Source organism: Remersonia thermophila, chromosome 2 (assembly GCF_042764415.1).
Source record: "Remersonia thermophila strain ATCC 22073 chromosome 2, whole genome shotgun sequence".
Taxonomy (NCBI): domain Eukaryota; kingdom Fungi; phylum Ascomycota; class Sordariomycetes; order Sordariales; family Chaetomiaceae; genus Remersonia; species Remersonia thermophila.
Genome location: NC_092218.1, coordinates 852,598 through 1,908,640, shown reverse-complemented (window position 1 = coordinate 1,908,640; position 1,056,043 = coordinate 852,598). Strand labels below are relative to the sequence as shown.

The 1,056,043-nt window shown below is 60.3% G+C and overlaps 283 protein-coding genes and 4 non-coding genes across 287 annotated transcripts in view; 139 read left to right on the top strand and 148 right to left on the bottom strand.

Moving 5' to 3' along the window:
- The window catches only part of VTJ83DRAFT_1977 (uncharacterized protein), a gene marked incomplete at both ends in the record, with an annotated part of 2,519 nt that extends 1,525 nt beyond the window's left edge, over positions 1–994 (top strand). Inside the window, 2 exons of the mRNA XM_071008195.1 lie at positions 1–35; positions 80–994. The exon at positions 1–35 is cut by the window's left edge and continues 1,525 nt beyond it. Of these exons, the coding sequence (XP_070868517.1) occupies positions 1–35; positions 80–994 (950 nt within the window). The remainder of the gene's footprint in view (positions 36–79) is intronic.
- Positions 995–1,157: 163 nt separating this feature from the next.
- Positions 1,158–2,627, bottom strand: VTJ83DRAFT_1976 (uncharacterized protein; the record flags this gene model as incomplete). Its single annotated transcript, XM_071008194.1, has 1 exon — positions 1,158–2,627. The coding sequence occupies one exon, from the start codon at positions 2,625–2,627 to the stop codon at positions 1,158–1,160; it is 1,470 nt and encodes a 489-aa protein (XP_070868516.1).
- Positions 2,628–3,133: 506 nt separating this feature from the next.
- On the bottom strand, positions 3,134–6,103 carry VTJ83DRAFT_1975 (uncharacterized protein; the record flags this gene model as incomplete). The annotated part of the gene is made up of 1 exon (XM_071008193.1): positions 3,134–6,103. The coding sequence occupies one exon, from the start codon at positions 6,101–6,103 to the stop codon at positions 3,134–3,136; it is 2,970 nt and encodes a 989-aa protein (XP_070868515.1).
- A 2,764-nt stretch (positions 6,104–8,867) lies between these two features.
- Positions 8,868–10,937, bottom strand: VTJ83DRAFT_1974 (uncharacterized protein; the record flags this gene model as incomplete). Its single annotated transcript, XM_071008192.1, has 2 exons — positions 8,868–10,039; positions 10,388–10,937. 2 exons carry the CDS (start codon positions 10,935–10,937, stop codon positions 8,868–8,870), a joined length of 1,722 nt encoding a protein of 573 aa, XP_070868514.1.
- A 13,067-nt stretch (positions 10,938–24,004) lies between these two features.
- On the bottom strand, positions 24,005–25,775 carry VTJ83DRAFT_1973 (uncharacterized protein; the record flags this gene model as incomplete). The annotated part of the gene is made up of 2 exons (XM_071008191.1): positions 24,005–25,485; positions 25,751–25,775. 2 exons carry the CDS (start codon positions 25,773–25,775, stop codon positions 24,005–24,007), a joined length of 1,506 nt encoding a protein of 501 aa, XP_070868513.1.
- A 1,940-nt stretch (positions 25,776–27,715) lies between these two features.
- Positions 27,716–29,826, bottom strand: VTJ83DRAFT_1972 (uncharacterized protein; the record flags this gene model as incomplete). The annotated part of the gene is made up of 2 exons (XM_071008190.1): positions 27,716–28,164; positions 28,224–29,826. 2 exons carry the CDS (start codon positions 29,824–29,826, stop codon positions 27,716–27,718), a joined length of 2,052 nt encoding a protein of 683 aa, XP_070868512.1.
- Positions 29,827–33,711: 3,885 nt separating this feature from the next.
- VTJ83DRAFT_1971 (uncharacterized protein) lies at positions 33,712–35,059 on the top strand (the record flags this gene model as incomplete). Its single annotated transcript, XM_071008189.1, has 2 exons — positions 33,712–34,938; positions 35,006–35,059. The coding sequence occupies 2 exons, from the start codon at positions 33,712–33,714 to the stop codon at positions 35,057–35,059; spliced, it is 1,281 nt and encodes a 426-aa protein (XP_070868511.1).
- Positions 35,060–36,409: 1,350 nt separating this feature from the next.
- On the top strand, positions 36,410–41,082 carry VTJ83DRAFT_1970 (uncharacterized protein; the record flags this gene model as incomplete). Its single annotated transcript, XM_071008188.1, has 2 exons — positions 36,410–40,353; positions 40,425–41,082. The coding sequence occupies 2 exons, from the start codon at positions 36,410–36,412 to the stop codon at positions 41,080–41,082; spliced, it is 4,602 nt and encodes a 1,533-aa protein (XP_070868510.1).
- Positions 41,083–44,161: 3,079 nt separating this feature from the next.
- On the bottom strand, positions 44,162–47,130 carry VTJ83DRAFT_1969 (uncharacterized protein; the record flags this gene model as incomplete). The annotated part of the gene is made up of 2 exons (XM_071008186.1): positions 44,162–45,640; positions 46,705–47,130. The coding sequence occupies 2 exons, from the start codon at positions 47,128–47,130 to the stop codon at positions 44,162–44,164; spliced, it is 1,905 nt and encodes a 634-aa protein (XP_070868509.1).
- Positions 47,131–51,832: 4,702 nt separating this feature from the next.
- Positions 51,833–53,915, bottom strand: VTJ83DRAFT_1968 (uncharacterized protein; the record flags this gene model as incomplete). Its single annotated transcript, XM_071008185.1, has 5 exons — positions 51,833–52,147; positions 52,306–52,898; positions 53,008–53,180; positions 53,282–53,448; positions 53,574–53,915. The coding sequence occupies 5 exons, from the start codon at positions 53,913–53,915 to the stop codon at positions 51,833–51,835; spliced, it is 1,590 nt and encodes a 529-aa protein (XP_070868508.1).
- Positions 53,916–55,198: 1,283 nt separating this feature from the next.
- Positions 55,199–57,664, top strand: VTJ83DRAFT_1967 (uncharacterized protein; the record flags this gene model as incomplete). Its single annotated transcript, XM_071008184.1, has 8 exons — positions 55,199–55,203; positions 55,346–55,445; positions 55,503–55,821; positions 56,209–56,610; positions 56,730–56,832; positions 56,905–57,107; positions 57,184–57,262; positions 57,490–57,664. The coding sequence occupies 8 exons, from the start codon at positions 55,199–55,201 to the stop codon at positions 57,662–57,664; spliced, it is 1,386 nt and encodes a 461-aa protein (XP_070868507.1).
- A 2,610-nt stretch (positions 57,665–60,274) lies between these two features.
- Positions 60,275–61,002, bottom strand: VTJ83DRAFT_1966 (uncharacterized protein; the record flags this gene model as incomplete). Its single annotated transcript, XM_071008183.1, has 4 exons — positions 60,275–60,290; positions 60,356–60,525; positions 60,601–60,681; positions 60,754–61,002. The coding sequence occupies 4 exons, from the start codon at positions 61,000–61,002 to the stop codon at positions 60,275–60,277; spliced, it is 516 nt and encodes a 171-aa protein (XP_070868506.1).
- Positions 61,003–62,312: 1,310 nt separating this feature from the next.
- On the top strand, positions 62,313–63,018 carry VTJ83DRAFT_1965 (uncharacterized protein; the record flags this gene model as incomplete). Its single annotated transcript, XM_071008182.1, has 3 exons — positions 62,313–62,345; positions 62,403–62,486; positions 62,554–63,018. 3 exons carry the CDS (start codon positions 62,313–62,315, stop codon positions 63,016–63,018), a joined length of 582 nt encoding a protein of 193 aa, XP_070868505.1.
- Positions 63,019–63,870: 852 nt separating this feature from the next.
- VTJ83DRAFT_1964 (uncharacterized protein) lies at positions 63,871–64,583 on the top strand (the record flags this gene model as incomplete). The annotated part of the gene is made up of 2 exons (XM_071008181.1): positions 63,871–63,910; positions 64,030–64,583. 2 exons carry the CDS (start codon positions 63,871–63,873, stop codon positions 64,581–64,583), a joined length of 594 nt encoding a protein of 197 aa, XP_070868504.1.
- A 389-nt stretch (positions 64,584–64,972) lies between these two features.
- Positions 64,973–65,949, bottom strand: VTJ83DRAFT_1963 (uncharacterized protein; the record flags this gene model as incomplete). The annotated part of the gene is made up of 2 exons (XM_071008180.1): positions 64,973–65,824; positions 65,902–65,949. The coding sequence occupies 2 exons, from the start codon at positions 65,947–65,949 to the stop codon at positions 64,973–64,975; spliced, it is 900 nt and encodes a 299-aa protein (XP_070868503.1).
- A 2,041-nt stretch (positions 65,950–67,990) lies between these two features.
- Positions 67,991–69,315, top strand: VTJ83DRAFT_1962 (uncharacterized protein; the record flags this gene model as incomplete). The annotated part of the gene is made up of 3 exons (XM_071008179.1): positions 67,991–68,065; positions 68,128–68,793; positions 68,854–69,315. The coding sequence occupies 3 exons, from the start codon at positions 67,991–67,993 to the stop codon at positions 69,313–69,315; spliced, it is 1,203 nt and encodes a 400-aa protein (XP_070868502.1).
- A 3,080-nt stretch (positions 69,316–72,395) lies between these two features.
- Positions 72,396–75,370, top strand: VTJ83DRAFT_1961 (uncharacterized protein; the record flags this gene model as incomplete). Its single annotated transcript, XM_071008178.1, has 2 exons — positions 72,396–73,193; positions 73,250–75,370. The coding sequence occupies 2 exons, from the start codon at positions 72,396–72,398 to the stop codon at positions 75,368–75,370; spliced, it is 2,919 nt and encodes a 972-aa protein (XP_070868501.1).
- Positions 75,371–76,032: 662 nt separating this feature from the next.
- On the bottom strand, positions 76,033–77,182 carry VTJ83DRAFT_1960 (uncharacterized protein; the record flags this gene model as incomplete). The annotated part of the gene is made up of 2 exons (XM_071008177.1): positions 76,033–76,116; positions 76,247–77,182. 2 exons carry the CDS (start codon positions 77,180–77,182, stop codon positions 76,033–76,035), a joined length of 1,020 nt encoding a protein of 339 aa, XP_070868500.1.
- Positions 77,183–78,264: 1,082 nt separating this feature from the next.
- Positions 78,265–82,097, top strand: VTJ83DRAFT_1959 (uncharacterized protein; the record flags this gene model as incomplete). Its single annotated transcript, XM_071008175.1, has 6 exons — positions 78,265–78,352; positions 78,420–78,566; positions 78,631–78,693; positions 78,754–79,343; positions 79,407–81,002; positions 81,054–82,097. 6 exons carry the CDS (start codon positions 78,265–78,267, stop codon positions 82,095–82,097), a joined length of 3,528 nt encoding a protein of 1,175 aa, XP_070868499.1.
- A 457-nt stretch (positions 82,098–82,554) lies between these two features.
- Positions 82,555–83,388, bottom strand: VTJ83DRAFT_1958 (uncharacterized protein; the record flags this gene model as incomplete). The annotated part of the gene is made up of 2 exons (XM_071008174.1): positions 82,555–83,228; positions 83,349–83,388. 2 exons carry the CDS (start codon positions 83,386–83,388, stop codon positions 82,555–82,557), a joined length of 714 nt encoding a protein of 237 aa, XP_070868498.1.
- Positions 83,389–83,850: 462 nt separating this feature from the next.
- VTJ83DRAFT_1957 (uncharacterized protein) lies at positions 83,851–84,830 on the top strand (the record flags this gene model as incomplete). The annotated part of the gene is made up of 4 exons (XM_071008173.1): positions 83,851–83,897; positions 83,975–84,369; positions 84,433–84,594; positions 84,655–84,830. 4 exons carry the CDS (start codon positions 83,851–83,853, stop codon positions 84,828–84,830), a joined length of 780 nt encoding a protein of 259 aa, XP_070868497.1.
- Positions 84,831–84,949: 119 nt separating this feature from the next.
- On the bottom strand, positions 84,950–85,927 carry VTJ83DRAFT_1956 (uncharacterized protein; the record flags this gene model as incomplete). Its single annotated transcript, XM_071008172.1, has 6 exons — positions 84,950–85,214; positions 85,295–85,358; positions 85,432–85,518; positions 85,574–85,670; positions 85,759–85,857; positions 85,916–85,927. 6 exons carry the CDS (start codon positions 85,925–85,927, stop codon positions 84,950–84,952), a joined length of 624 nt encoding a protein of 207 aa, XP_070868496.1.
- A 951-nt stretch (positions 85,928–86,878) lies between these two features.
- On the top strand, positions 86,879–89,241 carry VTJ83DRAFT_1955 (uncharacterized protein; the record flags this gene model as incomplete). Its single annotated transcript, XM_071008171.1, has 2 exons — positions 86,879–88,005; positions 88,152–89,241. The coding sequence occupies 2 exons, from the start codon at positions 86,879–86,881 to the stop codon at positions 89,239–89,241; spliced, it is 2,217 nt and encodes a 738-aa protein (XP_070868495.1).
- Positions 89,242–92,127: 2,886 nt separating this feature from the next.
- Positions 92,128–93,486, bottom strand: VTJ83DRAFT_1954 (uncharacterized protein; the record flags this gene model as incomplete). The annotated part of the gene is made up of 1 exon (XM_071008170.1): positions 92,128–93,486. The coding sequence occupies one exon, from the start codon at positions 93,484–93,486 to the stop codon at positions 92,128–92,130; it is 1,359 nt and encodes a 452-aa protein (XP_070868494.1).
- A 709-nt stretch (positions 93,487–94,195) lies between these two features.
- On the top strand, positions 94,196–94,887 carry VTJ83DRAFT_1953 (uncharacterized protein; the record flags this gene model as incomplete). The annotated part of the gene is made up of 3 exons (XM_071008169.1): positions 94,196–94,339; positions 94,416–94,657; positions 94,734–94,887. The coding sequence occupies 3 exons, from the start codon at positions 94,196–94,198 to the stop codon at positions 94,885–94,887; spliced, it is 540 nt and encodes a 179-aa protein (XP_070868493.1).
- A 398-nt stretch (positions 94,888–95,285) lies between these two features.
- On the top strand, positions 95,286–96,924 carry VTJ83DRAFT_1952 (uncharacterized protein; the record flags this gene model as incomplete). The annotated part of the gene is made up of 2 exons (XM_071008168.1): positions 95,286–95,348; positions 95,527–96,924. 2 exons carry the CDS (start codon positions 95,286–95,288, stop codon positions 96,922–96,924), a joined length of 1,461 nt encoding a protein of 486 aa, XP_070868492.1.
- Positions 96,925–97,536: 612 nt separating this feature from the next.
- Positions 97,537–98,451, bottom strand: VTJ83DRAFT_1951 (40S ribosomal protein uS19; the record flags this gene model as incomplete). Its single annotated transcript, XM_071008167.1, has 4 exons — positions 97,537–97,606; positions 97,690–97,986; positions 98,238–98,314; positions 98,434–98,451. The coding sequence occupies 4 exons, from the start codon at positions 98,449–98,451 to the stop codon at positions 97,537–97,539; spliced, it is 462 nt and encodes a 153-aa protein (XP_070868491.1).
- A 601-nt stretch (positions 98,452–99,052) lies between these two features.
- On the bottom strand, positions 99,053–100,176 carry VTJ83DRAFT_1950 (uncharacterized protein; the record flags this gene model as incomplete). Its single annotated transcript, XM_071008166.1, has 2 exons — positions 99,053–99,503; positions 99,578–100,176. The coding sequence occupies 2 exons, from the start codon at positions 100,174–100,176 to the stop codon at positions 99,053–99,055; spliced, it is 1,050 nt and encodes a 349-aa protein (XP_070868490.1).
- Positions 100,177–102,298: 2,122 nt separating this feature from the next.
- On the top strand, positions 102,299–103,108 carry VTJ83DRAFT_1949 (uncharacterized protein; the record flags this gene model as incomplete). The annotated part of the gene is made up of 2 exons (XM_071008164.1): positions 102,299–102,707; positions 102,786–103,108. 2 exons carry the CDS (start codon positions 102,299–102,301, stop codon positions 103,106–103,108), a joined length of 732 nt encoding a protein of 243 aa, XP_070868489.1.
- A 4,118-nt stretch (positions 103,109–107,226) lies between these two features.
- Positions 107,227–107,925, top strand: VTJ83DRAFT_1948 (mitochondrial 54S ribosomal protein bL21m; the record flags this gene model as incomplete). Its single annotated transcript, XM_071008163.1, has 1 exon — positions 107,227–107,925. One exon carries the CDS (start codon positions 107,227–107,229, stop codon positions 107,923–107,925), a length of 699 nt encoding a protein of 232 aa, XP_070868488.1.
- Positions 107,926–108,969: 1,044 nt separating this feature from the next.
- On the bottom strand, positions 108,970–111,738 carry VTJ83DRAFT_1947 (uncharacterized protein; the record flags this gene model as incomplete). Its single annotated transcript, XM_071008162.1, has 1 exon — positions 108,970–111,738. The coding sequence occupies one exon, from the start codon at positions 111,736–111,738 to the stop codon at positions 108,970–108,972; it is 2,769 nt and encodes a 922-aa protein (XP_070868487.1).
- A 1,209-nt stretch (positions 111,739–112,947) lies between these two features.
- Positions 112,948–113,405, bottom strand: VTJ83DRAFT_1946 (ribosomal protein P2; the record flags this gene model as incomplete). The annotated part of the gene is made up of 3 exons (XM_071008161.1): positions 112,948–112,994; positions 113,052–113,184; positions 113,247–113,405. The coding sequence occupies 3 exons, from the start codon at positions 113,403–113,405 to the stop codon at positions 112,948–112,950; spliced, it is 339 nt and encodes a 112-aa protein (XP_070868486.1).
- An 845-nt stretch (positions 113,406–114,250) lies between these two features.
- Positions 114,251–115,545, top strand: VTJ83DRAFT_1945 (uncharacterized protein; the record flags this gene model as incomplete). Its single annotated transcript, XM_071008160.1, has 2 exons — positions 114,251–114,256; positions 114,316–115,545. 2 exons carry the CDS (start codon positions 114,251–114,253, stop codon positions 115,543–115,545), a joined length of 1,236 nt encoding a protein of 411 aa, XP_070868485.1.
- An 800-nt stretch (positions 115,546–116,345) lies between these two features.
- Positions 116,346–117,692, top strand: VTJ83DRAFT_1944 (uncharacterized protein; the record flags this gene model as incomplete). Its single annotated transcript, XM_071008159.1, has 9 exons — positions 116,346–116,348; positions 116,422–116,440; positions 116,562–116,943; positions 117,007–117,038; positions 117,100–117,122; positions 117,184–117,232; positions 117,288–117,438; positions 117,501–117,591; positions 117,657–117,692. The coding sequence occupies 9 exons, from the start codon at positions 116,346–116,348 to the stop codon at positions 117,690–117,692; spliced, it is 786 nt and encodes a 261-aa protein (XP_070868484.1).
- A 913-nt stretch (positions 117,693–118,605) lies between these two features.
- Positions 118,606–119,641, bottom strand: VTJ83DRAFT_1943 (uncharacterized protein; the record flags this gene model as incomplete). Its single annotated transcript, XM_071008158.1, has 5 exons — positions 118,606–118,988; positions 119,094–119,224; positions 119,302–119,328; positions 119,429–119,544; positions 119,615–119,641. The coding sequence occupies 5 exons, from the start codon at positions 119,639–119,641 to the stop codon at positions 118,606–118,608; spliced, it is 684 nt and encodes a 227-aa protein (XP_070868483.1).
- Positions 119,642–120,857: 1,216 nt separating this feature from the next.
- On the bottom strand, positions 120,858–121,889 carry VTJ83DRAFT_1942 (uncharacterized protein; the record flags this gene model as incomplete). Its single annotated transcript, XM_071008157.1, has 1 exon — positions 120,858–121,889. One exon carries the CDS (start codon positions 121,887–121,889, stop codon positions 120,858–120,860), a length of 1,032 nt encoding a protein of 343 aa, XP_070868482.1.
- Positions 121,890–126,758: 4,869 nt separating this feature from the next.
- VTJ83DRAFT_1941 (uncharacterized protein) lies at positions 126,759–128,413 on the top strand (the record flags this gene model as incomplete). Its single annotated transcript, XM_071008156.1, has 4 exons — positions 126,759–127,306; positions 127,390–127,645; positions 127,711–127,963; positions 128,034–128,413. 4 exons carry the CDS (start codon positions 126,759–126,761, stop codon positions 128,411–128,413), a joined length of 1,437 nt encoding a protein of 478 aa, XP_070868481.1.
- Positions 128,414–132,205: 3,792 nt separating this feature from the next.
- VTJ83DRAFT_1940 (uncharacterized protein) lies at positions 132,206–133,890 on the top strand (the record flags this gene model as incomplete). The annotated part of the gene is made up of 3 exons (XM_071008155.1): positions 132,206–132,534; positions 132,634–132,877; positions 132,949–133,890. 3 exons carry the CDS (start codon positions 132,206–132,208, stop codon positions 133,888–133,890), a joined length of 1,515 nt encoding a protein of 504 aa, XP_070868480.1.
- A 524-nt stretch (positions 133,891–134,414) lies between these two features.
- Positions 134,415–135,440, bottom strand: VTJ83DRAFT_1939 (uncharacterized protein; the record flags this gene model as incomplete). Its single annotated transcript, XM_071008153.1, has 1 exon — positions 134,415–135,440. One exon carries the CDS (start codon positions 135,438–135,440, stop codon positions 134,415–134,417), a length of 1,026 nt encoding a protein of 341 aa, XP_070868479.1.
- Positions 135,441–143,491: 8,051 nt separating this feature from the next.
- Positions 143,492–145,412, top strand: VTJ83DRAFT_1938 (uncharacterized protein; the record flags this gene model as incomplete). The annotated part of the gene is made up of 2 exons (XM_071008152.1): positions 143,492–143,625; positions 143,723–145,412. 2 exons carry the CDS (start codon positions 143,492–143,494, stop codon positions 145,410–145,412), a joined length of 1,824 nt encoding a protein of 607 aa, XP_070868478.1.
- A 1,182-nt stretch (positions 145,413–146,594) lies between these two features.
- VTJ83DRAFT_1937 (uncharacterized protein) lies at positions 146,595–147,279 on the top strand (the record flags this gene model as incomplete). Its single annotated transcript, XM_071008151.1, has 2 exons — positions 146,595–146,747; positions 147,094–147,279. 2 exons carry the CDS (start codon positions 146,595–146,597, stop codon positions 147,277–147,279), a joined length of 339 nt encoding a protein of 112 aa, XP_070868477.1.
- A 1,083-nt stretch (positions 147,280–148,362) lies between these two features.
- On the top strand, positions 148,363–150,147 carry VTJ83DRAFT_1936 (uncharacterized protein; the record flags this gene model as incomplete). Its single annotated transcript, XM_071008150.1, has 1 exon — positions 148,363–150,147. One exon carries the CDS (start codon positions 148,363–148,365, stop codon positions 150,145–150,147), a length of 1,785 nt encoding a protein of 594 aa, XP_070868476.1.
- Positions 150,148–153,752: 3,605 nt separating this feature from the next.
- On the bottom strand, positions 153,753–155,465 carry VTJ83DRAFT_1935 (uncharacterized protein; the record flags this gene model as incomplete). Its single annotated transcript, XM_071008149.1, has 3 exons — positions 153,753–154,024; positions 154,116–155,159; positions 155,318–155,465. The coding sequence occupies 3 exons, from the start codon at positions 155,463–155,465 to the stop codon at positions 153,753–153,755; spliced, it is 1,464 nt and encodes a 487-aa protein (XP_070868475.1).
- A 10,074-nt stretch (positions 155,466–165,539) lies between these two features.
- VTJ83DRAFT_t32 lies at positions 165,540–165,611 on the bottom strand. The gene has a single exon. It is a non-coding gene; the product is annotated as a tRNA-Gly (tRNA).
- A 19-nt stretch (positions 165,612–165,630) lies between these two features.
- Positions 165,631–165,713, bottom strand: VTJ83DRAFT_t31. Its single transcript has one exon. It is a non-coding gene; the product is annotated as a tRNA-Ala (tRNA).
- A 675-nt stretch (positions 165,714–166,388) lies between these two features.
- VTJ83DRAFT_1934 (uncharacterized protein) lies at positions 166,389–167,167 on the top strand (the record flags this gene model as incomplete). The annotated part of the gene is made up of 2 exons (XM_071008148.1): positions 166,389–166,573; positions 166,651–167,167. The coding sequence occupies 2 exons, from the start codon at positions 166,389–166,391 to the stop codon at positions 167,165–167,167; spliced, it is 702 nt and encodes a 233-aa protein (XP_070868474.1).
- A 1,244-nt stretch (positions 167,168–168,411) lies between these two features.
- On the top strand, positions 168,412–170,446 carry VTJ83DRAFT_1933 (uncharacterized protein; the record flags this gene model as incomplete). Its single annotated transcript, XM_071008147.1, has 2 exons — positions 168,412–168,582; positions 168,653–170,446. The coding sequence occupies 2 exons, from the start codon at positions 168,412–168,414 to the stop codon at positions 170,444–170,446; spliced, it is 1,965 nt and encodes a 654-aa protein (XP_070868473.1).
- An 884-nt stretch (positions 170,447–171,330) lies between these two features.
- On the bottom strand, positions 171,331–173,568 carry VTJ83DRAFT_1932 (uncharacterized protein; the record flags this gene model as incomplete). The annotated part of the gene is made up of 1 exon (XM_071008146.1): positions 171,331–173,568. The coding sequence occupies one exon, from the start codon at positions 173,566–173,568 to the stop codon at positions 171,331–171,333; it is 2,238 nt and encodes a 745-aa protein (XP_070868472.1).
- A 520-nt stretch (positions 173,569–174,088) lies between these two features.
- On the bottom strand, positions 174,089–176,034 carry VTJ83DRAFT_1931 (uncharacterized protein; the record flags this gene model as incomplete). The annotated part of the gene is made up of 3 exons (XM_071008145.1): positions 174,089–174,999; positions 175,073–175,262; positions 175,399–176,034. The coding sequence occupies 3 exons, from the start codon at positions 176,032–176,034 to the stop codon at positions 174,089–174,091; spliced, it is 1,737 nt and encodes a 578-aa protein (XP_070868471.1).
- Positions 176,035–176,680: 646 nt separating this feature from the next.
- VTJ83DRAFT_1930 (uncharacterized protein) lies at positions 176,681–177,707 on the top strand (the record flags this gene model as incomplete). Its single annotated transcript, XM_071008144.1, has 5 exons — positions 176,681–176,729; positions 176,866–177,027; positions 177,152–177,261; positions 177,418–177,535; positions 177,643–177,707. 5 exons carry the CDS (start codon positions 176,681–176,683, stop codon positions 177,705–177,707), a joined length of 504 nt encoding a protein of 167 aa, XP_070868470.1.
- A 179-nt stretch (positions 177,708–177,886) lies between these two features.
- Positions 177,887–179,830, bottom strand: VTJ83DRAFT_1929 (uncharacterized protein; the record flags this gene model as incomplete). The annotated part of the gene is made up of 4 exons (XM_071008142.1): positions 177,887–178,493; positions 178,550–178,873; positions 178,931–179,523; positions 179,585–179,830. The coding sequence occupies 4 exons, from the start codon at positions 179,828–179,830 to the stop codon at positions 177,887–177,889; spliced, it is 1,770 nt and encodes a 589-aa protein (XP_070868469.1).
- Positions 179,831–181,136: 1,306 nt separating this feature from the next.
- VTJ83DRAFT_1928 (uncharacterized protein) lies at positions 181,137–182,345 on the bottom strand (the record flags this gene model as incomplete). The annotated part of the gene is made up of 1 exon (XM_071008141.1): positions 181,137–182,345. The coding sequence occupies one exon, from the start codon at positions 182,343–182,345 to the stop codon at positions 181,137–181,139; it is 1,209 nt and encodes a 402-aa protein (XP_070868468.1).
- Positions 182,346–191,112: 8,767 nt separating this feature from the next.
- VTJ83DRAFT_1927 (uncharacterized protein) lies at positions 191,113–193,640 on the bottom strand (the record flags this gene model as incomplete). The annotated part of the gene is made up of 2 exons (XM_071008140.1): positions 191,113–193,093; positions 193,186–193,640. The coding sequence occupies 2 exons, from the start codon at positions 193,638–193,640 to the stop codon at positions 191,113–191,115; spliced, it is 2,436 nt and encodes an 811-aa protein (XP_070868467.1).
- A 1,631-nt stretch (positions 193,641–195,271) lies between these two features.
- Positions 195,272–197,715, bottom strand: VTJ83DRAFT_1926 (uncharacterized protein; the record flags this gene model as incomplete). Its single annotated transcript, XM_071008139.1, has 5 exons — positions 195,272–195,377; positions 195,472–197,030; positions 197,106–197,381; positions 197,479–197,576; positions 197,634–197,715. The coding sequence occupies 5 exons, from the start codon at positions 197,713–197,715 to the stop codon at positions 195,272–195,274; spliced, it is 2,121 nt and encodes a 706-aa protein (XP_070868466.1).
- Positions 197,716–204,324: 6,609 nt separating this feature from the next.
- On the top strand, positions 204,325–208,381 carry VTJ83DRAFT_1925 (uncharacterized protein; the record flags this gene model as incomplete). The annotated part of the gene is made up of 3 exons (XM_071008138.1): positions 204,325–205,664; positions 205,726–207,867; positions 208,006–208,381. 3 exons carry the CDS (start codon positions 204,325–204,327, stop codon positions 208,379–208,381), a joined length of 3,858 nt encoding a protein of 1,285 aa, XP_070868465.1.
- Positions 208,382–208,925: 544 nt separating this feature from the next.
- VTJ83DRAFT_1924 (uncharacterized protein) lies at positions 208,926–210,737 on the bottom strand (the record flags this gene model as incomplete). Its single annotated transcript, XM_071008137.1, has 1 exon — positions 208,926–210,737. The coding sequence occupies one exon, from the start codon at positions 210,735–210,737 to the stop codon at positions 208,926–208,928; it is 1,812 nt and encodes a 603-aa protein (XP_070868464.1).
- Positions 210,738–214,257: 3,520 nt separating this feature from the next.
- Positions 214,258–216,379, top strand: VTJ83DRAFT_1923 (uncharacterized protein; the record flags this gene model as incomplete). The annotated part of the gene is made up of 4 exons (XM_071008136.1): positions 214,258–214,413; positions 214,508–214,565; positions 214,674–215,380; positions 215,459–216,379. The coding sequence occupies 4 exons, from the start codon at positions 214,258–214,260 to the stop codon at positions 216,377–216,379; spliced, it is 1,842 nt and encodes a 613-aa protein (XP_070868463.1).
- Positions 216,380–218,928: 2,549 nt separating this feature from the next.
- On the bottom strand, positions 218,929–222,144 carry VTJ83DRAFT_1922 (uncharacterized protein; the record flags this gene model as incomplete). Its single annotated transcript, XM_071008135.1, has 1 exon — positions 218,929–222,144. The coding sequence occupies one exon, from the start codon at positions 222,142–222,144 to the stop codon at positions 218,929–218,931; it is 3,216 nt and encodes a 1,071-aa protein (XP_070868462.1).
- Positions 222,145–223,182: 1,038 nt separating this feature from the next.
- VTJ83DRAFT_1921 (uncharacterized protein) lies at positions 223,183–224,772 on the bottom strand (the record flags this gene model as incomplete). Its single annotated transcript, XM_071008134.1, has 5 exons — positions 223,183–223,843; positions 223,905–224,423; positions 224,487–224,538; positions 224,610–224,663; positions 224,739–224,772. The coding sequence occupies 5 exons, from the start codon at positions 224,770–224,772 to the stop codon at positions 223,183–223,185; spliced, it is 1,320 nt and encodes a 439-aa protein (XP_070868461.1).
- Positions 224,773–225,806: 1,034 nt separating this feature from the next.
- On the top strand, positions 225,807–230,305 carry VTJ83DRAFT_1920 (uncharacterized protein; the record flags this gene model as incomplete). Its single annotated transcript, XM_071008133.1, has 4 exons — positions 225,807–225,811; positions 225,882–225,975; positions 226,050–226,356; positions 226,425–230,305. The coding sequence occupies 4 exons, from the start codon at positions 225,807–225,809 to the stop codon at positions 230,303–230,305; spliced, it is 4,287 nt and encodes a 1,428-aa protein (XP_070868460.1).
- A 587-nt stretch (positions 230,306–230,892) lies between these two features.
- On the bottom strand, positions 230,893–231,725 carry VTJ83DRAFT_1919 (uncharacterized protein; the record flags this gene model as incomplete). Its single annotated transcript, XM_071008131.1, has 3 exons — positions 230,893–231,115; positions 231,189–231,491; positions 231,580–231,725. The coding sequence occupies 3 exons, from the start codon at positions 231,723–231,725 to the stop codon at positions 230,893–230,895; spliced, it is 672 nt and encodes a 223-aa protein (XP_070868459.1).
- A 621-nt stretch (positions 231,726–232,346) lies between these two features.
- VTJ83DRAFT_1918 (uncharacterized protein) lies at positions 232,347–235,406 on the top strand (the record flags this gene model as incomplete). Its single annotated transcript, XM_071008130.1, has 4 exons — positions 232,347–232,442; positions 232,541–233,248; positions 233,325–233,918; positions 234,024–235,406. The coding sequence occupies 4 exons, from the start codon at positions 232,347–232,349 to the stop codon at positions 235,404–235,406; spliced, it is 2,781 nt and encodes a 926-aa protein (XP_070868458.1).
- Positions 235,407–236,481: 1,075 nt separating this feature from the next.
- VTJ83DRAFT_1917 (uncharacterized protein) lies at positions 236,482–237,618 on the bottom strand (the record flags this gene model as incomplete). Its single annotated transcript, XM_071008129.1, has 2 exons — positions 236,482–237,253; positions 237,386–237,618. The coding sequence occupies 2 exons, from the start codon at positions 237,616–237,618 to the stop codon at positions 236,482–236,484; spliced, it is 1,005 nt and encodes a 334-aa protein (XP_070868457.1).
- Positions 237,619–238,655: 1,037 nt separating this feature from the next.
- Positions 238,656–240,505, top strand: VTJ83DRAFT_1916 (uncharacterized protein; the record flags this gene model as incomplete). Its single annotated transcript, XM_071008128.1, has 3 exons — positions 238,656–239,930; positions 239,987–240,298; positions 240,410–240,505. The coding sequence occupies 3 exons, from the start codon at positions 238,656–238,658 to the stop codon at positions 240,503–240,505; spliced, it is 1,683 nt and encodes a 560-aa protein (XP_070868456.1).
- A 625-nt stretch (positions 240,506–241,130) lies between these two features.
- On the bottom strand, positions 241,131–243,475 carry VTJ83DRAFT_1915 (uncharacterized protein; the record flags this gene model as incomplete). Its single annotated transcript, XM_071008127.1, has 3 exons — positions 241,131–241,626; positions 241,738–243,143; positions 243,215–243,475. 3 exons carry the CDS (start codon positions 243,473–243,475, stop codon positions 241,131–241,133), a joined length of 2,163 nt encoding a protein of 720 aa, XP_070868455.1.
- Positions 243,476–244,703: 1,228 nt separating this feature from the next.
- On the top strand, positions 244,704–248,341 carry VTJ83DRAFT_1914 (uncharacterized protein; the record flags this gene model as incomplete). Its single annotated transcript, XM_071008126.1, has 3 exons — positions 244,704–244,970; positions 245,024–247,839; positions 247,972–248,341. The coding sequence occupies 3 exons, from the start codon at positions 244,704–244,706 to the stop codon at positions 248,339–248,341; spliced, it is 3,453 nt and encodes a 1,150-aa protein (XP_070868454.1).
- Positions 248,342–249,376: 1,035 nt separating this feature from the next.
- Positions 249,377–251,559, bottom strand: VTJ83DRAFT_1913 (uncharacterized protein; the record flags this gene model as incomplete). The annotated part of the gene is made up of 2 exons (XM_071008125.1): positions 249,377–251,369; positions 251,462–251,559. The coding sequence occupies 2 exons, from the start codon at positions 251,557–251,559 to the stop codon at positions 249,377–249,379; spliced, it is 2,091 nt and encodes a 696-aa protein (XP_070868453.1).
- Positions 251,560–252,890: 1,331 nt separating this feature from the next.
- On the top strand, positions 252,891–253,934 carry VTJ83DRAFT_1912 (uncharacterized protein; the record flags this gene model as incomplete). Its single annotated transcript, XM_071008124.1, has 1 exon — positions 252,891–253,934. The coding sequence occupies one exon, from the start codon at positions 252,891–252,893 to the stop codon at positions 253,932–253,934; it is 1,044 nt and encodes a 347-aa protein (XP_070868452.1).
- A 921-nt stretch (positions 253,935–254,855) lies between these two features.
- VTJ83DRAFT_1911 (uncharacterized protein) lies at positions 254,856–257,674 on the bottom strand (the record flags this gene model as incomplete). Its single annotated transcript, XM_071008123.1, has 2 exons — positions 254,856–257,129; positions 257,276–257,674. The coding sequence occupies 2 exons, from the start codon at positions 257,672–257,674 to the stop codon at positions 254,856–254,858; spliced, it is 2,673 nt and encodes an 890-aa protein (XP_070868451.1).
- A 1,981-nt stretch (positions 257,675–259,655) lies between these two features.
- Positions 259,656–261,053, bottom strand: VTJ83DRAFT_1910 (uncharacterized protein; the record flags this gene model as incomplete). The annotated part of the gene is made up of 4 exons (XM_071008122.1): positions 259,656–259,951; positions 260,032–260,499; positions 260,569–260,588; positions 260,863–261,053. The coding sequence occupies 4 exons, from the start codon at positions 261,051–261,053 to the stop codon at positions 259,656–259,658; spliced, it is 975 nt and encodes a 324-aa protein (XP_070868450.1).
- Positions 261,054–261,896: 843 nt separating this feature from the next.
- VTJ83DRAFT_1909 (uncharacterized protein) lies at positions 261,897–264,068 on the bottom strand (the record flags this gene model as incomplete). The annotated part of the gene is made up of 7 exons (XM_071008120.1): positions 261,897–262,379; positions 262,456–263,058; positions 263,117–263,197; positions 263,266–263,530; positions 263,608–263,643; positions 263,760–263,954; positions 264,055–264,068. The coding sequence occupies 7 exons, from the start codon at positions 264,066–264,068 to the stop codon at positions 261,897–261,899; spliced, it is 1,677 nt and encodes a 558-aa protein (XP_070868449.1).
- A 1,287-nt stretch (positions 264,069–265,355) lies between these two features.
- VTJ83DRAFT_1908 (uncharacterized protein) lies at positions 265,356–266,667 on the top strand (the record flags this gene model as incomplete). Its single annotated transcript, XM_071008119.1, has 4 exons — positions 265,356–265,585; positions 265,720–265,798; positions 265,858–266,499; positions 266,572–266,667. 4 exons carry the CDS (start codon positions 265,356–265,358, stop codon positions 266,665–266,667), a joined length of 1,047 nt encoding a protein of 348 aa, XP_070868448.1.
- A 2,281-nt stretch (positions 266,668–268,948) lies between these two features.
- Positions 268,949–271,768, bottom strand: VTJ83DRAFT_1907 (uncharacterized protein; the record flags this gene model as incomplete). Its single annotated transcript, XM_071008118.1, has 5 exons — positions 268,949–270,231; positions 270,301–270,967; positions 271,023–271,397; positions 271,501–271,602; positions 271,664–271,768. 5 exons carry the CDS (start codon positions 271,766–271,768, stop codon positions 268,949–268,951), a joined length of 2,532 nt encoding a protein of 843 aa, XP_070868447.1.
- Positions 271,769–274,608: 2,840 nt separating this feature from the next.
- Positions 274,609–276,235, top strand: VTJ83DRAFT_1906 (uncharacterized protein; the record flags this gene model as incomplete). Its single annotated transcript, XM_071008117.1, has 4 exons — positions 274,609–274,632; positions 274,736–274,812; positions 274,897–275,323; positions 275,399–276,235. 4 exons carry the CDS (start codon positions 274,609–274,611, stop codon positions 276,233–276,235), a joined length of 1,365 nt encoding a protein of 454 aa, XP_070868446.1.
- A 624-nt stretch (positions 276,236–276,859) lies between these two features.
- VTJ83DRAFT_1905 (uncharacterized protein) lies at positions 276,860–277,465 on the top strand (the record flags this gene model as incomplete). Its single annotated transcript, XM_071008116.1, has 3 exons — positions 276,860–277,029; positions 277,131–277,223; positions 277,357–277,465. 3 exons carry the CDS (start codon positions 276,860–276,862, stop codon positions 277,463–277,465), a joined length of 372 nt encoding a protein of 123 aa, XP_070868445.1.
- A 521-nt stretch (positions 277,466–277,986) lies between these two features.
- On the bottom strand, positions 277,987–279,427 carry VTJ83DRAFT_1904 (uncharacterized protein; the record flags this gene model as incomplete). The annotated part of the gene is made up of 6 exons (XM_071008115.1): positions 277,987–278,572; positions 278,642–279,073; positions 279,132–279,156; positions 279,227–279,241; positions 279,306–279,334; positions 279,399–279,427. The coding sequence occupies 6 exons, from the start codon at positions 279,425–279,427 to the stop codon at positions 277,987–277,989; spliced, it is 1,116 nt and encodes a 371-aa protein (XP_070868444.1).
- A 499-nt stretch (positions 279,428–279,926) lies between these two features.
- VTJ83DRAFT_1903 (uncharacterized protein) lies at positions 279,927–281,213 on the top strand (the record flags this gene model as incomplete). The annotated part of the gene is made up of 2 exons (XM_071008114.1): positions 279,927–280,633; positions 280,694–281,213. The coding sequence occupies 2 exons, from the start codon at positions 279,927–279,929 to the stop codon at positions 281,211–281,213; spliced, it is 1,227 nt and encodes a 408-aa protein (XP_070868443.1).
- A 251-nt stretch (positions 281,214–281,464) lies between these two features.
- On the bottom strand, positions 281,465–282,631 carry VTJ83DRAFT_1902 (uncharacterized protein; the record flags this gene model as incomplete). Its single annotated transcript, XM_071008113.1, has 2 exons — positions 281,465–282,393; positions 282,469–282,631. The coding sequence occupies 2 exons, from the start codon at positions 282,629–282,631 to the stop codon at positions 281,465–281,467; spliced, it is 1,092 nt and encodes a 363-aa protein (XP_070868442.1).
- A 482-nt stretch (positions 282,632–283,113) lies between these two features.
- On the bottom strand, positions 283,114–285,364 carry VTJ83DRAFT_1901 (uncharacterized protein; the record flags this gene model as incomplete). Its single annotated transcript, XM_071008112.1, has 2 exons — positions 283,114–285,224; positions 285,304–285,364. The coding sequence occupies 2 exons, from the start codon at positions 285,362–285,364 to the stop codon at positions 283,114–283,116; spliced, it is 2,172 nt and encodes a 723-aa protein (XP_070868441.1).
- A 759-nt stretch (positions 285,365–286,123) lies between these two features.
- Positions 286,124–291,417, top strand: VTJ83DRAFT_1900 (uncharacterized protein; the record flags this gene model as incomplete). The annotated part of the gene is made up of 5 exons (XM_071008111.1): positions 286,124–286,324; positions 286,401–288,596; positions 288,655–288,990; positions 289,044–290,471; positions 290,539–291,417. The coding sequence occupies 5 exons, from the start codon at positions 286,124–286,126 to the stop codon at positions 291,415–291,417; spliced, it is 5,040 nt and encodes a 1,679-aa protein (XP_070868440.1).
- A 1,586-nt stretch (positions 291,418–293,003) lies between these two features.
- On the top strand, positions 293,004–294,029 carry VTJ83DRAFT_1899 (uncharacterized protein; the record flags this gene model as incomplete). Its single annotated transcript, XM_071008108.1, has 1 exon — positions 293,004–294,029. The coding sequence occupies one exon, from the start codon at positions 293,004–293,006 to the stop codon at positions 294,027–294,029; it is 1,026 nt and encodes a 341-aa protein (XP_070868439.1).
- A 1,475-nt stretch (positions 294,030–295,504) lies between these two features.
- VTJ83DRAFT_1898 (uncharacterized protein) lies at positions 295,505–298,600 on the top strand (the record flags this gene model as incomplete). Its single annotated transcript, XM_071008107.1, has 5 exons — positions 295,505–295,666; positions 295,747–295,834; positions 295,911–297,422; positions 297,489–297,754; positions 297,827–298,600. The coding sequence occupies 5 exons, from the start codon at positions 295,505–295,507 to the stop codon at positions 298,598–298,600; spliced, it is 2,802 nt and encodes a 933-aa protein (XP_070868438.1).
- A 1,642-nt stretch (positions 298,601–300,242) lies between these two features.
- VTJ83DRAFT_1897 (uncharacterized protein) lies at positions 300,243–301,323 on the top strand (the record flags this gene model as incomplete). The annotated part of the gene is made up of 2 exons (XM_071008106.1): positions 300,243–300,589; positions 300,675–301,323. The coding sequence occupies 2 exons, from the start codon at positions 300,243–300,245 to the stop codon at positions 301,321–301,323; spliced, it is 996 nt and encodes a 331-aa protein (XP_070868437.1).
- A 159-nt stretch (positions 301,324–301,482) lies between these two features.
- VTJ83DRAFT_1896 (uncharacterized protein) lies at positions 301,483–302,265 on the bottom strand (the record flags this gene model as incomplete). Its single annotated transcript, XM_071008105.1, has 2 exons — positions 301,483–301,583; positions 301,809–302,265. 2 exons carry the CDS (start codon positions 302,263–302,265, stop codon positions 301,483–301,485), a joined length of 558 nt encoding a protein of 185 aa, XP_070868436.1.
- Positions 302,266–303,042: 777 nt separating this feature from the next.
- On the top strand, positions 303,043–306,492 carry VTJ83DRAFT_1895 (uncharacterized protein; the record flags this gene model as incomplete). The annotated part of the gene is made up of 3 exons (XM_071008104.1): positions 303,043–303,816; positions 303,879–305,683; positions 305,751–306,492. The coding sequence occupies 3 exons, from the start codon at positions 303,043–303,045 to the stop codon at positions 306,490–306,492; spliced, it is 3,321 nt and encodes a 1,106-aa protein (XP_070868435.1).
- Positions 306,493–306,916: 424 nt separating this feature from the next.
- VTJ83DRAFT_1894 (uncharacterized protein) lies at positions 306,917–311,445 on the bottom strand (the record flags this gene model as incomplete). Its single annotated transcript, XM_071008103.1, has 6 exons — positions 306,917–309,152; positions 309,249–309,435; positions 309,489–309,826; positions 309,895–310,450; positions 310,520–310,636; positions 310,737–311,445. 6 exons carry the CDS (start codon positions 311,443–311,445, stop codon positions 306,917–306,919), a joined length of 4,143 nt encoding a protein of 1,380 aa, XP_070868434.1.
- A 2,928-nt stretch (positions 311,446–314,373) lies between these two features.
- VTJ83DRAFT_1893 (uncharacterized protein) lies at positions 314,374–315,961 on the bottom strand (the record flags this gene model as incomplete). Its single annotated transcript, XM_071008102.1, has 4 exons — positions 314,374–315,407; positions 315,499–315,548; positions 315,617–315,842; positions 315,916–315,961. The coding sequence occupies 4 exons, from the start codon at positions 315,959–315,961 to the stop codon at positions 314,374–314,376; spliced, it is 1,356 nt and encodes a 451-aa protein (XP_070868433.1).
- A 5,573-nt stretch (positions 315,962–321,534) lies between these two features.
- Positions 321,535–322,572, bottom strand: VTJ83DRAFT_1892 (uncharacterized protein; the record flags this gene model as incomplete). Its single annotated transcript, XM_071008101.1, has 2 exons — positions 321,535–322,321; positions 322,397–322,572. The coding sequence occupies 2 exons, from the start codon at positions 322,570–322,572 to the stop codon at positions 321,535–321,537; spliced, it is 963 nt and encodes a 320-aa protein (XP_070868432.1).
- A 2,855-nt stretch (positions 322,573–325,427) lies between these two features.
- Positions 325,428–329,826, bottom strand: VTJ83DRAFT_1891 (uncharacterized protein; the record flags this gene model as incomplete). Its single annotated transcript, XM_071008100.1, has 4 exons — positions 325,428–325,467; positions 325,529–326,913; positions 326,970–329,473; positions 329,688–329,826. 4 exons carry the CDS (start codon positions 329,824–329,826, stop codon positions 325,428–325,430), a joined length of 4,068 nt encoding a protein of 1,355 aa, XP_070868431.1.
- A 2,213-nt stretch (positions 329,827–332,039) lies between these two features.
- Positions 332,040–333,753, top strand: VTJ83DRAFT_1890 (uncharacterized protein; the record flags this gene model as incomplete). Its single annotated transcript, XM_071008099.1, has 2 exons — positions 332,040–332,915; positions 332,974–333,753. The coding sequence occupies 2 exons, from the start codon at positions 332,040–332,042 to the stop codon at positions 333,751–333,753; spliced, it is 1,656 nt and encodes a 551-aa protein (XP_070868430.1).
- A 492-nt stretch (positions 333,754–334,245) lies between these two features.
- VTJ83DRAFT_1889 (uncharacterized protein) lies at positions 334,246–335,160 on the bottom strand (the record flags this gene model as incomplete). The annotated part of the gene is made up of 2 exons (XM_071008097.1): positions 334,246–335,005; positions 335,114–335,160. 2 exons carry the CDS (start codon positions 335,158–335,160, stop codon positions 334,246–334,248), a joined length of 807 nt encoding a protein of 268 aa, XP_070868429.1.
- A 656-nt stretch (positions 335,161–335,816) lies between these two features.
- Positions 335,817–336,606, top strand: VTJ83DRAFT_1888 (uncharacterized protein; the record flags this gene model as incomplete). The annotated part of the gene is made up of 3 exons (XM_071008096.1): positions 335,817–336,138; positions 336,199–336,325; positions 336,435–336,606. 3 exons carry the CDS (start codon positions 335,817–335,819, stop codon positions 336,604–336,606), a joined length of 621 nt encoding a protein of 206 aa, XP_070868428.1.
- A 744-nt stretch (positions 336,607–337,350) lies between these two features.
- Positions 337,351–338,014, top strand: VTJ83DRAFT_1887 (uncharacterized protein; the record flags this gene model as incomplete). Its single annotated transcript, XM_071008095.1, has 2 exons — positions 337,351–337,536; positions 337,817–338,014. 2 exons carry the CDS (start codon positions 337,351–337,353, stop codon positions 338,012–338,014), a joined length of 384 nt encoding a protein of 127 aa, XP_070868427.1.
- Positions 338,015–338,524: 510 nt separating this feature from the next.
- VTJ83DRAFT_1886 (uncharacterized protein) lies at positions 338,525–339,663 on the bottom strand (the record flags this gene model as incomplete). The annotated part of the gene is made up of 4 exons (XM_071008094.1): positions 338,525–338,664; positions 338,732–338,953; positions 339,036–339,457; positions 339,566–339,663. The coding sequence occupies 4 exons, from the start codon at positions 339,661–339,663 to the stop codon at positions 338,525–338,527; spliced, it is 882 nt and encodes a 293-aa protein (XP_070868426.1).
- A 348-nt stretch (positions 339,664–340,011) lies between these two features.
- On the top strand, positions 340,012–340,748 carry VTJ83DRAFT_1885 (uncharacterized protein; the record flags this gene model as incomplete). The annotated part of the gene is made up of 2 exons (XM_071008093.1): positions 340,012–340,224; positions 340,296–340,748. 2 exons carry the CDS (start codon positions 340,012–340,014, stop codon positions 340,746–340,748), a joined length of 666 nt encoding a protein of 221 aa, XP_070868425.1.
- Positions 340,749–341,030: 282 nt separating this feature from the next.
- On the bottom strand, positions 341,031–341,820 carry VTJ83DRAFT_1884 (uncharacterized protein; the record flags this gene model as incomplete). Its single annotated transcript, XM_071008092.1, has 3 exons — positions 341,031–341,193; positions 341,291–341,595; positions 341,803–341,820. The coding sequence occupies 3 exons, from the start codon at positions 341,818–341,820 to the stop codon at positions 341,031–341,033; spliced, it is 486 nt and encodes a 161-aa protein (XP_070868424.1).
- A 483-nt stretch (positions 341,821–342,303) lies between these two features.
- VTJ83DRAFT_1883 (uncharacterized protein) lies at positions 342,304–343,800 on the top strand (the record flags this gene model as incomplete). The annotated part of the gene is made up of 2 exons (XM_071008091.1): positions 342,304–342,565; positions 342,626–343,800. 2 exons carry the CDS (start codon positions 342,304–342,306, stop codon positions 343,798–343,800), a joined length of 1,437 nt encoding a protein of 478 aa, XP_070868423.1.
- Positions 343,801–345,341: 1,541 nt separating this feature from the next.
- Positions 345,342–349,390, top strand: VTJ83DRAFT_1882 (uncharacterized protein; the record flags this gene model as incomplete). Its single annotated transcript, XM_071008090.1, has 3 exons — positions 345,342–345,986; positions 346,071–349,200; positions 349,287–349,390. The coding sequence occupies 3 exons, from the start codon at positions 345,342–345,344 to the stop codon at positions 349,388–349,390; spliced, it is 3,879 nt and encodes a 1,292-aa protein (XP_070868422.1).
- Positions 349,391–356,826: 7,436 nt separating this feature from the next.
- VTJ83DRAFT_1881 (uncharacterized protein) lies at positions 356,827–358,101 on the bottom strand (the record flags this gene model as incomplete). Its single annotated transcript, XM_071008089.1, has 2 exons — positions 356,827–357,555; positions 357,622–358,101. The coding sequence occupies 2 exons, from the start codon at positions 358,099–358,101 to the stop codon at positions 356,827–356,829; spliced, it is 1,209 nt and encodes a 402-aa protein (XP_070868421.1).
- A 3,221-nt stretch (positions 358,102–361,322) lies between these two features.
- Positions 361,323–364,946, top strand: VTJ83DRAFT_1880 (uncharacterized protein; the record flags this gene model as incomplete). The annotated part of the gene is made up of 5 exons (XM_071008088.1): positions 361,323–361,419; positions 361,513–362,661; positions 362,715–364,688; positions 364,761–364,835; positions 364,912–364,946. 5 exons carry the CDS (start codon positions 361,323–361,325, stop codon positions 364,944–364,946), a joined length of 3,330 nt encoding a protein of 1,109 aa, XP_070868420.1.
- Positions 364,947–365,589: 643 nt separating this feature from the next.
- On the bottom strand, positions 365,590–366,430 carry VTJ83DRAFT_1879 (uncharacterized protein; the record flags this gene model as incomplete). The annotated part of the gene is made up of 6 exons (XM_071008086.1): positions 365,590–365,800; positions 365,919–365,961; positions 366,058–366,135; positions 366,211–366,217; positions 366,295–366,315; positions 366,380–366,430. The coding sequence occupies 6 exons, from the start codon at positions 366,428–366,430 to the stop codon at positions 365,590–365,592; spliced, it is 411 nt and encodes a 136-aa protein (XP_070868419.1).
- Positions 366,431–366,929: 499 nt separating this feature from the next.
- Positions 366,930–368,505, top strand: VTJ83DRAFT_1878 (uncharacterized protein; the record flags this gene model as incomplete). Its single annotated transcript, XM_071008085.1, has 2 exons — positions 366,930–367,127; positions 367,183–368,505. The coding sequence occupies 2 exons, from the start codon at positions 366,930–366,932 to the stop codon at positions 368,503–368,505; spliced, it is 1,521 nt and encodes a 506-aa protein (XP_070868418.1).
- A 783-nt stretch (positions 368,506–369,288) lies between these two features.
- Positions 369,289–370,452, bottom strand: VTJ83DRAFT_1877 (uncharacterized protein; the record flags this gene model as incomplete). Its single annotated transcript, XM_071008084.1, has 1 exon — positions 369,289–370,452. One exon carries the CDS (start codon positions 370,450–370,452, stop codon positions 369,289–369,291), a length of 1,164 nt encoding a protein of 387 aa, XP_070868417.1.
- A 1,672-nt stretch (positions 370,453–372,124) lies between these two features.
- On the top strand, positions 372,125–374,169 carry VTJ83DRAFT_1876 (uncharacterized protein; the record flags this gene model as incomplete). Its single annotated transcript, XM_071008083.1, has 7 exons — positions 372,125–372,483; positions 372,583–372,920; positions 372,981–373,096; positions 373,160–373,303; positions 373,375–373,772; positions 373,854–373,997; positions 374,055–374,169. The coding sequence occupies 7 exons, from the start codon at positions 372,125–372,127 to the stop codon at positions 374,167–374,169; spliced, it is 1,614 nt and encodes a 537-aa protein (XP_070868416.1).
- A 125-nt stretch (positions 374,170–374,294) lies between these two features.
- On the bottom strand, positions 374,295–375,661 carry VTJ83DRAFT_1875 (uncharacterized protein; the record flags this gene model as incomplete). Its single annotated transcript, XM_071008082.1, has 2 exons — positions 374,295–375,407; positions 375,467–375,661. 2 exons carry the CDS (start codon positions 375,659–375,661, stop codon positions 374,295–374,297), a joined length of 1,308 nt encoding a protein of 435 aa, XP_070868415.1.
- An 877-nt stretch (positions 375,662–376,538) lies between these two features.
- VTJ83DRAFT_1874 (uncharacterized protein) lies at positions 376,539–377,935 on the top strand (the record flags this gene model as incomplete). The annotated part of the gene is made up of 3 exons (XM_071008081.1): positions 376,539–376,566; positions 376,650–376,662; positions 376,738–377,935. 3 exons carry the CDS (start codon positions 376,539–376,541, stop codon positions 377,933–377,935), a joined length of 1,239 nt encoding a protein of 412 aa, XP_070868414.1.
- Positions 377,936–378,505: 570 nt separating this feature from the next.
- VTJ83DRAFT_1873 (uncharacterized protein) lies at positions 378,506–379,441 on the top strand (the record flags this gene model as incomplete). The annotated part of the gene is made up of 3 exons (XM_071008080.1): positions 378,506–378,726; positions 378,832–379,185; positions 379,306–379,441. The coding sequence occupies 3 exons, from the start codon at positions 378,506–378,508 to the stop codon at positions 379,439–379,441; spliced, it is 711 nt and encodes a 236-aa protein (XP_070868413.1).
- An 85-nt stretch (positions 379,442–379,526) lies between these two features.
- On the bottom strand, positions 379,527–380,268 carry VTJ83DRAFT_1872 (uncharacterized protein; the record flags this gene model as incomplete). Its single annotated transcript, XM_071008079.1, has 2 exons — positions 379,527–379,960; positions 380,073–380,268. 2 exons carry the CDS (start codon positions 380,266–380,268, stop codon positions 379,527–379,529), a joined length of 630 nt encoding a protein of 209 aa, XP_070868412.1.
- A 420-nt stretch (positions 380,269–380,688) lies between these two features.
- VTJ83DRAFT_1871 (uncharacterized protein) lies at positions 380,689–382,323 on the bottom strand (the record flags this gene model as incomplete). Its single annotated transcript, XM_071008078.1, has 8 exons — positions 380,689–380,969; positions 381,026–381,323; positions 381,382–381,453; positions 381,504–381,584; positions 381,640–381,729; positions 381,790–381,898; positions 381,947–382,013; positions 382,080–382,323. 8 exons carry the CDS (start codon positions 382,321–382,323, stop codon positions 380,689–380,691), a joined length of 1,242 nt encoding a protein of 413 aa, XP_070868411.1.
- A 561-nt stretch (positions 382,324–382,884) lies between these two features.
- On the top strand, positions 382,885–385,255 carry VTJ83DRAFT_1870 (uncharacterized protein; the record flags this gene model as incomplete). Its single annotated transcript, XM_071008077.1, has 2 exons — positions 382,885–383,151; positions 383,252–385,255. The coding sequence occupies 2 exons, from the start codon at positions 382,885–382,887 to the stop codon at positions 385,253–385,255; spliced, it is 2,271 nt and encodes a 756-aa protein (XP_070868410.1).
- Positions 385,256–385,811: 556 nt separating this feature from the next.
- Positions 385,812–390,123, bottom strand: VTJ83DRAFT_1869 (uncharacterized protein; the record flags this gene model as incomplete). The annotated part of the gene is made up of 4 exons (XM_071008075.1): positions 385,812–386,339; positions 386,427–386,765; positions 386,825–389,810; positions 389,885–390,123. 4 exons carry the CDS (start codon positions 390,121–390,123, stop codon positions 385,812–385,814), a joined length of 4,092 nt encoding a protein of 1,363 aa, XP_070868409.1.
- Positions 390,124–391,386: 1,263 nt separating this feature from the next.
- VTJ83DRAFT_1868 (uncharacterized protein) lies at positions 391,387–392,032 on the top strand (the record flags this gene model as incomplete). The annotated part of the gene is made up of 3 exons (XM_071008074.1): positions 391,387–391,511; positions 391,612–391,948; positions 392,027–392,032. The coding sequence occupies 3 exons, from the start codon at positions 391,387–391,389 to the stop codon at positions 392,030–392,032; spliced, it is 468 nt and encodes a 155-aa protein (XP_070868408.1).
- Positions 392,033–392,675: 643 nt separating this feature from the next.
- On the top strand, positions 392,676–393,725 carry VTJ83DRAFT_1867 (uncharacterized protein; the record flags this gene model as incomplete). The annotated part of the gene is made up of 1 exon (XM_071008073.1): positions 392,676–393,725. The coding sequence occupies one exon, from the start codon at positions 392,676–392,678 to the stop codon at positions 393,723–393,725; it is 1,050 nt and encodes a 349-aa protein (XP_070868407.1).
- A 437-nt stretch (positions 393,726–394,162) lies between these two features.
- On the bottom strand, positions 394,163–394,770 carry VTJ83DRAFT_1866 (uncharacterized protein; the record flags this gene model as incomplete). Its single annotated transcript, XM_071008072.1, has 2 exons — positions 394,163–394,566; positions 394,656–394,770. The coding sequence occupies 2 exons, from the start codon at positions 394,768–394,770 to the stop codon at positions 394,163–394,165; spliced, it is 519 nt and encodes a 172-aa protein (XP_070868406.1).
- A 1,616-nt stretch (positions 394,771–396,386) lies between these two features.
- Positions 396,387–397,515, top strand: VTJ83DRAFT_1865 (uncharacterized protein; the record flags this gene model as incomplete). Its single annotated transcript, XM_071008071.1, has 3 exons — positions 396,387–397,199; positions 397,280–397,354; positions 397,417–397,515. The coding sequence occupies 3 exons, from the start codon at positions 396,387–396,389 to the stop codon at positions 397,513–397,515; spliced, it is 987 nt and encodes a 328-aa protein (XP_070868405.1).
- Positions 397,516–398,447: 932 nt separating this feature from the next.
- VTJ83DRAFT_1864 (uncharacterized protein) lies at positions 398,448–401,850 on the bottom strand (the record flags this gene model as incomplete). Its single annotated transcript, XM_071008070.1, has 4 exons — positions 398,448–401,342; positions 401,450–401,487; positions 401,571–401,664; positions 401,737–401,850. The coding sequence occupies 4 exons, from the start codon at positions 401,848–401,850 to the stop codon at positions 398,448–398,450; spliced, it is 3,141 nt and encodes a 1,046-aa protein (XP_070868404.1).
- A 1,531-nt stretch (positions 401,851–403,381) lies between these two features.
- On the top strand, positions 403,382–405,418 carry VTJ83DRAFT_1863 (uncharacterized protein; the record flags this gene model as incomplete). The annotated part of the gene is made up of 2 exons (XM_071008069.1): positions 403,382–405,051; positions 405,133–405,418. The coding sequence occupies 2 exons, from the start codon at positions 403,382–403,384 to the stop codon at positions 405,416–405,418; spliced, it is 1,956 nt and encodes a 651-aa protein (XP_070868403.1).
- Positions 405,419–406,245: 827 nt separating this feature from the next.
- On the bottom strand, positions 406,246–408,503 carry VTJ83DRAFT_1862 (uncharacterized protein; the record flags this gene model as incomplete). The annotated part of the gene is made up of 7 exons (XM_071008068.1): positions 406,246–406,302; positions 406,365–407,316; positions 407,379–408,076; positions 408,156–408,204; positions 408,288–408,309; positions 408,380–408,416; positions 408,495–408,503. 7 exons carry the CDS (start codon positions 408,501–408,503, stop codon positions 406,246–406,248), a joined length of 1,824 nt encoding a protein of 607 aa, XP_070868402.1.
- A 2,424-nt stretch (positions 408,504–410,927) lies between these two features.
- Positions 410,928–412,783, bottom strand: VTJ83DRAFT_1861 (uncharacterized protein; the record flags this gene model as incomplete). Its single annotated transcript, XM_071008067.1, has 4 exons — positions 410,928–411,387; positions 411,449–411,528; positions 411,585–412,543; positions 412,615–412,783. 4 exons carry the CDS (start codon positions 412,781–412,783, stop codon positions 410,928–410,930), a joined length of 1,668 nt encoding a protein of 555 aa, XP_070868401.1.
- A 1,569-nt stretch (positions 412,784–414,352) lies between these two features.
- Positions 414,353–415,261, top strand: VTJ83DRAFT_1860 (uncharacterized protein; the record flags this gene model as incomplete). Its single annotated transcript, XM_071008066.1, has 3 exons — positions 414,353–414,392; positions 414,529–414,610; positions 414,814–415,261. 3 exons carry the CDS (start codon positions 414,353–414,355, stop codon positions 415,259–415,261), a joined length of 570 nt encoding a protein of 189 aa, XP_070868400.1.
- Positions 415,262–415,772: 511 nt separating this feature from the next.
- On the bottom strand, positions 415,773–417,239 carry VTJ83DRAFT_1859 (uncharacterized protein; the record flags this gene model as incomplete). The annotated part of the gene is made up of 2 exons (XM_071008064.1): positions 415,773–416,779; positions 416,852–417,239. 2 exons carry the CDS (start codon positions 417,237–417,239, stop codon positions 415,773–415,775), a joined length of 1,395 nt encoding a protein of 464 aa, XP_070868399.1.
- Positions 417,240–420,502: 3,263 nt separating this feature from the next.
- Positions 420,503–422,860, top strand: VTJ83DRAFT_1858 (uncharacterized protein; the record flags this gene model as incomplete). The annotated part of the gene is made up of 4 exons (XM_071008063.1): positions 420,503–421,506; positions 421,595–421,630; positions 421,700–421,929; positions 422,010–422,860. The coding sequence occupies 4 exons, from the start codon at positions 420,503–420,505 to the stop codon at positions 422,858–422,860; spliced, it is 2,121 nt and encodes a 706-aa protein (XP_070868398.1).
- A 1,101-nt stretch (positions 422,861–423,961) lies between these two features.
- VTJ83DRAFT_1857 (uncharacterized protein) lies at positions 423,962–424,822 on the bottom strand (the record flags this gene model as incomplete). Its single annotated transcript, XM_071008062.1, has 2 exons — positions 423,962–424,682; positions 424,803–424,822. The coding sequence occupies 2 exons, from the start codon at positions 424,820–424,822 to the stop codon at positions 423,962–423,964; spliced, it is 741 nt and encodes a 246-aa protein (XP_070868397.1).
- A 1,061-nt stretch (positions 424,823–425,883) lies between these two features.
- On the top strand, positions 425,884–426,504 carry VTJ83DRAFT_1856 (uncharacterized protein; the record flags this gene model as incomplete). The annotated part of the gene is made up of 1 exon (XM_071008061.1): positions 425,884–426,504. One exon carries the CDS (start codon positions 425,884–425,886, stop codon positions 426,502–426,504), a length of 621 nt encoding a protein of 206 aa, XP_070868396.1.
- Positions 426,505–430,462: 3,958 nt separating this feature from the next.
- On the top strand, positions 430,463–432,048 carry VTJ83DRAFT_1855 (uncharacterized protein; the record flags this gene model as incomplete). The annotated part of the gene is made up of 3 exons (XM_071008060.1): positions 430,463–430,763; positions 430,880–430,947; positions 431,041–432,048. 3 exons carry the CDS (start codon positions 430,463–430,465, stop codon positions 432,046–432,048), a joined length of 1,377 nt encoding a protein of 458 aa, XP_070868395.1.
- Positions 432,049–433,242: 1,194 nt separating this feature from the next.
- Positions 433,243–434,623, bottom strand: VTJ83DRAFT_1854 (uncharacterized protein; the record flags this gene model as incomplete). The annotated part of the gene is made up of 3 exons (XM_071008059.1): positions 433,243–433,301; positions 433,389–434,429; positions 434,518–434,623. The coding sequence occupies 3 exons, from the start codon at positions 434,621–434,623 to the stop codon at positions 433,243–433,245; spliced, it is 1,206 nt and encodes a 401-aa protein (XP_070868394.1).
- Positions 434,624–435,090: 467 nt separating this feature from the next.
- On the top strand, positions 435,091–436,657 carry VTJ83DRAFT_1853 (uncharacterized protein; the record flags this gene model as incomplete). The annotated part of the gene is made up of 2 exons (XM_071008058.1): positions 435,091–435,180; positions 435,242–436,657. 2 exons carry the CDS (start codon positions 435,091–435,093, stop codon positions 436,655–436,657), a joined length of 1,506 nt encoding a protein of 501 aa, XP_070868393.1.
- A 652-nt stretch (positions 436,658–437,309) lies between these two features.
- Positions 437,310–438,611, top strand: VTJ83DRAFT_1852 (uncharacterized protein; the record flags this gene model as incomplete). Its single annotated transcript, XM_071008057.1, has 2 exons — positions 437,310–437,545; positions 437,651–438,611. The coding sequence occupies 2 exons, from the start codon at positions 437,310–437,312 to the stop codon at positions 438,609–438,611; spliced, it is 1,197 nt and encodes a 398-aa protein (XP_070868392.1).
- Positions 438,612–440,949: 2,338 nt separating this feature from the next.
- Positions 440,950–446,910, top strand: VTJ83DRAFT_1851 (uncharacterized protein; the record flags this gene model as incomplete). The annotated part of the gene is made up of 5 exons (XM_071008056.1): positions 440,950–441,465; positions 441,526–441,574; positions 441,647–442,435; positions 442,496–442,587; positions 442,660–446,910. The coding sequence occupies 5 exons, from the start codon at positions 440,950–440,952 to the stop codon at positions 446,908–446,910; spliced, it is 5,697 nt and encodes a 1,898-aa protein (XP_070868391.1).
- Positions 446,911–448,307: 1,397 nt separating this feature from the next.
- VTJ83DRAFT_1850 (uncharacterized protein) lies at positions 448,308–449,687 on the top strand (the record flags this gene model as incomplete). Its single annotated transcript, XM_071008055.1, has 3 exons — positions 448,308–448,594; positions 448,651–449,485; positions 449,565–449,687. 3 exons carry the CDS (start codon positions 448,308–448,310, stop codon positions 449,685–449,687), a joined length of 1,245 nt encoding a protein of 414 aa, XP_070868390.1.
- Positions 449,688–450,049: 362 nt separating this feature from the next.
- On the bottom strand, positions 450,050–450,631 carry VTJ83DRAFT_1849 (uncharacterized protein; the record flags this gene model as incomplete). Its single annotated transcript, XM_071008053.1, has 1 exon — positions 450,050–450,631. The coding sequence occupies one exon, from the start codon at positions 450,629–450,631 to the stop codon at positions 450,050–450,052; it is 582 nt and encodes a 193-aa protein (XP_070868389.1).
- Positions 450,632–452,255: 1,624 nt separating this feature from the next.
- VTJ83DRAFT_1848 (uncharacterized protein) lies at positions 452,256–454,274 on the bottom strand (the record flags this gene model as incomplete). The annotated part of the gene is made up of 5 exons (XM_071008052.1): positions 452,256–452,339; positions 452,433–453,085; positions 453,177–453,390; positions 453,504–453,779; positions 453,864–454,274. The coding sequence occupies 5 exons, from the start codon at positions 454,272–454,274 to the stop codon at positions 452,256–452,258; spliced, it is 1,638 nt and encodes a 545-aa protein (XP_070868388.1).
- Positions 454,275–459,054: 4,780 nt separating this feature from the next.
- On the bottom strand, positions 459,055–460,979 carry VTJ83DRAFT_1847 (uncharacterized protein; the record flags this gene model as incomplete). Its single annotated transcript, XM_071008051.1, has 4 exons — positions 459,055–459,387; positions 459,571–459,910; positions 459,996–460,886; positions 460,966–460,979. The coding sequence occupies 4 exons, from the start codon at positions 460,977–460,979 to the stop codon at positions 459,055–459,057; spliced, it is 1,578 nt and encodes a 525-aa protein (XP_070868387.1).
- Positions 460,980–461,800: 821 nt separating this feature from the next.
- On the bottom strand, positions 461,801–462,496 carry VTJ83DRAFT_1846 (uncharacterized protein; the record flags this gene model as incomplete). Its single annotated transcript, XM_071008050.1, has 2 exons — positions 461,801–462,052; positions 462,170–462,496. 2 exons carry the CDS (start codon positions 462,494–462,496, stop codon positions 461,801–461,803), a joined length of 579 nt encoding a protein of 192 aa, XP_070868386.1.
- A 490-nt stretch (positions 462,497–462,986) lies between these two features.
- On the bottom strand, positions 462,987–463,691 carry VTJ83DRAFT_1845 (uncharacterized protein; the record flags this gene model as incomplete). Its single annotated transcript, XM_071008049.1, has 1 exon — positions 462,987–463,691. The coding sequence occupies one exon, from the start codon at positions 463,689–463,691 to the stop codon at positions 462,987–462,989; it is 705 nt and encodes a 234-aa protein (XP_070868385.1).
- A 2,838-nt stretch (positions 463,692–466,529) lies between these two features.
- VTJ83DRAFT_1844 (uncharacterized protein) lies at positions 466,530–468,126 on the top strand (the record flags this gene model as incomplete). Its single annotated transcript, XM_071008048.1, has 4 exons — positions 466,530–466,749; positions 466,817–467,404; positions 467,456–467,591; positions 467,649–468,126. 4 exons carry the CDS (start codon positions 466,530–466,532, stop codon positions 468,124–468,126), a joined length of 1,422 nt encoding a protein of 473 aa, XP_070868384.1.
- A 529-nt stretch (positions 468,127–468,655) lies between these two features.
- Positions 468,656–469,203, bottom strand: VTJ83DRAFT_1843 (uncharacterized protein; the record flags this gene model as incomplete). The annotated part of the gene is made up of 3 exons (XM_071008047.1): positions 468,656–468,668; positions 468,749–468,942; positions 468,991–469,203. The coding sequence occupies 3 exons, from the start codon at positions 469,201–469,203 to the stop codon at positions 468,656–468,658; spliced, it is 420 nt and encodes a 139-aa protein (XP_070868383.1).
- A 1,036-nt stretch (positions 469,204–470,239) lies between these two features.
- VTJ83DRAFT_1842 (uncharacterized protein) lies at positions 470,240–471,967 on the bottom strand (the record flags this gene model as incomplete). The annotated part of the gene is made up of 2 exons (XM_071008046.1): positions 470,240–471,698; positions 471,762–471,967. The coding sequence occupies 2 exons, from the start codon at positions 471,965–471,967 to the stop codon at positions 470,240–470,242; spliced, it is 1,665 nt and encodes a 554-aa protein (XP_070868382.1).
- A 3,587-nt stretch (positions 471,968–475,554) lies between these two features.
- On the top strand, positions 475,555–477,544 carry VTJ83DRAFT_1841 (uncharacterized protein; the record flags this gene model as incomplete). Its single annotated transcript, XM_071008045.1, has 2 exons — positions 475,555–475,730; positions 475,783–477,544. 2 exons carry the CDS (start codon positions 475,555–475,557, stop codon positions 477,542–477,544), a joined length of 1,938 nt encoding a protein of 645 aa, XP_070868381.1.
- Positions 477,545–479,695: 2,151 nt separating this feature from the next.
- On the top strand, positions 479,696–480,661 carry VTJ83DRAFT_1840 (uncharacterized protein; the record flags this gene model as incomplete). Its single annotated transcript, XM_071008044.1, has 3 exons — positions 479,696–479,741; positions 479,809–479,871; positions 479,937–480,661. 3 exons carry the CDS (start codon positions 479,696–479,698, stop codon positions 480,659–480,661), a joined length of 834 nt encoding a protein of 277 aa, XP_070868380.1.
- A 495-nt stretch (positions 480,662–481,156) lies between these two features.
- VTJ83DRAFT_1839 (uncharacterized protein) lies at positions 481,157–483,961 on the bottom strand (the record flags this gene model as incomplete). Its single annotated transcript, XM_071008042.1, has 6 exons — positions 481,157–481,732; positions 481,771–482,192; positions 482,266–482,899; positions 482,975–483,238; positions 483,333–483,574; positions 483,880–483,961. The coding sequence occupies 6 exons, from the start codon at positions 483,959–483,961 to the stop codon at positions 481,157–481,159; spliced, it is 2,220 nt and encodes a 739-aa protein (XP_070868379.1).
- Positions 483,962–485,047: 1,086 nt separating this feature from the next.
- Positions 485,048–486,968, bottom strand: VTJ83DRAFT_1838 (uncharacterized protein; the record flags this gene model as incomplete). Its single annotated transcript, XM_071008041.1, has 3 exons — positions 485,048–485,361; positions 485,427–486,570; positions 486,630–486,968. 3 exons carry the CDS (start codon positions 486,966–486,968, stop codon positions 485,048–485,050), a joined length of 1,797 nt encoding a protein of 598 aa, XP_070868378.1.
- A 2,654-nt stretch (positions 486,969–489,622) lies between these two features.
- Positions 489,623–491,854, bottom strand: VTJ83DRAFT_1837 (uncharacterized protein; the record flags this gene model as incomplete). Its single annotated transcript, XM_071008040.1, has 6 exons — positions 489,623–489,668; positions 489,756–490,420; positions 490,498–491,119; positions 491,201–491,441; positions 491,541–491,692; positions 491,802–491,854. 6 exons carry the CDS (start codon positions 491,852–491,854, stop codon positions 489,623–489,625), a joined length of 1,779 nt encoding a protein of 592 aa, XP_070868377.1.
- A 1,645-nt stretch (positions 491,855–493,499) lies between these two features.
- Positions 493,500–499,601, bottom strand: VTJ83DRAFT_1836 (uncharacterized protein; the record flags this gene model as incomplete). The annotated part of the gene is made up of 3 exons (XM_071008039.1): positions 493,500–494,611; positions 494,671–499,416; positions 499,502–499,601. The coding sequence occupies 3 exons, from the start codon at positions 499,599–499,601 to the stop codon at positions 493,500–493,502; spliced, it is 5,958 nt and encodes a 1,985-aa protein (XP_070868376.1).
- Positions 499,602–504,322: 4,721 nt separating this feature from the next.
- VTJ83DRAFT_1835 (uncharacterized protein) lies at positions 504,323–506,272 on the bottom strand (the record flags this gene model as incomplete). Its single annotated transcript, XM_071008038.1, has 1 exon — positions 504,323–506,272. The coding sequence occupies one exon, from the start codon at positions 506,270–506,272 to the stop codon at positions 504,323–504,325; it is 1,950 nt and encodes a 649-aa protein (XP_070868375.1).
- Positions 506,273–507,877: 1,605 nt separating this feature from the next.
- On the top strand, positions 507,878–508,933 carry VTJ83DRAFT_1834 (uncharacterized protein; the record flags this gene model as incomplete). Its single annotated transcript, XM_071008037.1, has 1 exon — positions 507,878–508,933. The coding sequence occupies one exon, from the start codon at positions 507,878–507,880 to the stop codon at positions 508,931–508,933; it is 1,056 nt and encodes a 351-aa protein (XP_070868374.1).
- Positions 508,934–509,094: 161 nt separating this feature from the next.
- On the bottom strand, positions 509,095–510,138 carry VTJ83DRAFT_1833 (mitochondrial 54S ribosomal protein uL1m; the record flags this gene model as incomplete). Its single annotated transcript, XM_071008036.1, has 2 exons — positions 509,095–509,758; positions 509,837–510,138. 2 exons carry the CDS (start codon positions 510,136–510,138, stop codon positions 509,095–509,097), a joined length of 966 nt encoding a protein of 321 aa, XP_070868373.1.
- A 528-nt stretch (positions 510,139–510,666) lies between these two features.
- Positions 510,667–512,583, top strand: VTJ83DRAFT_1832 (uncharacterized protein; the record flags this gene model as incomplete). The annotated part of the gene is made up of 1 exon (XM_071008035.1): positions 510,667–512,583. One exon carries the CDS (start codon positions 510,667–510,669, stop codon positions 512,581–512,583), a length of 1,917 nt encoding a protein of 638 aa, XP_070868372.1.
- An 821-nt stretch (positions 512,584–513,404) lies between these two features.
- VTJ83DRAFT_1831 (uncharacterized protein) lies at positions 513,405–515,188 on the top strand (the record flags this gene model as incomplete). The annotated part of the gene is made up of 3 exons (XM_071008034.1): positions 513,405–513,750; positions 513,811–514,735; positions 514,834–515,188. 3 exons carry the CDS (start codon positions 513,405–513,407, stop codon positions 515,186–515,188), a joined length of 1,626 nt encoding a protein of 541 aa, XP_070868371.1.
- Positions 515,189–515,682: 494 nt separating this feature from the next.
- VTJ83DRAFT_1830 (uncharacterized protein) lies at positions 515,683–516,621 on the bottom strand (the record flags this gene model as incomplete). The annotated part of the gene is made up of 1 exon (XM_071008033.1): positions 515,683–516,621. One exon carries the CDS (start codon positions 516,619–516,621, stop codon positions 515,683–515,685), a length of 939 nt encoding a protein of 312 aa, XP_070868370.1.
- A 1,132-nt stretch (positions 516,622–517,753) lies between these two features.
- Positions 517,754–517,841, top strand: VTJ83DRAFT_t50. The gene has a single exon. It is a non-coding gene; the product is annotated as a tRNA-Ala (tRNA).
- A 682-nt stretch (positions 517,842–518,523) lies between these two features.
- Positions 518,524–519,089, bottom strand: VTJ83DRAFT_1829 (uncharacterized protein; the record flags this gene model as incomplete). The annotated part of the gene is made up of 2 exons (XM_071008031.1): positions 518,524–518,870; positions 518,945–519,089. 2 exons carry the CDS (start codon positions 519,087–519,089, stop codon positions 518,524–518,526), a joined length of 492 nt encoding a protein of 163 aa, XP_070868369.1.
- A 1,745-nt stretch (positions 519,090–520,834) lies between these two features.
- VTJ83DRAFT_1828 (uncharacterized protein) lies at positions 520,835–523,533 on the top strand (the record flags this gene model as incomplete). The annotated part of the gene is made up of 5 exons (XM_071008030.1): positions 520,835–521,128; positions 521,185–521,305; positions 521,367–521,578; positions 521,638–521,698; positions 521,762–523,533. 5 exons carry the CDS (start codon positions 520,835–520,837, stop codon positions 523,531–523,533), a joined length of 2,460 nt encoding a protein of 819 aa, XP_070868368.1.
- Positions 523,534–525,341: 1,808 nt separating this feature from the next.
- On the bottom strand, positions 525,342–527,054 carry VTJ83DRAFT_1827 (uncharacterized protein; the record flags this gene model as incomplete). The annotated part of the gene is made up of 1 exon (XM_071008029.1): positions 525,342–527,054. One exon carries the CDS (start codon positions 527,052–527,054, stop codon positions 525,342–525,344), a length of 1,713 nt encoding a protein of 570 aa, XP_070868367.1.
- Positions 527,055–529,882: 2,828 nt separating this feature from the next.
- On the top strand, positions 529,883–534,643 carry VTJ83DRAFT_1826 (uncharacterized protein; the record flags this gene model as incomplete). The annotated part of the gene is made up of 3 exons (XM_071008028.1): positions 529,883–530,420; positions 530,509–532,099; positions 532,198–534,643. The coding sequence occupies 3 exons, from the start codon at positions 529,883–529,885 to the stop codon at positions 534,641–534,643; spliced, it is 4,575 nt and encodes a 1,524-aa protein (XP_070868366.1).
- An 848-nt stretch (positions 534,644–535,491) lies between these two features.
- On the bottom strand, positions 535,492–537,202 carry VTJ83DRAFT_1825 (uncharacterized protein; the record flags this gene model as incomplete). Its single annotated transcript, XM_071008027.1, has 3 exons — positions 535,492–536,121; positions 536,239–537,015; positions 537,119–537,202. 3 exons carry the CDS (start codon positions 537,200–537,202, stop codon positions 535,492–535,494), a joined length of 1,491 nt encoding a protein of 496 aa, XP_070868365.1.
- A 983-nt stretch (positions 537,203–538,185) lies between these two features.
- On the bottom strand, positions 538,186–540,164 carry VTJ83DRAFT_1824 (uncharacterized protein; the record flags this gene model as incomplete). Its single annotated transcript, XM_071008026.1, has 5 exons — positions 538,186–538,389; positions 538,513–538,778; positions 538,843–539,526; positions 539,587–539,632; positions 539,748–540,164. 5 exons carry the CDS (start codon positions 540,162–540,164, stop codon positions 538,186–538,188), a joined length of 1,617 nt encoding a protein of 538 aa, XP_070868364.1.
- Positions 540,165–543,437: 3,273 nt separating this feature from the next.
- Positions 543,438–545,613, bottom strand: VTJ83DRAFT_1823 (uncharacterized protein; the record flags this gene model as incomplete). The annotated part of the gene is made up of 5 exons (XM_071008025.1): positions 543,438–543,900; positions 544,022–544,123; positions 544,227–544,329; positions 544,421–544,551; positions 544,673–545,613. The coding sequence occupies 5 exons, from the start codon at positions 545,611–545,613 to the stop codon at positions 543,438–543,440; spliced, it is 1,740 nt and encodes a 579-aa protein (XP_070868363.1).
- Positions 545,614–547,930: 2,317 nt separating this feature from the next.
- On the bottom strand, positions 547,931–549,898 carry VTJ83DRAFT_1822 (uncharacterized protein; the record flags this gene model as incomplete). The annotated part of the gene is made up of 3 exons (XM_071008024.1): positions 547,931–549,048; positions 549,145–549,567; positions 549,622–549,898. The coding sequence occupies 3 exons, from the start codon at positions 549,896–549,898 to the stop codon at positions 547,931–547,933; spliced, it is 1,818 nt and encodes a 605-aa protein (XP_070868362.1).
- A 2,494-nt stretch (positions 549,899–552,392) lies between these two features.
- On the top strand, positions 552,393–553,315 carry VTJ83DRAFT_1821 (uncharacterized protein; the record flags this gene model as incomplete). Its single annotated transcript, XM_071008023.1, has 3 exons — positions 552,393–552,449; positions 552,580–552,682; positions 552,804–553,315. The coding sequence occupies 3 exons, from the start codon at positions 552,393–552,395 to the stop codon at positions 553,313–553,315; spliced, it is 672 nt and encodes a 223-aa protein (XP_070868361.1).
- Positions 553,316–553,505: 190 nt separating this feature from the next.
- On the bottom strand, positions 553,506–554,279 carry VTJ83DRAFT_1820 (uncharacterized protein; the record flags this gene model as incomplete). The annotated part of the gene is made up of 3 exons (XM_071008022.1): positions 553,506–553,698; positions 553,811–553,833; positions 553,938–554,279. 3 exons carry the CDS (start codon positions 554,277–554,279, stop codon positions 553,506–553,508), a joined length of 558 nt encoding a protein of 185 aa, XP_070868360.1.
- Positions 554,280–554,538: 259 nt separating this feature from the next.
- VTJ83DRAFT_1819 (uncharacterized protein) lies at positions 554,539–558,053 on the bottom strand (the record flags this gene model as incomplete). The annotated part of the gene is made up of 2 exons (XM_071008020.1): positions 554,539–557,913; positions 558,021–558,053. 2 exons carry the CDS (start codon positions 558,051–558,053, stop codon positions 554,539–554,541), a joined length of 3,408 nt encoding a protein of 1,135 aa, XP_070868359.1.
- A 3,944-nt stretch (positions 558,054–561,997) lies between these two features.
- On the top strand, positions 561,998–562,641 carry VTJ83DRAFT_1818 (uncharacterized protein; the record flags this gene model as incomplete). Its single annotated transcript, XM_071008019.1, has 2 exons — positions 561,998–562,019; positions 562,118–562,641. The coding sequence occupies 2 exons, from the start codon at positions 561,998–562,000 to the stop codon at positions 562,639–562,641; spliced, it is 546 nt and encodes a 181-aa protein (XP_070868358.1).
- A 758-nt stretch (positions 562,642–563,399) lies between these two features.
- Positions 563,400–564,383, bottom strand: VTJ83DRAFT_1817 (uncharacterized protein; the record flags this gene model as incomplete). Its single annotated transcript, XM_071008018.1, has 1 exon — positions 563,400–564,383. The coding sequence occupies one exon, from the start codon at positions 564,381–564,383 to the stop codon at positions 563,400–563,402; it is 984 nt and encodes a 327-aa protein (XP_070868357.1).
- Positions 564,384–567,576: 3,193 nt separating this feature from the next.
- On the top strand, positions 567,577–570,191 carry VTJ83DRAFT_1816 (uncharacterized protein; the record flags this gene model as incomplete). Its single annotated transcript, XM_071008017.1, has 2 exons — positions 567,577–569,815; positions 569,899–570,191. The coding sequence occupies 2 exons, from the start codon at positions 567,577–567,579 to the stop codon at positions 570,189–570,191; spliced, it is 2,532 nt and encodes an 843-aa protein (XP_070868356.1).
- An 8,949-nt stretch (positions 570,192–579,140) lies between these two features.
- VTJ83DRAFT_1815 (uncharacterized protein) lies at positions 579,141–580,650 on the top strand (the record flags this gene model as incomplete). The annotated part of the gene is made up of 4 exons (XM_071008016.1): positions 579,141–579,200; positions 579,651–579,769; positions 580,035–580,077; positions 580,498–580,650. The coding sequence occupies 4 exons, from the start codon at positions 579,141–579,143 to the stop codon at positions 580,648–580,650; spliced, it is 375 nt and encodes a 124-aa protein (XP_070868355.1).
- Positions 580,651–583,794: 3,144 nt separating this feature from the next.
- On the top strand, positions 583,795–587,075 carry VTJ83DRAFT_1814 (uncharacterized protein; the record flags this gene model as incomplete). The annotated part of the gene is made up of 4 exons (XM_071008015.1): positions 583,795–584,047; positions 584,125–585,237; positions 586,130–586,861; positions 586,933–587,075. 4 exons carry the CDS (start codon positions 583,795–583,797, stop codon positions 587,073–587,075), a joined length of 2,241 nt encoding a protein of 746 aa, XP_070868354.1.
- Positions 587,076–589,679: 2,604 nt separating this feature from the next.
- Positions 589,680–591,394, bottom strand: VTJ83DRAFT_1813 (uncharacterized protein; the record flags this gene model as incomplete). The annotated part of the gene is made up of 3 exons (XM_071008014.1): positions 589,680–590,716; positions 590,780–590,865; positions 590,922–591,394. The coding sequence occupies 3 exons, from the start codon at positions 591,392–591,394 to the stop codon at positions 589,680–589,682; spliced, it is 1,596 nt and encodes a 531-aa protein (XP_070868353.1).
- A 3,840-nt stretch (positions 591,395–595,234) lies between these two features.
- Positions 595,235–596,472, bottom strand: VTJ83DRAFT_1812 (uncharacterized protein; the record flags this gene model as incomplete). The annotated part of the gene is made up of 3 exons (XM_071008013.1): positions 595,235–595,437; positions 595,549–596,256; positions 596,409–596,472. The coding sequence occupies 3 exons, from the start codon at positions 596,470–596,472 to the stop codon at positions 595,235–595,237; spliced, it is 975 nt and encodes a 324-aa protein (XP_070868352.1).
- Positions 596,473–597,765: 1,293 nt separating this feature from the next.
- Positions 597,766–599,234, top strand: VTJ83DRAFT_1811 (uncharacterized protein; the record flags this gene model as incomplete). Its single annotated transcript, XM_071008012.1, has 4 exons — positions 597,766–597,873; positions 597,979–598,078; positions 598,141–598,825; positions 598,973–599,234. 4 exons carry the CDS (start codon positions 597,766–597,768, stop codon positions 599,232–599,234), a joined length of 1,155 nt encoding a protein of 384 aa, XP_070868351.1.
- Positions 599,235–600,762: 1,528 nt separating this feature from the next.
- Positions 600,763–601,009, top strand: VTJ83DRAFT_1810 (uncharacterized protein; the record flags this gene model as incomplete). The annotated part of the gene is made up of 2 exons (XM_071008011.1): positions 600,763–600,917; positions 600,991–601,009. 2 exons carry the CDS (start codon positions 600,763–600,765, stop codon positions 601,007–601,009), a joined length of 174 nt encoding a protein of 57 aa, XP_070868350.1.
- A 931-nt stretch (positions 601,010–601,940) lies between these two features.
- On the bottom strand, positions 601,941–602,660 carry VTJ83DRAFT_1809 (uncharacterized protein; the record flags this gene model as incomplete). Its single annotated transcript, XM_071008009.1, has 4 exons — positions 601,941–602,032; positions 602,143–602,240; positions 602,418–602,529; positions 602,615–602,660. The coding sequence occupies 4 exons, from the start codon at positions 602,658–602,660 to the stop codon at positions 601,941–601,943; spliced, it is 348 nt and encodes a 115-aa protein (XP_070868349.1).
- Positions 602,661–605,143: 2,483 nt separating this feature from the next.
- VTJ83DRAFT_1808 (uncharacterized protein) lies at positions 605,144–610,190 on the top strand (the record flags this gene model as incomplete). The annotated part of the gene is made up of 2 exons (XM_071008008.1): positions 605,144–606,634; positions 606,729–610,190. 2 exons carry the CDS (start codon positions 605,144–605,146, stop codon positions 610,188–610,190), a joined length of 4,953 nt encoding a protein of 1,650 aa, XP_070868348.1.
- A 1,251-nt stretch (positions 610,191–611,441) lies between these two features.
- On the bottom strand, positions 611,442–612,344 carry VTJ83DRAFT_1807 (uncharacterized protein; the record flags this gene model as incomplete). Its single annotated transcript, XM_071008007.1, has 3 exons — positions 611,442–611,882; positions 611,930–612,205; positions 612,291–612,344. 3 exons carry the CDS (start codon positions 612,342–612,344, stop codon positions 611,442–611,444), a joined length of 771 nt encoding a protein of 256 aa, XP_070868347.1.
- A 1,937-nt stretch (positions 612,345–614,281) lies between these two features.
- On the top strand, positions 614,282–616,453 carry VTJ83DRAFT_1806 (uncharacterized protein; the record flags this gene model as incomplete). The annotated part of the gene is made up of 2 exons (XM_071008006.1): positions 614,282–614,823; positions 614,962–616,453. 2 exons carry the CDS (start codon positions 614,282–614,284, stop codon positions 616,451–616,453), a joined length of 2,034 nt encoding a protein of 677 aa, XP_070868346.1.
- Positions 616,454–617,897: 1,444 nt separating this feature from the next.
- On the bottom strand, positions 617,898–621,062 carry VTJ83DRAFT_1805 (uncharacterized protein; the record flags this gene model as incomplete). The annotated part of the gene is made up of 2 exons (XM_071008005.1): positions 617,898–620,531; positions 620,637–621,062. 2 exons carry the CDS (start codon positions 621,060–621,062, stop codon positions 617,898–617,900), a joined length of 3,060 nt encoding a protein of 1,019 aa, XP_070868345.1.
- A 2,729-nt stretch (positions 621,063–623,791) lies between these two features.
- On the top strand, positions 623,792–625,297 carry VTJ83DRAFT_1804 (uncharacterized protein; the record flags this gene model as incomplete). The annotated part of the gene is made up of 4 exons (XM_071008004.1): positions 623,792–624,008; positions 624,061–624,156; positions 624,318–624,858; positions 624,970–625,297. 4 exons carry the CDS (start codon positions 623,792–623,794, stop codon positions 625,295–625,297), a joined length of 1,182 nt encoding a protein of 393 aa, XP_070868344.1.
- A 1,119-nt stretch (positions 625,298–626,416) lies between these two features.
- VTJ83DRAFT_1803 (uncharacterized protein) lies at positions 626,417–628,747 on the bottom strand (the record flags this gene model as incomplete). The annotated part of the gene is made up of 2 exons (XM_071008003.1): positions 626,417–628,172; positions 628,464–628,747. The coding sequence occupies 2 exons, from the start codon at positions 628,745–628,747 to the stop codon at positions 626,417–626,419; spliced, it is 2,040 nt and encodes a 679-aa protein (XP_070868343.1).
- A 2,287-nt stretch (positions 628,748–631,034) lies between these two features.
- On the bottom strand, positions 631,035–632,429 carry VTJ83DRAFT_1802 (uncharacterized protein; the record flags this gene model as incomplete). The annotated part of the gene is made up of 3 exons (XM_071008002.1): positions 631,035–631,092; positions 631,233–632,287; positions 632,427–632,429. 3 exons carry the CDS (start codon positions 632,427–632,429, stop codon positions 631,035–631,037), a joined length of 1,116 nt encoding a protein of 371 aa, XP_070868342.1.
- Positions 632,430–638,332: 5,903 nt separating this feature from the next.
- VTJ83DRAFT_1801 (uncharacterized protein) lies at positions 638,333–640,479 on the top strand (the record flags this gene model as incomplete). The annotated part of the gene is made up of 4 exons (XM_071008001.1): positions 638,333–638,360; positions 638,827–639,083; positions 639,151–639,616; positions 639,668–640,479. The coding sequence occupies 4 exons, from the start codon at positions 638,333–638,335 to the stop codon at positions 640,477–640,479; spliced, it is 1,563 nt and encodes a 520-aa protein (XP_070868341.1).
- Positions 640,480–642,320: 1,841 nt separating this feature from the next.
- Positions 642,321–643,586, top strand: VTJ83DRAFT_1800 (uncharacterized protein; the record flags this gene model as incomplete). Its single annotated transcript, XM_071008000.1, has 1 exon — positions 642,321–643,586. One exon carries the CDS (start codon positions 642,321–642,323, stop codon positions 643,584–643,586), a length of 1,266 nt encoding a protein of 421 aa, XP_070868340.1.
- A 187-nt stretch (positions 643,587–643,773) lies between these two features.
- VTJ83DRAFT_1799 (uncharacterized protein) lies at positions 643,774–645,378 on the bottom strand (the record flags this gene model as incomplete). The annotated part of the gene is made up of 1 exon (XM_071007997.1): positions 643,774–645,378. One exon carries the CDS (start codon positions 645,376–645,378, stop codon positions 643,774–643,776), a length of 1,605 nt encoding a protein of 534 aa, XP_070868339.1.
- A 2,370-nt stretch (positions 645,379–647,748) lies between these two features.
- Positions 647,749–650,112, top strand: VTJ83DRAFT_1798 (uncharacterized protein; the record flags this gene model as incomplete). Its single annotated transcript, XM_071007996.1, has 2 exons — positions 647,749–649,757; positions 649,827–650,112. The coding sequence occupies 2 exons, from the start codon at positions 647,749–647,751 to the stop codon at positions 650,110–650,112; spliced, it is 2,295 nt and encodes a 764-aa protein (XP_070868338.1).
- Positions 650,113–650,930: 818 nt separating this feature from the next.
- Positions 650,931–651,759, bottom strand: VTJ83DRAFT_1797 (uncharacterized protein; the record flags this gene model as incomplete). Its single annotated transcript, XM_071007995.1, has 2 exons — positions 650,931–651,482; positions 651,562–651,759. 2 exons carry the CDS (start codon positions 651,757–651,759, stop codon positions 650,931–650,933), a joined length of 750 nt encoding a protein of 249 aa, XP_070868337.1.
- A 697-nt stretch (positions 651,760–652,456) lies between these two features.
- On the top strand, positions 652,457–654,223 carry VTJ83DRAFT_1796 (uncharacterized protein; the record flags this gene model as incomplete). The annotated part of the gene is made up of 1 exon (XM_071007994.1): positions 652,457–654,223. The coding sequence occupies one exon, from the start codon at positions 652,457–652,459 to the stop codon at positions 654,221–654,223; it is 1,767 nt and encodes a 588-aa protein (XP_070868336.1).
- Positions 654,224–654,837: 614 nt separating this feature from the next.
- Positions 654,838–657,215, bottom strand: VTJ83DRAFT_1795 (uncharacterized protein; the record flags this gene model as incomplete). The annotated part of the gene is made up of 4 exons (XM_071007993.1): positions 654,838–655,650; positions 655,803–656,750; positions 656,848–656,864; positions 657,203–657,215. The coding sequence occupies 4 exons, from the start codon at positions 657,213–657,215 to the stop codon at positions 654,838–654,840; spliced, it is 1,791 nt and encodes a 596-aa protein (XP_070868335.1).
- A 1,147-nt stretch (positions 657,216–658,362) lies between these two features.
- On the top strand, positions 658,363–661,266 carry VTJ83DRAFT_1794 (uncharacterized protein; the record flags this gene model as incomplete). The annotated part of the gene is made up of 1 exon (XM_071007992.1): positions 658,363–661,266. One exon carries the CDS (start codon positions 658,363–658,365, stop codon positions 661,264–661,266), a length of 2,904 nt encoding a protein of 967 aa, XP_070868334.1.
- Positions 661,267–663,901: 2,635 nt separating this feature from the next.
- VTJ83DRAFT_1793 (uncharacterized protein) lies at positions 663,902–666,795 on the top strand (the record flags this gene model as incomplete). The annotated part of the gene is made up of 2 exons (XM_071007991.1): positions 663,902–665,106; positions 665,181–666,795. The coding sequence occupies 2 exons, from the start codon at positions 663,902–663,904 to the stop codon at positions 666,793–666,795; spliced, it is 2,820 nt and encodes a 939-aa protein (XP_070868333.1).
- Positions 666,796–668,590: 1,795 nt separating this feature from the next.
- VTJ83DRAFT_1792 (uncharacterized protein) lies at positions 668,591–670,991 on the top strand (the record flags this gene model as incomplete). The annotated part of the gene is made up of 5 exons (XM_071007990.1): positions 668,591–669,264; positions 669,369–669,473; positions 669,540–669,965; positions 670,017–670,231; positions 670,315–670,991. The coding sequence occupies 5 exons, from the start codon at positions 668,591–668,593 to the stop codon at positions 670,989–670,991; spliced, it is 2,097 nt and encodes a 698-aa protein (XP_070868332.1).
- Positions 670,992–673,243: 2,252 nt separating this feature from the next.
- On the top strand, positions 673,244–674,695 carry VTJ83DRAFT_1791 (uncharacterized protein; the record flags this gene model as incomplete). The annotated part of the gene is made up of 3 exons (XM_071007989.1): positions 673,244–673,361; positions 673,464–674,321; positions 674,559–674,695. 3 exons carry the CDS (start codon positions 673,244–673,246, stop codon positions 674,693–674,695), a joined length of 1,113 nt encoding a protein of 370 aa, XP_070868331.1.
- An 828-nt stretch (positions 674,696–675,523) lies between these two features.
- On the bottom strand, positions 675,524–676,484 carry VTJ83DRAFT_1790 (uncharacterized protein; the record flags this gene model as incomplete). Its single annotated transcript, XM_071007988.1, has 6 exons — positions 675,524–675,566; positions 675,627–675,797; positions 675,892–676,007; positions 676,107–676,189; positions 676,263–676,293; positions 676,440–676,484. 6 exons carry the CDS (start codon positions 676,482–676,484, stop codon positions 675,524–675,526), a joined length of 489 nt encoding a protein of 162 aa, XP_070868330.1.
- Positions 676,485–678,435: 1,951 nt separating this feature from the next.
- On the top strand, positions 678,436–682,695 carry VTJ83DRAFT_1789 (uncharacterized protein; the record flags this gene model as incomplete). Its single annotated transcript, XM_071007986.1, has 4 exons — positions 678,436–681,048; positions 681,127–681,466; positions 681,535–682,385; positions 682,480–682,695. The coding sequence occupies 4 exons, from the start codon at positions 678,436–678,438 to the stop codon at positions 682,693–682,695; spliced, it is 4,020 nt and encodes a 1,339-aa protein (XP_070868329.1).
- Positions 682,696–684,353: 1,658 nt separating this feature from the next.
- VTJ83DRAFT_1788 (uncharacterized protein) lies at positions 684,354–686,258 on the top strand (the record flags this gene model as incomplete). The annotated part of the gene is made up of 1 exon (XM_071007985.1): positions 684,354–686,258. One exon carries the CDS (start codon positions 684,354–684,356, stop codon positions 686,256–686,258), a length of 1,905 nt encoding a protein of 634 aa, XP_070868328.1.
- Positions 686,259–686,687: 429 nt separating this feature from the next.
- Positions 686,688–687,523, bottom strand: VTJ83DRAFT_1787 (uncharacterized protein; the record flags this gene model as incomplete). The annotated part of the gene is made up of 2 exons (XM_071007984.1): positions 686,688–687,443; positions 687,521–687,523. 2 exons carry the CDS (start codon positions 687,521–687,523, stop codon positions 686,688–686,690), a joined length of 759 nt encoding a protein of 252 aa, XP_070868327.1.
- A 603-nt stretch (positions 687,524–688,126) lies between these two features.
- On the top strand, positions 688,127–688,799 carry VTJ83DRAFT_1786 (uncharacterized protein; the record flags this gene model as incomplete). Its single annotated transcript, XM_071007983.1, has 2 exons — positions 688,127–688,506; positions 688,553–688,799. 2 exons carry the CDS (start codon positions 688,127–688,129, stop codon positions 688,797–688,799), a joined length of 627 nt encoding a protein of 208 aa, XP_070868326.1.
- A 1,462-nt stretch (positions 688,800–690,261) lies between these two features.
- On the bottom strand, positions 690,262–691,942 carry VTJ83DRAFT_1785 (uncharacterized protein; the record flags this gene model as incomplete). The annotated part of the gene is made up of 4 exons (XM_071007982.1): positions 690,262–690,696; positions 690,825–691,552; positions 691,614–691,724; positions 691,801–691,942. 4 exons carry the CDS (start codon positions 691,940–691,942, stop codon positions 690,262–690,264), a joined length of 1,416 nt encoding a protein of 471 aa, XP_070868325.1.
- Positions 691,943–692,883: 941 nt separating this feature from the next.
- Positions 692,884–693,244, top strand: VTJ83DRAFT_1784 (uncharacterized protein; the record flags this gene model as incomplete). The annotated part of the gene is made up of 2 exons (XM_071007981.1): positions 692,884–693,073; positions 693,186–693,244. The coding sequence occupies 2 exons, from the start codon at positions 692,884–692,886 to the stop codon at positions 693,242–693,244; spliced, it is 249 nt and encodes an 82-aa protein (XP_070868324.1).
- A 761-nt stretch (positions 693,245–694,005) lies between these two features.
- On the bottom strand, positions 694,006–702,279 carry VTJ83DRAFT_1783 (uncharacterized protein; the record flags this gene model as incomplete). The annotated part of the gene is made up of 7 exons (XM_071007980.1): positions 694,006–694,041; positions 694,141–694,911; positions 694,976–695,136; positions 695,204–698,614; positions 698,666–699,134; positions 699,192–699,580; positions 699,648–702,279. The coding sequence occupies 7 exons, from the start codon at positions 702,277–702,279 to the stop codon at positions 694,006–694,008; spliced, it is 7,869 nt and encodes a 2,622-aa protein (XP_070868323.1).
- Positions 702,280–705,557: 3,278 nt separating this feature from the next.
- VTJ83DRAFT_1782 (uncharacterized protein) lies at positions 705,558–707,225 on the top strand (the record flags this gene model as incomplete). The annotated part of the gene is made up of 2 exons (XM_071007979.1): positions 705,558–705,920; positions 705,987–707,225. The coding sequence occupies 2 exons, from the start codon at positions 705,558–705,560 to the stop codon at positions 707,223–707,225; spliced, it is 1,602 nt and encodes a 533-aa protein (XP_070868322.1).
- A 790-nt stretch (positions 707,226–708,015) lies between these two features.
- On the top strand, positions 708,016–711,816 carry VTJ83DRAFT_1781 (uncharacterized protein; the record flags this gene model as incomplete). The annotated part of the gene is made up of 2 exons (XM_071007978.1): positions 708,016–709,313; positions 709,413–711,816. 2 exons carry the CDS (start codon positions 708,016–708,018, stop codon positions 711,814–711,816), a joined length of 3,702 nt encoding a protein of 1,233 aa, XP_070868321.1.
- A 2,938-nt stretch (positions 711,817–714,754) lies between these two features.
- VTJ83DRAFT_1780 (uncharacterized protein) lies at positions 714,755–718,720 on the top strand (the record flags this gene model as incomplete). Its single annotated transcript, XM_071007977.1, has 3 exons — positions 714,755–714,969; positions 715,025–716,021; positions 716,108–718,720. 3 exons carry the CDS (start codon positions 714,755–714,757, stop codon positions 718,718–718,720), a joined length of 3,825 nt encoding a protein of 1,274 aa, XP_070868320.1.
- A 705-nt stretch (positions 718,721–719,425) lies between these two features.
- Positions 719,426–721,037, top strand: VTJ83DRAFT_1779 (uncharacterized protein; the record flags this gene model as incomplete). The annotated part of the gene is made up of 2 exons (XM_071007975.1): positions 719,426–720,041; positions 720,133–721,037. The coding sequence occupies 2 exons, from the start codon at positions 719,426–719,428 to the stop codon at positions 721,035–721,037; spliced, it is 1,521 nt and encodes a 506-aa protein (XP_070868319.1).
- Positions 721,038–721,729: 692 nt separating this feature from the next.
- VTJ83DRAFT_1778 (uncharacterized protein) lies at positions 721,730–724,435 on the bottom strand (the record flags this gene model as incomplete). The annotated part of the gene is made up of 7 exons (XM_071007974.1): positions 721,730–721,888; positions 721,933–722,151; positions 722,200–722,436; positions 722,490–722,530; positions 722,581–723,519; positions 723,573–723,622; positions 723,756–724,435. 7 exons carry the CDS (start codon positions 724,433–724,435, stop codon positions 721,730–721,732), a joined length of 2,325 nt encoding a protein of 774 aa, XP_070868318.1.
- A 2,221-nt stretch (positions 724,436–726,656) lies between these two features.
- Positions 726,657–728,785, top strand: VTJ83DRAFT_1777 (uncharacterized protein; the record flags this gene model as incomplete). Its single annotated transcript, XM_071007973.1, has 7 exons — positions 726,657–726,699; positions 726,748–726,983; positions 727,055–727,420; positions 727,475–727,732; positions 727,789–727,951; positions 728,011–728,345; positions 728,447–728,785. The coding sequence occupies 7 exons, from the start codon at positions 726,657–726,659 to the stop codon at positions 728,783–728,785; spliced, it is 1,740 nt and encodes a 579-aa protein (XP_070868317.1).
- A 302-nt stretch (positions 728,786–729,087) lies between these two features.
- Positions 729,088–731,230, bottom strand: VTJ83DRAFT_1776 (uncharacterized protein; the record flags this gene model as incomplete). The annotated part of the gene is made up of 4 exons (XM_071007972.1): positions 729,088–729,941; positions 730,002–730,042; positions 730,130–730,971; positions 731,192–731,230. The coding sequence occupies 4 exons, from the start codon at positions 731,228–731,230 to the stop codon at positions 729,088–729,090; spliced, it is 1,776 nt and encodes a 591-aa protein (XP_070868316.1).
- A 943-nt stretch (positions 731,231–732,173) lies between these two features.
- Positions 732,174–733,082, bottom strand: VTJ83DRAFT_1775 (uncharacterized protein; the record flags this gene model as incomplete). The annotated part of the gene is made up of 1 exon (XM_071007971.1): positions 732,174–733,082. The coding sequence occupies one exon, from the start codon at positions 733,080–733,082 to the stop codon at positions 732,174–732,176; it is 909 nt and encodes a 302-aa protein (XP_070868315.1).
- Positions 733,083–734,282: 1,200 nt separating this feature from the next.
- Positions 734,283–736,283, top strand: VTJ83DRAFT_1774 (uncharacterized protein; the record flags this gene model as incomplete). The annotated part of the gene is made up of 1 exon (XM_071007970.1): positions 734,283–736,283. The coding sequence occupies one exon, from the start codon at positions 734,283–734,285 to the stop codon at positions 736,281–736,283; it is 2,001 nt and encodes a 666-aa protein (XP_070868314.1).
- Positions 736,284–742,168: 5,885 nt separating this feature from the next.
- Positions 742,169–744,243, top strand: VTJ83DRAFT_1773 (uncharacterized protein; the record flags this gene model as incomplete). Its single annotated transcript, XM_071007969.1, has 2 exons — positions 742,169–742,219; positions 742,279–744,243. 2 exons carry the CDS (start codon positions 742,169–742,171, stop codon positions 744,241–744,243), a joined length of 2,016 nt encoding a protein of 671 aa, XP_070868313.1.
- Positions 744,244–750,470: 6,227 nt separating this feature from the next.
- On the top strand, positions 750,471–751,762 carry VTJ83DRAFT_1772 (uncharacterized protein; the record flags this gene model as incomplete). The annotated part of the gene is made up of 2 exons (XM_071007968.1): positions 750,471–750,698; positions 750,767–751,762. 2 exons carry the CDS (start codon positions 750,471–750,473, stop codon positions 751,760–751,762), a joined length of 1,224 nt encoding a protein of 407 aa, XP_070868312.1.
- A 7,298-nt stretch (positions 751,763–759,060) lies between these two features.
- VTJ83DRAFT_1771 (uncharacterized protein) lies at positions 759,061–765,855 on the bottom strand (the record flags this gene model as incomplete). The annotated part of the gene is made up of 2 exons (XM_071007967.1): positions 759,061–765,519; positions 765,817–765,855. The coding sequence occupies 2 exons, from the start codon at positions 765,853–765,855 to the stop codon at positions 759,061–759,063; spliced, it is 6,498 nt and encodes a 2,165-aa protein (XP_070868311.1).
- Positions 765,856–767,365: 1,510 nt separating this feature from the next.
- VTJ83DRAFT_1770 (uncharacterized protein) lies at positions 767,366–769,486 on the bottom strand (the record flags this gene model as incomplete). The annotated part of the gene is made up of 3 exons (XM_071007966.1): positions 767,366–768,342; positions 768,408–769,178; positions 769,483–769,486. 3 exons carry the CDS (start codon positions 769,484–769,486, stop codon positions 767,366–767,368), a joined length of 1,752 nt encoding a protein of 583 aa, XP_070868310.1.
- Positions 769,487–772,173: 2,687 nt separating this feature from the next.
- On the top strand, positions 772,174–774,557 carry VTJ83DRAFT_1769 (uncharacterized protein; the record flags this gene model as incomplete). The annotated part of the gene is made up of 4 exons (XM_071007964.1): positions 772,174–772,769; positions 773,037–773,339; positions 773,399–773,649; positions 773,713–774,557. 4 exons carry the CDS (start codon positions 772,174–772,176, stop codon positions 774,555–774,557), a joined length of 1,995 nt encoding a protein of 664 aa, XP_070868309.1.
- Positions 774,558–775,464: 907 nt separating this feature from the next.
- VTJ83DRAFT_1768 (uncharacterized protein) lies at positions 775,465–776,884 on the bottom strand (the record flags this gene model as incomplete). Its single annotated transcript, XM_071007963.1, has 3 exons — positions 775,465–776,057; positions 776,105–776,414; positions 776,468–776,884. 3 exons carry the CDS (start codon positions 776,882–776,884, stop codon positions 775,465–775,467), a joined length of 1,320 nt encoding a protein of 439 aa, XP_070868308.1.
- Positions 776,885–778,015: 1,131 nt separating this feature from the next.
- On the bottom strand, positions 778,016–780,867 carry VTJ83DRAFT_1767 (uncharacterized protein; the record flags this gene model as incomplete). Its single annotated transcript, XM_071007962.1, has 6 exons — positions 778,016–778,206; positions 778,374–780,024; positions 780,116–780,411; positions 780,485–780,580; positions 780,661–780,740; positions 780,836–780,867. 6 exons carry the CDS (start codon positions 780,865–780,867, stop codon positions 778,016–778,018), a joined length of 2,346 nt encoding a protein of 781 aa, XP_070868307.1.
- Positions 780,868–781,823: 956 nt separating this feature from the next.
- On the top strand, positions 781,824–782,323 carry VTJ83DRAFT_1766 (uncharacterized protein; the record flags this gene model as incomplete). The annotated part of the gene is made up of 2 exons (XM_071007961.1): positions 781,824–781,848; positions 781,932–782,323. The coding sequence occupies 2 exons, from the start codon at positions 781,824–781,826 to the stop codon at positions 782,321–782,323; spliced, it is 417 nt and encodes a 138-aa protein (XP_070868306.1).
- Positions 782,324–783,838: 1,515 nt separating this feature from the next.
- VTJ83DRAFT_1765 (uncharacterized protein) lies at positions 783,839–785,723 on the top strand (the record flags this gene model as incomplete). The annotated part of the gene is made up of 2 exons (XM_071007960.1): positions 783,839–785,133; positions 785,240–785,723. The coding sequence occupies 2 exons, from the start codon at positions 783,839–783,841 to the stop codon at positions 785,721–785,723; spliced, it is 1,779 nt and encodes a 592-aa protein (XP_070868305.1).
- Positions 785,724–786,610: 887 nt separating this feature from the next.
- On the bottom strand, positions 786,611–787,820 carry VTJ83DRAFT_1764 (uncharacterized protein; the record flags this gene model as incomplete). Its single annotated transcript, XM_071007959.1, has 3 exons — positions 786,611–787,228; positions 787,291–787,605; positions 787,782–787,820. The coding sequence occupies 3 exons, from the start codon at positions 787,818–787,820 to the stop codon at positions 786,611–786,613; spliced, it is 972 nt and encodes a 323-aa protein (XP_070868304.1).
- A 2,188-nt stretch (positions 787,821–790,008) lies between these two features.
- On the bottom strand, positions 790,009–792,731 carry VTJ83DRAFT_1763 (uncharacterized protein; the record flags this gene model as incomplete). Its single annotated transcript, XM_071007958.1, has 2 exons — positions 790,009–792,464; positions 792,521–792,731. 2 exons carry the CDS (start codon positions 792,729–792,731, stop codon positions 790,009–790,011), a joined length of 2,667 nt encoding a protein of 888 aa, XP_070868303.1.
- Positions 792,732–794,520: 1,789 nt separating this feature from the next.
- Positions 794,521–795,506, bottom strand: VTJ83DRAFT_1762 (uncharacterized protein; the record flags this gene model as incomplete). The annotated part of the gene is made up of 5 exons (XM_071007957.1): positions 794,521–794,543; positions 794,617–794,713; positions 794,776–794,927; positions 794,996–795,175; positions 795,494–795,506. The coding sequence occupies 5 exons, from the start codon at positions 795,504–795,506 to the stop codon at positions 794,521–794,523; spliced, it is 465 nt and encodes a 154-aa protein (XP_070868302.1).
- A 2,248-nt stretch (positions 795,507–797,754) lies between these two features.
- VTJ83DRAFT_1761 (uncharacterized protein) lies at positions 797,755–803,238 on the top strand (the record flags this gene model as incomplete). The annotated part of the gene is made up of 2 exons (XM_071007956.1): positions 797,755–801,549; positions 801,616–803,238. 2 exons carry the CDS (start codon positions 797,755–797,757, stop codon positions 803,236–803,238), a joined length of 5,418 nt encoding a protein of 1,805 aa, XP_070868301.1.
- An 866-nt stretch (positions 803,239–804,104) lies between these two features.
- On the bottom strand, positions 804,105–804,175 carry VTJ83DRAFT_t30. Its single transcript has one exon. It is a non-coding gene; the product is annotated as a tRNA-Gly (tRNA).
- Positions 804,176–804,640: 465 nt separating this feature from the next.
- Positions 804,641–806,431, bottom strand: VTJ83DRAFT_1760 (uncharacterized protein; the record flags this gene model as incomplete). Its single annotated transcript, XM_071007955.1, has 2 exons — positions 804,641–806,076; positions 806,155–806,431. The coding sequence occupies 2 exons, from the start codon at positions 806,429–806,431 to the stop codon at positions 804,641–804,643; spliced, it is 1,713 nt and encodes a 570-aa protein (XP_070868300.1).
- A 1,760-nt stretch (positions 806,432–808,191) lies between these two features.
- Positions 808,192–808,970, top strand: VTJ83DRAFT_1759 (uncharacterized protein; the record flags this gene model as incomplete). The annotated part of the gene is made up of 2 exons (XM_071007953.1): positions 808,192–808,721; positions 808,829–808,970. 2 exons carry the CDS (start codon positions 808,192–808,194, stop codon positions 808,968–808,970), a joined length of 672 nt encoding a protein of 223 aa, XP_070868299.1.
- Positions 808,971–810,952: 1,982 nt separating this feature from the next.
- Positions 810,953–813,336, top strand: VTJ83DRAFT_1758 (uncharacterized protein; the record flags this gene model as incomplete). Its single annotated transcript, XM_071007952.1, has 2 exons — positions 810,953–812,815; positions 813,016–813,336. 2 exons carry the CDS (start codon positions 810,953–810,955, stop codon positions 813,334–813,336), a joined length of 2,184 nt encoding a protein of 727 aa, XP_070868298.1.
- A 778-nt stretch (positions 813,337–814,114) lies between these two features.
- On the bottom strand, positions 814,115–816,261 carry VTJ83DRAFT_1757 (uncharacterized protein; the record flags this gene model as incomplete). The annotated part of the gene is made up of 3 exons (XM_071007951.1): positions 814,115–815,845; positions 815,896–816,092; positions 816,153–816,261. The coding sequence occupies 3 exons, from the start codon at positions 816,259–816,261 to the stop codon at positions 814,115–814,117; spliced, it is 2,037 nt and encodes a 678-aa protein (XP_070868297.1).
- A 5,147-nt stretch (positions 816,262–821,408) lies between these two features.
- VTJ83DRAFT_1756 (uncharacterized protein) lies at positions 821,409–823,012 on the bottom strand (the record flags this gene model as incomplete). Its single annotated transcript, XM_071007950.1, has 7 exons — positions 821,409–821,589; positions 821,725–821,841; positions 821,986–822,065; positions 822,140–822,365; positions 822,573–822,645; positions 822,788–822,835; positions 823,006–823,012. 7 exons carry the CDS (start codon positions 823,010–823,012, stop codon positions 821,409–821,411), a joined length of 732 nt encoding a protein of 243 aa, XP_070868296.1.
- A 1,104-nt stretch (positions 823,013–824,116) lies between these two features.
- On the bottom strand, positions 824,117–826,035 carry VTJ83DRAFT_1755 (uncharacterized protein; the record flags this gene model as incomplete). Its single annotated transcript, XM_071007949.1, has 3 exons — positions 824,117–824,239; positions 824,314–825,361; positions 825,443–826,035. The coding sequence occupies 3 exons, from the start codon at positions 826,033–826,035 to the stop codon at positions 824,117–824,119; spliced, it is 1,764 nt and encodes a 587-aa protein (XP_070868295.1).
- An 861-nt stretch (positions 826,036–826,896) lies between these two features.
- On the top strand, positions 826,897–828,351 carry VTJ83DRAFT_1754 (uncharacterized protein; the record flags this gene model as incomplete). The annotated part of the gene is made up of 1 exon (XM_071007948.1): positions 826,897–828,351. One exon carries the CDS (start codon positions 826,897–826,899, stop codon positions 828,349–828,351), a length of 1,455 nt encoding a protein of 484 aa, XP_070868294.1.
- A 524-nt stretch (positions 828,352–828,875) lies between these two features.
- On the bottom strand, positions 828,876–829,793 carry VTJ83DRAFT_1753 (uncharacterized protein; the record flags this gene model as incomplete). Its single annotated transcript, XM_071007947.1, has 3 exons — positions 828,876–829,214; positions 829,277–829,593; positions 829,676–829,793. The coding sequence occupies 3 exons, from the start codon at positions 829,791–829,793 to the stop codon at positions 828,876–828,878; spliced, it is 774 nt and encodes a 257-aa protein (XP_070868293.1).
- A 1,097-nt stretch (positions 829,794–830,890) lies between these two features.
- On the bottom strand, positions 830,891–831,601 carry VTJ83DRAFT_1752 (uncharacterized protein; the record flags this gene model as incomplete). Its single annotated transcript, XM_071007946.1, has 1 exon — positions 830,891–831,601. One exon carries the CDS (start codon positions 831,599–831,601, stop codon positions 830,891–830,893), a length of 711 nt encoding a protein of 236 aa, XP_070868292.1.
- A 4,676-nt stretch (positions 831,602–836,277) lies between these two features.
- VTJ83DRAFT_1751 (uncharacterized protein) lies at positions 836,278–841,508 on the bottom strand (the record flags this gene model as incomplete). The annotated part of the gene is made up of 2 exons (XM_071007945.1): positions 836,278–841,273; positions 841,345–841,508. 2 exons carry the CDS (start codon positions 841,506–841,508, stop codon positions 836,278–836,280), a joined length of 5,160 nt encoding a protein of 1,719 aa, XP_070868291.1.
- Positions 841,509–842,405: 897 nt separating this feature from the next.
- Positions 842,406–843,103, top strand: VTJ83DRAFT_1750 (uncharacterized protein; the record flags this gene model as incomplete). Its single annotated transcript, XM_071007944.1, has 4 exons — positions 842,406–842,458; positions 842,545–842,633; positions 842,715–842,846; positions 842,919–843,103. The coding sequence occupies 4 exons, from the start codon at positions 842,406–842,408 to the stop codon at positions 843,101–843,103; spliced, it is 459 nt and encodes a 152-aa protein (XP_070868290.1).
- Positions 843,104–844,954: 1,851 nt separating this feature from the next.
- Positions 844,955–845,638, top strand: VTJ83DRAFT_1749 (uncharacterized protein; the record flags this gene model as incomplete). The annotated part of the gene is made up of 1 exon (XM_071007942.1): positions 844,955–845,638. One exon carries the CDS (start codon positions 844,955–844,957, stop codon positions 845,636–845,638), a length of 684 nt encoding a protein of 227 aa, XP_070868289.1.
- A 1,295-nt stretch (positions 845,639–846,933) lies between these two features.
- Positions 846,934–848,295, top strand: VTJ83DRAFT_1748 (uncharacterized protein; the record flags this gene model as incomplete). Its single annotated transcript, XM_071007941.1, has 1 exon — positions 846,934–848,295. The coding sequence occupies one exon, from the start codon at positions 846,934–846,936 to the stop codon at positions 848,293–848,295; it is 1,362 nt and encodes a 453-aa protein (XP_070868288.1).
- Positions 848,296–848,547: 252 nt separating this feature from the next.
- Positions 848,548–851,425, bottom strand: VTJ83DRAFT_1747 (uncharacterized protein; the record flags this gene model as incomplete). Its single annotated transcript, XM_071007940.1, has 3 exons — positions 848,548–851,122; positions 851,192–851,278; positions 851,367–851,425. The coding sequence occupies 3 exons, from the start codon at positions 851,423–851,425 to the stop codon at positions 848,548–848,550; spliced, it is 2,721 nt and encodes a 906-aa protein (XP_070868287.1).
- A 706-nt stretch (positions 851,426–852,131) lies between these two features.
- VTJ83DRAFT_1746 (uncharacterized protein) lies at positions 852,132–853,478 on the top strand (the record flags this gene model as incomplete). The annotated part of the gene is made up of 2 exons (XM_071007939.1): positions 852,132–853,230; positions 853,288–853,478. 2 exons carry the CDS (start codon positions 852,132–852,134, stop codon positions 853,476–853,478), a joined length of 1,290 nt encoding a protein of 429 aa, XP_070868286.1.
- A 550-nt stretch (positions 853,479–854,028) lies between these two features.
- On the top strand, positions 854,029–862,212 carry VTJ83DRAFT_1745 (uncharacterized protein; the record flags this gene model as incomplete). The annotated part of the gene is made up of 1 exon (XM_071007938.1): positions 854,029–862,212. One exon carries the CDS (start codon positions 854,029–854,031, stop codon positions 862,210–862,212), a length of 8,184 nt encoding a protein of 2,727 aa, XP_070868285.1.
- Positions 862,213–862,993: 781 nt separating this feature from the next.
- Positions 862,994–864,391, bottom strand: VTJ83DRAFT_1744 (uncharacterized protein; the record flags this gene model as incomplete). The annotated part of the gene is made up of 4 exons (XM_071007937.1): positions 862,994–863,177; positions 863,231–863,768; positions 863,841–864,225; positions 864,356–864,391. 4 exons carry the CDS (start codon positions 864,389–864,391, stop codon positions 862,994–862,996), a joined length of 1,143 nt encoding a protein of 380 aa, XP_070868284.1.
- A 769-nt stretch (positions 864,392–865,160) lies between these two features.
- Positions 865,161–866,971, top strand: VTJ83DRAFT_1743 (uncharacterized protein; the record flags this gene model as incomplete). The annotated part of the gene is made up of 2 exons (XM_071007936.1): positions 865,161–865,257; positions 865,377–866,971. The coding sequence occupies 2 exons, from the start codon at positions 865,161–865,163 to the stop codon at positions 866,969–866,971; spliced, it is 1,692 nt and encodes a 563-aa protein (XP_070868283.1).
- A 548-nt stretch (positions 866,972–867,519) lies between these two features.
- Positions 867,520–868,068, bottom strand: VTJ83DRAFT_1742 (uncharacterized protein; the record flags this gene model as incomplete). Its single annotated transcript, XM_071007935.1, has 1 exon — positions 867,520–868,068. One exon carries the CDS (start codon positions 868,066–868,068, stop codon positions 867,520–867,522), a length of 549 nt encoding a protein of 182 aa, XP_070868282.1.
- A 10,032-nt stretch (positions 868,069–878,100) lies between these two features.
- VTJ83DRAFT_1741 (uncharacterized protein) lies at positions 878,101–879,018 on the bottom strand (the record flags this gene model as incomplete). The annotated part of the gene is made up of 1 exon (XM_071007934.1): positions 878,101–879,018. The coding sequence occupies one exon, from the start codon at positions 879,016–879,018 to the stop codon at positions 878,101–878,103; it is 918 nt and encodes a 305-aa protein (XP_070868281.1).
- Positions 879,019–879,486: 468 nt separating this feature from the next.
- Positions 879,487–880,087, top strand: VTJ83DRAFT_1740 (uncharacterized protein; the record flags this gene model as incomplete). The annotated part of the gene is made up of 2 exons (XM_071007933.1): positions 879,487–879,538; positions 879,720–880,087. 2 exons carry the CDS (start codon positions 879,487–879,489, stop codon positions 880,085–880,087), a joined length of 420 nt encoding a protein of 139 aa, XP_070868280.1.
- Positions 880,088–880,935: 848 nt separating this feature from the next.
- Positions 880,936–882,801, bottom strand: VTJ83DRAFT_1739 (uncharacterized protein; the record flags this gene model as incomplete). Its single annotated transcript, XM_071007931.1, has 3 exons — positions 880,936–881,555; positions 881,638–882,415; positions 882,517–882,801. The coding sequence occupies 3 exons, from the start codon at positions 882,799–882,801 to the stop codon at positions 880,936–880,938; spliced, it is 1,683 nt and encodes a 560-aa protein (XP_070868279.1).
- Positions 882,802–884,232: 1,431 nt separating this feature from the next.
- Positions 884,233–886,497, top strand: VTJ83DRAFT_1738 (uncharacterized protein; the record flags this gene model as incomplete). Its single annotated transcript, XM_071007930.1, has 6 exons — positions 884,233–884,425; positions 884,515–884,637; positions 884,727–885,043; positions 885,104–885,208; positions 885,271–886,306; positions 886,370–886,497. The coding sequence occupies 6 exons, from the start codon at positions 884,233–884,235 to the stop codon at positions 886,495–886,497; spliced, it is 1,902 nt and encodes a 633-aa protein (XP_070868278.1).
- Positions 886,498–888,141: 1,644 nt separating this feature from the next.
- Positions 888,142–889,491, top strand: VTJ83DRAFT_1737 (uncharacterized protein; the record flags this gene model as incomplete). Its single annotated transcript, XM_071007929.1, has 3 exons — positions 888,142–888,590; positions 888,651–889,282; positions 889,382–889,491. 3 exons carry the CDS (start codon positions 888,142–888,144, stop codon positions 889,489–889,491), a joined length of 1,191 nt encoding a protein of 396 aa, XP_070868277.1.
- A 1,254-nt stretch (positions 889,492–890,745) lies between these two features.
- Positions 890,746–891,960, bottom strand: VTJ83DRAFT_1736 (uncharacterized protein; the record flags this gene model as incomplete). Its single annotated transcript, XM_071007928.1, has 2 exons — positions 890,746–891,786; positions 891,841–891,960. 2 exons carry the CDS (start codon positions 891,958–891,960, stop codon positions 890,746–890,748), a joined length of 1,161 nt encoding a protein of 386 aa, XP_070868276.1.
- A 511-nt stretch (positions 891,961–892,471) lies between these two features.
- VTJ83DRAFT_1735 (uncharacterized protein) lies at positions 892,472–893,512 on the top strand (the record flags this gene model as incomplete). The annotated part of the gene is made up of 2 exons (XM_071007927.1): positions 892,472–892,703; positions 892,800–893,512. The coding sequence occupies 2 exons, from the start codon at positions 892,472–892,474 to the stop codon at positions 893,510–893,512; spliced, it is 945 nt and encodes a 314-aa protein (XP_070868275.1).
- Positions 893,513–893,842: 330 nt separating this feature from the next.
- VTJ83DRAFT_1734 (uncharacterized protein) lies at positions 893,843–894,624 on the bottom strand (the record flags this gene model as incomplete). The annotated part of the gene is made up of 4 exons (XM_071007926.1): positions 893,843–894,129; positions 894,357–894,367; positions 894,444–894,532; positions 894,601–894,624. 4 exons carry the CDS (start codon positions 894,622–894,624, stop codon positions 893,843–893,845), a joined length of 411 nt encoding a protein of 136 aa, XP_070868274.1.
- Positions 894,625–895,187: 563 nt separating this feature from the next.
- VTJ83DRAFT_1733 (uncharacterized protein) lies at positions 895,188–896,789 on the bottom strand (the record flags this gene model as incomplete). Its single annotated transcript, XM_071007925.1, has 1 exon — positions 895,188–896,789. One exon carries the CDS (start codon positions 896,787–896,789, stop codon positions 895,188–895,190), a length of 1,602 nt encoding a protein of 533 aa, XP_070868273.1.
- Positions 896,790–897,506: 717 nt separating this feature from the next.
- On the top strand, positions 897,507–898,173 carry VTJ83DRAFT_1732 (uncharacterized protein; the record flags this gene model as incomplete). The annotated part of the gene is made up of 3 exons (XM_071007924.1): positions 897,507–897,684; positions 897,744–897,910; positions 897,967–898,173. 3 exons carry the CDS (start codon positions 897,507–897,509, stop codon positions 898,171–898,173), a joined length of 552 nt encoding a protein of 183 aa, XP_070868272.1.
- An 827-nt stretch (positions 898,174–899,000) lies between these two features.
- Positions 899,001–899,610, top strand: VTJ83DRAFT_1731 (uncharacterized protein; the record flags this gene model as incomplete). Its single annotated transcript, XM_071007923.1, has 2 exons — positions 899,001–899,227; positions 899,337–899,610. The coding sequence occupies 2 exons, from the start codon at positions 899,001–899,003 to the stop codon at positions 899,608–899,610; spliced, it is 501 nt and encodes a 166-aa protein (XP_070868271.1).
- A 311-nt stretch (positions 899,611–899,921) lies between these two features.
- Positions 899,922–901,656, bottom strand: VTJ83DRAFT_1730 (uncharacterized protein; the record flags this gene model as incomplete). Its single annotated transcript, XM_071007922.1, has 4 exons — positions 899,922–899,957; positions 900,025–901,410; positions 901,465–901,517; positions 901,575–901,656. 4 exons carry the CDS (start codon positions 901,654–901,656, stop codon positions 899,922–899,924), a joined length of 1,557 nt encoding a protein of 518 aa, XP_070868270.1.
- A 643-nt stretch (positions 901,657–902,299) lies between these two features.
- On the top strand, positions 902,300–903,557 carry VTJ83DRAFT_1729 (uncharacterized protein; the record flags this gene model as incomplete). Its single annotated transcript, XM_071007920.1, has 4 exons — positions 902,300–902,567; positions 902,661–903,170; positions 903,261–903,366; positions 903,458–903,557. 4 exons carry the CDS (start codon positions 902,300–902,302, stop codon positions 903,555–903,557), a joined length of 984 nt encoding a protein of 327 aa, XP_070868269.1.
- Positions 903,558–903,623: 66 nt separating this feature from the next.
- On the bottom strand, positions 903,624–905,362 carry VTJ83DRAFT_1728 (uncharacterized protein; the record flags this gene model as incomplete). The annotated part of the gene is made up of 3 exons (XM_071007919.1): positions 903,624–903,777; positions 903,869–904,459; positions 904,545–905,362. The coding sequence occupies 3 exons, from the start codon at positions 905,360–905,362 to the stop codon at positions 903,624–903,626; spliced, it is 1,563 nt and encodes a 520-aa protein (XP_070868268.1).
- A 3,415-nt stretch (positions 905,363–908,777) lies between these two features.
- On the top strand, positions 908,778–909,844 carry VTJ83DRAFT_1727 (uncharacterized protein; the record flags this gene model as incomplete). The annotated part of the gene is made up of 6 exons (XM_071007918.1): positions 908,778–908,801; positions 908,918–908,950; positions 909,031–909,089; positions 909,149–909,329; positions 909,459–909,691; positions 909,775–909,844. 6 exons carry the CDS (start codon positions 908,778–908,780, stop codon positions 909,842–909,844), a joined length of 600 nt encoding a protein of 199 aa, XP_070868267.1.
- A 1,397-nt stretch (positions 909,845–911,241) lies between these two features.
- VTJ83DRAFT_1726 (uncharacterized protein) lies at positions 911,242–912,409 on the bottom strand (the record flags this gene model as incomplete). The annotated part of the gene is made up of 2 exons (XM_071007917.1): positions 911,242–911,593; positions 911,691–912,409. 2 exons carry the CDS (start codon positions 912,407–912,409, stop codon positions 911,242–911,244), a joined length of 1,071 nt encoding a protein of 356 aa, XP_070868266.1.
- A 1,253-nt stretch (positions 912,410–913,662) lies between these two features.
- VTJ83DRAFT_1725 (uncharacterized protein) lies at positions 913,663–915,038 on the bottom strand (the record flags this gene model as incomplete). The annotated part of the gene is made up of 2 exons (XM_071007916.1): positions 913,663–913,900; positions 913,990–915,038. 2 exons carry the CDS (start codon positions 915,036–915,038, stop codon positions 913,663–913,665), a joined length of 1,287 nt encoding a protein of 428 aa, XP_070868265.1.
- A 2,162-nt stretch (positions 915,039–917,200) lies between these two features.
- Positions 917,201–919,855, bottom strand: VTJ83DRAFT_1724 (uncharacterized protein; the record flags this gene model as incomplete). Its single annotated transcript, XM_071007915.1, has 1 exon — positions 917,201–919,855. One exon carries the CDS (start codon positions 919,853–919,855, stop codon positions 917,201–917,203), a length of 2,655 nt encoding a protein of 884 aa, XP_070868264.1.
- A 3,731-nt stretch (positions 919,856–923,586) lies between these two features.
- VTJ83DRAFT_1723 (uncharacterized protein) lies at positions 923,587–925,095 on the bottom strand (the record flags this gene model as incomplete). The annotated part of the gene is made up of 8 exons (XM_071007914.1): positions 923,587–923,741; positions 923,834–924,091; positions 924,158–924,186; positions 924,270–924,292; positions 924,363–924,442; positions 924,624–924,650; positions 924,779–924,810; positions 925,070–925,095. 8 exons carry the CDS (start codon positions 925,093–925,095, stop codon positions 923,587–923,589), a joined length of 630 nt encoding a protein of 209 aa, XP_070868263.1.
- Positions 925,096–928,912: 3,817 nt separating this feature from the next.
- VTJ83DRAFT_1722 (uncharacterized protein) lies at positions 928,913–930,008 on the top strand (the record flags this gene model as incomplete). The annotated part of the gene is made up of 5 exons (XM_071007913.1): positions 928,913–929,189; positions 929,246–929,423; positions 929,518–929,563; positions 929,649–929,754; positions 929,821–930,008. 5 exons carry the CDS (start codon positions 928,913–928,915, stop codon positions 930,006–930,008), a joined length of 795 nt encoding a protein of 264 aa, XP_070868262.1.
- Positions 930,009–930,583: 575 nt separating this feature from the next.
- Positions 930,584–930,972, bottom strand: VTJ83DRAFT_1721 (uncharacterized protein; the record flags this gene model as incomplete). Its single annotated transcript, XM_071007912.1, has 2 exons — positions 930,584–930,596; positions 930,839–930,972. The coding sequence occupies 2 exons, from the start codon at positions 930,970–930,972 to the stop codon at positions 930,584–930,586; spliced, it is 147 nt and encodes a 48-aa protein (XP_070868261.1).
- Positions 930,973–931,367: 395 nt separating this feature from the next.
- On the top strand, positions 931,368–931,837 carry VTJ83DRAFT_1720 (uncharacterized protein; the record flags this gene model as incomplete). The annotated part of the gene is made up of 2 exons (XM_071007911.1): positions 931,368–931,671; positions 931,782–931,837. 2 exons carry the CDS (start codon positions 931,368–931,370, stop codon positions 931,835–931,837), a joined length of 360 nt encoding a protein of 119 aa, XP_070868260.1.
- A 1,496-nt stretch (positions 931,838–933,333) lies between these two features.
- On the bottom strand, positions 933,334–935,543 carry VTJ83DRAFT_1719 (uncharacterized protein; the record flags this gene model as incomplete). The annotated part of the gene is made up of 4 exons (XM_071007909.1): positions 933,334–933,505; positions 933,577–934,895; positions 934,948–935,448; positions 935,529–935,543. The coding sequence occupies 4 exons, from the start codon at positions 935,541–935,543 to the stop codon at positions 933,334–933,336; spliced, it is 2,007 nt and encodes a 668-aa protein (XP_070868259.1).
- A 2,758-nt stretch (positions 935,544–938,301) lies between these two features.
- On the bottom strand, positions 938,302–941,541 carry VTJ83DRAFT_1718 (uncharacterized protein; the record flags this gene model as incomplete). Its single annotated transcript, XM_071007908.1, has 2 exons — positions 938,302–941,023; positions 941,090–941,541. The coding sequence occupies 2 exons, from the start codon at positions 941,539–941,541 to the stop codon at positions 938,302–938,304; spliced, it is 3,174 nt and encodes a 1,057-aa protein (XP_070868258.1).
- Positions 941,542–945,797: 4,256 nt separating this feature from the next.
- VTJ83DRAFT_1717 (uncharacterized protein) lies at positions 945,798–946,580 on the bottom strand (the record flags this gene model as incomplete). The annotated part of the gene is made up of 1 exon (XM_071007907.1): positions 945,798–946,580. One exon carries the CDS (start codon positions 946,578–946,580, stop codon positions 945,798–945,800), a length of 783 nt encoding a protein of 260 aa, XP_070868257.1.
- A 595-nt stretch (positions 946,581–947,175) lies between these two features.
- On the top strand, positions 947,176–948,281 carry VTJ83DRAFT_1716 (uncharacterized protein; the record flags this gene model as incomplete). Its single annotated transcript, XM_071007906.1, has 5 exons — positions 947,176–947,543; positions 947,630–947,706; positions 947,817–947,922; positions 948,019–948,136; positions 948,213–948,281. The coding sequence occupies 5 exons, from the start codon at positions 947,176–947,178 to the stop codon at positions 948,279–948,281; spliced, it is 738 nt and encodes a 245-aa protein (XP_070868256.1).
- A 143-nt stretch (positions 948,282–948,424) lies between these two features.
- On the bottom strand, positions 948,425–953,163 carry VTJ83DRAFT_1715 (uncharacterized protein; the record flags this gene model as incomplete). The annotated part of the gene is made up of 2 exons (XM_071007905.1): positions 948,425–950,160; positions 950,226–953,163. 2 exons carry the CDS (start codon positions 953,161–953,163, stop codon positions 948,425–948,427), a joined length of 4,674 nt encoding a protein of 1,557 aa, XP_070868255.1.
- Positions 953,164–955,055: 1,892 nt separating this feature from the next.
- VTJ83DRAFT_1714 (uncharacterized protein) lies at positions 955,056–957,279 on the bottom strand (the record flags this gene model as incomplete). Its single annotated transcript, XM_071007904.1, has 8 exons — positions 955,056–955,089; positions 955,158–955,195; positions 955,274–955,578; positions 955,645–956,253; positions 956,309–956,317; positions 956,377–956,520; positions 956,583–956,838; positions 956,932–957,279. The coding sequence occupies 8 exons, from the start codon at positions 957,277–957,279 to the stop codon at positions 955,056–955,058; spliced, it is 1,743 nt and encodes a 580-aa protein (XP_070868254.1).
- A 3,973-nt stretch (positions 957,280–961,252) lies between these two features.
- On the bottom strand, positions 961,253–962,395 carry VTJ83DRAFT_1713 (40S ribosomal protein eS4; the record flags this gene model as incomplete). Its single annotated transcript, XM_071007903.1, has 3 exons — positions 961,253–961,607; positions 961,818–962,240; positions 962,382–962,395. 3 exons carry the CDS (start codon positions 962,393–962,395, stop codon positions 961,253–961,255), a joined length of 792 nt encoding a protein of 263 aa, XP_070868253.1.
- Positions 962,396–963,075: 680 nt separating this feature from the next.
- VTJ83DRAFT_1712 (uncharacterized protein) lies at positions 963,076–964,740 on the bottom strand (the record flags this gene model as incomplete). The annotated part of the gene is made up of 1 exon (XM_071007902.1): positions 963,076–964,740. One exon carries the CDS (start codon positions 964,738–964,740, stop codon positions 963,076–963,078), a length of 1,665 nt encoding a protein of 554 aa, XP_070868252.1.
- A 910-nt stretch (positions 964,741–965,650) lies between these two features.
- On the bottom strand, positions 965,651–968,471 carry VTJ83DRAFT_1711 (uncharacterized protein; the record flags this gene model as incomplete). The annotated part of the gene is made up of 2 exons (XM_071007901.1): positions 965,651–967,854; positions 967,919–968,471. 2 exons carry the CDS (start codon positions 968,469–968,471, stop codon positions 965,651–965,653), a joined length of 2,757 nt encoding a protein of 918 aa, XP_070868251.1.
- Positions 968,472–974,504: 6,033 nt separating this feature from the next.
- VTJ83DRAFT_1710 (uncharacterized protein) lies at positions 974,505–975,281 on the top strand (the record flags this gene model as incomplete). The annotated part of the gene is made up of 1 exon (XM_071007900.1): positions 974,505–975,281. The coding sequence occupies one exon, from the start codon at positions 974,505–974,507 to the stop codon at positions 975,279–975,281; it is 777 nt and encodes a 258-aa protein (XP_070868250.1).
- Positions 975,282–976,503: 1,222 nt separating this feature from the next.
- VTJ83DRAFT_1709 (uncharacterized protein) lies at positions 976,504–977,219 on the top strand (the record flags this gene model as incomplete). The annotated part of the gene is made up of 3 exons (XM_071007898.1): positions 976,504–976,737; positions 976,856–976,970; positions 977,119–977,219. 3 exons carry the CDS (start codon positions 976,504–976,506, stop codon positions 977,217–977,219), a joined length of 450 nt encoding a protein of 149 aa, XP_070868249.1.
- Positions 977,220–978,918: 1,699 nt separating this feature from the next.
- Positions 978,919–986,147, top strand: VTJ83DRAFT_1708 (uncharacterized protein; the record flags this gene model as incomplete). The annotated part of the gene is made up of 3 exons (XM_071007897.1): positions 978,919–978,951; positions 979,085–980,330; positions 980,395–986,147. The coding sequence occupies 3 exons, from the start codon at positions 978,919–978,921 to the stop codon at positions 986,145–986,147; spliced, it is 7,032 nt and encodes a 2,343-aa protein (XP_070868248.1).
- A 7,536-nt stretch (positions 986,148–993,683) lies between these two features.
- On the top strand, positions 993,684–995,476 carry VTJ83DRAFT_1707 (uncharacterized protein; the record flags this gene model as incomplete). The annotated part of the gene is made up of 2 exons (XM_071007896.1): positions 993,684–995,144; positions 995,297–995,476. 2 exons carry the CDS (start codon positions 993,684–993,686, stop codon positions 995,474–995,476), a joined length of 1,641 nt encoding a protein of 546 aa, XP_070868247.1.
- Positions 995,477–1,000,428: 4,952 nt separating this feature from the next.
- Positions 1,000,429–1,001,068, top strand: VTJ83DRAFT_1706 (uncharacterized protein; the record flags this gene model as incomplete). Its single annotated transcript, XM_071007895.1, has 2 exons — positions 1,000,429–1,000,874; positions 1,000,960–1,001,068. 2 exons carry the CDS (start codon positions 1,000,429–1,000,431, stop codon positions 1,001,066–1,001,068), a joined length of 555 nt encoding a protein of 184 aa, XP_070868246.1.
- A 2,576-nt stretch (positions 1,001,069–1,003,644) lies between these two features.
- VTJ83DRAFT_1705 (uncharacterized protein) lies at positions 1,003,645–1,004,566 on the bottom strand (the record flags this gene model as incomplete). The annotated part of the gene is made up of 3 exons (XM_071007894.1): positions 1,003,645–1,003,917; positions 1,003,987–1,004,121; positions 1,004,312–1,004,566. 3 exons carry the CDS (start codon positions 1,004,564–1,004,566, stop codon positions 1,003,645–1,003,647), a joined length of 663 nt encoding a protein of 220 aa, XP_070868245.1.
- Positions 1,004,567–1,009,398: 4,832 nt separating this feature from the next.
- Positions 1,009,399–1,010,139, top strand: VTJ83DRAFT_1704 (uncharacterized protein; the record flags this gene model as incomplete). The annotated part of the gene is made up of 2 exons (XM_071007893.1): positions 1,009,399–1,009,800; positions 1,009,876–1,010,139. 2 exons carry the CDS (start codon positions 1,009,399–1,009,401, stop codon positions 1,010,137–1,010,139), a joined length of 666 nt encoding a protein of 221 aa, XP_070868244.1.
- A 611-nt stretch (positions 1,010,140–1,010,750) lies between these two features.
- VTJ83DRAFT_1703 (uncharacterized protein) lies at positions 1,010,751–1,012,613 on the bottom strand (the record flags this gene model as incomplete). The annotated part of the gene is made up of 2 exons (XM_071007892.1): positions 1,010,751–1,012,502; positions 1,012,572–1,012,613. The coding sequence occupies 2 exons, from the start codon at positions 1,012,611–1,012,613 to the stop codon at positions 1,010,751–1,010,753; spliced, it is 1,794 nt and encodes a 597-aa protein (XP_070868243.1).
- Positions 1,012,614–1,013,842: 1,229 nt separating this feature from the next.
- On the top strand, positions 1,013,843–1,014,801 carry VTJ83DRAFT_1702 (uncharacterized protein; the record flags this gene model as incomplete). The annotated part of the gene is made up of 3 exons (XM_071007891.1): positions 1,013,843–1,013,875; positions 1,014,070–1,014,578; positions 1,014,651–1,014,801. 3 exons carry the CDS (start codon positions 1,013,843–1,013,845, stop codon positions 1,014,799–1,014,801), a joined length of 693 nt encoding a protein of 230 aa, XP_070868242.1.
- A 376-nt stretch (positions 1,014,802–1,015,177) lies between these two features.
- On the bottom strand, positions 1,015,178–1,017,224 carry VTJ83DRAFT_1701 (uncharacterized protein; the record flags this gene model as incomplete). Its single annotated transcript, XM_071007890.1, has 2 exons — positions 1,015,178–1,015,834; positions 1,015,956–1,017,224. The coding sequence occupies 2 exons, from the start codon at positions 1,017,222–1,017,224 to the stop codon at positions 1,015,178–1,015,180; spliced, it is 1,926 nt and encodes a 641-aa protein (XP_070868241.1).
- Positions 1,017,225–1,020,054: 2,830 nt separating this feature from the next.
- VTJ83DRAFT_1700 (uncharacterized protein) lies at positions 1,020,055–1,024,880 on the top strand (the record flags this gene model as incomplete). The annotated part of the gene is made up of 3 exons (XM_071007889.1): positions 1,020,055–1,020,510; positions 1,020,609–1,023,748; positions 1,023,815–1,024,880. 3 exons carry the CDS (start codon positions 1,020,055–1,020,057, stop codon positions 1,024,878–1,024,880), a joined length of 4,662 nt encoding a protein of 1,553 aa, XP_070868240.1.
- Positions 1,024,881–1,026,080: 1,200 nt separating this feature from the next.
- VTJ83DRAFT_1699 (uncharacterized protein) lies at positions 1,026,081–1,028,105 on the top strand (the record flags this gene model as incomplete). Its single annotated transcript, XM_071007886.1, has 3 exons — positions 1,026,081–1,026,154; positions 1,026,233–1,026,416; positions 1,026,516–1,028,105. The coding sequence occupies 3 exons, from the start codon at positions 1,026,081–1,026,083 to the stop codon at positions 1,028,103–1,028,105; spliced, it is 1,848 nt and encodes a 615-aa protein (XP_070868239.1).
- A 1,002-nt stretch (positions 1,028,106–1,029,107) lies between these two features.
- Positions 1,029,108–1,032,515, bottom strand: VTJ83DRAFT_1698 (uncharacterized protein; the record flags this gene model as incomplete). Its single annotated transcript, XM_071007885.1, has 3 exons — positions 1,029,108–1,031,147; positions 1,031,300–1,031,720; positions 1,031,911–1,032,515. 3 exons carry the CDS (start codon positions 1,032,513–1,032,515, stop codon positions 1,029,108–1,029,110), a joined length of 3,066 nt encoding a protein of 1,021 aa, XP_070868238.1.
- Positions 1,032,516–1,041,804: 9,289 nt separating this feature from the next.
- Positions 1,041,805–1,043,945, bottom strand: VTJ83DRAFT_1697 (uncharacterized protein; the record flags this gene model as incomplete). The annotated part of the gene is made up of 3 exons (XM_071007884.1): positions 1,041,805–1,042,177; positions 1,042,244–1,043,282; positions 1,043,357–1,043,945. The coding sequence occupies 3 exons, from the start codon at positions 1,043,943–1,043,945 to the stop codon at positions 1,041,805–1,041,807; spliced, it is 2,001 nt and encodes a 666-aa protein (XP_070868237.1).
- Positions 1,043,946–1,044,827: 882 nt separating this feature from the next.
- On the top strand, positions 1,044,828–1,045,723 carry VTJ83DRAFT_1696 (uncharacterized protein; the record flags this gene model as incomplete). The annotated part of the gene is made up of 2 exons (XM_071007883.1): positions 1,044,828–1,044,900; positions 1,044,966–1,045,723. 2 exons carry the CDS (start codon positions 1,044,828–1,044,830, stop codon positions 1,045,721–1,045,723), a joined length of 831 nt encoding a protein of 276 aa, XP_070868236.1.
- Positions 1,045,724–1,052,801: 7,078 nt separating this feature from the next.
- VTJ83DRAFT_1695 (uncharacterized protein) lies at positions 1,052,802–1,055,690 on the top strand (the record flags this gene model as incomplete). Its single annotated transcript, XM_071007882.1, has 6 exons — positions 1,052,802–1,052,838; positions 1,053,236–1,053,356; positions 1,053,440–1,053,480; positions 1,053,587–1,054,019; positions 1,054,086–1,055,595; positions 1,055,676–1,055,690. The coding sequence occupies 6 exons, from the start codon at positions 1,052,802–1,052,804 to the stop codon at positions 1,055,688–1,055,690; spliced, it is 2,157 nt and encodes a 718-aa protein (XP_070868235.1).
- Between the last annotated feature and the right edge of the window lie 353 nt (positions 1,055,691–1,056,043).

The window sequence follows — 1,056,043 nt, the reverse complement described above, 5'->3', positions numbered from 1 at the left end:
ACTACGTCGCCCTCAGGCGGCGGCAGCAGGGCGTCGTGGGGTTTTGGGACCCCGGCGACGCCCCGCCGGCCGGCGGCAGGAGCGGCGGGGGCGCCCCGGACGTCCCGGCCTCCCGGCCTACCGCTGCCGCACGCGGGCCACCGCCGAGACCTTCTCCCTCCTCGCCGAGAACTACTGCACCCGCGGGCTTCACGGCCGCCTCGAGGAGCTGTTTGAGGTGCTCAGGCAGGCCGAGGTCGGCCCGACGAGCTTCCTCATGAACCAGATCATCCGGTCGCACTCGCAAAACGGCCAGGCCGACGAGGCCGTCCGGCTGTACCGCACGATGACGACGGAGCAGGGGGTGCGCCCGGACGGCCACACGTTCCTCACGCTCTTCAACAGCCTCTCGGTCAACCGCCTCGTCCAGCGCGACCCGGCGCTCTCGCGGCAGGACATGCTCACCGCCCGGGGCTTCTTCCGCGACATGGTCGAGGCCGACTGGACGTTCGACACGGCCGACATCTTTGCCCAGCTGCCGCGCACCATCCTGTTCAGCATGCTCAAGGCCAAGGACTTCCACGGCATGCTCGTTGCCGCCCGCGCCATGCGCCAGCTGTTCGGGTTCCACCCGACCGAGGCGCTGCTCGTCGAGATGGCCTCGGGCTCCTCGACCTCGCTGCTGGTTCGCACCAAGCGCAACACGGACCGCCTCCTGGCCGGCCGGCGCACCATCGAGGGCCTGATGCGCAAGCACCGCATGGACCTGCTCCGCCAGGGCCACCCCGGCGACGACATGTCCGCCGAGGAGCGCGTTGCCGAGCTGCACGACGTGCTGGAGAAGTGGATCCTGCTCAAGGGCGGCGCGCCGGGGGCCACGGAGGAGGAGCTGCGGCCGCACCTCGAGGAGGCGGCCAGGGACATGGGCGTGTACGACGTTGTCGTGCGTAAGGATGCCGACGAGATTGCCAGGAGGATCAAGCTGAACAAGGGCCAGGGGATCCCGCTAGAGTAGGAGGCCGTGGAGGGGATGGGGGAAAAGGCGCAAACCGCTGGATACGTGTGATGCATGTACGATACCTGGCTCAAACATGACACTCCCGATCATGAACCGGATCCCCGTCTATCGCTCGGGCATTCCGCTCGGCTGTGCTCTGCTCTGCTCTGCTCTGCTCTGCTTAATCATGCTCCTCCTCCGTCAAGCCCGGACACCCCTCCATCTCCTCGTCCGGGTACCGATGCTTGCACCAGAAGCAGTACCGATGCTCCTTTCGCAGATGCTCCACCACCCTCCGCAGCCTGGCTTCCACGGGGAGCGCGTTGAACTCGTCGAGCTCGGGATCCTCCTCGTCCGCGTCGTCCGCCGCGATGCACGACGTCTCGGGAGCCGCGTCCTTGCCCAGCGCCTGCTTGTCCTCGGCGTCCTCGTCGGCGTCGTCGTACCCGGGCAGGCCTCCCGCCCCGCGCATCGAGGACAAGGACGCCAGCCCGTGCTCCAGGTCGTGCCGCATCCGCCTCTCCCGCTCTTCCTCCTCCCTCGCCCGCACCAGGCCGCGCCACTCGACGGGGATGCTCTTGAGCAGCCGGGCCTCGGCGCCTGGTTTGCTCTTTTTCTTCCTGCCCTCCCCGATCCTCGCGTCAGCGTCAACCACCCCGTCTCCATCTTCATCCCCGTCCTTCCGCCGCCGCCGCCGCCGCCGCTGCTGCTGATGCTGGTGTTGTTGTTGTTGTTGTTGTTGCCCTCCCTCCTCCTCCTTTTCCTCCTCTTCCTCCTCTTCTTCCTCCTCCCTCTCCCGCGCCATCCTCTCCGCGACCCTCTGCGCCGCCTCGACCTGCCTCCCCATCCTGGCCTCCTCCCGCTCGCGCGCCACGCGCGCCCGGTACGCCGCCGGGTCCTCCTCGGTGCGCGCCCGCTTCTCGGCGGGGAGGCTCTCGGCGGCCTCGCGCAGCTGGCGCTTGCGCTCCGTCTCGAGGCCGATGCCGGACCGGTCGTGGTCCGGGCGGACGCGCAGCTTGATGGGCTCGGGGATGGCGGGAGGCTTGGGGTTTGGCATGGACGCGTCGCGGCCGGCGAGGCCTGGTCCCGAACCCGAGCCCGAGCCCGATCCCAAGGCCGGTCGAGGCTCGTCGTCCCCTTCCTCTTCGCCTTCTCCACCCCCAACCCCATCCTCATCCCCATCCGCTTTCCTTGGCCCTTTTCCTTCTCCAGAGGCGGACGTGGCGGCGGCGGTCTTTTCCTCCTCTTGCTCCTTCTTCTTCCTCCCTAAAGCTCCCCCCGAGAACCCCATCTTCGCCATGATGGCCAACCCTTTGCTCCGCGGGGCGCGCTCGAACAGCGAGGTGGCGAGGGCCGACTCGCGGCGGGCTTCGGCCTCGGCCTCGAGCTCGGCCTTGGATTTGGGCCGGCTGCGGGCTTCGGCCTCGCGCTTGAGCCGGAGCCGGCGCTGCAGGGAGGTCTCGCACCGCGAGCCGTAGCCCGCGCTGGAGGCGGGAGGGTCGTCGGGGATGAGCATGGTCATGTAGTCTTCGACTTCTTCGTCGGGTTCCTGGTTCTCCGGCGGGGCCTGTTGGTGGCGGCTGGCAGGTTTGCCATGCTTGGGAAAGCTGGGTCTGTGAGGAGGCGGTTTGGAGAAGCTGGGCGGTGGCATGGCGGGCTGTGTGGTGATGGTGGTTGAGAATGAAGGTGTGTGAAAGAGAGGTGACGCGTGTTGTCGGATATTGACGTGGAAGACAAGGTTGAGTGTTGTTGCAATGAAAGCCCCTGTGGAATGTGGATCGGACCCTCAACAAAGAGACACCCAATGATTGATGCTATTTCTCAAGAGGTGATGATGAGAATCGGGGTCAATGATGTTGAACTGGTCAAAAAGACAAATCTTGCGAGTTGCCCGTGTTGATGAAATAAGAACAGAGCCGGTCCGTCACGAAAGGGTTAGGGTTAGTTATGCGTCTTCGGCATGACCCTCTGACGGACGGGTGTTCCTCAAGAGACATTCAGACAGCGAAGAGCCCTCCACCGCTTCACTTCGCTCGCTCGCGCGCTTTGCTATACAGATCATGGAGGTAGGCAGGGTATGTGATCGATCCAAAAAGGGGGGGGGCGGGCACGAGGAATCTCTTGTAGGCCAAGTCGAAGTCGGGCCTTGCGCCTCACTTACACCACACCGCAAAACACCGTCACCGCGGCCAGCCTCTCTCCCCGGGCGTTCCACAGCGACCGGCACGGCACCACGGGCCCCGTTCCCAGGTCTCCCGCGCCTCCAAGCAGTCCGGCATCCACGTACCTGACGTGTACCATGGGCATCGTCTGTGCCTTCGGCGTCCCTCCCGCAGCCGAACCCCCGTCCAGCTGCCCCAGCACCGCGTCCGCAAACGTGGCGATCCGCCGAATCCCACCGCATGCATGTCCGTCTTCGTAGGGCTGCGCAACCACGGTCTGAACGAAGCTCGCCGGCGGCGGAGCCGAGGATGCCCCGTCCCCTGTCTCGCCCTCTTCCTCCTCCTCTTCCTCCTGTTCTTGCTCTTGCCGTGCAGACCGGACAACAACCTGCCACACAGAAGCCTCACGGGCACAAGACGAAATGGCGCCGGTCCCGGACGGATCCGATGCATCCACCGCCACCCGTCCCTCCCGCACGACGACGCTATTTTCGGCGGCGTTGGCGATGCCGAAGTGCGCGTGCCACTCGACCGTGGCGCCGCGGGGGAGCTCCTCCACCTCGGCGGCAAACATGGGAGGCACCACCTTGGATGCGGGCGAGCCTGAGCCCGGCTCGCCGGCGGCGAGAACGGACGAGTCCGGAACGGCGCCGGCGCTTCCGCTGCCCGACTTCTTCCCTTCGCCGCTGGCGAACGTCATGTACCGGTAGTTGAACTTCCGATCCCACACGTCCGGCCCGTCCTCGTCTTCGTCTTGCTCGTCCTCGTCGTCCAGCGTGTGAGCCAGCCGCCACACCAGCCCCGCCGCGCTCGCGTTCTGCTCCATCGTCGGGCGGTAGCCGTCGTCATCCCCGCCGGCGGCGGCGGGGAAGTAGGCCACCGCGCTCGTCCACCACTGCACGCCCGTCTCGGCGCCGATGCGCCAGAGGTGGTTCAGCGAGAGCGCCATCTGGAACGCGCCGTCCTCGCGGCGGCGGACGGGCAGGAGGGACATGCTCGCCGGGACGAGCGGGATCTGGCCCGCGACGGCGACGAGCCGGGGGCCGGCGGCGGCTGCGGCGGCGGCGTCCATGCTCCCTCGCGCGCCTCCCGGACCGGCGGCGAGGCTTGCGATCGGGAAAGCGATGGCCTGGCTGTACGGCCCGATGTTGGCCGGGGCCCAGTAGGAGCGGGACTGCACGTGCAGGCCGCGGCGCTGGGCCGCGGGCAGGGCCGCGTGCACGAGGAGGTGAACCGCGATGTTGCTCGCGTCCGAGGCGGCGGCCGACAGGGCCGGGCCGCACGCCACGGTGACGCGGGAGGCGGGGTTGGGCGCGTCAAACAGGGTGCCGTAGACGGCGTTGACGGCGGGGAAGTCGGCCATGCGGCGGAGCAGGACGGTGGCGCTGAGGATGGCGGTCGAGGGGAGGGAGCGCTCCTGGAGCCGGCGGCGGATCTGGCGGACGATGGAGAGGGTCTCCTCCCGGATGGACGCCGATGCTTCGCGAGCAGCGAAGGACCACTGCTGCAGCGGACCCGGCTCGGAGGACCGCAGCAGCGTTCCAGGCGGGAGATGCGACGGCTCGGGCATCTCCTGCTCCAGGGACTCCGTCGGATCGCCCTCGCCAGGCGCCCACCTCGCATGGATCCGCCCGAACCTGCCGTCCCCCAGCGCCGGGATCCTCACGCGGAGCTCCTCGCCGGCGTTCTCGTCCGCCGCCTTCTCCTCCAAGCCGCACCGCGAGATGCTCAGCCACGCGCTCCCTCCGCCCTCCCTCACGACGCGCGCGTCCTCGTCCCGGACCACGACGCGCTTCCTGAACAAGCCCGGCGGCCCGTCCACCACCAGCGTCTCGAACTCGCCCCCCTCGCCGATCACGGCCGCGCCGACGTCGTCCTCGGCCGCGCCGAACCTGCGCATGGCCCGCTCGACCCGGGCCCGGCCGGCGGCGCTCGCCACGTCGGTCCACAGGAAGGCCTCGTCGAGGCCGCCGCTCGCCACCTTGACGATGCGCGCCTCGAGCCCCGCGGCCGCCATGTCGTCGAGCAGCTGCGCGCCGCCGCCGGGCGGGTCGTTCGGGGCGAAGGCCGGCACGTCCCCGCCGGGGGCCCGCGACAGGACGGGGAACTTCCACAGGTACGCCAGCGGGGTGAGCCCGAGCCGCAGGGCGACCGACTCGACGCGGGTGCGCTGGTAGGTGCTCAGGACGGCGCCGGCGCAGAGGGCGTTGGCTTCCGGGTGGGCCTTTTTGATGGCGAGGAGGAGCGGGATCATGGATTCGGTCTCGTCGTCCTCGTCCTCGTCCTCGTTTTCCTCCTTGTCCTCATCCTCGCCGTCATCTTCCTCCTCAGCGGCCTCCGCGGCCGGTCCGGGTTCGGACCTGGACCCGGACGGCCCGGACCCGGTGGGGGTGGGGGGTGGGTGCCGCCGCCGGTGCCCGTCGTAATCCTTCCCCTGCGTGGCTCGGCCGGTAATGGCCCGGCGGTAAAGCGGAATTCCGGTGGCCTCGGCATAGAGGGGGATCACCTGGTGACCCACCGTCTGGTACATGAAGCTGTTGAGGTCAGGCTCAGGCTCAGGCTCAGGGTTGGGGTCGTCGTCGCCGTCGTCGCCGTCGTCGTCATGCTGAAGCCGGGCCGGGTCCCGGACCTCCTCGTGACCCTGGTCGTGGGCCTGGCCCTGCTCATTTCCTCGAGCTCCACCGCCGTGGCCCGACAGAATGGCGGTCGGGCCTGGACCCTCGTCGAGGCCAGCCAGGGCGGCGGCCGGGGGGGTGGTGCCAGATGGGGCGGCGGCCGGGGCGTTCCGGGTAGCATCCCGGGCAACACGAGCACGAGGAGCCGAAGGAGAGCCAGGCGGATGCAGGTTGGCGAGGGCGACGATGCGGTGACCGTTGGCTCGACAGTGGAGGAGCGAGAAGAAGCTGTCCTTGCCTCCCGAGATGAGGGCGATGACATTGAGCCCTTCCTGTTGGTTGGGCTGCATCTCGTCGATCTGTAGGCCTGTCTCGGCTACACGATACGAAAGGGCACCCGAGAAGGGGGGGGTTGTATGTTGGTTTGTTGGCGGGCCGCGGGCCGAGTATGTAGATGGGAATGGTAAATTACACAGTACATCATGTACTGCGTATGCACAAAGTCCGCAGTAGGGCATTCCGTTTCGGATGGGAAATGCATGCACATTCTCCGTCCCCGGCAATGTTGTTTTCTTTGCGGGCCCATCCATGCGCTACGAACGGTGAGTGTATGTATTGTATGTAACTATCGTGTAACTATCGTGTACTGTGTACTGTGTATGGTGTAAGTGAGTTTCACACCCCGACAACACAACGAACCAAAGTCACCACGAGACCATCCCTCTTTTTTTTTTTACCCCTTCTTACGTGTATAGTATCACGCTAGTATGTATCGTATACGTACTGGTAGATGTATCGTTTGTTCCTCTTTTTTTTCTTCTATGAGCATCTCCTCGGGGCTTCTTCATCGAAATCCCGGGTGGAGAGAGAGTGAGAGGGAGACAAAACCCACTGCTTTGGGAATCCAAGGGAAATGGTTTCTCGCGCTAACGAAAGACAGGGCCCTCGAAGGACAAGGGGGGTCAGGCAATCTGGATGGACCGATTCCTTGGGCCTCTTTCACTTTGTTCACTTACCCTGGTTGCCATCCTCCGTGTCGGTGTCGCTTGGTGGATTCTGCGCGCGTCTTCATCTCACTTTAGAGTGAGACATGGCAAGATTGGAGATTGGACTTTTCCCGAAATGAAACTCGTCAAAGCACGACACCACACCACTTTGGCAGGGTCATGTCTCTCGGGCCACACCCGAGTTTGACGCGAGAGGCCGATTGAGAAGAAGAAGAAAAAACAAACGGCATGGCAGTCAACGTTCGGCTTGGGATCGCCACGGTGGGCGCGAGCCCCGACGGTTGTCGCTGATGGGTCCGGAGCCGCGAAATGGCTTCGTCAAGTGAAACCCCGAAATGACGGGACGCCCCCCCCCCGAGACCGACGAGCAGTTTTGGGAAAAGATCCAGAACCGTGGACTGATGATGGATGGAACTGACGCGAGACCCCCTCCCCGCGCCCCCCCCCCCCCCCATCAGCAACACCCACCAACACAAGTCAACGACCCACCGGGAAAGCAACATCGGGGACCACTCGACAGTGATGGTGTACTGTGTAACTACTCCGTACGTGGCTGCTGCTCTGCTTTACGACGTTGGCCTTTATTCTTTGCAAGGGGTGCTGGAGGACGAGAGCGAGGCTGGGGAGGGGGGGCCCGGAGGGTCCGGATACGACAGTCGCAGCGACAGAAAACGTTCCAGAAGACCCGTCGCTTCGGCGACCTGGAACCGACAGCGTCTGAGTCCAGGGCGTGGCCGTGGCCCTGGGAAGAGGAGGAGGAGGGGGAGGAGGAGGGGGCGGGAAGCTGCCCGAAGTGAATACGAACATGGAACCTACCCTATAGTATGTACCTTGCTTGAGGAGAATCAACCGTGCTTCCGTGGTTTCGGTCGACGACGATCCCTCCCTTCGTTGGCCTTGTCAACAACACGGCCTTGGAGAGGACCCCTACCGTGGCCACCGCGGTACACCAACGATGCGGCGGGTGTTGCTGTCGGGGGGACCTTGATGGACAGTCGCGTCCCATGCCTGCAAGCCACAGGTCGCAAAGCCATGGCGAAAGCCGTTGTGACGGATCATGATCATCATCATCACGCTGAACCGCTGGGGGAGGAGGGTCCAGTCCATACCCCCCACCAAGCGGCTCGCTACGAGCAGCTCCTAGGACACAACCACACCGCCTCCAAGCCTATTCACATCCGGGTAAGAGAGGTGACAGACGACGACATGACCAGGAACTAATACGGTGTACATTGAGTGCCAAGAGCATGTCGAGTAAATGTCTGCGCTATAACGAACGATTACAATAGATTGTAGATATTACCCATGGGATGGATGTATGTGTTGCGGGAGGGGAATGCCGCCCTGCTTGCTTCGTTGCTTTCTTGCTTACTTGCTTGCCTGTGATGTTGTAATAATGTGTTGTGCCGTGTCCATGGAAGATGAGATGGTGCGCGTATAGTAAGCACACACACACAAACACACACACACCAAAAAAAAGGTAGAAAAAAAAAAGCGGACGAAACACGGTATTACTACACAGTTGGCGAGAATTGGTGGCAGTGGGTGTGATTTGTTTTGGTGATTGAGCTGCAAGCCCAGAATGCACGGCTTTCCCTCTAACCCTTCCCCCCCTTCCGCCCTCCCATCTCCTCCTCCTTCTACTCTTCTCCGAAAAACCCAAGTAGTACACAGAGAGTATAGAAAGATCCGAAACCACCCTGAAAGCAGCAAGCGCCGTTGCGATGAAAATCAAATACAGAGCCCAAATATTCCCTTGATCCCCAAGCCGGTTGTATGTCCAGCAGAAGTGATTGCCCTCCCATCCTCCTTCTCCTCCTTCCCCTTTCCTTTGCGCGAATGCCGTGTATATGTGTGACCCCCCGTTTTCTCTCTCCCTCTCTCTCTCTCTCGGCGTTGTGTTATGTTGCTTGCCTCTTCCGAAGTTTGTCATCATGGTTTTCGTTAGGGCATCAATGGCGGCGACGGCACGTCCCAGAAGAAAAATAGGTATAAAAAAGTCCGTAGCCTGAATAGTGTGCGAAGAAGCGAAAACGAAAAAAAACTGCCGATCAGCGGCAAGCGTCCTCCCTCCCAACAAAAGCCAAAGCTTTTATTTTCTTTTCGGTCAGTCGGCACGCTTGCGCTTCTTCTTGCCATGATCGCTGTCCTCGCCCGAGGACAGCTCGCTGCTGCTGCTCCCGGGGATCTCGGCAGCAACGTGAAAGAGCACCTTGCCGAGGGTCTGGTACTCGTCACCGCCGGCGGGAACGCCCATCATGCCCAACGGGTGGTGGTGGCCGTAGCCGTAACCACCCGCGGCGGCGTGGGCGGCGGCCACGGCATCCGGGTCGTCGACCAGGTTCATGACGATGGCGCCGGAGCCGTGGGTGCGCGCGTGCTGGGCCAGGTTGTCGGAGCGCGAGAACTTCTTGCCGCACTCGTTGCACTCGAAAGGCTTCTCCTGGGTGTGCAGCGAGCGGTAGTGGCGCTTCAGGTGCTCCTGGCGCCGGAAGCGGCGGTTGCAGAGGTCGCAGACGAACGTCTTGGACGGGTCCTCGGTCAGGGACTGCTTGCGCCCGCGACGGCTGGTCGGGGCCGGGAGGGCGGCGCTGCTGGGGCCGGCGTTCTCGGAGCCCGAGGTGGCGGACTCGGAGCCGTTGGTCTTGGCCTCGGTGGCGGCGCTGCTGCCGCTGCTGCTGCTGGCCGCGTCTTGTTGGCTGGTCGGCGACTGGCTCTGGGCGCTGCCGGCCTGGGACCCGGCGGCCGGCTCGACGGCGGCGCTCATGCTGGGCGACGGGCCGCTCTTCTTCTGGCGCTTGGCCCGCTGGGCAGCGTCCGAGTCGTCGCTGAAGGACGCGGCCGGGGTGAGGAGGGAGGATTCGGCGTCGTCGCCGCCGAGGTTGACCAGGCCGTTGACAAAGTCGTCTTCCGAGTCGAGATCCGAGAGGCCGTCAAACGAGAGGCCGTCGCAGAGCTGCGACTGGAAGTCAAAGGCGGATGAGTCGGGCGAGATGCAGGGCGTGGCACCCCGCAGGACAAACTTCTGGTCCTCGTCCTCACCGGCGCATAGCGTTGGGAGGGCCGAGAACTCGGGGGCCAGGGTGGAATTGACGGTGCCGACGGTGAGGTTGCGCGGGTCGCAAAAATCGTCCGACGAAACCGAGCGGGCGTAAGGCGAAGGCGAAGGCGAAAGGGAAGGGCAGGTGGATGGTGGGGAAAGGCGGTCAATGGATTGCGAGCTCAGAGGCGCAGTAGTAGTCTTGGTGTTGATGGCCTGGATGTTGCAGGGAAGAAACACTAATTTTTGGGGTTCGACCCAGTGGTCAGCGAGCCCGTTCCAATGAATTTTTGGGGTTGGTTTGGGGTTGGTTTTGCGGAAGGGGAGGGGCGGCGCCCATGGGAATCGCTGCGCAGAACTGGACAAGCCGAGAGCCAGGGAGCGAAGCAGGGGCCAATTTCCAGGCCGTCTCCCCTTCTCCCTCTGTCTCCTCAGCGTCCGCCCCGGCGGTCAATCTCGACCACGGTGACACGCCGGGGCTCCACCCTCCCGTCTTGAATGACCGACAACCTCGCCATCGTCGATGCTTCCACCACAAACGCCATTCAATAAATCGCAGAACAAAAAAAAAAAAAAAAAAAACTTACCAGGCGTCAACGGAGGCGAAGCGCATCCCGACCAGTCGATGCTGGGGAAAGGCTCGAGCTCGCCGTCCAGGTCGCAGAGGTCCTTGCCGTCGAGGCCCGAGAACATGGGGTTCAGCGGGGTCTGCAGGGCCTCGGCGCAGCTGCTCGGGCTGCTGATGGTGCTGCCCGACGACGACGAGGCCGACGACGAGAGCGGCGGCGTCGCCGGCGAATAGAGGCTCTCAATCTCGCCCAGCTCCGTGTCCAGCACGATCGCCGGCTTGATGGCGATGGGCATGGGAGACGCCACAGGGGTCAGGACCGACGGAAGGACGGTCATGGGGGCCGAAGGGTTGCTCGTGTTGGCGGGCGCCTTGGGAAGAAGCGGCGGCTGCGAGCACGACGACCCGGGCCGCGAGTACACGGGCGTCGACGGAAGCGGCGGCACCACGGGGAGCATGGACATCTGGGGGATGAAACGTCCTTGTTGCCGGCCCTCGGCGGTGGCCTCGGGGGTGTAGAAGAAGAAAGCAGGGCCGCTGAGCGGCTGCGATGTCATCATGGTCTCCATATCGGTATGATTGCTGCTGGGTCGCCATTAGCCATCTCTGTGCTTGCGAACCCTCCTCCTGCTCCTTCTCCTCCTCCGTCCTCTGAACCAGCCCCCCTGGGGGGTTTGAGGTGGTGGTGGTGGTGGCTGGGGTTGACAAACCAGTTCGTGATTTGCAGTCTATCTCTCTTGGTCGTTTGTCGTCTCTCTCTCTCTCTCGTAGGGTTTAGGTATTAAGTATATATGTAAGAGGTGCGTCTCGTCGGCAATATTATATAGTCGTCACGGCGTTGGTGGTCGGCAATGGCCTAAGGATGGCGTTGGTTCGGTTCCGTTGTCTAAGGAATGGATGGCGGGTGCTGCTGTGATCCTGGGGATACAACAACAACTGGCCGGGCTATGCGTCTCGAGGCGTCTTGGTGCTGTACATGGACTCGTCCGAAGGGGGTTGGTTGCTCAACGGCTCTACGTTTGCAATCGTTGCATGGGAGGATGATGGAGCGAGTCGGTGAGCCAGCGGCGTGTGTCTTCTTGGACGGGAGTCTCGCGGAAAGGAAGGACAGGAATGGGTATTCCAAAAAATAAAAGGTCTCGAGACCAGAAAGAAACAGAACCGACTGATAAGAAAGAAATAAGTAGTAGTGAGAGAGAGATCACGCGTCCGAGGTCGACAGATCTGCCCGGGGAGTGTGGAGAGTCGGAGGGAATCCAAGCAGGAGGGGATCCCCGGCAGCATATGTACAACAAAGACCCTACCTGCTTCTCTCGCACAATTCCAACACACACCACGCGTGCGGGCAACGGCCGAAGAGGTCGTGGCTCGACCGCTGGGCTGGCCCGCCCCGGGAGGCCCAACCCCCATGTCCGCGCCGTCTCGCTTGGATGGGGCATGGGCCGGGATGTCGAGGGACTGCAGAACCCACCGCCCAGCCAGGACCTGACCCGCTTGGCCCATCCATGCATGCGCAGGTGGGGATGGCAACATGAGATGGGTGGGCTCCCTGAGTGGAGGATGGCGCAGCGTCCCAAGGACTTCTAAATCGGGCCTGGTCTGTTCCCATGGGCCCAGAAGTACCTCTGAGGTGAGGGTACATTGGTCCCCATCCAGGCGACGGCCAATGTTAGCCGGGGGGTGTGTGCTCTGCACTGTGGTAGGTTGGCCTCTGCTCCGTCCGCCTGTCCCTCGGTCCTCGACGAAAGCTGGTCGTCCGTTTCCGTTGCCGACCATCCCCCCCCCACCACCATCACCACTAGCTAGACTGTCGTTATCAGCTATCCACTGGCCATCATCAGCATCATCATCGGCAACCTCCACCACCACGCCCATCCTTCCGCCTGACCGATGCTCGGTGGAGTGGAATGGAGCAGTTAGTATTGTTGTTGTTGTCGTGGTGGTGGTGGTGGTGGTGGTGGTGCTGCTGCTGCTGCTACTTACTCGTGTTCCGCCGGTTTTGTTGCGGCTGGGGGTGGGGTGGCGACGGAAGGCCGTCGTGAGCTGAGTCTACTACTGTGTATACCTACCAACGACCATCAAGAAGAAAACTGGGGAAGATGCCCGGTGCCCAGTGCGCCCTCGGGTTCTGGCGTTCTTTTTTTTTTCGTAATCGCCCGTGATAGAGTTGCAGAAGGACCTAGGGCAGACGAATCATCCATCCGGGAGCCGCACAGACAAAGAGCTGGCTTTTTGCCATGTTGGTGGGAAGAGTGCATGAGCGCTGACCAACGGGAGCCCGATGATGCGATGCATCCGACCCGCGGTGAAGGCCTCCGCGTCGCTGATAGGCCCGAGGCGGCCAGCACGAGACACCCACCGTCCGCCACTTGTAAACGCGGTACAGAGGGGGGTTGGAGCCAGCACACACACGAACAAAAAGCGGGCCAGGTCGAAACCACCGAACTCCTCCGGGGTCGACCTATTCGTCGGTGCCCGCAGCACAGGCTGCTGCGACACCTGCGTGTCTCTCTGCGCGCCGACCGGCGACCACCCGCAGCCGCAGCGCTGCAAGGCACGAGAGAAGGTAAGTCATGGGCAGTGCCGAGGGAGGCCACCCGAGAGATGCATCACCAGTGCCCCAAACGGGAGGGTGCAAGAAGGCCGGCGTCGTGCTCTCCAGCGTAAATGTGAGATGGTGGGCGGCGCCATGGGCAAATTACGCCCGATCGGCGGTTGTTACGAGCTGATCAAGGCTGAGTGCCCGTTGGCCGACACGTGCTATATTACGCTGGGGACTGCGGAGAACGCGGTGCCGCCCACCTGGACGCTTCTCTTCTCGGCCTTTCTGCGATGGAAGACCGTTGGACCCAGACATCGCGCGGTTCAGGAAACGAGCGAATCATTTGGTGCCAGCGTCAAGAATAGCATAAAGAGGGTGTCGAGGTAATCCTCCGATAATCATGGATGTTGTACCAGGAAAATATCGGCACCTTATTTATTCGACCGTACGTATTATTGCAGGTTGGGGTGCGTGCGTGTGTGTGTGCGTGTGTGTGTGTGTGCGCGCGCGTGTGATTCCGGGGATGCCATAATGTCAGGCGCCGGTTCATCCAATGTTCTAAATTGGTCGACGGCATATGAGAAGAAATCGGGGCGGCAAGCTGCCGGTTGGGGTCGGCAGGCATGCAATCCCAAGGCGCGGACGTTGACGGCCCGCAGGAAAACACGGTTGTACTACTGTGTACACGCAGCGCAGGCCAGACTCGAGGACCGGTTGGGTTTTGGCCACCCAAGGCAAACAGACAGCCAGACTCGGAGCTAAACGATCCTAGGGATGGAGGTGGCCTATGTTGCACCTGGTGCTCGGTGTGCAACTCGACGGCTTTGAAACACGAAACCATCCATGGAACCAAGAGCTCTGGGCCACACGAACAGGAACAGAGCCCTCGAGACGGGAGGGCGCGAAAACGAAGAAAAAGCTCTGTCGCATGAATGGCGGACGGCGTCACACAGCCTGCAGGAAATGCAGCCACTGAGAGGCCACATTCCTTCCTGGAGACGCGGCGAGGTGTGTTCGCAGCGGTGTGACGAGCGTTCTTGGTGCCGTCCTGTCCTCTCCACGGCGGCGGTCTGCCTTGGGGGAGGCAACCAACCAACACACCCGCCCGCGCAACGGCAAAAAAAAATCTCGTTATCGCCAAGTGATCATCAACAGCGCGAATCATCCTCCCACCTTCTTCCCTTGGAGGGCAGTTGAAGACAAGGCCCAATCCAGGAACCGCTTGGACGTGTGTGGAAGACGGTCAATCACGGGTCCCCATCTCCCCATCGGTGCTCAACCCACAAACCGTTCAATTCCAGCCCAATGACATCTGATGAGCGATTTATCCTATCGGTGTCCCAAAGCTGATCGCCGAGCTGGCTGCGCAACATCCCACCCCCAGCCCTGTGGATATTCACTCATTCTGCAGCTCACGGCTCATCCACCAAAGTCACGTCACTACCGGCCCTGTTTCATGTTGTGTGGGCTGGCAAAAGTCCCCGGCGCAAGGAGACCGTTATCGTTCCATTCCGCAGCGACACAAAACGACGCGGGAACACTCGCGGCCTGAAGAGAACCATCGTGGTCGCCAAACCACGCTCTCAGCGGGAGGCTAGTCGCGCGTTGATCCGCCTCATCCACTCCTCTTGGCCAAGGCTCCTCTTTTCATTCGGTCTCACCGGTCCCCGTGGCAAATGCTTGGAAGCCCCAACCTCAAGTCGCCGCCGCCGCCGCCGCCGCCTCTGTGAAGGACGCAATGGTTTGCCGAGAAGCATCACCACCCGATGGTAGGTAGGCCCTCCATGTACCGGTACTTGTTTACCCCGCTCTTTACAACAGGATTCTGGCCCCTGCGGCGAACCCGCTAGAGGCTTCAAGGCTAGGGTCTTGGGGCCAATCATTCCCGGATCTCTGGCGTTGTTTGACGCTGGCTAGGTTAGGATGTTTGCTCTTGCGGCGAGCGTTCCCACGAGCTCCAGATGGATGAAGGATGCCTCGAGCGGGCCGAGCACGAGGCCGCAGAGCGACGAGGTTCCAACATCCAAGCATCCAAGTCTTGAGAAGCAGAATTCCTGGACAACAAACCGTTGTTGTGGTTGTTGTTGTGGTTGTTGCATTGGAGCACCGCCTCCCTCCCTTCGTTCCCGATGTTCTGCCAAAGATTCGACGCATGTACACCCCCTGGGGCAGCGTGAGCTGGATTGGCAGGCATCGGTTGCTTTCGTTTCGGCGCCCTAGGTAACCATCTCGCACGCACAGCCCCTTGCAGGGTGTGCAGGCCGCATCATGCAGGTACAGAGCAACCTACCTATGCCGCACAGTGCAGCCCCGCATAACGCTACTATTCAGTACAGTGCACTACCTACCGTATAGTACAAAGCACGCTGCTGGACGCCCGGGCAGCCAAGGTTTGTCCGGGAAAGATTTTCCACGCCACGGCTCCCGAGGGTACAAGACAACAAAAAACACAATGAAAACGCCGTCAGGCATGGGGATTCTGGACTTTCCACTAGCGTAGCGTACGCAGTATGTTGATAGGCAACGCAAGGCTCATGATCGAGCCGCTATTCCAAAGCCCGGCTAGGCTTGCCGCCAGGCGACCGGTCTCGAGGCTAGCCGTGGTGATCTTGCTTGTTTGTCCATGACATTGGACGCGATGAAACCACGGCCAGGGCCCAAATCGGAGACTTGGGACCAGACAGTGCATCTTGGCGGCTCGCCACCGCAGCCCTGGGTCGCGTCGAGCATCCGCCGCCCGGGCTGGCCTGGGCGGTGGGACACGTTAAGCCAGAACGAGGCCCCGCGCCAGCATCGATTCGTCAACGAGCGCATGCACTAGTTATCTTCCGACCCCGACCCCAAGCTTGCGGGTTCCGGCGGATCCCCAGAGCACCCGGCGGAGACGAGGATGGCCGGCCTTTTGGGAAAGACGCTTGGACGGCGGTAGGGCGCACAGAGAACCCACAGCCATCCATCCGTCCATTCATTCATCGCCTCCTCCATCATCCACTCCAAGAGTCATGTTGGCTGATCGGCCCTGCCGGCGGCCGGGCGGCCGGCGTCCGTCGGTCGAGAAAATTCCAACGGCTCGGTTACCACCTGAGGAAGAGACGCTGTTTCGGCAATTCATTCATCAGGCGAATGTGGCGGTCTGTCGAGGGCAGGGCCCTGGTCCCGTCATGATCTGGGACGGAACCGTTGGCGGACGGGCCGCGGAGGGAAGCCGTGGCAGGTGGAATCCGATAAGACGGCGCGGGCTAGGCCCAAAAGGGAGGGTTATGCCGCGTTGGGTGGTCGGCCCCGGATTTGCAGGACGACGACGGCGACGCAACACAACGCCAAAGCAGACGCACCATGGACCGTGCGACCCTGCCTGCCCGAGGTGCCCTGGGGGCGCCTTGAAGGAGGGGCCCCATCATGGGTCCAAGCCGCTAATGCGTTTTAGGCTTGTCGCATTTGCGCTAAGCCGAATGCTGTCGTGCCTGGCCTTCTCGCTTGTGCCTTCGCCAGAGAGACAGCGTTCCACCGCCATTCTTACCCTCCTGCCAACCGTCCATCCTCCGGATCGCTGGGTGAGACGTCGGCGACGAGTGTTGGTTTCATCATCTCGGGTTTGCGTACCGGTCGGCGGGCTCACCGAGGGCATGGCATGTGCCGTGGAAAGGTATGAAGGGCTATATTCCCACCCCGTGGTACCGAAATGGGCGGGCTCCATCATCGGGGAATATTCGACCGACGGGCTGGATGAGATTCCGTGTTCGATTTCGATAATGCCCGCTGTCACCCTCCAAGGGAACTTCCATTCCTGTCGTCCGGGGCACAGTCCACCGCCCATCCATCTTCCCTACGCTAGTGTACAAGTAGCATCCAATCCATCCAATCCATTCACCAAGGAAAGAGCATGTGTCACAAGCACGAATTTTGTGTGCGTGTGTGTGTGTGTGTGTGTGCGGGTGTGTGTGTGTGTGTGTGTGCGGGTGTGTGTATGTGTGTCTGTGTCCGTGTCTGTGGTACATACTATAGTGTGTGTGTATGTGTCTGTGTGTCTGTGTAGTTATGTGGAACGTTCTCTGGGCGTGTTCACTTGATGATCGACATGCCAAAACACGAACCGTCTCTCTTTCTCTCTCCATCTCTCTCGCAAGGACAACCGCACCGCCAATGAATGTTCCCCGGTCCCTTCTGCCATGCGTTGCCAGGTGGCCGTGGGCTCAGATTTCCCGTCTCGGCGACGCACAGGGCAAGAGACAGGACCTCCCGGACCAGTCAGGTCGTGGCATTCCCGGCGGACCCACCAAGCCCACCCCATCGTTCCAGCCTCGGCTCCCCACGCAAGGAACCCACCAATGCAGGAACACAGACGATGCTGGCCAATGGGGCCCCTTCCGTCCCATGGCCGGTGGGCCTTCTCGAAGGTTTCACGGCCCCGGCTCCCCCCCCCTTGCTTCGTCGCACTCCCATTTTGGAACGCATGAAAAACGCCACCTCACAATTCCGCAGCTTTGTCGTTTGTCGCATGGCATGGATATCTGGTTCACTTGCCGTTTCGGTCCGTGAGTTTGACCTAGCTACCTCTCTCCACCGTTCGATGGAGCTCACTTGTCTTGACCGGCTCCAGCTCCAGCAGCTCTCGACGGCGACTCCAGTCCTCCAGCGCGATCATGACACCTGGTTGGAGCGGTTCGTTGTTCCATGACGGGGGCAACTGACTCGCGACGAACCTAGAAACATTCCATCGTCACGTCCTAGCTCGGTCCGAGTCTCGAAAGCCCCTCTTCCATGCTGTTCTTCAGACCCCACGCGGACAAGGCCGCAACTTTATCCATCGCCATCGTTGGTCCCGGTCGACAACGAAGCTCGCCGTCGCCAGGATCCCCATTCCGCCCGCCCGCCCATCTCCACGGCGTTTTTTGATGACTTTGCACGTGGCGTATGTACTATAGTGGATGTGCTGATGAGCAAGCTGTTTTTTTTTTCCGCCTTGTTGTTGCCTCTGGCTGGCGAAACTAGCGGACGGCCTAACGTAGCCCGCTGCCTGGCCAGGCCCCCCTTGGGCGGCCTGGTGATGTGCGATGGGGTTTGACATCTCACCACCGCCAGCACCAAAACGCACAAAGCTCGCATTTCCCGCGAGGGAGATCGACGACCGGAGCTCCAAGCTACGGACGGCAAGGTCACGATTCAGCCGGGTAGTGGAGCGGACCATGCTCCGAATGTTAAGAGACATGACGGCTTTGGGACGCCGTCGACCACTAGCGCGCGAGCGAACGGGCGCGCCAGCGCAGCGCAATCGCAAGAATTGATGACCACCTTGATGGCCGACGAGGCCCAGCTTCTTCATGTCCGCGATGGCCTCGGCCCCGGATCCCACCCGGCGAAGCCTCAGCCCAAAAGGTTCTGGAAGCTCGTTGGCGGTTCGATGGCAACCAGCCGTGACCCTGTCAAGCCGCACAGCTGGTGACTGTGCTTGTTGAAGCCCGTGCTCGGTCAGGTCCACGCTGTCGGTTTTATTGCCACCACCAAGAACGGGCTATGATGCACAAGGTACACAGTACACAACCTGAGTGTACACTAGGTACGCTAGTGTAGTGTAGGCCGATGACAAGCTCTGGGCGGAGGTCTGAACACCGTCCGCGACCTTTGCCTCGCTCGGATGGGCTTCGGCGGCCAAGATCTTTGGCAGTCGGATCTACTCCGTTAGCGCACACCCAATGCCCCTCCTCCCCTCCTTAGCGCATGGGCAAGGCAAGCTGCGGGCACGCGTGTTTAGGCTGATGGAAATGCGGAGTTGGACTGGCTGCACAGACTCGATGCTAGTCTTCAGCTCTCCGACGCCATGGTTATGTTCCTGACTCGCCGCAACCGTTTGTTGCGCGCGCTAACTAGGTACTGTGTATGTACGTAGCGGCCGGAGAAGCAGAACGTGCGGAGTAACTCGTTAGTACCTACGCGCGTTGGACGGGCTGTTTGTTTTGGTTTGTAAAGATCACCGTGCATCGAACGAATACGCTGCTGTATCAAAGCCCCCCTCCTCCTCCTCCTCCTCCTCCTCCTCCTCCTGACCTTCGACAAGTCGCAAAAAGACCTTCTCCACCTGCAGTGGACACCGTCCCGCGACGGGGTAGTGATGATAGCCTCGCGCGATATGAGACACAGCAGATACAGATGCTTTTTTTTTTCTTTGTTTTCGTTTTGGCTTGATGACACCACGCATCAAAGTCTCAGATATCCCCCGCGGATGTGATACCCTGGTCTTTGAGAAAGAAAACGCCCACACACCCCCCACCTCTCGTCCCAGTTGAGGTTGACCGCCCACCGCGCTATGAACGCCACAATTGCTTTTTTGGCTGCTGCAGAATGTCGCGCGATGGGCAACCTGCTGAGGACGAATGAGATGCCCTGTTTCTCGCCATGGGTTTTCTTCTGTCTCTTGTCGCTCGGGACCGTCAGGGCGGGCTTTGGGGTCCGCCGTTTCGACGTGCGGGTGGGAACTGACCGACTCCATCTGGCTGGAACAAGCGTATCCAGAAAAGACAAAGGTGGGCCTGCGTCCAAAGACCCGGGAACCTCGTCTTGGGGAAAGAGAGTCGCGGGTTCGTTGCGTCAGTCGCGCATGGGACACACATCGGACACATCTTACACACGCAAACACACGCAAACACACGCAAACACACGATGAACCTTGTTCCAGCCCGTGTCGAAGTACCCTGCCGAGGGAGGTACTTTGTCGGGGATCCCCCTCTTGTCAAATCTCAGTCAACAGCTGAAGAACCCATTCGCGTTCACCTAGCGTATGTATGATGTAAATGTTACTGGCAACTGTGTGTACATGTAGGACACCATGATGCGAGCTCGGATTTCGACGGCTCTCTTTCCCAAAACTCAACATGCATACTATACTATACACAGTAGACGAGAGGAGGAGAGGGGACAGTCTTTTTTTTTTTTTTTTTTTCCGGTGAAAAGCATTACCGATGCCAATTCCGCTCATGTCGGTCCGTCTCTTTCTCACTCTCTCTGCGTGCACCCAATAACTACTGAGTCCCATCTGCACAAGCAACCCAGGACGGAGCCAAAACGCCGCACGCTTGCTTTTTCTTTTTTTCTTTTTCGCAGCAAGACAGCGATTGATTCGTTCCATTGGCCTCTCCCTCGCCCATCAACGGGAAGAGATGGCTGGTCCATGCCGTTGGCCCGTGCCATCGAACTTTCTTCCCCGCCTTCCCTGTCTTCCTTGTCCACCCTCTGATGCATCTGTGGATGCATCTGTGGATGGATGGATGGATGGATGGATGGATGGATAGATGAATGAATGAATGATGAAGGAATGAATGGGTGCATGCAGTCAGCCTACCGTGCCTTGGCGAGGCTGTTGTACAATGTAACTACACGGTAGGTATGTCTGCAGGCTGTGAGGCCTCGAGGAGGAGAGGACGGTTCGCGAGGACGGACTGCAGGCTTTGCTTCTGCTGCTGCTTCTGCAGCCGCTGCTGTAACCTTCCTCTTACTGAGTACCCGGCCTGATCACGGAACCAGCCTGGAAGGCGACTCGAGATACGCTCCGCCCCCAAGCACCCCGCGTCAGCCTGCATGACAGAGATATGGCCGCCAACATCCCACATCTCACACCCTCCCACGTTTTTTTTTTTTTTTTTAAAAAAAAAAATCCCTCCTCCGGCGCCGCATGACTGCTGATACAGGCAGGATGCGGGGCCGATCATCGATCATCCTGCGTGCGTGCCTCAAGAGAGATACGGGAGATACGGGAGGTGCCGGAGACCCCGTTTGCGGTGCTGCTTCTCGTTTGCCGACATGCCGTCGGCGCTTTGGGCTTGGGTTCCTGGCCTAAACGCTGATCGTTCCGGCAGTGTTGCGGCCATCCTCCGGTGAGGATGCATGTTTTCTGTGCTGTGACCGTTCTTGTCCTACCAGCATCAAGGAAAAAAAAAAAACGTTGCTCTGCGCTTAGCTGCTAGGCGGTCTATATCAACCTCGAGCTTGTCTGCTGGCATGTCGGCCGAGAGATCGCATGGATACCACGATCTGGCTGGCCCAGACTTCTTCAAGCTCTGGTTTGCGAGTCGAGTTGGGCTTTGCGTCGGACCACAAGAGAGGGCATGCCGTCAAGATATTGGGGGATCCCGGTATCACACAGGGCCCGCGCTGTACCTAGGTAGAGTCCGTGGATGTCGAAAAGCCGGCCGTTGAATGCTCCCTCCGGCTGAAGATGCAGTTTTCCCCGCGAACCATAAACACCACAAAAGGACGGGCGACCCTCTCGCTCGCTGTGCCGTGTGCTCGAGCCTCGCCCCGCTCTCACCGGTTGCCGCTGGCTGCGTTGTCATCACGAACGTGAGCTCGAGGACACCACCAACACCTGGCTTTCGGCGACCACCAGCTCGGTAGATAGCCTGAGTGCAAGTATGCACAGGTACCTAGGCTACGGGGGTGACTATGCAGACCAGTATCGCTCGAAGCTGCCCGCACTGGCAACCCTCGATGTCCTTGAAGGGCTCTGGTCCCGCTGTAATTGGCCTCCCATCTGTTTCCCCGCGGACCGGTGCGGTTGGTCGGGCCATCTATCCCTCCACAACACTGAGTTTGTCTCGGGCGTACGATCCTGGTCGGCTCGTGCGGCGGCCGCTTGTCTAGATCACCGGTATTATGTATAGTATGCCTGGCGTGTTTGCCTGACTGTCGGTTGTTCCGCTTGTCAGCCTATGATGTTCGACATTAGGCACTCTACATATGCGCGCCTGCGAACTAGAAGTCGCTACGTCATCTACCAGAAAGCATGGACGAACCGAGACGTCCATGACTTTTCGTTGGTTGTACACAGTTGCCCGTCTGCTATGGCATCGAATCTCTGCCCACGCCGGTGCGAAGTGAAGATAGAGATACTGCGGGTGTCGTTCTGCGCGTTGTACCCCCCCCCCCCCCCCCCCCCCCTCTTCCCCTCGGAACCTGGGGCTCGAGCGACCATTCGCGGCGACGTCCTGCATCATCCTGCTTTCCCTGCCCCTTGACCCGTTCGAGGTTTCGGATGACTTGGAGCATTTGTGATAGTTTCGGACGTCCGAGGAACCGAAAGTATTTCATCCTTTGGGATGTAAGAGGTGAAGGTCCCGTTCCGTTGCTTTCCGGCATGAGGAGAAACTATTTTTTTTCTTCCCCTCGGCCCCTGGACTCTCCATCGGCTGCCCGCCCTCGGAGGGCTTGAAGGGTCTCACAAGGACGACCGCCCCCGTCTTTCCGTGGAGAGCTGGGCCATCCACAGGGAAGCCGACGCGATGACCACCGTGCTGGCCTGCTTGGTATCCAAGGCCAAGCCGAACCGCGCCGTGCCGCGCCCCGTGCCGCGTCCAGCATGAAGAATACTATATGGATGGCGTGCGGAGGCGGGAGCGCATGATTCGTAGACTCTCCGCCGTCATGACTCGGGGAAGACAAATCGCTGTCTGATCAGGGAGGGGTAGGATGGGCTGCCTTCGCCGTGTTGCGTGCCTGCCCAAGCCAGGCCCGGTTGGGATCTATGTTGCGGACAGATCAAACTCGGGCGATCATAAAGATGGAGGGACTTGTAGACCGCTTACGGATACCGTGACAGAAAACAGCATCCTGTACGGTAGAAAACGAGTGAAGAGGAGCCAGAGCAAACCCTCGGGTACCTTACCCACTTGCTACAAGGTAAGGTACCCAGGCTCTCGTACATCCAGTTCCCAAACAGGTAATCTACTTGCATGTGTAAGTGAGGGTAACCCATGACCAAAGGCAACATCAACGTCACACCCAGCCACGCGAGGTGCCGATCTGGTGGTCCTCCGTACTATAAGCCCATCATGATTCCTTTTCTGCCAGGCCTTCAGAGCCGACATAGAACCCGTATTCACCATTGCTTGACCAGCGGCGTAACCCCGCGATGGCGAGGCCATCCCCTTGTGTACGATGCGATGCCGTCATAGAAAAAAGAAAAAAAAAAAAAAAGGGTAGGACCTGACCAGGAGATCCATGACACAAACACCGCATCCCAGCCCAAGCCCCGTTATCTCCGCGTGGGTGTTGTTCTGCCCGGCCACCGCATTGACAGCTCGATTCGCAAGGAAACATCCAAGCTTCCAGCAAGTATAGTATACTATAGGAAAGAAAGAAATGCCCGGCCATCGCGACTCTGGGGTCTACCCAGGCCGAAATGAGACACACGTTCCCATCCGCACGCTCCAGCCTCCCTCCAGCCTCCGGCCATACCCACCACTCCTCCGCCTTTTCCACGGCACGACCACCCGGATTTCCAAGACCGGGGAGAATATCCCATCCCCCGCAGAGGCTGACTCGCCGGCCCGTTTTGCTGCTTAGCGGTCGGCATACCGACCTCCCTATAGTATAGTACACAATACTGTGTACGTAGTTCACTTTTCGGTAACTAGTATTCCGTGCAACCCAGCCCATCAGAGGTTACTCTACTGTGTATGTACAGGAGCCCGTCGGCACGCGTCCGAGAGACCCATGGCGAGTCAGGCGGTTGGCCCTTGGACGGAGAAAAGTTACGCAGTATATGCTCTTTATCACAAGCCGACATCCGACATACCCCCGATGCGGTCCTTGACTCTGGCTGCATGCCTATCGAAGGGTGCCCGATTGGAAATGCACACACCAAACTTGATCTCCCCTCAAGACACCAAAGTCACGACGCAACACGGGCGGTAATGAATATCCTAGGCGGATTCACAAACCCACAGCAGGACCGAGCATAGCATGGAAAAAAAAAAGATATTCTACCATCCTACCACTTGTTCAGCCAAACCCCCACTGCCCCATCATCACGAGTGGCAGATATAGAGAGAGAGGTCAGGGGGCGGGTGTAGACACTACCTCATCTTGATCCAAACCAGTATTGCTCCTCTGCCAGCCGTACGTTGCAAGGGTCAAAGAAAGAAGCCAGCCTGCCTAGTTAGCACCTATCGTAGGTACCATCTACCATCTGTATGCCATGGCGCAGAGAAACCAGTAGACATACAACAACAAAGAGAAGAAGAAAAAAAGAGCTATAATGGATAACACTGATACATCTGCCTGCAACTTGCACCTTGCAACACCTCAGAACCCCACTGCCCATCAATCCAGCAGCTTCAGCTCCTCCTTCCTATCGGCTGCAAACACATCCTTGTACGTCTCCCACATGTGCATCAGCTCAACGATATACTCCTCATGCAGCCTCGCCACCTCGTCATCATCCAACACCTCGTTCTCGCGCACCTGCCTGACCGGGATCGGCCTGCCCACCACCACGTTGACGGGCGCGCGGTAGGGCATCAGCCCGACGTCGTAGTTGAACAGCCCCCTGCCATGCAGGAAGGGCAGCGTGAACTTGAGCGTCTTCAGCACCCACATTTGCAGCCGATGGATCCTCGGGTGCCGGCGCGGGCTGACCTGGTCGTACAGGTCGTTCTCCCCAAACGCGAGGACGGGGACCAGGTCGGCGCCCGTGCGCAAGGCCAGCTTGACGAAGCCCCTACGCTGCGCCAAGATGAGGCGGTTCGTCCCGGGCTCGGCCTCGAGCGACTCGCGGGCGCCGCCGACGACGATGGTCACGGCGCGGCCCATGCCCTCGCCGTTGAGCCCGCCCTTGGTCAGCAGGTTGACGATGGACTCGCGCGAGACGGATTGGATGCCGAAGGCGAGTATGTAGTCGCGGTAGATGGGGATGCGGAAGTTGGAGTCGAGCGTCAGCAGGCTGTTTGTGATGCCCGGGAACTTGGCCGAGAACCCCAGGGCCTCGGTGGCGAAGGCGGCGAAGGCGCCGTGCGAGATGATGCCGTGCGGGTGGTAGCCAAAAATGTACTTGCGCGTCGGCATCAGGTCGTGCGTCTTGTGCAGCCGGATCGGGAAGTAGTCGGCAAAGAGCTTCCAGAGGGGCAGGCGGCGGACGCGCTCCGAGCGGGAGCGCAAGGTGCCGTCGGTGGCGGCCTTGGAGGTGAGCGTGTTGATCAGGTAGGGGATCACGATGGGCCAAAAGAGGGGGATGGCGCAGAGGAAGAAGAAGAAGGAGACGCCCAGGGCGATGCTCAGGCAGTGAAACATGACAACCACGATCTGCAGGCGGCGGCGGAGGGGTATGTTCCAGGGGGCGAAGCGGATGCCGCCGGCTCTATGGGCCTTCGCGCGCTGGCGCTCCCGGGCCTTGGCCTTCCTGCCAGCCTCGTTGTCGAGGGGTGGATATTCGCCGAGGCTGGCGTCGCGAGCCCGGCTCCCGTGCTTCCTCTTGCGGAGGCTCTCCGCGAAAACCCCGCCCGGGAGCTGTTGCGGCCTCTCCCGGTCCGGAGCATGATTCTGGTAGCGGTAGCGGCGGGCGTGATGATCCTGTCCCGACTCCGAGTCCGGCTCGTAGCCGCCGGCGACCGAGAAATCGTCCGCCTCCTTTTCGGCGACATCGCCGGTGGACTCGGCCGGCTCGGGAACCTGGGTGACGGAGAGACGGTCGAAGTGCGTGTCGCCCGACATCGACGTCGGCGGTCTGGTGCCGTTGATGCTGGCTTCGTCCAGCAACACGTCCGGCTCCTCCCGAAACAGCATGTCGCCGTTGTTCACGGGGATTTCTGCCTTGCTGTCAACCGGCTGAATCGAGACGACGGGTTGGGCAGCCTTCTTGTCGTCCAGGGACGGCTCGGGCGGGGCCAGTTGCTGCTGGAGCTGGGCGTCCCCCAGGACCACGCATGTCTTGCGTGTCCGGGCCGCCTTTCTCCTCATCGACCTGTTTTTGCCCATGTTGCGCCCGGGATCGTCTTGTCGTTGGTCGGTTGTGTCGGGATGGTATGGAACAGGGGTGGAAGAGAACAGAGAGAGGAGCGGTTGTTTTCTCACCTTTTTGATGCTGGAATGCAAGCATGCTGCCTCGCGAGGCTCGGCGACGGGCGTGCTCAAGAAGGCGCCCTCGTGCAGCTCAGAAGGAGACAGAGAGAGAAAGGAGGAAAGACGAAACCTATCTGTCGACACCTCCGCTCCGTCCGCGTCGGGCGTTGCAATGTGCGTCTCGAAGCTGCACCTCCCCAAAGGCCAAGAGGAAGAAGGGACAAACGATACTGAAGACGATGATAGCGATGACGATACGCCAAGGCAAAACGATGGGCAAATATCGCGTTACTGCTGCTGCATAGCCAAGTCTACGCCTCGAAGGTGCTCGGAGGTAGGCGCCCGCTGGATGAAGAAAAAAGGCCGTACGAAGAGTCTTGAGGTCCAGGCGTTAAAGGTCAACCCCACGAGAGCAAGCCTGCATGCCACCGTTCCTGCGTTGGCCTTGACAGCGCGATGAACGATTTCGATGATGCGCCGCAATGGATGCCGACATGCCGTGCCCTCCGAAGGAGGCAGTTGGCGAATGACTAGAATTGGTTGATTCGACTCCTTGCCTTTGGGTATGCCAGAGATCGGACGAGGGGTCTGGAGGGATCCTTGGACAAGCGAACAGGAGAGGGATGCAGGTATCGGCGTCCGTCTTCGCCGTTGGAGTCCGAGACTTGGACGGGCTGCAGGGTGGTACAGCAGCGAGCGAATCGCCTGGTCAGACAACGTTCAGTGGTAAAGAAGGCTGGACTGCGTTCTTGAGGATGCTTTGAAAGGAAAACAAAAGCAAAACCAAACGCAAACGACCGAAGCCTTGTTACTACTGCTCGAGGAAACCACAAAATCCCAGACGCTGGAAACCGCCACGAGGAAGGGGATAGATTGGGAAGCCTTCTGGGCTGTGAAAGGGATGAAAAGCGAGGGATGGGATGGGTTGGTTGCAACGCGTGTCATGTCATGACGTTGACTGTGGAGCTGCCACTCCCGTCGACCGCGGAACGCCAAGCCACAGCCGAGTCCAGCCCGCCGAGGTGGGGTTTGTCATGTCAGGTCTGTGATGAAGTGGGCACAGCAGGGGCTCGTCATGTGATGGTGGACTGGGTGAACCGTGCAACCCGTCTTGATGGTGTTGGAACCACGGCAGCAGTGGACGGTTGGGAGGGTCGCGACGTGTTGGGACAACCGGGTTTCGGTTGCGGTGGTGGTACGTACTGTGCAAGGTAGTTACCTACCAAGATACCTAGGTGTGTTGTCTCGAGTTGGAACCTATCGACACAGCAAGGCACCGAGTACCTAGGTACACGGCATGTCGATGGCCTGTCTCTGTCTCCTCCGGCACTATTGTCTTTTGCGAGTCAGGGTCCGGACTCTAGTCTCCCAGGATGCTCCGACACAGGGGCAGCGACCGTACGCGTCCAAGACTTTACTTCCGAGTTTCTTGTTGTTTCGAGGCGATGTGATTGTGGCCAGCCTGAACGCCCCTTGTCTAGCAACACCTTGACAAATCTCAGCATCCCTAGAAACCATCTCACACCAACTCCATGTAAGGTACAAGACAGGCCACCGCCCTTGGTTTGCTATACAGGCTCCTCATCACCCTCGTCTCTTCCTACCTCATCCCATGTATGTACCCAGAGCGATGCAACCCACCTACCACTTCGATGAGCGGTAGGCGTGCAGGCCACTGCTAACAAAGAGCAAAGATTCTCCCCCCCTTTTTTTGAAGTCCAGGAACCAGTCCCTCCCATTTACGCCGTCTCGATCGCCGATGCCTAACATGAGAGGCCGTCCTTATGCCTCCTCGCTTCCTATACCACCATCCGGCCGAAATCTTTGGAGAATACACATACCTTTCATCCCTTCCGACGGGGGCCTGAGAAAAAAGAGGAAATCGCCGAAAAAGGGAACATACGTATTACGCTTTCTTCTTCTTTCAAGGATCATATACCCCTTCCAAAGAATCGCAAAGGATCATGACACCCCTCTTCAAGCGGCGAGGGCCTCACCTGCAGCAGCGCCCTGACCTTCCAGCTGCTGCTGCTGCTGCTGGTGCTGCTGCACCTGGACCTGCTGGTGGTCTTGCTCCTGCTCCGCTGGCTGCTCCTGCGGCTGTGGATGCTCATGCTGATGCTGCACCTGATGCTCTGGCACCGCCGGGGCCGGAGGGGGGGCCAGCTGCTGCCGCAACGCCGCCACCTCGGCCGTCAGCGCGGCAATGTGCTGCTCGTGCGCGTTGAGCTTCTCCACCAGCTGCGCGTTGTTGCGAGCTTCAGCCTCGAACTGGCTCGTCAGACGCTTAACCATGCTCTCGAGGTGCTGAAAGTACGTCCACATCCCAGGGTCGATGACGCCCGTACCGCTGCTGCCCTGTGCAGCTGCTGCTCGTGCCTGGACGCGCCCGGCAGCATCCTGGTCCGTTGAGGCATTGTTGGAGCCTGCTTTTGCCGTTTGTGTCAGCGGGAAGAGACCAAGCCAGTTCGGACAATAAACCTACCATGCGGAACAAGGGGCAGCAGCGAGTGCTGCTGCGGGTCGTGGCCCCCTCGGAGCTGGCCTGTTGCGTTGGCCTGGGCCCCCGGACTCTGCGCTTTAGGGCTTTCCGTCATGCCGCTCTGCGAATAGAAGGGGATCGACGACACGCTGGTCTGCGGGGTGTGGCTGCTGGGCGCCACCGTTGGCGATGTGGTGCTGCTCGACGACCCGCGGTCGGCAGCGTTGGGCGGGTACAGCCCGCCTGCCCGAGCCCCGGTTGGCGGATACGTGTTGGGATGGTTGTAGCCCTCGGAACCGGCCTGGCCCACCACGTGTTGCGCCTTGATGCTCGGCATGCTCAGACGCCGCCTGTCCTCGTCCGTCAAGTCTGCCGCGCTGCCGCCGCCGCCGCCGCCCTCGTACAGCCCCTCCGATAGGACGGAGCTGTCGGCGGCTTGCAACCCGTCGTAACCATCTTTCATGCTAAACGAGTTCATGGTCTGCCTCCTCCCTGCGCAGCCGCCGGCGCCCTTGCTGTGTCGCGCCAGGGCGTCGCCGCGGGCGAACTTGCGGTCGCAGCTCGGGCACACGTGCGGTTTCTCACCCGTGTGGAGCTTGCTGTGCCGCTTCAGGTCGTGAAGGCGGCGGAACCGCATATTGCACGACTGGCACACATACGGCTTCTCCTGGCTGTGCGTGAGCAGGTGGCTCTTGAGGTTGTGATGGCGCGTAAACTCGGTGTCGCAGTACGGGCACTTGTGCTTCTTATTTCCCGAGTTGGGCGACCGCGGTGCCATGTCGCCCGAGGGCGTCTGCGAGCCTGTGATGGGCATGCTCGCCATCCGAGAGACCTGGCCGGGCGTGGGCATGGCCCCGGGGTACGTGAGCGACCCTCCCGCCTTGTCCTCCATTGGCGCGTCGGGCTGCGGCGTGTACATGGCCTCGTCATGGCGCTGGTCGACGTCCATCGGCGTTGGGCTGTCGACGACGTGTCCGTCTCCGTCGGCGAGGCTGGCCCCGCTGGTCCCGCTCTGCGGGCTGACCTCGTGCGCGTCGTTGCCGGTGACGTGATGGCCCGTGGGGATCGTCACCGAGCTGAGAGCCCTCGCCGCGGCAGCGGCCGCTGCTGCGATATCGGGGTCCTCTGCATCCGGCGGCGCGCCTTGCGGTCGGTTGTCATCGGGGACCATCACGTTCTCTGCCGGCGCTGGTGGGTCGTCGCTTTGTTCGAGCTGTGCCAACCGCCGGCGATCCTCTTCTTCGTCTTCGACGGCGCCTTCTTGCGGCTCCCGATGATGGTGCTGCTGCTGCTGCTGTGGCTCTTGCTGCGGTGGCTCTTGCTGCTGTGGTTCTTGCTGCTGGGCTTCGGTTTCGGCCACCTCATCTGCCGAGGACGGATGCGACTGCCGTGCGAAACCGACAAGGCGGGCAATCTTGGAGGGTGACATGTCGCCGGCTGACATGGGCGAGTCGGACGAGGTTGGGGTCGATTCCCGTGGCCGTTTCAGGGTCCTAAGACGGGCGAGCTCAGCGTCCGCATCGAACGGCGTCGCGGCCGGCGGGACCGTCGAGGTCGACGGCATGCGCGGCGCTTCCGTCGCGGTGGGTCCCCGTTCTGAGGTCATGACGGAGGATGACGGTAGCGGCGAGGAATGGGATTCGATTGAAGAGGCAACGGTTTTGGAAGAAATCAGACAGGTGCGGTTATGGTAATTGTTCCACGCCTAGAGCATCACCCAACAGCGATGAGCATCGCTGGGCGACGGGGCTGCTGCTGGGGAGCTGTTGTCGTGGTGCTGTTGAAGTGCCCGTGCTGTTGTCGGGCGTGTGGCTGGAGATCGTGGCGAGAGCTCCGGCAGCCGATGGAATGTCAACCTGGACAAGACACGGGAATGCTGAATCGGCCGGGGGAAAAAACCGAGGAAACGAAAACCGTTAATTGAAAGCACTATAGAGACCCGTCAACAACCGGCGGCTGTGGATGTTTGCGGATGTTTTGTTGTTGTGCTGCAATGGACGAAGCAGCGTTCTGCAGCTTCGGGGGAGATGTTGTTGGTCGGTGAGAAGAGAGATGGGAAGGCTTTGTGGCTCAGTTGTTTTGGCTGGGGAAGAAGCAGCCTCGGAGGGCGAAGAGAAGGGGAAGGCGGCAACGCGGCGGTGCGGGTTGCCTGGGGGGAGAAAAATGGGCGCAGCAGGCAGGCACAAGCCTCCTTTCCCTTCTGCCCATGTTGGGCGGGCCCCACAGTCGGCCCCGTTCCCGCTTTCGTGTTTCGTCGGAGAATGGCAGCCACCCAGCCTCAAACTTGCCACGCTAAACCCGGTTCGGTCGTCAAGCCACCGCTTCTTCGTCCCATTCTTCGTCCCATTTGTGGTTGGACGGGTTGCTTACGGGGCCCCCTCCACAGCGCCTCTCGTCTGGCGTTACCCAAACCACGCCAAGGCGGGTGGCTGTGCTTTCATCGGAGCTGCATCATAACAGCAGACGGGTGCAGCGACGAGGGCGTGACTTGTGCTCTTTCATGAGACGCCGACAAATCATTGATCCGGTGCCTGCAGCATCACGGTAGCCTCTCCCGCTGCTTACGGGCGGCGGCGTTGCTGGGGGGGTATGTACACAGTACATATGCACATATGTGGCATGGGCGTCCGGCGGGGTGGCTGGATAGTTTCTACGCAGTACACTACTTGCCCGGGATGGGAAACATGATGTCCTCGAAGCGACCGCTCTGCTTTGCATACAAGGACTCCCGACGCCCTCCAAGTCGGCAAAGCCATGTGTCTCGGTCTGTGGAGTTTCGCCCTGGTGACTTGAAAGCGGCGCAAGATCAGCATCGTCAGACGCGCCGAGACCCCATAGTCCGGGTTCTGAGTGCGGCCTCGTTCACGAAACTAGCGAATGAGAACCTGGAGACGTTTTGAACAACTGTCGTTCAGCTGCCCCCAGACAGCACACCAGCCCGTTCGTGCGCGGTCAACAGCAGGCCAATCACCGTGCCTCATGGGAGATATGCTCGCTCGTTACCACCTTTTGTTCAGTCCTTCCCGTTGGGTCTTGTTGTTGCTGCTGTTTCGCTCATGAGTCTGGACGAGCCAGAGCTCTCGCTTGATGGCCCAGGTATGCCGACCCATTGCCATCCTGTCCTTGTTGGAGATCAACACATTTTCGTTACTCAGTACTTTGGTGCTTCGACGACACACCCCTACCCCACCCCACCGGATGGGAGTCTGGGGATGGCTTACCGACGCACTACAGACCATCGGGAAGCCGTGCTCCCTACATACCTAGCTTGAGACTGTATGTACTGTGTAGCTTTTATCGGCAGCATTTCCGGGGTTGAAGCGTTGAGGATGGCCGAGCGAGACGTAGGCATAGTGTATAGCCACACCGCAATTTATTGATTACTATCGGATCAGCACGCGGTCGTCCAGTGGCAGCCGGGGAACTTGTACGGAGTAGCACCAAGACGACCCCGGTGTTGACTGCAATGGCGTGATTCTGCTCCGGGACTTGCATCCAGGCGTGCCCATCAAGATCCACTGCTTGCAAACAAACCAACAGATGTAACAGAGCGGCCCAGAGTCGTGTACATACTTGTACCTGGCATCCATTCAGAACATGTTGGTACACTCTTCTATGGGGTCCGAGCTCACAGAAACGTGAACGCAAGAGTGCGCTCGACATACAGACGGCGTAAACAAGTGTCTACGGTTCCCCCAAGGGACCAAAAAGATGGCTGGAGTGCGCCCTAGGAGGATGGTGAGAAGGGAGAGTGCCCTGGTGGAACCCCCCCGGGGGGAGAGGGAGGGGGGGGGGGGAGGCAATGGCCTTTGTGAAACCCATGGTGATTGGGCGTTGAAGTGGCCATCACCGGTGTCGTGAAGACACCTCAGCAACTCATCTGGCTCTGGATGCTGATGAAGATGCGCTGAGACATCACCGCCCATCGCTGTCCTTTGTTTGGTTCTCTTCTTGCTTGCCATCAACACCGTGTAGGTACATGTGTATGTACATGTGCACAGTAGCTGCGGCGTTCCACAGGACCTAAGCACATTGCCTCTCCATACAGCACGACATCAACGTTCTCCTGATGGAGAATCAAGTGACGTGACTGGGGGGACTCCGGCTGCGTGCTCCGCGCCATGGCCTGCGGTCAGCGAGCACATCCCCGTCCTCCCTGCTGCCCTGCGAAGGGGGATTCAAACAGCCTATGATGTATAAGCACATACATGGCATTCCGCCCGGGCACTGGCGAATGAACAGTTTACAGTTGCGCCGTTATGGGTCCCAGCGCGGTGCTTCCACAACAAGTGCTGGCGAACGAATGATCCCTGTTCTGCGCTAGTCCCAATATAGTCTAGCCAGGGACGAGATGCCCAAAGCTCCAAGGATGCTCGAGTCAAGTGAAACCCCGAGAGCGGCGGGTCGCCGATAGCCGTCCAGGCACAGCGCGGTTGTGCAACAGCAGGACTGCCGTGTCTCCTTATGCCATCCAGCTGGTGGTACGTGCTTGGAGGACGGAGCGCCATTTCGCAGCCCATGAACTTGTCGACAACGGTCGACCAACGGTCGCCATGAGACATGAGATTGCAAGGTGCCAGCGCCATGAGGACCAACCAGCCTTGTGCGTGCCCACCACGAGACGCGCTTTGATCACAGTCCCGGACATCCCACAATCGAGCGTTAGCCACACTTGGCGCCACTCGCTGGACACCACGTCCTGGATTGATCCCTGATGGTGCAGGAGCTTGCCGGGAGGGGTTCGGCACATCGTCTATTCCCTCCTACCCTCTGGCGATGGCGGCCGTCCAAGGAAGCATCGCGACGCACAGCGTCTGGCCTCCCAACCTACGAGGTAAGGGAGAGAAGTGAAGGTCGTTAGCCCATCCCCTAGGGCTCCGACATTGTCACCCGAGGGAGTCGACGATCGAACGGGGCTTGATTGCGTGTACCGGCCTCGACAGTCGCTCTCCAAATAGCCATCGCTGCTTCATTTGTTGATTGACGCGGCGGTACCTGCAGCAGCCGCCAACTCTCATTTGCGGCGGCGGTGTGGATGCCGCCCCGCCCCAACGATGCAATCTCGCCAGGCTCGCCGTCCTGGTCTATAGTACCTGAAGGCCCTGGTCTTGGCAGGGTCTGGGCTAACCACCCTAGCCCGGGGGCTCATTTCGCTCCTTTTCCCTCTCCCTCTTGGCTCTCCCGCCTGTTTCTATCCCTTCATCAACCCCGATCCCGTCGCTTTCTCCTTTCGGTTCATCTCTCTCTTGAACCGTCTGGTCGCTCCTTCGCAACGCCCACACGTCGCCCGCTCCTTTTCGCGACGACAACCGCGATTCCATCCAACAGAGAGCTTCTTCGGGACTCTCTACCACGTTCCTTGGGAATAACCACGACAGACAACAAAAGCTCTGCAGGCCTTGCCTGATTCGCTAGCGAACGACCGGTCATTTCGAGCCCGTCCACTCGTTTGGTCACACCGGCACGCAAAACGACAAACCAACATATCACCATGAAGGCCTTCCTCAAGACCGCCGTGGCAGCGGCCGTCGTCGTCGGCGTCGCTGCCCAACCTCACCACCACGGCCACCATCACTTCCACGCCAAGAGGCACGCCAAGTCGGTCGCCGAGAAGCGCGACACCGTTGTGCACACCGAGTACGTCGAGGGCCCGACGGTGGTCGAGTACGTGCTCCCGGACGGCAAGAAGGTCGACAGCAAGGAGGCCGAGAAGGGCATTGAGGAGGGCGTCTACGTTGTCATGGGCTCGACCAAGCCGACGTTCACTCCGCCCCCGCCGTCGGTCACGACGTCGGTGGGCAACCCCGAGCACGGTGGCCAGTTCTTCGAGGTGAAGGCGACGCCGCAATCGACGCCCTCTGCCTCTCCCACGCCGGCCCCGAAGCCCAAGGAGAAGCCGAAGCCGCAGCCGCCTGCGGACAATGGCCCCAAGGGCCTGGACGCCGACTTCCCGAGCGGCAAGCTCCGGTGCGACAAGGTGCCGACCGAGTACGGCGCCGTCGAGATCCCCTGGTCGACGACCAACGGCTGGACGACGCGGCAGAAGATGGGCAAGTGGATCAAGGGCGTTGCCTTTGACAACTTTGCGCAGCCCATCGATGGCACTTGCTCGCCTGGCGAGTTCTGCTCGTACGCCTGCCCGCCGGGCTACCAGAAGACGCAGTGGCCCGAGGAGCAGGGCGCGACGGGCCAGTCGGTCGGCGGCCTGTGGTGCAACGAGGACGGCTTCCTGGAGCTCACGCGCCCCTCGCACCCCAAGCTTTGCGAGCCTGGCGCCGGCGGCGTTTTCGTCCGCAACGAGCTCAGCAAAGGCGCGGCCATCTGCCGTACCGACTACCCCGGCAACGAGAACATGATCATCCCCGTCGACACGCAGCCGGGCGGCACGTACCCCCTCACCAACCCGGATCAGCGCACCTACTACATGTGGAAGGGCATGCCGACGTCGGCCCAGTACTACGTCAACCCGCTGGGCATTCCCGTCGCCGAGGCGTGCATTTGGGAGAGCTCCAAGCACGGCCACCGGGTCGGCAACTGGGCCCCCATCAACATCGGCGTCGGCAAGGCCGCCGACGGCATCACCTACATTTCCATCTTCCCCAACAAGCCGACCACTACTGCCAAGCTCGACTTTGACATTGCGATCGAGGGCGACATCAACGGCGAATGCTGGCTCAAGAATGATGCCTATCCCAATAACAACCCCGACGGGTGCACGGTACGTTTAGATGGAATCGAACCTGGCTCCGTATATGCGCGCATGGTTGATACTAACGCAATGGCAGACCGGCATGCGGGAGGGCGGCAAGGCCACCATCGTCTTCAAGAACAGGGCTTAGCCGACGGGGGCTCATCGTCGGTGGGGTTCCGTTCCCCGAGCTGGTTACAGCCTTTTTTTTTCTACCTTCGCCATCGACGCTGTTCTCGGCCCGCGTGGACCGGGCAGCGTGTTTTCTAGGGTTGTTTCGCACGGGTGGTGATGTTATTTTGAGCATGTCTATACTGGAACGTTTATATACCGTTCGCGGCCTGGATCGGTGGCGGCTCGCTGGGAGGCTGCACAATCGCGGGCCGAGCAATCCCCCTCGCTTCGTCTCGAACCCTATATGGCCTGGTTTTTTTTGGATTGGGATGTATATACCTCAGGATACCCTCGGGGTTGCTCGGTTTTCTCGACAAGGCCTTCCGGGTCGCCGTCGTCCGCCAGCCGCGTTTCGTCTTTTTCTTTGTTCTTCTGCTTGTTGGTATTTGTCTGCTTATCTACCTCGTTTCCTTGCTGCTCCTGCTCAAGCGTTTGAATGCCTATAGAGAAATGTGTCTATAGAGGTTGGAAAAGTAGTCTGTCTTGGCAAGCTGGCTTCAGTGGTTGTGTCGGAGGGTTTGCATGCGAGGCGGAGGTATGGGGGTATTCCCATGACATGAGGTACGCAGCACACACAGAAGGATGGTGATGGACGACGTTCAGGGCCAAGATGGTGCAAGGGATCAGCCTCGCCCAGAAGCCAGGCTCAGTGCCAGCAGCCGTGGCCCGTGCTCTCCGCTTGCTGCATGGCATGCGACACTGGAGCCCCACCACGACCTGGCCGGAACAGCGTCGTGATTGGCGAGAGACAGCGTTCCAGGTTGCCGCCTCGGCGCTGGAGGGCAGGCAGCGGCGGACCCCCGGATAAGAGGCGGCAGCTTCCAGCTCTGAAGATTTGGGCCTGGTTCAGCCTTACGTGTACGCATTCGATAAGCTTGAAGGAGGATCCTGCCTGTGTGGAGGGACTTCGTCCTTGGGCATTTCCCAAATTTCCCGTCTTCAACTTTTGGTGCTAGACTTCCATTGTACGTTCAGGCCGACGCCGATCGATCGTCTGTCAATCGATTCTCCAAAAGCCTCGATTGGATCGCGAAGCTCCAACGGAGCCTCGACACCTGGAACGCACGACCGCACGCGTCCTGCTTTCGGGCTTGTCCTGAGCTGCAACAAGCAAGCCGGCGTCAGGAACCTGGAGCCAACCCCCTCCGCCCGAGCCAGAACCTAGGTCCCCCATCCTGTTGCTGCGGGTTATGTTGCTTGCGCTCATCCGGCCTGCGCCGCTTGTCGCATCCCCCTAGATCCCCGATCCGCCCAACCGCCCCTCCAGCGTGTCCTCCCCATCCACCTCGAGCTGATTCATGATCGACCCCGTCCACTTCCGCGCGTCATGAGGGTCAGGGGAGCTCTGCGGGCGACGACGACGGTGGCGGCCCTGCTGTCGGCGGCCCTCTGGGCCACGCCCCTCGCCGCCAAAAATGACGGGCCGACCATGCACCTGACAACCTTCGACAACATACCCCGCAACCTCAACTACTTTGACGACTCGGACGTGGTCCTGTTCCAAGACACCGAGGACAACAATGTCTACCGCTCCGAGGACCACGGCGCCAAGTGGGAGCGCGTCAAGGACGTTCCCGAGGGCGACGCCTTCCTCCTGTACATGCACGACTTCGACCCGAAACGAGCCTATATCCTCACCGAGGGCTACTCCCACTACCGCACCGACGACCGCGGCAAGACGTGGCACAAGTTCAAAACCCCGGCCCCCATGAGCATGTTTCGCGGCGACATCCTCCAGTTCCACGCCTCCGACCCGGACCGCATCATCTTCAACGCCATGGCCTGCGAGGGCATCCTCTGCCAGGAGGTGGCCCTGTACACCACCGACAACTTCAAAAACACCAAGGAGCTGCGGAGGAACACGGACGGCTGCTGGTGGGCCAAGGGCTCCGGCCTATTCACCACGGGAGACGAGGATCTCGACAAGAACCGCGTGCTCTGCATCGCCCACGATACCTTCTCCCCCTTCAAGCAGGACCAGCGCCTCGTCATCTCGGACAACTTCTTCCAGCGGACGGCCGAAAGCAAGGACGTGCAAGAGTTCGAGCCGAACCTCGACACGAACAAGGCCGTCAAGGGCGTCGTCAACCTGGCCGTCGTCAAAAAGTTCATCCTCGTCGCCACCACCTCGCTCAACACGGACGAGATGGCCCTCTTCGTGACGGCCGACACCAAAAAGTGGCACCGCGCCGTCTTCCCGGCCTCCCACGAGGGCCACGACCACCGCGTCCTGCAGGAGGCCTACACGGTTCTCGAGAGCACAAACTACAGCATCCAGGTCGACGTCATGACCACCCGCCCCTCCAACCCGATGGGCGTCATGTTCACCAGCAACTCCAACGGCACCTACTTCACCGAGAACGTCCCCCACACCAACCGGAACCAGCGCGGCCACGTCGACTTTGAAAAGGTCAAGGGCATCCAGGGCATCTTCCTCGTCAACACGGTGGAGAACTGGAAGGACGTGGCCGCCAAGAGCAACGCCAAGAAGAAGGTCGTGTCCCAGATCACCTTCGACGACGGCCGCACGTTCGAAAAGATCACCGCTGACGGCAAGCGCATCCACCTCCACTCCGTCACGGAGCTGAGCAACGTCGGCAGCGTCTACTCGAGCCCCGCCCCCGGCCTGCTCATGGCCATCGGCAACCGCGGCGACTACCTCAAGGACTATTGGGAGGATGGTGACCTGTACGTCTCGGACGACGCCGGAAAGACGTGGACCAAGGCCCTGGACGGGCCTCACAAGTACGAGTTCGGCGATCAGGGGTCCGTCCTCGTCGCCGTGCGCGACTCGCGCAAGGTGGACATCGGCGAGATCAGCTACTCCCTCGACCACGGCATCACCTGGAAGAAGGCCTCGCTGCCCGACGGCCTCAAGATCCGGCCCTACATCCTCACCACCACCCAGCAATCGGCCAGCCTCAAGTTCCTGCTCGTTGGCAAGACGGCCAAGTCTCCGGAGTGGAGCGTCATCTCGATCGACTTCGATGGCCTCCACGAGAGAACCTGCAAGGAGGACGACATGGAGGAGTGGTTTGCCCGCGTCGACAAGGACGGCAAGCCCACGTGCCTGATGGGCCACACCCAGAGCTTCTCGCGCCGCAAGAAGAAGGCCGAGTGCTTCATCAACCAGCCGTTCAAGCGCATCGTGCCCAAGACGGTCAACTGCGACTGCACCGACAAGGACTACGAGTGCGACTTCAACTTTGCGCGCGACGATGACGGGAAGTGCGTCGCCAAGGGCCCCATCGTTCCTCCGGATGGCGCGTGCCGGAACGCCAAGCCCGACGACACGTTCAAGGGCACCTCGGGCTACCGCAAGATTGCCGGCAACACATGCAAGCCGACCAAGGAGATGGATGCCAAGTACGGCGACGTCGAGCGTAAGTGCTCCGAGATTATCGGCAGCCCCGGCGGCCCCGGCAGCCCGGGCAGCCCTGGTGGAAAGCCCTCGACCCCGGCCACCGACAAGATCGAGCAGACGCAAAAGACGTTCAAGGGCGGCTGGGACTCCTGGGAGAAGCACTATCTGGAGAGGGGCGAGTCGAGCACCAGCGAGGGCGAGACCATCATCATGCGCGGCCGCAAGGGCAACGAGCTCGGTCCCATCTACATCACCAACGACCATGGCAAGACGTGGAACGCCCCCGACGATCTCAAGGACCAAAAGATCGTTGCCATCATCCCGCACCACCACTTCAAGGACATGGTGTACTTCGTTACGACCAAAAACAAGGTGATCTACAGCGCCGACCGTGGAAAGACGTTCCACAGCTTCAAGGCGCCGCACGAGCCGTCGCCAGACGCGTTCCCGCTGGCCTTCCACCCGGACAAGAAGAACTGGCTGCTGTGGACCGGCAAAAAGTGCGAGGGCGACGACGACTGCTATCTGGTGACGTCCTTCAGCAAGGACGGCGGCGACCACTGGCAGACGGCCGCCCGCTACGCCGAGCACTGCGAGTTCACGGGGTCCAAGGCCTACAAGTACCCGGGTCGCAAGGAGGAGCAGATTCTTTGCCTCAAGCGCGCCAAGGAGAGCAAGAGCTCCAAGGAGCTTGTGCTGGTGTCGACCAACGACTGGTTCGACAACGAGGAGGTGCGCGGCCGCAACGTCAAGGACTTTGCCACCATGGCCGAGTTTATCGTCGTGGCCACCGAGAACACGGAGAACAAGACGCTCCAGGCCAGCGCCAGCCTCGACGGCGTCGTCTTTGCCGAGGCCAAGTTCCCCTTCGGCTTTGAGGTGCCGCACCAGCACGCCTACACGGTGCTCGACAGCTCGACGCACGCCGTGAATCTGTTTGTCGCCACCGAGATGACCGAGGGCCGCCGCCACGGCACCATCCTCAAGAGCAACTCCAACGGCACATCGTACGTTGTGAGCGCGAGAAACGTCAACTGCAACGACGACTTCTACGTCGACTTTGAGAAGATGCTCGGCCTCGAGGGCGTCGCCCTCATCAACACCGTGGCCAACCCCAACGACAAGCCGAGCGCGCCCAAGCGCCTGCAGACCAAGATCACGCACAACGACGGCGCCCAGTGGGCCTACTTGCCGACGCCTCCCAACGACAGCCTGGGCAAGTTCCCGTGCAAGTCGCGCGGCGACGAAAAGTGCGCCCTGCACCTGCACGGCTACACGGAGCGCCGCGACCATGGCAAGACGTATTCGTCGCGCAGCGCCGTCGGCTTCATGCTCGCCTGGGGGAATGTTGGCGACTCCCTGGGTCCGATCAAGGACGCCGACACCTTCATGACCACCGATGCCGGCATCACGTGGAAGCGCGTGCGCAAGGGCCGCTGGACCTGGGCTCTCGGCGACCAGGGCGGCATCATCGTGCTGGTGCAGACGACGGCCGCGGGCAGGAAGAAGACAAAGACGATCGCCTACTCGCTCGACCAGGGCCAGACGTGGAAGGAGCACGAGTTCTCGTCGGAGGAGGTGGAGGTCTGGGACCTTTCGACAATGCGCGCCGGCGGCTCGCGCAACTTTTTGCTCTGGGGCCAGGACGCCAAGGGCGAGGCCTTCACGCTCAACCTCGACTTCTCGGGCTTTGGCGATCGCGTCTGCAAGCACAACGCCGAAGACGCCAACAAATCGGATTACTACCTCTGGTCGCCCAAGCACCCGATGCAGCCCGATGGCTGTTTGTTTGGCCACGTCTCGCAGTATCTGCGCAAGAAGCCCGAGCGCAAGTGCTTCAACGATCTCAAGCTGCAGCCGCTCTATGGCAAGCAGGACTGCAGCTGCACGAGAGAGGACTACGAATGGTGAGTTTGCTCTTCCCTCCGCTCCTTCGGCCGGTGCATCGGCAACCGAGATTCTGACTTGTTGCGTGTAGCGACTACAACTTCGAACTGGACCCCTTCGGCCAATGCTCCCTGGTTCCCGGCCTCCAGCCCAAGAACCCGACCGAGTGGTGCAAAGAGCATCCCGACGCCGTCGAGTACCACGAGCCTACCGGCTACCGCCGCATCCCCCTCACCACCTGCGTCGGCGGCCGCCAGTTCGACCAGCAATCCGAGCCGCACCCGTGCCCCGGCCGCGAGGAAGAGTTTGAGCGCAAGCACCGCGTCTCGGGCGCCGCGCTGTTCTTTGCCATCACGGTCCCCATCGCGGCCGCCGGAGCCGTGGGCTGGTACGTCTGGCGCAACTGGACGGGCAAGTTCGGTCAGATTCGCCTTGGGGAGCACGGAGGCGCCGTGTTTGAGACGGAGAGGCCGTGGGTGCGGTATCCCGTCATCGCGCTGAGCGCCGTGGTGGCGGTGGGGATGGCGTTGCCGGTCGTGGCGGATGCGGTGTGGAGGGGCGTGAAGGGATTGGCGGAGCAGCTTGGCATTCCTGGGCTTGGGAGCGGAAGGGGGAGGTGGACGAGGCTGGGTGGGAACAGGCGGTTTACGACGAGGGATAGTTTTGCAAGGGGGAGCGGAGATTACGCAGCCGTGGATGATGATGAGGGGGAGTTGTTGGGAGAGGATGACAGCGAGGAGGAGGTGTGAGCTGGGTCTCTAATAGGAGTGTATGGTTGTGTGTGTGCGTGTGTGTGGATGAGGCAGTTTGGTTGGATCGGCTTGGGTTAGGAGGTTGGGTCCTTTCTTGGGTGGTTTGTATGTATATCCTTTTTGGCTGTACTGGTTCAAAAGGGGCGGGCAAGGACCCGTCGGTAGGGGGGGCAGGTTTGCGTTTCTTTGTGTTTCTTTTCTTTGGAATATAGGTGCGTTGATGCATAGAGCTGGATTTGTTCCGAGTCCGTCATGCTTGGTTACCATATGTGGTTGAAGGGGACACGGGGGTGATGTTGTTCTCATGCCGCACGTTGTGTAGGTGTTCTGACAAGACATACGCGATGTGCATGGTTGGCTCATCAGTCCCCCCACCCCCGTCCCCGCTTTCTTCTACAGTATAGATACCTAGACATCATGGGGTATCATTCTCTTCTTTGAAAGTCTTGTTGAATCGGTATTCTCCCCACTTATGAAGTCAACTGAGGGGGAATTGTACGCCCAGGGGTAAGGAAAGGTTGAAACTCCGGTGTATATGGTCAACGGTAGAGAACGGGTCTGGGTGCTTTTGTCCCCAGTTGTGTTCTTTGGCAATGAAGTCTGCTGGAAGAAGGCCCAGCACCTATGCTTGATGCCAAGCCCTGGTACGTATGTACGTGCAAGATGCCCAGAGAGCAGACAGAAGCGGTGACACTCGACCCATTGGTCACACGGAGCGTGACGAAGGCCACCACGATGTCGGCAACGGCTTTGCTCTTTCTTGCTCCCTTCCGCTCAACCGTCTGTACATGTGCCCTCTCAAACCAGTCCTAACCGTCACGGTCACATTGCAGGCGCACAATGTATGTATAGTACGCAGCATGTACGGAGGACACGCGATCCGGGCGGCCCAACACCGCACGGTTCGGCATTTCCACCTTCCATCGCCACGCACACACATACATACCACGGCAGAGAATGAACGGTTCACCACGCAGCACGGCACGGTATTTATCCAACGGACGATGCCGCAGGTGCATGGCGAGGCACACGGAGGCGCGAAAGGCGGTATGTATCTGAAACTATGGGACAGGAGGTGACTCGTTATCTGCAGAATGGTAGCATCGGCGCATAGGAACAGTTGGAGGTGTATAAGAGTTATAGGTCTCCGTGTGTAGGTGGGGCCTGCACGTACATACAGGACCACGGCTCGAAACTTGGATGCAGGAAGAAGGATGGAATCATGTCCGCAGTTAGAGCGCCGCTGCTGAGGTGAAACCGAACCCGGTTCCATCGCTTTACCCGACCCCTCACATGGCGTCTACGCAGTATACTTCTTTGGGGGGGAAGAGGCTGGAAGAGAGAGAGAGAGAGAGAGAGAGAGAGAAAGCGAGAGGGGACGGTGACAGCCTCACGCCGTTCCTCGATGGTCTTGGCCGCCGCCTGGCACATGGACGGTGTCGCCATCTCGTTGTCGTCGTCAGGTAGGCCATCCTGACTTGCACGCATTGGATGGGAGAGCCTGAGTACTGCGTAGGTTGAGAGAGGTGGTTGGACCCCAGACAGCAGCTTCATCCCACGTGGGTGACATGTGGCACCGGCGACAGCGAGCCAGAACATGGGCCGTGTGTTTTTTCCCGATGCGCACACACAGACCGTAGAGACGCATCGGCTAAACGGTAAACGTTAACCTTAAACAACAAAAAAAGCCACACACGAGCCATGGGACTTTTGTTTTTCTTCAATCCCTCACCTCAGAGGATGGGCAATGCTACTCTGCTCTGGTCTTACTCTGTTCGTACGGGCCATGGGAACGAGCGAGCGAGCCTATAGTAGAGGTACCCAACCCCTGGTCATTCAGGGGGGGGGGGGAGGGGGAGAGGTCAGGCCACCTACCAGCCAACCCCTCACCACCCAGAACAGACACCAGAACGAACATCCCCCCAACCCAAGCCCCGAAGGCGCCTTGCTGGAACAAAACCCCGCCCCCGCCGCCAGCCAGCCAAGCCCATGGTCCCAAGCGAGCTCCCGAGCGCCGCCCGATGTCACGGCACCGCCCTGCATCTTGAAGACTATCGGTTCGGCTTGTCTCCGAAACTGCGCATGGATCAGGGGGGGTGTACCTTGAAAAAGAAGTCCATGTACATACATGCGCCGTACCTAGACTAGACTAGCCATCGACCGTTCGACAGGCCGAACAAGGCGATCCTGACAAAGCCGCGCTATTGTCGTGAGCTTGCTTACACTACATCCAGGAACGCAAACCTGAATGCACCTGAAGAAATGCCGACAAAAGAGGCCAAGGGAAAATCAATGAATGACGTGGCCAATGCAGGAACCTGACACGACGCTCCAAGAGTGATGGGTTAGCGTCAAGATGCTCCTCCTTCACGTCGCACGCTTGGATGTTGGACTAGACTTGTGTTAGTCATCCTTTCCGACGCATCACACCATCAACCACGCTCCGACCACCACTTCTCGGGGTAACCTGTGCTGCTGGGGATGCGCACGCCAGGGAGCTGGGAAGGGGGGTGGGGGGGAACGTAACCTAGGAAGAGATGTTCGACGTCTCGGTTTGGAAAGACGAAGGACCTGCAAGACGCACACACAGACAAGCAACTAAACCAAAGAGACATGGAGATGGCGGAATAGCCTCATCATATTCACAACCACCTCTGTGGCCCGTCGGCATCGCTGAAATGCCGGATCCCTCTACCAATCTATGTACAAAAGCTCTTGTGGCAAACATGCCGTCCCAAGACTCCATCGCAAGATAAAAACAACATCTCCCAAAACAGTTTTCTAACCCATAATAAAAGAGAGCCTCAAATGAGAGTGAGAAGAAAACGCCAGCCAACGCCTTGCTGAAAATGACCAGACCAACCAACCACTACGACAACTATCTTGAAAAAAAAAAAAAAAAACCAGAACTTCGTCCAAAGGAAGGGTTGTTTTCGTGACTGAGCCGAAACGTATTGGGTGTGTTGTAAAGAGAGGGTGGGCTCATTGTAAAGGGGACAAGCAGCGAGAGTCGTGAAGGCGACCATGAAAGATGGACAATGGCCGAGGGGTACATCATGAAGATTGGAGGCGCGGCTCAGCCCCTCCGCACGCGATTCCAGATCCTCCTCATGACACCCTTCTCAGCGGGGCCATCGTTCCAGTGATCCATGTCGGAGAACCGATCAACGCTGGGCCGGTGCGAGTCGGTGCCAAGCGCCCGGCTCTCGGACGCCAGGGACGCCAGGGCCGTGGGGCGGCGCGTGTGCTGGTAATACGCCTGCTTCTGCTGCCAGCCGTAGATCTCGTCCTCGTGCGCTCGCAGGTCGGGCCGGGTGAGGGTCATGCGGAGCGTCATCTCGCGCCCTGCCGTCGGGGCCTGGACGGCGTACAGCCCCTCTGGCGTTTTCCTGCCCGCGTCCCTGCTGTTGAGGACCGGGGCCGACGCGTAGCGAGTGTGGCGCGGGACTCCTGTTCTGTTCTCCGTGGACTCTGGCGTCTTTGGCGAGTCGGGGTCCGCCATCGACTGCCCGTCGCTGTAGAGGGACACGTCGTCGTCTTTATCGGCCAGGAAAGTGCCACCCGTCGAGACGCCATCGGCCGACTTTTGCTTCGACGGGCCCCGAGACCGCCCGGCCGTGTCTTCGCTAAAGCGTGCCTCCGCGTAGAGCTCATCGGCCGACGCGGCCGAGGGGAAGCCAAACGCGACGGCCTCGTCAAACTTCTGGGGCGACGCCAGGTACATGCGCAGCTTCATGCGGGCCTCGGGGTCTTGGTAGTGGGCGGCGGCGGGATCGATGGCGGTAATGGACGGCTGCGGCGCATGCTTGGGCGTGATGAGAGACAAGCCGCGGGATTTGCGCCGCGTGTGGGCTGGGCCGCCTGAGACGCCGGCCGTGGGCGCATCGCTTTGCGATGGCGGCTGAGCCGTCTCCTTGGTCTTGGGGGCCATGGACGACACCGAGTTGCGACGGCCAAACGGCTTCCTGTTGATGGACATGTTGCGGCGGAACGATGGCCGCTGCTTCGCCGCCGCGACCGCGCCCTCGCGCAGGTTCGCATGGTAGTCATCCAGGAAGAGGCGCAGATCCAGGTCTTCCTCCTCGTCCAGCCACCGGAAGCTCTCGAAGAAGGACTCTGAGAATTGGCCGTCCTCGGCCGAGCCCTGGCGCGGCCCGTAATTCACCCGAGCGTCCATGCTGTGGCGAGCAGGTGAGAGGGGCGGAGTGAGAGGTTCGAACTGGGCCGACAAATCTCTCCTGCTGGGCCGGCTGCCGAGCCTGAGGTCGTCGTCGACCGGGCCGAGGGCAGTGCTGGCAAGCTGGCTGTGATAGGTAGCCGTTACGCTTTCGGTTGCCTCGGATGGTTCAAAGGACCACAGCGAGGCCGTCGTCACCGAGCGAAGCTCAGATGCCGAGTCCCGGCGGACCCGACTGGGTGGGTGCCCCAGAGCAGTCCGGCCCGGACGAGGCTTCCGGCACTTGAGATTGGAGATTTCGTCGTAGTGTTGCGAGATGCCGTCGACGACGAGAGCGGACTCTTGGGCAAAACGCAGTCGTTCGAGGGTTGAGAAGAACTGTGGGGGAAGGGGTTTAGAAAGGTGCACCAAATGTGATGACGAAGAGTTGAGACGATATACTGCCGATCGCTCCCTTTTCCGTCCATCCATCCAATATACATGACGGATGGCCACCCCTCAGCAGGGGGTGATAGGGGCGGGTGGGGGGGGGGGGGGTGTTCCCGAGGTTATAGCGGCGGGACCTGCAGGTGCTGAGAACCAAAAACGCGTGTGACGAGAGCTGCATCTCTGCCTCAAAAGAGCAAGAGATCCATACAGAACGCGACGATGCATGTGAGATGCATGTGCCGCTGGATGGACGCTGGATGGATGCTGGATGCATTGGGTGGATGCATTGCAGTCCATGGACGTTCCGATTGCCTCGTGTTTTTGTGACCTCACCACTCGGCGAGCCTTCGAAAGTGTAAACGTAGACCAGGACAGGCAACCCAACTGGTTCGCACGGTCGCTTGGCCAGAGAATCTGTGCTGCAACTCGTGATGCATCCCGGATGCACCCAGGCCAAAAAGGTTGGGCAAGTCTAGTCTCCGGCGGTGCGGGACGCCCAACGATGGCACGCTTCGGATCTCGGACAACGAAAGTCCCTGCTCGGCGTCCAGCCAAGCGTCGCGATGGCATGGGCGGCGCGCTGGGCTGAGGGGGCGCTTAGGTTCCTGCCGAGCACACCAGTCTCGCAGCTAGCCCCAAGAGATGGAGAGCATTGAATTCATGCATCCCTCCTCCATCACGGTAGTAGCGTGGTAGCCACACGAACAGCCTCCGCGAGCCGGAATCCCCCCTCCCAATTGGCCCTCGTCGGGAGTGCGGCGTGGAGCGCGCTGCAGGCCCGCCCGGCACTCGCGGGAAGGGCCAATTGGCAGCAGGATTGGGGTAAAAAAAAAAAAAAAAACACACAAGACACGAAAACAAAGGCCGTGTTGGTGTTTGCCAAGCCGGCGAATTGACGTCGTTGCCGGCATGCAAACAGCCCGGCGAGCGTCAAGAGCGAAAGAAGGTGCCGCCTTGTAAGAGGGAGACGGGGAGCGTGGGATGAGGAACCAAAGAAAGACAAGAATACACACCTTTTTGCGGACGGCCAGGGGCAGGGCCTCGAACTCCTCGAGGGTCATCTGGGGGACGACGGGAGCTTGGGGCCGCTCCTGGGCGCTCACGGATCTTGAGCGGCGTAACCTCTTGGGATTGGTCCTCCGAGCGCGTTCCCGAGACGTCTCGTCTGCAGGGCCGTACTCTTGCGGGTCGTCTCGAGCGTACCGGTTGTGGCCGTTGCTGTGATGGTGGCGATGGCGCCGGGCCCAGCGGGCGAAGGCCAAAGGGCTGGCGGTCCGCTCGCTCCCGCTGCCGGCCGAACCGGGACGGAGCAAGCGGGCCGAGGCGGCTGCCACGCCCTGGGAGGAGGAGGGGGTGGACGAGGAGTCGCGGGCATCGTCCTGGGCGAGGTGATCGAAGCGGTAGCCCGGGTGGGCATCGAAGGAAGAGGAGCCCGCCATGATGCTCTTCTGGATGTCGCCGCGGTTGTCGGACGAGCACAGGCCGCAGCGGCCACCGGGCCTCGAGGTGGAAGGAGTGGAGCTGAATGTGCAGAGAGAATGGGCCAGGGCGGCGGCGGCGGTAGCGGCAGTAGCAGTGATGGTGGTAGTAGGGCCACTCGAGCGGCGATGAAAGCGACGGGTCGCGGGCTGGTGGATGGAACGTGAGGTGAGTGATGTTGGATCGTAAGGGAAACAAGGGGAAAGGAAAAAAAGGAAGATCTGGGAGATGATGGAGCGGCAGATGGCTTGTTGATGAGGAGCGGCGAAAGCTCGTGCAAGCTCGCCAACAAGCTCAAGGGAGCTTGCCTCGGGCACAAGCAGGGCTATGCCGGGAGCGGGTGAGCCGACAAGAGGGCGAACCCCTGCATCTGCTCGTTGAGACAAGCCGGGTTGACGCCGGGGGAGTGGGCGTCAAAACCGTGGCCGTGGCTCGAGGGTGGACCCTGTCGTTCGCGGATCCGGAAAAAGCGCCCTCAAGGCCCTCTGAGCCAGCGTGGTCTACACTTGAACAGGGTCTGGAGAAGAACCCCCCCTTCGGCCCCCGTTGGCCCTGACCACCCATCTCGCTAACGCCGGCACAACGACGGCCGCCTCGTAGACGCCACTGGCTGGCTGAGACGCGAGAACCCCAGGGCAGCCCTTGGTGGTCCAGCCAGTTGGGAGCGGGCCTGGCTCTGGCCAAGACGCGAGTGCCAGGAACCCGAGCCAGGATCAGCCGCCAGGGTGGACGACATGGAGGGGGGGGAGGGGAGGGATGGGGGCGACCGTTTCTCTCGAGCGGCAGGCCATGGTCCTAGCGCGGACGAGCCGGCGGAGACTGGCGAGAACTGGCGAGGTTTCCAGAAGAAAATCGTTCGAGCAAAAGCAATGATGGCACTCTGGTTCGGATTTAGTCTAGTCGACTACTGTGTAGCGTACCAAAGCGACGGAGCAGGAGAGGGAGGGGGGTAGCGCTTCGTCTCTCTCCCTCTTCGTGCGGCATCGCATGGATCGATGTGCGTTGTCGGCAATCGGCGCCTCACAGCGAAGAGATGGACATTGTGTTTCCCTCAAGGGAACCTGGAAGGTGTGCAGCAGGTGGGAGGGAATTGGGTGGCGTCGGTGATTGGCCCCAGAGCTTCTGAAGTTGGCAAGGGGTGTGCCGGGCCCTTTCCTGCGTGCCCAGTGGCTTTGCAGAGCTCAGGTCTGCGAGATCCCTCGGTTGTCACTCCCCTCCCCCCCCCCCCCCCCCGGGATCACAGCTGAACAGTCCTTCCTGTTCCTTCTTCCCAGGGCTGGATCGGGGCTGGATAGGTACGTACCTACGCAGTAGGTACCTTACAACCTAGGTACCTTGCCCTAGGCATCTACTATCGGTAGCTGCCAGGCAGCCAGCGTGAAAAGGAACATGTCCAAGCCAACGAAACCAGCACGCCTCAGGATTGGATGGATGGCCGGATGGCCGGATGGGCGTTTGCAGGAGCCACTCACTGTGTACCTTACTTACCTAGGTACCTTATCTACAGTACAAGCACACACCAACGTACGCATACCTACTTCACAGTGTGTACGCAGTACGATACACACAAGTATGCACCAGGGTGCCAACGTCGGGTGGCATCCCGAGGCATCTGTCCCTGGCCCTGCCTTGCCGTTTCCGCTCTGTCCTTTTGCTTCTTCTTGCAACCGCAGCAGCATCCCGAGCCTCCAGCGTTGCATTTCCTCCTTCTACGAGAGTTCTTCAACTCCACACACTCCGCATTTTGCGCTGCGACAGAGCGGTGAAGGGATGGCTGCCGCTAACGTCATTGCAGCACTTGTGTCGACTTGGCTGTTCAGGCGACCGGGTGCTCTGTTGAGCTGTGAACCAGCCGTTGCCCAAGTAGGTGTGCTGTGTATGTACGCAGCAAGGCAATTCGTTGGGTACGTACGCAGTATGTAAGGTGCGGTACCTCAGGGACGTGCTGTGCTGCGTGCTTCAGTGGCTAGTTACCTACCACCTAGGGACTGTGTGTGCATACTGCGTACGACGAGTTGGAGCTCAGGCGTTGGGCCCACCGCCGCGCGCAGGAATGCTTGCTGGTTGGTCGGTACCTGACACCCTGACACACCTGGCAGACCTACCTGATGTACCGGGAGGGAACTGAGCGCCAACAGGGCCGCCGGAAACCCCTCCGCCTTGGATTGGCCGTCGGAGATTTTGCAGCCAAGTCAAAGCTAAGCTCAGAGTTCATGCCGCACCGGGCAGCGCACTCTACATCCCGCACAGGATTGGCCGACTGGCGGTAAACACACGGCGTGGGATTCACCGATCCAGATGCGGTCCCCAGCAACGCCTCACACGTGGCAGCGGTCAGCCGCCTTCGCCTCTCGTGCACCTCCGCAGCAGAACCAAACAGTCCGGGGATGACGGCGTCTCACCCGAAACACCCGTCCTTTAGTGAGTTCTGCTAAACACAAAAAAATCGGGCATCGACGCGAGCTGGCCGATGGACGAGATTCTTACCGCCACTCCACGCCACTCCACGTTTGCCGGTTTGGGCAGAGCGCTACCTGTCTGTTTCGTTTCAAGAGACGAAAATCTTCATGGTTTGTGTGTCACTGCCGTCCCAGCCAGGAATGGCTTCGCCATGTCTCCCCCCCGTGGGCCTTGTCAATCCAACATCTGCCGGACTCGTGGGAAAAAAACAAAAACTCCACCGACGCTTTGACGCCTTCCCCCATTTACCACCGATAACGTTATACGACTCCATTCCGATCTGGGGCGGCGCCAATCTGCAGAGGCCACGGCACCGAGCTGCTCTGTAACCCAAGCCCGCTCTGCGCTCGGCTGCCGTGTTTCAAAGTCAACCGCGATGCCCACTCGTACCAGGAATTGACAGCTATGGAACTTCCCGTTCCGGCCACCCACAGAAACTCGCCACCGCGAGAGATATACTGCGCACGCGTCGAGATAGAGAGAGAGGGAGAGAGAGAAAAGAGAGAAAAGACAAGCGCGGCATGTTGGTCTTCCTCTAGTGGAACCATCCCGTTTCATGACGATGCCGGTGGCCGCTCAACCATTTCGGGAGCATGCATGTCCGCTGCCTGCTCGCCCGGGCCCTCCTCCGCCAACAGGCTTGCAAATGCAGACGGGAGCCGCAGTTGGGCGTTCTGAGCCTGACCGCATGCAAACCAGACACGGAAGACGCACGCAGGAACCCGATGGCCCAACCATGAGCAGGCTTCCAAGTGGCCGCATGCACAATCCCGCGCGAAGCCGCTACATACTGTGTACTGAGTACGCAGTCCGCTCACTATAGTACCTCCATGGGCGGGATGGCCACGCCAGCAGCCCCAGCGGGGAACCCGTGTTTCATTCGACCCCACGAATACCACTGCAGCCCAACGCATGGCAGTGGAGCCGAGACCCTGTGCGTGCCAACCGTCGTGTTTGAGCCTCAACTTAGCCTCGCCGGCCCGACGGGAAGACAGGTTGGTTGAACGTTATTAACGCCGATCTTTACTTGGTAGAGGCTCCGTCCTCGCCTCTTTCCAGATAAAGTTACTGACTCGGGCACCCTCCGAGTTATCATGACCGTGTTGGTAGGCAAAATTGATCAAAAGGAAGCCCGATTCGGACCTGACTCGGACGAGACAAAAAGCCCGATCCAACCGTCCCCTCACCACCCTCATGGATGCGCTCGGTTGGGGGTATGTACGTACTGCGTACTGCGTACTGTGTACTGTGTGCGTTGCAACTCCTATAAATTGCTCAGATGCACGTGGGGAACGCTCGTGGATTCCACGAGGAAATCTCGTGGTCGGGGGGATGCAAGATGAACCCCCAGCTTGATTGCAGGTTCGGGTCATCGGTTCATCTCATCTCATCTCCCTCAAGTGAGCCTCGCGAGATTGCTGGCGATTAGAACCTCAGGAACAGCACGTCGACCAGGGAAGGGCGATCCCTGCAATCAATTTCAGCCCCATTCAACGCCGGGAACTGCTCACCCACGCGGTAGTTAGATGAACGTGGGCCGTTGGGGAAAATCCGGGCCATCTTTTGCTTTTCCCCTGGTTGGCGCTGTCTGACTCGTCGAAATTGCAAAAGAAGCTCGAAAGGAAATTCCATATGGCATTGTCTGACTCGGCGAGATTGCAAAAGACGTTCGAAAGGGAATTCCATGCGGCTGCAGGTCTCGACCCGTCCGGTGAGACCCGGGGGGTGGGTTCGGGTGAGACACCGGGGGGCGAGTCCGACAACCTTCGGGGCTGCGGGGCCGGTTGCTCACCAACATCACCACCTTCACTTGAACGTGAAGCACCGTGTACGCCGTGACGACTGTGTAGGCTTCAGGTTGCTCCGTGGGAAGGTTGGCCTGTTGGGCAAAAGGACTTCACAGTCATCATCCTCATCATCATTATTATCAGCTAGTCATTTTCCACTGACCATCCGAACGGAAATGGAATCCAACCCTTATCCCCCCTGCGATTCCCACCCCCATCGAAATGTCAGGTCTATAACGGAGCCAACCCGATTGCAAGCAAACACAACTGCAAGAAGAGTCATAGCATGCGTTCCCCGTGATCCATGGCCCCTCCTCCTACAGCGTCCCACCCTCCTTTCCCCTCTTCGCGGCGTTCGTGAAGACAGACACGCACGCAGCCTTCCCATCCAGCGCCCTCCTTCTCCAAGCCAACGTCAGCTTCCCCCCAGCCGCTCCGGCGCCGGCAAGGTGTCGACGGGATCGTAGTACTCGTACATCTTGCCCTCCCTTTTGCCTCCGTGGCCCTTGACGGCGGGCGCGCGGAAATGGGACACACCGGTCGTGCGGTCGTACGACTCAAACGAGCACGCAAGCCGCTTGCCGCCGCCGCCGGGCAGGTCGACGACGAAGGACGGCATGGCGAAGCCCGCGATGGACCCGCGCAGGCGAGACTCGAGGTCGAGGATCGTCCGGAGGGGCGTGCGTAGGTGCTCGACGGATTTGACCATGTCGCATTGGTAGACGTAGTACTGGGAGGACGTGTGGTACGTGTTAGTTGGGGGTGGTGAGAGAGGATGACGACAAACGGGGGTGTGGCGGGGGTGGAAGTGGGAATGGAGAAGAGAGAGAAGGATGACGTGAAGAAAGAGAAAGCCAGAAGAGACAAGGGAATGTGCAAAGGACTCACGGGAGCGATCTGAATATCCGCCAGACCCCGGATCAACGCCCCCATCGTCTCAACATCGTCGTTCACCCCCCTCAACAACACCGTCTGATTCCTCACCACCACCCCTTCCTCATACAGCCTCTGGCTCGCCAACCTCGTGATCCACGAGATCTCGTTGGGGTGGTTGAAATGCGTGTGCCACGCGATCTGCTTCCCCTCCCTCCTCGCCCTGTTCGAAACATCAATCAGCGCCTCCGCCCACCCGTCCCCCGCGCCTTCGCCTTCGCCTTCGGCGCCGCCCCAATGCTTCGGGCCGAGCAAACGCAGAGGCGCCACGGCCAGCCCCTTGCTCGCAAACCGGATCCGCTTCACATGCGGCGCCTCGGTCAAGATCCGATCGGCAATCGTCCGCAGCTGGTCCGGGGTCAGGTAGTACGAATCGCCGCCCGAGACGACCACGTCCTGGACCTGCGGCGTGCCGGCAATGTACCCGATGGCGGCGTCCCACCGCTGGCGGCCGGGTCGGAGGGAGCGCTTGGTCACGGTCGCCGTGTCGGCGCCGACTGCGTAGGACCGCGTGCAGAAGGTGCAGTAGGTTGGGCAAACGGACGTGGCTGGAGAGAGGGAGGGGGTTTGCGTCTTAGTTCATGATGAATCCATTGGCGAAGAGAGAGAGAGAGAGAGAGCAGAGACGGGAGGGAGAGAGGGGAATCGGACACCTACCGAGAAACAGCACCTTATCCGGGTAGCGATGAACCAAGCCCTTGACCGGCGAGTCCGCCTCCTCCCCCAACGAGTCGAGCGTCAGCTTGGGGTGGTCCGGGAGCATCATCGACTTGAGCGGGAGAAACTGCCGCGCGATGGGGTCGTTCCGCGGGTCGCTCCAGTCAATACGGCTGAGGATGTACGGGCTTTTTTTTTCATTCCCTCGTCTGTCAGCTGCACAGGTTCTTCCTCGGCCTCCCGGGAGGACATGAGAGAAAAAAACAAAACTCACGTCATGCGCACCGACATGGTGGCTGCAGTGATGCCCGCAAAAACGTCTTCGATGTACTCGTCGCGAGTCTGCGTCCGGCTGCCGTCCTTCTCGAGGGGCACTTCGTCGGGTACCGTAGCCCGTAGGAAGCTGAGAAGCTGCGGCTTGTTGTCGACCATGTTTTTCGTCTAGGGAGAGAGGGTTCGGGTCAATAAACAACACTCGGGGTTTCAACAGCCATCCCACGCTATTCTTCGGCGTCCTGGGTGACAGGGTAAGCACGAGAATTGGGGGGAGTAGGGGGAAGACGCACGCTCCAACGATACGACAGAAAGTCCCTGACCGAGACGTCCCTCCATAGCGGAACCTTGCGCCAGAACTCGTCGTAGTCTTGCGGGAGAGCTGTGCTGACAGGGTGGATAATGGTCTGGGGCGCCGCGCTGGGAGTTGGGGTCGATTCCAGAGCGAAGATGGGCGGCATATCCCGATCGTTGTTGGCCATCGGGCGGCGAATGTCGACCACCAGAGCCTGAAGTCGGGCGTCTGAGCTGGCCGCTCTGGCCGTGACCGCGGTGCGTAAAGCTGCTGCGAGGGGTACCAGGCCGCGGCCAAACCCGACTCGCCTGGCCGCCATGGAGAGCATGGCTTGACGCATCTCAAGCGAGTCGAAGGTGAGAAGTGGCGGTGGTGAGAATTGGTGTTTTGGCAGGATACAATAGCAAACACTGAACGCTTGAAAAGCTGGGGGTCTTCTTCTGGAAAACCCAAACCTCGAGAGACTCGGGTCGGGTTGTGACACCTGCGAAGATTTGGGTCGCTCGCCGCGTTCGTTCCAGAACCAACGAGGTGCGATGGAGGGAGGTTCTTTGTTTGTGGAGGAGATCTCTCCTGGATGAAACCCGTTCTCGCCCACACACTCGAGGCTCAAGAGTCCAGGATGCCTATGGGTTGGCCGTTTGATCCCAACCCTGCGTCTGCGGCGCTCAGGCTCTCTGATTCAACCCCGGAGATATATTGTCCCTGGCTTTCCTTTTGTCTTTGCCTCTCGACTTCCTCGTTACGGAGAGAGAAAGGAGTCAGCACGAGATGAGATGGTATGGTATGGGAGGATATCCGAGAGGCTTTGTTTGAGAAGCTCGAGCATGCTCGGCACCAGACTCACCTCGGGTATCGATGCTGGCAAGACGGAGAGCTAGCATGCCACTTGTTGGAGACGTAGACTGTAGTATCTTCCCGTGGTCAGAAAGAACTGTGTCGCCGGTTGGAAATCGACAAGACCCCCATCCCTTCGACGCAAAGCTCCCTCCCTCCGTTTCCCCCCCGTTAAGTACCCGACTGGCAGAGGCTGGCTGTTCACATACCCTAACACCCTTCCCAAAACCCCGTTTGCTGCTATCCTCGGTCTGGGTAGATTCGCAATTCAGCCTGCAGTGCACGGAAACTCAGAACCTGCAGCACGGAGTCGTTGATAAGCCGGAGTGGCCGAGATACCGCGAACCAACAGGCCCGATATTGTTGAGAACTGACGCCTCGGGTCCGGCGAGAACCAATAACACAAGATTGTCGACAACCGGCACGCGCAGCAACGTTGAGAACTTGCAGCACGGATTGTCACGAGGCCGTGAAAAATCACCGAGGCTGCAAGATCGAGAGCCCAATGAGCCCGGCGCTGTCAAGGATTGGTGTTGCGAACTCCTCCAGAACTTGCATCAAGAGAGATATTCAGAACCAACGAGCATCAGATTGTGAGAATCCGGCCGACACGAGGCTGTTGATAGGCTCGCCAACACCGGGGGAGGGTTCGATACCGAGCTGGCCGAAGGACCTCTCCGGAAGCCGGGGCCTCGTCCCTTATAAGTTGGCCAGACGAAACATGGCGGCGAGGGACGGGCTCGACATGGCCTAGAGCGGCTCGAACGTCCTCGAGACCAATACGAGATGGCGTAAGTGAGAGAGTATTCCTTTTTTTTTTTTTTTCCTGCATGCGGATCTCCCGAGAAGAAGAAATTTGGACGAGTAGAAGGCGATGACTGACAAGCCACACCCTCATGGGAGTCCTCCTGCTCAACCCCCGGTCACCTGCAGCCGCGAGAACAGCGATGCCCACCCCGTCACCGAGGCCACCATCCCGGACGCCACCAGGGAGCAGAACCCGGAAGCTTCCGCGCCATGCTCGGCCGCTGATGTGGGCGTGGACGTGGATGCAGCCAAAACAGCCGCAGCCACAGCCGCTTCGCTCCAGGAATCGCTCTCTCTAGGCGACGAGACGGACCCTGAGGCTCTTCGCGCTGCCCATGCGCTTCAGCCTCCTACGCGCACCCGCCGCGAGCACCCCACCTCCCAGGGCCTGCGTCCCTGGCGGGTGGTGCTGGGTGGCTTCTTTTTAACCGTGCCGACGTACGGCCTGCTCAGCGCCATCGGCCTCTTTGAGCCGTACTGGCACGAGTTCGTCGTGGCCGACGAGCACCCGCCGCGTTCAGAGACCGACGTCGTCTGGATCCTGTCTGTCTTTGCCTTCCTGGACAATGTCTTTTCCGCCCCTGTTGGCATCCTCTGGGATCGTGCGTGCGAGCGCGAGGGGAGGATGGCATCGGAGCCAGGGAAGGGGAGCGGCGGGAAGGAAAAGGTCATGGACCGGCTTGCTAGTCCCCGGGCCTTTCTCCTCGCCGGATCCGCCGCCTACCTCGTTGGTTTCGTTGGGCTGGCTTTTTCGGATACGTACAACGCCTTGATGGGAAGCATGGTTATTATTGGAATCGCGGCCGGTACGTTTGTTGCTTGCTTGTTTTTGCTACCAATCGGGACAGAATCAGAGCGGGCGTGATGATGGACTCGGGGACTTTGCGCTTGCAGAACGCCACCGGAAGTTCCCGACCTCCCATCACCTTCCCTCTGTCTCACCAAGGTCAATAATGGAGGCTCACGCGAGACACAACTGCTTACAATAGCTACACCCACAACCATTGCGTACACTATTGCAAGCCAATGGTTCGAGCCCCAGGGTGGCGGCCTCGACCTCGCCTTCGGGCTGATCTCCTTGGGAGCGCCCCTGGGTGGCATCTTCTTCTCCCTCGTTCTGCAAGCTCTCTTTGCCCGCTTCGGCGCCGACTGGAGATCGGCGGGGCTGGCGCTGGCTGCCGTCCTCGCCAGCTGCTTCGCCGTGGCGTTCTTCCTGATCAAGACCAATCCCATCTTGCCGCAGCCGTCGTCGGCGGATCTGCCGTCACGCCCGGCAGACGAGCCCACGGGAGCAACCAGGGAGGTTTCTAAATCGGTTCGCACCCGCGGTCAGAATATCTTGTGCATCCTGAAATCGATGGATTTCTGGCTCATCGCCTATGCTATTTTTGGTGAGAGAGAATGCCCTGGCCCGGCCTCCCTTACGTTCGCGCCCCGCATCTCCGGGACACGGGGTCTGAGTATGGGGGGATGAAACAGAGATTGGGAACCTGACGATTGCGATACCCAGTCTACGAGCTGGTGCTCATCATCCAATGGGGTTCCATCCCATTGTACGCCGTCACCGTGGAGGCAAGCTCTGAACAGTTCTACCTGATGTTGTCCTACAACGTGTGAGTTGGTCGATCCACCTTCCGCGGATGAATATCATGATGCATGTCAAGACTCAACTTGTTCGCTCGCAGGGGCGCCACGTTCGGGAGGACTGTGCCCCCTTGGCTCGCAGACCGGTTTCTGGGTCCCCTGAACGCCACCCTTGTGATGAACTTGCTCACCCTCCTCGTGGTGCTGGCCCTATGGCTGCCGCTGGGTACCTCGTCCATGGCGGCCCTGTTTGTGGTCGTCGTTCTCATGGGCGTCGGCACCGGAAGCTTCGTTCCCTTGGGCGGTGAGTAGGCTCTCTGCTCTCCGCGAGGCAGCCTGGTATCAGGGTAACACACGGGTTGCTAACAGCCCCCCGCAAGTCGGCTGCATGAACGTCCTCTCGACCCCGGAAACCACAGCGACATGGCTTGGGCTGGTCTATGGTGTTGCCGCGTTTGCGTATGCCGTCCTCGTCCCTGCTGTTCTTCCCCCTCCCCCCCTCAACACACACACATATGATTCTGCCGGCCCCCCCTCTCTCTGTCTCATCTTCTCTGCAGTCCCAAGAGTGGAGGATGTTTCAACGCCAACCTCGCCACATCACCCTTACGGCCTACGCAGTACTATACACGCTCACGGTCGTTCGCCCACGAAAAGCACACAACGCTAACGTAGGCGATATCCAGAGCCCTGGTAGGCAACCCCATCTCGGCTGCCATTCTTGCGCGTCACCGCTCCAACGGGCTGCTGGCCTTTCTTGCGGCCGTTCTCTTCTCGGGCATGATCAGCGCGGCTGCGCTGCGATGGCGCCGCGGTGACGGTCGCCGGGCATCCAAAGCCGCAGGGCCCCACAGCTCCTGATCTTGGGTGAAGCAACGTTGTGGATGATTGGTTGGTTGTGATCTCGCTACCATGAGGAGTTTAGGAATGGGAGAGCGCAGAAGAAAAGAAGAGGGTGTCAGGTTTTTGCTTCTGGGAGGGACATGACTCTGTTGATTACACTGGGTTTTTTTTTTGTTCTTCAGGTGAGGTGGCTGGTGGAGTGCCATGCTCACATGGGTGGATGTTTATTTTGCTGTGCTATATGTACCAAGTGCTGCCGTGTACTGCGTACGACGTTGCTGTGAGACAACCTGAATTCTTGGGACATGTCATCTCCCAGACCACGAGATTTGAAGAAACCACCAGCACAAAGCTGAGCCCCGCGACTTATCCACGGCATGTGGCCCTCAGCCTCCTACGAGTAGTACAGTAGAGTCGCACAGCAGATCTGGAATCCTTGAATGGTTGGTGTACCACAGTCCCAAAAGTGACGGTAGCCTCTTGTGTCACAACGCCAGCCAACCCACATTGAGCTGCGGTGTAAGGTGTCACACGGAAACAAAGTCGCCGGCAAGCTGCCATCAAGATTTCTCCACCATTCTATGCTGTATCACTAACGCCGACTCAACTTTTAACGCCACACAGCACCAAAAACAAAAACTGACAAGTCTCTGGCATGATAAGCAGGCGGCTTGAGGGGAGGCGGAAGAGCGAAGAGGCGAACCAGCGACTATGGGGGGGGGGGGGGGGGGGGGGGCGCGCCGCTGCTTCACCAGGCGGTCTCCTGCTGATGCTTCTGCTGCTGCACGTTGGATCGAATCCGGAAAACTCAGCACAGCGGAAGATGCATGGTCAGATACCCTCGATGCTGCCTTCATCTCAAAGAGGTAAAGAGTTCATGGACCAACCGTGTGGCGGGGAGGAGATCAACAAGAACTTTGCTCACGGGTGCCAAAGGATGGTTGGCAGTCTCTTGACCAAGGTCGAAAAAAAAGGGACTGACGCCAGACTCCGTTGATATCACGAACCAAGCGACACACCGGTTCAACAAGGCTGGCCTCCCGGGAGTGCTATTCGCACCTCATCCTCTTTTGCACTATACCGGCCGTTGTCAGGTAACGAAGGTTCTTCTCACGCCAACCTGGACCGGGTCATAGAAGAAGATACAGTGTAGTTACTGAGGCGCAGCTAGCGCGGGTTTGGTAGGCTTCCGCGGACGACGGTTGCGCGTAGGAGACATGTGCTTCCTCCCCTGGATGAGTGGGAGTTCCATCACCTTCACCGATGGCGGACGGAGACGGTGCTAGGATTCCCCCTCCCTCAAATGGCACCCTGACCTACCCAGCCAACGACAATGACAGTAACGTACGTTTACCAAGGTGCGTCTACCGGCAGAGTTACCCGCAGTATCCATGACGGTCCCTAGCGTTAGGTCCCGGGTTCCCTCTTTTGGGTGGATGGGAAACCTGGTACGCAGGAGCGCCAGACAAGATTGATCTACATCGGTTACATCGCCCCCTTCTTTTTGGGTACCTCACCAACTTCCTGCGCACCCTGCATGCCGATGCAGTGCAGATCCAGGACCGGGACCAGCGAGGACCGGGGGATTCTGGCTTGGGGATGCGAAGTAGTACACAGCTTAGCGGTTTTCTCGGGGAAGTGAGGCCTTCTGCTCCCAGTGATCATGATGACGAGACCGCGGAGCCGTTCCGGCAGCCGTGAAGGTCGCACAATAGGCGGCCTCCTAGATCTCAACTCGGATTCCTAGACGGCAGAGAGGCGAGAAAGCGGTGAAGGAGACAAATGACGCAACCCAGGCGTGAGGCGGCAGCAAGCAAACAGAGGGCGAGATGCCTGGACACAGGGGAAGAACGCCCTTGACTGGCGAGCTGAGACACACGACAACAGTCCAGGCAGCATTCTCTTCCACTTGGTTAGTAGCTAGCAAGATTTACGATGCTGTATCTACACGTGTGCACAGGGTACATACATTTCCACACGATTGCATGTGAGCGGCCGAAAGAGACGGTCCGACACAACACTTTCCCAATCGCCCGGCGGTCTGCCCGTGAAGTTTGCTGATGCCCTTGCTGCAAGTCACCAAGCCCAGGGCCCAAAAAGCGTGGGTTCGGAACGCAGCCCCGAGAGGTCTCGGGTAAGAATGGCGGGCCAGACAAAAAACGCCGGTGCATCTGGACTGAGACAGCTCCAGGAGAAGAAGGGGGGATGGGTGGCGTGTAAAGACAGGGAGGTGTCATCGCGGCTGGGAATGCAGTTCTGACAGTGCTTGTGGGATAGCTCCGACTTGCGAGGTCGCCGAGGATGACCTCTGACGTTTCAACCCCAGGCGAGGCGACTGAGAAACACCGGGGAGTCGGCCGCTGCTCCGTTTCGTATCCTCGCCAGTGTGGCTCGCTCCAGGCCCTCGAGATGGGAATGCCTTCTGCCGCGGATGCCGCAAAGGACCCAGATCGGGATGTCTCTATGCAACCAGTATTATTCACTAGCAACCCACCCCCGCAAAAGCCGTGATAAACCGAACCGGGGAAACGCCATGCCGTCGAAAATGTGAGCGATCTACAAAAAGGTACGAGAAAAGGGCGGGAGATCTCGCCGCCAACGGTTCCGCCAAAGCCGGCGGTGAATCGTTTATCCTTGCAAGCAACTGCGGAGAAGAGCGGCGTCAGCAATGTGCACAGAAATGGCGGAGGAGATTTCCGGAGGACGGACCCCAAGAAATCACCATTGATGCTACCGATGGCCCACATCTCGCCGACCTCGGTGCGTAGACCAATGATCTTGACTCGCACGTGCGTGCCCTGCTCGATGACGATGTCGGCGTTGTTGGTGAACTGCGCCGGGGTGGCGCTGGCGTCGTACTGGATCTCGTCGGGCATCAACTGGAGGGCGAAGGGCTGCTGTTAGCTGGCCAGAAGAGAAGCCGGCGGGCGAGAGAGCGATGGTAGGCAGCATACGTGAGAGGAGACGAAGAGCCGCAAGGGCCCGGCCTGGGCGAAGAAGCCGTGTGGGTTCACGGTTTGCGTGATGGCGTCGATCTGGGGAGCGGGTGTCAGCATGAGGACATAGGACGGCGGACGCGGCAACAGAGGAGGGACTCGTCGTCGTACCACTTCGCCCTTGAACGGGCGCCAGACGACAGCACGGTAGCCGACGGTGAACTCAGCGAGGCCGCTGCCGGGGAGGATACGGCCCTCGGACACGTCGAACGTGTCCATGATGGCAATAATGTAGTAGTCGCCCGCGCAGGTGCCCTCAACATCCTTAACCAGCTTGGTGGTGACCAGCTCGTGCATGTTGCGGCCAAAGTAGGACGGGTGCAGCGTCACGCGCCGCTCGAGGTTGTGGAGGAAGAACATCTTGGCGGAGTCGTGGCGGGTTGGGCTCTTTCGATGATTCGAGGATAGAATGTCGAATTCGGTGGTGATGGAGGATGCGCCAGGGGAGAAGCAGCCGAGTCGGTGCGACAAGTTCTACTTCAGACAATAACAGAGGTTCCAACGCATGCTGGTCGCATGATCCAGGAAGAGAGCGTAACGCAGAATCCAAGAGCGAAGCGAGGCCTGCCCCACCAAGCTTGGATGTGCTGACCGAGGCTTCGCGGTGATTCTGGCGGGTGTGGTGGCGAGTTCGAGAAGCGGCGGCGGCGGCGGCGACAACGACGACGACGACGACGACGACGACGAGGCAGGTTGCGACAAGACAAGGCCAAGGTCCGTGATGCGACGAGGCTGTTCCTCGAGCGACGAGACAGGAAAGGCGGTCAAGAGGAGCAGAAAGGGAAGCTCGGCAGATGGAGCTCTCTGATTGGCGAATGAGGTACGGGGTGATCCATTATCGGGTGCGAGCACCTTCAACTAGGTACACAGTATGCACTAGGTTGTACATCTGCTGCTGCGGGCTGAATGGACTGGGACATGGAATGTACTACTACCTAGGTCATTAGGTAATAAGTGCCTAAGTCAAGGCACTGTACGCCAACATGAAATAAGAGGTCCAAATGAAGGGTCCCCAAAAGCATGTGATTCAAGTACAAGTACTGCGTACTGCGTATGTACCTATCAAGAAACCCAGGGTACACTAGCTTCATTTCCAACGAAGGAGAACCTGGTAAAATGCTGTTTCTTTTTGTCAAATTGTCGTTATCCCGGGTTGAACTTCCGCAGCCCACAGCCGGCAAATGGTCGGAACCGACAAGAGAAATCCCGAGGCGATGCGAATGGTGACACAAGATGCGATCCCACTCTTAAGGGAGTCCCCATGGGGGACTTCGCTCTTCGGCTCAAACAACGTTTCAGCGGTGTTGCGGGCGCTCAGTCCATGCCAAGACCAAACCCGGATGGAGACCCCTTCCTTCGCACCCAGGCGAATCTAGCGCCGGTCGGCCGACCACCACCCAACATCCCTTTTCACACACACATCTCCTTCAATGTCTCTTCGACGCTCTCGTCGGGACTCGATGTGTGGCTCGCCATTTCCTTTCTAGACGCGCCGTGACTTTTGAGGACTCGCACGCCCAACCCCGGCCCCTCCCCGGCTTCACCAAGATCGATTGCATCACGGGATTTTACGCGTTGCTTCCTGTTGTTGTCGTCCACTCTCACGCTCGCTTTTGGCGTTTTGGCATTCACCTAGTCTAGATTTGTCCTCCCAACCCCGAACCGTCACAATGTCGCTCGACCTGGAAAAGCAGCTCACCTTTGTAAGAGACCACGCTCGGTCGCCATGGTACGCGGTAGCGGCTGACCCGGGGCTCTAGTATGGTGCATATCACCACAACAAGGTGAACGTGGTGATTCACATGGTCTGCGTGCCCCTGATCCTCTTCTCCTTCTTTGAGCTTGTAAGCCTCCTACCCTGCCGTGTCCCAAACCTCGGATCCACACCTGTTCCTAACCTACCATCCGTAGCTCACCAACTTCGGCCCCTTCTTCACCCTCCCCTCCTGGCTGCAAATCCCCTACCTGACCCCCAACGCGGGCACCTTCGCCGCCATGACCTGGGGCGGGCTGTACCTCCTCCTCGAGCCCGTCGCCGGCGGCATTCTGTGCCTCATCTGCTTCGGCGCCGCCGCGGCCACCAACTACCTGCGCCTGCAGGACGTGGACGGCACCAACAAGATTGCCCTCATCGTGCACGTCGTGTGCTGGATCGCCCAGTTTGTCGGGCACGGCAAGTTCGAGGGCCGCGCCCCGGCCCTGCTCGACAACCTCTTTCAGGCCATCTTCCTGGCCCCGCTGTTCGTCTGGCTTGAGCTGCTCTTCCTGCTGGGCTACCGGCCCGAGCTCAAGAAGCGCGTTGATGCGGCGGTGGAGAAGGAGATTGCAAAGTTCCGGGAGCGCAAGGAGAAGGCGAAGGCTGTCAAGGCGCAGTGAAGGGGAGAGAGGAAGGAGGTGGAGGGGATGGTGGATCGTCTACAGCACCGACCGTGGAAATGCCACCAGGAGGTGTGAGATGAGGCGTCAATGAAGGGGGGGGGGGGGGGCCAAGGAGACGGACATGGCCGAGAAGACGGAGCGGCGTTGATGCTGAAAGGGTTGGGGACAGCGGGGTTGGATACGCTGGGAGCATCCCAGCGCGGCGGCTTTGAGAGGCCGCTATGAGATGAGGGCAGTATGCTTGATATGTTGTTGACCCCAAGCAAGAGGGTGGCTCAACTCTCTCACTACTGTATCGCTGTTAATTGGATTGCATGTATTATTTTTTCGGTCAGCAACATTTATTAATGTTTGGAGGGGGCGGGACACAACGTCATAGTACCATCAGCGGTGAGACAGAGAGAGGGTGGACAATGTGATTCAACGCTTGTTCGCTGCTGATTAGAAGGACGCTTGATCTGCTGGTTCTGCCGATGTGATCTGAAACCGTCGGCCGTGGTGTCCTGGTCGTGATTGGAAGAGAGTGGGCACGGGCACCAAACATACACGCACAGCTGATGCCAAGGGGGAGCATGTCTTTGTCGCGCGCCGCTACGCCTCCAAGCTGCCCCACGTAACCGTCCTCGAACCAAACAAGTTGCAACAAGAGAACCTCTTTCCACCGCCATCCCGAGACATCGAGACATCGCCCAGATTCTTCCCGCAGGCGCTCCCGGTCAACTCGGCCTCGATTTTCAAGCACAAGCACGTTTCCGCCGAGTCTCTCGACGACCTGATCATTTACGACAGCACAACCTAAAGTAGTAAACACACACTCACCCACGACAAAGACAAAACCACAAGACAAAAATGGATGCCCCGCCGCAGTGGACATTCGAGTACCTTCAAGGTAGGTTTCCTTGTCCTCTCTCCAGCACGACCTCATTCCATCCAGAGGATGGGCGAGCATGCCATGCCGCCGGGCCCCTCCCACGTGCTAACGCCATGTTCGTCTCGTCGTCCCAACAGCGTATCTCCCCCCGGACACCGCCCTCCCGACGACGCTCTACGCCCTCTTCCTCTCGCCCTCCTCCCCGCTGCAAACCGCCCTGCGCACGCTCACCTCCGCCCTCTCCGCCCTCACCACCCACCTCGTCCCCGTCGTCAACGCCCTCCTCGACCGCGCCGCGGCCCTCTTCTCCAGCGCCTCGCCCGACATCGTCGCCCTCGCGTCTCTCCTCCTCCTCACCTTCCTCGCCTGGCAGATCCTCAGCATCGTGCGGCGCATCATCGCCTTTTGGACGCGCTTGGTCTTCCGCCTCTTCTTCTGGGCCGTCATCGGGCTGGTGGTGGCGATGGCGTGGCAGCGGGGCGTGGAGCAGACGGCAAGGGACGCGGTGGTGGTGGGTGCCAAACTGGCCGGGTGGATGGTGGGTGTGGCGCAGACGTGGTGGGAGGAGTTTGAGAAGGCGCAGGAGATGCAGGGGGAGTGGAGGAAGTATCAGCAACAACAGCAGCAGCAATATAGGGGAGGGTATGCCGGGCAGCAAAGAGCGGCGCAGGGAAGCGGGTGGGAGTATTAGCCAAAGGGTCAAGGGGGTCATGGTTGGATTGAGGGGGGGAGAGGGTTATGAATTGTCATGTTTCATTCAACAGCGGCGGGTTCGCTGTTTCGGCGTTAGGGAGGTAGTGGGGATTGCTTTTTTTTGGTTGTCGAGCAGGTTGGATACGCACGGGAAACATGGACGGAATGCTACACAAAGGGGGGAAGGCGAAGGAGTCAACCAAGGTTCAGTCCCAGGACACACATCATAGAATATCTTACGCCCAGACGCCGTCGCTATGCAACCGTACCTTACCCTAGCCGTGAACCCGAGTCGAGCAAAGCATGCCAGTCCCTTCAAAATACCATGTCCCATTTCAACCCCAGGCTGCACTGCTTCACGCGCGTGTTGTTTGCCCTCCCCGGCCATCAATCCTCTTGCGGCTCTTCAAACTCCTCGTCGGGGAGCTCCTTGGGTTCCTGCGCCTCGTGATACTGTATGCAATGGTCGATGTGGCTGAGGATGGCGTCGATGCTCTCTCCCTCGTCCTCCTCGGTACACTCCAGCTTGAGGTAGCTGACCATGCTAAAGGTTTCGAGCAGATTCGCGACAGCAGCATTCAGCCGCTGGAAGGTGGCGCCCGACATGAGCGCGTTCTTGTCGCGGGGATCCGAGCCATGCACATCTACGCTCACGCTTGTCTTCGTCTTGCGCCGCGGGTCGTCCAGCAGCGTCGTGTCGGGGACGAGGAACTGCTTGAACTCGCGCTTGCTCATCTGGGGGCGAATCAGGTCCATTTTGCTGAGGATGTTCAGGTGCGGGATGTCGAGCAGCAGCATGGCGCTCATGGCGCTGAGCGAGCCGGCGAAGTACTTTGGCCGGTCAATGACAAAGGTCGACTCGAGCAGATACGTGGCGCAGAGCCGGATGTCGAGGGCGCCGGGCTGCGTGAGGAACTTGACCAGCCGCGGCAGGTACGGGCAATGCGTGTACAGCTCGATCTGGCCCGGCATGTCGAAGATGATGAGGTACTCGTCCGTGAGCGAGTCGAGGCCTTCTGTCAGAAAGTCGAGGTTGTCCATCAGGTACTCGAAGCAGTAGACCAGAGCCCCGTTGGGGCCGTATCGCAGCTCGTCCATGACATCTTCGACGGAGATCAGGTCCTTGATGTCGAGGTCTGGTTGGTGCTCAAAGTGCTCGGCAGCAGGGTCGAGGTTGACGTAGAAGGCGGAGCGGCGGTTCAGCTGGAGGTGGGTGATGAGGGATTGGCAGAACGTGGTCTGCAGTGCGTCGCTGTTAGCCATCGTCGACCTTGTCCGGCGAGAGCTCCCCAACGGGGGCTCGGCTGGCCGCGTACCTTGCCCGACCCTGCGGGGCCCATGACGATCACTCCGAATTTGCTCATCTTTGCGTCGATGATGTGTCACTGGAAATGTCTGCTCCGTTGGCGCTGCATGCGGCACACGAATTGATGTCGTGGGCCGGAGGACGCAAACGGCGGGAGGTTGGAGCTCGACCAAGTGGCAGAATTTGTGATGACGAAGGCGGTGTGTGACCTAGGTATGACGTGCTGGCTCAGGCCGGTCCGGGACACGAATCGTGGATTGCGTACCCGAGTGTCGTTCCTTGGAGCCACTCGGACGGTTCCAAGAGACCGTCAACACAGCAATCTCGAGAAGTCCGGCGATGTGGCGTCGTCCATAGAGCCATGCGGACAAGGCCGGCTCCCCCACACTGTAGGGTGCCTGGTTTGGGCTCGAACAAGTTTTGTCTGGAGATATGAACGCTGCAAGACCCACTAATTGCCTTGCTAAGTAAGTGGGATGGCATGCAGGGGCGGGGCTGCATGTGCCTTGGGGCTTCTGCCTTGTAACTAGTTACTACTATATGTACGTAAAATGCCTGGAAACGTTTTTGCGGACGGCTTCCGAGGATAGCCATCGAGATAAAAGAAAAAATCTGCGGCTACGACCTCCAATTGAGTGAGGCTATTACCAGGCCCCGAATGGATGCCGCCTGGGCGGTTGCATCATCATTGCCAATGGATCCAACCGCAGAGAACGGCATTGCGGCACGGGAGGCCCGCGGTTGAGACATCTCGTTCAAACTGGGGGCGGGGATGTGCCGCATCGGTTTTTTCTCGCGGTCGCCGTCCTCGGTGGGGCACCTCGATGGCTGGCGAGCGGTGAGGGGCACGATGGCGCAATTTTCAATCAAAGGCTAAGGCCGAAACCCTTGATACAAGATCGGCAAATGGCAAAGCAGCATTTTTACAGAAAATTGAGGGTCGTGACGTTTGTTCCTCGGGAGGCTCTTGGTGGTTACCAGGTTACCTCTCCAAGGACTCGCAAGCTACAAGAGGCTTCGTTGTGAGGTGCTCGCTGGTGATGCATTCCCTCCTAGCCTTGGCCCCCCCGACGGTTCTCGGGCCGCACCCGACATCCGCTTGGGATCCTTGGGGAAAAGAAAACAAAAACGGGCATAAGAGCAAAGGCCGGAGGGAGGCTTCGGAGGGCCATTGGCTGAACCTGCATGCTGCAGAACACCGGTGACGGAAGCTCAATGTGTCTTAGGCGCGCTGCAAGATACAATATCCCCTGGAAATGTCGTTAGCGCGTGACGGGAGGATCAGGAGTCGGTGGTTCTCTAGGTCCTACCTCAACCACTCGGCGAAACTAGTTTTCTGCAGAGATACAAATCATTCTCTTTTCTCACGTTTGCACGAAATAGCCAAAGCTGTCTGCCCTTGTCAAAGGCGGCTGCTGTGTTGTTCAAGAGATGTTGGATATCAAACCGGGACCCCCTGAGTTGTCATGAGTTTTGCGGTCAGGGACAAACAAACGGTGAGGGTTGTATTTTGTGTAGCCCAAAGGGACGGTGGTACTGATACCCCGCCATGCCACCTTTCGCCGCAACGGGATGCCATTGTGCGATTGAGTGGCCGAGCGTCGGCCATTTTTCTTCAAGAGCCCGTCCAAAATTCCTCAAATACTGCCGCTCCCCTCCCCAGACTTCCCCGTCTCCGGCTTCTGTTTCCCCCCCATCCACTCCTCTCCTCGTCCTTGAACCGGTTCCCACCGCTCGCTGCCACCCGGTGTTCGTTTCTGCTTTCTCTTTTGCAACAAAAAGGTACGTGCTGAGCGTCCCACGTCTGGCCGGACATTGGCTCTCGGTGCAGCCTCCCAACCCTCCCCCCCCCTTTCCCCTCCTTTTTCTTCAGCGACGATCCGAATATCCCGCGATCCGTCGAGCGGTGTCCCTCGCAAAGGGGGACCACATGCCCATCAACGGTCGCTCGAGATTCTGAGCGTCACACCACGCACAGAATCCGAACAACCATCCCCCCTTCCCCCCGGCCACATCAATCAGCAAGGGGCCCTCCGTCATGACCCCGCAGTCGCTAATTTGCTGCACAGTCCTTCGTGGCACACACACAATCCTTCACAATGACTGCCAACGGTGTCAACGGTGACGGCATCAGCGGGTGGAGGCACTACAACGAGGGCACTTTCCTCTTCACCGTAAGTCCTTTCGTTGCGGCTTATTCACGGGGCCTCCGCTGACCAACCCCCCCGCGCCATAGTCCGAGTCCGTCGGTGAGGGCCATCCCGATAAGATCTGCGATCAGGTCTCGGATGCCATCCTCGACGCCTGCCTCGCCGAGGACCCCCTGTCCAAGGTCGCTTGCGAGACGGCCACCAAGACGGGCATGGTCATGGTCTTTGGCGAGATCACCACCAAGGCCAAGATCGACTACCAGAAGGTCGTCCGTGAGACCATCAAGGGCATCGGCTACGATGACTCCTCCAAGGGTTTCGACTACAAGACCCTGAACCTGCTCGTCGCCATCGAGGAGCAGTCTCCCGATATCGCCCAGGGTCTTCACCTCGACGACCGCCTCGAGAACCTCGGCGCTGGCGATCAGGGTATCATGTTCGGCTACGCCACCGACGAGACCCCCGAGCTGTTCCCCCTGACCCTCCTCTTCGCCCACAAGCTCAACGCCGCCATGTCCAAGGCTCGTCGCGACGGCACCCTCCCGTGGCTCCGCCCCGACACCAAGACCCAGGTCACCATCGAGTACAAGCACGACAACGGCGCCGTCGTCCCGCTCCGCGTCGACACCGTCGTCGTCTCGGCCCAGCACTCGCCCGACATCACCACCGAGCAGCTCCGCAAGGAGATCCTCGAGAAGATCATCAAGACCACCATCCCGGCCCAGTACCTGGATGACCGTACCATCTACCACGTAAGTCTCGACGGCCCTGCGCATCGGGGTATCGTACGCCCGCCGCTAACGCATGGACAGATCCAACCCTCTGGCCTCTTCATCATCGGTGGTCCTCAGGGCGACGCCGGCCTGACGGGCCGCAAGATCATCGTCGACACCTACGGCGGCTGGGGCGCCCACGGTGGCGGTGCCTTCTCGGGCAAGGACTTCTCCAAGGTCGACCGCTCGGCCGCCTACGTCGGCCGCTGGATCGCCAAGTCCATCGTCGCCGCCGGCCTGGCCCGCCGCGCCCTCGTCCAGCTCTCGTACGCCATCGGCGTGGCCGAGCCCCTGTCCATCTACGTCGACACCTACGGCACCTCGGAGAAGACGTCGGAGGAGCTCGTCAAGATCATCCGCGACAACTTTGACCTGCGCCCCGGCGTCATCGTCAAGGAGCTCGACCTGACCAAGCCCATCTACCTGCAGACGGCCAAGAACGGCCACTTTGGCACCAACCAGAACTTCGCCTGGGAGAAGCCCAAGCCCCTCAAGTTCTAAGCGGGAGTGCAAAATGTCGCAGAAGATTCAACTTCTCTCTGCCGATGTTCCACCTCGCTTGTTTTTGCTCTGGGAGTGATTTCTTGTCTTTTATTATGGCGTGGGATTTCAGTGGATAAGCATCATCGGCGTACGGTCTTCAACAAACCTGGGCGGGCGGATAGACTATCATATATCCTTGCTGTTTCATGTCTGTGTTTTGGGGCGAGGGGAGGTATTGTTTTCAGGGTTTTTTGAGGGTAAAAAAATCGACGTGCCGGTACGGCCAGGGCTTGGGGAAACAAAGTCCATTCCAAATCAAGAGGTAGCCGTGGCTTCCCTGTAACTTGTTCTTTCTTCCTTGCCTAGGTGACGACGAGGTGGCGTGGGGTTTCTTCCTCCCTTTTTCCTTTGCGCGAGACCTACTGCGTACGCAGTCTGGACCTCACCCCACGTGGGCTTTGGAGCTGGCCAGGGGCGGACGAGCATGGGTGGCGGGCGGTATTGTTTCTTTTCCCTACGATAGGTGTGTCGGTGAGGCGGTGACTTTTCTTTCAACAAAGACGCTTGCGCATGAACCCAACGGAAGATACCCCATGGGAGATACACGGGAATATGCAGCGGCGTTTTGGCGGGGAAAACAAAAGACCTTCAACAATCTTTTTGCTTTTTCCTTGTACGGTATGCGACGTTGACATGATGGGTTTCTGCTTGGCTTGGGAAGGGGGAGGCAAGGAAAATGCGGTGAGATAGGCGACGGGAGGGGAGGGTTGGGTTTTGATCGAGCCGCCGGAACAGGAAAACACGAGCCTCGAAGAACGAACGCTATCCCTCCCGCTTACCAAAGGTACCATACCGAGGGAGGCTCGTCGCCTACGACGAGATTCGAAACGATGAACGCCGTCAACTAGGTAGCAATGAAGCGGTGGATTGTCTGATTGATGCCGATGGCGCGTCGAGATCGTACGTAGTAGGCGAGCTACTATTACCAGGGCCTGTTCTATGTAGTAGTACGTACGCAGTACGCAGACGGTTGTTGGGCCCGCGCCTCGACCCAGCCAAGCGGTCCCATTGTTCCTCCTCTTCCGGCCATGCAACCGTCAGGCCCCACGCCCACCGGACTCGATCCGCCATTGTTGCGTACGAGAATAGGCACAATGGGTCATGAGGCATCTCGCTAGAGGTCCTACATGAGCAGCTGACGTCCAACTTGAATGGTTGGCAGCGCGAAGTGTCCCTTGAATCGCCCGGCGAGCGCATGTCGGGCGGCGCGGGGCATCGGCACGCAAAAAGCGCAACGGCCCGAGAAGCGGCGACACTACGGACGTTCACATTTCGTCTACGCCTCGCCAAGATGATGTGCCTGCCGTGTCTAGGTACTCTACATACTATAGGTACGCAGCAAGGTAGATGTGGAGGAGGAGATGGATTGGGATGGAAGTGGATCGCGAGCCTTGATTGCTCTCAAGACCACCTCGGCCCAAGAGACCATGAAAATTTGTCATTGGATTTCGGGCATGCTGTATGTATGTCCGTCCGGATGGAGCACGAAGTCCACGGTCCCCTTTTGGCGCCGTCAAACACCATGCATCTCGTGCCATGCACCTCACGGATCGAAATTTGTCAGGGAGACAGACACACGGAGGATGGTGCTGACAGTCACTAACGAGGCGAGGCAAGGGTTGCGGCGTCCAGAACACCGGGGCCGATACCGAGGCGAGTCGAGCCGAGTCTCCTTCCACCTTCCATCTCTCATAGCTTCGCTCACACCCCTGCATTTCCGACCGGGGAGTCGGCGGCTCTCCATGGCGGACATGCATCCATACATGCTTGGCCAGAGCTCGGAGCTGCCGATCTCTGCATGGAACTCGTGAAACGCGGCGACCTCTCCCCCGGAAGCCCGAGAGAAAACGAAAAGAACCCAAACCTACCTGCATACGGTGTACTAGTACACACAAGAGAAGCAAAAGGCCCTGCAAGGGCAGATGGGCCATGTGGTTTTTGCCCTTCCGGGGCCGAGCGTGGTGCGATGCAGGCGGCGCTTCGGCACGACAGCAAATCTGGAACCACGGAAGTGCGCAGAGATGGATGTGAATTGATTGGAGTCGATCTTGGAGAACGAGATTGATGTGAAAGCGTCCAGCCCGTTCCACGAGCAGGCACAAGTGGGTCCCAAGACCCCATCGCCTCCCTCCCTCCTCCCCTCCCCCCCACACGCACGCCTTCCCGCTCCTCCCAACCCTGGACGCTGAACGATTGAATGTGACAGGAGCTCGTGGGCTCATCACCGAGCGACTTGGAAGCTCGCAACCGTTGGACAACCCCGGCCCCTTTTAGTTCCGTTTTGGTCCAAGGCCCGGCAATTTCCCAGCGCTCCAGCTTTTCTGGCCCGCGTCGTCGAACGCGGTCTGGCATCACCCCGGCCGGCTTCTCTTGGTTGCGTTCGCTGGGGTGTGTGCTCTTGGTTGTTTCTCCTTGTTCCTTGGTCTCCGTCTTGTTTTTTTTTTTTTTTTTCCTTTCTTCCCTGGTCTACGCCAGCCTGGCCGTCCCACTCAAGTGCTCCGTCTTTCGTTCATTTCTCGAGCAAATCAGTCAATCGGCACCACGGCGACCTGCAGCCAGGCGACGAGCCAGCTCGTTACAGGAAACCCGCAGGACGATCCCACAGTTCGACGAGCATCCGAAACCCGTTTGATCCAGAGCTGCCCATTGTCGGCAGATAGCTCGAGCCCGCCACGTATCGTCATCAGGGGGGCGTGTGAGACATCGCGGGGACCTTATTTGAGTTCGCAGCCGACGGGTATCCCCGGACAAGGCACGCCGTTCCAGCAGCATTCCGTGCGCGCCGAGCCTGCAGTGCTCAACGCTGCGCCCCCCCCCCCTCCCCCTCCCCGGGTCGACGTCGACGAGAGCTCGATCGCAGTGACAAATCTTGCTCGCACGAGACCACCACCCGCTCAGCTCCAAGCACGTAGCCTGCGCCGTTTGTCTGCGCGGGCCTCGAGGCCGTTGCGCGCGGCGAAGGTCCCTCCGCTTCTCTGTTTGCCGACTGCCCGCTCCCGTCTTCCGTTTGCGCCGCACCACAACGACCGCCCGCCGCCATGGCCGCCATGGAAGCCGCCAATGCCCATTATACCAATGGCGGCCACCAGCAGCAGCCGGGGCTTCCTGCCTCGCCCACCCTCACGAACCCCGACATGATCCTGCCCGACTACGACCGCAGCGATTCCCCCGACCCCGACCTTGGGCCCTCCGCCGAGCAGGCCCTTCTGATGTGGAAGAACTCCCAGGCTGCCAACCTCACCCCGGACATGCACCACATGTTCGTCGCCACAGGTCTTGCCGCCCCGCGTCCTTACGGGCCCGCCGGTCCCATCACCCCGACCACTCCCATCATCTACGGGAACGGCACCATGCTGTCCGACATCGGGGAGGTCACCGAGGTGGAGAGCGTTGTCGAGAAGCCCTCGCCGCCCCCTCCGAAACCGAGCTTGCGGAGGCCGAGCTCCCCAATGCTCCGCGGCGAAGCGGACTCGGCCCGCGGCTCTTCGCCCACGATCGGCGCGGTGCCGGCGGCAAGAAAGAGGAGCAAGTCGGGCCTGGCCGCCAAGCACGAACGCCGGCTAAGCATGGAGAGCACGAGCACCATCACGATGGAAAATAGCGGGGTGACCGCCGTGCCGGATATTGATGACTCGGTCAGCGTGGGGGATAGCGTCTTTCAGGGCGACGACGAACAGAGCATGGCGTCGTCCTACGTCGAGGGCACGCCTGCGGTGGAGCCCGGGAGGCTAGGGGTTCCAAAGACCGACAATTTCGACCGGTTGTCCATTTACTCGGCCACGTCGCTAAGCCGCCGGGCAGAGGAAATCCTTGCCAATGCGAAGAGGCGCCTAACGGTAGGTTCCCGAACTCGGACGGGCGGTGCTGCGGCTCTTCGGCTGACTCGGGATAGACCATGGAGGGGAACCTTTCGCGTGCTCGGAGCAACCTGCACTGCACCACCCCCATGTACGCTTCGGACGATGCATCGACGCCCTCCCCGCCCTTCCAGCGCCAAACCGGCGCCGCATACGGAGCCCGGAACAGCATAGGCTCGAACGGCTCGACCGTCGAGCACAACCCAGGTCACGCCCGCATGTCCAGCGACCTAGGCATGCGCAACGGACTCTTGTGCCTCGCGCCCACGCCGAGGTCGCAGAGCGCTCTGGGCGCCGCGGGCGGCTATCGCCAGCCCCTGACCTACTCGAAGAGCGTAGACTACCTACGGGGTGACGTGCCCGGTTCGGCTAGGAGTTCCCTCTATGGCGGCAGCTCGGTCAGGGACTCCAACGTGAAGCCGCTCACCGAGGATGAGGTTGCCCGGCTGGGCGAGGCAGATAGCGAAACCCAGAACGCGAGGCTCGAGGCGTTTCTGAGCCCCACCTTCCAGGAAGACACGCCACGAAACTCGCTGCGGTCTCCGTCGGCCGCGCAGATGCGGGACATCAAGGAGCAGATGAAGGATCTCAAGGGCAAGATTTCCAGCTTGAGGGAGCAAGCCCTCAGGGATTCCCTGAAGCGACGGAGCTTGCAGAGCCTGCGGACCCCCAGCCCTTTTACGTATGCCCAGGTCGACCAGTGGTACGGTGAGGCGTCGAGGCGACCCTCGGCCATGGCCGGCCAGCTCCCAGAGCGGAATCCCTGGAACGGCGAGGAGGAGAGCGTGGACGGCGACGTCCAGGATGCCGTGCGGGCGTTGAACGGCCACGTCGGAGACGAGGAGACGGACTATGCGGATGCAGAAGAAGGGGTCCTTTCGGATCAAGTGCCAAGCCAGCCCGTCGAGCCCGATGTTCAGCTCCCCGAGCCCGCGATCGAGGACGCGCCCGGGATGGAGGATGATGTCTCGGATATGCAGACCGAGAACGGTGACGTCGAGGAAGATCAAGACAGAGATGTCATCAACGATGCCGACGATGCCGGCTACGTGAGCGAGAGCGGAGAATCCGTATACCACGACAGCGTCCCGCACCAGATCTCGCACGAGGACCGGGAGGACGCCTTTGACTACGAACACTTCTTCCTGCACAGCGCCCTGGGCACCATGAGCCTGTCCCGTCGCCGAAGCACCGAGAGCCTCACGTCCACCGGCTCGGACGAGACGACGCGAGGACCGTTGACCACGACAACCACCGTCGGCGGGTACACGGTTGTGCAGCCGCGCGTCCCTACCCGTCGGAACAGCTCCAACTCCATCTCCACCATTGATACCTTTGCCACGGCCCAAGAAGCCCGCTCTCTCAAATCTCCCGTCGGGGACGAAGCCTCGCACGATGCATCCTCGCGCGCCGCATCCGCCCAGTCTCGCCACCGTTCCAACGCCTCCGTCTCCAAACGCCTTTCCTACACCTCCCTCCACCCGGGCCGCGACAACTCCGACGGCAGCATCACGCCGATCGCCGAGGAATCCTCCACAGCTGGCTCCCCCGCGCGACCCGGCCAGCACCATGCCGCCAACGCCCCAACCGCCTTGCCATCCTCGTCCTCGTCCCGCCGCGCCTCGGTCATCCACCGTCCGCTCTCCGCCTCGCTACACCGCCCCTCGGTTTCGTCCCCCGACTCGGCCGGTACGAATCGCTGTTTCCCGCTCGTTGCCAAGCCTGCCTCGCGGCCGGCAACGGTGGCCGGAACGGCACCGACCAATAGGCATGCGCACTCAAAGAAGGCGAGCACCGTGGGGGTGCTCACCCCTGGCGCGTCACCCGAGGCGGATATGCATGCGGTGGCGAGCCAGCTGATGAGCGATATGGGGAGGGAAGTGAGGAAGCTGCAGAGAAGGCAAGGTGGAGAGGGCGACGGGACGGAAGGAGAAACAGAGAGGGGGGAGGAGGAGGAGGATGAAGAGGCGCCGCACCCCCTTGAAGCACTGCTGCGCGAGGATAAGTACCTTGTCGAGCGGCTCGTGGCGAGCTTGGGGAAGTGTGTCGTGGGATTGACGGAGAACGGGAGGGCAGGATCCGAGAGTCGGATGTATAGGAGGAGGCTTGATGCTGCGAGAAGGGTGTTGGAGGGGTTGGATGCCCCTCAGGCCTGAGGATTTTTGGTTGAGGGTTTGGGATTTGGGATGCTGAAATGAAGAATCTGGGGTGTGGGTGCGGTTTGTGTTTTTTCTGGGGTGTTTGGTTTCCCTGGGCGTGGACCGAGGTGGTGGTGGTGGTGGTGGTGGTGTTGTGTTTTGTTTTTCATCTTCTTGCCTGATGGGTGTGATGGATGGTATGATGAGGTTTTACTGACTGCCTGATTGGCCGACTTTGCTGGTTCGATACCCCGGGGATTCTTGGTTTGGGTTTGTCTTCGTTTCTTCGCATGTATATTATATTTTATTTTGTTGACAACGATCTCTTTAGTAGTTGATGACACTATTGTCCCCTGACATGGCGTCCAGTCGGTCACGAGAGGTGACAGGTGACGGGTATCTAGGTACGGCGCGACCATTCTGGATCCAACGTGAGGACACATCCTCTCGGTTTCTCTCAATGATCATGTACCCGCTTCCTCTATTTCGTGGCTATTTATCTTCCGGGAGAAGGCAGCCCGCCACCCACTTTTGGATGTTTTGTATTGTTTTCGCTTCCCGGTTACCCACGACATCTAGCACGTTTTTGGACATTGTGACAAAGGAAAAAAAAAGCCAACGTCAAAAGCGACGAAGCATGGGAAACGCCAGATCTACAACCCCTTGCTCGGCGAGTTTCTTCAGCCGTCCTGGAAGACCTCGTTCCTAGTCTTTTCGGCCGCGTCGGACGTCCCCTCGGGCCTGGGCCGGTTGGCGATGAGGCGCTACAGAATTCGTCAGTCATGTTCTGTCCCTAGACGACGGAGAGAGGAGAGAGAGAGAGAGAGAGGGAGAGAGAGAGAGAGAGGGAGAGAGAGAGAGAGAGGGAGAGAGAGAGAGAGAGAAGATACATACCACCAGGTTGCGCAGCAGCACGGCAATGGTAACCTTGCCCGTCGAGGGCACGTAGATGCTGGCCTTCTCCTTGACCGCGGGGCCATCAAAGTTGCGGTGGCTCGAGAAGTTGATGCACACGGCGCCCTCGCGCAGCAGCTCGGTGGGCACCTTGAACTGCTCGGACGGCACGCCGGCGATGACGACGTCGCTCAGCGGGAGCACGTCCTTGAGCTCCCACCCTTCCTTGTCGTGGACCTGATGGCGCGGGGCGCGGATGCCGCTGCCGCGGGTGAAGAGCTGGACGCCCGTGATGTCGACGCTGTAGACAGTGGCGCCGTCGTTGGCGAGCAGCGCCGCCAGCGGGCGGCCGTTGACCTCGGAGCGGTTGATGACGGTGATGGTCTTGCCGAAGAGGCGGTTGCCGGAGGCGAGGATGGGGTTGTAGATCTGCAGGTGCTCGAGCGTCTTGACGATGGCAAGCGGGGTGCAAGGGAGGATGGACTTCTTGGCGTTATGGGGCGGGTCGAGGAAGCGGATGTTGTGGTACATGTTGAAGAGGTGGGTGTGGCAGAGGCCTTCGACATCCTTGTGCAGGGCGACGGTTTCTTGGATGTAGCGGTCCTGCTGCTGGTTGTTGCGCCAGATGGGGTAGTAAACCAGGATGCCGTCGACCGCGTCATCCTGGTTGGCGGCCACGATGGCCTCCTCGAGGAGCTCCTTGTCGACCTTGCGGAGGTCAAAGTTGAAGCCGTTTTCCTCGCACGTCTTCTTGGACCACTCGGCGTACTGAAGGGCCGCAGGGTCGTCGTTGGCGAGGAAGGCGGCTAGGGTCGGCTTGGAGTCATTGGGCCCCTGGATGGCGGCCAGAGTTTCCCTGGCCTCGGCGAGGAGCTTCTTGGCTATTGTGTCGGAGAGGATGACCTTGCAGGTCTTGGGAACCTCCTGGGTGGCCATGGCGAGAGGGAACGGGATCAGGTCGGACTAAGAAGACGCATTAGCAAGATGGATACGGTGTTTGACGCTGATGTGAGTGGCGAGGAGTGAGCCAAGCCCGTATGTATGTGTGTGTATGTGTGTGTATTCCCTTGCTTCCCCCCCCCCCCCCCCCCTTCTTGCCAACACGATTGCACGGCGAGAGCATCAGACACAGTTGGCTGTATGGGGATGCCGGAACCACTGGAGTGACTCAAAACACCACCTCACGATAGGCCACTTACCCCGCGGAGCCGCTAAACAGGACTGACTTCCTGGGGAAATGTGAGATGACCGGGAAGCAGGATGGCCGATCGATGTCACAAAACGGGGAAGCAAAAAGAAAAGGGGGGGTATCAAACAAAGGAGCAAAGTTATACACAATTCATCAGCCAAAAGCCATGATGAGTGAGAGATTTGAGTCGGATGTTCTCTCCAATTGTCCCGTTCTGGAGATCTTCCGGCCTTCGCAAGTGCCGGCGACCCCTGTCCGTCTGAGTTTTGTTTTCTGCCGCAGGCCTGGGAAAGTTTCCCTGCCCCTCTTGCCCCTTTGGGTTTAGCGTCCGTTATCGACCCTGCGATAGCGTCATAATAAGGCTCACCGCCCGCCTTATCGGCGTGCTTTCTGCCGCGGGGCTGTGTGGGGCAGCTGCGGTAACGGCGATCGGAGGTGCAGCTCCCCAAGTCACCTCCGACGACCTCCAACGCCCTCCTCGACCCCGGGTCTTTGATGTACCGGCTTATGCGAGCCTACAGAGTTGGTACTTGTGTCCAGCAGGTGTCCAGGAAGATGTCAAGAGGTTCCCACTAATACGAGCTCTTTTACCCCCCAGAATTACAGCTTCAGCAACTGCTCTGCTTGTTGAAGCGCTCTAGAGAGACGTGGTGACTGGCAACTCCTTCTCGCCACTTGAGCCGTCGCTTATATCTTGACACGCCTACACGCCCCCCTCTTGCAGAAAAGAGACACAAACAACGTACCCCCTGTGAACTAGAGCCCGGACGCTGTTGGGACCTCGAGTTGACAGGTTCCGCACTCCGTCGAGTGGCAGTAAGCGGCCACCATGGCGCAGTTCAAGCAGTGGGCGCTGGAATATGTGCTCTCAGATGATGACACCACCCAGGGGGCATTGGCCAAGAAGGCCGCGAAAGGTGTGTGGCCTGTGTGGAAAAGCGCCGTTGCGTTGCTAAACAGACAGCCTCGCTGACCTTGTCCAAGAGATCGAAACCTCTCGGGCCAGCAGCACCGTGGTAGGGAACTGGGCCGCTTCGGTCCAGCGGTGGATGACAGCGGCACCAGGCGATGACGATCGCATGGACGATGGGGACGATGGGAGCAGCGGCGACATCATTGCGAGAGCCAAAGGTGTGGGGCATATCAACTTGGATCCTCGGTCATGGAGCCACGGAGCTGACCGTTTCCCGTCTAGCTCTGGGCTTCCTCGCTGCCACATTAGAGGCCCTCGATAAGAACACGCTGCGATCCGATCAAGGTACGAAGAACGGCCCTTCTGAGCTTGGCGACCTACCTACTGACTGACGGAATATGACAGTCCTCCGGCTCCTGGGCTTTTTCGGCGCCATGTTTTCCTACGACCACAAAGCCGGCATCACCGCCTCGGCCAAGGCCTTGCGTCAGCTGTGCTCTATGAAAGGCTTCAAACCCGATATGGGCATCAAGGTGCTCGAGGACGTTTGCAAGATCAAGGAAGACTTTCGGCTGCAAATGGCTACCACCAGGCTCGAGCTTTACGAGCTCTTCCACAGCCTCGTGCGAGACCCAGCCGTGGCTAGCGAGCTGAAGCAAAAGCATGGCGCAGCATGCGGCTTTGCCGTCGACCTCTTGCAGCTATGCCATTCGGAGCGCGACCCGAGGAACCTGATGGTCTGGTTCAAGACCCTCGCCTTGCTGGTCTCGGACTTTGACCCCTCCCCCGAGGTCACCGAGGAGATCTTCAAGACCTTCTCCGCCTACTTCCCCATTTCCCTGCGAAGCTCCGCCACGCCTATTGGCATCACGGCCGAGGACCTTAAGGAAGCCGTGCGAGCCTGCTTCTCGGCCCACCAGCGCCTGGCGAAACACGCGTTTCCATTTCTCCTTCAGAAGCTTGACCAGGGCGACGCCGTGTCTGTGCCAGTGAAGGTGAGGGAGAGCAAACGCTCGATAGGAAGAGCGCAGGTGGCCCATGCTAACGTGAATGCGCAGGTGGACATTCTGAAGACGATCAAGGCGTGCATCGACAAGTATGAGAATCCGCAGACCAGCCTCATCCCGCACACCAACAAGATTTGGAACTCTCTGAAGTATGAGGTCCGAAACGGCGAGGTGAAGGAGACCATCGATGCCACCCTCGAGGTTCTCCGGGCCATAGCGAGAAAATACGAAGGACCCAGGGCGAACCTCGCCGCCTTCTCGGCGCTGCAGGAGTACATCGACCTCGTGTTTCGGGACTGCCGCGATGATCTCGCCAACCCGACCTACACGAAGCAGGCGGGCCTGCTCTTGATGACGGTGGTCACGGCTAACATCAGGGCCTATCTGCTCTACAACGCCAGCTTCGTCGAGGCCATCCGTGAAAACCTCCGTCAGCCGAAATCCCCAGCGCACACACGCGACCTCCTCCTCCTCATCAACTCCCTGCTCAAGACGCGGATGGAGCTGTTCCGCGCTAGGCATGAAGCACATCCGGATGACGAAGAAGGCCTCCGCGGCGAAGCCCCGGAGCACCTTCAGTCGCTCTTCTACGACGTTTATCTTGCTGCGTGGGCCGTCAAGGCCAAGAAGGAGCTGGCTTCTGAGGACAAGGACATCCTGAAACACGTAATCCAGGGGCTTGGGATCCTGGTCAGCCAGCAGGTCCTACAATCCGATGGAACTCCCGCCTTGCTATGCTCAGGTGCCGTATGCTCCGAGATATGCTTCCTTCTGGGCACGGACATCATAAGACCCCTGACGCTGAGCCCTCGCGAGGCCGATGCTGCCAACACGGCGCTCGAGGACGAGGCGGTTCAGTCCTTGCGCACCATCGTCTCAAGCTACAGGAACGGGTACGTCGAGCTTGCGCGTCGCGTCAAGGCGGAAACCACAAAACGCGGCTGGGACAGCCCCTCCGAGTACACCCTTCGCGCGCTCCGAGATCTCCTCTCCCGTTTCACCTACATCGGGGCGTCGCAAATACCCTCCGACATCGCAGCGGATGCTCCTTCTGAGGTGCCATACTCGCCGCTGCAGCACTTCGTTACGCTCACCTCGACGCTCTTGGAGATGCTTCCCCTTTCCTCACGCTGGCCGGATGTTGAAGGAGGGTCCGCCAACTCTCACCTCATCTCGTCTCTCCACGCTTCTGTGATCTGGTTCCGCGACGCCTGTTCCGAAAAGTATCGCAACGTGTCGCTTGCAGAGCACGCCGACGCTTCTGCCAACTGGCTGCAAGAGTTTGCCAGCCTCCCCGAGGACAAGCCACCCAGCATGGGCGAGTTGCTCCAGGAGGACGATCCGGAGACCTACACCTTCTTCCTGAAGCTCGGTTTGCTTACCCTGAGACGCCTGTACCGGCAGGCGTCCTCGACAGGGGCGTCATGGGACGAGCGGAGTCTTGTGCAGCTCTCCCAGATGGCCACGCTTGTCGTGTCCCAGCTGGGGCTAGGCCTGCAAACGTCCTGCAACCTGGTCCACGAGGCGTTCAATTACTTCCATCCTGCCGGGCAGGCTCCCGCCTCACAAGCCTTGCCAAGCCTTGCGAGAAGCTTGTTGACGCTCGGCATTCTCCAAGGGCTGCGGCCGCCAGCGCTGGCCGGCCTGGTAAGTCTGGCGCCTTCTCCTTGGGGCGGACAGAACTGACAGAAGATGCAGTACCAGCCCGGCGGCCAAGCAGAACAGCTCATGTGCGACACGTCCGCGTTGGGAACCGCTCCGACGCGCGAGAGCGATGTTCGGGCAGCCATCGGCCTCATCCTCGCGAACAAAGTCCCGAGCTCCTCAGACCCGGCCGTCATGCAGCGCGTCTTCGACTTCTGGAACAAGTGGTGGAACGACGCCACCGCCAACGCTTCCTCTTCAACCCTCGACCCCGCCACCTTCTCCTTCCACAACAAGCTCGGCATGCACGTCCTCGCCGGCGCCGCTTACCGCCAGGATTCCCGCGTCCTCGCGCTGCTCCCCACCATCCGTCAAGCCATCAGCAGCGGGCCCCACCCGGTCGCTCGTGCCGTTGCTGCGTCCGTCAGCCTCCTCGTCAGGTTGAATGACATCCTCACGCGGGCGAACCATGCCGTGGTCAAAGCCCTCCACAGGCAGTGGGTCTATGCCCACCTGGCCAAACCGCTGCTGCAGGACGCCCAGCCGACCGGCGGCTCCGGGGACACGGCAGCTACCGCTCGGTGTCGAGCCGCTGCGCTGTCCATCGCCAGCCACTGTCCGTTTGCGTTTTACCAAGATGACCTGGCGCTGCTCGTGCGGCTGATCGTCCTCAACCTGAGCGCCGCCGGCCGCGCGGACTCCGAGGCGGCGGGAGAAGAGGACGCGTGGGAACAAGCGCTCGCGGCGCTCGGGATCCTCGACAGCATCCTTCACCACGAGCCCGACGCACTGAAGGGGTACCTGAGGGAGGTGATTCGCGGCGCGACGGGGGCGTATCAGGCATGCCTTCTCCCGGCATCGTCGTCATCTGCTGGCGGCCTGCCTGAAGGCGAGCGAAGCTGGCCGACGCGGGCCAAGTGCCGCCTGTACGCGCTGCGGGTGCTCAAGGTTATCGCGGAGAGGATCGAAGACCGGCTTCTGGTGGCGTATGCGCCGCCCACCAACAGGATGTTGGCGGTGGCGTGCGGGGATCCGACGAGGAAGGTGAGGCTGGAGGCCATGGCGGCGAGGGACAGGTGGTTGAAGTTTGCGGATTAGACTGGACTGCCTAGCAGGTAGCGTAGGACAGAAACCTAGAGATAGGGGAGAGCAAGTCAGTGTGGAGCGCACGAGCTGTGATGGGGATAAATGGAGGAACGGGCAAGAGCAGAAAGGGGAACGGGCACTCCCTACAACACGACGTCAACTGTGATGCTTGACCTTGTGAGCCTAGATCTTCTTCATCGAGCCCCCCAAGGTGTCAGCGCCAGGGCAGTCAATCCTCAGCAGCTGCAATAGCCGACCACTTGACCAGTGTCAACAGGAAAGGTGTTTGAAGGGACCAAAAGGTATTGGACCGTACTGGCACAACACGGGACCTGTAAACCGCTCTCTGGATTGGCCTATCCCCATGTTTTTTATTTTCTCCCGGTCTGACAGCCCCAGCCGGCCTGCCGACCTACACCTAAGGTATCCGATACATCGCACGCAAAACGGCCATCCAACCCCCACGTCCTCACGCCTTCCTCCTCTTCCCGCCCTTCTTTGCCACCCCCGTTGCCCCGGTCGCCTCCGCGTCCGACGTCGACCCAACCCCGGAGGCAACAGTCGCCTTGGCCAGCACGTCCAGCATCTCGGGCGTGTACGCCGTCGCCGCGGCCGCCGCAGTATCCTTCTCGCCCTCCTCCTCCGCCCGCGCCCGCTTCGGGTCCGCCTTCCCAATCACCGGCACGCCGCGGGCGAACAAGGCCTGAAACGGCGCCGCCACGAACCTGCCCGCCTCGTCGAACCACTCGGCAAAGGGACGGTCAATCTTGAGGGTCTCCTTCTTGCCGCCCTTGGAGGTGATCTCGACGGTGACGTGGTAGACGGGCACGTTCTTGTCCACCGACGTGGAGATGCGCACGTCCTCCCCGCCGGGGGACGTGCCGACGTAGACGGTGCCGCGCTCGACGTGGGAGATCCAGAGCGCCAGGGCGCCGTTGAGGAGGGTGTAGATGGCCACGGCGACGGCGGTGAGGTGCTTGGTCGCATCGAAGCCGAACTTGTAGTCCCAGGCGAAGGCGGCGGCGGCGAGGGCGAGGGCGGAGAAGCCGAGGCCCAGCCGGACGTCGGTGAGGCGGTGGGATTGGCGGAAGCCGAGAGAGTTGAGGTAGTTGGGGATGGCGTCGTCGGAGGTGTTTTTGAGGTCTGCAGGAAGGAAACGAGGGGAGGGGGGAGGGGGGTTGGTTAGTACGCGGACGGTCTCTCAGGTGCCAGGCATGGGAGCTCGAGGACAGGGAGGGCCCTAGGAAGCTTGGCTGGACAAACCTGCGAGGTTGTAGACGCTGATTTTTTCTTGGGAGGCCATCTTGGTGACTGGACAGGCTTCCGGCCAGGTACGGACAGCGCAGAGAGAGCGTGGGTGGAAATTGGTTGGGCTCTGGTTCTCTCTCTCTCTCTCTCTTCCTGGCCGAGGACAGCAGGAAATGGTGGTGCCGATGTTGGTGTTGATGAGCTCTGGACGGTGCAAGTGGAAAAGGCCACCTGCGCTCTTGGAGCCAAGGTCCAGGCTGCCTCGTGATTGGCCAATGAGATCTTGGAGTGGGGCGCGAAGTGCAGCAGGAACAGGGGTCTGGGCTTCAGACGCGGTGCCAGGCCAGGCCTCTTCTTGGCAATCGTCAACTCCTTGGGTGAAGCTCACCTGGAGCTTGACATCAACAGCCTCCCGACGACCCCCCCCCCCCCTCCAACTTCCATCCACCGTTTCCAGCAACCCCCGCCGGCACCGACTCACCCTTCCCGAACGAACACGACGCCGTCGGTACTCAATATGGCCCAGGTACCGGCACAGACGATCCCTCGGGATCCCCAGTTATTGTAAGCGTCCGCGCCGGAAAGCCGGGATAGATTGGTCGACGTGAGGAGCAGCCTTGCTGACAGGCCACAACCAACAGCTACTGGATCCTCTTTCCCATCACCGTCGTCATGGTTCTGACCGGCATCCTCCGCCACTACGCGACCGTTCTGATGGCCTCCTCGCCCAAGAAGCTCGACAAGAAGACGACGCGCGAGCAGCGCTCGCTGGCACACGGCGTCAGCGTTCGCGCGAACCATTACGTCCTGTCGCGGTCGTCGTTCACGGCCCGCCGCGACGCCCTCATGACCGCGTACGAGTCGGGCGCCTTCCTGAAGGACCAGGACGGCCGCGGCCAGCCGCCCCCCAACCCCATGAACGACCCGGCCGCCATGGAGGGCATGATGGGCATGATGAAGAATCAGATGGCCATGATCATCCCGAACACGCTGATCATGGGGTGGATCAATGCGTTTTTCAGCGGTTACGTGATCAGTGCGTCTTCCTGGCAGCGGCGGCGGTTCCTTGGAAGGGGTTTCGTGCTGACACTGGACGCAGTGAAACTCCCCTTCCCCCTGACCATCAAGTTCAAGAGCATGCTGCAGGCCGGCGTGGCGACCAAGGACATGGACCCGAGGTGGATGTCGAGCATCAGCTGGTACTTTTTGTGCATCTTTGGCCTGCAGCCCGTCTTCAACTTCCTGCTCGGGAGCGACAATGGTACGTGCCTCGAGGCCTTGCTCCGTTGTCCATCTTGCGGCTGACGTTTCTTGCTTGCAGCCGCGAACCAGATGGCTGCCCAGATGCAAATGGCCCCGCCCGCTGGCCAGATGTTCGGCCCCGGCGTTGACCCCAACAAGCAGTTCCTCGCCGAGGCCGAGAACCTGGCCGTCATTGAGCACCACTCGGTCTTGGACGGCGTTGAGCAGCGCTTGCTCGAGGGTATCAAAGCGTAAAATAAACAAAGCCATTGTTGAATACAAATCAAATCAGGCCACATGTGCGCCAACCTCTATATACCCAACTCCACCCAGCATTGAAAAAGAGCAACCGGTTCCGCTGTTTTTTTTCCCCCTCATTCCCACCAGAGGCAGCACCCTAGACCCGGCCCGTTCATGGACCCGATGATCTGGTACGGCGGTTTATAGTTGGCGGGAGCCGGTTGTTCTGCAGGGGCCTCGCCGACTGCCGCCGCGGCGAGAGCGGCGGCCTCGCCGGGCTTTGTCGGCGTCTGGTCATGCCACTCCTCGGCGATGACCCGGAAGCGAACCATTTCGTTGTTGTCAAAATACATGACTTGGTCATCCTCCTTCCAGACCCAGAGGTTTTCGGCAGGCTCGCTGGGGTGGTGGTGATGATGTTAGCCGATGTCTTGGTGGTCTAGAGCCTCGGCTCGCATGGGCTTGATAAAAGTGCTTACAATTCCGACCCTTCTGGCAGCTCAGTCCAGGGGACAAAGATGTCGTCAAAGAAATCCGTAGCGACTGAGCGCAAGGGAGCAGTTGGTCAGCTGTGTGCACGGGCGCGGGACAAGGCATTTTGTCCACAGAAACTCACGGAATATCCCCTGGGAAGACTGGTTTGTGATGCGTGCCACAATGACCTCCGTCTTGAACGGCCGGAAGACCACCATCCGGAACTCGACTGCCGGCAGGAGTCAGCGCTAGCTTCATCGCCCAAAAGTAGAAAACCCTCATACCGTTCACGTTGACCATGCCGTCGCCGTTCCCAATCAAGCCCTCCGAGGCCCATAGGAGATCCCAAAGGCAGATGCACAGCCCGATTTTTTGAACCACCTGAAACGAGAAAGAAGGGGGGAGGGGGGGGGAGGGTGGTTAGCCACACGGAATGAAGCCTTGACGGATTGGTATCTGCACTACCTACCTTGTTCGCGTACTTGGCATTGATGTTATCCTCAATGGCGACATGGCTTTGCTTCCGGAAGTCGTCTGGCGAAATCTGCACCAGGTCGGCAAACTTGGTCTGCAGGGGACTGTTAAAAAATCTTGACTTCAAGACAAACCAACCGGGACAAACCAACCAGGATAAACATCTTGGAGAAGCGATGGCTTTTTCAGCGGTGCGTAATCACCGGCGAGGAAGATGAAGGCGATCCTGGGGGGTTGAAAGAGAGACGATGATGGGCAGAGTGAAACTGAGGTGGACTGGATGAGACCGAACTCCAAGAATCTCTCCCAAGCTCAAAGGCTCCTCAAGGTAGGACGAAACGCTAGTGACTACAGCTACGACGCTCAGCTCAAATCCATCCCATGAGCTTGGATAAAAAGCAGCGTCCTCAAGTACACCGGATAACTCAATATACGTGGAATTCGGACGACTGCAGATCTGCGTCTTGTTGCTGTGCTGAGTGAGGTGCTCTGCTCGCAGCCTCTGGTGTGCTTGGTGTGAGATGCTTCTTCTGGCTGGTGCACAGTGTGGTGCGTGGCTTGCCCGGCATTTTCCCACTGTCTGATGTCCCCAAGCCGTGCTGGGGCCATGATTGGTTGGTAAAGCCCCACAAAGATTGTTCCCAGCCCCGCCAATCGCCCGTTTGCCCTCGTGCCCCACCCACAATTTTCGCCGGCAATAAAACCCACACCGCCTGAAATCTCACCGACCGCCTTTTCTTCTTTCCTACACCGTGCGAAAAACTTCATTACCACAGCTTCGCACTGTGATAGCCATTATCACAACATCAACCAAACTCTTACCTCAAGTCACCGTCATAGCCCCCTATCCCATCTCGTTTTGTCGTTCCCTTCTTTTTTCCGCGTTGGAAAGGGCCAAAAGGCGGCTCAGGACGGCAAATCCAAGGCGTCCGGCTTCTTTTTGGCCATTTCTTTTCGCGTTCCCCTCGCGATCCAGCGAAAAAAAAGCGTGGCAAGCGTCTCCGGTCTTGAGCCATCCGCCCCCTGCCCCTGACCTGGGCATCAAGGACTCCCAAGCGAGTCGCGTCGGCATCGCTCTTTGACCGTGGGTCGAACAAAGCCATCGATCGATCGCCATGGCCTACAACTACGGGCCTCCGCCCCCGCCCCCTCCGCCGTCGGGCCCCCCGGCTCCTCCTCCGGGCGGACATGGACACGGCTCCTACGGGGCTCCTCGCGGTGGTCATGCCGGCCGTGGTCGCGGTGGCCATCATGGCGACAGGGGCGGCTATCACCCGCCTGCTCCCGCCTATGGATACGGCCAGCCGCAGCCAGCTTACGGCGCCCCCAGCCCGTACCCGGCCCCTCCGGCTCAGCCTGGATACGCCCAGCCTCCCCAGCAGGCCTGGCATCCGGAGCATGCTCAGCAGCACGGAGCTCAGGGCGCCGCCCCGCATGCCCCTTTGCCCGCGCAGCCCTATCATCCGAACTACGCCCCTCAGGCGTACCAGCAGCCGCAGCACGGCTACGGCCACCCTGCCCAGTACCACCCGCCTCCGCCCCCGACCGCCGGCTATCCTGCGCCCTACGGAGCCCCCCCGCCCTATGCCGGAGCTCCCACGACCCAGTGGCCTGGAGCTCAGCCGAACCCTAGCTCTCATGGTTCCTACGGCAGCGGCGGCCGCGGCGGCCGTGGTGGGCACGACAATCGTGGTACCCCCCGCGCTCCGGTTCCCGTGGCCCCGGCAATTCGCCTCGGCTTCGACGGCAATCAGCTGCAAGCCACGCCCGTGGCTCCGGCTCCGTCCCCCGGTCCGTACCCCTACCACGGCGTTCCTCCTCCCTACAACTCACCCGGTCCTCACCCCGCCGCGCCGTACATGCCTCCTCCGCCCGCTGCTCCTTCGTTCGACGGCCGCTCGGGCTTCGGCCCTCGTCACCATGGTCGCGGCGGATTCCACAATAATAACAACCACAACAACCGCTCTCGCCAGCACCAAGGCGGCGATCGTAACAAGCCGCGCAACTTTCACAACAACCAGAACAAGAGCGGCCCCGGCCAGAACAACAACAAGCCCAACAATGACAACGGCAAACCTAGCGACAACCAGCAACAGAAGTCTGATGCCCAGTCGGCTGGCAAGAAGAAGAAGCGCAAGACGAACACGCTCGGCCTGACTCCTGGCGAGGAGTCGGATAACCCGTCGGACGTGGAGGACGAAGAGCAGCGCCTCCATGCGATCATTGGCGCTGATGCACCGAAGTATGTCCCACCCCTTTCCCCCCCCCCCCCCCGGAGCCCGCTGATCCTCAACCATTGGGTCGCGTCGCGATGGTGCTCAATCAACGCAAACCACCCCTTGAGAGGAAACCGAAGCTAACGTGTCTTCTTCCCGCCCCGTCAAACAGCCCCACGACCAGCGAGGAAATCTCAGCGTGGCTCTCGGAGCGCAAGGCGCGGTATCCCACCTTGGCTCGCGTAGCTGCCCGCAAGGCCAAAGAGGCCGAGGCCAAAGCGCTTGAGAAGAAGGCCGAGGAGCTGCGTAGGGAGCTGCACCAGGTCGAGACGAGCATCAAGCGCAAGCGCGAGCAACAGGACGAGGGCGACGACATGCGCGGCGGCGCGGACGCCAACTCGCCAAGCGCTGCCAACAACCGCAAGGATGATGAGGATGACGAGGGGCCTGAAGTCATGTCGACTCGTCAAGGCTTGGGCAACGACAACGCACCAGCCGCTCCCCGCAAGGCCGATCCCGCCAAGCATTGTAAGTATTTCTCTACGGGAGGACATTGTGGGAAGCGTGGTAAGTGCCGCTTCGTCCACGATCCGGCTGTCCGGGAGCAAGCACTTCGCGAGCGCGAGATGAACGGCGGCCGTCCCACTCTTATGCAGCGCCTTATCATGCACGAGAGGGACCAGGAAGACATGGCCATAGTCAAGACCCTCAAGTATCTTCAGGATAAGGGCTTGCTTCCCAAGAAGAACGGGGCCGCCGCTTCGGAGGCCAGCAAGACCGAGGCCAAGCCGGCCGAGAACCAGGAGGTCCAGACCCAGGAGGCAGTCCTCCCTGAGCAGCCCGTTTCTGTCGCCGGCGCCGCCGAGAAGAAGAGCGACGGCGACAACAAGACAGACGAGGCCGGCGAGGCCAAGCCCGAAGAGAAGGGCGAGGCGCAGATCGAGCCGACGACCGAGGCCAAGGCGAAGGAGAAGGAGGATGGCGATGGCAACGCCGAGGCCAACGCCGAGGCCAACGCCGAGGCCAACGCCGAGATCAGCAGCTTGGTCAAGGATCTGGTGGGCGAGATCAACAAGGAGCCTGGTGTTGAGACGCCCGCTGCTTCGGCCTCGTCGACCATCGTCGCCATCTCCAACGGCTTGCCTCCCCGTCTGGCTTCTTCCTTCCCCGAGGTGTCCAGCAACGGCGCCCAGCCCGCTCTCGCAGGCTCGTCGCCCGTCCGGGATTCCGGGGCTTCCGGGGCCTCCGAGCAGCACGACTAGTCCTCGTCGTTGGCTCGTGCCCAGACGACCAGCCCCGCCAAGATCGCCCAGACCCCTTATCCTCGCGACCGGCATCTCAATGCTTCGGTTCCGGCGCAGGTGACAGCCCGACCGCCCGCTCAGGTTTCCCTGCCGGGCAAAACGATTGTCACCAAGACCGGGTGGCACTACATCGCTCCGCCTCCTCCGCTGAATACCGCCAATGCCGCTCAGCTTTCTCTCGCCCCGAGCTCCATGGCCGTTCAGCCTTACCGCTGGAACAGCCTGCCCCGTCCCCAGACGCCCATCCACGCTGCTCGGTTTCCTTTTGCCGCAAGCCCCGCCGTTGCAAACCCGCGCGGCTGGACCGGCCTGCCCCATCCCCAGGCCTCGAGCAACATTGTTGATCATCCTCGTCACCTTCTTCCCGTCGGGGGTCCTCTTAGCCGGGCCAACTTGCCCCTCCCGGGCTACTTCAGCGGCAGCGCGACACGCCAGCCCGAGCGCACCGACATCTTGCGCACCGCCCAGCATGGACCTGCCCTTTTTACCCAGGCCCGCCCGCACATCAATATCCCGACTGGACCGGCCAATCTGGCTTCTACGTCCCAGCTGGCGGGCACCATGCACCTTCGCCGCGGTGGCAACAACAACAACAACCACGGCGGCGGCGGCGGCAGCACCGCTCCTCAGTCCGGCGAGGCCAAGACCAAGCCTCAGACCCAGGCCGGGTTGCCGCGGGTCAAGGTTGAGTCACCCGGACCTGGCTTCATTTCCGCCGCCCAGCAGCCCCAGCAACAGGCAGCCACCTCGAACCGTCCTGCCCACGGGGTGGGCAACGGCAGGGGCCGTGGCCGTGGCCATGGCCGTGGCCGTGGTGGTCATGCTCAGCGGCGTGGTCATGGCGCGAAGCATTGGCGCGGCAAGGTCAAGGTCAAGACTGAGAGCCGTGACTAGCTGGTCTTTCGCTTCTTATTCTCCGTGGTTCTTTGTGTTTGTCGTTTTGTTTCAGCATTTGTCTTTCATGACGGGAGGGTTCATAATGGTTGTCGCACGGTGCTGACGGGTGGACGGGCTTGACAGTGTCAGGCCCCGGTCTCGTCCTCAAAGGGAGCAACAAAAAGTTTGTTCAGATCGTTTTTCTTTCATATTGTCGGAGTCTGCTCATCCATTTTCACAGGATCGGCCACTGGAATGGGGTTATGGCATGTTGTATAACGTCATGTATCACAGTTCTCTTCCGTCTCATTGGCCTTTCTTCCCCTCCGTCGTCCTCAAAAGGGTTGTTTTTTTCCTCGCACATGTCATGGCCATCTCCTCCTAGACATAGTCCTCGCGGTGCGGGCTAGTTGGGCAATCACCGCAAGTTCGAGGTTTGAGGAAGGTTGACTTTCGCGGCCAGCAGAGTTCGATGATCCGAAGGAGGAAGAGGCACGACTGTCGTGGTTTTTTTTCCTCCCTTTTGCCGCGAGAGAGGGAGAAAGAAGAGAGGAAGAACGGGAGAGAGAGAGAGAGGAGAGGAAGAGGGAGAGAGAGAAGGGGGGACAGGAGTCGTCGGCAAGTTGGCTGGCAAAGGGTAATGAGGTAGTCCACCTTCTCAAATCATTCCTTCTCAAACCCCTTCTGACGAGCAACTCGTCCCTGGCGCACCAGTCGTGGCCGGGGCCGATTGCTTGTCTCTTTAATATGTATGTGATGAGTGCGTATGTCTTTGTTTCTTACCTGCCTTGAGGACCTCGGTCGCTGGGCTAGGTGAAATACTGGGCCTCACTGGCCGTCTCCGGGATTACTTGGCCAACCGGAATTCCTCGACACGACGCGAAACTATGAAAGCATCGTCGTCGTTCCACGCGTCTCGATGTTGACTGTGCAGTATGCAGTCAGTCAGACACACTTCATCGGAGTTGTTGGGGGAGGGGGGGGAGGGCTGCTGCCCCAAGTCATCCACCAACATGGAAGATCATCAACAACCTCATACACCTCATACTTCGGGCTGACGACTGGAGATGGGGGTGCCTCCCCCCCTCCCCAGATGTTACGTCCCGCCGCTTCTCAAGCCACGCACTGGACCAAGCGTGCGTCAGGCATCGTGGCGCCCGGCCGCTGACCTCCTCCGCATCCATGATTCTGTTGCACCTCGCGAGGCTCGGGGCTCTTCCGCTTCCGTGCCATCTTTCACTCCTTTGAACACACAGGACGCGAGCAAGCGCTGGCGAAAGGGTCATGGCACCGCCGCAAGACAGGGACACCAGCAATGGCCGTCATCATGCCAACCGAAGGGGAGGGGGGGTTGGGCTTGTAACAGACGATGAGCCAGTCGAGCATCGACATACACAGAAAGAGAGCGTAGCAGCAGTAACAGCAGCAGTAACAGCAGTAGCAGCGGAAATGACGGCGGCGGCAACGGCGGTATTGCCGCTCCACCACCGCGCGAGATACAGACTCTGGGTGCGGGAGTTTGACTCCCGGTCAGCGTGCTGGCTTCCAGCGCTGGTCCCCTTTTTTTCTTCGCCTTTGATACTTTTGGGCTTTCCTTGACATTTGTTTACTCTTTTGCTACATTTCTTCTTCTTTTCTACGTGTGCTGCTCAGGTCGGCCATGCCTGCGCTCGAGGCGTTTTCCGTTCTGTTGCTGGTACCTGCATGTGTAGCCGTACGATCCAACCCAGCATCTTCATCCAATACTGAGTTTGACTACCTATTTGCACAATGGATGCATTGTGACCGTTCATCATGAGCCGCTGCGTCACGCAATACCAGGCTTGGAACTGGGAGACCACATTGTCATAATAGATCCAAAAAGAAATCATGAATTAGAGTACACGTGAGCGCCATGTCTATCCACATCCGGGTAACAATGCAAAACCGAGCTAACCACACATCATCGAAACATGCTCAACCAGACCCTCATAGCTCCTCCTTGTCCTGATCCTTGTTCTTCTTGTTCTTTCGAGGTTTCGTGTTCTTCCTCGCCTCCGCAAGCTTCTTCCCCAGCTCATGGCTCCAATGATCGCCGTCCTTCTTAAACTCCTTCTGTAGCCGTTCCACGTGCCAGTCCAGGCACTCCTCCCGTCCGTGAGCCGTGCCCCCGGCCTCGTGCAACGCCGCGCACTCCTTGGCCGACAGCGGCGCCTTGCCGCTGCTGGGCCACTCGCCCAGCGCGGCACCCATGTCGGCGTCGAGGAAGACGTCGTTCAGCAGCTGCGCGGAGCGCCGCTGCGTCGCGGCCCACGCGGTCGCGTCGTCTTCCGACAGGCCGGCGGGCGGCGGGGAGGTGAGGATGCGCAGGATGTGGGCGGACCCGCCGGCGGGGGAGGCGGCGAGGAACTTGGCGCGCAGGACGGGGGACTTGAGAAGGCCGGTGAGGAGGGAAACGCGGATCTTGGTGAGGGAGGCGTCGGGGGGGGTCTGGTCGGCAGCGTCGGCGGGGGGCAGAAGGGAGAAGATGGCGGTGCCGAGCGTGGTGGTTCTCGGGGAGCGCGTGGAGGCGGGGCAGAGGGAGGAGGAAAGCCGCGCCCAGTGGCGTTCGATCTCGCGCAGGGCCTTGGGGTGGTTTTGCACCGTGGAGGCCAGAGTCAGGGCGGCGACGCGGGCACGGCGGAGGGTTGCTCCGTCGTCGTTCGTGGCGGCGGCGGGGGAGGGAGCGGTGGCCAGGCAGAAAAGCTCGTGGACCGTGTCGTAATCCTCGGCGATCTTGAGGCCGTAGTAGATGTCGTGGGAGATCTCCTCAAGCATCTCCAGGGCGCCGTCCACATCGAGGCCCTTCTTGAGGATGGTCAGCGACTTGTAAAAGGCGCCGGCCTCCCCGGAGCTGGCCGACTTGGGCTCCTTGATCTTGCCGGCCGGGTCGTAGGCCGGGGCGTTGGGCGGGATCTTGGGCTGGTCATCATCGGCGGATGGAGGGTCCGGCTCGACGACCACGACGGACGAGTCCACGGGGAGCCCCTCCAGGTCCGGACGATGTTCATCGGGCACGTTGATCTTGGCTTCCTTCAGGCCCGTGTTGATGTTTAGCCGCACGTGGAGGCCTGGCGGCAGATCCTGATCTGGGTGAACCACTTGAAACTCGTCGGTGGGCTGGAAGACCTTGGGGTAGCAGTCTGCCGGGTTGTTGGTGTGGCAGATGAGCTCAACCTCGGCCGACGGTGACTCGGAAGGAGAAGCAGATGAAGAGGAGTCCGAGGACGACGCTGCTGAGCCCCAAGCCATGAGGCCGACGAGGGCCACGAGGCTGATGGGAAGCGTCTTTAACCTGATTTTGGACATTTTTGGATGTTGTGTATGGGGTGTCTGAGGAGACTGGCGAGGAGTGAGCCGTGTAAGTCAAGGCGGACGGCAAACGACAACGATGAAGGCAAGCGAAGAAACAGAGGGCTCAACAAAAAACAACCACCACGACCTTTCAGAACTTGTCAGGAGTATGGTTTCTGTGCTTGTTGCACAAAGGATTCGGGATAGAACCAGGAAAAAAAAGTAAAGATTTCGAAGGCAGAGGAAGGGAAAGGACAGCTTGACAGTTTCAAGGCTCCCAGGAAATCGCCAACTTTGCCTCCCAAGACCCTCCCCTCCAAGACGCCTTTTGGATCCAGGTCGACCTGGGCTTGAGCATTGCGCTTTACGGGGCAGATGATGATTGGTGGGTTGCCGCCAGCCGCGCTGCCCACAGACGCCGCAAGCGCCGCAAGGTCACGTGACATTCACCAAAAGCCCAAGCTCTCGTCCAGCATCGCCAAGAGCTCCATGGAGGGCCCCCATCTCGAAGCTGCGTTAGTCGCTCACATCACGACCAGCGCCATCGACCCGCCAACCCCCAGCAAATCTTCCACATTTCCCCTCCTCCATCACTCGAGGCCGGGAACCTGCGAATCGTCCCCGACCCGAGCAGGACGCTCTCGACCGTCGCAGTCGCCGATTGACTGACCGAGCCCCCAGATTGCGCGAGGGATCCCCCCCCCCCCCCCCCCAAATTCCGACCATGTCGGCACTCAGGCAGACGGCGGCGCAGGTCGCCAGGCGAGCCCGGACGGTCCGCCCGGGGCCGCTCCGGACCAAGCGCTCCTATGCCTCGGAGCACGGCCACGATCACCACCATGAGCACAACGTCGAGGAGTCCTTCGGAGTATGTTGATGTGGTCGCGGGCCGTCTGGCCCAGAAGCGAGCATCGGACCCAGACAAGCTGACGCCCGTCGGTTAGGTTGCTTTCTACGGGGCTCTCGCCGTCATCGCCAGCTCCGTCGCTATCTACAAAATCTCCCGGCCCGGCCCCAATGGCGAGCTCTCGACGCTGCACAAGTACTGGCAGAAGGTTTCGGACTTTGGCAACCAGTGGGAGACGCGGGCCCAGGTCATGGCGGCGGCCCTCGAGCAGGCGTCGCATGACAAGCACCTTTTGCTCCATGCCGACCGGAGCAAGCACCACGAGCTCACGTATCCCGAGTAGGTTTTCTCCTCTCCGCTGCCGTGCTCACGAGGGGCCGTCAATGGCGAGCCGTGCTGATCACGTGACTTGTAGAGTCTTTACGCATGGCTCTCCTCACAACATCCCCGCCGGGCATTACCCCAGGCTCGACAAGGTCATTGCTCACTACCAGAAGCTGCATGTCGAAGAGGAGGCTCGAAAGGCCAAGAAGTTGGCGGCCGAGGCTTCCAAGCAGTCGCAGCAGTGAGGCGTTTGTCATGATCTTGTCTACTACCCGCGTCATCCCACGCATTGTCCTCGTGTACATAACTGGAACCTTCTCGGTTGCACGCCCGGGGCTGTCATTCGATGCTGGCGCCGGGGCAGCCATCCGCAGCAAAACAATTCTTTTTTTTTTTTATGGAACTCATATTGCATGCTGACACGACTTCCCCCTCCCCTCTCTCTCTTGACGTTTGTGCTGCCTGCGTTTTTGCTTTTGCCCACGTTTTTTCTGCAACAATAGCCACACCTACCTGCATGCAAGGCTTCCTGCTGAGGCCTCCATCTCCTCGACCCAAACCGGCACATTCATCTTGACGCTGATGCGCGCCTTGGTCAACATTGCAGGACCGCTGAACTCATCAGGGTACAGCTGACAACAGCATGGCCAGTTCCCCAGCGTGCATTCCAAACAACTTTGTCTTTGATGCCTCCAAGCAAGCAAAGGTATGAAGCCGTCTTACCGCTTACGATGCTCTTCATTCCCCATCCGTTCCCTGTTTGCTTTCGCCCAAAACTCTGCATCAATAGGCGCCACCCCCAAACGTCTCATTCTCATAACGCTAGGTACCTAGGTGGTCGACTAACCCCACTTCTACCTGCTCCTGTTACCCAAATAACATAGGCTCCGTCGCATCTTCTCGCCCAGCCGCCGGCGGACCTCCCCGCCGTCCGCCTGGGTTTGGTGAGCCCCTCGGTGGGCTATGGCCTCTTCGCCGCCCGAGACTTTGCTCCCGGAGAGTTCATTCTTCATGAAGCGCCCCTCATTGTCGCCAGATACAATGAACGCTTCTCGGCCGATACCGACCTGATGCGGGGCCAGGCCGCCGCGTGCCGCGCTGTCTTGCTCCCCCGCGCCTCCGTCCCCGGCAGCACCAGCCCCGGCAGCACCAGCCCCGGCAACACCCGCAGCCACAGCCCTCCCCCCTACTCGCCCAGCTCCGCCACCGACATCGCCCAAGCCATGGCCATCGCCTTCCCCGCCCTGGCCGCCCGCCTCGGCGTGGCCCCGCCGGATGACTGGGACCGTGTCGTCAACCGCTTTCTGAACCCCGTTGCTGCCGATCCTCCTCAAGGTTCGGACCCCGCGAACGCCGGCGGCGCGGGAGGTCTCGGCATGAACCTGGTCCCGGGTCAAGGGCGGTACGCAGGCTCTCTGGTCACTCGGGACGAGTACGAGGCGTACGTGGCTCCGTTCCGGAAGTCTGTCTCTGCCGTCCGCGCGGGAGCGGCAGCCTCAGAAGGCAATGCAACAACTGCAGCAGCAGCAGCAGCAGCAGCAGCAGCAGCAGCAGAGGCAGGAGACGGACGAGCGAGCGGGCCCGCGCCGCCACCGGCACCTGTCTCCGAGAGGGAAGCTCGCGAGGCATGCCGCGACTTCTTCCGGCATTATGCCTTCCAGGTGCCGCCTACGGCGAAATACAAAAGCGCCGCCGCCGCCGCCGCCGGCAGGCAGGCCAGCCCCAACGGCACCTACCGCACCGGCATCAGCATCACCGGCCGCAGCATCGACGAAGCCGGCAGCGGCAGCCGGGCTTCGTCGCCATCCCCGTCGTCCACGACGGGGGAGGCGTGCATCTACCTCCTCGCGTCGCTCATCAACCACTGCTGCACGCCCGACCCGCCCTCGGGCCATCACCACCACCTGGCCCACCTCCACCTCCACGGCTCCATCCACCACCATCATCATCATCAACAACAACAACGTCACACCCGCCGCTCCCGCCCGCCGGCCAGGAAGAGCGGAACCGCCGACGGCGCCGACGGCGCCGACAGCAAGAGCAGCAACGCCCGCCACAAGCCCCCTCCCCCCGGCCCCAACTGCACCTGGCGCATCGGCCCCTCGGGCCTCGCCCACTTCGTCCGCCCGCGGCACATATGCGTGCAGGCGCGGCGGGCGATCCGCGCGGGCGAGCAGCTGACGTGGGACTACGGCAAGCGGGAGAAAGGGTTCGTGTGCGAGTGCGACACGTGCCGCGAGAGCCTGGTTCGGAGCTTGAGGAGCGTGTGTAACGTCATCTGATGGTTCGTGTTTCTTTTTTTTTTTTTTTTTTTCCTTTTTTTTCTTTTTTGGCTCAAGTTCATGTTGCTGAGAGAATGCTTTCCTTGTCACGGTTATGACGTTGGCTGATGGGTGCTGTCGGGGGACTTGTCAGCAAGGGTTGTACCGTGAGAAAACGTGGTGGTTGTCGTCGTCATCGTCGTCGTCGTCGTTGTTGTTGGTTCCTCGTCAGGATCGCATCTCCTCTCGTGCATGCCGTCCGTCCTCTTGCTGCGGACCGCATACAAATCCTTCGAGACCGTTGGTTCCGCCCAGGGAGTCGCAAACAAAAGAGATCGCAGGAGAGGCAGCACAGACAGCTTTGGTAGAGAGTCACGGACGGGGCCAACCTCCATCAGCATCACATGTTCCCATCAAACTCGCCGCATCGTTTTTTGGTCAACAGCCGTGGGACCGAATGCAGAAGTTGCATTTGCTCGTGTGAAAATACTATCTCGTGATCCCTCCGAAATAGTCACCGGCATGATGTCTCCATCGTCTCGTGGCCCCCCGAGCAGTAGCAGCTGAACCCGTGTGTCCCATTTCGCCGAACCGTGTTTGCCAGAACGCACAACCACCCATACCCCAAAGCATTTACTTGAGAGGAATGAAACGAGAAGAGTGGGTGGCACCGATACCTGGCCGACCGTGCTTGACAGGCTTGCTGCAAAGTGTGTCAGCCATCCGCGCTCCCCATGACACCCGCGGAAAGAAATCGCAGAGAGGGAGAGTGGGGGGGAAACGCACTATGTGATGGAGAACTCGCCGAGGTAGTGGCCCACCATCTCGGGCTTGATCTCGACCTGGTTGAACTCCTTGCCGGAGTAGATGCCAATGACGCTGCCAATCATCTCGGGGACGACAATCATGTCGCGAAGGTGAGTCTTGACGAGCTCGGGCTTCTCGTTGGGCTTGGCCTCCTGCTTGGCCTTGCGCAGCTTCTTGATCAGACCCATCGGCCTGCGCTTGAGGCCGCGGTTGATCTTTCTCCGGGCACGGGCGTGGACGACATCGCGCAGCTCATCGGAGCCGAGGTCGAGGAGACTGTTGGCGGCGAAAGAATCGTGGTCAGCGGAGGCGTGTCGAGAGTGTGTGATGGTTGTGTGGATATATATATATATATGTGTGTGTGTGTATGCATGCGTGCATGTGTGTGATCCTTCGGTCGAATGGCCTAGGCATTGGAACCGTTGTCCCTCCTCCTCTTGAAGATGTGCCCGCCGCCCGCCATTCTCCGTTCTGGGATCATGTTCGACACCACCAATGCTGGATCGGAATAAAAAGGGAGCACCTACGCCTCAAGCTCGATGCCCCGGTAGGTGAACTTGCGGAAGGTCCTCTTCCTCCTGTTCTCGGCGGCCTCCTCGGCGTTCTGTTCATGCGTCGCGATTAGCTGCAAGCACGTTGCGTTTGACGGCGTGGTGCAAAACAAGCCGCCAGAAGGGACTCGAAAGTGGTCGTGCGGTCGGGAACGGGGAGGGGGCAACGTACGTAATCGACGTCAGCCATGTTTGCGGTTGGAGGTGATCACGGATTTCGCGGTTCGACGAAGGGGGAGTTGGTAGGTATCGAAGGGCGAAATTGTGCTTGTCGATGATGGAGTGGATTTGGGACGGGGCGGTTTCGCTGGCTGCGCTCAGCGGTGGATGGGCCAATCGGGCGGGTCGAGTACCCCACCCGCAAAAATTCGTAGGGTTCTGTGCCCTCGGGCACACGGTGGCGCTGATTGGTGCCGGTGGGGGCATCCTGTGGCTCGCTTGTGGCTGGAACTGCCGCTCTCTTGTTTCTTGGCATTGTCGTTTTCACAAGGATGGTGGAACCAGAAGTCTTCGCAGCTGGGCTGCATCCATTTGCTATACGCAGTAACTACGCAGTAGTTATTACACAGTACACACTCGATGCTTGTGATGATCAATCCCCCCTAGCAGCCACAGCAATGGAAGCTCCAGGAGAGATGTTCTGTCGAAGCCGACCCCCCCCCCCCCCCCCCCCCACACACACACACACACAATATCAATCAATACATTGGGAAGTCGACATTTTTGGGGGCTTGGATTTGGCTATTCTGCATGTTTTGCTTCCCTTCTCAGTCCCTACTCGCACACCCCCTTCAAATTCGCCGAAACACCGACAGGCTCGACAGCGCCTGGCCCTGCTGGGTAAACATGGTATTATCTGCGCACGACGAACCCAGGTTGGCGTTGTGGATCCAGGCCGGCTCCCAGTAGAAAAGCCCAACGCCACGGTTGACCGAGGACACGACGTTGGCGACGCGCGTGATGTACTCCACCTGTCCCGCGGCCGAGAAGGGCAGGTTGCGGACGTCAGCAGGGAACGCGTAGCGCGGGTAGGGGCACGACGTGGGCCAGTTGGTCTCGACCACGGCCACCTCCTTGCCCCAGCGCGACACCATGTTGTTGAGGCTCGACCGCAGGGAGTCGAGCGACGCCCGGTCCGAGTAGAAGGGGTAAAAGGACACGCCCATCATGTCAAAGTCGGACATGAGGAAGCTGCCCTGGTTGAGAACGTTGGTGTACCACCAGTTCTGCGTGTCCCAGTTCCTGATTGGAGGGTCAGCGGACGCCATGGGCGAGAGATCGGGGGCGAGCGTCGGGGGCGAGACGGGCACGCTCACCATCCGTTGTCCAGGTGGACCATGATCTTGGGCTTGGGGTTGAGCTTCGAGTCCTTGATGCCCCATGCGGCCGAGTTCAGCAGCCTCGCGATGTTGCCCCAGTTGTTGGTCTTTCCCAGGGGCCACAGCAGGCCCTGGGTGATCTCGTTGCCGATCGACATGATGGTGGGCTGGATCCCGGCATCGGCAAAGCGGTTGGAGACGTCCAGGGTGTAGTTGTACAGCTTCCACGCGAGGTTGTTGATGTCGGACGGCCAGCCAGCCGGCGTGGTCTGGTGCGCCGGGTCCGCCCAGGTGTCGCTGTAGTGGAAGTCGACGTAGACGCCCAGGCCGACCGCCTTGGCCCGCCGTGCGAGCTGGATGTTGTAGTCGAGGTTGTAGTTGCCATCCCGCGGATTGACCCAGACGCGCTGCCGGACCGTGTTGACGCCGTTCTCGACCAGGATCTGCTCGAGCGGCTTCTCCTGGCCGTTTACATTCTTGTACCTAACGCCGGCGCGCTCCTCGACAATGACCGACGACCAGTCGACGCCCTTGTACTGGAGGGCGCCGGCCGCGGTTGCGAGGCTCAGCAGGAGAGCAGACACGTTCAGGCGCATGTTGGGACCACGGTCGACCTGTTCGAAAGGATTCCAGACAGTCAACCCGGAGAGCGTGAATCACGAGGGGCCATTGCGGGCGTAACTTCAAACGCCGGGTCTTATATATATGGATCACCGATCTCACCCTCTCGGAATCCGGGACCGAAAGGTACGGAGGTAGGATGGCCGGTTCTTGGCCCGGCACCCCAGACATTCCTCCTCCCCCGGATAATCTCGGACACTGTCACTTGTTTTGCATTTCCCCTCCAGCCTGGGTTTGGAAGGGGCCCGGGGCTTTCAACGCCCCAGCAGCGGAATGGTGCGTTTAAACTTGCTAGAACCGCCACCAATCACGCACGCTTCTCGGCACATCTTCCTCCGGAAGCCGGGGCTTGTATCCGAACCGAGACTACCACCCCAGGTTTACGGCATGCGAACTGCCGAAGAGACATCGTCACAACGACTGAAGCCATCACAAGATGGACGACAAAGCGAGCCTGGCAACCCTCAATTCGGAATTCTTGGGGCTATCAGCTCTCTGAAAGTAGGGTGGTGTGAAAAGGGGCTGCTGGTGATGATGTCAAGAACTATCCAAGTTCAAACTCTAGAAATTCTCCAGAAACTCGTCTCCCCAGATGCAATGTCACCATCGTGTCTAGATTCGATGTAATAGTCACGATCAAAGATCATCTCAAGGCCGGGGCGATTTCCTTCTCTGCCGTTAGCATCGGCAGCAGCACCCTCCAAACCCTCCTTCACCACTCTAGCTCTATGATGACCAAACACCACCCTCGCCCCAAACGCCTTTGGTGTTTCTTGATGGTTAGTCGTCGTGACATGTTGCTAACGGAGGTGCTTGGGCGAAAATTGTGTTCTTTCCAGCTCGAATGAAACAGAACAGGTGTGTGTCATTTGTACGCAGAGAGAATCCATAAGGCCAAAGGCCAATTTCTTCTACCAGACGATGGCTGCAAGCGAATACGATCGAAGCCTTGGTGGTTATATCTCTAGCCATTACTAGATCCTAACAGCTCAAGGCATCGTGGACGGCGTTCTCCCCTGAAGGGAGATGTGGTCCTCGCGACACTGTCATGGGCTATGAAGACACGGAACCCATACTAGGAAGATAAGCGAGGTCATGCCATTGGGGATGGCGTTGTCTTGTGGCAGTGTTGTACGGCGTCGTCTTATCAACGGAGATTCTCACACCTTTCAGCCACCCAAGCCATGCCACTTGGTTGAATTCCACGGAGTGTCCACGACGACAGCGTGCGGGCCGTTCTCATCCCGCACATTCCCACGAAGCCGCGGTCTCCTTGACGTCACCCGAAACAAAGCACCATGGAATGCCCAACGTGGACAGGGCTAGGTCGGTGGATGACAACTGGCTTTCGATGGTCACCGCAAAGAACAGACCCTGCAAGTATAACACGCCACTCGCGACACACATCTCGTTGCTTCGACCATGAGGTAACTCGCAAACTGTGTAGAGCACCTAAGGTGGTTATGCGAAGGGGCTGCGGATGCTGGGGCTGTCTGGAGACCATTGGCTAATACTCAGCCATTTGCGTGTCTTAAACACATGGAATGTCTTCTGGGGCCTGCGAACTCTTTTGTGGAATGTTTAATACATGTTTGACGTTCAAGGTAAGGTGGAACCAGATGACGGCCAGCACAGTGCACGAACCGCAGCTCAGTCCACGATATGGTGGCGACCACCAAAACGGATGCAATCCAAAATGGAAACTTATATTCGAGAGATGGTATATGTATGGAATACGAGGGGGATGGGGTGTTTGTGGCTGTAGGATCCGGATCCTGAGCGTTTATCTCGCCAAATGTCTTGTCTCTGGGCGGACGGTTTCATGTTGCAGTGGCACTGTGGGACTGCGCCGCGTCTGCTCCATGTAAGTTACGTTACGGTATTCCACGACCCAGCGCGTTCGGCGATGACGAGTTTCGGACGCAGCCTCAGCTGAAACCCGAGATATCTAATATCCCACACCCACTCTCCAGGAACGACAACTCCGATGCAGGCCGCCCGATAAGAGGCCAAGCAACCCCCTCCCCCTCCTCCTCACCTCCCGACTCTCTACTTTGTGACAGCGTTTTCGCGGGCCATTGACTTCCCTCCGCCACCATGCCATCCCCAAGACGCTACCGCGTCCTGACGTACCTTGTCGTCGCCGGCATCGTGACGCTGCTCTTCTTCGCCTCGCAGTCGCGCGATCCGACCGCGTTGGGCACTCACGCCGCCAAGGGCTTTTACGACAAGACGGTCGAGGCCATGGACAAGCACAACAACGTGCAGTACGCGGATGGCCTTCACCGCGGGGTGGCCGACCGCTTGCGACAGGCCGAGCAGGCGGCCAAGGACGGCGCCGAGGCCAAAGGACCCAAGCAGCCCCAGGCGCCGCAGCAAGCTGTTGGCCACAAGAACCCGGATCCCGCCGCCGTTGCTCACGAGAAGGCCAAGGGGAAGGGAGGAGAGTCGAAACGGGATCGCGAAGTGGAAGAGGTGCTGAATGACATCATGAAGAAGTCGCCTGGTATGCGACCGGTCCCCTACCGGCATTTTTGCAACGTATCCAAGGCTATGGCGCTGACTTACCTCCCACCCCGGCCAGTAATCATCTTTTCCAAGTCCTACTGCCCCTACTCCAAAGCCGCCAAAGGGATCCTCCTCGAAAAGTACTCCATCGAGCCTGCGCCGTTCGTGGTTGAACTCGACCACCACCCGCTAGGCCAGCGCATCCAGGCGAGGCTGGCCGAGATGACAGGCCGCCGTACCGTGCCCAACGTCATGGTCTACGGGCAGAGCATCGGCGGCGGCGATGAGGTCTCGGCCATGGACAGGTCGAAAACACTAGTCGACAAGATGCGCTCCCTCGCGGGCAGCCGGGTCTCGGTATCCCTGCGCTCTGAACAGAGCCAGCAGAATGCTGGATAGGCCGCGATCGCTGTCCGGGCTTGGGTTCTATCCATCTCGGTGCCCACCGTGCGCCTCAGCGTTCACAGCCCAGCCGACAGGGCGAGCATCGCGCTGCCACGGCCCCACCCCGAGGGCTCCATCGCCCATCTAGAGGAGAAAAGCACGGGTATGCGTTGCGTGCCTTCGACCACGGAGACCATGCAGCTCATCCAATTTCCGGCTCCACAGGGCAGGCCATGCTTCGGCCGTCTTTGCAATTGGACCGTCGTGGACGAGGGTGGCAAGCCTTCGCAAGGCGGTGTCTTGAAGCAGAGCTGTTGGCTCTGCCCTCTCCGCCGTCATGCGTCTGGACCTTGAGCGGAGCGTGCCTGGATGCCACGAGCCTCCAGGCGCTCGCATTCGCAGTTCACTGCTCAACTCCGGGAGGCGGGGAGGTGCATTATGTCCCTTGGCTGGGGAGGAGGAGCAAAGGGGGCCGGGAATGAGCGAAGGGTTGAGGTTCTTCTGGCCGCGACAGTCTTGCTCGATGGCATGGTCACCTCGACCCAGTGTACGCATTCGAACACTTTGGGGAGTTGGCTCCAAGTAGTCTTTCCGTAGACACATGATTCGACTTCCCTTCTGGGCTTGATGGCACAGAAACTCCATGTCTCGCATCTTTCACCTCACAATAACCTTGGTAGCCGAAAAATATACGCTGGCTCAATCTCCAAAATGACCCTGCTGTCGCTCTGTTGACCAAAGCCGTGTACAACGGAAGCTTGTCATGGACCAGGCCTGTTCTCGTAGCATGGCCTTTGAAGGGACAGAAGTCCTGGGCCGCCTCCGAGCGGACGTCCGCACGGAACCAAGGCCCTCGAGACCAAACCTGCCTGCTTCTTGAAAGCCACGCCCTGTCCTGTTCCAGAACAATCAGATTGATTCCAAGCTGAACAGGATCCATGCTCCGCGATGGCGCCCTTTGTTCTCCGAACGATGGTCTTGTTCTCATGGCTTCGGGAACCATCTTGGCCGACAAAGAGACTGTTCGCTGGGGTATAAAATAGCGCTTCGTCTTCCCCTATCTTTTTCGAACATCACTCGTCCTCACGAGTAGCTTGCCTCAAGCAAGATCAACGCTCAAACAAGACAGAGACCACTGGAATCATGTGTCTCCGCGAGCTGTTGCGCTACACGTGCGGCCACAACACAAAGACCAAGGTACGTTACTGTGACCACTATCCCAAGAAGAACCGGTGCAGCTCGCTGTTACGGCTCTTCTCCATCAAGGCCCAGCACTGTGGCAAGCTTCGCGTTGTCGAAAATGACATTGACAAGGCATGCTCGCAGTCTTGTGCTCGGAAGCACGCCAAGAAGCTTGCCTCTGTCCGGCAAACGCAAGAGCAGGAGTTCCGGCGGAAGCAGCGTGAGCGCCGGGAGCGCGAGCGCCGTTCTGCGCGCGAGCAGAAGCGGAGGGAAGAGAGGCTACAGGAGGGCCTGCGTCAGCGGAGAATGAGGGATGAGCAAGCCGAGATCTGGGGTAAGTTCCCACAGCCTACCTCCTCCCATCGTGGTCCTGCTAGCTCGCCCAACTACACTCGACCTGCTGCTCAGTCACACTCGTCTTCCTCTTCTTCCGGGACGAGGACGGACATGCCGTGGGCTCCGCCTCGTCTTTCCGAGCGGCGTGAGCATCCCAATGTCCACTTCCCTACTACTCCTGGAACCCACGCCTCCTATCCTCCGCGGACCGGCCCCCGGACCGACCCCCGGCATCCCGCGAGCAGCTCTCGGCGGCGGGATCAGCCTCCGCCGCCACAGCAGCGTGTTCCCTACCACCGGCCGGTCTTGATGAACCGGTTGTCTGACGGTCACCAATCCATCCGCCCGCAGATCTCCACCAACACCGCCACCACCACCAACCGGAGCAGCAGCGGTAGCCTCCGGCCACCTGTTCCTCCCAAGGACAGCCGCCGCCAGAACAAAAACAAGAATTGGCAGCCGGAGCACCCTCAACTCGTCCCGCCTCCGCTATTTACCCCAACGAATCAGCGGCAATTCTCGTGGTCGCCGAGCAACAGCGACCACCACCACCACCACCACCGCCGTCGCCATCATCGATCCTCCTCCACCTCGAGACCGGCTCCTCCCCCGCCGTCGCAAGCTGCTCCCTGTTCTGGGACACGCAGGACAGCCCGCACCAGCAGCGACGACAACCATAAACCGCGGGAGTGGATCAAGAAGACGCTGCAGCAGATGGGCACCTACCACCCGAGCGAGTCGGTTGAGTGGGTGTCGCAGGATGCTGCCAAGGTTGAGAGGGGCGAGCGGTGGTGAGTGGGAAAAGAAAAGGTGTATCATACATTTTTCTTGGTATATCGTCTCCTATGAAAGGAGTATATAGGTCTTACAAGGACATTCGTCGCTCATTCCCTGAAGCAAAAATTTCTTTGTTTAGCCATCAATGAACAACAACTTTCCACCCGCATACCTGAACCATAGCGTCCCAACCATCCTGTGATGAATGAAACAAACCTTGAGGTTTGATCTGACCCAGTCAGAGACCATTGTCTTTCCTTTGTAAGAGTCACGTACAGCGATTCCTCTTGAGTAAAAACCTGTTGTCTTCGACCCCTCACCCCCTGACATTCCACTTGAGAATCTAGATTGTGATGACAGAAGGGGCAGACGAAACATTGGGGCAGTAGTGCACCATTTCATCGAGAAATTTGTTGGAATATATATATATATATATGTATATTATTGATATTGAGTAACGATTTGAGACTGAGACTTGGATATCTTTTCCAGCACATCAACATAACTAACCCGATCCAATCCCCAAATTGCTTCATTAGTTCAACCTTTCATGGTTGCGCAACCTTAGCCGTCCCCTTTTTCAGCAACGAGCGAGCCTCGCAGACCATGTTACCCATAACGCCGATGCTCACACAACCATTGCCGGCCTGCCCAGCGCCAGGTATTACCGTGACCATCTACCCCTCCCTGGCGGTGTTTATCCCAGGGGTCCAACCTAAACGAACAGTGGTCGCACTCAAGGGCTACCATGTCGGGATGCCTGGACTGGGTCCAAGACATCTGGCCGTTGCATAAATGCGTATTCCTCTGGCAGCAAGGGTACGTCGGCGGTCGATTCATGTCTGTCTGTGTTGCGTGGAAGAGAGAAGCAAAAAGAGAGAGAGAAAAAAAAAAGAGGGAACGGGAGCTCTAGCTTTCGGCAGAGAAGGCCGGGGTGGAAGGTCATGCTCAGAGGTTGGGGAAGTCCAAGGACTAAGTGGAGGAAAGCAGCGCAGGTGAGATACACTATGCGACTTGAGATGATAACCAATGGATACCGAGGCACTCATGGCTACAGAGTGTAAGATGGATTAACCGGCGCAATACCACCGTGACCCATACATGCCATGGAGCTTGTTGGACCCTCCCATCCAAAACAAGAACCACCGCGGCCTGCTAAACAGGCCACCGGATCATCCGGAGGACCTGAGACGAGGTGGGATGTTGGCTCTTATCGCAGCAACTTCAGCGCACGGCTAGCGAGGTGTAGTCTATGTTGTCTCTGTTGTCTCTGTTGGTTATGTCCTCTGTACCACCGGGTCGTTCGGGACGTGAGAGCGTCTAGGAGACTTCCCAACCGGGTTGGAGAGTCGGGGCCGGGCTTGGCAACCGGGCCGGAGCTCCACACGCGATGCCCCGTCCCCGTTCGTGGACTCCGTCCGGGCCCCGGGCTAGGTGGGACCTCATGTTGGCTGAGCCCCCTTTGTCATGAACATCGCTGTTCTTGGGCACTCGTGAACGGGAGACCACTAGCATGATGAGCTTGGATACGCTGGCTCTTGCGCGGTTCGTCCAGGTTTTGAACGATGATCGCTGAGGCTCGGGTTGGTGCTGGGCAGCAGTGTGTGGGTCAGGTAAAATACCGTGTAACTTACAATACAGTCCCGCACCCGACTGATACCCGCCGAAATTTTCGAAATGCATGCGAGACTGGATCCAAGACCAGCTTCTTGTCCCTCACTGCGCGGTCGACAACCACACCCACAACGACAGCAACGTCGCCGACACCGCCGGCCCGCCACCACGCTCGGAACGAACGGACCTACCCGCTCTTTTCCGACACGCCACACGGACCAACCATGAGCAGGGCCCTGCTGCGCTCTGCCCTGGGGCTTCGAGCCCCGATCTCGCGCCTCGCCGCGCCGGCCGTCCCTCGAGCCACCCCTTCTCCGTTCTCGCCAGCCGCCGCCGCCGCCGCCGTCGCGGCCACGACACCCGCCCTCACCTCTGTGCGCCTCTTCAACCAGACCGCCCAGCACGTCGAGCCGTCCCAGGACCCGGCCGTCCTGCTCTCCTCCAACCCCGCCTCATCCTCACCACGACAACAGCCGCCCCAGCAACCGCAAGAAGCGCAGCAGCCCGCCCAACCACCCCGCCCCCTCTCCCCCGCCGTCCGCGCCCTCCTCCCCGTCCTCGCCGCCCAGCCGGGCCACTACATCCGCATCCACATCCACGGCCGCCCCTTCCTGGTCACCGAGGGCGACTCGGTGCGCCTCCCCTTCCGGCTGCGCGGCGTCCAGACGGGCGACGTCCTCCGCCTCGACAAGGCCTCGGTGCTGGGAAGCCGCGACCTGACGCTCAAGGGCGCGCCCTACGTGGACGAGCGGCTCTTCACGTGCCGCGCCGTGGTGACGGGCGTCGAGTCGGAGCCCATGCGCGTCATGATCAAGAAGAAGCAGCGGTGCAGGCGGAAGAAGCACGTCAAGAGCAAGCATCGGTTCACGGTGCTGAGGATCTGCGAGGTGAGGGTGAACGGGGAGGTGGCGAATGAGGCTTGAGAGGGTGGAACGAGAGAGGGGAGGTTGGATGCATGGATGCATGGATGCATGGATGCATGGACGGAATAGAGGGAGATGAAGGAGCATGGGTCGGAGGACGATGGCGCGCGCGTACACACGCGGTACGGGACGGCAAGATGAGGACAGGAGGATGGGATCTCTACATCTCGGTCCTTCGTGGGGCCGGTTGCCACCCGCAACCTCGGGAGAGAGCCGAGGGGAACTTTGGTGTGTGGTTTCACCCTGTCCGGCTGCGAGATGTGGTGATCGGCGGACAAGAGAGAGAGGGTGGCTGCAATCAGGCACATGTACGATGAGAGATCACGTATAGTAGACATGTATCATATGGGTTGCCATTGTAGACAGCAACCAGACGTTGAGCCTGCTTTGTGTAACATGATTTCCATCATGCTGCTCTTCCACGTCCCACTGGGGGAGGTGGCTCACCATCTTTGCGCTTTTGCTTTGTCTTGGGTAAATCGTCGTCTTGATATGATACCGCCCGGGACTGGGTCGATAGCATGCTCTTCTTGTCCTTTCACGTCAAGTCCATCCTCCAATGTCCCTGTTCAGGCAAGGCACGGGAACCAAGTCGAGTCGTGATCTCAAGAGCGGAAAACCAATTGCATTCAAACACCCGGGGTATCTCTCTAGAAGTCATACCAATGTTCATATCCTCCACTAAGAATACTGTACCCCTCCTCCCTCTTGAATGTGTCCAAAATAGAACAGGATCCAATTCGAAACCCCGAAAAAAAGCCCAAACTCCTTGCTAAAAAAAAAAAACCCTCTCCGGCCCCAGATATAAGGATAGGGTATAAGAATAGCGGAGGCCTCTCCTCTCAGAACCATGTTTTCCTTCCAACCCATCAAGCACCTCAAACTCCATAAACTCCAACCCAAGCGTGAAAGCGTCGAGTTACCCAGCGCCAGCCCGCCCGAAGCCAAAACACCGAACCAATCATCACACCCCCCCCTGCTTTGAATCGCAGCGTCCATCCTCCCCCACTCCGCCTAGCGTCCGATCATCCGGACCTGCTCATGTCACTCCACTTCTGACTTCCTCCCCTTCGGACCCTTATGTGCCGCCAGAACCCTCTTGCAGCTGGCCCAGTAAGCCGGCGCCCACATCTCCAGCACTTCCTTATCCTCTGGATTGTCCATGCGCATGCGCTGCACCACGTTCCAGATCACATCCTTGAGGATGTCCTTCGAGATGGGGATGACCTCGCCGTGATCGGCAGCCTCGAAAACGGCGGGCGACAGCTCCATGGGATACAGGAACGGGTCCGTGGGCGACAGGAGCTCGTCGCACGTGGGCCGCATCGAAGAGTCGCGGTCGAGGCACCGGCGCATGGTGCGCAGGAGGCTCGGCGGCACGCGGATGCCGTCCTCGGTGTGCGTGGGGAACTCGATCTTGTGGTTCCAGTCCTTGATGGCGGCGACGCGGGCGGCCATGTTCTGGATCTTGGCGAACGGGCACTGGCCGTAGACCATCTGGTACAGGATGCAGCCGAGGCTCCAGACGTCGGCCGCCTTGCCCAACTTGTAGTGCTTGGGGCGGTTCAGGGGCGGCATGTGGGAGGGGCCCTTGCAGGCAGCCGTCATGGCGTATTCATTAGAGTCCATGAGCGACTCGGGTGACATGTAATTCGGGGTCCCTATTTGCGCATCCCGATGGACATTCACCGTCATGTCGGTTTGGATGGCATTAGCGATGCCAAAGTCGATGACCTTGAGCTGACCCTGGGCGATGACGAAGTTGGCAGGCTTGAGATCGCTGTGGATGATGTCCCTGGCGTGCACCGCCTGGACGCACTCGACCATCTCCTTCCACCAGTAGCGCACGAACACGGGGTCGAACCGGTGGTCTTCGTCCATGCGGCTCTTGAGGAAAGTGTTGAAGTCGAGCTCGCCGGCTTCCAAAACGAGGCTGAGCACCTTCTTCTCCACGTTGAACTCGTGGTCGATGAGCTGAATGACGCGGTTGACGCCGGACAAGCGCTGCAGAAGGTCGATCTCGCCGCGGTAGCCTTTGATGATTCTCTCATCCAGGCCCTCCAGGGAGACGCGCTTCAAGGCAAGCAGCTTGCCGTTCTCGGCCGCGACGCGGTAGACCTTTCCGGATCCGCCACGGCCGAGGGAATCAATCCTAGTGTACGTCTTGCCGTTGACGCGAATCAGATACTGCCGCTTCTTGGCGGCTTGGGCCGTGGTCGAGGCGCCCGCGGCGGCCGTGGCGGTTTCGGCAACCGACATCTTGGGAGGCGGCGGGGGAGGCGCAGGACGCTGAGCCACATGAGCCTGCTGAGCTTGAGCGGCGGCAGCGCTGACCGGAGCAAGGGGGTGGGCGGTAGGGCGATGGGTCGAGATGTACGCAGGAGGATTGGCGGCGCGAATGTTGGAGGGGATGACGGGGGCCACGATCTCCGAGGGAGCATCGTTTTCCTTGTCCTCGCTGGTCGGCTCCGGCGCCGCTGGGCTGGGCGGCCGGATGGCCAGCGGACGATGCTCGTACTTGGGCTTCCTCTCGTGGACGGGAGTCATGAAGGTCGATTTGTGGCGGCGAAGCGCGGCCCTGGCGATGTCGCCGATCGGGCTTCCAGAGCCCTCGTAGTCGTGGTAGTCGGGGTCGACGGAGGGAGCAGCTTGCTGTTCCTGGCGAGCATAGGGCTGCTGGCCCTCCGGCTCCTGACCGTAAACAGCGGGCTCGGCATCTGACTGCTCGGCATCCTCCTCGCTCTGCCTGCGGCGTCCGCGGCGCGCAGGACCCGACAGGAAGCTACCCGGGGTCGTCCCAACTCTCTTGAGACGATTCGTTGACTGAGCATGGGCGGCCGAGGCCATCGTCGGAGCGGCGTAGTGGCTGCCGCGGGTCTCACGCTCGGTGCTGCGGGGGGCGGCGCGGGACCGGGCTTCCGACGACCCTCCCGAGACGACCTTGTGGCCAGAGGAACTCACAGCAATGCGCACAGTCCTGACCGGGACGGAAGGGGTTTTTTGCTCGGCCTTTTGAGGCGTCGTGCGGGACGGGGCGACGTCCTTGCGCTCCTCGACGATGCTCGACCGCTTCTCACGGTTCGACGCAGAGAGCGAGTTGCGGACGCTGCTCCGGTGGTTGCTGCCGGCATTGAAGCTGGAGTTGAGAGCCGAGCCGGCGACGTGGTTGGTAGACAGCCGCACGATGCGCTTCCTCGGGGCGGGGCTGGTCTCGCGGTTGTTGGCCTCGCGGTTCTGCTCGGGGGATGTGCGGCGAGCAGCCGACGAATCGGCACGACGCCTGGGAACAGGGCTGCCCTGGTCGACTTGGGCAGGCGACCGGCGAGGAGACGAGGCACGCGCCCTGGCCGACTCCTGGTCGCCACTGGTGGGGTGCGCGGGTCCTGGGATTGAGCTCTTGCGAGCCAGCTGACGCGAAGACGGGCGAGAGATGGGAGACGTGGGGCGAGATGATGCCAGGCTGGTCCGGCGCCAATGGGACTCCTGGTCACCATAGATCGAACGGGTGGGCGCTGGAATCGATGACTTTGGCGACGAACGCGTCGCCGCCGTAGGCGAGATGGGAGCGGCTTGCTCTGAGCCATAGCGATCGCCGAGCAACGCCTTCGTCAGAGCACTCAACTTCATAGGGTGAAGTATCTCCAAGTCGGATGTGCTATCGTCAGCAGTGTACCGCCTTGGCTCGCGGGCGGGGGCGGCCGGCGCGACGTTCTCATCGGCTTCGCGGCGCCGGGCTTGTCTGGCCGACATCCGGCGGCCAAGCGAGGTGTAGACGCTGCCGGCGCCTCCGGACGACGCGGCAGGGGCAACCATGGTGTCGGCGGCTCCTGAATCAAGCCGTCAGAAAACCTGCCGAAAGAGAACGATAACAAACCCCCTTGTGCTCCGGCGGCGGTCGCCTTCTCGGGCGTCAGTTGACGTCGAGAGGCGTGTTGACACGTCCGGGGGGGGTCTTGCTCGATCGCGGGGGCGCAAACGGCCGCGGGTATCAAAAAAGTCGTGGAATGGGCAATGTCAATGTAGCTGAAGCTAAAGCGGCAGGCAAAATGAAGCAATTGCAATGGCGTTGTCTGGGGCGAGTCTGATGCTTGCTGTCCTGCTGCTGGATGCATGATGCATGAGGAAAGAAGAAGGACGCGACATGAGCTGTGTGAGCAAGCTCTGTGAAGTACATGGGCGGGACCCACTTTCCGCGGGACCACGTCGTTCCCCTTTTCGGACGCGTTGGCACGGTAACTGAGTTCTAGCCAGGGGTCTCCACCAATCATCATTGCCGAGGCCGTTGGCGGATGTGGGGGGATGTAACTTCAGGAAAGCGGCCAAATTGAACAAAATTGGCAGAATTGATGCGGTTTGCAACTGCAATGCGCATCTGAGCCGCAGGATACCAGCAAGATTTAGCGTGAAAGATGGTGGCCTGCCGTGGAGGGATTCGGATGTTCGGAATGACGATTACGCTGAGACAAGGAAGACGGGCTGCGCTTCGCAGGAAAGCTCCCTCTTGTCAAATGCAAAGGCTCTGTCGAGCCGATGCGTCTTCACGTTGCCCCCTCCGCAGGACAGAGACATTGCGGGATCCTTGAAGCACACAGAGGCCGAACGCTGGAAAGCGGGCGGGTCGTCCACGGCTAAGAACCCAGTGTAAGCGCGGCCGTGTGTTGCGGCAGCGACCTGGACACATGAACGAACCCCTACCGAGGAGGGGTCGATTTGTTCCCTTCGTCCAGCCACAGAAAGAAACCCCAGAGTAGGCAACGGCTCGCCCCCTCTCGAGACACAACATCACAACGCAGCGGAAAAGTCACGTCCGAAGAAACCTTCGCATCAATTGTTCCAAGCTATCAAGCGCTGCAGGCCAGTAGCAGGGCTGGGCCCCTGATCCCTGCAGCGATCCCAACCATTCTCTGAAAGCCCCAGCAAACATGCGAGGAACGGCGCAGCTGGGTGGGCGCGCCTTGCTCAGGTTTCTCCGGAGCTGCCCGTACCAGAGCTCTTGTTGTTTTGGCGACCATGGCGGGGCGCTTAGTCGAAGAGGCCGAAGCCCATATCCTCGTCGGACTCCTCCTTCTCTGCAGCAGCATGTCAGCAATGTGCAGCAAGCCGTGGGGATCTTGTTGACAACGTACCCTCCTCCTTCTTCTCCTCCTCCTTGGGGGCCTCGGCCGCGGCGCCGCCAGCGGCAGCACCGCCAGCAGCAGCACCAGCAGCAGCACCGCCGCTCGGGACGGAGGCGAGCTTGGCCGAGCCGTCGGCGATCAGCTGTAGAGTCACACGGGTCAGTTCATCGCTCTTGAACCCCGTCCCAACAAGAGGATTCGAACCTGGTTGATGTCCTTGCCCTCGAGCTCAGAGAGGAGCTTCTCGAGGCGCTCGCCATCAGCCTCAATGCCGACGGAGCTGAGGACGCCCTTGATGTCGTCAGCCGAGGGGCTGGCGTTGCCAGCGAGGCCGAGGAGGAGGTAAGCGGCGAGGTGCTTCATTTTGACGGTCTGCGCGGGGCGGGTGTGTTAGTCCATGGTCAACGGTCGAGGCGCCAAAGAATATGAACCCTTGGAGCGAGGAAATCAACGTCGTAGGGGGTGGGGGGACTACTGACTTGAAGGAGGTTGTAGAACTGAGAGGTCAATCAGGTTTAACCGCAAGTTGGGCGGAGAAAGACTCTTCTAGTTCTGTCGTCGGTGGTGATGGGCGCAAGGTTGCAAGTTCGCGGGACCCGATCGATTTATTTTACAAATTTGGCGATTGTGAGCCCGCAATTTTCGGACCCACAAATCACCTGATCCGGCAAAACTTAGGGCAGGTTCAAGGCAGAGGCAGCTTGACGGCTGACATAAGCTGCCAAGGCTTTCGGCACTTTTGGTTCGGAAGAGTGGGTCGAGATGGGAATGCTCCCGGAATCGGCCACATCTCTGATCCGAAGCATCCCCTGAGGCTTGCCTTGCGCGTTTGCTTGGTGTCGTAGGATTGGGCCAAGACTGTGGGTCCGTCGGTGGCCCCTCAAACTATAAAAGCGGCTGCCAGCCACTGTTGTCTTCAAGTCGTTGACAAGAGCGCGTGCCTCCCTTCTTCTCCTTTTCCCCTTCTTTTCCTTTGACGCAGCCGTCCTCCGCTGGTGAAATTCCCGCAGAATCCCGAAAACTCCGGCGAATTTCAGCAACCAGCGCGCCCGATTCCACCAGCCAAGAATCCAGCAGTAGAATCCGGCAGCCAGCGCAAAGATTGGGTGTTTCGATGACTTGGCAGCAAGATTAAGGTGTGAGGCTGGGGAGGGTTTACGCCAAACGCGGAACCAACACACCACCGACCACACGGAATTCTCGATACGATGGCGGTAAGAGCAGACGCCTCTCCGCTGCGCGTTGAAGATGATAGCTGATGGCCCTTGCTCAGATCCTCGATCTTCTCGCATCCATCACCGGCGAAAAGCCTTCGCCGTCGTCATCGACCCCAGCTCCCCGCCCAACTCCCTCATTAGGCAAGCGAAAGGCTGAGGATGACCTCCGCCCTGCTGCCAGCAAGACCCCCCGCGCTGGCGAAGGCGCAACGAAACCATCGTCTTCCAACAACGGGAGCCTCTCGAAACCGGCGCCGCGGCCCACAGACCGGCCCGCGGACCGACCGTCTGGCAACGCGACCAAGCCGCCTTCCACCGCGGCGAGCAGCGCCAACGATAAAAAGCCCCCCGTTTCCAAGGTAGTTCTCGACAAGAGGAAGCCGGATGAGAAGCCGGCGTCTCCTGTCACCAAGCCTCGCCCCGCCGGGGTCACGACTTCGAGCAGCGACAAGGCTTCGCTGGCAAAATCAAATCCATCGCGACCGTCCCCCACGGAGTCCGGTCCGCCAAAGAAGCGGTCGTTTGCCGAGATCATGGCACGCGCCAAGGCGAACTCTGAACGGCGGGAGGCACTGGTCAAGATCCAGCACAAGACAGTCGAGAAGACGTTGACCGCCAAGGAGCGCAAGGAGCTCGCGCTAGAGGAGACGAAGAAGGCAAAGCTGGAGGCCAAAAAGAACGTTGCGGCGGCGCGCGTCGCCGGGGCTTCTTCCTCTCTCCGGGATGCCGCGAAGGCACCACGGGACAGCGCAAGGCTGCCGGCTGCTCGTGCAGGCGCCGCGTCCGGGTCATCCGCCGCAAAGAAAGCGTCAGAACCGCCCGCGGAGCCCAAGAAGCTCAAGAAAGCCGCCCTGGCCACGACAGGCTACACGGGTACCGCACGCCCCCGTGCCCCTCCGCCGTCCGCCTCGAAGCCCGGCGCCTCCAGCCGACCTGGGGATGTGGCGCGGGCTCGTGAACGGCCTCCGCGATACGGAGGACCCTTGTCACGCCGCCCCAAGAGGTACGAAGAGGAGGATGACGACCTTGACGATTTCATAGTCGACGACGAGGAAGAAGAGGAGGCCGGGTACGGGGTTGCCAAACGTTACGAGTATTATTCGGACGAAGATGACTCGGACATGGAAGCTGGCATCTCGGATATTGAGGAAGAGGAGACAAGGGCCGAGAGGCAAGCCAGGCTAGAGGACATGGAGCAGGAGGCCCTCGAGAGGCGACTCAAGGCGGAGAAGGAAGAGCGCAAGCGCAGATTACTGGAGGCGGCCAGGGCGAAATCTGGACGCTGATGGGTGGTTGTGGTGATGGAAACTCATAAGAGCAGCTAAGCATCCGCAATCGGGATGGCAGGATACCCCACGGACTGGACGGGCGGGAGGTGCGGTGCATTTGCGAACATCAGGTTGGGTCATCATTGGTTTTGGGAGCATCCGGTGTTTTCGGCGTTGGCCAGGAAGTATTGCGTAGAGGGAGCCATGGACAGCGCATTGCCTGGGCGTGAAGAGTTGCCTTGTCAGCATGGTTTTCGGCATTCCCCCCCTATTAGTAGTTGTCAATCATGCCTGTTATACACGCCGCACTTGCATTTTTATCGCCAGCGTCAACGCAAGGTTGGGCGCGCACAGCTGGGGTCCTTAGAGCCATCTCCCCGGTCTTTGCCCAGCCCCTCAGCGCTCATCGCTGCCGTGGCTTCTGTCGTGTCGCCGGGGTTCATGTTTGTAGTCGCCCATTCTCGGCAGTTTCCGTCTCGCTCCCCACATGTGACCTTGAGTGCAGATGTCATTTGCCGGCGACGAAGTCCCCGTCGTTTTGAGGTCCTCGACCTCCGGAGGCTCATGCGCTGGTCCTGGCTCGCGCCGGCATGTGGGGCACCAAGCAACCAACCGCCAATCAGAACCGACCGGCAAGGGCCCCACCACATCCTGCCACTTGCCGAGTCGATAAGCTGCATGTTGATTTTTTATCGACAACCTCAAAGCGAAGCAGAGCGTGGCCTGGACTCCCAACGGTCGCTGTCCTTCTGCCCGCTTCATCCCTACTCAACGGGTCCCTTACCACTTGATTCACTACAGCATCATCGTCGCCCAACATGGTCGGTGGCCTTTCCCTTCTCTCTCCCGTGGATGCAACCATCGCTAACCGCTTGTTTTTTTCCCACACAACAGCCTCAGAACGAGTACATCGGTACGGTCCCCCCCTCTCCTCCAGCCCATCCCGGACTCGACGACCCCCTTTCGACATCCTTCGACTGTCGCCTCTCCGTTGCGTGCATGCCCTGTCTAACGTTGATTCTTCCAACCCGCAGAACGCCACCGCAAGCTTCACGGCCGCCGCCTCGACCACGAGGAGCGCGCGCGCAAGAAGGCCGCGCGCGAGGGCCACAAGCAGAGCGAGAATGCGCAGAACCTGCGCGGCCTGCGGGCCAAGCTGTACGCCAAGCAGCGGCACGCCCAAAAGATCCAGATGCGCAAGCAGATCAAGCAGCACGAGGAGCGCAACGTCAAGGGCAAGCCCGCCGAGAAGGAGCCTTCGGACCCCGTCCCGGCCTACCTGCTCGACCGCGCGAACCCGACGTCTGCGAAGGCGCTCAGCTCCCAGATCAAGAGCAAGCGCGCCGAGAAGGCGGCGAGGTTCTCGGTGCCGATCCCCAAGGTTCGGGGTATCAGCGAGGAGGAGCTCTTCAAGGTGTACGTGATCGCTGGGAAATCGGCATGACGGAAGGGGGATGGTGCGTGCTGACGGCCGGATAGTGTCAAGACGGGCAAGAAGATGCAGAAGAAGGGTATGTATCTGCCGTTGGGCTTCCTATGCATCACCGCGGGCCCTTGCTAACATCATCACAGGGTGGAAGCGCGTCGTCACCAAGGTGAGCTTTGGCAAGCATCCAGCCAGCTGCCGCCAAAGAAAGGATACTAATCTGTGACCAGCCCACGTTTGTCGGACCCGACTTTACCCGGCGCCCCGTCAAGTACGAACGTACGTGTCCATCCTCCCATTTGTTGGGCCGCGACGATGTACTGACATGCACCAGGCTTCATCCGCCCCATGGGTCTGCGCTACAAGAAAGCCAACGTCACGCACCCGACCCTCAACGTCACGGTTCAGCTGCCCATCCTCAGCGTCAAGAAGAACCCCAGCAACCCGCTGTACACGCAGCTGGGCGTTCTGACCAAGGGTACCATGTATGCCTACCTACCCCTTTTTTGGATTTGAGGTCATTGGAGCGATTCTAATATGGCTGCAGCATCGAGGTCAACGTCTCCGACCTGGGTATCGTCACGGCCTCCGGCAAGATCGCTTGGGGTCGTTACGCGCAGATCACGAACAACCCAGAGGTGCGTTATTGTCGCCTTCCCCCGAGGCAGGAAAATGGTCGGCTAACTTCCCCATCACCTTGCAGAACGATGGTTGCATCAACGCTGTGCTTTTGGTGTGATTTGGGAAGGCTATGTGGATCTTGAGGGTGGGTTCGCGGCTCGCAAAATGGCGGCATGGGAACGGCGTCTGGTGTTGGAGATGGCTTGCTTCTTGTCAAATAATAGATGCGATTTTGTGGTCCATTTGCGCTGCCTGTGTTGGGCGGATGTGTTGCGGGAGTATCTCCATGCGCGGTGCTTGAAGCGGCGTCTGGGAGAACGGTCTGTGAACAACAACGCATAGGCAACATTGCATACGAACAACCCATTCCCATCTTCGACATCCTCGTGCCATTCTGTGTTGGGTTGTCCGGCATGGCCAAGAAACCTCCCGGGAGAAGGGGCGCTGAAGCTCTGGACGTCTTGACATGCCACAATGCCACCCGATCTCAGCCGTTCAGCTGGAGGTCGCTCAACACAGCCAACGAACCTACCGAAGCACAGCAGAGCCCAGGGTGCCGGGCAAGTACCAGCTGCAGAGAATACAAATCAGCGCCGTTGCTCGACGGAACCTTGTTCACCCCGATGCTCGCTCCAGTGTGCTCCAGTCTCTGATGAAGCTTGCATCTCGCAACGGAACTCATGAATTATATATACGTACGGATACATATACAAACGTCTCATACCCAAGACAAGAAGAAACCCAACGCTGGAAGACGTAATGCCACCGTCCCGCCCCCACCCCCCAACCTCCCCCCCTTCACAAAAAAAGAAAAAAAGAAAAAGAAAAAAGCACAAACATCCAGCAACCCATCAACGCCGGCATGAATGGTATGAATGACCGCACGTACCGCGCTCCCCTGTTCCCGTCCACCAAAGAGCATATCGAAACCTCAGATGCCCGACAGGTACCGTACCAAGTACTGAACTGGAACCCTTCCCTCTCCCAACCCCCTCCTTTCTGCCTCGAGGACGCCGAATTTAGCTTGGCAGTTACTTGTTATGCCAAATAAAGTTCCTCAGCCCGTCCCACTCGTCCGAGTTTGCGTAAATGTACGTCATGCTGCTCCGCAGGCTCGGCTGCAGCTCGGCCGGGTGCCACTTGAACAGGTGCATGACCATGGCCCACGACAGGCTGGCGAACACGGGCCACGCGTGGTGGCGGATGGCCTCGCTCGTGCCCGGGCGCGACACGACGGGCAGGCTCGCCGCGTTGCCCGGCTGGACGGCCAGCTTGGCCAGCGCGAGGACCACGCGCGCAAAGACGTAGATGACGATCTGCTGGCTCACGCTCGAGATCTTGCCGGTGCGCGGGGACCGTTGGCCAAAGACGAGATAGCCGCCGAGGAGGCCGGCGAAAAAGCTGTCGTAGGGGCCTGGAAGGCAGGTTAGTGGTGGGTGTTCCTCTTGCGCGGAGGTGTTGGTCGCCTTAGAAATGGGGGACAAAAAGACAAGAAGGGGGGGGGGAGGGTTCCGCTTGCCTTCTTTGCCCTGGCCCGGGCCAAAGCGCTTCAGCAACAGGCATGTGCCCTTGTAGATGAAGGCGAACTTGGCGAGGTTTCTGGCGTGAATCCTGGTGGCGCGGATGATCTGGCGGATCTTTTCCCGGAATCTAGAGACAGAGGAGGTGGGTGTGGTGAGCAGAAGGCGGGCTAAAGCGTCGCCGAGTCCGGAAAGGGGCACGCTTACGATCCTGATCGGAAGAGCATGATCATGCTGCCGTCCAAGAGTTGCGCCTGTCAGCTCGGTATCCGAATCGAAAGGCCCGCCATGGCAATGCTACAGGGCCATTTGGGGGTCTGGGAGGGTTCCGTACACAAACGCATGCGGGAAGCGCACTTTGGTGCCGTAGACGGCGCCATTGCGGGCGCCCTTGATCAAGGTGAGGATGTCATGGTATTTCGGGTCGAGGATGATGCGCTCGGCGGCGACCTGTGAGCGCGCGACGGTCAGCATGCGATCGTCGTCTCGTGTGTTGACATCAGAACAACAGGAATCGCACCTTGAGGGACTCGAGGGCGGTTGACATGGTGCCTCGGCAAACCGCGAGTCGGACCTAGGAGCAGCAGCAGCAGAGGATGAGAGGGCGGCGCGTCGGGCTCGGGATCGCGTCGAGGCCGGTGGTAGGGGAAGAAAAAAACGGAAAGACGGCGGCGTGTCGATCTATCTCATGGGCGGACGGGACAATCAGAGAAACGGACGGCGGCGCGGTGTGAGCAGCGTTGCGTGTAAGGACGGCGAGGATGGACATGGATGAATTTGGGGAAAACGAAATCCACCCAGCTCGGCTGTGGCATGTGCAAGCCGCGGAGAGTCAGCGGCATTGGCTCGGCTCGGCTCAGTAACGGTGGTTTTGGACTTGGCGGGAGGCTTGGCAAGCCGGGGTCCCCGCGAAGACGGGAATGACGCAGGGGGGGTTGCAGCTGGGGACTTGGAGAGAGTGGGGATGGGGCATGTGAAAAAGGGCCTGGGACAGAACTGCATGAAGCAGCACGAAATCTTTACACCTCATGTGCTCGTGCAACTTGGTGTATACCACCCAAGAGATACGTGGTGTCCGGGTCCCGCCCAAGGCGGTAAAGTATCCCCACATTTGGCATGCGAAAGCACCCAGTACGTGTGGGGAGGTCAGGTACGCAATACATAGGTAGGTTATGAGAGAGCGGCCATGCCTTACGCAGTATGAGAACCCCACCGCGAACAGCGCTCCCAGGACAGGCAGCCAAGTTTCCCCTTGTACGCTGGCTTGTTCTTTAGCAATACCGAGCTGGAGACCGTGTGGGAAGTGTAAGCCATGGCGCATTCATCTGCATGGCCTTCCGGACAGGAAGAAGAACATGCAAGACTACGGTCATACACGATAGTCCGATTGTCTATAGGCACTTTCTCTGCGCCCGGATGACGAGATGGCGCGCATGCAGTCGGCTGTCAGAAGACACTGCCTGCTAAGGTTCTGCAGGTGTCCGCAGAAGACATCCGAGTCGGTGCTGCTTCCTGTCCACCTACATGTGGGGAGGGTTCGGTTCCATCATGTACATACTAGTATGCTGCGACAGCTCCACAAGTTACAGCTCAGCAGATGCCCGTCACGGACGGCGCCAGTCTTTCCAAGCATGGTCTACCCTAGGAAGTTATGCAACATGCTAGCCTCACACGGCCGTCGCATCTAGAATGCTAATCATACAGCCCGCCCTTCATCAGCCACACGCCATGCTGGGACATGCCAGATCTCCCTGCTCCATATCTCACGCTCCGCCCCTAGCCTTCCTCAACCTCATCTTCTTTTGCCTCCTCGTCGCACTCTTCTCCTCAACCGTTTCGGTCCCCTTGCCCTCTCCCTTGACCACTTCATCCGGACACCCTCCCCCGCGGACAGAAGAAGTAGCATGCGCCTTCTCCCCGCACCTCCGACACGTCCTCGCCCCGCACAGCGGACACACCGCCACCCGCGTCCTCATCCACGGCTTCGCAAGCCCGCCAAGGAACATCCCGCACGCCACCTTGTCGTGGCAGTAAAGGCGTGCCGCGGGCGGGGTGCGGCTTTCGCGCAGCTTGAGGCCGTAGGCGAGGAACTCGGCGGGCGTTGCGGCGGGGCCGAGGATCGCCAGCGGGAGAGCGGCGAGGGATGAGCTGGTTTGCTTTGTTTCGTGCTCTGGCGGCTGGTCTTCCTTGGCTTCCCCTTGGAGGGATGGTTCGTGCTCCCTTCGTGGTGAAGCAAGCGCGCCTGCTGTCCCCCGGCAGGCCGGGCAGGCTGCCGGGACGAACGGGTCTGTCGAGAGGGCGAGAAGGAGCACGGCTCGAAGACAGTGGCGGCAGAGGACGTGGCCGCATCGGAGGGGCTGTGGCGGTTGTGACTCTTGCGGTTGCTGGGGGACCGGCCGTTGGGGCTGGGGGATAGGGCGGTAGCAGTGTGAGCATGGCGACTCGCTTGGCGTGCTGCTGTTGGCGTTGTTGGCATGGGACGAAGGGAGAGGAGAGGACGGCGTGCCGAGGAGCGTCGGCGAAAGGGTCGGGGTTGGCGGGTTGGTGGGCGTCCCCGCAGAGGTCGGCGGCGTGATGAGTCTTGCGTCGGTGACACGATGCTCAGGGGTCGTTGCTCGTTTGGGACGGCCGGATGGTGGTGGCGTGAGAAGCCAGTTTGCTCCCGGCAGGCTGAATACCGGAGCGGACTCTTGTTGATGGTGATGTTGCATGTCCGCACACGTTCTCGAGTCCTGACGACTGGGCGCCTCCGGCTCGGTCGCGGCTGCTTGTGGCCTCGAAATGTCGTTCCCCATAACTTTGGATCCTTAGTATACAGAGCGTGGTGTCGAGTTACCCGTCAGGGTCGCATATATGGTCTAAGAAACGTGCAGGGCATATATAAAGACAGACTGTACATACAAGGGGGGGGGGGGGGTGAGGAGGCCAGCCTTAAGTTGGATGGAGATTTATGGTAGCCAAGACACCTCCAAACCCCGTCGCCCGCACCGCAGAAGAGTGGACCAGTGGTGCATGCCCAGCAAACTTGTAGCATTGGTATTGGAACAGCGCAAGACAAGACTGAGCCTTGTTCAACCCGGCGTTGGAGCCCAAGATTGTGTGGCGGCATGTTAGTGGTCGCCCCGCGCAGGGGTCCAAGGGCTGAATGGGATTGGGCGAACCTACCCTGGTGGTTGCGCCCTATGAGTTTGAGGTCTCGAGACCCGAGGCGAAGGCAAAACTAGTACAACACATTGGGTCATAGACTCGTCCGGGTTAACGGAGAGCGAAAGGGTTAGTTGTAATGAAAGCTTCCGATAGCAGGCCCTTGTTTCTTCGCCTGGGTGGCGTTTTGTCTCTGGTAATCATTCCATGGGCGTTCGGAGATTGTAACAAGCCAACCTCAATCGTCCCAAATTCAACTTGAAGCGCCCCATGGTGGGGGAAGTCTTCTTTGGGAGCCCTTGATTGGAACAAGGTTTGAAACTTGAGGTTGGTTCTGACAAAGGAATACATTTGCTCGTAGAACCCGCATGTCCGCGTGCTTGCTTGGATCATCGCTATCAGCTGCCGGCCATTCTCGCCGTTATGAAAAGTTGAGGCTTGGGTTTGAGGAGGAGATAACTGGAGAGTGGCATAATCGACAAGGGAAGGATACGGTACCCGAGAGAAAAGGTGCCTGAGATCGCAGAGGTGGATGGATTTGGTGAATGGGTACCATGGGCTTGCGCGGATGTTGGGCGAGAGATGCGGGGGAGAAAAAGGTGGAAACCGACCGACCGGCCTCTGGGTTGTCCCAAGGTTTGATTGAGGGATAATGACAGAGGTGTTCATGATATCGGCTTTTCGGTTTCCATGGTTCGGTATTCATCGGACTTGGATAGTCTCGAACTACTCCATAGAAAGTTCTGAATAAGAGGGCCTGAACATGCACTGCGTGACGCGCATCTCACCTCAAAACCCCAGTTCGACTTGCATGTTGGCAGCCATGGACTATTAATAGATGCAGCTCATTGGCTGCTTACGTTGAACCGTAGTTAGCCGAGCAAATACGCCATGCAACCGCGATCAGCATCGTCGACAACCCCTGGCTTAAACCTCACCAAGCGCCCACATCTTGAACCCTCTCCCGATGAGGAAATGTCCTGCCTCATTCTTCTCCCCAACCCTCATCTTAGTCCCATCTATGGCTCCTCTCCTTCATCAAGTTCAATAACAACAACCATCCTCTTGTTCGGCGCGCTCGGGGGTCTCCCCCGGACCGCCGCTCTTTCGAGTTCCGAGCAATACGACACTACCAACCCTGATAGCAGCAGCACGCTCGGCCCTTCAAAAAGTAGTGCAAATATTGCTGGAGGATGGGGCTTCCGCATACATTGGTTTCTGGCCATCGACACCATTAGAGCAGCGTTACTGCGTAACCTACAATGCTTGGGAGGCGCTTCAACCAGAGTTCCCAGCCTTTAGCTATGCGTTTTAGAGAGACATCTGTACGCATGCAGACGGGCAGGTTTGAGCGGTTTCCGCCACCCAACGACGCCACGCTCTCGCAAAGGCGGCAGCGCATCAGAGAGATGCTCGATCAATGCCGTGCGCCTCATCACGAGGAGGCCAAACGGGTAGAGGCACCCAGAAATCTGCATGATACTCCGCATAGATCTCCCTGGGATGACATACCAAGCATATCGGTCGAGAAGGAGCCGACTCGGGAACATCCAGCGACCACCGATTCCTGTTCCAATCCCCTTCACCCGACGACAGGTGATCGAGCGACTAAGCCCTCAACGACCTCGGGCGAGGCATTTCGGACACAAAGTTTTGAATTCATCCGTCAATTAGCTAACTCAACGGGGTGAAGCCTCGAAGTGCACGCAAGAGGTTGTGGCGGGGTATGCGAACCCATGTCACGGTGCATCTCAGGTCAGATCCAAAGATGGCCACGTCCGTCTCGAACAAGAGGCGTATGCGATTTGCAGGGTCTGACCTATCAAACGTGCCATTCTCGTCACCATCATCTGTATATCTACCTTGAGCATTGGAAGACACCACAGAGACAAGTTTCTAAGAGCAGTTGTAGTTCCTTGTCGGCGGGATGACCATCGAACTTGTCCCCCCGCCGCGGCAACTTCGTCATACACGGTCCAGCCCTCGTGCATATCTTTGGGAATTAGAATACGAAAGCCCAGCCGCAGCACGAACCCCGACATATCCACAGCAAAGCACGCTGCCGAGTGGGCACTCATGTAGCACGTGAATGCCCTGCCCAACCCTGTTCACCCCAACGGCACTTGCGAGTTCCAGACCAGTGCTTATTCTGTAGCTGAGAAGTGTTCCGATGAACGACCCGGCAACACCCCGGTGCTTTATGGGTACGGCGATGCTGGAGATGGCCCGTGCGTTCGTCGTGGTGAGATCGATGATGAAGATACACAGGAAGATAGCCGGGAAAGCCATGGCTCAACACGTTAGGTCGGCCGGGATGGTGGCAAACAGAATGTTGATGGTAACCGTAGTGAGACACCCGGTGCCAATGATGACCTGAGTGGGGACTCGAGGCACGAGCTAGACGCGCATGGCCAGGGGCAGGTGCTGTACGACAGTTTGGATCAGGCTGATGCCGCGGATGGTTTGCATGCGGATGTTCATGTACCAGAAGTAGATTTCCCATGCGCATAAAAGAGAATAAGACGGTGATCACGAGAACGGCGAACGAGGGGACATTCCAGATGTTGAAGGGAAGGGTTGGCTCCTTGGTGACGCGGGTTTCCCAGTCCCGGTCTTGAACAATGGGTACTGTGGAGGGTGGAGAGAACAAGAAGGAAGATGCGTACCTAATGTAGGGTGCGTCCCAGATGATAGCAAGTTGATGGGTTGTGACGATGGTGAGTTTGTTTGTGCTTCGGTTCTGAGCTCCCTCTCAAACGTAGACCCACTTCCAGACAACGTCGGGCTGAACAAGATCAATCCACCAACACCCACCCAGGGATGAACCACCGTAGTCGACTCGGCCTTCCGGATCAACGGGCCCATCCGCAGGAGCCGGGAGAACGGCGATGCGATATGTGTATGGTATACAACAAATCCCAAAAGACTGTTGTCACCCTATTACCGAGCCCACCATCGCAAAAGCCCGACTCTGGCCCTCCCAACATAGCGGCACCGCCACCTCCAATACGACAACTGAACAAGAATATGATTACCCATTGCAGAGTCATAGGAAGGACTTTGATACGGGCCAGGGTGGTTTTTCCCTTTTCTTTTTCTCTCTTTTCTTTTTGTTCATCGTGATGATTGACCCGCCGCGTTTAGGTGCAAGCCAGCATGATGATTCCACAGCGCTGAGAACCAATACTTGCCTAAATAGGTAACCACCGCTCGGTGCATGCGGGGCTCCGATTGGAACATATCCTCCTAAACGATGCGGATCCGGCGAGGGTGGGTCTGGTTCGCCGTGCCGGGCCGAGGACGGTGGGTCTGGAGTCCGACGTCCGACTCAGGATCGCCGGGAGAGGTTCCAAAACCACGCGTTTCCCACAGCACAAATCCAACACGCAGCTCAACTCGTCTTTCGAGAATGCTCACTCAACCTCATGGCGGGCCTGGGCGTAGCTCCGCCAACCAGTCAGGCCTCGTACCGGCAACCTCGCGAGATGCAGGCCTTTGGGATAGGTGGCTGCTGCTCCCCCAAGGACAGCATCGGAATCAGGACGAGAACTCCCTGACACGAGTTACTTCCCAGGGCCTCCTGGATCAGGGTTTCCAGCTCAGGGCGTGATGCCCTAAGTGCCCAGCATCATTCTCGGCAACACGAGCTCCATCTGCGCTCAACGGGCCAGAGCTACATGATTCGCCAACTCCAGGGGTTTTTTTTCATGAACATCCGCGCCATTAGCCAGGTTTCGACCGGCGAACATTCGATCTGTTGAGCTCGCTCGGCTCCTCGGCCTTCTTGGGACGTGAAACCGTGGTGGTGGCGGCGCCGCCGCCGCCGCCGATACAAGCTCGCAGGTCGTAACAGCGAATGTGAAGCTGACGCCATGCTGTCTGCAATACTTGACATTCGCCCATCCCATTTTCTGGGTTTTGCATCCAGCGTTGACGTAGCTGCCTGAATCTCGGTTGATGCTGGTAGTTGGGGTGAGGACCAGGCATGGGATGATGGAAAAGTACGTCCGCTATCCCTGTGTGCGTGATGGGATGAATCAAACGCCGGGGCTCCCGCACCTATCACCCAGAGGCTCAGGGTGGTCGGCGGTGGCTGTAACCCTACGCCTGGCTCTTGTTCAGTATGTAATGCACCTTTTGCAAGGTTGATGCCGGTACGTTATGCTTGTAGGCAGCGTTCTACCAGCTCCCGTAGCTTTTCTAGACCCTTTTGCCTTGAGGGCTGTTTGCAGGTTGGTTTGCAAGTGGTCTGTATCCGAGCCTTGTCTGCTGCTAAGCTTTGAGGCTAGAGGGTCTTATTTTGGCTAATTGGGTGCTCTTTGGTGGTGGAAGTGGTGTGATGGACGTCGCGGCGTGGTCCTTTTTACACTCGAAGTTCCCTGAGTGGGTCGTTCCGTAAGTGGGGCGGTCCAGTTATTAAAAGACGTGATGCCAGCTCCTTGACCTCTCTTCAGCGGCCTTCTTGTCATCTAACATCCTCTCTCCGGTCCGGTTTTTTTTCTCTTTGTAAACAAATCAGTATGATAGTTGCGTTTATATCGCTCGTTTTTCTCTTTTTGGTGGCGGTCGGCCTGCTGGCCAGGCGACGTCCCCCATCCACCCCCCCAGGCCATTCATGCCACCCATCTCATTCACCCCAGCCTCAAGATAGCAGCAAACGTCTAGCCAGAGCCGACAACACCTTACAGATCTACGATATCCAGGCCTTAGCTCCTCGCCATGAGGTGGCCTGGTACCTGGCCAACCTGATCGAGAAGGATGGCGCCGGCGACTGGCCGCCCCGTACCGACCACGTTCACTGGCCGGCCGCCCTTCGTCCTTACAAGGACATCTACCTTGAGCTAGCGCCCCTGCTTTCGGCAGCTACGCCATCCCTGGATGACGTCGTCAACACGGAGCGCCGCGAGAAATACCGCGGGCTGATGCGAAAACTGCTCACCGAGCGCGTCAACGTTGACCATGTTCGAGGTATTCTTTCCGCCGTTGAGGCTGGGAACTGGGATGGCATGACGAGAGAGGCGTACAACGGCTTCTATTGCTGCGTGGCTGTCTGTCGGCACGCTTACAGGTGCGTTAGGACATCTCAGGCCATGCAGCTGCAACAACCACAAGAACTCACGCTCACCGTCGTGTCTTTCTCTTCTTATCCAGATGGGCCACCATACCCGTAGTCAAGGTCGCACAGCTCGAAACGATCGTCGAGTTCCCACGAGAGCTCGAAGTTCCCTGGACGTACCTGCAGCGTATGTTCGGCGTGACGGCTGACAGCGGGAACAACACGGCCAACGTCTTGCACAATTTTGATCTCCAAGGGGAGCGCGTCTACAAGATCAATGTTGCCATGAAAGATCTCATCCGTGAGTCCGAGGAGATATTCTTTCGCATGTTTCTAGACTTGGAGATCCTTGTGAGTAGCCCTTGATCTGCTTCATGTTGAGCGAGCGAGCGACTAACAACAACACATAATCTCAGGGCTTCCCCATCTACTACTCAATGGTCAAGGCCCTGGTGGCTTTCGACGGCGGCGACAAGCCGGCTTGCATTCGGTACCTGAACGACGTATCCGGACATTTGCGAAGGCTCCTGTCTGTCTTCTTTGACAACGTCCATGGCGGCCGCATCTCGCCGTTGGTCTGGCTCAGCTACATCCAGGGATTTCAAGGCTGGGGCATCGGCCGCTACATCAACGGCGAGTACGTCAAGTACGACGGACTGTCTGGGAACCGTGAGTGGGTTTCCTTCTCCCCCATCCGCTGATTCCATCCGCTTACTGACGCTCTCGCCCCCCTCACAAGACGTCCTCGTCTTTCAAGCCATCGATGCTTTTCTCGGCATAGAGCGCTACCTGACCGATGAGAACATGGAGCGCTACATCCCTCGCAACCAGCGCGAGCTGTGCCTAGCATTCAAGCGCCACACGCTGCGCAGCCGGCTGGCCCCGCCCGGCCAGAACCCGGAAGATGACCGCATCGAGGAGGCCCTGCAGCGTATCGTCAGGCAGCTTCGGGTCTTCCGCGCTGCCCACCGTACCCGCGTCATTCCCTACCTCGAGCAGCCTGCGCCCGAACGGTTGCCCATGACAGCCGGCAAGTCGGTTCTGAATGGAAGCTCGCTGCGGGAGGCGCTCCAGGTGCTCGATAATCTTATGGTCACTCGGCTAAGAGAGACGCAGTAAAAGGTCCAGAGACGCGGCTGGGCCGTGTTGAAAGTCTAGAATAATTTCCTTCTTGTTCTTTAGAAAGCTCTTTTTTTTTTTTTTTTTTTTTTTTTTTGGAATCGTGCATTGGTGGGGAGATATCTTTAATGTCAGTTCAGCTCTGTATGATTCAAATGACGTAATGGGTGGGAAAAAGAACTTGAGCTTTGCACCTGGCACATAATGTGGCTTCCGCGAGATGCATCCGACGCCACCTGTCTCAGCCATATCGACTCGTCTCCGACCGTCCCATCAAAAACACTCGAGCAACTCCCATCGCCGTTTGTTCTCGGCCTACCTCGAAAACGTTGCGACTTCTTGTCTCCTTCAACGTGAGGTACCGCGCCCATGGCTCCAGTCCAACATGCTCGCGTCAAGTTCCTCGCACAGCCGCTGCCGGTATCCGCTTTGTACATCCGTATTTTCCCCCCCCAACCATTCCGTGAAGGCTTTGGGACTCAGATTCGGCGGGATGGCGACGTTGGGAGTCAGGGCGTTCCCGTGGGGGTACCCCTGTCGTACGCCACCGATCCCAGCAGCGATCAGCGCCGCAACGAAGATATAGATGTTGGCCGTTGCGTCGGGGAATCTGAATCCCACCGAATTTCGGATGCTTGGCAGATGGGAGATCCTTGTTTCCCCCAGCTTGGCCACCCGCCGGCGGTGTTTCCGGCCGCCCTGAAATAGCTGTCAACCATGGCCAGGCCAAGCGCACCGATCAGCTTCACGTTTCTTGGGACCTAGGTAACCCCAGCACCTTCGGTTTCACTGACACGTGGACGTAGACGCCGCTCAGCGGGCCGCTCATGACCCAGAGCAACGCCGCGAATTTTCTCTTGGGGCCTTCATCATGGCGTAGACTGCTTGCACAGGCGGCTGTGGGGAGAGGGCGTTTGTTAAACTGGTCCTTGACCGTTGTGCTGTGTGGAAGTGGTACACTTGAACGCGGGCGACGTCCTTCAGTTTGACCACGATATCTCCCAGGGCCGACATCCCTGTCGTCGTGGAGTCGGCATTGGTACGGCCCAGTGGGGATCTGGCACTGTCAATGGACTCGTTGAGCAAAGACGAACTCAATCCCATGGCCCGTCAGCAGCTTGGCGCCTTCGTGTTCCCGATGAACTCGACCAGATGCTCATTCAAGAGCTTCTTTGGATGCCGCTCGAGGGGATACAGGAATCCGAGCTGGGCGACAAAGCGCATGGACGTGGCGTTGTGCGGTGCAAAGGCGCAGACATTTCAACAATCCCCAGTCACGACTTAGGGCCCAATGCTCGTTGCCATCCGGCAAGCACCGAGGGGCCGCCGAGACGGGGGCCAGGGCCATGCAGTTTGGGCGAGCAAACACTGGTCAACCCTGCTTGCGAGGCGCCAGCAGCGCGCTTTCGTGATGACCCGAGTCCGCAAAACGCCTGAATAGTTGACCCATGGAATCCGGATAAGCATGACGCCAGAGGTAACCGGGAGAAAAGGATGAACGAGAGGAAGTCTCTCAGGGAGCTCATGACGGCGGCAAGAATAGCTGTTGTCTTAAGGTTCATGACGCGATCAGACGCGAGATGCGTCAGGCTTGTTGACCCCTCAGGTCAGAAAGCTTCGTCGTAAGAGGGGAAGAAACTGCGGGCCGGCCTGTTTGATGTCCTGACCGTGTAACCTCACGGTAAGGTAGCTCACCTCTCGAACCAGACCACGGAGCAGCCTTGGACAGTTCTCACAGATGGTCGGCATCATCTGGCATTTCAGCGCAGAAAAGTCCGCAAATGTGAAACAATGGAACTATAAATATCTCAGTATCCTCCAGGAGGGTGGGTCTACGCAAGCACCGCCAGTCTGGGTACCCGACAACCACTCGGGTACCTACCCTCCACCCCTTTACACCCCTGACTCCTCCTCTCAGAAGCGCAGGGTACCCCAGGTACCTTAAGGTGTGTGCGGGCAGCTGCAATGCCAACTTGCGCAGCCGAGGCCTTCTGGGCAAAGCCTATTCGCATCAAATGCTTGGGGGTGCCGTCTTTTCGCCTCACAACCCACCGAGAAGTGCGGGGCGCCGGCAGGATCGCGATCTTCCTGTGAAGAAACCGTCTACCAACACCCTCGTGACCTGTACTGCAGAGCTCTTAATATAGCCTCCATCTCAAACAAGTCTATCAAGACCGCAGAATCGTCACAGTTACTGCAAGCTGCCATGCAACCTCAAGCTCTGGTGATCGGGGGACAGCAGCAGGTCGAAGAGGGGGAGGAAAGCAATAAGTTAGGCTTTCGTCCCATATGACGGCTTGTCCCGGGTTGCTTCCGTGTTCTCTCTTTCTCTCTCTGAGTGGCACTCGGTATTCAAAACATCCTTCCAATGAACTTGTTGAGTTTGGGAGTTATTTGGCCCTTTTTCCAGGACGAGAAACATCGACTGAACATGCGGAGCTTGACTGGGTCTACGATTATGATCCCTTCTCTCACTTGCACCCTCGCTTTTCACCCTTTCATTTTTCTTTTCTCTTTTTTGTCTCCTTTTCCCCCTTAGTCTCATGTCAAGAAGTGCAAGTTGCTTGAATAAGACGCGAGAAGCTCAGAAGACCGACCCGACCATGTTCTCTAGCGCTTTCTTCCTCGTGGTTGATGGCCCATCGCATCCAACAGACCGACATTGACCGAGAAGAGCGAGATTAGATTCGCCTGAACCGCCGACACGAAGGGAAAACTGCCACTTTCATACTTGTTTTCGCCATGGATATTTTGGTCGAGGCTGCGGCTGGAAGCTCTTTCATTCGTTTCATCCTACCACGCGCGACCGTGCCGGTTAAGCAGCTGATCTGCACCATTCAGTCATCTCGTCAAGATGAGAAAAACTTCAAACCATCAAACTCGCACCAAAAGAGCAACGGCGCAGGCACCCAATCAGATATGACCCGATCTGGGTTTTCGCGAGAGCGGCGGCACGTATCCCTCCACATTCTCGAGATCATTGAGCAGATGAGCAGGAGAACTCCAGAATAGACATACACCGATGGTAAAAGGTATCGCAAGAATCTCAGCCCAGCCTGGCCACACATGTCTCAAAGGTGAACCTCTTGAGGCTACTACAACAGCCACGGTACAGAGCTTGTGTCAGGATCTCGCGGAGTCGAATTGTACAGTCAACGTGGGCCTGGACGAGTTTGACTTTCCTCAATGGAACATGGGCCAAGGATGTTGGATTCAAAGCCGACTCGACGAGGAGGACAAGATAGTCACACTCCTGCCCCTTCCAGGCTAGAAGCTCCATGGCAAAATGAAGAAGCATCTTGCAAGTGAGCGAGCATTTGCTCATTCCACTCTTACTCCCCATCTATCATCACTGCTCTTGTAATGTCCTGACATGTGGAAACCTCAAGGACAGGTTGGGTGTTGCACACTCTGCAGCGGGCCGGGACAGCTTTGATAATGTCATCATCCGTTGCTGATGGATTTGGTTCATGACATGGCATGATACTTGATTCACATTTGAATCCCAGGGTAAAGGCGTACTGCGTAGAATTTTATGGGCGCTGCCTTTTTCAAGGAATGCCAATCTCCTGTTGTTTAATTACCTCCCTGTTGTTGCGCCGCAACTTGGAAACCTCAAAAAGACCATTTCTGCCAAGACCTCTCTATCTCTGTACACGTGCCAAGCTTTTGGCACCACTCTCAACCCTAAGAGCAAAACGTTTCAAGCAAATCGGAAATAACATCACTTCAGGGTTGTCTGAGAGCCGGCAACGCCAGGTTCTCTTTTCCTCACAACACCTTCATGAGAGAATGCATCCGCTTTCGCGACGATGCTGCAGCCACCTCAAAAGTGGCTTTCGTACCGTCTTCCGGACGATATCTCGGAAGCATCAACATAATCCCACCGATTCCCCCGGCCTGCGACCCTTTAGATACAATCATACCGACTCCCCCTTGCGGTTCAGTCTTGACGATGAAGAAGGGCCGCGCAGGAGTGCTGCCATCGTGGTCGGCGGCGGGCCCGCGGGCATTGCTGCCGTGGGCAAGCTTCTCGAGGTCTTCCCCGGCGGAAACATTACCTGGGTAGACCAGTCGTTCACCGGAGGGACCATCAACCAGTTCTTGCGTGGGCTCCCTAGGTGAGTGAGAGAGGAAGAGGGAGACCTGAGCTTCCTTCATCCCAATCCTCCCCTCTGCAGGTCGTCGTCACACGGATCAGCCGCTCATCACTCCGCCAGTTACGGCACGGCCGGCGATTATGTGGCCTACGCTCAAACCCTTCCGGTTATTCAAAAGCTTTGGGCCGTGCCAAACCGTAACCGTCACAACGCCGTCAAAGCCATGCAAGCCCTCGACCCTGTCAGGCCGTGCGCATTATCCTACGTGGGGGACATGCTCCAACTGATATCCGACGGCCTACGCAAGCATGCGCGGGTCCAGTCCGTCACGGGAACTGTGACCCTCCTGGCCCGCGACCCCAAGGTCTGCTTTCTCCGTTCTCTTGGTGAGCCAGCCTCGTGACTTTTGTAAACTGACGCCGGAACTTCTTCCAGACTCGGGTATGGACCGTCGCCGTCGACACAACCGGGGTCGGCACCAACCCTCCGCTACTCTCATTGCGCACGCCGATGGTGATCCTTTGCACCGGCGCGCGTCCCGTCGTCAACACGCTCCCCGTCCAAGTCTCGCAGCTCCCCCTCTACACCGGCCTCTCGCGACCGCACCTCACAAAGATCCTCCCTCCCGAGGAACCGCGCACCATCGCCGTCATCGGCTCGGGCCACAGCGCCGTCCTCGTGCTGCGCAACCTCGCCCACCTCGCCTCCACCACCCACCCTCACCTCCGCATCCGCTGGCTCACCCGCAGCCCGCACCTCACCTACGCCTCCCACGTCGGCGACTCCCCCAACGGGCCCGTCATCGCGAACCAGTACGACGGGCTGACCGGCAAGGCCGCCGAGTTTGCCCGCGAGGAGCTCGACGGCGACGCCCTCGCCACGTCCCCCGCGGGCAGGTTCATCACGCGCGTCGGCCTGCCCACCGTCCCCGGCGAGCCCCGCCCTCAGAACAAGGACTGGGCGCGTGAGCAGGGGGACCTCGAGCATCCTGCCCTCGTCTCGGGGCTCAAGGGCTGCGACTTCGCCATCCAGGCCGTCGGCTTCGCGCGCGCCCGCCTGCCGGAGCTGCGGCCCGGCGTGGACGCGGGCACGGTGGCGCTGGGCACCAGGCCGCGCACGCTCATGTTCAACTCCGAGACGGGGTCGCTGTATCCGGCGGGCGCGGACAGGATGAGCGCGGTGGGGTTGTTTGGGGCCGGGAGCGGGTTTCCCGAGGTGGTGCCGACGCCGGAGATGGTCAAGAAGCCGCGGGTCGGGGTCTTGTGGTTTATGATGTTTGTAAAGAAGATGGCGCCGATGTGGGCGCTGGCGACGAGGGACGGGAAGTTCCCCGAGGGGTTCGATCCGCAAGGGAGGACCTGGTTTGGGGGACCCTGAGGTGTGGGGATTGCGAAGCGGCTGGCGAGGTCGTGGATGTATGCTTCACGTTGAAGTCAGCACAAGTGTAGATTCTAGTTGGATCTTGCGTGGTTCGGGATGTTCCTGTATTTACCGTATCTTGCGGAGTTGAGACAAAGATAGGCATCATATTGTACGGTGTCTGTATGGCTACTTAGGGTCAATGAGTGAGATGAGGATATGCAAGAACGCAGCCAGGTCTCAGACAAGCATCTCGTATCGTCTTGCAAGGAACGACAAGGAATCAAACAGCCATTTGTCGAAGTATGACAGTACCCGCGCCTGGATATTGTTGTCATGCACAACGCAATACAGGTCTGATGGCACATGCGCAACAGCACGAGACGTACCGGCAACGCCCGAGGAACCAAAAAGCTTAGACCAGTACACAACTGCGCAAAATGAGCGTATTATTAACTATGGTATATGGTTGTCCCAGGCCCTACGCCATACTCCATCCCTAGTGCCCTTCATCCCCAAATCGTCAAAAAATCCTCTCCTGTTTAGGGAGTGGTCGGCTGAGCAGCGTAGACGTTGAGGCGGTCCGCGGCACCGCACCACTGGGTAGCATCACCACCGCAGATGTAGCTGCACTGCTCCTCCGGAGCCGCCTCACCGGCGAGCTGGTTGCCGCAGAAGCACTCCGAGGCGTACTCAACACCGAAGTACTGGTAGCCGTCGCAGAAATCGGCGCACTTCTCGACCGTCATGTCGTCGCCGCGGAGCACGGGGCCGTCGAGCGCGCGGACGCCGCCGACGTTGTCGACCCAGCACGACTGGTAGGCGAAGGCGCCGACGGTGGCCAGGTTGGTCGGGTCCTCCTTGCACGAGGTGCTGACGAAGAGGTTGAGGCGGTCGGCAGCACCGCAGACGTTGGTCGGGTCGCCGCCGCAAGGCATGGAGCACTCGGCCTGGGGCACCTCCTCGGAGGAGTCGTCGAGGTCAACGCCGCAGAAGCACTGCGAGCCGTACTCGACGCCGAAGAAGCTGTACGAGGAGCAGATCTCGGCGCACTTCTCGAGCGTCATGGCCGAGTCAAAGGTGACAATGCCGCGCAGCGCGCGGTTGTTGCCGCTGTCGGTGAAGCAGCCGAGGTAGTCAAAGTCGGCCAGCGTGGCGGGCGAGGGGACGCCGGCGGGCGGGACGTAGTCGTCGTTGATGTAGACATCGAGACGGTCGCCAGCGCCGCACGTCTCGGCGCTGTTGCCGGCGCAGGCGAGGGAGCACTCGGCGTCGCTGACGGGCTGGGCCGAGAGCGAGTTGGCGCACCAGCACTCGCGGCCGTACTCGAGACCGAAGTACTGGTAGGACGAACAGAAGCTGGCGCAGGTGGCCACCGTCATATCGTCCGAGGCGGTGCTGGCGGCGCCGAGCAGCCGCACGCCGTTGGCATTGTCGACGAAGCAGCCCTGGCGGGTGTAGGCCGCCCCCTGACGCTTGGCCACCGGCGAGACGGCGGTGCGCGGCAGGGCCTGGGCGGCGGCGGCCAGGGCGACGAGCGACACGGCGGTACGGAGTCCAGAAGACATGGTGGACAGGATGGCTTTTCTCTTTATTTTTCGACCTTCAGAGAGGGGAACAAAAACGAGCGACACAGCTCCGAAAAGCCTCAAGTGGGTGGTGATGTTGAAGGATCGAACGTGCGGGCTGCCTATACGACATTCCAGGCGCGCGGACGGGGTGGCGCGCGCATCTTTATGGAAGGTTCCCGAGCATGGGGATCACGCTGCTTGTTCCTGAACTAACTTTTTGTGGTCAATGCCATGGGAGCGAGATTGGGAACGTCGAGAATCTGCTGCAACCTCTCGCAGAAAAGAACCAGATCCCCCCGTTCGTGCCAGAGGCGGAAACCCGCAATGTTTCCCCGGAACCCTCGACCAACGTTCCATTCTTGCACGCATTTTCGTCCGCTTCCCTTCTTCTTCCCTCGTGGCAGACGCGGCCCGGGGCGGAACAGCCAATGGGGGGCCCCTGCCAAGACAAAGCGCCCCTGGCCCGGTGGGATTGGATGTCGCTAGCCCCGTCCCAGGCTTTCCTTGTCATCTCCACTGCGGCCTGGAGGCTCGTACCATGACCCGCCCGATGCGGAATGGCCTTGGCGAGACAAGTGGGTTGGCCCTGAAAAGGTTACGCTGTTGACCTCCCTTCCTGAGTTAAGGACTGAACATGGGGGCTCCGGCCCAACCAATCTGACACAGTCAGGAGAGCATGACTGCTCAACGAGGCTCGAGGCCAACTCGCTATCTGATGAGCACGTTGCTTTGTTTCACCAACCCGCGCGCCAGCTCGCACCTTGGAAGGTCAAGAAAAACGCACGGCCAAGCCGGCCCTGATCCTCCGAGCAACCAACATGTGAACACAACCGGGTGTCAACCGTGGGCCCGAGGCTGGGCAGTTGGGTTGGCTTGAGATTGGCAGCAGCTCCACTCGGAACCAAACATCGAAGGCTCAACCATTCTCTCACCGACGCTAAACACGGGACACCGTTGGGCCGGTCCGGAGCGTGCTCATCGGCTCGCGATCAAGAAGGATCTTGGCCGCGTGGGTCCGTCGTGCGCCGGGGTAACTTCCTGTCCGACCGCCGTCTCCGCTGGGCCTCGTTGGAGCAAGGGTTCTTTGAAGATTACTGTGTAACTACTCCGTAAAGGTTGAGGATCCCCTAAAACGGGGCATTGACAGCAAGGGTTGCCCGAGACTAATTAACCTCTACGTAGTTCACACTACTGCGTAGTTATACACAGTACACAAGCAACAGAATTCTGGCACGGTTTCTCGGCAACCAACCTGGCAAAGATGAACGGAATGCCGACTCAACATCGTGGCAAGGCTCTTTGCGGAAGCAACAACTATGGAAAGCAAGATTTTGTAAGAAGCAGCACTCTGATGAGAACTACGCCGGGCCGTTCGCAGTGTTCCCACATTGGCCGACGATCCCCTGACGCGCTTCACCTCTCCATGCTCCCTTTTCATGGATATTACCTAATTAACTACAGCAGGTAGGGTAGGTATGTAGATATTGCTTACGTGACCTCAACAAGACAATCGCAATGGCGGGACAGCCTACGGAGAACTGCATCGAACAGTGAAATGGATTGCTACTTTGGTGGTTGTGGATGCCGAGGGAGACTCGGGTGACAAGATGAGCGGCAATGGTCGTTCGTCCAGCTTGCCACATCCCACGTACACAAATGATAGGAATGATGATGAAGGACAAAGCAAGGAACGGAAGGAGAGGCAATCCCGATCCTTCAATCTATACATTTTCCATCTCGTTCGTGGACTTGGGGACGTCGTCCGCGCATGAGTTCAATGCTGCGACACCCAGCGCCTGGGTGTAGAATTGTAGAATTATGAACATGAGGCAACTTGCTCCCCCCCCCCCCCTCTTTCGGGTCTGCCTGATACCCCTTCATTTTTTTTTTTTTTTTTTTTTTTTTTTACAGAATGGCATCTAGTAAAGAGAGAAGGATTATGACATCCACCCGCAAGAAGCAAGAATCCACAGTACCTACATACCAACTGCAATATCGCCCTATCGGCCCAAGGTGCAGCTACAATAGACATAGCCTCGTCTGCTCCTCCTTCGGCAGGTGACATTCGCTGTGCTGGAGAAGAGGAGACCCCAATGAAGCTAGGGCTGATTCTCGCGCTCAGCTTTGTCCTGTCGATGAGGGGTACACAAGATTTTGGTGTTCGATCTCACTATGTACTCAATACCCCACCACCTACGGTGTGGTCTTCGTACACGGGCTACGCAAGACATTCTGAAGTTTGTTCCAAGCGCTCGTCTTCTCCCTCACCTCCGTACCGCCAGCTCTGGCCGCAGGAGAGCTCTGCACGTACTGGGACAGCGCCAAGTGGAAGGTGTGTCTCATCACAACCTTCCAGAACGATGCCGCAGCCCATGACTGACATTATGCCTACAGTAGGATGTCCACGGGACATGCGGGAGCCCTTCGAGTTGTATCAAATACATGGGCTAATTACTGAGCCCCTGACCGGTGTCAGGGGAGGCAGCAACAACCGTTTCTGTATAAACTACGGTTGCACGCCCGGAGACAACTATGGGCGGTGCACCACGATTGCAAGGCGTGCGGAGAGAATTGGTTATCGCGCAGCGCAACAACCAACTATACCATCGTCCAAGAAAGAGGCAGAGCTGACAAAATGGGTGCAGCAATTTGTGTCCTGGTCCTACCAATGTTCAGTGTTGTTATCTCTGGCGTAAATAAGGACCGCCGATATCCGGCACAGGGAGGAGGAGGGTTACAAGGGGTGATGGGAGAAGAGAAGCGATGAGATCGAATGAAGGTTGCCGAGTAAGGCGTCGCGGGCGTTCAATAATTATTGATGCGGGTGCTTTCTTGGAAGCTGTGCGCTTTTCTGGATGGACATGCCCGCTGTTTCCATGCCTGGGGTTTCCTGGTGGCATTGTGTAAGGATGAGAAGGTCCTTCGAGCTTCTCGGTCCATGACTTCTGCGTAAGCACGGCAGATAGTTATGGCGCCCTGATAGTCTCAAGCCATCCACGAAGGACCTGTCTTTGTCTGCGACCGGGACGCTGCGACCGTGTCCCGAGGGCGGAAAACCAGAACAGAGAGTTCGCTCTGTTGGTCTTTAAAACAGCTCATGATTAGAGCCCCCGACTTGAATTGCTTCAGTAGAGTTATCGAGTTGGTATGTCTTTCCAACGTTGAGATCCACGTTTCTGACGGAACTCCTGGTCATTCCAGTGTCCAACTTCGAGCCAGTCTTGCCATAATAGAAATCGGCGTCACGGAGCACTCCACCTGTTGGGTTGTTTTATCCCTTCACAGCTTAATGAATGCTTTCCGAGACTTGAGCAGCAAAACTCGATACGCTGGGATTTCATTGATGAACGGTTTCTTGATCCAGACACAAGAATTGAGTTATGCTCCCTTTAACGAACTCGATTGGTGCGATAATAACGCTGCCATCCTGAAGCAATCCCGAGTCGTTCCTGCGTTATCGACTCAACCTCCAATGGTCTCTCTGGCTGGTCGGTTGGGAGTGTTCAAGATGTGAATAACCAGTGCATAACTATCCAGGCGATTGAGTCTAGACTCCTGAGCTCGAAACCCGTTGTCGTATTCACCCGGCAACCCTGCTTGCTTAAATGAATGTTGTGCACCTGCATCTGTTGCTTGAAGGGATTGCTAGTTGGCTCAGCCACCTAATCACACCTCTGCCCTGTGGTAACTGTGTCTCAACAACGCTGCGTCAACAAAGTCTAGATGTCGACATGCCCGACCTTAGCTGTCGTGTTGACTCACACTTTCCAACCCTTCATTAGTAATGAGACTCAATAACTATGTTCATGACTTACGTATCACCCTAAATCGCCCTGCTACTTTGGTGGTTCAACTATTGGTTGTTAGGTGTTATTGAAGGAAGCTCTTCGCCGATTGCTAACCTGCTTGGGATCAGTGAGAGGTCACTTCCCTCAACATAGCATCTGTTAACGATTCACCCCTGAGTCGGACCCCTGAGATTGGCGCCAACCAGTGTTGGTCTAGGACCTCCGCTCTCTGAGTCTCAAATACTGATCCACGCTAGTTACCTGCTGTCCACATCAGTATGTAATTGTGTCTGCTGCATCGTGCACTAATCCAGCCTTACCACAGTCCACCATGGGTTCTGACGTATGTACGTACAATGCCGGGGTCAATCAAGGTATAGGCAGATTGATTGGGCTGCCTGCCTCGGAACATCTCGATCTGGAAGCTGGAAACCAACCGCCCCATCAGCGCGACCAAGAATGTTCGCGCCGAAGCCACCTGAAAGTTATTAATAATCGACTCACTCGCCTCACGTGTTCTTCTAGTCAACTTCTAGAAGAGCGGATCTGAAACCAAACGTAACCATGGCCGGCGCCCTTCTGTCGAGCATCGAACCAATCATGGCGGATGCACACCGTTCGACTGGTTAATTACTCCATAGTGCAACGCGCAACCATGGGCAGCCATCGACCAGTGTGATTTGCAGGCCGAGAGGTGCGGAATGGCAGTGTAACGACACGAGGCGCCATGCGATATCGGCACGCTTCGAACGAGGGGCGCATCGATCCCGCACGTACCTCGCAGAATATATTGCTCCGCCCGCCCTCCGCCACCCTGTTGCACAGAGCCACCGCATCGGCAAGTAAATTCGGGTTTGAAGACGACTGGGGAGGGAGCCGCGCCTTGGTGCATGACAAGACCATTCCCTGCTGGCTTGGGCTCAGCCAATGTCCTCCCCGACTCTAAGCCCGTGGTTTCGGATGCCCCACTCCGTACCGAGTGGGGCCGGCCGGCCGGCGCCGTTGGAAGTGATCAACGCGGATCTGCTGATTTCCATCCGTGACTTCACCAAACTCCATGTTATTGCAACCGACTGCTTCGAAGTGTCCAAAGCCCTCTCCTTGGTTTATTTCAAGCCCTTGAGCTCCCTCGCCTCCGGATGATGCTCTTCTGTTCACCAATATTCAAGAAGACGCATCTCTCGATCCGGACTTTTAATGAGGGGGGATTTGGGCTCAGACAGCTACCAGGCGTTTCCCACGCTCTCACCAAGGTCCTGGGTACTACTTCTACAAGAGGCATCGAGGCTCTCTCCGCCTTCCTTGAACCCTTTGATCCGGCAGGCCTGATGGAGAGGGGATTGCAAACCCACCGAGGGAATACTACGAACACGTACAGTACACAATCTTCCAGGTCACTTCGTGCCTTTGCAATACCAGCAACTCTTTTTGCTAGCGTATGGAACGTGATGATATGTCATGGCGTCTTTGATTCCAGCATGCTTGCATCGTGGCAGCGGCGTTGATCGGCGCGCTGATCAGCAGATCCCCCGGGTCTGTTATTTTTAGAGGTCTGTCATCCAGGCTTGTTGGTTAATGTTGCCTCCTCTAATGGTTGCCCAGCGTGCCACCCGAGTCCCAAGCCGAGGTTTTGGTGTCTCCATCAGACAAGGCTGCCGCAACGTGTCCGGTCGGGCGTTGCCACACCACCTAACTAGCGCACAGGAACTCCCGTTTTCGGTCACACATCGATTCACGTTAGCTTGGGACGTGGTGCGCACTGGCCAGCCTCTTGGCCAACCCGGCCGCTTGAGCTTCTCCACAAGCGAACGGCCGCTGGGCTAAGACGCGCAGCGTCTGGGGAAGCGCGGCGCCAAGCAACCGTTGAGAATATGCGGGCGCGGGCAGGCTAAATTAAACTGCCTCTTTGCGTTAACTTCCGCATTTTTAGCCTGCGGACCAGCTGCCAATTTTGGCAGCAGCAAAGACGCGCAAGTGGCCAGACAGATAAGAGACCGCAAACTCCGCGAGGTCGAGCTGAGGATGGGCTTGAGCGCTCCAAGGGGCTGTTCGTGGCGCTCGCCGCTGCTCTGGGGTGCATCGCAGAGTGCCGGCGGAATCCCGCGTGGATTTGTCAAGCCGCCGCCCAGGAAAGATCAGAGTTCGGCGCTGATTCTGACCTGGATCACCAGCGCTACAGTGCAAGCATGTCATGTACAGCGTGCGACGATGACGCGGATCGCCCAAGGCTGTGACGGACGCTAGTACGCAGGGGTCCAAGGGTTACCTCCGAGAGAACCCCCGGGAACGCGTGAGATATCCACGTCTCGCCGGCCAAACAAACTTTCTGCCGGAAGCGATGCGGCTTGAGAACCTTGATGGGCCGTCATGATCGGGCTGGGACGGAGCTGGTGATGACAGTGGACTTGTATGGGCTCGCCGGAGCTTGCTGATCGACTCGGGATGCCGAGAAAATATAAGACCTCGACGCTATAGCTTTCTCAAGGCGGGACAGCGTCGGAGTGGAAATCGGGGATTGGCCGGGCCTCTATTTCAAAGTGCTCACCTGCTCACCTGGACAGACCCCCGGACTGTCTGCGCTCCGGCCCAACAGCCGCGGCAGAGGCTTCCGGCTATTTTCTCTGGATGCCTGGTCCCCCCCTCTTGTGTCATCCGGGCCGGCAGTCGACTCCAAGCAATCACAACCCCGGATCCAGCGGCCGTGGAGCTTCGTTCCCGCGTCTTCTCCGCGCGCAGGGCGTTGGGGCGGCGCGGCACTTGATTGCATTTGATGGTCCATGGATGTTGTGTGGACGGGCGGGTGGTAAGAACGTAAATCTGAGGCAGGCCGCCGGGTCGAAGCGTCTTCATGTCAGCAGAGCCCGGATGCCAATGATTCCCGCCGCCTGGGGCCTCGCACAGGGATGCCCTCCGCTGCATGCCCACTAATACCGGTCGAAACGGCGAGTGGTGGCCGAGGGAACGAGCTGCAGCAGACGGGAAGCCCGGGCTGCGCATCCAGAGTCGGAACCTCCCTCCTAGACAGTGGATGGAGGCGGGACTACACCGTAAGGCGGCAAGAGACGGGAGCGGGAAGATGTTTGTGCCAAGTCGAGCAGGTGCCAGTGGTGTCGCCCGCCTCTTCCCCAAACTGAAATAATACACATAGTATAACCGCTACACGTACATGAGTGGCGTACGAGTCGATGAAGGAGGGCAGCCACAACCCAACTCCAGGCCCCATCCATTCAGACCCAAGACGGAACCGGCGATTCGGAAAGCGGGCCTCCCACGCCATGTTCCTCGATTCCTCGCTGGCCTTGCTGCGTCTCTGCCTCTTCCGTTTTCCCCTTCTCACCATCCACCATTTCGCCATTTCCATCCTCGTCCGGGTCTCCCGCATTTTCCGCATCCCACTCGGCTCGCCGCCCGCGCAACGCCCGTCGGTCCTTGGCAGGCTGCCCGTCAGCGCCAACCCCGGGTCCGTTTCGCTTCGCAACGCCTAGCATGTCACCTTTTCCGAGCACCACTACCTACCTCCCGGTTTCGACACGCCAAGGCCAAACCGAGCCCAATGGATTGATTGCATGGCAATCTATCGTGAAATTGACGTCAATTCCGTGTCTCTGCTTTGCAAACCAGCCCCCGACGAGGCCCGGCCGTCGATGCGCCCCCCCTCCAGCCAACCAGCGCCTAGTCCCGCTCCCCACGCTGCTCACCTGGTTCTGCCCATCGTCAAGTCCGGCCGGGTGCAACACAACTGCCGCTCTCTATTCCTACTCTTGCTATAGTTTCCCATCGGACGTGCGTGCCGCGCTGGTGGGAGCCGTTGGCCAAATCGTGGAGAAATCTCCCGCCTTTCCCGCCCCTCTTCCTCTTTCGGCTCTTCGTCTCAAAAAGGTGGACGGGGCCACCCGCCAGGCACGCACGCACTCTTGCAGTCTTGTGCGTTAGCTTTCTCTGTGCAACTTGGTCCCGTCTGAACCTCCTTTGATTCTCTTTTTCTTTCCCCCGCCCCCTTGGGGACCCTCGTGGTCTTCTTAGGTGCCCGCTCCCCTCACGCTCCCCCCGCCTCCCTCCTCCTCTGCAGCCCCCCCCCCCTCTCCCCCCCTCCTCGAGCAGCCCCAAAAAGAGCTCGAGACATCCCTCCGTGCGTCAGGTTTCCTCTCTGGGCTTCTTACCCCCGCTAGCCTGGTCCGGTTCCATGATGCAGTGGATGCACCCCGCGAGCCACCAAGCCACGCTGCGCCAGTCTCCATGTCAAATCTTCAACATCGAGCGATGCACGATGCAGGGCCATTCACGGCGGCCATCCACTCGGAATCCCACAGCTATGGCTCCCACCCGGTCCAGCCGCTGCAGCATCCGGCCGCCGTGACGAACCATCACCACCAAACCCATCACGTACCTTGCCCGTGAGTCGGCTCGTTAAACGCATCCCGGTCCGCCCTTGTGGCCGAGACGTTCATCCGCATCCCGTGGATTGGTGACTGATTGTAAATGGGAGACCAGATACGAGGACAAGGTCACCAAAGATGGCACCACGGCCCGCATGGTTCTCTTGTTTCTCCGCGAACTCCTCGACCAGCTCACCCTCGGGGAGCAGCCGGTCCAGCAGAGCTATGGCTGCCCCATGACCCGCTGCCATCAAACCTTTGCGGCGCCGCTTCATGTCGTCCACCACCTGCTGTCATGCCCCGAGCTCCCCAGCGGCGAGTTTAACTGCGACAAGTGCGGCACGAGCCACAGCTTCCCGACCAACGAGAAGGATTGGGCGCAGTGGTCCGGATGGAAGTGCCCACCTTCGGCCCATCCGGGCCCCGACATCCAACGCAAGCGCAGCCTGGGCTCCAAGATGAAAGACTTTGCGTTCCGCAAGAAGGACCCGGCACGCAAGCAGAACCCCGTTGCCTCGGATTCGCCGTTTAAGAGCACGGCCTCCACGGCCACACGGCCAAGCACCTCTGCTTCGGAAGCTCCTAGCTCCCTCTTCGCCTCTCGCGGGTTTCAAAATGCCCTCGGCTTCCCAGGGCACACCGATCAAGGAACTACGCCTGGATACCTCGACTTCCAGAAGCCTGTGCTTTCTCACGGGCTCCCTGACGTCGATGCGAGCATGTTTTGGCCGAACTTTGATGGAACGGCTTCGGACTTGCCGTCGACAGTATCCTCGGTGGCCCAGGCTTCCACCATCGGCGACAGTCCGTCGGAGCGGCTCTCGCAACACACATCGCAGAGCACGTTGTTTGGCACGGGCTTGGGTGCTTACCAAACCCCAACCACATCGGGGCAGGACCATGGCGCCTTGTCCGGCTCCCAGCAGTACGTGTACTCTCCTCGCGCGCCCTTCAACGGAGGAATGACGGGTCTTCCAAGCGGCCCAGCTGCGGCTTCAACCATGTGCCTGGATGATCCGGTGTCTCTGGTACAGAGCCCCGTCTCGCCGGCCGACATGAGCACAGGGGCGAACGGGTCTGCGTGGTGGAGCGGCAAGGTCGAAGGCGACACACCTCATCCAACTCCGTCGTCAACGGGCCCCGAGGTGTGCTTTCCCATCCAAGCAGGCATGATGAGCAACATGACGGGCGTCGTCAACGGCGGCATTCCGAGCCCAACATCGCCCACAACAGCAGGCTCGCCTTACTATTCCGTGCAGCCGGCTCCGTCACAGTCTATGACTCGCGCGCTGAGTCAAGAGTCCATGCAAAGCAGCAGCATCGCGACGGTATTTGGGTCGCCCGCGACAGAGGTGCCGCAAACGAGCGGGCTTGGGGCACTCTCGCCGCCGCCAGCCAGCAACAGCCAGGCCACGGCTGCGGCACCAAGCAAGCCGGCGGCAGATTCCTCGGTCGAAGAGCTCGTCTGCGATGAATGTCAGTGGAAACCACGGGGCGTCAGGGAGAACCTGAAAGGATACCTGCGCAAGCACAAAAATACACACAAGGGGGTCCGTCTGGCGTGTGATGTTCCCAACTGCGTCAAGACTTTCAGCCGGCTCGACAACCTCAAAAAGCACAAGAAGGACAAGCACGGCATTGACGAGTCAGGCAGCACGTGTGCCAAACGGACCACTGGCGATTATGTCGAAACGGCCCGGGAGGGATCCGAAGCGAAACGACCAGCGATGAGGATGACGGAGGCGGATCTCCGAAGCGTCGCCACGGATGACTATTCGATGCTCTGGCCTGCGTTGCACTTTTAGCAAGCACGCTTGCGGCCAAAGGCGACGACTTTCACTCTCTTTTTACACCACAACGGACTGCGTACATGTTTATCAAGCGATGATTTTCTTCCTTGATTTCACTGTGCCATATTGCCCTAAGCACCGGGCTGCGTTTTCTTTTTTTTTTCTTTAATTTTTTCCAGATCTTCATTCCGATACCCACGAGGAGTGTAGGGTCCAAACCCTCGCCAGCTTTCTTTCTCTAGTTTATAGCATGTTTTAGGCAGATGGGGAATAAAAATGAGAACCTTGATTCTTGTTGGTTGGCAACAGCATCTATGCGAGTTCGCAATGACCGATTCTTGACAAGGAGAACCGAACCCGTGACGTCGGGCAGGGCTCAGGGCCTAATGAAGGAGTTATCCCTTGCTCCCGGTCCTGCTCCGGAGAGCGACCCGTGACTTCAATAGCAGCCTGTAGTATCGATTGGCAGGCTTGACGTCACAGTGGCTCGAGAGCTTCTACCAACGGCCAGTACAGAAGACCAACTCCACTGTTTCATGTCCAAGCACCAATGTTGCCGGGGCATGTTTGTCATGGAGCGTAGCCAAAACACGGGTGAGTCCGAATCCTAGCTTAGGCCATGGTACAGCTATGCAGCATGCGACGCCCCTTTCGATGTGAATACCCCCTTCGTTCGAATACCGGCCACCAACGCGGGTGGCTTCATGATGTGCTTTGCCTCTGTTCAGAATGAGAGTTGCTCCAGCCGGGATCCAGGCTATGAATGTCGGTGTCGGTTGGTCCGTCAGGTTGTTTCCCATAGTCAAAGTCTCCGCAGATTCCTGAGGTCTCATGTTTTCGGGCAAGAAGTTCATCACACAGCAACTCCTTACCGGGATAGCAATGAGGGGAACCATTTGTGGTACGAGGTATGAGGAGCTAGCTCGTTGGTCCTCTCCTTACTTGCTTTGCATCTCTCCTCCAACCACCGATCCTGATTTGGAGATTATGACGTCGTTGACACGTGGTAAAGGGGGGTCAAAGCCCTGATGGAAGGCAAGAAAGGATGTTAGCTGGAGGATTTATGAAGGGGGGGATTTTCTCTCTCCCTTTCTGCTCCCTCTTCCCTTTTCTCTCTCTCCTGACTTTCTCGTGGATCGACTAGAACTCATCCGAGGCAATAATTCAGCAAACATCTCGACAATCTTTGACAACACCATGGAAGGAGAACAGCGCCCCCAAAAGCACAAGGCTCACCATCACAAAGCGCACCATCCGCACCATGTCGTGCCGAAGCACGAGACTGGGTACACCGACGAGGCCCTCGAGGAGTGCCATGACCTGATTTACAACGCCGAGGAGCGAGCACATGTACGTCGACGATTTGGTTTGTCGCCCTTGGTCCCGCTCTGTGCCGGGTTTCGTTGTGCATTTGGTTTCTCTTGTGTTTGTATCTTGGGACTCGATGATGCTGGAGAGAGGTCACCCTCGAGTTTAAGTGCTGGCCCGGGCTGGGTTGGATTGGATTCAAACGCACCCATCCCCCCCCCCCCCCCCCCCTCCAGTACTTACGATCCGCATTCTCATTCTTTAATTATTCATAATTGTCCCTCTGAACACACACACACACACCTAATCATACCCCCACGCGTTCTCTCTCTACTTCTGCCCGTCTTTCTGCCTGTCTCTGACGGCACACTTACCACTGGCCGAACAGCTCCACGACCCCGACTCCATGTACTCCACCACGGACCACCCGGAGCCGGTGCACCGCGCCAAAGCCAGTACGGGAGGCCTGGAGTCGACAAGCAAAGAGATGACCGACACCGGCAAGCAGATGTCGGGCAAGCTGGGTGAAAAAATGGGAGAGATGAAAGAAAAGATGCTGGGAGGGTCGAAGTGACTTTGTGTAGGAATGGGGTGGGGGGTTGAATTAATATCGTGATGAGCAAGGTGGCGCCGACGATGCTGGTTATTATGATGATTTGAGGCATGCGGCCGATGAAAATGCGTGGTTTAATTTGTTTTGGTCATGAAACTCTGCCCGTGGTGGGAGTGGTGATAGTGGTAGGAAGAAGGGTGGCATGGAGGGGGAAGGGGGTTGGTGTGGTGGGAGTGGTGAAGGTGAAGGAGAGAGAGAGGAGGGGACAAAAAATGGCGTTGTGGTTGAGTGGCATGGACGGGCAGGGTCGTCTTTTGAAAGCTTACTACCGATGGTGGCCAGTGTTGCGATGTAAAACAGAACAAGAACTAACTGGCCCTAGTATGATTGCCTGCGTTTGGCTTTTTGCCTCACTCTTGTTTCTGGGCCTGTGACGTTGAGCTGAATCTGGTTCTCGACAAGAGCGGGTGGAGTTTGGCTGAGACCGTGGGGGGGAGGGCATCGTCATCTCCACGGAGACATTGCGAGGTAACAACTAACTACAGCATCGAGGAATAGGAAATAGGCATTGGTGTAGAATGGCACTAGGGGAAAGGAAAAGAAAGCCATGTGAACCAACAAGACTGCGGGCTCGTTGCCCAGCCTCGGTGGGCATTTTCTGTAATTATGGATTCATAGCGGGCGTTTTTTCCCGCGCGTTTCACTTACTATAGTTAGCTATTAGTTATTCGTTATGGTTGGTGGTGGCCTGAGCCCCAGCCTCTGCGTAGCATTGATCCAGGCTGACTGAGGCTGAGCTCGAGATGACAAGGAAGATGCCGCATGCCAAGTCACCTTAGCATGGCGGCCTCGTACTCTTCGCGCTCAGCTGATACTCGATCGGGAAAGGCGAACTCGGTTGCTGAGCGAGAAGCATGCCGACTAACAGCCGTCGTCATCGTGGTACTTTTAAAGAGACGACATCCGTTGACATGTCAAAAGAAGGATGCATGAAGTTGAGAAAACACTGGTTCGGCTTTCCAGAGGTTAACGAAGGTATCTTGGGTAATTACCGATCTATTGCGCATTCTTCTTGTCTCCCCTCCTGATTCAATCATCACCGCCATGGAGGCGACGACAACAACAGCAACGGCGGCGGCCCAGCCGACCGTTGAGGCGCCAGAGACCCACCCTGACCAGGAGGATGCCAACGACAGCCTGCGTCACTCGAGCAACTCAACTTCCACGCACGATTCAACACCAACGAGGCCATCCGGCCTCCCCGCCCACCATGATATGCTCCTCCTCGAGGCGCTGAGCGCCGCCCTCGTCGGCATCCGCCCAAGCACCATGACCTGCGACGCCTCCTCCGCCGCCACCACCTCTCCGGAACCTGACGACTACGTACCAGTCTACTCCGAGACCGACCCCTTCCCGGCCTTCCCTCAGGAGCTCACCTCGGGCGACGCCACCCCGTACGCTGCGCTCCTGACCGTCCTCGACGCCAACCCAACGCTCCGCTCCCTCCTCTGCCTCCCCCTGACCTCCTCGCCTCCGTCCCTGCTCCCCTGCTGGTCTCAGACCCTGCGCCGCACCGTCCCCAGCCAGCACCCGCTCGCGGGCCGCGCCGACCTGCCCGACGAGCACAAGCGCTGCATCTACCGCGCCCAGTCGCGCATCGTCGACGCCTTCTTCGCGGCCATCCAGGCCGGCGACGTCGAGGCCGTCGCGCGCTTCGTCCGCGACGGGCTCGTGTCGCCCGACGTCGCCGAGGGCTGCCGCCTCCCCGACGAGACGGAGCCGCACGGGCGCACGCCGCTCATCGCCGCCGTGCAGACGGGGCGCGGGGACGTCGTGTGCGCGCTCGTGGCGCTGGGCGCCGGGGTCGACGTGTTCGGAACGGTCCCGGCCCCGGGCTCGGACCGCCTCCGCGGCCGCCGCTCGCGGCACCACGACGCGTCGGTGCGGCGCACGCCCCTCATGGTGGCGGCCACGGAGAACCGGCTGGCCATGGTGAAGCTGCTGATGGAGGGCTTCGGGGCCGACGACGCGCTCATCGCGCCCGACGGGCAGCTGGCGCTGCGCCTGGCCGTGGAGCACAAGCGCGCCGACATCGTCAGGTACCTCCCCGCGCGCCGCGGCGGGGCCTGGAGGAGGTGGTGCGCCGAGCACGCGGCCGCCATGCGGCGCGCCAGGTGGGCCGCCGGCAAGATTGGCTTCTTCTTCAAGTTCTTCCTGTGGTACGTCCCCAAGTTCCTGGTGTGGAACGTGCCCAAGGACGGGATCGTCGTGCCGCTGTGGAAGGGCCTGAAGTACGGCTGGGAGAACAAGCACAAGCTCGGCGGGTGGTGCAAGCGGCAGATCAAGGCGCTGCCGGGGAGGCTGGCGCGCGGGGGCAAGGCCGTCTGGCGGGGCGTCGGCAAGATCCCAAAGATCGTCAAGGCGACGGCCAGGTGGGCGTGGGGATGCATCAGGCGCATTGCCAAGGCCGCCAAGGTGCTGGTCCTGTGGCTGTGGAACTCGCTCAAGACGATCGGGGGCGCCGTCAAGCATGCGCTCCTGCGCGTCCTGGCCGCCATCCACACGGCCGTCGCCGCCGCGCTCGACTTCTTCCGCAGCATTACGCTGCGCGACGTCTGGCGCGGGGTCAAGGACGCCGTGGAGGCGTTGGTGCGCGGCCTGCCGCGCGCCATCTGGGTGGCCGCGTCCGGGCTCGGCATCGCCGTCGCCGCCGTCATCGTGACCCTGTTTGGCATGGTCGGCCAGATGATCCTCTTCGTCTTGCAGGTTCTGCTGCTCATTGTGCAGTACGTGCCCAAGCAGCTGGGCGTCATCCTGGGGGCCTTTTGGACGTCGGTGGTCAGCGGCTACCACGAGATCATGTTGTGGTTCGACCCGAAGCGCCTCTAGTCGATCGTTTATGGTTCATTACTTGGTAGAGAAGGATGGTGAAGTTGCATTATTGATACCCCTGGGACCTAGGACGGAGCATGGCTTCTCTCGGAAGACGGATATGACATGAAAAGAAAAAACAAGGGCTTACAAGCGAGACCTCGATCCCTTTTGCCTTTGTACTCTTTTCGGCTCCTTGCTTTATTTTGAGCGTTTTTCCAGAAATCATCGCCGCTCTGTAGAAGAAGGAAAAAAAAAAAATATCATCGTGGCCACGTCACATCCAAGCCGGCCTCCCGCTCTCAGTCCACCTCCTCCATCACCCTCCTCCCTCTCCACTCCTCTTCAAACCGCCTCAGCATAACATACGCCATTCTTGCCGCAAGCCCAAACCCAAACCAGTTCTCCTGCACCTCTTCCTCGCCACCCTTCCCCGTTGCCAGCGACCACATCTCGGCTGCCTCCTCCTCAAAGCTCCGCCGCCCCTCCAGATCGTCCATGAGATCCCATTCCTCCTCCTTCTCCACGTCCGCATCCGTCACCACCAGCACGGGCACGAGAACATCCTCATTACCGCCGCCGGCCCCTGCGCCAGACGCAGCTAGGTCCTCCCCCGTTCTGAAGGGAGGGAAGGAGGTGTAGCCGGACGGGAGAGCGACGCCGATGGTGGGGAACGCGGAGGAATACTCGGGGTGGCGGGTCACGAAGTCGATGAAGGCGGACAGGGGCGGCAGCTGCTGTGGGAGGCCAACCTCCTTTCCGGCGGGTTTGCGGTTCCCCTCCTCGGCGGCCTGGCATTGACTTTTGCCTTTGCCGCCGGCATCACTTTTGTCCCCGTCCCTGTGTTTGTTGTCCTGATCCTGATCCTGATCCTGATCCCGAGCTTGAGCCTGGGCCTGAGCACGCTTCCCCGCGTTGGCGGTAGTTTGGCCGGCGTTAGGGCCCGAACAGACGGTGGTCTCGCGGCCGGCAGCCGATGCCAGCGGCAGCGAGAGAGGCGGCAGCGGTGGCAGTGGCGAAACCGGCGGCGGCGGCGGGAGCTGTCGCAACACGACCGTCGCGTAGAGGCGGCGGATGCGGTCCGCGGCGGTTGCAGCAAGCTCGGGGCCAACGTCGGGTGCGGCCAGACCATTGTTGAAGTCAAGGAGGACATCACCGTCATGGTCGACAGCAGCGGTGACGGCGGCGGCGGCGGCGGCGGCGGCGGCGGCAGCGGTAAGCTCGGGCTCAGGCCCATCATCGTCAATGGCGTCCAGGTTGGGCACGATATTGCCGTACGTGTCAATGTAGTAGCCTGCTTCCACCGATCCGTGCTGTGTCGTTGTCGGTAGGGACTCTGCCGCCGCCGTTGCTGCTGTTCCTGTTGCACCCTCCATCACGTTGGCCGTCGGGCCGGAGCCTTCCACCATGCCAGCGAGCAGGGAGGGACGTCGTCGGCTCTGGGCCCGGCCCCAGCGCAAGTACCCGCGTGCGTACATGCCGTACATGATGATGAAGAACGCCACGGCGAATAATGGTGGGCAACTGATGAACAGCGGTGGCCACATGGTGATGGGGGTCACTGGACCGGCACCGGGAAGGGCAGAGAAGGACACGGGGTTATTTATTGCGTTTGCATTTGTACCCTATGTAGCGTCGGGGAGCGCTTGCAAGCAGTGTCATGGTGGTACCTGGTGATGCTTGGGTAAAAAGCCCTGGACAGCGCTGTTCTAGGTCAAGAGAGCCGGCGTTCAGATGGACTGGGCAAGGAGGCATGACGGTATGCCATGACGTGGAGCTGGCTGGCGCATCACACAGAGCACGGACTGGAGTGTTCCAAAGCACGCCGCGGAGCGTTTGGAGGAGACAATGTCTCCAGTTGGACGCCATGTGGCTGAGCCGTGACGTGACTTGGTCATGGTGCGTTTGAAGGGAAAAGGGGCAAACCGGACAACGTTCGTCTGATGTATAGTAGGTACGTATAACCACATAACTGACAGAACAGCAGCGACACCACAACGCCGCCATTCCGTGTCTGCCTGTCTCCGGCGCTTCCACCTCTCCCCTCAACCCCAACAGATGCACAGCCCCTGAGCATTCCTATCAAGCGGGCACAAAGTCCCGGCGCGGGCATGGCGCAACAACTCACTCCACAGAGTCGTGCATGCAGGCACATACCAACACATCCAACGCGCACCGTTCCCACCAACACGTTCAGAGGAACTGCTTGCTCAACTTTGATCGCCAGTTTTCATCACATCGTGCAGCACGAGTAGGAGCCCGCACAGAGAGATAAATATACGCAGGCACGCGCCTCAAGCTCACGTACAAGACACCCCCGCCAAGCAGTTCCTCCATGCAGACAACGTCAGGTACCTAGGTAAGGTAGTATCCAGTCCGACGACCTCTGAGAGCCTCACGACCTGATCCGCTCCCCCTCTCCGAGGGCCCCGAGCCTGCTGGAAACCCGGGCAGACGGCACGTCTGCGAACCTCAAGGGTGCCGACTCTGCCATGCCTTTGGCCTTGAATATGATGAACATCGAAAAAAAAAAAAAAAAAGAAAACCGACGCCCTGGTAAGTTGTCACTCTCTGATGGTTCCATTCGCAGAGCACAGAGCAATACTAGTAGTAATAATAATGATAGTAATAATGGTAATAATAATTAAAAACTTGGTAGAACATGATAAAGAAGACAACTGCAGGAAGATGGGTAGAAAAGGACACGAACAGAAGAGGAAACTAGAAGAAAAAAAGAAAAAAAAAGGCCATCGACGGAAGTACGGCTAGGATACCAACCTAAGTATGGTAACCCCTAACTATAACTAGCGGAGAGGCGTAGGTGCCCCCACCAGGAAAAAGGACCTGGGAAGAACTTGAAAGAAGGATGGGAGAGGAGGGGCGCACTAACAGCAACAGGACCCATACTCTAATAACAACAGAAGGGAGGGGACCAGGGGCAGGGTATTTCACCCGCTGTTCCCATCGTAGGAGAGAAAGAGAGAGCGCGACCACGAGGTTCAGACAAGTCAGGATGATAATTGATAGACACCCGCAAGGCAAGTCAAGCGATAGGCAAGAGAAGCGAAGAAAACGAACAAGAGGCAGAGAGGCGGGGAGGCGCCCGGTGCGAACCACAACTTCTTCATCTCGGCCTTTGCAGGTCCCCACAGGAGGGTGCGTGTGTTCCCTCTCTGTCCCATTTCCCGGCGCCGACGTCCTAGAGCCTTGTTTCGGTATAGAACCCCCCTCTGCTCCCCTCATGGCCCTTCCTGTGTATCGTCCTGTCCGTACCTTCTTCCATACAGCCGACCAATCCAGCTCTAGTCTGCTGGTTGTTTGTCGTTGCCAATGGTGATGATGATGCCGATCTCTCTGGCCATTCGCGCAGAGGGTCTGTCGACACCCAAGATTTGGGTATATAATCTACGTGCTCGTCCCCATGGCGCAACAGTGATTGTCGAAAAGAATCACAGATTGCATGCGAGCATGTGTGTGTGTGTGTGTGTGTGTGTGTGTTCTTCTAGTCGCCGCCGCCGTCGGAGCACTTCCTTTTTTTGGGCAGGCGAAGCTGGATCGTGTGTATAATTTACATCGGCTGTCGTATGTGTTATCCGACACACCCCCCCCCCACCACCATCCGGTCAGACGTACTGCACGCCCGTCATGCTATCTGGACCACCCGGCGGTCCGGGTGGGCCCACGGGGGGCTGCAGGGAGCGGAGGGGAGGCAGTTCTGGCGGGCGCGGGCCGCCGAATCGGTCCTGGGCATACGGGTCCGGCGGTGGCCGGGCCTGTTGCGCGGCGTTGAGCCTCTCAATCTCGCGGCGCAGGGCATCGATTTCGTGTTGTTGTGCCTGGTTGACGCTCTGGAGCTGGCGGATCATTTCGTTTTGACGCTGATGCTCAGTAATGGCTGCAAAGGGCGGGGAGGCCATGCGTCAGTATACTTGGCTTCTGATGTAGAGAAGAAGACGCGTTGGAACGCCGCCTGAGAGCAAACCCACCTTTTGTCAAAATCTCCCACTTGGACGCCTTTGTCCCCCGCTCTTGCGGCATCAGGTCGCGCAGCGTATCGAACAGCTCCTTCATCTCGGTGCGGCGCTTGCGCTCGGCAAGCTTGTGGCTGACGCGCAGCTCCGGGGTCCGGCTGTACGGCTGGGTCCCCGTGTGGTTGCCCGACTCCTCGTTCCGCAGGTCGCCGATCGCCTTGTGCTGCAGCGTGTGGTGGTGCACCGTCGAGTATTCGGACGCGCCGGCCACCCGCTGGAAGGTCCCGTCGTCGAGCCTCCTCTGGCCCGGCGGCAGCCGGGCCTGGTCGGTATATTGGCTGCTGGCGAACGACTCGGCGATGCTGCTCCGGCGCGAATCGATCAGAGACCCCGTCGCGGCCGACGGCATCCGGTGGATCTCCTCTTCGGGGAAGGCCCAAGCCTGGCCCTTTGTCGGCTCGGCGGCGCGGGCGATCTGGCTCGTCGCGGGCCCCGTGATGGCCGGAGCGATGCGCATGGCCTTGGGGTGGGACTGTGGCGGCTCGGGGTTGCGGTCGACGCTCGGCTGGTATCCATTGGAGATGCGGTGGACCGCCAAGGTGTCGAGCCCCGGCCGTGGGTTCCTCTGCTGCTGCAGGGTCGCGTGAATGGATGTGGTGGAAGGGTTGTGGCTGGTGTAGGGCGAGTTGCCCAGCCTCATGTCGTGGAATCCCTGGTTGATGCGGCTGTCCACGCTCTCCCTCCGCGACAGGGGCTCAGGCACGTCGCCGTTGGCGAAGCCCGCGCTGCTTGGCACCGACTCGAGCGATGTTGGCCGGTCGTAGCGGCGAGGATCGGCGGCGGGAGGCACGGGCGACACGATCGAGGCCACGCTCATGCTTCCATTGCTCGTGGTGGTCGCGCTGGTTGGCGACACCATGGGTTGTGGCAACAGGTGTGTCGGTGCTGACTGGGGCCCGGCTGGCGGGGGCGATGGGGTCTTGGTATGGTCGGCAGGGGATGTCTGGAATCCCGAGTGTGGCGGGCTGAGAATGCCCATTCCTGAAGCGGCAGAGTTGTCTGCATCGGGGGTTCATGCTAGGTTAGCATTTCTCTTCTTGGTGTGGTGGGGCTGTCGGCGATTTTGTTTTGGAGGCTCCAAGGGAGGGCGAGGGGGAGAGGGAGGAAGGAAGGGAAGTGGAAGACAGAGAGGAGAGAGAGGGAGGGGGGAGCCGCACGTTTGCTGGAGGCATCGGTGCTCGAGAAGTAGGCCGAATCGCGATGGTGCTGGTCCTCGGGCGCGTTCAAGACGCCCGCCAGGCCGGCTGGGAGCTTTTGCGTTGATGACCGCTGGCTCTCCATGGTGGTCGCATGAAGCGGGACCATGCCAGGACGACAGATGTCCGGGGAAATCTGCGCAACTGGACCGCGGTGGTGTGGGCGCACAAAAAGCCTTTACAAAAACCTCGATAAGGCCTGCTCCGCCGGAGGTGTGAGATGGGATGATGGTGCGCGCCAGAGGCGATTTATGTCGTCGGTGGTGGCTACGCAGGGCGGCGGATGGATGGACGATCGAGACGGAGCAAGGGATCGCGCCGGTCCCAGAGGTGGCGGTGGGGGGTGGGAGTCCACAGGGCTGGGGCCGACTGACAAAGATGGAATTCTGTCGTGGCGGGCTGCGGGCGTGCGCGATTGCGAGATTTCAGCAGAGGGGATGGCCGGGGAAGTCCTCTCTTTGCGGTCGAGAATTGCCACCAGATCTGACGGGCGAGGCTGACGGCAGCAACGAAAAAAAAAAGACAAGAGTCGGCTGCGTATAGTATGCGTGGTTTCGAGAGTAAATCGTAGGGTATGGCACTAGCGTACTGGGTTTCGACAGGGTTTCAAGACTTGTCGTTGGTGTGGCCGTTGGTGTTTTTCCTCTGGGCCTTGTCCGAGGTGTGGCTTTCGATCGTGGATGGCGAGGGCCAGGACGGCATATGTTCGGCGCTGGAGGCGACTTATTAGTGGTGCGAGCGATGGCCTCGAAACGTGGGAGCGCGTCGGGTCACTGGCGTTCCAACCCGTCTTTGAGTGGGCGGAGCACGTTTTTCTAAGAAAGGGACCTCTCTATAGTAGATCCATGGGGTGGGGAAAAGCCCGAATGGGAGACCAGGGACGGGGGGGCACTGGCACTGCCTGGGCTGGGGGCCGGCGTCAGGGTCGAGAGGGCGCCAAGGGCCGGGCACAGGGGGACGGAAGACCTGGAGGGAGGAGGAGGGGGGTTGGCTTTGGGGAGGGGAGGGGGGGGGGGTCCACGCAGCAACTAATTGGATCAAACAACTGGCAGACAGCGCTGAGTTGCAGCTGCAGCGGGGGTGGGGAGGGGGGAGGGGGGGGTGTTTCTCATTCTCAAACCACATGGCACATGGCGTTTCCAAGGCAGGTTGATGAAGCCAATCCACGGGTTCTTTCGCTTCGCGGCCTGATCCCCGGTCCCGGCTTGTCGCACGAGGTTCAAGACATCCGCGTGTAACCCCCCCCCCCCCCCCCCAAAAAAAAAAAAAACACCTCTTTACTGTATTACCACAGCGCTTCGTACCTTCGTACCTACTGCCGCCTCGAACTGTGGCACCGCCGTAGAACCGCGTGCTACAACTTGAGTTACGTACGCCTCCGGCACAAGCCCGGGCTGCTCGCAGAGATGCGACCCTCGCGGGTGTCAATGACCGAATCCCCCAGGAGGCAGACATCACACACAAGGCACAGCACAAGCGTCGGAGCCACGAGCGCCAACGGGCCGCATGGGCGCCGGGCCATGACATGAAGAGTTAGCACCAGTCCAACACCTGAACATCACCAATGCCCAATGCGGGACTCGGGGACGCACGCCCGAGACCCTAGCGCAGAGCCCAAATACCCCGCGAGTCGAGACCGGACGCACGTGGTTCGCGCCGGGTTGGTTCGTTTTCTCACTGGTGCTTCTCGCTGCAGCGCGAGCTGTGCTGCATCGAGAAGGCGGTGGAGGTGGTGGTTTAGGCCGGTTGGGTCCGCATGCCTGGTCGCCTGCGCAGACGAGAAGCGCCTGCGAGTCGCCATGTGCATCATCACGCTTGGGCCCAGCTAAGTTGGCTACTATAGTGAACGTTATCGACACGGCCGGCATCACCACGCAAGGGGCGTTTCCTGCGCGGGTACATACATAACTACAGTCCAAGTGCCATGTCAAAAAGTTACCTGACGGCGGCGGCGTGCCCGTTGGCATTGGCAGCCGGTCAGCCGGTCCCGGACCTTGCCTCGGCCTTCCCTTACCTCACCTCACCTGTGCATTGACATGAAACAAGTTCGGCCAACGCCGTCTGCAACCGTCGGGAAGCGGTTCCATGCGACCAAGCGCGTTCTGCAGGCCCTAAAGGCTGCGTGCTGGGATGAAGGCTAAAGTTTACCATTGGGACAATTAAACCTTCTTTGGGCTCTAATCAAGCCTTTCGGCATGCCCAGCTTCTATGGCTTTACCTGCCCCGAACGGCAGTTTGCCCGACCCGGTCCTCGCTCAGGGCCTTGAACCTGGCTGACGCCTCGGCGCCGCATGGACAAGCCACACCGGAGAGAGGTGGAGAGATTGCCACTTCAGCAACCTCTCGGCGGTGCGGAATCCGTAAACGAAATCATGGTCTCCGAGGTCATGTACACTAGTCCCTGCCTTTTTTTTCACTTCTGGACAGGTTGGCTCTCTTCTCGGTTCACGGCAACGCTCCCCCGGGACACCAAAGTCTTGATTTTGCTTGACGTCCGCAGCAGCAAAACAGAGCCCTGGTTCGGGGGTGGCATTCAGGGGCACGGAGCCAATTCCGTCGTCCAAGAGGTGCGCATCAGCCGGGAATGAGCATTGCTCAAACCCGATCTCAGATGGTAACATCCGTCGGGACGCACCGATGCTGTCATTTTTGTCCGTTGCGCTAGTTACATTCCCCTCGTGTTCCTCGTTGACCGCCAGGCGCAACCTGCCCTCCGCGGCTCGCCCAGGCGCACATCCGCCTAAGGTGCACACGCCCGCCTGAGGCGCCTACCATAGGTACCTACCCAGGCACACTCGACCTTGTCAAAACAATCGTCGTCGCCAGCCCTCCTCGAGGAAGCTTTTTGCGGAGAACCGACGTGACATGGCCATTTTCCCCGCCGCGCCGAACACGGCGTTGCATTTTCCAGCTCACTACTTAGATATCCGATACGGGTGGTCTATCTTTCGGCGAAAGAAAAAAAAAGGAAAGGAACAAAAAAGGGAGATACGTCCGGTGCTATAAATGAAGTCCAAAAGTATATTTATCCGCGTGGGCCACATGCGGCACAAGCACAGCCTCCACGACGTGCGGAAAGCTCGTTTCCAACCGTCTGGTAATCCGCCACGCGACACATGGCGGAGCCGAGATCCCAACGAGTTTTCGAGGTGCGGCAGCGGGGGTGAGCCGGTGAGAAGCCGGCGGGGACGATGGGAAGGGATCGCCTGTTCGGACATTGATGGCTTCGGGCACTGTACGACTCACACACACGGGGCTGTACATGCTGCAAGTCTTACCAAAACTGGATGGAGAACAGCTTTCATCACGACACAAATTATCCATTCCACCCGTCTTACCTATCCGTGCGTCGTAGCCGGTCACTCTAGGGACCTTGATGGTCCAGACACAACCACCTCATCAGGCAGTCAACGATGGGACCATGGCCGCCCTGCGTCGACCGTGCGATTCGGCGCCTCTCTCCGTGCTCCTTCCGGGTTGGTTCGTCAGCACCCGGCTGCGATTGGGGAGGCGGTCGGGGGGGGACCAGAAAAGAAAAAGCGATGGGTAAACCCAACTACTTTGTAACACGGTTCGTTACCGCTCCATCCCTGGGCACGCTCAGAGGCTGCATCCGCGCCGCCGCCGCCGCCGTGGGGCATACCTACCCGCCCAATCCTGCGTTTGTGGCATTTGCCGTCCCGTGGCAGGTCGCATGTCGCATGGTGGCATGTCGCAGGGCTACTAGCAGCACTGCGTACACAGCACACAGCGCAGCACGCACATGCCCACCCTTTCCAGCACACACACACACGCACACACACAAACAAAAAACAACGGAATGTTGAAGCTGACGCGGTTGCGGCGTGGTTCTCTTTGCATTCTTGCCTCTCTTACGCCGCCCAACCTCTTGGAGAAATGGCCGGTTACCTACGGACGGAGCCGGATGTGGTCGACCAGTTTCGGCCAAATCCAAGGATAGGCAGGTCAACCCACCCGCCCCTTTTTTTTCCTCTCCATCCATAGCATACCGTCAAGAGGCTTTGACATGAAACTTGAGGCTCGCTTCCGGATTGTTTGTTCCTGTTTTTTCTTCGGCGTTGTTGGTGTCGAGACCATCGGCGCGGATGGATGACTGGCCGCCACGGACATGATGAGCAGGTTTTCTTGGGCGCCTCACCTCTGGCCCGACCCGAGATCAGATCTGCGTCAATTCAGGCGGACCTGGAGGGGAGAGACAGCAGCCACGGCACAGAGGATGTATCGCGTACGTACATGCATACATAAGGTGCACAGTACATTGGTAGTATACACAGGAGAAATGTTGCGCGGCTGAAACGGGCCGACGAGTGCGTGTGCTCCCATGGATGGGTTGGTCCAAAGGCCAATTCCGCACCCAGAAACCGCCCGGTGTGCCTAGGTGTGCCTAGGCGTGTCTAGGCGTGCCTACGACCCCCCCGGGGTGGGATGTTTCGCCGGTTTCTTCTTGTTGTGACCGAACAGCCACGGGCGGTACGGTGTGCAGGCAGGGCAGCTAGGGCGCTGGACCGCTACGCGGTAGGTTGGCCGAACCCAGGCGCGCATGGAGAGGGCCTTGTCTTGTTCAACTCTCTTCTCCGTACCTACCTGAGTTAATTATCAGCCATCCAAAACACATCAGGTAATAACTAATCCAGAGCGGAAGGCGCAAAGCCTTGTTCAAAACCCTGCTCTCTCCAGCAAGCACTGCAGCTGATGATTGCCGCATTTCTCCCGGCCATCATCCCCTCTCGAATCACCGCGCCACCTCGCGCATTCAGGTGAACGGCCCGCCCACGTTGCAGCGGAATCAAGAGGCCAGATGAGCGCATGCAACAAAGAATTTCCCGAAATGCAAAAACCAAGAGAACCGAGCAAGGATGCTGTGGCTTGAGAGGTCAAGGCGTAACGTAAATTGGGTTACCGAGGTGGCATCTCGGAAAAGGCTAAGTGAGAACGAAGGTATCTTGCCTTGACGTTGCCTGGATACACAGTAGTTGGGCGTCACGTCCTCGACTTGACTCGCGAGTAGGAGAAAACCCTGTTCGGGATTTGTCAAGAACTCGACATGGCGATTTTTTTTTCTTTTTTTTTTTTTTGCGTCCGACCTGGATGCATGCGCCAAAGGCTTGCTCCACGTGGACGACCTGGGGAGCCGGGCTGATGCGACTCGGCATGAGATCGTCGTACCTCGTCGAAGATCCAGCCAGTCAGCACCGTCGGCCGGCAGGGTTGGGATGCATGCGATTCTCCCCCCCTCTCCCCTCCCCCAGTCAACACATGCATCGCGCGTGGGAGAATGCCCGGGATGGCGCTCGATCTGGTCGACTCTAGGCTCGTGGTCGTCGTTGTCGTCATCGTCGTGGGCAGTCGAGGGTTGCGCCGCGCCATGCAGGCGCCAACTAGCGCACGAGATGAAAAGGTGCGCGCGCTGTGTCCCCGTCTCACGTCTCGGCGGGCGAAGCAAAAACCCGTCACAGCGGTCCGTCCAGAGGCCCGAAACAACACCCAACCCCACTCACGCACACGCAGACGCACATCGACAAGGTGAAATCGTCCGCGTTTCCCCCCCGCTCTAGCGTATGTAACTACGCTAGCTACTGTAGCATGTAAGCGTAGCGTACGCCCGCGGGCGGCGGGCTGCACCCAACAAGTCCCCCGGCTCGGCACGTGTCGTTTGATGGTGGGGGGGGAGGGAGGGAGGGATACGGTTCCATGGGAATGTTCCCCAATCTCGGCCAAATTTCCCACTGTCCCCCCTGCGCGAGCCGGGTCTTGGGCTGCACTGGGGCGAGGGAAATCTAAGTGCCCGCGACCCGTGGCCCGTGGTCGATCGCCCCGCCGAGCTTGCGACCCTGGATCGCTTGCCCGCAACCACGTTTGTTTCCCTCCGCGCCCCCCCCCCCCCTGCGGTGTTTGTTGGTGGGGAGCGTTAATGTTCACTTCATTTCACCGGGGCACGACGACCCGTGGATGGGGATCTCTTCACGTCTGACGTTCCAAACTTTTTCCAATGCCCCTTCGGTTTGCCAGCATGGGTATGCAGAATTGATTCCTTTTTTTTTTTCTTCTTTATTTGTTCTCTCTTCTTTTTGCATATTGCAACGTTGTATCATTGGCTTCATCGGCTTCATCTCTTCGGCATCGTTACGTACCAATATGTTTCTTTTTTGTTCAAGCTAACGGCGAACCATTTGCTTCCAAGAGCTCGCCAACGGCACGCCCATCTCGTCATCCCAACACCGCCGTACGTACATGGTTACTTCGTAGACAGAGGAAAGCATAATGCTGGAGAGCAAGAAAGCAAAGACGGAGCGAGCCCTGGCATGCTCGGATATGGCGTTCAGCCATTGTTCAGCTGCTCCACGAGGTGCCCACGCTGCGGCCGGGCAGCCAGCCACGTTGCTGGATTCGACGCAGGGTCCGGCTCGCTACCGTGACGGCTGGTAACGTTAACGAGAAGGGCCACCCCGGCCGATGGGTGTCCAACGCCGCCGTTTCTCGCGGGAGCAATTCCGAGCTGGGGAATTCGCCTCGACTCGACAGCCCAGGGGGGGGGGGGGGACAGACAGAGTGATGAAGAGCGCGCAAATCCCTCGTTTTCCTCGCTTCAACTTCCGGTCCCAGCTTTTCATGCCATGCCGCTCGGATGTGCTCGGTACCATCCGTCTTCACCACTAACGCTTTGGACGCCGTTGCGGTACCGGATTCTCTGGTGCTGTCTCCTGGCTCGCCAAGTTGCTGAAATTCCCAGGTCGTCATGGTCTCAGCCTCGGGGTGTCCGTCTGACTGTCGTCTCTTCCCCCTGGGACCGTGGAACATCCGCGCGCCTTACTGTATTACTGTGTACCTTGGGGGCAAAGGTTCTCATCGGACCAGAGGAGCGGGAAAAAAAAAGCATTCATCCCCTTTGCCACGACTTTCGGGACTCGGATTTCTGTGACAAGATCATCGGCGCCCAATCGGAAACTTCCGCTTGCGTTGACATCACCTGAACCTGAACATGTTGGGGTGCCGCAAGGCCATTTGTGCGCGAATCTGCCATGTCCCCAAACGCGGCGGCTTGATGAGCGAACAAACGAGGAGCATCATGGGCCATCGATGATTCCCAGCTTGTGCGACCGCTGGGTGAACAGGAGAAGCTGAAAAAAAAAAAAAAAAAAAAAAACACGGTACCTATGGCAATGTGCCGATCTGCAAAGGGGCACTTCCAGAAACGCTGCGATGGCTGGTGGACAGGGTTGTTTCGATCCTCTCCAGCACGTGCTCGCCGTCTCCCATCACACACCGGACACCGGAAGCGAAAGCGCCTCGCTCCTCCGTTGTACCTCTCTGGCGGCGACAGGATGGTGGTTTGTGTCTCCCAGTTGGCCCATCCTCTTTTTTTTTTTTTTTTTTTTGCGGCCGAAGTGTATTTCTGTACGCCATGAACCTCGCTTTCGCGCCCGTCCCTGCGTCCCCCAAGCACAAGCCGTGGCTGGCTCCATGTCAGAGGAAGTCCCTACGTCAAGCCTGATCCAGATGTGCACAACGAATGGCGTTGGCTCAGATCAGGTTGTCTTGAAACCAAATGCTCCCGGTCCATGAACCGGGGTCCCACGCTCGGTACTCCCTTGCCTCAGACCGCTCAGGCCGGTCGTCGTGCTCGTTCACCCATCCTCGCCGTGGGAGGGGTGACGTCGAAACCTGCCGTGTCACATATGTCACGCTGCCAGGCTTGGGTCTCGGGAATCCTATCCGGCCTGAGATCTCCAAGACGGCGGGTGGGATGCCTGGCAAGTTCTTGACAAGTTTCCATGGTTTTGATTCCCTCGACGCGTTTCCACCGTAGCCGACTGAATGCTGCCCCCCTTCGCCCTTTCTAAGGGAGCGACCCAGGCGGCCACTTGCGTAAGTGGCCAGCCCCATAGCCCTACGCAGTATGCATTGTGCCCCTCGATCTGCATCGCATCATGCATGTATGAAATGTCTCGTTGGAGGCCTTGTCTTCCGACGCGTCAATCAGCCACCCCGGTGGTCACGGAATCTTGTGATCGACATCTTGTGGCCAGATCGGGAGGAAATCCGGCGTCGTCCTTACGCCCTGCGTCGAGGCTGCCCTTCGGTCACGTCCTCCTCCTGACAAAGACTTCTGGAAGGGGTTTCCGGTCGCCGAGGAAGACGAGAGGAGGGCCTGTTGACGGTCTTGCGAAGATGAACGGCGATGAACCGACCGTCCACATCGGCAGCGGCACCAACTATCAATACAAGGCGCCGTCTACCGTCTCCTTGATTCCATCCAACGAGTATCCCTTATTGTCACTGTCAAGCGTGCGTTTTCCATGGGCTATAAGTCCACAGCTGTCGATATTAGGTCTTCTATGCCGCTGTCTTGTCCCTCATGTCTCTATGCGACCCATCACGAGGCCCTTGATACTCAATATCGTGGAGGCCCTGATGTGGGCGTTTTAGACGATGGCCGGTGACAGAAGGCAGAGTTTCTTTGTTATGGCCAACGGATAGCTCCTTGCTTTCATCGACAAAATAGCATTGTGATTTGCGGTTAGCACCCGTTAGAACCTGCAACAACAGCAGCAACAACAACAAGAAGAAAAGGAAGAAGAATAGTTTTTTCGTCTGCCAAATTGTCTACCAGAGCCCCAAGAGCCCCGAGCTCTGTGTGTGGAGGGGGGTGTTGTCAGATGAACAGGCCTGATTTCAATACAAGACTATAGAGACTTGAGTTGTCCCCGCGGGGCCTTTTTGGAGCTGTAAATGGCATCTCTATGATCTGGATGCGCTTCTGACAAAGAGGCATCATGGCTGGTCCAAACCGGGAACATCCAACCCTGTCTCATCCTGACGGTAAGACAAGAGAAGAGCATCCTGACGGTAAGCCAAGAGAAGAGCATCCTGACGACTGGGGAATGATTGTGCAGTGACTCTTCCAGCGGGTGATGGACGGGTGTTCTTATGATGCTCGCCATCCAGGGTCGTCGGCTTGCCTGTGTGGCATCAGCGTTTCAACATGGCCCAAATAGAGACATGTGGCAATACGGACCAGAATGCTACGGGATACCGCTATTAACGTGTACGCCCCATGCAGATTTTGACACGCTTCACAGACCAATCCTGAAACCTATCACACATGACAACACCTTTAATACAGCATTGATCACAGGTTTCCAAAGTAGCGAAACCCCCTATGGTCGAACTGAGCGGTGTCTCTGTGATCTTAAGATAGAAAAGGAACTTGCAAACTCTCCCTAGAGATCCGGCATTGAAAACTATTCAGGTAATGCAGCTTGTTTTCACGGGTGGGTGTGAGGGAGCCATAATTACGACGGGGTACATGGGGATGAATGGATGGCTTGCATTCCGAGGAGCAACGTGAGCTGGAACGTACGGGATTCAGTGCACTCTATTCGTGCAAATTCATAATGGAGGTGAATGTACTAGTCTACAGAGAATTGCTCAATTGGAAAAAGATCTTCATGAGTTAGTACCCATACCACCTATAATTCACAAAGGCGGGTTCCTCTCTGAAGTTTGAAGAAGAACTCAAGGGCCACAGGAAACACTTACTCCTTACTATGACAACATGGCACTCTTGATGGAGGATACACATGCAAGCAGCGTTGCTGTGCTTAGCAATACGTCCCATCCCAGCCTTGGCCTGACCCATCGATGCCCCTTGGTGGTCTCGCCAGGCACGGAATCTCCTGGCTGGCATGACTCGTCCATAAACGACATCTACGCATGTTCAACTCCGGGGTTTCACCTCTCAGCAGAACAACAGCGTAAGCTCCTGACCAAGTTGCACTGGGCTTGGGTTGTGTATGCCGAACCTGTCATCGGCATGCGAAGGAGCATAGCTAGATCGGGCAGCTGTGCCCGTTTCATAACCTGACACCATGTACCTGCAAGACGTACGTCTTGTCCATGGCTTGAACAAGCTTCGAGCAGAGTAGTAATTAGTCATGAGAAAGAGGCAACGGCATCTCGACACAGCCACGATGGTGCGCTCCGCTGAAGTACCCTGTTGCTACCCGTGACCCGGCTGCAAGAACGGCCGGGGATGTGATACCTCGGATCGTGAACGCAAGCAGGATGAACCAGAAGGGCACAAAACCAAAAAAGAGAGTCGACGACACAACCAACAGTCAAGGAGAGAGAGGTCGGGGGTGGAAGGGGCAAAAGAAGAGGCTGCGCCAAGAGGGAATCGAACCCCCCCCTCAACCTTGGAAGGGTTGAATCCTAACCACTAGACCATTGGCGCTGCAAAGATCTGCAAAGATTGGACGAGCTGGGAATCGAACCCAGGACCTTTCGCATCATCGAAGATGCTAAGCGAACGCTCTACCAACTGAGCCACACGCCCGAGCGGAGTTTGTTGAATTTGCCCCGCCGAATCCAGGCACTGTGAGGACCAGCGCGGGGTGGGAGATCCGCTTGGGCGGCGCCCGGGGGGGTCCGGAGTCAAACCTTACGAACGGAAGCTCCACAGCCAAAGCCGATAAGGTGGTCTTGGCATGAAATCGACAAGGAAATTTTCTATCAGAGCTGCCCGCGCAACACCACGGCGCTTGTTGAGGAGTAGAATCCTCAGCAGTCCCCGCACGTTCGCCAACTACCAGAACGTTGCGAGCCACACATTTACCACCCAGACAATCCACCGATATCTTTGTCTGGTGTACAATTGATCAAAATGTGAGTGCCATCTTGCTACGCAACCCCCCCTCCCCCCTCCCCCAAACCCTTTGGCGCTTGGCCCCCCCAAACTCACCAGGCGACTAGGCACTCGATCCGAGGCGCCGCGCTGAGGTCGCTTGTCGCGGCCTCAAGGACGACCGCCACGCCGTCCCGCATCCTTCCTGCCGCTGCTAGGATCGCCCAGCGTGACACGGCGTCGAAGCTTGCTGCCCAGCACACGCTCCGGTTCTTTACGCAAACACCAGCCAAAGCCTCCGAGGCCGAGCCGACGCAACAAGGGACAGAGCAGATCATCGAGAACATCGCACAGACCGGTGCCAACGTTCAGGAGGCGGCGCAAGAGATGAACCCACCCACTCAGTCCTCGGCGCCCGCAGAAGAGAGACCAGGAGCCCAAAGAGGCTACTCGGCCTTCGTGCGCAACCTGGTCTTTGAGCTTACCGAGGAGCACCTTGAGAAAGCGTTCTCCAAGTACGGCAACGTGATCAAGACGTTCATCGCGCGGGACCCTCGCGGTCTGAGCAAGGGGTGAGTTGGCAAGAGGAGAAAGAGGAGCTTCCGGGCGAGCGTCTGGCTGACACGAGTTTTGCTTCCCCCCTCCAAAGGTACGGCTTTGTCCTGTTTGAGACGGAAGACGCCCTCAAGGCGGCGTGCGACAGCGTCAACGGATCCTTCTGGCACGGGAGGCGCATCACGTGCATCCCGCGGACGAACAAGCGCGAGGGGTTCGGCGGCGAGCAGAACCGGCACCCGCGGTCCCCGACGCAGCCGACGAACCAGCTCTTCATTGGCAACATCCCCTACGAGACGACCGACGCGGAGCTGAACCGGCTGTTCAAGGGCATTGAGAACCTCGAGCACGTGCGGGTGGCGGTGGACCGCACGACGGGCTGGCCCCGTGGGTTCGCGCACGCCGACTTTACGACGGTCGAGGCGGCCACCGAGGCCAAGCGGAGGCTCGAGGGCGTCGTGCTCGGGGACAGGGCGCTGCGCATTGATTATGCCGAGGGGTTCCAGAAGAGGAAGCGGTACGGCAGGAGCCAGCAGGATAGCGCGCGGGAGAGGGAAAGCAAGGACAGCAGCGACGGCTACGCCGGCGACGCCGGCGACGCCAGCTTCTGATGGGTCAGCCCTTGCTGACGCATGTGCCGTGATGTGGATGGCAGCGGGAATCTGGGTCAGGAACATTGGGAGACATGCCCAGCTGGACGGGAGGTGGCCAGGAGGAGCCTTCTTTTTCCCCTATGTAATCTGCGGAATCAGATGCACACGAATTGTTGAGACGGATTGACGTCCATGTATAACACCGCCGAGTAAATAGACACTCTCCCCACGAACGAAGAGGGGAATACAAGAAAGAAGAAAAAAAAATGGGAAAATTGGGAAAGAGAAAGGATGTGGGTCAAGAGAACGTCCTACATGGGGAATCGGGATGTCTGAGATGTTGGCCTGCATTGCCGCCGCCGCCGCCATCGTCGTTGTCGTTGTCGTCGTTGTCGTGCCTTGGTCGGGTAACGGATCTACTGTGTATAATTCATGGTGAGTCTGAGAGCTACCAGGGTTGGGAATCCAGCGGATCCCGAGGCCGTGGGATCGACAGAGGGTTTCCCTGAGGGTTTCCCTGAGGGTTTCCCTGAGGGTTGCCGGCAAAGCCTCGACTCGGGCGGCTCAAGATCACCCCGCATGTGCTCCAGTGGGGCGGGTTTGGTGGGGCGGTTCGGCGCGGTGTTCCCCAGAAAAGCCCAAGTCGGCCGGGTGCCACGGCGGAGGGAAAGTCACAGGAGAACGGGACCTGGTGGCGGGGTCGCAGCTGCCTCGGCACAACAACGCATCACGCATCAGGTGGCGGGTCTGCACAAGACGAGGCTCAGTCACTGATTGGATCGCGGGCTCTCTCCAAGGCTCGGTGCCCCCCCTGGCGGCGGTAACAGCGCAGCACAAACAGCCGGTGCCTTATTCCGACCTGACTTCATCTCCTTCGTCCAACAACAACCGCTCTTCAACCACCCGCCTCCGTTCTGACTGCAAGTTTGGTGTCGGCCGGGCTTCCACCATCACCGTCCTCTCTTGCAACCCGCTTCTCTGGTTGTTCTTTTCTCTGCCTCTTTTTCTTTTTTTTTTTCTCTTCTCTTTTCTATACCCAGAGAGTCCTCGGTGTGTCTCGGTACTTCGGCGTTACCTAGACTTTCGAGCGCCGCTACACTGCAACGATACCGCCAAACAGCATCGGCTTCTCCCGTCCGTACCCCAAAACAAACCCTCTCCGACTCTCCAACGCTCCCAGTCGACCCCGCACCTGTCGATTTCTCGTCCCCCTCGACCACCGTCCGACCCCGTAATCGCCTCTCGCAGTCACAGCCGCAGCCATGTCCTTCCTCGGGGGCGCTGAATGCTCCACGTCGGGCAACCCGCTCAGCCAGTTCGCCAAGCACGTCCAGGACGACAAGAGCTTGCAGCATGATCGCCTCGTCGGCCGAGGGCCGGCCGCCGTCGGAGGAGGGTTCCGGAGCGCCGCCCACCATGCGCCGCAGGACGAGGTGCGTCCCCGCTCTCGCAGCCGGCGTTTTGTCGAAGCAGTACTGACCTGGCCGTGTTTCGCCGTCGCAGATGGTCAACTCGTTCCTGCACCAGGCGCCTGGCGTCCCCGAAATGGCCCTCGAACAGCCCGGCCTGCACATCGACCCCCAGAGCCAAGGCGTCCACCTGCGCCCCCGCGCCGCCTCGCCGCTAGGCCCTACCTGGGCTCCTCCAGACGCCCAGGCCGCCGCCATGGAGGCGGCCTTCAACGCCGCCCCGGCTGCCCAGTTCAGCCCGGAAGAGTTTGCCAAGTTCCAACATGCGGGACCTTCCGCCGCCGCCCCCGCCGCCCGCACGAGCCCCATGCCCGGCCCCAGCGGCGGCATGCTGGCCCAGCCCGCCATGCCCATGATGATGGGCGCCGGGATGGGCTACGGCCTCATGTCCCGCCCCATGTTCCAGCCCGCCTTCACCCCCATGCAGACCCTCCACCCGGCCGCCCAGCAGCAGCACGAGGTCGAGGGCAAGGGCAAGGGCAAGGTGGTGGAGCTCGACGACAAGACGTGGGAGGAGCAGTTCCGCAAGATGGAGCTGCAGGACAAGGAGCAGCGCGGCGACGAGGCCAAGGAGGACGAAGCCCTCGCCATGGAGCGCGAGCTGGACCAGATGGACGAGAAGCTTGCCGAGCACTCCGAGACGGGCTACGGCGACCTCGAGTCCATCTGGCGCGGCATCCAGGCCGAGCGGGAGGCCATGAAGGAGTTTGATGCCGTCGAGAAGGAGTTCGACTACGAATCGTTCCTCGCCGAGAACAACGATCGCGAATGGGGCCTCAACGCCCGCTTCGGCACCGATCCCATCGTCCAGGCCTACCTCTTCGAGGAGGAGAACCTGTACAAGGACCAGCCGAACCCCTTCGAGGAGGGCGTGCGCATCATGAACGAAGGCGGCAACCTCTCGCTGGCCGCCCTCGCCTTCGAGGCGGCCGTCCAAAAGAACCCGGACCACGTCGAGGCCTGGGTCTACCTCGGCAGCGCCCAGGCCCAGAACGAAAAGGAAGAAGCGGCCATCCGGGCCCTCGAGCACGCCCTCAAGCTCGACCCCAACAACCTGGCCGCCCTCATGGCCCTCGCCGTGTCCTACACCAACGAGGGCTACGACAGCACCGCCTACCGCACTCTCGAGCGCTGGCTCAGCGTCAAGTACCCCAACATCATCGCCCCGAATGAGCTCTCGTCGGCCGCCGAGATGGGCTTCACCGACCGCGCCCAGCTGCACGAGCGCGTCACCAACCTGTTCCTCGCCGCCGCCCGCCTCGCGCCCGACGGCGACCACATGGACCCGGACGTCCAAGTCGGCCTGGGCGTGCTCTTTTACGGCGCCGAGGACTACGACAAGGCCGTCGACTGCTTCCAGGCGGCGCTGCACAGCTCCGAGCTCGGCACCTCGAACCAGCGCGAGCAGATCCACCTCTTGTGGAACCGCCTGGGCGCCACCCTCGCCAACTCGGGCCGCTCCGAGGAGGCCATCGCCGCCTACGAGAAGGCCCTCGCCATCCACCCCAACTTTGTCCGCGCCCGCTACAACCTGGGCATCTCGTGCATCAACATCGGCTGCCACGCCGAGGCCGCCGGCCACCTGCTCGCCGCGCTCGACATGCACAAGTCGGTTGAGAAGAGCGGCCGCGAGCGGGCGAGGGAGCTGCTGGGCGGCGACGGCCCGGACGCGGACGCCCGCATCGACGCCATGACGACGCAGAACCGCAGCACCACCCTGTACGACACCCTCAGGCGGGTGTTTACCCAGATGGGACGCAGGGACCTGGCCGAGAAGGTGGTGGTCGGCGTCGACCCCGACGTGTTTAGGGGAGAGTTTGACTTTTGACGGGGTCGGTGAGGCGCCTCAGGCCGGGCTGCCCGAGCCGCCCCGGGCTCCGTCGGGCGGGGAGGAGGTCACCGAGGCCATGGAGGTCGTGGATAGGGGGAGGAAGGGAAGAGAAGCGGGCGGTGTCTGGTATTTCAACGGCCAAGAGAGGCTTTGGGAAAGAAGAGATGCGCCTTGAGCCTTGATTTCTTTTTGCCTTTTTTTTTTTTTCCTGCACTCTACTCCCCCCCAGCCTTCAAGTCCCCTCCCCCCTGTTTCTCAGAGGTTTGAAGCTTCGCACTCGCAAAGGAGGCACCACGATGCTGGTGACGGCGGCAATGTTGGCAAGGGATAGACAAACCCAATCCCCAACGGCGACCAGAGAAAGGGATCGATCGATCGTATCCTACCATGGGAGATAGACGAGACCCGCGGGAGGTAGAACACGGTGCAGCATGGTGTTCATGGTTGCAATATACAGGAGTACGGTAATACACACCATGGGTGTTTTGTACAATGGAAATGCATTCCTCTCTGCGCAAGCTCTGCAAGGGCGTGGTTGGAACGGTACCTAGGAGACCCCCAAAGAAAAGCGAGGGAGAAGATCCTGCAAGGTGGATAGCGTACCGCAAAGGTGACAACAAACAACCCAGGGAATACAGCGAGCGCGCTGAGAGGAGGGGAAGCGATCAGGAAAGGGAATCCAAATGGCTTGGCTTTTGGCTTTGTGGTATTATCCTCTCATGCCCCCTCCGCAGGGGCATGGGCAACAACAACAACAACAAACCACGTTTAGGTCATGTGTACCGTCTATGTCCGTCTATGTCTGCAGCCAGCGGTACCTAGGGTCCCAACCCGCCCAAGCCCTTCTTCCCCCGCCCCCCCGGGGGGAAAAAACCACTCATTTATTTTACACCAATGAAGCCAATCCCGCACCTCGCGGCCTTGACGGCCCTCCTCAGCGCCTGATCCTCCTTGTCCGTCCACTGAACGCTCAGCCGGTCCCAGTTGGACCCGGGCGTGTTATACTCGCGTCGGAACTGGGCGTGGAGGGCCTGCAGGCGGCTCATCTCGCGCGGGTCGCCGGAGCCGCTGAAGACGATGAGGGCGGTGCAGGGCGGGAGGGCGGCGTGGATGCGCTGAAGGCGAGCGGCGAGGTTGGCGAGGCAGGTGGGAAGGGGGGAGGAGGCCGGGCTGGCGTCGGAGCCGTCAGGCGGGGCGGCGGGGCGGCGTCGGCGTCGGGGTTGGCGTCGTCGGCCGCGGGGTGGGTACGGGGGCGGCGTCGGCAAGCGCCTCGGCCGGCGGCGGGCCTCCCGGGCCCGAGTAGTCCGGGGCGAGCTTGTTGCGGTTCCACCAGCCCTGGAGGGCTTCGAGCTCGCGCATGCGGGCCCAGACAAAGTCGACGCCGCCTCCCGGCACCTCGAGGCCGTCCGGGTCGCCGCGGACCGCGCGCAAGACGCCGGCCTCGACCTCGGCGTCCGACTTGCACGAGATGGTGACGGTGGCGCCGTTGCAGGCGCTGCGGGTGGCGTCGCCCCAGTCGACGGCGGCGCTCGTCTTGCCGACGGCCACGCCGCCCGTGGCCTGGGCCCGCCCGTGGCGCGGTAGGCGGTGCCGGCGCGGGCGAGGCGACGGAACAGGTTCTCGCCTTGGTTCTCCCCCGCGCCCCACGCCTTGCCTTTCTCGCACTTCTTCTTGACCAGGTCGAGGCACGTCTTGGCGTCCTCGATGCTGTCGTGACCGTTCATGGTACCGTCGCCCTTCTGGACCTCGCGGTTGAGGTACTTGAGGGCGAGGTACTTGAGCGACGACTTGAGCGGCGCTCCCCGCGGGTGCGGGAAGAGGATGGACGTGTCGACGACGAACGGGTGCGCCAGCTTGAGGGCCTTGAGGTCCGAATCGAGCGAGTGGCCGACCAGGATGGTGCGCGCGTCGATGAGATCGAGCAGCTTGGCCTGGATGTCGCGGAGCGTCGTGGTGACGGGATCCAGCATCTCCTTGGTGATGCCCGAGAAGCGCGTCACATAGTCGACGATGGGCTTGTCCGGCTTGACGAGCTCATCCATGACAACCTCGCCGCCCCACGACACGAGGCTTATCCTTGTGAGGGAGTACTCGGCCTCGCCCGTCATGCACATCTCGCAGTCGAGGGCCAGGACCTTGCGCCCTGCGGTGATGCTGCCCTGCTCGATCTCGGCCTCGGGGACGCTTCCATCCTCGAGCGTGTCCACCCTTGTGTGAACCCAGCCCTCGGGGTCCTGGAACGCTTCGCGCTGCGCGGCATCCCGGAGAAGAGCCGGGTGCTTGGGAAAGTTGTGCTCCATCAGCTCGTCCGGGGTGGCCAGAAACTCGGCGATCCTCGTCCGTTCGTCCCTCCAGCCGTGCGGGTCGGAGACGGGCTTGACACCACCGCCGGGCTTCTTGTCCTTGACGGGGACGGTGAGCATGGCCTGAACGGGCGAGTGCATCCGGGCGTACTTGTCATCGCCGGGTGCCCTGACGGGCCAGAGGAGGGGGAACATGTCGGCAAAGGGCCGCAGCGGCTCGGGGAGGGTATCCTTCTTGAGCTCGCGCGGGTAGTAGTCGTCGGGCGACGTGTCGATGCGGTCGAGAGCCTTGTCGGGGGTAACCTTGTTGTAGGCAGACAGGTCGACGCCCTGCTTGAACATGGCTTCCTCCAGGCCGGGGACCATGATGGTGACAATCTTGCGGAACTCGGGCCGGTGCTTCACCGACACCCACTGCGGCGCCGGCCCGTCGGCGAAGATGTACAGAATGAGATCGCGCAGCGACGACACGCCGATCTTGGCCTGCAATCTTGCATGCTGCTGGGAGAAGTGGATGGCCGGGTATCGATTCGAGTCGGCGCCGGGGATCTTCTTATGCTTCTTGACGGGCCGGCCGCGCTCAATGGTCTGCCACCCGTCGTCGTCGCCGCCGTCGGCATCGTGGGGGCTGGACCTCTTGAGGCTCCCTGAGGTGTCGGTCGATGAGAGCGTCCGAGGCGAGCCGGCTGGCTCCGTGGATGCGCCGGCCTGCCGAGGGGCCTCATCGACGGGTGCGCCGTCGCCAGCGTCGGTCATGAGGGTGGCCATGCCGGCGGCGATGCCCCGGCCAGGTTTGTTCTTCCTCTTCTTGCCCATAGCAACCGAGGAGAAGCAGCAGGTTAGCAATTTGCGTTTGGCTTTGCTCAGAGGGAGCTTCCCTCTCCAAGCGGGGCGGTGGTGTAAGCGTCACGGCGGAAGAAAGCCGAGAGCGGGAAGAATAATAAACATGGGAAGCCAACGAAGAGAACGAGATGAAAGATGATTGGGGCGACGGGATTGGCTTTCGGAAGTTGCCGACAAATTTCAGCGCCTCAGGCTGGTGCCAAGAAGCGGCTCGGTGGGGCAGCGGGGCCCTTGGGGGACACCTTCCGAGAAGCTTCAACTTAAGCCTTGCGGTTGAGAACCTTGATGGACAAACCGACCAACTATCGAAGACGACGATCAAGAGAGAAGAAAAGGGGAATAAACAAACAAAAAAAACACAAGGGATGTTGGCTCTTTTACATGTCGCACCCGGATGACCTCACCGTGGTCAGGGACGTAGCAATATAGAAGAACGTTGTCTTTTTTGGCCGAATCATGACCCTGCCTTGGGCTACCCGAGACAGAGAGAGTACTACACTAGCTCTTCGCCGAGATCTTCACCCGTCAACATGGCCTCCAGCCCCTCCACCGCAAACGACGCCAACGTCCTGACGGGCTTGAGCACCTGGTCCTCAAAGAAGGCCGCGCCCTCGGGGTCCTCGGGATCCTTGGCCCACGCGCGGAGGAGGCCGGATTCTCTCTCGCGGCCCTGCAGGCTCTCGACATCCTCGAGCATCGACCTCGCCTCCCTCAACACCTCCCAGCCCTCCGCCGCGGCGACCGCCCCGTGCTGCACCGCCAGCCTCAGCAGGGCCTCGCACAGCGTGACCTGGTCGGCCGTCGCCAGCGCCCCGACGATGCCTTCGTGGGCGCACCGCCTCGCGAGGGCCCCGCTCGCCGTCAGCTCGGCCGTCACCGCCACCACCTTGGCGATGGCCACGAGGCCCTTGACGCGCCACGGGGCGAAGGGCGCCGGGTGCTTGACCGGGTCGCACTCGGTGGCCAGGAAGCACAGCAGCGGCAGCGCGTAGACGACCCGCTTGTAGCTCGTCTGCCAGCTCGTGGCCACGGCGAGGATCGTGGACGGGAGCGGCTCCACGGCCCACATGCGCGCCTCGACGAGGGGCCGGCAGAGGGCCCAGCGCGACCTGGCCAGCGCGAGCTGGGCGTCCTCGTCGCTTTCGGCGTCCGAGGGCTTGGAAAGGGTCCGCCACTTCTTGTAGAGGGCTTCGATCTCGGCCTTGGGGGCCTTGCTGCGGTCGATGGAAGGATTTCGCAGCCTGTCCAGGTCGGGCTGGAGGCTGAAGGAGCCGAGGCGGGCGAGGATCGGAGAGGCCTTGCAGACGTCGTAGACGTCAAGGTCGTCTGCGCAACGGGGGCATGCGCACTGGAAGTGGTACTGCCGGAGGGCCTCGTGCCGGGCGGCTCGGGGGAGGGTGTAGTCTGCAAAAAAAAAAAGACGTTAGCACCGACGCCGACGCTGCCGGCGGAAATCCCCTCGTCGGGCGCGACGTACCGACATAGGAGATGGTGATCTCCTGCCCTTCCTCGATCGGCCGCTCGGCCCTCAGCGTTGCCGTCCGCTTGTCGAAGCCGATAAACGCGTTGGGCACGCACGAGTGGTTCACCATGGCGAGCCCGGGGTCCAGGAAGATGCCGCCCATGCCCGCGTCGGCATCCGACCGGTTGAACGCGTTCGTCTGGATCTATCTTTTCCGTCAACATCCCATCCCGGTTCCCACGTCCTCCCAAAACACAAAAAAAAAAAAAAAGAAAAAAGAAAAAGAAAAAAGAAAAAGAAAAAGAAAAAGAAAAAAAAAACCATCCACGCCGCTTGCTCACCTTGCACAAAATCTCCCTCGCCTGCGCCAGCACCTCTTCCTTGTCCAGCATCCCCGAGTACACCGCCGCCGCCGCCGCCTGCAGCTCGATGTCCCTCCACGCCTCCTCGTACGCCCGGAACCGCTCCGCATTCCCCTTTAGCCCGTGCCCTTCCCCGTCCTCGCCGTCGCCGCCGGTCCCAAACGCCTCCAGCATCGCCTTGTCCCCTCCCTTGAGGCGCATCAAGACCTGCGCCGCGGCCCGCACCGAGGTGGGCAGCCACTCCTTGCCCGCCTGCTCGCGCACGCGCGCAAACATCTTGCACTCGGCCTTGTGGACCGCCTTCCAGTGGGCGCGCTGGCAGCCGGGGCCGCAGTAGACGGCCGCCTTGCAGGCGGTGCATGCACGGAGCTGCTTGGAGGGGTCGCCTTCTTGCTTCCCGTCCCCCGGCTGCTGGCTCGGCGGCTGGAGAGGGGAGGGGACGCGGAGGCAGTAGTTGCACGTGGTGCGCATGGTGGCGCCGTCGGGGAGGGCGAGGAGCGGGTCGGAGAAGGTGGCGATGACGTCGCCCGGAGAAAAGGGGCGGGTTGCGTGGAGGGCCCGGTGGGAAGGGGAGTGGCGCTGGATGCGCACTCCGGGCGGGAGTTGGGGGGCCATGGGTGACCGCGAAGCCGGGTGAGATGGGAAAGGGGTTGGGCTCGGAGGGGTGTGGATGCTGAGGAAGTGGATGGGAGGAATTATGAGTGTGAGACGATCAGGATGACATGATGAGGGTGAGCAAAGCTCGAGGGTGAAGGTGAGAGTGAGAGTGAGAGTGAGAGTTCGACCCCGCCGGCAAAGGTCTGGCCAGGCTCGCGCTGGACGTCGCCGAATTCTTAGCAGCTCAACAGGATAGGCCCAAAAGGTTTCTTCTGTTGGTAGATAGATCCTTGAGATGCTGCCTTTTTTTTTTTAAAAAAAAAAAAAAAAAAAAAAAAAAAAAAAAAAAAGAAACGTCCTGTTGCTTCTGGGTGCACCCTATTATGCCCCCTATGCCCCATGGAAGCGTCATGGAACCTCGTTTGCAAGCCGCCGCAAGGGGACGCCAATGAAGCTCCCCGCATCAAGCTCCGAGCCCCACTTATTTTGTTCAACGACAAGAGACGTTTGGCCCATGCGCGCACTGCACACGCCGTCTTCTCATCGGCTGACGAGGTGCCAAATCCATATACGTACATATCAACTTCACACGCTTCATTTTGTGCTTATTTCCTCGCCCGGTTCTGAAGGAAAGCCGGAGAGGCAACTTCAACAGAAAAACAAAATGGCGAGCCGTGGGGGTCAACAACAGCAGGACAAGCAAGGCGAGGCCGGTCAGTCCCCCCCCCTCCTCTCCCTCTCCCCCCAACCCAAAACTCTAAGCTCTCTCACATCGCATCGCATTTCTTTCCCCCCTGGACACCGCCAAAACTACAGCCAACTAACACCAAAAAACAAGCAAACAAACAGTCGACCTCAGCACCCTCAGCGCACAACAGCTGAGCGCCGTCAAGAAGCAGCTCGATGGCGAGGTTGAGCACCTGACCTCGTCCTACGCCCAGCTCTCGGCCGCCCAGGCCAAGTTCAAGGAGTGCTTGCGCATCGTCAAGTCGGGCCCGTCGTCGTTTGAGAGTGCGTGTTTTTTTTTTTTCTTCTTCCTACTCTTTCCTCTTGCCTCGCAACCCATCTCCAGAACCATCGCCACCTCCACCACTTCTCTCTGCCGGAAACCGGATGAGCTGACCAGAGCACGCAGAGGACAAGTCCGTCCTGGTCCCGCTCACCAACTCGCTCTACGTCAAGGGCAAGCTCTCCGACCCGGACCGCGTGCTTGTCGACGTCGGGACAGGCTTCTACGTTGAAAAGGTATGTCCAGGTTTGTCCATCAGGGAGTCGTTTGATGGGGAGAGGAAGAAGTGCTTGCATTTTTCGGGGAAAGGGGGGGGGGGCGCCAGGGGAAGTCCCATATGCATGCGATCAAGAGGTCAAGAGGGTGGTTGGAACGCTGACACGCCCACCTAGGACACCGCCTCCGCGGCCGAGTTTTACGAATCCAAAATCAAGGAGCTCGCGAGCAACATCCAGGGCCTCGAGGGCATCGTGCAGGCCAAGACGAACAACCTGCGCGTGGTCGAGGAAGGTCAGTACCTGATGGGCCATCCCCATCCCCCTCGCCAAGACGCGCGTCATGCCGGGCTCGGTGGCGATTTGCGAGAGCTTGTTGACCAACATCAACACCGCGTGCAGTCCTACGGCAAAAGGTGCTGGCGCAACAACAAGCAGCAGGGGCCGGGGCGGCGCAGGCATCCTAGCCATCGCGCCGTGCGCGCCTCTATTGGAATACCCTCGTTAGGCAATAGACAAAAAAGCCGTCCCAAAAGACAGCTTCTGCCCTCGGCACGGTACCCCCATACATGTCGTTTTCTCGCTCCATGGCTTTCAAGGTTGTCCCTCCTCGGTCTTCCATCGGTGAAAAAGGTCCGAGTCAGCCCTACCTACTCCATCCCCCTCCCTCGCGCGCGCGCTCGCGTTTCTTCTCGCCCGCCGCGGGGGACCCATCCAACGCCTTCAAGATCCAGTCCACCCACAAGAGGCAAAACCCCGTCGGGTCCGTCGTCGCTCCCGGCACCTCCTCGGGCGCCTCGTCGTCGCCCTCGGGGCCCAGAAACTGTTCGGGCAGGCTTTCCTTCTCCCACCCGCGCGGCACCTCGACGCCGGCCTCCAGCCCGTTCGACTCCCAGTCCGGACCCAGCAGGGTGACGGCGGCCGTGACGCCCGGCTTGGCCGCCGCCGACGCGGACCGCGGCGTGCTGGCGGCGGCCGGCGGCTGCTGCTTCAGGTCCCACTCCTGAAACATCTCAATGACCAGCTCGTACCGACAGCCGAGCATGTATCGGAGCTCTGTTTTGCCCTCGGCCTTGCAGATCTGGTGCTTCCGTAGAAACTCGTGGGCGATGGTGAGGACGGGGAAGCCGTCGGGCAGGGTTGTGCTGGTGAAGGCGATGCTCTTTTGCAGCTCGCTCTTGTCAAACGGGGCTTTGGCCGGGGTGTGGCCGTCGAGCTTCATCTTGACGACCTCGACGGCCCAGTCGTGACCGCTGGGTTAACCATGAGCGCCATGCGTCACGGCGGCGGAAACGGGGCTTTGACTCACGTCTCCGGGCACGCCGTAATGACCTCGGCGATTTGGTCGCGTGTCTCCAAGCGATGCTCCATGACAGGACCCGGCATGTACTGCTTGGGCTTCTTTTCGTCGCCGCAAAACTCCCTCTGCCCTTGGATCGCGGTGAGCTCCGACTCGGTGTGGAGGTTCTTGGTGTCCAACAGGATGGAGAACCTGCGCCGCGGTTCGTTGTCGTCGTCGTCGTCGTCGTCATCGTTGTCGTCGTTGTCGAGGTAACGCCGCATGGCCTCGGGCAGCGCCGTGTTATCCTTGTGGAGCCGGTCGATGAGGTTTCTCACGGCCGTCTCGCCGACCCTGCCACGTCGTCAGCGACCACACACGTCAGGCGGAAGCGCGACCGAGGGAACGAACTCGTAGTGCGTGCGGACGGTGCCCCTGGGCCCTGCGCGCGAGGCCAGGCCTTCCAGCTCGGCGAGGCTGTACTGCTCCTTGTCCTTCATCCACGACGTGAGCACGACGGTGCCGAAACGTAGCTTCATGGTCATTCCGGAAACCGTCATTCGCAGCTCCTCGCCGACCATGCGAAGCGTGTCCTCGAGGCTCTTCTTGTAAGCCCTCTTTGCCGCGGCAGCCTCGTCGGCCGAGGCCGAGCGCGGCCCGTCCACGGCTGCGATTCGCTTGCCGGCGGTGTTCTCGATGGGCTGCAGAGCGGCCTTGAAGCCGGCTGGGCCGGCTGCCGGAGGATAGATGAGAAGGTGGGGGCGCCACACCGGCTCCTCGACCCCGTGGTGTTGAAGCTGTCTCTTGAGGGAGGTGACGATGGCCTGGGCGGCAGGGCGGTTCATGGTCTTGATGGCGACGCTCGCGTTGGCCTCGTCGACGACTTCCACCTCGATCTTCGCATCATGTTCGGCCTCGAGGCGCGAGAGCATCGCCTGGGCGTCGATGTCGGATGGGTCGATGCTCTTGTAGCCATGATCCGGCAGCGGCATCGAGACGTGGACCTGCGGGTTCGTCATTAGACGCAGCGAAGCTGATGGCCGGGATCTTTTTTGGGGGACGTACTGTGACATTCCATGGCTTCCGAGGTTGCGGAATCGCAGAGGTAGGATCGGAGCCGGAGCCGGAGCCGGAGCCGGAGCCGGAGCCGGAGCCGGAGCCGGAGTCGGAGTCGTTGCTCATCATGTTGTGAGGCTCAAGAAAGAGGTTGGCGTCAACGGATGGTAGAGAAGGTCGGTTTGTTGCTGATGATCGAATGGCTTCGTTATCAGAACACAAAATGGGAGAATGGTTGAAAGTGGAGAAAATCATTTATCCTCTCCGTATCCTTGTTTTCAGTCTTCTTTTCTTCCTTTCTTTCGGCGGAATAGGGGAGACATGTGGACCACGCGGGTACGGTAGGGGCGCAACCGTACCATGACGGGAGGTAATAGTTCCCCCCCAGGCTGTATCTTGCAGTCACAGGCCAGAATCACGGTGGATGTTGATTTACGTACCCCTTGATGGTGATGGATACCAGCAATGGTCAAGGATGTGTTCATATCGGGTGGTTGTAGCTGTAGCTGTCGAAGACGATGAGTTCCTTGGACTTGCCAGCGGCACCCAGTGTATTCTGCCCTCACTGTGGGAGGTACATAAGCTGCCTACGTGGGTAAACAGCGTTTGGCCAAACATTCCCGGCTTCCCAAGCATTTCGTTTGCCCCCCCCCCCTCACGCGTGAGATGACCATGAAGGACTCAGGCTGATGGGATCGGCCAGGTTGGCCAGGGTTCTACAAACAGAAGACGGAAACCAGCAGTCGTCGTTTAGGTGCCTAGGCTAGAAGCGCAAACGAGCAGCTGCTTGGATACCATTGGTAGGGACCAGGTATCTGTCTACCTGCTTCTACATGCACAAGAGGTATGAAACGCTCATGGGGCAGCTGGAAGTTGGATCAGAGGCTCAGCCCTGGTATCCCCCGTACTTGGGATACCAACGGCAAAACGGCCGAGGAACTTACTGACGTCAGCGGAAAGGTGAAGGTCGGCATCTATATAAGGTATACTTGGTAGCATTCTAGGCTGCGCAATACATGTGAAACAAGATCCCTCCGCCATAGCCCGTGTCGTGTTACCTGACACGCCACGGCGAACCTCAAGTCCAAAAGCAGCTCAAGAGCGGGGTACAGCAGGACCAAGAAAGGAAGAAAGTAAAGCACGGGGATCAAGAGGGACTCAGCCTCGGAAAAGACAAAACGCCGTGTATCCAATTTCCAGTAATAGCTGCTCCATGTAGGAGGCAAAAGGGTATCGACAAAAACCTTCCCAGACAACACCGGCCCAGGCCCGCTGTTCCTGTGGCAAAACAATAAGCAAACCTCCCACCCAACCCATCCATTCATCCATGGCCATCCCAGGTAGGCCTTCGTAAATCGTGTGTTTCTGTGTGTGCGTGTGCGTGTGCGTGTGCGTGTGTCCCTGACATTCTGTTCGTGACTGTGTTGTCGTGCCCATGTCTAATCATCGTTGACTCCACCACCCCCCTTTTGATCTGTCCCCTCATGTGACCAAAAACAAGATAATCAACAGGCTCGGAAGAAGAAGAGAAAAAAAGAGATAGCGACAACCCTCGAGGCCCTTACTCGGCCGCGATCGTTTCCTCCCTCAGCCTGCCCACACGCTCCTTCAGATTCGGCCGGCTCCGCTTCTTCAGCAAGCTGAACGACCTCGCCACGCCCCTCATGAGCGTCGCGGTCGGCGTGCGCGGCGTCTTGATGGAATTCGCCGTCAGCGGGGTCAGAAGTTCGCTCTCGAGGCTGTCGGGCCCCTTGGGCACGGGTAGCGCCTTGTCCGCGTAGGGGTCAATGCTGAGGAAGGGCGGCGATTGCTTGTTCTTTTTGGTGAGGAGCTCCGAGAGGGCAAAGCTTCGCCGGGAGTCTCTGCTCGTGCGCTGTGGCTGTTGTTGCTGCTGCTGTTGCTGCTGCTGCGGTAGCTGCAGGAATTGGGACGAGGATTGGGGTTGTAGGGAGGTCTGAGACAGCTGGGCAACCGCCTTGTAGAGCGAGCGCCGCGACGAGATGGAGCTTTCTGGCGTGGCGGACCTGCTCATGGGGATGCTCATGGTTGAGGACCTGGCTGTCGGGATGGCCGGCTTGGCCGAGACGGCCGAGGCGGTCGACTCGAGGCTGGCGCGCGGCCGTCGTGACCCCAGCGTGCTCACCACGCTGGTCGAGGCCGGCCGTTTCCTCGCCGCGGGGAGATCCACCATGAGCGGCTTCCCTGAGAACACCACCGACACCGCTCGCGCTGTGACCTCGTAGCTCCTCCTCTTGGCCCTGCCGGGTGAGGATGCGGGGGATGCGGGACCCTTAACGCTCGAGCTCTCGTGGCTGTCGTTATCGTTGTTGTCGTCGTCGTCGTTGTCATCGTCGTCATCCAAGAGATCGTCATCGCCGAAGGAGCAGTCGGAAAAGTCGCCAGCGTCGGACGACGCGTCCTCCTCGGAGGATAGGTAGATGTCGTGAGGCGGGTTGGACCGGGCCAGGCCGAGCTTCAGGCCGTTCGTGTCCGGCATGACCCTCGACGAGCGCAGGGCGCTCTTGGGCGGCAGCTCGGGCAGGTCGTCAGCTCCCGCCTGGGAGAGCGGCGGGCTCGCGGCGGCCATTGCGGGCTCGTGAGACGGCATGATGTCGTCGCAGTACTGGTCGAAGATGGGTTCGTCGAAAGAAGCCGCCTGGGCCGAGAGCGGAGTGCAAATATAGGCGGCGTCCAAGGCGCGGTGGGGGGTATTTGTCCCGTCGTCGGTCAAGCCAGCCCTGGCGGAGAGGAAGGACTGGGCCAGAGGCATTGGCTTCCAGGGAGGAGGATAGGATTGGCTTGGGGGTTGGATGGGGGTTCGGGAGACTCTTGCTGGTCTCAAGGGAGGCTGCGCGTTTTTGTTTTTGTGGTTGGCTCAGTTCATCTACTTGGTTGGGTTTGCATTCTCTCAAAGCGAGAATAGAGGGATAGAGTGTGTAGGTAGGAATGGGAAACCAAATAGCATGAACGGCCTCCCCGGAAGCGAAGGCATGGGGAGAGGGGGTGGTGGGACGTTTAAAAATGAGTGCTGCCCAAGGTGGTATCAGAGCAATGTAGGCCAGCCGATCAGAATCTTCGTGGTTGCCGTGTCTGTGACTTGGACAGGGGTGTAAGGGGGGGGGGGGGGGGTCGCCGGGGACCTGAATGTTACAAGCGCCAACCCTGAGCCGGAAGCCATAACGGTCTGCTGGTCTGCTGGTGGGTGGGAGACCCGGTCCGGCGTCACGGTCGGGCCTGCACGGGGCGCATCCGTCGCCCGTGCCGTTCTGGCTCTGTTTTGCGGCGAGAGCAAGCTTCCGTTATGCGGACACCAAAGGACAGGCTACCCAGAGCTGCCCCAAGACAGGTAGGGCGGGACGGACGAAGCGCAACAAGCTGGTCCCCCGTCGCATAACAACCCACAGCGGAGGTCGCGTCGCATGCCCAACTGTCCGTCGGCGCTGGTCCCTGCCACTCGCGCCCCCTGTCTCACCAATCTCCACAGCGCGTGGGTGGAGACCAGGGCGCTGCGGTTTGTCGAACTGCCCTGGGCTGCCCTCGGCCAATCCAGCTCGTCATCCTCTTCCGTGTCCTCGCAGAACGGTGGACCTATCGCCTGCACCGCGCGCTTTCGTGTTCCCGTTGGCATAACGTGAGCGCAAGAAACGAGGGAGGTTGGGGGGGGGGGGGGGGGGGGGGGGGAACCATCGTCGCCATTGCCGGCTCCATCTACCCGACGGATCTTTTCGGTTCATCCTCTCAGCGCAGGCCGGCCCAAGCCTAGGTTTGGCTGTCCTCGACCTCGAGGCCCGTCTGGATAGCGTGGGTTGGCCCGGGGTGTCTGTCTGTTTCAGGTTCCATGGGGCTTCGTGTCTGAGGAGCCACCCAAACACGAAGAAAAAGAAAAGAACAAAATCTAACGGCCAAGCCATCGCCCACGAGAACGCCCGACGTTTCCATGAACGGTGGCCAGGCCCCCTCCCACAGACGGGGCACGCAACCGAAAAAAAATAAAAAATAAAAAAAGGGTTCCAGAACCTTGTTTCGAGGTGCAGCGAGGCCAGACGTCTGATGTTTTGTTGCACAGCCAAAATAGACGGCGTGACGCCTCTTGAGTGCTCCCCGAAGACGAACGGGAACTCGGGGGGTTCGTATCACTCACACACTCACACACACACACACACACGCACACAGCCACCACCGCAGCCTCGGCTTGCGCCTTGGAATTACCACATACCGCTGTGCGTCTGCTTCCGTCATCGGCCGTGCTCTTCGAGAGCAGGAGGTTGGCCCTCTTCCATCCGGATGACCTGGTTTTTTTCGATTCCTTTCTAGGTCGGTCGATCTCGCCCCTTTGTCCCTGTGAAAGCTGCACGTCGATTCAGTCCTCTCCAATCACGCCTCTACAGCTACGTTTCCATGCAGTAGCTTTGGCCCTAGCGTCGCGACTGTGGGGAGCCTTTGGTTCTAGGGTGCATTCCTAGGTCGCCACCGTGGATCGTCCTGTCTGCCAATCGTCCTTCGTGTTGTCTTCCCTTGTGCGGCGGTTCCCCTCACGTTGGATGCTGCCATCCCAAGGATCCACCATTCCAAGAAGGAGGGGAAACCCCTTGATAGATGCCATCTGTAACGTAACCCTCCCTTCCCCCCCTCCCTCCTTTCTCCTCTCCAACCCTATCCCACATGGTATGCAGTCGATACAAAATCAAGTTTTCCAGCCTCCCGGTCAGGTGTGTCGGAGCACGCGGCGGCTGGAGCGCCACATGCGGTGGTAGTTCGCGCGCCACCATCGAAATTGTTGCGCAGCCCTGTGGGCTCCGTCAAGAATGGTTGACCATCTTGTCCCACCAGGCTTGATGTCAGGTTTGGTCGAGCTACTGCTAGTAGTACTGTGTACTGCGTACAGAGGTGCCCTGCCCAGTTGCCCAGGTTCCCTGCGGCCGGCCATCTTCCGGCCAGCGCCCAACCCCTGTTGTTGATTGACCCAAGAGAAGAAGAGGCCTCTTCTCTCCGCCGGTGCGGCAGGTGCTCAGAACTGCCCACCCCCGACGGGACGGCCACTTGCTCCGCCCGTGCCGTTTTCCTGCCTTTGACGATGCTCTCCGGTGTAACGAGCAGCGCCTGCGTCGCCGTGTAGTAGGAAACCAAAATCTGTGTCGCCAGCCGTCCTTGTCATCTCGGAACAAGCTCTCTGAAGCTCGTCTCGAGCTTGAAGATAAGGTGCGAAGTGAGAAGCATAAACGTCGCAGATTGCCCGTCCCGTCCGTCTGGGGGTGCGGGGGAAAGCAGCCGCCGCGGGCTGGCAACCCGCTCCGGGGAACTAACCAGAAACGTTGATCACCTCCGACTGCACCCTCCATTATCTTCATGCGACAAGTCTTGACGCCGTCGACGGCGTGGGTGATAGGGACATGTTCCTCCGTCTTTCGCGTTGTGGGATCGGCAAGCAGGATCCCATCCCGCGGGCCTGCGGGCGAGCATGCTGGCCCGGCCGGCCGCTGTCCATGAAGGCCGGCCGGGACGGTCGATGTTAGCCGTATGTAGTGCACATAGTTTGGTATTGTACTGTTTGGCGATGGCCCGGACAGGGCCTCTCGTGGTGGTGATGGCGGTGGTAGAGGCGGTGGGGTTGCATTCTCTATCCTTTCCTTGGTAAGGCCAACACCTGACAGCCCGTCGTGACCATCTCGAACGGCCGGCCCCACGTTGTCAAATTCAACGTTTCAATACTGAGGATGATGGTGATGACTATCACACATTTTTGGCCGTCGCTGAGAACGATCAACAATCGGGATACGGTTACTGCCGTTGCCGATGGCGATCATGTTTCGGTGTCGTTTTAGCGTTTCGTCAACCACCTCGGCTGGGCTGCGTTGATGCTTGGCTTCCGTTTTTTTTTTATTAGCTTCTGTGTGGGTGTAAATGGTGGCTGCGGCATCACCGCAGTCCTTTCTTCCACGCCGGGCGACATGCATCTTAGAACGCGAGTGACAGGCTGCATACGGTGGACGCTACTTGTGATACGCAGTACATACGGGCTGCCGTTTTCTTTTTTGTTTCAAGCTCACCCTCCTCGCCTCTGACAGCCCCTGAAGATCCTCTTGACGCAGCCAAGGCTGACAGGCTGTCAATCATCCACAGGTCGCCGTGCTTAGCAGCCCGGGTGGCTTGTCAGCGGGAGAGGTGGGGATTTCCCATCTCCGTGCCAGTTGTTTGACGTTTCGGAATCCCTCGGGCCCGGGCGCTTCTCTCTGACGCTGTGGAAACCAGCAAGGTGCAAGACACTGACTCTCAGCGTCATCGCTTTTGTGTGTGGGCGCGTGCGCGCCGACGCGGGTGCGGGGCTCACAAATTTCGAAACGCGATTGACATGCTGGCTGCTTCAGCCAGGGCAGACCCGGCCTGAGCGCCGAACTGCGGCTGACAGAGCCGACTCACAAGCCACGGAGACCGAGAGAAGCATCAGCAACAGCCCACGCTCACCCATATCACGTTGCTGATGGCAACGAAAGCAAATCGTTGCGTGAACCGACGCACCGCACCGCGAAACGGTGCCCCGGCCATGGCAAGCGACAAGTCACGGCAGGCGAGTCGCCGACCACTCGAGCTACGTATACTCAGTAGTAACTGTTACGCAGTAACTACACGGTAAGGTACGTACCTTCGGTAAGGTGTTCCTGGCGGTGTCTAGAAAGACGGCTGCAGGAGGGCAGCCAAAAGGCAAGGAACCCCGAGCCTTCGACGTGCTGCGGCATTGCGTCACTCGGCGTGGGAGGGTTGCAGTCGTTGCCTCGCCCCCTTGGAGAGTCCCGGGTTACATAAACGTTAGCCCGTTTCTAAAACTGTTGTCGCCAACCGTTGCCCGTCGGATTGTGTGGGATGCCATTGGCCATGGGCCATTGGTGGGCAGATGGGGGCCCCACACCAGTTCCTTCCCAGTGCCGGGCGAACCAGGATCGCGAACCTTGGGCGGTTTTCTTGCCCTCGTGCGCTTCCTCGCGTCGACACGACCCACCACACCAAAAAGGCCCATGTCTGGTGCGGTAACGGGGTCACTGCCGGCGCTGCTACCGTGGGATGATGGTTTCTCATGACCCAATACCGACGGCGAATGCTACAGCAACAGCGAACCATCAGAGGAACCGAACTGACGCGCAGGAAACAGTAACCTCAGACCATTAAGCGAGGTCGTCACGGCCTGGGCATGCTTTCTTGCGAGGAGTAGTAGGTAGTTGACTAATAGCGGGAAAAAGTCACCTTACCCAGATGCCCACCAAAACAGAGGCGCAAGCTAGGTCGGCAATTGAACCTCGGAGAACGCGACGACATGAGAAACAGTGTCTCGGCTGCCAAGGGTAGCTAGGTACTGCGTAAAGCTCAGAAGCTCTGCCTACCCACCTGCCCCGGATCATCGTCAACGTGGGAATCCCCGGTCTCTCCAAAGACCTAGCCGTGCGACAACATGGCGCAGCAAGCATCTGTTCCAAGGGCTTGCTCCACGATCTTTTTTTCTTTCCGGCGGGGGGATCGGACTGCGCCAAAGAGGCGCAAACACAAAAAGCATTGCGCTTCCCATGCGAACACAAAGCACCGCCGCGGCGTCAGGCTGACTCCTGTCTATCTCGGGCAAAGGGGAGAAAGGGTCCGATGACTTAGTCGGCTTGATTTGGATTGCCAGCCCCCCTCCCCCCCCAAAAAAAACATGAGAACGTACCGTACGAGTACACAGCAGAGCGCTCTCCTCCATTTACGTGATCAAGGCCGGCGAACCCCAGACCAGAAGCGGGGTTTGGACAGCTAACTTCGACAGGGTGGCCCGTACGCCAGACGCTGACGACGGGTCCGATGAATTGGTGGATTCACCTGGCTTTCTCGGGCGGCATTTGGCGCTCGTAAACCACAAGGTGGCTGGAAATCTTGCCCGGCCCAGAAGAAGGAAAAAACAAAAAAAAGGCTCATCGCCGGCGGGCATGAGCTGCTTCTCACCGCCCGTCTGCATACGCTGCCTAGCTACGGTGCCTGACCTGGACGTACATAGCGCATGGACATTTGCATCCGCCAACACGGCACCAGCAACACGGCACGGAGGGAGATGTCCCGGGGCTAGTGTAAACACGACAGACCAAGTGAAACAAAAAACCACCGTGTCGTCCCAACTTTCTTCCGCCTCATCACCGATCGGGAATCGCTTGTCTCTTGGTGCGATGCCCTGCCGTCCCACGTCCGTGGTGGAACCCATCCCACCAAGCCCCCCCAAGACCGGACTCAACGCCGGGCACCCCCATCCCGGCGGGACGGTAACGGCCGGCTACCCCGGACTTAGGATCGTCCGGTCCGGTAGGATCCCTTCCCGGAGGAACAACGCGTGTAAGCGAGGAACGTTGTCGCCTACCCTTACCCAGGAAGGATAAGGGCGGGTGGTAGCTGTCCGAGTTGTTGGCGCGCATGGCCGGCGGCATAACAACAGGTCTACACAGTAGTTATAGCGTAGGCCATGTTGAAAGTGCTGTAAAGATAAAAAAAGGCTTGACTTGCCGAGTTGGGTAACCTAGTCAACAAAACAGAGCCGAGGGGAGAGGGGGTTAGGGGTTCATCATGAAAGTTCCCTTGTTAAAGACTACCTTAGCCAGGGGACCGTGATGGGTTTACCCGCCGGCATAAACCAGAACACCGGGCCAGCATCACCCACCCACCTACCTTCCGCCTCGGATCTACGGATTCGGCCGTCTAGGTCGCCAAAGAAACTTTGGATGAGGGTCTCCAAGCGACCACGTTGTCCCCCCCGGCCGTTTGCGTGTTCACTTGCAGAGAGGACAACGACGCGGAGCCTTCAACGCAGCGGCAGACGGACCCTTGGACCTGTCCGCTGACTTGACGAAACCCCGATGATGGCCTACGTAGTGTTCATCCTTTGATGAGCGAAACCAAAACGGTCGGTCTATTTCTGGATGGTATCTCGCTCTAAGGTTCGGGGCTGGACCGCAGACAAGAGAAAAATAACATGCAGCTCCCCCGGCATCGAGATTGGTGGCCACCTCCGACACTCAGCCGAGCCTGCTGGATGGCCAACCCAGAGGAAAGAAACCCTTTTGCTTTGCTTGACTTGACTTCACACCCCGCCGGGGTTTCCACGTAGACATACACATATACGTCTTGCTGTTACTACGCACATGGCTGCACACGTAGACTGGCGGAGGCTCCCAGCATCAACACCGGCCACGTCTCCCCTTGTGATCGAGCGCAGATGGCTGCTTGCTTGTTTTGCTTGCTTGTTGTCGGGCCCTCGTGCGTTGATGTTTTGGTTTTCACCTCGTCCGAAAATAGACAGACAGGTCGGGCTGGACTCTTGGAGCTCAGCGTCTGGCTGGAAGCACAGTCGCTGCGGTACCCAGAGGCGAGTTGATCGTGAGTGGTCAAGAACCACGGCCGCAAATCCCAAGTATTGCTGCCCAAATTAGCCACCTCTCCGCTGCATTGGAAGCACTTGAGCCTCTTCCCGCGATCGAGATCTGTCCATGCCTGTTGTGTGTGATGCGGCTACGACGGGCTACGTATGCCCGTTCTGATAAACCAGATGTGACGGATGACCGCGGATGCTGCCGTCCTGGGCGATGCTGGACGTATATGGAGCTTGTATCACATCAACGAAAGCCATTGGCAGCGGCATCTTTTGTTGATATCGAATGGCCCTTCTGAGCGAGATAACGGTTCAACCCCTCCTCCCCACCACCACCACCACCACCACCACCACCACCACCACCACCATCCTGATCTCAGCCGCTCGGGGTCATTTGATAGTATCGGCTGTGGGCTTTCCGTTTCGTAGGGCCAAACGGTAAAACCTAGACGCCGGCAGTCTCCAGGAAGCTCCGAAGGGTGGCAGAGGGAACGAGGACGGCAGAACCAGCCACAATAACCCACGCTCCGCCCAACACCACCCGGCAACGTATCGACAGATGAATGGAGGACGGTGATGCTCTTCGGGTTCGAATCGAGACTGGTCATGTAGATACCAGAAGGAGAGAGAAAGCGAGAAAGAGAAGGGGGGGGGAGCTTCACCTTCCACTCACCCCTCTTTTCCAAGCTCACCGCTGCAGGGCTGGCATCGGAGGAGGCGGTGGCTTAGTTGGCCAAGCAAGTTGCATGAAATGCTCCAAGGAATCCCGATGGAGGTCCCCCAGCGACAGGAACCGCTCAGGCAGGGCGGAGGCAAGGCGCGCAACGAAGCGCTGAACCTGACCAAGACGACCAGGCAGGCCGAACCAGCCCGGCAGGGAGAATGCACGGGCGGTTCTCTCCTTGACGGACAAGAGAGGCGTGCTGCGCAGTTGTAATTCTGGACAGGCGCGGTCGTTTCTGCGAATCCGATCACGGACATCTGAGGACGAGCCTGGAGGGTGGTTCCATGTTGCTGCCCCCTGAAAATGGTGCCGTGGTTCGAAGGCGGCTTTCCCTCTTCTGAGATGTCTTGCACGGCCTTCTTCGCGTCCTAGGAACATATGACGAACTCCTCCTTTGGCTCCAAACCGTTAGCAGTGCGAAGGCAGGGGAGAAGCCAGGAGGAGGAGGACCTTGCTTGCTGGACTAGCCATATCAACTATGTATTGCAAGTCAACAGCGGTCGATTCAGGGGTACCTATCCGGTAGCACCTACATTGTACGCCGGATTCGGAGCCCGGCACCCTGAAAAGGACAGGAGGAGGTCGGATGAGGAAACGCAGAGCTCGGCTCCAGAGTGGTATACTGTACACGCATGTCACTCAAGATATCGTAAGATCAGCATACGAGGGCTAGCCACCGCCACGAGACAGAGGAGAAGCAGCGCAGTGGCTCGACCACGCGATCCCGATTGCCGTCAGCAAGAGCTAGACAACAACAGCAAAGGCGATGATGTGTCTTTCCCCTGAGCCACCATCACGGTAACGTCCAGCTCAGCGGACCGTCGTCGTTGATCAAAACATCCACCCAACGATACTTGCCTAGGTTCTAGGCTGGACAAACAAGTATGGCGCACGAAGACAAGCGGCACAAAGAGATCAAGAGACCAGACGACTCCGAAAGGACGCGTGAGCAACAAAGCCATCGATCCATTTCATCATACACCGAGCCGCAAAAGTGAAAGTAGGGTATACGTACAAGCCAGACAGAAGCAACGCTCTCTCGCAGATGAGCGCCTCGGCGCGCAGAAAATCCCAACAAGAACGAACCATCACCCCAGGATATCCCAAGCCGAGTTCCCCATCCCAAATGGCCCGTTGGTGTGCTCGAGACATTCCCTCCCTCACAATCTCCCAAGCCAGTGACCAGCAACCACCCCTCAAGATACCTTGTTGAAATCAAAACGTACCACGCCCGTCTGCGCCGCAAAACAAACAACAAAGCGACCGGGCCAGCCAGCGGCCCCGTCATAGTCATCCATTCCCGTCGTTCCATCCCATGCCATCATCAGAGGGTGTCAACTTTTCCCCCGGGCCTTCCCTCCACACACCCGCACACACCCTCTCCTCAGAGATCGGCCGTGAAGAAGCAGACAAGGAAGAGAGGCAAGAAAGCCCTGCTTACCGCCACAGGTCCATCTTCTCCCTCTTCCTCTCGCCGGCGCTGCTCCTCGGCCTCGGCCACTCCTCCTCCCTCGCCCCCGAGGACGACGACACCAGCCCAAACCCACCCGCACCGCCGGTGCCACCAGCCCCCAGCGAGAGATTCTCCCACCTCGGCTTCCTCGCTCCAAAGCTAGACGCAGCACCACCACTGCCGCCGCCGCCGCCGCCGCCGCCACCAAGCATCTCGTTCGGCACAGCCAGGAACGCCCCTCCACCTCCGGGGGACCCCGCCACGCTCCCGGCACCAGGGAACCCGCCGGCAAAGCTCCCATTGCTCACCAAGACGCTCCTCCTCGCGCCCGCGCCGATGCTCCAACCGCCCGGCCCGCTGCCGCCCAGCACGTCCGCCCCGAGGCCGTAGCTGCTCAGCGGCCTCTCCCCAGCACCGCCGCCGCCGCCGCCGCGAGAGCATGGCCTGCCGTCCGCTCCGCCTCCCCCTATCCTTCCATCCTGGAAGTACTCTCCTGCCCCCACCTCGACGGCAAACGACCAGCCGAGCTGGTCATCGTCGCCCTTGGTGAAGACCTCCAGCTTCGCCGGGAGGGCCATGTTCGCCAAAGGGAAGCCGGGCTGGCCCGACAAGGCCGGGCCGGGCGCCGCTCCCAGCCCCCCTCCGGCGTTCATCGCGGCGGAGGACGCGAGCGAAGCGAAGGGGTTGTTGCTGCTGAACCGCGGGTTTGGCGCCGCCGCGGCCGCCGCCAGCGACTGCTGCTGCATGCCGGTGAAGCTGTTGAGCGACGAGATCGAGCTCTGCTGCGGGCGATGCCCACCACCGCCGCCGCCGCCTCTCCCAGCCGCGAAGGGCGCAGCGGGCGGCGAAAAGCTCGGCCATCCCCCGCTGTTACCCCCGCCCCACGAGGCGGACAACCCTCCGCTGCTTGACGGACGGGCTACCTTCCCCTCGGCAAACGCCGGCGCCGGCGGTGGCAAGCCCAGAAGCAACAGATCCGGGAACGACGGGTACCGGACGTAGACTGCGCGAAGGTTCGGCAGGGCGCCCGAGAGCAGCGAGCTGGCGAGGTAGTGGTAGTAGCTGTCGACGACGGAGGCGTATTTGGGCACCTGCGGGGAGGGGGAGATTTCGAAGAGGAGGGATTCGAGGCTTGCCGAGGCGAGGGGCGGGACGGCTTGGGCGCCCGCGGTGGGAAGGGCGGAGGTGACGGTTCCCGTCACCGACAAGTGCTTCAAGGACGGGGCGTAGGCGAGCAGCTCGGGCAAGGCGCGGGTGTGAACGCCGGTGGAGTTGAGGGTTAGCACGCGCAGGTTCTTGCGGGCCTCCGGGAGGGCGCTGAGCCAGGCCTTGAGGCCCTCGGCGGTGACGTTGGGCACGTCGGTCAGGATGAGCTCCTCGAGGGCCGGGAAAGGAGGCAACAAGTCGTTCCAGGCCAAGGACTCGTCGGTCCACGAGGTGGCGTGGCTGATCTTGAGCGCCCGCAGGTTGACCAGGCATCCCAAGACGTGGCGCATCATGGCGGGCTCCATATCGATGCGGATCAGCTCGAGCACCTCGAGCTTGGGCCAGACGCGGCCCGTGGCCAGGGCCTGCAAGCTCGGCTCGGACCCGGTCGTGTACGTCATCTTGCGCAGCTCAAGGCAGCGGGCCTGGACCTCCAGGCGCAGGGTCATGAAGGCCGGGTCGTCGGCGAACAAGCCCTCGGGGAGGTCGACGTAGCGCAGGTTCGGGGTGACGGCGATGGTGCGGGCGAGGTCGGCCTGGCACGACTCGCGCAGCATGTAGGGCATCTTGAGGAAGTGAACAAGGCGGCCGCGGCGGACCGGGTCCTCGCGGAGGGTGCGGCAAAGGAGCTTGAGGCGGGCGCGAGCTGAGTCTTCGGGCTCGCCGTTGCGGTCGAAGAAGGAGCGCCGCTTGCGGCGGTCGGCTAGGATGGCCTCGAGCTCGCAGTAGTGGACGCTGTCGATGCGGATGCTGTGATAGCTGAAGGCCGAGAGAAAACAAAAAACAACCCGAGTCAGCCCCGGCCTAAGAAGAAGGAAAGAAAGAGATACAAGGCACAGGCACAAACATACAGCAGCTTGACCGCCTCTGCCCTCCACTGCCGGCACACGGCGACGCAATGCGCCAGATCGCGCAGGCTGCACAGCATGCACGCATCCTCGACGGCGCTCTGCTCGCAGGTGGCATACGACTCGTCGCGGGCGTGAGGGCAGACGAAGGTGAAGATCCGCTCAAAGACGGCCGAGGGGAGGCGGGCGAGCAGCTCGGCCGACCTGCGCGTCGGGACGGTGTGTAAGCTTGCCGCCGTCGATATCGCCGAGCCATGGGAGGCATCGCGGGTCAAGGCGTGCGGCAGAACGTCGGACGTGCCGTAATATGCTCCTCCTCCTCCTCCTCCTCCTCCTCCGTTGGTCGGGGCCGAGTTCTTTCTCCTGCTGCCAAAGACCGGGAGCCGATGGGAGCGGCCCCCGTCGGCCTTGTCCGGGACGCTGCCCTTGCCCTTGTCTTTTCTCCGGAAGAATCTCATGGTGTGGTGATGTTGGCTTTGGCGTTGGCGGCATGCATGGCAGAGGCAGAGCAGCGAAGAAGAAGAAGAGAAGGAAAGGAAGAAAGAATGCGAGGCGAGCGATGTGGGCAGGGTGAGACGTGAGGTGGTGCAGATGACAGATAGAAGAAGGGAGGGCCAACCAAATTTGGGAGACTGATGATGTCGATGATGATGATGTCGTGCGGTACGAAGTGACTATACACAGTAGTAGTGGTTCCTAGGAGGTCGGTAAAGTGGGGCGGGAGTAAGGGCGCGGATGGGGGTGGCAGGCACCGCTGATCTTTTTTTTGGGGGGGGAAGGGAATCCTGAGAACCCAGCGGGCTGTCACTGCAGGTGTGGGGCTCCCGGGCTGGTCCAGCGGTTAGGGACCCTTGTTGGACGACCTGGGTGACCCTTGTGTCAAATGGAATTTCAGGGATGCCGAGGGGCAAACTGGTGCACGCCAGGGCACACTGGTCGGGTTCCATACCAGCTTCTGCGGTTGCTGATCTGCAGTCCCCACCATTCCGATTTTCCTCCCGTTCGTTTGGGTTTGCTGAGGATCATCAGCCCAAACTACCTACTGCGTACTGTGTATGTACACACCAGTAACGAATACCTAGGTCCCGTCCCTGGGCGTAACGCTGCATTCCCCTGAGCGGAGAGCTTGCGTCCCACCTCGGGACAGGGTCGTGGAGATCTTGAATCGAATTTCTCAACAACAAAATCAAACATCAGATGTCATCAGGAGACCATTTCCCGGTTGAATGCTACCTCACATTCCAGACCTGTCATACAACACTTTGTTTCGTTTCGTTTCGTATGTACTGTTTGCCGGGCCCCTCCTAATTTTGGGGGGAGAGGTCGTGTGTGTTGTTCCGCTGTGGATCGACGGAAACATCTCCAACCCCACCCCAAATGGAACTTTGTCCTTGACACACCTCCCCTCCTCCTCTCTCTCTCTCTCTCTCTCTCTCTCTCTCTCTCTCCCTCCCTTCCAAAGGGCAAACAATCTTCCATCGGACACCTCACTCACCCCCTATCTAGCAACGCCACATCGAGGTTGCCAACCTTGCCAACCAAGCAAGTTGGTACTTTTTTTTGTATCAAATTTCTTTTACACATCCCACCCACCCACCCACCCACCCACACACACACACACACACGTTACCCGGTGCCCAATTACGCAGTACAGACCAAAGACGACGCGAGTCATCTCTTTGAACATTAACTACATCCTTCTACCGCTTTCAGGCCTCCCCCCCACCTTCAAGCTCTCCTCTTCTCTTTTTTTTCTCTCATACAATCTCCCGGTTGTCCGAATGAAACAACGGGCAAAATTCAAAAAAAGTCCCCTCCCCTAAGCCCAGTCCAAGAGTAGCCTCGCCAAAAAGCACTATATACATATGCCCATGATGCGTTTTGTACCCGTGTCGCTAAGCAAAAGTGAGGGGAGAAAAAAGCCACCAGAACCAAAAGAAGAAGAAACAAAATCAATCGAGACAGCCTCCCAACGATGCGTCCAAAACCCGGAATGAGAATGCCAACTTTTTTTTTATGCCCAAGAAAGAGGACCCAAGAGTCAGTCATGGCGGCGGTGACGGGGCAACAACGGTCAGCGGCGGCACCATCAGTGGCCGTTCGAGACGCCATTGACGGGGCTTCCGCCGGCTGGCGCTGGCCTCGCCAGCATGCCGGGAGGGAACGTGTACTCCTCTCCGTCATCGTCATCGCCACTGTAGAAAGGGAAAGCACGGTAGGTTAGCCACAGGCTCCCGAGGAACAAGGGAGGAAACAAAAAGGTTGGAAAAAAAAAAGGCTGCAACTCACGGAAGCTTCCACGCCACGTAGTCCTCGGTGCTCAACCCTTCGCGACCCTCCTGCAGGCTGGCAAAATCGCCGGGCGTCATCATGCCCGTGCGATCCCGCGGCGACCCGGGGATCGAGAACGGCCTCGAAATCTTACGCTCGATGCCGTGGAAGTACTCCTCCTCGTCGTCGTCGGCCGAGAACGAGTTGGGGTAGGCGCGGCGCAGGGCGAGCTGGCGCGCCTTGACGTACTCCATCGACATGCGCTTCCAGTCGAGCAGGTCGCTAAGGCGCTCGGTGCGGTTGCGCTGGTTGATGCGCTGGCGCCGGCTCTTTTGCGCAAACTCAAACATGTACTGCGTCAGCTGGTTGACCGAGTCGTCGACGCCCTTGGTGCGGCGGTCCACAATGTAGATGCCGTAGTCGGCCGAGTTCTCGATCAGCTCCTCCATGTAGCACCCGAAGCCCGACAGGTTGGTGGTGATGCTCGGCACGCCCATGACGGTGCACTCGGCCGGGGTGTAGCCCCACGGCTCGTAGTACGACGCGAACACGCCCAGGTGCGTGCCCCGGACAAAGTCGTCGTAGTCGAGCGGCAGCACCGGGTTGGCCGAGTTGAGGAACTCGGGGTGGAACACCACCTTGACGCGGTCCGACGGGTGGTTGAAGAGCTGCACCCGCCGGATCTGGTTCAGGATCGGGTCGTCGTGGTCGTTGATCATGTTGTGCGTCACGATGGGCGGCAGCCCGTGGCGCTTCATGGCGAACAGCCGCCGGCGGAGGAGCACGCGGTCCTGGCCCGTGATGAGCTCCTTCTCGTCGGGCATCGGGTCGCCCTCGCGCCACTTGAGCGACCGGTCAAAGATGCGCCGCCCAATGTTCTTCTCGATCGTGTCGACCGTGTCCCGCAGCGACTTGATCACCGCCTGGCCCTTGAGCGCCTCCACCGTGAGCGACGACGTCTGCGCCGGCATGATGATGAAGGCCACCACCGTCGTCTTGCTGCCGCTCGTCTTGAGCCGGTGGTTGAGCCGCGCCAGCGCCTCGATGAACATGTCGACGCCCTTGTTGCGGAACTCGTAGCGGCCGGCCGTGAAGAAGTAGAGCGTGTTCTCCGGGTCGAAGTCGTAGTGGCCGTAGAAGTGGCCGCGCACAAAGTCGTGGATCTTCTCCTTGGACTGCTGGTGCAGGTTCTGGAACTCGTGGACGGCCGCAAACTTTTTGACGTTGAGGCCGTTGGGGAGCACGCCGTCGGGCTTGCGCTTGAGCAGGTGCTCGCTCTCGTAGGCCGTAATGTGCGACACGGTCGTGAACACGTCGCACGAGTGCGCCGACGCCCGCTCGATGCAGTAGCGGTGGTAGATGCCACGCTTGCCCGCCTCGGCGTCCACGTCAAAGTGGGCCAGGTTGTTGTAGAAGTCGACCGAGCCGGCGCACAGGTACCGGCCGAGGAGCGTGGCGTGCGTCGTGAAGATGGTGGTGACGTCGATCTGCCGCTTCCGCGTCAGGGGCAGGGCCACGCCCGCCAGCCACTCGTGGAAGTGGGCGATGACGGCCTTGCGCTTCTCGTGGCACACGTACTGCAGAACAAACGTCTCTGGTCAGCAAAACGGCCATCTCCCGGCCTCATCCGCCTTCCCGCCGGGCGTCCTCACCTCGCCGAGGAACCAGGCCACGAGGTAGCCAAAGACGATGGCCTCATGGGTCTCCTCGTCGTGGTCCGGCGACGGGATGCCGGCCACGTTCCACAGGTCGGCCTTCCACTCGTTGAGGTAGCCGTAGGCCGTCTTGGTGTCGAAGAGCAGGACGCGGGGGGCGCCCTCGATCAGCCAGCGGCCGTAGAGCATGCCGATGCCGCGGTCGCGCATGGCCTGGATCGTCGCGGCGAGCTCGGGGTTGGTGGGCTCCATCTCCTCGACTTCGACGGCGGCCTGGGATCGCCATGGTAAGCAGGGGGTCCCCATGGTCCCCAAAGCACAACGCGAGAGGCTGTCACGCGCGGGGAGGGCCGAGCGGCAGGCGGCTTACCGACTGGTGGTTGAGCGGCCCGATGAGGGTGTAGCGGTCCCCATATTCGCTCGTGGTGACGGGGGCCTTAGACTTGATCACCGAGTAGATGCCGCCAACTGGGATGCGAGTTAGATCTCCCGTGCGGGCTTGGTTCCGTGCGTTTGGACGCCTACCTCTGTGCGCCACCTCTGTGGCGATCTCGAAGAGGATGTGGCCCTGGATCTCGCGCGGGCCTTGGCCCTCGTCGCTTGCCATCTCTGAGTTGGATGCGTGCTTCTTAGCACCGATGATGTCTTCTGGGCAGACAAAAGACGATCAGTAAGAGGAGGCCGTGGCAAGCAAGCAAGTTTCCTTGGGGGAAGGTGTGGTCGATTGGAGTCCGAGGAGGAGTGAGGTGGAGGAGGTGGGCATTTATCCCTCCCTACCTTGTGATATCTACGGGGGAAGAAACGGGGAGGGGAGGGATGGATGCGGCAAGCGAAGCTTGAATGCAACGGAGGGGGTGGCGATAACGCCGGCAGAGAGGGGAAAAAATATCACCGCAAAGGCAGGACAAAAAAAAAAAAAAGATGATTATGCAAAATGCCAATGCCAATCCGCGATGCCCTCAAAGATCCCTCGTGGCTTAAGGAATGGACAGATTGGGCCGAGATGGGGAGGGGCTTCGGCGACGGAAGAGGCCGTGTGTGGGCGGGCGTTTATCAAGGCTCCAGATGCAGGGTGAGCAGCGGCAGCGGCAGCGGCAGCAGCAGCAGCAGCAGGAGGAGGAGGAGGAGGAGGAGCAGCAAGCAAGCAAGCAAGCAATCAAGCAACGCCGCAGCAGGGTGACGTCGGATCCAAGGTGGAGAAGGTGTGTGGTGTGTGGTACGTGAGTTAGGTGTTGGGTTCGGGTTCCAGTCGGGAACCCTGGAGCGGCTGGGTACGGCAAAGCACGTTGGCTGCCCTGCAGCATGGCAGCGCCGCAGGGGCGAAAGCGTTGAGCACAGAATCCCAACGGGAGGGTTCGATATGCGAGGCAGAGCACCTCACCGAGACAAGCCCAGCCCTGGAGAAGGGGGAGGCGTCTCCTGCAGGCACCACGATCCAGTCAGGTCGAGCGGCGGCCTAGATCACCTAGGTGGTGTACACTACGCTACTGGTGCTCGATGGGCCTTGGCCTTCCAAGGTTAGGTTGTTGGAAGCTGACATTGATTCCCTTGGGGAGGGGGGTTGGGGTGTCTTGGGGACCTTGACCCTGGGGTCCAGCGTTGGTCAAGAGAGGAGACGGCCCCGACGAGACCTCAATAGAGCAGAGACAGGTGTGGAGAGGGAGCCCGGGCCGAGACGAGCTCGAGCGCAAGCTCCAGCTCCGCACAGCTCCAGCTTAGGCCCGAGTATCTGGCCACGAACAAAAGGGAATTCAACCCGACGGCGGGCAGCCATCGCAAACAGGGATGCGAGATGGGTCGCCGTCTTGCAGTGGCCTTGCAGCGGAGAGTGGCATTGGGATCTCGCCAGGGAGACCCAGGAGCCCATACGTGATGCCCGACAAGGAACCCTTGAGTCAGCAGTTAGGTGCCCGCGGTGGAGATGATTTGGGAACCCGAGGGCCCTTTTTCCTGACCTGCGGTTTCTGCTTTCTCCGCCGGTGGTGTCGCGCGCTGCTGCGTAGGTACCTAAATGGAACCTCCGATTTGCGGCGCGCATCCCGTGCGGTATTGTAACTCAACGATTCGACATGCTACCTAGTACCTATAGTATGTTGGGATCGACGCCTTACACGCCGAAGGATTCTTTGATGGATGTCATTCTCGGGTAACCCGAATCCACCACCACCACCTCCCGTCCGTCCTTCCTGCCCGCCGCCTGCACCCCTCTAATTATTACCCTCTGCCCTTCTCCCCTCTCCCTGCCCGGGCCATGGACGGCCGTGCCGCACGTCGGATCCCGCTCTTGGTACCTAGGCACGCAGCCAAGTGAAGCGTCCTCCGGGGTATCTGGGCGTCAACCTAGCTTTCTTCCATCCGGTTCCATTCCAGGCTGTGGTGCATGAGGTGTGCAGGAAGCGGAGGCTTGGGTCGAACATGTTCCAGGTTCGGCCTTCCGGTAACTACCCGTATCGCGTAACGTAACGTTGAGAACTCGACGAGGTGAGAGGGGCTGGATGATCTGCCACCCACCAGGGGGAACCCCACAGCGGGCGATGGAATGACGACATCAGTTCAAGGAACAACCCTTTCTGAAAAGTGGGATGATACGAGTCGCTTTTGGTGAGGTCGTGGGATGCAATGTCATATCGCCATCACGAACTTCTCTTCTTGTCGAAGCGATCCGCCAAGATGACAGGGCCTACGCATTCTCTCAATACCGCTCTAGTTGGGTATCTAGGTAGGCACCTAATCCTGCTTGACCGACGAACCTATCTCGGCCGCCATCGATACGAGATGGCGGTTGGGTATATTGCTCCTGTGGTACAAGTGTGGTCAGGCTGATCCCGCGGTTCAGTCTTGGCTACACCGTAGGTACCTTCCTCAGGGCCGACCCCACTTGATGAGGGCTCCACTTCGCCACATTTTCCCGCCAAGGTACCCGACCGTCGTCTCTCATGGCTGCGCCAGAGAATTTGCAACCGGCGGGGCAGGCGATGGGGTCTTGGATCGCCCAACGCGCGCAAAGAGAGGGTGGTACGGAGTATTGACACACAGGAACTGGTGTTTGAGTCAGCGTCTTGCCAATGTTGGAACTGTGTTCTGCTCCGCAGGCATCGCGCACCTCCATCCCTCTCACCTCTGGGCCGAGCCGCTGATGCATGGGTTGGGTTGGAGCCTTGAACGTCCTGGCAACCAACAACCACAACCACAACCACAACCACAACCACAACAACAACAACAACGTTGTTCTCAACAATGTGAAACATGGACAAAGGCAGCACCGGACAATGTCGCTTTGTCCTCGATGTCGTTTGACAAAGAATCTGAGGTCCGGGTGTTCTGCTTCCGCTCCTCTTCCCAGCAGCCGGTGTCCTCCGGGGCAATTCTTTGTTCAGCAATGGTCAACATAGGAGGACCTCAAGACATTGTAGTGTAATTCATATAGCGTGCGATCTTGGTGGCTCTCCCGCCACTCTTCCACTTCCACCCAAAGATGCTAGATTCTCCGTCTCCTCAACGCTTCAGCTTCACACAAAGTCTCTTCTCCAATCTTGACGCAACGGTTATGGCACGAAATAAGGGCCACAGGCGCGGCGGCAACAACCGCCAGCACAGCACCTACAACGGCGACAACAGACAGAACACCAATGGTAGGGCGAACTTCCATGATGCCAGCAACAACACTAACAGCACCGATTACAGTCGGAACAGCAACCAGCACAACATCAACAACAGGAATAACCATGAAAACAACAATGGTTACTACAGCCAGAATAGGAACACTTACAACGGCGGCAGCCGTAACAATGGCAGCAACCGGAACGTGACCAACAACCGCAACGGCGGCAACAACAACAGCAGCAGCAGCAGCAACCGCAGCAGCAACAATGGCAACGGTAATAACAACAGAAACAATTCCTGCAGCAACGACACCGATAGCAACACGGGAAACCACATGCTTCCCTGGTCAGACTTCGTCCAGCAACTCATCTCCACCCGCCCGGGGCAGCGGCCGGACCCGCGCCTCCTCCAGCATCTCATCTCGGCCGCGTCCGTCCTGCTCGAGCTGACCTGGGACGTCTACGAGCGCCGCGGCCTCAGCGACGCCCAGGTCGCGCGCGAGCTGGCCCTGCCGTGGCATGCGTGCGCCAGGCTCGCGCACTTTTGCGACCGCGCCAACGTCGGGCTCATGGAGGCGGTCGTGGACGCCGAGGGCGACGTCACGATGGTGGACGTGGACGACGAGCGCGCCCGGGCGCGCCGGGCGAGGGAAGAGGCCCATCTGCCGGTTGCGCACCTGGTCGACGTGCTGATGGGGGATTTCCGGACGAGCTTGCAGGGGTATGGGTGGGCGGCGAAGTGAGAGGGTGGTAATGTACGTAAGTGCAAAGGGTCATTTACCTAGCTTCTGGAGCTCCAGCGGCCGGCCGCGGTGATGTTGCTGGTAAGCCTGCTTATGGGGTAAGTATCTACGTAGAGCCCGTCATCCGGGAATTGCGAGTCGATCGGGTTGCACAGTCTGGAACGGAGACACCAGTCCAGAAGAGGTTGGTTCCAGCAGCAAGAGAAAGCAAAGATCTGCCGCGATGACTCGCAAAGGATCCAACGAATCCAAGAGTGTGAATCCGATCGAGATAAGAATAGATTCTGTAAAGTAAAAAAAAAAAAAAAATGAAAAAAGAAAGAGAAAATGGATTCCCAGTGCTCTACTATACATACACAGTACACCGTAGGTCAAAAAGGTGTCCAACATGGGTAAGGTACCAATAGCTCAGGTCCACCGACTGGGTGGTTGTTTGCTCGAGGCTCAGGTCGGTCCGCAACCCTCCCTAGCGTCGGGTCCATGTTTCACTTTGGCCCCAAGGTCTTTAATCACGTGAGCTTGGGCGTCTTGAAGGCCGTCCACCAGATCAACCAGCAAAGCGGCTTTCATCTCCACCTGCACCCGTCCTTTCATTTCCCCAACAACGCAACCAGCTCTCCATCTCTCAAAGTCATCGACATGCCACTCCTTGCAGACGCCAGGCCCGCTGTGGCTTTGTGCTCGCCGTCGAACCTCAAATTTCCTGCCGACGCACTCCCGTGGTCTCTGCGACGGCCGCATGGTTGAGCCACGCCTCGTTCGACAGCCTCGGCACTTCTCGAACCGCAGTCTGGGACCGTTGCCGCCCAACGCGGGGCAGAAGGTGCCGTGCTGAGCAGCCACATCGCATCCCCCCCTCCCTTCCCCGAAGTATCGACAGATTCTAGGTGCGATGTCGGAAGCAATATTACGGGACGCTGGGCTCGCAGAGGTCCGTCTCCCTGGTGATGGCTCCGAAGAGAGGAAGATCGGCATTTCGTCATTGCCCCCCTCTTTGATACCAGTCGTCGCACCGCTTCTCATCCGGCACCGGTGGTCACTTAACGCCGTCGACGCGCATCGCCAGCGCGACCAGACTTTTCAGTGCTAGACTCTACTTGCACTCTGATCTTGTCTGGCGACACAGGGCATGGCTCTCTAGAGGTGAATATTTACTCGGCTCTCCTCGGTGCGCCGCGCTGTCCGCAGCGCCGCCACCAAGCCCGCACCACCCGTCGCCTTGCCCATCTTGCTCCCCTTTTACGACGCTACGGACAGAGTTCACACATCGAGGGAAGCTTGCAAAAAGACTTGACGCCTTCGTCATACTCATGGACACCATGAACGAAACCATGGCTGGCCTGTCGGCTGCTCATTGGACGGCGTCAAGCGCTCGCAGTACCTGAAATGACAAGACTGCCGTCGCGACCTGCACTGGCCCTGCAACACACCGCCGCTCAGCAGGGTCATTCTGTCACCCGCTTATCCCGTCGGTTTACGCGGCGACCGACCCCAGGCTGGCCGTTCCATCTCGATGGCCGTACGAATCAAGAACGCTTCGGACGGCAAAGGTCCAACCATCCCAAGCCGGCCAGCCAGCCAAACGCCCAGCGAGCCGTGGATCAAACAGATCATGAGCCGTGTGGTTGCCAGGCGATCATTCCCTGGGGCACATGCTTGACCGGCAAGGCATGGGACAACGTGACTGTGGGTTATCCGCACGGCCGCCATGGCGGGGCGGGGTGGGTAGGGTACGCAGGTTGTCTTCGTAAAGTTTTTTTGCCGTATATAGTGCTTCTGTGGTCATGGCCCTCAAGCCATGCGCTGCCTGTGTTCAGGAGGTAAGGCTGGAGGAGGGATTGGGCCGTGCGAGGAGCAGATTCGAGGGCGGGCATGCTTGGGTCAACGCCGAGCCAACCTCTCCCGTCTCACCGTGATCTGCGCTGGGATCAAGGCCTCGTTTGCAGAGCTGGGGCGGCCTGCTGCGCTCTTCCGGAGGACATGCTGAGGGACATTGCAGCGTTTCTAACCTGGCAGCGAGAAGAGGAGGCCACAGGGTCCGAGGGCTGGAGGTTGGCCGGTCACCCTTGCGGGACGACTCGGCGTCCACACTGATTCTCAGAGGCGGATTTTCGGAGGCAGCCAGATGGATCTCGGACAGACACGTCCAGTCGCTGATTGCGATGATGATGATGAAGAAGGAGAGGAGGGGGCGGAGGCGCAGGACAACCTGGAATGACCTGGACACAAGGGGGGTCTGACAGGCGAGCGCGAGCGCCATGGGAGACGAGACGGAGGATGCACCGCCGTCGTGCTGCTTGGCTGCGATTCGAGAGAGTGCAGCTTTTGCATCTCGAATCTCGGTCGCCGTCGCAGCATGCCTAGCCGTGGGGACGGGACTCTGGGACAGACGTTGCCTTTGTGGATGTACGTGGTTGTGATGGTTGTGCTGAGCCGTGAGCTTCGTGGGCCGGGCCGTTGCGTTGCAATTGGACCGGCGAAATCCCCCCCCCCCCCCTTCCGCCGCCCGCAGTGCTGCAATTGCCGCGCCCACGGAGCCTAGGCCAGCCCGCGTCCAGCCCCGTCCACAGCGCCTTGTCGCTTGGAGCTCAGAGCCTAACTCCGTTCTCCCCCCCCCCCCCCCCCTGCTCATCTTTTTTCTCGGCACGGCCAGCCCGCGCCTGGACCACCCAAAACTCAGCATCAAACATTGGATCCTCAACACCAAGCACGGCCAGCACGCCAGCACACGAATCTTGTCGCCGACAACCCCCAACATTCGCCTCGCATCGCCGCTGATCCCACGCGACACCGACGTCTCCTCGCCGCCAAATGGCAGCGACCGCCAACTAGACAACCATCGCCGCGGTCCGGTACGGGAATGATCTCGGCATGACTGCTTCACGCAGATCCATCTCGCCCGCCGCCGAAGCCGTTACTCGGTCGTCAGAAGCAGCATCCCAGCGAGACCGAGGCCGGAAGCATCGCTCTCGCAGGGCTTCTCCGCCGCATTCCCCCCCACCGCTGCCTTTGCACCACCACCACCATCAACATCAGCAGCAGCAGCAGCAGCAGCAGCGGGATCGAGGCAGGTCGCCCGAACCTCCGCTCGACGAGTCGGACTACCGACGTCGTGGACACAGCCGCAGCCGCAGCCGCAGTCCCGGCCATCGCAGCGGACGTCACCGCCGTTCGCCTCGTCGCTCGCCACACGGCCGGCGAGGTCGTTCTCCCGAATCCCATCGGCATCGTGACTCCCGCCCTTCGCCCGATCGCCGCTCCGCCCATCACCGTGATCCTTCGAGGTCGAGGGAGGAGGCAGAAGATCACCACGAGAGGGGGAACCGACGCCGTGCATCACGGTCTCCCGCATCGACCAAGCGTCGACGCAGCACCAGCCCGTCCCTAACCCGGGTCTCGCATCCAAAGAAGCCTCGTCAGGAACCCAGCCCGTCGCGGCCGGGGAAGGTTGGTCCCCCGGAGTCGCGATCCAAGTCGGACCGCGGTTCGAGCCGTCCACATCGCGACCCTTCGCCGAGGTCCCGCGAGTCCGATCGCGGTCGGGACCGCGACCGCGACCGCGATCGCGACCGACGTTCCAAGCCCAGCAAACGATCCGGTCGCTCGAGAAGCCCGAGCCCTCGCCACCGGCACAGGTCCCGGTCGCCTCGCGACAGCCGCTCAACGCGGGTCCCAACAGAGGGAGAGCCCCACCACCGCAGCCGGTCTCCAAAACGTCCACGGTCGCCGCAACCCGACTTTCGGCACGGATCGAGATCACCGATCCGTGGCTCTCGCAGACCCCCTCGAGGGGAAAGCCGGCCTCCGACGTCGCCTGACGCAGCCCCACGCCGGAGGGAGAGCTTCGATCGAGGCCCGACGTACGGGATACACGGGACACACGGGACGGTTCCGCCTGGCTCTCCGCGGAAGGATCTCCCTGATAGGCCGCCCAAGGGCTCGAGCCGGGAAGGCAGACGGTCGTCCAAGAAGCCCCAACCCGCGTCCGGCGCCAACAGCATCGAGGTGAACATGAACGCCCGGGGCGGTTTCCGCGGTGGCTTCAGCTCACAAGCCGGGTACCCGAGGCCACCATACGATGGACGCGGTTACGCCCAGTCTCCAGGGCACGGGACCCCGACGTCATCCTTCCACGGCTCCCCTACGACGCATTCGCCACATGGCGGCGCCGGGAGGGGATGGGCCGGTCAATCCCAACATCCCGCGCAAAGGTGAGCGTTTTCTGTTGATTCATCATGACATCGCCATGGGCTTTCTCTAACAGAACGACAGCGGCCAATTCTCTCCGACATATACGCATGGCTACGGGCCCCCGGCTGCCCCTCAAGCACATTACCATGCCAGCCAGGCACTCTCGCCCACGTATCCCCCAACGGGTCCCGCAAACCAATACTCATCACCGTACCGCGGAGGCAACCGAGGCGGGTTCCGGGGCAGCCCGTCGTATCCTCTCCGCGGCGGTCCCCGCCCCGGCTTCCAGAATGCCCAATGGAGCCCGCAAGCCGGCAACGGCCGGCTGGAAGCGCAAGGGGGTTCCCCGCAAGGCGCTTCGCAGCCGGCCGCCGAGAACCGCACCGAAGCGGCACCCGAGAGCACCGATGTCGAAATGACCGACAGCGACAACCTCTTCCAGCCGTCCAAAGAGTTCCAGGTTGAAGATTCCGGCAAGGAGCAGCGGCAAAACGAGGAGCGGCCGAAAGAGGAGCGACCAAAGGAGGAGAAGCCAGCAGCGCCTCCTAGCCGGCCGCCTCCTAGCGGTCCGCAGTCGTCCAACCCTACAAACAAGTTTAGCTTCAGCATGAAAACAGCGGTCAAGCCGGTGGTGGCGGCACCACGACCCGAGATATCGTCCAAGTTCAACGCTGCTCCGGCTCCGCGGGAACCACCGACGAAGCCGGCCTCAGACAAGGCTCCGCCAACGCGGCCTGGGAGAGACCGAGATCGGGACAGAGACAGAGAGAGAGATCGGGAGCGTGACCGCGACCGTGACCGCGAGCGCGAGCGCGATCGTGACCGCGATCGTGAGCGTGATCGAGAACGTGACCGAGAACGTGAACGCGAGCGAGAACGCGAACGAGAGCGAGAACGGGATCGGGATCGGGATCGGGATCGGGACCGTGATCGGGATCGTGACCGGGAGCGGGAACGGGAGCGGGATCGGGATCGTGACCGGGAGCGGGATCGCGAGAGGGAACGGGATCGCGAGAGGGACAGGGAGAGAGACAGAGAATGGGACAGAGAATGGGATCATCGGGAACGAGAACGTGAGAGAGAGAGGGAGAGGGAAAAGCATCGCGACCGTGACAGGGGATTCCCAAAGAACGCGCCTACCGAACCGGCGTCGGCACGACCCCGGCCGGGTGTGCCCATCGGACCGGGCGAACGCAGGCCCCTTGAGCCGCCACGGTTACCTGACCGCACGCCAAAGACCCGCAAGGTCAAGAAAATCGTCAGGCGCCTCAAGGAGCGGCCGGTCCTTTCCGAAGAGCTGGCCGCCTCCAAGTCCGTCTTCTTCAGAAAGCCCGGAAACGAGTCCGTCGTCGGATCCGGCACGTACGGCAAGGTGTTCAAAGGCCTCAACGTCTACACCAAGAACCTGGTCGCCTTGAAGAAGATTCGCATGGAGGGCGAGAAGGACGGGTTTCCGGTGACGGCCGTGCGCGAGATCAAGCTGCTCCGGTCGCTTCGCCACAAGAACATCGTCCATCTCCAGGAGGTCATGGTCGAGGCCAACAACTGCTTCATGGTCTTTGAGTACCTGTCGCACGACCTCACGGGCCTCCTCAACCACCCGACGTACGTGCTGGAGCCCGCACACAAGAAGCACCTGGCCCAGCAGCTCTTCGAAGGCCTCGACTACCTCCACACGCGCGGCGTGCTGCACCGCGACATCAAGGCCGCCAACATTCTGGTCAGCAGCGAAGGCGTGCTCAAGCTGGCCGACTTTGGCCTGGCCCGCTTCTACGCCAAGCATCACAAGGTGGACTACACCAACCGCGTCATCACCATCTGGTACCGCTCGCCCGAGCTGCTGCTGGGCGAGACCCAATACGGCCCCGCCGTCGACATTTGGAGCGCCGCCTGCGTGCTGATCGAGATCTTCACCAAGAAGCCCATCTTCCCGGGCGACGGCACCGAGATCAACCAGATGGACAAGCTCTACTCGGTCCTGGGCACGCCAAGCCGCACCGACTGGCCGGGCATCGTCGAGATGCCCTGGTTCCCCCTCCTGCGGCCCGCGTACCGCAAGCCCAGCGTCTTTGAGCAAAAGTACAAGGACCAGCTGACGCCTGCCGCGTTTGACCTGCTTGCGGCCATGTTTCGATACGACCCGGACAAGAGGCCCACCGCTGCCGAGGTGCTCCGTCACGCGTATTTCACCGCCGAAGAGCCGGCGCCGAGACAGGCGATCGAGTACGTTTTTTTTTTTTTTTTTTTTTTTTTTTTTTTCCGGCTGTCTCCTTCGTTGAACCCTCCCATCCTATGACCACCCCCAAAGAGATAGAGAGAAGTTGTTCAGCCGGCTAACCCGAACCCCCTTTCTTCCGACAGGCTTAAGGACATTGGCGGTGAGTGGCACGAGCTCGAGTCCAAGGCCCTCCGGCGCGAAAAGGAGAAGAGGGAGAAGGAGCAGCGCGCCCGTGCTGCTGCCGCCCAGCAACAACAACAGCAGCAGCAGGGTTCGAAAGAGGACGCTGCAGGTACAAGCAGCGTTCGTGATCGCGACAGGGACAGGGAGCGCAAGCGGCCGAATGAAGCCGGTGACGTCCCGATCGAGAGGGGGGCCAAGAGGCCTCATCTTGAGGGGACAGGTATCAACGGTAATGGTGGTGGTGGTGGTGGTGGTGGTGGTGGTGGTAGTGGTGGCGGCGGCGAGGGCAACAGCAGAGACCACCAGCAGCAACAGCAGCAGCAAAGGCCAGGCTAGACACAGGTCGTTCGGCAGTGCCGTTGTGCCATTGTCGTACTTTAGTGTGCATAGAGTATACTGTACGAACAAAAAAAAAAAAGAGAGACAGAGTTTGGCCATCTGGGAATCTCGTGCATGCAATTTTGGAATCCCAACGCCTCTAACTAGGTACGGTGTAAGCCTCTAGCGGAGAGGCCAGCTCATCCAAGTGTATCAAGCTTTGACGTCATTCGGAACCCTACTCCAACTGCCTCGTCCATCTGGCAGAGCATGAACATTCCTCCCCCCCAACCTGTCATTCCGTGTCTCATTTCATCGATTCATAAACTGTTCTAACAGCGTGCCTGGGTCCTGTTTGCCCCTCCGCTCCCCGTCTTTTACCGGCAAGACAACAAGGGCTCGAAGCAGTGTCGCCTTGGCCTTACCTCGCCGCTTCGCACCAACGATGATCCTTTTGTCAAGCGCTAGATCCAGCATGCGCTGAACACGCTTAGGCAAACACAAAAGTCATCGTCGCCTCCGTCCTGCCTTTTTTCTTTTTTCTTTTCTTTTTTTTTCTTTTTCAACGCCGATCCCGAAGAAGCTGTCGCAAACTCCCCTCGGCGCAGCTCTGGCCGCCCGTGGTACCCGTACCAGTCCCGATCGGCCACGGGATCCAGGTGGCCCAAGAGGAAGAGTAGGATGAGGAGTGTTCAACCGGGCTACCCCAGTCGGGATTCAAAATGGGACGCGAAGCAGTTCCGGCGCCAAACGTGGCGGCGCGGCGTTTTGTGCTGTTGATTCTTCTCCTCATCCCCGGGTCGTCGTCATCGTGGCGCGCGACAGGAGCGGGGGCGGGAGCGCTTGAGGTGCCGGGCGTCTGTGAACGGGCGGTTTCGCTCAGGAGCGATTGGAGGGATGACGAAGCGGTGGGTTGGGGCGGCTGGCGGTTTCTGCGATGAGACGAGGCCGAGGAGGTGGAGTAGGAGGAGGAGGGGGCGGCGGGTTTGTCGGACGAGCTGCCCCCCGCGGTGTCGAGGACGACGGCAGCGAAGGAGGCCGATTTCCTGCGGACGAGCGTCGGGATGCTGATTGCCGGGTCTGACCTTGCCTCCTTCACGGCCGCCTTCCCGCGGACGTCGCTCACGAGGTCCTCGGCGGATTTCTTCTTTTTGCTCTTGTCCTCCTCGGAAGACCGGCTGGATGATATGATGGTCTCGAGGGTGCTGTAGGCGACGCTGCGGCGACGGGCCGCGGGGTTGCGCCTCCGGGAGTGGCCGGGCCGGATCGGGAGGCTCTCGTCGTCCGACGGGATGACCTGCAAGGTCAGACTGCTGCTGCGATCGCGAGAGTGGCCCTTACGGGACGGGGCCGAAGAGGATACAGGCGGGCTGGAGAGGAAGGACGCGCCGGAACCGTGAGGCGGCACGTGAACTTCATACTGGTTGCTGAGGGAGTAGCGAGAGCGGGCACAGATCTCGGCGATGCGGTCCAGATCGGCGCTGATGCTGTTGTCGCCGGGGGCTTCCAGGTCGTCCATGAAGCTCTTGAACGAGAAGGCTTCGAGAGGGGGGAGCTTGGGCTCGTCAGGCTCTTGGCGTGAAGAGAAGGGCCATGGCAAGGACAGCGACAAACCGCCGGGAAGCCTGGGGCCGCTGCCGCCGTAAGCCTTGCCGGCGGAGGAGGATTGCGGGGGTGGCATGTTCGCCAGGTGAGCACTGTCGCCAGGGGAGGTCTCGGCGGTGGAACCGGTGATTGTGCCGACGCCGACGCTGCTCACGGCGGGCTGGATGGGTCGGCCGGGGCCGCTGAGAGCTCCAGGGGCAGAGGTGGAGGAGAGGAGGGATGGACGGCTCGAGGCACCGCTGGAGGGCTTGAAGTGGCGCGCGTGAGCCCCGCGTGAGCCCTGGGATGGCGTCGGGCCGGAGTAGGTGCGCACGATGACGGGCTGCGAGTAGATGGCGGGTTGAGAGCTGCTGGGATTCGTAGGCGCCTGGCCTTGACGACGGGCGGCTGACGGGTACTGGCTGTTGAGGTTTTGCAGGGCCGACGACGGGTGGCCTCCGCTGGCGGTATTGGTTCCCGGAACGGGGACAGGCTTCCCCTCGGCAGTGGATGGCGCGAGCGACGCCGACGGAAGCGTCCTGCGTTGGAAGGACCGAACAAAAGAGGGCAGGGGGACGGGGGATGAGGCCTCCTTCAAGGCAGAGGATGGCTTCGAGGGTGAGATGTCGAGAGCAACGGCGGCATCAGGGGGTGGCAAATGAACGTCGACGGCCCCGGAGCGACCGGGCGAAGAGGTCTCTACACTGGCAGCGACGGCGACAGCATCGTGATGTGCAGCGCCCGGGCACCTCGGGCGGGAGGCATCCGGCTCATTGGATATATAAGACATGACAGGCGTTGCACCATGCAGACGTGTCGTGGCAGCAATCGATGCGTCGCCGGGGGAGAGGAGGGGGGGGGGGGGGGGGGGGGGGGGGTCAATGGGCGGTCGGGCGAACGGTGGGTCGGGGAACAAGCAGCAGCAGCAACAGCAGCAGCGGTCCTCCGGTTCCCGGATCTGAATGATTTACCTGGGCGTATGTATGTATGTATGTATGTATGTATGCAGGAGTTGGATGGTCGACGTGGTTGACGGTCGATGGATCAAAGCCCAACCGGGGACACGGACCAGGCCCAAGAATGATAAGGTTATAGTAAATGTCGAAAGAGCATAGAGAGAGAGAGAGTTTGAGAGAGACGGTTGCTGTTACGCAGTACACCCCCCCCCCCGTCGAACGTTGAGGGGGCGAGCTGATTGGCATCTTGGATTCGTTCGAGTTCGGGGCTTGTCATTGGGCGGAGCCGCAACAGGCTCCTCATGCTTTCTGCAAGCAGGCAGTCGTGGCTGTCGTCTCGTCCAAAGGTCCTGGGAAAGGAGCAGGGGTGATTGCGGGGTGATGAGCTCCACCAGAGCTCCACTAGAGCTCCACCACCCTGCGCCGGCCGGCCCATACCCACCGAACCTGGAGGCAGCAGAGCGAGCCAGTGGCCCCACCAGGATTCTTGACCACTTCCATCGTTCTTTAAGAGCAATTCTTGGCCGGTTTCTAGAACATGGAAGGGCATCCCATCTCCCAGCTCGACACTCTACTATTACGCGCTCGTCGAATGGATCAAGAGGCGTTCATCTGAGCCATAGAGCCATGGAGCCCGGGGTCGCACATGGACCACACAATTGCTTTGTGTCGCGTCCAAGCCAGCCCGGCCTTCTCGGCTGGCCGCGTCTTCTCACCAACCCTCGAGATGTCTTCCATCGCCCGACTGCACCCTTTCGCTGTCTGAAGCCGAGTCGATGCCAAGTGTGACAAACGGTCCTATGGTGAGCAAAACGTTGACGAGCAGGTCTGCGTCGCAGCCAGCCACGAGGAAACACGGCCAGAAGGCGGGGGGAGGGGGCTGCTGCTCACCCACGTTGACGGATCTTGATGTCCAATCTCGGAGTTGGGGAACCACAGCCCTCTTCGAGTATGCCAGCGTCTCGTTGCCGGCTTTGATTGTGCGTCCAGATGTCCATGCCTGGGAAGGAAAGGCCTCAAGTAGAAGAACAAGAGGGATTGCCAATCCTTCCGGATTGTGCCAGAGGCATGCAGTCTGTCTCAGACATCCTCTTGCTCTCGGTACGACGCCATGACGTAGGGATTGTAACGACTCGGGTATGGAACTTGGGAATGTGCTGAGGGGATGGAGATACACGTCCTCACTTGGTCAGTCATACAGCCCTTACTGTGTACACACACATACCGCAAATCTTTGGTGATCACCAACCTTCAGAAGTCTTGCATCACGCTCCTGCACTCTGAATAATCCCTTGTTCCAATGGCATTCGTCCTGTGCCGGGCCCTCGCCCGATTGCTCGGCCCCGATGCTTTTCAAAGTGTCCCCCAACGTTCCTCATGTTGACTTGTTCGGTTGTATTAAAAAGAAAAAAAGAAAGAAGCGAAGAAAAACAAAGAAAAACCGTCCGGCGCCAAACGCCCTGACCGAGGTGCCATGCGGAGCTGATAATCTAGTGTACATACGGATACGCTTGTTCCACTCGCCTCATGTGGGTAAGCGCTTTGACTACTTCCATGTACTATACATACGCGCTTGGGAGGAATTCTTCTGCCCGCTAGGGTTACCCAAGTTCGGAATGAAGCATTCGCCTCCTACTGACGCCGACCGAAAAGGAGACCCAATGTCAAGTGAAGGCAGAAGTTCCCGACTGTGTCGCTTTTGTGGGAGCGACGGGAGTTTCCATCGCTGAGCAGCCCCCCCTGGGAAGTGCCCCCGGGATCCACCGCAACCGTCAGCAAAAGCATCACGTCAGGGCGGCGAGGCCCGGATGCAGTTCCGGCACCGGGATGCGGGTGCAAGGTCCCGTTTTGAGGAGATTGAGCCTCTCGTCGGGAAAAGGGGTGGAGGGTTCATCCGGCACGGCCAAAGTCAACCTGGTGGATTTCCATAAGGCTGGGTATAGTACAGAGCTCTGCCTGCCCGACTAACCCAAGGTTGGTTGTCTTCGCAGCGTTGATAAGTAGTTAGTTAACTAACTCGTGGGACGCTGCACAACCTCACCGGCTGAACCACCTTGCAGCCTCGTCACGTCTCCTTGGGCCTAGTTTGTCAGCTCTGGATGCAAGCAGAGAGATCTAGATCTCCATGGTTCAACACCACCCGCTTGCAGCTGGCTGGACTTGCATGATGGCCCTGGGAAGTTCGCATCTTGGCAGAGACAAGAGACGGCGACCTACGGTAGGCTTCCCTTCCCCTTTCCCGGCTCCCGTCTTTGGCAACATGGAAGAATCTCCGGTGGTGGAGTATATTATACAAAGTGCACGTTTCATGGAACGCCAGGTACGCGAGATGATAAATGGCCCAGACGTGTAGCACGTGTTCTCGTTGGGATTTGTTCCCGGCGGGCGGGTGGAGAGCCCAAAACGATGGGGACATGGTTCCGGTATGGAACCAGCCTGAGCAACCGTCCAGCGTTGGTGAGCCTCCGGCCTCCCTAAGGTAAGGGTCTTCAGATAACTACCGTACCTAAAGGATTCTGCAGCCTGTCAAGGTGAAACCTCTGCGAACCTTCAGGTAGCTAAGTACCTACCTACCTAGGTAGGTAATAAGATGGAAAGTCGCACACGTCCTCGGGACGACGACGACTGAAGGAGATGGTGCCCTGGCCTTGGGGCCCGTGCTTTCCTTCAATCCAGCTTGCAGGTTGCCGACATGTCTCGCTTCGGGGCGTCGGGGGGGCGTCAGGGTCAGTCAGGGTGCAGGGTGCTGCAGGCTGCGGCCCGGGTTAGGAGTGGCCAGCGGGCGGTCAGGGTTCAGGGTCAGGGTCAGGGTCGGTTTGCTGGAGGGTGGACTCGGTAAACTCTGGTTCGACCTTTCCTCCCCAGCGATTTTGCAGCAGAGTTGCTTCCACTTTGATTCCCCCCCCCCAAACAACCTGGAACCGCTGCTTTCTGCTGCGGACCTTTTTTTTTTCCCCCTTCTTCTTCTTCTTCCTCCCCCCTTAATCCTCATCCTCCCGGGCAACCCAAAAAGGCCTTGCGACACCGACGCAGCCGCCGCCCCTGCCGTCGACAGCATCTCAATCCGAGCTGCCGGTCGCTCCTCTTTCTTGGCCAGCGCAATTTCCACCTGCCTGCCAGGAATTTATCGTACGGCATTGTCGACGCCCGGTCCCTGAGGGAAAAATCCAAAGAGACGACGAGGCGAGAAAGAAAGAAAGGACCCAACCAAAAAAACACAACAACATAAACGCCATCTCTCCCACGGCTCGGTGTCCATCCTCGACTCCGACTCCCCGGCTCCGTCCCATCCGAAACCCCCCCGATCGCACCTCCTCCCCGACCGCCATCCCACCCCCCCTCCCAACCGCAACCATGGCGACCCAGCAAGCCCCGGCCTTCAAGGTCGACCGCTACGTTGTCATCCACGTCGCCACAACCTGCGACGAGCACGGCGTCTACGTGACCAAGGACTCGGCCGAGGTGATTGAGCTCGGCTGGATTCTTCTCGACGCCAATACCCTAGAGGAGGTGGGCTTTTCCCGCGGCTCTCCCCCAACGCATATCTTCCCCTGCTTTCCGGTCCCGTTGTTGTCTGACCAGACCTTGTGCCCCCCCAAAACAGCTTCATCGCGAGAGCGTCCTCGTCAAGCCCGTCAACACCCCCATCACTCCTCTCTGCAGTGAGTCTCCTTTTTCCCCCTCGGCTTTGCCCCGTTTCCGCCCCCGGTGGGCCAATGCCTCGCCACCCCCATCGACCTGCCCTCCAGCTAACCTAACTCCGCCTGCAGCGAGCCTGACCACCCTCACCTGGGAACACGTCCGCAACGCCGGCACATTCCGCGATGCCATCAACCGCTTCGACGCCTTCGCCTCGGAGCACCTGACGTCGCAGAACCTCGACTTCGTCTTTGTCACCCTGGAGGCCTGGGACCTGCGCGTCCAGCTTCCCCGTGAGGCCCGCGACAAGTCGGTTGTGCTGCCTCCCTACCTGCAGCACTCGCGCGCTTTCGAGCTCCGCACCGAATATCAGAGATGGCAGCAGCACCACCCCGAGTCGCTGCCCTTCGGGCCCTCGTCGCTCGCCAACATCTGCGCCGCTCTCGAGGTCGAGGCCGTTCAGTCGAGCGCCCCGATCAAGCACAACCTCCCCTTCCACCTGCAGGCCCTGGCTCCGGCCTCGCCTCGTCGCGCCATGGAGGAGGCCGTCACCCTGGCCCGCGTCCTCCGCGGCCTGATCCGCAAGTCGCAGCCCCCGCACGAGCACCCGGACGTCCTCACGAGGCCCATGGACGCCCGTGCTGACGTCCGCGCCTTCCTGTCGGAGCGCAGCAAGGTGCTGCACCTGTCGGGCCTGCCCCACGACACCACCCAGTCGGAGCTCGAGAGCTGGTTCACCCAGTATGGCGGTCGCCCCATCGCCTTCTGGACCCTCCGAACCCCAGAGCAGCACAAGCCCACGGGCACGGGCTTTGCCGTCTTTTCTTCTCACGAAGAGGTTGGTTTTGGCAAACCCTCTCCAAGGCTCCGTCTCCCCTCGGACTCGTCACGGACTAACTGGCGTCAACACCCTCAGGCCGCTGAGAGTCTGTGTATGAACGGCCGCGCCCTGAACGAGAAGGCCATCGAGGTGTCTCCATCCTCGAGCCGCGTCCTGGATCGGGCCGCCGAGATCCTCACCCCGTTCCCGCCCAGCAAGAACCGGCCTCGGCCGGGTGACTGGACCTGCCCATCCTGCGGCTTCTCCAACTTCCAGCGTCGCACCGCCTGCTTCCGCTGCTCCTTCCCCGCCGTCAGCGCCGGCCCCGCCGGCGACATGGGCTATGGCTACGGGTATGCCCCTCCGACCATGATGCCTCCTCCGCCCCACATGGGCCACCACGGCCACGGCGGCCACGGCCGCATGGGCGGCTCCGGCGTCGTCCCCTTCCGCGCCGGCGACTGGAAGTGCGGCAACGAAATCTGCGGCTACCACAACTTCGCCAAGAACGTGTGCTGCCTCCGCTGCGGCGCCAGCCGTGCCGGCGCCGCCGTCGTGGCCGACTCGGGCTATCCGTCTCCCATGGACGCCCCCTCCTCTTACGGCATGGGCCAGGGCTCCATGGGCGGCGGCGGCGGCCCCGGTCCCTTTGGCGCCGCTGCCGGCGGCTTCAACGCCGGTCCCGGCTATGGCCAGCACTTCGGCGGTCCCCCGAGCACCTATGCCCTGCCGTCGGGCCTCGGCGGCGGCGCCGCTCCCTATCCCCCGCTGAACACGCACTTCGGCCCCGCCCCGGGCTCTCACTCGGCCGGCCCTTTTGATAGCCGTGCCGCCGAGGCCGCCTTCCAGTCGGCTGGCAACGGGCCCGCCTCGGCCGGCCCCGGCAACAACTTCTACGGCCAGGGCGAGAACGACCCCTTCGCCTTCCTCTCCTCCGGCATCAGCAGCCTCTCGGTCAGCAACCAGGACGCCCGCCAGAACGGCGCCGCCGCGCCTCAGAACAAGTCGCCCGCATAAATCGCCATGCGTGCCCATCACACGACGACTCCCGCTTCGTTCGATGGCCGGAGGCGGGTAACGTGATTCGCCCGTCTGCTCAAACACCTTGCAACACAACAACATCAACGCTTTGTCCTTTGGCGCGTGGCTGCTTCTCTCTCTCTCTTTCTCTCTCTCTCTTCGGCGGGCAGGCTTTGGGAACGAGGGGATAGAACAGGTGATTTGGGCCTTGGCAATATCCGCTGCAACGTTCGTACTCTTTATTCACACATGGCGGTCAGGTAATGGATGGAGACTTTTTTGTTTGGGCAAATCGGTGTAGGGTGCAAGGGGGGTTTTGGGGGTTGGGGGTTGGGGTTGACTGGTCAAACTTCTTGGTTGTTGGGTCTGTCCTGTGTGTTGAGCTGTGGGAAAGGTGGGCGGACGGGCAAACGGGAACGGGATGGGCGGGGGGATGGCCAGGGGGTTCAAATAAAAGGGAGGGTTTTATCCGGAGGGGCAGGGGGCAGGCTGGAAGACAAAACGAACAGCGCCTTTTCTCATCTCATATTTGTTCCTGCGTCTCCTCAGAGCAGATTCTTTCTGGTCTCTTTTTTTCTTCTTTCTTTCCTCCCTCGTCGAATCCAATCCGACAAGCATCATTGCCCTGGTGTTTGTCGTCTCTTTCATTCACCACGCCGGCCGAGCCAGGGAAAACCACCCCCCAAAGGCAACCCTGATGGATTGCGCGCATCAACAATGGGGACCGCCTATGACGACCTCACTCCGCTCGTCACTACTGATGGCGTGTCAACGCACGCACGCAAGACAGTCCAAAAGACCATGATCTACCGTTTCTCGCCGGCCTGGCAACCTCCTCGCAACGCAACCCCTCAGCTCAATCAATCCCTTTCAGCAAACAAGCATCGATCGCAAGCGGTGGAGTTGGTCATCTTTAGCATCCATTCCTCCTTTTCCTTTTTCTTTTTCTGCTTGGTTTTTTGTCTCACCAGTTTGTTGTTTCGTCCACCTCATCTGCTTCTCTGTTTTCTTTTGCTTCCCCCTCGTCTTGCTGAATATCTAGTATGGTTCCAGATTGAGGTCTATTTCTGTTGTGTTTTCTCTTTCTGTTTTCTCCCTCTTCCCCTGTTTCTTGCCCGTTGCTTTTTCTCTTCTCGTTTTCGATTTGTATTTGAAAAGAGAGAACAAAAAAGGTACAAAAAAAAAAAAAAAGAACCGACTGGCGTTCGTAAGGTGTTGAATGGGTCGGTTGTTTCGGGGACGTCGGCTACGGACGGGCAGAATCTGGGTAGGTTCAGGTGGGTAGGTAGGTAGGGAGGTGGGGAGGTACAGGTCATGAAGGTCACCACTGGTAAAAGCACAGCATAGCGAGATATCCCTATCCTGGGTGGGTCGGTCGGTAGGGAAGACAAAAAAGAAATATGGGTTTCGCAGGGTGGTGTTGGTAGGTTGGCTGGTTCGTTGGTTCACAGGCTGCTGGGTTCGGGCTGGGTTGGTTGGACTGGGTTCGGTCGGGTCAAGATGGTGCTGGGCAGGCGGTGCGGTGCGGTGCGGCGAAAAGGGGGGGGGGGGTTGCTTCTTTTCTCCTTTATAGCTTTTCTTGTCTTTTTGTTGTTTGCTTTATCTCTTGCTCCTTGCTAAAGTACATTACATTATTTCAAAGAGCCTAGCTCCCCGAGTCATTCAATCGAATGGTGTGCTTGAAAGTTCCATAGTTTCATGGCTGGGGGCCGATTCACAGCGGCAAGTACATAGGAGGGGATATAGGAGCCGCGTGTGCCCAAGGCAGTTCGGGCCCTCGGGATCGTCTGTGTCCTCTGTGTTCTCTGGTAGCGGAGAAGTGGTGGCTCTAGGGGTGAGGGGGCATTTTCATTTTTCAATACTTGGTTGCGTTATTAATTATTATGTTCTGGGTGAGAGGTGATGGGTTGTTGAAATTCACAAAACGGTCCTAGAGATGGCATGCACAACATATCATCAGTGATCTCATCCCAGGATTAGCTTTCTCATGTCTCATTGCTTTCAGGTACATAACCTGCTCTTCGCCAGTGAATAATGGTTAGTTATTATGCAACAGGAATCACGAAACATCATGCTAGATCGGACCGGACAGCAGCCGAGATATTACCGGTTCAAGCCCCTCTCTATCTACCCCCATGGATCTCATGACCCTGCTCTGCTACGTCTTGATCTTGACCTTGATCATGACTCTCCATTCGCTTCCAAATTCTCATTAAGAACAAGTGATGGCAGGCATTACGAGGACAGAAAGAAAAAAGAAAAGAAGAGCAAAAAAAAAAGAAAAAAAGAAAAAAAGAGAAAAAAGAGAAAGAAAAAAGAAAGAAAAAGAGAAAAAAGGAAACAAAACGAATAAAAAGGAGAAAATTGAAAAGAGGAAAAGAGAGAGAGCCCAAAAGAGAGAAATGAAAAAGAAGAAAAAGAAAGGAGAGAAAGAGGCCAGCATCTACCTCTACCCTTTCCCTAGAAGAAAGCACAAAAGAAAAAAGAAAGGAATGGGTAGAGGAGGTAGAAACCCCCCTCCACACGCCCTGATTCTCCAACGCAGATCACCAAGGCCGAAACCAATCCCTCAGCCGCCGCGTCCTCTCGTCCTCCCACTGGTCCTCGTCCAGCCGGTACGGAGCCAGCTGGCTCGACGCGTCCGCGGGGCTGACGCCGCCGGCGCGGATCTGAGTGGCCGTGACCACCTGCTCGAGGTGGCGGCCCGACGGGCTGCCGCCGTCGCTGGCGGGCTGGGAGGGGAAGCGCGCGGCGAGGGGGGTACGGACGTGGAGGCCGGTCATGAGGTGGGCGAGGTCGTTGTGGGCGTGGTTGGGGCTTGGCTGGGTGGCGTTGGGCGGGGCGAGGAGAAGGTTGTTGTTGTTGTTGTTGTTGCTGATGTTGTTCTCGTCGGAGGGACCAGGGCTCTCCAGGTCGCTGCTCGGCTCGGCCTCGGCGTCGTGATCGCTCTCGTCCTCGCGCACGACGGCCCCGTCGGGCTGTATTCTATACGCCGTCGGGCGAGAGAGGAAGTCGCCCAGCTGGCCGCCGTCCAGCGCGTCGCCCGCCCCGACGAGCTCGGCGAGAGACCTTGCCGCGGGCGCAGGCGAGGGTTCGGCGTCGTCCGCGGCAGCAACCTGCTGGGCGTCATCGCCGGCCTCGTCGCCGGCTTCGTCGCCGTTCTCGCCCGCGTTGCCCTCCTCTTCGTCCATCATCTGCTCTGCCTCCATCGGCGCCCCGACTTGGGCGTCCTCCGACGAGTACTCCAGGTCCGCCTGCTCGATGAGCTGCTCGTCCAGGTTGTCGGACAAGGTGGTCGGCGGGGTGTAGGCGTTGGGACCGTGAATGGGTTCGTGGAAGGGTGGGTGCGGCAGGCTGTCCGGGTTCGCCTCCCGGCCGACCTCGTCGACGCCGTCGTAGTCCACGTCGATCTCCGTCTCCGCCTCCTCGTCCGTGATTGCGTTCGGCAGAGACGCCTGAGGGAGCCCCACGGGCCTCTGAGCCGCTCGCGCGGATCTCCCAACAAGCCAACTCAGGCGGTACAGTTCTTGGTCCGAATCGTAGCCGGCCGGCGCCTCCGACTCGCTGGTATCCGTCTCGGACTGTGGACGGTGGGGCCGGCGGAACCCATTGATAATCCGGTCGAGCTCGCGCCGCGGGATCGGCTCCAGGGCAAGCTCCTCGTCGGGGATGTTGGATAGGTCATCATCCACATCAGCCCGATGATGTTGCTGGGGGTTGAGCCGTGGCGCCAGGAGGCCCTGGGCGGGACGGAATGCGAGGTTCTCAAACGGGTCCGGCGCCGCAGCCGCAGCAGCTCGGGATGTGTCGTCGTCATCGTCGTCGATATCCATGGCATCGCTGCTCTCTGGGTCCGTGTAGTTGCTGGCGCGCCGCAGGCGACGAGGGCGGGCGAACTGAGCGAGCTGGGATAGCAAGTCGGCAGCAGACGGGGCGGGGACCCGGTACTTGGCGCTGAGATCCTTGGACCTGTTGATCTTGTCGGCGATGCGGAACAGGGAGATGCGGGCGTTCTCGTAGCGGTCGCGAGCATCGTCGAGGGCCTCGACCTCGGCGATTTCCTCCTCGTCGTCCTCGAGGATCATTTCCCGCTCCTCGGCGGCCAGCGTCTTCCACCGCGCCTTGCGCGCGTGCTTGGGCTGCCACGTGCCCGGCTCGAAGGGCACGTTGCCGCACCCGGAGTGGATTTGGGCGCGGTGAAGCGGCGTCCAGGCCTTGACGGCGGGCGGCAGGTCGTCGTCGCTCATGTACATCTCGTCGAGGCTCGGGACAAGGCTGTTGCCGGTTTTGAAGTCGACGTGTCCGTAAATGAGCATCTCGTCGAGGCACCGATCCAGGTCCAGCTCGCGGCGGGCCGCCTCGAGAGGGATCAGCTCGTCGGGCCGCGACAGGTGGTTCGCCCCTACGCCCCAGCCCTCGAAGTGGACGACGCCGAGCTCGTGCAGCGGGATGCCGTGCTCCGCGGCGATGGCCGGGTCGCGGAGCTGCTCCGGACCGACGTCGTAGCGCAGCTTGAGCTCGCGGATCTCGCGGGCCGTGCGGTACTTGAGCCCGCGAAGCAGGGCCCAGAGCGGGGACAGGCCGTGCTGGCCGAGCATGAGGCGCATCAGCGTGGTAGAGCCAGGACCGAAGACGGGGTCGTTGAAGAGGAGGAGGAGCTTGACGATGAACATCTGGGCGAGGAAGAGGTCCTCGTTGGTGAAAAAGTCCGGGTTGTTGAGCAGCATCATGCGGGCCTGGGTCGTGGCGGCGTCCATGACGAGCCAGAGCTTGGTGAGAGTCATGTGGGCGCCCTCGGGTAGGCGGTGGCCGCGGCGGGCGAGGCAGGCGAGGATGTCACGGACGCGGATCTCGCGGTGGACCACCATCTGCAGCCACAGCAGGCCTGGGACCAGGCGGACTTGGCCCTCGGTGGCATTGAGGGCGGGCAGGCCGGTTATCCTCGCCTGGTCCTCGTGCGGCTGGCCGAGCTCGACGTCGTCGTGCGTGACGCGGCGGAAGGCAGGGTCCGGGATGAACCAGCGGTAGTAGACGGGGCTGGAGAAGACGCGACTGGCCTTGGGGGCCATGTGGCGGGACCAGGCCATGATGCTGCTGCGCATATGTCTGTTGATCGCACCGTGGAAGTCCTTGCTGACGCTGTAGAGGTTGACGATGTCGATGGGGCGTAGGTGCTTGCCCACCTCGACGGCGAGCTCAATGCAGGAAGAGAGCGAGCTGAGGAGGTTGAAGCGTGGCAACTTCTCTCGGGGTCGGCACAGCTCACGCCACTTGCCAGTCAACGTGCTGAGGGCATGGAGACGCTGACGGGCCGTCTGGCGGAACTCGGCGAGGAGGAACATGTCGGCGTCCTGCAGGTTATTGGCTTGGAGGGCAGACTCCCACAGGGCCTTGAACTCGGCCTCCTCCTTATCGCGCCGCTCAGCAATCTCTCTGGCTTTCTTGCTGTTGCTGCTGTCATCATCATCATCATCATCATCATCATCATCATCATCATCATCATCATCCTCATCCTCATCCTCGTCTTCATTGTTGTAAATCTTATGGGTGGTGAAATTGTCAATCCGGGCACGCTTGAACGAATGGGAGGGAACCCGTTCATTCATATGACGGACGATCTGGTCGACATCGGGACGTATGCCTCTGGCCTCAACGTCCTCGCGGGTAGCGTTTGCCCGGGCAGCCTGAGCGAGGAGCAGTCGACGCTGGGCATCGGTAAAGTTGGCGGCGAGAGAGCTGATGTCGTCGTGAGGGGTCTCCATGATGATCGAGGAAGGCTGAGGTGATCAACCAAGACCAAATTCCACCCAAGAGAACGAGTCAGGGCTTGTCAAACGATCTCCTTGGGGTGTTTCTTGTTCAAGTGAGAAGAAGGATGGGAGCGAGATGGAGGGAAGAGAGCATGTGCGGGGTGGAATACGAGGGACGGATCGAGAACGCTTTGTGAACTTCAGCACAGGAAGAAAACGAAAAGTCCAGAGCACGATTGCGAAGTTTTCTAATCTTTTCTACCGGTGTTGTCTGCTAGCAGGTGCTGAATGCTGAGCGTTGTGAACCAGTGGTTGGCATTGTTGGCATGATTCACTTGCTATTGTTGTGGTTCGGCCAGGGGCAACTTTAATTGTTTGGATTCGACAATAGCAACCACGCTGAACAATTTTGATCGCCCACACAGGGCTTTTTGCTCATGGGCACAATACTAAGCTTTGCTGCGGAACCCCAGAGAAAGTTCCAGCGGGGGGAAAAAAAAAGTAAAACGGGATGGGTTGCTTGGTTAGACAGAGCTGTTGTCAATCCCATCCCATATCCGTCTGGCGGCATGAGCTCTGGGAATCCTCACAAACACCATCGACTACAGTCACACACACACACACACACATATATATATATATATATGTGCACAATCAGGCCTGCATCATATTAATCATCAATTCCGCTGAGTGAGACTACCGTCCGTAACGCCGCAGTGCTATGTCCCAGCCTGCTACTAGTCCTTAATCCCGTGTCCCATGGCTTTCTCTGCGAGGTACTCAACACACGCTTTCCACCCCGCCGCGACGACGTGCGGTTCCCGCAGGCGTGGCAGCCTCTCTCCTTCATCCCCCCGTCTGCTTCTTCCACTGGCTCCTGGTCGTCACGTAGGTCCACTGAGCCGGCTCGCACTCCTGCGGCTTGGAGGATTTCTCCTTCTTCGCAGCCTTTGCCTTCTCCTGGGAGGTGGGCATCGTCTCGAGCAGTTCCGTCTTGCCCCTTGCCGGCGGGCCAACGCCATTCCTCGCTCCGTTCTTCCCATCCCCCTTCTAATCGGACGTGTCAACCTCGTCCATGGGCATGTCCAGATTGTCCGAGTTGACGATGGCGTCGGCCACCTTCCAGATCTGCAGCAAGTTGTCCTCGGCCGCACTGCAAACAAGCCACGGGTCGTTAAGGTTCCAGCTAAAGTCGGCGAGGTGGTTGGTGTGCCCGCCGTGCATGAAGAGGAGCTCCGGGGGTCCGTCCTCGGCGTCCTCGGGCGTCTGCTCCTCGCCGACCCGGCTGAGGTCCCAGAAGATGACGCGCCTGTCGTAGCTCCCGCTGCCGAGGATGCTCGTCTCGGTCGGGTGCCACTGCAGCGACGTCACGGCGTCGACGTGGCCCTCGAGGGTGTGGATCTTCATCTTGAGGTTGCGCAGATCCCAGATGCCAATCGTCTTGTCGGCCGACGCCGTCGCAATGAGATACTCGCACCGGGGGTTGAACGAGAGAGCATTGATGGCGTCGCTATGGCCGTCGCGAGCCACCACGGCAGCCTTGGTCGTGTCGGCCCGGCGCACATCAATGATCTGGAGGGTCAGGTCGTCCGAGACGGTGCCGATCCAGTGCTTCACTATCGGGTGGTACTGCACGTCGTTGACGATGTGGTTGTGGTGCGTATACTTGCGAGCCGGCTTGAGCGTCTTGCCCGAGATGGTCTTGAGATCCCTATTCGCAGCGTCAGGTTGGCGCATCTTGACCGAGAACCACGCCGCTTGGCGTCACATACCACAGAAGCACCGTCTTGTCCTCGCTGCCCGTGGCGAGGCAGGCCTCCTCGTGCATGTTCCAGGCGAGGCCGAAACCCTCCTCCTTGTGGCCCACCAGCTCGATCTGCGGGTTCGGGGTACCGGTGGGGGTCAGGCTGTGCTTGGTGCGGTCAAAGATCAAGACCTTGCCGTCGACGGCAAGCGTCGCGATGACGTCGGGATTCTGCGGCATGTAGCGAGCCTTGTTGACCTCGCCCGGGTGGTCCATCTTCTGGGTGATGTTGAACTTGATGACGGGCGGCTCAGGGAGCGACGCCTTGCTGCCGTAGCCGCCAATCTCGCCGCGCTCCTCATCGTAGTCGCGGGGGTTAGGCGTGACAAACTTGGGGAGCTCGACTTCGGCGATCTGGAGGTAGTTGGGCTTGCCCTCGGCGGTGTGGGTTCCAATCAGCAGGCGGTGGACGGTGTAATTCTTGTCGCTGACGTCCTTTACATCAGGGAACCATTGCGTCGTCAAGGTCGGCCATTCCAGGGCAGTGCTGCGGAGCAATTCAAGATCAGAAGGTTGCCGGCGGATTCAGGGACAATCCAATGGCGCGTACCTCAGAATCATGTCATAGAGGAAGGGACTGTTCTTCTTCCACGTCTTGTACTCTGCAGAGCGTCAGCGTCATTCGTGCTCAAAGCCAGCTGGGAAGAAAGAAAGAAAAAAAGCGAATCCATACCCTCGTTGATGAGCCTCTGCTCCATGTCGGCATCGTCCTGCTCGTCCATGTTGACTGCGCCCCGTTAGAGCCTGGCTACGCTGTGGCGATGGAAAGAAACGACGGGGTGGTTGTTCTCGAAGTGCGTACCGTCAACGTCGTCGACAATTTCTGCCGGCGCCATTGTGTAAGAAATCCAAGAAGAAAAGTGGCCGAAGCTTCGAAAAAAGCGGAGAACGTGGCAGAAACTGGACAGAGATGCGATCCGGGGCTTAGACCCGCAAGCTTGATGGAAGATGCTGACTAGACGGCCGATGCGAAGTCGACAAAGATGGCAGGCTGGGTGGTGGTTGCAAGACTTGTTCTTACGAGTTGGCGGAAACGCGATGGAGCGCAAAGAGACGCGACGTTAAATTGATTCATGGCCCTGGAGCGCGACAAGGCGACCCCAAAAGACGCCTTGCCTAACTTAGACTAGCGCGTGCTGTTCTCCTTGGCACGGGAAATGCACGGACCATTTGTCAGCACCAGGAACGAGCAGATCACGTGCATAAGGCTGCGCGGGGAGCCCCCCCGGGGTGAGGCCCACAATTCCTTGGGTGGGCTGCTGCAGCGGAACAAGTGGGGCATCGGCCAGTGCAGTCATCGGTAGGTCGCACATTGAAGCCTCACTCATGCCACACACACTTCGCTGGGCACCACGTCCAAGCTTCATCAACGAAGAAGGATTTCCACCACCCAGTACCACCAGGGATCTTTTCCCTTTGTTTTTTTTTCCTTTTCGTCGTCCTTCAGGAGTTTTTCCGGGATTCTCGTCCGTCTTTCCGCTTCTTGTTGTACCTCGTACCTAGATCGGCTGGACTGTTTTCATCCCCCTCTATTCTTCGCCCCTGATTCGAGGATCGCTTTTGACGTTTCGTCCTCTGTCGATTCTTCCCTCTGCTGCTTTTCAGCCTCGTCAAAGACCGGCCGTTTTTACTCAGTGCCGGCATCTCGACCGAGTATCGACGCCTCAAGAAAGCGGCCCTCCTCGTCCACGCCCTTTGCGGCCCAACCCGCATCGTCGACTGCGCGTCGCCGTCTCCCTATCGCTGTCCGCGAACGGCCGAGCCGAAAGACCCGTGCCGTCCTGAATAGCACGATTGGATTGTGCCGCTTGGCTGTCGTCTTCTCTCTGGTTTGGAGTAGCGCCGCGTTGCGCGCCAGCGTGCCGCCACCATGGGGTTTGTGATGCCACCCCGCCCCCGCCAGCCCTCCCGACGCGCCGGCTGCTGACCCGTCCGACCTGCGCAGTGTTCCCAAGTTCTTCCGATGGCTCTCGGAGCGCTATCCGGCCATCTCGCAGCTCATCGCCGAGAACCGGATTCCCGAGTTCGACTGCCTTTACGTGCGCGCGCTTCCAATCCTCCCCGAGCCGGACGGGCTTCCCCTCCCTGGCAGTGAGCTGACCGACCTGCGTAGCTGGATATGAATGGCATCATCCACAACTGCACACACAAGGACACGGACGATGTTCACTTCCGTCTTAGCGAGGAGGAGATGTTCATTGCCATCTTCAATTACATCGAGCACTTGTTCAGCAAGATCAAGCCCAAGAAGCTGTTCTTCATGGCCATCGACGGCGTCGCCCCCCGCGCCAAGATGAACCAGCAGCGCGCCCGCCGCTTCCGGACGGCCCTCGACGCCGAGAAGGCCCGTGAAAAGGCCATTCGGGAGGGCAAGGAGCTCCCCAAGGAGGAGCCCTTCGACAGCAACTGCATCACCCCGGGTGCGTCTTGGCCGAATCCGCTCCGGGCTTTCTTGCATTGTCGACGCCTGCTGACCCCCCTGCCGCAGGAACCGAGTTCATGGCCAAGCTGTCGCTGCAGCTCAAGTACTTCATCAACAAAAAGGTCTCGGAAGACCGCGACTGGCAAATACCCGAGATCGTCTTGTCGGGTCACGAGGTGCCCGGCGAAGGCGAGCACAAGATCATGGAGTACATTCGCAATGCCCGCGCGCAACCCGACTACAGCCCCAACGTTCGCCACTGCTTGTACGGCCTGGATGCCGACCTCATCATGCTCGGCCTTTTGAGCCACGACCCGCACTTTTGCCTGCTTCGCGAGGAGGTCACGTTCGGTCGCCAGTCAAAACACAAATCCAAGGAGCTGGAGCACCAGAACTTCTACCTCTTGCACCTCTGCATCGTCCGCGAGTACCTGGAGCTCGAGTTCCAGGAGCTCAAGGCCGAGGGCGCCATGCCCTTCCGCTTCGACATGGAGAGGGTCATCGACGACTTCATCCTCATGGCCTTCTTCGTCGGCAACGATTTCCTGCCGAACCTGCCGCACCTCCACATCAACGAAGGCGCCCTGGCTACCATGTTCAGGATATACAAGGCGGTGCTGCCAAGATGCAACGGCTACATCAACGAGAACGGCAAGGTCAACCTCGAGAGGCTGGGCCTGCTCCTCGACGAGCTTGCCAAGGAGGAGCACCGTTGGTTCGAGCACGAGAACAATGATTCTGCCTGGCTGCGCGCCAAGAAGATGCTCGACAACGACGATGTTGAGAAGTCGAAAGCCAAGGCCAAGGGCAAGCTCATCGTCAGCACGGAGCAGAAGATGCTTTGGAAGCAAAAGATTCGAAAGTTCCTCACGAACCGCAAGTCCGAGACGCTCGACCTCGGCCCCGACCTCAAGGCGGCGGACCGCAAGTTCGTCCAGGACCTGGCCGAGGCGGCTCACCTCGAGTGGAGCACCAAGCCCGACGACGAGGGCCGTCGCCACCTGATCCTGTCCTTCCCCCCCGCCAGGGACGAGGAGGACGAGGAGGACGAGGAGGCCCAGTCGGCCGTGCTGCGCATCGTCCGGAAGTACGACAATGCCCAGGCGCTCGATCTCACCTCGGACGACGCCCGGGCCTCCATGGAGGCCAAGTACCAGGCGAAGTTCCAGGAGTGGAAGGAAAAGTACTACTTCTCCAAGATGGAGACGTGGACTCCCGAGAACAAGGAGGAGGAGCTCCGCAAGATGACGGAAAACTACGTCCAGGGCCTGCAGTGGGTGTTGTATTACTACTACCGCGGCATCGCCTCGTGGCCGTGGTTCTACCGCTACCACTACGCGCCCATGATATCGGACGTCAGGAAGGGGCTGGGCGCCGACCTCAACTTCCAGCTGGGACAGCCCTTCCGGCCCAACGAGCAGCTCATGGGCGTGCTGCCGGACCGCAGCAAGAAGATCGTCCCGACGGTCTATTGGGACCTCATGACGGACCCCAAGTCCCCCATCATCGACTTTTACCCGCGCGACTTCGAGCTCGACATGAACGGCAAGAAGATGGAATGGGAGGCCGTCGTCAAGATCCCATTCATCGACGAGAAGCGCTTGCTCGAGGCCATGGCCCCCAGGGATGCGCTCCTGAGCGAGGAGGAGAAGGCGCGCAACGACTTTGGCGTCCCCCTCAAGTTCACCTACTCGGAGGACGTCGACTTTGTCTACCCTTCGTCGCTCGTGGACGTGTTCCCGCCCATCCTGCATTGCCACTGCGTCGAGAACATCTTTGAGCTCCCTCCCATCGAGGGGCTGGAGTTCCGGGCGGGCCTCACGGACGGCGCCCTGCTCAACGTCGAGGCCCTGGCCGGCTTCCCGACCCTCGCGACCCTGCCGTACCACGCCCACCTCGGCTTCCACGGCGTCAACGTGTTCCAGCAGGAGAGCCGCAACGAGAGCATGGTGGTCACCCTGCTCGACTCGGACGTCCGCACCAAGGTGGAGGCGGCCAAGGTCAAGCTCGGCCAGCGCTGCTTCGTCGGCTATCCGTTCCTGCAGGAGGCCAAGATCGTCAAGGTGTCGGACGAGCTGTTTGACTACACGCTCGCGCCGGATGGCAGCGGGCAGGTGATCCCGACGTCCCACTCGCAGCGCGAGATCGAGGAGTGGACCAAGAAGGCCGATCGCATCGAAAACTTTTACAGCAAGCGGCTGGGCATCCTGATCGGGCCCGTCGAGACGCTGGTGACGGTGCACATGCTCAGGGGCCTCATCAAGACGGACGAAGGCGCCACCGTCAAGGAGTACGGCGAGATCCCGGGCATGGAGACCGACTACGCCGCGCAGATCGTCGTGGATGAGGTCGTCAACGAGGACGAGCGGTTCATCGAGAAGGCGGCCTTGCCGATCGAGGAGGAGTTCCCGGTGAAGTCGGTCGGCTTCTTCCTTGGCGACTACGGCTACGGCCAGCCTCTCGAGGTGGGGGGCTACACGTCGGGCAAGCTGTCCATCTGGCTCGCCGTGCTGCAAAAGCGGGAGCCTGAGTTCGCCAAGCGGATCATCCTCGACCACCAGCGAAGCATGCACTACATGCCCTCGTACATGGTGGCCAAGCAGCTGGACCTCCACCCCCTGGCCCTCAGCAAGATCACGTCGTCCTACTTCATCCGGACCGTGGGCGACCTCCGGGTCAACCTGGGCCTCAACCTCAAGTTCGAGGCGCGGAAGCAGAAGGTGCTGGGCTACTCGCGCAAGTCCGAGACGGGCTGGGAGTTCAGCGCCGCCGCCATTCACCTGATCGTCGAGTACATGAAGCGGTTCCCCGATTTCTTCGCCGCCGTCAAGAAGCACCCATCGAGCGCCGAGCTCTCCGAGTCGGACCTCTGGCCCGACCCGGCCGTCGGTTCGGCCAGGGTCAAGGAGATTGCCGCCTGGCTGAAGACGCTCAAGATCAGCTCCATGGAGCGCGTTCCTCTCGACGCCGAGCAGCTCGACTCGGAGGTGGTGATGCAGCTCGCTGCGGAGGCGGACCGGCTGCAGCTCGCCTCGATCCCGTCCCACCCCAAGAAGATGAACGGCGTGCCGCGAAACGCCGTCATGCGCCCCGAGGACGCCGAGCACCGCCTCGGAAACCAAAAGTTCGCCCTCGGCGATCGCGTCGTCTACGTCGCGAGGCACGGCAAGGTCCCCGTTGCCTTCCGCGGCACCGTGGTCGGCATCAGCCGCACGCCCACCGCCAAGCTCCTCGACGTCGTCTTCGATGTCACCTTCATGAGCGGCACCACCCTCGGCGACCGCTGCCCGCCTTTCCGCGGCCAGACCGTGGCGTCGACGACGCTCCTCAACCTCACCAACCAGCAGGTCGTCGCCGGCTCCAAGGCCCAGCTCGCCCGGCAGCCCATCAGCCCGTCGGTCACGACCCTGACGGCTCACGGCGGGTACCACCTGAACGGCAAGCGTTATAAAGATGCCCCGGCCCCGCCGCCCCTGCAGGGAAGCTACCGCGGTGCCATGAACGGCGGCAACCGCGGCGGCCGCGGCGGCCAAGCTCCTCGCGGTCCGATCCACGGGAACCTGCCGTACCGTCCCCACGCGCAACAACCTCAGCAACCCGACGGCCCCTACAACGGCCAAGGCCGTGGCCGTGGCGACGGCGGCGGCAACAGAGGAGGACCGTCCCGGGGCGGCCGGGGTGCTGCCAACGGCGGTGCGCCTCGCGGCGGCCGCGGTGGTGGCGCTCAGACCGCGCCCCCGAACGCGAGCGGCATCGTCCACCCGGCGTCGGCCCCGCCTGCGTACTCGGCCGTGCCGCCGCCGCCGATCCTGGATGCTCCGTCGCGCGGCGGCCGCGGCGGCCGCGGCCGTGGCAGTGGAGGCCGGGGGCGGGGTGACGGGGCTGGGTTCCGGGGACGGGGAGGTCGTGGCGGTGGACAGCAACAGCCGGCGGCGGCGAGGAGCTAGGAGGCTTTGTCGTGGCATCCGGGGCAGTGAGTCTGTCGGACTGCGTCAAGGCCGGGGAGGGGGGGGGGGAGGTACATACATAGGTACATATCTGGAACGATGGGAGGTTGGCATGATGGAATGGGGTGCGGGTGCAGGTACATGACGGTGTCGACTGGGATGGGATGGGGGCGATGCATTAATGGATGATGTTTGGGTTGCAGATGATGACATGGATGCTTCGATGAGGGGATGACGGATCTCTCTGTGGAAGTTTGTCTGGACTAGGAACTAGGGATTGTGGTACGTAGTACGGAGAAGTGAAGGTCCGCCAGATTTGGGAAATCGGTGTTGGGACGACTATGTACCTAGGAACCTTACCTTATATACCCCCTCAGCAAGAAGCCTTGTATATTCTGCCCAACAATCAAGGACACATGTCCCAGACGAGGAGCTCATGGGTGGGACGATTGACTCTCAGGATGAATTCTTTTTTTCTTTTTTGGCAACACGCCCGCTCTTCCAGCAAACAGACTCAATTCGCGAGCCCATCCCGTAGCCGCAGCCGGGAGTTTCCTCGCTCGCTTTTTTTTTTATTTGCCCGCACCTTATTCCTTCTTCTTCACCTCCGGAAAGGAGAACTTCTTGCTCACGTTGTCGCGCAGCGTCTTCCACCGCCCAACGTCCGAATCCCGGTTCCACGTCAGGAGACCCACCCACGGCTGCACGTTGTAGTGCAGGCGCAGCACGACGTCATCCTGCTGGGCGATCTTGCCCGAGGGGTGGGTGATTTGGTACTTGGGCCGCTGGTTCTTGAGGGAGAGGATGCCCCTGTTTTAACGTGTCAGCCAGCTGGGTTTGCTCTGGACAGAGAGAGAGAGAGAGAGAAAGGGGGAAGACGGACCGGCTGGGATCGATGCTCTTCCCCTGGGCGCTCCGGATCAGCTTCTTCTTGGCGATGGGGCCCAGGTTCGCCAGGTGGTCGGCGGAGGGGGACGTGATGATGCTGTCCCAGATGACGGCCTGGTTGGTGGCGTTGGCGCCGGAGCCGGAGCCGGCCTTGGCGGCCGGCCACTCGGCCGTCACGTAAACGAAGAGCTGCTTGGTGTTCCAGGTGAAGAGCGAGGAGAGGTCGGCGTCGAGGGAGAAGCGGATGATGGCGTACTCCTCCTTCTTGGAGGAGTAGTAGTGCGGGCGGCCGCGGACTCTGGAGGATTCGTTAGCGGGTTCGCTAGCGCCGCGTGGAAGCGGGAATCCAAGGGCGGAGGGGGCGGAGAAGGAAGGGCATGACCAACACTTGGACATTGGTGGGCTTGAGGACGCCGACGCTCGGGGTGCGCGGGGCGATAAGGTCGGTGGCGGCGATGAGAGCGGCGACGACAAAGGCGACGGTGGTGAAGAAGCCGAAGGCGTTCTGGAGACGCACGAGCGACGAGTGCATGGTGGGCGGTGGTTGGGGAGGGCGTCGAGGCGCGCCGGTTCTTGGATTCGCTTTTCTCGCAAGCTCACACGCACAGGCACACACACTCTCTCCCAGGTCCAAGAATTGAGGCCGGGGGGGTTACCTGTGGCAGAGCCTGGAGCTTGTCATGGGCAGGGTCTTGTGTGGTGTCGGCGACAGGGTTGAAGATGCAACGGTGGTGTCGTTGTGTTGTTGTTGGTCAGCGATAACGATAAGGACAGATCGTCAGTTGGTTGGATTCGAGGCCCAGCCAAGGGAACGGGGTCCATCTGCAAGGGTTAGGGTCCATGCTGTACTGGGGAGCCGTACGTATAGTACTGTGTATGTACGGTTGTTACGCCTGTTTCAGCGACCGTTTCCTGGTTCTGGTGATGTCAGTTTCAGGAACGCCCCGCCCGCCCATTTCCTGAACGGACTCGAACTCTTGGTTCCTAACCCGACTTTCTTTTTCTCTCTCCCAAGTTTCCCTCTCAAGCCTCCTTCGCTCACCAACCCACCAAGCCTACATAGTGATTCTTGAGGAAGCTTCTCAGCCCTTGCGCCCAAAGACCACCTCCCCGTCGTCGCACCCGCACCATGCCCTTTTCTTAGCCCGTCAACATGGGTGCCAGCGACTCCAAGCTCGTCTTCAAAAGGGGCATCTTCCGGCTGTCTGAGGAGAGGCACATTCCCTCGGACGATCCCTCGTGGGCGTCGGTCCGTCTGCCTTGCATGCATACACCTATATATATATATATCTCCCCGGCGCCTGTCGGGCCCGTCCGTGTTACTAATGAGCTTCCTCGTCGCTGCAGTTCTACGAGCTCCCCGAATCCGCCGAGGACATCTTCAGCCTCTTCACTCCGGCCGACGTTCGCCGCACCCGCGACCACGCCCTTGAGAACCTCGAAACCCTAATACGAACCGTCACGGACCGCTTGTTCCTCCTCCGCCACCACCCTTCGTTCCCCGATCCCGACCTCGCCCCCGCCCGCGAGGTTCTCAACTGCATCCGCGTTCTGACGCGCCTCCTGCCCTTTCTCTACGAGAAGGAATCGCTGCAGCCATGGGAGGAGGGCCTGTTCTGGTCGCCGCGCCGCCGCCCCACGAGAAGGGCCATCATCGCCAGCGAGGTGCTGTTTGACGGCGCGCAGGATCCCCAGGCCAACGACCCCCGCGAGGACTACGAGGAGGCCAAGCCGCTCGCCGAGGAGCTCATCGACACCCTGCTGGACCTGCTCTTCTTCTCGGACCTGACGGTCCCCAAGGCCCCTCATGGCAAGCCCAAGGTCACGTACGCCATCTGGCAGAGCGGCGTCGGCTGCAACACGTCCATCCCCACCACCCGGGAGCACGAGAGCCACCGCTGCGAGATCTTGCGCCTGCTTTTGACCCTGGCCAGCCAGAGCATGTACCTGCCTCCCAGCGTGCTGCCGCAGCACGGGACCAAGGCCCTCACGTACATCTGCACCAATCCGGACAAGCAGGTGGTCCTCTCGGTCTTGTGTTCGCTCCTCAACACGGTACGTCGTCGCATGGGTCTATCAGGTCGCTTTTGTCGCTGACGCTTGCCTTTCCCCCCCGGCTCCCCCACCCTAGACGCTCAAATACAATCCCACCAACTGGCGGGTGCCCTACAACGCCCTCGCCCTCAAGGACCCCAAGGAGGTGCTCGTCACCTACACGCTGCAGTTTCTCCTCGCCGCCCTGGTGTACCCCGTCCCCGAGCAGGACGGCGCGACGCCCAAGAACTACTACCGCCACTTCCTGGGCCGCCTCCACCGCCCGCAGGACTTCCAGTTTGTGGTCGACGGCATGACGCGCATCTTGAACCAGCCGTTGCAGGCCACCTCGTCCTACCTCCCCGGCGCCCAGCCGTCGGTGCGCTTCGCCTCCGAGATGCTCATGCTCTTCTGGGAGGCCACCCAGTGCAACAAGCGGTTCCGGTCCTTCATCATCGACACGGAGCGCGCCCACGACTTTGTCATCCTGATCCTCTTCTACGCCCTCGAGAACAAGACGGACGCCTCCAAGCAGGGCGTGGTCAGGATGTGCGCCTTCCTGCTGCAGACCCTCAGCGTCGAGAAGAACTTTGGCGTCAATCTGAACAAGCCGTTCGACGCCCAGGACACGCTGCCTCCCGCCATCCGCATCGCGGGCTTCCGTGGCACCTACGGAGACTTTTTGATCCAGGTAAGCCTCGTGGCGGGGCGCGCGCGCGCGCGCGCGAGAGAGAGAGAGAGAGAGAGAGAGAGACGAGAACCCTCGCCATGCGTTCCGCGGCGCTAACCGTTGCAGTCCATCTACACCCTCATCACGACGAGCCAGGGCAAGCTCACCGCCATCTATCCCGCCCTCCTGGCCGTCATCAACAACATCGCCGCCTACCTCGAAGGCCTCAGCGCCGTCACATGCTCCAAGATGATCCAGCTGTTCAATTCCATGTCGTCCCCGTCTTTCCTCTTGGCCAACGAGACCAACCACAGCCTTTTGAAGTCGTTGTTGGAGGCCATCAACGCCATCGTCGAGCACAAGTACAGGGAAAACCCCCAGTTCGTCTACGCCATGCTGCGCAACAAAAAGAAGTTTGAGGGCCTGCGGGCCCTGACCCTCGAGAGCGGCCAGGAGGAGATCGAGAGGCACCACCGGCGGAGAAAGGACGGGGGCGCGCCGCGCGATCCGTTGGAGCCCGCCTCCACGCGGAGCTCCATGGAGAGCCTCGCGAGCCCCGCCCACGCCTCACGATCGCCAGCGCTGGGCGACGTGCCGGAGGAAGATGGCACCTTTGCCATCGGAGACGACGACGACGACGACGACGACAGCGACGACGAGGCGCGGCCGACCCCTGCAACGTCGAGCCCCAGCAACCCGTCCCTGGCGTCGTCGGTCGTGTCGGCCACGGCCGACGACGACGTGCCGCGGCAGCTGCAGGGCATGTCGGAGAAGGCCCGCGGCAAGATGCGCGCCGGCGTCGGTGCCTTTTCGAGGCAGAACAGCACCGCCAGCTTGGGCGGCCCCAACGCTGCCAGCCAGCCGCACCCGCCGCCATCGCTGGCGCCTGGCCAGTTCCAGCCGACGGCCCAGTGGATGGACACCTGGCTGCCCGAGCTCCCGCTCCACACCATCCTGACGCTCTTGCAGCAACTGTCGGCTCTCCTACCGCGGCAGGAAACCCGCCCATCCGACAGCAGCAGCAACAGCAGCGGCCCCACCGCCGGCGCCTCCCTCGCCTTGGCGCCCGCGGCCGCGCCGCCCGCCACGCTAGCCAAGATCCGCGACATCCACCTCGTCGGCGTCGACGCGTCGCCCATCCGCGTCCACTCGTTTGAGTGGTCCTCGCTCGCCCTCGGGTGGTACGAGTCGCTGCTGTGGGGGTTCATCTTCGCCGCCGAGGCGCAGGTGGCTCGCGGGACGGTGGGCGTGTGGAACCAGACGAGCATCAAGCTGTTCCGCGTGCAGGAGGCGGCGCCGCAGGGCCCGTCGCTGACGAGCCCCCGGGGTGCGGTGGATGCCGTGGGGAGCAACATCGTGTCGAGGATCGGGGCGATCAACCTCCGCGGGGTGGGAGGTGGCGGTGCCGGAGGGGTTGGGCTAGGGCTCGGGCAGCTTGGGCAGTCCGGGCAAGGGCAGGCGCCGGGGCCGGGGCCGGGGCCCGGGAACGGACCTCCTCCGGCGGCCTAGGCGGTGGACGGTGAGAAAGGAGAACTACCATGTGGGTTTGTAGGGTGCGAGGGGGGAAGGGGCTTGATTTCTTTGTGACGGTAGGAGTTTGCTTGATTTTGCTTTGGTAAGGGCCGGGGTAATCATGCTATGTAAGGCGCGGCACGTTATGGTCCGGGTAAGCATCATCATTATCGTTTTTCTTCTTGGGGCGTTGGGTGGGCGGGTGAGGGTTGGGCGTGGAAGAGGACGATGGACGAGCGGCCAGGAGTCAAGCATAGCACAGCTCCGCTTCGCTCCGCTCCGTACAGAGCGTGGATCGCACAGCAAAGAAAGAGGACAGCAGCACAACATCGTTTGTGACACACACTATTACCCCGTAGGCAAGCAAGGCCGAGGGGCCCTGTGAGGCACGACGTTTCGTGGGTGGTGGTAATTTGGTTGGATTGGTTGGCATGGGCGGGCCATAGCACGCTTCGATCGATGGATCGATGGATCGATCGCAGGGTGTTGGATGCGTGTGCGCGCCATGCCGTTCTCTCTCTCTCTCTCTCTCTCTCTCTCTCTCTCTCTCTCTCTCTCTCTCTCTCTCTCTCTCTCTCTCTCTCTCTCTCTCTCTCTCTCTGTCCCTCTCTCATTAGGTCAGGTGTTGTCCTCGACCGGTGATGGCTCGGGGAAAGAGAAAAAAAACAAGCCCTCACGGCTCATGGGACGGACGGCCCACTAAGGGTACCGGAGGGCTGTCGGCCGAGGGCGCGCGTATCATCAACCGCCGCCGCAGGCACAGCGCGGCGAGCCATCCCTCCATCCCTCCATCCCTCCCCTTCAGCCGGCCGCCTCTCCAGCAGCAGCACCGCATCACACCCGCCCCTCTCACCAGCCAGCCACCCGGTCGGTCGATCGGCCATCTGTTTCGCGGTTGAGAAAAGCAACAACAACGGCTACCCCCCAAAAACTCGCAGACACGGCTCGCCGATATATAGATGTAGTAGATATATACAACTACCATAAGCAAGCAAGAGGGCACCATTTCAGCGGGAATCCTTTTTCCTTTTTTTTTTCTTCGTCCTGCCGGTTTCCGCTCCGAACTTCCCCATCACGACAAGCTCCCGTGCAGCCATCCGCTCCCCGAGCTCCTCCTCCCCTTTTCGTACAGCCACTTGCTGTTCAGCCCCACGCTCGACCGCTTGCCCGCGGGCGTCGGGGTGGCGGGCCCGTCGCCAAAGACGCTCGACATGGTGCTCGCGCCGAGGGGGCTGGTGGTGGAGGCGGTGGAGGAGGCAAACGACGACGTGGACGCGGCGAAGGCGGCCGAGGAGGAGGAGGTGGTGGTGGTGGTCGAGGCGCCAAAGATGGAGGAAGAGGAGGCAGCAGCAGCGGCGGCGGCGGCGGCGGCGCTCGCAACCTTGTGCCGGAGGGGGCTGACGGCCGCGGGTGAGGGCGAGTACTGCGGCGGCGAGAAGGTGGCGGCGGCGAGCTTGGAAGGGGAGGTGGCGGCGGCGAAGCGCGGGGAGGAGTAGCGATGGCCGGCGGAGGCGTTGGGTCCGGCAAGAGGGCTGCCGAGGGTGGAGAGCGGGGAGCTGGCGTAGCTCTTGATGCTGGCGGCGGCGGGGGAGCCGGCGAGGGACGGGGCGCGGGAGTAGCGCGGCGGGGTGCTGTAGGCGGCGGGCGACTGGGGGGCCGGGGCGGTGCGGCCCGAGCTGGGCGGCAGGCCGAGGAGCTTGCGCTGCGCCGGGGTGAGGGGGATGTCGGACAGGTCGTCGCGCGGGCGGACGAGCGGGAGGAGGGCGATGGCAATGTTGATGAGGGGGACGATGAGGAGGGTGGTGGAGATCCAGGCGCTGTATTGGCGCAGGACGGGGGCGATGCTGCGGCAGGGCGAAGAGAAGGCAACGTCAAGTTAGACCATGGCTGCTCGGCTCGGGCTCGACGACTTTGGCCGCCGGACCACGGTGGCTAGCGGCCGGCGGGAGGTTTGTTTGTTGGGGTCCGAGACTCACACCCAGGAGGGCAGCGCAGGCAAGACTACCTGGCGCACGATGCCGACGATGGCGATGGCGGCGACATTGTAGACGATCTGGCGGGCGTTCTTTTCCGAAAAGGTGTTTTTGCTCTGGCGGCGCGTGATCTCGGCCAGCCGGGGATGCTTCCAGTTGCCGGGGCTGTCGGCGGCAGCGGCCGGGGCGGTCTGCTTGACGGGGGTCGACTTGATCTGGGTCAGAGAGGACGACATGGCGTCGGACTTGTTGCTTGTTTTTATCCTTTTTCGGGTCCGGTATGGAAATGGCCGGGCGGGGAGGGCGTAGAACGAGGGAGGGCGGCGATGCGTCGAGTTTTCCTTGACGTCGGCGGTCGAGAGACGTCCAATGATGCAAATCGACCTGCGAGTCCCTGGACTGCGGTGAATGACAAGTCTAACGGGGAATGCTCGGGCGGATGGCCTGGTCGGATGCAGCGAGTGTCGCTGACCCCGGCGGCGCGTGTCGAGGGGGTTGGCGAGGCCGTCGCTTTTGTCGATGGATGGGAGGATGGAGGATGGAGGATGGAGGATGGAGGATGGAGGAGGGATGGGCGATGCGCGTTTCCTGGCGCGCGTTTCCCCAAGCCAACAGTGGATTCCCTCTTTTCCCTGGCGACGACGGGCTTGCATGCATCCATGGCGGCTGCCGGGACCCGAGACCCACCTTGGCAGCTGTGGACACCTGTGGGTCCAGCCTAGCCGAAGCGCTGTGTCGCTGTGCAGCTGTGCACATACTGTGTACTGTGTAACGACTACTATATGTACGCAGTAATTATTACAGCATAATACAGTAATTAACCCGCGGCAGAGGGAGGCCCCACGGAAGACTGCAATGTCCCGTCCCGGGTCCCCACTTTTGCAGGTCGGGTCGGCCATGGATCCAAAGCTGGAGCTCTGGCCAACTTGGGGAACTAGCGTACCTGACTTCTACAAACGACGGGATCTTGGGGGAGCTCCGTTGGACTCTTCATAGATACCTATCCTATCCAGCGCAAGGCAGACCGCTGAGAGGTCAGCATACACCCCAAAGAGGCTCCAGAGTCACCACAAAAGGTAAGATCTCCCAGCGTCCCTGAAATCCGACATCTCGAGAGCTCCCATCCGCCATCCGCCACCACCTACAAGAGCCCGCTCAGCCCATCATACCATCTCGTACCCTCTTGGAAGCACCGCATTCACACGTCCAACAGCCACAGCCAACCTCGGGCGCAGCAGACCCCTCTCGCGAGCCACCCAGCCCGAAAGTCCTGATGGGCCTCGCCTCGCTGCTCGTCGCCCTCGACGAGGGCGTCACGGGCCTGTTTGCCCAATGGAACCTCTGGACGAGCATCCTCACGACCGCCCTCGTCGGCCTCCTGACGTACCAGCTGGTCGCCCGCCGGGACCCTGACATCCACCCCTTCCTGCTCGCCCGCCAGGCCCAGGGCTCTCCGGTCCGCTACCCCGGCGAGTCCCCCGTCTACCGCTGCGTCGCCGCCCCGCACGGCATGCCCCTCAACGCCGGCCTCAACGTCAAGGAGCCCGGCGCCTCCAAGTGGGCCCGCGGCCGCGACGGCGACCTGCGCGACATCTGGCGCCAGGCCGTCGCCGGCGTCTCCGACGAGGGCCCGGACAAGGGCGCCACCGGCCGCCTCCTGACCGTCCTCGGCACCGACAAGGTCGTGGACCACTCGCTCGACGCCCTCACCCGCCACATCAACCTCGTCGGCCGCCACCTCGCCGACCACGGCGCCCGCCGCGTCGCCATCTACCTGCCCAACTCGATCGAGCTGCTCGTCGCCCTGTTCGCCTGCGCCTTTTACGACCTCGAGGCCGTCCTCGTGCCCTTCGGCAAGCCCGACGACGCCCTCATCTCCATGCTCCGCCGCTCCTCCTCCGACACCGTCGTCACCGCCTCGGGCGCGTTCCCCCTGGACTTTGTCGCCAAGCACTACCCGGGCCTCCGCCGCCTGGTCTGGGTCCTCGACGACGGCAGCCGGCACCTCGACTGGAACGCCGTGCCCGAGGGCGCCGCCACCTCCCCCGTCGCCGTCTCCACCTGGCAGGACGTGGTCAACGGCAGCCCCGCCGCCGCCGGCCGCGAGCTGCCGCCCCTGCGGGACCAAAAGCCCCCGAGCGACGTCGTCGTCTTTTGGGACGGCGGCAAGCCCGACGAGGAAGAGGAGCTGGTGCGCTTCACGGCGGCCAACCTCATCTCGGGCGTCGCCGCCCAGCTCGCCGCCATCCCGACCTCGCAGCGCCTCGGCCCCCGCGACCTCTTCCTCCCCGCCGACTCGCTCGCGAGCACGCACGCCCTGGTTCTCACGCTGGCCGCCCTCTTCTCCAACGCCAGCGTCGCCCTCAGCGCCGCCGCGCCACGCGCCGACGACCTCGCCGCCGCCGTCCGCGCCGCCCCGGACCTCCGCCCCACCGTCCTCGTCGCCACCCCGGCCGCCCTGCTCAAGACCCAGCAGGACGCCGCCGCCGCCCGCCGCCGGTCCTCCCCCTTCGCCCGCCTCGCCCACGCCCGCCGCGTCCGCCACCTCGTCCGCTCCGGCGCCATGCCCTTGTCGTCTCCGGCCTCCGCCGTCCTCCCGGGCAGCCAGCTGCGCCTCATCTTCGCCGCCGAGCCCGCCGCCGGCCCGGCGGCCGCCCGCGGCTGTCCACCGCCGCCCTGGCCGACCTGCGCGTCCTCACGGGCGCGAGGATCGTCTACGCCCTCGCGGCCGCCCGCGTGGCGGGCGCCGTCGCCCAGACGGGGCTGTACGACTACCGCCTGGTCGGCGAGGACGCCGACCGGCTCGAGGACGACGCCGGCAGCGGGTCCCACTTTGGCCCGCCCCTGACGAGCACCGAGGTCTTGTTCCGGGACAAGGACGGGGTCAGGTCGGACGAGACGGGGAGCAGAGGCGAGGTAAGCCCCTTTTTTTTTTTTCTTTTTGCCTTTTACGAATGAGGACTCCCCCCCCCGTAGACATGGAGACATCAGGAATGGATGGCTAACCCGGCACGACGTTTGATGCAGATCATCGTACGCGGGCCCTGCGTCGCTGGCGGCGAGGCGGCCCTCGGCGTCCTGGGAAGGATGAGGAAGGATAACACGATTGCCTGCTACGTCTGAGGCCGCGGCTGCGTATCGCAAAACAAAAATGGACGGATGGGCGGACGGACGGATACCCATTCTCCTCCGTTCTGGGGAGGCTTGTAGCGGCAGAGCGTAGAGTGTAGTATCGCCTAGGATTTGTGTTTTCCTCCCGTGTGTCTTGTCGTCCCCCGGCTGCCGAGCTTGGAGGAGCGTGATAACCGCTCCCCATCTACGAGCTGCGTGCAGCGGGTCCAACATGGCTTTCATCATCGTTTCTTTTGGCTCTTTTGTTTTCTATCCTTGGACAAGGTGGAAACCCGGGAGTTCGCCCGGTCAGGAGGCGTGTTGTTAGGATATCTCATGTCGTAGACGGAACAAGGGGCAGGAGAAAAAAAAAAAAGAAAATGCATCCGCACAGACACCACCCATATCTCATAATCATCCAAACCACCCGGCTCATTTCGCAGCGTCAAGTTTTCCCCCCTCCCCCATTGTGTGCATCTCATGGTCCCGGTCCCATCCATCCGCCATGCGCCCGGCGCCTTTTCGCACCCAAATTCACAATCATGCCCATCTCGAACCCGGCCCATGCATCGCCGCAAGAATCAAGAACCAGACCCAACCTCCTCCTCGGGACGGCTTCCACGAGGCTCCTCTACCCTTAGGCTCCATTCCGATACACCTGGGCTCCCTGGTTCCGAAACATGATGGTATCCCTCCTCTGCAGCACCATGAGCGCCCGGTTGAGGGCCGCCTCGCTGAACCCTCTCCCCTCCACCATCTCCCTCCGGAGCGTCGCCAGGCTCGTGCTCCAGCCGATGGGCAGGCGGCGCTTCAGCTCGGCCTCGACGCGGGCCACCTCCTCGTTGAGCTCGCGGCTGCCCTGGCTGCCGGCCCCCTGGTTGACGGCGTCCATGGTGGAGCAGAGGAAGAGGCGGATGGCCTCGTCGACGTGGGCCTCGGTGGCGATGGGCGACAGGGTAATCTTGGCGAGGGCCTCGGTGATGCGCACAATGGCCTCGAGCTGGCGAACCGTGATGGGGATGGACGAGCGGGCGTTGGCCTCGAGCTCGGCTGCGTGGACCTGCTTGCGGATGGCGACGAAGTGGGACGAGAGCTTCTCGGCGGCGGCGTCGGAGAGGCGGGGGGCGCAGCGGCTGTGGAAGGCGGGGTATAGATTAGCATGTGCGTAGTATTTCCCCAGAGGGTGTGTGTCGTTGAAGCGGCCCTGTGGAAATGAGAACGTAAAAAAACGGAGAAAAACTTACGATCGGCAGTAGCTGATGTAGCGGCGCATCTTTTCGACGGGGATCTCGGATTCGACGGGGTCCTCGACGCCGCGGCCGCCCCTGTGGATGCCCATGACGTGCTTGGCGATGCGCTCGTCCTTGCCGCGCTCGTGCTCGTCCTTGACGATAAAGATCATGTCGAAGCGCGAGAGGATGGTGGTCTGGAAGTCGATGTTCTCGCCGGGGGTCTTCATGTCGTCGTAGCGGCCAAAGATGGGGTTGGCGGCGGCGAGGACCGAGGTGCGGGCGTTGAGGATGGTGGTGATGCCGGCCTTGGCGATGGAGATGGTCTGCTGCTCCATGGCCTCGTGGATGGCGACGCGGTCCTCGTCGCGCATCTTGTCGAACTCGTCGATGCACACGACGCCGCCGTCGGCGAGCACCATGGCGCCGCCCTCGAGGTAGAACTCGCGGGTGGACTGGTCGCGCTGGACCGAGGCGGTCAGACCGGCGGCGGACGAACCCTTGCCCGAGGTGTAGATGGCGATGGGGGCCACCTTTTCAACGAACTTGAGCAGCTGCGACTTGGCGGTACCCGGGTCGCCGAGGAGCAGGACGTTGATGTCGCCGCGCAGCTTCATGCCGTCGGGGAGGATCTTTTTGGAGCCGCCCATGAGCAGGCACAGGATGGCCTTCTTGATGTCGCGGTTGCCGTAGATGGACGGGGCGATGCAGTCGGCGAGGACGTTGTAGAGGTCGGGCCGGCGGCTGAGCTCGAGGAACTCTTGCTCCTCCTCCTCGGAGAAGACGGCCTGGCCCTTGGCGGTCTGGTCAATGTCGGTCTGGATGCCGGTGGCGCGCAGGTAGGGGGTGCGGATGGCGACGGCGCCGCTCGTGGAGCCCTTGGAGCCCTTGCTCTGGTAGATGGAGAAGATGCCCATGACGGTGCAGCGGGAGCCCGGGACGACGCGGTTCACGAGGTAGCGGTCGGCCGAGACGAGGACGTGGCGGGGCAGCTCGCCGACGGGCACCTGGTCGGGGGCCTCCTGCAGCTTGATGATCTGCTGGTCGACGAACCTGGACCTTTCGTGCACGACAAAGTACGGGTCGAGGGGGCACTTTTCGGTGGGGTCCCCGGGGGCGCGGTAGCGGCCGCACTGGCGGGGCAGGGCGACGGAGCTGAAGCCGCCGAGCACGGGTATGTCCTGGGTGTGGTCGCAGGTGCGGCACTGGATGTGAATGGAGGTGGCCTTGGAGGACATGACGGAGGCGCCGATGACGATGCCGGGCACGCGGACGAGGCGGGCGATGGTGAGGGAGTCGAGGTTGCGGATCGAGACGTGCTCGGCGTTGGAGTGCAGCAGCAATTGGTGGTCAGGGAGCTTGATGTTGGGCTCGTGGGGGTGGACGATCCTGTGGGTGCAGCGCTTGAGGGCGGCTTCGAACTGGTAGGAGGAGAAGGAGGAGGGGGTTAGGACGGGGGGGTTAGAGAGAGAGAGGACAAGGAAAACCATACCAAGGGAATGATCTCTGCGGGTTCCGTCACGAGGCGGTGGGCGATCTCCTCGTTGAACTTGATGAGGTCGCCGATGTTGACGTCGCAATAGTACTTTTTGAGGAGGGCATTTTCGCGGAGCTGGTCTCGGTAAATGAAGCTGTTGTCGAGGCGAAAGTCGAGGATGAAGGACTCGAGGAGGCTCCGGATGTGCGTGTTGGAGTCTTCGCTCTCGGCTTGTGCCGTGTAAAGGCGACTGGAAAACACCGACTGGCGATCCATGGCGACGGAGGTGTCGGTGTCGGTGTCGGTGTCAGTGTCGGTGTCGGTGTTGGCGTCGGTGTTGGCGTCAGAGGATGACCCAAGGTATTATTACAATCCGATGGAGAAAAAGGAGGAAGCGGAGAGAGAGGAAAAAAAAAAGAAAAAAAAAGAGGGTGGCCGGCGAGCGAGGGAGGAGGGCGGGGGGGCGGAGCGAGATGGGAGATGGGAGATGGAGAGATGGAGAGATGGAAAAGATGCTTGGCTTGGGCAGTGATGGCGTTCAAGCCGCTCTCGCCGTTGGTGTGGTGCAGTGCGGGTTGTGCATGTGCCTTGCAGTGCAGCGCCAGTGCCAGCGGGCGGGCGTTGCATGGTGGGGCAGCAGCGCCGACGCGTAAAGGCGCCAGAGAGACGCGCCCACGACGCGACATTGGGGCAGGGATCTAAATGGGAGTCCCCACTTGGCCGTTTCCCGCTCTCGCAACCAGCACCAGCCCCTCGCCGAGCGCTGAGCGCCAGCAGAGGAGAGCACGGGCCACCCTGTTAGTGTCGACGAGACAAGGCCGCCCCCAAGGACCCAGGACGGTCGGTAAGGTATGTCACGGTACGTTCCCTGTTACACCACGTGGGGTCATCGATCGTACTCCTTACCTTACGTTCGGTACGTGTACTGTGTATAGTACGTGCTGTACCGTACCTGACTTTCACGTATTACAATACCGGGAAACCTGGGAAACCTGGGAAACCGGAAGGGGCTTGGCAGGCCATCCTGGCCACATTCCAGCGCTTGCGCAGCAGCTACTACTCAGCAGTAGTTACTGTGTACAGCAGCAGCACCTTCCGTCAACCACCAACAAACGAAACAAGGGCAAGTCCGAACGACGACGAGGGAGGGGAAGCTTACGCAGCTGCAACAACTTCTGGTTGGAAGCTTCCCACCAACCACCACACCAACCACCACACCAACCACCACACCAACCAACAACCACGACGACCACCTGGACCATCCAAAACCAAACTCCCGTTGCACTCGATCCAGCCACCGCTACGCAGTACGCAGTACGTAGTTATCGCACACAAGCCAACGTCGATCCGCACCCAACAGGGCTTTGGCGCAACCCCTTCGTCCTTCCCCCCCTCCCAACCTGACCCCCGACCATGATTCCCGGGTGACGGCGTCTCTGCGTCCATCTTCCACGAGAACCGCCATTGCCGCATGCTTGGGGACACCCCGAGAGCCCCGGCCGCCATGTTTTCGATCCCGGCCGCTCGCAAGTCGGTCGATAGCCTGTCGCCGACCCGCTCCGCCGGCCACCGGCAAGACTTCCCCTTCCACGGAACCGCCTCCCATGCCCACCCGCGCCCCGCCCAACGCCGCGGCTCCAATGCCAGCTCCGTCCACTCCGTCCCCTCGGTCGGCGGCTCCCTCGACTCGTGGTCCGCCGCCCCCTCGGCCGGCGCCGCCGTCTACGAATGGGGCCAGAACGCCATCTCGACCCTGCTCCAGCCTCCCATCGTGAGGACCGGCCTCCTCCCCCACGCCGCGCCCCCGCCTCGAGCGCCCACAAGCCGCCCACCGCCCGCGACATCCCCCCCGTCACCCTCACCAACATCCCCCACGTCGACTCGGACGAGTTCAAGCCCTACCTCTCCGACGTTGGCGCCCTGTACGAGCAGCTGCGCCGCATCCAGGCCGACGACGACCCGGCCTCGTCGTCGTCGCCGCACCGCAAGACCAAGCCCGACGACCACGCCGACCCCCCCGACGAGGGCCACCTGCAGCCCGGGCCCCGGCGCACCGGCCTGTCGTCGCGACGCACCTCGACCGCCTCGCTCAACTCGCTGTCCTCCCTCGACGCCGTCACGGCCCCGCGCCCTTCGGGCGCCCGGCCGCGCCGGGGGCAGGCTCAGGGGCCGCCCCCGCTGTCCACCATCCCCCAGGTCTACTTCGACCCGGACTTCCGCCTCGAGAACCCGCGCATCTTCGACGTGGTCAGCGAGCGCTCCGAGGTGGTGCGCCCCGCGCCCGGCAGCGACGACAAGGCCCACCACCCCCCGCCCAACGGCCAGGCCCCCGCCCCGCGCAAGGCCCTCGCCACCAACGCCATCCTGCAGGAGAAGCTGTCGTGGTACATGGACACGGTCGAGATGCACCTCATCCAGTCCATCTCGACCGCCTCCACCACCTTCTTCACCGCCCTCGGCGCCCTCCGCGAGCTGCACGCCGAGGCCGCCGACTCGGTCGAGCGGATCAAGGCCCTGCGCAAGGACCTCGGCGCCCTCGACGACGAGATGGTCGCCGGCGGCCTCCGCCTGGTCCAGCAGCGCCGGAGGCGAGAGAACGTCCAGCAGCTGCACGACGCCGTCCTGCAGCTGAGGCAGATCGTCGACGGCGTCGCCGTCTGCGAGTCCCTGGTCGAGGCCGGCGAGCTCGGCGAGGCCCTCGAGCAGATCGAGGCCGTCGAGAACCTCATGGCCGGCGAGGCGCCCGACGCCGGCCGCCTCGGCTTCCAGCCCCGCGACCTCCGGGACGCGACCGCGCTGCAGAGCGTCCACGGCGACCTCGACACCCTCCGCCTCCGCATCGGCAGGTCGTACGAGGCCCGGTTCCTCAACACCCTCCTCGCCGACCTCCGCAGCCACGTCGAGCACGTCTCGTCGCACGAGGTCCTCATGCGCTGGAGCAGCGCCTCGGCCCGCGCCCGCGGGAACCAAGGCCGCGAGCCGTCGGCCTTGCCGTCCTACATGACGGGCACCGAGGCCATCCGCAAGGAGCTCCGCGAAAGCCTGACGGGCCTGCAGCGCGCGCGCTTCCTCACGGCCGCCGCCACCGCCTACCGGGACGCCGCCCTGCGCGAGATCCGCACCATCATCCGCCGCCAGATGCCCAGCTCCACCGACGACGACAACGAGTCCATCATGTCGACGTCGACGCGCGCCGGCGGCAAGGGCCGCACCCAGCAGGATCGCTCCATCACGCTGGCCCGCAACCTCCGCGCCCTGGACCCCGGCGACGCGGAGGAGCTCCTGACCAAGACGTACATCGGCGTGACCGAGGCCCTGCGGAGGCTCGGCACCCAGGTCAAGGTTCTCCTCGACGTCGCCAGCTCCATCGGCGAGCCGCCCTCGGGCGTCCGGTCCCCGCCGCTGCGCTCGCCGCCGTTCAGCCCCACGGCCAGGCAAGGGTCCGAGGCGGCCCAGCAGGCCCAGGAGGAGATCCACCGGGCCATCGACATCGCCAACCTCCTGGGCCAGGCCGTCGACGTGGCGCAGGAAAAGGTGGTCAAGGTGCTGCGGGTGCGCGCCGAGCAGAGCAAGCGCCTCGACCTCATCTGGTTCCTCCGCTACTTCACCCTCAACCTCCACTTCGCCAACGAGTGCGAGGCCATCTCGGGCCGCAGCGGCACCACCCTCAAAACCGTCGTCAACAGCCACATCAAGGACTTTATCCAGCACCACGGCGACGCCGAAAGCCAGAAGCTGGCCCAGGGCATGGAGTCGGACCTGTGGAACGCCGCCGACTTTGGCGACAAGGACTCGGAGCTGCTCTCCCAGATCCTCGAGTGCAGCACCCGCGACCCGGCCGCCTGGGCCGAGGGCGAGGGCACGCAGATCTGGCTGCCCCATTCCGACGCCCAAGCCGCCGCCGGCGGGGGCGGGGGCGGGGGCGGCGGCGAGCCGGATGTGCTCTCGGCGCCGGCGGCCAACGGCACGGCCAAGCCCAAGACCCGCAGCGCCGTCGTCGACTCGGAAACCTTTCTGCTCCCCAACTCGGCCATTTCGTGCATGCACGGCATGGCCCGCTTCCTGCGCCTCGTGACGGCCATCCCGTCCATGACGCCCGACATCTCGCCCTCGCTCATCGCCTACCTGCAGCTCTTCAACTCGCGCTGCACCCAGCTCATCCTGGGCGCCGGCGCCACCCGCTCGGCCGGCCTCAAAAACATCACCACCAAGCACCTCGCCCTGGCCTCGCAGTCCCTCGCCTTCGTGGCCGCCCTCGTGCCCCACATCCGCGAGTTCGTCCGCCGCCAGTGCGGCCACGCCGCCACCCCGGCCGTCACGGGCGAGTACGACCGCGTCCGCCGCGCCCTGCAGGAGCACCAGAACAACATCTACGACAAGCTCGTCGAGATCATGAGCGGCCGCGCCCTCGCCGGCACCAAGAAGCTCAAGGCCGTCGCCTGGGACCAGCCCTCGGAGAACCCCAACGAGTACATGGAGACGCTGTGCAAGGAGACCACCACCTTGCACAAGAACCTCGTCAAGCACCTGCCCGAGGCCACCGTCAGGATCATCATGGTGCCCGTCTTCAAGAATTACAAGGACACTTTTGGGGCCGCGTATCACGAGGTGGCCGTCGAGACGGAGCAAGGCCGTCAGAGGTGAGTTTTGTTTTCCGTTTTCCTTTTTCCCTTTCCCCGCCGTTTTTTTGTTCTTTTTTTTCTTTTCCTCGCCTCCCGCTGCTTGTGTGTTTCCTTTACTCACCACGTTTTTTTTCTTCCTTTTCTTTGCAGGATGCTCCGCGACATCGAACTCTTCCGGACCCGCCTCGGCAAGATCGATGGGTTTGAAGACGCCGGCGATTATCTCGCCTCCGTCATCCGAAGCAAAATGGTCACAGCACCACCACCACCATCTCCACCTCCTCCTCCTCCACCACCACCACCCCAGTCACTACAACAGCAACAGCAGCCGCCGCCGTCACAACCAGAGTCAACACCAGCGCCAGGGCCAGGGCCTACGGCAGCAAGCCCTCCTCCCCCTCCTCCCCCCGAAAAGCCTACTGCTTCCAGTCCTAGTCCTCCTCCTGCGACATCCACCAAGGAAGGGAACGCGGCGGCGGCGGCGGCGGCGGCGGCGGCAGCGGGCGGAGAGGGAAAATAAAAGGGAAACCGGTTCGGAAAGGTAGCACACAGGGATGGGTATGACATACTATAATTGGCATTGGGGGCGGGTCATGGATGACGGGTCAGACACGGAACACGGCGGAGTCGGGTGCGGTGAGGAGACGAATCGTGAGGGCTACCTTGCTACTGCGTGCTCTCTGAGAGGGTGTGCGACTCACAAACACGCACGCACGCATACGCATACGCACCCGTGCCAACGTTGGTTCTATAGAAATATAATATGCCTTGCGGTCTGGCGAGCCCTTGGTACCACCACCACCGGGGCCGATAATGCTACTGCACACGAGATGGAATTGCGCAAACTCGCTTCGTGGCACGATTTCTTTTTTCTTTTCTTTTTTTTTTTTCCATCAACACTCAGCCTCCCTCCCTTTCTGTATTCAACCCTTTCCAACCCAAAGGAAACCAACCCCCTCCGCTGCCCATCCAATCAACCCCTTGACGCCAACCGTCCGGTGCTCCCGCGCGTCCACTCCCTCTGCGGCGCGCGTCCTCTCCGGCGGTGGCTCTGGCCATGGCTGTGACCGTCATGGTCGTCAACATCCCTGGCCGTGTCTGTGCCTCCGTTGTCGCCGTTGATGTTGCCGTTGCCGTCTCTGTCGTCTCTCACCTCATCCCGGGGTCCTCCTCGGCGTTGGTGGTCCTCATGTCGGCGTTGGCTTTCGCCTCGGTCCATCTCCTGCTCTTCCCTTTTCTCTTCCCTTGGATGGTTCGTTTTGTCTTTGTCATCGACATCGTCATCGTCGTCATCGTATCTGTCCCGGTACGACGCACCTGGCCAAGACGGCTGAGACGGGCCAGGTTGCCCCCCGTCGGTGGACCCAGATCTGCTGCCGGAACTGGAGCTGGAGCTGGAGCTGGAGCTGGAGCTAGAATCGGGACTCGATCCCTCCCCGCTCAAGCGCAAAAGATGGCTCGCGGGGTGCTGCCGGTGACGATGCTCCCTGGGATGACGGCGAAGGTCCTGAGCCACAAGGCCCCTCCAGGCTCGCGCTCCCAACGCCCGCGGCCTCTAGCCCCGAGACTGGCGGCGGTGGTGCAGATCCTCGCCCGCGACCGACGAGGACGCCCCTCCCCCCGGGGCGGAGCCCAGCTCCGCCAAGCCCGATCTCGCCTGCCGCATCAGCGCCTTGGCCTCCTCTACCTCGACGCCGTCCTGGCACAGCTCCATGGCGAGGCGGTTCGCCGTGGCGTAGTCGCGGGTCTGGATGGCGTAGCGGGCCAGCCACATGCGGGCCTTGCTCGTGGCGAAGGTGACGCCCGTGCCTTCGCGGGTGGCCGGGTCCGCGGCTTCGGCTTCGGCGTCGGAGCCGGGCGAGTCGTGCACGGCCACCGACTCCCCGAGCCCTCCGCCCGCCGCGCGGCCGGCCGAATCGTCCGCCGCGGCGTTGATGCCTTCTTCCTGGGCGAGGCAGAGCTCCATGTAGGCCTTGGCCTCGTCGAGCTCGCCGAGGCGGTCGTACATGGTGGCGATCTGCAGCAGCACCTCCGGGTCCATCTGGGCCGTGCGGTCGCCGCCGCCGCCGGCAAAGCTGCTGGGCGGGGCCGCCGCCGCCGCCGCCGTGGCCGTGTCGTAGTAGCTGTCTGCCAGCAGGGCCCGCTTGAGGGCCTTGATGCCGTCGCGGTCGCGGCCCATCTTTTGCAGGCACGAGCCCACGGCCTGCCACATCTTGGCGTCCCAGGGCCTCAGGCCCGCCGCCTTCTTGTAGTACCACAGGGCGTAGGCGTGCATCTCGAGCACCTCGTACGTCTGGCCCAGGCCGTACCAGGCGCGGTAGTCGCGGCGGTTGACGTCGACGGCGCGGCGGTACGACTCGATGGCGGCGTGGGTGTTTTTGAGCTCGACGTACTCGTGGCCCATGAGCGTCCAGGCCGACAGGCACGAGCGGTCGAGGATCAGGGCGCGGCGGAAGTACTGGACGGCCTTCTCGTGGAGGGACAGGAGCGAGTAGTAGTTGCCGATGACGACGCAGGATTCCGGGCGGAACTTGTCGATGTTGGAGCAGAGGTGGGCCAGGAAGGCGAGCTTGGGCCGGCGGTTCAGGACGTAGAGGATGTTGGAGTAGTGGTCGAGGGCGTCGAGGCGGAAGGGGTGGAGGGCCAGAACCTTGTTGAACTCGTGCTCGGCGGCGAAGAGATCCTTGGAGTGGTAGCAGAGCAGGGCCTTGCACGTTAGGAGGAAGGACGAGGTGGGGAAGATGCTGAGGAGGTCGTTGACCGACGCCGCCTGGTCGGGACCCTGCTGGTAGAGGTTGACGGCGGCGTTGGCGTGGAAGATGAAGGACATGATGTTTTGGGGCAGGTGGGGGGCGATCTTGTTGAGCTGCTCGACCCTCGAGATGAGGTTGGTCATCTCCTGCCAGGCGCCCCAGTTCCAGGGGAACAGGTGCACGCTCTGCATGAGGTACTCGAGGGCGAGGTTGTCGTTCTTTTCCTTGGCCAGCACCATGCCGTAGAGGTACTCGAGGAAGCCCTGGGTCGGCGGGTAGTCGGCGTCGTCGGCCTTGCGCTTGGCGAACCAGCGGGCGAGGAAGCGGCTGACCACCACCAGCTGCTTGTTGACGACGGCCCCGGAGTCGTGGGGGCCCATGATCATCTCGGCCTCCTCGTCCTTGTGCTTCTCGCCGGCGATGATCTTGGCGTAGAGGGCCAGGAACAGGCTCTTTTGGCTGAGCTCGGGCAGGCGGTCGTCCGACGAGACGGCGGGGACGGCGCCGGCCTTGGCCTTGCCCTTGGCCTTGGGCGGGGCCACGTCGGCCGGGTCGGTGCCGAGCAGGCTGGCCAGCAGGGGCTCGGGCAGGAAGACGGCGGCGCATCGCTCAAACTCCTTGCAGTCGAAGAAGGACCTGGCGAGCAGGTAGCGGCTGAGCTCGCGGGCCTCGAGGGCGGCCTCGGCGGGGTCGGGGTTCGGGGCGAAGGCGGGGTGCACGGCAGGCTCGGCGACGTCTTCGGCCATTGGGGTGTCGAGGTCGGGCTCGGGAAGGGCGTCGAGGAGCTCGGCGGCCCTGGAGGTAGGGGGGGAAGGATGCGCAAGCACGGTCGCAGGTCAGCGGGCGGTGACGGGGCGAAATCGGCCATGCTTTTACGCCATACCTACCACTTGGCTGACTGGTACAAGCACCGTTCCGAGCACTTGACGACGGCGGTCTGCAGGGCCTCCCTGAGCTGGAGGGAGTCTTTGGCGGAGAGTCCCATGGCGATGCTCTGTCTTGCGGAAGGGCGGGTGAAGGGAGCCGGATGGACGCGATTCGGTAGGACAAGGTGTGGGGGTTGCTATCGTCCGCTCTGCGGTATGGCGGGAGGAACCGGTCGATGCTGGTGGCTGCTAGCCGCTCGTATGCTGGCTAGGTAGGTCGGGTCGGTGAGAAGTCTCCAATCTGTCTCCGAGAAGTCCCAGGGATTGTCTCAACGGGACATGCCGAGCGTGGTAAAACAGAGCGGGTGATGATGCAGGCGCCGTGGCAGCAACATGCTCATGCTGTGGTTTCCCGCCCCAACCACTGGTCACTTTTTGGTATGATGGATGTGGTGTGGTGTGGTGTGGTGTGGTGTGGCGTGCTGTCGAGTGTCGGGATTGCAGCGTCGGATTGTTCCAGTGTTGTTGTTGTTTGTTGCTGACCGGTCGCTGGAGAGAGAGAGAGAGAGAGAGATCTAGAGAGAGGTGTGGAGCTCTCCAGCCGAATGGTTCAATGTTGGTACCTGGTAGGTATCCAAGGTACGGTAAGGGACCTTACCTCAGGTACCTAGTACGTGTATCCCTAGGTAGGTGGTAGGTATTGTAGGTGCCTGACTTAGGTACAGGGCACTTGCTTCCCTAGAATCCAGTCGCTAGGTAGGTACCTGTTAGACGCGTCTGCCGCCGCCCATGACGCGCGGCGTTGCCCTTCGGGTCCGCTGCGGATTGGATTGGAAGGAGGGGGGAGAGGAAGGCTTGGCATGGGAATTTGCCGGTTCCTGAGTTCTGCCACCCCACTTCTTTCCCGAAGGAGCAAGGGTCCCCCTCTCACCGCCAAAATTCGTCAAAAAAAAAAGCCCCGCAGGTGGGCTGTAGGACTTGAGGAACATCCAAAAGGGAAAAAGCCCCAGCGCCTGCACCCGCTACACCAGTACCAGCCTGTCCACCCCCCTCCACAATGGCGCTAGGGAACCCGAGGGGTTCAGAGGGGCCAGAGGGGCCAGAGGGGCCAGAGAGAGGCTTAAGGCCGGTCCATCGGCGCCCAATCTGCGAGGCCAATGGCTTCCATTCCATCTCAGGGGCCCCGTCCCGCCCCGTCCCGTGGTCGGATTCCTTTGACTTGGCTTCCCCCCCAGTGATCCCTGTGAATCCCTGTGCTACCCCCTCGACAAAAACATACAAAAAGGCATTCAGGTCGCCAGGGTTCCCACTTTCCTAGCCCCTCCCCCCCCCCTTTCCCTTAGGCCGTCAAGCTCCCTCTCCCTCTCGTCTCAATCCCCCCTCCTCCTCCTCCCCCTCCTCCAACAACAACAACAACAACTCCATCATCACCACCACCACCACCGCAACCATGGCCCAAACAACCACGCTTCAGGAGTTCGAAGCCGTCTTCCCCAAGCTCCAGGAGGTCCTCCTCGAGCAGGCCCGCTCCTACAACCTCCCCCAGCAGGCCTATGACTGGTACAAAAAGTCGCTCGAGTTCAACGTCGTCGGCGGCAAATGCAACCGCGGCATGTCGGTGGTCGACTCGGTCTCGATCCTCCTGGGCCGCCCTCTGACCGACGAGGAGTACTTCCAGGCCGCCACCCTGGGCTGGCTCACGGAGCTGCTCCAGGCCTTCTTCCTCGTCTCGGACGACATCATGGACTGCAGCATCACGCGCCGCGGCAAGCCCTGCTGGTACCGCCACGACGGCGTCGGCATGATCGCCATCAACGACGCCTTCATGCTCGAGTCGGCCATCTACACGCTGCTGCGCAAGTACTTCCGCACGCACCCCCGCTACGTCGACCTGATGGAGCTGTTCCACGAGGTCACGTACCAGACCGAGATCGGCCAGCTCTGCGACCTGCTCACCGCCCCCGAGGACAAGGTCGACCTCGACAACTTTAGCCTCGACAAGTACCGCTTCATCGTCGTCTACAAGACGGCCTACTACAGCTTCTACCTGCCCGTCGCCCTGGCCCTCTACCTCCTCGACCTCGCCACCCCGGAGAACCTCAAGCAGGCCGAGAGCATCCTCATCCCCCTCGGCGAGTACTTCCAGGTCCAGGACGACTACCTCGACAACTTTGGCAAGCCCGAGCACATTGGCAAGATCGGCACCGACATCATGGACAACAAGTGCTCCTGGCTCATCAACCAGGCCCTGGCCATCGTCACCCCGGAGCAGCGCCACCTGCTCGAGCAAAACTACGGCCGCAAGGACCCCGAGAGGGAGGCCCGCGTCAAGAAGCTCTACGACGAGCTCAGCCTCGAGCAGCGCTACCTCGACTACGAGGAGAAGGTGGTGGCCGACATCCGCGCCCAGATCGCCCAGATCGACGAGTCCAAGGGCCTCAAGAAGGGCGTCTTTGAGGCCTTCCTGGCCAAGATCTACAAGCGCAGCAAATAAGCTTTTTTTTTATGAGAGAGAGAGAGAGAGAGCAAGAGAGGGAGCGTTAGCTCCTCGGAAGGGGTCCGTGACGAGCGCTTGTCGTGGTCTGTGTCTGTCGTTGGATTGACCGGGGATATCTAGTGTGATGGATCTCTAGAAGGGAGGAGGAAAAGAGAGGGGAGGAGGAACAACAACCTATACGAGTAGAAAAGATTTCTTACTCAACCTGCCGGGTCAGGCACGAATCCAACAAAGTAGTAATGTCCGTAATGGAATGCAAAAGGGATATACATAGAGGGACAGGACTGGTTTTTGTTTTCTTTTTTTTTTTTTCTCCTAGGACAGGATGGGCAAGATATCCTGCCTAGCAGGCTCTCTCGAGCGGAAATAGAAACTGAAGTTCCTGGACCACCACCAGCCCTGCTCCTTCGCCAGTCTCAACTCACATGAATTCAGCCAGCCAGCCAGCCAGTCAATGGTCGAGCGTGATCACTTCTTTGGGGTTCCCCAAGGGGAAAGAAAAAAAACTCAAAATTGCCGTCCTCTCATCTATGCATTGCTCTTCCTCGTGGTGTCTTCTTTCCAGCGTAGGAGGCCCAGACCATCCTCAACCCCCCGCAAACCCATGCGGCTATCGAAAGGTAGGTCAGGTATTCATGACAAAAATAATTATTCACCGTCATCACTGTCGTTGTTTCTTTTTGTTATTGTTGTTGTTGTTGTCGTCGTCGTCGTCGTCGTTGTCGTCAACACCATATCTATCCCCTGCCTAGGTATACCCAACTCACCAAACGAACGACTGCGGAGGAATCCCACGAGAAACCAACCAGATCCCCGCCAAACAAAAAAAACAACCCTCTCCCCCTTTCCGCTGGGTGCGCGTCTACGAATCATACATTCAACATACCCAAAGTAGCCCAACCCAACCGGCCAACCCCCCTACCGATACCTCTGCTGCTGCTGCTGCTGTAGCCGTGGTGGTGATGGTTGTTGCCCCTGGATCCAAGCTGCGGCCCTCGTCCTGTCGGCATCCGCGTCGCCCAGGCCCATCAGCCTCACCCGATCCTGCAACGCAGCATACTCGACGGCGGGCACGGGAGGGACGGCGTCAACCCCCGATCCCGGCCCGGACCCGGACCCGGACCCGGATACCAATCCAAACCCAGAACCGCTCCCCCCCACCGTCCCGGACCGGTGATGATATGAATGATGGCTGCGGCTCGCCGTACCGCCGCCGCCAACGCCCCGGACGGTATGCCTCCTAGCCAGCTCGCTTCCCCGCTCATCCATCCCCATGCCCATGCCCATCCCCATCCCCGTTCCCGCCCTTCCCGGCATCCTCTCCTCCCCGGGCCTCGACCTCGCCCTGGCCCTCGACCCGGCCACCCGCGCCTCGTACTGCTCCATCAGCGTGGGCCCTGCCTGCATGCTGCTGCTGCTGCTGCCGCCGCCGCCGGCCGGCGAGACGAGCCCCGCTTCCTGCCCGGGCCGGCGCACCAGCTTGCTAGGCGGCGGCTCCTGGCCGTCCACCCAGTACCGCGTCGCCGTGCAAAACGGCGCGGCGTTGCCCGTGGCGAAGTCGACGAGCGGGGCGCCTTGCGGGGCGCGCACGCCGTGGCCGCGGTTTTTGGAGGACCACTGCGGAGCCTCGATGAAGGTCGGGGTGAGATCGATGAGGGGCTTTTGTTGGTGGTGATGATGGTGGGATGACGGTGGCGGTGGCAACGGGCTGGGGGCGAGGAGAGGTTGACGGTTCTGGGCCTGGTGGACCTGGTGGTTCTGGCCCAGGCCCAGGCTCGGGCTCGAGCTCGTGCCGTGATGGCCGGGGCGGTGGTTGGAGTCGGGAAGCCGCGTGAGGGGGGGTGACACGGCCGGGTGGCGCGGATCCTGATGGCGGACCGAGAACGAGCGAGACGGGGCGTGGGACGCCGTGCTAGGCCGTCGAGCCAGCGATGCCGCCACCTGCTCTCGCGCGCTGCGCGGCTCGGCCGAGGGCCGCAGCGCCGAGGGGAACCAAGGGGACGTGGGGCTGGTCGGCTTGGACGCGGATCCCAAGCCGCCGCCGTCCGACTCGCCCGTCTGGGGCCGGCCGTGGCTGTCCACGGCGGCCGCGGTGCCGGCGCGGCTCCGGTTGAGGAGGCTTGGCCCGTTGATAAAAGGCCCGTCGTCCGGGTGGCCGTTGCCGGACGCCCCGGTGCCCCGCCGCTGTCTCTCCTGGAGAGCTTGCTGCTTGCGCTGCTCGTACACCTCGCCCAGCAGGCCGCCTGGCAAGAAGACGCCGTGCTCGGCCTTCTGCGCTGGCGCCGGCCGGGGAGACGCCTGGGACCCCGGCGACAGCGGCGACAGCGGCGGGTCCGACAGCGGGGTGCTCTCGCGATGCGCCGTGTACGGCCGGGCCAAGCGCTCCCCACCTTCCGTCGACGACGGCCCGTGAGGGCCCTGGTCGAACGAGGGGCGGCGTCCATGACGGACGCATCCCGGCGGTGACGCATGGCTCGCCGGCGACGACGGCTCCTCCGTCGGCTCGCGCAGGTTCAGCTTCTTGTTGACCAGGTACCAGCTGCGCCAGCCATGGACGGCGGCGCGGAACCGGCTCGCCGCGTCGGCGTCGCCGGTGCAAACGTAGCGCACGTAAAAGTTGGAATCGGCAAACAGAGAAGCCCGCTGCTGGCTGCGGATGGCGTAGCAGTACCGCTTGGGAGGCTTGAGGTTCTTGCGCATCTCAGCTTCGGTCGGCGAGTACACGTCAAAGTCGTCCAGGTGGCAAAGCCGCACCACGTCCTTGTCGGCCGACGTCCAGTCGGCCTTCTTGGACGCGAACATCTTGCCGTTCTCGCGGAGCGTGACGTAGCGCTCGCTCCACTTGCCCGGGCGCTGGAGCCAGTACATGGGCATCGTGAAGCCGTCGGGCTCCAGGCTCGTGAGGGGGACGCCGTCGAGGCTGAGCTCGCCGTCCGGGTCCGGAGCGTCGGCCTGGATCACCAAGGCGTTGCCGGTCTCGTCGTCCCACGCCGCCACCACGTCCCAGACGAGCTCGTACCGACGGAGCCGCCTCTCGAGGCCGAGACGGGCATACGGCTCCACGACCACGCACGTGGCGGGATCCACGGCCCGCCCCAGCACGTGGCCGCACCTGGCGACCAGGTCGTCGACCGACGTCGACTTGGTGATGTGGATGGTCACGTTGGTGCCGCGGTACCGCACGACAACGGTCTGCCCGGCACTTCATGTCAGCTCCGTTCCACCGCTCAGCCGAGCCCTCCATTGGAGCGATCCGCGGAGATGGGGTCATTGACGTCTCCGCGACAAGGACCGTCCCTGAAAGGATCTCCAGCTCCGTCTCCACAAAATGCACATACCTTTGTCGTGGGGTTTTGCGCCTCCATGGACCGGCAAGCCATCTCGGGAAACGACTGAAAATCCGGTGACCGGAGAGCCGGGGACCGACACGGCCGAGGGTCGCTGGCGTCTGCGCGTCCTGAGGATGTCGTCGACGAGAGCTGCAGCGGGGGAGGTCGTTTTTTGAACGTGAATGGGCGATGATCGCCTTGCCTCTTGCTGCTGCTGCTGCTGCTGCTGCGGGTGAGAAAGGCAAACGCCTCACGCACCGACGAGTGACCATGCGAGCTGGTCTTTGGCTGCTGCTGCTGCTGCTGTTGTTGTTGCCGCGGCTGCGTGGTGCTGGACGATGTAGGGGATGGCGGCGATCGAGGCGGCAGCCGCGCCGCCGCCCCGGATACGTGCATGGCTTGATACATGGCTGCAGGGTTGCCAGTTGTCGATCCCGTCAGCCAGGGGAGCGCTGCTAATGCTACCGCTGCCGCTGCCGCTGCTGCTGTCGTGTGCGACAATCCGCCTGCCGGTTTCGCCCTAGGGCTGCACTGCTACACTACGTTGACAGCCGAGTGCGACGCCTGGTTGGGGGGAGTGGGCGAACGCCGCCTGCCAGTTCCGTCGGCAGCGCGTCGCGTGCGGAATGGCACCCCTGGTGCTGCGTTCGATCCCGGGGTTGGGCCGTGTTGATGATCCTGCGAAGGCTGGTGTCGAGAGATAGGGAGGATGGAATGCAATTGAGATTGAGAAGGGGCGGGTGTAGCGGCGATGATGATGTCTATGGTGCTCGACCGGCGACCGTGATGGTAGAGATGACGATGCGGGGGACGCCGAGGCCGAGCATGAAAGTGCTGATGGCGATCTACTCCCGAGGTTGGCAAGGGTGAAGAAGATGACGATGGAGAGAGGCCGGGGGGGAAGAGGAAGGGAAGGAAAGAGGCCAGGGGTCTCGCAGGAGGGAGAGACAAAGCGTCCTGGGTACTAGACAACTGTGTAAGTTGGCGAGAAGGAGTTTTCGTCAAGAGGACGTCATTGGGGGGGGAGCGTTAACGAATTGGCTGTTGCTACCTCCTCCTTCGTTCTTCTTTTTCTCCTCCTCCTCCTCCTCCTCATTTTCTTCCTTTGAATCCTCAGGACTGGTTTCCCACCAGGCACATTGGGACTGGGCGTTGACGTCAAGGTGACGAGGTGAGGTAGTGGTGGACGTGGGGGAGCATGAAACAAGGTTGGACAGGACAGGACAGGGCGCAAGGTAGGTAACTAAGTGACTTGCAAGACCTCGCTCACCACCTAAAAGGGGGGGGGGGGGGGGAGGAGTCAACTCTCCTCGGCCCACTGCAGCGCCGCCAGCCGGTGATAGTACGGGGATAAAAAAAAAAAGACCAGCAGCTCGTCCTGAAGGCTCCCACACAAAACCGACTCTTCCAGCTCTGCTAGTAGTCACACTAGCGTCGGCAGGGTGAAGCGGGCAGCTTTCGTAGGTCGGGGCATCCCAGTGCGCAGCCGAGGGGACCCGCTCCATCTACGCAGTAGGCTTTTGGCGGACCTGACCGTGAGTGGCGGCAGGGCTTGGCCTGTACCTTTGCTCGGTTAGGTTGGGGGACTGGTAGGTGGTTTGAACAGTGCTTTTGCTTCCCGCTGTTGGTGGTGTTGGTGCCGGCGGTGGTGGCCAGGCGAGACATGAGGTCTAGCCCGCGGGGCCCGCCGTGCTGCAAGGGTGTGTGCTGTTGAACCTGGCACGTTCTTCGGCGACTTGCAAGGTTTGTTTGTTGACTGGCTTCAGCCCTGATGGCCCTAAGGTCCCTGGATTCGGGCTTGGCTAGGGGGGGGGGAGGGGGGGCTGAGACTGCCCAAGGCCCCTACTAGTAGACGATACAACCAACAACCCGGCGACACATGGTGACATGCAGCGGGTGGATCTCGATCCGTGGGATCGGGTAAGGTAAGAGATTGCAGGCCTCTTGCAGATGCGCACAGCGGACGGGAGACGGCTGAATATCCGCACTAACCACTACTGTGTACATCACGCACTCTCCGCCGCCGGCAAACCCTTGGACTTTCCAGCCTCGTCCCGAAACGGGTCTGGGTCTGTCTGTGATGATGGGCATGAAGGGCATCCCTAGGCATCCAAGCACGTAGAGAACGCGAGGGGAGGTGCCAGTCCGGTTGGACATGGTTGACATCAACAAGGGGGAGAGCCTCCCCAAGAAATGCCATGAAATGCCATGAAATGCCATGAAATACCATCCCCGCCGCCGCCGCCGCGTCGCGGTCGCCAAACATTCCAAGCGCCTCCCGCGCCGCTCCCACGCATTCGCTGACCGGCGTGCCACCCGAGACGGCGTTGCCGTTACGTCAAGTCACGTCATGTCGTCACGTCCACCAGCGGGGAAACGAAAAAAAAAATCAATGCCGGTACGCCCTCACCTCGCGCCTCCACCACCCCACAAAGTCCTGCGTCGACACGTCGATGCCCAGGTCCTGCAGCGCCCGCGTGCTGAGGTGGCAGTCGTACGGCCGCTGCACGGCGGCGTTGGGGTCGTTCCCTTGGGTGTTGGGCTCGATGCGGTCCGTCGGCACGCCCATGATCTCGGCAAAGATCTGGCAGATCTCGTACTTGGTGTAGCGATCCTCGCTCGAGAACTGGAGAATCCGGGGCAGCGACGACTTGTCCGTCTCGTTGAGGTACCGGATGGCGACGTCTAAACGCGCGCATGCGTCAGCGCTCCCCCCGATGAAGAGGTGAGGGATACGACAGAGGAGAAACAAAAAAACAACCCACCATAGCAAACCCTGGCCACATCCTCCGTGTTCGTCGGATACCTCACCGCCCAATGATCCATCTTGACCTTGCCTTCGGCCCCCTTTTCCGCGGCTTTCAAGACGGTGTCCATCAAGATGTTGACCGCGCTCTCCTTGTGGCCCTTGCCCTTGTCCACCTCGCCGTACAGCACCGGCACGCGCAGCACCACCCCGAGCTCGGCCTTGCCTTGGTCCTGGAACACGCCCAGCACGGCCTTCTCGCCGTCCAGCTTGGTCTGCCCGTACAGGTTCGTCGGCGCAGGCTCCGCGTCGGCTTCGTACGGCGCCTCGCCGGGACGGCCGGGGAACACGTAGTCGGTGGAGATGTAGATGACAAGGATGCCGCGCGCGGCCGAGGCAAGGGCCAGGGCGCGCGCGGCCTCGATGTTGAGAGCGCGTGCGCCGGCGGGGTCCGCGTCGACGCTCTCGGGAGAGCGGTTGGCCGCGCCTGCAGGTGGTCATGTCAATGCGAGTGAGAATGGTCTGCTTGCCTTGTTCCGAGGAAAGGGGGCCCTACAGTGAACGATAACCTGCGGTCTGGGGATCGTTTGAGGTTGGTCAGCAACGTCCATCTCGCTGTCGCGCGACGTAATTGGTGTACAAAATCCCCGTTTTCTCCCAAAGCTTGCTTCTCAGTCGCCCTCACAGGAGGCCATGAGACAGCGGTTTTCTTTTTTTCTTGAAAGCCAGAGGGAGAGCGGGCGCTTGGGTCCAGCCAACCCCGTTACTCCTCAGCCTGCATCCCTAGAGCCAACTCCGGATTGACGAGACGACAGGCAGGTGCCGTGAGAAAAGAAAGGAGGTCACCCACTTCACCTCATCCAAAACTCTCTCAATCGCCCCCGCATCCGACAAGTCCACCTTGAGGATGCCCTGGCCGTCCGCCCGCGAGAAGCCCGTGCCTCGGACGGTCCAGTCGTGAAAGGCAAACGCCTTGGCCACTTGTCGGCCGAGGAGGCCTGTGGCGCCCGTGACGAGCACCGTCTTGCTGCTAGGGGACATGATTCTGGTGAGGAGAGGGTGAAGAGGGGGTTGCCGTCTGTTTGGTACGGTAAAGGTCCGCAGGGGGGTTGGCTGTTAGGTGTGGTTGGTTGGTCGGTTGATTGGCTCGTCTTTTGGGAATTGGTCGAGTTTTCCAGATGATTCGAAATTCGAGAGTATCCAGCTTGCTTGCTTGCTTGCTTGCTTGCTTGGAACTCCAAGCTCCGTCGTTCAATCAATGAATGAAACTGATGGTGCAGGCTGCCATGAACGACCTGAGGTCCCACCATGGAATGTGGGGAAGTGAACTTTTCTGCATAGTATTAATAACTAATAACAGAAACGCGGGGCACTTTCGCAGCAATCCGGTCCGATGATGGGAATGCGGGACACCGACGTCATCAAGCAGAGAGAGACTTACACACACACAGAGAGAGAGAGAGAGAGACGGGACAGCCCGCGCCGGCACTTGACCTCCCGAGTCCCCGCCGGACCATCCAAGTTAGGTTTGTAAGGTGAAAGGCACCTATCGAAGGTACGGTACCTGCGTACCTCATCGCACATCATGTGGGAAATGATAGCCGGGCCTTTTGTTTCTTGTTCAAGCGTACCTCCATACCAAACAACCCCGGTTGTGTATCAGACGTCATCAACTCATTGGGACATCGCGTCACAACAATACCCGGTGGCCAGAGAAACCAACGCCGCGATTGTAACGCTTTTGGGCTCTGGCTTTCGGTCGCTTCTTTACAGCAGATTACCGTTCTTCTCCTTTCCCAAGCGTTCTATAAACGTTGAACTCGTCCCTCCCACTCCTTGAAACGCAACAGGGAGGGGTGGACGCATGCCCCCTCCGTTATCCTCTCAATCCTCATCCGCCAGCTTATCCTCCACCATGTCCTTGGAATGATTGACAACCTTTTGCGGCGGCCTTGTCACGGCCGCCACGTTCTCCAGGTCCGGGTTGTTGTTGCCGCTGTCCCCGCCGTTGCCGCTCTCGCCGCCGTTCATGCCCGGGATCGGCGGTAGGTTCGCCGCCGCCAGGGCCGCCGCCGGGTCCCCGGGCGGCACGGGGATCCGAATGTCCTCGGGCGAGCCGGGAATGGTCGCCGGGTCGAGCCCCGGGATGTGGATGCGCTTGGCCTCGTTCTGGTAGGCGGCGGGGATGATCTCGATGATCTCGTCGCGCGGGAACTTCAGCTTGGGAATGTCCATGGTGCTGCAGTGCATCAGGTACGAGTAGAGCACCCGCAGCACGCTCTCGTGCGCAATGATGAGCAGGTCGTTTTGCTCGCGCTCGAGCTCGAGGATGATGGGCTCGAGGCGGACGGCGAGGTCGTGGTAGGACTGGCGTGCTGGTTAGCGACCGTTCGCCATGCTGCCGACATGAGCTTCGGCCCCATGCCCTGCGGCGGATACGCACCTCGGCACGCGGGTAGCGATGGTGGTAGGGATCCAGCTCGTGCTTCTCCACCTCCTCGGGATACATGGCGCGCAGGGCGCGCTCCGAGAGCTTCTCGCACACGCCCGGGTTGATCTGGCTCATCTCGGACCGGTGGCGGATCTTGTAGCCCAGCTCCTTGAGCGGGTCCGCCGTTTGAATGGTGCGCAGGCGCGTCGACGTCCACACCGTGAGCGGGCGCAGCGGCACGTCGGGCCCTCCCTGCTCGATGGATGCCAGGCGCTCCTGCTCGCGGTGCTTGAGCAACGCCTCGGTCATTTTGCGGGCGTACCGGTGCCCCTCCTCCGACAGCGGCGCGTCCGCCTTGTACGAGTCCTCCTCGGTCGCGGTTCCGGCGCGCACGAAGAAGGCGGTGCGGATTTTGATGTGCAGGTTGGTCAGGTAAAACACGATGCGGTGCGACAGGTAGTTGAAGCTGACGTTGTTGTAGAAGAAGGCCCGCCCCGCGTTCATCATCTTGACGTAGTTCAGCTCGTCCTCCTGCATCGTCTCGAAGACGGGGATCTTGGTCTCGATCCGCTTGAGGTACTGCCTCGCCGCCTCGTCGGGATCCATCCCGTGGAACTGCATCCTGGTCACTATCACGCCGTCCTGCAGAAACACCCGTCGTCATGCAACGTACGTCGGGAGATGAGATCTTGACATTGCGCGCATTCTCCTTCAGGATTTCCTGGTCGTCCACATACGACTCGATGAAGAGGGTCTGCCGCGGCGTGCGTTAGATCCGGCCATGCCACTGGAACGAAGCGGTCTCATCCAGCCCTGGCTCACCTGGATATCGTTCTTCTCAAACTCGCTAGCAAGAGCTCTCCGACCCGCTGCCGTGGGATTCACGGCATCGTAGATGGCAACCTGGCCGTTCTCATGATGAAGCCAAGAGAAGATATCGTCTCTACACTTTTTGAGAATCTTCTGACGCAGCATCAGAGAGGCAGGGGAAGGATTGGGGTAGAAGTAGTCCTCAGGCACGTGTCCGCCCTCGACGGTAGCCCGGCGGTAGTCTCCGAGGTGAAACACGCGCGTCTTAACGCCCAGCCTAAAGAAAACCAAACAAGAGCGAGCGTCAGCCGTCTCTCCTCGTCAGGAGCCGAGCGGCCACGGGGAAGATCCTACCAGGAGAGGTAGCGAGCTACCGAGACGCAGATGTGGCTACGGGAATGGTCATGTCAGCGGGTCGCAACACGGCCAAGCGGACAAGAGGGGGAGGAGGAGGAGGAGGAGGAGGAGGAGAAAGAGGAGGAGGTTTAGAGAGGATAGGGACATACGTCTTGCCTCGAGCTGGAAGGCCCACCATGACGATGGCAATGCGACCCGAGTGAAACAGGCGGCCAGACATGGTGCTGTACAGCTGGGCCGGAGCCATGCCATCTTGCTTCTCGCCCCGGACATCGTGTATGCCGTCCAGGAATGTGCTACTATTCCGGCGGTAACGCGGCGCATTAGCCGCAATCTCGGCGGTGCTGTGGCTGTCAGCAAGACGTGTTGGAACGAGGTACTCTGGGGCGGGGAGCACTCTTGCCGGGTCCGAGAGAGAGTGTGTGCCATGGAATCGGAACCTACAGCAGAGTGTCCATGGCGACAAGCCCGCCACCCAGGACGTGAGGAATGAGATGGAGCAACGGTAGGCAACGGTAACAGGAGGCCGGGAGGATGGTTCAAGTGCGGTTCGTATCACCAACCCCACGTTCTTACAACAGCTCGGAGCAGAGAGTAACGGGGGGGACAGATAACTCTACACTATGCGTCTTGAACGGAAAGATGGACAAGGTATGCTTCAAGCGATTCAACACAAGTTCTCCCTCTCTGTCTGCTCGGCCGTCGTCCGCTCCCTGAGGTATGCAGAACGGTGCAAACGCGTTGGAACGACGAGGGTCAGGTTGTGGCGGCAAGTCGGGTCCGTGAGGGATCAAAGGGGAATCGCCGCTTGGTGGTTGAGCCAAGATGACCCGGTGGAGAAAAGACAGGGCGGGTAGAGGGTGGCTGACAAGAGCCAATCGACGATTTGGATGATGATGCTGATGGCTTTGCAGAACCGCCCGGGCAGCCGGGCAGGGTAAGGTACCGTAAAGGGGATGCAGCGAAACGACGCAAGTCTTGCATGCAACAACTAAAAGGCGGAAAATAAAAACCAAGGGGTAAAGACAGCTCTGGCCGGGCCGTCGAGCATCTTGTTGAATTGTTGGTGGCCAACCCTTTGGGGGGGGGGGGGGGGGCGCTGTCTCTGATAAGCCTTGGGAGATGAATGCAGGCCGCCCACGCCGATACCCGCGGGGCTCAGCTCGGGTTGGATCGGGCTTGCTGCACGGGCATCAGCCCGGCCTTGGCGACAGTTGCGGCAGGCGGTGAATGATTGTTCCGAGCGGGCCCACCCGACCTCCGGGCACCCGGTGAGAGGGCCCGGCAGGCCAGCGGAGAGCCCGGGCAGGGCATGCGTCACTGCGGCCTGAGCCTGGAAGGGAAACAGCCATTTCCTTGGCGGTTTATCCAGGTGCAAGGTGGAGCAGACCCCACTTTGCGCTTGGGCCAAGCGGCGGGACCAGCCAGTCACCAGTGACGAACGGCCTGGGGCAGCCGCGAAATTTTTGGGACGAGAGCAGCTCTTTCAACGTCGCGGCTCCAAGCGTAATCCGGAATTTCGGCCACAAGCAACGCCAAAAACGGATTCGCCATCTTGACCATCCTCGACGACGAGCCGGACCTAGACACCCCCAAGGGGCCATTGGCGAATCTCTGGCCTTCTTCCCCCCCCCACGGCTTCCGGTCTCAACATTCCCCCCTCCCCCTCCCACAACACCACCGGCGAAGGCATCAACACGGCCGGCATCCCGACCCAGCCGCCTGCCACCTCGCCTCGATCGACCATGGCGTCCACCCAAGATTCGCCGTTCGGCGTCCTCCTCAAAAACCCCCTTGTCTCGGGCCTCTCAGACGTCTACAATGCCTTCCAGGAGAGGAGAGGCCGCCTGGGCCTGTCCAACCCGGGCCTGGTGGAAAACATCGCCAAGGAGGTCCAGCGCGATGTCCTCACCACCAACCTCATGTTCTCGGGCCTCCGCGCCGATCTCACAAAGGCCTTCAGCTTCAACCCCTTGTACGTTCTCTTCCGTCCATGCCACGTGCGCCGCGGCTCGCTTCTCTCTCCGTCTTGCTCTCCGTCTTGCTCCCCGTCTTGCTCCCCGCCTTGTCTGCTCCCCTCGTCACGCCGTGCTGATCGGGCCTCCTCAGATTCCAAGTATCCCACCAGTTCGCCATGGGCGAGCGCCTGAACCCCTACAGCTTCGCCGCCATCTACGGCACTAGCAAGGTATGACCAGCCGGAACAGCCTCGTGGGCCCGGACCTGCGCCGCTGACGGAACCCTCAGGTGTTCGCGCAAGGAAACTTTGACGACCAGGGCGGCCTCTCGGCCGCCTTCAACTGGAGGTGGACCGACTCCTTCACCACAAAGTCGCGCTTCTCCATCACCCCCAATGCCACCGCCGACATGACCCAGATCGAGAACGAGTACCTGGGCGGCGACTTCTCCGCCGTGCTCAAGGCCCTCAACCCTTCCATCCTCGAGGGCGGCCTGACGGGCATCTTCATCGGCCAGTACCTCCAGTCCGTCACCCCCAAGCTGGCTCTCGGCCTCGAAGCCGTCTGGCAGCGCGCCGGTCTTACCCAGCCCCCCGACACCGCCATCTCGTACCTCGCCCGTTACAAGTCGGACAACTTCATTGCTAGCGCCCAGCTGCAGGCCCAGGGCGCCTTTAACGCCTCCTACTGGCAGCGCTTGTCCGACAAGGTCCAGGCCGGCGTCGATATGACCCTCTCGGTCCAGCCCTCGGGCACCATGATGGGTGCTTTCACCAAGGACGGCATCACCGCCTTTGGCGCAAAGTACGACTTTAGGATGTCCACCCTCCGCGCCCAGATCGACACCAAGGGCAAGCTGAGCTGCGTCTTTGAGAAGCGCGTTGCTCCCCCCCTGACCGTCACCTTTGCGGCCGATGTGGACCACTTCACGGTACGAGAACCTCCTATCCCGTCTCCCAGACGGAAAAGCCCTTTTGCTAATGCCATGCTTCCCAACCAACAGCAACAAGCCAAGATTGGCCTTGGCGTCTCCATCGAGGCCGGCAGCGAGGAGCTGCAGGAGCAGGACGCCCAGCCTCCCCCGAACATCCCCTTCTAAGCAACCACCTCCCTTCCGCCAGCCGGCAGGCAGGGCAACCATGGCATGCCATGACATGTCGCCGTCACCGCTCCGCTCCGCCGCTCCTGTTGTCTTTTCTTTTCCCCACCACCGCCTGCCTGCCTAATCTAATGCCAGACGGGCGCAGCACGGCTACGGCTAGCTAGCGACACGAACCCGCGTGTCAGGGCAGTGCGGGATGTGCCTGCCTTGCTTTCTCTGTTTTCTCTCATCTCATCTTCCCCTCGTCCATCCCGTCGTCATCCATCATAGACCCTTGATGGGCGGCCTCGTTAGATGTTTTTCTCTCCACCTTCCCACCTTGTTCTTCCACCTCTCCCTTCCCCCCTTTACCTTTTTTTTCTTTGTATACACGGCCACGTGTGTGAACGAAACGAAACGATATCACTTCCAAGACGGGATGGCGTGACCAACATGGGAGACCGGGGAACAAAGCAACCGAAAAAAGAGGAGTATGTATTATAGATTTGTGTTCTTGAGCGCTAGGGAGGAAAAGGCTTGGGTTTGCGGGCATGTCAGGCAATAGGAAGAGTGGCTTTGATGAGAGATCGGCACGAATGTAAGAGGGATGATGGGGTGCGATGTCTTGTTGGAAAAAGGAATTTCCCCAAAGACGTGGTCATGCTTTCAGTCCGCTTCCCCTTTCCTCATGTCCGTTGGCCTCCTCACCCCAATCATGGACGGCGCAGAGGGATAGGGGGGCGGGGAGGGGGGGGAGGGGGGAGTGGGGCGTGTGGTCGTTCAGGAGAAGAAGGCTCAACGTTGTTCTCGGTTTTCCTAACCCCTTGGCTGCCGATCCAGGGGCCGACGCATTGTGGTATTCTCCCTGCTTGAGCCTCGAACCCCTCCATCCTTTTCTTCATGACCTCAGGGACAGGGGACGGGGGAGAGAGACGTGGGTATCTGGAATGTAAATATGACTTGTACAATAGCATGCTTGTCCATGTGTGTGGGGGACTGGGTGCGCCGACGGTTGACCCGGCCGCGGCGGAAATGCGAGGGCGGATGGTTCACTCCTGTTGATATCAAGTCTCGGAGGTGCTCGGCTCTTGTGTCGTTGGATCGGATGGACGCAGCAGGGTCCCGACGCGGACGATTCTCAACCTGACGGGTCCTCGCCGTTGTAGCCCGCGACAGCAACCCAAGCAGTCCCGCCATCGCCCCGCGGACGGGAAGCGCCGGCTGCTTTTGATGCTCACGCCGTCCTGATGTGGTTTGGAAAGCCGCTTGATGAGACCGCTGCCACCTAGCCGCCTCAGACCAGGCATCGCGATGGAGGTGTTTCTGACGCCAAGCAAGCACAGGAGCTCAGCCTTGACTCGTGAAGTTTCTCGTATACGTCATGATAGGCTCGCTTTCCCGACTGTTCTCCACGACCCTCCTTCGGTGTTGTAGGCGAGACGCCTCTAGACGTGTCCATCGTTTGCGAGCCATGCCCTGGCGGCTGGCTCAACACCATGCGTGCCTGATCTCCTTGGCCTCCGCCAGAGGTATCCGGTATCCCGTGTTATCCGGTGTCCCCATCCTCATTCTCATCCCCAGACCCCAGCCATCCGGTCACAATGGTAAAGAATTACAAACATAAGACAGCAGCTGCTTTTGTGTTCGTCATGGTATCATCATCGTTATCAAGCTCCCAAGGGAAACGAAAACCAACTCCAACCTCCCTCCCAACCCATCCACCAGATGCAAGACCGTCCGTCCCCGTCCCCCGTTGAACACCGGCAATCCCGCCCATGAAACGCGCTCGCAAGAAAAACAAGCTCCACCAAATGACCCCTTTCCAGTTGACCTCGCCGTGGCTATGTTGCATGAGTGCCTGAGCTGGGTACCCATCGCCGTGGATGGGATACTCCACAACTGCGTCGTTCGCCGCTTCGACCCGTCCGTCCATCGCTACCGGATCCCACCCATACCATTCCGTTCCTGTCCCAGCTTAACCTCGTGCTCTCGTCTCTCGTCCGTTGGATGCCTACGTCACCCACTCCTCCCTCCCGGAGCAAATCCCGTGCCTGACATACCGATGAGAAATGTTGATTTGTAGTGTAGCAGCAGCAGCAGCAGCAATAGTAATAAGATTCGCTATCCCGTCCCGTCCTGTCCAAAAGAAAACGAAATCCCGACGCCGATGCCATGCTTCCGTAACTCTTATCGGTACTACGCTTTACGTATTTTCTTATTGACGTTATTGTTCTCGTTGTCGCGGGGGGGAGGTCGCGCTGTCTACGGCGCCGGTGGCGGGTGGTCTCGGTTTGCCCGCTTACATCACCACGCACTCTCTGTCCGGGACCGTGCCATCTTTGCCCGCATCGCGGCTCTTGCCCTTGCTCTTGCTGGCCTTGTCCTTCTTGGCCTCCTTGTCGCTGCGAGTCTTGGACCGGCCGCGGTTGTTCTTGTCCTTGTCTTTTTCTTTCCCGGGGCTGTGGAGGAGGTGGTGGGGGTGGGGGTGGGATGGCTCATCTCCTGCCTCGGTCGACCCGCCGTTCTCGCTCACTGACACCTCCGAAGTGGCGCCGCCAACGCTGGAGCTGCTGTCCTTGCTCTGTCGCCCGAAAGCAAACCTCGAAATGCCAAGGCTGATTCGGTTCTCCCCGACCTGGCTGGTGGGCCGCGACCTGGACGAGCCCGCCTTGAACATGGCGGCTGCCCGCGACAAACGCGCCCCCGTCGACTCCTCTTGGGGGCTGGCGGTGGGCGAGGTGGCCTCGGAGCTGTGAGACGTCGAGTGAGCGTGGTGGTTGGAGGGCGGATCGCAAAAGACAATGCTAGTCCGTCGGGAACTGCCGGCGTGGGTGCCGACACGCGAGGGTTCGTCGCCGAAGCTGGATCGCGGGGGCCGTTCAACGTCGGAGCTGAGACGGATTTGCGGTCCGCCGTTGGCTGTCAGCGTCGCCGCCGAACTAAAGTACCCGCTGGGCGACTTGGACAGCTGGCCAGGATCGGATACCGCCTCGATGCTGGGCGTTCCGGGAACGTTCGCCGCGGACTCGGCGTAGCACGGAGGCCCCGTCACGGAGCCGTCCGTCGAGACCGTCGTCACGTCCACCATGGGAACGATCTGGTAGATGAGCACGTAGGGCATTTCCTCCTGGCGTCGGAGACACTCCTGGATGTCGTCCACCGGCTCGACCCTCTTGTCCACGACCAGGTCATCAAACCTGACCCAGGTCGGTTCCTCGTAATCCGGGGGCGGATCGTGGTCGTGTCTCCGATTGTCTGTCAGGAGCTTCGGGGCGACCCGGGCATATGCGACGTAGTGGCCGCTGTGGATCGACTCGCCCCGGTGGCAGATGACCGACTGCAGCACCAGCTTATATCCCTGGCTTAGGCCGTTTGGATCTTGCTCGTTTTCCCCGTCGACGACCATGAAGTGAGGCAAACGGAGACTGTCGGGGATGTCGATATAGGTGTTCTGCCGCACGGGGACGCCCTTATCCGTCATGGTGTACCGCTTCAGGCAGATGGCCACGACAGGACGCTGATCAAAATGCTGAGCCAGTTCCACGTCGCTCTTTGGCGCGCTGTTTGACGTGGCATTCCACGCTGCAACAAAAGTCAGCTCGAGCTCTCACGGTTCACATCCCAGGCAAGGGGGGGGCCAGGTTGGCTCACGGATCAATCGATAGAACTGCCAGGCCGGAATGGTGACGGCCTTGACGACGGACGAGCCGGTTCGCTTGACGCGCTCAATCAAACTTTGCGTCTCAATGTCGGCGGATCCCTCCTCTGTCCGTTTGTCGTCAACCACGATTCGTTGTATGATGCTGGTCGATCTTGTTCGAGAGCCGGCCAGAGAGCCTTCGGGACGGCTCGACGACGTCGGGGAATGCGAAATCACGCCGTGTGTCGTCCATCTCCGGTGAAGATGAGCGGGGTTTCCGCCGTTCTCGCGCGGCGGCTCTGCCGCGCCATCCTCTTCCTGGACGATTCGTATCGTGCTCTTGGGAGCCAGCGGGGGTCGGTCGATGGATGTCTTGTCGTCCAGGCTGTCGCGGAGCACGTCAACCCGGTTGTTGAAATAGGCCTCCATGCAGTCCTCAAGCTTGATGCCCTTGCCGTCGGTGTCTGGCGGCACGGGGAGGTTGAGACACCTCTCGTGAACCACCTTGTGGTCATCCACGTCGCCCTTTCCCTGGTGGAACAGGTCCATCTGCAGCGCGAGAAGCGGGAGCTGCAGCACGTCGGCGATGAAGGCGAAGGCTTCGGATGTGTCTTGCTGCTCGAGGTAGGCGGCTTCTTTCCAGCCGCACTCGGCCAGGGCCTGCTGTATGAGCTCCGTCTGCAAGAGCGGTCAGTGCCGGTCGCGCTCTGCCTCGCCGGTCCGCGATACATACCATATCGGCGTGGATGAGCTTCCCGCTCCTCAGCATGTTGACCCATAACCGAAGCAAAGCGGCAAGCTTCCTCTGGGGCTCGGTCTCCAGATCGTTCTTGAGCATCGACTCGAAGGCGGTCATGTGGGCAAACATGGCGAAGAGCAGGGAATCCAGGTAGCAGGTGACGTTCCCCCTGTTCTCGGCGCCCAACATCTTCACGTTGGGGTCGTAGGGTTGGATGATGCCCGAAAAGGCCTGCTGCTGCAGCTGGAGGAGCTCGACGGCCTTGTCCGTGTCGCCGGCGGCGAAGTGGGACCGCAGGGCGACGCGGATCAGTTCCCTGGAGATAGCATGGTAGTTGAGCTCTTCCAGGCGCTTGACTATGAGGTCGATCTGCGGCGGGGTCAGCGTCGGCGTCAGCGTCAATGTCAGCGTCGGCGTCGGCGTCGGCATTGGTGTCGGAGGGGACGCCACGAGCGGCCTCGGCGGTGCGCACCTTCGCGGCTTCCTTTTCCTCCTCTTCCTTCTCCCTCTGTGCTTGTTTCGCGGAGTCCGGCCGGAAGATGGAGAGCCACGATTCGACGGTCAAGGGCCGTACCTAGGTCGTTGTCGTCAGCAAGGAGCTGCTGGCATGAACCGAAAAGGGGTCGCCGGCGTACCTTGCCGCCAGACTCGGAGGACCTGTTGCGGCGATGCCCGTTCTTCTCCCGGACCGTCCTGAACTTTTTGGGCACGAGCGAGCTAGCGGCCTTCATCATCTCCATTGTGGCCACGGTGCCAATGACCGGCGGCCGGGGCCAGAGCGGACGAGTTCTGGAGATCTAGGATTCCGAATATGGCTCTCGACGAGGGCGCATGATCTGGGGAGGGGGAGCGATTCGGCGCTGGGCTGTACGGGAGGAGGGGACGGCGTCGAGACGGGCGACAAGGCGGGCGACCAGTGAAGGAACGGAGCTTGAAGAATCGGGTGATGAAGGTGAGGTCGGTCGTTCGCGTGCAGCTGATCGAAAAAGCTGTGCGTAATGATGAGGTGGGCAGGGGGCAAGGCTTGGGGTGGGAAATCGCTATTTGGGATGGACAACGGCCCGAATTGTAGAGATCTCTTAATGCGACTAAGGTAAATTATGTGTAATGTTGGTGCAAGAGGTATCTGAGCGTTGGTCTAGGTAAGGCTTGATGCTCGAGAAACCGTAAGACTGGAAGTGCAGAAAAATCTGCAAAACAGAGAGAAAAAAAAGTAGGCAACGTCAATTCCAGAGTCCTGCTCGGGCGACAAGGTGCGTGGTGGCTACAGGGGGAAACGAAGTTGTCGCTTTGCGAAAGGTCGAGGCGCCGGCTGCGCGGATGCGAGGTGTGTGTGTCAGGGTGGGAGGGGAGGTGCGCTTCTGCAGCAGGGGACTGAATCGTACGCTGTCGCTGTATGTATTGTACATACTGAGTACACAGTACGTACATTCAGGTACTTGGCAGCTGTGACGCATCGCCCTCGCAGCTTTCCCTTTACCGCCCAGATGGGATGATGTGGGACGCAGCGACTGGTACGGAACAGAGTGAAACGTGGGCTGCATGGGCCTCGGCCACGCAACCCCAGAACAACCTCAGGAGATCGGCCTCTTTTTTCCCGCTTGTCGTCAGCTTCCCGCTGCCGTCCAAGAGGGAAAGTCATCCGCCTGCGGCGATGCCCGCAGGTCAGCCTGCTCCATCTTTTTCTAACCAACAAAGCCACATTGCCAGACCCCGTCTCCACCAACGCCAAATCGCCTTTCCATATTCCCGGGCATGCGCAGCGCTCAGTCGACGCTCAGGACACGCTCGGTCGACTGACAATGGCCGCCGGCCCGAACATACATCACGGGTTCCGTGCATGAAAGTTACAAGCCTTGGGGTAGTGATGGATTCGCTCCGTGGGGATTGCCACATGATCATCGCCCGCGCCAAGTTGGCCCAACAGGTGACGCCCGGATGACGTCCGACTCGCCGTTCTGCCTGGCGGCGCAGACAACGACAAACGCAAGCATCGGCGACAACCTGACCAACTCGACCACCACCACCACCACTACCACCACCGCCGCCGCCGCCGCCTATACCTATTGGCTCCCTGAGCTCGACCTGGAGCCTGGACCAAGCAATGGACCCTGTAGGCCATGTGTCGCATGGATGTAGGCAGTCTCCCGTGATTTGGCGTGGTTGACGGTACCTGCATTTCAAATAGATGGGACGAGAATCCATGACCCATAGCCACGCCTCAACGTGTGTTCCTATTTGGCCTTGCCAGCCATCGCGGGGACTGGATACCGTACATTCGCAACATTCGCGGGAAGCGACGTTGAGGTAAAGTAATTAGAGAGGTCGCACGCACAAGAACCTTGCTGCTGAGCGTTGACGCGCATCGCAACGGGTTCGCCAACGGCGGCCGGCCAATCCATGATCAGGGCCCCTCGCTTGCTTCTCAGCCGAACGTCCTGCGTCAAGACGGTCCGGCCCCTGCTGCTGACCCGGCCGACGTGCATCGGCAAACGAACGTCAAGTCCCAGGTCGCCAGCCCGGGGGGTGGGTGTGGCGGTTGAACCGCATGCAATCCCTTGGCCGCAAATGGAACTCTGACTGGAGGATGCCGTGCTCTGAATGGTTATCTCGCCCAGGGAAGCGGGCAAATTATTGCTGGAACCCGAGTTGCAGGCTAGAGTTACCTCACACGGCCACCGGCGAGGGATGGCTGTGTTGCGTTGCTCTGCGAGCTTCAAACTTCAGCCTTGCTGGTGTTACTATTTCCGGCACCACAGTAGCCGCTATTATGCAGCAAGCTGAGCGAGCTCGTCGTCTGAGTGGTGACATGATATTGCTATCCAAGAAGATAGGAAGTGCCAATGAACCCTGCGTTGTTAAAAAAAACAAGAAGACCCGTAGCGGAGGGAACCTGTCGTTGACCCAGCCGTCATCTCTTGGCCCTTCTTCCCCGCGTTTTCCTGCTCGGTTGTCGTGTCTCGCCCATTCCATCTCGAGCTTGGAGCGTATAGTCCGGCCGACAAAGTGTGGCGATGGTGGGGTCAGCTTAGACAGGAGGAGCTGTCTGGGGTTCTGGACAACGACTCCACAACCACCTCGAATGACACGTTGAATGTTTGGAGCCTCGGGATAGCCTTCAGAGTGAATTCTCAGTCCGAGATCCGCGTGCTGTCTGACGGATCAACCAACGCCTGCTTTTGTTTTTTGTTTCTTGTACGTGCCCGTTCCTTAGCGGTCAGCCCGGGTTCTTCTCCCGACCGGAGATCTGGGCGATGTCAAGATGACGATCAGCGGAAGAGTGGGTCCCTGTCAAGCCACCTCCGCGATTCCACCAGCCACAATCTGTCTTGGCTCGCCGCATCCCTGGCCCACGCATGCCGGGGTACCGAGCGGACCTCGGCACGGAAACGGGAAATCGTACCAGAGACGAACGAACTAACACCGCCAGGGGAGAGCCGTGTCTCCTCGCATACTCCGTATAAGAAGAGCCATTGAACTCAAGGTCCAGAGTGAAGAGTGATCCAGAGCTTGCCGTTTGCCTTCTCATTACCTCGCCCGTTTCATCCCAAGTCCTTTTGTCCTTCCGTACCTATTCATCATGTCGGCCCAGATCCCCATTGCTGTAAGATGCCATCTCATTCATACCGGGGCTTCCAGCTCCGCGCTCCAATCTCCCATCCCTCTCGAGCTCCTGAGCCGCCCTGCTAATGCCGGCTCTCTTGTAGGTTCGCGACCGCGTGAGCGAGCGGGCGAAGCAGGCCCTTGACACCGTGGCCAAGTTCGTCGAGGAGGACTGCATCCCGTAAGACGCCCCTGACAGAGCGGCATGGCTCTTTGGCCGTGTTTGCGTGTTCCATGAATCGTTGGGCTGACATGCTGCCGCCAGCGCCGATGCCGTCTTCGAGGCTCAGATTGGCACCGGTGAGCAGAGGTGGAACTCCCACCCTGCGATCCTCGAGGACCTCAAGAAGAAGGCCCGGTCGCTGGGCCTCTGGAACATGTTCCTGCCCAAGGGCCACTACAAGGAGTCGCCCGGCTTCACCAACCTCGAGTACGGCCTGATGGCCGAGTGGCTCGGGAGGTCGCGCGTCGCCTCGGAGGCTTGCAACTGCGCCGCCCCGGACACGGGCAACATGGAGGTGCTGGCCAAGTACGGCAACGAGGCCCAGAAGGCCAAGTGGCTCAAGCCCCTGATGGAGGGCGAGATCCGGTCCGCCTTCCTCATGACCGAGCCCCAGGTTGCCTCGTCGGATGCGCGCAACATCGAGATGAAGATTGAGAAGGACGGCGACCACTACGTCCTCAACGGCCAGGTAAGGATGGGCGCACCGCTCGTAATACGCACGTGTCACATCTCGAACGCCCGACGTCTGACGCGCTGTCTATAGAAATGGTGGTCCAGCGGCGCCGGCGACCCGCGCTGCAAGGTCTATATCGTCATGGGCAAGAGCGATCCCAACAACGCGGACCCCTACCGCCAGCAGTCCGTCATCATCGTCCCCGCTGACGCCCCCGGCATCACGATCCACCGCATGCTGTCCGTCTACGGGTTCGACGACGCCCCGCACGGCCACGGCCACATCACCTTCAAGAACGTGCGCGTTCCCGCGGCCAACCTCGTCCTCGGCGAGGGCCGCGGCTTCGAGATCATCCAGGGCCGTCTCGGCCCCGGGCGCATCCACCACGCCATGCGCACCATCGGCGCCGCCGAGCGCGCCCTCGAGTGGATGCTCGCCCGCATCAACGACCCGCGCAAGACCACCTTTGGCAAGCAGCTGCGCGAGCACGGCGTCATCCTCGAGTGGGTGGCGCGGTCGCGCATGGAGATCGACGCGGCGCGCCTCATCGTGCTCAACGCCGCCATCAAGATGGACGAGCAGGGCCCCAAGGCGGCGCTCAAGGAGATCGCCCAGGCCAAGGTGCTCGTCCCGAGCACGGCGCTCACCGTCATTGACCGCGCCATCCAGGCCTTTGGCGGCGCCGGCGTCAGCCAGGACACGCCGCTCGCCAACTCGTGGGCCGGCATCCGCACCCTGCGTCTGGCCGACGGCCCCGACGAGGTGCACCTGAACCAGATGGGCCGCAACGAGAACAAGCGCGGCAAGGAGGTGGCCGACAAGATTGCCCGGCAGAAGGCCAAGACGGAGGAGCTGTTCAAGCAGTACGGCGTGACCAGGCAAGAGCTGGGTGGCAACATCCAGGCGACGCGCTACGGGAAGAACTAAGCATGGCCGTTGCCATGTGTACTGCGTACAGGGGGAGGAGAGAACCGTGAGTCATGCCGAGCTGTATGTTTATTTTTCTGTCTACATAGTAGTAAGTCCTAGCATAGCTTGTTAAGGGTATGGAACATGGATTGCTTCATCCATGGAGTGGGGTTCCTGCTGTGGTGTGCGTGCGTGATGACTTGTTTGTGATACTGCGTTGCCCGAGCCGTGACGTGCCATCCCACGTCGCATTCCAGGGTTCCCGTCCCGTCGCTCGGCAAACCCGAGCGGGACCGACCAGGGTTCTGCGAGCCAGCGGAGCCATGCACGTCAGTTTTGTTGCCGTTGCCCGGTCGACGCCGCCCGATTCGGAAATGTGTTTTCTGACTCGTTTTTTTCCCCAGCCGGAACGTTGAGCCTTCTGCCCATCTCAAACACCGCATTCCTCAGGCCGCCCGTTCCGTCTAGATAAACACCGCGTCGATCTTCAGCGCATCCACCCGCTTCGCTCTACTTTGCTTGCTTGCTTTCGCATCCAACCTCGAGAATCCTACCTACTTCCACCGCTCACCACATACCACAACTTTCCGTCCCGGTTGTGACTCGCTTCTCAACACCAACGACCAACACCCCCAAGACACAATGGCCACCAACGTGCTTGCCGCTAAGGACATCAACGCGTCCATCCCGGCCAAGGTCCCCGTCGCCGACGAGGTTCAGATGGAGGTTGGGACGACCGACGCCTCCAAGGCGGATCTCACCAGCCTCGAGCATCACCGCCAGGTGCTGCAGTCCAAGATGGAGCAGGGCGAGTACGTCATGCCTTTTGTCTTCCCGCGCAAACCCTTTTCTTTTTACGCCTTGGGGCCGGACGGATCCACGACTGACACCGCCTGCTCTTGCAACAACACAGGAAGTCGGGCACCTTCATCTCGCCGTCAGACAACATCATGAGCCCTTGCACCGCCAAGCTGAGCGCCTTCCGCAACAAGCAGGTTGGCAAGAAGTACGTCTTTTTTCCCCCCTCTCAGCCCCCCGCGGCGACAGACAGCCCACCAGCTCGACGCTCCTATCAAGTCGGCCATGCCAATCCCCCCTACCTACGGAATGAGATTGCTTAACCCTTCACTCCTCCACAGGGTCAAGCCACGGTCGCTCTTCGCCCAGGCCTCGGCTAAGAAGCTGGGCTCTGTCGAGAGCGCCAGGAGCAACGCCGCGCAGTCGGAGAACCCGTTCGTTGCCAACTAGGCGGCGCCGGTGTTTTTCTTCTTCGTCGTTGTGTTCTTCTTGCTTCCCTTCTGCAGAGTCGACCCCGCTGTGCGGCCTTGTTCTCTCAACCTGGCCTGCCGGGTTGTTGGCCGTGCCATTCCTTCAGAGCCACATTGGCTTTTTTTCTTCTCTTTCCTTTTGTCAGAACACGGGTTCGGTCTTATTACGTATGCCTCATAGAGACGATGGATCAGAATCCTGTTGGGATGATGGCAGGGTCACGGTACACTGGATGGTGGATTCCTGGGCGTTTAGGGATATTTTTGTCTGGTCATTATTTTTTTCCCCTTCCTCTTCTTGTTTGTGTATTTCGAACTGGGTTGGTTGTTCTGAGAACCGGATGGGTGGTTGCCAATGACTAAGTATGATGCACACGCGCACAATGGACAAAAAGGCTCTATCCGACGACAGGTTTCTTGTGGGTTGAGGCAACAGGGTGTTGATGATTCTCTTTCGCCGGGCGCCGCCCCCTCCTGACTATTCTACCCTTTCCAACCAAACTACGCCTTCCATCCGCTGACTATGTACACGACATCCTCGTCTGCCACAACATGGCCCAGGCCTACCCTCTGCGGGACATGGCGGGCGCTGGCACCCCAGACCAGGGCGTACTTGAAGGTGTCCTTGAGGGTACGATGAATGCGGTCACAGACGTCCTCAATGGTGCTGCCGTGCCGCACGATCAGGGCCTCGCTGAAGTCCGGGTCGACGCCCTTGCGCTTGGTGTATATCCGAATCAGGTTGAGCTCCTTCCAGCAGCGGTCGATGACGTCCTGGATGCCGAGGTCGAGTTCGCAGCTCATGACGACCGTGTTGGGCTCGCGCGCGAGCTTGTCGAGGAAGTCGAGGGAGACGCTGTCGATCTTGTTGTAGACGTACAGGCACTTGATGTACTTGCGGTGGTCCTTCATGATGACGTCGATCAGGTCGTCGACGGTGCAGTTCTCGTCGCGCACGAGGACCTCGCAGTTGAGCAGCTTGTAGTCGCGCAGGATGTTCATGATCATCTTCTCGTCGAGCCCCTTGGGCGGGGACTGGAAGGTGATCTTCATGCCGCCGGCCTTTTTGGGCTTGAGGTAGATGTTTCTGCGGGGGGTGGGTTGTGAGCAGGCACCTTGGCGGCGTCATCAAGCAAGAACGGAGGGTAAACCTTACGGTGGCTCGCGGTTCAACCGGATGCCCACGGCTTCCAGCTCGGCCTCCAGCAACGCCCGCTGCTCGGCCCGCTTGGTAGCGTCAAGCACCATGAGGATCAGGTCGCTCGTCTTGGCCGCCGAGATGACTTGCCGCCCGCGGCCTTTGCCCTCGGCTGCGCCCTCGATGATACCCGGCAGGTCGAGCAGCTGAATCTCGGCGCCGCCGTACTCCAGCACGCCGGGGATGGCGGTCAACGTCGTGAAGGCATACGAAGCCACCTCGGATTTGGTCTTTGTGACCTTGGAAAGAAAGGTAGACTTGCCCACGGAGGGGAAGCCGACAAGAGCTATGCGCGCATCGCCGCTCTTGCTCACATCGAAGCCAGAGCCGCCGCCGCCGCCCGAACCCGGGCCGGGCTCTAGTAATTGAGCACGAAGCCGTGCAAGCTTTCTGGTTTCTTGTCAGAGCGGTCCTTGAGAGGAATAGGCAAATCCCACGACTTACTCACCCCTTTAGAAGACCCAGATGATATTCTGGAGGGGAGGGGGATGCGTCAGCGCCGAGGAGTTCAGGGGTGCTGCGGAGGAAATCGGAGGCACGCACCAGTAGCCTTGTTTTCTGCAGCCGATGTTAGCCAAGCCATTCAACGCTGTGTAGGTGGTGTCATCTTGGGGAAACAAACTTTGGGTCCTCTTCATCTCCTCCTCTATCCTGGACGTCGAGGTCCATCAGCGCATGTTGGGCCGAGGGCATCTCATGGTTCGTGGGCTCTTACTCCTTGATCCTGTCTGTGATGTTCACCATTTTGACTGCTAGGCCGCCCCGGCCTTGTCGACTGCCCTGGTTGGAAAAGGAAGGAAAAAGAAAATGAGATCAAGGGTGTGAAGCCTGACGACAATCCTGGCCGGTACCAATCGACTCGTTGTTTGGAGCCCTTGAACGATGCAGTGCGATGATGAGCTTGGCCCTGGAGACACTCAACCCCACATTCAAAGCGGCAGAATTTCGAGGTGGGGGTGGGGCCGAAACGCGCTGGACCCTCACCGCATTCAGCGTCGCTGCCAAGACGCCGCACGGAGGGAGTGGAGCCGTGGTGGATCCGAGGCGCACGTCCCGTCTGGGCCGCTGCAAGCTCAGGTCGAGCCAGCCTTGGATTTATGCCGAGATGCGACGTGCTCCCGGCAACCTTGAACAACAACACGACGTTAGCTACCTCATCGTCATCTTCTTCAGCATCATCTCGAACCAATCGCAACGTTCTCGCAAACCTCCGGCATCATCCAAGTCAACGCGAACGGCGATCATGGCGGACGTCGAAACACGACCCGACGCAGAGGTGGCCGCGGCCGACGATGCGCAGGACCGCGCCCAGGATCTCGCCGTCGCAACGACCAGCACCGCGGTGGCAGCCCCGACCGAGAAGAAGGTCAAAAAGATTATCCGACGGAAGAAGCGTCCAGCACGCCCGCAGATCGACCCGGCCTTGGTCAAGTCGGAACGGCCGCCGCAGACGGGCACCGTCTTCAACATCTGGTACAACAAGTGGTCCGGCGGCGACAGGGAAGACAAGTATCTCTCGCAGACGCACGCCAAGGGGAGGTGCAACATCGCCGAGGATTCGGGATACACGCGCGCAGACTCTCGTCCGGGGTCGTACTTTTGCTTGTTCTTCGCCCGGGGGATATGCCCCAAGGGCCAGGAATGCGACTATCTCCACCGTCTTCCCGGCATCCACGACATGTTCAACCCCAACGTCGATTGCTTCGGCCGCGACAAGTTCAGCGACTACCGCGATGACATGGGCGGCGTCGGCAGCTTCACGCGCCAGAACCGGACCATCTACGTCGGCAGGATCCACGTGACGGATGACATCGAGGAGGTGGTGGCGCGGCACTTTGCCGAATGGGGCCAGATCGAGCGCATTCGCGTGCTCAACACCCGAGGCGTCGCGTTCATCACGTACACGAACGAGGCGAATGCCCAGTTTGCCAAGGAAGCCATGGCTCATCAGTACGCCAGCCCCTATTTTCTTCGACTTGTATGCTGTAGCTAACATTCCCCCTCCCAAAGGTCGCTCGATCATAACGAGATCTTGAACGTCCGGTGGGCGACGGCCGACCCGAATCCCATGGCCCAGAAGCGCGAGGCGCGGCGGATCGAGGAGCAGGCCGCCGAGGCCATCCGGCGCGCGTTGCCGGCCGATTTTGTTGCCGAGATCGAGGGCAAGGACCCGGAGGCGCGGAAGCGGCGCAAGCTGGAGAGCAGCTACGGCCTGGAAGGGTACGAGGCGCCCGACGCCGTGCACTTTGCCCGCGGACCCAATGCGGTCAACCCGCGGGGGCGTGAGGGCTACGAGCTGGAACACGAGCAACGGTTGATGATCGAAGCCGCGGCGGCAGAGGAGCAGCTGGCGGCTGGTACGGACGACCAGCCAGGAGCACAGAACGAACCAGAGACCTCCGGAGGGATTCTGTCAAGCAGCACCCTGGCCGCCCTGAGAGGGGCGCAAGTGGCGGTGACGACGAAGCCAAAGACGACAGCGTCTTCAGGCCCGTTGGTAGCGTACGGTAGCGACGACGATAGCGACTGAGCGGTGCGGTGGCGCAGGGAACGTACTTATAGGTTTGTTCATGGAAAGGGTTGGACCGGCCAAAGATGCCATACGCCAAAAAAAGAAAGAAAATAGTTTGTATAATCATGATACCAATATAGACGAGGACAACGTAAACTGGCATGATATTTCTGCCACCATCGCTGCTGTTGCTGCTGTTGCCATTGCTTCTCTTGTTGCTCTTCCTGTATTCTCCCCCCTTCCCCGGAATCCATGCTCCCTCCCCCTGCCTAGCTATTAAATATCCTCGAATACAACACCTCATGCCTCCCTACCCACAAATCAAGCACCGGCACCGTCTGCCCCGCCTCTTCAACCGGCGTATGCCACTCCCTCGTCACCACCGCGCCGATCAGCTCCTGCACGCCCGCCCCCGCCAGCGTCCGCTGCGCCTGGTACGGCCCAAACACCCCCGCCCGCACCGCCGCCGATACGACCGCCTTGGTGTGCCCCAGCAGGAACACGTAGGCGGTCTGCTCGGCCGAGAGCCCCAGCACGGCGCTGATGGCGCCGAAGAGGGGCGCGAGGTGGGCCGAGACCGCGGGCGGGTCGTTGTCCGCCTCGTCCTCCGCCGCCGCGGTCCCCGAACCCGACCCGGGAGGAGCGGCCCCCTTGAGGAGAGCAGAGAACCGCTTCAGCGCCGCCACCTCGACGGCATCGCGAGACGGCGGCGGCGGCGGCGGCGGCTGCTGCTCCTGCTGCCCCCGCTGCCGCTCGGCGACACCCGCCGCGAACGCCCGCTCCCAAATGCTCAGCAGCGCACGGCCCTGCGCGACCGACGCGCGGCGCGCGACGGTGCAGGGGATGGCGGCGTCGGCGGCGTCGTCGAGAGACGCGAGGCCGGCGGCGAGCAAGGAGGAGCCGTCGTCGTCGCCATCGTCCGCGCTGCGTCCGGGATGGATCGAGATCAGCCGGTGCGCGGCGAGGACGAAGGGCAGGGAGGTGGCGGCGACGGAGGAGAGGGAGAGGGGGAGGAAGGTGGAGAAGGAGGAGAAGGGGGAGGAAGAGGAGGGGTGGTGGAGGCGGGTCGTCGGGGCTTTCTGGTGGGTGAGGTAGCTTTCGAGGCCGGAGGAGAAGGCGAAGCTGCCCAGGGGGAGGGCGGAGTCGGAGAGGAGCAGGAGGAAGTGGTTTGCGGCGGATGGGGGGGTGGGAGGGGCGGCTAGCGGGAAGGGTTAGCTGAATGGGTTTTGGTTTCTTGTGGCGAAAGGGTAGAGGGGCAGCAGATTTGACTGACTTGGGGACGGGAGATCGGTGTAATTGGGAAGCGTGGGATGTGGTGGATGTGGTGGTTGCCGTGGTTGCTGGGCTTGACGACGTCGAGCCCGCGCCTTGGCTTCAGCAAGCTTCCGCTCAAGCTCGGCGATTTCACAGTCTAACGGATCATCAGGCGTATCCATCGTTGCTTTTGGCAGAGCCATTCATCTCATTTCCTTCTTAGACGACGTCAAGTTTGAGTGAGTTTCTTGGACGGTTCCGATGAGTTGGTGACCCTTATTGCCGCTGATACGCTTATCGCCTGGCTAGGTAATTCACGCTGCGTTACCCCAGACTGCGCGACAAAACAAAACCACCATAAAATAGGGGTTCCAGTGGCTTGAGCATGGACAATGGGGAATCAATTACAACGCTCAGACTGCAACACTTGCGCCATGAAATCCGGTCATCCCACCCAGCATAGTAATAAACCATACACATGCCTCAGGTATCCCCAACTCCATCCTGCCCTTCATTGAGCGCGGCGCCCTTACCGAATCGCACATCCCAACCCGATATATACTCCAGCCCAACCCAGCCAGCCCAAAGAATAGCCATCCCAAGCCCAAACGAACTGCACCTCCCTCGCCGGACGGCTCCTCCACATGGCTCCCATGTTCTTCCCTTATGGCCCGGTATTCTCCTTATCCCTCGCCAGCCTCTGCTGCATCAGCTTGCGCTCCGCAATCCTCCGCTGGATCCGCGCGAGCGCAGCCGCCTTGCGGTGCTCCGGCAGCGCCGCCCGCGACGCATTCATGGCGTTCCAGACGGCGCTGGTCTCCTGGGTCGGCGCCAGCAGGGCATCCGTGTCGTCCTCGACGGCGGCGTTCCGTTGGGCCGCCGTCTTCGCCCTGGCTTGCGCCACGGTCCGGGCGACATCCGGCGATGTGTCGCTCAGCGTCGGCGAGGGGGCCCGAGGAGGCGCGGTCCTCCGGGGCGGCTGCTGTCCTGGGAGGGATGACTCCCTGCTGGCGTGCCGCCTCTCGCGGGCTTTCGCGAGGGTCTCGCTCAGCGCCGGTTGCTCCGCCCCTGCGGCCGAGGCCGAGGCCGCCGCAGACGTGGGTCGTGCTGGCCGGCCGTTCCGGCTCGGGTGGGGCTCCTCTTCCTCGCCCCGTGCGTGGGCCGAGCGGCCGCTCGACACAGAGCTGCGGTTGTCCTGCAGGTTCCCGCGGTCGCTGAACACGGAGGAAGCGGGCCGCGCCTTTGTCCCGAGCTCGGCCTCGAGCTTCTCCCTGAGAGCACGGGCCTGGGCCAGGGTTGCGTCGTCCTGCGAGAGGCGTCGTAGGCTGTCGCTGCTTCGCTGCTCGGCGGCGGCACGCCTCGAGATGCTCACGTGTCGCACGGCGCCGCCGGCGTCGCCCGCCTTCCCTATCTGCTCGGGCGATGGGCGCGTCATGGACTTTTCGTCAAGGCTCTTCGCGCGGCTGGTCCGAGTGGCGCGCCTCGCCTCCGCACCCGCCCTCTTCAGGGCCTCAACCTCCTCTTGCAGCTCCGTAATCTTGGCGTTCTTCTTCTGGAGCACCTGCTGAGCCTCGAGGTACCGGGCCTTCGCGTCCTCCTTGAGCTTTTCATACGACCCTTTGGAGTCCTCCAGGTTCCTTTCCAGGTCTCGGACCTTCGAGGTGCTCTGTGCCAGGTCGTTGACCAGCCTGCGGTTCTCCTCCGCGAGCCTGCTGGCCCGTTGCTCGGCAAGGGCGAGATCCGATTTCAGCCGATCTCGCTCGTCCTGAAGCTTTTCCATCTCGCGGATCTGGGTCCTCGCGCGCCTCAGTTCCCTCTGGGCCTCCATAAGCGTCCGATGGGTCCTCGGCGACGCGATCCGCCGCTGCCGGCGCCCGTCGTCGTCCTCCTCGGCGTTGTCCTGGAGCAGGGCCTCGAGCTCTTCGACCTGCATCTTGTACTCGGTCGCGAGGGCCGTCTGCTTCTTGATTTCTTCCATGAGCATCTTGTCGCGCTCGCCCCCCGTCTTGGACAGGCTCGCGCCTCCTGGCCCGGCCAGCTGGGCCAGCTTTTCCTCCAACGCCTGGACCCTTTCCTGCTCCTCCTTGAGCCTCCGGTTGAGCTCGATGGCCTCGGCATCCTTCATCTTCGCATACGACTTGGCGAGCTGCTTGTACTTGACAAGCTTCTCCATCTCCGTCTTTGCGTCCGTATGATAGCTTTCGAAATGGGCTTTCCAGTACTTCCCGGAGCGGGAATGCGGTTCGTTCAGGTCGGTCGTGACGTCGTTGTCAAAGTCTGATTCGTTGTCGTCGTCCTCCTCCTCGACTTCCTCCCACCCATCCTCGGGCTCCTTTTCCTGGCTGGCGAACCCCCTGTCGTACATGTTGGTGTCCTTGGCGCCACCCTTGCGGGAGGTTTCCAGCGCCTGTTGTAGTTTCGTTTTGGGTCGCGGCCTCATCCCCAAGGTGCCGTTTGCCTCGGCATTGCTGGCCCTTGTCGTTCCTCCGGATCCCTGCTTGACATCGTGGCCGAAGGAAACGCGCTTCCGCCGTGACGTGCCGGTGCCCGGCGTAAGGAGAATGCCTGGAGGTTTTGCCGGTGACTTGTCCATCAGAGGCACATGGCTGCCCGTCTGTTGTGTTGTTGTGGTTGTTGCCGTTGCCGTCGTCTCTTTTGGCTTTGCTAGGACTCGGCGGTCTCGAGGCGCGGGGGTTCCGAACAACGCCGTCTTCAGGGCGCGTACGGCAAACACGGGGGCTGGGGTGTCGGGTCCTTCGAGCTGAGTGGTGTCATCTGGAGCGCCGGCGTGTATTAGCCTCTCTACCTTGCTATCTGCGGGCAAGAATTGTCTTAGATTGCAACACGCCCGTACCAGATGGGCCCGGATCCGGGACAGACTCGGAATTGCGCCGCTTCAGCGCCCAGCTGATCATGGTGAAGGACGGCTGCCAGCTGCCGGGTCGCTAAGAAATGTTCCTGCGACAAGGCCGAGTGGATGAAGGGGACGGCGACCTAAGCGCTGAGGACTCCAGTCGAGGAGCGACGGCGCGTCGCGTCTGGCGGTCGTGCTTTGTTTGGTGTTGATTGATTTCCTGATCCAGCCATTCAGCGAGGAACTTGTGGGGCTGCGGCTGTTGGTGGTGGCAGGTGGGGGGGCCCATTCGAGGAACGTAACATACGTGTACGCCGTACCTTACACGTGCCGTACTCCAGAACGTTATCGTCCTCGTGCCTCTGTATGGTGACGTGACGTAGGATGGATGTGACACCGATAACGTTAAGGCACAAAGGAGCCCCACTTTGCCTCAAGCACCCTGATGACCTCCCTTTTGAGCTCCTGCGTTCGAGTCATCGCTGCGGTGCGCAACACCGCTTTGTTGGTTCTCCTTTTTTTGAGACAACAACGAATAGCCTTGGTTGACCTCGTATCGGCCAGCTTATCGGGCCTGGCCTTGCCATTGCTCACACTGCACTTCCGTTTCTGACAAGTATGGGCTCAACTCGGTAAAATCTGACAGCCAGTTTTGGCTGTACAGTGGACAACGAGAACAACACTCTTTTGGTGTTACACGACCGAGTTTGATGGACCAAGTTGATCACGACCCGCCCCTGAGGTTTTAGAATGCGATAGCCTGGCTCAGGAGAGACATACAAGCCAGCTCCAGCTGTCCGCTCTCCTTTTCTCCTCCACTATGGCGGGCAAGAAAAAGCCCAGCACTCGGCAGACAAAACAGAATGACAAGCAACAACCCGGCGAGAGCTTCCCGGGCCTCCGGAGCCCCGACACAGCTCCCAAGACGCCATACCAAGAGCTGCAGGAGGACGAACTGATCGTCCTCAAATCCATGTATGGGGAGGACTTTACGGATACTGCAGCGCACACCGCGTGGCATGTGAGTTGAGCTTGGGGCTTGTGCTTCTTTGTCCCACGTTGCAAGTTGCGCCGGCCGTGACTGACACCCCAAGTAGAAATCTGAACCAACCTTTGATATCCGGATCAAGGCGCCTTCCGATGAGTCTTTCATGGTCACCCTGGGGGTCGTTTTGGTAGCCACGTACCCCAAGTCTCCTCCCGTGCTGGCCATCAAGGACGACGGTGACCTTGGGGAGTCGACAAGGTTCAAGATTCTCAAGTTCATCGAGACGCAGCCCAGGCTCTGGTGCGCCGAGGAACAGCCAATGATCGACCGCATCGTTGAGGGCATCCGTGACCTCCTCGATGCCGCCGCGATCAAGAAGGCCCAGGGCCAGGAGCTGCCGTCCCTGGAGGAGGAGCGAGCAGCGCACGAGGCCGAGCTGGCGAGGCAAGCTCAGACCGAAAAAGAGCTCGAGGAGCGCAGGAGGATGGAGGAGTCCAAGGAGGAGGAGCGCGTCCTTGGCGACATGCTCGAGGAGGAGCTCAGGCGGCGGAAGACCAGGGCGAAAGAGTCGCGGAAGAAACACCGCGGCCATCTCCTCGCTCCCGAGGATGGTGCTACAGAGCTTTCCGAAGACGACGTCACGATTACCTTCGACCAGCCATGCAAGATAACGGATGACTCTGGCAATGCGGTCTACTTCCAGTCCGTCACCGGGCGAGCTACCCACGCGGAGGGCCCCGTCACGACCGTCTACAGGGTCAAGCCAGTGTTGTCTGCAAAAACATGGCAGCCGATCCTCGCGCTGAAACAGGTGGACCTGAAGAGCCACAACAAGGACGCGGCCCAGTTCAAGAAGCAACTTCAGGCACTCGAGACGCAGCTCGAGACTTTGAAGAAGCTGCGCCACACGCACGTCCTCGATGTTATCGACTTCAAAATCGACCGGTCGATCAGCGATGCTGACTCTGCCTCGTCGGCCGTCTGGAGCGTGAGCATCCTGACCCCGTTTAGCAACCGGGGCCCGCTTGATGAGCTGCTGGACCTCGCCGGCCAGATGAATATCAGCAAGGTTAAGATCTGGACGACAGATCTCCTCGATGGCCTGGCGTTCCTGCACAACCACGGCATTGTTCACCAGGATATTCACCCTGGAAACATCCTCCTGTGCAGGGGGCCGGCTGGAGACATCGTCCCCAGGCTGGCCGATGCTGGCTTCCAGAGAGATCTTCACAACATCAGCACCAAGGTCAAGATGCTGACGGCGACCAGGGCGGCCAAGTCGGCGTACTGGTTTCCGCCCGAGATTGCTGGCGTGTCTAAGCCGCAGTACACGCAAAAGACAGACGTGTGGGATTTCGGCCTGGTCTTTCTGCAAATGATCTTTGGCCTCGATGTCGCCGAGAAGTACCACTCACCGTCGGCTTTGATGGACTCGCTCTCCTTGTCCGCCCCGCTGCGGGAGCTGGTTTCCAAGTTCTTCAAAAGCGATCACAAGAAGCGTCCCCGGGCCTTCGAGCTGTGCTCGATGGAGTTCTTGGCCACGGCCGCACCCATCTTGGCCGAAGACAACGACTTCGCTTCCAACGGATCCTCCCTGTCCGTTCCCCAGGGCCTGCCGCGTAGGCTGCGACACGACTCGATGAACCGGGGTGTGGTCCCTACCTCGAGGTACCTTCAGGATTACGTCGAAGAGGCTCGACTCGGCAAAGGTGGCTTCGGGGAAGTGGTCCGAGCTCGGAAGATGATCGACGGCCGCCTCTACGCCATCAAAAAGATCACGCAGAGGTCCCACGAGACCCTCTCCGTGATGCTGGGTGAGGTTCGTTTGCTGTCCAAGATGAATCACCCTGCTGTGGTCCGCTATTACAACACGTGGTTGGAGGAGGTGCCTGAACTCCAGGACGCGGACGATGCCTCCACAGAGGACATGGACACGCCCACAGAAGCCATGTCTCGGAGCATCAACATCGAGTTCACCGAGAGCAAGAGCCGGGGTCTGGACTTCATGTCCTCGAGCGGACACCCGTACATCGAATTGGAGGGATCGGCGATTACCGACAGCGAGGATGACGACGATGAAGAGGAGGAGGAGGAGGATGATGATGATGATGATGATTATGATGAAGACGATGATGATGACGAGGACGAGGGAGACTCCTCATCCGACGATGACGACGACACATCGACGTTGAACAGCAAGGCGGGAAGAGACCAGCTAGCAGTGGCTGACCGTCGCGTTCGGAGGAGCAGCAATCGCCCGTTCAAGACGATAATGTACATCTCGATGGAGTACTGCGAAAAGCGGGTAAGTAACATGTTCATGGCGTCCATTGGGGCTCGGCATCTGGCTGACGCTCGCGCAGACGCTTCGCGACTTGATATCCCGCAACTTGAGCAAGGAGCCCCAAGAAATCTGGCGCCTCTTCCGCCAGATCCTTGAAGGCCTGGCTCACATTCACAGCCTCAACATTGTCCATCGGGATCTCAAACCCGAAAACATCTTCATCAGCGCCGGCCCGGATGGCGTCGACAATGTCAAGATCGGAGACTTTGGCCTGGCCACGAGCGGGCAGCTCGCCATGGACAAGGGCGGCCCGAACACGGATGCGAGCGACATGACGCGGAGCATCGGGACGGCTGTCTACGTCGCTCCTGAGGTGAGAACGGGAGGGAGCGGTTCGTACACTCCCAAAGTCGACGTAAGCACTCCGATCCATGTCTGATGACCACCCCTGATGTTGACTCCGGCTAGATGTACTCCTTGGGCGTCATCTTCTTTGAGATGTCATACCCTCCCATGCTCGGGATGCAGCGCGCCATGGTCCTGGAGCAGGTTCGTCAGAACCCTCCGGTGCTTCCGTCAGACTTCAAGCCTTCGGACAAAAACCAGCTCGAGATCATGCTCTCTCTGTTGAGCCACAACCCTAAGGAGAGGCCCTCCAGCGCCGAGCTGCTCAAAAGCGGCAAGATGCCTGTCCAAATGGAGAGCGAGACCATCCGACGCGCCATAGCGGGCCTGGCGGACCCGAATTCTCCCTACTTTGAGAAGATGCTCGAGACCATGTTTGCCCGGCAGATCGAACAGGCCAAGGACTATGCCTGGGATATGTCGTCGACCATGCCGAACCCGGCCGACCTGATGCGCCGATTCATCGTCAAGGACGCGCTGATCTCCATCTTCCGCCGCCACGGCGCCGTTGAAGTCCCGACCACGAGCCTCTATCCGAGATCGGCACACTACGGTCAGAACGCCGTACATCTGCTCGACAGGAACGGCAACGTGCTTCAGCTGCCGTTCGATCTGGTCATGGGCCGCGCGCGCGCCCTGGCCCGTATAACTGGCGGGCCGGTGCCGCAGCGGGCCTTCTCGTTTGGCAACATCTTCCGCGACCGCCATGACGGCGGCCAGCCGGATGTGTACGGCGAAGTCGATTTCGATATCGTCACGACGGACGCGCTTGACCTCGCGCTTAAAGAAGCCGAGGTCATCAAAGTCCTGGACGAGATCGTCACGACATTCCCGACGACGTCCTCGACGCCCATGTGCTTCCAGCTGGGCCACTCGGATCTCTTGCAGATCATCTTTGAGTTCTGTGGCGTCGAGGCGAGCGCGAGGCAGGCCGCGGCTGAGGTGCTGAGCAAGCTCAACATCCGCAACTTTACGTGGCAGAAGGTGCGCAGCGAGCTGCGGTCGGAGCTTGTCGGGATCTCGGCCACGGCGGTGGACGAGCTGCAGAGGTTCGACTTCCGCGACACGCCCAGCAAAGCCATCACGAAGCTCAAGGCTCTGCTTGAAGGCACAGAGTACAGCGAGCGCGCGTCGTCCACCCTGGCTCACCTGAGAGAGGTCTACGAGTACACCAAGAAGTTTGGTGTCAGCAGCAAGGTCTACATCGCGCCGCTCAGCAGCATCAACGAGAGCTTTTTTCGCGGCGGCATCCTGTTTACGTGCCTTTATGACAAGAAGATCAAGGACGTGTTCGCCGCCGGCGGTCGCTACGATGGCCTCATCAAGGAACACCGTCCCAAGATTGGGAGCCGGTTTGAGGAGCGGCATGCCGTGGGGTTCAGTCTCAACTGGGAGAAGCAGCTGGCGAAGCCCGTCCCAAAGCTCACGGGCAAGGCGTTCCTCAAGAAGGCGGCAGAGGACGAAAACCAGGGTCTGTTCGGCGCGAAACGGGTACGTTATGATATTGCTTGTCTCCCCCCTGATACCTTGGACAAGCGGCTAACCTTCCCCCTCGCAGTGTGACGCTCTTGTGGCCAGCTTCGACCCCTCCGTGCTCCGCTCTTCCGGCATCGAGCTCGTCCAAACCCTTTGGGCGCATGGAATCAGCGCCGAACTGGCGCGCGACGCCCGCTCCCCCGAAGACCTCCTTTCAAACTACCGCGACGAGTCCTATAGCTGGATCATCATCATCAAGCAGGATAATCAGCTCAAGATCAAGACCATGGGCCGCGGCAAGGACGTCCCCGATGCCGACATCGCCGCGAAGGAGCTCCTCAGCTGGCTCAAGGCCGAGATGCGCGACCGCGACTCATCGCGCTCAGGCGGCCACAAAGCCCGCAGCACCGCTCACCACCTCTACCACCACCACCACCACCACCACCACTACCTGGACAGCCCTTCCGGCGGCAGCGGCTCGGCAGGCGGCTCGCACATGCTCCCCGCGAGCGCCACCTCGGAGCACGAGCCCCAGGAAGTCCACGTCCTCGTCGCCCAGACAAAGTCCAAAAAGTTCAACCGCCGCGCCGTGGTCGAGCAGGCGCAGGCCAGTGCGGCGCGCCTCGTGCAGTCCTTCCTGGGCGGGCCCATCGCCGCCATCGAAACGTCGGACGACGTCATGGACCTGCTGCGCGCCACGAGCCTGTCGGACGCCGAGAGCTGGCGCCGAGCGGAGCAGGCCGTCGGCACGGCCGAGAAGAAGTACGTGAGGGAGATCCACGACATGCTCAAGCAGTGGCGGGACGAGTGGGAGAGGAGCGCCCGGACGGGGGGCGGCGGCGCGGCGGGATCGGCGTCCTCCGGCTTCGGGGGCGGAGGCGGCGGCGTGGGAGCGAGCCCGAACGCCTTTGTGTACAACTTCAGGACGGGAAAGTGCATCTACTACGACCTGGGAGCTTAGACGGCTTCTAGGGGCGGCGTGGGCGGCGGGTTGACGGGGAGTGGCAGCTCCGGTGATCGCGTTGGAGGGGGTGGCGGCGGTGGTGGGCTCGCGTCTGGGTCGGCGTCCGGATTCGGGGCGCTGGGGTTCGGGAGGAACAGGTCTGGGAGGCCCGGGGATAGGAGGTCATCTGGTGGCGGTTTCTGATGGTTTTCTTTTCTGGCGGATGAGCATGACGGAGCACTAGGCGGTGGGTATGTCGATCTCCCCTCTGATGTATGGGTTTTGTTGAAGGAAGATCTCTGGGCTGAGAGAGCTGGTCGGGCTGGTACGCAGGAAGCAGAATCCTCGGCCTGATGGCTTGGGGCTTTGGAGGCCTGGACTCTCCCTTTCCATGGGAAGCCCTCGGGCAGATGGAGTGAATGCAGGTTTGGCAATACATACAATGCGGTATCTCCTCGAGGCACCTCGAGGCACCTTGGACTGCGGATGTGATGTGGTTGGGTCTTGTAGCATGTTGTTGCCTCCAGGAAGAGCTTCCTGGAGCTCCCTTGTCAGACTTGCCATCATATGAGTGCTCGTTAGCTCGACCAGCAAGCGCTGAAGAAACATGCGAGGCAGCCATGCCCCCCCGGGGCCCCTATGATAACATTGTTACGCACTCCTATCTGCCAGGTTGTGTGGACCATTTCCCAAAAATACAACGCGGTCTTCATAGTCCCTTGAAAACCTCCGCGTCCGGCCTGCTGGTTTTCAGGTCGATATCAGCACTTGGTCCCCAAAGGCATGGCGCTGCAATGCCCCCGTCACCTGCGGACCTCGAAACAACAAAAGGATGGTCATGATGACGTCCACCGGATGTCGTGCAGCGAGTCTTGAGATGAAGTTGGGCACGGCGGGATCCGTTGAGGAGCGACTCCCAAGATCAGAAGACGGAAATGTGGAGAGCAGGACCCGGTGTATGGCCGGAGCACCGGTCATGCTTTGGCGGCAGCGCCTGGCTAGAAGGGATGTGCAACCACGGAAACATCGAACTCGGCGCATAAGTAAGCGGAGCATTGATGTCAAGGTAGCCGCCGTGATTACTAGTCAGGAGAGGTTCTTCATCGCCACTGAAGAATCAGACGTCGCTATGATGTCGATCCGGCCTCCCGACCCTCCATTATAACAACACGCTCGCCCACCCGTCCCATACCTGGGACCGCATTTGACTGATATTTGAATGTTGTCTTGTTTATCCTAGCGCATGAACCTCCGAACCTCCAAGAGACAATGACGAAACATTTCGCGCTTAAGCCCATATAGGCACCGAAAATCTCTACTGTCATCGATCAAGGGTTCACGTCATAGCTGAAGCAGAACGGCAATTTGGCAATGGTTGGGTCAGTTTGAAGACGCATATAAGCCGGCAACGCTTGCCCGGGGAGAGTCATTCATTTTGGCGTCACCAAGCACAATTCAGCGTCTATCTTTGCGTAATATTGACTGTCGCACACCCATTGGGTGTTTTCCTTTCGGTCTTAGCCCTCACGTTGCTTCTTGGGAGCTCCCCTCGGCCTCTTTTCCTCTCCGTCTTCTTTGCCATCCTCCCCCTCGCCGCCACCGGCATGGCTGCTTCACGGGCCGCTGCCCGCCGGCTCATGCAGGAGCAGGCCCTTCTCCGCACGGAGAAGTGGATCAACTTCGAGGACGACGAAGACACCAACTTGTTCTGCTGGAGGTTCGGCCTCATGGTCATCAACGCGGACAGCGCCTTCGGCGGCGGATACCTCCGGGCCGAGATGGTGTTCAAGGACGACTACCCCTACCGGCCGCCGGCGTTCAGGTTCCTGACGCCCATCACGCACCCGAACGTGTACGCGGACGGCAGGGTGTGCATCTCGATCCTCCACCCGCCGGGGGACGACGAGATGTCCGGGGAGGCGGCGGCCGAGCGCTGGACCTCGGTCCAGGGCGCCGAGAGCGTCCTGCGCTCCATCCTCTTGCTCCTCGACCACCCGGAGCCCTCCTCCCCGGCCAACGTCGCCGCCGGCAAGATGTTTCGCTTCGAGCCCCGCGCCTACGCCGCGGAGGCTCGCCGCGCGGTCGAGCGGTCGCTGCGCGGCCTGCCCCAGGGGTTCACCATGCCCCAAAGCCTCGAGGATGATGGGCCCCTCGCGGCCGCCGGTGGCGCTCAGAGACCCGTCTCCGGGCTCCTCGCCGAAGCCCAAGCCCTCGTCGCGGCCCAGGCCGCCGCCGCCGCCGCCGCCGCTCAAGCCCCCGGCCGCCGTGGCGCAAATGGCCGCGTGCTTCGTGGCATCCGCCCCGAGGACCCGTACGAGACGGACTGGGAGCTGCCCGACGAGTACTATTCGGACGGCTGGGTCCAGGACCCCGACCGCGGGTTCTGGGAAGACAACGAGGGTGCCGACCAAGAGCCTGACGACGAGGACGATGAGGAGTCCGAATCCGAGGACGTGGACGGCAGCGAAACGAACGACAAGCTCGAAGACAAAGCCGACGACAACGCTACCGCCGTCGTCGCCGCCGCCGCTGCCGGCCTTGAAGTCGACCCTGCCGAGGAGGCTGCCTTGTGGGAGTACCTCGGGTTTGAGATTCCAGAGTGCACAAGGGTGGTTGGCATTCCGTGGTGACTGTCCTGAACCGTCCTGGACTGGAGGGGGCGGGGGTCATGACATTCAGGGGTAATTGTCTGGTGCTTAGAAGTCCACACATTTAATGGGTTTGGCGTTTTGGTGGAAAACTTTAGATACCCAACAGAGAAGCATGCTTTTTGTTTAGGAGTTGCTCGCCATGAGTTTCTAATGACATTTCAAGTTTTTCTTCGGCCCTTAGGAGACATGGTGATGAATGTGAATGCATGCTGTAAGCGATGTCAAATGGTGAACATGGCACAAGCTACAACCTGGAAGTTCTTCTTCATCCAACGCATGCCTTGTAACAGCTGTTTGCTGTTTTGTGTAAGCGCATCACCGCCGCGTCACCGCCCACCGCCAGAGACGAAGGTGAGGCGACAGAAGCCGCCTTATCTTGGTTGGGTCAGCTGCCCCCCCTTCTGCCTTCGGGGCATCTTACCTTACCTAAGATATCTCTCAGGAGGTAGTACTCTACCTATCTGTAAACACGACCCCCCCCCCCCCAAAAAAAAAAAAAAAAAAGAAAAAAAAAGAAAAAACAAAGGATGAGTAGAGCACCGCAGTGGCCTCAAGCGGACAAGCACTGGATGCGGTTGACTAGGGGTAGGTAGGTGGCTGGTATGGGATGCTCAAGGTTCCTCTCTCTTTCCAGTACCACGCATGCTTCATCAGAGATTGTCATCCCCTGCCGTGCTGTACCTAGTGTACCAGGTCCGAAGTTGAGTGTCACGCTGACGATTCTGTGGCGTTCCGTTGACTGCTGTTCATTGTTCACCTGCTTCGGTAGGGACCTGACAGCCTGTGTAAGTATATACTGTGTAGGTATACTGAGTAGTACTGCGTATATACGTACCCCCCCTGTCGGCTTTGCGCTTCCTGTCCCCACTTACCCGCCCCGTGCCGTGCCAAGATCTGATCAAAGAGTGGATCAGGCGCCGGCTTTGGCTCCATTCCCGTCATCCAACTGGCCTGGCGGGGGAGGGGTCTTCCCAGGTTTGCAGCATGGAAGCTGGAGGTGGGCATGGACGCCATCACCAACTCCTCCACGCGATTAAAGGGGACAAACATCACCACCATGCGCTTAACCAGCGTCCACACCCCTCGCGCTTAAATGAGGCAGCTCTTAACACAGTATCCATTTCATTAATTGCAAGCATTTGTTCCCTTCTAAGCTTCCGTTTTTTTGTTTGCCCCAGTCCCGTCTCCCCCGTCCAAGACGCCCACCATCTCGCAACCTCTCTCTGGTCTTGGACAGCTCCATCTCCACCCTCTCCTGCGACGCCGGCCTCTCCTCCAAGCCTCGCACTGCCCACTTGACGCACCGCAGAACCCGTACCCGATTCAACGCCAACTCGGCTTGTTCCTTCCATTTGCTGCCGGCCGGATGGTTGCTTGAAGCCAGTAGCGCAGACAGTCTTGTCCGACGGTAGAAGGCGCCCGCCGGCGCCCAGAGAGAGAGACAGGGGGCAAACATGGCCCTCAACGCTCCATCCGTCGCCGTCACCGACGACCAGATTGACATGGTGGCTAGCATTACCGGCTTTGTAGACCGTGCCGTGCTTACCAATGCCCTCAAGAGCCACCGCGGCGACGTCGGCTCGGTTGTCAACGAGTACTTCGATAATGACGTCCAGGTAAGGAAGCGCCGGCCTCTTGTTGCCCTATCTTTGTTGAGTGGCTTCGTGTGGCTAGGTATTGACCTCTTGTTCTGCAGTTTCGACGCAAGTACGGCTGGGATGAGAGCGTCTTTTCTGCTCCCCGCGACGGCGACGATTCGCTGGGCGCCAATAACAACAACAACTGTGGGTGTTGCTCAGAAGGATAAATCTCGGAGGGGTTGTTTTGAGCCCTCTGCTGATAGGCTTTCTGGATTTCCAGCTTTCTCGATCCATGCACCCACCGTTCTTTATGGCACCGACCCGAATTCCTTCTACGGTGCTCCCTCTCGTCCCCCATCCCGAGTGAACAACCGATCGCCATTGAACCGACTCGCCGACCTTGCGACCGCAGAATACACCAGCGACACGCCGACAAGCCGGCAAGAGGAGGAAGACCAGCTGCAGCGAGCCATCAATGCGTCGCTCGGCGATTCGGGAATGCAAACACCTCTCGCCTTCCCGCCCCCGCCGTCGATGCCGCCGCCCCCGCAGCAGTCAGGTATCACAACCAGCGGCGTTGAGTCGGGGGTTCAGTTCGGCCCCGCGAACCGTCCCGAGTACGAGCCTGACGAGTGGGCCATGGTCCGTCTGGCCAACCGCGATCCCGACGCCGATCCGGCGCTTCGGACTCGAAAGCCCGGCGTTCCTGTGCTGCTTCGCTGCCGCATCGACCTCGACTGGAACAAGCACCGCCTCGGCGCGCTTCTCATGATCTACCACGGCATTCCCGCGGCCCGCAACGCCCTGCTCCGGACCGGCGAGCCGCCAGGCTACGGCTACGGCAACAAGAGCGACTGGTGGCAAGGCCAGGCCATCACCGTACCCGCCCAAGACCCTCGAGAATTGGTCGGCGATCGGGTCCGGGTCTCATGGTCCGACGAGCTTCATCGCCTCGTGGCCTTTCTCGAGGGCACCGACCGCGCATACGGCACGGCCGATCTGCTGGCCCGCGCCGGCTACCCGGAAGACCACATCCTTGAGGATCCCGAAAAGGAGTTCTTTTACAACTTCGCCATGAGCCACCAGCCGCCCAACGGCGACCCCGACATCCTGGCCACGTTCATGTCATCGGTCGAGATAGGCGCTCTTGAGGACTTGGCCGTCCAGGCCACCGACAGCTTCGGCATCCTCGATCTTCACATCAGGGACGAGGCGGAATTCGAGGTCCAGACGCTGTACCACGCCCTGGATTGGATGTTCTTCACCGAGTTCAAGCTGGCCAAGGAGGATCGGACCACGGCCAGGACGGCATGGATGAGCCAGGCCTCTGATGTTTTCACGTGCCGCCTGCGGGGCGTCAAGAAGCTACCGCATGCCGTTGATATTCCCGAGACGCTGTACCTCGATAGGTACCTGAAGAAGAACCACCGGGAGATTCGGGAGTTGCAGCTGGACATGGTTGAGGCGATGAAGGCGGCCGACGCCGTCACGCAGAAGGAAGAGGATCTGCTGCGTTGGGTGAATCCCCAGACGGGAAAGGTCTACGACGACCGCCGAATCCTGATCAATGCGGCTCTGAAGCGTTGTCGCGAGGGCATCCAGCGCATCCAGCGCCGCGCCGCTTGGAGAGCGCACAACGAAGCCGGAGACAAGGCCGCGAACGAGTTCTTCCTGGCCGAGGTCGTCGAGGACCCGCCCTTGCTGCCGGACGAGGCCAAAGTCGTCGACCATTACGAGGCGAAGATCCGGGAGCTGGAACGGCAGGCCGCTCAGATCCAACAGGTTCTTGATGGTGAGCAAACGCCCGTTGATTTGGGCTTGGAGCAAAACGCGTGCTGACCAAGATCCCCGTGCCCAGCGCACATCACGCCCCAAAAAGAAAACATCGCAGCGCTGCGCAAGGCCATGGCCGCATTGCTCACGGACCCGGAAGCGGCCAAGGAGAAGCTCAGGCCCACGTACAAGTACACGCTGCGCGGCGTGGTGGATAAGGAGAATGTAGTGTATCAGAGGTTGCGGATTCCTCAGACGGACGCGGCACCCGCAGACGGCACCGCGGCTCCTGTCGAAGAGAAGTGGTGGAAGATTTGGCTCCGGCCGGACGACAACACGGTCGAGCACGAGGTGAGCTTGGCTCTGTTTCTGGCCCTGCTGCCATTGGGGGCCCAGCATTGCATTTGCTAACAGCGGGTCCAGATCGTGCCCTTCGAGACGGTCAAGAAAGAGACGTGCGACGCCGGCTGCGAGCCCATTTTGATCTACGCCTCGGAGAAGGCCATGGAGCCAGAGCCGCTGCCCCTGTCCGACGCGCTCAAGAACTTTGTCCGCTTCGATAACCGGCTGTTTAAGCAAGAGCTGCTCGAGTCGGGCCGCACAGCCGCGCACAAGCGCAGCGCCGGCCTCGGGCTGGGAGACGCTTCGCAATCGAAACGGCTCCAGCGGTCCGCCAGTATCGACTCGATGGCCACGAATCGGGCGTCCCTCGGCGCCGGCTCGGATGACGAGATGCGTGATGCGCCGGCTTTGATTGATAATGACTCGGCGTTTGGCGGCAGCGACACGGCTTTTGCCGACGACGCCATTCCGGATCTGATTGACCACCGACCCGACCTCCCGCCTCGTCCCTCTTCATCTTCGCAGCTGCCCTCGTACGAGAAGGCAATGGAGATGGAATCAGGCGTGTCGCCTGCGCTGGCGCACGTTACGCTGCAGGATGTCAAGAAGAGCGGGGCCAGCGGCGGCGGTGGCGCTGGCTCTCCGCCTCCGGCGATGGAGATGCAAGAGCGGCCAAACACGAACATGCCCTTCCAATCGTACCCACCTGGCATCCTCCTCGGCCCTGGCCGAGGCAGCGCGGTGAACGACGACCTTCCCACCGAGCCCCCGCCGTTGATCGACCTTGACGATATCCCCAAAGCCGGTGGCAGTCAGGCCCAGGCCCAGGCCGAGGCCAAGACGAACGGCATCTAGAGGAAGAAGGCCTTGCTGCTGCCGGATCGCCATGATGCCCCCAACCATCAGAAGCTGGATCGCCGCAAGGGAGGCGTTCTGCTGGCTCGGAGTCGGACTTTGGTTGCGGCATCGGGAAAGAAGCGGCAGCAGCCACCTCGTCCGCACTCCCTACCCACGGTCTGGTGGCCGCGGCGGCGGCCCAAGTTGCGACCATCAGCAGCAGCGACGGCACTCGCATTGAGCACGAGCCTGCCCTCTCTCACGGAGGGAGATCATAATGCACCCAGCCTAATGTCCATCATGTTTGCCAACACGGGTGCAACGTTTACAACACCGGCAGCAGATACAGCGGAGTCTGAAGTCTCAAACTCCTCGGAAGTTCCCCAAGCTCCCGCGAGGCCTGTGTCCTTGCCGGCTGATTGGGCTGCGGGGTCGTTGCAGTTGGTCAGGAGGTTCTGGGAAAGGGGTTCTTCTGACGGCGACGGCGATGATGATCGTGATAATGGGAAGACGGGGCATGCGACCAAGCGTGCGAGGACCATGGAGAAGGAAACATAGAGGGGTTGGTTGGTTGGTGATGCTGCCATGATTTCCTCACCCACAGGGTGTTGTTGGCTGGGCGGCACCACTGCTTGTATTTGTGATGATTTATGTTGATGTTCGAGTCACCTCAGCGACTTGGAGGGATGGAGCCGGGGATGTAATGGGGGTTGGCCGCGGTACACCCCGATGGATGGCATCACGGCGTGCATGGCGTGGTATGACATGGCCTGGCATGGTACCTCAATAGGTACGGTAGGTGCCTTACCTACGTACCTATGTATGACATGAGCATGAATGGTTAAGAGGGGAGGGAGGGCCAGCCTGGCCTGGACATTGGTTGGTAGAGTAAATACTTAAGGAATACAAGAAAGAGAGGGGATTCCCAAAGACCTAGCGATCTTCAGTCCCGACTCCAGGTTGTATAGTGTAGAGTGCTGCGTGCAGTGCAACGAGTGTATGGTAAGCGCCTGGCCCTAAAGAAGGCACCCGAAGTTCATATGATCTTCCTGCATCAAGTCCCTCAGTCTTGCATGCATCCTCTTCCGTCTTCTTTTTGGTGTTTTAGTGGTTGCTATCTCCCAGGGGGGTCGCAGAGAGAAGCTCAGAGAATCAACGCGGGGCAGTTCCCCACATGGGATCATGGTGGGGCACTGACCTCCCTCCACGGAAGGAAAGGGACCTGAGCTTTGGTCCGCAGCGACTGTTGTTTCAACCGCAACCTCATTCGACGCAGAACACCTATTGGCGCATCGACACCTCCCTCCCATCTATTTGATCGCATTCCGCACATCGGCCATTTCCGTCCTTGCTCCCGCCCGAAGAAGCTCATCAGGAACCACAGCCCACCGCGACTGACAAGTAGGGCAACGGGTTGATACCGCCCTCCCCCCGCAAACACAACCCAACCGTCAACGGCCGAACCCATCATCAAACCGCCAAAGGACTCGGGGACTCTTTTCGCATCGCTGCCAATCGCCTTTCGACATCAGGTCTAACCATCTACCTACCTACCTTGGCCGCCTACGCACATTCTCAGAACCAAACACTGCCTTCCTCGAGCTCCCCGGCCTCTGTTCACCGATCACAACCACCGCACGAGCCCAAAGCCGCAGCAACCATGTCCAGCAAGATCGAAAAGATCATTGCGCGCCTGCAAAAGCGCATCGCCGAGGGCGCCTTCGAGGAACAGTACGAGGCCTCCCAAGAGACGCGGCTCGTGGCGGCGCGGTACGCAAAGCAGGGGAACTGGGCCGCGGCCGTCGACATCCTGTCCAACGTGTCCCAGTCCCTGCTGCGCGCGGGGCTGGGCGGCGCCGGCGGCGACCTGGCGGTCCTGCTGGTCGACATCTACAAGCAGGCGGGCCAAAAGCCGGACGGCGGGTCGAGGGGACGGCTGGTGACGCTTTTGAGGCTGTTCGCCCGGGAGGAGCCGACACGGAAAAAGTTCATCAAGGAGATGATTGAGTACGTCTTGTCTTATTCGTTCTTGGATCCCTCGGCTAGCTACGTCACGATGGCTAACCAGCCCCATCTAACAACAACCCAACAGCTGGTCCAAAAAGTTTGGCGACTACCCCGCCGGCGACCCCGAGCTGCACCACGTTATCGGCACCCTCTTTGCCGAGGAGCACGAAGCCGAAGATGCCGAGCGGCACCTGGTGCTCGGCACCAAGGAGTCGGCCGACGTGCTCGCCCGCATGGAGTACGAGTGGTACCGCGAGGACGAGCCGCACGCGGCGGGGCTTTACTGCGCGCGCGCCGTGCTCCCCTACCTGCTCGTGGCCAACGTGCGCGCCGCCAACACCGCGTACCGCGCCTTCGTCGCCGCCCTCGGCGCCGACAACCCGAGCCTGGCGGTCCAGGACATCAGCTCGGCCGGGGCCGACGTCCGCGTGTTCCCCAGCCTGCCGCTGCTCAATTTCGTGGGCCTGCTCCTGCTGGCCGTGCAGAAGGGCACGCCCGACCTGTTCCGCCAGCTCAAGACCAAGTACGCAGCCAACATTGGCGAGCTGGGCGGCGCCTGGGACCAGGCCCTCGAGGGCATCGCCGAGATGTACTTTGGCATCCAGAGGCCGAGGCAGAGCAACCCGCTGCTGGACATGATGGGGAGCCTCTTCGGCGGCGCGCCGGGCGGCGGCGCCCCGAGGAGGCCGGGCCCCGGCCGGGTTGACGCGCCCGCTCCGGCGGGCCTGGACTGATGGGAGGGCGGATAGAGACAAGACCAGAGGAAGAAGCTACTTCGCTCGTGCGCAAGAAATGGAGGCGATGCTTTCGTAGGTTGCTGTTGTGATGATCCATACGATTTTTTCTAATGACGGCCGACCGACCGACCGACCGACCGACCGGCCGGGGCGGGGTCACTGGTGGCGTTGCGGCAGCTCAGGCTCGTACAGCCACTTGTCCTCTTCCAGGGCGGCCACCTTGGCTCGCAGGCTCGCCTTGACCGCCTCGAGGAGCTCTGCGGAGGGGGGTTGATTCGTCTTAGCCAAGTGGTCATAGTGAAGTCGGGGCTCGGAGCACTTGCTGCCGTTGCTGCTGTTGCTACTGCTGCTGGAGGTGCTGGAGGGGGAGATAGACCGGGAGGGAGAAGCTATGGGAGAGGTGGAGTGGTGGTGATGATGATGATGGTGATGCTGGTGATGGTGGTGGTGATGGTAGTGGTGGTTGTGGTGGTGGTCCTTGCCTTCTTCGGGGTGGGGGGACACGCCGTGCTGGCCCATGCGGTGCTGCCTCAAGGCCTCGGCCAGGCGCTGCCGCTCCATCTCGAGCTCGTGGCGCTCCTCGGCGGCTTCGGCATCTTCAGCCACGTCGACGATGGGGCTTGGCGGGTCGCCGAGCTCGATCTCGCCGTTGTGGTCGCGGACGACAATGTCGCTCGGGGAGGACGTCCGGAACGAGCCGTTGTGGCGGTGGCGGTGGCTGCCGCCGCCCGGATGGTAATGCTGGTGCTGTTCCCTGGGCAGACCGGCGTCGAAATGGGAGGGCTCCTCGGGAGGAGGTGAGACGGCTGGCTGGCGGCGCGTGAGATGAGAGGGGAAGAGGTTGCGGCGGACGCTCTGGGTGGAGGCTGAAGATATGCCGCCCCGGGTTCTCGACGCGCCTGATGGGACGGCTCGGGAGGACGTGTGTCGTTCGGCCATGGCGTGCTGCGAATGAATGGTATGCTAGGTAGTCTGCAAGAGCTGGATAAGCGACCGATCGTGTGGCTGTAGACTCTCAATGGTATGTTGTCCTTCAACCAAGTAAACAAACTTGGACCTGCGAGCAGAGCAGGATTGGCGGGGTATAAGCCATCTCCCGCAAAGGGTTAGGGTCTCGTACGCGTCATCACGTGCATCATTTCTCTGTGCTCAGTTGCTAGTGTCTACTACATACGGCCATGTCCTGAAACGGAAGTGGAGGATGATCAGAAACGAGGTGATCCCGTACACTCGACAAAATTGCAAAACCATAGAATCATCCAACCATTCATGAAAGTCCTCCGGTCGTCTTGCCGTGTGGCTTTGTTTTGGCTTGCAACCAACTCGCAAACCTGGCCACAACGCCCAGCGTCCATCTCTTGGCATCGGGAGCCCTCGACGCGCTTGTGACACCCCATTAAGCAGCCGCGTTAAAAAGTGGGTCCAGTCACGTCTCGGGGATCCCAAGGCGCGTCTTTTGGGGAATTTCGTGCCTGTCGCCTTTCACTTGCACTCCATCTTGCCCACGCTCCATCCCCTCCCCTCTCCTCCATCATCATCATCATACCCCCCAAAGACCTCGCACCACTCCAGACCATCAATCCCGCAGGACGACGCTCCATTGCCACGAATCATACTGAATCGACGACATGAGCCATTGATCCTTTGTTCGCATTCTTCTTTTTTTCTCCTGATAAGCCCCTCCGTCACCCTCCCCTCGTCCATCCCGACGAAGCGATGCCTGCAGCAACACTTCCCCAAAAGCGCGTTTTCGGAGAGGCATCGAGCGCCCGGCGTAACATCGTCGCCGCTCCTGCCTCGTCCAAGAAACGGCGCATCGATGACCCTCCCTCCTCCCCGGCGACCAAGCGCTTGACCAGCTCCCAGCACGATGGCCGCGGCAACGGCAAGCTGGCCTCGAGCCAGCAAAAGAGCACCTTCGAGAGCGAAATCCTGGAGCGCATGGGCCAGGACATATCCGACCTCAAGCAGGCCAATGCCGAGAAGGACCAGGTGTGGGATCGCCCTCCCGTGCCCAGCGACTTCGATCCCAGCAAGGACAACCTCTGCTTCCAGGCCATCGAGGCCGAGGAGGGCACCATCCACGGCGGCCAGACCACCGTCCGGCTCTTTGGCGTTACGGCACATGGCAACTCGGTGCTTTTGCACGTCAGGGACTTCAAGCACTATCTCTACGTCCCCGCCCCGGTGTCCTTCACTCCCGAGGACTGCGAGCCTTTCAAGGTCTTCCTGGACAAGTCGCTCAACACGCACCAGCCCGTCATCCACTCCGTCACCCTGACCATGCGGGAGAGCATCTACGGCTTCCAGGGCAACATCCAGAACCCTTACCTCAAGGTCACCGTGACCGACCCCAAGTTCATCGGCAGGGTCCGCGGCGTCATCGAGAAGGGCGAGGCCAACTACAAGGGGATGTGGAAGAGCTCCGACGGCACCATCATGACCTACGACAACATCCAATACATCCTCCGCTTCATGGTGGACACTTCGGTACGGACCATTCACTCTCTGGGAGGCCGGCAAGGAAGATGAGGCTAACGGACGGATCGCAGCTTGCTGGCATGGCTTGGGTCGAAGCCCCGGCCGGCAAATACGCCCTTGTAACCACCAAGCAGTCCAACTGCCAGATCGAGGCCGAGATGAGCTACCGCGACCTGATCACCCACAAGCCCGTCGGCGAGTGGTCCAAGATGGCTCCTCTGCGCATCCTGTCTTTCGACATTGAGTGCGCCGGTCGCAAGGGCATCTTCCCCGAGCCCCAGCACGACGCCGTCATCCAAATCGCAAACATCGTCACCACCTATGGTGAGAAGAAGCCCTTCGTGAGAAACGTCTTTTGTCTGGACACCACCAGCCCCATCGTGGCCACCCAGATCCTGTCTTTCGACCGGGAGCAGGACATGCTCATCGCCTGGCGAGATTTCCTGGAGCGCGTGGACCCCGACATCATCACGGGCTACAACATTGCCAACTTCGATTTCCCCTATCTCCTGGACCGGGCCAAACATCTCAAAGTGCGCGGCTTCGAGTACTGGTCTCGCACGCACGTGCCGTCCGTCTCCAAGGAGACCAACTTCTCCAGCAAGCAGATGGGCAACCGCGACACCAAGGCTACCAACACCAACGGCCGGCTGCAGCTCGACTTGCTGCAGCTCATTCAGCGCGATCACCACCTGCGCAGCTACACCCTCAACTCGGTGTGCTCGCACTTCCTCGGCGAGCAGAAGGAGGACGTCCACCACTCCATGATCACAGAGCTGTTCGAGGGTACCCCCGAGTCGCGTCGCCGTCTCGCCGTGTACTGCCTCAAGGACGCCTATCTCCCCCAAAGGTTGATGGAAAAGCTTTCGTGCCTCGAAAACTACACCGAAATGGCCAGGGTCACGGGCGTTCCCTTCAACTTCCTCCTTGCCAGAGGCCAACAGGTCAAGTTCTTGAGTCAGCTCTGCCGCAAGGCGCTCGAGCAGAAGCTTGTGATCCCCAACATCAAGAACGAGGGATCCGAGGAGCAGTACGAGGGCGCCACCGTCATCGAGCCGACCCGCGGATACTACGACGTGCCCATCGCAACGCTCGATTTCGCGTCGCTGTACCCCAGCATCATCCAGGCGCACAACCTATGCTACACGACCCTCATCAAGAAGAAGGATGTCGAAAGGTTCAACCTCGTCAAGGATGAGGACTACATCGTGACGCCCAACGGCGACATGTTTGTGACCTCCAAGAAGCGCAAGGGCCTGCTGTCGCAGATTTTGGAGGAGCTGCTCGCCGCCCGCAAGCAGGCCAAGAAGGAGCTGGCCGCAGAGACGGATCCCTTTAAGAAGGCCGTGCTGAACGGTCGCCAGCTCGCTCTGAAGATCAGCGCCAACTCGGTCTACGGCCTGACGGGCGCCAGCAACGGCAAGCTGCCTTGCCTCGAGATCGCCAGCAGCACGACCGCCTACGGTCGTCAGATGATCGAGAAGACCAAGCAGGAGGTGGAGAAGAAGTACTGCATTGCCAACGGCTACTCGCACGATGCCCAGGTCATCTACGGCGATACGGACTCGGTCATGGTCAAGTTTGGCACCAAGGACCTCGCCGAGGCCATGAAGCTCGGCCTGGAGGCGTCGCAGTACGTGTCTGCCAAGTTCGCCAAGCCCATCAAGCTCGAGTTCGAGAAGGTCTACTTCCCGTATCTCCTCATCAACAAGAAGCGGTATGCGGGGCTGTACTGGACGAAGCCCGACAAGTTCGACAAGATGGACACCAAGGGTATCGAGACGGTCCGCCGCGACAACTGCCTGCTCGTGCAGACCGTCATTGAGAAGGTTCTCCGCATGATCCTCATCGACCGGGACGTGCCAGGAGCTCAAGAGTATGTCTCGCTCTCCCAACCCCTTGACGCCTCCCTTGCGAGCTATTTCCCGCTGACCATCCCGCAGATACGTCAAAGACACCATCGCCGACCTGCTGCAGAACAAGATCGACATGTCCAAGCTGGTCATCACCAAAGCCCTGACCAAGGACGACTACGCGGCCAAGCAGGCCCACGTCGAGCTGGCGCAGCGCATGAAGAAGCGCGACCCTGGTTCCGCCCCGGGTCTTGGCGACCGTGTGGCCTACGTCATGGTCAAGGGCGCCGCGGGCTCCAAGAACTTTGAGCGGTCCGAGGACCCCATCTACGTCCTCGAGCACAACGTGCCCATCGACACCAAGTACTACCTCGACAACCAGCTCGCCAAACCCCTGGGCCGTATTTTCGAGCCCATCCTGGGAGAGAGCAAGGCCAAGTCGTTGCTTACCGGCGCTCACACGCGCGCCATCTCGGTCGCGGCCCCCACGGTCGGCGGGCTGATGAAGTTTGCGAAGAAGACGCAGACGTGCATGGGCTGCAAGAAGCCGCTGACCGGGAAGGAGGAGAGCCAGGGCGCGGTGTGCGCCGATGACGCGCCCCGCATCGGCGAGCTCTACAAGAAGACGCTCGATCGGGTCTCGGAGCTCGAGGTGAGGTTCGGAAGGCTGTGGACGCAGTGCCAGCGCTGCCAGGGGAGCATGCACTGCGAGGTGATTTGCAGCAGCAAGGACTGCCCCATCTTTTACATGCGCATGAAGGCGAAGAAGGACTTGGACGATGCGAATAAGGAGTTGGCGAGGTTTGATCATGATCCGGCGGCGCTTTGGTAGACTGAGAGATCAAAGTGGGGGGGAGGGGGGGAGAAGGTTCTTTGATTGTATTATTATTGATAATCCGACGGTGGGGGAGAGGGGTTTCCATGACAGGACTGAGATTCGCCATGTTTTATGCAACGAGGCACGAGAAAGGCGTTTTAGGGATGCGGGTCTTCATGATATCAATAGCAGGTTATGGTAGGAAGAGGAGGTACCTTACATGAAAGCCATCTCGATGACAATCTCGTGCTATCGCCTGTTGATGATCCGTGGCCCAGGCCCCGCCGGGGGGTACAAACAAACCATGTCAAACGAGAGTTGGAGTATCTTGAAACAGGAAGATCTCGGAAACCCGACCAGCACCACCCACCAGAACGCCTATCCAATACTACCGAGGTGAAGCCGACCTCGCCGTTGAAACCAACCCGAACCGGCCTCTCTAGGCCACCAGCTCTCCCGCGTCAATCATGGCCTTGAACCTATCGTCGGGCTCTTCAAACCTGTACCCTTCGCCGCGCGTCACACGATCCACCTCCTCCCTCACAAACGGGTACACGTCCTTCCAGGCGTTCCTGCCCATGAACCCGTCCAAGTGCCCATAGCCGGGCACAACCCGCCGGCGGTACTCTCCCGAGTCGCCAAACGTCTGGCACAGCGTCTCGTAGGTCCTCTCGGTCGCCTCGGGCGACAGGACGGCGTTCTCCCGGCCCGAAAACAGCATGACGGGCAGCCCCCTGAGCCTCTGGACGTTCTCGGGCGTCACCAGGGGCTCGTAGCCCGGCTCGTTGGCCAGCACGCCGCCGCCGGCGCCCATCCTCATGAGCAGGTCCATCAGCCGCATGTTGACGCCGCCAAAGAAGCGGTCGACGTGCCGGTGCGTCGCCTCGTTGAGGTTGGCGTGGCTCCAGCAGCGGCCAAAGACGAACGAGATGCGGTGGCACGACGCGCTGCGGCACATCTCGCGGCGCGGCTGCGGGTACCACCGGAACAGCTGGTTCATGCCGCGCTGCACCAGGCTCGGCTCGTCCTCGGACGTGGCGCAGTCGAACCAGGTCCCCGCGACGGCGCGGTACAGCCGGTCAAAGGACACGCCCAGCAGGGACCCCGCCACGAGCTTGCCGTAGTTGGTCGGCGACCACACGGGGTTCATAAACACCTGCGAGCATGTCAGGCCGGCCAGCCAGCCCGCCGGGACGGTGCCGTCGAGCAGGCCCGACGCGAGGGCCACGCTGCCCATGCAGTGGGCGACGGTGTAGACGGGCTCGGGGCCCTGCTCGGCGCGGATGCGCTCGAGGCAGGCGCGCAGGTCCTGGCGCGCGTCGTAGGTGGTGCAGTCGCTGCCGGGCAGCATGAGCTGGCTGATGCGGTGGACCGAGATGTAGACGCGGTAGCCGGCGCGGGTCATGTAGTTGACAAAGTTGAAGGGGATGGTGGGCAGGGCGTAGACCTGGTGGTCGACCGAGGCCCCCGGGACGACGAAGAGGTTGCGGACCTGAGCGGGCGTGCCGTCGCCGGGGATGCGGGTCGGCTCCCAGACGTGCAGCAGCGAGGCGACGCCGTCCGAGGCGGTGATGGTGACGGTGCGGTCCGGGGGCGTGGGGTTGATGAAGTCGCTGGTGACCTTGGCGGGGTACTCGAGGCGGGTGACGGGGGCGAGGAAGAGGGAGAGGGACTTGCGGGCGAAGTAGGTCAGGAAGCTGGCGGCGCTGAGGGCGCGGGAGAGGGGGTTGCTGCCCGTCGGGGTCATGGTGTTGATCTGGGAGACGAAATCGGCGGGCTTGATGTGCATGATGCCCTTGGCGACGACGGGCCCGCGGCGCCAGGCGTTCTCGTTGTCGAGGTCGGCGCACATGCCGGGGACGTGCTCGCTGACGGTGACGTAGAGGGTGCTCGTGGCGCGCCAGAACCGGGACGGCGCGAGCGCCACGGACGAGTCGACCACCTTGTACCCGTGGAAGTGCAGGCGGCGGCCGTCGACGCCCGTCATGTCGAAGTCGTACGTCAGGTTGCGCGTGCCGGGGGCCTTGTCGTCGACGATGAAGAGGTTGAACTCGCCGCGGTGCACCATGAAGGGCGAGCCCGGGATTGCCGGGCACACAAAGGTGCCCGTCAGCATGCCGCGATGCTGCCAGTGCTGGACCAGGTGGCGCGTGTTGAAGGCCTGCACGCTGACAAAGAGGCGCGCGCCCTCGCACCGCGACTTGGCCACGCGGTGCGCCATCTCGTACGTCTCCCGCTTGTCCTCGGAGAAGGCGGTGGGGTTGTGATGCACGTATCCGGACATGACCTCGGTAAAGCCGAAGCCGCCGGCGTTGATGCTGCGCGCCTCGCGGATCACCTCGTGGGCCACGTTGATGCTCGTGTCCTCCTCGAGGCTGTTCTGCCGCCGCTGGCCGCGTCGCCTCACCGGGTGCTGCGGCTCGCCAAACAGGTTGAGGAGGCCGTTTTTCTCCTCGCTGATGGTGAGGCCTTTGGACCGGGCGTAGGCCTCCACGGACCGCTCGGCCAGGGCGGTGATGGTGGCGAAGGGGTTGGCGCCCAGCGCCGTCGGGATCACGGAGGCGTCCGTGACGATGAGGCCATCATGCGTCTCGCTCCCTTCGCCGGTAAACACCTGGCCCACGTGGTTGGTTACGCCCGTCTTGCCCGTGTTGTCTCGGGCCATGCATGCTCCGCTGCAAGGGGCCATTAGATTAGATTGCGTGGTCACACAGGAAACGAAAAGGAAAACAAAAAGGAGGGGTGAGCATGGAGTTGGAGGCGCAACATACCCAATGGGATGGACCGTGATCTGCTGCTCCAGCACGGCGTGGAACGGGCTGTGAACCAGCGTACCGCCGACAGCTTTTGTCGCCTGCTCCAGGATTTCATGCACCTTCTTGACGTGGTGGCTGCGCGTGACTCCGAGAAACTCCAGCACGGGCTTGTCGTCCTTGAGGCTGAGGATCCCTTGGTTGCCTGCTGCGGTTAGCCTCCGAGTCTCGCCGCGATATCTTTCTCGAGAGACGTACTATCATGAGACATGACGAGGTACACCTGAGTCCTCTGCACCGCCCCCTTTTTGTAGTACGGGCCCCTGATCCGGCTGCCGTACCGTGCCAGCGCGGCTTGCGTCCTCTGCAAGAGGGTTTCATCCTTGGGCTCCTTGTGGCCCGGCAGAAGGTCCAGCATGGTCTGGAAGAAGGGCGACAAGGCCTCGGGGATGGTGCCCTCCTCGATGACGAAGCCGTCCAGGGGGTTTTCGTGGCCGTCTCGGTGGTCGATGACGCTTGTGATGCACGGCCCGACGGGGTTGTCCGGCTCCGGGTGCTCGCGGCCGATGGCGTTGGCTTGCTCGTCCGTGTTGTACCTTGTTTTTGGTAGGTCAGTTTCCCGTTTTGTGACTCGGCATCGTCGTTTGGGTAGATGTCGGCTTACCCAAACGCCAGGATATCACCGTTCCCGCTCATGTTCTTTCCCACCATGTCGCTCATCTCAAGGCCCATGGCCTTGCTGCGCAGCAGGATCTCGGTCGACGCGATGGCGCCGGCGCCCAGAAAAACGGCCTTCCTTGCGTGCACCCACAGCAGGTCGCCGTGCAGGTTTGCCTTGAACACGCCGCGGTTGCGGCCATGCCAGGCAAAGTAGACGCGGTACCCTTCTCCGTTGCGGTCCTTCTCGATGTGGCGCACCTCGCACTCGCAAAAGATGTCGGCGCCCCAGTTCCAGGCATCGGCAATGTACGTGACCAGCGTGGTGTTCTTGGAGCCGTCGTTGACGCCCGTCACATCCTGGCCGCTCAGCGTCGAAGGGTTCATGTCCACGCCGCAGCTGTTGGGGCCGTTGGTGAAGCGCGTCGTTTGGCGGACCTTCTTGAACTTGTCTTGCAGACCGAGCCGCTCCGCCTGCAGCTTGAGCAGCTTCGCCTTGGGGAGCTCCGGCCAATCGGCCGGGTACTCTTGAGGCTCCAGGACCTCGGCCGCCTTTTGGTAGTCTGCGTGATGTCAACACCCTGGGGCATTCCCTCTCGACCAGAGATATAAGAGATGTGCCATGCACTTACACTTGTCCATCACGGAGGGATCCTCCCGAATCTCGGGCGGCCACGCCTTCATGGCCAGCGTCTCCTTGTCCGCCTCCATAAACACATTGGCATTGATCAGGCTCGTCCCGCCGAGACCTAGAGGGAACACACCGCATCAGCATCAGCATCAGCATCAGCATCATCATCCTCAACAACGACCCATGCATGTTCTCTTGCGCCCTCGTCGAAAACTCACCATTTCCCACGACGACGTTTTGCCCCCTCCCAAAGACCAAATGGTACATCCCGCTCGGGTCCCCCTTCTCCACCGCCTTCCCAACCACCTGCTGAAGGTGCGGGCCCGGCGCCGTCAGCGTCCCCGAGACGTGCAGCTCCCTGAACGCGTCGAGGCCTTTGGCGGGGTACTCGCCCGGCCACCTCTCCTTGCCGCGCTCCAGCACGCACACGGACTGGCCGGTGCGGGCCATGCGGGAGGCGGCGACGCCGCCGCCGTAGCCGGAGCCGATGACGACGACGTCATAGGCACTGCGGAGAAGCTCGAGGGGCTTGGAGAGGCGCGGGAACGCCCGGGAGGGGTCGCGGGAGGTGGCGGCGCGGGGCGGGGGCGGGGGCCGGGCGGCGTTGGCCGCGGCGCTGCCGCGGGGGGAGGCTAGGTGCGGTTGTGGTGGTGGTGGTGGTGGTGCGGAGGCGGCATCTTCTTCTCCTGGGACGACAAACATTTGCATGGAATCTGGGAGCTGCGGGCCTTGGGAGGAGGTGGAGGGCTGGGAGGTGGCATCGGTGGTGGATGTGAGGGCCGAGGTGGGTTGGGAAGGTTGTTTGGTGGAGGAAGTCAAGCTCGAGGAGGAGGAGGAGGAGACGGTCGAATCTGGGGACATAGACCGCGGGTTGCGGAGGCGGTCTTGGGTATCGTCGCCGCCCTGCTTGCCGCTCACGAAGGCCATGGTTTTGCGAAGGTCAGGGGTCAAGGGAGGGGAGACCTGTCCGTGGTTTATGCGGAGCGGCTCCGGCGAGGGGCGCGTTGAGGGTTGATCCATCGTGTCCATGAACCAAGGTCGCTGTCAGAGCGATCCCTTGGAATGCAGGCCGTGATGGGTGAGGTCGAGAGATGTATGTACACGCCGAAGAGACTGAGACAGGGTCGCCCGGTGAGACATGCACAAGAGAGGACGGTCGTCTTCTTGCAGGAGGCGTACGTCACGAGGGATACCGAAGCGTACGCCAAGGGAGATGGGCATCTTCATATGCCCGAGGCTTGTGCGCCAAAGCCGATGCTATGTACCTACTTACACGCCATCGCGCGTGCCGAGGACGTAACCTGGCCGTTCAGGGGCCCCGGCATCACGGCGGCGCAGAGGGCAGGACGTTGACTATAGCGGCAAGGCAACCAATTTCGAAGCTTATCCAGAACTCTGTAGCGGTTGTCCACCAGTCGGAACGGCCCAATGGCGACCAAGGCGTGCGTCCTGGCCCCTTGGCTGCATGCCATCATCCCCTCTGTAGCTCTAGGGCCCGAGTCAGGTGCAGTGGCTCAGCCCATGGACATGGGGGAGCTGGAAGAGCATCATGGATGGATGGGCTCGGACGCCATTGGCTCGAATACACCTGCACCACTGCACCGCGCCGAGTGGCTGCTGTGCGAGGGTGACATCCGGGGAGCGGGCTGGGAAAATCCAGTCAGCGCGGCTCCGGGGGGGGGGGGGGGCAGGCGAGTTTGGTAAGCGACAGCTCCATGCGTCGTCGCCGGATTTGTTCGCAAAGTCTCGAATCGAGGGGCCTTGTTCTTCGCCCTTCTGACGCTTGGCGCCGGCTGCGGTGTTTGCCCTCTTATAAATCTGACGTTGCCCAGCCCCATGGGGCAGGTGTCAGCAGAGCGCTGCACTCGGGCTTGACCATGAATGCCCCATCAAGGCCAAGGAACTCGAGGGTATTTTCTCGTCAAACGAAATGACGCAGGCTGGGTTGCCCGGGGGAGAGTCGCTTTGGGAGTTGCGACGAGACAAGACCTTTTTTCGGAAAGCCGAGCGTTGCTTGGAGGGTGGGGGACAAGGCGCTATTGGATGGGAAACGAAGGCAGCAAAGTGACTGACTGACTGACTGACATGGCTGACTGACTGACTGACTGACTGACTGTGGGAGGCCATGACCGAAGAAATCCTTGCAGGCTAGCAACCGTACCCAGTTCCTCGAGCTGCCTGTGACCTACGTACGCAGCACGGCGTCCTAGGTTGTAAAGTCCCTATGTCCTATCCAGCAGCGCATGCCGCTGGTGCGCGTTGGATTCGTATTCCGGAGAGACCGAGCCCAGATCCCGGGGACGGGGTGGGATCAAGTGTACATACACAGTACTCGGTATTTCTCATCAGGTGCTCTGTGGAACGCGAACTCGCCGTCTTGGAACCGCCCCCCCTGGCTGCACGTCAGCCATCCAGCACCGAGCCCTAGGTTCGGATACGACCCGGCCAGGTAGGGCGCAGCTGCGGATCCAACCGAACCGCCCGACCTGCAAGCCGACGCAAGGCGTGCAAACTGTGTCCTGGATAGGATGGATGCAGGGCTGGTCGGCCCTCGAAGCAGGCTGCTGTGAGCTAAGTATCTTTTTTTTTTGACTTACTATTGCCGTCGGTAGGGCCGAAGGGTGAGCTGACAATCCGCGTTGGGCCCGTTTCAGCTCCCACTTCGCCACCAACGAAGCTAAAAATGGCCCCGATGTCACCGCAGGCGCAGGACGGTTGCAATGGCGAGCGCCAGGCTGAGCTGAGAGCCGAGGGTTACACGGCCACAACCGTCCCTGTTGTCCGTCAGGGAACTGTGTGACGTCGGCCATTTTGTCGGATGGTACAGGAGGTTATTCCGTACCCATCTGACCCGACCATGACACAAAATCAGGGGCAGAAAAGGCGAAGCAAGAGTTGGGGGGGTGGAGGGGGGGAGAGGGGAATGCGAATCTTATGTTGTGTTACACGATCGTGATAAAAAATTGGCTTTGGACGGATGTGACGTGCGTTGGTTCCGCAAAATGCAAAACGCTAATAGTGTAATAGTAAGGCAAGGTAGCTACTGCGTATGCAGAGCCTAGCTTGAAGAGAAAAAAAGGGAAAAGGGAAGAAGAAAGAAAAAGAGAAGAAAAAGAAAGAGCATGCATGGGAAACGGTTTGGGAGAGATTTGCCACAACACCAAAAAAAACCATCAAGATTGGTGATGATGCATACAGAACTTTGGGTGTGCTTTTGGGAGTAAAATAAAAGAAAAAAAGAAAAAAAAAAGGCGTTCGTTGTACGATTGTTGTTTTGTCCCAGGTTATCCTCTACAGATCCCTTGCAGCCTCCTTGCAACATCTGCTCTTCGGGTTTCGTGACAAAGAGCAAATTCGCACCTCCCATCGGAGCTTAGGTAAACGACTTCTTATCATCCCTAACGTTATCAGCCATGACAACAGCGTCTCAACACCTGCGACGGCGGGTGCCGCTTGCAGGAGGTGGAGCCTTTCCGCGAGCTCGATCCGTCATGATTGGGCAATGGTTGGCGTCACCTGACGTATCAAGCAGCCCGCGATGCAAGCCCAAACATGGGAGGTCACCAGGGGGCCTACTTCTTATCGGTGCGAGAGCTTGGGGATTTCGTCTTGATCCGTGTCCTATTCAATAAGGTATAATAATATAGAGGGAAATAAAACAAAAAAGACCTTGTCCCTCCCCCCTCCCCCTCTCTATGTGCTATATGGAAATGGGAACATCATTGTCGCTGAATCCTCCAGTCCCAACTCCAGGCTCAGTGAAACCCCGCCAACGCCAGAAACGCCTTCCAACCCGACCCAGACCGAAAATCGATCCCTCCCGACCAACTACACCATCCCCCCCTCATACGTGGTTCACCACCAGTCGCCATGCTCGTACATGGCCTGGGCGACCTTGACGAAGCCGGCAATGTTGGAGCCGGCCACCAGGCTGGGGAGCTCGCCCTCGGACATGTCGACGTACTGCTTGGCCGTGTTGAGGCCGTTGTAAAAGGCGTTCTTCATGATCTCCTTGAGCTTCTGGTCGACCTCCTCCTTGGTCCAGGCGAGGCGCTGGCTGTTCTGCGACATCTCGAGACCCGACACGGCGACACCACCGCAGTTGGCAGCCTTGCCCGGAGCGTACCAGATGGCATCGCCCTTCTTGGTGCGGCGCTCCGTCTCGAACACGTCGATGGCCTCGAGGGTACAGCCCATGTTGGAGCCCTCGGCGATGAAGCGGCAGCCGTTGGCCACGAGCGCCTGGGCCTCCTCCTTGCTGACCTCGTTCTGCGTCGCGCAGGGGAGGGCCACGTCGACGGCGCCGACGTGCACCCACGGGCGGGCACCCTCGATGTAGCGGAGCTTGTTCTTGGGCGTGTACTCGGAGAGGGCCTTGCGCTTGGCCTTGAGGTCCATGATGGCCTCGATGTCCTCGGCCGTCACGAAGCCGTCGTCGTAGGCGACCAGAGAGCCCTTGGAGTCGGAGAGCGACACGACGGTGGCGCCGAGCTCGATGCACTTGAGCGCGGCATACTGGGCAACGTTGCCCGAGCCCGAGATGGCGACGCGCTTGCCCTCCCAGTTGCCGGCACCGGCGTGCTCAAGCATGTGGCTGACATAGTACACCAGGCCATAGCCCGTCGCCTCGGGGCGGATGAGCGAACCACCCCAGTCGAGGCCCTTGCCCGTGAGAACGCCCTCGAACTTGTTGCGGTCGCGGCGGTACGTGCCGAACATGTAGCCGATCTCGCGGCCGCCGACACCGATATCACCAGCCGGAACGTCCGTGTCGGCACCGATGTGCCTCGACAGCTCGCGCATGAAGGCGACGCAGAACCGACGGATCTCGGCGTCGCTCTTGCCCTTGGGGTCGAAGTCGGCACCACCCTTGCCACCGCCCATCATCACTGGAGAGATGTTGTCAGCAAGCGCTGTCAACAAGACCACGCACGGGCCCCCTGAAGCCAGGGGGGGAGGGGGCGGTCAAGGGACACTTACGGCCGGTGAGGGCATTCTTGAAAATCTGCTCGAAGCCAAGGAACTTGAGACTATTTCGTTTGTCAGCTTTTCTCCTTCTCTTGCTTTCTTTTTTCTTCCCTGGTTGTGTTGTTCTTACATCGAGAGGTTGACCGAGGGGTGCAGCCTCAGGCCGCCCTTGTAGGGGCCGAGCGCCGAGTTGAACTGCACGCGGTAGCCGCGGTTGACCTGAAGGTTGCCGGCATCGTCCTCCCAGACAACGCGGAACTGGATGACACGCTCGGGGATCGAGACGACCTTGAGGGCCGTGCGGTACTCGGGGTTCTTCTGGAAGAGGGAGCTGTTCTCGAGCGTGTAGACAAGCTCTGTCGATGCCTCGTCAGCCTTCCGCCGTGGCTACCCCACCACCCATCGTGTCCCGTCGTTGAAGAGCCTTACCCTTGTAGGCCTGCTCGAACTCGGGCTCGTTGGGGAGGTGCGACATGTTGACGACGGTGGCGGTGGTGTTGAAAGGTGGATGGATGTTGGTTGGCTGGCCGAGTGGTCCAAATGCGCAATGGTGTTCGGGTGTGTCGTCGTCCAGCCGAGCTATGCGAGAAAGAGGAGAGAGAACGAGGAAGGGGGGGGGGGGCGAAGAACAAGACGGATGAGAAGGAGGACCAAGACTATATACCAGAGATCCGGCCCCGGGATGGTGGGGGTCTTGGACGACGTGGACAAGCAACTTGGGAGGGATGGGACGACAAGCCCGCGCTACCCCCTTGCTCCGAACGACACCGGCCGAAGGAGGCGGGTAGGCTCTTCAAGGGCCTGCGCAACTTGACATTCCGTTTCACAAGTCGGCCAGCCCTGGGTTGGGGCCCGCCGGGGCCAAGGACGGGCGGCGAAAGGCCGGCCGCCCTCGCCGGCAGTGTTCCCCACATGTCCATCGGCCACGCCCTGGCCCTGCTACGAGCGGGAACGAAGTGGCCACGTCTTGGCAAGGATTTGGCCGTGACTGGACGCCGGTTTTCGCTCTCTCCGCGACACGACCAACCTTGCATCCCACGCCGGGCCGCATCGCCACCACTCTCCTGCGGCCTGTCGCTCCAATTGCGATTTGCCAATTTGTTTACGTGCGGTGAGTTGTGACTCTTCGTTTCGCATATCGTCCCTTCCGCCTGCTCTTGAACCACCACAACGCATCCCCCCCCCTTTTTTTCAGCTATTTTTTTATTTCCCTCATCAGCAGCCAAGGTCGACGGCCTCGTCGCAGCCATGCCTTTATTTTATCAATAACCATTTGATATCATGATGATTAGCCTTGGTGGTCGTGGAAGCTGGAGAAGAGGACTACACTACTCGGCCCTCGCCTCAAGACGCACGAGGCGGTTGGGGGTCCCGTTCGTAGCGCGACCCCCATCGATCCTTATCCGCGGCCGTCGATTGGCCAACTCGATGGTGGATATAATCCGGCAGGTCAATTTTCAATGGCGGGGTTTCAGCGGGAGCTGCGCGCCGAAGCGTGGCATCGCTGCATCATCCTGCACAACGACGTCGTTGTGTGGAGCACCAGATGCTCGGCTTGCAAGGCCCATGTCAATCCATGACAAAACCACCCGGTTTGTTTTCGCGCCCGCCTCCGACCTCGCTGGTGGTTGGCTGCGGGCGGCCTGGCCGGCTTTCCGAAATGTCCCGAATTGGACAAGCTCAAACGCAAGGAAAAGGGTTTGCCTCCCACTCGCCCTTCTTCAGAACGGCCGTGCCGTGCAGACGGGCAAGCGGCGGGGGGAATCGTCTTCCTGTTGCCGCTGGTTACATTCTCCCACATACTAGTACGCAGAACCGTGTTCCGATCAAGCGAGTCTCCACTTTTTGCCGTTTGCCGCTGCTCCCGCTTATCTGGGACCAGTGGGAGTGGCTAATGCCAACTGGTAATGGCTTGTGAAGATGGCACGCTGCGGAGATAGGGGGTTCAGGCCATTTCGACGGTCGTGTCAAAAGTGCCGTCCGACCGAACGTAGGTTCATGCCCGCTCGTCTGCTTGTTGACCGCTTCAAGATGGCATCGCCTGGTGTCTCTCGTCTTTTCTGGCGATAAATACGTGAATGGAGGCGGAAAACATCTTGGTCAAGAAGATGTGTGGTTATGTCACATGCTCAACATGCGATGACCAGGTGTGTTGGTGCTGCGGCTCGCCCATCTCTGGCAGGGGGGGAGAGCGGGTGGCCAAGTTCATTCATGGGCTAGCTGCGGGACGTGCGGCGCTGGACATGGATCCCTTGTCATCGCGTGGGGTTGATGTAACGTTGGAGGTTGGCGATGCCATTTCGGGGATTCGATGTGGTCCTCGCAGCGGGGTGGATCCGCGATTGGAGACCGATAAACAAACAACGTCAACGTTCGATGACGACGATGAGAATGAGCCGACAACATCAACAAACATCCAACAACAGGAGAAGAAGGGATGGAGGAACCAACAACAGCAATTCACAATCAAAAACCATCCATAGTCGACATGATGACTTGCCCATAACAAAAGACCCTGCCTGTCCCCACGCCATCCAACCCTCGCCTCAGCCTTCACCGCTTCACGGATCACATGCCTCTTCTCCCCTTCATCCGTCATCCATCGCGCCGACACCACGAATCCCTTCGGTGCGGACGAGCACAAACCACGGCTACACGACCCGAACCGGGCCGAGCCGAGTCCTACCCACCCGTGCAGCGACGCTGCTATCACGAATGCCCCCGGTGGATATCTACATGCTGCCCGCGGACGGAATACGTAGATGCTCTGGTACGCATATACGTACACTTTCACGACGTAGCCCCCCCCCCCTTCCTTCCCGCCGCCGCCGCGGCGATAGCACGCCCTCGGCTCTGTCCGCCCATGCGGCACCGCGCCTCTTTGGCTTGGGCGTGGTTGGGTCTTTGGGGCATACCAGCTTGGCGGGCAGCTCGTCAACTCCCCCTCGTTGTGGATTGGATCCCTCTTCGACGGATGTAGCGTGCCATTGCGTCTGGGAGAAGCCAATCAACTTCCATGACACGGGGTTATGACACCTATAGGTGGCTACCGGTAGGTAGGTAGGTAGGTAGGTAGATAAGTACCTAGATAGATAGGTAACGACAGAGGGAGTGTAGGCAGGATACGGTCAAGGCATCTCCGGTGCTCACCTCGCGTCTGGCGCAACAAACGACACGGACACGGCACCGAGCTGCCACGGAGACACACCTCCCTGCCCTCCCCCGACCCTTCTTCCCTCTCAACTTCCACGCCACGTGTGCGTTGTGGGATCGTGGAACCGTCGGCATCGGGACGTCGACTTGGCTGCCCTCCTCTGATAGGCAGATTTGCTCCTCACCCACCCCCCCGCCCCCCCCCCCCCCCTTAAACCACCAGCCCAACGTGCCCGGCACGCGCCGGCGCATGGTTGATCGGGCGCCAGGTACCGGGAATACCACCCTGTCCTGCGTGGCCCGTCTGCTTCATCACGGTTTGGGTTTGGCTTGAACGGGATGCGGGCGGCTGGCGGGTCCTCATCATCCATGCCCGGGATGCGTACAGGTCTGTGTAACCTTCTTCCTCCCATGTGTGTCCCATCCCGTCCCTAGGAACGACCATGTACATACAAGGATGGTGCGGGCCGTCGTCCCAAAAAAAAAAAGATCTCCGTCCGTCCTGCAGATCCCGGTCCCGCCTGTTCCTGGTTTCGTTTCCACGGTCCACCTTGGCTCGTTCATTCGCGTCTAGGGAAGAGGTTGGGAGCGCGGCTTCGAACCTTCTCTGAACCCGCAGGGCCCCCTCTGGCCGTCGGGGCCGACAGAGAAGCAGGATGGGCCTGCTGCGTGCGATCCTGGCAAGATGTCGGCGATCAAGAGAAAAGGAAGCGTGGAGCCGGTGTCGAGTCCACTTTTTGAGATGCCCGATCAGGCCCGGTGGAGGAGGGGGGGAGGGAGGGAGGGAGGGAGAGGAGCAAAGGAGAGAGATGGATTGTGTTGATTTTCATCTCCACTACAAGCTATGGGCACGTAGCCAGCGCAGTGCCGGACCTACTGTGTAAGCTGTAATTACTCAACGACTTTGATGGGTCCCGGTGGCAGCCCACCCTGGCTGCCACTCGACGCTTCTTATCTTCTCAGCAACCGTTTTCCTCCGATGTCTCCAGGGGGTGGCTAGTAGCAGTTCATCTTCTTCCCGGCTTTGCCACGTTCAGACCGCGCGTGCGATGCGATAATACGGCAGGGATGAGGCCGGTTGGACGCCCACAACAGGAACATTCTTGCGTCAGGCACCGGCCGCGAAGAACGAGCTGCCAGGCTGTCGGCACGAACGCCTATTGCAAGCTACGCTGTATTGCATGGATATGTGCTGTTCGAGGGTCCATGGGTGTCAAAGGGGGCCAAGGGCAAGGGACCTGAGCCTGGTGTTGGTGTGCGGACAACGAAGCGACGAAAAGACTCGTTACTCGTTTCTCCAAAGTTGCGGTTCGCTGATCGCACGCATGTTTTTGGGTACACGCCGTTCTGGCCAGGTTGAATCATGATTCCAGGCTTCGGTTGCCAGGAAGTGCATACAAATGCGAATGATGCACTCCCAAAAGGTAAACAGATGGGTTGTAGATGTGCACAGCCTCGAGCCCGGAACGCACAGCGGCCGACTTCGAAGACCCCCGGAGGCTGTTGGCAAATGCCCCTCACCGATCCCGACGCTGTCAAAGATACAACGGAGCCCGGTTTTCGAAGACCCCTCGCCGTGTCGGCGGCCGAACTGGGATGTGGGGCCCCGTTGGCACGACATCCGCGCTGGGAAGATCCTGGCTTTCGGATTGCTCAAGGTTATCAAACCTCCAACATGCGCTGGACGGCGATGTGCTGTGCGGCACATATGTCTTGAGTGAGCATGGCAATGCGTTGGTGGGGGGGCCGGGGCAAGGAGGAGAGATGGATTGGAAGCCAATGTCGAGAAAAGGTCAGGGACGGAAATGGGGTTTTTGGGCCGTCAATCAGGCGAGTACCGTGTATGATGCATGTAGGCCGTGGCCGACAAAGGGACCACCAATACAGACCAACCCATTTCCATGCATTGCATCCAGCCTCGGTTGAGCAGCACTCCAGACGACCTTGATGCTTAAGGGATGCTCTTATTCGGGCCTATACACTCGCTTCGAAACACGCGTAAATTGTCCGCCCGGCCCGCACGGCTTTTGGCCACAGCGAGTCTGGTTGGGTCGGATGGGGTGGGAGATTCGACGGGAGCGGGTCCTTTATCAGCCCGGGATGGGGGCCCTCCGGGGGGACGGCGTTGTGTAACGGAACCGGAACCGACCGGCACTCGGATCATCTGTTAGCCAACCAACCGGACTTGGGGTGCTGGACCGAGGGTTTGTCGTGATTGCTCCGGATGCCGTTTGTCCAAGCTGGTCGTCCGGCCCTGCTGCTTCCCGTCCTGAACATCACCGGGCGTCCGACAAAGTCATCTGGACAGGGTCCCCAAAAGAAACAGATCCGCAATATTCGGATGTAGGAGCCATAGGGTCACACAGGTGCTTTAATGTTTTCTCTTTGGGTACCACAGCAAGCTGCCAATGCCTTTTCTTGGTCCTGGTTCCCTTGCTCTCCCCCAAGACATGGCCGGCCAGGTATCTCCCATCGCTACCAAGGCCAAAAAAACACCATACGACAAAAATACAAAGCAAAGAAGAGAAAAGAAAAGGGGATCGGACCCCCATGCGGAAGAACAGACTTGGTTTGGATGACAGGCCTCTAAAGTCCCCGGTCTGCTGAGTACAAGCAAAACATCACACATAAAACCTTGAACCATCTTATACCCAGTCAGGTGCGGGGGGTGCATGCAACTCGACCCCCCCCCCGCTCAGAACCAGTCTTGCCCTTCCAGAAAAAAAATCTTGATATTGGTATTGGGGGGAATCGAATTGGAGAATCGAAGGTTATCGAAACAGGAAAAAAAAAAATAACATCAAAAAAAAAGAGACATCACAACATCACTACTCCTTTCCCCGCCTTTTTCCTTCCTTGTTGCTCCTCCCCATCTATGATACCTCCTCCCTCAGCTTACGACACCTGCATAACCATCGGGCCCGCGACAATGATATCATCGGTAAGCTTGCCATCCAGAGGACCCGCGCTCGCGAGGTTCACGTAGACGAGACCCGACAGGCCCTGGGGGACCACGCAGCCGGTGGCGGGGTCGAAGGGGGTGAAGGCGGTGCCGCCGGGGATAACGCCGCCGGCCGTGAAGGCGCAGTGGGTGGCGCCGGCGGCGGCGTCGCTCTGCAGCTGGATCGAGGCGCCGGCGACGGCGGTGGCCTGGGCGCCGGGGGCCATGGACAGGGTCGGGAAGGCGGTGAGGATCAGGTTGGAGCCCTCCGGGCAGCTGGCGATGAAGGGGGCGGCGAGGGAGAAGATCTGCTTGGGGCTCAGCGGGGCGTCGAAGGCGCTGGGCACGGCGATGGCCTTGGAGGCGGTGCGGACGAAGGTCTGGTGGCGGGCCTCGACCGTCAGGATGGAGCCGGCGGTGGCCAGGATGGAGCCGTCCGCGACGAGGGGCGCGGCGGCGAGGTAGGCGCTGACGCCAACGTTCTCGAGCACGGCGGCGGTGGCGACCATGGAGGCGGCGTCGGTGAAGCCAAAGTTGTACTGGCACTGCTGGACGGGCTTGATGCCGGCCTGGGCGATGGCGCTCTGCAGGAGGACCACGTGCTCCTCCTCGGTCTTGCCGATCTTGAGCAGGTCCTCGATCTGGCGCTGGTCAAGGCCCAGGGCCTGGAAGTCGGACGCCGGGAACCTGGCGAAGCCTTCCTGGTAGAAGGTCGCCTCGAGCCACTCGAGGGTGAGGGCGCTGGGAGGGGAGGGTAGCGGGTTAGCTGTCTTGCGTTCGTGGACCGTCTTGCTCCAGGACCGGAGAGGCGCTTACAATTGAAGGATGTCAATGTCGGTCAGGCCGAGAGCCTGGGCGGCGGCGTTCTGGCGCTTGGCGTGCTCGAACATCTTCATTTGGCTCGCGGTGAGCTTGGGAACGGCCGGAAGGGCCGAGGCCACGGCGGCGAAGCCGGCCACGAGGGCGGTGAGCGTGCTCTTGATCGAAGGCATCTTGTCGGATGTGTATGTGTGTTCCCCCTTTTTTGGTGTTCTGTTCGAAACCCTTTTTTTTCTTCCTTTTTGGGATATCTCCCTTCGAAACCTCCCGAGGTGTGAAGTGAGTGTCGTTGAAGTCGCAAAGGGCCGCCTGCCTGAGGGTCCCAGACGAATTACAAAACTATTAAGAATAACGGCTTGTAGACCGCGTGGGAGGAAGAGGATGCAAAAAAAAGAAAAGGACTGAACGACAGACTGAGCTGCTCGAGTAGAGAGCGAAAGCAGACCAGTGCTTTTGAGAAAGAGAACGGAAGGGTGGAGAGGAAAAAAAGAAGGAAGGGAGGCAAACAACGGAGACGGCGAGATGGGATGGAGAAGTAAAAGAACAAAACACAAGAGGGGAGGTCCCGGACCCCTGGGGCTGATTAAGGGCACAGGTTAAGCTCCCGCCAAGATGGTTTCCTGTGTCTTGGTGACGGCGGCTGCTGGTAGTTCCGGGATCCGCATGCTACCCCCCCCATCGGAGCGACCCCCGTCAAATCTCCATCTCCCACTCCAAACGTGCAGGGGAGGGGACGAACGGCGAGGGCTAGAGCCATGCCGTGTGCAGGGCCCTTCCATCCGACTGGAGGGGGGGGGGGGGAGCAGATTGGGGGTTGCTCTCGGTTGGGCCGCATACCCATCTGGGATAGCGGCAGGATACAGAGGACATGCGCTGGATGGATGACGACGTCGCCATGTGCTTCGCGTGCCGTCGGGAGGGGGAGGTGACGGGGTGCTCGGCGCGCAAGGAAACGGGAGGGCCCCGTTGCACGGATGCTTCAAAGGCCAAAGCCGACGAAACGAAACATCTTCACTCGATCCTGGACTATCTGAGATGCGTCTCTTGGTCTCTTGGCTGCCACGCTGTTCCCTGCTGGTGTTGAGATACTATGTACACTTGGAGATGCTCGCCTCCGGGTTGAACGCAGGTCCCGTTGTTCGCTCTGGTCTGCCAGCCGCCGTTCATCTTGAGGCTGAAGCCGGGGGGGGGGGGGGGGGGGGCTGCGGGCCAATAGCAACCCGGCGCTCCAGCGGCAATCCGTGTTTGAACCATCGTGGGTTCCGTGTGCCAAAGTTTGGAATGTCGCCCTGCCGAACGCTCGCCTTGCAGGGAGTGGGGCCAAGTCCCCCTTCTCCACCCCCACTTTGGGCGTTGCGCCGGGTGGGCCTGGGGCTCTCGGAACGGGAAAGTCGACAAAGGAGCAGATTCTGATTGGCCGCCCGTCCTTTTAAGCTCACCGCCAAGCAGGCGCACGTTGCTCGGCTGCCACGCCCAAGAAACTTCTGCGACAATGGCGCCCATGATGCTCGTCTCAGTCTTGTTTCAACTCCCGCGGGACCGCGCAGGGGCCGAGGGCAGCCTTGCAGCATCTGTGACACTCATCCGGACAGCCTATGTACTGTGTAATCTCCTTCCTTCCGGATCAGGCAGAGCCCCCGAATGGAACATCGAGAACATGGGGCTTGGGATGCGAGGCTTTTGAAGAGACAGCGAGGTGCTACACTACGCAGCAGCAGTCCATGCCAGGGATGCGAATCATGGATCCCCGAGCACGGCGTATCCTGTGTAATCGAATTCTCCAGCATGGTATTTTTGTCTGATGCCGATTCCGATGTTTGATGCTCCATCCCGGCGGCATGCCATCGTTGCCATCCGTCGGCTGGCCTGTTCCGGAGAGCTCGAGATTGTCTGCACGTCGAAATCTCCATCGGATGAGTCGGCTTAAAAGCCTCTTCTTGGGGCTTCGAGATGCCTCTGGATGTGACCATCCTCTTAAGTGAGGTGTTGCAGCTCATCCATCCCACTCCATAGGGAGAGATGCCCATGGCTGGCTTGACATCAGCCAAAACCGGGCATGGCATTCTTTGAGAGGATATAAATCCACGCCCCAACCCAAACATGTTTACCTAGGCTTTGTAACTGTTAGCCTTGGTCCATGCCATGTTCCATCCATGCGGATGGGCATGGCCTGACTTCGGGGCAAGGCCATCCTCGGCGGCCTGGCCTCTCCACCCCACCCAGAGGTGAAGTCCGGTTCTCATAACTCAGACAAGATATTCCACTCGTGCCGAAATCCTCCCATCCGTGCTTAGCTACAGCATCTAAGGCACAGCCAGCTGGAAGGGCATTGCTGGCTTCCACTCGGTCTTGTTTCCAGAAGACTGCCGTCCAAAACAAAATTCCCTTGCTTAATAATGACCCAACCCGACCTTCTTAGCATGGCAGCTGCACACTTCGAAGCAGCGGAGGTTGTGGGATGATCTGGCCTTTGGTCTCCAAGGACGGCGAGGCTGTGTCTCTCGGTACCTTCACTCCGGTCGATCCTCTTCACCAGCACACGTCTCCCAGTTGCTAGCCTGGTCGCCGTTCTCAAACGCCAAGGAGAAGTGGAAGCCGAAGCGCAGAAGCACAGAGGCAGCATAGCATTACCTGGCAAGTCAGGGTAAGATGGAAATGCACTGAAATACTCCGCAGCACACACTGCGCTGCCATGCCTCTTCCACACGACGCAACAACTACAATACAACACTCCAAAACTATACCGAGCTCAGGGTGGGCAAACAATCTTTGCCTGCCGTCCCCTTAACCCTCCCTCCCACCCCCTCAGTACCAACCCCCGTATGATTACGTGTAATGCCTTCCGCAATTCTCCAACCGCCTTTTACAAGCATCCGCCATCTCTTGCTGCCGCTCCTGAGCCTCCTTGCTACCACCTTACATGCACAAACAAGCCTATGCTGGTCTCCCCTGCTCTTCCCCATGTATTCTTTTCTCACACCTGCCCAAGTCCCCCCAGAGCCGCACCGAACGTGAACGCCGGGGCTATTTACAGCGCGTATGGGTTCACAGACCGGATGGTCAAGCACCTACAAGTCTCGCGTTAGTCATGGCAATCTCACCAAAATCAATCATCAGGGGGAAACGTACGGAGGGCTCTTGGTAAGATCCGTCTTCAAAATGATCGGCACCCGCATCATCTCCATGACGTCCTGGATATACTCGCCGCCCTCCTCGCGCAGCTTGAACAGCTTGAGGTACTTCTCCTTCTCGGTGAGCAGGCGCGTCTCGGGCGCGGGAACCTTGGAATCCGAGCTCGTGCGCTGAAGTCCAGCACCCGCCGCCTGACCGGCAACGCCCGCAGTCGACCGCGACGGCGAGCTGGGCACGCTCTGAGTGGGCCGCTCGGCAAGCGAGGCACCCGCCATGGCCTCCGTGATGTCCGAAGCGCCGTCTTCGGAGGCGTCCCCGTCATCATCGTCGTCAAACAGCGCATCCACGTCATCGGTCGAGATGGTGCCCGTCTCGGTCTGCTTGCGGGCCTGCTCCTCGCGCTCCTTCTTCGCACGCTCGGCCTCCTCGGCAGCCTGGCGGGCGCCCAGGGCGCTAGAGAAGCGCTGGGACAGCGCCGCCTTGGGCCGTTCGTCCTCGGGGACGTAGGCAGAGCTGGGAACGCCCTTCTCCCAGTAGAGCTCGAGGATGCGCTTCTCCTTGCGGAACTCGGCCTTCTTGAGCGGCAGCTGGTCGCAGTGGACGCGCTTCTCGAAGCCCCACTCGGGAATGAGCACGTCAAAGGCCGACTCGTACACGCAAACCACAATGCCTTCGCTAACCAGGTCGCCCTGGACCTCCTGGCGCTTCTTGTCCATGGCGCGGCAGGCCTCGATGTGGATGCTCTGCTCCTGAGCGTTCTGGGCCGAGTCCTTCTTGGTGTTGCACGCCTCAACCGTCTTGACCAAGTTCTCAAGGTCCTCGGTGTACTCGACAGCGCCCTCCGAAAGGACGGCCTCGAGTTGGCGGTGGACCAGGATGTCAGCATAGCGACGCGTCGGGCTCGTGAAGTGGGTGTAGAGCGGCAGGTTGAGCGAGTAGTGAGACCAGAGATGCTTGGCCGTCTTGCTGGCGATGAAGTACTTGGCCCGCTGCATCGACTTCAGCAGCAGCGTCTCCATGCCCTTGCGGAGGTCGGGATCCTCGACCCGGAAGAGGCTGTTCTGGAGCGAGCTGCTGCTCGACGGATCGATCTCGTAGCCGAGGGCCGTCATGCGCTCCACAAACGTCTGCAGGCGGCGCGGGTTGGGCGCCGCGTGCCTCCGCAGGAGCGCCTTCTCGGGCAGGGCACGGACGAGACGCTGCGCGACATGGGCGTTGGCCTTGTGCATGAGCTCCTCGACGAGCTCCGTGGCCGGCGTCGAGTCGAAGATGTTGTGCCGGACGGGAATGTTCTCGTCGTCAAGCTGCTGCAGGAGACGGAGGGGAGCAACGGCCTCGCCGCCAGCGCCCAGGCGTTCCTCGCGGAACTTGCGAGCCAAGACCTATAGCAATGAGTTAGCCCTCTGTTTCGGAAACAAGAGAAGACGTGAAATCGTACGTTGAGAATCTGAAGGTCGCTGGCGCCCACAACGTCGTGCTTGAACTCAGCCGCGCCAGAAATGGCCTGGTCAAGCTCCGACAGCGAGATTTTGCCACCGCTCTTGATGATACTCTTGCCGACCCACGTGTCACCTTCGGCGACGGCACCGGTGTGAGGGTTGACGTGGAACACGACGGAGACGGTCAGGCGATCCTGCTCGGGAAGCAGAGAGCACACATCCGTTGTGAGCTTAGACGGGAGCATAGCGCAGTAGCGGTTGACAAGGTGCACCGCGGTGCCACGCTTCTTGGCCTCGCGGTCAATGAGCGAGTTGGGCTTGACAAAGTGAGTGACGTCGGGCACGTGGACGCCGATCTCGATCTTGCCATCCGGCAGAGACTTGACGTGGACAGCATTGCCGAGCTCGGCGGCGCCGTCCAGGTCGATGGTGAAGACCTTGTCGTTGCGGAAGTCGCGGCGGGCGGCGATGGCGGCCTCATTTTCCTTGGCAATGGACCAGTCCTGGAGCCCGACGCTCTTCAGCACGGCGTCGGAGAACTCGTCGGACCCAAAGTTGTTATCCCGCAGCAGGGCATCCGTCTCGACCTTGAGGTCGCCCATCTTGCCGAGCTTCTCGACGAGGGTGCCGAAGGGATGGAGCGACGTGATGGGCCAGCGCTTGATGCAAGCCACAAAGATCTGGTCGGCATACTCCTGGTGCTTCTCAACGAAATCACGAGGGGCCTGCTCCGTGGGAATGGCGATGAGGGGAACGCGCTTGTCGGTCGGCTTGAACCACACAATCTTGGGCTTCTCCTGGGTGCGCGGCTCCGGAGCCCGCGGGGCGCTCCCATCGCGGGCGGCACGCTCGGCCTCCTGCTTCTCCTTGGTGGCCTGGCTGCTCGGGCGCAGCAAGCCCAGAGTGCCCGAGAACATCTGACCCGCCACGCGCTCAATGACGGCGACGATGTGGCCGGCGTACAGGGGCTTCTGCTCGTCGCTGATCTCCTCCTCCTCGACGAGGAGGAGGCTCTGGCCCTCAACCTCGACGTCGTCGTTCTTCTTCTGGGTGGGGCGCTGCCTGAGACTGCCGCGGCGGCGGATTCCGCCGTCACCGGCGGCGCCATCGTCCTGGCTGGTTCCGGCGATGGAGCCGGACCGGGTGTCGGTGATGTCCTTGCGCTTCTTCTTCTCTTCCTTCTCGCGCTTCTGGGCCCAGACCTCGTCGACGTCGAGGAGCTCGACGGCAACCAGGTCTCCCTCGAGAGCGCGGTTGCGGTCCTTGCTGCCGCAAATGAAAATGTCGGCATCCAACAGGCCGTCCAGCGTCGAGACATAGGCGTCGCTTCTGTTCTTCTTGTTGACGCGGAGAATGCCCGAGACGAGCTGTCCGTCGCCAAGGAGAGCAGGGAGGGTCGCCTGGGGGAGATAGGGAGTAAAGAGCGTCTTGCGCTGCTGCTGCTGTTGCTGCTGCTGCTGCTGAGGCTGCTGAGCTGCGAGCTGCGGCGCGTGTTGGCTGGCCTGCAGCCCGGCGAACGGCTGGCCGTTCATGGCGGCGAGGGCCTGCAGCTGGCCGAGCTGCATGGGGTTCAGAGCCTGCTGACCGGCGTAGAGGTTGGGGATCATCATCTGGCCGGGGAGCTGCACGAGCTGGGGCTGGCCAGGGTACTGGAAGGCCCCGATGTTCGACATGGACTGGTGGCTCACGGAGCCGCGGCTGCGATGACCGGGCTGGAACCCCGGATTCTGGCCGGGCACGGTCGGTTGCTCCTGGCCCTGGTTGTTCTGGTTCTGGGTACGCCAGTTGCTATCAAAGTTGCGAGACGACGAGCGAGCGTGGCCGCCCCGGCGGAAGTCGCCACCGAGACCGCCGCGGCCATTGGCGCCCACAGCCATGCTCTGGCTCCGACCGTGACCGCCACGCCCGCCGCGGAACGACGTGAGCGGGGGCTGGGTCTGAGCCGGCTGGGTTTCGGTCGCGGTGGACGCGGCGCCAGCGCCGCCCTTGGCCTCCTCCTCGGTCTTTTCAGACGAGCCGGTGGCGCTCGGGGGCGGGAACTGGAAGCCGGACGTGGTGCGCTTCTGCTGAGCGAGCTCGGCGGCCTTCTTGGCGTCGGCGAGGGCGAGTGAGTGGCGCCTCTGATGGCCACCCCCGGCGCCACCGCCGCGGCCACCACGGCCGCCGGAGCCATCTTTGCCTTGGACTTGCGAGTTATCAAAACTGCCAAAGGCCGATCCCGCAGCGCCGGACGACGGAGCCGGAGGCGGGCCCATGCTCATGTTGGGAATGGCCGACTGATTACGGCGATGCGACAGGGGCTGGGTCGGAGGGTTCAGGTTGACGTTTTGGATGGGCATCGGGAACTGGAAACCAGCTTGCGGCGACATGTTGGGCAGCGTCTGCAGCGGGTTATAGCCGGCGGGGAGGGGCTGGCCCGGCATCATGCTGTACTGGATGTTCTGGAGCTGCTGCTGCTGCTGCTTCAAGATCTCGATCTGCTGCTGGATGGCCAGTTGCGACACTGCAAGGCGGGGTTCCGAGGTTAGCAGGCAGCTCGTCCATGGCATGTATAGAAACCAAAGTGTGTATGTGTGTGTGTGTGTGTGTGTGTGTGTGTGGCAAGGCCTAGCGACGACAGAACGGGGCAGCGTAGAGCCGACCATGACCGGATGGGGGGATGGGGGAGGTAAACGCCATCACAACGCAACCAAAACGCCATGGTGTCCTGGACTTACAGTTGGGGTTCGCAAACAGACCCGTCAATTCCGTCAAACCTGACGCGCTCCTCCGATGACCAACGCGCAGCTGGCGGCCGGTCGGGCTGACAATGACCGACGGCCGCGGCTGCTGATCGTGTTGCTGTTGCTGATCCATGGCGACGGCTTCTATGCGCTAGAGAGCGATAGAGAGGTGGATCGAGCCGAACGAGTGCACGTCAGGTGCGAAACAAAGTCGAAGTGCGTTCGAATGCGTCTGTCTGGGAACAGCCGAAGCTACCTATACAGTAGACGGGCAAGTCAAGCAAGCGGCAGGTTGGGGTGGTTGCCGATGGCTACGGTAACGTGGCAGATTGGATATGTCAGTTCGGCCAGGTTGGTCTGTCTTGGTGTTGAGAGGGGGGACTCGTTGCTTTCGGACAAAACTGTCTTTTTTTGCATGCAGTTTCTCGAGGGCCAACGGGATTAATGAAAGATCGAAAAAAGAGAAAGGGAGTGTCGATGCATGAAGGGGGATGATGATGACTGGTAGGGTTTGAATGGCGGGAAGCCAGTGAGAAGGGAGGAGGTGGTGGTTGAAGGAGTGATGTGCAGGCAGTGTGGGAGCGAGGAGGAGAAGAAGCCCCAACCTTGGGGACGATGACGACGAGAGGTCAAGCAGCAAGGAGGGATGCTCCCGTTCGCAAGCCTGGAGCCTGGCCCACTTCGCTCAGGCTTTCCACGACGTCTGGGTTGACCTTCCCTGCTCCTTCTCCTTGCCCGCTCGCCCACTCGCCCACTCTCCCAGCGACACACCTCTCAACCCACACAGCCCACACCACCCACTGCAGCACCCAGCGCCCAGTGAGCGCCAACAAACAGCGCCGCGAGGCAGCTGCTGGACGAAACAGGAATAACGAGGTGGGGCCGAGCTCAAGGGGGAAGAGGGGCTTTGCCTCCACAACGCCTCTCTAGTGTTTCCGGGCAGCTGCAGCTCCAGCACCCTCACGTCCCAAGCCACAACCGTCGCCGGTTGAAGAATGGTCCCCAACGGGCGAGAAGGGTCAGATCCTTTCCTCTTGCAAGCTTGCATCTGCTGTATTGGAGGCGTCTTTATTTGTTTTTCGAGAGCTGTGTTTTCATCCCGGGACACTGGTACATGGGCTGCATTCAGACGTGCACCCGGTAGGTAGCACACGGTCGCATTCCCGTAGGTTTGAAGCACCGACAATCCAGATTCGATGGTCCGCTGCGACGGTGGCTCAAGTGTGTGCGCTGCTGCAGCAATTTCAGGGGTTAAGTTCCACACCAAACCGGATGGAACCTGAGTAAGTACCTAGGTAGTGTACCTAGGTACATAGGTACCTTGGCTCCAGCGTCGTCTCCAGCCAGAATCGCTCGGAGGAAACGTTCGGCTTGTTGAAGGGCCGCCCAAGTGAGATGTGATGTGATGTGATGGATGGATGGCATGTGGCGGGGTCGCAGCGAGGCTCACCAACAAGAGAAGAAGCCCAAGCGGCGCAGGACGGCGTGGACGCCAGACTTCCTGGGCACAACTGAAAGAGCTTGGGGCGTCCGTTTCGAAACAGCAGGGGCGGCATTCACTGAGCTTGGCTTCAAGCTGTGGCCGACTACGTACACCGCAGCAACCGAAGACGGGACCCTAGCTCAAGTTTCGATGGGCGGGCAATACGAAGCAATCTGATTCAAGTGCGGTCTTGTCGTGCAACATACCTTACACAATCAACAACCCGGAACACCAGGGCCAGGTAGTTTCAACGCGGGAGATGCCAACTAGGTATGCCGGGTTCCTGCGCCAACCATGGCTCCCTTACTCACATGCGATCTGGTCTGGTTTTTTCTTTTTCTTTTTTTTTTAATTTTTTTATTTTATTTTTACAGAGCGTACTGCGTAGCAACCTCCTCCAAGCTAGACGCTTTCTTCCATGTTGAGCGGCGCCAGGGCCATTTTCTATCCCCTCCTCATCGTCTCTTTCGTACACCACGCTACACTCGACCGTCGCAGCGATTCCATGTCCGTTCCTGTGGCGCAAAAGATGGGCCAGGGTGACCGCCAAGCCAGGGTTGGGGTTGAGAACTGCCAAGACCGGGCGGCATTGCGTGATTGGCTCTTAGCTTCCAGTTCCCAGCCTCCAATCCATCCACAGGCGCTCCCCGGGGCCGGTTTGGGCGGTTTTGACACCAAAGGGCAGAAATGCCCGACCCACGGTGGGGTGGTCCTAACCGTTCACCGGCCACCGACCTTCCCAGGTTCACGCGAAAACCGTCGACAACCGCGATCGCGACACCCACAGGCCCAAACCAGAATGGCCTGCCCAAGTCCGTTTTGACACCACCTATCGACCCCCGAACCTCCTTCAACCGTCCGTCATGGCCAGTTCGTCTCCTTCCCGCCAGCCGACCAACCATTGGGTCAACGGCAGCCCGCAGCGCTCAGTTCTCGATGAACTTTACGCCGAGGACAGAAACTCGGAGGCCCGACACCGGTACCTTTTGGAGGTCGCAAAGCAGGAGCATGAAAGGGTTCGCAAGGAGGCCGAACGAGTCTATCTCGAGCAGCTGAAGCGCGAAGAGTTGCAGCGCATTGAGGAGGAGCGCCGGAAGGAACAAGAACGCATCCGGCTGGAGGAAGAACGGATCCGACACGAAGAGCAGCTCGCTGCCGAGCGCGCCCGCTTGAACGAGCTCAAGGCGAAAAAGATCGAGATTCCTCCCCCGTTACCCGAACCAGAACCGCCGGCCGCGCCGGCACCCAGCCGAACGACACCCGCTGCTCCGGCAGCCAAGCAGAATGAACCAGTTCAAATCAACGGTCCGGCGACGAAACCGGCACCGCCGATCCAGAGCGGCGGTCTCTTTGGTTCTTCCGGACTCAAGCCCGCCGCCACGGCGCCCTCAATAGGCGCATCCCTATTCCCAAGCCAGTTGACACCGGCCGCCCAGTCCCAATTACCTCCGCCAGCACCACCCGCGAGTTCGGTTCCGGCCAGCACCGCCCCGAAGCCCAACGGCATCGGTCCTGCCTCCGAGTCGTCTCGCTCCGCTGCGGCCCCTGAAGCCCGGACCGTGCCGGACAGGTACATCGAGATCCATAAGAACCTCAAGCTCTTGCGGAAATCGGTCATGGAGCAGGCGAAAACCAATCCTGCTCTGAAGTCGCGTCTCGGCGACATGCGGCGAGAAATCCGAAAGTCGGTCGGTCAGCTCACCGTCGCATCAGGCGTGGCCGGCGTGAACAAGGTTCAGGTATGCTCACCCAGACACCGACTTGGAACGGCGACGGGAACTAACGAGAGTCGCACAGCAACAAAAGATCAACAGCCTCCTCCGCGAGGCGCTGTCCAACCAAGTGCAGTCGCAACTCATGGAAGTCAGCAACTTCGTCCTCGAACCGCGGAACCCAGTCCAAGGAGCGGTCAACAACGACGCCGTGCTGCCATCCATCTTCCTCTATCTCATCAACATCTTTGCCAAGGCGGCCATCGCGCAGTTCATCAACGAAGCCGGCTCGCGGCCCGAGACGGCCGACCCCGTGGGCATCTGCGTCGCCGCTACCCTCTCCGAGCCCGATTTCCTCTGGCGCGGCAAGTCGCTCATCGACATGCTGCTGGCCAAGTTCCGCGTCGTTTGCCCTGTGCTGTTTGGCCACCGCGGCAGCGAAAAGACGGAACAGGGGCGGGCGCGCATCGGGTGGTGGAAGGACTGCGGGCGCTGGGTGTCGGAGCAGCAGCACATGGACCGGATGACGGGCCTCGGGGCTGGGTTTGCGGCCATCTCGCTGCGCAACTTTGCCCACTCGAAAAAGACCAACCCTTTCCCGCCGCGCGAGTACTGGGCCGCCATGGCCCGCATCGTGAACACCCCGGCGGCGGATATCTCGGGAACGCAGTGCACCGTTCTCAAGGCGATGGTCGAGGGGTACGAGCAAAAGTTTATCGAGTTCTATGGCACCGCGGCGCTGGCGGCCCTGAGGACGGCGCTGATCGAGTTCCCCGCGAGAGCGACGCAGAGGTCGCCGGCCGTTGATGCCCTGCAGGTCGTGGCGCAGCGTTTGAAGCGGGATACGGGACTGGTGCTTGGGTAGAACGGGGGATTGTTTTTATACTTGTTTCGATTCGCCGGGCCGGCGAAAAGCGTCATGTGCGTTTGTTTGTTCACGTCGGAGGAAATCAGGGATCAAGGACTATAGAGACAGACAAAGCAGCCCGTCAAGCAGCGAGGCGCTATACAGGACAGGAGGAGGACCGGGGATTTTTTTTTCATGGTCAAGAGGAGAGGATCTCTTTGCAACCCAAGGATGGGAGTTATTACTGGCATGTACCGAGCACATGAACTGGGGCCTTGTTGGAGATACCCAACATATCAGAAATAGCACAAAACAAAAACAACAAAAAAGCACAACCGGAACGATCATGCAACGCCAAACAAGACCCTAAAATTCCTTCCGCCTGTGACATGAACGCCGCATCAAAAAGAACCAACCCTCGCCTCGCCAACACCTGGCTACCTGGCTCTGTCTATCCATTACCCCCCTAAGGACTCCGACTACCGCCCTGCGTCCCGTCGGTCCGCGCTCTTACAAGATTAGAAGAAGGATGAGCAAAATCATCAAGACCACGATCAACACCCCGATACAGCAGCTGCTCAGCCGATCCTCGTTCCTCCTCATGACATACTTCAGCTTCTCCATTCCCGTCTGCAGCCTGTCCCCCACCCGCGTCGTCAGCTCGTCCACCACTCCCAGCATCTCCATCTGCTCCTCCAGCTCCCGGCCCATGTCGTCCGCCTGCCGCCGTAGCGTCACCACCGTCTGCGCCACCCCGTCCAGCTGCTGGTCCTGCTCGCGCATCATGAGGAGCTGCTGCTGGTGCTCAAACTCGGCGGCGTAGTCCACCCCGTTGTTGTTGTTGTTGTTGCCTTTGTTGCCCCCGCTCCTGCCGTCGTCGCCCGGCAGGGCGAAGGAGCTGGGGTCGGGGAGGTCGCTTCTCCCCGCCGCCGCGGCGCCTCCTGCTCCTCGCCGGCCCGCCGCGGAGGAGGGCGACTTGGTCAGCTCCTCGCGCATGTCGGCCACCTCGCCGCCGACCTCGTTGACGAACCGCCGCCGGCGCGCCACCTCGGCGGGCGCGAGGCCGAAGCGAGCCGGGTCGGGCTCGGCGGCGCGCACCGAGGCATCGAGGTCGGCGAGGTCCTCGGACAGGTCCGAGAGGGCGGATTCGAGGTCGGAGCGGGCCGAGGCGAGCTCGGGGGAGGAGGACGAGGTGGGCGCGACGAGGGAGCGGATGCGGAGGTAGGAGGTGAAGAGGGAGCGGGCGGTGGAGAGTTGGGATTGGACGTCTCTGTTTGCGCAGGGGGGGTTCCGCGGGTTAGCCTCGATCTCGTTTCGTGAAGCGGTGGGGTGGCGGAGCAGAGGAAAGGAGAGGAGGGGTGCTCGAAGAACGACGCACTGTTGGACTTGGAGGAACGGGTCCTCCTCGTTGGTTGAGGACATCATGCCGCGCGCGCTGTCGTGGGGTTACGGGATGGGATGAGCTGTGGCATGAGAAGGGGGTTCCCCCATGTCGCCTGGGCACTGGGCGTATGTATGCAGGACGTCGGATGCGCAGCGGTTGAGCGCGGCGACAGGGCTCCTCGTCGCTGGCGGTTGCTTCCAGAGCCAACTGAAAGCTGAGCTGCGTTGATGACGTTTGGACCAAAAGGGTACCTGGCTCTCGCGGCAAGGCCTACGGGGGGCCGATAATGTTACATACGTATACCTAGCGTTATTGCCCAGATTGGGAAAAGCGTGTCTTTGTTACAGCAACGCCGTGGCGTGAGCCCAAGGGCTGACCGCCTTTCTCCTTTGGGACGCGGCACTCAGCGTCGCGACGCTCTGCCCCGCATCCGCCTCCTCCAACCAGCCCCTGGTCTTCGGATCTAGCGAGCTTTCGGAGCCGGCACACGGCGGCCGAACCTGGAACGGAAACGTGGTAGCTTTAGCAACCGTCTCCTCCGTGGCTGGTACGGTGGAAGTGCATTTACACAGTATTTATTCGTGTGATCTCTCCAACTTTCGTGCTCCATTGACCTTGTCTCATCGTCAAACCACCTCCCCTCCCAAGCCCAGCGTCATCTTGTCCTCCCGTCCATCAACCCCGCCAAAAACCCAAAATGCTCCTCAAGAAGCTCGCCGCCGCCGCGACCCTCTTCCTGGGCGCCGGCCTCATGCTGGCCGAGGGCGTCGCCGCCGCCAAGGGCCCCAAGATCACCCACAAGGTCTACTTTGACATTGAGCACGGCGATGAGCCTCTGGGCCGTATCGTCCTGGGTCTCTACGGCAAGACGGTGCCCAAGACGGCCGAGAACTTCCGTGCTCTGGCCACGGGCGAGAAGGGCTTTGGCTACGAGGGCTCTACCTTCCACCGTGTCATCAAGAACTTCATGATCCAGGGCGGTGACTTCACCAAGGGTGATGGTACCGGTGGCAAGTCGAGTACGTCATGCCCCCTTTATCCGCGCTTTGGAGGAAACGAGTTCTAACGCGCCGCGGCAGTCTACGGCGAGAAGTTCCCCGATGAGAACTTCAAGCTCAAGCACAGCAAGAAGGGCCTCCTCTCCATGGCGAACGCTGGCAAGGACACCAACGGCTCCCAGTTCTTCATCACCACCGTTGTCACTTCGTGAGTCACCCCCCAACCCGCCCGGTTCCTTGCTCCAAGCCTAGGCCTGCAGGGGAGCTACCTTCCTCTGCCCAACAAAGCAGCCCCCGCTAACCAGGAGCGCAAACAGCTGGCTCGATGGCCGCCACGTCGTCTTCGGCGAGGTCCTCGAGGGCTACGACGTCGTCGAGAAGATCGAGAACGTCCAGACGCAGCCCGGCGACAGGCCCGTCAAGACGGTCAAGATCGCCAAGAGCGGCGAACTGGAGGTTCCCCCCGAAGGTATCCATGTGGAACTGTAAATTCCTTGTTTTCAAGACCTGCTAGTGCGCCGTCTATCCCGTCTTCTCCTTTCCTCGCTGCTATCATCATGCATAGAAAGAGACACGTACTAGGGGCTGGAAATGGAATTCTCGGGCCTGTTGCGAACCAAAAAATATAAAAAAAAACATTGTGCTCGGCTTTTCATGGTCTCTCTTGGTGCTGCATTTTGCTCCTTTCCCGCGCCGTATGGATAAGATGTTGTGCTGATCGTTGGCTCTGTTCGCTCCCCCACCGCCCACAGATCTTGAGGATTCCGACGATGAGACCACTGCTTCCAATTCCAAGCCGGCTTCTGCAGCCGAGTCCGGTGACGACTGGCCGCTTGCGATCAAGGTGGTTATGTTCGGCATTGTTGTGGCCGTGGTGGCCGCCTGGTGGCGGTTCTCGAGGGGCCAGCGCCGCGATGGGATCGGCTATAACAAGGTTCAGTCGTAAACCGCAGGAGGTTGCAGTGTTTTATCATGGATTTCCTTGGAAGGGATCATTGCGAACGATTGCTGGAGAATTTCCTTGTGAACTTCGCTAGCCGCAGGACACCTGAGGAGGTTGATGATGGTTTGGTGTGTGTAGAATTCCATCCAACACGGTCAGAGTGGGACTCCGTTAGATGCAAGTGGCCCGTTTCAAGCATGAAATTTTTGAGAGGCGACAGCATCAACCATCCCAGCGCCCGCCTCACATCCGACTCTCTTTCCAACAAACCACAACCAACCCCAGTCAAAATGAAGGTTCTCACATTAAATTTCCTGACCTGCGCGGTCAAGTCGTGCAGGACCTCGGCCGACTCGTTCCCGCTCCACCCCAAGGACGCGGAGCTCGTGAGCGACGATGTCGAGCTCAACCCGCAGTTGTTAGTGAACCTGCTGCCCCGCATCGACTGGAATGCGCTGCGGACGACGGCGACGGAGGTGAGTTGGTTACGGCGCCCTGGGAGCTGCATGTTGAATCCAGAATCTGCTCTATTTTGTTTCATTGCTGTCCCGTCTGACCACCGTTGACTTCCCTTAACGATTCCATATTCACCCACACACGCATGCATACACACACACACACACACACACACACACACATATATATATATATATATATATATATACAACCCATCCTTCTCTCTTCTCTTTCTCACCTCTTCCTTACGTGCACCAAGCGGCTCTCCCCCAGGATCATGATGCTAACATCATCCTACAGCTCGGCTTCCCCACCCTCCCCGAGCAGCCGCCCACCCCCGAGGAGCTGCAGGCAGACGAAAAGATGCTGCAGGACCTGCACAAGCTGCTCATGGAGACGCAGATCAGCGAGGGCAAGCTCGTGTGCGGCGCTTGCGGGCACGAGTACGCCGTGCGCGAAGGCATCGCAAACTTCCTCTTGCCCAGCCATCTGGTGTGAGAGGGGATGGGTATGGGTGGGATGGAGACAAGGTGAATCGAGGGGTGCTTATCTGGGAAGGATATGGCCGAGGCTCGGTGAGGGTGGCGAGAGGGTGACGGGAGACGTGGGAAACGGGGTCTATTTGATGGTAGAAAACCCAAGGCTCGGAAGCGGAGCAAAGGGAAGGGGGGTGACAAGTTTGGTTCAAGGCGTTGGTCGGATAGAACTTGCATTACGAGCTCATCTCACGTCCAGGTTGCGTTGCCATGGAGGCTGGCTTGGATGTGTGGCTTGCGGGATTCAATCGGCACATCACGAGCTCCCGCACTGCACAAAAAGAGGGCACGAAAAACAACACATCAGTCAAATCAAGAAATAACCAAGATCTCTAAGATCCATCACGCATGGCCCAACCGCAAACTCCAGCCCAGGCAGTTGTCGTGCGATGAACTATGGAGGAAACCCAACCCAACCCAACCCATTACCACCGTACTAGTACACGCATACACAAACATAGGAAAACGCCATTTACAGCTGCTTCTTCTGGGCAGCGGGGCCCAATTCTTTGTCGAACGCGCCATACGAAACCTCGAGGCTGGCAAGGGACTTGAGACCGACGCCAAGGATGGAGAGAAGAACGGCCAGAACAATAAAGGCCATGAAGATTCCTAAGATCCGCGTTAGAATAGTACACGGCCAAAAGCATTGCGAATCCGCGAACAGTTCGGGACGAACCTGGAGTGAAGAACTGGTACTTCTCAAACAGCGGCCGCTTGTCCACCGGCTTGTCCGAGGGCTTCGCGTCCCTCGGCAGCTCCTTGTCCGCCCAGCGCTTCATGTCCGTGTGCACCGGCTGGCTGAACTCGGGCTCGTAGGCCTGGAACTCGTTCGGGTCCGAGAACACCACGACGGTGAATTCGCCGTGGAGGGCGTCGAGCAGCTTGCTCAGCTCGTAGTCTGCATTTGCGCCACGTCAGCAGAAGCTCATACCCAAGCCTTCCAACCAGGATCCCCAAGGCCGGGGCCAGGCAGGACATACCGTTATCGGCCAGAACCTCCTTCCGCCCCCTCTCCCCCTCGGCCCCCGCCTCCGCAGCCTTCCGCTCCGACACGGCCGGGAGATGCTTCAGCTGGACCCTCTCAACCACCGCCTGCCCCTCGCCGCACGCGCTGTTGACATGCTCCTCCAGCGACGCCGCCGAGACCTGCCCGACGACCTCCGCGACGGACCAAGCGCGGTCCTCGCCGGCGGCGCGGACCGCGTCGCACAGGTGCGGCATGAGGCATCCCCGGCCGGACGACGGAGAGTCGAGAGCGCCGTCGCGAAAGTCGGCGGCGTGCATGTTGGGCTGCGAGACGAAAACGTAGCGCTTGGTGGGGCAGGACGAGAGAAGGGATTTGACGTTGGCGAGGAGCTGCGACGAGGTCTGCAGTTGCGAGGTGGATGGCGCCGCGGGGAGCCTGTTGGGGAAGGGGCCCAGAGGTTAGCATTGGAGCTGCGGGACTCGCCCGGGAATCCATCGAACGCATCAAACGCCTGGAGAGGACGCGGGGATGGGATGGACGTACTTGGCCGTGGAGAAGAGGATGAAGGGCGACGAGTTGGAGAAGGCGAGCGCCGGGGACGCGGCGCCCGCGAGCAATGCCGCTGCTGTTGATGGCTTCATCTTGGCTGATGATCCGGATCGGCGCCTGAGGGAATTGCGACAGCGTCGAGGCCGGTTTCGGGCGTGGTTGGGTGATGGAGTTTGGAAGCTCCCAAGATCCACGGTTACGCCGGCACGGAGTGACCAGGGCGATGGAGTCCGGGGCGGGTGATGCAAGCTGCAGCCAACGGGATGCGCTCTGGGCGGTGAGGGGCGGCAGAATCCCGATAAGCTCGACCTGCGACAGACAGGTTATCGGTAAATTTGGAGATGGTTCCTGGCGGAAGACCAGAGCTTCAGCAAAAGAACCCCCCGCCCCCCTAAAAAACATCAAGCAACAACGTCAAGCCGACCGCCCACACATACACAATGTTTGCCAAACCGAGGATACGCAAGATGGCGCCGCCGCCACCGCCCAAAAAGCGGAAGACAGTCCACGCCATCGAGGAGATCTCGTTCGACCCCCAGGCCCGCACCGAGTACCTCACCGGGTTCCGCAAGCGCAAGCAGGAGCGCATCAAGCGTGCGCAGGAGATTGCCGAAAAGAAGGCACGGGAGGCGAGGATTGAGATGCGGAAGCAGGTATGTCTCGGCTGTTGGTTTCGGCCCTCGCGATCGGACCCAGCGTGGAGCTGACGGTGGGTGTTGTGCAGATCCGCGAACAGAAGAAGCAAGAAGTCGAAGAGCATGTGCAAGCCCTCAACAAGATTCTTCGCGAAGCCGAGTACGCGGGGACGGAACACAACGACCAGGGCGACACGGACGAGGAATGGGGGGGGATCTCAGACGAGGAGGTTCCCGAGGCGCCTATCGACGTGGAGGAGGAGTACATCGACGAGGACAAGTACACGACCGTCACCGTCGAGGCGGTGAGCGTAGACCGGGACGGCCTACACAAGCCGGAGCTTGACAAGTCCTCCGAGGACGAGGGCTCCGAAGGCGAGGAGGACGGGAAGCAACGGCAGCAGGACAGCAAGAGCGAAGAGTCGAAGCGGCCGAAGCATCCGCCAAAGAAGAAGAAAAAGTTCCGGTACGAGAACAAGTTTGAGAGGGCGTTAGAGCAGAGGAAACAAAAAGCGAAGAAGAGGAAGTTGAGAAGTAGCTAGATGGCCCTGGAGAGAGATTGTCAAGGATGCGGCAGGCCACACATACATAATACATATCACGGAGGTCAGGCTCAGGCAGCATTTCAACGTTGGACGGGGACAGTGAAACGGCCATGCTCCTCATCGATGATCTTTCATCGATGCATGCAACATGCCACGCAGTGAAAGGGGAAGACTAAAACCTCGATAGGCGGCTCAACGACAAGTGGATACAACGAGACCCCGTTCGATACCCTCCGACCCGGGCGGCAGCGAGGTGTTGGCGGGCGCTCGACCGAGCTCTTAGATGGTGTTGATCTCGTTTTGGAAGTCCTCCAGCTCCTTCTGCACGGCGGCGTACTTCTTGGCCATCTCCTCGTACTTGGCCTCCCACTGGTCGCGCTCCTGCTCGAGGGCCTGGACTTTCCGCTCGAAGTGGCCGGCCCGGACGTCGGTCTGCCGCAGCCTATGGGAAGAGAGAGGAAGAGCGATTCGTTAGCACGGATGCGTGGATGACGGGCGGCTTTGGTGGTGTGGGGGGGGGGGGGGGGGACGAAGCTTACTTCTCGTTGGCCTCGCGCAAAGTCCTGTCCGCTTCCTCGGCCTCTTCCTCGAGAAGTTGGAGCCTTCGAGTCAGCGTTTCGTTCTGGGTGCCGTGCTCGGCGCCTTCGTTCGCGGCCGCCTTGAGCTCCTTGACATTCTCCTCGAGTTTGTCTACCTGAGCCTCAAGCACCTCATTCCTGTGTTGGAGGGACCGGATCTCTTGCTCCTTCTGGGTGTTCTCCTGCTCGAGCGTCTTGATCTTGGTCTGAAGCTCCTCAACCTTGGCGACCGACTGCTCGGCCTCCAGGCGGAGCTGGTTCATTTTCTGGAGTGTGCGACATACTGGTTAGCCGATGGCCCGGCCCCCGATGTTGGGAAGGGCGTTGATGCGTTGGGATTTCCTGCGCGGCATCACAGCAACACCAAGCTGGTGATGCCCGTGATGATACCGCGCAGCGGACGGTCCCTGAGTGAACCCAATGGTGGGGCCAACAGGGGTCCAGTTCCCAGGGGCACGCGCTGACCGACTCACCTCCTTGATGCGATCCATTTTGTGGCGAGGTGGGTGATGCGTCGACGGACGAAGCTCTGAAAGGAGGAAAAAAGAGAGAGAGAGAGATGGTGGTACGAAGCAGCGAAGTCGCAAAGGGGATGTCGCAAGAGGCAGCAGTGGGATGAAGAGAGATGGGGGAAGGTTGGTCAGGAGGAAGCAAGTCTGGTGGAGGCCGCTAGAAAGCGGGAGGTGCTGGCCGAAATGAGACCCAGCGGCTGCCCCTCATTCGAAGCGGTGTCTGACCGACCAGGGTCCGGCTGATGGTGGGGTCACTTGCAGCTGTGCCGTTGCTGCGCCAACCTGCGACCCTGTTGAATTTCCAGAACGGGGCGACCACGCGTCAACTTGCATTTGGCCATCGCTCATTTGCACCAAGCATCCAACACGACCCTATCAAACTTGCGAGATAGACTATCAGCATCCGAAACTTTGACATACCTAGGCTCGCCATCTGGGAGGCTATCCCGGCATTCTGCGACGATGCTCGCCGCCCACCACGACCAAGAGAACCGCTACGCCATCCAGGCCAATGCGGCGAAGCAGCACCTGCAGGCCAAAACGCCCGGTGCCCGCTATCCAAAGACCCCTCTGAAGGTCCCCCTGAACGACGAGAATGCGGCTCGGGTTTTTAACGGAAAGAGCGTCCTCGGCGGCAAAAGCAACAATGAAAACGCCCTCACTGTTGGCAAGGGGGGCAATGGGCTGGGCAAATCCGGAAAGATGGCCATGGTGACGCCAGCGGGTACGTATGGTTCGCATCGTTGAGAGCTGCTCGGTTTCGTCAAGGCTAACCATGCCCAAGCCCCCACCGTCCGGGCGCCGCTCGGCAACAAGACCACCAACGCCAAAGCCAAGGCGGCGTATCAAACCCCGGGCGTCAAGCCGGTGGGCCGCGATGTCGAGAAGACGGCAGTCCGTCCTAACAGCAATCGCCGTCTGAAGCAGGCCGCTCCTCACATGGAGGGTCCTAGGCTGGAGGTGCACGCCGACAAGGCCCCGCTGCAAGACGAAGAGGTGGAATACGCGCCGCCGAAGCCCCAGGATCTCCCGTACGAGTCGGACGTGTTCCCTGACGGGGTTCTGACCTTTGACGGCCTCAAGCCGGAGAACTTGTTCAAGGGCTATTACGGATACTACTTCAACCGCGTGGGCAAGGACGGCAAGACGGCGCTGGAACGGGACATGGAGCAGCGGCAGAAGAAGAGCTTCGAGCGCGGCGAGGAGCAAATCCACCGGGACATGGACGAGTTCGACTGGAGCATCGGAGACATCCCGGAAAGCAAGGATTTGTTCAAAAAGAAGAGCGCCCCTCTGTCCTCCGCCGCAGCGTCTGGCAAGGTCGCCGCTCGGCCCCTGTCCAAGCAGCCGTCGACCATTGCGGCCAGGAGGGCAGCCTCCGCGCTGTCCATGCTCGCCAAGCCATCCGCCACGACGACGACCACGGCGGCGGCTGCCGCTGCTGCCCCCAAGCCTCAGGCGAAGGGATTCCTCCTGCCGAAGCGCAAGCCGGCCCAGCCTCTCGCACAGTCCACCCTGGCCATTCGGAACCGGGCCCCCGCCGTGGCCGCCTCACGGAGCACGCTGGGGTATGCCAAGGGCCGGTCCGTTTCGTCGGCCGTCCGCGGAACGACAACCGCGGCAGCCACCCGTTCCGTTTCGACCAGCCGCGCCCTGCCGACCCGTCCTGCATCGAGCGCAGCCATCACAGCGCCCAAGCCACGGGCGCTCGCCCGGTCCGCGAGCACGGCCTCGACCAGCTCCTTCGAAGCCACCATCACGCCCACGCGGTATGCCAACCTTGCTGCATCTTCCAAGGAAGCGAGGACGCAGCCGGACTTCCTGGCTGTTTTTGATGCGGACAACGGAGAGGAGACCGAGGATGACGAGCTGTTGGGCGGGGGCTCACCCGCATCGATGGACGACGAGGATGGAGAGTTTGAGCTGAGGCTGGAGTTTGATGATGGCCACGACGCGTGATTTGGGTATCGGGCAAGAGCTTCTGGGGAACGGAGAACAAGGGATGGCGTTGGGGGGTTCTATCGGCGTTTGGAGGTTTGCGGAGGCGCAGAGAAACGGTTCCTTTTCTTTTACTTTCTCCCACCCTCGAGATGTCCTCGGGTGATGTCTTTGGGTGAGCTGGGAATTGTATGACGCGAGGTGGTGTGCCTCTCGGTGTTGAAGGTGCTGTTGCCGCCCTCGGCATTCCCCAGGGTTGCTCAGGTGCCTTTCCGACCTCGCAGTAAAGTGTTTTTAATTACATTTTTCTTTGTGTCGTCTGTGCTTCACGACTTTTGTGTTGTATCATTGCCACAGCTTGGGAGAAAACGGGAGAATGCTTCTGGAGGAACCCTTACAATGATGAGGCGTTAGAAGGCAGCGCAGTGTCATCATAGGAGGAAGTGCAAACGCAGTCAACGATGATATTTCATGTGTCTGAAGTTTCCATTTTGCCGGCCGTGGATAAGGTCCCCTGGTGCCTACACGCACCACTTCCATGTGTTTGGGACTTCCCATGGTCAGGCGTTGCTCTGAGAGATGTCATCTGTTTCTGTCGTGCAGGATGGGATGTCGTCATTACCGTATGATTTCGACGTTCCTGCGGATGACGCAACAACGCCGACTGGTGTAACAACCGAGGGTAACTACCTACCGGGCACCATCTCGCTCAGCTTCCAGCGAGAAGATCCAGGTACCAGCTCAGGGACCTCGTTCTCCAGCGAGTATGGCATGGTCTTTGGTGCCTAGGTAGGTACCTTTCTTAGTATGTCATTCCTTCACCGTTTGGCCGTTAAGTACCTATGGTTTTCTTCCTTTTTTTTTTTTTTTTCTCTATAGTAGTTAGGCACTCCTTTTTTCCCGAACCTCAACCAAGAAACCACACGCTAAAAAGTCACGGGCGGCCTGAGGTGGCATGGATGCGGATTCCACAATGTCCATCCCTTTTCTTTCTGCAGGGCGCTTGGACCATGTTGGCCCGGATTCCACCAGCCCCATTCTTGGCCAATCTTGGCTCAGCCGAACCAGCCACTAACCTTAATGAGATTGATCTGCTTTCCCTCGCGACCTCAACACGACGGGAACGCCCTGGAACTGCACGCCAATCCTCAACTTTTGAACTTTCATGCTGGTTGGCTTCCCATCTCAACCCGCCAACGTCCCTCGCTCCTCGCGCCATTTCTCGTCCAGCAACCCGACCGAGGGCCTGCTGCCCACGTTTCTTCATCCATTATTTTACCTTCTTCTTGTTCTTCTTTTCTTTTACCGGCATTATCCCTCACGTCAGCTGCGGCGGCGCAACCCTGCGACAGGAAAACTCTCTGCGACACAGCTGCTGTCGCGTGGACGGCACATGCGCGCGTAGCCCGGCACGAGAACCATCAAATCCCCCCTCCGCGACACGCCAATCCGATCCGGCCAGCATCTCACAAGCCATTGCATGGTGGTCTGCAGCAGCATTGCCGGTGCTAGAGATGATGGTTGGAGAGTGCCGGAAGCGGTAACGGACATCCCTTCTCGCCATGACTCGCCCTTCTGGCGCGAGTTTCGCCGAGTTCTTTCCTGCCGCGCCCCGCGCTGCCAGGGACAGGGCAACAGAACGAGAGAGATCCAGAAACAATCCGCAGGATCCCCCGCCAACCCGGCCGCTGGATTCCTCCGCAGCGTCTTCCGGCCAGGACCATGACACCGTCGCCGACGCTTCATCGCGACCACACGTGAACGGGCCCGGCCACCCCGCGGCCGATGACGCTGAGCTTTTCAACGGAGACATGCTAAACGCCAGCGAGTCGGCCAGCTCTCATACCAGCGCAAGCTCAACCGTCTTCAGCGCATCGGCGCGTCTCGGCGGCCCCAGCGCTGCGAGAAACGCCAATTCCCAGCTCACCCCGCCCACCGCGCATGCGTCCCCATCCGCGTGTCCTCCCACAGCGGCCCTTGGCAATACCGCTCAGTCGACCACTCCTCTCCGCAGCGGCAGATCGCAAGCCCTCATGTCGCCGGTTAACGGTTATGCCAAGCCCACCCCGGCGGTGACCGACCGCGTGCCCGCCTGGGACCAGTCTCGCTCGATCCTTTGCATCAAGCGCATATATGATCCACCCCTCGACACGCTCCCCCGCGCCGACAGGATCAAGGCGAAACCGTTCTACAAAGAGTTTGGATCGGTACGTACACATTACAACCTCGCTCTGGGGGGGGGGGGGGAACGTCATCTGGAGTGTGAACTGCTTGGCTAATACTGCGCATAGAAGAACCAAGATGACGTTCCCCCCTCGGATCCCCGCCTCGCCAAGGGCGGTAGGTTGAACTACATCAACGTCGACTTCCACCTCCCCAAGGCCCGTCTGCGACATGCGCCCTACAACCTCCGGCCGTACAAGTTTGATCCCAAGACATCGTGCGGCCCAGGCCCGCCGACCCAGATCGTCGTCATCGGCTTCAATCCTTTGATCTCCTTCTCCAAGGTGACAGCCGTCTTCGCCTCGTTCGGCGAGATCGCGGAGAGCAGCAACAAGATGCATCCCGAGACCGGCGCCTACCTGGGCTTCGCCACGTTCCGTTACCGGGATTCAAAGCCGACTCGCACCCGCCCGGTCGCCATCAGCGCCGTCGATGCGGCGAAGCGCGCCATTCGTGCCATGAACGGCAACCGGATCGAGGCCAACATGGTCCGCGTCGAGTACGATGCCGAGGGCAAGAAGAGCTCTCGCATGCTGGAAGAAGTGCTGAACAACGAGAAGCAAGAGGCGGCGCGGGCCAACGCAAGCGGGTCCAGGGCTCCCGGCGCACCGAAGCCGAAGGATGCAACAGTCCAGGGTCCGCCTCCGACGGCGCCCAAGGCCCCTGCTGCGCAGCGCGGTGGGCTTGTCAACGTCAAGGGCGTCTGGATGCCGAAGCCTCGATCGGACTCGGTCATAGAAAGCGAGCCCGTGTCAAACCACCTCAAGCACGACCCCTTCATCTTTGTTGCCCACGAGCACGTGCCCGTCATGCACACCACCGTGGCTCACATGAAGCGGCGACTTAAGACGTTCCAATTTGACGACATCCGAGCGGACAGGAGCGGCTACTACATTATTTTCCCAGATTCGAGCTACGGTCGGAACGAAGCCGAACGCTGCTACCGCGCCGCAGACCGTACGGCCTTTTTCACGTACACCATGGTCATGGCTCTCCACCTGCACGGGACCGAGGGCAAGCCGACGCATGCTTCCGATCTCCGGCGGCGGAGCCGCTCGCCACACCGCAGACGGACGGAGGACAGCCGATCGTACCGCGACCACGACCGCGACCACGACCGCGACTACGAGCACGACCGGAGCCACAGGCACGACGAAGACCGGGCCAGGCGCGAAGAGCAAGACCGACGACGCCGCGAGGAGGAGGCGGACCTGGAGGAAGAAAAGAGGCAGAGGGCTAAGAACTTCGACCCCGTGCTGGAGGCCGCGGACGTGGTGCTTCGCGAAATGAAGGAGCAGCTGATCAAGCACATCCGCACCAAGATCGCGGCCCCGGCACTGTTTAATTTCCTGGATCCCGTCAACCACATCGCCAAGCGTCGGAGGCTCAACATCGAGGACCCGCGTGCCAGCGCCAGGCTTCCTCCGATCATGGTGGATGACTACGAGGACAGATCTCCAGTCGGCACTCCCAATTCGCGGGCGGACCCCATAGAGCGGCGGACCGCCCGCCTTGACGTGACGTCGCTGCCTCGCATCCGCAAGGTCAAGAACGCCGGCATCAACACCCGCAAGCACGGCTTCAACGACCCGTTCGCCCGAAATCGCCCGACGACCGGACGCACCGCATTCCGCTCTCTTCACTACCGGCTAAGAAGCGACAGCGATGTCGAATCCGAGGACGAGACCGAAAACAGGACGTCGATCGGCAGGGACACCGAGGAGCCCGAGTCGCGCCCCCGCAGCCGCATGAGCTCGGACGACGAGGCCGACAAGGACGAGGATGGATCCTGGGGCCTTCGCGACGACGACTCCATGACGGAGGCCAGCTTCGCGCTCACGGATGGTTCCACCCTGCCCAAGAAGAGGAAGCTGGATCTGCTCGTAGAGACGGCCCTCAAGCGGCAGAAGACGGACGAGGAGCTGTTTGGTGTAACCATGGATCGCATCGGTGCCGAGCTGCCATCCAGGGAGGAGTCAGAAGACATCGTTCTTCCAGATGCCGGCGTCGCCGAGCAGAAGGAGGAGACGGACAGCTCCCGGCTCCCGACTCCACTGCCACAAGAGGTCAAGACCAAGAAGAAGGCGCCGGCTAAGCCCAAAAGGAAAACCAAAAAGCAGCTGCTCGAGGAGAAGGAGGCTCTCGAGCGACAGCAGCAGGAGGAGAACGCTGAGAAGGAGGCGGCGCAGTCCGCAGAAGCGGACGAGATCAAACCTGCGCAGGAGGAGGAACCGACGGCGAAGCCGACCAAGATCAAGACGGAGAAGCAGGAGCCCAAACCAGAGAAGCCTGAGCTGGACGAGAAGCTGTACCCGCCAGAAAAGGTATCGGTGCTCGAGCTTCCCAAGGACTTTCGCTTCGACGTGGCCGCCCTGGAGGAGCTGGCCCTCGGCCCTCATGACCAGCCAGATCTCGAGAGGCTTCGCAAGAAGTTCGGCCCCAGCGCGCTGGAGGACGCGGAGCTCTGGCTCTGGAGGCGGGACCGGATCCGCGAGCTCAACTCGGCCGACGGGACAGCCAAGAACCCGGTGCGCATCGAGGGTTACTATGTTCCCAACCCCACGGGTTGCGCTCGAACCGAGGGGGTCAAGAAGATCCTCAACTCGGAGAAGTCCAAGTACCTCCCGCACCACCTCAAGGTCAAGAAGGCCCGCGAAGAGCGGCAAGCACAAACCGGCAAGACCGCCAAGGACGCAGCCCTCGCAGCGGCCGAGGCCGCTCGGCTTGCCGCCGAGAGCGCCGTGGCCAAGGGTAACTCGCGCGCCAACCGGGCCAACAACCGGCGGTTCGTGGCGGACCTCAACGACCAGCGCAAGACGCTCGGGCAGGACTCGGACGTGCTGCGCTTCAACCAGCTCAAGAAGCGCAAGAAGCCGGTCAAGTTTGCTCGGTCGGCGATTCATAACTGGGGCCTGTACGCCATGGAGAACATAAACAAGGACGACATGATTATCGAGTATGTCGGCGAGGAGGTGCGGCAGCAGATCGCCGAGCTGCGCGAGCATCGGTACCTCAAGAGCGGGATCGGGAGCAGCTACCTCTTTCGTATTGATGACAACACCGTCATTGACGCGACCAAGAAGGGCGGCATCGCGAGGTTCATCAACCATAGCTGCATGCCCAACTGCACGGCGAAGATCATCAAGGTGGAGGGCAGCAAGCGCATCGTTATCTACGCGCTCAGGGACATCGCGCAGAGTAAGTCAACCTTGCATCTTTTTTTTTTTTTCCTACGCAGGCACCTCGAGATGCAGATCAGCTAACAACGATCCATCGTACCACAGACGAGGAGTTGACGTACGACTACAAGTTTGAGCGCGAGCTTGGCAGCACCGACCGCATTCCATGCCTCTGCGGCACTGCGGCTTGCAAGGGCTTCCTCAACTGAGAGATCCGCACTGCAGTGTGCCGGTCGCTGCCGGCGTCGTCTCCCTTTTTTTCTCTCTGCTGTTTTGCTGCTCCTATCTCACCCCGCCTTCCTCGTCGGGGCTTACACTTGAGTCATGAACCTTCTGTTTCCCTTTTTCCGTGGCTGCGGTCCACTTGATATGGGTTGGAGCATTGGGCTTTTACATAAAAGATGTAGAACGCTGTGGGATGGAGAGTGAAGCCTGGATCAACTTCGATAACGGTGGCGACGATGAACGCCCCGCTGGTGGCATTGCATTTTGTATGAAATAATACCATACCGATGGTGTTGGTGCTTCGAAAGGGCGGAGGTGGCTCGATGCATACGCCCCCATGGGTTTGGGGAATGGAGATCCGTAATGGGCCTCCCGAGCACTATTGATGTGTCCTTGATAGAAATGAAGTTGGGGAGGAAACGATATTCGTACAGTTCCAGGGGGTGAAGATGTTTATGTAGTGTATGTATATGTGAGGGTGATCTCGGATCCAAGAGGCACCCACTCGCTTGGATTCCATCTTACTTCGGACCTGAATTAATACACGAGAGCGGAGACAGCCCTCTTCATCGTTGGACTGGAAACGCAGGTCGCCTGCTGGTCACCGAAGCACCTCCTTTGAGATAAGAAAACCCCTTGGACCATGACATTTCCTTCATAGCCCGGGCAACAAAACGTTTAATCTTTGGCACATGGCCGGGGTACACCTACCCACCTTACACAGAAATGGAGACAACGTTGGTTTTCACAGTGCATTTTGCCTCCCTCCTTACGGAGTGAACATAGCTTAACATCCCGTCCCGCTTGTTCAATACCGGTAGTTTTGTCCTGCTCCGCATCCTTCCCTAGGCTTCGCATTCAACCTGCCGTATGCAAGGTACCCGGCCTCAACCGGTGGGCATCCTCCAACCTACCAGGCGGCACTACCAAGTAGCTATTCTTACCAGCGATTGCAGCAACCCGTCCATGCGTTTCCCCCGAGCCATTGGCGTTAATAACCCATCCCCCCAGATACCTCGGATCGGCAGCTTGTTTTGTTCACGCGAGCGTTCAGCGAATGGCGGCCTTGGCATGGTGAACGGCCGGGACTCACCTTCATCCTGGTCTCGAGGTCTGATGACCAAGCATGGCTCTAGCTGCGTCTGCGGCGAGACCTGGAGCCGGCCGCCCGTTGCCGCTGGAAGGCATGCGTGGGAACGAGGGAGAGCCGCTGGGGCGGGCGGGACAACCACAACCTCCTGGCCATCTTGGAACGGAGCGGCCGCCGGTGTGAGCCCCGCCGGAAGGGGTTCGTGAAACGCCTGGCTGGACGAGGGGAGGCGGAGGAGACTGCTGGCGAGCTTGAACTCGACCCCGTCGGCGGCGGCCACAGCGCTCTTTCCAGACTCCGTGCTGAAAAAGCCGAGGATGGCTTGTTCTGCGGCGAGGTCGGCGATCCCGATAAACCATACCCAGTAGACCGGGGGTTCGGGCAGCTCGGGGGGGTTGAGGGAGGCCAAGCATCCGGTCAGCTTGACGGTGTCCAGGGTGACCGAGAGGCCCGAGGACGACCCGCCTAGCACGCTCGAGATGAAGGAGCTGAACTCACGGCCGTGTTCACGGACTTGTTGGTGGAAGAGCTCCTGGATCCTGGCATCGGATGGAGACGGCATGTTCCTTGGGTTGCTGCTCTGCTTTCAGGCTTCAGGCACGCAGAAAAAGGAGAGGCTTTCTGGGAAGTGCATACAGATACGATTGGAGGTGAGGATGAAGGCCTGGCAGTTGGAGCAGGAGAGTCTGATTCAATGACACAAGTCTGACGTTGCATCTGTGCCGCAGACATGCTCACACCAACGTTGGACCAACTGCCCTTGACAACGTCAAGGGTGTCTGGACGCTGGTGACATTTGCGGGCCATGGCAAAACTGCACAGATACAATGGGCGCACTTGTCGTGTAGCATCATGGACAAAAAGCAAAAAAAAGGAAAAAAAAGAAAAGAAAAAAAGAAAAAAAGGATTTACTTTTCATACGACGTTCGCCTGTAGCTTTCTTGCAACTTATCTTCTTTCAAAGTATCCATCTAGAATCTTACCATGGCGTTAGACCCCCGAAGAACGCAGCTCTGTGAGTGATCATTTTGCCCGAGACTTGCGATCAAAAGGGGACATCTCTATCTCATTGTGCCCAGGTGTTCCCCACATCGAGTGTACTCCGATAGCTGGGCGCTTCTTGGGTCCTACCAAGATCATCTACTCAACTCATCAGGCACGGGAGAGATAAGACAGTGTCCAAGGGGTTTGGGTGGGCCTGGTCCAAGGGAAAGGAAGCAACCGGAAGTTACCAGGCTACCTAGACGTTTGGCGGCAAAGTTGTCACATGGTAGAGATGCGTAATAGTCGCTGGAGTACATAGGCCTTGTGAAAGCACCTGTGATGCGCAGAGGAGTTGGTGGGACAAGTTGCAGCAGGGGCGCAAGCGGCTCGGAGCAGCTTGGCATCCGACGGGCAGGACAGCACATGATCTTCTTTCCTGTGGAAGTCGTATTGCTACCAACATCTTCACGGAGATTCATTCCGAGAAGCCGTCTCCGTTGGCGTGAGTTGCGGCACGTTAACAACATCGGCTCAGGAGGCGCAATGGCGGCACAGGACAAACTACCTTAGCCGCGACTCTCCACTTGGTCTTGGAGACATATACCGGCTAGTGAAGCAATTAAGTACACCGAACGAGCCTTGACAAGCACGGTTTCTTTTGAGAACTCCCCAAGTTAGGAAAAGGGAACGGCAATGCCATGCCTAAGGATATCATGGGATGTTATTAAGGGAGCCATAAACTGTTCGTCAAAATGCCAGCGTCCACTGTTTGTGGTAGAGGGTAGGCACCCTCTATTGTCTTCTTCCAAGATCCTCATGAAAACAGGCTCCACCGTAGGATTCGAAGAATCTACTACACCTAGCCATGTCTCGGGTAATACGGACCTCATCTGATGTGTCTGACCGCGCACTGGCCTTGAGAGCTGGCAGTACGGCATGCCCGGGTGGCAAGGAGACCTGCTTCGGTCGCAAACTGAGCCCCCCAACCATCTAACCACGCTCCAGAGGGCTGCCCGACTTGTTTCAGGAATGCTCTTAGATTGTAGTTAGACGAATGTTAGACTGCATTTTTGGATTGATATCGGAGTGGGTAATTATTGCCAAACTCTTGCTTCTTGCGTCAATGTTTGCTACGGGGAGCTTCAAGTGATCTCAACGACCGCAACATTTATTTTACACTTTGAAACGTTTGAGTGGCAGGCCGTGAATAAGGGGAGAGTTACCAAGTAATGTTTGAGCAATTGTAGAGTCGATACAAACTATCACAGAGATTTAGGATACCATTCTGTTGAATCGGCATCTAATACTTTGAGATGGGCTGCGGCGAAGCTTAACTCAGAGTTGCCATGCTTCGTCGTCTGCTGTGAAAAGGATGTTCTTTATGTCATTCAACACCACGTGTCCCTGTCCCAGGGACCAAAAAAAAAGAAGAGACAACGAAAAGAAAAAAGAAAAAAAACAACAGTTCTCATGACATTCGCTTTAGAGGGTTTAAATATTACTGAAAAGACCTCTTGCGCTGTGTAGCTTTGGTTGTACAGCCGGTCATATATGAATGGGGCTACAGGATCGGTGGCATATATATTCCCCATTGAATAACATTCTGCTAACTTGTGCTGATTTATTTTTCGTCCTTCCATCATGCAGGACACGTTTTGAGGATCAAGAACCTCTTCACAAGACATCGCTCGACTGTCTCATTTTTTTGGTTGATCTCGGCCTTTTTTACCAGTGACCTTAGGGACCGAGACGCACATTATCCTCGTGACACAAGAGCAGCCCCGGGCCTCTGACGTATGAAATCCACAGCAACACCATTTGGAAGTGTCAAACACTACATGGATGAAATCCTGGCAGAAAACGCCACAGAAACTCGCACCCACGTCTGGCGCCGCTGTTGGGATTGGAACCGGTAAGGCACAGCATCCGAGGCTACCGGCCACTTTAGGGTTGGTTAACTTTTACAATAGGCCCTTGGCCATTAGAACCGCCGACCCGAGTTCGGTTCCTTCGGAACCTTTTCTGAAACTCTCGCGAGTTCGTGACCATGGTCTCTCACGAACCTGGATGCTGCCCAGACAGGCCATTCAGACCTGAAGCATCCTCCGACCCATCCATCATCCCACATGGAAGCGCAGTTTTGAGGTGCAGATTCGAATGCTTGAGACTACGTTTCACCACGGGGCATGGGGCCGCAACCGCTGGTGCCGAAAGGTCCCTTGGTATGCGGCCTTGCCCAACAACAGGGTGTGTGAGAGAGGAAGCATGGAACCGCGATCAGACTATGAGTATGAACTCAAAGGTGAGCATGCGGCTATTAAAAAGACAACAATGTCGCCTCATAAGCAATCATCCGACTTCCTCCCAAGCCTTTACTTTAGCAATCCACCTCTCAACCCGACGTCTTTCTTAGCATCTTTTCTCCAAAACCTTTCTACCGAACTATTGGACTTGGACCGCTGTCCAAAAGCTCGCTGACCCGTCAAGTCCCAAAAGTCCTACAACAAGTGATACTTGCGACCATGCCGTATATTGAGGATTCCGGATCCAACTCCGGCAACAACCACAGCAACAGTACTGCTACTTCCACCACTGCTGTTACGTACAACAATCCCAGAAGGAGTAACCCAAGCAATTCGGCTGCTCGATCTTCCATGTTTCACCGGACTGATCCAGGCTTCGGGAGCCACCCGATTAATAGCGGAAACGGGGGAAACCATGGAGCGAACGGTGCAAATGGCGCCAATGGTACACACCACACAAACAGGTCTGGATGATCGGGGCCTGTCTGGAGAGGATGACCTTCCGGAGAACGACGCAGAACGTCGTATTCCCAAGAGGAACATATATGCTCATGTACCGAGGGCTGGCACCGACGACAACCGTGTATTAGTTCATCAGGGAAGATAGCAAATTTCGTTGTTCTACTTCTTGCTTCAAGGGAGGAATCGGCCAGGTCACAACAGATGCTGCGTACATGTTCCAGGGTGACAAGAAATGTGACATGGCAAATAACCCCCCCGCGCGCTCTCCCAACAGCCCTGCTCACATGGTCATCGGAACCCTCCGCAAAACCTGCAGCCGCGCAGGGTCGGTACGTGAACGTTCGCTCAACGATTCCCGCTTTCCAGCCCATGATTGGAGCCATTTACCGGTCGACACGCAGCTTAACTGGGCAATCTTGCAGTCATTGGCCGTGCCTGCAATTAACTAGCGTGCCATGCACCAAGAGATGAGCTGAATAACTAACGTAAGCTCGGCGCTGAGCAGGCACTCATACAAGGGGGGCGAAGTTGGTACGGTTAGTTATTAACACCAATGTTAGCGCGAGGCTGAGCTGGGTCGTTCCGCTGCTAATTAGTAGTTAACTATTAATAGTGGCTCTGACCTTGGCGTGGAGCTACCAAAGGAGGCAGCCAAAAGCTGAAGGGCTGTTCATAACTATACCGTTGCTCACGGGCTTTGTTCTAGTTATTCACTTACCTAGGTACATTAGGTATATCTCCGCCGGCCTACGACAGTCGTCCATGGGTGGCATGATGCCCGAGCGGTCGCCTCCGGAGACCTGGAGCCTATGTTCCCCCCTTTAATCATTGATGTGGCGACTGCCGTTGACGAGAACCGGTCTTGCTGTCACAGACGGCATTCTTTACAAGTCTCCCTACCTCGAGAGCTGTCATGTAATTAGTCAGACCAATTGTTCTAAAGCCTGCTGACCTGAGCGGGGCGACGCCACCGAGTAGAACCGGCTTTGAACATGGTGTCATGGTTCAGACATTGAGAGTAATTAATTAATAGAGAGATCTGGCCGTCACTATCTGGGATGGAATCATCCGGTAACTTTAGGACAAGTCCAAGACAGTTCCTTTTCATTATGTATCGAGAGAAGGCAGGTCTTATAGCAAAACAAAAGTAGCATTTGAACTCCCCCAGATGGTATCACTGTTTCCTAGAATTCCCGTCCATCATGCATCTAGATCATCATCTTGAAGCTGATCCCCCACACTCTAGCCAACCTCCTTGTAGGCCACCTCATGCTGTTCCCACGGCAAAGGGCCCGTGTTCAATGATCTCTGCCCGACCTTGAGCTGGACAGACGCCCAGGAACCATGAGCTTCCCCTTCCTCGTCCTTCCTCCGCCGCAACCAAATCCATCTCCCACTTCACAAGTCGATAGGCACGCGTGTCTTGGCACTGGTGGTCCACGAGCGGCTGCGGCTGACCAAGGGCAGGGTGCGCTGGATGATGCGGATGACGGAGCGCGAGAGGCTGTGCTTCAGCGGTATTGTTTGAAACATTGCGTGGACCTTTCAGCAGCGTTCTTTTGTGCTTGGCGGCGGGACAAATGAAGGCGCAATCATCGAGCCGGCGATGGTCCTCTTCGTTTGGGGCCGTTGAAGACGTTTTGAAAGTATAATGGGCAGAGCCAGCTGAACCACGGTGGAGTGGAAGAACAAAAAAGAGAAGACGAAGAGAAACCTCAGGCGCACAACCTGCTGAGCACACCTGCTCGACAACGCACCGACATGACGATTCGCCTTCGCAGAAGCACAAGTACTAGAGAAAGGCCTGGGACCTCATGCGTGGGCAACGGGTTCATGACGGGGTTGATATACGTTCGTCGTATACACTACTGATGTTCCAAGATCACTGCCGCGCCGCCGCCGTTGGTCCCAGGACGTCTTCGCCTGTTGTTGTGGGCGGGCGTTGCAGCGACCACCACCCGCCGCGCCGTTCGAACTCACCACCACCATCTAGGCTCCTTATGGCACGAAACACCGAGCAACCCACGTGGAGTGACGGAGAGCAGCGGTGTTGCAAACTCCATTTTCCAATCCTCCATGTGGCGTTTTAGATATTTTCATCCTGGCGTTTGGAATTGTCTGAGGAAACTGTGCCACATCGACTTATTCCGTCAAAGTCTGGTAATAGAGTGTCATCGAAGGTTCTGATGGGGGGTGGCAGCTGTGCCACAAGCTGTCAAGGTGCTTCGTTGGAAAGATTTGGCACACCTGACGCCGCGCCGTGCCTCTCCCGGGCCTTGAATGTGTGTGTACATCAATAACGAGTGTTTTGCCCTATGCGAAAATACCAAAACTGTACTGGTATGATATTGTAGATGGGCTAGCATCCCTAAAATAATATGCCTCTGGGCAGCCTCCAACCTATCCAGCACAGGCTGCCCAAGGCTGGGGTATCATTAATATAATTACATGCTATTGCAATGCTGCTATCCGAGCAGGAAACCATAAACGCCATACCCAAACCCAGAACGCCATAGGCCAAGCCAAGCCAAACCAAAACCGCCGCAAATATTACACTGTCAGAGCCACAGAGTCATGCAAGTCACACCACGATCGAGTCTGCCGGCCCGCCGGTCCCCGTGTACCCGCGCATGGTCCGGCAGTCGAGGTAGTTGTTCTCGATGAAAGGCGTGGCGATCTGCACACCATAGACGTCGGTCCACTCGTGCACGTCATCATCCTGTCTGCCAACCGCGGTAAGCACCGCCTGCTGTCCTCCTTTCAGTCCGTACGAGCCCATATTTTCCTGGCTGGATGGGTGGCCGACGAAAGGAAACGCCCTCGCCCTGACCCGTCCGCGCACCGCCACGGGTGCGTACTTGCCCGTCGACATGGTGGTGTTAAAAAGCCGAATCATGTTGTCACACGTCGAGGCATTGGCAAAGGTGGGCTGGTTGGTGATGTTCTTAAAGAACTCGAGCGGGTAAGGGGTGGTGAGGTGAAGGGCGGCGGCGCCGGTGGCGAGGGTGTGCATTTCAAGCTCGATGAACTCCGCGGGAGACGGCATTCCGGCCGCCTTTGTAGCTGGAGTTGACGACGGCGGGGATGCTAAACCTTGCGTTGTGCCCCGGAAGTAGGTGGCGCCGCTCGGCAGCCGCCGGTAGGCATCGCAGGGCGGATCGTAAGAGGCGGGCGAGACGATGGTGCCGTAGGCGCGGGATCCCTCGAGGGCGATGTCATGGCCCGCGGTGATCAGCTGGGCCGGGGCCCAGCGGAAGGAGGAGTAGCCGTCGCCGGTAAGGTCTATAAAGGGAAACTCGAAGCCGACGCGCTAATGGCGGAGTTAGCAAGCTTCATTTCTCATTTCGAGGGGTTGCAGCTCAGCAAGAATACTCACCGAAAAGTCGTCCAGAGTGATCCCATAAGCGCGTAACTGAACATCATGATCATGAGCCGCCTGCAACATGACCGGGTACATGCCCTCGGGGAAGTCGGGAAGGAGAGCACGGTAGGCGTGCTCCAGGATGCTCCACTGAGACGGAATGAGGCGGCGAGCAGTCTCGAGAGGGATGGGGATGATGGCCAGGGTGGCGTTGAGCACACCTGTGGCGTTGTTGGGAAACCGTTCGGCCAGAGGATTGTGCAGGTCGTGGGTCGTCGTGCAGAGGTTCGTGGTCGCCGTCGCTGTCGTCGTCGGCTCGCCCCCGTCCAGGAGGAAGGGAAACAAGACGAGGACGGCGAGGGCCATGAGGTGCAGGACGGACCACTGGAGGGCCATGGTGGACCACCGCTTCTGGCTCGCAGACACCCAGCGGAGTCCCAACTCGACAAGTCGGGGCGCCGTGAGAGAGGGAGAGCGCGGCATGCTGAGCGGCATATTGGGCGGTGATGAGAGGTAGTAAATGGAGGGGAGAAGGGGGAACCGGGGCCAGGGGATGATGGCGGAGCGGACGCAAGGGAACGATCCCGCTAATCACCCGCGCCGAGCTCAAGGAGGCTAGAGTTCAACAGGTAATAATGAAAGAATCATAGCATTCGGCGATTTTCACAAGAGCAGGAGGGATGGAAGGAAGCAAGAAAGGGACCAAGACAAACGAGGGAAAGGCCGGCGAGTTTGGGACGCCATGATGAGGGCCTTTTGAACCAACCTTGATGTTTTGACGCAGGGATCTTGATCACCGTCCGGAAGACGGAAGACGGAGAGCGACCGGCAAGTGTTACATCGGCGAGCTCCAGACGAAGCAATGACAGATGGAGGCTTGCCAAACGGCACCGCGGGTTGCCGGCGGAGCCAGCGACTCGACATGTTTCGGATGCGAGACGGGTCGTGTCCCTGCGACCCATGCTGTCCTCGCTTCCCCTTGTCAGCCCTGGACCGGAGTTCCGCGACCCGGGGAGCGGCACCGGCCCCACCCAACACGTACCACGGAGCATGGCCTGGGCTCCATCCGTTGAAGAAGACGGTCCGCGGGACGAGGACAGCGGGCGCGGGAAGGCCAGTTCCCGAACCGTTCGAGTCAATTGGCCATTCAAAGCCATGGTTAAGACGCGATCATGCGCGCGGTTCTCATAGACGCGCGCGGTCAGACGCAAGCGGGCCTGGCCTTGAAGGGTTTGGCGTCCATGTTTCAGCCCCGGATGTTCGAGGTTCCGGTGATAGATTCGCGGCGCCAGCCAATTGCTGTCTGGGAAGGTCGCCGAGCCGAGATGGCTTCTATTGAACCTCAAAGGAACATCAACAAAGGTCCAGACGGATGCTGGCGCGCAGCTGGTCGAACGAAGCCGGCGGAATGATGAATTATCGATCGACTTCATCATCTCATGTTTGGGACATAACATCGTCGGATCGTTTTCGCTGCTGATGCTCGCCAAGGCTAGAACATCCATGGATTGGTCCCCCTCATCTTCATGACCTCTGCATCGGAGGAAATAAAATGAAGCTTATCTCCTCTTTTGCTCGTCAAGAAGACCGTCAACCGGGTGGTCGTGAAATACTGAGAGACTTCGAGACAGTTGCACAGAAGCCTGGCCCCTGCCGATCGTTTTTGAAGGGGGAGGGAAGGGATTGTACTGTCTACTGTGTAAGGGAAGAAGAGTGTTTCATCAGCCGGAAGAGTGAAGGAAGAGTGGCATGTGCTCTTCCCAACCCTAACCCTACAGTTGAAGGGTTGACCAGGGGCAATGGTGAGCCACAAAGCCACTTGACGCCGTGGCTTGAACTGCGCAGCACCATCAACGTCATTCGAGGATTGGTGAAAGGTATCTTAGGCATGAGGGACTCTGACATGCCCGACACACCCTACCTGCCTGACCTATCTCTGACACCTCGGAGACGGCTGTTGGCTCATTTACCCAGGTAGTCAATCCAATGTCTCTTCTCCACATCACCAGAGGGACTTGTAGTTGCCGTCTAGCCCGATGTGTAGAGCAAGCGTGCCGCCTGATTTGGAGTCCCAAGTCTTGCTCCAGTACTGGAAGCGATGGCCTGCAGCCATCGATGGGGAAAGCAGACGTATTGCAGAGGAACCACGTAGATCAGGTGCAACAGACACCGAATCTGTAGTAAGCAGGGTTGGACCACCAACTTCTTGTATCCATTTGGACAAGGTATCGCTTGAAAGGATCTGCTGCATACCGCAGGAACTTTCGGCTGAGCGGAATGCATCGCTTTACTGCACCGTTCTATTATGTTGGCTAAAGACACGAGGAAACGGATAAACGCGCAACAAAGCGAGGCCTCGTCAACGGCGAGGTACCTACACCGTAACTACCTAGGTACCTATGTAGAAGCCTTGGCATCGAAACAGAAACATGGACCCGCAGAATTAGCGGTAGCACGATGGGATGTAGCGCCGTCTTTGATTGTGGCCACAGCCGGTGGTGAGCTTCCTAGATGCGTCTCGGAAGCCGGTCAGCACCAAGCAGCTCGAAAGAGATCATTCACTGGGCCCCAAAACATTCAGGCGAATATAAGTGGTGCGCACAAAGCCGGCCAAACGCGGAAGACGGCGAGGACAGACGGGTCTCGGGAGAAGCTTGATGTTGTGTAACACCAGACGCACGCAGTATTCGCTCTAAGGCAGTTACAGGCAGGCACCGAGGGGTTGAATGATTGTGTTGGAGCACGATATTTCCCGCAGGATTACATTATTCAAACACGGCCGGAGGAAAAGCATATGCCATGAAGCGGCTTTGTGCTCTTCATCCCTCGAAGTGAAGTGTCTGTGTCTCACAGGTACATACCCCCCGCACCCTTTTGGACATGTGAAGTCGAGGTGGACCTGTCAGCGTCACCAAGGATCTACTAGTAACGAGTGAGCGTCTCCACCTCACCGGAACGGGCAGTCCATCGTTAGGTGGTCCCCGAACCATGCCCCCCCACCCCCGCATTTGGACCCACCAGGCGCTGGATGGGTTCCATGCACCTTGCGCTCAGGTCTTGGCATCCGGGCCGCTGCACTTGGTGACCTCATTCTCTCTGATGTGATTTCCGCAACCACGCATCCTTGGGTCGGATGTTGTAGGGGGGGCCCAATGCTGATGGTTCGTACGACATTACTCCCGAACGACGTGAATGTGCAGCATTGAGACGACCCGACATGGGAGACCCCCGCACGGGAACGGGGATGAGCGGGCCCGGGTAAGAGAGAGCGGATGGTTCATTCCATCTACGGCAGCGACAGCGCAAGATGGCAGAACCAACACAGTGTCTATGAAGTATGCGGGACAGAGAAACGAAGCCGACCCTTCTACCAGCAACTCCTCGGTCAGCCACAGCTGCAGTTCTCCAACACTACCCACCCACCTACCTCCTCCTCAACCTGTGTCTTCCTGCAGCTCTCTCCAACTCACTCAACAGCGTCAACGCCGGCCAATGAGTTGACGGGTTTCCCGCCGCGGATGTTGTACACCACCCAGACACCGTGACTCGCATAGCGCAAACAAACGTCGGTTTTCGACAGACTCGTCGCTTATCCTGCTTTTCTTGATCCCCCAGGCCCAGGGCCTGCCTCTCGTTCTTCTTACGCCCAGAAAACACCTCATGGTTCCATCTTCCTAAATGTCCTTCGCGCGCTTCGGCGCTTGCTGCTCGCCATCATGTCACGTTCTCTTCTTCGCCCAGCACTGGCTGGCGATGCCCATCGCGCCCTGATATCTAGGTTTCCAGCGTTGTCGCCCACGGGAGGCCCTTTCGGTAAGTCCTTGGAACGGACCGCATTGCTTTCGTCGTTCCCGGAAGGATATGGAACCGAGTCTAACTCCCTCCTTCTTGACCCCATGGTCCCAGCTGGCATCATTGTCCCCTGCCAGCGAGCCTGGCATGCCTCGCAGCAGCAGCGCAGAAGCCCGACCCCGTCGAGCTGTCTCGCTCTGGCTTTACCTCGGGACCGCGCTCTGCAGCCGGTCCGCTACGCCTCGGTCCTGTCGGCTATCCCGCCCCACCCCGGACCGGCTGCCTTCTCCACCGACGCAACTCCCGACACGGCTCCGTATGCTCAGCTGTCGGTTGGCGTGCCCCTGGAAACGTACCCGAGCGAGCGCCGCGTCGCCGTCACGCCCCAGAACGTCGCTCTCTTGCTCAAGAAGGGGTTCGGCAAGGTCATTGTAGAAAGGGGCGCCGGCGCCGAAGCAGGCTTTCTGGATGATGCCTATGCCGCGGCTGGTGCCACCCTGGTCGACGACGCCGCAGCTGTCTGGAGCGGGGCCGACATTGTTCTCAAGGTGCGCGGGCCCAGCGCCGCAGAGGCCGGCAGGGCTCGCGAGGGCCAGACCATCATCAGCTTCCTCCAGCCGGCCCAGAACAAGTCCCTGGTGGAAGCCCTCGCTGCCCGCAAGGCCACCGTATTCGCCATGGACATGATACCCCGCATCTCACGCGCCCAGGTCTTTGATGCCCTGAGCAGCATGGCCAACATTGCCGGCTACAAGGCAGTCCTGGAGGCTTCCAACATCTTTGGTCGGTTCCTGACGGGCCAGGTTACGGCTGCTGGCAAGATTCCGCCGGGGAAAGTTCTTGTGATTGGAGCTGGCGTCGCTGGTCTGAGCGCCATCGCCACGGCACGGAGGCTCGGTGCTATCGTGCGTGGCTTCGATACGCGTTCGGCCGCCCGCGAGCAGGTCCAGTCACTTGGCGCCGAGTTCATCGAGGTGGACATCAAAGAGGAAGGCGATGGCGCCGGCGGCTATGCCAAGGAGATGTCCAAGGAGTTTATCGAGGCCGAGATGAAACTCTTTACCGAGCAGGCAAGGGAGGTGGACATCATCATCACCACCGCATTGATCCCCGGAAGGCCTGCTCCAAAGCTCATTACCACCTCCATGGTGGAGATCATGAAGCCCGGTTCCGTGATTGTCGATCTTGCCGCCGAGGCTGGCGGTAACTGCGAGAAGACGCAGCCTGGGAAAATGATCACGCATAAGGACGTCAAGATCATTGGTGAGCGAATGCCAGCGCCGAGCTTGGCCACGGGGTGAAGCTGACATTTTCAGGCTACACCGATCTGCCGTCGAGGCTTCCTACGCAGTCCTCCACGTTGTACTCGAACAATATCACCAAGTTCCTGCTGTCTATGGCACCCAAGGAAAGAGAGTACGGTGTGGACTTGAGCGATGAGGTTGTCCGTGGCGCGATTGTCACGCACAACGGCCAGATTCTCCCGCCCGCTCCCCGGCCGGCCCCGCCGCCTCCCCCTCCCGCGCCGGCGGCCACCAAAGAAGCTGAGGTGGTTGCCTTGACGCCGTTCCAGAAAGTCACGCGAGAGGTTGCCCTCGTCTCCGGCGGCATGGGTACAGCCCTCGCTCTGGGCAAGTTCACCGGCCCGCTGTTCATGTCCAACGCCTTCACCTTCTCCCTGGCCTCTCTGATTGGGTACCGCGTCGTCTGGGGCGTGACTCCCGCCCTGCACTCGCCGCTGATGAGTGTCACAAACGCCATCTCCGGTATGGTGGGTGTCGGCGGCCTGTTCATCCTGGGCGGTGGCTACCTCCCGGAGACGATTCCGCAGTTGTTCGGTGCCGCCTCGGTCCTCCTAGCATTTGTCAACATCTCAGGAGGCTTCGTCATCACGAAGCGCATGCTTGACATGTTCCGCCGCCCAACGGATCCGCCCGAGTACCCCTGGATGTACGCGATTCCCGGTGTCCTGTTTGGCGGCGGCTTCATCGCGGCCGCATCCACCGGCGCCGCCGGCCTCGTCCAGGCTGGGTATCTCGTTAGCTCGCTGCTCTGCATCTCATCCCTTTCTGGCCTGGCCTCGCAAGCTACGGCTCGCATGGGCAACATGTTAGGCATGCTCGGCGTTGGGTCCGGCGTGCTCGCGTCCCTGCTTGCTGTTGGGTTTTCCCCCGAGGTCCTCGCACAGTTCGGAGGCTTGGCTGCCATTGGAAGCATTCTGGGCTTCCTGATCGGCAAGCGGATCACGCCTACCGACCTTCCCCAGACGGTGGCCGCGCTCCACTCCGTCGTTGGACTGGCTGCTGTCCTGACCAGCATCGGCAGCGTCATGGCAGACATCGATCACGCGTCAGTTCTTCACCTTGTGTCAGCCTACCTCGGTGTGCTCATCGGTGGCATCACCTTCACCGGCTCCATTGTGGCCTTCCTCAAGCTCGCCGGCAAGATGTCCTCCAAGCCGCTGCTCCTGCCGGGTCGGCACGCCATCAACTCAGGCTTGCTGGCTACGAATGCGGCCACCATGGGCGCCTTCCTCACGATGGCGCCGGGTTCCCCGCTCATTGCCGCAGGCGCCCTGGCCGCCAACACCGCCCTGTCCTTCATCAAGGGCTACACCACCACCGCCGCCATCGGCGGTGCCGACATGCCCGTCGTCATTACCGTCCTCAACGCATACAGCGGCTTCGCCCTCGTTGCCGAGGGCTTTATGCTCGACAACCCGTTGCTCACCACCGTGGGGGCGCTCATAGGCGTCTCAGGCTCGATTCTGTCATACATCATGTGCGTCGCCATGAATCGCTCGCTCGTCAACGTCCTCTTCGGCGGCATCGCGGGCCCTGCTCAAACCGACTACAAGATTGAGGGCTCGGTGACGCAGACCAACATTGATGAAACCGCTGATGTCCTCACCAACGCCGAGTCCGTCATCATTGTGGTTGGCTACGGCATGGCGGTGGCGAAAGCGCAGTACGCCATTTCGGACATCACGCGCATGTTGCGCTCGAAAGGAATCAACGTCCGGTTTGCGATCCACCCCGTTGCCGGTCGCATGCCAGGCCAGTGCAACGTGCTGCTGGCCGAGGCGAGCGTGCCGTATGATATTGTGCTGGAGATGGATGAGATCAACGACGACTTTGCGGGCACGGACGTCACGTTGGTGATTGGCGCGAATGATACGGTGAATCCGATCGCGCTGGAACCCGGTAGCCCGATCGCGGGCATGCCGGTGTTGCATGCGTGGAAGAGCAAACAGGTGGTGGTGATGAAGAGGAGTTTGGCGAGCGGCTATGGTGCGTTTTCTTCCGTTCTGGTGACACGTTGCTGGCTGTGAGAGGGAAGACGATGCTGACATGAAAACGTAGCGGACGTTCCGAACCCCATGTTCTACATGCCGGGAACGAGGATGTTGTTTGGCGATGCCAGAGTTAGCACCGAGGGTACGTCATCTTCGAGCTCCCACATTGTATGCTGCTGATAGAGCGGATTGCTGACCGGGATCTTTGTTGCACACAGCTCTCAAAGCCGCCATCGAGGCTCGGCTCAAATAAGTGATTGTAACGAGGCATGAGACGTAAGGCACATATAGGCACGATAGGTGTCTATGAAATGCATGTAGCGAGAGGAGAGGGAGGAGCAATTCTCTTGTCCTGTCACATTTTGTCTCGCCCGTATTTCCGCCTTCTGTCGCCTGCCTGACTTGCTGCCAGTGGAGCTCCTTGCACTAGAAACTCGGGGTACCTTAGGTGGTTTGGCGTGTTGGTTTCCAGCCAGATTTTGCCTGTATCTTGCCATTTTTTTTATCTTGGAAGGAAGGGCGAATGCGTTGCTGATCCTGGCAGGCTGGTAGAGGTTGCTGTATTTCATTGTCTTTTTCTTGGCCTTGACTGTTGGCTTCCCAAAGCATGCTTGGGAGGGTCGCCCCTGACATTGGTAGTAAGGGCGCGAGACGGTGGTTTTCACGGTGAGAGGAACGGATTTCGTAAGAGGTCATTTGCGTCGATGCCAGACATCACGGATGGCAATCTCCAAGGATGAGGCATGGCGATGGACTCTTTTCATCATTTTACCCCACCACCAAGTAAGTGTATATACACTTGCCCGATTTCCCCCCCTGCACGGGGACGGCATTCCAATCCATTTCCGGCCCCTTTCTCATACCGCTCACACTTCTTATCGCCACTGCAAACCTCCTCACCTTGGCGCAGCGACAGGCTGCCAAGCCTCAATCTTGGGCTTGGTCGTGTTGTAAGGCTTGTAGGCACCGCGCGTGAAGGTGCGGTTGGGGATGTGGCCCTTGGGGGCCCAGGGGCGGGCGTCGGCCGAGGCCATGAGAGGGTCCTGGTTCGGCGGGGTGTCGACGGCGTACGAGATCCAGGCGTGCCAAAGGGGCTCGATGTGGCCGCTGCGGTTCGTTTCCTTCCATGTCAGCGATGCTCCCGTCCGGACAGGCAGCTCATCTGTCGCAGAGTGGTCGGAGAAGGAGACAAGAGGGGCATGGAAAGAAAAAAAAAACAACGTACGCGTCGAAGTCGTGCTTGGCGTAATCAACCCATCGGGTGCGGACTGTGAGGGGGCGGGGATCGCTGGTTTAGCCGGGCTGTGCTTCCTGCGCAGAAGGGACATGGCGGGCGGGCGGGATGTGCGGGGAGGGGTGCTTACGCGGCAACTCGTCCTTGTTCTCGTAGAACTTGTTGCCAAACTTGTCGACGCCAACCAGCACACCGGCCTTGGTGTCACCTGCGGTAGGGAGGCTGGGTTAGTCGTCCGGAGCTCGGGCTAAACGGGGCGAGGCATGGCGGAGGTGTCTCGTACCGATGTACTGCGGTGGGAGAAAGGCGTCGAGGTTAGCTAGCCAAGGTCGAGGCGGCGTTCGGGCGGGCGAGGAGGGGAGCTCACTTGAAGTTGGTGCCAGTATTCCTGCGGATCATGTCAGCGTCTGTCGTCTTTTTGTGCGGCTCCGAGAGGGTGGGGGACGGCCAACCTTCAGGCCAATCTTGCGCAGATTGCCGAGGGTCCTGGTAAGGGTCGACATGGTGGCGGTGGGGGAGTCAATGGAGCGCGGCGGGATGGTGTGAGGTTCGATGACTTTGGAGTTGACGATGCGCTGAGGCGATTGCGGTCATGGACAGGGTTGGAGCTCCACCGTTGGGCGCGGAACTTGCCGTGTCGGTTCTTATTGGCTGGCGGGCTCCAGCGCCGGGTGAGGGCCCGGAGTGGGTCCGCCCGCAGTTCCCGGCCGTTCCTGGAGAACTGACGTTAACGAGGTTGAACGGCACGGGAAGCTTCAACGTCTGCGACGCCGCTTCCTTCCAAGCTGAAACCACCTTCGCACACGCCTCTGCTACCACACTTCAACTCTACGCCAGCTTCCCGTCTTCGCGGCAATGCTGGTCAGGAGCGCTGCAAGATGCTCCAGTAAACTCCGAATCCCGGCCCCCCGGTCGTTGCGACGACTGGCACGGCCGCAATGCCGACCGTTCTCTTCGGGACATGCTCAAGCTGCTGCCCCGCCAGCCGCCTCTTCGACGCCCATGTCGACCGCCGGCCTGCTCGCTCCCCTCACCGGGGAGCTTGACAAGATAGCCCCTTCGTTCCGCATCAACGGCTCGCAGATCCGCGTTTTGCAGTCCCCCGCCGAGTTCTACGAGACCCTCAAGGCAAAGATTCTCGCCGCCGAGCGCCGCATTTTCCTCTCGACCCTGTACATCGGCAAGTCCGAGAAGGAACTGGTGCGCCCTTCCATGGCCCATGATGCGCTCGCACCCTGCTGATGGTCCGCCCCAGATAGCCACCCTGCAGCAGGCACTCCGGGCAAAGCCCGGCCTCAAACTCAGCATCCTTACCGACGCCCTACGGGGGACCCGCGAAGCCCCCCAGCCGTCCTGCGCCTCCCTCCTTGCGCCTTTGGTCGACGAGTTTGGCCCCGAACGCGTCGAGATCCGCATGTACCACACCCCCAACCTGACCGGCCTGAGGAAAAAGTACGTGCCGCGCCGGATCAACGAAGGCTGGGGCCTGCAGCACATGAAGCTGTACGGCTTCGACGACGAGATCATCCTCTCGGGCGCCAATCTGTCAACCGACTACTTCACCAACCGTCAGGACCGCTACCACCTCTTCTCCTCCAAGGATGTCACCGAGTACTTTTCCAGCCTTCAAAGCGCCGTCTCGTCGCTCAGCTTCTTGGTTCGGCCGTCCAAGTCGCCAGCCGGTTTCGAGCTGGTTTGGCCCGACGACAACTCGGCCCCATCCCCCCTGGAGAACCCACGCCAGTTCATCCAGGAATCCACGGCGCTTCTGTCGGGCCTGATCTCGCCCCGGATGGCCCCGCTCACGGCACACGATGCCACGCCGCCCGAGAAGCGAGACACCTCCGTCTACCTGCTTGCCCAGTTCTCCCAGCTCCTATCTCCGGACACCTCGACGGAGCTGCCGGCGGTGACGCACATTCTCAAAACTCTATCCCAGCCGCGGTACGCCGGCTCGTCGTGGACGTTTACAGCGGGTTACTTCAACCCTGCGCCGTCACTGACACAGCTGCTGCTGTCGACCGCCTCCCAGCGCGGCACCGTCATCACCGCCTCCCCGGAGGCCAACGGCTTCTACAAGTCCCCCGGCGTGTCCGGCCTCCTGCCGGACGCCTACACGCTGCTTGCGAGGCGCTTCCTGCGCGCCGTCCACCACCACGGCCGCGATAGCGTCGTGGCCCTCCGCGAGTGGCGCCGCGGCACCGTCGGCCAGCCCGGGGGCTGGACCTACCACGCCAAGGGGCTGTGGGTGACCCTCCCGAGCGCTACTGCGGCGAACAGCGGCCGCGGCAGCGGCAGCACCAACGAAAAAGAGGGCCGAGGCGAAAACCCTTCCATAACCCTCATCGGCTCCTCCAACTACACCAAGCGCAGCTACTCGCTGGACCTTGAGGCCAACGCGCTCATCGTGACTGAAAACGAGGAGCTGCGCCGGCGCCTCGGCGAGGAGCAGCGCTGGCTGATGGAGCCGCACAGCGCTGCGGTAACTCGCGACGACCTTGCCCGGCCCGAGCGGCGGGTTGGGTTGAAGGTGAGGGTGGCCATGTTGATTGTGCAGCTGCTCGGCGGCGCTCTGTGATGAGGAAGGGGGAGATCAAAAGACCAAACGCTGTGTACCAATACCCTGCATCGTCCGAAACCTGTACAACAGACCTGATAGAGCATTATACCCGAACCTCATTCATTCCCTTGCAGCAGAAACCAGATCGCACCGCTCTCCTGGTGCGGGCGGACCATGGGCCGCGCCGCGCTGCGGAATGTGATATTACCAGCAAACGGAACATTTCCATCACGTGGCCCGGTCAGTACGTCGCCCACCCTGGTTATGTTCTCTGGCCTGGGTTTGGTTTTACACGACCGAATCAACACCACGTCGGGGAAAGAAAACCCAAAAAATGGGAACCGATGCGCTCAGATGTCTCAAGTTTATTTACCTTCTCGGACGAGACGAAGGAAATATGCTGCTAGGTCTCGAAGACGACACAGCCATTATGCCCTACCCATGAGCAACGCCAAACCACAAGCGCGGTGCGAATGGTACAATGAGAACACAAAGAATGGTTCCAGCCAAAGAACGGGGGACCGAACGATGCAAAACCCCTCGCCTCCTCCAAATGCAGTGAAGAATGACCGACACAGACAAAGAAGAAAACTGCGCCCTCCTGTGAACCCTCAAGCCCGACTCTGCCAGTTAGTTACCACTGGTAACGGTAGTATGATTCCTTCTGCTCCCCCTCTCTTCCCAACCCCCATCCGCATCTTTCCTCCTTTTATTTTCATTACCCACCTGCAGCAACCTCACCATTACCCCCCCACCACCCCCCCCCCCCCCCTTTCTGCTTTCCCTTCCGCCTTTCCCCGCCTACATCCCAAACGCCTCAAACATGCTCCCGATGCTCGGCATTGGCTTCAACCCTTTGCCTCTCGACACCACAAAGTCCGGCGTTTTGGCCGTCGCTGGCGTCGCCGCAACCGCCGGCGCCGGCATTTTCGCTGCGGGGAACAGCGTTGGCGGCGGCTCCAGCAGGTCCAGCCCCAGCAGGGTGCGCTCCGGGTCGTCGTCCACGTCCAGGTCGTCCTGCCTGACAAATGGGAATGGCGAGTGGGAGGAGGCCAACAGGGAGAGAGGTGGCGGGAACCCGCTGAAATGGGGCGTCGTCGGGGAGGGCGTGGACATGGTAGAGCTCGGGGTCGTGACGGTGGCGGTGGTGGTTGCGGTTGCGGTTGCGGTCGTGGCAAAGGTGGATGCGGTCGGCGTTTCGTTGAAGAAGGCGAGCAGCAGCGTGTGCAGCTCGGCGGTGGCGGTCGGGGAGAGGCAGACGGGCCGGCTGATGCGCTTGTAGGAGCGGGGACGCGGCGCCGGGGCCTGAGCGGGAAGAGAAGCCGGAGGCGGAGAGGGAGGGCGCTCCAACGGGAGGGGGGCTTCTGCCGTCGTTTTGGCGGCAGAAGGGAACGCTGTGGCAATGGTTGCTGGTTCAATTGGCGGAGTGAGCGTCGGGGTCGGCAGGTCAGCTGGGATGGTTGGGGCGGCAGGCTGGGTGGCGGCAACCGAGATATCGGCATCGGCGGCGGCGGCAATGGTTGGTCGGATGCGCGGCTCAGGCCCGGGTGTAAGTGGTGATGAGACGGACCGCTGGAAAGCTGACAGCTGCGGTTGCTGCAGGTCCTCGCGGTACACCAGCGGCGACCTGGTTGGTGGGATTTCGGCCGGCCTGGAGGTGGAGCGGAACCGTGGCTCCGGGGCCGACGAAAGCCTAGCCGACATGCGCTTGCTGTGCCGTCTCTCCAGCTCGGCCTGCAGCGTCTTCATAGGCTCCGGGGAACGGCAAGATCGTGAAGATCGGTTCGCTTTGCCGGTATGCTGCTCAAACATGGCAATGGCGTCCGAAACAGGAACCTGGCTCGACGTGGTGTGGTTTAGGTCATCGAGTAGCACGGCGATCTGGGACTCTTCGAGATCAGCAAGAAGATCAATGACGCGATCGATGGACGAGCGCCGTCGCGTATGGCCTTGGGTCGTGGCCATGGTGGCGGTGGTGGTGGTGGTGGTGTTGTTGTTGTTGTTGTTGTTGTTCGTGTGTTTGTGCTGGAAAAAGAATGGCAGTCAAAGCGTTGGGACAAAGGACAATATGGTGAAAAAGAGCGGCAACGCGGTGCGTGCTAAACAAACTTGACAAGTTGGGAAAGCGAGGAAAAGAGCGAACGACGGGAAGGCGACGGGCCAAGGAATGAAGGGTCCAGATCTGAACCTGGGGATCATGAGGTTGGGGCCCGGACTTGGAGTGTTGGCGGAAATGACACTTCCCCCAGCGCGCCGGGATGCGAAGGGCCCACCCGTTTACAGGGGGTTTTCGCCCGTGCCTGGCGCGAAATTGCGCTAGCCCGACACAGGCACAAGCCTCCCCTGGTCCCTGAGACACAGAGGCAAGCACCTGTCAAACAGGCTATCCCCCGGGGGGGGGGGGGGGTTATGTCTTCCTGATTCAAGGCTTCCAAGGCGTCTTCCCCCCCCCCTCCCCTCCCCCCAGGCGCCAAGGCGCTCAACTTTGCATCTTCCCTCGTGCAAGTTTCCAGGACAACAGCATTCCCAGTCCAAGAAAAAAAAATAACAAGTCACCTCCTCGCCCTCACTCTATGCTGTGTGGTCGTTTCCAGGTTATTAGTGTATGGTTTCACCTTAGAAGGCGATCATGGGATTTCCTGACTTGTGACGGGACGTCCGTTTGATGTGACCCGTGCCCCGTGCCCCGTGCCAACTCACCCCTGACGATCGTCGCGATCCCGGCCAAACAGGCGGCTTCGCTTCCGCTGCCCTCGGCGCCCTTGAGGGGGCTGTCTCGCCGTGCAAACGCCCGACCTCATGTCTTTGAACTGGCGGTGCGGAAGCATGTACTGCGTAAGGTAGGTAGTTAGGTACTTACTGCGCACCACAGAGACACCAGAGAGAGGCAAGAGGAGGCACGGAGGGATGCTGGGCAGAGAATCCCCCCCGTCATCTGTTCCTTGATTCCCCGATTCTGACAAACAGCAAACGGCGTCCCGAGAGAGCAAGTAGGTGGCGTACAAAGTACGCAGTACATGGCTAGTTACCCAGAGTCTAGTTCCGATTTTGTCGATGCTTGTCAGAGCTCAGCTGCATGCATGGTTGCTGCTAGGCCTGCTGATCGGCGGGGTAAGAAGCTTCGCCAAAACGTTCCGATCCAGCTGAGGTGAGATGCCGTGCAGCTTCCAGGGACCAACACAGGCACCTTCGGGTTCCAACCTGCTGGGTCCGACGACCCACCCCGGCATGTATGTACACTATAACGTCAACTTCTATTACCTCCGATGGGACGTCTCTAGCTGCATGGCTCTTCGTCCGCCTTCATTAGCGTCACTTACTGGCCACTCAGCTCTCGGCTCAGCTCGCATGTTGTCCTCGGCTACCAAACGCTGGATAGCTCTTTCGCCATCGCCACGCCAAAGATGCTGGGCCAAGATTAAGCAAGATCCTCCCCAGCTAGGAGAAGGAGGGGACCGGAGGCCGCGTGTGAGGACATGATGGGGCATCATCAGGGCAGTTGAGCTTGGGCTCGACGGTGGCGATGCCCTCAGGAAAAAGCATATCTAGACAGGAAAACGTCGGGAGCAAACCGACCGAGATGGTACACCATCGCCTGCGCTCTCACTGTTGATCTCGGTCCAAATAGACGATCGTCATGGAGCCCGTCCTTCGGATCCTCAGTTCCATGAACCTCCTCTCCTCCGCGGCTGTTCTGGCTCTCGTCTCAGCCATATTTCTAGCTGCCGCGGGCCTCTGGTTCAGCCAAAGGAACATTCTCCCCTTTCCCCCGGGGCCGTCTCCAGAGCCCGTCTTGGGACATTACCGTCTCATCTCCGAGAATGCTCCTTTCAGGCAGTATGCCCGCTGGTCCAAAGAGTACAAGAGCGATGTCCTGTTCTTTTGGACCTTCGGGACCAAATGGGTTGTGCTCAACAGCGTTGCGGCCGCCGTTGAGCTGCTGGAAAAGCGAGGATTGAACTACGCTGACCGGCCGCGATTCGTCATGTTTGAAGAGTAACGCTCACCTTGGATGGTCCAAAACCACCCCCCCCCCCCCCCCCTCTCCCTCTCCCCCGGCTTATTATACTGATAATGATAATGGTGGCACCTTAGAATGGGCTGGGGACCCACCATGACCTGGCTCCGCTGGGGTTCCAAGTATAAACTGCACCGTCGTGCGCTGCAGCCACCCTTTACGCGGTCTCGCGTCGGCGAGTACGCGGGCCTGCAGCAGCGCGAGGCGCTGCGCTGCTGCTTGGGGATGTTGGACCGCCCGGACGACTGGCTGGGCGCCGTCCGTCGCTTTGCCGTTGCCGTTGTGCTCAAGATTGCCTATGGTCTGGATATCGACGGACCGGATAGCCCCTGGCTCAAGATGGCCGAGGACACGTCGGAGGCGGTGGGAAAATCGGGAGCGCCGGCGAGCTCGATCATGGATAGGTTTCCCCCGGGTAAGCGAGGAATCCCTCGGACAGCATGGCAACAGCATCTGACCGGGTGGGTGATTTCAGCACGGTATCTTCCAGACTGGCTTCCGTTCATGGAGAGACTGCGGTATGCCCGCGCCTGGCGGCCTGCCATTGAAAAGATCACCCGCGAGCCGTTCGAGGCATCCCTCAAAGCTATGGTACGGGCTGTTTGCAATCTGCCTTTTCTATCTTCGCTGTTCCCCATGCTGACCGACCCTCAGTCGTCAGGAACGGGCGGGGAATCGTTCGTCCATACGAAGATGCGCACCTGGGCGAAAAATCAACAGAATGGGCTTGCCAGTGAGTTTGACCTAGATGACATCCAAGGCGCCGCAGCAACTATCGTCATCGCGGGCAACGACACGGTACTACCCCCCTCTTTGAATAACAATCCAACATCGAGCCCTCTCTCTTCACCTGGCTAACAATGCTCGAGACGGCCGCCACCCTCATGCTCCTCGTCCTCTACCTCATGCAAAACCCCCTTGTCCAGCGCCGCGCCCAAGAGGAGATCGACTGCGTCGTGGGCCGCGACCGCCTGCCCACCTGGTCCGACCTCCCGGGTCTCCAATACGTCAATCTCGTCTTGCAGGAGACGTACCGCATGAACCCGCTCTCGCCGCTCGGGGTCCCGCACGCCAGCATCGCCGACGACGTCTATCGCGGCATGTTCATCGCCCGCGGCACCATCGTCTACCCGAATGTCTGGGCCATGTGCCATGACGAGACCGTCTACAAGGACCCGTTTGTCTTTCGACCGGAGAGGTACCTGCCAAGGGACAAGGGAGGAGATGATGAGCCATTGCCGGTGGGAAACTTTGGGTTTGGGAGGCGGTGAGTGTGGTTTCGATTGAGATAGATTCGTGGTAACGATGACTGCTGACGCTGCGCGCGTGTGGTGTTCTCCGTCCATAGCAACTGCATCGGCAAGCACCTCGCCGAGAACGGCCTTTTGATTGTGCTCTCTACGCTTCTGGCCACCGCCAACATCGGTTGGCCTCTGGGAGAGGATGGGAAACCTGCCCCGTTCGAGCCGGAGTGGTCGTTCAGGGGTCAAGCGTGCGTGGCGTGCTGCAGAGTTTCACCAAAGATCGCTCAGCTAACTCGAGGCCATAGGATCGTGTTGCCGTTCAAAGCATCGATTACAAGCCGCTCCGCCGAGTCCAGGGCGCTGCTGGAAAAGAAGCTGGCCATGATGAGCGCCACCGCGCAAGAATTAGGCTCACAATAGATGCTGTCGACCTGACATCCGTGCCACAACTGTATTCGTTGTCTCCCAGCACCCTTCTTGGGGTTCTGCGTTGTTGCTTTTACGCGTCTCATGTAGCGCAAGCATCTCTTGATCGTCGCCTCCTATCATCGCTGTCGATCAAAGAACCCCAGCGGAAACCCATCCACCATCCTCTGGAATCCCGCCACATTCAAATGCAAGTGGTCGCCCGTGTCATACTGCCTCGCCAGCTGGCTCTTCACACCCGGGTCGGCCACCAGCCCAGCAAAGTCTACCGTCGCATCAAAAGTACCGCTGTTCAAAATCCACTCGTTCACCCTGACCCTCGTCTGCTCCCGCGCCGGGTTCGAGTAGGACTGCCCGCTGCCGCTAAACGGCGTGATCGTCGCGCCGATCGTTTTCAGCCCGGCCGCCTTGCAGTCCCGCACGATCTGCTGGTACGCCTGCTGTAGCCGCGTGACCATGCTGCCCTGCGTGCCCGCGTCGGGGCTGCTGTTGCCAATGTCGTTGACGCCCTCGAAGATCATGACGTACCTGACGCCCGCGACCTGCAGGGCGTCGCGCCGGTAGCGGGTCAGCAGCGTCGGGCCGAGCCCGCCCGAGAGCACCGCGTTGCCCCCGGCCGCCTGGTTGCACACGCCGACGTTGGTGATGTTGCCGACCTGCTGCATGCGCGCGACCAGCAGGTCCGGCCAGCGGTCGTTGTTGTCGTCGGTGCTGCCGCGCCCGTCGGTGATGCTGTCCCCGAGGATGACAAAGGCCGAGGTCGTCGGCGGGGACCACGCCTCGACCGCCGAGAGGAAGTACCAGTGCTTGGTGTTGGCGCCCGACAGCGTGGCCTGGCCGACGCGGTTCCCCTGCTGCATGTGCGAGGTGGTCCGGCTGCCCGGGTGGCCCGTGATGACGCTCCCGGACTGGCCGTTGCGCAGGTACAAAGAAATCGCCACGTTGGTGCGCGCGTTGACGGGGAAGTCGACCGGGTCCGAGTAGGCGACCTGGCCGCGCGGGATGGTGACGGACGGGGACCCGTTGTTGAAGGTCAGGGGCTTGAGGGTGGACGTGTCGATGCCCGCGACGCCGGCACGCCCGCCCTGGGGCAACGCGATGCTGGCCGCCGTGATCGGGAGGTCGCTCCCGCCGAAGGTGTTGCTGATTTGCACGCGCAGACGGGTCGCGCGGAGGGTGAGATACACGGTTTGACGGAGGGTGGCGTCGCGGAAGACGCCGCCGCCGCTGTTCTGTTGGGTTTTGTTAATGAGGACCGCATCGTTCCTATGCCAACAGAGAGCCAACGCACAAACTGGGCCGGAGGCATGTTGTGTGGCTCCACCTGCTGCGGCATCGACGTCCACGAGGCTACCCAGTGCCATCCGTCGTCCTGACGGGCAGCCACGAGGCCATTGTCCGAGGCGGGAGCGGCAACGGTGGTCTGCGAGCCTAGCAGAGCTAAGGTCGAGACGGCGAGCGCTGCCCAGCGCTTGAGAGGGAACATGGCGGATGGTCGTCTTTGTTTCTTGCTGTCAGCTTCTCCAACGCGTAGATCATCCAGCTTTGATCCTGCCCTGGAGGGAGACTCGGTGGACAAGCGGCATCGAGCATGCTCCGGCAAGCCGCGGTGGCTTGCGCTGGTAGGGGTCCTGGTTTTGTATTCTGAGCGTCGTGATGCCGCACAGGCCAGTGTAATCCATGTTCGGCATCCTCTTCAAGCGTCCGGTTGGCTGAAAGTCAATATGCTGTGGTAGAAGAGACGGATCGATGTACGGGTGGTTTTAGCCAGAGTCGCAATCATGGCCCGGAGGCGGAGTCGTGTCAGGGGCTGCAGCGGCGTAAACTATTATTCTCATGGGTGATTTGCCGCCCGGAGAATTTTGTGCCGTGGAGGGGTGGATCTCAGAACGTGATTGATGGAATTATTCCATCAGGACTACTTTCGACATTGTATGGCCGTGCTGGATGAAGAAGAGGTTCGTGGGAACTCGTCCCGAGCCTTGAACTATTCTGTAATACGGATACTACGCGTCTCAGGGGCACTCTATTCATAGACAGCATGGTTTCGTTACTTGCTAATCGACCGGCTAGACAACGACAACAACAACAAATCCCCAGGTGATGTAGGTAATTACAGTGATCAGGCGCTGAGGTAAGAGCTCACGCGTTGTGCATTCGTCCACCAAAAGGTAGAACTTCTGCACCGGCGGTGGGTGGGCCAGGAAAACCGTGTTGTGTTGAGAACAATACCATTGTTCCCTCCGTTCGCCTTTGTTCGGGGCTTATTGGTAGCGCGGCGTTTTCGGCTATTCGAGAAGATCTTGAAGATTGTTCCCTGGACAAACGTTGAACACCCGTCCTAGGCCGAAAACAGAGCAGCGATGTCGCCCAACATCAACGCGGTGTCCTGTGCCCGGCAAGAAGTATAAGAGGCACCACCTGTCGGCCCCCGAAGCGAGGAGGTGAACTCTGTCCATCGACAAGACCAACAGCGGACAACAAGTCGTAGGTGAAGGCAGAGGTAAGATCCACACCAGAGCATCTCCCTCGGCCGTTCGCTTGCGACCAACCTCTAACTAGCATGTCCCGGTTTACCTTTCTCAGTGACAACCTGGTCGAGACGGGCAAGGATGGCGTTGCCTTTCTTGTGCGTGGGGGCAAGTACATCGTCCACAAGGTTATAACCGGCGGCGTGCAAAACCGGGTCCAGATCGTTGCCGATGTCCACACCAAAGAGCTCTTTGTGCGCAAGACGAGCAAGAAGCAGTTTCGCTACACGGGCAGCCATGGACCAAGCTCGACCGACATTCCTGTCGATGACGAGATCAGAATCCTGGAATCCCTCAACTCCTTCCCCCTGAGGGACCCAAAGTACCCCGACGAGAGGCTGCGCCCGCGCTGGATCACCTGCGTCAGGTACTATGAGGCTCCGGACGCTGCCCGGGGCAACAGGGCGACCCGCGTCAGCTATTGGAAGCTCTGCAATGGCGGCACGCTGCACGACCTGATCGAGAAGAACGACCGCGTCCCCGTCAGCGTGCTGGCTCGGTGCATCGCCCAGGTCTGCGAGACCCTGCATGTCATGTACCACTGCGGCAAGGAGCCCGTCTACCACTGTGACCTGCACCTTGCTAACGTGTTTGTCCACTGGCCCGGCGGTGCCGCGTACAAAAACAAGCCCGACTTCTACATTGGCGACTTTGGCTATTCCCGCACCGCCTCGCAGTCGTGGATTGACACGGCTTGCTGTTACGGTGCTGCCGCGGCCTTTGAACGGAGGCAGTGGGAGCTGGCCCATGATCGTAAGTACTCGGAGCCGCCTCGTGTCGCGCAGCCTGGCTGCCGGCGCCGGTGGGATATTGCCCACTTCCTCGGGATTTTGGCTTACAAGCTCGATAGAAAGAGGATGGGCAGGCATCCCGGGTTCAATCTTCTGAAGGAGCTGCTGGACGAGCTTCAGAAGCTGGATGACAAAGATCACAAGCTGGCCACGAGGGACCCAACCAGCAAGCCGCCACCGCTCCTCCCGATGGCGAAAACGGCGCGCGAGGTCGAGGCCGTCGCGCTCAGGGCAGAGCGCGACATGGAGAGCTACGATGCCTTCCTTGAAAACGGCCGCGAGGCTGTGAGGTCGTTGACGTACAGACCGCCTTTCGTCTGGGACAGGAAAATGTCCAGGCGTCCCGCTTTAACGCCCTTTGAGGTGATCAAGCAAGATGCCATGGAGTGGGGGTTTCATGAGCTTGGGGGAGACTGGACCGTGATCCGCTCCGTCTAGATGGCAAACCATTGTATTTACGCAAGTAATTACACAAGGTAAGTTTTCTCCTATTCTTCTTTTCCAATAGACTATTACTGCAATTCACCCCAACTATTCAACATTGTTTTCCAAAAGCTACATTTGTGAAATGAATAATAATATGAACCCGACAATTGCAGAGCATGATTCTAATCTTGCGTTGTTTTGCATAATTAATCTCCGAGCCTCGGAACTGTTGGCAGCATAATGTGATACTAGAGCAATGATTCGCTGCCCGAATGCTGCTCGCGGTGCTGTCATCCAAAGAGCCCAAAGCACCTTTAGAAGAGAGACGATAATAACTACTATAATTAACATGCAGACTGTTCAACACGCTTTGGTGCACGTTCAAGTCAAACAACCCTAACCCTCTCGGACCCTCAAAATTCCAACCCTCCATACGTTCGCTTCCTTCAACTTGACTCTCACCATCATCAACGTCACATCCTCTTTGAAGGACTCTCCGTCTTGTGCATGCAGGAGAACGTCCAGTCGCTGTATCCAGAGACGGGTTGAGTTTACAGTTCTCATTCTCTACCTCCAGCAGTCATGTCCGATACCGCCGCCGAAAAAGCAGACGCTCGCATCAGCCGAGAGCATGGCCGGCAATATTGGGAGGGCGTCGATGCCACCGTCGACGGCATGCTGGGAGGATTTCCTCATGTGAGCAGGGTCGACCTTCGCGGCTCGCACAACTTTCTGGCCAAGTTTGGCATCGGCTCGAAACCGGGCCTGCGCATGGCCGCGCGGGCTCTCGAGGGCGGGGCGGGGTGAGAGATGATGATTATGATTTTCCGCCTCCTTTTTTTTTTTCCATGGACCATGTTCACTGAAGGCTTACATGCTATATATGCGGTCCCTCCCCCCCGCATCAGCATCGGTCGCATCACCAAGGGCCTCCTTCTAGACGGCATAGCCTCCGAGGTTGACGTCATCGAGCCCATCGCCAAGTTCACGGCGGCGTTGCAGGATACGCCTGGCGTGGGCCGCATCTTCACCATGGGCCTGGAGGACTGGGAGCCGCCAAGCGACGACAGCGACGGCAAACCGCGCACCTACGATCTCGTTTGGGTCCAGTGGTGCGTCGGCCATCTGACGGATGAGCAGCTGGTGGAGTTCCTGCGGCGGTGCAAGGCAGCGCTGAACCCGGACGGCCTCATCGTGGTCAAGGAGAACAACACCACGAGCGGCGGGGATGAGTTTGATGAGCTGGATAGCGCGGTGACAAGGTACGTCTGTTGTCCCTCGCTTTTCACCGCAGGGCATGGACGCTATTGTCATCTCAGCTCAGAGAGAAGCCCTTTGGCCGGCTACTTATCCTTGTACTCACCCCTGATGTCCTGTTCTAGGCACGATGACTCGTTCAGGAGAATCTTCAACGAGGCGGGGTTACGGCTCCTGCGCGTCGAGCTGCAGAAGGGCTTCGGGGCCCTCCAAAGGCAGCTTCTGCCCGTCCGGATGTACGCCTTGCGGCCAGCAGAGTAAGGAAATCTAACAAACAGACGCGCAAAAGAAATTTGCTTCCTTTTTTTTCTTTTGGGTTTCTTTGTCATCCCGGTCGTGAGCTCATTCATGATGACCCTCCCTCCTTCTCCTTTTCCTTCCCCTTGCCCTTGCCCTCCCCTTCGCCCTCCTCCCCGTTCACCTCCTCCGCATCGCCATTGTCCAGCTCCACCCCCTCTACGGCCTTGTCCAGCCCGCCGCCTTCGCCAGCGCTCCCCGAGGCGTTCTCCGCCTCCATCCCCTCGCACCTCTTCAAAAAGTAGTCGACCACCTCGACCTTGTCGCCAAAGCTCGCCAGGTCGAGCGGGACGTAGTTCTTGTCGTTGGCCAACGCAACGGACGCCCCGCCCTGCTCGACCAGCAGGCGCACGGCCGCCAGGTGGCCACCCAGCGCGGCCCAGTGCAGGCCCGTGTTGCCGTACTCGTTGGGGGCGTCGACAAAGGCCTGTTTTTGGGACGCGGGAGCGGTGGAGAAGTGGGAGAGGAGGAGGTTGATGGTATCTTTTGAAAGGGGGAGGGATTGGTCAGTTGGATTCAGGAGGATGAAAAAGAATCCGGGCTGTGTAGGCAAAGTTTGGTTTTCGTGTGAGAGAAGGCTCATGAGCTCACTCACCCACATGCCCATTGCCCGTCGCCATGTGCAGGCAGGTCGATTTGCCCTCGTCACGGGCGTGTGTCAGGATGTCGGCCGGGGTGGTCTTTTCCCGGCCGGCCAGCTCAGAGAGAAGCCTGGACAGCTCTTCATTGTCGCCGGTGCGAGCTGCGTACAGCAGGTCGTCGATTTCGTCTTCGCTCAGTTGCGGCGCCATTTTATCTCTAGGGTGGGGTTTTTGAGAACGGGGCGGCAAGGTGATGTAAGTCTCGGAAGGCAGACAAACCAATAAACACAGTCCAAAAATGGCAAAGAAAAACAAATCAAGTTTGGCAAATGTGAGTGAGGGGCGGGGTCCTGTAACTGAGGCTCGTGAGCTTGTGATGTAGGTTGTTAGTAAGTGGCCAAAATTTCTCCAAATCCTGCAAGTTGTGGCCCAAACAGTGCAAATAATCGCGCACTGTGCCTCCTATGGTCGATGGCTTGGTTTCCTAGAACTCGAAGCCAACAAGACCTGACTTGGACGAAGCACCCTCGAGGAGCCTGGATGATGAACTCTGAAAACAAGATGAAGCATTTACACTCCATGGAACATCGTGTAGAGCCACGTGGCTGGAGATTGGACGACCCTGCATACCTAGGCCTTGATATGTTCCGTCAACTTCCTGTCCAGCCAGGCGGCCATGTCGCCATAGTGGTCTACAGCTTGGATCTCAGCTTTGACATTGAGCATCAGCATCTGCTGCAACCCTCCTAGCTGACGAACGTCATCGTCCGTTCGTTCGCTGTTGGATGTTATGTCTCTCAACAGTCCGACGGCCCTTTTCCTATCTTGCTGTGTGAGGGGCAGGATCGAGTCACATGGGTTTTGTGAGTGGTTGATCTTGACTTTCTTAGCGGGCCTCTCACTCCGTAAAACTGAGTTGTTAAGTTAGCTTGGAAAGTCCCATGTTGATACACGAGGGAGATCCCACCATCACCAGGGCAGAACTGCGGTTCCTGCCCAGAAGGATGTGAGCTCTGACCCTGCGAACCCCCCTGATGCGAGCTTTGGTTCTGCAGAAGATCGTCTGACAGAATCCCAAGCCAACGCAACTGTGGAACCGTGGAGTTCTCTTCGTGGTCAAGTCGCTGGCTCCCGTATGTATATGTCCGCAGGATGGCTACCCCATAAGGGTCGAAGTCTACCAAGGCAAACATGCTCAAGTCCGGCTTGATGGTGGCCAAGACGGAAAGAAAGCGTCTTGTGGCCAGATCGGGGAAACCTTTGGCCTGCGGAGAGTCGATCAGCTCCATGGCAAGATGGAGAGCTCACGGGTATCCTCCATACCGTCAAGAGAATGCCAGGCCCAGCTTGAGAGTGGACAGCGTAGCGCGAAGCAGCCAGCGTGCGGAATGTTGCCTGTTGGGGTGAGCTTCCCGACATGCTGAAGAGCAACATGTGGCACAGACCTCCTTTTCAATTACCAGCAACCACCGGGTGTCGCGGAAGTTGATTCCCTGCAATGATGCCAGAGGCGGAACCAGGAGCCCCTATGAGTGTCAGCCAAGCAGGTCCTCCGAATCAAGAGGAAGATCTAATACTTACAGAGTCCCCCGGCGTATCACAAGGCTTGATGGAGCCACCGCGGAGAACCAGATCGAACGGACCACATACCAAACCCTTGGCTGCGGCGACCTGCCAACGATGAGTCCATATGTTTAGGCGATCAAAAGCAGATAGAGGACAAGCACGCACAATGTTCAAATCTTCCCTCCCGATGCCAAGGGTATAGGCCAGATTGTCCACCATGTCGTCTACAACACTCTGGGATTTGAACAGGTCGGGATTTTGATAAAAGATGTTCCTGCCGAGCGTCAGCTACGGCCATGAACTTCCAGAAAGGCAGTTCTACCTTTTGGTAATGAGATTTCCGGAGAGGAGAGCTTCGTGGGACATTGTGATGATGCAAAACAACGCCTCTGCGTGGTATCTACCATGTAAGTGTGTGCACAATGCGGAGGCCGATCTAGGTCGGTGTTCCCTACCGAACCTCTCGGCTTCCAGCGTTGTGCGACCGGGAAATCGCAGGCCATCGATCCCGCGTGTGGCTGAAGGTGAGGATACGAGAGAAGTCCGGCTCTGCGGCCGTACGCGGTAGGGTATGACGAGTTCCTGTCCATGCGCCATGGCGTCCAGGGTCGACTCAAGAAGTTGTTCTATACGGGCGAGGGCTTCGCTCGGCGGGGCAGAGGGGATGGGAACAAAACCGAGGCAGCGGTCCTCCGACATGGCACTTTGAAGACAGACAGCGCTGACAGCGTCCACGCCCGTGGCAATAAGATGTACGAGCCTTGAAGCCAAACATAGTTCCCGATTCGGCAATGGTCATGAATAAGCACCCCTCAACGTCGGGAGAGCTGGGGGTCGTGGAAACGACAGGTAGGATGGACAGGCTTGGTTCAACAGGGAGAGAGAGAGAGAGAGAGAGAGAGAGACGGACACCACGTAGCAAGGCAACCTCACATCGACTCGAGCTTTCAGCCTGGATGTTCACCGGCATGGAAGCAGCCCGCTGATCGTCCCTTCCCGATTCTGCCTTGCGCGTGCCAGCTCACAGGGTGCGGAAGGGGCCCGATTGCCGGGTCTTGGCAGCCGGCGGGCCGGGTCCTTTCCGCCTGCAAGCGTTCGGATCCGACCACTTGATAACCTGCCATTGACCAATGAAGTGCACACCGACCAGACCGGCCAGGTACAAAAGCTGCCCCACCGCCAACGCCAGTGGTCTGCCCCTGGAACCGTCGGGCTCTGCCAACTTTCCGCCAACAACAACGTGCAGCGTTGACAGCCACCATGGCCCGGAAGAAGACCACGACGTCCACGGCCGCGGCCACGGCCACCGACACCAACGGCACGTCGCGCAAGCGCCTGAGCAACGCCGCCGACGACGAACACGACGCCAAGCGCCTGCGGCCCCAGCTGGCAGACAAAACGGATTACTCGCGATGGCGCATGCGTGACGACCATGGCCGCCAGACTTGGGTCTACCTCGAGGACGACCAAGCCGTCAAGGAGTGGCCTCAGAGCGTTGCCGACAAGTACTTCCTCGGCCTGCCCCTGGTAAGTTCTTTCTCCCATACACCACCACCACCACCACCACCACCACCACCACCACCAACCACCTCCCCTCACCGCTTGGGCTGACACACGCTTCCCTCAGAACCTGCCCAATCTCCCCAAGGCCAAGAGCCCCCTCGACGCTGTCCGGAATGGTCTCGAGTTCTTCGAAAAGCTGCAGCTCCCCAGCGGCCACTGGGGCTGCGAGTACGGCGGTCCCATGTTCCTCCTCCCCTGCATCGTCTTCTCGTGGTACGCGACCAAGACCCCCATCCCGTGGTACTATGCCACCGAGATCAAGAATTACCTTTTCGCCCGTGCGCACCCCGAGGATGGCGGCTGGGGCCTACACATCGAGGGCGAAACCTCCGTCTTCGGCACCGTGCTCAACTACGTCGTCCTGCGCATCCTCGGCGTCGACGCCGACCACCCCGTCATGGTCAAGGCTCGCGCTACCCTCCACAAGCTCGGTGGCGCCACCCACGGCCCGCACTGGGCCAAGTGGTGGCTCGCCGTTCTGGGCCTGGCCAACTGGGACATCGTGAACCCCGTGCCTCCTGAGCTGTGGTTGCTGCCGGACTGGGTCCCCTTCGCCCCGTGGCGCTGGTGGATCCACATCCGCATGGTCTTCCTGCCCATGAGCTATCTGTGGTCGCGCCGCTGGCAGGCCGAGGAGACGGACCTCATCCGCACCCTCCGCAAGGAAATCTACGTCGAGGACTACGACAAGGTCGACTGGGCCGGCCACCGCAACACCATCCACCCTCGCGACAACTACCACCCCAAGTCGTGGCTGCTCAACGCCATCAACTGGCTCCTGGTTAACCTCTGGCAGCCCGTGTTCCGGACCAAGGCCCTCGCGGACAAGGCCGAGGCCTGGGCCATGGAGCTCATCGAGATGGAGAACGAGAACACGGACCACGCCGACCTGGCCACCGTGTCCGGACCCATGAACCTCGTCTGCCTCTACGCGCGCGACGGACCCGACACGTACGCCGTTCGGCGCCACCGCGAGCGCTCGCTCGAGTTCCTGTGGGTCAAGGACGAAGGGATGCTCGCCAACGGCACCAACGGAGTGCAATGCTGGGACACGGCCTTCGCCATCCAGGCCATCATGGACGCCGGCCTGACCGAGGACCCGCGCTGGCGTCCCATGCTGCTGCGCGCCCTCGAGTTCCTCGACGACCAGCAGATCCGCGAAAACGTCAAGGACCAGGCCAAATGCTACCGCCAGCAGCGCAAGGGCGGCTGGGCCTTCAGCAACAAAGACCAGGGCTACGCCGTCAGCGACTGCGTCTCGGAGGCCCTCAAGTCGGTCATCATCCTGCAGAAGACCCCCGGCTTCCCCACCCTCATCGACGACCAGCGCATCTTCGACGCCATCGACACCCTCCTGACCTACCAAAACCCCAACGGCAGCTGCTCCTCCTACGAGCCGCCCCGCGCCGGACCCTGGATGGAAATGCTCAACGCCGCCGAGGTCTTTGGCCGCATCATGGTCGAGTACGAGTACCCCGAGTGCACCACGGCCGTCGTCACCGCCCTGTCCCTCTTCCGCAAGCACTGGCCGAACCACCGCGCCGACGAGATCGACCGCTTCATCCGCCGCGCCGTCTCGTGGATCAAGACGGCCCAGCAGCCCCACGGCGGCTGGTACGGCAGCTGGGGCATCTGCTTCACCTACGCCACCATGTTTGCGCTCGAGTCGCTCGCCAGCATCGGCGAGACGCACGCCAACAGCGTTCACGCCAAGCGCGGCTGCGACTTCCTCATCAGCAAGCAGCGCGCCGACGGCGGATGGTCGGAGCACTACAAGGCCTGCGAGACGGCCGAGTACCACGAGCACCCGTCCGGGTCGCAGGTGGTGATGACGGCCTGGGCGCTCATCGGCCTCATGAAGGCCGAGTACCCGGACATTGAGCCCATCAAGCGCGGCGTGAAGCTCATCATGGAAAGGCAGCAGCCCAACGGCGAGTGGCTGCAGGAGGCGATCGAGGGCGTGTTCAACAAGAGCTGCATGATTTCTTACCCCAACTACAAGTTCACGTTCACGATGAAGGCGCTGGGGATGTTTGCCAAGAAGTATCCCCATGAAACGGTCGTATGATCATGACACACGAAGAGACAGAGACCATCGGGGATGAGGAAAGAGATGCGGTGGTGTGTGTGTGATGGCCGGATAAATGCCACTATCACGCAAGGGGCTGCAAAGACGAGACAGCGTGCTCTGGGGCTCTACAAACGGACTCTAGATGATATCATGACCATAATAATACTTAATTCAACGAAAGCATCATGCATTGGTCGCTTCTTTGAGGGTCTGCGAGCAGGACATTTCTGGGTTGTTCGAGGTAAGCCTGATCAGGCACCACCAAGCCGAACACATGGGATGAGCACCTACCACATCGCCGCGCGCGGTACAGCGAAATATCAGCCGCCGTGTTGTTCCATCAGAGTTTCTGTCCACGAGCTCTCTATAGTAGATCTCTTCAGCAATAACGAGTAGTTTGGCTTTCCCTATAGTTTCCCTACAGAATACCGCGTTCCTCTTTACCCCCCCCCCCGTCCAAGCGCTCGCAACGTCCATCCATGTCCCCGCAGCGATAGCCCTCTCCCACCTAGAACTCTACTTCTGGCTTGTTCATGTCCCCCAGCCTTCCATGTTAGGCCGTATCCGCCGCCGCAATCTTGCTCTCGTCCCTCAGCGCCTTCAGCTGCGCGGCGAAATCCCTGTTCACCCACTCCCAATAGCTCTGCCACACCTGGTTCGAGCCGGCGGCACCGCCAGCGCCACCGCCCGGCGCGGACGCGCCCGCAACGGCAGAGCCTGCCGCCGCTCCGGCGGCGCTGGCGCCGCCATGCGCGGCCGCGGCCTTGCTGAGCTCTTCGCCGAGAAGCAGCGTCAGCCTCAGCACCGCCTTGTTCGCCTCGGCCTGCTTTTCGATCTCCTGCTTCACGGCGTTGTCCTTGAGCTTGACCGACAGCGTCTTGCGGAAGCCCTCGGCAATGGAGTCGAGGCGGCGCGTGGTCTCATCCGGATCCAGATAGACAAGCTTCGAGACCATCAGGTTGCAAAGCGCACGGATGTCGTTGTCGTCGCTGAGGCCAGCCACGATACGGTCGAACAGGTCGATGATGCTGACGCGCGAGAAGGCGGTTTCCATGAGGGCGTAGAGAGTCTCGTAGGCGGCCTGCAAGACGCGGTCAGCACAACACTTGTAAGCATACAACAAGATGCCACAGCTTAGATGGCGTGGACACGGAGAGGGAAAACGCACCTTCCGAACCTCCAACCCGTCATCAATGATGTGCTTGAATGGCCCCATCTGCACCTCGCGGATCAGCTCGGGCTTGACCGTCGTCTCGTTCATGACGAATGGCATGAGCTGGTTGAGATGCGCCAAGATCAGCTCCGGCTTGTTGTGCGCCGCCGACGTGAGGGTCGACATGGCATGACGGCGAATCTCCATCTCCGGGTCAGCGAGCGCCGTCTTCAGCATGTCGACCAGCGAGCTGCGCAGGACCGCGTCGAACGCCTCGTTGTCATCCGGCAAGGTGTAGCGAAGGGCCTGGACGGCGATGGCGCGGAGCACCGGGGTGGTGTGGCGGAAGAGAGACTAGGGAAGCGTTAGCAGGCAGCGGGTAGCCCGGGCGGGTGGCTGACAGCACGACTTACCTCGAGCTTTGGCATGTACGTCTTGGGATCGATGATGACCATGCGTCCCACGCACTCGGCGCAGACGGCCTTGTTATCCTCGGTGCCGCTCGCCGCCAGGATCTGCTCCCAGATGGGCTCCGAAAACTCCCCGATATCAATGGACAACAGCGCAGCCTGGTGGAGCACCTCCTTGATGGACTGCAGGAGAAGGTACTGCTTCCCGCCCTTCTGCTTCATCGACTCGAGAATGACAGGCAGGTAGGCCTTGACGTTGCCCGCGCCCGCACGACCCAGCGCCACGGCAGCCGAGATGGAAACCTTGTCGTACTCGTTGGCGAACTGATCCAGGAAGAGCGTCGGCGGGATCGGGAACTGGCTGCCGAGCCGCAATCCGGCCTCGCCAATGACGGCCAGCGCCAGGCTGCTTCTAGCTTGATCGCCCGAGCTGTTGCCGATCTCCTTGACGAAGCTATCCAGCGTCACGCCGGCCGAGTCGCCGCTCGCGACGAGCAGCGTGCCGATGACCTTGCCGACGATGGACGGCTCGCCAGAAACGCCAACGTCCTTTAGGAAAGCAGCCATCAGAGCCTTGCCTTGGCCCGCCTGGCCGGCCTCGGTGACGAGGACCAGCAGCGAGTCCAAGACGGAGCCAGCCACCGTGGTCTGCAGCAACTTGCAGAGGCCGCTGATGAGCTGCTGCGTCATGACCACGTGCGGCATCTCCTGGGCGAGACGGGCCAGCACGAGCAGGCCGGGACCCAGCAACTGGACGTCGTTGTTGTTGATGACGGGGATGAGGGCCTCGATGACGGTCTGCCCGGTCGCCTCATCCAGCGTGCCCTTGGTGGCGGGCGACAGAGCGAGGTGCTTGAGCGCCATGATGCTCGAACCCCTGAGCGCCCGGTTCGACTTGCGGAGCTGGGAGGCCAGCTCGACCACCACCTGGCGAGCCCACTGGGGGTCGAACTGGGCCGCGTCGGCCGCCATGGCGGCTGCGGTGTCGACGGCGCGGACGGCGGCGAGCCTGGTTGTCTCGTTCCTGAGCCTGTCGAGGACGCAAACCAGGGCGGCCTTGCGCTTGTCGTCGGGCAGAAGAGCGGCCCCCTCAGAACCGCTCGTGCGGGCCAAGAGGGTTCCGAGGGCGTGGATGGCCTTCTGCCTGACCTCGGCATCGGCATCGCTGACAGTCGCGCGGTCCAGGACCACCTCATAAAGCTTGTGCAGTTCCGTCTTGTACTTTTGGGCCGTGAGACGAGACCGGGGCGGAGTGATGGCCTTGATGAGCTCCTCGGCCGTCTGGATGGCTTCGGCAGAAATCTTGTAGAAGCGATCGTGGGCAACCCCGACGACGCCGGCAACGATCTTGGTAAGATGGGGCTGCAGCGCCGCCGATGAGTGGTGCTTGGATATGTCGCTCGTCAGGCGGAGCGCCGCGATCCTCAAGGTCGTGGCGGTTGCCGAAGCGTTTCCGCCGGCAGAAGCCAGCGAAGCAGACGTGGACACGGAGGTGAGCGGCTTGATGGCCTCAATGACGGGGCCGACGATCTCATCAAAGTACGACTCGAGACCGCCCCTCTGGACGCACACAATGTCATCCAGGAGCTTGATGGAGGCTTGCTTGGTGGGGATCAGCTTGCCCTTGAGCAGCTTCGTCAGAGACTTCACGATCGCGGGGGTGAGACGGGCCAGCTCGGCGCGCGGGCCAGACGTGGGGGGCTTCTCGGCCGTCGGGGAGCCGAGACCCGCCTCGGAGGGCGACGTCAGAGCAAACGAAGCCGCGCCGCCGACGCTGCTCTGACGCCGACGCTTCCTGCTGACGGGCTGCTGGTGGAGGTAGTCGCCCTGGGATTCATCGTGGGAGAAGGCGGGGACCAGGCCCTCTCCGGTCTTGCGCACAAGCAGCGCCATGGCCGACAGGACCTCGAGGCGCACGTTCTCCTCGCGCTCGTTGAACCTCTTGACGAGGGCCGGGGCGACGGTGGCGTAGAGAACGCCGCTGTCTAGCAGGTCGCCGCTGCTCCGGGTGGAGACGACGGTGTACAGGGCCTTGGCAGCGCAGCGGCGCACCTTCCAGCTCGCGTCATCGTCGTCGTCGAACTCGCCGGCGGCCTCGAACTCGTCGTCGTATTCGAACCCGTCCTCGTCCTCCTCTTCGTCCTCCATCTCGTCGTCCTCGTCCATGGCATAGTTGGGGTCGAACTTGAGGTACCGGATGCAGGCGTCGATGGCCTCGGCGGTGAAGAGGCGCATCTGGGTCGGACACGATGCGAGGAAAGCGTCGAGCGCAACGAGGGCGGCCTCGCGGACCTCGTTGAACTCCAGGGTCGCGTCGCCGCCCTCGCTGACCTCGTCCAGGTGGGCCTGCAGCTCCTCTTCGCTCAGGACGCGAAGGACGAGGGGAGCGAGCTCCGGGAGATGCAGGCCGAAGCGGTACGGGATGGAGCGGGCCATGGAGCCCAGCACGGTGATGTAGAGGCGGCGGGTGGTATCCTTGACCTTGGGCTGGCTCAGAACGCTGACCACCCGCTTGACGAAGGCGGCGAGGAGGTCGTCAGAGAGGTAATGGGCGAGCATGGAGATGGCGACAACGGCTCGCTTCTTGACCACGGTGGTCCCCTTGTCCTTCTCGAGAATGGCGACGACGGCGTTGTGCAGCGCCTCGATCTCGAACGACTGGAGCATGGGCCCGAAGCAGCGGACAATCTCGATGAGCACGTCGACGGAATCGGAGCTCGGGTTCTCGGGGTCGAGGAGCGCCGGGGTCTTGCCGCCGCCACGGCCAAGGAAGCGGGGGATGAGGACCCTGCTGAGGTTCCCATACGCCTCGGCGACGTCCTTGGTCGGGGCGACTCCGCGCACCGGGCGGGGCAGGGCTTCCACCACGGCGCGGATGGACATGGAGGGGATCGAGTTGTCAACCGAGTTGCTGAGCTTGAGGCTGCACAGCTTCTCCATCATGGGGCCGACCAATTGGGGCGTGATCTTTTGGACCAAGGGGCCGAGGCTACAAAGGCACCGGCTGTCAGCGCTCTGCAAAGCCCTTCCGGAGGGACGGGCATGGCCGTTTGTGCTCGTTACCATTTTATCGCCTGGTTCTGGACCTCGCCGTTCTGGTCGTCGAGGGCGCGCACGACATGGTCGACTGTGCGGGCTGCCGTGTTGTAATCGTGGCTGAGGAAATCGCTCTTTGCGAGACGGAAGACGGTGAGAAGGTCGTTGAGGGCCATGAAGCGAAAGTCGGGATCGGGATCGTTGATCTTGGAGAGCAGCTGGACCACCGTCTGCGGGGTCGGGTTGGAAGGGATCGTCGTCGCCATGGTGACTGGGTGTGTCGACTCCCGGGGGTCGGCAATGCGGCTGCGGCTATCGAGGAAGAATCGAGATGCCTTGGTGGTCGCGGAGTTGGGCAGGTGGATGCGCTTCGTCAGACGAGCAGGCGGCCGTGGACTCGCCTACGCAGCCTATGATGATCCCTGGGGCAGCTCGTCGAAGGATGGTTGGTGAGAATTAGGAGCGAGCCAGCTCGAGGCTTCCAATGGCCCGGTCGCTGTGGAAAGGGTTTTCCTTGTTTCACTCGAGGTTTGCTGGCCGGCCGTCGGTTCAGCTCCCAACTTAGGTTGTTGAAGATTGGATCAGGCAGCCTCCGGCGAGGTGACTTTGTTGGAGCTGTGTTTTGGCGGGGCAGCTTTCCCAGGCAGGCTGTCGTTAGCGGCTGCGGGGTTGCCCGTTGGAGCGCGCGGGGGATCGGACCCACCCTAGGTACCACATACGCAGTAACTCGAACTGTGTAGTTGATAGTTACAGGAGTTATTAACTACCACGTACCTACCCCGGGCGGGACCCGACCGGGCTGGATGCAGGCCCGCCCCGGGCACTCCGGCTGCGATGGCTTGGCGTCCCGGCGTTGGTTTGCTACCTATCGGATAGGTACGGTGGAAAGACGGTGTAAGTGAGCAAGCATCCAGACCCGTCGACATCATGGGCACCGTGCAGCCGTGCTTCTCCCAGTGGATGAGAGTTTCCTTCTTCCAACCTAAACTCGGCGAACGGATCTCAATTGCCAATGTGAAAGGGTTTCGGATGCTGCTTGATGGTCTGCAACACCGACAACAGCGCACTCTTGGCCTTGGCTGTCGGCATCTTGATGCATAGGACCCGATGATTCATGACCGCTGAGCAACCCATGCTTCCCGAAGCTGTCCGCCCGTGGACACCTGACTGTGGCGCGAGCCCCAAGGCTCCATGCCAGACACACATGTTCGGGGCCCTTCGTTAGGAGAAGCCCTTCCGGCGAGGCATTCTTACGTCACTGCCTCCCCGGCCATCCGAACATCCGTAGCGCAGCTTATAGACGAGCTCCCATCCCCTCGTTGTCCATCTGCTTCTTTTGCCCCCTACCTGAACCCTCCAGATCCCACCCTTCCTTCTCCTCGACGAACGCTTAGGCACTCCCTCGTCGTCGTCGTCGTCGTCGTCGTCGTCGTTATCGTCCGTCATCGTGTTCCACCTGTTGACTCTTTCGTGCGCACAACGCGTCTCCGGAATCCATCCAAGCCAATTTCTCTGATACTACCTACGCCATGTTCAAGACCACGATTCGGGCGGGTGCCTGGAGGTCCCGTTTTCGGGCCTCTTCCCGCTTCCTAAACACGAGGGGCTACGCGACGATGCAAGAGCGCATTGCCATGTCCAGCGAGAGGCAATGGTGAGCGTGACCCTAGCTAGGCCTATTGTTTTCCACGCGCCGTGCCCGAGCGTCTGCCATGCCACATTCCGAGGCTAACCACCTCCATCCTCCCACACAGGCAAATAGCTGCCGTCGCCGTCACCATCCCCGGCCTGATGTACCTCCGGGGCGGTTCCAACCGCCGGCCGGAACCCACCCCGAGCAATATGACGCAGACGATGCAGCAGATGCCCGGAAAGGTGCGGGAGTCGCCAATGGCGCAGCAGGCGGTGCGGACCATGACGCAGACGACGCCGAAGCAGCAGTTTGAGGCCGCCGTGGAAAAGACGCAAGAGGTGATTGACAAGTCCAAGGAGACGGCCAAGGAGATGCTAGCCAGCGCCGGTGGTGGTAGCAGCGCCAGCAGCGAGCCGTCTGGCCAGGCCGAGGCGCAAGCCAAGCCTCCCGAGGATACTGTAAGTGGTCTTTGAAAGGCTGCGCTGAGCCATCCAGCTCGCTGGCTGGGACCTATTTCTGACAAGGCGATTCCCTAGGCCTAAAGTGGACATTGACCTGACGTGCGAATCCTTAGGCGGCCCCTTACCTCAGAATAGTGACTGCTTAATGGCTCCAGGAGTGTGCAGCGAGGATTGTGATGTGGGAAACCATCCAAAAACAGCAAGGAAAGAAGCCAATTGGCGTGTGGCCCCTCCAGAAATGGGCATCTCGGGTTGGAGGAGAGCCAATAGGCGCGTTGAGGACTGTAACCCGGGCCAGTTACGTATTTCGTTCAAAGTTCAGGCTGTACCGACTCCATAGGTAGCGATCTGTAAAGTAGTATTTTTTTTTTTTTTTTTTTTTTTTTGGTTTTTATCCTGTAATATAGTAATACATAGTAGTTCCAGAACATCTGACCAACGTCCGCTCTCTTTTGGCTGCTGTTTCATCCTCCCAATTGACCCCGCCCCCGCTTCCACCAATAAATCCTTGCCCGGCCGTTATCCGGCCCGAACAAGTTACCGAAAACATTCAACATGGAACCTCTTTTTGAGTAGGAAACCATCACTTCCAGACCCCAAGCCCCAAGCTCAGGAGTCGCTCCAAGCCAATTCGTTTCGTTTCGTTTTTTTTTCCCTCCCCTTTTGTTCGCCTATTCCTTCCACCCCCCAGCCTAGTCATCGCCACCACACCATCACACCCACGATGAGCGCCCCCGCCAACCCTCCCTCTTCGGAGGCCGAAACCCTCGTGCGCATCGGCACGCGCCGCTCCGCCCTCGCCCTGCGCCAGACCGATCTCGTCATGGCCGCCCTCCGCGCCGCCCACGCCAACCTCACCTTTGAGGTCTCCGCCATGGCCACGGCCGGCGACCGCGACACGACCACCCCGCTGCCCGCCCTCGGCAAGGGCCTCTGGACGTCGGAGCTCGAGGCCCGCCTCGCGTCCAAGGACGTCGACGTCGTCGTGCACTCGCTCAAGGACATGCCCACGACCCTCCCCGACGGGTGCGAGCTGGCGTGCGTGACCCAGCGCGAGGACCCGCGCGACGTGCTGGTCATGAGCAAGAAGCACGCCGCCAAGGGGTGGACGGGCTTGGCGGATCTGCCCCGGGGGAGCGTCGTGGGGACCAGCAGCGTGCGCAGGGCCGCGCAGCTGCGCCGGAGGTACCCCGACCTGGTGTTCAAGGACGTGCGGGGCAACATCGAGACGCGCCTGAACAAGTGCGATGCCGAGGGGGAGGCGGAGGCGGGGTACGACGCCATCATCCTGGCCGCGGCGGGGCTGTTGAGGTTGGGGTATGGCGAGCGGATCGCGCAGTATCTCGACTCGAAGACGCCCGGCGGCGGGCTGCTGCACGCCGTGGGCCAGGGGGCGCTGGGGTTGGAGATCCGGGCGGGCGACGAAAGGATGCGCGCGCTGCTCAAGGCGGTCGAGGACACGCCGACGATGCTGGCCTGCTTTGCCGAGAGGAGCGTGATGCGGACGCTCGAGGGCGGCTGCAGCGTTCCGATCGGCGTCGAGACCGAGTGGCTTGAGGAGGGGAAGCTGCGGTTGCGGGTGGTCGTGGTGAGCTTGGATGGGTCGAGGGCGGTGGAGGATGAGGCGACGAGCGACGTCTCGACGCTCGCGGAGGCCGAGGCGATGGGCAGGGAGCTGGCGCTCAAGATGGCCAAGAACGGCGCCCAGGAGATCCTCGACGAGATTAACCAGGGGAGGACATCAGGGGCAGCGCTGAAGGTGGGCGATGCATGAGGCGGCGACGGCGGCGACAACAGCACCGGCAGCACCGGCAGCAGCAGCAGCCGGTCCCTGTGCCAGATTGCGCGAGGGACTTTTGTACGATTACGGCGATTTCTGCCATGCTACATCACGCGGGAACACATACATAGACCACCGCTGGCGGCGTCCAGGTTCAGCCAGGCCCATCGACCTCATGCATGCGTGTTGTTGGCCCTGTCGAACCCCCGTTGAATTGAGATGCGCAAAACCAAACACCGGCTGCCTCTCCTGTGACCCCGTGTGATCCAGCTCCGGGGGCTTGTCTCGTATCTACCAGGTTGAACTGCTCCAAAATAAAATGCAATGACCATGTGATATCCTTCCGTGCCCAGCCCCGCACAAGGCAGATCGATATGCATGCTCCGCTCCAACCTTCGAAGCCCATTTCGCCTTTTTTTTTTTTTTTGCTTTTAGTGGTTTCCCTCGGCAGTGAACGCGGCGTACGCATCCGCGTCCATCAGGGCCTCGAAATCCTCAAGGCCCTGCTCGGTGACCTGGACCTTCGCAATCCAGCCGCCGCCATGCGAGTCGTCCTCAGCGACCTGGTTGATGGTGCCCGGCTTCTCCTCGAGCACGAGGTTGACCTGGGTGATCTTGCACGCGATGGGCGAGTTGATATCGGCAGCGCTCTTGACCGACTCGACGGCGCCAATGGCGTCACCCGCGGCCACCTCCTTGCCCTCCTCCGGAAGCTCAACGTAGACAATGTCGCCCAGCTCCTTGGCCGCGTACTCGCTGATGCCCACGACGCCGGTCTTCTTGTCCGCCGACAGGTCGATCCACTCGTGCTCCTTGGTGTATTTCCTCAGCGCATCTGCAGCACAAGCGTCAGCTCAGCACCGCATCCGACCCTGCGGGGGTCAAATGCCCTTTCTGGACATTTGCTTCTCGTTGGGCGCTCACTGGTGGCGGTTACGGAAAAGGCCCGGGCAGCGACGGAGCGGGAGGCCGAGGTCCTGGCGACGGCGGCAAAAGCAGCAGGGCGAGCAACCCTGAGGCACCGGGCGAACGAAGCCATTCTTGAGGTTGAAAGGGGTCGTCGAGGGGGGGGGGATAGGGGGTGGGATTGGATTTGGGTGGCGTCGGCAGGATCACACAAGAGCACGCAGGAGCAAGAATCGAGGCTGCGGGCGCTTTTTCGCACAAAGCGAAATCGAATGACGCCAATGGAGACGCTGCATGTTATCGGTGCACGACACACACACATCAATGCCGACCCCAAGCCTCCAACGGCCGTGCTGGGCCGAAGAGCCGAGATTACGTAAGATTTGTGGCTTGTGATTCCCCGCGCTGGTTCTGGCTGCGGCCTCTTAAGCATGAATGATGACGCACCCACCACCCTCTCGACCCCGCGTTGAGAACGAAGACGCCCTCGGGCGCCCTCTTGCGCGAGTTGCAAGCCCAGAGCGGGACCGAAAAAAAAAATAAAAAATAAAAGAACTATCACTATGATTCAGCGACTTCTGTAATATGACCCCGACGGGCCTGATGCTTTTTTCGGTCCGGGTAGTCAACCCCAGGCCGGGGCAAGCCAGGGGGAAAGCACCGAGTCAGGCCGAATTGTTTATTTACATTCCTGACTCTCCCCGCACGGCAACCTGCTCCGCCCAAGTGGCGGTGGTGGGATTGCGAAGGCTAGGTTTCTGGGCTGCATCCAATATGTAGGTGAGGGATGCTGATCGCGTCAGGTCGCGTGCAGGCCATGGCCGACGTGCCCGTGGCCCAAGTCTTGCTGGATCCACTGCAATTACTGGGCAGCGCGAACGCTGGGTCGCCACTCGCTGCCGCCCGCGACGGGCCCCTTGTCCTGGGCCCGCATCAGCTCACTGCCGCGACGCCGATCAGTGCCGTGCGGCTAACTGTGGGCTGCCACTGTGCGCGGCAGCGGCTTCGATTAGGTTCCCTTTTCTGCCTGTTCCCAGCTGTCAAGGCACACCTACCAACTATCCCACCCTGCGCTGCGACCAAATGCTACTAGTATACCGAACACTGGCTTGAAATCGCGCTTCGAGCATACACCACTTTCCGCCTGCCCAGGTCCCGGTCTCCCCCCATCAGCCGTCGAACGCATCCCAAAAAAACACACGAGGTATTTCAGCTTGAAGTAGGCGGCAAGGCGTAGCGGAGCCGAGGGGGCCCTACACAAACAACCGCCGGCACGCAGCAGAGCTGCAAGCGCAAGCGGGACATTTGTAACGCTATCACAGTGCAGCGACGGCGCTCTGCCAGCACCAGAATCGATCCGATCCGGCTCCGCACTCGCTAACCCGATCCTCCATCTCGTTTGTCCCGCGACGGCGACATCTCAGCTGGCATCACCCCTCCACCAACAACATCCCATGAAGTCACCAACCCACGACCCCAAAAGTCACACCGCCTGAGCTTCATCCCACGTCTTGCTCCTGGCCGTTGATCTGACGAACCTCATCCGAACCATCGACTCGGCGCTTCTGTCACTTTCACACAGGCCTCGGGTCGAGATATTGCAAGCGCTCCTGGTCGGCAGCTCAGCTCGAAACCCGTCATTTTCGTCCCGCGCCCTTCCTCCCCCCCCCCCCCCCCCCAGCTCCCGTGCTGGACTTCCACAACCTCCCGCTGGGCGCCCCGGCCCATTTCCCAGGCATCGTCGACACCATGGAGCAAGATCCGTACCAGATTCCGGGTCATACGACGTCGGATCCTCCCAATCCCGCCCTCGCTTCGGCTGCTGAGCCTTTTCCGACCAATTCGCACGACGATGCAGCCGGCGCCGATACCACAACCCCCCAGGCGGTAGCGCACGACCACAGCGGCTACCACGACCCGCCAAGCCACGGTCCGCCCCTTGACCACGGCGACGGCGCACCGCGACATTACTACCCGGCCGACAACACCGACGGCGAGCCGACGGCTCGATATGCGACCCCTCCGGTCCCCGGACCCTCAATATCTCGACCCCCTTCGGGCCTTTCGGGCCACAACGCTGCCGCGTACGGCGCCGACCAGGCCTCGCGCGCCGGCAGCAACGGGGCGCCCGCCGAGCCGCAACAGAATCCAGGTCGCAACCACGTCGTGATCAAGGTCGGCATGGTGGGCGACGCCCAGATCGGAAAAACCAGCTTGATGGTCAAGTACGTCGAGGGCAGCTGGGACGAGGACTACATCCAGACCTTGGGCGTCAACTTCATGGAGAAGACCATCAGCATCCGCAACACTGAAATCACCTTCAGCATCTGGGACCTGGGCGGCCAGCGCGAGTTTGTCAACATGCTACCGCTGGTGTGCAACGACGCCGTCGCCATCCTCTTCATGTTCGACCTGACCCGCAAGAGCACCCTCAACAGCATCAAGGAGTGGTACCGCCAGGGCCGCGGCTTCAACAAGACCGCCATCCCGGTCCTTGTCGGCACCAAGTACGACCACTTTGTCAACCTTTCCCGCGAGGAGCAGGAGGAAATCTCCAATCAGGTACGACCCGGAACCGGCCTCTGATTATAGGGGGTGATGATGACGATGGTGGTGGATCGCGTACTCATCCGCTGTCTTAGGCCCGCCGTTTTGCAAAGGCCATGCGCGCCGCGTTGATCTTCAGCAGCACCAGTCACAGCATCAACGTTCAAAAGGTACGTTGCGCAATACAAGAACGCCATGGGCTCGGCGCACTAGTTTCTGACAGCATTCGTAGATCTTCAAGATCGTGCTGTCCAAGGCCTTTGACCTGAAATGCACCATTCCCGAAATTACCAACGTCGGCGAGCCGCTTCTCATCTATCAGTCCTGCTGAAGAAAAGCACGTCTCGGTTGCCTGGTCACACACCCACACCCATACCCACGGATACACCACCAACACCCACACACACACCACCCATCAACATTGCTACTCACACCAACCCTCCACAACTCCACACCACCTATATACGGGTTCCAACAGGAGGGGCTTGGAAATGCCGGGAACCGTTTTAAATACAGACCGGTCGACCACCGCAGCAAGATCATGGTCACTTTTTGTTGGAGAAAGAGAGAGAGAGAGAGGAAGAGAACAGAGGAAGCATCACCAAATCATCCACAACTACCCTGCCGGACCGGCGTTCAGGCGGCGTCCAATAATTACACCACCGGTCACGCACGGGCATCACTGCCCCAGATCATCCCATCTCGAGAAAGAAAAAGACGGCAGGAGTAACAGAAAAGATGGGATTTGTTTTCTCTTCAAGGGACGAAACCGGTCACCCGCGGAGGGGGGACCCAATCCCAGTCACCGGCATTTACCTTTCGCTCTTTGTCCTTTCTTCTGTTACTTTTTTTTTTATTGTGCTGTTGCATTTTCATGTTCCTTTGTACTTTTTTTTTTTTTTTTCGAGCAGCAGGGAGTTCCCTCTACGGGGGGAGGAATGGGAGGAAAACGGGCGAGGGAGAGGCAAGCATGGCAACGATGCATTGTTGCGCACAAGAAGAATTGACTTGGTGCTGTATGAGGTGTGAACATGGAATACAACAAAGGTACCTTAATCCTCCATGAACGTCCCAAAACCGCTTTTCCTAGGTGTAACTAGTCTGGTTGTCGGGGAGTTGATCCATCCTGAGGGCAGCCCATCGTACACAATATCCATCGACCAATCCATAACGCCCATATCATGCCATGCCACACCACATTGGATACATTACTCATCCCACATATGGAAAACCCCGTGCACTCCCCCCTTGGGCAGGCAACTACTACACATCTCCTCCCTGCATCTCCCCCTCCTCAATCATCCTCCCCAAAATCAGACTCTGAATCACCAACTCATCCGTCAACGTCCGCGCCCGTTTTGCAGGCGGCAGTCCCGAGGCCGAGGCTGAGGCCGAGGCCAAGCTCGCCGCCGATGTGTTGGCCGAAGCCACGTCCGAAGCCGCAGCCGAGGCCCTCTTCCTCTTGCGCCCGCCCGGGGCCGGGGCCGGGACCGTGCCAAACAACGCATCCTCCTCCGCTTTCCCGTCCACGTACACCCAATCGAACGGCCGGCCTGCCGCCTCGGCTTTCCTCATCTCCTCCTTGCCATCTTCCACGCTGTACACCCTCGTCAGCGACGCGCCAAGAACCCGCGCGAGGAAGACGTAGGCCATCTTCCGCCCCTCGGCCGACTTCTTGACCACGGCGAGGATCCTGCTCCCTTCAAGCAGTTTCTCACGCTGGCCGACAACGTCGGCCAGACGGGCCGTCGCGGCGTCGTAAGGCGGCAAGGTCCGGGAGCGGATGGCATCGCCCAGGAAGGCCGACTGGCCCGCGCAGAGGAGGTAAGGTGTCCAGTCGACAATTTCGTTGCGATCGAGGCAGGTGGTGACCCAGCGAGGTGCGATGCAGGGCAGGCCGAGAGCGAGAGCTTGCATGTACTTGACCTTCCGGGAGTGGCCGTCGGCGATGAGGGCCGTAAAGCCCGTGGAGTGGCCTTCGGGGGCCAAGGTGATATCCGCGTCGGAGCCAGGGGTCGAGGAGGGAGTCGTGCTCCTGGAGTGAGCCGTGGGCGAGGATGCCTCAAAGAGCTCACCGAAACCGTCTTCGAGGATGCGGCCCCCAGCTTGCTTGATCCGTTTCTGAATCCTCGTTGAGTAGTTCATGCGGGTAGCGTAGTCTTCGTTGGTTTCGCCCGGCTTCTGAGACTGGAAGGATATCGCGAAAGCCATCTTCTCAAACAGCCTCGATGCATTTCCCGTTGGCGACTTTGCTGGCCGTCGTCCTGATCGGGAAGCCGATCGAGTGGTGGTCGGCCGCGGCATGCGCAGACTCTGCTCAAACGTCGGTGTTGCAGACGCGGATCGAGTCAGCTCGTCGGTGGAGTCTGAAACCCGCCGCGTCGCTCTGGACGATTGCTTCAGGCGCTCGGTCGAATGCGTCTTCAGCCTTGTGAGCCTGCTGCGCGTGTTCTGCCGCGTAGTCTTCAACGACGCCGGCGAAGAGCTGCCAACGACCGTGGCCTCAGATGGAGATGCTGCTGATGTCGTCTCGGCAGTTTCCAGAGGCTTCGACGATGGCAGCTGCGGCGTTGACTCCAAGTTGCTCAGCGTCGACGTCGACTCTGGCTCTTTTGGAAGAACCCTCCTGGTTCTGGCCCTGTGGGCACGCGTGCTCAACGCCGGTGGAGACGAATGGAAGGTGGACGTCGGGTCTTCCGGTATCGACTCGGGTTTTGAAGACGGGACAGGTTGAGGAAGAGCTGACGGCCGTTCGCCTAGTTGGCTTGTCTCTGGGATCGCATCGCCAGATGGAGCCGAAGGGATCTCGCCCGTAGCAGTTGCCGGGGCTTCGTTCTCTGTAGGAATAGCGTCCTCCACCTCTGATGCCGTCGAGTCCTCGTCGGCAAGCTTCTCTTTCGTCATGCGGAGGCCGCGAGAGGGCTGCTTCCTATCCAATGCATCCGAGTTCTTAGCATCCGAGCCCTTAGCTCCTGGATTCCTTCCATGGCACTGGGCAATGTAAGCCTCTGCCTGGCTCGTTCGTTTCCTCTGACTTGTCGAGGGCACTTCGACATCAGAGGGCTTTGAGGGGCGCTGAAAGCTGATGGCCGTGAGCTTCTGGAGAGCAGCTTCCTTCTTGGCCTTTGCCTTTTGCCGCCTGATGATGGAATCGTAGACGTCGTCGTCTTCGGCTGAACTGGACGGACCGCGAAGCACTTCAGACGTGGCACGACGTTCCTGGGATTGCTGCATAGGCACGTAGCTGCTCATGGGATCGGGCCCGGATCTCTTGCGCACGGGGTCCTCGGGAGAGGATTCCGGGATGACGGCATTGGCGGTAGATGCGGGTTTTGTTTCAGTGGGAACGTCTGGGCGAGCCTCCGGGGAGGTGGTGGCACGCAGAATTTCCGGGCTCGACGTGACGGCGCCAGGGGGGTTGGGTCGGAGCCCGCGCGCCTTTAACGGGGATGAGATGATGGGGTTCGGAGAAATGTCATGTCCCTGAAGGCCGGTTGGTGAGGGCCGCGAAGATGTAGGGCTGACCAGTTTCACCGCCGAGGAGAACGGGGTGCCATGGAACAAGTCTGATGTCGGTAGCAGTTGGGACCGGCTGTTGCGAAAGGGATTCCGTGGCGGGCCGGGTGTCTGTGGAAATGTCTGCGAAGGGGACTGGGCCGTCTTCTGAGGAGCGGCACGGCGGAAATGAGAGACCTTGTCAAAGTCGACCAAGGCAGAATCGTCCTGGATCGGGGAAGCGATGTCGGTATTGCCAATCGGCATGGTATCGGCCGCGGCAAGGCCCACATCTGGGTCATCAGCTGGCTGATCGCGGGACCCATCGATGTGAGTCAATGGATCCGGAGAGCGTCCACGCTGAGGAATCGGCGACAGACGATCGACAGGAGAGGGCCGTCGATACTGGTCATAACTGTGGCCGTCATACACCTGCGTGGAGTCCTGCGTTGAGCCCATCTTCTTCTGTAGGGTGCCGTTCATATCGGCGGAAGCCGGAAGGGTGTCGGGGAGATTCAGGCTGCCCACGACGCCATGGTCTTTGACATCGTCCCAGTCGGGGAGGTGAATCGGCCGGGGCTCCTCCTGGAATCCGACGTCCTGAGTCTCTGGTATGGAGTCGTGTGTTTGACTGGTGTCGTTGTCAAGACGCGCATGCCGCGTCTGCAACGGTTGGTCAGCGCCATGCATGCTGCCTGGGGCTGAGGTCTAGGCAGGGGTCGCATTTGCGTTCATTGGGTCTCGCCCCCGGCCGTGTGAAAAGGACTCACCTTGTCGCCATTCAAGGCATTGTCCAAACCGGCCGAGTCTGGCCCAGTTGGTTTTTGTCAGCCGCGTGAAAAAAGAAAAAAAAAAAAAATTAAACCCAGGAGGGTCATCCTCAAGCCATACCGTTTGTGCTGGCACCCGGTTGACCGGCCGGCCTGCCTTTCGTAGGCGACGGGAGGGGGGGACTCGGGTCTCTGGGTGGTGGTGAGCTGCTTCTCTGCGCGGCGTTTGGCGTCAGCTTCGATGCTCCTTTTCATTGCCGGCGAAGGCTGAGCGGCTCCGGACTGACCAAGCCTATGCCGTACTCCGTCATCAGGTGATGGGCAACCAGCAGGGTGTCCTGGGATTCATTGGCGCCGTCGAGCGCCTTCTTTTCGGCCTGGCGCAGCGTTCTTGACGGCATGATTGCAGGCCCAGGAGACTACAATGTGCAGGTAAATTGGCTGTGAGCGGTGGTTGACGAGACATGCAAATTGATCGCCAATGGCAATCCCAGCCTGGGAGTCAAGGGGAGACGTCACGGAAAAGGCGACATGTTTGGTGCAAGAAGAGAAAGCCACGAGGGATTCGAAGATGCCGGTGGATCGGGGAATTGTCCAATGGCGCCTGCGAGCGGGGCGTGAGGTTTTGGGTCAAGGCGGCAGTCCGACTTCTCGCAGCGTTGGTCTTTGTCGCTGGAGTTTTCCGGATAACGTACGTCGTCTCCCTTTCTTCGTCCCTTCCTTGCATCCGGCGCGATGGTTACGCGTTGTCACGTGACGCAATATAAGGCTCGGCTCACCCCCTGACGGCTGCATGTGCAGGATCCAGTGTGGAGAGGTCTCCCTTCACGGACCGGCCGACAAGAAGCCAAGGGCCTTGTTGTAACACCATTCTTAGCTACCTGCCCTTGGCAGACAACGTGCGCCACACTCCGACCTTCCGTCTGTCAGAGAATTTGGGTTGTCCATGTGCGGCAGTTAGCGGCTTATCCTATCGAAAAGTTGGTGTTTGCCTCTGGATTTTTATTTCTCATGGACTTTCGGAGGTGCTGCGGCCGTTCGCAAATCCAAGAGCAATTGGCTCCTGATGGTGATTGCGCTTCACTGATTGAGGCCTCTGGGGGGCCGGCACCTCGTGCTCGCCTGGTGGGTCAGGCTCGGTTACCTTTCCCTGTAATCGCGCCTTGTCTGAGCCAAAACGAAGGCGAACGGAGACCAGACAGCGAATCTGAGGGACGATGCGAGGTCCCGTGCCCGCTTAAGCAATCCATGCATCTCACCCGTCACCATCACCTGAGCTTGCCGGAGCTCAACGTTTCCCATGGCACAAAATGCAAACAATCCCCCCCCCCCCCCCCGCAGCCATGGCATGCCGCTCCTTTCTGGCATTCCTTTTCTTCACCCTCGGATTGAACCAACCCACCTAACCACCTCAGCCCGCCTCGGCCTGCAGCTGCCCTCCCGCTCCCCCCCCAACAGCGTTGCTATTCCCGGCGCCACCGTCTTTGACGCATTGATTTTCCCCAGATAACGTCGCATTTGGCTGGGTCGGTGGGCCGGTCCTCCTCGGATGACGGTGCACTCGGAGTCGGCGACGACGTCAACGGCTGCTCCATCCCGGGAAACAAAACCAAACAAAACAACCACCCAACAACAAAAATAAAGGGAGCAGACTGCTTGTTCTGGAGCTCGTAACCCTGCTACGGTTGCTGGGGGGTTCCACTGATCAGGCACCAGATCCCAGCCATTCTGCAATCCCCCCCTCTCTCCCACCCGGACGAACCCCCAGTTCGCCCCCCCAGCTCAGTTAGCGGTCAGGGGCTCTTCTCCAATCAAACCTCCTGCCTGCATGAATCCGGCGAGATGAGGTTCCCACTTACCGCCAGCCTGGACTGAGCTTCATCTGGTTTCTCTTTTGGCTTCGTTTTTTATTTTTTTTTTCTTTACATATCCATGACCTCAACCGCTCTTGTTCGCATCTGCTTCTTCACGGCCTGCGCCAACGCTCTTTTCAACACCCGCGACAGCCACCCGCTGCTCCTTCACAAGGTTTCCGTCGTCGCCAGAAGGACGACTCGCGCCGGCGCTCTCCTGTGCCCTCCTCCCCGTTACACACGACGCTCCCTTGCCGCTCTCCGGCCTGGCCGCCGACGCAGAGCCCCTTGGACCACCACCTACCACCATCCGGCGTTGCTTCCTCCAGCTCCTTTGCCCAAATCTTCACGCTCGTTTCCTTGGATCCGCGCCGTGTCTACGGAACAGAAACCCGCCGCCCCACCCCCTACCGAAACACCAGCCAGCAACATGGACGAAATGATTTTACTGCAGAAGAGCATCGACGAGACGATGCGGAACGGCGCGTCCACGCCAGAGAGGCGTCATCCGGCCCGTGAGGGGAGCTGCGACGAGACGAAGCCGCGCCGCCTTCCCGACGACGGCATGGGATCTCCTCAGTCCAACGGCGACGACCTTATCGAAACCCGGTCATCACGATCCGCGTCCACCACCTCTCGAAGCACAAAGAGGCTCTCCTTGACGCTGCCCATCGCCCCGCCCAACCCCTATCCCACCAGGCCCGCCCCGGCTTCCTCCACCGCTGCGACCTTTCCGCTAACCCCCCTGGACACCCCGCATATGGCCTCCCCGCTTGATCCCAGCGACTTCATCACCGCCATCGCAGCGCAGGAACGCCGCGTTCTGGAGTTGAGGGAAGAGCTCCGGGAGGCCGAGGCAGAGCTCGCCAAGCTCAAAAAGCAATGGGCGACGCACGAGGCCTACAAGAAGCGCGGCCCTCGCCGCCATGCGGCCGAGCACGTGCCTGCCTCGGTCGACAACCAGGACGAAACCGCCGTTCGCCGCAGCCTTGAGCTTGACAGGAGGAAAGCGCTTCTCACCCAGCAGAGCCAGCAGGCCACCCCAGAAAAGAGCCGGCGGCGGGTGTTTACCGGGAGCCACACCCGCACCCTGTCTTTGCTTTCCCCGTCGAAACCAGACGAAACCTTCTCGGAGAAGGACGGGGAGGCGAACATGTCAAAGACCGACTCGACCCCCGGGTCTGCCCCCCTAACGCCCTCAGGGGTTCCCAAACGCGCTTCATGGGCGCCGCGATCGACCCAAACAGCCGGCGTGAAACAGCTCGCCGAGGATCTCAAGGCCGGCCTCTGGACCTTTATGGAGGACCTCCGGCAAGCGACCGTTGGCGACGAGCCCATCACGGGCCACGGGGCGTACATGCGAAGCAGGGACGGCAGCATGCGACCGACCAGCGACCAGGACACGATCCGTGCGTCGAGCAACGCCCGGTCGCGGCTATCATCCTCGGCCTTTGACGAGGCGGCGCCCAGAGCCGCCACGAAGCAGAGCAAGGACAGCGAGGGGGAAAACGACGTCGGTTCTGCGCAGCGGCCGGGCCTGCGTCGATCCAAGACGGAGGCCGGGACCCGCACCACCACCAAGCGCTTCTCATGGACCCCGCTGACCATGGACGAGTACGACGACAACGACTGGTCCAACTGGGACATCCCGAACAGCGCCTCTCCGCGCTGGAGCGGAACCACCGTCAACGGCGACATCATCCCGTCCGTCCCCGAAAAGCAAAGCGAAGACGCCGAAGCAGGATCTCTGTAGGTTTTTTTTTTTCTTTTTTCGTCACCCTCCCACGCCCACCGCGCACTTGCCGCCCAAGCTAACGCCCCGCCCAACAGAAGAAGCAAGTCTTCCAAATCTCCCCTCTCCCACCCATCCACGAATGCGACCACGACGGCGACGACAACGAGCGTCTCGGCCGCGGCAGCATCCCTCCTCATGGCCCCCCTCAACCCCGCAAAGCTGGAAGAGCTGCTCCCGCAGGCTCTGAACAAGCTCGCGCCGAGCAACCTGAAGCGCACGGCCGCGGATTTTATGAAGGAGTGGGAGAAGAGCCTGGTGGCACCGGCCGAGGGGGGGGGCCAGACGACCAGCGCGACGGGCGCGACGAGCGCGACGAGCTGAGCGCGCCTCTGCCTGCGGTCGGGTGCGGGGGGCCCGGGATGGAGAACATGGTGTGGCTTCTCTTCTCGTGAGGGAAGGCCTCGCGCGCGGCCAAGATTGCTACGAGCTGGGGAGGGTTCAACGGCTGTTTTTTCACTTTTTATGGTTGGGGGAGAGAAATGGGGTGGGTTGGGTCGGCTTTCCTATTTTCTTCGGTTCGGAATCGTGCTTGGGTTTTCTGGGTTGGATCTGGGTATCGAATGGGTGGGTGGTTCTCTCATCAATCACAGAAGAGCGAGAGGGGGGTTGGAGCAATCTTCTTTGGATTCCAAAGGGCGTGTTTAGGGAGGGAGGCGGGCATCTTGTCTTCTCCGTTTTTTTTTTCTTGTGTGTCAAGAGTAATGATATAATGACTAGACGAATGGATGACAAAGCCGTCAGGCAATGAAATAAACAAGCAATTCACTCAGCAGAAGCGTCAACTCCTCTCGGCTTGATATCGTGATATGTGTGTCGTCGGCTCCTGAACTATGTACCTGCACCTTTCTCAGGTCATCGTTCCCCATCCGGCCACGTTCAATACCAAACGCTGGCCGCATTCGTACAAACGGGGGCTCGTTCACGCGAGGTTGGACCACACGACACGGTATAATATTGGGTAGAAGAAGCATCAGAAACTTGCCAACAGACAAAATCTATGGGAAACGACTATTCCTGACCCGCATGCGTACACACTCTCTCAAACGCACCCACCAAAGAGGTTCTCTATCTACGGCCGTATCATATCACCGAGCAACTTCCCATTTCCTCCCTCGAGGGAAACCCGGGGGAGGGCCTCCGCGCCTCGCTTACTCGTCCACCACGGAGGCAAACTTGTCGAGCATGGCCTGTTGTATCGCCTCGTACTGTGGATCCAACAGTCAGCATGGATGCAGCTGCACGAGGCAAGAAAATAAAAAAAACTCACCTTCTTGCAAATCGCCTCCTTGCCCTCGCTCGGCACCTCAAACTTGAGACTCCGCAGCTGGGACTGCAGCTCCTGCGTCGCATCGCGGACCTTGGCCCAGGTGAGGCCCTGGGCGATGGCCTTCTGGGCCTCGTCGTGGAACCCGACCATGAGCTTCATCATCCACTCGGTCTTCCAGATGGGGCAGAACTGGTCGTAATCCGAGTAGCCGTTCTGCTGCAAAAAGTCCTCCTTGATGAGCGTCGCCAGGTCGAGCGTGATCTTGTCGGGATCCGACAGGGCGCTCTTGCCGACGAGCTGCACCACCTGGTCCAGCTCCTCGCTGTCCGACAGGAGCTGGCGGATGCGGTCACGCAGGCGCGGAAAGTCTGGGTACTCCTTCTCGTACCACTTGTCGAGGATGGTTGTGTACTTGCTGTAGCTGAGCGAGGTGTTGATGGAGGGGAAGTGCTTGCGCTGGGCCAGCTTCTTGTCGAGACCCCAGAAGACCTGGACGATGCCGAGCGTGGCGGACGTGACGGGGTCGGAGAAGTCACCGCCGGGAGGCGAGACGGCGCCGACGATGCTGACGCTGCCCTCGCGGTACGGGCTGCCCAAGGTCTGGACCTTGCCGGCGCGCTCGTAGAACGACGCCAGCTTGGCGCCGAGGTAGGCCGGGTAGCCTTGGTCAGCAGGCATTTCACCGAGGCGGCCCGACAGCTCACGCAGAGCCTCGGCCCAACGCGACGACGAGTCGGCCATCATGGCCACGTTCATGCCCTGGTCGCGGAAGTACTCGGCGACGGTAATGCCGGTGTAAATCGAGGCTTCACGAGCGGCGACGGGCATGTTGGAGGTGTTGGCGATGAGGGTGGTGCGCTTCATGATGGGCTCCTTGCGGCCGTCGACGTCGATGGTGAGCTCGGGGAAGTCCTTGAGCACTTCGGCCATTTCGTTGCCGCGCTCGCCGCACCTGGCAAACACGTCAGCTCTGCAAAGCCCCGTCCAAGACGGCCTGGAACCCCGGCTCCTTACCCCACGTAGACGATGACGTCGCTGTTTGAAAACTTGGACACGGACTGGCTAATAACGGTCTTGCCGCAGCCAAAGGCACCGGGGATGGCGACGGTGCCGCCCTGGACGCAAGGGAACAAGGCATCGAGCACGCGCTGGCCGACCAGGAAAGGCTTGTCGGCGGTGTGCTTCTCGGTGGTGGGGCGGGGGACGCGGACGGGCCAGCTGTGCATCATGGGGTACTCGGTGCGCTTGCCGTCGAACTCGACCTCGAGGAGCTTGTCGACGACGGTGTAGCTGCCCTTTTCGGCGATGCGGGTGATGGTGCCGCGGACGCGCGGCGGGCACAGGATCTTGTGGACCGAGATGAACGAGTTCTCGTAGACGGTACCCCAGACGTCGCCACCCGAGATGTGGTCGCCGACCTTCATGGTCGGGGTGAAGTCCCACTTCTTCTCGCGATCCAGGGCGGGCACGGCGATACCCCGGGGGATGTAGATGCTCTTGGACGCCACGGAGATCTTTTCGAGGGGCCGCTGGATACCATCGTAGATGTTGTTCAGGAGGCCGGGGCCGAGCTCGACGGCGAGCGGCTTGCCGGTCCGGTGCACGGGATCGCCAACCATGACGCCGGCCGTTTCTTCGTAGACCTGGATGGTCGCCTGGTCGCCATTGATCCGGATGACTTCGCCGACGAGCTGATCATGACCGACTTTGACCTGCGGGAGGAAGGCAAGGGGTTAGGATCAAGCAGGGTCCGGCGGGCGGCAGGGGAGGAAGGGGGGCGGGAAGACGTACCAATTCGTACATGGCAACACCGCTCATGTCCTCGGCCACGACGACGGGCCTTTGGATCGGGCGTCAGTGCATCTTCGGGGGGCGGGGCGGGGGAGATATGGTTAGGATCGGGACGGATGCGGTGCGGCTCACCCGGAGATGGAGTAAATCTTGCCTATCGCAGGGGTCAGCCACCAACAACCAGGCGTGTCGTTATGTCGGTGCCAAACGGGTCTGCTACACACCTGGCTGGAAGCCATCTTTGTCGCCGGTCTTTTGGGCCTGTTGGGGGTCGCGGGCATCAGCAACGGCGTCCGGGGGCATGCGGGTGCAGGAAAACAGCGCGCGAGGCGGGCCTACCGGAGCCATGGTGGGCGACAAGGAACGGGACGGTGCAGCGGCGCCGGATGGCGAGGACGCGGGGGAAGAAGATGGGGAGGCCGAGGTAGACGGGGATGCAGACGCGGGCGTGGGACTCGGCGGCGACGGCGCGACCGGGGCAGCGAAATCAATGGCGATGGAGGGGATGGTGGTAGTCGGAGACGGCCCGGTGACGGAGGATGGCGAAAGCAATCCCAGGGTTGGCGTTGGCGTTGGCGTTGGCGATGGCGGGGCGTCGGGTGGAGGATGCCGGTGCGGATGCGCCTCTTCTGGTTTGTCAGGCGACGGTGGGAGCGGGACTTCAGCAGCTGCTGGGGCGGTCCCCACCGTCAGCTGGAGCTGCTGTGGAGGTTCCAAGCTGCTGGCCGATGCGGTAAGGTTGCCGCCTCCCGCCCGAACCAACAGCTCCACCAGCGACGGACGCGGCCTCAACCGCGGGCTCAAGCCCACTTGCATCAAGCCACTGGAACCCACGCCCGGGTGTACACGGTATTACACGGTGGACTGCGGTGCGTAGTCTGGGTAGGGGGTTGGGGGCTGCAACCAGGTCGTTGTATTTGCAAACGAACCCTCTGGAGAAAGTAAAAAAACTATATTCGTGGATTGAAAACCTCGCGTCACTAGGAACTTGATTCAACCTTGGAAATTCAAGGAGCCGTGAGGATCAACCGGGGGGATCAGATGAAACCCGCGCTATCATGGCTGCGCCGCACCGTTGGCAAACGACCATCAGAGGGTTAGGGTTCTTGCGGAGGGACCGAACAGAACAACACCACCTACACGTAGTACCTGAGGTAACGTGCCTCTACCTCAGGTCATACCTGAGATGTGCACCTCCCGCGTTGACAGTCCTCGAACACATCCCTCATTCTTGGAGGCCCCGAGGACGGAGGCTTCTTAGGTACAAAATCGTGTTGATCACCGGCGTCCCTGGTCGGGGGCTTGTAAGCGCCATCATGCCGCAGGCCTGCCCTCGACCCGCAAGCTGCCGGGCCGCAGGAGCTGGTATCGCCATCTTGGCCATGCGAGAGCGGCCCCCTGACACTACGTATGAGCTCTGGGCAGGATTCCGAGAAATCGAGACAAGCCGCGGCAGCCAACATGGCCGTTGATACCCTCTTCCTTGCAGGCCGTGTCTCCACAGGCGTCTCTTGGATGCCCACGTACCAGGCTCAATGCCGCACACCTCGCCGAAGCCATATCAGGTCGAAAGCGCTGGAGGATAGCGGCATCGAGGTGACGCCCCTGGTTCCTCTCGAGCTGCTGCCAAAGCACTGGCTCACTGGGAATGGGCGGTACGAGCAATCCCTTCTTCAACAGATGTTGTGCGGTGTTCACAGATCGACTGACTGACGTTCACGCTGGCAGGGATAATTCATATGCGACAATTTCACGCGGTTTAAAGTCAACTAATACCGTCCAGGGCTCGCCCCGTCCCAAGACATGCGAGCCTTGCTCGAGAACTCCGTGGCACTTTGCACCGGTGCCGGCAGCACAACCAAGCGAGCCAAGGAGAGGAGAACGCTGATTTCGAGCTGCTCACCAGCGTCCTCACCTCCTGGGACCAACTTGACTTTGGCCCGAGTGTCTCCATCCGTTCTTTGGGACACTGAGGACAGGTCGACCTCGCTGATAAGTACGCGCTAGCGGCGCGCTAGGTATCCTGGCCGGCGTTCCTGCTGGGCGGGCTGATGGGCCTGGCATTAGGAGTATGTGCGACACTGGTCATGCGCTGTGGAATGTTGGGCGCCGGCTACCAAGACCTCCAGTTTTCATACACCGGTGCGTATGTGGCCAGCGGACTCCGCGTCAGCTTCTCGATTTGCGTTGGGATCCGGTATCTCGACCCAGCGGCTGGGGAGCGACGCCCAACGCCATGGCTCCGCCCCCCCGCATCCGGCCCCGAGGGCACGTCTCAGAGCATTCCCGGTGCAATGATAACCACGGACGAATATCTTGGAGTGCCGGACCGCCACCAGGAGGAGATGCCGGATGCCTGAACCTGGCTCTGGCGGATCAGTTTAGCTGGATACAAATAACGACTGGTTGTTTCTGTGCCCTGAGATGTTTGATTTGTTGGGGGCCCATAACAACAGCAAGTTTCAGAACCACGACGGTTTGATATCTGATTGATGATGCCTTGTCTACAACGTTTGAACTCCTCGAGCCTAACAGACCCGGCCTCCTGGGGGGGGGGGGGGGGGTATCTGATGTATGGGCAAGGGTGGTAAGGTTTTACGAGACCGGGCTTATTATAGACTTTGAAAAGGCACAGGGTGAACAAACACCATCGATCACAAAGCTCACCCAAAAAGCGCAGCACAACATGTAGTAATTATAGAGAATTAGAGAAGACCTCAGAGGGAAGGATGCAGAAACAAAACCACGGAAAATTCATTTATACCCAACCGCTCATACTATCGTGTCATACCCTCTCCTCTCTCTTTGCCCAAGCAATGGCTCCGCCACCACAAACCCAACTTGTTCGTCCGGACCCAACTTTCCCACGAGCACTTGCCGCTCGCCATCCTCGCCATCGTGTTCCTCTTCTCCTAGGCTTCTGGCGTCGACCAACAGCCCTTTCTCCCCTTCCCATCCCCTGACCGCAAACCACCAGTACACGCCGCCCAGCAGCAAGACACCCGTACCCACGGTTGGGAACAGCCAGTATGGATAGCCATCCGCGGCCCAGTCATCGGCCGCCGGAGGGACAAACGGAGTCACGGCCAGGAAGATGTTGAGGCACAAAAAGACGACCGGCACGGCGAGGTGCGTCTGCCAGGGCGACCACCAGCGCTCCGAGGCGCGCAGGCGCAGGTAGATGAGCCCGCCTGCAACAAAGGTGTTGATCCATGCCCCGGGGTAGGTGTACCTGTGCAAGAGGATGGTTAATAGAGGAGCGTCGGGGTTGGGGAGGGCGGATGAAGACGTACAGGTTGACGATAAAGTTGTAAGCGGGGCCCGGCGGAGGAGCGATGAGGACGATAACGGTCACGATCCAGTGGAGGAGCAGCTGCGTGCGTGGTCAGCAAATCGCCCCAGCCCGACGCTGTCGGGTCGACAACTTACCGACGCCGCCGGGGTGCCAAACGGCTTCGTCGAAGCCCAGAACCGGCTCCACGGCAGAACCCCCTCGGCCGCAAGCTCCTGGTTGACGCGCGAATGGCCGAAGCTCACGGCGAGGACGTTTCCGATGTTGCTGAGCGCGACGAACGCCGGCAGGCTGCGCGCCGCGACGCTCTCGCCAAAGACGTTCTTGAAGAAGAGGCCCGCCACGATGACCTCGGAGCGCGCGAGGTCGCTCTTGGGGATCGCCGCGAAGTAGGCGACGTTGGCGAGCACGTACAGCGCCGTCACGCCCACCACGGCAAGCGGCGCGGCGATCTTGAGCGTCCTCTGCGGGCTCTTGAGCTCCGCCATGACGTAGTTGGCGTTCTCCCACCCCTTGTAGCTGTACACGACCTGCAGGAGGGCCGTGGCGTACGCGTACGCCCCGCCGCCTCCGTAGCCGTCGCCGCTTTCGATGCCCCAAAAGTTGTCAAAGTTGCGGGGGTCCGGAACCAGGCGGTGGCCCGCCAGGGCGGCGAACCCCGAAACGACGATGAGCAGGAGGACCAGGACCTTGAAGATCCCCAAGGCGTTGGTGAGGCGCAAGCCCCAGCGCGGACGCGCCGCGTGCAGGGCAACGACGAAGGTGATGCAGCCGACGGCGATGAGGCGCGGGATCAAACCGTCGGGCATGGGGCGGCCCAGGGCGAGGAGCACGTAGCGGCCAAAGGCGAGGGAGTTGCCGGCGGAGAAGCCGAGGAGCACCATCTGCACGGCAAAGACGCTTGTGGCAAGGTGGCGCGGCCGGCGGAAGATGCGCTCGAGATAGTTCTTCTCGCCGCCGGATTTGGGGATGGCCAGGCCGAACTCGAGATAGACGCCCAGGCCCGACAGGGTGAGGAGGCCGGCGACCGTCCACATCAAAAGGGTGATTCCCACGGACCCCGTGGCGGCAAAGATGCTCGACGGAGTGGAGAAGACTGAGAGGGCATCAGCACTGCTTCTTGGCCGAAGAGGTGGATGACGGCAACGATGGCGGCGCATCACGTACTACCAGTCCCGATCATCTTGTTCAGGATGAGAAAGACGGCCCCGGCGATTCCGATCTTTGGCTGCTCAGGCACGAGATAAGAGGTGCCAATCTCCTCAGAAGCCTGGCTGGCAGCATCGCTGTCGTCTCGGGCCTTGTCCGAGGGCCTCCTGACCCTCTGGCCGTCCATGGTGAAGGATGGCTGGCCCAGGGAAAGCCTTGACGGGAGGGGTTACAAGGACGTCAGCGCTCCGCAAGCTTGTGCGGTTGCTGTCGACCCTTCAATCGCCTTGACGGATACGTGCAGGCAGTGCGGTGGTGCGGTGGTTAATAGAGAGCGGGTTGTTTGGGTTGGTCAGGGGGGTCGAGGGTTTCCCAAAATGGCAAGTCGGGTGTTGATCGGGTTAAGGCTTGTCGTCGACACGCAAATAGGTATCTTGTCGCAAACTATGAAGGATGTACAGGGTAGAGAGCTCTTTGCATTCTTTAGAAAACGGAAACAGAAACGTTCACGCCTCTTGATGCCATCAACGGTAACGAGTGACTCTCACTGAGGATTACGCATCGCGCCACCGGACGCCGCAGCGGCGGCAGGTCGCTGCGCACTAGGCGATGGCGTGCTTGAGGAATCTTATGGCGGCGCGACTTGGTGTCCACTCCACCATCGGAGCACGCCGCAACTCAGCTAAGACACAACATTGCAAAACATTGCCACATCCCCGGACAATGTCTTCACAACCACGGGCCTGGCCCGGTATCCGAACGGTCCGGTTCCGGTTCCAGCAGACTCCCGCCCGGGCCCGGGGTTTCTAGAGAGCAACGATCGCCGGTCCGGCCGACTCGACCCGTAGCCGGGTCTTCTCGCCGCCCCCCTCTCTTCACGTTGACTTCTGCAGAGACATTCCCAGCTTGTAGACTCTCTTGTTGACCATCTGGGACGAGAGCCTACCATGCTGTCTACGCCGTACTCCTCTGTGTGAAAGCACACCCGGTATGAAGGCCCTTGGGGCAAGCTGGGCGTGGGAAACCTCCAGTTCAGGGCTGAGGAACCACAGCCCCAGCTCGCAGGGTCGGTCAAGGCCCGGGAATCTGCTGGCACGTTCATGGCTTTGAGAACCGCCCGTCTCGCAACATGCGCGGTTCCTCTACCTAGCGCACCGAGCCACCGAACAATGCCTGTCGATTCTGCGACAACGCAGTACGACTGCTTCAAGTGCCATACATGTCGATCTCAATAATGAAACAATCGCCAGACTGATGAACTGACGACAGTGATTAACGACGGATCGTTCTTCTCCGGACATCCATGAACACCAAAGTGCTCGGCGCCAGAGAGCATCGCTGATTGGGAGCAGCAACACCATAGCTGGACGCCCGTGGACTATCTGAAGAAGCGAAAGGGAAGAAGAAAAACAAAAGCCAAAATTTTCGCGCCTCGCGGTTTGCCCAAATCCCCCGCCAAGCCCCGCGGTCTTGGCGTTCACGTGATACGCGTTGGTCTGGAGGGGAAAAGCAGCCAACCAGAGGCGCCATTCCGAAGCCCGAAACTGCCGGGCTCCCATTGGCTGAGAAGGAGACGCCAAAGCCGAGGAGCCGACCGACAACGTCGATTCCCGAACCCGCAACCTCCACGCGAAGCGAGAGAGCTCTCGGCAATCGTCGACCACCTCCAAATCTCGCACCCGCACGTCAGTCCTGACCGACGACGATCGATTGATCCCTTCTGCGCCGCCGCCGACAGCCAGACCGTTAGCACACCATGATTGCCCAGCGCGCAGGCACGACGGCGCTGCGCCGATGTACGAACCCCCCCCCCCCCCCGGCCCTCCACCATCCTCGAGACCTGGGCTTCCCTTCTTCCGCCGCTATCCGCACGTGAAGCTGGAATGTTAGGTTCCAAGAACGCCGCATGCTAACAAAGCACGTTGCCAACAGTGGCCGGCCACCCCAACGCCTTCTTTACCGCCAACGTGGCCAAGTTCGGCGTGGCCAAGCCGCTGTCGACGTCGCAAGCCAGGTCCGTCCCTCCATGACCCCCCTCCGCATGCCTTCCCATCCATGCCGCTGCATCGTCCTCGTCCTCCTCGTCCTCCTCGTCCTCCCCTTCTTCCCTCCTTCCACCCGTCCGCAACGCATTCCACTCACCCATTCATCACCGCTGCAACTCGCCCAATCCAACACCCCAGCTAACTCGCTCTTCCTTCGTCTCCAACAAAACAGGCCCGGCGTCCAAACCGAGAAGATCTCCAACTCCGAAGCCGCCTCCCTCCTCGCCGCCCAGCGCCTCCGCCGCCCCGTCTCCCCCCACCTCGCCATCTACGACAAGGGCCAGACCTGGTTCGGCAACTCCATCCTGACCCGCTTCACGGGCGGCGTTCTGAGCGGCTCCCTCTACGCCTTCGCCGCGGCCTACCTCGCCGCCCCGTACCTGGGCTGGCACCTCGAGAGCGCCTCCCTCGTGGCCGCCTTTGGCGCGCTCCCCGTCGCGGCCAAGGTCGGCCTCAAGACGCTCGCCGCGTGGCCCTTTGCGTTCCACGTCGTGAGCGGGACGCGGTATCTCATCTACGATCTGGGCATCGGGTTTGCGCGGAAGACGGTGATCAAGACGGAGTGGTACATTCTGGGGACTTCGATTGTCGGCGCGCTGGGGCTGGTGCTGTTCCTTTAATGGGAGGGGGCGGGACGTGATCTGATAGGAAGGTGATGGGTGCGTCGGCGTGGATGTAAGGGGAGCAGGCCAAATTGCGTGTATCCGAGCCTGGGTTGGGTTGGAGGGAACAAAAAGGAAAGAAAGACATGATATCAGGTCGAGCATGGTGACCTGGGTATGGGCCGTCGCTGTACGTGTACTGTACGAGTGCCACTGCGAGCATCGCAACCCCCAATGGAGTTGTTCGTTTCAAGTACGGATTGAGTACGCCGTGCGTCGGATGAGGAGCTGTGTGGTATCCATATCCATTCCCTACGTGGGCAGTTGCCCCCATTGTTCAATCAAACATAGACAGACACCTTCAACGCCAAGCTTGAATGCAAGCAGGCGTCCTCAATTTTGCTCCCGTCCCACGATTCCCCAACGCCATGGTTCACCGCCCACATACCTAACGCCAGCATCCATCAGTTGTCATGCTTAAGAAAATCCCTGCCCCTCAACACCAAAAAACAGGAAAGCCATGATGAGCCTAGTCCAAATGCCGGACCTCGAGAATCTCCATGTTCAGAGCATGGTTTCCCAACCGAGCAACCCTCTGCCCGATCGTAGGCCCAAGGAACTCGGTCACCTGCTCGGCCTCGCGAGCCAGATCCGCGCCGTTGACGCCGTTCGCGAGCGCAAGGGTGGCGGCGCCGGCGAGGCTCTCGATGGCCTTCATGATACCGCCCACGAGCATTTCAAGCTCGAGCACGTGAGCCTCGGCCCGATCCCGCAGCGGCTGCAGCACAGCCGAGTCGAAGCTCTTGAGGTTGGGCAGGACGAGAACGCGCACCGCCTCGGGGCCGCCGGCAGCGGCCACGCCGAGCACCGCGCCGTACAGCACCGCCGGCGGGCGCGCCGGGTCCAGGAAGTGCTTGAGGCACGTCCGTGTGAGCTTGGGCCGCAGCAAGGCGTTGGTCGCGCCGTACTTGCGCGCGATCATCTCGAGCAGGCTGGCCGCCAGCTCGCGGAGGCGGTACTGCTCGCGGAGGGTGTCGTCGCCCGGCGCGGCGCCGAGCTTACGCGACATGAGGCACGTGAGGACCGGGGCGGACAGGGCGCTGGCGTACGGGTCGAGGAAGAGGTTGGGGTTCTGGATGACGGCCTCGGCGAGCTCCATCATCTGGCGCAGGACGAAGAGGTCGTCGAGGTGGTGCGTCACCTGATTGGTGATGAAGTTGACGAAATAAGGAAGGAGCTGGTGCAGGCCGGGGTCGGAGCGAACCGATTCCAAGGCGGCGGCCCGCAGCCTCGTCTTTTCCTCATCGGGATCGTCGTCCAGGATGGCGGCCTGGATCTTGTCGAAATAGAGGATGAGCTCCTTGCTGATGACGTGCTTGACAGAAGGGCGGAACGAGACGTTGTCGTTGCCCGCCAGGGCGGCCAGGGCGGGATTGGCGCCCGGGCCCTTGGGCAGCAGGTCCTTGGACGACGTTTCGGATGTGGTAGGGTTCTGCGGGATGGACGGTTGGACGCCTTCGACGGCAAGCCAGTGCGCTGAAAAATAAGGCGATGAGTTAGCGGCCCGAAAACCTACGTTGCCGTGCAGCCCTGGCAAGCGCAACGTACCTGTAAAGCTCATGTCGCGAGGCACCTTGGGCAAGGGCGCATTGATGACCTTTTCAAAGTCGACCTCCTCGTCGTCGATGTAATAGAGGGGCTGGCCGGGCCCAAGGCTCGCCTCGCCGTACCGCAGCGGCCGTGTCGACTCGTAGCCGTACAGCGGCTCGACGTCGAGGACCTTGAGGGCTTGGGCGACATCCTGGACGGTCAGGGTCGTGCGGTTGGCGGCGCGCATGAAGCGGAGCGACTCGACGATGACCTGGCCGATGCGATACTCTACATCCTGGGCGAGGACTCGCAGCGGCTCGTCGGCGAGAGAGATGCCGATCGAGTCAGCCACGTCGCGGACGTTCTCGGGGTTCCAGAGGAGCTTGGGGCCTTCATGTGTTGCCATGTTGGATGAGACGACAGTTGGCGGGCGGCGTGGCGGGAGAATGGCAGAGCGAGGGCGGGAGCTGGTGCGCGGACGACGCGGCTGTCAAAGGTCGTGGTTCGTCGAGGCGAAGATGGGCCTGGGTTGGCCAGGGCAAGGTGCGGGTCCAGGGTCGGGGTCCCGTCACAATCTGCAACCTGAGCCAAAGAAAGTTCGAGGTGAGGCGCGGCGTGTGGAGCCTGTCAAGGATCCACCTACTACCTGAACCACACCTATCCAAGGATAATAAAAACTAGTGCGGTACTTCCCCCTTGTGTCCCCACTTGGTTACAGGGTTCTAACCGAATATAGAAGTGGAAGTACCTTCCCATACTATTTTCTATAGAAAGGTACTTCCAGTAATATATTCCAACCAAAATAGCAATCCAACGCTGGACAACGAGTATCGCGATCATCCGGTACGCGTATAACCAACCATCCTCCAGCTCCAGGCTACTATAGATATAATACTCCACTACCTACAGACCTTACCTTCAGCCGTACGCTTCTATCGCTTACAACAACAACGCTAAAGAGTTAGGCCTTACGCGAAGCTACTTATACGCGACGAGAGGATCCAGATCTAAGTACTCCGCAACTTTGCTGGATAGACTTACGAGAAGATTACCCGTACTACTAGCAAGATAATCTCCTAAGTCTAATGTACAGTATTAGGTCTAGCGATACTACAGAAGACTCATTGCGGTGCAAAACCTTTGTTTAGAATACCAGAGAAGGAGATTCTAGATAAGGTTCTTCGTAAAGACTCGGTTGCGCGCGAGCTCTTATAGGCTGATTTATAGTACTATATCCTGGGTTTCAACTACTTTAGCGAATACGCGATTACGATAGCGCTCCGAAGTCTAGGCTACTAATGTATTATCCGACTACGGCGAATCAAGCTTACAGATTAGTATCGTACTATACGCCTCTAGTTTATATATAAATAACTCTTTTTTTGTCCTCGGCCTAAGGATTGGGAACGAGTGTTCTTTTCTGACGAGACTTGGGTAACTAATAGCCTAGTATAGAAGAGGTGGATTACAATATATAACTTAGAGGAACCAGAGGCGTAGGCTATTCTCTAAGAGAAACTATATAGCTAGATATTCTAAGGGTTGTTTGTAGGCAGAACAAAAGGACCTGGATTTATCTGGGAGAAGGAGTAAGGAGGTATTACTGCTGAGAAATACTAATATTATATTATTCCTTTTGTCTACTTGCTTTAAGAGGAATTTGGTGAAATAGTATTCTAGTAGGATAATGTGTTATCTTATTCTGTCCGGTTAACTAGGGATCTGTTTGCTGCGTTAGGGATCGAAGTCTTGTAGTGGCCCTCCTGGAGCCTAGACCTTGATCCTATTAAGAACCTCTGGGCATGGATAAAGCAGTAGCTGGAAAAGAATTATAATCTTAAGAATCTGGATGTATAGCGGTTGCGTAAGGCGATCCAGACTGCGTAGGAGACTGTGCTAAATGATTTGCTCCAGTAGCTAGCTTACTTGATGCTAGGTCGGTTCCGGAAGGTAATTGAACTGGATAGAAAGTATATTAGGTACTAGTACTTCTATTCCTATATAACTTTATATGTAATTGTAGGTACCTGTGACTTCTTTGTTTGTTTTTGGTTAGTCTTCTCTTAGGTTGCAATCGAGTGGGTCTGAGTGGGGATAGAAGGGGGGGGAGTACCGTACTAGTTTTTATTATCCTTGGATAGGTGTATACTTCTATAATAATAACTATAGTATAGTAGAGCTAGTTACCTTACGAAGTACGTACAGGTAACCACATACCTTAGACGGGCTCCATGTACGTAGGTACGAAGGATGTACACACTGGGCGTGCAACGGAATTCCTCCATCGAAAAGGGGCTCCGGCAGCTGAGGACGCAGCCGAAAAAGGCACCTCCCGTCAGCGTTGCATAACTCGGGATAGCCGAATACCAGACAGCCTACCTAACCGGGGAACCCGATGCAGCAAGAAACAGACCGCCACTTGCCTGGTGTACGTACATACACGTATGTACATCAACACAAGCCGCGCGCGAACCAAAGGGGCCATTTCGGGTGCGCTAAGCTGATTTCGTTGGTCTAACCCTCCCTAACCGCATCCGTTCCCGCTGCACGCCATTCCCGGGGGATGTTGGATCTCCCGGGAGAACCACCTTCGTCTCAACAATGTACTATACTGCGTAGATCTTCTCCGTCGTCCCTAAGGGAGCTTGGGGAAAGTGATATCGACCATTGTGTCCATCCACAACACGAGGCACGGGACGCATGACGCACCCGGTAGATGACCGGCCATCAAGCTACATCCAAGTCTAGGTAATACTGAGGACCCGTTGAACCTGGTTTTGTTCCCAGGGGCTCGGGCGCCTTCGTTCGCAGCTTTGTTGTAATTACTGTACTACGCTGTATATCTGCATGCATGGTTCCTGGCCAACGCTTCTAGCCCAGCATGGCTAGCTTTTTCCAGTGCTGAAGCTTGAGATTAACAAGGGCTTCCAGCGTTTTCCTCAACCTTGCTGCAGAAAGCGAGCCAATGCTACCTTACCCAACCCCAAATCTCTACAGTACTGCGTACATACTATACACCACGCCCAGGCATCATCAGGACCCGACGGTCCGTCATCCCTGAAACAGATCCTTTCCGGTAAGTCCCTGGATGGTGCCGGGAGGCTCAACACCTCAGAAGGGGAACAAAACGATATTATCACATTCTATGCCGAGTGTTCCAGCGTGAAATCCGGCTGCTTCTGCTTCAGCACCCTCCGTCGCTGACGCGGCTCTGCCAGGGGGTGGAAGCTCATCATTGCCGAGGCTGAGAGTCGATGATGCGCGTGCCCTAAAGGGCGATGTGAAATAGCAAAACATGACGGCAGAGCTCTTCACCCTGCCAGCCTTGGAAGCTTAACCAAAGCTAGGTACCCAGCAGGTGGCCTGTTTTCCTGGCCGCAGCCCCCGCAAGATCCAGCGACCCTGCCCCGTGTTCCACCCTAGGTATCCTTACCGCACCCTGTATTACTCACGGTCGAGCTACTGTACCTCGATGTTTGAGGATCCAAACATCTTCTATCTCTTTCCAGATAAACCTCTCAGGGCCAATCGATCGAGCCACAATTTCGCGTCGCTCCTCCTCCCCTGGCTCGGGTCTTGCCACTGCCAAGGTACCCTAGAGCCTCTAAAATTAAATTTGGCACATTTACAGGGTTGGCATCATCACACCCCCACCTGAGATCTGGAAAGATGGCAACGGCACCTGACCCATCGATTTGGGACAGCATATTCCGGCTGTCAAGCTCAAGCGAAGAGCCGCGGCGACGTGTCAAGGGTTGTCTGGGAGTCGTTGGGAGAGCGGTTGGCGGAAGAGGGTCAAATCGAGCTATCGGCCAAAAAGCATTGCCCGGCCAGAGCGGCGCTCAGCCTGACCAGGCAGGCCAGGACCGCAGGGACTATCGTCAAAGCAAGTCTTCTATGTCATATAAAGAGCCTAGGACGTCTCTGCCATGCCACTATCCTCTCCCACCTCTCTTGTGTCTATCCAAGCCCGCTCGCCTCTTGCTTGCAGCGCGTGACACTTGCCGTTGTTTTCCCCGATTGTACGCATCCTTGAACGCCGGGGTTAGCAGCGGCCCCAGGAAAGATCTCCTACCACCGATGGCCGAATGCGACTATGGGGAGACGGCGGTGTCCGGCTGGGCCTCCGGCACTGTCCTGTCACCACCCCCGTACCGGGCCGTCTGCGGCAGAACGAGGAGCGCGTCCGACTCGCTGGGACTGGCTGCTGCCTTGTATGACGCCGATACATGCCCAAGCTCACCCCACAGCGATAGCTACACGATCGAACCCGCGTCTGGGCCTCTCCCTGCCGACGCTTCACAGCCTCGTTGGACCGACAACCTCGCCTACCGTCCACGCGGAGCCGCGTCATTCACTTCGTCGGGGCAATCTCTAGCCCGCAGCCCAGAGAATCATCATCCCAAGCACTCGGGAGACGGGGCCTCCGGGGACGGTTACGACGGCCCAGGAGGGAACGGCGAGGAGGGACAAGACGGCACCGACGGCGGCGACTCGAGCAACGAGGACGGCCACGACGAGGACGGCCACGACGAGGACGGCGACGGGAGCCAAAAGATTCCGCAGCAGAAACCGGATCTCATGTGTCCTTTCCGCAGCGCAGACTCCCGGTACTTCAACAGCCGGACGCACCCTGCCTGCACCAGGCCGTTTCAGACTTTGTCCAGGGTGAAGTCCGTGATCACCACCCATGGTGTCATCTCGAGAATGATCCACAAAGCGGATGGTCGCTGGATGATGCTAATAATCGCTGGTCATTAGGGAACACCTGAGAACAAAGCATCTCATCTATGCATGGTGAGTCGCAGCTAATGCTATCTGTGTCGCAGCAGTTATGGATGACTAATAGGGCTTGTGGCCCTGCAGCACCAGGTGTTGGGAAGACCTGAAGTCTCAGCAGGATCTGGAGAAACATAATAGTACGCGATGCGAAGAGCGACCTCGACCACCGCACCTGGCCCCCGAATATGGCATCTTGGCCAAAGACTGGAATAAATTTGCCGATACAAAAAGGGTCACGAAGTTGAACAGCTGGGGAAAACTCTGCGGGGCTCTTGGGCTGAACAATAAAGACACCGGAGCCCCTCCCAGGATGGGTGAGTCGCGCTTATAATACCTCCAAGCCTTCAGTCATCGCCATGTCTGGACGCTATCTGATGAAAAGCTTGCGTCGCAGAATATGAGTGTCCCCTGAGCGTAGAAAAGGTGGAACTCAAGCAGGCCTTTCAAGGAATAGGAAAAGACGTTGAGAACGATATAACCCGCACGCTGGAACCCATCCACGGTAAAGCCGCCGTTGAGGGAATTGTCCACACGGTTTCCAAGGCCTACAAAGATGCCAGCGCTCGACGGCTCAAGGGGATGCAGGACACAGCCGAGCAAGATCACAAGGATTACCTGACCAAAAAAAAGGAATCCAAGGAACACCAGAACAGGAAAACAGAGCCCCAAAAACGGGCATTTTCGACCATGACGGAGGAGTCGAGGATGGCCAGGACAAGGAAAAAGCAACGGCAGCGAAGAAGCCCTTCGCTTCATAAGTCTGCCCCGGATGGTTGGGCCCTACAACACTCACTCCAACCAAGGTCTGGTCCTCTGGCATCTTCCAGCCGGCCCGGAACCACCCACCCTTTCGAAGAGCCCGGCGGCGTGTCAATTGCCTCTACGACCAACATATACCCTCCATCCTTTGGAGATAATCTTCATCTCCCCTCCATCTCCCAGAATGAATACCATCCAGGTTGGCAACCGCTGCACGAGGGTTTGCCCATCGCCAACCGGGGTCCTATCCTGTGCACGCCGCTGCAACCGAACGCTACCTCGGTTTACCAATACTTCGAGGCCTCATCGTTCGCCGAGCCCTATCAACCTCTAGGCTTCTCCTTGCCCGCCCAGCCGCACACGAATTACGCGGGACAGCAGCAGCAAGGCGACGCCCCCATGCCCCACTTCTCCCAGCAGCCACACCACCACGGTATCTACAGGGAGTCCGGAGACAGGGCTCCGGAGGGGCCGCAGTCATCCTAGTAGGACGACCAAGGCTCTAGACCGCAGCACCAAGGCCTTGATCAGGCCGAGGAGACTCGGTCTCATGGGCGTTGACCGATCTTTGCTTCTTGTGGGATCTTCATCGCAGGGATAAGCGTCCCTACCTTTTTGGTAATAGAGCAGGGCTAATGGCGATGCTTGCCTTCTTCTACATTACGAAGTCTTTAACAATCCCTGGAGCTCTTTTGATTTCCTAGTTGCCATAGATATTTAATCGAGAAAACATAGTAATGCAACATGGTTACCTGGCACTATATTACCCTTTTGTTCACCGCCCAGCACGCATCTTGGCCCATACCCGACTTAGGCCAGCCCTCGCTGTATCCTAGCGTGACAGCAAAAAAGGAACCGCTCGTGCGGCCATCAGCCAGCGCACCCTATATAGCTGCTGCTGCTGCAACACCTAGCAGGATGCCAGGCACTCACCACCACGGTAGGCACTTCATATCGGGGCCGTCGCATGCATCCAAGGTGCCAAGACAGAGCCTCTCTTCTTGGTCTATTCCATGGCAATCCATTTTAGCACAATAGCCGATATCCTCCTCTACCTCCTCTTGGACCTCCCGAACGCCGTCTTCGGGTGGCACCCGAGCCGCACTGAGCACGCCCTGGGAAGCAGTTGCCGAGAATTACTGCTCCTGCATGAAAGACTGTGTCTCCGCACGCAGCTTCGCGGCCCTCTTCCATTGCTGGCGGTTGTGGGGAGAGCTTTCTGGCTCATCCGTTCGTACGTTTTCACCACGGTGGACAGTTGGCCGGGAGGAAATACGCTGCAAGCAATCCAATGGCGCGAGCAACAGTCAAACGCGTCTCGACGGAGAGCCTTTCTAAACCCGTGGCCAGCACGATGGTCATTGACACGAGAGCTATCAAGGGATTCTACTCTTTATAGGTGCCCGCCCTAGGCACGTCTCGATAGCAGCACGCCACCGGCCAGCCAGGTCGCGTCCATATATCACCGCCGCACCGCCTGCCCATCCTCGAGGCCAGAGCGTACCAGCGCTCCTACCCGCGCCGCCTGGGCAGAGGAAGCGGCCCGACCCGCCAATGCTAGCAATCCCCTTCGGTCCAGCCGCTCTCTCAATTCTGGTACCGCCCATGCGACGAGCCAGACGAGCCGTGTGGGTTAGATGAGCCAGACGAGCCGTACGGGGGGTACCCGGGCGGCATCGAGCCTGCCCTGTGATGCGGATCCGCGCGAGGGGGAGCCAGCCCTCGGCTGTCCCCGTAGCCGCTCTGATAATCCGGCGGCGACGAAGTGCTCCTGTCAGCGCGGTTCGGCGGATAGACGTACAGATTCCACATGGTCCTGTCGCTCACGTCGCCCGGGATTGCTGCCCTTTTATCTGTGGCCGGGGCGGGATTAATGTGACTGGTCGAGACAGAGTTTGCGCCAACGCCAAAGCCGTTACCACCCATGGTGGCTGCGCCTTTATAGATTTCGTTGTACTCCCTCATGGCGACGGACATGATGGGTCGGCCCGTGCCTTGGCCTTGGTTTGAGACATGCCGGCCCACGGTGGTCCACGCCTCGACCATCTCCGGCAGCCTTTGAGCCTGCTGGTCGCGAGGGATCCCCTTCTTCTCCCACTCCTTTTGCTTGGACTCGCTCATCATGTGCTCCAGCCCGGCTCGACTGTTGCCTTTCTCGATCCACATCTCCGTAGGGCGCTCACCTCCGGGCGGCGGGGGATACTCGCTCGTGCCGTACCGCGGCACTGGCCAGGCCCGCACCGTCTCCCCGGGGGTGATTTTGGCACCACTCTCCTGGATTCTCCGAATGGTCTCCTGCGTACGCCGGCTGTGGAAGGGCAATGCCGGTTAGCACAAACGTTGCTGTCGGCCTGCGGACGGCCCAGGCTGGATCAAGTGCTCTAGGCACGTGGCGACGGTTGCAATAAGAACGATGGGGTAGACATACTCATGAGGAAGATGAGACATGATGAATGTATGAGGCTGTTCTGGGTTTTGTCTCTTTTCTTTGCCGGACGGCACGTGGGTTGTGAGTTGTTGCTGAGCTCCGGGCGGTTGAAACTCTGATAAATGAAACGGTGGCGATTAGGGTGATGATGATGACTTTCTGAAGAATACACCGAAAATGCTGATGGATAATACACAAGACACAATCACTGGGCAGTGCGCGTCTGCCCTTTTTAATACCATTCCTCGGGCCCCTTCACGATTCTCCGAGGTGCGGTGTCTGAGCATAGACGGAGGCGTATGCCGGCCGGGTTTGGATGCCTGATTGCTATCCATGGCGTTGGCTGGCCGTCGATGAGGTCGGTGGAGGACGGCAGTCATACATCGTTGCTGGCCGGAGGAGGTCGGATCATGGGACAGGCCCGGTCATGATGTCGGGAGAGAATGGAATCCCTAGCAGGCCTGTTGGCCGTGGACGGGGTGACGTTGTGTTGGGTGTCTTACGAGGCCTCTTGTTGGGCTGGGTAGAAATCGAATTCTCCGCAGGGATTGATCGACCTAGGTGCCTGGCGATGCGATCCATGGTGCGTCGCTTAGCCAGGGACGGAGTTTGTACCAGGGGATTTCTCGGCTGTCACCACTAGTTACCTAGGTATGTAAGCAACGGCCAAGCCGATAGGATGATGGCCCGCTACGTCGTCACAGAGACGGGCCTGCCAACCTGGCCGCCCTCGCCGCCCCCAAACCCCTAGGCCATGTAACAAAAATGTGGCAAAGCACAAAGACACTTTCCCACAGGCTGCCTATTGGCCTTCATGAAAAGAACTATTAAGTACTACTCCATCCGGTTCAGAGACCAGCAACTCTGACGTTTCATCAGCCGCAAGCTGAGAACACCGGCGGTGACAATTGCACTTTCATCCAGGCCACCGACGATTCCCGGACCCAATTTTCCGCCATCATCAAAAGATCAGGCGCCGTATATTATTCATCCGGGGGCGCGAGTCCACCCTCCATCATCTCCACCGCGCACCCAACCTTACCTACTTTCCAAGGACGGACCCAAACAAACGCGAGCCAAAATGCCCGACTCTTCCAACCTCTCCTTCCTCCTCCAGCTCCTACAATACCCGGGCCTCATCGCACGCCTCACCCTCTCGACCTCCTATGGCCTAGCCATCGAGCTCGGCTCGGACGGCCCCGTCGCCGTCAGCCTCTGCTCCTCTGCGGCCCCGGCCGCGTCGTCCGCCGCCGCCGCGCCTTCGTCGGGCGGACGGCCAGGCCGTCTTGGCTACCGCTACCACGTCGAGCCCGACTACCAAACCAGCTTCCTCTGGTACGCCACCGGCTGGCCGGGCAACCCCGACGACCAGCACAACGTGGAGGAGCAGGTCCTTGAGGAGCGCTACCCGGCGGCCTTCTGCCGGGCGTGGGACGCGTGGGTCGGCCGGTACACGCGCGGGTTCGAGGCGAACGAGTGCCACCACGGCAGCGGGGCGGAGCCGCTCCCTGACAAGAGCGAGCGCCTGGCGTGGGAGCTGGAGGGGCTCCTGCTGGCGGCGTGGCTGGCGCTGCAGCCTGATGTGGACCAGGTGACGCTTCCAGACTACGATCTCAAAACGTCGTACGTGGTCGACAAAGCTGGAGCGGGTGAGACAGTGGAGAGGTTTTGGAACGACCTGAGGCACCGATATCAGTTGTGAGGATGCGAGATTGTCGGTAGCGTAATTCACCATCACACGCCGAGGGGCTCCTTCATTGATTGCACGATGACTGCTTGATGAACGCCTCACTACTCAAGGCAACCTCAAATGCGACACATATGGAACCGCTGGGCGTTGCTCAGCTCTCTCTTTTCCTAACGCTTGCTTCCTGTGCCCGGCCACCGTCTAAGTACTTCGCGCGGACTCGCGCCCTCCATCAGCTCTCCCAACCTCGCCCGCCTGCTGCTTCTCACCACGCTCCACATCTCGGTTCCTCGCCGCGGGTGTCACCCCAACAACACTCATCCTGCTTGAATTCCCTCCCCCTCCTCTCGGGCCCAACCGCCGCTGTCGCTACGATCCCCATCGTCGGGCCGCGCTGGTCGGGGCGGCGAGGATGATGGCGCGTCGGCGGCCGAGGGCTTGCGAGAGGTAGCCAAGCGTGGTGCCACCGAGATAAGCACCGGTTGTCATGATAATGCTGGCCCGGATGGCAAAAGACGGCGGGAGCCGTTTCTAGACGAGGAGGATGGCGGTGTAGCTGTCTTGGGAGGCGTGGCTGGAGTCTGACGGGAGGCCAACATTCATTGAATGAATCTTTCTTGGGCAAGCGGATGGCTGCTCACAGTTAAACCACGTCGTCAAGAGGACGCAGCATCAATAGATGATTACCCAACTTCCACTCGGCTGTAAGCATGGCTTCCCTCCGGGCCGCAAAAGACGTGGTAACCAATGGAATCGGATCTTGCCACGCTCCGGGATTCGGACCTGGCGACTTTACGGGCCTTCCGGGCCTTTAGGAACTGGGCAGAGTCCGGGAAAGAGACGGCGCACGGGGACGGACCCCGAACGGCAGGCCTGCTGCGACCCAACACGGCACCCGAGGCGCAGAGGTATACCAACGAATTCCCCTGCTGCAAGATGCCCGAGACGAGGCCTCGGGCGTCTGCCGGGGTGCTTTCGAGGGTCATGGCAATGGCATTACCATGGCTGGTGAGAGCGGTTCATTCATTCGTTGCTAATCCCAGCCTCAGCATGGAGTTTGGCCGGAGGAGGAAGCCAGCGGTTGGATATGATAGGTGGGCAGGTAGCTACTAATCAGGAGTCGCTCACACTCCTCCCATGAACACAGGCCAAGCAGCGAGCGGACAGCCAGGAACTGCCCCAACGTCACGCTCTAGATGGTCGCAACCTGCAAGATCCCCGCAAGACGAACATATTCACCACCATGGGCCACTTGCGGCCGAACCCTGTCCCCTGCCAACCCATACCCTGCCCGCTTCCCTCAGGGCGCAGCCACAGGGTCAGTGTGGTGGCGGTGGTTAGCTTGGTCTTGGTGGTGGCGTAGTGCTCGGCCAGCGCGACCTGTTGGATAATTAGGGCGGGCATGGAAATCAATAGCATCGGCGGTCCAGGCGGCGAGGCCGACGAGGAAGAGCCAGGCTCGTGGGGAGAGCGGAGCTAGCAGACGCATTGGGTTACTACTACGCAGCGGCGTAGGGGAGACCAATCGGGTGGCCGTGGCCTCTCCTTGAGCATCCGTGGCGACGACGCTGCGCTGTTTGAAAGTGAAGAGGTCGTGCCATGACTGCCTGGATGCGGCGAGGATGCCTTTGGTGGAGAGGGGGTCATGACGATTGCTCTCGGGTTATAGGTAATTATGGTGTATCAACTCTAGGAGCTTTGATTTGTGGGAGGCAATGCCACCATTCAAGTTGGGCTTTTCATGAGCGATAGAAAAACAAAAAGTCCAAAGTTCTCGCGAAAATCTGCCTGAGGCCTTCAGGCACCTTAGGTAGGGAAGGAAGGAGAAGCACGGAACGTGCTATCACATGACCTGAGCCGAGGTGGCAAGCGAGTATGGCGAGATCATTTCTGCTGACGTGCATTCTTCAGCATGTGTTTGATGTCATGTCATCTGCCATGAACTCGATAGTCGGGTGCTTTGATGATCCAAACCGGAACTCCGTGCTGGGGCGTTGTTTAGTCCCAACAGCATAGCGCAAACACAATGTATTTATTACCTACACCGTAGGTGTATGTGCGCATCTTCGAGGCTGCCGAGAGGAATCCTTCCTTCCAAATCACCTTTGACCACAAACGTGTGATAATCCAGAGTTTGTAACATGGCCATCTTGACATAGGTAGGTAGAGCGAGAGACTGCATCCTTTTATACGGCGTATGTTCAAGGAGGCTACCAACAAGACGAATCCTCTACTATTATACATGCACATCATCCGAGAGTCATCGGCTCCGTTTCCTCGCCAGGGTGCCCAAGCCCCGGACATGGTTCTCGGTCCGGCGGTTCTCGGCTTCACCGACCGGGTCCGGGCTTCCCCGCAGGGCCGCAGGGCGACGAACGGTGAGTGGCTGGCAGCCTCCGCTGCCAAGAAGTTGCATCGCGTGGTTGTTACCCGTCTCTGCGGAGCACAGAGATTTGACAGAGCCCTGCCCGCCTGCACGGACGTTTTGGAGGCGCCGTGACCGGGGCCTCAGGCACGGGGAAATCCATCGGAGCCCGCAGTCCCTTCTGGTTTCAGTTTACGTCATCCCTCCGCGTGGGGCGTAGGCCGGATCCCTGTTGACGTCGGCGGGCTCCAAGTTGACATGTTTTTTTCCTGCTGTCTTCTTCGACTTGAGCCGTGTTACAGTGAGGGGATTCGACCACCAAGCCAAAGAACCTTGAGACGTCCAGAAAGGTTAGGATCTGCTTTAGGTGCATATCAACTAGTTAAGGCACCTTTGTGTACATCCGACCTGGACGTTGACGACAAACAACGGGACCCATGGGTCCCATCGCAGATCCGCCGTTTCCCCAGTGTACATACATAAGGCGATGAAACTCGGGGCCAGCCATGAATCGTCAGCACATGAGGGGGGCTAAGAAGATCGTTCTTCAACCCCCGAGCGTCGAGATCCGTGTTTCTGGGCCCGTGCCTGCGCTGTGGGCCATCAAAGGTGCGCACTATGTACATAGTATTGTACCAGTAAGCCGCCGGTTTGGGGCTGGTCACCCCGAACGACCTCCCGCTAGCCAGCTCCTCACGCCACAAGAGCAAGTTTCATTCGTCGGGGCCCCTGATTTTAGTGTGCTTTTCTTGCGCGGCTTCCGTGTCCAACCTGGGCAACGGTCGCGGGTGAAAGACCTACGCTACACCAAGGAGATCCAGGAGAATGGTTCGATGCTACGCACCATCGGACACAGGTTACACTGAAGCGGGATGGTCACCCAACGCTGCATACTTGTACTTCGACGCGCAAAAAAAAAAAAAAAAGGTCAAAAATCGATGCGCTGGGCACCCGCTCGCAGCCTCTTTTGGGTATCTCGGCGTGACCGGGCCGGCCGTCTGTTCCTATGGCTGCAAAACTTTGTTCGGCTACCAAGCTCGGCTGCTTGCACTGCGTCTCGCTCTGCGCGCACGGGCCTGGACCGAAGTCAGGCGGGACGGGTTGTGGGCGCACCATGCCTACTCTTGGCTCAAACAAGACGGCTCCTGACTCCAGCTCCCCACACCGAGCCCTCTTCTCTCGTCCAAGGGCTCCTTGACCATGTAAGCGAAGACGAAGCCTGCGCGGTTGCTGGCTTTCAACATGTTAAAGGTCACCGAGCCCCATGCCGTGGGGGTTGCGGCCACCATGTGCCCGCTGGCCTCCGCTGGTCTCCCTCTCCGCCTCTTTAAGTGCCACGACATATCCACCCTCTCTCTCTCTCTGGACCTTGGCCTCGCCCTTTCCGATCGTTGTTGTCGACGTCCAGGTTCCAGGTCATGACCCCGAGACTGGCCGATTTGTGAAGGCCGTTGACGAGGCCTTGCCGCATCGGTCCTTTTCCCGCACGGCAGTCAACAAAGCCGCCATCGCAGCCCCAGGACTCCCGTTGCGCAAGAGGCGTCTCCCGACGACCAATCGCCAACCCCACGAGACTCGGACCCGAAACTGGTCAGCTCCGGACCGGCAATGTCGTCGTCGCCCGGCCTAGATCCAACGGCAACGGGCGGTGGCCCTCCCGGCGGCCCTCCTGGTGCCCCGGGAGGTGCCCCTCCGGGTGTGCCCCCCGGGCTCGTCTCCAACCCCAACGAGTCTCGCCAAATCAATATCATCGTCGCCTCCGTGATCTGCTGGCTGATTTCGGTCACGTTTGTCGGCCTCCGCTTCTACAGCCGGGTCTCCTTGACGCGAAACCGGGCCATCGCCGAGGACTGGCTCGTCGTTGTCGCGCTGATCTTTGCGGGTGCCATGTCGGGCACCTTCATAGCCCGTACGTCGTTCACTCGGTTCTTCCGCGCGACTCCCAGGCTCGCCCTGTCATGACGCTCCGAGCTTGTGGAGATGCCTGGGCCTCACGTTCACTAACCGGAATCCGCTGGACCGCAGAAGCCCAGTTCGGGTTTGGGAAACACCTGCTCGACCTCTCGCCCGCCAACTACACACCCATGAAGATGGTAAGACACCTCCCCTTCTTGCTGCGTGCTGCAATGCGTCATCCCATGCTGTCCAGCATTGCTGACACGTCTCTCCCCTCACCCACCCCGCAGGCGGAATGGCTGGGCATGATCTGGTACGTCATGTCGCTGGTGATCATCAAGGTCTCCATCTGCCTCTTGTACCTGCGCATCCTGCAATTTCGGCACTCGCGCTACGCCATCTGGGGCCTGCTCACCGTGGTCGTCGTCTTCGCCCTCTACGGCCTCTATGGCATCTTCACGGCCTGCAAGCCATTGTCCCTCTACTGGACGTTCCCGCCCAACACCGGCGCCTGCCGCCCAACCAAGGACTGGATCATCAACACCAGCCTCCACATCGCCACCGACATCATCATGTACATCCTCCCGCTGCCCCTTGTTCTGCGCATACGCGCGCCCAGCCACCAAAAGCTGGCCCTCTACATCATCCTCGCCCTGGGCCTCTTCGTTTGCATCGTCTCCATCATCCGCCTCTGGGACTTTGATCGCACCCTGTCCAGCGCCGACATCTCGTGGGAGGCCGCGTCCATCGCCTACTGGAGCCTCGTCGAGACCAACGCCACCATCGTCGTCGCCTGCGTCATGACCCTGCGCCCCGTCATCAAGCGCTGGTTCCCGCGCTTCTGGGGGAGCACCGCCGGGACCGCCGGAGGCCGCCGGCAAAACTACCACCCGTCGGGCCCGCCGCCGAGCGGCTCGACGGGCGCCGCCCACGGCCACCTCGCGCGCGGCCGCGAGCTCGTCACGTTCGGCTCGGCCCCGTCCCGCCCCAAGCGCTCCCACGGCCTGTCGAATTCGACGCTGCGCACCATCGACGACGCGGACGGGCCGCTCGTGCCGCACCCCGCCGCCGCCTGCATCTACACGACCACCACCACCATCGTCACGGCGACGCACTCCCACGGGGACTCCGAGAAGGTGGTGGACACGGACGGCGAGTCCCTGCTCAACGAGCAGCGCAAACGTGTCGAAGAATACCGGCAGCAGCTGCAGCAGCAGCAGCAGCAGCAACAACAACCACACCAAACCTGGGACGATGCCTGGCCGCCGAGAGCGCCGTCGCCGACGCACAAGCCATGAGATTGCCTGTCGGGGCTGCGAATAATGGCGAGGAGGTCATCATGGCAAGCGGTAATGTTAATATGCGCGAGCAGCGCTCGTGGGATCCTAGAAACTATTATACCCATTTTATCCGATCTTCCTTTTTTTTTTGTTTTTTTTTTCTTACATCAGGACAGGGGAGGGCCTGTATTGGAAAACCCGGGTCACGGTGGGGGTTGGTCGAGGTATGATGAGGAAAGCGTCTGCATGCTTCTTATGTTTTGATATATCCATCACGACTTCATGTTTCTCCGTTCGTATGACCAAGAGGACGGACTTTTAACGGCCGTTGGCATTTCATTGGCGGAGGGGGGGATGGGTTCACAATCATGGCATGATACCATTTACTTCATATTCATTCAAAAGGATGGACGGATCGGGTTGGGAATGGAGTAACGAGCGCAGGAACGTAAAAGGATGGCCTCCCTGCGCAAGCCAGGAGTGATTACCCGGGTACCTGGTGAAACTTGTTCATTGTCAAAGGGGCGGTCTTCACGGCACAAAAACATGCTGTTACCATTACACTGCTTCAGTCATTGATCGGCAAGGTAGCTTAGAGGGAACGGGCCGAGGGATGCATGCGACTGAAGAAGAATGGTAGGCCAGGACATGTGGGACCCGATGGCTACGCATCGCCGTTGGCTGGCCAGACCATTTGGTAGAACATCGGATGCCTCAGATACGTACTATGTAGCTAGATACCCGAGTCTACAACCAACCAAAACCTTCATGACCCATCATCTCCTGCGGCGGGGTGAATGAAGCCGGCTTCCAACCCTTTGGACCCTGATTCCTTCCGAGGAGGCGTCGGAGCTGCAGTAGTGACCTCCCTTCCCCTTTCCCATCAACATCATCATTAGCGTATTTCACAATCTGAACATGGGACCTGCGCAGGCTGTCAGCAAACCAAGGTCTACGAGGCGACGGCCAAGACAATGCACACGAGCTCACTTTTTATGACCAGCCCCCCCCTTTCCTCCCACTTCGTCTCGGCCGTACACATCACTCACCCCGTACCTTTGCACAGACGGGCGGAAGCTATGTACGGCGGACGTGCCCTCAGGCATTTTCCCCTGGCTTGCTCTCTTGCTTTTTTTTTTATAAAAAAAACCAGGCTGGACTCGACTGGACGAAATCGCAACTGGATTGGAACCTGGGACCATCCAAGAACGCTTAAGAGATCAGATCGGCCACGTTCATGGGCATCTCGTCAATCTGAGTCGAGTAGTACACTATGCGCATGCATGTCAGCCTGGGTTGCGCACAAGAGAGCAAAAAAAAAAAAAGGGGGGGGGGGGGGGGGAGGAGGGGAAACGTACGCTCAATATCGCGCAGGATGCGCACGTCCTCGCTCGTAACAAAGTTGATAGCCACGCCCTTGCGGCCGAAACGGCCCGAACGACCGATGCGGTGGATGTAGTTTTCGCGGTTGCTCGGCAGGTCGTAGTTGATGACGAGGCTGACCTGCTGGACGTCGATACCGCGGGCCCAGACGTCGGTCGAGATGAGGACGCGGCTGTTGCCCTGGCGGAAGTCCTGCATGATGGAGTCGCGCTCCTTCTGGGGCATGTCGCCGTGCATGCTGCTGACGGTGAAGTTGGCCTCGCGCATCTTGTCCGTCAGCCAGTCGACCTTGCGGCGCGTGTTGCAGAAGATGACGGCCTGGGTGATGGTGAGCGTGTCGTAGAGGTCGCACAGCGTGTCGAACTTCCACTCCTCCTTCTCGACGGCGATGAAGTACTGCTTCAGCCCTTCGAGGGTCAGCTCGTCGCGCTTGACGAGGATGCGGACCGGGTCCGTCATGAACTTGGTGGTCATGTCGAGCACGTCGTAGGGGAGCGTGGCCGACACCACGACGACCTGGGTGGCCGGCGGCAGGTAGCGGTAGACGTCGTAAATCTGCTCGCGGAAGCCCTGGTTGAGCAGCTCGTCGGCTTCGTCGAGCACGAGCATCTTGATGTGGCGGGTGCGCAGGTGGCGGCGGCGGATCATGTCGGCCACGCGGCCCGGGGTGCCCGACACGATGTGCTGGCCGTAGTCGAGCTTGCGGATGTCCTCGCCGACGTTGGTGCCGCCGATGCAGGCGTGGCACTGCACGTTCATGTAGTCGCCCAGGGCCATGACGACGCTCTGGATCTGGGTCGCCAATTCGCGGGTCGGGGACAGCACGAGGGCCTGGGTTTCGCGCACGGCCGTGTCGATGACCTGCAGCATGCTGATGGAGAAGGTGGCGGTTTTGCCCGTGCCGGATTGCGCCTGGGCGATGGTGTCGCGGCCCTTGCAGATCTGCACGATGGCGCGCGACTGCACGGCCGAGGGCGACTCGTATCCGTAGGCGTAGATGCCGCGAAGAAGGCTCTCTGTACAAGGGGGGAAAAAGGTTTTGTCAGACGCCTCTCACTCTTCTCTCTTGCGCTGCCGTGGAGATTTTGCATGCGAACGACGTACCCTTCAGCGACATGGACTCGAAGGTCGGATGCACCGTGACCTCCTTGGAGGTCGTGAACTGGATCTTCTCATCGGCCTTGCGGTCGAGACCGGGTCCGTCGGCCATTGTGATGGGTCGATGGCTGAAGCGTATGTATGTGTTTGATGGAAGTATACCCGAGGGTTGGGTGAAAGAGAGAGAGAGAGATAGAGAGAGAGAGAGAGAGAGAAAGAGAGGGTGTTAGCGTGGAAACGATGCAAGTGCTTGGAAAGGATGCTCGGGCTGTTGTTGAAGAGCGCGAAGAAAGTTGACGTTTGCTGATGACCTACGGGCTGCGATACTTTGCGGTGGGTCCCTGCCGCAAGGTGGGTCCCATCTGGGTCTGGGCGGTGGGTCTCAGGCCCGGCCCATGCAGCGCGGTGGGTGGGTCCCAGGCTGGTTTGCAAACGCTGCAAAAGCATGCAAAAGCAGGGAACGCAGCGCCAAGCCAGCCGTCGCGACTTCAACATCGCCATCCATTGCGGTGTGGTGTCTCGTTGAAACCTTTCCGCCTTCTTGATCCCAACCCATTTCCTTCTCGACAGCCGCCCGCCATGCTGCTGGAGGACCAACGGTTTGTCCACGAGGACCTCGAGCGCCTCGAGCAGGGCATCGCGGACCGCATGGGCGATGAGCCCAAGCATGTAAGCCTCTCTGATCGCATGGAGCGTGGCCGGTCCGTGGCAGGCTAACAACGGCTTCCAGATCCGCGATCGCCTGAACCGGGACCACGAGGTCTCGCAGCTCCTCGACCAGATCCAGCGCCAGTCCGCCGAGCTCCTTGCCCTCTACGAAGACAAGACCGGCCAGCGGTCACGAGAAATTCTCCAGATCAGCACGGGCGACCCGTTCGATGAGTTTTACCGCCAGGCGGCGCGCATCAAGGAGCACCACGCCCGGTACCCCAACGAGCAGGCCGAGAACCCGGAGCAATGGTACCGCCCCCGGAAGCGCGGCGACGACAATCCCTACATCGTCGACAGCATGTTTTCGGGCGAGGAGGCGTTCGGCCGCTTCTTCGACCTGCACGCCTGCCACGACGCCTACCTCAACCTGCCCAACGCGAAGCGCCTTGGCTACATGCAGTACATTGACATCTTTGACAAGTTCCAACCGGGCCAGGGCGGCGTCAAGCGCGCCGACAAGCTGACCGACCCGTACTTCAAGTACCTGGGCGAGCTGATGGGCTACCTCGAGTCGTTCATGCGCCGGACGCGCCCGCTCGAGAACCTCGACACGTTATTCGACGGCTGGAAGAGCGAGTTCGACGCGGCGTGGGAGAAGGGCGAGGTTCCCGGGTGGGAAGAGGGCGCGGCGGCCAAGTCCCAGGCGGCCCAGCGCACGCTGAGCAGCCCCGAGGCCGTCTGGTGCGAGGCGTGCGAGAAGGAGTTCAAGAACCAGAACGTGTACAAGGCCCATCTGACGGGCCGGAAGCACGTCAAGGCCGCCGAGCATCTCGCGCAGAGAGAGGGCGGCGCCGGCGGCGAGGGTCAGGACGGGGCCAGCGCGGCCGCCTTGTCGGCGCAGCGTCTCAAGGAGCGCGCCGTGGCCGAGCGGGAGTTTCGCATCCGCAAGCTGGCCGGCGCCATGAGCGCCGAGCGCGACGACACGCGGGTCAACGTGGAGCGGCGGCAGGGCATGACGGAGCGGGAGCGGCAGCAGGAGCTCGAGAACCTGTACAACCTGACGTCGGGGCAGGACAAGGAGGACGAAGAAGGCGACAAGGAGGAGGGCGAGGATAAGATCTACAACCCGCTCAAGCTGCCGCTGGCGTGGGACGGCAAGCCCATCCCCTTTTGGCTGTACCGGCTGCACGGGCTGGGCCAGGAGTTCCCCTGCGAGATCTGCGGAAACTTTGTCTACCGCGGCCGGCGCGCCTTTGACAAGCACTTCAACGAGACCAACCACATCACCAACCTCAAGCGCCTGGGCATCACGAACACGTATCTGTTCCGCGACATCACGTCGATCGAGGAGGCGGTGCGGCTGTGGGAGAAGATCCAACGCGAGCAGAGCAAGAACCAGATCGACGACGGGGCGATGGTGCAGATGGAGGATGCCGAGGGCAACGTCATGCCCGAGAAGGTGTACCTGGACCTGCAGAAGCAGGGGTTGTTGTAAGGCGTCATGGCCGGGAGATGGGAGAGCGGCGATTCTTGTTTCATGGGCCATCTGTGGTTGATACCCTGCAGAGCTGCAGATTTGCCGTGTACGAAAGTTTTATTTTCTTTTTGTCTTCTTTTTCTGGGTTCCATCTGGTAGAAAATCATCCTTGTGAACAGCAGCATAACGAATGGATTCTTGATTCCCAGCAGATGGAAGGGTTGGCTACCTAATGATGGCACACGTTCGGCGCTTCGGCCTGGTGGCCCTCCAGTCCGGGCTTCCAGTCCCCTCGGCGCAGCGGGGCATTGTTGGGACCCTGCCATCACTGGTTCAACCGCCCAAAACAACCACAAACAACGCTGCACCTCGGGGAGTAAACAACCTGGTTTCGGCAGCCACCGGCTCACCCAACACCCGCAAACTCATCGGTTCGGGTGGACCTGGTATGAACGGAATGAATTGCGATCAAGCCTTTGGGTTCCTCTTTAACGGATGATTGACACCCAGAGAAATCGCTCGTTTCTCTCCAATCCTCACCTACGTACCCAAGGGGGATTCAGCACACTTCCTGGGCAGACCCGAGGCAGCAGCCGCCTCTTATGCCCACCGGGCAACAGGTGTCACCACATTCTACGTTCCAAGTTCCCATCCACGGTAATCGCTCAACATGGCCGTCCAAAGCAAACCCATCCCGGCGCTGTACACCGTCTACATTCTGCGCTCAACGGTGCGCCACGCCTCCATCTACATCGGCTCCACGCCGAACCCCCCGCGCCGCCTCGCCCAGCACAACGGCCTTGTTCGCGGCGGCGCCGCCCGCACGTCGCGCCAATCTCTCCGGCCGTGGGAGATGCTGGGGCTGGTGGAGGGGTTTCCGAGCATGATGGCTGCTTTGAAGTTTGAGTGCGTTCTTTTTTTTTTTTTTTTTTTCGTTCTATCCTTTCGGCACCTTACCTTGCCTTGTCTCCAGGTGGACGTCGTATTAAACATGAACATGTCTTGTCACAGATGGGCCCTCAACAACCCGCACCTCACAACCCACCTCTCCGCCTCCGCCCGCCAGCTCGCCGCCTCGGCATCCTCTTCGCTTTCTGCCTTGCTTTCTCTTCCCTCAGCATCATCATCATCATTGCCGCTCCCCTCCTCCTCCTCCTCCGCCGCCGCCGCAGCAGCAGCAGCGCCGTCGTCTTCGCTGGCGTCCACGAAGCGCAGACGCCGACCGCGCCGACCGCCCAAATCGCTTGCGTCGGTGGTCGCGAGCATGGATCTTTTGCTGCGCGCGCCGAGCTTCGCGCGGTGGCCCATCGCGCCGCGGTTTTTTCACCAGGACCTGTTTCGGGCGTGGGAGCGGTGGCGGGCGGCCGTTTCCAAGGCGGGGGGCTCGGAAGGATGCGCGAGCCGCCGGGGGGAGCTGGCGGTGGTGACGGATTTTGAGGGCGGCGCTGGTGCCGGCGCCGTGGCCGCTACCAGAGGAGCCGAGGATGGGGAGGGAGACACGGAAGGAGAAGGAGGAGCGGAAGCGGCCGCGCCCAGGTCAGGCATCCACGCCCTTCCGCTCGATTACGAGCCCATGAGGGAGTACGTGGCCAAGGGGCAGGAGATCTTTGAGTTTGAGCGGCAGGGGCGGTGCGTGGTGTGCCGCGAGGAGCTGCCATCGGCGGGGGAGGCGGCGGCGACGGCGGCGGAGGGAGGAGGAGGAGGAAGGTTGCAAGCGGTGTGCCCGAACCCGGAGTGCGACGGGGTCGGCCACCTCGCGTGCTGGGGCCGGCATCTGCTGGAGAGCGGCGGCGAGCCGGAGGAGATCGTCCCCGTCCGAGGGCGGTGTCCAAAGTGTAAGGGGGAGGTCGTGTGGGTGGATATGATGAAGGAGATGACGCTCCGGGTCAGGGGCAGGAAGGAAGTGGAGAAACTGCTGAGAAAAAAGGGCAGGAGAGCGAAGGCTACGAAGGAGAAGCCGGCCAAGGCATGAGCGCTGCGCTCTTGAGTTGCTTGAGGCGTTTTGGCATTGCATTTCCTGCACGGTCAGATGGGCACTTTTTCTTCTTTGTCTGGTCGCGTTGCTCAGGTCGGCATGAGGCTGGGTCGACGGACGGCGATGGTTTGGATACCCCGTAAATCCAACACCTACAATTCTTCCAGCCAGGTGCTCCTCGAAGCCAGGTCTTCAGCTTCGGAAGTGCTTCTCTTCCCATTCCACACGGGGCAGTATTCCCGAGCCCAAGGTGTGTGTAGTAGCTAATTCTGTGCGTGGGCGATGATTTTGATCCAAGGGTCCATGAGATCCACCTGCGACGCCCGGGCGGCTCGGGACTTGCTCGAACCCATTCATCTCGAGACCTGGCTTGCAAGCAGACGCGAACTCCGCACACTTCTCCACCCATCCGGTTCTTCGAAGCCTGAAAAGCTTCCTCTTCCGATATGCCCCCGCCCTTGGTCTTTCATTGGCTTTTGGTTTTCCCATGGTATCGGATCTGGGCTGTCGATTTTGGGCATGTGGCACGCCGCAACCACGAGCCCCGGCTTTTGTGCCACCGGCCGACAGGCCGACAGGACGACCGCTCTCCATGATGTCACAAGATGGGAGATGGCTAAGGCACCTTAGGTAGGTGTCTGTCTACCTTCCATCACGTAGCAAGGTACCGTGTGTGTGCACATGGCTACGATAGCCACGGGCGCCCGCCCATCAGTCGGCCATCTGAGAGCGCACGTGGCTTGCCGGAAGGGTTCCGTTTTCCCTTCCTTCCTTTCCACTCCTTCTTAGGTATCTTGTGCTCTTTTTTTTTTCGTCTTTTTTTTTTTTCGGGTCGCCCCAGATGTTGCCGCAGAGTGGGGATTCGAGGCGGTGGGAAACCGGGTGGCAAAAATCCCAATCGAGACCCCCATCCCAGGTGTTGAACCTCTCTTCTCTTCTCGTCATTTTGAGACGGAGCGACGGGAACCATGGCCGGCCAGATCAGCCAGGGGAAGAGTTTTGCTGGAGCGACGGGCTAAGGAAGCCAAAGCGGTGTTGAATTGATGTCCATTCGAGCCATCATTCCAATCACAATCACGGCATGTGCATGTGCAGTAGTACCTAGTCTTCTTTATCCATTGCGATGACAGGATGCATGCAGTGAGTGTCAGGTCAGGTACCTGATCTAGGGTCCATGGACCATTGGCACCTACCTACCGTGCCTAGGCTGTGTGGCTCTTTGGGGGCCAAGGGGAACCAGACTGGAGAGGTTGCCAGAGCCGAGCCGGGGTGTCACAGGGGCCGAGATAGGTGGTTATGTAGGTAGGTAACGGACCTTGTTGTCGATAGCGGGGGATAGTATGAGGTGAAGCAGCTCAAGCCAACCCATGAGAGAGGTGGGATTAGAATACCTGTAGTTACCTGAACGATGGTATCAGACCCCCCCCCCCCCTGCCCTGCAGGTGCTTCTTCTTGCCCTGTCGTGGGTGGAGGGAGGGTGGAGGTCGTCGGGGATGCTGGGGGAGCGGACGCCGAAAATGGAACCCGCAGCCCCCACTTTTTTTGCCGAAACGTCCAACCTTGGGAGGAAGTGAGGTCGGCGCACTCGCACTGGACCTGGGCTGCCACTGGAGCGCTGGAAGGCACACTTGCAGTGGGCCCGCCCTCGCCTTCCTGCGGCGCCCTGGGGAACCTCTTCCCGCGCGACCCATTCCATTTCACTCACAAGCCGATCGGCCTCACCCTTTCCAACTTTGCACCTTACCACGCCTTCACCACCCACCGCCCGCCCACACCCGCCTCACACCGTCTCGTGGCTCGCTCGCGTCCCCCGGCCCCTTCGACCCCAGGGTTCCTGCGCCATCTGGAACATCCAACCGTTCGTGTTCCTGCGATTGGCGAGCACCGAGCCGCGGGCATCTCTCTCTTCTCATCCTGCTGGATGTCTCGATTACGCCTTGGCGCGTCGATATATTCCTCCAAGCCAACGTCCCGTCCTCTGTCCCCCCACGGCGGTCCGACCAAAAGACGACAACGCCAATTCGCGCGTCACTAGCCTCGGCCTTCGAACCCACGAGCGCCTGGATTCTCTTGTCGGCATCCTCGACCTCCACCGTTCGCCGCGGGCCCTCCTCCGTGACGTCCGACGCCAGGCCGTGCATGGGGCGGCGCATCAAGGAAAAGCTCTAACCTTCGATCCTTTCCTTGCAGCCTGCGCTCCTCCTCCTTCTCTTCCTCGTCCTTCTCCTCCTCCTCCCTCTCACCCGCGGAGCCAACCCCTCTTGTCTCCCTCCACCCCCCCGTACAATGTCTTCGGCAAACGCTTGACCCGCACCGTTCCCCGATTGTCCCTTGCATGCGTTCCGAGACGAACCTTTCGAGACCCGAATTGCTTTCCGTCCAGCCAACAACACCCCATCGCTCCCCCCCCGTCATGAAGTCGCATGCTTTGGCCGGGGGGCCGACCATGTCGCGTACCGCGGCCAACTCCCATTCCAACGCCGCCGCGAGGGGCTCGCCATCCAGGCCTTCGGCAGCGACCTCCAGCACCGCCGGAAAGAAGGCGTCCAGCTCCAACGCCAACGGCGCGGCTTCCGCGAAACCCCCCGCCCCGCTGAGCTCCCTCATCAGCCCTCCCCTCGATCTCTCGACGGTGGAGCGCCGCGGCCAGCCCACCGCGTGCCCCGAGCCCGTCAAGAAGAAGAATCGCCCCCACGGCCTCCAGGAGGCCCCCACCTACCGCCCGACCGAGGAGGAGTGGAAGGAGCCGTTCGAGTACATTCGAAAGATCTCGCCCGAGGCTCGCCAGTATGGCATGTGCAAAATCATCCCTCCGGATTCGTGGTGTCCCGACTTTGCGATTGATACGGAGGTAAGGCGCGCTCGATGCTTCTCCCGCGCAGAGCGCGGCGACGCTGACAACCGGCCGCAGAGGTTCCATTTCCGCACGCGCAAACAAGAGTTGAACTCTGTGGAAGGCAGTAAGCCAACCCCCAGCATCGGGCGAATCCACCCCCTTGTCCCAGAGTACTTTTCTGAGCATGGCTCGCCAGGCACGCGCGCCAACCTGTCCTACCTCGACGCCCTGGCCAAGTTCCACAAGCAACAGGGTACCAACCTGACCCGGTGGCCCTACGTCGACAAGAAGCCTCTGGATCTCTACCGCCTGAAGAAGGCCGTCGAGTGTCGTGGCGGGTTCGAGAAGGTCTGCAAGCTCAAGAAATGGGCCGAAATCGGCCGCGATCTGGGATACAGCGGCAAGATCATGTCGTCGCTGTCGACGTCGCTCAAAAACTCGTATCAAAAATGGCTCTGCCCTTACGAGGAGTACCTGCGCCTCGCCAAGCCCGGCGTCCACCAACAGCTCGAGCTCGAGTACGGCGGGCCCTTGACGCCCAGCCCCGCTCCGAGCCCGATGAAGCGATCCAACGCGCCAACCCCGGCGGCCGGCGCGGACTCGGCCGCCAGGCATGCCACCGATGCGCTGCAGGCGTCGCTCGACGGCCAGGCCAAGGACTCGGACCCGGACGTGTCCATGCCGGACACGCCCGGCCTCGGGACGCCCAAGTCCCAGTCCAGCTTCACCGCCGTCAACGCGGGATCGAGCTTCACGAGCGCCAACCGCGCCGCCTCCACCGACGGCAAGGGCCCGGCCACGCCGAAACCCAACGGGACTCTCTCGTTGGCGAAATCCGTCCCCGAACTGCGCGCCTCGGTTCTCGGCCCGTCCGGGCTGAAGCGCCAGCTGAGCTGCGACAGCCTGGGCTCTTCCAAGAAGGACGGGCCAGAGCAAGACGACGGGGGGGACTCTGGGAGCCGCAGGAGCAAGCGGCTCAAGAAGGGTGAGTCTGCCGGCCGGCCGGCCTCCCAGCGGGCACGGGTTCACGCTGACGCGATCGCAGATAACGTGCCCACCGTGGCCGGTTCTCACATGTCCCTGTTCCGGACGGCCGCCCCGAGGATACCCCGAGACGACAATGCCCCGCCGGGAGAGGTACGTGCTCGTCGCGCGTTGGTTGCGGCCTACGTGTAACCCGGGTGCTAACCGATGTCTGCAATCCACCAGAGGTGCGAAATATGTCTCAAGGGCAAGGACGAGGGCGGCTTCCTGATCCAGTGCGAGTCGTGCGACCACGGCTACCACGGCGCATGCCTCGATCCGCCCCTCAAGGCCAAGCCCGAAACCGAGTGGAACTGCCCGCGCTGCCTTGTTGGCGACGGCCAGTTTGGCTTCGAGGAAGGCGGCCTGTACTCGCTCCGTCAGTTCCAGCAAAAGGCCAACGAGTTCAAGCAGCAGTACTTCGCCAGCAAGATGCCCTTCGACCCGGTCCTCAACTGCCACAGGCCGGTGACGGAGGACGACGTTGAGCACGAGTTTTGGCGGCTGGTGGCCGACATCGACGAGAACGTGACGGTCGAGTACGGCGCCGACATCCACTGCACCACCCACGGCTCCGGGTTCCCGACCATCGAAAAGTTCCCCGACAACCCTTACTCGACCGACCCCTGGAACCTGAACCTCTTGCCGCTCCACCCAGACAGCCTGTTCCGGCACATCAAGTCGGACATCTCGGGCATGACGGTCCCCTGGGTCTACGTCGGCATGACCTTTTCGACCTTTTGCTGGCACAACGAGGATCACTACTCGTACTCGGCCAACTATCAGCACTTTGGCGCGACAAAGACGTGGTACGGCATCCCCGGCGATGACGCCAAGAAGTTCGAGGACGCCATGCGCGAGGCCGTCCCGGAGCTGTTCGAGACGCAGCCCGACCTCCTCTTCCAGCTCGTCACCCTGTTGACCCCCGAGCAGCTCAAGAAGGCGGGCGTGCGCGTCTACGCGCTGGACCAGCGGGCCGGGCAGTTCGTCATCACGTTTCCGCAGGCCTACCACGCCGGCTTCAACCACGGCTTCAACTTCAACGAGGCCGTCAACTTCGCCCCGGCCGATTGGGAGCCGTACGGCCTGGCCGGCGTCGAGCGGCTTCAGCAGTTTCGCCGCCAGCCCTGCTTCTCCCACGACGAGCTGCTCTGGACCGCCGCCGAGGGCGTCACCGGGAGCGGCCTCACCATCCAGACCGCCAAGTGGCTGGCCCCGGCGCTCGAAGAGATCCACAAGCGCGAGCTGTCGCAGCGGGACGAGTTCATCGCTAAGCACGACTTCATCGCCAAGCACCTCGACGCGAAGCACCCGTCGGAGCACCGCTGCGTCTTCGCCGGCCACGGCAACGAGGAGTGCCCCATGACCTTCAAGATCGACGACGCCGACGTGCCCGAGGAAGAGTACGGCTGCTTCTATTGCAAGGCCTTCACGTACCTTTCGCGCTTCATCTGCCTCAAGACGGGCAAGGTCCTCTGCCTCTTGCACGCGGGCAGCCACCCATGCTGCGACCTCCAGGAGTCGGACCGGTACCTCGGCAAGGACCATGCCCTGTACTACCGCAAGTCGGACGAGGCCATCGCCGCCATGACCAAAAAGGTGGCCGACAAGGCGCGCGTGCCCGAGGCGTGGGAGGAGAAGTACGAGAAGCTTCTCGAGGAGGAGACGACGCCGTCGCTCAAGACGCTGCGCAACCTCCTCGCGGAGGGCGAGAGGATCCCCCACGAGCTTCCGTCGCTGCCGGTGCTCCGCGCCTTCGTCGAGCGGTGCAACCACTGGGTCGAGGAGGCCACCAACTACACGGTCCGCAAGCAGCAGAACCGCCGCAAAAACGACAGGTCGTGGCAGTCGGGCTCCCGCAAGTCGGTCGGCAGCAAGGAGCAAGACCAAAAGGACCGCGAGGCGCGCAGCCTCGCCAACGTGTACCGCCTCCTTGAGGAAGCCCAGCTCATCGGGTTTGACACGCCCGAGATCCTGCAGCTCCAGGAGCGCGCAGACGCCATCAAGGTGTTCCAGGAGGACGCCCGCAAGTTCCTGGACCTCCGCCAGTCGGCCTCCATCCCCCAGGTCGAGAAGCTGCTCGAGGAGGGCCAGAGCTTCAACGTCGACATCCCCGAGGCGGAGCAGCTCGCGCGGCTCTTGGAGCAGCTCCAGTGGAACGAGAAGGCGGCCGGCAGCCGCAACACCGTCATGACGCTGGACGAGGTCCGAGACCTGATCGACGAGGGCCACCGCCTCAAGATACCCGTCTACAACGATCACCTCGCCTACTACACGGAGCAGCTCGCCGCCGGCCACATGTGGGACAAGAAGGTCCAGGAGCTGATCAGCGCCGACGCGATCCACTACCCGCAGCTGCAAGCCCTGGCCGACCAGGTCCAGGCCAACGCGTGGCCCGTGTCCCCCGCTACCATGGCCGCCGTCGACCAGATCCTGCACAAGCAGCGCGAGGCTCACCGGCAGATCATGGACCTGAACGAGCGGTCCCAGAACCCCGACTTCCGGAAGCGGCCCCGGTACTCGGAAGTGGCCGAGGTGATGAAGAAGCTCGAGGAGCTCCAGGCGAAGCCGGCGGGCACCCACGAGCTGGAGAAGGAGCAGAAGCGCCACGAAGACTGGATGCGCAAGGGCAAGAAGCTCTTTGGCAAGACCAACGCGCCGCTGCACATCCTCAAGTCGCACATGGACTACGTGCTGGACCGCAACCTCGACTGCTTCGACATTGTCCACGACAAGCCGCGGGTCCCGGCCGAGCCTGCGTCTCGGGAGCCGACCCCCGACAAGGAAAAGGGCAACCGCTTCGACGACCCCAAGTTCCGCGAGGTGTTTTGCATCTGCCGTCGCACCGAGGCGGGCATGATGATCGAGTGCGAGCTCTGCCACGAGTGGTACCACGGCAAGTGCCTTAAGATCGCACGCGGCAAGGTCAAGGAGGATGATAAGTACACCTGCCCGATCTGCGACTGGCGAGTCAAGATTCCTCGCGACGCGGCCCGGCCGAAGCTCGAGGATCTCATCGCCTGGCAGGAGGAGATCCCCACGCTGCCGTTCCAGCCCGAGGAAGAAGAGGTGCTCAAGCGCATCATCGACAACGCCGCAGAGTTCCGCAACCACATCGCCGCCTACTGCAACCCCCTCCTGTCGACCGCCTCCGAGGCCGAGACGCAGCGCTTCTACCTCCGCAAGATCGAGGGCGCCGAGATCCTCCTCGCCTACGAGACCAACTTCTTCCGCCAGGAGCTGCACAAGTGGAGCCCCGTCGCGCCCGAACCGCCCCCGGTCCTCGAGGTCTCCAAGAGCACCCGCAAGCCGCGGCCCACCAAGCTTCAAAAGATGCTGGCGCAGTACGGCGTCGACGACCCGGACGATCTGCCCGAGAGCGTCAAGGGCAAGGCTAATAGCCTCAAGCGCAAGGCCATGAACGCCGAGGCCGCCGCCGCCGCCGCTTCCGGCTCGGCCGGGTCCGGAGGCAGCCCCTCGTACGGCCCGCCCCCGCACGCCTACTTCCAGCGCCACTCGTCGGCCCAGCCCACCGCACAGGGCGGCCCCCACGGCGAGCCGTCAAGCGCCGGCGAGCCGTCGTCATCGGCCAATCAGGCGCACGGCCAGCCCAAATCCGCCTCGCTTCACCTGCGCCCCGGCTCCCGAGACACGTTCCTGCGCGACGGCGCCGGTCCCGGCCCGCAGTTCGCCCTCGGCGCCGACTCGGGAACGACGCACGATCTTGAAGAGCGCCTCCTGCGCGGCGCGCTCGACGACGAGGAGCTGAACGCGCACCTGTCGACGGAGCAAGGCAAGGCGCGCGTCCTGGAGATCTTGTCTCGTACCGAAACGGGCAGGCGACGCGCAGAGGAGATGTTTGGCGCGGGGGTTTGGGTCGGCGGCGCCGACGACAAGACGCGTGATCGCCCTAGGCCGGGCGCTACGCGCGACAACGATCCCATCGGTATCGGGGTCGGCGGAGAGGGAGCGGAAGGCGATGATAGCATGTTTGTGGAGCTGGTTCATCAGGATGATGATGACGAGGCAGGGGACGGGCAAAAGAAGAAGGCCGCGCCGGCACAGCCGCCCGCTGATGCTGCTGCACCGGCTCCGTCCTCCACCTCGGAGCCGGCTGCTTCCCCGCCTCCTCCTCCAGCTCCCGCTGCTACGAATGCCGATGCTACGGAAAACGCACCTTCTGACGCCGCCGCTTCCGAGCCTGCGCCGCCCGCGCCGCCCGCCGAGGCCACGACAGCCACTGCCACCACTAGTGCTGCCACCACCACCACCACCACTACTATTACCACTACTACCACCACCACCACGTCTGCAAGCGGAGACGCCGACCAACAGCACCCGTCTGACGCGGCCCAGATGTTGGAGGACCATCACAAGAGCAAGGAAGAGGAGGGAGGCGAGGCTATGGACGAGGATCGTAAGGAGTCGATGACGTGACGCGAGCCCTTTCTCGGCACGTTTGGACCGTGATGGAGTGGCTTGCTTGCTTGCTTGCTTGCTTGTTGCAATCGGTTGGCCAGGAAGGAGATGGGGTGGATGGTCAACGTTGATGGGGCTTATTAGGGAGAAACCATTGTTTAATCCTGGGAGGGAGTTTGTTGAGTGGCGGGGTTTTGGTGCTGGTTTGTTCGTTCTCGCTTGTTGCCGTTCTTGTTTTCTTTGCGGTGCATTTCTGTCGGCGGCAGGCAAGCAGGCAGGCAGGCAGGCAGGCAGGTTCTGGGACGGATCTAGAACGATGACGGTGTCAAAACGTCAAATGGGAGACGACGGCCAGATGGACAGACCGGCGTTGGGCGAGGCGGACCTGTGTGTTCTTTGTTTTCGCTCCCTAGGTAATTAATTGTCCTTTTTTTTTAATCTTGTTTTCCTTTTTTTTCTCAAAGATGGTTTCTCTCGGCGCTACGAGAGGGTGTTTGTGATGTGGAGGTCTCTAGGATCTAGTTACCAAGATAGCATCGTCATCAAGGCATTGGAACGATCCGATTCCATCAAGTGGTTTTGTCGAGGTCGCCGTGAACGTGCGAGAGATGCTCATTCAGGGTGGATGGGGGGTTGGTAGGCTCTGGGTGACTGACTCCTTGTGCTCTGAATCACGTCCCGACCGCCCCTTGTCTGTTGTCTTCTCGGCACGTGGGATCGACGATGGTACGTACGTATGGCCGAGTTCTAGGAGGGGCTTTCTGGTCTGCGTTGGTGTGACAAAGCGCAAAAGAGAACTCTTGTCTCTGGCTGTGTGACAAAGGATGGTATGCCTTGTCCAACGCTCTCGATAGGATGCAGCCTTTCGGGTCTGGAGAGATGTGTCGGGGGCTCCCCGCGATCATGCGCACTCGTCGGCTCCAGAGAGGGAGCAGCCGTCTGGGCTGAAGAGAGAGAGAGAGAGAGAAAAAAAAAACGGCGGCCCAAAATGCTGGTTTGGCGGCAGTTCGTCATGGCGGAAGCTCGGGAAGCCCCCCTATTGGCAATGGATGCTTCCAGCCGTAGCCTTATGCCCGCCGCACCGCGTAGAGATGGATATTAAAGATCTTGATGCCCTATCCGGCATCTCCCATTTTAGCTGGGTTGATCATGATCCCAGCTTGCTCCTAGCGGCTCGCTCGTCTTGCTCACAGGGCGTCGCCATCTCACCATCTGCCGTAGTTTCCGTCGCTCATCCGTCAGGGACAACAGCAGGGACGCAAGCCGGGGGTGTCATGGATCCCATGGGGATCGCGACGGGTATTATTACCTTCACCTCCGCCATCGGGTATCTGAACGATCTAAGCCGCAGGTTTTACGAGACACCAAGAACGTTGACAAGGTTGGAGCATGACCTGCGAAACATCTTGACCGTCATGGCTCGGTATGCCATCCTCCTCTGCGGACGGCCGCACCTCTCACCGTCGAGCCATCTCTCGTTCCACTTCGGCCGGGAGCTCACAAGCTACATCATGGCTTTCCGGCCTGCCATCGAGTGCCTGCTCAAGCGGATACAGAGCGTCATGCCGCCGCACGACAACGGCCCTGCCCTGTGGCTGAAGCACGTCCAAGGGTTCCTTCATTTGCGCGGGCTCGAGCAATCGCACGATGAGATATGCCAGCGGATGAAAGCCTTTGAACGACTGAGGGACCACTTGCACACGTAGGACGCAATCACCGCTGCCGCGTCGCATCAGCCGGGCTAACCCGATGCCGAAGCGTGTTGCTTTTCGAAGTTCTCCGTGAGGTCAGGCTCGGCCGGGGTCCATCGGATGGATCCGGAGCGCCGCCAGAGAGCCCGTCGCCAACCCCCCCGGCGCATTACAGCGCGGCGGATTGGAACAGGGCCGTCCGGCTCTCCGATGCCCAGGCCCGCGAAGGCCGGCGGGCGCTCATCAAGCTGATCCAGGATGCTCCCAACGTCCCCGACAGGCTGGGCCCTGACGGCCGGGACCAGCACCTTGCCATCATCGAAATGATGCTGTGCGCGGGAACCATCGATCCCAACTTCTTGAGCCCCGAAGCAGGGGCGTACCCCATCCACCTCGCCGCTCGGCAAGGCGACGTGCTCCTCGTCGAGCTGCTGCTCCGGTACGGAGCTCGGGTCGCCGTCCACGACCAGCGCGGCGACACGCCCCTCCACATCGCCAACCGCAGCAACAACCGCCCCGTCGTCGACGCCCTCCTCGCGACCGGCGTCCCCTGCGCCGAGCCGTCCCCCGCGGACCGCGCCAACGCGCTCGACGCCTTTGGCCGCCCCGCCCTCTGGTACGCCAGCGGCCTCGGCCCGCCCTCGGGCGGGGTCCTCGACCGCCTCCTCACCCTCGGCCGGGACGTCGTCAACCGCCGCTGCAAAAACACCGCCGCCAACCCGAGCAGCGACGAGCTCCCCACCGCGCTCTGGGCCGCCGCGTCGCAGGGCCGGCTCGACGCGGCGCGCGCCCTGCTCCGCGCCCGCGGCGGCTCCACCCTCCTGCACAAGGCCAACTGGCCCAGCATGGGCGGCGGACGCCAAGGCGCGAGACGATCAGGGCAACGACGCGTTCGCGTTCGCGTGCGAGAGGGGGCACCTGACCACGGCGGCGTTTTTGCTGGGGGCGGCTCCCGGGAGGGACTTGAACGAGACGAACCAGAGGGGGCAGACGGTGCTGATGCGGGCCGAGGCGGCGTTGAAGGCGTCCGAGAGGAACAACGGGCTGAGGGAGGTGGTGAGGTGGCTGGTTGAGCTGGGGGCCGGCGCCGAGCAGGATTCATGAGGATGGATGGGCTTGTTTTATTTGCCACGGCTGGGCCGTGGTGATAATGCTAATAACGTGCGGGTTGGTCGACGTCTCGAGAGGTCTCGAGTGGTATTTCTTACGAGACATCATCCTACCCCAACGTGTCTGGCCATTCACCCCCGTATTAGTGAATCACGATGGCCTTGCCTTGGTACCTTGCCCTTCTTCCGCATTCGCATCCCCCCTTTTTCATTTTTCATCCTTCATAACAAAACATCCTTTGTCTCCTCCCTCTCCTCCTCCTCCCCTCCCTCCTACCTACTCAAGCCACGGCCCAACACCCATGCATGCATGCATGCATGCATGCACGCATGCATCATTCGTCCGTCCTGCACGCCTCAAGCACAAAGCGTCAGCACCAAATCCCTGTCCGCGCCGTCGCACACGAGCGTCTGATTGCCCCCCGGCGCCGCCCCGTCCTCCCACACGAGGCTCTCGCATCCCTCCGCCTCGCTCTCGAGCACCAGCCTCTCCCCGCGAAACACGTGCCCGTACACGTCGTCGAGGCCGTACCACACGCGCCACGGGGCCCCGCGGCGGCCGGGCTGGAGGTTGTAGCCGAGCAGCGTGTGCGGCTCGGCGTTGTAGAGCGCCCCGGCGCCGCCGCGGGCGATCTTGAGCGAGATGCCGCGGCTGCGCGGGTCGCTGCGGAAGCGCTCGGCGTAGCGGCCCGTGCGCGCCGCGAGGGGGAACGGCCCTGCGACGTCACTGGCGACGGCCCAGAGGTGGACCGGGAAGGGGCAGCGGTTGCGGACGCGGGCGGCCCCGAGGGAGGACGCGGGCGGGCAGGGCGAGGGCACGATGGCGGTGGCGAGGGCGGTGCTGGTGAGGGTGGTGGTTGTGGTTGTGGCGGTGCGGCACGTGCAGGGGGTGATGAGGGAGGCGAGAGGGGAGAGGAGGAAGAGGAGGAGCAGGCGCATGGTGGTGGTGGTGGTGGTGGTGGTGATGGTGTTTGTCGGTTGTGGTGAGATTCGGAGATGATGTGGCGGATATTAATCAATCTCGAACCGTTGAGTTCTTGAACCGAGAATAGCAGCTCTGGTGGTTGAAGAACGAATATCAGAATTGTGCGTGAGCCCAGGGACTCGAGAGGATTCGCTCCCGTACAAGCTCCTGTCTGCTGGTACAAACAAGGTCGGACGCGGAGTCGAACCGCGTAGCTACGCAGAAACCTAGGTCGAGCCTGGGGGCGTTTTATACTCCTCCGCCGGCCGGTCCTCATCAAGCACAACCGTCCCACGACGGCCTCGTCAGGGGGGCATTTCAACCTCGTCACGCCTTACGCCGCAGGAACCCTGATCTGTCCATCTGGCGTCACGAGCGGCTCGCACGAGAAACCGGCTTGTCCTGGCGGTCCCCGTGAGAGAGAAAAGACATGTCCCCCCGCCGTCTCTCCATTGACTCGACGTGTCTGATGACGACGGGTGGCGTTGAACCCGATAACACGATCGAAGTCTAAGTATCGCCATGTCTATGCCCCTCCATGCTCTTCCTGCGCCACCCATGATCCAGTCGCCGGCGGCCAACCCCTGAGCGCGGCAATAATTACACAGCATAGAACAATGCACCATTCCCTTCATTCCAATGACCACAGCATAAGTGGGAGCAGCAGTAGCAGCAGCAGTAGCAGCAGCAGTAGCAGCAGCAACGCAATCAACCGGCTACCGACGCATCGTCCATCACACCATCACACCATCGCACACGCGACCCGCAACGACGCGGAGTCTCCGCTCGGTTGCTTAGGCAACGCTTCAGGAGGCGTCAACTACAAAGGGTGTCGGGAGGTTGTACGGGTGGGAGGACATGTGAGAGGGGAATAGCCATACGATCTGTTACCGGGGCCGGGGCCGGGGGCGGGATCGCACGAGGACAATTGCCCATGTGGTCTTGGGTTCGCTTTGAGGGTTTTTATTTCCTAGAGACGCAACGCCTCGGAACAGGACCAAAAAACATGGGATAAGAAAAAGAAAAAAAAAAGGGGGGGGAGGGGGGTTCGATGATGGATAGAAGTCGTTGTTGGTCAGCGGGACGGCTGTCGACTGGGTTCAGTTGTTTTTTGTAATTACAGAGTAATTAGTGCCTAGCTTGACTTAGGTACTTGGGAGGGAGAAACTCGAGATGTAGGTGGTCCATCGATCATGCCACGCAGTGGTGTAACCGGAGCAAGGCACGCTCAGCTAGGGAATGTTTTCCGCCTTGGTTTCTTTCTCTCTCTTTGGCCAGGAACCCAACGTCCATCGCCACCCAATTCATGCATGGCATGTCTCAAGACCAAGGACAAAAGAAAAGACAGCGGCTTTTGGCTGTCGGTCTTTGAATTTTCAAGGTCGCAGAAGGGAAGCTATTATGAACTGGCCCATATCCCCTAGGGTTCTCGGCCGAGTAAAAAGAAGAAAAAGGGGGTGGGGGGGTCGTCTTCCTTCCAGCCTGGAAGCATCCCATTTCGATGTGTACACCAAGAAACCCCAGTCTGCTTTTGGTATCCCTTTGTTTCATCATTACTCGGATACGATGACACAGCATACGTTATTCGGCTCGAGCCTATCAAAACACGGTTCCATCGCTGTCGATGAGAATGGGTGCCTCTTTGGTGTTTGGCCGGCTGACTTCGGCAATCTCTCGCCCACCCTGTGAGTACCCTCTGGTTAGCGCGCTGGTCTCGTCGAGGCCATGCAAACGAAGGAAAAAAAAAAGAGGACGCAAATGGATGCCGCGACGAACCTTCCAGCTTCCCGCTTCCAACACCTGAGCCAGGCTCAGCTCGTGCCCCGCCAGTTCGTTCTTGAGCGCCTTGTTGACCTCCTCCGTCAGCTTGTCGAGGAACCCCACGGTCACGCCGCGCCACTCGACGATTACGTCATCGCTGGGCTCGAACATGGGCGCCACCTCGACGCCCTTGGTGCCGGTTCGTTGGCAGTACTCGGCGTAGTGCTGCAGACCACGCTCCATGTCGGCAGGCTTGAGCGTCAAGACGCCCATGTCGACAAAGAGACCGCCGTTGCGGTACTCGGGCAACCCCGTGAGCAGCTCCTGGCCGGCGAACTGGATCTTCATGATGCTCTGCATGGGCTGCAGAAGCGAGTACGTGAGCCACTGCGTCAGCTTGTGGAAGGGCAGGATGCTCTCCCAGGGGGCGACGCCGTTGGACTGGCCCGTCGTGTTGGGGAACGGCGAAAAGGTGGGGCTGCTTGGCGACTGGGCGGGCTGCGGCATCGAGCTGCACGGCCAGGCGTCGCCGAGCGACACGCCGTTGATGGCGGTGCGGGACGGCGGCCAGATTGGCGCCAGGCCGTTCATGAGCACGTTCCAGAGCACCGGAAGCGGAACAATGATGACGCTCGATGCTTGCGTGGTGGGGTGCGACAGGATGTGGTCTTGGTGACGACGGTCAGCACGGATTCTTCCGCCTCCTCTCTTCTTGTTGCCTGCCGAGGCGGACGACGCGGGGAGCGGGATGCTGCTTACCGAGCATGTTGCCGGGCCGGCCGTCCTCTCCAAAGAACTCCTTGTTCTCGAGAGCCGTCGCCAGCCGAATGAGGAGCTGTGACCGGCCTTCGAGGCCTGCCATTTCGTTGCCGGGACGCGACTGCAGGCCGTGGGCAAGCTTCTCGACGCTCAATTGCCGCAGGCCCTCCTTGTCTACTTGATACTTGTTGTTAGGGTTGCCCGAGAACAGGCCCTGCGTTGCGCGTTTCACGTTAGCCTCCCTTCCCCCATGCTGCCAAAGCTTGCGGCAACTCCTTCCCAACGAGGAAGAGGACGGAGAGGGGACAAGCGGGCGCGGTTCCTTACAGCCTTGAACATGTCCAGGGTCGCCACGGCGATGCCCTCGGACCGCCGGTAGATACGGCCGTTCTCGGGGCTCTTGTAGCTCCAGGCGATGCCGGCGCCCGCGTCGAGCAGCACGCTGACGAGGAAGAGATCGATCAGGCGCTTGCACTTTTCCGTGTTGTCCACCTCCTCGGGGAAGGTGGCCAACAAGTGGGCGATCCTGTCACGGCCGCCAACGCCAAAGTGCTGGTACCGGCCATGGGGGGGAATGCTGGTGAAGGGGGCGTCGTAGTCGCGCTACAAAGGGGGCCGTGTTAGCGGGGGGCTGCAGGGGCTGGGCGGGCGATCCACGCGCCATGCACGCGGGGATGGATGGCTTGCCTTGATGATGTTGGCGACAAACGACACGACGTCCTTGAACTTTGTCATGTCCACGTCAAAGTGGTTGAGCTCGTTCCTAAAGGCCTTCTCGGTCACGATCTTGCAGCGCTCGCGAACGGCGCCCAAGCTGCGCAGGTAGCCGGCCGGGTCGAGCTGGGGATCTGGAGGTCGCGGCATGGCGACGTTGGGCACGGGGCCCGGCGAGAAGGGAGTAAGCGGCGTGCCGGGGCCGCCGGTGGTGCTCGAGGTGCCGGCCGAGGTCCTGTTCATGATGCGGGTGTTTGTGTTGATGGGGGAGACGATGCTCGAAGACCCGGAGGTGAGGGACGACTTGGACTGCGAGTTGGCGAGGGTGGGTTGCGGGTTGGCAGCGGCCTTGGGCGGCCGGTCTCTCCTTGAAAAGAGGCCCATGCTGAGCGTCTCCTTGGGGGTGGGTTTCGATGGATAAGGCGGTACCCGTGGCACAGTCCGGCTCGCCGAGGTCTGGCGTCGGAGGTCCTCAGTGGTCGGAAGCGGCCGAGAGAGGCCAGAGAAGCAAGCGGTCTGGAGGGGGTGTGTGCTCGTGACGCAGCAGGGAGGAGCCCCAATTGGACGGTGGCGTTGTGTAGCTCAACCAGTAAGCCGTTCGTTGGTGCGTTGTCAATGCACCCAAGGCCCAATGTGTAGCTATCGCCAATTGACCGCTTGAGCTGAAGGGACGGCACCGACAGCGTGGCAACGATGGGTCAATTCGGCTGCTGTCAAGCTCGAGGCAACGGCCAGGAGATGGTGGTTTTTTTTTTCCGCCTGGGTTTTCTGGGTTTGCGGTTGGCAACAGTGGCGCCGAGAGCGCGGGACGGGGGGGGGGTTTTGTGTGTTGCTCTGCAGCGCCAAGGGGGTCAGCCACGTCGATTCCTCACCCCCGAGAAGTGTTCTGGTCCGAACGGCAGGGGGGAAAAAAGCCGGACAGAAAAAAAAAAAAAGGCAGTTCAGCAGAATCCAACAACGTGGGAGACGGTAGCGTTTCGAGGTCAAGGTTGCAACCTGATGGATCAATGGAAACGTGGAGCTTCAAAAAGCTCCCCGTCGTCGGAACCTGGCGAGGATGATGAGGGACTGAGGGACAAGGGAGGGACAGCAGCACTGGAGGAGCGGGGGGGGGGGCGAGGTGGGGTTGCACCCATGAAGCCCGGACGATCTGTGGTCCCCTCGCCCCTCCCCTCCCCCTCCTCCCTCCCCCCTTACCTATCCCCTGCCAATTCGGCCTGCAGCCACACTGACGTCCGCTTCTTCCAGCCATCCACACCTTCCTGGATGTAGCGATCGGGCCGTATCCGTGCTTTCTTTTCTCTTGCCTCTTTCCGCGTCTGTGCCCTGCCCGCCCGATCAACTTCGCTGCCGTCGCAAACTGCAGGACGGGAGGATGCAGGAACCAGAACAGGAAATTGGATCGAACAAGAAAAAAAAGAAAAGAAGAAAAGGAAAAAGAAAAACGCAAATGCAGGCGATCGATGACTTGCTTCAACCAGCCCACCACCACGTCGAGGATCGCAGGGCAACAACAACAACAACAACAACAACCGACGCCAAAAATGCAGACAAGAGCGAAGGGAACGTAACCATACCAAAAACGCCTCAGTCCCAAGCGCAAAGCGCTCCTTAGCCTCAGGGATTTCCCCAATCTCGGCATAAATGCCTTCCGCGTTCCGTCCGGTGTCTCTCGCCGGATGCTGGCTCCCGCCGCTCGCTTGCTTCCGCGCTCCCGTTCTCCAGAGATCGAGCCGTTTGCTGTCCTTTTTTTGCTGCCCACGCTCCGGACCGCTGGCCCCTTCCCGCCTGGTTGCCTCGTCAATGGCAAGACAGGCTATCCCGTTTCCTCGGCGGCTCGAGTCTCCAGAGGCAAGCTTGGATCGTGGGCACCGAGTGTGTGCTGTGCGTGTTGCGAGTCCGTGCGTGTGCGTGTGTGTTTTGGCTCTGGACCGAATTCGAAACGCGGCAAGCGGCGACGGATCACACCAAGGAGGAGAAGAAAAAACCCCGGAAAAAAACGTCTCTTTGCCCCCCCTTCTCCCTTCTCGACCGTTTCGTTTAATGAAGCCTCGTCGCCAGGACGAGAGATGGCCTGATCGGAAGAAACAGGTGCTAGAAACTCTGCGCTGTTGGGCGTGGTGGTTCAGGGACCAGGGTGGAAGGCGTTGGCCTTGTCGACGCGACGCTGACAGGGTGCAATGGCAGGTGTCGAAACAGGACGTCGTCGACGGACGACGCACGGCAGCAATGGGAGCTGGCCCCTTAAATAAACTCTGTTGCCGCATGCAGCACGCCCTCATCCGGTCGCCATCTTGTTCACATGGAGATGACGCCAATGAACACTAACTACATAGCTAACCACCACGAGCCGTCTGCGCCGAAGAAGACACAAGAAAAAAGCACAGTCCTCTTGGGATCCTCTCTTCACCGGGATGCCGCTAGCGTTCGCTAGGGCCGCGAGTTAGCAACCCCACCATGAGAAAAAAGAGGAAAACGCAGAACCATCATGGTGGAGAACGAACCGGGAGCTGGCCCCCCAGATGCCCAGAACTTCCCAGAAGTGCGGGCAGCTGGGATCCGCTGCTGGGTGTTGGCTCCCCGGGAAGCGTTCCAGTTGGGCCCTCTTGAAGATTGGCGCCACAAGCAAGGGCCACAATGTGGAGGGACACCCCTGCAAGACTCTGTCTTGCTGCAGGTACGGCGCTCGGCGCAACGCCAACCTGGAACTCTCCGCATGCTATTCTTGGAAATCCCACATGCTCGTCCTAAAACACAACGGAGCAGCCCGTCAAGGGAGGGGGAAGGGGGGGGAGGAGGAGGAGGAAAAAGGTCACCTAAGAATGAGGAGAACACAACGTGTTCGGAGAGGGTTGGAACATAACGTTGCACCCAGTACGTTTTTTTTTTTTTCACTTCTCCCTCGGTGACCAGGCCGGGGGGTTGCATCGTTCTGGAAGCCCACCCGTCGGTGTACTGCAGGCTTGGCCGGCCCAAACCGGAACCGCCACGGTGAACAGGACTCGGCCGAGCAAAAGCTCTTCCACCCAACCTCACCTCGTCCATCACGTCGCTGCCGGAGATGCGATGGAGAAGGAACAAGAAGGGCAAGGGAGGGGATATCATCACCCTGCCGCTGGTCACAGCGGTCGAACAAGGTGGCGCGCACGAAATGAATGCCCAATGCCGCCACTGGCGTGTGCCTTAGACCAATTTCGACTCGCTAGCAGGGCCCGCCAACTTTATCACGGGGGCCCGGACCGGGATGGCGTCGTCGAACCCACAGCCTTGGGATTCCACGTCCCTGGGATTGGGAGCGCCCCCTTCCCCTCTTCTTCCATTGCCCTTCGACGCCCTGCCGGCTCCCTGGCGTGGCGGCGGCTCGCTCGCTCTTCAGCTAGAACCGAACGAGGCACGTGCGAGCCGGCCTGATGGAGCGGACAAGCTTGACCAAACCCGCCCAGAAACCTCCGCGAACGCGGCGAGAATCCTGGCGATTGGCTGCCCCCCTTGACTCACGGACGTCTTGTCGAAGTTGGTGGGTGGGTTGTCTCACCGTGTAGAGGAGCGTCTTGATGATCCATCCTCGAACGGTAGTTATCGACAAACCACGCAGCCAGGGAAAAGGGGAGGGGAGGTGGGGACAAAGAAACAGGAGCTTGGGCACCAACGCCGGCAGACGGGCTCGATGGGATGGGAGGGGAGATTGGCTTCCCACTCAGAAAAAAGAGGCGGCTCCTCGGCACTTCTCCACCTAGGTCGCCGCCCATCGCTGGAGCCTTCAACTCAACCCAGGGCGCAGAGGGAAGGGGGATGATGGGTCCATCGCAACCGTTGGTACCGACCGTATCCCTGACGGTGGCGAGGGCGCGCTGTGGCGGTTGGAAGGGCAAAACAACCAGGCCTCTGTCCCATGTGCTCGGAACCGTCGCCTGAGGTGCCGAACCATCCATCTGTGAAGTTTGGTGCCGGACATTGGAGAAACGGTCGGCCGGGTCTCTTCGGAGGGCCCCCTTGAAAGAAAGAAAATAAAAAAAGAAAAAAGCAACAGATGTGTGGCTCACCGGTATGTCTTCTGGCGTCTTCCTCATCAAACGAGCTCATCTATTCGTTCGCGGCTGGCTTCCGCGAGACGAGTCCCGAGAATTCGGGTCGCAATCTGAATGCTTCGTTCGCAAAGATCCGCGGAAATGACCCGACTCGCGCGCTTGTCGCAACTCGAGGTTCACGACCAGGCAACGTTTCGCGGGATGAGCTATTCGAAATAGTTGGTCGGAAAAACGGGGCATCAAAAGGATCGACGCTGGAGGAGGCATCGCCGTCTCTCCCTGTCCTTGCCATGAGCATCACTTCCCCATCGGGATCGTCTCATCTCCCCTCACGGCAACAGGGATGAACGATGATTGGCCAGGCCGCCGGGTCGAGACTCGACCTTCAACGCTTGAACTGCTGTGGTATGCAGCAAGTAGGCGTAATAACTACAGCGTAGAATACTCCGCACCCTCTGGGTCGTCGTTTCGTGGAGGCTACTGAGTAGTTGTAGACATCACGTTGCTCCGATGGAACCGAAACGGTTCCGTGGGCTGACAATGAGGTGCCGATGGCAAACTCGGAACAAGAGCCCTGCTTGCCACATGCTCCATGATTGGGTTTTTTGTTGTTGCGGCATCACACCACGTCACCCGACGACCTCGAGAGGGCTGGTCCTCTAAGTGTACCGCGAAAGGTGCTGGACCGAAGCGGTGTAATGGCCGCGGAAAAAAACAAAGTTGTGCAACTGGAGCTTTGGGCCGGCCTGCGTTCCTTCCAAGGTAGGCAAGGTAATGGATTATCCCCCTATCTCACGGCGGACGGTATCATGACGAAGAAAGTGTCATGATAACCAAGCCATGGACTCATCCATATCCAACGACACAAGTACAAGAGGTGAATCAATGAGTGTTTCAGCAGAGGCGCTGAAGATTTGAAAAAAAAAAAAAAAAAAAGAGAGAAAAACAATATATATAACGAAACGTCGATGAGCACTCCGCGAATCCCCCAGATACCATCCCGGTCCCTCTCCCGCACCATCAACTACATCTATATCCACCCATGTGGTAATAGTTTCAGTTTCAGTTTCATCCTACCCCGACCCCTTCAGCACGGGAAAAACGGTCACGCGATTTCTCGAGGTTTTTATCAGCGATCACTCCGCATTCGTAAGGTTGTAGGGAGCCGGCGGCGGGTCAGGAGGCGTGAGAATGCGGCCGTTGGGGGTGACGCCGTCCCCTCCCCCGCCTTCCGCCGTCCGGGAAGCCCCTCGCTTCCGCCGAATCTTGCGGATCCCGAGCCAGAGCAAAGCGAGCGTTTGAACACCCAGGACGATGCCCACCGCAACCAGCCCGATCTCGGCCTTGCTCAGCTTGGGCGGCGCGGGGCAGGCGACCGTCGTCGTGAGCACCGGGGCCACGTCGGGGCGCTGCTTGAGCCTGCCAAAGAGAAACTCGCGGTTGGCCGGGTCCACCACGAGGTACACCTGCTTTGTCGTGGTTATTCACCTCGGCCTCCAAGAGCCGGCAGGGTTCGCGAGCGAATGTTCAGGAGCAGAGCGATCGGGGTGAGGGAATGGGTGACGGGGAGAAGCAAAGAGGGGGCCGGTGTTCGTTCGGGGTTGGGATGGGTGATGATGATAGTCGGGGTGGCAACGGAGGGATGCTCTCACCTGGCTCAGAAACGCCCTTCCAAAGACGGCCGAGTCATCCAGGGGGTCGGAGCGGAAGATGGCAATCTCGTTGTAGTCGGGGTGCGTGACAAGCTTCCCGTCGGCGCGGTTGAGAGCGGTCAGCGGGCGGACGAGCTCCGAAGACGGGATCGTCACCGTAAAGCCTTTGTCGAGCGTGATGTCCAAGGTGATGCTTAGGTTGAGGCTCTTGTCATACACCAGGCCCTCTTCGGGGTTGAACAGGTCGGGATGCTTCTCCGGGCGGTGGATCAGCCGGATGCCGGCCCTGTTGACGATTTCTTGCGTCTTCTTCTTGCCCAGTCGGAAGAAGTCGTCATACCTGCGCGGGGGGGAACGTATGCTAGCCATCGACAAAGGCCATCGATGCTCCTCCCTGCCGTTGCTAACTGCTTATTAGCACCTACGGCTCGATGCAGACCCCCGTCGTGGTCGTCGGATCCTCGTACAGCAGAGGCTCTTGCTGCGTGCCGTTGACCGAGATGTTGACCGCAAGCTTCTTCATGCTGACTTGGAGGTGGCAGATGCGGTTTGCCACGGGGCCTCCGCCGCTCTTGGGGATCGGGAAGGGCACGAGGTTGCCTTGGAAGGCATTGCTGTCATAGCCTCCGAGCACGAGGCTGCCATCTCGTGGCTGCGTCACGCTGCGTGACCCGACGTCAAGTCCCCAGCCGGAACCCGGGGATATCAATTTCGACTCGGCAAGCGAGCCCAGGAGGTTCGAGTCGGCGGCCAGGCCGAGGTGGTTCATGGAGTGAAGCTTGCCCTGCATCACCCAGACCTGATCGAAGGCCGACGTAACAACGTGGCCGAAGCGGAGAGGCACGCGGACCGCGGATGGAAACGGCTCCAGGCCTTGCTCCGACATGAGCTTCCACCAGCCGGGGTTCGAGCCGCGTAGGTTGTCGCGGGCGCCGGCATCCAGCTCGATGGCGAACCGCGACAAGCTGTCTCGGCGGAGGGCTCCGCCCCGTCGTGAAAGGCACTGCTCGCGGCTCAATGTATAGTTGTGGTCCGCCCCCTCGGCCTGGTCCTCCCCGTCGCACAGGTCGCGCGCCATGAGCAGCGTCGCATTCACCACGGTGCTCGGCATAAAGCATAGCTTGGGAGCATCGCGGCCCTCGCCGATGCCCAGCTCCGCGCCCCAAGCCGCGGGGACGTTCGAGCAGTTCCCCAACACCAACCGCAACGGCTGGGGCGGGCATGCCGTGCTTTGCACGGCGGCCAGGGGCGCGAGGGCCAGGAGGAGGACGGCGATGGTAAGGATCCGAGAGCCGTGAGGGTTCATCTTGTGCCGCCTGTCCGCCGACAACGAACGAGCACGGTGAGCTAGGTACCTATTCATGATCATTACCTAGACAGCAGATCAAGACGTACCTCGCATAATTCATTAGGTGCTCAGCTACCAAGCACAGCGCAATACCTGTATCCAAACGGCCGGTGGACAGGAGCCGGCAAAACACAAGACAACCAGGGGACGGCGGCCTGGACGATGACGAAGAAGACGGGGCGCGCGCCTTTTGGACTTTGCCCTGGGGTCTGCCGACAGCCTTCCGCCCCGCCTCCATCGCCTTTGCCCGTCGCGAGCGTTGGAATCCTGGGAGCCTTGGGCGCATAGCGAAGTGCAGCCGCCTGCAGGAGCCATACTCTATTTAGACCCCATCACCCTCACTCTTCAGGCATCTTGCAGCGCTATCTGGAGCGGGGGTTTGGTGGCGTCGTTTGAGCCGAAGATGACAACCCCTTCAAGCGCCGACCCTCCATCAAATCGTCGTTTTCAAATCGCCCAAGAGGGAAGAGCTGGATGGAGCTTTTGCCAACGACGGTCATCTAGAAAAAAAAGGAGAAGCGACCATGATGAATACCCTAACAATTCACCCGTCTATAAGCCAAGAGCTTGATTGGAAGAAACAAAGAAAAAAAAAAAAAAAAAACAAGTCAAACCCGCCAAAGAACTTCAACGCCAGTGACAGCCGGACTCGAACAGCCACCAAAAAAACGCAACCAATGGTTTCGTTGTGCAACCCACCCACAGAGCTGTCAGAACCAATAACTAATATATTGACCACGAACACCATCCAGACTGAAATACCGCCCACCCCATCAGGAGCTCGTCAGCTCGACCCATGTGATCTGGCGAACATGTCTCGACCACGCCTGGCCTTGAGCTCCTTGCCAACCCTCTTGGCAACCAAGAACCCGCCTCCTCCGCTCATCCAACCCTAGGCTTCCTCCTCACCCACACTTCCCTATCCTCATTCGCCTCCCCCTCCGCTCCCGCGATGTCCCTCAGCTCCACCTCCCACACCTTCAACCGATAGTTCCCCCGGTCCGCTCGGCCCGAGAACAAGTCAAACGACCACCCGTGCTTGGGACACGTCAAGCCCGCGCTCAGAGCGATGCCAAAGTCTTCGATATCGAAGGGCACGCCCTGGGAGAGGGGGAAGGAGGAGTGAGGGCATTGCTTTTGTTTTTGGAGGAGAAGGAGGGGGGGAGAGGTCCGGGTGAGTATTTTTGTTGTTCATGAGAGATGGGTCATGGGCATGGCACAGAAGGGGGACGGAAGGGAGGTTGAGCCTACATGGTCGATGGCGTGGATCTTGCCTCGGTAGCGGAAGACGAGGACCTGGTCGGTCAGGTCTTGCTCGCCTTCGTGGATGGGGAGGGAGAGCTCCGTGCGCTGGACGGGATCCGTGCGGGGGACGTGGAAGACTTTGCACGGCGCGGGCTGGGGGACGGGCGCGGAGGGATCCTCCGGGCCGGCCGCGCGGTGCTTCTTTATCAGAGAACACAGGTTCGGCTGCTCCTCCGCCTTGTCGACGCCGACCTCGGGGAAGGACGAGGCGCGGCCGACGGGGAACCAGGCGTTCTCGGGCGGGTTGCGGGAGCGGAAGGGGTTGAAGAACATGACGGCGGGTTGTGACCGTGGAGGGTGTTATTGTTGAGCAAAGCGTTAATTCATATGCTGCCTTGTTAGGGCCTTTTTGGTGGTGGGCGTTTTCATTCAGGGGGAGGGGGGAAGGGGTCAATCGTACACATGGTGATGTTGACAAGGCCTAGGGGGGCGTCCCCTGAGTCATTTACAAAAGTCACCATGCAAAACTGTGGATCGTCACGTGCCTGTGTTTTTTCACTGATCGTGATTACGGCAAGAGGACGGGCAGGACTCGATTGAATTTGACAACAACGCGGACGAGGCCGTCCCTCTGCCCAAGCATGCCCCAAAATGCCGACTAAGACGGCTGACGACCGGCCAAGTCATTGCCCTCCGACTCTGTCTTGGAACCTGAACATCGGCTTCCGCAAGCTCAACCAGCGCACGGTCGCTCATATGCAACGCGACAGCGCGGCCACGCGCCGCCCCGAGGGAAGAAGCATTACGTCCCAGCGCCGGTTGGTTAGTTGCCGTTCCAAACCCTGGGACCCGGCATGACGTACGGCGCCGGGTTGTTGGTCCACTTGTTGTACGCGATGCCGGGGTGGTTTGCCTGGTAAATGCCGGGGATCTTGACGAGCGGATTGGGGTTGCCGCCGCCGGGCCCCTCAACCTTGAGCTGCGCGCAGGTGATGTAGAACTGAGCCCTGTTGACGTGGCCTTCGTGCAGGCCGATGTGCTCGATGCGCACGAGGTACTCGCCGGGCGGGGTCTTGGGCGGGATGGTGAACTCGAGGCGGTCCTTGTTGTACGAGCACCAGTTGGTGTCGATGTTGCCGCCGCCGCGGCACAGGCCCGTCTCGTACACCTTGAACCAGTCGCCGCTGCCGTCGTACGAGTTGACGCTGCCCGGGGCCTTGGACATGTAGATGAAGCCCGGGCCCGGGTGCTCGATGAGCTCGTTGTTGAAGACCTTGAAGCCGATGCGGTCGCCGGCCCTCACGGTGGCCGTCTGCGTGTTGCCGGGCCGGGCGCCGACGTTGCACCGCAGGTCGGGGGAGTTGAGGATGTCGGGGAACACGGGGAAGTACGAGTTGGAGTTGCGCCGAACGTAGGTGTACTCGCCGCCGAGCCGCTGGCCGTTGACGTAGAGGATGTTGAAGATGTAGTGGGCGTCCGCCGTGGCCAGCGTGGCCGCGAGCGTCGCGAGGGTGGCAAGAAGCTTCATGACAGGCGGCTGGCGTGTTCCAAATGCGCCGAGAACGGGTGGAGGGGTTGATGGTGGCTAGGATGGAACACCGCGAGGCCCGGGAGGCGATGGTGTCTTATATAGACCAACCTCGCCGCGCTTTCCCGCGCCGTTTCGCCCTCCGTGCCTCCGTCCCCCATCTCGACGTCTCCTCTCCTTCATCTCACAACATCTCCCATGCTCCTGAACCTATTGGGGCGGACCAGCCCTCCGTCTTGATATTGCGCCAAGCAGCTCCCCCGGAGCGGCGTTCCAAGTGCCGGATGCGGGGTGCATCTCGTGCCCTCAGCGTCCCACGGAGGAGGATAGAGCCCCTGTTGGCGAATCAAGCAGACGCTCGCACATGCGCACCTATGTCGAGCCCTCCCGCCCTCCGTCGCAGCCGGGGATCTCTGCGAACAAGGCCAGACGATGTTGCCGTGGGAGGTCACCTGCGACACAACGGTTCCGGGTCCGAAATAGGAAGGCGGACCAGCCTCGGAGGGCGTGTTGTGTTGGGGGAGCTGCCAGGTCCTGACATGCCCGCTGCCAGCCCCCGGTCCGTTTCCCGTCTCGGCGAGCGGAAGCCTCGCCTGCGACGCTCCCCGCGTGCAACTGCCGGGCTCGTGGGACACGGCGCGCGTGGGAGGGTGGGTTTTTTGGATGGTTACAGGTTAGATTGGGTCCGCGGTTTTATGTCGTTTACAGAGCATGCTGCAACCCTCACCCTGGACGGACCTTGACGTTGCGCTGGGATCGGAATATTCCACCACTAGGAGGATCCATGCTATTAGGGCGCTCTGTCTCCAAGGTATGAATGATATCCGCGTGCCCCGACGACGAGATATTGTTGACCTAGATGATTTCCAAGGCAAACCACGCCCGATCCACCAGAATTCCAGCTGAGCGCCTGCCTGCCATGTAAGCGCGCAGTCCTTGATCGTGCGCGCATCCAGGCTAGGTGATATCTCGGCGCGCCGACGGCGTTGCTGCATCATAAATGAAGGTGCGCAAAAAAAGCGTTATCAGGAAGGATTTCAGGCCCGAGTGCTTCAAGGGGAGCGCTTCATTGTGGTATTATTGCTCGCTTTGTTGAGGTTCCAGACGCTGACTTCATTGGCTCACCGCTCCATGACGCCGCTGGTGGCGAGCCCCCTGGCCCCGTGGAAGGGCTCGAGGGAAGAAAAAGGAGAACGGCGACCAAAATGGCTCCTCCAAAAGCTTGTTTGATTCCGTCCGAGGCCGCCTCTTTGGTATGGATCATGCTGGGAACACGGAGCCTGTTTCGCCAGGCAGCACGGAAATGATGCTGTCGGCCAGGGGAGAACAAGCCACTGAATGGGCGTCGGACACGCCCATGCCGGGCTACATGAAAGGGCATCATCGGCGCATGAAAACGCACGAGTAAGAAATATCTATGACCGGCAGTTCATTGCGAGAGATTGGTGGGAATCCTTCGGACATTCGCCGGTACATGCTTCTTGAATTGCCGGAGGCATGTCGGCGCGGTGAGAGAGGCCAGCCTCCAGCCCAAAGGGCTTGAGGCATTTAGTCCGGCACCAACTAGTTCTTCCCCCACTAGCCCCAGCCCCTCGAGCCAAGCACGCGGGACGAGCGAGACGATCAGGCCTGGCGATGCTTCGTGGCTTGCTGACTGCTGCTCGCCGGGCGAATTACATCGGCCTGATCCCCACCGCCGGGGCCTCCTCGGGCATCGTCGCAGGGGAACACGGTGAGTCATCAGCGATAAAGGCATGGAGGGAGGAAGGGGATTGTGTTGAAGCCGCCTTGGTTGGTTATTATGCACGCATCATCAATGAGACCGAGGGCTCGATTTGGGTTGAGCATTCATGATTGTGGTTTTGGGAGTTGGTAATTCGAGTAGACGCTGGGGTGGATATCATTTGATTTCTTTGTCTTTCTTCCTCTTGATTCCATGCGGGCTACCTGTTTTCTTTTTTTCTTTTTTTTTTCGTATGGGGAAAAGGGGATGGATATTAGTGTCAGTCAGGCAACCAACTGCATGTTTCATGGGTTGGGATGGGAGAATGTCATGATGCCATCTCCAACAGGAGACTTTGATGATACTATAGGTACCTGAATTTTGGCCTCGAAGAGTGACCTATACTACCTGGGTAGGTTCGAAACGCAGGCATCTTGGAGATCCGTTTGCCTTTCAACTGATTTCGTTGTCCAAGAACGTGACGAAATGCCGCCTTCTTCTCCACCATGGCACATAGGTTGTGAAATTTCCAGGTTAATTACCCGAACCTAGGTACTCTACTGTGTAGACAATAGGTCTTCCAGGGTTACTAGGAGGTACCTAAGCAGGGCTACTGAACGGACCGAGGCTTGGCATACGCTCTCTCACTTGCTGGACACAGGGGGGATGGGACAGGTTGTCTCGGCAATCATGGCTGTACCCGGAGGGCTGGCCAGCTGTAAGTCCAGGAGGGTTGATCCATTCAAGTCTAATCAGATATCCAAGGCAGGAGAGGTAGTATCGTACCCAGGGCGCTGGCCCCGGTATGTTGGTCAGCTCGCCTGCTCGTTGATGGACACCGCCCAGGCCGGGCGTGCATACTGTGTATATTGTGGGGCCTCCTTCGCAGAGGGTCGCCCCGCCAAGAGGATTCTGCCGCCCGCCCCGCTGGAATTTTTGGATCATGGCGGGGCCCGTCGCACGGGATTCACTATTCTATTCATGCTTGCTCTTTGAACGGGGGATTAACGAACGATTTTGAGGCAAGAAAGAGTCTGTCTCTGCCTCCAAACCAGCCATATCTTACTCGGGGTCCCGAAGCCCTTTCGTAGCGCCTCCTCCTCTCGGCATTAACGATGGACCAACCGTCCAGCGAACCGGCGCAAACTGCGCAGCCTGCGCAGCCGGAACCCCAGGCCACCGCCCCGAGCGCTCCCGCGGCGCAAACGACAACTTCTAAGCCCGTCCACTCCCTCGTTATCGATGCCAACGCCATCATCAGGAACGACCCAACCGTTTCGTCACTGCTTGCCCAGGCCGAGGAGCTCTACACCATCCCGGCCGTGGTTTCTGAGAGTATGTCGGCCATCCCATCGGTCCCGCGGCCCCGCGGCCCCACGGCCCCATGCTGACCTCCAGGCAGTTCGGGATGAGGCCACACGGTCCCGGTTCCAGACCACGCTGTCTCCGTTCCTCAAGCTACGGACGCCGCGCCCGGAGTCGGTCAAGTTCGTGACCGACTTTGCTCGCAAGACGGGAGACCTGCAGGTCCTATCGAAGCCGGATCTCCACCTCCTGGCTCTCACGTACGACCTGGAGATCGAGCGGAATGGCGGCGATTGGCGTCTGCGACGGGACCCCAACCAGAAGCGTGTCAACGGACAGCCCGCAGAGAAGGAGGAGGGGAAAGGCGAGGAGGCCGAGCCTGGCAGCTCCGAGGCGAAGCCGCCGCAGGACGAGGCCGACGCCGAAGATAGCCCGAGCCCCGGGCCGGAGAACAAGAAAGATGCTGCTCCAGAGCCAACGACGGCAAGCCCGACCGGCGCTGACCAGGCGGAGGGGTCGCTTGCCGCCCAGGTGCAAGATCTGAGCCTCCAGGACTCCGACGGGCAAGATGGGCAGGAAGCCGCCGAGGGGGAGAAGAAGAAGGAGGAGGAGGACGACGACGACGACGACGACGACGAAGACGAGGCGACAGAAGAAGAGGACGACGGAGGCGGAGAGTGGATAAGTATGCGCCATCTGGCTCCGTGTTCCAGGGGTCCGTGCTAATGCCTCGCAGCGCCTAGCAACATCAAGAAGTACCGGGCCCGGGAGAACGCGCTGGTGGACGACCAGCCGGCGCAAAAGGTGCTCCAAGCAGCGCTGCTCACGGCCGACATGGCGATGCGCAACGTGGCCCTGCGGATGAACCTCAAGTACGTGTCGTAGCCCACCTCCCCCGCTGCCGCAGCATCCCATCCTGACATGCCCAGCCTCCTCGACTCGGGGTTTGCCCGCATCACGTACCTCCGGACCTGGGTCCTGCGGTGCCACGGGTGCTTCAAGGTGTGCAAGGACACATCCAAGCAGTTTTGCCCGTCGTGCGGGCAGGCGACCCTGACGCGCGTGTCGTGCAGCACCGACGCCTCGGGCAACTTCACGCTCCACCTCAAGAAGAACTTCCAGTACATCAAGCGCGGCAACGTGTACAGCATCCCCAAGCCGACGCACGGGTCGGCCAACGGCAGGGTCAAGGGCGGCGGCAAGAACGGCTGGGGCAACGAGCTGATCCTGGCCGCCGATCAGAAGGAGTACCTGAAGAAGCTCGACGACCAGCGCCGCACCAAGGCCAGCGATCTCATGGACGAGGATTACCTGCCAGGCATCTTGGGCGGGACCAGGACGTCCAGCGGCGGCAGGATCAGGGTCGGAGCGGGTCGCAATGTCAATGCGCCGAAGAAGAGGAGGTGATGGGACCGGCGAGAACGAAGCGGATGAAGATACACCCCCTCCCAAAAGAAAAGGGAGCTCTGCCACTATAGACTTTTGACGACATGACCACATGGTTCTCTTGATTAGACTGTGACCGTGCAAAGACCAAAGAACGCCAGATATCGTAGCCCATTTACAATACATGACCCAACGCCAAAGAAAACCACCTCGGCTCCTGCACCGGATGCCATGTCCCCGCCAGCACCCTCCCAACGATCCACAGGCTCGACGTGGGAAGCCAACAGACCCTCCATGATGCTCATGCGGACGGACGCCTTGGGGGTCGGGTCGGCCGGTTCTCGATTGAGGTCCTCGATTGAGATCCTCGATTGAGGTCCTCGAGCGTCTTGACTATGTAGCCATCATGTTTGGCGTTGCTCTCGTTGTTTTGCTTGCGTGCGTGCTGCTGCTCCTCGTCGGTCGTTGTCGATCGTCGCCGTGGTACCGCGTCACAACCCGGGTACCCACCCTCCCTTTTTTTCTCCATTCCTAGGTAGGCGCCATCACTTCAATTCCTCCTTCTACGCACCCAAAGTCAGCGATCCGACCACACGGCAAAGCATCCGCCAGCAGAAGAGAGATGGAGAGAGAGAGCCCTTACCTCCGCCGGTGAGCCATCCGTCCGCGATCCCTTGCCGCAGCGCAATGCTGGGGCTCAGGCAGCGGGAAGGGAGGAGGCGTGACAAAGGAAGACGACGACGGAGAAGAAAACGAAGAAGACGGATGTGGCAATGACGACAATGAAGAAGAAGAAGAAGAAGAAGACGACGACGACGAAACGGAGGAAGCGCCGCTCTACTGCGCCCCAATCTCCGCCGCCTCCAGCAGCTTCTTGTCCAGGACGGCCTGGGCCTGGGCCTTGTCCTTGGCCTGGTGCTGCGCAAAGAGGACGGCGAAGCGCTTGCGCACGGCCAGCCGGTGGCGCGACCACTTGTCGTCGGGCGAGAAGCGCGCGGGGTGCGCCGACTTGGTGACCTGGCCCTCGAGGACCTTCTTCAGGGTGTAGCGACGGCCGGCAGAGGTGCCGTTGGCGTCGGTGATGTACATGAGATGCATGGTGGCGGTGGTGCGTGAGGTGCGATCGGGTTGAGGGGGTTGGAAATGGGCGCCGAGGGTCGACGGTTGGTCGTGATTTGTCGACGAGGTGCTCACGCGATGGTGTTTTGGCTGGGTGGTGGTGGTGGTTGGAAATGCGAAGCTCTTGGTTTTTTTTTTTTTTTTTTCGAGGAGCCATCGGGTCTTCCACTTGGCGGCCGGCTTGGCCATGGAGAAAAGTGGGTCCGATACACCAAAAGAAATGCCAAGAACTGCGATCAGGTCACGTGGAGTTGCATCCCTTAATACATCCTCGTTGCTGTTGCCCTTGATTGTTGCCAAGAGTAACAAGTTATCAAGATTCAACATCAATGGATCAAAACGTAGAAGCACCAACTCGTCGTCATCATGACGTCCTGTTGAGCATTCTGCCGCATTCTCCTCTGTTGATCACCTCTCCCAATAGCAATGCAAGCTCCAAACGCAATCCATCACGGTCATGAAGAAAAGCCCCAACAACAAGCAACCCAACAAGCTAACCAACTAGTTACCTTGGTCAAGAAAACATTCTACAACGCAGACCCAATGAACCTCACACCTCACCATAACGAACCAATGCCTTGTCAGCACCTCCCGTGATAGTTATCTCTCCCCTTCCCCCCCCCCCCCCCCCTAAAAAAATACCGGTTGATCCATGTTACCACCACTCTTGGTCGGTCTCACCACTCCCACTCCCCCGTCGTCACCTCCACCTGCGGCAGCGAGCTGGCCCGCGAACCACCCTCCTCTCCAGCGCTCTCGCTCGCAACAACCTCACCACTCTCCACCTCCTCCTCCTGCTGCTGCTGCTGCTGTCCCTGTCCCTGTTCCTGAGCCTGTTCCTGTCCCTGTTCCTGAGCCTGCTCCTGAGCCTGCTCCTGAGCCTGCTCCCGCTCCGACGCACACATGCTCGCCGCCGCCGCCGCCGCCGCCACCGCAGCCGCCGCCGCCGTCGACAGCACGGGGCTCCCGTCCCGGCTGCCTCCGTCCCCGCCGTAGCTCGTCAGCGACGGCGTGGTCAGGCACGAGTACGGGTTCGGCGCGGGCGGGAGCGGCGGGTCGGGCTGAGGCTGCGCGAGGGCGGCGGCGCGGGGAAGCGCGGGAGGAACGCGAAGGCTCCCGTCGGAAAAGGAGGAGGGGGCTGATGGTAACAAGCCCGCGGGCCGGCGGCATCGCCCGTCGCGAAAGCGGGGTCTACGTCGGGGTGGTGGAAGGCGGGAGCCTGGTGATGGTCGGGCGGGTAGGCTCCGAGAGGAACGCCGACGTAGGACCAGCTTGACGGACGCGGCGGCGGGGGAGGAGGAGGAGGAGGAGGAGGAGGAGGAGGAGGAGGATAGGGAGGGTAGGGAGGGTAGATCGGGGAAGGGGGGGAGCCGTAGCCGGGCCACAGGGCCCGAGCCGGGTGCGACGCGAAGGGGTTGGGTAGGTGCGGCGGGATGGGATCGGCAGGTCCGTGGCTGTGCAAGCGATCCGGGTGGTAGGCCGGGCGGTTCCACCCGGGCGGGCTCGGGACCCTGACGTCGATCGACGACCGACGGAGGACGCGAACGCGCCGGCCCGGCGGCGAGCGGCTACGAGAGCGGCTGCGCGAGCGGCTGCGCGAGCGGGACACGCTGCGGGCGCGCCGGGGAACGGGCGAGCGGCGGTACGGCGGGGGCGACTCGCTGCGGTGGCTGGCGGCGGAGGATGCCGGGCCGGAGCGGAACGAGCCGCCGCGGTACGGGGGCGGGGAGGCCGAGCGGGAGCGGACGGAGGGCGACGGCGACCGAGACGTGGCGAGCCGCTGCTTGGCGCGCTGGTCCACCTGCCGCCGCCGCCGCCGCCGCCGCTCCTCGCGGACGCGACGCCAGCGGTCGGCGCTGTCGGCCGCCGACCAGGGGTTGGCGGTTCTCAGGAAGGCGTTGAAGCTTTCGTGGGCGCCGGCGACCTTGGCGACGGCGCCGCGGATGACCAAGGTGTAGAGCAGCGGCTCGTCGGCCCGGGGGTTCTTCCAGAAGCGCAGCCTGTGGCGCTTCGCCTCGGCGTGGCGGGCGCGGGCGAAGCGGTCCGGCAGCTGCTCGCGCATGACGACGACGGTCCAGGCCCGTCGGCGGTAGCGGTTCGAGGTGCAGGCGCCGCGAGCCTCGAGCAGGTCGTTGATCATCTGGCGCATCTTGGGGTGCAACGCGCGGCACCGGCGGTCGAGGTCCTCCTCGTAGGTCCGGCCGGGGCCGCAGGCGACCCGGGCGGGCCAGCACCGCGCGTGCTGGGCCTTGTAGGCCTCGACGGCTTGCAGGTGCATCTCGGCCAGCTCCGGCTGGGTGGAAGGATGCATTTTCAGCTCCACGTCGTGTTCGCCGTCCTGGTGCCGTCGGTTCCCAGCCCCGAAGATGCCGGGAAGAAGGCGGCGGCCCGACCTCTCGTCGCTCGTCCCAGGGCGGAAGGTGAGGTTCCATGCTTCGTAGACGGGCGTATCCTCTTCGCCAGGCTTGAGACGCCTATCCGTGGTGTCAGCAAGGGCACAGGGCACGCGGGTCGGAGGGTACTAGGCCGGCTCTTACAAGACGGCTGGTCCGAGGCCGGCGGAGTCGTCGCTGGTGATGTAGCTATCGTTGTCGTCATTGTCGTCGTGGCCGTTGTCGCTGCCGTCATCGTCGTGGTCGTGCACGATCCGGCCGCGGTTCTCATCCAAGACGCTGTCCAACGATGGGGACCTCCCCGGCCCTCTGTCCGCACAGAGGCGCCAGCGCCGCCGCTGCAGCCACATGGTGTCGGCTGGATGCTGTAGCTACACGTGCTATTCTAGGCTCAACGCGAGATGGGAGGGGGAGGAGCAAGCCCTTTCCAGGAGAAACAGGGAGCCCACGACAGAAGAGAAGAGGAGAGGGTGGCCGGCTGATGGAATGGAGCGAACAAGCTGCTTACGGTGCGCAACGAAAAACCAAAAGGATGACGGCTTGAGTCTTCCCGGTTCGCACGAGGCGGGGAGGGAGCGAGCGGCACACCCGACAGCGCGGCGGCGCCCCCTCGCCGAGTCCGGTCAGAGAGTCCCACAGGGCTGATGGTGTGGTAGCACCGGCTGCAGGACACAGGACAGCAAGGGTCGGAGGCTCGTGATCTTAGGATTTTCTCAAGACCTACGCACCCCTCATGCAGGTCTTGACCTTTTGGACTTGGGCTTGGAGGGTGCACCAGCGGTGCTTGGCGAGGTCAAAGGATCGGGATCCGAGGGGAGGGGGAGAGAGGATGGGATGGCGCGCACTGCCACCCCGCATCGCGCCGCCGCCTCCTGTGTGAGATGGTGGGATGCCTTGCTTGGAGCCAACCTACCAAGCGGGTTGGCTGGCTGCCTGCCCGGCATGGGACCTGCAGGGGGGGGGTGATGCGATGCGTATTACTATACTAGTGACTGCGTACGCAATCCGCCCCCGCCGAAGGAGAGCTGGGTTCCTTGCGACTTTACCACCTCCCGACCTCAGGGCTCTGCGGAGCAGCACCATGGACGAAGCGATCTCGAGCGCATCTTGGAGGAGGAGCGTACTTTGTTGGCCAATGGCTTGGACGACGTCGCATCGTTCTCCCCGAGGTCGTCTTGGGCGTGTTGCACCTTGGAGCTGCCAAAGCCTGTCTTGGCACGAATGGAATGCAAAGCACCCTGGCTGAGCCTGCATACAAACCAGGTACACATGTGCGCGATGCGCGCATGCATTGTCCCCCGTCGTTGGAGCTTGGCAGGATGGACTGTTGGTCGTGCCGCGAGGCCGCGAACCTGGGTCGCTGAGGTATAATTCGTACTAGGTACACGGTAAAGCACACAAGTAGGTAGGTACCCAAGGCAATGGAACAAGCGAGGGGGTCATGTGGAATTACATTACCTCTGTAACCACAGCGCTACTAGTCGTACGGTCTGCGTACGCACATCCCCATCTGCAGCGTGGATGACGCCGAGCGTCTACGATGTGGAATTCGCTCGCCCGGTTGATCGGCTCCCCGGGGCCCCTCTGGATTGAGACCACCGCCTCTCCCGATGGACTGTTCAAGCCTCCGAGGTATGACGATTCACCGTTACCGAGGTGCCCCCCCCCCCCCCCCTCAACCCCAACTATCGTGTTTCTGCGAGCCGCGAATGGCCATCGTGCGGTGCCGTCGTTCCGAGTTGATGAGTTCTTCTGCTGCCATCCAAACACATAGCTAGGATCCATCCGACTTGGGACGTCAAGAGAACCTCTGCGAGAACACCATCAAGGCATTCGTTCCTGTCCGTCCGTCTCGTCACGTCCATCACGGTGGTGCGCGGCGCTCCCCAGCCGGGCCAATGACGGTTTTTTTTTTTTTTTCGCAAGGCAAGCAGAAGGCGTTGCCGCCTGCATTAGCGTACTTCTCTTGGGCACTCCAATCATGGCATGGAATTGGTGTTTTCGGTGAAGCCTGCCAGCACTTGGAGCACGGGCTTGGAGCACGGGAGGGGGACGAGGAGAGAAGAGGGACCGGGCAACACGGCTCCCCCCGTCTCTCCCCTCCCCCTTTCCCCCCGTCTCTCCCCCCCCTTTCCCTCGGGCTCTCCGCTCTCTCTCTCTCTCTCTCTCTCTCTCTCTCTCTCTCTCTCTCTCTCTCTCTCTCTTCTCTCTCTCTTCTCTCCCCTTGGCCCCCTTCCCTTCCCAATCCCTCCATTCCCCACGTGCACGGCAAGGTACCTAGGTAGGCCGGCGAACCATCCCCGCGACGGGTCGATGGGTTCCCAGATGAAACGGCTTGGTAGCCCTGGTTTGTTCCTGTGTGCTGTGTGTGATAGGTCGCCCCGTCTCGCCGCGTTTCGGTGGGGACCTCGAAACGCCTTGGATGGTATGCAGTGATGCGGGACGGATTCGGCGCCCCCGGCCTCGAGCCTTTCCGTCTGGCTCGCCGCCCGCAAGGCTCTCTCGATCGAGGGCCGCGATTGGGGAGACCCTCAGCCTCCTGCCTCCAGCTGAACCGCCAGGCCCCAGACGATGCGAAACTATTGAGTGGCAGTGTTGCTGTCGTTCAAGCAAGCATGTTGGTGGCTGTGAACAACCAGCCATGCTTGAGAGGTATGTGGCAATGCTGTCGACGACCAAATATAAGGGATTTGATGTTCCCCTGTCTTCAAGACAGACAATATGACTTTCGAAGAGTTGGGCTCATCTCTTGATCGATCCTCGGCACGGTCCCGGCAGTCCCCGGCAGTCCCCCCCCCCCCCTTGGCGATTCTCCGTCGGATCCCCGAGCCGACCGTCAGAGCCAACCGGTGTTTTTTTTTTTTTTTTTTTTTTCCCACTTCCAAGACCCTCGACAGAGAGAGGCCTCCTGGGACCCAACAAGAACCGCTGGCCGCATTTCCTGCATTCCACGGCATACGGGACCTTCTTCACCACCCTCTTCCGACCTAGCCAACGTCCGGTGCAAGCCCGCGGCACCCCCCGTCCCTCTCCCCCCTTCCCTCCCGCGTTGCCGTCCTCAACAAGCTCGCCGCCACCAGCTTTTGTCAGACGGTTGCGTAGGTCCCAAGCGGTTTCTGTTCCTTTTTTTTCTTTTTGCTTCCTCTTGCCATGCTCCCACCCTCCCGCATCCACCCACGTCCAGTGCAGCCTCGCCTTATCCCCTGCCCCGCTGGTTGCCCGTTGCCTTGCGTCCTCGGCGCTCCCCTTTCACGTTATCTCGCCGTTTGGGTCATGAATCTCAGCATCCAGACCCCGGACCGGCCGCCGCCAATCATGAACCCGGGGTTTCGGTGAACTTGGAAACCCCTCCAAGGCGTCCACGGCACGCCCTTCTCCCCCGCCCCCCACCCCCCCCCCCCCGGGGGTCTTCCGTCACCGAAGCTAGACGGTTTCTTGGATCTATTTTGGATACAAAACATTACGGCGAACCTTTTGCCAAACGACGCCTTCTTCGACGAGGCAACCAATAAGGGACAGACCTCCTCTTTTACGCAGCCCATGATGTGATCCGGGCCAGGTTCCCCTCCGGCACCGACCTAGCGGTTCACCATGGCCAATGCCGGAAACCTTAGGTCTCAGCCAATGGAGGAGGACCCAAGTCGCATGGCGGGTTCGTGTCGGGACACGAGGTCACCGAGGAGCAGCCGGTGTTTAGGTCCGCCATCTCTCTGCAGCACCGGCCAACCCCTCACCACGTCGGGGGCAGGCCATGGTTTGGCATTGCGCTCGATACGCTCCAGCACATAAGCAGCCTGCTCTCCCCCGGGAACGATGGTTGGTTCTACCACGTTGATCCCTTTCGAATCCAGCCGCCACGAGAAACGCTCGCATTCCTCGCTCGACGCTCCGTTCGCCGCCCCCAGCCTTGTCCCCCACCGTCTTTGACATCTTGGACATGGCTTCCCCTCATGCCCCAGCACCCTCCTTTCTCTTGCCGCTCCCCGAAGACGGCCTCCACGCCAGCGCCGATGAGGGCCTCCGCGACGCCGCCTTCCCGGCGCGGGCCGGCTCTCCCGACTCGGCCGGCTCTCCCCGGGGGTACGTGCCCTCGAGCTACGACGGAGACAACTTGTCAGTGCTGCCTCGGACTCTCGATTGCCTCGGCGGCTAACAACCGGAACAGGGATTGTCTTCACAACAGGCTCTGCGAGAGCTGCTACCAGGCCCTCGTGGAGCGCGTCCTGCAGGGCTCGGCGCGCACCCAAGAGAGCCACGACGCCCGGCCTTGCACGCGGTCCGCTTGGTGCAGGACCTGGAAGTGGCTCAGGCAGGCATGCTCCCGCCGGTCGCGCAAGGAGACGCAGCCCTCGGCCGATCTGGCCGACGACGAAGGGGGCTCGGGAGACTTCGTCCCCGTCGACCCTCCCGCCTCCGTCGAGCTGCCCTCCGTCCCGGCCGAGCTTCCGGCACAGATGCCGGCGGTCGAGCCTGCCGAGCTCGACCCCGATGCCACGCGGGCTTTCGGTGCTCCCAACCTCGGCCAACCGAACGCAGACATCCCGGCCGCTTGGCACCGGCCTCGCCCATCTGGGTCGTGGAACCCTCGCCCGACGGCGCAACCCTCCATGCCGAACCTCGATCTGCACAGGCCGGGTGCGAGCCGTGCCTGCTACCCCGGATCGTCGATTCACGACGTGCATGCTCCCGGCCCTCTTGGCGGCCCGTTTGTCCAAGCTGCTCCCGCTTGGGCTCCTCGCCGGCCGCTGACGGTCGCTCCCGCCGTCCCGGCTTCCGCCTCCCCTTCCGTTGTGCTCGGCGGCCCGGCCGCGCCGCAGCCAACGGCGCCGCAGGCCCCGTGGATGGGCCCTCCTCAGCCCTTCGCCATGGCCATGATGATGCCTCTGCCGGGGGGGCAGTACCCTGCCCTGTCCCGTCCGTCGATGGCGAGCGTCTCCACGTTGACCTCGACGGCTCCGTCCGCGCTCGGCAGCTGGCATGCCGTCCCGCCGCCGTCCTCCACGTCGAGCGCTCCGGTGTGTGCGCCTCCGGAGCCGTCGCCCACGCACGGGCCGACGGCACCCCTCTACGCGACGCACCTCACCTCCTCCCCAAGAATGGACGGAGAAGACGGCGGAGGCGTTCCTCCTCCCATGGGCCCGGAGGCGTCGGTCACAGGTCAGAGCTCGTGGAGCGCCGTGGATGCGGTGGCCGGGGCAGGGATGTGGGCCGAGCCCATGCTCCCGTTCCCTCCGGGGTACCCCCTCGGCCCTACCTACGAGCTGCCTGGCAACGGCATCCTCCCGGAGCTACCCGGCGACGACCCGCTGCGGCAGGGACCGTCGATCCACCGCGGCCGGCACGTCCCGCCGATGCCTTGCGCCGTCAGCCCCGCCCCCGTTCCCACGCATCTCACGGGCCTCACGGGCCTCACGGGCCCGGCCCCGTGGCCGCAACCTCTGCTTCGCCGGCCCGGAGCCCCGCCGCTCGCGGGCCACGGGCGCCAGGCGTCCTACGTCTCGGCGGCCCGCGCCGTCGACGTCCCCGAGGGCCGAACGAGCCGCGCGGCGGCCGCGCTCCTCCGACGGCGCCCGATGACGGGCGCGACCATGACAAGGACAACGACGACGACCGGCGGCGGCTGCCCAGCCAAACGCAGGCCCCGCCGCGGCCCGACCCCGGCCCCGACCCCGGCCCCGGACCCGGCCCCGACGACCTCCTCCCCGACAGCTGCCAGCTGTGCGGCTACCGCTCCAAGTCGCAGGGCGCGGCGGAGCGGCGCCGGCAGATGCGCAAGCACCTCAAGACCAACGCGCACCGGGTCAAGGCGGGGCTGGGCAAGGCCCCGCGGGAGCCGTGCCCCGTGCCGGGCTGCCGGTCGACGGGCCGCAACCGCGAGGACAACCTCAAGGCGCACCTCAGCGAGGACCATCCCGAATACCGTCTGACGGCGGAGCCGGCGGCGGCGGCGGGGGCAACAAGCGGGCGAAGGAGAGAGCGTGGTCGTGGACGTCGGACGAGGAGGACGGCGCGGGCCGGCCCGCCGCGCGAGAGGCATCCCGCGAGAGACGGAGGGCGAAGCGAGCGAGGATGATTGCGTGACGAGGATGCCCGCGGGGTGCCTGGAGCTTGAGATGGAGATTGTTCATGAAAGAAGCGTTAATGTTGTAGTGCATGTGATAATAATTGAGTTTTCTTTTTGTTGTTGTTGTTGTTGTTTTCTCTTTTTGTTTGCTTTTCCTTTTCCTTTCTTGGGCGAGAAAGGGATCCGTACTCGATCCCTCAACGGCCAGTCATCCGGGATCATGTCCATCATGCCCATCCCTCATCCACTGCTGCGCCCCCATCCAGATGATTGTGATGATTGCCGAGGGGGGGGGGGGGGGGGGCAGGTTTCTACATGCGTGCTTGCGATCGAACGCGGAAACGGATGAGATGGGCGCTTTTCTACGCGATCTTTCATGCCAATACACTCGGACGAAGCTCTTGGACGAAGCCGATGTCGCGTGCAGCGATGCATCCTGCGGTGCATCCGTATGCATGTACGTATGTAGGTATTGTATGCATGCATGTATGTATGCATGTACGTACGTGCTGAATGCCGAACTGCAGGGCCACGGGGGAACCAACACCCGCGTCGACCGAGGTCAGAGGGGATAACTACCGCGTAACGAACGTTGGATTCCCCCCCCCCCCCCCCCTTGTTTGGGGAAGCATGAAACGCGGACGCCTTGTTGTCCCTACCTGTTCCCCCTCCCCGTTGTAGCTACTTCGTATACTGCGTAGTAGACGGCTCGGATCCGTCAGCAGCACGAGCGAGACACGAGGTCACGCACTTTTGTTTTTCTCCCCTTGTTTCTTTTGCTCTTGTTTCTTCCTTCTTTCCCGTTTTTTTCCTTTACGTGTTCTTTGTTTGCCGGTTCTTGGGTGGTTTTCGGTCACAGTTATTAGTACCTATAATACATGACTAGGAACCTCCCGTCGAAACTCCGCCTCATCTCTAGACGAACAGGACCTCGCCAACGTTTTGCAGGGCCAGGACCACGTGGAAGAGCGGTATTGCAGACAACTTTCTAAACACAATCGCTGTTTTCACCCTCTTTCTTTTATTTATTTCTGTCAAAAAAGAAAAAAAACCCCGGGCCCCCATTAACTAGCAGCCACCCAGAGGAGAGGACTCTTCCTTTGATGCTTCCTAGGCTGTGCCGTGTCGTCTCGTCTGCCATGGAGCGCTTGTCCAGGGGGGGGCCGCCTCCGTTGATCATGGCACCCCCCCCGCCCTGGCGGGAGCCCGCTGATTGGCTGGGAGCCGGGCTTGGCGTCTCTCTTTGGCAAGTCGCCCAGCGCGAGCCAAGACGCTTCGCTTCGGACATGGCGGCGGAATGGCGATGGTGCGCCAAAAATAACCAACCGCTGTCGGCTCCCGCCAGGCCAAGCCAGGGGGTGTGTCCTCGTGCTAAGCGCCCCGGGAGCCTCCCAAACAGCCGCCAGCGCAACGGCTGGCCTGGCCTTGGGCGGGGCCGGCGGCTTCTCAAACGCGCGGTCCGCGGCTGCGACAATGCCATTCCAGGGTCGGGAGCGAATCGGCGGGCTTGCACCGCGATCGGGTCAAATCAACGACAAAGACAAACGCGGTCGAGCGGGCGCAAGCGACGGCGGGTAGCTTGTCTGTGGATGGGGCGAGCGAGCACGCTGGGCGGAAGCGTCTCGCGGTTTGTTATTTGGGTCGGTTTCCAACCGAGAGCACAACGAGGTGGATGTATAAAGGGGTCCAAACCACGGCGTCTCTCGCGTGGTCGGCCACGCTTCCATTCGCTCATTGTGTTGCATCTTGCACTTGACGTGCAATGCTCCCTTGACCATTGTCAGTCGCCGTGTTTCCTTGTTTCCTTTGTCGGGGCTTTCCTTGCATTCTTCCTTGTTTCCTGGCTCGCGCCGAGTTGACGTGTCTCGCACACAATCGCATACATAATCCATCCCCTCCTCCACGGCTTATACATCGACGATCGGCTGGTTGCTGGCCAACAAGCTCCGGTGCAACGCCTTGGCCAAATCTTCCAGCCCTGCTCTTCTTCTAAACCAACTCGACCTCTGTCAACATGGCTCCTCCAATCATCGCCAAGCTGGCAACCCTGTACTTCAAGCGTAAGTCGTCTGCCCTGCTCCCCTGGGAACAGCGACAAGACTAACCTAGCTGTCCGCTCCCAACCAGCATCCTCCATCTTGTTGAAGCTGGCTCCATACTTCTTGATCGTTCCGATCATCGTATTTCACGGTAAGCCCATTCCAGACGAAGAAAAAGAAACCCATCAACGAGAACGGGACTAACAAGCCCCCTAGCCCTCTCCCTGACGGGCTGCGTCTCCACCGCCCCGGCCATCCCCAACATCTACCTCATCAAGCTCTTGGACAACCTCCACAACCTGTCGTCCTCCGATCCCCTGCAGGTCCGAATCGGCTACTTTGGCATCTGCGGCATCTCCCCCAACGGCACCGTCTGCCAGTCCTCGGCGGGCCGCTCGGCCGAGTCCCTCGCGGCGTCTCTGTTCCCCGACCTCGCCAGCAACAACAACAACAACAACAACAGCAACCTGACCGACGCCACCACCCACCTCCTCACCACCGCCCTCGACCTCCAGTCGGGCAACTTCATCGCCGCCTTGGCCGGCTCGGGCTTCCTCTTCGCCCTCGGCGTCGCCTGCTTCCTCCTCCACCTGCGCACGAGCCGGGACGCCGCGCCGCGCCGCGCCGCCCTCCTCCGCCGCCTCGCCCGCGCCGGCCTGCTCGGCGCCGCCGCGCTGTCCTTTGCCGGCGCCCTGGCGAGCATGCAGACGGCCGAGGCGCTCGAGTACGCCAGCGTCGACCTGCCCGCCATGGTCCTGGGCGGCAGCGCCCGGGCCCGCGGGGCCGCCCCGCCCGTTCGCATCGAGGCCGGCACCACGCTGCAGGTGCTGCAGTGGCTGGCGTTTGGGCTGCAGGTGCTGTTCGGCATGGCGGTGCCGCTGATGGGGGGGAGCAGGAGGGGCGCGGCGTCGGCGGAGGGGTGGAAGGGCGGGGAGGTTTGACGAGAGAGAAATCAATCATGGGGTTGCGGCATGGGAGAGCTCCAAGCTGGGCCGGGTTGGCTTCTTGAGGGCCATGGCGGGAGGAAGCGGGCGCGGGCCGGAACCCCCTGGATACATCTTGTAGAATTAATACCGAAAGCCTCTGCCGTAGGCTGGCGCAGAGCTTGGAGAGAGTTCGTAGTTGTTGCTCACCGCGATCGCCTTGTTCATGACGTCAAAGCTTGGAACGGGGATCAAGAGCGCTGAAAGGACGCCAGGTCGGCCTGTGGAGGTCACCGGCGCAAGCTTGTAGCCAGTCACGAGCGAAGGTCTATAGTGGTACAAAACGTGTGTTGACAGGCGGGAAAGAAAACATATCCATGTATGCATATATGGATGTATGTACAAGAGCTCGCTCATGGTACAACCCCTTTGCCTTGCTTTTCTTCCCCCTCCTCCCGGGATCCTGCTCTCCCGGCCCTGCCTACGCCTCAGGGAAAGCCTCCTCCTTGTCTTTCACGTCTGGTTCCTCATGACGTATCCCGCCGTCGCGATCCTCATCCTCTTCCCCCACGCCTGGATCGGGAGGGTCAGCAGGCCAAACGCGCCCAGGATGCCCGCGAACCCGACAAAGGGCACCAGGTACCCGTCCCGCTCGACCCACTGCGCGACGAAAAGCGTCCACGCAAAGGGGACCAGGCCGCGCAGGATGCAGACCATGGCGAAGCAGTCGCTCGCGAGGCCGTCAAAGGCGTCGATGAGGTAGCCGAACCAGAGGGCGGGCACCTGCGCGAGGGCAAAGGCGAGCATGGCCAGGGCGGCCTCGAGGCCGACGTAGCCCCCGGGCGCGGGGAACCGGGCGCAGAGGCCAAAGAGCAGCAGCCCCGCCGCGCCGACGGCCAGCGGCGGCAGCGCGAGGCCCGCCCGCGCCTCGGGCTCGACGCGGCCGTCGGCGGCGCGCCGCGCCGCCCGCGCCACCCACCGGTCCGCCGCCAGGCCCGTGCACACCCCGCCGAGGACGATGCCGACGAGCGCGCCCACGAAGAGGAGCCCCGCGTGCTCGCCCCAGCGGTACGGCGGCGCCGCCAGGATCTGCGGCCCCACCGTCGACATGACGGCCACGCCCCCACGAGCCCGCCGTACTGCAGCATGATGACCCACGTCGCCGGCAGCCGCAGCGTCGTCCACGGCTTGCCGAGCTGGCGGAGGACGCGGCCGCGGTACCGCCCGAACTTGAGCGCCCGGAGCCACGTGTAGGCCGCCGCCGGCTCCTTGGCGGGCAGGTTGGGGTTGCGGGCGGCGTTGCGGTGGGCGCGCCGGTTCTGCGCCAGCTGCTGCGCGAGCTGCTCGCGCTGCCGGCGCTGGTGCTCGGCGATGAGCTCCGAGCGGTAGCCGGGCGCGGCGGCGCGGCGGCGGCGGCGCGGGTCCCGGCGGGCCGCGGGCGGGGAGGTCGCCGAGCCCCATGTCGCGGGCCCGAGCCGGCCGCGGAGGCGGCAGGGGGCCGATCCGCGGGGGATAGTAGCGGCCGGTCCGCGGGTCGTGCCAGTAGTCGCTCTCGGGGTCGTAAAAGTTGCCCGTCGCGGCGTCGTAGATGTAGTTGGCCGGCCCGCGGCGGGGCTGGGAACGATGACGGCGCGAGCCGCTGGAGCCCGTGGCGGTCGTGCCGGTCAGCGAGCAAGGGTCGGGGTCGGGGTCGGGGTCGGGGTCGGGGTCGGGGTCGGCCCGTCTGTCGGCCGGAAGCACATCGTCGAACCGGTCCAGGATCTCCCGTTCGAGCGTGTTGGGGCGAGAAATGCGGATCGGGCGAGCCGGGGCCGGCGAGTCCGCGCCGGCGGTGAAGCGCCCCGAGAATCCCGACAAGGACGAGAGGCGGATGGATCCGGAGAGGCGGAACGAGGGGATCGAGAAGCGCCAGTCCGGAAGGGTCCCAAGGCTCAGGCGCGGCTGGAAGCCCAAGGCCGGGCTGGGGCGGGGGGAGCCGGGCCGATCCGGCCCCGTCGCCGGCTTGGTCGCCGCCGCCGGGTCGCCGGAGGTCGCACGTGCCGCGTCGCCGTCCCGGGGCGGGTCGAGAGCCGGAGGTGGGCTCTGGGGGCGGTCGTACATGCTCTCCGGCACCAGGAAGATGGTCAGGCCGTGCGCGACGGCGGCCAGGATCCCCGTCACCCGGTAGAGGCCGTTCCAGCCCATGCTGGCGGCGATGTACCCCCCGGAGATGCCGCCGACGACGGAGCCGCTCGTGAGGAATGCCGTGTAGAGGGCCTGGCAAAGAACGGGGGCGATCAGCGTTGGTGTTCAGCGTCGCTGCGCGGGGAGCCGAACGCAAGCTTTTCTCACCATCCACCGTCCTCGTTCGTGGACGAAGAAGAGGTCCCCGACGACGGCCGGCACGATGGTCTCCGAGGCCGAGCTGCCGAGCCCCTGGAGGATCCGGACGACCATGGTCATGCGGAACCCGGGGACGCGGAGGCCGACCACGGTGGCCGCCGCGAGGAGGCCCGTGGAGAGGAAGAGGGCGTGCCTCCGCCCGAGGACGTTGGCCAAGGGGACCCAGATGACGTTGCCGAGCCCGACCATGAGCACGTTGAACTGACCGTCGCGCTGCGCGTCAGCACGGCGCGTCCGAGGGGTCAAGGCGACGAGAGCCTCGCCGCCGTGGGCTCGGAGGGAAAAGGAAATGGGGACTTGCGGCGACTAGCATCGACAGCTCGTGCGTCTCTCGACGGTCGTGGGGGAACGCCCTGTTCCACATGGGCAGGGCGGGGGCCATGGAGGCCGAGGCGAAGTTGGCGACGAAGGCGTACAACGCCACCGTCAGCATGCACGCGGCCTTGCGCCAGGCCGCCCAGTTCAGGGGGTCGGCGGGGTCGGCCGTGGGGGCCGGGACGAGGACGAGCGCGTCGTCCTCGGAGCCCTCCTGATGGGCTCGAGTGTGGTCTGCGATGACGTGTCAGAGTCGCCAAGAAGCTCGAGGGAAACCGACGAGGGGGGTAACGGGCAACGTTGTTGTAGCCGGCCTGTTGACGTGTCTTTCGTCACGAACGAGCTTCCTGGGCAGCTGCCTTGCATCATCGATGCGTCACCTTCTCGACGGGTCTTTCATCCCTGGTACGTCCCTCATCTCCCGTGGGTGACCAAAGCGATGGCCACCGTGCTCGCCATGATGGCCGGGGGACGCGATGAAGAGCAGCAAGTCAGGGAGGTAATGGGACGAAATAGACAAGGAGATATATGTGGCTTACCACGCAGCTCAACGGTCCCGGGAGGGGAGGCATCCCTCACCTCCTCGGGCGTCATCGAGAACGCCTTCTTCCAAGCTTGCATTGCGAATGGATGTTTTGCTTCTCGATAAAAAGGGCCCTGCGATGTGGATCGTCAACAGCAATCGAGTTTATGGTAACAAGTTCGGCTTGGATTCCTTTCTTGGTTGTTCTACGATCGACCGGCGAACCTACCGGTCCTAGGCCCTCAGGGAGCTCTTAGGAGCTCTTATATACACCCTCAAGCGGTCCATGCTATGTGACGCGTGGTACATGACTCCCTGCGTGGACCTAGCTCGAGCCGCCTTTCTAATGTGGTCATCACCGTGCATCTGGTAATAAGTCATGCCGCGCGTATCGAGGACGCGACGCCTGGCTTTGACCCTGACTTGGATGATGACGAAGACTTCGGGCAACAGACTCGCCAGGGTGAACGGTATCAACGGAGAGATGGGCGATCGAGAAAACCTAACGACGCTTTGTGCCACCGTTTCTTTTCTAGTCAGCGACATTGTTAGAACCCGAGGTGGCCCAAGGTGGAAGAGTTGAGTTGGCTGCTGGTAGTCAGTCGCCTTTGTTTACTTTGAAAAAGGGGGTTGGGGCCAGAACGTAGCCGCCGACCGTTACATGATGTACCTAGCCTCTGTCCATGGGTTGACGTGAAGCTCAACGGCATGTACGATGCGATTCACTAGGTTCCCCCTTTTTTGGATTCTTCTTTTCTTCACTTTCATTTCATCGCGCCAAGTCATTCTACGAAAGGTATTTGGCGATATCCAGCGATCGGGGGTGGCCGTCATGCATTCTCCAACCGTCCGTCGCCAAGAGTCTTACATGGCTTTACCCAACATGCTTGTGTCCCTTGACAGAGATATCATTAAGAGTACGCTAGAAACCATACCTGAATGATTGGCGTTGCTCATTATCCTGCGCTTAGCAAAACTTGCCCCGGGCTCACGGGTATCCAACCTGTACCATCTATAGAAACCCCCATCCCTCTATCCGCTCATGAACCCCCCAGCCAGGCCGTGCTCCTGAGAAAGCCTTATGAGACTCCCTACGTATAACGCTGCGCCAAACGAATACACCAAAACAGCCAATGCAACAGAACACCCTGCTCTCCTAGCACACGATGCCCCCGTCTGCGGTCTCACGCCGCTCCGCCAACATTCTTGATGGCATCCCGGCTGATCCTACGCCAGTGCCCAAACATGCCGACCGCACAGGCCGCGCCGGCCGCGGCAACAGCGAGCGCCATGGCCAGCTTGATTCCTGCCATGTAGGCGACCAGGATTCCCGGAACCAGGTCGGCGGGGAACACGTCGCGGATCTGCGTGGCGCCGGTGCTGAGCAGGGCCAGCGGGTCGACGCCCGGCGCCGACGTCAGGACGCGCGAGAGCATCCTGTTGACGAAGGCCGACTGGGCGGCCGAGACCCAAAAGGCGCCGCCGACGGTTTGGAAGACTTGGAGGGGAGAGCATCACGTCAGCTGTTGCATCTCCTTGGGCCCGGGGCGGCGGGGTGCTTACACAAGATGATGGCCGTGACCGAGCTGATATCTTCGGCGGCGGCCGTGGCCTGCCCAACGATGATGGGCACCTGGAACGCAGCGCCCCAGCCGACGCCGCCGAGGATTTGGTATCCGATCCACTTGCCCGAGCTGGTGCCGACGTCGAGGGTGTAGATCAGGCCGGCCGCGATGGTGGCGACGGCGGCGCCGCCGACCGCGATCGGCGTGGCCAGGCCCGTCATCGAGATGCCCACGCCGGCGGCGACGGTGGCCACCGTGACGCCCAGGATCAGCGGCAGGTTGCGGACGCCCGAGTCGGTGGGGCTCGCGTTGCCGATGCTCTGGAAGTAGATGGGGAGGTAGTAGATGACGATAAAGTAGGAGCCGGCAAAGCAAAAGGCGTAGACGGACGAGACCCAGACGTCGCGGTGGGCAAACAGGCGGGGAACCACCATGGAGCGCTCGCCGTTGACGTACTCCCAGGCCCCAAAGGCGACGAAGATGACGACGAAGCCGACCATCAGGCCGATGACCGTCTTGTCGCTCCAGGGGTGCGACTGCCCGCCGTACTGGAGGGCCAGGATGTACGCAATGACGCCGCCCATGACGAGCGCCGTGCCCAGCGGGTCCATCTGCAGAATCTTTTCCTTCCAGGGGGCCGAGACGGGCTTGGACCTGGCGGGGGGCCGGAACGAGACGAGGATGATGGCGGCCGAAAGGCCGCCGATGGGCAGGTTGATGTAGAAGCACCAGCGCCACGTGACGTGGTCCGAAAAGGCGCCGCCGATCAGGGGGCCAACGACGGCGGCGATGCCGTAGGCGGTGCCGATGATGCCCGTGAAGATGGGCCGCTTCTTAGGCGGCGCCGAGAAGCCGATGATGGTGTACGCGCCCGAGCCGATGCCGGCGGCACCGACGCCGGCGATGGCGCGGCCGATGATGAGAGCCGTCGAGCTGGGCGCCACGCCGCAGATGAGGCTGCCCACCTCGAAGATGAAGATGGCCGTCAGGAAGCTCCACTTCAAGGGAAAGTACTTGAACACCTTGCCCCAGGTCGACTGGAACCCTCCCACCGTCATGAAGAAGGCCGACCCGTACCAGGCCACGTCGGACAGGCTCTGGAACTCGTCCGTGATTTTGGGTATGGCCGTGGCCACGATGGTCTGGGGAGGCGAGTTAGCAGGGGCCGAGAGAAGCACGAGGGAGCAAAGCTGTGGCTGACCATGTCGAGGGACACCAAGAAGACGCTCAACACGAGGGCGACGATAATAAAGGTGAAGACCCATCCCTTGGGATAGTCGCCATCGTCGTCCACGGATGCGGCGACCGCTTCCTGCACGCTGGGATCCGTTCCCGACCCCTTCTTCTCTCTGTCCCCGGCATCCGTGGGCGTGGGGGCGCGGGTCGTCGTGGCGCTGACGGAAGCATCCTGGCGGGCGCCGCGGGCCGATACGGGCAGCTGGAGGGCCGAGGGGGGTGTCGTGGCGGCGGAGGAGGTAGGCGAGGACGCAGGCTGCTGCTCCGTGGCCAGGGTCGTCTGGGACGACTGGGCCGGATCCATGGCGGTGATGGGCGACGACGCGCGCGTAGAGGGTCTCGCTGGCTGATCCGTGTTGTGAGGCTTGTTGTAGTAAAGAAAAAGAAAGGGGTATCAAAGCCGAGGCAACGAGGCGGTGGAAAGCAACGGAGAGAGAGGGCGTCTTGGACGATGAGAATGGGAACCTCGCGGCCGGGCAAGACCTAGGAGTTTTGATCACCTCTGGGATAAGAAGGCAGCGGCGTCAGGGGGGGTTAAGGAGCAGGATCCAGGGAGCAGGATCCAGGGAGGAGGATCCAGGGACCAGACGCGACTTGACTTTATACATGCATAGGTGCGTCCCAACCCATGAGGTGGTCCCCCAGAAGTGAGGCTCTCTGCCCTTCCTTTTGCTTCCTGCGTGCTGCCCGTGCCGTACGGAGGATGGACAAGCTGGTAGGAGGTGCCCAAGGGAGGGAGGGAGGTTGGTACCTAGGCAGGGTTGGTAAGCTACCCAAGGTACCTGAGCTAGGTACGTAGACCAAGGTACCTACATACGTAGGTAGGTACCGTGGAGGTGTAAGCCAAGGTTAGGTCCGTAGGAGGTATCGTTGTGATATGGCAGCCTCTGCAAAAGGAATCCAAACTCTCTCTCCCCCCCCCCCCCATCCGTTCGGAGACAATTTCCCAACGTCATTGCCGGCACCGTGCACGCCTTCTTCCCACGGACCATTGCAATGTCCGACCTCAACCTCCCCTTCCGCTGAGACGATGAATCGTTCCGCGACTCAGTCCCGATATGTCCGCTCCAGTCCCGCGTTGGCAGCTGCATTGCTGCCACAGCCGGCCTCTCCCAGCCAGGTTCCCATGCTGACGAGAGCAGCTTGCGCATGTCCCATGTCACCCGTTGTTCCGCCGAGCTTCGGAGACATTTCCCGGATGCCTGAGAGTTCTCTGGGCGGGTCACACGAAGCAAGGCCATGCGCTGCGGCTCGCATGAGTCGGCCAAAGATGCGTCCGAGCCCTCCGAAGGGCCCAATCATGATGAGCTTCCTAACCACCACGACCACCACCACCGCCGCCCGCGAAATCTTGCACAATCGCTCAGGCATCGAGGAGACGAACGGAGATCTCCTTTTTGCCTGGGTCATCGAACCGAGCAGGTCCTTGGGAACCCACAACCTGTTTGGGCGCCGCAGCCAGCCCGTTGGGACCGCCGCGCAACCCGCCCACTCCCATCAGCCTCGATTTCGAGGCCCTTTCGTGCCTTGAGCTCCTTGCATGGCTGACTGACGTTTCGGTGTGATCCAAGTGGCGAGGTCTTTGGGGGCCCGGGCAGCTCTCAGCCAAACAAGCCATACCATCGGATTCCCTCCTTTGGGGGGCCCGGGTTTAGTCCTCGGACATAACAAGACATGACTTCTCAAGGGGGAAAAAAAATGTACACGGGCTCAGATGCGTTACCGTTGCACCTATCAGCAGGATCGGCTCGGTGATGAAACATTGCGAAGCCCTGGTGAGATGATTCAGCGTTCATCATCGGCCAACCGTGATGAACTACGTATACTATAGTAGAAAACGGGGGTTTCCGCGTGCATTGCGAGGGATTGAAACGCAAAAAAAGCAACATGAGGCCACCGCCTCTGCCTGCTACTAGTACAAGAGCTGGCCCATTTGCCAGCGATCGGAACAAGCGAAAAGGGAGGGCGTGCTCGCGGTAGTTATGACGTTGACCGAGACCCGCGCAGCGACCGACCGGGTTCCTGACAACTGCTCTCCGACGATCTCGTGGTGAGACAGGGATCGGCAGCGGGAACGAAAAGGAACGGCACCTGGAGCTGGAGGGGTGGTGAGATGACAACCGTTGGTGTGCATGACTCGATGGACCGGACTTACGGTCCCAAAACCGCATCCACGTCGTTCCCGTCGGTCCCGCAGAGGGGACGTGTTGCACAAGCTTGATCTCAGATGGTGATGATGATGATGATGAGGAGGATGAGGATGAGGATGCCCCATTGGCCTGCTGTCCGTTCAGCTTTCAAGCAGGTGATGCCGCATGCTTGCAGCCGCCAGCACAGCACGGTAAGAACACAGAATCTCACCGAAGCCTCAGCTCTGTGGAAACGCTGTGCCGCCACGAGGGCTTCAAGGCCATGAGTGCAGAAGCGCGTTCAAAGGGGAGAGAGAGAGAGACCCATCCGATGCCCTCCGTGTCGCAGGGACAGGGCGGAACCAGGCTCGCGGCGCAAGGGGGTGATGGTTGGGTCAACGCCCCGTAGAGTTCATCTCATCTCTCTGGTCAGCAAGCCCGATCGCCGACCGACCGATGGCTCTCCTCCCCCTCCCCAAGCCGCCGATTCCGCCGAGGGTAAGCAACCGAGCGTGAGCCATCGAGCAGGCCAAGACACGACGAAAAAGAGTCACACCGGCTCATCACTCATCACACACATTTCTACACACATACACACACGCAAGACACACAGGCACACGGACACACGGACACACATGCCATCCAATGACCAATGACCGCAAAAAAAAGGAAGAAGAAAGGAAATAAAAAGGGGAAAAAAAGGGGGAAAAAAAAAAGGAACGGCCTAGCGCAACCCGCGCGAGACACGGTCCAAAGACAATCACAAAAAACCCACAGCTCTATTTTTGCCCTTCTCCCTCTATTTACACGCCCGAGATGCCGACTTTGCTTATAAAAAGACTTCGAGGTTCAGCTCGAGCGTGCTCACCGGGTATCTGCCATCATGGTTAGCATCCAGGGTGAAAGCGCGCCCAAGGGGAAACCCGGGGGATCGTCGACGTTGAGCCGCAAGCAAGACGTACCTCAGCTCAAACCTTTCCAACACGGTCGGGTGCAACACGCCCAGCTCGCCGATCCTCTGCAGCTTGCCGCCCAGCCGGACGCCGATCGCGGCGGCCCGGCCCCCAAAGAAGGTGGGGTCGTCCATCTCCTGGATGAAGTAGCCGTCGTTGCCGGCCTCGGCCTCGTCGGGCGAGACGAACGCCACCTTGAGCATGGACATGACGCGATCCAGGAGGCCGTGCACCACCTCGAACCCGCTCGTCTTGCCGTAAAAGGCGGCGGCCCAGCGGCGCTGGTTCCGGGCCTTGCGCTCGGCCGTCTCGTCCTTGAGCACCACGTCCGACGTCTCAAAGATCTGCAGCGGCAGGCGCATGGCCTTGTTCTCGCTCAGCGTCTTGAGCAGGCCCGGCAGCAGCGAGGTCCGCACCACCTGGTACTCGACCGTCTTGGGGTTGGCGAGCTTGACGGCCGTGCTGCCGTCGTCGACGCGGTTGAGCCAGGCAAAGTTCTCGTCGTGCGAGCACAGGATCAGAGGCATCACCTCGGCCCAGCCGGCCATGGCGCACTCGTGGCGGACAATGTCGCTGAGCTTGTTGATCATGAGGGGCTTGCCGATGGTGACGGACTTGTTGGGGGAGGAGCGCGGCAGGTCGTTGAAGCCGTAGGCGATGGCAACGTCTTCCATCTGTTGTTTTGTTGGACCTCTTTGTCAGCGGGGCGGGCGGGCATGGAAGCTCGGCGGCAACCAAGGGAATCACGTACCACGTCGCAGGGGTGCAGCACGTCGGCTCTTGTCGGCGGCACCGTCACCCGGATGAGCTTCGGGTCGGGCGAGGGCTCGGCCTTGTAGGCCATCTTGGTCAGGAGCTCGGAGAGCGACTCGGGCGACTCGTTGAGGCCGCACACGCCGTTGAGGTAGTCCACCTCGACGTCCATGGTGCGGGTGGCCAGGCTCGGGGTGATGCGGGTGGCGCCGTTGTGGTCCGAGATGACCTTGACGGGCTCGATGACGAAGGGCTCGGCGCAGTACTTGGAGAACATGGTGACCATCATGTTGCAGACGATGTCGAGCTTGGTCTGGTCGGTGGCCGTCATGTCGATAAAGACGTTGCGGGTCTCGAGGGTGATCTTGGAGCGCTCGCTGTTGATGATGGGCGGCAGGGAGCAGACGTTGCGGTCGGCGTCGAGGATGACGGGGTAGACGGGCTTGTCGCGCAGGATGTGCAGGTAGCGGCCGAGATGCCGGTCGTTCTCGTAGAAGCTCATGAGCTCGGTGCCGTTGATCTTCTTGGTCTGGTTGAGCGGCACGAAGCTGATGTCCCCGGGCGGCAGGGCCTCGTAGGTGAAGGGGCCCTTGATGGTGTCGAGATCGTGGGTGCCGATGCTGGGGAGGACATGTCAGCGAGGGCCTGCGTGCCACCTTCCTCCTTGCCTGCCATCGCGGGTCCTTGCGGCGGCCACTCACGCGACCAGGGTGCGCTGCCTCGCCAGGTTCTGGTGCAGCTTGTCCTGCAGGCTGATGAAGGATTCGTACGAGGCCTGGGTGAACTTGACGTTGCGGAGGATGGCGGCGGCGGCGTAGGGGCGGACGAGGCCCGTCTCGGGGGTGATGGTGAGGGTCTGAAGCTGATCCTCGGGCACGTCGGCGAGCCTCCAGTTGGGGGTGGCGTGCTTGCCGCGGAAGATGTTGAGGTTCATGGCGATACCTGGGACAAGACGGCTCAGCACCCCAGGGCCGCGCAACCTTTCCACCGCTCATGTACGGGGGGGCGACCGGTCCACGGGCTCTCTCGTGGTCTCCCTACCCTCAAAGCAAAGCATGTCGTAGCGGTTGGCCGGGATCTCGATGGCCAGCTCGGGGGGCTGGTCCTTGGGCCGGGACGGGTCATTCTCGGTGTCCTTGTCGAGCTCGATGCCAAAGTCGAAGCACAGCTTTTGGAAACCCTCCTCGGTGAACCTGGCATGGCGGCTCAGCGGTCTATCCTTTTTTTTTTTTGTGTGTGTGTGTGTGTGCGCGTGTGTGTTTTGTTTTCCGAGCGGGATGCGGGGAGGAGGTCAAGTCTTACTGCTCGCCGAGCTCCTCAAAGAGGGCGTATTTGTCGACGTTGATGGTGGGCATTGTCGTCTAGGTCGGGCAGGCCCGTCGTCGACAGGATCAGGATCGGGGAGGGAGGAGGTGGATTGGACTCGGGCAAACCCTCAAAAACGCCAAAGCCGCAATGCGATCCCTGGGTTCCGGTTGCGGGCTTGAAAGAGGTTCGTGAACTTTTTGAGACGCGGGACTCCCCAACCAGAAACGCTTGCAGCCATGGACGGTGACTCAAGGCGGGGCATCTTCTTCTGCCGTCCGGCCCCGCCTCAGGTCCATCCACTTGCCCCTCCAGCCCACGCCCCAAAAAGCGGGTCCCCAGGAAAGGGACCGATACTGTGTGCTGTGTAACTGGGCTGGGTGGGGGCCCCGCAAGAGTCCTCGGAAGCTGGGGATGTTCCGTTCCCGACACCCGTGTACAACGGACAGGGCCGCGCTCTGGAAAAGCGGGGACATGGGAGCGTGCGGGTGTGCACAGACCACCCAAGTCTGTCTATATATTGCTGCCCGCCCTCCCCAATTCTTAGCATTTTCTTCTCTCTTTTCTTTCTTCATACTTACCTTGATTGGGTACACCTGGATCAAGAAGCAGGGGTACCAGGGCGATAGGCCTGCATTGCACAGCGCGGAGCATGTCGTCCTGAATTGTCCTTCGGGGCCGTTCCGGTCGTAATTTTTGATGTCCTCCCTCTTTTTCGCTGTGAATCTCGGCCTGGTGTCGGGGCATGGAGAAGAAGAAAAAAAAAAAGCCAAACTCCCAACTTGCCGGGTGGTTATCTACAGGATAGGGAACGTGTGTGGCTGGTGGATTTGTGCGAAGGGGCCGAAATGGGGATCGTGTTGGGCTGTCGACGCGTTCGGTGCTGATTCCACGGGGAAAAAACAAGGCCGCGGTCGTACAGAAAGTCGCGAGAAGTGGAAAGTAAACATACCATCCTATACCAACCAGCTACAAGAGAAGTGGCATGCATACACACCGTAGAGTGGCGGAATAGCTTGGTGTATTGGGGTATTTAGCATCAAACGTCCCAAGGTTCGCAATGTTTCTCCAGTACATACATCCCTCAGTACCAATGTTCTACGACAAGAGCCGGAGGACCTCCCGAGCTCACCAGGCGGTAGATTTAGTAAACAACCACCTCGGAGGGTTCTTGCGGCCGTGGACGAGGGTGACCTGAGCATTACACACGCACACCACCACCACCACCACCACCACCACCACCACCACCACCCAACGGTGGCCACATCGAGGATCCAACACCCCATGCCATCAGATGGTAGAACGTCTCAAGGGCGGCGAGGACATGAGAGCAAAACAGGCGGAAGAGAAATCTATCCTATGCCAACGTATTTACATATCTGTATTGCAACAAAGCACGCCCAGGTATCTCAACAGCTATATGAACGTATGAACCAACAACCATCATGATGCATCATGCCAGATATCAAAAACAAGCCAGGTAGTCAAAACAAATCGAGGAAGAAAAAAAAAGACAAATCGAAAAGAAGGAACACAAGCAAAAGATAAAAGAAAAAAAAAACCCCGAACGACCACTACCCACCTATCCCATCTCTCTATCCAAACCCAACGCATGCATCTATATCCAACCTGCCCCTTGCCCTCCCCCCTTCTTCTTCTTCTTCTTCTCCCAACTCTTCTCGACGATCCATCACATCACAGCCCGCTCCCCCGCAACCCATTCTGAACAATAAACGTCTTGGCCAGCTCATCCCCGCCCCGCTCGGCCGCTTCCATCCAGTGAATCGCCACGCACATCAACGCCGGATCGCTCCTCGCGTCCCTCAAGCCGTCTCCCGCACCTCCTCCGCCTCCCAATCCACTCCCAACACCACCACCACCACCACTGCCTCCTCCACCTCCGCCACCACCACCTCCACCTCCTCCTCCTCCTCCAAACGAGCTCACGCTGATCTCGTCGTCCCCCAGCTCCCCGCCCGTCACCCCCGCGGCCGACGACACCGACGACGCCCACCGCTCCATGACGACGCCGGCGTTCTTGAACACCTCGCGCGGCTTGGACAGCGGGAGGGTGGTCCTCTCCACCAGCTCCGGGCTGCTGAGGTAAAAGAGCGCGAGCTCGCGCTGCGCCGTCGGGTCCCCTTCCTTGGCCGTGATGGTCCACATCTTGGCGGCGTCGGCGAGCGACGTGTGCGTCGACAGCGGCAGGGGCGGCGACGGCGGCGACGACGGCGGCGTCGATGAGAAGTTGTCCGGGTGGTAGGACGACGACGTGGGCGTGCCCGGCATGGGCGCGAGGCCCGCGACGCCGAGGGTCGGGGAGTCGGTCGCGGTCGACGCCGCCTTGGCGGTGCCGCTGCCGCCGCCGCCGCCTACGCCGGAGATAGCGCCCTGAGCCGCGCCGGCGTTGTGGCTGTTGCCGACGGCGGAGGCGGCGGCGGCGGCGGCGGCGGGCGCGGTGCTGCGTCGCCTCGACTGGGTGTAGTTCTTGACGATCTCGTCCGCCACCTCCACCATGGTCCGGCACACCTCCTGCTTGAGCAGCAGCGCCGCCATGCCCGCGTCCCAAAACGCCTTGCCGCGCTCCGTCTTGTCGAGCACCGACGCCGGCACGAACGCCGCGATGAACTGCAGGTCGCGGAACAGCGTCTTGGGCCGCAGCGCCGGGTCGCGGAAGAGGGCTTGGAGCATGTTGGCCACGGCGTCGGTGTGGATCGCCGGGAGCCCCGAGGCGGCCCGGACGCCCCGGACCGGGTCGCCACGTCGGCGTTGCCGCCGCCGCCGCCGATGATCTGCGACCGCCGCTCCTTGACGTTGTCGATGGTCTCCTCCAGCAGCTGGGGCTTGCCCAAGGGGGGGGTGGTACCGTGCTCGTCGGCGGCGGCGGCGGACGACGAGGCCACCGAGCCCCGCTCGGAGCGCGCCCACGCGAGCCTCGAGCGACGCGAGCCCGAGTGAAGCGAGGCCACGATGAGGTGCTCGAGCTCGTACAGCGCGTTGAGCTTGGCGTAGGGGTTGGGGTGCACGCAAAACATCTTGAGCAGGCGCTGGTAGGCCTTGGTGAAGGGGAAGTCCGGGAACGGGTCCTTGCGCGCCGCCGACGACGACGACGCCGACAACGACGCGTCGTGGTGGCTCGGGCCGTTGTGCTTGCGCGCCGAGATGGTCTCGTTGGTGCCCGAGCTCTCGTTGCCGTGGATGCTGCCTCCGTAGACGCTCCCGCGCTGGCTCCCGGCCCCGCGCTGGCTGCCCCGCTGGCTCCCCTCGGGCCCGCCCAGGCTCTGCGTGTCGGACAGCCGATCGCTCAGCCCGTCCACGCTCCCCACGCCGCCGGCCCGGTTCTGCTGCTCGACGAGCAGCCGCTGCTTCAGCCCCGACTTGGCCGAGTACCTGCGCTTCTCCTTATCCCGAGCCTGCGCTTTACGCGCCCGGCGCTGGATGGCCTCCCTGCGGTCGATGCACTCCTGGCCCAGGCCCTCGAACCACGCGTCCGTTTCCGATCCGCGGGCGAAAACAAGGTTGCCCAGATCCGAAAGGAGGAGGCTTGTCAGGATCTGCCGCAGGTCGCTCAGGAAGCGCGCCTTCTCGTCCGAAAGCAGCCGTTGCTGCTGCTGCTGCTGCTGCTGCTGCTGGGTGGCGCTGGCCGTGTCGCTCGACGCCGACGTGCCGCCGCCCGCGCGGCCGGTTCCGGCGGCGTGCTGCTGCGACTGCGACGAGCGGTGCGAGGTGGGGTAGAAGGAGCTCGAGAGGTTGGACAGGCTGGTGGTGGGCGAGTGGGCGCGCGAGGCGGCGCTCGGGGACGTGGCGCGGTGCCGGAACGGCGACCAAAAGGTGGCGCTGGGGTCGATCTGGTGGACGGGGGACGAGGCGCCAAAGTACTCGGAGCCGTCGACGATCTCGGACATGGCGTTGGTGCTGGCCCGGGAGAAGCTGAAGCGGCCCGAGTCGGACGACAGGCCGCCGCCGCGGCCCGCGTCGCGGCTGCTGATGGACGGGGGCCGGCTCACGTTGACGAAGCGCCGGTCGGGATCGCTGATGACGCTGATGGAGTCGTCCCAGACGGACAGGTTGTCGCGGTCGCGGTCGCGCGGCTGGGCCAGGGGGCTGCGGCTCGTCTCAAACATGCGGCGGTCGCGGGCGTAGAGCTCGCTCGACCACAGGACGGGCCCGTCGACGATGTTCTCGCCGACGAGCTTGCTCACGCAGCTCTCCACCTCGCAGCAGAACCGGTGGATGCGCTCCTCGCCCTGGCAAAAGTTTTCGACGCCGTACTTCTCGAGCCAGCGCAGCGTCTTTTCGGCCTGGTCGTCGCTCAGCTTGTTGGGGCCGCCCTGGTCGGCCGGGGCGGCCAGCACGTCGAGGACCTGGGATTCGGACTGGAAGAGGTAGCTCGAGGCCGGCCCCCGCTGCATGTGGTGCTTGATGCGCTGGAACGACGCCCACTGCTTCTTGGTGCCCATGGTCTTGAGGGCGATGGCCACGTTGCGCGAATACTCGTAAGGGCCCGAGTTGCGGACGTCCGTCACGTACCACATCTTATCGCGGAGCGCGCGCAGGCGGCGCATCATGGCCTCGATCATGCCCTCGGCGCGCTCCTGGCTTTGCTTGAGCCACACGAGCCAGGCGTCGTACTCCTCGATGGCGGCGGCCGAGCGGCGGATCGAGTCGCGGGGGCCGCGGGACAGGATGTTGAGCAGGGCGGCGAACCCGTCTCGACGCAGGGATTCGGACGTGAGGGCGTTGAGCTGCTGCAGGGTCCTCCACCACAGGTGGGCCGAGACGAAGTCGTTTTGGGCGCGGGATTGCGAGCAGGCGGCCGTCAGCATGGCGATGAGCGGGCACGAGTCCTCCTGGGATGGCTGATCCTCGGCGTCCTTGCCCTTGGATGATGAGCTGCCGGCGATCCGCTGGCGATAGGGATTCCGGCTTCCCATGGTGGTGGTGGTGATGGTGGTGGTGGTAGGAGGGTGGGTTTTGCTCGTGGTAATAACATTGTTCTTGTTGCGGTACTTTTTGAGGATCGAGGCGCGGTTGCTAAAGGCCTGGTGCTTGGTGGCGTCGCTCTCGAGGCCGTGGGGGATCTCGTAATCCTGGACGAGCTTGAGGATGGATTCCCGCAGCTGATGGTAGTCCTTGTTGAGCTCGGGGCGGCCGTCGTCCGTCTCGTCGCCTTCGGTGTCGCTCGTGTTGGACGACGTCTCGTCGAGCTCGAGCTCGTCGTCCGGATCGAGCGTCATCTGGGTGGACAGCCGGTGGCCGTCGGCCGAGATGAAGAGGACGCCCCAGCGCTCGGCGCAGGGGTGGCACGAGCCGTTGACCACGTCGAGGCCCAGCGTCTGCGTCAGCTCGTACATGGCCTGGCGGAGGCGCTCGCCATCCTCGTCGTAGGTGTTGGGGTTCAGAGGCGGCTCGCGGGAGGGGGAGTGCGGGCCGTCCTCGTCCGGCAGCGGCTCGCGCGAGGTGGTGGCGTCGCTGAAGGACGACTCGGCGCTGGTGCTGAGGACGGACATGGCGTCGAAGCTGCTCGGGGCGGTGCGGATGGACATGGGCTGGGAGATGGCCGAGAAGCCCGAGACCGAAGGGGCGGAGCGGGCGGAGCGCGGGCGGCGCTCCGGGAAGAGGGCGTTGACGAGGGTGGCCAGGTCGGCGGGGCTGATGACGAGGTAGGGGCGGACCTCGGCGGTCTCGCGCATGGACGTGACGGAGCGGGCGGGCAGGAGCTTGGGCTTCTTGCGGTAGCGCGAGGGATCCTTGAAGCGCGCGTAGATGCTCTCGATGTGGGCCTTGATCTTGGGCGGGGTGGACACGGGCGTCGGGCTCTGCAGCAGGTCGACCACGTACTTTTGGGCGTGCATGGCGACCGACTTGAGGATCTTTTGGCGGCCGTACTCGGTGATGTGGTACTCGGCCATCATGCCGTGGGCCTCGGGGTGGATGACGACGCCGAGCAGCCAGACGGTGAACATGTACTTGGCGACGAGCCAGCGGCGGGTGCTCTCGGCGGCGCGGCGGTCGAGGCGCTTGAGGATCTCGTTGCCCAGCTCGAGCAGGCCCTCGGGGATGCCGGTGGCGTCCTCGTCGTCGATCACCTCGAACAGCTCGTTGACGGCCCTGGTGTAAAACTCCTCGGCGGCGATCTGGTCCTTGCTGGTCCAGTTGGACAGGTTGAAGCGGGTGCCGTACTGGTCCTCGGCGCGGTCGAGCAGGAAGGCGCCGTCCTCGAGGATCTTCATGAGGTACCACTCCATGTTGGACTTGCCGGCCCAGTCGCGCATCGAGACCCAGACGTTGAGGACCGACGTGATGGTCTGCTCGCTGCCCGTGCTCTGGGCGCTGATGAGGCGGGCGCAGGCCGACGCCCAGACGGCGGTGCGGCGCTGGTCCTCGGCGCTGTCGGGCCCGGCCGAGTTGGCAAAGCAGGTGAAGATGAGGGCCGAGAGGGGGTCGTGGCGCTGGAACGAGAGCAGGCGCTCGATGGCGCTGCGCTCCTTGCCGGAGGGCCCGGCGCCGGACCCCGCGCCGGGCCCGGAGAAGACGGAAGAGCCGCCCGAGACGGAGCGGTTCGAGGAGCGGCTGTGGTAGGGGAGGACCGATTCGATGGGCTCGAAGGTTTGGTGGAAGCTGGTCAAGGCGGCGAGCTCGGAGCTCTTGAGGGTGGTGAGGCGCGTGGCCACGTAGTCCGGGTTGGTGCGGATCTGGGTGAGGAAGAAGAGGAAGGTTTCGCGGGACGGGGGCGAGATCTCGTTGAGGAAGTGCGTCACGGCAGCCGGGGCGCCAGCGCCTCCGCCGCCTCCGCCGCTGCCGCCGCTGCCGCCGCCGCCGCCGCCGCCGGCGACGGAGCCGGCGGGCGCGTCGGAGAGGCCGTCGGACAGGGCGAGGCTGGCCGGCTGGCCGAGCTCGACCTCGGGCTCGAGCAGGGCGTAGCGGCGGGTTTCGTCGCAGCTCTTGCGGACGTCCATGACGGCGTTGTAGAGGGCAGCAAAGGTCTTCTTGTCGTCGTTGCGAAAGCCATCGACGAGGTTCCGGTGGGCGATCTCGCCGCATCGCATCAGGCGGGCGCTGAGGGCGGTCGAGACGAGGCTCCGGTGGAGGCGGAGGCGGGTGGTGGCGCGCTTGCGCTCCTGGTACGTCGACAGGCGCACGAGGTGGGCCAGCTCCTCGAGGGAGGTGCTCTCGGCCTCCGGGCCGAGGTGGGGGTTCGTGTACAGCGACACATCGGTCAGCAGCGGGGCCAGGAACTTGATGGCGCCGTGCCTTTCGTCGACGGCCTGACCGTCGCGGCCGTCGGACGAGTCGTTGGGGACGGCCGCGGCGGGGGTGCCCGGGCGGCTCGGCTGATCGATGATAGGCCGGGTGCGCAGCGAGATGGAGCTCTTGGGGGTGTGGGTGACGGAGGAGCGCCGGGAAGGATTGTCGCCGCGGCGGGGGTGCCCGTGGCCGTGGCCGTGCCCGTGCCCGTGCCCGCGAGGGTGAGCGTGGCCGTGACCGGGCATGGCGTCGTTGCGGGAGCGCGACGGGCTCCTGGAGCGCAGCCGGCGGGGGCGGGACGAGAGGTCGGCATGGTTATCAGCCGGGGAGGGGGTCGGAGACCTCGAGGCGGGAGCCGAGCGAGCTGCGACGTCGCCAAGGGGGAGAGAAAATGTCAGCATGGGCAGGTCCAATAGGATCGCGGGGTGGTCATGCTCTCCGCAACATACGCGGCGACGGGTGACTGGCGACGGGAGAGGAGAGGGAGCGCTGCATGGAGATCATTATGGACCCATGGGGAGAGTCGAGGGGGCGGCTGCGCTCGCCCATATGTCGCGGTCGGTCGGGAGGGAGGGGAGGGGTGCTGAAAGCGGCGGGTCTCTGCGGGGAATCCGGGCGTGCTTCGGGCTTCGGGCCTCGTTAGAAGGGGGGAGGGGGAGCACAAGCCGGACAGGATGAGTGGCCGGAGCGCGCGCGGGAGGTTAGGTTGGTCGGGCGCGCGTCTCTCTTGCAGCAGTTGGGCAGGGGCCGGAAGAGAGCTTTCTGATCGGTAGGTGGGATGAGAGGCCCGGAAAGGGGGGGAGGGCTGGTATGGAAGGCCAAGGAAAGCTTTGGGGGGTTGAGATTGGATCAGCGAGAGGTACAAGACGGTACAAGGAAGGCTGCGTGTACCTTTCTATGGAGAGAGAGATAGAGAGAGGCGGGGGGGGGGGGGGAGGGGGACCTCTCTTGTTAACGAAGCGGGACGGACGGACGGACGAGTGGAGGGCTGGAGGAGGGGCCGACAGCTGCGGCCGGGTTGCGACCACGGACGGGAAACCTTGAGAAAATGGGGAGGACCAGCTAGATATCCCGCAAGCCCATGGTATTCTTGGCCGGTGGTGAGAGGAGAAAAGAGAAAGAGGGGAGGAGAGGAGATGGGGTGAGAAAACTCAGTACCATGAACAAGGTACAACAAGCAAGGAACAGGAAAATAGAGCCCCGTCGTGGGTGTCGTGTCGTTTGTCCGAGGGGGCTGTCGAGGCGCGAGATGGGACAGGGAGACGGGGAGCACAAGAGGGACGGGAATGAAAGTGACGGCGGTGACTTGCACAACCCTCGCTCACTCGCTCGCTTGCTCGGTCGGTCGGTTTACAGGCGGACGGTGGACGGACAAGAAGACGTCACAAAAGAAGCAGAAACCAGGGGGAAACCCCCGAAATGCAGGAAAGAGAACAGGCCAAGGTCGGTTCTGTACTGATTGCAAGGTACCTTACCCAAGGTGAGGCGGTACCTGAGGTAGGTAAGGTAGCAGGTATCGCACACAACGTCGTTCCGTGGACAGGACGCTGGGACGGGAATGGAAGATGGGGCAGGCCAGGTAAGGTACCTGACCGCGGGGTCTGGCGGGCTTTGTTCCGTCAGAGAGAGATGGACGAAAGCTCCGGCTGCAAGTGTTAAGGTTGTCGTGTGCAGTTGGTTTGTTGGTTGGTTGGTGGATTGGTTGATTGGTTGATTCAGGTGGTGTGCGTGAGGTGTGTGATGGCAGCGTGGGGTAACCATGGAAGCAGGCAGAGGAGCGTCCTTCATCAGCGCCGCCTTGGTTGTGGGACAAGATCCGCCAAGACGCGGGGCCTAGTCAAAATAGCCCCGGCCCAAGGTCCCGTGCTGTCACGGACTGTATTGCCCGTGTATAGTAACTGCCCAGCGTACCGTACAGCAGGGGCCCGGGGAGGGGAGGGGACGTGGTGGGCCGCCTTCCAGGTTACTTCTCTCGGGTTGGGTCAGGCACCTTCAGGTACATACCTTAGTACTACACCGTACCCTACAGCAGCAGCAGCAGCAGCAGCAGCAGCATCTTCATCACCCCCGGGTAGGTACCTGTCATGAAGACCTCGATGGTCAACCAACCCTCAGGTACCGGTAGTCAACAGCAACAGACCCCCCCACTAGGTGGCCTTCTTTTTTTTCCTGTTTACATAGGTACAGTCCATGGGAACTGACGAGGTGATACCGGTCCTCCAAGTGAAGGTACCTGCACCCCTGCCGCAAGGTGTTTTGCATTGCTTTTTAGGTTGTTGGTGAGCGGATTCTCCCTCTAGCAACCTAAGCTTGAAAAGTACACTCAGGTAGGTACCTAGGTATTTTCGTATCGACGGGACTGCTGGATCGTAACCTCCCCGCCCCGGGCGTCGTGTGTGTGCGTGTGTGTGCGCGGCAGGGCACTGTGTAAATGCCAAACTGATTCCGATGATTGGTTCCTCTTCCTTGGAACCCCCCCTTTGGCTCTCGAGCATCCATCTCTCCTCAACTCTCCTCAACTCTCCTCATCTCTCCTCAACTCTCCTCATCTCTCCTCAACTCTCCTCATCTCTCCTCATCTCTCCTCAGGTAACTACCTAACTACGTATCCATTTGCGCCTCGAGCATCAAACTTGAGGCCCCTCCCCGCCCCCCCACCCCACAACGCGGGCACCGTACATTCACAGGCCTTAGCCCCCCTTGCCTCACGCCTCAACGGTTGAGTCACCTACACAGGTAGGTACATGCATACACAGGAACAAGGCTCCAGTTCCAATTCAACCGCCAACCCGGTCGGCCACCTCAGCCTTCAGCTCCCCGTCACCGACCTCTCAACCCCCTCGCACCGAGCCGCCCCCAAAAGCTGTCGTGCGTTTGCTGTCAGGGGCAGGCATGGCGATATGGCGACATGGCGACATGGCGGCATGGCGGCATGGCTTTTCGTGGGTTCCGTTAGGTTCCCCTTGTCCGTTGCCCGTTCCCGGTTCCCTTTTCTTTTCCCGTGCCTTGAGCGCCCTTCAGTCCCATCAGCCCCCTCGATGAGCTGTCCTTGCATGCATGCAGCATCCCGTCCAAGGACCCAGTTTTTTGGCGGCTAGCATGCGAACGCCCGTCCAATCTGAGCCGTCCACGACCTCAAACCACAAGGACGGGTCCTCCTGCAATCGCCTACAGTCAAGCCGGCCCAGCTTTCGTCCCCGGTCGCCTCCGGGCCTGCCAACTCATCAGCCCCCCTTCGCCAATCAAACCGCTGCCACCAGTCGCCCGTGGGTGGCCGCCGAGCCACCAAATGCCGCCCATCACCGTCGCCATCGCCATCGCCATCGACATCGCCGTCCTACCCGCTCCAGTCCCTTTACCCCCCCCCCCTGTTCGCCGCATCTTGATGGCGATCGAATCTTCGGACGAACCCGTGCTGCGGCCGTCCTTTTTTTTTTTTTTTTTCTTGCAGCTCGGCTCGCTCTCCTCATTGGATCTTATCGGACCTCATCGGACCTCACGGGGACGTGCCTCGCGTCAGCTCTCTCGCAAGGCGAGCCACTCGATGGCTTTCTGGATGGTTAGCGTTGACGAGTTACCCAGTCGACGCTTTCTGTCGGCCCTCCACCAACACCAACAAACCTTGCGATGCGTCATAGGCTGCCACCCAGAAAAAGCCCCCCCATGTTTCGGGGCTTGTGCTGCCGATGATCTCACGTGAGCGGCTAGATCAGCAGGTCAGCCTGGCGAGCTCGTCGCCCAGGCCCATCCCGGCTCCCCACAGGCCAACGACGTGCGTTGGCCCCAAGGGAAGACATCTGCTAGACTGTCTGATACGTGTCTATCCGAGGCCGCCGTGTCAATCGGCTAGCGTCCTCTGAAGCGTCGAGTACAGCCTCACGACGTCGGGGACGGACTCGTCCATCTTCGTCCGAATCCTCACCGACAAAAAGGGACATTAGACATCGCCTCGCTCGTCGTTGGGTCTATCGCATGTGTTGTTCAAACACACTAACACGGTAAGCTTTCGGGGCCCGATACAATAGGCGGCTTCGCATTCCGCTTTCCCCATGGTGTCAGCTACGCAGGCTTGAAAGACGCCAACGCGTGATGTCTGAGTTGGCGGTGAGGGCGCTTCCGCCACGACACAAGCCAGCTCTGAGAACGGAGCTGCTGGTCTTTGGGTGGCTATGCGCAGTAGAAAACGTACTGCGTAATCCGGAGACAAACGTCATTGCTGCTCCAAGTGTGGCTCTCTCTACCCCGTTCATGAGCTCGGCTCATCTCTTTCAACGCTCCGTGCACGTACGCAGTACACAGTAGATCCATCCCATCCATCCCACCCCAGCCTTGGCTAGCTAGCCGTGTAAAAGACATCTTTTTCCAGGGTCCTGTCCTGAAATGAACTACACACCCATCCCTGTAAAGAAGAAAAAAAAAAAGCCGAGCTCCCAGAACCAGAACCATGGTCTCTTGTGTCAAACGACAGAAACAAGGCCGCCGAACAGGTCGCATGAGCGAGCCTCCGCGACATGTCTCACCTTTTCCCCCCTCCCCCGGCCTCCCCGCGCCGACGGGCTGTCGCGCAGGACCACGGGAGACATAAGAACGTGACGACGAGAGCCGTAGAGCATCTGTCCGGGGCCCTGAAGAGCGTGTGCGTGTGTAGTAGTATGTATCTCAGAAACTCCCCGCCGACGGAAAAGAGGACCACCAAAAAAAAGAAAAAAAAAAAAAAAAAGAAAGAAAACCACATGACTTTTCGCCCATGCGCCGGATCGAGTCTCCGGCGTTGCATCCACCCCGCTTCCTCCGCCCGTATCCCTAGATCCTGTCGATCCCTTGTCCCTGTCAAAGAGGAGGAGGAGGAAGGGGAGGAAGGGGAGGAAACAATGAACGAGGGGGCCATGGTGCCATGCAACAGGACGGCACCGTACACCATCTACGATAGCGTGGACTGAATCTTGATTCAAACTGCTGGACATGCACCGTGTGTACCGGACTGTCCTGGATGCTTCTCAAGGTCGGATAGGTAATACCTAATGGTGGGAACGACAAAAGCGAATATTTTGGATATCCTTCCAACACCGAGATGGTAGTGTTACAGATAGAACTAGTAGGTAATGTAAGGTCAGGTAGCCGAGGTAGGTACCTAGGTATGCTTTCGTATGTCCCCGTCCATCTCTAAAAACAAACAAAAAAAGAAAAAGACAAAAATACCCATTCCATTCCCTCATGATGCACATCAACACATCCCCCCCCCCCCCCCCCCTTGCACTACGCTCCCCGCTCTAGTCCCCCCTACCAAACCGAACGTCAAAATCCTTCAAGACGCTCATGATGCTCGCCGCCTCCACCTCGATGGGCGCCCGCGACGCCCCGTCTCTCCCGCCCTGGTGGCCACCGCCAAAATTCCCGTTCCCGCCGCCCGGCCGCGGCAGCACAGGCACCGCCCTGAGCTTGGGCAGCCAGGACCCGATGTCGTCCGCCGCCTCGTCAAAGTGCCGGTGGCTGGCCAGGGTTTTGTAGGCGTCGGCGCACGAGAGGCTGAGGCCTATGCTGGGGAGCGTGTTGTTCCGGCTGGCGGCGGTGTCGGACGTTGATGGCGGCTGTTTCTGCGGCTGGTGTTGCTGCTGCTGCTGCTGCTTCTGCTTCTGCGGTCCTCCTGCCTTGCAGCACCCGCCCGGCCCGCCGTTCCCGCAGCATCCGCCGCCGCCGCCGCCCGCGTTCTTGCTGTTGTTTCTCTCAAAGTTGGCCGCCAGCGACCGGCAGAACAGGCCGGACTTGGGGTCCGCGAGGCACTGGGCGCAGGTTCCGGGGCCGTTGGGACCGCAGCCTCCCGACGGCGCCGCGGCTGTTGCGTTCTTGGGCTGCCGTGCCGTGGAACGCCGCGGCCCGGGCAGCTTGATGGCGCCCGTGGCCGTGACCTCCATGGGTATCGGCACGACGTCATCCTCGGACGGCGGCGGGGTGTGCGTCTGCGTCTGCTCCGAGACGAGCGACTGCGTGGCGGGTGGCAGCGACGCCGACATCATGGCGTCGGCGCACACGCAGTAGGTTCCGTCCTTGCAGAAGCCGCAAGGGTCGCGAGGTTCGACCGAGGCAAGGGGTTGGAGCTGTGCGTCGGAGATTGGCGGGTCAAACAGCGACTGCGTCGGCGCCGGCGCCCTCTGGCTCTGCGATGAGAACATGGCCGTGAAGTCCGTCTCCAGGGCGATGCCGGCGTCGGATCGCTGCCGCTTCTCCTCGGGCGACGTTGGCGGTGGCGAGCCTGACGGCAGCGGCCGTTTCAGCTCGTTGGAGGCTGCGACCGCCTGCATGGTCTCCTCGAGGCACTCGCACCGAGAGCCCAGCGTGCACCTGCCGCAGCCCATGGCGAGATCGGCGGCGCTGCGAAGCACCTCCTCGGCACACGCGCAGGAGCCGGTCGACTGGCAGGTGCCGCAGCCGAGGCCTTCCGGCGCGGCCGTCTCTGGCGGCGAGACGATCTGAGCGATGGAGAAGGGTTGCGCCAGCGGCCGGGGCTCGACAACCGGGAGGGTCGGGGCTGCGATGCTTCTCAACGGCGTCGGCCGCAGCGACACGGCTGGCGGCGGTGGCGGCGGCGCGCTCGATGGTCCGTTGATCTGCATCCCCATCAGGCTGCCGCTCCTCTCCCAGCCCCCGGGAACCTGGACGGCGGCCCGGCTTTGTCGCTCCTTTTGCAGCATGGATTCGAGCATCTGGCACCGCGACTGGAGCGTCTGGGTCTCGAGCTCCAGGTGGCTGATGCGTTCCTGCAGCTCGCGGACCTCGCGCTCGTGGTTCTCCTTCTCCTCCTCGAGCTGCTCTTCCAGCTCGCCCACGCGAGCCGCCCTGCGCTCTCGGAAGGCCCGCTGCGCGGCCCGGTTCTGGGCCTTGCGCTTGGTGGGCGGGGTGTCGGTAGCCGGCTTGCGGCCGGGCTTCGGCCGGGGCGGGATGATCCATTCCTTGGTGGTCATGCTCAGAGACCCGGTCTGCGGTGCTGGTGACATGGCGTTCCGTGCGGCAGAAGGCCCCGTCGAGGGGCGGATGGCAATAGGGGGCGCCCCGGTGGAGCATGTCGGGGTGGAAACGGCGACCGGGGAGGCTGCCGAGGCGGGGCTGGACGCAGAGACGGCCGACTCGGGGCTGACGGCCGTTGTCACGGACAGCGGCCGTGGGACGGATGCATCCGCCTTGCGGGCCTGGAGGACCGGGCTCTGTGCCATGGTGGCCGTCATGAGAGAGCAAAGCGTGTGTGGTGTGTGATGTGCCGATGGTGGCTGCGGGCTTGAAAAATGGATCCGTGCCCGGTATGTCTGGCTGATGAGGTGACTCGACGCCGCCTGACAAAGGAAGCAGCCGGTGCCGTAAGGATGCGAAGGGCGTTGTTGTGGCGAACGTTGAAACACAAGACCCAGCGAAGATCGTGTGTGACGGTTTCACTCGGTCCAACCACCCCTCCTCTGGTGCAAGCGAGCAAGAGCGACGGTCCAAGGTGGCAGCGTGGACAGGAACCCAAACAGCCTGGTTCTACGCTGCTGGGAGCCGGAAAGAATTTCTTAGCGCGCTCGGCGGGGGGTGAACAGCTTGGTTGCCCGGAACCTGGAAGCCGGCAACGCCGAGGCCAGAGCGTGGTTGACTTGAAAGCCGAATTTGTCAAGTTCTGAGGGTCGGCATCGAGGGAGCTGGAGCCGTATGTAGAGGACAAACGTCGAGAGGCACAGGCCCGAGCGAAAATCTCTCCTCTTAAAACGGCCGGTCACCGGCGCTGGATCTCGAGGAGCGAGGCCAAGATGCGTGACACGAAACCCCGGGCTGCCCACTTGATTCGGGCAAAAGAAGGTGGGCGTTGTGGCTCGGAGAAGAACGGGTCCGATGGAGATGCTGAGCTGATTGATTAGATCTCTTGGCACGCTAATGCCTGTTTTGGCGTTGATGCGGGGTCTGGTGCATCCGCCGCCCACCGCGTCCCGCAATTTCGGAATCGGGCCCTGACTTCTCTGCGCTTCGCTGTGTCCTCCCAGGGGCAACGTTGGTGGGCTGCACATGGCATTTTTCCAAAGCAAGCCTGAGGCCTTTGCTTCGGGTGATACGACGCTTGGCCAACGGGGTGAGGGAACGGTGGGGGACTTCCATCCTTGTGAAAAGGGAGCGACATCGGCGGGCTGTCTTGGGAAGCCACAGCTTGCTCCTGTCTCCATGTGTTAGTCAGACTGTGGCGTCCATGTGCTTGCCGTGGGCTTGCCGTGGGCTGCCGAGTTTCGATGGGTTTGCAAGCATGAACCATGAGGCCCAGGTCTCTGCTGGCTTGGCCTGTCGATGCGGTTCTCCTGTGGTTGAACTCGGACGAATTCACCTGCAACGGGCTGACACCGGACGTCACCCACCAACAGAAGCCACCTCAACAACAGTTGTACAACCTCAACAACAGTTGGACGGCTGGATGATTTCCGAAAGATATTGCCTAAAGAAGTACAATCTGTGCCATATTCCATGCATTACCAACCGGTGGTTGGCAGGCCTGCCTGCTGCTCTTCCCATCAGAGCCCATGACTTGTCCATGCGACAGACAGTGCGCACGTCGCACGGGCCACACGTTCCAACCAGGTTGCCAAGCATCGCCGTGCAACCCAACGCGCTGGAGCTTCTATGAACTTGGGAACCTGGAATCTTGAACCGTTCACCAACAAGAATAACGAGCCATCGACACCGAAAAAAAGAGTCCACCGCCCCCCCATCCCCTCCGCGACATGCATGCTCATCGCTGAAGACGCCGCTCTCCGCAACGATCGCCCCTGCTCCAACGACCAACGCACGCAACACACAAGGCCAGCAAAACCACCATGGCGCAATTAACCCTCCCAACACGCACCGCCCGCCCGTCGTCCAACCCCTCTTCCCTCTACGGCGACGGCGCCAACGCCTACGCCAACGATGCCCTCGCCGGCGCCAACGCCTACGCCGACGACAACGACTCCGATTCCGACTCCCCGCCCGACCCCGCGGCCCTCCCCTTCCCCGCGGCCCTCGCCCGCTCCGACTTCCTCCAGCCCGGCTTCGACCCCGCTGCCTACCTCTCCTCGCTCCACGCCTCCGGGCCCGCCTCGCGCCACCAGACCCTCGAGGACCTCCGCGCCGAGCTCCGCGACCGCGGCGCCGCGGCCCGCGCCGAGCTCGTCGAGCTGGTCAACGCGCACTACGCGGCCTTCCTGAACCTCGGGGCCGGGCTGAGCGAGCAGGGCGGCGCGGATCGGGCGGCGGACGTGCGGGTCGCCATCCTGGGGTTCCGGCGCGCCGTGGACGAGCTGCGGCAGCGGGTCAAGCAGAGGAGGGCCGAGGTCGGGAAGCTGGTCGGGGACCTGGACGGCGTGCGGGGCGCGGTCGAGATGGGGAGAAGGATGCTGGAGCTGGAAGAGAGGGTGGCGGCGTTGGAGGGGCGGTTGGAAGTGCGGGGAGGGGTTGGGGCGGGGTTTCAGGGAAGGAAGGAGACGGCAAGGAAGACGGCAAAGGGGGAGGAACGGGAGGATGGCGAGTTGGAGGTGGATCTGGATTCGCTGGAGGCCGACGATGACGAGGAAGCCGAGGACGCCGCCGCCGCCGAGGAGGAGAAGGGGGGAGGGTTCGTCAGCAGCAGCCCGGCCAAGCTGGCGGCGCTGGCGGGCGAATACGTCGTGGCCGAGGGCATCGCGGACGCCCTCGGGCGGAACCTGCCGTTTGTCAGGAAAATGGAGGAGCGCATGGCGCGGTGCCGGAACACAATCCTGTTGGACCTGAGCACGGCCCTGGCCGAGGCACGCAAGGCGGGACCCCGGGGCCACGGGCGCGTTGTCAAGTACCTGGGGGTCTACAGGACGCTCGACGCGCAAGCGGACGCCGTCAAGGTGTTGAAAGCCAAATAGCCGACCGGTCTGCACGGTCGGCTCGACGCACAAATTCTAGAACCAAACTTTGATACCCCCCCCCCCCCCCCCCCAAAAAAAAAAAGAAAAAAACCATATCTGGCGCGCCTGGCTGTCGTGGGAACATTATGATACATCTATGATACACACAAAGTCGCTGGTTACATGACAGACTGCAGGTCCTCGGGCGTGATCTTGTCGTCGGTCGGAGGGAACAGGCCGTTGAGGCTGAATCCCGGCCCGTTGGTCGAGCTTAGGACCACCTCGTCCAGCTCCTTGAGGTAGTTGTCGTCCACCTTGGCGATGTCCTCCTTGAGCAGGGCCATGAAGGCCTTGATGTTGTCGGACAGCATCTGCGGCGTGAAGCCGAGCTGGCCGACGGCGATCCGGACGACGCCGTTGCGCTCCCGGAACTCGTCGGCGCCGATGAGCTCCTGCACGGTGGCCTTGAGGTCGCTGGTGACGGTTTTTGTCTTTTGGCTGGGCATCAGGCCCTTGGGGCCGAGGATCTTGCCGAGGCCGGCCTTGAGCAGCGCCTGGTGGCTGTCGACGTGGCAGATGAGCTTGTTGAAGGGGATGTTGCCCTGGCGGATGCTCTCAAAGAGGGACTCCTGGCCGACGGCCACGGCGCCGAGCTGCTGGGCCTCGAGCATGAGCGGGCTGTCTTCGGGGCAGATGACGCCGATGCGCGTGTCGGTTTTCACGGGGAAGGGGAGCCGGACGCGATCGCGGATGACGGGGCCGCTCTTGGTCGACTTGAGCTTGACGTGGAGCTCGTACTTGACCACGGCGGGCGGGTGGCCGACCTCAAAGGCGCGGAGGTAGCTGAGACGTAAGGTTAGCCAGGCGAGAGGGGGAAAGAGGAGGAGGAGGAGGAGGAGGAGGGGACATGAACGAGCTCACCGCATGGCGTCGCAGAGCGAGAATTGTTGCATCTGGGACAGGTCGTATGTGCGGAACGTCTTGTGGGCCTTCTTCTTCTTGACACGCTTGCGCATTCCGCCGCCGCCCGAGGCATGGCGGACCTGGTGCCATGTCGTCGTCGTCGTCGTTGTCGTCGTCGTCGCCGCCGCCGCCGCCGCCGTGGGGAGAAGGAATTTCGGTATTGTTGCTGCCGACGTCGCCGAGCCTAATAATGACGGCCTGGCCGGCGCCGCCAGGCTGAGCCTTGCCATGGAGGCCAGGCATGAACTGAGGGAAGCCATCGCGTCTGGAATGCGCCGCTACCAACACGAGGCCGGGGTGTCGCGAGCTGATGTGAGCCTGGGAATGGCTTCTCTCAATACGATGGAGTGCTCCTCCCAGAAAAAGTTCCAGTCCCGCACCGAATGCCAAGACCAAGTGACGGCTCAAGTGTGGCCTGAATTGTGAGGCATCGCAGGAATCTGGATGCCGCAGCGGAGAAGACCCTGGGATGCCAGGGCTGGCTCACCGCCCGGCAGAATCGGCTTCCCCGCTACCCCGCCACGCTCGGGGGTTGCCTTTCCAAAAGTTTGCTGAACTCGAAACACACGCGAAGAGTCGGAGCCGTTGAACCTCTCCGTACCTTAACGTGGAGGCGAATTTAGAGTGGGAACAAACACCGGATATCTACGGTATTTAAGGCACCTTCTCTGGCTGTGCCTGACTCTCTGCAAACCCCGTCGTTAGGTCCTGTTCCGCTCCAAACCGTCTCTTCCACTTCCGACCAACCTACACTCTTTGGTCCCGAAACGGTAAAGCAACAAGAAGCCATGAAGGTCGACAGCATCCGGCCCCTCGAGACGGTCCTCACGGGCGACTTCCGCTCCATCGAGCCTCACCTGCAGGCCCTCGACAAGCACCTCATCCTCCGGACCTACCTCGACGGCTACACCCTCGGCGAGGTCGACACCAAGATCTGGCTCGCCCTGCGCGGCAACCGCGCCGCCGTGTCCTTCATCCGGCGCGGCAGCCTCGTCAACCTGGCGCGCTGGTTCCAGTGGATCGAGGACAACCACCCGGAGATCCAGGAGGAGGTCAAGGCCAAGGACGCGGCCGCCAAGGCCAAGGTGGCGGCCGCCAGCAAGGCCGGAGGCAACTATGCTCTCGCTCTCCAGGACGCCGACAAGGGCGTCGTGACGCGCTTCCTGCCCGAGCCCTCGGGCTACCTGCACATCGGCCACGCCAAGGCCGCGCTGCTCAGCGACTACTTTGCCCACCAGGCCTACAACGGCAAGCTGCGCCTCCGTCTCGACGACACCAACCCGTCCAAGGAGAAGCAGGAGTATCAGGATGCCATCATCGAGGATCTCGCCATGATGGGCATCAAGCCCGACTCGGTCACCTACACGTCGGACTACTTTGACTACCTGTACGACATGTGCGTGCGCCTCATCAAGGAGGGCCACGCCTACGCCGACGACACGGACCAGGAGACGATGCGCGACGAGCGGTTCAAGGGCATCCCGTCCAAGCGGCGCGACCGCACGGTCGAGGAGAACCTGCGCCTCTTTGAGGAGATGAAGAAGGGCTCCGAGGAGGGCAGGCGCAACTGCATCCGCGCCAAGATCTCGTTCGACAACCCCAACAAGGCGATGCGCGACCCCGTCATCTACCGCTGCAACATCGATACGCCGCACCACCGCACCGGCACCAAGTGGAACATGTACCCGACCTACGACTTTGCCTGCCCCGTCGTCGACAGCCACGAGGGCGTCACCCACGCCCTGCGCTCCACCGAGTACACGGATCGCAACCCGCAGTACCAGTGGTTCCTCGACACGCTCAAGCTGCGCCAGGTCTACATGTGGGACTTTGCCCGCATGAACTTCATCCGCACCTTCTTGTCCAAGCGCAAGCTGGCCAAGCTGGTCGACACGGGCAAGGTCTGGGGCTGGGACGACCCGCGCATGCCCACCATCCGCGGCGTGCGCCGCCGCGGCATGACCATCGCCGCGCTGCGCGACTTCATCATCAAGCAGGGCCCCAGCCGCAACGTCGTGACCATGGACTGGACCAACTTCTGGGCGAGCAACAAGAAGGAGATCGACCCCGTCGCCCCGCGGCACACGGCCGTGCTGCAGAAGGACGTGGTCCGCGTCAAGGTGACGGGCGCCGAGGCGCCCGCCGAGCCCTTCTCGGCCGACAAGCCCAAGCACCCCAAGAACAAGGAGGTCGGCGTCAAGAAGGTGTGGTTCGCCTCGGAGCTGCTGCTGGACCAGGCCGACGCCAAGAGCTTCAAGGACGGCGAGGAGATCACCCTCATGGCCTGGGGCAACGCCTTTGTGCGCAACGTGGCCGGCGGCGACCCCATCCCCACCCTCGAGGTCGAGCTGAACCTGCAGGGCGACGTCAAGAAGACCGAGAAGAAGGTCACCTGGCTGGCCGCCCAGGGCCAGAAGCTCGTGCCGGCCGAGCTGTGGGACTTTGACTACCTCATCACCAAGGACGTGCTGCAGGAGGAGGACAACATGGAGGACTTCCTCAACCCCAACACGGCCACCTTGGACGACGCGTGGTGCGACGAGGCGGCCGCCCAGCTCAAGAAGGACGACATCATCCAGCTCGAGCGGCGCGGCTACTACCGCGTCGACAAGGGCCTGAACGACTGGAAGGACGGCGAGGAGGGCCCCAAGGGCAAGCGCCTGGTGCTGTTCTGCATCCCGACGGGCAAGACGGGGCCGAAATAAAATCTTTGTATAGATGGGAAGGCTATAGCATGAAAAAAAAAAATAAACTTGTGGGTTCTATTCGTGAGCATCATTCCCCTTCCCTCCACACCCCCCCGGGTTTCCCACCAAGGCATCGCTCACTCACAGAGCGAAGAGCGTTGCAAGAACGTCATGGGCCCAATGCAACGTATCCACCACATACATTCGTGTCGTACTCCACGCTCTTCACCACCCACAGTCATTTGGACGGCGTGGTGTCGGGTATGCTTCCAATGGCCACCCGGTTGGTTTGTCGCCGGGCTTTTCTTTTTTTTTTTCTTTCGGTTTCTCGCCTGTGCCCCTGACACCGTATCAGCTGCTATTCCCCCTTGGTGGATTGTGTTGGTTGGTTTCGTTATTAGTCACAAGTTCCATGCATACCCGACGGCCTACTGCACAAGCGATTTCCCCTTTGCCACACGCCTAACCAGCCAAGCCAGCCAAGCCAGCCAAGCCCGAGGGTCGCCGCCTATCCTACCCTGGAACCTGGAAGGGGATGTTCCCATTTCGGTGCGCCCATTCAGGAGCCATGTCCCCTGGCATGACATCAGTGTTTTCCTGCATTTTCCATTCAAAGCTCAGCTCTGCTGCGCGCCACGCCAAGATCTTGAACTTTTGGCCCTCGAGATCAGCGGTCGAGGTCCCTTCTTTTCCCTGCCATCCCCATCCATATCATCTACCAGATCACCCTCCCGTCATCAACCACCTCACTCGTCGCCGCGTCTCCTGGCTTCAGAGCGCGAACAGACAACGCGTGGGGTGAAAAGGAAAGTGAGCGACGGAAGCTCAAGCTCGTCAAGATGGGCGGCTACGATCAACCGTACGGCTACCCTCCGCCTCCTCCGCCCGGCGCGTACCAGCAGGGCTATCCTCCGGTCTATCAACAAGGACCGCCTCCTCAGCAGGCCGGCTACTATGGATCCTACGCTCCTCAGTCTTACCCCCTTCAATCGTACCCTACTCCTCCTCCTCCCCAGCAGCAGCAGCCCGAGGCAAACGGTCAACCGCCATTGGGTCCGCCGCCGTCCTACGACGAGGCGTTCGCCATCCCCAAGCCGAAATGGAATGACCTCTGGGCCGGCATCCTCTTCATAGCCACCTTTCTCGGCTTCGTCGCCGTGTCGGGCATGTCCCTCCATGGATACGGTAGGTCACCCTCTAGGTATACAACAACGCCGCAGCATCATGCTAACCCTCCTCTCCCAGCCACGACCCGGAACGTGAACACGGGCGGCCTCAACAACCAGCCCAACGACTTCGGCCTCACCACCCACACCATCTTCCTCTTCCTCTGGGTCCTCATCGCCGCTCTGGTGCTCAGCTTCATCTACATGTTCCTCGCCCGTCGCTTCACCAAGGCGTTTGTCTGGATCACTGGCATCCTGAACGTGGTCCTCGGCTTCGCCCTCGCCATCTACATGCTCAGCCGCCGCGCCTACGTGGGCGGCATCATCTTCTTGGTCTTTGCCGTGTTCATGCTCGTCTGCTTCCTGAGCTGGCGCCGTCGCATCCCCTTTAGCGTCTTGATGCTCCAAACCGCCATCGACGTGGCCAAGAAGCACGGCCACGTCTACCTCGTCAGCGCCGTGGGCGGCCTTCTCGCCACGGCCTTCGCGGCGTGGTTCGCCGTCACGCTGGTCGCCATCTACGTCGCGTACGAGCCGAGCCCCAACAACCCGGCGTGCTCCCAAGGCCTGGGCGGCTGCAGCTCGGGCAAGGTCATTGGGCTGATCGTGTTTGTGACCTTTGCCGCGTACTGGGTCTCGGAGTGGGGAAAGAACACGATCCACGTCACCGTCGCGGGCGTGTACGGCTCGTGGTACTTCCGCGCCAGGGAGTATCCCACCAAGGTGACGCGCGGCGCGCTCCGGCGGGCCATGACGTATAGCTTTGGGAGCATCAGCTTGGGGAGCTTGCTGGTGGCGATTGTCAGCTTCCTGAGGCAGATCGCGTCGGTGGGGCGGAGCCAGGCCGCGGCGGACGGGGATATCGTCGGCATGATCCTGTTTTGCTGCGCCGGCTGCCTCCTCTCCATCCTGGAATGGGCGATGGAGTTCTTGAACCGCTATGCGTTTGCGCACATCGCCTTGTACGGGAAGCCGTACTTTGAAGCGGCCAAGGATACGTGGAAGTACGTATCTCCCCCACCTTCTACCCTCCCCCCTTGCTCGCTTTCCCATCGCATAGACGTGCATATACTAACCCATCTCCCCTCCCCCCTTTCAACAGGATGATCAAATCCCGCGGCATCGACGCCCTGATCAACGAGTGTCTCGTCGGCCCGGTGCTCGGCATGGGCGGCGTCTTCATCGGCTTCGCTTGTGCCCTGCTGGCCTACGTCTACCTGATCTTCACCGACCCGGCGTACAACAGGTCGGGCTCGTTTACGTGGGTGATTGTGGCGTTTTCCTTCCTCATCGGCGTGCAAATCTGCAACGTCTTTACGACCCCGCTGAGCAGCGGCATCGACACCATTTTCGTGGCGATGGCCTGGGACCCGGAGGTGCTCGCGAGGGATCATCCGGATTTGTATCACAAGATGGTGCAGGTGTATCCGGAGGTGCAGCAGGCCATCTACGCGTAATGGAAAAGAGCTTGGGTGGTGGCGGCATAATGAAACGGGTACAAACCCCTGGGAACGCTCTGCGGGGGATAATCAAGCATAGATGCTCCAGCGAATTCGTCATCTATATACACAGACAGTAATAATTCATGCATTGATGACCCTGGGTTGCGTTGCGAAGCAGCTCGCCGTGCCGTGGCGCCGACGACGAGACGGAGAAGCAGCAAAAGCCCCAGCATTTTCACCAAGACCAAGACGATATCAACAGAGGATGCACGTACCATGCAACCAGAAAAGAGACAACCTGACGCAGCCGCTTTGCGAAGAGATGGCGTAACCTCTGGTCCCCGCACCATCTACACCCTATTGCCTCTCGCTCCCTCCTCCCGCCGCCGCCGCCGTCGCCGCCGCCGTCGTAGCAGCCGCTCCCCACCGTCCTGCCACCACCTGCCCTTGACCTTGACCCTCCGGCCTCTGCCCCATAGCTGGCCGCCCAGAAGGCCGTTGCCGCCCCGTCATCGCCAGAACGCTCGCCGGCCGGGAGCCCCGCGGCATGTTGTTGTTGTTGTTGTTGTTGTTGTTGTTGTTGTTGTTGTTGTTGTTGTTGTTGTTGTTGTTGTTGCTTCTGCTGCTGCTGCTACGATGGCCGTTGCTGAGGCTCGCTTGGACGGGGAAGCAGGAGCAAGGGAAATAGGGGGTGGGGAGACGGGGGACGCGGGCGTCAGCGGCGTCAGCGGCGTCGCGGGCGCAGAGACCGGGCGTGGCCTCCCGGCGGCGGGGACCTGGAGGTGGCGGGACGGTTGGGTTTGGGACGGTTGGGTTCGGGACGGTTGGGTTTGGGATGGGAGGCGGGGTTGTTGGCGCTGGCGCCGGTGTTGGTGCGGATGGCGGAGGCGGTGATGCTGCGGCGGAGGTTGGATCTGGATGCGGTAGGTGGTGGGGGTTGGATGGGCGGGGAGTGCGTCGGGGTTGGGGTTTGTGGCGGTGGTGGTGGTGGTGGTGGTGGTGTTGATGCGGGTGTTGGTGGGCTTGGGGATGGCGGCGGTAGACTGAGCAGCAGCAGTAGTGATAGGTACATTTGTTGCTCCTGGTCCTGCTGCTGCTGCTGCTGTCGCCGTCGCCGCCGATGCGATGCGCGCCCTCCTCTTCATCGCCGCGGCGGAGAGCATGTCGGCAACCTTGGCCTCGGCGACCATGTCTTTCTTGGGCGCCTTCTGGCCGGTGGGGGAGACGTGCGTCTCGTACATGACAGGCCACGGCTCGTACTTGCGGCGGACACGGAAGCCGGCCGTCTTGGCTCGCAACTGGTCGACCTCGCGCTTGGTCATCTTGGGCGCCACGCCGGCCATGTACATGTCGAACTGGGCCTGCAAGTCGAGCCGGAAAAAGGTCTCGCGGTAGTAGCTCAGGTTCAAGCCGTACATGTCCTGGCCGTGTCTGGCATGGTGCGGCATCACCTTGTGGACGGCCTGCTTTGTGCTCTGTACGACGTGCTTTGCGCCCTGCTGCCATGCGTTCGGCTTGGCCGCCTGAAGCGTGCCCGTCAGGACTCGCGTCCAGACGGTTTTCCGGACGATGTGTTGCTCGGTTTCTGGTGGCGTTAGAAGCCAGTTTCACGGAGCAGCGTAGAGATGCCCTTACCGATCACCTGCACGGGTTTCCCCTCTGGACCTGTCACGATCCTCTGGGATGTCTTGGTGGTGGAAGTCTGAGTCTGCTGCGCCCGGGCGGCGGCGGGAGCAGTGGTTTGCGTGGGTCTCTGGACGTTTGTCCGTGCCGGCTGTTGCGATGTCGGCCTCTGCGACGTACAATGTCCCTGCGTAGGCCTCGCCATTGACTTCGCCGGTTGGACATATTGCTGTCCTGGCTGTGCGGGCCGTGCCGCTGCCGGCTGCGCTCCGTGGGTTGCCAGCTTAAACATCCCTGACGGAACTTGATATTCACCTATGGCACTGCGCGGCAGAGCTACGGTACGAAAGCCCCGGTGCAAAGGGCGCAAACGGCCGCAGCGGATGAGTGATGATCAGATAGATGGTGCTGAACTCTACATATTAAAAAGAGCTGAGCTGAGCCCCTGGGCAACACAAACCACCACCACATCTGCCTCGCTCTGAGCCCGAAAAGAAACGACTGTCCTGGCCAAGGAGCTTGCGCCCGCGTTTCAAGTGTTTTCCTCGAAAATCCGTCTCAGCATCTGGCCAACGATTCCACCAGTCCGTGGAAGGGTTGCGTGAGACGAGGCCCGGTGAGCGTCGGCGGTCGCCGACTTGGCGGCCCGGGAATTATGGGGCTTCCCGTTTCACGCCGGGCGCGCGGCGCTCCGGGTCGGCCAGCACGGGCCGGAGAGGGAAGAAACCATGCTTCTGCATCAAAATACCCAGCTGGAATAAAAACACACAAGATAGCACAAGATCTGTCCAATGCCCCTAAGAAATCTGCAACCTGACGTTCAAGATTCTCGTATGTACAGAGTCCGGCCCAGGCCGCCCCTACCACACTCCCATACTGCTTCTCTCCCCGCGCCCTCGTTCGAATGCTGCTGTTCCGGCGGGGGCTCCCAAGTCATCTGCAAGGATGGCCTGATAAGGGCGTGTGGCTCAGTTGGTAGAGCGTTCGCTTAGCATGGGTTAAACACCGATGCGAAAGGTCCTGGGTTCGATTCCCAGCTCGTCCACAGCTTATCTTTTGCTCTCTCTGGTGGAGAGTCTCCATCGTTGTTTTTTTTTTTCCTGCCACGCTGCATGGCGAGGGCAGTTGTTGGAAGAAAGACGAGAGTTCTGCTTGTGCTTTCTGGGAGGTTTTCCGGGCCCGGATGCGCTGTGGGAATAAATGCTTCCGCTCAGGCCTTCCAGGCTAATTTCAGAGTATAAGAGCTGTGAACCAAGGAGGCATCACAACGGTGGCCAGGAGCTACAGCGATTGGGCCACCTGCCCAGAAAGAAACCTCATGGGCTTCTCCGTCGATGACACGATCGATTTCAGAGACGAGAAATCTGGATGTGAAGTGCTGGTATCGCATCCCGAAGGCATCGAAGCAGCTTTTGGGGCTTGGAGAGGAGAGCTTCGGAACTGTGGGCTTGTGACATTGGTCTCCAACCGTCCTGGAAGGCTGCCATTTTGATCGTCCCTTCAGTAGCCAGCCGGACAACTCCGAGTCGAGAATCTGTCAGGTCGGAATCAAGGGAAAGAAAAGGCATTCGATAGAGGCTCTGAAACCAGCCTCATCCTTCTCAGGGTCGGGTCGGTGATACGGATTCCGATGCGCCATCCCTCCGCCCGCCCAGCATCTGCACTCAGCCCATGGAAAAAACTCCATGTCAGCGACACCCGTCCACAGCTCATCCCCGTCGTCTCCCTCACCCAATCCTCTCCCCCGCCTGCCCATCCCGATTCGCCCGCCACACCCCCTCTCCATCCGCAAACTCCTCACGCTTCCACACCTCGACGCGCGCCTTGCACTCCTCAAGCGCCTCTTCGCCCGCCCGCCAGGCCGCTTGCCGGTGCGGGCTCGACACGGCGATCAGGATGCTCTCCTCGCCGACGGGGACCACCCCAAGCCGGTGCACCATGGCCACCCCCTTCAACCCATGCCTCTCCTTGGCCTTGCGCGCGATGTCGAGCATGCTACGCAGGGCAAGCGGTGCGTACGCTTCGTAGCGGAGGTCGACAACGGTCTTTCCTTCAAAGGAATCGCGGGTTGTGCCTGGGGGGGGGGGGGGGGGCGTTGGTAGGTTAGGGTGTTGCCTGCACGGGTCGGGCGATGAGGGAATAACGAACCGGCAAAGAGAACGATGGCTCCAGCTTGGGGAGAGCGCACACGGTCGATGACGGACTGGATCTCAAGCGGAGACGAGGTCAAGCCGACCCAGCAGTTGTCTTGGGAGAGAGACTCGGGGTGGTTTTGTTGTTCTTGCGAGGCCATCGCGGCGAGGCAGGCCTGGACATGACGGCCAGGGTTGTTTGTTAGTCACACGGCCGATGCGCTCAAGCTCGTTGGATAGCAGGAGCAGGCTTCAATGAAACACGTCGGCTTACGTTATTGATCACTTGTGACGGAACTGTGTTGTATCCTAATCGATGCTACCGTCCCATGCCAGCTGAGGGGGTTGTTCAAGAAGCAGATGCTTTCAGCGAGAAGCTGAGGTTGGGACGATGTGATGGGAGCTTGTACGCTGCCAAATGCATCACACAGAAAGCAGGCTTATTAACTAATATTGGGACGATGTCCAACACCGCCGTTTGGTCAAGACCTACAAAAAGCTTTTGGGCCCCCAAGCTTCGACATCCAAGAGACAGAAAAACGACGGGGCTTAATTCTGACTGCACTCTGGAGCGATTGACTGAGGCGTGACCTGTGGATTTGGAGCATGGCTGAGAAGACAGTGCCCCTTGGCGATTACAGTGGGAAAACGGCCAAGAGGCGAAGCATTCCTGTTAGCCCATGATACCTTCCGCCTTGGCAATGCCAAACAGCGAAGGTTTACTTAGTAGTTTAGACGAGAGACGAAGAACCGTCTCTCGAACAACAATTAATCAATCAACTACTTCTGAGTCAATTTACGCATTACATGCGCTACCAATTCCCCTTCCGCCGGAGGTCGTATCCTCTGGGGCCTCCACGACCTGCCTACGGGAGTTACTTCATACCTTACTGTGTACATGTCATTCCTTGCGCAAGGGGCGATCCGTGGGAACCCCCTTGGCAAAAGAGCATCAGAACCTTTGGCGCTTCCAGAAGGCATTGTGCGGTGCAAAGAATAACTGCCCGCTTCTGTACACAGTAGACATTCTGTAGCTATTGTCTACACAGTACATGAAACCCCAACTCTCCAATTCATGTCTATTCACATACACAGTGTTAGTCCTGGCAGGGCTGACACTGTGACCCGCTTGGACTCACCCAATATAAACCGTGCGAGGAGATTTTCGCACTGTTTCATTTTTCTCCCTTCACCATCACCAACACAACCAATCGCCGAACCTCGTTTGGCCGACCACGTGAGTACCCCACACTGACGTTCACCCATCGCTTTTGTTTCGCTGCCGTTCTTTGCTTGATGCTTGTTCCTTGGCTTGGCTTTCATACTTCATCCTTGGTATCAACGTCCCAAGAGGTTTCTGGCGATCGCCTCGCGCTGGCGGGGCAGGAACCTGAACTTTCTCACTCCGAGTCGCATCATTCTGCCTTGAGCTAGGCTGTCTCTGTTTCTTTTTTTTCTTGCTTATTTCCTTCCACCGAGACGATGCACCAAAGCAGGCGACGCTCGTTGTCGCGCGATGGTGGCGGCGGCGGCGGCGGCGGCGGCGGCGGCAGCAGCAGCAGCTATCGCGATCGCTCCCGAGAGCGCGACCGCGACCGCCGTAGCCGCAGTCGCAGTCGCAGCCCGTACGCCAGACGCGTCGGCGACCGAGACGGCGGCGATTATCGCCGGCCGAGGAAGGGTACTGCTACAGTTCGCGCGACATGGCGGCGCCATGGCCTCGCATGAGTTGCCTTGGATCGTCGATGGAGAGCTGGAAATGGCTAACGTTGGGCTGGCTCGCCACCCTGCCGACAAGATTACCTGAACTACGACGACGAAGACAACGGCGACGACGCCCAAGATCCCGACCGCGACTACTCGCGAGGCTCCAGAGACCGATACCACTCTGAGGACCACCGACAAAATGCGCGGGTTCCGCCTTATCCTGTTCGGGATCGATACCACGATCCACCTGGCGTCCTGGATCCTTCGCAACGGTCCGGAGGTCGGGATCCTCGACAATCCCGGCCTGCGTCGTCGCATCTGCCGCCTCGTCGGCAGCCTGGTGTGGCTGAGCCTGGTCCTTCGGATCAATTACTTCATCAACAACATGCAAGACTCCCCCTACCACCAGGTGGCGGGCGTCTTCGTCCTCTGCCAGCTGCTGGCGGACACGTCTCCGGAGGCCATCATCACGTGGGCTCCGATCCTCTCCGGGGTGAACGTCAACTGGATCGTGCTGGACCAGGCCCTTCGCGCGTGGTCTGCTTAGAGGGTCTGCCCGAGGATGTCACGGAGCGTGATATCCTCTGGGCCCTCGACTACATCACGAGGGACCGGTATTTCTCGAGCGACAAGGTGAGGGTCGTTCGGTTTCGTCATGATCAGCAATACGGTGAGTCGGATCATCCCTCGGCCCCGGTCGCAGGTCCCTTCTCCTAACCTGCCGTCGACAGGCAACTATCTCGCCCTGGTGGAATTTCATCGTCGTTCCGACGCCGAGCACTTCTTGGACCGCTACTACCCCGACATTTCCTTCCGACTTGAAGATTCCCGCGGTCGGGATTCCGACCCCGTCACCGTTACGGTCCGCGAGCCGTACCCTGACGAGCTGGATCCTGCGCCGCGCGGTTCAAGGAGAGAGGACGGTGACTGGGAGTGCGTCGAGGTACGTCGGACAGCCAGCGCATCATCTCTGCTTGCCGGGCACCCGCTGACAGGACCCAGTGCGGCATCATCAACTACCCCCATCGAGCTGTTTGCTTTAAGTGCAAAGCGGAGCGACCTGGTATGGTACCCCTCGGCGGGCTCTTCTGTCGCGCGAAGCCTGCTAACTCGCGTGTTCAACAAGACGACCATGCCTCCGGTCCGTTCCTCACCGGAGAGACCGACGAGTGCCCGCAGCAGACGCCATCGCAGTATGTCGTCGTACGCGACCTCGAAGGTTCCGTCACTGAAGAGGTCCTCGCAAAAGGCGTAATGAAATTGTTTGTTGAGAATCAGGAGCCTCCAAAGGAAGCCCCTACTTCTACTGCCAATAAACTCAAGTCTACAGCGCCCGTGAATAGGCCCGATGGCCTCGGAGCCAAGCCTGGCTCGCTTCGTCGTGTTTTCCTAATGCGTGACCGCAAGACCAACGAGTCTTGGAGATACGGTTTCGCCGAGTTTGCCACGGTCAAAGACGCCGTGGCCGCCGTCGCCAAGTTTCGTGCCTCGCCCAAATTCACAATCGCTTCCAAGCCCGTCGCTGTCGCCTTCATTCACACCGGTGTTTTCGTTCCTGCTTTCGACGTAACCCCCCAAGAGAAGCCCGAGTTTTCCTTTAGCCCGATCTATAATCCCGCCGTGCGCGTGAGATACTGGGACGAGCGCGCGTATCCTAGCGTTCGCGTCGTCTCGGCGGACCCGTTGCCGGGCGCCGCCCACGACGCGCCGCCCGGCGGCAGCGACGACAAGTCGGCGGCCGGGCGTCCGTCGAAGAAGCCCAAAATCTCCAAAGAACCCCCGGCGGTCCCCAAGGTGGCCCTGATGCCGCAGGTGCAGCTCTGGACCAAGGCGTCTGCGCAGCTCCACGGCGCCAAAGCCGACGACGCCGGCGGCTCGGCCGCGGCTCCGGGCCAGGATCCCGGCGGGCTCAAGCCGGGCTCCATGCGCCTGGCGCCTCGCGACGCCGTCGACGTCGAGCCAGACGGCCCCGTCAACCCGCAGCCCGGCGACGAGTACCTGTCGTACGCCGACTGGGATGCCGTTCGCTGTCTTGCTTGCGGCTGGGAGCCGCCCAGCCAGGCCGAGCTCGACTCGCGGTCCTGCCCGCAAACGCGCGGCGACCTGCTCATCGAGCACGAGGGACGCGCCCACGGCTTCTTCCGCGACCCGGCGGTCCGCGAGCCGGCGGCCAGCGCCCTCGCCGCCCTGGGCCGGGAGCCGCGCCCCGTCGTCCGCCGCGTCCCCCGGCTCCGCTCCGAGCGCCTGCCCGTGTACAGGTCGTACGCCGACCTGGACCGGCTGCGCTGCCTCCTCTGCCGCCGCAGGTTCCGGGACGTCCGCCTCGTGTGGCTGCACGAGCAGCAGAGCGAGCTGCACAAGCGCATGCTGGCCGACCCGCGCGCCCGGGCCCGCGCCGCGGACGAGTTCAAAAAGGCCGGGCTCAAGATGCGCATCCTCGAGCCCGACGCGGCGTTCCGCGCCGGCTGGGAGGCCCAGCGCGCGAGGTACGCCCAGCCGCAGTACCGCGACCGCGCCCTGGAGCGGAGGAGGGCGTTCAACCAGCCGAAGCAGCCCCTCCCGCCCGCCGCCGCCGCCGCAGCCGCCGCCGCCGCAGCCGCCGAGAAGCGAAAGGAGCCCCACGCCGCGGAGCCCAAGGAGCCGGCAGCCAAAAAGTCCAAGGGCGCGGGCATGCTCGCCAAGATGGGATGGACGGTCGGGTCCGGGCTGGGCGCCGAGGGCGCGGGGCGCACCGAGGCGATCGCCACCGAGGTGTACGCGCCCGGCGTGGGGCTGGGAGCGGAAGGGGGGAAGCTGGGCGACGCGGCGGAGGAGGCGGCGAGGAAGACGAGGGGCGACTTTGCGAGCTTTGTGGAGAAGACGAGGGAGAAGGCCAGGGAAAGGTTTGAGAGGATGTAGCTCTCTCTTGGCTGCTTCTTTTTGTTTTCGGCGAGGGGGAAGGGGGGGGGGGGGGGGGGGATTGTTTCCCGTGGGTTACGTGACGCGACCTAGGGATGATTTGAGCGAGGGAAAGGGTCCGTGGAGAGTGCAAGATGGACGATGAGCGAGGACCGGCATGGCTCAGCGGGGCATGATACCAAGCCTTTCAGCTCGTTTTGTGTCTAAAACATACCAGGTAATCGATGGATTCGGTTTTTTTTTTTTTTTCAACCCTGGTTACGATGAATGTGTTGGCATCGCTTTACAACCCCCGTTCGAGAGTGCGTCTCCGTCACGGTTGCTGAAGCAACTTTTCAGGGGTATGTCAACATGATACGTGGCCGAGGGCAAAGACAACGACTTTGTTGGTTCTTCCATCGGTCTCTCATCGTCCGGAGCAAAGCTGATGCAGCCTGGCTTGTCTCGCCAGCCGATGCTCTTTTTCACTTTGCCCTTTTTTCTTTTGCATGGTCTGGAGAAGCTGGGCCAAACAGGGTCGTTGGTTAGGCCGGGGGTGCGTTGCTTGTTTCGCTGCAGAATCTCTGCGCCAACGTGGGAGCTTTGTCGGTCGGGAATTGCCAAGTCTTGATGAACGCAACGACATGCCGTTCTGCTCGGGAACATGGCCGTTGGGGCTGCTGTACATACGTTGAGTTTTTGTTCCAGAAGTCGGCATGTCCACTTCATTCCGTCACAATCTGGAAGTGAAGTTGAACTTCGACCCATGCATGTAAAGGCAATGAGCTCGCAAAGGGATGGTGGAAGCTTTCAACACCTTGGGTCCTCTTGGGTTTCCACGGAGTCTCTCTCGAGCGAATTGCAGGTGGTGAACCCGCCGGAGGCCCAAAGCAGAAGGTGAAGGGTTGAGCAATTTCTGGCGTAGGACGACGACGACGACGACGACGATGATGATGATGATGCCTAGCATGCTCCGCCTGACTTCCCGAGGGATGCCGAGATTGTCGGCATCTGTGCCGTCAGCGACACCAGCGACAATCCCCATCCATCTGCAACCTAGCGCCCGGTGCTTGTCATCGCACGCCCTTCGTCGGGTCTTGGAAATGAGCGTCGCGGTCCCTGTCATTCTCGTGACGCCCTCGGCCTTTACCGGAAGCTGGTGCTGCCGCCCCTGGTGCATGAGCTGCGAGCCCTGCAACGACAACAACGACAACAACGACAACAACCACGACAACATCGTGCGCCTCGTTGGGATCGTTGGCTTGTTGTTGTGGTGGTGGTGATGAGAGGGAGCCATCAGCAAGGGGGTGGGAACGTTGGACGGCAGCCATATCGAAGCATGTGTAAGTGAAAGGGCAGGCAATCTCGTATGGGCTTGCTTTTTTTTTTTTCCTTCTTTTTCTTTTTTTTTTTCCTTGTCAGGGTATGCATCATGCATGCTGAGGACTACGAGCGGGAGGGAGCTTCATGGATGCAGATCTGTTCAGATAATAACTTTTGTTTTTCTTTCCTTTGCTGGACGGCGATCATAGGACTGCCCGCCGTGATTATGTACAAGATACCTTGGTGAGCGAGCATGCTCGGCACGCCACACGCCACGGCTGGGGTTTCTTTGGCCCCCCCCCCCCCCCCCCCCCCCAAACACCACGCGCTGTGCTGCGTACTATACATTCATCCATTTGCCCATTGTTGAGTTTCCATCCGTCCATCCATGAGCATGCGATAACAAGAAACAAAAATAAATGTACACGCACCGACCCATCAAGCTCACCGAATCCTCCAGACCCGCTGCCACCCATTACACACCGTAGCTGTAGGTATCTCATCCATCATGGCCAAGAACAAAAGCTGGCCGCCAAAAACGCCCCGCTGCCCACCGCCGTCCATAACGCCGTCACCAACGCCACCCCGACCAAGACGGCGAGGTTCCCGGCCCCGTCGCCGCCGGGCCGCCTCCCGGCCGCGTTCTTCTCGCCCCCCTTGGCCCCGTTTCCGTTGCCATGCCCGTTGCCGAGGGGCCTCGCCGTCGGGGTCGGGGTGAAGGTGGTCTGCTGGGCGGCGACGCCCGTCAGCTTGGGCAGGCCGTCGCTGTCGGCCGAGAGCTCGACGACCGAGGAGCTCGTGCTGTTGAGGTTGGCCTGGGCGAGGCCGATCTGGGCGTGGGTCAGGTCGTAGACGACGTAGGCGGAGCGGAGGAATGTGTCGCCGAGGAGGGTGTAGCGTGTCTCTTCGGTCCCCTTGGTGCCGTTGTTGTTGTTTTTGGGGCTGGCTTTGGAGGAGAGCAGGGCGGTGGACTGGAGGCCGAAGACGCAGTACTGGGTGGCGGGGTCGGCAAGGTCGGGGAGGGGCGGGGCGTAGCCGGCCGGGAGGATGTCGAGGACGAGGGACCAGAGGGGCACGAGGATGCGGGTGGACGGGGGGAAGGCGAAGGTGACGTGGCGCAGCGGGGCCTGCGCCGAAGGGGACGACGCGGCGCCGTCGGCGTGGGCGTAGGCGCAGTCGACGAGGGTGAGGTTGAGGACGGGGTCGAAGACGGCGCCGAGGGCCGAGAAGATGGGCTGGGCGAGCTTGTCGGGGATGTAGGAGAGGGTGGAGCCCGAGTCGAGCACGGCCGGGGCGGGATGGTCGAGGAGGGAGGTGGACAGGACCAGGTCGGCGGTGCCGTTGGTGAAGGCGAGGGAGACGGAGTCAAAGTCGACCTCGAAGGACGAGATGTTGGCGCTCGGGGCGGAGCCGGGAGGCCGCTGGAGGGGCAGCACGTCGAGGGTGCCGATGAACTTGTCCGTGTCGACGCCGCCGAAGAGGATGGAGCCGGCGTCGGTGCGGCGGTCGTTGAGGTAGAGCGAGTAGGCCTTGCAGCCGATGGAGCGCTGGTTGAAGAGCTCGTCCATGAGGTTGGGGTACTTTGTGGCGGCGCGCTCGCTGACGCTGAAGCCGAGGCCGAGGATGCCCGTGGTGCGCACGGCGCGGGTCACGTAGGCCATCTGCAGGGCGCGCACCGTGGCGCCGCCGATGGACAGGTCGTCGGCGATGTAGTGGCCCGAGGCGGAGCGGCCGTCGAGGTAGGTGATGCGGAAGCCTTCGCGCTTGATCATGCGGGCCGTGGAGCTGCCGGACGGGTTGAAGGTGTCGATGCAGGCCCCGGAGCCGTAGATGGCCTGCAGGTCCGGGCTGTTGCAGATGTCGGCGTCGTGGCCCAGCACCCACGAGTCGCTGCTGCCCGTGTCGAGCAGCATGGTCAAGTTCTGGGGCGGGTTGCCGACGGCCACCTGGACGTAGTAGCCGCCGCCGGCTATGTAATTGATGAGGTCCTCGGCGTAGGTGGCGCGGCGGGCGAGGGCGAGGGCGAGGCCCGGGCCGGGGAGCTCCGGGGTGGGAGCCCGAGACACGCTGAGCTCGACGACATGGCGGTGCGACGAGGCTCCGGGGGCGAGGGTGAGCAGCAGCAGCAGCAGCAGCAGCAGCAGGGCGGTCGGCGTTGTGGTGGTGGTGGTGGTGGCGGCGGCGGCGGCAGCGGCGGCGGCGCGTGGTAAAAGCGGCATGTTTCGGCGTTTCTCTTCTTTGGTTGCGTCGTCCTACCACCCTTGGGAGGGCCGTTCCAGACGGCAGAGAAAAAGAGAGAGGGAGAAGCTGTGAGAGCGAGAGCGTGGTGTGTGCAAGAGAGCGGGAGGAGGAGGAGAGAGAGAGATGCCGGAACGTGACAGGCGGCGGACGCGACCACGGGCGAAATCAAGGAGAAGGGGAACCGTTGAGCAGCCGGTCAGCGGGCGACGGCATAGCAAGGTCAAGGCATATCGGAGACGGGCCAGTCAGGCGCGGAGCGGTGACGGCGGTGATGGCGGTGATGGCGGCGAAGGCGTGTTGCGAGGAGGAGGATGGCGGTTCGGCGACGAAGAGGCAGACGGAGGGGACGGGCATGGCGGGAGGGGAAAGGTAGGTCACGTCGCGAAGGAGGAGAGCCTCGGGGGACGGAAGGGGAAGGCGGCGGAAGGAGATTTGAGAGATTCCTGGTGGACTCGGAGCGTGGTTGGAGTCTTGGAGTCTTGGGGGGAGTCTTGGGAAGTCTTGGACGCAGGCTCGGCATCCACGGGGACGGCAGTGCCAGGCCAGGTCGCGCTTGGCGCCGAGGAACAAGGCGTGTGTCCTGTGTAGTAAGATTGTGCCAAGGCCCGGCGCAAGCTGGGTCCCAGGCTTGGTCGGGTCTTGGTCGGGTCTTGGTGCTGGCTCGGCGCGCGGGGGACCGCTGGTTAGGACATGAAACGTTCTACCTAGCTAAGGTAGGTCGGATTCCCATCCCGTTGGTGGTTTTTTTTTTTTTTTTTTTTTTTGATTTTTTTTCTTCTTGCTGGTATACACTCCACTAGGGAGGTGTTACTATACGCTACACTCGACGACCGAGTCTAGTGTCTACTACGTAGATACGAGAAAGTGCAGTACCTACCACGTTTACCTCAGCAGCTTCAGCGTATCATCAAGCCAGAACCCGCCTTCACCCTGTCTCGCAGGGCTGGGCTGCCGTGGTGGTGGTGGTGGTGGTGGTGGTGGACATTCCTAGGGGTCTGGTACCGTACCCCTGAGAAACCCAAGTTGCCTCAACGGCCAGTGGGTGGCTTAGGTACCTAGGAAGCATTTCTACAAAGGGCCCGCCCGGGCTCACCCTTCACCCCACGCCCAAATGCTGGCACTTGGATGGCGGGAGGGAAGCTTCCAGTCCGTCCTCTTCCGTAGGTACGGACAAAGGCACGTAGGGAACGATGTACGCCAAGTAACGGCAGGTATTGTTGTACTGTGGAAGTTCCCGTCTCGTATACGGAATTTGGACGTCGATCCAAACCCTCTCAGTTGCGAGGTGGATCCCATCCCCTCCCCTCCCCCCCATCGCTTTCCCATGTGACATGTCCACGGGTGATATGCAAGCCATCGTACGTTCAAGTCCGCATGGCGTAGCATGACTCTGGAACCTGCAGAAGCGACATGCTCTCTCGTTTTCTTTTTTTTTTTTTTTTGTCTTTTTTCTTTTTTTTCTTTTTTTTTGTTGGATTTGTTCTTGTTACCTAAGGGAAGGGGACATCGTGTAAGTTCGAGTATAGAAAGGTTGAGGAAATGTGCTGTACATGTACTCTCCTCCAGTACCGTTTTCGTACTAGAATTCCCGCTGAATCGGTATCTTCCCCCCCCCCCCCCCCCCCCCCTCCTCCCGCTGTCGTCATAGGGTAGCCGCGCCACGGGGGCACTTGCCCGCATACTGGCCCGCACACTGACCCGCGCACCTACCTGCCTGCCCGCCTGCCGACGCCTGCATTTGTTGTCCCCCTTCCTTCCCCGGGCCAGCAGCCGAGACAAGTGACCGGGAGGGATGGAGCCGCCCACCCCCCACGCTGCCCTGCCTGCCTTGCCTGCCTGCTCTGCCTGCTCTGCCTGCCCTGCCTGCCCTGCGAGTACAAACAAGTGCATGATCGGAAGGAGCCGGGGGAACCCCACCTAACGTTACCTACCCTGAACTGCAATACTCTCGGACTATAGTACGCAGTACACAGTAGGTGCGGTGGAGCCCTGTGGCTTTGTAAGTAGGTCAGCCCGTCGTCGTCCATCCGGATTTCCACATGTCCCAGGTTCTTCCAGGTTCCAGGTTCCAGGCTCCAGGTTTCAGGATCCCCGATTCCCGATTCCCGATTCCCACCTTAGTGCGCTGCGCTGCGCTGCACTGGGTCACCGCCGCAGCATCCCGACGCCAAACCTCCATACCGGAACCTTACCTGACCTAGCTTACCTCACTTTGGGCCTTTCTAGCATCACCCTTGCTGAGGAAAAGGTAAAGGGTCAAGGTCCCTCCCCCTCCCCCTCCCCCTCCCCCAGGCGCCGGTGCTTTGGCAACCTGAGGTCCCTACCAGGTCGGGCCGTCGATCAAAAAAAGTCCCGGTCCGGTTGGGGCTCCCCAGGGCTTCCCCAGGGCTTCCCCAGGGCTTCCCCAGGTTCCAGGTTCCAGTCAGGTTGCCCACTTTTCACCACCTAGGTACCTAGGAAGGTTGCTTTGGCCCTTCGAGAACTTTGCATTGTGCCCGCTGCCGTTGCGCATCCTTCCACGTCCTCCGGGTGGCTCAGGTTGTTCACGACCTAGGTACGTGGTGCCAACCCGTCCGTGCCGTGCCAGACTTTCGGCTTGTGTCACCCATCCGTCAACGATTGGAGCATCCGGCATCCTCCCTCCTCCTCCTCCTCCTCCTCCTCCTCCTCCATCCTCCCGACGTGCCCCGTGGTCTTACGGTCGCTTCACCCCGGCAGAACATGCGGTGCGTCCTTGGACCTGCCCCTCGTCGATGCGGATGACGGCCGACCACCACCTTCTCGCCCTCGCCTTCGCTGCCCCATCATGTATCCCTCCTTCGTCGACCTGAGCATCATCGACCTCCTCGAGGCCGACCCCCGGCCCTCCTTCATCGTCGCCCTGTCTCCCCATCCCCCCGCCGTCGTGTATGCCAATCCCTCCTTGGCCGCCGATCCCGCCTTGCTCGACCTCATCACCACCGACGGCGACGACGCGGCGCCCCTGTGGTCATGGATCACGGGCGCTTCGGCCTCTTCGGCCCCTTCGGCCGTCCCGGCCCCTGACCCGGCTTCCGCTTCCTCCTCCGTCGTCTCCCGGGCCCGCGCCTTCTTGTCCTTCTCCAACATGTACTGGACCCGCTCCGTCGTCCACCGGCACATGGTGGTCATCAGCGCCAACGAGCAAGCCCCCGGTTCCCGCCCGCTGCGCAAGCTGCTTCTCGATGCCGCCGAGCCCCGCCCTTCCCACATGGCCACCCCTCCGAAGCGCCCGGCCTCCTCCCTGTCGTCGGCCGCCGATTCGGTCCGGTCGCTGGGCCGCGCCATCTCGGACCCCGGATGGATCCTCCCCGACATCGCGTCCGGTACGCCGCCGCCGGGCTTGGGCCCGCTTCCTTTTTTTTTTTTTTTTTCCTCTCGTCTCCTCTCTCCTCGGTCGCTGACTTGCCTCAGAGCATCGCCCGTTTCTGGACGACATCGGCAGCGTTGACTGGGCCGCCACCCCCCTCGGCCCCATGAGCAGATGGCCCCGCAAGCTGGACGAGACGTTCAACCAGATCCTCGTCGACAGCCGCCCCATCGCCCTGTACTGGGGCCCCTCGTACATCACCGTCTACAACGAGGCCTTCAGCAAGCTGTGCGGCGCCAAGCACCCCTCCATGCTCGGCATGCCCGTCGAGAACACGTGGGCCGAGGCCGGCCAGCGCCTGAGGGACATGATGCAAGGCATGAGGTCGCCTCTGCACCGCGGCCCCGTCGAGGACGAGTGGCGCTTCTTTGTCGAGCGCGACCCCAACCCCGACGACCACGCCGGCCCTCCGCGCCTCGAGGAGACGTATCTCAAGTGGTCCCTGATCCCCATCGTCGAGGGCGACGAGGTTCTCGGCTTCATGCACCCCGTCGCCGAGACCACCAGCGTCCGCCTCTGGGAGCGTCGCATGAAGATGCTCGTCGACCTGGGCGAGGCGCTCCTCGCCGCCCGCGACGTCGACAGCTACTGGGACCTCGCCATCCGGAAGCTCGCCACCGTCGAGCCCTCGTACGACATCCCCCTGGCCATCCTCTACGCCGTCCACGACGACCCCGACCCGCCTCCCGGCCACGGGCCCGCCAAGATATGCCGCCTCCGCGGCGCCCTCGGCGTCCCGGACGGCCACCCCATCGCCCCCGAGTCCATCCGCCTGCGCACCGACGCCGGCCCCCTGTCCTCGTCCATCTCGGCCGCCCTCGAGGATCAGCACCCCGCTCGGCTGCGCGTCGCCGACGGCACCCTGCCCGCCTCGCTGCTCCACGGCCTGCGCTGGCGCGGCTTCGGCGACCCCTGCCACGCCGCCGTCATCTGCCCCATCCGCCCCACCAAGGACGAAAACGCCATGGGCTTCCTGCTCCTCGGCCTCAACCCCCGTCGCCCTTACGGCAACGACTACCGCCAGTTCATCTCCCTGCTCGGCCAGAAGCTGGCCACCACGCTCGCCTCGGTCGTGCTGCTCGAGGAGGAGGCCCGCCGCGGCCGCACCGCGGCCGAGCAGGCCGCCTTCGACCAGGCCAGGCTCGAGAAGGAGCTCGCCGCCCAGACCAAGGAGGCCGCCGAGTCGATGCAGATGTTCAAGGCCGTCGCCGAGGTCGTCCCCGTCGGCATGTGCTTTGGCGACCACCGCGACAACATCACGTACGCCAACGACGCCTGGTACGAGATCACGGGCCTCGCCCCGGGCCCCGAGCCCATCTCCATCAAGGCCTTCCTCTCGTGCGTCAAGGACGAAGACCACGACCTCGTCTGCGCCAAATATCAGGAGCTCAAAAATACCCGCAACGTCCAGTTCGAGTTCCGCGTCAAGCGGCCGCTTCGCCCGGCCACGCCCCACCCCCATCAACCCAACGGCGCCGAGGCCGACGCATCGCCAACCTACGAGAGGCCCCGTCTCGACTTGGTCCCCCACCAAGACCGATCCGAGCGCCACGTCCTGGCCACCGCCCGCGCCGAGTACGGCCCCGACGGCAGCCTCGTCAGGGTCTTGACCTGCGTCACCGACGTTACGACGCAGTAAGCCAAGCCTCAACCCCCCCTCCTCCTCCGTCTTTTTTTCCTTTTTTTCCTTTTTTTTTTTTTTTTTTCCTTTTCTTTTGCGCTAACGACATCAGCAAACTCACCGCCGAGGAGGCCATGAGACGCGCCCAGCAAGCGCAAAACCTCAAGCGCATGGCCGAGTACGCCACGGTCGGCATGTACGACATGGACCTGGACGGCCGCCTTCTGGGCGCCAACAAGGTCTTCTTCGAGATGTGCGGCCTGCCCAAGGTCGACCCTGCCGTCGTCGACATTCGACCCTGGGACATGTGCGTCCGAAAGGACGACCACGCGCTGCTCTACGAAAAGCTGGCCAAGATGGTCAAGGAGGACAAGGTCCAGACCGTCGAGGTCCGCCTCAACACCACGTGGGCCGCCGAGGACGGCTCCGGCGACACCGTGGTCGTCCCCCGCTCGGTCCAGGCCACCATGATGCCCGTGCGCTCCAGCGACGGCACCATCAAGAGCTTCATGGGCTGCCTGAGCGACGTGTCGCTGCAAAGGTGGCAGCTCAACCGGGAAAAGGAGCGCAAGGAGGAGGCCATCGAGTCCAAGCGCCAGCAGGAGAACTTTATCGACATGACGTCCCACGAGATGCGCAACCCCCTGAGCGCCATCCTCCACTGCGCCGACGCCATCACGGCCACCCTCTCGCGCGTCCAGGAGCTCCTCGGCGAGGAAGGCACCGATGCCATCCCCGCCGCCGCGGGAGGGAGCGCCGCCGTCGACCAAGACTGGATCGCCGAGGTGCGCGAGCTGGTCGAGAGCGGCATCGACAACGCCGAGACCATCGTCACGTGCGCCCAGCACCAGAAGCGCATCGTCGACGACATCCTTACCATGTCCAAGCTGGACTCGAGCCTCATCTCCATCACGCGCGTCACGGTCGACCCCATCAAGATGGTCAAGGAGGCGCTCAAGATGTTCGAGGTCGAGGCCCGCCGCGTCGACATCAACCTCAGCATGGTGGTCGACCCGTGCTACCACGAGCTTGGCATCAAGTATCTCGACTTTGATCCGTCAAGGCTCAAGCAGGTCCTCATTAATCTGTTGACCAACGCCCTAAAGTTCACAAAGACGGGCCCTACCCGCAACGTTACCGTGGCCGTTCGCGCGAGCTTGACGAGGCCGACCGAGGCCAGCAGCAAGGTCTCGTTTATCCCGCCCTCCCACCGCTCCTCTGACCAGACCCACCACCACCACCACCGCTCAGCGCCTGCCAACCGCGCCAGCCCGGTCTACCTCATGTTCGAGGTCGAGGACACGGGCGAAGGCCTCACCGAGGAGGAGAAAAATAGCCTCTTTCAGCGCTTCGTGCAGGCCTCGAGCCGCACGCACGTCAAGTACGGCGGCTCTGGGCTGGGCCTGTTCATCAGCCGCCGACTGACGGAGCTGCAAAACGGCTCGATTGGCGTTGCCAGCCAGCCTGGGGTCGGCAGCACGTTTGCCTTTTACATCGAGGCGTATCGTCCGACCGAGGAAGCCATCCTCGAGGCCGAGGCGCTGAGCCGCGCGGTGGAGGAGAGCGAGGAGTGCGCCGCCCTTTCTAGCTTGCGCCTGAGCTCCAACAGCTCCGGCCGGCGTGGGAGCGTGAAGAGGCTGAGCGTTAGCTGCGGGTGTGGCTTGCATGGTGTTGGCGGCGGCGGGAGCAGCAGCAGCAGCAGCAGCAGCAGCATCCACCTGAGTAACGGCAACGCCAGCACAAACAACGACCCGGCCACCGCCGCCGCCGCCAGACTTAACAACGGCGACAACATGGCAGAAACAAACGGCGCCATCAACACCCCCTTCCCTAGCGCCAACCTAGCCTCCGCCTCCGCCTCCGCCTCCGCCTCCACCCCCAGCTCCCCCACGGCCCAGTTACCAACGCGATCCCTGATGCGTCGTGCCGTCACCTCGATTCAGATGCGCCCCGTTTCAAGTTCGGTGGCTGCGATGGCGGCCCCTCCCATTCGCGGGGTGCTTGTCGTGGAGGACAACCTGATCAACCAGCAGATTACGAGACGCGGGCTGCTGAGCATGGGGTTCACGGTGGATGTGGCGAATCACGGGCTGGAATGCTTGGAGAAGCTGAAGAGGACGGACCGGTTCGCGGGCATGCCGGAGAAGGAGGAAGGCGAGGTTGGCGGTGCCGTCAAGGGGGGGATGGGCGGTGGAAACCTCAAGAAGGGGAAAATCGGCGACGCCAACAAGCGCGCCGCCGCTGCCGGCGCCGCCACCTCTAGCACCCCTAGCCCCCCCTTCCCCCTCTCCATCATCCTCATGGACATTGAGATGCCCATCCAAGACGGGCTCACGTGCACGCGCGCCATCCGCGATCTCGAGCGCCGCGGCGTCATCGCGGGCGGGCGCATCCCCATCATCGCCGTCAGCGCCAACGCCCGGCTCGAGCAGATCGTCGAGGCGCGCGACGCAGGGTGCGACGACGTGCTCGTCAAGCCGTATCGCATGCCCGAGCTGCTGGACCGGATGCGGGGCGTCATGGCGAGGGTCGCGTCTTTGACGGCTTGTTCGAGATGATGGTGCGGCGAGGAAGATTGGTGGGGTTCGTAGAAGCTCATCATTTATGATGACGATGAGGAGGATGAGGATGAGGATGACGGCGACGGCGACGACGACGACCGCCAAGACGATGGCGACGGGCCGGTATCGGTGTCTATCTGCCGGGGTAGCTATAGGGTACCTGGGAGGCTCTTATTTTTGGTTGATGCAAGACGGAGGATTCGCGGCCAGGCAGGGGGGCAGCCCATGAGAGAACAGAACCGCATGGCTGGCTGGGAACGGCGCTGCATGACACGGCGTGGGCGGTCTGGATACGGAAATGGCATGGTACGGTACGGTTACGGCGCGGCATGGCGTGGCTGTTTTTTTTCTTCTTCTTTTTTGCCTTGGCTTGGTTATTACGGCGCGCGCGAGAGAGGATACCCCCGGGGTTTTAGACATCATTATATATCTATATACCTAGGCACCTAGATATAGATATGCTTGGTACAAACGCATTCCCACGCAAGCATAGGAACGAGAGGCACGGCGCAGCATGGGGGACCTAGTGTAGTTCAAGCCGACCGTTGTTGTATTTCCTTACCCCCCCGCCCTTTGGGCTGGTGGGCAGACGGTGCACCACCCGCTAGGTCGGTAGAGTAGATATGCCATGGCAAGCTAGGCCAGGGAGGGGGGGGGGGTCATTTCGTTGTACAGCCCAGAAAAGCAGCTCCGTTACGTGCCCCCTCAACGCTCGTGATACCTCTTCACGCTCGCCCTTGGGGCTCTCTTCTCGCCTTCTCGCCTTCTCGCTTTCCCCCTGGCCCCTGCCCCCCCCTCCCTCTCTACTCCTACCCCGGCTCTCCCTTCCCGCTCCCTCCTCGTCTTCAACGCGCCGCCGTCTTTTTCGCCTCCTTTCCCTTCTTGGACTTTGCGCCGCTGGGCTGCTGGATGCGCGCCATCATCTCCTCCTTGGTGATGAGGTGATCGATCCTCTCGAGCAGGCCGAGCAGGCTCTTCATGTTGAAGCTCCACTCGTTGAGGATGTCGTCGGCGTCGCGGGGCTTGGCGAAGCTGACGATGCGGGCGGGGCGGTCGATCTTTGCGTAGACCGTCTTGGCCGTGACGAGCTCGCTAATGTACTTTTCCGTCTCGTCCTCGGTCAGGTCGAGCAGCTGGGTGAGGCGGTCCATGCGGATGCGCGTGTAGTACTTTGCAATGACGCGCACGTTGTGCTCGATGACGCGCTTGCGCAGGTCCTGCCAGCGCTCGTGGGCCTGCGCGTCGGCCGACTGCCCGGGGGCCGAGTCGAAGACGTCGGTGGCGAGCAGGTGCGGGCCGAAGACGCGCGCCACCTCGGGCCAGCGCATCAGCTCGTGGACGGTAAAGAGGCGCAGCAGCTCGGCGTCCTCGGGCACCATCGAGTTGCGCGAGTCCTTGTGGATGCGGTGGAGCAGGTCGTGCTGCTCGTTGTCGTGCGGGGCGAGGATGATGAAGTAGATGACTCTTTGGAGGACCTAGAGGGGCCGGGAGGGTTTAGAATCGGGCCGGAGCAGAGGGGAGAGGAGAGCAGAGCTCGGGAAAGCGAAAAAAAAAAAAAAAAAAAAAAAAAGAAAAGGGAAAAGTTCACGTACGAAGCGCAGCTGCTCCGGGTTGTTCTCGATGGCCTCGGTGTCCAGCACCTGCCGGTAGTGCTTGCACACGTCCAGGTACTTGGCGTCGTGCTGAGCCAAGAGGATCTGCTGCCTGTAGTAGCGCAGCTTGAGGTCCGTGACGTCGTCGTCGGCCTCGGGCTGGGGCTCGGGCTCGAGCTTGCCCTTCTTCTCGCGCTCCTTCTTCTCCTTTTCGAGCTGCTCGGCCGTCTTCTTGGGCTTGCGGGCGAGGTAGCGGGTGCTGATCTTGCGGCTGAGGATGCCGGCCTGGGTCCAGTCGCCAATGTCGATGCAGAGGGCGACCTGCTCGAGGATGAACTCGACCTTTTCGCGGCGGGCCATGGACCCAAAGGTCTCGACCTGCAGCTCGCACAGGGTGGCGGCGGCGCCCTTGAGGTCGCCCTGCGACTTTTTGATGTCCGAGAGGATCTTTGTCACGCGAGCCCGCTCGACCTCGACAAAGATCTTGCCCTCGGTGACGGTGCGCAGCGTCTCAATCACGGCCAGCTTGGTGTCGAGGTTGGGGGTGTCGTCGAGGAAGCCCATGACGGTCTGGACCATCTTGGTGATGGCCTGCTTGAGCTGGCCGTGCTTCTTGGAGAGGACCAGGGTCTGGTCGCCGAGGAGGGACCAGTTGCCGGCATTCTTGCAGATTGTGACGATGGCGATGAGGACTCGTGATGTGGTGGCGAGATCGGAGGCCTGGCGGGCTTGCTTCTCGAGGACGGCGAGCTTGTCGATGGCGGCGTGGATGTCTGTCTGGAGGAGGAGGAGGAGGAGGGGTGAGCGAGGGGCGAGCGAGGGGCGACGGAGGGGGAGGGGGCGGTGGTGACGGAGAAGCAGGCAGGGTAGGGCAGGTTACCTTTGCGAGATCCTGGGCCTCGGGGATCAGCTTGTCGGCCTCTTTTGTGTAGTCCCTTTCGGGCTTGAACGCGGCCTCGGCCATGGTGGCGGGTGGTGAGGGTTACAAGGGAGCTTGGTTGGGTCGGGAGGTAGCTGGATCTGGATGCGCAGGGCTGGCGAATGAATTACCGAGGGTCGGGCTGGCAATGGGACGAGTCGGGAAACGTGGGCGGAAGAGAGGCCGAAGGAGCGGGTGCCGATGGTGGCTGGTTGACGCCGAGATGGACGTTGGCGTTGCAGGTGGTTGTTGTGTTGTTGTTGTTGGTGGTGGTGGTGGTGATGCTGGGTTTCCAACGGCGGGACAATGACCAAAGACGCAGGCGCAGGACCAGCACAAGGGACCAAGGACAAGGGACCAAGGACAAGGCCCATGCCAAGACCCACGCCAAGGCCCACGTCAGATTGGTCTGCCTGCGGCGAGGCGGGACCTGACGTGACGGGGAGGCTGAAGCTCACGGCTGGGTGCCCCACTTTCCCTCTTGGTCATCACCAGCCACATTCCTTGGTCCACAAATGCCAGCCAGCCAGCCTCGAGTGTGGCGTCGCCCTTTCATTCTCGCAAACATACCACTATTAGTGCTGCGTGCATATTGTACTATAGTATGGTACTAGTAGTACTACGCACACCGGGTCCATCGCCGAATCGTACGTGATGCTCTACCGTAGCGAGGTAGCGAGCTACGCAAAGCACGGATTCCCAACCACGCACACACAGCCCATCATCGCCCCCTCCAGCATGAGCGTCGCAGAGGCAGAGAGCAAGCCACTGGGCCACCCGTGAAACACAGGGTATCCAACGATAACAGCAACATCAAGCAACAACGACAACTACAGCCCATCAGAAATCCCCCACAAGGATCCAGAAAACAAAAAATCAACGTTCCACAAACGCTCCCAGGGCAATCAATCTTTTGAGAGGTCCCTGTGGCCTGTGGGTAAAGGCCCCTCTCCTCCTCCTCCGTCTTGACCTGCCCCGCGGCGGCGGGGGCCACACCGTTGCCGTTTCCAACCGGCTTCATCGTCGTCTCAAGCTGTCTCGGGCTGGGAAGCCTCAGCGTCGGCTGCCGGCGCGGGGGCATCGGCCTTGGGTTCCGCCTCGGCCGCGGCGGCGGTGGTCGTGTTCTCCGGCACAACCGTCTCCTCCTCCTCCTCCTCCTTCTTCTCGACCTTGTCCGGCTGCCAGACCGCCTCGATGATGCTCATGCGGCAGCCCTTGGCTCTCCGGACGCCCTGATCGGAACAAGAGCGGTTAGCATACGCTTTCCCCCCCCCTCCTTGTCGCTCCCGCCTCTGTCTCGTGGTTCCTTGGACGGAGAGAGGACGGCTACGACGACCCAACGATGGCAAGCTCACCTGAAACACGAAACCCTCGTGCGCCGCGGCGAACAGCGCCTTGAACTCCTCCTCGGTGCGCTCCTGAGCGTTGAGCAGGGCGAGCATGACCACGTCCATGCGGCGCATGACGCGCTCGTCCCACGGGTTCTCCTGGCCCGGCTCGCGCAAGCAGTGGTCGTTGATGATGATGCGGGCGCCCGGCTTCAGGGCGGGGACCAGGTTCTTGAGGATCTTGACGGCGTACGGGGTCGAGTAGTTGTGGATGATCCAGCGGAAGTAGTACACTGTTGGAAACCCGTTAGCCGGCAGGCGCCCACCCAAGCTGGCAACGCGAAACAAGGGGCTCACCATCCGCATCCTTGACCACCTGCTCCGTGAAGAAGTCGTGCGGCTGCAGGGTGATCCTCTCGGCGACCTGCGGATCCTCGCTGATGGGCTTGGGCGCCGAGTCGATCATCTTGGGCAGGTCCTGCACCACGAACCGCATCTTCTTGTACCGCTTGGCCAGATCCACGCAGATGAAGCCGTGGCTGCCTCCGACGTCCACAAAGGTGCCCTCCTTCTCATCCACGTCGCGCAAGTCGTAGCCGCCCTTTTCCACGTCGACAAAATACGACGGCTCGTAGCCCTCGCCGCCCGTCAGGCTCACCATGGCGCGGCCAAACCTCTTGGCGCGCATCGGGTCCTTGCCAAAGGTGGCAAACATGGGCTCGCGATCGACCGTGTTGAAGGCGAACTGGAAGCCGGCGCGGGTGAGCGAGGTGGCTTCGGGGTGGGCCTCGAGCGCGGGGAGGACGTGGGCCGCCGCGGCAAACAGATCCTCGCCGTTGAAGCCGATCCAGCTTTGCATGGCCTCGTCGTCGCGGAGGACGCGCGAGGCGGCCGTGTGGGCGATGAAGCCCGGGGTGGGCTCGGCGAAGATGCCGTTGGTCATGGCGACGCGCAGGAGGCGGGCCAGGTTGACGGGGTCCAGGGTGGTCTTGGTTTGGAGCTCGGCGAGGGAGATGGGGGAGTCGATGGGCACGTGTTTCGCTGGGGAGGGCAAGGTTAGCCGGACGGCGGTGAAGAAGGGGGCGGGGGGGAATGTCTTACCAATGCCATAGTGGTTCACGGCGGCGAGGGAAAGGACGTCGAGGAACTATGTACCAAGGGGTCAGTTCTGACGGAGCGTGTCGACCGTGCGCGCGAGCGCACAAGAAGAAGAAGAAGAAGGAGGAGGAGGAGGAGGAGGAGGGAGGAGAGCGCATGCTTACCTCCCAGATGCCCCATCGGACCGACTCGCGCGGCCCGTGGGCCAAGCGATTGAGCTCCTTGGTGAGGCAGATGATGTCCAACCTCGCCTTCTGAATGTCCTCGGGCAGCTGGGGATAGTCGAGGGGCGCATCGACGTCAAAGCTGGGGGCGGGCAGGCCCTGGGACTGGAAGTAGTTGTCGACCATCTCGGTGGCCTTGGAGATCTGCTGGGCGAGCTCGACCATGCGAGACGTCTGGGGCGCCGTGGCGTCCGTCTTGCCGTCGCTCTTGACCGAGGAGCCGTTCGTCAGGCCGTCCTTGCTGCGGAGCGAGGTCGAGAAGGCCGCCAAGGAGCGGCGGTTGTTCTTCTTGGCCTCGTTGTCCGAGCTCAACGAGGAGCTCGAGAAGAAGGAGCTCAGCCTGTGGAGTTTCCCCATCTTGAGAACGCGAGCGACGGATTATGTCTGGCGGCGTGTCCGTTTGTCCAGCGATGGCTCGGCTGGCGGGCAGGTAGAGAGATGGCCTGTAGACAGGTAGGTAGGTAGGTAGGTAGGTAGGTAGGTAGCTAGGTAGCTAGGTTACAGAAAGCCGGGCGGGAAAAGGCGGCTGGAGGAAGCTGGAGCGAGCATCGGCCGGTCAGCAAGTGGTTCGCCGCGCAAAAGGCAAAGAGCCAGAAATCAGGCGCATTGTTACGCATGGGTCCCGAGGAGCTGGAAGGCTGCAATGAGACGGTGGGATGCAGATGTGTTGCATCGTTCGGTGGAGCCAGGGGGACGGGGGGGGGGGGGGGGGGGGCGCCACGGAGCAAGACATCGGGGGCGTTCCCACCGAGGTGGAAAGCCCCCAGTCTTTCGGGGTGCAGCATGGGGCAGAAGAGTTGGCAACATACATGATACGACGGGGGAGGGAGGGAGGGAGGAGGGAGAGAGAGAGAGGGGCTGGGTGATGGGCGCAGAGGGTCAAGGCCGGTGAAGCTGTCAGACATGGCATCCAGGTCAGTGGATGGGGTGTGTTCTGGATGGGTGGTCCGAGATGGGTGGTCCGAGATGGCGATGCCGCACATCAACGGGAGGCAGCAGGGGCGGCAGGAGAGAAGGGAGGGGAGGCCATACGGGTCTCGGGGGTTTGGTGGTAACGAATCGACGATGGGATTCTGGTTGCACAACAGGTCTGAGCAAGTGGCGTCGTGGTCAGGCGTGTCGGGTCCAATCCACAGCGTCGGGAGTCGGAACGGTGAAAAGAAGAAACAACGCCTTGGTGGCAGGGAGGCCCAGTCCGCCAAAAAGCATGGAGGAGGAAAGGAAGAAAAGGCCAGGTCTTACATCCAGAGTCAGTTCCACGCGGGGAGTAGATGATTACTGTATAGATGGACCGAAGGTTCGAGGAAGCAATTCCCACCGGCCAGTAACGAAAAAAGAAAAAAAAAGAAAAAGCGCGAGCTGGTGGTAACCGTCCTACCGTACGGATCCAAAGGGAGTGTAGTGGTCAGGCATTATAAAGCAGCCGGCAACCGCAGCGGTGCAGCACCTTACTGTCTCCGACGTCCTGGCCTCCTGACAAACGCATACTCCCATGACCGGGATCCCATCTCCAAGCTAGGATGAAGCCAAGGCGGAACGTCAACCCACATGTTCCGGCTAGGTACACAGTAACTACCTGACCTTGGGGAGTTGGCTATCTTTGGAGGGATCTCCATGTACCATGTACGCAGTACGGCACTCCAATGCCCATCCATGGCGCCGCTGTGGGCAGACAAGTGAGCCTGGAAAGTAGTTATCCTTCATCCATATTTTGTCGCAATCTTGTTGGGCAGAAGGGGGGGTGCCGACTCGTTGATTCTTCAAGAAGGGCAAACGTGAATGTTTAGGCAAGGTTTGCCTCGCCGCGGTCGCCTAGCCCGACTCGCTAATGCATGCGTCATGCTCATTGACAATGAAGAAACGTCAACGTTGTCTGCAGCATGCGCGAGAGAATTGGCGTGGGCGGCGGTTCTACATACTGCGTACCAGTGACTACACTAGTTACTGCGTACCTACGCTAAGTTGGGTCCCGGGACTGCAAGCCGATGCAACCGAGCTTTCCCCCCCCCCCCCCCCCCCCGCCCCCTTTTCCCCCCCCTTCCCCCACGCAGTGGGATGGTGTGCTGCAGTTGGCAGCCAGCCCACCTGCAGATCAAGCAGGGCCACGGAGGGCCATGGCCGGCTGTACATATTTGTTGGTTGGATGCCGTTGCCGGCTCGTGCTCGTGTTTCGGAGGTTCATGAGAGACCAAAGGTCCAAGTACTAGTAGTACCTATGCCAAGGACTTTTTATGTCTTGATTGTGTACTATACTGCAACCTCTACCTACCTTACTGCGTACAGTGTACCGCACACCGTACGAATGAATGATGGATGCGTACCAGAGCACCGGTTGCGGGAACTTAGGGTAAGGGTAGGTGGTTAGGCAGGGTACCTCGGGGTGGAAACGTGGAATGGAAACAAGTGAGCCGACCCCACCCATCCCCAATCATTGGAATCCAGGACAGAGACCGGGGGGGACACCGCAGGCCGCGGTCCATGGCTGCAAACCCGTAGAAAACCCGCCGCTGGAGCCTCTGCAGGCGGCGCGGCCAATCACGCCGTCTCCAACCACCCAGGGGCCACTTCCCCGGAGCGGCCGCCAAGCCAACGTCAAGGACCAACCTGGGAGAATTTTCGGTAGGGAAATTGCCCTGGTCTGGGCGAAGCGGGGTTGTCGCCCACCGTCAGGTACTATACGTGGTGGTACCTTTGTGCTAGTCACCTACACCGTATAATACCGTCCTTACCTAGCGAGAGCCTCCTTGGCGAATGCTAGGGTGCTCCAGCCGGGAAGACCTGACCACCTGATTCCCGCCATCGCATGATTGAGGCGGCTCCCCTCCCCTTGGTTTCGTCGAGTGCGAGGCTCAATCAACAGCCAACAGCTCGCGCTATTGAAAGCCAACAGCAACCCAGTCGCCTCACATGCAGCCATGGCTGCTAGCTAGTTCATCTCCTCGGGTCTCGATGCAGGGTTATCGGTCTACTGCGTACAGTACGCAGTATGGTCTTGTTGTCTTTGAGTGTCCTTGGGAATTGGTTGCCCGTCCACGCCCCCCCCCCCCCCCAAGCCCTTCCGGAATCCCACTGCAATCCCCCCTTTTCATTCTCCCCCTCCTCCTCCTCCTCCTCCCTCTCCCCGACAAGAGGGTCTTTTGTTGTCTTTCCACAATCGTGGCTTGGCCATCAAGAGGACGGGGAACGCCACGGACGACAAATGTCCATCATTGTGTGAGCTATCACGCATAACAGGTACTATACATGCATACCGAACGACGAGCACGAGAAAAGAAATTCATGATATCATGTTGGATGGCTCCAGGGGGGCCTGGGCATAAACAACAACAACAACCGCTCCATGTATTGTTTGTGTACTGTGGTCCGGGAATCCTCTAAAAAAGGCACACACACATACACACATACACGCATACACGCATACACACATGTACCCTCACTGCCTTACGCAGCATGCATCCAACGCGTCCGTTTGGACCTCGCACGTCCCCCTCCTCTCGTCCCCTCCCTTCCCTTCCGTCATCGTCATCCTCCCACCGCCATGGTCCCCCCAACAACGCAACCCGCCCGAAAGCAGGCCGAGAGAGACACGCATCCTAAGGGTCCTCTCCGCCGGCACTACATGGATGTAATTTAATACCCATGCGGCTTCTGCCCGTAGACGATGTGCAGCGGCATGTACGCCAGCATGCTGTTGTCGTGGTACCCCTTCCTGACGTCCACCAGGAACGCCTCGACCTGCTCCCTCGTCCAGCCGCAGCCCCGCGTCAGGGGCCCCAGCGCGATGGCCGAGATGCCGTCGAGCAGGATGGTGCGCCAGTACAGGCCGACCGTCTTGAGCACCTTGTTCTTGGCCCACGTGCCGATGGGGATCTGCAGCACGCGCTCCGTCACGTTGACGAACCCGGCCTCGCGCATCATCTCGGCGAGCTGGCCGTTGGCGGACGCGTAAAAGTTGACCCCCAGGTTGGTCAGCCCCTCGTAGATGAGCCGCCAGTACTCGGCCACGGGGTGGTCGGGCGGCATGGAGGCGTTGGCCGAGATGGGGTAGTGGTGCACCTCTTGCATTTCGAACCAGCCGCCGGGGCGCATGTGCCTGTTGGGGGAGGAGAAAAAGGCGTCAGCGGAAGTCACCATGCCACAGGCATGCGTGTGCTGTGCTCACGGGACGGAGGGTGGACCCGATCAAGGGATCGAGGGGCAAGCGGGGGACGTACTCTAGCGCTCGCCGCATCAGCTTCGGCCAGTCCTTGATGGCCATGACGGTGTGTCGCGAGTGGATGTAGTCAAAGTAGTTGCGCGGGTGTAGCCACGGGCTCCTGAGGGTTCAAGGTTAGCGCGCCCGCCGACACACCACCGAGAGAGAGAGAGAGAGGGAGAGAGGAGCAAGACGAAAAAAAAAAAAAAAAAAAAAAAACGTACTCTACATCATCCACCATGAACCGGACGTTCGGCGGCACCCACTCGGGCTGGATCGGGCTGAGGTCAACGCCAAGCACGTTGGCCGCGGGGAAGAGGTCGCCCACTGTCGTGACGGTCAGCGCAATGACTCTCTCTCTCAAAAGAAAAAAAAAAAAAGAAAACGAAGGGGGTTTTCCATCCGCAGCCGGACATACTCTCGATGGCCCAGATGCCCGTCCCCGTGCCAATATCGAGGATCTCGTGCGGATGGTCGCCGATGGGCGCAAAGTACAGCTGCCCGCACAGCATCTTGACCATGGCGTGCTTCATATCCTCGCGTTGTTGCCTGTTGGCGGGTGCGCGCGTGCCGGTCAGCGTGCGTCCGTCTCCGTCGTCGGCCTCGCGCCCAGAGAAGCATGGCATGCCTCCCGAGGTCCATGGCCGGTCATGGAGAGAGGGCCACTTACTCCACGTCATCGTTCGGAAAGTTATACCTCCCCTCCCGGAACCGATGGTACCGCCTCCCGTTCTCGTAAATGTAGTCGCGCACGCTCTCGGCCAGCGACGTCGACGCCGTCGTGTTGTTGTCGCTCCCGTACCCGTCATCCGTCCCCAGCTCGTCGCTATCCACCACGATGCTCCCCTCTTCCGCTTGTTGCACCGCCGCCTGCTCCTCCCACAAGTCCGCTTCGGGATCGTTGTCGTCGTCGTTATGGCCGCCGTCGCCGTTGTTGTTGTTGTTGTTATTGTTGTTGTTGCGGGTATAATTGCTGCTGTCGCCGCCGTTGTAACCGTAAGCATCCGGGCCCTCTCGTCCTTCCTGGTCCCCATCTATCCCTCCTGGCGGGGAACCTCCCTTGGCCCCTCGCGCCGTCTCCTCGGCGGCGGCGGCGGCGGCGGCGGCGGTAGCAAGCACGTTCTGCGCAGGAGGCGCTGTCGAGACGCTCTCCATCGACGCGGCCGGCGAGAAGGCCGCCGCATCGTCCAGCGACGGCGGCGTGTCGGTCGCATGCGACGAGGACGCCGCCGTCAGGAGCGTCGAGGTGCTGTCGCTCGGGTTCCCCCCCGACGGCGACGAGACCGACGAGGCGTCAAACACGGGCGGGTGGCGTCGCGTGGAGATGGCCGCGTGCTGAAAGTCGGACGTCTTGAGCGGGGCCGGCGCCGGCGCCGGCGCCGCGGGCGATGTCGCGCGTGCTGCCGGGGTGGGGGAGGCGAGCCGCGCCGCCGAGACGGCGACGGGCTGGTGGTCGGCGTCGTCGAAGGGAGAGGTGGCGTCGGTTTCGGCGCGGCTGCGCTTTTTGCCTTGGCCGTTCGCGATCGCAGGCATGGACGCTGACGGGTCGGCAGAGGCGTATGGGTTGGGAAGGAGGGGGTTCAGCTGTGCGAGGGGGGGTTGTTCGTCCATGGCGTATGGAGGTTTTGTTGGAGTTGGTTACCAACTACCACGCTGGGCCGGTAAGGAAAGAAGACAGCGGCGCCAGGGGGGAGGAGGAAGAGGAGGAGGAGGAAGAAGGCGATGGTGGGTATGTGGGTAGCGTGTTGAGAGCAACTGATGCTGCTCCAGTCACCTCACACACACACACACAGACACACACACATCCACACACAGACACAGACACAGACAGGGGGGGGGGATGGAGAGAGAGAGAGCGAGCGCCTGGCGACACCGCGTGACCAGACACAGAATCTGTGTCGTCGATGAGAGCTTTGAGCAGGCGTCGACAGCAGCCAACGCTGCGATACAACCGTCCAAGAAGCTCAGAAGCAGGAGTTGGTCGGCGTCGGCGACCCAGGAAATCGTTAGCCGAGATTGTTTTGTGAAAGAGCACCAAGTACCTTGGGACTAGCGTCGACTCTCTGCATAAAAGTAGGGTTCGACCGTGGGCGTGGCAAATGGATTGGGTCAGAAGGGGCAGAAGAAGAAAAAATTAAGCTTGTTTTGCCGTCAAGCTGAAGGAACTTAGTTTTAGGCCCTGTTGGCTGGTTCCCTGCGGAAGAAATACTGTGTAATAATACTGCTGTAGTGATCCCCGGAATGCGCTGTCGCACGCACGGTTTCAAGCCGACCAGGCCCAGGCTGGCTGGCTGGTGGTGGATGAACAATAACTAGCGTTGGGAGGTACTGCGTAAAGTCCAGTACCATGTATGGTATCACGGCAAGGTTGCACCGTTGCATGCGAAGACAGGGCAGTGCCGGTCTTGATGCATACCTAGGTCCCAAAGAAAAAAAAAAAAAAAACGCCATCTGTACCCATGGTAGGTAGGTGGTTATCCCTCCCTGGTGTTCATCATGGCAGCGTCTGGAGGACAGTGTGCTCACCAGGCAATGAAATGGAACCCAGCCCGGTTTAGGTCGAACAGCAGGGCCTGGAGCGTGTCGCAGGCAGGCTTGTCGAGTTGCGACGGTCGCAGCCTACAGGGGGAAACTTGGGTGGTTTGAGAAGCGAGGGGGCACGGAAACCGGCATTCCCTGCTGCAGGTGGGCTCTCCATTCCCCATCCAAGTGCGATTGGTGGAGCGGCCCAAGGCCGACGGCGTGGCGGTTTTCGCCAAGCCCGCCCAGGGAACTGCCCGAAGGTGGTGTTCGCTCCGCTGGGCGGGTGGAGCAGAAGAAGGCAGGTCACGGGTGCGACCGCGGGGGACACGCCCTGGGCTCTGTCGCCGCAACCCCTTCATGGCGTCCCTCCAGTGTTACGGTGGGCAATCTTTGGGCACTACAGTGTACATACATACACTTCAGCATTTGTATGGTACACATGTACGGAGCACACACGTCTTGTACCGTCAAGCATGTACTAGTTACACACTGCTGCAAAGATGAAAAAGGGGCTGGGGATGCTGCTCTCATTTCCATGCCGTCCGAACTCCCCCATTTGGGTTTGGCCGCCGGGGGGGGGGGGCACCTACATATGGACCTCCTGTGTAGTTATAGTATGGAGGGCAATCAGGCAGGGCAACCCGGCAAACCGGCATCCCTAGGTAGTTAGTTGTTAATTAATAACGGTTGCTTTTCATGGTAGCTGACCTGAAACCTCCAGGTGGCGGGCGCTTCTGCACGCCCGGATCAGAGACCTCTCTCTAACTATTATTACATACTTCATACCTCCTGCAGACCGGCTTTCCAATGAGAAAACCGAGATCTCCCGGGCAATCGTTCTCGCCTTCCACCGGTTCGAGAACACCTCAGACGCCGGCCAGGGACATGACTTGCATACACAGTACACAGTACGTTCCTTGGAGGGGGGTGATAAACACCAATCGTCCCAACGCCTGATCCATCCCCTTTCCGGTGAGAAGAGAACGCGCCAGGCTGCTTGTCTCGCCTCAGGACGGCAGGTGACGGCGAGGAGAGGTTCGGTGATTCGCCGGAATGGGTCCTCTCGTTCTACGATACGCAGCACACGCAGCCTCGACAACCTGGATCTCATTGTCTCGAGTGATGATCGGCGTGCCGTATCTTACCAGGCTCTTATCTGCCATGAGCGCTCTTCTCAAGCCACCCAAGGCATCTATCTAGTAGTAGTTATCTACCAGGTACGGTAGGCACCCCGATGATCCATCCACCGCTCCTTGCCCCCCCTGGCTGAGGAACCACTCCATGTCATCGTCTCTTCATCGTCCTCCATCATCATCGCCGACGCTCACCTTGCGCGGTCGGGAGGTAAGGCAGGTAGCAAGCCATCTCCCCGTCCTACCCTCAAGTCGCCGGTGATCTCGCAACGTCAAAGCACCACCCTCGCCCTCGAAGGGTTCGTAACCAACACGGGCGCCGGCAGCGCCGTTCCCTTCTCATCCCCAACCATTACCAGCCCGGGAAGCACAACAATCTCCCTTGCCTCTTTCCCCGCCCGTTCGTGGTCGTCTTTTCCTGGCTCGTTGGCGTTCTTGTTGCCGGTTCCATCCGGGGCGCTGCCGTCCTCCCTGCTCGCGTCCTGCTCAACCCCTTTCCCAGCAGCAGCAGCAGCAGCATCAGGACCATCCCTTGATCCGGTTCCGTCGCTGACAACCCTCTTTCCTTCTTCTTTTCCTTCTTCTTCTTCTTCTCTTCCTCCTCCCCCGCTCCGGTTCTGGTCCTCCTTTCCGCCTTGTCCCTCGTGCCCCGACTGCTCAGCCTCCCCGCCAACATCACCGCCGCCGCCACCGCCAGGCCGAACCCCAGGTCCAGATCCGGCCTGTTTCCTCGCTTCGCTGCCGGGAGCTCCTCCTCGGGTTCCAATAACCCATGCGGTCTCGGACCCGGGGCTGCTTCGTTGATCTTGCTGTTGCTGCTGCTCCAGGCCGGCGAGCTCCCAGCAGAATGACCACCGGCACGGATGCTCGAGGAGGGCGTGGCCGAGGCGGGCCGTGGCGCCGATGAGGTTTAGGAGGGTGGGAACCGCGGCGTTTGTGGTAGCTGTGGGATTGGGATGCTTGCCGTTGTCATCACCATGGTCTTCTTTTTCTTCTTCTTCTTCTTCTGGGCTCTTGCTGTCCTTGGTGTTGTTGCCGTTGTCGTGGTCCTTGTTATAGCTGCCCGTCTTGCCCCTGGCATCCGTAGTGCTCCCGTAGTCGCTGGCGCCGTCATCCGAAACAGCACCGTCGACAAAGTGATTGAGAACAGGCATCAGCTGCCTGAGGATGGCAGATGCAGCTCTGTCGAGGGGGCGCATCGGGGGTTGAGGCGGGATCGGGCTTGGCGCCGAGGAGGATGATGATGCCATGGCCGCCGCCGCCGGTGCTTGGGTCGGGAGTAGAAGCGGTTGTTGGGCGTCATCTTGGCCGTCGTTGCCGGCTGCCGTCGCCCAGCTCGGGGGCTTCAAGTGTAACAAGAAGAGCGAGAGCTGCTGCCATTTCCAGAGGGCTGTACAGAGCATGTCTTGTTACTTTTCTTTCTGAAATATCCTGCTTCCAGAAGGACCACGAAAGATCCGGCCTCCTCCCAACACACGGTACTTACCCTCGGTCCTTATACGGTTCCCCTTTACCGAGGGCACCACGCGCCAAAAGTCGAGCATGGCAGGCGGCAGCATCGTTCGCTCGGTATAGGTGTCATAGTCGATGGCGGAGAAGAGAGCCGCCGCAAGCAGGTGGCGAAGCGCAACGTGCCGGGTTGACGGCGCCGTGAGAATATGGGCCATGAGCTGGGCGTCATGCTTGAGAAACGGCAGCGCAGCAACAGCTTGAAGGAGGCTGTCGCTTGCCCGGAAGACGTCCGGGGTCTCATGGAACTGGTTGCCGTCTTCGTGCCGCTCCTTTTCGGATGTTGGCTTTGACGTTGGCTTTGGCAATCGGTAGGTCCCCTGGACGTGGCGGGAGATCTTGCTGCCCAGGTCTTCGATCCTCGAGATCAGGTCTGCAGGGGACAGCAGAGGATGGACACCTGGCGGGCGTGCAGCAATGGCGGCGGTGATTCCTCCCACTCCCCGGCTCTCACCCCGTCCGTCTTCTTGGTCATCCGCGGGGACCGGCGAGGGCTCCGGGCTTGTCTTTCGGGTGAACAGGAGCATGCCTATGGCGCCCGCCAAGATGGCGACGACTGCCACTCCGGCGCAGATGGCGGCCAGGTCGCCACGGGTCGGCCATTGCGGCCCGCACGGAGCCCCCGGGCTGCTCTGGGTGGGCGTGTAGTGGGATGCTCGGTAGGTAGTTGTCACCGTCATCGTCGTTGTCTGGTGCTCCGTTACGAGCGCCCTTGCGATGGGGTGTTCCATGGCGTGATGAGACTGGAAATCTGGAGACGACAAGAAGGAATTTCCTCCGTCTTGCAAGGACGGCGTGCTCGCAGAGGCTTATGGTATGGCGAGCAATGATGGCGCTTTCGGCTCCTTTTCTACCGCCTCAACAGAAGCATAGTCGCCGCGCGTTGCCTGGGGACAGACAGCACCCTTTCCCTCGTCTTACAAGCATCAACGAAGGGGCGAGTTGGACAATGTATTGTTCACTGTGACACAAAAGTCCCTCCCTTCAATATCCTTCATGGTGACAGAGTGACACTCATTCCACGCTAACCAAGGGGGTCATCAGGACAGTTTGCTTCAGCTCAGGTGCTATGGCGCACCGTTCTTGAGAGACCTTATCATCACACACAAGAAATCTACAGTATCTACAAATGGATAAAGTTTGATCTCGACAATGGGAGTAGACACGCATACGGGATAGGTCACCTCTACTAGCGCCCGAATACACGGTCCACTCTGGATGTGAAGCCCCTAGGCAGGGCCGCTGTCACCGCAGAACAGTGTTCCAACGCCGTTTGATATTCTTACCTGGCCATGAGAACACAAAGTATAAGCTTTCCTTTTTTTTCTTTCGCTCTATGCCGCCCAAGCCAACCCGAAGGAGTACATTGTCTCGTCTCCTTGCGTATGAGAGAACCCGATATCCCAACCTCCGAAGTGAAACCTTGAGCCTTTCAACACTCCAACAGCCGTGTTCAAGGTGAAAACCATGACAATTTTCGGATGTCTGGGTACCTCCGTCATACGCTGTGACGAGGACCGGTGACGGACACGACAAACTGTTTTGGCTTTGTTGGTGTTGGAAGACACAACCGTATCGAACGCGTCATACATGTGTTATATCTTAGAGGTGCGGAGACGTCATCACTCTCGTCCTTTGGGTCTCAGAAACAAGCCGGACGCTGTCATGGCAGCGACTGGCCGCTGCTCTGAGATGTCAAGGATGTCGAGGCCATCCGTCAGAAGGAGTAGAGGATGCGGCGATAGATAGGAGGGAGGCGAATGAGAGTAGACAAGCAACAAACAAGCAACGGCCGCGGTCAACGCGCAGGTCCATGCCCAGCTTCCAAAGCCCATCCCCGGCTCGTTCCACAACACGACTTCCGATCCTGCCGCCGTCCCAGATCTAGGAACCCGAGAAATGGGGAGACAGTCACCGAAGCAAGGAGGGACAGGGGGCGGACCGGAATGACCTCACTGGGCAAACAAAGACGCAAACGCTCGTCCGTGGGTTGGGCCTGCGGCACGCTGTGCGAGGGTTGGGCGATCGGATAGCCGCATCGTGCGTCGATGCATGCGTTGCTGGCGACCTCTGAGCCAAACCTCCAGAATGCCCGCCGGTGTTTCCGCCTGGGTGCGTTCTCTGATCTGTGGGATCCATTGGTCAGGACGTGTGAGGTCTGGGGCGGTTGGATGCAGCGAGGTGCAGCCATCCGTTGCAGGATCGTGTCCTGCTTCGCTCCGGTTCACCGCCGTTTCTTTTCCCGAGAATGGAAGACCATGGGTGAGAACCCTCGGGGTCTGGCGTGAGAGATGTACGACGGCGTCGGGCGTTGAGTCCTCAGGCGTCTGCCGTCGCCTTGGCTCAGGGGCTGCAACAAGGTCACCTCGGGTTTTGCCAACGGATGCTTCTTGTACCACCGCGCCTACCAAGGTCTCACAAGCGGATCAGCAAAGATGCGAGCACGCCGTCCCATAGAAGCTGCGCACGAGGCACGGACATGGCGCGTGCTCTGGCTGTCATCGGCCATCGGGGCAGGGCGTGCGACGAGAGCCCTGGGGGCTGATCGACGGAGACCCTGGGCTTCCAAGGCATCGCCGCGACGAGAAATACGAGCAGCTCTTCTCTTCAGGCAGTTTCCGACATCATGGCTGGCACGGAGAAGCAAGACCGGACAGAAGAGAGACCCTCTCTCAGAAGGGGCCGGTGCCAGGGAATAGAAACATCTCTCCCTCACGCAGGCCGGAAATGTCCGGACCCAGGAGAAGGAGGGCCATCCGAAAGAGAGACAGACGCCTACGTCTACTAGTAGAGCCCGAGGTCTCGAACGAGTGCCTCATCTCCATCAGCATCGCTCATGCATCTTGGGAGGGATGGGAAGGAGGCCAAGCAAGAAACCTCCAACACCAGTCCTAGCCTTCGACCCAGATCTTGTTGATTGCCGGATCGCTGCATGTTGCTCTGCAAGAACCTTCAAAGGGTGGCATCGTGCTTCACCGGGTCGACGAGACCTGTATCCGAGGGTTCGTTCGTTTGGTCCTTCGCCGAAGCGACATGGCCAGGTTGATCAACGCCGACAACTCGTCATGGTCACCGTGTTCCACACTGTAATCAACACGGTGCGTGTCAACTTGGGTGTGATTCAGGAGGGTGGGTGCTTGGTGATCTTGGTGTTTGTTCTCCCTTCTTTTCGAGCTGGCGTTGACAGCAGTGCAGTCGTCGTGTACAACGTGCAACCCATCCGCCATGTCAGACGCCGACTCATCGACGCGGGCCTCCACGGGCCCTCCCATTCCCACTCCGGTATGCATCCCTACTTTGGCGACGTATCGTTCTCTTCTCTCTTCTTCTTCTGAGCTCTGAGCGGGCCGCCCTCCCATCAAGCTCATCGTCCTCTCCTCGCTGACATCTTGACCACCCCCCTCCCTCCCAGACCTACGGGCCCGGCGGAAGCCTCTCCTTCGCCACCACATACACCATCCGCATCCACGCCGCGCCGCGCGAGTGCCTCGACGCGGTCCTGGACGCCTCCTCATGTAAGCGCCCCTCGCCCTCTCCCCCCGCTCTCATCATCGGACCCCTCCCTCCCCTGCCCCCAGGAAACCCTCCCCATTTCACTTACACATGCACACACACACCTGCTCGCCCAACCCCAAGACCCCCAATGGAACCGCTTCTGCCGCGCCTGCACCATCGACGCTCAGCCCGACGAGGGCAACGAAAGCATCCTGCGCGTCGGCACCTGCTTCACCTTTGACGTGCACATGGCCCTCGGCCCGGACGAGCCGGTCCTTCCTCCCGCCGCCAAGGACCAGGACCCGGGCCAATCCGGCCAGCCCATCGCCCTGGAGGTGAGCGTTCTCTCGCCCATCTCCGAGGACGAGGAAGGGCGCAAAGGCTGGCGCGTAGCCTGGCGCCAGCGGCCGGGGGCGGTGGTGCCGGCGTGGTTGTTGCGGTCAGAGAGGGTGCATGAGTTTGTTGAGCTTGTGGATTCTGCTACGGGGAAGGTTCAGACGGAGTACCGGTGCTGGGAGACGTTTTACGGCCCGCTGGCGCCGGTGGTGAAGTTGACGGTCGGCGGGAAGCTCGAGAAGGCCTTTGAGGTGTGGAGCAAGGGATTGAAGTGGTGGGTCGAAGAGGGTGGTAAGGGAGAGAGGAACAAGGGGTGAATGGATGAAAGGAAGCTCGATCGGTGTTGGGTGATGGTAAGCCTGTCTGGCTTCATGTGGGCTTTGTTCAATGGCGTCCGCGCCGGGGTGTCAAGAATGCCTGTTTCCGTGTTGACTCTTAACGAACAGCTGCTCCTCCTCGATCATTCAACCTCGTGTCCCCCCCCCCCCCCCAGCCTTCCCCCTAACCTCAAGCGCTCCTCTTCTCATTCACCACAAGCGGCCTCTCCGTCACCAGCGGCGCGACCTTCTCCTTGAGCGCCGTGTGGGCAGGACACTCCTTGTCAAAGTACTCCATATCCTCCTGGCTCGCAAACACTGTGTGGCCGAGCGCCGTATATCCAGCGGAGCGAGCGTCGTCGAGTATCTCTCCGGCGCTGGCTCTGTGATGCGTGCGTGCGTGCGTGCGTGCGTGTACGGGTCAGATCAGGCCTGTGGTAGAGCAAGGACGGAGCATGCTGCGTCAAAGGGGGGGGGGGGGGAAGGAAGACTCACGCGAGAATGTAGGGTTTTCCGTCCTGTGGTGGGCAAAAGAGGTCAGCAGTTTGCCTGGCAACGCCGAGGTTTGAAATGTCCATCGATCACAACGATAACAATGGGAGAGGGCGTCATGTCGGAGAACGCATGCCTTGATGTGCGACTCGGAAAGTGTCTTGTACGCCGCAATCAACGTCTGCCGGCCCTCGAGGTCGGGGATCTTGAACAGGGTAACTCGATGAATCGTCTCGCGCGCGGCCATGGCTGTCTTGTCCTCCAATGATGCCCGCGTTGCTGCTGCCGGGTTTGGTACGATTGGCGGTTGATATCGAGGTGGACTACGAGACGGATGGGCAACACATACGACAAAAAGAAAGGACAGATGCTCGCTCAGCGTCTCCTTTGACCAGCTTATATACCTAGGTACCTGGCCCAGGAGGCAACGAACCTCCCGTTCCGTACCGAGCAGGGAGAGCAACTGCTTCATGACCCCGACGACCTTCCCACGCCGGCCAACTTCCAGGATGAACCTGAGCTCCCGGAAGCACCCACATCCTGAAAGGTTCCTGGAAGCAGCGCCTTGACCCGGACCCAGCACAGGCCAGTCAGTACATCTCCTTCGTTTGGGCTTTTCTTAGGCCGCATAGGGGATATATTCCACCTTCAGCCGCCAGCAATCTCGCAAGCAAGGCTTGCTATCTTCGAAGCTTTATGCCTAGGCATACACATCTACGGTGTACACCCTGCTACTTTTTCTTGCCCCCTTTCTTCCCTCCCTTCCCTCCGGGCTGCTCCCACTGTTGCTTCCCACCTTTCCCTCCCCCCCCTTTACCACCTGCGCCGCCTTTCCCGCCACCGCTCCCGCTGCCGCTCCCAAGCACCCCTCCTCCCATCATCACCGCCACCTTCCCCACCGGCACCACATTAAACGCCTCCTCCACCTTCATCCCCTTGATCAGCTCCACCTCTCTCGGCCACATCTTTTCCGGGTCTTCGCTCTTCTCGTCAACCACCGCCTGGCTGCCCTTTTTCCCAGAACCCGAACCGCTCCCCGAGGCGCCGCCGGCCGCGCTCCTCCAGCGCTCGACAATGTCCTTGACAGCCCTCCCCTTCTTGACCTGACCTGGCTGAAGCTTGGCCTTGTACTTCACCCTTGCCAGCGCCGCCCAGGGTGCACACACGGGGACGACATCGAGGATCTCGTCGCCCGGGAGGGGGGTTCCGACCAAGGAATCCAAGACCGTAAGATCATCCGCCTGGTTGGCCCCGCCGACACCAGCATCGGCATCCTCATCCCCAACGTCGTCGCCCTCGAGCAACCGCCGCCTGGCCTCTTCATGCTTCGCAATCTCTTGCTTGGCCCGCTCCTGCGCCAGCCGTTTCCGCTCCAGCGCAGCCGCGGCTTCTGCCTCGCGGGCGGCACGAGCGGCGGCTTCGGCTTCGGCTTTTTGGCGGGCAGCGGCCACGCCGAGGAGCTCTTCCATGAGCGCGCGATCTTCTTCGTCTTGGTGGCGGTATTTTTGGGCAATCTTTTTGGCCTTGCCCCGTTGGCCGCGTTTGGGCGGTTGCTGTTTTTGTTTTGGCGGTTGGGGTTTTTGCGAGCCCGAGGGGGTGCCAGGGGGTTTGGAGGACGTTCCAGACGGGGGTTGACCATCTTCGTTTTCCGAGTCGTTGTCCTCTGACGAAGATTCTGCCCCGCGTTCTGCAGCAGCAGTTTGGCCCTCGGCTTCAGCCTCAGCCTCAGCTTTGATATCGTCAGAGCGAGGTCCCTCCTCCTCTGCTTTGGAATCCGAGGATTCATCGCTCTGGATATCCAAACTAGCCAGCTCCTCCGTCGGCGGCTGTGAACTGCTCTCTGCCGCTGGCTCCTCGGCCGCCCGTCCCGGTTGCAGAGGGTTACCCCTTGTCTCGTCGGCCTCTTCCTCGTCGCTGCTTTCGTCGGCCTCTTCCTTCTTCTCCTCTGCGACAATCCTGTCTTCTTGATTCTTTTCCGAGACCAAATCGCCCTCGCCCGTCGTAGCGGCACTCTCAGAGGGTGCGCCGGTCGTGCTCGGATCATCCGTCCGATACACCCTGTTCCTGACGTGCTTCGCCCTGCTGTCCTCCGAGATGCGAAACATCAACCCAAACCCAAGCGTCAACAGCGCCGGCGGCAAAGGGTTGCGCTTCCCGCGCACCATGAAGGAGCCAACCGGCAGAAACTCCCCCGCCGGAGCCGACTTGGAGACTTGGTCTGCATTGACCCACCAAGCGCCCATGGCGGCCTTGGAGTCCCAGGCGTTGGAGCAACACACCGACAGGTTCCCCGCCTGGGCGAGGGTGGACGGCGGGATGGGCGCGTCCGGCGTCTTGGGATTGTTCTTGATAATCACCGTCGGCGCGCCGTGCATGTCTGCGTGCACATAGACGTCGCCTTTCCGCAGGTGACGCTTGTAGAGCATCTCGTTCTGCTGGGCATCGCGACCGCCAAGCACGAGGTATCCGTCAGACGAGACAAACCACAGAAACTTTTCGAACCACATCTGCTTGCGGACGGGCTGGAGCACGGGCCTCTCGCGCTTCAGACCCTTCTTGAGGTCATGGGCGATCTTTTCCTCGGCGTTGCGGATGGCAATCTCGGCTTGCTCGACCGTCTTTTGCTGCTTCTCGGCGGCCGAGCGCTTCTGGTGGTAGTACTCGCGTGCGTTGTTCCACGGGGTGAGCTTGAGGTTGATATCGATGGCAAGCCGCTTGTCGGGCCCCTTGCCGGTTTCGGCGGGCCCTTGGTCGGGGAGCGTCTCTGCGTCCGAGTCGAAGTCAAAGTCCATTTTGGACTCGTCTTCGGGCTCCTCTTCCTCCTCGCCGAGCAGCAGCGTGATGATGCCCTCATCGAGGCGCATGGGCAACTGGATGATCTCGGCGACCGGATTGTGCAGCTTCTGCTCGCGCTCGACCAGCTTGTTCACGTCGACCCAGTCCATCCCCTGCTGGAGCAGGCCATTGACGGCGTCCATGGCCTCCTGGACGCGTTCGATGTTGGCTTCGATGGCGGCCGCCTTGCGCAGGTTCATGATCTGCGCTTCCTGGAGCCCCTCGATGCGCTGGGCCTGGTCACGGCGAGCGGCCTCGAGCTTCCGCTTGGCCGTGGCCTCGCGTTCCTGCAGGCGTGACTCGAGCTTCTGCCCCTCAAGCGACGAGAAGAACTCGTCCACCGTCTTGTTGAAGCCGTCAAACGACAGAATCTGGACGGTCGGGTCCTTTTCAAACTGGCGCGGGAGGAACGGCTGGAAATCCTCGTACAGCAAGGACCGGGGCTGGCCGGTCTGCTCCGCGTCGGCATCCGTTGGCGCCTCTTCGACTGCCCTGGGGTTTGGCTTGGCCATGATGTAGCCCTTGGACATCGGGGCGCTCCCGACATTGTCCAGGACGGACCGACCCAGCTCGAGGGCGCGGAATAGGTCATCCAGCAGCCCCTCGTTCTCCAAAATAGCAGCCGGTTTTGCGGTGAAATCGAACCCCGCCGTGTGGAAGGCATGGTCGACCAGGACCGGGGGGAGCTCGGTGATGGTGGTGGCGAGCCCACGGCGCAGCTCGTCGGCTGCTTTCCGCTTGGACTTGGTGCCGGCGTGGGCGACGTGGGCAGCGGCCGTCTTGAGGGCCTCCCTCAAACGCTCCTTGGTCAGGGGAGGGACGCCGCCATAGTTCTGCCTGTTCTCGAGTGTGTAGGTCAGACCAACGCGCTGGGGCTCCTGTCCCTCGCCCTCGGGGACGTTCCGCAGCAAGGCCAGGATCTTGAGGTCGGCATCTGTCAGGATGACGTTGCCGCTGGCGAAAAACTCGAGGAACAGGCGGTAGGCGCCATCTGTGAACTGGAGCTCGATGATGCGGTCTGTGCCAATCTGGGAGACTGACGTGAGGCGGCGAGTCTTGAGGAACTTGCGAAGCTTGGCCACGAAAGCGCTCGGGGCGGGGGCGGCGGTACGAACGAAATCGGTCAGATGGCAGCGGAAGCCCGACTCGATGATGAGCTGCTGGCGGACATTGGGCTTGGCAAACTTGAAGAGCAGGATCTTGGAGCTGAGGTCATAGATGTTGTGAACGCGGAGGGAGACGAGAGACTCGGAGAGCTCGTGGGCGATAACCTAAGGGAAGAGAAGGTTGGTGGTCAGTCCCTGGTACCAGAGGTCGTCATGAAAAAATAAAACAAGATTCGAAACCCCGAGGAAGAGAAACAAGGGCCCAAAATTACCTTGACATCTAGAGATGAGAATCGTTGCTTCATGGCGGGCGTCTGTTGCCTCCCAAGGTCCAGAGGCGGCGGCTGCTCCAAGGCAGAAAGTCTTCTTTGGCCGACTCAGTGTTGCATGTTTCGATGTTGATGATGCTCCAGCTCTGAATCATGGCGGGGCAATGACCTGGGGCTCCATGGGGAACCCAAAAAGGAAAGTGGGGTTGAAGTCAGGCCTGCCGAAGATGCCTTGTTGGCCTGAGGCATCCAAGGAACTTGCACCATTGGCCCGCGCCTCGGGTTTCATGTCGCGGCAGGTTCTGGAAGCCGCCGCCGCCTTCTTCTCTGCGCGCACGTCTGGATTATCGTGAGGCAGTGATACGAAATGGCAAAAGCGACACCTCCGAAGCCAACGCCGATGGCAACAGCATACAGTATGCGCAGCTTGTCCATGGCGGTGTAGTAGTATGATGACCTGCAGAAGGGGGCTTGTTGCTCCGGAGGTTTGCATGGGAGAAGGGAAAGGAGCCCGGGTGGGCGAGGGACGCGGAGGCTTGGACGCAGACGGATCCCGAACAGGCCTGTTTTCCGCCAGCACTGGCCTCGCGTTGGGTGTGCTCTTGATCCACCCCCCACGCCAACGCTACCGAACGCGAGCGCAAGGGCTCGGACTTGGCCTAGGTGGCCTAGGCTTGCCGCCCTGCAGCTCGACGCAAGTTGGATGCAAGGGAATGTTGGAAGAGCACAACCAGCATGCATACTGTGTACTGTGTATAGTATAGTACTGCGTACACACATCGAACCATCTCGAAACCTTGACTTGGAGAGGGCATCACCAAGAATAAAGTGCTAAAGTCAGTCAGCGTTGCATGTCCACTTGAATCGAAACCTCCGCTGACGGCCTGGCCTGGGTTGTCTTGGCAGCTCATTCAACAAAACTCTGGTCCCGTCCTCAGGCCATCGGGATGGATCTCTGCGAGGTCCGTCCACGCTTTACAGTGTAGTGTGCTGTGGGTATCAGGGCCGGGCGCGACACAGCCCGGCCATGGCCAAACAACAAACGTGTGGACTGTCTACTTGTACATGCTCGACGTCTCCGAAACGTCCACGAGGCAATTGATCGAGTTCCGCTAGTAGATTAGCACGTAGTCAAACCGGGGCACGGCAAGGATACCTGAGCGTAGAAAGCAGTGCCGGGTCCTACCGCCCGGACCTTGGCGAGACACGGACCTTTCCTACGCTTCCGCAAGGTGGTGTGCTGACTCAAGTCCTCCCGTTGCAACGGCAGCTCATCATGGAACACACAACCACAACAAACAGTCCGCTAGCCTCCTCCTGCGTATGTACATATGTAGTGTGCTAGTACTTGTACAGGCTGTTCGATCCGCCGACCGGCAAAACTCGCAACGTGGATGTCACGAATGGCACCTCCGCCACCCGCCGGACAGCGGTTGTCATGACAACGGGGCCAGGGCCCAGATCAGCAGCGCAAGCAAACAGCCGAGCGCAACCTCGGCAGCTGGCCAGATCTGGGTGGTCTCAGGTGCTCGCTCCAGAACGCCCGCCAAAACACGCGACGCCGCTCCGAAGCCAGACGGCGCATTGCGTAATGCAGGGATGGGGTGGACTGCCGCTCGATGGTGCGCCGTCCGGTTTGGACAAGCGCCGAGGTGGCGGCTGGGGAACAGGTCGGCGCGGTCTCTCCGTCCCGGCCGCCGCTGCGTCCTTTTTTTTCTCCCACCGCCTAGCCCAATCGCCGACACCCACGCAGATTTCCATCCAGACGACGGGAGGCTGGGAAGCAAAGGGCTCGATCAAAGATTGCAAATGGCGGCCAATCGACGGCGGCCTCGCCCAGCCCGCGGATTGTTGATGCAGCAAGGGTCTGACCGACCTCCTCCAGCCACCCTATCAGAGGGCTGGCACCAGCCTTGTGTGGTGGTGTCGCAGGAGGGTCCCAAAGATCTCCCAGTCTTGGCCCCGGCCATCCAGCCTCCCCGGAGCTGACGAGCTATCGGGGTTGCATCGTCCAGGTCCCGATTTGCCACCCGCCATTGCTTAGAAACGACCGGCGGCGTCGCCAGCGTGTGGAGCGCCGTGGAAGAGAGCGAGAAACCGATTGACATGTTGCGGCACCAGAGCCGTCCGGGATGGGCCCCGGATAGGTGCTGCGTAGTGTACATACTGACCGCTTTCTCACCGAAACGCGGTCTGGACGCAATTCCGGGACGTGGTGATCGTCTGGCCTGGAGAGGTTGGCCGGCCGGCCGGCCCCATGTGAGCTCGGCTGCTTCAGCTGGCGGCGCCGACCAGATGCTAGCTCGATTCGGAGCAGGGGAACGCAGCTCGCAGGGGGCGGGGAGGCTGGGGATGACCCCACGCGCCGAACGTCAATCAGGGCCCCCGTCCGAGTGAAACCCACATCGCAAGCTAGACCGAATCAGAGGGGAATAAACACGAACGGACCCACAGAATGTAAACACACGGCTGGGAAGGAGCTCCTGCTACGCTCGGGACGCGGCCCCTGTTCCAGGCGAGACACGATGGACCCTTGTAGAAGGCGCTCTGGCTGTCACACCTCACGTCGCTCGCATCGCAATTCGCTGCCTATCGCCGCCGTTCTCAGCGTTGGCTGCTGCCGTGCTGCTGTTCTCCATTCTCCCCGCCAACCAGCAACCAGAAGAAGCTACCGAATCCCGGAATCTCTCCGCGCCAGAAGCGTATTTGAAGCCGTCTCGCAGCCCCGGACCTGGCCTCGTTTCTTCCCTCCTTTTCCCTACACTCCCCAGCCCAGCTCTCAGTCCTCGCAGACGCAAAGCAAATCTTCACCCGATCCCCCGCCTCCACTTTCTTTCCCTTGTTGGAATTCGATTGAACACAAGAAGACGAGTCCGTTTCCAAGGATCGTCTTCTCTCGTTTTCACTCGACTTCTTTCCAGGAAAAGAAGCAAGAGTCAATCTTCTCTCCGCCTTTTCGCGTGCGTCGGAAGGTTGAGGAGAAGACTGTCTCTTCGCGCCCCTAAAGGTCGGCAATCTGGACTTTGAAGCTCGTGTTCCGGTCCCCTTCAGCGTCTTCCCGTCCTCGTACAGGGAGTCCGAGACCGCCACTCAAACCCGCATCCACGAAGAGGTCGAGATCAAGCTCCCCCAGCTCGCCGGACGGGAAGGTCAAGCCTCTTCTTCTATCCAAGAGCAAGCACATCTTCCTCCCCGCGAAGAGGGTCGCTTCAAAGAAGAGGTCCGCATCACTCGCCAAGAGGAGCAGCAACCCCGTCCCGGCATCCGCGAAGAGTACGTCCAACGCGAGGAGTACCGCAAGTAAGTGTTGTTTTTTTATTCCGCTTTTGTTTGTTTTGCTGCGCTCGCTGGAGACCGGCGGTGGCTGGGGACTTCTTCAGTTTCCGGGCCCCCCTCGTTGATTATCGCCATTCTGGGTCACCGCCCGGCCGCCGCCCCCTGTCAGGCCCACCGCCAAGGGGCCTGCAGGCCAGGGGGGCTGGGTTGGCCAAGTGACGAGGAACAACAGAAAACAGGCCTTCAACGAGCCCTGCCCCTCTTCAACCTCCTTCTTCCCTTTTCTTATATCATCACACCAACTAACCCTTCCTTCCCTCACCCTCAGGCCCAAGCCTACCTTCACCGAGACCCGTGTCGAGTACGACAGCAAGCCCCCATCGGTGATTGATACTGCCGAGAGCGAGTATCGTTCCCGCTTCCAAGCCAACTACCACAAGGAGCCTTCTGTCGTCGGCACCACCGTCACCCCTCCTCCTCGCCTCCTGACCTACAAGGGAGAAGACAAGGCCAGCAAGATCGTCGACGAGTACACCGTCGACTTTCCCATCGTCCCTGTCCGCGCCACCTACAAGAAGGAAACTTCTGTTGTCGGCACCACCGTTAACGCCCCCCGCCCGCCCCGGTCTACCTCTCACGAGAAGGTAGACATTGTCGAAGAGACCGTCGAGGGTTCTAGCTACAGCAAGACCAAGACCGCCACCATGGCCTACTACGACGAGGACGGTAAGCATAGTTTGCCCTCACGCCGCCCTCCCCAGGCCGCTTCCGCTCCTTCCGTTCTGGGTTGCACAAGTTGGCTAACCGCATTGCCCATCCTATAGTCCATGAGCGTGTTGAGGCTGGTGAGGTCCGCGAGACCCGCCGCGCCGGCCGCGCCAACTCGGCTCCTGCTGAGATCCCCCCCAACACGGTGACCATTCCGTGCCACCACATCCGCCTCGGCGACATCCTCATCCTCCAGGGCCGCCCCTGCCAGGTCATCCGCATCTCGACCTCGGCCGCCACTGGCCAGCACCGCTACCTTGGTGTTGACCTCTTCACCAAGCAGCTCCATGAGGAGTCGTCGTTCGTCTCGAACCCGGCCCCCAGCGTCGTCGTCCAGACCATGCTCGGCCCGGTGTTCAAGCAGTACCGCGTCCTTGACATGCAGGATGGCCACATCGTCGCCATGACCGAGACCGGCGATGTCAAGCAGAACCTGCCTGTCATTGACCAGAGCGGCCTCTGGAACCGCCTCAAGAAGGCCTTCGAGAGCGGCCGCGGCTCGGTCCGTGTCCTCGTTGTCTCGGACCACGGCCGCGAGATGGCCGTCGACATGAAGGTTGTCCACGGCTCTCGCCTGTAAGCGGGCGGAGCTGTAGCCTGCTCCCTTTCTCTGCCGCGTTCTCTCCTGGGAGGAAACGTGGTGTGTATGTCATGATCAAGTCAGGGGAAGATTGGATGTGTGGCATCGATGAAGGGATATGATGGACGGACCTTTTTGGATGGGTAGCTAGCTTCTCACGTGTATACATGATGACTAATGGAACGATGGATTATGGGATTTACCTTTCTGAAATGATTTGTCTCATGGTTGTGCTATGTGAACTTGGCCGTAGTGCTGCGGTGGTGATGTGGCTCTTGTGCCCCTCGTTGTTATGAGCTACGTGATCTCACGTGACAGGGGAATGACATCGTCGTAGCCACCCTTCCCCACTACGCCCGGATGGGCTCATACCGTGAATTACCACATGTGGCAACTGGTTTACTGGACTTCCTGTCTCTGTAATATCGCAAACGTGAGATGGCGGCGACTCGGGTGTAGTATTTTGGTGTTTTCGATTCACATGCTTGCTGGTCTGACTGCCCAGCCTTCCTGCCACTCACGGTTCCCTTGCGAAATGAGCGTATGTCAATCAAGCCCACCGAGGTAGTTATACATCCTCGGGTGACGTGACTCGGGCTCCTCTGAAGATGGTCAAGAGAACAGCGGACGAATTTCTTCTTTTCCATCTATGAACCTGCCTTCCCGACCATTTCTATTCGACAGACAAACCAACGACAAGTCGGGTTGTCCTCAGCACATTTCTCATTGCTGAACGGAAGCTACCAGCAAACCCGCCCTCACCTGTTCCTGTCCGCCAGCGCGTCCTTGTTCCGCTCCACGTATTCCCGGAGGCTTGTCAGCCTGATCCCGCGCCGATAGTTGACCGTCTTCTCCTTGTCCCACGACACACCTATCCCAGCGCCAAACATGTGCTGATACTTGGGCATCACATCGGCCGGCTCCTGCACTATCCTCTTCTCGAGACGCGCCAGGTCCAACACCTCCCTCTCAAACCCACCCCCGTATACCTCCTCGACGATCTCGGCAACCTCGGCGTACGACACCGTGTCTCCGGCCACGTACACCACCCCGCTCTCCCCTCCCATCTCCTCTCCGGGGCAAAACACCATCTCCGCGACCATCCTCCCGATCCCCTCCGCCTCCGTCACCGTCACCTTGGTCTCCCACCCGCCCAGCGCCCTCACCTTCCTGCCTGCCAGGTCCACCACCCCGAACCCCCCGAGGAACAAGAAGCTCATGAACAGCCCGGCCGAGACGACGGTCCACCGGGTCCCCCGCTGGCCCCGCAGGAGCTTCCTGACGGCGAGCATCTCGCCCAGCAGCTCCCCGTGCCCGCTCCGCTCCGCGGCGGCGGCGGCGACGGCCTCGTAGTCCGCCCCGAACTGCCAGGGGAAGAAGCGCCTGACGCCGGCCTGCACCGCCGCCTCGGCCACGCGGAGGAGCGTGCCCCGCGGGGCGGCGAAGCCGCCGGCGTGGACGACGACGTCGTAGCCGCGGAAGACGGCGGCGAGGGAGGCGACGGGGTCGCGGGCGAGGTCAGCCGCCTCGCAGGCGAGGGGGACGGGGCCGCGCGGGGTGGCGAGGGAGGAAGGGGAGGACGAAGAGGAGGCGAGGGATTCGGGGCGGCGGAGGATGGCGAGCTTGGTTGTCACGGCCGGGTTGTAGGACGGGTGGGCGACGAGGGCGCGGAGGATGGCGGAGCCGAGCTCGCCCGAGCCGAGGATGAGGATGGAGGTGGGGTGGGAGGGTGAGGTGGACATTGGGAGTTTTGAGTCTTGTTGTTATTGTGGTTCTTCTGGGCGGTTTCTCTCTTTTCTTTTGGGTTTTATTTTGGTTTCTGGTCTTGGGGCTTCTTGAGCTTGGAGGATGCGTGATGCCGCTGATGGCAAGCGTTGGCCGGTGAGAATCTTCCGCCGTTTTGTATTAATCTTTGGGGTCTCGCCATGGCGAACCCCCGATATCTCCAGATCCTTTTCATGGTGTTTTGGTCGGAGCAGGAGTACGAAGCACAAGCCGATGCTTAGAAATCTATAGTCTTACAAAATGGCTCCAGCCAGGGGGACCCGTGACGTCACGGACGTCCACCTTTGTCATCACTCCGTTCGACGCACTTCGGGGCCTTTGGAAAGAATGACTCTAGATTGCCAGCCGAATCTGCTAGAGATTTTCAGCGGCCGTTGCGAGCCCGTCAAGAGAGCAAAAGAAATAATAAAGTGGGGAGTCAGCACAAGAAAGACGTGAGCAAGATGACCAAGCAAGACCCGACCCGTGTAAGTGTAAAGCTACGATATCTCCGGTTAACTCCGTTCCTTTCACCACGCGTCTAACCGCTCTGTAGGTTACGCTCCTGACCGGTTTCTCATCATGATGCATGCTTCACGCCATCGTCGCTCTTCCCTCAAGTCCATCATACGCTTTGGAGGCAGTGGTGGCAGCAAATAATGTTCGCAGCTGGGATGGGCCGTGAGGCTCCCCTTCGCATGTCATGCGGGCTTACGCATCCAACCAATGGAACCATCCGGCTGACCAGGCTACGGGAATGTGTATCAACTAATAGCTTACGCTTGGCCTCATGAGGGGCACAACGGGGAATCATGCTGTGTGCTTTGCTTCGCGAGAAGAAGGGACGAAAACGGCCTCGAGCTTCTGTGGATTTGACGGTGCTGCTCCATGACATCCAAATGACAACGGCTACCACACGCAAACGCAGTTCATCACACAACGGCCCGGACTACGGGTGCCCCGAGGTTTCCCATTCTTCGGGCCCTACTGTGTACAGACGCGCGAGCGCGCGCGCGCGCGCGTTTTGCTCACCGAGGCCCGTTTTTGTCCACCTGCTCCGTCAACCTTGGGAGGCAGGGATGGTCTGGTAGGCAAACTGCAGGAGGCTGTAGCTATTTTCGCTGCCACCGCCGAGCGGTCATCCTGCTCCTGATTGGCCTGGGAAGACGTATGCGGGCGCCACCCTCAGCAGCCGGGCAACTTTTTGCTACGCCCGTGTGACACCAACGTCCCCCAAGCCGGCAACGGCAACGGGGGGACATATTTCAGCGCGGCCGCGGAGGTAGGATGAGAACCCGGCCGGACCACACCCGCGAGGATGGCCGGGCGGGGCAGCGTTCCTATCTCCCACGTGTGCGGGATGTGAGGGTGTGAGGTGGGCATCAAAGGGTGAGGGAGAGGGTGGTGCATGCCCGCCGGGTTGGATCAGCAGTGAGGGAGGGGGGGTCGAGCGTGGTGAGGAAAGGTGAGGCAGCTGGGAGGTGTGACAGTGATTGCCTGCCTGCCTTGGCTCCCAGGTGCATGAACTGGTGGCCAGTCAGAAGCGGCAGACTAGGTGGCGAGCGGGTTGGGTGTTGGGTCCATTGGTGCCCGATATCCAGAGCAGACGGTGTCATGCAGCCTTGCGTGCCATCCCGAGCCGGACACTCCACCAGGAACATGACGGCGGTTTGCGTCTTGCTGAGGTGCTGACATGCCGAATCGGTTCGTGAGCCCTTCAACAAACGTCACGAGAAGGAGGAGCGGATGGGCGCTGGGGGGAAAGCAGGGCTGCTGCTGGTGCCACGAGCCGGACTGCTCGCTTGACACCGTCGATCGAAGCGGCGATCGGATGACAGGGCTCGTGTTTCTCCCTCCAGGCTGCGGCGCCCGAGTCGCAGCGGGTCGTGTTGATCCCAAGCCAACGACGGGTTTGGTGGGACAGAACCGACGTCATGGATTGTGGCAGCTTGAGGCGATGTGTGCCCGGCCGCTGAGGGGTTTCGGACATGATTGCCTCGCATCGTGATGTGGGGCAGGCAGTCTTGAGCTAAGCCAGTGGCCGGAGGGCAAAACTTCATAGCCACGACGGCGAAGGAAGCTGATGATCCAAATCCATACCAGTATACACTGCTGCAGCATCACCAAGTCCGCCTTGGCGTGAACAATGCCAACCGTCAGATGGCCTGGTCGAATCCGAGAAGAAGCGTGAGGTGGGAAGAGAGTGGCGTTGGTGTGTTTCGGGGTTGCCTTTTGGATTCTCGAAACCAGCATTGGGCAGGGCCATGCCCCACTTGGATCCGCCGCTTCCCGGCTCTAGGTTTCTTCAACCGTCGAATGCGGAGGGCGGGAGGAAAGAAGGGATGAACGATGAGGAATCGGACGTTGAGCATGACAGGGAAGGCTTGTCTAGCTACCTAGGTACCCTAGCCTGGTAGGCAGGCTTCCCAGGTTGGCGTCTTCCCACACTTCCAGGTACCGGGCATTCACTTGACCCAACTCCCAAATTCCCTTACCTTCCAGTCCTTACCTCCAGGTAAGGTACCTGACTTCACCCAGAAACATCCCAGGGACGGCTATTTTCAGTGCTGCACCTAGGTAACACGGACCCGTCATCCATCCAAGGCTGTTATCTCGACGGGCTTCCTCTCTCCAGCTGTCGTCCTCGTTTTTCCTGAACAGCCCTTGTTTCTGGCGCCGGATGGAGGCGGACCGCTGCCCCGCCGTGACATCGGAGCCCCACTTTTGCGCACTCGACTTATGACTGCATTGCCCGCCTGCGCACACGCACACACACGCATATACACACACACACACACACGGGCATTTCGGCCTGCTACCCTGTACTGGTCCCCTCTTCATCAGGGCGCTGCGCCTCCGGAGGGCAGAGGGCGGGACACCACCTCACCACTCTTGCGCACACCACTTATCTCTCACCTTTTTATCCCCGGCTCTCCGGGAATATCCCCCCCCCCCCCCTCCGCACGTGCCTGGACAGTCACCGCTCTTTTTCCTTCCTTCTGAGAACCCCTCCCTCTTCTGCCTGGCGCTGCCCTGTACGCACCATCAGCATCTCACGCCGTCGTCGTCGTCGGGGCGGGCAGTTTGAAGAGGCAGACCCGAGGTACTTTTCGTGCAGCGCGCGGGGCTGGTTGCGCTTCTTCGTCTCCCCCCCTGCTGTCGACTCCCGAAATGACGGACCCTTCCCGCTACCGATATGAAGGGAGGCGTTCGCCTCCCGCCTACAATCCTGCTCGCTCCTCCATGCCCGTCACCAGCGACGCCTATGGCTCGCTCTACGCCGGCGATCTCCACGCCATGTCGGCCTCGCACCATGAGGGCATGACCCGCTCCGCCGAGTTCCGCGCGGGCACCGTCCCCGCGGCTGGGACCACGTACGCTGCCAGGAAAGACGAGCCCCTCAGCCGGAGCACCACCGTTACCGAGCCCGCCCGGTCTCACCACCGCGGCCTCGACGCTCACACCAAACGTCCCGTCGTCGTCAACCTCAACAAGCACGCAGGCCTGCTCTCCCCGAGGTCCGGGAGTCCCACGCGGGACCCCTTTCGCTCGAGCGAGGAAGGCCCCTATTACGCCGAGCCCGCGTCCTCCATCCCCCGGGGCCGCCCGCCCCCCTTGGACGACGAAGACTACCGCCGCTTGCGCGAGAGAACTCATCACGACCGGCTTGCGAACCGTCCTTCTGCTCCCGACTCGTACCGACCTACCCGCGCCGCCTCGCTCTACGCCGGCCCGAACCACCGCCCCGCCCATCCCACCTTTGAGTTCAGCGAGGACGCCTACGAGTACACCAAACCGAGCGACCTCGCTCGCTACGATCTGGATCACGACCGCCGTCCCAAGGCCCGCCGCCCGAGCATCGACCGGTACTATCGGCCTACCGTCAGCATCAGCACCGACCTCACGCGTCCCTTCGAGCCGCCAGAGAGGCGCGCCCACGGTCCGCCGCCGACAACGAGGGGGCTGGACAAGATAGGATGGGGGGCCACGGCCGGCGGCATCTACGACGGTGCCGGCGCCCGCATGCCCGTCCCCTCCGCTCTGGATTCGGGTCCGGAGCCGCGCCGTTTGGAGTACGAGGCTCCAGGGAGCCCAAGAGGTCGCCCTTACGTCGAGGGCTACTACGATGACGATCCGTACTACTACCGAGACGTAGACGAACAAGACGTTGAGTACTACCAGGACGATCGCGTGCCTGCCCGCGGCTTCGGCATCCTCGTGGACCCGAATGACGTGGAGAACCTCCGCGACCCTCCGGAGAAGGTCTACCGCGAGGACCGCCGCGAACGCCGGGACCCCAAGCGCTACGAGGTTGTCGAGTCCAGGCGGAGGCCGGAGGACTACGACCTGGAGATCGTTCGCCACGAGCACGACGACCGAGACCGTCGGAGGCGCCGCGATCGCGACCACGACGACGAACCAGACGGCCGGGGAGACAAGGCACGCGACAAGGCGGCCGCGTCCCTCGCCGTAAGGAAGAAGGACGACAGGGACCGCGACTCGTCCCCGCCCCGAAGGTACAGAGACGAGGACCCCGAGAGCCGGAGGCAAGAAGACGCCGACCGCTCCAGGTCTCGGAAGGAACCTTTGCTTGGCGACGAGGAGTTTGAGATTGTGGAGCACCCGAGGGATCGCGTAAAGGCGCGCGACGAAAAGGAGAGCAGCCCCGATGCCACGGAGACCAAGGAGGCCAAGGACAGAAAAGAGACCAAGGGGGACAGCAAGGCTCTGTCTCCCCGCGACGGCTCGCCGCCCTCGGACGATGCAAGATCGAAAGACCGGCGTCGGCCGCGGGACTCGGCTTTCAACCCCAACGACACGGCCGCCCTGGCGGAGATGAAGGCACGGCTGGCCGAGCTGAACGCCAAGGATGATTCCCGGGCGCCTGAGGAGCCTTCTTCTTCCAAGGACAAGAACCGTCCGGTCGCGGACAAGGACCGTCCGGCCGCGGGCAAAGATGAATCGTCAACCAAGGAGCCGTCGTCGGATCGCCAGCCCTCGTCCGAGAAGCGCGACCCAGACAACAAGGATGCCCCCAAGGACGACGGCGCCCCGAGCCGCGACCCGGCGGCTGCTCCCGCGCGCGAGGAGAAGCAGGTGCGCGTGGTGCCGCCTCCCAAGGAGCCGGAGAAGAAACCCATCAAGGGCATCCTCAAGCAGCCCCGGGCGCACTTCCCCGAGGAGCCCAATCCGGTGCGCGAGGGCGTGGCGCCTCACAAGGACGACAAGTCCAAGTCCGATGTGCCCCCGGGTGCTCGCTGGACAAAGATTAGCCGCAAGATGGTCAACCCGGAGGCCCTGCGTATTGGAAAGGAGCGGTTTGAGGTCCGGGACGACTTCGTCATCGTGCTGAGGGTGTTGAGCAAGGAGGAGATTCAGGAGTATGCTGCTGCCACGGCTCAGCTGAGGGGTACGTGTTCCTTTTCTTGCTCCGCATGCCCAGGCATCTCTTTCCGTGGAAAGCATGACGGATGCTAACGCCTTCCATTTCAGAACGTCGTCGGAGGGAGCTCGAGCGCGCCGAAGCCCGTGCCGGCGGCAACAACGATGCCGACTACGACAAGGAACGTGACCGCGAGGATGACGGCGACAAGAAGCAGCGTCACCATCGCCAGCACCGGCGCGGAAAGGATGAGGATGAGCGGGATCGGCGCGAGAGGGAGAGAGAGGATCGGGAGCGGGAGCGTGACAGACACTCGCGTCGCGGCTATCGTGGCCGCGAGGAAGACGTCGAGGATAATGTGGTGGATGTTAGGAGGGCGCATTATAGGGGCCACCGGGAATAAGCAGGCGATGGGGTGGTTGGGTGTATGATTCGGGGTGGTAGAGCGTGTGTTTTCTTTTTTGCATTTCGGCGGCGGACTTGCTTGGATACCTAGACACATGACTTGTACTAGGGGAGGGATGGGTCGGTCAGTTTATGCGTTATGAGCTACGTGATGAGCTATGAGTTATGACCTGATTGATGGCTGGCAGATACATGAGGGCCCCAAAAAAGGGTTTGGCGATGGCATGCATAGGAAGGAAGGGGGTTTGTGTTGTATTACCATGATGTCGTCTGAGTGTTTACGCGTTTGGTGTATGTATATTTGCGTGTCAATGATCACAAGAACGGGAAGACCGGCAAAAAAAAAAAAAAAACAGGCAAAAGAAGAGTGGTTGATGTTATTTCATATCTTTCTGGATATCATCCTGCTCGACTTGTGTGAGTTGACGACATGATTGTTCACATCGACCCCCTCTCCCAGGATGAAGCAGAGAGTTGGCCTTCGCCCCAAGAGTGAACTCTAGCATGTCCAGCTTCCATCATCATCAGGACCCTTGGATATCTTACATAAATCACAACAACTCGGATACTTTTGTCCATCTGTACATGGTCATCATTCAACGTTGAGCCCGCATAGTTGCATGAGAACATGTCACTTGAGATGTGTAGACATAGGCGTGAGCGGCTCGGAGCCTGGATCAGGCCGACCATGGATCTGGCGTGTTTGTTTTTATGAATCGTTAGGTGCTCCCTTGGTCTTCAGCCGGATCAGAGCGATGTTCGGATGGATGTCATCCGTCGAGGTTCAACCACGCAGCATCGCTCGGTGTAAACATGGTCCTCGCTGTCGCGGCGGCCAAAACCTCAGCGTCGAACAACCCTGCGTACAGAGCCTCCCAGCCTCTCCAGCTCCGTGACAAAGGGGAGATAGCCCCGCGAACTCCCGAAGGATTCGGATGAACTCCTTGACGCCGACGCCCTCTAGGGTAGGTATGAGAAACAGCGAAGAAGCTCCCAACAAAGGTTTGGTTCTTGGACACCACGTCGTCGGCAACCATCGAGCCCGGGACATGGGCGTGTCCACATGGTACGTTTGGCTCCAAGGTCAAGGCCACCGCTTCACATGACTAAGTCTTGCTCTCCGTTTCCCGTCGAGGCTTCGCATCCTACCCCCCGGGGTTCTCCAACGATCACCACCACCACCACCACCACCACTACCACCATCACACTCGTCGGGACTCTCTGGCCTGGGGTGTGTCGAGATCTCCCGGGAAAAAAAAGAGCAAAGGCCTTCCCCACGTTTGAAGCCACCTGTAGTTCTCCAAAACGGTAGGCACATCACTTCCACGTCCACCGTCCAGCAACCGTTTTCCCTTCGGCTTGCTTCGGCATACTCTAGAGCCTGGCGAGAAGGGGGGGGGGGGGGGGGGGGCTACGCTTTTCACGGCTTTATCGGGCAGCACGGGGGAGGTGGAGAAGGTGGTGGCGGCATGACCATGATGGCACTATCATCTGCGAGAGAGAGAGAGAGAGGGAGAGAGAGAGAGTGAGTGTGTGTGTGTGTACGCAGTGTGTGTGTGTGTACGCAGTGTGTGTGTGTGTACGCAGTGTGTGTGTGTGTACGCAGTGTGTGTGTGTGTACGCAGTGTGTGTGTATGTGTTTGCGTGTGACGGAGAGGGGGCTGTTTCCTGCCTACCTACCGCCGCCCTTCCTCATCTCTCCATATCCAAGCAGACGTGATTGCCGCAAGAGCCCCGATCGTTAGCTTTCATTTCCACGCATCATCGAAAACAACATCCGAGGTCCCGAGGAGATGGCCTCGAACGCACCCGACGCCCGCCGCCTGATCGATCGTCTCAACTCAGCGGGCGTCGGCATGACTCGGGGGGTGCGAGCGGGGGGAGGCGCAAGGAGTTTCTATGAAAAGATTTTGACTCAAGGCAGCGCGAGATGGACCCGAGCAAAGTTCCCTTGTGACACAGGAGGCGGAGATGGCAATCGACGAGTGGCGGCCATGACGACACTGGACGACGAAAGAACGCTGGATCCATCATCAGCTTGGCTGGTGGGTGTTCGACGCGTGAGACCGGCCCTTGGGAACCACGACCATGTGCTTTTCGCACCGACCCTCCCCCTTCTCCGTGGCCCTCGAGATCGACAGCGGAATCGAGGAAGTGCGAAGGGAGAAGCGAGGATTGGCAAAAACACAAGCCCTCCTCGGGCCAGCGATTGCAATTGTCATCGACCGGGTTCGAGATCCTCGATCCTCGTTCCTCGGCGGACTTCCCACAGCATGCACTGTCCGTTGCAATCTGCGCCCAAACACTAACGGGCATCATCATCTGGCACGCCGGTTGTGTCTACCCAGGCAACGCGTCGTTCGATGCGGGATGGCAGGGGGCCAGAGAGAGCCCAGCATTTCATCTCCCACCTGTCTCCCAGCAGCGGGTTGGATGATCATGATAGAGGTGTGAATCATGGGGACGTCAAAATTTCCGTGGGCCCGCGACATAGCCCGTCGTCATCCATGGGGCCGGCCATCCATCCATCACGAGCTGAGCGCTCCGTCGAACGCTGAACACCGTTGACGGCGGAATGTCTAGCACCGTCTCCGTTCCTGGGAGATCGCTCATCTCAGGCCATCTTGAGACATCGACTCAGACAAAAGGGAATGAACTGGTCGCTCTTGTGATGTGACAATTTGGAGCCATCGCCAGCCTCATCCGTCAGATCATCCATCTTCTTCTTTTTCCCAGCGCACGAACCACCCGAACCACCACCGCAGCGGCTTGGAATCAAGGCTCACAAATGGAGACGGTTCGCGATCGCCACGTCGTCTGTGTTTCACTGCAGAGGGCGAGGAGAGGCAGTTGGGAGAGGCCCAAGATTACTGCTGTTGGTCATGTTCCCGGCCCGGTAACTTGAACGGGCAGCGGTTGGCATTCTCATCGCCGTTCATCATCATCATCAACACAACGTCATGGAGGTGCCAGCCAGTCAGTCTGCAACACGCCGTGCGCTTGTACCCGTGCCGTGAGCGGGGCGAGGGCCACGGGGCAGGGCCCTGGGCGGCGGATGCGTTGCCCTTTTGCTTTTTCCTTTGGCAGGAGGGCTCGCGGCGTGGAAACACGTTCCCAGGTGTCATGGCTCGGCAGCTGGTCAGCCAGCTCGTCCCTGACGAACCGGACGTCCTCATCCCAGACGACATGTCGCCGCGACGCGTTGAGACACAAACGTGAGCTGTCTACAGCCCGGCTCGGGCACCGTGGTTGACTCGAGTTGGCTCGTTAAGCTGGCAGGTCGCTTCTCGCACTGCGACGGTGACGTGTCGATTCTGCCGTCTTGCGTTGTACGCCGTCATTCTGTTGACCGCCTCATGAGAGAGCCCGTCGTCCCCGCAACAACGGGGGGCTAGTGGCGCTCTTGGTCCAGCGAGACGCTTGACGTTTGAAAATACGCTTCGAATGCTGGCCTGAGCATTGTTTGCGAGAAGGTCGGTGTCGGAAAAAGCTCGGCCAAGAAACCGACGGACGCCTTTGCTTGCTTCACTCCTCCCGTCGGTGTTTTCCCAAATTGATCCCAATACACTCCCCTCCCTCCCCCCTCTCTTTCAGGGCAAAGACTTGAGCACGTCGCCTCGGCCTTCTCTCGACCGACGCGGTCGACACCAAGGTCGTTCGAGAACGTTGCGCCTCGCGATATCTTGGCGGCCGTCCGCGAGCTTCCCTGTTTTGGGGTGTTCGCGTCGTCGGTCGTCTGCAGGTTTCCCGTCAGGGGTAGCATCGACAATCCTGTGCCGCCTTTTGCATAGTCAACGGACCCCTGAAGAGTCCCCGCCAAATTTCGGCAAGGGTGCAGCGCCGATGGGAACCCGCACCGGTGCGATGGGGAATAGGAGGCTGGCCAGGGGGAACTCGACGTTTCTCTCGAGAAACATCGGTCCCCATGCATCCCGCTTCGAACCCTCGCACCAAGCAGCGACCAGGCTCTGTCAGCGCCCTGGTCTCGACGCGCCAAGTCGACGGTAAGGCTGCTGGGGCGAATGCAGACCTAGGGCTCCCATGAGGCTGGTTTCGAACGTAGTATACATGTGTATGGTAGCTTATGTACGAAACAAGGCGAACAGCATTACATACAAGCTCTCTTCCCGCGAGGGCTTGTTGTTTGTCGTCGTCGTCGTCCAAGCTTCGACACGGTCAACAAAATCCTCAGCCACCCAACATGGAGGGTCGAACAAACCAGCAAGGCACAAAAATTGGAGCGTTCTTGGCAGGGGAGCGCCATACCTCATCACCGCATGTGATTAACAGGAAACAGCCTAGCCGTGGTCCGTAAAACATGTCGCGGGATCGGCTCAATGAACGAACGGGCGTTGTGCCAGCAGACTGACGAAAAGGAGATTAACGACGCGCGAAACCCCAAAAGCCGCGATTTCCTCGGAGCGAGCCAGGCGTCCCCCCCCCCCCCCCCACTCTGCTGACCGCGATGGCCGGTGAGCTCAGAAAGGAGCAGACGCCAGAGCTGATTTGCGTCCTGCCTGGTGCGGTCCCGCAGCCGGGCACTTGTTTGCTGCAAGCGCACTGACGGTGAGAGGCCTGTGATGAGAGAGACCCACCGGCTGAAATGAAGAGAGCGTTGTTGTGTTCACATTCGGTTTGTCCTGACCGGCGGTTCTTCTCGGCAAACCTGTCCAGAACGCGCTTCTGTTCCGCCTTTGCCCTGTGTGGTGGAGCACTCGTGAACCAAGACGGCATCGCCGACTCTTCTTTTCTGTGTACCTCGGGATGGCTTCCACGGCGAATGTGGGATGTTTGGCTGCCGTAGCCTGGGAAAACGGCTCCTCCCACAAGCGCAAGCGAGCTGCCAGCCAAGCACAGCCGGGGGGCGCAACCTTCAGCCCACCGCCTAGCGACCCAGCCATCCACGATGACCGCTCTGGATACGCGGCTAGCCCGGCTGGGGGGACCCTTCGACAGGTTCCCGATTCTCTGGCTCGCTCTGGTGTCACGATATCAACGCCGGAACACGCTCTCTGCTGTATACTACACACCACACGACATATGGATAGCACAGCACACCCGTGGTGTTGATGCTAGAGAGTACCAGGAAGCAACCGTAACGCGGGCTGCTCGGACGTTCCAGGAAACAAATGTTACCGGTACTTTCATAACCGACTAGCCAGCACTTTACATGAGTTGTCGGTGAGCAGGCGTGACCGGTGTGAGGCAGAGGAAGCGGTGTTTCAGCCTCCGGAACCCACCGCATGAACGGAAGAGATGCCGGGCCGTCAAAACGTGTTCCAGTAGCGAAGCCTGGCTTCGCAGCCGTTGCTCAATATGAAGTTGATCATCGCGAAACGTTTTGAATGTGATGCGCCGAAAACGCGCGAAATACCGACTGCGTACGCCGTACGCCCTGGGAAACCGGAGCCGTCAGAGCAGCGAAGCGTACGCGTCGTGCTTTCAAAACGACGCATCATCCTCGTTCCGATTTTGCTGTTTCCTATGAGAGAACGTTCGACGGAGAGGTAGCAGGGGTTGGTGAGAAGCTGGGAACCCCCCCCCCCCCCTTGAAGCGGGATTCTGCGTGCGAGCTCAGGCTTGCTTTCCGATTGATGGACGCCGGGGACAGTGGGGCCAATTGGCAGCGTCGCAGCCTTACCTGCTGGAGCGGTTGCCAGCTCCTTCACCTGTTCAGTACGCAGTATGTTCGGTGAGGGTGGCCGATCCAGAACGTAAGCGACGAGGGCCAGACTGTGTCCCACTGTCCACGGCACAGTGCAGACGCAGAAGTACAGCCGAGACAGAAGCCGCCGCAGGTTTTCGGGAGATGCAAACGGTTTGAGATCATCGTTTGTGTGTGCTTGTGCCGCATCGTCCCGGGCGGCGAGCAAACCATCCCAGCACATGATCCTGGATGGGAAGGTGAGGGTGATACCAGATCTTCGGGAGTTTCTGAGCCTCATCGTGGGAGCTTCCAAGGGGCCGGGCTCTGCGTTGGGGTCCATTGGCGGCGAGCCCGCTCCACGATGGACGGCTAGGGGGGCGGGGAGGGCCATGTTTGGCCAGCCATCCTGTCCAAGGTTGCCGACCCGCGTCCTCGACAATCCCCGCAACGCCAGGATGGCGGCTGCGGGCAGGGGTGAGCGAAAGCTTGATTGTGAGCACAAGAGAAGAGGCCTGTCGACCGTTATGGCGCACGCCATCCCATCCTTGCCGTCGTTGGACCTCAGCACCAGCTTCACCACCAGAGAATCCTCTGATGCGAACCACGCTGCATCAAGCGTCTTGTTGCTGAATTGCCCCCCCCCCCCCCGTCCCTCCAGGGCCCGGAGAGCCCATCGGGAAACCATTGCCACGGCATGACATGGCAAAGAAGCCGAATCCGAGGGGTTGTATCATCCGAGAATGCCAAAGCATCTACTTGAAAGAGGCGAGCTAGTTGCGGTGAGCGCCATGCATGAGCCGATGGATCGATTGGATGTCCAGCAAAATACGACCCGGCACAGGCGTAGCGTCGACGATAGTGCGGCCCATAGCGTAGAGAGCTTGTCGGGTGTTTCTTTTTCTGGCTTTTGTGGTGCAAAGGATTGACTTTGTGTCAGAAGCTGTTTCGTGCTTGGAATGCAGAATATGCGGCATCTGCAGTTTGGACATCCCGCGTATGTCGGGCCGGGATCATTCCATTGGCTGTCAATGTCGGCCGATGCCCGCAGCTGCCGGCTGCCTGGTTGGTCCAGAATTTGCACAATGGCAGGACCAACCTTCCGCACATGCAGCGAGGGAGGGCGGGCATGCAGTCGACAGAAGGAGCAATGCGGACGCGGTGCAGACTGGTGGAGGGAGAGAGGGGAAGGTGGTGGGTGGGGGGACCTGACCCGGGGGTTCCTGCGGTGGCGGACAGCCAGCCCCACCCCCCCTTCACCTCTCAGGTCTCGCTCGCCCGCTTAGGTTCCGGGTTCTCACCTCTGGCCTTCAATTCCTCCGCTGCGCGGCACCTTGGCCCGCTTGGGTGTCGACGGAAACGCCACTTCAACAGCGATTTCGTGACAAACCAAGGTGACGATCCTGAAGCGCAGCATCGGGCTTGGCCGCCTTGTTCCAGCTCCAGACGGATGGAACGCCAGGATGACACGTTGTTCTGGTTTCGGTGAGCATTACGAAAGAAAGGGTTGGCCCATCAGCCTAACCGCGCTTCCAGCATTCCATCCAACCAAGTCGTGGTGCCCGATAGATGCAGTGCTCCGTGCTCTGTGCTCTGTGCTCTGTGTTTTGTCTTCCGTGGGTGCTTCGTGCTTGGTGCTCCGGACCGCGCTGCCAGGCCTGAAGCTCCGGGATCCGGTTGATCATCCCCTCACCAGCTCGTCAAAGTTTCCAGGTTCTTTCGACCGTCGTTCCGTTTCAACATGCCCAACCTACTGCCCTCATGGTCCATGGGCGTTGGAGAACAAATTGGGGAAACCCTGCTCCGCGGCGGCTGCTGAAGCCACAGCCTGCCAACCTGGTGAGCCAGCCCTGGCCCTGTCTATCCCCGCATTTTCCAGGGCAATGGGCCAGGCCGAGTCCAGACGGGACAGGGCCTAACCGACAACATGGACACATCTTTTCCTCACGCTTCCCCGAAGCCGACGGTTTGGCCTCACCATTGTTCTAACAAACGCTGTCAATGCGCACTAGGCCAGCGGTGTCAGCTGTTGTCGCCGATCGGATCGGAGCTCTCTAGCACCCGCGGGCTTCTCCCTGCGGCACCTCGTATCAGCCCACGCATCCGAGAAGCATCATTGTATGCATTTCATTGCTTCAATGACAAACCCGTGCTGTCGCACCGTCCAAATTTGTGTGTGCGGGGCGCGGCGGTGCTGTCTCGTCGGCTTCCCCTCGCCCGGGAAGCCCTAGCTGAGGCTAGCCACGGGAGCATCGACGGGAGGCCAGGTTAGGGGGATGAACCACCAGGAACCACGCATCCCGGGCGGTCTTGTCGGCATTCACGTGTTCGCGTGCAGCGGCGTGTCTAGAGGCGCCCCACATGGATCCCTGCATGGCCACGTCGTGGTTGCAGAGAGGGGGGAGGGGACGCGGACCCGAGAAGGCTCTCCAGCCCAATGGCACCGGCTGTGATACAAGCTGGCAGAGGTCCTAGCAAGAGAAGGCCATCGTCGACGACGACTGACCCGGACAAGAAGACGCCGGGCGCCGGGCGCACCCTTCTCTCCTCCAGATTTGGGACGCCTGCCAATTGCCACACGGAAGCAATCGCCAATCTGCGCAGGCGGCCTTGCTGTGACGACCCGACAGGAAACCCTCTGGCGCGCGCTCCAACTGGACCGCCTACAGCACCCCTCTGCTGCGCTGTCTGTTGCCGTTGGACAGAACATCGGCGGAATTTTCGATGAATGTGGATGCCCGAACAGATACTACTGCCTGGTGGACAACGGATCATGTCTCTCCGCTCTCAACGCAGGTCGCATCGACCTGCGCAGTAAGGGAAGCATTTGATTTCAAGAGGTTGAAATGTCCAGAAAAATGTTGGATCTCACCGTCTCCAGCCATGCAGACTTGGCAGGCCCTTTCTTATCTCCAACACCCTGGTCCCGGATGGCGTGCCGCGCGAACTGGTGGCTCCCGCTCGCAACCATCCACGGGACCCCTGTCCAACAAGTTCGAGAAGTCTGCAAACCAAATCAACGTTAACCATCAGCGCCCCGTAATGTAGTGTATAAAACAATCGCCGGCCTCCCACGTAGTTGCTGCACACCGCACGGGATTCACTCTTTTCTTCTTTCTCTCGCCTCTTGCATGCCCCGAGGACCCTGGCCCTTTTGCTCTCTGGGATCCCGTCTTTTGTGCTGAACCCACCACTGCCGTGTAACGGGGGCATTTGCCGCGAAGATCCCAGCTTTTTCTTCAACAGCTTGGGAGCTTGCTCGTCAGCGACACGCCGCCATCCGACCCGCGGAAGTCCAAGTGTATGCCACGTATCCGACGAGCCCCAACTGCTCTGAGTGCTTTCAAGTCCCAAGACGACGAGGTAGATATTCTATATCCTGGCTTTCCACGGTCCTTGACCCGGGAACTTTCCGCATCCAACATAGACAAGCCTGGGAGTCGTCTCGGGCTGGGGGTGTGAAATGGTTTGCTGACTGTGTTTTCCCCCTTCCAAGGTTTCCCGTTAGACTCACAGGCAGGTCACCTTTTTTTGCTTACCTTCTGCTCCTCCGGGCTGAGAAATCCAAAATCGGCCTCTTGTTTTTCTTTCGCAAAAAAAATAGGCCTCGCCGATCCGCGCTGCTCCTGCCCCGTTGGACGAGCGCACCAAGATTTTTGTTCCACCGCCTTTTCCCGCGTCATCCCGCGTGCCACGACGCGGGTTCCCTCTTCATTTTTTTTTCGCTTTCTTTCTCTCTTGGACCGAACCAACACGAGCCACCTTTGTGATCCCTCCACGGTCTGGTGGCATTCGAAGCTGACCGGACAAAAGCAAAACCCACAAATCCCATCCGGAGTTCCAACTATTCGAGTCCGGTGTTACCATCGCCACGGAACTCCCTGTGCAAGCCAACCGGCAAAAAATCTCCATTCGGCTGAGGAAAAATCAAGGTACGCCCGCTTCCTGCAGATGTGGCTTGCCTAGAAAGCAAGCGAGCAAGCAGCAGCAGCATGGACCTAAGAGGGACGGAGCGCATCCGATGGGGTGAAGTGGCTGGCTGGCTGGCAAGAAACAAAACCTCCATCCCGAGACCGTCAAGCCTGCATTCGTGCAAATCCACGTCGCATTCGTTGTCAGCCGTCCAACGCCACACTCTCTCTGCCTCTGCCTCTACCTTCTCTGACCTTGGACCGTCCACGCGACACCGGCTTTTAGGCGCGTTCCTTCGAAACACCTATTTTCGGACCCCCCCCCAAAGGTGAGTGTGCACAAACAAGCAAAAGCCTAATAGGGCCCTGGCGTTCATTCCGCGCCGCTTCCTCCTTTCCATCGCGCGCACCCCCCATCACCACCCAGACCATCAACCCCCCCGTCCCTGTCACGGCGCATGGGCGCCAGCAAATCAGATGGTTCTTGGCCGACCATGCCTCGGAAATGCTTCCAGGGTTGGTGTCACAGCCAGCTGGTCCCCGTTTCAATCTCGGCAGTGTTCCACCCTAATCCTCGTTCTGGCTGCCGCATGAGGATGGGTCTGCAAATGAGCATTGCTACCTGGCTGACGCGGGACTTGGCTGATGAGACCCCTTCCATGTCGTCCGTCGCGAACTTTATTTTTTTTTGAACCTTTTATCTGCTCTCTCTTTTCTCTCTTTTCTTTGGCTGACAATTCCATCACCAGCCAACCGTTCGAACAAACCAACCAGCCTCGAAGTTCATCCATCCGATCGGGTCTTTGACGGCAGACCCCAGCACCCGTCAGCATAAACCGGCCCATCCCTGCTTTGCACGCCTGAACTCATCCCCGTTGACGCGACCGCGACCCCCTTGTTGACAAACCCGATATACCCGCGCAGCCGGGACGAGAGGCACACAACCCAACGACGACGCTTCAAGCCCTGTCGAAGTGTACCACACCTCTACCTACCTACCCGTGAGTTACCGTTCTACACGCGCTCGCACCTTTCCGACTTGGTGCATCTGGTCGCGCACCACGTTGAGTCACCAAACGAGATTGTGCGTCGCGTCATGGTGTGCATTGCACCTCGTTGGCAAGAGAAACCCGCTGCACGGCGATGGCGACTCGAGCCAACCCCGGGTTGTCGTGTCGCTCGCTGCCTCGCAACCTTGGGCGATCTGCGAAGAGCAGCGCGCCGTCCACGGCGCTCAGTCAACCGTCTCGGGCGATCTCAGCGCAGACCAGCTGGATGTCTCTCTTTGATCTCTCTGGCTAACTCAACCATCAAAACCACAGACTTGTCGTGCCGTGTCTAGGGCGAACCGCCGCCGTCATTCTCTATGGGACTATTGACCATGGCTCAACACCGGCCGGCTGCGCCCCGCCTCTTTAAGGAAGAGCCGGGCCATGACTCGGTAAGTGTGGACTTTTGTTGTCTGCTTGGTTTTTTGTTCCAATCTTTGCGGCGCAACACTCCACCTCCCATACCCGATACTTCCGTCAATACCCGCACGTCGTCCATGCCAGGCCCCAGCGGTTACGGCTGGATTTTTTCGTCTTGGTTTCTTTGTGGTTTTTTTGAACCCGCACCGGTGCGTTCTTTGCGCTGTCGTCGCCTATCGAGACGTTTATCTCGATGTGCAGTTGCATCGACGAGGGTTTTGATCAAGCTCCTTGCACCCATGTCCCGCGTCTTCCGGATTCCCCTGTCCGACATGGTCCCAAGTGGGCTTCGCAATCGTTCCAGAAAGCTGCATGCCACTGCCGCATCCCTGGCCGGGGGAGGGAGGGATGTGGGTAGAATTGCAGGGGACCGAGCTGTTTCACCACCAGCCAGGGCTTCGGTAGCATGCGACAGGGGATCGCTGCCGGGGTGCCCAACATGCTTCCGCGATGCACGGGAGTGATGCACTTGCACTGCACAAGCGCCGATTGAACAATCATCATCGGGGGCTGTTGTGCATGCACGAGCATCACCCCAAGGCGCACTGCGCTCTCTGCATGTCTCGAGGGCCCGTCAAAAGTTTGGCCGGGGCTACGAGCTTGCAGAATACCAACACGTCGCCATCCCATTTGCCGCCACACGTGCGACCTTGCTTTGCACAGCACGAGACGGGTGATCTCGTGGCTCGTTGTGGCGGGCACCACCGGCGACTCGTCCGCAACATCTGTCGTCTCCGATCCCCAAGTGCAGTTGTTGGGGAGAGGATAGTTGTTGCTCCGTGTCATACTGGCCACCACACCCCTCTCTTATCCCTCCAATCACGGCCGGGAAGGGGAACGGAGCGCGACACAAGGATCGGCTGCCTGACAACGTCTCTGTCCGCGTGCTCTCTCGCGCTCCGCTCTGCCGGTAATTGTCATGTGCAGTCAGTCCGGACAAGCGGCGATCATCCTCGGAGGCGAGACCAGGTGGTGGCCGTCGGCAACCAAGTGCCGCCGACAACGGTTTGTCCCGAGTCAGGTTTGCCTCGTCACTCAAGTGGGTGGTGCGGTGGGGTGAGATTGGGAAGGCAAAGGTGTCTGCGGGGTGACGCCTGTCCCGATCTCGCTGGCCGAACGTTGCGCTGCCCCCGAAGCATCTGGTCTCCCGCCTACCTTGTCGCGTCTTGCAACAGCCGCTCCGCTGGCTCCCCAACGGGGGAATGCCTGGACGCCACGAGCACGGCGATCAGTGAACATTGGAGCTCGGAGCTTTCACCACACTCTTCACATGCACAGAGACGCCAAGCGGTTGTTGCTTTGGGCATAGTCAGGGGAGGTCGGTCTGGGAGAAACTGGGTCGGGATTCGACCTCGTGAAAGCGGTCGAGGGCCCGATTTGGCTGGTCTTTGGGATCGGTGTACCCAGTGGTAAACTTGGCCAAACGACCTTGGGGATCGAGTGGTCCCGTCCTTTCACCGCCCCCCCCCTTGTCATTTGTGCAGAAAAGGGAAAGGCGCCACAAAGCGGGAGGTGCTTCGCTCCCCGGTGGCCATTTTCCTGGCTGGGCATGGGCCACCGTGGTGCGACCAGGCCGTGCGCCCGTCGCCCTGATTGGCCGCGTCTGGTCTCCAGTTCATTCGCCCCCCTTGCCCCCCCTCCCCACCGCGGCTGTGACACGCAACACCATCCACCCCAGTCCTCGTCATTCCCATGGCCCACCCTTTTTGACATTTTTTTTTTCTTTTTTGCCCATTTTTGGACCTCTCTGGGTAATCGGTTTGGAACCGGCCGTTTTGGGTAGACCAACGGAGTCCCCGTCCATCACCGCACCCCCCGGCCGTGTTATATCAGACACGAGCAGCCCGGCACTTTGGCCTTTCGCTTTTCCCCTGTCCAGCCTGCAAGCATTCACCAGGTATACAACCGTTTTTTCGCGTGAGTTCATCCTCACAGATCCTTGGTCGCACAACGATCCAAGCCAGCATCCCCGCAGTTGTTGCCAGTCTCCCCTTTCCTCCTCTCGTCCGTCCTCGTCGCGGGCCCTGCAGGCTCGGCCTTAGTGGGCCTTCGTCTCAGGCGTGGGTAAAGTTGCCTACCGACAACGACGGCGTGCCAACCCCCCCCCCAAAAATCCCACACGCCGCCGACGGGATCCGGCCAGGCAAGGAGATGCGCAGAAGAGGGAGCCCCAGTGGGATTATCCAAACCCTCGGGTGAGCATTCCGAGCCTGTTGCCGGTCCGTTGGGGGTGGGTAGCATTGGGGTTCCCTGCGCCTTTTCGCTAGGAGGCCTGGATCCCGTGTGTGTGGGAACAGAGAGGTTTACCCCCCCGGGCGAGAGAAAAAACCCCACTCGCCAGATGCCCGAGGCTAGCCCACCGTGGCCGTGGGTCCCTCGCCCGTTTTTTTTTCCCAGGGGGTCCGAGTCTACGCAGTACATCCCGGCCCCCCAGTCCTTGCACGCGTCTGGAGCAAAGAAGACCGTAATGCTCGGACGCGTTCGGGGCACTCCATAACAAAAACACACCTGACTCTCTGCACTGTTTCGACTCAAGGAAAACCCTGTATCCCGTCGCAAGGACTAATGGTTGTCTCTATGCAGCACCATCCCCAACAACAGGGTCCGGTCCCGCCTCATTTGCAACACTCCCGGACGTCCAACGTCGTCCATCAGTCTCACCACAGCCCTACGCCGGGTCAGCAACCGCCGCCACCAGCACAGCACTCGACCGCCTACTCCTACCCGCAGTCGAACCAGACCGGCAGCTCGCAAGACCACGGCTTGCCGTATTACGCGCACACCAGCCCCTACAGCACGCCGAACCCGAGCAGCGGATACACGTCCGCAGGTGAGTCGCGTCCTTGAGGCATTCGATGCCTTCGCAGCCAAACAACAAAAATGGGATGCGCGACTGACGCGTACCAGCGGACACCGGAGACATGATGGCAGCCACCATGCCGCGGCCTTACCCGCCCATGTCGTATCACACGGGGCAATCCAACTCTCCTGCTCCCGTCCCGTCGCCGTCGGCTCATGACCAGCAGCGCAGCATGTACGGGCCGCCGTCACAATTACACCAGCAGTCCATGTACTATGGCGCGCCGCAGCAGCAGTACTCGTCCATGCCCCCTCCGGCTACGCAATCGCCGTACGCGCACCATGCTCAGCAGTCGCAGCAGTCGATGGGGTCACCGGGCATGATGATGTCGCACACCCCCTCCCAGCACCAGATGAGCCAGCACGCCCAGCCGCACTCGCAGCAGGGGATGACGGTTAGCCCGCGCCCGGACAAGATCGAGACGCACAGCCTTACGCCGCGGATATCGCCAACCTCGGCCCCGGTGGGCATGGGGAACGGGTCGTCGACCAGCCCGCAGAACGGCGCGCCTCTGACCACCCCCACCACGTCTGGCACTACCGTCAACGCTAACGCGGCGCCCGGCCCCATCCCGGCCACCACCCCGTTGGTTGTTCGCCAAGACACCAACGGAGTGCAGTGGATCGCGTTCGAGTACTCGCGCGACCGCGTCAAGATGGAGTACACCATCCGCTGCGACGTTGAATCGGTGAACCAGGACGAGCTCACTCCCGAGTTCAAGGCCGAGAACTGTGTGTATCCTCGCGCCTGCTGCCCCAAGGAGCAGTACCGCGGGAACCGCCTGCAGTACGAGACGGAGTGCAACACGGTTGGCTGGGCTCTGGCTCAGCTGAACCCGCCGCTCCGTGGCAAGAGGGGTCTGATCCAGCGTGCCGTGGACAGCTGGCGCAACAGCAACGCGGACCCCCGCCTTAGGAGCCGTCGCGTCCGCCGCATGGCCAAGATGAACTATCGCAACCAGAAGCCGGGGTCCGCCACCCCGACCGGCGTCCACATGACCGTCCCCGGCGGCCCGTCCCCGACCGGCATGGGAACACCAACCATGGGAACCAGCGCCGACCCGTCGGGCATGGGCAAGCCGGGCCTGGGCGCCATGCCGCCGCAGATGCACCACCACCACGGCGCCCATCAGGACGGGAGCACTCAGGGAGGAGAAGTCGGTATGTTTCACCAGATGGCCTAAAGAGCGCGCGCGTTTGTCGTTGTTGTGATTGCAGTGTGATACCTCTTCGCGCCTAGCCTGTTTCTTATTACGCGCTTTTCTCCCTTTTTGTTTTTCCTTGGAGTTCTTGTCTTCTCTCATTTGGGTCGTGTTTGGATTTCCTGGGAAAGATATATTGCTCGCGTCTCCTCCCCCCCTTTTCCCTCGACTGTTATATACCGGCTCGCGCAACCTCGCTTATTTCCGGCACATCTATTACATCAGGGGCGACATCAGGGAAAGAAACAATCTGGTACAAAAAAGAAAGATCTGTACATTACACCTAGTTTTCTGCGTTTGCTGTTAGTTTTGGTTTTTGCTGGTTTTCGGTCGTCGTTTAGTCGTCTGGCTGTTTGCTGGCAGGGCCTCCTTGTTGAGCAGCGTTGCATCAGATGCAACGCTCCCTCAACTTCGGCATCGCACGCATCATCAACACACATACACACAACACACACACACACATATCAACCAGCAGAGCACCTTTCCCCATCGAGAAGAACCAGAAGCCCCCAACGACCACTCCTCTCCCTCGTTGCTTTAGCGTCTTTGATAGGGCGCCTGACCCGGGCGAGGACATGAAGGCCCCCTCGAAGATACTTGCGACTCTGTATTTTTCCCCCAATGGCCGCGTTCCGCTTGGAGATTGGCGAGTTGCTACTCAAGCCACGCGTGCATGTACAAATCCCCCTCTTCTCCCGATCGGGTATCACACTTGAAACACACAAAACTGCAACGCGCGCGCCTGCCAAAACGATAACCTGACATGATTCGACGCCTCTGCTCTCAACCCCGAGGGTTGAGGTGATCGTAAGGATGCCGATTGGCTAACGCTTTTTTCCCCTTTCTCTCAGATGATGGAACCTATTCCGATCCCCAACACACCCACCACCACCACCAGCCTCCCACCCATGCCGGGCCTGATGGCTCGCGTCCTGCCCACGTCTTCACGGGCTACGGCGCCTACAACGGCGCCCCCCAGTCTTCGTCGATGCACGGCGGCATGAGCGGCGGCGAGCCCAGCCACGTCGGCACCGCTCCCATGTCGGCCGCTGGTCGCTCGACCCCCACCCGCGGCGGCTTCGACGACGTCACGCCCGAAGACCTCTTCCCCGACCTTCCGGACGTCAAGAAGCGCAAGTTTATCCTCGTCGAGGACAGCGAGCGCAACAACCGCTTGCGCGTGCGCGTCACCCTCGACGGCGTCGACACGCGCGAGATCCCGGACAGCTTCCGCAAGAGCAGCAGCGTGTATCCCCGGAGCTACTTCCCGCGGGAGATGCAATCCCCGCCGCCGAGCGCTACGGGGAGCAGGTTCTTTACAGACGACGCTAGCGACGGGGAGGATGACGGAGTGACGGAGACGGAGGGCCGCGCGGAGGGCCGCGGCGCTCGTCGCCGGGCCAACAGGGGTAGGACGATGGTCAAGGTGCCGACCACGGAGGGGAGGGTCGGGGAGGTGGCGATTCCAAGGATGAGAAAGAGCTTCCGCGGGAAGGAGGTCCGGCTGAATGACTTGGGATATCGCATGGCGTGGTTGCAGAGCAGGGTGTTTGCAGGAAGGACCGTGTTCCTGCAGAGAGCCCGTAAGTTCTCCTGATGGCGGTTGGGTTGGTTGTTGGCAGCAAGGGCGTGCGCTGACCACATGTTATGACAGTCGACTGCTACCGCAACAAGACGCGCAGCGCCATGGAGAGCGTCATGCAGGACGTCAAGACGGCGGCTCCCCACTACGAGACGCGCGTGGGCAAGCGCCGGTGGAACGAGCGCATGCGCTTGGCCGAGGAGAAGGAGGAGTAGGGTGCTCAAGTACACCCTTGCCTGCCTAACCTTGGTCGTGATGAAGCCAACGGGTATGACGACTCGCGAAATGGAGTCACAAAGGGTCGACGGTAAGATTGGAACACCGGAACGAGCGACTCGAACAGGAGGAATGGGACGATGATGGACGACGACGACGACGACGACGACGACAACAACAACAACAACACCAAGAGCAGGACGATCATCTAAAGGGAACGATTACGAAGGGGAAGAAGACCCGTCGTCGTTGTCGTCCCCTCCCCCTCTTCTTGGTCCGGCGCTGGGGTTTGTTCTTCTATGGATCGGGTAGGTCGGGCGGGACGAGGGAGATGAGATGTACTACTCTGGGACAAAGGTGGCGGGAGGGTCACTTCGTTCGTTTGTTCATTTGGACTCTTGGAACTGTTTGGGATGGGCTGTCATTTGTTGGACTGGATTTGATTTCCTCCTGTATGTATAGAAAAGACCCCTGCTCGCCTGGTTATGGCATCGCTGCCTATTCCGGAGCAATCGAAAACAACTAAATATTTCTATGTACCTGCTTGGACCGGAGGGATGGGTGGGTGGATGGATGGATGGATGGATGGACGGATAATGGGTAATGGCGTGGAAGCTGGTCATTGTTTGTTGGTGTTTGTGGGGGGGAGGGATACATCGTGTAAGGTACCTGTTTGTACGAAATGGAACTGTTGCATTTCTGTTAGCTTGTTTGGATCTCTGTTCCTCGCACTCCACAGCCGGCCAAGCTCGTCGTAGTAGCATGGAAGTTGGCCGGTGCTGGCTGGATGGTACAGCATCTACCTACCGTCTCTTGCCACTCAATCAGATGTGGCAGGTCAGATGTGTAGGTGAGTTGGATGTTGAGCATGTGGCCCCCCTTTCATCCTGGGCCCGAGTCCCCATCAGCGGACAAGAGAACCCCTCCACGATCCGACGTTCTGCTATGCTACGTCTCTGGGTACGATGCGACATGCCAAGTTAACCGTCGCCTGCGGACCTCCGCATCTTGAAGCTCCCGCCGTTCATGGGGGACATTGTCATGTCCTACCTCTACAGGCCAGATTGGCCTTTAAGCAAGCTGGAAGTTGGAAGCAAGAAAGTCGCCAGTCCACCGTCACTTCTGTACTCTCCATCCCTACCTGCGTGTTCTCACGGCCGACAACGTTTGGGGTCGGGCCTGCCAGTCGCGTATCATGCTCCAAGTACTACAGTAGAGAAAGACGGCACGGGTAAAGAGGGAAAAAAAAAAGTCAAGACAAAAGAAAAAAACATACAGCACCCGGCATTCGCTGGTCGTCACCGACCCAACTACTACTCGGGCCCTCACAAGCTTAACTAGGGGAGAGCGGACGGGATCCCGTGCTTTCTTGTGGGTATGGCCGTATGTGCTAGCCGTTTGCAAAACAAGCGGCCTTTAAACCCTGGCTGGGCAAGCAAGTCAACCATGGTGCACATCGGAAAAGAAATAAAGACACGGAAATCCTCCAGACTCGAAACTCCATCCAACACTTCATGAGGGCTGGATGGAAATCAGGGCAAAGCCCGTCCATCTCCGGCTTGGACAGCGATGTCAAACCCCTAACCCCGTTCTGCTGCCCGCCTAAGTATAGTAGTATACATACATCTCACCTCAGCACGGACCGTCCCGCTTCAGCCTCGCACAGCCCAACCCCCGACACATTCATCCCGTCAGGGGGGGCGGGTTTCATTCCAGCAGGGAGCCGAACCTCGCATCCATCCATCTACCCACCAGCCCCTGGATTGGGAGAGCAAGAACAAAAACGTAAAGCTGAAACGCCCTCAAGTTTCTCGGAGCCGCCCATTCCCTCGGGGCTCATGCGGATTCACCACAACCCGACCTCCAAAAGCCGCTGAGTATAAGAGCCGAAACATGGTTCCCCTACACAGCTCGAGGACCCCCGCTTCGTCTCTTACACCATGCACCATGTGTGTGAAACCGCAAAGTAGCGAGAGTCGTGTTTCATTTTTTCCACGTTTGGGTTTTTTCCAAGGGTAATTTCTCTCCCACCGGTCACAGACCGGATGGCGAGGGGTTGTTGTATAGCTTTTCCTCTCCGTCTAGACTACACAACACACACACAGCACATCTCGCATTATACACGCTGGGGAGTCTTCTGTGGCACGATGTGATGAACTGAGCTGGTCCCATAAAAATCCCAGATCATCGCCACCGTATCATCAAGAAGGAGAGAAGAAGATAAAGCAAAGAAAAAAGAAAAAAATAGATCAAACAAGAAAAGGGATATCCCGTGAACCCACATCGAGGGGCCGTCATCATCCTCCGACTCGTCCGCCTCTCCCATCCTGCCCACCTGCAAGAACAACACATTTCAACAGCAACGCATGTAACCACAAAATTAAAAAACTAAGAATTTGCCTTCTGCCCATGCTGCAAAGAACAAGATTCCGTACACAAAGGGAGCCAGGCCTCTCTCTCCTGCCGATCTCCAAGGTTCCCGGGTCAAGAGACACGGGCGGCAGGCCCGGTGAGGCATCTCGTGTCAAGCGGGTTCGGACAAGCAGGCAACTCAAGCCAAGGTCGGCCGAGGCAAACCAATGCCGTGGGCAACGGATCAGGGCTTAAACCAAGTCGGAGCGGCATTGGGCTTCTTGAGCGTTGCAGTCAGGGACGGACTTGCCCTGGACTTGGCCCCTGTTGACGGCGTCGGCGCAGGCATTGTTCTGAATGGCACAGGCGCGCTGAACAGCCTCATCCCTGGTGGCGAACGTGAACTCATTGATCTTGAACGGGCGAGAGGGATTGCCAGAGTTCTCGATGGCCGGCGGGGCAATGCCACCAATGGCGCCGGCAGCAGTGGCAACGCCCTTGGCGCCCTGGTTCCTGTTGCCACCATTGTTGTTGTTGTTACCGCCGTTGTTGTTGTTGTTGTTGCCACCATTGTTGTTGTTGTTGCCACCATTGTTGTTGTTGTTACCGCCGTTGTTGTTGTTGTTGTTGCCACCATTGTTGTTGTTGTTACCGCCGTTGTTGTTGTTGTTGTTGCCACCATTGTTGTTGTTGTTACCGCCGTTGTTGTTGTTGTTGCCACCATTGTTGTTGTTACCGCCGTTGTTGTTGTTGTTGTTGCCGCCGTTGTTGTTGTTGTTGTTGCCACCATTGTTACCGCCGTTGTTGCCGTTGATTTCCCGGCAACCACCGCCGACGGCAAAGTAGCGGCAGTCCTCCTGGACACCACGCTGGGCAACAGGCATCACAACGGGCTGGTGGTTGGAGGCGCTGGTGATGGTGCAGACGCGGTAGCAGCCCACAGGGAGGCCACCGGTGACGGTAGTAGTCAGCAGACCCCTGCCGTTTCCGGCGTCGTTCAGACCCTTGAAGAAGGCAAACTTCTGGGGGTCAAGAGGCGTGGTGGGGTTGGTGGTGCCACCAGTATCCTGAACCGAGACGTGAGAATGACCAACAACGAGGCCCTGGCCATTGAGATCCTGGGGAGCCGCGTAGTAGGTGCTAGTAGCGTTGGTGAAGAAACCAAGCTGCATGTTGTTGACCTGGATCTGAATGTCGAAGTTGGTGAGGGGCGGGAGGTTGTCGTTGTTCTTGGGGTTCAGAATCACGGTGGAAATCATCTTGTCGACCGACGGGATCTTGCCCATCGCTGCTCACGAGTTAGCGGGAATACGTCAGCATCGGCGAAGGGGGGTGCGGCAATATCACGTACGGATACCGTTGCAGGAACCATCCCGGTTCTGCAGACCGTTGGTCAAGACCTGGCCGGCGCAGAAGTTGATGAAGTTGGCATTGTCGCTGAGGAAGGTCAGTATCAGAGGACCGATTATGGCTGGGGGGGCAGATTGACGTACGTGGCCGAGTTCACCTGGCCGTCGATAGCGACATCACCCTGCTGGCCGGTGGACTGCGAACCGGTCTGGATGGCATTGGGCGCCAAGCAAGTCTGCGAAGCGCCATTGTTGTTGCCGTTGTTCCCGCCGTTGTTGTTGTTTCCACCATTGTTGTTGTTGTTGCCGCCATTGTTGTTGTTGCCGCCGTTGTTGTTGTTGTTGTTGTTGTTACCACCGTTGCCGTTCTGGCGGTTCTGGTTGTTGTTGTTGTTGTTCTGGCCGTTGCGGTTCTGGCCAAAGTTGTTGCCAAAGCCGTTGCGGTTCTGGCCAAAGTTGTTGCCCCCAAAGTTACCACCGCCGAACTGCTTGTTGGCCGCGTTGAACTCGTTCTGTCGCCGGTTCAATGCCCTCAACGACCTCGGCTGTTGGAGCGAGGCCGCGTCGGCGATGGCTGCCAGGCCCACAAGGGCCGTCACCGCATTCTTCATCAACATGGCGTCTCGTCGGGACGGTAGATGCTCGAAAGATTCGGGAGACTCGGGGGGATCGAGATGTCGTCGAGGAGAGAACAGGCTCCGCAGGAGCTCGAATCGAAGAATCGAAAAGGGGGTGGTTCCAGACCGTCCGAGAAAAAAGAGACAAGGAAAAAAAGGAGTGGTATGCCGTCGACAGCTAGTGTCGAGGTAAAATGGGTTATGTACAAGTACTACCCCACGCCCGGCGAAAGGAACGAATGGAAAAGATGGAAAGAAAGGAAGAAAGAACGGAGGAGAAAATCACCACCGCACGAAGGGGGAACGGGACATGCTGGACAGAAGAAAAGGGCCCCGGAACGGGGAGCGAGATGGCGCCGGGGATATTATAAGAGACGACAGATGTCGGAGACGGACAGGGATGGCACTGCGACGACGATCCGACGACATTGCCAAGCTGTTGTTTCTCCTGCAGCGGGAAGCCAAGCGGTTTCGACGACATCCGTCCCCCCGGCATGCCCCCCCCCGAAGGGACCCCCAGACGGCCGAGCGGCCAGGGCCAGGGCTTGATGGACCAAGCGGGCAAAGGCCGATGGGAGTGAATGAGAAGGGATGGAGAAGAGACGGTTGGATGCGGCGGGCCCCACGAATCCAAAACACGGCGCAGGGGTTATGTCAGAGTGGTCTGACAGAGACCCGGCGAAATGCAACGCGCACAAACAGGGAGGAAGCCGTACCTTGCAGAATTTGAAGTGCATTCTTTCCCCCCTCCAAAACCAGGCAACAGGAAAAAGTCAAATTCCCGTCCAGAAGGCAAGAGGCCCGGCCAGGGAGAGGCGAGAGGTCACGCTCCGATGGAAGTTGCAGCAGTTGCTTTGCCGCGGTTGCAGCACCCAGCACCAGACACACACGGTGCAGGTGCGGAGGTTTCTCCACCCTTCAGCTCCCGGGGGCCGGAACTCATTGGCTCCCGGGCTCACCGCGCCGACCAAAGAGGAAACTGTCCCTTGCAGTTGCGCCCCAGGAACCCGAGAATGCCCAGTATGCGTGGAGAATCTCTCACTGTCCCAGGTCCTCCTGACCGACTCCCTGTTCTTCAACGTTCCCATCCGCTCCGCCTGACCTGGGACCCAGCGCCGCACCCAGCCTAGACACCTCATCACAGGCTTCAAAAACATGATGGAACAGATGCCCCATCCAATCCCCTTTGCGCTCGCCGTCCATGTCAACCTTCTCCCGCCATATAGACGCCCGTCCGCGACATGCTGGCAGACACTGTCGCGGACATGTCAACCCGCCCCGTGGCTGCTGGCCACTCGTTTGGCTTTCAAAACAATGCCCACGACCCGAGCAATAGCGCCAGATCCATCATAGCGCTTGTGCGACGCAGAACGGTTGTCTTTCCGCGCTGGGTTTGCCCAAGCTCTGATGCGGCTCCTGTGCCAGATGCCGATGGCTTGCCCCTGTTCGTCCCGGGTTGGACGAATCAGCAAGCGCCGCCTAACGGCGATCGGGCACTTCGCGTCTCACCAAGCATGAAAACTGGGTGCTTTCGCTCCTGAACCTGCTGGGGGGTTTTTTTTCTCTTCCCGGCTTCCCCCCACACACCTCTGGGGTAACCCAGGCGCTTCAACCCCCTTCATCATTCCTTCAACCGCCACGGTCCTCTGCAGACCGACAGCAGCACCAGATGGATAGTGTATGTAGCCATCGGCAATCGGGATTTTCGCCTACCTGCCTGAACGGCAGTTTTTCAGTTGCCGCACCCAGCGTCGGGACTGCAGCTCGCTTTCAACGGCAGTCGGGGACACGTTCGGCTTGCCGATCGCCGGCCAGCCATCTGGTCCGACCTTGCGGGAACCCGCCCCGGGCCGAACAGCGTGAAGAGAAACGGTCGCCCTCTTGCCGGGAACAAAAGTACCTCGGTCCTAGCCTGGCCAAACGACGACGCTGCGGCCTGTCGGCCTCGAAAACAAATGCACAAGACGACGACGAGGATGACGACATTGTCGTCGTCCGTTTATCGAAAGCTACAACCATCTACCCATCCCATCCCATCCCATCTTAGATCAACACAATGATGTGCAGCAAGCCAGCAAGGCTGCGCCAAGACCTGATGAAACTTGAAGCCCGACCGCACGGAGCCTTGATTCAGCCCATGCTGCAGCTGGTTGACAGCCCTCCCCAACAGCGATCTTGCTACGTTTCGGCCAACCTGTTGGCAGGACCCAGCGCCTTTTCTGCGGGTTCTATTCGTATACTGTGTAGTAGTTGAGCTCTTCGGGTTTCCAGGATGCGCAGTGCCCTGGTTCGGCCGAAAGAATGATTCAGGTACCCTGCCAGCTCCAGGGGAGGAATTTCAACCCAGCAAACCGCCCCAAAGCGAGCATCGCAACTCAATGTTGCATCGCCAAAAAAGCTGTTGTTTCTCCATGTTTCACGAGGTCTTCTCCACACCTCGGTTTGGTAATCCACGTGGTATCGTGGCTCAGCAGCAGCGGAAGTTGAGATGACGACGTGACGATAGGCGAGCCTGGGGATTTGGCCTTGGGCCTCTGTCTCTCTCCTTTGACCGTCAAAGCTATACATACGGCTTGGGCCTGTGGCCCGGGGATTACAGACTCGGGGAGCCTGATTGAAACGAAATCATCGTCGAGCTGTACACAGTACACTGCCTACATAGCAGGTACCAGGTGCACAAGAATGCTGCAACAAGGGAGGAAAGGAACGGCAGAGATCGAAGATCCTCTCGCAGCATGTCATTCTTCAATCCCCTCCCCTTCCCCTGGACCCTGGGTTCGGTACCTTTCTTGCCAGTATTTCGTTAGACCGCCAGCTGGGGAATCGAAAAGACGGTGCTTTACGTACATGGTACAACTTTGGAACTTAGGTAACCGGGCAGTTGCCATGAAACAAGCGCACGCGCCAAGGCCCCGGAGGTCAACCCCCCTAGGGGATCATGAGACGATGCAACGCTCCTCAATGTCCCTCGAATCTCTCCCAAAGCCCTTTGAAACGACGCGAGACGTTGGCCTTTGAGCCTTCTAGAAAGCACAAGATCACGCAGCGTCGTCTCGTCTGGTTTGGCCGGAGATGCCATGCAGCCCGGCCGGGCTGGGCTGAACGAAGCTGAGGTTGTGCTCAATGCTGCGTCTCTGTCCCCTCCCCCCCCTTCGTTGTCGACGTCACAGCTGGGGGGAGAGTAGGAATTACGGCACCGAGGGATCGACAGAACAAAACACGAGTCTGAGGCCCGGGATTGCTCGGCACGAGCCAGTGCCGTCCTCGCGGGCTCACCACAGCAGAGCGAGCGAGCGACGGGCAGCGTCGCATCAAGATCGGCGGCGGCGGCGTCGTCGTCGGGGGGGGGGGAGATCAGACACATGACACATCGCGCGCTGCTCGCGCGGGACACGTCTTGTGCGGTTGGCGTTTGTGCGTAGGGCGGCGTGTTCGTGTCCGGGGGGGGGGGGGGGGTTCGCTTGCTGGCCTTGCGTGCTTCGGAGATGCTTCTTCGCACCCTCGGGACGACCGGCGCCGGCGTCGTCACAACTTGGTCACATCCAGGACGGGGTTGCCTCGATTGTCCGGGCGCTCGCTTGTCTGGTCAAGCAGGGTAGCGGGGATCCGGATCACGGTGATCGATCGCCCTCGGCCTTGGTGTTGGTACTTGGTCATAGGGCGGAAGGGCGTCTTGGGTGCAAGAAAGGTTGATTGGGGATCGCACGAACATATCTTTCATCTGAGCTTTCGTCGGACGAGTTTGGCCAGAAGAAAAGAGATCGGTCGAGCATGGCCGTGGTGGATCTTACGACTACGTAGCAGCTGGCTTTCTACAGACCCGAGAACGCAAGCGCCCCGCTACAGATCGTCCGTCGGCGGCCTGCCGTCGCTGCGCTTGGCCTCCTCCTCGCCCCCGAGGATGTCCTCGACGATCATGTCAAGCCAGGCGGCCAGCCGGTATCCCGCGCGGGCCACCTGCAGCTCGACCACGGGCGCCGCCTTCTCGTAGTACTCCCCCCCGAGCTCCTGGCCGTGCATGTGCTCCGGGTCCGAGGTGAAGACTGGTTGGCGATCGTTAGCCCCCGGAAGGAGAGATGTAGGTGGGTAAGTGAAACACAGAAGGGATGGAGAAGAATAAAAAAAAGAGAGAGAGAAGAAAAGACGCTGCTCACCATGGCTGCACACAATCGCATTGCTCTCGCTCGCCCACGCCATCGCCGTCGAATGCGGGTCCGAAATGTTGGTCGACCTCAGCCACTCCCCGGCGGCGGCGGCGTACCTGCCGCCGCGGATCTCCCGGGCCAGCTCGTCGGCCCAGCGCCGGGCGCCCTCGTACGGCCGGCGGCGGATGCCGCCCACCCACTTCTCGGCGATGCTCGTGTCCCACACGTGGTGCAGGTTCACGTTCCGCCCGTCAAAGACGACGGGGATCCCGTTGCCGCCGCGCGCCACGTTCTCGGTGTGCAGCGGCTGGTGGATGTCGCCGACGAAGTGGACGACGAACTTGGCGGCGATGGCGCGCTCCCACGCCGGCAGGCCCGCGGCGGCGGCGGCGCCGGCGCCGGCGAGGGCCTTCCGGGCCGGGTCCAGCGCCATGCGCGCGGTGTAGTTGCGCAGGGCGCTGACGACGCAACCGCGGTCCTTTTTGCAGTCGCGCTCAAAGTCGACGCCGCAGGCGGACGGCGGGGCGTCCTTGGCGTCGATGAAGTGGAAGTCGGACGAAAAGCGGCCCCATCGCGTGTAGCGGACCGAGTCGGCCCAGGTGGCGACGCCGGCGAGGTAGTGCGGGGTGTCGTTGCGCAGGAGCGCTTGGAGGTAGGCGGTTGTCTTTGGGGAGACGAAGTCGCTGGCGAGGTAGGCCGTGGTGATATGTCCGAAGCCTGGCCGGATGGTAAGCAAGGGGGTGTAAGAGCGAGGGCGAGGTGATGCTTGTGCGTCACTTGACGTTCCCAAGACTGACGGTGAGGAAGCATGAGAGGAGCGGTGGATAGAGATGGGGGGGGGGGGGGGGCAAGTCCAGGGAGAAACGCACCACCCCATGCCAATGCGCCAGGCGCGACGGCTGCTATTGCGACGGCGAGTGATGAGAGCCTCATTGTCGTGAGATCTCTTCACTCTTGCTCTGCGGGCGGGCGGCTGATGGCGATAGGCGCCCGATACGTGATTGTACCGCCGCTCTTTCTGCTGGTTAGGTGAGATGGGAGGGAATCTGCTCAAGGCTGCGATCCTTGGACTGCCACAAAAAATATCTACACCCTACAACAGATGGAAGCACAACTTCTACTCTCTGTCAAACAGATGGGGAGGGGGGGTTCCAAGGCTTGTGATGTTGGACGCTGAGCCGCCAAGCGCGAGCGAGACGCGGCGGTCAACCCCATGATTGCGTTGGGTGAGGCGGAGACGAGGCTGGGCCATAAGCGGCGGCCTTCCTTAGGTAAGGCATCCCAGGGACCTTGCTGAGGGGAGCCCGCCAACCAATCATCATGCCCAGGAAGGCTCACATGCACCGTACGGAGCATGTACCTACTATAGCTCAGTAGTTACCTGGCGGACTTGGCAGGCCATGGAGGACTGGTATGGGGAGATGGGCAATTGTCTTTAGGTAGCCTTGATAGGGGACAGAGATCGGAAATGAAAATGATGTTGCACACCGAGAAGAGGGCAACGTTGACAGCCTTGTAGGTTTTGCTTGTCGTCCCCGATTCCGCTGATGAACTAGTACTGTGTACTAGTATGGGCCCATCTCATGTGCGAGCACCGCCTCCAAGGCCGACCCGGGGAAACGCAATCGGCGCCAGCTGATTGGCCGCCTGCCTCATGCAGCGTCCCGCTCGTGTGCGCACCGAGCCGGATGCATCCCGCCGATAGCTTGTGGGGTGCGTTATCGCGCGCATTCAATGTCACCAACAGAGGCATCACCTGCCCGGATGCTTGAGTTGCATGTGAGCTCACCGGTGGTGTCCAACGGGCGCGGCCAAGGACTCCGTTCCAGCAAGATAAACATCTGGAACATACGGGTGCCTCTGTACTTGGTGCTGAGCTGCTCCTCAGCTTAGAACGCTTGGCCACCCCAGGTTTTCCCTTTTCGGAATAGATCGCTTATCAGCATATCGCTGACTCTTCATGGACCCCACGATAAGGACCGACCTGGTGACTTCACTCCGTTTGAGTCTCTGTTTTGAGCGCGGAGGCGAGGCGCCAATTCTCCCACCTCCCCAGGCCCAGAAACCCGCCTCGTCAGCCAACCGGCTTCGCGTATGGACCGTCGTCGGACGTCCATCCTGCTATCCAACATCCTCCCGCTACCCGCGCCCACCCCCTGAAAACCTGTTCCGGGGCTCGGCCTGGTTGTGCCATCTCCCGCGGCTCTTGTCGACGCTGTCGCGGCCATGGCCGAGGTCATCGCCGATCCACCCGCCATGGAAACAACGCCCTTTGGCGAGGCCCTGTCGGGCGTCTTTGGCAGCGTCAGCTTGACGGCCTGGATATGTCTCTTGGTAGGATACCGCCGCGCCGGCCTCGCTGCGCTGGTCGCAGACACCGAGGCCGACAATCCTTGATGGCAGGGCCGATGGCTGACCCACCACGATCGCACGCCACAGCTCCCGCAGCTCATCACCAACTACAAGACCAAGAGCGCAGACGCCCTGTCCATGAAGTTTCTGTTTATCTGGCTGGCGGGCGATATTGCGAATCTGTCCGGTCCGCGGTGCCCGTCGCTTCCTTGCCCTTGCTCTCTGGCCGTGCGCTGACCGAGCCCCCAGGCGCCCTCTTCACGAGCCTCGCCCCTTCGACCATCGCGCTGGCCTGCTACTTTTGCGTCGCCGATCTGATCCTCATCACCCAATGCACCTACTACAACACCATCAACGCCCGCCGCCGCGCCCGCCACGACCAACATCAGCACCACATCCATCACCACCACCACTCGAGGCGCCACTCCTCCTCCTCCGCCACCGCCGTTGCCGAGGATGATAACGACGACAACGACCCTGGCCACCCTACCGCCTCGTCCACAACAGAACCCGCCACCGAAACCGACCCGCTCCTCCTCTCGCAACCACGCCGCCCCCGCGCGGACTCGGGCGGCCTACCCGGCTCCCACCGCCGCTCGCGCCGCCACTCGGGGCGCTCGCGCCGCGGCAGCGCGGGAAGCGCCGTGCTCGCCGACCCGCTGACGCGCATCATTACGGGCGAGGCCGAGGGCGAGGAAGAGGAGGGGCGAAGCTTGTGGATCGCCAACACGCTGAGCCTGCTTGCGGTGTGGCTGGTTGGCGTGGCCGGATGGGTGGTGAGCTATCAGATGGGAGCGTGGGGTGGTGTCGGAGGGGACGCCGGCAGCGGCGGCGGTGGTTCTGATGGCGTCGACGGGGGCGAGGAGGGGGTGCAGGAGCCGATGAGGGCGATCGGGTTGATGCTGGGGTATGCGAGCGCCGTGTGCTATCTGTGGTATGTTGTCTCTCTCTTTTCTTTGCTTCCCTCCCCTTTTCCTCGCTTACCTCCCCTTTTTTCCTTTTCTCTTTTTTTTTTTTTTTTTTTTTTTTTTTTTTGTGATGTGCATCTTTCCGGGGCTGACCGTCCGTCCGTGCCTCGCAGCGCCCGCATCCCGCAAATCATCAAAAACTACCGCGAAAAGTCGTGCGAAGGGCTCGCCCTGCTCTTCTTCCTGCTGTCGCTGACGGGCAACTCGACCTACGGCGCCAGCGTCCTCGCCTACTCCCAGGAGCCCGACTACCTCTTGCGCGCGCTGCCCTGGCTGCTCGGCTCGCTGGGCACCATGGTCGAGGACTGCATCATTTTCGTGCAGTTCCGGATTTACTCGCCCAAGAGGCAGCCCAAGGCTGCTGCGGCGCCGTGAGGCTGCATCTCGAAAATCGGGGACGATCAGATGGATGGGAACCGGGCCGCTGTTGTGGCACCCGGAGCTGCGTTGATGACGATTCAATCCTTCATGACCGATCCATAGTAGTAGGGCCTGGGGGATTGTTAGAGGAGGAGGGGGAGGGGGGAATAGGACACCTTCACGGATGGGCATAGCTAAGGTACTCATGGATTGCGATGAGGGAAGGAACATGCATACCACCAGAGCAGGGACGGGCTTTGCACGGGTTTTTGTTTTGTTTGTTTTTGGTATTCGTCTTCATGGGTGGGATTTCCTACGACAGGGTTTGGCATGTCACTGGGCGTCTGGGTTCAGACTGGTCGCGACGGTTCTATGTAGATTACCAGCATCATGGCAGACCAAGGATTCGCTGTGGGCTTGTTGGATGTGTGTGTGTGTGTGTGTGTGTGTGTGTGTGTGTGTGTGTGTGTGTGGAGCTTGTTTCCTTTGGGGGGGCTCAGTCTCCTCTTGCTAGTAAGAACCTGGTAACCATCCGAGTTGTTGAGTGCTGTTCTGTTGGGTGTCAGCTCAGAGACGACTCTGTTGACCCAAGTTCATGGAGATGAGTCCCTGCCAAGGTTCTACAATCTGGGGTTGGGTCTGGGGGGTTGGTCGCCAAGGGATGAAGTCGGTCATAGCGACGGTCGGCCAGGGGAAGCCGGAAGAATCTCACCACTCATTCTTTGCCATTCAACTCCAACCTGTACCTGGGCTGGAGACCGGATATTCCACCGGTAATAATAATCCAGAGAATCAGGCACAATACACCTTGGGGGTATATTTTGGGATGGCAATGCCTTTTTGAAAAAAAAAAAAAAAATCCAATCCGCCCTGTGCGGTGGTGGTGGTGGGTGGTGGTGCTTGTCTTCAACGACGGACCATCAGGGGCAAATCCCTTCTGGTTTCAGGCTTGAAACCCCCGCTCGGCGGTTACGGGTTGCGGGCCCAGGGCCACTCCCATGCCCGCCCGGCGGGGAACCCAGCCTGGTACCTTGGCCCGTAGAGCATAGGTGGACCCGACGTGCAACAAGCGAGTTTCAGACGCGGCGTCGGCGTCGGCGTGCAAATGTTCAGTCCCCAGCCCAAGGTAGCATTGGTCCCTTTTGGCGCCGGCCGCTATGGCTGGCGCTTCTGACCTCCTCCACCTCAGTCTCTTTCTTCTCTCTTTCTCTCTCTCTCTGTCTCTTTTTGTGATCTCTGGTAGATTGGTTGCTCGCAACAACGTCATTTCCTTTTTCTTCCCTCTTCTTTTCGTTTTTGCTGCTTTCGGTTCGCCATCCTCCAGCTGGCCTGAAGATCCGAACATCGTTCGCTTCTCTTGTCAATTTACCACCAGATATTACCTATTCGGGAGATTCGACGACGCTTGCTCTGGAAGCTTTGCCCGCCACGCTCGCACACGCCACGCATACCTACGATAATAATACACACACACACACACACACACCGACGCCCAACAAACAACCAGCGAAGCCCCGAAGCTCGTTCACAAGAAGAAAGAAAAATGAAGCTCACCACCTTCGCCGCCGCCGCCTTCTCCCTCTGCGCCGCCTCCCTCGCCCAGGCCGGCATCGTCTACATCCCCATCCGCCAGGAGATGGTCGTCCCCAAGAGCAGCGGCGACTGCCCCTTTGGCGTCGTGACGCCCATGGGTTGCGCGTACGTGGCATGATGACTGGCTGACTGACGAACTGACGAACTGACGAACTGACTGACTGACGCGGGGATACAGGAAGCTTCGGAAGAACTAAACCGACGAGAGAGAGATGAAGGGGGGGTTCAAAGGGCGCGGGGGGGTGTCGTCAGTACGACCAAAAGATCTAAGGCGCCCATGGGGGGATGGAGTTGGTGGGCGCCTAGGGCCTATGGGATCCAGGATCTAGGTGCTGGGTGTCGGGTGTCTGTCGGGTGATGATGGTTCGGGGTTGGCATACTTTCCATTCGCGAGTTTCATATATATATGGTATATACCCGGTATGGTGTAATTGACGCTTGTGTTTTTTTTTCTCGACGTCTTTCGTTGGGTCATCATCTTCCGAGCCCATGTGTTTGTTTGTTCTCTACGTTTCGTCTCCACCGTGGTCTTGTTGCGGCGTTCTTCTTGTCTCCTCGTCGGTGACAATGCGGAAGGCAGCGAAATGGATTTTGCAGCCTCGTCGCTGATGACAGCTCCCTTTGGCGCCCAAAGCTATTGATAATCATAATGAATGGGGAATCGAGTCCCTTGTTTTGTTCTCTTTCATCAGAGCCATGGTGACGGAACCACACCAAGGTGATCCGTCCTACCTCTTTCCCAGCCCAGCACCATGGTGCTCGGAATGCCACGCTCTTATCTCATCTGCTGTCTGTCGGTGGGCATGCCGAATCGGCTGGGTTGAGCCGGGCATGTTGTGGCACACTTCCTCACCCCCTCCCCGAGATTCTCCGAGCCTGGCATTGCGAACAGGAGAGAAAGCATGGACCGACATTACCAGCGTGTTGGGTATACCCAAGCAGTACCTAGTTATTATACACTCGTTCATTAGATTCCCAAACTCCTCCTTCCTTCTCTTCGTTCAAGGCACGCACGACCTTTCTCCTCATATGCTTCGTCCGTATCTCCACCACCTCAGCCGTTTTCGGCTCTCCTTTCATCCAACGCGTCGTATCCATCGCGTCCTTCGCCCATGCGGCAGAGATCGATCACGCCGCCGTGCCGGCGGGAGCGGCAGGGGCCCCTCGTTGCGGGGGCGGCGGCAGGAACAGCGGCAGATAGGTGACCAGGAGCGACATGACTGGATGGGCCCCCGGGGGGCGAGGTCAGCATATGGGTTGGTTTCTTCTCTTTGGCAAAGGCGATGGCATCCGGGACAGGGGGAGGAGGAGGAGGAGGAGGAGGACATACGCGCCATGCCGACGTTGAAGTATCCCGGGGTGCTGGTGCTCCGCTTGGCCTCTTCGCTCTCGCCGAGCCAGCTCTGGAGGCTGAAGATGACGGCGGTCCTGGAATCGGCAAAGGAGCCAAGATGTTAGCTTCTGGATAGAACTTCCCGGCGCGGGAGGAGGGTGCTCGAGCGGTGGCTCGATTTGGACTCGATGGGCTCGATGGGTCGGCGGGGGATGCGCGTCCGTCTCTTCTCGCCATGGGTCTTTGTCTGTCGAGAGCCATCCGGCACGTACCAGCCAATGTACTTGTTGCGCATAAAGATGGCGGCCATGGGCAGCGTCGAGGCGAGGGTGGACTGGAACTCGACCACGTCGCCCTTTGCGGGGGGCTCTTGGTAGGGGATGACTGGCAGAGAAGAAGCGCATGGTCAGCGCCAGCTCCGGGGAGAGCGGATTCTCGGATGGAAGTGGTTGGGGGAGGGAAAACGCACCGAGATCGGCCTGCCTCATGTCCTTCTCCTTGTGCTGGGGCTCCATGGTGGGATGGTTTGGTGAACGAAGAAGCACCTCAGTTGAGCGGCTGGAGGGTCTGCGTGTCGAGGTCGGGTCCGTACGAGGGAGCCGGGAGACGGCGACGCGCGTGTTTGGCTTTTTTTGTGGTCTTTGGGGTGTTGATTTGCGTCGCGATGCGCTGCGATGGATTGGATCGAGGTTGAATGCGACGGTGGTCGATTCCCCCTTGGCCGTTGGGCCCCACATCCCAAGCCAAGAACGGAAGCCACCTGCTGCGTACAGCGTACACAGTATGGAGCCAACCCGAACAAATGAAAGACTCTTGCTCTCCCCGTCTTCTGCCAGCAAAGCCATCCATTGCACAACCCAGGACCTACTTGAAGTGGGTTTTTCTTCTTTTTCTTTTTTTCTTTTTCACCCCGAGAATTCCTGAACCTCCTTCCACCTTCCGGTAGGTCTCGAAGCAACCGCCACGGCAACAAGGCAGGTCGGTGTCCATCTACGGAGGGATATTGGACGTGGCCATCTGATGCATGGACCCTGACACGGACACGTACAGTACACCGGGCACGTAGGTAGGTAGCGTACACAGTACGTTTTCCCGCCCCCAGGTCGGTCCTCGGGCTTCCCTTTTCCACCCTGACAGACATCCCCCTCTCCTCTCCCGCCCCCCTCCCTCTCTGGTACCTGACCGGTATGCCTGTATGTCTCTCTTCCCGTTCGGTGGAGGTGTCGAGACATGCCTGGCCATCCGATACGCGACGCAGTCATGGTGGAGAAGGAGAAGGAGATGGAGCGCCTGCAGGCTGGAAAAAAAATGCCCGAGACAGCTATAGAGCAGCTGTCAGCCTGCTGTTGCTGTTGCTGCTGCTGCTATTGTTGTTGTTGTTGCTGTATGCAGGGTATCGCGAGTGGAGGCGGCGCATGGCTCCGGTTCCTTGCCAGCAACGGCCCCGAATCCGCTCTCAGCTAAACCCGGGCCCTCCTGACGGGCAGTGATGGGTGGTGTGCATTGTCAAGACGCGGGGGGAGGATTTCCATGCGCGGAGGTGGGGGACTGACGAGCAGAAGTGCCAAACAGCATCTTATCCAGATGGATCGGGTTGACAGTCGACGACGAGCGGGCTCCCATCCTGGGACCGATCCAGGTCGCTGATTGGCCGATATCCCACCTCAGGCACCTACAACATGCTATACTGCGTACACAGTAGAGTATGTTACGTAGGTGCACAGGAGGTACACGATCTAGGTACCTTCCCGGGCCTGCATGAAAGGTACAGTGTCTTGGTGCGCACTCATTTTTCTCCTCGTACCTATCGTTGGGGGATCACCACCGCCCGGGAGAACGGGGCTCTTTTGGGTTCTGCATCCAGGGTGACACGCAGAGAAAGACAAGAACCTTGAGACAAGATTTAGGTACCGAGGCACGGTACTAGAAGGAACTACAAGTAACTAGGTAGGTACATCGGTGTGTATAGTAGAAGAGAGGTAGATCGGGTATCTTATGTGCCTTAACTACATACTCCAGGGACATTGGTAGGTAAGGTAGGGTGGGTGGACAGTACGTGGGAGATGATGGTCGCACGGTCGCGTCACTTTCCAATCCCCGGGTCCTGCCCAATCCGCCCAATCCCAGGCCCATGTCAGCCCTGACTTCCCGACTTGGACCCGGCGGCCGATGGGCGAGTTGAGGTGACCTACCACCTTTCCACTCAACCCTGTTCAACCCTGTTCAACTCTGTTCAACTCCGTTCAACTCCGTTCAACCCGCTGCCTCCAATTCAACTCGCGCCAACCCGCTCCCAACCCACTCCCAGCCCGCTCCAAGACCCTGCCGGCCTATAGGTTCGAGGCCGACCGGGGGGCCCTCTCTCTCTCTCCACTGTCCCCGATCAGATTGCATTTCGCCTGCGAGGTGTGCTGCGGCCGGACAGTGCCAGAAGGTTGCTTGCTGGCTGGCTGGCTGTCTGTCTGTCTGTCCGTCTGTCTGTCTGCGTCAAGGTTTCATTCCATCCATTCCACTGCCAGACTCCCCGTTTCTCCCAACTTTCCTAGTCCTCCTGTCTCCCACCGAACATCGGGTTGTTTTGGCCTTTCTCCATCGCCCATGACGGCCTTCGTTATCCTTTCTTCTTCTTCTTCTTCCTCTTGTTGTTTTCGTTGAAAAACGAGGTGCTAGCCCTGCTGCTGCTGCTGCTGCTGCTGCTGCCGCCGCCGCCGCCGCCGCTGCTAGCACGCTACATACATACTGCAAGGGTTCGCTTCCGATCCCAAATCGGGGTGCGCCGCGCCCCCCTGCGAAGCCTCAACCACCCGGAACCACCAGCCTCAGATCCGTTCAACCGCTCAGCCGCCCCCATCCACCACCACCACCGACAGCGACAGCGACAAGGTCCATCAATTCCATCCCCTCATCACCTTCTGTCGCCGCTCCCATCGCCATCCTCTCAAATCCCTCCTCCCCCCCGGCTATCCTGCGGAATGGCGCATCGGCTACCCTTACTGCCATGACCTCCCGGCCCTCCTTGGGCGTCCATCAGCGACCGCCCCAGCACAAGCTGAGCGCGCCGGCCCTCTCAACCCAGCGCCCACCTGGCGCCCACCACCAACGTCCTCTCTCCCACGCCCACCCCCAGCAGCCCCCCTATCCTCCTTCGTCTCCCGTCCGCCGCGACCCTGCCCTCTACGACCACTCCTCGCCCGACCTCAGCGATGTCTCCCTGGCCCCCCGGCTCGCCGCCCAGCGCCGCGGCGGCTCGCGCCTCAAGCTCGAGCTTTCGCACGACGCCATCGCCTTCTCCCCCGTCCTCGTCGAGTCCCCGAGCGCCGTCGCCGACCCTTCCAAGCCCTTTACCCCGTCGCGAGTCATCCCCACGGCCGACTCGTCCGACCTCGGCGATATGAGCCCTCACCTCTCGGCCCACCAACAGCCCTTGAGCGTCGAGGTCGACGCGCCGTTGCCCATGCCCCGGCGCCCGCCCCCGTTCGCCCTGGCCCCTACCGCTGCCGTCGCCGCCGCCGCCCCGTCGTCTCGCGAGATGCCGCCTCCTCCCGCCGCCAACCCGGCCAGGAGAGACGCGCGCCCCAAGCCCTTCGCGGTGGAGCCGCCCGTCGCCGCCCCGCGCTTCTCCAAGCTGAGCGGCAGCTCCGCCGCGTCGAAGCCGGGCGCCGCCCTGGGCCCGCCGCCCAAGACGGGATACGCCGACTTCTTCCCCTGGGCAGGGAACCACCCGGAGGACCAGTGGTCCGACCTGGTCATCCGCCAGGGATACTACGACAAGCCGCTCTTCCCCAACACCGAGACGCAGTCGGCCAAGCACGTCCTGTACCCGGCCCTCAAGCACAAGACGGGCCTGACGGCCCTCTCGTCCGTCTTCACGGCCGTCCTGGGCCAGCGCCGGCACAACGGCCAGATCACGGCGCCCTCCACCTTCAAACCCCCGCCCCGCGTCACCCTCACCGACACCAAGCGCGAGGCCTGGCTCCGTGACCTCGCGAACCCGGCCATCTCGCTGCGCCGCCTCAGCCGGACCATCCCCCACGGCATCCGCGGCCGGGTCCTCCTGGACCAGTGCCTGGCCAAGCGCGTCCCGACCGACCGCGCCGTCTGGCTCATCAAGTGCGTCGGCGCCAACGAGCTGCGCGCCACCAAGCGCAAGAACGTCAGCAGCCTGGTCCTCGGCGGCGGCGAGGCCAGGTGGATCAAGGACTGGACCGTCGCCGTCGAGCAGTTCATCGAGCACGTCTACTTCGCGTTCGACGAGGACGACTGGAAGGCCAAGGTCCACTACACCACCCGCCTGGCCGCCCACCTCTACGCCGAGCACCTCCTGGACCGCGACCACTACTCCGAGTGGCTCGTCGCCAACCTCGAAAGCAGCCCCGAGGCCCGCCTTCCCATGTGGATCCTCCTGACGCGCCTCTACTGGAAGGATTTGCTCCGCATGAGAAAGTACGGTCGCCGGCTGGTCGCCGCCCTGATCAGCCACCACAGCCTAGTAAGCCTTTCTGCCGCCCCGAATGAATCCGGATCCGTTACCCCCCACCGGGCCTTCCATCTCGGAGCCGACCGGCTGACGCATGGTTCTTTAGATCTATAATCACCCCGACAAGGACATCCTGCGCCCCCTGCTCAAGGACCTGACCGAATGCATCCACTCCTTGATGCTGACCAGCCCAGAGAACTTTGTGTCTCCGTCGACCTGGTCCAAGCACCGAGACACCATCCGCGCCTGCCTCCCCGCCGGCGACGAGGCCCGTCACAACGCCTTCGCGGCCATCAGCCTCCGCAACGAGCAGCTCGCCGTGTCGGCCAACCGGTCGCAGCCCGCCGCGCGCCACATCCTGGTGCGCATGCTCGACGGGACCCTTCAAGCGCCCATGCCCCCCGAGCTGCCCGCCCAGTGCTGGGGCATCTCCAAGGACAAGGACGCCCTCGCCAGGACCCTGCTCGAGTGGTGCACCTCTCTCTACCGCCCCGGGCTCGCCAAGGTCTACGTCGCGAGCCGCATGCTTCAGCACTGGAGCGCCCTGGGCCTGGACGCCACCATGGCCGTGCTCGCCTTCCTCGACACGGACGCCTGCCGCGAGGCCGCGACCCGCCGCTCCCTGTACCACCTCGTCAGCGAGCTCGTCCGGTCCGGCGCCTTCTCCGTTCCCCGCTACCTCCAGTGGCTCGTCGCCCGCGGCGGCATCCGGAACCCCGACGACATCTCGGAAGCCGGCCCGGGCCCGATCCGGCTCCTCGTCGAGATACCGCCTCACGCCCTCACCCCGTCCCAGCGCGAGCTCCGCGGCGGGATCCTGCGCCGCGCGTCCTTCAGCGTGGCCGACGAGGCGCAGGATGCCGAGCTCGCCTTCCGCCACCTCAAGCACACGCTGGGCATGCCGTTGGACCCCGACGACCCCCTGCTGCTCCAGCACCGCCGGCCCCTCTCCCTCAAGAAGCTGGCCGCCAAGATCGCGTCGGCCGGCCGGGCGCTCAAGGCCGAGATCGGCTGCTGGCTGCGGGCCAGCTTTGCCGCCCACGCCCAGGAGAAGGAGGCGGCGGGCGGCGGCCAGGCCCCGGACGTCTCGCCCTCCCTGTTCCACGCCGTCCGCGTCGTGCTCGAGGCGGCCGAGGACTTCGCCATGCTCGGGGACATCCTGAAGACGCTCGCAAAGTGTTCGGCCGTCGAGGTCCTGGCCGCCGTCGCCGACACGGTCAACCGCCACTTTTGCATCTTCTCGGCCCTGGGCGACACCCAGCCCTTGTTCCGCGACCTCCTGCAGCGGCTCCGGGTCGCCATCCAGGAGCAGAACGCGGCGCTCCGCCCGCTGCTGGCCTCGCTCGTGTCCCTCGCGCCGCGCATCCCCGGCATGGAGGACCTCGCCTCGCAGCTCAAGAAGGACCTCGCCCTCAACGACCGCCAAAACCCCGTCGACATGTGCTCCCCGGTGTCGGACAACAACGTGGTGGTCCGGTTCCAAGACGACGCGGCCGAGCTGCACGACGAGATCGAGAAGCTCCTGGCCGGCGGCTCGAGCCTCGACCGCAACACCATGGACCGCCTCTTCCAGACGGTCGTGCAGCGCCTGCACGCCTGCTGGGACAAGGCCCCCGGCAAGCAGCGCGCCTACAGCAGCCTGCTGGGCCGCCTGCGCCTCTTCAACGCCCAGCACTTTGACGGCCTCATGGTCAAGTGGCTCATCTTCCTCCGCACCCTCGCGAACCGCCCGTCCATCCTCCGCATCTTCCCGCTGCTCGTCTCGGTGGGCTGCCTCGACATGGCGTCCGTCCTGGCGACGACGGCCGACCTCCCCGCCAGCCAGGCGGCGGGTCCCGCGCGACCGCCTCCCGGGGCATCGGCGGCGGCGGCGGCGGCTCCGCAGGTGGTGCAGCTGACGTACCGGACGAGGTACATGCAGGAGGTGCTGCAGCTGATCGCCGTGCCCCTCCGTCAAGACGACCTCCTGACGGCCGACGAGGTCTACCGCTTCGGCATCCTCCAGGACCAGGCGATCCGGGAATCCCCCAAGGAGGTGCTCAACCTCGTCTTCCTCGCCGCGGCCGAGTACTGGTTCGCACGGGAGCAGAACGACTTGGAGGCCCTGCCGCTCGAGTCGGCCTCGGTCCAGCAGGACCTGCTGGAGCTGCTCAAACGCCTCGTGCTGCGGGACCCGGCCGGGGTCGCGCGGGCCCTGGGCGGCGTCCAGACCGCCTGCCAGCCCGTCGGCGGCTGGATCGACAACCTGACGACCCGGCTGCTGATCCCCACCGCCAACGCCGACACGCACGTCATGTTCGACCGCGTTCTGGAGCTCACCAACGAGTTCACCCTGCCCTTCTGCCAGGTCAAGCTGGCCCTGAGCTTGCGGTCGAGCGACCAGGCCGGCGGCCAAGACGCCGCCGCCCCCGAGCGCCAGCAGTCCCACGTCGAGCTGTTTGCCAACGCCATGGATAAGGCCATCGGCGCGGGCAACATGTCGTGGGTCGGCATGCTGAGCTACCTCAGCCCGGACATTACGCAGCACCTCAGGCTACGCGCCCAGAACCGCTTCCTCGACCTCCTGCCGTCCGAACGCAGCCAGCCGCCCTCGGACCCGGCCCTCCTCGCCCAGAGCCTTCTCATGGCCGAGAACCTGCTCGCCGTCCTGGACGCCATCCTCCGCGGCAGCCCCTCGGGCGCGCGCCAGGTCCCGCTTCCGCCGTCCACCGTCGACAAGCTCGTCGACCTCTGGAAGCTCCTCGACGCGCCCGGGACCGACGACAACGACAACGACAGCAGCGACGTCGCCTCCCCCTCCTTCTCCTCCCCCGTATCGGCCCTGACCAAGTGCGCCGTCCTCGTCCACTGGCTACCCCTCGCCCTCAACTATGTGACGCTCCACGCCCACTCCCTCGACTCGTCCAAGCCCGCCAGCGAAGTCCGCGCCAAGCTGCTCGTCGCCTGCGCGGGGCTGATGCACGTGCTTGACGCTTTCCACCTGCCGGCCGAGCCGGGCGTAATGGAGATGCTCGCTTCCGCGGCGATGCCAGGGCCGGCAGCAAGCTCGTCCCCGGCCGCCGCGGCCGCCGCGGCCCAGTCGCTCAGCCGCAGGGTGTTTGACCTATCGTGCTTGCTGGTGGATAACCTGACCGAGGACGCGCGGGCGGCATGCGTACGCGCCGTGCGCGAAGCGGCCGGCGGGGATCGGAGGCTGGCGTACCTGTTTAGCTTCGGCGCCGCTGTCCCTTCGGCCGGCGCTGCTGGCGGTGGCAACGGTAGCGACGCGCCCTATGAGAGCACCAGCCTGGTGCTTGTCCATCGCGACGCTACCAACCTGGCCTCCGGTGGTGGTGGCGGCGGCGGCGGGAACCGAGGGGGGGCAGGGGGAAGCGGAGGGGCGTTGTTTAGCGGGCTGCTTGGGACGCCGCCTGCCCTGTGGGGGCTGGACCGCGGCAACCAGGCCGGCGAGAGGATCAGCGCGTTCCAGTACCGCCGGTGGGAGACGCTCGGGGAGCCGACGCCGAACGTGGGGGAGAATGATACGGCGATTGGGTTGGGGTTGTTCAAAGCGCGGCGGGTACAGTAAGAGGTGCTCCGGGTAGAACACGGGAGGGGGGAGCAAGGAAAGGGGTTTATAGGGTCAGGTAGCTGACTCTACTTGGCTGGAGGTTTCCCTTTGTTTTGATTCCTGTGATATGTTTCTTTTGGCATATTGGAGTGCATCTCTCTCTCTCTCTCTCTTTCTCTCACACACACACACTCTCTCTCTTTGTTTGATCTGTCTCTCTCTTTCTCTTTATTTGTTGTTTTCCTCTGGTTCACTTCTGTTCGATGCCAAGGGGTTCCTCCTCATCCTCATCCTTCTCGGTTCATGAGTTCAAGCATATGCTGTTCTTTTGAGGTTATGCAAGGACGTTCCGCATGGGCACTTGTTTGTTTGAACTCTTTCTCTCGTTTGGGGCATGAGAGCGCTGTCAAAGAGTGTTGTTGGATGTGCAGGGTGATGATGATGATGATGTCGCAAGATGCTGCTGGCAACAGCATACCTGGAGTTGGAGTTGGGTGAAAGATTTGGCCGGGGGCATGGACGGACGGATATGGATGGAGGAATGGAACGGACATGGGATGGGATGGACGCCATGGATACCACCAACATGCACATGCATTGCCTACATACCTTTCCATCACATGGCCGATGTATTTTTCCATGAACATGGGTGCCTATGCATATCGTTTTGTTGGCTTGAGCTTCTTGCCTCCTTGGCCTACCAAAGCTTGCCTTTCCCCTTTGAAAAGCACATTTGTCCCTCTTGAGCTTGGGTCAGCGCCCACCGACCAAGGCAGGAGGTTGGTGGATGAGCGAGGTGACCTCCGGCTGGGTCGGAGCCGGGTTCTCCCAAGTCCCGTTCGAGGGAGTGGATTCGAGGGACGAAAACGACCGAGGGAGAGATCTGCGTTGCTTGGTCTATAGTATAGGATGTCTGTACCCAATGTCGATTATTTCAAATTTCATGGTTGCGTATAGTTTCACTCCTTTTGCTTGTTTTCCCAGCCAAGCAAGGTACCTAGGTAGCTACTCTAGGGACTCATCGCTGACCCTACGACAAACCCAAGCCCCTTCGTTGAATTACCCGTGGATGCACCCAAAGAAGACGAGAGGAAGACAAAACAATGACCCATGCCCGACCCTGACCATCCATTCCATACGAAACCCCGTTTCCTTTCCTTTCCTTCCCTTCCCTGCCGTGTCCCGAGACGTGACATACATACATACATACATACACGAGAAGCCTCTGTTGCGCCCTCCGCTTGCATCTCCACCCGCCCGAGCTCCCCTTTAAAAGATTGAGTTGACAATGTTGCTTCCGATCGTGGCGCCGGCGCCAAAGATGGCCGCGTTCCCCAGCTTCTTGCCAAACTTTTTGCCGTGCTCGGCCATCTTGCTGTCCTTGTGCTCCCCGCCCTCGGGGGGCGGCCCGCCGGCGTACGGGCCCGGGGCGTGGGCGTGGGCGTGCTGCGGCTGCGGATACCCCGGGAAGGGCGCCGCCGGCGAGGCCGCAGGGCCCGGCTGCTTCTCGCCCTGCGGGTCGACGACGACGTAGTTCTTGGGGAAGATGCCCTCCTCGCCCGTCCGCAGGTTGCTCCCGAGCCACCAGTCGTCGTTCATGTACTCGTGCACGGCGACGCGGTCGTCGCGCTCAAAGGAGAGGTCGCGCGGGTCGGTGGCGGCGTAGCGGTACAGGGCGCGGGCGTGGACGAGCACGGGCTTGGAGGGAGGCTCGGCGGGGGGGCGGGGTTGGTGCGGATGGGGAGGGAGGGGGGCACGGCGGTGGAGGCGGCGTAGGAGGGAGGGGCCGGGCTGCTGCTGCTGCTGCTGCTGTTGTTGGTGGCGCCCGCGACGTTGGCGCTCAGAGGTGTTGGGGTGGGGGCGGAAGGGGTTCTGGTGGTGTTGGTGGTGTTGGTGGTGGTGGTGGTGGTGGCGGCGGTGGCAGCGGTGCTCCGGCCGGCGGCAGAGAGGGGGGTTTCGGCGGGGAGGAGGGAGGAGATGGAGTCAAAGGCGGCATCGCTTAGGACGCCCTTTTCGAGGAGGGATTCGAGTTCCTGGTAGGAGGAGGAGGGATGGCTGTGGTGAGCCTTGCGACCTATGCACGGGTCTGGAGAGAAGAGGGGGAACTCAATAACGTACATTTTTGATCAGGCGGAGAGACCGGTTGGTCTCGATGATGGTTTGACGGTCCATGGTTTGACGATGTTGTGGTTGTTGATGGTGATGATGATGTTGAGGTGGTGGATACTGATGATGATAATGATGGGAGGTTGTAAGAGTACGGTAACCTGACCGATAACGTTGGTTACCGAATTCGCAGTAGTTCGTTGCTCGGCAGAGGGAATGCGGCGAAACGCCCCCGCGATGGGTGGCGGGAGAAAAGGCCGTGTGGCGCAGCCTCGTGCCGAGCTGACAGGTCCCTGACAAACCCACCGAATCCACTGACGAGTCCCCACCGTCCCCGGCTAACGGGTCCGCTGGCGACGCGTGTCCAGACGGGGAATTTCTGCTGTGTTCGGGTGTGCAGGCCCGGGGTCGCTGAGCACTGTGAAAGCTGTCGAGTCAAGTCCCCCAAGAGCCAGGAGTGGAGACGACCCAAAAAGGGACAGCGTCAAACGCCAAGCGCCAAGCGCCAAGCGCCAAGAGCCGAGCGCCGAACCGCGGTGGGGGCTCCCGGGGGGAAACGGAGGCTCCAGGGCCTCCCAGAGAATTGTCGATCGGAGCTTTTTTCAGTCGTTTGTTGGTTTGGGAGGGGGAAGGGGGGGGGAGCCGATCATACTCTCTCCGAGGCCCCTCTCATGGCCCAATTTGCCCCTGACGTTGGACGTTGCACAGTTCCTACCGAAAATAACCTTCTAATGTTATATCTGAGCACGATAACTATAACCAAGTTAGTTATTGGCCATTGGAGTTTCGCAAGCGGCCCTGGGCCTGCTGGCAGTTGCACTGGTGTTGTTGTGTTCTGTTGGCCGGCATGGCTCCCCTGGCGCCCCCCCCCCCCCTTTTTCTTGTCGCTTCTTCGGCTCAGCCTCCCGGGCCGCAGCCTCCCGGACGCCGTCTTCCCGGTCAGCCAGCCATCGGCAGAGAATCCCGCATTCTTCACGAGTAACTGCTCTGCACTAGTTACTACATACACCCTAACATGGACGTTCACCAACATTCACCCGGCTCGTTCGATCAACGTCAACTCCCGGCTTGTTGGTTGGCAGCTATCCTCTTCCCCGGTCCTGGCCCTTGCTCAGCTTTGACCTCTGACTAGCCCAATGCGTTCTAGCCACCTCGCGGCACACGTGCGAAGGCGTGGAGGCGTGGTGTAGCGTACTATACTAGTACGTAGTACGGTGGAATCGTGGAGATCTCCCTGCCCGGGCAAATAATGTATCCTCCTTGCATAAAGCCCTGGCCCACCACGTGCCGCCATGGCATCATCCTGCACCCATCATCCACGCCCGGCGCGCTCCTCGGCAATGTTAGTGCCCTGTATGAACTTCATAGTGTACATGCTACTACGATACTTGTAGGGCGTGCGGGCCCAGAGCCGCCTCTGTCGCATCCTTCAACTCTGGTAGCGACACGGCCAAGTCGCATGCTTCGTCAAGGCTAGCGTCGAGATGCAGACGACCGGCCGAGGTCATCAGCGCGACCACGATGTCTGCCAACAATCTTGGCGGCGTTGCTGACTGACGTGCTGACGGGGTTCGGCATGGACCGAATCGGAGGCCATGCCGAGCCCATAGTCTCCCTCACGTTCCATCTTGGCGATGCTGGCACCACGCCTGGTTTCCCAGAGTTGCATCGCGGCCAGCCCGGCATAGTCTTCCAATATTGTTGTCCTGCCCGGTCAGAGCCCCCTCCCCCCACCCGTCTACTGCCGTACCCGGATTGCACCTCGTAGACCGTTCCAAACTTGCAGGGGGGTTTTTGCCCCCCCCCCCCCCCCCCCACAAGGCGTACCACGTACGAAGGAAGTTCCCATGAGGCGTGCGAGGGGCAACGATGCCGACGAGGGCGGGCCATCGACATCGGTATAAGATGGACGCCGCGAGCCCGCTCGAGGGTTCGTGTTTCCCATCTGGTCCGGCAGAGCTCACCGCAAGCCCTCAGCAGCTCCCAGTCGGCGCTTCATCATCATGACCAGAAGGGTTCGTACCTATCTTGTGGCGGCCCTCGCGCTGCTCGCCAGCCCCATCGGCGCCGCTCCCCAAGGCAAGGGGAAGGGCAAGGGCAAGGACGACGGCCCTGCCGAGGAGGTCTTTGACTACATCGTCGTCGGCAGCGGTCCCGGCGGCGCTCCCATCGCCACCAACCTCGCCAAGGCCGGCTACTCGGTCCTCCTTCTCGAGGCCGGCGAGGACCGGAGCGGCGACCTCAAGACCAGCATCATCTCGCTGGCCGCCCCCACCATCAACGACTCGTGGGACTTTTACGTGCGCCAGCACGATGACGAGACGGTCGAGCTCAAGAACGGCCACCTGACCTTCCGCAAGCCCGACGGCTCCCTCTGGGCCGGCAAGGCCTGCGATGCCCCCGCCGGTTCTACCCTCCTCGGCGTCAACTACCCGCGCGGCGCTACCCTCGGCGGTTCGTCCGTCGTGAACGCCGGCGTGGCCGTCCTGCCGCCCAACAGCGACTGGGACCACATCGCCAATCTCACCGGCGACGTGAGCTGGAAGTGAGTAATCCTCCTGCATTTCTCTCCATCTCCGCGCCTCCCCTGCAAGAGAGGCAGAGTCCTTGCTTGGAAGGAGACAAAAAAAAATGAACAGGGTAGCTAACACGGGGTCCCTCCCCCCCCCCCCTCTCCTTTCAGCGCCGCTTCCATCCGGAACATCTTCCAGCAGGTCGAGAAGAACCAATATCTCCCTTCGGGCACCCCCGGCCACGGCTTCGATGGCTACCTCCACATCAACAACAACGACGGCGACATCTTTGCGCGCAGCCAGTCCACCGTCGACGTCCTCGAGGCCATGGTGGCGTCGATCGGCGACGACCCTGCCGACACGCTTTCGCTCGTCACGCGCGACATCAACAACGCCAGCCCGACCCGCGACACGACCCAGGGCCTCTTCGGCCTTCCCTTCCACGTCAACGAGACCTGGGGCCGCTCCGGCGCGCGCGACCTCATCCTCGCGACGCTCGCCGAGAAGGACGCCAGCGGCCAGCCCAAGCACCCGCTCACCGTGAGGACCAACAGCCTCGTGACCCGCGTCCTGTTTGACCCGCCGGGCCCCGGCCCGGCCGGCCAGCCCAAGGCCAAGGGCGTCGAGTACCTCGAGGGCGCGTCCCTCTACCGCGCCGACCCGCGCGCCAACCCCTCGGCCCCGCTCGGCACCCCCGTCTTCGTCCGGGCCCGCAAGGAGGTGATCCTGTCGGCCGGCGTCTTCAACACGCCGCAGCTCCTGCTCCTCAGCGGCATCGGCCCGGCCGACCACCTGGCGGCGCACAACATCTCGGTCCTCGTCGACCTGCCCGGCGTCGGCTCCCGCCTGCAGGACAACCCCGAGTTCCCCATCGTCGGCCACTCCCCCTCGAACCAGTTCTTCATCACGTACCCGCTGCCGGGCGACCCGAGCTGCCTGTTCCGCTTCGGCCCTCCGGGCGTGCCCGACCCGTGCGTCGACGCCTGGCTCGAGGACGCCGGCCCCTACACCCGCGCCGGCTCCAACGCCAACGCCTTCCTGCTCGCCACCAACCACTCGGTCAACGGCGAGAACGACATACTCGTCTTCGCCATCCCCAACTACGCCTTCCGCGGCCACTGGCCCACGACCGCCGAGCTCGGCCCCAACCTGCAGGACCCCCCCGGCACCATCGGCCTGTCCGTCGTCAAGACCAACGTGCAGAGCCAGGCCGGCACCGTCCGCCTGCGCTCCGCCGACCCGCGCGACCCGCCCGACATCAACTTCCGCGTCTTCTCGGGCGCCGGCGGCGCCCTCGACACCGAGGCGATGGCCGACGTGGTCGCGTGGGCGCGCGGCGTCTTTGGCGCCGTCGACGGCCCGACGGGGCCCCTCGTCGCCGCCGAGCCGCCCTGCTCCGCCGGCGCCGGCGGCAGCTGCCGCGAGTCGGACAAGGCCTTCATCCGCGAGCAAATCTTTGGCCACCACGCCACGAGCACGGCGGCCATCGGCGCCGACGGCGACCCGCTCGCCGTGCTCGACTCCAAGTTCCGCGTCCGCGGCGTCAAGGGCCTGCGCGTCGTCGACGGCAGCGCGTTCCCCCGCACCCCGGGCTCGTTCCCCATCGTCGCCACCTTCTTGATCAGCGAGAAGGCGAGCCTGGACGTGCTGGCGGATGCTTAAGGGGAGAGACGGGAAGGAAGGGGGAGAAGGTAATTGAGATTCGGAATGGCCATGGATTATGGGAACGGACATTTATTTAGGGAGGGCAAGGGGGGGGAGGAGTTTGTGTGTTTCGATCCTTGTTGGTTTCGCCTTGAGCATTGTTACGAATAATAACAAATCCACTTAATTCGTTTTACGTTGACCATGTTTCGTCTCCAAGAAACAAAAAACATGATGAGCCTGCGTGAACCTTGAATGGTTGACAATCTCCCAAGACCGATCGATCGGGGGGAGGGATATCCTTTTGATAACCTCCCTAGGTCAGCGGCCTGGATCAATATCCGTCCGGTCCAGTCCATGGTGGGGGGTGGTACCGTGCTCTACCAGATATAGTAGTTACACACCGAATAGTATAGTACCAGAGCTTCTTCATTTTGACTGCATCATCCATCCCTGGTTACATATCTCCTCTTTCGAACCGAGAAGCAATCCCATTCCATGCCTGCTGTGCAACCCAAACAGCCCTGCCGCCCGGCCGTCCCGCTTGGATCCGACAGTTATTATTACCTCAGTCACCCAGCCAGTCCCTAGCTGAACCTAGGGACCAGATATCTACCTAGTTAGGCATCTACGAGTTCTCAAGACGGAGGAGCCATGGCTGACCTCCAACCACCGCTCACAAGGCGTACGGCACGGAGCACTGGACCTTACGATCGTCCGTCCTTGGCGGCAACGCCCAAGCCAAGGGAGCATAGATGGACACGGATGGCCTGCTTACCTAGGTAACTATACAAAATGTCCATGACTTGCTCATGCACACAGACACACACACACACACAAGAGAGACAGGAAAAGAGAGAGAGAGAGAGACGCAAGTCCAATGCTCCCAGACTCCCCATCCTACGCCTGGTTCCATGACGCTCCAACCCGGCGGAAAAGAAAAAGAAACCAAACCCATCCAAACCAACCCGGCCTTGCACCTTTTACACCCTCCTCCAACGACAATCTACAAAGGGAAACCGTACAGATACCTAGGTGCCTTACCCTTCAAACTCTACCCCCACCACCTTGGGCGTCTCCATCACCCCCGTCCTCCTCCTCTCGCCACCGCCACCACCACCACCACTATCAACTCCCTGACCAGCCGCCGACTCCACTCCCGTAGGCACCACCTCATCGCTCGCCTCCGCATCCGCCCCCGTCAGCAGGTCCCGATCCGAGCTCCTCACGCTCCTCCGCTCCGCATCCCCGCCGTACGCGCCTCCGGCGCCCTTCCCGCCGGCGCCGCCGGCACGCGGAACGTCATCGTCGTCATCCTCGTCGTCGTCCTCGTCCCCGGAGCGCCGCTGCTGCTGCTGCTGCCGTCCTCCTGCTTGCTGGCTCGCGAGCGCGCTCTTTTCGAGCTCGCGCTGCGCCTCCTCCATGCGCCGGCGCACCTCGGCGGCGACGCGCATGCCGTCCGTCACGATGTTGTCCAGCACGCCGCGCAGGCCGCGGCCGGCGCCGCCGGCGACGGGGCCGCGGCGCCGCTGATGGCGCGGGCGGCACCGCCGAGCCCCAGGCTCGTGAAGGTGGTCAGCGAGGAGGCGCCGGCCGGGCTCGCCGAGGCGGCGGAGGCGAGGCCCTCGATGACGTGGAAGGAGGCGGGGAAGGCCGTTTCGAAAAAGTGCTCGAGCAGCTCGTCGGCGAGGACGACCATGCGGAAGGTCGGAAGGGTGATGTGCAGGGGATTGGCGGGGTCGAGGGCGATGTTGGCCTTTTCGGACTGGGCTTTGGACACGCTGCGGCGGGCGGTCGGGTTGTTGTCGTTGGCGGGGAGGGCGGGCGGCGGGTGGCTGCTCGGCCGCGCAGCTGCGGCCTTGGGGCTGCCGGGCGGCGAGTCCATGGCGAGGAGGTCGTCATCATCATCGTCGTCGTCGTCGTCGTCTCCGATGGCGAACGCGTCGGGATTGGCCAGCTCCTCGCCGGCCGGGTCCTCGTCCAACCGCGTCGCTTGCAGCTTGGAGCCCACGTCTTGGACGGAGCCGTCGGGCTGGTTCCTCGGGTGGTCCGGGTCGGCGTACTCAAAACACCTCCGGATGAAGGCGCTGACGCTGCCGAGGAACCGTTCGCTCACGGGCTGCCCGGGCACGTCGCCGGGGCCGACGACGCCGTCGGGGCCCAGCGCCAAGGCGGGGCTGGACGAGCTGGCCCCCTCGAGCCCCCGCCGGGAGAGGAACAAGAGGGCTTCCGACATGCGCAGGATGCCTTCGCGGTCGACCTTGCCGTCGCCGTCGTCGTCGTAGAGCTCGAAAAAGTAGTTGATGGAGCCCATGATGTCGCGCTTGCCCTTGATGCGGGCCATGCCCGACACGACCTTCTGGAGGGTCAGGGTCGAGGCCGCGTCCGTGTCCCAGTTCCGAAAGAGCCTCTGGAGGAACTCGTGGTCGGCCGGCTCGGGGCCGGAGCCCCAGGGCGACAGCGGCTCGGCGCGGCGCGTGCTGCCGTAGCCCCTCTGCTCGGCGACGGGGTCGCGGCGGGGCGCGGCGGGAGAGTCCGAGATGGCCCACTTGCACATGGCGGCGAGGAACTCGCGGAAGGCGTCGTAGTCCATGAGGCTGGTGCTCGGGCCGAGGCCGACGCGGCCCTTTTCGACGCCGTGGCCCTCCGAGGCGGCCTCGGCGATGCGCGAGCGGCTGGCTTTGGCGCGGCGGGCCTGCTCCTGCTGCTTGAGGAGCTGGTCCCGCTGCTGCCGCTCGTACAAGACGCCGTAGAAGCGGTCGTAGAGGGCGCCGAGCTCGTCGCTCGAGAGGAGCTTGCTGTCCGGGCCGAGGTTCCGAATGGCGGTGCGCTTGGCGAAGCTCTCGATGTTGTTGAGGACGGCGTCCTTGTTCTTGAGGCGGAGCTCGGTGATGGTGCCGTGGGTGATGCCCGAGAACTCCTTGAAGGCGACCACCATGAGCTCCTGGAACTTTGTGACGGCGCGGAGCTTGGGGTTCTCGGAGGCGGGGTGGGCCGACTCGTCGAGGCGGGCAAAGTAGGACTTGAGGACCGAGATGAAGGCGCCGTCGTCGGCGGCGTCGAGCAGCTCCTCGCCGTTGATGCGGAGGATGGCCAGGCCGACCTGGAACAGGACCTTGGGCCCCTCGACGAAGAAGACGTCGAGGACGCGGAAGGCGAAGACGAGGGGCATCGAGTTGATGTAGAGGGACAGGAACCAGGGGAGCGAGACGACCGAGAGCTGGACGTCGCTTCGGACGAGGTGCTCCCAGAGGATGGGCATGGTGCGCTCGACGAGGGCCTCAAACACCTTTTGGTCGAGCAGGGTGCCGTACATGGTGGTGGAGTAGTAGCCGGGGACGAGGCGGTCGCAGAGGGCCGAGAGCAGGAAGAAGGCCTGGGTTTCGGACATGTAGATGAGCAGGGCGGCCACGACGATGTTCATGGCCTGGCAGTAGCCGACGTCGGCGTTGACCCAGCTGTAGGCGGTGAGGACGCGGCGGAGGCGGCCGATGCCCTCGTCGCTCTGGAAGCCCGGGTACTCGGGCAGGCTTCGGTTCAGGTCCTTTTCGATCTCGTCGATGGCGAGCGACTCCTTGCCCTGGAACTCGGCCAGGGTGTCGGCGTAGAGGGTGGGGTTTTCGAGGCGCAGGTAGATGGAGCCCGACGTCAGCTCCCAGATCTCGCCGCGCAGGCGGTTGGGCAGGCCGACGCGGATGAGCTTGTGGAAGGTGGGCTGGCGGAGGAGGGTGGCGTTGCGGCCGTTGTCGCGCAGGTACTCGGCCCAGAGGCGCATCTTGGCGCGGTCGCGGAGCTTCTTGGGGTCGCCGGGGTACTTGAAGAGCATGCCGAGGCCGGCGTCGGGCGGGACGGCGTTCTTTTGGTCGTCCGGGCGGAGCAGGTACTCCGAGTAGCACTCGGCGATGACCCTCTTGAGCTTGGCGACGTTGCCGACGTTGGCGCGCAGGCCCCTTTTGAGGCCGTCGCAGAAGCGCTCGCAGGCCTGGCGGCTCCCGGCGAGCTGGAGGGTGATGCGCTGTTCCCGGAGCTCCTTCTTGTCCTTGTCCTTGGCGGCCTCCTGGCTGACGCCGTTCCACGTGGTTATGGCGAGGGCGAACTGGGTCAAGACGAGCAAGGGTCAGACAAAACAAAGCCTCTGGCCGGGGGAGCCATGCCGTCCCCGCGCTGGTTTCCCCTCTCCCCTTCCGATGCGGCGGCCTACCTGGAAGTTGGCGCTGTGCAGGCGTTCGACCCTGCGGATGGCGCAGAGGGGGAAGGTGAAGCCATTGCCGTTGGGCCCGCCGCCGTGCGTCTGGCCCGTGAAGATGGACGAGGTGGCGGTGGTGGCGGACTGGAGGAAGCTGGAGGGGGTGGTGGAGAAGCAGAGGAACGACTCGGAGAGATGGAGCTTGCCGGCGTACTGGAACCCGCGGTCGCGGTCTCGGTCTCCCTGGGTGGCGTTGGCGGGGGGGATGGTGAGCTCGGCCGTGATCTCGTAGAGGGGGTGCTGGGACGACGGGAGACGAAACTGGCTCTGGAAGAGGGACGCTTTGGAAGGGTTGCGGTCGGGGTCGGACGAGATGGAGAGGCCCTGGGTGGGATCCAACAGCTGCTGGGCCTTTTGGACGAAGCTCGACAAGCTCAACATGGCGAGCGGCTCAGCGGCGGCCCGATCCGGGAGGGGAGGAAGAGAGAGGGAGAGAGAGAAAAAAAAAAAAAAAAAAAAGGGCGGGCCACGACTCGGAAGCGAGAGAGCGAGAGAAGGAAAAGAGATGTCAAGCGTAGGAAGGAGTCGAGGATGGCCGGGGCCCGGATCGCATGGCCCGGCGGAGGCGGCGGGTCGAGCAATTGACCCCGGGGGGGTCAAATGGGGGAGAGACGGCGGGGATCTCGTCGATTCGTCGGTGGTGGTGGTGACGGTGGTGGTGTTGGGCCGACAGGCGGTCTCGGGACTCGGGTGGGAGATTGAGGTTGCGGTTGTGGTGGAGGGGAAGCGGGTGGTTGAGAGAGGGGGGGGTTGAGAGCTGGGCCGGAGTTGGAATCGAGGTTGAGGTTGAGCGAAGCTGGAGCCTCCATGGACGTGTTTCCCAAGAAGCGTCAGCCTGGCCGGATGGAGCAGAAAGCAGGCATGGCCCGGATGCCACTGACAGGACCGACTGACAGCCAGCAGCCGCCCACCCGCCGAGTGGGCCCCGGCAGAGTCAGGTGGGGCTGCCGGTGCTGGGAGCGAGGTGCTGGAAGCCCAGCATGTACTGTGTACTGTGTACTACTACAGTGCTGCAAGTGCTGCAAGTGCTGCTGGAGGTTAGTCGAGATGGGCCGCCCCCTCGAGAGCCGACGGGACCCCCGCCCTTCAAGTCTTGGCGCTCGGGCTGCTCGGGTGCCCTGGGCAGGGCAGGGGCCGGGCCGTCCAGTGTGCCCGGTTCCCCCAAGGTCAGGTCGCCAGGTTGGCAGCTTGTGTGCGACACACACTGCACCGTACAAAGTAAGGTACTGCCCGGTAACGAACTGCCCGTCGGGTCTCGGAGCACCTCATGTGCTGTGTTAGTTACTGCCTACCAACGGGTCCCCCAGGCCACCTCAGGCCGGCCAGTGTCGCGTGTCTGGGCGCCGCGTCCCAGCGCTCCCCTCCCCCCCCTCCACAAAGGTCCACGCCCGGGCTGGTCTCATCTTCCCGTCACGGGCTACCTGAGTTATCCACAATCCTCAACTGCCCTGGGCCTCTCACCTCCACACCGAAGTGGAATCGAGGCCCGGGTGGACCGGACTGGACGTCCGGGTCCTCGGATCGGGCATGGGCGGGTGAGGTCCAGCCTTCTTTTTGGATCTCTTGAGACAGACACACCGTAGCTCAGCGGCCGCTTGAAGAAAAGCCAAGAGTCCTGTCCTCTGAGTCTGGGTCTTGGGGGGACCAATGTCACAGAGCCTCCCAGGGCAGCAGGACCACACGGCTTGCACCTCAGGTCAGGGGTAGTTGAGTTACATCAACGAACAACCTGACCTACCTAGTGACAGTGACCTCACTCCCTAGGTACACAGTACTCCTCACTCCTCACTCCCGTCACCAACAAAAAAACCGGAACGGGCGTGCCTTGGTGTACACTCCTCGGGCATCCATGATAGGTAGTTATCGCCGTCCAGCGATCTCGATCGTGTCCATGCCCCCCCGATCAGCCCGCCGGCCGCAGGTCCTGCAATCCATGATTTCGGGAACCCTGGCCTCGGCTAGGTTCCCGGGGCATTGGCGATGTTGGAATCCTCCCCCCTTCCCTCCCCTCCCCTCCTCCCGGGTTCATGGATGGTTCACTCATGGTTCGTGGATCCTCCTCCTCCGTGTTAGTGTACAAGTACTGAAGCACCGGCTCCCCCTCGCCCCCCCTTGCAGGCCACGGGCTTGTCTTGTCGCCAAACGTCATTCCTAGGTCCTTTGCTTTCCCGCGACAACCAACGTCGCCCCCCCCCGCCCCCCCTCTCGGATCGCTTTCCTCAAACACGTTGACCGGGCACCGTCCTTCCTGGGTCCCGGTTGCGGTGCTCCACGCTGCGATGAAACCCGCCCAGCCCCCGGCGCCCGCTTGTTACCTTAGGGGGTTTAAGGCCCCGAGCTACCACTTGGCCGTCTGTACATACCGTAACCTTGCTAAACATTGAGCATCTGGGGTTGGGCCGTTCATGTGAAATGCAGGGAGCGCCGTTGCCATTTCTCATCCAAGCCGCCGCTGACGCCGACGCTGACGCCGCCGCCGCCGCCGCCATCCCCGTCGCATCCATCCCATAGTGAATCCCCATAAACCCCAATCCCGGCCGGATATTCCCGTATCCAGATGCGCACTCCCTTCATCATCTCCCTCGCCGCATCCAGCCGGTCCGCCACTCGCATATCTTTCTTGTCTTGTCTTGCTTTTGCCCCAATTTCTTGCTTGCGTCGTCTGCTTTTCGACGCAATAGACAACGCTTCTTTTCTTTTACATGACCTCTGAAAGAATATACCCTCAAACTCGAGACTTGTTCGTTTGATTTTCTTGAACCCTGGGCAACGGCAACAACAACAGCAATAACAACAACAACAACAACAACTCCATTTCCGGGTCCGATTCTATATCCCCCCTCTCGCCTCGCCGGCTCGGTGCGAGACGCAACGGCTTTCTTGCAACCCAATCGCTGCCCTTTGCCACGTCCTGCAGACGGCCATCCACCGCGACCACGTGTACCTGCAGCCCTATCTTAACCGGCAGGCATCTCGGCCCAAGTCCTCGAATTGGAGGGCGCCTCTATCGGTACCTATCTTATATGTGGTCGCGCCCAAACACCGGGACCCCACCGTTCAAGACACTGCCCTCTCGAGACAACGCCGTCGACCCCATCCCCATCAACACCATGGCGACCACGGTCGCGCACGCCCAGGCAGTTCCCCCCGGGCTGCACCCCTTGCAAGCCGCAGCGTTACGAGCGGCCCAACAACAGCAGCAGCAGCAGAAGCAGAAACAGCAACAACAACAACCACCGCATCATGACGTCGACAACCAACCCTTCGACCCTACCTCCCGGAAGCTGACCGTCCACGACTTCGTGAGGGTGCGGACATTAGGAACCGGTGCGCCCCTTTGCCCTCCCGGGTCGCGCGACGCTAACTCACAACCCCGTAGGAACCTTTGCCCGCGTCTGCCTCGTTCGTCCCTCCCACGGCACCCTAGAGGATCGCAACAAGGTCTACGCTCTCAAGATATTACGCAAGACCGAAGGTAAGCTCGCCGCAGGGCCAGATAGGACAGGGCAGGGCAGGGCAGGGCAGGGCAGGAGAGGACAGGACAGGACAGGATAGGACAGGCCGGGGGCCCATGAAACTCTTTCAGAAAGAACGCACAGCCTGACATATCTCCCTCCTCCTCCCTTCCGCGCGCAGTTATCCGGCTCAAACAGCTCGACCACGTCCAGCATGAGCGCCAGATCCTCGCCGACGTTCGGGGCCACCCCTTCATCACCAACTTCATCACGTCCTTCGCCGACCACGACTTCCTCTACATGCTCCTCGACTACGTCCCCGGCGGCGAGCTCTTTACGTATCTGCGCAAGCTCCGCCGCTTCGACGAGGACACGACCCGCTTCTACGCCGCCGAGATCGTGCTCGTCCTCGAGCACCTGCACGAGCAGCAGGGCGGCGTCGCCTACCGCGACATGAAGCCCGAGAACCTCCTGCTCGACGCCGACGGCCACATCAAGCTCGTCGACTTTGGCTTCGCCAAGCGCCTCGGCAACCGCGAGTCCGGCCACCCCGTCGAGACGTACACCCTCTGCGGCACCCCCGAGTACCTCGCCCCCGAGGTGATCCAGAACAAGGGCCACACCACCGCCGTCGACTGGTGGGCCCTCGGCGTGCTCATCTACGAGTTCCTGACGGGGTACCCGCCGTTTTGGCATCAGAACCCCATCGAGATTTACAAGCAGTGCGTTTTCTACATCCGATCCAACCATCCCCCACCTCCTCCCCAATCCATCTTCCTTGCTGACCTCCCGCCCTTTTTTTTTTTCTTCTTCTTCGTTTCCCCTCTGCAAAGAATCATCGAAAAGCCCGTCGTCTTCCCCCAGACCCCGGCCCTCTCGGAGCCCGCCAAGGACATCATCCGGCAGCTGTGCACCGTCGACCGCTCGCGCCGCCTCGGCAACGTGTCGGGCGGCGCCGCCCGCGTCAAGGCCCACCCCTTCTTCGACGGCGTCGACTGGGACGCCGTCTACCACAAGCGCCAGCGCGGGCCCATCATCCCGCCCATCCGCCACCCGGGCGACGCGAGCTGCTTCGACATTTACCCGGAGGAGGACGCCCGCAGGGACGAGTACACGGACGACATGAAGGCCAAGTACGACGAGTACTTTAAGGACTTTTAAAACACGAGGCTCTTGGGGGCGACGGTGTCACGGCGTGGTCATGATGGCGGTCGTATTCTGCGGTGGCTTGTTGGTTCGTTTCCTTGGTTCCTTGCCTCCTTTGTTCCTTCGTTCAGAAGGGTCGTTGGTCTGTTCACGACATGACATGACACGACATGGCGTGGGAGATTGAAATTCAAGTGCCGGATCCGGGGGAGGAGAGGGGAGGAAGAGAGAGAGGGGGGGGTGAGGAGGCAGGCAGGGTCTGCGGTTCGGTTCGTCGTGATTAGGTTGGGTTGGGCTGGGTTGGGTTGGGGTTGGGTTAGGTTGGGTTTGGCTTGCGGGAGCTGGTTTCCACAATGAAGAGGTACCTTTGGTGATTTTTCTTTTCCTTTATTTTTGTGTTTTTTTGACAAACGGGGTTGGTCTTGTTTCTTTTCGCCCTCAGAGAACGAGCGAATACCCGGTGTTCCTTGGGTGAGGTGGGCGGTAGGCTGTTCACGGGGCGCTTCAACAGACAGACAGGCAGGCAGATGGGCAAATCCTTATCTACGTTGGTTTTTTTTTTTACTTGCTCGTTGGTCTTCTAGCATCTTTTTTGGCTTTTCGGTGGTTTGTTCGCCCTGGCCGGGTATCCTGGGTGAGGTGGAAAAAAAAGAGACGAAAACAGGAAACAGAGAGAGACACAAAGAAAAGAAGGGAAAAGAAAACATGGAAAAAAATAAGAGGGAAAAGGAAAACGAAAACATGAAAAAAAAAAAAGAGTGAAAAGGAGAAAGAAAAGGGAAAAAAGAGAGAGAGAATAAGAGGTGGAAAAAGGGGGGGTGATAATATAGCATGGCTTGAAGAAGTTCTACCTATAATATCCTCATCCCATCCATGTCCACCCTCGGGATATCAAGCCCATCCACGGGATTGCCATGGATTCCGAGGATGCAAAACAAATGAGCCATACACCCAATTGTATATATATATATATATGCATGTATATACGTACTCGATGCAGGCAGCTTGTTGTTGACCACCTCAGACATGCTCCAGCTTCCAAGAGGACCCCACCGAGAAACCGCAGGGGCTGTAGGAAACAAACGCTACACAGGACAAGAATGACAATCATGATCCACCACGGACGCCGACGGCTCACCACCAACCCTTCCACAACCACCACCCCGCGGCCCCCACCGCCACCGCCGTCCCCATGGCCGCCGCGCCCTCGCGCGTGCTCCACAGCAGCGCCGACCAGCCCACCACCACCTCCTTGCGCCGCGCCGCCGCCCGCCGCTCCCACGCGTACACGTCCACGGGCACGGGGAGGCGGAGCCGCGGATCCGTCGTCGTCGTCGTCGTCGTCGTCGTCATCGTCACGGAATCGTCACCTCTCCCTGCAGCCGCAGCGGCGGAGGCGGACGTCCCCGCCGGCTCGTCCTCCGCGTCCTCCTTGGCGTCGAGGACCTCCCTCGGCGGGCGCATCTCCTCCTCCCCCAGCACGGGGACGCGCGCGCGGAAGTAGACCGGGCGGTGGTCGCTCGTGGCGAGGAGCGGGAGAGCGTCGTAGGCGAGGACGTCGATCTTGACCCGGCCCTGACCCTGGCCCTGGCCCTGGCCTTGATCCGTCCCGTCCCGCGCCGCCCAGTCCGGCACCTCCCAGTACAGCACCCGGTCGCACCACCCGGGCCACCGGTGCGGGGCGAACCGCCACGGCACGGCCGGCACGCCGTTCTTGGGCCTCCTTTCCTCGTCCCCGCTCTGCGTCCGCCCGGTCCCGGCCCCGGTCCCGGCCCCGGCCTCGTCTTCGGGGCTGGGCCACGCGTCGAGCACGTCAAACTTGTACGTCGGCCCGAACGCGATGTCGGCCTCGCTCAGCCCGTGCAGCGTCCTCCCGGCCCTGCGCTCGCGCGTGAGCTGGTCGCGCGGGAGGAAGGCGTCGAAGCGCCGCTCGGCGGGGGCGCGGGGGTCGAAGGAGGGGAAGACGGCGCCGGGGGGAGGGGTGCGGCTGCTGATGCGGTAGTTGAGGTCGCCCGCCACGAAGAGGTGCGTCGTGGGCTTGTAGATGGAGAGGTCGTGGAGCGCGGCGGCCTGGGAGGGCGTGAGGGTGGCGGTTTCGGAGCTGCGCTGGGGGAGGAGAGGCTCGACGGCCGAGTCGGCGTCCCCGTCGGTTTCGGACGCCGTGTCGTCCTCGAGCAGCTCGTCTTGAGCTTCTTCCTTGCTCGGATCAGGGCCGTCGCCCGTCGTGAGACGCTGCTGCTGCTGCTGCTGCTGCTGCTGCTGCTGCTGTCGTTTCTTCTTCCGCATCGGCGGCGCCGTCTCGCCAACGCCGGAGAGGTCGGGCGTCGGTTCGGCCGGCGCGCGCAGGATCGCGTCAGCGGGGAGCACGTCGCGGGGGTTGGCAAAGGTTAGCCCCCCGGCGATGCTGCGCCAGTTGGCATTGCGCTTCTTGAGGTTCCACTCCATGGCGGCGAGGTGGGCGGCGACAAAGGTGAGCTCGGTTTGTTTCCCCTGCGGCGGCTGCTGTTGCTGCTGCCCTTCCTCGCCGCTTGTTCCTCCCTCCGTCCACGTTACCCTCAGCCCGACCGCTCCCTTGTTCCCCATATCCGCCGCTCCAAACCCGCATTCGGCCTCGGCGATGTTGGTCACGGCGGACGGGTCCCGCGCGTACAGCAGGAGGGCCGTCATGCCGACGTTTTTGGCACGCACAAGCGTGTACGGCGGCGAGCCCGATCGCCTGCTCACGGCGGAGGCGGCCTGGTCGGGGGAGAATTCCGTCGTGGGCGCATCGCCATACCCGAGAGCCCAGGACGAGGCGAGGTTGAGCGCCTCGCCGAAGCGGGCATAGTACGGGTTCAGGAAGTAGGACCCGATGAACGAGTACGACATGGGCGCTATCTCCTGGAGCGAGCTGTTTTTTTACATGTTTTGTTAGTATTGCATGATGCCAATCCAGCCATGTGTGTATGGTGACATGGTGAAACACCAAGAGTCGAACAGAGACGTTTGGTGAAGATCACAAGGCAAATGAGCTGCGGTTCATCTCATCTCTCCTCCATCATAAACCCATGCATGCAGAAAGGCGAACCACGGCCACGCGGTGCTTCGCCTAGCCTAGCCTGTCTGCATGACATCCGGGGTATCTAGGTAGATATCGATAGAATAGAAAAAAAAACAATAAAAAAAAAAAAACCAAACTTACAAAACCACCAAGTCAGGCAACCCATTCCTGCTGCTGGTGCTGGTGCTGCTGCTGCTGCTGCCGTTCCCATTCTGACCCGTCAACGCTCCATGCAGATGAGCCGCAAACACGGCGGGGTTGATGAGGCTCTGTGCGCAGTTGAAGGTGAGGATAACCACATCGAGCGTGGAGAGCGGCGCCATATCGGTGGATGATGGTGTTGTGGCTGCAGCCTGGGAGGTTGCCGGTGCGGCGTCGTTGGCGGACGCATGCGTGCCCGCTGCTGCAGGATCCGTGGAGGGCATTGCGTTGATCGGAATGCAGGCTTATTGGCCTGTCCCCCGGCTATAATCAATATGTACCTATGTGTGGATGGATGAATCGGATGACCGCCGGCGGGCGCTGCTGGCGAGGAACCTCTCTTTTCGCCGGGCACCCCACGAGACGAACGGAAGGGCCGAGTCGAAAATCCCAAGCCCAAACCAGGCCTCACCAAAATATAACCACCTGCATCAAAGAGGGAAACCCAGCTTTGGTCCCGCCGCCAAGCTTGGAGGTGTGGCGATCTGGACCGCCTGAACCCGCGGGGCGGCTGCGTGATGCTGTCGGATGCGAGACGAGATGCTGGCGAGCTCGCTGCAGGGATGCCGGATCGGGCAGCGACAAATTGGGAGGGCGTTGCAAGAGCTCGATGACAAGCTGCAGCTTCGAGCCTGTCGACGTGACCAAGAGTGAGAGTGTGTGTGTGAGAGAGAGAGAGAGAGAAGAAGGGGGGGGGGGACGTGAGTGGAGAGGCTTGATTGAGCTCAGATCGCGCGGACCCCCCAACACACACGGATCAGGGCAGCGGACGGTCAGCCGTGGCTGTTCCTTGCACAGGCTTAGCTTCCTAAGCTGCTGCGGGCCACAAAATGCATGACACTACAAGTTGCACCCCCTCAAGCTTATGTTCCAACCTCAAGCTCTCCACGGAGCACATCAGAGGGTGGCGCAGGCCGTCTTACCAACCCCCCTTTGCTGCTCACCGACTTCAGTCCTACTTACAACAAGCCCTCCGTGTGTGCTCCCTGGAGACATCCCGGGCATCCCGACGGGTGGCGTCGTCCTAGGCATCCGCACAGCCCGCAAGGACCATGACGGTCATGCCACACGAAAGGAGGCTGAGCACGCTTCTCTCCCGCTCGCCTACGGCATACTAATGTGACGGCACAGAGCATCGTAGGCTCGACACAAGAACAGCCAAGAGCAAGAATGAAAAACGAAAGACCTGTATTAAGAAGAACTACCTGAGATGAGCGCAGTTTGGGCATCATTTCCCCGAACCCAAGCCATCGAAATGTTCCCTCTGATCCGAGACCCAAGAAGGCATCGCTGGACCCCTTTTCCACTCTTCCCCCCCGCCAGCTCTTCATTGTCACCGATGACCGGACCACTCCGAAAAGCGCGAGGCCTCTCGTCGTCTGTCCGCCCATCCGTCCTCGCAACGCTGACCAGGTTCTAAGAGTGGAAAAGTGCCTTGCCTGGAAGAAACAACGGCTGCCGCCCCCACGGACAATCCTGATGCCTCTCCCGCCTGCCAGCCGACCTTCCTTGCTCTGAAACATTCCTGTGATCCCCGGGGGCTCAGGCAACAGCCGTGGCTGATGTCTTCGCCATGTACCCCAACCTCGATCTCCCCGCCATGACCGTAAACGTTGACCAGGCCCGAAACCCCCCGGCGCGCGTTGCCGACCAAAGGGGGTCCCAGCCACCGCCATGACAGAACCAAGATTGCCTTGCCCATCCCTTTCGTCCTTTGCCATTGCCAAAAGAGAAACCAAGGAAATCGCTTCGTCCCCTTTACCTCCCCACAAGCGATACCCGGTGCGTGGTAAAATGCAGATGTCGCGAAACGAAATGCAGAACCAGCAGAAAGGAAACAAACGCAAAACAAGGCAAGAGGGGAGAGATGTTGAGGTGGCTGTCCGATTCCCTTCGGCGGGGAGAAGAGGCGGCTGCCCAGGACAACCGGCGCCTGCTTCCACGATCCCCGCTATTCCGTCGCTGAGCTGTTGCTCTCAACCCTGCCGTGACATGGCGAAAGAGCCGCTCTGGCGAACGGCAGCTCCCTTCAGCAGACGACACCCCGAAGAGCCAGGGTGCCGGACATGCCGTTCGGTAGATTGACCCGTCCAGGCGAGCACCATCGGGCGACTGACCGGAGTCAGCACACCCGGCGGCGAGCCGGAACGAGATATCACCCGAGCCAGGATAAATGTCGTGGAGCAGATCCGATAATGCCACAAGGAAATGTCGGTGCCGAAAACGAAAACGAAAGGAGAAAAAAAAGAAAGCCAAGATTGAGAATGGTGGTGTTGATGGTGCTGAGGGGCGTGTGTCCGTTATCGATGCTGACCCGGGTCCCGCGTATTACAACGATTGGCGCCGCGGCGAGAGAACCGGAATCTCACGGCGGGGCCGTTTCGAGGGGGGAAGAAGGGAGGGGGCCGAGCCCGGCCAGCCAACGAGGAACAAGCGCATGCAGCCCAAAGAACAGGTGTGTGGTCAAATCCGAGCGTGGTTGCAGCCACGACTCACTCCGCCGGCCGGTTACTAGTTGGGGGGATAGTATCCCGGGCCAGCGCCCTGAGCCTTGGCAGCGGAGCGCAGCCTGTTTACCGAGGACTGATTAGCATTCCACGGTCAGCCTCGTGCCTTCGGCCAGCGCATGACGAGCACACCAAACTCGAAGGAAACATGATTCCTTACTACTAGGAATTCTGGGTTTGCTTGGGCTGACGAGTCACTCACATCCTGTCGCTCCCGGGGACGGCGCGGGCGGGGTCCTGAATGTCCGGGATCTGCTTGCGGGCGGCGCGGGCCACGGCCTGCAGGGCTTCCTTGCGCTGCTGCTCCTTGGGATCCTGCTGCTGCTGGCCCTGCTGGTTGCCGGCCGCCTGCTGGATGGCCTGGGCGTTCTTCTGGTACTTGTAGACGGTCCAGTCAAAGACGTAGTCGTACTGGAATCCCTCGCGGACGAACAGGTCGCGGAAGATCTTGCGCAGGTAGCTGTAGTCGGGCTTATCGTCAAAACGCAGCGACCGCGTGTAGTTGAGGTAGATGGCGAACTCGTTCGGGAAGCCGCGGCAGAGCACGTCGGTGGGGGTGGTCATCTTCTTCTCCATGATGCGGTCGTACTTCTGCTTCTTGGTGGCGGCCTTGAGACCCTGCCAAGGGAGGGAGCCGCGGCAGAAGTAGAGCATGACGTAGCCGAGGGACTCCATGTCGTCGCGGCGAGACTGCTCGACGCCGAGATGGGTGTTGATGGAGGCGTAGCGGGCGGTGCCCGTCAGGTTCTTGTTCTCCCTGTACGGGATGTGGAAGTGCGTCTTGGGGTCGCGGTACTTCTTGGCCAGGCCAAAGTCGATGACGTTGACCTGGTTGCCGCGCTTGCCGATGCCCATGAGGAAGTTGTCGGGCTTGATGTCGCGGTGGATGAACGACTTGGCGTGGATGTACTCGATGCGCGAGATGAGCTGGTCGGCGAGGAGCAGCACCGTCTTGAGCGAGAACTTGCGGTTGCAGAAGTTGAACAGGTCCTCAAGGCTGGGGCCGAGCAGATCCAGGACCATGGCGTTGTAGTCGCACTCGGTGCCGAACCAGCGGACGAAGGGGATGCCGACGCCGCCGGCCAGGGACTTGTAGACGCGAGCCTCATACTCGAGCTGCGGGTGCTTGGCCTTGACGCTCTCGAGCTTGATGGCGATCTCCTCGCCCGAGATGATGTTGGTACCAAGGTAGATGTCGCCAAACGAGCCGGAGCCGATCTTGCGACCGATCCGGTATTTGTTACCGACGCGAAGGTCCTGTATTTTTGGTCAGCGACGAGCTCAGAACGACAGAAAAGACGACGCCTTCGGGTCCGAGCCAACCACCCGTCATTTTCGCGACGTGGCCGGCGAAGCGAACGCCCATAGGCGCCGAGAGGGATTTCGGGGTTCGTACCATTGTCGTCATCTTGGCGGTTGTGCGGGTTGGCCCGTGACAGCAGTGCTGAGTCTACTGGAGAAAAATGAAGGGGCTGCAAGTGCAGGACGACTCGTTAGTGGCACCGTGGTCACAACGGGGTTGATCAAGAAGGTAGGTGTTGATGGAGGAAGATGGAGAGGATGGCGGTGGCGGCTTGGTGTTTTGGTGGATGAAGGATTTGGGGGGGGGGGGGGGGGGTTGAAAGCCTAGGTCCCACGGCCCTGGCGGGTGGCGGTGAGAGCGGAGGCATTGATTCTCCCTCCTGGCCCAGTCCGCCAAGACCATCCGCGCCTGGCGGCTGAGACCGAACGCCCAGAGCCCGGGCAACGCCCTCCCCCATCGGCCAGCCCGGTGACAACCGAGCAACAAGCAAAAAAAAAAAAAGACTGGGTCGCATGACAAGATAATAATAACACGACGGAACATACCTGAACGATCCGGACCGGTGATGGTATTGCGATGGGCAATACCGAAAGTGCTCGAAGGCTCCCAGAAGTTGGAACACGGAGACGGCGGTACGCTCGAAAGGGAGCGTTCGTTTGGACGTTGGGGTTTTGACGGCGAGCCTGAATGAGTTTACTGTGCGAGAAGAAAAAAGCGCGCGTCAGAGATGGAGATCGGAAAGGAAAGAAAAAAATGGAAACCGGTTGATTGGGAACTTACCCCTACTGAACGAGTTTTGGTTTGCTTTTTTTGGCCGCCCTGATCGTTTGAATCGAGGCAGACGGGGTTGGGTGTGGTATGGGGTTGGGAAGTGGGAAAGAAAAGAGAAAACAGGCAGGGAAAGGGGACTTTGGGCCGCCAACCCGACTTTGAGGTCAGGCCGAGCTGGGCAGAAAGGGCGCGCATGGGGTCCAGGCTGCGGCTGGGCGCCCCTGTGCTGCGACCAATCGACGAAGATCGCCGCACAGTGTTTTGGCGGCTGTTTGGCATTTTGGCACGGTGTGAGACGGCGAGGTCACCACAGCAGAAAGCGGACACTTCGCGTCCTGTTCAGGTAACTACACTAACCAAGCAGCCATCGCTGCTGTCGGCCCCGTCCTTTGTCAAACCCGACTGGGATCGGATGGTCCTGGACTTGGATGGTTTGTTCCGTTCCATAGAGACTTGTGGGCAGTTGAACACCGTGCTCGGTACCTATTGTCAGTTCATCCTGGCCTCGCCCACCGAAGCCGTCCGCAGCCTCTCACCGCGGGCCAGCTGTGCCTGCAGTGCCAACACATGCGATCAGCACGCTGGCCCCCATCCACCATCCATCAGCGGCCGGCGGCAACGGAACGGGACCTACACCGTACTTGTACATAGGGGTGGGGTTACGTACTTGTACACTAACTACCTACACTACTGGACGCCTGCATTGCGCCCGGCTTGCTGGGCCAGGGCGCTCAGATCCAAGTACGAAGTACATACCTACATGCTTTAAGCACGCTCCTGCAAAGTGGCCTTGGCTTTCTTGACAACTGTCAGACGGCGGAGGAAAGCCCGTTATGTTTGTTTGATCCGTTGAGATTGATTCATGCCACCGCAGTCTGAGCGGTCACGAGGCCCAGGGAGGTATCGGGTGTCATGGTGTTTCCGTCAGCGGCTGGCGTGACACCGTCACAGACGACGCACCGGCATGAGGGCGGACTGCTTATCAAGCCCACACTAAAAGCCAACATGCCCTGGCGGAGCACGTCCGAGTACAAAAGATCTCCTGTTGACGTCTTGGGCTTGGTGGGACTCATCGGCAGTCAGCAACCAAGACGGGTCAGGAAACGGCGGTGCTCATCCTGACGGGAACAACAGAGAGAGGGTCACCGCTTTCGTCATCATGAACCGCCCGCCGGGTCTTCTCACACCACTCGGGCAATCCGTCATGATGATGTCTGCAGAGCGTTGGGCCCGACAGGTCGGATCATTACCTCACCACTTGCCGCCGACCTGAAGCTTCGCGAACGGTCTGATCCCTGGAGGTTTCCTCACAATGCCACTTCTTCACCTCTTGTGAACCCCAGGCGCAGGGAAACCCAACGCTTGCAGCCGGTGCCCTTCCCGCCACAATCAGGGGTGGGGGGGGGTCCGAGCCCAATCTGGGGCATCAGCTTCGCACTGTGCAACAAGCGCCGTCTTCCATGCCGTCAAAGTGGCATAAATCCGGAAGCAGATGATTGCCCTCCACTTCTGGCTCTGACACTGGCTGTTTGCCCCGTGGGAGTGAGGGGGTGTTTGACAGCGGTACTGGATTTCACGAGCCGAGGCCCTCTCAAACCTGGAACCAGCCATCGCCACAGCGGCCGCAGAACGACAAACAAACCCCCAGGGCTGATTCCACTTCCACCCCTTTTTCCCCCCCGAGTTTTCGAGTGGGCCAAAGACGCATCGAAGAACCATCCCTTGGCCCGCGGCCCGCAACCCGCTAGGGAGAGGTACTAATGAATCCCCTCTCGGTGGGCAGCGTTCATGGCCAATGCTTTGGCCGACCTTCATCCACAGCCTGATCAGCAAGGCATATCTTGACCGACCGCGTGACGAAAGCGGCACGGCGTGCCTCCAGGAAATGCATCCTGCACCCCTGCACTCGACCAAATCGTGCTGGACTCGACGCTGCAGCGCGGCCGTGGAGCTGTTGCACCACATGCGCTTGGTGTCCAAGGCATGGTCGAAGCCACAGAGGCTTATTGAGGCGTGATACAACCTACAAGTAGGCACCCCAGTGCGGAGCAGGGGGATCGGGAAAAAAGCCTCTTGGCTGAGGGGGCATGCACCGGGCGCTTGTCGTCGATACAACAACCCCGCAGCAAAGCGAAGAGCAACCCACCGTGTATGTTAGTTACCAGATTGGAGCCGCCACCCTCGAAAATCTTTCTCTAAAAAAAAAAGGATGAACCACCCATTTTGGAAGACAGTTGATCTCAGATTCCTGTTCACCATGAGCGAAATAGGACGACGTCATCAGACCCCCTGCCCAAAGACGGGCGTTTCCCTTCCGTGGGGTCCGAGGGAGGGAGGGAGGGTTCGCCGCCGCCGGCCGGCCCCTCGCTGATCCGGTCAGCCGGTCAGCCCCGGTGGCTCTGGATCTTTATCCCCGATTTGCACATGGACGCCACAACAAGCTGGGCGGGTTGCCACCCGGCACCTAGTTCCGGGGCGAACAGAGCCCCGATATGTAGGTGCTCGGCACATGTGGTGACTTGGGTCGAGCGCCATGGTTGCCATCCGGGTGGCTGTTATCCAGCTTTGGGGAAGGAAAGAAAAGTCTCCCAATGTGCGTGGGAAGAAGACTGATTCAAGCCAACCCCACCGTTCGATCGAATCTCGTCGTCTGAAAGACGGACGCGATCAAGCACGCCGAAACGAGTCAAGGCCCAGAGCTCTAGTTGCCCCTCGGCGACAGATGGGCCGCTTCCACCCACAAAAGCACGCTGGCTATTCGATTCTTCAATCTCGTAGCAGCCCGGAAGTCCCGCTACCCCACATCATCGCTGCTGCAAATCGAGAGCGGGGTCAAGAACCCCCTTTTCGAGAGTTCGACAAGGGTTGGTCTGCTTCCCCGCTCGACCATGGCATCACGGGTTGGAGGAAGTGTCCTAGGAACGCTATGTACCTAGTGCCGATGCGCGAAGGGCAGAATCACCTCAGCATCTGCATGGCGCAACCGTACCCGTGCGCCTGGATCTGGATTGTCTGAACTCGCTCTTGACACTCGGCCACTCCCGACAGATGACATGAGAAGGGAGGGACGGACTCGAGCCCCGAACAACGTGCCGAACATCATCTCGAACGGGATCCCTGGGCGTGATATTGGGGGGGTACCGAGGATGCGATGGCTTCCATTGCCCATTCTCTCGGGCTCTGGAACTTTTGGAAGAGCAGCTAGTTACAGAACCGATGGATCATGGCAGACACGTGCCTCCGGCATGGCGTCATGTCGTTGAGCCACCGGCTCTCGGGGCCCAGGGGCCCAACCCACAGAAAACAGCCACCGCGATTCCACGAAGCCTCAGCGAAGGCTCCGGTCCTGGAGAACGTCTCTGGCTGGGTCGTCCAGCTGGCGGGGTCAGCCCGGTCTGCAGGATCCACGCCGTTTCGTTCCCGTGATGAGGTGCAAACTGAGAGGACCGGATCTGGCCAGTATTTTCGGCCCGTCCGGTGGACGACCTGGTTGTTTGGTACGTATCGCGATGCTCCATGCATACGGTGGTGTATGTACACCCCGCGTACACACTACTACACTACTACTAGGCACCTTACCTAGGTCTGGGAGTGTTTTTGGAAGCAACCCTGTTGTTGAGGATGGATGCATGAATGGAGGAGAGAATCCCCCCCTGTCGCGGATCCCGGTGAATACAAGGGCCCGGGCGATTCACCTTGCCCTGGGCTGCGTTGGACGGCCTGGGGACAGAACAAACGCTCGCCCCGCCAGGAGCCAGGAGCCAGGGGTACCTAACGAAACCTGCGAGGGGGATAATTTCAGCGTTGAAAGGCGCTCCCTGAGCCATCCGAACGGAAATGGAACAGGATCCGCCCACCCTGTCCTCGGGGGGAAAGGGCGAATGCTTAGCCCGGGGGTTGCCAAGACCTTGGAACGGGGAGCTCAATCTTTCTCATTTCACCCTAACCGGAGCCCCGAGCCGCCTTGGACAACCTTTAATCGTTAGGGACCTGTAGTTATTCTACAGCTTTTTGTACAGTACACTACATTGGACACGGGTCCCGCCGACTTGGGACACATTTCCATATCATTTTTTGTTTTTTTTTGTCCTTCTCTCTTTTGCAGTGGTGTTTGAGCATTCATTCGGCTCGCTCTGCCTCGTCTCGCTTCGGCAGCGAACTCCCGAAAACCAAAGACACACACACAGACACACACCCATAACACACACACCGCTTGCAGTTCTCGGCGTTGTAACCCGAACTCCCTCTCACTCCATCCTCCCCTTTCGCCAGATCCACCCGTCGGCTCCAGTCGCGAAGGGAACACAGACCTCCAGTCCCCAACGTTGAACGACTGACACCTGCGGCGCTCGCATCGACCGCTCTTCAAACTCTCCGCAGTCAACAAATTGCCAGCCGGGCCCGTAGTACGAGAGACCAGAGAAAAAAAACAACCCTCACGGTCTTCCTGCTTGTTGCGAACTTTTGGCGACCTTGGTTCCATTCTTACACTCGACCCCAACGTCGAATCGAATCCGCACTCTCCCTTTGGCCTTCGGCTGCGGTTGGGACGCTCCTCGCTCCTTGGGAGCTTCCGCTCGGCGACCCCGTTGGCTCCCCGCATCGACTACAAAGCGAAATACAGGACACCGAGTTCAATTCGCGGCCCTGTTGGACATTGATCGGATCGAGCGTGCCGCGCTTCCTCATCCTCACGCCGGTCACCGCCGTCTTTTGGTTGCCGATTGCTGCGATTGCTTTCTCGGCTTGGCCGCGACGACGACTTGGCTGCGGCGCAACCTCGACGGCTGCGTGCAACCATCGGAAATCCTGGTTCCAGAAGAAACGCGCCGTCATCTCGTCCCATCGTGACCTTCCGTCCCGTCATTCGAGAGCCGAGACTGGTTCGCCGCAGCATTACCCGGCAGTCGCTTTGCACCACCCTTTCATCGAAGCGCATTCTCGACCCCCCGAAAAAAAAAATCCCCGGCGCGAAAGCAAGGAAAAACCGTCGCGTGTGAGACGGATCCACGACGGCAAAGACCCGCTGTTTGAGGGGACGCTCCTTATCTCCACTGGTATGACGCTGCCCCCGGTCCAAGGGATTGCCTCCCAGACATTTTGACAAGGCCGCACAGGGCAGCAGCAGCAGCGTCGACTTGTCTTGGACGCGCAAACGGGTCATCTCCTCCAAACATCGGAATTCACTGCCGACCTTCACATCAGATCTGACGTGCCGTCTGCCCAACATGGCGGATCCGCAAGCAGGCCACAATGGTGAGCATATCCACCCGCATACCTACCTACCTTACTTTCCTACCTCTGCCGCGCCAACCCAAGCCCCCCAACCCCTTTCTTTCTGGATGCGTGCCTGGCTGGATGGCTGGTTGGCCGGCGACGTCGGTCCCCTCCCTCAAGTGGCGGGCGAGCGACGCAAGCAGGCAGAGCACGAGGGAAACAATCCGCGCAGGCTGTGCACCCGTGTCAGGCCGTCTGCCTCCCGCTTCCCAGTTTTTCGTGTCCCAAGGAACCCGCTTTTGGCACCTGGGCGTGTCCCCATCGGCCCGCTATCTGTTGAGCCTGTTGTGTCATGCCGGGGGGAGATTGCCGTTTCATGTTCCCACGACCGTCGTCCGGTGCATGCATGGTGCCGTCCAGGCTCAACCTGTTTTTATCCCCTCGTCTGATTGATGGATCATGGATGGCTGACCCAGGCCTGGCCTTGCTATTTCTCTCCATTTAGGCCAGAGCTCTGCTCCCAACGGCTTGCTGCTCAACCTTGCCTCCAACAACCCCTTCCGCAACCGCGCCGCCGTTTCGCCCACCACCGCGCAGAGCCCGCCCGTTTCTCCCTTCGACGACCCTCCGCCGCGGCCCGTGTCGCGCAACCCCTTCCTCGACCCCACCCTCACCGGAAAGTCCAGCCTGACCAACATCCGGACTTCTTCCGAGCTCATGGCGACCGACAAGCGGCCGTCGCTCACGGCCGAGGACATTTTCGTACGTTACCCAACGAGCGCTCCCGGGCTGGGCGAGAGCCTCTTTGACTGACCAGACCGGGTGCCAGGGCTCTCTGACCCTCGACGATAAGCCTGCTCAGTCGGCGCTGCCGCCGCCCCACGATGGCCGGAGGCCGTCAGGTCCGCCGGGTCTCGCGCCGCCTGGCCGGCGCGGCCCGCCCCCTCCGAACCGCGACGGAGCGCCTCCCCCCAACCGCCGGGGACCCCCGCCGAACCACCGTCCGACCCGCTCGCAGGAAGAGGCGATGCGTGCCCGGAAGATGCAGCAAGGCGGCGAACGCCCGTCCGACCGGCCGTCCGACCGCCTGGGTCGCCCGGACGCCGATCGGCGCCCGCGCCGGAACTCGGACTCTTCCCTCGTGGACGCCGACAAGAGCCTGACGGAGGAGGAGAAGAAGAAGCGCGAGATGCGCCGTCGCGAGCGTGAACGCCGTCACCTCGAGCAGGCCAAGAAGAACCGCAAGATCGACATCATCGACCAGCTGGATGCGACCGGCATCTACGGCGCAGGGAGTAGGTTGCTTCTCGGCCGCTAGAGATTATCCTTCCTAATATGGTTAGCAGTGTTCCACCACGACGGGCCGTTCGACGCCCTCAACCCGCACCGGAACCGCCAGGGCAGCCGGCGCGCGCCCATGCAAGCCTTCCCCGAGGGATCCCTCAACAACACGCTCGGCGGCGCCGGCCCGCTGAACTCGCGCCCCGACCACTCGGCGTTCCTGGGCCACGGAGACGACGAGGCCTTCAAGGAGTGGTCCAAGAGCGGCCGCCACGGGGACAAGACCGAGGTGCCCGTGTTCGACCCGCTCAGCCGCGGCGCCATCCTGCACGGCGACGAGTCGCTTGGCCTCGGCACGTCGACGTTCCTCGAGGGCACCCCGGCCGCTCGCACCGCCATCCAGAAGCGCGAGGAAGAGCGCGCCGCCGAGGCGCTCAACGAAGGCCTCCAGCGCAAGAAGTCCCTGGCCCACCGCATCCGCAACATCAAGGGCGGCAGCCGCGAACCCCGGCCGCCCCACCCCGAGTACATCGCTCGCCGGTCCCCGTCTCAGGGCGGTTCCTCCTCGGCCGGCGTGGCCGAGCGCACCCCCTTCTTTAGCGATTACGCATCGGGCAAGAACGACGAGGAGGCCTTCACGGTGCGCAAGACGGACACCAACAGCAGCAGCGGACGCGAAGGAACCTCGGCCCTGGAGCGCAGGTCGACCACGGACGGCATCTCCTCGAGCCTGATCGACGACCGCGAGCCGGCCCCGCCGGTGCCCAAGCCCACGGGTCTCCTGGGCCGCATGAAGAGTCTGAAGGGAGGACGTCGGCGCGCGCCTAATCCCCCGCCTATGGGCGATGATGGGCCGGCGCCTGGGACCGCTGTGTGAGCTTCCCGGAAGGAGGGGTGGGGTGGTGCTAGGTTATGAACGGTTTAGGGGATGGGGGCTGGTTGAGCTAGACGGGAAGGGAGAGGCAAAAGGGTGCTACACGGGGTTGTTAGATGACAGGCTCCGGAGAGCCCAGTGGGTGGTCATCCGGGAGATGCGATGCAGAAATGTCGGAGTCATGTTTTTGGTTTTGCCTGGTTTTGCTGTTGGACCCTTGTCGGTCGGCTCGGCGAATGCCATCATCGCCTATTATACGTGCACATGCCCTTTCGTATGTGTCCCACGGATGGCTCCCCAGGGGGAGGAGGGAGGAGGGTTCGAGATGCTTGCATGACGGCGCCGCGGCCCCGGTTTGGTCGCGGGAAAGAAAAGGAAAAGGAAAGGGGATGCTACGAGAGACGCTGGTTGTTTGGGCATATGAGAGATGCGTGGGTGCACAAGTCGAAGCTGAAGCTGGTTTCGCATTGATTTTTTTCCCCTCCCTCCCTGTTTTGCTGCATTTTTTGCTTTTTGCGTTTTCAGCATGATGGGATGGTTGGTTGGTCTGGGGGAGGAGGAGAGAGCAGTTGGTTGGGGGGGGGGGGGGGTCTCCGGGTTGGTCGCGGGTTCTGACCTAATAAGTACTTGAGGTTTCCGGACCATGCTTTTTGAGTATTGCTCTGCTGTACTTTTTGCCCTGTCTGAATACACTGTGTATAATCCCCCTCTCTGTTTTTATTTTTTTTCTTCTGGTTTTTTTTCTGCTTTTTTTTCTTGTATTGTTGGAGGAGAAAGAAGACTTCAATGGACAGGGAGGGGGAGGGGCTACTTGTAGCTTGTCGTGGATGAGAGGACGGGCAGAACGAAAGCCACCATCCCATCCCGCTCTGTTCGCGTCCTTGGGGTTCGTCGGGTTGATCACGCCCTGCGGAACTCTAGGGATGGACGGCGTTGGTCGTTGGGCTGGTCGAGTAGTACTTTGTAATGCACTTGTTTTGGCATGTCTTTTGTAGCGGACGTCCATGATTCCGTGAGAGTGATGAGTTCTGCGTAGGCAGGTAGGCAAGGAGATTCTCGTGAAGACTTTCCAAGGTTGTGACGAAGCGGGATGTACGTCGAGCCCTCGTTTGGGCCGTCTTTTGTAGCGCCCTCTTGATGCTTGTGTGGCTGGATTTCTGGCCTCCTGGTGGTCGTTGTGCCGTGGATAGGAGGCTTACAGCAGGAGAGGGAGCGTTGCTGACCCACCACGCACTCAAACATTCATTCGTTCATGCTCTTTTCCACCCGCGTATCAGCCCCGATCCGATGAACGCAAGGCTTCGGCCAACACAACGCATGTCCTCGACGCACAAGACAGTCAACATCAAGCTCATTTTCACCGCTCGATATCCCAGAACCAAGCCTTGGGAAGAAAGACATGGGCAACCCCGCCAACGGAGAGCTTGCCGCTACCCATCCGGCACTCCTCCCCATCTCCGCCTCCGACCTGCTCCTCGAGGCCGGGCTTCTGTCTAAAGTCAAACCGGTGCGGCCCAGCGCCGATTCTAGCGCCCAGCTGGCATCCAGAGACGGAGACAGGGACAAACTTGACGGGGAGGCGCTGAAGGAGGAGGAGGAGGGGGAGAAGGAGGAGGGTCATGTTCCTGCTATCGCAACGGGCTGTCCGGAGTTGGATGGCCATACCCTGCTGGGAGGGTTGGGGAGGGGAGAGATTGTTGGAGTTAGCGGAGAGACGGGGTGGGAGGGATGCGCTGGGCTGGTGAGTCCTTTTCTTCGATGTTTTTTTGTTGTTCTTGGTTGAAGAGATGGGTGGTAAACGACCTGGCTGATGACAGCGCGGGGCATAGATCGCTCTACAAACGATGGCTCACCTCCTTGTGACGGACCTGTCCGCCCGCGCAATGATCATCACGACGCTCCCCGTCGCGACCCTGCTGCCTCAGCTACGAACAGCCTTGTTTGGGCAGTTTCCGTTGACCTGTGTGGGGAATCCTTACGAGGTCCACGTCAAGGTGAGAGCGTGTCTCGAGCGCGTGGCTATTTCGCGAGTGTTTGATGTGGAAGGGCTGCTGGAGGTGCTAGGCGAGCTGGATGAGGGAAACGCCCTTGTCTCGCGAGCAGAAGCAAGACGGGAGATGCCAGCTGGACAGGTGTCCGAGGACAAGAAAGAGCCGCCGCCGCCGCCACCGCCGCCTCCCCCAAAGCCGAAAAAGCAGCAGCGGATCGAGGTGCGAGATAGTGAGGACGAGAGCAGCCTCTCCTCATCGCCGCTGTCATCGCCGCCGGCATCGCCGCTGCTCAAGGAACCCCAAGAACCACCGACCCGACGACCCCCGACGCCACCCACGCAGAGGGAACCCGCCCAGAACGCCTCCCGCCTCCCCGATCTTGTCCTCGTCACGCACAGCTCGGCGCTGCTCAACGCCCTTTTTACCACGCGCGACAAGCCCGCCGCGCACGAGACCATGGCCCGTCTCGGGGCCTGCCTGCGCGCTCTCGCCCGCCCGTGGTCCTTTTCGTCCCCGGATGCGGACAGACCCAGCAGCAGCAACAGCAGCAACAGCAGCAGCGGCGGCGGCAGAAGCAGCAGCGCCGGGCCCTTGGTTGTGCTCGTCAACTCGACAACGGCGCGCCTCGCGGCGCCCTCGGGGCACGGCGTGCAGAACCAGAGCCGGGGCCCGAGAGACCCCCCCGGCCTCGACGGGGTCGGAGACACGGGCCGCGGAGAAGACGGCGGCGAGGACCGCTCGCGTCGCCACAAGCCCTCCTTCGGACAGGTCTTTGACAAGCTTTTGGACCTGCACCTGCTTTGCACGCGCACCGGCGCCGTCGCTGCTGTGTTTGTTGGCGGCGGGTGTCTCGTTGACAGCGTGAGGTGGGCGGTGGAGGTGCTGAAAGATGAAGCGGGGGTGTATGCGTATGAGGATGACGACGAAGAAGGCCCAGGGGCTCGGGATGGGACGAACAGAGCCGGCGGTGCTGGCGGCGATGGCGGCGATGGTAGCGTGAGGGTCCTGGGCAGCCGCGACAACGATCACAACAGGCGCATCCGGCGGTTGTGCAGGGAGAAGCGGCGGGGAGCGGTGGATGTGATCGGCGCGAGAGTGGTGGATGCAGAGAGTCCATAACGCTTTTCACTGACGGTGGCAACCCGGCGACAGACGGACATGCTTGATACCCTACAACCTGGAAGTCGACGAAAAAAAAGGTTGCGTCCTAGCGAGGCCTTTTCTCAGGCGTCAAGGTCAATCTTAAACATGCTGGACAAGAGGATACTAATACTATATGATTGCCTGCTCATCTCTCAGCCGTGCATTACAAATCGTCCATCTCTTCTGCTTCTTCCCGCTCCTCCTCCTCCTTCACAAACGGCGCCAATCTTCTTTTCAGATCCTCCACGCTCATCTCTTCTTGTTCCTCCTCATCCTCCTCCTCGGCCTCGTGACCGCCGTGTCCACCATGATGGCCCCCGTGATGCGGGATCAGCACGCGATCCACGGCGTGGATGACCCCGTCGTCCGCCAGCCCGTCGCGCACCACGACGTGCGTGAACCCGTTCACCACGATGGACACGAACCCGTGCCGGTCCTTGATGTCGACGCTGAGCGGCTTGTCGTGCAGGAGGCTGGGCAGGTCGACGTGCTTGTACCGGGGCTGCTCTCCGCCACGGCCGGGGCGGCCGTGGCGGGGGAAGGGGAACAGGCCGGCGGGCCTTTCCTGATCCTCCTTGCCGTCGTCGTCGTCGTCATCATCGCCGTGGTCCCCTTCGTGATGCTCGCGGTAATACGCGTCCGAGTAGAGCGTCTCGTTCACCACCACGTGGTACCGCACCAGCGCGTCCAGCCACTTCTCGCCGCGCTTGGAAAACAAAAAGGCGTTCACCCGGGGGCCGAGCTTCGCCCAGGCGCGGTTCGTCGGGGCGAAAAAGGTGCCGCCCCCGCTGCGCGGCAGCTCGTCGAGCTCCTTGGCGAGGCCCGTCGACTCGAGAGCCAGGGCCAGGGTGCTGAAGGCGCGCGGCAGGGCGCGGAGGAGGGCCGTCTGCGACGGGGGCGGGACCAGCGGGGCGCTGACGGCGTGGATGAGGCCGTTCTTGGCGGGGAAGTCGCCGGCGACGAGGCGGGCGTAGAAGTTGAGGCGGGTGCGGTGGAGGAGGAAGGTGGTGAAGGCGCGGATGCGCTGGGGCTGGTCGTGATGGTGGTGTTTGGAAGATGCGGAAGAAGAGGAAGAGGAGGAGGCCGAGAGGGCGGGAGGGTGCAGGGAGGAGGGGAGGGTGCGGCTGTGGTGAATCTGGGAGCGAGAATAACGGCCCGGGACGATGTGGTATTTGAGGAGGGCGGCGATGAATTCCTTGCAGTGGTCGTGACGGTGGCCGTCGTCGCCGTCGTCGCCGTCGTCGCCGTCACCGCCGCCCTTGCCGTGGTCGCCATGTCCGTGGTCGCCATGTCCGTGGTCGCCATGTCCGTGGTGGATGCGGTCGATGGCCTGGTCGGTGGGCACAAAGAGGGTGTAGCTGTGCTCCGTGTCTTGAAGCAGCTTCTTGACGTCTTCATGCTCGTCGACCAGCTTGGCAAACTTCGTCGTGTGGTTGCTCTCCTTGATCAGCTCGTAGAGCGTCTTTTGCGGATCGCCGTGGTGGCCATGGTGACCGTGCCCGTCGTGAGGGGGATGGGGATGAGGGCCATCCTGATCGCGGCCCAGCTCCAGGAATCCGTCAAGCTTGCTGCTGACGATGGCATCGTCGATGGAGGAGAACAGCTCCTGAGCGTCGGGCAGCGCGTCCCACCATGCCCGAACGGCGTCCTGCTCATCCCGGGCGTGGCGTCTCGGGGCCGACGGCTGCTGACTCTCCTCGTGCGAAGACGGGATAGCGACGGCCGCGGCCGCAGCCGCCGCCGAGAGCCACAGAACGGCCTGTCTCATTGTCGTGAACCCCCAGAAGGTCGTTGGCTTACACGAGCGATGCTGGCTCTAGAGCGGCCACCAAGAAGAAGGCCCTGTGGTTCCGTGACGCTTTTCAGCAACTGCGTTTTTCTTTTGACCTGGGCTAGGGGAGGTATAAGGCCCTCTTTGTGCGAGATCCCTCGGCCTGAGACTCGGGGATCTTCCATCCATCGCGTCATCTGTCTTGGGAAGCAAGGAGAATGATTGGTTACGACCCCGCGATTGATGCCGGTTTCCGAAGCACGACTTTTGCCTCCGAACACCGACCTTGAGAGGGGGGGCTTCGTCATCGTCCCCGTTGTTGGAACGATCGACAGGACCTTAGTCAGCGCGGCTCCATGCAACTGCCAGCCGGCTGGCCGCTCCGCCTTGAAAGCGGCGATAAGTCCCGGATGCGTTGATGAGCGAAAGACGAGATAAACCTCTCTGGGACCTGCTACCCAGGTACCTACCTAGGGAATGTACCTTGTCTGAGGTTGGTACCTAAGGTAGCTTCACCACCTACCGATCTGGGCTCAAGGTCCCTACCTGCTCAGGTACCTGAGCTGACCTCTCTACTAGTAACTTTAGCTACCTCTCGACGTAGGCATGCCTGCCTGCTCACCGGTATACAGTATTACGGTGTAGGTACCTACCAGGTAGGGCGGTGGGCAGTATTTGAGGTACGTCGATACTGTACGAGCCAAACTACTGCGTACTATATAATACCCTCAGGTAGGGAACCTCCTTCAGACCTCATTCCATTTCCTGTTTGTCCTTCCGTTTCCCATTTTCCCACCATTTCCATCCCCCACAATTCCAGGGGTTCAGCGTTTCCATCAAGGTTCCAAGGTTCCAAGATTCCTGCGGCACCAAATGGTGATTTCTGGCTTCTTGACCGCCAATCCGCCCGCCGGCCCCATGGCGGGATGGATGATTTGATCAAAGCCGCCTGGCTGGGGACCACGTACACTAGGTGAATACGGCGTACCTTAGCGCAGTGCGTCCTTTTCATAGCCATCGGCGAGAGGTTGGGCATCCAACCAGTCCAGGTTGGGGGAGGCGAGGGGTTTTCATGGTTGGGGGGTCATTTGGTATCGTTTGCCAGACTGTGAGCTGTGTTGGGAGGTTTGCGGGTTTGCGACGTTCAACGGCCAGAGCAACCGAAACACGTCACGTCACTCACAACGTCAGAGGGTGGAGACTGATCTGATCTTCGGTGTGCCGGCAGGGTGGGGCCGTTGAGTGAGGCAGCCAGCCCCGATGGAGAACCTCCTCCCCCCACCCCTGCCCGGCCAGCTCGCTTGGTGCATGCAAATGAGGCTGAGGAATTTCCCTTCTGGGACGAACAGTGGGGTCTCCGCTCCCTTTCCCCTCCAGTCAGCGCGCCCAATTCCCTCCAACATCGATCCATGGATGGCCGCCAGTTGGCCGGCTCTGGTCGCTTTCGCTTTGGCCGGCCCGGCCGATGCGTTGGCAGCAACAAACAGAGAGGCGCCTCGTTCGGGGAACCCCAAGGGCACAAACGTCACCGGAAAGCAGGCAGCGAGGGTTTTGGCTAACGTTAGTTGCCTTGGGGGATTTCGGTTGCGTCGACCGACCGACCGGGCCACCTGCTGGCAGCAGGGAGTCCCTACTGTGTACGTCTTTGCCTACGCAGTACGCAGTATCCCGGGTGTCACCGTCTCTTGTGTGTGTGCGCGGTATGTACGTACCTACCTAGTAGGCCTCCCCTGCCCGCGCTCTGTTTCTCGTTCGATTCGTTCAATTCTCTCCGCTGCTTTGCTTTCTTCCCGCTTCCACGTTCTCCCCGACATCCCGACACCCAACCTCCCAGCCTCCCGTCCCGTCCTCTTCCCATGCTCTTGTTCCCATTCATCTGCTGGTGCCGCCATGGATTCCCCACCTGCCGCTCTCGAGCAGCAACAAATCCTGTAGCCCTCGACAGGACAAGCAGCGCATTCGCGCTTTGCGCGCCGTTGCCGACGAGCCAGCCATTGGGGGGTTTTTTTTTGAGAGGAGGGGGGGGGAGGCCGAGCTGGTGGGTTTCTACACAGTAGTTTGTTGCACCTATTGCATTGTGCTTTTCGTTTGTCTCGTCTTTGCCGGCGGGAACCATTCATCAATTTCCCTCTTGTCCATTTCGTCACTCGCGGACGCTCCGAAACCAGAAGAGGACCCCCGGCGTGGCACAGCCTCCCCCGTCCCAACCACAGACCCCAGTCAAGTTCGTGGCTGGGCACTGTCACCCGAGCCCGTCTCCCCCAGACTTTTTGGCTTGGGTGAATCGTCTCGTTCTTCCACCACCCGGAGCCATCCCGTCTCCTACCGATCTGCCTGCATCGCGACCTCCGGGTCGGCGCTCAACTTATGCAGCAGCATCACCGCACCGCCGCCCCGGCCGCGGCTGGGAGGCCGCTCCCACGGTCCACCATCGTCCCGCGATCCGCCCCGCTCTCGCGCGGTGCTCTCGCTGGGGCTGTGGTCGGCTCGGTCATCGGCGCCCTCCTGATCGCTCTCTGCGCGTATCCCTTCATCGTCCGTGCCGTGCGCCGCAGACGCGAACGTCATGGCCTTGACCTGGCCGAGATGGGTCAGGTCCCGGGAGGCCCCATGATCGCCGCCTCCCAGGACCCCGACGCCAACTCGTACAAAGGCAGCTCGGGCTCCGGCCCCGACGTGACCGCCACCACCGCCCCAGATACCACCACCCACCACCACCACCCTGCACCGTCGACAACCGCCCCGGGCCCGACGCCATCACCCGCCATCCCCAACGGCGTTGCTGTCACGCACGGCCTGCCGTCGCCCGCCTCGTCCGCCTCGCCCGTCTCGCCCATCTCGCCCGCCGATCCAGCGCCCCGCGCCAGCCTACCCGGAGACGCCTTCCCTCCCGCCCGCTCCCCGACCGACCAGTCGGTTCAGTCGCGCTCCGCTCCCAGGGACCGCGACAGCCCGCGCAACCGCAGCTTCAGCGACTCGACCAGGTCGCCGAGCCGTCAGCTCACCGGCCTCACCGCCGCTGGCATCACCGAAGAGCCCGAGTCGTTCGACCAGGCGCCCAGCCGAGCCGGGACCTGGAAGGGATCCATCCGCAGCATCTTTGGCCGCCGCCGCTCGTCGCTCCAGCGCCGCGAAAGCAGGCGGTCCACGCTCGAAAGCTCGGGCACACCCCGCTCGCCCTCCTTTACCATCGACGGCTTCCTGCCGCCTCCACCCATCCAGCCGGTTCAGCCGATCCATCCCATCGACCCGGTCGCGCTGAGCCCCGCGGCTCCCCCCGAGGTTCGCGGCCTTGCCTGGGATTACTACAACGACCCAACCTTGGGCAGCGGGCTCTCGCAATCCTATTTCCAGCCCGCGGTCCTGCCCCCCGAGCACCCGCTCGCGTCCGGTCCCCTGCTGGCGGATCCGACGGCCGCGCCAGGTTTCGACCCCAGCCAGTCCGTGAGCGGCGGGCCCCTCACCCAAGAACCCGACCCTCTCCCGGTAGGCTTCAGCCGGCAGACCACCCTTCTTCAGACGGCCCCGTTCCCGGGATCCCTCCAACGCACCGACACGCTACCCCTGCCCGAGATCGTGTCCGACATCCCCAGCCCGCCGCTGCTCAACTACGACACCGGGCCCAGCGTCCACCCCATGGATCTGATGCCGCCGACCACCTTTACCGAGAACGCTTGGTACCTGAAGCACGGCATGCCCAGCATGCAGAACCCGCCTCCGCCGCCCGCTGCCGAGCCGGCCCCGTCCATTTCCGTGCCAACAACGACCGGCCCGGCTCCCGGGCAAATACAGGCCGACGCCGCCAAGCTGTCGACCCAGCCCTGCCAACCCGACCCGACGCCGTACCAGTCCCCACCGCCCTCCGCCTTGGAGCCCGGGTCCGACCTCTACGAGCAGCAGGTGCAGGAATACACGAACCAGATGCTCCACGCCGCAGCCGCCGAGTACACAACACCGCCGCCCTCTCACGGACCGTCGGCGGATACCACGCCAGAAACGAGGCTAACGCCTTTCACGGCCTCGCCCTCTCCGCCGGCCCCCTTGGACGACGTTGTCGCGCCGAGCCACATGGCCACGCCCCTGCCGCAGCTCTCTGTGGGACTTGCTCCTGCGCCCGGCCTGTCCATGATGCCCTCTCCGCCCTCGGGTTTGTCCGTGCCATACCCGCCATCGTCGCCCGGCTATCCGGCGGGCCAGCTGCCATCACCCAACCTCTCGGCGCCCCGGCCGTCACCAGGCTTGTCGCCGACCCCCTCTCGCCGACAATCCCCCGACCCGTCGTCGGGTCGGTCACCAGGCCGCTCTCCGGCGCGGCCAGAGGGCGGCTTCAAGTGCGAAGTGTGCGGCGCCGTCAAGAACTCGTACCACCAATTCAAGTATGTCTCCGACAATGCTGCCCCTCCATGTTGCTCAAAGCCTCCTGCTAACCACGCTCCTCCCCGTAGCCACCACAAGCGCTACCACGAGCGCCCCTGGCAGTGCCAGTACGAGGGATGCGAGCGCAGCTTCGGCACGGTCACGCACCTGAAGCGGCACATCAACGACAAGCACAACAAGACGCGCAAGTTTTACTGCACACAGCCCGACTGCGAGTACTCGCGCAACGGCACAAAGTCGTTCCCACGAAAGGACAACTGGAAGCGGCACATGCTCAAGAAGCACTCGATCGACCCTCAGAACGCGACGGATGAGGAGTATCTGGGGGATGAGATGGAGGGAATGATGCCATGAGCCGCTGCCGCCGCCGCTGCCGCTGCAGTATAGGTGAAAGAAAACAAAAGCGGCGGTAATGATGGTGGATCGGGTTTGGGGATGAGGATTGATGACAAACATATACGCACACACCCAGCACAGCACTCCCGCCATTCGTTTGGGATTAGGGAGGAGGGTCATGACGGCCAGGAGCCATCACATTTTGCTAGCCGGGATAGAGAAGGCTGGTGGGGCGTTTTTGTTCGTTTTTTTTTTTTTTTTTTTTTTTTTTTCTTTTTCTTTTTCGGGAGCGGGCGCTCGGAAAACTTGTGAAGGGTTATGATCCCTCATTTCTTTTTCCCTAAGGATTTTTTTTTTGGGTTCCTAGTGATGAATATCGTCCTGGTATTGATATAATCTCGGCGCAAGGAAGCGATCTCGGCTCTACATACACAGTATACCGCTGATTCTTTCGGGAGGGGAGTCTTGAATGTCAGATGTTTGCCTCACGTTACACTGAGGTTCTTTGATGATCATCATCATGATGAGAATACCTGAGAGAGACCCTGACTCGACTGTGACCATGATGGGCTTCAAAGCAGCGTGAGATTTGTGATGTTTTTTTTTTTCCTTTCTTTTTTCTCTCAATCCATGGCAAGCCCCCTTCTGCAACATGCCATCACCGGACGGTGCTGTCCTTGCCCTTTCATTACCTAGGTATAGTACCTTCATGCCAAGAATCAAAGTTGTATCCATCCCATGCCCATGTAGTAGTACGTCGACGTCCCTTTCTTTCCCTTTCGCTTTCCCTTCCAGCCCACTCATCGATCCAGCCATCCAGCCATCCAGCCATCCCTTCACTTCACCTCCTTCACCAACCTCTTCACCAGCTTCCTTTGGCCCTCCAGCCCCAGCCCCAGCCTATCCGTCTCCTGCAGCGCCCTGCCCACAATCACGACCGTCTTGGGGCTCTCGCTGCCCACCCAGACCCTCCCGTTCCTCCCGACGGCCGTCTCGAAGGCCAGCCCCCCGCCCTCCTCGCCGCCCAGCATCTCGAGGACCCCGACGCCTCCCTCCTCGCGGCTCCTCGCCATGAGCAGCCGCCGCGCGAAGCCGAGGCTGACGTCAAAGGCGCAGCCGGGGCCGGCGATGGGGCCCAGGCCGTCGGCCTTGCCCGTGCCCGGGTGGACGCACTCGAGCTCCGGGTCCATGTGCTTGTTGGCGAGGCTGACGCGGGCGTAGACGAGCTGGCCCGGGGCGAGCTGCGGGCGCGTCTTTTTGGTGGCGGCCTCGAAGGCGAGGTGCGGCAGGGTGGCCGGCGCGGTGTGGGGGGAGAGGGAGCAGAGGTAGAAGTCCGAGGTGGAGCGGAGGATCTGGGCGAGGACGAGGTCGTTTTGGGAGGGGATGTACTGGGTACGTGCCCCGGGGATCAGGTTAGCTTTGATCTTCCAGTGGCTTGGCTTGGGCGGCGGGAAACAAAGGGCGTACGCGATTCGAGTTGTACTCGATCCACATGGAGTTCTTGGCGGGGTTGGTGATGAGCTGGCCGGCGACGGTCGGAACGATGTCTTCGGGCGGGATGTGACGGAGGCCGGGGCCCAGGCGGAGAGGGTGTTTGGGGTGGGTGGGGATGAGGGACGGGTCGATGGGCTCGCCGGGGAGCACGACGTGGTGTTTTGTCGCCATGGTGGGCGACCGAGGACAACAGCGGTGGTGGTTGTTGGTGTTGGAGAGGACAAAGGCGGGCGTCGAGGAAGGGAACCTCCTTGAAGAAGCTCGGTTGAGCTCCGTCCTCTGCCGGGTCGGAAACAGGAACCAGGAATTGGCGTTGAAGAGACGACGCCGAAGTTCCCCCCCAGGATTGCTTATCGACCCCCTTATCGCATCTTATCGGCGGTCTTGGCGGCCGTATCCTTGTGGGGCCGGCTTGGCGGATGACGGGGCCCGCCCGGCAGGAGCCCGACGGGACTGGATTGGATTTTTCGGCACGGCCTTTTCGGGCCCAATTTTTTTTTTTCGGTTTTTTTTTTTTTGGGGGGGGGGGGGGGGGGGGGGGTTCCTGGGCCAGGAAATTTTGGACAACCCCACTAAGAAACGGGTTGGAAGTTCCAAGTGGTGCTGCAGGAGAAGAACTTCAAGACTGCCTAAACCACACACGTCTTTCTTACTCTTTCTTCTCCTCTTCCTCCTCCTCTTCCTCCTCCTCCTCCTCCTCCTCTTCTTCTTTCTCCTTCGTCTCCTCCTCTTCTTCTTGACTTTTTGACATCTCCCCCCCTTTTTCAGCTCCCTTCACCTTCCCACCTACGAACCATCATCGTCATCATCACCTCCCCACCTCTTCTCCTTTTCCTTCCAACCCTTTCTCTCCCCCCCAGATACCAAAATGAGCGGCTCGGGGACACGGCCGGCCGTTGACCCGAACGACCGGGTCACCATCGGCATCTCGTTTGGCAACTCCAACAGCTCCATCGCCCACGTCGTCGATGACAAGGCCGAGGTGATCGCCAACGAGGACGGCGACCGCCAGATCCCCACCATTCTCTCGTACGTCGACGGCGACGAGTACTACGGCCAGCAGGCCAAGAACTTCCTCGTCCGGAACCCCACCAACACGATCGCCTACTTCCGCGACTTCGTCGGGAAAGAGTTCAAGTCGATCGACCCTACGCACAACCACGCCTCGGCCCACCCGCAAGAAGCCGGCGAGACGGTGTCCTTCACCGTCCAGGACAAGGTGGCGGCCGAGGGGGAGGAGGAGCAGCCCGCCCCGTCCGTCCTGACCGTGTCCGAGGTGGCCACCCGCTACCTTCGCCGCCTGGTCGGCGCCGCCTCCGAGTACCTGGGCAAGAAGGTGACCTCGGCCGTCATCACCGTGCCCACCAACTTTGGCGACAAGCAGCGCGCCGCCCTCACCGCCGCCGCCGCCGCCGCCGACCTCGAGGTCCTCCAGTTCATCAGCGAGCCCGTCGCCGCCGTCCTCGCCTACGACGCCCGCCCCGAGGCCAAGCTTGCCGACAAGATCCAGGTCGTCGCCGACCTGGGCGGCACCCGCTCCGACGTGGCCGTCGTGGCCAGCCGCGGCGGCATGTACACGGTGCTCGCCACCGCGCACGACTACGAGTTCACGGGCGTCGCCCTCGACAAGGTGCTCATTGACCACTTCGCCAAGGAGTTCCTCAAGAAGAACCCCAAGGCCAAGGACCCCCGCGAGACCCCGCGCAGCCTGGCCAAGCTGCGCCTCGAGGCCGAGGTCACCAAGCGCGCCCTCAGCCGCGGCACCAACGCCGCCTTTAGCGTCGAGAGCCTGTCGGACGGCATTGACTACGCCACCACCATCAACCGCCTGCGCTACGAGACCCTCGCCCGCGCCGTCTTCGAGGGCATCAACCGCCTCGTCGAGTCGGTCGTCAAGAAGGCCGGGCTCGACGTGCTCGACGTCGACGAGGTGGTCCTGGTCGGCGGCACCGCCCACACCCCCCGCATCGCCGCCAACCTCGGCTTCCTCTTCCCCAAGACCACCCGCATCCTCGCCCCGTCCACCGACGTCGCTGCCATCAACCCTTCGGAGCTCCAGGCCCGCGGCGCCGCCCTCCAGGCCAGCCTCATCTGCGACTACGACCCGGAGGACATTGAGCAGTCCACCCACGCCGCCGTCACCACCGTGCCCCACGTCGCCAACGCCATCGGCATCGTGTCCCCCGGCGCCTCGGGCGAGGACGTCTTCGTGCCCATCATCCCCACCGACACGGCCGTCCCCGCCCGCCGCACCGTCCAGCTCTCGGTCCCCGCCGGCGGCGACGTGCTCGTCAAGGTGGTCGAGGGCAACACGCACATCAAGGTGACCAAGCCCGAGCCCGCGGCCAAGGAGAAGGACGAGTCCAAGGCGGCCAAGGTGGAGGATGCCGACGACGACGCCGACGACGACGACGACGACAGCGACTTCTCGGACGACGACGAGGAAGAGGAGGAGGAGAAGCGCGAAAAGGTGTGGAAGATCGGGTCGACGCTCGCCGAGGCGGCGGTGCGCGGCGTTCAGAAGGATGGCAAGGTCGAGGTGTCCATCACCGTGGGCGCGGACCTGACCGTTCTCGTCACGGCCCGTGAGGTGGGCGGCAAGAGCGCCGTGCGCGGGTCCGTCCCGAGCGCTTAACGAGGGAAGCCGGATTCGAAAGAAGAGAAGAAAGGGGCTTGTAGAAATGTCCATAGACCGGGAGCGGCAGGGAGGGTTCTTGAAGCGTCTTTGATTCCTATGATGACGGAACTGCTGTAGGGCTGACCGGGGAGGGTCACCCGGTCAGGAGGAAGGGAAGGGGGGGAAAGGCGAAGCGCGCCTAGCGCGTATCTAAGCTACGGTACCTACCTAGGTAGAGCTGGGATGATAGAAATTTTCGACTCGTGTTCCAATCTTGTGCGTTTGGTTAGCTTGCTGCGAGGGACAGGAGGCACCCAAGAAGCGACGTGCACGATTCGGGAACGGCCTTTTCCGCCTTGGGACAGACGGGCCCGTGATGTGATGATATGTATAGATGCGTGTACAGTGCGTGCGTGCGTGTGTGTGTGCATGCGTATGTGTATGTGTCTATTGCGCTTCTATTTACCAAGGACACGGAAAAGCAACCCCCAACACCCCCGAAGAGATCCCCTCCCTCCTGTGTAGCCATGCACCAAGCACGAAGATGGTCGAGAGAAAAAAAAAAAAAAAAAAAAAAAAGCGAACCCCGCCATGCATGCTCACGCTTCCTGCCTGCCCAGCTCTACCTTGCCCTACACGGCCGTCCCCATCCCCGCCGCCGTCCCCGCGGGAATGGTCCACGCCACCAAATCGTCCCTCTCCTCAAACTCGTCCACCTCCTTGGCCCTCTTGAAGGCCAACCCTCCCCGGCCGCGGCCGTAGTCGAGCTCGTCCGAGCTGTGATCCCGGCCCTGGCCGAACTGGCTGGCAAGGTACTCGAGGCCCCCGTGGCCGTGGCCGTTGGCGTTGGCGTTGGCGTTGGCGTTGGCGTTGGCGGTCCCCGCGTCCCCGTTGCCAAACCGGTCGCTCGCCGCGGTGGTGGCGGTGGCCGCGAGGCTGACGAGGCTCGAGCTCCGGCTCCGCGGGTCGGCGGAACCGACCGAGAAGGCGGGCGGCGACATGTCGGCGTGGGTGATCTTGCTCTCCTCGCGGCGGTGGCGGGAGGCGTAAAAGGCGATCGGGGCGGTGGAGGAGAAGGAGGGAAAGGGCTCGCCGCGCTCCCGCTCGCGTTGTTGTTGTTGTTGGTGGTGGTGGTGGTGGTGATGCGAAAGCGGGGCGAGGCCCATGGCGTCCTGGAGGGCGGCGGCGGCGGCCGTGCCGGGGTCGAAGCCGGGGACCACGGTGGTGGCGCCGCTGCGGTCGCTCGAGACGGTCAGGTGGCTGACCTGCCGCCGGATGCGGGTGGCGGACGCGGCGGCGGCCGCGTCGCGGGGGCGGAGGGTGTCGTTGCTGGCGGTGGGCTGCTCGGCGGCGTCGTCGGTGGTGTCGTTGTCGGACGGCAGAGCGCTGCTGTTGTTGCTGTTGCCGCTGCTGGCGGCGTGGAAGATGGGGGTGATGGTGGAGCCCTGGCGGAGGTTGGGAGGGGGGCGGGGGACGCGGAAGAGGAGGAGGAGCCGGGACGGTGGTAGGTGTGGCGGACGATGGTTGGGCGGCGGGGGTTATGATGGTGGCTATGGTGGTGGTGATGGTGGTGGCGGGAGTGGCTGCGCTCTTCGACAAAGCCTTGGCCTCCGGCAAAGATGTCCTCGATGCACTGGTCGGCAGGCAGCTCGCCGGGCTGGCTGGCCCAGCTGGCGGCCAGGGCGCGGCGGTACATGTCTTGCAGCTCAAACACGTCGCGCGACTTGGCGGCGAAGGAGGACTGGACGTTCCTCGAGCTGCCCGCGCCGGGGTCGACGGGCTCCAGGGCGTCGCTGGCGACGAAGCCGGCGATGGCGCCAAAGACGGGGGTCGACTTGGGAGGCGGCGCGACAAAGTTGCGGTCGCCATCGACCTGCACCATCAGGATGCTGATCTTGAGGGTGGAGTTGATCTTGCTCTCCTGCAGGAGGTGGCGGCCCACCACGCCGTCCTGGACCTGGACGTCGCTGTTGGCGGCGGCGGCGGCGGCGGCGGCAGCAGCATGGTCCTCCTCGCGCGACGACCGGGGGCTGGACTCGTCGGCGGTGGAGGAGACGAGATTGCTCAGCGAGCTCCGGTTGCGGCGATGGCCCGGCTTGGACCCGGGAGACCCGAAGGCCTCCCTGGCGGCGAAGGTGGCGGCGGCGGCGGCGGCCGTGTCTCGCAGGATGGCCTCGCTCTCGTCGACGTACTCGCTCAGGTTGAGACGGACATGGCCGAGCGAGACCTTCTCGTCACGGACGCTGCTGCTGCTGCTGCCGCCGCCGCCGCCGCCGGCGGCGGTCCCCGCGGCGCTGAACTCCTGGATGACCTCGAACTCGATGGGACACTCGGCCAGGCATTGGTTGCGGTCGATGGGGATCCGCACGACCAGGACCTTGGCATAGTTGTACTCGACGCGGTGGTTCAGGATGGGACGCTTTTGGGTCCGGCCCCGGTGCTCCTTGTGGATGCTGCCCGGGAGGTGCCACTTGACAAAGGAGCCGCCCGAGACCAGCGGCACATTGTTGAGGTCGGCGATTTTGAGATGAACCTCAAACCTGGGCTGCCGAGGGGGCGCCGTGTCGTGTCAGCGGGCTGAACATTGACACCTGGGAGCAGGATGGGGGATGGGGGATGGGGGACATATATCCCAGGCGCACCTTTCGAGTCTTGCTAACTAGTGAGAGGAGTTGCATGTCAGCGCTGCCCGGATCGTGACAAGATTCAATGGTGGTGTAGCGGTTTCACGGTCTACAAGGGGCTTGTGCTCCCGATCGCCTTGTGCTCATCGAAGGAGCAAAGATGGGAAGATGAGACGAGACGAGCGTTGGACGTCACCAAACAAAAAAAAAGACACGTGAAACTCTTGGGGGTTCCCCATTGGAAAGGACGGACGAGTCAGGGAAGACGCGGCCGAGACAAAGCGCCGCACATACACAGTAGGTTGTAACAGGGACCGACAGGGTGGCAGGGAGGAGAGGGAGAGGAAGAGGAAGAGGGTGGATGACGGCTTACTGAGGGAGGACATTGTTTCGTTCTGGGAACCTGTTTGCTATGAGCCTTGCTATGCGTTTTTTGCCTCCCTTTTGATTTTCTCTTTCCTATTGTCCCTCCCCTAGGCAAGCTGAACGTTCGGGACTGAGAGGACGCGATCCGCAAAGTGAACACGCCGGGATGGGACAGGGACGTTGGAAGCGATGTTGAACACCGGGGGAGGACACGCCGTCGGCTCGCCAAGACGGAGATGCAACCCAACGGAACGTCAGAGAGACGGCGGCGGTGTCGAGCTGCTTCGCCTCACCATGTCTTGGCCGACGGGTTGGAGGAGGGGGACGAGACACGCATTGAGAGAGAGAGAGAGAGAGGCGGCGTTGCGTTGAGAAAGGGATGAATCAGGATCCACCAAGTCCCGGCAATTCATTAATAATTCCCCCTTTGAGACGGGACGGAGCCGTTGGGAGTCGGAGTTCCGGGCGCGGTGGGAAGCAAAAGAAGCGCCTGCTTCAGGGAACTAGGAGGTAGAATGTATTATAGTAGGATTGCATTCACAGAAACCTCAAGTTCCATGCCTGGGATGGAATGAAGGGGGGGGGGTGGATGGAGAAATGCTGGCGTTGCGAAGAAGCCTCTCATTCCCGTCCCTGGCAGGCCATGTCCATTGTACTATACGATGACCTAACCGCCCGGGGCGGGGCAGCTAATTGATCATGGCAAAGTGCCAGGTTCCAGGTTGGGGGCCCGGGTTAGGGGATGTTCCAGGGTTTCTTTTTGTTCCTTCAGCCCCGTAAGACAACTACCACCCAACCTACACAGTACCTAACGCTACCTGACCTCGCAGTAGGTACCAACTACCTACGCAGTAATACCACGCAGTAGGTACCTACCTAGAGAGCGAGAGACCCTGAGGGACCGAGGGGGGGCCCCACTGACTGCGCTTCCACAGTAGTTAAGTCCACTGAAAGGTAGCGGGGGGTAGGGGGGAGTTGCGATAAGATAAGAGCTCTCCAGCACGCTCTGGAACCTCGAACCGCTCAGCGACGGGATTTCCCCATTGGGCGCTGCCCTGGATTTTTTTTTTTTTTCTTTGGGACTTTGATTTTCCAACGTTCTGCTTCCGCCATCCCTCCACCCCGGCTTCAATTCGGGCCCGTCGCCGACAACCTCATGCTGCCCTCATGGCCGGCACTCCGTCTCTGGGCCCCTCCAAGGGGTCCGACAGCAGGAAGCGAAAAGAACCTCCCGCCGTGACCAACAGCGGCCATTCCTCGAGACCAACCTCGGCCGCCCCGACGGCCGCCGCCAGCTCGCGCGCCACGAAACGCGTCAAGGTCCACGATGCCCGCCACATCCGCACCCAGCCGTCCGACGCCGCCCTCGACGACGGCAAGCTGGACCTGCAAAGGTTCCTGGCGGCGCGCGAGTTCGAGATCAAGGCCCTCCAGGACAGCATGCGCAAGTGCAAGGCCGTCAACGCCACCCGCGTCTTCCAGCAGGTGCCCCGCGCCATGCGCCGCCGCACCGCCAGCCACAACGCCCGCCGCGTGCCCAAGCGCCTCCGCGAGCAGGCCCGACGCGAGATGATGGAGGACAACACCCCGACCGTCGAGGCCCGCAAGCGCCGCCCCCGCACCACCCGAGCCCGCATCCGCGCCGAGACGGCCAAGAAGCTGCGCCTCCTGGCCGCGAAGAAGCGCAAGAGGCTGCTCGCCAAGGCCGCCGCCGACGGCAAGCCTCCTCCGGACCCGGCCGCCCTCGCGAGGCCGACGGTCCACAGCCGCCCTCCCCGCCCCAAGATCCGCCGCGACAGGCTCAACGAGCCCCCCCGGCCCGACTCCAAGTTCCGCAAGCGCCAGATCAACAAGACGTGGCTGCCCACCCACCTGTGGCACGCCAAGCGCGCAAAGATGACGGACCCGAGCAAGCCCCTGTGGCGCTTCGCCATCCCGCTGACCCCGACCGAGAAGTGCTACCGCCCGACCCACCGCGCCGTCGGCCAGAAGGGCGTCGTCGCCTGGGACGCGAGCTACATGAGCGCCATCGCCGTCTACGGGACCGCCGGCGGCATCGAGCACGTCCTCAAGGCCCTGGGGCTGGTCCAGGACGGCCTCTGGGGCGCGCGGGGCGCCCGGTGGAGGGCCGGCGCCCGGTCGTGGTCGGGCCTTCTGAGCCGGCAGGCGGACGACGGGAGGCGCGACATCGGCCCCGCCACCCTCGTCTGGAACCCCGAAGCGCCGCCGGGCGCCGGCGAGGACGCGGACGAGAAGGAGGGGCAGGCCGCGGCGGGCCCCGGCCGGCCCAACAAGAAGAAGAAGCAGCCGCCGCCGCCGCCGCCGAGGCAGCTGCTCATCCGGACGCACCCGGCGTGCTTCCTCGAGCTCTTTGAGGAGCTCCTCCGGCTCGCCAAGGCGCAGACGCCCCGGGTTCACGTCGAAGACTTGCGGTTCGAGATCGGCAGCATCGAGCTGACGGGGCCGGGCTCCACCGAGGCCCTCCTGGGCGTCCTGCGGCCCTTTTACGACGCCCCGGACACGCGCGAGCGCCACGCCGAGCTCCTGGGATCCCTCGCGGGCGTGTCCAACCCCGCGTGCCTCCCGAGAGGCGCGCTTCTCGCCTTCTCGGCGAGGGATCCCCGGCTGGCGTACCCGCCCAAGACGGTCGGCGTCCCGCCCGCCGGCGACGCCCTGGCGGAGACGCTCGCCGCCTGGCCCGGCGACGAGGGCCCGAAGCCGTTCGACCTCTTGGACCGCGACCGCCGGTTCCAAGCCTCGCGGCTGCCCTCTCCCAAGGCCATCCACCGGCGCAAGGGCCGCCACCCGCCGGGCGAGCCCCTGCCCGTCACGCCGGCCGACCCGCCGATCCCCGTCCTGCTGCTCGCCTCGAGGCCGCCGGTCGAGGGCCAGGCCCAGGGCACGTGGACGGTGCTGGCGCCGTGGAGGTGCATCATGCCGCTCTGGTACGCGCTGATGCACCACCCCCTCTCCACGGGCGGCAACCCGCGCCTCGGCGGCCTCCACGAGCAGAGGCAGATCGCCTTTGAGCAGGGCGTGCCGTGGTTCCCGGCCGACTTTCCCGCCACGGACGCCGGCGCGCGCTGGGAGCTCGAGGAGCGGGCCCGGAGGAGGCAGGAATGGGAACGCCGACCCAAGGGCAAGAGGGTCGCGTGGGCGTCGCTCGACCTGGGCGCCGGGCGCAAGGGGGAGGTCGGCGACGGCCTGGCCTGCGATTTCGAGCACCTGCTGGGCCTGCGTCGGCCTGGTTCGGGCCCGCCGCCGCCGGACGACGGCTCGGACAGGATGGACATTGATTCGGCCGCGCGGCCCGAGGGAGCCGCGGCCGACGCGGCATCGCCTCTGGCCCGGCTTCGCCGCCTGCCCAAGCCGTCCTTCCTCGCGCTCCTGAGACAGCCCGACGCAGGCCCGGCGCCGGCCAACGCCATCGTCACCGTCACGCTCACCTTTGTCGCGCGCGGCGTCGCCACCACGGGCGCGAGGATCTACCGCCTACCCTCCCGCCCCCTGCGGGCCGCCGCCCCCGCTGCTGCTGCTGCTGCTTCTGCTTCTGCTTCGTCCGGTCGAGACCGCCCCATCAGCCACGACGCGGAGGTGTCCGCTTCCGACCCGGCCGCGACGGCCGGTCCGCGGCCCCTGCCGCCGGATCTGCGCGACCAGTGGCTTCGGAAGCTCCCCGGCAAGGGTCCTCGGGGAAAGCAGCCGCAGCAGAACAAGGCGGCGCCTCCACCGCGCATGGACCCCGGCGCGGACATGGCGACCCGCCGACGCCTCCTCGCGCGGTCCCTCGTCTCGGCCGAGACGCCACTCCCTTACCCCCGGCCGCCCTCTGACGCCACGAGCCACCCGCCGTGCCCGGGCGAGGAGGATCTGATGGGGTTCGTCACCACGGGATCGTTCAGCCTGGCCGAGGGCCGGGCGACGGCGGTGGGCAGCGTGGCGGCGGGCCGGGCGCTCGAGGCGATCCGGGAGGCGGCGGCGGCGGCGGCGGCGGCGGCGGAGGGGAGGCTCTGCGTGGTGAGGAACGCGGGGGAGAGCGTCGGGTGGCTGGCTCGGTGGGAGCTGGCGTGAGAGAGCACGTCACGCGGCATTCTCGCCCCCCCCCTGGGAAGATGCGATGTGGAGGAGTGGGGCGTTCCCACCAACACCAAGGGGAAGTCGCCTTAGGAGAGGACGGGACGGACGTTGGGTGCTTACGGGTCTGGGTTCTCCCGCCTGCGCCGATCGAGGCGGATCGAGGCACGGACCGCGATCGGTGGGGTGGGGGGGTTGTTCCCAGGTTCCCAGGTTCCCAGGTTCCCGGGTTCTTCAGGCCTTTTTCGCTTTTCCGGCGTGCGTCGGGAGGAGGAGCCCGGCCCGACTTGAGGTCCGTATATAATTAGACACGTGCCTGCTCGGTACAGCAATTCATACCGCAATACTGTGTACGCTGCAGACTTGGGTCCGGACTTTGGTGGAGGTGCCTGACACGAGAGGGTGTAGTACCTGTAATCATGGTATGAGGATTCTGGGGGGGGGGGTATGTACGGGGGCCGGCCGTTGAGGCTGAGGAAGATCTTCGCTGCGTTCCGCCCCGGTTTGTACATGGCTGTGGCAAGACGGATAAAAATAACTTCGTTAGCCAGCGAGAGGGACCAATGGCGCCGCATGAAGGGTTTGGTCATGGGGGGTCCGCTTTGGGTAAGGTAACGAACTGCTGCTGGTAGCTCGTCCCGGGGGGGTTGTATGTGCCGTACCACACAGGACCGACCATGGTAGCTAAGCTACAGTACTATATTATGCGCTAGTAGGGGCTTTTCCATGCTCCATCCAACTATTTGTTGACCTGGCTGGGTTCGGTTGTGTACCTAGGTAGGCGGGCGTGTGGTGGTGATGGGATGCCCGATGGTTATTATTCATAATGATGATGATGACCCCCCCCCCCCTCTCCCCCCACCCACCTACTATACACAGGCCCCTCCCCCCACGCTGCGATTGGGGAAACGGGGCCTTACACCTTGTACTATATAGTAACTATTACTGTGTAGTTAGTTACACACAGAAGAAGAAGGACGTCACTCAGCATAAGATACTTTTTATTTTTTTTTCTTCTTTTGCCTCTTTCTCTCTTTTTTTCTTTTTATTCTGTCCTGGTTGTTTCATACATTTTCCACCACCCTTCTTTCGTTGTCTATTCTTGCCACTCACTGCCACTGGCGGCTCACAGACACTGGAACCCGGCCTAAATGGACCTGGCCAAGACAGCTCGGCGCTCATGCATGACAGTAAGCCGAGCCTTGTCTTGCAGCCGACGGCAGGCCTAGAGCACACTGGCGGCTGTGGAATTTAGGGAGGGGGGCCCCGGGGCCAGGTCACAAGGCGTGGGTGTGGTGGGTGGTGGGTTGAGGGATGTGGCCACCTGCTGTGCTCGCTGTGTCGTGTGCTGCATCGCTGCATTCCCGTCGTGACCCCCTCCCCGCCGCCCCCCCTTCCCCCCTCCCCTTCGGGGAACCATCGCACAACCGGATCTTGTATAACTCGGTATTATTTATAGTAGTTACCTACTAGTACAGGATGCATGCACGCTGTCATTGAACGAAGGCTGTCCCTGATGGAAGCCCTAGTGAGTCTTGATATTATTCTTATTCTATTATTATTTATCTAGGTATATTTTTTCCCAATCATCTGAAAGAGCATCGGAGCCTGCCCCCCCCTTTGCCGGCGGACCCGGAGAGACTGTGAGAAGCCCCCCCCCCCCCCCCCTAAAGATCCATTTTCCTCCTTCGACCTCAGGTCGTCCTCCTGACCTGAGCTCGCCCCCTGATTCAATGGATCCATTCAAGCCCCTTCACCGAAATCGTTCCTTGTCACCTGCACACACTGCACACACTCTGGAACACCACCTCACCCACCAAACCCCCCCACCAAGTCTCAGTTCTTCTCATGCCAGTCTCACCCATGTCGCACTGAACGGCTGCTGGTGAGCTGCACCCCGCACCTCTCGGGCCCATCCAACACCGCCAGCTCGCTCTCTTGTCTCCGTTACGTTGGACACTCAACCCCCCATCCCCATCCCCCTATCTTGAGGCGTGCTCGTCTGAGGTGTCCACCGTCGGGTTGGCAAGGTTCGCCCTGTCGCCTAGCGACCTCGAGGACAAATCATTTGTTGCTCGGGAAAGTCACGGAGCCGGGTCCATCTGGCACTACGGACAAGAGCAACGTTGAAGGCCCTGGAGCTCTGCTGCCCAACCAACCCATCACAAAGCAATCTTGAGCAGAAAAAAATAAAATAAAGAGCTCAAGGGTAACACAGCCTACTTTCTTCTGCCTTGCTCAAACAAACAAACCCCAAGATACATAAGGTACCCAAGGCACCTGATCCCTCTGAGCCCTCTGAGCCCGTTGGCATTCCGTTGCTCGCTGCGCCGGGCATTCGAGCTCACGGAGAACGGCGTATCTTGAGGTACATACATACGTTCCGTGCTACCTCACCTGGGCTCAAGAACTCTTCCCCTCCTGACTGCGTACAGTACTCGCCTTTTTTTTATTATATTTTTTTTTTACATCAACGCCTCCTTTGTACCTCATGTATAGTGGTGGTCGTGGTAGTGGTGATTGATCTTTTTTTTTTTTTTCGTCTTCTTCGTATTCTCATCTCACTTTATATCCTTCCCTCTCCATGTTCACGGCCGTCGATCCTCTCCCCCCCGTTTGATCCGCCCGGCGAATGTCGTGCAAGCCTGCCACCCGGGGCTCGGCCGCGGCCGGCCCCTATCTTCACCGCGACGACAGCGTAACGCACCTCCTAGCGCACGACCGGGACTGCAGCCCCTCCCCCTCGCCATGCGCAACGCCCAACCCAACGCCCAACCCACGGCGGCTCTCCCTCTCCGGCCTCGACCCCCACTTCGTCCGCCGGAGCCTCGCCGCCCACCGCCGGGCCCGCTCCGGCGACCTCATGGGCCGCCGCAAGCGGCCCGTGTCCCTCGCCGTCGTGCCGTCCGCCGCGTCGGCGCCGGCCGCCGCGCGCTCCTTGCTGCAGCTCACCCCGCGCCCCCTGTCGGCCGGCGAGATGCTCGCCGTCGCCGCCATCGCCGCCAGGACCAAGCGCCGGGACCCCGCGAGCCTGCCGGAGCTGGACGAAGACGCCTACGCCCGCGAGGTCCTTCTCGCGCCGGAGGGCATGACCGAGGAGGACGTCGAGGCCGCGCTGCGGGAGCGGGCGCGGGGGCTGGTCGCCCTGCCCGAGGCGCCTCGGGCGGAACCCGCGCGCGAGGAGGGTGGGAACAGGAATGGGAGCACGAGGAGGAGCCGGAGCCGGAGCCGGAGCCGGAGCCGGAGCCGGAGCAGCCGGAGCCGAAGCAGAAGCAGTGGGAGAGGCAGTGTGAGAGACGGGAGGAGGAGGAGAAGCGCCGAGCAGGCTAGGAACGATGATGCGGCTCCTGCTGCGGCTCCTGCTGCGGCTACGACCTCCCCTCAACCGGCAACAACAGCAGCAGCAACAACAACAACAACAACAACAGCAGCAGCAGCAGCAGCAGCAGCAGCAGCAGCAGCAGCAGCAGCAACGACGACGACGACGACGATGAGCGCTGGCGGTGACGAACGGCCAGGGTCCGTTGGCAAGCTGCGACGGCGAAGCCTTAGCTTCTCGGCGTACGACAGCTACGTTGCGAAGCTCGACCTGGCCGTGGGGCAGTCCAGGTTCTTGGTGCACGAGGCGAGCGGCGGCGTCAGGGTGGCGAGGACGAGAGCGCACAGGCCGTCCTTGTCAGAACCGAAAAAGGGCGGGGTCATGGGGTTTGCTCGGGGTCTCGCCGCCAGGTGGAAGGGGAAGAACGGAGGCGCCGGGTTTCCTCTGTGCCCCAAACCCGGGACGGAGGCGAGGAGACGGAGAGCGATGGGGAGCGGGCCGAGCTCCGAGGCGCCCATGTAAGCAAGCCTCCCTTTTCTTTTTGTTCTGGCATGCCATCCATCGCCGGACGCTAACGCCGCCCACCTTCCAGGCCTTGCGTCTGCTGCCGCGACGAATTCCCCACGGACAGCCCGCTCCTCCTCACCCTGCCCTGCGGCCACCGCTACTGCCGGGACTGCCTCGCCATCGTGATCGAGCAGTCGGCCGCCGACGAAACCAAGTTCCCTCCTCGGTGCTGCCTGCAGCCCATCCCGGGCTCCATCATCGGGCACGTCCTCCCCCGCGACCGCCAGGCCTCCTTCGTCAAGACGGCCGCCCAGTTCAGCGTCCCCTGGCCGGACCGCCTCTTTTGCCCGCGCCCGTCCTGCGGCGAGTTCATCCCCCCTCGCCCCTCGGCCTCCTCGGCCGCCGGCTCCCGGCCCAAGGCCAAGGCGAAGCGCGCCAACCCCTTCGAAACCGCCTGCCAGGCCTGCCAGACCCGCGTCTGCACCCTCTGCAAGGGCCACGCCCACCCCTTTGGCGAGGACTGCCCGGCCGACGCCGACTCGGCCGCCGTTCTGCAGCTCGGCGAGCTCCTGGGCTGGCAGCGCTGCCCGCGCTGCCGCGCGCTCGTCGAGCTCCACGACGGCTGCGCCCACGTCACCTGCCGCTGCCGGGGCCAGTTCTGCTACATCTGCGGCGCCGTCTGGGACGACGTCCTCGGCTGCCCGAACCTGTGCGACGGCGAGGCGGAGCTGGAGCGGCGCCGCGCCGAGGCGGTGGCGCGCACGGCCCAGGCGGAGCGCAACGTGCGCGAGAGCGAGCGCCGCCGCGAGGAGTGGCGCCTGGCCATGCGCGCCGCCGCCGCGAGGACGCGCGACAGCGCCGAGTTTCGCCGGCTCCGCGAGCGGCTCGAGGCCGAGGGCGCGCGGTTCCGCGCGGCGGAGCGGCGCGCCCGGGACGCCATGCGCCAAAGGCACGCCGAGATGCGCGAGGACGTGGCGAGGCGGTTCGGCGAGCTGCTCGACCGCGTGCGCGAGCGGCACGCCAAGACGGAGCAGCACCTCGAGGACCGGCAGGTCCTGGCCGAGATGGAGCTGCGGAACGTCCTGGACGAGAAGGAGAGGCGCGTCAAGGTCCGCCTGAGGCACATGGAGGAGTACTGCCGGGGGAGGGGAGGAGGCGCGGCCGCGGCCACGGCCACGGCCGCAGCCCCCGCCGCCGATGCTGACGGCCACGACGACGACGACGACAACGACAACGACAACGACAACGACGATGACGACGGCCGCCGCCGCCGCCGCGTCCTCCTCCCCCCTCGCGTCGTCACCCCGGAAGACCTCGCGCGCCTCGAGCAGCAGCGCCGCGATCACGACAACCTCGTGGCGCGCCACCGGTCGCGGATCGAGGGCCTGCGCGAGCGGCAGGCCAAGAACACGGAGGCGCTCCTGGAGCGGCACGCCAAGGAGATGGCGGCGCTCGTGGCGCGCCAGGCGGCCGCCCTCGAGGACGCGGCGGAGCGGTGCGCCGACGAGGAGGACGCGGCGGCCCGCGCGTGGGACGAGCGCCGCGAGCGCATGCGGGCCCGCTGGCGCCTCGAGGGCGAGCTGCTGCGCCGCGAGATGGAGAGGGCGACGGGGCTCGAGTACGGCGCCATGGACGCGGTCGGGTGGCCCGCGGACCCGGACGAGGGCGACAAGGGCGGAAGAGGCGACGCCTCGGATTGAGGAGCCGGGACATGCATGGCATTGCCAACGCCGCTGCTGCCGAGGCTGGGCCGGCTTTCCACGGTCAGGCTCGGATGAGCATGACGAAGGGGGGGGGGGGGGGGGGGAGAGAAAAGGCAACGCCGCACAAGAAGAGCGAGCGGAAGAGCCCTGTGGCTAGAACCGCAGGCGGCGAGGCGGCAGCCGTGGGCGACGTGACATGGCCGGTTCGGTTAGAGTTTAGGGCAATCCGGGTGCGGTTGATCGGTTTTTTTTGTTCTCTTCTTGTCTTCACTGTCCGATTTCGTTGTGGCATCTCATCGTGTCATGACGGTCTCTGCTTTCCGTCGCCGGACCCTCTCCTCGCTTCTTGGGATTCTTTTTTCTCTGCATGTCATGAACGGAAAGGGAGCGGAGCTGTCATTGCTGCGGGTATGGAGGAGTCGGCGGCCCATGGTGGAATAGAGTCATGTGGTCCTTGGTTTCACCCGGGTCTGATCATGGAGGCCTTGCGCTCTGTTTTCTAGCAACGATGAACTGGCGATGTGTATAGCTGTCTACGATCACGAAAGGTTTCTTCATGAAATGACCTCTCTTCTTGTGGGGACCGCAGGAGATGCCTGCATGGGACGTAACAAGAAAACTTGACTATGACAAGCAGCCTTCAGCTTGTATTTCTTTTCCCTTTCTTTGTTTTTCGACCGCTTACATGTACCTCGACTACCTCGACTACCAAGACCTTGCGTTCATGAAGAACCATGACATGGCATGGAAGATCAAGCTCTCTCCCAGGGCCCGTCGGATGCATTCTTACGGCGTTGCGTTGCCGTGGTATCGGCGCTTTGTTGACTTGGGCCAGGGGGAGGGCGGAGCTTCTGCGGTTCGTCTGTGGCCGCTCTGCCCCTAACTCGTCGGGGGCCTTCTCTCGGCGTTTTCCTCATGGGCTCCAGCAAATGCACCGTTTTCTACGGATCTAGGCGATGGGTCGTGTTGAGATTAGGATAGCATCAAAGGATTCCCTCGCATGGTATCCTTCATAACACACGCCGCCAGGCACATGCCAGCCTTGTGAAGGGTTGGGCACGTCGAACCATCCATCCCTCATAGAAAAGCGCTCATGTGCGATGGCTACCTTGTCACCAGGTGAGTATTCTAAGGCACGGGCGCGGTGGGAAGCAGGGAGCCCGTCGGGCGATGCGTGCATCCCTAGCCCTCCCTGGATGGTCTCCCTCCCTGGCGTCCCACCGCTCTCCCCTCCTCCCTCTTAGAAGAGAGCATTTGCATTCTACCACTGCTCCTGGCTGCTCTCCTGCCCGTGAGCGGCGGGAATGTAGGATGCCATCGCATCAAGGTCTCTATTCCTTGGTGTCTCGCCCAAGCCTGCTCTCCTGCGCACGCTCCGTGCCTATCGAGCGACGATCTCTGGGCTTCAAGCAGCACGGGGCGAGGGAATGGAGGGCCGCATAGCATCCTTGAAACAGTCGCCATCGGCATTCCAAACGGCTCGCTCCGACGGGAGAAACAAACAGAAACAAACCCTGTCGGGCGGGATGCGAAGGCATCATGATCGTGGCCCTGCGAGTGATTCTCCCCATCCTGCGAGCAGTCAAATAGGCACGGCGCCGTCGACGAGAGGAAAGGCCTCACACGACAGGCCTCAGCCCAACCAGCTCTTTGTACATTGCGTACAGCCACTCCTTCTCTTCGGCTCTTCTTGCTTGCCGTTTCTTTTGTCGTGCCCCCCTTGTTCTTTTCCCTTTGGCCTTGTTGTCCTCTCGTCCGCGGCTGACGGGCTCCCGTTCAGGCCCCCCGAACGATGCGACCCTGGGTCGTACAGGTCGCCGCGGCCGTGACCGGGCTCCTGGGCGTCGTCGACGCTCAGGGGTACTTTGGTTCGGTCGCGGCCGAGGAGGCCGCCTGTCCCAACGACGGCTTTCGCTACGTCGGCTGCTTCACCGACTGGACGGCCGAACTTCGAGAGTATTTCCCCTTCGTCCCCTCCGACTACACCAACCCTTCCACGGCCTTCCCCGGCTACGAGCCCGGCTCCATCTACGGGGATACCGTGACGCCCCTCGACTGCGCCCGTGTTTGCCGCGGCCACGGCTACAAGTTCACGGCGTTGATCAACGGCGTCCAATGCGCCTGCGGCACCTCGTTCCAGTCTCCCGACGGCCCGGTTCCTGGTTCCGCCGAGCCGTTCCTCTGCAATCTCCCCTGCGGCGGCGACAACTCCCAGATTTGCGGCGGCAGCGATGCCGCCCAGATCTACGTGGATCCCAGCTTTGCCGACAACGACGTGCTGCTGGCCCCCACGACGCCGGCCGCGGACCTGGCCGCCACGTACAAGTACCTGGGCTGCTACGATACGGCTCTCTTCCCCGTCACCGACCCAAGGTTCATGCCCAAAGTTCCCACGGTGGAAGCATGCTTCGAGCTCTGCGGGAAGCTCGGCTACCCTTTGGTTCATGCCGAACGCGATCCCGTTGCGTAGGTCCCCCCCCCCCCCCCCCCTCCGTCGCTGGTTCCTTGCGCATGGCGTCAGCTTTCCCCCTTCAGGGAGCGGAGAAGCATGGCTAACTTTGGGCCTCCAGGTTCGACATCCTGTGTCGGTGCGGCACCGAGTTTGGCCAGGGCGATTTCAGGCTCGCAGACGACGACCCGAACCAGGAGATTTGCCATACGGACTGCGTCACCGGGTAAAACACCACCGCCTGGCCGGGGGAACGGGCTGTTCCTGGGATGATGGCTGACTTTCTCGACAGAGTCCAGGGCGACTGCGACCCTGCCACCGAGCGGTGTTGCGGCGCTTCCAACCGCAAGCCAGTCTACATTTCCAAGGAGCTGTCCGGATGCTACACGCCGCCCATCCCCGGCATCAAGGCCGTGCTAGCAGACCCGTTCACCTGCTATACCGTGCCCGCCGACCTCCTGGGCCCGCCGGACGAGTTCCCGGCGCCCGACGTCAGCGGCTTGCCTCTGATTAGCAGCCAGGTCGCCCTGGAGAAGCCCGCCACCCTCGAGGCCAACGGCATCACCTATTACATCGCCGGCTGTCTTGCGCCGCCCTTTGCCTCGGTGTACGACATCGATTTTGTTTACACGGCGACCGGCAACCCCACGACGCTCCAAGCATGCGCGGATGCGTGCGCCGCCTCGCTCGCCGAAGCGTTTGCCATGACCGAGGGAAAGTAAGTGCTGCAGCGCCCGGCGTCTAGATTGCAGCCGCTGACGCGTCCCAGCCTCTGCCAATGCGTCGGAGCAACCCAGCTCCCCAGCGCGGCCTATGACATTGTGGACATGAGGTTTTGCGCGACCCCCTGCCCGGGCGATGATGGCGTCTCTTGCGGCGGCGCCTCCAACTCCCTTTGGTACACCCGGGATGCCGTCATCGGCGACGGCATCTACCCGGGGCTGGCCGCACGCGTGTTGCCCAAGTACCAGTGCTTGAGCGATGGTAAGCCTTCTTCTTCGCCCTTGGGGGGCTCGCATGTCCCAGCCGCCTGCGGCGACGCTAACTCGAGCCTGTCCTGCTGCCAGGAACCTGCACGACGACCCTTGTCGAGACTCTGACCACGTACACGGCCACGTCGTCGGTGGAAACCATCTACACGTCCACGACGAGCGTCACCTCGGTCACGGTGGAGACGAGCTACGTGGAAACCGTGTCGACCACGTGCATCGACACCATCACCGTCAGCGAGACCTCGACCGTCGTGACGGGGACCGTCGAGACCCTCTATACGGGGACGACCTACGAGGTGGTGGCGACGACGACGGAAACCATCGAAACCGTCTGCACGGACGAGGTTTCCGTCACGTCGACGGTGTCGGTCTCGGTCACGCAGACGGCGACCGAGACGGAGACGGTCGTGACGCAGACGGTCGAAACCGAGTGCACCGACTGGATCACGAGCACGAGCACGAGCACGTCGACGTCGCTGACCGAGGCCACGACGACGGTCGAGGTGACCAGCACGGCGTACACCGAGATCTGCTACCCGGTCCCCACCCAGACCCAGTACATTTACTATCCCCTCCCGTACTGCCCGCCTCGGCCCAAGCCGCCGCACCCAACGCCGCCGTTTCCTCCCCCTCCTCCCCCTCCTACCGTAGCACCACCACCGCCGCCGCCGCCGCCGCCGCCGCCGCCGCCGCCACCACCACCACCACCTCCTCCTCCTCCCTCCTCCTCCTCCTCCTCCTGGTCCTCCTAACCCCCCACCCCCGTTCCCGCCCCCGCCGCCTTTCCCGCTCGGGCCTGGGTTTGACGGGCCGCCGGGCGGCTTCGGTGGTGGCGGTGGTGGCCCCGGAGGCGGCTGGGGGGGAGACGGCAACTCGCCGGACTTCCCGACGCTGCCGCGTCGCAGGGCTCGCGACCTGCTGAGGCGCGCTCGTGCCGTGCTGAGACGGGACGATGAGTGAGCGGATGAGCAGCTAGTGAGGTCTCGCTCATGTGCAGGCGATTCAGGGGTTGGGAATGACGATGTCTTGGGTGGTGGCGGAGAGGGCGGTTTGTGGTTTGGGGAATGATGGAGGATGTAATGTTGTCATTGTGGGCAGTTTGGTTCAGATGGGGGGGGGGAGGGTTTACTGATGCAAGGGCTACCTGTGTTGTGTGTTGTGTCGAATGCTCTTAATTACATGGCAAAACAACTGGTTGTCCCGTCTTTTGGGATTCTGCCCGGCCAAGCCAGCCACCCACCTCGTAGTGCAATGACAACTTTCTGTGTGGTTTGCTTTCGCCTGCATATCTTGTTCCTTCTCCATCCCCTGGCCCAGTTGCTCGTGGCTCCATTGCTACCGGCCCGACCAAGACGAGCGATGGCCTGACGACGAATCGCTGTTCTTTTGCAGCCGGGTTGGTTGGGTATTCAGGCGAGTATGCACCCATGGTTCGGCGTTCTACCGGATCTGCAGACACGAGAGGCAACCCCTTCCTGGCCCCCTCACGCGGCGTGCCTCGTCCGAGGACGGCCGGGATGGAGATCCAGGGGCTCCACCCCGGGCCGGAGTCCGGTGTCCGAGTTCTCCACCGCGCGGTGGGTACCGCCGGGCCCGCCGGACCCGCCGGACCCGTGCCTCGGGCTCGTCTCGAGTCGAATCCCGTTCTGGATTCCAGGCGCTTGTAGTACACAGGATCCGAAACGAATCCGACATGTCTGGCGTGCGTGCAGGGTTCTGCTGTCCAGCTTGGCTGACGTTGGACGGCTCGGGCCGGCCAGCGAGAGACCAAGAGAATCAATCCATGAATCTACTGCCGATGCGATTTCCGGCCGTCGTCAGGATCCCCGCATCGTATCTGAACCTTTCTCTCGAGGCCATGGAACCCCTCGAATGCCGCACGCTCCTGGTTCAGCCGACCTCGGCTCTGGAACCCGACCTTGGGGCGCCTTGGAGAGGTGGGGGGGCTTAGAGCCTTTGGCCTGGATCGAGGCTTATGCAAGACATGTGGACCTGGGCAGCCACGGCAGCCAAAGAGCTGTCGCTATGGTTTATCTCTCGCAACGGGTGGGAGGAACGGCATCAGGGAGGCCCCCTCCCCCCCTCGGCGGTGGATGGTGGATGCTCTTTTTGCAAGACGCTCCTCTTGCAGAGTTCGGCTGCGGAATGGCCTTCTTGGATCATCCCCTCACCACTTACTCCATCACCTCCCAAGCGCAGGCTTCCTGCGGATCCGGGCTGCGTGCGTCGATTTGTTGACGTCGGGATCTCCGGGGCCCCTGGCCGGATCCAACGTTGCATGGATCCGGCGCCAAGCGAGCTGGAGATGACCCCGCAGCGCCCCCCTCCAGGCCATCGCGGCATCCAGCAAGGCCCGGCTCCTCCGCCATGGAACCTGAACCTTCTCCGAAGGCTCACCCAGCTCGCAGCATGGGTGGGTAGGTTGGGTGGCTGGACATACGAGCTCCAGCGCCAGAGCGGGTCGGCCGTCCTGCAGCCGCAGGGCCCTGCAGCTTGGAACATCCCCGATGTTGCTCCCGCCGGCCACCATGCCCTCGCCAATCCAATGTTGCCAGCATCTCACCCCACATCTTCTCGGGGCGTGTTGGTTACACCACAGCTTTCCTCCTCCTCCTCCTTCTCCTCGTCGTCGGCATGAAAAAGGACCGGCCTTCTACAATGCGCACGTGTCTTCTTGCCTCCATCGTACACCCATTCAAGCACGAATGTAGGCTGAACGGCCAGCCGCATCCCCTCCATCATTGATCCCTCCAGGCCGTCTCTGCGTTGTCGATCCCGGCGCCTGCTTTCCTGCGTCATTATCCGTTCCCCATCCATCCTCGTTGCCCGTCCTGTAGCCTGGTGATTGGGTGACCAACAATCCAATGAACTGCCTGCCCCCGTGCATCGATCCCCCAAGCACCCGTCCATCGCACACGCCTGCTTCTTCTCTCCTCACGGCCCGTGTCCGTCCTTCACGCCTAAACCACGCCTAACCCTCTCCTGAACGCCCTGCGAGCTCGCCATGGCCACGTTCGCCGACGACGTGCCGCGGTACGCCGGCCAGGGGCTCGACTCTCCGGGGCCAGACGACATCGAGACGGCCTCGATTCGCTCCTACCGCTCAGCGGCGCCGTCCTACAGTTGAGTGACCTGTCCTGGAGGGGGCCCTTGTGCCAGGCCGACAAGCACGCAAGGACAATTCCTCCCTCTTGCTAACGCCCGTCTCCCACGCTCTTCGCCAGCCTCCGATGCTCCCTCGTACCACACCATCAACCCGCACCCCGACCCCCTGCCTCCCTACACGCCTCCCGCGACCTCCGCCCCGGCGAGCGCCGCCAGCAACCGCCCGGGAGCCCATAGGGTCTCGTCTCTCCTGGACCTCTCGGCCCCGCCACCCGCCTCTTCGCTCGGATCCGGCGCGGCCGGCAACGCCAGCACCGGTCCCAACGCCCAGAACCATACCAACCGCATCCCACGCGCCGCCGGCCAGCCTTCCGCCCCGCCTCGCCGTTCCGGCCCCTCCGACGTGCCGGGCCTCTCCCACCTGCGCATCCCGCCCTGGTCCCCCGCCTCGTCCGCCTCTCGCAACCCCAACGCCCGCATCTACCAAAACGTGGCCCTGCGGCGGGCCGCCGCCGCCGCCAGCGGCATCAGCAGCCTCGGCGGCATCAGCAGCAGCAACAGCAGCAGCATCCACCACAACGGCAGCGCCGGCGCCAGCCCTGGAATCGGCGGCGGGGCGCCGTCGCTGTCCAACGTGCACCACGTGGTCGCGTCGTCCCTGTCGTCGGCGTCGTCGACGGCGTCCCTCGAGACGCTGATGCGCACGGCCATGATGCTGGAGCGCATCGAGGAGGAGGAGCTGCTGCATCAGCAGCGGAACCGGATCCGGCCGCTCGAGGACCCGTACCTGGTCGGGGAGGAGGCGGCGGCGCGGGCGCGGGCCGAGAGGATGGCGCGGGAGCGGCTGCTTGCGGAGGACGGCGGCGTCGGCGTCGGCGGCGTCGGCGGCGGGGGGACGAGCGGGGAGACGAGCGGGGGGATGGATTGGGGGGAGGCGGTGCTGGTGAGGGAGAACCGGCGGTGGGATTTGTTTTTGGGTGAGCGCTCGCGCATCTCCTTTCCCCTTTTTCTTTTCTTTTTTTTTTCCCCCTCTTGCTTTTCATCCCTTTTCTTTCGGTACTATCCGCAAAACATGATCCTCTCACCTTTTTGGCTTATACACACACACACACACACACACATACACACACATACACAAACCTACACAAACATACACAAACATACACAGATGGCCAGTTCCGATCGACTAACCATCCCACCCCCCGTTCAAACAGCCCAGATGAAAGACCGCGAGGAGCGCGAGCGCACCCAGAGGCGCATCCACCGCAGCACCGACCGCCGTCGCCTGGGCGCCGGAACCGGCTCGGGGAGCGGCAGCCGGCTGTCGTTCCGCATCGGCGCTCGCTCCTAAGAGTCCAACAGATCGACAGGCGGACAGACAGACTCTTGTGGCAACGGCCAGGAGCCAAAAGAAAGAAAAAAAAAAAAGCCTGTGATGGTTTGACCAAAGATTGATCGCGAGAAGTGGTTGCTATCGTTTTCTTTTCTCTTCTTGCCGTTGCGCGTTTTTGCAGGCTTCCTACGCTACGCACGCACGCACGCAGGCTGGCTGGCTGGCTGGTGGTACGTGCATGTGTATGATGCATTTGCCTTGTCCTTCACATTGGGCGGAGTGTCTGGTTTGGACTTTGGTTTTTTTCTTCTTTCTTTTCCTTTACTCTGTTGTGTTGTGCTAGGTTTGGCCGGCAGGACAGGGAGAACGCATATCTGGCGCTGGATTCCGCAGATGGGTGGCCAATGTATCATCGGTAGCATGTGCGTATGGTCCCGGAGATCTTGTCCCGAGAGCGGTCTTCCATACGATATACGTCCTCCTAGGGGGCTCGAATGGCTTCAATGCCTAGGAAACTCCCAAAAAGCGACGCCGAGGGAAAAAAAAAAGTCCCTCTCCCAAGAGGTGGTCATTAGAGCCAATGCGAAATCCAATTCCTCCCTGTCGTCCGTCCCTCTTCCGAGTCAAGACTTCTCTCTATGAACCTTACTTAGCATTACACATCCGTCCAAAAAAAAAAAAAAAAAAAAAACGCCGGGTCCAATGCTTCGAATCCCTCACGATACGATCACGGCTCGCGAGCCAGTGTCGCCGCTACACAGCCGGACTTCGTTTTGTTGTACACAAGCTCCCCGGAGGGGAAGCTCCGTCGGTGGTTGTGAAAGAGTAGATGGATATCGTACCGGCTTAGCCCTTGCTCTTGGTGTTGAGGATGAGAGCGACGATGAGCCTGCCGCGGGTCAGTTAGCACGCCACCATGCTCCCCCAGGAGAGACGCTGAGCTGCTCACCCGTAAAGACCCAAGACCTCACCAAAGATGAGAATCAGGACCATGCCCACAAACACGCGCGACTGCTGCATGTAGGCGCGGACGCCCTTGTCGCCGACGACGCCGATGCAGTAGCCGGCGGCGAGGCCGGTGAGGCCGACGGATAGCCCGGAGGCAAGGTGCATGAAGCCGCTGCGCATGCGTGTCAGCGTGTCCGTTGTGGATCGTGGGGCCGTGGAGACGGCGGTCGGTCTCGGGATCGGACCGGAGGGGGAGGGGAACGCACTTGAACAGGCTGTAATTGGCGCCGTAGGCCGGCGGCACCAGGTCTTGGGCGATCAGGACCGAGATGACAAGCGCGTAGACGGCAATGATACCGGACATGACGACGGGGATGAGGCACTGGTGGGTGGGGTCGCGTCGCGTCAGCTTGAACGGTTTCTCTCCCTCTAGTTCCCTCGGCCTCGGATGGGCCGGAGCCGGCGTTCGGATCGTGCGCACCTTCATGATCAGATCCGGCCGGAAGGTTCCCACGCCGGCAATGCCAATGCCGGACTTTGCGGTGCCGTAGGCCGCGCCCATGCCTGCCGAGGGGCCAGCGTCGTCAGCTTCTGCGGGATGGGGGGTTTGTCTAGGAAGGGAGGGGCTCGTCCGTACAGCCAAAGATCATGGCGGATGCGATGCCGGCCTGGACGAGGGGGGCGTGTTAGCCAACCGTCGTTATTTTGCAAATGGTCCGGGGTGGTGCAGAACGGTCGCGGATGCAGAGTTCGGCCGGCCGGCCAACCCACCACCCGCCACGAGGATCACCAAGCAAGACAGACGACTGCTTACCATGCCGACGAACGGGGCAAACTTGGGGCTCAGTTCCGACTCCATTGTGGTCTTGACAGCCCCGGATTGGATGGTTGGGGAAGAAGGCGATGAAGGCGCAGACGCTCCAGGCTGGCGTTGCGCTGGAGGGGAGGGGGGGGGGAGGTGGTTGGGATTGAGATGCGAGGTCGGTGATGGAGAACGGGCGATGCGCGGTTGGCGTTCCCAGGCCGGCGCCGCTTGGACTTGAACTGCTTGGACCGTGACGGGATGATGCGAGTTGCGCAGCTGCCAAGGCCGGCCGACCAACGGACCGCCAAGAAGATGCACGTGAGCCGGCACATGGCCGTTTCCATGTCTTGAAACGTGCCGTGTATCGAGTACGGCGTACTCGGTACGCAGTACGGTAACTAACTACCGGACATGCAAGCGGTGGACTCGAGACGGTATTCACCAACGGTTTCACTGACATGGCAAGAGAGACGATGCTGAGCTTGCGCCAACACAACGCCAACCCAACACCAACCCAACGCCGGGCCTCTTCTCCCAGGAGACTTTGAAGAATGCCAAAAAAAGAAAAATCTTATCTTTTCGGATTGGCATCGAACCTCTTGTCCCTGAGCCAGCGTTTCTCCCCAAGGTTGCCATGAATTTGTTCCCCGGGATTTCATCGAACGAAGCTACACCGTAACGTTAATTGCCCGCCGACCCAAGTGACCCTGTCACCCGGTTCAGGGGAAGGCCAGGCTGCGCCACAGCCGGGCCAGCCGTTGGAGAGCTGCAGAGCTGCAACCTTTGCTATAATACACAGCACTAGCTAGGCTTGGGCTGGGATATGTCTTGGCCGCCCTGGGGGGGTCGGAGATCCTCGGGTACGACGCTGGAAAGACACGGCCGCCCGTGACCATGACCGAAATGTTGATGGTTGCTGGCCGTGTTTCCGGAGTCCCTAAACGTTGTTTTTGTTGAATGCATGGATTATGGATTATCAACTTGAGGTGGAAGGGGAGTCCCGTCGAACTGCTCGGACCCGACCTCCCGGCGCAGCGCAGCCTGCAAGACCTGAATACACACACATACATACACACATACACACACACATCCAGCACACACAGAGAGAGAGAGAAAGAGAAAGAGAAAGAGAAAGAGAAAGAGAAAGAGAAAGAGAAAATACACACAGACGCAACCGGGAACCCAGTTGGGGGAAACTCGTCGACAGCGACAGGAGCCCTGCCCGGAGCGCTGAGCGGAATGTGGGGTACCCAACCAGAACCAGGCCCCGTTACGCCGTGTTACGGGGCAGCGACGGGAGGAAACAAGAGGAAGGACGGGGAGACGGGAGGCAGACGGTAACGAACGCGGTTTCTGTGTTCTGTAACGTCACCCCTGCACGACGCTTGACAAGCCAGAAACGCAAAACATGCTTTCACTTTGACGGCATCTGTGAACGCAACATCCACCGGCCCATCTCCTCCCGCTTCCGCGTCCCAATCCCCCCCCTCCTCCAAAAGTCCGCCAACCTGACCCGACCGTTGATCACCCAAGGTGACGACGGCACCGCCCGTTGCGGCCCTCCGACGCGGTCCCTTTTCTTCTTTCTTGGATTTCCTTTCCTACCTGTTTGTTTTTTTTTGGGGGGGGGCCTCGGTTTTATTTGACATTTCCCACTTGACCTAATTGGACAACATTATCTCTCTCCCCCGACCGAAACGATTGCCTCCATCGAATCTCGGTCGGACCGCCGGTGACGGTGTCGAACCCAACCCTGTGACCGACCTCGTCCATCCATCTCCACTTCCCATTGCAATCCTCCTACCCCTGGTCCTCCGCCATCGTCGTCCCGCACCCGACCGAGACCGCCTACACCACCCCCCCCTCCCTCCGGGTTTGCCGCGACTTCGGCCATCCTCCGACACGTACGCCGCCCCGTGATCGTCCCAAACCAACCACATCGGCTTCCCGACCCGCAACCCATTTTTTCCTCCTCCTCTCCGACCCGACAACCACGGTCGCCGCCATGGCCGACTATCGTCCTCCGCGGCAGCCGCCGCCGCAGCAGCAGCCACAGCGCTATGCCGACTCTCAGAGAGAAGCCGCCTTCTCGAGCATCTTCGGCGCCGCACCGCCCCCGGGCCGCTCCCACACCATGACGTCCTCCGTCCCTCCTCCTCAGTTCTACAACGACGGCCGCACCCACACCATGTCGTCCGTCCAGAGACCGCCCCAGCCCCAGCAGCCCCCGCCGGGTGCTGCATATCGCAACCATCACCAGCAGCAACCGCAGCCGCAGCCCCAGCAGCAGCAGATGGCACGCCACCGCCCTGGTGACCCCGCTCAGGGCTACGGATACTATCAGGGCCAGCAGCGCTCCGCTTCGACCGGTCAGCAGGTTCCCTCGCCGCAGTTTCTTCAGCATCAGCAACAGCAGCAGCAGCAGCAGCAACAGCAGCAGATGGCACGCCGGTATCCCAACAACCCGCCGATGGGCGACCCGCGTTACGACCAAGACCGAGGGGGCGCCGCGCCGTCCCAGGGCTACTACGGCGGCCAGCCGTCCCAGCCGAGCCCGGCCCAACGCTTCTACCAAGACGGCCGACCCGCCCCGGCCTTGAACAGCGATCCGAACCGCTCCCAGTCCCTGGCCGGCTACCCCGGCTACCCGCCGAGGGGCCTTCCGTACCACCCTTCCTCGCGGACGCAGCAGCCATACCCCCCGTCGCAGGCTCCTCCGGTCGGCAACTTCCGCCAAGGCCAGCATCCCCAGCAGCAGCAGCCGGCACGGGTGACGGCACAGGGCCGCGTCGTCCCGGAAAGGTACGAGGATCGCGCCATGAGCCTTACGGGCTATTATCCGTCCCACGACCGCGGAAACGCCCACCAGACCATGAGCGGCCGCGTCATCCCTGACCGAAAGCCCGCGGGCGCCCCGGCCCACGCCGCTCCCGAATACGGTTATTACCAACAGCAGCAGCAGCAGCAGCAGCAGCACCATCACCACCACCACCACCACGCATCGCCGAACCCGGGCTACGGGCCCGCCGGCTACGGCCCTGCCGGCTACGGACCGCCCGGGTCGCAAACGCGCACCACCAGCATGGCGTCGTCCATCGGCGACAGCACCCGGACCATGTCCATGGCCTCGACCGTCGCCCCGCCGTCGATGGCGGCGAGCGACCACACCGTCGTCCAGCAGCGCACCTCGATGCCCAGCTCCATCAACGGCGAGCGCCCTCCCACGGCCAAGATACGCTCGCCCGTCGTCTACCCGGCCCTGCTCTCGCGCGTCGCCGAGTGCTTCCGCTACAAGATCATCACGGGCGATCGCACCAAGAACGAGCTCACGTACAAGAACTCGTTCAGCGGCGCCGAGGCCGTCGACGTGCTGTCGTACATCATCCGCACCACGGACCGGAACCTGGCCCTGCTCCTGGGCCGCGCCCTCGACGCCCAAAAGTTCTTCCACGACGTCACGTACGAGCACCGCCTGCGCGACTCGACCAACGAGATCTACCAGTTCCGCGAGACCATGTCCAACGACCCCAACGAGAAGCCGCCCGTCAACGGCGTCTTTGTTCTGCTGACCGAGTGCTACTCGCCGACGTGCACCCGCGACCAGCTCTGCTACTCGATCGCCTGCCCCCGCCGCCTCGAGCAGATGTCGCGGCTGAACCTCAAGGCGGGGCCCGGCCTCAAGCGCGAGGGCGTCGTCTCGGTCGACGACGAGGCCGACCAGACGGACGAGCAGAAGCTGTGGATCAACAGCGTGCCCAAGGAGGTCGCCGACAGCATCAGCGACCGCGAAAAGAAGCGCCAGGAAATCATCTCGGAGATCTGCTACACGGAGCGCGACTTCGTCAAGGACCTCGAGTACCTCCGGGACTTTTGGATCTACCCCCTCCGCGGCAAGATCAACGGCCTGTCGCCCATCCCGGCCCAGAGGCGCGAGAGGGTCGTGCGCACCATCTTCAGCAACATCATCGACCCTCCCAGCATCCACGCCGTGAGCTCGCGCTTCGCCCGCGCCCTGACGGAGCGCCAGCAAAAGACGCCCGTCGTCAAGAACGTCGGCGACGTCTTCCTCGAGTTCGTCCCGCAGTTCGAGCCCTTCATCTACTACGGCTCCCGCCAGCTCGAAGGCAAGTGGGAGTTTGAGAACGAGCGGTCCATCAACAAGGACTTTTCCCGCTTCGTCGACGAGATCGAGCGCCGCAAGGAGTCGCGCAAGCTCGAGCTCAACGGATACCTGACCAAGCCGACGACCCGCCTGGCCCGCTACCCGCTGCTGCTCGAAAACGTGCTCAAGTACACGGAGCCCGACAACCCGGACAAGGAGGACATCCCCAAGGTCCTGCAGATGATCCGCGACCTGCTGACGCGCGTCAACGAGGAGTCGGGCAAGGCCGAGAACCGCTTCAACCTTCGCCGCCTCCAGGAGCAGCTCCGCTTCCGCCCCCACGAAAAGGTGGACCTGAAGCTGACCGAGGAGGGCCGCGAGCTCGTCTTCAAGAGCCAGTTCAAAAAGTCGCCCACCGAGAACCCGGACATCACGGCGTTCCTCTTTGACCACGCCGTCCTGCTCGTGCGGATCAAGCAGGTGGGCAAGACGGAAGAGGTCAAGGCGTATCGGAGGGTAAGCTTTTGTCTTTTGTTTGTTTTTCCTCGAAGCGAGAGGGGGGGGGGGGTCCCCGTGGCTAACGAGCTTGCGCAGCCCATCCCGTTGGAGCTCCTCTCCATCAAGGAGATGGAGGAGGTGATACCTCAGTCGGGCGCCGTGAAGCGCTCGTCGTCGAGCATCCTTCCGGCCCTCCGCACCACGGGCAGCGAAACGAAAAAGGGCGACGGCTGGCCCATCACGTTCCGGCATCTGGGCAAGAACGGCTACGAGCTCACGCTGTACGCGTCCAACCAGTCGAGCCGGCAAAAGTGGCTCGAGGTCATCGACACGGCCCAGCAACGCCTCAGGGCCCGCGCCGACTTCCTCAACACCACCATCCTCAGCGCGGGCTTCTTTGTCGCGACCAACAAGGTCAACTGCGTCGTGCCGTTCGGTGAGCGTTCTCGTCGCCCCCTCCTCTCCCCCCCCTTGGATCGTCCCCACGCTAACCCCGGCGGTCAGATGGCGGCCGCAAGCTGCTCTACGGCACCGACAACGGCATCTACATCTCCGATCGGCGGTCCAAGGACAACGCGGCGCCCAAGCGCGTCATCGACATGCCCAGCGTCACGCAGGTGGACGTGCTCGAGGAGTACCAGCTGCTTCTGGTGCTCTCCAACCGGTCGCTCTTTTCGTACCAGCTCGACATGCTCGACCCCAACGAGCCCATCTCGTCCAAGCGGTCCAAGAAGATCCAGAGCCACTGCAACTTCTTCAAGACGGGCATCTGCCTCGGCCGCCACCTCGTGTGCTGCGTCCGCAGCTCGGCCCTGTCCACCACCATCAAGGTGTACGAGCCCAACGACGCCATGTCGCGCACCAAGAAGCAAAAGGGCCTCAGCAAGATGTTCAACGCGGGCCAGGACGAGCTCCGCCCCTTCAAGGAGTTTTACATCCCCGTCGAGTCCTACTCGCTTCACTTTTTGCGCTCCAAGCTGTGCGTCGCCTGCGCCCGCGGCTTCGAGGTGGTGGCCCTCGAGACCCTCGAGACCCAGTCCCTGCTCGACCAGGCCGACACGTCGCTCGACTTTGTCGCGCGCAAGGAAGGCGTCAAGCCCATCCACATCGAGCGCCTCAACGGCGAGTTCCTGCTCAACTATTCCGACTTTTCCTTCTTTGTCAACCGCAACGGCTGGCGCGCGAGGCCCGAGTGGCGCCTGGATTGGGAGGGCACGCCGCAGGCCTTTGCGCTGTCGTACCCCTGGATCCTGGCCTTCGAGCCCAACTTTATCGAGCTCAGAAACATTGAGAACCTGGCGGTGCACATCGTGCCCCACAAGAACATTCGGATGCTGCATAGCAGCACGCACGAGGTACGTTTTACGCTCCCCCTTTTCCTTTTCCTTTTTTTTTGCTTGGCCTCGGCTGGGAATACGGCAGAAAAAAAGCTAACGCTTCTCCTTACAGATCCTCTTTGCTTACGAGGACGAGCGCGGCGAAGACATCATCGTCGCCCTGGACTTTTGGAAGAGCCAGCGCCGCTCCGAGCTGCCGCCGCTGCAGCAGATACAGAGCGGGGGTGCCGGTAGCGAGGCCACGAACAGGCCGGCGGCGGCGGCGGCGGCGGCGGCTGGTGGTGGTGGTGCCGCCTCGCCGCCGGGTACTGCTGCGGGAAATGTTTGATGTGCCGAGGCACGGGTAGGGGTTGCTGTCGTAATGGGTTGAGCACGGAGCGGGATTGGGGATGCGAGAGAGGTAGCATGGCATGGAATCCGGGGAGAAAGGGGGGGGGGATTGTTAGCGAGCTTGGTGCCTATTATTTTTTTTTCTTTCTCTCTCTTTGCTTGGATATGGTTGGGCAGGCGGTTGTTGGTCGGTTCAGGTCGGTTCTGGCTTGGTTCCTTGTTGGTCTGATCATGTTTCTTATGGCACATGCTTGGTATTTTCATCTTGGACTTTTTTTTTTTGCGTGTGGGGGGAAGAGGGGTTGAACACATGAGCTGGTGCCTGGGAGTGACGGTGGGAGCGTGTAGTAGTTGTTGGTGATGGCGGGAGGAAGCTAATATCCAGGATTTATTTCCTTCCTCTGATCCCCTTTCATCACGGGATGTTTCTGTGTCTCTGTGTCACAGCTATTGGCTACGTGCGGTGCATTGCTGACTTTGTCTTGCTGGAAGACGTCTTGTGGTTGACTGGGTTAGGACGGGGTTGGGTTCTCTTGGGGCGTTTGCGACGTTGGGGTTGCTGTGGTTTCTGATGATGTGTTTGCTTTTCCCCGAGAGGACTCTTGAATGAGGCGAGTTACGTAACTACGAGTTACTGTTACCTAACCTTCCCCTGAGCTCGTTTCCCTCGATGGCCTCTTGGCACGGTCCAGAGGGGCAGCACCGGCGGGCACGGCGCGAGGGAACCCGAGCAGCACTCTCAGGAGAGAGAAACGAACTACCAGGTGATAGAGGTGCCTAGGCGTCACTTGTTGCGTTGCAGCAACAACGTTCGACGCTATAACTCTCTGTTTCTGGTTCACGATGTAGCGTTCAGGCAGGCCCATTGGGTTTGTTTTGGAGAAAAGGGGGGGAGTTTATCGGCGGGGTTCAACAAGGGACAGGCTTGTCGATGCCGTCCTCGCGATTCAAGTCGTCTACATACTATAGTACTACACGGTAAGGCTGCCTGTTGGAGCATGTCGTGTAAGCAGTAATTAAGCGCCAGGTATTTCACTATCAACTCTACTAACTATACTTGTAAGGCACGTGGTTGCTGCAACAGCCTGCTGCTGTGACACCCTTCGGCAATGACGTCATGTTCGCAGCGGCCCGCGACACGCAGCGCCAGCGATCGGCGACCGGAGGGTCTCCACGGCTGAAGAGCCGACATGGGACGGAGAGTTGATGTGCTGGTCAGGTCATGGGCGACCAGGTCAAGGGGGGGGGTGACGGCTCATCCCGGGGTTTTGAACAAACGACACCCTGCGGGCTGCCCTCGTGGTCGGCCCAAGCCGCCATCGCGCATCCGCTTCTCTCCAAGCCGAGTTCCTTATCGCGTTGGAGCACGTACGTTGCCAAGACGACGGTGAGGCGCGGGTCATGGGGCCGCCAGGGGTACCGCCGTGTCCACGAGTGAATACCGTGACCGCCGCACCGCCATGTCGGCTGCTGCATCACGGTCGGACAAACAGGACCGGTCTGACGGGAGGCAGATCCTTCCTCCTTTCTCTGAGCCTTTTGCATAATTAGCTACCGGATTGAAGGGATCGAGGTCGTTTCCGCTGCCGCCGGCGTTCCCTCGTATCCGACGATCACACCGCCTGCCCTTCCCCCCTCCTCTCTGACAAACCCGCCATGCGCACCGCCGTCGTCGCCATCGGCAGCGGCCTCGCGGCGCTGGCCCGGACGGCGGGCGCCTCCCAGCCCGGAGCTCCTCAGCCGGTGCCCGGCAGCCCCATGCGCGACCTCGTCTGGGGCAAGCTCAACTTCCTCCACACCACCGACACGCACGGGTGGCACGCCGGGCACCTCCAAGAAGCGCAGTACTCGGCCGACTGGGGCGACTACGTGTCGTTCGCCGAGCACATGCGCGCCCGCGCCGACCGGGAGGGCGTCGACCTTCTCCTCGTCGACACGGGCGACCGCGTCGACGGCAACGGCCTCTACGACGCCTCGGACCCCAAGGGCCACTACTACTACGACATCTTTCGCGAGCAGCCCATGGACATCATCTCGTCGGGGAACCACGAGCTCTACGTCGCCGACACGGCCGACCGCGAGCGCGCGCGCATGGTCCCCAACTTCCGCGACAGCTACGTCGCCTCGAACCTCGACTACGTCGACCCGGCCACGGGCGAGCGCGCGCCCATGGCCCAGCGGTACCGGCGCTTCCGGACCAAGAACCAAAAGCTCGACGTCGTCGCGTTCGGCTTCCTCTTTGACTTCACCGGCAACGCCAACAACACGGCGGTGCGGCCGGCGCGCGAGACGGTGCGGGAGGCGTGGTTCCAGGAGGCCATCCGCGACGAGCCCGACGTGTTCGTGGTCATTGGCCACGTCGGCGTGCGCATGCCCGAGTTCCGCACCGTCTTCAAGGCCCTCCGCGCGCGCCACCCGCTGACGCCCATCCTCTTCTTTGGCGGCCACGTGCACGTGCGCGACGCCACCGCCTACGACGACCGCTCCTTCGCCGTCGCCAGCGGCCGCTACTTTGAGACGATCGGGTGGATGTCGGTCGACGGGGAGCTGCGCCGGGCCGCGCGCTCCCGGGGCGGCGCCGGCGGCGGCAGCGGCGGCGGCGACCTCTCGTTTCACCGCCGCTACATCGACAACAACCTGCTCGGCCTGCAGCGCCACGCGGGCCTGAACGACACCGCCTTCCCGACGCCGCGCGGCCGCAACGTGTCGGCCGCCATCGCGCGCGCGCGCCGCGCCCTCGACCTCGACCGCGCCTTTGGGTGCGCCCCGCGGGCGCTCTGGATGGCCCGCGCCCCGTACCCGAGCGAGGGCAGCATCTACAGCTGGCTCGCCGACGAGGTGCTGCCCGCCGTCGCCGTCCGCGCCGACCGCCCCGCCGTCCCCCGCCTCGTGCTGCTCAACACGGGCGCCATCCGCTTCGACATCCTGGCGGGGCCCTTCACGCGCGACTCGACCTACATCGTGTCGCCCTTTGTCAACAAGCTGGCCTACCTCCCCGACGTGCCGTACGAGATGGCCGGCAAGGTCCTGGGCCTGCTGAACCAGGCGGGCAAGATCCTCGCGGCGGCGGCGGCCGACGGCGGCGACGACGACGACGACAACGACGACGTCATGGACAACCGGTTCCTGGCGAGCCCGGAGCAGCTCTTCGTCAAGGAGTCGATCGTCCGCGAGAGCCCCGTGCCGGGGACCGGCGCTGCCGCCGCCGGCGGAGGCTGGGATGCCCGGCAGCAACGCCCCCTCGGGAAGCGGCCGCCGCGCCTCACCGAGGGCTACACGACGGTGGACGACATGGGCGACGACGGCGACGACACGGTGCACGCGCCCGTCAGCTTCTACGTCGTGCCCAACGCCATCCAGTCGGTCGTCGACTTCCCCGAGGACGGCGCGCCGGACGCGGTGGACCTGGTGTTTATCGACTTTATGACGCCGTGGGTGCTCGCGGCGCTGAGGGTGCTGGGCGGGAAGTACGGCAAGGAGGATGTCGAGCTGTACGTGGATGGGACCTTGACCGAGCTGATGACGGGGTGGATTGAGAAGAATTGGCCCAAGCATTGCTAGAATTTCTTTTTTTTTGAGGGGGGAAGGCGGTCGGGTAGGCTGGCGTTTTTGTGTCTAGGGGTTTTGTTGCGCAACATGACAAGAGGGGAACCGTCGGGATGCGGACAACTACCCCCTTCACTCCATATTACCGGTCGTTTCAGGAGCCCGTAGTTCCCCATGGGTGAAAAGACCCTGGGGCCCAGGGTGTTGAGAATGAGGCATTTGGCAAACGCTTTGATATGTACACCGTACGGTCCGATAATTTCCCAAGTTGTTCCCAAGCTGTGACCCGTTGTTGTTGTTTTTCGTTGTTGCTGTTGTTGTTGTTCCTCAAGACGCCCCCTCCCCCAACGCCCGTCGCTCCGAAAAAAATAGAAGATAAAAAAACGCCCACGTCAACACGATGCGTACACAACAAGCAAACGCATACGAGGTAGCTAACCCTGCCTAGAGCTGATCCAGCAACCTCCTTCTCCTCCTCTCTATCAGCTCCTGCTGCACCTCGTCGAGCGTCGGCAGCTCCCACCCGCGTCCGTCCCCCGCGTCCCCGGGCAAGGCTTCCCAGCCCGGCGGCGTCTCGGCCGGGCCGGCCTTGGCCAGCGCCTCCAGGGCCATCTTCTCCCTGGCCCGCTCGCGCGCCAGCAGCTCGGCGTCCTCCTCGCCGGGCGCGTAGCCGTAGTAGGCGGCGTCGACCTGGCGGCGCAGATCGGTGCGCTCCTCGAGCGGCTTCTCGGCGTGCTGCTCCTGCCTCGCCTTGGCCGCCGCCTCGAACAGCTCCTTGACGCCCGGCAGCTCTCGCGCCCGGCCAAAGTACTTGTACCCCTTGCCGCCGACGCCGGGGATCTCGCGGCCGGCCTCGTCGTACATTTTCCCGCCGCCGCCCGGCCCGGGGCGCATGTAGTTGGGCCCGCCGAGGTTCCGGATCTGCACCTCCCACATGTGCTTCTCGCGCATGAGCTTGTTGATCTCGTCGTTGAGGTCGCGGATCTGAAAGTCGGAGAGGGCCGGGTCCTGGATGCGCGACACCTTGCGCGAGATGTCCTTGAGCACCTGGCCGCGCCACTTCTCGCAGGCCGGGATCGAGTCCTGCTCCGTGATGTTGCGCGGCCGGCGCGTGCGGCCGGCGTCGATGATGCCGAGCTCCGCCGCCTGCGCCTCGCGGAAGCGGAAGAGCATGGACTGGGCCTTTTCCGAGTTGCGCGCCTGGAGGAGGGGAGAGGGTCATGGCTGGTTAGATGGTGGGCTGGGTGGGTTGTCCGGGAGGAAAGGACGGGGCTTACCATCTTGACGGGGAAAAAAAAAAGAAAACTGGTCAATTGGAGGGAATGCTAGAGGAGAGCGGTAGGAGGAACCGAACCGAGCCGAGCCGAGCCGGGTCGAACGTTGAGCCTGGCTGCTGCGTGTGTTCGGGGGGGGAAAGGGAGGTTGGTGGTGGTGGTGGTGGCGTTGGTGGTGGTTGACAAGAGGTTGAACTTTTGGAGGTTCAGAAGGCCTGAAATGGAAATTGGTTGGCAGCCTCGTTGGCGGGAGACGGCCTGCTAAGGTCGCTGTGGCGCTGCTGTAGTTTAGTGTGACCGCTAACTAACCAATACTCAGTACCTCCCTAGCGCTGTGGCACAGCGGAACCGCGGAGCTGTGGCGCCACTTCAGCTTGGCCTCGGCCCCACTGACGCCTCGGGGCGCCTTGCTGGTGATTAGGTCATCATGAAACTGCGGTGACGCGCTGGTTTCATCAGCGACGCGTATTTCTACCTCGTAGTCTTGTTCACTTTTCAACATGACACAATCACCGCAACCTCCACCTCCACGTTGCAGAGCCTCGCCATGCAACGCCAGACGGCTTCGCTTTTGCCTCGAGACGACCAGCCTTGTTGGGACAGGCAAACATGCAGACAGACAGACAGACAGACAGACACACCGCATCAATCGAATCAATTTCTAGTTCCCCCCCGTTGCTTGTCTCCCTTGGGAATGTGTTGGGCCGCCCACAGCTCACAGCCCACAGCACGGCCGACCTCCCAGGCGCCGCCTCCACGATTGCACATTGGCTGCTCCGGCCACGTCTCTCTTCCGAACCGACCACCTGCAACCTGTCCAGCCATCCAACGGAACCAACGACCAGCGCCAGCGCGACCAGTCGTCCATGCTCGTCATCCAGCGCCTCGGGCGTTGGACACGGATACCATCCCGTCTCTGCCTCGACACCTCGCTGCCATGAAGAAGCCGCACAAGAGCTCCTCTTGACTCATCCCGCCTGCTGCGCATTGTCCTAGCACATGCGCAGGCATCCCGGGCGCGGGCGACGATGAGAGCCGTACTCGCAAGAATGGATATCTGAGCAGCCCGGCTTTGTCACGTCGCGTGAAACCGACGCTGTCCCCCTCCATTTTCTTCTTTTCTCTCTCTCCCTCTCTCTTTCTCTCTCTCCCTCTCTCTCTTCCTCTCCCTCTCTCCCGCACGCCTCGGTCGGTATGGAACCCGACCTCTGGCACTTGGCAGGTTGTTTCATCAACCTCATGTTGCCTTTGCTCTTTTCCTTTTTTTCCCCTCTGTCTCTGAAGTTTCAACCTACCCTCGCCATCTCCTATCACCGCCTCACCAACCATGCTCTCGCCCCAAGGCTCATCCCCGCATCACCACATCCGCCGCGGTGAGGACACTCAGACCCCACCCGAGGTGCGCCGGCGTGGACTATCGAGAAGGCAAGGAAACGTGATAGGCCAGAGCCCACCTGCGCCACGGCTTGCAGAGCAGCGAGGTGCAGGTGTAAGGTTCCGGCCCCGTTTTTCTTGCCTTCTTGCCGCGCGACTGTGCGAGCACCGCTGAAGGGACAAAAAGTAGTTTTCAATCTGAGCGGCGTTGAGGGGTATGAGAATTGGTGGTGGTGGCGGCGGCGGCGGTAGGAGTGGTGACGTGGTGATGATGATGATGGATGGCTTTTTCACACATGTTCCTTTGGTTGGCTTGCTGGCTGACTGGCTAGTTTGCTTGCTGTGGTTGTTCACGCGAGCGAACGAGCAAGCGCTGCATTTCCAACGGTCCTCCAACGGACACGTCTTTTTTCGTTTTGTCTTTTTCCATGGTCTTGCCTCAGGAAAGGCAACATGGGCAGCAGGGCTAGTGGCCAAGCTTGGTGTTTTTGGCTCCTCTCTCTCTCTCTCCCTTGATCACCGGTGATAGGTGAGGAAAGGGGGGGAGGGACCCCAAGGAAAGGTGTTGGCCGAGTTGGTTTTGAGGAGGCGAGAAGAAAAAAACAGGGAGAGCGAGAAGGGAAAGAGGCGAACAAGACAGAGCAGTGCCCGGTGATGACCAAGAGTCCAAAAAGCCAAATTTGCAGGCAGCAGACAGGATCTGGCCCCGAGAGAGGTCGGAATCCGCCTCTGAGCAGAACCAAAAAAGGGGGGGCTTGCCTGTCGGGTTGTCAGTGGGAACCTAAGAGAGCTAATCTGAGGGCCTCCTGCTCTGTCTCGTCGTTTGTCAGAGTTTTCTTCCCGCGTCGTTTTTTTTTTTTTTTTTTTTTTTTTTTTTTTTTTTTTTTTTTTTTTTTTTGCTTGTCTCCTCTCTGCCTCCTTTTTCTTCCCTTCCCTGCTGCTGCGTCTTGGATGTCTTTTGTAGATGTGGTAGCAGTGCATATGGACCGGGAAGAAGAGAAAAGGTCAAGAGTGCCGGATCAGTTGGAACCCCTCCCACCCCAACCCCCAACGCCGTTGGGTCAATGTAACAAGTTTGTATCAAAAAGAAAGGCGTGTCTTGACGTGCTGCAGCAGAGAGAGGGTATGGTATGGCTCAGAACGGCAAATCTCCTACAGACAAGACGCAAACTCCTAGATATGGAAAACACAAGAGAAGCACACGCGCGTACGCACAGACACGCACATATACACACACACACACAACCGCCTGGTCGGGTCTATTCCTCATTTTTCTTCCTCCCTGTCCCTGTCCCTGTCCCTGTTCCGTGTCCCTATCATTTCTTCCTTGACCGTCTCCCATCTCATGCTCATTACGACCCCGACCGACCTTAGCGGGTCTTCTTGTCCCCCCGGACGCCCTGCTTGGCCGGGGCGCTGTACATCCACACGGCGCAAAAGGCCAGCCAGCCGGCCACGGTGACGGCGACGCCGGCGATCCACGGCCAGGCGCCGCTGATGACGAAGCTGCGGGGCCACTCGTTGTGCGCCATGTGGCGGACCGACACGGTGTTCTTCTCGTCAATGTTGGACAGGAAGGGCCGCTTGTAGTTGACGCGGAAGTTGAAGATGCCGTGCTGGTCGGGCAGCCGGAAGTGGGCCGTGTACGCCGACGCCGCCTCCGACGAGCGCGACGTGTCCCACGAGAGCGGCAGGCGGTGGAAGGGCGAGAGCATGGTGAACTCGAGCTGGAGGTCGTCGTTGTCGGGCACGGCGAAGGCGGTCCACGAGTCCCAGGCGTATTCGGAGAGGGAGATGGTGTATTGCTGGTCCAAGGTGTTAGCACGAGGGTGGTTTGGAAAGTGGCCAGTTTTTTTATCTTGTATTTTGTGCTTGAAGTGTATCTCTCTCTCTCTCTCTCTGTGTGTGTGTGTGTGTGTGTGTATGTACGTACCACATTGTTCTTGATGCGATAAATGTTGGGGTTCGTCTCGTTGCTGCGCGCGTCGCCCGGCTCATCCAGGCGGTGCTCGATCCAGTTGGTGCGCAGCACGCCCAGCTCCTGGAACGTCCAGCCGCTCAGGCGCTTGGCAAACTCGCGGTTGAGCGTCTTCTTCTTGCTGCCCCCGGCCGCGGCGGTCACCTCGGCGTCGAACCACGCGTCCTGCAGCATCTCGGCGGCGCCCACCAGGGCGAGACGCGCCGAGTTGCGGGCCTGGAAAGCCGACACCAGCGACAGCTGGGTGCCGGCGGCGAAGACGTCGTCAGCCGTCAGCGCGCCGACCTGCTCCTTGGGGTTGTAGCTGTAGGCCGTCGCCGGGGCGCGGACGATGGGGTTCAGCAGGGCGCTGGCGCCGAGGGTGGCGCCCATGCCGCGCGGGAAGGCGAGGACGTCGTCGGGCCCGGCGCCGGCCGAGAAGAAGTCCTTGACGTCGGAGCGGACGGGCTTGGGAGGAGGAAGGAGCAGCACGTCATGGGCGCTGGCCGACGAGTTGTCGGCGGCGTGGTGGAAGTGGTCGACGACGAGGCCGGCGCGGTCGGCGGGGAGCTGGATGTCGAGCTCGGCGAGCAGGGCGGCCAGGGAGGTTGGGGCGGCGACGTTGGAGTGGAGGGTGACGAGGATGTTGCCCTGGGCGTTGAGGAAGTCGACGAGCAGGTTGGGGGTGAGGTTGGGGCCGAGGCCTGCGCGGGGAGCTCCAGGTGAGCGAGCGGGACATGCGCAAGGACGAGGCGGCTTTCTTACCCTTGGTCTTGGTAGGGAAGAAGATGATGTGATCGTAGCTGCGCTCGCCGAGGTGGAAGAGGGACAGCGAGTCGCTCTTGGGGGTCTTGAAGGAGAGGTCGAACCCGCGGCCTGGACGGACACCCGTGGGTTAGTCGCAAACGGGACATGGAGTTTATCCAAAAGAAAGAATGGGCAGGTAACGAACTCTTTAGGTCGCCGAGGAACTTGGAGTAGACGTGCTTGTCGCCGTCGTCGTCGAGGATCACGAGCAGGCGGTTGCCCGTGGTGCTGACGGCCGAGACGGCGGCAGCGAAGAGGGCCGCAGCGAACGAAAGAGACAACCTCATGGCGAGCAGCAGAAACCCCTCTCTCTCTTTCTCTACTCTCTCTCCGGGCGGGCGGGACCTGGTTGTTAATGGAGGGTCGCTCGGTGGATCGAGGTCATGCCACGGCGGAGGGGGGGGGGGGGGGAATTGGCCTCGTCGTGTGGTGTGGTGGTCAAGTTCAATGGCTGTCGAAACCGTCCCCGCGACAGCTCCCAGGTCTTCTCTGGCGTCGTGGGAAGGTTGCTTGCTGCATGGAGGATTCGGCATACGTAGCCTTGCCAAGACTCGAGCAGGGGTCAGCTCTCTGTTGCTCCATCAGCTCTCAGGGTCAGGGTCCATCAGGGTTGGATACGGTAACTTACCAATATCTGCTGTACTATACACGGTACCCAACGTACGAAACCCCACACTGCCGAAACGGCGGGCCCAGCGATTGTCTGCTGTGTGGGTCCCCCCGACGGGAATTCCCCGAGGTTTCCCCGTCCCGCAGCGGGAGAGCGCAACCTCAACGTCGGTTGCAACGACCTTCCGCCTGGCCCACGCTTCCGCAAGCTTGCGACCACGACGACAACCACGACCACGCTCGCCACCAAGGACCCAAGCCGCCTGGCTCCTCTTGTGCGTGCGTGCTTCAGCCCCTCCCATTGACCACCACCGGGTACGCTCTCCTCCCTCGTCCAGCTGGCAACCGACCCAAATCCCTCACCTTGCTCCCCCCACCATCACCACCATCACCACCCTCACCACTACCACCACCACCACCACCACCACCTCCACCACCTCGACCTGAACATCATCCTAGAGCCATCGAACCAACAACCCAACAACAACAACAACAACAACAACAACAACGAAGAAAGCAAACACGCTAATCAACCCATCATCCTGCAGTCACGTCCTCCACAGAAACCCGTCCCAGCCAAGCTCCCTCCTCCTCCTCCTCCTCTTCCTCCTCCAGAACAATGAGCGGCGCCACCCCCCGCTTCTGGGCCGGGCCCCTCCGCTACTGCCGCTGGGCCGCCCGCGAGCGCCCCGGCTACTTCTGGTCCGTCGTCATCGGCGCCCTCGGGCCCGTGACCCTCGTGACCGTGCCGCCCCTGCGCCGCGCCGTCGGTGACTACGACGCGCCCCCCATCCCGCTGACCTATCCCGGTACGTACTCTCTGTTCCTTTTTTTTTTTTTTCTTTTCTTGGCTATGGCTTGGGAGGCGATGGCAAGCGACGGCGGATGGCTAACCCTCCCGGCTCCCGTTGTCTCCCGCAGTCCCCACGGGCCCGAGGAAACAGCTGACGGGCTACGACGACGACACCGAAACGAACTGAGCCCTCGGGCGGACGGCGTTTCGGCCCTGATGGCTGAGCTTGGGGTTTCCTCGTACCGCCGACAAAAAACGTCATGGGAACACGTGGTGGTGGTGGAGATCAGGGCCGGAGGGCGTAGGAGAGAGAACATCGGGGCCGAAGGAGGGAGGTGAGTTGGGAAAATGGACGGATGCACGTGGGAGACGAGAGAAAGCGGAAGAATTGGAGGTGGGCGGGATATGGCTGCGATGGAGCGTGACTGGCCAAAAAAAAAAAAAAAAAAAGGAGAGTGTGCATGGAGAGGCCATACCCAAAGCCCACACTCACTGCTTTGTCCGGACACCAGGGGAGATGGGTGGTTCACTGGGCCTCGCAGCAAAACCTGTACCGTACTGTACATTCACAGCATAAACATGAAGCGGCATGTTCTCGGTGGGCATTGTCGGGGAATAACAACACAAGGAAGCCATGAGCAAAGCGGTGGTGTCGTAAGAGATCGATATGCAGGGGCGAGTACGTATCCACTCTTCGCAGCGGAACCGAGACGGGTCCCCTGCCCGCTGCTGATGGATCATCCGACCTGTGACTCTATGGTATGGTGTGTGTCGATCTAGGCATGAATGTACCTGACACGATCTTCCATCTCGGCAAACCCAATCCAACCCTATCTACTATAACCCAACCCAACAACACCGCCCATCCCAGGAGGCCCCGATGGCGTAGCCCCCAGGCTTGTTCAAAAGCTACCCCATCACCGTATCGGCAGGTGACTGACCAACCTATCATCTCCCGTCGCGCTGGCCCAGATTCCATTCCCACTGTATTAACCATGTCCGTTAGCCTTGCGTCTCTTTTGAACGAAAAAAAAAAAGAAAAAAAAGAAAGGAAAAGAAAAGAAAAAAAGGGGGGAAACGTACCACCCTGCCATCCTCATCCCCCGTGTACACAATCGCCGGCAGCGGCGCGATGCACGTCATGGCAGCGTCAACGTTCGCCCCCGTCTCGCTCTTGGGGTTGACGTGGTCCAGCCGCCGCAGAAGCTCTAGCGTCCACCGCCCCGTGCGCGGCCCGATGGCTTTGCGCCACACCTTGACCACCCCGCGCTTGTGGCCCGTGAAGACGATCTGGTTCTCGAGCCACTCGTTCCCCCCCGGGGTGCCCTCGTAGAAGGCGCACGCGTGGACGTAGTCGTCCGAGGCCGCCGCCGCTGCCGGCGACGACGACGACGATGACGGCGGCGGCGCGGCGGTGGACACGGGCGTTCCCTCGGTGCACACGTTCTGGTCCAGCACCAGCTCGCCGTTCAGCGTGTAGAGGAGGATGTTCTGCCCCGCGCCGAGCAGGATGTCGCCCGTGACGTCGTTGATCTTTGCGCACTCGACCGGCCGCGCGAGCGGGAGCCGCCGGATGAACTCGAGGCGGTTCAGGTCCCACAGGAACGCCACGCCGTCCTGCGACACCGTCAAGATGGTGCTGAAGGCCTTGGACACGGCGACGTGCGTGACGGGCGTCTTGTGGCCGAACAGGGACGACCGCAGGTGCAGCTCCACGGTGGGCTTGTTGGGCGAGGATTGCACCGTGTGCACCGACACGACGCAGTCCTCGCCGGCCGTGATGAGGGTCTTGGCGTCGGCGAAGGCGATGGTGGAGATCTGGCCGATGTGGAGGTTCTCAAAGAGACCGGCGGGCTGCGGACGGGGGAGGGTTAGCACAATGGAAGCACCCCGCGGACGAAGCCCAAGGTCGACCAACCTTTCGGTTATCGCTGAGGTAGAACCGGATGCTGTTGTCCGTATATCCCCACTCGACGAACTTGTCGTAGTGCGGCGGCAAGTTCAGACGGAACGGGGAAGCACAGAGCAGGCGGTCAAGCTTGGGCACGTAAATCAGCGACGCCACGCGCTCGCGGCTCTCTGCTCCATCCGTTAGCACCTCTGTCAACGCCCGAGAGAATATGGGGGGGGTGGGCCATTAACTCACCCAGCAAAGGGTACGACACCCTCGTCAACGTTCCCACCGACGTGTCCAGCCTCCTGACGGGCGACCGATCATGCTCCCTCGGCGGATGCGGCTTGGTAAACACCTGGTGCGGCGTCTGGCCAAAGTTGTGAATGATGCCCGTCGTGATGACCCTCTCCTGCGGATCCGTGATGTTGTCCAGGTCTCTGGCGCCCTTGTACGACAGCGGGTGGAACACGTTCAGGTTCTCCACGGCGACCTCGCCGCGCTGCTTGTATCCAAACACCAGGTCGATCCACAGATGCAGGCGCTGGCTGACGTACGGGCATTCGAGCGCCTCGCGGTGCTTGGCGATGAACACCTTGGGGTCGCCCTTGGCCCAGGGGGGCAGGATGACGTTGTCCACGCGGCCGGCGCCGCCCTGGCGCACGCCAAAGTTGTAGCCGTTGATGTTGGTCAGGAACTCTGGCAGGTAAAAAAACTCCGGGATCAGCTCGCGCACGTCCGACCCGTTGTCCCTCGACGCCGACGTCCAAGCGCCCTCGATGGAGTAGAACAACCGGTCGGGATGGTCAAACGTCCCGCCCTGCAGCAGGATGAAGCTCTGCACAAACGGCGGCAGCCGGATCAGGTACGACGACACGATCATGGCCGACGAGTAGTGCGTCCCGTAATGGAACGGCGACTCGCCGATCTCGGCCAGGCTCTTGTACCGCATCGCAAAGTCCGCCGCTCGCCCCGGCGACTGCGCCCCCATGGGCTTGGAGAGATCGCGGAACGTGGTCGGGTTGGTCAGGTCGAGCTCCTCGCTCGTGTAGTCGGCCAGCACCCAGGGGAAGACGGGGTACTGCGTCAGATCGTTAAAGGTGCGGCCGGCCATCGTGTTGACCAGCATGAGGTAGTGGAAGTTGGAAATCTCGCCGCGCTGCCACCGCTTCATCACCGGCGTCCACGCCGACGAGTTGAAGAGGCTCCCGAACTTGGCGCCCAGCGTCTGCGGCGACGTCTCGTCCGAGAAGCGCAGGCTCTCGAGCCGCCAGGCATCCTCCGGGTTGGGCAGCAGGCTCGGGTTGCTCGTGTGCGGCGTCATGGACGTCAGCCGCGAGAAGATCTCATCGCGCATGGCCGGGTTGATGGCGGTCAACAGGTAGCTCCGGCCATCGGTGAAGAAGATCTCGATGGCCACGTCGCGGAACAGGAACCGCCGCTTCGAGATGCTGAGCACGTCCTGCCACTTCCAGCTGCGCGACTCCTGGTCGATGCGGCCCTGGTTCTGGCGCCGCTCGCCGGGCTTGCCGCTGGCGATGATGATGGAGAAGGGATCCCGCTCCTCGGGCGGCGCCTGCCAGACGTTGACAATCTCGCCGTCGGTGCTCTGGAACAGGTAGTCCATGATGTAGAGCGCCTCCTTGCCGATGATCAGGATCCCCTCGCACGCGTCCAGGCCGATGATGCGCGAGATGTTGAAGACGTGCTGGACCGAGTCGCCCTGCTGCAGCCGCCGCATCACCTTTCGATTCTTGTCCTCAAACGTGTCATCGCCCTCGGGTTCGTTGGGGTCCTCGACCAGCTCAAAGTCCTCCTCGGGCCCGACGCCCTGGTCTTCGCCCGACGGATCCGGTTCCGACTCGGCGGCGATCTCGGACGTCCCGGTCGGGGCAGCAGGCGTCGGTGTCGTTCGAGGCTGGGAGGCAGGCGCCGAGGACTGGCTCGGCTTGGGTGCCGCGCAGGCAGCGCTGTTGTTCTTCTTGGGCTGGAACTCCTGCTGGTTCTGGCCAGGGTCGGGCAGCAGACGCAGACGCATACGGTTCCGCCCCTCGGTGCGGTCCAGCTTCCACTTGAGGGTCTGCGGTTCGCTAAACACCGCTCCTGGACGGGTCAGATCGCGCTCCATCTTGGCAAACGTGGCGGCGAGAAAGGCGTTGTCATCCTGGGCGTCCTGCAGCAGGCGCTGGTGCTTGAAATGCTCGGAGAAGTAGATGCTCTTCATCCAGGCGCTGTTGGCCATCTCGTGACGCAGCAAGACATTGTCCCGCTCGAGCGCCTCGGTGTGCCACTGCTTGAGCTTGTCCTTGCGAGCCTTGACACGCAGCCGTGCGCTCTCGGCGGTGCGCTGGTTCTCCGCCGCCACAAAGTCCTCCCACGTTTTGGACATGCCTCCAAAGAAGAGCACGTCCAGCGACGGGCGGTGCTGGTCGACCCACTCGAGGAACGGCTGATTGTCCAGCTCCGTGAGCTTCTCAAACCCACGCGCCAGCGGCCGCTGGTCTGGGGTCATGGCCTGCCGGAGGATGGTCGCCGACTCGTCGGGCTTCTGCACGAGCATGATGCGCCACAACGTCGCGGCAACCTCACGCACGTGCCGCCGCTGGTCAATCAGCCGGCCGTAGAGCTGGTACCACAACAGCTTCATGTAGTCATCGTCCGCCGACAGACACCCAAGAATTGCCGTCTGCCAGTAGAGAAGCTGATCCATGGTGGACGCCGCCTCGGCATCCTTGATCTCGGGGTCGTCCATGTCGGACAGCCGGAGCAGAACAAACCTGAGGAAGGTCGTACGGATGGTCCCAACCGCGGAGCTGCAGAGCCGGACGCTCTTGAGCGAGGACACATCGGGCCGCTGCAGGTACTCGAGCAGCGTGCCTGTGAACTCGACCATGGTCTCGGCGCCGTTCATAAAGGAGCCCTCAAACACCACCTCGGCCATGTGGAGGTTCAAGCGCGCCAGGTTCTGCAACACCTTGGGCTCCGTGAGGGCTTTCATGTCGAGCTCAATCGTATTCCTCAGCTGCGTCATAACGTTGCGGAGGATGTACGTCTCAAAGTAGGCCCGGTGTTCCTGGAAGCCCGGCGGGACCTTGAGCGAGAGCCCGAAACCGGGGAATTCTTTGCGAACCAGAATCTGATCCGTGAAGACGTTGACGATGAGCTCGAGAATCCCCTCCAGCACGACATTGCTAATGTTGCGGGCGGGTGGACGCTTCCTCGTAGGCGACATGACATGGTTCAGGCGCGCGGGGCTCGGGCCCGGAGCCGGCGGCTGCGACGTTACGAGTATGAAGGAGGACGGCCGCCGCAGCGGTGTGCCGCGGCCGGGACTCGAAGAGTACGGGTGAGCATCCGTCGACGCTGCGTTGGCCGTCCGTATGATGGGGATGGCCGAGGACGACGAGCCGGGAACAGGCCGGATAATCACGTCACCGCCCTCGAAGTTGAGAGGATCTTTCGAGTTGAGCTCCGTCTCGGCGTTCACCGGATCCGAGCTGACGATGATGGGGTACAGCGCGGCTAGGAGGTTACGGGTGTAGTCGGATGACAGGACAAAGTCTCGGAAGCCGACAGACCGCGTGTGCATGTCGGCGAGAAAGCGGACAACCGTCTGCAGGACGCCAGCGTTGGCTGCGACCCGCTCCTTGTCGGGAAGCTGAGTTCCTACGCATCGTCAGCAAACCCAGGTCGCAGAGAGAAACAGCAGAAACTCACTCCTCTCGAGGGCCTGGCCCAGCTCCATAGACCGAGCCCTGGGTCTCGTGCGGACCACGTGAAGCCCGTCCTCGGTCCTGGCGGTCTCCTTGGACGGCGAGTCTGGGTCGTCCTGGTACTTGAGGACGTCGCGGAGGCCATGCTGCAGCATGGAGGTGATGACGAGCAGGGCGTCGGGGAAGACGACCTTGCTCTCGCCAAAGATTTCCAAGAGGCTGAAGAAATCAAACGACTTGTCAAAGTTGATATTGGCCACGTCGTAGCCGAAGAGGATGCTGAACAGGATGGGCCACAGCGTCGCAATGTCCCAGCACTGCTTCAAGCGATGGGCCATGATCCAGAACCCGCCCGTCTTGCTCGCAAACTTGGCCGTGTAGCCCGAGGGCTGCGTGACGAGAAGGCGAGCCAGGATCTTGCAGCCAAGGACCACGACCTCGGGGTCGTTCTCGGCGAGGAGATAGAGCAGCCACTGTCCAGGTCAGCACATTCTGTCCTTCCGGGCCCCGGCGCCTAGGCGTTGGCGTACCTTGTTCGTGACCGTCTTCGCAAACTTGCGAATGTCCGCCACGTTGTTCTTCTCGCACAGCAGCCGACTGTACATCTCCAGGACGCGCACGCCGATCTGCTTTTTCGTGAGCGCTTTGGAGGCCGCGGCCAGATCGCCAACGGTAGGCCGACGGGAGATCCCGAGGCCAGGGGTGGCGGACCGACTGCTCAGGGAGGCCGGCTTCGGAGTTCGAGACACGGAGGCAGCCGGGGTGTGGAAAGCATAGGTGATGAACAGGGCGATGGAGCGGTGGACCTCGGCGCTGTAGTGGCACTTGACCAGGCTCTCAAAGGACGCCATGAAGAAAGGCAAGATGTCCTGGGAGATGGCTTCGGCCTTCAAGGCATCCAGGAGCCGCTTGATGATCCCTACATCCCAGAGTGCGGTGAGCTCCTGCTCCGTCCAATCCAAGGCAAAACAGCAACAAAGACTTACGCATCCGGAGCAGCCTGCGGCTGTTAAACTGGTGGTGCTTGCTCCTGACGGCAAAGGTGACAAACTGCTTATAGTAGAGCTCCTGGGTGGCCTGCGAGGAGCGGCGCCACGTGTCGGGGTCGATGAGAAGCACGCGGTAGGCAAGCGGGTTGATGATGAAGGATTCGATGGGGTCGGCATGCTTGTACCCGACGAACTGCAGGATCAGGCTGAGGAGCTGGAAGCTCAGGCGGTCGCGTGTCTCGGCCGTCAACGGCAGCCGCCAGGCCTGGGATTTGGCCTCCGAGCCGGGCACCCCGTATCCGAGCTTCGCGCGGAGGAGCATGCTGAGGACGGCGTAGCCCTTGTCCCTCTCCATGGCTTCGCTGTTTCTCCAGCTGTTGACGATGCAGCGGAACATGAGCTCCACGGAGCGCACAAGCTCATCCGGGCTGCACGAGCGCTCGACGAGCTTGAGCGCGACAGGGGTAAACCCGCCGAGGCGCCAGAGGTTGTCGTCCAGATAGTAAGGCGTGGCGGCGACGGTGTCGCCCGTGAGGAGCGAGGTGCCGTTCACCCTGATGAGCGCGTCGTTGACGCACGGGACGGCGCCGTTGACCGCAACCGCGGTCCCGCCCTTGACGGTCGCGTGGAAGAGGTTGCTGGCGGCGCTGCGCGACAGGGAGCGGAACAGAAGAGACTCCATGAAGCTGCCGTCAGCCGTGAACACGGCGCGAGGGAAATGGCTCAAGAGCACACGATGCTCGGGCACGATGGATCCGGCCTTGTCCCGGACGGCCTTGAGGATATCCGAATTCTCATCCTTGCCGGGATGGAACACCTCGTTCCGAAGTCCTAGAGCCGCCGACGCCTCGTAGGTCTGAAAGCCACCGAGACAGTCCTGGAAGTTCCCCTGGTAGCGCGGGCCGAGCCGGTAGTAGACGGCAAGCAGGTCGTCGCTCAAAACGTCTTCAAACAGGTGGGCGGCAGCCAGCGACCACTTGGATTGCACCAAGCCAGGGCCGAGCTGGGTGGCCAGGCCACGGGGCGTGCCCAGGAACGCCTGGACCGGATGGGCCTTGGAGCTGTTGGACGTGAAGGAGACGAAGCTCTCGGTGCTGCCATTGGAGGGCGGCGGAGGATTGGGATATGCGGCGCGGATCTGCTCGGCGAACTCGCCGTTGACGTACAAGCTGGCCTTGCTGGCGACCATGGTCTTGGGCCGGCGGTGGACGAGGGCGATGTGATACCACCGGCCCTCGCGGAAGGTCACCGACTTGAAGCGAACGCTGGGGCGTGGGGACGTGACGGAGGTCTGAAGGATGAAGTTGTGCGTATCTCTCTCCAGATACGCCAACAGAAAGCACGTTTGCGTGGCGTCAAACACACCGAAGAGCGTCGTATGGGACTCGGGGTCAAACTGTTCGATCCGGATCCAGCCGGCGAAGGTGTAGCCAGGCGCGGTCTGAGGCGGGAACGAGCGGCCCAGGTTTGGAAGCTCAACGGACGCGTGGCCATGGAGGGAGAGGTCAAAGTGCAGAAACGGCGGTCCCATGTACTTTTCGGTCGTGCGTAGGCAAAACTCGGAGGTGGCGGTGTCGCGGCATCGCAGCAGATACTGGGCATCTGCGAGCTGGTCGATCCCGAGGTGCATCAGAGATTCGCACAAGCGCAATGCCTTGGCTCTCTCGGGGTCCACGAGCGCCATGCCATCCTGGGGGAAGAGCAGCCGTAGCAGCCTGGATAAGATTCCGGTCCCGTGGAGGGCAGCAAGGTTGAACAGGGAGACCGAAGCCACGGAGGAGAGGGTTGAGAGCACAATGACAGAAACGGGGTTCACTTGGACATCGCGACCCCTGGGGATGGACTCCCAGAACGCCACGATGGTGCGGATGATTTCGGGGTTGCGGACCACGGTCGTAGGGCTGATGATGCCTCTCAGCCTTGTATCAATGTCTTTGAGATTGTGCGCCGCATCGACGGCGGAGGTGAGCTCCGCGGTCTGGGCATTCTGAGCCTCGGTATCCTGGTCCGTCGTCGTCGTCGTCGTCGTCGTCGTCGTCGTCGTCGTCGTCGTGCTCGCAGCCGCAGACCGGCAAAGGTCATCCAGACGCTGGTCGTCCAGGGCGAAGGACAGCAGCTTCCCGAACAGCTGGCAGTTTGTCCAAAGGTCGGCGTCGGCGCCACCAACCCCGATGCTCGCAATGGTCTGTTCCAGGGCCTCCCAACCACCTCCCTCCACCCTATCCCGAAAGTATCGCCTGTTTCCTGGGTGTCTGCGGAACGCGGCCGAGAGGGTGGCCAGCACGGCGTGTAGGAGGTCGAAGACGGCCTGCTTCTCGGCATCGGTGCGCCTGTGTGGGTCGTAGAAGCCGGAGAATCCGCGCAAGACATCGAGCAGGGCCTGGAAGCCGCCTAGATGGCGGAAGTCGTCCTGAGGCGGGGAGGGGGGTGTGAGGGCGGCTACATGCTGGTGGATCTGGCGGATCTGGTCAGAAAGGCGGTCGAGGGGAGGATGGGTGCCGTGGGCAGGAGAGCCGGCGGTGCTCGAGAGGCGGTCGAGAAGGGATTGCAGGACTTCGGTGGCTTTGGACGTTTCGAGGGTCGAGGCCGAGGTGGACGCCCGATAGCGGCGGGCTCGGATGGGGAGCATGTTCTTCTGGTCAAGCGGGCGAGCTCGCACCGTCAAGGATCGTTTAGGGCAGAGAGAAGGTCTCGAGAAGCTGGTGGGACTGGCACGAGGGCTCGTTGGAGACCCCGAAGCCCGTCCAGGGTCTTGGATGGCGGGACGCAGGCGTCGTCATGGAAGAGGAACGCTGGGAAGGCAGCTGGCCTAGATGGACGGTTCGAAGACGGTAGACCGCGCTGGTGTCGGAGGGTGCTTACACCAACATGGCCGGGCTGCAGCGGACGGTCTGTTGGCTTTGGACGGTCTGGAGGCCTCGGGGAGCTCCAGAAAATGAAACGCTGGCAAAGGCAAGAGCCTGAGCTTAACACTGCGTCGTCCCAAGCGCCTCTTTGCACAAATGCGAACAAACAATGGACTCCAACATACGCGTCCAGATTAGGTTTCCTTGTGCCTGTGAATGCCGCGATGGAGGTTTGGTTGGTCTTGGACGATCCGTGCCCAGCCTTTGGTTGCCTGTTCGGGAGGTCGGCAGCTGTCTGCGGGCCGCGTGGGGCAGGGGGTGGATTCAGTGAGGGGCACTGTGGCGGTGCCCGCCGCCTGTTGGAGGGCGAGCCACAACCTACCTCCGACCCTTCCGTCCTTCCCGTCCACCACAGCAGCTTTCCATCGAGACAAACTCCCTTGGGGGGGAGGGGGGGGGGGGGGGGGTTCTATGTGTTGTTTGCCTTACCATGGATTCATACTAGAAGAGTTACGGAATGGCAGGATCGGCCTGTCCGGAGACCTTGGTCACTGGATTCCAAGAACATCGTGGATGGAGTTCCTAACGACCATGGGACGGACGGGTGCCCCAGCAAGCTTGGGGGGAGAGCCTGCATCTCGTGCTGACCCTTCCTATGCGAGGTAGGTATCTAGATAGGTAGTCTCCGATAAGGTATGGTCCTGGACGACCAGACTCGAGCGAAGCCCTGGCATCGGAAACAACACGACAGTAACTAGACTGCGTCAGTGGTTGGCTCTCCGACTCGGACCGGTGCATCCGGACGACACGAAGCATGCCCCAGGCTCTCCTTGCCTCCTGCACCGTTGCTGTATGGATTCACAGGCTGCCTTGGCCGTAAGCATGGTTACTTATAAACCGCGCAGTGATAGCTAGGTAAATATTCCGGATGCCATGGAAACCATTGTGGAAGCTCTCGACCTTGGATTGTCGACGCGGACGCACGGAGCTACGTTACTTCGTACAGTATTACATGACAACAGCTGTTGGGGCCCGAAATGTGTCGGATCCAGCGACACTCCTCCATTGACATATCCGCGTCCACGTCATGAAACAGCTCTCATGCCTTGGGTCTTGTAGCGTTCCTGACCGGTCGAGAGAGGATTCGCGTCACGAATGAAAAGAAAGTCGTTCAACAGCAGCACGCCGGCTTCAAGGCTGCCCTACGCGTCTGCAGGGATGCAAAGTTGTATCCAAGTTTGGGAGGATCCATCGGTTGCCGAATCCTCAAGCACGATGCTTCGATGGCGAACTGATCCGGCTAGTGGAGCTATGATGTATACGTACATGATGCACCCACGTCTCTGGAACACCACCGCCGACACCGGCCCAAGACCCAAGGCCGACATGGGATGAAATGTGCCCACTGATAGGCAACATCACGTCAAAGGTCAGGTCACCCTTGGCCCCTATTCGAAGAGCCACCACAAGGCGGTCACCCCGACGCTTGGGGCACCACGGCGAGCGTTGGAGCCAGCGCTCTCCTGTGTGCATATGTCCTTGTACACCGTAACGAGTCAGCGACCGACCGACAGAGCCAAATGCGACCGAAGTACGCGACAAGCTGCACGTGCGACCTGCTCGTGACCTGTCTGCGTGCGGCATGTGGGGACCTCACCCTTGCTTGGCCAGATCTCCCCCCTGTTGACGATCTGGCAGGCTGCATCCGGGAGCGCACGGCTGAGTTGGAAGGCCAACCGCTGGAGACCCCCGATTGTTGAGCGTCTGGGATAAGGGATGACATCCATGTCTCAGAGTGGAGGATGCGATGCGATACGGAGCACATACGTATCAGGCACACCTCCAGTTCGTCGCTGGCGCTCCGGCCTGGCTGATAACACAACACGTATGCACATACTTGCTAGGCAGTACGGTCAGACGCCGATCTAATCGAGCCGGCATGGGGTGGTGGCAACGGACAACTACTACCACACTACAGCGCCGCGCCGCGTAGGTTGGCGCTCGGCTCGAAACGGTTGATGAACAGGTTCCCCGCGCGCAGTTGCCCAGTGCGAGAAGCTCAACTGCTACGCAGTACGTAGGTTGTCGGCGAAGGAACCCGACAGGTCAAGCGTCCCCTTGGGCCCGCCTGAGTAACATCGGACAGCCGAGGAAGCGTCCTCGCTTTGCTGCCTTCCAAGTAACTAGACTGCCGGGCACGAGGTGCAGGTCTGGTTGAGCATTTCCGTCGGCGGACGGAGCTTCAGGGAAGCGGGACAGGGGAGAGCTGTGCCAACTGTGCGGCGGTAAGCAAGCCAGCTTGGGAGGTCAGCCAGCCTCGTTCCAACGTACCAGCGAAGCGACGGCTATCCCGTCCCCCCCAAAGGCGCGGTTCGAATCAATCAGGAGCATGCTGTGCAACTTCCCGTGATGCGCTTGTCCCCGGCGCGGACGGTGTGCACCTCTCGAGTCAATCGGTATCAAGTCTGTCTGACCATGGGAGAAACGCGATAGCGGCACTCAATGATGCGACTGTGCCTCGCAGCAGCGACAACAGTGGCGGAACACGCCCGAGGCTGGGCGGGCTTATCGCCGCCGGAACCTGGCAGTCTCGCCCCAATGGGACCCGTCGCTTTATCGGCTCTTATTGGCTGCTCCGCCTTTAGCTAATCCCGTTTGGGACGACAACGCCCTGCCAACCCTTGCCAACCCTGGCCAACCCCGGATTCCCTGGAGTTCCCTGGGAGGCAACCGCACGCTTTCCAAGCACCGGTGGATCCATGTCTGACGCATCGCTATCCGCCGCTCTCTTTATCAGCCGACTCCCCAACCTTCCGGGCCGGCTCAGTTCCCTCCTCCTCCCCATCCTCCTCCATCCAACACTCCATTTCCCTCTCCCCGACAACAAGCCGTCAAAGGAGGGTAGGTCGTCCCGTCAACAGCATCGTCTTTCATTTTCCGAGTCGGGTAGAGGTTGTCCGACTTGGGTTTTCTTTTTTTTGTTTTCTTCCTTCTGCGTATCTGTCCTTGAAGTCGCCGGTCTCTCGACTTCTCCTTTCTCTTCACCACCACCACCACCACCATGAGAGGCATCCTCGCTCTCTCGCTCGCGGCCTGCGTTGCCGCTGCGCCGCGGGCCAGCATCGACACCGTTCACGGTGATGCGGCGCCCATTCTCTCGTCTTCCAACGCCGAGGTTGTGCCCAACCAGTACATCATCAAGTTCAAGAAGCACGTCACGGCCGATAAGGCCCAGGCCCACCAGTCCTGGATCCAGGAGGTCCACTCGTCGCGCGAGGCTAAGCATGCCGACCTCAAGAAGCGCGGCCTGGTTGACGATGTCTTCCACGGCCTGAAGCACACGTACAAGATTGGCCAGGACTTTGTTGGCTACGCGGGCCACTTCGATGAGGAGACCATCGAGCAGGTCCGGAGGCACCCTGATGTGAGTTGCTTCCTCGGATGTTCCTTTGGTGGTGTGTTGCTCCTGTGCTAATCTGTCTCCCCGCAGGTCGAGTACATCGAACGCGACAGCATCGTCCACACGATGCGCTACGTTGAGGGGTCCAAGTGCGACGGTGATGTTGAGAAGGCCGCCCCCTGGGGTCTGGCCCGCATCTCGCACCGCGACCGCCTCGGCTTCTCCACCTTCAACAAGTACCTGTACGCCTCGGAGGGTGGCGAGGGTGTTGACGTTTACGTCATCGACACCGGCACCAACATCGAGCACGTGGACTTCGAGGGCCGCGCTCACTGGGGCAAGACCATCCCTGTCGGCGACGCCGACGAGGACGGCAACGGCCACGGCACCCACTGCTCTGGTACCGTCGCTGGCAAGAAGTACGGCGTTGCCAAGAAGGCCAACGTCTACGCCGTGAAGGTGCTCCGCTCCAACGGCTCGGGCACCATGTCGGACGTCGTCGCCGGCGTCGAGTGGGCCGCCAGGTCGCACATTGAGCAGGTCAAGGCCGCCAAGGATGGCAAGCGCAAGGGCTTCAAGGGCTCCGTCGCCAACATGTCGCTTGGCGGTGGCAAGACCAGGACCCTCGATGACACTGTGAATGCCGCCGTCTCGGTTGGCGTCCACTTCGCCGTCGCCGCCGGCAACGACAACGCCGATGCCTGCAACTACTCGCCCGCTGCCGCCGAGAAGGCCATCACCGTCGGCGCCTCGGCCATCGATGACAGCCGCGCCTACTTCTCCAACTACGGCAAGTGCACCGACATCTTCGCCCCCGGCCTGAGCATCCTGTCCACCTGGATCGGCTCCAAGTACGCCACCAACACCATCTCGGGCACCTCGATGGCCTCGCCCCACATCGCCGGCCTGCTCGCCTACTACCTGTCGCTCCAGCCCGCTGCCGACTCGGAGTACGGCCTCGCCACCATCTCCCCCAAGAAGCTCAAGGACAACCTGATCAAGATCGCCACCAGCGGCGCCCTGTCCGACATGCCCAAGGACACCCCCAACCTGCTCGCCTGGAACGGCGGCGGCTGCAACAACTACACCGCCATCGTTGAGGCCGGCGGCTACGAGGCCAAGAGCCAGGGCAGCCACGGCGCCGGCAAGTTCGACGTCAACGCCGCCGTCTCGAAGCTCGAGCAAATGATCGAGCAGGACCTCGAGGTCGTCTCTGACAAGGCCGCCCAGGGCGTCGCCGCCCTCCGCTCCAAGGCCAAGATGTTCTCCAAGAAGATCCAGGAGCTCGTCGACGAGGAGCTCGAGGAGTTCTTGGAAAACCTTGCCTAAGAGCCTTCATGCTCACTCCTCTCTTCAGCATCAAGATCGTGTGTATGCACCGCGCGTGGCACACACGGGGTCTTCTTTGATGGTTTTCCTGACTTGTTTCATTGCGTCGTTTTGGACTATTGGCAGTAACGGGTTTCTCAGTCACGGCATTTTGCGTGTACTTTCAGGCGGATCACGGGTATGGGACACAGTACGTCGGGTTGGGTTGCATCTTGCTTTCTTGAGGGTAGTTGCGGTTAAGCCTCACTAGCCTCACACACAATACATGACCTATCCTCTGATAACCTTGCTCCTGATGGTGACCGAGTGATATCCTTGTGTTTCTCATTTCTTCCTTCTCCCGACTTGATGGGAGAGAAGAGGGTGCTTTCCATGTCCCACCGCTGTGACCAAGTCGCCTTGTTGTCGTCCATGATGGCTGCCCCGAGGAGTGTTATCGCCCTCCTAGACTCATCCCTTCCCCGTACAGCATTGCACATGAACCCAATCTCGACATCGTCTCTTCGTGGCCGGTCACAAGTGCCATGACGATCCATTCTGGTGCAGTCATCTCCTCACACGGCATAGAATTAGCTCGCCTTGGACGGCTTTACTTTGTCTGCTACAGCTCATCAACATCTCGAGATACATAGGTAGTGCCGCGGTCTGTCTCGGTGCGATCTGGATCAATTTTTCTCTCTTTTACACGCACACACACACACACACACACACACACACATACAAACGAACGAAACACGTGCACCACCTTCGTGTCCATCACAGAAACCATCCGTTTGTATATCCTCCCCCTATGCTGCACCGACGCAGTACCAAGTCCAAGCTCTCCCTCGCACGCCGCAAATCGACCTCCACCTCATCGACGGCGGACAGACACCATCAAGCTAGCATCGTGGTCCTCGAGCATCTCGACCCCGCCCTGGCACGCCGCGATGCGCACATTGCCGCGTGGGAGGCGTACGCCAGGGCCCAGAGCCGCGCGCGGGCGGATGCGGCAGGGACGTTTCCGCCCATGTCCTCGTCACCTCCATCGGTAGGCCGCCGCCAAGCGGAGGGGGAGAGGGGCGAAAGGACGGACCTGAACAACAAGACCCTTCGACGAAGCCAGAGCGTGCGGTTCGTGGGGCCGTGCTCGGGGTCTGAGGGGATCGTTTCGCCGCCGGCTCCTCTCCTTTCCAAAGCCCCGGAAGGGTACATCGACGCTCGGGTTGCTGGTGTTGGGTGCTTTCCCCCCGAAGATGACGTCGCGTCCGCGCCCTCGTCGTACCGCCGCCGTCCCCGTCACCTGCGCCGGTCCAGGTCGTGGCTGGGGGATATTCGTGGACGCGGGAGGCTTTTGGCGACGGGCTCGCTGAAAGCTCTTGATGAGCATGTTGAGAGCAGTACGTCGTTGTCGAGGAGGATTTGGAGGTCGGATCTCACCTCTGCTGCTGCGAGCTTTGAGTTGGATGAAACGGAGGAGGGAGCAGAACAAGAGGAACGGGTTAGGAGCGCGGAGGGGACAACCAGACTGCGAAGGACAAAGCCTACGGATTTCTTGTCCCATGGCCGCCGCAACCGTCATGGCCAGGGGTTGTCGTCGTACCCCTCGGATGCGGAGAACACGATTGTTGCTCTTCCTGACCTTCCAGAAGACGGAGCTGATCCCCGCGATCATCGCCAACGCCGGCACTCGACGGCCAGGGCTCGACGCAAGGCGTCATTGTCATGGTTTGGGTCGTGGAATCCTTCCCAGCATACTCTGCTGCACCATCGCAAGTCGGAGGCTGCTGCGAGCCTGTCTACGTCATCTCGCGACGGCTCCGTGGATGAAGACGCTCCTGAGGACGCTGGCGACGGCCCGTCAGCCACACCCCTACCGGACGAGAAAGAGGAGCAGCAGCACCCTGCCGCCGCTGCTGCGGCAGCCCTCCGGCTGAGAGCGAGAAAAGCCTCGAGGTCGTTCAGGACAAAGCTGAGAAGCCTGTTTGGTTCTTCGAGCCACAGCCAAGGCAGGTCCGAAGAGGATGACGGAGAAAAGGGACCGGAGCTTCCCCTGCAGCATATCCCATCCAGGCGGAGCCACCATCGCGAATCGACCCTCATTTTTCCGTCTTAGGCAGGGAAGGATGATCGCATCCAGGGCATCGCTGATGGCAAAGGAGGTCACCACCATGACCGTGCCGGTCGTCGCGAGGGGGGATCCATCAGGCTGTCTCTCTGCAGCTCGCCCGCCAGGACCGCTCAGCTGGTGCGGTCGCCAACTCCGTCGGGAATGGCAAGGTCGAGGGAGGCGAGCGTTAAGGTGCATCACCACCAACAACAACCACCTCCGTCCCACGCGAGACGGCAGCAACTCCAGGTCCTGGGGGGGGAGCAGACCAGCAAACCCGCCGATCTTGCGCCGAGCACCGGAAATACACAGGGCAGAGACAACACAACCCAGGATGCTGCGCAGCGCAACCCCTCTTCCTCGACCGCTTCCGGCGGCGGCGACAGCAACGACTCGTCCTCGCTCACCAGCTGGGTCCATTCGGGCCCGAGCACGCTCACCAGCATCGAGCAGCGGCAGTGGCGCGAGTGGGAGACTAAGCAACAGGCGTTGCGGGAGCAGCTGGAAGAGCGGTTGCGGGGAATCAAGGGGAAGGATGGAAAGGGCCAGGCCTCTTCGGCGCCGGCGTTACCTGCGTGCCCTATGGTCAGCAGCGACAGGATCTACTCGGCGCTGGTGAAGCGGATGCGCGAGAAAGATGGGAGGGCGTTGCCCTCGTGTCTTGCCGCAGGGCAGGGCGAGCAGCAGAAGCAGCCGGCAGAGGAGAATGTTGCCCCCGTCACCGCCTCGAAGAACCTCTCGGGTTGTCTCCCCGGCAGCAATCACGGTGACAAGACGCCCGACACGATCCGTCGCGTGGTCGTGCCACGCCCCTCAGAGGATGGAGGTGAAGCGCGGAAGAGCGAGTGCAGCTCACAGGCCTCGTTCTCGTCCTCGGAGCAAACTAGGACCATGACCACCCCGACAAGAACATCCAGAAGAAGCGGTGGCGGCGGCAGCGGTGGTAGCGGTGGTAGCATGTCCCGCACCGCTTGTGGCTCGCTCCCTGCGCAGCACCAGGACCAGGCTGCAACAAGCAACCTCGGTTCACGACAAGTCAGGCACGCCGGGGCGCTCGGGACATGGAAGCCCTCATCGTCGTCCGTGTCGGTAGCGACAGATGTTTCGGGACAGACGAGATGGAGAGAGGGGGCGGATGACGATGCTCATCACCACCATACCGATGCTGGCGGCAGTCTTGGATCAGACCACCTGTTTCGTACGGAGAGTCCGTACCGGCGTGCCTTGGAGCGGTCGATGATGGAGGAAGAACAGAAAGTCTGGGCTCGGCGGGCGAGCGAGGGGAGTTGGGGGTCGGGGGATGGCGGTGCTGGTGTTGACGGCGGGGGCCCAGATCCTCATGTCGGGCTTGCGTCTGCAGAGCGCAGAACCGGCACGGGCAGCGGCGACGGCCAGCTTGGGTACTCGGAGAGCGTGTGCTCGTCGGATTCTGGGGGAGATGTTGGGCCGCTTCGGTGCACATGGGCCAAGGACAAAAGAGCGTCGTATGTAGGCCACGATGGCACGCTGTCGAACGCATACGGCGAGCGAGGAGGCGCACTCCGTGAGACGTCCACCGCGAGTTCGACCGGCTGGAAGATGTGGCTGTCGGCACACGCCAGCAAACGAGAGATTCAGCAAACGATGTCGCTTCCTGAGCATCCCGATCCCGATGGGGGATTCGCCGGCAGATACCACGGGCTTACAGTAGACTCGCTTAACCGTCGTCTTCGAGGCTGCCTTTCGGCGAGAGGTCATGTCCGCGAAGCCGCGCAGATCGGTCATGACGACGACGACGACGACGACGACGACGACCACTACGACTACGGCGGCAACCATTCGGAGGATGATGGCTCCAACTACGACGATGACATCACCAGCAACGCAGACCATGCCGAACAAAACGTCGGCGGTCATCCAGATGACGTCTTCGGCCCGGCCTCGCATCGGCGGCGCGTCTCCCAGCAACATGCTCCCTCTTTTTCTGCCGCCGCCACCGCCTCCATGATCGAGCACCAACAACACCCGACGGGGCCGCTCAAGCCGGTTGAGCCGAACCTCCCGTCGCCGCACGGCGTTACAAAACACCCACCGGGCCGGGATTCGACCGTCGCAGTCGCAGCCCCGAGGAAAGTCTCGGCACAGGTCAAGGAAAACCGCCGCCCCTCCACCCGCCACCCTCCCGGCCATGCTCTGCGGCATCCCTTGCCGGCTCCCACGCAGGCCAAGAGCCCATTCAGGCCCGAGCCGTTGAGGCCCGAGCCGCTGCGGATCATGCGGCGGCAGCGGCCGTTCCGGGACGGGGAGGCGTGGAAGGGGCAAGGTCTGCAAGGCCCGCCGCCCAGCCCGTCGGCAGCGTCGGTGCTGTCGAGTCCCGGCTTGACGGAGGCTGTGAGGAGGCAGTTTGGTGGTGGTGGTGGGATGTCCTCGCTGTCGGAGGTGGTGACGAGGGCTGGGGCGGGTGGGGTAAAGGCATCGCCGGGCGGGGAAGAGGGGAGTAGTGGGGTGTATGCGTTTGTTTAGGCAGAGCTGAGTTGGAGAAGGTGTCGTGAGGGGAATGGTTTGCCGGGGGGATGGGTTGGGGAGGGAGGAGGTGGTGGTTATGGGAAGTACCGGAGGTGGTCACGTAGGAATGCTTGTCATGGTTATCGCTGCATAGCAGTGGCTTGTATTGATGCTAGAAGGATGGAGAGTGGGAAAAGAATTGGGTACAGCACCCCTATGTGTCTAGACAACTTTGTCATGGAGGAGAACAGATGATGAAAGGGTGGGTGAGGGAGTGCCACGGATTACTATATGCTTGGAGGAATGGCTGCCACGGCCTTGGTGCTGCTTGTAGAAACAAGGACACGATCATGGGCGGCTTAGTATATTACCTCTACAAGGGGGTGCTCGCTCAACATGAATACGCTGACCGAGCTGACTCTGCATGCTGGCTGCGTCGACTGAGCCTGAGAACCTCGGTCCGCGTGGTCCTTTAGGATCATTAGCAAGAAAACGAAACGAAGAGGCTCTTTTTTGGGATCCTTGAGGAATATCCTCTGATGCCCGAAATGTGGTGTCCACCGTCCGTAGCGAAGCTCTGCCTGGACATTCCCCGGGGGGGCCCAGCCTTGTCGAAAGTCTACAAAGCGTATCACCACCACCACGTTTTGCTCGTTGGTTCACTGGAGATTGCGCCTTGCATGGCCACGCTTGTCTCTGAAGGGGGGGCACGGCATGGCATGGTTCCAAGTCGTTGGGATGTTGCGGGATGACCTGCATCCCCAGCGCCGGGGCGGGGGGCATCCTCTCGGCGGATCGTCAGGAGTTGCCCGTTCCAGGCACGCAGCACCGTCTCATAGGATGCTTTGGACTCTGGGCGCATTTCTCGGCGAGCTCCCGTTCGAGAAACAAAACAAAAATTCCCCGATGTGCTCGGCCAACGCAGAAAGTGCACAGAAGGGCTTTCCAACAGGTGCGCCAAGGAGAGGGGGGGGGGGGGGATGGCAAAGCATTCATTCATTCATTCATAGGTTCCCTCTGCGCTGTAGCTCATGGCTGATGGCTGAGTGAGCTGATGGTGCCGCTGTATGTGCGCTTACTCCCCATGGAAGTACCCACGTAGTGTGCACAGTAGTCAGTTACATTCCCTACAAAACGGGCATGGCATGTCTTGGAACTGTTCCAAGACACTGCGTTCGGTGTTCGGTTAAATGCCGAGATTGACTGGACTCCCTTGTGACATCAGAAGGGAAGAAGAAGAAGAAGAAGAGGAAGAGAAAGAAGAAGAAGGTGCAGGTTTCGAGAAACAATCCATGGCTTGTTCCATGAGAGCTAACGTTAGCCTCCCCTTTGCCCTTGCGCGACCCCTGGAGAGATTTAACTTTATCGGTGATCGAAAAGCCGCAACCCCCCCCCCCCCGGCCTCGTCCCAAGCACGGGCTTCGACTCCTTTGCTGAGGCGTGCCCTGCTACCAGGGAGCCACGGGAAATTAAACATGCGGCTGACGCGTCAACCCGATGGCGAGCAACCAAATTGGCCGGCCCGGGGGGGTAACTATGGTATTCTGGACAACGAGACGGAGACGCATGGGGGGGCGAGCAGTCCGGTGGAGAGGGGGGATGGACGCGAGGCCTGAGACCTTGTGCCACGACAGCGGGCGCAGCAGAGACAACGCCGCCATGGACCGGTTGGGGGCAGATTGGGCCCCCCTGTTGTTGATGCAGTTGCACCTGGTTGAGGGGCCGTTGGGTAGGTAACTACCTAGGTACCTGAGATTGGGTCCTTTCGCCCTTTCAGGCCCGCGTCTCACCCGACGGGACCTGGCCACTGCTCTGGACTTTCTCATGAATGATCCTCGGGAGTATGTATTCACCAGTGAAGTACTTTGTACGGGATGCTGGATGCTGGAGCCCGGGAGGAACCGAGAGATGCATTGACTTGGGGGAGGGGGGGGGGGAGGGGAGGACAAAGGTCAATCAATTCATGGAGCCCAAACAGTCGAGGTGAAGTGAAAGTGGACACTTTGGCATTACATCCATACGGCACCCGCAGGGGTTCCTTACCGCTGTCCGGTTGCGTCACTTGGTAAGGTACGGTAAGGTCCCAAGGTGACTTAGCCAAGTAAGGTACACTAGTTAATAATACCGTCTAGGCACGGATTGCCCGGGTAAGGCAGGGCTGCAGCGCTGCGTCGGCGAATGCCAAGGGACCTACCTATCGTACTCCATCCCCCGGAAGGGGAAACTGCCCTGCAGCCGCTCAGTTGGGCTGGGCTCTGAGCAATCCCTGTAATTACGGGCAGACGGACCCCTCCCCCCCCCCTGCTGTTACAGCTAGTTATGACGTGCCAGCCACGCCAATGGCCCATGATTGCCCGTTTCCAAGTGCCTGAAAATTAAACGTTAAACGTCAATTTCTCGTTCCATGATTTCCGAGTTTCTTTGAGCTGACAATCCAACCACACAGCCTCCGCTCACCACCACCACCACCACCACCACCACCACCATCCCATCTCATCCCATCTCATCCCATCCTATTCCATCCCATCACCGCTCCTCTTCCTCTCCCCCCTCCCCCCTCCCCGACGAGGGCTTCTCCCATGACGATTGGTCTCTTCTTGCCTCGGATTCCGGAATCCCGGGGTAGCGTGTCCGAGACCGTAGCTGGGGGATCTTTCGAGCTGCATCAAGTGTGGCATTGGGAGTGACATTGACCCTGCGTTTCCCCCGAAGCGAAGCGAATCGAACCTCGACTCGTATCCGCCGTCCCAAGCCCCCGGGTCGTCGTCCTCTTCCCAGCGCTCAACTCCGCATCATCCGAGAGACGCCTGCGACCCCTTCGGCCATCTGGTCGCTCTGACAAGAACCCTTCTTTTCTTCTTCTTTTTGTCTGCTCCTCCTCCGCTTGCTCCCCCGGTCGCTCTCGGGCATCCTTGCCCTTCTCCTTCACCCCCTCCCCCCCCCCACCACCACCACGATGCACGCCATCGCGCAAAAGTGCCGGCCGAAGCACCAGGTGCTCGTCCTCAAGTGCTACCCGCGCACCACCAAGGGCGCCGTCGACGTCAAGCCCAACTCGAGCGAGCTCAGCTACCTGCTCTTCTACGCCCAGTCCCGCCGCTCCAAGATCCAAAAGGTCGCCAGCTTCCTCGAGAAGAAGACGGCCAGCGATGTCTACCGCCAGCGGATCGGGTAGGTCCACGCTCCCACCGGCGCCACGCCCGCAGATCTTTGCTGACCTCCCTAGCAACGTGCAGGTCACCCTTCAGATCCTCACGGCCCTGATCGAAAAGACCCCCAAGGACCTGCCCCTCTTCGCGTCATGCGTCCTTCAGATCCTCGAGCAGATCCTCAAGTCGCAGGACATCACCATGGTCGAGTCGTCGCTGCCCACCTTTGCTGCCTTTTGCGCCCACCACGAGCCCGCCTCGCTCATGGCCGAGCAGGCCTACCTGCGCCAGTACCTCTCCGTCGTCCAGCAGTACGCCTCGCTCGCCTCGACCCGCGCCTTTCCTGGCCGCCTCGAGCCGAGCAAGCCCATGGCCCTCCGCTGGAGGAACGCCGGTCTCCGCGCCATCCGCAGCATCGCCGCCTCGGACGCCCTGTCGTCCGCCACCACCCAGCAGTACGACGCCGCCGTGCCCATGATCCTTGAGAACCTGTGGACCGACAACGAGGACTTCCTCGACGTCTTGCACGAGCGCGCCGAGGTGGAGGAGAAGCTGGGCGGCGCTCTGCTGCGCCGCCGCACGAGCGCCGCCACCGTCCAGACCGCAGAGAGCGAGTCGGCCGCCCACCCGCTGGCCCTCGCCCCCACCGCCGTCGACATGGACAAGCTGGACGAGGAGGACACGGGCGTCCTCGCCATGGAGTGCCTACGCCACATCTTCAGCGCCTCCGGCCGCTCCCAGATCCACTCGGCCACCCTCGCCCTCCTCCGCTTCATCCACGAGCGCGTGGCCCAGGAGGAGCCCGTGGTGCGCTCCGACGCCTCGGGCCGCGACGCCGGCTGGGCCATCAAGATGTTCCTGCTGGCGGCTCGCTGGGCTCCTGTCGCCGACCGCTTCACCATCCTCGTCACCGCCGTCGGCTCGCTCGCGCAGCAGCCCCTGACCGACGACACGCTGCGCCAGCACATTGCCCTGGCCGCCATGATTGGCGCCTTGCTGCGTTCCGACGTGAACCTGATCGGCCTCAGCGTCATGGATGTGCTCCTGCAGCTCGTGGCTCACATCCGCAGGCTTGTCCAGCTGCCTGGCGACCCCAGCGCCATGCGCGCTTCTCTCGCCGACCCCGCCGCCGCCCCGCGCCCGCCGCGCCCGCCGACCAGCCCGACCAGCCCGACCAGCCCGACCCCCGGAGCGAGCTCCTCTGGCGCCTGCAGGAGTGCATCGGCGCCCTGGCCACCCACATCTACTACGCCGACCAGGTCTCCGACATGGTGGCGGCCATCCTGCAGAAGCTCAAGCCCTCGCGCTCCGGCAGCCGCTCGGGCTCTCCCCACGGCGAAAAGGCCGACGGCTCCCCGAAATCGTCGGCCCCCGCGCTCTCGGCCGCCGACGAGAGCCACGCCGACTCCCTCTTCGCCCTCGCCGTCGCCAAGATCGCCGCCCTCCGCGCCATCCGCTCCGTCTTGCTCGTCGCCAACGCGCGGGCCGCCGCCGCCCAGGCCCTGTCGCGGAGCCGCGTCCCGATCCACGTCTGGGACGGCACCCAGTGGCTGCTGCGCGACCCCGACGGCCTCGTCCGCAAGGCCTACGTGGAGGCTCTCCTGACGTGGCTGGACCGCGAGACGTCGAGAGCCGACGCGAGGGCCTGGGACGACGCCGCCCGCGCCTCGCCCAAGGGCCGCGAGGCGCAGGCCACCCCGCTCGCCCGCCGCGTCGTGTCGAGCGCCTCGGGCCGCGACATGAAGCCCGGCGTCAAGGCCCAGCGGGCGTCGCAGTGCCTGCAGCTGCTGCACCTGGCCGTCTACGACAACGCCATCCAGTACATCGACTACGACTCCGACATGGTGCTCCTCCACGTGCTGCTGGCCAAGCTCGTGGACAAGCTGGGCATCAACGCGGTGCGCTCCGGCCTGCCCATGATCTTCCGGCTCCAGGAGGACATCCAGGACGCCGAGACGCCTCTCCAAAAGGTCCGGCTGGGAAGCCTCGTCCACGGCTACCTCTGGGCCCTGACGGAGCGGTTCGAGCTGGACGGCTCCGCCGTCGGGAGGCTGGTCCACAACGAGATCGTCCGGCGCCGGAGCAAGCATTTCTGGGTCGACGGCGTCCACGTGCCGGCGCCGGCGCTCGACCGGATCGGCACGCCTGGCAACATCGCGCCCGAGCCCCGGCTGCCGACCGACGAGGTCGAGTCCGAGGCGCTGCTGCCCTTCGATGAGCGCGAGGCCCTCGTCGACTCGGTGTGCGCCGCGCACCAGGACCAGACCGCTTCGCCGGTGCAGAGCCCGGCGGCCAGCCCTGGTCGGAGCTTTGCGCATCCGGTCGGCTCGCTGTCGACAAGCACGATCCCGACGATCGAAGCCAACTATGAGCTGCCGCTGCAGTTCCGCGAGGACATGCTGGCCGAGTGGAGCCGCGAGGCCGTGCTGGCGGCGGCTCAGGCGACCAGCAAGTCGGCGTCCATCAACGGCTCGCGGTCGGGCACCACGGCCACCCGCCTGCACGCCAACGGCGGCGCGGCGGCGGCGGCGGCGGCGGCGGCGGCGTCAGCAGCGAACGGCCAGAGCCTTCGACCCGACCGGTCGTCGCCGCATGGTAGCCGGACCAACCTCCGGCCTTCGTCATCTCCGGGGCTCGCCATCGGAGGAGGTGGAGGAGGAGGCATGGTGGGGTTAGGCGGCGGCCTGGATCCCGGCAGGGTGCGCAAGTCGTCCCTCCGCAGCGCTCGCTCGGCCGCCGTGCCGCCGAGCTCTACCAACGGCAACCCAACGCCCGTTACCTCGGTCGAGCAGCTCAAGCTTGTCCTGTCGGGACGCGCGCAGCCGCCTCCTCCTCCGCCGACCGCTCCGGCGGCGATGGCCACCATGCACGGCATGTTTGGGGGCAGCGCCATCGGTCTGGCGCGCGGCGACGACGACTCCAACAGCTCGGACAGCCTCGTTAGCTACGACATGACGGCCAGCGAGCTGTCGTTCAACCCCATCGTGGGGACCGCGGTCAGCGGGCCGGCAGACGCGACGGCGGCGGCAACCACAACCACAACAACCACCTACCATTCTCAGCCTCATCTTCATCCGCAAACCCTACCGCAAAACTTTTCTCACCCCCGCCCCTCCTCACGAGGAGTCATCGACCACAACCGCCGGCCGTCTGCCTCGGGCGGGCCGCCCGGTTCGCACCCGGCTGCCGACGAGGCCCTGGCCGCCGACGCCGGTGCTGTCCCGCCGGTCCCGCCGGTCCCGCCGCTGCCGAGCGGTCTGTCGCGCGGGCCGTCTTCGGCGGGCGACTCGACACGGCACTCGCCGGCGTTGCCCACCACTTGCGGCGGCAGCGGTAAGCTCGCTCAGCCTTTGCCGGGCCAAGAGGCCGTCGGCGTCTCACGGCGGCCTTCGACCTCGGCATCGAAACGGAGCGTTAGCAACCGCTACCCGGACCAGGCCACCCAGGCCCAGGCTCAGAGCCCGGGCTTCGGGCTGGGAAGGGTCCGCTCCCGCTCCACGTCGTCGCGCTCGCAGTCCCACGAGCGGGGCGTGCTGCCATCGTCGGCGTCGTCGGTGGTGGTGACGGACGCTTTGGCGAGGGGGAGAGGTTCGGTCGCTGCTGCCCCGGCGGTGATGGATCTGGATGCGTTGCTGCAGGGGATCGACGCGAGGGTTGGGGAGGAGATCGTCGGGGGTGGCGGGCTGGGTGTGGGTGTCGGGCTGGGGGTTGGATCCGGGAACGGGCCGGGAGGGTTGCGGGATGAGGGTCCGGTGACGAAGCCGCCGTATTGATCCGCTCATTCGGCTCGTTTTTTTTCTTCTCTCTCTCTCTCTCTCTTTCATAGTCATCATGTGGGGGCGGTTTGTCTTTTGGGGCGGTTTTTGTTGGGTTGTTGTTTCTGATGGATGCGGGTGGGGTGTGGGTTGGCATCGTTATCATCATTTAGAGGGTTTTGCCGTTGCGGAGCTGGAGTTGATATCTTGACACGAATGGGTGCCTGAGAGAGGTGGTGTTTCGCTCGCATCCATGGCAGGTTTCGCTTGGGTACCTACACGGTAGATAACAAGGGGTTTCTTGGAGGGGTGCATGTCATGTCATGTCTACTACTACTCTGTTCCTGCCTGGGCGTCCTCTCGAGGTGGAGGGTGGCGTTTGATGCCAAGCCATGGAGCCAAGCTCTCCATGCACAGGGGAGACGTGCATCTCGGCCAATCAACCCGGCGATGAGGCTGACGAACCCCTGCCTAGCGCATCCCCAGGACCCGCTGTCCCGTGCCAAGCCTCCAGACGCATCGACCGCACCTTGAAAGTGGTGTAGGAAAAAAAAAAAAGAGGACAAAAACGTCTCCGTTCTGCTGGGTCCTTTGCGCAACGTCTGCCGGTCCCGTCCCCATCTTGCACCTCGCATACCTCGCTTACCTCGCACGCACCGGGGTCCATGACATTGGACAAGGTGGAGGATGGACTATTAGCGGAAAGAAAGTCCATGGTGTGACATGTACCCCATCCCACCGCGCGCAAGGTCTTCGTTTCAAGGATTCCTCCTCGCAACCCCGAGCTCCGTCGTCTCGACCTTGGTTTCGCTCCCGACCTCGGCTCCCACCGCTAGCCAAGCCGCCGCCAACATGGCTCGAACCACGGCGCTGGCGTCGAGCCTCGCCCTCTCCAGCCGCTGGCTCTCCGTCTCGTCCCGCCCGTCCGTAGCAGCCACCGCCACCCCGGGAAGCCTCCTGATCCGCGGCGCCGTGCCCCCCGCCGCCCTCGCCGCCTCCGTCCGCGCCGCCAGGGCGATCCACACCAACAAGGCCAACCCGGCCCGCGTGGTCCCCATCTGCGGCACCGGCCCGCCGCCGAAGCCGCCCAAACCCGTCGGGGAGGGAGAGGGAGCGGGAGAGGGAGAGAGGGAGGGCGAGAAGGGAAGGAATGCGCGGCAAGAGGAAGACGACTATGACCCCGCCGAAGCGGCGCGGCGCGAGAGGCTCGCGAGGAGGAGACGTCTGGCGGAGCTGCTGAAGCAGGCGGGGGATCCCAAGGCCGCCTTGAAAGACGACCGGAACAAGGGAGGCATGGCGAGGAGGTTTTGGAAGACGGTGGACGTGAAGGAAGTGGACGGTATGCTTGCTCTTTTTGAACTTTCCCCCCTCCCGGCGTTCCCGTTTTCCTTGTCAACTAACCGCTGGCTCGCTTCCGGGTTTGGCCCCAGGGTCCCTCCAAATCCACCTCGACTCGCGCCCCCTCCGCCACCCCACCACCAAAGCCATCGTCCGCCTCCCCGTCACCAAGCCCAACCTCGCCCACGCCATCGCCGTCGAGTGGGACGCCCTCACCTCGGCCCAGCAAGCCACCAAGCAGCACCGCATCCCGCTCACCTCCCTCACCTGCCGCGCCCTCGACATCGCCGCCGACGACGCCGCTGCCGCCCCCGCCCCCGCCGCCGCCGCCGCAACCCCCACCTCGCCATCCCGGCCGCCCTACCCCGCCACGCCGCTGCGCACCACCATCGCCGCCCTTCTCCTCCGCTACCTCGACACCGACTCCCTCCTCATCTTCTCCCCGCCGCGCTCCCCCATCGACCCGTCCCTCCCCTCCCTGCACGAGACGCAGCGCGCCGCCTACGCCGCCGCCGTCGGCGCCCTCACGGCGCCCCGCGAGCAGGGCGGCCTCTGGCCGGGCCTCGACGTCCGGCCCGTCGACGACGGCTCCTCCATCATGCCCCGCCCCCACCCGCCCGAGACGCGCGAGGCCGTGCGCCGGTGGATCGCGCACGCCCTGTCCCCCTTTGAGCTGGCCGGCCTCGAGCGCGCCACGCTGGCGGGCAAGAGCCTGCTGGCGGCGGCGCGGCTCGTGGCCGAGTGGAGCGAGCAAGGGGCCGGGAGGTCTCCTTCTTGGTCTTCTTCGGAAGCCGAGGCCCAACGGTTCGGCGTGGAGGAGGCCGCCCGCGCCGTGAGCCTCGAGGTGGACTACCAGACCAAGCAGTGGGGCGAGGTGGAGGACACCCACGACGTGGAGCGCGAGGATGTTCGCAGGCAGTTTGGCAGCGTGGTGCTGCTTGTCTCGGGCACGGGGGCGGCTGCGGAGGCTGCGGAGGCTGGCAAGAGCAACATCTAGACGCCTACCCAACCTTACCCGGCCCTGCCCTGCCCTACCCTACCCTGCTCTGCTCTGCTCTGCTCTACCCTAGCCTAGTTAGCTCAGGTAGCACACATATGTATCAAAATAACCGCCCCCCTGCACGGACCGGGTCTTGTTGCTGGCAGACAAACCCAAGCGCCCTTCCCCATCCTCACAACCGCCCAGGAGGCGAACCGACGAGAGCTTTGTCCCAATTCCCTGGCCATGTTGCTTAGGTCCCTATCTACCTCTGCTTGTGCGGCATCTCCGCTGTCCAGACTTTGCCATCGTCCTCGCATCGGGGCTGGGTTCGGAAGAGCGCCATCGTCACGGATATATTAAGCTAAAGGTACCTACTTGTCCATCATGCATCTATATAGCGACCAGACCGTCTGCCATCCTAGACCTCCCCTTCCTTGCCTGCAGACATCTCTCCCATAGCACGCAGGTATCCATGATCCTGTCCAGCCCGACTCTAAATTGCAAAAGAAACGCCAGGAGAAAGAAGGCCTCTTAGAAGCATTCATCTGCAAGATTTGACCGATATCCCCTCAAAAATCACCAAAGAGCAAAAGGGAAATGAAACTTTCCGAGACTTGGAGAAAAACAAACCCCTTGTGGTGCTGACCACTTTCTGTTGCGGCAAAACGTTGGAGCAACTGTGCGACGATGGAGGAGGTACGACCGGCTTAAAAGCCGTCATAGGTGAAGGCCTTGGCATGCTCGGGGATGGCGCCCTTGACCGCGGCGTCATCAATGTCCTCCTGCGAAGTCATCTTCGCAGGGTCGATATAGCGGGCCGTGAGCGAGAAACGGCGCTTGCCGTGCGGGTCGACGGTATGCTGATCCTGTCAGAACGTGGCTCGTTTTTCTTGTAGGCGTTGCGGCTTACCTCGTAGATCTTTTGGATGTGAGGACCGACCATGACCATCATGTCGCCGTGCTTCATGACGACCTCGAGCGCCTCCTTGTAGCAGAGCCTGCCGCGGTCCGTGTACATGGGGAACCAGAAGCCCGACTTCCTCTTGAACCGGAAGCTCATGGTGGACGGGGATCCCAGAGACAGGGCAGCAACGACAGGGCCGAGCTCGCTTTCGCCATCGTCGTGGTACTGAAAGAGAGTTAGCAGCGAAGAGAACGCAAGGGAGGTTTGACGTACGTTGATCTTGTCCTTCTCCATGTACCCAAGAGCGAGAAGCTCGTTGAAATCCCCTTCCTCCGACACGATGGCATCCGGCCCGATGTAGCGCTCAGGCAGAGTGCTGATGAAGGCGTTGGAGTGGGCGACGCACATCTTCTTGGCCCATATCAATCGGTGCAGGGCTTGCAGGATCACATCGGGGGCCTCATCAAAGCCCTTGGACTGAACCGAGACGCCAAACTTGTACCGGGCACCCTGGGAATGTTAGAAGCAGCCGCCAAAGGGAGCCGGGAGAAAACAGAGCTTACAAAATTCTGCTGGAAGTGGCGGGTGTAGCCCTCAAGCTTGTCTGCGACTGGATTAGTCGTATGCTCTGCGTCCGGGGAGGGATCAACTCACGGCCGAAGACAGCAGCAGGGTTCCGGCGAAGACCAATGTCCGTGAGCTCAAGCTGACGGAAAAGGTCGTCGGAGCCGCCGGGGCGCCCGTTCACCTCGGTGCTGGCCGAGAGAATGCTGAACGAGCCGAGAACCTGGCCATCCGAGTTTGGCAGGAAGTACTGGCGGACGTGGAATCCGCCGAGCTGAAGTGTCTGGGAGAACTGGAGATAGCCGCGGTGATAGATGGTGGCGTAAGGATCATAGAGGAAGCCGGGCTCGTTGAACCAGTTGCCATTCACGCCCCACTTCTCGCGCTTCTTCTGCATCTCCTTGTCGAACACCTCGTTTTCGTGGAGGAGTTCCTCGGCCGGGTAGGGAAGCATGGGAGCTTCATGGCTGTAGCCGCAGTCTGGATTCTCGCAGACCCAGCGGTTCCAGTACACGCGGCGGTTGCAACAGCCGCAGTCAGGGCAGACAAAGCCAACCCGGAGGGCCAGCTCGGTGCCATGGCAGCCGGAGGCATCGGGCACCGGAGGACGAATGGGCGGGATCCCACCCTCGAAAGGCGTCCGCTCCCTGAGAAAGACGCCAGTGTAGGCGAGAGTCTCCAGGTTGAGCTGCCTGCGGCGTGGGAGAGTGAAGTAGTTCTTGCACTCAAAGTTGAGACACATCCAACCGCACGTAAAGATTTCTTTGCTAGGAGTCTTGCACTCCTTGCAGTCCTTGATCGGGCAGCGCACGGTGAGGTCGCCAGGGCAGTCGGGCGTCCTGACACCCTTGGGAATCCACCAGGATTCCCCGGTCAGGTCGGCCCTTTCGAAACGAACGCGCCAGGTGCTGATGTGCTTGCCGTTGGGGGAGTTCTTTTGCTGCTCGCGCCAGATGTCGGTGATGTGGAACCATCCCAGGACGGCGTAGGCGCAAGGAGGGCGGCAGGGATACAGAGGATTGGCCTCGCCTAGGTCGAGTTGAGCACGCTGACGTCTACCGCTTGGCACAGAAAGTACATACCGGCAATCACGGCGACCAGGCTCTTGTTTTGGTACGCGTTCTTGAGAGCCCTGTAGCCACGGTCGGACTCTGAAGCGTCCGAGCGGCGAACCATAGTCCCTGTCTCTGCGTCCTTGATCCGATTTCCCCCGCTGTGTCTCATCAGCGTAGGTCCCGAAAGGTTTGATAGCGAACGTGACTTACACGGATGAGATGATCACCTGGGCACCGAAAAAGTCTCGGGCCTCGGTCGCGCTGTCGATAAGGAAGCCCTGGGCAACCACGTCCTTGCTGTGGACGCTGGACTTGAAGGACCTGAAATAGGGCAGCGCCTCGCACAAGGCGCCGCGGCCCTTGGCCCACACGAGCGGCTGTCGACCGGGGAGAGGACGGGCCCAAGCAGCCGGGTCAACACCGTGCGGAACGGGGTCGATGGTGGGAAGAGAGACGAGGACCGGACCACCCGAAACTTCCACCTCCACCGTTCTCTTGGCCAGCTCCTTTCTGGCCGACAACCGGGTGACCCGAATCCGTTTTGCTGGCTGCTGGCTGATCGCCAGATCCTGGTCGTCAGGCATGCGCTTCAAGAGCGCAGTCTGGCCGTTGGCGGCCGGAGTCGATGCATGGCAGGAAGGACTGCCACCAGCAACACCACCCGCAGAAGCGAGGACCGGGGAGCCTGGAGGGCTTGCCGATCCAGCCGAGCGAGCTGGCGGCGAGGCTATCTGCTCGGCCGACGCCGTAGAGCGTGTCATTGCTGCTTGTGTGTGCTTCTTTATATCTATAGAACCCAGGATTGTAAGCAAAGCGAGCGGGATCATAAGCAACAAAACCACAGGTGATGACCGGAGTCTTTCAATTTCCCAGTCGCCGATGAGAAGCATTGTATGGTCAGGAGAGCCTTGAAAATACCTCAGTTGCTGGCTTATCGCCGTCGTTGCTTGCTATGGGATTCCACAACAATCCAGTTAGTATTTGCCACATGTTGGATACAATCGATAGCAAAAGAAGTAAACATCAAGCTGCTGGGGGGCAAACAAGGGAAAATGACCAGTTTGAGCTTGCAAAGAGATCCAAGAAAGCAAAAGAAACAAGCCAAGGGATAATCCAAGAGAGAAAGGCTTACCAGAGAGATGCCGCTTGGTGGAGCGGGTGGGTGCTGATGATGTTTGTGATGGTTTGTGATGAAGGCCTGGAAAGAGGCCGATTGTCTATCGAGAAAGTTAGATCCCGAACAGACTTGTTCCGCGGGGTCAAGAGCAAGGAACAGGCATGAAGTGCTGCACTTGTGGGCTGCTGAAGGGCTGTCCTCTCGGTCGATATCGACATCTCTCGTGACTCCCCGGCGTGCAGCTGGAAAACAAACAAGAGGGATACTTGCCGGCAACAGGCCTCCAGACCTCTGGGTGCTTTACTATCCGTGGCCAGGATGCTGGAAGGGATTGGAGTGGGGGAGGAGTACCGACAGGTTCGTTGAAGTTGGAGGAAGAAGGAAAAGAAGAAGAGGAAGAGAAGCTCGGGAAGAGAAAGGAATCCGGAAGGTATCTAGATTGCTGCCCGAGATTTCGGGCGTTCTTTAGGATGGAGATGGGACGACGGGCCAGTGATGCCTACGGTTCCTTCCATTTTGATTCTTTTCTTCAAGGCCCTTTTCTCCACGTGGGTCGCGCGATAGTCATCAGGATGCCCGATAAGGGGGGTCACAAGCATCGCGTCGCGTTGGGGACGCGTTCTCACAGGGTCAGACGAGAAAGTCAACAAGACTGGCAGCAAAGAGCGGAGAAGGAGGGACAATGACGGTCCCTCTTCAGCACAGGGGGGCCTTCATGTTGCAGAGAGAGTCCCATGAATGAGTTGTCACGTCCATGCTTTCTCTTCTGCCTCGTGCTTATAGCTTAGACTTGATCATGCCCCTGGACTCCTTTGTGACCCGATGCCGTCGTGAGTTCCCCACCGTCCTTTGCAGAACAGTCTTCAGGAACTGGATCGACCCTCGTTGAGCTGGTGGCACATGGCATAATCCCGGAAACACCAGAAACGTTCAGAAGACTCCTCTGGACAGTGAAGAGTCCAAGCAACAACGTGAGCCGAGATTATGCGTTTTCTGCCTACCCAGCTTCACGAGAGCTCTGCCAGTATATCTACCTCGAAGCCGGCGTTCACCTGTCCCTGTGAATGAAGTTTGGCTGCATGGCAGCCACCAAGCCTGCGGTAAGCCCCTAGTGTCCTCCATCCAGGGGTAGACGGCTGCGTCGTTGTCGTTGTCGAAAGCGGGTCAGCGTCGACAGTCGGAGTCACCTGTCGGGACCCCCGGGCCTCGACCGGCCGGGTTGGTCCCACAACGCCGGGACGGCCCACTTGATATTGTCCCGGGAGGCGGGGGGATGGGACCGAAGGCCCCCGGGTGGACTGCCGGAGCGTTTCCAAGTTGGGGTGCCGCTTTGTGTGGATTCCTGTCACCGCCCGCAGTGGATCTTCCCCGCACCGCCGCTCCCACCCTGCCACGGGGAGATCGTGGAGAATTGGAGATGGTGCAAGCCCCGGGGCTGCGGGGTAGCGTCTTGGCACCTAGGGAGCGCCGGAGAGAAGTGGAGATGATGTTGCACCTCTCACCCAGCGCTAACACCAGTCGGCTTGCGCCCGGCAACGGCCTCACTCGCTGATTGGCGACACCCGGGAGCAAGGCCTACATAGAACCGGGCTGGCGTGGACACGCAGAAACAGGGATCAGCTGAACGGCCCGTTCCTGGATCCGAGGTATCTCAGGTTGAGGATGGGCATGGTGTGCTTGAGGTCGGATGGCGGGTGTTTTTGCCGATCCCTTCTTCTCTTCCTCCTTCTCCTTCTCCTTTATCTTCTCTTGCATCGCCGTTGGAGAATTGTTGTTGTTGTTGTTATTGTTGTTGTTTTCTCAGCGTACATAGTAAAAGCACCCTTGCCAAAGCGTTGCGCAAGCATCATCGCACTCCTTACTTTGCTGCTTCCGAGCGACCGGCTGCTTGTCTCTCTCTCCCTGGCTCGGTCTGATTCTCACCGGTGGCCTTCGCCTCCATCCCATACTGACGCTCGACCCCCAAGGCCAATTCGACGCGCCAGAAGCTCAAGATGGTGTTCTATCCTCCGCCATGGGTCCCAAAGCTCCCATTCGGTACGTGACGTGCCCAGCTCGGCGGTCTGACGCGTCTAACCCGCCTAGACCCTCCCGACTCGATCACGATCGGCGAGTTCATGCAGAATGAGCTCTATGGTCGCTATCCCCTGGCCAAGAGCCGCAACCCATTTACCTGCGGCCTGAGCGGCAAGACCTACACGGTGACCGAGTCCCACAAGCGCACCGATTACATTGCCCGCGCCCTGGGCAAGATCATGGGCTGGGAGCCCAATGCCGATCTTCCCTGGGACAAAGTGGTGGCCGTGTTCTCGTTCAACACGGTATGCGTCGGACCCGACACAGACACGAAAGACATGAGACTGATATCCCCCCCCCCTTTTTTTTTTCCCAGATCGACTACCTCTCTGTGCTTCACTCCATCCACCGTCTCAATGGCATCGCCACCCCGGCCAATGTCGCCTACTCGGCCAGCGAGCTCGAGCACCAGCTCAGGTCCTCGGGAGCCAAGGCCCTCTTTACATGCATCCCCGTCCTCGAGACAGCCCTCAAGGCCGCCGAGGCCGTCGGCATCCCCAAGGACAAGATCTTCATCTTGGATCTTCACAACCACTCCCCGAAGCCTGCCTTCAAGACCGTGGACGACCTGGTCGAGCTCGGCCGCTCCCTGCCGGATCTTGAGCCCTTGAGGTGGTCCAAGGGTCAGGGAGCCCGCCAGGTCGCCTTCCTTTGCTACTCCAGCGGCACCTCAGGCCTGCCCGTACGCTGCCACCGCAACCCTCGCGTCCCGAAAGCTTGGCTGACACCTTCCCAGAAAGCGGTCATGATCTCCCACCACAACGTCATCGCCAACACCCTCCAATACCGCGTCTTCGAGGGCGTGGCGCGGAGGCAGAACGGCGTCGATACCCAGGTCGTCATGGGCCTGCTCCCGTTCAGCCACATCTACGGCCTGGTGGTGGTGGCCCATGCCGCCACCTGGGGCGGCGACGAGGTCATCGTCCTGCCCAAGTTCGAGTTCACCGATTATCTCCAGGCCATCGAGCGCTTCAAGATCAACCATGTCCCCGTGGTACGTCATCGCCCGTTGCGGCAAGAGTTGCGTCGCCTCGTCTAACGGCCGTCCAGGTTCCCCCGATCATTGTGCGCATGCTGAGCGGCAAAGACATCCTCAAGCGCTACGACCTGAGCAGCATCCGTATTCTCTTCACCGGAGCCGCGCCGCTGGGCAGGGAGACGGCGGAGGCGCTCCTCAAGCTGTATCCCAAGTGGAAGATTGGCCAGGGCTACGGTAAGCGCCCGGGCCTCGTCGTCGCCATTTGCGAACTCCCCCAGCTGACAAGCCCGCAGGCATGACCGAGTCCTCCACCGTCGTCAGCTCGACCAGCGAGCACGACATCTGCCCGGGCACTTCGGGCTCTCTCCTCCCCGGCACGCGCGTCAAGGTCATCGACCCGGACGGCAAGGAGATCACCGAGTACGGCAAGCCGGGTGAGCTGTTTGTTCAGTCGCCCTCCGTCACGCTCGGCTACCTGAACAACGAGAAGGCCACGTCCGAGGCCTTCGTCTGGGACGAGGACGGCCGTTGGCTGCGGACCGGCGACGAGGTCATTGTGACCAAGTCTGACAGTGGCTATGAGCACATCACCATTGTGGATCGGTTGAAGGAGCTGATCAAGGTCAAGGTGAGTTCTTTGAAGCCCACCCTCCTCTCTCTCTCTCTCTTACGCACACACACACACACACATAGCAATCCAGTGCCAGATCTGACCCGCTTGACTTCCAGGGCCACCAAGTCGCTCCCGCCGAGCTCGAAGCTCACCTCCTCACCCACCCCTACGTCGACGACTGCGCCGTTATCGCCGTGCCCGACGACCGCGACGGCGAGGTGCCCAAGGCGTTCGTGGTGACGCCCGCGTCCGTGGCCTCCACGGGCAAGACGGACGCCGAAATCGCCGCCGACATCGTCCGCCACGTCCAGGAGCACAAGGCCCACTACAAGTGGCTCAAGGGCGGCGTCGAGTTCTTGGATGCCATCCCCAAGAGCCCGAGCGGGAAGATCTTGAGGAGGTTGCTGCGGGATCGGGAGAGGGAGGCAAGGAAGAAGAAGGGCGCGAAGCTGTGAGGACCTTGTGCTTCGGCCGCTTCTCGTCCGAGCTTGGGTGCTTTATCGTGCGGCCGGGGCCGCAGAGATCGGCATTTCTGGTCTCGGCATGGCGTGGCGCTGGATAGCTAGCAAGAGAGCTGAGGGGTGCCGTTTCACCATGACCCAAGTCCAATCTGACGGATGCGTTTCAGAGCAGTCATGTTTTGATGGCCATGTCAATCTCGACCCATCTTCGACCCCAGAGAAGCTTTCCAGACGCTACGTGCTTTTTTGTTGCCAATCTCCCGCCCGCAAACGTTCCATCCGCGCCAGCAGCGAAGCTAGCACACCGTCCTATGAATCCCCTCCTTCATTCTCCCCCGCGTCTCCTCCACCTTCTCCTTGGCCTCCTCCGCCACTTGGCGAAACCTCTCCTTTCCCTTCCCCGTCTTCACCATCGGCTTCCTCCTGAGATGCTGCTCCCTCAGCAGCCCCAGCACGTCCACCCTCCCCCTCCCTTCCTCCTTCGCCTCCGCCTTCCCCTCTTCCTCCTCCCTCCGCATCAGCGACTCCGTCACCTCCACCACGTCCGCCACGAGCCGGTCCAGCAGATCGAAGCTCATGTTGACGCGGATGACGCACCGCAGGATCTCGGTCTCGTTCTCGCCGGGAGGCAAGAAGTAGTTGGGGACGATCCACTGGCGTGCGCGCAGGAGAAGAGAAATGGTCTCTTGCGACACGCGCGGGTACCGGGCGCGAAAGTCGTCGCTGAGGCGGAAGGACACGACGGGGAGGCCGGGGTGGTAGGCGGCGGACGTCTCCTCCTCATCCTCTTCTGTTTCCTTGCCGTCATCGCCCCCGGACCGCTTCCCCCGGGCGGGCCCGGATGCCGCCGCCCGCCGGCGGTGGATGTCGCTGACGCAGGTGTACCAGCCCGTAGCCTCCAGGCTCTGGGACAGCACGCGCGCGTTGGCCAGGCAGTTCTCGGCTACCTCGCGGTAGCCGGAGAAGCCGAGGTGGATGAGGTTGTAGTACTGCACGACGACGTGGGCGCCGGGGCGGGAGAAGTTGAGCGTGTACGACTCCTCGGTGCCGCCGAGGTAGTCGAGCTGGAAGACGAGGTCGCGGGACAGGACGGACTGGTCGCGCCAGACGATCCAGCCGAGGCCGGGGGTGACGAGGCCGTATTTGTGCCCTGGTGGTTGGGGAGGTTAGAGGAGGACGAAGGGGCTGCCGGGAGGGCATGATGGCTCACCGGATGTGTTGATGGAGACGACACGAGGAAGCTCAAAGTTCCTGGCTCAGCTGGTCAGGTGGGAGGGAGTTGGGGGGGGGGGTGGGGGGAGGGCGCGGCGATGAGGAGCCGAGGAGCGAAGAACTCACCACTTTTGCCCAGCGGTTCCCACGTGCGTAAACGGCGCCACAAACCCTCCGCTCGCCGCGTCCACGTGAATCGGCACGTCGATGCCCTTCTCCTTCTGCATGTCGTCCAGCAGGCGCGCTATCTCCTCGACGGGCTCGTAGTGGCCCGTGTACGTGCTTCCCAGGATCACAAAAACGCCGATCGTGTTCTCATCCACCTTCTCCCTGACCCGCTTTGGGTCCAGCACGTAGCGGCTCTCCTTGGAAACGGGCAGCACGCGCGCCTCGACGTCAAAGTACCTCGCAAACTTGAGCAGCGCGACCTGCGCGTTGGCGCCCATCAGGATGTTCGGCCGCAGCGCGTCCAGCCCCTTCTCGCGCCTCCGCTCCTGCCAGCGCCTCTTCATCGCCAACCCGCCCAGCATCACCGCCTCCGACGACCCGACCGTCGGGCTCCCCACCGCCTGCTCGCCCTTCTGCACCCCCCACAGGTGCGCCAGCATCGAAACGCATCGGTGGCTGATGGCCAGCATGGCCGGGTACTCGTCGTTGTCCGCCAGGTTCTTGGGCATGTTCTCCGCCATGAGGCGCCGGGCGCGGTCGTCGAGGTACGTGTCGACAAAGCTGGCCAGGTTGAGGTTGGGGCGGCCGTCGAGGTCGAGCTCGTCCTTGAGCATCTCGTAGACGGTATCGGCGGGGGCGCCGTCGTGGGGGATGCGGTACTTGGGGATGTCGCGCTGGCTGGCGTAGGGGGTGGAGAAGGCCGTCAGGTGGGAGCCAGCGCCGCCGGGGACCTGGCTGGGCGGGTGGCGGGGATGGAGCGCCTGCAGATGGTGGACGATCTCGTCGGGGTCGACCTGGGGCTGTTAGACTGGTTGGAAGGGAGGAGGGAGCATCAGGGAGCTTGCGTGGCGCGAGAGAGACATGGCGAAGCTGATTGGGGAAGGCTGCTTCTGTTGGCTACGGTAGGGAGAAAGGCTGGCTGTCTTCAAGACGAGTTCAAGGTGCGCCGACCGGACATCGAGAGGCTTCTCAAGATGCTCGTGTATCTTGCCCCTAGAAGCCCCCCTCCCGGCACCAAACCGTTTTCCTGCCGCCTCTATAAATCTTGCTTGGGACCATCTAGAATGACATCATGAGGGGCGCGGTGAGGCTCATGGAGCACACAAGGGACGACTGATCAAGGGCCAGTTTCGGAACTGATCAGCATGCTTGATCCCGGGGAGAAGATATTGCAGAAGCAGGGAAGCATGATATCATCATAGGAATCGCATATGATCTCTACTTTTTTACATCTCATCATGGGTGGCAGCATTCCTCACGGCTGAACCGAACGTGCGTGCTACAGCATGTCAGAGCCAGAAGGATGCTCCGCGGGATTTGAGCAGCTGAGCTCGCTTCCACCAAGCATCAAAAGTCGTGGAAATAGTAACAAAAATGGTCTGTAAGAGACGGTGACGGGTTTCCTGGATGAGAGCTCTGCTGGTAATGCAGGACGGGGCAGATGGAGGACGAGTGGCTCGATCCTCGACAGCCTTCTGAATAGAATTCACGTGACGTTTCGCCTACGCACGGCAAGGCTGCATTGCCAAGCCGTCACGTCGCGAGGACCCACTTTTCTTCTACGCGCCATCTTGCAGGCGTGCACAGACCACAAATTTGCCCTATAAATTCCAGTCCGGGTCCCACGATTCTCATCTTCTCTTCCTCTTTTCTTCCCCATCCGAGTGCAGGGGTTTGACGTGTATCAGTGAGGATTCGTCCGAGATCACGTTTTTGCTAGTTGAAAACTACACCCTGACCGCTCCTAGTTGGCCTTGGCTGGCTAGGGAATTTTTGGAATCTTCCTCTCGCAGGATTTGTTCATTTCCTTCATCACCATCGATCCGGCAGGGTTGAGGCGAGGAAGGGTTCTGACCATCGCGAGATGCTCTCGTACCAAACAAACTTGGTGTTGGAACCAATCTTGATCTTTCCATTCTTTCGGAACTCGGGTAGTTGTCGCATAATCCCGTACATGATCATGAACATACGACAACGTGAGTGCCTGTTCTTTCCCGCCTCCTTAGGCCGTATCTAGAATCACCACCTCCGCCTCGGCATCGCCAACGCTCTCAACGACCAGCTTGTCCCCAGCATTGACGCCATCCACAAACGCCCCATCTCCCTCGCTCAGCACCCCATCCTCCTCCCTACCATCCAGCTTGATCTTCGCCCTCCCACCCTTTGTCATGGGCAAATGCACGTACACCTTTCGCTTGGTCGCGTCCGTCGCCTGCCCGCCAACAACCCACTCAAACTTGTTCCCAGGCTCGATGATCCCCGCCGCCATGACAAAGTCTGCGTGAATGGCGATGGTCCCTGGAACCGTCGGCTCGGCGGCCTTCTCCTGCGCCGCCGTCGCATCGACGCCTCCCTTGAGCGGGCTTAGCAGCCGCACAAACCCCTTCCGCTTGTCCTCGTCGCTGAACCGCACCCGCGCATACCGCGGCGGCAGCCCCTTCTTCCACGGAATCGCCCAGATCTGCAGGAAGTGCACCCACTCCCGCCCGCGATTGAACTCGGAGTGCGTCACGCCTGTGCCGGCGGTCGTGAACTGGACGTCGCCGCGCTTCATGGCGCCAAACAGGCACTCCCCCGCCTCTTGCGCATCCTGCGCTCCGTCCTTGTTCTTGGTCTTCTTCGGCTGCGTCGAGTCGTCATGCGTGAGCTCGCCTGAGAGGATGTAGCTGAAGATCTCAAAGTCGCGGTGCGGGTGGGTTGGGAACCCGGAGTTGGGCTTCACGCGGTCCTCGTTCAGCACGCGCAACGCCCCAAACTGTGTGAAGCGCGGGTTGTACCAGCCAGCGAAGCTGAAGGAGTGGTACGTGTCGAGCCAGCCGTGGTCGGCGTGCCCGCGGGCGGCGGAACGGTGGGGGGTGATTTTTGCATGTCGAAGGGTGGTAGACATGGCCGTTCGGAGGGGTGTTGTCATGAGGATGCGTGGTTCTAGAGGAATTGGCTGATGGATTGAGATTTCAATGGGGTTGATGATGTCTTTGGGGGAAGACAGAGATGGAGGGAGGTGACTTTTCAGCGCCTTTTATACTACGGTACATCGGCCCCTGTGCGAAGCTGACGGATGGAGAGAGTTTACATGATGCTTCGGTCAGCGTCTCAAAGCTTTTATTCGCATCATCCAGAAGCTCAGAGTCGGCCTGTCGACAGTGTCTCAGCTTTGTCATGATGGTGAGAGGTTGGAGGAGTGGAGAACCAAAAACCCAGAACTCTCGACGAAAGGCTGACGCAGGATTACCTGATGCTTACAGAGATCGTGATTGGCTGTTTCGATCAGTTAGTCAGCTCCGTTCAACCATCAACGTCCTCACCTCCCAAGCTCAGGTTTGTTGTTTTCACTGTTTTGGCCCTTCAGAATCCATCTCACTCTGGCCCACAGCGCTCCGTCGGTTCTTCGGTTCTTAGTATTCTGTGGTCAGAAAGTCAGATGGGTATCGGTGCAGCATGCCTCGACGACACCACCTGGGTGTGATGCGACCTCCGAATCCCCTCGCACGCCTCCATTGTTCACAGCTGGTGGCCACCAAGCTCGTAGAACCCCACTCTGCTCCGAGGTCGCTGTCGGTCCACACTGCCACGCAGGAAGCGTCCTCGACCTCGTCCTCGACCTCGTCCTCGACCTTGTCCTCTATCGCTGGCCCTCCTTGCCAGGTACCTCGCACGTCATTCAGAGGGAATAATCGGTCAAGTTATGGAGGTAGCAGGCAGCGTCGTTCAGTATCTCAAGCCATTGACAGCTCACCCTCCTCCCACATACCAAAAGAGCAATCATATCGTTGGTTCAATACCAAGATCACATAATAGGACCCAATCTCTCAATTGTGAGTCTGAATGTCTGAAAATGGAATCCTGCTGGGTCTCCTTCACCATGCACCTGTCCAGGAGCCGAGCCCTGGATGAGGGTTAGGGTTCAAGATGTGCATTCGTTCCGTTCCGGTGTGACGCACTTCGGCGTGACTCCCACCTCTGCTTATCGGTTCTGGATGCTACGATAAGCCCCGCCACGGGCTCCCTTTTCAACAAGCTGTCGGTCCCAGACGATGTTTCTTGTTCTAGGGACAGGACGGTTGTCCCAACATCACCACTTCTCTCTCTCACGCAGCCTGTGCGACGCTTCATGGACAAGCTTCAGGATGCGCTGCTTCGGCGGCCGCTCTATCTCTACGATCTCCCCGCCGAAATCCTCAACTCGCTCTCCTTAAAACCTGATGCGGGGATCCCTGCCGTCGCCGATGACGATGCTTCGACCGACACCAGCGCATCGCGGAGGCATGTCCCAAACCCTGCTGGCGCCGACAATGTCCTCGGATCGCAGTCATGCTCCCTGTGCGGCATGTCGTTTGCCACGGTCCAGGAGCAGCGCGATCATCTCAAGACGGACCTCCACTACTACAACCTGAAGCAGAAGATGAACGGCCTGCGGCCCGTCTCGGAAGCCGAATTTGAGCAGCTGGTCGAGGAGAAGGAGATGAGCATATCAGGGTCGGACACCACCGAGACAGATGAGGACGAGGATGATGACGATGCATCGCGCAAAGAGTCGGCCCTGTCCGCCTTGCTCAAGAAGCAGGCGTCGCTGGCGGATCGGCGCAACGCGGACGATGGCGACCAGGATGACGAGCCCAAGGCGAAGAGGAAGGGGTCCGGAAAGCCGCCACTGGCGTGGTTCAGCTCGCCGCAACTTCCTGACAATACATACTTTGGCGTGTACAGGGCGCTGTTCACGCCTCAAGAGCTGGAAAACGAGGAGGGCCTTGTCGATCGCATTCGGCAACGGCAACTTCCTCCAATAGCCATGCCCAAGACCCCCAAGGACGACAGCACCGCCGTTCCGCCCGCCTACAACAGCCGACACGTCTTCCTCTGCATGATCGGAGGCGGCCACTTCGCGGCGATGGTGGTGTGCCTGGCTCCGAAGAAGTCCAAGCACGGCTCGGTCGGCCCGATGAACCGCGAGGCCGTCGTTCTCGCGCACAAGACGTTCCACCGGTACACGACGCGGCGCAAGCAGGGTGGCGCGCAATCGGCCAACGACAACGCCAAGGGTCCGGCTCACTCGGCCGGTGCTTGGATCCGTCGGTACAACGAGCAGGCCCTCGTCGACGACGTCCGTGGGCTGCTCAAGGACTGGAAGTCGTTGATCGACACGTCCGACCTGCTCTTTATCCGCGCGACGGGCAACACCAACAGACGCACGCTGTTCGGACCGTACGAAGGCCAAGTGTTGCGGCCCAACGACCCGCGCATCCGCGGCTTTCCCTTCAGCACGCGGCGAGCGACACAAAACGAGCTTATGCGCGCCTTCATCGAGCTTACCCGTCTCAAGGTGAAGGAAATCCTCCCCGAAGGGACCACCGCGCCGGCCGACGAGGCAGCCAAGCAGCCCACCAAACCTAAACCCGACACGAAACCCTCCGCCCCGAAGCTTACCGAAGAGCAAGAAACCGCCATTTTCCACACGAACCAGCTCCAAGCTCTCATCCGCCGCTCCAAACTCCCCGCCCTTCTCTCCTACCTCACCACGAACAACCTCCCGCCCGACTTCCTCTTCCAACCTGCCGGCTCTCAGCAGAACCACCACGCACCCACCCCGCTCCACCTCGCCGCCTCCCAAAACTCCGCCGCCCTCGTTGCCGGCCTGCTCACGCGCGCCCGTGCCGACCCAACCATTTTGAACCGCGAGGGTCGTACCCCCTTCGAGCTCGCGGGCGACCGCGCCACGCGGGACGCCTTCCGCGTTGCCCGGTCCGAGCTGGGCGAGAAGGCGTGGGACTGGGAGAAGGCGCGCGTGCCAGCAGCGCTAGCGAAGGAGGAAGCCGAGCGGCGCGCTGAGAGGGAGAGGGAGGGGCAGAGGAAGGAGGAGGAAGAACGGCGGAGGAAAGAGGAGGAGAGGTTGAGGAGCGAAGGGCCGAAGGTGCCGGACGGTGCCGCTAGGGGCGGAAAGAAGGGAGGAGGGAGCTTGCTGGGTGGAGGGGCGCCGATGACGGCGGAGGAAAGAAGGCAGGAAGAGGCGAGGGGGCTGACGCCCGAGCAGAGGATGAGGTTGGAGAGGGAGAGGAGGGCGAGGGCGGCGGAGGAGAGGATCAAGAGGATGCAGCAGCAACAAGGGGGCGGTTGATAGGCCATGGAGGTTTGCAGGATCGCTAGCGAATGGTCGATTTGGTGCAGTTCGTGACGGGGCGGCCAGCGCGTGGGTGGTCTTGACGCCAGCCCATTCGATGTTTGGTGCCCAATGCAGTGAGACAAGGGTTCCGTAGCGATTGGCACATGGTCGAATCACACATCTCAGCGTCAATGGACCTCGTGCAATCGGACGCCATGCAAGTCTCGATCTTCCCAGACTTGTGCAGTTGCGCTTCCACGGCGCGGGACGGTAACGGTGGGATGTATTATCTTGTCACAAAGAAGTCTAAATGGCGCAGGCACATATGGTTGAAATTTAATACGTGTAGCAAGGCGATGCGCTTTCAACGTCGCGTTGATCGGTGGTTGCTGACAATCTCACACAAGACCGGTCCCTGTTAGTTGGTGGGTTCCACTCCGCAACGCACGCGGGGTTCCATGTCGGAGCTCACATGCCAAGAACCGGACATCGGATCTGTGGAACCCGGCATCCACCCGCCTATGAAGCCGCCTGTATAAGCCACGATCCCTCCCGCGGCAGCGACGCGGCACCGTCTGGTCTGTTGAATACTATGGTGACCGATAGTTTAGGGCAGTCTGGAAGGATTGAGTTTCCTTGGGGATATGTCGACGTTTCGTCGATGGAGCGGATGAGGGCTAGTTCTTCCTCATCTGTACGACCTCGCGAACAAGAGTAGCGGTTGTTAGTGAATGCACAAGAAATTCTCAAGCTGGTTGGTCACAGCAATCAAACAAAAAGCAGAGACAGAAGAGCTGGTGATTGTGAAAATATACCACGAGGTGTTGGTAGAGGGCTGCGGTTGCTGGCGAAGCCACCGCGCCAGCACTTCCAGAGGACCAGAAGAGTGGGTGGAAGAGTGATGAAGAGAGCGACAAGGGCGATAATAGCTTCTGGTGTCATCACGCCCTTCTCCGACTCGCAAAAACAAAGCTGACATTGAAAGATGCGGAACAAGATAACACTAGGGGAACTGCGAGCGAGGCACGGACAGCGACAAGATCAAAGATTACCGATGGATCTTTGGATGACGTGCGTCCTCAAGACAGCTGGGGTTGTGGAGATCGGTTTACGAAACTGAACATTTGAACGAGGAGAATAGCTATTGTCACAAAACACCCGAGCTAGGTACCTCCTAAATATCCATGGCAGGAAGGTTGAGATACAAACTCAAGGACTGAGAGTCTCATTGATTGGCTCGTTGACATTATTCTTATTTCAGCCCGATTTTTGCTGAGGTTCGGATTCGGTCGAGTCATCGTTGACGCTATTGGGCAAGTGGCGATTAAACTCTTTGAATCCTGCCAGTCCCAAAAGCGATCTGCCAAACCAGGCTGGCCACAGGAACCAACGACAATCCCAAAGAGAACATGTTTAGATTTGGGGGCGGAGGGGCGGGGTTGGACTTGGGCAAGTGGCCGGACCATGTCGGTCCCGGAGGTGGTGGGTGGTGCGGGCCAGTCCCAGGTCCCGTCTTGCTCATCGCCGGCCCACAACCGAGGCCGGACTTGGACTCGTTGACCCTTGCCGATGACCGCCTGGGGCATCCGGCAAGCCCCAACCCTTTTCCATTGTCCTAGGGACCAGGAACAGAATACAAACAATGCGAGGAAAGTATATCTAACAAGTATTGAAGCGAAACCGCCGACGGAATGTCCACTCGGGTAGAGAAATCAAGTTGGCGGCCGAAAACGGGCTGATCCAGAATGCAACAGGGCGTCGGCTCTGCCATTTCTTCACTTCTGATCTTGGGTTTAACTAATGAACAGCCTCTAAGAACAGAGACGAACAGACGAATAAGGTACTATGTAGCTTACGAACAAGATATGCTCCAAGCCCACATGGCTCACCTCAGTTCTGTGTTTTGATTTGTCTCGTTTTCTTCTGGCTCGATGTGACCTCAAATCCCGACCCAACCGCAGATGACGCAGCTGATCGGCAAAGACGTTGAGGCTCCCCCGGATTAATACCACCATTATTGTTCTCCCTGTGGACGTATTATAGGCGTACTATAGCGGCACTTGACCGCAGCAATGATTCCCCCGCTGTGCCGCGACGGGTGATCTCCCTTTGTGCCGTGGTAGCCCGTCTTAGCAGGCACAGGTTTGTTGGCCAGCATCACTTTTGCATGTTGGACAATGAAGCCAGAAGAGCAAACAGCGTTGAAGCATCTCGGACATCTGGTATGATGTTGGCAGTTAGCCATGGCACGTTCATCTCATTTTGGATCCCCAATCCGAATATGGGGCCATCATCATGAGCTGGAGCACAGGCCGAAAGGACGAGATTCTTGCGAACAACAGGAGATTGGTGGCTATCACAGCTGGTTTCAGCTTGCTTCTGCTTGTCTTTCTGCATGAGCGACGACCACCAGAGGCAGGGCAGCGGTGTTGGTTTCAAGATCTTCAGCTCATCCGTTCGCATTGACCGATGACAGCCCAGAGAGAGCCAAGCCTGATGATCCCAAAGCTGTCTTTCCACTGCAACCAAGCACCCGCGGCCTTGGGAGGATCATGATCGGTCGCGTCCTGGGATCCCCCGACCGACCAACCGTCGCGTCGGGTGCTCAGACACCGGCAGCTTAGCACAGCCACGCTGCCGGCGTGTCAGAAACCTGCACACCACGTGGTGACCCCGTCGCGGATAACCAGGAATCGGTCCACTGTGGCAGCCCCGCGCGCACAACTCGTCGCGATACGAGGCTTCTGAAACAAAGCTCGAGATCCGGGGGCGTGGCGGTCGAGTTCCCCGTGGTTGCATCAGGTGTCCCGAAATGGAAACGCCTGCTTTCCAGGTTCATTGTTGCCCCTGACGGACCGGGCGGGTTCCGGGGCCAGGGAGCGCTCTCTCGTGTGCCAAGCGAGGGTCCGGGAGGTTCCAATGGGCACTTGTTGCGTTGCGGTGCTACGACTGTGGATCGCCACTCTCCGAAATTAACCATGTGCACGTAGCGTCACGCAGATGATGGGTTAGGTTGTTGTGTTGCTCTCTTGCTCTCTGCACATAACTCGTTACTGAGCAGGTAGCGCCGTGGAAAATGCTTAGCTAAGCGTTGCGGACCAGGCGTTGCATCTCTCCTGAGCATCGCTTGCGCCGAGATGGAGACGGTGGAGACAAAACAAGCGCTGGGCCTGAGACATGCTGGCGTCAAACCGGACCGGCAACACCGTCGTTGGCTGCCGAAACCCACAAAGCATTCTCGAAAGAAAAAAAAAAACGCACTTAGCTCAGCTCAGCTCAGCGCGGCTAGACCCTAACGTTTGCGTAAAATCCCCGATCGAAAGAGTCGGCGGCTCATCAGCGCCATGTTCGGGGTTGTTCGTGGATCGGCAATCCCCCTGGCGTGGACGAGCTCCTGCTAAGCCAGGGGGGTTGGGCGTGGAAGCGCGGCCTTGATGGCACCATGTGGGGTGTTTGTCAGATCACGAGGCGACGACGAAGAGACCGCTGGCAGAGATGGGAAGAGCCGTCACCACGCCGTCGGGTAGAAAAGATTCGATGCGAAGGGTAGGGAGCAACGTAACTCTAGTAGTGTAGAAAGGGCTCGGCTGCGCCGGCATCCGCGGTTTGTTTAGCGGTCAAATGAATTCATCAATACTGCATGGCTCAATCACTTGCCATGACCGTAGACGAGCCAACAGCTTGGTTGTACATAATCCACAGATCCAATGGTTCGATAGTCTCTTTCTTGCAGACATGATGCCATGATGCTGTCTCGCCTTGGTTGGGCCGGCGAATCGTCAACGGAGTCGATGCCAAGAGCGGCATCTCGCTGCCGGGGTGCCCCTGGCTCACCTGAAACATGAAACAGAGTTCGGGTGAAACGTGACGGTATGGAGCTCGGCATTCTTTGGGTTTCGCATGGCTCTCTCTCACCAGAAGAAACCGGGGCATCGCGACCAAAACCTTGGAAGCAACGGCGGCAGCATAAACCACGCCAGCGACGACAGCAGAAGCCGCGGGAACGGGACGGGTTGACACCTGGGGTTTCCCCCTGACTTCTCACGATGTGCAAATGGCGTTCTAATTCTGGCCCTGATCCTTGCTGGGCGGCGCTTGACAGACAGCCAGATGAGATCTCTCATCTCACTCTGCGCAAAGCACGCTTACTATACGATCCAGAATGCCCGTAACTAAAGCACCTATGTATGCTGCTATTCATGACTTCAGCCATGTATGTACACCACATACAGAGCACCACCACCATCAACGCCGTGCTTTTGCATCAATCACCGTCCCATGTCGTCGGGCAACGTTTGGCCAGCCAGTCGATGAAGGCGGCTCGCTTCTGATGCCCTGCGGGGAAACTCATCCCGGGCCAGGGCAACGTTTGGCAGGGGTGCAGCAACGAGGCCAAGTGGACGCCGACCAGGGATGGTGCGGCGCATCGGACTGTTTTGGAGCTCGGATGGCTTGCATTGGTGCATCGCTGCAAAAGGAGAACCTGGACAAAAAAACAAGTGAGCCCGAGAAAACCGTCCCATAGCACGGGCACATGTTCTGTTCTCGCAGTAGTTGGTGGCTGAGCACTCGACGGGCAATGTTTCGAATCATCACCGGGGATCGGCACCAGCGAGAAGCACATCGCCAGATCCCGACCACGGATCTCAAGGATTCGTCTTGTTTCTTTGGTCCCCTTTTGTTTCCTGCGCTGCAGGTCGAAACCACCCGCCAGAGACACTACACTACTATAGTACATCTGTACAGGTGACAGAGCTCTCCACCATCGGCTCAGATGCCCAGATAGATCGGAGATTGTCTCGGTTCAGGTAATTTGGCCATTATCGGTCCCTCCGTCAGTCAACACGTGAAGGAGGTTTGTCTTCTACTGCGTATGTAGACAAAGCCATGGCGGTTTGGGGGGCGTCGAACCCCCAGTGAACCAATTGGCGTGTGTGCGGGTGGCCGCTTGAGCCGCACCCCCTACACGGCACCCCCCCCCCCCCCCTTGGCTCCCGCTTGCGCGCTCGCCGTTCTGCAAGGAGCCCTGCCAGCCAACCAATCCCAGGATCCGGTGGCTTGACCCCAGAGCCGCGCGCCAGGGGCGTCGCAATGTCCAAGTCGCGGGCCGCATCGTGGGCCCAGCACAAAGCAACGACACGCCCGCACGCTCAGATGGCCTCTGCAAAAGAGAGAAGCGCCGATGCTAGGGTTTTGGTCTCGACCCCGTCAATGATGGTTCATACCTTGGCGGGCCATTTCCGCAAAGGGGCAACAAAAATAAACCTCTTTTTGCCGGTCTCTCCCCTGGCAAAACGAAGCTGGCATGCGCTAGGCCCGGCCGTTTGAAGTGCGGCGTCTTGGCCATTGGCCCTCAAGGGCTCTCCCGGAACCGAACCAGGGGGGGCAGAGCACCCTCCACCGCACCCCTCCCCGGATCCTGCGTGGATTCTCTGCTCCCGGACCTCCAAGGTCCAGGTTCCACTCACGGGCCTGCTCGCCTGGTTCTCTCGCCCTAGCGTTCGACCAGCCGAGCGCAAGGGTTGCTGAGCTGGGGCTGGCGGAAGTGGCATGGGCCGCTTCATGTTACCCTCACTCGGGGTCGGGGACGGAGGGTATATCAACAATGCCTTCGTCCCATCCTGCTCTTCTCGTGTTATAGCTCTTTGCCGTGCTCGAGCAGCTTTCTTCCATTCTCACTGCCGTCAACAAGAGGCAAAGCCATTCGCTTCTTTGCCCATCTTCTTCTACTTTGGTCTTTCGTTGGCTAGTCCACGGTTTTTGCTGAGTCGATCGTTCCTGCGAGTCATCGAACATCGGACTCTCTTTTGTCTTTCGCCCAAGCGGCATATACCTTCGTTGCCTCATCGCCTGTTCCTGTTCGTTCTAGATCCGGTTTCCAAACGCTGCCGCACTTCACCATGAAGACCTCGGTGTCCCTCGTGGCGCTCGCCGCCGGTGCCTCGGCCACTGTAAGTGCCCCTGGCTGACGGGCCACTCATCGACACCACGCTGACATGCCACGATCTAGTTCCTCCGTGCCCCTCCCTTCACTTTCCCGGGCAACATCGACAACAAGTGCACGCCCCAGCAGCAGCCCGGCTTCAACTGGGCCGACCTGGACTTTGGTGATTTCTTCAACTACAAGGACTTCATCTTCAAGGGCTGGAAGTGCGAGGACGAGAGCGGCAAGCGCAGCCGCATCACCCCTCGCACCTTTGGCAAGGCCATCGGCGGCATCTGCACGCCAGACAAGTTTAGCTCGCCGTCGTTTGGCTGCGGGCCCAACGTCGACAAGTTCTCGCTGGGCTCCATTCACGTGAAGCCCGAGTTCGACACGGACCTCGAGTTCCACTATGACATGCCCGACGGCACCACCTGCAAGCACCGCAGCCCCTGCAAGGCCAAGGGCACCACCGTCATCAACAGGCAGTGCGGCGGCGCCAAGAACGTCACCATTGTCTATCCTCCCCAGCCCAACAAGCCCAAGCCGACCTGCAGCATCAAGGTTCCCACCATCTCGTTCGATTGCAGCACCGCCTCGAGCACCAAGCCGCCCAAGACGACCAAGTCGAGCACCAGCACCAGCTTCGCCTCGACTTCGACCTTCCTGACCACCACCACCACCTCGGATTCTCCTGCCGAGAGCATCACCACCGCCACCAGCGACACGCCCGGCGCTCCCACCTCGACCGCCCCCTCCACCAGCACCGTGCCTGGCGAGGATGGTAGCTCCACGACCCCCGTCCCTGGTTCGGAGACCAGCACCGGCATCGTCCCCGGCACCAGCACCACCAGCTCGAACAGCGACTCTGTTTCGACCACGGACTCGGTTTCTCCCGGCGACGGCACCAGCAGCAGCCTGCAGAGCACTGCCAGCGAGCCCGCCAGCGAGACCATTACCATCCCGGTGACCGAAACCATCCCGGTGACCGAGACTGTTCCTGTGACGGAGACCATTCCCGTGACCGAGACCATTCCTGTGACCGAGACGGTGACCCTGACGACCAGCTTCGAGACCGTCTCGACCATCTTCACGACCACCACCGAGACCATCACGCAGTGCGAGCCCACCAAGACCGACTGCCCTAGCAACTCGATCACCACCACGGTCGTCACCATCCCCGTCTCCACCACCATCTGCCCCGTCACCGAGACCATCACCACCACCACCGTCCAGAGCAGCACCGTCGTCGTCAGCAGCACTGTCGTTGTCAGCAGCACCGTCGTCGTCAGCAGCACCGTGCTGGCCGGCCCGTCCAGCAGCGACGGCAGCAACCCCAACCCCGGCGTCAGCACCGGCACCGTGCCCGCCGACGGCGTGAGCTCCTCCGTCGTGGTCTCCTCCTCGGTCCTCCCGCTCCCCACGCTCGACATCCCCATCCTCGTCCCCTCGTGCCTCAACACCTTCATCTTCACCACGGGCTGCGCCGACAACACCGATACGGCCTGCTACTGCCCGGACGCCGTCTTCGTCAAGAACGTCTACGACTGCCTCTACGCGCACGGCGAGACCGACGCCCTCATCGCCGAGGCCGTCGCCTACTTCCAGGGCATCTGCGCCAAGTACCTGCCCCAGAACCCGGGCATCGCCACCGACGCGACCGTCACCAGCTACATCACCGTGACCGCCACCCCGACCGTTGCCCCCGTCTACACCACCATCACGCTCATCACGACCACGGTGGAGCCCTGCACCGACGACAACGGCGTCGAGATCCCGAGCTCGAGCACCACCGTCACCATCAGCACGAGCCTCGAGGTGCCCCAGGTGGACATCACCTCGACGGGCGGCTCGGACGTGGTGGTCGTCCCCATCACCACCCCGATCGAGATCTCCTCGGTGCTGCCCACGGGCGTCATCACCGGCGCGCCGACCGTGCCGACCGTCACGGCTCGCCCCACGCAGAGCATCGTCACCGCCGGCAGCGGTCGGGTCGGCGCCAGCCTGGGTCTGGCGGCTGCTGTGGCGGCCGTGGCTGCCCTGGCCATGTAAAGGAAAAAAAATGACCTTGATGGTCTTTTTTTTTTCACGCGCCCCTTGTTTTTTTTTTTTTTTTTCGTCATCATTACACATCATCTGGCATGTCTCTCTCGGAGCATGCAAGAATCTAATTCTCTACGATCCTTACGAACAATATATTTGTATTTGGGCATTATTATAGCATACACGGGATGTCAGTCAACGGGGGTCCTTGACAGGGCCAGGGTGGTTTTGTCTTTCGTTTTGCTCCTTTTTTTTTCCTGCATGATACAGACGATGGGTAAGGGGGGAGGAGAGGGGGAGGGAAAGGAGGGAGCAGCGTGGCTCCCCCCCCACCCTCGTGTACTATTATTCAGCTTTGTAGACAAGTCGGGGTTATACACACTGCTGGGCATCGTCTGTACATACCCTAATAGTTAATACCCCTACCCCCCCTAATCCCCAAGACCGTCCCTGTGACTCAGATCGCCGCCGTGTTTGTTTGAGAGTGAATGTCCAACCATCGTGGTCTGGCGTGATGATGTGATTGGTCTTCCGCGGTCTTGTTGTTTGGCATTCGCTGCCAGAACGATGTGTATCGCGTGCGAGGGAGGGCTGAGCCGAGCAACTGTTATGCTCTGTCCCACACAGCCTTTTTGTGTATTGTTGTTGTTGGGTGCGGTGTGGTGCGGAAATGGGTCTGCCACATAGCCCATGACGCGAGGCATCCATCCAACTCTCCTCTCATGACAAACGACGAGGGCTTGCAAGGTCCTTGGGCCGGGGGGGGAGGGGACTGCGAGTCGCTGAAGGTTTCACAGATCTTCAAGAGCCTGTTTCACTGCGCTGTCTCTGACCGTGTCTGCAACTTGGGGACGGGCCGATCTGTTGATGGAGGGTAACTATGTCTTTGGAAGCGATGTTGCTTTTGCCTGTGCTAGACCTCAATGCGAGGTGCGTATCCTTCTCTGGTTCAAGACAAGACATGATCTTGATTGTTTCTTCCGTTTTGTTTTTGGCCGGATGGGCTGAGGCGGCGAGCCCCAAGAGTGGTGGTCCGGTCAGCAACAACCACCAAGAGCAGGGAAGAGGTGATCAGCTCTGTTCAACTCCAAGCACCATGAATGAACGGCATGACGAACGGACAAGCGCCCACATGGCTCTGTCTTGATCCCCATCGCTCTCATCAGCGGTATGAAGCGGGTATGAGATGCCTTTGGTTGCCCCCTCCCGGCGGGAGTCGAATACCATGATCGCCCACATAGCATCGCAGGAGGGCGAAGCCCAGCAGAAGTTCAGAGGTGCGCGCATCTTGAGGGAATTAAGAACGCGCGGATTACCACCGGGAACTGCGGGCGAGAGAGTGGCGACTTATCTGAGATAGGTACGTACCTACCTATGTGTTGAAAAGCAAGCTTTTTTTCTTCTTTCCTTTCTTTTTCTTTCATTTTTTGGGCGGGGAGAGGGGGGAGGGGCTCATCCATGAATAACAGCATGACGACAGGATAGGACAATCTCCTTCCCATTTGGATGCTTCCTTTTCCATCAGGAGCACATTAACCTGGGTACCTAGCTACCTATCTACCTACCTTGGCCCACGAGTGCCCTCCATCGCCCCTAGACCTTGGGACAAGCTGACCATGACGACCCAGGCCCCACGTCAGGCGGGCAAAAGGTACTGGACTTGCTCCCTTCTGGGAACGGCAAGTAGCCACGTTCGGATGACAGCCGTTGGCATCGAGGAGATGCCATCTTACGTGCTACGCGTCAGACGCTGGATAACCCTGGTATCGGTCGGCAACCTCGTGCAGGCGTGAAGCGTTCGCGACAAGCTACGGGCTGGGGAGAGAGGGATCGTTTGATGATGACAAGGCTTGTCGAGCTCACGTTTGACGTCAAGAGAATGGCCAGGGCTGATGATCTGTATCTCAGCCGTTCTAGATTTGGAGATGATGGTTGCGATGGAAGCGAGGGGCCCTACGCACCTCCCTCCCAACCTGGGTGGCTAGTCCTGATGATGTGGATGTCGCTCAGGGGCTCGTCAGGGTGAAAGTGGGATCCAGGACAAACATGTTCTACACGAATTCGGTTTCACGTTGGTGCTGCCAGCCTGGGAATGATGGATGGGTTATTTCCGAGTCACAGCAAGCTATCTGTCCTTGTTTGCCCCTGGCATTATTTTTTCTTGATCGGAAATCCCACATGACGGAGCGACTTTGCCATCCTGGTCTTTAGAAAGACCAAGGCTTACCTCTTGGCACGAGAGTATTTTTTTTTTTTTTTTTCTTGTCGAACTTTCTCGATCATGGATCTCCCATGAAGCCCCGAGCCGTTACGAGCTGAACGCCGAGACTGGGATGATATGGTCGGAGAAAAGGGCCAAACTTTGCCTTCTTCATCAACCTTACCAGACGAACGTGTACACGCACAGCATCGTCTGGTTCCTGGATGGGTGTGAAATGGTCTCCCCACTTACTCATCCCATGGTGCCATGATGAACATCAGGACATCCGCCTGGTCCTCAGAACGGCTTCATGGCTTCCAAGATCCGAAAAAACAGTACCTTCGATTCCCTCGCCCCGTGCATGGCCGACCCGACCCTCAACCTCATCAGTAGAAAGTGGTCCCCGAAACGCCGCCGGCCGGAGCCCGCTCGCCGTTCTTCATTGCACCCGGCACTGGCTCGGTGGGACCGACTCGCGGCAAATGCGCAGCATGCACCGTACGTACCACCTCGTAGTACAAGGCTCTGACCTACGCGTGCCGCGTTTCTTCAGACCACGCGAGAGGGGCATGTCAAGGATAGCTGTCCGTCGAAAAAAAAAAAAAAAAAAAAAAAAAAAAAAAAAAAAAAAAAGGCGCTCGCGCGCGCATTAGCTAACCATCGAGGGCCGAAACGCCCCTGATGTGGGAGAGGTGGGAAATGCAAAACGGACTCCACCCTTCTCGCTCGATATTCGTTGTTCGGCATCTTCACGTTCCTAACTCGGAAAGTTTTCTGATCCGCCCCCCCCCCCCCCTTTTTTTTTTTCTATTTGGTTTTGTTCTCGTTCGCTGTTGGATGCCCTGAGATATGCAGGCATTGCCCCGGGCCGCGGAGTTAGGTTTGCCGTTACGTACCTACCTACTATAAGGCACATAGGCCGGGTGGCCGGACACATAGCATGGCCTTTTTCTATTAGTACTTGTTTTTCGAGCCAGGGCTGACCGGGGCGACGCAAGGATGCGGTTTCGCCGTTCTGTCGGTATGTTGTTTTCGGGCCGTTGATAGGACATGGTGATTGGGAGCTCCGACCTGGCATATACACGCAGGTACATAGCTAGGTACTCGACGGAACGGTTAGGATGTAAGGCTTTCCAGACCGCGATTCCGATGGGCGAGAGCTCGCGCAGCTCGAGGCTCATGGTATGTACACCGTACTGTGTATGTGCACCGTCAAGGATACGTCTACGCTAGGTTGATGACATCGCTTGCGTGAAAATCCCGCTCGCAGGTAAGGGAGACGGGTGGTACCGGATCTGCAAGCGGCCCCTTTTTTAGGGTTGTTGGGGCATCCATGTGATAAACGCCCCGAGCCAGCTCGAGATCTTCTCGAACAGAGAGAAACCGGCGTGCCAAGACACGGACGGACCTTGGACATGGACGATGAGGGCTAGGCTCACCACCGGCCGCCAGGTCCATGGACAACCAATCTCTCCCGAGGGTTGAGGCTCAACATGGCGCTGATCTCACCCGATGTACCATGTTCCTGGTGATGAGAGGAGGGAATCAGGGAAGCTCATCCGCCGCTGAGCCGCAAGCCCTTCCCCGATGGCCGGCCTGCAGGGCGAAACGGAAAGGGATCTATCTATCTTGACAGCATCGGCACGCGATCTGATAACCTCGGGCGACGGCGCAGCTCTCCCTTATTACCGGGTGGGTGTGAGTAGGCCGAAGCATGTCTGCCGAGCCAGCGAGCCCGCGGAGGCCTCGATCGTTCCGAGAGAGGGGAGACCAGCTCGGATGGAACGCAAGGGGACTAGCTCGGGCATGGCTGGGGTCGAACGGAGATGCGCAAGCTTAGGGTTGGCCATGCGGCTTTCGCTGACAGAATCGCGCGGCAACGCGGCAACACGCGACGTCCCGCGAGCTCGAACAAGTACTGCGTAACTAGTGAACGGCAGTTGACCCCGATGGCGGCGGGCCTGCGATGGTTCTGCGGATGTCGACGGGAATATGTACCGGGCAGGAAGCTCGCATGCTGTGCAGGTTGGAGGCCGTTACCACCAGGCATCCTTTATTTTTCCTCTCCTACCCTTACGTTGTAACGGCACCGCGCGGACCGGCATTCGGCGATAGCCTCAACTCCGATGGCGGCTTTGCGACCGGCCTGAGACCCGGCTGTAACGCCGTTGTCTTTTGGCACCCTCGCTCCAACCAACCCCGGCGCGGCGCCCCCCTCCTGGCACTCCTGGCAGGCGGGCAGGCGGGCAGGCGGGCAGGCATAGGCGAAGATCGAAAAGGGGAGAGGGCGAGATATCAACAAACGTTGAATTTTTTTTTTTTTTTCAGCCTCGCGGCATGCCATAGGCCAGCGCCTCCAAGAAGACCAGGCCAACCTGGCCTGCTGAGGTTGAAAGAAGCCAGGCCTAGGAGATGAGATGAAAAGCGGAAGCGGAAGCGGAGGAGCGAGGGGTTCACCGGCGGGGCCCAGAGGTCGGCACTTTGGCGAGAGCCCGACCGTACGGTACGGCACGGTACGCATAGCTTACGTGTACACTTACATGAAACGTTGCTGGCGCCTTTCCTAGGTTGGGAATGGATTCCTAGCAATGTTCGTGCTTTGGAATCTTTGAATGAATCCTCGCTGCGACAGCTTGGCCACCTTGGACCCAGGCGCCATGGATCCAACCAAGACCTTTTGTCACCAACCTGCTCGCGGTCAGTTGGGAGGCTCTTAAGCCATTCTGGGGTGCCATCGCCCGAGGTAACTGCATGGCCAAGATGGTAGACCCTGACCGTATGTCGTCATCGCGCTCACCCCCCTGGGGGAGTGTGTTGAATCCCCGGTTTTTTGTCGGGCGCTTTTTTCGCCCGATCCCCGAAGTCGAAGCTCTACACGGTACGCTAGCGTAGTAATCCATGCCCTTCTGGGGGCACCAAGCCCTTCTTCTCTTTTTTTTTTTTTTTTTTTTTTTTTTTTTCCCCTCGCTTTGCGATCAGAAAGCCCTGATCGAGACCATCCCGTCCTTTTTTGTGTCCCGCCCAACTGCGGGCTCGAGAATGGACGAAGAAGCGACGAAACCCCGAGACCAGACACCAATGGTCTATAGTACTGTGTAACCAGCCTTGGTCCTCGTCGTACCAACGGGGGAGCCACCCCCAACCACAAGCGGATGTCTCGAACGGGCCCGGTAACGGCTCCTCCACGGCGTGGGACGCCACGGGATCCTTGCAAAGTCCGCCGTCTCTGATGGACAAATCCGTTCCGACCCGGCTGTGAGACTTCCCCACCCACCGCCGCTCCTAGGGTGGCAGGGGTGAGAGAACAAGTGAGCAAAAGAGGGCGCACGCGTCTCGGGCATAACGAACAAGCCGACATCCGTCCTCAACCGCGCCCAAACACCCCCGTGCCCGCGCGCCGCAAGAGGGTGGGCGGGCTGGCCCCCAACCCCGAGCCGCGCCGTCGCAATCGAAACGGGTCGTTGGCCCAGCGCGGCACGACAAGAAGGGCTGTGTATGAAGCACATGGCTTGGTTGAAGGCAGGTAGTCGAGGCAAGGTACCTAGGTCTGACGGATCAGGTACATACTGCGTACGCCCCTTCAAGGGTTGGTTCGGTATTGTACTGTATGGTACAAGGGTACGGCCTGGACGCCGTTTTTTTGACCCTCCATTGTGGCTGGCCCTGGTCTGTTTCGGTCGGTTCTCGGGGCCAGGTCTCTCTGTATGTACAGGCATTATTAATCCTGGGGTACTCGCACCCACGCGAAATACCATGATGCCGTCACTGCTGTTCGCCTTGGAAACGGACGAGTAGTCGTGGCCAACGTTAGCAACGTTACCCTGGTCCCGTCTCATCGTCTTTTACCCTCTTGCTCCTTGCAGGCCCCGGTCCTCTTATACAAGTATCGCGCTTGGCCCCCTCCGTCCTCTTCACCATCTGGTGGTTGGTGGCTCTCACTTACACCCGAGCTCTTGAGACCTCTCGCATCTCTATCTCGCTTTCCCCCCTTCGTCCTTGTCTTCTTCCCCTTCTCTGCCCGGCCCCACGGTCCGCCATGGAAAGCCTACCAACACCGCCGAACGAGGACCTCGTTCGGCCTCAGGCGATCAAGAAGCCTCACGGCAACTCCAAGAGCCTCAAAACCGTGCCCCGGGCCCTCAAGCGTTCCAGCCCGCACAGCCATCCGCCCTCGCCGGCGCGCGAGACGCACCATCACCACGGCGATGGGAGACACAAGCGGGTGTGGAAGGCCTGCGAGAGGTGTCGCATGAAGAAGACCAAGGTGCGATGCCAATGCTCTCCCGTCTCGTGTGGGTTTCTCTCTGGGGCCTAACCAGGGTCATTGAATAGTGCGATGGCGAGTTCCCATGCAAGAGGTGTAAAGACGACGGGTTGATTTGCACCGCCGGGACGCGCAAGAAGACCGAGTACAAGCAGCTGCCGCCAGGGTACGCCGAGGTGCTCGAGAACACCCAGTTCGTCCTGGTCGCCACCGTCCAGAAGCTCTACTCGATGGTGCGCAACGGCGACACCTGGGATCTTGGCGATCCCGAGCTCAACGATCGCGGCCAGCCCGTCGTTCACAACGTCGCCGCCAAGCTCGGCTGCCTCCGCCCCAACAACGACCTCGACCTGCCCGTTCACTCCATCTTTCCCGAGGACGAGGCCGGCATGGCCGAGCTGGCCCGCCAGCTTCGCGAGCACAACGCCGCCACCGCCGCCGCGAGAGCCGCCGCCGCCGCCGCCGCTTCTGGCGCAGCCGGTTCGCCGCCATCTGTACTATTATCGCAGAGCACCGCCGGTAGGATAGACCCGACGTACCAGCAATACCCCCACGCCGACCGCGCCGCCAGCTCGTCTCCCGCATCCGACGCCGACCACTCCGACTTTGACGGCGAATCCGGCAATTACAGGCGCTCCGCCTTCGGCCCTGCTTCGTCCTCCAGCACCCTCAGCATGTCTCCCGCCAGCCTTTCCCTCGGCGAGCTGGACGTCTCACCACCCGTGTCGACCCTGCCCAGCAGCACTGGCAGCTTCAACGCCTGGATGAGCGGTCCGCAACAACAACAGCAACAACAACGGCAAGAACAACAACAACAGCAGCAGCAGCAGCAGCAGCAAATATGGATGGCGAGCCAGGGTTTCTTGGATACGGACATGGTCGGCGGGGCCTCCGGGCTGCTGGCGGGATCGGGTTTCGGCATGAAGATGCACCCCTCGGCCTCCTCGTCGTCTTGCCGCAATCCGTCAGGCGTTATGATGGGTATGGCGGACCCCATGATCTACTCGGGCTACGACGAGGATCCACTTCTGCGCCCGCTATTTGCGAATCCGGCAAATATCTGAGACGGGCAACGGCGCTTTCGTGTCTTAGGTTTTCTTTTTTTTTTTTTTTTTTTCTCGTTCTGGTTTTGTTTGCATTGGGTCGGTTCTGGGAGGAAAGGGTCTTGGCTTGGGTTCCGGAATTGGGGGAGTTTGGAAATCTGGTTTGCCAAGGCGTTTACGGCACGGGGGGATACACAAACATACACACACACATACACATAACGCACGCACAAAAAGCACCTACACACACACGCATACACCCACACATCCACACAGCTACTGCAGCGACTGAACCATACGACGCCTACCGAGCGCGAGGCATTCGGGGCCCGGGGTAGAGAGTCATAGCGATCGGCGTTGGGCCGGTGGGGAAAAGGAGAAACGACTTGACATCAACGTCAACCCAGCCACCCTTTCAAAATCGGATGGATGACGGAGGCGGGGGAGTGCAACATGCGTGTCGGTCCGGGTGTACGCAGTATGTCGCCTACAACCCGAACGAGAGGGGCAGGAGAAGAAAGACCATCGGCCAAGTGCAGAGAACCAAGCTGCACGGGAGTTGGCGAGCGAGCGGCGCTCGCCCATTTTTGGTTGTTGGGGGTAATACCCATCGTTTTTTGCCTGCTTCGAGGTAGAAGATATACACACACACCAATAATGTTAACGTCGATGCTCCAACAGTTTGATGGGGTCCGTGTCCTGTCCTTGCCCGGTTTCCCGGTTCCTGGGTGGGCGACAATGGTTTGCTCGCCGGTTACGCGTCCCGAACGCTGTTCAGCCACAGCACACGGTCCATGGCAAGGCCCCGTGGTTGCATGTCTTGGTCGCGTAGGACAGAGCCGGAGGATTGCCGGCACACCGTGCGACCCATCCGCCGGCCAGAACCTACTAGTATGTTTGTATATACCAAGACAAGGGCAACAAGAAGAACAGCGACAACAACAAAAAACAACAAGAACAACAAGACCAGCCAAGGTCACATCTCTCTTGTCCTCCCCCTGACAGGCTACTGCGTACATACGTGACACAACCGCCTGCCCGACCATGCCCATGGGGACGGGGACGGGGACTGGGCTGAGGCTGGGCTGAGGCCGGGCTGGGCTGGGTACGTTATTACCTGGCAAGAAGCAGCAGGGGCAGAAGGGACCAACAACAACGACGATGGCGATGGCAATGGCTAGCGATTCGCGCTTCTTTTCTTTTTTTGTTTTCAGCCCCGGAGGTACTACTGTAGTACATGCATAGACACGGGGTGCACACGTTTCTTCGGGCCATCGCGACATTCCACTGGCCCGAGCGAGCCCTCTCCCAAAAGGGACCAGCCGGGGCCCCGTACTTACGATACACAGAAAAGGAAATAAAAACCCTCCTCCCTCCGCTTCCCCGATCGGTAGCAGAGACTCCAGACTCCAGACTCCAGACCCCAGAATCCAGAATCTAGAATCCTTGTGTATGTATGTATGTATTCCTGTGGTAAAGGCTGCTTGTCGGCGGATCGGTGTGGGCTGAGGGCGGGTGAAACCCGATGTGCTTGGCCATGCCAGGTCCAGGTCCCCAAAAGCCGAATGCGGTAATAGTGCTTTGGTAGTAGCAGTGGTGGTGGTGGTGGTGGTGGTGGTGGTGGTGGTGGTGGTGGTGGTGGTGGTGGTGGTGCGGGTGGTGGAGAGTAAGTGGGGGAGAGGGGGAAAGGGGGGGGGGAGCTGGAGCAGGGCTGGCCCGCTAGGTACCTTAGTCGGGGCTGAGGGGTGTGGAGGTGATCGTCACGGCAAGGGGGTGGGTGATTCAGTCAGAGTCAGGTACGCTCGAGGAGACAAAGAGCGGAGGGGAGATGGAGAGAACCTCGAGTGGAACGTGTTCTGTTCCTCCCTCCCTCCCTCCCTCCCACGCCCCTCTCTCTCGGCTCTCCCTGTCTACTGTGTATGTTTTGTCTTTACCCCTGTGGTCCTAATGTACTGTGTGGGTGGTGACGGGGAAATCGGGCGCACTTGTCCCAGGCCGTATGTAGTAAGGTAGGTAAGGCATGGGCCATGTGTTCTGTTCCGTGTTCTGCGCAGTAAGGTAGGCGGTGTTGCATGGTGCCTTTAGTCAGGGTAGGTCATCATGGGATTGCCGAGGCAGCGTCTGGTGGGCAGCAGCACGACGTCTGTTGAGGAGGGGGTTCATCCTCCACCAGCCAGCAAGCAGGCTGGCAAAAGGAAGGGGGAAGGGGGGGTTGGGGTTGGAGTTGAGTCTGCCCTTTCTGGGATCGGTCCGTTACTGTGTATATTTTTGGTTGGATGGTCTCTGGTTCCCCATGACGAGTTGCAGAGATCATATTAGATGACTCAGGCGCCGCGCTCACATTTGGCGGTGGGGGGTGCATCATGGAGAAACCGTTAGGTGCAAAGGTGGTTTGTAATGGACGGAGCAACCATGGAGGGAGGATTCATCATCACGGAGCATCTCGCCACGCCCGGCGCGCTGGTTCGTGGCTAGCGCGCAAAGAAAGGATGCTGGATCGTGAGCATGGCACCATTTGACGCCCTCATCGAGCGCCATTCGAAAGCCTCGTCGAAAACCCGCCGATGCCCGCTGTGGGATGTACATGCGACGTTTGGAACAAAAAGTCTCCGACTGGGCCAGCGCTGCCCTCCCTTGCTCCTTTGGTTCCTTACTATAGGTACCAAGTATATGACATACGCAGCAAACGTACGGCGCCCAAGTCAGGTACCTGCACTAGAGTACCTGACCTTACCAAGCCTACTGCGTACGCAGTACATAAATTAGTTGCTGCGTAATGTCACAGGACCTTGCCCAATATGGCCATGTAAGCAGCCTTCCTATTTGGGACGTCGTTCCAGGTCTTGGAAATCCAGAATCCAATGGCCACGACATGCCTCTCAGCCCTCACCCTGCCTAGAACCAACCGGCTGAGTCGAGATTCCGTCATTGGCCCTTTGTACTGGTAGTGCCGTCGTCACTCCCCTGGGGCGGAGCAGGTCGCCCTGCTCAAACCCTCTCTCATATCGGCTCCTCAGAGCTACCGAGTGCACAGTAGAGGCTACCCAGACGGTGGTGGGTTGAGAAGAGAGATCTTCGGAGGACCCTCTTGGGCACGGCATGGATCAGCCTTGCCCTAAGACAAGCGCCGGGTTGTTGTGATTGCTCATCCCTGTGGGGATCGGTCGATGGGGGGGGAGGGGGAAGGGTAAAAGAAAGCTGTCCCGTCCGAAACTGCTGCTCCGTCTTTCTACGCAGCAGACACTCGGTGCCATGCTCTCTCGAAACCCCCGCCCCCCCTTCTTCCCCCCCCTTGGCCTGCCTGCCCCTGTTTACGTTGGTTAAGACACATACTGTAGACTTTACCTTCGCTAAGTAGGTCGGTAGTTCGCTAGGTAGGTCTTGTACACCTGGTCTTATACACCAGGTCAACGTTGAAACCGCGAGAGCGGCAGGCCGACCGCGGCGCGCGACCACCTCACCCTGAGATCTCGCATGCGATCGAAAGTCGACAGCGATCTTGCATGGATACGGGGTGCAGCCTTGACGGCCATGTCCGATTTCCCGTACAACGATCGCAAAGAAGAACCAAGGTGTTTCTGAATCGGACTTTCTTTTTTCATGTTTTTTCACATGTTCCCCTGATCCGAATGGTCTTTGGCAGTGGATCATCAAGAGCGAGATGGGCCGAGGAACAAAAGCTCATGACGTGTCGTTACGTCGTTTGGCACGTCCGTTACCGATCCCCAGCGCCGGTGGATCCATGCTTGGCATCGAGACCGACCCAACATGGAAACCGCCGAGCCGTCGCCGCGTCGAGGTCAACCTCGTCGCCTATCCCGTTCGCGATGCATGCTGGCCGCATCCTCGCCCTGGCGGGTTCGCGCGCGCGCGCGCCACGCTGCGGCCGCACCGTTTGGTTTCAAAAGAAAGCGAGCCAGCGGAGCCGGAGGGTGCGGACCCTTGCCGGTCCGTCTGAGAGCTGGCGCAGAAGGGGGGGAGACGACACGAAATCCTTCGGAACCGTGCCGCGCGGGCTGCGGCCGCGATTCATCCCAAGTCGACGTCTTGTTCCAGAGCATGGGCACCAGACGATTTGGGCCCCCCAACGCGAGCGTCCCTAGGGCACCAGGAGGGAGGCTCCATTCTGCGGCATGGACGATGAGCGCCGCCTGGTCTGTTCGGGCCCGGTCCGTTGGCGGGCCCAGCGGGCGGTGCAAACTGATACCGGCACGGCGCCGACGCCGTGGAAGGATGGCATGTGGGATGGGCGGGATCAACCAGGGCGTTTAAAATGCATGTTTGAAACACCAAACGGTTGTTCCTGGGGGCTCGCAGGGGCATGGTGGACGATCGCTGCACCGTAGGGGGGGGGGAAGGGGGAAGGGGGCTGGTCTCGATGACGCGGTATGGCCTGGCCCCAACGTATGGACCGGCTTCCGCTTTTAGGCGAAGCAAAAGGTCTCGTGTTGTTGAGCGAAAGGGAGGGGGGATAGGCGTTCATCGCGCCCGTCCACCACGGATGGGATTGCGCCCCAGGGTGCGAAGAGAGGAGCGTCACGTTCGCCGCATGCGAGGAGGCCCCCCCCCCCCCACCCTCCCCCCAAGTCTCCGGTGTACGCAGTAAAAGCCGACGAGTATCTCCGTTTCGCAGCATGCTTGGGTCCAGTGACACTTGAGCCGCCATTGGAACCTTCTCGACCCAGGAGAGTAGACCCCGGTGCCAGGCCGAATGACTCTTCGCGTCCATCACACGTCCTCAAAGCCCCGGCTATAACATCGTCTATCGCCGACGGTCCTGACGGCCGCCGTCCAGACCTCAGGGCATGTATGAGCTACGCCACCAGTCAAGTTCCTTGAGGCTGGATACAACTGCGAGTAGGCCCCCGTTCGATGGGAAGATCCAATCAAAGGCCCAGGACCGTACATATGCCGTGGGGTGGGGGGAGGCTGCATACAGGAGAACACTGCATCAAGGTAAGCTGACCTGAGCCAAACCCCGGTGGCTGTCTCTCCAATACAGCATCCGAGGCAGACCGGAAGCAAACAAAACACCGAAAAAGAAGCAGAAGAGCAAAGTGCCGAATGATGCATAATCAGTCCAAAAAAAAAAAAAAAAAGAAAAGAAAAAACGGAGAATGTTCATCAAGCCTACCTACTTACGTATGTATTTTGATAATAGAGCCTCTTCAGACCCCAGGATACCTCTCTACCTGAGCCCAGGCTGCAGGCAGGGTCCGTCTCCCGTCATGCGATCCCCTCGCCGGACCCGACCACGGACGTCGAGAGCCCTCCCGCCCCGTGTAGATGTTATCGAGGTCTGCCTGGAGCCTCATGGAGCCTCTCCAAGAAACTACAAAGGGCCATGAGACAACCTTTTCCGAGCCGCCCACCAAGCCACCCCCGCAGCCAGGCCGGTGAGCTGCACATTGCGATCGATCACAAGCCGATGCTAGACGAATACGAGACGTGCGAGCCAGCGAGAGCTGCAGTCTACGTTGTCTGCCTTGTGCTCCTTTTCTTTGTTGTTCTTCTCCGCTTCGTTGCAGGGGAAAAGGGGGGGGGGGGGGTCAGTCCGCCCGGCGATTGGCATCGCATTCGTAGCGTCTGCCGGTCAACCATGCTCGTCGCCAGCTTCACTTGTCCCCCCACCACGAAGAGAAAAAAAAAACGCCCAACATAGCACATACGATGCTGAGCTGCCTCAGCCACGGGGAATGACGACGTCGAGGAGATGGGCAACCTTGGGTACCTTCGGCATGTTACCGTACTGTATGGAAATACATGCTGCCGTGCTGTAAGCGTCACGACGCTGCCCGTTCCCTAGGTGTCGCTGCACAGCGCACCCCCTCCGTTTCCTCAACCGGTGGTCATGCAGAGAAGAAAGAGAGCAGAGCGGAAGGATTGGCTGGAGGATGAGTCTTAAACACCGCGAATGGTCCGGGTAGCTTACCCAGGCTGTGCAAGGGGGGGGGGGGGGGGGGGCTAGCTAGCGATCTGGCCCCTAGTGACTTTAGTTGGTACCCGAGCTAGCCACCTCACGATGATCTCAAGGCAGACCAAGGCGCAGCAGAGCCGACACAGACTGCCTTCGCCATGGAAGATTCCAAAACATCACAAAGATGCACCGGAAGACACCCAAGGAAGCCTCGGCTCGGATGTCGACGGCCGTTCGCCGCCGCCCTTGACGGCCATCGTTATCACGGCCGGCCACAATTCGCGAGCTCTTCTGTCAGCCAAGGTAGGCCGCCTTGCGAGGCATTACAAAACACGCCGCAACGGGTCGATCACCAAAGGTGCTCTCGGCTTTGTAATAGCTATCAATACTTCGTACACGGGGCTACAAGCACGCCAGCGGAAGCCCAACCCGTCACCCTGTCTCGATGCCCAACAAGGGCGACCATCCCGAACGATCGGACAACGCTGGTGTCCGCAGCCCCGAGATCCCTGACCGGTGCCCGAGCCGCCAATCATGATAAGTCGATCCGTCCATGACGTGTGCTGCGTGCTATGTGCTCCAACGTGGGGAAAACCAAAAGGCATGTATACTTATATGATTCTTGAAAAAACAGACCAAAAAAAAAAAAAAACAAGTCTTACGAGACCCGTGCATAACGGTTACCGTTAGGCCACACTGCCATCCCCAGACATCAATGCTAGGTATATGCATAAGTATGTACCTACATCAGGTGAGTAGGTAAGGTAGGTACCTACCTTGGAACTCACGGAGCGTCGTCGAACCACGGAATATCCCGCTTCCTTTCATGCCCTCCCCGTTTTACCTCCATGACTGGATGACATGAGAGAGAGGACATCACGACGGACACAACGCAACGTTTCTTCAGGCCTCTTGGTATCTATCTATCCGTCCGGCAGTTTCAGGTAACTAAATATCCCATCGTTCAGCACCTAAGCAAACGGGCTGTGCGTGCACCAGGGAACCTGTGTGTTGTGGTGAACGATCCATGTTTCGGGAAGAAAAGCCCCTTCATGAGGATCCCGCTGTTCATGTTTTGCCTTGCCTAGAAACCAATCCCAGTTGCCTGCCCACTTCGGTTTACCACAAATCCAAGTTGTTCCCCCTTGTCCTAACAACCCGTGTCAGATATCCCTAGGTCGGTACCCAGGTGCCTTATCCTGCAAATATCCCACAGCCTTTACCTACACATTATGTACAATGAAATACCCCTTATCCCCCAGCATAGAGAACCAAAATTGACCCATTAGACCCATTCATCTCATTCGCCATACATGAAAACCCATGGAAACAAAACATCCGCTTCATCCCTCGACCTCGACATCCGCTTCATTACATAGCACTCGTAGTCCATCCACCTCCTTCAAGCGCCCATCCCGAACATTTTTCTTAACGATCCAAACCTCTTCTTCTTCCCCGTTGACGCCGTCGCCGCAGTAGCCCCGGTCCCCGCGACCGACCCGTCCACGCTCATGTTGTTCACGCTTGTCACATCCGCTGCTGCCGCTGTCGCCGTTGCTGGCGCTACTGCTGCTGCTGTTTTCGTTGTGGGTGTAGCAGTAGCTGTCCCCCCCGATGGCTGCTGGAGTGTAGTAGGGCTGGCCGGCACCGCCCCCGTTTCCGATCCTGATATGCTCGTTGCCGGGTTGGGCACCGCCGTTGTTGACGCGGCGGGGTCGACCGTGCCAGAGCGAGCCGTCTGGGTCTGCTGCTGATGTTCCTGCTGTTGTTGTTGTTGTTGCGGCGGGGGCTGCGGTATCGAAGTCGATGACCGGCGCAAGCTGAAGCCTAGGTTCTTCTTCATGTGCAAGTGCAGGAACCCATGGCCGCTCCCGCTGCTTAGGGTCCGGGTGCCCAGGTTCGTGGAGCCTGCCGTGGCAACGCGACGCGGCGGGCGCGCCGGCGAGGGGAGCGGGCTGTTGTCGGTATCGTAGACGCGCCCGCCATCGTCGTTGTCGTGGGCAATGTCAAGGCCGGTGGTACCGGGCTTGCTGTGCTCGGGTTGGGAGGAGGCCTTGGGTTGAACGTTGGACTTGTCGGCCTCGGTCTCGATAGGGAGGGTGTTGTTGTTTGTCGGTATGGCCAACCCGGCCTCCAGCCCCCGTTTCGCCAGTGTTCCCCGGCCCCTCTTGTTCAATTTCAGGCTCTTCGTCGGGCTGCCCGTGCTCCTTGGGCTCTCCATCCCCGCCGCCTTATCCCCATCCCCGTCAGGACCCTCTTGATCGTCATCCAAGTCCCCGTCCCTGATGCTCCGAATCCTCCTCAGTTCCCCGGCACTCCGTTCGAGCTTCGTATCTCGTCGCGCCGGGCTCTCCGAGACCTCCCCGCGTCCGATCCCACCGCGGTGCCTGCGTGGCCGCAGCGCCGAGAGGAAGCTCCCGCGGCGGCTGGTGCGGCGAGGCGGCGATGCATCTTCTTGAAGGAGCGTGGTGATGAGGCCGGGCTGCGGGGCGGAAGCGGACTGTGAGGAGGTTGGAGCGGCGGTAGTGGCAGCCGTCGTCGTGGTTGCCATTGTCGTCGCCGCCGTCGAGGTGTTCGAAGTCACCGGGAGGAGCGAGCCGCGGCCGGAGCGAATGCGGCGGAGAGCAGCTGGGTGGGTCGTGCCGATTGTAGGTGGCAGTGGCTTGGGTGGCTGTTTCGCCTCGGTCGTCGACGCGGCCTTGGTGCGGTCAACGGGGTCCTCGCTCTCCTCAAGCTCTTCCGGCAGCGCGGTGCTCGCGACGGAGCTGTCGTGCCGCAGGCGATGCAGACGTTGCTGGTGATGATGGTTCAGCTCGGCGGCCGAGGCCGTGGGGGCGGGAACAGATGGCGTCAGGGGCGGTGCCGTTACGATGGCGGGGATGGGCGGGACGGGTACGGCCTCGTCATCGCTCGAGTCCTCAAAGCGGCTGCGGAATCCCGACGAGAAGGCTGACGCATCACCATCCTCGTCGCTCGAGTCCGCGAAGCGGCTGGATTTGCTGCGGCTGCGTTGATTTTGCTTCGATTTCTTTCGAAGGCCGAATCTCGGCATGCGGAGGCCACCAGAGCTTCTCGGGGACGGCGGCTGCATATCACGCAGGGTAGTGCGCATGTGTATGCTGCTGTTGCCGCTGGCGAGAGGCGACGCCGTGCTGGACGGCGATGCCGAGCGCAGCGAGAGCCGCTTGATCGGACGCTCATCCTCTTGGACGGACGAGCGTGGTGTCGGCCGCAGCGACTGACGGAACCCGAACCCCTGCCCCTTGGACAGCCGGAATCGCTTGAAGCTGCTCTCGCTGCCCGTCGAACCCCGCCTGGGCCGGACCGGGGTGGAATCCTCAGGTATGCCCTGAGGCTGCGTCAGTGCCCACCCTGAATGGCCGGCTTGGGTTGCCAGCGAGACCGGGGGAGCCGAGATGGGTCGTTCCCGGCTCTTTCGGTCTGGGTCACCAGACCTCATCGACTTGCGGAGCTTTGTGCCTTCCGCCGGCGCCGCCGGCGCCGCGACCTGCTGCTCTGGCTCGCTGCGGCGCATCGTCTTTCGCATGCTCGGCGCCACAACACCAGCAGGTTCAGCCGCATCCGCCGAACGCTGGGCCTGCCCGGTCATCGGCAACGGGGCGTCGAGCTCCGAGTCCTCGACTGCAGCCTCTTTCACCCGCTTCGACCTCCTCAGCTTATGTGGCTGCTGTTCCTGTTGTCGTCGCTGCTCTTGTTCTTGCTGCTGCTGCTGCTGCTGCTGCTGTCGCTGTTGCTCCTCTTCCTGCATCTGCTGCTCTATCCTCGCCGCCAGCGCCCGTCGCTCCGAATTCCTGCGCTCAATCGACTTCTTCTTCCTCGGCTTCTGCACACTCTCCGGCTCGGGCTCGGGCTCATCCCTGTCTGCTTCGATACCGGCCTCTTCAAGCGCCTCCCGCTGCAGCTGTGCGCGCTTCTCTGCCGAGAGACTCCTCCAGAAAGCCTTGGCCTGCTCCCAATCGACCTGGACGGTCTGTGGTTGAGTTTGCGGTCGGGTCCGAGGTTGGGTCTGTGGCTGGATCTGGGCCTGTGGTTGGGCCCGAGGTTGGGTCTGTGGCTGGGTCTGGGCCTGAGGTTGGATCTGAGGCTGGGTCTGAGGTTGGGCCCGAGCTTGTGTCTGTGAATGAGTCTGAGGTTGCGTCTGCGTCGGAGGCGCAACCGGGGCTGGCTCGGGTGCTTTCTCTTTCTCCCGCTGGCTTTGCGGTTGCCTTGCCGTGTCTTCGCGGCGAGGCTCGTCGCGGGTAACCTCTGCAACCGTCGTCCCCAGCACTTGGGCCGTCGCAGCGATCACCCTACGCGGCGGGCTCTCCGTCTCCACGACGGCGTTCAGCGACAAGAAGCCGCCGCCGCTCTCCACTTCCGAAAGGTCCTCATAGGCGTCGCTCCAAACCTCGATCTCCGACGAAGAATCGCTTGAGGCATCGTCCTGCTCCGCAGGAGGGTCGGGCCGGGTGGTGGTGGTGGTGGTGGTGGTGGCTGCGGGAGCAGCTTGGCTCTTGTCTTGCGACACGTCAACGGCCGTCGTCGTTGACGTCGACACGAAAGGCGGGTCCAACTCATCCTCCGGGAACCCGCCAGGCACGTCCGGAAGGGCATCACCAAACGTCAACTCCTCCTCGGTCCCGATAGGCATGGGCAACGACACAGAGATGCTCGGGATCTGCGGCTCCAGCGGCGCACCTCCGATATCCTCGGCCGCCGTGCTCATCGCGTCTCCGATGGAGGCCGTGTCATCTGCATCTTCCACCGATCCGCTGGCCGGTGGATTGGACAGATCCAGCGACGGCGGCGCTTCCCCTTTTGCCTCCGTCCCCGTGCTGGTCGACGCCAACGACGCCCCACCTTCCTGCTGCGGCTCAAACACAGAACTGAGCAACGAGGTCGTATCCGAGCTGTCGCTGAAGTATCCCGAGCCCTCGACGCTCGTGACGATTGGGGGCAGTGGTTCGTCATGCTGCCGCAGCGAAACGCCCCCCGACGGCTCTCCATCCCAGATGCCACCCTCTGCATCCCCGCCCAGCTTCCCATCCCCGTCCAGCGCCGTCGCTGCTGACGAGAGAACCGCGCCAACGGCATGGTCGCTGCTCACGCCCAGCGGCGGGCTCGGCAGCAAGTCCGCCGCCGTCGGCGTCGCTCCCGCGGCCGTTTCCGTGTGCGCCTGCGGCCGTGCGCTCTCGTACCGAACATCTCCGACCTTCGGCCTCACGAGCGGCCTCTCCACGATCCTCTCCGGGCTCGGATCCCGTGGCTTGCGGTCACGCACGCTACCAAAGCTCGGCAGGGCGGGGCGCGGGGTCATGGCGACGAAACCGTCGTCGTCATCGTCGCCGTCGTGGTCACCGCCGCCACCGTCGGACTTGTGCCATCCACGACCGCGGCCGCGCGTCAAGTTGGAGAGCCAGCTGTGCCGATGATGATGAGGGGCGCCGTGCTGCGAGGGGGAACCGTTGTCGGCTGCGGACCAAGGATCACCTGCAGCAGCCGATGAATCGCCTGGCAGGCCGTCACCGGTTTCCAGGTCTTCATAGAAGCTTACCCTCGCCGACTTCTTCCGCTGCGCCGGCTGGTGGTCCTGGCTGTTGCCGCTCGCCGAGGCCTCGGATGCGTTATCGCCAACGACCGGCGAGCTGCTCGACGGGCTTGCATGATGCTTCAGAGCCGACTTGCGCGGCGACACAGACCTTGGCGGCGGGGAGTGCTTGACCGTCAGCGTCTGCTGGACGGGGCCGAAGTGTGCCTGACGCGCGGGGCTGTTTGAGTGGGTGCGTTCGCGCGAGACGTGGGCGGCGCGGCTGCGGTCCGACGGCTCCGCGGATGCGGGCGCTCTGCCGTCGGGGATGTCAAAGTCAAGGGGTTTGGAATGAGGGCTTGAAGTGTCGGGCAGGACGCGATCCGTCGACAGCCGCGGGTGGTGGTGTTGGTTCTCTGGCGTGGCAGGGATTTGTTGGATCACCGGGGGTTGAGGGCCTTGAGGGGGCACGGCGTCCAAGGCAGCAACGTCCGCTGCCGGTGCCGTACGCTGGGGCTTGGGCTTGGGCTTGTCGTCGTCCGTCTCGGGCTCGGAGACCTCCGGAACGACCGAGGGCTGTCGTCGCACGGCCAGCCCGATCTCCAGGACCGACATGGTGGCGGTGGCCGGCATGTACGCACTGGCCGGAGGAGCCTGACCCTGCTGGACGGCGTGCTGGGGGTGGCTCTGTTCGGGTTCGACCTGGTGCCGTTGGGCAGTGTTTTGGGCAAGACCCATCTCAACAAGTCGCTGCGACAGAACCGGGCTCGGAGCCGAGCCCGCCAGCGTCGGTACCACTTGGTGCTGTGCACCCCCCAAAGACGAGGCGCTTTCTTGTCCCCTCTCCGCCGTCTGATGGGCGGCCCCGGCAGCGAGATGCGACCCGGACGGTCTAGCCTTTTTGGATCCACGCTTTGACCTACGAGTGCTTGACTTGAGGTGCTGAGGTTCAGGGTCAAGTTCGGGTTGCGGCTGCACCTGCAACTGCAGCTGCGGTTGTGGTTGCGCACCGCTCATCATGGCGGCCTGCATGCGCTCCATGGCCAACAGATCGGCCTGGAGCACCATCCTCCTCGAGTTTGGATCATACACCAACGTTTGGCCAGAAGGGGAGACGGTGGTGGCGGGAGCAGAATGCCTCTTGGTGCTGACGGTGGTGACGACAGTGCTAGCTGCGTTCGCCAGGATCTCGGCATGCTCTCCTGACGGCTGCTTCTTGGGCGGTGCTGCCAACGGGAACTGACGACCTCTCTTCTCGGCATTCGCCTGCGTCTGCGTTTGCGTTTGCGTCTGCAGCGGTTGCTGATTTCCTGGGCTCACGCCAGCAGCACCTCGATCCGCTCCACCAACAGGCTGACTTGTCCCGTCGGTCGTCGCGGCGGCGGCCGCCGCCGCAGCCGCTGCCGAGGACGCGCTCCGAACCCTCTTCGGGTAGGAAAAGTTGATGGACATGGACGAGCTCTGGCTGTCCGGTCGTGTTGGGCTGGCAGGCACAGACACGCCTGAGTCGGCGGCGACGACGGATGGGAGGGAGTGTCTCTGCGAATGCCGCTGCTTCCGCAGGGGCCTTGGGCTCGACGGCGGGCTGACCAAGACGGAATCGGAGCGGCGGATGGTAGACAGATCGCCGACGCGGGCGCCGGCGAACCACGATGAAGCGTCGCCTGAGGCGAGCTTTTGGGAGGCGAGGCGGACGGGGGGGTGGTTCATGCCCGACGCAGGGAAACCGTTATTGTTGTTGTTGTTGTTGTTGTTGTTGCTGCTGCTGCTGCTGCTTCTGCTGCTGTTGGTGGTGGTGCTGTTATGTCCCGACTTTGGGGGACGGGACGAGCCTGAACCCGAGCCTGGGCCGGGGTTCTGGTTCTGCTGCGCGTCCACGCCCACAGGGATGGGTGGTACAGGCGGCGGCATATCGCTCCCGCTAAAGGAGCGCCTCGGCATGCCCGCCGGCGCCGAAGCCGCCGTGCCCGGACGGCCGCGATGCGGGCTGGGGGTTCGAAAGGTGCGTTCCGACATGGAGCCCGAGCTCCCACGCCTTCGCAAGCCGCCCGACCCTCGGCCGCCGCCCAGCTGGAGGGAGACATGGCTATCGGAGCCGCCCGTAGCGGACGACGCGACGGATGCGCTGCGGCGCAGGGTGCGCTTCGTCTGGACGTTGGCGACGTTTATCGGAGTGGTAGGTCTCGCGCGGAGGGCGGCGGCGGCGGCGGCGGACGCTACCGAGAGCGAGGAGCTGGAATCATGACGACGGAAGACGGCGGCGGCGGCGGTGGCGGCATCGGCATTGGGGCTCGCAGTCCCGGCCGCGGGGGAGTTGAGGGAGAGTGGTGATAGCTGTGGTTGCATGGCGCAGGGTCATCCGATCAGCATCTCGTTCTTGCGACGACGTCCAGATTGGCTTGGTATCTCGATTCCAAGGCATCCCTTCATCGATGCATCCGTCCAATTCATCCATCCCAACGTGGGACAAAACGATGCATGACGGAACAGGAACATGCGATGAATGGCACAGTGCAGAAGAGAGAGAGACACACACGAAGAAAAGGGCATCGGCCATCCTGGCATTGGCCGAGTCCACCTTTTTCTCCGAGTTCCGGCATCCAAGAACAAGGAAAAGATATGACGACATACCGGATTTGGGGCGCGGTGGTGCCGTCGGGAGCCAAACATGCTCGCAGATGATTCGGCGCGCCCAGGGCGTTAGGGAGAGAAAAGAAAAGAAAAAAAAATATGTCACCTCGTAGGGGCCGTCATAAGGCAAAGAAAAAAAAATTAAAAGAAAACGACCGAAACGAAAGAAAGCAGCGATCTTGATCCGATCCGCTTCATGGAGAGGGAAGGAGATGGATGAAAAAGAGCGAGATGGGATGCTACCGTCGAGAGAAGATGATGATGACCTCTGCCTGGGGCTGGCCCGTCATTTCTCCTGTTTGGCAACGGCAGCGCTGGCGTCGTTGGCGAACAGGAAACGGACATGGCAACAATGGACGGCACCTGATTTGGATGGGCCGACTGGGTCCGAACGGGTGGCATCAGGCTTGGCGGCCAGCCCACGATACCCGGCCGGGTGCTTGAAAGGTAACAGACCGTAACGGAGACCCACCCGCGGGGCCCCCAGGCCAATCGAAAGCCCTTCTGGACGGTAAGGCGCGCTAGTGACGGGTTTTGCAGTACGGGCCAGCCCAGCTGAGGTGGCCTTGGCGTTCTTTTTGGTACGCTAACTATCCCCGAGCCGTGCCGCGTGGCTCCTGCCGTGGCCATCCCGGGAGCCTTTCCACTGAAGCTCGCACAAACACGGATGGTAATAATACTTGCTTGGTAAACAGGGCCGACAACAAGGCGGGCTCGCCCTGTTTTTTTTTTTTTTTTTTTTTTTTTGTGTCGTTTCTTCCTCGCCAACCCCCCTGGCAGGTCCATCAATCAATATTTCCACTCGTTTTTCTTCGGTAGGTAAGGTGATACCTACCTAGGTCGGTAGGCAGGCAGGTAAGTACCAGGTGGGTGGGCGGGTGACTTGTATGTGTTGTGCGTGTGCAAATGGGTGTGTATAGGTGCGTGGTGCTTGTACATGTAGGCGGTTGAGTTTGCTACTGCTACTACTACCTACTACTCCTAGTACGTACATGAACAGGGGAAAAAGAAGGAGGATCTCCCATCTTGAGGTGATCGTCATCTCATCAGGAGGTGCATCATGGCGGACGGTGCCTGTCTCTGTCTGCCTTCCATGCCAAAAGTCCAAGAGAGCATATGCTACTCCCCCGTCCGGTGCGGTGCGGTCTGCATCCTCCATAGCGGGGTCCTGACAATCTTCTTCCTCTTGTCCCGAACCATCATCTTGTTTCCTGTCTTTCGAAGCGGGGGAGCTGCGCCAAAGCATCCGCCGATTCTCGCCTGAGAGGAGAGAGAAACCCAAGCCCGCTTAGGACCCAGGGACCCCAGCAGCCATCCGTGGAGGCTGGCCGAGAGGCTTCGGGTCCGACGGGTATGTGGTGAGAACATCCGCCGTCTTCAACCTGTCCGCTCCCGCTTTTCTCTCTCGTCCGCCTCCATCTCGCCAGCACCCGTCCCCGCTCCCTTCGCTTGCCCACGTCTCAACTCCTCTCCAGCATCTCCTCCTGCGGGTGCGGGAACGACGCGGGCTGGCTCCAGCCGGCGCCGAGGCAGCCAGCTCCCGCACCGGCTACGTCCCTCCGCCGTCATGCGCCACCACCGAACCGCCGCTGAACGAGCCCGCCGATCCATGGCCGCTGCCGTGATGCTGGAGATGCCCATGATGGACATGCCCGTGGCCGTGGCCGGCGTGCTGCTCCACAATCTCGTCCTCGTCATCCACGTCATACTCCTCGTCGTCGTAGTACTCATCCTCGTCATAGTACTCCTCCTCCTCCTCCTCTTCCTCTCCCTGTCCGTGGCCGTAGTGGTGATGGTCGCCCGCCACCCCGCCGCGGGAGTCGGCGTGGTGGTGCATGCCATCCTGCCCGCCGGCATGGCTGCTCTTGTTGGGCAGCTTGCTGTTCTTCTTGCCCTTGTGCTTGCCCTTCTTCATGCGCTCCCACTGCGCCCGGCGCTGCTCCTCCAGCTGCTTCTGCTTGCGCTCCTTGATCTCGTACGCCCGCACCAGAGCCTCGGGAGGGTGCCCAAAGATCCACTCGTACTCGCAAAAGTGGCAGATCCAGATCTCGTCCGGCTTGGGCGGGTGGCGCTTGTTGTAGAGCTGCGTGGCCCGGCGGCGCTCCTCGGCCGCTACCAGGTAGCTCTTGGTCGTTCGGCGACGGGTGCTCTTTCGCGGGGGCGTCGCGTGCGGGGTCTCCGCGCCGCCGACCCCGTTCCGGGGATGCGCGTCCTTAGCGCCCATCTCGGCCGACGGAGGCGCCGGCGGCGGCACGTGTCCCGCGGCCGCGGCCTGCGGCGCTCGGGGCCAGTTTTCCTTGTTGTGGCCAGCCGCGCCGGCAGCCGGTTGCGACGCCGGGTGGATTCGGCGGTCCGAGCCGGGCCACGTCAGCCCGCTGGGCACCTGCTCGCACGTAAAGGTAAACTGGGTGGTGGCCGGGCTGCGCTTGGTCGACTGCTGCAGCAGGCTGATGTTTTCCTGTCCGGGGTGCGCTGGAAGCTTCTCGGCGTTGGCGATGGCATTCGAGATGATGCCTGTGCTCTCGCCTTGAAGGACCCTGTCAGCCATTCCGTACTCCAATCCAAAGCTCCCGGCAGCAAATCCTCCTCACCTGTCCCAGCAGACCACTGACCTCGGGCCTTGGCCGTCCTCCGCGCCCAGCTGTTGGTCGCGTCGTACAGAGGCCGCAGAGGGCTCTTGCCGCTCCGGGGGCGTCCGAAGCGGCCCCTACCCGGCCCCGGGACGTTGTGCGCGCTCGACGCGAGGCTTCCTGCGTAGTACGCCGCGGACGCCGGCGCCGTCGTCTCTTGGCCCTCGATGAACCTGCCGCTCGGGGGCACAACGACCGCTCCGACGCTGGAATCGCTCAGACCATGGACCCCGCCCGGCGCCGAGTCCCCGGCCGTCGGTATTTTCCTCTTCTTGTTATTCGTGTTTTCGAAAAGATCGTACCCGTCCGCCGAAGACGCGGCCGAGGCGCCCAAAAGAGAATCCGCGCATCGGCCCGGGTCGGCCTTGGGGCGAGACACGAGATCTCCGTGCTGCGCGGTCGACCCGGCGCCGGAATGTCCGTTCTCAACGTCGGCCTCCGGTTCGGTCGCTACGCCGTTGCTCTTGGCTTGCCGCGGGTCGGCATGGGACGGGCCGGTCTCGCGGGTCGTGGACGCGGGGTCGGTCCGTTCTTCTGTTAACGGATACGGGTACGAAAAGAGCGAAGGAGTCGTCTGCGGAACCGGCGGGTATTGGATGGAATCGGCAACCTCTGGAGAGAGCCGTTCCCTCAGCCGGCGCTTGGGAAGCGGTCGTATGGGCCGGTTGGGAAACAGGGAAGATGCGGTTTCGTCCCCCATCTTGGCGGGCTGTTCGGTTCCTAGCTGCGGTGCTACGAAGCAGAAGGTCAGCGCCAGAAACCAAGCCAGAAAGATGCCGGCCGCGGCAAGAAGAATCAACCCCATGGTGAGAGGGCTGCTTCCATGGTTCGCAGAGAAAAAAAAAAAAAAAAAAAGAGGTGGTGGGGGGGTTGTTCTTTTTGTTTTTGGTTCTGGCACGGTGGAAAGAAATTTCCAGCTTTGAGGCGGGGCTGCGACCCCAAGGACAAAAATAAAAACAAGCAGATGTGCAGGCAGGTGCGCGCGATGGTGCGAGGGCGCCAGGCCGAGGAGAAATGAGAAATGCTGCTCACGAACCCATCTTGACCTCATAGTCGAGGGATGGTGAATGCCAGAGAGGAGCGGCAACGGTTCAACAGCCGGTCCCAGAGCAGGGGGCCTTTGTTCGGGAACTGCCTGCGCAGGTCGCAGCGGCGTCACGAGAGGAGGGACGGGCGTTGGTGCGAGCGCGGGGTTCTCTTGGAACCGGTCCTTTACGAGCTCGACGACGGGGCTGGCGAGGCCAGCGACGGGGACGGATTCGGTGCGGAGGGGAAACAGCGCAGACGCACGGTCAACGGCGAGGTCGACGACGAGGTGATTGCGTACCGGAAGATGCTTCAAGCAGGCCGAGTCAGTGGTTGGGGGGGGTGCTTGGGAAATGCAGCGCCGCCGGGGACAAGCAAGGAAATGAAAGGCCAGACAAAGACGGCATCACTGGACGTCGTTGACGAGTCTCTGGCGGGGTAGTGCCACGGAGGGGAAGGGAGACGGGATGCTCCGAGCCAGGCTGGTCGGACCCGCGGCATGGAAAACTGGAGATGTCCAGGGGTGTCCGAGCCCGCGTTTGGGTCGGGCGGCGGCGGAGGGCCACACCCACCTTCTTGGCTTTATTATCCTGGTGCTTTCGTCGGTGGCGAGACGCGGGGAGACGGAAAGACGGAGGGGAAGGGGATCGGGGTTTTGCACGCAGGATGGAACCGGTCGAATGTCCAACGAGGCACAGAAGGGCAAAAGACGCGGCGCGGGGGAGAAGCCAGGGGGGGTGGTGCGGTCGCTTCGTCGAGGGCAGGCAGGTTCGTGGATTGGATTCTACGGTCGGGGCTTGTGGCCGATATTGTGTGCGTGTGAGCGTGGACCTGACGGGGTCTGGTGGAGGAGCAGGCCGTGTTGTGCTCGGGTCGATGCTCACAGTCTGATTCATTCGCTGTGCCGCCCCCCCCCCCCCCCCCCCCCCCCAGGGGAATTACCTAAGCCGCCACTGCCGCCGAGCCCCTCGCTAAATCGATAAAGTCGAGGCGGGATACCTCCTAGGAAGGGATGGCTGGAGGGCTCAAACGGCGGGCGGGGGTGTGAAGAAAAGACGGCCTGGACCAGTCACAAATCCCGGCAGGTTCCAGGTTGGGGTTTGCGCTGCAGGTGGTACGTACCACCCACCTAACTACCTTCCAGGTCGCGAGACCTACCTACGCCACGACCAGGGCACGCTGAGATACCTAGGTATGCATTTGTTAGGTAGAGCGAATGGTCCGAGGATAATCCGGCTGTCCCTGGCCTCCATGAGCTGGCCGGACCATGTCTCCCCCTAACCCTTCCCCTCTTCCACGCTATGCTCCGTGCTCCGTGCTCTGAACGAACCCTCCCGTCCTTGTGTTGACTTTCGCCGAGCCGCTTCCATGGAACGACGGGACCCTGGGGACCAGGTAACTACCTAGTAGGTTGCGAACCAACACTTTTGCCCCCTCGGCAAGACATGATGACTTTTGAGCCAAAACTGCAAGCTGCCCAACAGTCCCTTTTTATTTTCATTTTTTTATTTTTTATTTTTCATTTTTTCTTTTTTTTCACTACCTTAGGTGTGCATTGTCCTCTGTGTTCTTCCCTCCGGTAACTGGACGCTCGCACTGTTTTTGCAGCGAGTGATGTCATGGCTCCCCGAGCCAGCCGGCCGTCTCGGAGATGACGAATCCACACTGTGTCCCAGCTTTCCCTGGCTGCAGAGCCCCGCACAAGGGACAGGCCCGGTGCAGCAAATCTCCGCTGGGGGGGGGGGGGGGTTCCGGCCAAAAATTGCTGCTGCATGGAGAAGCAGCCAGTGCTGTGGCGTGCTGTGCCGGCGCCAAACTCACCCAGGCCATCCTCCCGCTCTCCGACTCCAACTTCTTTTTGTTCCCGGGCCACTTCTTCTCCCACAACCACACCACACCACCACACCACCCTTCTTCGGGCTTCCTCGAGTTCGTCTGGGCCGAACTTGGTCTTGTGCTGCGACCGACCCCAGCCATGATATTCAACTGCAATCGCTTTCCACGCCTGGTGAAATCCTTTCAAGCATCTCGGGTCTGACCTGCAACCTCTCGCGCCCACGCTCACGAAACACGTCCATTTCTCTCCCCTGCCTCGTCGCCTTCTTCTCTCCTCCTCGTCCCGCCTCCTTCTGCCTGCGGCATCGCGCTTGTCTGTTCTTTACCCTCTTGCGACCCCGGTCGTGAACCCATATCCAGTGCGATTGGCCTCGACACCGTCCGTCTCCGCCGTCGACCCAAGCGGTAGCCACCTCGCGTCCGCCGCGTCGAGTCACGTCTTCGTCCTCCTATGCCACCGTTTCCTCTCCCGATCCACCGACCCCTTCCAACCTCGTTTTCGTCTTGACGACAACCATCAGAAACGCCACGACGCTCACGGCTTGCCGTTGCCGATTCCAACACCCTACGGGATCGGCGTGCGCAGCGCTCCCCCCTCCCCTCCTTCTCCTCCTCCCCCCTAGCCGCACGCAGCCGGTCGGCACTGCTCTTCTCCCGGTCGCCCGCCTCGCCGCGACGACCGGCCTTCGCATCGCCCTTCACCCGGGGCTTCACAGCCTCAATTCGACATTCCGTATCGTTGACGACCCATTTTTATCGACACGTACGCCCTCGGTCGCCCAGGGCGCCAGCCGAACGCGCACCCTCCCTCCGCCGCCGCGTCCGACCCTGCGTCCTGCGACATCGTGTCAATTGCGCTCAAGCCATGGCAGCAACCGATCCAAGGCGGTCCTCAAGGGCACGAGCAACCCAATCGCAAACACAATCGCAATCGTCCTCGAGCACCTCGAGCCTATCGGGTCGTCCCGAGCGCAGCTCCCGATTCAACAAGGGCGTCTCTCCCCAAAAATCCACCTCCACCGGGTCCCTGTCGTCGGAACCCCCAGAAGACACCATCGCCCCCGACGACACCTTCGGCACCCGCCGCCGCACCCGAGGCCAAGCTGAGGAAAAGGAAAAAGCCGGAAACAAGACAGACACCTCCTCCATGGCCAACCGCGACGATGACGCCGGAGAGGAGGATGAGGCCGTCCGCTGCGTCTGCGGCAACGAGGAGTACCAGGGTCCTCCCCCCTTGGACGAGGACTCCAAGCACGGCTTCAAGCACTCCTACGGCCTCGACGCCTTCTTCTCGACCGACGTCACCGACGACACGGCTGGCCTATTCGTGCAGTGCGACATCTGCAAGGTCTGGCAGCACGGCGGCTGCGTCGGCATCATGACGGAAGAGTCAAGCCCCGACGAATACTTTTGCGAAAAGTGTCGCCAGGATCTTCACAGGCTGTGGACCGCAAGCAATGGGTAATTGCTTCCCTCTCCTTTGATCTTCTTTGTTGTTTCCGTTGTCTTTTTTTCCGCTGTCCTGCTGCATCCTGCTCTACACACACACACACACGTACACATGGACCCCCCCCCCCCCCCTCCGAGCGAGGCTGCCCCCAACTTCTCTCAGCCGCAGAGGGTGTGCCTCAATCGACAACCATGCCACATCCCCACGACCCCTGTTTAGCATCGGTTCAACGACACATCTCCATCGGACAGGCAGCTTGCTAACGCCATGACTCGCAGGAGCGTGTATTCGCACTATCTTCCCCTCAAGCGTCACGGCCGCGCCGCCTCCAGAGCTGCCGCGGCGAACAAGGAATCGCTGCGTTCCCCCACCAAGGACTCAAAAGAGAAGGACGCGAAGACGGGGCGAGCCTCGTCGCAGAGCCAGACCTCGAAGCGACGGTCCACCCTGAACAGCAGGGAAGCCGGCTACGACGAGGCCGAAGCCCTGCGCCGGGCCATCGAGGCCAGCAAAGAGGACGCCCTGCCCCCCGACCAGCAGGACAACCGCCGGCCAAAACGCGGGAGGAGCGATAGCCAAGAGTACGCCGGTCCGATGCAGCGAGGTGCTCATTCCGCACGCACTGCTAACCTTATCCCAGAAAGTCCGACAATGCGAAGCGCCAGAAGACGAGTTCCCGATCCGCCTCGCCCGTGTCGGAGAAGAACGCCGACGACTCGGACGACGGCGGAGCAACCGGCCGCAACGGCACCAGGGCGAAATCCCGGAACGCCGTATCCGCTCGCAACACCCGAACCACCGAGAAGCTCTCGGAGAAGGAGGAGCGCGAGCGGCAACGGGCCGACGCGGCGAACAAGCGGAAAGGACGAGCGGATCGTCGTCGCGCCGACGGTACTGCCTCCTCTGATGTTGCGCCTGGCAGTTTGGGGACTGAGGCTAATGGCGACCTCTCAGATTCGGATCCCTCGGAAGAAGTTCCGTTGGCCGCTCGATCCACAACAAACAAGACAACAGCGGCCGCTGCCGCGACAACGGCAACAGCAACGGCAACCACCGCAACGACTGCTGCTGCTGCTGCTGCTGCTGCTGTCGCCGCTGCTGCACAAACCACCTCCGCGACAACCAGCCCCAACACTTCCGCGCCGGCGACGTCCGAAGCCGCCCAACCTCCAACGTCGGCCCCGTCAGACCCGCCACCGACTTCCCACCCCGCGCCCGACACGCCCACCCCGCCAGCCACCACGACCCAGTCCAAGCCGGATAACAAGAAGCGCCCCCACAAGAAGAAGGGCCGCAACCAGTACACGCGCGACCGCGACGGCGAGGATGACTCGCCCGGCGGCCGGTCCCAGTCTCGCGACATCCAGAGGGACGAGCCCACCCCGTCGGGCGGCGGCGGTGGCGGCAGCGGCAGCGGCAACAAAACGAGCGGAGACGGCGTGACCAAGTCCAACCCCAAGAACAAGGGCGGCATGAGCTCCAAGATCACCATGAACGACATGAAGCGCCGCGCCGCCGCGCTGCTCGAGTTCATCTCGCGCACCCAGGTGGAGCTGGCGGGCGAGGCGGCGGCCAACGAGATGTCGGCGGCTGCGGCTGCTGCTGCTGCTGCTCCCAGCACCAACGGCGTCAGCGCCGGCGGCGTCACGGTCACGGTGACCTCTGCGGACGGCAAGCCACAGGATGGCTCGTCGGCAGGCCCGTCTCTGGAGAGGGACTTTAAGGAGCTGGGGTGCTTGGAGATGATGGATAGCTTGACGAGGAGGTTGGTGAAGTGGCAGCAGCAGTATGCTGCTTGAGGCCTTGGGTACCTTTTGGCATCTTTCCTCTCTGGGCGGTTGGTCCCCCTTCCTCTGTGAAGGGTTGTTCGTTCCAGGGCCGAGGGGGCCGGGGCCTGCAGCTTGTCTCAGGTGGTCCCTTGGTCTTCTCTGGCTTTCTCTTGTTTCATCATCCCTTTGTCCTACTCTATTCCTTCTTCCCTCTTGTTTCTTCTACTGGCTTTGCATTCTTCTGGCGTCAGTGGCTTTCTGACATTTTTTTTTTTTTTTTTTTGGGGGGGGGGGGGGGGGGGGAGAGCGGCGTTCCGGATATCAGGCGCAAGCTGCGGTGGCAACGGGGCCGTGTGTGGTGTGGTGGGTTTATTTTCTTTTTCTTTTTCTTTTTTTTTTGGGACCAACAGCGGACAACAGCAGCAACTATCAACAGCACGCTCTGCACATGGCGACACCAAGAAACATACACCAACGGTTCAACAGATGCTTCAGGACTCTCTTGTCGTTTCCCCTTCGGTTGCTCGGTGGATGGATTGGCTTGCTCTTTTTCTTTTTCTTGAATACGTTTGGACGGCGGGTAATGCATGCATATCCGGATGGATGGATGGATGGGCGTGTGCATGTGTACGTTTGACGTACCTTCATGGGATGAGACAAGGGCCGGTGGCGGGCGGCGAGCGCTTCCGGCTGCGGTGGAAATAACGTTACCTTGGCGGGTTGTTGTTGGGTCCGTCTTTGGGCTGTCTCTATTAGAGTAGCTACCTTAGGTATCCCAAGCGTACCTGTGCGTTTTATTTGGGCTTGTATATCGATCCATCGCCTCCCAAGCAAAACTACCTATGCACATCCTATCGTTACAAGTCTTCGCGCTCCACCCCACCCCTACCGCGGCCTCCCATCTCGTTGGTATGCACCCGCCCAGCCCGTGTATTTCCTATTCATGCTCCTCGATGCCTCCTCCCCTCGCCAACCTCCTGGCCTTCCTAGCCTCCTTCTCCCTCTTCCTCGCCTGGCTCAGGCTCATGGGCGCCCCGTCCTCCCCGGCCGCCATGCTCGCCAGCTCGTCGGCCGCCCGCGCCAAGGCCTCGGGCGTCACGTCGTCCATCAGCACCTTGCCCAGCCCGCCGCGCCGAAACTCCTGCACGGCCCACTCGGCGGCGGCGTCCAGGTCGGGCCGGCCGCCCTTGGAGAGCTTGCCGAAGCGCGTGGCCGCGGCCGTGAGGAACTCGGTGACGTCGTTGGTCGGGCCGGGGAGGCGGAGGCGGGCAATGTAGAGCGGCGGCTGCCCGTCTTGCTCCTCGGGCGGGGAAAAGGCGGCGGCGTCGGCGTCGGAGGAGGAGGAGGAGGAAGAGAAAGAGGACACGCCGAAATCGCGGACCCGGTTGAGCTGGTAGAGCAGGTAATCCGCCAGGATGTCCCTCGGCACGATGCCGTCCCGCACGCACCCCACCAACGCGAGCTTGAGCATCTTCTCCGGGTCGGTCACGTACGGGATGAAGACCCCCGGGGTGTCCACCAGAAACACCCCTTCCCCCATGCCGTGCAGGTCCTCCCCGTGACCGCCCGCCCCCGACCCCGCCCCGACCCCGCCGCCGCCGCCGCCGCCGCCGAGTCCTCCCCGGGCACGATCCGCACCGGCGAGGAGAGCTTCCTGGTCACGCCCGGCTGCGCGCCCGTCTTGGCCACCTTGGCCGCGCCGGCCCCCATCCCGCGGCGGCGCAGCGCGTTGAGCAGCGTCGACTTGCCCGCGTTGGGCATGCCCACGACGAGGCACCGCAGGCCCGTCAGGCTGTCGCGGGCGCGGGCCACGTCCTTGATGGCGGAGAGCAGCGGCCCCGCGCCCGACGTGCCGGCGGCGCCGCCGGCGGCGCTCGTGAAGAGCACCTCGGCGGCGTGGCCCGGCGCAGGTGAAAGTCGCGCAGGTGCCGGGCGGCGACGTCGGAGAGGGTGGCCCCGCGGCGCGCCGCGCTCCCCGCGCCCCGCGCCGGCTCGTCGGGTCCCAGGTCGCGGTGGGTGTAGACGATGATGCGCTGGCGGTCGGACGGGTTGTAGACGGAGGCGGAGGAGGAGGAGGAGGAGGAAGAGAAGGAGGGGGCGAGGGACTGCTCGAGCAAGGGATTCCAGGAGGTGATGGGGACGCGAAAGTCGCGGCACTCGATGATGAGGCCGACGGTGGCGAGGGTTTGCTTCATGCGGGCCAGGCCGGCGTGGTGGTGGCCGAGGAAAAAGGAGCGGGGAATGTCGGAAGAGACGTCAAAGCGCTGGCGAGGGCGGAAGGGGGCCCGCGCCGCGGTGAAGGCCACGGCGGCTTTGGCGGCGGCTTGGGCCGTCGGGGGGGCGGAGGGAGGTGTCATGCTGGCGGGCCGGTGGTTTGTTTACTCTTGGATCCTCGGTGAAAGTTGTAAGGAGGGACTAGAGAGGGGGGGGTGGGGGGTTGAACATGAGCTTGAAAGATGAGGAGATGAGGAGATTGTTGTTATGGTCATGCTCGTTTCAAAGAAAGATGGAAAAAGTCATCGCCATGGTTGTGTCCCCGAGGCTCGTTCCGCTCAAGGTCTGGAACCTTCATCCAAAGCCAAAACGCTGTCTGTCCTTGTGAAGGTTCAACCTCGCTCGCTTTTCATCAAGGCGTTTGTTTGTGTGTGTGTGTGTGTGTGTGTGTGTGTGTGTGTGTGTGTGTGTGTGTGTGTGTGTGTGTGTGTATGTTTGTGTGTATATATATATGTGTGTGTGTATCTATGTGTGTATATAATTATACCATGTGTCTGTTCTGGGTCGAAAGGTTGAATAGCTGAGAGGACTTTTGGTGGTTTGTCCGGTGCGGGTTTGTTGCATGCCAAGCCGAGAGAAATACCGTCTACAAGCATATCTGCCTCCAATGGGTGATCCGTTCTGACGCCGACGGCCCGCTGCGGTTCGCCGCTTGTGTCCGTCTTCAGCTCGCATGCCCGGTTACAGCCTATAGTAGGAAGGCCGGCGATGAGCCCTGAGTCATTCTGGGAGAAATCACGGCTCCTGACCGTCCGGACATCCATGCAAGTGCTCGGCCGGCATCCTCGCTTGTCTCAACCTCCCCCCACGGGAGCCCATCACGGGTGCGACAACACCATGCCACCTCCTGGCTAGTTATTGGTCCATGGGTGCATCGTGTACGGGTACGGTAGCCGGCGGCATCACATCCCCCCGCTGCTAAGATTCGAATCGTTTGCCGGAACCGAACAGAAGGGAACCGTGGCAAATCTCTTACCGTTTCGCAGTGTGCTCTCAACGCAACACGGCCTGTCCTTGACGCATCACTTGCGTCCCTATCCTCTCCCCGCCTTGCCTTGGAAGTGATGGGGGTGCGTGTCCTCGACGGCACGGCGCAAGCAAAACCGCCCCGAAAGGCGCCTAGCAAACAGATCGGCATGGGATAGAACCGGTTCCATTCCTACCAAGCAAGACCTAGTTACTCTATAGCCAGCGTCCCCTCCCTACCTCCCTGTTCATTCTGCAACTTCGCCTTGCTGCCAGGACCACCTCCGCCTCCCTACCGACTTCTTTCTCCGCCTCTCATCCATGGAACCCGTTCCCGTTCCCGCCACCCCAGACCCGGTCCCGGATCCAGTCCCCGGCACAGACGCTGTGATTCCAAACGCCTCTGCCCCGCCCGTCGTTACGCCGCCCACCGCTTTGCCTGCGTCGGGCAACATCATTAGGCCTGTCCATGGTAACGCGAACCAAGAACGAGGAAGAGAACAAGAGGGTAGAAAAGCCGCAAGAAAAAAGATGGGGAGGGGGAAGGGAGGGCGCAACAAAGTGGCTTCGGTGCAGGAGGATATCGACAAAAAAGATGTCACGTACTCCTACCCAGGCTGATCCCCTTTCCACTCTTGGTGGATTCCATGCTGATTTGACTCCTCAACTCCCGCCCTCCTCCTCCTTCTCCTCCTCCAGCTGCTGCTGAGGGTGGTGGCGGGGGCGGGGGCGGTACTGATAATGGTGATGATGATGACGATGGCGTCTCTTTTGCAGCTGGAGCGGACTCCGCGGCCGTAGCTGACGTTGTTGTCGTTGTCGTCGTCGTCATCGTTGTTGTTGTTGCCGCCTCCCCGGCCGGTGAGTCGAGCCCTGGCCCCGTCGCCGCTTCGTTTTCCGCGGGGGTGCTCGCGGCCGGCTCGGCGCCCTGCGGCGGGGCAGACGGCGCCGGGGTCGCTTTGTCCTGCTGCTCTTCAGGCTGCGATGACGGGAGCTGTTGCTCTTGCTCTTGCGGTGGCTGTGATGGGGGTTGTTGCACTTGTTGCTGAGGCGGATGCGGCTGGCGGGCCGAGGGGTTCAGCCTCAACCATGCGCTCCCAGGCTGCTGAGAGCGGGATGTTGATCCCCCCTGTCGCAGCTCCAGCCCCTCCTCGCCGTCATCCTCATACGTGCTCCCCACGCCAACGGCCGTGCTGACGTCGCTATCGATCGCATCACTCCCGCGCAACGCATCATGGAGATGGCGGTGGTTGTTGTTGTTGTTGTTGTTGTTGTTGCTGTTGTGGTGGTGGCGGTGGTGGTGGCGATGGTGATGGTGCTTCGCAGCATCGTCGGCGGGTCTATCCCTCCCCGCCAGGTTCCAGGTCTGCCGCGCGATGCGATACCTCACGTACTCGTCGGCGCGCGAAGGCTCGTCCCCGGTAAAGCTTTCGAGGGCGTCAAAGACGTGGGGGAACACGTGCTCGTGCACGTCGCGCGCCCACAGGAAGTCGAGGTGCTCGTAGTGGGGGATCTCGGTGGCGAGGGTCTGGGGCGGCAGCTCGCGCAGCATCGTCTTGATGTCGACGAGCGAGTCGCTGCCGCCGTACACGAGGACGATGGGGGTCTTGATGTTGCGGGTCGGGTAGCGGGCGACCTTTGTGTACTTGGAGGCGGTCGCGGGCAGGAACGGCGGGTGGACGTCGTCGTCGTACATTTGGAACGACTTGTTGCGGATGATCTGGAACCAGTGCACGACGGATTTGGTGCTGGTGAAGGAGTAGAGGTGCGGGTAGGCGGCGAGCTTTTGGGAGGTGCTGATGTTGCGGGTGCGCCAGTCGAAGAGGAAGATGAGGCCCCAGTCGATGAGCTTGGTGAAGAGGGGCGGGTAGAGGATGGATTCCCACATGGTGGCGGAGCTGAGGATGGAGCGGCGGCCGAAGAGCAGGTACAGAACCTGAGGCGAGGCCTTGACGAGGGCGTCGACGATGCCGTTGGAGAGGCCGGCGGGCGACATGGCCGGGGCGAGGGCGATGAAGACGTTGACCTGGTCGTTGAGCTTGGGGTGCACGGCCAGGCTGGCAAAGGCTTGGGCGGTGCCCTGGGAAAAGCCAATGTACGACAGCGACGGCTGGCCCGTGGTTTCGAGGATGTAGCCGATGCCGTCGGGGATATCGTGGAAGGCGAACTCGTCGATGGAGAAGTTCCAGAACCTCGACGACGTGGGCGATGAGCGGATCGACTTTTTGGAGTACTTGTTGCCGCGGTTGTTTCCAAACTGGCACCGCCGTTAGAAGAAGAGGGTTGGGTTGGGTTGAGAGGGGGGGGGGGGGGGGGGCGGCGCCGCGGCGCGTCTTGTGCGTACGTACCCAGACGTCAAACCCCTTTTCCACCAGGACGAAGGGCAAGCAGCGTTGCTCGTCCGTCAGGCACACCCAGACCTCGCTGTTCATGAGCAGGCCGTGGTGCAGGTACACGACGCGCTTCTTGGTGCTGTTGGGCCCGCTGTTGACGCGGGTGTTCTCCTCCCCCTTGCGCCAGGCGAGGCGGTGCAGGCCCAGCAGGTAGCCATCCTTTGTCTGGACGACGTGCTCCTCGGCCGTGTAGCCGTACATGGCGCACAGGTCGACAAAGTCGGAGGCATTTCGGATGGACGTCGAGATGGCTGGGGCTCGGTGGTCAGCATGGCTCGGTCCCCGAAAATACCTAAAAAATACACCACCCGAACAACAACGCACATTGTCTCCTCCGCCCGGCCCTCTTCTCGGCAGGCGTGGTGAACCTATTGAACAGGCGTCTGGATATCCGGTAGCAGAGGTCGCGGAGCGAGGTGGCTGCGGCAGCATGTCATGTTAGCGGTGTCGAATGGCGGCGGTGTGGTGGCGGGGGAGACAGCCGGGTCGGAGGGTCTTACGAAGAGCCAGGGTAAAGATGCGAATGAAGGCCTCGAGGCCGACAAGAAGAAACGACCCGATGAGGGCGACATATTCGGCGCTGTTGATGCCCGGGGGGGAGGGCGTTGGTGGTCAGCCATCTGAAAAAAAAAAAGGTGCACGATAAAGTACTAAGGGGTGGACATGTTCAAGTACATGTTCAGGCGGCCGAGAAAGGGGACGGCCATGGTTTGCGGTGTGCAAGAGGGAGTCTATCCCTCCCTCATTGGGCGATGAATGAACGTTTGGAAGAAAGAAAAGGATAGGAAGAAAAAAAAACGTATCCCTCCCACCATGCGGCACGATCGATACGGCGTAACAGAGGAAGAAGAATCTGGACCGTGATGATCTGGGTTGAGACCCATGTTCCAGGAAACGCGGCGCCCATGCCGAAGGGATTCCAGCCCGGCGGTGGTGGGTTTCCAACAAGAAGGGCAGGCCTGTGACATCACATCACATGCAACGCTCAGGCTTCAAGCCGTTGGCCAGCGGTGCCACCACGTTACGGTTTTGACGATGTTCGTTACAAGGCACAGGGGGCCATGGGGTTGGGGAGAAACATTGCCACTTTCGTAAGCCATCCTCCTGGGGGTGCATCTGTTGGCAATCGTGCAGTGTGTCTGGTTTCCCGACCCATGTGGTGTACTGCGTAGGTAGAAGCAGGTTTCGACCATGGTCCTGCGTGTTTGAGCCGCCTCGCCATGACCTAAGCCAGGGCAATGCGGCAATGCGGCAATGCGGCAATGCGTTTCGAGGCCAAGGAGTTGTAAGGCGATGCCAGCGGTAATAGCTATTACCATTGATGGCTGGGGGACAGCGCTGCAAGAGGCTCGTGTGCTCGGTATTGACGAACGAAATGCGAGTCGCTTGCGTGGTAAGGTAGGTACGGTGTAACGAACGGCTGTAATAACGTAACGTTAGTTACCTGGCAAGGACAGTGACAGGTGCCAAGCCCCTCCGCTGCCCATCCGCCATCCGCCTGCGCCAAGCCCAAGCCTCAGGTATGGTACGTCCCCGTCTATTGATGGTCCAGAGCAGGCTTGCTTCCCATCCTTCCGTCCCTCCGCCCGCCGTTCATCCGTCGAGCTCGAGCGCGAGCGCATCCAGCAACCACAGCCACAGTGCCATCGACACGGGACCCAAGATGCCGAGCTCCTGTAAAGAAATACGTGCGCACCTCCCCACCCACCCTCACCCCGACCGACGATCCCCGCTGACATTGGCCCGCCTTTGCTTCGCACCGCAAAAAAAGGCGCCGCCCTGGCGCAATGCCTGCAGGAGTCCGAGTGCGTCATGGTCCAGCGCCACACGGCCGCCGAGTGCCTCCGCGAGCCGCTCGCCAGCACCCTGCCCACCAAGTGCCAGCAGCTCAAAAAGGGCTACGGCGAGTGCAAGCGCGGCATGATCGACATGCGCAAGCGCTTCCGCGGCAACCTGCCCGCGGGGTTCAAGCAGATCGAGCACGCCGACAAGACGGGCGAAGGGTACCAGCTGTACGCCGGCCGGTCCGCGTTTGCGGGCACGCGGGGAGAGACGGACGGCAACGAGAAGGAGCCGCAGGATTGGAGGGAGGCGGAGAACGAACGGTACAGGGCCCAGAGAGCCGCCGAGGCGGCCGCGGGGTCGACGGCGGGCAAGTCATGACGAAACGAAGCCGGGGAGACGATGGCGGGCGCGGTAGGAGGATACGGATGCGACGGACAAGATGGGACGCCGCGGCACGCGGTTCGGCAGCGCAGGGGCCCAGGATATCGATCCCTTGGGAAGAGGGAGCCAACCCTGCCCGTGTTCTGGACGGACCGGGCCAAGATATGGATCGCGAAGCCGTCCCCGAGGGAAGCGAGAGCGGGCGGATGGCGCCCCAAGCGCCCTCGAGCGTGTACTTGTACAACAGTGTACCTTTATGAAACCCCCAAGCTTGGCTTTTTTTTGACTCCGTCACAATCCCGGTAGGCCGAACAACACGAGACGAAGAGGGGGGGCGGGTAAGCATGGCTTCGCCACCAGGCACGCAGGATCGACTTGGATGGGAATCCTTCTGATGCATGCCATGTCGTCGACTTCCTCAGGGAGGGGAGACGCCGTGCGGGTGGTTGCGCTGGAATCCATCTTTGCCGGAGAAGCGGTGGAGACGAGCCAACGGGACCTGATTCGCATTCCCATCGCCGTCCATCCCCGTACGTGAGAATGGAGGAGGGTAGGTTAGCGTCTCGGAAACCCGGAAGCGATGGACGGCGCTCGTGAAAGCACCGCCGCCCGCCCTCGGCCAGCGCTGCGCCATGCTCGGGCCGGCTCCGGCTCGTTCCCTTCGCTGAGCTCTTTGCCAATGTTGCGAGCACGTGCCGTCCTGCGCCTCGACTCGTGCGCCGTTGAGCCATGCGCTAGCTATTACACACTGTTATAGTAGTTATTAGTGCAACGGAATACTACTACAAGCCGCCTCTGCAAGCCAGTGGCGCCCCCCCCGTGCATCGGGCGCGTGTCAGCGGCGCAAGCTGCCATTCGTTCCGGGGGTTGAGGATCCTGCGTGGCAATCCGTGCCGAGCAAATGACGAGTTGCCGATTGCTTTGTAACCGTCAGCCAACCTCGATGTCGTATCTCCCAAGGAATCGCCCTTGGGTCCTCATTCCTGGAATGCGACAGGGCGCTCGCTGCCGGGCTCGGCCAGGCACTAACTAGCTCCGTCTGCGTCGGCGCCGGCGTCGTCTCGACCTTGGGGCCCCGGCCTTTGGGGGCGCTTTGCCGGGATCCTGGTGTGTTTTTTTTTTTTTGTTGTTTCGGCCCATCCACGCTTCGGCATGCCGTTTCATGGACGAGGCTGGCCCAGCCCGTACGGGGTATATCATCATCATCATCATCATCATCGGCCTCAGCATCAGCATTAGCATCCTCCACTCGCCTCTCCTCATCCCATGTGCATCGCCTGTCTCGTCTTGGGGCTTCCCACTTTTTCGTCTTCAACAAAAATTCCCCCAGCCCATCCCGTTTTTGCATTCTTTCCAACGAGACATGCATCTCGCTCCTGTTCGTCAATTGACTTGGACTGATTGACAAACAAGACACCTCTCTTGCTTCCTTGTCCACCCTTCCTCCAACTCCACCAGCTGGTTACTATAGTATTCATCCTGCGTACGGAGCCTGTTCGTCAGCAATGCGCCATGCCGCCGCTCCCGAATCCCCCTCTCCACCGCCATCGTCGCCGTCTGGCTAGGTTCCCAACCTTCATGGCCCTGGGCTCCCTGACCCTCCTCGCTCTCTGCCTCTTCGCCGTGCATCTGCACCAGCTCCCCGCCCTCCCGCCCTTGGGGCCGGCGAGCAGCGAATTGCAGGCCGCGGGCGTGGCGTCATCGTCATCGTCATCGTCACCGTCGCTCCCCGACCGCACCAACGAGGACTTCCTCGAAACCCTCCTCGCCATCGCCGCCCAGGAACGAGACCGGCAAGCCGCCCACCTGCCCATGGAGTACGCCGCCAACAAGCGCCCGACCTTCCGGGATGACCCGCCGCGCATGGTGGACGACCTGCCGGCGGAGCACGTCCCCCGCGCCGCGCCCCCGTCGCCGCCGCCGACCTCGCCGTCCGAGCCCTCGAAGGGGGGTGGTCGGCACGGGGGCAACAAGCACAAGAACCCCGCCGCCCCCGCCGCCGGCCGCCGGCTCGTCATCGTGGGCGACGTGCACGGCCACCTCGAGACCCTCCAGGCCCTGCTGCGCAGGATCGGGTTCGACAGCCGCCAGGGCGACCACCTCGTGCTGGCCGGCGACATCGTCACCAAGGGCCCGGACAGCCGCGGGGTCGTCCAGCTGGCCATGGACCTCGGAGCGAGCGCCGTGCGGGGGAACCAGGACGACAGGGTCCTGGCCGCGGCGAGGGAGATGCGCCGCCTGGGGCTGGACGAGAAGGGCGAGCGGGAGGATGACGCGGAGCACGACGACAACGACGACAACGACGACGACGAGAACGAGGACGAGGACGAGGACGACGAGCGGCTGGACGTCGACGCCAGACGCCGCGTTCACCTCCGCAAGGTCGCGCGCTCGCTCTCGCGCGCGCAGCTCGCCTGGCTCAGGTCGCGGCCGCTGATCCTGCGGATCGGGCCGCTCCCGGACGCGTCGGCGGCGCCGTGGAACGCCTCGACCATCGCGGTCGTGCACGCGGGGCTGGTGCCCGGCGTGCCGCTCGAGAAGCAGGACCCCTGGGCGGTGATGAACATGCGCAGCTTGGTGTACCCGCGCGAGGCCAAGCATTGGAAGCTTGACGGGGCGTTGAGCAAGGGCAACGACGGCGTCGAAGAGAGGGAAGGAGAGGAGCAAGAGGACGACGACGACGACAACAACAACAACAACGACGACGACAAGCACACGTCCGATGCCAGCAGCGATGCCTCGTCCATCGACACCTCCATCGCCATCCCGGTGGACGATCGCAAGGGCGAGCCCTGGAGCCACGCTTGGTACGTCCTCCCCCCCCCCCCCCTCTCTCCTTTCAGCGCCTCCCCGTCTCCCCTCCCTCCCTCCCTGTACCTTGCATCCGCTGACCTTGCCTCCCCCGCGCTTCAGGAATCGCCACCAAAACAACCTCCCCCCCGCCGCCCCCCGCACCGTCGTCATCTACGGCCACGACGCCCGCGCCGGCGTGCAGGTCGACGCGGAGGTCACCATCTCGCCGTACCGGCCCCGGCGCAAGCGCAAGCGCAAGCACGCGCACGCGCGTGACGAGCTCGAGAGGAAAACGACAAGGGACGAGAAAAAGAAGCGCGCCGGCAAAAAGGACAAGAGCAAAGGCCGCCTTGCTGATCACGTCGGCGCCGACGCCGACGCCGACGCCGACTCGACCCTGGCCCGGAGCGCAGGCGGCAAAGACGCGCGCAAGGGCGTCCGCTACGCCTTCGGCCTCGACTCGGGCTGCGGCCAGGGCAAGCAGCTCACGGCTCTCATCCTCGAGGCCGACCCGTCCGGAAGCGGGATCCGGCATCGGGTCGAGCAGGTCGATTGCGTTGTTCGAGGAAAGAAGGGCAAGGGCAAGATGCACGACTTGCGGTAACCTATTCTTCTTCCTCTATGGTACCCATTTTCTTTTCTTTTTTTTTGTTTTGTTTTCTTTTGTTTTCTATTTTATTTTATTTTTTGCTCTCACGGTTGGTTTTTTTGGGGGGGAGGAAGGCTTGTTTTCTCCAAGTGCATCGTTCGGGCTGTCTCGTGGTTTGGGCTCAGCTGGGCCGAGTGGATTCGACGAGAGCACGGCATAGCATACTATAAGCTTTGACATGGCGTGGCAGGGCATGGCATGGCATCATGCGACATGGCGGGCGTGCGCGCGCGCGTATGTATACGATCCTATCATCCTGGATGTGTAATAGTAGCATTTTTGGGCGTTGGGTTGGGTGGCTAGGCGGCGGGGGGGTTCTCTCTGATTGACTTGACTTGGCTCTCGGGCACTTTGGGTATTACAGAAAGGATGGTTGTTTGAGATTGTAGAGAATCAACGGGAAAAGCGATAGCATACTATCGGGTGCTGCTGTACGGAAACACTCAAGCATCGCCTCGAGGGTTGCATGATGTGAAATAACATTGCCAAAGACATGACAACAAGCATGATTTTCAGCCTATGAAACCTTTCTCCGGCTTTCCTGTGTATTGGTTGTAGGATTTTCTCTGTCGTTTGTACCGTGGAGGGAGAAGGTACTTCAGGTCAGCCCTCATGGCTGACCTATCCTGCCTTCATGATGACAAACAACTCAATGCCCCAGTATTAACTGACAGATTTCTTTTTTTACTTAGAACAACCGTGTGTTTTATTCAAATCAGACCTACCACCCTCCGCATTCTAAAGCTTGAATCGTAAACCATCATGAGACCTTTGCTATTTTTTTTTCATTACCCTTCCCACGCCAGCCTACTTCAAACCCCCCCCCTTTACGCTCGAAGCGTTTACTGCAGCTTGGCGCGGATGATGTCCTTGAGGGTGATGGCGTCAGCAGCAAACTTGCTGATGCCCTCGCGCAGCTTCTCGGTGGCCATCTGGTCCTCGTTCAGGTCGAAGCGGAACGACGACTCGTCGTTGATGTACGACTTGCGCGGGATGTCCAGGGTGGCGGCGGCGGCGGCATCGAGCTTCTTGACGACGGGCTCGGTCGAGTTGAGGAGCTCCTCGAGGAGGGAAGGGGAGATGGTCAGGTAGTCGCAGCCGGCCAGCTCCGTGATCTCGCCCGTGTTGCGGAACGAGGCGCCCATGACGATGGTCTTGTAGCCGTACTTCTTGTAGTAGTTGAAGATGCTCTTGACCGAGGCGACGCCCGGGTCCTCCTCCTTGGAGTAGTCCTTCTTGGTGGCGGCCTTGTACCAGTCGAGGATGCGGCCGACGAAGGGCGAGATGAGGTAGGCGCCGGCCTCGGCGGCGGCGATGGCCTGGACGATCGAGAACATGAGCGTCAGGTTGCAGTTGACGCCGTGGTCGCGCTGCAGGATCTCGGCCGCCTTGATGCCCTCCCAGGTCGAGGCGATCTTGATGAGGACGCGGTCCTTGGAGACGCCCTCCTTCTCGTAGAGCTGAAGGAAGAGCGGGTTAGCCTCGGGGTCTCGCTGCGCGCCAGCGACAAGAGCATCCTTACCTGGATGAGGTGCAGGGCCTTGTCGACCGAGGCCTTGGTGCTGAAGGAGAAGGCGGCGTCGACCTCGGTCGAGACCTTGCCGGGGATGATCTCGAGGATCTTCTTGCCGAACTGGACCAGGAGGTGGTCGAGGGCCGAGTCGACCTGCTGCTCGATGGAGCCGCCCTCGGCCTTGGCCTTGGCGACGGCGGCGTCGAGCAGAGGAGCGTACTCGGCCTTCTTGGTGGCGGCGAGGATCAGGGACGGGTTGGTGGTGGCATCCTGCGGCTTGTACTTGCCAATCGAGACGAAGTCACCGGAGTCGCTGACGACGACCTGCGCGGGGTGGAAGGGAACAGAGTCAGCAAGGGAGGTCTTCTTGTCGTCCTGAGCAGCCAATGGTGCATGCGGGCGTCTCTTGGGAATGGTGCGTCTTGCCGGCGGTGCTGCCGACCGTCATGACCACCCACGAGGGGTTTGGTGGGGTAACGGGACAAGAAAGACAGACGTACGGTGCCGGAGGCCTTGAGCTGCTCGAGCGAGGAGGACATGATGGGCGTGTGTGTGCTGGTGTGTGGTTGGAACTTGGAAGCAATCCCGTGCAGAGGAAGAAATCAAAGGGCTCAAGAGTGGTATCACAAACGACGGCTGTGGGAACAAAAATAAAAGGCTCAAGAGGAGGGAAAAAGGTTGGATGTTGGAGAAGGAAGGGGGAAAAGGTTTGGTTGCCGATGCGATGGTGGTCACGGATAATATGGGTTCCAACTTTCGCCTGACGTGGGGCAATGGCAGCTCGTCATCAGACAAATCTAACCCCCAGGGTTCCCAACAAAGGCCAACCTGGAACCTCTTTTCTCCCCTGCAGTCCCTCCTCCCGCCTCCCGCCTCCCGCCTCCCGCGGCACTGGCAGCTTCTATGGGTCCCCAATGATGCATCTCCCTTCTCATCTTCCATCAGCCAGCGCCTTACCGCCCTGATCCTGACGAAGAGAAAGAGCACAAAAAGAGAGGCCATGAGGTACAAGCAAGGTGAGGAGGGATGAATTCCCCTTGTCTCGTTACCTGGAAGCCTCTTTCCATCCCATTGACCTACCCCCCATCCGATCTGTCTCATCCCAAGCCTTTTGCAACCGGGAGCTTCTTCAAGTGGCAACCTGACTAATCGGGCTGGGATTCCTGACGACCCTTCCCTTAGCTACGCAGTAAGGAGGTGAGATGGGCGATTGTCCTGGGATGGGATGGGATGGCGCCGGCCGAGTCCGAGTCGAAGCCTGAGTCGAAGCCCAAGCCAAGAGCCCCTCGTGCTGCCCCTCGTGCTACCCATTATGCATGACCCCTCGATCAAAGATTGATTCGAGCATCCCAATGGAAGACGTTGTGGTGGTGGTGGTAGTGGTGGTGGTGGTGGCGTCGGCGGCGGCGGCGGCGGTGATGATGGTGCCTTGTTGTATTAACGGAAGAAGGTTGCCTGACGTCCCCTCCCCCGCCTCCCGCCCCCCTCCCCTCCTCTTCCAACTGCCGCCTTCACCAACAACTCTCACATCACATCGTCGATCCCGAGCTCCAACCACACCTCACACCTCACACCTCATCTGCTGCTGTGTCTCACATCTTTGGCATAACCCGACCCCAACCCCGACCCTGGAACAACATACACCCACCACCCTCACCCAACGCTTTCACTTTCTCCCCCCTCCCCCCCCCCTCCCCCTCCTCCCCTCCAAGGTTTCATGGCCCATGTGCCCAGCACCCCACGGTATGATTGGGCACATGTCCCCTGAAACCTTGAACAACCCAAGACCTCACTAGCAATGTCAAGTCTTTCGAGGCGGATGCGATGCGGCGTGGGCGGGGGGGGGGCCCAAGTCCCCACCTCTGAGAATAGCCGGGAATGCAAAAGTGGGGTCGCTTTGACCTCCCCTTACCTGAGGTGCCTACTGCGTACTGCGTAGGTCCAGTCGGGCCCCCGAACCCGACCCCACCGCCCCGCGAGGGGGACCTACTGCGTAAGTAGGAGCACACGCCCGAACCCCCTCCCCTCCCCCCCCCCACCACACTCGCTGAGGCGCAACCAAAGCAAAGCTTTCGAACAACCCCCCCCCCCCCCGTCTCTCTCTCTCTACTCCCCGCGGCGCGGAGAAACCTCGCGATTTCTCAGGATTACGTACGGCTTACCTGGCTGCCCGAGGGGGACCGGAGCCGGGTCGGAGAACCTTTCATGGTTTACATAGTGTTCCATGTTGAGCAGTTCCTCGATCGCTCGCTCGCCCGCCCGATACACCTCATGATGAATACCTGATACCTTACTATGAACGAACTAACGTAGACAGGTCTACACAGCAGAGCCGCAGGCGAAACAAGGCAGGTTAGGTATGGTACGTCCAGTACACTCGCTACCTTGGACGGTACACACCGTCAGTAATGACACAGAAACATCTCCGTGGACAAAAACCCCCGCGCTTCGCAGACCGACACTCATTCTGCAACGTTTGACAAGGAACACAAAAACTCGAGGTGATTTCTGTTGTTGTTTCGTCAACCCGCTCGCGACCAGGAAACCTGATTTTGTCATATCCTATTTGTTTTTCTAATCCGCCCAGACCTTCCAATCCATCACCGACCGACTTCGGAACCTGGGCTTTTTTGCACCATCAACCTCTCCCGCCCCCTTAGTACCTCAAGCTAGGCCAGGCTTACACGTGCCAACGGGAACCACCATCTTCCTTGCGACCGACGCTGCTTAATCCTCCGTGATATCGCCATACTCCCAAATGCCCCTCCGGCCCTCCTTGGCCTCCTTCTCGGCCTCCCGCAGGCTCTTGAGCACCGGCTCAAACACCTTGCTCTTCTCCCAGGCCTTGAGCTTCCGGGCCACGAGCGCGTGGCCCTCCAGCACGATCCGCCGGTTCACCGACTCGGTCGCGTTGGCGCTCTTCTCCGAGGCCGGGTCGTACAGCGTCACGTAGCTCACGCCCTCCTTGGCGTCCACGTAGTCGAAGCACCCGACGAGCTTGCGGCCCTCGGTCAGGTCGTACAGGAAGCTGACGGCGTCGCGCAGGTAGTCCTCCGAGTTGGGGAGCTGGACGAACGACAGCTGCGTGTCGATGGCCTGGGGCTTGAGCTTCTGCACCGAGAACTGGGGCTGCGTCAGGGGCCGGAGCTTGCTCCAGGGCTGCTTCTCGCTGTTGCCGTAGTCAATGTACACCACCTCGGCCACCTTGGCCGCGCGGTCGTTGGACCGGACGCGCGCCCGGTACCACTCGCCGTCCTCGCTGAACTGGGCCGCCACGTAGTCGCCCGCCTTGGGGGCGTCCTTGAGGGGCGTGTTGTTGACGGGGCTGAGGTGGAACTGGCGGAACTGGTCCATCAGGGCCTCGAGCGCGTCCGTGCCGGCGCCGATCTCTTGCACCTTGATCCGGCCGTTGGAATCGATGTTGGTGACCACGATGTCGCGGTAGTCCTCGGGCTTCTTGTCGATGGCGACGGACGCGTCGGCGGCGGCGGCGCCGCCGGCGGCCCCCGGCTCGCCGCCCTCCTCCTCCTCGGCCGCCTCCTGCGACGGGTCCCAGTCGTGCCACAGGCCCTTGCGGGCCTGCTTGGCGCGGGCCTCGGCGGCCAGCAGCTCGGTCGCGTTGCCCGACTTTTCGGCAGAGTACCGGTGCACCGAGGCGAGGCCTTCCTCGACGAGCACCTTGGCGAAGCTCTCGCGGTTGACGTACAGGTCGCCGATGAACCCGCCGACCTTGTCGATGTCGTGCACGTCGATCTCGCAGTCGCGCTGGTTGCAGCGGCGGTTGGCCAGGTCGAGCGCCTCCTGCCCGAACGGCTCGCCCTTGTCCTGCGCCGTGCGGCCGGGGGCGCGCGGGGCCCGGATGCCGGCCAGCACGAGGGTGATCTTGACGCTCTCGCGGGGGATGAGGATGGTAAAGCGCGAGCCCGACTTGCAGAAATCAACGATGCCGGGAACCTTGCGCTGCCGCGACAGCGTGCCCAGCTGCAGCTTGGCCTTTTGCACGCTCTCGGACATGTCGACGTACTGCCTGGTCTTGGGCGGCTTGCCGGACCAGATGCCCTTCTTTTGCTCCTTGGCCGCCTCCTGGGCCGCCAGAAGCTCGTCGTAGTTGGGGGCGCGGTCCGTGTCGTCCTTGCGGTGGCGGATCACGGTGGCGTAGCCCTCCTGCACGAGCTGCAGGCCAACGTTCTTGCCCTCGCGCGTCACGGTGGCCACGTCGCGGGCCTCGAACTCGTCGCTGGCGGGCTTGGTGCCGTCGACCGAGATGCGCACGTGCTTGCCGATGAGCTTCTTGCGCACAAACTCCTTGGCCTCGTCGCGGTAGGGCGCCTCGGACGCCTCGGCCGTCCGCGGCCCGCGCACGCTGCTGAAGCTGATGCGCTTCTCGACGCCCGCCTTGTTGCGCACCAGGATCGTGTCGGCGCCGATCACCTTGACGACGGTCGCGTCCGTCTCCTTGCTGTCGGTCGCCTTGGCGACGAAGCCCTTGTGCAGGCGCCGGCGGGCCGCCTGGGCCTCCTTCTCGGCGGCGCGCAGCGGAGCCATGTCGGGGCCGAGCAGGGTCGAGTGGAAGTCGTTGCAGCGGGCGAGGCCCTCCTTGAGCAGGAACTCGGCGATGTTGCCGCGGGGGTGGATGATGGCGCCGACGAGCTGGCCCTGGGGGCTGGCGCCGACGATCTTGACCTTGACCTGCCGCTGCAGCAGGCGAGCCTCGACGAAGGCGCGGGCCTCGTTGCCGAACTCCTCGGCGGGCTGGGTCTGGCCGCTGGGGCCGGCGCGCTCGGTGGCGGGGGCGCGGATGCCGGCCACGAGCGTCACCACCTGCCAGTGCTTCTTCTCCGTCAGGAGCAGGCGGACGAGAAGGCGGTCGCCGGCAAAGATGCGCTCGATGATGCCGTCCACCGTCTTGCCCTTCCACTGGGTCATGAACTCGGGCCCGCCCAAGTCGTGCTGAACCTCGATGGCGCCGCCCGGTCCGGCGTGGACGCCCTTGCCCTCGTCCTTGGCCTGGGCCTCGAGGCTCCGAAGGTGGTTGATCTTGTCAAGGATCTCCTCCGACTCCTCCTTGCGGCCGGCGTCTTCCCGGACCTTGGCCCAGCCGGCCTTCACGGCAGCCTCGGGGAGCTGGGTGCCATCCTGCAGGACAGCGGTGCCGTACTCCCGACCCGAGTTGGGGATGGTGTCTGAACGGGGGTGAGCATGCATGTCCATGACGGATGCATGGGAGAGAGGTACGCACACGAGACGCTGAATTTGACCTGCTTGCCGACGACCAGATTCCGGAGGAACTCTCGGGACTGAAAGGCGTAGGACTCGTCGCCGTCCTTGCTCAGGCGAGGGGCCGACACGTAGGCAAGCGAGAGAGTCCTCTCGGCGGCGGGGTTGTTGGGGCTCGTGAGGACAAGGGTGTCGCCGCTGAGCACCGACTTGACGTTGGCGAGGTAAGCCATGGTGACGATGCCGGGACGAGGGCCTAAGCAACCGGTGGGAAGGGGAAAGGGGGAGGGGGGTAGGGAGCGAGAACGGCCGAGAAAGAGGTTTCTCTATACCCGAAGCAACAAGGCGATGGCTTGGTCAGCACACGGTTCCAACGACCAGGAAAGCTCGGGCAGAATCCGTCCACGACATGGTGAGGGGAAGGCCTCTAGCCGTCATGGCTTTGTCTCGCACGGCTTCCGGAGGGAGGTGGCATGTATGTGTGCGCTGGCAGGCGGCACAAGGTACCGAGCATGAGGGTCCGGACGTCCATCCCCCCAGCTGGTTGTTCCGGCATGGGAATGCCATTGACCCCCGATACCCGTCGTCCCCGAGCCTCCGAAGTGCGCACCCAACGGCTAGCATAGCGGGTTACACTTCGCTACCATAGCAGGCAGCCTAGAACGAGACGGGCATTTACAAGCCGGGCCGAGCCGAGAAAGCGGACGGAGGGAGGGGAAGGGGGGGGGAGGATTCGACGTACCGGTCGTAGAAAGATGCGACGGGAAAGCGAAAAAAAACGGGAGAAGGGGGAAAGGCTGAAGCTACCAGAGACAGCCAGAAGCTCTCGGGTGTCTCTTGAGGTTAGGTGGTGAGGTGAGAGGGACGGTGAACGAGGCGAGTGAGGTTGCCTCAGGAGAGCTCATCCGACGTGGCTGTCTCTTCTGGACAGCTTTCAACATTGAATTTGGATTGGTCGATTTCCAGGATTGTGGGGAACACAGCTAGCTTTCCCCAGACGCCCAACTCAGGGATCCCCCTCCCCCGCTTGTTGCATCAGGCCGGGCCCTGGAAAAGTGGCCCACTCTTTGGCGGCGCTGGAGGCGTTGCAGGATTGGCGCTCTCCCCCTCCCCCCCCTCGAAGGGGCCCGAGGGGCCTGAAGGGGCCCTGGTTGTGTTGTGTCATTGCCAGCCAACATGTCGACAGCCCGCCAGAGGACCGCGAGGCAGGATTCCAACGTGAGATAAACATGTTGTTGTTTTTTTTTTTCTTTCCTTTTTTTTTTAAAAAAAAAGGAGAACGAGAAACGAACAGCTAGGTACCCATCGGGAAAGGCTCTGAGAATCCCGAGGACTTTTGTCTTTTGGGGTGGTTTGATGCAGAGGTAGGTAGCCGGTACCTAGGTACCTAGTCAATCCACCGACCTAGGGCAGCTTCGGGACGGACCGTTGCAGCAAAGCATCATTGCCATCGGGCAGCCAACGCATACCCTGGGTTGTTGAGTTCCAGGTGGAAACAGGTGGAACGACATGAAACGCCATCGACTGCAGCAGGAGGCGGAAAGGAAACGACACAATATTCTTAAGCGAAGGTATAAGCACCTAGGTACCTAGGCATGAACAGCTGCATCCCTACCTACACAGTACCTAGGTAGTGAGCACCTTTCCGTACCGAAATGAGATTCTCTACCATGCTATGGTGGAAGTACCTAGGTGGTAGGCGGCCCCAACCGGGTAGTTACAGCACCAAATGCCGGATGACTTGAGCGACAGATACCATCCCAAAGGGACGGTTCCCGTCATGGTGCACCGCCCCACTTACACCACACCATCACTAGAGAGCAGCATCATCACCAAGTGCCCAGCACGTCTCAGGGGAAGCGCACAAAAGTTGTGTTTTTTGAACATGTTCTTGCTACCTTGGTTCATGGTGCTCTGGGCAAGACAAGCCACCTAGCGACCTAATTCTATGGCTGGTTCTGGTCCCATGCCCGACAAGCTCCCTGACGCTAGCGGTAGGCTGTCGAAGACGACCGTCTCCGTTTACTGGGAAATGCCAATGACACCTGGGGAAAAGGAAATAGCATCAGCACATGGACGTGATCGAGCGACGAGAGAGATGGCACGTCGGAAACCTACCGCAAGCAGGACGCGGCCCGGCGTTGCCAGTCTTGAGGGACTCCTCGTTGCCGCCCTTGCCGAGGTCGTCGGTGCCGGCGTGGACGACGACGGTCCGCTGTTCCGTTATCGTCAGCGATGCTTCTGTGTGGGCGGTTGTCTCGTGGAAAAGGAACCTACGCCAATGACGCTCTCGGGGCCAATGAGCTTGACAAACTTGTCCGTCACGGTGCCCTTGGAGTTGCCGTTGGCATCCGTCTCGATGTTGCCGAGGTCGCCGACGTGGCGGTTCTCATCGGTCGGGGCGCCGTGCGTCTTGCCGTGGGGGTTGACTGGAGGAGAAAGCGGCTGTTTAGCGACCATCCATCCACGGGCCGACCAGGTACCCGGGGGAGCTTACAGTGCGGCCCGGCCGAGGTGCAGCCGTTGGTGTTGTCGCCGAAGGTGTGGATGTGGAAGCCGCGCTTGGCGTTGGGGTCGTTGCCCGAGATGTCCCAGGTGATGGTGGTGGGAGCCGACTCGGACTCCTGCTCAAAGGTCACGGTGCCCGTGACCTTGGAGTCACCCCGGAGGACAGCGACTAGACGCGTAGGAGCCACCTGTCAGCCATGACTCGTTCGAGAAGAGGGACCGACGAGGCCGGGATTCCGGTTCGGTGTGCGATCCGGTGCCATTGCCCGGGGCGGCTCGCCCTCGTTGGCCGGAATGCACGCGGAGGGATGGGACACGCAGCTGAGGCTGCCCATCAAGGTTGCGGGTTGAGGCCGATTGAGCAATTTAGGGGGGGCCGTCCCGCCTCCTCCTCTTCCCGGATCACCATTGCCACAGAAGGGAACCGTGGGGCATTTTGCTGCCCAGCGGGGTAGCACCGAGAAAGCTTATGTTGTTTGCGACGTACCGGCCTTGACCATTGTTGCGGTGTTGTGTGTGTTTGTTTTGGTTTGTTTGTGGTGGTTTGGAACGAGGGCAGTCAGCTCTGCTTGGGTTTTGAGGGGCGAGGAGGTAGTGGAAGACGGGAGATGTATACGGAAAACCAAGGCTAAGCCTGGAAGCTCGGATCAAAGGTGCTGATAAAGCCGGGCAGACGCCCGTTCCTGGCCCTCGGAGACCGAAGCTTTGCGGACGTCAAGTGGGGGCCGCTGCGATGACGAGCTGTGGGCGGGGCTTTTGCTGAGCCCAACAACCCCGCATCGCCCTTCCGTCATCGCTCCCATTTGCCTACGGATTACCTAACTCGTGGATCAAAACATCCATTCGTGATGGGGCGAGTACTGTGTACATACAGCCCAAAGCGGTCGAAGTGGATGCTTTTACGGGAGTGGAAGGGCCAGAGACAAAACAACCCAAACTTTATTTCGTCATACCATGCCCTGCGGATTTCTTGGGCTCTCGAGGTGATGAAACGACAACCCGACTGTCGGGTGTGCATTGGGTCAGCTGTGTAAGCCAAGATCGAGAACACAGAGAGAGAGAGAGAGAGACCATGAACACTTTCCAACGTCACCCCACGACTCTCCCAGCCATCGCATCCATTCTCTCCAACCTGACCAAGAAAATACCCCTCAACGCCTGTTGTGTGTAAGGTACCTATCTACGGGGCAAGGAAGAAAGGCTACACATGGAGCATGCCCCTCCAGAGGCTGTTTCATACCGTGTATAGTAGGTAGGTGAAGAGACCGAGCCCACTCCTGGAAAACGGGAGCCGAAATGGTTCTGGTTTTCCAGTTTCAGGGTTAGGTAGGTATGGTAGACAGCAAAGAGTTCTCCGTCCGGGGAATCAGGTACACGTACTGTGTACGTAGCATACACAGCAAACCCTGACAAGAGTGAGATCTGCACCCAAGACGTGCACAATTCCTCCGCCATGCCGCGCGCTTACCACGGGTTGCGTACGGACTCGGGCCTGTTGGCTAGACGGCTGTCATCGGGAGCATTCGGTGATGTGGGGGGGGTAACCTGGCCGAGCTTCCATAACTATCGATTACCGGCCTAGCTACGCCACTCGGATCTTGCCCAGCCTCAGTCACACCCCGCCAAGGCTTTGTGTAGGGTGTGGCTTAGCGCTAGGTCCATCCCGTCCTGTCCATGGGTGGACGGTGTAACTAGGCAGTCCGCAGTAACTAGTTACATGCTTAGGTCGCCACTTTGGTTAGGCGCTGGGACCTCATGACCCACAGGGCCGTCGACAAGGCCGGGGTTCGGCAGGCCTTCCCGCTGCGGATATTGCCCTGCCCTGCTCTTGATTGTCTGCGGCCAAACCTCCGTTTAGATTGAAGGATAGGCCAGTCCGTCGTAGCGGGGAGCCCTGGGCAAGCAACGCCCCCGGCCTTGAAGACATCAAACGTCCCAAAGGCGACCCAAGACTCCCAGGAGGGAAATGAATTTCCCAAGAGAGAAAGCCTAGAAAAATTCATCCAACCTGACGTCGCACCGCCCCCCGCTCTCTCGGGCTGTCTTCATGTTGACTGCGTGTTAGCGTTATCGGTTCGATGTAGCGGTTTGAAACGGGACGGATCCTCCACGGGGAGAAACACAAGACAAGAACAAAAGCCACGTGCAGCACAACCTGGAAGCGACCGACCGTTGACGCTCGTCGAAACCACGTTTGGGCTTTTGCTCCACCCAACAAGTCCCAGGATCCTGAACGGTTTCAGGCCATCCACATCAGCCTCAAGGCCACTCACCCACTTACCACCTCCTCCTCCTCCACCACCACGACGCTCGCCGCGACGTCCCTGTTTCGACGGCAAACGGACGGCCAGAAAAAAAATAAAATAAAAGAGCCGCACTGCCCGGATGTCGTGACGCACTAACAAGGGCTTGCCACAAGATCCCACATTTGAGCGCACGCCAAATTTGCTGCTCCGCCCGAGAGCGAAACGGTCCCGGTCGCCAACCATTCCGGGGTGTGCATGCGGGGGAACCCTTCTCACGTCGGCGACGTCTTCCCATCCGCTGCCCGCCGTCGCGCAACCACCAACGACTGACAACCGACGAGCGACCCAGCTCACCGTCCTCGACGGACCAACCGGCTCCTCCCGAACCCACCCCCCGCGCCGATCCATTTATCGGACGTCATTCGACATTCGCATCGATCCATCCTCGACGTCGGCCCGCCCAGCAGATAGCGAGGGAGGCAGGCCTCTTTGCTACCGCGACATGTCCTTTCGCGGCGATGATTCGCGCCGATACGGCCATGTGCCCCCGGCGCAGTACGCCGTCGGTTCCCCTCCCCCGTCGTCGGCCGGCTATGGTGCGCGACGACCCAGCTTCGACAGCGGCGATGACGCCAACTTCCCCGCCGCCGGCCTCCAGCCGCTCTACACGGGCAGCACGACCGCCGGCAGGGTCGACGATGAGCTCTTCATAAGCAGCCCCCCCTCCGAAACCCACGCCGCTGCGGCCAACCGCGCCAGCTACTTCCCCCAGGCCACCCCCGGCGCCGGCCACCAGAGATCCTACACAACAACGTCCCAGGCGTCGTCGCCGCCGCCGCCGCCGCCGCCGTCGCACTCAACGTACAATCCCCAAGTCTTCGCCCGATCCCAGTCGACCTCGCTCCCGTACCACCCCGCCGCTGGCCGCTACGCATCGGGCTCGACAAGCCCGACCTACGCGAATCCCTCCGCCGGCTACACCCCGCAGACGTACAACCCGGCCGCCTATGCCCAGGCCACCACGTCCTCGGTCCAGCGCCACTCCACCATCGCCGGCTATGGCTCCTACAACGGCTATGGCGGCCACGCGGCTGCCGGCGCCGTCTCCACGTCCTACGTCCCGCCGCCCCCGTCGGCCTACCCCGCCTCGCAGTCGACCGCGGCGAGCCCTACGGCCCTCCAGCGCTACGAACCCGCCCTGAACAGCCCTGGGTACGCCCCGTCGACAGCAGGTTCGACGCCGGTCGTCCCCCAGTACGAGCCCTCGGCCTACTCGGCCGCGACCACCACGCAGTACGCCACGACGACGTCGTCGTACGGGGCCAACGGTGTTGCCGGCTCTTCCACGACCTCGGCGTACGGCCCGGCCACGCCGGGCCTCCCCTATCCGCTCCATTCCCCCGGGATCCCCGTCGGCCCTGTCTACTCTCCCGACCCGACCTCGTTCGCGAGCCGCGCCCGCACCGGGTCGCAGTCCTCCATGGCGTCTCCCTCGCGGACCCAGGCCTCGCCGCAGCTGGCGAGGCACCCGACGAATGCCCCGCTTCCCAGCCGTCCGATGGACGACCTGCCCGAAGAGCCGGGCTGGAGCGCTGCCGGGGGCGGCGATGCCGATTTCCAAACCACCCAGGAAGCCTTGATGCAGGAGATCGTGTCCGATCTCGGCGGCTCGGGCGCCCAGCGGCCGCCCACCGCCAACGGCTCCGTGTCGGAATCCATCTACGACAAGGCCCACCGCTACAACTCGACCTCGTCCAGAGCCACGTCCGATCCTAGCGTGAATCGCTACCCCTCCAATGCCTCGTCGGCCATGAACCGCACCGTGGCGTCCAGCAACACCAACTACGATTGGAACTCGGACGAAAGCGACCCGGAGGCCGTGGCCGGCTTGATGGCCATGGCGAACGACGAGGACGACCGGCGGTTCGGCAGCTTGTCGTTCCCTGCATACATGCAGCCTCCCGCGCCGCAGCCGCAGTCATCGCTGCCGGCGCTGCCGGCGCTGCCAGCGCTACCGCCGTTACCGCCGCTGCCGGCGCTGCCGGCCCCGCCTTCTCAATCCCCGCAGCAGCCCGCTTCGGCGGAAGAGCCGATCAGCGCGACGAGCGACTACGGCGGCATGGATCTGGGCCTGTACGGCGGCGGCTACGCGGGGACGCTGCAGTACGGCAACGATGTCGGCTCCCCGCCCACCACGTCCGCCTCCGACGCTCCCCGGCCCTTGCCTTACCCCCGGTCCGGCAGCGGCGGCACCGAGTTCCCGCCTTTCCCGGACGTTTCTGTCGACTACGGCGGCACGGGAGGCCTTCTGCCGCCGCAGAACAAGCGCTTGAGCTTTGACGAGGGCGACGAGCGCGTCAGCGTTCATTCTCGGCAGAGCAGCGATTCGCCGTCCAAGGACGACTACCCGTACGACCAGATGTTCTGGCACCCCGGCTTGTCGCACCGTCCGCTGCCCGCCATCCCTCCGCAGACCCCGGACGATGGCTCGCACCTGTCTCCGCGCTCGTCGGTCAGGTCCAACAGCTACCAACACAGCCACTCCTTCAGCGGCGACGCCAGGGTGCACTATCAGGCCGAGGCCGGCGGGATGCCCAGCTACCCTGCGGCTCACCAGCATGTCGAGAGGTCCGTCTCGGTCGCCAACCACGCCACCTCGCCGGCCGTGCAAGCGCCCGCCAGATCGCGGACCGACGCCACCGAGGAGCGCCGCCGCGCCATCATGAGGCAGCACCTGCCCCAGCAGCACCAGTACCAGCACCAGCACCAGCACCAGCACCAGCACCAGCACCACCAGCACCACCAGCAGCAGCAGCAAGTCTCGGCATACCACCAAGGGCCGACGGGTTACGACGGCTACGGGTCGGCGGGCGCTCCGTCGTCGCTCGCCACCTACGACATGATCACGCTGCCGACGGGCCGCAGGAGAAAGTTCGTGCCGTCCAAGCTCACGGCCGCCGACTTCAAGCGCTGCGCCGAGCCGTGGGCGCTCAGCGGCATCACGGCGTGGATCCGCGAGATGGCCGAAGGCGAGCCGGACCTGAAGCGCAAGACCATCGAGGAAGGCGTGCTCAAGCTCTTCTGCCACAAGGTGCCGACCATGAACGTGGCCGACGCCGAGCTGCTGAGCGCCAAGGTGGTCGACTCCATGTTCGCCGCCGGCATCCTTCTGCCCGACGAGGAATGGGTCAAGTTCGGGCCCGGCCAGCTGTCGGGCGTGCTGTCGCAGCTTACGGGCCTGGGCTGCTACGCGCCCAAGCTGCACGAGGACGAGGCGCTCGTGCCTCGGCTGCATGACAACGGCATCCCCATCCGCTGCTACTCGCACCACTGCGGCCGCACCCTCAAGAAGGTGAACCTGGACAACATGATGTCCGAGGAGGACGTGGTCGTGCTCGACTGGGCCACCTTCCACGGCCTGACCAAGGACGACATCAAGGACAAGCCCAAGAAGGAGGTGGAGCGTCAGAACGTGCTCCACGAGATCATCACGGGCGAGGAGGAGTACATGGGCCAGCTCGACGTCTTGCGTCTTCTCTACCGCGACTGGCTCCGCGCCTGGCAGCCGCCCATCATCGCCGCCAACCGCATGGACAAGTTCCTCGACGCCGTCTTCGGAAAGGTGGACTCGGTGCAGCAGATCAACAAGGAGCACCTGCTCGCCCAGCTCAAGTACCGCCAGAAGGAGCAGGGCCCTTGGATCGTGGGCGTCAGCGACCTCTTCAGGGAGTGGATCCGCAAGGCCAGGCCCATCTACATCGAGTACTGCCAGGCGTTTCCGTACGCCTCGTTCCTCATCCGCAAGGAGGCCGCCCGCAACCTGCTGTTCCGCCAGTTCCTCGACGTCGTCCGGGATCACAAGCGCTCCAAGCGCCTCGAGTGGACCACCTTCGTCAAGGCCCCCATCACGCGCCTGCAGCGCTACGGCCTGCTGCTCGAGACGGTCAGGAAGAACATGCCCGGCGAGAGCGAGGAAAAGACCAACCTCGACAGGGCGCTCGAGGAGATCCGCAAGGTGACGCACGAGTGCGACGAGAAGGTCGCCGAGATGACCAAGAAGGTGGAGCTGCTGGAGCTGCAGTCCATGCTGGTCCTGCGGCCCGGGTTCCAGTCGGTGCTGAATCTCGACCATCTCGGGAGAGAGCTGATCAAGCAGGGCGAGCTCCAGCGCCAGGGCTCCAAGGGCGTGAGATGGGTCGATACGCACGCCCTGCTGTTTGATCACTACTTCATCTTGGCCAAGACGGTGCCAGGGAAGGACGGGAGGAGCGACAAGAAATACGACGTGTCGAAAGAGGTACGTTGGGCCGCGCCTTGTTGACAGCTCGCGCAGCGACGTTCTGGCTAACCCCCCCTTGCTCAGCCGATCCCCATGCCGCTCCTCTTCCTGGAGAGCATGAACGACGATCCGGTCGCCAAGCAGAAGAGCCTCACGGCGCCCCTGGGGCGCACGACGGTCGCCACCCCCGCGGGGACCCAGCTCAGCAAGGTGGCCACCAACGGAAGCGCCCAGGGCGGAGACTCGGCGGTTGCCCGTCTCACGTCGGCCAGCAACGACGACGGCAAGATCATCTACCCGTTCCGCATCAAGCACCTGGGCCACGAGATCTACACGCTCTACGCCTCGTCGGCCCAGGAGCGCGCCGCCTGGTGCCAGGCCATCATCGAGGCCAAAACGCGCCACGCCAAGGCCCTGCACGCCCAGAACGCCGAGCCGTTCCGCCTGCGCGTCCTCTCGGACAGCGCCTTTGCGTACGACTCGACCTCGCCGCTGGGCCGCCAGCCGAGCGTGGCCATCCGGGGCACGCCGCTCGACCGGGCGATCCGCGAGATGGAGGAGACGTACGGCCCGGGCCGGCGGCCGCCGCCCGTGTCGCGCGCCACGGTCAACTGCGCCTGCGGCTTCACCTTCCTAGGCAAGTCGCTCATCGCCATCGGCACCGATTACGGCGTGTACATCTCGGAGTCGTCCAACCCGCGCGGCTGGACCCGGTCGGTGCAGACGAGCAAGGTGACCCAGATCGCCGTGCTCGAGGAGTTCTCGGTGTGCCTGCTGGTGGCCGACCGCTCGCTCATCTCGTACCCTCTCGACGTCATCGCTCCCGTCTCCAACTTCCCGGCGCCCGTGCACGACAACCCGCGCCGCGCCCCGCAGCGCCTGGCCAAGGACGTGGCGTTCTTCGCCACGGCGCGCATGAAGGACCGCATGCTGCTCTTTTACCGCCGCAAGGAGGGCATGCACAACACCTTCAAGGTGCTCGAGCCCGTGTTCCAAAAGGCGACGGAAAAGCGCTCGCGCCTGTTTGGCAGCCGCCGCAGCTCCAGCGGCACGACCGAGTCGTTCCGCGACTTTGACGAGTTTTACATACCGACCGAGTGCTTCTCGCTCAACCTCTTCCAAAACTACATCGCCGTCGCCACGGCCAAGGGCTTCGAGCTCCTGACGCTCGACAAGAAGGTGACGCAGTCGATCCCGCGCGACCTCAACCAGCCCGCCATCGCCAACATCGCGTCGCGCATCAAGGAGCCCCACCCGCTGGGCATGTTCAAGCTCAACGACCAGGAGTTCCTGCTGACGTACGACGACTGCGCCGTCTACGTGGACAAGCACGGCGAGATCTCGCGCACCCTCATCATGGAGTACTCGGGCAAGCAAAAGAAGGCCAAGGCGGCCACCATGTTTGGGCAGTACCTGCTGCTCTTCAACGACGACTACGTCGAGGTGCGCAACGCCGAGAACGGCCGGCTGCGGCAGATCATCGCCGGCCGCGACATGCGGTGCCTCGACTACGGCTTCCGCGGGCCGACGGGGAGCGCGGGCCCGCACGTCATGGGCGGCGGCGCCGGGTGGGCCGGCGTCCAGCCGCCCATGGGCAGCCAGCAGAGCGACAGCAAGGGGACCGTCAAGATTTGCATGTCGCACCCGGAGGTGCCGGGAGGCCAGATCGTGCTGGAGATGCTGTTGAACGATGGGCATGCCGAGTAGGCTTCTTGATTGGCTTCTTGGGACTAGTAGCCTGTGCGAGGGTATGTATCATGTGTCCTCGGCCAGAGGGGTGGAGCTAAGTCGGGTTGGAAGGGGCCATGAAGTCCCAGGATCTTTTTTTTTTCTTTTTCTTTTTTGGTTCATGGGTATATACGAGAGAAAGCGTGGAGGCTATCTAATGCAGGTGATATGGGCCAGAGGAAGAGGTCGTGGCTCATGACGACGATGCATGACGGGGACAAGGGTTTCCTAAGGGGGGGAATATTTTGCTGCTGGGCAGGTGAACGAACGAACCAGCTGGATAGGTGATTGCTTCCAACAGTACTTATTAATTGAACGGCTGGGCGGGTGGTTGAACGGGATGGATAGGCGTCACGGAGAGACGGATGACATGGCGCATGTTTGGCTCTTTTCGCATAGCTATGATATAGCTCGCCCTTGTTTTTTGGGGGGGTTCAGTTTTGGTTTCTCCCTGCCGCTGAGGTTTTCCTCCTTCTCTGACGCACACAGACCGTGCGTGCGTGCGTGTGAGTGTGTGTGTCTGGCTCTTGTCTGTCTTGTGTGTGCATGTCGTTTCCTCATCCAACCTTCTTCTCTCAGGAGGACTGATATGGTCTTGTCTGCCATTGTCTTGCAGGTACACACCTGCGCTCCCAAGCTGGGCGACGGCAACGGATGGCTGCGTTGGTTCCAGACAGAAAGACGAGATTCGCTTGCTTGGGGTTTCCGCAGATGATCAATTAATACAACGAAAATATTGTTTTTCTTTTTTTTTTTTTTAAAAAAAAAAAAAGCAGAACAAAAATCAACGAAAGGGACAACGCTGCTTTGAACAGGTCGAAGAAAGAAAAAAAAGTCAAAAGATGTGCGCCAGCCGCGAATCGAACGCGGGGCTCATCGATGGCAACGATGAATTTTACCACTAAACCACTGGCGCGTGGTCCTTTGGATGCTTGGTGATAGACGGGGCCCCACGATCGTATTTTATCCGGTGGTATTGCTTCCTTCCCCCCCCTTTCCCCGAAGCCGAGGTGTAGGATAGAAAAGAGGGTGCTCTAAGGGATGATGGATGCTGTCGTCGGCTCGTCGTCATCTAGAAGTGCAGCTTCGGCCGTCCGCAGGTTGCATGGTTATCGTGCCTTTTTTCTTTTTTTTTTTTTTTGAGGGGTTGAAATGTCTTTCTTTCTCTCCATCCATTTTGCCCTCTCCATCGAAGCTCTCTCGCTTGAAACAGCGGATATCCAACACTTTGTAAGCATACCCACGCCTCATGCCACATGTCACCCTCCAAGCGAGAAAAAAAACAACAAAGAAAGGAAGATGGTCTATTCTAGTCATACGCCTTCTCTATCCCAAGGCACCGTGCATACACATACATGATAACCATTACTCTCCCGTTTGTCTACTCATCCTCCAAGTACCTCTCCTCCACGTGCCTCCGGCTGATGATGATGGGCCTCGCCGGATCCCAAGGCCCGTAAATCTCGTTTTTGTACTTTTGCAGGCCGATCAGCCACCAGCTGCAGCCGCCCATGGCCACCAGGGCGATCAGGCACCCGGCCAGCATGCCCACGAGCCCGCGCTTCCACGGCCAGCCGTGGTGGTGGTGGTGGTGGTGGTGATGATGGTGAGGATCGCCTAGGATCAAGCCCACGCCGGCCCCCGCGCCGAGCACGAGCAGCACCGTCAGGGTGACGTGGTACCGCCAGCTCCTGCGGCGCGCGCACTGGCGGAAGACGGGAAAAAGGCCAAAGACCTGGATGCTGAACAGGGTGAGCGAAAACACCTGGCCGGTGGAGGGCAGGCGGCTGGCGAGCACCGTCGAGGCCATGAGGGCGGCGTTGGTGGACAGGGAGGCGACGGGCATGGGCTTGCCCGGCGTCGTGGTGGCCGCGGAGGCGGCGGCGGCCACGCCCGACCGGCTTCCGCCCGAGTAGTCGAAGAAAAAGATGTTGATGGCGAGCAGCCAAAACGACATGGCCCAGATGCTGTCGGAGGAGGTGCTGCGGGTGAGGGATTTGAGGATGGGAGAGAGGCCGAGGAGGGTGAAGTAGATGAGGATGGCGGATTTGATGGTGCTGAGGCGGACGTAAAAGCGGGGGGAGAAGAAGCGCGCCGGCGGATGGTCGGAGGGGGCGGGTTGATCGGGGCCGTGGGTGGCGTCGGAGCGGGCGGATGCGGCTTCGGCGGGAGCCGGGGCGGGAGCCGGGGCGGTCGGGCTGTTGGGGACGTGGCCGTTGCTGCCGGCTTGGGAGATGTTGGAGCCGAGGGAGCTGACGGAGCGGGAGCGGATGTCCCCGGGGGCGAGGAGGCCGGTGCTGTCGGCGTGGCTGGAAAGCGGATGGCGTGGCGGCGGCGGCGGCGGCGGCGGATAGGGATCCTGGAGGAGGAGGTTCGTGGCGGAGCTCGCGGCCGAGGGCAGGTTCGAGGTCATGGAGGGGATGCCGGCGGGGCTAGCGTTGAGCGTCGACGACGGGTCAAGGCCGGACGAGTCCTGGCGCATGGGCGGGCGGAACTCCCTATAGGCGCGGCCGCCGCGCATGATGCGGGCCTTGGCGTCCTCGTCGCCCGAGGCGCCTCGGGCATCCTGGGTGGCCCAGAAATCCCACAGCAGCCAGCCGGCAAAGGTGGCGCCGCTGCTCCAGCTCACCACGGCCACGGGGCTAACGCGCTCTTGGAAGATGCCGACGAAGCACACGATGAAGAGGATGACGGAGCAGACGTGCTGGACGATGACGGTGGAATCGGCGACCAAGGGCCAAAAGTCGTAGGGACGGACGCGGGGGTTTCGCTGGAGGTTCTCGAGAAAGGTGGCCTGGTCGGTGTAGTTGTCGGGGTCTGGAGAGGAGGCAAGGTCAGCCCGTACGGTCCCCGGAGGTGCACGTCCTGTTTCAAGGCCAGGCTCGGCGCACGCACATTGCTGCTTTACCCAGAGCAGCTTCTGGAAGGGCTTGCGGCGGCGGCTGCGGCTGCGGCTGGGGCCCTTCCGGCGGAGGCGGCCGGTTCGCGACTCGGCGCCCGAGACATGGGGGGATAAGGGCGAGTAGGCGTCCTCCGGGGCGAGGTGGGAGGGGTCGGCGCGGGTGGACCGGAGGCCGGCCGGGACGGTGGAGGAGCGGACGAGCTTGGGGAAGGGCGTCTCGAAGTCGGAGGAGGGATGGGACGACGAATGCAGACCCGATGGGGGGGCCATAGGGTTACGGCGGGCGAGGATCCATGTACCGGTGGGCAGCGGGCTGACGATGGTGGGGGTGGGGTGGGACACGACGAGAGAAGCTTTGTCTCTGCACCACGGTGTAGCTCGTCGGCGTGCGCTGTCTTGCTGATGGCGGACGTGGCGTGGCGTTGAGCGAGGGAGTTGTGTTGGTGGGTTCGGTTGCGCGCGTCGGCGGCTCCAAGGCGGGCAGGTGGGTCTCTTGGCACGGGATGGCGCATGGGCCACTTCTTAGCGGGCCGTCTCCACTCTGGAGGGTCCCGTCCTTCTCTCGTTCGCTGCGTACGAGTATGTACATACCATAGTACTCCATGCTTGTACAGCAAGCACTGTGCTGTGCCGTGTACCACTGTCCTTACGGAGAGCGCCCATCCACTTACACCGGACTAGGGTGTACACAGTAGAGTACCTAGGTATGCTGGAGGTAGGTCAGAGCTGAACGTGAACTCCCAACATTCCATGAGATGCCCGAAGCAAGGCGCCGGCCCCATCCATGGCCCTGTTTACTGTGTACCACTAGTACGCAGTATACTGTGTACTGCTCCTATGTAGTACGGTTCTCAATAGCTATCAGGATCGCGTTCGGCGAGTGGAGCCGAGAGTGTCTCAAAGCTCCTGCACCCCAGAAATGGCAACATGGAGATCGGCGCGTTTTCGCCGGGATTGTCAGGATGGTTGGGGGCTACGAGAGGTCGATCAGTCCGATCCGACCTGAACGACGGGATGCGAGACCTGACCGCTCTCTCGGATAGGAACATACAAGCAAAAAATAAGTAAATAAGAAAAAGAAACGCTGATTGACTTTGACATTTTGCCTGCCCGTGCAGCACGTGTTGCCAAGAGAATGGCAACAGCCGCAGAGCGAGAGCAAGAGAAAAAAGAGGGCGCAGCAGGGATGGGGAGCTGGTGGTGTTCTAGCCCCCCCGGCGTGCCTGACCGGGGTTGCCCTACGGCTTACGCCCTTGGGTCAGAAACGAGAAACCCCAAGGAATGCGCCGACGGCTGCGACCGGGGGCCCTGACATGACTGCCTGCGATGCCGTCTTTTGAACATGGATGGGTGTTTGGGGAGTTGGGGAGAGGGGGGGGGGGAGGGGGCGATAACGGTCTGGTATCCTTTCCCACCTACCTGGTAGGTACCTATGTACTGTGTACTATACACTGTAATGTTCCCAATGTTCCAATGGTCCCCCCCTTCAAATAACAAAAAAAAAAAAAAAAATAACAAACACGAATGTCGCTGATGCTTCTTTCTCGGGCCAGGTTGGTTCCAGTGAAGTAGTAGTAGAGAGAAAGATGATGATGTGACTTTCCCCCCCTCCTCTCTTCTCCCCTCCTCTCCTCTCCTCTCCCTTCCTCTCCCCCTCCGGCGGAAGTGGTGGCGTCTGGTCCTTATCCCAGCATATCCCTTCGTGGCTGCTCATCATCCCTCAGCCGCCACACGTCACGCATCGCCAATCAAGCTCTACGAGCCCGCTGTTACCGTCTCTCTCCCTGTCGTGCCTGAGATCACCCTCGGCGGTGTCCCCATCTTACCCAATGCCGGTGCCTACCCCGTTGGGGGCCGGCCCCAAAAATACGACATCCCAGCGGCGCAGTCCTTTTATCCCTTTGAGGCGAAGCCCGATCCGGCCCTTTTTCACCTTGGCTCGCCGTCCCGTGCATGAATATATTGCCCGGGCCTTTCGTCCAAGGCGAGATCCCTTTGTCAAGAATCTCTACGACATCATTGCCTTGAAGATGCGGGCTCTCTGCTTCGCCCTCGGCGCTGCCCACCTGGCCTTCGCCCGGCCCGTCGCCCTGCCTCCCGCGGGGCGCCACCCCCAGGCTGTAATGAACCACGACCGGTCGGCCCCCTCCCGCCAGCTTCACCTCTCGCCGCTCCTCATCTCCGTAAACCCAGCCCCGCCCGCCGGCGAGGAGCCAGCCGCACACCAGCTTTGGCGGCACCGGATAGACAGCCTAGCCATCGAGCACCGTAAAGAAGACCCCGTCCCTGTCCTTCACCAACCGCCAAGCGACGATGACGGCGGCGGCGGCGGCGACAGGACTGAGCCTCTCAATGAAAAGATGGACGGGTCGCACCACCACCACCAGTATGGCAGCAGTAGCAGCAGCATCCACGGCGGTAGCGGCAGCGGCGGCAGGGGCGGCAGCAGCAGCAGCGTTATCGCGGGAGCCGATCGTAACAATACGCTTATGGTCCTGCTAGCGCTGGTATTTTTTGTAGCGGTCGTCGTCTCGGAGGCATGGACGAACCTCCGCAAAAGGTGGGCTTTGACTTTTTCTCTTTTTTTGCTTCATGCTCTTCTTGACAGGGGATGGCCAAGCCCCAGGGCAAAGCGAAACTAACGTTCACCGACCCGGGCTCTTGCAGGCGAGGAGAGACAACAACAACAACAACAACAACAACAACAACAACAGCAGCAGCAGCAGCAGCAGCACTACGTGTCGAGAGGCCATCGAAGCCGGCCCTCGAAAAGCCGCCAATCCCGGCCGACGAAACGAGTTGCGCCTGAAAAAGGGGGTGAAGCAACGTGCGAGGCGCCGTCGCCCGTGGTTTGAGCGCCATGATGCGTGGTGCAGGCTGGTTCGACCATAGTTATGCTCCTCTGCGTTTGTTGACTTTGGCATTTCCACGCCCGGCATGCGGCGGTCCGCGAGGATGATGGCATGCCGGCGAAGCAGGGATAGGAGAAGCCCCGGTCCTTTTTTTGGTGTAGATGAACCTCGCCTTCTCACGGCACGTACAACAGTAGCAAGCTTCGTTGGGCCTAATCCGTTGGATGACCGTTGGACATACGTACCGTGTGCCGTCCCCCCGAACCAGCAGCGGATTCCGTGAGACGTACCTAGCGTACCCTCCCCCCCTCCTCTCCCCGACCATGGAACGCAGCGGTTGAGCGAGCATGCCGATCATGGCCACCTGGCCGAACGGCAGCCGTCCAGCAACTCTCCGTGTGACCTGTCTTTTTCCCCCATTCCGCATCCGGGCCAACGGCCAAAGCCGAGTGAGACAAAAAGCCACTTGACCCCTTCGCCTTCAAGCCAGCGCGGGAGAGCCAAGACAAGTCGCCACCGGAGCCGCGCTGGCGGGCTCACGGGGACTGAGCCGATGCTCCACCGCATGGCAAGGCTGACCGAGAGGCGTGTGCGACCGTGGCACGGGCTTCTCCGAGTCGGTTGTCCGGGGGCTCGGTGTCCGGGTTGTCTTGTGAGGGGAGATATCCATATGTATAGTATACTATAGTAATTATAGTATGGGAGTGGGAGAGCTTCCCGTCGGCGGGGGGGGGCGGAGGGCGGAGGGCGGTCAGCATGCCAAGCACGCCAAGAGGGTCTCAAGACGGGAATGCTGACCAAGGTGAAGCTCGATAGGTCCGCTTTGGTGGCGCTGGTGCTGGTGCTGGTGCTGGTGGCCTCCATTTCGTGTAACGACTTATTGTGTACTGCGTAGTTGTTAGTTGCCTACTCCGTACGAAAAGCGCACTTCGTTAGGCCACTAGGTGGTATATACCATGAGCATAGAGGATATCAGCACATCTGCCTGACCGCGGCGCTGAGGAGTGCTACGCTACACGAGATACGTAGCGACGGGGACAGGGCTGCTGCTGCTCCTCTCTACGCAGTAGTTATTTCTACACACGCACAGCATCTCCTGTGTACCGTGTGGCATCACCCGAGCTCCCCTGGTATGCGTATTTACACAGCATAGGAACCCCTGGGAGAAAAACAACACACACACACACCCAACCCTCTCTCCTGAGACGCATCGGCATGATGCGCCGCCCATGGAACGGCGGATGCAGCTAAAAACAAGGCAGCAGCTTTGCGAGCACCAGCTGTCGATGAACATGGCACCGGATGGCGCCCTGGCTAGCTCGCTCCACCGGCCATGAAACGCGCCTCTCATGCGCCGTGCAACCTGGGATGCAACCTGCCACGCTCTGGCCCCAATCACGGGCCCCAGATCTCTCGATGGCCCAGCCCCGCGCCGGCTTCCTCAGCCCTTTTCCGCTTCCAGCGCGCCCGCGTGCGTTGGCTCGGCAAGTTACCCGCCAGCAGAGAAAGACGTGCCGGTCCGTGTAAAAGCCGAGAGCTCCCCGCCGACCTGCCGACGTGGAGGCGTTCAAGCCTTCACCCAGCCCAAGCATCGCATCACCACCACCCCCGGAAACCTCTCCCACCTCCCATACCCAAGGTACCCAAGTAGGTCTTGAATTATTGGGAACGCCTTTCGTGCTGTTGTTGCCTTGCTGCTGGCTGTCTCACACCCTCGTGACCCTCCCTCTCCCCCCCGAGCCTTGAAGCGGGGTCGTCTTCGCCAGAGAAGCGCGAGAAGGCTCTCCTTTTACCCCCCCCCCCCCCCCCCTTTTTTTTTTTTTTTTCTCTCCCTGCACATCACCATCCTCGCCGTCGCCGTCGCCAAAGGTCATCGGTCACATCTCCATCACTACACCTCCTTGGACTCGGACTTGGACTCGGACTCGGACCGTAAGCCATGTCGCTGCAGGTGGGCGACGGAGACAGGCGCAACCGCTCGCGTTCGCCGGGCCGTCGCACCTATGCCGATGACGACGACGACGACATCCCCGTCGCCGAAGACCGCAGCCATCCCCGCGCCCCGCCCAACATCGTCGAGGCCGCCCCGTATCCGACCTCGACCTACCAGGACCCCGCCACCTCGGCCTACCAGTACGAGCGCCTGACCGCCTGGCCGAGCGCGGCGGCGGCGGCGGCGGACGGCCAGCCCGACTACTACCGCGACCCGGCCTACTCCCACGCCCGGCGCGAGTCCGGGTCCCGCCGCGAAAGGGACCGCCGCGACTCGGAGCCTCGCCGCGACCGCGAGGGCGACCCGGACCGCGACAGGAGCCGCCCGGAGCTGTACCTCCCCAGCAAGTACGCCGCCGCCATCAAGACGGTCGAGCCGCCGCCTTCGCCGCGCCAGTCGCGCGACTCGGTCGCCGCCAGCAGGGACCGCGACTCGGACAAGGACCGCGACCGCCGCCGCAAGAAGGACAAGCTCGACAGCGACCTGGCCTACGGCAAGCTTCCGGGCCCGTCCCGTCACGACAGCCCGCCGTCCCCGGCCGTCGCCGCGGCGCCCCGGTCCCCGAGCTCCAACCCGTACCCGTATTCCATCCCGCCCCCGGACCCCAGCGCCGCGAGCTACAAGTACGAGTCCCTGCCCAGCTGGCAGTACACCAAGCCCCAGGAGGAGGAGCAGCGGTTCCCTCGCTACAGCGCGACCCACCTGGACGTCGCCCCGCGCCCCGGCTCCGGGTCCCGCCCGGGCTCCCGCCACGGCCGCGACCCGAGCCCCGGCCCGCCGTCCCCCTCCGTCAAGCCGGCCCTGAAGCGCGACAAGTCCCCGCAGCCGCCCACCCAGCGCATGTCCATGCTCAGCGTCCAGACGCCGCACCACTCGGCCTCGCTCTCCGTGTCGTCGGCCGCCCCCTCCCCGCTCCTCGAGGCCTACAAGGGCACCTGGCAGTCCATCTCGCCCATGCCCTCGCCCATGCTCGCGCCGGGGTCCCCCTACGCGCCGGGGCAGGCCCTCGAGGCGCTCTCCCCCGTCGACTACCCGTCCGACGACGACGACGACGACGGCCGCCCCCGCCGCGCCCGCCGCGCGCGCTTCAACGACCCGGCCGACAACGCGGCGCGCCTGGCCGAGGCGCTGCGCGGCGAGAAGCGCCGCCCGGACACGGAGCCGCTCATCGAGATCCTGCCGGGCCTGACGCACGAGCAGGTGATGCAGCTGCGCTCCGAGTACAAAAAGATCGTCAAGACGGGGTCGGACCGCAAGGGGGTCAACATCGCCAAGCACATCCGGGCGCGGCTCAAGGACGAGGACCCGACGCTCATGAAGGCGTGCTACGCCACGGCGCTGGGCCGCTGGGAGAGCGAGGCGTACTGGGCCAACTTTTGGTACCACGGCGACAAGACGCGGCGCGAGCTGCTCATCGAGTCGCTCATGGGCCGCACCAACGAGGAGGTGCGCGCCATCAAGGACGGCTTCAGCGACAAAAAGTACGCCAACAGCCTGACGCGGTGCATGCGCACCGAGCTCAAGGAGGACAAGTTCAAAAAGGCCGTCCTCATGGTCCTTGACGAGGCGAGGATGGAGGAGGCCGACGACTTTGGCCGGCCCCTGCGCATCGACTACGATCTCGTCGACGACGACGTGCGCCAGCTCTACCGCGCCGTCACCAGCGACAAGGGCGGCGAGTCGCTCATGATGAGCATCGTCATCCTGCGGAGCGACGCCCACCTGCGCGAGGTCCTAAAGGAGTACAAGAACCGGTACAAGGGTGCCAACTTTGCCAAGGATGCGCTCAGAAAGAGCGGCAACCTCGTGGTACGTTTTCTTTTTTTTTTTCTTTTTTTCTTTTTTTTTTCATTCTTTCCTTTGTCTTGTTTTCTTTCCTTTTTTTTTTTCTCTGTATCCCTCCCCCCTTTTTTTTTTCTATTCCCACGGCTCCAAACCCTACCTCCTCCCCGAAATCAAACCCGCTCACAGACCAACAACCCAACCAACTAACAACAAAAAAACAACAGGGCGAGGTCCTGGCCCACATCCTCAACGGCATCATCAACAAGCCCATGCGCGACGCCATGCTCCTGCACCACGCCCTCACCGCCTCGCGCTCCGACGAGCTGCGCCGCGAGCTGCTCATCTCGCGCCTCGTCCGCGTCCACTGGGACGCCCGCCACATGGCCCTCGTCAAGCGCGCCTTTCGCGACCAGTACGGCCGCGACCTGCAGGACGCCGTGCGCGAGGCCACCCGCGGCGAGTGGGGCGAGTTCTGCGTGGCGCTATGCATCGAGCGCGTGCCCGACGCCGTCAAGCGCGTCGAGAGGGTCGACATTCACCGCTGAAGACGGGCGGGGATCGGAGGAGGATCCAAGGGAGAAGGAGGAAGAGGAGGAGGAGGAGAAGAAGAAGAAGAAAGGGTGTTTGTTTTATTTTTCTTTACGCCTTGTTTTCTTTTGCGTTTTTGGAGGGATGAGGAGACAATCATCTCTCATTATGTCTCCAGCTGGGCGAGGGTCGTCGAGGTCGGGTCGGGTCGGGTCTGGGTCTTGGTCGCCTTGATACCGGAGCGCAAATGTGATGACCGAGCCTAAGCCCCGGGTGCCGGGTGGTAATGTTTACCTTCTTAGGTCATGAGCGATGAAGAATGAAGTATCGAATGGAACGTTTCTTACACGTCGAACCCCTCCACCCCCCTTCCCCCCCCCCCCCCCCCCAGAAAAAAAAATATTTGAACACCTATCACACCCTTCAACGAGCCGAGATGGGTGAGGTGAAACGGGTTTTTTTTTTTTTTTCCTTTGACATGGCCATGAGCTGTTCAACAACACCAAGCCGTCGTATCAACTTCACTTCGTTTCGGGACGATAGAGGACTTCATAACCGTCATGAAAAGAGGCAACAGAGTTTGATATCGCCCAAGACGCCGATCGCTATGCAGATGATACTACGGTAGAAAACCGAAAGGAAAAAGGCCACTCAATCCATCCGAGCATACATGCCCTTGCTCAGGGAGCTGGGTGCGCTCACCCGTGTTTCCACCAGGTTTCTTCACACCATAGGCACAGCATTAGCATGGTGACAAGATTCTCATTGCCGCCCTTCACCTCCAGAAGACCCTAATCAAGGAGCATCCTTCTTTTGCGTCTTCCCTCCTCTCTCTAGCAAAAGGGTCAGCTCGCTCTTCGAGCGCCCAAAGGGTATCGGCGGCGCGGGATGCCGTGGCGTCGGCTTGAACTGCTGAAAAACGGATGAAGTCACTTGCGGATTCAGCGCCGGCTGTTCCGGCAGCTTGGGGGGTTCCGAAATCGTGGGCACGGCCTTGAGGGTCTCCGAGTCAAACTTGGCCAGTGCCGTCGTGGTGACCATGGCGACGCTGCTGGTAGGCTGCGCGGGGAGGAGCGCCACGCCACGATCCTTGCCTCCTTGTGATGCGTCTGATCGCTTCGAGCGAGTGCGGACGATCGATGGGACCCTCCGAGAGACGTTGGGCTGGTCGGCCACAAATCCGGCGACAGGCGGGGGATTCTGCACGGTGGTTGCGATGCTGTCCCTCACGTCCCAGGTTGATCTTCGTTGGAGACTGGCGGGCCGCAGGAGGAGAGGAGCTGCAGCTATGGGATCGGAGCCCATGGCAGGTTTGCTGTCTCCTACGAGCAGTGAAGGCTGCGGGCTGAGTGGCTTGGTTGCAAGCCGCGGCGTAGTGCGCCCTAGGGAGCTGCTTATTTGCGAGCGCGTCGGCTGAAAAGGCGACGGAGGGGCTTGGCTAGATCCAGGCCTTGTGGAAGAGGCAGAGGCGACCCGCCGTTCACCATCGACTCGAGGGGCCGTGGGCTGGGACGCCGGCGGAGTTGCTTGCTGGCCCATAACGCTTGGCCGTACGGAGGCCTTCGTGGGAGCATCGTCGAGCCGCGATGGTAGAGGCTGCGAAGGTGTCGGAGGCACTTCTTGGGTTGCAGGTTTCGCCGCAAGATTGCCCAGCCCGTTATCGGCCCGTGAATTCACCGTCTTGGAAGCGGATCGCTGGACGTCTTTGCTGGGAGATGTCGTGGGGGCCGCACTCATTTCACGCACGGGCTTTCCTTGCACGGCCTGCTCCCCAGGCCGTGTGTCGCTTGCTTTCGCGGGCCGCATCGCGGCCTTCATGGTCAAACCGGCATCGCTGGTTTGCGACGACGACGAGCCCTGCCCTCCGAGCAGCGGAGCAGCTGTTGGGGTCGATCGCTTGAGGGCGCCACGCTTCGACGCCGTCGCGAGTCCTGCTCCACGGTTGCCAGTATCCGACCCTGACTGGGAGCTTGGCCTGCGCACCATTACAGGTCTTCTCCGCGAGGCGGCGGTGCTCGCCAACACTTTCCTCGTGGGCATCAGCTTCTCCGTTTTTGCCGGCGGGTGCGGTGGGCGTTGGCTGGAAGTTACCGCGGAGGGCTCTGCAGGCGCCGGTTCCGCTGCTGCGGGTTCAAGGTTCTTTGGAACTGGCGAGCCGGTTGCGGGAGGAGGTCCTGGTTTGCTCTTGGCGCGTGACAGCGGTGCCGGCGGCGGCGGAGGAGGAGGAGGAGGAGGCATCGCAGCAGCTGCCTCGGTTGCCGCGGCATTGCTCAAGAGGTCGTCGCCGTCTTTCGTGGCTTCATCCTCGGTTGCCTGCGGGGACACGAACCGCGCGGTTGGACGAGGTCCTGAGGCGGAAGGCCCTCTTGATTTCTTCAAGATGGGATGGGGTGGGGGCGGCCGGGATGACGATGGAGTCGGCTCCTTTTTGCTTTCCGCCGGAGGCGACACATGCTTCGGAAGCTCTTGGTTTTGAGCCGCCTGGGCCTTGTTATCGTCACCTCGTTGCGGTCGTGAGGCAGGAGGCTACGAGATGGTCAGCGTCGGGCGTCACCTAGAGCGCGAACCACACATACTTGGGACCGCTTGGCGAACGGGTTCGGAGGCGGTGGTATGGGCACAAACGTCGGGCCGTTGGAGAATTCCTCGTAGAGTTTCGCCAGCCGAGGCCCGCTGAGGTTGCGCAGCCTTTCGCTACCCCAGACGTGCCACCAAAAGTTCTCGAGGCGGAAGGCGCTGGGGTCAAAGAGCCTGCGGAACGTCGTCGTGTAGGCTGGGACCAGTCAGTCGGGGGGATGCTCTGCCTGGGAGAACGGCTGGGTGGTGGACTGACCGTTCCAGTACTGCTTGATCTTCTCTGGGGGAACCACGGGATAGCTGGCGACCTCGGCGTAGACCTCGCGCGTGTTTTCAAAGAGAACCAAGGGGACGGCCGCGTCCATGTTGAAAGCTGATCGACCAAGGCTGGGTCGACACACCGTGGGGACCTGGCAGAGGTTTGGCAATCCGGAGAATCCTCACCAACATGGCTTGCCGGATCCTCACAGGAACATCCGGTCAGAGTCGTTTCCAGACTCCACACCTCAACAGACCTCAAGCCCCCTCCCCCGTTCAGCCCTTGAACCCCAGCCCTATGTAGGGTTCCCGCCAAAGAGCAAGGGCAAACCGAGCTGCTGGAGACGCGACCCTGTCGGTCCCCGCTGCAAACCCGAAGACGACGGCCTTCACGCAGGCGGTGCAGCCCAAGGGGTGGCGGGCCAATGGCGTGAGAAATTGCCCAGGGCACGCAGGGCGCATCCACGAGAAAGACGCGATCAAGCGGTGGAGGCCTTGCCAGTCGTGGTGGTTCGTCGTCAAGCTGCCAAGCAAGCCGGGCAGAAAGCTCCAACCTCGTCCGCAGTTCCCAGGGACGACTTAGACGCAACCGCGGAGCGAAGGATGCAAGGGCCGAGGGTTGGGTGCGGTGGGGAACCGGCTCACCGCCGTCTCGAGGAGGGCACCAGACGCTTGGGTTGGGCGTGAGCTCCGTCAGCCCTAAAAGGCAATCAGGGCAATCAAGGGTCCGACAGGGACGGCGGCCGTGGCGCAAGGCAGGGAGCTGGCGTCTTTGGAGAGAGGATCGAGGAAGAGGCGGGAGCAAGGAGGAAAAAAGGAAGTGAGAAGCGTATAATAATAAAGCTGGTTACCGGGGAAAGCCGGGAGTCAGTCAACCTTGAGCTTTGGTACTTTGCCGTCCGCCCAGCCCAGCCCAGTCCTCGGAGACGCAGGGCCCCTTGCAAAGGGGAAAAACAAGATAACCAACAAGAAGCACAGCACCGAAAATCCCAAGGAATCTCTGTCGGTCACCTTCGGGTACCTTTACGGATAGCCGGAGAGTTTGGCGAGGGCGAGAGCGAGAGCGAAAGGCGAGGAGGGTGAGATGAGGCACACGATCAAAAAAGAAAGAGAGGGCTGGGGCAGCAAGTCGCGTCGTTTGGAGCCCGCAGCACCCGGGGGGGTAACCTCTCAGCCATACCTTGGGAGGAAAAGAGCGGCAGGGAGGGAAGAGGAAGAGAGAGGGGGAGAGAGGATGGGAAACAAAACCCGAGGAAAACAAAAAAAAAAAAAAAATAAAAGAACAAAATGTCCCAAGGGACGACCGGGCTGGACTTGCCCTGGGCCGGATCGACTGGCTGCCTGGCCACCTCACCGTAACGCCCTCTGGAAGGTGCAACACCTGGCGCTACCTTCCAGCACACACCCAAGAACCCGGAAAACCTGGGGGAGCTGGGGGCAACTGGGAAGCTTCGGAGGGGAGGGCCAGGCAGCCTGACCCTAGACCCTAGACCCCTGGCCTGCGCCTTCCGCGCCCGAGCTTCAAGGTCCGTTCCATGGCGCAGGTGGTCCATGGAGCATGGATGGAGCCTTTGCTGAGGCGAGGAATCTCCACGGCTCCCTCTCCGTCCGCTAAGGTAGAAAGGTTGGAGGGAAGGGGGGTGATCCCGGGCGGCGATTGTGGGGCCATCATCGGGCGGTTTCCTTTCGCACGAGACAGGGCTTTGACAAAGTCGGGGGCAGTCCAGGGTTCTTTTTTTTTTTTTTTTTTTTTTTTTTTTTTTTTTTAGTATGTACTGGGGGGGGGGGGGGTGCTTTTGCTTCAGGTTGCTTTGCTTTGCTTTGCTTTGCTTTTCAGGGTCCAGGGTTCACCCGGATTCGGTGTTGTTTCCAGAACACCTAATAACCAACAAAAAGGCGTTTCATGGATTCCAACCCGGGCACCTATGGAATCCTGGATTTCGGCGAGCCCAGGATCAGACGAGAACCACCACCACCACCACCACCACAACGACAACAATAACAATAACAACAACAAAGAAAATAACATAACAGCAGCAGCAACGGCAATGGAAGCAATAGTTGGCTTGCCCAGGAATAACAACCACAACATAGGCATATGTCCGTCTCGACATCCTGGTGGCATCGTGGCGTTGTCAGAGATGTTGCCGAGTTTGGCGAGTTGGGCCAGCCCTCTCTCCCCGCCGTACCTGGCCTTAGCCATGGCACAACCCGAGCCTAATACATACAAGTATACGCTGCGGTGGCCGTCACCTGACGAAGGAGAATCGAGGCACGTGGGCTCGACGTAACGCTGACTGAAGCCAAGCCTCTCATCTCCCCCCTCCCCCTCCCTCTCCCCTTCCCCCCCCCTCCCCAAAGACATGCCGCGTCCTCCCGCTCTACTGCGTACGTGCCTACCTGCCCTAGCACCTAGGCCCTACGACAGAAGACGGCTCCTTGGGAATCAACTCCCGCAACGCCCGCCTCATTCCAAGCTCAGCCCTTCCAGTCCATCCGGTTCGTTCCACAAACACCATCACATGAACGGTGCCCTCCCGGCCTGTCCTTGCTTACTGTGGTATACTCATGCCCGTGCTCCTCCTCCTGCTCCACCCATCCCTCATCTCGCGTTCGCAATCCGTAGGACGTCGTCATCCGACTCCAGCCAGTGTAACAAGGCCCCCCCGAGCCCCCCACGCGCGGGTCTTGGGATCACCCGCGCGCTGCCGCGGGTTAGGGCCAAAACGGCTAGACCCAGGATCGACCGGCCCAGCTGCCCATTCCCTCCAAAGATTGACGAGCCAAGACTCGAGCAAACCTAACCTGACTGCCCAAAAAAGTACCGTGGTACAAGTCTCACATCGAACGAGCTGCTCGGCGACAGCCTGCATCGCAGGCCCAACGGACCGGACTGACTGACCAGTCGTACCACAGCGGGAGAAGGGGAGGGGGGGAGGGGGGCGGCGCGGGCCTTTTCATCAACCGCTTTTTCTTCGCGCTCGAGCCGTTCTGAGACACCGGATGAGAAAAACAACAACACCATGCTCCCATCGGTGACCAGCTCCCGCCGCACTCGCCCGGCCAATCAGCCGCCTCCATGCTGGAAGTGCACAGATTGTCGGGGCCCCAGCTGGACCGGTGGACGGTGACGTTGCCCCGCGCTGGAAGGTGAACATGACGCCAGGCCGCAGGCATGGGCAGGGCTTCCCCAGACGACGCCAGCCCCCCGGATCGTCACGCCAATCGCCGGCGGCCGGCCCCTGGTCAAGCGTGTTTCTCGGTTCGCTCCTGAGACCCGAGCGTGCTGAGCACGCCCCATAGTCCTCGTCGTCCGTCCTTTCATCACCTTGCTGCGGACGCATCGGAGCCAGTCATCATGGCACGCGTTGGGTCAACCCCGGCACCTGAATGATGATCCTCGTTGGCGCAGGGAGCGCCTCCTCAGGAGGACGGTTTCCTTCATGATTGGCTCCCGAACTCGTTCCGTGTTTCTGATATGACCGGGCAAGAAATGACGAGAACGTGTCCTCACTTGAGCTTCCCCGCCAAGCCGGCGGCGAAGTACTACCTACTATACAGTATGTACATACTGCGTATGCGCCGGTTGCAAAGCAGCCATGGCGGAATAAATGACCACCCAAGACCCCATGCGTGCCGCACCGACACCGTCCGCGACGTCATCGAATGGGAAATGGATACTACAGAACCCTCCCGGAACGTTTTCCGTACCACCCATGGGGCTCAGGGATGGCGCTTCCGTGCCTCTACAGGGACACGGATCCGGAAGAATTCTACACTCATTGGCAATCCCTCGAATCTTCACCGCCCATCCCGACCTGGGTACGGTGAGAGGTAGGTGTGTCCAAAAAGAGATCGGCGCGAGAACCTAGATCGAAACGACTGGAGACGAGGCATTCTCCATACGTAACAAATATCTTGAACGCGCCAGCTAGCTCGCAACTCACCTCGAGTCCGGCAAAGCTGTCACAAGGGGGGAAAAAACAATGTCCATATCGATTGGGGACCCAGCCCAGCCCGTCTTTCTTTCAACCAGGAAGATGCACAGATCGGCAGCGGTCCAGCCGTCTTTGTCTCCCGTCTCTGTGTCGGTCACATGCCTATCGCTGCCTTGTGCCCGTTGGATGCATGATATCTCATCCCCAGAGATATGGCGAAAGACATCGGGCAACCTCCTCCTCCTCCACTCCCCCCCCCCCCCCCCTACCTATCACCCACCACGTCGTCCTGTACCTACTCCGTACTATGTACCCATCCATCCGATCGGCGCCCTGTTTGGCTTTTTCCGCAGAAGCATAGGTACCCAGGATCCAGATCAACACGCTCCGTTTTTTTCCTCTTCCCTCGCTCCCAAACGTTTCATACCACACAGGTTTGACCGACGACCGAAACAGAAGGAGGGAAGGAGTCCGATCTTTTCAAAGGCGAGAGTCCGAGATGTGACAAATGACAAGGCGGGTTTCTTTTCTTTTTTTGGATTTTTCCGTTCTCCCTTTTGTTATAGTGAGATCCGGCGATGGGCAGGGAACGGGGGAAAAGGTGCACATCGGATGCCACTTGTCGTGGATGGGGACACACCGGAAGCGGTACCCTGAAGGGCTGGATGGACCTCAGCTCGGGGGAGAACCTACGCGTGCTTTGGCGTTTGACACCGTATGTGCGTGATCTCCTCCCTCCCCAGAGCGTACAGCACGCACCACTTTTTGACGCCGATCCGATTCCCAGCGGAAGATGATTACCGGCACGATATGTGATGGTGCAGGATGTACCGAGTATGTACCTGCTTGGAGTCACGCCACCTCGCAGATGGCTGAGCGAGAGAAAGAACAAAACTATAACGTGTACTATACTATGTAAATATAGTAAGGTATTTGCCTTGGGGCCCTGTCTCAAACGTGCAGGGCTGCAGCCTCATCATGCATGCATGCATGCATGATATGAACTTGGGATGGGTTGGTGGTTTGAGGGTAGGGATGGACTCCGAGGCCGACTACGCACAAACCGGATACCGGGCTTCCGGCTCTGTGAAACCACACAGGCGCCGACGGAATCCCGCCTGGAACCTCCGTCGCATGGTCGCCACCTACGTCCCTCTTCACCCGCGAGCCCGCGATGAGCTTCGTCGCCATCTTCTTCAGCCGCGTCTCAGGGAGGCCGTCTTGTGGACGATTCAACGTGTGTTCGAACGCGTGTTACGTGTTACGCCTCTTCCCATTTTCACGCCTCCTTCGTAAAGGTACGCATCTCTTCCCCCTCAGATCACCGTATACCCCCCGTCCACCCTCAAATCCGCGCCCGTAACGTAACCGGACGCATCAGACAGCAAAAAGACGACCGGGCCTGCCAGGTCGGCCGGCGCGCCCATCCGTCCTTGGGGGATGCGCGAGGTCCATGCGGCCTTCAGGGCGGGCTTGTCGGCAAGGATCTTTTCGGTGCTGTTGCGTTGCGAGCGATGAAGAGGTGGGAAGGTTAGCTCCGTCGTCGGTTCCATCAGGCAGCCCAGGGAAGGTCCGGCGAGGGGGGGGGGGGGAAAGCCATCCAGGCTGGGAAATGGAGTGAGAGGCACTTACAGAGCGGTAAGCATATACCCCGGCGAGATGCAGTTCACGCGGATGCCGGCCTGCGCCCATTCGACGCTGAACGAGGCGCAGAGCTGCCGGACCGCGGCCTTGGAAGCGTTGTATGGGCTGGGGAGTGTGATGTGACACGGCCATGTCAGCTGCTGTTTGTTCTCTGCCCATCGTCGTCTATCTTGTGCGCGCTCGCTCAGGTGAAGGCGAGAGAACAACAGAGCGAGCGGGGCTTTTGCTAAAGAAAAGAGGGCAACTCACGCCTGAGGCTGCGGCACGTTTACTATAGAACCGCTCATGCTCCCGATGAAGACCATGCTACCTTGCTCGTTACGAGCCATCTGAAGCAAATGCCCGCAAGGGTCAGCGAGCGACATCAGGCAAGAATCTCGAGCAATGCAAACGGCGAACGAACCAAGTGCTTCGCCACGGCCGTGGCGAACAGGTATGTTCCGTCCACATTCACCTCCCATAACCGCCGCATGCGGTCGACCGGGTATTCGACAGCCGCAAAGTTTTCAGTGAACCCCGCCGACGTGACCAGGCCGTTGATGGTCTTGGAGCCGTGCGCGTCCAGCACTTCGGCCAGGCAGGCGTCTACAGATTCCGGGTCTGCTACGTCGGCGTAGTGTGCGGTGACTCTAAAAGGACGAGGGCCGGCGCGGTGAGTAGAGGAGGCAGGGAACGAGATGCAGGGGAGGCAAGTCGATCACATGGAACCCGAGCTCCGCGGTGCGTAGGAGGAGCAGGGAAGAGTTCGTCATGGACTCAACGAAGAGCGAGGGGGACCTCCCTATATGCCTAGATTGAGAAAGAAAGAAAAAGGGGTGAAGGGAAAAGTAACACACCTCGTCTGAGAACCGGGGCGCTCCCGCTGGAGCCACTCTGTGATCGCATCCCGCTGGCGGCTGGCCTCGTCCACTATCCCACCGAGCAAACGCAATTCAGCATTCTTTTCTCTCTCTCTCTCCTTTTCTCCAAGATCACCGCCGGAGCGTAGCCGAAAGCTTCCAGCTCACGAGGGTGTCCGAGTCTGACAAGGGAAAAGAGACAGAGAACTCACGATTGGTATCAACAATAGCCAAATCGGCGCCGCTCGCCACGATGTTGTCTGTCCGTCAGGTGCCCACCGCGCGTCAGCTTCTCCGACGAAATCGAGTCAAGAATAAGACAACAAAATAGACAACAACTGGAAACCGCGTTTGTTCTTGTTTCTTGAAAAAGGAAAACGAAACGAAAAGAACAGAAAAAACGACTTCAAAACGGAGGAGGGGCATTTACGAGCCATCACCAACCCCAACCCCCTCGCTCCCCCCGTCACCACCACGAGCTTTCCGGCCAGCGAGAAGCTTGCCAGAGCCGGCCTCGTCGGGTCGGCCGCCGTCGCCACGGCGTTACTGCCGGAATCGACGCTGGCGACGGGGGCGGTGGTGTGGAATCCCGCAACGGTGGCGGGGACGACCGTCGAGGTCCGACCGGCGAGGGCGCCGCGGGCCGGGGAGATGCGGGGCCGGGCCGGAGGGCGGTGGGGGGACGGAGGGGGAGGTGGAGCTGGAATGCCGAACGGGAAGGATGGGGCGGGCCCGGAGGACCCGACCGAGTTGTGATGACATCGCGGCGGTGCTGCTCGCTTGCGAAACCCTGTCCCTAAGGAGACAGGATCGGGCGCAATGGAGGAGGGGGGGTTGTGTTGGATGTGTGGTGATGTGCCGGGGGTCCTTGGTGGCGATGGAAGGCGATCAAGAGAGAAACGAAAAGACAAAAGTCACAAACGGTACCCTACGACAAGGGCGGGTGTGAAATACTCTTAAGCCGGCGTGTCCAACAGCACGGCAAACCCCAGAGTTCGTGTCGGTTACACACTGCTGTATCCGTCCAAGGAGTGCGGGGCGGACGACCGGAGCTGGAGACACCTGGCGAACTATCTCCCGGCCACGCAGCCCCGCGATGCTTTCGCCTGCGGAGAGGAAATGCTGGTTTACGGTACACCGCACAGCGGGCTCCTTGAGGACGACATGGCCTCGTCTGGTTGACAGTTCATCAACCCCTCGCGTATTCGCAGGTCACGAGGGTCACTACGTCAAGCTAGGGAAGCGAGGGTGCCTGACCAGCCGTGTAAATCCACTGGTGGACGGGGGGAGGGGAAGTGTCAGGGGCCTGTTTGCATGCTCATGCACCTCTATTCTGTACGTGGCCTGGGTATCCCAAAACAGACGCAAAGAATTCACTTGAGTCCCTTTCTCAGCCCTATGCGAATTCGCGTATGCAGCAGGCCGAAACGTAACCAACGAGCTTCTCCCTGGTTGTCCCAATGCCCGCCATGCATCCATCAATCATAACTCATCATCTCTTGGGTGGGTGCGAAACCGAAAACCTCCCTCGGCCGACCAACTCACATCCTAAAGACGCCAAACTTGGTCTTTCCCGGAGCCACCACGTTCCGGCCGCCCATGGCAGCGTTCAGAGCCAGGCCCAGGTACTGGCGGGTGTGCGCTGGGGGGATGACGCCGTCGTCCTACATACGTAGATCGAGCCGGGTCAGTCAAGATTTTCTTTTGAGCGGGAAAAACAAAGGAAACTCAAGCTCACCCATAACCTCGCCGAAGAAAACACGGCGTCGCTCTCCTTCTCGATCCTGTCCCTCAACCCCGTGTCGGACTTTTGCCCGACCGTCTCCATGACGCTGGCGAGCTGCTCCGCGCCCATGACGGCGATCTTGGCCGCGGGCCACATCCACAGGAACCGCGGCGAGTAGGCGCGGCCGCACATGCCGTAGTTGCCGGCGCCGTAGCTACCGCCGACGACCACGGTGAGCTTGGGCACGTCGGCGCACGCCACGGCCGTCACCAGCTTGGCGCCGTTCTTGGCGATACCCTCGCGCTCGGCGTCGCGGCCGACCATGAAGCCGCTGATGTTTTGGAGGAAGACGAGGGGGATGCCGCGCTGGGCGCACAGCTCGATGAAGTGGGCGCCCTTGAGGGCGGAGCTGCTGAAGAGGATGCCGTTGTTGGCGACGATGCCGACGCGGTGGCCGTAGATGTTGGCGAAGCCCGTGACGAGCGTGGTGCCGTAGTCGCGCTTGAACTCGGCAAAGGCGGAGCCGTCGACGATGCGCGCGATGACCTCGTGGATGGGGAGGGGCTTGCGGAGGTTGATCGGGGCGATGCCCATGAGCTCGGACGGGTCGTAGAGGGGCTCGGCGAAGGCCGGGGCCGCCGAGGGCGGTTCTTGGGTCGTCCGGGTGGGCCAGTTGAGGTTGCGGACGCAGCGGCGGGCGAGCACGAGGGCGTGGGCGTCGTCGACGGCCAGGTAGTCGGTCACGCCCGAGACGGACGAGTGCATGGCGCCGCCGCCGAGCTCTTCGGGGCTGACGACCTCGCCGGTGGCGGCCTTGACGAGCGGCGGGCCGGCGAGGAAGATGTGGCCCTGGTCTTTGACGATGATGCTCTCGTCGCTCATGGCCGGGACGTAGGCGCCGCCGGCGGTGCAGGGGCCCATGACGACGGCGATCTGGGGGATCCCCTCGGCCGACATGCGGGCTTGGTTGTAAAAGATGCGGCCAAAGTGCTCGCGGTCGGGGAAGACGTCGGATTGGTGCGGCAGGTTCGCGCCGCCCGAGTCGACCAGGTAGATGCAGCTGCTCTCATCATCAGCGACGGGATCGTCCATCGGGTCCATCGGCAGCGAACCCCGGCTGGAAACCGCCAGAACCACTCACGGGAGCTTGTTCTCCTGGGCCACGGCCTGGGCGCGCAGGTGCTTCTTGACGGTGATGGGGTAGTAGGTGCCACCCTTGACGGTGCTGTCGTTGGCGACGATCACGCACGTGACGCCCTCAACGACGCCGACGCCCGTGATGATGCCGCCGGCGGGCACGTCGGCCTCCGGGTACAGCTCGTGGCCGGCCAGGGGGGACAGCTCGAGGAAGGTCGTGCCCGGGTCGATGAGGGCGGTGACGCGGTCGCGGGGGAGCATCTTGCCGCGCGCGAGATGCTTTTCCCTGGCCTTGGGGGGGCCGCCTTGCTGGACGCGGCGCGTCAGCTCGTCGAGGCGAGCCATGGCCTCGCCCATGAGGCGGGCGTTCTCCTTGAACTCATCGGAGCTCGTGTCGACGGTGCTCTTGATGACCGAGACGGCGTCGGCATGGTGCGGGGCGTTGAAGGTGGCGACGGAGCGGGCGGCGGGAGTGCGGCCGAGGAGGAGCGAGGAGGAGGAGGCCGAGGAGCAACGAGGGCAGCGGGGCGTGGTTGGTTGACGGCCCAAGTGCCGCGACAGGCGCAGCATCTCGCGCGGCCGTGTCGAGAGCGGCATTGGGTCGATGGAGGAGGAGGAGGAGGAGGAGGAGGAGGAGGAGGAAGCGGAGGAGCCGAGGTCGAGGTGGACGAAGCGGTGGGCAGCAAGCTCAATCCGAAGCGGAGGAGGGAGACCAAGAGGTTAGGATGGCGGGTGTTGGACTGTGTCAAATGAAAGGTGGATGCGCAAAGTTTGCTCCCTCTCTGTCTCTTTCTCTTTCTTTGTGGTTTTTTTTCCTCACATGCATCACCAGGAACACAAGCTTCGAGGTCGGTATACTGAGATAGTGGAATAGCTGCCCGGATTGGATGAAGGTCGGTCGTAGCTCACTAGCTGGCCGTCCCCCGAAACCAACGAAACGAACGAAACGAAGCCCGCAAGCGAGCTCAGGGCCGAGGAAAGCCGGTGCCAGCCGCAGACCCCTGTCCAACCATGTCATAGCTCTTCCCCGCAGCTTGGACCGGGCCCTGGGGCCCAGCGCTGCGGCTCCCCTGTCTCCCGCGGGAAGATCCCCCTGCCACCCCTGCTAGGTACCTATCCACCCCCCCTCCTGCAACGGGCACATGGCCAGCAACGGGCGCAACGGATGCCCCGCCAACAGGGAATTGTCGGCTTAAAGGGCCTCGGTCTCAGGTCAAGGCCTGAGTACTAGGTAATGTGTAATACCTTGCCGTACCTTGCTATAGGGTCCCAAGACGGGCGCATCTGTCTTGCTGCCACCAACCCACCATCATCACCGCCCATTCAACGCCGCCCCTCAGAAATCTCTGCGAGATTGGGTACCCTCAGCCGGCCGTCGGGCGCGATTCTCCTCCTTTCGGTTGCTCTTTTGTACACACCACCGCATCATCAGAGCCCGTCCAGACAACGGGATTCGCAATGCCTAGCACAACGATAGTACCCCGGTTCGCCCTGTCCGGTGCGACCAGGGCGGCAGCGATGAGGACGACGACAACAGCGACGACGAGCACGACGGCAAGGTTCCGTTTCGCCCGAGGCATCGCCTATGCCGCCTCTCCGTCCCGGACAACCGCGACCCGGAGAGCCGAGCCGAGCGCCGCCGCATCGTCGCCAACCCCGGCCGCCCTCCTCTGCCGCCCCTCCCAACGCCGCCATGCCTCCTCCAAACACCCCAAGGGCTTCGTCCCGCCGACCCAGGCCGACCTGGCCGAGCTCCGCGAGCGCGTGCAAGAGTTTACGCGCCGCGAGCTCACCGAGGAGGTGGCGGCCGCCACCGACAAGAGCAACTCGTTCCCCGACGGCATGTGGCGCAAGCTCGGCGACGCCGGCCTGCTCGGCATCACGGCCGACGAGGACGTGGGCGGCCTGGGCATGGGCTACCAGGCGCACTGCGTCGTCATGGAGGAGCTCTCGCGCGCCAGCGGGTCCGTCGCCCTGAGCTACGCCGCGCACTCGCAGCTGTGCGTCAACCAGCTCCAGCTCAACGGCACCCCGGAGCAGAAGCAGAGGTTCCTGCCCGGCCTGATCGCCGGCGAGCGCGTCGGCGCGCTGGCCATGTCCGAGTCGGGCGCCGGCAGCGACGTGGTGTCGATGCGCACCACCGCCGCCGAGGTCCCCGGGGGCTACGTCCTGCGCGGCTCCAAGATGTGGATCACCAACGGCCCGGACGCCGACGTGGTCATCGTCTACGCCAAGACGCGCCCCGACGCCGGCAGCAAGGGCATCACGGCCTTCATCGTCGAGCCCAAGACGTCGCCCGGCTTCGCCTGCCTCCGCAAGCTTGACAAGATGGGCATGCGCGGCAGCAACACGGGCGAGCTCGCCTTTGACGATGTCTTTGTCCCGCGCGAAAACGTGCTTGGCCCCGTCGACGGCGGCGTGCGCGTGCTCATGGAGGGCCTCGACTTTGAGCGCCTCGTCCTGTCGGCCGGCCCGCTGGGCCTGATGCAGGCCGCCCTGGACGTCGCCCTCCCCTACGCCCACGCCCGGAAGCAGTTCGGCACCCCCGTGGCGCAGTTCCAGCTCGTGCAGGGCCGGCTGGCCGACATGTACACCAAGCTGCAGGCGTCGCGGGCCTTCACGTACGCGACCGCCAGGGCCGTGGACGAGGGCGCCACGGCCGGCGCCGGCGGCGCCGGGTCGAGCCTGTCGCGCGACTGCGCCGGCGCCATCCTCTACGCGGCCGAGAGGGCGACCGAGTGCGCGCTGGACGCCATCCAGATCCTCGGCGGCATGGGGTACACCGAGGATATGCCCGCCTCGCGCATCCTGAGGGATGCCAAGCTGTACGAGATTGGCGCGGGCACGAGCGAGGTCAGGAGGATGGTGATTGGAAGGTCGTTCAACAAGGAGTATGCGCACCTGTCGGCGTAGACAGAAGGGAGGATAGAGAGGGAAGGATAGATTGGGTCTACTTGGGTGGTTGGAGTTGGGCAGCGGATATACGGACATTGAGCAAGCACTACTTGGAACCCGAGTTGTGACATCTTTGATCATGGGCACCCGTGGAAGAGAGCGATGAATTTTGCGGCCTGTTCGTTCCTCTTTTTTTTCTTTTTTTCTTTTTTCTTTTTTTTTTTTGCGCCCCACCTCACAAATAGAAAACAGAGTAAGACGTGTGTCCAACTCAAACCCGATGGTTGAATTTTTTTTTTTTTTGGATTTATTGTACTTTTGCTTTATTTTCTTTTGTTTACCGGCTGCAAACTGTCGGGTTACACTTCTACACTTGAACTACAGCCTCGCCGCACCAGGCTCCGTACTTCACTTAGGTCAGCCTCCGCTCCCTTGTATCTTTTTCTTTTCAAACAAATCCACCACGAGCGGAGGAGACCAGCCCCGTACCGTCCCTGAATGGACAAGAGCAAAACGTCAAATCGACATCAGGGCATAGAAACTCACGCCCAGTTCTTGGCAAAGAAGTCCAACACCACCTTGTACCCCCTCGCGTACTCCTCCTTCACTCGAGGATCCGACAGGTCGGCGCGAGCCGCCATCCAGCCGTGGATCTGGTCGGTAAACGTCTCAACGTGCTTGGCCGGCGCATTCTTCAGGTTGGCCTCGAACTTGGCCACCGTCTCGGCGGGCTCCTCCTTGGAGGCCAGAAGAATGAGAGGCACGCGGATGCCCTCGGCTTCCGAAGGGTCAACCATGGCCGGGTGGATCTCGGCGCCGACGGCGAAGGGGTTGGTGTCGCGAGAGGTGGTGAGGGCAACAACCTTGCCACCCCAGCAGTACTTAAAAAAAAAAAGGTTAGCCAGGAGGCTGTGTATCTTGTCCGGGAGAGGGAAGGACCTACACCCAGGAGACCCCACGACTTGATCTCGGGGTGCTGCGCCTTGAGCTTCTCGACGAAGCCGGGAAGGGCATCGGCCACGCCACCGGGAGGGTTCTTGACGAAGAAGGCGCCCAGGCTCTTTTGCTGCTCGGGAGTCTTGGGCGGGTACAGCTCAATGGGGCACGGCTCGCCCTTGAACCAGTCCGGGATGAAGACCTGGTACTTTTGCGCGTGGCTGGTGGCCAGGATGTCGGCACCCTGGACGGTCTGGTCGAAGTAGCCGAAGATGTCGTAGATGACGACAAGGCCCTTGGTGGCATCAGAAGGGCCGGTGTGGTCTGCAAAGATAGGGGTCAGGCATCGTGAGATGGTGAGCGGAGGGGCCATGAAAAAAGAAATTAAGGAAGAGAGGGTCCGTACATGTCTTCAGGCCGTCGTACTCCTTGTAGGTGCCCTTCGGCTGGTAGCCCGACGACACGACAGGCGGGATGTTGCAGCAGGCCGCATTGTGACCGTGGGTCGCTGGCATGGTCGACATGGTGGCAATTGGGGGATGGAGAGTCGTGGGCAGAGAGCCGATGGTGGTTGGGCGGCGCTGGGAAGAGGGCGCGGAGAAATTTGCGATGCTGGAGAGAGGACGGGAGTGAGCAGCGGGCCGGAACGAGGATGACGGTGGGGAGAGGAGTGAGAGCGCGGGCACGGGTGCGAGTGCGGGGTGGGCAGTCGTCCTGGTGGCAGCACGACAAAGCTGGTTCACCGAGGGCATACCTGGCCTGAATTGGGGTTGGGGGGAAGGGTGAGGTAGGTACCTAAAGGTCGTGGTGATGATGGTGATGGTGGTGGTGGTGGTGGTTGTTGGAGGAAGAGGAGGCGACGTTGAAGAAAAGCGGCTGAAATCCTCAAGACAGGAAAGCCGAGGATCTGAATGGATTGTCGCTGCCGTGCTGCCCTGATCAGGGGGTTTCCCGTCTTGCTATCTACACAATACAAGAAGATTCCATGGCAGCTCCCACTTCCATTCCCGCCCGGCAGCTGCCCACGGCTCAATGGCAGCCGGACCCCCCGAAAAAATGCGGGGTAACTTGGCTGCCCGTGTGTGAGCTCCCCTGGATAGCGAGCTTTTGCTTGTCTGATGTCATGGACCGATGCCCCGCCTGGGGTGTGATGTTACCAAGAAACCCAATACCGTTACATTCCATACCTCATACCAACGAAAGGTAGTGGCAGTCATACCTCATACCAACGAAAGGTAGTGGCAGTGTTATCTGAAACTTACCGTGAGGAGCTTCCCTTCTTCCCCCCACTTTTCTTCACCTACCTGAGGTGTTTCCATCCCATCCAACATTGGATCTGGTAAGAGTATAGTACATAAAACAACAAAGAACTAGTCATGAGAGATGCCATGAGGAGTCTTGAGACACTTTTTTGTTGGCAACAAACGAGACCGGAACACCGCGACAGCCGTCGTCCATCTTCCATCTTGTACCCATCATGAGCCTGCCTCCCCTTCCCCCCCTCCCAAAACCTAGAAAGGAAGAACAAAACCAAAAAGAAAAAAAGAAAAAAAAAAGGAAAAAAAGTTGGACCAAGGGACGTCCTGAACCACCCAAACATAAACAAACAATGCATACCAAGCTACTGCACCAGCTGACCGATCCCTTCGACTACCCTCATGTTCATGTCCCGCAGGGGACCATGGCTGCTGCTGCTGCTACCCCCGTCACCGATGGTCAAGCCCGACTTGCGAATATCGTCCACGGTCCGCTGCACCGTCTGCACCTCGGCGGCGAACCGCAGGGTCGTGGCCACCTCGGAGAGCGGGATCCACTTCGCATCCAGCTTCTCCCACTCCTCCTGCGTCCCCTGGTCCGGCTTGTCGGTGCAGCTCGCCGTCGCCGCAAAAAAGTAGACGACCTTGAGGGCCTCGGTCTCGGACTGGGGGTCCGGGTACAGGACCGCCCCGACGAACTCGTGGCTCGGGTGGCCCGTGCTGATGTTGGGCGGCTTCTGGGTCGCGTCGGCCCGCGTGTCCTTGGGGGGCGTGGCCCGCGTGGCGATGTCGAGCCTCAGGGGCTGCACCCGGAGGCCCGTCTCCTCATAGGTCTCGCGCAGCGCCGCCTCGAGCATCCCCTCGTTCATGTTTCGCCGGCCCTTGGGGAGCTGGTAGAGCTTGAGCCGGCTGTTCCAGATGACGAGCAGCTTGGCGGCGCGGAGGTCGATGGTGACGGTGCCGCAGGACATGCCCAGGGCCGCCGCCGGCCGGAAGCTCATGCTCTTGTCGACCTCGTCGAGCCAGAGCCGGAGCTCCGACTCGTCGCACCCGGCAGAGGGTTCCTTTTGGGTCATGCTGCGTATGGGTAGGGATACGGTCGGTCGGCGGACGGTCGGTCGGCAGACGGGCGGTTCGGGAAGCGGATCGCGGGCGGTGCGAGTGTAGACATTGACAGCAACGCTGGCCGAAGTGATCAGGACACGAATCGGCGATGATGGAACAAGACGCTACCAGTCCCCAACCGTGCTGGGAGGGAAAAGCCCACGATCCGAGAGCCCATGATTCCTTTATACAAAACCGCAGGGCGGTTGCGACATAGAGATCCCTCGTGCAGAGGCCGTCGGCAGGGACCACCCCCCGCCGCCGAAAAGAGACACTTTTTTGTCGCTGACCTCCCTCACGGGGTTGCAGCGTTGCGACGGCGTGACCAATCACGGCGGCAGCAGTAATAAGTTCCAGGCTCGTCTTCGGTGGTGTGTGGCCCCAAGGGACCGGTGAAGGATAGCGAGCAAGGGATGCACCGAGGACATGCAGCAGAGCAGCCACCGCGGCGGGACAAGTCATGCAGTCTCCGAGATCCCCGTCATCGGGGTGTAACATACCAACGCCCCAAACCCCCGGGCCTGGCTGTCGGGTAGTCTACCCCCCCCCCCCCCCCCCCCCCCTCTCCCTCCCAACCGTGCCTCGTATGTCCGCAGTAAGCACATAGGTGCACCGTACATACATACATAGGAGGTACATACATGCATACATACATGCATACATACATGCATACATAGGTACATACACACATACATATACGCTCTGCGCAGAGATCCCCGATCAGCAGGCCCTCGCAGGATGCGACCCGCCCGACTGAAGATTTCCTGTCTGGGGACGACAGAAGGACGGGCAGCGCCGCATCGCTGCCGCAGGAGCATCAGCTTGTCTCGAGCCGGTTGTCCTGCTCTCCCATGGTCTCGTGTCCGCCAAGGAACACCGTGCTGCAGGTCAAACCACCTAGGTCATGCGGGTCGGGAGTTGTACGTATTCTCCCGCCGGGTGTGATTTGCCAGGCGGCTCTACCAGCCAACAAGTCCATCTCTTGCTGGCGCTAATCGACCTTTCTGCCGTCACATCCACCCCGGCGATGCAAGCCGATGCGATCGGTGCGCTCCCGAGAAACCTGATGAGGCGCGCCGATGCGAGCCCACCCCCCCCCCCCCCCCCCCAAACGTTATATTATACAGAGGATAGCGAGACATGAACTTTTGTTATTCACACTCCATCGTATGACTTTGGATGGCTCATGAAACAATTTTACCAAGCACGGCAGTTCCAACCGACTTGATCGCAGACGCCATCGACCGCTCCATCGCCAAAGTCTGCGCCACTTCAGCCATGCCAGCATGCCAGCATCTGTGGCTTGCGATTTGCCTCGCCCATTCCTCCCCCATGTCTGCATGGCCGTTGCCTCACTAGCCACCAAGCTGCCTTCGCTTGGTGTGATACAGCAGTCGGCTGCCAGGTACAGCACATCGGAGGTTGCTATGTAGCAACCACAGATCTATGTACATACATGGCACCGCGGGTCGGCAGGGTCGGTTTTCTGAAGCCGGACACCCGATGCACCACACGCGAAAGTCAACTGAGGGGGATGTTGCTGAGAACCGGACCAGGCCGAACCGCCCACGACACAGCCGCGCAACAAACCTCCAGGAATATGGCATGCATGGTGTGAGGTACCTACTGCGTATAGTATGCTGTGTAGGCGCACTTCCCAGGCGCTCTAGGTTGAGCTCGGCCGACCAACCAGCTTGGGTCGGCATCTTCCGAACGCCCCGCCGTCAATACCTGCCGAGACCCCATCGCTTGTCACCTGCATCATCACCTGCAGGCTGTGGAGGGCTATTGGGGGTTGTGGTGGTGTGGCGTACAAGGGGGAGGGGCAGGTGGGGGAGGGCCAGAGACCTGCATACTAGTATTCCCCAAAAGAAAAAAAAACCGTGAACCGGACCTGACGAGGCCAGGCCAGAGGAGAGAACGAGACCCAACCTCTACACAGTGCTTGTACGGCTCGGATACCGATGTGGGGATCCGAACCCACTTTCCGCCCTACCCATACGGCCGGTGCCAGTGAGAGCGCTCTCCAACGTACCCAGGCAATGGAACAGTGTTCCAGCTGCGCGCCGGACCCGCTCCGTGGGCGATGCTCCCCCCCCGGCTGCCGCACCCGGTGGCTTACACGACTTGGAGGGAGCCTCACCGGTCGGTTGGCCGGTGAGCTTCTGAAAGGGTCGACCCTCTTTTAGGCCGATGGCTGATGGCTACAGGACTCACCTTAGACACAGCACAACCCAAGAGCAAGGGCGCGTTAGCATGGGGCCCCGGATCCGGGCCCCACCGCTCTCCCGATGAGGCCCGGCCCCGGCATGGGATCCGAGCAAAAGCTCCGACGTGGTTTCACCTCTCTATAGTAGAAGGTGGCTGTTGGGTTGGTGGAAATTGTGAGCAACGTGTGACTTTGCCTCGAGCTCGCTGGGATGCTGGAATATCCCATGAACTGACTTGCCTGGCACTTGACACTTTTCTTTTTTTTTTTTTTTTTTTTTTTTTTTTTTTTTTTTTTGTTGTCAGCCCCCGGAGGAGAGAGAGGAGGGGGGGGGAGGGGCGCCAATGCAAAAATCCCCCCCTTCGACCTCCAGCTTGTCCAGCCGAAAGGCCTCTCTCTCCCTCCACCCTCTGCCGACCTGGCTTCGCACATTTCAAACTGCTCGTCGGCCCAAACCGGCAATCAACTCTCACCAGCCCAGCCATGGAACGGCGTCGGGACGATTCCCTTTTTGGTTGACCAAGACTGTCACCCGCCCCACCATGCTCTCTCGCAGATTTGCAAATGCATGCTACAAGGTTTCGGGCTTCGTCAACGAACAAGCTCGTCCCAACCCGTCTTGCCCAGCCCAGCCAGACGCAATGTTGCCGCTGGGATGGGGGGGGGGGGGGGGAAGGAGGCATGGGTTTTTGTTTCTTTTCCCGGAGCACGGCCCGCTCGCCTAGTGCCGTGGACTTTCGACGCCATCCCGATGCTCTTCGCTACGGGGGGCTGACGGAGCCTGGTGTGGGACGACAAACAAGACGATTATGGCTCCCAGGAATGATGGCTTCCCACACCGGTAGCGGCATGGCCCCAGCGGAGGAACCCCGGGGCATCACGATCACCATCTTCATCCTCCTCCTCATCTGCCGAGCCGGCCATCGGTGGCGGATCGGCCGGCCGGAACGCATGCCAAGGTAGCATACATGCAACTATAATAGTCCTATACATAGGCCCTGAGGATGTGGCCGCATGGCCCTGCAAGGTCATGCCCAGAGGTGGCGTTCAGCCTTGGCGCCAGCCTTGCAGGTGACCTAACTACTGTGTACATTATTACCCTTTAGCGAGCCAGGACGCTGACCAAGGCGAACCTGTGTGTCGCGCGAGGCAGCCCGGCACGCCAGGCGAGTTCCGCCATCACCGCAGAAAAAAAACCCAAAATGTTCACGCCAACGTCGTAACCAGAGGCCAACTCATATCCTTCCTTCTCTTCGATTGACCGGCGTGGGTGGGGGGATTTCTATTCACCTCGACGGGGATACGAATCAGCCGAGCAGGCGGCGTTCAGCTACTGCGTATGTACGCAGTAGGCCGGTGTCGCATTACGAGGGGAAGAGTATGGGAACAACGAGGCGGTCGTCACTTTTCCCTCATGGGTACTGAACATTTTGTTTTGTCTTCAAAGATGGAGAAGGAGACTCGCCAGTCAGTGTCAACACCAGCGATGAAGCCAGTCTCTTCCCCCCCCCAATCTTCCTTTCCTTTCCGGCTCGTCCCCGGCGAAAGAAGGGGGGGGGGGGGGGGGATCTGCAATGAACGACCCCAGACAGTGACATGACATTGCAGAAAGACGGTCTCCCCCAGAGGTTGCACTATGTATATATGTATGCATGTCTGCACACAGTATGTATGTACTCAGCATAACCCGCCTACCGGCACACCCCCCACGATAATGCACAAAACAGAGCTAGCGATCAGCCTTCTTCCTCCCTGTCCCCACAGGATCTACGCTACGGTTGCACAAAGAAAGCTTGGTGCCTCGGGGTGAAGAGCATCCAAAACCGGCTGCCTCACGGTGGCGATCCGTGATCCGTGATCCGTAAGAGTTCAGCTACCATGGTGTGTGTTCCTTTGGCAAAGAAAGGTCTTTGGCGTTCAGGGACTCCCCCTTCCTAGACCTTGGAGACCCTGGGACCTGAGACCTGAGGTGCCCGCCATGATGTTCCTTCTATGCATCCATCAGGCCACCATCCATCCCTCGGGACCGAGCGTGCGCAAGCAACCGCCGAATCATAGTCGGCAAAGGAGCGATCGCAGCACCCGGTCCAACCAGAGAGAAACATTTCCGAGATGTGATATCGTGGTGACGGTCGCGATGCCATGCCATGCCATGCCATGCGGATGTGATGGCTCAGGTTCGATGATGCTCAAAGGCAGGTCTACCGTGTATGTACCTGTCCACGATGGAACCCCATCTACCATAACTATACATCACAACCGTAGCGGCACAGACATTACACACTATGTACCTTGATGTGCGGCTTCGACAGGTGGGGAGATAGATGCCTACATACGCAGCAGGGAGACATTGGACCCCCACCCAAACCACACGCACACATATGTCTACAAGTAGCTACACGCTCCATCCAACGCCTTCTCAGTTGGTATGCAACCTCATCACCCACTACCCCCGCTCCCCAGTGAACCCCCTGACCCCCCTGACCCCAATCCCGAAGAACCCAAAGACCCCTTGCTCCAGACCCCTCCAAACGTCCCGCCTGATTTCCTCCTCACCAACCCCGGCCTCCCCCCGCCGCCGCCGCCACCACCACCACCACCCACCGCCGCAGCCGCAGCATCCTCCAGCTGCCTCCTAAGCTTCTTCCCCAAGCTCAACTGCGCCATCGACACGGGTTCCTCCCCGCGCGGCGGAGGTTTGACCCCTGCCAGGAGCAGGCTGCTCGTACTCGTAGCGCTCGCATCGGCGACGCTGGTGATGGTTACTGACGGGATCGATACATGTCCGGGCTGGGCGGCGGCGTTGCCGCTGCTGCTGCCGCTGTTGTTGGCGGTGCCGGGGCCGTGCCGATGTGGCGTGGGATCCGTTATGCTTGTTGGGTCGTGGCTGCTGTGGCGGTGATGACCCCGGGCATGGCTGGGCCTGGTGGATTCAGAGACCGTGGCGGTCATGTTAGCGGCATCGTCGAGCTCGTGTCCACGCCGACGCCCGTGACGAGAGTTGCCATTGCCGCTGCCGCTGGTTCCGCTGAGGCCTCCGGGCTTGGCCGCCTCGAAACCATGGCTGTCCGTGGCGGCCCCAAACCGGGCTGGGAGTTGCGTGGCTGCTCGAGAAAAAGCAGAGGGTTTGACCAGCTTGGCCGTGCGGAAGAGGTGGAACTCGGCGGTGTCCGCCGGGGCAGACTTGCGGCGGGAGCGAGCCGACATGGCCGACCTAGCAGAGCTGCCGTCTTTGTGGTTCTGATCACGCGAGACGGCGGATGCCAGCTGGGTCCCACCGGCCTCTCGTTCGCGGTCTCTCTCCTCCGCTGCGTGCTCCTCGGCCAGCTGAACCGCGGCACGCAGCCCCGCCCAGCTCCCCGCCGTGTCAGAGCCCGCCTCGTCAATGCACCGACATGCGTGACCTGCGATGCACTCGGTGCCGCCCATGGCGTGCCAGTCCTCCAGGCAAGCCTCGTGCGCAACGCACCCGCACGCGAGGCAGGGGGTGTACAAGCCTACGACGGGCTCCCAGCAGTAGACGCACTGCAACGTCATCTGCGGGATGGGGTCGCTGAACAGGCCGTCGGCGGTACAGCGGTGGCAGACGCCGAGCGCGCTGTTGAAAGGCGACGGGCGCGCGGTGCCTTGCCGGTCGTGATGGGTTTGGCTTGGATGGAAGAAGGCAGCCGAGGGCAGGCGCGGCGGATGCGACTTGTGGAGGTACTGGACCGGCTCGAGCGGGACGCCGGGGTGGAAACGGCAGAAGCCTGTGACGTCGAGACCGGGGGATGAGGTGAGCATGTCTTGGAGGAGCGAGCGTCGGTCAACAAAAGGCGAGGTTGGCGAGGCGGCACCCGCGGGATAGAAGTGCGGGTTGTTGGAGGCGATGAGGTCTGGGTGCTCGATGTCGACAGAGGCGCTGCGAGGAGCAAGCCCCTCCTCTTTGAGGACATCAAACTTCATAATCTCCAAGCGCGACAGCGGCTGGCCCCACATCTGGAGCATTTCGGCGTAGGCGTAGCGGTAGTTGGAGCAGAGATGGGAACGGCTGCGGTCGATCAAAGGAGTCGACATCCACCCGTCATCGTCAAACTCGCCTTGGTTTTCGAGCGAGAACGAAACGTCGATGGGAACCGACATCAAGAGGTCGTCCACCGCGGCTTGCTCGTCCGACAGCGAGGTCCGCGCCGTGTCGGGGGTGTTCGGAACCGCCACGGACGTGCTCGAGCCGCGGACGCCGAGATTGTTCGTGGCGAGGCTGCTGAGCATGGTCTCGGCCGGGCTCGGCCGCTTGCGGATGGAATCCGGCGGCGACCCGGACACGATGCCCGCGAGAGCGCGAGGCAGAGAAGCGGCGATGGCCGCCGTGGCGGCGGCGACGGTGGAGTTGGAGCGTTGAAAGAGCCTGTTGCTCGGCGATGTCGACAAGCTTTGGTTGGCCCCGGAGTCCCTGAGGTGCTCTCGGCCCGGGTTGGGCGGCGTCTCCCCGCACGAGTACGAGTGAGGATGAGACCGAGCCTCGGCGGAGCCCGCAATCTCGTCGGCGCTCGGAGGATCCGAGTACATGGCGGGCGTGTTGGCCGTCCTGGGCGTCGTGATGGCCGAGCTGGGCTGGCTCTTGTGGTTCTTGCCCCAGAGCGCCGGGTCGGTCGGGAAGTACTCGAGCGAGAACGACGGCGCCTTCATGGGCAGCGGCGTTTTGGGCTGCGGGAGGTGCGAGGCCGCGAGAGCGGTCCCCTCCTTGATCGAGTAGTCTCCAAAGATGCACGCCAGCATGGCAAGCATCTGGACGTCGGCAACCTTCTCAAAGTAGTCAAAGAGGTCGTTGATCATGCCCCGCGCCAAAGGGTGCAGACCCCACCGGACGCGACCGGCGAGGTTGGGCTGTTCGCCTCCCTGCACCCGGGACGCCGCGTCTCTGGCGATGACCAGGACCGGCTGCCCGCTGCTGTGGAGATCGTGGATCTCGAGCGGTATGTCGCGGCGGAGGAGGAGCGAGGCGTACCTCCACACGTGCGCGAGCTCCAGGCATCCGTACCTCTCCGCCACGGCCGCGTTGTGATTGCACACGTCCGCGCCGTCGCCAAAGATGGCGTACTCCTGGGCGAACTGCTTCTTGGACGGCAGCAGGTCCGTCAGGTTGTGGATCGAAATGACGTTCTTGGGCTTCCCCGGCCTCCTGCGGCTCGTACCGGTGCCCGTGCCGGTGCCCGCGCCGGTGCCCCCGCCGCTGGAGCGCACCGAGTCGTTGGTGCTCCACGTCTTGCGGAAGCGGCGTGCCGGCTGATACCACATGCTGAGCTTGTGCACCGTGGTCGGCTCCGAGTCGGTCGACGTGGCCGAGTCGCTAGCATCGGACGCGTCGGATTGATCCTCCGTCGCCGACGCCTCGTCGTGAAACCGATGCTTGGGAGGCGGGGAGTCGTGGGAGAGACGGCCGAACCCGGCAAACGTCGGCTCCCCTTTGGGCTTCTCCTTGTGCGTCTCTGGATGCGGCAGCATAAAGAGAGCCCTCGCCTTTTCTTCCTTGGTCGGGAAGAAGCAGACCAGGCGGCCGTCGTTGGAGAAACGGGCCCCGCAGAACATGGGCAGCGGGGTGACGGCCTGGCGCTGGGTGGGGGCCAGGGTCGCCGAGGGGTCGAGCTCGGTGCTGGCGCTGAGCTCCTGCGACATGGACGCCGAGCCGCCGGCCGGCATGTCGTTTTCGTCCTCTTCGCTCGAGCTCTCGTCGCCAAGGCCGCCCATGTCGTCGTCGAGGTCCCGGACGTTGTTGAAAAAGGCGGTGCTCTCTTGGAGGTCGACCTCGCCGAGCAGGAAGCTGAAGGCGGTGTAGAGGCAGTTCTTCTCGCGCTGCAGGAAGCGGTTGGCCAGCTCCTCCAGCTCCGTCTCGAGCTTCTGATGCGTCTCGTCGGGCATGAAGGACGACTTTTCGACAAAGAACCTCGGCGCCTTGCTCTTGGGGTACTTGCGGGGAATGTCGACGCGGACCTTGATGAAAATGGTCTCGCCGTTGACGCCCCAGGGGCCTTTTAGGGAGGCGTTGAGCGTAAGCGAGTCCATGTCGATGTTTTCCCACTTGACGTTGGGGAGCTGCGTGGTGATGCGCACAAACTCGTCCTGGATGGACTCGGGCTGCTCGCCCCAGTTGCTGTCGTAGCCGGGGCCGAACAGGCTCGAGTCCTCTCCGCCCGTCTGGCCGGACGCTTCGGTATTGGACTTCCTCTTGGACATGGTGATGCCCTTCATCCAGCCGATCTGGAGCCGCGTCTTGTCGACCGGCTTGCCCGTGTCGGTCCTCGCCTTCATCGAGGTGGACCGCCACGTCGGCACCGAGCGGCGGATGGTCGCGTTGATGCCGATGCTGAGCGCGCTCTGGCGAGGCTGGCCGCCGCCGCCGGGGCGGTCGCTCATGGTAGGGGTCCGGCGGTCGCGGTGGGCGGCATCGTCCACGGTGCGGAACGTCTTGTACAGCGCGCCTTTCCGGGTGAGGATGAGGTTCTTCAGAAGCGGTTTCCCCCGGTAGTGGCCTACGGACTCGAGAATGCCGTCGTCGACCTTGTGGAGGCGCAGCTCGTTATCTTCGCCCCACGAGACCAGCTGGAACTCGCGGTCGTCGATGTTGTCGCTGGACACGCCGCCGCGGCTCCTCCACAGGAACTCCCTGGCCTTGTGGCTGTCGTGTCCCGGAAACACGGTCACGGGCACCACCTTTCCGTCCACGGGGTCTTCGGAGCCAAGCTGCTGATCGTAGAGATAGAGCTTTCCCGGCTCCGTCTGGGGCATGGCGAGAAGCCCGCGGCCGAAGGGCGTGTGCCGGGCCCTCCACACCGGGAAATCGGTCCGGATGACGCGCTGCGGCGTGTCGCAGTCCTTGCTGTAATCCCAAAACTTGATGCTCTTGTCCAGGGAGCATGTGACGATGCACGTCGAGTTGGTGCGATTCCAGTCGATGCCGTAGATCTTGGACGTGTGGGCGTCGATGGTCCTGAGCGGCTCGGCGGCCCGGCGCACGTCCCAAATGTGCAGCCAGCGGTCGTGGGCCGATGCGATGACGAAGCTGTCTTGGCGGTTGTACTTGACCTGGGTGGCGCCGGCAAACCAGTCGCAGAAGGCGAGCGCCGGTTGGCGCGGGCGCCGGAGGTCCCAGCAGTAGACGTAGCCGTCGACGGCGCAAGTGGCCAGGAGGTCGGCGTGGTGGGCGGAGAAATTGATGTCGGTGATGGCGCGGCTGTGGCCCTGGAGGGAGTGCTCGATGGCGCCCGAGGCCGAGTCTTCGCGCTTGTTGAGGTTCCACACGAGACAGCGGTGGTTGGCGGTGGAGGCGACCCAGTAGTCGCGGATGGCAAACGGGGACCACTGCACATCGACGACGAGCCATGGGAGACCGTGGCTGCTCAACCTCCGTGGAGGGCTCCAGGGAGCGTCGAGGTCGATGATGGCGAGACCCTCGGGGCTGGGAAAGCGTTAGGAAAGATGACGGCGAGCGGACGGATTCACAGGGAGGGAGGGCATTGTGCCTCTCACGATGCTAGAGCAACATCTCGGCCCGAGGGAGAGATGGTGGCAGATCCGACGAGGCCATCGACATGGATGGTGACGTCGTTATCAAAGGTCTCGCTCTCAAAGGCCGACCTTATCGTCTTGGGCTTCTTCGGAGGGTCCAAGATGCGGAGGAATGATCGTGACATGGCGGGCAGCGGTCCAGGTCGGAGACCATGATTAGACGGATGGTTGTCGGGGTTGCCTGTAATGAGGAGCTGAAGAATTGGATGGTGGTGGCGGTGATGGTGGTGGTGGTGAGTAAGATCGACAGCTCCGAGCTGGAGCTCACGTGCTGACCATCAAGACCTGTCCTGCCATGAACGATGAACGCGTCCCGTGGTTGCACGGCGGAGAGGGACGGACGGCCGTCGGGTGGATGAGAGATGGGGTTGAGGCTCGTTGAAGAATGCAATTACATGGCATGTCTTTGGCAAAGCGTGGTGGTGGTGGCAAGGCTGCCTCTTTGGATCCGCGGTCCAGGTTCCGGGCCGTCTTGGAACCAAAAGGTAAAACGTCCCGTTTCTCGACGTTGGAAGTTGTGGAGCTCGGCTTGGAATTCCCGTTGAAGTGTGGGGCCCGGATGGTGGTTGCTGCGTGTGGGGCTCCCGTGGGTCTCCGATCAGGTCAGTGGAGGTCGCCCGCGGCATCTTCCGAAACGGGCCTGGCGCGCGACCAGGCGCAATCGTGTGCTTATCGCTTATCGGGGCACCTCGTCAGGTCCACCTCGTCTTGGCAACCAAACACCCCACTTGCCTTGGTTTCGGGTTGGAGAGAGTTGAGAGACCGAGTGTGCCTGGCTCCAAACATCCCTCTTTCAGAACATTCCAGTCCGTTCCCATACGCCGCCGTTTGCTTGCAAGGCTCGCTTTTGGCAGCACCATCCTCCGCATATCCGCCAAGGTCCCCGTATCTTCCCACCAGCCGCCGTGTATCCCATTTTACGACCAGGTTCCCCCGCATCCGCCGTCACGGACCTGCGCATTTCGCTCGACATCAAGCCCCGCCTTCAACCCACGTTCAGCCTTACCGGGTGCTTCGCAGAGATGGCGCTGCCAAAGAGGATCGTGAAGGAAACAGAACGGCTTATGGCCGAGCCGTACGCTCCCCAGAGGCAACCCCGCCCGCCATGCCGTCTGCCATGGCTGTCCATCCATGCGGCTGACAAATGTGTCTCTCCGTCAGGGTCCCCGGCATCAGCGCAGTCCCCCACGAGGACAACCTCCGGTACTTTGACGTTGAGATCCACGGCCCTTCCTCATCACCGTACGAGGGTATGTCTTGCCTTGCCCGCTCCGGCGGCCGGTTCGCGGTCGTGCGCTCGACGCCTCTGCTGACACGGACATTTTCCCCAGGCGGTGTCTTCAAGCTCGAGCTCTTCCTTCCCGATGACTACCCCATGGCGCCGCCCAAGATCCGCTTCCTGACCAAGATTTTCCACCCCAACGTCGACAAGCTCGGGCGAATCTGCCTCGACGTCCTCAAGAGTGCGTTTCCCAACGTCACGTGGGCCATCGCGTGCGATGGTGCGCCATGGCATAAGCTGACCGAGCGTCTAGACAACTGGTCACCCGCGCTGCAGATCCGGACGATTCTCTTGTCCATCCAGGCTCTCCTAGGAGCGCCCAATCCGGACGACCCGCTCGCCGCCGATGTCGCCAAGAGCTGGAAGGAGGACGAGCAGGCGGCTATCGCGACGGCGAGGGCCTGGACACAGAAATACGCCGTTCCGAAGGAGGCGTGATGGAGCGTGGCGGAGGAAGAGGGCTGGTCATTTCCGGGAGTCGGGAGCAGGTTTGGGCGGGGCAGACGGGATCGGAGTTGATGGCATGAACAGGGTTAGAGACAAGGTTGTGTGCGGACACGGTCTTTCATAGCGACGAGAATCCCACGACGTGAGGAGTACCATCACGACTACGAAGCATGGTCCGTTGCGCGGTGAGCGGGCGGGAAGTTGGAGAGTCCTCGCGGCAGACGACGATCCATAGGAGGCTTTTTGTTTTGGGCGTATGGGTCGAGTCTAGAGGTTTGAAGTCGCGGGTCATATGGAGGTCCTAGGCAACCCAGAGGGGGGGTGGAATTCCAATCAAGTTACAAACTCCATGAGGCCTGCAGGCGATGGACCCAGATCAGGCCTGCAACGTCGACATGTCGCCCCTCCCGGATTTCGCATGTACCCAATCACCCGGGCCGCCAATCTATCCCTGACTTTCCGCTCCCGAACTTGGCTGCATGAGCGCGGTGGATTCATGCGGGTGATGGGTTTGGCCCTATGCAAGCCATCACCATCACCCAAGGAAGCATGGAAAAGGCGAGACAGACCCGGTGCCCATGCCGTCATGGTTGCAGAGGCTGACCAAACGTGCGCCCGAGGGCGGTTGGGGGATACACGTCATGCATCGCCTACGTACGCTTCACGGTATGTGCTTGGTGTACCACGTGGTTATATGTAAGTCTCTGGTTACCTGACGGGACCGTCCATGGCCTGGGTCGCCCATCACTGGCCCAAGGGTACGCTCTGGAGGCCGCGATGGATGAGTCCGAATCCATACCCGGCATTGTCATGTCATGCTATGTATGTAGTGTGATTAGATACACGTGCGTCATGCCATGTCATGTCGTATTATCCTATAGAAAGCCCGAAAGCAGCGGACGATTCCTAGCCAAAGTGTTGCTTTTGTTGCTGGCGACGGGAACCCTCAACGGAGGGGGCCTCTCGAGGTGGGTTGCATCCCTGCCAACAACCCCACACACGCAAGGCACGATCCAGAGGCCAGCCAGGGGTCTTACCCCATTTGGGACAACAGCCGAAAGATGTGAGCGCCCTGGCTTCCCTTTCCTGGACAAAATAAAATCCACCTTTGCTGAAGGGCAACTAAGACGGAAGGGGGGGGGGGGGGGTTGCTTCGTTTTCCAGGGTCTTTGGGTGCAACAAGTCTCGAGCTCGTTGCCGTCGTCGACTTCTCTCTCGCCCGTGCGACATGTCCAGCTTGCATTGAGCCTCTTTCAAGACAACCTCGCGAGGTCAGGCTCCGGTGGCTGCTGTCTGGGACGACTCCACACAAGTAGACACTTCAGCCTTCCACTCGGGAGATTTTTTGGCTCCTGTTTGAGCGTTCAATTCCGAATTGACTCGGGGACGATCGCCGTTTCGCTTCCACGCACAGAAAACGACCTCTCGGCACTAACGTTACTTGTACACTAGCCACTCGGCGGCCCCCAACCAAAGCCCGTTTGCTTGCCCTTGTCAACCACCTGGTCTCCCACCTTGTCTCCCTCCCGGTCTCCCTCCTGGTCTCCCATCGATTCCCCTCGTCTGCCTTTCCCCCCCCTTGCGGAGGTCGTCAACAGCCGCAGGCAGCCAGGAAGGGTCCTCATCGATTCAAGGCGGCCCATCCCCGGGATCGTCGCTCTTCTCTACCTTACGCAGTACTTCGACCACCGTCAACCGTAACTCCGGCGGCGAGACCGGCGCCTGTCGCCTTTTTAACCTTCGCGTTTTTGACGTCAATCGCACGCGACTCGCACGAGACACATAGGCCATCGTGCCGCTCATTTCCTCCGCGTCCCCCGCCCCGGCTCAGCCAAAAGGAAAATGGTCCCACGAACAAAATCGACAAAGACCAGCGATGCCGCGTCCGCCGTTACGACCACCACGGTCAAGAAGTTTGAGCTGCCCGCGCTCAACCTCGAGTTCGGCTCCCTGACGGACGGCACCGACATCCCCCCGCCGCTGCCCTCCCCGATAAAAGAGGAGGCCGTGCCCACCCCGCCCGAGACGCCCGCCGACCAGCAAAAGGCAAAAAAAGCCAACGGCGTGACCAATGGCACCGCCAAGGCGGACGCAACATCGCCCGCGTCCCAGGCGGCGTCGGACACGTCGGCCGCAGGCACCAAGCGGCGGGCCGAAGACACCCCGGCCTCCCCGACACTCTCGAGCCGGCCGGGCAGCATCCGCCGTCTGTTCAGCCGCGGCCTGCTGCACGCGGCCTACGCCAACGGCGACGACGCCAGCTCCGTCGCTTCCCCGATCGAGCGCCCCGAGAGCCGTGCCGGGAGCACCGTGGCGGGCTCGCGCAAGGCAAAGCGCGCGAGCGGCTGGTTCGGCCGGCTGCGCGGCGTCAACGACGCCGCCCCTCTGTCCCCGCCGGCCACGGACGACAAGAAGCCCGCGGGCCCGCCGCCGCCCATGATACCCGAGCTCAGCGTGCTGAATCAGAAGCTGGGCATTGAGGACGGCATCAGCTTTGGGAATGACCTGTTCAAGGACATAAAATGACCTGGCTCGCTCCGACGTTGCACGGGAGGGTGCGCTCCGAGAGAGAAAGGAGAAAGTGCCTGCAGGGGAGGGTGGTAGGGTAGTAGGGGGGGTGTTGCTGAGTTGCAGATCCGAGATACCCACGTTGACTTTTTTGTTCTTTTTTTCGTTCTCATCCACGAGGGGCCTTTTTCTTCCTTGGTTTATCATGTTTCACATCTGAGTCCTGTCCCGGATATGTTTCAATGTCTTGATGGTTCGGTGGAGCTATCCTCCACGCCATGTCTACCTCTGGATTTATCCTGTCTGTCACCTTACACCTTTGTTTCAAAACAGCAGCGGCGGTATGGGGTGGGTTCTAATTTTCTTTGCTGGGCTATAATGTTGTTTCTCCGGAAGGGGGTATCAAACGTCCAGGAGGCGCCGGGTTGGAAAACGATGAGAGAGTGGAAGAGAAGGAGAGGTGTGGGGAAACCTTGCGACGGAAAGTCGCCTTGACGACGTGCTTCTATTAAGATGCTTCATGTTCTTTTCTTTTTTTTATTATACTCACAAGCTTTGCTGAGCGCCTTGATGGCTGAGCAACTCGGGCAAGTTTCTTTCCCTGCCCGGCTATCCATCTATCAATCCGACAAATCTTTTCTTCGCTTGAAAGGATTCGGTGTCCTTGCTCATGGCTCCAGCTAGACTGAGCGGTGTCGCCTGACAGCCCGGACGTGTTGATATGTACGCAGTATGGTACGACACGACAGGGTCCAAATAACACCTTGGTTGTGTTGGCGTCTTCAACTTGCCGCTGCTTACAACGGGACGAAGATGCCCAGGTCAGGTAACTACCTATTTCAGATTCTCTTTTCATTACGTCCATCAACAAAACGCCCAAGATCTTGAAAGGGCACAAGAGCTCCTCTCACCACTCTCTCCTATTCTCTCCCTCTCTCTCTCACTCACCCACTCACACATACACCGACACACCGCCTTCCTGATTGGCCACAGCTCATGTGGGGCTCCGAGGCCAAGCTCCGGCTCGACGTCATCCTGGTTGCGTCCATTCGGTCCACCGGAATCCGGCAACTTTCAAAACGTTCGCTTCGACCCGTAGCCACGGTTTTACGTCTCCGGATGGAGAATAGGCGACTAATCCCTCAACGCTGCCGAACCGTCTAATTGATAACGTTGCCGGGGGCTGTTGTTACGACCTGCTTAGTAGGCCTTTCTCCGGCCCACTCCACCACGCCGACCGGGTCGTGGCAATTCCAGTCTCTCTCACCATCGCCTTGTTAGACCTTGTTCCAAAGCCTCGGAACCTCACCATCATGGCCTCTCCGATTGTAGGCCTGGCCCGGCGACAGCTTGCCCGCGCTTCTCACCGCGGCCTCCCCGCCCTCCTCGCTCACACCCACACCCCCTTCCCAACCTCATCATCATCCTCACCAGCAACCCCACCGGCCGTCACCCTTCCCCTCACCCCGCGCCGCTTCAAATCCGGTCCGTACGGCTACACCCAAGCGAAAACCCTCTACTTCTCCCGCTTCGGCGAACCCGCCGACGTCCTCCACCTCCACACCCACTCCATCTCCCCGACCCTCCCCAACGGGGCCGTCCTCCTCCGCACCCTCGCCGCCCCCGTCAACCCGGCCGACGTCAACACCATCCAGGGCACCTACGGCGCGCGGCCCGACTTCTCCTCGGCCGACCCCGGCAGCCCGACGAACCAGACGCGGCTGCTGCTCGGGACGCCCGAGCCGGCGGCGGTCCCCGGGAACGAGGGCTGCTTCGAGGTGGCGGCGGTCGGCCCCGGGGTCGACGCGGCCGTGCTCAAGCGCGGGGACTGGGTGATACCCGCGGGGCCCGGGTTCGGCACGTTCCGGACGCACGCGCTCGTCGAGGACGCGGCGCGGCGGCTGCTCAAGGTGGACGGCTCCGGGCTGAGCCCGGCGCAGGTGGCGACGGTCAGCGTCAACCCGTGCAGCGCGTACCGCATGCTGCGCGACCACGTCGACCTGGTCGGCGAGAGCGTGCGCCGGTTCGCGAGCGCGGACCCGCCGCGCGGCGGCATGTGGTTCATCCAGAACGGCGCCAACAGCGGCGTCGGCCGGGCGGCGATCCAGCTGGGCCGGCTGTGGGGGCTGCGCAGCATCAACGTGGTGCGCGAGCGCGAGACGCCCGAGGCGACCGAGGCCCTCAAGGCGGAGCTCCGGGAGCTGGGCGCCGACGTGGTGGTGACGGAGAAGGAGTTTCTGGACCGGAGCTTCGGCGCGCGGCTCAGGGAGGAGTGGACGCGCAACGGCCGGGAGCCCGTCCTGCTGGGCCTCAACTGCGTGGGCGGGCCGTCGGCGTCGGCCATGGTCAAGGCGCTGGGCCCCCGCGGGTGCATGGTCACGTACGGCGGCATGTCGAGGCAGAGCTTCCCGTTCCCGACGGGGCCCGCCATCTTCAAGCGCCTGCGGTTCGAAGGCTTCTGGCTGACCGAGTGGGGCAGGGAGAACCCGGACGAGAAGCGCCGCATGATCAACGAGATCCTGGACCTGATGCGGCAGGGCAAGTTCAAGCAGACGCCCGTGGACGAGGTCAAGTGGGATTGGGACACGGAGGAGCAGGTGCTCAAGGATGCCATCCAGGGCACGCTGACGGGGTTCCGGAGCGGCAAGGGCCTGTTTTTGTTCGGCGACACGTGAGCTCGATGCCTTGAGCAGACAATGGGTAATTGACCTGGTGAATACAAACCCGCTCGGACGCCGCGCCGTCTAACCATCTACATGAAACCGTGACTGTCGTCGCTTGCCTTCCCCTCCTGCATCCAGGAACGCCCCGACCGACCTAGCCAGCCTAGCCAGCCTAGCCAGCCTAGCCGGACCAAAAGCTTTATCCAAGCCTACGAGGCATCCCCTCCTCCCCGGCCCCCCCCTCCCCTAACAGCCGTGCGGCCCTCACGCCCTAAACGCTTGCACGAGCTCGTGCAGCCTATCTATGACCACGGGCATCAGCGCGTTGAGGTTGACATCGATGATGCGCTCCAGGTGGCGGATGGCGTCCTCCTCGCTCATCTCGAGGTGGAACCGCGCCTTGACCTTGAGGGCGGCGTTGTCCGGGTCGGCCTTGATGTCCGGGATGTTGGCGTGGACCATGAGCGTGAAGAGGTTGAGGATCAGGTTGCAGTTCTTGCGCAGCGCGCTGTACGCCAGGAAGCAGTACTGCTTGAACTGGCGGAAGTGCTCGGTGCCGGCGCCGCCCATGCCGTCCACCATCTCCTTGGACAGCTTGACGGGCGGGGCGAAGGGCTTGGGGTCGCGCCCCAGGATGTAGCCAAAGTCGGCGTGGAAGAAGTGGCCGTCCGGGGTGAGGAGGAGGTTGTCGAGGTGCCGGTCGCCGACGCCGAGTATGTATGTGATGACGCAGTAGCCGGCGCACGACTTGACAAAGGTGTCGAGGGTCTCCTTGCGCATGCCCAAGGGCCCGTGGCTGTCGGGGTTGTTCTGCCGCAGGTACGAGAGGACGGGCGTGTTGCGGTACTTGTTCAGGATGGACTGGAAGCTGATCGAGTGGACAAACTGCGACAGCCCGTCCTTCGTGCTGGTCGCCAGGATCTTGTAGGGCGACAGCTTGAGGTCGAGGTTCTCCTTCTGCAGCAGCTCGTCCATGAGCGTGATGATTTGAATCACCAGCTGGTCCTGGCGCAGGTCGTCGCCCGTCTTGAAGATGATGGGATACTTGCGACCCGTCGACGTCTTGAACGTCACCTTGATGGGGTGCAGCGACGACTTGAACACGAGCGTTTCCTCGGGCACGACGCCGACGATCTCAACCGACGGGTCGATCGGCAGCGGCAGCGGCGGGTCGATGGCGACCAGCTCGTTCTTGGGGTCCGCCAGGAAGTGCTTGACGCGCTCCGTCCTCTTGGCCATGGACTCGCCCGATTCCTTGACCTCGCCGGATATCTTGGACAGGATGGCGATCAGCTCGGCCTGCCGCTTGTGCGTCATCCGGGCCTCCTCGCCACCCGGCTGCTTCACCAGCTCCGTCATGTAATCGTACGCAACCTTTCCGTAGATGGCCTGGTTGTCCGAGCTCTGCTCGGGCGACTTGTCGTCGCACTCCACCATGACATACCAGTAAAAGTAGTTGCCCAGAGTGAAGCTGTTGACGGCCCTCGAGATGAGGAAGCGCGCCAGCGACGAGTCCTGGGAGACATCGTGGCCGGACTGGGGCGAGATGTGCTCGTACTTGAGGGCTTGCACCAGCTGCAGCAGATACAGCATGAGCTCCTGGTCGTCAGCTTTGCGGAGGCGGTCAACGGCAAACGCCCGGACGGCCGCGTTGTCGAAGGTGGGCCCGAGCAGCTCCAGCGCGTCGTCGACGTCAATGTCGGTCCACTTGCCGAGCATCTGGGCAGCCTGCCTCGCCTCGGACTGGTCCTGCCAGTTGACCGACTTGACGAACTTGGTGAGCGCCTTTTTGTTGCGCGTCAGATGGTGGCGGAACTTCCAGATGAGGTCCTTCTCTTCGGGCGACAGCGTGTGCGTTGGCGAGTAGGCCATGATGGTGTTGAGCTCGTCTCGGACCTTGGCGTTGGGCTTCAGGTCCTTGTCCAAGATGCCGTTGCGGTGCTGCCCGCGGACGAGCCGGCGGTGCTTGCTTTCGGCGGGGTTATCCTTGGCCGCCACCTCTGGGTCGTACACTCGCATGAGACGGCCTCCTCCACCGCCGCCGTCGCCGCCACCACCGTCGTCGTCATCGTCGCCCGCCGGGTTGATTCCCGGGCCAAAGTGCATTTCCGGCGGCGGCTTCAACACGGAGGACGTGGAAGCCTGCAGATAGGAAGAGACCGGGGGAGGCGGGTATTCGAAGTCGGCAAAGACGACGGGGAAGTCGAACCGGGGCAGTTCCACGTTCAGAAGGAAGGCGGATGGTTCGGGAGCCCCAGGAGCGCCGTCGACGCCGGCATCGCCATCGGGCCGCGAGGCTTTTGGCGGGGCCACCCTCGACGTCTTGGACTGGAGGCCGCGCTTTTCGAATCCCCGAAAGACAAGCTGGTCAAGCCAATCGACGCGCGGGATCTCTCCCATCTCGTGCTTCTTGAACAGCTTCTCCATGCGGTCAAGCTCGTCCGCCTCGTGGTCCTCGGGACCTCCATCCCGCGATTTCTTCCTGGGGAGGAACGCCGGGGTTTTGGTGTCATCGTTGCCGTCGGCTTGACGATGCCGGTATACATGGCATTTCTGACGGCCCTTGTAGAGCTGGTTGTGCTTATCAAAGAGCGGGAGCGTGGTCCCGCCAAAAGGGATGGCGTGCCCCTGCGCACCCTCGCCCCCGGTGGGCGAGACGTCCCAGATGGTGATCGCCAGGCGCGCGTTCAGCGGAAGGGTAGAATACGTGACGGGAAGGCTGAGCCACTCGTTCCATCGCCTCTCGTTACGGAAGGCTTTGTAGGCCGTCTGAACGGGGACGGTCAGAGGCTTGGAACCAGCCCACACCTGGACAGTGACATACAGGTCCGAATATGGACTGAGGACGATCATCGGTCAGCTTCCGTAAAGTGAGAGCTCGCAGATCAAAACAAGGCTAGGTAGGTACCTCTGGTTGGACCCGATATGCCGTAGCTCTGGATGGTCAAGGAGAGTTGAGAATGGAAGAGGCGCCTCGGCCCCGTCGAGATTGATGCTGAGCCCAAGGTCAGCAAACCCCAGCCAGAATGAAGGCTGATAGAACAGGCGCAATTAGTGAAACGTAGTCATCACGGGCGACATACATGCGGATGCTGACGGGGAAGTTGAGCTGATCGGAGCTGGCGAAGGAGAAGGGCTCCATTGCGGCCTTGTTTCGGCCGCCGCTCTCTGGTGGCGCGAAGGCTAGTTAATGGATTATAAACACAAGTGTATCCGTGTGAGAAATGCCAAGTGCCTTGTCCAACTTGTTGGTGTGGGCCAAGTCCGAGATCGTGCTGGATGATGATGGAAGCTGTCGGTGATGATGAAGCATGAGTGAAGGTCTAAGAGCCCAGCCGCCCGTCGATGTCAGAACGATACGGTAATTACCTTACCTTACCCAGGCAGGCTGGCGGCGCCACACCCCTCAGAGGTCGTCTGAACCCGACCCATTGGCAGTGCCCCACAGCGGTACCAGGTTAGTGCGGTCGGGTGGTAGCGCAGTGTAACTAGTTGTAGAGACCCCGCTGTGGGGAACTGCCCATTAAAGTTATCGTGAACATTGATAGGGTAACTTACGTACCAAACGCGGTCGCGCATGCAAGACGCGGCAGCGCTGTTCGGTACCTCTTCAAACCGTTTTCCCATTTCCCATGAACGCCTTTTCTTTCGAGACGAAAGAAGAAGGGAAAAAAACCCATAGCACCACCCGAATGATGCCCAACAAGCTTTAGAAGATTTGCTCTTCAGGTTGCGGTTATTTGTATGGCCTACCATCGGATCCGACTGTTCGCTCGTTGTCTTGTCCACTTACCTCGAACCCTCGTCTACAACCCACGACCCCTCGGCTTCTCGCACCCCTTAACGCCATGGAACGACACCGCAATCTCGCCGTTCGCGGGTCTAGCGACGCCTCAGGAGCCGCTGGCCCATCAGCCAGGAAACGGACTTCGGACGTCGGCAGCGAACAGCCTAGCAGCCGCCGCCGGACCCACGAGGCGTCCCCCGATGTCGACGATGGCAGCGACATGGACGAGTACGACCCCACGCAGTCCATGCAGGAACGTCGAGAGATCCAGCGCAAATACAGAGATCTCCAACGAGAGCTCAAAGACAACCCGGATGCTTTCGTCACGTCAGACGGCACGTCCCTCCTCGCAGCGATCAATGGGTCCGACAACATCATGCGCCATGTGAAACAGCCAGCCGAGGCCGCCATCGATGCACGCGGCCTCGTCACCATCGCGGATCTCTCGGCCCGGCGGTTGCAAAAGCTTACGGCGGGGAACACCGGGGACGGCGTTGACGTGGACGAGTTCGTCTCCAAGTGCATCACGTTCATGCAGCATGGCGGCGGCATCGCGGATGACGAAGCGCCCGAGCTCTCCAGCACGCAGCGGAGGCGACGTCGGACCACACGAGGCGCTTTGGGTAGCGACGACGACGAGGACGGCGGCATCGGCGATGACGGCGACATGTTCAACTGGGCCCATCTCGGTCGGTACGCGTGCGTCCCCGCCGTGCGCAGGCCCGCGCTGCCGGGGTTCCTCCTCGGCCCCTTGTCCATCGAGAAGAAGACCCGAAAGATCACCAAGCGAAACGCCCCGCTGCGAGTGAACAATCTCCGCGAGATCCGGCCCGAGGAGCTCAGGGCCGAGGATCTCAAAAAGTCGGACAAGAACGACCTGCCGTCCATATGCAAGAAAATTCACGTGTTGCTCGAGCACGCCCAACAGGAGGCCCAGGACGCGGCCGAGGATGCTCTCGAGGACGTCAGCGACCCGGAGACCGCGAGGGCGGTCATGGACCGCTACGCGCTGCGGACAACGGGCGGCATCGACTTGCTGCGTTTCGTCATCAACCCACACTCGTTCGGTCAAACGGTTGAAAACATGTTTTACGTCAGCTTTTTGATACGAGAAGGGAGCGTCACGCTCGAGTTTGATGAGAACGGCCTCCCGTCCATCCGTACGCACGCACGCCATCCCGCTACCGAAGACCAGGCTGGCTAACAGCGCTTCGCAGAACCCGTTCGAGCGAGCCCCTCGGCCGAGCCGTCACGCTCCAAGGCGGCCATGCGGCATCAGGCAATCATGTCGATCGACATGGAGACGTGGAGAGACCTCATCGACGCCTTCGATATCAAGGAGCCAATGATTCCCACGAGGGAAGAGGAGGTGAATCGTGGTCCCGGAGCCCGTGGCTGGTACAGCTAGCGACCGTCAGACGCAGGTTGTGTTTGTCCCTGTACCAACCGTATGCCCATGTCATATAGCCACGGTTGCTCTCCGCTGGCAAGCGTTGTTGCTTATCGGCCGCGCTGCCACACAAACTTGCACAAGACCACTCGGGGGATCAATGCGACCCGTCCCCAACCCCATCTCAGGCCATCCCAAGGAACCCTCCCAAACCCGTGCAGCTCGCCGCCAGGTGCGGTGCTTCGACAATGCGGTGTTCCCCTTGGCTTCTTTGTCCTTGAAGTCCATCGCCACGACGGTGATGGTGCTGCAAACGGTCAAGGCGAAGATGGCCTTTGTTGACACCCGTGACCCTTCTCCCGTCGGCTCGACATCGGTCTTCATTGTGTTTGCCATGTTCAGTCCGCCACAAAGCGCCTCTCCATCGTCCTAATAGCTTACTTGACCCAACGGCCGCCTCCCCGTTCTTCCCGGCCTCTGTTCCACAGGAGCTTTTGGGCATGCCATCCACCGTTTTCTTGATTGACGTGATTCACCCCCATTTGCGACTGCGGAACCGATACAGGCCATGCCAAACCACCCTTCGACCCCGCCGGGGCGCCATATCCGACTTCCGGGGAATGACCCGTCACCCCAGAGCCCGCTGGGCGACTTCGAGCATCTGCTCTCGCCAGAAAGAGCGGACCCCTTCTTCCGCCGACGTCGGGGTTCCGAGAGGAACTGGCGGGTCAGCCCCAAAATCCACGCCCGAGTGAAGGACATCTTCACCGAGAACCCGCCTATCCCGACCCAGCAAGAGACTGACAACGACTCTGAGTTTCCTTTATGGACAACCGACACTCTGCTCACCATTGACGAGCTCATTCATGAATGGACGCAGAAGAATGAAGCACCACGCTTCGAAATGCTGAGGCAGGTCGACTGGGACGGCCACTTCCAGCAGGTGATGAAACATGAGCACTTTCCAGACGACCTCAAAAAGCGGTGGGAAAGATTCCTGGAATACTACGATATCTCCATGATGGGCAAGGTCAAAGGCCTGCTTGGCCTCGTCGCTGCCTACAAGGAGATTGCCGAGGCAGAGCAGCGCAACCAGGCCTTGTACCAAAAGTACGATAATCTTAGGCAGAGCACGCGACAGGACGAGGCCCATCTTTTCGAGGCCGAGACGGGGTACCATAATGCCCTGGAGCGCGTGACAAAACTTGAGGAGACGGTGAAGGCCCAGGCAACAAAGATCAAGACCCTCGAGCAGGCCGAGGACGAGGTCCACAAGTACTATGAGGGCCAATTCGAGGATCTGACCCAGCTGGCGGCCGAACTGGCCGGTACCGACAGGAGAGGCATTTCCTCGGATGACCAAGGGGACGGGCTCGAGTCCATCAAGAACGCGCTCAAACTTGCCAAGCTGATGGCCGAATCGAATGCCGAGGCATACAAGCAGCTCGATGAGCAGCTGGTGGCCAGGGAGGAGGCGTATGAGAGGCTCGAGATCAAGCTGGCGGCAAAGGAGGAGACGATCGGTTTGTTTGAGAAGAAGCTGGTGGCAAAGGACAAAGCGTTAGCCCAGGCTGAGAAGAAGCTGAAGACGCACCAACAGGCTCTCGCACAGGCCGAGAAGCAGTTGAAGGAAATGTCGGCGGCCAAGGAGCAGGGAACTGCTTCTCGGGTTGCTGAGGCTTCGAGGGCGAGGGAACAAGCAGCCGCAGAGCTGGCTCAAGCCAGGAACGCACTCAAGACGAAGGAGCAGGCAGCCAAACAGCTGCAAGACAAGTTTAAGGCAGCTTGCGCCGAACTCACCCAGACCAAGGAGGCCCTCAAGGCAAAGGACCAGACAGTCAAACAGCTGCAGGACGCGCAGAAGGCCGCATCCGCCGAGCTCGGGAAGGTCAAGGGAGCGCTCAGGGAGAAAGAGCAGGCCCTCAGTCAGCTTCAGAACAAGCACAAGGCAGCCTCGGCTCAACTCGACCAGACCAAGGCAGCGCTCAGGGAAAAGGAGCAAACCGTCGGCCAGCTGCAAGGCAATGCGAGGGCGAAGAACCAGGCGGCTGCGGAGCTCGCACAGATCAAGGAGACGCTCAGTAAGAAGGAACAGGTGGTCAGCCAGCTGCAAGAAAAGCTCAAGGCGGCATCCACCGAGCTCGCCCAGAGCAAAGAGACCATCAAGGCAAAGGATCAAGCGGCCAGCCATCTGCAAGTCAAGCTGAATGCGGCTTCGTCTGAGCTCACCAAGGTCAAGGAAGCCCTCAAAGCGAAGGAGCGCGCAGTCCGCCAGCTGCAGGATGAACTGGATAACGCATCCGCCGAGCTCACTCAGAACCAAAAGGCTTTCAAGGAGAGGGAGCATGCATTCAACAAGCTACAGGAACGGCTGACAGCCAAGGAGCGGGAAGCCGCCGAGCTCATCCGGACCAAGGACGCCCTCAAGGGCAAGGAACGGGAAGTCCACCAACTCCAGGAGAGGCTCAAGGCAAAGGAGCGAGAATCGGCCGAGCTGGCCCGTACCAAGGCAGCCCTCAAGACGAAGGAAAGGGAAGCGGCCGAGCTCGCCAAGATCAGGGACGCTCTCAAGGGCAAGGAGCGGGCATTCAACCAGCTCCAGGAACGGCTCAGAGCCAAGGAGAAGGAAGCTTCTGAGCTGGCGCAAACGCTCAAGGCCAAGGGCAGGGCATCCGACGAGCTGGCCCGAACCAAGGACCTCCTCAGGGCCAGAGAACTAGAAGCTGCTGACCTCAAGAACGCTCTCAATGACTTCCAACAGCTGCAAAGCCAACTCATGGCGATGGAGTTGGAAGCGGCCGATCTCAAGGACGAGCTCAAAGCAAAGGATCAGGAACTCAACCGGCTCCAGCAAAGGCTGCAGGATAAAGGCCCGGTATCACAGGAGCTCGCGCAGATCAAGGCGGCCCTGAAAGAAAAGGAGAAGGAGGTTGCCGACCTTCAAGCGCTCTTGAACCGGCAGACTCAGCAGACCACGGCAGTCAACCAGGCGCTCAAGGCTCAACAAAAGGAAGCGGCCAACCTCCAAGAGCGCTTGAACAAGCAGATCCAGGAAACGGCTGCGGCCCGCGAGGCCAGGGATCAGCTAGAGGCGGCGCTTGTGGCCGAGGAGACGGAGAGTGCCGATCTCAGAGAGGGCTTGATGAGGCACCAACAGGAAGCAGCTGCGGCTCTCCAAGCTAGGGACCGGCTCAAGGAGGCTCTCCAGGACGAGCAGGTTCAGGTTGCCAACCTCCAGGAGCGTTTGAGCAAGCTGGCTCAGCAAACAGCTTCCGCACACCAAACCAGAGTCCAGCAGCTCATGGACGAACTCAAAGCGAAGGAGCGGGAGAATGCTGGCTTCCGAGAGCGGCTGAACGAGCAGACGCGCCGGGTGCAGGAGGCCCTCCAGGCGAAGGAACTCGAGTATACCCGACTCCAAGAAGTCCTCAACAATCAGCTTGAGCAGGCTTCTGCGGCCCAGGACGAGCAAAATGCCAAAATCCGGCAGCTCAAGGAAGCGCTCAAGGCGGAGCAAAAGCATATCAGCTCCCAGGAGCAGTCTGCTGCAGCCGACCAGGCAAAGATTCAAGAGCTGAAGGACGCGCTGAAAGCAAAGGAAAAGGAGCTCAAGAAGGCACTCAAGGAGCAGCAAGAGCTTGCCAGCTCCCGAGAGCGGTCGGCTGCGGCGCACCAATCCAAGATCCAAGAGCTCAAGGATGCCCTCAAGGCGAAAGAGAGGGAATACGCCAGCCTCCACAAGAAAACTGCCGCGGCTCACGAGGCCAAGATCAAAGAGCTCAAGGAGGCGCTCAAAGCGGAGCAGGAGCGTGCTGGCTCTCAAGAACGGTCCGCTACAGCTCACAAAGCCAAGGTGAAGGAGCTCAAAGAGGCGCTGAAAGCGAAAGAAAAGGAGTATGCCGACCTCCAAGAGCGGGCCGCCGCAGAATACAAAGCCAAGGTCAAAGATCTCAAGGACGCACTCAAAGAGAAGGAGAAAGAGTACGTCGGTCTCCAGGAGCGGTTGAACAAGCAGATCCAGGAAGCCCAGCAGACTGCCGACGCGCACAAGGCCAAGGTCCAAGAGCTCAGGGAAAGACTCAAGACCAAGGAAAAGGAGCGCAACAGCCTCCGCGAACGATTGGACAAGCAGATTCAGCAGGCCGGGCAGGCCGATGCGCATCACCTAGCCACAGTCCAAGATCTGAGGAAGCAACTTGATGCCGCGAAGCTCGAAGTTACCAGAGTCAAGGGGATGCTTAAGGACAAGGAACGTGAGGTTTTCGACATCCAGGATCTACTGAACGAGCATCTCGAGAAGGCGGAAACGACTCGCGGCGACAAGACAGCAAAGGTCCAGGAGCTTAGGGAACGTCTTAAGATTGCGGAGCGGGAGGCTGCCCAACTCGGGGACAAGTTGAAGGCTAAGGAGCAGGAATGCTCTCAGCTGCAAGAGCGTCTGGACAAGCAGATTCGACAGGCTGCAGATGCCGCGCGCGCTTTCCAGGCCAGGGAACGGGAGCTTCTGGACGAGAGGGATGAAATGGATCGGGAGATGGATGAGCTCGAACAATCACTACAAGAAAAAGAGGAGCAGGTCCAAAAGGCTCAGCAGGCCGCCCAACAAAGCCGCGCTACGATAGAGAAGCTTGAGGTGCAGGCCAAGACCACCAGCAAGGAAGTCGCTCGAGTCACCGATGCGCTAAAGGTCAAGCAACATGAGCTGCAGGCGGCCCGGGACGCTGCCGAGCAAAGCCAGGCTGCCCTACAAAAGCTTGAGACGCAAGCCAAGGCCACCAACGAGGAAGTTAATCGTCTCGCCAACGCGTTGAAGGGTAAGCAGCAAGAGCTCCAAGAGGCCCGGCAAGCCGTCGGACAAAGCCAGGCCGCCCTACAAAAGCTTGAGACGCAGTCCAAGACGACCAACGAGGAGATCCATCGGCTCAACAACGCGTTGAAGATCAAGCTGGCAGAGCTCCAGGAGGCTCAGCAGGCTGCTTCTGCAGGTGCTAAGAATCAGGCCAAGATACAGCAACTTCAGGGAGAGCTGAAAGGCTTGGAAGAGGAGCTCGGTCGACTCAGAGCGGTTTTGGGTACCAAGGAGCAAGAGCTTCAGGAAGCTCAGCAGGCCGCCGCCGCCGCAGATCGTGAGCACCAGGCCAACCTACAACGGCTTCAGGGCGAAATGAAGGCCACGGAAGAGGAGCTTGGTCGGCTCAAGGCGGAGCTGAGGACCAAGGAGCAAGAGCTCCATCGGGCTCGGCAGACTGCCGAGGAGAACCAGGCCACGATCCTACGGTTGAAGGAGGAGATCAAGGCCACGAACGATGAGGTCAACCGACTCAAGTCGACATTGAAGATCAAAGACCAAACGCTCCAGGAGGCCGAAGAGACCGCAGCAGCAGGTCGCGATGCGGGCAAGGCTTCGATTGAAGAACTTCAGAAGAAGCTCAAGGAAACGGAGGAGGAGGTCGACCAACTGTTGAACCAATTGATCACCAGGGAGGAAGAACTGCAGGAGGCCCAGCAGGCCGCTGCCCAGGCTCGTCACCACCAGGCCACGATCCAGCGGTTCAAGGAGCAGCTCAGAGAGGCGGACAAGGAGGCCAAGCTGCTCGAGGAGGCGCTGGAGGCCAAGGAGCAAGAGCTTGCCGCCGCTCACGACAACGAGGCCAAGATCCAGCAGCTTCAGGACCTGCTCACGGCGACGCAAGAGGAGGTCGCGGAACTCGCGGAGACTCTGAAAGCCAAGGAGCGAGAGCTCTACGAGAGGACTCAGCAGGCTGCCTCCGTGGCTAAGGAGTACGAGGACCAGCTGGAAGTTCTCAGGGACAGGATCAGGACGACCGATGAGGACCATGGGAAGGCTATAGCACAGCTGGGCTCCAAGGAGAAAGAGCTGGCCGACCTCACGTTGAAGCTGGAGGCTAAGGAGCGGGAGAAGAAGCAGCTGGACGAGAGCCTTCACAAGCTCAAACAGCAAGCCCCAATCGATGCAGGCAAGATCCACGACCTCGAGGAGAAGGTGAAAGCCAAGGGGCAGGACATTGGCGATCTGAAACAGTCGTTGCAAGACCAGACGGAACTGACCGGCGAGCTCAAGAAGAAGGTCCGGGACAAGGAGGCGGAATACAGCCAGCTTCAGGCGCAGTTGGACGAGCAACTTGCCAAACAGGATCAGGCCGCCGCTGAAATGGCCCATCTGAGACAGAGCTACGATTGGCTCGAAGACAAGTTCAAGGACAAGGAACGGCAATACGCAGAGCTTCAGGGACGTCTGGATAAACTGAACGACCAGCCACCGAGCGTCGATGAAGCCACGGTCAAAGAGGCGGCGCAGCTGCGGGAGAACTTGGCAAACGTTGCACGAATCGCCGCCGCTCTGCAGGGAAACGTCGACAAGCTGATCGCCAAAGCTCCCAGCGGCATCGGGGACTCGTTCAAACGACGCATGCGTGGTATCCAAGGTCTCATTCAGCTCCTCTATAGCGCCCTCCAAGGTGATGGCGTGGCGGAGGCCGAGCTCAAGCTCACGTCCCCCGATGAAGACAAGGCTCCAATACCCCTAGACGTTCTCCGGGACATACAGGCCGCTCAGCTCCGGGATAGCAAGTCGAACGATGAGGCTTTGGACGCCGTCATAAAGGCTGTCGACGACTTGATCGCTCAGATATCGGCCCAGATGCAAGATGGCAGGGTGGCTCGGAGCGAAGAGGCGGAGAAGATCTTGGAGGAGCTCGACAACATGCGCGCCACGACCGAAGGCTTGTTCCACGCACATCAGACGGTCGAGAGGAACGACAAGCAGATCCACCATGAGCTTGACACGCTGCGGCGTGCCGCCCAGCCCGGTGGTCAGGAACATGCATCTGGACCCTCTGCGCAGGCTCCTGGACACCCCGAGGAGTTCGGGCTTGTTTCTAGCGACAGAGAGACTAGATCTCTGACCGACGCACTGAACGTCGTCGAGTCCCTGGTGCAGAACGTCTTCAAGCCAGGCTTCAGCAATACCTTGAGGGACAATCTTGAACAGCTGCGCCGGGTTCGAGCGGCCGCGGACTCTGAAGGACACGCCCGAGCTCTCATCGAGAGCCTCTTCAACGTCCTGGAGAAGAGTCTCAGCAAAGGCGTCGAAAACGACAGGGCCGACTTCGTAAGGAAACTGGACGAGCATGGCAAGCTGCTCAGGGGCCTGATCAAGCTCCCTCAACACAAAGACGACACGGACCAGGAGTTTGTCGCGAGCGTCCGGGCTAGGATCGACGGGGCCACCGGGTCCCGCGATCTACAACAACAGCTCATCCGCGAAATCACCCAGCACGAAGAGAAGTGCTCGCGAAACATCGACCGACAGCAGCAGCGGACCATCCTGCACCTCGTGCGCAAGTATATCAAGAGGAACGGCGGCGATCGTGCTACCTGGCTCACAGGGCGCACCGAAGCAGACGCGGCGATCAGAAACCAGCTGGTCGAACTGGTCATGGAGGCCACCTCATGCCCCATTGCGGACGACATCCGCGCCCATCTCGAGGATGCCATCAAGCAGCAGCAGACACGGATGCCCGATTTGCAGTCCGAAATGGGCTTGATCAACGAGCGCGCCGAGGACGCCGCGGACGTGGTCACAGCACACAAGTGGCTGCGCGACCACGGGCGTCGACCCATCGGCATCAACGATGATAAAACCGACGACCTGCTGCACTCCAGCCTGCGGCAGCGCGAGTCGCGCCTCCGCGCCGAGTATCACATCAACCTGGGACGGCTGCGCCAGCTCGACCTCGCCCGCAAACAAGCCGACGAGTTCCTGAGCCGCGACCGTGCCGCCGACCGATCCCGCGCTCACCGTCTCCTCGCCGAAGCTCTGCTCCACCTCCACGCCACCCGCGGCGAGGAGAACCACGCCGAGGCCGCTTGCTTCTGCACCCTCCTGAACCACTTCTTCCCGGGCGCCGTCGACGCCTGTCTGCCGGCGCCAGCCGAGACCCAACCTCCTCAAACCCCCCGGTGCCACTGCTCGTGCCACACACCAGACGGCCGGCACGGCCGCGGCCACGGGCACGGCACGTTCGGCATTTCTGTCCGCCGCTCCTGGCCTGTCGTCTGCCGCGTCCTGACCGCCACGGCGTGGTTCTTCATGCTCATCTTGCTCCAGCCGCGCAACCTCCTGACGACGCTGCTGTTCGCCCTCGCCACGCTGAGCGAGCTGCCGCGCTACCTGCTCCGGCTCGCCCGATACTACTGGCACAAGCACGTATCTTCCCGGCAGTTTACCACGTCCCGCCAGAGGCCCGGCCAACCCCGGCCGGCACCGCCGCGTTTGCGCCACCGCCCTCGCTTCCCCCTCCCCTCCCCGCCCCCCGCCGCCGCCCTCCTCTTCTCCGTGCTCACCTTTTCCCTGGCCTACGCCTGGCTGACCTACGTCGCCGTGCGCGCCGAGCGCAATGTGTGGGTCGGCGCCAACGTTTCGTGGCGGCACGCCTACGTGTTCGACCTCGCCTCGTCGTCTTCGTCGTCGGCGGCATGGTCGGACCCGTCGGGGTCGATCCTTTCCGTCGGGAGGAGGAAGCGGGGGATGCCCTACCAGGCGTGGTCGCCGGCGGCGGTGGATTTCAGGTTGTTGTACGAGCCGCTTTGGGCGGCGTTTGAGGAGGGGGTGAGGGACTGGTTTATAGGACGCGAGAGGAGAGGGGGGGGATCTTGGGTGGCGAGTGGTGGGGAGACGGGTGGTTGGGGCGTTGGTGGGAAGTTGAATTCGACGACTTCTTGGTGGTAAGCAGTATGAGGATTGGAGGCTCAAGAACTGCGGGGGTGTGGGATGGGCTGTGCCGAGTAAGGTTTGTGGTTTTGGGTACGAGATGCCTTTTGGGAACGGCTTCGGAGGTGGGCTTTGTTTGGTGGGTGTTGTGTGGAGAGAAGGGGGGTGCGGTGACTTGGATATCTCTCAGTAATATTCCTATTTGGGTGCATGTATTGTGTTTGAACCACGGCAGTATGTTGAAAAGCTGTCTGTCTTGTCGCTTTTTGTTCTCTCCTGAGGACCGTCCAGAGACCTTTGTTGTTCAACTATGCTATGCCAGGATATTATGCCAGCCCATGGGAAGCTGCCTGCAATAATTCTATAGCTCCTGTGGTACAAGGGGGCTGAACATCCTCAACGCCGACGTCCACTGTTGCTTAGGCGTCTTTCTTCCGATTTGCCTCTCGTCCGTACAAGTTGCCACAACAAATCAACCCATTGAGGACTTTCCCTCTGTGGTGTTGTACCTGTGGAGATGGAGGAGGGGAGGGGGGGTATATCTGGTGAAAGCAGACACCTTCCATGCCCCGACCAGATCTCGAGGGAGTTTGAACCGGCCCCCAGAGTCAGAGTGAGCCAGGCCGGGAAGCGCGGACAAGCGTTCTGCCCGTTTCGGCGGATATCTCCCCTCCAGGGGAAATAGACCCAAGGAAATAGCCGTGGGCCAGCTCCGTCATCCAAAGCGACGCTGCGCTGCCGGAGCCAATGCGCGGATCTGTTGTCGTCACCGCTGCAGGGTACCTCGCCTCACCGGACATCACATTTTTGTCCCCTTCCCCTGTTCTGCTTCCAGATGCCATTCAAACACACGCTCAAAGAGCTCCTTTCCGCCGCCGATGACGGTCTCGCCGTGGCATGGGATGATGGTGTCAAAGTCCCACTGGGCAATCCTGGCGACGCTCTCGTTGAAGGCGGCACGGTTGCCGCGGCTGATGACATGCCTGTTGACCCTGTCAGCCGCCACCGGTCTTGCAGAGCTTCTGGGTTGGCTTACCACATGAACCTCTTCATCCCCGTCGCATCCCCGCTCGTCGACTGCATCCGGGAGAACATGTTCGCGATCAGCCCCGGCCGTGGCTTCTGGTCCTCGGGCACGCGCGAGTACTGCTCGACGGCCGGCAGGTTGAACAGCAGGTCGGCCTGGATCAGCACCTTTTCCGGCCTGTACAGGAACACGAGCTCGCGGTTCGGGTGCGCGTGGACGTACTCGACGGCGAAGTCGCGGTCGAACTCGTCGTCCACGGACAGGCCCGTCGCGCTCTCGCGCGTGGCGACCACGGCAAACGGCTCGGCGCCGATGCGCGGGTCGTCGCCCGCGGCGGCGACCTTGCGGCGCTTCTCGGGCAGGCCCTCGGGCCCGATCAGCTTGGCGTCCGGGTAGGCGCGCGCCCACTCGGACAGGAAGATGTGGTGCTCGACGTCGCTGGCGATGAGGTAGCGCACGTCGCCGCCCAAGGACGCGACCTTGGCGCGGGCAGCGTCGGTGAGGGCGACGGGGGAAAACACGGCGAGGGAGCCGGAGGTGAGGCGGACTGCGGGCGGCATGGTCAGCGGGTATCTCTTTGTGTGCGTAGAAAGAGACCTTGAAGGTGGTTCAAGCGCACCCAGCGTTCCTCTCCCGCCGATGGGGACCCGGCCGAAGCGGAGGAAGGGGACGGAGAAGGTCACGACATTGGGGGTGATGTCGCGGATGACCATCACCTCGTCTGGATTGGGAGGGACCAGTTTGGAGGACATGGCGGCTTTGGTGTTGTTGTTGTTGTTGTTGTTGTTGCTGCTGCTGCTGCTGCTATCGTCAAGGGGTAGCGAGGCTAGGACGGCGGTTGAGGTGACAAGGAGAAAGGCAACAGCAATTCGTCTCGCAGGATGTAAGGGGACACGCTCGTTGTCGCCAGATGACGTCGCGAAGTGTCTCGGATGGCCAGTTGGGTGGCCAATAGGGATCGGGGCGTGGCGGGACGGACCGAAGGTGACGAAGGTGACGGGGTGCTGCTCATAAAGAACAATGATGGAGGATGATGATGATGTGAATTAGCCATGAAGAGGAAAGCCTTCGCAACCTTTTTTTTTTTTTTTCTTGTTTACACGAGGAATCATGTGCAAATCAAATCAGGCTTACAGGACGGACACGAAGAAGACCCCGTGGCCTCGGCATCGGCCAAAACACGCGCCCAGCCATGGCTCTGTTGCCTCGGTCTTCTGAAGATAACAAACGGGAGAATCCTCCAGGGAGGTTTGAGTGCCTGACAGATCCGTTGCGCGTCAAGACTTGGCTTACGCATTTGGCAGTCCTGATTCCACACCCATCGGCTGAGGATCCAAGCGAGAGCTTCTGGAACTTTGGTACCAGGGGGGTTGACGGGGGATGAGTGTGACGTCATGAGCCAAGAGCAGACCCCGCCGGGCTTGGCAACGGTCGGGACCGGGACCGGGGAGCACCTCGCTGCCTTGCTGCGTACACGGGATTACACTAGCAGATGGCACTGCACATGAAGATGCTTGCTTCGCAGTGAAACGAAGAATTAGTGGAGAGCCCGGTGCCAAACTAGGAAAAAACAAGACACCATAGCATTTCCGTGGTATGGACGAAGAAGACGCCAGGTCGTGCTCAGACTCCTTCATGATGAGCCGTGTCAGTCTTGTCCATCGCATCCTCCCAATGTACGAGGTAGGGTATGTACAGACATACTATAATAACTAGTAAATAACTACACCATACGATGCGAACAAGGTCCATGGAAGACGGGACCAGAGAGCCCGCCGGGCCCGGGCCCGGGTCTTTACCCTAACCCTTATCCACCCGAGCACCACCCAGCCTTATCGTCCGAGTTGGATCCATCAGCGGCATCTCGAGAGAACAAGACGCTCAGAAACCTCATCTCTGGAGCCAAATCTCGTCCTCACATCCCAATTCTCCCGTCTGCATGTCCGCCCGGGCTAGGCCGCGTGGCCTGCATCTGCGCCATGTGTGCCCGCCGAACGGCCACCAGCGCCGCCACCTAAACCACTTCATCTCTCGAGGTACTTGACCTAGCTTCCCTCGTCCCTCGCTTGCCCCTCCGGGTCTCCTGCGATGTCCCCTTGCGTTGGTCTTCTCATGTCGCAGGAGTACAGGATGAAACTCACCATGGTGCCCACAGCAGATGCATCCTTAACCTCAGCCGAGGCCACGCCGGTTTCGAACGATCCCTCCTCCACCTTCACCCTCGCCGTCAAAGACAACATAGCCACCGCCAGCTTCCCGACAACATGCGCCTCCCCCTTCCTCATCGACTACCGCTCCCCTTATGAGGCCACCATCGTCTCCCAGCTCCGCGCCCGCGGCGCCCGCCTCGTCGGCACCACCAACATGGACGAGTTCGGCATGGGCAGCCACAGCACCCACTCCGTCTTCGGCCCGGTGGCCCAGGATCCGGAGGGCGATGCCCCGATCCCTGCCGATACCTCCTCCCTGCTCTCCGCCGGTGGCAGCTCCGGCGGCAGCGCGGTCGCCGTGGCCAAGGGAGAGGCCGACGTTGCCCTCGGCACCGACACGGGCGGCTCCGTGCGCCTGCCCGCGGCCTATTGCGCCGTCGTCGGCTTCAAGCCCTCGTACGGCATGATCTCTCGCTTCGGGGTCGTGCCCTACGCCAACTCACTCGACACGGTGGGCTTCCTCGCTCGCGAGGTCAGCCGCATCCGCGATCTTATCGTCGGCGGCGGGACACGGCCGGGGCTGTGGGCGGAGCACGACCCGCAGGACCCGACCAGCTTGTCCTCTGCGGCGAGGACGCGGTGCGCCGGCGGCCGCGAGGGATACAAGTTCGACACAGCCTGGGGCAAGAAACGGCCGGCCGACCTCCTCCGCGGCCTCCGCGTGGGCATCCCGCTGGAGTACAACATCGAGGAGCTCGACCCCGCGATCCGCGACTCGTGGGCCCGCGTCGCCGCCCTTCTGCAGTCCTCCTTCGGCGTCCGCGCCGTGCCCGTCTCCCTTCCCACCACCCGCCACGCCCTCGCCGCCTACTACGTCATCGCCCCGGCTGAGGCCTCGTCCAACCTCGCCAAGTACGACGGCATCCGCTACGGCGCGCGCGCCACCTCAAACACCACCGCCGCCGCCGCCGCCGAAGACGGCAGCGCTGCCGCCCCCGCGAGCGACGCCGCCGAGGGCGGGGTCCTCTACGCCGCCAGCCGCGCCGCGGGCTTCGGCGCCGAGGTGAAGCGCCGCATCCTGCTCGGGGGGTACACCCTCAGCGCGGCCGCCATGGACAACTACTTCCTCCAGGCCCAGCGGGTGCGGAGGCTCGTGCGGCGGGACTTTGACCGCGTCTTTGCCCTCGCCAACCCCCTGCACGACGGCGACGCGGATCCCGAGAGCGAGCCGCCATCCTTTGATCTGTCCGACCTGGACGAGCGCGTCCCCATGGCCGACAAGCGCGGCCCGGAGGAGGAGGTGGACTTCCTCCTCTGCCCGACAGCGCCGACGCCGCCGCCCACGCTGCGCGAGGTGCTCGCCAAGGAGAAGAACCCCGTGGAGGCGTACATGAACGATGTGTTTACCGTGCCGGCGAGCCTGGCGGGGCTGCCGGCGGTGAGCGTGCCTGTGTCGGTACAGCCGGGAGGGGCTGGAGAGGCTGGGAGGCCGGGCGCGGCAGGGCTGCAGCTTATCGGGCAGTATTGGGATGACGCGAGGCTGCTGGGGGTCGCGGAGGCGTTGGTGGAGGTTCTGCGCGACGAGGGGATGGGAAGGTGATGGTTTGGGAGCGGCGGCTGCTGGCTTTCGTGAGCTCGAAGACGCAGGTTCACCAAGCCACGGCCTGTGGGTGTCGCGATCGCGCCGGACATGTTGGACGTAGTGTTGTAGTATGAGATTTCATGCGGTATATATTCTATCATATCATCATCCCATCGGCATGACATGCGCATGTGCAGCATCCGCTGGGGATCTCAGCGAAGAAGGTTGTTCGACTCGGAAAACATTGTTTAAAAAAGAAAAAAAGAAGGAAAGAAAAAAAGAAGAATAGAAAAGATAATTCTATACAAGGCCAACGGCACCAATCATCAATAAGTGGTATCTTGAACTAGAGAGAGAGCCCGTCGCCAATGGATCGCTCCGCGAGCCGCGTGGCTCCTTCAAGCCACGAACTCTGCGACGTAGCGCTATTGTTTTACTATCACTAGGCAAGCCCCTTGGTTTAGGGCACGGTATCATCATTGCCAACTCTTTATACCTTCCATCGCAATCTCCCTTAGGTAGACTCGCTCGGTCCACCAGCCTCTGGCCACTCTCACCCCCATCCATCAAGACCTGCACACCGAGGAGGACGACAAGCACTGGAAAGTGCACACCCCGTTCAAGTTCACGTCCCGCGCGATCCCGGACACCCTCGCGCCGCCGTTGCACGTCCCCAGCGTCTTCCTCGCCGCGGACACGACGTGCCCCTGCTTCAGGCCCGGCACGGTCCGGGGCCAGGTCACGTAGCAGATGGTGCCCCAGCTGTCAATGTGGTACCACCCGATGGCTGACGGGTCAAAGAGCCTGTGCCTGTCCTTGTCGAGGTCCTTGATGAGCTCGTCGCAGGCGACGTAGGTCGACTTGTTGTCGTTGCGGCATTGGACCTGGTTGCTGCCGCAACGGCGCCGGAGGCGGGATGCCTCGGGCTCGGTCGTGGCGGCGGCGGCGGCGGCGGTCGAGTTTTTGAGGCCGAGCTCGTAGGCGGTTCCGTGCTCGAGCTCAAACGTGTGGAGGATGATCAGGTTGGGGTCGTCAAGGACGGGGGCGCTGGGAGCGGCGTGGACCGAGGCCGCTAGAGCCGCGGTGAGAAGCGCCGTCGTGGTGGCGAAGTGCATGGTTGATAGCGGACGCTGAAGGCTGCTGGCTTGGATGGCTTGCGGAGGTGATGGATTGATGAGCACTCAGCGTCTTCATTCTCCGTCTTGAGCTCTGGACATCACTTTTTATATGTAGCTATGCAACCCATCCGCTTCCCTTTGGGTAATACAGCGAGGCCGATGTCAGGGTGATATCGCTTGTACCCTCTGGCCCCCAACGCTGACCGACCGAGCTTCTTCGGAGCAGCGATCATTCTACAGTTGCAACGGAAGACTCGGATGTGACTTGACACATCCTGGAGGATGGAAGACCCGGTATCTCTGGGCCCCAGGTAGCGGTGATCGGGGATTTGGCGATGCCCAGATTGCAATAGACTGGAGTCTTTCGGCTTTTGTGATACCGTGACAAAAAGAACCGTGCATCTTCTCGTATTCTAGGTTATTGTGATGGCCCGGACCTGTGAGAGTGCATACGGCGGAAAGGAGTGGTTGGAAGCTGTTGTTCAAAAGAAGAAAACAACTATCTAATATGCCTCTCCTGGAGGCTCCTTATATACACGATGGATGCCCAGAATGGCGGTCTGAGCAGGCAGAATGCCTGCTAGGGTTCAGGACCAGGGTATAAGTCCCTATAGATCCTGTTATACACCCCCTAGTTGTTCGTGATCAGTGAGCAACTGCTATAACAAGATCCTGAAAATCAAAGAAAAGAGAGAAATGCCGTTGTAGCTCTCGCGCCCTTTTTAGCAGGGTAGTTAGGAGTTAAATCCCTTTGTAGTATACTATAGGCTGTTTTAGACTTCGGGACGGGCCGTATCTAGTAATTTAAAATCTTTGTAATTAGTCGATTTTCTAGACCTTTAAAAGGTCGATTTAAAGGTTAACAAAGGAAATTATTTTTCTTCCGGAAATATTAATAATAATCCGGTTAACTATAATATTTTAAAACTATAATAATAAAAGCGATCTTTCCGATTATTATAACCGTAGAAATAGCTTTCCTAGGTACTATATTAATTTCCAGCTCTATTAGTTTTTTTAGTATTAAGAGTATATCGTTAAGTAGCCTAACGAACTAGGTCGTTAGTTCTCGTCGTTTAAAGTATATTTTCGATTGTTTAAAACTATTCTTCTTACCCTTTAATTATAAGAGAGTAACCGACTAGTTTTTATTATAATTATCTATAGTTTTCTAACGTATTATAATAGTTATTTAGCTTCTTATACCGTTAAAGGCGGTAGAAAACCTATTAATACGGGTAGTAATACTAGTTTACCTACGAAGTTACCTTCTAATAGCGCTATAGTATTTTTTAACGATAATTAGAACGCTATAGTTACGCTATATAAAAGTAAGGTTAACCCCGTTAAGCTTCCGTTCCCTAAGCTCCTACGGAAGCTTAAAGACGGCTATAGGGTTCTCGGTCGGCGGATCGAGCTCTATATAAGTTATTTTAAATCGGCTTTAAAGTATAGTAACGGTTTATATTTATCGGTTATAGGTTAAACCTACTACTATTATTATAAAATAGTAACGTTTTATAGACTTAAGTAAAACTTCCTTTTTATTATTTTAAAGTTTTAGACGGCTGTTGTAATAACCAGTATTACGTTTTTAGCTAATCCTTTTAATTATATATCAGACCCTTTTTACTAACGCTTACTGCTGTTTAATATATACGATGTAAGTAAGCCGGCGCCCCTAAGAACGTAAGTTTGTTATTTCGGAGACCCGATCTATAGGTTCTGATAAGTATATAGATTATCGATCGTACCTATTACGCGTATAAGGACTTAAAGGCTGGTATTACTAAAGGTCGGTAGCCGGAGTCTCTTCTAGCTCTAAGGGAGAGTTTAAGGACTTTACTCCTCTATATTACTAACGGCGTTTTAGTACCGTCTACCTTAGCTTAGTCCGGTCCTTCTATACTATCCGATACCCGTAAGCGTTCTTTAACGGTAATTTCTATTCCTCCTAGCCCGGCTAGTAAAAAGAAGAAGGAGGATAAGTCTCCCTTTATTAAAAAGACTAAGGATAAGGGTAAGGGTAAGGCGGTAAAGAAGGATAATAATAAGGATAAGGAGAAGGAGCTTTTAAAGCATCTTCTAGTTAATATAAAGGCTAAGAAGGATATTAAGGTAAAGGAGAAGGAGGCGGAGGCTTGGAAGGCGTATCTACGCGCCGAGCTGAAGAAGCGTAGGTTAGATATTTAGATTATTAGTTTATTATATTAGTTTCTAACGCTCCACGCCCTTATTATAGAGTTTTTAAAAGTAAGTTTTATTAATTAACCCTTTGTTCTAAGTTACCTTCTAGATTCTATACTAGCTTAGTAATATCTTAAAGGTTAAGGAGCTTCCGAAAATACTTAAAACGCTATCGTAATAGATTCTTCGTTAATCCGTTAGCTAGTATTTATATCGTTTAAAGATACTTAATACTAAAAGTGCCTTTTTCAACCTACTTTTTTACCTATATATTATAGATATCGATATACTTTAAAGAGGTGTTTATCCGTATTCTATTTTTAACTACTAATCTAATTATATTAGTATTATTATAGTAGATTACTTATAGCTTTCCGAGGTCTAGAGTAATATCCTTAAAGAAGCGTTACAGCGCTATAGTTTCTTTAACAGTATTTGTAAACGCTGTTAGTTCGGCTTCTGTAAATAAAGTAATAACTATCGATTGCTTTACAGCCTTCTATACGATTATACCTTTAAAGAGTATTATTACGTAGCCCTAGGTAGACCTTCGAATGTTAAGGCAATTAGTAAATAATACGTCCTTTACAATAAAGAGTATTTGCGATTCGGTTTCCTCATTAATATATATAATCCCTAGATACCTTGTTCTATATAGGTAATAGACTACTTAATACGCTGTAAAGATATACTAGCGTAACGGATTTGTTAAGAAATAAGATAGCTTTAATATAGTAAAAGCTACGTCTAGGCGAATTATAATAGCTGTATAAAGTATTAAACTAATAAGCTTTTGGAAAAGCTTAATTTTATTGCTTGAAACGGTCCCTTTATATTTAATAAGCTTGTCGGGGGGAAGTGGAATATAAGGCGCGTAAACCGTAAGGTTAATGTCGAACCTTTTGGCTACCTTTTCGATATATTAGTCGTAGACTAAGAATACCCGGCGCTTCGGACGGTCCCTAATGATTTTTACGCTTAGGAATTACTTCGTTTCTCTCTTTTTATAAAGCTTATATTTAGCTTTAAAAGTATTTATAATACGGTTTGCTTTATCTATATAGTTTCGATAGAAGAAGATAAAATAGTTATCGACGTAAAATATAATAGTAACCTTACGTTAGTTATTATAGAAAAAGTAAAGCTTTTTTTTAGAGGCTTTAAAGCCTAGTTTACGTATAATAGAGGAGAACTTTTAGTATTAGAGGAGAGGTAACTCTCGGAGTCTATAAAGGGTTCGTAGAAGTTAAATATACTTCCTTAGCTGCTTATATCCTTCTAGGAGCTTATAGTATACCGGTGCTTCTAGGAGGGTATTTAAGAATACTTGTTTAATATCGAACTAGTGGACCTTAAGGTTAAAGTATATAGCGATCGCTATTATAAAGCGAAATATATAAGCGGTAAGGGTAGCGGTATAGGTTATTTTAAGGGTATTTTAGCGTTATAGATCGCTTCTAATGTAAATGTATACCTTTGCTTTTTTAATATAACTATATTCGTCGAACTTGTACGTAAATACCTACTTAAGAGGTAAAGGACGTCCTTTAGCCTTTGCACGGCAGATAATACGTTAAGTCTTTTAGTTAACGAGATTCCTAATCTCTTCGTTATAAGCTTTTAGGAATAGGTATTTAAACTTATAGTTCTCGATATTTTAAAAGCGCTAAGGTACTTTAGCATTGGCTAGTTTTAAGAAATATATTCTTAGTATCTTAGGAGTAGTACCTAAGCGTTTTATAGACTTTTAGTTTACGGCCGCTACTACTATATAGTAGATAGTACGAGTTTAAGGGCTGTTACTTTTATAAATAGGATTATTTAGGAAAAAGGTTGTATAGAAGCTTTCCTAGTATTTTTAATTCGGTAGATATATACTATCGTCTCGATATATCCCGAGTACGAATCCGATAAGTCTATATTTATTATTATTATCTTTACTTTTAGGCTCCTAACCTTTTTGCCGTCTGCTTTAATATACGGCAGGCCTATATACCTTCCTAACGTATTTACGTTTAATACGGGCTAGATTAAAGTCTTATCTTTCTATAGTTTACTGTTTTATTACAGTATTTATAGTATAATAAACGTTTTATGACGGTTTATAAATATTATTTGTTAGCTGCAGAGGCTTCTTTTTAACTATAAGGAGTCCTATAGTATTATTATTGTAGGAGCCTAATAGGGGTGTATTAAGTTCTATAGTCCTGTTAGCGGGATACTAGTCTTTAGCTATTATACTTTTGCGATAGGTATTGTTAGTATAAGGTTTAATATTTATAACCCTGTTAAGTTTTATATAAAGCGATAGAGGATTAATAGACGGCTTTAGGGTTAGGAGTTTAGTTGTAGGCGATTCTGCTTTTAATAGTTTAGTAGGGGTATTCGCGGGAGGTATATTCTCTGCTTATACTTTTACCCCCGAGTCCTAACCCTCTGGCCGATTAGAACTCGTTTCTAGCCTTTTAAAAGATATTAAATATTCTAGACTTTTAAGGTTAATATCGTTAGGCTCTTTTACTATACTAACGTCCCGGTACCCTGTATCGGACTTAAATAGCTTTATAATATCCTTTGTAATTTAGAGCGGTTATAGGGATATATATTCCTTACTAGGTTTATAAAAGAGCTTTTTATCGAAGATTACGTTCCGTATAATAATAACCCTTTTAAGCTGAAGAACCTAAATCCGGTAGATGTTAGTTGCTTAGTACTTAACTAAGTAACTAATATAGGCTCTTTCGGTTGTTTTAAACAGCTTCCGATAAGTATTTGCCTTTCGTTATTTATCGAATAGGTATATCCGGTATCCGTATATATATAGGTTACTAAGGTAAGGCTTTAGATTTCGTATATAATTATTTATAAACTTAGGTTAGTACTAACGGAAGTATTGTTAAAACTATAAGTATAGTTTCTCGTTTAGTAATTTCTAATTGTTGCGCTGTAAGGGCGTAATATTAATTAGCTAGGCAGCTGCTTTTGTAGCTTTTAGCTATAGGTCGCGAAGTAGGCGGGCTCTGAGAAGTATAGCAAGCCCTTTTTCGATGATTTTACGTTTTATACGCTTAGATCCTCCGTTAGCTTCCGAGGTATAGGTTAAGGTAAGTTTAAGATCGATCCTTAGGTTTTAAATCTAGACCTTATAATCCGTATACCCTTTAATACTAATAGTACTAGTATTATTATTTTGCCGGATCTTACAGACTTTAAGGCTAAACTGTGTATTAACCTACGATATAGTGTCTTTAATTTGTTTAGCTACGGTATATAGCGACTTAGTTATTAAAGTTTTTACGATTATTCTTCTACTCTATTCGTCTCTGATTATAAGTAGCTATTTTAAACCGTTAAACCTAGGATTAACTCGAAGAGGTTTTAAATAATCTTTTAGAAGGGTTTTATAGCGCGGTTCTTAAAGGGTCGGCGTAAGATAACTCGAGTAGCGTATACCCGTGTATAACTCTTATACTCCTTTCTTAGGATGCTATCTACTTTGTACCGAACTCCTTTAACTATAGAGACGAGTCTTCGTATTGCTTCGGGCTTTACGTATCCTATACGTAGGTACTATAGGCGCTTTGTATCCTTTCTTTTAGGAAGTAGCTTTTTCGATCGGGCGGTTAAACAGGTTTTAATAGCGGCGAGAGATATAGTTACAGTATACTTAAGCGGAGGAACCTTTAAGTAAATAAAATAAATATTATATTCGAGGAATACTAAATTATACTTACGGACTAACTATCTTACTACTAGACTACGCTTTATAGGGCTATAATAAAGGGTTTCGTTCTACCTATAATACTAAAGGCTTACCCGTTTAAGAGCTACCTTTAATATAATGTTAATATAGAACCCGTTAATAAAAATTATATTTTTTAAAATTAAATCCTTAGTATTAGGACCTCTATTACTATTTAGTATATTCCTAAGCCTTTATCGTTTATAGGCTTATACTTAGAAAAAGGTTATACTTACTTCTATATAATCGTTTAGGTTATCGACTTTATATTAGGATCCAGGTTTAAATTATAACTTATCGTTAACGATGTAGACTACTCTATAGTTATTTAGAAGGATAGAATTGTAAAGCGGGTAATAGTTAGTAATAAATATAGTATAGATACTGGAGGGAAGCTAAATTCTTATCTATAGGTCGTAGAGGATTATTGCTTTAACAAAAGGCTTTAAAAAGTCTTTATTATTATTAAGTTTTAACTTAACTCCGACTGAACTAGGAAAGGGTTTTTTATTGCCCGGTCCTAGTAGTAAGCGCGGTACTTCGGGACTAGGGAGTCTTATTCCTCGAGTTTACAATTTGTTTTTAAAGTCCGTTTATTAAAGCTTTATAAGGTTGTTAAGGATATATTAGCGTAGGCTCTAGGATATTATACCGCTTCTTTCGCTTTTACTAGTTATAGCAGCTTTAAAATTAAAGTATTTAATTAGTATCTAATAGTATCGTTTAAGGATTCTATATAGGTAGTTATAATAAACCTTTAGCGTTCGGTTTACTTTCCTATTTTAATTATTAGACTGGTTAGGGCCTCGGTTACCGCTTTTTCTGCTACTATTCCCGCCTTTTCCTCGTCTATAGCTACTCCTTAACCTAGAAGGCTTACCTTTGCTATTACTATTATTTTTCTTATTAGACCTTTGTTTTAATAAGTCTTATTAGTTAGATAACTGTTTACATCCTTCGAAAGTAGTGTAAATATACGGTAAGATACGTACCCTGGCTTCGTTCTAGAGGAGAAATCGGTGTAGCTAGTCCGTATATACCTCTACAGTTTCCTTAGGGTCGCCTCGGATAACTTTATTAGCTAGGAATATATATTTGGTATAGGCTTATCCTAGGGCGATACGCTTCTAAATAGTATTTAGGAAGGCTGTAATAGCTAGGAGACCGATTATATTAGTAACTTTATTTATAAGTACGTTGTAATACTTGTAACGGAAGTTTATAATCTATTCGAAAGGGTTTATAGTTGTTTCAGCTCTATTAAGGATATTAAAGAAGGCTTTACAAAACGCCTCTATCCTTACCGCCTAAGTAGGAATAATTTAGGCTTCTAGAATACGTAGGACGTTATAATAGATCTATAGCTATCTTATTAACGTAAAGAGGTTAAAAGCGTTTTTAAGTAGGTCCCTCCGAACGGTATTAAGGATAAAGTAGTATACTACGTTGTAAGTTTTCCTTTAGTTATTCGAGTCGTCTTATAGGGTTTTTAGGAAGTACCGTAGGAGGTTCTGCTCGTATACGTAGTTTACATCGGACTTAAGGGGTTCTCTTGGTTTTTCCGGTTTAAAGCCCCTTTCCTCCGGATTAACGTTCTACTAGTCCCGAAGCTCTCGCTAGTATTGAATCCTAAACTACTGCTAGACCTCTAAGTAAACGTCTATATAAAACGGCTCTTAATTATTATTAAAGATCTTTAGAACCGTTTTAGCGTTTGCTTCTAGTCTACAGATCTGCTATACGCCGTAGGTACAAGCTTCGTTTCGGACGTAATCGAACCATTATCCCTAGTCGCGGAAGGTCTCTAGCCGTACAATGCTAAGAGTATAATCCTTAAGGACTAAGTCTATCTTGCCGAGGAAAGTACTTTAATAGTTGGCGACGGGTTTTAAAAGAGAGAGGAGAAAATAAAAGAGCTAAGCGCCTTAAAGATTAATTTAAAGGCTTATAATAAAAAAAGGAGGTTCTCTTTCTACGTAGCAGGAAGGTACCGGGCTTATAACTGTAATAGCCCGGACCTGTAAGAGTATATACGGCGGAAAGGAGTGGTTGGAAGCTGTTGTTTAAAAGAAGAAAACAACTATCTAATATGCCTCTCCTGGAGGCTCCTTATATATACGATGGATGCCCAGAATGGCGGTCTGAGCAGGCAGAATGCCTGCTGGGGTTCAGGACCAGGGTATAAGTCCCCATAGATCCTGTCACAGTTATCTTGTCACTAGCTTGAGGAAAAAGTACGTCCATTATTATGTGAGGCCTAAAATAGATCACGAGAAGAACTGCCCATAGATACCATTAACTACAGCGGCGACATTATCCCCCCCTTGTTTTTCTTAAAAAAAAAAACGAAAAAGAAAAGAAAAGAAAAGAAACACTTTCCTCGCACTTCCAACGGACGCGCCGCTAGTCTTGAGCATAACGTTATTCAAACCGACAAGTCCAAGGTAGCGCTGAACTCTCAGAAGCTATCCATTCCATGGGTAGATAGTACCAACAAACTGCTGTATGCTACGCCTATCTGATGGATGCGGGTCCGTATAAGATCCCCTACTGGGAGAACGGAGAGGCCCATTTCTTATTTTTCAAGGATGCGAGGTGGTTTACTCATGGCTAGACCTTCCAAGAGCTTCTAGCACCCCGTGAAGCCAAGCGGGTGGGCCGCCGTCAGATCGAGGACGGAACTTTGCTGGACGCTGCAAAGGATTCCATATATCCCACTCAACTACCTCTGTGGGTAAAGCCGCGTAACGAGTACCAGCGTGGAGAAACGTATGATTATTGTAGGCCTCGGGGCGCAGGACAACCCGTATCAAAGACGAGGCGTGCTGCCTGCTGAGTCTTCTCGACGTGAACATGTCGCTTCTCTACAGCGAGGGGAAGCGTACATTCTGTCGGCTCCAGGGGGAAATCTTCAGGTCAACCCCTATGGATCATGCATTGCTCGCCTAGGATCGCGCTATCAGTCCCGACTTTGCTGACTCAGAAGGGGCTTTTCTCGACCCTGCGAAAGAGCATATCGTCGGGCCCATTCTATAGGATAAGAGACGTTAGCCGCTGCTCCTGAACCTCATGGCGTGGGCACCAAGTAGACATAGCTATGATCGAGGAGGAGTGTAGTAACGACCGGATCGATGTCGGTCTCAGAGACCGAATATGCCTTCAGAGAAATGTGCGACGTGGCGTATGCGGCCGGGAGTGAGCTGCCAAGTACCCCGTTGCCATACGTCGGGGTATTGGGATCGGCCCCCTTGCCATACAAGTATTGAACGAGCTTTAGCTTTCGCCCCTTCCAACCGCTTTCAACAGCCAGAGAAGCACAGGCCGCTTGGAGGGCAGAGCCGCAACGACCCCCTATGGCATTGAGGTTTGCTCCCTTTCTCCAAGAGAACCCGAACAGTACTCATGTCCGGAATGTCCGCGGTTGTAAAACGGGGGTCGCCGTATTGATAACAAACCGGCCGTCGCTGCCACCCCACACATCCCGTCGAAGCAGTTGGACGTCCTCCTAGATACCTAGATAGTCTCTCTTTGACTCAAACTTTGATTTTTGCGGTTCTGATGTCGCTTGAATGAACAGGTCCTTCTCCTTCTCCTTCTCCTTGTCCTTTCCTTTGCCCTTTACTAAAATCAAGGTTGGGGTAAGAAGAATTGAAATAACACCATGTGTTTGTCGTATTTCTACGGATCCAGTGGCCCCATTTCTGGTGGTCAAGACAGAGCCATGTACAGCACTTTACTGTCTCCCGTGAATCATTTACTGGATTGGAAAAGGCGCAGAAGTAAACGCGGCCTTTTCACTAAAGAACAGATGGCATCAGATAAATACTGGGTTTCTTTTACAGAACTAGGCCGCTAGACAGCAGATGGCATTCCAGATCTAAGAGGCACGGAGTCAACCAACAACAGCCTCACTCCTCCAGGGCCCTGCCGAAGGCACCTCGATCGCAGGAAACATCCCTGGGAGGAGTTTGGCGAGTAGAAAGGCATCTTGGGCCAACCAAGTGCGGTGCCCGTGTTTAGGCTCAGAAAATCGTCCTTGGACAAGCGTGATGGCCATTTTCTTGATTGGCATAATCTTGAATTGACGATGGTTCGAGAGCCTAGCTCCTCGCGCGGCGCGACCGGGGCGGCGAGTTCGACTCATCGATGTCCATCCTGTCATGATTGGAGCGTGACCTCTCGCGGGACAGGGACCTCGACCGAGATCTTGATCTCGACCTGCGCGGTGAACGAGACCTTGACCTTGACCTTGACCTCTCCCTCGATCTCAACCTTTTCCTTGACCTCGACCTGTCCCTTGACCTCGACCTTGACCTCGACCTCAAAGAACCGCTCTCCTCACCAGCATCCCCGTTCCGCGCCTCCTTCTCCTTCTCCTGCTCCTCCTCCTCCTCCTCCAGCAAATCCTCCAACGTTCCGAGCGGACTCACCCGCGGCTCCAGCAGATCCAGGTCCTCCAGAATGTCCCTCGGCCGCATCTTCCACAGGCTGGTCGCGCACACGCGATCCTTGGTGAGCAGGTCGTCGATAAACTCATCCATAAACGTCAGCGACGTGCCGTTCCTCCCCTTCCGCCGCAGCTTCCGTCGATCCTCCAGGAACGGCTCGAGCCTCGCGTACACGTCCCGGTCCGTCCTCGTCAACCGTATGTAAAACGCCGCCAGCGCGCGCAGGTACTTGAACTTTTCCCCTCCAAAGTGGAGATACTCGTCCAGCACGTCGTCGCCGGGGGCGAGCTGGAGAAGCTTAAAGACCAGGCACAGGAACGGGGTCGGCCGTTGCGAGACGCCCGTCACGCCGCCAATGTGGTCCACGTGCTCGACCACGCGGTCGACAATGTCGGCCTCGTTGACGCCGAAGCATTGTTCTTTGTAAAAGTAGCTGTCGACGATGCGCTCGCGCACCGCTTTTTCGAGGATGGTGGCCGGGTTGAGCCCGTTGGGAGCGAGAGGGCCCGTGGAGCCGCGCTCGTCGAGGAAGCGCCGCTCGTCGGCGCGGTGAAATTCGGATTTGCTCATGGGAGGTGCAGATAGAGCGGTGGTCGGTGGCCCTTTTGGACGGTATTGCTCTGGTCGTCAATGGCGGGTTGGACGTTGGAGGTGGGTGACAGGGGAAGTTTTGGCTGCTTCAGCGGGAACGTTCCATCGCAGCTTGCTGGTTCCTTGAAAGCTTGCACGCGCTCTGCGTAAGGTACCCGTAAGGATGTGTAATGACAGGGCTTGGCAATGGCAGATAAGATCGTTGCCCCTCCAACCCGCGACGGATTGTTTGGTTCGACCAAACAGGCGGCGGCAAGCTCAAGCCTTGATGATGTCACCGCGATGCTAGCTTCAAGGCACCTGTGAGGTGGGAATTATGTAGTATATCCATAGAGGAGATATAGTTATGCTCAACGGCACCGTCCTCTGCCAACTCACATCTCCTTCCGCCATGCGATCATAACCCCCCCCGATGCAAACCATAGGCCGGGCATTGCGTCTGCGAGAATGCGTTTGCTCACCTCCGGGCATGTCTCACTTGCTGTCTCCTTCATTATAGGTATGCAGATCACATACGGAGCAACGTTATCCATAGCACATCTTCCATTCTTGACTCTGCTCCCCCAAGACCCTTAGCGGGGCCTCCGACTGGAGCATCCCGCCTCGATCCCCAAACACCAGCCCCTGCTCAATAACCCTCTCTGTCTCTGGGCGATCGATTATTGACAAACCTTTCCCAGTCTTCCTCTGCGCCCTCATCCTCTTCCTCAGCGGCTACGTCCTGCAGCAGCGCACATTGCGCGACCTGCGGGAGGCCATTCGGCTGGCCGACGGCGCGCAGCGCCCACCGATACCCCCAGCCCCGCCCCTGCCGTACCTCAAATCGCTTTGGGATAAGGTGGGGGTGGCCTCGACCGACCAAGGCAGGAGGGGCGATGCAGAGACTGGCCACGGCGAGAAGCCGCTGAAGGGCGATGATGGAGCCAGCGGCGGCAGCAGGGCGGAGCGTCTCCAGAGCATCAGGGAGGAGATGAAGGCATCCACGGCGGCCAGTCGAAGGGAGGGAGCAAGATATTACCGCCCCCGGAAGCTGCTAAGATATCAATAACGAAGCCAAGAACACGGACGAAGCTGGCCGGGGGGGTCGAGGTGGTCTGTGAGACGTTCGGTCAGTTCGTTCCTGTGGTTTGCACCTGGTTTGGAATTCCTCCCGGTTTCAACGCCATGATGCCCTTGAGAAAGTTGGAAGAATATTTCGGCACCTCCCAGACGGCTGGGATCAACCAAAAAAAGCCAGCTTTGAAACACCAGCAAAAAGCTCACCAGCTCCAGCTGCCACCCACCCTCATGCGGGTTGCTGTCCTTTCTCACTGGCCACGAAAACCTCACTTGGGATTGTATAAGAACGTCCCGACGTTGAATCGTCTCTGTAATCCTGCTCTGGGTGGCCATTACCTCTCCTAATGTAATTCCCAGCGCGACCTCTGTGTTTGACCACCGGCACGCTTCTTCTGCAAGACATGCGATTGGGCCACAATGCCTTGTTCGTTTTCTTTCTTTCTTTCTTTCTTTCCCTTTTTAAGAAGGCTCCTTTGTGGAGCCGAACTCGGGCTATGGTGTTTGGTTCCTCGGGTCTCTTTGGGCAGTTTCCGTTGCCTTGCGTCTTCCCCCCGCTGAGCCATTGTTTCCGACAGCTTCGTTTTTGCGGGGAGTGATGTGCAGTTTCTGGAGACCGGTTCATATACGGGAAGGTCGTTCCAGTGTTATTGTGGGTGGGCGATACCTTCTCCGCATTACCCATCACTGCAGGACACAAGCACCAGTCCCATCAGGACCAAGCATCCTCGCGAACCAAAAAGCCATGCTTCATCATTTGTAACTTTTTGTCTCACGTACACATTGCCTAGTTACAAGGACACCGCCAATCCCAACGGTCCCCCGATGCTCCGCTCCCTCTTAAGCCTTCAGGAACTTGCTATCCTTAACGACGTACAGGTCCACATACTCATCCACAGGGGTCGACTCGAGCTTCTTGCCATCCAGGCCCAGGTCAACAAGCTGCTGGACCTTGTCCGCGCCGAAGTGCTGCTCAAGGTGGCGCTTGTACTTGGCCAGGATGTGCGGCTTGGCCTCCTCACGGCGCAGGCGGTGACCCAGCGGCGCCTCGACCACCACCTCCGGCAGGACAGTGCCGTCGTTCAGCTCGACCGTCAGGCCGTTGCTGATGGTGCGCAGCGCCGGGTCGTGGTAGTCAGCGGTGAACTGGGGATCCTCAACGCACTTGATCTTCTTGCGCAGGGACTCGACCAGCTCCGAGGTGGCGGCCTCGGAGCCGTCGAGGTAGTCGCCGGCCGTGAGACGGCCGAAGACGAGCATCACCGAGCACATGTACTGGATGCAGTGGTCGCGGTCGGCAAAGTTGTCCATGGGCTTGAACTGCTTGTCGATGATGCGGATGCAGGCCTCGTGGGTGCGGCAGGTGACGGCCTTGATGTCGGCGGCGGACTTGCCCATGGCCTTGAGCTGGTGGTGGATCTTCTCCGAAGCCTCGACGGCGGTCTGGGAGTGGAACTCGGCTGCAAGGTTGTCGGTGTTAGATTGCTTTGGATTTTCTCATCGCAAGCTTTTCTCGAAAGGTGAAGCGGGGGGGCGACGTACCAGGATACGACACCTTGAACAGCACGTTCTCCATGACGTAGCTGCCGTAGTCGCGCTGGAACTCAAACGTCTTGCCCTTGAAGAGCACGTCGTAGAAGCCCCAGGTGGGGGCCGACAGGACGGTCGGGATGCCGGTCTCGCCCTTGAGGACCTTGAGGGCGAGGTTCACGGCGCGCTGGCAAGCATCGCCGGCGGCCCACGACTTGCGGGACATGGTGTTGGGGGAGTGGCGGTAGGTGCGCAGGCTCTGGCCATCAACCCAGGCGTGGGTAATGGCGTCGGCGGTCTGCTTCTCGCTGAGGCCGAGCATCTTGCTCACCACGGCCGTGCTGGCAACCTTGACCAGGACGACGTGGTCGAGGCCGACCTTGTTGTACGAGTTGAGCAGGGCGAGGCAGCCCTGGATCTCGTGGGCCTTGATCATGGCCTCGAGCACGTCGCGGACGGTGAAGATCTTGCCACCGGCCACGTTGCCGCCGGCCTTATTGGTGCGGGTGATCCAGTCGGCGACGGCCAGGATGGCGCCCAGGTTGTCGCTGGGGTGGCCCCACTCGGCGGCGAGCCAGCAGTCGTTGTAGTCGAGCCAGCGGATCATGGCACCGATGTTGAAGGCGCCGTTCACCGGGTCGAGCTGGAAGTCGGTGCCGGGCACGCGGCTACCCGAGGGGACCACGGTGCCGGGGACGACGGGGCCCAGGAGCTTGGTGCACTCCTTGAAGCGCAGGGCCTCAAGGCCGCAACCGAGAGTGTCGAGGAACACCCATCGGGCCGTGTCGAACTGTTGGGAGGTCAGCGATCAGGCCGATGGCGGGTGGTCCGGCGAGAGGGTGGCGGGCCACAAAAAGAGAAAGAGAGGGGGAAAAAAAAATCCCCACTCACAGCCAGCTCCGAGTCGATGTTCTGGTTGTGCACGTAGCTCGCAATGTCGGTGATCTCCTTGTCATAGCCGGTGCCCTCCGAGGGAGAGGGGGCGGCGCTGGCGGACTTGAGGGCGGACATGGTGGAAAAGCTGCTGCGGGCGATGCGTGTGGCAGGAGTGGCAGAGGAGAGGGTGAGAGCGGCGGCGGGCTTGATAGTGGAGAGCGGACGCAACGCCGAGCGCGGGATCGAGCGGAGGGGCAGAGATCTCGTCGCCTGGCGCAAGCCTCGGTTGATAGCAGACATGATGGTGCCTTGGTCGACGCGATCCTGTCCTGGGTATCAATTGGATCGAAACCAACAGGATACACAGGAATTTCTCGTGGAACGATAGCGTATTTGGGGACGAAGAGGCCCGTGAATGCTCTTCTTGGGGTCCGCTTCAGCGGAGCTTGTTTGCCGCGGCATGCCGAAGCTTCCCCACACCGGGGACAGACCCTTGTCGTCATTGACTCGGAGACATCGGGCTTGGTGAGCTGGGAGGCAATTTGGAGCCTTCTTGCGTGGCTTTTGGAAGCCATCCAAAGGGATCGGGCATGTATACACAGTACGCCATCAATTGGAACCCAACCCCTCCCTTTCCACCTCTGGTTTTGTTTTCTTGCATCGTTCATCCACAACCCTTGCTTTGGTGTTGACCAAGCTTTTGTGTGTGCGCGACCTCCCCCGCCTTGGGGACAGGCTCTCTCGGTTGTGAGCTTGGTGCACCGGAAATGGCAAGGGGGGCAACGGTTCATGTGACAGCCGATCTTGGCCAGAACGGATGCTGCATCGACTGCCTGGCGAACGCGCTGGATCCTACGATGCAGATAAATACTGTGTAGTTAGGTCCAACCGCGCATTGGATGCTCCCCGCTGTCTCGAGGCTCAAATCTTCTACATGCCCCAACATCCCCATCTCCGAGCCAGCCGACCGGCTCCGGACCCCAAATGGAGACGAGGCCGCACGGGACGTAGATCTGGTGGAGGCTCGGGCCAAGCCGGCCCCGCGCTGTCCGAACGGTCCAGCTCCGGTAGCAACACGGCCGACCGGAAGCTCTCACCACCCTGGACCGGCACCAGCAAGGTTATTGAGCGGCTGGTTTGCGTGGATTGCGTGTCGTACTGCCATACTACACCAGCCAACGCCGCATCGCACCCCGCCCCAAGGCGTTGGGGAGTGAAGCGTTGGCGTGAATCCGTCCTTGAAGAAAGGGGGGTTCCTGCGCTGTTTGTACATAGATTGTGGCATATGTTGACCCCCCTGCAAGCCTGGGAGATGACAGCTATCAGAGTCGAGTCGCAGTTCAAGCTCCTGCTCTTTGTTTCCTCTCATGTTTCCCATCTGGTCTCGATTAGATGGATACCTAAACGTCATACCTACTGGATCTACTGGTGTTCAACAGAGCCAGGGTTAGGGATAATTAGGAATTCTAGACGCCTTGTTCCCGTCCCCCAGTAACCCCGGGCTAATCTCCGCCAAGTTGGCTAGCTGCGAGACCCCGCCACCGGCATCCGGTCTCGTCTCATCAGCCCCAAGCTTCCGATTAGCTCTGGCAAATGCTCCCATACGCGGGGTTGCTATCATGTTCATGCTACGGTGATGTGTGATGTTGGTCTGCCTCTCCCTTGAGATACTGTCTGTCAACCTCTCCAACCTCGCTTCAATCTCGAAGAAGAAAACAAACCATCAGAACCATGAGTGGTCAGGACTACTACGAGTTCTCCTACAGTGGCCGTTATGCCGATGACGACCTGGACTGGGAGCCCAATGACGAAATAGATCACCAGCTCCACAATGAGGAAGAAGACGAAGAAGAAGAAGAGAATGAAGAAAATGAAGAAGAGGAGGAAGAAGAAGAAGAAGAGGATGAAGAGGAGGAGGAAGATGGTGAGCTGAAACCCACCAATTACAAACCGACACCCCAATAAAAAGAATCCCAAGCGATCATAAACATGAGAGCTTACTCATATCCCCAGCCGACGGCCCTCTTGGTGATATCCAGTTTGAAGTCATCATCGAAGAGCTTGGACTCGGCATGTCCGGCGAGGACTCATCCGAGGACCACGGCGGCACCCGGAGGCGGGTCAGAATCGGCCCAAGTAAGTACCATCACCAACCGGGCAGCTCTGTTGCAGAGCGTGGCGAATCAATGGATGCGAAGGCTGACGGCTATCTTCCCTTTTCGTAGTACGGCCGGGCCGTCCGTTCCTGACGCAGCGCGAGTTCCTGGCCCTGTATCGTGACCAACCTATCAACCTGGCCATCGTCGACGACGAAGATGGCCTGGGCCAGCATTTCACCTGGGAGATTGAAGGAAGGGGCCGCGACAAGCAATTCCCCAAGGTTCCGAGCGACGCGGGGAGGAAGCTGATGGAGTCGGGCGCCTTTGGAAGTTTTGACTGGAGGACGCCGAATCGTTTGACCGTCGCCCGCAGGCTGCTGGATCGCGAGCTCGGTTTGAAGGGTCCCATAGGTCAGAAGATCAACCAAGGCCTCCTGGCCCAGGTAGGACACATGAGACGGGGAGCTTAGCTGGACGGGAGACGTGCTGCTAACCCTGGCCAGTCCATGATACCGTCTACCAAGCCCGAGATGGTCATTTACTACGATGATCCCGTATGTTGCGGACAGTTCTCGGACGACGGAAACTTCTTCTATGCTGCCGTCAAGGTGAGCGAACGCGGCCGGCATCCCAGGGGTCCAGATCTCTTGTTCTGACAGCCGATCCCCAGGACTTCAAAGTCCGGCTCTACGACACGTCGAGCCCCTACAACTGGAAACACTACAAGACCTTCACCTACCCCTACGGGCAATGGACCATGACAGATGCAGCCCTCAGCCCCGACAACAAGTGGCTAGCCTTCTCGTCGCTCCAGCCCCACGTGGGCGTGGCCCCGACCGACCCCAGCGATACGGGCGACCCCTATTCTCTCGACCTCTCCGACGCGCGCCCCTCGCGAAACGAGTACCTCTTTGGGGGCTTCGCCATCTTCTCGGTCCGCTTCTCCGGCGACGGCCGCCACCTCGTCGCCGGCACGGGCCTCCACTCCATCATCGTCTACGACATCGAGCGCCGCCAATCCCTGCACCACGTCGAGGGCCACACCGACGACGTCAACGCCGTGTGCTTCGCCGACCGCCTGTCCCCGCACATTTTGTATTCCGGCTCCGACGACTGCACCATCAAGGTGTGGGACACGCGCAGCCTGGGCGACGGCCGCGAGGCGGGCGCGTTTGTGGGCCACACCGAGGGCCTGACCTACATCGACAGCAAGGGCGACGGGCGCTACGTCTTGAGCAACGGCAAGGACCAGAGCATGAAGCTCTGGGACCTGCGCATGGCCATGTCGACGTCGCGCTTCCGCGAGCTGGACCCGACCGCCGTCACCCGCCACCGCGATTACGAGTACGACTACCGCTGGCAAGACTACGAAGACTACCAATGGTTCCAGCACCCGCACGACAACTCGCTGGTGACCTTCCGCGGGCACAAGGTGCAGCGGACCCTGATCCGGTGCCACTTCTCCCCGCCCGGGAGCTCCGACTCGCGATATGTTTACTCGGGGTCGTACGACGGCAAGGTCTACGTCTGGAACTTGGATGCCACCCTCGCTGCCAAGATTGATGTTAGGGAGGCCACCCGTGCGGCAGGAAACCGCCCGCGGGATGGGAGGAGACACAGGCTGCATCACCATCGCGCGAGGCCAGGGGCGTGGGAGACGCTGGTGAGAGACGTGGGTTGGCATCCCAACGCGCCCATGTTGGTTGGTGAGTATTTCTTTCTCCTTTTTCGCTTTCGCGCCGGTGATCAAGACGCTAATGTGGTGCCAGCGTCGTCGTGGGGCGGTTTGGCTCAGGACTGCGGTACCGCGTCCCTGCATTCCTTCAACGTGGGCGATGATGACGAGGGTGAGCCGGTCATGGGGACCATGGTGAATGAGAGGCTGCGACCCTTCTGAGTCCCGGCTCTTCTCTGCTCTTGCTTTTTCTTCCTGCCGCGCTCCTTTCTCCCTGTTCATCTGACGGACCTGATGGGTTCCTTTCACATCCCGTCTCTTTTTTGTTTTTTCTTGCTTTTTTTGGCTCCAGGTTGGCACCGGACGAGAACGGCTCTGCTTCCATAGCATGAATGCTCCCTGGGTTCAACATAACGAATGGGAAGGGGTAGGTTGTTTGTTGGCTGAATCCGGGATATTGATTAGGAGCTGGCATGTCAAGCCGGCGCCTCTTTTTGTTTGTATGTACACAGTAACTCCGTTGGCCGGATACGAGATAATTGCATGGCGCTCCGTACGGTGAATGCGCTTCACGCAAAGCCTCCTTTCTGTGCAAGCGACGATCTGAGTCCGAAACACTCATAAATGAATCCTCAAAAGTTCGTGACAACTTGGTTTTGGAAGGTCTCTCGCCGTTGTTGTTCCTGACTCGGGCAAGAAACACACCCGTTCAGGGTTCCATGTCAATGGGATCAGCTGGTCGTTCTTGACCCTAACCCTGAAAATCACCTGGCCAGACCGGGCGGCGGAAAATGGAGCTTGGGCTCCACTGTTCAGGGACCCAGCAGCCTTGCGGCGTCGCGACGCAGGCGCAAGGCATGACGCTGGGATTTTCCCCTTTGGTCGTCGTGCAACTTTCCCTTCCCTCCCGAAACAAGCAAACAGCTTCCCTTCCTTCGACCACTCATTTCCATCCAACGGCCGCTCCATCCTGCGAATTGGCCATCAACCTATTTCGTCGCCCTCCCAACCCTCTGGAGTCTAGCTGTTCCAGAGAATCGCCGATATCGCGTCCTCGACCCGCAGATTGTCGTCAGGCCGCCGCTCCTGACATCGCGAACCGGTCTCCATCCATCATCGCCGGCGCAACCCTTCGGTACCTTGGACATCACTGACCATTAGGACACCCTTATTTCTTCGCTCCGTCGAGGGAAAGGAAAGCAAGCCACGACGACGATCCACGCGTCGCTTGGTGTTGCAATACTCTCCGATCGCTGTCGCTGTCGCTGTGCGCGGGAGTCGCGTTTCATCGCAACAAGACGTCTGGAGGACATCCCTCGGAAGAGCTGGGCCGGGAAAGAATCCGAAGCTGGCAAAGGATTGAACAAAAAGGGCGAAGAATTCAAGACCATACAAGATCACACCCGTTCCTGTCCGCAAGACTGCCCGCACAGAGCGGCGTCTTGTCCCTTTCTTCTCTCTCACCGGGCCAAACGCTGTACCTCGGTTTGTCGTGGTTGCGTTGGGGATTGGAATGTACGTATGAAGAGCTTCCTGTCCGTGCTGTTGTTTTTGCCTTTCTGTTTGTTTCTCTGCCCGTTATCTTCTTTCTTCCATTCTTCTTTTCTTCGCTTCCAGTTCATCGCCCCGCTGTCATGTTCTCTACCGACGCGGCCGAGCGCGCCGTTCCGTTGTTGGCCAACGGAGGGGCAATGGGAATCTTGCTGGCAGCTACTGATAATGGCATCCTGCCCACAGACGTTCCTGTATATCTAATTCATAGCCAGGACCTCAAATCACACTTGAGTTACCACCAAGAAACAGGACCCCAACCCCTCGCGACGCTCTCACACCCGGCAACTAGCCCTCTGCCTGCAGACCGAAACCATGGCGGAAGAGGAGTTTGAAATCGACGTCTACGGCGACTCCGCCAACGACGGTGCCGATAACGACCACGGTGATCGCGGCGATCACGGCCACTCGGGCGAGGACCATCACAACTACGATGGGGACGACGCCCAGCATGGCGACGACCGCCATCACGATGACTACAACAACGAGGAGAAGCAGAGAGAGAACGACACAGGCAACAGCGCCGCCAATCATGGCGGCTCCCAGAGCCCGCTGCCCCAACGCCCACCTCAAGGTATCAAGCGCAAGGAGGGCTCCGACGACCGCCCCGTCGACCCCGGCGCCACCACGGCGCTGCTGATCTCAGAACTCCACTGGTGGAATACGGACGACGACATCCGTGGTTGGGTGCGCCAGGCAAACTGCGAGCACGAGCTCAAAGACATTACGTTTAGTGAACACAAGATCAATGGCAAGAGCAAGGGGTATGTCTGCCACGGCGTCGCGCAGCCTCACGCCCAGCAATGCTGACAGAAACCCTACAGTTCGGCCTATGTGGAATTCACTTCCCAACAGGCTGCGACAGCCACCAAGCATCACATCGAGGTGCTTGCCAGCCAGTACAACCAACCAGGTCAGAAGCGTCCGACCGCCATCTACTCGTCCCCGACGCACAACCCCTTCCGCACGCTGCCAAAAGACGCCCCCAACCGCGGCGTCAAGAACAACCAGGCAGCCGTTGTCAACACCCCGGCCGGCCCCGGCTACAACAACAACAACCAAACCGGCGGTCCCAACTTCTCCGGCCCCAATTTTGGCGGCTTCCGCGGCGGCCGCGGCGGAGGTTATAACGCTCCTCCTCGCGGCGGCATGAACCAAGGCGGCTTCAACCGCAACTTCTCGGCCGGCAACATGAACGCGTTCAATGCGAACGCGATGGGCTTCAACAACCCGATGGGCACGCCAGGCTTTGGTGGGTTCAACCGCGGCGGCATGATGGGTGGTGCCGGCGGGATGCGGGGTGGCGGTGGCATGCGCGGTGGCCGTGGCGGTGCTGCTGGCGGTATGAACATGATGGGCGGTATGCCCATGGGGGGAATGGGTGGACCCATGGGAGGGATGGGTGGCCCGATGGGTGGCATGGGCATGATGGGCGGCATGGGCGGTGGCATGCCGGGTGAGTAGTCTTTCTTTTGTTTTCTGCTTCCCCGCCCTCTCGAGCCGTCCTGAGTGTTCGCAGATGACTGACCCTGCTTTTCGCTTTCCAAAAAAACAGGCTTCCAAGGCATGCAGCCAGGCTTCAACCCGGGCTTCTTCGGCGCCACCCCGAACCAGAACAACGAGTGGCAGAATCCGCATGGCGCGAAGCGTGCTCGCGGCGAGTAGGACAGGCTCACGACGCGCCGGAACTAGGCCGTGGCCGGGATTCTGAGCCCGCCTTGAGGACGGATGACGGAGAGGTTGGAATGGTTGAGCCGAGCCGGCTCCTGTCCGGCCGGTCTGCTGGCCATCTCCCTGGTACCGCTCTCTCCCCGGAACCCCCCCGCAAGGCCGACCTTTTGGACGACTGCCGACCGCCTCGAACAAGCAAGAGCATCGAAGCGGGCAACTCAACGCAAGGCGTGCTGGATGAACTCGTCGTCAATCCTCAGGCTTTCGTAGCTGCTTAGCTGCCTGGCGAGCATCTCAAGCACCTCCTTCGGTCGTTCCTGGGTCTCTTTTTCCGTCGATAGTTCGCATAGCCGATCGGTACTCGAAGCAAACGAGCCAAATAACCTCGTCAAAGTGGGTTGTATCACCAGGGGAAGGATGAACTCTGGAACGTTTCCTCTTCTTTCCCTTTTACTCCTTCGGACGCCTTGTTTTATTTCTCTCCTCTTCTGAAAGCTTTGGTGGTTCTGGCTCGCTGGCGTTGGGGGGTCTTAGCTTGATCTTCATTACATTTTTTACAAAGATTGTGTTTCCTCTCCTGGGTCAGGGGGACAAGGACAAAAAGGCAGTGTTTTACTATTCAAATTCGTCCCCATTCTTGTTGTTGTGGATCCGTGACTGGCACGTCGGTGAGGACTGATGTGAGGATGTGTTGTGGATGTTTTCTGGTCTCTCTGGGACTGTATTGCCTGGCTTTCAGATTGGGAAATGTGAGGGATCACAACTCTCGGGATTGCACGCGGAGCTTCTCGCTTGGTGGATGGTATGTTTCTCTTATTGGTCATGGTATGTCGCGGCCTTGCGACATCTTTTGACATGCTGTCCTTGTATCTGATTGTTCGGGGTGCCCGCGCGTTGTGTGTGTGTGTGTGTGTGAATCTTTATGTGGTCAGATACCTCTACATAATGTACGAGTACAACGGTCAACCCGGACGTTGCGTTCGTACATCTAAGGTACGGTCTTGCTGGGTTGGTGGGTTCTTAATGACGGCAATGGTTTGGGGTTTATGGGACTGGAGATGACTGGGAATGGATTGATGCTCGTCAATGCTTGTGGTGCGGACAAAGGGTGTTGTTGGTTTTGTTTTATGTTCGTAGGACGTGGGGGAGAGGGGGGGTAAGGGGGGGGAGGGCTGAGATTGGGATGGATACCACGCTCAGTGCGCGAGGTCTACCCGAGCTTGCTTTCACCCTTGACTACCAGGCAGATCACGAACCAAGACGTTGAATTGCCCGGTCGATCAAGACCTGGATCTGCTTCCACCTCGTCACGAGCACGTCCCTTTGGCATTGCTCGCCCATGTCGAGGGCCCCCAGCTCCTCGATCGTCCGCTGGACCGTCTTTCGATGCTTCTTCAATATCTTGAGCAGCAGCCGATCCGTCTTCCTTTGCATCTCGTCCCCGCCGTCCTCCCCCTCGTCCACCAGCGCCCCCCACTCCTCCACCGACCTCGCACACAACAGCCTCAGCGCCACCTGCGTCCGGTAACACGCCGTCTCGGCGTCCAGCACGTACCCCCCGAGGAACCCACGGGCATCCAGCGCCTCTCGCTGCTCCGGCCCCAGCTCGGGCAGGAGCGCGTCATCGAGCGACGCCTCATCCCACCGGTTCTTCTGCAGCACGAACCCGTACTCGACCAGCAAAAAGTCGTTGCTGTGCCTGCCGTAGCAGATGCACAGCTCGTCCCCGGGCTGGAACGCCCTTCCCTCGCCGACCGTCACCTCGAACCCGCCCCCCGGGGCGCCGAACGCCACGTCGCACCCGGGCTCGTCGGCGTGGTTGAACAGGTCGGCCACGGGCTGCAGCGCCATGCGGTCGTCGTGCGGCAGCCTCTGCTTGGTGCGCGGCGTCTCGTGGTAAAAGGTGCGCGTGTTGACGAGCAGCCAAAAGTAGAGGTACTCGTCGCGCGTGAGGTGGCCGAGGGCCGGGGAGCTCGAGCCGGCGACGACGGCCCAGTCGCGCTCAAACTTGGCGGCCTGCTGCTTCAGCAGGGCGCGGGCCTTGGGGGGCAGGTAGGCGTGGAGACGCGGGTCGGGCCAGGCGAGGGGCAGGGACGAGGTCATGTCGGAGCGGGACGGGATGACGGCGTTCCAGGGGGCGTGCTTGGAGGTGGGCTTGTCCAGAGCCAGCTCGGCGGCCAGGAGGGCGTGCACCTTGGTGCCTTCCGGGAGGGTTTTCTTGATGCGCGGCCGGACGGTGGCGATGGAGCGGAGGGCCGAGTTGGGAATGTGCATCACGAGCTCGTTGGCCTAGAGGAGCCGGTCAGCGAAGGATGCGTTGGGCGCGAGAGGTTTGGGTCGTGCCTTGAGCGGCTTGGTGGCGATGAGGCCGACGCCGCGTCCGGGGATGGTGCGAGGTGCAACGCCATGGAGCTCAACCCCGCGGTCTTGAGCCCAACGGAGAAGCTCGTCGTAGACCTCCATTGTATGTATAGTAAGAGGCTGGTGTGGAAGTTTGAGCTATCTTGGCGAGCCTCTCAGCTGGAACAAAAAAAAGGAGCGAAGGAGAGAAAGAAGGTGAGTCGGGCTGGAATCCCGAACTCCCTGGTCCCGTCCTGTTGTGCAACTAAGAGAATGCCAATGAACGACAAACGATGGCAAACACATTGTTGTATTTCTTTTTGATCATCATCGTGGGAGAAGAGCCCATGAAACAAACATATTATTTTTTTTGGGCAAATCTCAAACGATTCCAGACATGGTATCCCCCAGCATCTCGTTTCACTCATCACCGGTTCATGGCTGAAGTTTGCTTAAGATGCTGGGTTGCAAAACTGATGAAGCCGCCGTCAGGGTTAGGGTGATCGGCATTCTTGGCCGCCGACTTCACCGACGCCAAGCTCCGGGATTCTCGAACCACTTTCGCCGGACCCGAAGGGCCCTCCTCTCCGGTCACGATTGCAATGCCACTCGGGAATTCCAGGCCCAATTCGCCATGGAGGTCACTCTCAAACGAACGGCGGCTCTCGTAGCCCGCAACCCCCTCCAGCAGCATGCCGCCGCCGCGCTGGCAGCCGCCCAACACCAACGCCGGCGCCCTTTCTCCTTCTCAAGCCTCACCCGGCCGCCGCCAAACTACCCGGGCCATGTCCCTCTCTCCCCCGTTGAGAGGGCCGCCCTCGTCGTCGGCGCCGGTCTCGGCTCCCTCTTCAACCCGTACCGAGGAGGCAAGCCCCCCTCCCTTAACCACCCCTTCTCCCGCCCTGTCCATCCCCTTTCCTAACCTGCTCCCCACCCCGGCCTCCCCACCCCCTCCTCCACAGACCTCATCGCCATCTTCTCCGAAGTAACCGCCACCCCCTACTTTATCTACCGCCTTCGCGACGCCATGCTCGCCTCCCCGACGGGCCGCCGCATCCTGCGCGACCGCCCCCGCATCACCTCCACGTCGCTCAACCTCCCCCGCCTGCGCTCGCTCCCCGAGGGCACCGTCGGCCGCACGTACGTGGCGTGGCTGGACCGCGAGGGCGTCTCGCCGGACACGCGCGCGCCCGTGCGGCACGTCGACGACGAGGAGTGCGCCTACGTCCTGCAGCGGTACCGCGAGTGCCACGACTTCTACCACGCGCTGACGGGCCTGCCCGTCGTGCGGGAGGGCGAGGTGGCGCTCAAGGCGTTCGAGTTTGCCAACACGCTGCTGCCCATGACGGGGCTGAGCGTGTTCGCCGCGGCGACGCTCAAGCCGAGCGAGAGGAGGCGGTTCCGCGAGATTTATCTGCCCTGGGCGCTGCGGAACGGGCTGCGGGCCAAGGAGGTGATTAACGTTTACTGGGAGGAGCAGCTGGAGAGGAACGTAGAGGACCTGAGGCGGGAGTTGGGGGTGGAGCCGCCGCCGGATCTGAGGGATATTCGGAAGAGGGAGAGGGAGGAGAGGAGAAAGAAGAAAGAGGCTGAGGCGGCTGCTGCTGCTGCTGCTGCTGCTGCTGCTTCTACTGCGTCGGCGGCGGAAGCGGCGGCAGCGGCGGGGAGCGTCTAGATATCCATTGTATGAGATGCCCTGGAGGCTTGTAAAAGTAGTATTATCATGTTCAACACGTTGTACAATTCTGGGAGAAGCGGAGCAGGACCACCGGAGCATGGCCACCCAGCCTAACGTCCATCTCCATCATCATCGTCGTCATCATCCCGCCTCGCGCCTTTGAAACCCTTCTTCACATCGTCATCGTAACCTCATAAGCCACCCCTAACCATCTGGCCATCTCCCCCGTCCCCGTCCACCATAAGACACAAAAGCCGCACCAACACACCCTGCAGGCACCCCTCCCTTCCGTCACCCGCCGCCCACTCGGCCCAGCCCGAGCCCCTACTACAGATCCAGCAAATCATCCAGGTCGTCCTCGTCGCCCCAGCCGCCTTTCCTCCTCTTGGTGACAATCTTTTCCTCTTGCGCGGCCTGCGCGTCGGCCACCGCGTTCAGCAGGTCCTTGAGCTGGTCCTCGGTCACCTTCTGGCGCAGCTGGCCCGTGCGAGCCAGCGTGATGAGGCGGTCTTCGACATCTTGCGCGCGCTGCTCCTTGACCATGCGGATGCGAGCGAGCCGGTCGGCGGCCTCGGGCTCGAGGATTTGATTCAGGATGGTGGCGCGGGCTTCGGCTGCTCGAAGGGGAAGGGGGGAGTGGAGGATGTGTTAGCTAGATGCCACGCTAGATCGTACGTGTCGAAGGAAGTGTCCTGAATAGGGGTTGTCTGTCCGCTCGGCGAGGGGTTGTCGTTGTCGTGTTGCGTTTGTTTTCCATCGCGCAGGATTCGGGCTCCATGGAGTCATGATGAGGAGAGGGGGGGGGGGGGGGGGGGGGGGGGAGAAGATGGCGGTACAGTACCTTCCTGTTGTCTGTACAGAGAGACACTGGTTAGCAATCAACCAAGAATGCGAAGCTCAAGGTTCAGGGCTGCTATGAAGCTCTTACTTGCGCTGTTGCGCCTGGTCCTGGCTGCTGCCTCCGGCCGAGGACGCGCCGCTCTGGGCCTTGAGCTGCTCGAGGCGAGCCCGGCGAATCTGAAAGGTGATCAGGTCAGTCGGTGGGCGAGCCAACGCTGGAGACAAGGAGCCAGAAACAAACGCACCTGTTCCAATTCGGCGTCTTCCATGTTTGTTGTCCAGCTCCCGTCGGCGTTTGCAGAGGTTGTTGGTGTTGATGATCCAAGGTGGGGCTTGGGCGAGGTCAGGTCCCGTCGCAATCGCATTGAAACGCAAGTCAAATCGCGGGGCTCTGAAGAACCCGGAAATCTTTGGTGGGGCGAGGCTACTAACTAACGTTATTACTCACTAGCACTGAAAAAGGCCTGGACCCGACCTGTCACAGCAGAGTCTCTTGTCACTTAGTAAACAGCCCACCACTGGCATCACGCAAGCCCCTCAGGCCTCACACTCCGCCATCGTTGCCGGATGTCCAAGAATCCTCGTGGGGACCAAGATCACCCGTCATCCTTTTCTTTTATTTCCTTTTTTTGGCATGCATACCGTAGCTAGGTACCTTGGGTATGCAGGGATCTATTGTTGTATCTTACAGGATCCGTGTTGTACATGTCCCAGCGTTCCTTTCTCTATCCCAAACAACCGCAATCCAGATGCTCCCCTGGTTCCCGTTCCCCCAACCCCCGAGCCAGTGACGTTTCGCTGCCTCTACCTCTGCGCGTATTGTATCTCGCCGCTATGTCTCTTGAAACGGGATATCACGCGCCATGTCCTCCATCACGGCCAACTGCCTCGCCTTGACTGCCCACATGACCGAATCCAGCGCGAGGGGGGGCGCCTGAACCTCATGGCCCCTCCTCACAAAATACCCCGACAAGAAATCAATATCCGTGTCGAACCCCCTCCCCACGAGCGACCTCATCCTGCTATCCGCCGTTCGCTGTCGCATCAGCTTGTGAAACACATCATCGCGGAACCGCGTCGATGTGACGTAGCGCCGCAGCTTCTCCGAGTCCCTGCACTCCGGAACCAGCGACATCACCTGCGCCACCTCGCCAAACAGCCGGTCCATCAGCTGCCGTGCGTACGCGTTGCGCGCCAGCTGGTCGTACCGGCAGTCCAGCAGCGCCGCCACGGGGTCCACCACCGTGCGGAACACCGCCGACGGGAGCTTGTACCGGAGAAAGTCGTGCATCGGGTGGCCCGTCGCGTGGAGCCCCGGGATGGCCGACAGGAGGCGGATCAGGTGCGTGGCTCGCACGGTCCGTTCCGGCGGCGGGTGGCGCTTGATGCGCAAGTGCTGGCCCGGCTCGCGCCGACCGTGCGTCGCCAACAGAGACAGGTAGAGCCGGCCCGGGCGGATTTCCGCGACCGAGAAGTCTTGGGTGGTGTGCCCCAGGCTCGTGGTGAAGTGGCCCAGGACGAAGACGGGGCGCGTCAGCTCGTTGGGGAAGTAGGCCTCGACGAGCGCCTCGGCGACGCCTAGCCCGTCGTTCACAAGGCAGATCGTTGACCGGTGGTCGAGCCGGTGCCGGATGCGTCCGATCGCGCGCACCACGTGCGCTGCGGGCAGCGTCACGATCAGGTTGGCGATCGGTTCCACCACCTCGGGGTCGACGCCGCTTCCGGGAACGGGCTCCGAATCGGGCAGCGGAGCGTACTCGCCGATCACACGGGTGTGGGCGACGACCTGGACGCCCCGCTGCAGCACTAGCTGCTCGCCGGCTTGGCGCCATTTCCTCGCGACGCTGCGGCTGTGGAGGATGTACCGGACAGGAGGGATGGTTTGGCAGCCGGCCAGGGTGTGTGCGATGTACCGGCCCGTCAGGTTCAACCCCATGACGTGAAGCTGGTCGGAGGTCTCGAACAACGGCCCTTGACGGACGGGCTTGCGTGCGGCCCGCGCCTGGCGCTCGTCTGCGTCCCAGAGAGCAACCTTGGACCGGATGCGGTCCAGCTCGGGTTGCTTCTCGGGTTCCGGCGCCGTGCCACGGCTACCGGGCCCTGCCGGCCCTGGCTGTTTTGCTGGAACCGCCTCTTGCCCATCGATGTCCGCCTCTCCCTTTCTGGTCGGTGCGGCCGCGTCTGCTTCCATCTCCCTCGGGCTCTCGGGCGTCGAGCCGAGCCGCTGTTCTTCTGGTGCCTCTTCCGCGGATGGCTCATTCGATAATAGCTCTTGCAAGGGCGGAACAGCCATGGGCCCATGCGTGGGCGCTCGGCGAGGCGGGATAAACTGCTTCCGAGACCACGGGACGTAGCTGGCCGTGTCCTGCGCTGCGCTGCTTGCTGTCGTGGTGAGAACCCCCGACACCCGGCGGCTGGCCCCCCGGCCCACCATGAGGTTATTGAGGGACCATGGTGCGGGTCTGCAAGGTATTTGCGCGAACGCCCGCAACGGCGGGCGACTGGCTAGAAGGAGATACAGATTGCCGGTGTTTCACACGAGAGGTCGAGGGCGCATGGTAAGGGAGGAAAACGTCAGACCCAACCCGGTGAGAAGCCAGTCGGTGGTGGCTCTCAATGGTTACGGCATGCGATGCGGCATTGGCGGGGGTCGAAATGCTCACGGGCTCGCGGTCGGGTCGCTCGGTCGTGTCGAGGAAGCCGTCGTGTGCGGCGGCCTCTTCCTCGTCCTGGACGTGACGAAAGTTCACAGCTTGAGCTCAATTTTCTGCTCCGGCCCATCGCGAGGGAGGAAAAATGGGCGCCGCTTGATTGGGCCCGGACGCCGAGGACCCACCGCCTTCAGAGCCTCCGGCGAGCCCCACCGGCGAAGCCGCCAGGGTTCGGGTTCGGGGACGGGCAAAAAAATAAAGAACAAACAGCATTGAACCCTGAGAACCTTGAAGGGTTTGACGGGCGTTCATTCATTCATTCATCCATGCCCGCCCTTCATCTCAGCCATCATCAAACACGCAGCCAAGCAAACGTTCAACACGTTGAACCCAGCCCGACTCCCACTTAAAAGGGGGCTCATCATAGCCATTGAGCATCTGGAATTGCCTTGGGATTTTATAGACTCGATCCAACCCCAACTGCTCCATCCACCGCTATCATGGACGTGACCGACGTCACGCCGCAGCTCGACCACCTCGAGGACGAGCTCACAAAGGCCGAGAACACCCTCGCGCCTTTGCTTGGCGATCTGAACGACATTTCGTCCAAGCTACCGCTTCTGGACAAAGCTAAGCTCTACGTGCTGGTCACGTACGCGCTCGAGTCGCTCCTCTTTTGTAAGCGCCCCTGCTTGTTCTCCATCTCATAGCGTGCGCTGGCTGACGATGAGCCCCAGCCGCGTTACGCCTCAACGGCGTCGACACCAAGAACCATGCCATCTTCACAGAGCTGGCTCGCGTGAGGCAATACATGGAAAAGATCCAAAAGCTGGAGAACCCGCCCCAAGAGCGGGACAAGTCGGTCAACACCGAGGCGGCAGCGCGGATCCTAAAGGCAGACCTGGTAAGCAGACCCGTTCGCTTCCCACCCTCATCGGGGCGACGCTAACGCGAGAGCAGGGCGACAACAAAGACATCAAAGCCAAGCTGTCCGAGCTCATCGCCCGCGAGCGTGAGAAGGCGGCGGCCAAGGCGGCTGCGGAGGCGGCGGCTGCCGAAAAGAAGCGACCGGCAGAAGACTCGGCAGCCGATAGCAGCGCTGCTGAGACCGGGAGCGAGAAGCCCAACAAGCGGCAGAAACACAAGGGGAACAGGAAGAAGAAGTGAAGATGGCATGTTTGGATGAGGTCGAAAGCTGACAGGTTCCCTTGGGGATGAGGGTGCACCTGGTCGTGGTCATCACTCCTCCTGAAACCCTCGGCGCTGCCATAAAGGTTCATGCGTAGCCAGAGGCGATCAAGGCACTATGCGGGACATATCTAGGAATGTGCTGGGTTGCCTTCCTTCCTTCCTTGAAGCACCCAGCGTCTTCTCTTTCGGACAGGAGATGATCAACAACACTCTCTGGAGCGGAAGGGTAGAGAAAGGGGGGGGGGCCGCATGAGATATGCGGCTTGATTGATATTCCGCCGCTGGGGCCACGGTAGAACGGTTGTAATAGACAAGCAGACTACTGCGTAAGGCAAGAGGAAGAGGGCCTGCTGAGGCGGGCCGTTGTTTTCTTTTCTGCCACAGCAACCTCTTCGCCCCAAAACATTGTGCCCGAGCAACGGCGCTGCGGCTTCCAAGTCCCAGTCCCCAATAACCCTAACCCCGCGGCCACCAGCCAGGGCTCGGCGCTCCCCAAACGCCCGGAGTCCGACGGCCGGCTCAAGACGGCACGGATGGGTCGCTCGGCGACATTTCTATTGGCTTCTCCGCCGCGCTTCCGGAAGGCCAGCGAAGCAGTGGCCAATTGCGAAATCCCATTTCTTGTCAGCCGCTTCCTCCCCCCGGCAGGCAAAATATCTCCCATCTCTCAACCTCCAACGCAAACCGCTACACATTCCTTCTCGCCAGCAAAGCCGGCTCCGACAAGACGCTCATTTTTTTTCTTTCGCGGAAAAGAAACTAATAATAATTAAAAAAGAGAGCAACAATCAAACCAACCCAAAATGCCTCGCCAGTCCCGTCCCTCCTCCCGCGCTCCTACGCGCCCGACCCTCTCCTCCCCGCGCGCCCCGGCCGCGCCGCAGCAGCAGCAGACCCGCCCCGCGGCCACGCTCGCCGCTCCTCCCGCCTCGGCCCCGTCCACCCCGAACCTGAGCGCCCCGGCGACCCCTCAGGCGCCTGTTGCCTCGCAGGGCCCGGGCCTGTTTGGCCAGATGGCTAGCACCGCTGCGTACGTTTTTTTTTTTTTTATTCTGTTTTTGTTCCACCCATATTCCTCGCCTTCGAGCATGCCAGAGGCAAAAAGGCACATATGGCTAACAGCGCTCCGTCCCGTACAGCGGCGTCGCGGTCGGCTCTACCGTCGGCCACGTTCTTGGCGCCGGCATCACGGGCCTCTTCGGCGGCAGCGGCAGCTCGGAGCCCGCCGCCGCCCAGACCAACGCCGCCCCGGCCGACCAGAACACCAACCGCAGCTGGGGCAACAACTGCCAGGGCGCCACCGAGCAGTTCACCAAGTGCATGGACGAGCACAGCGGCAACATGCAGATCTGCGGGTGGTACTTGGAGCAGCTCAAGGCGTGCCAGCAGGCGGCGAGCCAGTTCTCGTCTTAAGTTTGGAAAGGCTTAAGCGGCACCTGGGTGGTCAAGATGGACGGATAGGAAGAAGCAAGTTGAAGGAGGAGGTGTTTGGGGGGGGAATACATTTGTAATATAACAAAGTCGGAACCGCCTGCCACTCATGATGATGATGAATTCCCAAGCTGGGACCGACCTAGGGTTACGGCATTGTACAATACATGGTAGAGCGAGTCGCTCAAAGATCCCGCACCGCTCTTCAAAAGAAAAAAAAAAAAAGAAAACATGTCTTCATTTCCACCTGGAGGAACAAATTATGGAACCTTGGTCATTGAAACTCCTTCCGATTACTCCCCGTCATCCGGTCGAGACATGAAGTTGGTCTTTGACCCTCGTTTATTAGCACTTGACGAGCGGAAGGATCCTAAGGGGACAAGCAGAGGCACTCACCGAATTCCCGTTGTAATAATCCTGTTGGTCATCCTGCCCTCGATTGAGGTCCCCCAGCCCCACTACCCTACCACCGCCACCAACGCCGCCGCCAGCACGCCGCCTCGCTTCGCCCTCCGCCGGCGCCTGGCTCTGCGTCGTCTGGCCAGCCGCAGACCGTCCCTCCGCGGTAGCCGCCGCTGCCGGCGGGCCTGACGTGCTGAACAGCGTCGAGAAGAACGCCGCGATGCTCCCAAAGAAGCCCGTGAACACGGCCGTAGCGAGCGCGAGCACCCTCTGCAGGATGTTGCCCCCGCCCGCCACCACCGCCCCCGTCGCCCCCGCCGCGTACGCCGCCGCGGCGTGCTTGGGCACGCGCAGGAGGATTAGCGTCGACGACGGGACCAGGTCCAGCTCGCGCAGGGTCTTGGATTCCTCGGTCACGTCGATGGTGCGGCTCGGCAGCGGGGTGAGCAGGACCTTGAAGGCGTAGGGCGTCCTCTTCTCGGCGTCGTCCTTGCGGGTCTCGTCGACCCACCGACGGACGTCGGCAAGGGTCTCGTCGCTCGAGAAGCGCTCGCGGATGGTGCTGCCGTCCAAGAGGCGGACCTGGATCGCGCAGCGCGGGTGGGGGTTGGTGGCGTGCAGCGGCGGGAAGACCTGGCTGGCCGGGGCGAAGGGGGCCGACTCCGGGGTTGGTTTCTTTTCGTCGTCGTGCTCGCCCGGCGTGCCGGCTCGGCGGGCGGCCGCCTCCTGCTCCCGCCTGGCCCGACGCGCCGCCTTGTCGTCCTCGATGGCCTTGAGGATCCGCTCCCGTTCTTGGCGTGCTTCCTGCTGCCGCTTGCGGATGGCGGCGGCGTGCTTGCTCTGCTCGTCTGGGGGCTGCCCCTTGGCTTCGGCCTCGGCTTTGGCCTTGGCCTTTTCGGCACGCTGGCGTTTGGCTTCCTCCTCTTCTTGCTTCTTCTTTTCGGCCAGACGGGCAGCGCGTTCGGCCAGGATGGCTAGGACGTGAGCGTTGGTGGAGCCCGGCGCGGCGGCGTTTGTCGGAGGGCTGGTGGCAGAAGGCTCGGGCTCGTGGTTGGGGGGGTTGCTCGAGGCTGGTGATTCAGAAACCGGCGCGGCTTGCGTGGTGGGAGCGGTGGTGGCTGCCGGTGCAGGTTGCGAGGCGTCCGGCGCCGTCGCCGGTTCGCTGGTTGCCGGCGGCGTTGGGTCAAGAACGGTCTTGATGCGCCGGATAAAGTCGTTCTTGGGCACGGGGGCGGCTATGTACTCCCTGAGTTGACCACTCTTGATAACCACGACGGTGGGCTTCTTGGGTATCGGGTAGAGCTGGGCCAGAAACCCCTCTTCCTGCGAGCCGGCTTCAAGGCGCAGCGACACGGCCTGAGCTTCGAGCCGCGAGCGGATCTAAGAGAGAGGATCAGCCGCTGTGGACGAGGGGAGAGGCCGGAACATGCCCACCTCTTCTTCGGCGAAGTAGTCATTCTCCCATTGCTGGCTCTCGTCACCGCCGTCTGCATGCTTGTTAGGTTCTGGGTTCCAGTGATATCCGAGCCCATGTCGCGAGTTACCTGTCACGAAGCATACGACCGACTTTGCCTGCTGCAGGGCGGCGGAAATACCCTCCTGCAGGGTGCCTTCAAAGAAAATCATGTTGACCAAAGCGGGAATCTGTTGAGTGGTATTGCAACAAGAGGCGAAGGTCTTCCGGCTTGAGGGGATGCGATGGGAGCCCGGAACCTGGTGAGGCTGGGCTTGGAGGGAGACGGTCAACGTGTCCGCGGACAAGAAATCCAATCGAGTAGTCTCGAAGTCGAATCCGGGTCTGTGGACGTGGTTGGCACAAAACTGCGATGCAAACACCGTTTGCTGCCCGGGATTGGTGTGGTTGATAGGTGGGCAGCTTATGTAGTAGTAGGTTGTGGAAAGCTGGCTGGACAGCTCCTGTGAGGTGAACGTCACTATGACAAGAACGCGGCTGCATGCCAACCCGAAAGCGTGCTTGGCTCTCCCGGCCGCCGGCGGAAGCACCACAGTCGCCGCAACCTCCGGGCTGCAGGGGCCCTGGACTGCCATCGTCATTCCGGGGCCTGCACTGTACAAAGTACATAGCTTGGCCCAATGGGGGCCGCAGAGGGGCGTTCCCGCAGTGGGGCACGGCAGCTGATCCACCACCCAAGCTCCCACCGTTAGGATCGCCGGAACATCCATCTCACAGAAATCCCCATCTTTTGACTCCGGCCTCTTGCAACCCGTCCCCCCTTGGACCTCGCACATCCCGAGTCCTCCCGCAGCCATGTCCGCCGGGAGAGCATCTGTTTGTCTCCTGCGGGCTCTTCAGGGCCAGCAAACGCCCGTCGGCCGGACGATCGCACAATGGCTCCCCAAACCTGGCCTTCGCTCCAGCGCAGCCCGGTCTGCTCCGCGACGGCCTTTCTCCAACACCCCGCCACGAGCAGAGCGGAAGCAGGCCGCCGACGACCCCAATTTCACCTCCATAGTCGACAACCCTCCCGAGCTCGTCCGTACAGGTCGTAGGCACGGCCCGGGCCTGATCATCCTAGGTACGAGGTTCTTATCTCCGCTGATTTCGTGGTCGTCGTCATTCCCGCCCCCCATGCATCCGGCAGCTAACGAACCCCCCCCCCCTTCTCCAGCCATCATTCCCGTAACCGCCTTTTTCCTCGGCTGCTGGCAGGTCAAGCGCCTTGCCTGGAAGACGGACCTGATCGCCAAATGCGAAGACCGCATCGTCCGCCCGCCCTTGCCCCTCCCGCCGCGCGTCGACCCGGATGCCGTCGAAGACTTCGATTACCGCCGCGTCTACGCCACCGGCCACTTCCGGCATGACCAGGAGATGCTCGTTGGGCCGCGCATGCGGGAGGGAGAGCAGGGGTACATGGTGGTGACGCCCCTGGAGCGGGAGGGTGGCGAAAAGGTGCTGGTGAACCGAGGGTGGGTGTCCAAGAGCAAGGCCGATCAGGCCGCGCGGCGGGCGGGGTTGCCGCAGGGCGAGGTGACGGTGGAGGGCTTGATCCGGAAGCCGTGGACGAAGAACATGTTCACGCCCGAAAACAGGCCGGACAAGGGGGAGTTTTACTTTCCGGATGTGAAGGAGATGGCGGCGTTGACGGGGAGCCAGCCGGTCTGGATTGAGCAGACCATGGGTACGTTCTCTCGACTCTATTGGCTCACCGCGCTCGGACTGGATGGTATGTGTGTGTTTGTGTGCGTGCGCGTGCTCATCGTTCTTGCAGACCCGGATTACTTCCAGCTCTTGGAATATCTCGACAAGGGCGTCCCTGTGGGAAGGCCCCCCGAGGTCAACCTGCGAAACAACCATGTGCAGTACATCATCACCTGGTAAGTATTGTCTTGTTCTGGTGTTTTGGTATGCCACGCCGCCGCGGTCGACCCGCAATGCTCATGCAGACGTGCCATCAAACTCCCGCAGGTACGGCCTCTCTCTCGCCACCTCCATCATGTTCTACCTGGTTGTCCGCAAGCCGCCGTCCAACATCACACAGCGCGTGCGGATGAACAAGAATTGGTAGCCAGTCACATATCTACTCGGTCCCTCCCCTTCCCTTCCGCTCCCCGCCCCCCCGGAAGTCCTCTTCTCAGGTGACGTTTTCGTCTCCCGTGCCGCCTTTTGGCTTGCGCCGCTTCTTGGGCACGATCGGCGGCGGCATCCGCACCTCTTGTAATAGCTCTCTGGGAAGATGACGTTGCGCCAGAGAAAACAGCGTCGTTCTGGGGTTGATCTGGCGTTGTCTGAGCAGGCATGTATCAGTTATGTGTACGCAACAAAGAACCAGAATTCCTCGAGATACCCAATGATAGACTGTACTCCCGCCATGCATACCTCTTCATCAGGGTCAGCACATCGCTTTCGTCAATCGTCTTACGCCCCGCATGGTCCGCGTAAGCCGCCAGGTCGTCGCCTAGCTGTTCAAAGAACCAATCCGAGGCCTGCATGATGACCCTGAGCGCGTCGGGCGTGATGTTGCCGTTGATACCGCTGGCTTTGGCAAAGTTTTGCGCGAGCCGCTTCACCATGCTTGCCGGCAGCGAGGGGTATTCTATGCCATGCTTGGATATTCGGATGGTTTTCTTGGGGAGCCCGCGGATTGAGGACCGCATGGCGCTGATCATCGACTCCCCTTCTGTCCAGGCCGTGTTGCGGGTCATATCCGGCTCCGGCTCGTCGTCCAACGCGGGGACCGGCCCAAGGTCCTGGTCGATGTCAAAGTCGTCGCTTCGCTGGTCCATCAGCGGCGCGAAGCCACCATCTGCCTCGGGAATCGGCTCGTCGTCCTCGATCGGAGCTGCTGTCCGGTCCGGCGACTCCTGGACCTCCGGGGCCATCACGAACGTGCTCTCGTTGACCTCGCCCAGAGGCACCTCAAAGGCAAAGTCGCTGTCGCGGTTGCGCTGGTCGGGTTCCACGTCGAGCCTTGAGAGCGTCAGCCAGCCCGCCGCCTACGTCTTCTGGAGCGTCTAAACAGAGGGGGGCCGCAGATCGAGTCAGAAAGACGTACCGTTCAGGGGACGCCAGGTCCTCTCCAACCTCGATCGTCATCCCTGCCGCCGCGTCCTCCAGCATCCCCCTCGGCGGGAAAAACCCCGAATCAACCCCCACATCTTCGCTGTGCAACATGTCGTGGGTAGCAAAGTAATCGCTCATCCTCGCGCTCCCCAACGAAAACCGGTCTTGCCCGCCGGCCACCTCCCGCCTCGGCAACTCCATGTCCATCGTGAAATTATTGTCGTCGTCGATCAGCACGGACCGATGCGGCCGCAGCTCGTCGCTCCCGATCGAGCCGTCCTCGTCCTCGTCCGCAATAGGGAGCGAGAGCCGCGGCCGCTTCGGGAGCGCCTCGTCGTCGTCGTCGTCATCCTCGCCGGGCCGCGTGCGGATCCGGCCCAGCGTGGGCTCGTCATCGGACCCGTCGCCATCGCGGCCCGCCGCCGCCGGCGAGGACGTCGTCGACGAGGCGGACGACGAGGTCGTGATGGGCTGGGTGGTGCGCGCGAGGACGCGGCCGAGGTTGAGCAGGAAGTCGCGCGGGGAGTCGCGCACCTCGCGCACGCTGCGGCGGCGGGCCCGGTGGGGGGTCAGGAGGGCCGCGCGCCGCGAGTCGATGGCGCGCTGAGCCGCGCGCGCGTGAGGGGTCGCCGCCGTCGAGAGGCGGCCGCGGGCCTGGCTGCCGGGGGTTCGGAGGAGGATGGATCGGCGCGCGGCGATGGAAATGGCGGCGGCGGCGGCTGTGGGGGTGGTAGAGAAGGGCTCGGCGCCGGAGGCGTAGCGGGTGGGTGTTGCGGTGGTGGGAATTGGGATCCGTGATGTCGACGTCATCGTGTCGCGTGCGGTTGGCGGTCCATGCGAACCACCGGTAGGCGGGAGCGAGGTGAATTCGCGGTACAATGCTCGTTGGCGTTTTGTCGTGTCTACATTTGCGTTTCTTGCGTTCCGGTTGGTGAGGGTGTCCGTTCACTGGGCCATGAGAGCGACGATGGTGAAGAAGATGCTGTCATGGCTCGACGCGCTGTTGCGGTGCTCGGTCGCGATGTTCGTTGTGTATTTTCCTATTTGGGCCAAGTGGGGCACTTATCGTCGAGCGATAAGATAACCTTACATAACTACTGCGTACGGTACGTCACATGGTGATACAGTGGTATGTACCTTGGCTTACCTAATCCAAGGCTGAGCTGGCGCCACTGTGACTGCGACTCTCGCAGCTTCTTCCATAATCGGCTGCGCCGTCTTCCAAACACCTCCGTGCATGTATACTTGCGGATGGGGTGACCTCTATGTATAGTGCATGCATGAGGTACCGACTCCATGAGATGGGTGTTTCTGTTTATTCTCATGCGGGCCGAATGCCTGACTTTTTGTCTACATATCATACCTGTCTCGTCTCGACCCGGCGCCGGCCCGACAACGACGCTTCCCGTGGCCAGACTCACGCATACCACCACCGAGACAGCTAGCTATAGTACACTTCAAGGCCCCCTGAGGTGGTTCTGTGGCTCATAACCATAGCTGTGTTCCCGGTTCTTCCAATACATATCATGTGTGTCTCACTCGAATCTGCGGTTCCCCCTTCCCCCCCCTCTCCCCCGGCCCCCTCCCCTTGCATGTGCCAGAGAGGGTTGCAGGTACCTGCTTGTCTGTCCCTCATCAGCCCCCTTCTTTGGCACCGCGAAGGTCCAAGTTCGCGCCCGAGTCGCCGGTGGGCTGAATCCAACATGGCAATGTGGTTGGCAATTTGCTGGCGGGAAGCGCAGGCGCAATCTCGAGGCCGCATCCCCAACCTCTCAGGGCCGGTTGAAACAACAAATCAGGAGAGGGTGTTCCAGCAACGGTCCATGGCTGGACCCTTCTGACGGCTCTCAAGCTTCGCTAGCCAACCCCATTGGGTCGCCTCGTCAGAAAAGGCTCCTTCCAGCCATGCCTCATGTCACACCGGATCTACCCACCAAGTTGATCCCGAGCGCGGCCGAACGCCCACCAATCTGATGCCGCTGGAATCCCAAACTCAAGACCAACGCCAGGGACAATGGCTCGGGCGCAAAAGGCTGTGCCTACGCACTGATGATCGCTTGACGCGTCGTTTGGTTTGGTTTGGTTTGGTTTGGTTCGAGCACGCCGCCAGGGAGGAGAAACGCTGGCGATGCAAATGCGTCACTGGTGGGTCGGACGCGTCGTGTAAGTTGTCCAACTTTGGTCCATGGTGTTGCATGCCGCACAACGACCATCACGTCCTCGATCACGGGTCACGGTGTCGAGTTTTGGGGTACGGGATATCGGCGGCGATTTATTGAGCTTGTTGAACAGCGCTCGCCACCGACTTCTCCTTCGTGCGGTAACACGGCTGCAACGGCACGGAAAGCCAACCGATATCATCAAGACTATGGGCGCGGGACGGACGTGGTCGTGCCTGCGCCTGCATCGATGCAGGCCAACACGTCCTGCGCCAATGCCGGCGCTTACTTACGCGCAAGGCTCCTAGGAGTACAGCAGCCTCAGAAGCCAGCCGCGTTCAAGGGATGGCGTTTGCATATCTGTACTATACGGTGTGCTTGTGCTGTAGGTATGTGGAGTGCGTGCTCGGTAATTCGTGTGTACCTACGTCCTGCTCTGTGGGTGTTTCCCTGATCTCGTCGGCAGCCAGGGGGGAACATTGGAAACACTCGGGCCCCGCCTCCAGCGATTCTTCAAACCAAGGAGCCCCTGGTTCCGACAGTGCTTGTCGATTTGCCATCCGGAAAAAGTTAGGAACAGACGAGACGGGCTGAAGAAACCGAAGTGCAACGCTCGAGGAGTCCATCCCATGCCACCCAGGTGAGCTCGTCTCGCCGACGGCGGTCCAACCGGTGGGCCGCTCGCAAAGCTGTGCGGCGACGCAGCGGCTTTTGTTTTTCTCTCGTCCCGTCGGATCTGAGGTGTTGCTGCCCTCAACGACCTGAACCGTACATAGGTCGGATCCCTCCCGCCCGGACGCAGCGTGGTTTGCCCCCCTGTTCGTGGGCCTGCATCCGAGCCCTGAGCCCCGAGCCCCGAGCCCCGACGCAGATCACGGAGCCGGGTTGGAGAGGGTTTGGTTGCGTACCGTACTATACACCGTACCTAGCGTAGGGGGGGGGGGGGGGCTCTACCGGCGCCAGAGCGTCGCCCCGCGCATCCAGGTTGCGCCACGACGCTCATCTGGATCGATCCCTCCTGGCCAGGTGGGTTTGGCCCCTCCACCCCTCCAAGCAGGCCGTTTCAAGCCTGAAGGGGAACGGTTAACGCCGAGCGTGTCACAGCCAACCCCCTTGCTTTTCCTCACCTCTGTGCCTCCCTCGAGTGGCCTCCAATGGCGAGACCAGAGGGGTGTCGCCAAGCCCGCTCGCCGTCGCCAGTGCGAGGTTGGACGCCGTCGACAATGGATGGACGGGTAGACGACCGACCACCCTCAGGCCCACTGCAACCCCCCCCCCCCCCCCCCTTCTGGTTCGTTTCTCCCCCGGGGCTCTGAACCGCCGTGTTCGGCAGGCCCCACGCCACCAGGCGGGAGCCGTGCTCCCTGAGCGGTCCCCTAGGCGGCCCAAGTGGTTCTCCAACCGCGTGACAGAAGCTTCCACACAGTGTCGGTCTTGTCTGGGCTCGACACACAGGACACCACCTTAGCGTCGTTGTCGTGGAGGAGGTGGACCACCACACACCCCCCCTTCCCAAAAAGGGACCCGTTCCCGCGTCACCTGCAGGCCCCAGTAGGTCTTTCATTCCCGTCCCGTCCCTCTTGTCGCCAGACGGCTGAATTCCCACCTTTTCTAACCGCACCTGCGACCTGCACCCAAACTTGCTTTCTACCTTCACCGTCTGACAACACCTCCAAATCTTTGGCGTCCAGCCTCTTTCTCTCTCTCTCTCTGCCCGTCTCCAACCGCCGCCCTTTTTCTTTCTCCCTAGCTGCGCGCAGCTCGCATCTCGCTTGCTCCTCGCGCCCAATTCCCCCCCGGCCAAGCTTCCTATCTCCCAGCAAAACCAGCGCTAGACCCGACCAGCCAAGGCGGTGGGCCAGCGCGCTGCTTTTCCTCTCTCCGTCCGCCCCCAACCCTTGCAAACCCGGTTCCCGCCTCCTCACCAACCTCGCGCTGCGAACCGATAACACAACCTCGCCAAAAACACCGTCACCACCCTCCCTCGTCTTGCTCGTCGCCTCGATCGAGCCCTTGGAGAACGCTTCGTTTTCCCTTGTTGCGCCGCTCCCGCTCTCAGCCCAACCATGTCGGCCGTGCAATCCATCAAGGTTCGTCGCCAGCCCACCCTTCCTCCCTTTCGTCGCCGTCGCGCCGGTCATGGACCCACGCACAAGGCGAAGCAAGACGAGGCTTGCCAGGAACACGAGAGCTAACCATGCTGCAGTGCGTCGTCACCGGCGACGGTGCCGTCGGCAAGGTACGAGCACAACACATCGACCCCGCCGTCGTCCTTCGATGCCATCACCACCGCGTGTGCTGACCGCCCACCCCTCTCAGACCTGCCTGCTTATCTCCTACACCACCAACGCGTTCCCGGGCGAGTACATCCCGACAGTGTATGTTGCTACCAGCGTCGCCGTCTTCCCCATCCGCGTGCTGACGAGCGCGTTTCTAGCTTCGATAACTACTCGGCGAGCGTGCAGGTCGATGGCAAGCCTATCAGCCTCGGTCTCTGGGATACCGCCGGTCAAGAAGATTACGACAGGCTGAGGCCGCTCTCGTACCCCCAGACCGACGTCTTCCTCATCTGCTTCTCGCTCATCAGCCCGCCGTCGTTCGATAACGTTCTTGCCAAGGTGAGTCGCAGAATAGCGACACATAGACATGTACACGCGCGCGCGCATCACAGCCACGCCAAGCAGTGAAGAGGGTGTGCGTGTGCAGGAGGCAAGACCCCATAGGTTCTGACCGCATGCGTTTCACAGTGGTATCCCGAGATCGACCACCACGCTCCCGGCATCCCCATCATCCTGGTCGGCACCAAGCTCGACATGCGCGAGGACAAGGAGACGATCGAGAAGCTGGCTGCTAACCGCATGGCTCCGATTACCTATCCGATGGGTGCTGCCCGCGCCGAGGAGATCAAGGCCTACAAGTACATCGAGTGCTCGGCCCTGACGCAGGTGAACCTCAAGGCGGTGTTCGACAATGCGATCCGGTGCGTGGAAACAACCGAGGCTGCTCCCCTCCCCCACGGTGCACGTATAGACCCTGGTATGACTAACCGCCACGTCCTTCCAGCGCCGTCCTTGATCCCAACCGGGGGGCTCGCGAGGCGCCCAAGAAGAAGAACAAGTGCACGATCCTGTAAATTCGCCGCAGGCCCGCCAATGAATAGAGTAACTGCACGAGGAACGACAAAGTCGATGACACATTCCCCCCTCTAATGCAACAGCGAGAGCACGCACATCATCTATATACCCCAACATCACAGCAGCCAGCGATGTGTTCCATCTTTTTTTTTATTATTTCTTGGATTGGCACTTGACAAGTTAGGCGCCTCTCTTCTTCCATCTTCGTGCAGCGGGAAAACAAGCCAAACCAAAAAAGACGGCATGGTCCGGTGCCCCCTGGAAACACGCAGCAAAGGGCAATGTGTAGCGTCTTGTCGTCTTGGACAGGCCGCCGACGCAACAGAGGAGAGGAGGAGGATGGTGAAAGGGAGAAGAGGAGGAAGGGAGCATATCCATCGGGTCGCCATGGGAGGAGGTGAGCGGAAGAACGGCACAAGAGAGGAACCCCCTATCACCCCGTACTGTCGAGCGCCAGCATGTGGGCGGATCGTTGCTGGCGACGGGCCACCGGGCCGGGAATGCTGCTTCCCATAGGCGGCATCGTTTCCGTTTCGGCTTCGGTCTCTGCCGGGCGCGCGTACACTATCTGCCACTCTCGGTCCACACCAGCGCAGGACAGCGGGCGGGGGGTATTCTATTTTTTTTCCTCGTTGCTGTCTCGAGATCTCCTGTCAATGTCAGCTTCCTACTGTTTCTTGAGGTTTTTATCTGTCTTGTTTCTGCGTCCTTGTTGCTGTTGTTTCCCCCGGTTTCTGCTGATTTGGCTTGCTTTTTTGTTGTATTCACTCGCTGTCCTTGTGGCCAGGCCAGGCTTGCATGGACGAGGAAGAGGGTAGGCAGAGGAGAGAGGAGACGGACCGAGGGGGAAGGAGTTGATAGAGGGAAGGGGAGGGGAAGGCAACTTGGAGTTGTTGATGTTACGGTCGTCATGATGTGCGGAGATGATGGATGATTAGGTATCTCTTGCCTTGCCTACGCATGGTTGAATGCGAGAGACGGGTTTCGTTTTTGCCGGCTTTTGACTCGCCTTCTGACCCGAGATGGTCCGCGGTGCTTGCTCTCTCTCTCTCTCTCTCGTGTTGTGCACCTGTTTATGGAAGATGGTTGTGAGTTTGGTAAGCATTCATTCTTTCCGGTCAGGTCAAGTGGCAGATATCCGAGACCAACCCTCCTTGCATCTCTACCCATTCCTATCCGTTCCTGTCTATCGAAGTGGGTAACTTTTGCATAGCATGCTTGACATACGTTCGAGCATCCGATCCAGCGACGATGTTTCGTGGTTTGACCTTTCTTTTTCTCAAATCTTTCCCCGTCTGTTCTTGTTGCCCCGATTTGTTCCGACGCGCCTATAGAGACCAACGCAACGTTAACCTTTCCCTCGAGCAAGCGGCCAGCAAGCGGCCCCCTTTTGCTTTCACTCCCACTTCTTGTGCTGGCGCTGATGCTGGCGTTGATGCGGCCGCTGATGCTGCTGGTGCTGGTGTTGTTGCTTATACGGCACCCTCCCTCGCCGGCTAGGATGAACCCCGGCTTCCTCGCGCTCCTCCTGCTGCGACTTGTACGGAACCCACCCACGCCTGCTGGGGTGGATGGCCTCCTCGTCGCGCTGCTCCTGCGTCTTCTCTTCGTTGGCGCCCTTCTCCTTGTCCTTTTCCTTCTTCTCCTCCTCCTCGCGCTTCTTGCGCGCCTCGCGCTCTTCGTTGAGCTTGGCGTTCTTTTGCTTGATCTTTTCGTGGCGGGCGGGGGTCTTGCCGCCTCCTCCGGCACTGCGGCAAGGTCAACCAATGCCTGGTTAGCGCACGGGCTTCGAGGGGAAGGGATGGAAAGAGAGAGGGGGGGGGGGAGGGGGAAGGCAAAACATACGTCAGCTCCACGTTGATCCTCCTCGGCGGCGAGATGCCGTCGTTGAACTCGGTGTGGTGGAACTTGGCCAGGCACGTCTTCATGTGGTCGTACCGGTCGAACTCGACAAAGGCGATGCCCCGCGACTTGCTCGGGTCGTCGCGCTGCGTGAGCAGCCGCACGGACGTGGGCTGCAGCGAGGCGAAGTGGGCGCGCACGGCGTCGGCGGTGGCGGTGTAGGGCAGGTTGCCGATGAAGCAGATGAAGCGGATGGGTTTGCCGTTGGCGGTTGTCGCGTGCTCCTCGCCCGCGTCGTCTTCGGCCTTGGTCTCGGCCTCGGCCGCGGGGGCGGGGGCCGAGTTGGATTCGGCGGCCGAGCTTTCCTTGCTCTTCTTCTTTTTTTTCTTGTCCTTCTTTGCCTTCTTCGCCGCCGCCTTGTCGTCGGCGCCGGCGTCGGTGCTGCCGTTCACGGGAGCCTCGACGGCCTCGGCCGCTTCGGGAGCAGCGCCATTGGCGTCCTCGGCCGTCTTGGATTTGGACTTGCTCTTGTCCTTTTTCTTCGTATCCTTCTTGTCCTTCTTGTCCTTCTTGTCCTTCTTGTCTTTCGACTTGGTCGCCTCCACAGCAGCCTCGGCGCCGTTGGTGGTCTCGAGCTTGCTCTTCTTGACGACGGGCTTCGGCGCGTCGGCGTCGGCGACCTCCTCGTCGGTGCGAGTGCGCTTCTTGGATGACTTGCCCATGTTGGGGGATCGCTTGAGCGCAGAGAAAATGTAAAAGGAAAAAAAAAATGGAGGCAGGGAGGTTGGGCTGGCAGGTGAATGAGCACGCTCTCAATTGTTCACTTTCTCATACAACGGGCGCCTCCATCGGATCCAGAGGAAACCCAACCTTAATTTTTCTGCCGGTCACAAAAAGGCGGAGAGCGCTTGGCGGAGAAGGGTGAGCCCCACCTCCCGTGAAGATTCCCGTTAAAGCGGGGCCTGCACGATGCGGCCCATCCGGCGACCGCTTTCCTTGGCGGGACGGGCTGGGACAGTGTGCTTTTAACTCTACGTATACAGTACGTCGCTCTCCAAACTACCAAGCAAACCAACATCAACTTTGTTGTCTCCCTCCCCTTTCCTTCAGGTCCAGCCGGCCCGTACTTCAGATGTGTGCAAACCATGTCACCGCTGACAAACACGTTCTCTCAATCCTACTACGGCTGGCAAACAGTTCCGACTCGCCGAGAGATAGGGAGTGCCGCTTCGATGATCCCAAGATGCAAGGAGCGAGTGATGCGAAGCGCACATTTACATCACCATATGCAGCATCGCTACCTCCAGACCACTCACGTAGTAAGGTAGCCGGTACGGGAAGACAGAGTTGAGCGTCTGCCAGCACTCAAATGATTGTGATGTTGGGGGTATTTCCAGCGATACCTAGAGAATGAGAGATGACAGAAAAAGACAAGCCAAAAGGAAACTTGCTAGCTCGCAAAGACAGAAAGACCAGAGACCCAACCGAGAGATGCCCAAAAGGAGTGCAAGGGGACTATGCCGGACCTACTCTACCTACCCGCTACAGCTGGCCTAGCAGTGTGCAAGGGTTGGTCAAAAGCAAGCCGGCCTTCCCGATCCCGTGATATGACTTCCTACCTCGCTCCCAGAGAAACCCCCATCTCCAAGCCGCCAGACGCTGAGAAAAAGAAAAAAAAAGAAAAGAAAACCAAGACGCCCGTCGCAGTGTGCTGTGTTGTTTTGTTTTGCTTGCGTTTTTGTGTTCCGTTCCAGTCCCACCCAAAGTTCCATTTCGCTTGCATGTCGCTTTCTGCGCTCCGTGTCCTAAGTCGTACACACGCTTCATTCCCGTGCTCTGCCTGGATCTTGTCGTACCGACGACTATCGTTTCGAGTTCCGAATCGTCCCGTGCTCCGTTTCGTTGTCGTCGTCATCCTTGTCGTCGCCGCCCTCATTTCTTGTTCTTCTTGGTTGTTGCTGCTGCACCTTTCCTCTCAGACGCGAGAAGCCGCCTCCTTGTCATCCGTGTACGGCGGCGGGGGCAGGTCCTGGTGGTCAGCCATCAGGCCCGACTTCTCCTCGGCGGCGGCAGCCTCCTCGTGAACAGCCTTGCGGTGAGCGCGCGATTGACGGCGGTGGCGACGGCTGCGTGTGCTGGTGCTGGCGCCGCGGCGGCGGCAGCGAAAGATGCGCCAGAGGGCGACGACCGCGGTGCCGATGGCCATTCCGAGCCTGGTGTGGACAGTTAGCAAAGTTGCACGTTCATGACTAAAAAAATGAAAAAAAAAAAAAAAAAAAAAACGACAAAAGACAAAACGTACAGGCTGATGCTGACGCCGGCAACGATGCCCACAAACACGGGGAGCAAGATATGCCTGCCAACGTACTCCAACAGCTTCCCCCAGCTGCGCTCCTGGTACGGGGCGCGCCAGGCCTCGGTAGCAGCAGCCTCGAAGCGATCGTCGCCGGTTTGCGCAGCATGGCCGCCCATGCCGTGACCGGCAGGCGCCTTGCCGCCGTGGCAATGACCAAACGTCTTGAGGCTACCCTTGAGGCCCTGGAGCTTCTCACGAACGGCGGCGAGCCAGCGGCACAGGGCGCCGGTGCACTCGGGGTGGTCAGCGGGGGCACCCACAGCCAGGGCGCCCAGCTTCTTGGGCACGCCCGTGACGATGTCGCCCAGGAGCAGGCGACCGTTGCCGTAAGGGGTGGTGGTGTGGAGCAGGGTGACGCGGACGTTGGGCACGCCGTCAACGAAGACGGGGCCAACCTGGACGATTTGCAGCTCCACCTCGACCTCGTCGAACCCGCTGGTCGGATTCTTGCCCTTCATCTCCACGTGCAGCCCGTAGCCCAGTCGTTGCGGGAGCGGCGCGCCCATGTTGACGCCGTGCTTCTTGTGCTCTCCGTGCCCGTGCCCGCGCCAGTGCCGCTTCTCCTTGACGTCCTCCCGCTGCTCCTCCTCCTTCTCCTGCTGGCGGCCCTTGTCCTCCTCGCCAACAACGATCACCTGCGGCGCGACCAGCGCCCGGCGCGGCGGGTTGCTGAGCGGGAGCAGCTCGAAGCCATTTACAACCAAACGGTCGCCCCGGTGAGTTTGCTCGATCGAGAAGGACAGCTCGAGACGGGTCGGGAGGTCGATCTCGGCCTGGAATGGACGGCCGTGGCGACCACGCAGCAGGACGGGGCAGCCGGGGCAGTCGAGGCGCACCACCCGGCTCTGAGCGTCGAGCGGGGCGATGGCGGCGTTGGCTACGTCGGCGGCTGCGCGAGCCTCGGCGTCGGTGACTTGGGGCGGCAGCAGGAACGCAAGGGAGCCGCCGGGGAGGGCGAGCAAGGTCGCCGCTGCCGCGATGGGTTTGAGCAGCATGGCGATAAATGTTACGTTGCGGGTATGTATCGGGTGCGTATCGTGGAGGTCCCTAGGTAGTCGTAGTCGTGGTAGTAGGTGGTGGGGTGTGTCGCGGGTTACGTGATCCGGAAGTGTGATTGCGGGTCAGTGAGAGGGGTGAGTTCGTTGATCGGACCTGTGAGGGATGGTTGATGATGCTCGTTTCGTGTGCGTATGTATGTGTTGTGGTTTTTTGGGGGGAAGCAGTAAATGAACAAACAGGAAAATAAACGAGAGAACGAATAAAGATGGAAAGAATCGATGGGATCAGTGTGTTGGCTGGGAAGCGAGTCGTGCCATGGAATGACTTGACAAAGTCCAGGGGTTGGACCTTGGTGGGTTGGTCGAGGCGGTCCCCGTCGTCTTTTGTCTGCTGTCCAAAGGCCAAAAAGCCGGCCTGCATGACCCGTCCATGGATGCTGGTGGCGTGGCTCGTGGCCAGTTCCTTCTCTCGGAATCTACTAACTTACCGGGTTGGCCAACTCGCTCGCCCGGCCCCCTCCCTCGCCCCTCCTCCGGACCCACCCTACGGAATCGGCGCTGGAGATCTGGAGACGGGGCGTCACATGATGCCCCACCGTTCTGGCCAAGGACAAGGGTTCTTGCACAGAATGCACCTGCCGGAGGCTCGTCCGGGCAGTTTCATCTCAGAAGCTCTTCACAATGCCACCGAGGCCTTGTCGGGTCGTCCTGCTCTGAGACAGATCGCTGACATGGACGCAGCAGCCCAAGTGGCGGGGATTCGGAGAACCAGCCGTCCGCGCACCCACCACGTAGCTGCGCACCTACCTTATTAACCTACCTATCTTCTTCATTGGGGCCTGCAGGACTTGGCCGGATTCGTGCTCGCCAACCCGGGCAAAATCAGAGCAAACCCCCGCTTCCTCCAACCGACCTCGACCGGCACCCTCCAATCAGCCGGGACGCTCCGACGACCTGCTCTTCTCGGGTAAGCAGGTCTGGAGTGCAGTAGGGAGCACAAGCATCCAACCGCACACCGAGGCCAACAACCCGGAAGCCAGGTTGGAGCAGGTGGCCAGCCAGCCTCCCAGCGCGGGCGCCAGCCCATCCAACCGCCAAGGTACGCTGTATTAGCGTACTGTAGGCCGGAGGTTTTCGCGCCTATTGGGGGTCTTCGGGAGCGGTGTTCCTGTGCAGTGTCGCAGCACCAACATTCCACATCCGGGAGACCGACGTCCGAAGGCCCACCCCCCCACGAAGATTCCGCGGGCCCCGTAGGCCGACCCGACCAATCGACCCGGGCCGCGCTTGGAGAGCGGCTTTCTTGGCTGGTCTTGACTGGTCTTGACGGCGAGGATTCGTCGCGACAAAGCGCGGAGCGGTCGTTGGCTATGGGCAGCACTAGTTCTTGCTATTGTAGCTTTGGGTCTTGTCGACGACCACAAATGACCCCGTTGAAAGAGTCCGCGCTAGGGCTCACGACGAGAGTGGTGATTCCTGGATTCTTGATATCTGACTGATAGCGTAGACGGACAAGATCGAACACGGATCGTCCTCTCTTGGCGCATGGAAGTGCTTGTATCCGTTTGCAATCAGCCATGCCCACCAAATAGAGTCAAACGAATGCCGGTAGGTACACAGTATACCATCAAGATGGCAATATCCATGAAACTCGCTGCAGATACTAACTACTGACGACTACATACCTGGCATTCATCCATGATCGGGACGAAGCCTCCCCAGGATATTTCCCCCCGGGAACCTCCCGTCCTTCCGCCCGCCTCCATCTCGTTGACATCACGCGCGAACATGCCCTTCTTCTGGAACCGAAACAAAATGCCCGGCGTCTTGCGCAGGCTTGGATATCGTAGGCTAAGGGTACAGACCTAGTATACAAGATGCAAGAAAAAAGTAAAGAATAGAAAAAAGTGTCTGAACCCAGTGGGCCTCACGTCGTTGCAAACAGATTCCCTCCCATCCGAACTCCCTGGAATCATCCAACCTCCCCACCCATCTTCTTTCAGGAACGCCCTTCTTCCGAACACCCAATGATGATTACGATGACGATGATGACAATGATGATGATGCACGTTGAACCCGACGGTCTGGACCAGTAAGTGGGGTCAGTCCTCGCCCGTCCGCCATGGTCCACCGCTCCCTCTTCTCCTACTTCTTCCCCGTTATCTCAGGCCCCTTCGTTTTCTCAACAATCTCCTCGGAGAAGAGGAGGAGGAGGAGGAGGAGGAGGGCGGGGAAGAAGGCAAAGACGCTCCGCTCCCGCCGCCAACCCTCCCTTTCCCATCCCCCAAATCAACAAAGAACCCCACCAAATCCACCGACCTCCCCTCGCCAATCGTCACGTTCCTCGCCGCGCCCACCGTCGCGGCGCCGCTGCCCCCGCCAGCCACAGTGGTCGACGCGGCGCTGTTGAAGAATCTCTGCAAGGCCACCTGGGCTGCCTCGGCGCCGTTGAGCCCGTCCTGCTGGAGCACGTAGAGGACCGCAACGCGGGCAAAGTCGAGCGCATCTTCGCCGACCGTGAAGAGGTCGGCGTCGGAAGGGGTGCCGGCCGAGGGGGTCGGGGCGGAGGAAGACATGGTGGTGGTGGTGATGACGCTTCGTGTGGCGGTGGCACTGCCCGGGGGGGCCGAGGTGACGAGGGTGAGGGTTGTGGTGCTGAGGTTTCGCGTGAACGTCGAGGGGGTGACGGTGGTGACGATGGTGGTCGTGGCGGGGCCGCCGCCGAGGGTGACGGTGGTGGAGGGGAAGACGACGACGGTGACGGTTGTAAAGAAGACGCCGTCGACGATGGCGGCGGCTCTGTCGTCCCCGAGCGCGGCTTGTTGGACCTGTTGCGGAGATGACGTGCCGAACTGGCGGGTGGCGAGGCCGTTGAAGGTGACGAGGGCGTTCTCGGCCGAGCAGCTGAGGTTGCTGGCCTCGAACTTACTGATGATTTCGTTGGCGGAAAGCGGGATGGAGTAGTTGGTCAGCGCGTCCTGGACGAGGCGCGGGATGGCGTTGCCGACGGTGACCTGGCCGTCGGCGCCCGAGCCTGTGAGCGCCATGGTCGTGCAGCTCAAGTCGCCAAAGGTGGTGCAGTCCGGCCCGCTGAAGCCGTTGACGCAGCGGCACGTGCAGGCGCCGTCGTCGCCGATGATGTTGGTGCCGCCGTTGGCGCAGGGGAGCTGGTTGCGGCACTGTTGGAGCTGCTGCTGCGCGCCGTTGTTGTTCTCTTGCCTGCGGATGACCAAGAACTCGATCGGGATCACCACCGCGGCGACGATGATGAGGAGCGCGACGATGGAAGCCACGATGACCATCCAACGTGGAAGGCCGCAGCACAGCCTGCGTTTCGACTTCTCCGACCGGTCGTCGTCGCTCGGAGGGGCAGCTTCCTGCGACGTGTCGAGGGTGCGGCTCAGGAGAAACGGCCACGACTGGACCTGCTCCCGGAGGCTGGCCCGGATGCTGCGGCGCGGCTGCGGACCCGTGATGGCTGGTGTCCGTGCTTGTGCTGGAGGTGGGAACGCGGCCAGCATGTCGGAGAGCCCCGACCGGTGCTTCTCCTGCTGGACCCAGTTGGGAAAGTCGTCTTCGTGGAACTGGCTGGCGGGTCTCCGCCCCTTCTCCAGGCTGGCGGCCAGCCTCGTCGCACGCCGGATGAGGTCCGGCAGGCTCGTCAGGCTCCCTCGGGCCTCTGCGGCCCGCACGGCGTCTATATCCAGCCGCGGCGGCCGGCGCAGGACCGACAACCGGCGAGAGTTACGGACGGCCGCGGCCGCGGCCGGCGGCGCTGTCCTCGGTTGGTTCGCGATCGACGGGTCGTCGGAGCTTGCAGACGAGTAATAGGCATTGAGCATCGCGTCGGGCGTGGCAGAGGCGGCGGCCGAAGCCCCCGTGGCCTGGGAATCCGAGCTTGATCCGTCAACATAACCTGTCCCGCCTTGGAACGGTTCTTGACGCGGGCCAAAGTCGCCGGGCCGCGCCGACGACGCGGCCACCAGCGTCGGCTTTGCCCTCTTTCCTACACTCGCGTTCGCTACCAACCTGCTCTCCTCTGCGTCCTCATCTCCATCCACAGACTCCTCCAGGATCATGTCGTTATCGGGAAAGTCGGGGCTGGGCGCCGGCGATTGCGCGCCCCAGCTGTCGGGGATGGCGGTGCTCGAAGCGATGGATGCGCGGGATCGTGAGCGGGGGCTCTCTTCGGGGATGGGCGATACGAAGGAAGCGTTGGAGTAGAATGACGAGGCGCCCCGTCTCGCGGACGGGGGCGGCCCGAGGGAGCCCCTCCGCGGGGGTCCTGGGGTCATCTGCATGGGCAGGGGGAAGTCCGGGATGGATCCAACCGACGACAGAGTCGACGGCCTCGATGTGTTCGTGAGCGTCTCGGCGGGCGGCATGTCTTGATCGTTCGAATCCCTCCTGTACCGGAACACCGTTGGCGTTTGCTCCTGCACCTTGGACGAATCTAATATCGAAGGCACCCGGCTCGGCCGCGGTGGTCGCTGAGGGGCCGGCGCCTTCGACGGTCCCTTGTTCGTCAGGTCTTGGACCGGGACGGATCCCGGCAGCGGCCACTGGGGTGCCGGTACCGGTCGCGAGATGGACACGCCGGCTTGTCCGTCCTTCCTCTGTAGGGGGAACGGCGGCTGCTGTCGTGGCCCACGCGGCAATCCTAGACCCGGCTGTTGAGGGACGGATGGCCTGGCGATTTGCGGCTCGTCTGGTGGAAGCGGTGGCCTCGGGAGGCCGGCGGCGGCGCGTTCCCTCGCCCTCTGGATGGACCCGGTGAGTTGGGAATCCATGTCTCTCCCATTTTCAGAGTTCATCTAGTTGCGGCTCCTCCCACTACCGCGCCTGAGAAGCCGTCTTCTCTCCACCCTCGTGAACGCCTGAATGCCGAGTCGACGATTCGAATCCTGGGTATGTCTACCTAGCCAGAAGAAAGAAAAAAAAAAGAGTGAGGGAGAAATGAAAAACGAAAGGAACCGCAGTCAATGCCGGTGAGAAACGAATGAAGAACAAGAGGCCGGCGTAGCACAGCTCCTGCTGGGCCTGAAGGACAAAATGAGAAAGAAGGGAAAAAGAGTGGCGTATGCAAGTGAGCTTCGACCACGCGAAGACGGAGAGGACGCAGGACAGACCTGTCTGGCCTCCGGAGGAGAGAGAATGGTCAGCCGGCGCTCTGGAGCTGTCAAAGTGGGCAAAGGGAAACAAGTGTGTCGCGTCGGCCAGGGAAGGGGTTGTGAGCGACAGGCACCCCCCCTGGAGGCAGAATGGTCTGTCGGTGCAATCGTGTTCCAGGAACCCGCCGGGTTAGGTAGGTTGGAGGGAAACTTGCTCGCTCCCAAGAGACGACACGGCCAAATGGATGCGGGCAGGCTCTGGGGTCACGGACAGCCCAGCTTCCCATAAGCCGCGAGCGTTAAGGTACATACAGGACACTAGCGTGCCAGGGCAGGGTAGGAGGGGGAGGAAGCACGCGGGAACCCCTAACCAGCCGGATCACAAACGGAATCACCGGCTTCGGGATGGCGTTCCCAGGCCACGGCGGAGTAATGTGGTAATCGCATCTGAGCTGTAACTTGCTGCGATGGTTTGTGATAGCTGCAAAGACCCCTGCCGCGACGAACACGGTGTCACCCGCCACCAGGGTCCCGTTTGCCTCTGGGGTGTTGGGAACAGGAGCGAGCTCTGGGTCTCGCCATATGTTGCCCTTCTCTATTCTATCTACTGTGTACATTTGCGGAACGGTGCCCCTGAGCACTCGCCCGAGGGAGGGCCCCAGGACGGGCGGAGGCGCGGCGGCAGAAGTGGTCGCAGGATGCAATCCAGGGGCGGCAACCGGCCGGCAGTGGCATCACTAACACAGGTGAAAAGTGGTGGAAGTGATGGAGCGGAGGGACTTTTGGTGGGGGGCTCAGGGGTCAATCTGCAACCCAAGACAAGGGCTTCAGCCACGAGCGACAGGGGTCAGCGGGTGGAGCCTGTTTCAGATGATCCAAACAGGGATGGTTCCACTTCCGTGAAGTGCTCCAGCAATAACCGCAAGAACCCCACAGGCTCAGCGTCCCCGATGGGCAGGTTGTTGATGATGATCATGAGAAGATCAAGCAGCGTTGGTCTTGTTGATAGGGTTCCGCGTGCCGCTGGAGCACGTGGCATGAAGAGAGTTGAGATCGGACAGCGACGCAGAGCGCTGGTCGAAAAGCGAAGCCATGGAAAACGGCCTGACAGCTCCGTCGATGGAGATCCCAGCACCTTGAGAACATGGCAAAAGGGAGAGATATCAACGACCGGCCGGCCTCATCCCAAACGCACCATATTCCTGGGCTGGACCATCGCCAACACTACATACTATAAGTACCTTACCTAAGTACCTATGTAACGTGGCTGGGAATGTGGCCCGGGCTTCTGCATCAAAGAGTGGCATGGAGCGAGCGCAGGGTGTAAGTTGGGTTCAGACAAACGCGACAGGGTAACTACTCCATAGATACTCTGGCCTTCCCGGCAGTGTGACCTCGAGGTGAGCAGGAAGAAAAAATTGTGCGACGCAGTGGATATCGAGGCCCCGAGAGCGCTCAACGCCGTCTCCAGGCAAAATCTTTCCGAAGCCACCCCCGCCGCTCTCCCAGCGGCGGTTGTCAACAGTCCGTCTCGATCTTTTGAAAGACGGATTGACATAGTCTGAAAAAGGCAAACCCGGAGACGGAGCACTCGGCCCCGGAACGCCATCATCTCATCATGATATCAATAACAGCAACCGTTCCCGCAACACGTGCGGTTCGTTACACCGTACACGGCTGCAAATGAACGCAAGATTCGATGACGTCCTGGTGCGTCTAGCGGGAGGGCGGAAAACAAAAGACGGGGACTTCATGGGTCGTCGCACAACCGTGCACAGCCGCGGGCCCCTCCTGGTCTCAGGCTTCTGCCCCCTTCCTTGCTATTGGGGCTTTTGTTGTCGTTTGGGCGTGAGCAGCTGAGCCAGGTCTGTGCGGAGTCAGTTGGTACTTAAACCATTCCCTTTTCGAGATGCAGTACAGACAGGCGGGCGTCGTGGGCCAACGCCACCAAGGAACAACAGCGTGTCCCGAGATGGATCTGGCGCCTATTTTCGACCACTTCCTTGCGCGCATTGAACGCGCCGCTCCACGGGATACAAGCGGCCAGTCAGCAAACCAGAGTCCGCAGCAAGGGCCGGAAAAAACGAACGGAGGTGGAGTCCATCCGGCGCAAATCGAACCAAAACGCTGGCGCCGTTGGTGGCTTTGTGGGGTAATAGCTTATCCCGAACCGGGCCGCCCTGCTGCCCACGGGCAGGTGGGCCTTGCTCATGTGGCTTTCCGGAAGGCCTGACGACGATCTATGGATCCAACAAAAATCCACGGATGGGAGGGGTCAATATCAAGCGCGATCTTGGATGTTGGGCTGGTCAATAGATGGATACGAATACCCGCCGTTTCGTTTTCCACCAGAGATTGGCGAACGCAAACATGTGCCCAGTACACGCTCCGGTCAAGTTGCCGCAATCTCTCTTATCCGCCCAAGTCATCGGTTTACACTCGACTACCTACGGTACCTACCTACCCACCCGAATGTAGGGAGCATGCATAGCTGCCTACCAAATGGACCTGTAAATCTAAAGGGATGCTTTGCCGTTATTGTACGTGCCTTGGCTGTAGTCAGCATCTTGATAGATAGGGCCATGTCTCAAAATATTGGTCAGCTCAAGTCTTGTATAACAACATGCAGGAAGATGGCGGAGCAAAGGAACAAACAACACAATCCAAAATAAACACACATCTCCTGAGGCTGCAACGCAGGAAAGTCTTCCATGTTTCCCTGTTTTTCTCATGATACTAGAGCAGCGAGGTTCCGGCACAGTTCCTCAGGCGCCGCTCGGGTGGGTGGTATGGCATGCAGGATATATTGGCCATGTTTAGAACCACCTCTTTAGTGTCAACATAGCATCCCAAAAATAAAGGCCTGTGTGTCCCAACGACCAGTCCTAGAAATCCTTTAAGCACCCCCAACGACATGAGCGCCTTCACGTCAGAATCACGGTCATCATGACAACTAGGATGAAAAAGCAGGCACAACCCCAGCGTATGGATACATCCGCCAGACGTTGGGGTGATACATTGCGCCGCATTTTTAGTTGGTAAATAACGCGCTTGGCTGCGGCAGCGGCATGGTTGTCTGTTTTGTGATATCGACATTGGCACAAGGGAAAAGAACATCTTCGCAGCAGTAGCAGCAGTGAAGCTGAATTGCTAATCCAAGGGAAATCTGTATATACAAATCGAAGAGTGTTGGGTGAGGAACAAAACCAAGAAAAAGAACTCCTGGGTCGTCATCCAAAAGCTCATAAACCGTCATGACGGGGGGCATCTTTCTGTAGGGTGTCATTCGTCGTCTCGTTTGCACAAAAGGGGGTGTTTTTTTCTGTTATTTATGGTGTGGAGGGGAGGGGGGAGGTGAGAAAGGATCAGGGGAGAACAATGCGAAACCAAAAAAAGAAAAAAAAAATAATAAACGCGAAGAAACGGAAAAGCGTTCATAGGATGGGACACTTTTCCTTCCTTCTCCTCCGGCGACGCCTCCTGGATGTCGAGTCGTCTGGTCGTGAGGGCCCTGCAGCGCCGTCGTCCTGGCTGTCCTCGCGCTGCAGGAGCTGGCGGCAGAGGTGGATGAAGGCTTCGTCGACATTGGCTGTGGATGACGTTAATACGATGATGCCCTTTGGGGCTGTTTGGGTAGGGGGCAAAATGAAAAAGAAGCAAAATGGGGAGGGGAAAGCGTACTCCGCGTCCTGGCGCTAGCTTCGTAGTAGGGAGCATTCCACCGCTGCGACAGCGAAAAGGCCTTCGCGCGGTCCACAGCGCGCTGGTCCTCCAGGTCGGCCTTGTTACCGACAATGACGATAGGAATGTCTTCGTCGTCCTTGATGCGGATGATGTCGTCGCGCAAGCCCTCAAGTTCGTCAAAGGACGCCTTGGAGGAAATGCTAAAGACGAGAAGGAACCCCTGCCCGGTCTTCATGTAGAGATCCCGCATGGCGACTGGACAGGCGGGGATGTTAGCAGGGAAGACAGTTAAAGAAGGGCATGGCTCGTTCGTTTTCTTACCAAACTGTTCCGTGCCAGCCGTGTCGAGGCTAGGGAGGTGAGAGAACAGTGTCAGCGGGATGGAGACGAGAGAGAAATGGCTCGCTCGCCCGGCGTCGAAAGGTCGACTTACATCTCCAGCACTACTTGGCGGCCCTGGAGTTCATCGGTATATTAGCAAATTGCCAGCGGGGAAGAGGGAACCGTCAGTCAAGGCATGACTTACATCGACAGCAACGATCTTGCGATACGAGTCCTCTATGGTCGGGTCATAGCTCTCGATCCACTCATTGTGGACGAACTGGGCTGTTGTTCAAAATCCCCCCATCAGCCGTCAGCTCACACAGAAAACACCAAGAAGGAGGGTACCCCATCCGTAGAAGTGACACTTGACACGGAGGGTAAAGCAAGGCAAAGATGGCTGGGGGGGAGTTTGGAAGTGGGATAGAGAGAAGGGGAGGCGGAAGGGATCATCCGATGCACGCACCAGTCAAGCAGCTTTTCCCAACGCCACCTTAAGCAAGCCAAGTGGAACTTTCTGTTAGCAAAAACATGGTCACATATCATGACGAGATGCGGACGCCTCCATGGTCATCGAGGTAAAACGGGGAGGAACTCATCGTTCAGGGATCCAAAACACACCTGCACCCAGAACGACCACGTTGAACTCCCGACTGTATTCGGCAGGTTAGCATACATGCGGTCTGCGTGCTTGGAGGAGAGAGATGATGGAGAAGGCGTGCTTGAGTATGGACGAAGGGTACGGGAGAAGGGGTAGAGGTTGGGGGTGTGGAGTAAGCATGAAAACCGTCAAGTTCAACAACATGAACAACGTCAACAACAACACCCATCCGTTCAGGCTTCGCCAAGCTTGGAGTGGAGGAGTGGAATCTGCAAGTCATAAACCCAACAATGAAAAAGCGAGCTGCTCACCATGGCTGGTGACTAGACCTGGGCATCGTCCCCCGTCACGTCGCCTCCACCCGGCAGGCCGCTGATGGTGGTTAGTCTCTGACGGTGCCGATGCTGTTGGGGGTGGCCGGTTCTCGAGATCGCCGATCCGGAGGGACTCGGAGGGCTCCGGAGGTTCGAGGCCGAAACGGGACGGCCGGTCGCCGGGGTTAGAGGCGCGATCGAGCTCAGTCACAGGCGCGCCGAAGCCCGAAGGAACGGGGGCGCCGAAATAGGGGGAGGGGCGGCGGGGAACGGGGACGGGAAAGAATGGTCGGCGCGGCGGATGCGGAGGGTCGGCGAGCGGTCCAGAGATGTGGTTTTCCCTCCTCTCACTATATCTTCCACCTTCCCCTCGCTACATGCAGAAAGGGATCAACGGGCGGGACGGATGCGTTGTCCCGTTACCTCGGGCGCCGAGAGCAGCAAGTTGTTTGGTCGGAGCGAGGTGTGGGGAGGGCCGGGTGGAGAGACGATGGAAAAAATTTATGGATCCCTTTTCCTCTTTTGTTATTCTTTGCTTAAACCTCCTCTCTACTGTGTAAGCGTAGAACGGGTAGAGACGGTATGAGGTAAGAAGGCGTAACACACACGCACACACATACAAAGAGACGAGAAGAGAATGGGATGCGTAGTGGTTTTCTTTTCTCTTCTTTTCTTTTTTTTTTTTCCTTCCGAACCCAGCCGCCCCTCTCCCCACCCCCTTGCTTAGCCCAGAATTTTAAAAGGGGGGGAGGGAACCCTTGACCCCTTGCACCCAAGCCCACGGCATGGGCGGGCGATGCCGCGACATGACCAAAGGCCACATGCACGCCAGCCAAGCTGCCGGGCTTGAGGCTGACGGACACAAAAGGAAACCGGGGCTCTTGGTGCAGAGGAGAAGCTTGCGAGCGACGGCGCAACCAACGGACTGACCAGGACTCAGGAGGGGTAGATGATGCATTCGCCATTGAAGACGTTTGACATTCTGTGTCTTGCGAACCCCCCCCTCCCCCCCCCAAGAGCGGCAGTTTTGATGGTGGGCCGCGTAGCCGATGAACAAAGTCTGAAAGCGAGCGGTTGAAGGGCCACTGGCACCGCCGCGCTTCACCCCGGACTGCCGACTTGCCAACGTCCACGTTGCCATGCGCAGGGACCGAGCGGCGGTGGTTGGGAGAGACTTTCATGCTGTGTACACTGATGTCAAAGTACACGCTGCTGGTTCTCACGTTCCCGATGGAATGAACAGAAAGCATACTGTCATGCGGCAATGAGATGTATCATTTGAATGTCTTATAGCGCACATCGATCTCCTGCCAGTGACAAACATGCAAGCTCCGGTTAGGCGCGACCTTTCTGGTCTCTTCCTATCGGGAGCTGACGAGAGCGAATCCGGAGCTGCGGTGCTGGCCGAATGTGGGGTGCGAGGGCAGCAACGGATTGGTCCGATTGGCGACCCTGAGATCTGACGAATCGCGGACCCGCATGGAGCATCGCGGTGCTTGGATGTTGGCAGCGCTTTTGTCTCTTGGCCTGACACCCCCAAGACAACTACCCTCAATGTCAACAAGAATGTTGAAAGACTCGATGCGGCCCGTTGCAGCGGGCCGGGGATGCGAGGGTCGTGTTTTGAGGGATTATCCGCGCTAAAGCCGTGCTTACTGTGACCCTGAAAACCCACCCAAGCAGGGCTAAGGAGAACCCAACCTCCCTGAGACCGCAGGTCTGAGAAAGACCGAGACTCGGACAATACGCCGTCGGTGTGTGGTGTCGGTTGATAGCCGCAGCAGAGACGACATTCGACATTCAGCCTGACTATCGTTGTCATGCCTTGGACAATCAGCATCGAAATCTTGAGCTCCTCTTTTTTTTCTCTTCTCGTTTATCTTTGCTTATTTGTTTCGTGTTTGCTTAACTTGGCACCTCAAATCCAAGGCTCCACGGAACAACAGCGTTTGCAACATCGGTGTGGCCTTTCCATCACCGCATCCACCAGCATGATGGCTTCATGAAGAAAGAGGATGCAGCCAGTGACCGGTCTTGTCCAAAGACCCCACTGAGACGGGGGGTGACAGAACAGGGCCGACTGACCAAAAGCACACAGCATGACAAGTCACCTCATCCCCACCACCCTCCAGCGTTTCCTCCGTGGTAAGCGGTTGGCTGCAGCACGCATCCTGCGAGGTTGTCTTCAGAACTCAAGAACCTATTTCCTAACAGGCCAGCTCTGTCACCCCGAGCTGGACAACAGACGGCCCTTTTCAAGACCTGATCCGCAATTCCTCTGGTCTCCACGGTTCCAGATGTTCGGCAGCCATCTTCTGGTGCGTCTCCTGCAAAGAGCAAACGCCTGCTCAACCGCCACCTTCGGCCCGCCATCACTAGGCCTGGAACCACAGATACATTAGGTTTCGGTCCTTGGATGCAGCCAGACAGATTGGCATATGTCAGCTAAGCACCAAGTCCGACAGGACTTGATTAGACGTCTTACAGCAGAGACAGCATGCGGATGTGGATACACGCTTCCCAGCTTTTCGGTCCAGAAGCAAGCCTTGTGACCATGACCGCCAACCCCTATTCCTCTCCTCTCTTCCAAGGCTTTGTCCCGTTCAGGTATGTCCATGGCAAACGGGGCATAGATGCTCCATGGCACCTCTACGCGCACAGTCCCCTATCTCAAGTACCGTGCATGCGCCTCTACAGCTCCTTACACACAGGCCACGCAGGAGGGAAAAAAGCCTAAACCCAGCGGCCACTACCGCAACGAACCACCTCCCGTCACACAACCAGCCCGGTGGGCAGAGTGGGGGATCGTCCCGCGGGCCCAGGCCCGGGCCTGCAAGCCTCGTGCCGGCGTCCATCATTCTCATAGCGCACAGATTTGGTGACTCCCTGCAGAGGTTGCAAGTACAACATCAAATGTGCCTAGTTGGGTAGGCATGCCTCCCTGTCCAAGTTACGCGGCAGCTCGTATCTCAGGATGTGTGCTGCTCCGCTGTTTACGTATCTGTTTTTTGTGTATCCATTGGGTTGTCCTCAGCTGCCTGTCCACCTATGCAGCGAGTTGCAGCAGGATTCGAGTGTTCAAGGTCTCATTGAAGGCAAGCGATGTGCACACCGGTCGGCGGTGACGATGGGAAAGGAGAAGGAATGAAGCGTCCCAGACCCGAAGGTAATGGCCGCTCGAACCATCTGTTGTCATTTTGGCAACGCCACCTTCAGCTCCAGCTGATTGAACACTCTCACGGCTGGAGAATCAACGATATCTACGATACCACCATGTATCTCATCATCAGGATCCTCTTCGCAAAGGCCGCTGCATCATTCTCGTTGAGCAAGGCAGCGATGGTCACCTCAAGTTGGAGGAGACGATGTCCTGTGCATCAAACTTGATCTTGCTTGAGCCCTGAGGATGTTTGTGTTCGTCGTCAGGGAGAGAAGAAGCCGGCATTGGAGTGATGAGGCTCATAAACACACAACCGATCTGTATAAGTGAGGCAATCGGTCGCACTGTGATGGACGCCGCTGAAAATTCAGATGCTGCTGCCGAATCAGCCTTGACCAGGCCAAGCATGGCAAGCATAGCATGCGATTTGAAGATCTTCGCACTGTGTAGCCAGAAATTTCCGCCCGTTCACTCTCACATGGATTTGGCTTTGAACCTCAGGTGAACCTCAAGAAACATCATCATCAATTCACAACCATCTTTTCACAATCCCACAGAATACCTAATAACGGTGATAAGCGATTGCCGCATAGTCTGCAACAGCGCCTCGTCTCCATCCTCAGACTCAAACGCAGCAACACCATCCCGCCTCACCAACATCGTCCACTGCTACCAGCACAATGGCCACCCAAGAACCCACCAGGAAGCGCAAGCTGCAAGACGATAATACCAACACCAACGACGCAGCCGCCCGCAAGAAGCAAAAGAGGAAGGAGCAGAAAAAGAAGCTCAAGCAGAAGCGCGCCGAAGATGAGGCCGACCTGGACCTCGAGGCGGGCCTGAACCGCGCCTTTGAGCGCATGGACGGCCAGCTGCTGGCGGACCACCTGGCGCAGAAGACGACGCGGTTCGGGACGGATCTGAGCTCGGTCGAGCTGGCGGATTTGTATATTTCGGGTGAGTTCCTTGTCGCCCTCCGTGCCGGACCCGGGCCGGGGCTAACGTGCCATCAGCAAACGGCATCAAGGACACCACATCGTTCGACAAGCCGCGGTCGCTGGAGAATCTCCCCGCCTTCCTCGAGGCCTTCTCCCGTCCGTCGGAGAAATTGGACGAGGCGCCTTCGAAAAACGGATCCCCGCACACCCTCATCGTGGCGGCCGCAGGGTTGCGCGCGGCAGACCTGGTCAGGTACGTGATGCTGTTTTTTTTTTTTCTTTTTTCTTTTTTTTTTTGCGGGGAGAACGGGGGCATCTAGGTTCTAACTGAAGGTGTGTGATTGTAGGGCGGTCAGGAAGTTCCAGAAGAAGGGCAGTCCCGTGGCGAAACTGGTAAGATCACGTTCTCATCACGGGCCAACTGGTCCTGGCATCGAAGAGGGTTGAAGTGAGACGGCTAACAACGTGAACTCGCTAGTTTGCGAAGCACTTCAAGCTCGAGGAGCAAGTCTCCTTCCTCCAGAAGACACGGACGGGGATAGCCGTCGGGACGCCCCAGCGGCTAATCGATCTCATAGAGAACGGTATGGCCTTTTTTGGACCCTAGAGAGAAAATTCCTTGTATATCTCTTGCTAACTCGGCTCCCCAGATGCCCTGTCTCTTGAGAACCTCAAGCGTGTTGTGGTGGATGCGTCACACATCGACCAGAAGAAGCGAGGCATCGCAGACATGAGAGAAACTATGATGCCTCTTGCGAAGCTCTTGTGCATGAGGGATTTGAATGAACGGTATGAGGACGGAGACGAAACCCGGCATGTTGATCTTCTGTTCTACTAGGAGGTTTTGGAACATTTCTATCTTCACGTGTTGAGACACCATAAAAACGGTGTTACGATCATGCATTTCTGCAGCTGTGCATGGTGACGATCCTTCCCGACAAGCTGGATCACGAGATCTGGCCATCTCCCAGACTCAACGTTTCGTCGAGACACAGAAATGCAGCGTCCAAAACACGACTCCTCAAGACCATCCAGCAGAGATCCATCTTGGACCGGGCGCTGGATCACGAGAACAACCGAATCTACACGTCTCACCCACATGGGACCGGGCGAGGTTCCCGAGAACAAAAACATGCACCGTGGCCAAGGGATCATGATGGCAAGAGAGCATATACTTCAATTGTAGAGCTACCAAACTGCACTTTAGCCCAGCAAGCACGGATGTACCAGCCAACCGGACGAAGACTCGGCCCCGAAAGGTTTGCTTTTCCCCGCGTTTTGAGCACACTCGACTTACGGAGGATGCCGACAAGCCAAGAGAGGTGCGTACCATGGCGGGATATGGCATGGCTTGTTGGAGGGAGATGACCATGCGTGATGCAAGACATTACGTCTTTCAATCAACGGAGAAATTCAACCCTCGCTGCTGTTGCTTCCGTCAGTCCAGCTCGTCCACGGCAAACAAGACCAGGAAGTTCAATAAAAGAAAGACGTTGTGGTCGGCCGATCAGAATATGTAAGAAGGACTTTCATGTTTCCGCCAGGTATAGCCACTCCGGCGAAAGAGGGCCACCTGAGCGGTATCAATCGCAAATTACTCTCATCACGTCGACCGCAGGAGGCACGGAAGAAGGCAAGAAAAGAAACGCCTTGAGTGGGCAAACATACCTTGAACAGCCTCCTGTCCCCGTCGCGCTCACTTGCTCGACGAGGACGAGAAAGGGCCCCCCGACCCGACAACCACGTCGGTGTGTTCGAGAGGACCGGCCCGGACTCACCTGCCACCACCGCAGGCTGTGCATCCAAGCACGGCAGGACACGGATTGATCCGGGAAGCGAACGGTGAGAGCACCACCGCTCAGGCCACAATCGTTGATGGAGAAACAAACAAAATCATCCACGTTGTTGGTGTTGTACGCTGGGGCATCCAGGGAAAGTTTTTGCGCTCGAAAGGAAGATGTTGATTTGGGTGAAAATTGTTGACGCCTGTGGTCGCGTTTTTATCGTGGTCAAATTTTTGGCGCGGTGATTAGATAAGCGCTCAAGACCCCACTTGCCAGAACCGGATACAGCGCCGATCAAGAGGGATGTTGACATTGCGAACCGTTGAAGAAGCGGCAGAAACACCACTCGACCCGACGCGCGCCAAATCCGCCAAACCCATCAAATGCTCTTGTCCCATCCACTTTTCCCAACCATGCCCTCTCACACACATGGCGTTTTGCACTGTGGGCATGGCATTCCTTCAGTAACCCACACCTCTTTCCCTTGGCGAAAGCACGTCGGGCAGCGGACCCCAGGTAGCGTCTGGACTCGACACATGTTAGCTCACGCTTTTCCTGGCCATCTGTTCTCAGTACCTTGTATATCGCCCCGAAGCTCGGCGGACGAAGATCAGACTTACCCCGTACATCTTGAAAGCAGCGATTCTGCCAGATGGGAAGATGGCGCTGTGGACCGGTCAACCTGGCTGGATCTTGTATTCACCAATGGCTGTATAGGTGGGTTCCTGGATGCCGTGGACAGAGACGTCGGCTGGTCCTATGGCGGACGGCGCGTGGTGGACGAACAGGAACGAGAGGAAAACTACTAACGTCGCCGAGCTCGTAAGGTGATATTGGGAATGAAACCAACATGGAAGAGAAGGCGACTCCTTTATTTTTATAGCGCCAGCAATTGCACCATCCTCATGACCACCCTAACTCCCAGCTGCAGGACGAACCCAATGCTAGCCGGGCAGCTGTGCGTTTGCCTACGCTGTGTTCACCAAGTCCACAAACACTTCTCATCCCCCCTCGCCCGGGTTCGAAGCGTGCTGACCGCTCGGTCGATCTGGCCCGATCCAGCGACGGCATTTACCGGTTCTCACAGCCATGCGGCGGCCAAGAGAGCGGGCGGTGTCACCGGTCGAACCAACAGCGTGTTAAACGCGAAATAGATGCGCAAGATCGCCCTCTGTGCTTCACTAGATCTAGATCCAAGACATCCTAGGGGATCGGGCTGCGTGCCCTGGGATCGGACGTATCAGGAATCAAGTACCAGCGTTGACGCCGGTCTTGTCGCGCCCATTCCGGTAATCAGCTCATATGCCGCGTCCAACCACAATTTTAACGGCTATACCCTGCCACCAAGGTGCTCTAGGTATCGCGCAAAAAAGTCTCTTTTAGAAGAGCCCTTCCGATGCAACAACCCCTCAAGCCAAACCAGGAATATCGAAAACATATGCATGACATGGCACCATGGCGGTTAAGAAACGCACCGAGAACTCTTCTTTTGTCGTACAAACTGGGTCATCGGTGACTGAGAAGTTTCGAAAAGACCGGCCGACAGAGAACAGGGGCTCGTGCTCTCGTGTCTATGATGCTTGTGGCACCGACAACCTTGAAATATTCCTTCTTGACGGCCTTCATGCTGTTTCCTGTGAGTAACCGACAAGACTTGATTAGATTGTTTGTCATCCCAGGGGCTGAAGGTGAGGTCGGTAAGGTACCTACCTAGGCGAGGTAGGCACTGTAGGGTATTGCAGTCCAAGGTTCTGTCTGCGCCTCCAGACCGGCCTCGTCCTGGGGGAACAACCACGCATGCATCATCCCGATATCTCGCGAAGGTAAAATGCCGCATGGGTTAGCATGGTTGTGATTATTTCTGATTTGATGTCTCGCCTAACCCCTCACCTCCGGATTTGACTTCGATGGAGCGGTCTATAACGGCGGACGGGAGAGTGACCGCCAGGGCCGATCGATGCTAGAGCCGGGCAAACCACATCAGCGAGAGGTCTTGAGCAAACAGAGATACAGCCACCTCGTGAGCAAACAGAAAAAATCCAACTTAGTTTAATATTGGGTATCCCTTGTTACTAGTTCCAACAGCGCCGAACCAAAAGCCAACCAGATAACCCCTGACCCGATGATGTTCCAACTGAGAAAGCTTCTCTCTCTCCTCCCTCCCCTCCTGACGAGACCCTCAGTGGTGTGACCAGATGACTCCCTTTGCGTGTATCCCAACTCCGTCTGAAACGTCCCAAAAGAAAAAGCAGTGGCACGCCGTGCAAACGCCTGATTTACGACCAACCCATCCCAATCCCAACATCTAAAAGGTAATCGCCTCCAAATAAATCCTGTGCCATGAGATGGATGGTAACGAAAAGAAGCCTTGGTCAGCCTTTACTTCAACGTCTTGTCAATCTTGACAAGCAATTTCCCGCCCGAAGGCCTCCGCGACAGGGGATCCAGCAAATCCACGCATCGGTAACCGGGCCGTAGGCGATCGAGGCGGATGCAGGCCCAGGCGACAGGTTCTGCACCAAAGCTGCTGGCGCTGTCGGCAACTTTGAACCTGCAAACACAGAACTTGTCAGCTCAACGGTTCGTCAAAGAAACAAATGAGAAACGGGGTTCGCCATTTACCTCACAAAGCTGAGCTCCTCTTCCACATTCTGAATGCCCAGGAATTCCAGGCTCGGAGGGTTCATACCCCAGTCCGGGTTATCGGTGCGCGCGGGTGCCGTCTCCTTGACGTGGTCTGGCAATCGCTGGAGCTTCTCGACGTGCAACTCGACCTTGACCTTGGGCCGGAACTTCTTGTCGCAAGCGACACCAAACCCGACGCGCTTACGGAGGAACTGCCCGGCAAGCACTGTGATGCGAAGATCCATGGTTCGTTGATCTTGCTGGTTTCGGTCAGTGGCCGTGTTGTCGCTGCGCAACCAGGTCGGCTTGAGGACCCAACCGTGGGTCCCGGCAAACATGGCGTGGTTGATCATCATGCCCTCGTCTGTCTTCTGCCAGTTCATGGCAACCATCTGGACCCCGCGGCGCCAGCAAAAGCTAGGGTCGGGGTTGCTACTGTCCACGCGCAAGCCCTTGGGGTAGATGCGCATGAAGAAGTCCCGATTGTGTTTCAGAACCTTCTGGATCTTGGATGTGTCGCCGACCAGGGAAAAGAAGTTGTCTTCGCTGAGGCTAAAAATGTGGCTCGGCGTCCGAGAGTTGAGGGATTTCTCATCCTCGTAGTGTTCGCTGTGCGTGTAGATGGCCAGGGCGGCCAGGGCTTCGCAGATCGGTGGCTTGGAGCGAATCGAGGAGATGCCCCGGCTCCGGCCTCTCTCGGGTTCGCCGTCGGCCTTGGTGTCCTCCAGGCGTTTGACCTTGATCAAAATTTTGCAGAGCAGGTCACGGAGTCGAGGTTGCTCCTGATGGGGGTTGCAAAAGTCGAAGGGAGCATCCAGCAGCAAACCGTGCCACTCTTCCTTCATAATCTCCACCATGACCTCCTGTTGCTCGCGGTCTGCGCCGACCTCGAGGCTAACGATGATGGGGAGCGGGTTCGTGAGGAACGCGGTCTCTCGGATGGCGCGGCAGACTTCGCGGAAGCCTACTGTCGAGGTCATGGTGCCGCGGTGGTGGACAACAGGCTCGGCCCTCTGGATCGACCTGGAGTCTCGCGATTTCTCGAGACACTCGCTTAAATCCTTTGGGTCGAGAGTGGTGGCACTCTCTTGGGGGTTCGAGACGGAAAGTGTCGTCTGGGCAGCGCTCGGGCTACGGCTGTGCTGGTGGCTGGGGCGATGTTTCACGATGACATCGAGGGTATCGGAGGCAAGACGTGACACAGATCCGGACGAGAAAGGTCTTCGCTCGCTTGGGTTGGGGGATCTGGATGGTGTGCGGGCGGGGGACCCGTTCCAGACATCGATCTCGATGCAGCGGCATCCGTTCGTCAAGGCCTTGATTGTGTCAGCAGCGGTCGGAAGCCTGGCAAGAATGGTACAAACTTACGGCTCGGTAAGCCTCGGCCGAGCTCCTGGAGGAGAGCTGGTTGCCCTCGAGGTAGGTGTTATGGCTGCTGCTGATAAAATAGTTGCTGATGGGGTAGGAGCCGTCGACAGGATCTTGATGCTTCTTCCCACCAGCCCGCCACGCCGCTTCGTTGTTGCTCCAGAGCCAGAAGAATTGGTCGAAGGTATATGGCTTCGAATCCGCGGCATCCACCAGCTCGTCGTCACTGAGGCCTTGCGTCTTGCGCATAAACGCTTCGTACTTGTCTCGCGAGAGCAGTTGTTCCCCACCCCGGATCGTGTCGTATATGTGGCGGACGTGTTGCTTGAAGCACTCATGGTAGCTCGCCATGGCAGCCACGCCGGTGATCGTGTTGAGGTTGCAGGCCAGGGCGGCTTTGATAACCTCGAGCATAACATGGCGTCCATGGCTGGGTGATCCGAGGGCAAACGTGGTCATCCGGCGGATGAAGTTGGACCTCTTGACCTCATGGCGCCGTAGCTGTTCTCGGGAATCCATCGTTAGCCTTTCACTGGGACCCGATCCTACAATAGACGGAAGAGACAAGAGCCAAGGTTTACCTTGAAGTCCACCATTCTGGTGGCAGGGTATCAATTGGCAGCCAAATCAAGTGCTCGACTGAGCGGCAGCCTCAAGGATGAGGATTCCAGGAGATGCGAATCTCAGAACATTGAACTGTCCAGGGTCGTCTCGAGGCAAGCAGGATCACTGGTTTGGACGGAGCTTACAATGGTCCCAAATACGACACCAGGACGGCCTTTGGCACAGGGCCAAGTGCTTGAAGAAGTCGGCAGCACAGGGGGAAGCAGACCAAAAAAAAGTTGGGTTGAAAAGATGGGAGCCTCAGGTCAAAAAAAGCTGGGGAAAACGGCCATGTCAATGCTGACCAAGAAGGTGTCCAGCATGCAACGCAGGCAGCAGGCAGCAGGGATGTGAGAACCAGCAGCCCGTTCACAGAACGAGGCTCCCGATGTAGCGGGGCGTGTGTCCACCGCTCCCTTCCTGGCAGGTAACGTACCTAATTGGCACATCAGGGCCTTTCCTGATTTGTCCAAACAACCGTCTGGTCCCCTGCCACCCTAACGAGTCCGGGGTTCTGGATGTGCCGAGTCCCAAAAGGCCGCTGCGGCCTCAAACTCGAGCGTCTGGGCTGGAGACCGATACATACGTGCTTCGATCAACCGGGCACCAGCACCAGCAGGCGACCTGTCAGCCATTCCGGGGGAACGAAACTCTGATCACTAGGTGCAGAAGCTCATACCTACCTAGGTAGGTACCTAGGCTCGGGGTTTCAATGAAGGTCTCGAGGGGTACCTCAAGCTGTCCGAGGCACCTTCCATGCTGGCTACAACGTAGACCCGCATGAGGTTGTGCTTTCGTCTCGTCTCGTCCCCTCTCATTTCATCAACACACGTCCATCCCCATCTCAGAACCTCCACGAGTTGGTAGGTACTGCGTACTCCGTTCATCAATCCCGTTGTTGCAGGTTTCACTCTGGCCCAAGCCCAGAGGCTGTGCAAGCTCGGTCAAGGCAGCACAAGCAGCGCAGGGCGCAAGCCCAGCACAGTCCAGCCCGTGGGGCGAGCGTTGGACCTCCCAAACAGCCGAACGTTCTCGGCCACGGTAAAAAGTGCCTGGGTTGCATCCGCTGGGAATCAATGGGCGCCATCAGCCCTATTGCGTCGTGTTGGGCCCTGGTCCCGGCGCCGCCGGGGGATCGGTGACCGCCAAGTACCCGCCGCGGGTAACTATAGTATGTTCTATAGCTGGGGGCGGGGGGTGGGGGGTGGTCAGGTTGTAGGGTGTGGCTGTGCGCTGCTCATGATGGAACGTGACTGGGTGCGTGCAGCCCCAAAAAACGACGGCAACGTGGAAGCCAGTCAGTTCGTCGCGGATGCGTTGGCCCGTTCCAAAGCCCATCGCGAAGCAGACGAATCAGCCAAGTTGGAGCAAGACATGCCTAACCTTGACAGGGTATGACGATAGAGTCAAGTGAAATGGTTGGCCCTCTCCAGGCAAAACAAAAGAACTCACGGTAGACCCAAACAGGAGATGGCCCCATCATCCTCCCCTCCCCCAACGACCACTAACCGCACGCTTCGACCCGCCGATTCCCGTCTCACCCGCTCCGCAGCGAGTACCGAGTTGCACAAACTAATCCGTGTTACGGCCGGCTCAGGAGAAAGTAACCTCGATGCTCCGTAGTTCCCTAGCCATGTCACCATAGCCCAACACCCCAACCACCTCTCTCCATTTGCATAGCCCCGCCCCCCCTCCCGCGGTCCCGCGTGTGCCCCGGACCGCGTCTTGATTGATCTTGTCTGTCCGGAACGGCAGCCGCAAACACAGCCACGCCGCCGACAGAGCCCGGATCGCCGTTCACATGCTTCCGCCGCCGCAACCGTAGCCGTGGCTGCGGCGGAGCTCAACATGTCCCCCTTGGAACCGGAAACACATATCTGGTTGGAATCTTAATGGAGAGGGGTTCTCTGAACAAGTACTGACTAATAGAAGCCCCGAGCCCCAAACCCAAAGATGCGGTGTGGTATCATCACTGCAGCCACAGCAACGACTGAGCTCAAACACTTGAGAAACAAAGGCCAGAGGCATCACATCACCGACCGCTCGAATCAAAAGTTCAATTTGGGCAACGAGCGCCAGACGTTCTCTCCTGTGTCATCTCGATTAATGCTATTCCGTCGTTGAAGTTCGGACCACAACTCCGCTGTCTCCATAGCTCCCCTCGATTCTCCCGGTGGGCGTGTTGGCCAACCTCCGCAAAATGCAGCGCCCAGAGTCATACATATGAGATTGATTTTAGGTATTTTTCAATTCGGTTTTTTTTTTCGGGTTCTGTCACACAATCTCGCCTTTCCTTCTTGAAGAAACATTCAAGAACAGTGCAAAACCATCGAGCCGAACCAACAGACACCACATCATCCACCATACCTGGGTATATAGACCATAATCGACAATGATAGGCACACCATCCGTCTTTGTTACCCCCATATCCTTCCAGTGTATTATGAATTCGCGTATCCAATCCGATCATGTCAAGGAAGAAAATTTAGAGTACGCGATAAGTGATACAAGGAAACGTTGTTGTGTGTCGCGTCGGGCGAAGTCTCCGCAGAGCTTGAGATCTCCAGATTGCGTAAAAGACAGAAGAGAGAAAAAATTCAAACGCCACAAATGCAGGGTATCGGCTTGTAGAGTCCATTCAGACCTTCCTAAACAAATATAAACAAAAGAAATTCATGCTCAACACGTGAGTCCTTGTGGTGTGAGTGTAGATGGTAGATGGCGTAAAATGGTGGGGCCCATCGAGCTCAGTCAACCCCAGATTGGCGCGTTCCGATACGCCGGCGAGTTGTAGCTATGCAGCACGCGATACGGCGGACGATAACCATAGTCGTAGGCCCTGCGGTTACGGTATTGACCGGGGGGGACGTACGGAGGTTGGCCACCGTCCTGGTACCGCTGCCCGGCTGCCGCGACAGCTTGAGCGCGGCTCCAAGCGGCCGCAATGTCGAGTTGAGCTCGACCGTGCGAGTGCTGGGAGTAGTTGTAGTAAGGTGAGTGCTCTGCCGTGTATCCATTCGACATGGACGGCGGGTATCCGCGGCGGGGATGGGGGAACGATGGTTGGCTGTTGTCGAAGCTCGTACGGTGACGTAGGGGTGGTTGGGCCATGCGGTAGCTCCATGCCGCAGATCCGTAGCCTCCTTCGCTATGCACCGATGAGATCGAGTTGCGCCGGGTGCTGCTGGTCGGGTACACTAGGGACGTGGGACGGTCACCACCGTAATCTGTCTGCACTTCCCAGCCCTCCGAGTAGTAAGGCGATGAGGGGTTGCTCTGGTTGTGCCGGAAGGCCTCGAGCCGGCGCGGATCTGCCATCCACACCTCGCTAGCTGATCTTGGAAGCATCGTGCCGCCGCCTGTGGGCACGCCGAACTGGTTCGACGAGGAGCTGCGCATGCTCTCCAGGCTAGGCCTACTGTGTATGACGGGTTGGCTCCGCACGCTTTCCACGCTAGTTCTGCGGCTGAGACCTGCGATGGATGAAGGCCGTAGCGGAGGCGGGACGCGGAGGGACACTGGCCGACGTGGTGTGCGGACGGGATGGAAGGTCTTCTTGCCTTCAGCGGCCAGCGCCTTGGCTACTGGGCTGGGCAAGGGAGGGGAGGGGAGGCTTGCTGTAACGCGCGAAAGGTCGATCTCCGAGACGCTGCGCACAGGTGGTTCCCGTGCACCGGATGTTGACAGTCTCCTCTCCTTGGAAGTTGGCGAGCGAATCGACGTGCTGTGATCCGCCGTGGTTGTGACTTTCATGCTGCCAGCCTTTCCATTGCTTTGGTCTCCTTGGTGCTTCTCCTGCGTTGATTCTGAGCGAGAAGGCACCGGTTTTCTCCGGATGGTATGTACGACGGGATTGGCGCCGAGTTTCTGCGTGACATCCTTCAAGTCCGCAGCTGAAGCCGTGCGGTCAATCTGCTCGGACTTTGCCTCGAGGCTGCCCACACTAAAGATGGTTCCCAGGGTCTCTTTGCTGGGACGAGGGTTGAGAGCGAACCTCCTCGTGGCGGTGAGAGAAGCACGGAGAGATGCCTCGGGCTTTTGTTGACCGAGATGATCTTGGGGCGAGCGGGTTCTGTCGGTGCGCTCGGTATGTCCGGGGACGTTTGCTGGTTGGGTTGCTGGCGCGTCGACAATCGGCTTGCGAGCACCGCCCAAGAACCGCTGCAGCCTGTTAGGCTTCTTCGAGGTGCCACCAATGCTCAGCACAGAGCTCGAATGGCCAGATGAGGAGGACTTGACGCTCATAGGACTGCGCAGATCGCGCAGGGGAGATGCTGGCCCTCGGCTGTGAGGCGGGGAGGACGTGATCGGAGTCGATGATGGCTTGCTTGACCGATCGGCTTGTCCTGTTTGTCCTCTCCTGCCATCATGCGCCGGGTTGCGTCCAACACCGTCTGAGTTTGCTTGGCTCGCCCGGGCCCAGATCGGATCCTTCGGGGGAACAGGTGGTGGCGCGGGCTCCTTTTCCTCGATGTGCTCTTCATGTTTCCGACCCTTGGACTGGAATGATCGAAGGGAGACGTTCGAACTGTACCCGGAGTCCGCTTTGGTGAGCGATGACTTGCCGAGGGTATCGGATGCCGGGCTCGTCATGGTTGAGACAAAGCCGCTGTCGGTTCTTTCCACGCTTCCGGTCTTGTTGCGCGCAACCTCTGCGTGCGGTGGCTTTGCGTTGGGGTCCAGCCGGACGTCCAGGACCTCAACTGAAGAGTATTCGGGCTGTGCCTCATCGTCAAACAAACAAGCCTCCAGGGCGGTAGGCTTGGACGTCGTCTGTAGTGCAGGGCTTGCTGGGTGAAGCTGGCCAGGCGATTGTACGAGCCCCCCCGTCTCCGTGCTCATCCTTTCACCCGCCTCAGATGGCTTTGACTCGGGGAAGTAGCCGTTCCGCAGCGCATCAAGGCGCCCGGGCCTCGAAGCCTCGCCTGCACGGTCTTTCCCGTTATCCGGAGTCATCGGCGGTGAGCCATTTGTGATGCGGAGGGACCCGAGCTTGTAGGCGCCGATTGACTGGTATTTGTCCTCGCATGGTGTCATCACGCGTTGCGCAGGCTCGGGCTCGTCGAGGCGGGGTGGCATCGACACAATACCGCTCCGATACGACTCGACCGAGTGCTGCCGGGACAGGCTGGGAGTCGGAGGGTGGCTGTTGCGGACGTTCGGCCGAGATAATGGAGGGAGTTCGGGGTCCGGGCTCGAGCGGGTGGCCACCCCGGGGGTTTGGATCATGGAGCGCCGGCGGACCGGCATGTACAACGACACATCCGAGTTTGTACGACTGAGTGGCGCGTTTGACGGTTGCGCCGGGTTTGACATGTTCCACGTGTTTTCAGAGACAGAGGTCATCCTGTTTTCCGACATGGTCCCGGCCTGCTCGAGCCCTGTATCATCGACCAAGTGGAGCAGCCGCTTTGCCTCGTACGACATCATGTTGTAGTTCCAAGAGACGCGAGACTCGGATTTGGTCAGGCGGCTGCCAGAAGATTGCCGCCGTCAGCAACGAGAGCATCCGAGGAAGTGTTAGGATGCCGGAGCTCACCTCTCTGGCGCTGCCTGGCCGTAGTATGCGACGGCGGCCTCGTACGTCATGGTGCTGTTCGACCTGCTTAACCTGTCGAACATTCGAGGGCCCGGCGCGGTGCCGAAGCCCTCCTCCAAAGTCGGATCAGCATCCCTGGAGGTCCACGAGAGGAGCAAGCTCCGTCGCTTCGACTCCTTTTGCGGTCCCGGGGCAGAATGGAGCGAGGTTACGCTCTCGAACTGCCGGGGCGGACCCACAAACGCGTCGGCCGGTGAGGTGGTCGTGGAGGTCGACGCGCTGGTCGGCGAAGGGGCCGGGGGGTTGGGTAGCAGGTCATTGAAACGGCGTCGGCTTGTGCTGCTGGAGAATCCAGGGTTTCGTAGGCCGGAGTTGGCGGGGTTTCCAGTCTTCGGTTTCGACAGCCTGTGGGATTTCCGCCGGGAAGCCTCGTTGGACTGGGCGTTGCCCATGGTCGTGTGGGCGGTGGCGGAGGGTTTCCGATGCAGCTACCAACCATCCATGCCGTAGGCAAGGCTGGAATCCCACGCGTGGTTACAGAAGTGCGCGACACAGAGGCTGTATTGCCCGACGGTCAGCCCGAGACGCGTTCGTCTGATGGGAGGAAGAGGAGGAGGAGAAGGAGGGGATGGGAGGTGGACCCGAGGGACAACCAAGAGACGGAGGTACCTCAGTAAGCGGGAGGGCGAGAGGGATGTCGAAGGATAGGTAAAGATGACAGGAGGGGCTGGAATGACGCCCTAAGTAAAAGAGCGGATGACGACGAAGAGAGTATTGACGAAAACAAGGCCAGGGGCAGTTCCGGCCAAGCGGGAATGAGGAGCCGGATCTGGGAAGAGGGAATGGAAAAAAGAAAGAAAAGCAAAATGATTCACGTCAGCTTGCAGAATGGACCACAAAACAAGCACGCCTCAGCCCTGCCTGGGGGAGGCCATCAATGTATGGAGGGTTGTGTTTTCCCGGTGTTGTTTCACCAGGCCCAGACCATCCGTGGGGTTGGCAATCCCACCGAATCCATTCTGAGACGGCCGACAGGCGGACAAGCTACTGTGGTAGATGCAGGTCAGAGACGGAGACGGACAGGGGGGGATGGAGAGATTGGCAAGACAAGGGAAAAAAACACACATGATCTGACGTTCCCGGACGACGCCAACGTGCGGTTCCAGTCCGGAAACGGTCGCGCGTATTGTAAAGGCCCCTCGTCATTTCCAATTCTCAAATCCTCGGGAGAAACTCGAGCATGCTGGCATGGCGGAGCGCCACATAATGCGGCTGCCGCGAAGCAAGGTTGCTCCCAGTCGAGACTCCGCATCGCTCCTGCTTTCCGCGCTGCGCTGTGGGGATGCGCAGGGGAAATCGCGTTGGCCCCACAGAAAAAACTTTCCCGATCTGGAAAGGACCCTGACGGGCGCCAAGCCCCACAAGCAGAGCCCCTCGTCCAGCGATTTCGATTTTGCCCGCTTTCAAATTGCACGCTCCTGAATCAATTGGCTGCTAGAAAACATGCACGGTTGCTGCCACCGCCGCCTCTTGTTTCGAAGCCAGCATGCAGAGAGACAACGGAGCGAGCTCTGTGGCTCTGTGCGTGAGAGCGCCCCTCCAAAGCATCCGGACGGGATATTCTCAGCGCCATACCCTCCCTGCAGCGGCTCCGTGTGTGATCTCTGTCCCCGACCTCCTGGTTTCGGCAAGCTCTGAGGCGGGACATCGGCTGTCGTCAGAGGGTGCATTTCCTGGAACCTTGGCAAGACAGCAAACCAAGAAGGTGGGTTGCATGCGGCAGAGGGTGCAGCTCAAGCAATCAATCGCAGTTTTTGCCTACCTAGATTGACCACGAGCACCAACGGCCGATGAGATCAGCGATGCCGGGGTCGCCGACCAAGAGCGTTCCAACGGCTCTCGATCATCGGCGCTAGAACCTGTTTCCGGCTTCGACGATGCTGGGCGAAGAACGGACCTCTGCAGCCAGCGTGCCGCCGTTTGCCCCGGCGGGTGTTTCAGATGCCGACCTAATTTGGACGGTCTGTTTGGCCTGGTGCCGCTTCAACCAGGGAGACTCCAACGTTCCGCGCCCTCCAAAATCGAGCGCTTTGCCGCGGAACCAGCGCTGGCAACGGTTCGTGCCCTCGGTGCGCGGTTCACTATGCTCACGTATCCAGCCCGGATATGCAACGCCAGTGGGTCGCAACCGGGTTTGCAAGGGGGATTAATGTAAGATGTAAATTTATACTCCCATCGCAGCTCTCTCATAACGCAAAGCCCTTTTACATTGTCAACCGGACGGCTCGGTGAGCAGAGCATCGTGGGGAAGCCAACATCTCCGCAATCTCTGCGTGGTGGAGGCCGTCGGCCGGGATGTAACGCTGCGCCGACACGCTGGAAGCAGATAGACGTCATCGACCAAGCTGCGGCCAACTCAACAGGCCCCAAATCAGGTCGACGACGGAGAGGCCAAGGAAAATCCTGCGCGCACCATGGATGGAGGACTCGGCCGCAGGCCGTGGGAGCAACGTTCCGCGGCATGCTAGGCCAATGGCGGCGGATTCTCCCGCAATCGCTCGAACCCCTCCTGGAAAGAGGCTGGAGGGTGGACGGTGCAGGGAGGATGGAAGTCGGTCGCCAAAGCTTCGGCCCTTCGGATATGAGCCAGAATGAAAGACGCCATCGGGGGGGTTGTACTGCGGTGGTAACGCTACCTAGGTACTGTGTACGTAGGCCAGAAAGGTTTTCACTCGGTGAGCCTCGGCAGTCTCCGACCTGGCTCCAAATGGACATGACGAAGATCCTCGGGCTCTGCAAACGTCTCTTCGGGCTTTCCCCACGGCAGGTCGGCGACGTGACAACCTCCAGGCCTGCGTAACGGGCCAGCGATGGCGCATATACCGTATAGTACATACTTGGAGGCACCCAATGACCAAAACAACGATGCGTTCAAACGTCCCAAATGAGTAAACGGCATGCCGATCGCCAATCAGGTGGGACCACGGATCGCGTTGAGCACAAGAGAGGCGTCGGGCGCCGGCCGCTCTGTCGATGCTGATGGCGGTAAGTACCTTACCTGAAGCGCCTTACTGTCAGGCACGCTTGGAACCCCGAGATCACCATCGCCAATATCTCGACAAGCGCCACTGTACACTACGTCCAGGTTGCACACCATGAAGCCCTGATCCCTACCATCGTCCTCGAGCCTTTCGGCATTTGCTAGTCCGTTTTGATAGGGCTTCCGGGGTTTTCCTAACATGACACCATGTACACCGCATTCCTTCCCCTCCACCGCGCGGGAACTCTGCCAGCGCCACCAAGCATTCCGCTCCCGTCGGGGAGATGAGGAGTCGAGCTGCGCAAGCGAAAGCTGATCGCCACAGGACAACACCTCCTCTCCTCCTCAATCTCCGATGCCCCAAAACCGGCACCCCCTATAATGAATACCTACCTTGGTCAATATACGGAGTGTCGTGACTGCTTGCTCTCCAACGTACATTTTGTGACGCGCCATGGCTCTGATTGGCCTCCTCCCCAGACAAGAGAGCATAAAATTCCCAAACGGCGGCAAAATACCCACGAGACAAAGCGACGTTGGATGGGGATGAATGAGCCGCCGCCGGGAACCGACATGGCATGACAAGAACCCCGCGGGGCGAGGCGAGGCGAGGCGAGGCGAGGGCTATAGCAGACGGCTTATTACATGTACGTAATTCTACGCAACGGTCAACAACCGGCATGCGAGGCAGCAGCATGGCATGATGAAGCAAGGTGTTGTATTGCGAACCAGAAGAGCAAGGGGCAACAGAATACCATGGGCCAAGTTCAGGACGATTCCTGCCACAACCCCGACCTGCCTCATCGAATCAACGTACCAAGATGATGTTGGGTTGTTTTGATAATGATTACAAAAAACGGATTGCACGGTCTTGTACTCCGTATTACATAGTTACACACTACCGTCAGTTGATCTCAGGGATCATCCCCATCCTCGTCGTTTTCATCTCATTTCCGGTTTCGGCTTGCGTTGCCGGCACTGAAATAGGTAGGTAGGTAGGTAGGTAGGTAGGTAGGTAGGTACCAAGCTGAGGTACCTCCAAGGATGCCCGGATGGACGAACCACGCACGTTGCGCTGGCCATCTGCCGAAGGCTTACGCAGTATGTACTGTACGTGCAACAGGCAGCGGGGCGTGTTCGTGCCGAGCGAGGTCTCGGAATGAACCGAAGGGATTGAAACTTTGTTGTGCAGGGGGCAGTCGGAGGCTTGAAACACTTTTCTGCGCACGGGCGAGACAGGCAGGGTCTTCGTGCGGGGGGACGGTCGCTGGAGGGCGTGACAATGCTTCAGCAGGCGTGCTCCTCCAAAGGTTCACTGGGAGCGCCAGAGAGTGTACGTACTAGTACAGGACGCCGCTGCCGCTCTCATTCTTCATTGCTGTCGGATCGACACACGGGGCTTAGAAGCCGAGATCATCGACAGACTCGCAGAAGAAGGCATCTAGATATCCTGACGGTTGCTGGCGAGCTTGGGGCTGGTGCGCATATGAGCATTCCGTCGGTGATGTGACGGGGTCCAAGTCGTTCCCCTGGGTGCCTGGACCCAGGAATTGGCGTGGCGTGCACGTCACTCTGTGCAATGGTCATGAGAGAGAAGAGACGGTCTCCATATCGTACAGCATTAACACGCTTGACACCTCCCAAAGCAGCCCATGATGGCCAGCCCCATCACCCCTCTTTCCTCTCCCCCGTCGCGCCGTCGTTCTCCTTCTTGTCCTCCTTCCCCGTCTCCCCGGGCCCGCCCATGACCCCAAACGTCCTCCCGAACCACTCCAACACATCGCTCTCCGCCTCCGCATCTTCAACGCTTCCTCCCTCCCCGGCCTCGCGCATGATCTGCCGCTCAACCGACCTCGCCAGCGACCGGCGCGAATACTTTCTCAGATCCTCCAGCTCCGAAACATCAAAAGCCCACGACAGCCCGCCGACCGCCATGATGGCGAAGCTCATGAGGTTCAGCGACGCCAGGCCCAGGGCCTCGAGGGCGAGGAACGGCTCGCGGCGCTGGGCGATGGAGGGGAGGGAAGGGTGGTGGGGCAGGTCCTTGAGCCCCATGCCGCGCAGGGCCAGGTATTCGTGGTGGCCCGTGAAGAAGCGCAGCTGCGAGGCGAGGTGGTGGCGCACGGCGGCGCGGCGCGAGATCATGACGGACCAGTACAGGAAGCCGGCGCCGCCGAGCATGAGGCCGAGCTGGCGAAGGGAGCGGCGGGAGAGGACGTCGGGGTAGGGGGGCCGGTCGTCGAGGGAGGCATGCTTCAAGGCGGACGGAGCGGGCGCGCCTGGTGTTGGGTCGGTGGTCTTGGAGGCTGGCGGTGGTGAGCTGGACGCGGGGGGGACTGATGGGCCCGGTGGTGCGGCCGGTGTGGTTGAGCTTGGCGGGGTGGGAGGCTTGCTGGTCTGGGACGCGGGGTCGATCCCAAACGCTGTGCTGACCAGCCACTTGATCAACATGGCGATTGATGAAAAGGTCGCAGGCTAGGCAGAAAGAGTCTCTGCGGGGTCCGGGTCTTTCATGCGAGCTCGGCGGGTCGGTCTCACTCCAAGATGGTTCAGTGAGCCATGTCTCATGGGCAGGTTTTTGGTCGAAAATAAAGGACGAGTTGAAGTTGAGAAAATGACCGGTCAAGCTTTGCCAAGAGATCTGGGGATTGGCTAGCGCTGCCTTGGCGGCCGAGATCAACCCCCCCCCCCCCCCCCCACCGCTGCCGCCCTGCTGACGACCTCACCCCAAAGTCAACAAACCGCCATCCCCTCCACCTTGTCGCCCTTCGATCTGAGTGGGCTGTACATACCGAGCTGCGTGGGGTTTGCCTCGGTGCTAGGACTTCTCGAGATATTTGATTTTGTGTTTGCCTTGGGGTCCCTTTTTGTTGTATCCCAGGCCGAGTACCCCATCCTCCGTGGATGCCAGAGCACGCATCTTGGGCATTTGCCTTGGGCCCCTGAAGAAGACACAACAAACACACTGCAGACTCAACCAGAGCGCTGGTTACCTATCATTGTCAAACCCCTCTCCCGTGAGCATCGACGGATTGCAGCTCCCGGCATGGCCAAAGACAAAAAAGACAAGCGCTCCCGGGCTGCCCCGTCCGCAACACCAACCCCAATAACCAAAGCCCCGCCCTCCTGGCCCCCATTCAAGCCGCCTTTGCCCGTGGTCGACCTCGCCGTCGACACCCTCGTTGAGGACAAGATCGTCGTCCTGCGCTCTTTCTTCCCGCGTTCCCTCTGCCGGGACTACGTGTCTTTTCTCCGCGAGCTGCCCCTTGTCACCACCCCGGGTAAGCCCAAGCGTGGCGAGGCCGTGCGGGTGAACGACCGCTACCAGGTTGATGACGCAAAGTTTGCCAACCGCCTGTGGAACGAGACGGGGTTGAAGGAGGTGGTTTTGAGAGACGAAGTGGCGCATTTGTGGTAAGTTGATCAGCCACTCGCTCTCCCTCCCTGGATGCGTCCTCTAGGCATGTTCCCATTGCTGAGATGAAACCACCCCGGCATAGGGGCGGAGAGGTCGTCGGCTTGAACCCGAACATTCGAATCTACCGTTACTCTCCAGGACAGTTTTTTGATGCCCACTGTATGTGCCACCCTCGCGTATCAGCCTCCTTCCTCTGCTCTTCCTGGTGTAAACAATGCCGTCTCGCCTACCAGGCTACCCCCCCCCCCCCCCTCCCCCCACTTTTGTAGACGACGACAGCAACTACGTAACCCTCTCCACAGACTCAGTCCCCGCCATCTCAGCGAAGACGACTTGGACGCTCCTCCTCTATCTCACATCTCCCGCTGATGGCTGGTAAGTCTGGCATGCCCCTATTCTCTCGCTCCCCCTCTCTACCCAACAATCCGTCACACTCGCCGCAACTTAACGCTCATCTATCTCCCACTTCAGCATCGGCGGTGAAACTGTCTTCTATCCCCACGACCGGCGCTCCGCCAAGGAAGAGATCGCCGTCAGCCTCGAGACAGGCATGTTGCTGCTACATAAGCACGGGCAAGACTGCATGCTGGTAAGTTATCTGTCTCATTTCCACTGCCGCACCACCCGCCAGACTTCTTTGATATCTCACTCACATCCCGAAACAGCACGAAGCACGGGAGGTCACGGCTGGCGAGAAGTGGGTTATCCGGACAGATCTTTGCGTCAAAAGGTGACATGATCACGAGATGACAACAAAGGATATGGAAGAAATGTAATAGTTGATTCATCGCGCGAAGTTTGTTTTGAAGTGCCTCCCCGTAGATACCCTTAGCCATTCGAGCCGCGCTTGCTCGTCAAAAGGGGGACCAGTCTTCACTCAACCTCCAAACCGAGCCGCCCGCTCAAGCGCAGACTCCTCTGCCGTCTCAACCACATCCTCTTCGAACACCATGGACTCCTCCGAGCCCGACTCCGCATCCCAATTTGTATCCGAACTGACGCGCTTGCTTGGGCTCTGGCTGTCACTGTGGCTGGGACTCGGCTCTCGACATCCCCCCTCTTCAGGGTCAGGGCCAATTTCTCCATTCCTTCCTTCGCATCCCCACAGCTCCGCCGCGCTCATCGGTTTCACCGAGTATCCATACCTCCCGTCGCCCAGGGACACCACGGGGATGTACTCAAGAGGAGCTGTGACGGTATCGTTCTCGTCTGCTGCCCGCGCCGATGTAGCAGAAGCAGGAGCCCCTAGGGAGGTTCTGGTGGCGTCGATAGCCGTGTTCAACGTCGTGCTGAATTTCGTAGCAGACCTTGCCTTTTGCCCGTTCCTCGTGGGTGTGTCGACTGCTGCCGGTGCGGCCGCAGTCGAGACAGAAACGAGAGCTGCAGTAGCCATTGTTTCATCCAAAGTACCGCCGTCCTGAGGAACTGTGGCTTGCCCCCAGAACGAAGGATCAATATCAGCCAGGTCCGCGATACCACCGGACAAGCCCAAGGCACCGCCTCCATTCCCCGATGGTTTCACCGTGCCATCATCGATGCCACCCAGAGCCGTGCCCAGGTCCACCAGTAAAGGTAGCCCAGCGTTGCTCTTCTGACCCGTCGGCGGATTCTCCTCTGGCTCCGCCTCCTCGCTGGCGGTCTCCGTGTCAACACTGACATCGCTAAGGCCAGCCTCCACGTCCTTGTCATCCTCAAGCCCGCCACCATGGCCACCATAGAACGCCTCCTCGTCCTCGTCCTGGTGCTGGAACAACTGTAAAATCTCTCCGTGGTGGATATACTGACCGTCGCTCGTCTTGGTGTAATTCATCCCACCCAAGCTCATCAACGTGCTTTCCTCGTCCTCCACATCTTCATCTCCTCCGGTTTCAATGTCCGACGGAGCCACCCATGAGCGAGCCATACTCAGCAAAGACGGCTTTGTCGGCGGCTCTTCCGTCCCCAGTGCAACGCACCCAAGCTCATGAGGGAACAGCCAGGGAAAACTGATGAGGGGCATAGACCGAGGGGTAATACGACGGCGGCCAACAGTCCCATCCGGACGAAGGTAGGGCTGGCGAACCTCATGCAAGGCAATGCTCATCTCCTCCCAGGTGACGCGGTACATGGCGGCGACAAATTGAAGCTTGTCGAAGCCGCCATCGGCCACGGTCTTGAGGCACATCTCGCGGAACCGCTTCTTCAGGGTGGCCGCCTCGCGACCCACCTTCTCCTGAACCTTGTAGTCGGATCCCACGCGGGGCCTCGTCATGACAAAAGCGGTCCAGACCTCTTGCTCGGTACGGATCTCGAGCTGGCCCATGATACGCCGCATGGCAATGTCGTACTGGGTCTTGATCTTGCGCGCCTCCCTCAGGAGGGCATTGTCCAGAGTGTATCTCTTCAGGAGGCGCTTGTCGAATGGCAGCTTGTAGTTCTCGGTATTGTCAAAGGTTTCCTTCCCCACCATGTCGTAGAGCTTCCCGAGGACCTTGGTCGAGCGGTAGGTTTTCGCCCTGGGCTTCTCCATAAAGTGAGGGTAGCGTCGGGGTTCCAGTCGCTTGTCAAACACGGCCCAACGGCCGGTCTTGACCGCGTCAACGGCTGCAGAGTGTAGCTCCGCTAAATCGAGACCTGTATTACAGCATCTCCGTCAGCAAGCAGCTTAGAGAACATGGAGCAAGAAAACAAACACGGACATCTCGGATCCCAGGCGCCATCCAAGCTTGCATCCGCGGTGGCCAAGTGCGCATGCGCAATCAAGGGCAAATTGTCCTTGATCATAAACAAGACGAAGAATCCGGCCAGGCTCAAGGTTGAAATGCCCCCGTTCTCAACCTTAACAACGGGCTCGGCCGCAGCGAAGCTCATGGGCTCCGGCACCGGGCCGGAGGGTATCAAGTTGGGATCCCAAATGACAAAGAAGTCGTCGCCGTCCAAGTCGCCGCCCGAGCACATGCTCGGGATGTCCCTGTCGCCAGTGAGCGGGAACACGACCACGTTGTAGAGGTGCCGCAGTTGCGGCACGTCAACGGCCTCAACTATACGTAGGTCTCCGGGGTGAAGCGAAGGGTTGCGGCCGACCAGGCACTTGCCGGTGATGACTCGATAAGCACCTCCGTCGTCATCAGGGATTTGCAGAAAGATTTGGGGCAGCTTCCCCTCGGCCTTGTCGAAGTGGCCCCTGAGGGTTCCCGTCTCGTCAACGCAGCCCAGTACAAACGCTCCTTGTTCCACGACAAGCCTCGCCTTCTCACGAAGGCCCTTGACCAACCAGGACTTCAGGTTCTGGAGCAGACCCATGAAAAAGGGCTCGCGCGACCGCATAAAGCCGTGCAAGATCATGGTGACCATGATGCTGCTGATCATGTTTTCGTCAACGAACTTTGTTAGCAGTTCAACTGCCTTCTCCTCATCCGTCATGGCTGCCTCATGGTTGGCGATCTGCGTAGCCATCATGTTGATGAAGACCTCGTCAGGAATACCCAGGGATGAGAGAAGCAAAATGATTTGGCGATTTAACGTCGCGCTTGCGAACTGAGAGCACCGGATGATCTCGAGCCCATGAAACGATGCTGGAAACTTCTCCTGCGACGGCCGTACGTGAACCTCAATGCCTTTGGCGTCTGGCCACGTTACAAGAACGCCTTTGCACCCTCCCATACGAAACTGAAACGCCGACGGAGTATGAATGATATCCCAGTCGAGCGAGATAAGCCTCGCAAGGGTGGGTGAGATCTTGCCGACGCCATCCGTAAAGCAGAAGCCGTTGCTCTCGATATCGTTGATCTTGATGATGGAGGGGGACGTGATGCGGCTGAGGGGCCGAGTCGACGAGAAGGCTAAGCCGAGGCGGGCAGCAACTTTGGGAACGGATACAATGTGATCGAAGTTCCCCATCCATTCACGGATGCTGTCACAGGTGACCGAGCCGTCGTCAGGCTCGCAGAAGAAGAAGGCGGAATGCTCGCGAAGTTGCGAGTTACCATATGCGACGAGCCTCCAGTGCCACCTGCCGATACGGATGCCGTGCAGCATGGCACGAAAGACTCGGAGAAAAGGATCGTCATCTCTGCCAGAGGACCGGAGTCGACCTTCTGTCAGCTCGTCGGTGAATTGGACACGGATAAAGTTATCTCGAACGGAGTAGTAGCGGCGGATGATTCGGTTTGTTGTCTCCACGGTGGGAGTACTGAATTCGATTCTTGTCGGCGTGATGGTGACCTTTCGCATCAAAGCACAGTACGAGGGCATGTGTAAGGATGCCGGATAATATGCCATGGCAGCACGGTTTTCGAACAGGCTCATAGGATCGTGGATTGGATGTCCTTGATCCGCTGCGTATTCCAAGACCGCTCGGGCCCGGCTGAAGCCAGAGTCACACCTGGATAGCTCGACGAGCTTTCCCAGGAAGTCTCTCCCGATCTCGTACTCGGAGAAAATCCCGCGCGATATGCACACCTCGAGTTGGTATCGGACGTCAAATGGAAGGGAGATGGAGGACGCCGGTGAGAGAAGTGCCTGGTTGTCGTTGAGAATCGGGTCTGGATCGGCCAGCAAAGACCAAAGCTCTGGAGTCCTGTTGGGAATCCTGGTGAAGCTAACATTGGTCATGGGGAATAGGTTCCAGTCCGGAAGACAGGACTCGACGGCTAGCCACTTCTCCTTGGCCGGTTGGTCAAGGTCCAGCCAGTACGTGGTCCAACGACCGAAGTCAACCACCCTATCATCATCGACCAGGGAGATGGGAGTAGACGGGGGGGTTGATGATGCTGGTCCCACCTCGACGGCTCTCTTCCAGAGCTCTCTCCAGGCTGGCCGGCCTGGATCCGCCGCGTTTCCGTGTTCCTCTTTCCTTGTGACGATAGGAGGGTCGCTGAGAGCAATGACAATGGCGGATCGCCCCTCGTACGTCGTCCGGGAGAGGCGGCGAATGATTCCAAATTTGATGTCGAGCTTATAATGTTGCTGCTTACCCTCGATCATGACTGGGAAACGAATTATAAATTCCATCCGTCGGAGATCCACGACGAAGGTCAAGTCGCTTCCCAACCTCGGAATCTCTTTCTTGGGCATAAAGCTTGCCGGCCGGGTCATAACACCAAATGCCAATCTCTGAGGTCTTAGCAAGACTGCGGTAGGAGAGGTGTTTCCAAGCGGCGTCTTGATGGTGGGTGCCTGGTCCGAGTGCGGCGGGAACTCAATAGTGACGAGGTTTTGAGTGCCATTTATACTCAGCTTGCAGCAGCCGAGCTGGAAGAAGCTCAGATCGGTGGGAGGTGGCTCGAAGCAAACCTTGATGGAACTGTAACGTCCGCTGTAGAAGAAATCAACAGTATGGACGTTCCCATACAGCTGTAGAAATCTTCTTATGTCCCATGGCGTAGCCCCCGGCGGGATAGGCTTTAGGACGACAGTGACGCTTCTCTGAGACGCCCAGTGAGAAGGGATGATGAGTGAATGTGAGCTACCATAAACGGTATGGTTTCCCATCCTTCTCCCGGGTGGCCTTTCTACTCTGTGAGTTTGGTTCCCGGGATGCTGGGGGGTTCTGGAGGGAGGCGGCTCTCGATGTTGCTCATCGGATTGCTGTTTTAACAAGAGTTGGATAAAGTTGCCAACCCCGGGCCTCGCCATGGTCAACAAATGTGATGATCTTCGGCGCGCTGGAAGATACTATTGCTGCTATTTGCTCTCGAGATTCTGACCGCTGGACCTAAAGGTGTGAGATACGGTAAGTAAAGGGCACTTCAGGTTTTGACGACGAGCGCGCTTAACATCGTCCAAATGGTGAGCGACTAGATCGTGAGATGGAACGAAGAAGGAAATCCAGAGAGTATGGAGAAAAAGCAAAAGGAATTCTTTGCAGATTCTACAGAGCCTTCTGAGGAAGCGACCAGATGGATGAAGGAATGATAGGATGGATGATGAGAGCAAAGCTTCTACCCAGACTCTCGGAGAGTGGAGCATCGGCCGTTCGATGACGAAGCAAAAGCAAAGCGAACGCGTGAAACTAGTGATACAAGGATGGATGTCTTGGACTTGGAAAATCAGGAGCAAAGAAAAGGTTACGCAGTTAACGACATATATGGTTCGATATCTACGAGCCAAAGGAGCAACTGTATGAAGGTATTGCTGTGATGATTATGAGAGATGAAGACTTTTGGTCTTACCTCTGTTGTCTTCCGTAGCCGCGAAAATAGTGTAAAAAAGAGAACTAGCTCACGGGTTGGGGTTCGGGATGCTCAAGGCGTCCGGGTGTCGTGGAAGACGGAGGCCATTCGTTTGCTAGCTTGGGGTTGAACCGATGTCCGCAGACTGAGGTTCGAACGCGGACCCTGCGGAGGTGAACCTGCTGAGGGAAACTATCGAGGTTAAGGTACTCTGGTTAGCGCTCATCAGAAAAGAGAAAGACGGTGAGGAGGCAAGCAAGCTGTGGGTGGAAATACGTGGGCAAACCTGGACGTGAGATGAGTGTTTGTAGTTACTCAGAGTGGTAACGCTCGTCGAAGCGTCGAGAAATGGCAAGGAGGCCAAAAGACAACGAGGAGATCGTAGAAATTTGCATCAATATCTGCAATGTTTGTGTTGTATGAGATGGCTCAAGACTCTGTTAAGTTTGCTTGGGCTTGGGTGTCATATATGAACAATCCAGCCGAACAGCGCCAGGATAAGAACGAGAAGAGGAAGAAGAATACGTAGGGAAGTATCCACCTACCTCAGGCAAACAGACTTAATTAGGATCCGGTGCCAATGACTGAGTTGCCGTGGTCTGTCGTCGAGAAATTGGTTGAGAAGGGAGAAAATCTTGTTGGGTTTCTTGGGGAACGATCAAGGAAAACGACCGCCTGGTCCTGTCGAAGTAACTTGAAGCAACATGAAACCTGGACATTGGAAAGAACCGACGGAGCAATCTTCAGGGCAGGCAAGTAGGTACCTTGATAACCGTATTTCGCAAAGGAGCATCTATGAACGGAACGGGATACGGTATTGCGGCCCAAGTTAGGTGTGCTAGGTAGCAGATTTCCCTTCCCTTTTTTTTTTAAAAAAAAAAAAAGAAAAAGAAACAAACTGAAAAAAAACTGAAAGTCAACTTTGGGTCCTTATTCCAGATTATGCTCATGAAGGTAGGCTACACTTCTGTCTAATCAGCCAACCTTCATCTTTTGTTTATCTCAGACCAGACCATCACGGAGAAATACCCAGAGACCAGCCTAACCCAAAGCACGGAGGTTCAAATACCTAGGTAAGGTGCCGCCCATATGCCGTACGTACTTAAGCAGAATGTCAGACACCCGCACCAGCGCCGCCTGTTACCAGCACTCCACTGAATCTCCGTGGCTTTCAACTCCGATTTCTCTTTTATTGTTTTCTTCTTCTTTTGGGCCTCCAGGCACCCAACCCCCGCCGTAAAACATGCAGCTCCTTGTCCAGCATGCGTTGGTTGCCCAATACCGTGTAGATGCCTCCCCCTTCCGCCAAACGCAGGGATGCAGGAAGAATGCAAGAAGCCGTTTGCACTGGCCTGTCTAGGCCTCCCTGTCAAAAATCTTGCCCGGGTTCCTGCGTGTCTTGGTCAGCCACTGAGCGCACTAAGTAGAAACAACAAAACTCGGGGGAAAGGAACCGACATGATCCATTTCGGGTCCAAAGCTGCCTTGATCGCTCTCTGTTGGGATGTGTCAGCTTCGATCTAGTCGCATGGTGTCTTGCACACTCGAAATGCGACGCGGGGCGGGAAACTGACCATAACCCCCAGCGTATCCTGTCCAACCTCCCAAACCAGCGACTCCTTCTTGCCCCAGCCGATCGAGTGCTCGCCGGTGCATGTGCCCTCCATGTCCAGCGCGCGCTTGACCATGTTCTTGACGCAAGCCTCAACTTTGTCGCGCTCTCTCGGGTCTTGTCGGTTGTAGATGATGCTCTCGTGGAAGTTTCCATCGCCGATGTGGCCCAGAATGCTGGCGAAGAGGCCCAGGTCGTCCATCTCCTTCTTGCTGACTTCGATGATGTCTGCGAGGCGACTGAACGGGACTGCTACGTCGGTGCTCCCTGGAGGTCTGTCAGTAAGCGTTGGAGGAGAAGAAAGGGGCAGGCAACGGTTAGGTCTCCACGTACAAACTTCCTCGCCATCCTTACGCAGCGCAAGCATCGACCACAAGGATTCTTTCCTTGCCGACCAGAGGAGCTTCTGCTCCCTCTCATCCTTGGCAAACTCAAAGTTGCTACCCCTGTTTGCCTTGGTAATCTTCTGCACCTCGGCAATGTTCTCCTTGACGCTGACTTTCGTGCCCGAAAACTTGAAGAAGAGCGTAGGCATCTCTTTCCAGACTCTCGGGGCCGTAGCCCCGCCCATATTCACCACCTTCATCTGCACCTCGTCCATGATCTCCATGGCCGCCACCGGGATGCCGCGCTGCATGACAGCGGCGGCGGCTGCGGCCGCGTCCCGGATCGAGGGGAACGTGACCACCGCGACGGAAAACTCTTCAGGCACCACGGCCAGCTTGAGCGTCGCCTCGGTGACCAGGCCGAGCGTGCCCTCGGACCCGACAAATAAGCCGTTGAGGTTGTACCCAGCCGACGATTTGCGTGGCCGCCGCCGAGTCTTGATAACGGTGCCGTCAGCCAGCACCACCGTCAGGTTGATGACCCAGTCCTTCATGGTCCCGTACTTGACAGCGTTGGTGCCGGAACAGTTGGTTCCAATCATCCCTCCGATCTTGGCTGCAAATTGTCAGTGTTGTTTCCTGTTCCTTCCCACTCACCAGAATCGACATACCTGACGGGCCTAGAAACTGTCAGCACGGTTTCTCCTGAAGCAAAACAAAGAAAGGAACATCAACATACCCGGATCGATCGGGAAAAACAACCCGCTTCCCATCTTCGCCAGCTGCTCGTTCAGGTCCTGCCATCCAATGCTCGGCTGCACAACCACATCCATATCATCCTTATTAAACTGCACGATCTTGTCCATGTACGCAAAGTCCACGCCTGGATTTGTGGGGTTAGCGATGAGGGAGATAACTGCCAAATAGAATCGGTTGGCTGCCTACTAATCCCCCCAAAGGGCGCCGAGAAGTTTCCTTCGAGACTCGAGCCGCCAGAGTACGGGATGATGGGCACGCGGTACTTGTAGCAGATGCGCGCAATGGTTGACACCTGCTCCGTTGACCGCGGATACGCCACCGCCACGGGGAGGCCTTCCGGGTTGGTTGTCGACCACTCCGAGTACCCGTGCGCGTGTAGGTCGTCGGGGTCGGTGGAGATGATGTCCTCATCCGGAATCTCCTGGCGGATCTCATCCAGCGCCTAAATGCGTGTCAGAGAATGGCCGATGGAGGGGTACGAAAGGGGGCATGGCTGCATTTTTGGGTCGCAAAGTTATGCCATTGAACACCCTACCTGTTGCATCTCACGCATGCTCGCATACTGGCTGGCTGAAGGAAATACGCCGTCCAGGAGGACGGTGCCGGGGAAGCCCCGATGGCGGACCTCTGAGAGCCCCCACCCCGCGAGGCCCGCAACGGCGGCGATGCTGATCACCCCCGGCAATGACCATGCCGAGGATTTCTTTGAAGAGCTAAAGCCTGAGCCATCTCCGGCATTTTTGCTGCCGCCGCCGGTGGCATTCGTGCGTTTGGCCGGTGTGGTAGTAAAGAGTCGATGCCGGCCGGTCGGCGTGCAGGGGGGGTGGGCGGCAAGCGATCGGCCAAGGGGCCTCGCCGCCCTGCTGAAACGGTTTGCCGACATGCAGGACACAGGAACCGTAAACCGCAAACTTGCAGCGCTGCGCAGACCCTTTTTTGGGGGGGGCACAACTTGTTTCCTGGTTGTCGGATCGAGGCAACCGCAGGAGATGGGTGGGTGGATGGGTGCCCACTGGCTCTTATTGTTCCGTCCGCGCTGGTCGGGTCCCTCTGCTGTTGTCCCAGGAAACCGTCTGGGGAGTTCGCTGGGCAAACGGTAGTAACCCTATTTTTTTCGCAATATTCCCGCGCCGATGTGCCGGCAGTCGGTTACCTTTTAACCTCACAAGGCGGCAGACTCGCAACGTCTGACTGAACCTGGTAGTACCCACCGGTGGGCGTGGCACATGACACACCAGCCGTCCGTCTCAAGAGGAGGAGCACAGCGTGCCTGTATGTGTCTAGACGTACTGATGCAGACTTCGTTCTCCAGAGCACCGTGAGGGACCAGAGAATGCGGGAGTCGACGATGAGAGGAAGCAGGATGAAAACGACAACAAAGGGTTACCGGCACGGCAAGGCCATAGTCGGCGGCGCGTTAGGTCCAAACAACTAGACCAAACCACCAAAGGTATCGTCTACTTCCCACAGGGACGGGAGTTGGGGATGCTCGAGGTAAATTAGGGCGCTAATGCTCTTTTATAAACTCCCTGGCTTGCCCCATTCGGAGCGGGATGCAGCGCCCGGTGGAGTCAGTTACCAGCCCAATCAAGCAAAGCACCGGGTAAACGAAGCGCCATTGTTCATCGGAGACCACGGCGTTTCTGGAGGAGTCGTATAAGAGTCCCCGCGGGCGCGGCGGCGGCGGCGGCGGCGGCGGCGGCGGAAGCTTAACGTGGTGGGATGAAATCATGGAAAAGGCTGTGTGGCCAGTGGCGTGTTGGCTAGTCCCCGTTGGGCGGTATCATCAGCATGGGTCCACAGACGGAAGGGGACTTGGTTAACGCATCAGGTAACGGTAACCTTGGGGAGAGCTGAGGCGACCAACAGATCAGTTGGATATCTTGCACTGCAGAACAACACGGGGAAGTGAACATGAGAAGCCCAGACCCCCGGAAGACCCCACGAGAGGTTGTCTTCCCGATAGAGTGGACATCTGGGGCGACGGTTTCACGGTATTACTCAACCGGATCGATTAGGATCTGGATCGGGAGCATCGCCGTATTCAACAGTTCCGAAAGACAAGACATCAAAATTGGCTGGTCCAGTAAGGTCCAATGTAGATCGAATGTGGGGCTTCACGGTTGCTGACTTGGGGCTGTCACATTCCGATCTCAAGGCCCAGAAGATTGTCTTTGGGTGAGTCCCCTAAACAAGATCCCCCCCCCCCCCAAAAAAAAAAAAAAAAAAAAAAAAAACAGAAAATCGTGCTGATGCGCCTCATTTCCTCAGCGCCCATCCCGTTCCGTCCAACCGGAATCATGCGGTGTAAGGGTCGGTATGCGGGGCGTCACGAGTTCACTCAGCCATGTGGCGGTATAGAATCTAGACCGTTTGTCTTGTTCGAGGAACGTTATTGGGAGTGATTAATCCAGACTTCATCTGGCGATGTGACTTGAGGTGCTTCCTATAACCAGGAAAAATGCTGCACGCAGGGGAAGCCACTGCAGGAGTCTGACCTATACTCCGACCTGGAACTCAGGGAGCCAAGTATGCAGTGGAGAACTTCTATAGTATAGGTACCTATATGTCGTCTGGTTGATCTTAAAGCTCGACCCTGAAGCAGGCTGCTTGCTCCGGCACTTGCGGGGAAGGCTGGGGACGATATGAGATGGGCGATCGTGACAGCTCAAGCCCCCAAGCAGAGAATCAGGATGCAGTCCATGCCACTCTCTTTCTATGATCTTGAGATTATCTTGTACTTCAAGAACGGACCGATCTTGGGACCTATCCTCTCTGCTGATGTACCTATGGGAGCTACTAGGTAGGGAAGTCTCCCAATGAGCTTCTTACCTGAGGTCTCAGAGTTGACCTGCCCCGAGTTCTGCAAGGCCGAAAAAGGAAAGTGGGTCATTGGCCTCCCCACTGGCCGATCGCCTGAAGAACATGATCCAGAACAAGGATTGGCCATTTCAACTCTTTGCTCTCCCGTCTTCTCTTCAAGCCAACACCGTCTAAGATCACCGACAGCCCCCAATTCCTGCCGATTCGTAGAGTACTGTGCCCACCCCACGCTGCACACGCATCTCAGGCGTGGACAACACCATTCCGACGAAGCCGACGTGCATTGTCGCATTTTCGGCGTTACGCTGTGTGCCCCCGCGCTTTCGACGGTAACGTTTGAACGAGGTCAAGACCTGGCTTGCATAAGGAGGGGAAGACGAAAGAAATCCCCTCATCACTATCCCACCGCCCTCCTGAAAAAGAAACAAGAAAAAAGAGCCGATGGAGGGGGGGGGGGCTGGGGAGCCTGGGGCTGCAAGGGGTATGCCGATGGTTTCCTTGATGTTTGTCAAATGCGGCAACGTCGAAGCTCAAGGTGTGACGCCGTGAGCGTGTGGCGATCCTCATCACCACCACCTCATGATTGGATCCAGATCGCTCCTGGCCTGCGGTAGCTGCCCGCGGCCTCTCCACTGCCGCTGCCCAGGTTGTTCTACGTTGCAAAGCTTTCGTCACGGGCTTGAAAGAAATAGGTTTTGATTCGAGTCACGTCCCATACAACCTTGATGGTAAGCCTTGCACAACGGTCCAAGTCCGTCTTCGTATGGAGTTATGTAGCACACAAACAACAACGGAGTTTTTTTTCAGTGGCGTACAACGCAACGGATTCCCATGGACCGTCATCCGAGCCACTCGACAGAGTAAGGCAGGCAGGTACCTAGGGAGGTATGTTGCAGTTTGCCTTTACAAACCACCTAAAGAGAAGGAGGTTTCGGTCTCATCCTTTCGATGGAGACCGACAGCCTCTCTTCACCAGGGGTCGAGAGCTAGATTGTACCTGAAATCTCCCGGCTTGATTCAAATCCCAGCATCAGCTCCCCTAAACGCTTCCACCCACCGAATCTGCATGATCACCGTTGGCAGAACTGTCATCGCCTCCCCTGCCTTCCGTGTCCCTCTCTCCCATCCACCGCCACCAGCCCATTGCTCCGAAGGCGGCAAAATACACCGACAACAACCGAAGGCTCCCACGCCCCTCCCCCCCCGCCCCCATTCCATCACGTCAGCATGGGATACCCCACGAGACCATGTCTTCGAACACAACAAGGGAGAAAACCGATCTGAGGTGTAGTACCGTTACTGCGGCTTTTTCTGTGTGTTCTTACCTTCTGTTGGTATCTATTGCAGAGGACTCCATCACTTGCACACCTGATGGGATCTATCTCCTCTGACGCACCGGAGATAGAGAAAGGGAGGGTCTCAATATCATGTATCAAGCAGCAGAGGTATCCAGCTACCGTCCAGTCAGTCGTCTCACCACAGTGCCTGGACAAAAGGAACTCTCAAACTCTGTATCTGATGCCTCCTTTCCGCGGCAACGCGGCGTCAAGGACCACAGGGGACTGTCTTGCCACGAGTCAATGGAATAAGGAGTGCCTCCGTCCATGAACTTGCGAGACGTGGGGCATGAGAGACTTGCCCGACAGAGATAGGTGCTCACCGCTCTGACGGCGTGGGGTACGCACATACGGCATCGCTGGGCAGGACGCATGCATATGCAACCGTCTGGCTTGGACTTTCACACGTGCTTACATGCGACCTATCACTTTCCGGCCCTGGCGGAGGCAATGAGAAGCCAGCATGTCAACAGAAAAACAACAAAAGGAAAAAGGTCATGTCTCATGGCGGATAGGGCAGTTCAGTTCACGGGTCTGATTCCCGAGACCCGGGTATACCTGATCGCAATGGCCTAAGCTAAAGTGAACATCCGGTACTCCATTCCGCCCGTATGCGGTTTTTTAACCCAGTATGTGCCCTGCCTGCCCGACTCCGTGTTTATTTAGATCATCTTTCTTCCCAGTCTCTTACAGAATTTAGTGGCCAGCGGCCAGGGCGCGCGCCCGCCTCTGGTCGCGCTCCTCGGCGATGCTCAGCTTGACACCCTTGCCCTTGGGGAGGGAAACCCAGGGCTTCTCGCTGCCGATGACAAACACGTTGCTCTCACGAGTGGTGAAGGTGTTGTCAAGGGCGTCCTTAAGGTGGACAATGTTGAAGCCACCGTCGTGGCGCTCACGATGGGTGATGACACCAACACGGCCCATGTTACGACCGCCGGTGACCATGGCAATGGCGCCGGTGTCAAACTTGATGAAGTCCGTGATCTTGCCCGTCTCGAGGTCAATCTTGACGGTGTCGTTGACCTTGATGAGCGGGTCGGGGTAGCGAATGCTGTTTACACGGGTTAGTTATCAAAGGGAAGATTTGGACATACCAACCGTAGGATATCCCTGCTTGCTTGGATCGTGGTGCTACTCGGCTCCCGCCCTCTCGCCTACTCTCCCAACAGAGCAAGAATGTGAGACAGAGAGGGCAGCCGAGAATCCCCAGCGATCCCGCCAAAGCTTGGTCCAACGGCTGACAGATGTCGGGAGAACTCACGTCCTCGCATCATGCGTAACCAAGAATGGCACACCACCACGGCCGAGCTGCACGCGCTTGACCTTGCCCAGCTTGTACTTGGCCTCCTCGTCCTGGATGCGGTGGACGGTGAAGCGGCCCTTGGTGTCGTAGATGAGACGGAAGTTCTCGCCCGTCTTCTCGATCGTGATGACGTCCATGAAGCCGGCCGGGTAGGTGATGTCGGTGCGGACCTTGCCGTCAACCTTGACGAGGCGCTGCATCATGATGGCCTTGGTCTCGCGGTAGTTGAGGGCGTACTTGAGACGGTTGCGGACGAAGATGATCAGCGGCAGGCACTCGCGCTGCTTGTGCGGACCAGCCGACGGCTTAGGGGCGTAGGTGCCCGAAAGCTTGTCGAGAAGCCAGTGCTTCGGCGCGCTGAGGCGCTTCTGGTGCTTCTTACTGTTGCCGGCGGGTTAGCATGGCTCAAGATTGCAATTTGGGTCGGGAGCGACGCGGGGCACATCGAGAACGACGGATTGACAATGCCAAATCTCGATTGAAAGCATAAATGACGATCATCTGAGGGATGGAATTACTTACGGTCCCCTGCCCATTTTGTCGGTTTGTCGGTGTCGTTGGTCGAGAGGAGGTCGAAGTCGGAAGCTCGCGGAGTTGAAGCGCAGGAAATCAAGAGGAAAATTGGATTTGTGCTTCAAAGCCCTAGCAAATTTGGTGGGACCAAAGGCGGTGAAGAGCGGCACAATCCAAGTGGATGCATCGGGTGTGGGGTCGGCAACATCTCAGCCCGACTGACACCAGGGTTAGGGTTTGGTCCCAATCTAAGAATCGACGAGAGAGTTCACATGGATCTTCTCAAAAGGCAAAAATCATCTTCAAAATCGTGTGTATATTATTGAATCAATTGCGCCCTCCCAAAATGTGACCCAGGCGAGAAGTGTTTCTCATCCAACCTCGAGATTGCTCTCTTATCTAGTCTGTAATCAGCAAAAATAAAATCCGACCAGTCATGGCCTAACTGCCCAAGTCCTCCCCCATGATGAGGGTTCAAAGGTCCATGAAGGAACCCAATGTGCCGAAAGCCCGATGCGCCTGTTGCTTCACGAAGGCTCAATCGATCGAAATCGTGCCTCTCATGCCCAAAGCAAATGAAAAACAACGGGAAAAGAACAAGAGTATCCAACGTGAGAACACCTGAAAAAGGGAAAGCAGAAATCCGCCCACGTTGCATCAGTGCTGTTGTTTGTGCTCGTACCCATGGAAACCCCACGGCGGGCTACCTCCCCTGGCCGAGGCGCCGGTCTGTCCCCTGAGAAGGTTCATCGAGGAGAAGGTGATGCAGATCGGTCTCGGACCCCGCCGTCCCGAGAAAGGAGCCGGACCCGTGGGGCTCGTTCCCCATGTCAAAAAGGTCCGCCAGGCCCGGTAGCGACTCGACCGACTCGTACGCAGAGGGCATGGTCCCAACGCGCCGGAGCATTTCCTCGTGCGAGCCCGACCGGTTCAGCTGGTGCTCGATTGGACCCAGGACGCCAACGGCGGCGCTGCGCGTCGTGTCCGAGACCAGGTTCACAGATGGCTCAAGAACGGTGACCGTCTTGGTGCGGACGACGGGGTCGCGGAAGAACTGGGAGGTCTTTTCGATGTTGGCGTAGATCTCCGGGTACTTGTTCCGAACCCGGTCGCGCAGGTCTGTGGGTTGCCGGCTCGAGAGATGGTATTTTGGGTCGCGCTGGATCCGCGTCCATGAGGGGCCGTATTGGTTCAGTCCGTCCAGTATCTCCTCGTCGTCCTGCTTAGTGAAGGGCCGGCGCTTCCGCCGGTGAGACTTTTCGAACGGACCGTGGATGCCCAACTCGGCCAGGTCCTCCAGCTTCTTGCGGTGCGCCCGCGGCTTGCGTTTCTTTGGGCCCACCTCCGAGTCGGGGGCTGCCGCGGGAAGTGCGCTTTCGGTATCAGCAGCGCCTTTGTCTTTGGTGGACGGCAGCAAAATGTCTTCCAGGTGGAACCCAGGCTTGGGCCGCGTGGCAGCCTCAGAAGTCGGCGCGGTGGCAGGGTCCGCAACGGCGGATCCTTCCTCAGTCGCGGTGTCCTGGCGTAGCTCTTCCGGGCAGCAGGTCCTGAACCGGTCCTTTAGATCCCCCGCTGTCCGCCCATTGAAGTTAAAGTCCGGGTCCTCCAGGATCTGGGTCCACCTCCCGACCCCGTGGCGGCTCACTCCCAGCAGGAGGTGCTTGGTCTCCTCCTCGGTCCATTTCCTCCTGGGCTTCATCGGTCGGCGCTTCTGCTTGGGAGGGTTGGTCGGTTCGGCCTCGGCGGCGACCGGGAGCGCGGCCGGTCGTTCCTCAGGCCCGCTTCCCAGGTCCTTCCATGTGCCCAGGATGCGAGACTCGGCGTCGTCAAAGGACGCCGAAGTGATGGGCGGGAAGACGGCGGGGTCAGGCGGCGGCTCATGGAGGCCGGCGATGATGGGAGGAACAACCTGCTGGGCCGACTTCTGCTTCTTGGGCAGCTTCGGCAGCTGGACAAAATCCTCCTTTGTGGTGAGCGTCCTTTGCCGCTTCTTGGTCGCGGCATCCTCCGGGCTTCCCGGGTCGTCGTCCAGGATTTTGCTCAGGGGAATATGCTGAGGGGGCGATTCCGGCCCGCGGAGGAGGAGCTGTAGGGGCCGGATGGAGGCCGTGTGCAGGCCAAACGAGTCATCCGGCCGGAGCGGCTGTTTCGCATGGCGGGGCTCGTCGAAAGGGTGGAGTGTGGAGATCGGAGCGTTGCCGGCGATTCTATCGGAACGATAGGCGCCGGAAATGTCGGGGCCGAGCGGAGGCAGGGAGATGGTGGGATGTATCGGAGGAGGGGCGCTGAGGGGAGCTGGTTGGCTGGGTGGGAGGTCAGAGGCCGGCTCGTTGAGAAGATTGGTGAGCCATGGCTCGATGGTAGCCATCGTGAAACGACTGGAGTGTCGGAGATGGCATTGGAAAGCAGTCAGGGCGGCGCCCGGAGGAGGAGACGAGATGGCGGTGGTCAGGCCGGATAAGATCAGACGGCGGTGTTTTGCAGAGGGGAAGGGACAAATGGTGGAATCCGGGTGTCTCGGACGCACTCGAAACACGACTGTTGAGGAACAGCAGCGGCACCAGGCCCCCCTGCGCCGATCCTTCTGCACCGCGGTCTTCGGCTTCTCGAAACCTGGGGCAGGGTCGGCGGGCGATGAAGGGAGTGTGGTGCAGGCTGCAGAGGAGTCCCGGCCTGGGATCTGGGACCCGGACCCGAGTTGGAATCAGCGTGGTCAAGTGAGTGTGGTCCAGTGATCCCATGGCTGCAGAAGAGGCCGAGCAGGTCCCAGCACAAGCACGCGGAGGCTGTGGCTGAAGCTCTGATTGGCCGCGCCACTGAGTGCCGGAAACGGAAGGCAACACTTCGGACATCGTGTTGCCTGTATTTACGGTAACATTGGCCTCCTCCGAACTTTGACCTCTCCACATGGATGGTTGTTTGTGATCATGACCCTCATCAGAAACATCAAACCCTGCAGGCGGTAGAGGCGGAGCTAAGCGCCATAAGGTATTTCCCTCCATCATGTTCTCTTTTTGTGCCATTTCCAATCCCAAACTCAAATTACAACCATCGCAACAACCGAGATACTATACGGAGAGGTACCTAGGTACCTAAGGTAACCCTCGAAACCTCCCGTGTGTTCACGGACAATGTGCTCCAAGAGGGAGGATCCAACGCTACCCGAAAAAAAGGGCAACACACAAGAAGCAAAATCCTATAGTCAAGAAACAAAAGAAACACCCCCACATTCTCCTCCATAATTTCCGTTAGAATCATCAGCATCTAACCGATCCCTCTCAGAAAACCATCACCAGAGCAGCAACCGCAGCCACCACAACAACGCCTCCCGCAACCGCGCTCCGCCCAGCCCCGGCCGTCACAACCGGAGGCAGCGACGAGGTCGAGGCTGAGGGTGTCACCGCACCACCCGTAGTAACAATCGGGATGGCAGTCCCAGCCGGACCCGTCCACTCAGGCTTGTTCGGCACCGTGAGCGTCGCAAACCCGCTCGAGGTCGACGTTACCACGGTGAACCACGATGACGAGGACGACTCGGCCTCCTCGCCCTTGTCCTCCTCCTTCTCACCCGCATCATCCTCGGCGTGATCGTCACCGCCTCTAGGGCCAGTCACGGTCGGAAACGGAGGAGCCGTGGCCGAGGCAGTACCCTCCTCCTCATCACTGTTACTAGTCGTCGTCGTCGTCGTCGTCGTGATGGGGCACACGGTGGTGCTCACGGCGATGGTCTTGGTCACGACACTACCAGTGGTGCAGCCCTTGGTGACGGTTGGAGGGCAGGAGGTGATGGTGTAGGTTGTGGTGGAGTAAATGGTTGAGGTAGTCCAGCCACTGCCGGGATTGTTATCGTTGGGTAGGGAGGAGGAGATTGAGGCCGTGATGGTGGGAGAGGGTTCAAAGTCATCCGGGTCGGCGGCATCATCGTCCTCCTTGTCGTCGACGGTCTCGGTCGGGGTGGCCGGCGTTGTTGTTGAAGAGGTCTCTGGGTAAGTGCTCTCCGTGAAAGACGGGTCGGCGCTTTCCGTGAAGGATGAGCTAGCATTCTCCGTCGAGGCCTCAAGATAAGCGCTCTCCGTAGAAGACGGGTTGGCGCTCTCCACAGAGGAAGGATTGGCGCCCTCTGTGAAGGACGGGTTGGCAGTCTCGGTGAAGGACGGGTTGGCAGTCTCCGTAAAAGACGGACTAGCACTGTCCGTGAAAGACGGGTGGGCAGTCTCGGTGAAGGACGGGTTGACGCTTGTAGTAGACGAAGACCACGTGCTGATCTCATCATCCTCCCAATCCTCCTCATCCTCCTCAGGCACGTACGAGGCAGTGCTGGTGGCCACTTCGCTCGTAGTGGTGCTGACGATGGCCTCAGGATCCTTGGTAATTGTTGGGATATCTGAGCCAGTAGGCTCCACAGACGCTGTCGAGGTGGTCGAAGTAAGAATTCCTTCGTTTTCTGACTCCCCGGGACCCTCAGGAACATCAGACTCCACAGTTGGCGAGGTCGTCGTGGTCGTTGACTCAATCGACGCCGCTGAGGAGATCTCCGTGCTCTCCGGCGCATCCGTTTCTACGGGAGTAGTCTCTTCGGTCGTTGTCGTGGTTGACGACTCGGTGGGCACTGTGTCCGGCTCCTTGGCATTCAAGGTATCGGTCGGAGTAGCCTCAGACGACGTCGTCGATGAGACCGCTTCGGTCGTGCTGCTGCTGCTGCTGCTGCTGCTGCTAGTGCTGCTGGTCAATGTGGTGCTCGAGCTCGTGCTCGTCGACGTGGTACTTGTGCTCGTAGTCGTCGGCGTAGCACTCAGAGACGTAGTCGATATCACGCCGAACCTGACGCAGACCTGTTGCCCCACCCACAAACTGCAAGCCGCATCAAGATCAGGGTTAAGCTCGCGGAGTTCGTCCACGGTCAAGCCATAGGTCGCAGCGATCAGGTAGCAGTACTCGCCAGGCTCCACAGTGTGATAGCGAACGCAACCCGTGGGCAGCGAAGTCGGCTCCGTGGCGGCGCTGGTAGTGGTGGTCGTGGGCGTGCCAACGGCGAAGTCATGCAAGTACTCATAGTAGGGCTTGCCATTGATGATCTCGCTGCCGTACACGGCGTCCCAAACCATGACACCACCAAAGGCCGGGTTGCTCTTGAACTGGTTGATCAGGGTGTACGCCCGGCCCAGCCCAAGGTACCCCGAGTTGGCCGCCTCCTGGCTGCCGGGGAGGCCGATAAAGATTTTTGCGTTCGGGCTGGCCGTTGTCTGCAGGTGCGACACCCAGGCCTCGAAGTTGTTGTTCTCGAACCCATCGCAGACCTCATTGTTGTAGAACTGGACGAACAGAGCATCGAACTCGCCGGCCTGGATGATGTCCTTCATCTTGAACCATTCATCGCTCAGGGGGCACTCAGGCGCCGCCGTCAGGAGGAACTGCTTGCTCGTCTCTTGCTGGATGAGGTAGCGCAACCTTCTGACCATGGCGACGTATCCGGATTGGTCATCTATAAGGTGTCAGCAACACGGCATCTTAACCAGGCCATCATCAAACCATCAGTGAAAGCTTACCGAACTTGTGTTCGATGTCAAAGTCAAAGCCATCAAACACAAAGTGCTCCTCGCCCTCGTCGGCAACATAGTTGTCATCGAACGGCCGGGCCTTGGTCCACGAGGGATCATAGGGGCCAAAGGCGCCCCAGATGAAATCGGCGAAGAGCTCTCCCTCGGGGGGGCTGGAGATGGTATAGTTGGCCTTGGGCGGGTTCCATTGGCCACCGATTGAGAGCAACACCTTCTTCCCCTTCTTCTGGCAGTACCGGACGTCGGCTGCGATCTGACCGCAGCGGCTGAGCAGCTTCGAGCTGACCCCGTTGCCGTCGACGTACGCCTCGGCCTGGCAGTGGACGGCAAAGTCGCTTCCAGGGTAGCTCAGGCTCGACGGGTCCTGCTCAGGGGAGCTGTTGATGAAGCCGACGGTGACATACTCGAAGCTTCCACTCTCGCAGAAGGTCCTGAGTCTCTGTTCGGGCACTCCATTCTGACCCCAGTAGAGGTTGACGGCGGGGTCCGCCAGGGCAGGGGCCACGGCAAGGGCGGCGACGGCGAGAGTCTTGGATAACATTACGGGAGAATAGCAACAAAATCAACAAAAACAAATCGGAAAGAGTGTATACACAATATGCAACGAAGGAGTGACTGGCCAAGAACGGCCTGGTCGAAAGAGAGTGGCTGGGCAGTGCAAAACGCACGCAAGGAGAGGACGCAAACAAAAGGTTTGCAACGGCTATCGAAGGACAGGTCCGTATAACGTTGGCTGGGACGAACACGATGCGAAGGAGAGGAGAGAAAGCTGACGACGGGGAAAGGGGACAGCTGAGGTTTTCATAGCCTCCCAGCACCACCAACACCACCACCACCAGCACTACAGCCACACCCTCAACGGAACACAACAAGGGGTCACCTGGGACTGACACAGAGTCCCACCCCACAACCATGGCCATGCTTAGCTACCATGTCTGGCATCTCCAACCCATCTCCGGGGTGTACCGACACCAGAGGAAGGGTGGTTAGGGGGCGGGATCAGAGGAAATTAGCCCATATGCACCTCAACGTTGGTAAGCGCCAAACAAGTCCAGCCACCGTCGATATGTCACGCCAAGGTCTGTCTCTAAGATGCCTGGTGGGTTGGGTGGAATTCTTTCCCTCACCAGGGAACCTGTCACCCCAGACCACACCATGTCAATATCCCAAGATGACTTGTCTGTTCCTTGCTTTCAAGTGAGTCAGAAAATTCTTCTCAAACATGTGCCGTGTATCATGGAAGCCCACTCGTGTCCGGTTGCGGAACACTCTCCTGTCAACCACCACGCCCCCCCCCCCCCCGACGAGTTCAATGCCTTCCACGTCCTCATCTCCTGGGGGCAGTCTCGGGACCCTGGGAACCGTTGGAGGTGTGAGCGGAGTTGAGCAGCCGTAAGGCCGAAACGTGAGCAAAATCCAGCATTGCTCGGTGACGGTATCGTCATCCGGGTCCCTTTGCTCCCCTGCCAAGCCTCATGCTCTTTGGCTTGTTGGTATGCTCGCAGGCAAGGCTGCGTCAGGTGCTGGAGAGACACAAGTTCCACGCATCCGTGTCCCTGGATATCAGACGAATATTTTGAACAAATGCGGTAATAACATGGGCGCAGTGAAAATGCAGGGCAAGCTGGTGCCTGGATTCGACTCCTCTCGACTCCTCTGGACTCCTCTCGACTCCTCGCGACTCCTCGGGACTCCTCTGCCCTTCGTTGGCGAGCGGAGTCGATAGGGTTTGCCTGATTGGGTAAGTCTTTGGATGCCACAAGATGATTGACTCGTGCTCTGGGTCTTGAAACGCGAGATGCCCGCTTTCGTACTTGCAGAGCTTTGCTTCGTTAGCACTTGTCTCGAATACAGATGCGGAAAGGCCTGATTGTAGAGGTCGGGTTGCACAAGGCCCTGAGAAGATTCACGCGTCCTTTTGGCTGTCGTTCCGCTGGGTGGCAGCATGTTGGTGTTGTTTACTTGTCGGTTTACGGTAACGTTACATGCCAACCTGAATCTGGCCCGGGGAGCAGTCAACATTGATCCACATCCCCGCCGCCATGCGAAACTGTTATAGAGATTTCTGCGTTGTCATCCCTTGTTTGGTAAGCCGGGTCGGACAAGACGCACCGTCCCTCGTCCCGCTGTTCCGGGCCCGCCTTGTCGTAGGGCTCGCCCAGCGACCTTTCCTGGTTCTGCTTGATGCTCACAGAAAAGGAGAGGCTCGATGTTGATCAACCTAGCAGCCCAACGTCCTGTCAGGGGTATCCTCGAAAGGATCCGGCGGAGTTGGTTGCTTGGCGACACCAAAATTAGCGTCATGTGCATCAAGAAGGGAGCCATCATTGCAGCGGAACTTGTGCAAGAGTTGGTGTTTTTCTTTTTCATTGGCCCTGAAGGGTCTCGACAAGTGACGCGATGCGGGCATACGTCGTCCTTTCTGATGCTGATCTAGTTTCGACAGATGAGCCGCAACACGGACAGCTACTACTCGACCGGCGTCCCGTCCGACAACGGTGCTTTCTTCATGATCGAAGATACCCGAGGACACAGCATCGTATCATGAACCCGGGACGACCTGAGAACCGCGCTGGAACTTTTGGTTGGGACAGAGTTCTGGGACTGACAAATGACACCAGAGCCTCGAGGCTCGTCCCGCTGCTGGCTCGTAGTGGTACAGCAGCCCCCCCCCCCCCCCCCCCTTACACTGCCATCTCATCCCGGACGGGCCGCCATGCTGTGCGTGCGTCGTGCGACGTGAGCATTCTTTGGGCTGGGAGGCATGTTCTGGAAGTAGCCAATCGAGCCGTGGGTGTTCTACGCGAATCCTCCACAGCACCCTCGCTCCCTCCCCTTAACGAGGACTGAATGCTCGGAGATGCCGCTACGGAGGTGCGTCAGGAAGGAGACCAACCGCTGCCTGCCATAATGACGGCACACATGACACATGTCCTCATCCATTATCTCATGAACAAGGAGGAAATAGTCAATGGCTCGCGCGCGGGTCCAGAATTCCGCAAGGAGGTGGGAGGATGCCCGGCACGGAACCATACGTTACCCCCTTCCGCGGCGTCCACCCCCTCTCCCCCCTTCTCCCCCTCCCCAGAGACTCGCACAAGGTCTGCGCATAGGACCGAAATTGTCCCGCTGGGAAACTGGCAATAGTAGGACTGTTGGCGCTATCAGCCTGGGCATGCCGAGGGCCGATGGGAGAAGGTTGAGTAGCGAAGTAATGGGAACATGTGAATGAAGTCGCGGAAACCATTTGTGTCCGCATTTTCACGATGTACTGAATACCTGCTCACGAAAGTTTGCTTCGCCGAACCATTTCTAGGGCATTCAGGGGCGCAATTTTGGTTGTTTTGCCGGCGGTGATGGGACTGGGGAGGAAAAGAGAGCGGCGTCGGTGAAGGAGGAGGAGCTTCCTCCAAGGCCATGATCTTTCTCACAAACATCCAACATCTCGGGGACCGTGAGAAGATCCGGAATGTAGAGGATCTCAAAATAAGCGCCAGCTAAGAGGGCTCTTGCATACACTCTCTTTCTCGGGTGTGGTATTGGGCGCGTGAGGGGAAAAGGGGCCCGTTTTCACATTCGGGGAACAGGTCACTCAAAAAGGCCCAACGCCTTGATGCCCTCCAGCATCCAATAATATTGACTCGGTGATCAGGGGTGCCAAAAGATTACAGATCATCTGCGCTTCCATAGACCCCGTCGCGTCTGATGCAACTTTTGCTTGTTTCTTCAGGACCTCCCATTTTGGCGGCTACTCCGGACACCAAACCATCTTTCCTTGCTTCAAATTCCCATCTTCTTGTCTTCCAAAGCCCATCCTGGTTGTTTCCAATTCTTTGCAAACTTCTGAGCGTGATGGTAGAGCGAAAGGTTTCCCAGGCGCCGCCAGATATGGGAAGCAGCTCACCAGACATGGTAATCATCACGGCTCCCTTTTTATATCTTACCGGGTGGTTGGGTGTCAGTTCAGTTTGGATCTTTTGAGATATGACCAGAGGCCTCTTGGAAACGTATGGTTCTTCTTTCTTGCCTGATGGCTCGAGTATAGACTCTCCACTAGGCGTCGAGGCTGTGGCGGTCTGTAGCACTCCAACACTCTCAAACACCATGACGTGCTCTGCCAGCTACTAACCCCCCACAACATATGGCCTCTTTTCCTTCATATAGTCGTCAGAAGACATAACTCTAAGAGACCATGGGATCAAGGAGACGCTTCATATTGCCAACGGTTCTCTACGGAATGTCTTCAAGCAGGACGGGGAATCTTATCATCACCGGTGAGATCGACTTTGCTGGCTACAGGGAACCTAAAGCAACCACCCTCTTGAGCTCGGCCAACTAGACCACAAACCTGGCTGCTCACCTTTGGAGGTCAAGTTTGAGGAGTGAGTTGGAAAATCTTGACCCTGACTTTGTTTGTCCCATGGCTTGACCAAGACTCGCACCTGACTGAACGCACTCAAAATTTCCAGCACCTTGATATCACGTTAGTCTCGGTGAGTTCTCAAGTTTGGCGCCAGATTCAATTTCCATCGTGCATCCAGCAGGCAGGCACACGTCAGAAATGACTCGATTCGGTCAATGAACACATGAAAACGCGCATGACACGGAGGTCTGCAAGACCCCATTATCATGGACCTAGCATGTGGCCGCCCGGTTGGGATAGATGAGAGGAAAGGCAGGTACTTGCAATACTGGGTACTGCCAGAACCAATGTATGGCTGTTATATGGCACATGACTCGAGCTCAACGAGTCTCAAAGATAGGAGCACCTGTATCGATGAGCTCAGGGCGTTGTTATGACCTTATGCTACCGTTCCTGGTCGTTGGAACTTGACTCTCCTTGAATACTTCTCAGATCCAGGTAGGCGGGTATTGGATAAATCTTCAAGTGGTCGTTAATGTCTTGCTGTCACTGACTTCCCTGTGATGCCCAGGATCCTGTGTTGGGTTCCACTGTTGAACAGGCCGAAAATGCAAAGTGCCTCAACATGCTTGCCTGAGTTGGCTGACTTTAGAACTGGAATCCGCTGATACCAGAACTCGATTGACTCGATGGTCCAGACGGTTCTCAAAACACCGAGGGCCTTTCGTCTTCGGATCCCCTGGGCCCAGATGCCGTCGTTGTTCCGGTCTCGGAAGATGTTGACGACAATTGACGACAGTTCGTCAACCAGGTTCAGTCGACTTCACAACCCAGCTACCAACGACCTCATCGAGGATCATCCCGGTATTTTCAGGGGTCACAATAAAACGGTTGGCGATCACCACCAGCTTCCCTTGGCCATTGCCTCGTGGTGGTGTTGCGCTCCCCATGTTACCAAGCTGATTCGCTGTCTGGGGATGCCACCCGCCAGGTTGAGCCGGGGTTGCGGATTGACGAGACAAGCAGCTAGTTGCAGTACACTGGCTCTGGCAGTCTCGTTGAAGAACGGGACAGATCTCTCTCTCTATGCAACAGAAGGGACTTGATGAAGTTTACCTATACTCCGTATGCTCTCATCCCACTGGATGACGTTGCTTCTGCAGCCAAACGATATACATAGTTACATGCATGATAACATCCATGCAAAGCATGTTCGCGTTTCACGACGGCGAAGCCAGGTGGATGGGCAGGTGGCGCTTGTCAAATGGACACAAGCCACCCCGATTGGGTAGGTACTATGTAGGTGATTGTGCCAACCATGAGATCATCAACATCAAGACATTGGGCGACCTGATCGTCCCGACTGCGGAAGATAGAACCTGTAAACATAAATTTCATCGGGCCAGCCATCTACAAAAGATTGAAGCTTTACTGTTGTGTGCTCGATGTTCGCGAAAGAGCCAGCGAGCCTAACTACGTACCAAAAAAATGAAGAACCACAAAATCACAACTTAGTGAAGTGGCTGTGCAACATCTGGGGGGATTTCAATGTGAACGTTCCATCACGGACCACGCAGGCGCTTCTTCTACCATGGCGGCCTCTCGGGATACGAGGCCAGGAAACCCCCGTCGAGTGGCGTCTTCTCTGCCTTCCGTGCCTTCGGCCCCCTGAAACCCCTAAAACGTCCAATCAACGCCCGTCCCCATCTTGGAACGGCAACGCAACGCTTTTTCGCTCGGCACACCTGTTCGGTTTCCCAGACACACTACACTCAACTCGTCCTTTTTTGACGCCCATTTCTTGAACCTCCAACAATTCACTCGTTCCCTTTGCTCCTCGATTTTTCCCCACTCTCGTTTACGTTTGTTCCCTTCCTTCCGTTGCAGAACTGCGTCCCCAGTGTTGAGGCAGCCTCTCTTGGTCGGATCCCACCCTTGCGCCCAGCCTTCAGCGCACCTGTCACACGACAAACCCTTCATTTCGTTTGAATTGAAACCGCCCGTTTCTGCGGAGAGGCGACTCCGCTGGTTGAACTTGGCCAACCTCGAACTTGGAAGCATCCTGCGAAAAAATCAACACCACAACAACCGCAACAACATCGACGAGAATCGTCTCGGGTCTCCCTCAGCCCTCCTTGTTTCAGCTCGCGCCTTTTCCCAAGAGGCGCCGCTCTTTTCTTGATTCTGCCCGAGCGAACCACATCTCCCACAATGCAGCTTCGCCGGGCACTTCGGGTACTCGTCTTGGGCCTCTCGGCCATGGCTGTGGCCGAGGCTACCTTTGGCAACGTCCAGCCGGTTGCTCGTGACGGCAAGGCATTGCAGCAGCGGGAAAACGAGAACGACGACCCTGATACGACCACCACCTCCACGTCGGCGCGGACCACAACGACGAGCTCATCCTCCACCGAGACGACGTCATCATCATCGAGCTCAAGTTCGACCACCACATCGTCACCCACAGAGCCCACCGACGAAACCACGAAGCCGGACGATTCCCCGACCACCAAGACGTCCCCTACATCGACGAGCGACTCGAAGACGACTGAGGCCCCCACGACAACCCCGCCCCCCGAAACCGTCACGCCAACGACCTACATTATCACCACCATCGTCACGTCGACGCGCGACGACGGCTCCGAGGTGACGTACACGACCGAGACGCAGACCACGGTGACGCCGGGGCTTGCCGATGCGGGTAGCAGCAACAGCGGGAACTCGGGGCTGTCGACCCAGACGCGCAACACCATCATCGGCGTCGTCGTGGGCATCGGCGGCGCCATCATCCTCGGCGGCCTGGCACTGGTCGCTTGGAGGATTTGGGGCCGCAAGAGGCACCACGAGGAGAACGACGGCCTCATGGACTACCACAGCGCCGTCGACAGCAACCCCCAGACCGTCGGCTCCATGTCCACCCGGACGCCGTTCCAGAGCACCCTCGAGAGCTACCATACGCCGACCCAAGTCAACACGGCGGCGAATTTCTGAGCGCGCCCATGCCATCCCCCGGCCTGACTGCCGGGTCAATCTTGTCCTTTTTTGTCACGCGTTTGGGTACGACACGGCGTTTTCCGTCACTGCATTCTGCATCGGCCGGGCATCACACACTCTCTCTAGGTTTCTCTCGGTTGGGACATCGCAGGAGGCCCCACGGGCAATAAAAGCTGGAGAGTTCGGAGGGGTTCACGAAGAGCGGTGGAGTTGAGTGTGCTGTTGTCATCAACGATCAATATTCTCTCTGCTTTCTACCTTTGCACGGAGGGGCATTCTGCACGTCGCATCTTGTCATTATTTTCCTCATCTCTGTCTCTCCCTCCCTCTCTCTCTTCTGTTTACGATGGCGAGTTCATCTGGGTCGGAACATGGCCGAGCCAGCGACTGTTGTAGGACCTTTAATACTAAATCCTAAATTCAATCGATATGTGCACCAAAGATCCGGCTAAGCTTGTGCTGATCTTGACCCTGACCAGACGAACGCGTACTGATCTCGTCATCGTCCGAAGCAATTCACGTCCTCTGCCCCAGGAAATGCAGAACGCTGTGCGCTCGGATCACCAAGTCACGTGCTGCCGGCGGATCGCTCGCCCCCTTTTCGGGAACCTGCATGGCGGGCCCGTCAAGGCCCAGCAGACGGCTTGTCTCATGATGGTTTCATCGCGGCGCGGCTTCCAAGCGGCAAGATGCTCCGGCCCATGGGATTGGGGTTGACGTATGTTGGGCTAGAGGATCAAGCCCTCGGGATCTGGGGACCCGTCTATCGTGATGCAGGGATAGATGTCAAGGAGGGACAGCAGTCAATTGACACGACATGGCGGTTTTGCTATCCTCGGTGAAAGCGACTTCATTATTGCGTTGGCTCTCTATTTCCAACTTGCGCTTGTGGTTCTCAGCATGGATGCACGTTCGAGGTGACTTTGAAATCGAGATCGCGTGATACCGGATCGATTGCGACGACGAACAACGACAACGACAACGACGGTAACGACAGCAGAAGTCTCAACTCCTTACCTGTTGCTGTTTGTTCAACCACCCAGTGGCGCCGGTAGCCCTCGTGCACGCATAGAACGAGCCGGCAAGTGCGAGACAACATCTTGAGTCAAAAAACATCACTCTCACGCGAGGCCACCCTGACGAGGGCGACGATATCCTACGGCACATCTTCACTCGCCACCTAACCACCTCGTTCCACTTACATCTTGCGCCCTTCAAGATGCGCCTCCCGCTTGCCGCCGTCGGCATCTTCTTCTGCTCCACCGTGGCGAGCGCCTCTCAGTACGCCAATGACGCAAACCTCGTTCTCAACGCTGCCGGCGTGCTCCTGCCTCGGCAAAATGGGAGGTTAAGCCTCCAGGCGTTCACCGGGGCGCTGGGCGGGGCGCCAGCGTCGCCGATTATCAAGTCCGATGACCCGGAGAGGCCTTTTGAGGTGGACGGGGATACTTTCGTATGTCTCCCTCTCTCCTCTCTCCGTGACGTGCTGCTCTAGTTTCCTTGATCATCATCCTCTCGGCGTCCCTCCCCCGCGTTTTGTGGCCTGGTCAAACTGACTCCGCTCGGGGCAGAACGACTTCGAGTCGGCGGCCAATCGGGCGTGCGACAACCAAAAGAACGTGTGCGCCAACCTGGCCAACAACGGCACGGGCAACTTCAAGGTCGGGGACTGCGACTTGCAAAATGGTGCGCCAAGTCCTCTTTCTCTCACTTCTCGTTTCTTCCCCTTCGCACCTCTCCCGTCTCTCCCCGCTGGGCTTCGGAGACGGTTAGGGATTCCTGGTTGTAATAGGCCAGAGAGGGATGGAGGCTAACCGGGCGCGTTTCCGTGCAGAACAGTGCAAGTCGGCGGCCAGAGCGGCGACGGTTCGCGAGTTCCCGGAAGCTGTGCTGGTGGACTCGAATGACGAGTTTGACTTCTTTTGTGACCCATGAGACTTGAAAGATGGCCCGCGGGCGCGGGCGGAGAACCTTAAATTTGTTGAGTTGATCAATCCGTGGGATTTGGATTGGCAAAGAGTTGGCGTCTATTGGCTTTTTTCCATGTGTTGAGAAGGTTTGGAGTTTGGGGCTGCTGGTCTGTCAAGGATTCTTTTCGCTTCCGCTTCTTCTTCTTTGGGCCTGGCTGGGTGCCCCGTTTGGTGATAGTTTGTTCTGCCCATGGTGTTGACAGGTATCCAGGAAGGGATTTGCGGGGGTATCGAGAGTGGTGGCGGTATGGTTGGCATTCGGAAGACCTGGGTTTGCGAGTGTTCTGTTTGGCTCAGGTGCTTCTCGGGAGGCACGAAGCGAGTCGGGTTCGGGTCCCGTCAATGGTTTGGAGGGCAGTTGAATCACCGAGATTCTTCCGTCGCACCGATGTAGACCGTGTTTGTTGATATGATGACTTGAGGATGTGTGTCCCATTGTCGAGGAATACTCATGGCCAATTCCGAGCGGTTGTCCTTGGACGCACACCACCGTTGATGGTTGCCAGTGTGTAGATATCTTGCCGCCTGCTGTCTCCTCGCTATCAAGGTCATTTTGATGCGTTGGTTGGCGGTTGGTGATGGTTGCTCTGTTGTCATGACAAGAAACCACTCGGCGCCGGCGTAAAAGTGGGGCCGCGGGCCCACTCGGCCATGCGGGCGGTGCTGTCGTGGCTGCTTCTCGTTCGGGTCTCCTTTTCCTAAGGACGTGATGGATGGCCAAGGTGCGGTTGGACCGACGATTGTCTCGACGCAGAGTCACTGAGGGCATTGCAGCCCTGAGTGATTTTTTTGGTGGAATTGAGCGACTGCCATTGTGTTCTGTAGCGTAGCGTATCATGTTTTATGCTTAGTTATTGTGTTTTTCTTCTGGGGTGGAATGCAACCTCGGGCGAGAGCCAGCAGCGACTTCCTATCCCAGGTCGCGTCAGGGGAAAATAGCATCAACGGTTCGTCCAGTCGTGTCAGCGCCTTCCATGTGCCAAATGAAAACGAGATTAGCAACCCAAGCATGTGGACCAGAACAGGCAAAGAACACGGACACGCTTGAATTTTGGTGGCTTCCTCTTTTCCCTTGCATCCTCCTTCATCACCATCATCCCCCGCGACCAAAAAAAATTACTGCCCCGGCTCTTGCAGGCTCTGCCCCATCCCCAGAACCCAGCCAGACCTGACCGCGGCCATCTTCGCGTTCGTTCTGCCCGTTGTCGCCGCGCTGTCGGTTCGTCAGCTGCTTGCTGCATGTGCATGGTGCATCCGCAGCAGCCTCCGGCCGCTCTCTAGCCTCGACAACACCCAGGCCCTTTTTTTCTCGCCTGGCAGCAACCTACACGTTCGCACGCCTCGATGTGCCTCAGAGTCGCAAGCCGTCGGGGTTTCGTCCTTTTTACCTTCTTTTAATCCACTCGGCGTGTCCCGTACAATACTAGCGTTTGTAATTTGCATTCCCCCCTTTTTTTTCTTCGTTGTTCTTCTTGTTCGCTTCGAACCAACGCACCGACTCCGTACCGCGGCTGTTCAAACACGCGTCGCGACCCTGTCCGCTCGATCACTTCCAGGTACTTCCTGATCGAGATCCCTGGACAACACCCGACCTGATAGGGGTCCCCCCGACTGGATTGACATATACGGGAGTGGAGTTCATAGAGACTCGGTGCGGACGACCTATGCCTGGCTCGTCTGCGCTGATCTCGTTATCAGTGAGTCCGAGCCGGCCTGACTCCGGGGCCTTACCCTTGGATGACTGCTGTTGCTGAGCCGCACCCCCCCAACGGCTTCCGACGAAGAGCATCTAACAGCTCCCCGATGCTTCCCAGATCCACGAAAACGCAGTCCGCAAAGCTGTCTCCCCAGACCCCCCCTCGTGCGTCGGCACGCCATAGCCGCAAATATTCCCGAGACGTCCGCCGATCACCTGCCGCATCTCCTGCGCTCTCGAGTGCTTCGACTGCCGACGGCGAGGCGTCCCCCGACCTCCCGCCTCTGCCAGCCCCCGTCTTGCCCCAGAGCGTCCTCGGCCTGCTGAGGACCCCGCCGGACAACCAGGAAGAAGCAGAGGGCAGCGGTGCTGCGGAGAGCAACGACAACCCCTGGGGCTCGCCGTACCCATTCGATCTCCGCCGGGAAGGCTCTAGCAACCTGAGCGATATCAGCGATTCTGACGACGATTCTCCCATCCACCGTTTGGAGCTGCCGACCCGCTTCCTTCGCCCTGCGCCCCCCGCGCAGGACTCACCCCTCGAGGTCCACCTCCCGCGCATCAGCGCCGCTGCCGCCGTCCTTGCGAACCGAGCACGGCGCATCGCCCACGGCATCACCGAGGGCATCACCGAAGGCTGGATCCGCCAACACACGGCGGGCGGCGCCGAGCAGGAGAAGCGCCACTGGTTCAGTGACGGCGAGAGCGAGCACTCCTCGTTGAGCGACTCCATCTCTGCCGAGGAAGCCGCTTGGCTGGGCGACGACAGGATCCAAACTCCCAGGGTCGGACGGAGGAAAGTGAGCGGCCGGAGCCGGGGAACCTCTCGCGGCACCGTCACCAAACAATCCAGCAACGAGACTCTGCGGCCATCCCAACCGGGCTGGGGAAGAGAGAGCTCCTCTACCATGGCGACGGTCCCAGACGACAGGGCGTTGATGCCCAATGGAGATGGCCCTAGCGTGGCCGATCCTCTTGCCAGGCCGCGCACGCCGTCAACCCACCGCGATGCCACTCTGGAAGCGCCCGTCACCCCATCACGAGCCGCCGCCAAGAAGGCGCCGACCGCTGCGACCCCCCGCGTGAAAAAGAAGGTGCCCTGGAAGGGCAAGAGCGTCATGGTGCTTCTCCCGCGGGACGACGAGCGCGGCCAGCCCGGGCGGCCCCCCATGCCGTTGACCGAGAAAGAGGTGGAAGGCATGCTGAGGAGTTGGCAGCAGCTCGGCTACAACATCGACGGGTTCGACATGTGCGAGCCACCCTCGGAATTTGGCCTTTCCCTGGATCCCTCTCAGAGCAAGGGCGCTTGGCCAGACCCTGAGGACATGGCGAAGGAGCGGCAGGCTCGTAACTGGAAAGTCCTTCTTCCGGATCTCGACGGTAAGTATCCGGCTGCACCGAGAGAGATTCCTTTGTCTGGAGAAAAATGCTAACAGCGACACAGCATGGAAGAAGTACGTCGACGAGCTAAACGAGGCCAAGCTACGCGCCCTCGGAGTCTCGTTTGGTGACGAAGACCCCCCGCCGCCGTCCATCTCTCCGGTCTCGTCGCTGAGCCGGCAGGCGTCCATCGCACCGTACCCGCCGCTGCCCTTCTCTCCGCCGATCCCGACATCTTCGGCGTCCAGCAACCACGCGATCCCTGGGTTTTCGTTCCCCAACCCCTTCGTCACGTCTTCCACGCAGAGCCCCAGCATCCCGGCCCCCGGCATCCCGGCCGGCATCCCGGCCGGCACGCCGCCGGTGCCGTTCGGCGTCAAGTTCAACCCCCGGGCGTCCATCTCCATTTCGTCGCCGCACGGGCTTCCGCATTTGCTGCTGCAGCAACAAGGGCATCGCGCCGGCTCCCCGTCGCTCGCGAACCTCAGCGCCATCATGTCGCCAGCGTCGCCCTTCTCCGACGGCATGCCGCCCCTTGCCGGCCACCAGCGCCACCAGTCGCTCCAGTTCCCCACGCTGCCGCATCAGTTCCCACCGCCGGTCCGGGCTTCTCCTCGCTTGCAGGAGCTCCGCGAAGTCGACGAAGAGGCCGTCGTTGACAATGCCCCGCCGCCGCGCCACGAGCCGGGCTTCATCAGCCACAACGCCAGCGACAGCCTGCAGAAGGAGATCGACGAGGCAGAGTACCATCTAGAAGAGCAGATGCGGTCCACGCTGGACAACGACCAGGACTACAGCCCGCACAACGACCACCTCGCGCCGCAGCAGCACCGGTTCACCGGCGATGCGGACGGTGTGGTGCTGCACCATCCTCGCCCCCACAGCCGCGGACACTCTCTGTCGCAGAAGTACTTCACCGAGGACGACGCAAGCAAACAAAAGCCCTTCCGGCCTACGTTGCAGCAGATCAATGCCCAGCCGACAGAGGATGACGAGATCGAGACGAATCCTAGCAACCTAGGCACGCCTGTCCAGCCCTTGGACTTGTCTACCCTCATGCATCAGCGCGGCTTCTCCACGGTGGCCAGCAACCCTTGGCTCGACAGCGAGCCGAGCCAGCCTCCTGTTCCTGCTCTCCACCAAGCTGGCCCGAACCACGGTAGCTCTTCGTCCTTCTCCAAGTTCAACGTCGAAGCTCCCGAGTTCAAGTTCAACCCTACCAGCACCTTCAAGCCTGGCGGATTCAGCTTCACGAGCAATACCTTTCAGCCAGCGGCCTTCAATGCCGCCGTCAACTCGTTCGAGCCAAGCCCATCCGCGGTTCCCTCGGCTACTTCGTCCAAAATCAACGTCAACGCCCCCGTCTTCTCCCCGGGCCAAAGCGAGTTTAGCTTCTCCGCTTCGGGCCCTAAGTTCCGCCCCGATGCCCCCTCCTTCACGCCCAACTCGTATGCCACATCTGTCACGAGTCCCCCCATGTCGGCGGCCGAGAGCGGCAGCAACCGGACCAGCTCCATCTTTGGCAACATCGACCTTAATGCTATCGATGCCGCCAAGTCTGCTAAGAAGTCCAAGGCGATCCCGATTGTGCCGCCGCCCAAGGAGCTCCGCAACGAGGGCGAGAGCTTGGACGCCGATGGCCATCTGGCGGTTGACGAATCTCGCATCAAGAGGGTCCGGGGTAAAGCCGATGACGATGGTGATACCGTACCGCTGTTTGCCGAACCCACCAAGGACGACACTCCGGTGCCCGGGACTCGCGCCGAAGATCGCGTTGTCGAGGATGCAGTCCCAGCCGAGGAGAAATCATTTGACGAGTCGCACCTAGGCCTCGACATGACCATGTCGTCTACCATGGTGTCGGAGACGACGGACACCAAGGCTACCGTCAGCCCATCGGTGCCCTCTCCGAAGCAAAGCCCCACGAACTGGGCGCCCTTCGAGCTTAAGGACAACCTCGAGGTGCAGGCCTTCAACGACGCGAGGCCCTTCACCGACACGTTCAAGCCCTCGCACAAGAAATCGCTCTCGGCCACCGCCAAGGTTTTCGTTCCGGGTGCTGCCTGGGTGAGCCCCGTGGATGAGACCGCGCCTGCCACCGAGACCCCAGCCGACGAGCCTGCCGACAAAGTTTCGGAGGAGTCGGGCGCGGCTGTGGAGGAAACACCGGCAGTCAAGGACGACATGGTCCCGGCCGTCGACGTTGCTCCGCCGACCGAGACGGATAGCGCACCGGAGCTCGAGTCTAAGACCACGGAGGAGGAACCCGCACCGGTTCCGGCTGTCGAGGCCCCCATCATACCCGGCTCGAGGGGCCTCGCTGCGTCTCGCTTTGCATCACCTCCTCAGCAACCGCCCGAGCCCAAGCGCTCCGGCCTGGCTGCCTCTCGCTTCGCTGCCCCTGCTTCTCCCTCGGCCAACGGCGAGGAGTCGCCCGCGGAGCAGCCCGCCTCTCCACATCAGGAGGATGACGCTGCCGTCTCCCGTGAGGAGCCGGTGGCTAGCGGCTTGGCTGCCGAGCCCACCATGGACGACATCGACGAGGTTATGCGCTGTCTCGACGAGAACCCCGACATGGGTGTCAACCGGACGTACGACGATCCGCCGCAGTGGCGCGAATCCACTCCCCCCATGCACCAGGCTCCCTTCGACTCCGTCGCGGGCTCGTCGCCTTCTCGCCTGCATCCCCCGACCTACTCGCGCAGCGACGCTCCCAGCCCCAGCCAGGCTGGTGACTATCTGGAGGATCCCTTTATTGATCCACCCCGTAGTGGTCAGTCTGTCGAGGGTGCCGTGCGCCGCCTCAATGAGACCGAGAGCGTTCCCTCTAGTGACTGGGATGGCGCGTTTAGCGAGGATGAGAAGACGAAGTTCGAGTCTCGCCTTTCCTTCTTCGACGGCCGCGTTAATGAGCTCGTCGGCAACCTGCTCGCCGCCCGTCTCCATCCTCTTGAGAGGAGTCTGGACAACCTCCACCACGCTCTCTCGGGCATTGCGAAGCGGCCGACATCCAGCCGGCACGAGCTGGCCAGTGTGTCGGCAGCAGGACGGGACAGCGACGCCGACGACGAGGACGACGAAATTCCCCCGGCCATGCGCTCCATCAGCCCCCGTCGCGACCGCAGAATGGAGCAGATTCGCGCCGCCGTGCTGGACGCTCTGACCGCCCACCGCCGGAACCAGTCAAAGGACCTATCTACCCCGGCTCAGCCGCCCGATCACTCAGTCGTCCTCAAGGCCCTCGAGGATATGCGGGAACAGCTCGGCCAGTCGCTTCAGCCGTCGGTCCGTCACGAGGATATCAGAAGCATCGTCGAGGAGGTGGTTGAGCGCCGCGTGCCTCCGCCGCCTTCAACCACGGACAAGGATGAAAAGCTGGCGGAGCTGCAGAGCCGCATTGCTGACCTCGAGCAGCGGCTCCAGGCCGCCGAGGCGCACGCAGCCGCTGAAGCCGCAGCTAAGAACGAAGCCGAGAAGCGTGCCGCCGAGAGCGACCGCGAGCTGCAGACAGCCGCTACGAGGATCGAGGTTGAGATGATGAACAGGAGCGCGCAGAGCCAGCGCATTGCCGACCTCGAAGACCGGGTGCACCATGCGGAACAACAGGCAGAAGAGGAGGTCAAGACCCGGCGGGCTGCCGAGGATCGACTTTCGGAAGTGCAGCGCCTGCTCCGGATATCGTCTGAGGAAGAGACACGGCTTAGAGAGCTTGTTGACGAGAAGAACCAGACTCTCCGGGAGATCGAGGCCGCCCAGACCAAGAGCGCCATGCGGATTGCCCATCTCGAGGCGAAGGAGACCGAGTCGCAACAGTCACAGAGTCGCATTAGCGCGCTTGAGTCCGAGGCCCAGGAGGCACGCCAGGAAGCCGAGCGCTGGCGTTCTGAGACGGATCGTCTCGTGGCCATACTCTACACTCGTGACAGGGACCTGAAGGAGGTCCGCGGTGACCTGAAGGAGGTCCGCGATGAGAACAAGGCCCTCCACAAGCTCATCGACACTCTGAGCACTCAACTTCAGGAAAACGAACGTGTGCGCGACACCTGGCGGTCCAAGTTCCTCTCTATGCAGGAGGAGATGGCGCAGGCGGCCAAGCAAATCACCGAGGAAAACGCCCGCCACATCAAGAAGGAGCAGGCCTTGCTGGCGCGCCAGGAGGTTCTCGAGGCGCGGCTACAGGCCGAGGCTCGGACCCGGGAGCGCATCGAGACGGAGCTGCAGAGGCTCGAGATGGGCGAGCGCCAGGGCATGCGTGCTGTGGCCGAGTGCAAGAGGCTCGAAGGCGCTCTCGCCGAGATGCGCGCCGAGAACCACAAGCTGCACCAGGCGGCCCTCCGCTACCAAGCCGAGTTTCAGGAGGCCCGCGAGTCAGGTGCCCGCGAGGTCCAGCGGACGCGCGACGCCATGCAGGCCGAGGTGGACAACGCCAACCACCAGGTCAACCTGGTCCGCGAGCAGCTCGAGGACGAGGTGTCCCGCCTTCGGGCTCAGCTCGATCAAGTCCGCCTCGACGCTGACACGGCCCGTGCGCGCCACGAGATGCTCCTCGAGGAGGCACAGAACTCGAAACGCGTCGAACTCGAAGCCCTCATGCGCAAGCACCACAATGAGATGGAAGACATGCAGGCCCGTTACGAGCGCCAGATTAACAACACGACCGAGGACGCCCAGCGCGCCGAGCAGAACCTGCTGGAGCGTCTCAGCATCTCGACCTCCAAGTCAGAGTACCTGCAGGACAAGGTGGCGCATCTCGAAGAGAAGCTTGAGATCGCCAAGGAGGCGGCGCGGGCCGCAGCTCAGGCTGCAAAGTCGGCCGCGGGCTCCGAGCCCGCCTTCGTTCCCCAGCCCGCCAAATCACGCCAGCTGGATCTCCCGGAGAAGATCTCGCCGCAAGCCCTGCGCGAGTCCATCATGGTGCTTCAGGAACAGCTGCAGGAGCGCGAGCAGCGCATCGAGGACCTCGAGACCAAGCTTGCCAAGGCAGACCCGGAGGCCGAGACCAAGATCGCTAAGCGCGACGACGAGATCACCTGGCTGCGCGAGCTGCTCGCCGTCCGCCACTCAGACCTCCAGGACATCATTACGGCGCTGAACCACGACGACTTCGACCGCGCTGCCGTCCGCGACGCTGCCATCCGCCTCAAGGCCAACCTGCAGATGGAAGAACAAGAGCGCGAGCGTGCCATGAACGGCGGCTCCGCCATCACCCTGCCCAACATTGCCGCCACCATCCGCGACGCTGCCACGCCCCGCGTTGCTCAGGCCGTCGGTCCTCTGGCGGCAGCCCTCGGCAGCTGGCGCAGGGCTGCCCGCGAGCGAGGCAGCACCGTCCTCTCGTCTCCGGCGCCGAGCGCCTCCAACAACAGCAACGGAGCTCGTAACTCGACACCGTCGCGCATCCGCCCCGCTGCCACTGCCGCTGCAGCTAGTAGCTTCCTCGGCGGGCTCCTCACGCCGCCTGCTTCTTCTGCCCAGACTAAGCATCAACCGCAGCAGCAGCAGCAACAGCCGCCGCAGCCTACGGCGTTCGCGAGCACCGGCAGGCGGTTCACGCCGCAAGACCTTGCTAACAGGCCACGCGCGCCATCGGGGATGGCTTCTACGTCCTCATCTGCGAAGGGAAAGGCGCCGATGGCAACGTCAGCATTGGCTACTGATGCTGCTGACGCACCGGAAGCACCGCAGACCCCGCTTCAGGAGAAGGCCCCGCTGCTGCGGTCGAACGGACCTGTCACGCCACCCATGATGCGGCCGAGCGTGTACGATGACGACGCGCAGGTGGAGGACTTTGATGATACAGGGTTTTTCGAGGATTGATCGATGGCCAATGCCCGACTAATCTGCAAGACTGCTGCTTCGCGGAGTTACTTCCAAACCGAGACTAATGGCCGGTCACGAATGTGATCGTATTTTCCTTTGTTGAACCTTTTCCTTTGTTTACGTATGGGTAATATGGCTGGGTGGATTTCATGTTGCCAAGCGACAGGTGGATTGATGCTGGATGGGGTAAGGGAAAGGGGGTGGTATGACAGAATGAGGGTGGATCGGAACGGTCTTGTTGACTATCCAGGATGAGGAGGGGAAGGGGGAAAGGATGTGTGGCTTGAGGTTGTGCGGTTCGTCTGTGGATATATGCGACCGAGTTTGGCTTTCCTGTTTTTGTTCTTGTTTCTTTTGACTTACCTAACCTCTCTACTCTTTTTCTTTCTCATGCGTCAGATCTCCCCCCGCCACAACTGACAACCTGAGATTGCAAGTACAATACTGCACCTTCTAACCCCCCCTTACTTCTTCGCCTATACCATTCCTCATCTTGATTTATTTTCATTCATGTTGTCTTGCCCCCTGCATACGTTCACTCGCGGACGCATGCACGTTCAAGGAAACCAAAAGCTCTTCTAGAGACTGGCCACGAGTCAGTAAGGCTTGTGTTTGGAGATTGAGATGGGTTGGAGAGATTGGATTTTGTAGTCACCTTGTTATTTTCCCCTCGACATGTGGACGGACAACGATACCCCTATATTTATACCGGCCTATGATACGTAACCTAAATGAATTGGTTAATCTTGCTAGTTTGGCTCTCTTGTCTATGTGTCGGTGATATCTTGTCCATACTTTTGTCTCCTCTTTCCCATGTGTTCTTGTACAGAGGATACCAAGATACTGAGACGTCCTGTTGGTTGAGCAGAGCCAGGCCCAGTGTTGTATCACCCAGACAGGAGAACCATCTCATTGTGGCAAGCTGGGCAGCCTGAAAAGACTAGTATCCCACGTCAAGTATACCCTGCGAAGACGAAATCGACTTAGGGACTCCCTCTGCATCGTCCACGTCTTGGTCTGCCCACTTGGGCATGTCTGTTGAGGGAACATAGACATGGTTGTGGTCTACTAAATGCGGGTCGCCAGTAGAATCTGAGTTTGGTTATAGTCTGGTGTCATGGTTTCGTTGGAGAGTTGTGGATATACGTCCCCCTTGCGAGATAGCCCGGCGTTCATGGAACCTACTACGTGGCTGGCACTCACTTTTGGAATGCTACTATTTTATCATTTTTCGCAGGTGTGCCACGACGTATTAGCTACCGACATTTGTACTACAACCAGACCGAGTGTGCGTGATGGTTGGTGGACTTGGTTGTCGTGATGTGTTGTTTCGCAGATTATGCTGCGTTGCTTGTTTGAAGATTCAGGGGCTGGCTTGGATGCATTCCCCGTGAGCGCAGCCTTGCTACCTAATTCTTTTTCTACCGAACAAGGAAACACGATGAAAACGACGAAAGTTACTCTGTCGAGTCACGGCCATGTATTCCCATTGAGCCGAAGCACGTTCTGCGTGTTACCACGAAGGAAAGGGCGAAAGAAACCACACTTCTTTTTTTTTTCTTGCAATGAAATCAGGCATCTCGCCCCTTGGCATCACAAGGGGGCGTGGACAATGACCCGGATGTTGCGGGGTCAAGACGCTGGCTGATATCATCAGCTGCATGCAACCGCCGGGGAACAGCAGAGAGAAAACGCCTCAATAAATAAATATATAGGGGGCTGCGGCAGACGGCATCACGACTCTGGGGGATGGCTCATGCGGGCGTCTGGGAACCGCTTTCGCTCCCACCTTGCCGCTGGCTGGAAATCATGCAACGCGGGAGGGAGACGAGGCTGCACCTGGGACCTGGCCTTGCATGCCACGAACTGTTCCGAATCAGGGAGATGATGGCTGGCTGATGGATGTCGTGGAACATGCGTGGCGCGGTCTTGATATCGTCAGGAAGCACACCCATGATTCGGGGAGAACAGCGGCAGCGCCCGAGGCCGTGAACCCAAGTGAAGGCAGGGCTGACAGCCCTGCCCCTCGGACAAGAAGATGCCGGGGCGAGGCTGCGGTGGTATTTTGGTACTTGGTACCTAGGTAAGTATGTCAGGAGCTGAAACGTCAAGATCTCCCCTCGTCTGCATCTTCGCTATGTAGGTAGGGCTGCAGTGCTTTGGTTTCCTGGAGAGGGAGCTGTCCTGTTTTAGACAGGTGCCGGCACGAGAGCAAGAGCGTGGCTTGTGGTTGGGGTTGCGCCCGCCGGGAATGGCTTCAACCTTAATCACGTTAAGATACCCGGTCGTCCGGTAGCGAAGGCAAGCGCCATCCGGCTGTTTTCCACGTGCCGTCAGGCAGCAAAAGCCTCCATCCCCCGCCCCCCTTCCCTCTTCCCCCTTCGGCCTTCGCTCCGAACATACTGACGTTATTAGTAGTTACACGGTACGGTGCGGTTCACTGGTTCTGTTTCCGAGGCACAGCCCGTCCCGTCTCCTTTCCGTGTGATCGCTGTGATCGTAGTCTACCTTTGTTTTTTCTCCCCCCTTGATACTTTCGGAATGATAAGGACGGCACAAGATCCCCGGCAGCTGAACAAGATGCCCCTAGGCAAGTCTTATTATTCCCCGACGGCCTGCAGGACAATATTGGGCGACTTCTCAACCCTTTTTCGGATGACAAATTTCGGCATTTGCCGTCTCTCAACCCAAGAGGCCGCTGAGAGCCCGTGGCCGCTTCCATTGCTTTTGGCTCCTGGCCCCTGGCTAGGTAAGCATATTCCTTGGCTGGCGTCTAACATAGCGTAGGTACTTTTACTGTGCGGGTCTTGTTTTCAGGCCCGTGCACCCATCCCTGTCTTTCTCCCGCTTTCCGACGAGGTAAGGGGGGGGGGGGGGGGGTTGTAGGTACGTTGTGGCTGGGGATGGGCGGCTCACTGGCTTAGACTCTTCGCCCCCCCCCCCCCGCTATAAACGAATGATTCATCAACACAGCCTAAGTCTCCGTAACACCAACTTTGATAAACTGATAAACTCTTCACCGCTGTCCTACCTTCCATCCACCACGACACGGGCAGGAAGCCCAAGAATCAAGTCCTGACCTTGTCCAGGTCGGTTGAACCCCATGTGCGGCAGACCGAAGCCTTGACATGACATTGAACCAATTTAGCGCAAGGCTATTTTTGACACGCGAGTTTCTTGACCGTCAACCGCGGTCTTGTCGCTTCTCCGCGAACCACGGACCAGGAAACAAGTGACGAAAAACATACGTACTACATACCACAGCAGTATGTAGGAAGCAAAAAAAAAAAAAAAAAAAAAAAAAATTGAGCCAACGGCATCCACCACAAGCGAGAAACGCCACGTCTCCAAGATCGGGCAACGGATCTTAGCGTCGCTGATGAGATTTGCCGTTAACCTTGTTTAACGCCACGCAGTATTATCCGCCATTTTCTGCGAGGTCCGCTCCCCAGAGGACTGATGACTGACATTCGGCTCAGCGGATTCTGAGCCGTGGAAAGCCTGGGTTGTGTCTTGCATGATGAACGCCATGGCATCATATAGCGCAGGATGTGTGCAGATTCCTCGGGACAACCAAATCTCGAGACGGGGCTCAACAACACGTCGCGGTATGTTGTTCAAGGGTTGACAGAGCAAAGAAGGGCGACTGTGCCAAATACACAGTACGGTATGTAGTTAGATACATACCACAGAGGACAAACCTGGGGATTCGTTGGTTGGCTGGCCACTCGAGGCCCCTCGTCAAAAGTTCCCAGATGAAGCAAGGACCTGTTTTCGTCCGCGAAGGACTCCCTTGCTGCAGGGCCATTCGAGCGACCCGGTTTATTGGCCCTCCTCGCTTCCACCAAACGCCTCCAAGGGACAATCAGGTCTGCTTGTCATGTTGGGGCTCGGGTCTTCACGTGCGCAAGGCGGCTTCCACACACCGGCAAACCCAGAGCGGCTGCAAGTGAGAGACACTGTGGCCATCAGCCTCCCCTGCATCCCTCCTGACCCGGCCTCAGCTGAATGTCCTCGCATGCATCATCTGCCGGGGGGCCCCTCTGGAGAGAGACAGAAAGTGCAGGATGCCGTGATGCGAATGTCTTGCCTCCCCGTTCCCGACGAGCAAAATCTGGCTGCGGTGCAGGCATCCTAGGCCCAGACGGGCGGGTGCCGTCGCCGATCGTCGAAAAGGCGGACACGAGGCGGACGGGAGGCGCAGATGGCCCCCCCGGCGCGCCGTCCAGAAACCTGTCGCGGGCTCCTATCTGATTCGCCGGCAGCCCGCCCAGCGCCATGGGAAAGGGGACCATTGATTGACCCATCCATCCATCCATCCATCCATCCATCCATTCATCCACACCCAAGTGAACATCTGCAGGTGACTCGGGACGCGCGAACAATTCTGCGTCTCCTTCCCGGCTCACATTGGCAAATCCCTCATCTATCGCCCCCATCACCCGCCGAACGTGCTCCCCGACCGCAGGCGGGCAGGGAGGGAACTTCTCGGTGCGACATTCCCCACCAAAGGTGCACTTCCATCTTTGCAGCGCTGCAACCCTCGCCCCCCCAGTCCCAGTTCAGCACAGCGTCGCATTAGAGCGGGCCGCCAAGCCAGAGCTGATGTGTGTTAGGTTGACACCACCACCCAGGGCGGATGGATCACACCGGCCTTCCAGGCCGCTGAGGACGCGACCCGCCACTTCCACGGCCGTCATGACCCTGGGGACTCGTCAAGACCTCCGGGGACCGTCTCCATGTCTTGCAGGACGCGTTCGACGGCGGGACGAGGAAACCTTTTGGGCCTGCCCCCTGATGTTCACGGCTGCGAGAGGGAGCCACCCGGAAGCTTCCAACCCTTCTTTTTTCCCCATTTATTTTTAGGGGCGGGATATGAAAAGAAACAACCCAGATCCATGCTGTCCCGCAACGTCAAGCGGACTGTAACGCAGCGCGGGCTCTGAATTAGGTTTGGACCGGGGGTGCCGTCGGATCCCTGCTGCGAATCATGCTTATTTTGGTGGGCTCTCAGACTCCCGGAAAACCGGAGGAGGCCAGAGGCGAGCAGCCTCCGTCACTTCAGTTCTCGTCTTGTGTATGGGCTTTCGCTGCAACTGCATTTGTTTCAAGCATAATATCCGAGTATTTACGGCCCCTCCTCGCGTCGGTTATGAAACGCTTCAAAACGCCCACCGGCCGATGCCGCGAGGCGAAGGCGGGAGGGGCTCGTGATGACCGAGGAGGGGGCCTCGTTGCTTCTTGAATCCTTAGCGTTCGTGTCTTCAACGTCGACGCTAGGGTCACGAGACGAAGAGGCAGATGATGGATCCGGGGTGATGCCAATTCTCAACCCAAGGCACGGGAACCTGGAAGCGTCTGCCGCACCCCGGCTTAGCGTGGCCAGGGTGAGATTGGGAACAAGACAAGCAGCAGATGTGAAGCGCAAACGAGCTTGTCCTGCTGCTGCTGGTCGGAGCCTTTCGGGGTAGGACTGCAACGTCCAGCTTGCTCCGCCCGCGAACGGCACGGCATCGCGAGGAAGTTATGTAGTTCTTACATACTACTCCACGGCCCAGCCTTCCCGGTAGTGCCCACAGGATTGTTGGTAACTAGCTGGATGCTAGAGAGCGTCATTGGCACCCCCGGTGCCTGATACCGGCCCAGGACGTGACGGTGTTTTCCGCCGCCTCTCCCACACTGTCCTCTCTACATGCTTTCCCTCCCTCACCCGCTGCACGGTCGAAGTACATACACCGTCACTTGCCTTACCAGACGTCAGCATTCCGGTTCAGAGACACAAGCTGCATCAGGACAAGCTCTCTCTGGACGTGACATCCCGCTCAGCCCCCCGCCTAGACCATTGGGAAACATTTGAGCTATCCCAGATCTGGACGACCCCTCGAGGGGCTGCTGTTCTACATACTGTGTATCTGGTGGTGCTGCCTCCATAACGCCGCTAGATTCACACCCCCTTCCTGGGCCTTTAGCGTCTGGTCGTCCCCCCCGCGTTAGACCCACAGGCAAAGCACGTTTTCAAAGCCAGGGACTGACCGGCCATCCGTTCGGGGACCTGGCGTTCACCTTACTGTGTAGGCCAACGCGCAGAGAGAGCGTTCCCAACAGCCCGAGCTGTTCGCAGCCAACTCGGGCTCCATCTCGAGAAACGGAGAAGGCAACATCCCAGAAGGCAACGAACGTTTGAGAGCTGTTGATTGGAATGTGGGGGACGCCATCGTCAACCAGCACGGACTGCAGAAAGGCCCCTGGATTATTCGTCTTGTTCTCCTTGCCTTTTTCGGGGCGTTCCTCGCCACAACTTCATCGAGCAGGTCACCTCGGCGCACAAGTCAGCTTCATGAAAAGAGAAGGTGTTTTCTCATGTTCTGTCTGGCCGTCTCTCTGTCCGTCTGCTCGATGCAGCATGTCTGAGACCGGCCTCGCAATTTCCAGCAAGCCGCAGCAGCAGGACGGCGTATCACCTGTGCTGTCTCTCAGCCCTCCCGCGCTAGCTTTAGGCGGGACAACAGGCCTGACCTCTTTCAAAGTCTTCTTTGGCTCACGTCCCCGGTCTCCAACATCCCACCCTCCCGTCGACACCACACCACAGCGGGAACCCACACCCGCACGCCCCCCCCCCCCTTGTCTTCAGCCTCTCTTTGCCGGTCTTGTCCAGAAGAGCACAGACAAAGCAACAAGACGCACGCAAGGCGACCATCACCGGCCAACATTACCAAGGATCCTCAGAAGCTCTCAAGTGCCGGCGCCAGAGACAGGGTTTTCCGTCTACATACTTACTGGGCCGTTCGTTTGATTTATGAGGTCAAACGGCTCTCTCCGTCCGTATCTCTCTGCCAACAACCGCCCAATCAATAACCCAGGACACCACCAGCAAGGCGACAACTAGCTGAAAAGGGCAGAGAAAACAAAGGGCGAGACACAGCTCTGACTTGTCTGTCCCGCACTGCACGTCTCTTTCCCTGACGCCCCCCCCCCCCCTTCTTCCCCCCGGGTCTCGACGACAGGGACCTGGAACCCCCTACAGCCCAGAGATCCAATAATCGGGAAACATCCAAGCCATAATTCAGAGGGCGATCGACGCCCCCACAACCTTGTTGCGTCCGAGCCCGAACTTCTGGGTTGTGCTGAGCACAGGAAGCCCACACGGCTGGGAAAGCCTTTAAGACCTCTGGGTGCGGCTGCTGCCTCGCTCGCATGGCGGTCCATCCAACGTTGTGGCTTCAGCCTTCTTGACACCCTACGACACCTATCTCTCTCTCCCTCTATCTCTCTCGCTCGCTCGCCGGCCCCCTCACTATTATACGCGCCAGCCTAGCTTCGACCGAGAGTTCGAGTCGCTGATGCTAGCCGCCTATCAAGGACGACTTGCGACAGCTGAAGCCTCTTGTCCAGACCCAACAAACTCGACAACGACCCGGGCCGGCCTCGCGATAGAAGCGTCATTGCGCTCGCTGTCGGCGCCGCCTCTGCCTCCACCGTCAACCTCCTTCTGAACCCGCCGTTCCAGGCTGCACCATCAGCGAGGATAGGAGCATGGGAGCCTCGACCATCGGGCCCCAGAGACCGCCCCCGTTTCCGGACCCTCTCCCTCAGAGCACGCGGTACTATTCCAGCTACGCTTCTGACATCATGAACTCCATGCCCAATGACGGCCGCCTCGGAGCGCGGCCGCCCTCGCCCTTGACAGCCGGTCCTGCTCCCTCGCGGCCGCAGCCACCGAGTCTAGCTCCTGCCATTACCCATCTGTCCTCCGACCCGGAATCCGCACGAGACGCGCGCGCTCCCAGGTCCAGCATTCTGACCGCTTCGGGAGGAGTCCCGGACCCCTTTGCCCAACCGCCCGGTGGTCACGCCGGCAGCCCCAACCCGTCGCAGCCAGGAGGTTCCTCCCTCTGGGGCCACATGACGGGATCATGGCCGACGCCGGGCTTGTCCCAGCAACACTCGGCGTACACGTACGGCACCTCCGGATCAACAGGCCCCGGGCCTTCAGGGCCCCTCGCTCCCCCGCCATACAACCGAGCGGCTGCGGCCACGGCGGGACCGCCGTACGGCTCCGCACAGCCCTCGCCTTCTCAACATCACTTTCCTGGCCGCAGCGCCTCGTCCGCGTCAAATCCGGAAAGCCAGCCACAACAACCACAACCGCCAACCCCGTACCAAGAACAGCAGGGCTTCCCAAGTCCGCTGGGCGTTGGTGGGGCCGGGACGGGCCCGGGAGCGCCAGGAGGGTTGGGATCCCCGCTCAACGCCCCGGCAGGCAACACGTCCTCGGGGCTCAGCCATCCGTACCTCGCCGCCACGCGCCAGACATCATCAGGACAGTCCGCAACCGGCCAGGGACAAGGGTCAAGCGCCGGTCCAGGACCCGAAGGGGCCTCGTACCGGCCACCGCCACCGCCATCCTCTGGGAACTACTACCAACAGACCTCGACGCAACCACAGCAGCAGACTTCGTTCCCGGCCTATGTCTCTTCTGCGACGCAACCACCGCAACCACACTCCATCGCGCCCGCGACAACCTCGGGGTCGCTTTCACGCTCCGGCTCGATTCCCGCCCTGGCAGCCGCCGGCGCCCCGGTCACCCCTTCTCTGCAATACTCTACCGGCCCCGGGCGCCCGACCATGGGCCCCTACGCGCCGTACAGCTCGGTCCCGGGCCCCGGTGGGCCGATCCTTAGCAACCTGCACAATCCGCACGGCCCGCTCTCTCTGGTCGGCGGGCCCGGCCCGACGCTCTCCAGCTACAGCCACCACCACCATCCACACCACCCCTTGTCTCACCACCCGCACCACCACTCGCTCTACATGCACCACCCGGCGCAGCCGCCCACGCCGCCCGCGGAGCGGCCGTTCAAGTGCACAGAGAGCGGGTGCATGCAGGCGTTTAACCGGAATCACGACCTGAAGCGGCACCAGAGGATTCACTTGGCCGTGAAGCCGTTTGGGTGCGAGGATTGCGAGAAGCGGTTCTCGAGGAAGGATGCTTTGAAGGTTTGTCACCATCTTTTGGCATGACATGGCATGACATATGACATGGCATGCCCCCCCCCCCCCCCCCCCCTCCCCACCATCTTTCTTGGGGAATACATACGCCTTTGATTTTCACGGTTTGATTCGGCTCGTGCTGACATAAAATGTACCAGCGTCATCGGCTCGTAAAAGGGTGCGGGAGCAACATCCACGGGTCATCCTCGAATTCAGCCACGGGGAGGGACGGGACATCGACGACGACAACGACGACAACGAACACGAACACAAGCACGACAAATCTCGAGTCGGACAAGGGACAAGGCCTCCTCGCCCCGCTGAAAAAAGAGCCCTAAACCCCCTTTGCGTTCGTCATTGCGCATTCCCGCCCGTTTTTCTTCTTCCCCTGTCGATGGACAGATACCGAGAACAAAAAAACCAACGAGGACGGGATCCCAAGAACGCGAACACCGGCGAGCGCGTGTACCTAACCACGTCCGGGTTGACATGCAAGAGCGACCGGTTTTCATATCGATTCGCCACCCCATGAGATAGCGGAGCGCGGAGAGACGATTCTACCCGCCTCTCAAGCACACAATCATATATCCCTGCGACGCCTCCTGGAGGTGGGGACTCGGGAGCACTCACTACTACTCTGGACGCGCGTCTGCGTAGGCGTGTGTGCTTGGGGATACTTTTATTCAAAAAAAAAAAGAAAGAAAGAAAAGAAAAGAAAACAGCTCGTCATGTTCACGGATCGATGCCGGAACCGGCGATGACGCTGTTGATTGGAACGGACAAAGATGTCAGGAGAAGGAAATGAATGGTAAAAAAAGGACGTAACCAGACGGTCGTGTGTGTGGGTGTTGTCTGTGCGCGTGTGTGTTTAATTAGCGCATTTCTTTTTGTTCTTCTGTTTCTGTTTTTTTATACCTCGATACCACTTGGCATTTCTGGTTGCTATATGTTCAACTAAGGGATCATCGGGAGGTTTTGGTATCTGGGCTGGCTTGTTAGGTAACGGGGGGCAACCCTCGGGTTCTAGAATCACCGGAGTTCCAGAGACAGACGCTGTTTGCTGGGCATTGCAGGTTGCATTGTTAATGGATATTATATATGGATGGATGGATGGACAACTATTATACGGACCTAAAGACTTTTTCTTCTCGGAACGGGGGGACAGCTGAAGAGGTGTATTTTGGGTCTTTCATCTTCACTTTTGCCTGCTATTTCATCGAAAGGATTTGCACCCTTTGAAAGAACAAAAGGGCTACTTCTGTGTAAGAATGGAGAGGAGGATCTAACTACCCTCTGCTACGAAGTCTGGGTGGCCGAGTGTGCGGGAAAACTTTCAGCGGGCGCACCACACCAACCAGGTCACTCTGCATGTCTATGGATTGCCCCCGGGGCCTTTCAAGAATAGAGACCCAACTTCACACCGACATGTTCAAACGGGGGTGGTTGTGTATCCTGGATGCCTAGCTGTTCCATACACTGCAAACAGAGTAGGGGCGGAAGAGAGGGGGACATGCAGGTTATGGTGTGTTGGTGTCGGCGTGGCCGATGCAGGATACGGATCAGACAGAAGAGGGAGGTCCTGCGAAGGAGGGTGGTGGTGTCTGCGTGTGCGGACGGAGCCCTGTCTGCCCTCCCTGCTCGGTTGCGGATTGGGATTGTCTCCTCCAGGCAAGCGATACGTACCAAAGCTCAGTCTCCTTCCTGAGGGGTGATCCTCCTAAAAGAAGGGAAGTGGAAGAAGGGGAACAGGATCGGTGTTGGATGGCAACGGGGGGAACAGAGTGCAGGTGAAAAATGCGGGAGCCTGACATGTAGTAGTTACTGTACCAAACTTGCTTGACGGGATGACGGAGTGACAACACGACTTGGGCGGTACCCCCTCACTCCCTGATTCCTCTCGTCAGCGGTAACCGGCTCAGCTCCCCTCGGTCTCTACCAAGCTCGGGTGGTTGGCGAGTATCTACGAGTTTTGCGGGGTGACGAGAGGACAGGAAGAGCCCAAATAGAGCTGAAGATGGGAAGCCCCGGGCCAACCAGTTCTGCTCATTCGGCCGAACGCGTTTGCCCGAAGCTGTCATCGCCGAGGGCGTCATTTGTCAACGTGGGCGACGAAAACAGGGACAAGGGTTGCGCGCGACATTCCTCCGACCCCCCCCCCCCCCCCCCACCCAACAAGCCGTGCAAATATCGCACTCTCTAGGTACACTCCGCGTCAGGCTGCTGCCGTGACGAAGAAGTCGCGTCCGATGCTGACTCTGTTTGTTTGTCGCTCCCTCGGCTGCGAGACTGTTGTCGGAGGGTGTTATACCCAGCGAGGAATGGACAAAGCAGCAGGGCCCGTGCCGCCTGGAGAGGACGCATCGGCCTGACGAACTCCCTTTGCGAAGCAAGATGTCCTGTAGGCGCATGCAGAAAGCAACGGAACGTGCTATGAAATGGATGGCGATTGGAATGTGATTCGTAACGCGCGCACCCTCGCCGACACCTGCCCTCATACGCAGGCCCATCGCTCCGATCTCCCGGTGACTTTTTCATGTGCGCCGGCGGCGTCAAACGCTGCGGCTGCGTCTGTGTCTGCACGCGAGCGGCTGGACAATCCGACCCGTCGGAACCCCTGTTTCTCCCCTTGCCTGGAGGTTTGCAGAGACCTGAGATGCGGCGCGCTCAGCCCGTCCCCGATCAGGATGTCAGAGGGGTGGGGAAGAGGGAGGGGGAGCGGTCAGCGTGGCTTTGTTGGGGTGGGAGGGGTGCCAGCCGGGGGGAAGGGGGGCGGAAGCCACCTTGCCTGAATGGTAGGGAGGATGCGAAAGGGAAACCCGGCAAGCGGGAGAGGGATGTTGTTGAAGAGCAGGGTCAGCAGCAGGCAAATACGAGGCTCTTCTCTGCTGTATGCGGTGCCAGGTAGATGGCGGGGGAGGATGAGGAGATGGATGCTGTCTTGCGGAGAACTCACACCAGACGGCCGTCAGGAGCTAGTAGAGAAACATAGAAAGGGAAACCGAGGGTTTCCAACCGTCCCTGAACCGTTGGAGAGCCGGCGGCAGCAAGCGGCGGCGCCACCACCATCGTGATGCGGTTCAGGAGGCTTTTGGCGCCGTTTCGGCGAGCCACATGAAGATGGGAGCACTTCCACAGTACGCTCGCGGCAGACAGTTGCAGACAAGGCCACCGTTGAGTTTGGCGCATATGAGCGGGTTGAACATCTGATTTCTTATGCAGCTTGAGAGAGGAGCGTTAAGCATCCGTCGTATCGGGCGGGAGAGGATCGAGCTCGGTCTCCTCGAGTCGACGGGGTCTTGCAGATGCCTATCTGGAATTAAGCGTTTCGAGTGTTTGGGATAAAGATGCCATCGTAATGGTCTGGCTGCATTCCTGTCGATTGTTTGGCCATGCCAAAGGTGCCCGCTCCCCTTTGCCCTTTGGCCAGAGTTGAGTGTATTTACAGGTGAAAGTGAAGGCATGAGACGACGTTCTGGCTTTCAGTCTCAACGTATTGTCACCGATAGGTTGTCCTGGGGGCCTGATATACGAGTTGGAATCCCCAAGGTGGAATCCCGAAGGGCCTCCCTGGCGCGCTTGAGACCCAAGTATCACGGCGAGCGGAACATTTCCTTCTCTAGTTGAGGAAGCAAGTAAGTGCGTAGATTGTACCTTGAACTGGGGATGTGGTGTAGGAAGGAACCCAAAAGCAAGTCTTCTCCCAACAACATCGTCAATGCCAACATCACATGTACTGTTAATTTCTAGTGCAATGCCTGTTCGCATGCTCGGAGAACTTGTTGCTAACTCGCTACAACACCATGCTATTAGATACCTACCTACCCGGCAGCCACCACTCTCGGCTCTTTGCCCCAGGGTTCAAGCACCGGCCAAGACGGGACGTCTAAATAACCACAACACGCATCCGTCTTGGTACAGCCAGGCATACCAGCTTACGACCCGAATGTGCGGGTTATGGGTCCCGAAGCGACATGCCCCCTGACCGACGTAACGCTGTCTGCGTCATACGCTTGGTGTTGCACGAGGCAGCACCCGGCGACACCACCGTACATGCTGCGGCCAGAGCAGAGAAGCAATGGGAGCGTGGGTATCCGGGCTTCCAGGTAGATTGCCGGGTGCGTGTTCCGGTACGCATGTCAGATCGATGTCGATGGAGGCCTCATAAAGATTGTGGTGCACGCAGAGAGAGGGGTTAACTAGCGGGAGAACAGTGGAGGGGAGGGGGGATCGATGCGCCGACTCCATCATGGAGGAGCGGTGCAGGGGAAACATTGTCACGTTGTCCTCTTCGCCAGAGACAGAGAGACATGAAAGCCTACACCGTAGAAGCTCTCCTTCGCCAGGACAGATGCCTCCCTCTTCATCTTCGCCAAGGACAACCCGCGAAAGGACTTTTGTTGTCAGCAGTGACGTCAACACATCGCTGCTGTACCGGACGTGGAGCTAAGACATCAGACAAGAAGAGAAGACACAGAGACTTGCCAGCCAGGCGATTTGAATTTTGGTACCACGCAGGTGAGAGCTGGATCCTCGCACAAGCCGCGACACTCATGAGTCGTGTTGTTGACATGAAGGGGTTCGTATTGGATGGGTCCCGTTCTGAGACTGCCGGTGTTGCGGCAAGACCAAGACAAGACATAAGGACGCGACGCGTGCAGTGCCTTGGAGGATTCAAAATCGAGACTGGCGGAGCGGAGGTTGCTGGGTTGCAATCCCCGCCACCAAAGTTCAGCCTTCGTCTTGTTGTTTCTCGGGCTCCTCTACCAAGTCAGCCCCCCCTCCCCCCCTTCTCCCCACGCATCGGCAGTGGAGCTGCAGGGCTGGGTTTCTCATGTGCCGCTCCGCATTGAGCAAGTTTTGTCACAACCCCATTTCAGCGTACCACCCGGGCCGCGTCGCTGCCGGCAGTACTTGAAGGTCACCGCAGCTCCGCGCCTGATCTTCCATGCTGGACTTGCGGTTTTGTTTTGTCCCATCACCACCGTTCTCCGAAGAGCCCGCTTGGGGGGTGGAAGAGCCCATTTATGTACCCAGCGACCTGAGTCGGGAAATTCCCCTCTCTCGAGATCGGCTTCGAAAACTCGCCGGTGTCCACACAAGGATTTCCATGTACCGCAGAACGACAGCCCAGGGGACTTGAAGAGCCGGACGCTTGGAGCTCCTCCATCTGCCGACAAAACACCGCCGACAACAACAGCCACGCCTAAAACGATCCCAACCCGTCTCCAACATGGCTCACTCACCTTTCTTCCTCTCCCCCCGACACGGCGACGGCTCCCATTCCGCCGGAATGGACCACTCCTCCTCCTCCTCCGCGGGCTCCGTTCACAACATGGCCGTCTTCCACGGCTCCATGAGCACCTCCCTCTTCAGCGCCGCCTGGACCCCCGGCAACGAAGGCACCTACGCCGCGACGTGCATCTTCCTCATCGTGCTCGCCGCCCTCTTCCGCGGCCTGCTCGCCGCCAAGGGCGTCCTGGAGCGCCGCTGGCTGGCCCAGGAGCTGGCGCGCCGCTACGTGGTCGTCGAGGGCCGCGGGTCGCTGGCCGGGTCGCTCGCCGCCGACCCGGAGGCGAAGAAGGCGAGCCTGGTCTTGAGCGAGAACGGGGCGGAGGAGAACGTCGTTGTTGTCGAGCGCCGCGGGGCCCACGCAAACCACGCCCGGCCGTGGAGGCTGTCGGTCGATCCCGTAAGGGCGCTGGTGGACACGGTCATTGTCGGGGTTGGTTACTTGCTGTGAGTTGCTTTCCTCTTCGTTGTTATTTTTTTTTTTTTTTCAGGGTGCAAGTTTGGGTTCAGTCGTGGCTGACTCTCGCGATAGCATGATCGCCGTCATGAGCATGAACTACGGATATTTCCTCTCTGTTCTCGGCGGTACCTTCATCGGCACCCTTCTTGTTGGGAGATGGATCTTACCGACCGAGCACTGAGACAGCATCGGGGCCGTCATCATTGTGATTTACAAAGCCTTCGCGGGCGGGGGCAGATGGCATGGGTCGGCGTCACGGCGACGATTTGAGTTTACATCCTTTTTTTTTTTTTTTTTTTTTTTTTTGGTATACCAGCAATCGGAGTCCTCTGATTTGATGATCGCTTCCCCGCGTCGCGATGCCTTTGCCGTGGTGTTCCCCTCCTGGGAGGCTGTCTTTGTGAATTCATCAGGGCGGGGTCGAATGAAAGTCGTCAACGACATGTGAGAGGTGTAGCCACCGGGCGGGAGGGCAGGCTAGCGCCAGAAACTTGCTCAAACCCGCGCACCTTGCTTCGCTCCCTCTGACGAGGGTTCCTCGTCCGGGTGCCAAGCCGTCCAGCCAACTCCCGCCCGGCACTCTTCCGGATCCGGAAGGGCAACCCAAATCCCCGGGTCCGGCGCCCTGGCACCATACCTATGTACGGATGTTTGACTTAGCCCAGGTAGGTGGTCAACCGCCGGGGTCGAGCATGGAATGTCTGAGATGCGAATTCTAGAAGGGCATGCGATGCTATGAGCACCATACGACCTGGACCTATGTTCTCCATCCCATCCATGATGCGTACTGTACACCACGTCGGACACCTTCCTGCGCAGTAGGTATCCGGGACTCTGAGCAGTCGGCTTCTGCGCGCGAGCTGGGAGACCCGTTAGAGCAAACGCTCAAGTACTTTCTCAAGAAAGGATAAGAGAAGCAAAAAAAGGTCATTCGAGCAAACGGTACGCATTTCTCTTCTGTGATATCCATCCATCCTTCCTTCCTTCCCCCTATCAATACGTTCATCTCGCGGGCGTCGGGTCGCGAAGGGTCGCGGATCTCTCCATGCCAAATTCGGCTAAATGGGTGCCCGTCGATACCGTGAGTCTCACTTCTTTCCGTCGTCATTGCCGGGGAGATATGGCTTACGCGAGAGAGATGGGCTGTTCCCGCTATTGGATACCTTACCCATCGAATGACACCTGTTGCTTTGCTCCCCTCATTAATCCTGGAGGGGTCAATGCCGTCTTCGATGTAGGCCTGTCCTCCATACATACCTCCCGTTGGTAGCACTCGGAATGCGATCCATACGTGTACGCACTTTTGCTTGTCTCCATGGGCCTTGCAAAGTGGACAGCGCTGCTGCAGACACCAAGCCCCTCTTCACAGCCTGCTTCCAGGTTGAGCCCCGTTCGTGTTTGGAGGCAATCACCTAGCCCGGGTATCCAAAGGCAAGTCGTAAACGTGGGTAGATGAAAGCATGACAACTGAAGCCTCGTGTTGTCTGCCCAACGGAAAATTACCCTTCGACGAGCGGACTTGAAGCCACCCCAGGCGTCCTGAACCTTCGATGAACATGAGATTGAGACCTGGCTCGACGATGGAACGTCCACATGATACGAGGAGTCTTCCCGAATCGGCAACTCCTTCGCCGTGTAAGTGGAAGAAGGCCCAAATAGGCAATGGCCTCCACATCGGTCGAACACCACGCTTCCAGGAAGACCATGGAACGGAGGAGACGAAATGTCACGATGGTGAAGTGGAGACTACCTTCTACTACCAGTTGTCCCGGAGGCGAGAGAGCCTTGACAAAGCTGACCCTCTAAACGTGACAAAACGGATGGTCGATCTCTCTCCAACGCCTTGTCCATTTCGGCGCCCGTGTATTCGATCCCGGCTGTAAAACAAACAAAACACCAAGGCTCAGATTAGCAGTTACGGCTAACTTTGGAGACTATCGTACAGGCGCAGACGACCCCATTAACCGGGAGGGCACAGCAAAGTCAAAAAGCAATACTGCTACCCTGTATCATCCCTGGACCTCCCTTGTCCAGTAAAGCAAAGCCAGACATGACATCAGCTCAAGAACATCACCTCCGCTTGTCCATGCTTTCCTGCTCTTCGCAGATCGCGACACGAAGCGGAGAGACGACAGATGCTTGACATCATACACTCATCCATCCAACCGACCTCTCCGATCTCACCCGCGGCAGCCGCTCCTAGCTCGTGACACATGCATCCATATCATTCGATCGTTGAATCATCTCGATCACATGCCCGAAACCTGGAGGCTGCAACGACCCACTAGAAGGCGCACAGCTTGAACACACCTGCACCGGCCTGGAAGGGATGGAAAGGCTGGAGGTGTGCGCAAGCCTGCCCCCGTTGGGCTCAAGGTGTTGACAATTTGTCCCCTTCGCTCCTGCAACCCGTCCGTTCCATTCCTAAAGCCACGCATAACCTTCGCCAGAAGGACGTCACCTTCCAAGGAAAGACGTCGGAGACTTGAGATAACCCTTCTCTGGGGGACCGAGTGTGCCGCCGCGAATAACCGAAAAAGCCAGGACAAGACGACCGCCGAACAAACCGCGGACAGAGATAAATGAGAAAGAAAAAAAAGACATCCCGATAGAAACGCCAGACCAGAGGACCCTTGGTAAATCCCCGAAAGCCCTTGCGCAGGGACGTCGGTTGGGAGTGTGACAATCCACAGATGCATTAAGTAAGTGGGTATTTTTGCAACGAGCTGAAGGCATGATAGAAGTCGACATGGCGGTTTAAGACTGGTGGCCGGCATGCTGCTGGAGGCCGGAAGGCGGCATGTACTGGGCTCCCCGCTGCTGTTGCACGTAACCGTAGGCGAGCGCCTGCTGGGGGTCCATGCCGACGTTGGGCATGTAGCCGGGCGGCATGTGGCCCTGCGGCGGCATCCCGGGCCGGCCTTGCTGGGGCGGAAGGTGGGCGCTCGTGGGCTCCTCCGGGGACTCGCCGGGCTGGCCTTCGTCGACGCCGCTGTCGCCAGACGGGGGCTCGGGGGCGTTCAAGCACGCCTGTGGAAAGCACGCGTTAGGAAATGCATCCAAGACACCCATGCTTGAGGGGTGTTAAGGACACCATACCTGAATCAGATTCTTGCCCTCGGCCTTGGTAACCAGTGGCTGCAGCTTGGGCGTGGTGAAGGTGTAGACGAGACCCGTCTCAGACACGACGAGAAGCAACACTTGGGTTCCCGTCAGAACCGAGAGTTCGTAGGCCTGGCCATGATTGACACGGTCAGCAACTGCTTTTCTGCGGCCTCGTCTCTCGGAAAGACTCGACGCGCGACGCGACCTCGCGCCGCGTGCAGCGTTGCAGCGTGCAGCCGAGCCGACTCGGGCGAGTGCGCCGCGAGGTGCGCCGGGCAAACGCGTGCGAGGAAGGAATGAAGGAAGCGGCAAAACAAACCTTCTTCATGATGCCGGCCTTGCGCTTCGAGAAGGTGATGTGGCGACGCGACTTGTCGCTGATGAACTTGATCTCGATCTTGCGGCGCTCGCGACCGCCCTTCTCGTCGTCATCATCATCATCTTCACCGTTGTTGGGGCGTTGGCGCTTGATGCCCCGCGTGTCGGCGACGGGAGCATTGCCGTTGGCGACGGCGTGAGTCTCGTCGAGCTCGGTGGGAGAGGTTTGGTCGTGCTGATCAGTGATGTCGGCCATGGTTCCGTTTGGGTGTCACGAACAACCAGAAAAGGCAAAATGGTGGAGATGCTCTTTTGAGCGCTGTGCCGATGGCCTAGGCTTGATCTGGCGTCGAACGGAGAGGTCGCCTTTTGTCGCAGAAACCCGGTTGGGCGTGGCTAGATTGAGTTTGGTGTGTTCCGCTCGAGGCAGGCGAGGAAGTCCAAGTCTGATTTTTATTTGCTGGGTGATTCCAGAAGAAATGCTCCTTGTGGCATGCAGCCCACCGGGGGGTTATTCCACGCCCAGCCGCAGTTGCTTGCTTGCTGACAAAAAAAAAAGCGCCAGCTGCCGAGCCGGTGCGACGCGAACGTCCCAGCTTGGGCAAAGTGGTGTGGGAAAAGGGATGAACGGGCTGTTCGCCAGACGGTGTGCAGTTGGTTTTGGGGGGGGAAAAAAGAAGAGGGTTGAGGTGTGAATCCCTTTTTGGATGGCGGGTTTGGCTTGTCAGGTCGAGTCCCTGTCAGGAACACGGGAAGAGTCAAAAAGTCAAAAGGTCGAGTTCTGGGCCGCGCCTTGACGGAACAGGTTTGGCAACCTAACTGCAGAATGGTTGAAAAGAGGATAGCGAGGTGGTGGCACGCAGGCTGCGGGCCGCGACCGACCAGGCAGTTAAAGAAACGAAGGCGGGGGGTGGCGTCCACCGCGCCTGCCCGCACGGTGCGAAGGGAGGAAGGGGTTGGTGGCATGTGGGGCAGAAAAGTGGAGAATACGACGCGCTAGACTCTGGGCACCCTGCACGATGCTGCAGCTGATTTGAAGGCCGAGTGCGACGCGATGGCGAGAACAAAAATCGGGGAAAGCAAGAGCTGCCGCGCATACTGACATCCACGTTGCAACATCAGATGGAGAAATCTTTGTTCCAACAACCCAGGCCGAGGTTGTTCTTTTTTGTTGTTTGACTCTGATATGACGCTCACTCTTCAGCCCTCTTCCCCCCCTCGTATCAGGTGACTGGCTGGGGCGGAGGACAAGGGTGGGCCAGCCGCGTTCAGAAGCCCAGTCACCCAGTCAGCAAGGACCGTGCGGATCGCACCCCGCTAGTTTTCACAGTGTATACGGCAAGCGATACACCGTGTCGGCTCCCAGCGGCGCCCGGAGATTGGCGGCCAGGAATCAAGCTGCGGCCAGCGCAAACAAAAACCCTGCGGAACCAAGAGAGACGAAGTTGCTTTTCCCAGGTGAGAGAGTGTGGGGGAAAGACCATGGCAAACCAAACCCAACCCGAGTGTTAGTTACATGCTCTTTTCTTCTGGTCTCTTCCCACCTCACGTTCCCTTCACTTGCTTGCATGCGTCCTGCGATGTTTGTTGCCCACGGGTGAGCGACCTGAAGTTCACATGGTTTCAACGGCAGGCCGTGGGGAAGGGCTCGGGTCCTCTCACGTCCCGTCAACTGAGGTGCTTCTTCGCCTTGGCCATAACGTTAAAGCGGAGACTGGCTGGCCGATGGGGGGGCCCATTCTCACTAATTTCTGCGCGTAATGCTTCCGGCAGCCCGCCTGCGTCTCTTGATAGAAGTCCCCCCCAGCGCCCCGCGGCCTCGACACATCGCCGACATCGAGTCCTGGTTGTGGGTGTGGGGTCTGGTCCATCTTCCACACACGCTAGCTTGCCAGCCTGCCCGTTTCTTGCTGCACGGGCGTGGGAGTGCTACCAGGCTCCCCGAGTCTGCAGGGGCGGCATCTCGCCAGCCTCTGTCACCTCCACCGTCCCCGCGAAGACGTGACAGGGAGCATCGCGCTCGGCGACTGGGGGAGGCAGAGAATATTGGCGCCTTTGGCCAATGAAGAGCTTGCTCTATGATCGGGAATTTCAATCAGACAAAATGCATGTGCGAAAAGGGGGGAGGCATTTCCGGGCCAGAACTATTGAGCTTCAAGGACAGTGCCGTTGTCTCTGCTGAGACATGCTTTAGGCGAGAGAGCAGGTGGTGAGTTCAGCTGGGACTTGGAGGGTCTCGAAGGGACCTCATCAAACGTTTGTTGCGATCATTCCTTCTGCAACCTGCGAGAGCCGTCACGTCCCGGTGGTCCATCGAATGGGTCCAGCCCCTCGGATCGGTCATCATAACTACCCTTGAGATTACTTCGCTGCATTGCCCCACGTCAACTTGCCAGACAGCGCGCTCTCACAGGGTCTGGGATCTTCAGTCGACCCAGGAAAGACAGCAAGATCTCGAGATCTCTGAACGTTTCTGTGCAAGCTTGGTGTGGCGGCTACTATGCGGCGGGAGAAACGGTCGAAAGACGTGACATACCGGTGCACCGGGTGTTGGGGACAACCATCAACCATCATCTAGAAGCAGCGATGTCGACATGACTTGCCTGTGTGCAGGTTCAGGTTCGCAGGACCGACGCGTCGAGCAGCAGGCCACCAACGCCGCGGGACTCGCCCGGGCGTGTGCCGCGTTTCCCAGGCCGACGGGGGGTGTGGCTAGGTAGGTGCTCGGCTTCCATCGCACCGCATGCAGCCAAAAGCGGGGGTCACCGACCTTGGCGTGTGATCATGGAGCAGAGAGTCGGGGAGAGCACGATCGGTGCATTGCAAACCAATATGCCTGTCCTGCACGCCAAAAGGGGGCGAGATGAAAATGACCATGGCTAGGTGTCCAGCAGGCCCACCACCGCCGTGGTTTGGGTGACATGGACTTTGAATATCTCAGAACCTCTCTTTCGAGACGGCAGCGGGAGTACAGAAGCACGTCGCCGATTCATGCGCGCCGGAGACGACACGGATTGGTGTTGAACGTGGGGGAACTTCCTGTGGATCACGACACAAGCGTAAGTGTAAAGCTGGGGAACGGTGGCCAGGCCATAATGCCTCGGCTTCGGCGTCTCGCACTGTCTGCTCATACTGGTGATGTTTGCGCGCCTCCTCCCCCCCCCCCCCCCCCCCCAAAACGTGAGGGAGGTGATCGACACGATGTCTAATTTTGGATGAGACGGCTGCGATCGGAGCACCACGAATCAAGCAAGCATTGAACTTAGAGTTTGAACTGGTGTTTCGGGCTCGAAACCGAAGCTTCTTCCAAAACCCACCGGCGAAGGGGATGCTGAGAGAAAAAGGAAGGGCAACTGCTTCTTACGGAAGCAAGGCGTACTCTGATTCGCCCAACGATGCGGACGCATTTGGAATGGACGAGATGAAGTCTCCACCCGTCCGAAGGTTCCAGCAATCCATCCGCCTCTTGTCGCCTCTCGCGGGATGGATGGAGGCTTGAACATGCCTTTCAGATGGAGAAATGCAAAAAGACTCGGTCATTCACACATCTGGGAAGCCAACCATGGATCAAACGAGCCTGATCCGCCACACATCATCTTTTTGTTCTACCCGCATGACGCGCAACTGCACAATGTCGAAGCCATCACCACCACTCTGGGCTGCGGTTCTCACCGCTCCCGTCAGGGCCCCGGACCGGACTTAAGACCACGAATCAACTGAACACACACGACTCGGAATCAAGGACGGAGAGGATGGCTACTGCGTAGTTGCTTGAGAAAAAACTCTGCAGAAGAAAAGAAAAACCACCCGCGGGTGTCATGGGATTTACAACGTCGCTTCCATGAAGACGGACAAGTCGATCCTCACCTGTTGAGCAGGGAGGTCTGCAACCTCAACCTAGACAGTGTCTTGAAAAGTTCCACTGGGTCAATCCCACGCATTCCATTCAACACCGAAGACGGTCGCTTTTTTTCCTTATACATGCACACGTCAGGACCGCGAGATGAACGACGAGCCCATGCGGCCGGCGGTGATCCCGATCTGCAAGATCTCGCGTGCGTAGCCGCCGACCGCCGCTCTGCCGGAGTCCCCCCTCTCTCAGAACCATTCGGACGCTCCCGACATGAAGGGACTGGCGCCGGTTGCAACGGCGGGCGGTCGTTCGCCGCGTGTTCCTGTCGGCGCCTTTCTTGGCTCAACTCGCCCAGGGACCTGGCCCACTTCTTTTGCCTCTTCGCTGCTCGGCCGCCCAATCACGGCCCAGGCCTCAGCACCCCGACACCATCTGAAACGCTTTCCGTCAGGGCGCGTAGATCGAGGCTCCTCGCTCGACAGCCATCTGCTACACGATGAAGCCGATGAAGCAGCAGAGGCATGCCCTCGACCCATTGCCCCGTTGTCCTGGCAGGCCCGGCGGTTGCTTGACGAGAGGAGTTTGGCAGCGTTTGGTGGTACGGTCCATGGGGTGAATGATGCCAGGCTGGTGCCCCTTGTTCCTGATGCCGTAGCATCGAAGCGCTCTCGTTCCACCTTGTCCGGGCTTGGGCCTGGCGCTTGTTCGCCTGTTTTCTCGTAGCTCCGCACGTTTCTCTCCTTCTCCCTTTTGCTTGCCTTGCTTGCGAGACGGGCGTATCCTTTCTAATTCTCCCGGCCTTGGGAACTACGCTTTCTTTCCTTTCTGGCTGGAACTGGGCTTCCGCTTTCTATTCTCTCTTTCCCCCCCTTTTTACTCCTCCGGTTCCTCGAGGTCGTCTCCGTCGACGGACGACAGCCGGATCTCAATCATCACCGTCGCCGGCCGAACTCGGTCCTCGATGTCTTGACAGACATCGCCGGTCTTTACATCCTTCGCTTCTTGACCACACGTTCTTTAATCGAATCTCTTTTTGTTTATTCTTGGGTGCCGGGGTTGCCGGTCAATCTCGCCCGTTCCTCGCCATTTCCAGCATCTCGAATACTCGCGGCGCCGGTCGTCCACCACCACCACAATCGATATCGATCGCTATTTCGGAGGAGGTATAGGAAACAGGAGCTTGGAGGACTAAGGGGGCTACGTTGCCCAGTGGAGGACGCAGAAAACCGGGAAAAATGGCGAACAAGGTCCAGATCGCCTATCTCATTGCCGACTTCCTCTTCCTGTTGATGGGCATCTTCATCCTGTCCTTCAGCGTCATCGTCAACAACATCAAGGATGAGGTGCCCACCAACGGGCGGCAGGCGGCGCGGAACCTCTTGTACCAAGGGTTCCCGCTGACCGCCGGCATCGTCAACGCCGTCTTCATCTTTGTCACCTTCTTCGCAACCCTGCCGGGGCTCGCCACCACCTCGCGCCTCTCGCTCAAGATCGCCGGATGGATGTCGGTCGTGTGCATGATTTTCACCCTCATCCTCGGTCTTTATCTTTGGATCCTCACCCTCAAGACCCGCGTCGACTTCTTCCCCCGCTTCGTCGCCCAGCCCGACTATATCAAGAGCCTGATGCAGATCGAGGTTGGTTCCTTCTCCACTCGAACCCTATCCACCAACCACCACCACCACCAAAAACTAACATGACCAAAAAAATAGTTCGAGTGCTGCGGCTACTTCAACGCCTCCTCGCCTGCCTTCGTGACCGACTCGACCTGCCCCAGCCCGGCTGCTGCGGCGCTCATGCGCGGCTGCGCAGCCCCCATCACGGGCTTCGCCAACGTGTTTGTCGACAACATCTTCACGGCGCTTTTTGGCGTGGTCGGCTTCGACGCGCTCTTCATCATGGCCACGGCATGCCTGCTTAAGGACCGCAAGGAGCGGGCAAGGTTCCAGCATATCGATGAGAAGAATGGGCTCTGATTTGGGTAACCTAGGGGGGGCCGGCTATTCAGGCATGATGATGGAGCTTGATGGAGGAAGAGATCGAGGGTTGGGGATTTTTATTCCGTTGGAAAGAGGGGGACGATGATCCAAAGGTTCGTGGGTAGGAGCGAGGCGGGTTGGTGGTGAAAGGCGGAGAGGAGCATGTGCGATGAAGTCGGAGGAGTGGTGTTCTACATTCAAGCCCCTTCCGTGGTTGGGTGGCCCGTCCCAGCCGTTGTTGCTAGTCTTCTGGCAGAACTTTTTTTTTTCTCTCCTTCCCCTTCCAAGATTCGTTGAGAGCATGTACGTGTATTAATAGCGGACACCGGTGGCACGGATTCCCTAGGCTGTCTTAGATCAATAACATGTGTTGCAATGGTTTGGCAGGGGGATTGAAGCATGACATCCTTTCAAGTACGAGAGAACACCAAGGGTCCATGGAAAGTTATAACAGAGACGTTGCAAGCTTCAAAATCCCGATCACCTGCTCTAATAGGGTATCTGTTGTATTGTATTATGAATCATCCAAACCGCCGCGTCATGAGCCCACAAGAACGCCCGCGACACATCCATACCCAATCTAGTGCTCAGATAAAAAATCATGCCCTTCAAACAATCGCGCCATTGTCTAGCCCGAGATTCCTCGATCCCGGTGCTTGGCCGGACTCGGGTTCGCGTGACGGCAGCGTCCAGCTTGGCGTGGATGGCGGCCCTGGTCGAACTGCCTCCAGGTCCGGCTCTGCTCGTGCCGGCAGTGTCGTCCAGCCCCCTGACGCTGACCGCGGCGAGTCGGACGGTGGCCCTGTGCCTAACCTCGGCCGGCTGCCGCCCCACCACCTGAATCTGAAGAGCCCGCGCGCCGCGCCTGCGATCCCGCCAGACAAGCTCCGCCCTCCGGCGGCTGGGTTTCGGCGGGCCGTGAAGCCCGGAAACCCGGTGGACTTGCGGCGTCTGCGCTGGAGAATCCGCGGCCTCGGAGGCGAACCCGCAATGAGCGGGTCCGTCTCGCTCGGCCCGTCTGCCCCGTCAGCACGCCTTGCGACGGAGGGCGCGAAGGAGGGGTTTCGCTGCGTGGGCAGCCCCGCGGCAGTCCAGCGCCGGCGGGAGGATAAGGCAGGGGACACGGGGAAGTCGACGAGGCTGCTGCGGTCGTCGAGTTCGTCCCAAATCTCGGCGCGTTCGGCGAGGCGGGCGGACGCGGCACGGTCCTTCAAAGTGTGTCTGCGGGGTGCCGTGGAGGGGGCGATGGAAGGGTTGGGAGAGACGGGTGGCGGCCTTCCGGCGAAGGTCTGGTAGCCCGGCTGCTGTGCCGGCAGGGCGTCTGTTTCTATTCCATCGATGCCAAGAAGCGAGGAATGGAGGGAAACGTCCTCTTCCATGTCCTCGGCGTCCGTGTCCTCGACCATGCCCAGGCCCGGAGCCAATGTCGACTGCCCGACGCCCGGAGTGTGCTGCTCGTCGCTCAGCCGCCAGGAGAGCGCGAGCACGCCCGAAAGGAGGATGACGGTTCCCAGGGTGATGAGACATGCGCGCAGGGGGCCGATGAGGTCGGTCTGGTTGAAGTAGATGAGGCCGTCGAGAATGGCCATGATGTTGTAGACGCAGAACGTCAACGGGTACAGGACCGAGGTGGAGACTAGCTTCAGCCCCCGGTGGAGGTAGTAGAGCTGGGTGAGGGCCAGGGTGACCAGGGCCAGCACCAGCACCCACGACTGCCAATGGACAAACTGGTTGTCGCCATCGGCGATCGTCCTGACAATCAGCTCGACGGCAGACTTGGCCAGCAGCAGGGTATGTGCCGACAGCGCACCGCTGATGCAGCCATACGCGAAACCCCGGGCCAGGCGGAAGCGATGGTCCTGCATCAGCGTCGTGAGGTAGCTGACAAGCTCGGTGGCCACGGCAAGGCTGATGATGAAGAAGGCCTGGAGAGACATCCAGATGATGAAGGGTCGCCTCGCCAGCAGCTCCAGCAGCTCGTCCAGCGTATGCGCCGGCGAGGGGATGGCCCCGAAGACGGCGATGGGCACGGCGCCGCAGCAGACGAGCAGGGTGCCCCATAGCGACCACTTCGTGAAGGGCTCGCCGAGGATGAGCGAGGCGCATATCGAGTTGAAGACCAGGCCCGAGGCCTGCAACGTGGAGAGGACGGGGAGCGGGAGCGTGGATATCTGGACCGAGCTCCCGATCAAGTTGGCTCCGATGAACATGGCCATGCCTAGCTGCCACCGCCTCCTCCGGTATGGCGGCCGCCTGATGTCGTAGGGCCCTTTCTCATCTTCGAGGATGTGCGACTTTCGTTGCAGAGTGAGGCCGAGGCTCTGGACGCTGGTGGACAGCAGGCCGACGACGATGCCGAGCTGTTGGATGTCCCAGTAGTTAGAAAGAGGGTCACGGAGCTTGCTCGCCAGGGGGGCGACTCAACCTACCGCTATGCTCCCCCCGGGAGACATATCGCCGACAGGGCCCATTGCGGCGGGGGCAAGAGGCTAGCAGCGGCGTTGCCTATCGTAATGACATGGGAGGAGCGTGTACGGATGGGCGGTGTTTGACGGCGGCGGAGAATGCGCGTGGTTCCCGGAAGATTGCCTCGGCTCTGAGGATTAGGTTGACCGCTGGTGATCGGATGCGAGACAGACCGCTAACTGCCAAGCGCGAGCTGGATCCCAATTGCGTCTCCGAGCCTCTAAGAGAGCCGTTCGCAGAGATGCTTTGTCGCGACGTCGCTATTTAGCGACTGGTTGATACACGAGGTGGATGGATGATTGGCGAAAGACGAGGACGGCTGCGTGTCCAGACGACAGATCGTGGGGCTTGGGTTGGGCGGATGAAGATCGATCACCAGGCGCGGCGGCTTCTGATGCATCCAAGCTTGTTCGAAGCTTGTCGTGGCCAGCAGCGCAACCCTGGATGCAGCAGGCCAAGGCACTGTGGTGCTGTAGCGCCCTCCGAGTCCTGAGAGCAGGGGTCGGCGAAACCGCTTGAGAAAGCCTCACTTCGGACTGGTCCGGCCCTGTTGTTCAAGAGTGAAGTGCTCCGTATGGTCTGCGAATGAGCAAAGGTTGCTGGCCGCCAAACAGGGCCAGCTCGTTGCCCCGGCGCATGCAGGATGGGACGGATGACGGAGCGCAAGGCGAGACGACGGCCTTTGAGTCGAAACAGCTAGCGACGCTGCGTGGCCGGTGTGCCAGACGAGGGGATCCGCTCTGTGACGCGGCGATGGGTGAGACATGGAAAAGGTCCGGCAGCGCCGACACTGTGTCATCGCACTGTCCCAGCGACCGCCACACGGAGCGCCGGATCCTAGGTGGCTAACAGCATCGAATTGGGAAGGTGGGGCTGGTGATGTGTGGCTGGTGGGTTCTCCAACTCCAGCTGCACGCCATCGAGTTTGCCAAGGCGCGGCAGGGTCCGCAGCTGCCGGAGGGGACCCTCGCTCCGTCAGCCAGGCTGTTGGTTGAACGTCGACCACGCCGCAACACCAAAAGGTCGGGTTCTCTAGTCCTCCGATCTCAATCCCGACGGCCCGTGGCTTGATCGAATCTACCATCGCGTCTTTGCTGGTGCCGATATCCCCGCATTCTCTTATCGTACTTCGCCATCACGAATCGCCCGGTCGACTGCGCGGCGGCCTATCATCCACGAACCGAACTCCCTCACTCCTCTGCTCCTCCGAGTTTACGATCAACCCGCCGTCAAGATGTCACAAGTCCACGCCTTGTCCGACGACCAGGTATGAACGAACATGAGTCCAATCCATACGGAGGAAGCTCCGGAGGCCTGTGCCCAATCCCAATCCTCCTCTTCGAGGGCCATCCGTCGAGAACCTTCCCTCCCCGCCCAATCCTTTGGCTCTCCGAAATCCCTCCTCTTAAGGACCGAACATGGCGATCCCTGATGCTCACGCGCTTCTTCTCCCCGGAGCAGGTCGGACAAGAGCTCCGCAAGATGACCGCCTTCATCAAGCAAGAGGCGGCCGAGAAGGCGCGCGAGATCGAGATCAAGGCCGACGAGGAGTTCGCCATCGAAAAGTCCAAGCTCGTCCGCCAGGAGACCGACGCCATCGACGCCACCTACGCCAAGAAGTTCAAGCAGGCGACCATGTCGCAGCAGATCACACGGTCGACGCTGGCCAACAAGACGCGCCTGCGCGTGCTCGGCGCCCGCCAGGAGCTGCTCGACGACATCTTCACCGCCGCCGAGAAGCGCCTGGGCGAGCCGACCAATGATAAGAAGAAGTACGAGGGCGTGCTCCAGACGCTGCTGCTCGAGGGGTTCGAAGCGATGAACGAGCCCGAGCTGCAGGTCCGCGTGAGGCAGAAGGATTACGACGTGGTCCGCAAGGCGATCGATGCCGCGGCCAAGGCGTACAAGGACAAGACGGGCAAGGAGGTGAAGGCGACGATTGATGAAAACAACAACCTGCCCGAGGGGGGGTGAGTCTTTCGACCCATCCCTGGCCGATGGAGATTTGCTTGAAGAGAAACCTAACCAGGTGCCCTGTCCAGTGCCGGTGGTGCTGTCATTGTTGGCGGCAATGGCAAGATCGAAATCGACAACACCTTTGAGGCGAGGTTGGCCCTGCTCAAGCAGAGCGCTCTGCCCGCCATGCGCGAGGCCTTGTTCGGGAAGAACCCCAACCGCAAGTTTTACGATTAAAGAGAGGGACGCATTTTTTTTTTTTTTTGGCTTTGCTTTGGCTACGTGCTGCTTGGTGGGTGGGTTACTTGCATCTCGACATCGGCGGCCGAGCACCTATGAAGAGACCGGGACGCGCATGAGGAACCTTTTCGTATGCATGATGGACATCTTCGGGGGAGATGGACGGCTCTCTGTGTGATTGACTTCAAAGCAACAAGTCGAGCCGCAGAAATTGGGGGGGAGAGGGGTGGGTATCTAGGTATTCTGTATGATAATTCGCAACGCATGTTGGGTCGGGTGATAGAACAATTTCCGGAGCCCGGGTACACAGCAAGCACAAGACAATGAATGAAACGGGCATGCTGCCATCAATCTGCCATCCTCCGCAGCCCCCTTACCCGTTCCCCCCCGTCCTCGCGGTTGCTACAGGCCTTGTCGAAGCCGACGGCTCCTTCTTGCCCAAGAACCTCCTCATAAACTGCTGCTGCTTCGGTTTGTCAAGCTCCTCCTCGGTTGGGTTCAGCCCAAAGATGTCCTCCTTGGGCCTGGGCCTCGTCCGGATCACATGGTGCAGCTTCCTCTCAAAGTCTTTCAGATGCGAGCGCGCCTCGAGCCGGGACACGTAGGCGGCCCCCTGCTCGTGGATGTTGGACCACATGTGCTTGATCTTGCGCGCGAGCTCGTCAACCTCGGCGTTGTGCTGGCGGATGGCCTCCGGGCTGACGTCATCGTCGTCGAGGGGCGGGGGGTTGCCGTCGCCGACCGCCACGATGAGCAGCTCGCACAGCGAAAGGAGCTCCGGGAAGTCGGTGGTGTTGCGGTCGATGACGAACTCATCGGCGTGTTCGAGGCGGTCGATGACAGAGCGGATGGAAAATGTTTCGGCGGCGGGGGAATAGGCGCGCCGCGGGTCGTCAAAGACGAAGACGAGCGCGAGCCGCCGGCGGAGTTCGGCCAGGCGTGCGTGCAGGAGCGGGATGGCAGAGACGGCGTTCCAGCGAAGCGTTGAGGATTGCGTGTGGTTATAGAGGGAGTCGCTGACGTCGCCGCACTAGGGGGACATTTGGTGAGCAATTGCGGGGGTTTTTTTTTTTTTTTTTTTTTTTTTTTTTTTTTTTTTTTTTTTTTTTTGTGGGGGGGGGGGGGGGGGGCGGGCAGCAAGGCGCGCTTACGAAGCTATTCCACGCCCGGAATGATACCGCCGATACGAGTCGCAGCAGGGCATCTTGATAGGCCGTGGCGATGGCTTGGTCCTCACGCACGATGTGGTCGATACCGAGACGGAGAAGGATGGACGTGGCTTGCGTCAAGGCCTGGAGGTTGGCGCCGTGTGCCGTCGCTCCGAGGATGAGGAGGACGGTTTCCAGCGGTACTCGGGCCTGCTCCGGATATGGGCCGCCTTGCTCCGGTTCTGCACCCCGCGGGCCCGCCGCTGACCCCAGGGCTCGTTCAGATGCTCCGAGAGCCTGAAACATGGCCAGGACGGCCTGCTCGTCCAGGACGCGGCTGATTTGGTGGGAGCAGGCTCCCAAGAGCCGCACATACTCGTCCCGCAGCCTGCGCGACTTCTCCCAGGGCGCCTCGTGCAGCACCCATTCGAAGATCTCGTCGGGCAGGTTCCGCATCCGGCACTCGACGTTGTAGGGCAAGCCGTCCTCAAAGACCTCGGAGCGGGTTTTGTCCGAGGCCAGCATGGACCATACCCCCGTAGCCGTTGATTTCGGGAAGGCTTTATGCACGTGGACCGCAGCCTCGTTGGCGTCAGGTTGGCGATCGAAAAAGTACCACACCTTCTTCTCCACGTTCGCCTCGGCCCGCTTCACGGCGCGAAGCAGCTTGTCGCCGTGGCCGTCTCCGGAGCCCGGCAACATGGCCAGCATGTTGTCGTGCGGGCGGCCATCGGCCGGCGCCTCCGTTGCCCCCGGCCTGGTGCTTGCTGCCGTCGGAGATCCCTGGGCCAGAAGCTCCGCCGTGCGCTTGTGGCTTTGCTCGTTGGCGTTGTCTGCCTCGGCATGCTTGAGGAGCGCCGCGATGTCGAACTTGTGCCTCGTGTTGATGGTCAGGGGGGACGAGTTGAGGTCCAAGACTGCCAGACGCTTCGCCCGTGGCGTGCCCAGCAGACCGGCCTCCTTCCGGGCCGCTGAGGGCTGGGCAGGGAGGGCGGTGGGCAGCGCGAACAGGTCTGGAAATTCATCGTCGGTGTCCAAGTCGTCGTCATCTTCTTCGTCGGATCCCCGGATTATTTTATCACGGTCACGGGCGTTGGGTGGCGGCGGTGGGGGGGCCGGGGGTGGTGAGAAGGACACATGGGGCACTGGAGAGGGAGGGGGAGGGGTTGGCGAGGCTGTGGTCTGCGTTTGCGCCGGTGTGCTTTGCGGGCTCTGCGAAACCTGAGACACAGGCTTGAAGAAGCTGGTTATGCTGATGTTTTTTTGAGACATGGCGGATCTCGGAGAGCAGAGCCGGTGCCAAATTGGCCTCTTCGGAGGCGAAGAGCTGCAGCTTGTTCGTCGTCTGTCAGAGATGCTTGGCGGCTTGACGCGTCGGCACTCAGGGAACCCGCGTTGCAAAGAGATGACCGATGTAACGTCATCGGAGCCCAGATTACGATGATCGTAATACGCAGTCACATGATCGTTTTCCGCGCTCCATCGGCTTGCCCCGTCCCCTTCTACGCAGTAGCCTTCTTCTGCTTATCCACATACTGTGTAGCTGCTGCGTACATACAACCGTAGAACTCGGGTTTTACCCCTTTGGCATTTGGTTCTGCTTTGACAAATGCTACGGCTGATGCTCTTGAGGAGGAAAACACCCCAGCAAGGCCGACGACCATGCGGAGAGGTTCTGAAAACGAGCAGATCTCTGGCTGACGGTCTGCCCCAGCGCCGCTGCGGCTGGATACCATCCATGTCGGAATCCCATTGAGAATAGTCATCTGCGGCATGGGCGTTTCGTGATGTCGAGTTGGTCTTCAGCCACACTCAAAGACTCGGCCTTTGCGGCACGGCAGTGCGTGCGAGATGGCATTCCCCTTGCATTCAGATACCAGCCGCTTCATTTGGCAACGAAACAATTCTGCTGATCCGAACCCTTGGTGCCGTGCAGCCGTCATAGTTTCCTTGGTTAAGCTGAAACGTTTTGAGGATCTCACGCAGCGAACGAACCCGAAATCCAGGTCTTTGCATGTCGATTGGGGCTAGAGATGGCGGCACAGTCAATGCCTTCATCGCCCCGGCGATGCTCATTACTATGAGGCAGCACGAATACCCAAATCGTTGGCTGATGTGCGACCGTGAGCTGGGGCGGAGCGCATCACCCATCACCCGCGAGGCTTGTGCTGGCTGCCGAGCAGCTAGGTCTCCCAACGGCGGGCAGTAACTATGGCACTTCTACCAGACATGTTGGTTGGGCGGCCAGCGGCGCTGCCAGGGAGTGCTTGGCAGGGCTTGCATTGATTTGACTGTTCAGGTATGGATGGACGCGTAACACGGGCCAGCGGCTGCTTCGCTTCAGGGGCTGCACGAGGGCGCAATTCCGCCATCGGACGACACGCCGAGCGACGCCCATCTCTGCGGCGCGCCATGCCGCCAACGACAGGAACCGAAGAAAACCAAGCCTGCGACACGGAATCACGGGAGACAGAGCGCTGCGGATGGGGAAGGCCATGAGAGGTGGCAACGGCTAACGTGGTTTCACGCCTTGGCCAAGCCCTGCGTGTCGGATTCCGGAACTCAGGCAGACCCCGAGATGGGGCGTCGATCCGAGATGCTGGTTCGTGACGAGATGGCCATCTCCCAAAATGGATGTTCCTGGCGTCCCGTCTCCGCTCAGGACCCCGCCGGTTATAACGTCTGGGATGTTGCAAGCTCCACCCAAAGCGCATACCCTACCATACGAACGGACTACGCGAAACGGAGCGGTGCACCGTGTATGTAGTGTATGTTAGATGAACTCCAATGCGAACCGCTGAAAAAAAAAGAACAATAAAAGAGGGCGGTTGTTTGTTGCTTGCGAAGTCGCCGGGGCCCTGCTGCAGAGGCTCAGCGGGTACGGTACCGAAAACACTGCCTCCTTCGCACTGGAATCCCAAAGATGGCAAGGCTGGGGGGAATGTCTTGGGGATCTCGCAGCTCCCACCTTACTAAGTACAGACGGGAGCTGTGGGGAGCAGCCATGCAAACCCCCAAAAGGCCTCGGGCTCACGCGTCGTTGAGAGCTGTGCGTCAGGGATTTTGCCGTAGAAAGACGCCGCCGAAAAGATCTGACAGCCACGCATATGTACTTACTGACAGGATAGGCAGGATGGGAATTCGGATTTCGCAGGGGGGGGGGAGGGATGGATGAGTAGGTTCTAGATGATGGATGGACGGACGCAAGTGAACGACGACACCTCTCGGCGTTGGACCCCACCTGCGTGCCGCGAACGGGGCCACAAATCCAAGGCGCTGACCAATCAAGCCATGCCCTCCCAACGCCGCCAAGACCTTCTCCCAGTTCCGTTCCCCTGTGGACCCTGTGTCTTCCTGGGCCATTGCTGCGCTTGGGGTTCTGGGCTTGGGGGGCTACTCTTTCTGGCTCTCTCTCTCTCTCTTTTTTTTGCCCGCGGCACCCGGACACGGCCCTCCCCCCCCGACGCAACACGACACACTGTCGGCTCCCCTAATCTTCTCCAGATCGTCAGCGTCTCGCTCCCACCAACAAACTCTCCGAAACCGTGTACCGGAGTGTCCGGATCCTGTTGTTCGGGGCTCTTCAGCCTCGAGAATGCCTTCGCCCCTATCCGCTTAGGTTTCATGCAAATCGCGTTGCCGGGACTCCCCAGACGGGTCTTCGCCTTGCGCGCTACAAAGTGTCCCGGCCTGTCCCATGCACCTTAGTATGGTCCTCTCGTTCTCGCTGCTTGCAAAACCCCGGCTCTTCCGGCCCGCTTGTCACCGACAACCTCCAACGCCATCGAGCCATCTTATCAAATTCTTTCCTTAACAACCGCCATTTCTCCCATCCCAAAGACGACCCGTCCCGACCGCCGTCTCTTTGCCGTCCGAGCCCTCGACGTTCCTGTCCTCCCGCATCGCTGCACGCCCCCGTGCCTCCCCCCCGGATTCCAGCCGCGGCCGCGGGTGGCGAGTCGGTGCGCAATTGATCCGAGCTCGACGGCACGATTGATTATCGATCAGGTCGGGGGATAACAAGATTGAAGCGCGGGTACCTTGGTTTCGCGACGGGGGCCAGCGCGGCCAGGTCGTGGCGGCCATCCGACGGTGACCAGCCATGGAGCCTCAAAGACCGGAGGAGGGGGATGGCGCCCAAGATGTTGGCGAGTTGGATCTCAGAACGCTGCGCTCTCGCTGGGCAACGCGGAAGTTGACGGTCAAGAGCAGCTCCATGAAGCGCCTGTCGTTGAAGGGGAGGGCGCATCACAAGGCCTCGTCGATCGAGAAGAAGAGGGCATCCGGAGGGTCCGATGTTTCGAAGCCGTCGAACGGAGATGCCGCCGCCCAAGGGAAACAAGACGACAAACATGACGGCCCGGGGCCGAGGGAGCTCTACTTCGGCCTCCCGCTGCCCCGCGAGCTCCAGGACGAGGACGGCGAACCGATCCAGCAGTTCACGCGAAACAAGATCCGAACCGCCAAGTACACGCCGCTATCCTTCATCCCCAAGAACCTTTTCTTCCAGTTCCAAAATGTCGCCAACATATTCTTCCTCTTCCTTGTCATTTTAGTTGTAAGTCCATCCGGATTCCCCTCCCCCCTCCCTTCTGGCAGCGTCGCGGGCGTCGCGGGCGATGCGAGAGCTGACAATCGCCGCCCCCTTCCATCTAGTTCTTCCCTATTTTTGGCGGCATCAACCCCGGCCTCAACAGCGTGCCCCTAATCTTTATCGTCTGCGTCACCGCCATCAAGGACGCCATCGAGGACTACCGCCGAACGAATCTCGACAACGAGCTCAACAATGCCCCCGTCCACCGCCTCGTCGGCTGGGAGAACGTCAATGTGCGGGAAGACAACGTGTCGCTGTGGCGGAGGTTCAAGAAGGCCAACTCTCGCTTCTTCGGCGTCCTGTGGCACTACCTCGAACGGCTCTGGAAGAAGGACGCCCAACCCCCTCGTCGGACCTTCGCGGGAGCCGACCCGCGCATGTCGATCGAGACGAGGCTCTCCTATTGGGACGGCGTCAGCTCGCCGACCCACCGCCGCTCGCTCGCGTATCCTCACGAGGAGATCCAGATGACGCCTGTGCAGTCACCACTGCCAACGGTGCAGGACGAAGCCGTCCTGCTCCAGAAGCTCAACGGCAACCTGGTCAACCCCGATCTGCCCATCACCGGCAAGGCCAGGTTTCAGCGCGACGCGTGGAAGAATCTGGTCGTGGGCGACTTTGTGCGCATCTACAACGACGACGAGCTTCCGGCCGACATCATCGTCTTGGCAACGTCGGACCCCGATGGCGTGTGCTACGTCGAAACCAAGAATTTGGACGGCGAGACCAACCTCAAGGTGCGCTCGGCGCTGCGCTGCGGCCGCAACATCAAGCACGCCCGCGATTGCGAGCGCGCCCAGTTCATCATCGAGAGCGAGGCCCCTCAGCCGAACCTCTACAAGTACAACGGCGCCGTCAAGTGGCGCCAGAGGGTCCCCTGGGACCCGGAAGGCGAGCCGCGCGAGATGTCGGAGCCCGTCACCATCGACAACATGCTGCTGCGTGGCTGCAACCTGCGCAACACGGAGTGGGCGCTCGGCGTCGTCGTTTTCACTGGCCACGACACCAAGATCATGATGAACGCCGGCATCACGCCCAGCAAGCGGCCCCGCATCGCGAGGGAGCTCAACTTCAATGTCATTTGCAACTTGGTCATCCTGGCCGTCATGTGCCTGATTGCCGCCTTCGCCAACGGCGTCGCCTGGGCCAAGACGGACGCCTCGCAGGCCTGGTTCGAGTATGGGTCCCTCGGCGGCACCCCGGGCCTCACCGGTTTCATTACCTTCTGGGCCGCCCTTATCGTGTTCCAGAACTTGATCCCCATCTCGCTCTACATTTCGCTCGAAATCGTGCGCACCCTGCAGGCCTTCTTCATCTACAGCGACGTCGGCATGTACTACGACAAGATCGACCAGCCTTGCATCCCCAAGTCGTGGAACATCTCGGATGACGTCGGCCAAATCGAGTACATCTTTTCGGACAAAACGGGCACCCTCACCCAGAACGTCATGGAGTTCAAAAAGGCCACCATCAACGGCCAGCCCTATGGCGAGGCGTACACCGAGGCCCAGGCCGGCATGAACAGGCGCTTGGGCATCAACGTCGAGCAGGAGGCCAAGGTCATCCGCGCAGAGATCGCCGAGGCCAAGGTGCGCGCCATCCGCGAGCTCCGCAAGCTCCATGACAACCCCTACCTCCACGACGAGGACCTGACCTTTATCGCCCCCGACTTCGTCGACGACCTCGCCGGCAAGAACGGCCCCGAGCAGCAGCACGCCAACGAGCGCTTCATGCTGGCTCTGGCCCTCTGCCACACCGTCATCGCCGACAAGCAACCGGGTGACCCGCCCAAGATGCTGTACAAGGCGCAGTCTCCCGACGAGGCGGCCCTCGTGGCGACCGCCCGCGACATGGGCTTCACGGTGCTGGGCTCGTCCAGCAACGGCGTCCACCTCAACGTCATGGGTGAGGACAGGCACTACCCGATCCTGCAGACCATCGAGTTCAACTCGAGCCGCAAGAGGATGAGCGCCATCGTCCGCATGCCGGACGGCAAGATCGTTCTCTTCTGCAAGGGCGCCGATAGCATCATCTATTCTCGCCTCAAGAAGGGCGAGCAGGCCGAGCTCCGCCGCGAGACGGCCAAGCACCTCGAGCTCTTCGCCGTCGAGGGTCTTCGCACGCTGTGCATCGCCGAGCGCGAGCTCACCGAGGAGGAGTACCGGGTGTGGAGGAAGGAGCATGACCTGGCCGCCACCGCCCTCGAGAACCGCGAGGAGAAGCTTGAGGAGGTTGCCGATAAGATCGAGCGCGACCTGAGCTTGCTCGGCGGCACCGCCATCGAGGACCGCCTCCAGGACGGCGTGCCCGACACCATCGCCCTCCTGGGCGACGCCGGCATCAAGCTCTGGGTGCTGACGGGCGACAAGGTCGAGACGGCCATCAACATCGGTTTCTCGTGCAACCTGCTCAACAACGACATGGAGCTGGTCCGCTTGCAGGTGGACGAGGACGAGGCGGGCCTCATGGGCGAGGACGACTACATCCGCCGCCTGGAGGAGCAGGTCGACGCCGGCCTCCAGCAGTTCGGCATGACGGGCAGCGACGAGGAGCTCAAGCACGCCAAGAAGGACCACGAGCCTCCGGCGCCGACCCACGCCCTCGTCATCGACGGCTTCACCCTCCGCTGGGCGCTCAGCGACGTGCTCAAGCAAAAGTTCCTGCTGCTGTGCAAGAAGTGCAAGTCGGTTCTCTGCTGCCGCGTCAGCCCCGCCCAAAAGGCCGCCGTGGTGTCCATGGTGAAGAACGGCCTCGACGTCATGACCCTCTCCATCGGCGACGGAGCCAACGACGTGGCCATGATCCAGGAGGCCGACATTGGCGTTGGCATCGCTGGTCTCGAGGGCCGCCAGGCCGTCATGTCGTCCGACTACGCCATCGGCCAGTTCCGCTTCCTGCAGCGCCTGGTGCTCGTCCACGGCCGCTGGTCGTACCGCCGCCTGGCCGAGTCCATCAGCAACTTCTTCTACAAGAACATGGTCTGGACCTGCGCCATCTTCTGGTACCAGATCTTCTGCGATTTTGACATCTCGTACATCTTCGAGTACACCTACATCCTCGCCTTTAACCTCTTCTTCACGTCGGTCCCCGTGATCCTTATGGGTGTCCTCGACCAGGACGTGAGCGACACCGTGTCGCTGGCCGTGCCCCAGCTGTACCGGCGCGGTATCGAGCGGAAGGAGTGGACGCAGCTCAAGTTCTGGTGAGTTGAAGCTACCGAGCTTCTTTTTGCGGGAACGCAACAGGCTCGCTAACATGGCATCTCCAGGCTCTACATGCTCGACGGCGCCTACCAGTCCGTTGTGAGCTTCTTCATCCCCTACCTCTTCGTCGCCATCACGACGAGCGCCGCCGGTAACGGCATGGACGTCGCCGAGCGCCTCAGGCTGGGCGCCTACATCGCTCACCCGGCCATTTTCACCATCAACTCCTACATCCTCATCAACACGTACCGCTGGGACTGGTTGATGATCCTGGTCGTGGTGATCAGCGACATCTTCATCTTCTTCTGGACCGGCGTGTGGACCGCCTTCACATACGCCGCGGGTTTCTACCGGGCCGCGCCGCAGATCTACGCCGAGCTGACCTTCTGGATGTGCCTCATCGTCACCCCCACCATCTGCCTGCTCCCCCGCATCGTGGTCAAGTGCGTGCAGAAGCAGCGCTTCCCCTACGACGTGGATATCGTCCGCGAGCAGGCCAAGCACGGCGAGTTCGCCGAGGCCGACGCCGCTGCCCAAGCCGCCATGGCGGGCATCGCGGACGGCACCGGCGAGGGCGCTTCGGCCACCTCGTCGTCGTCCTCCACCGGCAAGCACTCGGGACGCGGCCGCCACCGACCCAGCAGGCACGCGCAGTACGCCAGCGTCGACGAGGACCGTCGTCCCATCTACCCGCCGTCCATTGCCACCCATAACACGCGCACGCAAAACGCTAGCGACGGGACTACGTACATTATGCAGAGCCGCGAGTCGGCGGAGCTGCAGCGGCACCAGCATGAGGAGTGGGAGCGGGAGCAGGAGCTTGAGCGCGAGCGCGGCGCGGCGGCAGCGGCGCTCGAAGGCAGCGGTCAACCACAGCCCGTCGAGCGCATCTACACGCGCCCGTCGATCGATCGCGCCCGGCCGAGCTACGATCGCGTGAGGAGGTCCATGGACCGTGTGAGGCCGAGCTTTGAGGCGTCAGCCGATTTCACGTCGGCGGCGAGGCTGAGCAGGATCGAGTCGACGCACTCGGTTCAGGAAGAGCACCCGGCCGGGCCGAGGAGGTTCAATCTCACGACGGTCAGGAAGAGGGGGTTGTCGGCTTTCTCGAAGAAAAGCATTGACCCGTAATGTGGACGCAGCTGACGCGTTTTTTCTTCCTTTTCTCCCTCTCTCGCCCCCCCACTTTCTTCTTTTCTCCTTTTTTTGATTACCCCCATCTTATTTTAGATATCCCAGAGGCGTCATCATACATGTGGGTTGTTTCAGCTAAGCTAGGTGTGCGTGTGTGTGAGAGGGCGGTTGTGAGGCCGTGGTGCAGCGACGGTTTTGATGGGAGGATGGGGAGATCATGATGATGAAAAGTTGGGCTACTTGACTTATGAACCTACGGAGGAGGCTTGATGAGGATGGATGGTGCGGCAGGATGGGAGAACGGCCGGGTGGTTGTTTCTTGGCGGAGCATTCCTGTCTTCCTCTCTGCTTCTCGAGTTGGTTATGTGCCCCTTTTGTCACTCTTATATTTTCGTTTCTGTTTTGACTCCTGTCATCATGACACTCCGGCGTTTTGGATGGCGGTGGGGAATGCATCGGTGTTTAGCTGGGAGGAACTGCTGTTGTTTGTCCTTTTTTACCTACCTTTGGTAATCGCTCTAGAGCGGCTCGAACTAGAGACCATTATAGTTTTTGTGTATAGGTATATACTATCTACAGTATAAACAGCTTACCCATCAACCTCTCTCTGGAACCCTGAGATCGGCGGAATGTTTGGCTCGTGCTTGCATTGCCCCGTTCAACCTCTTCTCGAGAGGGATCTCGGTCACCAGAGACGTGCCGTCCCAGAGCATTTCAGTGCATACTTTTATGGGGGGGGGTGAAGAATCAGCCCCTGAGCAATGTAAATATTGACGCTCGGCTGTACCGTGGCCGAACTGACCAGCCGACCAACGATGCTGCTGGCTGCTGTAGAGATTGTGTGCGACAACGTTTGTCAACAGACCGAGGACGTTGGGGTCGTTCCAAACGCCTGTGTTCACCAAACAAGTCCCGTCCCGACGCTTGTCGAGCCACGAAGAACGATGCCAAGAGTTGACCCCTGGCGAACCCCTGACCCCAAAGACGCGAGCCCCATCCCAAAAAGCTCTTGGGCGATTGAACGTGGCACGACATGTGGAAAACACAACTCTACACCACACGAGGTCACTACCTAGACCGTAGGCAGGTAACTTGAACGCTGGGCTCACCGATCCTCGGCCAGGCTGAACCTCAACCACCGGTCAATTTCCCTCTCTTCTCTCCACGGGAATGCTCTGAGACGAAAGAGCGGCAACCATGGCGACAGAAACCGTCGACAAGGTCCTCGAACAGGTCGGCCCCGCCGTCGAGGGCCTTGCTGAGGAGCTGCGGTGAGGAAGGCCCGACAAACAGGAACGTTGCATGCACGTCTTTGCCCAAATGCTGACTCGAGGGATGCCGTTCTGCAGTGCCGTGTACCTCAAGGTCGCCGAATCGCCCGAGGCGACGACATGGACCCTTCTCTGCGCGGCCGTGGGCGCCGCCGTCCTCCTCTACGTGCTCGTTCTCCCCGAGGACAGGCCGATCCCGTATACCGTTCCGGCACCGAGAGCTCCGGAGGATGCGAAGATCTTGGATAAGCCGTCGATCAAGGTGCGCTTGCTGGACCGCCCATGTTGTTGTTGTCGTCGTTGTTCGTCTGTCTCCTCGTGTCGTTCCGACCGCTGACACGCCTCTCCGCCCGCGCCCCAGGCTCCCGACGGCACTTCGATCCAGTGCTACGCTCCCGCGACCGGCCAGTACCTCGGCGTCGTCAGCCCCGCGACCCCCGAGTCCATCGACCGCGCCATCGAGCAGGCTCGCGCCGCCCAGGTCAAGTGGGCCAAGACGTCGTTCCGCCAGCGCCGCGCCGTTCTCCGCACGCTCCTCCAGTTCGTCCTCGACAACCAGGAGGACCTCTGCCGCGTGGCCTGCATCGACAGCGGCAAGACCATGGTCGACGCCCAGCTCGGCGAGGTGCTCGTGACCACCGAGAAGCTCCGCTGGACCCTCAAGCACGGCGAGAAGGCCCTGGTCCCCGAGCGCCGGCCCACCAACATCCTCATGGCCTACAAGCGCAACGAGGTCGTCTACGAGCCCCTGGGCGTCATCGCCGCCCTCGTCAGCTGGAACTACCCCTTCCACAACCTCATCGGCCCCATGATCAGCGCCATCTTCTCCGGCAACGGCATCGTCGTCAAGGTCTCGGAGCAGACCGCCTGGAGCTCGCCTTACTTCACCAACGTCGTCCGCGGCGCCCTCGCCGCCCACGGCCACGACCCTGCCCTCGTCCAGACCGTCGTCTGCTGGCCCCAGACGGCCGACTACCTCACCTCCCACCCCGGCATCGCCCACATCACCTTTATCGGCTCCCGCCCCGTGTGCCACCTGGTCGCCGCCTCCGCCTCCAAGGCCCTGATCCCCGTCGTCGCCGAGCTCGGCGGCAAGGACGCCTCCATCATCCTCGACTCGGTCCCGCGCTCCGACATCCCCCGCATCGTCGAGACCCTCCTGCGCGGCTCGTTCCAGGCCTCGGGGCAGAACTGCATCGGCATCGAGCGCATCATCGCCACCCCGGCCGTCTACGACAAGCTCGTCGCCCTCCTCGAGCCCCGCGTGCGCGCCCTCCGCATGGGCCAGGACGCCGACGTCGGCGCCATGATCTCGGACGCCCCCTTTGACCGCCTCGAGTCGCTCATCGCCGACGCCGTCCGCCGCGGCGCCCGCCTCCTCGCCGGCGGCAAGCGCTACACGCACCCGAACCACCCCCAGGGCCACTACTTCACGCCCACCCTCCTCGTCGACGTGACCCCGGACATGGCCATCGCCAACGAGGAGTGCTTCGCCCCCGTCATGGTGGTCATGCGCGCCCCCTCGGGCTCGGCCGAGGACGTGCTCGCCGTGGCCAACGCCCCGGACTTTGGGCTCGGCAGCTCCGTCTTCGGCGCCGACTCGGACCCCCGCGTCGCGGCCATCGTCCGCGGCATCAAGGCCGGCATGATCTCGGTCAACGACTTCGCCGCCACCTACGCCGTGCAGCTGCCCTTTGGCGGCGTGGCCGGCTCGGGCTACGGGCGGTTCGCCGGCGAGGAGGGCCTGCGCGGGCTGTGCAACGTCAAGGCCGTCTGCCGGGACCGGCTCGGCTGGCTGGGCATCCGGACGTCCATCCCCCCGCCCATGCGGTATCCCGTCAGGGACCAGGAGCAGAGCTGGAGGTTTGCGAGAGGGATCGTGGAGTTTGGGTACGGCATCGGATTGCTTCGCAAGGTCGGCGGCATTCTGGGCCTGGCCAAGAACAGCTAGCTTAGGTACCTGCGCAGGCCAAGTCGGCAGCCGTCAGCTCCCTGGAAGGGACGGGCTTCTCGGTGGTCAGGGGAGAGAAGGAGGTGAGAAGGGGGGGGAGGTCGCTGAGAGGGAAAGGAGGGCGTGGTGGCTTGTCGAGCTTGTTTTGTTGCTGATGATAATGTCTGCCTCTGTACTACACCTGGCTGGGATACTTAAGCTTAATACATGGCTTCTAATCGTAAACGCACCGTAATCTGCCCAAACTCTATCGTTCATGGCGATAAACCTCAACTCCGGGAGGATCATTGACGGTTGGGGGGGGGGGGGGGGGGGTTCCCGCCCCTAGCCCGAGCGTTCAGACACACACCAAGCAGTCGTAGCCATATGGAGAGACGGAGAGACTGGTATCGCTGCTCTATGCTTGGAGCGACGGCTCCTGGTAGCCTGGGAGAGGTCGAGGAGAATACTTTGGTGATGGTGGATGAAGAGACCATGTGTCCTTTGTGCTTTCATTGTTCCTTGCTTGCCCCTGCCTCTGGCTCTCATCAACTCACTGAGATGTCCTCGCTGGCCTACCGTCGTCAATGGTCCCTCCGCCTCCCATGGACACAACGAGAGCAAAGAGGAACACCAAAGTAAAGCGTTAGGGTAAATTGGTATGTAAGGTAAGTAACGCAGCAAAAACACCAACTATAGGTATCCTCATGTGTATATACCGTCATAATCTCTTGCGACACCACACTGCCAAGGTTTGCTTACCCTCCTTCCAATATGTCACTGTCCCATCCGTTCTCAAATCCTCTAATAAAGCATGCCAGTTGAGCAACAAATCGTCAGGTATCCGCCCAATCCCATCCTTCCTGTTCCTCCGTTCGTCGTTCCAAAACATGCACACACAAGTATCGACAGGCCATTCCCATCCCCTCGTGCGGATAAAGGCGGACGCAACCAAGCAAAGAGACACCGTTGGGCCAATGAATCCGTCCTCCTTGATACCCCTTCCTCTGCCCATCTCCCCGTCTACAAACTCATCGTCAACCACTCCCACTCCTGCGGCGCGGCGCGTGCGGTGCTGGTACCCGGGAGCTGGCGCTGCAGCGGCCCGCCAAAGGCCGAGAGACTCAAGCCGCTGGTGCTAGTCTGCAGAGACGACGAAAGGGCGGTGGTGGATGCCGATGCGGGCGCGCGGGAGGCAGCAAACGCGGCAGCAGCATCGTTCGATCCGGTCGAGTTCTCTGGGCTGTCGATTTCCATGCCCGTCATGGCTGCGTCGAAAGCGCTCTTGCTGTGGCGGCGCTGGCGTTTCGACGACGAGGTCGACGTCCGCGTGAGCGACGCGGCGCCCGGCCCTGGTGCGCTTTTGGGTGGCGCGGCGGCGATGGGGATGACGCCTTTGCCGCCCACGGCTCCCGGGGTATTCCCGTAGCTCGTGGGCGTATTTCCCGCCGAGCCAGAGGCGCTGCGTGGGCTCTCGCCCTCGTTGGCGCTTCCGGCCCGGTGCTGCACGGCCGGCGGCGTGGAGGCGGACTGAGCTTGCTGGTTGGCGCTGGCCGAGACGGACAGGGACGAGCCCTTCTTGCTGATGCCGCCCGAGTTGGTATGTTTCCTGGACCGCGTGCCCGTGCTGCCGACGCTGTGCCCTGAGCCGGAACCGCGGTTCCGCTTCTTGATGACATCAGTCTTCAAGCTGAGCGGCCGGACCACGCCGTGCAGCTTCAGGAAGAGACCGCAAGCGTTACAGAGGGGCTGGCCCTCGGGGTTGCGGCGCCAGAGCGGCGTGGTCTGCGTAAAACAGTTTGTACATGTCGTCGGCGTGCTGTTGTTGTTGTTATTGTTGCTGTTCGAGCTGGTAGAAGTCGTGTTGTTGGTGGTGCTGTCTCTCTGACCGGCTGCTGTCGCTTGCAAGTTGGTCGTCGAGCCGTGCCTCGAAGCGGGAGGGGGCGACGAGGGACGGCTGGCGGCCGTGCCGTTGGGGTCTGCTGGCGGTGTGCTCGGCGACGACCGCCCGACTCTGCCCTGGTTCGCAAGCCCCGACGGGGTCGATGAGGTGCGTGGCACCCTCGTGGAACGCCCGTTGTTCGTGCGGAAGGACTGCGACCGAGACCTGTTCAGGCCTGTTCCCGCTCCTGCTCCCGTCTCCCACTCGCCGTTGGCGTCCACGTAGTCCGTGGTCGTGCCACCTATTGTGACCTGCTTCCGCGGCGGCCCGCCAGGATAACGAGCGGCCTGCACGCTGAAGTTTCCGGGAAGCGACGGATCCCACTGCAGCGGCGTGCTGTCAAAGGTGTTCTCCTCGGGGCCCTGGGGCGAATAGTCTTGCGGGGTTGGGATGATGCGGTCCGCAAAAGCGCCTTCCTCCTCGTCCGAGTCGGCGCCGAACGTGAACATGCTGTTCTGGGTCATGCCAACGGCCGGGGAGCGAGCGGCCGCCTCTTGCTGGAACACGCGCGTCGGATCGACGTGGCCGCCGAACGAGCTCGAGGCATTGAACTGCAGGCCCTGGTCCGCGGTGGTCGAGGCGGGGCTGGGGAACATCAGATTGCCGTTGGCGCCATACGAAAACTGCTGGCCAAGGGCGGTGCCCATGCCGGCGTAGATGTTGCGGTACAGCTGCTGGCGAGACTGGCGCATATCCACGGTGCCGGAGCCGAAGTAGAAGCCCTCGTTCTCGGCCAGGGGATGCGGCGTCGACGCGGTCGACTGGTAGGTAGAACCCGAGGGAGAGTAGAAGTCATTGCCCAAGGAGCCCACAGGCATCGACGAGCTCACGAAGACGCCGCTGAAGGGGTCGGCAGCGGCTATGGGCGAGCCGGCGGGGGAGAAGGAGAAGTTTGGCGGGAAGGGCCCGGCCGATGTGATGATGGGGTCATCGTTGAGGCGGAAGCCGTCGAGGGGGAACTGCACGCCCGCCTGGCTGGGCGGCTGGGCAGCCGAGGTGGTAGGCGGCTGGATATCGAGGGTGTACTCGCGGAGCTCCGAGTCTGCCTCGAGGCCGTTTGCCCCAAAGCCGCCGGTGAGGGCCGAGACGTGCGGGGAAAAGTTGGCGGGGCGCTTCCGTGTCTGGCACAAGGCAAAGCAACAATCAGATCGCCATCGCAAGGAGACGGTGCGTGCGTGCGTGCATGTCACAGCCAAGGGAAACGGCAAATCGACGCCGCAAATGCCGCGCCGAAATCGACCTCTCAGGCACAACAAGGGACGTAGAAACTTACACGTTGGCCGGTCTCGTCGATGCTCGTCTTGCGCGTGTGCCGGGGAAGGAAGCCAAACTCGTTCTGGGGCCGTTGGTGGACGGCGGCAGGCACCGACTGCGGTCCCAGATGCTGCTGCTGCTGCTGCTGCTGCTGCTGCTGCAAGGGCTCCTTGCGGGGCTTAATGGGGATGGCGGCGGCAGTGGCTGTGGTGTGAGCCGAGGCATCGTCCGACTGGCGCATCGTGTCGGGCGTGGGCGTGGGCGTCATGGCGAGGCCGGCAGGCGTCCCGACGTTATCGTTGTTGATGAAGTCGTCCAGATTCATGGGATCAGCAGGCGGCGGCGGCGGCGGGGGGGCGGTCTGCTCTGATGACGATTTTCGCAATTGCGCAATGCCGCTGGGGGCATTGGTCGATGCACCTGAGACCCGGCTGCTGCTCCTTTTTCGTCGCAACCCACAACGTCAGCGAATTGCTCATCGATTTTAACGTCGCCTTCCTGCCGTTTCGTCCATCCTTTTCTTCCCCCATCCCTCCTCCTCCTCTTTTCCTCGAGCACAAAAGTAAGCCCGAAAAAAAGCAAGAAGCGGAACGGCATGACGCAAAGAACGAAAGACGCAAAACCACCTACTTAGCTGTATCGCCGGCCACGCAGTTTCGTCGCAAGGTGAGATGCATCATCCGCCACGTCAGGTTCTCCATGCGCTCCTGGGCGGGGAGGCGCTGCTTCGTTTTTGTGTAAAACCTCCAGATCTGAGTGGCCAGCGGGTCTTGCTTCTGCATTTCCTCCAATTCGCGGTTCTCACGAGCAACGCTCTGCTGGAACGAGGGGAGGGCGCTGGTTCGCAGGAAGTCAGGGTGGGCACCGCCTTGGGTCAGGAGAGGATCCAGGCGCAGATCGTGAAGTGCCGAAGAGGCTGCTCCAGGTTTTGGCGTCGCCCTGCCTGCTGCGACGGCGCTCCCTGTAGCTGCGGGGGACCCAGCAGCAACACCCGGAGCAACAGCTGGCTTGCTGGCGGCCCAAGACATTGTCGGCCTGGCGGTGCCGGCGACGAGCTGAGCCGAAGACGACGAGGTGGACAAGGTGAGGTCGAAGCGGTCGGGTTTCCTGGGAACCGTGGTCGCAGAGGCGCCGCCGGGCCTTCGTGGGAAGCGGAAGTCGTGCTCTGTTATTGTGGGATGCATTGGCGACAGCGGACTCGACACCGCAAACGGGTTGGAGGTGGTCGCCGCCATTCGCCAGTGCAGTGTCGCACAATGGAAATGGCAGAGACGAGTGGTTCTGTAAGTCTCACTCTCTGTGTTTTTAGGGGAGCGGCAGCGGCGAGAGTGTCGCAAAAAAAGAACAAGCGAATAGGGGAGCGATGCCCGGATATGGGGACGAGTGGAGGAACAAGGCCGAACGAAGAGCCACACGCACACGGGCAACCCCCGGGTTGATCGAGTCAAGTAGGTTCGGGAAGAGAGCACAAGAAAAAACGGGTGAGCGTGGTGGTAGCGGCGGTAGGGGAAGTGGGCGCGGGCGGCGGCGCCGGACGGTGAGCAGCGGGCCGGCGTTCAGTTACTGGAGAGACGGAGCTGCCGTCTTCTCCGGTGGCTTTTTGCGTGTGGTGCAGCTTTCGTCGCAAGGTTGAGGTGCTTGTGGCTTCTGCTGCTCTTCCGGATCAGGTTCCGAGGCGATCTCTCACGGGAGTTCCACCTCGAGCTGGTGACTGTGAGGTGAGAACGAGATGTTGTTCCAGGACCAGGGGGATACAGGCAGATTTGTTAAGGTCTAGGTGGTGTTGGGTCGTTCCTTGGGAACCCTTCCCCACGCTCGAACAGGCTGCACCGGGCCTGCCCCCTGTGCTTGCAGGGCAACTGTCCGGGCGGCCGTGGTGTGGGTGTCCGGCGTCTGTCGGTTTTGGGAGGTGTCTGTGTACACCAGAACCGGGGGGAGGAACCACCACTCGCACACAGGCGCAGCAAACGAACAAAAAATGGAAAACGGACCGTGTGTCTGGCACCCAGGCTAGCCTGGGGCTTTTTTTATGCGAAGGAAACAACGGGATTCGGGGCTTGGCAGGCGGGAGAGACAGGAACGGAAAGTCAGGGCATGCATCCGACGAAGCAACTCTTCGCAACGGCAGCGACGTAAGGCGATGCACAAGAGTTGCTTCCCGGTATTGTATTATTTTGGCTTTTACGTATCCATTGCCCGTTTCATGTTCTCGATGCATGACTGTGCCTCGTTGCAGACGGCAGGTGCTGTCACCGCCGTTACTAAAAGCTAACAAGGAACCGCTGGGTCTCGATGCACCTCGACGCGGTCGATGCGCCCGTGGCCCCTTCGGCGTCGTAGTTTCACCCTCGAGATCCGCCATGGGCGGAAAGGGGGCTTCGGGCTTCTCCCGGGGTAAGCTTCTTTCCTGCCGAGCGAACTGACAAGCACCCCACCAAAAACGAGTGCCGCCATGAGTCGCCACGGTGGTAGGTTCGGAACTCGGTTTGGGAGAGCGCGGGGTTGACGTGGGCGGCAGGCCAATAGCTTAAAACAAAACAGCCTGACCTGAGGCGAGAATGAGCAGAGAGTTCCATTCCATCACAGCTTCGGCAGAGAAGCTCGGTGTTTTCCAGGGAGCCCAGCGGCTTTGTTCATCCCCAGGTCCGTTGGCCGCCATGTGCCGTGTTTCTCAGTCATCCATTCCCCTGCTCGCCGGGAGGGGGCTCGCTTCATGGGTGGCAACGCCACTCGGAACCAGGACCGGCACTCCCAGTCGACGCAAACCTGCGACCCAGGCCGGGTCGGGTAGTTAGTTCCCACGGCCCAGAGGAGGGGTCGAGGTTGAGCTCGATGCTCCGCCCTCACTTTCCGGTGGCTGAGGACCAAAAAACCCGCCCCGGACTCTCGTCTACTGCGTAAGACTTTGACGTCTTGAACTTGGTGGTTTGATAGATCAAGCCTCATCCGTTTCGTTCCCCAAACCAACATGAAGGGTGGGCAAGAGGTGCTATTTCCAGCCTTGAGTTGCACGCGAGAGGTGGTAGATGGAACCAAAAAAAAGCCCTCCGCCGGTGGCAACGACAATATTTCCCATTCTGCCGCGGCCCCGGGGGGTGAGGTGAAGAAATCTTGGCAGAGATGGACCCCACGCCGGCCGGCCCATGCTCGCCTGCGTGTTACATTGGCGTCTTGAACCCGTCCCAGCGTCACATTTCGCATGGCTTCTCTCTTCGATCTGCCCGCCACGGCATGCTGCCAACACGAACCCTCTCGCCGCTCCAGCACGATGGTCCGGCCAGAATCGACCCGCGCATCCATGCCTTCACGCGCGCCTAAGGGTACGCTACGTATAGTGTATGTATGCACACATGTTTCGACTAGGAGCGACAGGCTCCCAGCACCCGCCGTATTCCGGGGGGGGGGGGGGGGGCGCGGTAGTGTGGGTGCACCTTGCTCATCTCTGGCGTCAGACTGTGTGTTCGTATGTAAAGTGGCCAGGGTCGCCTACAGTACCCGGTAACGCTAGCGTACAATATTACCAGCCTACCGAAAAGGTCATTGCCTCACTCTTTCGCGCGCACTCGCTCAAAACGCGCCGTGAACGGGTCATCATCAACCAACCCCATCCAGAGGGCTCTGGTACCATCCGTTCGTTCACACATCTCATGACTTGGACCAACAATCCGGATGGTTTGCACAGAAGTTACAATGAACTCAGACCTCTCATAAGTCCGCCGCACCCCTGGAGCAGCGCTTCTCGCACGGCTGCTTACCCCTCCTCCCACATCGCTCAATTTCACCGGGTATCCAACCAGCGACGAGCAGCCCAACCAGCTTTCCCCCCTTTCCCCCCTCCCCCCCCCCCCCCCCCCTCTCCGCTTGCACCGCAACGCGGGGAGCGGAAGAGAACGGCGTGGGCTGGCGCAGCTGCCGCATCGTGGGGAGCCATCGGATCACAGCGACGCGCGAGTTGACTGCAGGGCCCATTGTCACAAGAGAGGGTCCATACAGGGACATCAACGTCACCACCCGCGCCCCGTGAGATGTACTTCTGGGCGATGGACAGCTTGGGAGCCCTGTTCACCTCAGAAGGTCTTCCAAAAGCATCTCGTGAACATCCATGGGATGGATCGGTATGGATACGTACTTGGACTGCACAGCCCACTGACAGGCCTGGTGGTGCGCTTGGAAAAATCGAGCTGGTGGAGAAGGTAAACGAGAATGAAGCAGTGGGTATTTTTGTGGCTACGTACGAGTTAGTGTACATACTATAGGTACGGAGTATGTCTGGGCCATACAACACACACCCCATTGCCCGCCATGCTTTCAGTTCGCTGCAGGTGGACCCCCACTCCACTGGCGGCAAACGGACCGCGAAACGGCCCAGGGGAGGATGCCAAAAAGGTAACCCTCCGTCGTGTATGCATTTGTGCACTGCATTCATGAACCACACCGAGAAGTACAAGCATATGAATACCTAGCCAAATGACATTTCCGAAAGGGTCGGCGGCCGTTGGCTTGTTCTAGGCCAAGGACGCTGAGAAATCCGGGGTGTGTTGCTTAACGCCCGCCCAAGCTACGCAAACCACCGTTCAACGTGAGGAGGATGTGAGGTACTTGTAGAGTACTTACGAAGGGTCCCGTCCCAGCATCATCAACGACAACAACAACAAGACCACCGCCCAGCAGAGGCTCCATCTGCACGTGTTTGTCCCCACATCGGCGACTCCAGACTGCAACCGCGGGCAGAGGCAGCAAGTGGAGTCTCGGTTCCCATCCGCTTGTTCTCAAACGGCCCTTGACGCAGACTCGGGCCGCCCGTCGCGCCAGCCTGGAGCCTCGGCGGAGTCTTCACCCCTCGACCACGAACCCCCTTCTCGTCCCAAGGTCGCTCCATCAACGCCCTGTGACAGGGAAAACGTGCCAGGCGCCGCGTGGAGCGTTCCCATAACGCAATCGGTATATGGGCTCGTCCTTCAGGGAGCTGCCCTGGAACGCGCTGCGCAGGCTGACGCTTCGCCGTGCCTCCTGTCGCTGCGCTGAATTTAGCCATGTCCGAAAACCGGGCTCGGAAATATTCGGAACAGGGCGGCTTCGCTTCCACCTCGAGCCAACATCCATCGCTCTTCCGGTGCAGCTCCCGTCCCCCTCCCCCGCAACGCATCCCTTCAGGAATCGCCATCGTTGTCCTGTTGCTAGATTCCCGGGATCGGCCCGGGCTGGCGTCAGAGCAGGGCGGCTTTCTTCATGCCGTCCATTTTTCGTCCGATTTCGCTGCCCCATCCAGCCTTGGTGAAGAGTTCCAGAAGCCAACGTTAAAGAGTTGGTCAGCGTGCTGTAAGAGCGGAGGAAAGATGCATATCAGCCCCTCCAGCGCTGTCTGATGGCAAACGAATCCCATCCAACGCGGAGCCCAAGTTGGAAAGGGGGGGCGGCTCCATCATGACGCGGTTCTTCTTCGCAACCCCGCCGCATCACATGCTGCGATGTTTCCCCCAACGCCAGTCTAAGAGTCACCGCCTTGATGGAAGACTTACGCTTCGGAGGCGGGAAAGATGGCGGTGAGACCACGACTCGCTGAAGAGACATGAGCGCTAAGTGTAGTGTATTGGCACCTCGTCGGAGCCTGTGCCGTCGCTCGGCACCAAACACCCTAACGAAACACCAATGCTCCGTGCAGCGCACCCACGTCTTCTTGGGGTTGCAAACCGAGCAGGCAACGCATCCGTCCGTCTCCGTGATTGACACGCAGCGCAGCCCTGCCGTTCGACCGCCGCGCCAGCCGAAGGCCTGAGGCGCCTCACCAATGGCCCCGTCAAGTGGAAAAGCGAGTAGCGCATGGACTGGAGTAGCACACAGGCTCTGGACCAACCACCCCCCCCCCCCCCCCTTCCCCTCCCACCCCCCTTAGCCGCACCTTCATCTCCCTTCTCCCCACCTCTCAACCGTCGACCAATGAGGGAACGTCTGCAGTCAACCCGGCCGCCCCCTGCACGCCGCGTGGGGGCAGGCCGGTGGTGACCCGCAGGATGGGGAGACCGGGATCCAGCGTGGGGGCCTTCGATGAAGGGGTTGTCTGGTTGCTCGACAAATCGTTTTGAATTCGATTGTTTCAGCTGATGACTGATGGGTTTTCGGGCTGTTTTCAAAGAGGACAGACAGCACACCTACTGCGTATGTAGGTACATTACTGAGTAGTATACTCCCACTGATTCCCCACCCTGCCATCGAACATCGACCCTGATGTTGTTACCCTAACCCTGATACATCAACTCCAGCCCGAAAGGGAACAAAGGATGAGAGCGAGGTTGTGATGTGCGATGACGATGCTGAGGGGGATGCTTGTGGGTGGGAAGGCAAAGGATTGCGCTGCCCAGGATTTCTGTCAGCTAGTCATTTGGCCAGCCGACGGCGTCGGCTGAAGACTGTTGCGCAAGAGAGCCGCAGGCCGTCACTTGAGTTCCTGTGCTTCGGCAACCCACCCGACTGATGGACTGGCCGACTGACTGACTGACTGACTGACTAGGTGACACTCGGCAGGCGGGCGAGAACGATCATCCTTCTTTTATATCCAGAGAGAAAAAAAAAAAGGACCACGCGAGGCAAGCGCCAGAAACAATTTCGATGCCGAGCTCGCAGATATGCATCCCCGTCCCTCTCCTTATCATGGGGCCAGCCAAACATGCCCCCCGATATCAAGGTGACTGCGAAACAAGACGCACAGCAGGCACATGCGACGCTTCCATTTTTTTTTCTTGTCCCGCCCTCCTACCGATGCCGGGCGGCTTGATATCGGATAGCAGCGGCTACCATCGCGGATTCGAGATCGACAGAGGCTGGCATCCGTGACGAGAGAGGTGTGAACGCAGCGTCTACCCTTCCTGTCTGCCTCCGTTGCGAAGCGCAGGGCCGACCGTTTTGTCCGTTCGAGCAAGCGGCCCATCAACGGCGTATGCTTCATCTCTCTCTCTCTCTCTCTCTAGGGTTCGCAGGTTCGCATTCCGCTTGGGTAGCGGTATCGGGTGAGAGATGGCCGGCCGCTTCGTGGCTTGGGTGGTGGTGGCTGTCATATCACCTTCCACGCACAGCAATCTAAGCGCTCTCCACGCTCAAACACACGCATACAACAAAAAAATTAAGAAGCAGAGATCAGATTTCTCTACGTCTTGGTTCCAACAGACATGCTCTGCCAGCATCGTGCAAGCAACAATGGCTCGGTGGCATGACATGGCGTTGGATTGCTGCGCTGTAGATAACTTGATACGGCGGCTGATACCTAATCAACCACCTGATACCGCGCAACAGCTGTATGGTGTAGGCCCCCGCGCGCCAGCCCGTTGGCGGCCGCGTGTATCGCTGTTGTTTTCTGCGATTTCGTGACATCAGGTGCAAACTACGTCTCCGTCCATATCTCCAGGTCCGGGTGTAGGTCTAAGAACGCTGGAGTAGCGCACCCCGTAGGCAAGCCCAGCCCCTCGGTGCTGGCGTCGCCGATCTAGCTCTGCCTGCACCTGTCATGCCAGATGCCGGATCTCTCTCGGCGCGGGCCGAGGCCACAACACACATGGCATCCATGGCGACGGACTAGGCTGCGCTCGCGTCATGGGTAGGATAGGCGCCAGTGGCCAGATATCAAAGTCCCTATGGACATGTATATCAGCCTGATAGCCTCCCCGGCCTTCTTGAGGATGGACCAATCTCACACTTACCTTCTTCTGGCCCCCCCTCTTCTCTCCCTCTCGGCTTGTTCTATTTCTCCTCAGGGAACCATTTCTCAAACATCTACGACATTGTCAGACCACAGGGCTCAAAAATAAACATGAACACAATGGGCCATTGACGGCATGAGCGAGCATCCATGATGGCGGTGATGGCTGGGAGGCATCCGATGTCTCACACCTCGCCGCCAGCGCGATCCAAATCACCACCGGACAAAGAGACGCAAAGAAAATTCAGCTTCGGCTTGGACCTCCATCGCAACGTCGATCTTCATCCAGAGCTCGACCCGCCTGGATATCATGCTCCCAGCCAGACTCAGACTCCTCGGACTCAGACTCAGACGCAGGCTTACGCGCCAGCTCCGTCTCCCAGCATTTCCCAGACGCAGGCTCAGGTCCTAGCTCGGACCGATTCAGAGTCAGATGCAAGCTCCAGGCCAAGCTCAAGCTCTGCCTTCGCGTTGAGCTTCGACTCCCGCTCTGGCCCCGGCTGAGGGTCGGAATCCGGCGAACACTCGGACTCCGGGTCAGACTTCGACTCCAGACCGGCCCGTCTTCTCTCTCTCTTCAACTCAGCCACCGCCTCCGCTCCTCCGGAAGGATGCTAGCGCATGCCGACCCGACGGCCGTCCAACGTCTCAGCAGCGGTCATTGACACAGCGGGAGACCAGAAAGCCTGAAGGCGAACGGCGAAAGCCCACGTGAGAGAGGGGCCACGCGGACGATAGCGAGAGTGGGAAACGGGTCGGTTGCGGCCTTCTTGGTCCATGCTACCCCCTTGCCTCGGGCGCCGGTCAGCATGCCACGCATGCTAGCGGATCGTCTTTGCCCTGTGGCATCATCGGGCTCCACGGCGAGGCTCGCTCAGACACCTGCCGGGAAGCAGAGGGTCGGCGGGAAGGATCACTCACCAGCATGTTGATGAAACGCAAGCTGCCGGGTCCGACAACGATGAGGACCCGGCCAGCGAACCTCTCAGCGATGGCGTGTCCAAGGTTAACGCCGTCTCTGGCCGTTGTAGATGGGTTCTCATGGGTTGTGTGAGCAGGAGGTACAGCCCCGTTTTCGTCGCCCGCGTGTTCTGTATCTCGGAAACGATACCCATCTGTACACGACTTCCAACGCTTCAGAGAAAGCGTTGAAGAGTTCAAGAACCTGCACGAGGAGCAACATAAGGACTCACCCCGCGGCTTGTCAACGTGATACCAGGAAGATAGAGGCTCGGGGGGGGGGGGGGGGAAGATGAGACCATGAAGCATTGCTTCTCAGTCTGCTCCTTGGGAAATTCGAACTCCAGTCCAAATTGTTCATGTAGAATAGCTCTCACCTGTCCGTAGGGCTAGGCATCACGTTCTCTCTTTTCCCCCCATCAGTCTTGGCCCCAGGGCTGTTCGGAGAATGAGGTGAGTAATCTGGGAATAGAGGGTAAGAAATGCAAGCCGAGCTGTTGGAGCTGGGCCGTATGGCCATCTGATGCCTGGGATGGTAAAGGGTAGACTGTTTGGGGTTCGGGATATGGAAGTTGGGGTATTTAGAGGGTAGATCAGGCAGGGTAGGTACCTAGGGGAGGAGGTAATCGAGGAGGTGTGGAGGGTAAGTACCGTAGAAATGGAACCTCGAAGGGCCCGGTGAAGGTGCAGAGCAGATAAACTACTTGGGATGAGTGAAGGATGGGCGTTCCCGAGTCGAGGGCGGCTGGCCTGGGGTGGAGGGCAGAGAGAAGTCTTGGGAGCAGAGACAAGGTAGGGAGCTCGGTGCAGGGAGGGAGGTCAAAACCTCAAACTCTCAAGCCGAGCCCCGTCTCGAAAATGGATGCAGGTAAACAAAGTTACCAAAGCGAGGAACAGGTAGTCCGACGCCTCCTGCTCTGCCTGTCGGGGAAGAAGGATCCTGCTCACCCTGGCTACTCACCCACCTGGTGAGCGGAGGTCAACGTCATGAGGCACCTCGGTCGTCCCCTTCATCCATCCGGGCGCAGAGACCCTTTCGGTCTCTCGTATCCGTATCCGAGAGAAGGCTGCCTCAATTCAACCAAGAAAAGCAGGGGAAAAAGAGAAACAAATAACCAATGGCTATATGTAGACCTTATTCGAGCCGATGTTGTCATGGCGTCGTCCCATGCTAGGCTGGCGTTTGTAGGTCACGCCAAGAGATAAGATGTTCCGGCTCAATTGGCCGATCTGATCTTAAAATCCCCATCGCCTTCAACTACAACGCTTGGAGTTGTACAGCAAGCATCGGTGTTTTATGAATCCATGTTTGCGTTTGCGTGGCCCTGGTTAGCATCACAGACTTGAATATGTGAAGGCCAAGACCCCGTTTATGAGCAGAGATGAGACCTTTCCCCCCCACACTTACACACACACACACACACACACACACACACACACGATATATCGGACCGCCATGAACGCCGAGTAACTCGTACGGACAAACAAACGATGACTGGATACAGCTGTCGTTCTACGGTTTCTCATATTAACAGCCCGGCCCCACTCCCAGTTAGAGAAAGCCCCCTTTTAGTCCCATGCCTATCCCATCCAACGCACACACAGAACTCCATGACACTCGGGGAGCGTGCCCCAACCCGACACAGCCGGGGAGGAAAACGAGAAAAAAAAAATCTACCATCCCACACGCAAAGTCGCCCATGTGACCCAATCCCTGCCCATGTGGCAACCAGTCCCCTCCCTTCCGCCGTTCCGTCCAGGAGACGCATGTCCATCATGACCATTATCATGCACAATCATCACCACATCCCAGCTCCGACCCTCCACCGCCCTCCCCGTTCGCCCTCTCCTTCCCGCCGCCAGGGCTGCTCACCCTACAGCATGGTCCCGAAATCCTCCTCCTCCGCCGTGCTCCCAAACGGAATCGGCTTCCTCGGCGTCGGCCCATCGTCCGTGGCCGGCTTCCTGTGTCTGAAGGTGAACCCGACAAACAGGCTCTTGCTCATCTCGTCGTTGCGATCGGCCATGTTCTCGAGGGCGGCCTGCTTCTCGTGCACTTCCTTGTACTTGGCCATGTCGGCCTCGTTGGAGAAGTCGTCAAAGTAGCCGGCATCCGTTTCCGAATCGAGCTCCGGAACGAAAGGGGGCTTGGTCTCGCGAAGCACGGCCCAGTCGACCTCGGCGAAGTACTGGTGCGCGTAGATGTCCTTGATGTTGGAGAAGCGGCGAGAGCGGGAGTTGATGCAGCTGCAGGTTTGACTTGTCAGCTCAACAAAGCACGGCGAGGTCAGGGAAGCACGGAGGGGAACGTACGTGGTGATGAAGTTCCACGTCCGGTTGCTCAAAAAGTAGTTTGGATCCTCCCACACCGGCCGCTTCAGGACCTCGCGCCAGTGGTTTAGATTCCGCCACGTCTCGTCGGCGGTGGCGCCGGCAAACGGAGGAAAGCCCGTCAGCGCTTCGAAGAGCATGCATCCCAGGCTCCAGTAGTCGACGGTAAAGTCGTACTGCTCCCCCCGCAGCACCTCCGGGGCCATGTAGTCGGGCGAGCCGACGATGGACTTGGCGTAGTTGACATCGCGCTCGCGCATGCTGCGGTAGCCCTCGCGGCGCTCGGCCAGGGTGCGCTGTTCCATGGGCTTGCCGAAGGGCACGGGCGCCTCGGACGCCTTCTCGAGGCGGATCCTCATCGACTCAATCTTGGCGGGTGCCAGGAACCCGGCCGCCAGGCCAAAGTCGGTGAGCTTGACGTGGCCGGTCGAGTCCACGAGGAAGTTTTCGGGCTTGAGGTCGCGGTGGATGTAGCCCAGCTGGTGCAGGGCGTCGACGGCGCAGAACATCTCGGCAATGTAGAAGCGGGCGTGGCGGTTCGAGAGCACGCCCGTGTTGTTGAGCAGGGTCCGGAAATCGCCGCCTGGCACGTACTCCATGGCAAGATAGATATTCTTGTCGTCCTGAAACGAGTACAGGAGGCGCACCAGCCACTCGCTCTTGGCCGTCGTCAGAATGTCGCGCTCCGTCAGGACGTGCCGCACCTCGTCAAGCTTGAAGAGCAGCTTCTTGCTCATGACCTTTAGCGCGCACACCTCCTTGGTGTCCTTCTTCTGCGCCAAAAACACCTGGCCGTAGCCTCCCTGGCCCACCTGCGTGAGGATCTGGAAGTCGGCGTGCCGCAGCCTCACCCGCCGCTTGCGGAGGTTGGCCCGCTCGCGGCCCGTGTACTTGGCCCACATTTGCCGGTACATCTCCTCATCTGTCTCGGGCGGCGGAGGGAACTCGGCCTTGAAGGCGTTGAGCCGGTTCTGCCTCGCGCTGACGTAGGTCAGGAGGTCAAAGTAGTAGTCGAGGAAGTCTAGAGCGGGTGCATCAGTCACGGTTGCTGCCCGCCAAGAAGCCGCCGGCACGTCTGGCCGGTGGAGCACTTACAGAGCTGGGTCACGTTGACCAAGCGTTTGATGGAGGGCTTCTGCAACAGCTCGCGCTCCTCGGGGGTCAACCCCTTGGCCGTGTTGAACCGCCGCACCGTCGGGCGCTCCCTCTGCTGGTACTGTTCCTGGCGAGACAGAGCGGCGTGGCTCGGTTGGTACGTCGGCTCGGTGAAGGGGTCCCGCGGGAGCCCCGGGTGTGCGTTTTCCTGGCCGTAGCCTTGGCCTGGGCCCTGGTTCTTCACGGGGCTCCCCGGGCGTGACGGGCCCTTGCGAAGGGCGCTGTCATGAACGGCCGACGGGTTCTCGTCGTAGCCGTGGAAGTTGCTCTTTCCGGGCGACAGCGGCGAGACGACGCTCTGGGGACGGCCGAGCTTGACGGGGGTGTCGAAGGCGCTGGGCGGGTTGATCTTCATGCCGTGGAGGGCGCCCGGGAGCTCGTTGGCGCCCGGAGGGATCGTCTTCTTGCTGGGGCTGCCCTGCGGGGTGCTCAGCGGGGTCGTGAAGCTGTTGCGAACCGGCGTCGACGGGCGCGCGTCGGCCTTGTCCTGCTTCCCGCCGGGGAGCAGGTTGGCCATGAAGCTTGCCATGGCGTGGCAACGATGCGGCTATGCAGGGCGGGAGACAATGAGGCGAAATGGGGGCGAGGCTAGGCGAGGCGAGGCGAGGCGAGAAATGGCGATGAAGACAATGTTGGATCGGATCGGGATGCGCCCTCGGCAGGCTGGTGGATGGACGGGTACGCGGTACGTTGGGAAAGGGGAAAACGGGAGAAGCTGGGCAGCGATTGGCGCGGGGTCGAGATAGGTAATGATAAACATCCAGCGACCTGTCTCGGCCAAGGACCGGAACGTCGGGATCGCCTTTTGTGGGATTGGAGGCGGGAGGTGGACGCAGCAAGGGACACAAGTCGTGCAGAGGATGAGATGAGGAAAAATGTACACAGTAAGCCCCCCCCCCCTGGAAAGGTCCCAATCGAAGCTGAAAGTCCAACTGCCGCCTAGAAGGCGCCCAAGTTTACGCCGCGCGAGAAGTCCTGCCCGATTGAACAAGTCGCGGTTTCGTTGATTGGGCAGAGGAGAGGGGGCGGGGTAATGCTTGGGACCCAGACCCCTGATGAGGCACAACAAACCATGCAACGTTGGGGCAGCAACCCAGCTGAACTGTGGAGCTCGCCTGTTTTGAAACGCTCTCAGCCCTGCGCGTACCGCGTGATGACGCCCGAATGGCGGACGCACCGCCCGGCAGAATCGCGGCAGGGGACCCGCTTTCTTCCGTTCTGGCCTAGAGCCGCGAAACTTGCTTCGCGACCAAACATCCGGCCACCATCACCACCGCCATCGTCGTTACCATTCTCATCCGAAGACGTCCAGCCAACAGCGAAAAAAAAAGCCCAAACCGACGCATCGAGCTGGCTTTCCTTCTGAGCCCTTCCGCAACCCCCCACTCCCCCAGACACCCCTTCCCCCACCATGGCCAAGGAGCGAAACTACAACCCCGTACAGGCCCATCACAAGGCCGAGAAGGCCAGGGCCATCAAGAAAGGTGTGTCCTCCCTCCCGAAACCTCGCCGGGACCGTTGGCAGACTAACCTTTTGCCACGCGCACAGGCAAGGAGGAAAAGCAAGCCCGCCGCAACGAGAAGCTCGCCCAGCGCAACCCGGCCCGCATTCAACAGCAAATCGACGACCTGAAGGCTCTCAAGGAAAAGAACGGCAAGCTCGCGCCGCACGAAGAACAAGCGCTTGAGGCGCTCGAGAGGGATCTCAAGGCCGTCAAAAAGGCCCGCGAGGCGCTGGGGGACAAAGCTCCCAAGTTCCGCGAGGGCCCTCCCCGGCCGGGCGGCCAGCGCGGCGATGGCGGGGTGCTCGGGAAACGCTCGCGCAACGCCGACGAGGACGTGTCCAGCAGCGACAGCGACGTGCCCGAGGACGTGAAACGGATCCCCATGCCGCGCGACACGCCGCCGCCGATCCCCAAGGAGATCCTCGACGAGTGGTACGCCAAGCGGCGGGCGAGGAGGAACGCGAACCGCCCTCGGGAGGAGGGCGAGCAGGGCAAGGACGCGGCCAAAAAGCCCGCCGCGCCGGTTGTCGAGTCCAAGACGGTCTACGAGGCGAAGCCGGTTGTCCGCGACTTGCGCAAGGAGGCCACGAGCGCGTTCGTCCCGGCGGCGGTGCGCATGAAGCTTGAGAAGGGGAAGGGGAAGGGAGGGCTGTTGGAGCCCGAGGAGGCAGATCAGCTGGAAAGAGAGGGATATCTCAGGGTGGGCGGAGCGCCGTCGCAGCCGCAGCCGCAACCGCAGACAGGTGCTGAGCAGAGCAGCGGTCCGCGCCCTGTCACGGTGGAAGAGGGTGATGAGGATTGAGCCAGCTATACGTATTGTGGGGTGGAGTGGCCGGGCCGTTGCAACAAGGAGGACGGGTTCCTGCCTCTCCCAAGGCATTTTTTTTCGTCCACGGCTGCCACCTCTTCCCGTCGGCAGAACCAAGCCTGCCTTGAACCGTCCGATGATCTCCGAGGAGAGGATGGTGGGTTCACCAACGAGAATCACAGCGTACAGACCCGATCATCAGACGGCCTCTTCCCAAGGGTACACGGCCCCATTGGCTGCAGCTTCGGCAAAGCAATCAAGACCGCCCTCTTCTCCTTGGTTCTGCATCTTCTCACGACCGCCGCCGCGCAGCGACACGTCTGGCCCCTGCGTAGCCCGACATGGAGTACGCGTAGAGATGGCGACGGCAGAAGAATCGGTTGGCACAGGGTAGGCCTGCCTGGGATAGAGAGTAACGATGCTGCAGCCTGGACCAGGGAGAGAGGGTAGGTAGGTACTTTGGAGCGGAGGGGGGGGGGAAGGAAAGTTGGGAACGAGCTTCGCCAAGGTAGGCGATCAGGGTGTATCATGGATCTGCACATGGCACGGCCTCCATGGACGTTCTTCAGCATGACCATCTCCTGTCGACAATGCAACCTACCTACCGAGTGAATGCGGTTGACCTCCAGAGCATTCTGCGCTCTTGTTGTGAAGCTAACTACGTGACTTATTTTCGAACCACTTTCTCATCGAGGTTCAGCCTGGCTCCGCCGACGCGCTCCGTCTCACCATGATTTTCTGGAGCGGCATGCCCGGTTCTGAGGTGGATGGATAGTCCTAGTTTCGCTTGCGCCTACGGAGCACCACCGACGGAAGAGCCGATGTCTGCCTCTTCCCGAAGCCATGTGCTCCTCGAGTACGTGTGCCCTTCGCACGCCCAGCTCGCTCACCATCACGCCCGAGCAAGCGAACCAGCGATCGGACCTGCATGAGGTGACGAAAACGAAGTGGGTATTTGCCTCTCACCAAGCTCGAGTCGGGAGCATCGGGAGAACGGTACCCCTGGGGTGGTGGCTCAGATAGGCCCAGCTGTTTGAGATCCCGCCCCGCGGGATGAAAATGATGGAACCCGAGCAAGAGGGCCCAAGAGATGTGACACGGGATATGCAGCACACCGGGTCTACACAGACACGTGCAGAACGGCGGGGGCAGGCCCAACCTGTGTGATAGGGGGGGCAGGAAAAGCGGAGCAGGTAGGTAGTTGGCGAGAGCCAGTGGGCAGATGACGATGAAGACCTAAAGAAAAAAAAGAAAATAGAGCCAAACAGCGTTGTGCTCTGGCGCTTGCAAGCCCTACACGAGGCGTTCTCGCCCGGCAGCAGACCGGTGAATGCCCCCGGCTGGCCTTCTTGTGGATTCCTGCCTCGGAGAGACAGACGCAGTGTCACTCCGGAGCAAGGTTCCTCAACGTTCACGTCGTTCGCGGGTCGTGGCTGGTCATGGGCCTGTCTGTGCATGCTCAACAGCATGGTGCCTAGCAGGCAACGCTTTATAGATGTGGCAGCTACGCGTGTAGCGACGCGTTGTAGACGACGTTGGAAACCGGCGGATGCTTTGTTTGCCATCATACGTGCCTACGAGCAAGAGGGATGACAAGTGTGTCTGTGAAACAGCGTCCAGGCGGACTAGCAGGCGTTCACAATGGACATAGATGGAACTAATAGGTCGGTCAACGACGACCTGGTGATGAAAGACCCGTCTGCGCTGCTTGGTTTCTTGCGATAGCCTCGGGATCCCTGGCTACCAGAGAACCAATGAAGAAGGCAGGCTGCCGAGGAAGATGACTTCATGCGTTAGCATTTCTCTGTTGGAAGACATTCCATGGAACCTGTCCCCCCTAAACACCGCTTGTACAACCTACTTGCCCTGGCCGAGGTACAGACCCAGCGGGCAGCCTACGAAACATCGCCTCGAGGGTACCTCGTAGCCTCACCGTCAGCTCTCCCAAAAAATGCAGCCGGATGACATTGGACGATAGGATCCAGGGCGTTCGCATGTGGCCACCCATTCTTGTTTTCGACCTTCTGCGGCCTTGTAGGGTATCATTGCCACGGGGGTAGGAGCCGGACGTCGTGCAGCAGCCAACAAGCCCACCCATCTTTGGTCGTCGGCAAATGAAGCCGTTGCGATGGCCGGGATGGAAGCAGGTTGCTGTAAAGCGGTTGGGGGGAGGAACGGGGCGATATGAGAGTTGGCTACCAACCTACCTTACCTACATACGTAGGACATGCAGGAGAACGGCTGCATGCTGACCTCCCGCCTCCCGTTCATAGGTAGCTCAGGGCCAGGCCTTCTCAATGGAGGACTTCTGTGCATGGCCCTCATTAAGGTTGGCTGCGTCCCCTCGTTGCACAGAGCATCCGGGATATCTCCCGCACACATACGGAGTACTCACTCATGGCGTGCTGGGCTGAGGAAACATGGACGTCCAACATGCGGCCCGGTGGAAAGGGCGAGCCAAGCGCGGCGGTGATGTACATAACCAGTCGTCCGCCTCATTCCAATGGCGAACCAACCGTCTCGGCTTATGCCCTGCTTCCCGGACCGGATAGCTGCAACCTGGAACAGGCGCGAGGCACGCATCACGTAGCAAGGCAGGGTGGGAACCCCCCCTTCCAGGGCTGACTGAGATCGCAGATTACCCGGTGTAACAAGGCCGCCTGCACCGGGCGCGGTCCGCGAGCTCGACGCTACCTGGGTGCCCAAGGGCGGGCTCTCCTCGGGAGAAGGGAGTACGAACAGGCGTGGCACAAAGGCTATGCCGCCGGCCGATCTGCGGGTGACGCGTCGGGCTGTGCCCACTCGAGACGTTGGTCGACGGGCGTGGTTGACCGGAATTCATCACCAGTTTGGGGGCTGGCGGCAGCTCTTCCAAGGTTGATGCCCCCTCGGCGCGCCGCCCAGAATAACACAATTGCTGGCTGACGATCCATTTACGGCACGGCGCTGGTACGTTGCTACCCTAAGCTTGCTCGACTCAGGTTGCTGCCCCTGACATGACATACGCGCGGAGCTTAGCTTGCAGGTTGCGAGCGGTAGGTGTGACGGTGTGGATGTCGGTAACTAGGTAACTAACTGCTGTAATTATGTCTTGGTTAATTCTTGGAGAGGGATTGCATCCCCCGCCCCCCAACAACAACGAGCGAATACGGGGCGGGTCATTTTCTTTTTGATTGCCCCCGTGCCTTGGACGGAAGTTGGGGGTTTCCAGGGAAGAGACATGTCGGCAGGCATTTTGACTGCCGTCAAGATGCAGGGGCTTGCCTATCTTGTGTGCACGTACAAGTAACTACTGTGTACATATGTAGTTATGTACTCGAGGTTTGGCCGCTGTCCGAGATGGGGTTTCAAGCCGCGCCAACAAACACAACCTACCTGGAAGACGGGGGTGAGCGGGAACTTTTTTGTTTTTCTTTGCAAGCAACGCTGCTTCATGGGCATCATTCAGGATTGGCATCATTGGGCCTGTCGCGGCGGGAGGATGCGTCCAAAAGTTGGCTCCTCGTTGGTTGTGTTGGCCCATTCGTTACCTGGACGCCGGGCTTGGACTGAACAGGGGCGGAATTGGCCGATGTGTTGGCCGGCGGCTCGGCGCTGCCAGGCACAAGTGAACAACGGAAAGAAGATAAAAGTGCGTCATTCTGACGTGAACCATGTCGTGACCCCTCGCTCCATGCGTGTCGCCAAGCCTCCTCCGTCATCTGGAGCCAGCGACGATCCAGCTGGACAGGGGATTTGAGAGGTTGCATCGGCTGGCCCGGACGCTAGTCCCGTCTGAGCGCAGCAACATGCCCAGGCTGGAGGAGACCAAACCATTATACACAGTACTGCGTACACACGCGTTTTTTTTTTTTTTTTTCGGCTGCCTCTTCATTGCCTTGAGCATCAATCAAGCGTCAAGAACCGGCCGGACAAAACAGTTTGATGGCATGCATGATGTTGAATAACGAACAGGATTCCGTCTTATCCTTCATTGGCCCGCGTAAATCGTCACCCGGCCAACAGGCATGGAAGCCCTGGGGACGTGTTCGTGTTCGTCCAAATTTTGCGAGAGTCATGAACACCACCGCGCCGTGAAACTCGATGCTGGCGCTGGAATGATGGGCGCTGGTGAACGGACCATGGAAGGTGGCGCATCCAAAGCTTCTCGCCCCACCATCGTCATTTGTCTGCGTTGACATGAACACCGTTCCCAAGGGCGGGTTGCCCTGGGATTTAACACAACAACAGCAAACATGCCATCAAGAAGGATTCGCCGCCAGCGGGTAACAAAGGGGTGCTGTGCAAGTTCCGCGCGGAGTCATATCCCGGCTGTTGATCAGTTGGGTAGCCCAAGGTCCTGGGAGCGCTGTCTTAGGGCGGCCCGACGCCGATGCCGAGGTGGAGCCCTTAGCCTCGATGGCACTTCATTGAAAACTTCCAGGGTGTTGTGCTTTGGAAAAGGAAAAAAAAAGAAAGAAAGAAGAAAAAGGTGAACGAAATCAAGGCTTGTCTGTACTCAGTACATAGGGTGCGCGCTAGTTAGCAGCCACGGCGCGACTCGATTGCTTGAATACAAGGTAAGGTACCTAGTTCCTTGTTTTGTCTACTACGTAGTCAAAATCAACCTGGAAGGCTCACGTCTTCCCTCCTTGAGTCAGTTTGTTTTGTCTCGTTCACCTGTTCCGACAGAACCATGACCCCCCCGTGCCATCACATGTCTGAGTGGGGTACCTTACAGCCGGGACTGCCGTCCTTCAGCGTCCAAGCCACACCAGGGAGCCCCGCCACGTCGCGGACAGGTAACCCCCGTCTTGTGTTTCCCGATCCACCGAGCTCTCGGGCCATGGGCCATGGCCTAGAATCCAATGGCCACCACAGGAGCGTTGGACGTTGGGTCCCGAGGCGGCTCTACTGCGTATGTGTGTGTACTATGTGTGTATGTGTGTGTGCGTGTGCGCGCGTGTGTGTACAACCTGAGTTATGTAAGTTATTGTATCGTATGGAAACGGGACGGACGAAAATGCCAAAAAAAAGTGCACACCACCTACCCGGACCGATGTGCTGCTGGCCTCCAGTTTGATGCAATTCAAGGACAAGAAGCTGGAATGCAACATTCCAGCATTCCAGCAGCTTCTGAGGATTCCACGCGCTCTCCCTCGCCCCGTGCCACATACTGTGCTCCCATCTCACCATGCCGGGCACACGCCTGCCCTGGACAGCAAGGTCGGGCGCGTCGCGCTCTTCCATGCTGGCTTTCCCAAGGGAGTCTCGATGCTGGGTTGTCGAGGTGCCTTTGGGGCTGCGGCCTGTTTTTTTTTTTTTTGTCCCTTCCGTGCTTCTGTTTCTTCTGCCGCACCCGTGACGTGATCTCCATGGTCTGATCTCGACTTCCAGGGCAGGCTTCCGTCCGGGCATCCCAGGAGAGCACTGTGCCCACCCGGCATTACACGCAGTCTCCATCCATGCTCAAGCCTGGGACGGGCCAGCTCGCGTTGTAACCTCCTGTTCATTCTCACGGTACGGGCCATGTAGAGTCGGGCAATCTTTCCAATGCCTACCCAGACTGTTTGGACGTTTGTATTTTTTTTTTGTCTGCACCAGGCATGCTCGAACCCAAACCGACCTTACTCTCACTCTCGGAGCCATTCCCTCATCTCCCCCGATCCCTCCCGACCAACCTACCTACCTTGATTGACATCACCACCTAGGAACCTATCGCACTCATCTATCCACAACCATCACGACGAGCATCGTCCTGGCCCCGCCAGCCTGAATTCGAATCAACCAACGGGGTTCTCCATTTTCCCCGTGCGTGCGCGGCTTTCCCGAGTTTGACGCTGTCAGCTCTCGGCCTCTTTTTCTGACGACGGGGATTTACCTGTTCATCTGTCCTCATCCTCTTGTTGCAAAAGCCACACCCGATCGGTTTTTGCCCCTCCCCTCCCCGCGGGTTCCCGGCACCAACGGCAACGCCCCTTGGCAACGTTTCGAAACCTTTTTTTGGGACGGCGCAGTATCGTGCTGTCTGTCTGTCGCTCGTTCCTTTGTCGGTCGTTTTTTTTTTCTTTTTTCGTTTGTCTCGCCGCTCCTTTCTCAACCTCCCGCTCGCTCCACGCGTTGTGCATCGACCTAGAACGCAAGACAGCACAGGCTCATCAACGGCGACGCCAAATCTGGACCTCCACAGGGCGTATAGGACAAGGGATTTTAGCGGACCTATCGCCACCCACTCCGCCGGGCAGACCAGGCGCGTCCTGAATCACCCACCCCCGTCCCTGAAACCTGGCTTTCTTCGGACTCCAGCAACCCCAAACTGGTGGCGGTCGCCGCGGTGGTGTGGCTCTTCCTGTCGACACGCAGTAACTAGTCCCCACGCTAGCCCAACAGCCGAGCCTCTCGGCACCACTGCGCAAAGAGCACGACAGCTGTCGTTGCTGTTTGTGTTTTGTTGTGAACGCAACGGGCGTCGGCTTGAGCAAACGTGTGGTGCCCGATTCCCCGACCCCTACCCTTCGTCCTGCGGTACGGTTGGCGATAATCATCCAAAGCCAAGCCCGTATCAATCTCACAAGGGGGAAAGTGAGATTGGAGATTGGAGATTGGGGCTTGCTCGATAACTAGCGGTCGGTCAGTGAACCGCTCTGCCGTCCCTCTCACCCTCGCAGCGGAACAACGCCATTTCTCCCCTTCCAATCTCGCCAATCGTGACCGCACACGGCGCGACCCGAGTCTAAACGAAACTCGTGAGGGTCAACCGGTGCAGACCCTCACGCATACTTTGTGCATCGACAGCAATCGTCTCTGCTGTGGGTTGGGAAAGAATACATACGCCGTACGGTACGCGTACAGCAGCATACCATACCAGCTCGGGGCTCCTGGGACCCAGCTGGGAGGACCGCACAGCCGAAGCGGGTCATACAGGGTGGAACAACACCGCTGTCCTGCTGTTTTGCCCCTTTCGGCACAGGCGCCTCCCGCCGAGAGGCCGTTGCTGCTGCTGCACCGCGAAGGCTTGTCTTGCAGCTTTCGAAACCTGTTGATCGACCCACCGCTTGATTAGCCCGATCAGGGCTTCAAACTTCTGGCAGCCATGCCATCCTTGACACCCCGACTCAAGATCCTCTCAGGTAAAGTTCTCCCCCCTGGTCTCCCGTCCCCCCCCTCCACTTGTACCTTTTTTTCTTGCTGTGCTAGTGCGACGTCGATTCTGGTTTTCTGGGGGAGCCAAGGTTGGCCGTCAAAGAAAGTGGGCAGTGCATCATCTTGACGTGCCGGCTTGACCAACCCTCCCGACCTTGGAAATCCGGAACTCTCCCTCTCCTTCGACGCTTCCCTTACACTTGCTTTTTTCCCCGTCCAGTTCATCCACCATCACGCTCGTTCTTTTTTTTTTCTTGTTTGTTTACTCTCTGGAAGGGGAGTTTGCTCCTTCGTTCACCTAGCTCGCGATGGCCGGTGAACCTGCATTCGCTCCGCCGGCACAGCCGGACGCGGCGGACAGTGAGCTGATGAACGTCGTCGCAGTGGGCGGCAACTCGGTGTCCGCATTTCTGGCATGGAGACTCCAAGCGACAAACGCGTGCGACGTCACGCTGGTCTGGAAGGCGGGCTTTGACAACGTGTCGCAGTACGGCATCTCTTTCAAGTACGTGCCGCTTCGGCAACCCTCCCGCCCCAATGTCTCGAAGATCGACCCGACCTTTGCATGCTGACCGCACGCGCCTCCAGGTCTGCCGAGTTTGGCAATGAGCGGTTCAAGCCCCGATATGGTGCGCCCCCCTCCCCGCCGACGACTCCTGCTTTTTTCCTATTCCCATCCGGCCTCCTTCCCCCGCCTTGACCGGCCCGCATCATGTGCTAATTGGATCCGTCTAGTTGTGCGGACACCGGAGGAGGCGGCCACCTGCTCCAAGGGGCCTTTCGACTACGTGATACTCTGCATCAAGGCGCTGCCCGACATCTACGACCTGGCGTCTGTCATTGATGCCGTCGTTACCCCCCAGCACACGTGCATCCTCGTCAACACGACGCACGCCTTGGGTCTCGAGACGGCCATTGAAGAGCGGTTTCCCACCAATGTTGTCCTGTCCCTTGTCTGCGGCGCCGACCTCGTCCAAGCCGGCGCCAGTGAGTTTGAGCACAAGGGCTCGTCCGAGCTGTGGGTTGGCGCGGCCAACAAGAACCCCAACATCCCGTCGTCGATACAAGAGGATATGGCACAGGCTCTCGCCATGACCCTCGGGACAGGCCAGGTCGATTGCAAGACGTCGCCCAACATCCGCCAGAAGCAATTCGAACGCGTCATTGGGTATGTTTTCTCGTCTCCGCCCTCGCCCGCTCGGGCCGTGGCGTGACTGACTGACGTGTTGTCCAGCCCGATTGCTTTCCATCCGCTGTCGGTCATCTTCGAGACGCCCAACCACGCCGCCCTGCTGGACAAGGTCGGCGTGTCCAAGCTTGTTTCCGACATCATTGACGAACTGCTCGCCCTGGCGGAAGCCTACGGCTGCAAGTTCCCTCCCAAGTTTAAGCAGAACACCATCGACGAAATGACCAGGTCGACCACCGAGAGTATCATGTGGCAGGACTTCATGGCGAGGCGGCCGATGGAGGTTGAGACCTACCTTGGTTCTCCCATCAGGTTAGCCCAGGAGGTCGGGATTAGCGTGCCGCGCATCGAAGCCCTCTACCCTATTCTCCACAACGTCAACACTGTAAACCGGAACCGCCCCAAGATGGATCCGGCAACGGCAGCACAACCGCAAGCAGGATCGCCGTCCGGCACTCCGTCGCCGGTCCCTCGCATGTCGACCCAAGGGCCTCCACGGCCAGGTCCCGGCCCCAACGCGATGCCCAATGGAAACGGCATGCGACCGCGCCCTAGGGGCCCGCCGATGGGTCCGCCGGGCCCCGGGATGCGGCGTCCGCCTCCCGGCATGAACGGAGGCCCGCCGAACGGCTACCCGAGGCCAGCACCGAACGGACGCCTGCCGTCGAGGAGAGGTTCCATGGAGGGAGAGGGCCTGGAGGAGTTCGGCCATCTGATGATCTACGATGACATCCCCGAGGGCAGCGAGGCCGGCGGATACGGGCCAAGCGAGCTCGCCCTGAGGGAAAGGGAACTCCAGCTGCGGCAGCGGGAACTTGCTTTGAGGGAACAAGAGCTGAGATTGAGGCAGGCCAGCGGCGGTGGGGGTCCGCCTAGGAGAGGTCCCGTGCCCCCCAGGGCAGGCGGGGACGGCTTCGACGACGACGACGACGACGACGATTACTTTGACCCTTCGGTCCCCCCGCCAGGGATGCCCATGATCGATCCCGACAACTTTGACATGATGAGCATTACGTCGAAGAAAAACCGCAAAGCTCCGCCTCCGAATCCCGTGCAGTTCCGCAAGAATCCCGAGCAAGAAGCGTCCTCTTCGATTCGCAGCAGGTTCCGGCCGAGCTTTGGCCGCCATCGCGGCAGCCAGCAGCTCATGAACGCCATCCCCACCCGCGACGCCGACATCATGGAAGACCCTCTGCTCGGCTTCGCATCGAATCGCTACGGCCCCGTCGATCGAGGCGCCATGCACGTCGGTTCCAGGGCCAACTCTCTGACCGCCGCTCGCCTGGACGAGCTGCAGAACACGCAAGGACCGCCGCCGCCCATAGGAGGATCGATGAACGGCGCCCCCGGCCCGCGACGCGCAAGCCAATCTCCTGGGAACTCGTACGGCCCGCCCATGCGTGGTCCGAGCGGTGGAAGCGGCCCGAGCCGACGCCCTTCTCCTCCAAACGGCGGGCGACCCTCCCCGCCTGATGGCATGAAGCAACCGATGCCGCGCTACCCCCCGGGTCAAGGAAACATGATCGCGCCGCAGCAAGTCGAGCAACACGCTGGAGTGAGCGCCACCCTCAAATCACCACCTCTTCCTCATTCGAACTATAGTGGGCGGAGTCTGACGGGCAGTGCGAGCGCCAGCGCGGGCAGTGGTGATTCCGCCAGCAGCGGCAGCGGCAGCAATCTCGATTCGAACACCTCGGCAGAGACGTCGGCGCATAGTAGCCAGAGCAGCTTGCCTTCGACTTCGAAGTGGAGGATTGGGATTCGTTAGCGACGGGGCTGATACGGGCATTGCGTGAGAGCGTTGCCACTGGCTGGGGAAGGGGAGGAAAGGCTCAGCTCTTGTTGCGGCGCCGTCCGTCTCATCCACCAGCTTGGAAGCGGGGCACGACGCAGCCGCCTCACGAGACCGCCCCACGCCCTCCCCCCCCCCCCCCCCCCTCCTTAACGCCAACGCGAACACCAGTCCACCACTGCACTCGACGCCCATCCTGCGCCCAACGAAC